Source organism: Aotus nancymaae, unplaced genomic scaffold (assembly GCF_030222135.1).
Source record: "Aotus nancymaae isolate 86718 unplaced genomic scaffold, 86718_ANA_hifiasm-v0.15.2.pri h1tg000040l, whole genome shotgun sequence".
NCBI classification, from domain to species: Eukaryota; Metazoa; Chordata; class Mammalia; order Primates; family Aotidae; genus Aotus; species Aotus nancymaae.
Genome location: NW_026988454.1, coordinates 116,513,538 through 117,624,654, shown reverse-complemented (window position 1 = coordinate 117,624,654; position 1,111,117 = coordinate 116,513,538). Strand labels below are relative to the sequence as shown.

The following is a 1,111,117-nucleotide window of genomic DNA, read 5'->3' as shown; positions in this document are numbered from 1 at the left end:
AATAAATATCATTTGCAGATGAGGTGACTAATAAGAGGAAAGTATTTGCCCAAGTGATGAAGTTGGTGTTCATGTTGAGCACAGAATCCAGGACTTGTTTCTATTATATCCAGCTGCTGCAGGATCTAAAGTCTCAAATCATACCAATCCCAGAATGCTTATTAGTCTCTAAATAAAACAGTCATCTATATACTGCACCTATTAAATCTTAGGGAGTTTATCACCCTGAAACTGGCTGAAACTAAAGATGTAAAGGAATGCACCTTTGTGATTCATGAATAATTAATGAAGATTCTATATCTTAGGAGTATATGTTGTACTGATACCTTTGAAACTGAATTATAGAAGATTAATTAGCAATTGTCATCCTCTTTTTTTTAAGACAGAGTCTCGCACTGTCACCCAGTCTGGAGTGCAGTGGCATAATCTCAGTTCACTGCAACCTCTGCCTCCTGGGTTCAAGTGATTCTCTTGCCTCAGCCTCCCAAGTAGATGGGATTACAGGTGCCCACCACCATGCCCAGCTAATTTTTTATATGTTCAGTAGAGATAGGATTTCACTATGTTGGCCAGGCTGGTCACGAACTCCTGACCTCATGACCTGCCCACGTCAGCCTCCCAAAGTGTTGGGATTACATGCCTGAGCCACTGTGCCCAGCCAGCAATTGTCAATCAGCAGGCATCACTTGATGTCCTCCCTCCTATATCCCTGCCGAGACCATGTGGCTGAATGTGTCTAAAGATTGACCTGGTAAAATGAAATGAAGTGGCTGGAAAACAGAAGTTGACCTGATTTTAAAAGTGATGTGCCGGACAGGCGCAGTGGCTCATGCCTGTAATCCAGCACTTTGGGAGGCCGAGGCTGGTGATTCACCTAAGGTCAGGAGTTCGAGACCAGCCTGGCCAATGTGGTGAAACCCTGTCTCTACTAAAAATACAAAAACCAGCCACGTGTGGTGGCGGATGCCTTCAGGAGGCTGAGGCAGGAGAATTGCTTGAACCCTGGATGTGGAGGTTGCAGTGAGCTGAGATCACGCTACTGCACTCCATCCTGGGTGACAGAGCAAGACTGTCTCCAAAAAAAAAAAAAAGTGATATGAGTGGCCTGCCTCTTGGAGGTCTATCATGGGTTAATTGGAGAGTATAATTTAGTCTCTGCTCTTAGAGTATCCCTTGCAGGGAAACTTGATAGCTGATGGAAAGTAGAACTGTTCAAGATATGGGGTGGCCGTACTTATGTAAAATAGACCTTAAGTCAAAAACTGTCACAAGAGACAAAGGTCATTCAATGATAAAGGGGTCATTTCATCAAGAGGACGTAACAGTTGTAAATATATATGCACTCAACATTAGAGCACCTAAACACCTAAATGTATAAAGGAAATATTAACAGATATGAAGGGAGAAATGGATAGCAGTGCAATAATAGTAATGGAATTTAAACCTGACTTTGCTTTGTTTTGTTTGTTTGTTTTGAGATGGACTTTTGCTCTTGTTGCCCAGGCTGGAGTGCAATGGCACAATCTCAGATCGCTGTTAACCTCTGCCTCCTGGGTGCAAGCGATTCTCCTGCCTCAGCCTCCTGAGAAGCTGGGATTACAGGTGCCCACCACCACACCCAGCTAATTTTTGTATTTTTAGTAGAGATGGGGTTTCACCATGTTGGCCAGACTCGTTTCGAACACCTGACCTCAGGTGAATTCACCCGCCTTAGCCTCCCAAAGTGCTGGGATTACAGGCATGAACCATTGTGCGGCTTAATACCCCACTTTGAACAGTGGATAGACAGAAAATTAAAATACCAGATTTGAACTGCATTATAGACTAAATGGACCCAACAGACATATATAGAACTTTCCATCTAGCAGCAGTAGAATACACATTCTTGTCTAGCACTCATGGAACATTGTCCAGGATAGACCATATGTTAGACTACAAAACAAGTCTTAAGAAATTTAAGAAGATTGCCATCATATCAAGTATCATTTCCAACTGCAGTGGTGTGAAACTAGAGATCGCTAACAGGAGGAATTTTAGAAAATTCACAAACACATGGAAATTAACATGCTCCTCAACAACCAATGGGTCAGTGAAGAAATCAAAACGAAAATTAAAAAATATCTTGAGACAAAACAACACTGGAAAAACAACATACCAAAACCTATGGAATGCAGTAAAACTAGTTCTAAGGGGATTCTGTGGCAATAAAGAAATGACTACATTTAAAAAAGAAGAAAAATCCCAAATAGATACCCTAATATTACATCTGTAGGAACTAGAAAAAGAACAAACTAAACCCAAAGTTAGAAGACAGGAAATAAAATCAGAGCAGAAAGTAGGGAAACCATAGAAAAAATTAATAAAACTAAGATTAGGTTTTTTGAAAAAGCAAAATTGACAAACCCTTAGCTAGACTTAAGCAGAAAAAAAAGACCAAAAAAAAAAAAAATCCAAAATGAAAATGGAGCCATTGGAACAGATGCCTCCAAAATAAAAAAGGATTATGAGGGACTATTCTGAATAGTTATATGCCAAGAAATTGGATAACCTACAGAAAATGACTAAATTCCTAGAAAAATACAACCTGTGAAGATTGAACCAGGAAGGAATTGCCTGAACAGACTGAACAAAGAGATTGAATTGGTAATTAATAAAGAAACAAAATTTCTCTCAACAAAGAAAAGCCCAGTTCCAGATGGCCTCGTGGCTCAATTCTACCAAACAGCCAAAGAATTAATATCAATACTTCCTAAACTCTTCCAAAAAGTAGAGGTAGAGAGAGTACTTCCAAACACTTTTTACAAGGCCAGCATCACCTTGATACCTAAGATAAAGATGAAGACACTTTATGAAGTGAAGTGAAGATGAAGATACCAAATGAAGACATTGTAAGAAAGTAACTAGGCCAATATCTCTGATGAACATTGATGCAAACACCTTTAATAAAATACTAAACTGAATTTAACAGCACATCAAAAAGGTTATATATCATGACTAAGTGGGGTATATCCTTGGCCTGCAAGGCTGATTTGATACATGCAAGTGAATCAATGTGATACATAACATTAACAGACGGAAAGAGGAAAATATCTGAAAAAAAAAATGAAAGTAGAGACATTACAGCAGATCATATGGTAATGATCATCTCAATTGATGCAGAAAAAGCATTTGACAAAGTTCAACATCCTTTCATGGTAACTCTCAACAGCTGACCAGGCACAGTGGCTTACGCCTGCAACCCCAGCACTTTGGGAGGCTGAGGCATGAGGATCAGTTGAGTCCAGGAATTCGAGAGCAGGCTGAACAAGATATGTGAGGCCCTCTCTCAAAACAAAACAAAAAAACCTCTCAACAGTTTAGGTATAGAAGGAAAGCTCCTCAATATAATAAAGCTATTTATGGAAAACCCACAGATAATGTCATAATAGGGAAAAACTGAAAGCTTTTTCTATAAATTCAGTACAAGGAAAGGATGCCCACTCTCACTCCATATATTTACCATCATACTGAAAATACTAGCACAATCACTCAGACAAGAAAAAGAAATAAAAGACATCCAAATTGGAAAGGAAAAAGTACAATTATCTCTATTTGCAGATGACATGATCCTATATGCAGAAAACTCCAAAGATTCTACAAAAAAAAAAAAAAACAAACTTAGAACTAATAAAGGAATTCAGTAAAGTTGTAGAATATAAATCAACATCCAAGAATCTTTAGGATTTCTATACACAAATAATGACTCAGCTGAAAAAGAAATCAAGAAAACCATCCCATTTACAGTGCATCAAAAACAAAACAAAAAGCTTAGGAATAAATTTATCCAAGAAGGTGAAAGAGCTGTACACCAAACACTATAAAACATTGATGAAAGAAACTGAAGAAGACACGAATAAAGGGAAAGTTAGTCTGTGCTTATGGATTGGAAGAATTAACGTTGTTAAAATGTCCATACTATCCAAAATGATCTGTAGATTACCCGCAATCCTTATCAAAATCTCTTTCTACCGTCCATCATGAGATGATGCAGTGCAAAGGCCCTTGCCTGATGCCAGTGACATGCTCTCAGGCTTCTCAGCCTCCAGAACTATAAGGTAGAAATATCTGTTCTTTAAATTATTCAGTCTCGGATATTCTGTTAGAGCAACACAAAATGAACTAAGACAAGAGTCTAGAAATAAATCAAAACATTAGGCAACTAATCTTCAGTAAGAATACCAAGAAGTTACATTGAGTAAAGAATAGGCTCACCACCGTGTGGTGGCTCATGCCTGTAATTCCAGTACTTTGGGAGGCCGAGGTGGGCGGATCACGAGGTCAAGAGATCAAGACCATCAAGACCATCCTGGCCAACATGGTGAAACCCCATCTCTACTAAAAATACAAAAGAATTAGCTGGGCATGGTGGCGAGTGCCTGTAGTCCCAGCTACTTGGGAGGCTGAGGCAGGAGAATCACTTGAACCCGTGAGGTGGAGGTTGCAGTGAGTGGAGATTGCACCACTGCACTCTAGCCTGGCGACAGAACAAGACTCTGTCTCAAGAAAAAAAAAAAAGAGAGATCCAAGATGGCTGATCACTAGCAGCTCGGGCACGTAGCTCCCAGTGAAAGCGCAGAGAACGAGAGGACGCCACACTTTCAGATGAATATTTGTAGCTCACGGACCAGGAGATTCCCAGCGGAGGAGCCCCACGGGTCGCCAGTGCGACTCTTGTGGCCAGCGCGGCGGTTTTGCTGGCGCCTTAAAGCGGCAGTTCTTGGTGCAGAGTCCGGAGATTCCTGGGCAAAAAGGCACCATCAATCTTAACACTGCTGTCTTGGCCGGCGCAGTGGATTGCTCAGTTTTCGGCGCTGGGAATCAAAAAGTTGGACGTCCGCTCAGAGACCTAGTTAGAAAGTCGGTAATTACAAAGACGACAGATGGATAAATATATAATCAAGGGAAGAAAGCAGCCTAAAAAGGCAGAGAATACTCAAAATCAGAATGCCTCTCCCTCTACAGGGGATCGCAATTCCTCATCAGTAACGGAACAAGGCTTAATGGAGAACGAGTGTGTTCCAGTAACAGAAGCAGGTTTCAAAACGTGGGTGATGAGAAACTTCTGTGAATTAAAAGAACTTGTTCTAACACAATGCAAAGAAACTAAGAACCTTAAAAAAAGGTTTGACGAAATGCTAACGAGAATGGACAATTTAGAGAGGAATATAAGTGAATTGATGGAGCTGAAAAGCACCACACGAGAACTTCGCGAAGCATGCACAAGCTTAAACAGTCGAATTGATCAAGCAGAAGAAAGGATATCAGAAGTCGAGGACCAGCTCAGTGAAATGAAACGAGAAGACAAGATTGGAGAAAAAAGGATAAAAAGGAATGAGCAAAGTCTCCAGGAAATATGGGACTATGTGAAAAGACCTAATCTACGTTTGATAGGTGTACCTGAATGTGATGAAGAGAATGAATCCAAGTTGGAAAATACTCTTCAGGATATCATTCAGGAAAACTTTCCCAACCTAGCAAGGCAAGGTAATATTCAACTCCAGGTAATACAGAGAACACCACAAAGATATTCTTCAAGAAGACCAACCCCAAGGCACATAATTGCCAGATTTATTAGGGTTGAAATGAAGGAGAAAATACTAAGGGCAGCCAGAGAGAAAGGTCAGGTTACCCATAAAGGGAAATCTATCAGACTTACAGCAGATCTCTCAGCAGAAACCCTACAAGCCAGAAAAGAGTGGGGACCAATATTTAACATCCTTAAAGAAAAGAACTTTCAACCCAGAATTTCCTATCCAGCCAAACTAAGCTTTATGAGCGAAGGAAAAATTAAATCCTTTGCGAACAAACAAGCACTTAGAGAGTTCACCACCACCAGGCCTGCTTTACAAGAGCTTCTGAAAGAAGCACTATACATATAAAGGAACAACCAATATCAGCCTTTCCAAAAATATATCAAAAAGCAAAGAACATTAATACAGTGAAAAATTTACATCAACTAATGGGCAAAACAGCCAGCTAGCATCAAACGCCAGTATTAAAGTTATATATATTTTAATTGAATAAAAAGCCAAAACCCATCGGTATGCTGCATCTGGGCCCATCTTACATGCAGCGATACACAAAGACTCAAAGAGAAGGAGGAAGATTTACCAACCAGAGAGTAAAAATAAACAAATAAACAAAAAGCAGGAGATGCAATTCTCGCCTCTGATAAAGTAGACTTTAAAGCAACAAAGATCAAAAGAGGCAAAGAAGGACATTGCATAATGGTAAAAGGATCAATGTAACAAGAATAGCTAAAGATTCTATAGATCAACGAGATAGAAAATTAACAAGGATATTCAGGATTTGAACTCAGACCCGGAACAAGTAAACTTAATAAACATTTATAGAACTCTCCACTTCAAATACACAAAACATACATTACCACCTCACACCTATTCCAAAAGTGACTACATAATTGGAAGTAAATCACTCCTCAGTAATCGCATAGCATTTCATAGGTTTAAATGAAATATTGGTTGGCTGTTTGTTTGTTATCTTCTTCCCTTATTCCTTCCTGACTACATCATTAAGTATAATTATCAGTATAAAAGAGGTTTTCAATACCCATTACTAAATTGCATTCTAGCCTGGGCAAGAAAGCAATACTCTCATTCTCTCTCCCTCTTTCTTTTCCTTTTTCCTCCTCCCCATTCTCTCTCTTTCTTTCTTTTCCTTTTTCCTCCTCCCCATTCTAAAAAAAAAAAAAAAAGAAAAAAAAAAACAAAAAACAATAGTCTCTTCAACGAATGGTGCTGGGAAAATTGGATTCCACATGTAAAAGAATGAAATTGGACTCTTATCTTACACCATACCAAAAAAAAAAAAAAAAAACTCAAAAGGGATAAAAGGCCTAATGGTAATACCTGAAACCATAAAACGCCTAAAAGAAAGCATAAGGGAAAATCTTCCTGGCATTGACTTTGGCAATATTTTTTTTGGATATCACACCAAAAGCTCAGACCACAAAAACAAAAATAAATAAATGGGACTACATCAAATTAAAAAGTTTCTACGTACACGGGAAATAATCAGCAAAATTAAAAGATGAATACAGTTTGGGAAAAAATTATTGAAACCATATCTCTGCTTAGGAGTTAATATCCAAAATCCACAAAGAACTCATAAACTTAATAGCAGAAAAACAAATAACTCCATTTTAAAAATGGGCAAAGAACCTAAACAGACATTTTCCCAATGATGACATAAAAATGGCCCAGAGATATATGGGAAGGTGCTCAACATCACTAACCATCAGAGAAATGTAAATCAAAGCCACTGTCAACTCACACACGTTAGGATGAGTGTTATAACAAAGACGAGAGAAATGTTAGTGGGGGTGTGGAGAAAGTGAATCCTTGTATACCGTTGGTGGGAGTGTAGATTAGTGCAGCCATTATGGAAAATAGTACAGAGGTTCCAAAAAAATCAAAAGTAAACCTACCATATGACTTAGCCATCCCTCTTCTGGGTATACACTCAAAGAATGCAATTACTACTTCATAAAGATATCTGGTCTCTCGTGTTCATTGCAGCATTATCCACAAAGCAAACACAGAAGAAAACTAAGTGTCCATTGACAGATTCATGTGTAAACACACAGGCACACACAGACACAATGTAATATTATTCTGCCTTAAGAAAGGAGACCTTGCCATTTGCCGTAACATGGATGAACTTGGAGGACATTATGCTAAGTGAAATAAGGCAGACACAGAAAGAAAAATATGGCACCATGTCACTTATATGAATTCTAAAAACAAAAAGTCAAATACCTAGAGACTAAAATGGTGGTTACCAGGGATTAGGGGAGTGGGAAATGTGGACATGGGATTCAAAGCATGCGAGTAGCAGCTCCGTAGGATGGACAAGTCTAACCATCGAATGTACAATACGATCGCTGTCGGAAATAGATGCTTGGTGCTACAAAGAAAAATTAGCACTGAGACAAAGGATTTTTTAGCAATACAATTTTTACTTCCTGGACTGCAGAAAGGGTACCCTTGCTAATCATCGTGCCATGAGAATACAATGAACAACAGAAAACACACAAATTTATCCCTGATGCATTTGGGGTTGTCTTTACTGCTGTGTTTAATCTCTGTTGGCCGAACCCAGACCTTACAATTTAAACTAAAACCCGATTGGCTAATAATTTAAAACTTTTCTAAACAGTTAAAAGCAATGGAGAGCTGGGACATGCCTGTGAGCATGTCCAGCACAGATATCTTGGTTAAAGTACAAAGACATAGAATGTACTACGTGCCTGTAAGCATGTCATGTCTAACAGCTACATAGGACTTAACAAAGTTATTAGCACACTTACTCTTTACACAAAAGGAAATTTTAAAAAGCAACTTTGCCACTTCCCACAAGCACTATACTTAATATTGAATCGTACTCAGGGTTTTTGTGAAATGAGTAGATTTTAGCTGCTCTTGCCACACGAGAAGGGTAATTGGGAGATGATGGCTATGTCAACGTGCTTCACTATAGTAGCGATTTTACTTATGAGCATTTTGTAACATGTTGTCTATGTTAAATAAACACAAAATTTACAAAACAAAGGATATGTGGGAGATGGTTATTTGATTTGATTACTCCAAGGTGAACTCCCAGCTTCCCCACAAAAACCGTCAGGTCTGTCAACTATAGTTTGGGTTTTAAAACTCTTCACCTGAGGAAGGAGAGGTCAAGAAAACCTGCCCAGATTTACACTTTGCTTGCTTGAGAAATCTGAAAGTTAGTTTTTCTGTAGTGACAGGATCTCTCTGCATTGCCCTGGTTGGTCTCGAACTCCCAGCCTCACGGAATTCTCCTGTCTCAGCCTCCCAAAGTGCTGGGATTAGAGGTGTGAGCCACCGTGCCTTGCCTAGACTAGAAGCTTCAGACATCTATAGAAGTTTCCAGTGTCTTCCCTTAAAGTTCTCTTAATTGGTTCTGAAAATCTGGTGGAAGAAAAAGGAGGATGGTAGCTGCCCCCATTATTTTTTGTAGAGATGGGGTTTCCTCATGTTGCCCAGGCTGGTCTTGAGCTCCTGGCCTCAAGCTATCCACTGGCCTGGGCCTCCCAAAGTGATGGGATTACAGGTGCCAGGCCACCACGTTTTATTTTAGTGTTCTAGTGGCAGGGAACCAAGAGGCTGGGTGGGAGCGAGCCGCCTCGACTCTGCTTGCTGAGTTAGGAGGAGCCCATGTAGATGAACAGCTACTAAATACTTCAGGGATTACACCTCGGGGAATTGAGCCTTGGAGGACTGAGCTCCCAGGGAAGGCAGGATCTTAGCAGTGATAAGCGTGTAGATGAGATAGGTACTTAACTAGAGGGATTTTTTTTTCCAGCTTCTCCTGTAGAAGGTGTTCTTTTCTAGGGGTGAGATGGAACTAGAAGGTGGAACTGAGACTCACGACATGTGGACTCTGTGAGCCGCAGACTGGGATTTTCTAAATCACCTGTTTCGATTTTTTTCCACTGTTGCCTTTATGGTAATTAATTGTTAATATTTTGTACTTGTCTTTAATAAAAATCAGTCCTGAAGTGACATGCCAGCTGGACACCGTGGCTCATGCCTGCAATGCCAGCACTCTGGGAGGCCGAAGTAGGCAGATCACTTGAGGCCAGGAGTTCTAGACCTTCCTGGCCAACATGGAAAAACCCCATCTCTTCTCAAAATACAAAAATTAGATGAGTGTGATGGCATGCGCCTGAAGTTCCAGCTACTCCAGAGGCTGAGCAGGAGAATCGCTTGAACCCAGGAGGTGGAGGTTGCAGTGAGCCAAGATCGCACCACTGTACTCCAGCCTGAGTGACAGAGCGAGACCCTGTCTCTAAATAAATAAATAAATAAATAAAATGACTATGTGGTTGATTAAGGAAGTGCCTATATGGTTGGTTAAGGAAGTGGTGGGACACCTGGGCGACAGAGCCAGACCCTGTCTTTAAATAAATAAAGTGGCATGCCTGTTTGGTTGGTTAAGGAAGTGGTGGGACACCTCTTCCAAATCTTCCAAATTCCATCGATCTCCTCTCCGTCCAGGCCTTCCTGGGGTGTGGTCCCAAACTCTGGAACCAGCTGGCTCAGCCCACCGCAGCTCCAGTGCCATCTGGTGGTTAAACAGAGGAATGCCTTTTAACCAAAGGACCAAGAACTGGGTTAAGATTTTTTGACCTTCAAATCCGAGAAGCAGAGCATGTTCATTCTCAACTGTCATCACTATTTTTAAGCGAACTTGCTTTTAAAAAAAAAAATTATTTTGAACTAGATGAATTCCAAAACATTACCAGGTCCTAAAATCCCTAGCAGATAATGAAACAAAAGCAATGCTTTTGCTTGATGACAAAATCATAGCAAAACCTAAACGAAACCAGTGCTCTCTGAAAAACAGGTTCGTTCGACCTGGGATTTAAGTCTCCTGAAACAGACTGAGTGTGTAGGGTGGGGCTCGCCATATTTACTGCTGAAGCCTCAGTGTCCAGCCCTAGTGGGGGCTCCATGGGTGTGGAGGAGACAGTGAGACACGACTAGGATGTGGCTTTAAAGTGCCACAACTGATTCTGAAACTGTTTCATAGGCAATAGTGTGCATGTGTGTGGCTTTGTCCATGTAGTCCCCTAGAAAGCCACGTGCTTACTCCAATCATGCCGCCACTGCTTACCAAGAAAACATCTTTGGAGCTGTTTACTGGGATTGTTTTAAATGTCTCCAGCGGTGCTCGGGAAAGACTGACCTGGAGGCAGAGCCTTTAATGGAGCTGGAGAAAAAAAGAGACTGAGGCAGGAAGACGGTGAGAAGTTACTGAAGGAGTCTACGGGCGGGTGATGAGGGTGGGGTAATGGAGAAGGAAGCAGGGTGTATTCAAGAGCTTTGGGGAGGCAGAGTGGAAGGTGTTGGTGCCCGGATATGTCTCTGATGGACAACGATGATACCTCTGACAGAAGGTGGCACGAGAAGCTGATTTTGGAGAAAAGAGGACAAGTGGAAGGTTGTTTTTGGAGATTGATCTGTACTTATTTATAGAGCAAACATTGTAGGTACCTTTAATTCTAACGGCTTGTATGGAGTAAGCATCTGACATACTAGGGATGAAGTTAAACCTGTCTATTCCTTGTCTGATATGATCCTCACGAAACAGAGGTGTAAGTACTCTACTGTCTTCCTCTTCTAGATGGAGATCAAGTTTGAAAGGGCAAATTCAACCCATTTCCTTCCTACTGAAGATGAAATTAAGTGAGAGACAGGAGGAAACAAGAAGAAACAGATGAAAAATCAACATCATTCCTGATAAAAGCAGATAAGGCTTAGATTCATGCTAGCAGTGGCTTCCTAGAGCACCCATCACCCCTGGGCATCAGAACTGCCCTTTATGGGCCTGGGTGAGTTTGCAGAGTGGACTTCTTCACCCAGGCCAATGCCTCATTCTGGTCTAGGGTGAGAAAAAAGGAGAAAAAGGCCTATTCCATGACTCTAGGATTTTGGCTGTCACCCGCTAGTCTGGTTACTCCTCCGTCTCTGGGCAGGAGGCCAGGAGAATTTAGGGAAAACCCCTCTCTTAGAAAGCAGAGGAATGGAGAAAGAGTGTTCCCTGCACCTTCCCAGTACGATTCAGTAACTTGCAGAGGGCACACATGAATGCAGAGGCTGCATTCAGAAGACAAACAAGCCGCGATCCCCGGCTCAGAGGAACTCGGGCTGCTCCGCAGGTGGGGAGGTGAGGTCAGGTGTGGTAACATGGTGTCTGTATCATGTAGCAGGTTGTAAAATAGAACTAAGAGTCAGGGGCCACGGAACACAGGCAGGAACCGCAGCCTGGACAGGGCAGGTGGTACATGTGGCATGTGGGGTTGCGTTTGTTGTCCCGAAGGGCACATGGGCTTTTACAGCAAGAGAGGAGAGAAGCTCATTTAGGTTGAGGCATGAGTAAAGGGATGGTGATGTGAACAGCCACCAGGGGTTTCCCGGGGTGGAAAGGGCAGGGAGTTCAGGATTTCAGGGCTGGACTCGATGCTCATCACTCATTTTGGCCTTATAGTACGTGTAGCCTCTTGGTATGTTTGTGGAATCTCCTCCTTGCTTCCTACCATAGAAGCTGAGAGCTCACTCTCCTGTCTTCCTGGCAGTGAAAGCTCCCTAGTCAGGTGCTGCTGGGTTGTGGCTCAGGAACCAGGGATGCACAGGAGCACAGGCTGTGTGGAATCCACACTTTCCAGCTCAGAAGGAGCCATGCATGCAGTTTCAGAGACAGCATCACCACGGGACGAATGTCCGGCAGAGGTGGTGGTGGTATGAGCCTCAGGGCATCTACCTAGTGGGCATAGGACTGATTCTGCAGGGTGTCTTTTGGACATCGTTCTGGGCAACACAGGCACCATACCTGATTCTCTGGGCCTGCCTGAGATAGTGTGAGCTAATAATTCCCTTTCTGCTGAGACTGGTCAGAAGTGGTTTCTGTTGCTTGCAACCAAGAATTCTGGTGGGTAGCCTGGTAATGGGTCCATATGGGACAGTGGGGATGGACATGCAGGAGGCAGTGAAGCCAAGTGAGGTTATATATTGACAGATGGGGATACTGGGCTCCCTGCTTCCTTGTTTGTGCCTAAAAGATCTCCTAAGCTCTATTTCTTCCACAGAGCCTTCCTGATGTCTTAAGTTCCAATCAGTTAGTTACATAAATTTTCATTGTATGAAAATTTCACACAATGAAATAGGGTCCAACAATTCTTCATTGTTCCATTTCTTCATAGTTGATTTCACACTCTTGACCTAATCTAGGCAAATAAAATCCTCTCTACTGGGAATCTGGAGCTGAATGAGAGAGTTAAGTTTCCCTTAATGGCAGCATGAATGTGGAAAGCCAGGAGCAGAAGAGCTACCACGTTTCATCATGGGGACAGAGGAACCAAGAAAGCCGTCTCCAGAAAGGGGCAGAGATGAGACCCGGGGAGAATTCTAGTGGCTTCATTCTTGCTTTCAAAATCTTCTTGAAAACTAGCTGCAGACCTCCCTTGGTTGCTGTGAGAACCCCTGCACATCAGCTAACTTGTGTTGGTTTCTTTCTTTCTTTCTTTCTTTTTTTTTTGAGATGGAGTTTTGCTCTTGTTGCCCAGGCTGGAGTGCAGTGGTGTGATTTGGGCTAGCTGCAACCTCCGCCTCCTGGGTTCAAACGATTCTCCTGCCTCAGCCTCCTAAGTAGCTGGGATTACAGGCATATGCCACCACGCCTGGCTAATTTTGTATTTTTATTTAGAGGCAGGGTTTCACCATGTTGGTCAGGCTGGTCTCGAACTCCTGACCTCAGATGATCCACCTGCCTTGGAGTCCCAAAGTGCTGGGATTACAGGTGTGAGCCACTGCACCCAGCCACTTGTGTTGATTTCTGTTACTTGGAACCAAACTATTCCAGCTAATGCCAAAATGAAAGACTGGGGAAAAAAATGGTGGAAAACTTTACGTAGAGGACAAGGAGAGTTTCCAGCAGAGGTGTAAGGAGGAGGAGTCAGCACGGGCAAAAGACTGCTGGAGGCCAGCTTATGGGTGAGCAAAGAGCAAGGCAGACCTGAGCCATGGTGGCAGTAGTGGTGGTGAATGAGATGCTAACAGGTCTGAGAGGGTTAAGGCGAGGGCAACATTAGGAACAGGCAGCATCGGGGATGACCTCCAGGTTTCTCGCCTCCATGGGCATCCAGGAAGAAGACTGTATATACAAATCTCCCAAAGCTAATCTCTCAGGGCTTCTGAACTACAAGTTTGTTTGTTTGTTTTAAAGACTGGATCTCCCTCCGTTGCCCAGGCTGGGGTGGCACAATCATAGCTCATTGCAGCCTCGAACTCCCTGGGCTCAAGCAATCCTCCTTCCTCAGCCTGGGAAGTAGCCAGGACTACAGGTGCGCACCACCACACTTGGCTAATTTTTAATTTTTTTGTGGAGATGGGGTCTTGCTCTATTGTCTGTGTTGGTCTTAAACTCCTGGCCTCAAGCAATCCTCTGGCCTTGGCCTCCCAAAGCACTGGGATTACAGGTATAAGCCACCACACCCAGCCCTATCCTATAAATTTGGATGGGTTCTGGCAACTTCCTGGAGGTCTGCTAATTGCTGGTTGCCGCAGGTGAGTTTATAAAGCAGAGTTGAATTCCCAGAAGGAGACAGGCTCCATGATGTTCATTTCAAGAGAAGTCTCCCTTCAGCAGGCAGAGAAGACCCGAGAGTCAGGGCTGGAAGATGTGGACTCCCTCTGTGAACCTCAGGGCATTGAGGCCTGCAGCGCCACTATGGACCATGGCGTCAGCATCACCCGGCTCTGCTGAAGGGGATTTGCCTTTTAATGCAGGTGGTATGCATGCACGTCGAAGTTTGGGAAACACTGCTGGAACCTCACCTGGGAGCTGCCTATACATGAAGGAGAAGCTTGTTTTTCTCCTGGCTGTCCTCTGCTCTCCAGATGGCTTGATTAATATTCTCCTCCCTGCAGAGGTCTTCCTGTTCTGAAGGCAACAACCGGCCCTTCCTTCGATCACTCATGATATTAACAATTTGTCCGTTATTTGCAACCAGTGAAAAAAGTCTTCTCAAAACATGGCCTGAAACTCATGGGGCATATGTGATAACTTACTCAAACCAACCTGATACTTATTTAATTTCCCTGCATAGTCCACTCCAAAGAGTTTTTAAAAAGTAATTTTCTGAAAACTTTGGATAGGCCATTTGTTGCACTATAAGACTTTCTCCCCAGAGGGATGTGTGATTATAACTGGAATGAGAAAGCTCTGTTATTAGAAATAATATTTGATCCTAGAAAGCTCTAAAGGCGTTGGGTGGAAGGGGGAATGTAGAGAGGGCGGGGGAGCCGGGGTGAGGGAGGGGAGAACAAGGGCTCTCACTGTATCCACAGTTGCCATGTTTGTGCTTTGACAAAGGGTCAGAAAAACCCAAGGAAAAATCAAAGTTCAGAAAGGCTCAGATTCTTCCAGAACTTTGCTGTCCAATATGGTAGCCACTAGCTATGTGCAGCTATTAAAACTGGAATTTAAATGAGCTAAATTTAAATAAAAGTAGATAACGCAGTTCCTCAGTCACCCTAGCCACCTTTTGGTCACCACAGAAAGTTCTGCTGGACAGTGCTATTCTAGAACGTCACATAGGGTTACAAGACAAGCTTGTCTAACCTGCAGCCCGCAGGCCACATGTGGCCCAGGATGGCCGTGAATGCGGCTCAGCACAAATCCGCAAACTTTCTTAAAACATTATAAGATTTTTTTGGCCATTTTTTTTAAAGCTCATTGGCTATTGTTAGTGTTACTGTGTTTTATGCGTGGCCCAAGACAATTCTTCTTTCAATGTGGCCCAGGGAAGCCAAAAGATTGGACATCCCTGCTGTAAGACGTACTGATTTCTAAGTTGTAGTAATTTATTTCTGGTTCAAGATGGCACTGTCTATGCCAAGAGGGGCCTCCAAGTCCGGATGGTCTTCCCTGAGGATGGGTGAGTAAGTGTGCCTTTTTACTCTGCCATGCTTTGAAAACTGTCAATAAAATAGCAACACTGTGGCCATTGCCTCTGTGGAATTTACAAGGAGCTGTAGGCCACATGGTGAGCTCGAAACCAGACACCCGGCTTCCTTGCCTGCCTCATGCCACATTGGACAATTGGTAAAATCTTGGTCTCTTTATACAAAGACAATGTCTGTCACCACCTAGCAGGATGCTGGTGGACAAGTGAGAAAATGCAGCTGTGAACTGGACACAGGACTTAAAGGATGAAAACCTTTCTGAGGCTGGGCGCAGTGGCTCCCAACACTTTGGGAGGCCGAGGTGGGGGGATCGCTTGAGCCCAGGAGTTCAAGACCAGCCTGGGCAACATAGGGAGACACTGTCTTAACCAAAACTGTTAATAAAAGAAAACCAAAACCTTCATGAACCCTCATTTAGTTAAGTAAAACAGCAACAACAAAATTAAACAACAGCAGAAAATACACTCCCATCTCCTGTCCGCCTACATTTCTGATGATGTGCATATTACTCGCTCTGGGGGAAAAACCACTGGTGTATGTGCACAGGTAAGTTTTTTGTTTGTTTGTTTGCTTGTTTGTTTTGAGACAGGGTCTTGCTCTGTTGCTCAGGCTGGAATGCAGTGGTGCCATCACAGCTCACTGCAGCCTCCACCTCCCAGGCTCTTGCTATCCTCCCACCTGAGCCTCCAAGTAGCTGGAACTACAGGTGCATGCCACCATGCCCAGCTAATTTTTTCTTAAATTTTTTTAGAGACAAGGTCTGATTATGTTGCTCAGGCTGGTCTTGAACTCCTGGGCTCAAGTGAACCTGTCACCTCCGTCTCCCAAGGTGCTGGGATTACAGGCATGAACCACAGTCCCTAGCTTATAAATTTCTTTTTAAAACTGTATTAGAATATGAGGTATACAAGTTTAATACTGCTTTTGAGATTTAATTTTAATTGGCTTGAAACAAACCTTGAAGCAGGCTGTTTTACATAAAAAAATCTTAGTTTGGCAGCTTAGCAAAATGATAGTTTAGACACAAAGGTATTTGCATTCTTACATAGCTGCACATTTCACATAAGGAAGGGTTTGCACTTACGAAATGTGTCTGTTTCCTGTCTGACATTCAAAGCATCCTGGCCCCTCCAGTTTCTTCTGTGTCAGTGAGGGGAAAGCTTTCTTCCTTTGACTCTTTTGGCCAGCACCATTAATTGGTTCCCCTCGTACAAGTAAAACAGCCTCTGAGTTAACTCGAAGTTTTTGCATTGGTCTTTGAAAGTATATTTCAACATATTTCAAACTCAGCTGAGATCACATCTTATAGATATTGTGTGAACACAAATACAAACTCCTGAGGGCCGCTGGAGGGAAGAGATAGTTAAGGAATGCCTACGTTAGGATCAACATTTCAGAAAATGTTAGGATGGAGCACAGGTCAGTCCTGCTTCTAGCCACACACTTCTTAGTCTTGCACCTGCTTCAGCGTCTTGTGGCTGGGGCTATGGGGGTCACTGCCAGAGTCATGTCCTCCTGACAGCGTTACAAACAAGCCCTGAAAATGATGATACATCTGAAAAGCTGGGCACTTTCCCGAAGCACATAAAAGAGATTGTTCATTGTATTTGAGTCAATGTGGAGTTCACCAACTGGCCCAGGGCCTCGCCTATGTTTGAAAAGCTTAAGGGTAAGCTCATAAACCTTGATTTCTCTACATTTTCTCAAATACATGATCAGGGCACACATTACCACCTCACTGAGCTGACAAGAAGCAGGAGAGCAGCTCTGGGGCTGTCTTAGCACAGCGGAGACGGAGGGGAGCAGGGCAGAAGAAACCCATTGAACCTGGCAACATGAAATGCAATTAGAATACCTGGGAGAGGCCGGCACCGTGGCTCACGCCTGTAATCCCAGCACTTTGGGAGGCTGAGGTAGGCAGATCACTTGAGCTTGGGAGTTTGAGATCAGCTTGGGTAACATGGTGAATCCCCATCTTTACAAAAATTACAAAAAGTAGCCAGGTGTGGTGGTATGTGCCTATAGTCCCAGCTACTGAGGAGGTTGAGATGGGAGGATCGCTTGAGCCCAGGAGTTTGGGACCAGCCTGAGCAACATAGGGTGACCCCGTCTCTACAAATAATTAAAACATTTGCTGCGTGTGGTGGCACACACCTGCGGTCCCAGCTACTCAGGAGGCTGAGTTGGGAGGATTGCTTGAGCCCAGTGAGGTTACAGTGAGGTATGATTGCACCACTGTACTCCAACCTGGGCAACAGAGTGAGACCCTGCCTCAAAAAAAAAAAACCTGGGAAACACTCTTTGTTCTTTAAGTGAGCAATTCCACATTTAGGGATTGATCTGGAAGGGAAATCCATTGTTACTGCATTGTGATTATGAAAGACTGAAACGACTTAAACGTCCTTCAGTGAATTAAACTCATGGCAACACCCATGTGACGGAGGACTGTGCTGCCCCCACCCTCAGGGTGAGGGTGCCTCCCCTGTCATCCCTACTCCAGGCTAGTCTCCTCCCCATGCTGTCACTGGGTCCTCTCCATTCTCTCCCCTGTCCAAATCTGGCTGGGCCGGCTTCAGCCCACCCTCCGTCCAGAACCCCTGTGGAAGGGCAGCCCTACTCTCTGCTGAGCCTCAGTCCATAGTTTTCACATCATGTTGTGGTTTCTTCCTGGGTCACATCTTGACTTCTTAGCTAGGTCCTAAGCTTCTTTAGACCACGCCTTCTGCTTATCTGCCCAGAAAGGGGACCACTGGCTCAGCCTCTCTCTCCGTCTCCGTCTCTGTCTCTCTCCCTTTTGTCCCTGGCATGTCTGGCCCCAAAACATCAGGCCCCCTTGGCAGTCTCCATCCCCAGCACCCACACAATGGATGCCCCTCAACTCTGGATATTACCAGTTACTTTTGCTGCTCCACACAGCAGGGAATGGGAAGAGGGTAAGACAGTGAGGAGAAACTTCTCAGGAACAAGAACAAGCTCTGTTCTCAGAGTCAGAAGTCCTGGATTGGAGTCCTGACTCTGTTATTTTTAGGCTGTGTGACTTGAGACAAATTACTTGGCATCTCTGACCTTGACTGCCCTGTGTGAAGTGCAGCTGTTACTGCTCAAGTAAAGGGGATCATGTGTCAGGTTGTTTGTCTCTGAGCCCCCGAGTGCCCGCACCTGAAAAGCTTGAATATCACCCATGCCCTTCATGATACTGGGCCATAGTTCATAGAGAAAGATACCAGGGTGAGCCTCACACCAGATCAGGGCCACGAGTTTGGTTGTTTTGACCAAAACTTGGTACTTGGAGAGGAAGAGAGGACTTGAGCGCCTGGAGACTCATCATTTTGTGGGGTCTCGTCTCAGACGTCCTTGGTATCAGTTTATGTCTCATATCTGGCTCATAGCTGTGCTTGGTGAAACAGAAGCATAACCCAAATAGGTCACTCTGCAGTATTTAAAAAAAATTAACGGGAAGAGCTTGTGAGGCCAGATGAGTGTGGACACACATTTCAGTTTTAGTTTTCGCCCATTTAGTAGATGTGTTCTGAAAGCCAGTCTGGTAAAACATGCTTCTGTCACTGGACAGTCAGCTGGGTGATGTCTCTGCCCGCCTAGTGCTGACCCGGGTGCAGTGAGGGTGGCACTTGTCATCCCCTGGTTCGGTCAGCAGAGTGGAAAGAGCTTTGAGTTCCTGTAGGCTCTACCATGAAGGGGCTGCGTGACCTTGGACAGGTTACTTCCGTTTGCCAAGCTTTAGTCTCCTCACCTGTAAAGGGGGGCCTTCCTTAACCAGGGCTCGAGAGGGTGAAATGGAAAGCATCTAGGGCCATTCCTGGCACGCAGCAGGCCTTCAGTCGGTGGTAGGCATTACTGCCATTTAAAACATTCAGACATGGGAAACAGAAGCAGACCACTGTTACGCCGGGTTTTCTGTTACAGCTGAACTAAATTCCAGCGAATACACTTACTTTACAGATAAATTCCCCACATTTCCTACACATGGCCTAGCCTCCAAGCCTGTTTAATATTTTAGCAAAATCACCAGCACTCTCTCAATGGACACTCTCTGCAGTCTTTAACAGTCAATCTTCAAAGCCCATGTTAAGAAGGTGGTGTGTCTAAGTCCTGGCCAGTGGAACAGAACAGGAATGATTTGTGCAAGAGTCATGTTCTTAAGATGGGAGAGGTTGCGCCCTCCTTCTTCCCTCCTGCCAGCTAGAGACAGACATTAGCAGCTGCAACCCTGCGGCCACTGCACCTGCCACGGGGAGACTCTGGGAAGGGGGGCCGGGCATGGGGGAGGACAAGACAGCAGGGGCCTGGGTCCCCGACACCAGGGAGCGCCACGCCAGCCCGGGTCGACCACCTCTGGACTTTCTGAATGTGCCTAGATGACCCTAAAGAGCATGGTCATTTCCCCAGCGCAGACCTTAACATTTTTGGTGGTGGAACCAGGCCTTCGGGAGTGCCTGATGAGGCTGGGCCAACTGTGAATAATGGAGAGAAGCAGGCATAGGGAACACTCCAGCCAATGCTACTTTTCATATAAAGTAAAACTCTTTATTAAATAACAGTAAACGTCAAGAGAAAGACTTAATGATTACCTTTGTGTTTATAAAACTTTGTTTTCTAAAACTTGATGTTAACTACGGTCAAGATAAGATGATATTTTAAAAAATAAAAGCACCGAGGCACAAGGTCAGCACAAAAAGTGTTGCTGATTAAGGGAATCGTGTCATCCCCAAGGGTGGAATCTGGCAGCGTGCCCCGACTCTGCCCTTGACCCTGGACTGCTTAACATTACAAGCATTAACTTGTATGAAAGCCTCAAAAGCACACTTACTGCATTCTGGGGTGATTTGATGCTGGTTGGGAGGGCTCTTGTTTCGAAAAATATTGCAAGATGCAAAAAATATTTTGACCGAACAGTGACCAGCTGAATTTAATAGTAAGAAATGAGATAATGAATAGAAGAATCTGACTGATTTGGGGCCTAGATACCAATGGCCTCCGTATAAGACTAGCAGGGGAATTGTGTTCAGTTGTGAACTTTTTGGGAAACAGAACCATCAGGGTGAAGAGATGGGGGTGGTGGCTGGGCAGAGAGCTGGTGGGGTGCGGGAAAGTGGCGTTTAAGAGCCCTGTGTTAGGTGCCTATGGCTGCCGTAACGCAGTGGCGCACATGACGGGCTTCAACAATAGACTTTATTATCTCTCTGTTTTGGAGGCTAGAAGTCCAAGGTCAAGGTGTCAGCAGGGTTGGCTCTTCTGGGGGCTGCGAGGGAGAACCTGTTCCTTGCCTCTCTCCTGGCTTTGACGGTTCGCTGGCCATCTTTGGCATTCCTTGTAATGTAGTTCCATCACCCCAGTCTCTCTTTTCACCTTCCCATGGGATCTCCCTGTGTGCTTGACTCTGCCCACAGCTTCCCTTTGTTATAAGGACACCAGGTGTATCGGATTAGGGCCCACCCTAATGACCTCATTTTAGTTTGCTCATCTGCAAAGACCCTATTCCAGTTAAGGACACATTCACAGGTATTGAGTTAGGACTCTAACATCTTTTTTTGGAGAAGACACAGTTCATCCTGTAGCACACCCTTTCCCGATTTGAAAGGCTGTCACATGCAAGAGGCTTAATGTTCTTTCATGTGACCCCAAGGAAGAGAAGCGAGGCCAGGGAGGCCGATTCCAGTCCAGCAAGAGACCTCAATGTATTAATTAACCCGTTGTTGGCTGTGTAGCTCCAGGCTTCTTTCCTCTCTCACTTATGCGCAACAGCCATTTTTTCCCTCCTGCCCCCAAATAAGCAAAAACAAAGATTCAAATAAACCACTGACCATATATGTAATAATTTATCATCTAAACTGGGACACTTCTGAGAGTGGTAACAGTGGAGGTGGTGAAAGCAGTCCAGCAGGACGCACATATAAAGGGGTAAGAACTGGTCTGCTTTTCATTATCACCACGCAGCAGCAATCAGCAATTCTGAACTACGTCAGTGATAACCTACCCCTCTTTAAAAAAAACCTTCTATTGGTTTGACTCCTAAACAATTGCTGTGGTTACTATTGTGTTAATATACATGTAAGCTTCAAATTAGCTTGTTTTAATTTCTTAATTTTTTCACCAACATGGTGAAACGCTGTCTCTACTAAATATGCAAAATTAAGCAGGCGTTTTGGCATGCGCCTGTAATCTCAGCTACTCAGGAGACTGAGGCAGGAGAATCAGTTGAACCTGGGAGGCAGAGGTTGCAGTGAGCTAACATCGCACCACTAAACTCCAGCCTGGGCCAAAAGAGTGAAAGTCTGTCTCAAAAAATAAATAAAAATAAATAAATCCAGGAGTTCTCCCCTGGGGGTTGAAGACATGAGCTGCTCACTAAGCCTGATGACTTTGAATAATTATGAATTTATTCTAAAAAAACAAAACGTGTATAGCACATGCCAGGGGTCAACTGTATAACTGGATGTTTGTCTAATTAACTCTCATGTAAAATGTGTTTATTTAGTAAAAGGTAAGAAATTAGGCTGGGTGCCATGGCTCATGTCTGTAATCCCAGCACTTTGGGAAGCTGAGGTGGGCGGATCAACTGAGGTCAGGAGTTTGAGACTAGCCTGGCCAACATGGTGAAACCCCCATCTCTACTAAAAACACAAAAATCAGCCAGGTGTGGTGGTGGGCGCCTGTAACCCCAGCTACTTAGGAGGCTGAGGCAGGAGAATGGCTTGAACTTGGGAGGTGTAGGTTACAGTGAGCTGAGATTGGGTCACTATACTCCAGCCTGGGCAACAGACCGAGACTCCATCTCAAACAAAACAAAACAAAACAAAACAAAACAAAACAAAAAAACAACATTAAGCTGCCATTTGCATTCATCAGATTGAAAAAATTAAAGTCTAACAATATCAAGGATTGATGAGGATAAAAAGAAAGTTGGCAATCTCATCCACTGAGGATGAATGAAAGTAATTTGGTAGAATCTAGTGAAATGGGTGTATTCTATGGGGCTCAACAACTCTGATTCAGCATTTACACACAAGAGAAATTCTTCAACTTGTGCACAAGGAAAAGTGTATAAGGTTAGAAACGACTAAACTGTTCTGACCTTTCCCTACTCTGTGGTCCCCCTTGATTGCTCCACAGCAATTCCGCTTGGGACCCTCCCACATTTCATTCATTCTTTCCCTACCAATGGATGCACAGCAATCAAAAGCGACCACTGAGAAAAAAGAGGATATAGAATGACATACTTAGCAAGAGAGCATTTGTGCCAATCTAACTCACAGGTGAAACTTCCTCTTCCTCCTCCTTCTTCTTTCTTCTTCCTCTTCCTTTTCTTCTTCTTTTTGAGGTGGAGTCTCACTCTGTCACCAGGCTGGAGTGCAGTGGTGTGATCACAGCTCACTACAACAACTGCCTCCTGGATTCAAGCAATTCTCCTACCTCAGCCTCCCTAGTAACTGGGATTATAGGCACCCGCTAGCTTTCTTATTATTGGTAGGGACGGAAGTTGATATGCAAATATTTAGCGAGAGTGATGATGTAAATTACATAATTTAATAAATACATCTGAGATTTTAAAATATTCTCTATTGTCTAAATTCTGGCAAAAATGGTTTATCAGATAAATCTTACAGTTTCCAAGTTGTTAATTTTCAGGAATTGCTGATGTGAGCTTCTGTTTGATGTGGCGGACTCTCAGTAAGTGATGCACGGGTCTAGGCCGTGCTTCGATGTAGCAGATAGCAGCAAACTCTTCCAAGAATTTCCCCATCAAATTATAGGCATGAGGTAACTTTTAGCTTCAATAAGTGGAAAATCTTTCTGAACATCAGATATTGTAAGTGGTGTTGATTTCTTCTCAGCTTCTGCTAAACTAACAGCAGCTCAATGAAACATTTTCGAGGCCTTATGAGAATGTCAGAAGTTTCTGTATATTCCATACCTCTATGAGTGATGAAATCATTGACATTCCTTTCTTGAAATGTCATATTTAATTAGATCAGGTCTAATCTTTCAGGTGTATCAGAGAAGGAGCTCCATGCGTGGGCTCTGTTGCCAGACTGCCTGGCTTTGAATTCTGATTCTCCTGTGTCAGTTTTAAATACCTCTGTCTTCAGTTTCCTTGTTCGTAAAGGTGGGTAATGATGATATGGATAGTACTGAGTGAGGCAGGACACACTTAAAAGGGTACCTGGCAATGAGCATCACTACATACATGTCAGCTTTTATATTTATTAAGTTTAGATTCTTAATGCCAGTGATGGGCAGGTGCTTCAATGTTTTAATATGTGTTTTATTAAAAGAAGGTGAAACTCAACAGGGACTGTGGAAAGAGGGACCTACCCCTGAGGGGATGAGGCCCTCAATGTCCCTACAGAACTGGGCCCGCATCCCTCCTCCTGCCACACGGGTGCCTCTGCTGTCAGAACCAGCAGCATTGACCAGCGATGGCCCAGTCACTGCCTGGCTACCTGCTCTCCCGCCTTGCAGAGCTCAGAGGCTGCAGTTCCACACGTGGCCATGTGAGGGTGATGCCATGGGGAGCTCTGGTTTATGGGGCAGCCACAGCCTTCGGGTATGGAGGTCGGGGAGTGGCTGCCCCACTGCCAAGGAGTCTAGGCTGCTGGGCCAAGGAGGCATGTTGGGATACAATCTCGCACAGCAGCTTCAGAGGTTTGGTGGGTGCGGGGAATCCTCAGCTAGGGCTCCCCAGCCAGGCCCTCTGGGACAGTAACCTAGGTTGTAGGAGGCTCGGTGACAGATATTAACTCTTTAGTTGCTGGATTGTAGGCAGGTGCAGGAGCCCGGGGGAAAGGTTCAGGTGGCAAGACCATTCACCAGAAATCAAAGCACCAACCAGTACAGCTGGGCACTACAGAAACACAGATCCCTTGTCATGGATCTGTAACAAAAGCTGAATAAGCATGATTATAGCAGTCCATGCCTCGTAGTAATGTTCCCAGTGAAAATGAAGAACTCTTTGTTTTTTTGAGATGAATCAAGCGAATCAAGGCTGGAGTTCAGTGGTGTGATCTTGGCTCACTGCAGTCTCCACTTCCTGGGTTCAAGTGATTCTCCTGCCTCAGCCTCTCGAGTAACTGGGATTACAGGTGTGCATCACTACGCCTGGCTAATTTTTGTATTTTTTAGTGGAGACGGGGGTCTCACCATGTTGGCCAAGTTGGTCTCAAACTCCTGGCCTCAAATGATCCACCTGCCTTGGCCTCCAAAAATGAACTCTTAACTCAAGGTGGCGTGAGTGTGAGCACGGTTATTAATTACTCTTTATACTTCTCTGTACTAAATTAAAAACATTCTCAAGAGACAATTTGGATCATCCAAAGCATTTTTGAAAGACTTGAGTATATCTTTAAAAAATCAGCATAAACAAAGAAAACTACTAAAATGTCATTTGGCAACAGTACCAGTCTTTAGCAAAACTGCAAATTATACAAATATTACCTTCCAAATTCCTCATTCCCGTTCCTGTGCTCAGCCCCTGCCCTGTTATCACGTCCCTGTGGCTGCTGCTGTTCCCCGTGGTGTAAATGCCGCCACTCCTGAGTTTCCTGTACAAAAATGTGTGCTGCTACCTCTTCCTCATTCACCTGGCCTTCAGCTGTTTTATTTTTGATCTGGGCCTCAGCATTGTTCCTTCCCTGAAGACGGTCAAAGGACCTGCATACATCCAAAGTTTTGCTCCGAGATAGCAAAGACTTTTTCTTGACTATGATTTTATAAAAGCTGCATTTCAGAAACAAAAGTCATGATGCCAGAATTACAGAGGATTAGCAGCTTGTAGCCCAGTTTTAAACACGAAGTAAAAATGAAATCGAATTGGCCAATTTATTATTTGCAGACAAAATTATGTCTTTAAATGTAATACATCCAACTTGATATTAAATAACAAGTAAATACAGTGCCTCAGTCCAAAAAGGATCAGAGATGATATCAAACGAGATGATTTGTGAGCAAAAGATAACACGAGTCATAAAATAACAAAATCACTTCATGTCTCTGTGTTCATGTTCCTTGTAAACAATAGCAAACTCCCTTTTCCCCAACCCATTTTTTCCATTTACTTGTCTCCTCCATAGTTTGAACATTTTCAAAACTGTACAGTTCCTGCTTAAAGAAATGAACAACTAGCGGTGGAATTTCAGGTGCAGACACTCAGTTTTGGAAAGGTCATCTTGTCCAACATGAAATGACTCGTGTTATCTTTTGCTCACTGAATCATCTCATTTGATATTCTCTCTGATCCTTTTTGGACTGAAACAATGTATTCATTTGCTATTTATTATCAAGTTGGATGTATTACATTTCAAGATATAATTTAGTCAGCAAATAATAAATTGGTCAATTGAATTTCATTTTTACTTCGTGTTTAAAACGGGGCTACCAGCTGCTAATCCTCTGTAAATCTGGCATCTTAACTTTTGCTTCTGGAAAGCAGTTTTTATAAAATCACAGTCAAGAAGAAGTCTTTGCTATTGCAGGCTGCTCTAGGTGGACAGGATTGTGCCCCTGGGAAGCGAGAGGCCTGGTGCTAATAACCAAGCATCAGTGCAGTTGCAGACCAGGGTTGGGGATGGCCGGGAGGGAGGGCAGCGGTGTGTGTTGAGGTCATGGAGGACACGCAGGGCAGGCTTGAAGCTGGAGGGACATACTTTGCATACCAGTTCCTTTTCTGGATCCCGTTAGTGGTGAAGCTCTGAGTGTCCTTGTCACTGATGGCATGGTACAGACTGCCTGGTCAGGGGACAGCCCTTGCATTATTAGGTTTCCGGGGGCTCAGAGGCCTTAACGCTTTCTTTGGAGGATCTCTCTGCCATTGCCAGTGATAGGATAGATCAGCTGCTCTGTGGCTTGGTTTTTCTGACATCTCTCTTTTGGCCCCCTCCACCTGGTACCAGCACCTCCTTTCCTCTTCCTGATAGGCTTCTAGAAACCTTCAAAGATGATTCCCCCTTCAGCATTTGTATTTTAAAATGAGACAGTGGAGCAGACACTCTAACCCAAAGAATAAAATGAAAACTACTCTGTAACAAGTACCTGCTGTGTATCAGGAACTTGCATAAGTGTTGCCTTATTTAATCTTCACTATAACCCTGCAAGGTTTTGCTTCCCTAATTAACAGATAGGGAAGTGGATGCCTGGGGGTTTAGGGAGGTACAGTCAAGCAGTCAAGTTCACAGAGCTGGAGGCTCTCTGGTGGGGCTGGACTTGAATACACATTTGGTAGCGTCTCAGTCCCTAGGCCCCTCCTCCTAACATCGCCCCCTCCCCTCCCATCCTGCCTCAGGGCCTGGGCCCAGAGCCCACCCGGGAGGCAGGACCCTTGCCCCTTGCCTGCGCCTAGGCTGCCGTGGGTGGCAGAGGAAGGGCTCTCTGGTCCAAGCTGCCGTTCTGTGGCTTGAACAGGAAAAGACAAAGGTCCCATTTTAGAGCTGCAGTCTGTTTCCATGTCTCTAGTTGCTGAACCACCAGGAGGAAAAGCATTTGAGGTATTTCCATGGGAAATGGTAGCCAACAAAAGCGCCGTTGGGTGGTATTCTAGTTAATTGCAGGAAGGCGGGCAGCCCTCCAGGATATTACCTTTCTTGGGCTGGAAAGTGTTTCTTTGAAAAACGTTTTGGTTCAGCCGAGGCCTCCTAAGTTTTCGCAGATTTGCTTGTTCATAACTATGAAGAGAGTCACCAAGTCGGTCCTTCGAGGGGGCAGGGAGGGGGTACGGTGGAGGCAGCATCGCTGGGAGGGGACTACTCCGATGACAACTCTTTGCTAAATGATGGCTGGAAAACACTGGATTATGTTTCCCCCGGTATAAATTCCTAAAGGGAGCCATTCCCCCAAGGCCTGCCTCCCCCAGACAGAAACAGAATCTGTGATCCTGAATGAAATGTCTCATGCCCCTGCGAAGGGGAGAGGGCAGGAAATGAAGAGAAATGATTGCTCTTCTTAAACACACCTTTTTTTTTTTTTTTTTTTAAACACTGAAAAGAAAAGCATTTGCAAAGGTGCATGAATCCAGGCCGTTGCCCCTGACACATCGGTTTTGCATGTGCCTTTGGGAATGTTTTCAATTCATGGCAGCCTTGGGAGGCGAGCAAGGCCTCCATCCATCTCTGCACCTGAGGGGTGAGGACGCTGAAGTTAAATGGCTTACCCCGCAGGTCATCCCACTGCTGAGACACGGATCCGGCACATTCCATCAGTCTGTCGTGGCCACAGATTCCCGGGCACCTCCTTTGTGCCCAGCCCAGGGCTGTGAAAAGGACATTGAGGTGGCCACTGTCTAGCTGTGGCTACACACTCCTCATTTAAGTAGAACGGTGCAGAGCAGCACAACAGGCGGTACAGCCCTTCAACTTGAAGCTGACCTGGAGCTCTGTGCCGCGGCTGCCGCAAGTGGGTTGGAGGGGAGGACAGGCGGCACTTCTTGAACAGCTGCTGAGATGGCGGACCCCTACATGGGGCTCTTTCCACCAGACGTCACTGAAATCTAGGTACTGTTCCCCAAATGGGACATTTTAATTACTGCTGCCGATGACACGTTTTATATCTGCTAGTTGTTATAAATGCAAAGATAGAGAAATAGGAAGTAAAAGATCCAAGCGTCATTTCCTGTACTCCTGGCAACCCCAGTTGGCCCACAACCCAAGATGAACACAGTTTGATATGTTGGGGTGTCTCTTTTGGACATTCTCTTATGCACACAAGCTGTATGGGCCTCTGCCCTGCCTGCCTCCTCCACCCTACTCTCTGCTCAGAAGCTGACCAGTGCTTATTGCATCAAAGGGCTCAGCCTCTGTGGGGGACAGGAGATGCGGCTGGGAGATTCTTTTCGCTGGCTCCCTATGTGCCAGGTCAGGCCCTGTGGTCAGAGGCTGGTGGCAGCCCTCTGCTGGGAGTCATAGCTCCTGTCAGGTGGCCCCTTCACACATTTTCCCTCTCTGGATTCCCATAACAACCTCCTCCCTTTACCCTTCAGCCCCGGGGATGGTTACTGGTCCCCCTTCCCTTGTTGATTTCCTTAAACTCTGTTAGAAAACTCCTTTATTAAGCTCTTTTCAAGTCTCCCCACCCTACGTTTTTCAGAATCTTGCCTGAGAATAAACACATATGTTTTTTGTAATCTGTATATATATAAATGTGTGTGTGTGTGTGTGTGTGTGTGTGTGTAAAAAGGAGTTATTATAAATAAATATTCTGTAAAGTCATGAAGTCCTGGGCGCCTCAGATAAACCCTTAGAAGGATGTTACTGTATCACCACGTTATTGATTAGGAAACAGAGACTCAGAGAGGGTGGGTAATCCGTTCACAGTCACAAAATAAACACAGGAGTGGCCATCCTAAGGTCAGTGTGGTATTTCACAGCATTCTAGTGGGTGGATATAGATTATTTATGTAATCAGTCCCCCTATGGATAAACATTTATTGTTGTATTCAGTTTTTCTCTTTGATATCAAGGCATCCCCAAACACAATACATGACTTCTTCTGGAAGCCTGAAGCAGGCACAGAGCAGTGAGAGGCACAGAGGGTGAGGCTGAGCCAGCTCTGAGATCTGGGGCAGGCCGTTCTGCTTCTCCCAGCCTCGATTTCCCCAGATGTCTACTAGGAATAGCTTAGACCCTTGGCCTTTGAGGCATGTGAGAGCCTGAGATTCTGCCGAGGCCCGGTTTTTGAACAGCTGCTGTCTTGAGGCTGGAGTGTGGGCAGTGTTCAGCTGACCACCAGGGAGGCGGCTGACGACAGGGTGCCCTTGCCCCCATGTGGCTTTTGTGGTGCCACCCTCCCAGGCACGTCCCATCCTGCTCATGAGCTGCAGAGACATTTGCTTCTGCAGGAAGCACTAAAGAGAAAACCAGCTGTTAGTACTAGGATTGAAACAGAGAAAATGAAGGTTCTGAGAAAGTGGTTGATCTTAGAATCAAGAAGTGCTATGGGGGAAACGATGTGTTCTTTGGGTATTTAGAGGAGGAAGTAGGTCAGTTTGGGAAAGGGTGCTTGCCAACGCAAGCTGGTCTAACTGCCTGCACCCTCAGCTCTGTCCATGTCCCTCTTCCTTCTCGTTCTTGAAGGCTATGCGGGGCCCATGCTCCAAAGAGGACAGATGCAGTGGCCACTTGTCCTTCCCTCCCCAAGAACCCAGAGCCCTCAGCTCCAGCAGCATCTCCAGCCAGCTGCCTGTCTGCAGCCGACATCCCCAGGGCTACAGGGTTGGGCGAACTGGCCTCTCCTCTGTGGCTGACCAGGTCCCGAGCTTCCTCAGGGCTGCAGGCAACGGGGCTCCCGTGGGGAATCTGGGATGAGGTGCATCGGGCGGCCAGCAGGTGTCACTGCTGCCCTAGAGACGGCCGGCCACGGGCCGCAAGACACAGGGAGCCAGAACAAACGACTTTGTTCCCTCTTCACAGGCTTTACCTTACGGCAGGGTTAGGAGCCTGTTTCCCTGCACGTCTGCCTAGGGAAAGAGGTAAATAAAGCCCTTCTCCTCCTTCCCTCCAGAGGACCCCATGGAGGCCTGCTGGGCTATGCCCTCCCTCACTGGCCTGGCCAGGGCACGTGGGAGCACCCAGCAGCTGGGGCTCCTGGGCACCTAGTGCCCGCCGGGCTCTGCCCTGGGAGCTGTGGGGCTCACAGCCCTATGAACTTCATACTCCTGCAGGGGCATGGGGCAACTTGAAGGGGAGTTGGTAGGTGTGACAAAGCGGGCCCCAGCCTGGGTCTGGCACGCTGAGTCCTCCTTCTCGGCCACCTCTCCTTACTCCGAAGGCTTCCCAGATGGTCTTGCCCAGGTTGTCAGGTGCTCCTCTGAGTGATGGGTTAAGAGGAAGCAGCTGCTGTGTGTGGGGCTGTAGGGGGACCAGCTGTTCTAGCTGGCTCATCACTGAGGAGTTCCCGGATGCACCACTTTGGTGCTAAACTCAGAAAGTCCTGGGCAACCCAAAACAAGTCAGTCATTTGGGCAGGGTACCAGCCGCTTTTCAGGATTCACCTTGTGGAACCCACAGTGGTGGTCGTGTTATCTACCCATTGTAAAGAAGAAATGAAGGTTGGAAGAGGCTAAACAAGCTGCCCAAACTCTCCAGATGGGAGGGAAGAATGGACATTTGAATTTAGGACCACTGGACCCATGCTCTTTCTCCTGGATGCCTCTGAGGTTGAGAGATGAGAAGTGGCCTTCACCGGTGCGAATCTGTGATGCCCAAACGGTAGGCAGCTGTGGGCCGTGGGCATGGACAATTATGCTGTGTGCTGTGGTGGTCGTCTGAACTGGGGCAGCAGCCCAGGAGCCCCTTGAGGGCATGGAGGTCTGAGGGGGGCAGCACGTTGGGAACAATGGACATGGGGGTTTTTAGGACCCTGTGCTCAGCGCGTAGGTAGCAGAAAAGCACACACTGGTCCAGGCTGAGGGGGCAAAGCCAGGCTGACAGGGCTTGGAAGGGAGATACCACCGCCAAGAAGGCCCCAATACCTGCAGGTACCTCCTCCACGGCCCAGACGCTTATCTAAAGTATCTTTCAGGACAAGGACCAAACCCCTAAGCCTGGTGAGCCCAGGACCTGGCAGTGTCTGGCTGACTGGGGTGGGGGCTTTGTAGGCAGAAGCAGACGCTGGTGGAGGTTCACCCAGGCCTCCTTTGCCAGGTGGCAGTGACAGCATCGGCCACCTCCACAGAGGCCATGAAAGGGTGTCAGCTTCTGACAGGCGCTGGAGGGACATTCAGCCTGAGCCTGGAAACCAAAACAAAGGGATCTGTGGGGCCCTCGATTCATTGGGGAAAATCCATTCTTGTAGCAGCCAGGCAGCTGGCAGGCTGGATGCTGTGCTCAGGGCTACTATTACAGAGAAGCCCCAGCCCTCCAGTGCCTACAGAAGAAAGCTACCAGCCCAGCAGCACACAGGACCCTCTGCAAGTCGCTGTGAGGATGAGTGACAAGGTTATCAGGGCGGCTGGTCAAGGCACCAGATGGCTACCCCCAGGATCTGCAGGTCTGCTGGGCAGGGCTGCTGCTGCCTTGACAGGGAGAATTAGGAAAAAGTGCCCTCTCTGGATGGGCACAGGCTTCAGCAGCACAGCTTTGCAAGTGGAGTTCATTCCCCACTAACCTCCTTAGCTGGACACATTTGTGCAGTGCATAAACTGCACAACTGTACATGACTGTCCTGCCAGCAGAGGGTGTTTGTATCAAGGACTGATAGCCCTTTTGCAGGAGCGAAGTGAGAGGTACCTGAGACCTGGGTGATGCCCTCTCCATCTGGTCCCTTCTGTGCTCAGAGTGGTCAGCTCTTCCTGGGAAGTATGCAGAAGTTATACAGGAAGACAAGGAGAAGGACAGGTGGACTGGGTGAAGAAATAGAACATGTGCAAATGCACAGAGGCATAAAACCTCCCCACCCTAGAGAGTAGGGTGCAAGGTGGGGACAGCAGGAGATGAGGTGGGCAGGGGCCAGAGTTAAAGGCCTGGTCTCCTGGAGGCTGTTCTGTATTTGAGGCTCAGGGAGGTATGTGCCAGGCCGGAGGGAAGAGGGCAGCAAGCGAGAGCCAGGTGGGAGGTAACCTTCCTTTTTGTAGGCTCCTCTAGAGGCTTATTTCCATACCACATCAATGATATTCCCAGAAACCTCCAGCAATAGTTCTGAGCTCTGTCTTCTGCCCATTGTGCCAGCTTCTGCTGGGAATCTTGGAAATAGAAGTTGGAGCCTTTACTCTCAAGCAGAAATGCCAAGGCTGAAAAGGGAAGTCATGACCACACACATGTGCCTGCTGGAACTAACCGGGGACAGAGGGTGCAATGGGGGCTTGGGAGGAGTAAGCCGCTGCTGCTGTGCTCCGGGTGGTCTGGGGGGACTTCTCATACCCTTCCCACTGCTTGTGCACACCTGGGTGTGAGCACAGCCTCCACCCCTGACTGGGGCACTGGGTGAATCACACCCCCTCCCTTAGTTTGTCCACCTGCAAAAGGGTATAGCAGCCCCCATCCACCCAGGGCCCAGGGCATAAACTGCCCCAATGCCATGATTATTTACTCTTCCTCCTGGTGGGTGGCAGCATCTCAGGGACCAAGTCTTGCCTCACCCATGTGTGCAAGAGTACAGACTGAGGTTTGATTCGCCAAAGAAGTTAACTATTTTCTTTTCCTCTTAAGTTCTGGTTTCTCCTTTTGGAAGGTGTAGGAAAGAGGCTGGAAAGGGCCCCCTCGACTGCTGCCCATCAGGAAGGGGTGGGAGTGTGTGGACAATGGCTGGTGGGCCAGGCTGGCCGTGTCCCAGGGGCCATGCCCCATGCTGGGCTGTTCTAACAAGAACTTGAACTGAACCGAACCATGACCCCCAAATTGGAAAACAGTGCCCTGATTCACTGAACCCGAAACCGAATCCAAATATTATTATTTTTTGACTGAACTCTGAATTGAACTAATGTTTTTTCTTAAATACCTACCAAACCAGTTCGAACTAGACACAAACATATGTGTTTTCTGAAACTATTGAACCTGAACTTCAAAATAATCTCCTATCCGAGGGCAAAGTGAGACTATTTACTTGAGAGTGTCCTGTTCACAGCAGGCCAATAAAGCCTCCTTTATGGCAGAAGTAGCTTTCACTTGTTCAGCGCTTTCATTTTCCTTCTCTTTTTTAAAAAACCGGGGTAGAATTTACGTAGAGTGGAATGCATCGATCTTAAATGTACAGCTTGATCAATTTTGCCAAACGCATATGCCGGAGGAACTCGGAGGAACACCAGTCAAGATCTAGTGCCTTTACATCAGCCCGGAGGGTTCCCTCTGCCCCTGTCCCAGGCCATTCCCGCCCCCACCAAGCAACCACTGTTCTGACTTCTGTCTCCTTCTACTTCTCATTAGGGGCTTCTGAACAATCTCCCACCTCCGCCACAGAAAGAGGAAAGACTAATGTGAGGATGCCCATTTCTGCTTCTTTTCTTTTTTCTAATGTTTATTCTAAGTTCAGGGGTACATCTGAAGGCTTCTTACATAGGTAAACTTGTGTCATGAGGGTCTGTGGTACAGATTATTTCATCACCCAGGTATCAAGCCTGGTGCCTACTAGTTATTTTTCCTGATCCTCTCCCTCCTCCCACCCTCTACCCTCCGATAGGCCCCAGCATGTGCCGTTCTCCTCTATGTGGTCTGTGTGTTCTTAGATTATACCCATTTTATGGACAAGGGAATAAAGGCTGAGCTAAACAGAAAGGGCTGTCTGAGCTCATAGAGCTAAGCAGTAGCAGTGTTAGACCCAGCCAGGTTTCTGGTCTTCTGGCTCCTTCTGTCCATCTCAGGCCGTCTGCCGAATTAGATACCAGTAATGGATCAATGCCTCCATGGACTTCCTAGGGAACGTATCCCATCTCTGGGCTCCAGGGCACGATGGGCTGCACTCACCCCACAAGCAGGGTGGTTTTACCTATTTCTGAAGACCTCTCAGCAGAGAGCCTGGCGTATCTCGTTCTGGGTTGAGCCACCCCAGCAGACGAGACATTCTCCTTGGGCCTCAGTGCATCCCTCCGACAGCAGCCCGCACTGGGGCGTCTGTCCCCTGTCTCCAGCCTGCCTGTGTGTGGCTGTCTGCCGGTGTCTCTGGCTGCCTGTATGTAGACAAACTGTATCTGACCCCCAAGAAGCAGTGTCTGTCTCCCCTCACAGCCGAGCAAGAGAATATTGACTAGGTTCCCAGGCTGGGTTTCCTAGGGAAACATTTTCCAGAGCCTACAACAATGTTGTATTTGATTTGATTCCCCCCGCCCCCACTCTTTTGCAGGCGATTGTGTGGTTTGGGGTGTTTTGCTCCTAGTTATAATCCAATAAAGAGCAGCTGCTGAGATTTTTCCAAGAGTACCGCTTTCAACCGCCCTCGTTGAAAACGCTCTAATTTATTTCAGTCGCTTGTGGGAAAACCAGCCTTAGCTCAAAACAAAGGCGTCCTGTGCTGATGTAATTGCCCCAAGAGTTTCTCCTCAGCGCTTCGGGCCTGCGGATGCTCACCAAGGAGACCCGGGAAGAAGCCTCCCTTCTCAAGGGCTGAAGTTGTCCAGAGGAACCTTGCTGTCTTCCAACCTCTCAGGAGGACGCGAGAGTCTCAAAGCCCAGTGTGGGTTGGGGCCAAGGTGTTCTCCATGGCTAGTCAATTTCCTGTGGCTCTTAGGGGTCAGTTCATCAGTCAATCACACCTTAGCGTGAATTAATCTGATTTTTTCTGCTTATGTACTCGAGCCCTGTCCACTGAGGGGCTAGCACTGTGGGTGAAAGGACTGATTAAGGGAGAGTTTCTGCTAAACAGATCTTCAGTGGGACCCAGGCTTGGTGGAAGCTATGGTAGGGCTCTGGGCAGTTGGAGGTGGGGGAGTGGGAAGAGATTCCGAGTAGGGGTTGGAGGAGGCCTCCAGGGTCAGCTTGCCCTGGGGCCGTTCAGGTTTGCGTGTTCTGTCTCCCGTCTGTCAAGGCACCACTCACGTCCTAACTGCGGTGATTAAAGAGGGCCTCGTCGGCCACTAGGTTGGATCGTGCCCAAACGCCTCTCTTTTTAGGAAGCACAAGGACCTCCTGGACTCTAAATTTCAAAATGGCAGCCCCATGGCAGAGTGATGCGTGAAATGTTTTTGTTACTTTGTCAACTCACAGATGAGACTCTGATCAAATTACACCTGGTGGTGCTGTGTGTTTGGCTATAACTGTATTTCCAGGTGAGCGCCTCTAGGGGTGTGCTTTGGGGTGGGCTATCTCCAAGGCCCTGTTTTCCATTTCATTTGCAAAGCGATTTTCATAGAGCCATGGAGATCTCTTTCTTTCCAAGTCAGAGGAAGTCACCTGCCAGGGAGCATTTGCCTGTGAAGGGCCCTGCCTTGTCCACGGGCTGCCCTCAGCCCTGCTGCTCCCGCCCTTAGAACCACCTGCAGGGGCCAAGCTAATCAAGTCCGCAGAGTCTTGCACAGGCAGGAGCGAGCCCGGCCTTGGATTCTTAACGGTTAGTTATAAAGCACTGGTGTGGTGTAGACAAAGAAGAGGCCCAAACACTTTGAAAGTGCTGTGCAGATCTCTAGCACTCATAGCCTTCGGAGATTCTGGCTTAGTCTATCTGATGCAGGATTCAAGCATCTTTATTTTTCTTTCAAAATGTCTTCAGTAAGTCTGTTCATCTAGAAAATTAAGAAAACGTGAGCCATAATGGTTCCCTCCCTCAGAGCCTCGCACTGAACGTTTTTGCGACGTTCCTTTCCTTCCAGGCTCTTTTCCTGTGCATACATTTATATTCGCATCTGTGCTGCACACTCAGGCTGGTGTCCTTTTCCTTTGGGCATCACGAGTATTTTCCCATGACATTTAATATTTTTTGAAAGCGTGGTTTGTGCCGGCTGCACATAAGGGAATCTTTGTCTGCATGTCTGATTATTTCCTCGAGATGGGTTCCCAAGTGTGTGAGAAAGCTCTAGAATAGTTTTAAACACTTAGCTTAGCTCATTTCCTTGTGCTGGATTCCACTCCCCCAGTGTACCCACCCCCTGTCTCCTGCCAATACGGAGCATTTGCTCATTTATTTTCTTAGTTTTAGAATCACAAAAGCGGTGCATAATCAAGCAATGAGGAGTCTATGATAAACAAAAGCACCCGGTCTTTCGTTTCCCTGCCATACCTGTCCCCCTGACGCTGGCACTATCAGTGTGAGGTGTATCTTGGAGAACCTTCATCTTCAGCCTTAATTTTATTTTTAATATGCTTCTCAGATGCTGCACGGGCAAATTGGGAACTGTTGGTGTTGGGGAAAGGACAGCCTGGGAACCTGAGAACCCGAGAGCCGTCCCTGCCCCTCTAGAAGGTGAGCACAAACATCCTGGACCTCGCTTTCCTCTTTATAGTGTGGGCATAATGATACATTTGCTGTCTGCTGGTAAGATTGTTCTGAGATTTGATTAACCAGCTGTAGCAAAAATAAATACGCAAAACAAGAATGAAACAAACAAAACCAAGGAGGATGCCTAGTTAAATCTGAATTTCAGATAACGAATAATTTCTGAGTATTAACATGTCCCATGCAATATTTTACCTGCATTTTATCTGGCAGTCTACCTGAGATGAACACGCAGAAGTGACTTTGAAATGGGTTCTGGCCAGAGGGTCCTGGGGCCCCAGTTGGCTCTTTCCTTTTGGTGGGAGAGGGCTCCTTGCTTTAGTGGAGATCAGAGCTTGTCCATCCTTGGACTTGAGATAGTCCCTCAAGCACCAACAAGCGGCAGGAAGGAGGAGCCCCTGCAGCAGAGGGAGGAAGTGGGGTGCACCGCTGTTTACTGAGCACCTACTGTGTGCTAGGCTGTTGGTAAACACCCAGTCTCTGTGTGTGCCCCACTGCTTGTTGGTACTGAGCCTGCTCCTGACTCCCATACCCACCCAGTCCTCAGCACCCCTATTCCTCTGCCTGAACCCATTCCCAGCTCCTGCCTCACCTGGCAGCATGTTCAGAAATGCTTCTTGGACTTGAGCCCTTGGCTGCCTGCACGTGCCCTCAGGCAGCCTGACACAGCCCTGGGTCCTCCAAGACCCTGCTCTCCCCTGGGGATGGGCCCCTCTGGCCTCCCTTTGGGCTCCTCTGCTATCCCTCAAACTCAGGCTCAGTCTTCCATGCGGGTCTAAGTGGGTGGCATTGGTGGTGTGATTTGGGGGCCCCAGGACCCTTGCCATTGTCTTCCTTCTTTGACGAGTTGCATAGACTGCCTTTCCTGGACATCGCTGGGCAGAGGCAGAGGAGTGTGCGAGGTCCACTTCCTCTCTGGGGCTGCTTCCTGGGCTGCCGGGCATGGTGCTCTCCTGCAGTGCCCTCTGGCCCTCATCTGGCACCCCTTAGCCTGGCCCTTCACCAGCTGCTGTTTGCAGCTGTGGGAGTCAGGACTTTGTGGAGCCCCATGAGATGCAGATATATTGTACTCACAATGTCTGAGCATGGTGCAAGTTTGTTCTAAATCAGATACCATTGTAACCGATGTTATGCCACAGGCCAGTGGCATTTCAGTAGAGACACATGGACAGTAGGGGAATGCTTTCATCTGAAAACGTCTTGCCCTCTGTGGGTATTTCACTCAAGTAGCCGCGCACCTCCTTCGGGGGCTGAGTTTGAGAACCTCCTGGAGCGTCGCCGTTCCTGTGCCTTCACGCCCCCGTGTCTTGGCCCCAGGACACGACGTTTTGCATATATTATTTCTCCTGGCTAAAGTCACTAGCGCTACTATGTCTACCTTATAAATAACGATGGTAATATTATCTCAAATTTATACAGCATGTTAATATTTTTCTAATCCATTTTAATAAGATTTAAAACAATATTGAGAAAGCAGTAGCCTCTTCCCTGCTCCCAGTTCAGTTCCCTTTATCTTCGAGTTTGTTGCGAACCCAGTTTGGGTTATAACCTTCTAGACTTTTCTATCCATACGTGAACTATATGTGTGGTTTCTTTTTTTTTACGTGCCTGGCGTCACACTACCCATTTTGCTCTGTAATCCTGCCTCGTACTCAGCAATAGAACACGAGCATCCAGTTCTTGTTTTTCCTTCTTAATCTCACTGTCCGGTGTCGTCTGGGTGTATACCAGTCTCATATTAACCTCCTCCTGGTTGACATCTAGACTGTGTTTTTTCCACTATCACAAACAGTGTGAGGCAGTGAACACCTCTGTGTTAACTGTGTGCCCAACTGTGCCCAATTAACTTAGAGAAACTCACTTCCATCTGATAGTTGGTGTGTGTAGGTCAAGCACTACCATCCACTTCACAGATGCAAAAACTGAGCAGGGAAGGGCAGAAGGTTCCTGTGGCCACACAGCCAGCACGGAGCAGAGCAGCTTGCTTTTGAGGCCCAGTCTCAGGCCCTCTCCACGTCTTCACGGCTGCCTCTTCGAGGAATGAGAGCATTTTAGACCAGCACTTCTCATTGTCCCATGTGTGCACACATACACTGGGGATCTCCTTAAAGTGCAGATTCTGATCCAGTGGCTGGAGGGCAGGGCTCAAGAATCTGCATTTCTCACAAGCTTTCCAGCAACACCCATGCTACTGGTCTGGACCTCACTTGAGCACTGACGCTTTAGTTTAGTTAGAATCACAAGTGTCTAGGGGTTTTTTAAGTGGTGAAGCGGGGAGTCGAGGGGAGACACATGTGGTGCGTATGCCTTCATTGAACTTGAATCTTTGATGACAGACACTGTAAGCACCAAGGTTAGAAGTGGCTGCAGCACCACACGATCCCACAGCAAGGAGGATTCCAAGAGGCCCGCAGGTTCAGAGCACTGGGCCCATCGGGAGCTGAATTGCCCAAGGCTCCTGAGAGCCAGGGCTGCACCAGATGGCATGGGACCCCACCCAGGACTTTCCATCTAGGGGGCCCAGGGATGCTGGGATCTGGCTGCCCCACATGGATGGCTCCTGGATCCTGGCCCCCAAGAAATCTCTGAGAGCCCTTTCAATGTGAATATCCTGGGGTATGGTTTGAAGTGGGATGAGAGAAGCTGGGCTTCTCATTTATTTTTATTTTGACTTTTAATTTTTTTGAGATGGGGTCTCACTCTGTTGCCCAGGCTGGAGTGCAGTGGCAGGATCATAGCTCACTGCAACCTCAACTTCCTGGGGTCAAGTGATCCTCCTGCCTCAGCATCCCAAGTTGCTGGGACTACAGATACGTGCCACCATGCCCAGCTAATTATTATTTTTTTTTGTAGAGACAGGGTCTCATGATGACGTTGCCCAGGCTGGCCTTGAACTTCTGGGCCAAGCAATCCTCTTGCATCAGCCTCCTGAAGAGCTGGAATTACAAGCCTGAGCCACTGCACCCAGCCCGGGGTTATTTTTAAGGGCTTCCTTAGAAAAACCCAAATCATTCCTCGGTCCAAAGGCCACACACGCATCACACCAGGAGAGATAGGCAGACAGAAGGAGGAAGAAACAGAGGCCCACGTGGCCGGGGCAGACACGGTGAGGGATGCAGATAATTGGAAAGACAGGAGTAGAGACAGACAGGGAGACAGATGGACAGGGGAGAGCAGAGGTGGAGTGGGGAGAGAGACGGGTTGTGGCGGGGAGCACAGGAAGAAACAGAGGCTCCCAGCTGGGCCTGGGTCAAGAGTGGAGCCTGCACACCACAGCCCTGCCTGAGCATCCCGGTCCCCCAGAAGGGGGCGCTGTCTCCAGCTTCAATTGAGTCCACCTCAGCCCTGTTCCCATTATTTCATTTCTCATGTTCCCATTATTTCATTTCTCATGTTCATGTTTGAAAAAAGACCTTCCCTTCTCCCTACCCTCCCCATCACCAGACTCTTGCCACCATCCCAGCCCCAAAGAGGAAGGACAGAAAGCCCCTCCATTCATCAGGGCAGAGCCCGCGTAATGGCGGTGAGCGAGGGGCTGGAACTACCGTCTGATTGAACATTAGTCATGCTGCACGTTATATTCTCTAATGAGAAAATTATTTCAAATTGCCTCAAGGGATGGTTGTGATTAAACTATTTGCCTTGACTTCCTCTGCTAAATTGAACGTGTGCGCTTGTGTGTGTGCGAACACACACATGCACACAGTCTCCCCCACCAAATGTGCTCACCAAAGGCCTTGGAACACATCCTCTGAATTCCAGAGGGTTTAGCTTCCAACCTGTTCACAGTATGCCTTTTCCTGCTGCAATTCAGGGCCAGCTAGGTCCTGAGAAGGGAGAGGAGGCTGTTAGTGGAGCTGTATCAAGCCCTGCCAACCAGTCCCCATTCCCTCAAGGTCCTAGTTGCCCATATTCTAAAGGGAGCTGAGCTTCTATGGACGGGCTTCTCTTGGGCGTCAGATGTCTGTCTCTTAAAGAGAAAAGCCTTTCAGGAAAGAATCTGGAACTCTTTTCAGATCCCTCTTTATTTTCTCTGCTGTGAAACTCCAATTTTATTTGGACCTTCTATGTAGAAGCTGGGCCAAGCCATTAATATGCAGCCCCTGTTTGCCATTTTTGAAGGTTTTTGAAGCATATTTCAAAAGAGAACCAAAGCATACCATTAAGCAAGGAATTAGAGAGTTTTTATGCAGAATTTATAACACTGAAAAAGAACCCAAGAATGCATGGTCTTGATTATCAGGACATCAATATACCACTACCCCAGTTCCCTTCTCTCTAAATCCTAGCCACACTTCAAGGGCTAGCACAAAGGGTCCCTTCTCTGGAGTCTCTCTCTGACCATTGCCTCAGTCACATTGAAGCCCTCCTCGTTCTGGGCTCCCATGGCTTTGTCTCTGGTTGATAGAATTCAACAAATGCTTGTTGAGTCCATATCAATGAGCTGTTGCTAGGTTATATTTGTTAAAAAAAAAACCCCAATGACTCAGTGGTTTATGGCAGTAGCCTTCCATGTCAGCTACACACTGGCCATGACACTGCCTGTTCTTCTGGGATCCAGGCTGAAGTCGCAGCCCCTGTCTGGGACATGCCATTCTCCAGGTAGACAGAAAAAGAGGACAATCGTCAAACCATGTGTGACTTTTAAAACTCTGCACACATCACCTCCATTCACATCCTATTGGCCAAAGCATGTCACGTGGCCAAGCCTGATGTCAGTGGGGAAGAATCATCCTTTTATCTGGAGGCTGTACCACGAGCATCTCCACGTGCTCATGTGAGATGTCCTGGGGATATCAGGATCAATTCAGTGCCTTTGGACTCATCATTTGGAGCAGTTCAGTGTCTATTCTTAGCCCTCTACCAAAGTCCTCTCCCCATGATTATTAGAGTTTTTACAGTCACCATATTTAATAATCCTATTTTCTTTTTGTAGGCAAGTTGCATGCTACTTGATATCTTGGCTGCGTGTGATTCTGTTGACCAGTCTCTTCTCTCAGCTTCTGGGATGTAGCTTTCTCCCAGTCCTCTTTCTACACCCCCGGATACCCCGCCTCAGTAGCTTTTAGGTCCATCTCTCCCTCCTCTCCTTTCAATTCCTTTAAATGTTATGGTTCCCTTTGGATGGGGGAAATCTCTTCCTTGGAGTTAATTTTAGCCTCTGCTTCCATCTCTATGACCATAAACTCATGTTTTTTCCCCTGCGAAACCTAGTCCTCCTCTTATGTGGCAGATTAAATATGGGCCACACCATCTTTGCAGCTCCTCCTATGAAATGTGAAATTGACTTCCTCCCCCCTGAATCTGGCTGCCCTTGTGACTTGCTTTGACCCATGGAATGTGATAGAAGAGGCATTGTGAGAGTTCAGAAGCCAGCTGCCATGTGAAGAAGCCCATCTAGTCTGTTGGAGGATGAGAGATGGAGGAGAACTGAGGTGTCTCAGGTGACAGCCAGTGCCAGCTTCCAGGCTCGAGTGGGGCCAACTTGGAGTTTCCAGCCCTGCTGATCCTCCAGCTGAATGCAGCCAAGTGAGTGAGTCTAGGCATGGCCAGCGGAAGAAACATCCAGCTGGCCCCCAAAGCAATGATAAAGCTTTGCTGTTTAAATCACTAAGTTTTGGAATGGTTTGTGATGTGTGCTAAATAACAGAAATATCCTGTATCCACTAAATGGGTTAATGGCGCTGCTATCTAACCAGTTATATAACCACTGCTATCTAACGGCACTGCTATCCAACCCCTAAACCTGGGAGTCTGTCCTCTCTTCTCTCTCTGCTTCAACCCCACATCCAGTAGGTCAATGAGACCCATCAAAGTGATCTAAAGGGGAAACGGGAAGCTGGAGTTGAATGAGTATAGGGTTTCATTTTAGCAAGATGAAAAAGTTCTGAAGAGTGGTTGTACAACAATGTGAACATCCTCAACACTGCTGAATGGCACACGTGAACATGGTTAGAATGTTAAGTTTTGTATGTGTATTTTGCCACAATTAAAAAAATGATCTAGGCATTTCCTGATTTTGCCCCCTCCTCTCAATCCCCACCCTCCGCACTGCTTTCTTTCTGAAATGCAGCTCCAAGTTCGACACTTATTTTAAAACACAGAGCCTTCCTCTCTGCCTTCAGAGTAAAATCCGAACTCTGTACCAGTTACCTGTTACAGTTACTCGGTACCAGGGTTACCTGTCTGCCCCTGTGTCCCACCGTTTCTGTTCTCACTAAGGTTCTCCTGTAGCTTGTGTGCCTTTCCATCTCTCTCTTGCTTCCAGACCTCCTTGCCTTTGCACAGGAAGTTTCTTCCTGTTTCTGGGATGTTCTCACTGCTTTTTATTAGACGTTGGCAGCACTCACTGGGTCTTCAAGGTTCCTGCTTTTTAATGCAACTTAAGCTACCAGTATATACAAATGTTTACTTTTCTTAACCCTTTGATCTAGTAATTCTAATTCGAAAACTCCAACCCATGAAAAGCCTACAAATGCCAAAAATCTAGCAGGACCTTGGGGATAATGGTTGGGAGTAGATGAGAGGGCAGGGAAGAAGCCATGGGTCACTGTGACAATCTTGTCATATCACAGGAGGTCATGATATAAACACATGGTGTCACGTGTCACTCCAGCAGCTGTGAGTGTCTACCACGTGAGAGTACTGCCCCAGACACTTTCCATCTGTGTCTCTGATTCTTATCACACCCCCACGAGGTGTTTACTGCTATCCCTATTTCACAGATGAGCAAATTGAGGCTCACTGAAGTATAACACACATATGGAGATATACACATCATATAGAGGAAGCCACGTCCTATAAGCTGAGAGAAGAGATGGTTGACAGAATCAGATACTGCCAAGATGTCAGATAGCATGCCATTTGCTTTAAAAAGAACAAGAGAACCATGCGTGGTGGTTCACACCTGTAATCCCGGCACTTTGGGAGGCGAAGGCGGGAGGATCACTTGAGCTCAGGAGTTCAAGACCAATCTGGGCAATAATGAGACATGGTCTCTATAAAATATGTTTTAAAAAATTATCTGGGTTTGGTGGTGTGTGTCTGTAGTCCCAACTACTTGGGAGGCTGAGACAAGGGGATTGCTTCAGTCTGGGACATCGAGGCTGTTGTGAGCTGTGATTGTACCACTGCACTTCAGCCTGGGTGACAGTGAGAGACTCTCTCAAAAAGCAAACAAGAAAAACAAGAAAGAAAAAGAAAAAAGAATCACTAGATTTGGTGAACACCTCAATGGATTAGTACAAAGTGAACATGTCTGTTGACCACTGCCCAAAACAAGAACGAGAATGTCACCAGTGCCCCAGCAACGCCCCTGCGTCCCTCCTAGATACTAGTCCCACTGTCCTCAAAGGTAACCGTCATCCTGGCTTCTAACAAATTGGTGGGCCATTTGTTGAAAGCTGTGCTGTGAGGAAAGGGACTGGCGGCTTCTCTACTCCTCCGTTCTGTCACACGAACCCCAAAGGTGGACAGTGTTGTGGAGGCAGTGGGAATTTCTTCATAAATTACTCAGCCTCTGGTATTCCTTTATAGCAGTAAAAATGGGCTCAAACAGTGAGTCAAGCAGGACTTCCCAGCTCTGCTGCATCCCGGCCCTGAATTCGCTAGGTATGGGCCTGGCCATCAGTGCGTCTGGGGAGAAGGCCACTCGTTTCTCAGCACTCAGAGAAAGGCCTGCCAGCGGAGCCTCTCTCTTTTTGTCTGTCTCAGGTAGGGGCTTGGTCTTCAATGCGTGTGCCTGTGCACACAGACACACACAGACACCCATATGATCTGTCTCCAGCTTAGAGGCTGTTGCAACTTGCAAACCTTCCTAATAAATCCCTGATCTCTCCCAGAAAGCTGCTATGAACTCAGTGGAAGGAAAGCTTTTAAAGTGACCCTCCATTTAAGCCCTGAGTCAAAACCTTGTGTGTTTTCTTTCCTTTTCTTAACTGGAAGGTTATGTGTTTCTTAGCTACTGGTCAGACTGGATGAGACTGCCAAAAAGCTTTCAGGGAATTTCCTCACCATGTAACAAATTTATGAGTCATATGAAAAACTGGGAAACGCTTCAACCAGCTGCCTCTCATTGACTCAGAGCCTTTCTCACAACACCTTGGTGCTGAGGCTTTGGATGGAGCTGGCAGCTGGGTTTATGGTAACTACAAATGGCCTGCCATTGTCTGGGAAGAAGCTGTCTTTATCTCCCTTCTTATCTCCAGTCTCCTGTCCTCCCCAGCGGAAAGCTATAAACGTTCTCTGAAACAGTTCAGCCTCTGAAAGGGCAACCGCAGAGGCCTTGATTGTCCTATAAAGGCCTGGCGGATGGGTGGGTGGGCCAGTGGGTAGCTGAAGGCAGATTTGGGGCCTCATTCTCCATCTGTGTTAGATAACCTTTGGGTTTCTCAGACTTAACCTGCCTAAAACTGAGCTCTGATCTCCCCTTCTTCCACCGCCTGCTGTCTTCCCCATCTTAAAAATGCTAACTTCATCTGTGCCAGATTATATTTCTCAAAAGTGGCCACTGTAATATCCCTCATCTCACATATCCTTCTGCAATGTGACTTTACCACTCTCCCATCATAAAGGTAATTTTTCTACCCTGTTGACATAAGCCAGGCCCTGTGACTACTTTGAATTATAGAGTAAATGGTAGAAGTGATGTGGTGCCAGTTTGGGGCGTAGCCCTTAACCAGCCTGGCAGCTTCTACTTCCACCTGGAAGCCAGCCATCCCCACATAAGAGGTGGGACTATCCAGGGACCACTGTGCTGTGAGAAGCCCAAGCCACATGGAGGAGCCCTAGAGGATGAGACAGTAGAGAGGGGATGGGGTGGGGAGGGAGATAGAGAGACTAAGATTCTAGGAAGCACCCAGGCACTGCACGTGTGTGGGGGCGCCATTTTGGAAGTAGAATCTTCACCCCAGCTTCCCCAGCTGATGTCACATGGAGCAGAGGCAAATTACCCAGCCAAGCTTTTTCCTAGTTCCTGGCCTGCGAAATAAATGCTTGTTTTAAGTTTTGGGGTAGTTGGTAAACAGCAAGAGGTAACCAGAACACCATCTTCCCGGTTGCCAGACTAAAGACTTCCTGAAGTCACTCATACTCACATCCAATCTGCAGGCAAATGCTGTGCATTTATCTTCAGACTATATCCAGAATATATCCACTCCCCATCACTTCCTGTGATACTGCGATTTCTAATAATATACATATTTGTCCTCCCCACCCCTCATGCCTGGCAGCCCCTGCATAGCCTCAAGGTGGGAGCTGGTCACTAGAATGACCAAGGCAGGATTAGAGGGCTGGGATTTTCAGCCCCACCCCCACCTCTGGAGAAGGGAGAGGGGCTGAAGGCTGAGTTGATCAGCAATGGGTAATGATGCAATCAATCATGCCTGTGTAATGAAGCCTTCATAAAAGCCCTAAAGGACAGGTTTGGAGAGCTTCCAGATGTCTGAACGTGTAGAAGTGCCTGGAGGATAGTGTGCCAAGAGAGGGCATGGAAGCTCCGTGCCCCTCCCACATGCCTTGCCCTGTGCATCTCTTCCATCTGGCTGTTCATCTGTATCCTTTATTAAGAAACCAGTAAACATAAGTAATATAGTTTGGATATTTGTCCCCTCCAGATCTTGTTGAAATGTGATCCCCAGTGTTGGAGGTGGGGCCAGATGGGAGGTGTTTGCATCATGAGGGTGGATCCCTTGTAAATGGCTTGGTGCCTTCCTCGCCCTCGTCGTAATGAGTGACTTCCTGCTCTGTTAGTTCCCTCAAAATCTGATTGTTAAAAAAGCCTGGTACGTCCTCCCCCCTCTCTTTCCTCCTCACTCACCGTATGATGCCTTTCTCCTTTCTCCTTCTGCCATGATTGGAAGCTTCCTGAAACCCTCACCATAAGCAGATGACGGCACCATGCTTCTTGTACAGCCTGCAGAACCATGAGGCAAAAGAAGTCTCTTTCTTTATAAATTACTCACCCTCAGGTATTCCTTTATAGCAGTGCAAATGGACTAAGACAGTGAGTCAAGTGTTTCTCTGCATTCTCTTTTTTCCTTGATGGCAACTGTGTTTCTCTGCATTCTGTGAGCTGTTATAGAAAATTAATTGAACTGAAGGAAGGGGTCGTGGAAAGCTCCAATTTATAACTCGTTGGTCAGAAGTGTAGGTGACAATATACTACTTATGACTGGTGTCTGAAGTAGGGCCAGTCTGGTAGGGCTGAGCACTCACCCTGTGGGATCTGATGCTACTTCCAGGTAGATGGTGCCAGAAATGAAGTGAATTAGAGGACACGTCCCGGCATCCGCTTAGAACCTGGTGTCAGAGTGTCATGTTGCATGAGAGTAGAGAGCAGGAGAAACACAGATTTTTTTCTTACCTGTGTCTCCTACTTCCACTGCCGTTGCTCCAGCCCAAGCCACCACCTTTATTTCTCACCCTCTTAACCACACCCTTCAGTTTGCTTCTGCACGGACATGGCAGCCTGCAGGATCCTGACAAAAACCAAATTAGCCCACGCCTCTCTGCTGCTCAGAACCCTCTGGAGGCCTCGCCGCACTCGGATCCTGCTCCCTCTGGCCCTGGCCCTCTATTGCCCTCCCCATTGCTCATCTTATTCTGGGGCACCTGCCTCATAGTTGCTTCTCTGTGCAGCCTCAGGCCCTGCATTTACAGCTCACTTTTGCGGACACACCCTTCGCCACATGGTGGCACGGCTCTCCTCTGCACAGTCCTGATGCAGGTGACACCCCAGTGACACCTTTCTCTTGCTCCCACCTCCCCTGCTGTATGCACTCCTGCCATCCTTTCCTGCTTCTCTCCAAAGGTGATTTTTCTTCATAGCATTTGCCAACCAGTGGCAGCCTGTCAACCTGGTCCATGGATTGGCAAATGCTATGAAGAAAAATAGCGTTTGATTGCTTCTCGGCCTTTCGGCTAAGATCGAGTGAAAAATAGTGTTTGGAGAAGCAGGGTAGGGTGATAGGAGTGTATTCAAAGTAATGAAAAGTAGTGGCAAAAACTGCAATTACTTTTGCACCCACTGAATATTTAGTACCGCCTGTCTTCTCACTAGAGTGTTGTCTCTGGGGGGCAGAGATTTTGGTCTGTTTTGTTTACAGAAATAACCCTAGAGCCTAGAACAGTGCCGGCACCCAGTGTGGGCTCAAAACACACTTGCCCAATGTGTGAGCCTAGCTTTTCTGAGCCTCCGTTTCTTACTCCAAAAGGAGAAAAATTATAGTTGCTTTCAAGGCATTGTGAGGACTAAAGAATAAAACGTCTTGCAGAGCATACTGTTGGGTCTGGTACAGAACTGCCCCAAGGAGCTGGGCCAGGAGAGGGTACCATCTCCAGTGCCTCTTTATCCGTTTGGGGCAAATAACATATTTTACATTACCTTTAGAAATTCTTGAGTCATAATGGCAACTAACTCAGAATCTACGATATATGGACTTTGTGTCATTTTCCCCTAAGGCATGTCCTCGAACTTGCTCCATTAAAGCTGCAGCTGCTCACTCACACAGCCAGGGCTGGTCCTCAGGATTCTTTCTGGTGGGATACGGGATGGACAATGTCACAGTAGTCAGAGAACTTAGAACTTACCTTCTAATAGCCCCATGGTGTCCTTTACTGGTAGGAGAACTGTCCAGCTAAGGGAAATGACATGTCCAAAGCCACACAGCTGGGTTGGTGGCTGAGTGGGGACTTTACCACATACCTCTGGACCCTGAGTCTCTGGCTCTTTCAATTCTCCCCTGATTCCTGGGAGTTAAATGACACACCAGGCAGAGGAGAGTCAGGCCCAGGGAGAAATCTCATCCCTCCCTTGTCCCCTCCGTTCCTTTCTTGTTTTGTGTCATTTATTTGCACATTCTAGTAGTTGCTGATTGACTTTTATGTGTCACACACAGTGAAGACATGGGCTGTGTCATAGGCTGTGGCAGATGTTACCAGGACTCAAACACATGGGGCTCACGGAAGACTTGATTCCCACTTGGGAGGGATTTTGGAGGGAAGCATAAGCTTGTAGGGGCTAAAGCACCGAGATTTGGGGGTGGCTTGTTCCCACAGAATAAGCCCATGCTGGCTAATACACAGCTCATGTTTCAGAAGGAGGAATGAAGACACCGACATTGATGCAGCATAGATGAGATGAGAGAATAATGCACAAAAACCCACAGCAGAGGGAGTGGCCAACTCCACCTAGCCTGTGGTGAGAGTCACAGGCGGCAATGCTACGTAAAGTGTTCCTCACTTTGGGACAGTAGCTCAGCCACCAATCTGCTATGTGACCCTGAGCAAGTCACTTTCCCTCTCTGTGCCTTACGTATAAAACGAGAGGGTAAGAGAGGATCGCCTCTGAGGTTCTTCCCAGCAGTAAAATTGTTTCAGGAAACGTAGGGTGAGTTCATCTCGTGAGCTCTTGCTCTGCACTTCCTTCCTCCTGCTGGGTGCTAGACCTTCTTCTGTGAGTCCACGCGGCCTTGTGGGTGAAGATTGAGCAGGACACAAAGGGAAGGAAGCAGCTGCTGGTCCAGCTATTGGCTTCCGAAGCAGTCATTGAGAACGCCAAACCTTGAGATTCGCCAGCGGGGTTTTGTGGAGAGAAGAAAAGACTCTTGAAAACCATCAAGGGAAGGTACAGGAGAGAGTTGTTGCCATGACAACAGCCTGGGCAGCTCCCTCTTCTCTTCCTGCTCTACCTTGATTTCCCCACAGCCACCACCCAGGGGGGCAATGGGGCAGGGATGATGGGAAGGAGCCCGCTGGACAAGTCTGACCACATGACAGCCTCCGAGGCCCTCAGCCTCCTCCTTGGCAAAATGGGGCAGCAGTGCCTCGCTCCCTGCTGGCCGTGGGCATCAAGTGGCAGCACGGGTGTGAAGCACCTGGCACAGGCATGCTCCGAAGAGGGTTCTCGAGGCAATGTGTCCATGCCCAGCCTGGTCACTGCCCTTCCTCTGTGTGGCCTCTCCAGCTGCCCCTGCCTCGTTCATCCGCCTGCTCAGCCTCCCACCTGTCCCGAGGTGAGCGAGGTGGAGTTTGGTTCCTGTGGATCCCAACTTCTCCCAGGTTCCAATCCTCTCCCTCCCCAAGTGGCTCCACTTACCATTACAATCTCTCATCACCAGTAAATGATAGCTATGGCCTGATATCAAAAAGGAGGCCTCTTGGGGCTGTGGTGAGCTGTGATCGTGCCACCGCACTCCAGCTGGGGTGAAAGAGTGAGAGCCTGTCTCTTAAAAAAAGAAAAAAAAGAACTTCCTTCGATTTTGCCTTCACGGTGCCTCTCTCACCTCTCCTCATCCTGGCTGTCACACAGCCAATGTGTTGCTGATTTCAGTTAAACAAGAAAGCCTCTAATGAAGTAGTTCCCAAACTTCAGTAAGCATCAAAATCACCTGGAGGGCTGGTTGAAGGAGGGGGTGGTTAAAACAGAAATCGCCAGTTTCAGCCCCAAAGTTACTAATAGAACAGGTCTGGGGAGGAGCCCAAGAATGTGCATTTCTGTGAGTTCTTAGGTGATGCTGATGCTGCCTGTCCAGGGCAGCCCTTTGAAAACCACTACCATACAGACCTGCGGAGTGGCTTGAAACTCTTGAGGGTGGCTCTGGGAAGTTCCAGGAGCAGCAGCTCCCCTTCCCCACGGCCAGGCTGATGTGCATTGGTTCTTTCTGTTCTCTGGACTTGGTTGCCCTGGCTGCTCGTGGTACTCCTTCTGCCAGGCTCCTGAGCCCAGAGACGTTGGCTTAATTTATGGGACTTGGCAGACACTCAGAGTCTGAGGAGGACAGAAAACTTCTAATACACTGCACGCTGGCTCCGGTGTTTGGGCGTTCTTTATTGTGCACTGGGGAGAACGTGCGTGTGGAAAGCCTGTTCCCTTACTTGCTATAAAACTTGGTAATGGAGTGAAACAGGCTAGTTATAGAGTTTCTCGGGGGCTGTGTCTTTGCCCACCCTGGAGCAGGCAGAGAGGGTCTCTCTGAAAAGTGCAGGAGCTGGCACTCACCGGCAGTTGGCTGGGACACCTGCGCCTGGGGCTGTTGAATGTCGTTGTGTACAGCGTCTCCTTGGCTCTGGTTACTCCCTCTCTCCTCCTTCCCTGTGCCCATTTGGGTGGCCCATGCAGAGAATGGCCATTTAGGCTGTATCTGGTCAGGTGGCGTCATGGGGGCCCGAATCCCCATCCAGTAGGGCACTGGGAAACTCGCAGCAGATGACGGTGCACCCAGGCATGGCTCCCCTTCTTGGAGTAGTTGGATAATCAGCTCTCTGGGTGCTGAATGATAACCGCTACCCTTTACTGATCACCTGAAGGTTATATTATCTCATTCTCTCCCTAACAAGAAACAGTGAGGCCCTAAAGCCGAGTGCCTCACTCCTAATGTAGGCTCGGTCACTCTCTGCTGATGAGGGAGTGTGGGCTTTGAAGCTGGCTCTTTCTCACCCCACAGCCTTGTTCTTTCTGCATCACGAAGCAGGCATTACCCTCCTCTTGCCCACCCTGCAGTGACTGGTTTGTTACACCCACTGCAAACCGCATGAAAAGTCAGGGCTCCACGCCTTTCAGTTTTGGCTAAGTGTGAGCAGGAAAACCAGCAGATGAATGAAGAGGCGCCAGCCATTTGTCCTTTAGGAAGGTCTTCCTTGAGCTCTACAAATAGTAGCAGGGCCAGCCAGGGTTACTCTCGTTGGGTGTTGGGGTCACACTCAGTCTTGACTGATATTGTCTCTTTTGTAAAACTGGCAAGAACAGCTGGAGGCCATGAGGAAGCCAACCTCCAAGAAGTCACCAAGCTCTCTGGAGCAAAGGAAGAGCAGATGGGCACTGTCCCCTCTTCTCCTGACTTGGGCTTCCCCAGACCCAATGCTGCCAGTCACATTGCTAGCTGCCCTCTTTTGCATTCTAGACATAGCGGGTGTGGGGGTGAGATTCTGTTCCCTAAGTATAGCTAAGACAGCTTGGAATTTTCTAGAAAAAACTTTCTTAAGAAACCAAGGATCAAGCCAATCCCCTTGATGGGTAATAACCGAAGCAGTCGGCACTTACAGGCGCACTGGGCCAGGCACTCCCTCCAGGTCTTCCCCTCTGTGAACCCCTTTAATCCTCACAAAAGCCTAGGGTGGAGGTGCATTACTCATTTCCATTTGTAGAGGAGGAAGCTGATGCTCAGAGACTTTCGGTTGACATGGCCAAGGTCATACAGCTAGGAAGTAGGGAGCTGGGATTTGAACCCAGGCAGCCTGGCTCCTGAGAGTGGGCCCACCTGCCTTACCAGCGCAACTCCTGCTTCTCCCCCAAGTTCTCTAGAACTTAAATCCGGGATTTCTCTCCCTGTTGTGAAGACTGAAGGCTTTTCTAGGCTTCTTGCCATTTGCATGCTTGGTCTCTGCTGAGGCGGGCTGTTTGCTTGAGCTCCTCCCTGCCAAGTTCCCACTCACCTGTCTGGGCCCAGTGGAAATGTGTCCTTTGGGAACAGCCTTCTTAACCCCCTGCATGCATTGGTCAACTGTCCTCTGTGCTTCTGGAGGCCGTTCCATCACTGTGCTACACTCAGGAGTAGAGACAGCAGCTGTCCCCCTGTGAGACCCCGAGGGCAGAGGTTTAAGGCTGCATCAGCAGTCTGACTCCTAGGCCGGTAATTTCATACCAGTGTTTGGTTCTGTTCTCTTCTCTGCAGCAGCCACATGGTCTCTGTGGCAGAGGTGGCAAGTTGTCCTCTAATATCCATGTTGCCTTCTTCCCCTGTCAGAGAACTTTCGGCTGAGCTTGTGGTACCCAGAAGAGAAATTCTGTTTCCCAGCCTTCTTTGCAGCCAGGTGCATCCATGTGACCAAGTTCTGGCCACTGGAATATGGGGAGAAGTGATGTATGCAGTGTTCAGGTCGTGCCCTTAGAGGGAAGGAGCACATGCCTCTCCCCAGCCCTGTTGGTTGGGTGTTGGACATGGTGAAGAGCTTCCTTGGCCATGTGGGTGCTGGGCACACTCTACAGATGGCAGAACAGCAAGATGGGAGGAGACTGGGCCCAGCTGCTCTCCCAACTCCGACTTCTACTTCAAAGAGAAAGGAACATCTGCCACGCTCAGGTGACTGATAGCTGAAGGCTCTGTCCGTTATGCCCAAGTTTATATCCTAAATAAATACCCACTCTCCCATGTGGAGCATTGCCTTGCCCTGGGAGCTGGTCTCCATCTTTCTTGGCAGTTGGAGGTTGAACAAAGGTCATTTCCTTTTCAATTGCAAATCTTCCTACAGTTCATATGCGAGAGGCATGTGCAGATCATGGCCAAAGTCAGAGCAATGAATCCCCAAACCTGGTCATGCATTAACACGCAGGGATTGGTCTCCCCTCAGTACCCAAACCTGACAGGTTGAGAATCTTTGGGCACAGAACCTAGACACTGGTGTTTTTAATAAGCTCCCTAGGAGACGTGGCCCCCACTGGGCCTCAAAACCAGTTTGTTAAGTCCATTTATGCTTTAGGATATCCCAGATTGGCCATAGACAAATAAATATTTTTTTTTTTAAACAAATATTTATTGGGCAAGCATCTATTATGTGCTGGGTGCTGCTGGGGATATGGGCAACATCCCTGCCTTCGTGGAATGCACTTTCTGGTAGAGGAGACTGGCCGTGAACAGCTGAGCATGCACATACATAACTTCAGGTGGGGGAAGGGCTTTGCAACAACAGGAAGCAAGGTCAAGAAGTGGAGGGTAGGGGGTGCTGGCTCAGGCTGACTGAGAGAGAAAGCTTCTTTGAGCAAGTGGTATCTGAGCAATGTGGCTTGTGTTAGTTACAGGCTGAGCCGATGCATCAACTAGACCCTCAAAATCAAATGGCTTCAAAAATAAGGCACCTGGTGATTTCTCAACAGTCCTTCAAAGCTGGTGTTTAGGCTGAGGGCCTGGCTCTCCTCTCCACACACATTCAGGGACCCAGGCTGATGGCTGCTCTACCATCTTCAAATTATGGCTTCCAAAGTCATCTTGGCATCACCATCTGGTTGGCTGGAAGGTAAAAGAGTTTGAAAGAGCCTCTTGGGAGTTTTCTATGGCCCAGTCTGAATGTGACAGGTACCATTTATGCTAATGTACCACTGGTGTGAACTTGGTCACATGGTCATCTCACCTGCAAGTGAGCCTGGGAAATGTAATCTGGTCATGTGCCCATGAGTTTGGTGGACAGCCAAAGGCAGGGGGCCTCAGCCAGAAGCAGAAGGGATAGCAGGTACAAAGACTTGTATGAGAGAGTGAGTTTGGCGTGTCAAGGAGCAGCAAGGAAGCCAGTGTGACTAGGGTGAAGTGAGACGGGGGTAGACGGCTAGCAGGTAAGGATGGAGAGACAGGCAAGGCCTACAGCTCAGTTCTCCCCCTCCCACCCATCTTAGTAAAGGCTTAACAATTTTGATCTTTTTGAGCACAGAGCATTTTTCCTGTGTACACAAAAGTAAAGAGAGTAACATAATGAACTGCCAAGCACCCATTAGCTTACCAATGTTTTGCTAAACCTATTATAATTTAAAAACAATGTACAAATTTCTCAGGTAGCAAGAAGAGAGACTGAGTCTCTCCTAGATTCTTCCTTACCTCATATAATCTCTCAAGGAAAATCATGACAAGTATTTGAAAGCATTTTGGGATTTTAGAAGAAAAAAATACCCTAACAATCCTGTGATTATTGCTGCTTTTATCAGAATTTCTGACATTCATGTTAAATGATTAATTTTCATGTTAATATATTTAGAGATGGCATTAGTTATCTTTTGCTGTGTGACCCATTACCCTAAAACTAAGTGGCTTAAACTGACAATACACATTTATTGTTTTTCACAGTTCCCGTGGGTCAAGAATGCAAGGGTGGCTGAGCTGGGTGGTTCTGACTTGAAGCCTCCCATGAGGATGCTGTCAAGGTGTTGATCAGGGTTGCAGTTTGAAAGATCTGCTCCCAAGGTGACTTATTTACCTAGTTGACAAGTTGGTGCTGGCTGTTGGTGGTAGGCTTCAGTTCTTCCTTCACATGAGCCTGTCCTCAGGAATGCTTGAGTGTCCTCACAACATGGTGGCTGACTTCCCTCAGAGTGAGTGATCCAAGAGAACGAGGGGGAACCACAATGCCTTTTATAACCTAGCTTCAGAAATCACGCACCATCACTTCCATAGTATTCTATTAGTCACACATACCAGCTTTGACTTGTGAAGAAAGAACTACACAGGGGTGTGAATAGATCATTGTGGGCCATCTTGGAGACTGTCTTCCAAAGGCCTTAGCTAAGGGCATGATAATCTGTTTGGGGATGTGACCCACTGTAGAAGGGCCATTTTTGGAATTGGTACCCAAATAGGAATAAGCAGATTTCTGATGACTGATTTAATAGGACTGGGGGATTTTATAGTTATGAAGGAACTTAGAAGTAATTTATTTCTATACTTCCGTTTTGCAGAGGAGGAAATTGTTTCCAGAGAGACAGAGTGCCTTGTTTAAGGCTACCGGGTGAGTTTGTGGCTGAATAAAGATTAAAGATCCAGTCCCCTAACTCTTGGAGCTGTGGTACATGGAGCGTGGAAAGAATTTTGGATTTGGAGACTGGAGATCTGGCTAGAGGTCTCTGAATGGGTGACCCATTCCCTGGTCCTTTCTCCCTGAGCTTGATCATCTTCTGGATAAAAATGTTGTCTTTCTGGGACAATGTTAAATATTCTCAATGAAACTCAACATGCTGTTTAAAATGTTAGATTCATGATGCTTTGTGGCCTTATCCATTTACTTATTCTGCCCCAGTAGACAGAAGTCACAGATGTAAGGCCATGTGACTCAACTTAGTTCAGTATCGACCTCTCAGACATGCTGTCCAAGAAGCAGTGAACTAGGGCACCCAGGGAATACCAGAACTGTCCTGTCCATTAGTTTAGCTTTTTTGTTTTATTTTTGGTCGCATGCAACAGAAACTCCTTTGACTAGCTTAGGCAAAGGAAAAATGGACAGTAATTTCTTAGAGGATCCATGGGAGTACCTTGTAAATCAAAGAAAGGCTCAAACAACTAAGATTTGGAATGAAATGGGGCTGCCCCTGATAGTTTAGCAGCAGGAGTGTCTGGATCCTCTCTTCACTCGGCTCCCACGAACACAACACGGTCCAAAAGATTTCCAGCTCATAGATGCTCAAGTAGATGTCAAATTCCCGAGAACCAGAATGTTCTCCACCTGGGGTCATGCATCCAGCTGTGTGGCCAGTGGCAGGATCATGTAGCAGAGACACGGCCTTTGAGCCCAACACGGACTTTGAAATGTCTGGCTGTGTCTACCACTGACGGGAGAGTTACAGTGAGTCAACCAAGAAGTGTCTACAGTACCTCGTGAACTTCTACCACACCAGCAAGGCTTCACCTTGGACAGTATACAAAGTCATTCCCACCACTTCACTGTGCAGGAAACCAGCATCCTTAACACCACTATCAACTCACTTGTTTTTACTTATTTTATGCCCAGAGCTTTGGGACCCTGGCCAGGACTCTTTCCTTCTTGAATTTAGCTTCTCATCTATATGTAGAGGAAGTTAGTCTTGCTGATCTTTGAAGTCCTTTCACCTTCTAATATCTTCTGGCTGTGGCAGCTCAACAGCCCCCTGCCCTGGTGTTCATTATTCCCTGGCTGGGTCTCTCACTGTGCATGAGAATACATGCAAGCAAATGTGAGTGGATATAGTCTCTAAGAGATCACACGTGTTCATGCACTCCGACACCTTCTAAACTGCAGTAGTGATATTCTCTTAATGAGAAGGGCTGGTTGAGGCCATTGCCTTTGAACTGAGCTGGTCACATGATGAGTAGGAAGCATCTAAATGGATTATTACATATTCTAAGCAGGAAATTCAATGGCTGGTATATCTCTCTATGTGATGTATAACTGTTAGTGCCATTTACGCTAGAACTGGGATTATAATCCTTCTAGGGTTTGGCTGATAGGAACCGCAGTGATAAGTGGGAAATGGGATGGGGTAGGCGGGTGGGGAGCAGAGAGGGAATGGGTAAATGAGAATGAGACTCCAGACAATCTTACACAAGCTCCTTAATGGTCAATAGGTTCATCGACTTGGAGGAAAAAAAATCTGTGGGAGGCTTGGAGGAGCTTTCCAATCATCAACAATTGGGAAAATGCATCTCTAACTCATGATTCATCTAGGGTTGTAGGGTGGTGATAGGAATGGGGGTGAAGAATGTGTGCAAGGACCCATCCTAAGCTGGGAAACACCTACCACCAGACTCAGACATCACCCCAACTGCATCCCTACCCACAATGTGAAGTCCAGCTCGGAAGTGGATCCTGAACCATCCAACCCTTTTCTCAGGATCCCAAGTCAGAATTTTGGAGTTAGACTATGGCAATCAGCCAAGTCCTCTGAGATAACACAGCTCCATCCTAACACTTTCGTCTCAAGTTCTCCTAAACTCAAGGAACATCTTGGTGGGTGTACACAGGCAGGTAAATTTCCCCTCTGTGGTCACTAGCTCTGCACCTTGCCTGCTGCTGCAGAGATAAGCATCTCACCCTCACACAATTCAACGATTCAGGGATTATCACTTTTTTTATGGAAGAGAAGCTTTCTCGGAACCCCCCAACAGACCTTTCCTTTGGTCTCATTGGTCAGAGGAAGTGGGTCAAATGCCATCCTAAAACCAATCACTGTCAAAGAGCAATTGGTGACCACACCCAGCTTAGATTACTTCTGCTTCATTCTCTGGGGCTGGGGACCAGGCAGCCCTTCCTTGGGTCCCCAGCTGCCCACCAGGTGTGTGCACAAGAATATGGTGGGTGGAAGCGTGCAAGGTTGGGGTGCTTGAGTGGGGAGCGATACTGGCTGACAGTGACATGGACAGTGATGGCGCCCCACTTGGCCATCTCATTCATCCTTGGGCTCTCAAGTGGCTTGACCATGGTTGCCAATAAACAGGTCATTTAGAATTTTCTAAAGTCTGTGTGTGTGTGTGTATGTGTATGTATGTGAACAGGCACAGAAAGAGAGTTGACAGAGAATTATGATCTTAGGCCTTATAATGTTCCTTCCTCAATTAGACTTGAGGAAATGCACCATTTTTGCTTTAAAAGAAGTGTAATGAAGATGGATTATAGTTCAAGGTCTGATTGGAAAGAGCCAGGAACTAAGATTAATTAGCAGCAGCATGTGGTTTATTTTCAAGGTCGTTTTTACTTGGCTTCCAGAAATCCTGTCATAATATCTTCAAACTCTCACTGAACTTTTCATGTGCAATGAGGTGGAGGATTTTGTGTTCTTGTTTGACGGGGAGAGGCGCTGGCCCTCCTGTAACACTCTCTGGGCAGCCAGCCCCTGTCACTAGCCACGTAGGGATGTCTGTGGATGGCCACCTCAAGCTCAACCAACCCCTCCCACTTCAACCCCGCGTGGCTTCAAGGTGAATTGCTTTCCAGCTGACATTTCTCAGGGGATGTGTGGGTGCTAGATTTGAGGGTGGTTTTTAATTCTGCAAGCTGTTTAAAGTCTCCTAAAATTCTTCATCATCTTTTCTTTTTTATTAGAGTTTACAATTTCCAAGATTTTCCAGAACAGAGTGACAGCTTTAAAATAGCCCAGTCACTCCAGCCCCTGAGCCGCTGAATGTCTAAGCAACACTACAGGTAATTCCTTGGTTAGCACTCGGAGATGATGCTACTTGGTCTTTCAGTCTTTTCTTTTCTCCTGTGACACTTTTGCTTCCTTCTACCCAGGGCCACCTCTTCTTCCTACCAGAGGACTAGCTGTCCCCCTGCTGGTAAGATCATCAGTAGCTTCCCCCAGCCCTTGGGATAAAAGCTCGACTCCTCACTGTGGTTGGCGGGGCCCTGCCTCTGCTGGCCCCCAGCTTTCTCCCGTTCTCCCCAGGCTCCCGGGACACTGGCTTTCTTTGGGTTCCTAAAATAAGTGGATATTTTTCCTGCTTCACAGTCCTTACAGGCTGTTCCTTGTGCTTGGGACATGCCCCCCGTGGTCACTGGCTAATTCCTTCTCACCTTCCAGGTCTCAGTGTAAATGAGAACTCCTCATGCAGGCATTCCTTGCTTCTTCCCAAAGAGGCCTTTTCTTTTCAACTGTCTACCGGTGCGTCCTGTTTGGGTCTTCCAGTGTACTCAGTGCAGTTTGCCATTATTTTACCTATTTGTGCATAGACTTGTTTGGTCTGTCACCCCTATAAGAGAGAGGATAGGATCTTGCCAGCATGTTCAGTATTGTACGCTCAAGGCAGAGCTCCACAGGTTCTGGGTCAGAGCTGGCTGATCAGTATTAAAATCCTGCCTCTTTGGGAAGCCTTCCTGGGGCCACCATCTGGGGTCACTCCTCTTGCATTAATTGCTCCTTCCCCTGACATGTCTCTGGGATCCTTGGAGGCAGTGACCAGATTGGACGTGTCTTTATACCTCTCAAAGGCTCTTGCCCCTGGTGATCTACCCTCCCAATAAATAGTTATTGACTGATTAATTAAAAGAACTCTGTTTCCAAGGAAAAATCTTCAGCTTTGGCTCAACTAACCACTGTGAAATGAAGCAAGAAACCAATAGATATTAGGCATTTGTATCAGTTAAGATGCATTTGGTTGCAAGAATGGAAGGGCTAGTTGGTAGTGGTTTAAATAATAAAGATTTAATGACCTCACATACCCATAGGGAACCCGTATGGAGGATCTGCTGCCTGCCAGCCTTTGTTCTAGGTGCTTTCCATGTATTCATTCGTTTAATGTTGACATCATCCCAATGGGGAGGTGCTATTATGGTTGCCTTACTACCGATGGGGAGACTGAGCCTCAGCAGGTTACACACTCTGCCCGAGTTCATGTGAGTGGTAAAGCCAGGACTCGACTGGTTCTAAGGTGATCTGGCTCCAGGGTCTACATTTACCTACCACTATGTCATGGCAGGTCTTGAGGTAGGTGTTCTGAGTTTGATGGGAGCTCAGTGACATCAGGATGCAGAGTCAGTGTGTCTGATTCCCTGGGCCTCCCCCTCATGGCTCCGTGCCCCCCTCCACTACATGACTTCTAGAGCAGGAGGCTAGGGGTGAGAGGTGGGGCACAAGCAGTCTTCCTCATGCTGCCCTCACCTCTAATCAGGCAGGACAGTGTCTTCCGGAAACACCCAGAGAGTTCCCCTAACATCTCATGGACCAGAGTGGGGTCTTGTGGCACCCCATACCAACGCTGACAAGAAAGTGGGATGGCCATGAGTGAATGATTCCAGTTCAACCAGTTCTCATCCCTAGAGACTAAACATGTTGCCACCTGAATGAAACTGGGTTCTGTCATCTGCAAGAAAGGGGACTGCATGCTGGGTAGAACCCACCAGGCTTGGCCTAGCACATGTGCTTTATCCAAGAGAGACTCAGGGAGAGGACTTAGACTCAGGAACCCATCCTTGCAGGAGGCAGGAACTGACCCTTGGGTGACATCAAGGACTCCAGTTCCCTTTCACTCTTAGTTCCCAGCAGGTCTAGTGTCACTCTAGAGAGGCTGATGTGTGTGTGAGTGTGTGGACGAGGCGGCTGGGTCAGGGATCAGGCAGGGGATGATGGTTGGAGGTGGGAAAAGGGACGCAGCATGTTTTTCTTCTCTCTAGAATTCTGGCCCCACTGGATGTGTAGTTTATCCTGGGATTTCGGCTCCACTGACAGGTAGTGTATGTATGTGGGGTGTGGGAGTGAGAAGGAGGGGCAGTCACTTCCTGTCCACTGCAGGCCCTGAGCACCTGTTTGGGTGACCTGAGAATGCACAGTGATCACTTGCCAGTGCTATGCTTGGTAGCAGGAGCTTGTGCCTATACCTCAGTTAATTTTCACAACTGCCCCATGAGATCAGTACTATTATTTTCACCCCTGTTTTTAAATTGCTTCCTAGAGGCACCACTTTGGGCAGAAAGGTTACTTAACCTTTTCTGTGCCTCCTTTTCCTTCTCTGGGGAAAATGGGCGTGGCAGTAATTGCCTTCCTCACATACAGCACTTAGAACGATGCCTGACACATAGTAGCCAGTGAATAAATGCTAGTATTGTTACTGCTGTTAGTTTTCAGATGAGGAATCTGAGGCTTGGTAAGTGAGGCACAAATGCCTGATCACATTCTAGGATAAGCTGAGTCAGGCCTTCCTGATAGCTATGAGGATGATGACAGAGGAAGAGGAGGAGGAGAAAAAAATAAAAGGAGAAGGAAGAGAAAAAGAAGAAAGGAGGAGGAGAAGGAGGAGGAGGAGAAGGAGGAGGAGAAGAAGGAGGAGGATGGGGAGAAGGAGGAGGAGAAGGAGGAGGAGGAGAAGGAGGAGGAGGAGAAGGAGGAGGAGGAGAAGGAGGAGGAGGAGAAGGAGGAGGAGGAAGGGGAGAAGGAGGCAGAGGAGGAGGAGGAGGAGGAGAAGAAGGAGGAGGAGAAAGGAGGAGGAGGAGGAGAAGAAGGAGGAGGGGAAGGAGGAGGAGACAAAGAAGATGCTGGTGATGATAATGATGTTGGTGACGATGACAATGTTGATGATGATGATGAAAGAGGAAGAGGAGAAGGAAGAGCGGGAGAAAAGGGGAAAGATGATGTCAGTGCCTGGAATGATGTTGACGACGATGATGGTAAAATGACGGTGTTGATGATGTTGATAAGGCTGATGACGATAGCGAGAAAGACAAAGACATGATGAAAACCAGCAATTACTGAACATTGACCACGCCCAAGGCATTGTCATTTATTGACTGAGGAAACCGGGGCACCAAGAGGGTAAGGGCATCACTGGCATCATGCAGGTGGTGAGGGTGCAGTCAGGACTCATGCCCAAGACTGCCTGACTCAGTAGTCCTTAACTCTACACGGGTGCCAGCATTTTGAGAGACTCTAGACTGGGAGCTCAAAAGAGTTGTCTCAATCTTCTCCATAGATCAGAATCACCTAAGGAGCTTTTAAAAAATACCGAGGCCTGAGTCTCAACCTTAGAGAGTCAGAATCAGTTGGTGAGCCTGGGTATCAGGTGGAGCCTGGGCGTCAACATGACTCATCCAGGTGATTTTGAAAACCACACTACCCAGATGGCCACTAAGGTTGCCCTGTCCTGGCGTTTCAGGCATCTCTGATCATCCTCTGTTCTCTCTGCTGAGGAGACTGCAGGGGAGGAAGTCTGCTGGGACATCTCCAGGAGGAGACGGGAACTGGAAAAGCTGGAGTCAGGCGAGCCCTGGGCAAGCCAGGCTATGAACCGTGAAAGAGCACATGAATTGGCCCTGGGCACTGTCACCATTTTCCTCAACTTTCTGGCCATCTGCTGACTGTGGGGCATTTCAGAAATAAAAACAATATTCCTTGGGTGTTATTTCATAATAGGGTTCCTCCCCTAAAAGCAAAGGCAGTGTGTTGTCCTGGGAGTGAACTTAGAATAACATCATTTTATTTTGAAACAGTCACCACCTTAGAGAGTTCGTACCACTCAAGCTTTTTTTTTTTTTTTTGAAACGGGATCTCACTCTGTTACCTGGCACTATCAGCTCACTGTTGCCTCAAACTCCTGGACTTAAGCGATCTCCCCCACTCTCCATCCCCTACCTCCCAACTACCTAGGCCTATAGGAGTGCACCATCATGCCCACCTAATTATTTTAGTTTTTGTAGAGATAGGGGTCTCACTTTGTTGCCCAGGCTGGCCTTGAATTCCTGGGCTCAAGTAATCCTCCCACTTCAGCCTCTCAAAGTGTTGGGATCACAGAGTGAGCCACGGAGCTCAAACCCAAGCTTCTTATTTGTAGCGAAGAAACAGGCCCAGAGAGGGGCAGTGGCATGCCCAAGCCCACGGGACCAACTTACTCATCATCCCTTGGAATGGCCTGCTTGCTGCTGCTGTGAATGAGAGCACTCCAGGATTCTTGCTATGAAGCCTTTATTTAAAAAAAAAAACAACAAATCAATATGCCTTATATAATTTTTGTTCATCTCTTGGAAAGATGCAATGTGGCAGTTAAGTCCACTGTCAATATTTTTATGAACTCTGTGGAAAATATGATGTTAAAAGCTTTTGGTAACCACTTCATTAAGCTTGGCTTTTTCTAGGCCACCACAAAAGGTAAATAAACCCTAATGAGTAATATGCCCAGATTGAGATCCTGTAAGCTATCCAAAAAGTCAGTGCCTCAAAGCACACTCATCCCCCGACACCAAGCCTCAGAGGAGTCTGAGAAAGGTGATCCTAGCCCTGTGCTGCGCACCAAGACCTTCAGACAAAGACTTATTAACCCACAAATTAGATACTAACTAAATAGAGCCAGAAATTCCACAGACGGAAAAGAATTGCACAGCATCAGTAATACCGTGAAGTTAGCATGCTGCCAGCTGGGCTCCCAGCACAGCAGAATTCCCTGGTAACCGGCACATAGAGATTAATGGGGCTGCTGGGACTAACAATGACCCCAGGCCTTATTCTTTCATTCCTTCCACAAATTAAATGCTAGGTATTGGGGATTCAATAGTGATTAACACAGAGTTCCAGCCCTTCAGGAGCTCATTGTCTTCTGGGGAGAAACCGGAGTGAGTACAAGGAAACAGACTTGTCATCTGGGAGTACAGTGGGATGTAAGGGGAGTGAATGCCCCAGACTGGGGAGCAGGGTCAGGAATACTTCCTTGGAAGGACTGTAGAGTTGAAGGAAAGAGCTCATCTTTAAAATAGGAGAAACTTGAGTGTATTTACAGATGATGGGAAAAGCCACCAGAAAGAGAAAGGTCAGTTATTGGCGTGAGTTTCCTAAGAAGGTATAAGAGAATGGAGCTGGGTTGGGATGAGCCTTAGGAGGAAGGAGAACCTGTCTGTGAGACAGATGAGAATGAGACAAGGGTGGACACAGATGTGCGTGCCCTGGTGGACAAGAACTGGAGGTGAGGAAACGGGAAGGGGCGGCTGCTTTGGGTAAACTAGGAGGTGTGACATCATCTCAGAGTACGGGGGGGTGGTGAAGAGGAAAGGGCTTCATGAGAGGGGAGAGTTTAACAAAGTGCCAGGAAGAACTGACATGGGATTTACTGTGTCATAGAGGATGTCTACTGGAAGGTGATGGGGGCCCGGCTGTGACCATGAAAGAAGAGTAGCGCCACAGTGAATGGTTGGCTGGGCTTCTGCAGAAGTCCCCAGCAACATGAGTATAGGAACAAAGAAGGCTGGCTCCATTTAGGATCAGTTTGTTCAGGTAGATATAAGGGCAAAAAAAATCAGGCAAAAGAATGAAGAGTTTTCGTAAGACAGGCTGAAGTGATGGCATATAATGAAGGGAGTGGAGACAGAAAGGGCTGACGGAGTGGAGAAAATGAAGCAGCTAAGGGTCTGCAGGTCTCATCTTTAAATACAGGAGAAACTTGAGTGTATTTACAGATGATGGGAAAACCCACCAGGAAGAGAAAGGATTGAAGTCGGTTAATCTGGTTAAAAACAGATGCTGTGAGATTAGTGGAGGAAAATGCTAGGACAGTGATCCTTAGAGGACTGTGAAAACTTCAGTTCCAGGTAATGGTGAGCCAGGTTATTTGGACCAACTGCCTGCTGAAAACAATCAAGAATGCTGCATAAAATATAAAAACATCTTAAAGGTAAAATCGTAAGGAATTACCAGGCCATTGTTGAAGGGAAAAAAAGAAGCCAGTGAGCACAGAATCTGCTTTTGCCCTGAAGGATTCTGCCATCTTAGCAAATCTGAATTTTTGTTTTGTCTACCAAAATCAAAATCAAAGACCAGCACAAAGTGTAGGAGTCTAATAGGAGGCCTTTGGCACTATAAGCTGGGCTTTCTAAGACTATTTCCTCTAAAGTAGGAGGTGAACCGAATTAAACCAATTCTTACATGGTTTTACAGCTCAGATCTGTACTACCTAGGTGGTCCAGGGAAATTCAAACGTTGATTTTGGATTAAGGTGAGATTTCCAGACACATATCCTCTATAAACAATTTTTCAATAATAATGGCCAGCACACAGTCAAAAATAACTAAATATACTTAGAAATAAGATAGCATGAGGAACCCACACATATAACAGACACAGATTTCAGATATTGGTATTAGATACAGACTATGAAAAATTGTGCTTACTATGTTTAAAGAAATAAAGATCAGTCCTGCAGGGAACAGGAAACCCCCAAAAATGACATGGCAGATTTGAAAATCAAATAGAATTCTTAGAACTGAAAAATACAATAATCAAAGTAAAGAATGATGTTGGCTTTTGAGGTTTCTGAGATAGACCAGTTGCTAGTGTTGATGTCCAAAGAACGGCCAGTGGGAGTTTGCAGCTGAGGTGGAGTGGAGGAGTCAGTCATTCAGGGGATTGAAGTGATACAGAAACTGGGAGGCTAAAGGGTTGGGGGGATTTTAACATGGCCTGTGAAGTCATCCAAAATTATGACAGGACTTGGGGTGGGGAGACAGGTGCCCAAGATATCACTGGATGAAGGGAAGATTAGCGGACAGAGATGAAGAGAGAGTAGTCTTGACAGTGAGATTGAAACATAACAGAGTAAGGAATTCCAAGAGGAGTGAAGAAGTAATCTGGAAATGGCATTGAGGAGTGAGAAGGATGGATCCCATCTCTCTGCCAAGAACTGTAAAGGGTCTGGGATTTTATGCTACTTACAAGCTAACAGCTGAGCGTGCCACAGCTTTATGGATGCTGACAGAAGACTTGAGACTCAGGTTAGAGATGAAGTTCAGTATATTACTCATGGCAATGGCAGCAGCCAGAGGGTCTGCATTTGTATTGATTCTTTGAGTTGCAATTCCTACAGGAGGATGCAAAGAAGGTCAAGTTATACCCACATGTGAAGTGGGTTACGTTTTTAGGAGAGGAACCCTGAATTTATGGACTCTGAATCTTTTATCATAAGCAGTAAGTCAGCCTGCTTTTTTGCTCTGGAGGGAGGCGTTATCTTTGTTACACTGGTCAGTAAGCATACTTGCCAGGGTTTAAAGAAAGTGGTATCCTCAGGCCAGCAGGATTTTAGGTAGAGCCAGGAGGTAGGATATATTCTATGAGAAAGTTAAGAATTTTGAAAATTTGTTCCTACTCACTAAAAACAAAAGTGCTTGGATCATTAAAAATAAAAATGTGTACCAAAATTATGTTTAGTACAACATACTACAATTCAACACCGTATTGTAGTGCATTCCAGAAAAGACAGAATGAAGGAGGGGCTGGGCACTGGACAAGGAATGAGACCTGCGTGGTGGTCCAGCTCTCCATCAACAGCTGACTTTCCCCTCGTCATCATCATTTCCTCATCTGTAAAATGAAAAGGATGGAGATAGTGAATAGTTTTGAGATCTCTTTATAGCTCTGTTGATAGAAGATTTTCATGCTTAGAAAATTGGCAATCTAAACATAACACCTAAAGAAATTCTCTATTAGCCAGAAAATCCTACTTTCTAGGACAGAGTTTACTAAAAAGACAATGAAGAAGAAGGTGGTAGTGATAACAATGACTGCCAAACAGTAGATGGAAACCATGGCTCCCAGCCTGTGCTGCCCTTTGTCTGCTTTGGATGCCAGAAGTATCCATGGATATTACTGCTGAGAGAGTAAGTTTGTTTTAACTTTCTGGAGAGGCTGACTGACCAACCCTGATTTCCTAATGCATAAATAGACACTTAGAGTCTCAGAGAGGCAGCATGTGTCAGAGAATGAATGTGGGCTTTGGAGTCCAACAGACCTGGGCATAAATCCAGACTGTTCCACTTGCAGGCCATGAGACTAGAGTGTTACTATTTTGTGGCCTGCCTCATATCCCTCTCTTTTGGGAGCTGCACACTCACTTTCTGGAGCTTGCCCATACCCCACTCTATCCATGCGGTTCCTGTGGGAAGTGACACTTTCTTACATGACCAGGGCCCCTGGACACAATTGATTGGTTAGGGGGCAGGTATCTGGCCAAAGCTGAGCCAATCAGAGCCTTTCCCTGGGAATTCTGAGATTGGAACCGAGGAATGGCATCAGTCCTCTGTGGGCAAAGGCAGAAGATGACAGGCATGTGGGAATGTAGGCAGACACACACCCTGTTATGTGCAGAAAGCCAGTTTGTAGTGACAGCAAAACTGAGAGGTAGAGAAACAGGCCTGGTGGCATCTGAGCCACTGCTTCTAGTTGTTCTGAGGCTTGGCTGCCCCTTGCCTTTCCCATGCATGGTTTGGTTCTTAAACACTCTGTTGTATTTCCTGAACCATCAAGTGTCCCTTTTTGTGTAAGGTTGTCCAAATTGGCTTTGATCATTTGCAACCAAAAGAGGTCTGACTCATTTAGAAATCCTGGGCAAATCGCCCTCACAGTTCCTCCATTTCCTGATTTATAAAATGGTAAAAATTGGGATCAAAATGTATAGTATAGCCGTAGGGGTAGCTGGGAAGATTAAGTGACATAACATATGAGAAAACCTGGCACTACGCCTTGCCAGTAGGGGAGCTTAAGAAATATTATTTTCTTTCCTTTTTGGCCTTAAAGTCATCCAGGGTGCTATTTTTAAAAGCTAACATTTATTGAGCACTTATTCAGAGCCAGGCATTGTACTTGGCGTTTACAATGCATAATTGCATTTAGCCCACACAATAATCCTATGCAGTAGCTACTATGATCTTCATTTTACAGATGTGGAAACCATCGTGAGGGCGTGGATACAGGGACTGTGAACTGTTTGCTGGAGTTAAGGCCTCCATCCCATCCCAAAGCCTGCACTGCTGGAGCCTCAGAGGAGGTGAGTTCAGACAGTTAAAACACAGATGTGAGAGCAAATGTTGAGAACTTACTACCTTGAAAAGAGATTTTGGCTGAAAACAGAAACAGTTCCGAGATGGTTTGGCTGAGATAACTATTAATGGGCTGCAGAGGGGTTATTAAGGGAGGGTGAGGCAGGTGGGGCCCACCTTTTGAACTTAATCTCATGGAGGAGACAATCCCTCCTCACCTAATGGAATCCCCCAGCTCCCTTGCATGACAGAGCAATGTCCCAGGAGGGCTTAGGGCTGCCCAGAGTGGAGGGGAGAGAGATGCTATGGCTTGGATGTCAGTGTCCCTCCAAAACTCATGTATTGGTCCCTAATACCAAATGTGATAGTATTAAGAGGTGAGGCCTTTTGAGGTGATTAGGTCATGAGTGCTCTGTTCTCTTGAATGGATTAATGCTCTTATAAATGAGGATGAAGGGAGAGCCTAGATGCCCTTTTACTCTTTCGCCCCTTCCACCACGCGAGGACGCAGCACTTGCCCCTTGCACCACGCGAGGACTCTGCACTTGCCCCTTGCACCACGCGAGGACGCAGCACTTGCCCCTTGCACCACACGAGGACTCTGCACTTGCCCCTTGCACCACGCGAGGACGCAGCACTTGCCCCTTGCACCACGCGAGGACGCAGCAATTGCCCCTTCCACCACGTGAGGATGCAGCAAGAGGATGCCTTCTCATCTTGAAAGCAGAGAGCAAGCCCTCACCAGTTAACGAATCTGCCGGCACCTTGATCTTGGATTTCCCAGTCTCCAGAGCTATGAGAAATAAATTACTCTTATTTGTAAATTACCTACGCTAATGTATTTAGTTATTGCAGCACGAATGGACTAAGACAGGAGGGAAGTGCATTAAAATCCTGTTGGTGCTAAGATGCTGCCCTGTGCTTCAAGGGACATGAAGCTTGGACACAGGACAGAGGTGGGTTGGGAGCCAGGGAAGGTGAGGAGCTGAACTGGAGCAGCAATCAGGGTGGGTGGGGGATGGAATGAGAGACATTTCTTAAGATGGTTTCTTGGACAGACTAAAGATATTGAATAAATTTTACTACAGAAAAAAAGAAGGAAGGAAGGAAGAAGGGAGGGAGGGAGGCGGAGAGGGAGGGAGGGAGGTGGGGAGGGAGGGAAGGAGGCGGGGCGGAGGGAGGGAAGGAGGCGGGGAGGGAGGGAGGGAGGGGGGGGTGGCGGGAGGGAGGGAGGGAGGAGTGGGGGAGGAGGGAAGGAAGGGAAGAAAGAAAAATACAAATAAAAAATCAGACTATAATGATTAATGATTGGCATGGTTTAGAAATTTCCTTTCTGATTTTGGAGGCCCAGTTTGCATACATTTCAATAGACCTGTCGTTGTCACAGCATTTGCATTTACAGCTGCTTCTGTCGGGAATCTCTGTAGTTCTGGTGGTCTCCAGGAACAAAGCGTAATGATTTTGACTTTTCAGAGGCTTGGTTTGGAGGTTGAGTGGTAGAAGCAACATGGTGTGGCGCTAGGAGCACTGAGTCCTGTGTTTGCATTCCAGTGGCTCTGTTAACAGGCTGTGTGATTGATACAAGCAACTTGCTACTTTTCTCTGAGCTGTGCAGGGAATAGTTTCAAACCATTTCCACAGTGGCTGCCTCTGGGCCTGCTGAAGGGGCATGGAACCCCACCTTTACCCCTCTTCAAGAGCCCCCACCTTCTATCTGTTTTAGACTCTGGGATCTGGAAAAAACATTTCAAGTTTTTAAAAACAAGTATTTTTTTTCGTTTGTTTTTACTTTGAAAAAAATAAACTTTATTGTGTATATTCAAGGTATACAACACAATGTTATGGGAGATATATAGATAGTAAAAAGGTTACTATAGGAAAACAAATTAATATATTCATCACCTTACATAGTTACCCATTTTTTATTTATTTATTTATTTATTTATTTATTTATTTATTTATTTATTTATTTAGTGACAAGAGCAGCTAAAATCTACTCATTCAGCAGGAACCTCAGATACTACTAATTGTATTCCCTATAAACCCCTGTACATGAGAACTCTGGACTTGTTTATCCTACATATTTGCTACTTTGTATCTTCTGGCCTACATCTTTTCACTTCCTCCTCACCTCGCACCCCAACCCCTGGTAGCCACTGTTTTATTCTCTATCTCTGTGTATTTGATTTTTAAAAAAGATTCCAGGTTGGGCGTGGTGGCTTATACCTGTAATCCCAGCACTTTTGGAGGCTGAGGCAGGCAGATCACCTGAGGTCAGGAGTTTGAGACCAGCCTGGCCAACATGGTGAAACCCCATCTCTATTAAAAATACAAAAATTAGCTGGGCATGGTTGTACACACCTGTAGTCCCAGCTACTCGGGAGGCTGAGGCAGGAGAATTGCTTGAACCCAGGAGGCAGAGGTAGCAGTGAGCTGAGATCATGCCATTGCATTCCAGCCTGGGCAGCAAGAGCGAAATTCCATCTCAAAAAAAAAAAAAAAAAGAAAAGAAAAGATTTCACATATAAGTGAGATCATGCAATATTTTTCTTTTTGTGTCTGGTTTATTTCATTTAGCATAATGTCCTCAAGGGTCATCCACATCGTGGCAGATGACAAGATCTCATTCTTTTTTAGGGATAAATAATATCTCATTTATCTATCTATTATCTATCATATTCGCTTTTTTCCCCTTTTACTGATTGTACTTTACATATTTATAGGGTACATGTGAGTATTTGTTACATGCATAGAATGAATAATTATCAAGTCAGGGTATCTGGGGTATCTGTCATCTTGAGGGTTTCTCATTTTTATATGTTGGTGTCACTTCAAATCCTTTCTTCTAGTTACTTTGAAATATACATAATACTGTTGCTAAGGATAGTCAGCCTAGTCTGCTATCAATAATTAAAACTTATTTCTTCTATTAACTGTATATCTTTACCTCTCTCTTCATCCCCTCTGTTACTTGCTGCCACTCTTTCCAGTCTCTGGTATCTATTGTTCTATTTTCTGTGTCCATGAGATCAAGTATTTTAGCTCCCACATATGAGTGAGAATATGTGGTATTTATCTTTCTGCACCTGGCTTATTTCACCTAACACAGTGACTTCCAGTTCTGTCCATGTTGCTGCAGATGTCATGATTTCATTCTTTTTTTTTTTTTTGATTGAATAGTATTCCACTGTGTCTTTGTACCACATTTTCTTTATCCACTCATCCATTGATGGGCACCTAGGTTGATTCCATATCTTTGCTATTGGGAATAGTGCTGTGATAAACATGTGAAAGCAGGTGACCCTTTGATATACTCATTTCTTTTCTTTGGGATAGTAGTGGGATTGCTGGATCGTATGGTGGTTCTATTTTTAGGTTTTTGAGAAATATCCATACTGTTTCCCATAGTGGTTGTACTAATTTACATTCCCATCCATTCAACGGAGTACGAGTTCTCTTTTCTCTGCATCCTTTCCACCGTCTGTTCTTTTTTGTCTCTTTAGAAATAGCCATTCTGACTGGGGTAAAATGATACCCCATTGTAGTTTAGATTTGCATTTCCCTGATGATTAGTGATGTTGAACATTTTTTCACATGCCTGTTTTGGCTGTTTGTACGCCTCCTTGTGAAAAATTGTCTATTCATGTCCTTTGACCACTTTTTAATGGGATTATGTGGTTTTTCACTGTTGAGATATTTGACGTTCTTATATATTCTGGATATTAGTCCCCTGTCAGATGAGTAGTTTGTAAATATTTTCTCCCATCCAAGAGGTTGTCTTTCTACTCTATTGTTTCTTTTGTTGTGCAGAAGCTTTTCAGTTTAACATAGTTCCATTTTGCTTTGTTGCCTGTGCTTTTGAGGTCTTAGCCATAAAACCTTTGCCTAGACCAATGTCCTAAAGAGTTTCTCCTGTTGCGGGGGGCCAAGGGAGGGACAGCAGGTAGGTGAGGAGTTCGGGGAGAGATAACATGGGGAGAAATGCCAGATGTAGGTGACGGGGGGATGGAGGCAGCAAACCACACTGCCACGTGTGTACATATGCAACAATCCTGCATCATCTGCACATGTACCCCAGAACCTAAAGTACAATTAAAAAAAAAAGTTTCTCCTATGTTTTATTCTAGTAGTTTTATAGCTTTGGATCTTACATTTAGGCCTTTAATCCATCTTGAGTTGATTTTTGTATATGGTGAGAGACTGGGGTTCAGTTTCTTCTGCATATGGTTATCCTGTTTTCCCAGCACCATTTATTCCTTTTCCCAGTGGATGTTCTTGGTAGCTCTGTTGAAGATTAGTTGCCTGTAAATATGTGCCTTTATTTCTGTGTTCTCTATTCTGTTCCATTGGTCTATGTGTCTATTTTTTTATCAATACCATGCTATTTTGGTTACCGTAGCCTTGTAATATGTTTTGAAGTTGGGTACTGTGTTGTTTCCAGCTTTGTTCTTTCTGCTCAGGATTGCCTTAGCAATTTGGGCTTTTTTGGTTTCATATAGATTTTAGGATTTTTTTTTCAGTTCTGTCAAAATGACGTTGGGATTTTGATAGGGATTGCATTGAATCTGTAGATTGATTTGGGCAGAATGGTCATTTTAAGAAAATTAATTCTTTTGATCCATGAGCATGGGATATCTTTCCATTTGTTTGTCCTCTTCAATTTCTTTCATCAATGTATTCTGGTTTTCCTTATAGAGATCTTTCACCTCCTTTGTTAAATTTATTCCTAGATTTTTTTTTTTGTCTTTTGGTAGCTCTTGTAAACGTGATTGCCCTCTTGATTTCTTTTTTGGCTATTTCATTATTGGTGTACAGAAGCACCACTGATATTTGTATGTTGATTTTGTATCCTGCAATTTTACTGAATTTGTTAATGAGTTCTAAGAGTTTTCTGGTGGAGTCATTTGATTTTTCTAGATATAAGATTATGCCATCCACAAAGAGAGACAATTCGACTTGCTCTTTTCCAATTTTGATGCTGTTGCTTTTTCTTGCCTGATTGCTGTGGTTAGGACTTCCAGTACTATGTTGAATAGGAGTGGTAAAAGTGGGCACCCTTGTTTTGCTTTAGTTCTTAGAGGAAAGGCTTTCAACTTTTTCCCGTTCAGTATGATGTTCGCTGTGAGTTTGTCATATATGGCCTTTATTATTTTGAGGTATGGTTCTTCTATGTGTAATTTGTTGAGAGTTTTTATCATGAAGGGTATTGCATTTTGTCAAATACATTTTCCTGTTTCTATTGAGATGATCCCTGTGGTTTTGTCCTTCATTCTGTTGATGTGATGTATCATGTTTGTTGATTTGCATATGTTGCACCATCCTTGCATCCCTGGGATAAATCTCATTTTATCTTGTTGTATTATCTTTTTGATGTGCTGTTGGATTTGGATTGCTAGTATTTTGTTGAGGATTTTTGCATCTCTGTTCTTCATAGATCATAGATAGTGGACTTAGAACATAGAACATAATCTTCATAGAACATAGATATTGGCCTATAGTTTTCTTTTTTTGTTGTGCCTTGTCTGGTTTTGGTTCCTTCCTCTTTAATTTTCTTGCAATAGTTTGAGGAAGATTAGTATTAGTACTTCTCTATACATTTGGTAGAATTCCATAGTGGATCTATCTGGTTCTAGGATTTTCTTTGTTGGGAGACTTTTTTTTTTTTTTTTTTTTTTTAACCGATTCAATCTTGCTCCTCATTATTGATCTATTCAGGTCTTCTATTTCTTCCTGATTCAATCTTGGTAGGTTGTGTGTTTCAAGGAATTTATCAGTTTCCTCTAGGTCTTCCAGTTTGTTAGCATATAGTTGTTCATAAGAGTTTCTGATGACTTCTGTATTTCTGTGGTATCAGTTGTAATGTCTCCCTTTTCATTTCTGATTTTGTTTATTTGGATCTTCTGTCTTCTTGCTTGGTGTAGTTAATGGTTTATCAACTTTGTTTACCTTTTTGAAGAACCATTTTTTGTCTTATTGTTCTATTGTGGTTTTTTAGACTCTGTTTCATTTAGTTGCGCTCTGATGTTTATTATTTCTTTTCTTCTGCTAATTTGGGGTTTTGTTTTCTCTTGCTTTTCGAAGTTCCTTGAGGTATATCTTTAGGTTATTTATTTAAAGTCTTTCTTTTTTTTTTTTTTAAATAAAGCTATTTATTGCTATAAACTTCTCTCTTAGCACTGCTTTTGCTGTGTCCCACTGGTTCTGGTATGTTGTGTTTCTATTTTCCATGATTCAATAAATTTTTTGATATTCATCTTAATTTCTTCATTGACCAAATGGTTGTTCAGGGGCATGCTATTTAATTTCCATGTATTTATACAGTTTCTGGAGTTCCTCTTGGTATTGATTTCTAGTTTAATTTCTTTATGATCTGAGAAAATACTTGGTATAATTTTTATTTTTGAAATGTTTTGAGACTTGTTTTGTGGCCTAACATGTGGTCAGTCATGGAGAACGTTCCATGTGCTGATGAGAAAAATTTATATTCTGCAGTTGTTGGATAAAATGTTCTGTAGATGTCCGTTAGGTCCACTAGATCTACAGTCCCATTTAAGTCCAATGTTTCCTTGTTGATTTTTTTTTTTAAAATTTATCCCCTTGTGGTATTTCAGGAATCCTTGTTGATTTTCTATCTAGATGGTCTGTGTAATGTTAGAGTGCAGTGTTGAAATCTACTATGATTGTATTGGAGTCTCTTTCTTTCCTTAGATGTAGTAGTATTTGCTTTATGAATCTGGGTGCTCTGGTGCTGGGCACATATATATTTAGAATTGTTACATCTTGTCGCTGGGTTGATCCCTTTATCAATATATAATGACCTTCTTTGTCTTTTTAAAACTGTTTTTGACTTGAAGTCTGTTTATCTGATATAACTGTGGCTACTCCTGCTTGCTTTTGGTTTCCATTTGCATGGAGTATCTTTTTCCATCCCTTTACTTTCATTCCATAGATGTATTTACAGGTAAAGTGAATTTCATGTAGGCAGCATATAGTTGAATTTTTTTTAATTCATTCACCCAGTATACAACTTTTAAGAAATAGAATTTAATCTGTTTACATTCAGGGTTATTATTGATATATGAGGTTGTATTCCTATCATATTGTGCATTGTTTTCGGGTTGTTTTGTATAGTCTTTGTTTCTTTCTTTTTCTCTTATTGATTATCCTTGTGGTTTGCTGATTTTCTGTGGTAGTACCATTTGAATTTTTAAAATCTTTCTCATTTATGTGTTTGCTTTATTAGTGCATTTTATATTTGTGTGTGTTTTCATGATGGCAGCTGTCAACCTTTAGCTTCCAGATTTAGGACTCCCTTGAGTATTTTTTGTAAGGCCAGTCTAGTGGTGATAAATTGCCTCAGCACTTGTCTGGGAAGGACTTTGTTGCTCCTTCATTTATGAAGGATAATTTTGTAGGATGTAGTATTTTTGAGTGGCAGTCTTTTTTTTCTTTTAGAACTTTAAATACATCACCCCATTCTCTCCTAGCCTGTAAGGTTTTTGCTCAGAAGTCCACTGTTAGTGTAATGCAGACTCCTTTTTAGGTGACTAGATGCTTTTCTCTTGTGGTTTTTAGAATTTTCTGTTTGTCATTGACTTTGGACAGTTTTACTCTAATGTGTGGTAGATACCTTTTTTGCGTTGTGTCTGATTGGGGATTGCTGGGCCTCCAGTATCTGGACGTCTAAATCCCTTGCAAGACTTGAGACATTTTTATCTGTTATTTTGTTAAATAGATTTTTGAACCCTTGTTCTCCCTTCATCTTTGAGAATACCGATAATTCATAGATTTGGTAGCTTTGTGGTGTCTCATATGTCATGAAGACTCTATTCATTCTTTTTTCTTTATTTTTCTCTGACTGGGTTATTTCAAAAGACCTGTCTTCAATTTCCGAGACTTTCTCTCCTGCTTGATCCAGACTGATACTGAAGCTGTCAAATTCCATGGTAATGAGGCCATATCACCACTGGGGGTTCAGTTGCCACTCATAGCCTCATATTTTGTATTTCATTCAGGGAGTTTTACAGTTCCATAATTTGATTCTTTTTACTTAATCTCATTGGTAAATTTCTCATTCATATCCTATATTGTTTTTCTGAGTTCTTTGTACTGTCTTTCAGAATTCTCCTGTATCTCCTTAAGCTTCTTCTTGAGTATCACAATTTTGAATTTCTAGGATTTTGTGAATTTCTTTTTGATTGGGATCTGTTACTGGGGAATTATGTGTTCCTTTGGAGATGTCATATTTCCTTGCTTTTTTATGCTTCCTGTGTCCCTATGTTGGTGTCAGTGCATCTGATGTTATACTCTCTTCTTCCAGTTTTTGAATTTGCTTTCATAGGGGAGGTTTTTTTTCTTTTCTGAACATGTACCAGTTGTGTTGTTTGAATAGGGTCCTTTGGCTCTGATTCTGGGTGCATGCAGTAGTCTAGTCTCTGCATGATTTCTTTGGCTGTAAACAGCATCAGTTGTATCTGTAATCTCCTTGGTAGTTTTATATATGGTTATTAGGAGGTTACAGTGAAATTTTGCTGGGGACAGGGATGCCAGGTGGACAGGGATAACAAGTGGGCCTGAGTGGTGGCAGCAGTGGACTGAATGTGCCTGTTCTTGGGGCCCAGGGTGGTGTACACTGGCACCGATGTTAGAAGAACCAAGCAGGCTATTTTTGGGTCTCCTGGTGGCTTGCTCAGATGCCAATAGTGGTGGTTGGCTGGGTGGGTAAGCAGGTTCTTGGGTCCCTGGGCAGCTGGTGTGGTGTGGACAATGGCAGTACCAGTGGTGGGGCAACTCTCTGGATGCCAAGAGGTACAAACTGGTGGTGTGGTGTTGGGTTGCCACCCACAGCCCAAGATACCCAGCTCTCAGGCTCACTCACTCTTAGCAATAGTAGCACTGCAGTGCCAAGCAGTGGGGGCAGCACCTGCCTTTCATGCATGGGCCTGGGCATGGAGGCCACATCACCACTAGGGGTACAGTTTCCACTCATAGCCTAGCTACTGTCAGGGTTTGCGTGGTAGAGGAGCTCTCTTGTGGTTTCACATACAACAGTCTGTGGGTGGGGAGGGTGTGGACCACTGAGGTTCTCTCACTTACCCATTCCCTGCGATACTGAGCCCCTCCAGGCTCCTGGCTGATCACAGTTGTTCTCCCCTAGATGTTCTAGTCAAGGTCAGTTTACCCATTCATAACATTTGTTCTTCTTTCTGGAGAGGGCAGGTGTCTAATGTCTCTAGTCAGCTATCTTGTCCCCTTCACCCATATCACAGTTTCTTTATCCATTTGTCTGAAGATGGACATTTAGGTTATTTCCACATCTAGGCTATTGTGAATAATGTTGCAATGAACATGGGAGAGCAGATATTTTTAGGAGGTGGCAATTTCCTTTCCTTTGGGTATGTGTCTAGGAGAGGGATTGCTGGCTCATTTGGTAGTGCTAGTTTTAATTTCTTTAGAAACCTCTACGCTGTTTTACATAATAGCTGCACCAACCTGCAATCCCACCAACAGGTACAAGAACTCCCTGTTCTCGACACCCTCGCCAGCATGTGGTATCTTTTGACTTTTTGATATTAGCCATTCTAGCAGGCATAATATGGTATCTCACAGTGGTTTTGATTTGCATTTCCCTGGTGACCCAGGATGTGGAGCACCTTTGCATAATCAGCTGTTGGCAATTTTTATGTCTTCTTTGGAGAAACATCTATTTAGGTCTTTTGCCCATATAAAAATACTTTTTGGTTTTTCTATTGATTTGTATCAGTTCTTTATATATTTTTGATATTAACCCCTTATCAGATATATGTTTTGCAAATATTTTCTCCCAAACTCTAGGCTGAAAATTTCATTTTGTTGTTTGTTTTCTTTGTTGTGCAGAAGGCTTCTCGTTTCATGTAGTCCCATTTATTTATTTTTGCTTTTGTGGCCTGAGCTTTTGGTGATATCCTGAGAATCATTGTGAAAGCCAATGGCTAGGAGGTTTTTCCCTAGTCTTTTCTAGAAGTTTTACAGTTTCTGATATTTCATTTAGGTCTTTTATCCATTGTGAGTTGATTTTTGAGTATGATGTAACATAAGGGTCTAATCTTATACTTTTGCAAGTGGAAATTCGGTTTTCTCAGGACCACTTATTGAAGAGACGGTTTCCCCATCGTGGCCTCTTGGTGCCCTTGTCAAAAAGTAGTGATCTGAATATGTTTAGACCTCTTTCTGGGCTCTCTCTTTTGTTCTGCTGTTCTGTGTGTCTGCTTTCATGCCAATACTATAATGTTTTGCTTACTATAGCTTTGTAATACGGTTTTAAATCAGAAAGGGCAATGTCTTCAACTTTGTTTTTCTTTCTTAAGATTGTTTTGGCTATTTGGGACCTTTTATGTTTCCATATGCATTTCAGAATTGTTTTTACTATTTCTGTGAAGAATGCCCTTGGAATTTTGATAGGGAATGTGTAAGGCTTTTTAAACCAGTGGATGAGACTATATACCTAAAGGTTCTTCCAGCACTTACATCTGTGGGTTTTCCAACCACAGAAGGCCTTAAAGGATTATGGCAAGAGCTAGACATGACTTCACCATGTGCTAAACTGGGGCGCTCCCCATGTCCCAACTTTTCTAGTGTGAATTAAGAACCCCTGTGTGCTAGGGATGCTGCTGACCCAGACAGGGAGAGAGTTTGTATCTGCACCTGGCAATCATTACCTCACTTGCTCAGAGGGCCCTGTGCTCACTGGGAAGCATCTGCCTGCGGCTAGCAAGGACTCGGTTTCGCTTTCAGCCTAACAATTTGGACATCAGAAGGTTTCAGGTTACTAGTGCTGCTTTGGTCTCACCTGAAGGAGTAAAAGGGGAGCAATGACATCTGAAATCAAGATTCTGATCATCTTTCGGGGGTTTGTGATGTTGGTTCAAGCCTGGCTGTTGGCTCAGCCAGAGCTTCCAGGGCAGGCCCTGCCCAGAGGTGCACAATGTGGCAAGAGTAGAAGGAGCTGTTACTTGAGCTTATGGCCAGGTAAGGAGAGACAGCTCCCTCCAGACAGCAGACAGTGCCATCCACTCATTTCTCCCAGACTATGCGTGGCTCAACCCGTCCTTCCTGCCCGGTCCAGGCAGCTGTGCTCCTGCAAGCTCTTCCCTGGTCTCTCTCGCACACTTTGACTCCCTTCCTCAGGAGGCATTGGGAAGTCTCCCCCAGATGCCACTCCACCTCCTCTGGGCTTCTCTCCCACTCGAGGTGTGTCCTCCCACCAGTAGTCCCTGGGCTTCCGGGGAGACAAAGACCTGCCCCAGCTGGCCAACCCTTCCTTGCGTGTGGCCCTAGACGGTGGCCTTTTCTGGCTCTGCTTGCTTCCTGGCTCTGTCCTGACCCCGCAGCTTGCCCTTGGCCTGCCCTGGCCTGGCTTCCGCTGGAAATAAAACCACAGGGTCTTAGAGAGAGTCCCACCCTGGCTTACTCCCATTCACCAAATGAGTTAGAGATGAAGCTATTTGATATCTAGAATCCCCGAAGTGCCTGTCGTAGCAATCCCCATATCAACAGCTTTGAGCCTGTTTCTTTTCTGTTGTGTAGTAAATAATAATAATAAAATCCAGTCCTTCAACACCTCCTCATTTTTAAGGAATTAAATACACACAACTCAGTGTGGAATTTGAGACCCTGTGCAGTCTGGTCCCGGTCTACCTTCCCAGCTTCCTTCTCCTATTCTGTTAACAAATGGCCTTTGCTCCCATCACTTTGCTGGGAGACCACTTGCTGATTCCTGAATATGCCGTGAACTGCCTGCTCCGTACCATGATTCTGAGGTCTTCTGTCTGAATGGCCACCCCACCCTGCCAACCTGTGTGTGCTGGATGCTGGGGCACCCTCCCCAGCCCTCCCCAGCTGCCCTCCATGAAGCTCCGTGGTCAGACTCCCTGTCCCGCCCTCGCCCCAGCCTTCTCTAGCTTGGTAGTGGGTTCCTCTTCCCTCCCTTTGTCCCTGCCTGTCTGTATTCCTGAGGGCAGGGACTGCAATTTCACATCCCCCCCCAGTGCTGGTACAGAAAGGGGGCACCGTGGGTTTATTGTGTGAGTGGAAATGGAAGGCGATGAATGGCGGCTCCCCTTGGACAACAGATCTGACCTTGGAGTGAAGGAAGAAGGAAAATGAGGTTTCAGGGGTCTTCCTGGGCCCCCCAGACTGTGCTTGCCTGTGACCTCATAGTATGTATTGTTGGCACTAAAGCAACACTCATTACCATCAAATAAACTTTTATCATTAAATTTTTTCCCTGATAGACATAAGTTTGGGAATATTTTGTCTGCCAAACAAATTGCATTTATTTACTCATCTATTTTCCTATCTTTGTCATTCAGAGGCCCATGTAGCCGCCACTGAGAACTTCAGACCAGAAGAGACAACCAGAGATACTGCAACACACTCACCCGGAGCAGAGAAACCCTATTTTGAGTTTACCTATAGGACCTTATAACAGGCAAACATATGATGTCTTCATAGTTTTAGAAATAATGAAATGAAAGATCATATCAGTGACCTCCTGAAAGGTTAATTGGAAATCTCTGGATTAATCTTTCTCATTTTCTGTTAAAATACAAATTCCCTGGTTGGAGTAATACTTGAACACTCTTTGTTAGGTATACCTTAATGAATAGGGTTATTAGGGTTTAAGAGAATGAGGTCATTGGTGTGTATTAAACCATCAAGGGAGAGGACTAAGAGAGGCCCCTGAGACACCCAGTAAGGCAAATATTTGGAGATAAGTTTCCTTTCACCCCTACTTGCCCTCAACAAGGTCTGCATGCTCAAATACTGGTTTGAGAGAATTCTGAAGTCAGAGTGGGAGACCATGTTGGTCATACCCAATGTCCAAATCCCTCTACAGGAACACAGTTTCACTCATGAGTGGGGCACTGCCCACTCTGGCTACAGGGGAGGAGCACGGATCCATGCCATTTCCCTCTGCCAGTGACTGTTTTGGTGATGAATGTGTAAGCTATTTCTGGCCAATGGTTTACAAGGGTGCTTGATCTCACTCCTCTCTTGTAAGGAGAGGAGGAACTTCCTTCTTCACTCCAGCCTGCCTTCACACATAGTTCTGTGAAGATGTAACATTTGGTTTGTGACAGCCATGTTGTGACCACAAAGATAAACCGCAGTAAGCCTTGGCATCACCACGGGGCCGAATCATCCCACCCACAGGCCCACCTCTAGACTTCTCATTATGAGAAATGATAAATCTTATTAGTTAAGCAACTGCAGTCAGGCTGTTTTGTTCCTTAAAGCAAAGGCATATCCTGATGCATCCAGGGGTGCCACAGGGAGGACAGGCAGAGGCATGGCAGCGTGGGAGAGGGAATGCCCCCTGCTGGTTTGCTTGCCCACAGCCTTATCATCATGCAGGCAGCCCAGGGAGGGCAGGGCTGGGCTTTCCATGGAGCTGGAGGTCTCCGGGGCTCTCTCAGCCTCAGGAACAAAGGACTTGAGCTCTGAGACTCTGGCGGCTCTCTAATGTACCTAGCAGAGACCCACTCACCCAGCCCCACTTCCCGTCGCTTCCTGTCAGACCCCTGGAACGGGACGTGAATGGTCTCTTCTGTGACAATCTTGCACATCCCGCCATTGATCCAGGCCCTTTAAAAATGGCATCTTCTCACTTCCTTCCCACGCCTATGAAGTCCATGCCTTTGTCAAGTCCGCTCAGACTGCCCTTTCCCCAGCCTCCAGCCCTGGGTGATGATTTATCCTCTCACTGTAGAGCTCAACAGACCTCATTATGGTGGGGGATGAGAGCTACATTTCCATTTGGTCATATCTGTAGGGGACCCTTCTGGCGCCTGGCCATACCCCCTGGCCGCCTCCATTCCTGCACACACTGCTGGGGTCTTGCTGCAGCACTTGTGACCGGCTGCCTGAGGGCTTGGCTGGAAGCCCCAGGGAGTCCACTCTGGGGAGCATTCCTTCATGGGCACCGTGGTGTATACCTACCCCAGCTCTCTCACCCGAGTGGGGCAACTGTGAGGCACGCCCTACACAGGCCCTCAGAGGTCCCAGGTGCCCTCAGTGGTAACCTGTTCACAAACACACCCTACGGCGGCTTCCTTCCCTTCCCTGTCTCACTAGCCTGCTTCCTGGGATGACCTCCCAAACAAACCACCCACCTCAAAATCCTTGTCTCAGTGTCTGCCCCTAGGTGAATTCAGCCCAAGTCAATATCTTACTCCCCTTATCCATGGGATCAAGACCTGAATCCATTGCCTACCACATCTCAAATTAGACCCAGACTCCATTATCAGCTCAGGGCCTGCTTTGGGTCCTCCTGCAAGGGCAAACCAGCTAAGAATCTTTTGCTCTGGTTGTTTTTTCTCTGACCACTGGCCTGGTCGTTAGTACTGGGTCCCCACTAGCCCCATGCTCATCTGCTACCATCTCCCTTGACCCCCAGTGTGCAATCTTATTCGTCTGTTCCCTGCTGTGAGCTTCTCTGCCTTCCTAGAACAACTTCATTTTGTCTTCTCCTCCCCTGGGCCAGCACATCCCACAGCACCCAGCATGGTCAGCAGCTCTTCTGAGAAGCCATCGTCAGCTGCTCCATTCGGAGCCGGAGATGCCCCTTCATCCCCCTAGGATGCATTGCACTCACCTCTGCTAGAGCCCTCGCCACAGGGCTGGCCACGGAGACATTCATCTTCTGTACCTGGTGCGTGAATGAAAAAAGTCTGCCCCACCTTGACTGCGAGCTTCCAAGGGACAGGGCACTTCCCTAATTCTTTATACTCCCTGAAGGCACCTGCTCAGCCAGGGCAGATGGGGTCGAGAAAATTCCCATCAGTGACTCAGCCCTCCCCTGACAAACAGGAGCTGGGGCCAAGCTGGTTTCGTGGGGAGGCAGGCTCCCGAGGATGAGGATCAGAACAGAGCAGGAAGGTGGGGGTGGAGGGAAAAAGAAACAGAAAAACGTGCAAGTCATAAAGCAGCAGGGAGCTCTGCAAGTCATTAGATAATTAATCAAAGTGAAAAATCAGAAAGCCAGCTTCGGCTGCCATTACGGGGTTGCAGCTGCTGTTGGAGTCTGATTGAATAAAATCTTTATGAAGTTCACGTTTTGTCTCTAATTTCCTCCCTTGTTCTCTCCCATTCTGGGGCCTCATGTTCCCTGACTTCCAGATGTGGTGATAGGTGGTGGCAGGCAGCTGCCCTCCCCGACTCCCCTCCCGCCCACTCCTGGCTTGTCTGCGCCCCTCTCTGCCCTGGCTCCTGTTCAGCTTTCTCGGAGCCCTGAATACCCAAGCCCATGCCTCTTCCCATCTTTGCACCATTTTGGGCTACAGACCAAGTCAGGAAGGGATCTCCTGGAGCCTATTTTCCTACAAAACGGAGTGCATTCTGGAGTCCTCCAGATGCTAGCCCCTGCCCCGGAGTGTGAGAGTGGGCTGGGGTCCAGGTGGGTGGAACGGGGCATGATAGGTGTGGTCAGGCCAGGAGGTTGTTACTCAGTGTGTACACTGTCAAACTCATCTTTGCTTTACAGGGGACTCAGTTTCTTCACTGGTAACCTTGATTGACAAAGACCCATTGTATGGAGAGTAAAGAAATAAAGGCATTGAACATTTCCTGAGTGCCAGGCACTTTTGCATATATGATTGAGTTTGCTTCTTAGCACAGTGCTGCAAGGAAGGCATTTACTGAAGAAGGAGAGAATGTAGAATTGAAGAGCTTACGAGATGTCAAAGTTTGCAGAGTGATTCGAAGAGGTAAGGCCAGAGCTCCCAACCAGGCTTCTTGTTTCTAAAATCTGTCAATCAATATAGCTCTGAAATATTGAAATACGCCCCCAACCCCAACCCCACCCCACTGCTGTTATAGGGGAGAAAAGCAGTATATTTTCCTTACCTATTGCAAAGTTCATAGCTGAGACCCCGTAACAAAAGACAGATTAACAAGAGAAAAGTGCTTTAAGAAAAAGCCCAATATAGAAAAAGTCCCTATTGCCCTTTAGACACTGGACACCCACTAGACTCGGCTCTGTGGACCCGGGGCCACTTCTTGTTCAGCTGCCGATTCGGGAGTGGCACCGGGGGGGTGTGCTTTCTCCCTTGGACCCCACATGTGAGGGAAAACACTGCCACCTCTCCATGAAAAGTTATCGCAGGTTGGGTTCCCTGGGAAGCAGACTCTGAGAGTGAGTTTGTGTGCAGGATATTAGCTAAGGAGGCTGGGTGCCTGGGGAACGAGAGGGAGCAGGCGCGGGCAGAAGGAGAAGCCAAGCTGCTGGGCAGGCTGGTGGCAGCCCTGGCCCCATGGGGAGCTCTGGAGCTAGCATGGCCCGTTCACAGTGGACCTGCTTTTGACCCAGGTGGCTCTTCCAAGTACCCCAGTCTTGCTTAATCATTGGATGTGGGCCGCCCAGGAAAGGACACGGCCTTGAGGGAGATGGGTCTCTGCAGCTGAGACAGTGGCTGAGGGCCAGCAGCTGGGACTGTCTGCTGCTAACACGGCTCACAGCTGCAGGAGCAAGTCCTTCCTTGAAGAGGGATCTGGGTGGTGCATGGCAGGGTCCACCATAGAAGGGGTCCCAGTATTCCCGGGAGTACAGCTGCTCTCTTCTGGGCTCATCTGTGCTTTGTCCATGCTTGCATTAAAGCATTTATGGTGTAAGGTGATGGTTATTGGGCCTGCCAGCCGTCATCACTCGGATGGAGGCTGTGATGACACACTCATATGCTGTCTGTGGTATGGGGCTCAGAAGGGGGTCAGTAGATACACATTTGGTCAGCTCTGCCACATGTGCCATGACCCCGCCTTGTGAAGCCGCTGAGCTGCCCCCTCATACTCCTGGATCCCAGCTCCTTCTTAGGGGCCTGCCCAGTGTAGAGCTGACCCCTCCCCACCACACCTTTGGGGTACCCGCATTTTGCCTGCCTCTGTTTTGGCCCCCAACTCTGCAATTTCAAGGTTATTTTCCTTTCTGGAGCTCTTTGGGTAGTGCTTGGATCACAGGGACTGCTTCCTGGATTCTGGGAGTGATATGGGGAAGGAGAAAAGGGGGCTGCTTGTGGGTACCCAAAGTGGTGCCGGCTCACAGAAGGCTGGGGTGGTGGTCCTGGGGCTCGGGACTCCGCCTTCATCAGAAGTTTCGCTCTGCAGGGAAGCAGCTGTAGACAAAGAAGCCTTGTTCTAGGGGGACTCAGCAGGGAGGCAAAGGGTCCTTTCACAGCGTCTTCGTCCCTGCCAGGGAAAGCCGGGGCTGGCTGCCATGTGGAATGCATTTGCTCCTGAAAACCACAGTGAGAGCCGCTGCGGTGCAGGTTGGTCAGGGCCGCGTCCTCGGGAGGCACTGGGTCTTTGTGGGGCAGCCGTGGAGTATGGGGTGCCGACAGGAGTGGCCTGGGTCAGGGGAGTCCCCAGATTGACCTGCCCCCAGCACCCCAGAGGAGCCCTTGGGTGGGAGTTCTGGGCGTGGCCTATCTGGGAAAGTCTCAAAGTCTCCACAGCCTTCCCTGCCCACCTGGCTGCCGCGGGAGGCTTAGCCATGCGCTTGCCTCGATGTCCTCTGTGGGGCTCTGTTTCCTGGGCTGGGTCCTGATTTGCCTTGACTGTTTTCTTCCCTTCTCTCTTCTGGACTGTGTATCACCCGCTTTTGAATCCTCAGGGCCGGAAGGCAGAGGCTGCGTCCACATGGTTCTCCCAGGCTCCTCTCTATCCCCCTAGCTTCCCATGCCCATTTCTACCTTTGTGATTTCTTCTATAGATTTTATGCCTCCTGCTTTCTCTCTCTTTCCCATGCCCATACAAAGTTTGCCCCTCGAGCTGTCACTTGAATGCCACCTCCTGTGTGAAGTTCACCTCGACCGCTCCAGCCAGCCTGTACTAGTTAGTGAACTCCAGGAGGGCAGAGCACATGATTTGCCCTTGTTTGAAGGCATGCTCATTCTTTTGCCCAGGGATCTTAACTCTTCATGGCAAGAATAACATGATAAGGAAGATAGTAATAGCTAGCTGAGGCTCAGAGAGGTTAAGTAACTTGCCTAAGGTCACACAGCCACAAAGTGGCAGAGTTGAGGCTGGATGGGAGCCGCTGGCTTTGAAGACTGTATCCACATTTGAAGTGCTTTCTCCCTGGGACACCATTATGGCCTTGATAGAAACCACCTTTCAGGTTGTTCAGTTTGGAGAGTTGGTGTGAAGGCAGATGAGGGCTCTTCTCTTAAGAGGCAGGCAAAGGGGAGACTTATACCCAAACCTTAGTTTCTCATGCCAAGGAGACATTGGTACTAGGACTCTGAGGTCAGACCCACACTTAAAAAATGTTTGCTTTTGGACAGGTGCAGTGGTTCACACCTGTAATCCCAGCACTTTGGGAGGCTGAGGTGGGTGGATCGTGAGGTCAGGAGATCGAGACCAGCCTGGCTAACATGGTGAAACCTGTCTCTACTAAAAATACAAAAAATTAGCTGGGTGTGGTGGCCTGTAATCCCAGCTACTCGGGAGGCTGAGTCAGGAGAGTTTCTTGAACCCGGGAGGTGGAGGTTGCAGCGAGCCGAAATCTCGCCACTGCACTCCAGCCTGGGCGACAGAGCCAGGCTCCATCTCAAAAAAAAAAAAAAAAAAAAAACCACCAAACAATTGTTGCTTTCTTCCCTTTAGTTCTGCACCCCAAGAACTTGCTTCATTTCTTGCTTTCAGCGCAGGAGTTCCTCTTGCTGTCTCCAGCAACTTGTGCTTCATGTGAAACCTCATCCAGGTAAGTTTCCACTTCACACTGCAAAGAATAACAGCTGGGAATTATTTTTATAGAAGAAACTCCTCAAAGCTGAGCAGTCCTCCACTCCTGGGCAGACAGCAGGAGGCTGCAGGGCAGCAATGCCTGGAGGAGCTGGAAAACATTCACTCCACGTATAGATTTCCACTCACCCCTGACTACCACCACTTGTTGGGGTGAGTTTCAATATTCCCTGGTCATCTGAATCTACTGCTGTGTCTTTAATCACAGGGTCCTGGGGGTCTTTGGGCACTTCCTGCTCAGCCTCTCCAGGAATTTGGCACATAGGAATTCTTGGGATTTTCCTACCCCTTTGGGGAGAGTCAACTCAAACTGCCTTCACAGAGCTTCCCACTTATTCCTCACTGAGGCAAGGAGGGAAGTGAGGCCTCTTAGCACCTACTATGTGCCAAGCATGTTGCTGGGTGCCTTGATATCATAAATTATAATTCTCATATTTTCTGCAACAGGTTGGTTTCTCAGAAGCAGATACTGAGATGGAGTTTGGAGCAGAGATGTTTATTAAGGGTTAACACCTGGGCAGGGACGGGGATGGGGGAGGAAGCAGGATGTGCAGAGAAGACGTCGAACTGTGACACAAGCTCTACAAAGCTTCAGTCAACCCTGCGTGGAGTGTAGAGCAAGAATTGCCCATCAGTGTCCAGAATTGGGCCGAAATGGCTTGGGCCTATGTACCCTCGTCTGGCTTTGTAGCTGCATGCGGGTTGTCCCGGGAAGGATGTGGCCTTGGGGGTGGTGCAGCCCTGTCGCTGAGCCACATCCTGAAGGAGCCAACACCTGGGGGCTGTCTGCTGACTGCACCCCCACAACTGGCGGCAGTACTATGTCCTGGAAGGGGGATCTAGGAGGTGCATCTTTGTGTCTACAGTATACGAGGTGGTTTTCCTATCCTTGTTTTTCAGATGAGGCTCATAGAGGGTATGACACTGCCCGAGGCCACACAGCTAGTAAATAGCAGAGTCTGGATTTGAACCCAGGCCTGCCTGAAGTCAGACCTCATGCCTTTTCTGTGAAGCAGTGCCATAGGCCTTGGGGAGGACTAAGGAGCTTAGAGTAATGTATAACATTTGTTTTCTAGAGTTGTTCATCTAGGGGGAGAAAATTGTGTTCTAATAAGCAGATAACAGGTAGCAAAGGACACTGTGTTACCCCCAGATGCCTAGGAAAATGCTTTATGACTCTAGAGGCAGGGAGGAGGTAGGTACTATGTTCATCTTTGCAATGTGCCTCTGATTTGCATACATGGAGGAAGGGAAAAGGTACTCTACGCAGCACGTACAGCCTCCGCAAAGGGATGGAAATTGGAATTGACAAGGGCCGGACAAGGGAAAGTGGGCAGAGGGGCCTGGTTTGACGGGAGCAGTGGAGCCAAATGAATGAAATGGGAATAGGACTATGCAATCCAGTTTCATTCTGCTCACCTCCACAAGATTTTCTGGAGCACCTACTAAGTGCCAGGCAGCTGTCAGTCTAGAGGAGCCCTGAGCACGCACACAGTGGACCAGAGGGTGCTCTTCATCCCCGTGCTGACGAGGGCTCAAGCACCACTCTGTCCTCTGGGCTTTGTAACTGGAGCCAGAAAGCCCAAGCCAGTCCTGGGGATGTGTCCCTGTCTGCAGGGGCCACTGCAGAAGAAATGCTGGGGTCAGCCCTGCCTAAGTCTAAACCCTCCTGGGACTGGGATGAGTCAGGCAGGGGCCCTGCTAGGGATGCGGGAGGAGGACCACTTTTCTCTACTTGCCATGGTGAAGATAAAGCAGCTAATGCTGCCCTTCGGGTCCTGGGGAGAACAGAGTGAGGCTGAAACCAGTCCTCACCCATGCTAGGACCCCTCAGGGTGAGACCTGGGGGACCGGCCACCTTGGGGGTGAGGAGGCAGGAGAGTAGGTGCAGGGGACAATGGGTGGGTGCAGGGGAGAGTGGGTACTCTCTCCGGCAGCTTCCAGGTGGTGGGATTTCATGCGCCTGTAAAACAACACAAAAATAAACAAAAAGCAATGCACATCTTGATTCAGCCTAACAGCTGCCGGTAAAAACATGGGAAAAAAACCTCCCACTGTTATGGGTTGAATTATGTCCCCCCAAAATACATGTTGAAGTCTTAAATCCTGGAGCCTGTGAATGTGACCTTCCTTAGAAATAGGGTTGTTGTGGATGTAATTGGTTAAGATGAGGCCATGCTGGGGCAGCGTGGACCCCCTGATCCAATGTGATTGGTGTCCTTATGAAAAGGGAACATTTGGGCACCGAGGAGAGATGAGGTGAAGATGCAGACACTGGGGAGAAGCCACGTAAAGGCAGAGGCAGAGGCTGGCGTGCTGCAGCTCTAAGCCAAAGAATGCCAAGAATTCCTTCCCCCATCAGAAACCAGGAAGAGACAGGAAGGATTAGCAGGACCGTGGCCCTACCCATACCCTGATCTTGGACTTCTGGTTTCCTGAGCTGTGAGACAATAAATGTCTGTTGTTTTAAGCCAGGCTGGGGTACTTTGTTATCGCAGCCACAGGAAGCTAATACACTTGCCATCAGTGTCACCCTTATTTAATGATGTTCTAACTCCCAAGGTAGGGATGACAATCTTAGGACACCCTTTGAGTTGAAAGCATTTCACTCTATGAAAATCTACTCTGTGGACCTATTTCTCTCTATTCAACTTGGACCAATGAAAATGCTGTCTCAGACCAGCCCCCATTCCCACGCTGCTGTGGCTGAAGGAAATGGGGGAGGGCATCAGCCACCATGGTCCTTGTGGATTCTTGCCCTTTCTGGGCCTTTGTGTCCTTGGGGGTTGGACTGTGAAATTTCTTTGTCCCCGCTCTCATCCGAGGCAGGGAGATCTGCATGTAGGGGAAGCCGTGTGAAGGCTCAGGTGTCAGTGAAACATTCCTTAGGTGCTTCTTGCCCCGGAAAACACACATCCAGAGCTGTGGGATGTCTGCAAATCTGGGGAAATTGGCCATTTTAAGGGCAGCATGAATAATGCTTGCATCCATAAGACACTCAGAGGGCACTCAGTGAGCACTGGGGAGGCGGAGATGAGGACTCGCATTTTCCAGGGCCTAGGAGAGAATGACCACTTTGGAGTAGGTTGAAAGAACAGGTTTTGTGACCGGGTAGTAGGATACACACCTGAAAAGCATCCGTACTGGTGGCCGATGAGCACACCTGGATCCATGGTATGGTTGTCTGCGCAGTTTCCAGCTGTTAGAGCCACCCTTCTCAAAGTATCTTCTATGGAACATGTGTTCATTGTGATGTTAATGGAAGTTAAGTGGAAACATGATTTAGTGATAAAATATACCTGAGAAGGATTGGGTTAAATAGCCATAAACAGATTTCTCTCCTGCAGGACTTCTCAGAGCCTTTAATATGTTCAAATGCATTGTCAGAATGCAGCCTTTCTAAAATTCAATTGGCAATGGATTTTTTTTTCCTCTTAAATATGGCATGTCTCCTGGGATTATTTTCTGAAGATTATTCTTTGGAAACCATTCTTGTAGAAACTAGGGTTCTGAAGTTTTCTAGGCAGTGTCTAGTGCCCTGCGCAACTTCATACTTAACCTTCCTTGCTGATGCTAGTGGTCAGAATGATGTCAGAGTTGATAGTGACAATGGTAAGATGGCTATGGTGCTGACGCTGGTGATGAGAACACTGGTAATGAGGGTGGGTAGTTTGGTTTAACTTCAATAATCCCCAAGAAGAAAGAGCTCCCTACTCAGATAGGCCTTCGGTGTATCCAGGATATTATTAGGCTTTAGAGAGTTAATGACCTGGGATGACAGCAAAGAAATGGTGACTAAGGTGTCAGGAATGTACCACCTACAGACCTAGGGAGGGCTGTAGGCCTAGGACTAATAAAGACCGTAGCAACATGGGAGACCCACTAGGAGTGTGCACCCCTGTATCCTGGAGCCTCTGTGGACACAAATGCAATAACAAATTTCATCCCCAGGATTCTAGGAATGGCGAGTGGGTGGGTAGTGTTGTGAAGGCCAGTGGATCCATTCAGAAATGAGGCTGAAACACGTGTGGCTGCTTCCGAGCACGTGTCCCCTCCATTCTTCAGCTCAGCCATGCTGGAGAAGGCCAGATGATTTACAGTATGGTTAGGCCTTGTGTCCTCGCCCACATCTCATCTTGAATTGTAATCCCCATAATCCCCACACGTCAAAGGAGAGACCAGGTGGAGGTAATTGAATCATGGAAGCGGTTTGCCCCATGCTGTTCTCGTGATAGGGAGTGAGTTCTCACGAGATCTGATGGTTTTATAAGGGGCTCTTTACCCCTTTGCTCAACAGTTCTTCCTGCTGCTTTGTGGAGAAGGTGTCTTGCTTCCTCTTCGCCTTCCACTGTGATTTTAAGTTTCCTGAGGCCTCCCCAGCCATACTAAACTGTGAGTCAATTAAACCTCTCTCCTTTATAAATTACCGAGTCTTGGTCAGTTTCATTATGGCAGTATGGAAACAGACTAATACAATTTTACTACCCTCCAAAGTGACTCAGAGAATTGTGAAGGCAGCAGTGGAGCGGCTGGTGGAGGTTTTGATGGTGGAGAAATAGTACTGAGGTAGGAGAATAGGGAATTGGGGTGACCAGGGGTTGAGGCAGGAGCAAGGGAGCAGCAGGTGCAGCCATTTCGTATAGGCAGGAGAGCAGCAGGTGCAGCATATTGGCCACATCCTTGCTGCCATGATAACAAGCCACTTCAGCCTCTGATTGGTCATGGGCCAGTCACACTTCATGGGGGTGTGGCCAGTTGGAGGCCTCTGGCGAACACCAAAGGGCGTTGCTAGATTCTTTTTAGCTTAATAAAAACCCTAATTGAAGAGGCTATTGAGCCTACTCCCAGTCTGTGAATTGTCTTCAATAAATCTGTGTTTTTGTCACTCCATCCCATTGCTTTTTTTTTTTACTTTGTGCGTTTGCTTCTTTTTTTTCATTGGTTGCTTCTTTTTTTACTTTGTGCGTTTTGTTCAAGTCTTTGTTTAACACACAAAGAACCTGGACAACTATGCAGTCACAGTATTAACAATGGTTGTGGGGCCGACAGGATGATAATGGCGGTGGCAGGTTATGATGAAGGCTAGGACAATGCTGATGGTGACAAGGGTGGTAATGGGGGTGACAGCACAACGGTGGCAGGTGTGCAGTAGTGATGTGACAGTGATGGGGATGTCCCAAGTTGAGCTACTAGCAACCATCATGGGTAATCATGGTGAGCACTGGGCACCAATAAGATTCCACAGTGACTCTCTGTCTTCAAAGGCAGGACAGGCTCTGGGAGGTGAAAGCCAGCCTAAGAAGAAGAAGACCTTGCCTTAGGAGGTGTTTAGTTGTCTTCTGTGTAGAAAAGTAGCCCTTTACTTTCTCCATAAATCAGCCCCATAAACTTTCCACTTTGCAATTTGCAGGTAGTCAGCCCCATAAACCACTCCTGACTGGGAAATGGGGCTTGAACAAATAAATCACACTTATTATTTACGTCAGCAACAATGTCATCATCACACAGGAGTCCAGACCTGGACTGACCTACCCAGGGGATGTGGGCCGCTCACCTCAATATTGTTCAAGTCAAGATGCCATGATTCAACACTGAATTTTTAGACAGAGGCCCTTATATCAAAGTGACATAATTTAATAGCACTCTTCACCCTCCCTGGAGTGGGCCTCACCAGGGGCGGCAGACATACGGCTTCCCTGGGAGAGGGGCGATGATTCTCAGACGAGGCTCGTGCCCTTTCCCTGTGAGAAGACCACTGTCAGGTCTCCAACCTATAATTCACGCCGGCGCAGCCACTGACGTGCTACTGTGTACACCAGCGCAGCCCCGCTCCCCTCTTCCTGCACACGCAAGAAATATAAGCTCCTTCTCTTCAGCATGGCTTAGTCTGGGCCTGTGCCAGGGTGGCCCCTGGTCCCCTGAAGGTGGTGAGACAGGTGATGGCTGCATCTGGGTAGATTTTTAGCACCTTGTGTAACACATTCTGGCAAGGGCTGCCATTTCCTCATCTCGGGCCTGCTATTTGGAGGTCCTTGTTCCTTGGCAGAATGCTTGATCCGGGCCTTGCCAACCTTTGTACAGATGGAGCTTTCACAACTGGCCACAGCTTTCTTGACAGCAGTTAATTAAATCTGAAATCGTGGCAGCAGTTTAATTAAAGCCATCTCCCGTGTTTCTTTATGTTGTTATGCAATGGGGCGAAGTGATACTGGGGTTGCCCTTTTTGTTCTTTTCTGGGGGGAATTATTTACCTGCCTGCATGCCTTCCATTTTTGTTTCTAGGAATGAAATAACATCCCAGCAACGGGAAAAGTCTGAGCACTAGTTAAAAGTCAGCTACACTAGTTAGCAGTGTATTAAAGTAGGCATCACATTTGTAGACGTATCAGATATTTTTTTCATGACCTTAAATAGTGTCTGGCCCTTTGGAATTCCAATTAATTGGGGGTGTGGGGGTGAAGGGTCCTGCTAAGATGTCTAGAAATGAAAGTATTAGGAAAAATCTCTGTGTTTAGTAAATTCAAAGTCCTGGAATATATTAGAATTGGACATTTTTGGTTTGGAATATAAATGTGTAATATGTGGAGAATATGTTTTGGGTCATTTTAGGTATAATTTGGGAGGGCAGAGTCTGTATGTTTAGGACTGCAGCACTAAGGGAATGTTCACAACAGTTTCAATGCCGTGAAGAATAGGTGATGTACAAAATACACCACATTCCTAGTGATTAAATCATAATCTGACTTTTGAAATATTTTAAAACATAGTCTACACCCCAAATGATTAACCAGCCTAAGTCAGTAATCCTAATTCCATCCCTCTTGCCAGAGACGGGCTCAATGCCAGGCAGGTATGAAAGTCAAGGAGAGGCTCGCTCAGAGTTTCTGAGTAAAAGAAGCCCATCCCACCAGCCCTTCTCCCATCTTGCTGGATGTGAACAAGAAAGCTGTGATTCTAGGCTGTTGGCAGCCATGTTGAGGCCATGAGGGGAAACAGTATTAGGATGAACCAGCACCACTGCTGACAGAGCAGAGAAATGAAAAGAACCTGGGTTGAGTGGCTGAATCTACCAATTTTGATCCATGCTCTACTTCCGGACTTTCTGTTCTGTGAAACAATAAATGTCACAATAATTGAGCAAGTCTGGAGGAGAGTTTCTGTTACCTAAAGGGGAAACATCCTGACACAGCTATTTAATACTTGATAAGTATTCGTTATTACTAGCATTGTTGTAAATGCTAAGGGGAGATGAACAATAGAACACATGACACAGACAGTCCCAGCACTTCAGAGTTCTCAGATGCTTATTGGAGAGGTGAAATAACTACACAAAGCACGAAGTTATGTGTTGACTTGTGATGGAAGATACCATATAGGAGGGTTAGAGAACTCTTGTATTAAAGGGCCAGGTAGTCTTTGTTTTGACTACTCAGCTTGCCTGTTATAGCACAAAAGCAGTCATAGACAACATGTAAATGAGTAAGCATGGCTGTGTTTCAATAAAACTTTATTTAGAAAGACAGACGCTTGGCCAGGTTTGGCATGAGGACAATAGTTTGCCAAAGCCTGCTCTAGGAGACATCTATAGGACTATCCTACAGACATCTAGGAGACATCTATAGAAAGGAGACATCTATAGGGATTGGAGTCATGGGAGGATTCCTGGAGGATGTACTGCACAGACAGAATGGAAATGTGTCGGCTGCACTTCTACATGTGTGCCTTAAAAGACCATGCTATTTCACTCTCTGTGATTGCAGAAAAAAAAGCCAGAGTGCATATTATAATTGTACCTGACAGTCTCCCCAGAGATAAGTTAATTCTACAGAACTTCTTCCCCCATTTCCCAGTGATCAGCCAAGAAAAGATCAAATATCTGTGGGTCACAGGCAGAAAGATTTCCTGCCAAGTGTGCTTCCTACCTGATAGGCCAAAGGTGGTATATACATGAAGCTCTTCAAATTGGAGTGTTGAGACTAAAGTGTCCAGGTACACTTGTGGGTCTTGCATGAAGTGAGCTCTGGATTTTTCAAAAGCCAGAAGGTCTCCTGGGACTCACCTCCAGTGGGCCATGTCTTGGAGAGCTTGGGCCACAATGGCTGGCTGGGAGAGCTGCTTCTTAAGGGTGACCATGAGGATGGGTAGGCTTTGAATAAGAGGCAGGTGAGCACAGGTGGGTTAGGGCAATGCTGTCTTAGCCCATTTGTGCCTCTGTAACAGAATACCCAGACTGGCTAACTTATAAAGAACAGAGTTTAGTTCTCACAGTTCTGAGGGCCGGGAAGTCTGAGATCAAGGCTCTAGCAGTTGGTGAGGGCTGCTCTCTCCTTTCAAGATGGCACTATGAATGCACAGTCCAGAGTGGAGGAACATTATTTCCTTATGTGGCAGAGGGCAGAAAGGCAAGAGGGCCAAGCTCCTTCTGTCAAGCTCTTTTAGAATGGAGTGAATCCATTCCTGCGGTCAGAGCCCTCATGACCAAAACACCTCTCAACACTGTTGCATTAGGGGTTAAGTTTCCAACACATGAATTTTGGGGGTCACATTCAGGCCATAGCAAATGTTATAAGCAGGGGCTTGAAGGGGACCCACTAAAGTGCGTGAGGAAAAGCCTGATGGATGACACCCTCACAGGCTATGCTGGTGGCCTTTTCTCCCTTAACAGCTTGGGACAAGAGCCCAAAGTTTAATTTGAGGAAGTATCTAGGACAATGATACCCATCAGTATTGACCTACAGGCGTAGGGTCTGGGAGCTGTTAAACAATGACATTGATATAGTTTACAGGGCTTGGATGAGGAGGGTAACCGCACAAATCTACCTTTCCTAGATATGGAGCAAGAAGTATGAAAATACTGGGTAGCAGTAACCAGGGGAGGGGGACGGTAAGTGGGGGGGAAGAGCAAGGCCCAGGGAGAGAGGGAGGACAGCTGGTCCTTCTGGGCCAGGAGCACCCTTTCACCCTTCAAGGAGTGGGGCAGGGTGAGGGTCACATGGAGAGAAGGAGAGCTTCAAGGAGGCTGAGGTTTGCGCGAGAAGGAATAGCATTTCTGAAATGAACGACGTTGTAGCCAATGGTGAGAACTGGCAAGCCCCTCACCCCTGCCCCCTAAAGGCCACCATTTCAGGACCTAAACATTTCCATCCATGTTTTCTTCCATGTATAAACAACACAGGTGTACTTGTTGGAAAGAGGAGAAAAAGAAACCAAACTGCTGAGTAATACCCCTTTGAAAAGAAATCCGTACTTTCAAAATGGACCGAAACAACTTGTGGACGCTTGAGAAGGGTGTTTTCTTATTTTTAAAAGCGCAAGGGTTTTGGTGAAGTCAGTGTTGTTTTCTCAGGCTCCAAAACAGCGTATGGGCAGCTTCAGCTTGTGGCTCAGGGAGACGAAAGAAACCACAAAAACAGCTTTCTAATAATTGTCCCCAAATATGTCTGTCGAGGGCTGGTTAGTACCAACTCCCCTTCGCTAATCAGAACTAGAGGGCGAGGCACCGGCTCCCCCGTGCCCCCCACTGCCATTCGATGTTCCTCCGCTTACTGTGTTTACTCTCCTCCTCACTCCCAATTGCTTCCCGAAGCTTTCGTCTGCTCCAATGCCCTGCTCTGCCTGGCTCGGCCACCACCGCTGGGGTTTAAGGCAAACCTTGCATCTGGTTTCTCTTTGCCTCTTTTCGCCTTTGCCTTTGTTTACTTTCATGAGGAGACAGACGGTTGCTTTATTGACCCGCTGCTTTGTTTTCTTTAGGTTCAGTTGTTTTGATCTGCTCGTCAACTATCCCAGTCTGCTCCCTCACCTTCCACTCCACTGGGCTCTCTGTGACCCGGCACTTGGGCCTCGTTTCTTGCCAGTTGGGTCCAGTGGCCTTGTTGATTCGTATTGGCTGCTGCTGCTTCAAGCTTGGCTGTGATCCTCAGCGCTGTGTGGCTTCCAAGTTCTCATTGTGAAGTTCTTTTCTTCTTAGTGTTTCTCCGTGCAGGGATATGGGATGTTTATAAACTTTTCAGGAGAGTTGCTTTTGAAAGGAGAGAATTGAATTTCCTGGGCTGCATGCTGAGATGTTTTATCTGTGAGATTCCTGTTTGAATGACTGGCAGCTTTCTGAGCAGTGGTGACGTTTCCAACCTGGTCTGCTCTTCAAGCTGTGTACCCCTCTCTGCGTGTGCCTCTGTCTAGAGCAGAACCCAAAGTAAGCCCAAACCACTTCATCTGTTCCCCTGCTTTCTCCCTCAAACCTTGTCCATTCAACCTAATAAGGAAATAACACAAAAGGTCAAAACATGGAAAAAATGAAAATCTCCACAATTCTTCACCAAGTTATTAAAATATTGCAGTTGTGTGACACAGATTAAGAACACTGACTGCTGGCTGGGCGCAGTGGCTCACATCTGTAATCCCAGCATTTTTGGGAGGCTGAAGTGGGCAGATCACTTGAGATCAGGCATTTAAGACCAGCCTGGCCAACATGGTGAAATTCCATCTCTACTAAAAATACAAAGATTAGCCAGGTGTGTGGCACATGCCTGTAAACCCAGCTACTCAGGAGGCTGAGGCAGGAGAATCACTTGAACCTGGGAGATGGAGGTTGCAGTGAGCTGAGGTTGTAGTGAGCCGAGATCGCGCCACTGCACTCCGGCCTGGGCAACAGAGCGAGATTCCATCTCAAAACAACAACAACAAAACATTGATTGCCCTTAATCCTTATTACCAACTCTCTAAATTTTTGCTATTCAAAGTGTGGTTCCTGGACAGCAGCATCAGCATTTCCTGGAAACTGGTTAGAAATGCACATTTGGGCTGGGATGGTGGCTCGCATCTAGCACTTTGAGAGGTTAGTGTAGAAGGATTGCTTGAGCCCAGGAGTCTGAGATCAGCTTAGGCAACATAGCAAGAACCTGTCTCTACCAAAAAAAACCAAAAAGCCAGGTGTGGTGGTGCTTGCTTGTAGTCCTAGATACACGGGAGGTTCAGGTGGGAAGATTGCTTGAGCCTGGGAGGTCAAGGCTGCACTGAACCATGATCACGCCATTGTACTCTAGCCTGGGCAACAGAGTGAGACTCTGTTTCAAAAAAAAAAAAAAAAGAAATGTAGATTTGGGCTCCATTCCAGATCAACTGATTTAGAACTTTTGGAACTTCCACTTTATAAAGATCCCTGGGTGATTTGTGTGAACATTAAAATTTGAGAAGTCTCACTTTCATAACCTTTAAAAACATTAAATGAAGCATTATACCAAGAGAAAATCAGCCAAGTACTTAAATGATCACATTCTCCAGCATGAAAACTATGGTCAAAATATCTAGGTTGTGCCTCTACTTACAGGTAAGTCATTGAGTTCACCTGACCTCAGGTTTGGGATGACAAAAATGTCTCCCTCTTCACCTACCAGGGTTGATGCAAGAATTTTGGTAGTGGTAAAGTGAAACAAATGGGTTAATGCATTCTGTAAAGCACCATAAAATGTTGGCTATTACAGTTTACACACTGCTTTATTCTAATTTGGGGACATTTTAGTTCTCTCTTGACACAGCTAGCCAAATGCACATATTAGCTGTGAGAAGATACAGCAGTCATGGTGCATCACGGACAGGGCATGTCAGAACACCTCATCTGTAAAAGGGGATAACTGTGAAAGGATGATCAACCTCCCACCTTCCTTTTGCTGCTGCTTTTTCTTTCCCTTCTCGTTAAAAATTCTAGTTTTAAAAACCTGAGCAACCCATGCTGTAGAGAGAATCTCCTGTGCATCTGCATGGAGAGACCTGCACCTGACAGTATATTGTTTAAAATAGCAAAAGACAGGAACCTCCAATATCCCTCAACAGGAGAATGGACAAAACATGGAGGCATATCATTCACACAATGGAGTTCTATGCAATAGTGAACATGAATGAGAATACAGCTACCTACAGTAACATGGGTACATGTTGGAGACATTTACCATGGATGAGGAAAAGCAGTTTGAATAGGACTGTGTAGCACATGATGATGATTATTTTTCTTGGTAAAGCTCAAAAACCCAAGCAAAAAGTAAATAATATGTTGCTCAGGGCTAATACGGAGGAGGTTTCCAGGGCTCACCTGTATCTATCCTGGGCTCCTCTCCTGGGCACATGGAAGGATTACATTTCTCTCCCCTGGCAGCCAAGTGAGGCCGTGTAGCTGTCCCGGCCAACGGTCTGTGACTGTAAGGGCCACGAGTCACTCCTGAGCTGAAGCAGCTCATTGCTGCTGAAGTGATCTTGCAGAATGCCTCATATTTAGGTGGTGGCTTTGACCATAAGGTCAAAGCAGCCTGGATCGTAGAGTTGCTGCATGGAGGATAGGAAAGCCAGCTGGACCTGCAGGAGGTAGGTTTTTGCTTGAGCAAGAAAAGAATGTTTGCTGGTGTGTTAAGCAGTTGAGATTTTTAGAGTGTTTTGTTTCTGCAGCATGACCTAGTCTGCCCTGGGCAACACAGACACATACATGAAAGTTACCAGAAAGGTGAGAAAGAGAATAATAAACCCAGGATTCAGGATGTGGCTATCCTGGGGGAAGGCAAATGGGTTGGGAACAGGAAAGAACACATGGGGAACTGTAAGAGTGAAGGTGGTGTTCTGATTCTTATTTATTCATTTGCTTTTAGAGACAGGGTCTCACTATGTTGCCCAGGCTGGTCTCCAACTCCTGGGCTCAAGTAGTCCTCCTGCCTTGGCCTTGCAAATTGCTGGTATTACAGATGATGTTCTGATTCTTAAAGTGTTCATTGTGTAGTTAAGCTTTTGTAGCTTATACTTAATGTCAGTGACAAATATTACATAATAGAAAACAAAAGCTTAAAACACTTTAAAATAGTTTAAAAACCGAACCACCTTAAAGGCAGAGTCTGTGTGTCAGGTAAATGAGTGGACAGTGTAAAATTCTTGCAGTTTTGCTGCAGGTTTGATAATTTTCATAATAAAATGTTGGGTTAAAAAACCCTGAATGGACCACAGTTACATTAAGAGCTTTTTGAAAAAACTAGCCTATAATTCATTAACTCAACAAAGCAGCTATTTTGATCTTTTGAGCCCTTATCTCTGTAAATATAGAATTTTCATACATGTGCTCTCAGTATATATAGTATTTGATGGCTTGCTTTTTTCACCTAACATTTTATTATCAATTCTTCCCCAACATTTATGCTTTTTTGGTGAGTGCATTCATGTTTGGGAATTCCTCCCATCCCAGGCAAGTGAGGGCATCCCCTTCAAACCTCATACTTCAAAAGCCAAAGATACTTTTAACTTGGTGTAAGATTCAACAAAGTTCTAACACACACTGCTCTTTCTGAAGTTTTTGTAGGAGATGCTGTGTCTATCTGCCAACTACTATTTCCTTGCAATAAAGGGAAGCTCTTTTGACAAGCTGGGCAAGTAATAGCATTCTTCACATCATGGTAGCATGCCTGTTATGTGTTAGGCCAGGGGTCCCCAACGCCCCCATCCCACCCCTTCCCCCACTGTGGCCTGTTAGGAACCGGGCCTCACATCAGGTGGTGAATGGTGGTGAGCAACCATTACTGCCTGAGCTCCACCTCCTGTTAGATCAGCCATGGTGTTAGATTCTCGCAGGAGTGTGAACCCTATTGTGAACTGTGGATGAGAGGGATCTAGGTTTCACACTCTTTATGAGAATCTAATTAATGCCTGGTGATCTGAGGTGGTACAGTTTGATTCCAAAACCACCCTCCACCTTCCCCAGCGGTGGAAAAACTGTCTTCCATGAAACCAGTCCCTGGTGCCAAAAAGATTGGGGACAGCTTTGTTAGGTGATGCCAGGGAAATCTCAGTCATTTCCTCCTTGATTTTTCTCCTTCAGCCTCCCTCTTATTACTCTATCTCACCACTGTCTCAAAAAGCAGCCCAGGCTGGGCGTAGTGACTCACGCCTGTAATTCCAGTACTTTGGGAGGCTGAGGCAGGAGGATCACTTCAAGTCAGGAGTTGGAGAGTAGCCTAAAGCAACATAGTGAGACCCTGTCTCTATAAAATTTTTAAAAATTAGCTAGATGTGATGGTGCATGCCTATAATCCCAGATAGTCGGGAGACTGAGGTGGGAGGATTGCTTCAGCCCAGGTGTTTGAGGCTGCAGTGAGCTATGATCAAGCCACTGCGCTCCAGTCTGGGTTTTTTTCCTGGTTATAAAAATTATTCATGGCCAAATACACAGAAATAAAAGTCGTCGATCTTTTTATCACCCACAAGTAGACTGCTGCTAGTAATTTAGTCTTTTAAAGAAATGTATGCTTTTGAAGTCTCCTTGCCTGAAGCCAAAGTGTTAAAAACAAGACTTTTTTACTTGTTCAATTCCTACCTTATTCCTGCACATCCACAGCTCAGATAAATTTAACATTAGTACTGGATTCATGCTTTTTATCCATGCGGTAGCTATAACAAGAAGTCTTCCCAGCCATCATTAAGAGATGATTTAAAATGTCCTCAAGTGTACGAAAGCCTCCTCCATTCAGAATGGCAAACAGCTGTTCACCATCTCCAGTGAGCCTGGAGCCAAAGAAAGAGACTAAGTGACTGGGGCTCTGGGCAACTCCTGGCCCTAAACAAGGAGGGCAGACAGTTCCTGGAGGGTTCTAGGTGAAAGCCATGCCCTGTGTCACTTGAACTGTCCATTTAGCTGAGACTGGGATATTTTGGCTTGAAACTACAGAGTAATTTCCATTCTCTGTCTCTGACTTTTCAGGACAGCTTGCTTGGCGGTTTACAGTGGGAGGGGCAGGAGTTATGTAGTTCTCTGTAGGTCTTTAAAAGTAGCTCATGGAGTTTTCATCTGAAGGGCTTAAGTGCGGTCTTGCCGAAAGGCAGTGGGGTGGGTTTGTGGCCTCTGGGGGTTCTCGCCATACAGATTTGACTATTTCTGCCCTCAGCTTTCTTCCCAGAATTCAGTGCTCCTCTGTTCAGCTGATGGCCAACATCTTGTCCGCCAGTCCTCCAGTGCTGGCAGTCTCTCCTGGAGGAGGTCTTGCTCTATTACTCCACCAGTTGGAGGAGTAAAAGAGCCTTTGTCTTTTAGTTTTGTCTGTGAAGCTTTATGAATACCTGACATGTACTCCACTCAGCGCCAGGGATTTTGGGTGGCAGGTGACAGCATAAAAATCACAGACTGGGGAGCCTCGAGGCCATCATAGCAAACCTCCTAATATTACAGGTGAAGAAGAAAAGGCTAGAGAGGGCATGCCACTAGCCGAAAGTCAGAGCAAAAGAGAAATATAAAAAAGCTGCTCCTCTAAAGGATTTTATAGTCTCAGTCTATATCATGCACATCTCGGTGGATCATACTACATATTCATTTGGAGCTGAAAGATGTTAGAAGATTATGAGAAAACTCAGGCTGGAAATGCACGTAAATAGGGGCCCAAAGCCACGAAAACCCGAGCTAAGGTGACTGTGTTAGGAAGAAATTCCATGTAAGGGAATATAGCAGGTGCTATTGGTACTCATTAATACCCCTTGGTCTTTATTTCAGTATGTGCTAAGAGCATTTTACCACTTTGTATTGACAGCACCGACAACTGAGGGGCTGGAGGCTCTTTCTTAGTGTGACCATGTAGTGGACTGAAAATTCCCAGTTCATGTGTCCAGAAGCAACTCTCAGCCATTGATAGATGGGAGTTGGAGGATAAATACCCCAGCTCCCTCGCACATAAGGTAGATAATTCTGAGGTATGTTCTACACTGTCTCCCAGAATTCCTCTGAAAGGTTGAGCCCCCTAGCTGTTATCCAGTTGCCCCCAGTCGTATCCTGCATATTGACACTTCCTTCATTGGCTTCGTTCCTTTCCATGTCTCACTTCCTCACTTCCCTGCTAGTGTTTACTGGGGTTGCCCCTATACAGGTGCCACATACTCGAATCCTTGTTCCAGGTTAGCCTTTGCAGGAACTCAAACTAACTCAGGAGGTATCACCACCCATTGACCTATTTGAGCATTTGCCCAAGACTGTGGCTCCACAGAGAGATAGTTGTTATCACACAGGATACAAAGTGAAAACCTACAGAAGATGGTTTGGGTGTCTATTTTGAGCCAAAACAAACAAAAAATGGGCAGGTGCCCACACTCTTTCATGTATTCATAACGTCAACCAGTTGTCCTTGCAAAGGGGCAAGAATGGGTGGGTAAGGAAGCATTTACTAAGCCCCTACTCCATGCCAGGCTGTGCTACATACTCTATGTGCTATAAAATCTTATGAAATTCATAGATGAGCCCTGTGAAATACACATGGTTAACCCCATTTTACAAATGGGAAAAGTGAGGCTAAGCAACTTGCTGAACACTGCCAGTAAGTGGTAGAGCCCAGACTTGAATCCAGTGCTGTCTGATGCCAAATCTGGTGATTTTCTGTGTTCTCATGCTGCACCCTGGAGCTTACAAATATGTGCGTCAGCCATGGCCCTGGACTTGTGATGCCATGCTGCTGGCAGTGGCATTTGTAACCACATTAGCAGTCCATAAATATGCTGTCCTCCCTCTCCAAAAACAAGTCCCCACGGCAATAATCCTGTGTCTCCTTTCACACTCGTGTGCCCCAGGCTGCCCTTTTGCGGCTCATTTTCCTTTTTGTTTTACTTAAACCTTATAGGTCACATGTGCAAATATTCCATAGCAGGAAATAAAGGGGGCTGGAGGCAAGGGGCCCCGAGCTCTCTTCAGGGGGGACCCTGGTCATTAGCCAGCCTTTGGTGCCTCTAAATGTGCCTGTGGTGTGACCGTGTATGTGTGCGGTGGGTTAGTTTTGGCTGAGCTGGTCAGGGGTTGGGGTCAGTGGAAGAACCTGCAGAGTGCAGCTGAGCCTCAGCCCACCCCAGCTGTCCCCACATCTCCCCTACAGTCACATCTGCCTTGTTTTGTGGCAACGTCGGCTTTAGTCTCATTTCTCTTCAAGTTTCTTAAGGGCACTGGCTGAGTCTTCTTTAGTTGTTGTGCCACTGAAGAATCTAGAACATTCTATTAGCAACAAAAGCCATATGCTGAATGATATGGCTATGAATAATGATATCTAATGATGTGGCTATGTTCTAGAACCAAGCTTCATGAGCGTAAGCATTTTTAGGAATAAACTTTAGGTTGCTATTAATTTTTTTTGACTATTATGAAAATATTTAACAGAAAAGTATAATAGTTTTTAATATAATGAATAGCCTCATGAATGCCCATATTCCCGTCACCTAGACTTAGCAAATGGTATTTGCCATATCTGATGCAACTCCCAGAATCCAGGTTTCTTACAATAATGATCCCATCCTGTGGTACAGGGCCATCTTGTCACACACTTCACAGGGATTGCAGACACAGGAGCTATGCCTCAGGATCTTCGAAGTTGTCTTCACTTGATACCTCTATACTTACTGAAGACCCCATATGTGTCAGGCCATGTGGAGGGCACCCAGTGACAAAGATGAGGAAGTCATGGTCCCCATCCTTGAGGCATTCACCTCCATTGGAGATGGGGAATTAACTTGTAAATAGACAATTGCACTGTGATGTGCCAAGCCCAACATTCCATTTTATAGTCCCATGAACCGAGAACCTAAGAAGGCTGTCATCTCATCTACAGTGAGCATTACTAGATCCAAGTTGCAGAACCATGGCAGGGACCGGGGCCCTGCGTTCTACCCTCGTTGTTACTTAGCTGCGTGACCCTTAGCGAGTCACTGGCCAGTCTGCATCACAGTTTTCTCATCTGTACATGAAAAGGTCAGGCTGAAATATTTCAAAGGCTCGCATTCAGATCCACGTTTCTGGAACCTTTTATGGTGAAGTATTTAACCCACCTCACCTCCTAACTCTGCTTTTTGCCTGTATTCTCCACTCTGAGTCAGAGCCTGCAGGGATTTCCAGCTCTGCCTAGGTTCCGCGACGGGTTCTAATTCCACCCCTAGGAACCTGTGCCAGGGCTAATCCTCCCAGTCAGGAATTCCTTTTCTGGAACTAACCCATGTCTCCATTGCTGAAGTTTCCATTAATTTCCTTTGACCTGTCCTTGAGGGGAAGCTCATGATTACTGATAATTCTAGTTAATCCTTTAACTAGAAAAAGGAAACTAACCATCTAATAGGAAGAATGAGGGAATGACTTGGCACACCATCTGCAAAATATAAACCTAAAATATTCCAGAGTGTTCTCTGGGAGGCCACAGCCATTAACGCCCCGAGAGCCGGCTACTGCAGGGCCTTGCTCCTTGTGGTGGGCACGCTTCCGAGCCGAGCCAGAAGTAGGCACAGGCAGGGCAGCCCCCGCCAATTCCCCCTCTCTGCATGTTTGTGGCATAACCATCATCACCGTTTTACTTGCTCAGGCAGAACATCTCCAGCCTCGTAAAGAGCTTCCTGACATCTCTCTGAGCTGCTGGCTTCCCCACTTTCAGAAGATGCCATGGTTTATTAATTCTCCACAGAAGCAATAAGAACTGGGTATTGGCTTAATTTGGGGCCGATTTACTGTTATGGTAGAAAAATTGGCTCTGTCTCCTCTTATTTACCACAAGGGCCTGTAGTTCCCCCTTTAACCCCTCCTGTGCTGGGCTCTCCCCAGATCCACCTCACTTGTATGTCTCCAGAATAGTATTTAACCTCTCTGTGCCTCTGTTTCCTCAACTGGGATAATCATAGTACCTATTTCATAGAATTGTTTTGAGTAAATACTGAGTTACTGAGTTATTTTAGGGTCTGTCTCTCTCTACCAGAAACTTCAAATTGACACACAGTTTTTAAAAAATCTGGAAATTTCACTTCCTAAAAATCCAGGTTTTCAGCTTCTCTCGAGTGACTGGGACCCATGCCGACCTTGTGTCCACACTGGAGCCGAGTAGAGGTGGCTCCTGTCAAACAAGACATCTCATGTCTGTCCTGGTCCTGGTCATACATTCTACTCAGGGGCAGGGCCTTTCTTCATGTCCTGGCTGACCCCGAGGCCCCAAGTCTGTGGTCTGGGTTGCCCTGTTTCCTTAGGCTGAGCTGGGTGTACCCACAAAACCTGATTTTCCTCTACCCCTGAAGCTACTCGGAAATGTCCTTCCAGCGTTACCTGCACCAATGGTAGCAGGCAGCTGTGCTTACTGGGAAAGAAAATCCCAACAAAACAACAGGAACCTCTCCTGAGGCAAAGCTACCTTAGAAGGTCGAAGATGGAATTGTAATTTATAGACAGAAGAAAAGAAGAAGAAAATAAATGGCAGCATGATTCCCATTTTCTCTGCATACTGACATCATTGAGTGCCAACTAGACAGGCACCTCACGTGCATCCCATCCACGCCACACAGTCATCCCAGCAAGGTGGGTGTCGTGGTTCCTGTGTTATGGATGAGAAGAGTGAGGCTCAGAGAGGTTGCGTAACTTGTACAAGGTCACGTAATTAGGAAGCAGCAAAGGCAGGCTAACCCCACCCTTGATTGCGAACTGGATTGGGTGAAATTTCTCACGGGGTGGGCCAGGGTGGAGGTCACACTGGTGGAACTCCTGAGGCCGTGAGCGATTTTGCTGATATCCTGTAAAAGGTGCCAGCAGCTCAGGAGATTCCTGCCCTGGGGAGAAGAGGCAGAATTCAAGGGAAGCATGTGGGAGTGCTACTGTCAGCTGGTGGGTAGAGGCCAGGGACACTGCTAGACACCTCACAATGCACAGGACAGCGCACGACCAAGGGCACAAAATGTCGGTGGTCCTGAGGCTGACCAACTACCTAAAGCCTCTTTTCCACCCCGCCCCCCAGCCCCGAGATAGGGTCTTCCTCTATCACCCTGGCTGGAGGGCAGTGACACAATCATGGCTCACTGCAGCCTTGCACTCCTGGGCTCAAGCAGTCCTCCCACCTTAGCCTCCTGAATAGCTGGGTCTATAGGTGTGAGCCAAAGCACCCGGCCATCTCTTTTAATTTTAAGAGTCTGATTCTAAGATGGATTTGAGGGGTCACCAGAAGACCCTTTTCTGGTCATGGCCTCAGACTTTTCTTCACTGTCACCAAGGCTCCTACAGAAACGTGGATGTTGTCTGGAGGAGAATTTATGGCCATATCATTTGGCATAGCATTTGAGAATGCCAGACCCAAAAGGACATCTAAGCAAATCCCTCAGTTGTATGGATGAAGAAACTGAAGCCCAGAGGAGAAAGTGCCTTGCTAAGATCAACTGACCAGTCTGATACCTAATTCCTGAGGGTCAGAAAGTAGATCACTGGATGCAGTACAGGTGGGGGGCAGGCACCACTTCTGTGTGAATTCAGGGTACAGTGTGCCCTCCGATGGTCCTCAGCTTCTTTATCTCTAATAGGAGGTGGAGGAGGCACAGACCTGGAGAGTTTCTGGGTCAGCTCTAATGTTGGGGACAGTTGAGGGCAGTGGTTCTGAGTATCGAGCAGCGTCAGCACACCCTGGAGGGTTTGTGAAAACCCACATTGCTGGGCCTCACCTGTGAGTTCCCGGTCTAGTAGGGCTGCAGTGGGACCTGAGAATGTGCATTTCTAACAGGTTTCCAGGTGATGCTGCTGCTGGGACCATACTTGGAGAACCACTGGTCTAGGAGGTGGGGATGGGTAAATTGAGAGATACCAATTACGGGAAAGGAAGTGAAACATTGCCTCTGATTGGGTGGCTGTAAATCAGGTGGGTGAATCCCAAAGGCCACAACCTTTACTCATATTTTGGCCTAAGGTGGGTCTGTGTCCCTGAACTTGGTACAGTGGGATGCAAACTCCTATTCCTGGGAAGGCCACTCTGCCCCATGGGCAGGTCACCATACACTTATCTTCCAAATTCAGGCACACTTGAGTGTGAAAGGAGGCAGTGGTAATAACTGTGGGGACAGAAGGCTCAAGCTGGGCTGTCCATGGCAAATTGAGCCATAGGAAGTCAACCGGGCAGCTGGGCCTCCAGGAAATAGCTGGGCCCACACAGAGCCTTAAATCTCCTTCACAAGCATTTTGATGTGGCCAACTTGTTTCCACTGAGATCAGAGGAAGAGAGGGAGTTGAGATGCTGGCTGCTGCAAAAGTTTTCAGGGCGGCCTCTAAAATATGCAGCGTAGAAGCCAGCAGAGCCATAAACTGCACCCCGCTGTGGCCCATGGTGGCTGGTCAGCATGTTGGAGGCCAGCCAGGATGGCTGCCTGACTCCCTGGGGAAGCTGTGCCACCAGAGCCAACCTCACCTGCAATGTCCTGTCCTGCATGCCCCAGCAGTCAGGGCTGGAAGAATATGGGAGGTCCATGCAGGGCAGATGTGAGGCCTCCCTCCATGTGCAAAAGGTGAATCGGAGGCCCTGGGACAGGCGGGATGTTCTCTATATCACCCTGATGGTAGTAGAGGGACCTGAACCAGGAGTTCCAGGGCAGAGACCTTTCACTCACACTGATCTCTAGATACATTGAATTTGGCCATAAATTCAAAGGGACACTGTGCTAAATATTAGGGGGTATAATATTAGCTCAGAACAGGCATCACTGTCTCTCATACAGATACAGAAAACTGGGGCATGATGTCTGGTTGAAACTTCGTAGCCTATTTTCCATACTCAGCAAAGACCTGTGTGTTGCCTGAGAATATGTATTTCTAACTGGTTTCCAGGTGATGCTGCTGCTGGGACCACCCTTGGAGAACCACATATAATCATGGACCCAGAGTGAGGGTGCTTAGGGGCTGGAATGCCTTAAAGCACTCAGTGCACTTCCTGCAGCAGCAGACCTCTCCCCTGCCTCCTTATCTCCACTCTCCATATCCTTGGCATTTTTATCTTGGAGTGAAGGAGCCCCATGAACAAACCTGGCCCTAGCATTCAATCTTACTTCCTCAACAGGTTTAACTTGGGGTAGAGCTGCAGTGTGCCAGTACAACCTCCGCCTCCTGGGTTCGAGTGATTCTCCTGCCTCAGCCTCCCAAGTAGCTGGGATTACAGGCGCATGCCACCATGTCTGGCTAATTTTTTTTTTTTTTTTTTTTTTGTAGAGTCTGGGTTTCGCCATGTTGGCCAGACTGGTCTTGATCTCCTGACCGCAAGTGATCTGCCCACCTCGGCCTTCCAAAGTGCTGGGATTATAGGCGTGAGCCACCATGCCCAGCCGGCCAGTTGCATATTACTTCCAGGAAATGGGAATACGCATTTGAGCACATTGAATATGCATATTGAGCATATTCACATATGTATACTCAGTGTGCTCAAATGCATATTCCCATTTTCTGGAAGAATGGAACCAATGTGTCTTGAAAGCTTATTTCATGCCCGCACATTCACAGATATCATCCAGTTTGATCCTCACCAGTGCTCACCATCAAAAGGAATTGAGGGCTTACAAAAACAAAGCAGGCTGAGAGTGCCCCCAAACCATCCCAGACACTGGACACCATTGCCATGGATAGCGCCTAAGTCAAGGGCATTGATTGGAGCCGCAGAAGTCAGAGCAGCATCCACACGTCTGTCACATAACATCTTCCCATGCCATTAGTGAGCAGCCCTGACATGAAGATGCAAGACATCTCCGTCCCTAGCCCCTCTGAGCTGCAGATCTCTGCGAGCTGTGCCCTACACTGGCTGACCCAACGTGATGAGAACCTGAAAGAGGTGGGTTTGAGGACTGGATTGACCGGCCTCTGGCAGTGCGACCTACCAGGACAGGCCACTTTCCCTTTCATGGCTGAGCTATCCTTTCTGCAACACAAAGTCATAATCACAGCCTACCCATTCACTGGGACCTTGTGGAACCCAAGCCTTATGGAGAGTTAGGGTGCGTTACGGAGGGAAAGTGCCACACAAGAGTACTTTCTCTCCACTAGCAAAACCCTCACTTGGCTGGTGCTGTTCTAGGACAGACTGATTTTCCTTTCCTTGGCCTCCTGCATTGAATTTGCCTTTCTCCCCCCAGCCCCCTGCCCCAGCATCACAGGCTCCTCAGGAGCCCCCCTCACAGCTCCCCAACTGCTAATGCTCACTTCTGTGGAAAATGATAGGTGACAAGTTGCTCTCGGAGATGCCCATAATCAGATAAGCCAGGAGGGGAAACGAGTTCTTCTGGAAGGGAAACAGCCTGTACTGTGGAAATTAAATATTCCTTAGAGGAGAGCAGGAAACTTTAGATCCCAGCCACGGGTTTCTGAGGACGGCTCACCAGAGAAACTGGGGCACCCCTGGGGTACGGGCTAGGAAGGATGGAAACTGTTACTCCTGACATCTGCAACTGTCATCTGGAGCCTGGATCTGGGCTCTGTGTCCCCCCCACCCCAACACTGGCAACTTTATCAAAGTCGTCCTTCCCCTTCTCCCCCTGAGGGGGCCCCAGTGCCCTTTTCTTAATTCAGCAATCAGGGCGCATGTGCTTTCCAACTCGGTGTCCTGATATTTATCCATGAGCAGGGATGAGAGAGGCAGCCTCCTTCTGCCATTGCCAACATGGGGAAACTGAGTTACAAAAGGGCTGAGGCAAGCTGTTGAGTGAATGTCACTCTGAACACAGCTCTGGTTGTACTCTGCTCCTCTCATCCCATGTGCACGTACAGACGCACAGACAGACACACATTGAGTTTTACAGCTCTCTAAAATTTATGAGCAAAGTCAAGTACCCGGAGATCTCTTAATTAAGCAGCCTTCCCCTAGGAGAAAGGAAATGGCCTTCCATATTCTTAGCACCGACATTGGATTGAATGATTTACTACCTGAGGCTTGCACTTCTCCCCTAATCAACTCCCTTCTAGTGCAAACATCTATCACTGTGAAGGCGGTTCAGACACCCCCTTCTCCTCCTCTTCCCCTGTCCCTGGTGCCCTCCAGGCCTGTAGCATTTCCTCGGATCTGCCTCCTTGCCCCAGAGGTCCGGGATCAGGCTGGAGCCCTGAACAGATACCCTGCTGTCACCCGGCCAGTGAGAGAGGAAGCCCTGCAAGCCCAGGACTGGCACAGAGGGGTGCCCTGCTGCTGGAGCATGGGGCTGGTGCGGGGTCCCTCCTTAGCCCACTGTGGCTGCTGATGGCTGCCATGAAGATATATGGGTTTAATCAGACCCCTGACAGGTAAAGACCCTGACAACGAGGACAGTTTGTTCCCCCAAACTGTTGAATATCTAAGCCCAATGTTTAGTTTGGAATTGAATGAATAACATTGTTCTGGGAAAGGAAATTAAAAAAAGCAGGCTTGTAATTTACAGTAGAGAGGAGAGCAGATCTGGAGGTCTTGCTACCCCCACCCCAGGCCCCCTTCCTGCAAACCTCGCTCTGTCTTTTTGCTGTTTTAAACTTCTAAACACACCACAACCAACCAGCTCATCTTCTCAGCCCTGCCAGTAAAGGTCTCAACATTGCCAGGCTCCTCATAGCTGCCAAGAGAACTCATTGCTTCAAGGCAAAAGGGGTTGTTGTTTTTTTTCCCTTCCCTTTAAAAATCAAAACCAAAAGCCACTGAAATTCCAAATGCTGTGAGACCCATTCACAATGTGGAGTGATTATCTGGGATGATGATCTGGGGTAGGCCAGAGGTTCACCTGCACCCACCCCCACCAGGTCAGGACAGAGTGACTTTTTATCAAAAAAATAAGGGGGAAAAGCCCACCAAAACCCCAAAAGCCAGACTTAGCAAAACATGCCCCTCTTCTGGGGTTAGGAATCCCTTTGCTGAGGAAGGTCAATTTACTTTCAAATTCTTGGGGGTGGGAGAGAGGGATAGTTTCTTTGTACCCAGCATCTAGAAGACTCCTGGGGACTTTCTTTGAACAGAGACCAGCAGCAGCTCCTCTTGCTTGTGCTAAGGCATGGGGTGATACTTCCTAGTAATGGGCATCTTGGCCGGCTAGAGGGTGCTCGAGACCAGCCTGTTTCCCTTAAACAGGAAAAATCTCGTGTCTGAAAGAAGCACTCCTTTGATTAGGCAGAAACCAACTCAGAGCGCTAAAATTCCATGTCTTCCACCCATCTTCCTCTCTGGACTTGTCCCCAGATGTAAGGCAGAAGGAAAGGGTTGGGAGAGAGTCTCAGAAAGACTCCCCCACTCCCACATCCACCAGTCTGGCCATAGACTGGAACAGGACCCTCAAACTCTTCGCCTGACTTTGGGCAGGGACACCTACCTCTCCCATCGTCCTCCATCAACCAGGACCTCACTGCCTGCCCGCCTGCTAGCCTACCTCTCGGATGCCTCAGATTAGCTAATTGACGTGGGGAGGCCACTTTGAACATTTCAAGGCCTGGTCAGGGGCCAAGTCTCATTACTTAGCTTCAAAGTCAGAAACTCCATAAAAAGTTCATTGGTGGAGCTGATTGTTCCAGATTGTCCTAACGGAACTGAGCCTACCACGGCACCCCGGGCTTCATGTTTTAATGTGGGGCGACAGCACGTGTGTGGTACTGAGCCGGGATGGGGGAGGGGGGCACAGGAGGCCAAGACCCGGTTTGCATTTTCTTTTCTCTTTTCAAACACTTAAAAATTACAAAAAGACTATAACCACACTACACAGCATTTAGAAAACAGAGAAGAGAAAAAAGATTCCAGAAACCCACACCCTAATACAACAATAATATTTCTTTATGTATATTTTTATATACTGCTAATCAGCATATGTATACAAAAATGGCCTGCTTTTTTTTTTGTTGTTGTTGCTAAGCATTAAATCATAAGCATTTCCTGCCTTTTCATGACCAGTATTTTAAGTGGCTATGTGATATTCTGTCCCAGAAGTGTGGACTAATTGTTACACATTTAGGTTGTTTACAGTTTTACATTTTTACAAATAACAGGAAACATATTCATATTTTCCCACGATTGGCTTTTAAATTTTCCTTTGTTTAAAAAAGTAACATTTTCTCTGATTATAGAAGTCACACCTTTTTTTTTAGAGTGTGGAAAATCTGGGAAAGTATAAAGTTAATAGAAGTCACCTGTGATTGTTCTACCACGAGAGAATCCCTGCTAACCTTCGGGGGGTATTTCCTTCATGTGTGTGTATTAGTAACAGGATCGTGCTGCACAGAAGTTTTGTGGGTCCCTGGGGCCGGGAGAATAAAACTGGCAGAGGAAATATTTCCAGGAGAGATTCAGCTTGTGACATGTGTGCATTTGAAGTTGGATGACATTTTCGTTGTGAATGTGGGGCACCTTGTGCCAGCCCCAGGGCCAGGCGGGTGGCCAAGGCGGCGTTGATCGGGCACGGGGACGCTCCCGGTCCCGCAAGGCCACGTGGGTGCGAGCAAACGCACTTTCCTCATTTCTTCTGACAAGCGCCTCGGAGCCCCTGATTTATGGCCACACTTCATGGGACACTAGTAAACGTCCCATAGTATATTTTGTAAGAGTAATGAAGTCTCGGGAACCCGGCCCTCCCAGCAGCCTCTGCTAATAAATTTCCTTGGGCGAGGGGTGAGCTGCCAGGCGCTGGGCCAGAGTCGCGGGCTGCGGATTAGCAGAGGGGCACCAGCCCACCCCTCCCCCACCCTCACCCCCCAACTCCCCCATCTCCCACCCCACCCCTCCCCGCAGGGCCACCGCTCCACCCCGGGCTTTGCCGCGCCCCCATCCCAGCCACACCGGGAGCGGGAGCGCAGCCCCGTGGAGCTCCATGCTCAAAAGGCAGGAGGAAGATGAAAAGTGAGTCGAGAAGCCGGAGAGGAGGGGGGAAACCCCAAACCATAATTGCCGCTTTCCTTCTGCAGCTCAGGTTGCTGGCCCGGGGCTGAGGGGCGGCCAGGGCTGTTTCTTTTTTGACTACTGTTTTCCTGAAGTTCCAGGATGGACTATGGGATGAAAGAAGACCGAGGGGCGGCTGGGATGGGCTGGGTTGTGGGGGCCACCGCCGGAGCGAGTGGGGTGGGAAAAGGACGGGAGGGGCTGAAGATTTTTATACCTCCCCCCACCCCCATGCCACACACACTTCAAAGGGCTGAGGACAGGGAATACATTTGTCACTCCAAAGAATACTGCCCCCCACAAACGCTCCCTTCTCTTCATAGATCTGCTTCGGAGCTGGATGTTTCTTCACTAATTTTAATTCAGTTCTCCTTTCAGCCAGGTCTGCCAGGTCCCACACCAGGTGCTGAGGACACAAAGATGAATAAGGCACACCCCTTGCCTTAGGGAGGTCCCATTCTGTGCTGTCCAAGCACCCAGAGTGCAAGCTGACACGGCTTACCATGGGCCAGTCGCTGTTCCAGGCACTTTACATGTACTCAGCCGTTCACGGGTCACAAAACCTAAAAAAGCAGGCGTTTTGTTATCTCACCGTTAATCAGGCACTGAGATGGTTAGTGACTTGCTGGGGATCTCTCTGGTTCTTGAGTCCAGGTTCTCAAAGACCCCTTGAGTTACAGGGACTCGAAACAGGCAGGCTACCCAGACTTCTCCAACAAGCAGCGTACTCCACACAGGAGGAAACCGAAGCTCAGAGAGGAGATGTGACTTGCTCAACGCCACACAGCAAAGTGGGAAGGCTGGAGCCAGACCCTAGCCAACACCCCCACTGACACATCCAGCTGCCCTCTTTAGCTATGTGGATGCCCCTCACACATATTCCAAGACATAAAGTGAGAACCATTTTCTGGCATCTGGAAAATTCCTGTTTGCAAGGACCACCCAACAGACGTAGAAGGAACCCGGAAGAGCCTGGTTTAAGGAAAGAAGCAAAACAAACTCCAAACCAGAAAGCTGGGGTACATTTTGGTATCAGTGGTATTGGGAATGGTTTCTTTAAGTTAAAAATTTATATTTTAGTAACCAGAAATTTCCCGTCTATTGGAGTTTTACTAATTTTCAAGGAATCAGAAAATGATCAAGATGACTACATTTGATACTGAACAGTGCTGAATACCGAGTGAGGTTTTGTGGTTGTGGGTCATCGCCATGCACGTCAGTTAGTGTGGAACCACTGGTGAGCACAGGCCTCCATTCTCCACCTGGACTCACAGTCCATGGCCTGACAGCCTGGAACAGAACACCCGGTGTGAACATCAGGAACAAGAAGATGCTCAGTAGCACATGTGAGAAACGGCAGGAGAACCCTCACTGGGTGTCAGAGCCCAAGCGACTGTGGCACAGAGTGCTTGATCATGAAGTTATTCTGGTGCCCCCGCCAGAATTCCCAAGCCCTAAAAGCAATTGCAAGTGTTTGCAACAGACCTCCTCATGGAAAAGTAAACCTCACAAATAAAATCTGGGATTTGCAAATAAAATGCCTGGCCTAATTTGATGATGACTGCTTTCCAGGTTGATTTGTGTGGGGGCACTGGGACATCAGGGCTCTGGTTCTTATTAGAATTCTGCTGTGCTCTCAGGATGGGCAAACCTGGCTCACTGCAGATGGGTCCCCTGGCAGGGCTGGGAAAGGGCCCTCAACTGGGAGTCCGGGTCCTCAAATGCACCAACCAGCACTGGCACATCACACCTTTGTGATTCGGGTGGGAAATAAGGGCAAGATCTTACAGCCCACAAGGGGTGGCTGGGCCTAACCTGGTGAAGGTGTTGTAAGACCCTGTCCTCACCAGTCCCCACAGCAACCCTGGGCAGCACGGGTGATTATGGCCATTTTACAGATGAAGAGACCGAGGCATTGAGAGATTATGAGGCTCACTGTGCTCTGTGGGTGGGTGTGAAATGACTCAGATAAGAAAGTGCTGTGTCAATACAGAAAACCATAGTTACAAACTGTCCCAATATGTGCGCATGTGTGAGCCAAGGCCTAGCACATTGCTGGCAGATCTATTTGCTCAATTGTGTTAGTCCCTCCCCGTCTCTCTTTCCTCTCTAGGGCAGGGGACAACAGAAGGAGGATGAAAGTATTCCCTATTACAGCTGGAGGATTCATGCTACCTGTGCCAGGAGAATAGCCAAGGAAGGAAACCCCAGCTCACGCCCTCCTGTTCTTTTTTTTTTTTTGAGATGGAGTTTCGCTCTTGTTACCCAGGCTGGGGTGCAATGGCGTGATCTCGGCTCACCACAACCTCCGCCTCCTGGGTTCAGGCAATTCTCCTGCCTCAGCCTCCTGAGTAGGTGGGATTACAGGCATGCGCCACCATGCCCAGCTAATTTTTTGTATTTTTAGTAGAGACGGGGTTTCACCATGTTGACCAGGATGGTCTCGATCTCTTGACCTTGTGATCCACCCGCCTCAGCCTCCCAAAGTGCTGGGATTACAGGCGTGAGCCACCGTGCCCGGCCTCGCCCTCCTGTTCTTTACAAGGGCACATGGGAGTGGGGAGCATGCCCTGAGCAGAAGCGGACTCAAGCTTAGGCCGCTATTCGAGGAGTGTTAAAAAATCTTGTGCCCTCTGGATGCTTTTTGGAATTTCAAAATGGATGAAATAGTGACTTCAAAAAAAATCAATGGTAATTTTAGATCAGGCTTTTTCCAAACTTCTCACTTCCCCCTGGAGAGCCTGATAAGCACAGGTCAGGCACTGACAAATGCTATTTTCATTCTGGGAAGGTGTGAAAATTGAGTCTGTTGGGCATTGCCTGGGCTTCAGGCAGGAGAGAATAAATGGCCCTTTCCTAGTGACGACTCCTCTCACTGAGAGACTTTAGGGCTTGGGTGGAGTAAAGACGGTTCAGATCTGCCCTGGCCAGCAGTACTTGGCCACGATGGAGAGGCTCTGTGACAAAAGAGTGTGCTACACAATGTGCATGTCTTTTTTTTTTTTTTTGAGACAGAGTCTTACTGGAGTGCAATGACATGATCTCGGCTCACTGCAACCTCCACCTCCTGGGTTCAAGCGATTCTCCTGCCTCAGCCTCCTGAGTCTCTGGGACTACAGGCACATGCCACCACGCCTGGCTAATTTTCTGTATTTTTAGTAGATACGGGGTTTCACCATGTTGGCCAGGCTGGTCTTGAACTCCTGACCTCATGATCCGCCTGCCTCAGCCACCCAAAGTGCTGGGATTACAGGCGTGAGCCACCGTGCCCAGCCATGCGTGTCTTGATGTTGTTACTAATATTACTGTAATTATTCACCATTCTGTGCTTGCCCACTAGACCACACTGCTTTGTAATTTTGGCTTTGACTTCTCAGCAGGAGTGAGCTGCAGGTGATTTGGAGGTGTCTGTTTGCTCATCATTGATTCTGTTCACTGCTTGGATTTCATCTGCTATTCTTTCTTTCCTTTTGTTTACCTGATGTGGGCCATAATTTCCTGGGTATCCATGACACAAGAGGAATCTTGGGAAAGGCCCCAGCCCTGAAGGAACTTAGACTGGCCTAGAGGAAACCAGGCATAGACCAGTCACAGGTAAATGATTAGGTGTCACTATACGGTTGAGCCCCGTAAAACTCAGGCTTTCTGTCCAAGGTAACTATTTTTTCAACTTTCTCTTCCATTCTCTAAGGCCAGAACAAATCTGGCTTAATTACAGCATGGCCTCTTTGATCATCAATTGACTTGAAACCAAGGTTCCATGAGATGGTGTTTAAAGGCCCTTCCAGTTGTAGCCTAAGGGGGACTAAGAGACTCATGTCAGCACAGGAGAGGGGCCTATGGCCCTTGAGTCTGAATGTCCCTTGGTCCAAAGCCCTCTGCTGCCAGCCGAGCCTCCCCCCGGCTGGCTCCTCACGTTGGCACCGCCCCGCTGCACTACCTGGCTCCTGTGCTTTTCCAACTCCTTGCCGTTTTTTCTTCTGTCTTTAGGGAAAAAGTGAAAAAGAGCAGACATTTCTAGCACGCTGTGGGTGGCCTGCAGGGGAGATGACGAATTAGAAGACTGGTGGGGAGAGACACACTGTTGACTCACCGGGTCACCCCTGGAGCCATTTTACATCACCAAGAGATGAACCCTGATCCCTGGACTCACTGTGACTCTGCTGGCGAGCACTGTCCTATGCCCTGCAGGAGGCCTCCTGGGAACCCAGAGCAATACTGGCTGTGTGAGCTTAAGGAGGGACAGTGACTCTGCAGAGGACTAAGACCCTTCATGGGGCAGACAACAGAGAGCCCCATGGGGGCCGTGGTTCTCACCATCTCCAGGCAACTGACTCCAAATGCCCTCTTCCCTCCAAGTCCTCGCCCTCCACCCTGCAGACCGGCCCCACCCAGAGCCGCACGGGCCACACCCTGCCCTATACTGGGCACGCAGGGTGAATAGCTGCTGCTTAGCACAGCGTCTGACCACATGGTGTGTAGGTGGCCAGAGAAATTCAGCTTAATGAATGACTGCTTCAAAGCCACAGCATATTAAGCTAAAACAGCTATTAAATGAATAGCTATTGACAGAGCACTTTTACATGTCTCTTATTTTCTTATTATGATTTATTTATCTTTTCCTGTCTTGTTTTCATTGTTTTGAAGACCCAAGGATAATGAGGTATACTTAACTGGCAATCAAGAAACCCTAGGGCCTGGGCACAGATGGCTCAGTCTTGCAATCCCAGTGCTTTGGGAGGCAAAAGTGGGAGGAATCCTTGAGACTTGGGAGTTCGAGACCAAACTGGGCAACGCAGTGAGACCTGATCTCTAAAAAAAAAATAATTAGTTCAGTGTAGTGGCACACAAGTGTAGTCCCAGCTACTCAGGAGGCTGAGGTGGGAGGATTCCTTGAGTCTGGGAGGTCAAGGCTGCAGTGAGCCATGATCATGCCACTGCACTCCAGCCTGGGTGAGAGAGCAGGACCCTGTCTCAAAAAAAAATAAAAAGAAAAGAAACCCTAGGACAAGGCACTTCACCTCCCTGTGCCTCTGTTGCCTCACCTATCTAGGCAGTGGTGAAAATAACATCTGAACATATTTCTCCGTAACCTTGAAGGGAGGATCAAGCCCACTGGTGGATGGGAAGTGTCTGGGGCTGTTAAAGAGGCAGTGACACAGCCAGGCGCGGTGGCTCACACCTGTAATCCCAGCACTTTGGGAGGCCAAGGTGGGCAGATCACTTGAGGCCAGGAGTTCGAGACCAGCCTGGCCAACATGGTGAAACCCTGTCTCTACCAAAAATACAAAAATTAGCTGGGTGTGGTGTTGCATGCCTATAATCCCCGCTACTTGGGAGGCCGAGGCAGGAGAATCTTTTGAACCAGGAGGTGGAGGTTGCGGTGAGCTGAGATGGCGCCACTGCACTCAGCCTGGGCGACAGAGCCAGATTCCATCTCAAAAAAGAAAAAAAAAAAAAAACCCTCAGTGACAGGTGTGATGGGCTACTTCCAAGATGCTCTACATCTGCAAAGACCTTCAAGGAGGAGAATGTCCCCCATCCTCTCTGGCCATCAGGCCCCAGGACCTGAAGTTGTGGCAGCATCCAAGAACGCTTTCGCTACACCTAACACTGCCAGTCCTGCAGTGGGAAATGTGACTCTGCATAAATGCAGCCAACTTCCCTAAGCCGTCTAAGACGGCAAGTTCTATGGTTTTTCTTCAGGATCTCAGCTTAAATGACTCCCCATCAGGAAGCAATTTCTGAAAGGACTGAAGGAGTGAGCTGTGCAAATGCAGCATCTGCAGGAAGAGAATTGAAGACAGAGGGGCTAGCAAGACTCTATTTGGCTGTAACTGAGAGAGTGGGAAGAACAGGGAGACACAGACTTAGAAAGTGGCCAGAAGCCACATCACATAGGGACTGTGGGACACGGGGAGGACTTTGGATTTTATTCTAAGAACAGTTAAAAGTCATCAGTGGTTATGAGTGGGAAGGTGACATGATCTGGCTGTTGTGTGGAGAACAGGACTGTGGGAGAGGCAGGAGAAGCTGAAGATGGAATTTGCTAGTGGATTGAATGTGGAGATCTGAGCACAATAGCAATTAGTGATAACAGATTTTTGGCTTAAGTAACCAGATGAATGGACAATGTGGCCTCCTGGAACCCAAGTCCTGCCAACGTGCCTCGTAGTATCTCTCTGTTTGTTCCTCTCTGTTCCTCTTGCCACTGCCTTGTTCAAGTTCCCATCACTCCTCCTGGGATTCCTGCATCCATTGCCAGTCAACCCATTGTCAAAGAATAGGTTTTATTTCCCTCTCATGCTTGAACACTGTAATGTTCTAATAGCCAACCTATATTAGTTACCTATTGCTAAATAAGAGCTAAAAACCACAAGTATTTATTATTTCACAGTTTCTATGCATCATGAATCTGGGCACATTTTAGCTGGGTCCCCTAGCTCAGGGTCACCCAAGGCTGCAATGGAGGGGACAGCTAGGTTGGGGCTTATCTGAAGGCTCAGTCAAGGGAGGATCCAGCCTGAGCTCGCTCACGGGATCGCTGGCAGGATTCCGTTCCTTGCTGGCTGTTGGACTGAGCACCTCACATCCTTGCTCGCTGTGGGCCACAGACATCAGCTCCTCAACACATAGGTCTTTCCACAGAGCAGCTTGCAGCCTAGCACTGGCTTCCGTTAGAGTGAGCTAATGAGAGAGCAAGAGAGAACACCCAAGACGGAAGCCACGGTGTTTTTGCAACCTCATCACTTTGCCTTAGTCTCTTTGTTAGAGGTGAGTTACTGGGTCCAGTCCACTCTCATGGAAGGGGATTATGCAATGGCATGAATACCAGGAGAGGGCTCATCAGGTGCTATCTTCAAGGCAGATGCTATCTCACCTCTTTCCTGCATCTTCTGCTCCGACTCCTCACGTTAGTCCTATCACTTGACTTGCCGATCCTGAAAGAGCTGTTTTCTGTACACTTTCCACCTTGGAGATTTTCTTCTACTTATCACCTCACGCCTGGAAGTGAAGCGTTTGGCGATAGTCCTCACTCCACTCACTTCCGTCGGTGCTCTTGGTCCATGTGTTTGATCTTCCCCGTTCGAGTTTGTGCTCAGTGACTGTCAGGACCATAACTTACTTGTTTGTGGGTTCCCATTGTCAAATATGGTGTCTGGCACAAAGTAGATTGTTATTTGACTGTTCAATATGAATGAGTGACATTTAATTAGAGCAAAAGAAAAAATTCAGAAAGATAAACCTACTCATTGGGCAGATTCTAAGGTCAGACAAGGCCTTAAGATGATTTGTGTTGGGCCATCTGTGCCAAGCTTCCTCTCCACTGGAAACTCCTAGAGAAACTGTTCAGCTGCTTCTGCAAGTACACACGTTGCCTCACTTTGGGCCTCTCAGAAATCCTGTGAGGTAGGAAGGGCAGGAATCACTGTACCCATTTAATTTTTTATTTTTATTTATTTATTTGTTTATTTTGAGACAGTGTTTCACTCTGTCACCCAGGCTGAAGTGCAGCGGCCCGATTTCAGCTCACTGCAACCTCTGCCTCCCAGGTTCAAGGGATTCTCCTGCCTCAGCCTCCTGAGTAGCTGGGATTACAGATGCCCGCCACCATGCCCAGCCTGTACCCATTTTATAGATGCAGGCTGAGGCCTGGGGAGGTTAAGTGTCAGGACCATGCGCAGATGGCTAGCACCTGGTAGAACCAGGCTCAGCTCAGCTCAGTTCAGTTCAGAATATATGTATCAATGCCTCTTACCTTTCAGGGCCTGCATTTTCATACAGAAAAGGAAAATACAGTTCCTGCCCTCAAGGGGTTCACAGTCTCCTAGTGGAAATTGACATATGAACAGATCCCGCCCACGCAGTGGGGAAAGCCCCTGATCTTCTCTGGCCACTTGAGTTGCCCTGAAATGATTCAGGTAATAAAAGCAGGACTGTGTAGGTCCAGAACAATGGCCTCCAAATCTAACTGGTGTTTGGAGCCTTCTGGATGGCTTTTAAAAACACAGATTCTGATTGATGGGTCCAGAATAAAAGCCAGGTGATACTGATGGGCGGGTATGTTTGAGACCCTCTGGTTTACAGGGTTTTTGGTCTTTGGAGAACAATCCACTGATCTGAAAGTTTCTCAGTGGGAAAAAGGGAGACTTCTCATAGGCTCAGCCTGCTAAACTTCCTCAGATATTTCTCTTCCGTGGACTGCACCCATTAGAGTGGGGCCCCTGGTCCTGCTGTTGCCCCAGAAGTCTCCTACTCTCCTGTCATGTGTCCCGCTCACACCTTTTCCTCATATTGCTGGTCCCAAGTAAATCCCACCTGTCTTAGGCATCTCACCCAGGTTTCAAGCAATGAAGTGCTTTCAGGGAGCAATTCCCAGGCTGCAGGTCCTCCCCTCCCCAGCGCACAGTGGGCTGTGGTCATTTCCTCCTTGGGATACCCTGCCTATCAGTCTGATGCTTTCTGTGCCTTTTTCTATGAACAGAGATGTTAAACTCTAGGGAGTAGGTCATTTTGGGGTTTATGTTTCGACCCTTCACTTGCTTCTAGTCTTGGTTCAAATGTGAGTCCTTCTCTGACTACCCATTTCAAATGCACTCCTGCCTCCTACATGCCCTATCCCTGGACTACTCAAATGTTCTCCAGAGCACCTCATTACTTTCTAATTCACTGTATAACTTGTTGATTTATTCTGTTTCTCATCTCTCTCCTGATAATAGAGTATGAGCTCCCAAGAGGGCAGGGCTGTCTCCTCTGTTCATAGACATATCCCCAGGACCCAGTACAGTGACTGACACACAGTAGGCCTTCAGAAAGATGTGTTGAATGCGGAAGTCTTGGACAATGCCTTCACATGCAACAGTGTTCTCTAAATGCTGTTTGTTTGGTTGGTTGATTGAGAAAGCCAGCCAAATCAGGGCAGGCTCATCTACTTCTCTTCCAGAAGATGCTCTGGACTGAGGCTTGGAGACTTGCTTCTCAAGGTTGATAAAGTGGGCCTTGTTGAGACTGTCACAGCTTTCCCAGTTGGGCTGAAAAATGCCTTTGGAATCAGATGCTGAGGAGGCGATGGGCCGGCTCCAAGACTTCCCAAGGAGCTGGAGTCAGGGCTGGCTCCACATCCCGTTTGTCAGCCCCAGCATGCAGACGAGAGGCCATCAGTTGCCAAGGACTTTGTTTTATTGTCATTTCAGTTGGCTCCCCTCTGGGCTGGAGTTGCAGAGCGGCAGCCATCAAGCCCTGGCTGCTGGACTGGGGTAATAATAGCAATTCCATAATTCTCACCTGAGCCATAGCTGAAAAGAGGAACTGCTGGAGGTGGCTGAGAAAACAGGAGCCCCAGAAGCAGCAGGAGGAGGAAGAGCCGGTACTGGCTGTTCTCTCTCTAACTTCCTCATAGACCTGGCCTTGGGACATGGCTCATGGAGCTTCCTCCAACCCAGCCTCTGTTCAGTTTTTCCAAAGCTTGTCACAGAAAGAGGGCTGGGATGTTATTCTTGTCTTAGCGACACAGAATTCCCAGGTAGGAAATTTTGATATCATCTTGTAGATCCCACCGCAGACAGCCTGCATTGCAGGCCAGAGGGATTGCTGCTTGGAGATGTATTCAAAATGTTCCTTCTGTTACACGTGCCTCCCAGGCTTCTAGAAAGAGGTGCAGTCATATTAATAAATTACTCCAGGACAGTTCTCACCACTCCTGGCCTGTGAAGCCCCTCCACTCCCACATTTGTGGGACAATGAGCCTTTGCACAAACACTGGTCTGAGACACCCCTGGGCTCTGGCCCTAGAGTGGTGGTGGGGGGGGCTCTTCCACTACATGGTTGTCGGGATGGTTCAGCCATTGCAGTAAATCCCTGTTCCTTACTTAGGAAGAAGAAATAATTGATGTCCTAAAAGCTATCTTGTCAAAGAGTTGCCCCGTGGTATCTGAAGGTGAATTCAGAATTGAGAGCCCAGAAGATTCTCCCACCAAAGTGTCCATCTGAGGGACTGGGCAGGGAGGCAAAGGTAAATGGACATAAGTGCCCCCAAATCAAAGCGGATAGCTCATTGAATTATTAGTCATGTAACTGTATGCCCTCTGTCCCCCTAAGCCTGTATTTAAGGATAATAATGTTTCAGCTCCCAACTCTGACGTCTATCTAGACCAGCCTTTCTTGAAACCACACTCTGGCACATGAAACCTGTAAGATGCTTCATGAGAAAGGGTTCTTAGATCCAAATAATTTGGGAAACACTGCCTGCCTTCTTGGAGATTCACAGCACCTATGAAAGGCTCTGAGAAGGTCTGCAATGAAGAAATTTGTTTCATTCTATTTAATCCAGTATTTCCCACACTCAAACTCTTTCATCATCTTCTCATATCCTTTGTATTGGGGTTTCCCATAGAGCCCACACGGGTCCTGAGGATAAGCTTCTAGGAAGACTGATGATTGGTTTGGCCACTTGGCACCTTCAGTCCCAGACTCCATATGATCTTCATTCATGGCTGCACAGCCTTCCACAGAAGCCCACCAGTGTGGTAGAGAGCATCAGACAGTTCAAGCTCACTAATAAGAGCCAGGAGCAGAAGCTTGTTGTCTAGACAACCAAGCCTTTTTCCCAAGCTGTTTACTTGTGGTAGGGTGTTTTCACCATCCACTATGTCAGCACAGATGAGCCCAGACCGTAGCAAAAGTGTTAAAAGTGTATACAGGTTTGGCTTTAGGACCCTACTCCTTCTTCCCTCCTTTCAGCACCTCCTCTGGCCACACTCTCTGGTGCTGCCATCTGCTTACCCTACTAAGGCAAAGCAGTGGCCCATATTAAGGTCTTTTTTTCTCTTTGTCCATCACACGGCCTTCTTTACCCAAAAGGCAACAGTTGTCAAATCATCCACTCTGAATAATATGATAGGTTCCCCCTAGGGTCCTAATCCCATAGCTCAGTGGTGATAACAAATAACCAAATAATTTACATTTGTAACCGTACCTCAATCATCACAGAGGCTTTCTTGTGTATTATTCATTCAATGGACTTTGTTGACTTTGCCTACAACCAACTTTATCTACAGTGCCCGGGCTCCTTACTGGGTACTGCTAACACAATAGCTTAAGAAAGAACCCCAAACTAGCTGTAATGGCAGAGGGATGTGCTGATGGCTGTGGGAGCAGCAGGAAGTGAGGATTTGTATTTTTCTGCAGGAGGTAAGGTGGAATGCAGAAGTTGAAGGATGACTGGCTCACCGGGGGAATAAGAGAAAGATGGGTGGCGTAGGCTCATTTGGTTCTCAAGGCAATCTTAAGAGGTTGGCAGAATTGGTATAATTGACCGCATTTTTGCTACTCAAAAAAATGAGGTACAATTGTCAACCCTGAATTCATCTGATAACCAGGAACAGGACCAGGAACTGAGCTCAACTCCCCTGAGCTTACATCTCTTCCTCAACTACTCTGGGACCCCAAGGCTATCCTCCTATGCCAAGGTAGCTGACTTTGGTGGTGAACATTTCTTTACAGTTTATCACACAAGCATGACTCTTTAAGCTCTGCAGTTCTGTTTCACCCATTTCTTCCATATATATTTTTAAGCCTTTCTAATCTAAACATGCCTCCCCCATTCCCTTTTAATTTATCGTGATGGATTTGTTGAAGAACCAGGGTCATTTAGCCTGCAGAGCTTCCTGCAGCCTAGATGTCACTGACTGCATCCTCGTGGTGTTGGTTAGCATGTTCCTCTACCCTGTGTATTTCTGCTAAGTTAGTAGTTGGACCTAGAGGCTTCATCACATTCAGGTTTGAGTTTTTCTCCTAGATAATGGGTAGTGGTGCTTTTCCATCAGGAGCCACATACTTTCTAATTGTTTCTCTTTGTGATGTCAGAGCTGTTGTTATTCAATGCCTCCATGGATTAATTAATTCATACTTTGTTTTGGTCTCCAGGCTGTGCTCCACGGCCTTGCATCTGGCTTTGCCTCTGTGCTCAGCCCTCTGAAAGAGAATCATTCAAAACATGTTATATCTGTATAATGGGATATTATTTGACCATGAAAAGAAATAGAATCTGTTTTTCTGATATCCCTGAGCCCCACCCTCTCAGTATACACATCCAACCCCAGGCTAGGCCAGGCTCTCAGAACCTGTTCTGATTTTTGATCCAGATTAGGTAATTAGATATTTGTAGAATTCTTTTATTTATTTTATTTTTTTGAGACGGGGTCTCACTCTGTTGCTTAGACTGGAGTGCACTGGAGTGATCATGGCTCACTGCAGCAGAAATCTCCAGGGCTCAGGTGATCCTTTCACCCTAGCCTCCCAAGTAGCTGGGACTACAGGCATGTGCCACCATGCCTGGCTAATTTTTGTACTTTTTGTAGAGACGAAGTTTTGCCATGTTGCCCATGTTGATCTTGAACTTCTGTCCCCAAGCAATCTGCTTAGCTTGGCCTCCCAAAGTGCTAGGATTACAGATGTGAGCCGCCACTCCTGGCTGGTATTTGTAGAATTCTTGTTTGACAGCTGTAAACTATTATAGAAAGTAAAGATCCTGCCAGACTCACCTCACTGCCTGACTTACAGACTTGCCTTGAGACCATCTTCATAATAGATCTGGTCACACTTGATGAAAGCAGGTGACCAGAGAGAACTTTCTGAGCTCAGAGGAAAGAATACACAAGGATAGCTTGGAAGCATCGTATAGATTGTGTCATTATGAGAGCTGAACTCTGCATCTTGATATATGGTCACCAAAATACATTTCCCTTATTTCCTGGGCATAGGAGGCCTTGTCCCCCAGCATCTTTTGACTGTGACTCAGTTCTGGCCAATGGGTTGTGGCTAAAGTGTATTACTCAGTTCTGGTGTATGACATCAATGAAGGGATTCTCAGTCCCTCTTTTTCCGTCTTTTAGCTGCATAGAAGGATCTAGCAGAGGACTTAGAGTTCTAAGAGTATGGCAGAGACACAAAATGGAAGGACCCTGGGTCACTGAATGACCATATGGAAGCCTGCTCTGTTGCACTGGACTTTGTGTGAGAGATAAATCACCTTTTATTGAGTTAAACCATTGTAATTTAAGAATTGCTTGTTATAGCAACTGATGTCACTTACTCTGACTTATACAAGCCCTTTGAGGAGTGAGAAAGTGGTTCATGGTGAAAGTAGAGCAAAGGAAAGCAAACTCTACTAGGCTTCTTCAAGGCACAGTAGTTGGGGTTTGACCAACTACTTCAGGAGTCCCTGAATCACCAATGGGGCAGAGTCAGGCTTGATGGGCAGAAAGTTATTTTATTAACAGTTATGACAAAGTAAAGGATAACCCTAAGGTCTCAGAGGAAAGACTCATAGAAATCATCCCAGATCTGAAACTCCAATCTCACCATTGGCTGACTCCATCTGGCTTTATGTGTTCATTTATATGTATCTTGGGCAGAGAATGTTAGATCCCATCTATGAGTGACCATAGGGCATCTGCTAGTTTAGCAGCATGTGCTCCTCATGGAGTTGTCTTCCTTCTTCCTTGGGAGATTTTCCTTTTAAAAATTTTTACTAAGACCCCATCTTCTTTCTAATGGTGTGTTTCAGGCTTCAGTGGTCATATGGGTAATCTGGTTTAGGTCTTATTACATCACCCTTACTCTTTAGACTTTTAGACATCTGATGATTTAACTTCAAATGAGATGAGCATTCTAGGTCACGGCTTTGCTGTAGTTTCTGCTACTTTTTGTGACACACACACACACACACACACACACATGCACACAGAGGTATTTGTACCCCAAAAGCTTCAAGATAGATAGTTGAGTATAGTAGTCAAGAGAGGACTTTGGGATGCCAAGACCATTCAATGGGGAAGGAATAGTCTTTTCAACAAATGGTGCTGTGACAACTGGATATTCACATGCAGATCTAAATATGAAACTTAAAACCTTAAAATTCTTAGAGCAAAACATAAGAGCAAATCTTTGTGGCTTTGGGTTAGGCAGACTTCTCAGATATGACATCAAACATACAGCATCAACAACAAAAATAAACAAACTTGACTACATAAAAAGTAAAATGTTTGTGCTTCAAAGGACATCATCCAGAAACTGAAAAGACAATCAACAGAATAGGGGGGAAATATTTACAATTACCTGATAAGAAACATTTAGAATATATTAATATTAAAACCCCTCATAACGAAAAGAAAAATAACCATTTTTAATGGGCAAAGGATTTGAACAGACATTTCTACAAAGGAAACATATATACAAATGGCCAATAAGCACATGAAAAGATGCTCAACATCATTAGTTAATAAGAAAATGCAAATCAAGACCACAATGAGATACCACTTCACATCTGCTGTGATCACATCCACCACAATCAAAACAATGGAAAATAATAAGTGTTGGTAAGGATGTGGAGAGATCGGGCCCCTTATGCATTGATGTGGGGATGTAACATGGTGCAGCTACTTTGAAAAACAGTGTGGCAGTTTCTCAAAAAGTTCAACACAGAGTTACTGGGTGACTTAGTAATTTCACTCTGAGGTACATAACCAAGAGAAAGAAAAACATATGTCCATACAAAAACCTGTACAGAAACGTTCAGGGCAGCATTATTATAATGGCCCCAAAGTGGAAATAACCCAAATGCCCATCAGTTGATCAATGGATAAGCGAAATATGTATATCTGTACAATAGAATATTATTTGGCCATAATGATAAATACAAAGGAATGAAACACTGATAAATGCTACAACATAGGTGAACCTGAAAAACATGTAAGTGAAAAAAGCCAGACACAAAAAGTCACATACTGCGTGCTTCCATTTACATGAAATGCACAGAATGGGCAAATTCATAGAGATAGAAATTAGACTAGTGATTGCCAGGGGCTGGGAGAAGGAGGGAGTTGGGCATGTCTGCAAATGTGTATAGGGTTTCTTTTGAGGAGTAATGAAAATATTCTTGGATTAGACCGTGATGACAATTGCACTACTCCGTGAATACCCTTACAGAAAACACTGAATTGTACATTTTAAAGGAGCTAATTGTATGGTATTTGAATTATATATCAATAAATCTGTTTGCAAAAAAGAGAGAGGGTTCTCTAGAGCCAGACTGCTTGAGTTCAAACCCCAGCATTTTTTGTTGCTATGTGTGTGATCTTGGCCTAGTTACTTGCCCATTCCGTGCCTCAGTTTCCTCATGTGTTAAATGAAGATGATAGTAGTACCTGCCTTATGTCATTGTTGTGGGGATTTCATGAGTTAATGGAATGGCTCCCAGCCCAGAGCAAACACTCCGTAAGAGTTACCTACCGCTTTTACTGTTGATGACGAATGTCATGATGTACAATAATCCTGGCCACATGCCCATAAATCAAGGGCCAAAGAAGACTTATAAAATCTTGTCAGCAGGGAGAGCTTGGTCCAGAGTGATGTCCACAAGCGAGACCATGGTCTGGAGATCTGGGCAGCTTCCACATTGAAAGAACCACTCAAGAAAACTGTAGGGCACTTAGTACATCCAAACATACGTAAATACAGACTCTGCCTCAAGATTTTTGGCCAGAGTCCACTGAGAGTTATGAATCCCTCTTTGAACAATGGCAGCTATTATTAAAATCTAGAGACTTTGTCTTGGATTCTTTCTCCAGCCCAGACACTGATTCAGAGCTGCAACATTCTAAACAGTGAGGCTAGAAATTGATGCCATTTCTGAGCTGATTTATTGAGAGGTTTCTTGATTTGGGTCAGGTTCCTGCAACATTTGGAAAGTGACGACTATAGCATCATTATTTCCCCCAAATGACCAAAATTATAGCCGGTAACTTGAGGCCAGTAAATTTCCCTGCAGCAGATGTTAAACTGTTTTAAAAGATGATTAACAATGGGAGACTCGGGCCCTATGGCAGAGCGAAATGGGCTGGTGTTGCCGAAGTCGATGTGTGAGGTAAGGGGCAGGTCCAGACCCCACTGGGTGCTGGGGCGTTCAGGTTGGAGACTGTAAAAGCTCACAGGTTCTGGTGTAAATCAAGCCTGTGGTCCTGGGTGGCTGAACATGTGGTGCAGTGACAAGAGACCTCGCCTGGATGTTGGGGGGCCTGGGTTCCACGCTTGCTTCTGCCAGAATGTGACTCAGGGCAAGCTATTTCCCTTCTCTGGGATACAGTTTCCCCATACTTTAACATGAGGACGGGCCACATTAGGCAGTCTCTAAGGTATTTTGCGAGCTTTAGACTGATTTATTCTATTGCTTAAGAAAAAAGCAGATGAATTATCCATTCACCTCCCAAGAATCTGTGAATTTTAGATGAAATGATCACAGAGGAATCAAGATGGGTTATATAATTGTGATGCTGCTCACTTCACATTGCCATCACCGGAAAGTATGAGAGTGAACAGGAGTGAGGATGGATCCAGAGAGACTGCCCTGAGGGTACGCAGGCCCGGCCTCTGGAAGCAGACACAGAGGTTTTGCTGGTCTAGGACCCCATCCCATTGAAGTCTCCTTGAGAAACGCTATGCAGTTTTCACTCATCTTTCCAGCAGTCAAGTTCTCTACCTGTTCGTCTCTGTTCCCCATTTCCTGAAGGACTGTCATCTACCCATGACATTTGTGGGTCAACTACTCAAGGTGTACCCCTACACGTATTTACAGGTACACATACATACAATTGTTGGCTAGAACCGAATGGTGTTGTCATGTACTTCTCTGGTGAGGATGTCCTGGGACCCCTTCCCCATCAACTTCTACCTCTCCAACCATCCTCCCAGCTCAAGGTCACCACAGGGGGGAAGGAATTAATCCGATGGATATGAGAACTCAGATTCTTTGGAAAAGTCCTGGAGGGGCTTTTCTTTTTACATCCGTCTGTCTTTTCCCCTCACATTAAGGAAAAATGGCCTGGATCCTCCTCGCAGCACTTCAGCCACGGAGCTCTGGAAAGTGAAACTTGAGTTCTCCCAGAATCCCCCTGCTGCATTGTAAGATTCAACACAGCAACCCCCTCAGAAGAATCACCGATTATTTATTCATTCAATCGATATTTATTGAGCACTTACTAAGTCCCAGTTTCAGTGCTGGCCGTGGAGCGACAACACTGAGCCAATAGACAGGAAAGAGGTTGGAACGTTCTAGGAAATGAAAGAAGGCCAGTGTAAGAAGCAATATAAACGAGGGGGAGAGTGATACAGGACAAGACTGGAAAGGAAGCAGGGGTAGGCCACAGAGGGTCGAGGTGACCTGAGAGGTCCGTGTGCCCACCAGATCCCTCCGTGTGTCCTGAGGGAACTGGGACACACAGAGAGACCTGGTTGAGAGAGGCCACGGAGAGGTGGGGCATCCCATGGACATTTCTTGGATCGCTCAGACTAAATTCTTAAGTCAGTTTTAAACACAATGAAAATTGGCCTCCTAATGAAGTGAATTATTGAATGTACATGTGAGATATCTGGAAGAGAAGGAGGCATGCAGGATTTGGATTCAGACTTCAATTTGAATCTGGGCTCTGCAAATTTCTGGGTGATTTGGAGCAGGCTGCCTAACATCTCCAGCTTGAGTTTCTCTCATCTGTGTGGTGAAGGCAGCAGTGTATCTCTCATTCTACTCTTTGGACATGAACATGCTATGGTTCTCAGTTGCAAGCACAGCATCTACTCTGGCTAGTTTAAACAGAAAGTGAATGTATTGAGAGATACTGGTTAACTCCCAGACTTGGGAGGGCTGGAGAAACACACTTAGGATTGAGCATCTAGGAACACTCTGAGAAGTATACTGCAGAACTGACCAGATCTGGAAGCTGCTTCCCCCACAGATGACTTAGAACCACTCAGCCCCCGATGACCTTACTACCCATGTTGGTAAGAATGGAAATCCCAGAGCCACAGAAGTTTCTGGCACTTGGGGATTTTAGGCATGTATTTCAGGCAACAGTCTGTTCAGAAAGTATCTGGGTGATAAAAGACTGGAAGCCCTCGGCTATTTCTGGACACACTCACTTGAGGCATCCCTGTTGGCCCTTCCTAAGCTGGCCATCTGATTCTCTACAACCTTAGCTTGAGGTTGCACGTTCTGTAACCAAAAATTTTGATTATATGCAAGTGATTGACGTCAGTCTGTTTCAGAGCTCCTCATAATTTTCTTACCTTTTCAATCTCTAGTAGGTTACGAAGATTAATTGTACCATGTGCACTTTTCTTTTTTAAAGAAGTTGCTCGTTGCTCTTCTCTCTCTTTCTCCCCCTCTCTCTGTTTCTCTCTCTCTCTCCCACCCCCAGGTCTTCTATCTCTCACTCTTTATTTCTCTTTCTCCTTCATTGCCTTAAAACCCAACCAAGTCACACACTTATTTCTCGAGAGACCTTTGCCATCACGGAGCCCAACGCTGATACAGGCTACAACATAGGTAGCATGTATCAGGTATGTATTCCAGAGCAGGGCTGTGGCTTGTCTGAGGTCACACAACCAGCTGAAGGTCCTTGTGACCTGCAGAGGTGGAATCAGAGGCTTTGGGTTCTTGCTTCAGCCCAGCCACCAAAAAGGTGGGAATGCTTGGCAGGACACTTCCTGTACTAGTCAGGACTCCAGGCTGTAAATGACAGAAACCCAGCTGTACCTAGCCTTGGCAAAAAGAGACTTTAATCACTCATGCCATCTGGAAAGGCAGAGGTGGGATTGGGGAGGTAGCAATCAGGGACTTGAAGTCACCAGAAATCTCGGTGGCTTTGCTCCACTTTTTCCTACCTTGGATGGGATTTTTCTACACAGTGAGGCCATGGCTGCTGCCTGCTTTTGTTTCACTTTTCCCGGAGTTAGCCCACTGAAAAGGAAATAAACAGCTTCTGTCTTAGTGCCAGCTTAAAATGGCCAAGCAAGGTCTTTGGTCACGTGACTTACCCATTAGAATAATCAAGAGGCCAGTCAGGTGTGATTGGCTGAGTGTGACTAACCACCATGGCCAGGGACATGGGGTCATGTTTGAGAGGGAAACATGGTCTGAGAGGGAAAGGGGGACAGGGGCCCCAAAGAAGGTGGGTGGGAGCACAGATATGACCACAGGGGAGTCACTGACAGTCTGGTGGCCCCACGATTTGTGTGGGCTCCGCTTTCTCTCGGTTTCCTATACTCATTTCTCCTGTGCATTAATGTGGGGGTTGGGGAGGTCTAAAGTGGGATAAATAAGATATCCTTAAAGAGAAGCCCCTCACTGAGTTTCCTAGAAGAAATAATGCCTTAATACCATTGTCCTATGGATATGGGCTACTTCATTCTTGTCATCTGGAAGAGAACAGAATCCTAAGGGAATGAGACACAGGACTGGTCATTTTTACAGTGGGACAAGAAATCAGAGTGGTATCTTAGAACTGCCGGGGGCATGGAACCGTGTTTTCTCCTGCCAGCAATACTGAAACCCAGTTCCACTCCCTGGTCCTTGAAGTTTTTCCCTTTTTACTCAATCTCACTGAACCATACGTTCTAGCTCGAGAACAGGCTCTTTTAGGAAATAATAGCATTGCTCTATAAACTGAAAGCATCTGACTCTGGCTTGAGAGTATTGTTGTTGTTGTTACTATTATTATTATTATTATTTTGAGACAGAGTTTCGCTCTTGTCAGGCTAGAGTACAATGGCACGATCTTGGCTCACCTCAACCTCTGCCTCCTGGGTTCAAGCGATTCTCCTGCCTCGGCCTCCCAAGTAGCTGGGATTACAGGCATGTGCCACCACTCCTGGCTAATTTTGTATTTTTAGTAGTAGAGATGGGGTTTCTCCATATTGGTCAGGCTGGTCTCAAACTCCTTACCTCAGGTGATCCACCTACCTCAGTCTCCCAGAGTGCTGGGATTACAGGCATGAGCCACTGCACCCGGCCATTATTATTATTTAAAGCTTGCTAATAAAAACAGCTTCAGGACCCTGAAGTGATTTTATTGCACTACTGTAGATCTAGTCATTGAGTACCTCTCAGGTTTAAAGGGCTTTGTTTGATTGACTTTTCAGATTAACCGGTTGGCTAACAAGAAAGCTTTTTGTTTGTTTAAAATCTTAGGAATGAAAATCCTGATGGAACTTATTAGACCCTATCCCTGTCTCAGCAAGAAGAATGTAGCAAAGAGAGAAACTCTGGAGGCTGGAAGGCTCAGGCAGACGGCAGGTATAAAGCCACTGTCGCTCTCTGAAATTTATCTTTTTTCTATTTTTTAATATAACCTAGTCCAACAATGTCTGCCTTTGTCATCTTCTCTACCACTTCTTGACGTTTTCTGTCAAAGGTAGACCTTTATTATTCTATCATTGGCCACTGGCCTCAGGAATTCACTTTTCAGTTATCTATGCTGCCTCTGAAATGCTACATCAGTGGCTGCTCCAACTTTGTTCTGGGTTCATGCCTGCCTAGAAACCGGTGACTCTGTGCGTAATCAGCAAGGGGGTGAGACACTGCTGAATCCCAGATTTGCTGAAATCTGGCTGGGACTGGTGGGGGGGCAAATGTCAGTCAACCTCACATACTCAAGGTGGTGGAGTAACAGCTCCAGAAGGGAAGGAAGGTTGCATTTAACTGATCTCACTGGTGATTCTGGAAGCTGAGCTTTTAAAGAAAATGCAGATGATTTCCTTCTGAGAACACAGACATTGGATAATCTCAAGTTCTGGTTACCTTCTGAGAGCGCAGACGTTGTATAATCTCAAGTTCTGGTTGTAAGGCTTCTTGGGTTCTTGCCGAGTTTAAAAGGAAGAAACTGAGGCCAGCACAAGAAGATCCAATGTGAATTTATTCAGCTCCCGGGTGAGGTTCTGCGGTCTGACAGGAGGGGCCGGAGAAGGGGCATGGACTCCTCTCAGACGTGGGGTTTTATAGGGAGTGGAGGCGTTCGGTTGGTTGTGGAAGAGCAGGGTGTGGGCAAGGCAAGGTTGCTATTGGCAGGTAGGCAGGGTTTGAATGCTATTGGGTAGTTTTACAAGACTCGACTGCTATTGGGTAGATACAAGACTCGACTGCTATTGGGTAGATTTACAAGACTTCATTTGTGTACAAGACTTGACTGCTATTGGGTAGAGATACAAGACTTCATTTGCATACAAGACTCGACTGCTATTGGGTAGAATTATAAGACTTCGTTTGCATGCAAGATTCGACTGCTATTGGGTAGAGCTACAAGACTTCGTTTGCATACAAGACTCGACTGCTATTGGGTAGAGTTACAAGACTTCGTTTGCACTTTGGCGGGGTTCTTTAAGGGAGGGCTAGGCTGTGTGAGGGGGGGTGGACGTGTCCAAGCTCCTGGAGAGGGAGGGGGCGTTGTCCAAGCTCCCGGCGAGGCGACCAGCCTTACACTGGTTACCCGAGGATTTACTATACTGTAGAGATTGGAAGGGGTGGGGGTGGAGAGAATTTGGAGTGGGTTGTTATGAAACAAGAAGCATGGGCAAAAGCCAGGCATATACATGCCTTAAAGATGCACTGATGAACTCAGACTGTCTTCAGAAAGCCTTCTCTGGCATGGCTCACTCTTTGACACCCCACTTTTGATTGCATTAAGGGGATGTTGCATTTATCCAAATCCTGAACATTCACTGAAAAAAAACTTCCTTAAGAGAAATCAGATAGAAAGGGGCCCTCCCATTCCATTCAAGGCCATATAGGGCCTAGTCACAGCACTTTCACAAATCAGGAGGACTTGTTGCCCAGAGACTAGGCATTAAACAAAGCTGAGCTTTCGTTTCTCCATTAGATGGAAGGAAATGCCTCATGTAAGGGAGGTCAGGCTCCCTGTGTTTTGGTGGCACATTGTTTTAATCTGCCATGCTGGTTAGGGAGAAGAGGACTACATCGTATGCTTATGTATAGCTGGAAGAGCCCAAAGGCACCATCCCACCGTCCAGTACTGTCTCCTCTGTGGAGCCTTCCGGGACTCCTCAGGTCCTGAAGTCTATTTTGTCTAATAATAAGTTTGCTTTCCTAGGCTCCTTTTGATTAGTACTTGATGTATCTTTTTTCATCCTTTTTTATTTTCAACTTTTCTGTGTCCTTATGTTTTAGGTGTGTCTTTTATAAGCAGTATAGAGTTGATTTTTTTAAAAAATTGCAATCTGACAATCCTTGTCTTTTTAAGTGATGAATTTGGTCTTTTCATACTTATTGGAACAGATATATTCAGATATATTTGGACATACCTATTGTTTTACTTAGTACTTTCTATTTGTCCCTGCTTTTTCTATTATTGTTTCTTCTTTCTTGCTCTCTTTTGTTGAATTGCTTGTTTTCTTATTCCATTCCTCCCATTCTCCCACTGATTTGGATGTTATTTTTTCTTTTTTTTAATTGCATTTTAGGTTTTGGGGTACATGTGAAGAACATGTAAGATTGTTGCGTAGGTACACACATGGCAGTGTAATTTGCTGCCCTCCTCCCCTTCACCTATATCTGGCATTTCTCCCCATGCTATCTCTCCCCAACTCCCCACCCCCTGCTGTCCCTCCCCTATTTTCCCCCGACAGATCCCAGTGTGTGATGCTCCCCTCCCTGTGTCCATGTGTTCTCATTGTTCAACACCCGCCTATGAGTGAGAACATGTGGTGTTTGATTTTCTGTTCTTGTGTCAGTTTGCTGAGAATGATGGTTTCCAGGTTCATCCATGTCCCTACAAAGGACATGAACTCATCGTTTTTTATGGCTGCATAGTATTCCATGATGTATATATGCTACATTTTCCCTGTCCAGTCTATCATTGATGGGCCTTTGGGTTGGTTCCAGGTCTTTGCTATTGTAAACAGTGCTGCAATGAACATTCGTGTGCATGTGTCCTTATAGTAGAACGATTTATAATCCTTTGGATATATACTCAGTAATGGGATTGCTGGGTCAAATGGAATTTCTATTTCTTGGTCTTTGAGGAATCGCCACACTGTCTTCCACAATGGTTGAACTAATTTACACTCCCACCAACAGCGCAAAAGTGTTCCTATTTCTCCACATCCTCTCCAGCATCTGTTGTCTCCAGATTTTTTAATGATTGCCATTCTAACTGGCGTGAGATGGTATATCAATTTAGTTTTGATTTGCATTTCTCTAATGACCAGTGACGATAAGCATTTTTTCATATGTTTGTTGGCCTCATGTATGTCTTCTTTTGTAAAGTGTCTGTTCATATCCTTCACCCACTTTTGAATGGGCTTGTTTGTTTTTTTTTCTTGTAAATCTGTTTTAGTTCTTTGTAGATTCTGGATATCGGCCCTTTGTCAGATGGGTAGACTGCAAAATTTTTTTCCCATTCTGTTGGTTGCCGATTCACTCTAATGACTGTTTCTTTTGCTGTACAGAAGCTGTGGAGTTTGATTATGTCCCATTTGTCTATTTTGGCTTTTGTTGCCAATGCTTTTGGTGTTTGGTCATGAAGTCCTTGCCTACACCTATGTCCTGAATGGTCTTGCCTAGATTTTCTTCTAGGGTGCTTATGGTGTTAGGTCTTATGTTTAAGTCTTTAATCCATCTGGAGTTAATTTTAGTGTAAGCTGTCAGGAAGTGGTCCAGTTTCTGCTTTCTGCACATGGCTAGCCAGTTTTCCCAACACCATTTATTAAACAGGGACTCCTTTCCCCATTGCTTGTTTTTGTCAGGTTTGTCAAAGATCGGATGGTTGTAGATGTGTTGTGTTGCCTCAGAGGCCTCTGTTCTGTTCCATTGGTCTATATCTCTGTTTTGGTACCAAGACCATGCTGTTTTGGTACCAATACCATGCTGTTTTGATTACTGTAGACCTGTAGTATAGTTTGAAGTCTGGTAGTGTGATGCCTCCCACTTTGTTCTTTTTGCTTATAATTGACTTGGCTATGCAGGCTCTCTTTTGGTTCTATATGAAGTTTAAGGTGGTTTTTTCCAGTTCTGTGAAGAAGATTGTTGGTAGCTTGATGGGGATATTGATTTTCACGATATTGATTCTTCCTAACCATGAACACGGAATGTTTCTCCATCTGTTTGTGTCCTCTTTTATTTCATTGAGTGGTGGTTTGTAGTTCTCCTTGAAGAAGTCCTTTACATTCCTTGTTAGTTTTATTCCTAGGTATTTTATTCTCCTTGTAGCAATTGTGAATGGCAGTTCATTCTTGATTTGGCTCTCTTTAAGTCTGTTATTGGTGTATAGGAATGCTCGTGATTTTTGCACATTGATTTTGTATCCTGAGACTTTGCTGAAGTTGCTTATCAGTTTCAGGAGATTTTGGGCTGAGACGATGGGGTCTTCTAGATATACAATCATGTCGTTTGCAAATAGAGGCAATTTGACTTCCTCCTTTCCTATTCGAATACCCTTTATTTCTTTTTCTTGCCTGATTGCTCTGGCTAAAACTTCCAATACCATATTGAATAGGAGTGGTGAGAGAGGTCATCCTTGTCTAGTGCCAGATTTCAAAGGGAATGCTTCCAGTTGTTGCCCATTCAGTATGATATTGGCTGTTGGTTTGTCATAAATACATTTTATTATTTTGAGATATGTTACATCAATACCTAGTTTATTGAGGGTTTTTAGCATAAAGGACTGTTGAATTTTGTCAAAGGTCTTCTCTGCATCAATTGAGATAATCATGTGGTTTTTGTCTTTAGTTCTGTTTATGAGATGAATTACGTTTATAGACTTGCATATGTTAAACCAGCCTTGCATCCCTGGGATGAATCCTACTTGATCATGGTGGATAAGCTTTTTGATGTGCTGTTGCAATCGGTTTGCCAGTATTTTATTGAAGATTTTTGCATCTATGTTCATCATGGATATTGGCCTGAAGTTTTCTTTTCTTGCTGAGTCTCTGCCAGGTTTTGGTATCAGGATGATGTTGGTCTCATAAAATGATTTGGGAAGGATTCCCTCTTTTTGGATTTTTTGGAATAGTTTCAGAAGGAATGGTACCCGCTCCTCTTTGTATCTCTAGTAGAATTCGTCTGTGAACCCATCTGGACCTGGGCTTTTTTTGGGTGGTGGGCTCTTAATTGCTGCCTCAACTTCAGACCTTGTTATTGGTCTATTCAGGGTTTCAACTTCTTCCTGGTTTAGGCTTGGGAAGATGCAAGTGTCCAGGAATTTATCAGTTTCTTCCAGATTTACTAGTTTATGTGCATAGAGTTGTTTGTAATAATCTCTGATGATGATTTGTATTTCTGTGGAATCTGTGGTGATATCCCCTTTATCGTTTGTTATTGCAACTATTTGATTATTCTCTCTTTTGTTTTTTATTAATCTGGCTAGTAGTCTGTCTATTTTGTTGATCTTTTCAAAAAACCAGCTCCTGGATTTATTGATTTTTTGAAGGGTTTTTTGTGTCTCTATCTCCTTCAGTTCTGCTCTGATCTTAGTTATTTCTTGTCTTCTGCTAGGTTTTGAGTTTTTTTGATCTTGCTCCTCTGGCTCTTTCAATTTTGATGATAGGGTGTCGATTTTAGATCTCTCCTTGCTTCTCATGTGGGCATTTATTGCTATATATTTTCCTCTAGAGACTGCTTTAAATGTGTCCCAGAGATTCTGGTATGTTGTGTCTTCGTTCTCATTGGTTTCAAAGAACATCTTTATTTCTGCCTTCATTTCATTGTTTATCCAGTCTACATTCAAGAGCCAGTTGTTCAGTTTCCATGAAGCTGTGTGGTTCTGCGTTAGTTTCTGAATTCTGAGATCTAACTTGTTTGCACTGTGGTCTGAGAGACGGTTTGTTATGATTTCCGTTCTTTTGCATTTGCTGAGGAGTAATTTACTTCCAATTATGTGGTCAATTTTAGAGTAGGTGTGACATGGTGCTGAGAAGCATGTATATTCTGTGGATTTTGGGTGGAGAGTTCTGTAAATGTCTATTAGGTTTGCTTGGTCCAGGTCTGAGTTCAAGTCCTGGATATCCTTGTTAATTTTCTGTGTCATTGATCTGTCTAATATTGACAATGGGGAGTTAAAGTTTCCCACTATTATTGTATGGGAGTCTAAGTCTCTTTGTAAGTCATTAAGAACTTGCCTTATGTATCTGGGTGCTCCTGTATTGGGTGCGTATATATTTAGGATTGTTAGCTCTTCTTGTTGCATTGATCCTTTTACCATTATGTAATGTCCTTCTTTGTCTCTTTTGATCTTTGTTGGTTTAAAATCTATTTTGTCAGAGATGAGAATTGCAACTCCTGCTTTTTTTTTGCTCTCCATTTGCTTGGTAAATCTTCCTCCATCCCTTTATTTTGAGCCTTTGTGTATCCTTCCATGTGAGATGGGTTTCCTGGATACAGCACACTGATGGGTTTTTGCTTTTTATCCAATTTGCCAGTCTGTGTCTTTTGATTGGGCATTTAGCCCATTTACATTTAGGGTTAATATTGTTATGTGTGAATTTGATCCTGCCATTTTGATGCTAGCTGGCTGTTTTACCCATTAGTTGATGCAGTTTCTTCATTGTGTTGCTGCTCTTTACTATTTGGTATGTTTTTGGAGTGGCTGGTACTGGTTTTTCCTTTCTATGTTTAGTGTCTCTTTCAGGAGCTCTTGTAAAGCAGGCCTGGTGGTGATGAAATCTCTGAGTACTTGCTTGTTTGCAAAGGATTTTATTTTTCCTTCACTTATGAAGCTTAGTTTGGCTGGATATGAAATTCTGGGTTGAAAGTTCTTTTCTTTAAGGATATTGAATATTGGCCCCCATTCTCTTCTGGCTTGTAGGGTTTCTGCTGAGAGATCTGCTGTGAGTCTGATGGGCTTCCCTTTGTGGCTAACCTAACCTTTCTCTCTGGCTGCCCTTAGCATTTTCTCCTTCATTTCAACCCTGGTGAATCTGACGATTATGTGCCTTGGGGTTGCTCTTCTTGAGGAGTATCTTTTTGGTGTTCTCTGTATTTCCTGGACTTGAATATTGGCCTGCCTTGCTAGGTTGGGGAAGTTTTCCTGGATAATATCCTGAAGAGTATTTTCCAGCTTGGATTCATTCTCTCGGTCACATTCAGGTACACCTATCAAACGTAGATTAGGTCTTTTCACATAGTCCCATATTTCTTGGAGACTTCATTGCTTTTTACACTTTTTTCTCTAATCTTGCCTTCTCATTTTATTTCATTAGTTGATCTTCGACCTCTTATACCCTTTCTTCTGCTTGGTCAATTCGGCTGTTGAGACTTGTGTATGCTTTGCGAAGTTCTCATGTTGTGTTTTTCAGCTCCATCAGTTCACTTATATTCCTCTCTAAGTTGTTTATTCTCATTAGCATTTTGTCAAATCTTTTTACAACATTCTTAGTTTCTTTGCATTGGGTTAGAACATGTTCTTTTAGCTCAGAGAAGTTTGTTATTACCCACCTTCTGAAACCTGATTCTGTCAATTCATCACACTCATTCTCCATCCAGCCTTGTTCCCTTGCTGGTGAGGAGTTGTAATCCCTTGTAGGAGGAGAGGCATTCTGGTTTCGGGTGTTTTCATCCTTTTCATGCTGATTTCTTCCCATCTTTGTGGATTTATCCACCTGTCATCTTTGTAGTTGTTGACTTTCAGATTGGGTCTCTGAGTGGACATCCAGTTTGTTGATGATGAAGCTATTTCTTTCTGTTTGTTATTTTTCCTTCTAACAGTCAGGCCCCTCTGCTGTAGGACTGCTGAGGTCCACTCCAGGCCCTGCTTGCCTGGGAATCACCTGCAGCGGCTGCAGAACAGTAAGGGTTGCTGCCAGTTTCTTCTTCTGCTATCTGTCCCAGAAGGATACCCCCTAGATGTCAGTCTGAGCTCTCCTTTATGAGGTGACTCTTTGGATATACAGGGGTCAGGGAGCTGCTTGAAGAGACAGTCTGTCATTTGTAGGAGCTCAAGTGCTGAGCTGTGAGCTCTGTTGTTCATTCAGAGCTGCTGGGCAGGTACATTTAAGTCTGCTGCAGCAGAACTCATAACCCACCCACCCTTTTTTTCCCCAGGTGCTCTGTCCTGGGGAGTTAGGACTTTATTTATGAGGTTCTGTTGTGCTGCTGCCTTTTTTCAGGGCTGCCCTGCCCAGCAAGGAGGCAGCCTAGTCACAGTCTGCCTGCAGAGGCTTTGCTGAGCTGCTGTGGGCTCCACCCAGCTGCCATATGAACTTCCCTGCAGTCATGTTTATACGGGTATAGTTAGAACTGCCTCGGCAATGGCGGCCCACCTCTATAATGGCGGACTCTCTCTGTAATGGCGGACTGCCTCGGCAATGGCAAACTACCTCCATAATGGTGGACTGCCTCGGTAATGGTGGATGCCCCTCCCCCACAGAGCTAGACCATCCCGGGTTCAGCTATGCTTGCTGTGAAACTCTCAATCCAGAGCATTTCAGATTGCTGTTTTTTTGTGAGCATGGGACCAGTCGAGCCTGATCACCTGGCTCGCTGTCTCAGAGCCCCACTTTTTTTTTTTTTAGTTGAACAGTTGACTCAGTCTCCTAGGTGTTCCAGTCATCTGTTGAAAAGGTGCCAGGATCTGTGTGATTTCCCATGTGGCAACCCACTCTACCAGCTGAAACAGCTGCGCTGAGATTCATGGTGCTTTTTTGCCTGGGAATCTCCTGGCCTGGCTCCGTGTTTCAGTCCCCTTTTTAATCAGATGAATGGGCGACTCTGTCTCCCAGGAGCTTCAATCACCAGCTAAAGTGGCGCCCAGACCTGTGTATTTTGTATGGAGAACCGCCATGCCAGGGCACCAGCAAAACAGCTGCACTGGCCAAAACAGCCGCACCGGCCAAAACAACCACGCCGGCCAAACCAGCCATGCTGGTGACCCATGGGGCTCCTCCGCCTGGGAATCTTCTGGTCTGTGGGCAATAAAAATCCATTTGGAAATGCGATGTCCACTCACCCTCTGTGCTTTTGCTGGGAGCTGCAATCCTGAGCTGCTCCTAATCGGCCATCTTGGATCCCTCTCCTGGATGTTATTTTTTCATAGAAATTTTGTGAGGCATGGTAGACAAACTCTAAGTTAATCAATAGCTGAACCCTCTTTGCAAATAACACAAGAACCTTGTAAGGTATTAACTCTTTGTGCACACTTTCCACACATACATGCTTTTTATACTCAGTATTTATATATTTTTAAAATACTATAAAATAGATATTGTTATAAATTTTATATAGTAATTGTTTGTTTGGATTTATATATAGGTTTATTAATCTCTTTGTTTACCAATCCTCTTATATCTAAGAGCTCCTATCTGGGATCATTTGACTTCTTCCTAAAGTATATTATTTACAAGAGTCCTTTTTTCCTACTAATGGCTTATTGGGTTTACTCTTAACTTTTGCATATCAGGAAATGTCTTTATTTCACCACAGTACTAAAAGGTAATTTTTTAAAGATGCACAAATAAAGGTAGACAATGATTTTCTCCAAGCATTTTAAAGATAGTTTTCATATTTGCTGCTGAGAATTTTGCTGTCTGGTTGCTATGCCTTTTTTTGGATCATCTGTCTTCTCTCTTTCTGGTTGCTTTAATATTTTCTCTTTATTGTTGGTGTTCTATAGTTCATTATTGTATGTTGAGATTGTGTGTGTGTGTGTGTGTGTGTGTGTGTGTAAAATCCTGCTTAATATCTTTTGTGCTTCTTGTATCTGTGGATTCAGATTTTCATCAGTTCTAAAGAAAGTAAGGCCATTATCTTCTTGACAATTGCCTCTTTGCCATCTTAACTTTTCTTCCATCTGGAATTCTATTTAGGAACATCAGCCTCCCCATTCTATCTCCCATGTCTTTTAATGGCCTCTGGTCCCCATTGATCTTCCTCTGCTCTAGACTCAGACAACTTCTAGTTTATACTATTAAAGTTGAATATAGACATAATTTCTTCCATTATTTCATGTTTCAGTCTGGTCTCCCTAACTAAACTACAAGCCCCTTGAATACAGCACCCCTGTCTTATGTGCCGTTTGTATTCTCATGGCACTTGGCTCAATTCCTGATATGTTGAGTACTCAGTGAACACCTTGTTGATAGAGGCCCATTATTTCATGTTCCCAAATTTTCCCCTAGCTTGAGACTTACACATATGATCTCTTAGGAACCAGATGTATGCTTTGGGCCAGGATATGCCCATGGTCTCTCTATAAACCCTGAAAGTATATAGTGGTCTAAGCAACTTGCCTCAGCTGACTTCCTTGGATTGTACCTTTTACCCTCATGATTCTTTCAGCATGGAATGCTTGCCTGCATTATTGAAACTCACCCTTGTCTTTTCTATCTGAGCTTTTCAAGTCAGTCCTGTTTGCCTGCCACCCCCAGCCCAGAAATATAATCCCAAGGGCCAGCCTTGGAGCTATGTGGGAATGAGTGCTGCCTCTGAGCAGCAATTTAGAGTTTGAGCATTGCCTCTATTGGTTCTATGGGCCTGGGCTCTGAGTCTTAGTTTCTGTATCTGTAAATGGAGATGATAGCATTGTGAAAAATTAGAGATAGCGAACATTAAAGTGCTTAACAAGTGTTGGGTACAGCAGTTGTCTGGAAAAACATAAAATGGTGGCTATAGACACAGGAAACAGAAAATTGTCGTATACACCAGCTTTGGAAAAGTAAAGTCAAAACTATATTATTTTGCTTATCTTTTAATGGATTATTTTTTAAAACTTCTGTCGATCTGACTTTAATCAAAAAGTGCTGAAAGGAAAAAATACATTTTTTTCTGGGATGTGAAACAAAATTTTGTAAAGGGGAAATTGAGTGGTTTATTTAAAACTCTGAGCACCTTGGAACTATTTGAAACTCTGTGTTCCCTTTACATCTTGTTGCTTCTGAGTTACTAGGTAAGATTATAACAAGGAAGAATAGGGTAACAGGAAATACAGGAGAGGATTTGAAACATAAAAAGTGTCAGCTTCAGAACTTCAAGAATGCTGAATTCCATCTCAAGTCCAAGCATCCTGCCCTGTAAGCCTTTGGTGAGGCCACTGCATTCACAAAGATCAACTCTGTTGCAAACTGTTCGAAATCAAGGCCATGTGCAAGGCTCACTGCTCCACCCCCTGACCTGACTTCAGCTGTGTGTGCCATTTCCTGCTCCTTGTGGGGGTCTGAGGATCTTGGAATCTCAAAGCCTTTCCAAGGAACAATTTCATCCTTGGACACTGTTACGGCAGCAGAGACAGAGCAAGTGATATCATTAAAATGGATGCAATGGGTGTCTCTTGTCCTTTTTTTTCTTTTTTATTATTTATTTACTTATTTATTTTTGATATGGAATCTTGCTCTGCTGAACAGGCTGGAGTGCAGTGGTGCGATCTCATCTCATTGCAACCTCCGCTTCCTGAGTTCAAGCAATTCTGAGAAGCTGGGATTACAGGCGTGCACCACTACACCCGGCTAATTTTTGTATTTTTAGTAGAGACGGGGTTTCACCATGTTGCCCAGGCTGGTCTCAAACACCTGACTTCAAGTGATCTGTCCTCCTTGGCCTCCCAAAGTGTGGAGATTAACAGGCATGAGCCATCTCACCTGGCCTTTTTTTTTTTTCTTTTTTAAATAAGGCATTGTTACAGACATGAGATTATTTCTTCTTCTCAACCACCAATGCCCTGTGTACTGAATAGGAGAGTCTGAATTCCCATTTCATAGATGAGAAAACTGAGAGTTGCTCAAAGTCACATAGCTCACACATGGCTGAGATGGAATGGCGGTTCAAGTTTTTCATCTCTACTCTTCTCCCAGGGCTGCATGGGCAGGAGCAGCAGCAGTTACAGTATCATAACCCATGAAAAACAACCATAGGCCTCCCAGCAGGAAAAAGCCTGCAAGAGAAATCAGCTATAAATCCAATTTCATCAATAAGAAAACTGAGGCCCAAGTACTTACTCGTGAAAATACCCACAGGGGGTCATTTTCAAACCCGGATTTTGTGACTTTTGTTCCATACTCACTCTGGATTTAGTGTTCTAGATTCTGATACTTTTAAACACCTAACTCAGAGAGCTCCTGAGAAAACAATGTGATTGTGCCGGGCTCAATGCCTGTTACATAGAATGTGCTCAATAAATATTAGTTGAATTTGGATCTTCCCAGGACTTAGTTTTCTAGTTTGTTGAAGAGGGTCAGTAATCCCTGCCTACCTTCTCCATAGTGTTGTTAAATGCCTCAGATGGGATCGTGCATGTAAGATAACTTTGAGAAATAATGTTAAAATCCTTTGCAGTTATGTGAACTTTCTCAGTTAAAACTGTATGGAAGTTGCAGGCATTCTTCTACAAGTGGGATTCTAGGCAAATATCGTTTTTTTCTCACACCCCTCTCACAGCAGAAGAAATGATTAGCCTTATTTTGCAGACAGAGCTATTGAGGAGTGATTTGCTGGTATCAACACAGAATGTAAGACTGACCTTGTACTAGAAAGATATAAGTGTTCAAATAGAGGCAGGAGAAGGCAGGAGGGTTTGTATTCTTCTGTCTCCCCTAGGGTTCACAGAGGGACAGAATCTATGCTGGGTCTTAAAAGGTGGGTAACATTGAGGTATATGGAAATATTAGGGGCAGTATCAGGCTCCAGAAACCCTGTGGATGCAGCAGGGAGACAGGAAGGCATCAGAGGATGCAGGGGAGATAGTAAGTCCCCTCATTCAGCTGGAGCAAGAGATTGAGGAAAACAAAATTCATCAGACTCCACCCAGACCTAGAGTCCAGCCTCTAGACCAAAAAAGTGACTGGAGGGTTCTGGATGTGTGACAGGAAGGAAGATCCCATGCAACCTCTGGGAAGTGAGGGAGGGAGCCCAATCTAAGGATTTGCTCTGAAAAGAATGTAATTTCAAGACTTTAGGAGGTGTCTTTATATTGCTAAAGGTGAGACCTGGGAGGATGTCCCTTCAGTTTAGCAAAACAGTTGATGGGATTTTTTTCCCCATCATTACTACTTTCGATGAAGAGTTAGGCTCAGATAACAATTAGATCTAATAACAGTTAGGGCCAATAATAACAGTTGCTAACATTTATTGAACATTTACTATGTGCCAGGCACTGTGGGAGTAATTGTGTTAGTTTCCTGGGGCTACCACAGCAAATTACCACACACTGGGTGGCTTAAAACAACAGACATGTAATCTTCACATTTCTGTAGGCCAGAAGCCCAGACTCAAGTGTGGACAGGCCACTGCCCCCCTGAAGGCCATTCTCTCTCCCAAGCTCTAAGGGAAAAGCAGGTTTCTCTCAGCTTTGCTCCAGGCATTCCTTGGCTTGTGGCTGCATCACTCCAATCTCTGCCTCTGTCTTTTTTTTTTTTTTTTTTTCTGAGGCGGAGCCTTACTCATCACCCAGGTTGGAGTGCAGTGTCATGATCCCAGCTCACTGTAACCTCCATCTCCTGAGTTCAAGTGATTCTCCTGCCTCAGCCTCCCAAGTAGCTGGTACTTACGGGCGGCACACTGCCACACCCAGCTAGTTTTTGTAGTTTTAGTAGAGATGGGGTTTTGGCATGTTGGCCAGGCTGGTCTCAAAACTCCTGGTCTCAAGTGACCGTCCTGCCTCAGCTTCCCAAAGTGCTGGGATACAGGCATGAGCCACTGTGCCCGGTCTTCTGCCTCTGTCTTCACGTGGCCTTCCCTATGTGTCTCTCATAAGGACACTTGTCCCTGGATTTAGGGCCCACTCAGACAGTCCAAGATGAGTTCATTTCAATATCCGTAACTTCATCTACAAAGACCCATTTTCCAAATAAGTTCATGTTCACAGGTCCTAGGGATTAGTATGTGGACATATTTGCGGTGGCACCATCCAACCTATTTTGGTGTTTTACATGCATTATGTCATTTAACCCTCAAAGGGTGGTTGCCATGTGGGGTAGGCAATATATAAAAACCTTGGTTTTTTAGATGAGGAAACTGAGACTCAGAGGTTAAGTAACCTGTTTAAAGTCATATGGCCAGCAGGTGGCAGAGCTGAGATATGAATCCCTGCAGTCTGGCTCAGGGGTCTGTGTACTCCTAACCATCATGCTAGTCTTGTCTCTTTGTGATGTGTGAGAGAGCTCTCATTCTGGGTGATTAAAGAAAAACCAAACAAAAACCCTCCCCCAAGCCCAGGAATCTGGAATCTTCCCTTGGCAGGTAAGAGGATAGTGGGTAATGAATCTTAGAAAGGACAGAAGATGTGATCATGGAGACGCAGCTCTGACGAGAAGAACAGATGCAGCGAGGCATAAGTGGAGGGACAGCCCACAAGAGACTCCTTTGAATCACAGCTACTTGGGAGGCTCAGCTGGAAGGATCACTTGAGGCCAAGAGTTTAAGACCAGCCTGGGCAACATATCGAAACCCTGTCTCTACAAAAAATAAAAAATCACTGAGGCCAAGGGTTCAAGACCAGCCTGGGCAACATATCGAAACCCTGTCTCTACAAAAAATAAAAAATCAGCCAGGCGTGGTGGTGTGCACCTGTAGTCCCAGCGACTTTAAAGGCTGAGGCAGGAAGATCTCTTGAGACTGGGAACTCAAGGCTGCAAAGAGCTACGATCGTGCCATTGCACTCCAGCCTGGGTGACAGAGCAAGACCCCATCTTTAAAAAATAAATAAATAAATAAAAGAGAGACTCCTTTGGGTGTTGTGTGACCGAGTGTGAGTGTGAGTGTGAGCATTCAGCCCCTCTGGAGCAGCAAGGGCTCATACTGGACGTGGTGTTGGTTCCTGTTGCATTCTGGGCTGGTATCATCTCACCTTCATCTGCCACCCACGGCAGGCAGGGATTTGAGGTAGGCTGAGGAAGGGAGGAGTCACATGAGGGGTGCTGGAAGAAGACCACAGCTGCTGGGAGGGCAGCCCTGAGGATGGACACCTCCCAAGAGTCTCTGGAGCTTAGAGACAAAGCAACATTTTCGATATTCCTCTGGGATGAGACTGGAGCCATTTCATTCGTTTGGCTGTTAGAGGAAAAGGGTCCACAGAGGTCTGCAAGGCCCAGTGGTCTGGGCTACAGGAGGTCAGAGAGGTCACCTGAGATGTAAAGGGAGGGCGGTCCTCCCACACTTGCTGCCAGAAACCACCCCGTCCACAGGAGAGGAAGTAGCCCCTAGCAGCTGCTGTCCTGGGCCTAGCTAGCAGCTGCAGCCCCGGGAGGAGGGAAAGCTGCCTTCCCCACTGATCTCTTTCCTCCTCCCAAGCTATTCTGGGAAGGAGGGGCTGTGAGTGAGGGCTGCAGAAAGGTGGGTGTGGGGGACAGAATTTATTGGACTTTCTCTGCTGTGTCTCTTTGACATATTGGTTCTTGTTTCTCACCCACAGTGCCCTGTGGGCCTCCAAATGGGAAAGTGCCCTTGGCAGAGAGAGGGACAGTCTAAGGAGGGACCTGCCCTGTCCCCAACCTGTCCTGGCTGCTCTGACCAGGTTCTGACTAAAGCCGGCACCTAATGGGAGTCACTTGGAGTTTTGTGGGGAAGGGGTAATGGAACAAGGTGTCTTACAGCCCCACAGGGCTATGAGTTAGTAACTATGAGTTAGTCCTACACAAATGTCAAGTCACTATGGCCACTGCATCAAGGGAGTTGACGGTCAAAGGTCTGAGAGACCCAGCCATTCTCTGTCACTCTGATCCCTATGGCATTGTCCTGCTGACCTGGTTCGAGGTGAAACCCTGTCACTCAAGTTTACTCCCGGCTGTGCCTTACCCAGTTAAAACGAATCAAGGCCTGGAGAGGAGGGGACGGCAGGTGGCAAGCTGACATCCTGAGGGCTTGCACATGGGGCAGGTGGGATGAGGAGGAGATCTCTTTGAACTTTTCCACTGTTAGCATTTCATTTTCCATGACTGCTGCCCAGGCCTCAGGACAGAAAAATTAAGTAGACATTTTTGCGGGTGGCAAAGTGTGCAGCCTGGTGGGGGTGATACAATGGGGATGGTGGCAGAAACCTGGGGCAGAGATAGAGCTCTCCAAATATTCCAGGTGCCCCTTGGACTCCCCAGCCTCCTGTGGAGTTACGGTCGGTCACGGGGCTAGTTCTGGCCAATGGACCATGGGCAGAATCATGTGTGCTGCTTCTGAGGTGAGGCAGGTAAAGGCTGGTGTACCTTTTCCATACCCCTCTTCCCCTGCTGCAGGAACCCTGGAGACCACGTGGTCCAGACAGCAGGACTGCGAGATGGAGAAAGCCTGCCCAACTTGCACTGGAGTTTCCCCAGGGAGAACTCCACCTTTATTGTGCCCAGCCACAGAGATTTGGGTGTTTGTGGCTGCTAGGACTAATTACGTAGCTTAATGCAACCGCTTATGTCAGTGTAGCTCCTGGAGTTATCCAATATCACTTGCTTTTCCTGACAACCCGAGGAGATCATCTCTAGTTTTCCCATTTTACAGGCGAGCAAACTGTAGCAATGACTTTCCCCAGCTCACGTAACTAGATAGAGAATCAGCAGACGGGATTGTTTACTGTTAAGTGCAAGTGGAGAGGTAGCAGTAAGGGTGAAATGAAGGGGGCACCCACTTGGTGTAGAGAGCCAGGCAGGAGGTCGGGTCGAGGTGGGGAGAGAGGGAAGGCAAGAAGGGCGTGTTTTAATGAGAATCTTGACTCCTTCCTCCCTCCATAGCCTTAGCCTCAAGGCAGACTTGGGATCCTTTGGAGTTGAGGGGGTGCCCTTGTATGACCTCAGGTGGTGTTTGGATTGGGGCTTGGGGGGAGAGGAGTGGGTTTGTCACCAAGACATGGAAAAAGAGATGAGGGAGGGGACCTCAGAGGTGGGGAGAGACACCATCTGTGTATCCAGAACTGAAAGTCGGCAATCTTGGACAAAGATAGAAAGACAGAGGCAGGCACGGAGGGCTGTGGGTTACCAGGGAGGTCTGCGGGAAGGAGGGGAGGAAGAGAAACCAGGAGAGAAGGGCAAGAGCAAGATGTGGGGGAGGAGGAGGAGGAAGAAGAGGAGGAGGAGGAGGTGGCCTCTGGGTAGGAGAGTGGTCCAGCAGGGCCCGGGAAGCAGGTGCAGTGGGGACCGATGAGACCGGTGGGCAGAAGGGACAGAGGAGAAGGGAGGATGGATGGGCTTCTCGGCACTTCTCTTCCCTCTCACTTCAGCTCCCCTCCCTAAGGAGACTGCACCCTCTTCAAAGGCTGGGGAAATGCCTTCACTTTCAAAATTATTCTTTCTTTGTAATAAATAACACACATATAGAAATGCATAAACATATAACCACAGCTTACTGAATGGTTATGAAGTCAACTCCTTTGTTACCACCACCAAGTCAAGAAACGGAATATTGGCCAGCCATGGTGGCTCATGCCTGTGATCGCAGCACTTTGGGAGGCTGAGGTGGGAAGATCACTTGAGGCCGGGAGTTCAAGACCAACCTGAGCACTTTGGGAGGTGAAGATGAAAGGATCCCTTGAAGCCACTAATTCAAGACCAACCTGGGCAGCATAGCAAGAGTCCATTGCTACAAAAAATACAAAACGTTGAGCTAGGTGTGGTGGTGCACACCTGTATTTCCAACTACTGGGAAGGCTAAGGCAGGAGGATCTCTTGAGCCCAGGAGTTCCAGGCTGGAGTGTGCTGTAATTGTGCCAGTGGTCTTCATCCTGGGCAAAAGAGTAAGAACTTGTCTCTTAAAAGAAAGGCAGAAAGAAAAAGAAAAGGACAGAAAGGAAGAGAGACAAAGAAAGAGAAAGAAAGGTGAAACATTTACCAGCACCCCAGAAGCTTCCCTCATGTTATCTAGAGGTAACCATTGTACTGATCGGAAGAAAATTGCTATTATAATAAAGGAAAAATGTTGAAGGATGTAAAACCAGGACTGAAATGTGCTGGAACACAGGCCCAGATAAGAGACCTGGAGGGAAAATCAGGAAACTGAGGCAAAGTGCAGACCTGCAGACAGGGAGGCAACTTTTCATGGGCATTTGAGCCCTCCCCTGCCCGCCACCCTACCCACCCGCTTCCCCCGCATCCCTGTGGGCCCCCAGCCGCCTGGTTCGAGCATGCAGCCCAGGCCAGCCCTGACAGCTGGGACAGCAGCTTGGTGCACATACCTTTGGGGCCTGGGCAGGGCCATCATGCAGATTATCCTGGTTTCAAGGACTAGAAACCCACTAAAAGCAGACCAAGTCAGAGGGTGAGAGATGGGCACCATTGTACCAAGGCCAGGTGGTGAAATCAAGAATGTAAATTAGATTTCTGGAACTCTCTGGGTTGCTGGTCTCCCTCTTCTATACTTTGCTCTGCTCTGTTTCTCTCTTGCTTTCTCAGGGGCATCCTTCTCTTACCAAAGACCCAAGAGAACGCTTCTTTCTTCTCCAAGACGTTTTGTTTTTAGTTCCTGATCCCTGATATCCTGCATGTCTTGGTTTCCTTCCCCAAGGGAAGAAATCTGAGAGCTCATCCTACACTGTATCTACCCTGGGGCTGTGAGTGACTCCCCTGGGCCCAGACAGCCCACCTGATTCCTGGGGAGGGACCATGAGGAGAGCTTTGGCAAACTGAGGCCCCCATTTGGCCAGCCCTTGGTGTTCACGGGTAGAACATCCGTAGTTCCTAAGTTTGATCATCCCCAGGAGTTAAATAGGAATTTGCCGATGGAGTTTGGATCACCTCTGCCATGGGCTGCATGGAGGAAGGAGCCACATATGCAGCCAGCATTCCCTGTTCATCCCTTATGGGTGCATCTCAGTTCTTCGTTTCTAGAGAAAAAGAGATCTGCAAAAGAGCAAGTGTTACTTATTATCTAAATGGTGGTTAACTCAGGGTGTAAAGATAGATTTAGAAAACTTAGGATACTCAACGACTGGGACCTGTAAAGACACTTACCTTTTAGGTCAGGCGTGGTGACTCACATCGGTAATCCTAGCACTTTGGGAGGCCGAGGCGGGCAGATCAAGAGGTCAGGAGTTCAAGATCATCCTGGCTTACACAGTGAAACCCCGTCTCCACTAAAAATACAGAAAATTAGCCAGGCATGGCGGCATGTGCCTGTAGTCCCAGCTACTCAGGAGGCTGAGGCTGGAGAATCGCTTGAACCCGGGAGGTGGAGGTCGCAGTGAGCTGAGATTGCACCACTGCATTCCAGCCTGGGCAACAGAGCAAGACTCTGTCTCAAAAAAAAAAAAAAAAAAAAGACACTTGCTTTTTGGAGTTTGAATATATGTGAATGTCAAGACCAACTGTGCTTGACCAGTCGGAAGTGAAAAAGGGCAGGGCCTACATAAAACTGGCAAGTGCTGCCGGGCTGGCCAGTGCAGACAACAGTCAGGGTGCTGGGTGTGATGGGCTCAGGGCAGGCAGTGAAGGAACAGGAGTGTTCCTGGGGTGGAGGGCCTGCTTGGGTGTGGCTGGCTCCAGGGTGAGGGATTCGGCATCTTGACCTAAAGAGACCGCAAGGAGCAAGGCTGGGGCCGGTGCTCTCCCACAAGAGGGCATGCAGGAGGGAGCTTTATAGTATGTTTTGATGAAATGGAAAGATCAAAGTCATGTAGTCTGTTCATGTTTCCATGAGGCAAGGCACAACGGACAGTGCTTACAGGCAGGCTGTGAGGGATCTTTGTGGGGTGCTAAAAGCTTCCATAGATCACCTACCATCTTCCCCATCATCTTTCTAAAAGTTTGAAATGCCTGTCCAGAGTGAAGTCTTTGGCTTGAGAATGTTACTAGAAGGCCCATCATAAATTGTTCTGATGCTCAAACCATTACAATGAGGTCTACCCCGGCCATCATATTTAAAATTGCAGTCCTGCCACCCAAAACTTCCAATTTTATTTTGTTTTATTTATTAGAGACAGGGTCTCACTCTGTTGACCAGGCTAAAATCGTGGTGGTGCGATCATGGCTCACTACATCCTTGAACTCCTGGTCTCAAGTGATCCTCCTGCCTCAGCTTCCCAAGGCACTGAGATGACAGGTGTGAGCCACTGTGTCTGGACCCTATTTTATTTTTATTGTACTTTTCACCTAACATACAATATACTTTGCCTATTTATTATTTTCTGGCCCTCCCACCAGAATGTACGTTGTAGGATGGCAGGGATTTTTGTTTGTTATTAGGTTGGTGCAAAAGTAATTGCAGCATCGGCTACATTAGGGCACAGGTGGCCATTATTTTTAATGGCAAAAACAGCAGTTACATTTGCACCAACCTAATATTTCATTGATATAACCCCAGTATCTAGAAACATGTCTAGCATATGGTGAGCACCCAGCAAATACCCGTTGAGTGAACTGAGTGTCTATAACTTGAGGGTGCTGAGATTGGAATAGGGACTGTGTGATATTTTCATCCATGATTCCCAACGCTTTTTTAGTAGGGAGGCCTTTTTAAGCTCAAAACATTTCATAGATGCCTATGTGGTAATAGCTGTACTTGGAAAATACAATTCTTTAAAATTAACTGTACTTTATTAATCTATATCCATTTAAAAATAGAATGTTACGTTCTCTATTTGTATGAACTTATGTAATATACCGACATTACCTGATGCGCTCTGGATTCACAAACTATTTGCAATAATTCTAAGGACACAAGGGGCCCGTAGCCCACAGGTCAGACACCACCGGTTAAAACCATTCTCCACTATGAACAATTTAGTGCTTATTAATTTATTGTTTTTTTTTAATTATCAGAGAGCTAGACTCAAAGGGTTTAGAATGGTTGACAGTTACATTCTGAGATGGGAAAAGTAGGAAAGAAGGGATTTAAGATGAGCATGGCCTTTGGCACTAACAGAGATAATTTAAAATTTTCATTCTCACAAGGGCCATCTGGGTGACCAGGAAGTTACCCCTCTCTCTGCGTTTGGGTTGTGGAGATTGAACGTGATGGTGAATGTGAGGTGCTTAGCAGAGCATCTGGGGCATCTAGCTGCTCAACAAATGTTACCTCTCCTCAGAAAACTGAGGGATAGGGCAGTGTCTAGGAAGGTCCGGCGCCTGGGGGAAGGCACTGAAACAGGACAGCGGAACAGCTGGAAGTTGGGCTGAGGGTGTCCTGTGCCAGGAGAGGCAGGCGATCCTCAGCGGTTCAGGGAATTGGGGCTCTGGGGAGGTGCAGAGGGCCAGTGCTTTCCTGGTTTCTAGAAGTATCAACTTCAGGCTGAAAGACGTAGTCCCTGGATGCATTTGCAATGGGCCGGGGGCCCTGCTGTCTGGGCAAGAGGTAACCACCTGTTTGTAGTTGAGTTGCTGATGAGATGCAGTCCCCTAATTGGAGAAAGTCCTGTTTGAAGGCTCAAACTGAGATTCTAGTTCTACTCAGCATTCTAGTTCCAGCACATTTGGCAAAATAAAACCAGCTGTGACGAGAGCCAACAGAAAAGACGAGGGCTGCATCCCCGTCCTCACCTGTCAACCTTTCAGCTTCCGGAGACGCTTGGCCATTTCTGCTGCTTTTCCTTTCCTCCCTTCCTTTTTAGACTTGCCAGGGAACATGATACCTGCCCATGGGCCTGTGCTCAAACCCCTCACCCCGGAACAAACCCCTGACTGATGCCCATTCTCCTCCACGGCCCTATGCTGGCGTCTGTCATTTCAGACGAGCTCTGTGGCAGGACCGATCACACAGACGCCAGCCGCAGGGATGACAGCGGGTCTGTTTTCAAGAGACTGGGCTGTGAGCAAGTCACAAACAAAACCGAAGTACACGACCCAGTGCCCCAGAGTACCACTTTTCACCTACTGATGGGTTTGGCCTCTATCCTCACTGTTTTTGTGGGTCAGCAGAGAAGTGTCCACTTATGTAGGATATAATTTTAAGAGCTCCAAAAGGCCCAACTACCCTTTGGCTTAAAATAGAAATTCTTCTTGTAGGACACGGGCCTTCGGCTCAAGAAGGCTCCTGTCAAAAAGCAATAGCTCACTAGGTGGGGCAGCCTACTCTTCCCACTACAGGGCAACCATACCCAAGCAGGCTTTCTTGTGGGGAAAGGAGGCATGGTAAGGCCCATATAACCCAAGACAGCTGACTTCGATATGGAGGCAGGTACAGGAAAGATCTGTGGCTCTGCCTTGGAGAGATGGCCCAGGGGAGGAAGTTTCTAGTGGAAAGAGCAGTCTGGGGAAACTGTAGTGAGAAGTTCAAAGAGATGATAAGAGCTTGACCTCACTGACTTCACGGTCTTGGCCAACTGAGAGTGGGTTCAAGGGTACACATTGGTCCAAAATTTCATGGCACTAATAATTCATTTGTCATTCTGCTAATGCTCTCCTATTATTCAGTGTTCTCCAAGGGAAGTGGAAATCCTGCTTCCACTTCCCACAACACAACCCACACATCAGGAACAAGGCCTAATAATCCTCTGGAAATGCTCCAGGTTGGAGGGAAGGGTGGTTACTTCACTCACGTGAACGTTCGTTAGGGGGTGGAGTGAGTCTGACGCATGCCATTTTCTTATACTCTCCAGTTGATGAAGGACCCAGCAACATGGTTTTGCTTCACCAGGGACATTAATTCCATGCAGAGAGCCTAACAAGGCTACGCCTTCTCTGGTGCTATAGAGTACAACACTCTCAAAACATTGGTTGTTTCTGTACTTGGTTCAGTTGTGAGAGGAAAGTAAATTCATCAAGCAATAAAAATATTTATAGTTCTCAATTTTCTTATGTACAAAACTTTGTGCTATGTATGGCGGGGGGAGCAAAAGGAACATAAATTGGGGAACCACATGCCCTACTTGTCTGGCGCAGTCCTGGCTTGCACCTGTTGTACTGGTGTAATTCTTACCAGCTCTGCCTTTTAGTCTTAGGAGCACCCTGGCTCAGACAATAAGTGATATATTCACCCTCAATATAAAAATATTATTAAAGGCCGGGTGTGGTGGCTCACGCCTGCAATCCCAGCACTTTGGGAGGCCGAGGCAGGTGGATCACCTGAGGTCAGGAGTTTGAGGCCAACATGAGGAAACCCTGTCTCTCCTAAAAATACAAAAAAAATTTTACCTGGGTGTGGTAGTACATGCTTGTAGTCCCAGGCTACTCTGGAGGCTGAGGCGCAGAATGGCTTGAAACCAGGCGGCAAAAGTGGTAGCAAGCTGAGATCGCACCACTGTGCTCACTCCAGCCTGAGCTACAGAGTGAGACTCAATTAAGAAAAAAATTACTATTGGAGAGCTCACAATCCAGTTGGAAAAAACAAGCAACTCATGTTTTTGGAATGAGTGAATTGAGATAAAGCTGGACTGCAGTTAGGGAATGGCATATTGAAATCCATGGGTTTCCAAAGAGGGAACAAATATTCTTTTCTCCTTTGCTCTTTAGGTGCCTGTAGTATGAAGTGGGCACTCTCAGCAGTAGATCCAGATGGCACAGCTATGAGGCATCACACGCATCCATCTGCTGGTGTATGTTGGTGGCACCCTCTGGAGACACCCCTAAGGTCTCCGGTAGGAAAGATGCCCCCAAAATGTTACAATACAGCACCCTGGGTCTTGAGTTCGGACGGGGCTGAGGTCATTGCTTCATTCCAGTTGTTCAGTCTCAGGTAGGAGCTGGCAGGTGGGAGCCGAGGTTGATGGACATACCTTGTTTACCTTCATGTGCCTTGGGACGGGGTGATGCAACAGAGCAGTCCTCCATAAATGTGGGCTGAGCCAAGACACATCTAATGATCAGCTCCTAATGTGAGCCCCTCAGAGACCTTTAATGAAGACACTCTGACCCAGTGGTTCTCAACCGTGGCTGGAGAGGCATTTAAGAGGTTTCATGTGCATGAGCCCTCCCAGGTGTTGGCATCAATATCTCTGTGGTGGAGCCTGGGCATGAGTAGGGTTCTTATATGTGGGCTGGAGTTGAAACCTCTGGTCTTTCCTCCCTGGACCTGTAGACTCTGTGACTGTGGGGAGGTCAGAACCTCCTTGCAGGCTGGATGGCTCTCACAGCCTGTGGTTCGATGACTTTCATTTTCTGGGTTTGCTTCAGAAGTGCTGACTCTGGGTATAGAGAACAAATTCAGGCTATGGGGCCTCTGCTGGGGACAGGCCACAATTCTGGGAGTTGCTAATGAGAGGGGAGGGGTGTCTCTTTGGGAGAAGATGTGGCTGAGAGCAGGAAGGGCATGGGATGTGGCTGTATCGTCCCCTTCAAAGACCTCACTGAAGATCGCCATCACCTGATTAAAATGTTTCCATCTCGGGCCTCTCCAGCAGGGCCAAGGGCAGGCCAGAGGGGAGCCATCAAGGAGTGTGGGTCTCAGACTTGGCCTCACACTTAGGCCTTCTGAGAACTGGTTGCAGAGAGATGAACCTTGGGACTAGCAAAGGTCATGAATTAGTTGAGAGAGAGAGAGCCGGGCTGATGAAAAAAAAGGAAGAAGGGGAGACAGACAAGAGCATATCTGATTCCAAGAGAGGTCTTGGGGACACTAACAAAGGGAGGTTCCTCATATAAAGACAAGTGGAATTTGATAAAGCCTCTGTGCAAGACAAATGACAGAATCCATAGGGTAGAGGTGGAGCCGACAGAGGGCAGGCAGAGGAGGCCCGGGGCACCCCTTAGATGGCACGAGGTACTTCATGGCAGGCCCAGGCAAACCTGCCCCAGAGAGGGGTGTGTCTGGACCTCAATAGTTCCTCCCCTCAGTGGTGAGAACGAGGCTTCCAGAAAGGCCCAGCGAAGCAATGACATGGTGGGGCAAGAAGGAAAATCTGAGAACCAGTCCTGGTGTTTTCATTGGCTTATAAAAATTTATTGCTTTAATTCCCAAAGTACCCAGGGAGCTGCTTCTCTCTACACTGTATCATTTTACTGGTGGGAAGCAAGAAACAGATGGTAAAAGCAGATGAATTTGGACTGAGGGATTTTGGTTTCCCCCTAACCTGCTCCTAAAAGTTACCATCAAATCTTGTGCACTGGCTTTTGTTCTTGAGCCAAACAGTCGGTGTCCAATCCCTGCTCAGTTGCTTTCTACTTGGATGGCCTTGGGGAAGTCTTCCCACTCTGAGCCTTGATCTTTTCGGCAGCCCTGATCTTCAGGGCTGTGTGAAGCGTGAAGACAATGTGTGTGCCTGGCTCTGTGCCAATTGTGTCGTCAGCGTTCGGAGTCCTCCCAGCTGGCGGCTGTGAATATTGGCCTGAGTAATAATAGGAAGCGCTGCCTCAGTGCTCACCAGCTACCAGGAGTCTACACCACAGTCCACTGTCCCATCAGCCCATTTCACAGATGAGGAAACTGCCATGCCGAGTGGCTCAGTGGAGTACAGAAAGGCTCCATATCTTGCCAGTGTGTGGCAGAGCTGGGATCTGAACCCAGGTGGGCAGCTACAGACCCCATGCTTGCATATAACCTCTTTCCACAGATAAAATTCACATCAAGGCTAGAAATTGCCCTGTAAAATTGTCACATTGACATAGTTTGCCATGGAGACCTGGTCCTCTCTCCCTGGGCTGTTTTTCTGTGTGTGTGATGGTCCAGATACCCAGAATCCTTCAATTTCCCCACCGTGGCGCCCCTTCTCTCCTGCATGCCTGGCATGTATTGAGGCTTCCCGATTGCATCTTCTTAGCAAATTCTCCCGACAGCTCTCTTTGGATTAAGCAACATGTGTTCCCTTCCTCAAGCGTCCTTTGTTCTGGGGGAGACTATTCCATGTAAAGGACAGTGTCAGTAGAAGCTCTGGGGTATCATGGCCTCTGGGGAATCTTAAAGTGTCTTCGTCGGCTACAGTGATCCTGTTAGTCCTCACACCACCCTCACAAGAGCACCTCACACACCTGCCCTGGTTAGAAAGCCTTCTCTACCTCTAGGCCTGCTTTTAGAGGGGGGTCAGGGAGATCAGGCCTCATTTCCAGCCCCTCCTCTGGATGACAATGGGGAACCACTCAGTCTCCTGTGACTCTGTTTCCCTGGAATGAAGTCCATGTAAGCATGAGGTTAGGTGGTTACTGAGGAGGGCAGCTGAGATCATGGCAGGGGCTTCTTGGGGGAGAGGCGTTGTGTCCAGGTGGCTTCCAGGAGGAGGTGGGCTCACCAGGACAACATGGAAGTAACCTGGAGACATGCTAGGGCCAAAGAGGCTTGTCTCTAAAGGGGAGGAGGACTGTGACAGAGAAAAGAGGCAGTCATGGCTCCCTCCTCACTCCTACTCCTGAGATCAGCAAGTTGGGTGAGTCCAAACCACCCGGCCCATTCCGGCCAGCTCCTGTTGAAACTGGTCTCTGTGGGTTTCCTTCCTGGCTCCTCAGAGAGAACTCTGGCCTAGATGGCAAATGTGAACCTGCATGGAATGATGGGCTCTCACCTTCTGATTTCTCTGGGAATCTTTTTCTCAGTGAAATAGGGTCTCATACCTTAGAGTTGAAGTCCCTACATTCAGACTTTCCAGATTTCTGATTGCCATTCCTCTGCTTTGAGGCAGAAAAAGCTGTAGGTTCCACAACTTCCAAAATATTCACAGCCACCCTGCATCTTCTCAGTATTGAATGAACACAAGAATCAGAAGTGGTGGCCCTGGTCCCTCTATCTGGGCTGGGTGGGGCCCACATCCTTGGGGCACAGGCTTCCTGGGTGGTGCCTCTGTGTCCCAGTTTCCAAGAAAGTCTTGATTTCAAACAGCCTGCTGTGTTTGGAGACCACGTGTCAGGCTAGTGCCAGACAAATGTGTTCTGATTTTTGTTTCAGAAAATATGGTCAGCATAATTGGGGAGAGAGAAATTGGAAAGGACAGTAATTGGAGCCTAGTCCTGAGTACGAGAAGGAGACCACAGAGAGGCTTCATTTCAGTTTGCTTAAGCAACAGTAGCTATCATAGCCCATCAGGGTGGAAGACTGTCAGGGTCATCTGGTTCAGCCTCAGTCTTTCCATAAACATGTCCTGGCCATACCACGGCTTTTAGTGCTGGCTCAAAGTCAGACAGATGCAGGTTTGAATCCCGGCCATCCACTTCCTAACAGTGACCTTGGATAAGTTGCTTAACTTCAAGTTCCACAATTTGTAAACCTGGAAAAATAATGGTACCAATGCCAGAGGGTTGTTTTCAGGGCTAAATAAGAAAGTGAATGGAAATTGATTAGCCCATCACCTGGCGCATGGTGAAGCCTTCAATAATGGTGACCATACCCCTCCTCCTCCTCTGCATGTGCCTGGTACTGCACTGAGTGTGGGACGCCGGACAGAAGAAGACACAGTCCCAGCCTGCAGTGCACACTGCTCATTGCCTATGCTTTATCCAAACATCTCCCTCCCTCCCTTTCCTCTTCCTGTTCTTTCTTCCTTCCATCAAGAACCATGGGTTTATTCAGTATCCTTCTAAAAACTACATATCCCCTTTTTTTGGCTCGTAGAGGTCGCCATACAATACAGTTTGGGCCAATAAGATGTAGGTAGAAGTCATTGGGTGGGATTGAGCAAGACTCTTCGAAAGGAGGTGATGCTAGAGGTAGGGTATTCACCTGTGACAATGACAAGACGAGCATGATAACAGAAGCCCTATGCTGAGGCACAGCAGGAAGAGAGAAGAGCCCTTAATGGCAGGAGTCAGCAAAGTAGGACCCATAGTCAGATTTGGACTATCATCTGATTTGTCAATAAAGCTTTATTGGAACACAGCCATGCCCATTCCTTTATGTATTATCTGTGGCTACTGTTGCACTACAAGGGCAGAATGGAGTAGTTGCAAAGAGAATGGGAAGCTCCCAAAGCCCAAACTATTTACAATCTGGCCCTTTTAGAAAAAGCTGCTCACCCTTGCTTAATGGGATTAGTGTATTCGGTACCAGCTCTGAATTACGTACCCCGTGTCTTAGTGATAAAATCTAAATCTTGCTTAAGGTATTTAACTTAGTGTTTTGCTTTCTGACTCTCTGATGGAATATTAAAATGTGAACTACCCTACAAGGATTGCTTCTGGTTCTGCCCTGAGACTGAAAACTTTTGCTTAAAGATTCAGGGGAGAGGGTATTGGTGAGGGGGTCATAGGTTGCAAGCAACAGAAACCTACTCTAACCGACCTAAGCAAAAAGAAAGTCTTTTGGATAGACAAGGAAAGGTTTGAGAACTGGTCTGAGAAAGGGCAAGCACTAGACAGCTTGGGAGGATAACAGAAACCAGTCTCTCCCTGAGGCTGGAGGTGGAATGAATCATAGGGCTTTTGGCTATGGGAGAGCAGCACCTCCATAAATAGTCCCATCTGACAGTTCCATGGGAGAAAGGCTCAGTCCTCAAAAAGACATCAGGTGCTATTGGAGTGCTGAAACCATGCAGGTCCATTACAGAGAGGAAAATACCTGCCTCCAAGGTAACCTAGGCAGCACTAGGTTGAGCACTAGAAGGCAGAGCCTGCTGGTTGCTCCCCAGTCAGTTCTCCCCTCCTCTCCCAGGGTAACTTCAGGTTTTAGCAGGTTGCATGGCCACCCAGAATAAGGGTGAGTTTCCCAGTTTCCCTTGCAGCCTGGTGAGGGTATCTGATGGAGTTCTTATCATTGGGATGAGAGCAAAAGTGGTATATGCATCATCTGGGATGTAAACTTAAAGGCTGTGCCCTCCCCCCGGGTGGCAGCCTGGAATGTGGATGAAATGTTGCTCCGTCTTGGAACATGTGGGCCACAGCAGCAACCTTGGGGAGGCAGAGCATCAAGGGAGAAGGAGCCTGGGTCCGTGACATCATGGAGTCATCAAACTAGCCCCAGCCTGCTCCCCTGCAGAAGCCATTTACCATCACAGAAAGACACTTCCATAGAAGCCACTGTTCACTCTGGTCTCTGTTATCCACAGTTGAATCTATTCCTAAGTGATACAACCCAGAAAGCAATTACTTCCACTGAGCCAAGTGCTGAGCTCCCATAGTTCCCCACCCTAGTAGGTCCCACTTGTGCCTGTACACAACATTTCTAAGTTCTCTTCTGAAGAAAGTCCATCAGCCATTTCCCAACAAGCATGGCATCCCCACATCCGTATGCCCACAGCACACTGTCTCTCAGCTCCTGTTTCTCCACTGCTCTCTGTGGGACCTGCCACTCCCCATGACACCTATATTCCATCTGTTTTCCTCCTTTGAGTCCTCACACCATGTATACTCAGGCTAAGCAGATTGGACACTGGGAGACTGTCACTTACTCTATTTCAGATTTTCCACTTCAAACTTTCTCAACCAGCTTTTATAAGTGGTCAGTGAATCACTTTCAGGTCAGCCCTGAATGCTGTCATTTTAATCTTTTCTTCAGCCCCAATACAATGTATAACATATTGTTTTCTCTATTTGTAGATGTTGTAACAAATTGCTACAAATGCAGTGGCTTCAAACACCACCATTTTGTCATACTGTAGTTCTGAAGGTCAGAAGTCCGAAATGGGTCTCACTGGGCTAAAATCAAAGAGACACCAGGGCTGCACTCCTTTCCAGAAGCTCTAGGGAAAAATCATTCCTTGCCCTTTCCAGCTTCTAGAGGCACCCATGTTCCTTGGCTCATGGTCTTCTAACATCTTCAAAACCAGCCATAGTGGGCCAAGTCTTTTCACGCCGCCATCTCTCTGGTTCTGAATCCTCTTCTGCCTCCCTCTTCCACCTTGAGGGGCCCTTGTGATGACACAAGGAGCTAATCCAGATGGCGTCCCTATTTTAAGGTCAGCTGATTAGCAACTTTGATTCTACTCACAATCCTCGTTCCCCTTTGCCATGTAGCATAACATATTCATGGGTTCTGTAGACATCTTTGGGAGGCCTTTATTCTTCCTGATTGATGTGGTTTAGATGTTTGTCCCCTCTAAACTCATTTAGAAATGTGACCTCCAATGTTGGTGGTGGGGCCTGGTGGGAGGGGTTGGATCATGGGGGCGGATCCTCGGATCCCTTATGAATGGCTTTGCATCATCCCTGTGGTGATCAGTGAGTTCCTGCTCAGTTCATGAGAGATGTAGTTGTTTGAAAGAGTCTAGGACCTCCTTCTTCTCTCTTTCTTGCTCCATCTTACCGTGTGATGTGCCTGTTCCCACTTGGCCTTCCACCATGAGTAAAAGCCCCTTGAGGCCTCACCACAAGCCAAGTGGATATTGGTATTGTGCTTGTGCAGCCTGCAGAAACCTGAGCCAGTGAAACCTCTTTTATTTATAAATTACCCAGTCTCAGGTAATCCTTTGTAGCAATGTAAGAATGAACGAACACACTGACACATGTATTGATGGTGGGGACAATGACTATTATTTATTGAGGCTTTCTGAAGGCCATGCACTGAGCTAAGAACTTTATATGCAGTGTCTTATTTAATCCCATAGCAGCCCCAAGGTATAGATAATATTATCTCCTTTGACAGGCAGAATTTTAAGATGACCCCAAGAGTGCTGCCCCCTGGTGTGCATACCCTACATAATCAATGCTTTCCTCTCAATAGTGTGGGCAAGACCTGTGAATAGGATGGAATTTCACTCCAGTCATTGAGTAACATGGCAAAAAGGCAAAAATGATGAGATAGGCCAGGTGCAGTGGCTCATGCCTGTAATCCTAGCACTTTGGGAGGCCAAGGCAGGTGGATCATGAGGTCAGGAGCTCAAGACCAGCCTGGCCAACATGGTGAAACCCTGTTTCTACTAAAACAAAAATTAACTGGGTGTGGGTGTGGGTTCCTATAATCCCAGCTACTCAGGAGTCTGTCGCAGGAGTATGCTTGAAACTAGAAGGCATAGGTTGCAGTGAGCCGAGATCCTGCTACTGTACTCCAGCCTGGGTGAAAGAGTGAAACTCCATCTCAAAAAAAAAAGTGATGGAATAGTTGCATTCACGATTAAGTTATGTAAGACTTCATCTTAGCTGACTGGGAGAGAGATTCTGCTGTTGGCTTGATGAAGTAAGCCACTGTGTTGTGAACTACCTGTGGAGGGGACCACATGGCAAGGAGCTGAGGGCAGTCCAGTCCAACAGCCAGCAAGAAAATGAGGACCTAAATCATACAGCTGCTATGAGCTGAATTCTGCCAACACCCGAATGGAGCTTGGAAGCAGATTTCTCCTAAGACTGGCCAACCCCTTGATTCTAGTCTTATAAATCCATGAGCAAAGGACTCTGCCTGGATTCTGACCTACAGAAACTGTGAGATAATAAATGGGCTTATTTAAAGCTGCTGCTTATGGCAATTTGTTAGGCAGCAATGGAAAACAAGTAGATCTCTATTTGAGAGAACTGAAGCTCAGAGAATCTAAGAAACCTGCCAAGGTCGGAGATGGGATTCCAACTAATAAATGGCAGAGCTGGGATTCCAACTAAAGTCTACCTCCAAATCTGCGTTTTTAATCATTACACTCTGCTGCTTCCCAACTGACAGGCGTGAATAATACATTCATTGTTTTATTGTGAATACTGCATATGTGCCTGGATAGAAAACTTTTTTTCCTGGCATTAGGAGATGAAATTATGACTTTTATCTGTGACAAGATACCTTGCCTATTCTCTACCATTTGGGGTGCTCATTCTTGGCATTTATGAACTTCTTCTGGGCTTCCCATTGTAAAGTGATGCTGTGTTTTTGAATGCCTGACCCACAGAAACTGATTTATAATATCAGTTTCTGTGGCACCAAAACTTAAATTCTGAAACAAGCTGTGTGTGTGTCCAGACTTAAGGTTAGAAACGTTCATTGTTTTAACCAAACTTCAAATTCACGAAAGCTACAAACCAGCAGCAATGGGTTCACTGCATGACTTCAGTAGCAAGCCCCTGTTTTGATCGGGACTAGAGAAATATTGATATTGTGCTTGTGCACATGACAAATGTGGGTCCTATTGAAAGGAAGCTACCATTAATCAATTGAAAAATGTTACTGAGCTTTTAGTAGTTTTTCACCTTTAGGAATATTGCCACAGATGTAAAGAATACAACTACTATCAACTTCTTCATTGAAAAGGGGTCCTGGTAGTTGAAAGCTGGGAGCCCCTACTTCTCCGGGGGTGCTCTAAGCTCACTTCTGCTCCCATAGCCTGTTGCTGTGCAGGGAAGTACAGATGTTCTGATGATCCTGGGTTCTTTTTTCTGTGGCACGTGTATTTTCTTTTTGAAGGCTGCTCCTACGAGCCCTTCTGATACCAACAGCATCTCATGGTCTTCTAGAAGGGAGGTTTGAATGAAGTTGTTGGATCATCCTGAGTAATTTGTGGTTTAACCTGTTGGGCTAATTAAAAAGCACGCAGTAGAGCACAGCTGCTGGGCTTCTGGCTGTCAAGCCCTATCAGGCAATGAATTGGCACTCTGGGTAATGGTTAATTGTTGGTTTCCAGCTAATTCTCCTGGGCCTGAGGAAGGGGAAGGTTTGGGGTCAGAGGTAACTTAGGTGGAGTCTTCTGTGATCAAGGCAGATCAGGCTAAACACTAGACTAAGATTTTCGTGCTGCTGGATGGTCAGTCTTTGATCAGAAAATCCCAGAATTCTTAGCAGAGAAATGGACTTCCACCACCCCAAGGAACTGAGGAAGGGAGCTACTTCAGTGTTTACAGATTTACTGAGGAGGAAGACAAGAAGAGTGAATTCTCATCCTGGCTTTGACTCCAGATATTTGGGCGGCTTCAGGTAAGTCATTCTGGCCCATGAGCTTAGCCTTTGGGTGTACGACGTGGATCAGCTCTGTAGGGAGAATCTGTACAGCTAATGTGCCCATATTAGTTCTCTATGACTGCATAATAAGACCCCACATACTTAGTGGCTTACAAAACACATTTATAATGTCAGTTTCTGTGGGTCAGGAGTCTGGACGTGACTTGGCTAAGTCCTCTGCAAAATCTCACAAGGCTGCAATCAGGATGCTGGCTGGGGCTCAGTCTCACCTGAGGCTTGTTTGGGGAAGGATCACTTTAATTAGCAGAATTCAGCTCCTTGTAGCTGGAGGAGTGGTCTTTAGTTTCTTGCTGGCTGTTAGCTGGAGTCTATCCATAGTTCCTAGAGGCCACTCTCAGTTCCTTGCCACATGGGCCTTCCAACAGCCAGCCCACAACATGGCAGTTTGCTTCTTCAAAGCTGGCAAGGAAGCGAGAGACTCCAGCAAGACAGGTGTTACAGTTTTATGTAATGCAACTCTCGCGATCACGTACATTTAACCACAGCAAGCTATCATGTTTACCGTATTCTACTAGTTAGAAGCAAGTCACAGGTCCCACACTGAAGGGGTGGAGATCACACAAGAACATGAATGCCAGGAGGCAGCAGGCACGTGGACCACCTTATGAGTCTGCCCTCCATAGCCCCTAATCCCCTCCATGCCGGGAAGTTTGTTCAAACACTGAACACCATTTCTTCCTGATGAAATAAAAGCCTGACCCTTCTCATCATCAGGCCCTCCAGGGACATGGTCAATAGTTACCATAGCCCATTCACTTGTTCATCTGCTCACCAGTGACCAGTTTAGCACTCACTGTGTGCCAGGTTTGAGTAAGGCCCCAGTCTTAAATCCCTTCTTCCTACCCTCTCGTTCCTAAACTGACAGAGTTGAGGAGCATATAGGTCTAAGAACTTGGGGACAAGATGAGAAATGTATCTTTTGGAAACAGAAACTACAATTACATGTACGTGACAGTTCATCTTGAGAAAATGTTCTCAGGAACAGCCCACCTTAAGATATGAATCAGGAATTGGGACCACTTCAGAACATTGGAGGAAGCCACAATTTAAAATGTGATTATTTTCAGATAAACTATTGTTTACCTCTTAAATAGACTCAAGTGAAGTTATAGATTCTGATTATTTATAGTAAAGATTGTGGTAACTGATCTTATCATTTCCAGTTATTTGCCACTTGCCTGTATGAGGACTATACATCTGTACCTGTTGCCAGGTGGCACCCCGTGTCCCCTTTGGGAGGGACTTCATTGTTGGGCCTGGCCATGTGACTTGCTTTAGCCAATGGAGTGTGAGTAGGAAGTGGTGTATATTATGTCTGAATGGAAGTCTTAAAAGGCATTGCCTGGTTTGGCCATTGTGATTTTCTCTTTACCATGTTCCAGTTGGGGGTTTTCCCTTCAACTTGGGCCCTGAAGTAAAGACATGTGGAGCAGGGCCACTACCTGCAGGTACATGAAATGTGAATGAGAAGTAAATCTCCATGCTTTAAGCCAGCGAGATCTGGGGTTGTTATGACCATACAAACTTAGTGAAAGGTGACAGAACACAACGAGAATTGACTCGTTCTCATGAGGCAGTTGGGCTTTCCGTATATGTAAGAGTGCTAGCTGATGCTGTCTCTGTTATCTTTGAGTTTCTGCAGATGCACTAGAGGCAGAGAGGAAGGAAGGCAGAAGTTTGAATTGATGAGAATTTTTTTTGGCTTAGTTTGTGTGGGATTTTTTGACAATTGAAAATGAGACTGTTATGCTTTCTAATTCTTTTTTATTTAAGGAGTGGGGTTTCACTATTGCCCAGTCTGAAGTGCAGTGGCATGATCCTAGTTCACTGCAGTCTTGAACTTGTGGACTCAAGCAGTCCATCTGCCTCAGACTCCCAATAGATGGGATGACAGGCATGCACCACCACACCTGGCTAATTTATTTTATTTTAATTTTTTGGAGACAGGGGCTCCCTATGTTGTTCAGGCTGGTCTCAAACTCCTGGCCTCAAGCAATCCTCCCACTTCAGCCACCCAAGTAGATGGGAAAGAGGCGTGCACCATTATGCCTGGCTAATTTATTTTATTTTATATTTTTAGAGACAAAGTCTCGCTCTGTTGGCCAGGCTGGTCTCTAGCTCCTGGCCTCAAATGATCCTCCCCACTCAGCCTCCTGCCTAGATGAAACTCAGCCATGAACCACCATACCTAAGGGACTGGTATATTTTCTAAAGGGGACAAGAAGAGCCGTCATCTAGGGTTGGAGAAATTAGGTCTGAGAGACTGTGACTAAAGGAGGGAAATGGAGCTCTTTCCTGATGGTGCCAAAATTGGCTTGTTTCATTTGCTACTTTATTTGCTATGCATTTCCCTCCTCATGGAGAGGATCCGAGTTGCTGCTGGTGTGGCTGTAGTGCTCTACGAACAGGTGCCTTGTTCTAGAGAAAGGCACTAGCTTTCTAGCATAGAAACACGGGCCCTACCACCATGTGAAGATGCAGTGAGAATGTGCTGTCTATGAGAAAATGGGCCCTCACCAGACGCTGAGTCAGCCAGCGCTTTGATGTTGGACTTCCCAGACTCCAGAACTATGAGAAATTTCTGTTGTTTATGAGTTAAGAAGAATGGAAAAGACTCTAGATGCCATAGAGTAAACCCTTTTATTTTACTGGTGAGGAAATTAGGATCCTAAGAATAGAGTTACTTTTCTTAACTGCTCATTCAGGGTTTTAGGGATTTGATTTCCAGAGCGCACCTATCCCCTAGGGAGAAAGGACCAAGCCAGCTACCCTGTCAAAATGGGCACATCGGCATTCCCTTTCGTCCCTCCCGTCCCTACCTGATTCCCCAGGACCCGTGAGGCTTTGGTGCACTGACAGAATCAAAGTGTGAGCCTGACTGCATCCTGAACTTGAGGCTTCCCTAGGAAGAAGTCTGAGATGTCCTGGTTTCTCCCCACTGAAGCAGGAACAGGTCACACGCCTTCACCCATCTCCAAGCTCCTAATCCACTTGGCTCTGCTATGTCTGATCTCCCAGCTTCTCTGTTTCATTTCCCTTGACTGTCCGGTGTGTTCCCACAGGATGCTGAAGTGGGAGAGAGAGGCACAGCTGATGTCCAGGCCAGCCTAGGCGGACCCTCTGGAGGATCCCTCCCCCAACCCCAGGTCTCATGTTGCAGAGACATCGCTTCTGTGGGTGAAGGAGGGCCAGGTGGATGATCATATCCTCACCAAGACTGAGAGTTAGAAAATCAGAGGTAACTGAACCCTTAGGAGAGCATGTCTTCAGTTGCCGGATTTCACTGTTCATTGCTAAAGAGGGAACATTTTGTGAGTAAATTAGGAAGCTGTGAGTGAAGACACTATTTGGAAGTTGTTAAATCTGGTGCCTTCTGTTTCTGGATCTGTGGTGACCCAGTCTGTGGCTCCATCCTGCAGGTATGGGCTTGTTACTTTGCACTTGTACATGATTTAGTCCTTGGGCGAAGTCCCAAGGACGAGGCCAGGGCAGGTTGTGGTACAGACCCCACAGGCAGCTCTCATGAAGGCAGCCCAGTGCCTGGCACACAGCGAGTGCCCAGCAACTCCAGCTCAGGGGCTTGCTTCTTAATGTGAGTGAAAACAGAATGGAAAACCCACTTGAAGCACAACAGGCCCTGTCTTTCACCCACAACGGGGTAAGGACTTGCTCCTTGGGGACTCGGCAACATTAACGATAATTAAGGGTTCCAACCCAGCTGAGTTCTCTGGCTCTTGGTTCTCTGTTTAGAAATGCCATGTTTGTGGCTTCAAATAAATCAAGAGATTTGAACCCAAAAGATGGGCAATTTGGCAGGGTTTCAAACCCACTTAAAACTACAGCTCCAAATTTAGATGTGATCTGGGAACTCGAGTTTCAAGTTCCCCTTGACTTGGGCAAAGGCTGAATTTCAATCTACTGCACGTTTCAATTTATCCGTTCTCATCTGCTTAACTTCCCCAAACTTCACTCTCCCTTTTTGGAACTCATCGCTCCCGTTGTTTCTCACGTGGCTGTTGCCGTGACTTCTCTTGCATTTCACACGGACCTTCTACTCTGCCCTTCGGTCTTGTCTCCTGGGCTGGGCTGGAGACTTCTTCTGGACTGGGGCTGTCCTCAAGCCTCTTTACTTTCCCCTCTGTGAGACTTGCCCAGGGTCCAGTATTCATGGGTCACAGTTAAGGACTGAGGGTTGCTCTGCCATAAAGCTAGGAACTGGAGGAGGTTATGTTCCAACCAGATTTCCAGAGCCTTGGCTTCTGATTTGGTTAAGTATTCCTTGGAAATATACAAATAAGCAATGAAAACATCTGAAGAACAGTGGTTTGAGTTAAGAAGCCGTTTACGCAATTTAACAAAAGTCTGATGAAGACAAAGCCATGTGCTAGGCAAAATCTAATCAATCCATAGTAGCTTTCTGTCACTCCTGCCATGCCAATACTGCCTGATTGTCTATAGTTTGTGGGAGGCTAAAAGAGTCAAAGGTTGGAATTTGGCACATGAGATAGAACTGGAGTTCAGATCGCATGCACCTTTTTGCACCTTCACGGTTTTGGAGAAACAGTGTATTCGTTTGGTTGGGCTGCCATAGCAAGGTACACAACCTGGGTGGCTTCAACAACAGAACTTTATTGTCTCATAGTTCTGGAGGCTGGACGGCCAAGATCAAGGTGTGCGCAGGGTTGACTCCTTCTGAGGGCTGTGAGGGAAGCCTGTTTCTTGCTTCTGGTGGCTTGCTGCGATCTTTGGTGTCCCTTGGCTTGCAGACCTCTGCCTTCAGCTTTACGTGGTCTTCTCCCTGTGTGTGTCTGTGTCTACATTTCCTCTTTTATAAGGAGAACAGTCACATCAGATTACAGGATCATCATACTCTATAGTATGGCCTCATCTTTAACTGACCACATGTTCAATGACCCTATTTCCAAGTAAGGTCATATTCTGGAGTTACTAGGGGTTAGAATTTCAACATTAATTTATGGGTGGTGGGTGGGCATATTTAACAGAGTGCAATAGCCTTCTTATTTGAATTTATTGTTCTCCAAATCAGGGTTTATCAATAGAATTCAGTCTGTGCCGTATCTGTGAATTGGATGGCAAACATCCAGAAGAAGCTAAAGGCAGGAGTTCCTTTCTCTTCTCTTCCATCCAGTGATCCATCTATCCATCCATCCATCTGTTATTACACACATGCACACACACACATACTTTATATAGATAGGACTCTAGGGGTTCCTCACTGGAAGACCCTGTCATTGGGGACACTACTTGGAGTCTTACTTGCATGGGTTTGATGAGCTGCCTCAGAGGAAGAGCTATAAGGACTCTGAAGTAAGGCCTGGGTTCAGAACCCAGCCCTGCACTTACTGGCTCAGTGGCACCTTCCTCTTTGAGGCTTGGTTTTTAATTTGCAATACAGCAAATACTAGAGCAAACCCTATAGGTCCTTGGAAAATGGTGGCATTTATTGACAGTATGACCATTGAGTGAACCAAGGAGAGAGGGACAGAGTGGAAGCATGGCCTCTCTGCCACCTTCAAGGAGCTCACCACCAGGCATCCCTGGGGACAGAAGTCCAAAGCTCTCACAGAAGCTGCCTCATCTGGAGTGTCTCCCCAGTTTCAGAGCTGTGGTTCTTAACCTTTTGGGGACCTGGGTCCCTCTACAATATGATACAATCTGTGGACTCCTCCCGAAATAGCACCTGTACACGGACTGTCCTCGCAAGCTTGCATGTGATTGTGGAGGGTTCGCATCTCCTCTTGAGACCATCCATGGAGACTGAGGGTGCTTACTCCAGAGACAACAACCTGAGAAACTCATGTGCTCATCCAGTAAGCATTTCTTGTGTGACTGTCACATGCCAGGTGCTATGTGGGGGGCCAGGACATCAGGGAAAAGCCAGATAGGAGAAAACTGCTCACAGGCATCAAAAACCATAATGAGAAGTAGAAATGGTTCAATGCTATAGAAGACATATGGCTATATTTTTTTGTGCCAGTTCAGAGGACATTATTTCCACTATGGAAGATATGAAATAATCAAGCAGTTCAGTGGAAGGAGGGATATTTGAGTTGGAAAATAGAATGTGACTTAAATGTGTTCTTAAAGGACATATTGGTATTCCCAAGGTACCCATCCCAACAGTTGACACAAGTGCATGAATATCTGCCTGCTGGTGTTTGCCTTCACCTGAGTGTAACTTAGCTGCTAGATTCCTAAAGTGCTGCACACCTCTGATGAGAAGCCAGTTCATGTTCTTTTCTTTCTTCAAATATGGGCTTCCAACTCAGCATCACTTCTATAACAAAGCACAGTTCAATCATTTATGTAAAACACAGAAGACATGGCCATTCTACCTGCCTTTAGCCTTTACCTTTGTTATGAAAGACTCTTTGGTGTCTCTGACTCTCTAGGGATCCCAGCCTCCACCCAGCTGTGGAGGTTGGGATCAGAGGTGCACATCTGGGAGTCGTTTCCCACTATCTTCCACTTTCTCTCTTCTGAGAGAAGGGGGAGGCTTCTTCACCCCGCTCCTCTCTATCCACAACACTAATGGCCAAGAGCTCAACCTTCTCGGGGTCAGACAACGTGTGATCTGCTGGGTCTTTTTCTGCTTCAGCTATGTTGAATGCATGTCCATTTGGTCCTGGTTCATAATTCTTCACTATAAATGTTCCTGAAAGACTTCAGTTCCTTTTGTGGTTCAGTGAAAGGTTTGGTATATGGGGTTGGGTACAGATTAGGTTTAGCCTAGGGTTGAGATCCGCTCTGGTTTTGCATGGTGGTCATTTCGTAAAGGCTATCTCAGCCCATTCCAGGTGGAAAGGGCAGGGAGATGTGGCCTGGGAATCCACGTCATGGAGAATTTTCAATAAATGATCTGAGAAGAACACAGTGTGTTCTCTCTCCCTGGCAGCAGCATCAGGCAGTCTCTGGAAGATACACTGAGCATCATTTTACACTGTATGGCTGTGGATTCCTACTGTCAAAATGAACTTGATCCAGCAAGAATTTAGGAAAGTGACAAGTGGTTCAGGCTCAGGCACAGAATTGCAACGTGACCCTGGGTAAATCAGTTCCCCTCTCTGGGACTCAGTTTCCTTATGTGTAAAAAACAAACAAACAAAAATCCAAAAGGAAAATGGATGAAAAACTAGGTGATGGTGAAGATACCTTTCAGAGCTTAAATGTTATGATGCTGTGAACACAACTTTATTTCAAATTAACCGTGCCTCTAAGGAAAGGACTCAAAGGCTCTCTCATTTATTGAACTGTATAGCTCCCATGCTCCACTCCCTGGTCATTGCTCAATCCAGAGTTAATATGAGAGCATCCAGCCCTCCTGGAGACCATTTGTACTTCAACAGAGGCCTTGGCTGCCTGTCTGAGGCTCCCTCAGCAACCAGGCTGTGTAATAGCATGGTGTACCCATCGGGTCACAGAACTTTCTCTCCCCTTCCTTCCCTCCTTTTCTCCTTAGAGAAAAGGAAGGGGACAAAAGAGGACAACATTAGACCAAATCCACGCTTCTAAGGCTTTAGAGTCCAGAAAGGAACGTACCTCTTTAGGGTGCCTGCAGGCAGGGCCTATTCAGTACCTTCAGGATCCCCAGGGGTGTGTCTGCTGAGGTTCTAAGGAACTTAACATAAACTTTCTTTACTTATTCACCACCTAGCCCCATAAGGTATGCTAGCTAAGTAGTTTTTCCACGCACCTGAATTTTACTCTTTAAATAATAAAATATTTTTAATCATTTTAACAAATTTATTTATTTATTTATTTGACAAAGTCTCACTCTGTCACCCAGGCTGCAGTGCAGTGGCGTGATCTCAGCTCACCGCAACCTCTGCCTCCTGGGTTCAAGTGATTCTCATGCCTCAGCCTTCCAAGTAGCTGGGATTACAGGTGTGAGCCACCACATCTGTCTAACTTTTATATTTTTCATATAGACAGGGTTTTACCGTGTTGTCCAGGCTGGTCTCGAGCTCCTGATCTTGAGTGATTCGCTCACCTTGGCCTCCCGTCATGTTGGGATTACAGGCATGAGCCCACGCACCTGGCCCATTTTAACCATTTTAGATGGGAATAGATACACTTTTTGTTTGTTGCTTCTCAGCCTTCTTAGCTGAGTATCATGAACAGAGTCAAACCTTCATCCTAACTAATATCAACGGTAATGTCTCAGGTTTTCATGGGTAAACTGAGGAAAAGCATATCTCCCTCACAATGTCCCTGTGATTACGTAAGCAAGGGCTGGCCTGGAAAGAGGGACATGCTTAGTTAATAGTGATTATTATTTTAATCGTCAGTTGACTACATGGTGATGTATTCAGAGAAGACTGATTTATGAAGAGCAATTTGCCCTTCCAGGAAATGGCTCCTGGACTGTTAGGCGTTTTGATTTCTTGGGCATGAATTAAAGAGTTTCTCTTCCTCTCCCTTGTCACCAGTTGCATGGCTGGCTTGCACCTGACTTAGTGGCCCTCCCTCCGTCTCTCCCTCCCTTCCTCCTTTTTCTTCTTTCTCTCTTCCTCTTTCCTTATTTCTCTTTTTAAAGTTTATTGGGAACTTGTTGCTGTAAAATGCTCATTACAGAAAATTTGAGAAAAAAGAAAACCACAAAAAGATAGAAAACAAAATCACCCATGACACCTTGAGAAAACTTCATTTTGATATATTTCCATTTTATCTCATTTTTCATAGTTTTGAGTGTCATTTGTTTATTGCACATGTTGAAGTTATGCTGTAGATATAATTTTGCACCCTGCTTCTTTTTGGTTTTAATGATAACATATGCACTTCCCCATGCTAATCTTAAATTCATCACCAACAACTTCTATGTTGGCTGCAAATATGGCTGGGCATGGTCCCGTGGTTTAACTTATGCATTTCTCTAAGGTTGACATGAACTTCTTTCTAGTTTGTTGTTTCTTTTTTTTTTTTTTTTTTGAGACAGACTTTCAGAGTGCAGTGGCACTATCTCGGCTCACTGCAACCTCCGCCTCCTGGGTTCAAGTGATTCTCCTGCCTCAGCCTCCCAAGTAGCTGGGACTACAGGCGTACGCCACCACGCCCTGCTAATTTTTGTATTATTAGTAGAGATGGGATTTCACCATGTTGACCAGGACGGTCTCAATCACTTGACCTCGTGATCCGCCCACCTCGGCCTCCCAAAGTGCTGGGATTACAGGCGTGAGCCACCGCGCCCGGCCTCTAGTTTGTTGTTGCTAAGAGGCTGTGGCAGGGAGACCACTCACCAAGTGCGTTAGAACTGTATGTGAAGGGAGAGTCAATCAGTCTCGGAATCTTTTGTGGGAAGGCTGGAGAGGCTTTCCTCAGGAGCCTTTGGGTATGAATTTTTTGATACCTCTTGTACTTCAGTCTCTCAAAGGATCCTCTTATGTTTTCGGTTCTTGATCAAGGTCTGAATAGTTGAGACAATCAACTAATGGACTTTGTGATAAGTGAAATACGACTGCACTGGTAAAAGTGATAAAATCTACTTTTCTCCCACGAGAGAATGTCTCTACCAGAAAGGTGGAATGGTGTCATTGTTTGGCGCTGCCTGAGTTCAAATCCCAGCTTTCCCGCTTTCTAGCTGGGTGCTGTCAGGCAAGTTTCGGTTTCTGTGCCTCAGTCCCCTTGCAAAATGGAATCTATGATCATACTGTCCACCTCACAAGACAGCTGTGAGTATGAAAGGAATGAATGTCTGGAAAACGCTTAGGACTGTGCCTGGCACTTCGTGAACACTAGGGAGTATTTGTTATTTTTATGTTCTAATTATATTATGAAGCATTTTAAAGTTTCTTTTAAACATCTTCGACCTACTCTTTCAGCATTTTTGTCTTTTATAGAGGCTCAGGAGCAGAAGGAGAGGGCTAGGGCTGGAAGGGAGGGCAAGGGAGTGGCACAGCTGAGAGCGAGGCTGACACCGGGTGTGCAGGCGCTGCCTCTACCTCCAAGGCCAGGAAGAGCCGGCAGGGCCCCCCAGGCACAGCCAAGCTGGGTCAGCAGTGGAGCAGGAAATGAGAAAGTCCAGCGTGGGGGTGGTGTGGGGCTGCAAATGAGAACCTGAAGTGGGGCTGGGTGGGGGCGTCACCTCTCTCCCCAGATCCCAGCCTCTGAGGTAGGACCATGGAGTCCGCAAACAGAACCTTCAGTTTCTGAGGGGAAAAAGAAAGTCTAACTATAGAATTTACAGTTTTCCTTAACAAGAGGTACAGTGCAGTTGCATTCTGGTAACGGAAGCAAAATTAAAAATATGAGCAGGAAATCAAATTAATTTTAAAATATCTGAAAACATGTATTCCATGGTTCCATCCAACTGGCCAGCATTGACTGGCTTATTTTTCCCTGGGAGGGACTGATTAATAGGACAGAAATGAGGAGGTGTGAATTTATTTTGGACCTGGGTGGGGAGCCAGGAGAGGTTGGCATCAGCCCACTTAGGCTAAATCTGCATTTGAAAGTCCACAAGGGTGACCACCTACTGGATGCCCTGGAGGGTGGGGAGTTGGGAAGGGAGGCCTTGCGGACTGAGCTCCTTCTCAGCAAGCTTCTAAAAGCAGTTTATTTTTTCCCTCTTTTGAAAGTACAGTCTTGCAGGCCTCCCTATGAGGAGGGGACTCTCTGGGCCTTTGTCAGGAGAAGCCAACGATATACAGAGCTGGGCTGGGAGAGGGACTGTGATGAGGGTTATTGAGCCCCAAGTGTTCCCTGGGAAGAGGGGAGAAGACAGAGCCCAGCACTCCGAGAAATAAAATCCCGCTGGGCTGTTTTCTGCGCTAAGCATGGAGAATCATTTAGCAGCATGAAAGGTGGTTGAGAAGCAATAAATAATCTTCAAATGGGGAAAGGCTGCTGTCTGGGAGGTAGAGAGAAGGCTGCAACGCAGAACATTTTATCTGAGTTTAAAAAGCAACAGTTAGGCCGATTTCACTGTAGTTCAAGGCATGGATAATTAAAAACAAAGACATCTTTAAGACAGATCTAAGGAGGCCTCCCATCCCATGCCTTCACCCTATAAATCCCCCATCTCCATGCCCTCCCTACATCTCCTTTTCCTGGAAAAGGCTGGGAACACCCTGAGAAGTAAAATCATCCTAACAAGAGAAGACATGTTCTTGAAGAAATTTTGACTTATGGTTTATAGCTTTATAAGCATTTCAGTAGAAAGATGTCCCACACTCAGGCACTAAGTCAAGGACGCATAGTTTCAGTGCTAGCTTGGTCTTCTGTGTGATTATTTTTACAACATTTGCAATTAAATGCAGATTTTCTGCTGCCAGATTCTGACTGGACAAGGGGCTTTAGTGCTGCTGGGTCCCCTGGCACACAAGCTCAGACACACTGAGCCACACGAAGGCACACACTCGGGTGGGAGGAGCAGCCGGCCGCCGCACGCACACCAGTGTAAACCACACAGGACACACACGTGCCTGCGCAAGCTGCCTTTCCCCAAACTTTCTTCATTAGAAACAGATCTGCTCTGCTTCTCTCTTACTTTATTTTGATGATTGAAATTTTCCTCAACCAAAAATGTAGGCATAATGACCTTTTTCTTAATACTTCAGAAATCTAGAAGAAAATATGATTATATAAGTTCATATATTTTGGTTTTGAAAGGAACTGATTGCTCTGTGTGTGTGTGTGTTTGTGGGTGAGCGAGTGTGCGTGTGTGCATGTGTGTGGGTGTGTGAGTGTGATTGTGTGTGCACTGTGTGCATGTGGATGTGTGTGCATGTGGATGTGTGAGTGTATGCATGTGTGCATGTATATGGGTGTGAGTGGGTGGGGGTGTGTGGAGGGTGGGGATGCTGGGAAGGAAAGGACAAGGAGATCCTGACGAGATGAGGAGAAAGGCAGTGGGTCTAATGGAAGGCATGGGGGAACAGTAGTTGCCACCCTAGAAGAGAAACAATGACAGGAGATGAAGTGTGTGAGTTTGGGGTACTCCAACAATCCCCTGTGAACTCAGGAATTTAGTGGGCTTCCAGAAAGTTCCACCTCACCCTTTTTCCTAGGTTGGCCAGTGCATTGATCAGGAGCAACTTGCAGGAAGAGAAAAGGTTGATTTTTAGGCCTGCAAATACCCACCTCTTTCCCAGATCCCCCTATTGTGAGATTTATGCTGTTGTTTGCTTTCTTGGGTTGGGTTAAGAGCGGTAAGGAAGCCAAAGCCTGCGTGAGGTCAGAGTCCACCTCACCTCAGCAGGCAAGCAGGGCAGGTAGCAGAATAGGCATGCCTCGAGGGAGAGAAAGGCCCTGGTCTGGAATCCTGCGGACCACTCGGCCTCGGTTTTCTCATCTTTAAATCGGGTCCAATGACCTCCTTGATGTGGAGTCCTCGTGAGGCTGCAAGGAGGCAGTGTGAGCCCAGAGGCTGGTACGGGTGGTGCTCAGGGGAGGAGAGGGCACGTGCTCTCGCCTCCCACCAAGGCCTCCTCCTGAATGCTGTTGGAAATAGACTTGGCACAAGCAAGGCTTTGTCTCTTTTTTGAAAGCCACCCAGTCCCCCACTCCCAGGCTGCCTCTCTGATCCTCCCCCTCAGCATGTGCAGCTGGGGCCTGTCACTCAGCTGAGGAAGGGTCTAGAGCAGGTAGGTCTTCAGTAAGGGGAAGAGGAAGACCTCCTCTTGGGGGGAGGCTCCACCCAGGCAGAGCAGGGTGTGAGGCAGGAGGTGGTGAGCAGGGCACAGGAGACAAACCCCACCTGCTTCCCAGTTTTACTCAGCCCTGGCCAAGTGGCGCTCACCAGCCTCCCACATAGTGAGCCCAGAAGTCTTCAGCCCTTAGCATCACCGTGTGTGTGTGTGGTGTGTGTGCGCGTCCACGTGCACGTGTGCATATTCATGTGCATGTGTGCACGTATGTGCATGTGTGTGTGGGGGGTGTGTGTGTACTTCCTGCTTCCTCCAACGTGCTTTCCCTGTTTCACTCTGATACTGTCTTTGACCAACCTGAGCGAGTGTGCGTGTGTGCATGTGTGTGGGTGTGTGAGTGTGATTGTGTGTGCACTGTGTGCATGTGGATGTGTGTGCATGTGGATGTGTGTGCATGTGGATGTGTGAGTGTATGATCAGGAGCAACTTGCAGGAAGAGAAAAGGTTGATTTTTAGGCCTGCAAATACCCACCTCTTTCCCAGATCCCCCTATTGTGAGGGGGATCCCCGCCCCGGGAATGGTTCTGATGCTGTCCTTCAGCAGCCAGCCTTTTCAGATTCCTTCACTCCTTCTTTTCCTGGGGCTGCCTCTTTGCCTCTGGCCTGATTTCTCCTGGAGCCACTGGAGATCTACCCTCCTGCGTGGCTGTGCCAGCTCTGTGGAAGGAAGCCATAAGTAAAAATCGCTACCTAGTGCAGAAAACAAAACATCGCACACAGTAGGTGCTCAGGCCAGGTCTGTGGGGTGGATTCCAAGGTTGAAAGCGGGAACCCTGGACATTGAAATGCACATTGTGATGTATTTTCAGCCTATCTTTCTTCACAGAAGAATAATTGGATGTAAAACACTCCTCTCGCCCCTCACCCAGACTTCTCCTTTGATGCTGATTTTCCCAGCTCAGAATCAAGTATAGCATCGCTGAAGATCACCAAACTGCTACTTAGACATTTTAAAGATGCAATTTGAGTTCCAGGCAGGGGAAAGGGGTGGATAAAAGACATTATATGATAATGACATGGCTGTGGGAAGCCTGTCAAATAGAGTGCATTTTCTCTGGTGGGTAGGCTATTTCTGGAGCTGTACATGGGTCCCTACACTGAGGGGTGTGTTTATCCTAATGGGAAGCAGGACTGAGCTAAGCCACAGCTCCCTGCACAGTTTTTAAAGTCTTACAATACCACAAGAGACATTTTCAGTGTCCAGAGGACACATTTAGTCTGCCCTGGCCCGTTTAATGTGTGCTGGCTTGGCTCTGACAGGGGCTGGAAGAAGGCAAGGGGAATTCTTACAGCAGAAGTGGGGAAAAGTGTGTCTATTCGGATGTGCCCATTAGGATACTTTTGGATACCAGAAAGAGAAAAGTCAATACAAACTGACTTAAATCATAAGGAGTGCATTATATCAACTCAAAATAGCCCAGAGTTAGGGCTTCAGGTAGGGTCTGATCAGGGTGCCAATTCTGTTTTCTTGTGACCTCATCTGCTCTGCCCCCATTCTAGTTCTTTGTCCTTAGGCTGACTTCCCTCATGGCTGTAAGATAGCTGCTGGCAGCAACTCAGGCAGTTACCTCGTTGGTTATGTCCAGGGAGAAAGAGAGGAAACCTTTTTCCCTTTGGTCTGAATGGGTCAACATAAGCCATGAACTGGACAATTGGAGCCACTAGGCTAACATCCTCTGCTGCTTGGCCTGTCCAGAGTTCTGAACCCAACCCAAGCAAGGAGGTTTGAGTCACCCTTGCTGCTGGGATTGGATTCCCCTGAGGCACAGGTGTCACATAGGGGGGTCAGGCCCAGATTGGACTCTGCTAGGAAAGTGGGGGAAGGTGGGTTGGCAATGGAAGCAGGTGAGCATCTAACAGTTTTTCCATCCAGAAACAAGGGAGTCCTGGTGTAGCAGAGCCTCCTTCATGGGCTAAGAGACTGTCAGCCTGGCCTTTCTGCCTCACAGAGCTGTTGGGGATCATGGAAGATGATGGAATGGTAAAAAGGCAAAATAGACATATATATGTATGTATAAAATAGATGCCTGTAAATACCTCCTGCCTCAGTTTTCTCTCCTGTAGAATGGACATAGTAATACTGCCTTATCCTTTGCAAGGAGAAATTTTGTGTACTAATTTCAGTGCTCCTAGAGACCTGCCAGGCTAGCCAGATCTGGGCTTGCTTTCGCCCAGAGAGGACTGGTGACAACTCCAGCCCCTTGGTACGCTCTCCCTCTCCTCCCATCTCACCCTGTTTCAGGTTGGTCTTGGCAACATTTCCTCTGGAAAATTTTCTCAGGGTTATCAGTCACTGCCCTGCTTGACACATTGGGGCTGGGCTTCCTGCATCTGAAAGGGGGCATTGGATGCACATATCGGAGCCCACCTGAGCTTGTGTCCCGGGTCTCCCCAGGACCCCCAGGGCAGCTGCTCAGGGACAGTCAGAGGGGTGGAGCCTGCCTGGCTGCAGCCTGAGACAGGAAGGGTGAGGATGAGGTTGGAGCCTGCCAGGCCTGGGGCAGACCAGTGCTGGTGGAAGAAGGGTGGGTGAAGAAGTGTATTCTAGAAGGAACGGGGTCTGCTGGGGTGCCGGAGAGACACCGTGGGCTTCTGCACTCTGCTATCACAGACAATGCAAGGTTCACCTGGAGCTGAAACCATGGCCTTGAGGCTGCAGATTCTAGTCCTGGAACTGATCATTTCCCAAGGTCTGGCCTCACTTTTCATGAAGATAAGGCAGCACTTCAACTTCCTCCGAGGCCAGCAGCCCAGGAGCTCCTCTGTCTCCCTCCCTCCTTCTCCAGGTCTTGTCTGCAGCCTGTCTCTTCCTGTATGGAAAAAGACACAGAAACACACATGCCCAGAAACACACGTGCAACACGTGCAACTCTCTCTCTCCGCCCCCCCCACCCTGCCTCTTCCAGGCCTTCTGTGCCTGGGCCCTCTGGCCACATTGGAGAGGCTGTATTTCATCTTTGTGTATGGAGACCAGGCACAAAAAGCCGTTTTCCTCTGCAGGCCCCCTTGCTCTTAAGACAGACGAACTGGGAGACGTCCTTAGGAAGGGTGATGGGGCCCTCACTGCTCAGGCATATTCAGTGCACATCCATGCCCAGTACCTGCAGAGAGAAGCTGCTCCTGAAGCTTCCTGGGTCCCCCACAGTGCCTTGCACAAAATAGTGGCTACATACACAGCATGTAAGAGCTGGAAGGGATTGTAGGGGATTGGGAGGTGAGGCCAGGACAAACCCGAAGTTTGACAGAGGGTCAGGGACCCAGAGAAGACTGTGCTCTAGCTACACAGGGCCCAGCCTCCCAGGGGACGTGTCTGACCGCCTAGGGAAGGGCCCTGTTTCCCTGGAGCTAGGATAAGCCCTCAGGAGCTTGCTGAGAAAAACCTGAAGTTGCCGGAGCTCAGAAGCTCACCCCTGCTGACCACAAGATGGCAACAGAGCTTTGTATGAGCCTCGAGCTTGGGTGGGGGGAGGGGAGGTCGGGGTGTGTCCGGGCTCGCTGGGAGGCCCACATCCTTACCTCCCATGGTCTCAGTATTTCTCTGATGCCTTCAGATCAGGATGAGAGCTAATGTAATGTGGGTCTGGGTGTGTCTCTTTTCCTGTTTTGTTGCCTTGAGCACAGTTCCAGCTACACCTGATGAGCAGTTCTGATATTTTCCTCTGTCCCTTTTACCTATTCTATAAGCTCCACGGGAGGGTGGGGATGACCGGAAGATGCTGTTGTACTCACAGGACTCTTGAAAAGCTGGGGGAAGATAAGCCTAAGATATATAAAACCCAGTAGACAGTGTAGATGAATGTATATAACTTAGTGCTGTATGTGGTGCTGAATTTATATTTTTCATTTTAGAAAAAGAGCTAAAAGTGGCATTTCAACCTGGAAACAATATTGCCTGGAGCACAAAACCTTCTCTCTGGCAGCCTCACAGACTCCCTTCACCCCTACTCTGTCTGGTGATCCCTTCCCATCCAGCCGGGCCTCCCCGCTTGGCGGTGCCGGCAGCTCTGGGAGAAGGTTGGGAAGCTGAGTGGAGAGTGGGGGGTTCACACCATTCACCAGCCAAGATCCCACTCAAACTGCTCAGTCCATGCCAGGGGACTCCTGTGACATGGCCATTCGGGTGTCCATTCAGGAACTCATTCCCGTCAAGCTGATCAAATAGTGGTCATGGCTCCAACTCAGCTTTGGAAGGCTGTGGTGCCAAGGGAGGGAAGAACAAGGAGAGAAGACACCATGCCTCTCAAAGGAATGGAATACTTTTTCTTTCCCTATTTTGTTTTGGCTTATAAACACTAGAAATGTGTCTCTCCCAGGTCTGGTTAAGGGCTGATGGAGAGAATGCAGGAGAATGAATGCATTGGCTGCATGAATGAATGGTATGAATTAATGAATGGTATGCATGAAGAAATGAACGCCGCAGCAAGGAGAGGCACGCTCTTCATTATATGTCTCTGGCTGGCCTGTGTGTGTTGCCAGCATTCTTGTGCCTCGCGGATAGCCATGTGGCTTTGCGGGATGTGTTCATAGACACCCAAGTAGTAAACCATTGAATGATAGTAAGCTGTGTGAGGCTCAGCCTGTTCTCTGCTTTGCTGCTGTCTCTGCCTATGGAGGTCCTGTTGAAAGGTTGACTCACTCATGTAAAAATGAACATTTTGACCACGTCTGCCTGTCAGAGGCATTGGTTAGAGGCCCTCTACATGCTGCCCAAAAGACAACTTTGGAGGCAGCTCCATGCATGGTCAAGGGCAAACATTAAACATATTTTTATTCATTAACTATAAAAACAATGCGTGTGTGTATATACATATATACGTGTATTACACATATGCGAATGTACAGTTGATCCTCATTATCTGATAATTCTGTACTTGTGAATTTGGCCACTCACAAAAATGGGTTTGTAACCCCCAAATCAGCACACGTGGCACTTTTGCAGTCATTCTCAGACATGGGCAGAGGAGCGAAAAATTTGAGTCACCCAACGAGTGGGTGCATTTCCAGCTGGGGACAAACAAGGTGAAGCTCTGCTTTCTGTTCCAGCTCTCAAACTGGAAATAAGAGTTCTTTCTGTGGTCTATTTCGTGCCACATTTTTCACATTTTTGTGCTTTTCGTTGGTGACTTCACTGTTTAAAATGGCCCCTAAACATAGCACTGATGAACTGTCTTGTGTTCCTATGCCAATGAGGCCTGTGATGTGTCTTACAGAAAAAAGTAAGGTGTCTTTAAACAGAAGCGCACTGAAACAAGGTTATGTATTGATCCGTTGACAAAATGTTGTGACCAGTGGCTCACAGGAGCCTCACCTAGTATCTCCCCTGGAAGCAGTGGTTCAGTATTTGCTATTCCAGTGCTTGTGGTAATTTTATAGAATGTAACTACCGCAAATAACAAGACTATAAATATATATATGTGCATATATTCAGTAACCAAATGAAACAAATATAGGCATAAATAATAAAACATGTTATCTCCCTTAATCTACCCCTCTCCAGTTCTGCTCCTCTTTCATAGGGAAACATTATTGACAGTTTAGGGTGCAACCTCTGACACCTCTTCTGTTAATTTACATCCTTAAAAATTAACATATATTATATAACGTGCATAATTTTTATGGGAGTGTTACATGAAAGGAATAGTATGTATATATATTCCTTTCATATATATATATACACACACACATATATATATACACACACACTATTTTATTATATACATACTATTACATATATACACACTATTTTATTTTCTTCTTGTGAGAAAATAAAATAGTACATATATACGTACTATTTTATTTTATCACTTAGATTAGGGGTTGGTAAACTTTTTCTTTTTCTTTCTGTATTTATTTATTTATTTTTTTTTTTGGCTTATAAACAACAGAAATGTATCTCTCCCAGCTCTGGAGGCTGGAAGGCTGAGGTCAGGCGCCAGCATGGTCAGGTTCTGGTGAAGGTCTTTTTCCAGGTTGCAGATGGTTGACTTCTTGTTGTATCCTCTCATCGAGACTGGAGAGCAGAGAGACTGGCAAACTTTTTCTGTGAAGGGCTAGATAGTGAGTATTTCTGGCTTTGTGAACCCCATGGTCTCTGTCACATGCATTGAACTCTGTTGTTGCAGAGCAAAAGCAGCCGTAGACCACATGGGAATGAATGAACATGGCTGTGTTCCAATAAAACTTTATTTATGGACATTGAAATTTGGATTTCATGCAATTTTCATGTGTCATGAAGTTTTCTTCTTTTAATTGCAACCATTTGAAAATAGAGAAATCATTCTTAGCTTATGGGTTATTTAAACACAGGTGGCAGGCTGGATTGGCTTATGGGCCTCAGTTTGACAACCCCGATTTACATTGTATCTTGGAAATCTCTTCCTGTTGTGATATGTAGCTCCACCTCATTGTTTCAATGGCTGCCCAGTATTCCGTTGCATGCATTAAGCTCAATTTATATAACCATTTCCTTATCAATGGACAAGTAGGTTATTCCAAACATTTCACTATAACAGAATATCCTTGTACACATACCTTTATGAATATGTATTTCTGTGGAGTAGAATTCTAGAATTGCAATTGCTGGGTGAAAGGGTTAAAAGGTATGCACACTTTGAAAGTTGATACATTATGTAAAGACAGAATGAATACATTCTGGAGTAGGCTGGGGCTTTTTTTTCTAGGTCCATAGAGCTGGGCTTCTTGAGAGAAGTAAGCAGTCCGTATTCTCTTGCTCTGTTCCAGAACAGAGCACTGCACCTAAAAACACACCTAAATAAACTCATGTTGCAGGGCGCTGTGGCTCACGCCTGTAATCCTAGCACTTTGGGAGGCCAAGGCAGGCAGATCACTTGAGGTCAGGAGTCTGAGACCAGCCTGACCAAGACGGTAAAACCCCATCTCTACTAAAAAATACCAAAAACTTATCTGGGTATGGTTGTGCATTCCTGTAGTCCCAGCTACTCAGGAGGCTGAGGCGGGAGAATCACTTGAACCTGGGAGACAGAGGTTGCAGTGAGCCAAGACTGCGCTACTGTATTCCAGCCTGGGTGACAGAGTGAGACTCCATCTCAAAAATAAATAAACTCACGTTAGCACCTCTTGCATATTGCTCCATGGCTGCCCTTATCATAGGATTGGCCAGAGAGGGAGAGGCCAATATCACCCAATCCTGCGGAGATGTTGAGTACGAGTCACCTGGAAGTGGGCCTTACTTTGTTGAAGAAGGAACCAGAGGAGCTCTTGGGGAGCACAGCCTTAGGGCAGAGCTCCAGTGTCCTGTTTTCAGGGTTGGGCGGCATAGAGGAGCCTGTTTATGGGGCCACACCAAACAAACTGGCCTCCCTTGGGCCGATGTTTGCCCCAGGGCAGCACAAGGAGCGAAGTGTAAGACTAAGAATTCATGCCCAGCTGCTGGGCCAAGGGTAAGATGAGGCCACAGATGGGGAGACAGCTGGGCGAGAGAGGCAGATGCAGATGGGGAGTAAAGTGGAGGGTTGGGATGAGCGATTCAGGGATTCAGGACCGAGGCTGTGAACCAAGGTGGGCAGCATAATCCACGCCCAGGAGGGCTACAGGTGAACTCAAGCCAGGTGGCAGGGAACCATGAGTGAACGAACCATCAGGAAATGTCGATGGTGTGGAAGGAGCTTCCTTATGAGAAATTCACCTGTGTTAGGACAAAAATATGGCAAGAACTACGTAGGACAGCAGAGGGAGGGAAGATTTCTTTTAACTTCTGTACAGGCTGAAGGAAGTAAACCCGCAGAGAAGGGGAACATGAACAGTCAGGAGCGAGGGGAAGGGGTGTTTGGCACCTGGTAGATCATCAGTAACACTGGATTATTCATTCGACAAACATTAAACTACCAGGAGCCAAGAAGCACTCCAGGCTCTGGGGATGCTGGAGTGAATATGCCGTGCTCCTGCTCGCTGGCTTGCAGTAGAGTGGAAGCAAACAGGCCTGGACACCGAGAGGCTTAATGCATTGCTACACAGGCTCTGGCCATTACAGAGAAGGGGTGGAGGAACTGAAAAAGGGCAGGGCCAATTGCAGGAGAGGGAGTGGGGCAACTGCCTGGAGAAAGATAGGTTTTTTGGTGTGTGTTTGTTTGTTTGTTTTATATAGGCTTTATTTTTTAGAGCAGTTCTAGATTTGCATAGAGACTGAGCTGAAGGTACAAATTTCCCATACAACCCCTGCCCCTCCCACACTGTCAACAGTGACCACTGGAGTGCTACATTTGTTACAATGCATACATCACTATCATCCAAAGTCTGCAGTTTATATTAAGATTCACTCCTGGTGTTATACATGTTATGATCTTTGACAGATGTACAATGACATGTATCATTATAGTATCATACAGAGTATTTTCCCTTCCCTAAAAATCCTCAGTGTTCTGCCAATTTCCCCCACCCCCCATCCCCTTAAACCCTGGCAACTAGTGATCTTTTTACTGTCTCCACAGTTTGGCCTTTTCCAGAACGTCATCTAGTTGAAATCATACAGTTTATAGCTTTTTCAGATTGGCATCTTTCTCTTAGCAACATGCATTCAAGGTTCCTCCATGCCTTTCATGGCTTGATAGCTCATTTCTTGTTAGTGCTGAGTAATATTCCATTGTCTGGATGCACCACAGTTTATTTATCCATTCACTGCTTGGAGCATCTTCTTCCTTCCAGGTTTGGACAATTATGAATAATGTTGCTGTCAATAACAGTATGCAGGTTTTTGTGTATGTGAGGAAACAAGTTTTCAACTTGCATAGAGAAAAGTTTTGTAGAGAAGATAAAAACCTGTAATCCTAGCACTTTGGGAGACTGAGATGGGTGGATCACGAGGTCAGGAGTTCGAGACCAGCCTGGCCAACATGGTGAAACCCTGTCTCTACTGAAAATACAAAAAATTAGCCGGGCATGGTGGTGCACTCCTGTAATCCCAGCTACTCAGGAGGCTGACGCAGGAGAATCACTTGAACCCGGGAGGCAGAGGTTGCAGTGAGCCAAGATCCTACCACTGCACTCCAGCCTGGGCGACAGAGCGAAATTCCATCTCAAAAAAAAAAAAAAAAAAAAGTGAAGATAAAAACCTGAGCTTCCCTTGAAACAGGAACTCTGTGTTTACTGGCTCCGGGGGTGAGAGGGCAGAGAAGACCCTCCAGGCAGAGAAACAACGGCAGTGAAGGCTCAGGGTGGAGAGGGCTCAGCAGAGCCCAGGGTAGTTGGTGAGGTGTGGGGGATGGCATGGAAGGGCTTATTAAGCCAGCCCAAGAAATCTGGACCTTATACTTACCTGACGAGGCGCTCTTTGAGGGTTCAGCATGACCAACTGTCCCGGTATCCCCAGGGTGTTTCTTTTCACTTGCAGACGAGTGGGTCTAATACAGCGACGTTGAAGTGCTGCCATGCATTGCTTTCTCCCCTACATTATCCAGCCTGCTATTCAGCAAATAATTATCGGTCACCTCCAAGGTGGCAGGCACTGGTGTTCTTGGGACACACGGTCATGGGTTTCACCTGCCGCCCTTGAACATCTCCAGTTCAAGCCTGGTTTTCCCATTACACAACCCCCACCAGCTTCCACTGCCTGTGAGTAGGCTGAAACAAAACTGCACTCCTGAAAAGAAGAATTCTCACAGCCGGTCCTTATTGCTGCCAAGAATACGTATTACCAATTTCCAGTGGAAGCTCAAATGTCCATTTGTAATAACCATGCCTCTGAGCACTAAGTTCGAGGAGGTCACAAGTCGGGGCTCCATCTACAAGGCTTGACTGCCTGGCTGCCCAGAGAGAGGTGTGGAGGGGAAGGAGCACCAGAAGCAGAGATGGAGCTTGAGACCCAAGGGGTCTAGATGCACGGACCCTCGGGTTACAGCCCAGGGTTAAGAAAAAAAAAAAATCTAGAGAAATCCTGGTTGGCATGTTTCTAGCCCAGATGGAAGAGAAATAGGACAAACTCCTAAAGGGTTCCAAAACCAACACATGAGAAGTGCCTGCTGCCAGCAAATTCGAGGTATGTTGGCATGCACAGCTGAAGAGAAATGTATTCACCCTGTTGGAAAGGGGAAGACAAGACGACGGACGGCTGTTGAGAGAAAGCAGGGTGCTCCCTGCCAACTGCGAACCGCCAGCTCTGTGAAGGAAGGCTGCTTCCAAACGACCGAGTGGGGCTGGTGCGAGCCAGGAGAAAGGGGCGCAGACAGCCAGGCGACAGGCATCTTGAGATGGAGGCTCGTGGCCCGTCAGTCTGCCTGCTCTCCTCTGTGCCCACAGCCACTCCGCCTGCCTCTCTGCACCACTTCAGGGAGTCGTTCTCCTGTCCCAGACTCCTTGCCCCAGACCTTCCTTCACATTTGGCCCCTTCCCCCTCAGTTTGTTTCCATCCTGTGCTTATTCTAACTCTACCCATTTTGGGGGACATTTGTCACCTACGGAGACCCATCTCTGCATACCCTCCCTGCATTTCAGATATCCCCCATATTACAAACCCCATATTATGAGGGGAGAAACTAGAAGACTCATATCTCTAGACCCCTTTGCCATGTATTGCTCTGTGACATGTCCCCAGGAGAATTCAGTTTGGGGTGTCAAGGGGGTAGCAGAGATATTTGTTTCCTGGGGATGTAGAAGGGATCCAGCTTCTGGTTTGCAGTACAGGGGTTCCTAGCTGCTGAGTGGCGGGGCACGGGGGTCTTTAAGAAATTCCTTTGTGTGGTTGGGCACTCCTTATGGCTAGTAGCTTCAGCATCTGGTTCTCCTGGACATTTTGTGAGCTCTTCAAGAGGCTTGATTAAACTTATCTTTTCCCTTAATGAACTCAATGGATTCTGTTGTTTGCAACTAAGAATTGTAACTATTATTTGTCTTGGTTCATCCTGCTACAACAGGCACCATAGACTGGGGTGGTTTAAATATTGAAAATTTATATTTCTCATAGTTTGGAGGCCGGGAAGTCCAAGACCTGAGTGCTGACGGAGTCAGTGTCTAGTGAGGGTTATTGTCCCAGTTTACAGAGAGCTGATTTTTCATTCCATCTTCCTATGGTGAAGAAAGGTATCATCTTTCTTATAAGGGCACTAATCTCATTCAGGAGGACTCCACCCTCATGATCTAATTACCTCCCAAAGGCTGCCACATTGGAAATTAGGCATCAACATGTAGTCCACGAACATCCAACCGATAGCACACCCTTCAACAGCTGAAGATGCTATTTATGATAGCAAAGACATGGAATCAACCCAGGGTCCCTTCAGTGGTGGACTGGAGAAAGAAAATGTGGCACACGAACACCATGGAATACTACAGAGTCATTAAAAAGGACAAAATAATGTCCTTTGCAGCAACATGGATGCACCTGGAGGCCATTATCCTAAGCAAACTAACAGAGAAACAGAAAACCAAATACCACACATTCTCATTTATAAGAGGGAGCTGAACACTGGCTATGCATGGACATAAAAATGGGAACAGCAGACGCTGGGAATTACTGTGGGGAGAAAGGGACGGGGGAAGGGCTGAAAAACTACCTGTTGGGTACTATGCTCACTACCCCCAGGGTGATGGATTCATTCATACTGCAAACCTCAGCATCACACAATGTACCTTTGTAACGAACCTGCACATGTACCTCCTGATTCTCAGGTAAAAGTTGAAAAAAAAAAAAAAAAGAGTAGATGGAGAAAATGACTTTTCTGCTACTCTGTCTGAGGCTTTCGGATTCTGCGGTTGTGCCAGTTTTAAAATCCACCCCACCCCGGCCAAATAAACATTAAATTGCCTGTTGTCCTCTAATGTCTGCAGTGCTCTGGGCTGCCTCTTCAATGGGTTGGAAACTCTGAAGGCAGAGATCCTATCTTTTCTTCTTTTTGTCTTTTTCACACCCTAGCCTCAAAGGTTTGCAGCATCCTACATTTGGAAAGGGACTGAGAGTATGCTGACCAACCCACTCATTTAATAGGCAAGGTGGGGCTCGGAGCAGTGACCAGTGAGGTGACTGGTCTAAGCAGGAGGAAGGGGAGCATGAGCTGGAGAACAGGAACCTGGCCTTTTCTGACAATTGCCTCCTGGGAGCATGCTGAAGCCATGTAGGGCTTTTGTATGGAAGATGCATCGTGATATGACTTGAATTTAAACAGGGCTTTCCAAGGAGTTCAGAATGCTTCATCAACTTGAGAGTTCCAGACTGTGTAATTTATACTCCTGGGAAGTACAAAGACAGGAAAAAGGCTCGTCTATTTACAGTGTCAAAGTTAGGAATCTCCAGCTCCTTGCACTGCCGTGTCTGTTTCAGGAAGATAATGGGATGTGAGTTCTGGTAATAGAAACACCTCTTGGGATGCATGTGGAGCTGCCGCCTGAGGCCTGAGTAACACTGAGTTCAGGGCTTCCTTCTGGAGAAGATGATGGAAAATCTCCATTTCAGGTATCGATTGCTGCTCAACAAATTACCCCAAGACTCAGTGGCTTAAAACTACACCAATCATTTATCATCTCTCACAGTTCTGTGTGCCAGGAATTTGGGAGCAGCTCAGCTGGGCGGCACCTCTTTATAGCTTACAGCCAGACGATGCCTGTGGCTGGGGTCATCCTGAAGGCTGTTCACCAAAATGTCTGGCAGCCGCGAGAGGAAACCTGAATGGCTGGGACCCCTCGGGTATCTCGGGCTATCTCTAAGTGGTCTCTCCAGTGGAATGGCTTCAGAGTCACCTGACTCCTCCATGTGGCTCAGGGCTCCAAAGGTGTGAGTTCGAGAGAGGGCACCAGGCCTAGCCTTAGACATCACGCACGGTCACTTGTGCCACACTGTGTATTTCAGTTAGTTAGAAGTGAGTCCTTGAGGAAGCTGTGTTCAAAGAGAGGGGGAGTTAGGCATCCTCTGTTTATGAGAATCATGTAAATAATTTGTGGATGTGTTTGTTTTGTTATTTTTTGTTTTTTTCTGAGACGGAGTCTCACTGTGTCGCCCAAGCTGGAGTGCAGTGGCATGATCTCAGCTCACTGCAACTTCTGCCTCCCAGAATCAAGCAATTCCCCTGCCTTAGCCTCCCAAGTAGCTGGGATTACAGGTGTCCACCACCATGCTTGGCTAATTTTTGTATTTTTTAGTAGAGACGGGTTTTCACCATGTTGGCCACACTGGTCTTGAACTCTGGACCTCAAGTGATCCACCTGCCCCCACCTCCCAAAGTGCTGGGATTACAGGTATAAGCCACTGCACCCAGCCCGTGGACATGTTTTTAAACCACCACAGACCTCCAGTTCCAGATGAGTGAAGTGATTTTCCCCAAGTTACACGGCTAATGGGTTAGCAGGACCAGGATTGGAACAGGAGACCTCAGGCTCATTATCTTCTTAATGGCCAGCATTAAAATATTGAGGGATTCAGATAAGGGGGTCTGATTTGGGGGATTTTCTCTAGAGTGTTATCTCATTTTTAAGCTGTCCTAAATCCTTGGGGGAACAAGATGGCTGAGGATAGCTAGACAAACAAAAACAAGCAGACAGACATATGTAACCTCAATGAATTACTGCTGGTAATAATGGTGAGAATGTCCAAACGTTTGTATAACATTTGGTCCAGACACATATAGAACAGCTTGTCAAAGATCATGTAGAAAATTAGATCAGAAACAGAATTAGAACCAGACCCCAGGTGTCCTTATTCCTGACTCATGTTTGCTCTGCTGTGCTGGCACACCTCCCTGAATAACTTGTCTGCTTCTTTATGAGAATAGTCTCATTTCATCCTCCAAATAGCAGTGGTGTTATGCATGTACTCCTGGGCAGTGGCAGGACAATGTAATCAGGCAACTCGGCTCTGGCTGTTGCTGGGCACGGCCATGTTTTGCATGGTAATGAGGAGCCACAGCAGTCATTGGGTGCAGCTCCCCCATTTCATAGATTTAGAAACCAAGGTGGGGCAGGATGGCAGGATGTTACGGAGGTCCTTTGATGAGCCGTGAGAAGGGTGGCCTTTGAATCGAGGTCTTTTTATGTAAAATCTAGTTTGTCTCTTCCCTTCACATTGGATTCCTGTGTGTTTCTGAAATGAAAAGCAAACTGGTTTTGAAAAAATGGCTTGAATTTAATCACACATTGGTTTGTTCCCTGCATGGACTCTGGAAGGATTATTGCTTTGGGCAACTTCCCAAATCAATCAGTCAACATGCAATTATTGAGCACTCTTTGTTTACCCAGCATGGTGCTAGGTATGGATGACACTGAATGTGAAAACTGGGTTTATAGCAAGTTTATATGATGGTTCCCGGCTTCAAGTGCCTTTATGAACCAAACCACACAGAATATGACACTTAACCAACTCTTGATCACTTGGATGACACAAAATGGCCTAATTTCACAGAAATCACACCTTAACCAGTACTTTCTAGGAAAAACAAATGATTAACAGCAGTGTGCTTTTATAAAAAATACACATACATATGACGGCAATGAACTTAAGCACTGTTGGAAAATCTGAAACGTGCCGCAGCCTTCTAATTAAAAAGATCATTTCCTGCAAACCTAAATGGAATATCCTTCCCCTGCTTCTATTTTTTCCCCCATAAAACAAACTCTCTGCAAGGAATGTGAGATTTCTTATGAGAGTGAACATGCTAAGTTCTCAAACATCCCAGTCAGTCTGAGGAAACGAGGCAGTGGCGACCTGGAAAACACCTCCCTTTACACACACATCCACGCATGCGTGTCCAGGCCCTGCTCATCAGCTGGGTCTGAGTCAGCCCCTCAGCAGAATCTGACAGCGGTGTGGGAGGTGGGGGTTTGGAGGGGTGGAGGGGGTCGGGGGAGAATGTCTGGCGAAGCAGAGCCACGTCGAATCAAGTTGCCTACTGGGTCTTCTGGTCCTACCACCAGACTGATCCAAACTCCAGCTTTGTCTATTGTATATCCTTCACAACCTTTCCCAGCCAGAGTTTAAATGACTCAAGTTCCACTGTCTTCCCTGGAGGGGTGATACTGCAGCCAAGTAGAACGAACTCACCATTTGGAGTTGTATACCTTTGATTCAATCTAATTTTCCCTTTCCTTCTTTCCCCACTGTCATGTTTCTGCTGGATCCCTTTGGGCCACCCACTGTGCCTGCTCTTCAAATGTGTAGACCAGGATTTCCCAATGTTATTGGGTGTGTGATACACTTGATTTTCAGCAGTCACAGCTGTGGTGGTGCAGAAGGTGGCACAGGGCACAGTGGGGTCTCATCCCTTAGACCCAGACAGACCCTAGGTCAGGCCATCTGTCTAACCACACCTTGGTTTTCTATTACACACACAGCCAAACACCATCATATCTCCTTCTGCCAGGGCCCTGCCATCTTTATTCTCAATCCCCTAACCCAAATTTAGCACAGCAGAGTAACGAAATCCAGAATGTAGCAAAATACTAACAGAGTCTTTGGGGCTGGGCACAGCAGCTCACGCCTATAATCCCAGCACTTTGGGAGGCCGAGGCGGGTGGAAGACCTGAGGTCAGGAGTTCAAGACCAGCCTGGCCAACATGGTGAAACCCCATCTCTACTAAAAATACAAAAAATGAGCAGAGAATGGTGGTGGGCATCTGTAATCCCAGCTACTTGGGAGGCTGAAGCAGGAAAATTGCTTGAACCCAGGAGATGGAGGTTGCAGTGAGCTGGGATTGTGCCACTGTACTCCAGCCTGAGTGACACAGTGAGACTCTGTCTAAAAAAAAAAAGAAAGTTTTGGGACCCAGAAAAAGGGTAGGCTGCCCCCAGTTGAGGATCACTGTCAAATATGGATCTAAGGGAAGCGAAACCTCTAACTCATTTACTCCCCACCCCCACCCACTTTGGCATTTTATTATTTCTTTCGTTGTTCTCGCTACTTCATTTTGAAATGCTATGACAATTCTCTAAGGCCTCTTTTCAAACCTTAAGCCAAAAGGAACATGTCTAATTACGAACAACTTGAATTCTTTGGCTATTTAACTCAATCATAACATGAGATTACTAGAAGTAAGCCTGATAACTGTATTTGTCACTTGTTGATAAATGTACCAAAACACAGTCTTGTTTAATTCCAAGAACTAGTACTGACTCCATTGCACAGGTGGGAATGCAGAGGCTTAGAGGTGTTAAATGCCTTGTGAAAGTCAGAGGCCTGGAATTTGAGTTTGGATGAGCTGGAGAGCTGAATCACAACCGACACCGTCTCCTGCTCTCCTGGAATGACCAAGGCGAAGGTAGAGGGGAGGCGGAGGCGGGGACCAGGCAGACAGTTTGGCACCGTGGGGCTCTGTCTGCTGTTTCACCACATGGCGCGTAGGACAGTATGTGTCAGACTCCTTTTCGGTTTCCAGTGATAGCTGTGCCGCTCCTAAATTGACTCATGTGCACGTCACACAGATGTGACAACACTGCCCCAGTGGGGTCTAAGTCATCAGGTCGAGACAGCCAGAGGTAATCAGGACTTTGCCTGTGGGGAAGGGATGCAGAGCTGGGTCTGGGAGACAGTGCAGCACAGCAAAGTCCTTTGCTTTTGCTTCTGACAATCTCATCAGGGCTGGAAATGATGCCAGGGCTCCATCCATTGCTGAGGCTGACTGCCAAACAGGTGAAGCGGAGAATCTGTTAGTTACCCAGAGGTGCCTGCCCTGGGAACCAGAGGAAAGAGCTCTGATCCCAAGGCTGCTGCTCGCTTTCTTCAGAGAACTCTGTTGTTTGTGCTTCGATTCCCTAATCCGTACAATGGGTATATTAACGCCCCTTCTCTCCCTTTCCCAGAAATGCCTCCAAATGACAACACAGAACCACCCTCCTGTTCTTGCTGTGTCATCCAGGGCTAGGACAAGTTTTCCGGATGTTCCTTCCCCAGGAGGCAGGGCTCAGCTTGTGCTGTGCACATTCCCCCAAACCCTCCTCGAGGCTCTGGATCTGCTCTCTGTCCCAAAAGGCCAGTGCCTAGGGTACCACCCTCCCAGCACCCTCTGTGGACAAACTGCTTCTCACACACTGCATCATGAGCATCCAAAGTCCACGCTTTCCATCTTCAGGACTTCAGCTCAAATTCTGAATCTGTGAACTGGTGTCAGTCATCAGTTCTGGGAAATTCTCAGCCATTAGGCCTTCAGGTCAACTCAGGCCCCTTCCCTCTGTCTTCACTTTATGAAACTCTGATTACACACTGGACCGTCTTACTTTATTCTCCATGGCTGTTAATCTCCTTTACATTTTCCATCTCTTTATCTCTTTCAGCTACATTCTAGATCATTTCTCCAGTTCTATCCTCCAGTTCACAAAGTCTCTTCTGAGGTTTTTTTTTGGTTATTTTTATTTTGAGACCAAGTTTCGCTCATTACACGGGCTGGAATGCAATGGCGTGATCTCGGCTCACTGCAACCTCCACCTCCCAGGTTCAAGCAATTCTCATGCCTCAGCCTCCCAAGTAGCCTGGGATGACAGGCGTGTACCACCACACCCAGCTAATTTTTTGTATTTTTGGTAGAAATGGGGTGTCACCATGTTAGCCAGGTTGCTCTCGAACTTCTGACCACGTGATCAGCCTGCCTCGGCCTCCCAAAGTGCTGAGATTTCAGGTGTGAGCCACCACTCTTGGCCATCTCTCCTGAGTTTTAAATTTCTATTTTATTATATGTCTAAACTTTCACTTTCTAGAAGTTCCATTCTATTCTTTCACATCTATGATTACCCTTTACTCATATTTTAAAGATGCTCTTCTATTTATTGAAAATAGTTATATTCTGTGTTTGATAATTCCAGAATCAGACGTCTTTGTAAGCTTATTCTGTTGTTTCTGCTTAATTTCCACATCTGTAAAATGGGAAGAATATCACCTACTTTGCATGGTTATTGTCTGGATTAGAAATAATACCTGTAAAGCACCCAGCCCAGAAGGCAGTTTGTAGAGGGAGGTGATTAATAACTGGTAGGCATGATCGCTGATGTGGTTGCTATTGTTAGAAAATTCTACCACAAATGTTCACCAGGGCCAGTTAAAAAATTAAGGACAAAAGAGAAAAAGATGGAGTTGGGCAGAGACACGAGGAATAGCTCCCCTCAGCTCTGCCAGTTAAAAATTGTCCCATGAGAGACATTACACCTTACATTTCTCTTTAGGGCCTTTGTAGGATCTGGAATTGCAGCAGCAACGTCAGATGGAACCCACTGGGATCTAGCTGTGCAGATATTTCTGCCAAGACCTGCTGTTCCCGGCACTTCCTGGGGCCTCCAAGGCTTCCTGCATGTTCCTGATTGATAGACACAGAGGGTTATTTTCTTTTCTAGCCTGAGCCTGGGGGCTGTGGTCCTATCCTAGGACCATCTTGGGTCTTCAAAGCTAGGCTTCCTGGGAAGAAGAGAGGATGGATGAGAAGATGGGCACAGGCTTCAGATCCTGAATAGGTCTGGGTCCTCCTTCCTGAGACAGGAGCAGAGGAAGAGGACGCAGCCCTGCTGAAGCTGCAGATTCCACAACAGAGTCAGCCTTGGGGCAACTTCCCATGGAATGACAGTATAGGGATAACAGATAGGCTTCCAGGACACTCAAGCATCCCACTCAGGCACCAACAGGGCGTGTCCTCTGGGTGGTCTTGGCCTGAAAAGTAAAGGTGAGTGCAGATGCCAGGATGCCTGATAGGACATTCGGAGTGTCCCAAGAGACTGATGGCTGCTTGCGTTGCAGAGGAATATTTCCCTTCACAACCAGGTATGTGTCCATGGCGAGTGGGCCCTCTGCAGTCCATTTAGAAAGTTACTCATAGGGTCGTCTTTGTCCTCTTCTCATTCCTTGTGTCCTGATAACTCTCCACAACCCCAGTTACTCTTTTGAAATGTTTCTTGGATCTCTCCTGGTCTTTTTCTTCATCTGCAACATGAGGATAATGATGATAACACCTTTGCAGGTGCTTAGCACAACCCATAAATGGCTGAGCTGAGCTTCAGTCCATGCTTTGGGCCTCCAGACGGTGCTACTTCCAGGACCAGGCTTGTCTCCTCAAAAAGACAGTTGTTCCTTGAGGACAGGGACTGTGTCTGCCATGTCCCCTGTAGCCCCTGGCACAGCCTGCCATTGGAAACAGTCAACCCACCAGGATTTCCATCGTGTCTGTTCATGGTGGCTTCAACCTCTCTCACCTGGCATAGAAACCCTGGGGTCTACCTGCTTCTTCTCCCAACAGGACTGCTGGGCAGAGGAAGCCCCTCTTAGTTGGAGATAGCCAGGCTGAGTCCCCTCCTGTGCTCGGGTGTGGGGTCTCATTGACATGTCCACAACCGTGGCTTCCAGGAGCTGCTCTGTGGATGGTGCCTGTGCATCCCAGCCTCTTCTCAGCCTTTCTCACCCCTCCTCCTCTTCCTCTTTGATAGTCTGAGTCCCAGGATCCACATGTGGTTCATTTTGTTATTTTTCAAAAAAAATTCCTGGCCTAAGGATTTCAGCTTCCAGGAAGGCTCTCCCGGCAGCGTGTGGGAGTCTGAAGCTGCCCCGTGGGGCCTGCCTGTGGTTAGGCTGTCTGCTCTCTCCAGTCCTGGACACTATTTGTCTTTGACTCACCTATTCTTCCACTATGAGTTATTCTTGCCTTGACCAGCCAGACCACATGGGGAGAAGTCTTGGAGAAGCTCGCAGCTTCAAGTTAGCTAGAAGGATACCTCAAGAGGACCTTAGGTGTGACCTTGGCCAAGATCCCCTCAATACCAGGCCTGTTCCTGCACCTGCCCAAATGCAAAGGTTGAGCTGGGTCTGAGCTTCCACACTGATTTGTAACCCATTTCACCTTCTGATAAATATAAAAATTCCACAACTCCTTCTTCTTCCACCAAAGATAATCTAAACAACTCCAATGAAGAATTACGATTATTTACATACCTGACCTCATTTTTCCTTTTTTTTTTTTTTTTTTTAAAAGACAGGGTCTCACTCTGTTGCCCAGGCTGGAGTGCAGTGACATGATCTTGGCTCATTGCAACCTCTGCCTCCCAGGCTCAAGCAATCCTCCCACATTAGCCTCCTGAGTAACTGGGACTACAAGATTATGCCACCACACCCGGCTAATTTTTGTATTTTTTGGGGGTAGAGACAGGGTTTCACCATGTTGTCCAGACTTGAACTCCTGGGCTTAAGCGATCTGCCTGACTCAGCCTCTCAAAGTGCCGGGATTATGGGCATGAGCCATTGCTCCCGGCCTACCTGGCCTCATTTAGCCCTATAGACAGAGTCTAGGGACATGCCCCCTAGCCAATAAGATTTTGTAGAGCTGTCCTTTCTGTCTCTTAATTTATAAAACCAATAGGGACCATTTCATTTTCCAAAAGGAGGTAATATTAGAATGTTTAACAAGTGCTAGTGGAAGGGACAGGTGCTCTTCCCTCACTCACCCTGTGCCCTCCTCTTCCTAGAGAAATACACATAAGGAGGCCAGAGGAATGGAGGAGGCCCTGGGCGATGTGACTCACGTAGAGAAGAGCCCAGAGCCTTATGATCCCAGGAGGTGTGCTGGGCGCAGCCAGCTTTGCCAGGGAAAGGCCTGGCCCTCTCAAAAGAGGTCTGCTCACAGAATCTGAGGCCTACACACCTCCTCTCCCCATTCCTTCCTTCCGCCCTGCTCCGCAGCAGGCCCCGAAGGAGCAGAGGGAGCCTGAGACTCCTCATGGGAGGTCAAGAAAAGGAAGAGGCTGGACTGTGGGGGAAGAAGGGAAGAGCCAAAGGCACCGTGAAGCCAAAGAGGGAGAGAGAGCGTCTGCCACACTCCTGTGGACTCTGTCCAGGACAGATGCTAAGACACAACTTTGAAGTGAAAAGTGGTGCATTTGGATTAAGACTCCCTGGATAAGACTGACTGACTAACCATAGCAAAGCTGATACACCCCTTGTAATGTCATAGCCTGTGATTACATGCTTTTCACACCATGTTTTATTCCTCACCCCAAACACTGGGGATTTCAACATGCCTGTTCCTCCCTCCCCCAAAATCACACAAAGTCCAGCAACTCTGACAGTCTTTGTTCTATGATCCTTGAGAGAGTCCTGTGTTCCCAGTGTCAACTGTTCAACCACATCACGGCCTTGATTTCCCCAGAATTGTACAGATGAGAAGCACCTGAAATTGTACATCTACATCCTGCTGCCTGCATCCCTCATCCTTGAAGCTCTCCCTTCCCCATCATTGGCAGCGGCCTTCCGAGGAACCCCAGCTCCATGGCTCCCAGGCTCTGAGTGGGCTTGTTGCTGGAGAAATTGCTAATCCTGTGTGTGATGGTGAATTTTATGTGACAGTTTTCCTGGGTGTCTGTGAGGGCATATCTACATGAGATTATCTTTTGAATCAGTAGACTGAGTAAAGCAGATGACCCTGCCTAATGTCTGTGGGCCTCATCCAATCAGCTAAAGACCTGAGGAGAACAAAAAGGCTGAGTGAGAAGGAACTCCTCCTGCCTGACAGCTTTGAGCTGGGAATTCAGTCTCTTTTGGCCTTTGGACTCAAACTGAAACATCAACTCTTCTCGAGTCCCAAGCCTGCTGGCTTTTGCACTGGAACTTACACCATCAGCTCTCCTGGGTCTCCAGCTGACTCACTGTAGATCTTGGGATTTAGCCTCCATAATCGTAGGAGCAATTCCTTATAATCTCTCTCTCTCTCTCCACCCTGCTCCTCTACACACACACATATACACACTGTTGGTTCTGTTACTTTGGAAACTCCTGACTGATATACCATGATTCTCACAACTTGAGTTACACCCTGCCTGGACCCCACTCACGCACATTCCTTTTCTCTGCACCTTTACCACAAGTCACACAGCCTCTGTTATTCCTGCTTCCCACTGGCCACAGCCTTCTACAGAGGCCAGCGAAAATTAAAAGACTCCCACTCACAATCTGCCTCCAGGTTTGAGTCCATGCTCCACAAATGAACGTTCCACCCTCCCAATCCAGAGCCTTCCCACTGATGAAAATGAAAATCTCAAAGGAGGTAAGTATTTGAGCAACAAAATAAATAGCGCAGTATTGGATTATAAGCCAAAGTGTAATATAAATATCCCCAAGTCCATCCTGATACAAATACATGACCGAATAAACACATAGCTGGGGAGAAGAGACCCATCTTCTGCAGAGGAATTCTGAATGCTGTGTAGATATTTCCTCCATGAGGACCAGGAGCTTCATCTTCCCCATCCTTGAGTGTGGATTGCACATAGCCACTCACTTCCAAAGAATAGAGTGTGGTGGGGGTTGGGGTGGGAGGAGTCACTTTACAGTAGAGAAATTACAAATCACCTGGCAAACACTACCTTGGCCGGGTGATCAAGTGACATCAGTAGTGATAAATCCTGTTCACAGCATGTACTCCCTGGTATGGCGCAAAGAGAAGGGTGCTTCACTTCTGTGGTTTCCGCCTAAACCCATGACTCTAGTCTAATCGAGAGAATACGTCACACCCGAATTGAGGGGCATTTTGGAAAACACCTGGCCAGTACTCTTCAAAAGTGTCAAGGTAATGAAAAACAAAGAAAGATCTCAGTCTCACTATCAGCTGAGAAGAGCTCAGGGAGACAGGATGAGTAAAGGTAACGTGATATTCTGGATGGGATCCTGGAACAGAAAAAGGATATTAATTTTTAAAAAATCGAGTGAAATCCAAAAGGAGTCTGGGGTTTAGTTAATAGTCATGACCCGTGTTTCTTTGTTTTGACAATTGGACCACGGAAATGTAAGATGATGACACCAGGGGAAACAAACTGGGTGACAGGCGGACAGGAACACTCTGCACATCTTTGCAGACTTTTGGTGAATCTAAAATTGTCCCAAAATAAAGAGCTCGTCTTAAAAGATGAGGTAGGCTAAATGAGAGTATTTATTTCTTTTGTGTGCATGTGTTATTACACAATGAACATATAAATACAGTCCCATTGTGCAGGATTCAGGCAAACAGAAGTTTACAGAACAAAATCCGGAAGTCTCCATCTCTCCTCTACCCCTGCCCTCCAATTACCTCGTAAGAGCTAATAATGTTCATTACGGCTCAAACCGGGAAGCTGCTTACTATGTGCCAGGTTTTGCTAGAAATATTTTGCCAAAACTGAGTGATTGGACTTAATCTCTTCATAACAACCTATTGGGATAGACACTGCTAGACTCATTTGACAGATGGAGAAACTGATGTACGTGGAGATGACGGATACTGGCCAGTGTAGGCAATAGGTGGCAGAGCTGGGATAAGGAGCCCAGGGCAGGCCAGGCACAGTAATCCCAGCACTGTGGGAGGCCGAGGCGGGTGGATCACTTCAGGTCAGGAGTTTGAGACCAGCGTGGCCAACATGGTGAAATCCCATCTCTACCAAAAAATACAAAAATTAGCAGGGTGTGGTGGCATGTGCCTATAATCTCAACTACTTAGGAAGCTGAGGCAGGAGAATTGCTTGAACCTGGGAGGCGGAGGTTGCAGTGAGCCAAGATGGCACCACGGCACTCCAGCCTGGGGAACAGAGCAAGCAAGACTCGGTGTCTAAGAAAAAGAAAAAAAAAAGCCCAGGTGAGTGAGTACCAGTAATCATGTTTTAACCACCAAGAGAGGAGGCACCGCTTCCACTGTTTGATGAGCACAATCCTTGTACACACACACACACACACTTTTTTTTTGTTTACTTTAGGTGCATACTATATCTGGTATTTCTCCCCATGTTATCCCTCCCCACCCTCCCCACCCCCTACTGTCCCTCCCCTAGCTCCCCACCAACTGCCCCCAGTGTGTGATGCTCCTCTCCCTGAGTCCATGTGTTCTCATTGTTCAACATCCACCTATGAGTGAGAACATGCGGTGTTTGGTTTTCTATTCTTGGGTCAGTTTGCTGAGAATGATGGTTTCCAGATTCATCCAAGTCCCTACAAAGGACACGAACTCATCGTTTTTATGGCTATGTAGTATTCCATGGTGTATATGTACCACATTTTCTTAGTCCAGTCTATCATTGATGGGCATTTGGGTTGGTTCCAGGTCTTTGCTATTGTACACAGGGCTGCAATGAGCATACGTGTGCATGTATCTTTATAGTAGAACGATTTATAGTTCTTTGGGTATATACCCAGTAATGGGATTGCTGGGTCAAATGGAATTTCTATTTCTAGATCCTTGGGAAATCGCCACACTGTCTTCCACAATGGTTGGACTAATTTACGCTCCCATCAACTGTGTAAGAAACACACACACGTTTTATTGGGACTAACATCCATGTTACTGTGCAACTTACTTTTTATTCTTAACACATCTCAATGCACCTTTCATGTCGGTATCCAGGGACTCTCACCATTTTTCTGAATTGTTCTATGCCAGTACATCTCAGCCAGGGGTGTTTTTGACCCCAGGGAACATCTGACAAAGTCTGGAGACATTTTTGTTTGTCACAGATGGGGCAGGGGATGCACCTGGTGGGTAGAGGCCAGGGGTGCTGCTAAACATCCCACAACGCACGAGACAGCCCCCAACAAAGAATGATCTGATTCAAAATGTCAACAGTGCCACGTGGTGTCCTTAGGCAAAACTAGAAGATTCCTAAGCTCCTTCTAGTTCTCACACGCCACAAGGATGTGTCAGGCAGGGCCTTTCCTTCTCCCTCCAGCTCTCTATGCTCAGTCCGCCCCTCATCCCTTCCTGCCGTGCACTCACCTCCTCAACTCTCCTCCCAGAACACTTTTGTGTCTGGAAGCCACACTTCGCAGCATCTCTTGTTATAGCTCTTCCTTCACCTTGTAGATGCCACATTGCTCTTCAGTGTATTGTCCCTGGAGAGCAATAATGATATTCACGTCTACAACATCGTCAGGGCCCAGCATCCTGTGCTTGGTGGGTGAATCAGAAATTACATCGCCCTCATTCAGAAAGAAGTCTAACCATTCAAGATGATATTTTTACCCCAGGGCCTCTTAGCTCTGGTTGCACAGTAGAATCACCTGGGGAACTCTAAGTGAAGACAAATGTCCCAGCCCCTTCCCAGACACCCACTGAATCACAACCTCTTGGGTAAATTCTGCACATCAACAGTTTTTTAAAAGTTCCCTTGCTGATTCCAATGTGCAGCGGGGGAAGAGAACCACCGCGCTAGTCAGTTACCACTGCAGAGTTATCACAAACATCTGAACCGAATTCTCACAGTTCTTGAGATAGTGCCTGGTGATAAATTCCTGTCAAAGGACGGGGTCACATCTAATTTCTGTTCTCTAATCCAGGGCTTCGCACACTATAGCGGGTTCATGAATCACCTGGGCTCGTGATAAAATGCAGATTTGGATTCAGAACGTCTGAAGTGGGGCCGGGGGTGCCGCAATCCTAACAAGCGTCCTGGGCTGCTGCTACTGATCCAGAGACTGCCTTGTGAGCAGCAAGGCTTGGATGTTGCCTCAGGGTGTAGGGGCCTTCAGGCTCTTTCCCAAACTCAGGCTCCGAAATGTTTGCTTGTTCCTTCCCCTTGTTTCACACGGGGTCATCCTCTTGGGAAACAGCTCCAGTGCAGGTGAGCTGAAACAAAAGCTCTGAAGAGAAATGGCAAGTGTTTACTGGGAGTTAGGAAACAAACAAGGAATGAAGCAGAGGAATGCGACCCCTCCTAAAGCTTAAAAACAAAACATAAGACCCCAGAACTTCAGGGCGCCTTCCAGTTTTAACAGGCTTGGTTTGATGTCCATTAGAATGTCAGCTACGATCCATCAAGGGCGCAATTTCCTCCCACAGACCTGGGACCTCATTTTTGCTGCTCCAGCCACACTCTGTTCTCCATCAGTGGGATTTACGCATATGGAACCGAGTGTGGAATTGGGCCCATTACATTTAACTTCCTATATCTGACATATTTAATACCTACTTTTCAAATAAATGAAATCCCTGTTTAGTGCCGGCCTGGAAAGGTGCAGTTGGTTAAGGAATTTTTCACGGGCCTGCGCAAGGCGACCCTGTCAAACCCGGCAGCCTCTTGAAGAGGGTGCAGTGACCGGGGTCTCTCAGAAATGGAGGGGACAAGGTTATAGAATAATGGAACAGCTGTTATAATAAATGGGCAAATGCATTTTTTTTAAAAAAGTCTTACTAAAAGAAGAGCTGCTTTGTGTGCAGAATTATAATCACTCACACATAGAAATATGTGTGTCTCAGAATTGGGGAAAGAGACGCTCTCAGAGGCATCAGTTCTAAGAACCTACTTTCATTATGGGCCATTCCAGAGGGATGCGTGTGTCTTGAGTGTGTAAAGTATAATAGCAAAGTTACAACTTGGCCTGGCTTCGACGTAACCTCCAAATCCCCTCAAACAGCAGCATAGGGGGCTGGGGCTTGGAAGCGGGCAGCCAAGGCTTGTGGGCAATACCTACTCTTACTCCACGCTTACCAACCAGCTACCTGGTGGGACATGTCGAAGTGAACATGCCACAGGGCATCTGAGCTGGGCCAGAGCTGGAACTCCAGAAACTGGAGCTTCTGGGGTGAAGTGTGGGGCAACCCCACACTCTATCTGCTACCCTAAGGATCCATTTGCAAGAGTTTCTATGCAGAGGGTCTCTTGGTTTGGGACTGATGGAGAAGTGGTATGTGTGTGAGTCAAAGTTCCTAAGGAAGAGAGAAAAATCAAGACAATGGAGGGGATAGTGTGTTTCCTGGTCTCAATGGAGAAACAGAGAGTTCTTCTCACCACTGCTCTCTGAGCTTCCAGGACCCAAGTGCTGCTGCTTTGCAACCCAATGACAGGGGGCAGCAATGGGGGCCAGCCACTGTCCCTTCTCATTCACAAAATCCAGACTCTCTGGCTTGTGGCTGTCCTCAGTTTTAGAGTATGTGTCACTGGGTTTTGGTGTCACTGGACTTTGAGTCCTGCAACTAGCTGAGTGGAGATGAGGTGCAGGTGGGGTGGGGTGGGGGCTGTGTGTGTAGAATTCTTTATAGGATTCCCCTTTGACTACTCATCTCAGCCCTGCACCCTCCAGAGCTTCAAAGAGCTGAATACTTAGAAAAGCAAAAAAGGGAATCTGGAAAAAAAACCACACAGTTGTTATTATTAGGGTTTCTTTGTAAATGTCTTCAACATCTCCGTTCAAGTTCAGGGCTCCACTCACCTGCCATCCAGGCTGCTTCTCTCAGCCTCACTCGAGACTGTGTTATGCTGTGGCCACCTGGATGTGAGTATTCAACCGGGACTGGTCCCATCCCTGTTCTGCTGCCGGGGCCGTCTGAGCTGCTCCTCTCCCGGAGACAGAATGGATGCAGTGCCTCTCTGCGCCCCCAGCCCCACCCCCAGCTCAGCCCCACACAATAACAAACAGCCCTGTGAAAAGCACTTACATTTATGAACTGTTTATAAATTTACCGACATTGATTTATGACCCTTGGCTGGACCTGATGTGAGTCTCTTTAGGGGTATTTCTTCCTTTTTTTCTTTCTTTGAATTTTTTTTAAGTGTTAATGTTACGGTTCACATTCTTAATATAGCCACACGCCAGGAACTATCCGGAAGACAGCTGGGAGCCCGACCAATGACCCATGGGCAGGAATCTAGACTTGATTTATGCCGGGGCTGTGGCTGGTAGAGAAAACTGCTTCTGGTTGGTTTGGGGACAGGCTGTTGTTTCTGAAGAAGACCCCTAAGAGAAAGCCTCAGCTCTGAGGGACAGCTGCAAGAAGCAGGAAGAGGGCAAACCGGATTCAGAACTGTGTGAACCTCACTGCTTCCTAGATGTGAGACTTGAGACGCCCTGAGCCCTGGTTTCCTCATCTAGGTAATGGGGACAGTAATACTGACTTCGAGTGGCAGCTGCAAGCGTTAGTGGGGCACTATTGGTAAAATACCTAAATGTGGCTTCCCCATAGTAGGTGCTCAGTAAATGATGATGAGGACTTTCCAAAGCTTGATTGATAGTGATTATTTATTAGCCAGTTTTGTATACAGTTTGGAATGGAAATGTGCCACTCAGCCTCTTCAATGAAAGTATAGTCAGGCTCCCCACACAGAGCCCAGACTTCCCTTCTCAGCCATGAAAAACTCTGGAGGGGTTTGGAGGAAAGTGAATGAAGCGCACCTCCCTGCCATTGCTCTGTCTGTCACAACACACACTAAGAAAATTGATTTTACTCTGGTCAGGCGCAGTGGCTCACGCCTGTAATCCTAGCACTTTTGGAGGCTGAAGCGGGCAGGATCACTTGAGTTCAGGAGTTCAAGACCAGCAACATGGTGAAACCCTGGTGGCATGCACCTGTGGGAGGCTGAGGCAGGAAAAGCACTTGAGCCTGGGAGGCAGAGGTGGCAGTGAGCTAAGATCGCTCCACTGCACTCCAGCCTGGGTGACACAGTGAGATCCTGTCTCAAAAAGAGAAAAGAAAGAGAAAGAAGAAGGAAGGAACAAAGAAACGAAGGAACGAAGGAAGGAATGAAGGAAAGAAGGAAAGAAGGAAGGAACGAAGGAAGGAAGGAGAAATTAGTATTACTCTCATAGTCACTAACTTTATTACCTATATTATTATCCATGACTCTCTTTGACTGCTAAGAAAAGAAGGAACTAACATTTATTGAATAACTTCAGTTGTCAAGAACTTGGCACGACTTATTTTAAGTCTCATATAACTCTCCAAAGTGGGTGTTGTTATTCCTATTTTACAGATAAAGAAACAAATTCAGAGAGATTGAAGTAACTTCTCCATGATCACACAGCTGGTAAGTGGCTGGGCTGAGATAAGACAGAAACCCAACCTCACTCCTAGACAATCAGTTTCCCCCAAATCTCTTATCTGTCTTATCCACCTACCTACCTACCCATCTACCTGTCAAAAAAACAAAACAAATCAAACCCCTGAATCCTGACTGAGGGCCTGAGAGCCTCAGCAGAGTACAGCATGTCCTGTGACATGAATATTAAGGAATGTCGCCAGGCAACTCGTGTCTGCTCCGCCGCTGTAATTGAGACAGTCCCCACCTCTCACCACAGAGCCGTTCTGGGTCTAAAAGAAAGCAGAAACAATAAAGACAGAAGCAAACACCTGGGGCGAGCCTTTGGCTGGGCTGGAGTCCACCCGCAGGGACGCCCGCGGACACCAGGTGGCGCCCGAGTCTGGCCGAACGCTGAGCTCCCCTCGGTCTGATTTTTGAGGGGACACAGTTGTCTACCAACTGTCAAATAGAGTGAGTGAAGGTGACCGCCAGCCGAAGAGAGATGTCCTAGCTATGGTCGGGTGGCGTGTGGGTGAGAGGCTACGTGAGGGTGCCCGATCCAAATACCAAGTCCGGTAGCCGCCCTCCTGATGCCCACCGCAGTGACCCGTGGAGTTCTCCTCGGCCCCTCCGCAGCTCTGCGCTTGACCCGGGCTGGACCCCAACCAGTGGATGCGGTTGTGCACGATGAGTCCTTAGCCCCCAGCGTCTGCTCACAGCGGGAAGGAGCCTCGGGTGTTGGGGCTGCCCCTGGCAGCCAGGCCCTTCTGTCCAGGGCCCTGTATCTTCTTTTACTGTTGGAGCGTCCACTCTTGATTTCCACGTGGTAGAATGTCTGGACGAAAACAAGGACACTTGGATTCCAGGTGACATAGACATGCCCAAAACCCCGGTGACATAGCTCAAGCAGAAAGAGGGACAACTTGGCATATCAGTCTCTTACCCTTGTGTGCCCCATTTCCTAATTACCAGGACTATCTCAGTCTTTCCAGGACATGCCAATTTCGTACATCCCAGTTTTTCTTATAAATCACTGAAAATAGTCTGAAAAGCCCAATAATCAACGTGGCATCTCCCAAACAGCTTCTCTCAGCCAGAAGTGGGACAGAACTCTCAAAGTGCTGGGGTTTGGTTTACATAATAAGGTCACCCATGGCCTATCCTATATTCCCAAGGGTGGGGCTGTTGGGAGAGGAGAGGCTCCTTCTACCTGGGTAGCGCAACATGGAAAGGCAGCCACCTGCCACCTCGGCTTGCAGCCCCGAGGCCCTTGCGTTTCTCTCCATTTATATGTCCTGGATTCCACAGCCAAAATCTTCTACGCCCATAGACAGAGAGTGGGTTCATTCAGAGGCTTATTAATTACATGGCTAAGGGAAGGAAGGAGAAGAAAAGACTCATGAAAATGTTCATTTAAACTTAATTGCTGCCCATGCTGTTACTAATTGAAGTTGCTCTGTTGGATTTCACTTATGTACCTGTGTGTATTTACAATGGGATATTACACAGTATAAACTAAGCCACATCACAAACTAACGATCTGGAAAATCTCAGTTTAATAAACAAAGCTGGCTTTAAGTTACACAGGAGAAACATGTATTCTTCCATGTGTACACACATACACACACACACACACACACACACACGGCCAAAGCACCAGGATCTCAGACCTTCGGTTCATGTCTTTTCCTTCATAGTTCAAATTAAACACAGTCTCTTGCTCTCTCTTTTCCTCTCTCTTTCTCTTATTAAATTTATTTTTAACAGCACCTTAAAAAAAATAAACTCACCCTTCTGTGCCACTCCTATGCCAGGTGCAGCCAGGGGCAAATTTTTACAGCTGAATTACATGACCTGAAAAATATGGAGCACATAATGAGGACATTGAGAGACCCCATCTCTAGCGCCGGGCCAGTGCTGGTGTAATAACATTCCTGGAGAGAGCGGTAGCTGGGGCAGCTGTGGAGTCAGGCTGAAGCCCTTACTCAGCATGAGGAATTATATATATCTTGGAACCCTTTCCTGAACCTAAACATTATTGCTAAGAAAGGGATAACAGTGTGAGTGGCCATTGCTCACCAGCCGGGGCTCGCACACTGCTTCGTATGTGGGTTTCCTCCCAAGGCTGAGGGGAAACGTTCCAGACCCAACTCTGCCTGGGGCAGGGATGAGGATGGGGCTGAAGGCCTGGCAAGTCTTTTGACTCTGCAGTGGTGTTGACATGGCAGTCGGATAAAGCTTGGCCCAGGCTCCATTGCCCAAGGACCCCTAGGAGGTGTTGTGGGCTGTTTAGAAGTCTGAGTCCACTGCCCCACAACAGCTCCCTGGGCATTATCCTGGAACTCCCCAGTTATCTGGACTCAGACCAGAGCCCCTCAACCTCAGCCGTCTTCAACCATGGCAAGAGTAAGGGAAGGCAGAGCTGTCGAGCTGCAGGAATGACAGCAATGAAGATGGTTCTTAGGCCGGGCACAGTGGCTCGCGCCTGGAATCCCAGCACTTTGGGAGGCCAAAGCGGGTGGATTGCTTGAGCTCAGGGGTTTGAGACCAGCCTGGGCAACATGGCGAAACCCTGTCTCTACAAAACATACAAAAATTAGCTGGGCATGGTGGTGTGTGCCTGTAGTCCCAGTTACTCGGGAGGTTTAGGTGAAAGGATCACTTGAGCCTGGGAGGTGGAGGTCGCAGTAAGCCAAGATTGTGCCACTGAAGCCTGAGTGACAGAGTGAGACCCTATCTCAAAAAAAAAAAAAAAAAAAAAGATGGCCCTTAAAAGGTGATCATCCTAAGAATTTTTTCTTTTGAGGTGCAACTCACATGGCATAAAACCTACCATTAACTAATTTAAAGTGAACAATTCAGTGGCATTTAATGAACTCACAATGTCATGTAACCATCACCTCTATCTAGCTCTACCCAAAAGGAAACCTTGTACTCATTAAGCAGTCACTCTCCTTTCTCCTATCCACCCAGCCCCTGCCAACTGCCAGTCTATTTCTGTCTCTAGGAATGTATCTATTCTGGATATTTCATACAAATGGAACCCTAAAATATACATGTAAAATGTAGATTTTAAAATCTTTTATTGGTGTATAATATGTATGAAGTACACAAACACTAACTACAGTTAGACAAATTTTTGTAAACAGATCACATCCAAGTAACTACTGCCTAAATCAAGAAATAGAACATTACATGCACCCTGAAACTCCACCACACTGGTGCCCAGCCCTATTCCCCTCAGAGAACCACTCTCCTAACTTCTGTATCATGGATTACTTTTATCTTCTTTCCTACCATTACGTCTGGTTGCAGTTTGCTCATTTTTTCATTGCTGTATAGTATTCCAACATCTGATCGCACTATAATTTATATATCCATTGGACTGTTCCTAGATATTCTGGGCAGTTTCTGTTTCCAAGCTATTCATTTTTAATTGACACAACTCCAACAAACCTGTTGAGTAGACTTCTCAGACAATAGCAGATTAAAAACACCAAAATAGAAGGAATGGGGACATGGGGTGGGATTGAGCTAGATGTTTCTGGGGGTTTCATTGGTTCAGACATACTATGATTTGAAGCATGATGAGGGCAAGCAGAATAGAAGCAAAGCTCCTTTCTGTGTTCTCTTTGCGGACTTTTATGGGTAGAAAGTAACAGAGTCAGAAAACACCAGACAAGTTTCTAAGCGTCCGAGTCATCTGCCCCCCATCCCCCGGCCCCCATTGTGGACCCTAAACAGACAAACAGCTGCTTTCTTGGCCACAAGGGCACACCTCAAAGCCCACCTGACTGCCATCCTCTGTAATCTGTATCATGCAAAGGGACAGAAAGCTGGGCACACAGTGGGGGCAAGGTCTGACTGACTGGGTAACTGGTGGTCTTGGGTTCCCAGTCCAGGGATTGTATTCCAGCTTGAGCCAAAGCCTGGCCACTCTGGAAAGAGGACATGACTTCAGTCTGTTGTCCAACTGGCCTGTGGTCAGACCCTGGAGAGACACAAAAGAGGCCTCCAATCCATCCCTTTACAGTTTGGTTGAGGCGCATTCTCAAATTACTCCTCTTTAGAATCAATAACAGATAAAAGTTTATTTCCCTGTATACATATTGAACAGTGCCTTTTACCTTTATGTGGTCTTACATTGTCTTACTGTACACACAGCTAAAGCAGACTTTTTCATCTACAGATTCTGCCTTGGTCAGTCCTATTTCTGGCATAAAGGTTGGGGGTAGCCACTTTGAAACCAGACAAAAGATCCAGGTAAAAGAAATGCAGCATGCAGACACCCAGACTTCTTACATTTTACGCAGTTAAGATCAGGGACTCCCCAGTCCTCTCATTTCCACCCTCTGTGTTAAACTCAATCTGTGTGGGGAAATGGATAAAATGCTCACACACCAGCAAACTTCTTCCAGATACTTCCTTTGTGGGGAGAAAAGATGCCTTTGAGTGTGGATTTCTCGAGCTTAATTTCCTTTCCTATTACTGGATGCTGTTAGGACAGACTCCCCACCCAACATCCCCGTGGATATTGCATCATCGGCAAAATGGGTTAGAAATGGAGCCCAGTGCAAAGAAAACACAGCCCAGGAGAAGGGGCTTGCGTATCACTCGGGAGAGCAGGGGAGAGCTCAGAGCAGGGCCCCGGCTCTGGATGACCTTGGCTCTTCTGGCTGTTTTGTCTACTCTGCTCATCCGTCAAGTTTGAGCCCAAGTCTCCTATTCTCTGCCCACTCCATGTTACCTCCACCTCCATTTCCTGTGCTCTGACTGTCCGTGATTTGGTCCTGGTGTGATGCTGTGGTTTGTGTTTTCTGTATAATTTTCCTCTCCCTACTCAAATTGTAAGCCCCTTAAATTATGGAAGAAGGTGGGTGAGTGGGCCCCATCATCTGCCCGAATCCCATAATGACACTCAGCAAGTAGCAGCTCTCCGTAACCTTTGTATGTGAAGTAATTGTGTACTTGGGTTTGCTCCCTGTGGATGTATTCTTGGCCAGGGATTTTTTTAACCCCTTAGAATTCTGGGACATTGACGGCCAGAGATGGTAAGTAGATTTGAGGCAAGAATCATTACCCTCTGATGGGCTGTGTGTGACTGGAATCCTCCATTGAGTAGGCTCAGTGTGTCTGGGCTCCGTGTGGAAAGGTTCTTAGCTCAATTAGCAATGCCTGTCGTGCGCACGGAGTGGTAAGGAGTGCCACAAGTTTGCCATGCTTGATCTCATCCAACTGCTTCATCTTACAGTGGAAGAGACTAGGGTGCAGAGAGGGAAGTGACTTTATCCAAGGAAAATCAATTTCCTAAAAGGACTTTGCACTCCGGGCGGTGAGCTAACACATTGGCACCATTCACAAGTGGCTGCCTCGAGCATGGTCTCCGTAAGACCATCTTCTGCTTCCCTTTGAGGTGGTGGATTTTGACATGGGAAGACATATTAGGAAAAGGCATGAGTCAGATCTTCTGAAGCCGCTAAAGAACATATTAAGCCTCTGACAGCTTTTTCTGATTTTTGGTTTTCTTGCAGTAGTTCATCTGTTTTTCTTTTTTTTCCCCCCCCTTTTTAATGTAAACAGACTTTCCCCTTTGTAGCCAGCCAAGTCTCCCCAGTGAATTTGTTAGAGTAGGGCAACTTTTATGACTTCACAACTCAAAGAATCGAAAAAAGCAACTGGATGTCATAAGAATTGGCGCTGCTCCTTCTGAGATCAGGCCCCAAGGTTTGAGTCGAGACTTGGCTCTCTTTGTTGCTTGGGATTGGCCGCACCATGTCACATTGCTTAGAGCCTACTTAGCATTTCCTTCGTTGTGAATTATTTTGGCATCAATTGTTTAAACTAGCCCCCAGCAGACAGTGAACTCCTCTAGGGCAGGGACCGTGACTTACTTATCACCACATCTCTCCCACACGGACTACCTTGAACTCTGCCCATTCACCAGTTCATTCACTCACATTCGGCCGCATGCAAAAGCCATTTGTGGAATGCCTACCGTGTACTGCCAGAACTCGTTAAGGAGGGAACTGCTCGGGCAAGATGGGTCATGCAGATAACACGACTACTAAAATTCTCAAGCAACAAGGATTCAGCCCTATGTAACTTTCCTTTGCACAGCTTGAGCTTTTTAGAGTGGCAAACACCAGTGACACAGGGTTCCAGAGGGATGTGATTAAAGGGAAGATTTGGAAAAGCTGATGAGAAGGTGACAGCGATTCTTTGAGGAGAAACAATATCTTCAGCGTCAGAGTCTTAACTACTATTTCCCTTCTTTTATTCTTTTTCTTTCATTTTACATATTTTTTTGTGAAAAAAAAATACAAAAGTAGAGAGACTAGTATAACAAGCTCCATGACCCATCAATTATCTTTAACTCATGACCAATCCCGTTTCCTCTTTGTTTTTCTCCCTGCCCCTGCCCTGGGTTATTTTGAAGCAAAGCGCAGATGTCAGGTATCATTTCACTCATATGTTTCAATGTGTGTCTTTAAAGGGGAATTTTAAAAAGATATTTATGATGCCGCCATATATCAAAAATATTAACGATGAATCCTTTAATAGCATCAGGTATACAGTTCTGTGGTTGTCCCACAAATATTTCTTTTTTAAAATTTTTCAACAGTTTATCTGTTCGTTTCAGTATCCAGATAAGGTCCATACATTGTGATTGGTCAGTATGTTTCTTAAGCCTCTTTTAATTTACAGCAGAGGCTTTTAACTGGGGGCAGTTTTGCTTCTAAGGGGGTAACTTGACAATGTCTGGGGACAACTTTGGTTGTCACAACTGGGTTGGTGGGGAGTGTATCTAGTGGGTAGAAGCCAGGGATGCTGCTAAACAACCTATCATGCTCAGGACAGCCCCGCGACCCCTAACAACAAAAAATCATCCAGCCCCAATGACAAGGGTGTTGAGGTTGAGAACCCTGACCTAAAGTTTCCACCCCCTCTCTTTTCCTTGCAGTTTATTAGTCGAGGAAACCAGAGTTTGTGCAGGTCCGCAGTTCCCCTGTGCGGGATTTGCTCCCTGCGTGCCCATGGTGCAATCTAACATGTTCCCGTGAACTCTGTATTTCCTGTAACTGGGTGGTTGGATCTCTCACATTTTCCTCAAGGTGGTTCCTGTGCCCACGCCTCTCACAGACACAGGCATTTTCCTAGTGGGTGCACCACTGCCTCGACCTGGGTCCTCACTTTGACCTGCCTTGGAGACGGGGCACATCTGCGGGAAACGCATCAGAGGAGAAGCACTTCGGGGGGCACAGACTCTGTCCTGGTGGCCCCATTTGGGCTCCCTGTGTGTCCTTCTTCCAACTGGGCTAGTCGTCCTCCACTTTAAGCAAAACATCTGTCCTTCTGTGGTTTTCAATCTGACACTAAGAAACTTGACATTTACACAGATGCAAGTTTTCAAAGCAGGTTCCAGGAATTAGTTATTCTTAATCAAATTAGCCCTTGAAACAATCCGGAAGCTCTCGTGTCTGCAGCTGGCATGCTGTCCATCCATACTCCCCAGATCTACAGGGTGCAATTCACACACAGCCCCCGCAGCAGCCCCCACGGCTTGTCCAAAAGCCAGATTCCTGCCATTCCAACAGTTGAGGACAAAACCACAGAGACAAAGGTAGAGAACAAGACTCATGCTTGTCAAGGAAAACAGCTCAGAGCCCTGCAATTTAATTTTTAAGACAGGTGAGGCCGTCACCCGATAATTGGGTATAAAGTAAGACACAGAGTCAGCAGCAAGAGGTGAGAATTCACAGCAGAAAGAGCAGAGAGACCATTTCAAAGCCCCAGTGGGCTGGGCCTATTTAGGGCAGAGATAAATAGCCTACTCAGCTCTGTAGCCCTTAGGGCTGTAATTATAATCACCATCATCAGTGTCCAGGACACGTGTCTAAGTCATCAAGAGCAATACCAGAGGAAAGTGAGTGCCAAAATGATGGAAGGAGAACTGTTTATCACCCCCTGCTCTGGGCACTGGGAGTACAAGGGGTGAAGACACAGGCCGAGCCTTTGAGAAGTTTATGTGGGCACACAGGAAGGATTTCGGTGGAGTGAAATTCCATAAATGAGGGAGCACAGTAAGGTAGACCTAATGCAGCTTGAGAAAACTTCTAGGAGAAGCCGACAGCTGGGTTGAGCCCAAGGGGAACAGAAATTAGCCAGGTAGAAGGGTGACAACGGGACTTTCAGTTCAGACCTGCAAGGGGTGTGGCCTGGTGGACAGGCAGAGTGGGAGGCAGGATCCCTGAGAACACTCTGCAGCAAACCAAGTGCTCAAAGTTTGTTCTCTGAGTTGTTGGGAGTTCTGAAGGTTTCAAGCAGGGGAGGGACATAATGTGATTTACATATTGGAAAAGGTTATTCTGGCTGAAAGGATCAGGACAGGAGGGGGAACAAAAGCAAGACTCTTTTAGTGGTTGGCAGTAACCCAGGCAAGCAAGGGAGGGGTCTGAAGGCAGTGGAGACGAAGAGGAAGGGGCAAGGGATGATGGGATTATCTCAATTCATCCCCCAGAATACTACCCCCTTTACAGGGTCAAAGCTCTCTCTCCAGGAGAAGACAGACTCCTGGTGCTGTTAAGGTCACAGATAGGGAGCAATGCTCTCTGGATGCCAACCCAGCTCTGTCTGACTCCCAGTGCCAAGCCCGTTCCAGGCTGGCAGGGCTGTCCTGCATTTTACATCTTTGATGAAATTATGCCCAACGGGATATGTAATTTTTTTTAAGGCAGGAAAGCATAATATGTTTTAGGAAGATTTCTATAAAACAATTAAAATATCAAGGAGTGCATTCTCTGGAGAGAACCCGGTAACTCATGGAGCCAGTGTCCCGATGCCAAGTGGGGACTGTACAAGTGGGCGTTCCAGCCACGGGGAATATGGGCACCAAGAGAGGCCCCTTCATTCAAGGGCTAGGGGTGCCAGGGCAGGGTGGTGGTCCTTTGGGAGGGCTGTGTCTCACCTAAAGACCAATGCGGAGGTGAAAGGCTTTGAGAGAGAAGGACAGTGTGGGGAGCTTTATAGAGAGGACAGAGCCAGGCCTGCTGCCATGGGAAGGGGCTGGCTGTGTTTGCAGGGTGACATTGGACCCACCACCAATGGCTCTTATTGAAAAGTACGGTGGTCTCCACAGAAGGGGAGAATGGTATATTTCAACCTTTCTTCCTCTCTCTCTCACATACATACACATTCTCTCTCTCTCTCTCTCTTTTTAAATGTAAAGAGCAAGGGGAAAATGTCTATTTGCACATTTGGCTTGTTCTTTAAATAGCTCATTCCAAGAAAGAAATATGTTCTCTTTGCCTTAATTTATGTTTCTACCTTTTGCTTCCAATAGGCCTGCAGGAGGAAAAAGGGAGGGAGGGGAAGCCTGAGGCCTTGCAGGGATTCGGCAATGGCTTTGGTACGCTGCTGCCTACACAGCAGCATTTAACCCAATTACAGGATAATAAGGGCTCAGACAAATTATCTGCAAATAGATATGTCTATATGTAAACCCTCGTATTTGGAACATGCGTCTGGAGCCAAAGAAAAGTTAAGTGCTTAGCCAGAGAGTGACTGAGCTCACAGTTTTTTCCCCCTTAGACCTGTGTGTGAAGATACTTGACTTGGATAAATGAGAAATCCCGGGTATGGGCTAGATCCAGATGAACAGTTTGACACAGGAAGAAGAGACTGTGCTCCCAGACCGTTGCCATCTGTGGTCTGTACCTGCCCAGTGACCCAGAGGACACTGAGGGGCTTCGCTGGATTGGCCCAGAGTGACCCTCACACAGACTGTGGTCTCTGGTGGCTGCCTGGCCACCCTCCTCCCCTTCCTTCCCAGACAGCAAGGGCAGACCACCTAGAGAAATGCTCACAGGCCAGCCCCAAATAAATTGCTGCAAGCCTAATTCACAAAGGCCATGGGCTGGGCTAAAGGCAAGTGGGGACAAAAGCAATGGAAGCTTTGTGCATTTTAGGATTCGAAGTCATCAGCCAAAGAACTCCCATGCTTATCAGCCCCCACACTTTCACTGCACAACAGAGCAGGATGCGGAGGTGCAGAGAGGAGCCTCACGCTCTGGCCCACGAGGAAGCCAAGGCAGAAAGAACCCAGGTGCCACATCTACAACACAGGACTCTTTTTGGGGACCACCCTCCAAGGCAGAACATGGCTGGGGAGTGGAAAACTGTTCTGGGCAGCACAACTCTTCTCTGAAAGCACAATCCAGAAGAGGCTGGAATTTGTTTTCTTTTTTTGCTTTGTTTCCCTAATAATTTACCCCTAGAGGAAACTTTCACAAATATGAATTATATAATGTGCATAGCAAAATGTGCATCGCATGATGCGAAATCCCTTCATTGCCATGGGAGTACGTGTGCTTGAGGACACACAGGAGCACGATCAGGGTCTGTGTGTGTCTGTGTGAGTGGGCGTCCCATAGCGGGCCCAGCACTGTGACCTCTGAACCACTGTGCTGCTTTGACAGTTCGCCCACTTTTCCATTCCGCCAGGTGCTTGCTGGGCTACGGTTTTCTGCATCAGGATGTGTTCTGCTGCACCTTAAAAACTGTTTTCTTTAGACAGGGTGTTTGCTGTTTTATATGAGGCTATTGAAACCAGCCCACATGGAGGCCTTGGAAAATAGTTTTGATTCCCAGGGAGAGGGAAGTGTACCAACTGAGGCAGCTTTCCCAGAGGTTGTGGGGAGAGGGTGCTTTTCAGGTGAGGCCTGCTAAAGACACCTTGACAATTTCTCTTGTCATTTCCAGGCACGTTTTAAATCAGTTTGAACATCAGCAAGGCTTTGAGGATGGTCAAGTCAGGGCCTGGTGGGGGAGGCTGGAGGAGGAAAGATGCCCAGATGTCCGGCCTTGGAAGTCCTCTGTCTTAACTCTTGCAAGATGCCCCCAATCCAGCCAGGCCCCCTCCTGCCTGCTTCTACCACCTGTTTTAGTACCAAGGTTTTAAATTCAGTTCAGTGTTCAAAGAGCAGGGGCAGCTGAGTATGGAGTAGGGCAGGGAACGGTGGAAAGACCAGGGTGTTGTTGTTTTAGACAGGAGGCCTGGCTTTCGTCGGGTGTGAGGAGGTACCCAGGTGTTTTTAGGCAGCCCCAGAGCAGGCCTGGCTGTCTGGAGTGGATTTCAGTTCTCATTTGCCAAACTACACTTTCAAGAGGTGTCAGATATCGAAAACCTCTCCCCCAAGCCAAAGCAAGCATTTGGGGAAGGAGAGGCACAGAAGGGGCTGGGGACGGTAGGAGAAGATGCTGGTTTTTAAAAAGGGAAAGAGAAATGTTCCTTCACATAGTGTTCCAGGTTGACTGTTTCTTTTTAAAATAATTGGTTAAGCTGTGCATAAAACCAGGTAAGTCTATTCTGCATTGCAAAGAAGCCTGGGCAGAGCGTGGGTCTTCCTGGCATAGGTGGGATTTTTGTAAACCAGAGCTTTACAAGACAAGGCAGGGGCTGTGTCCTGGTGACCTAAGATGACCCACTTCTTAAGAGAAACCCAGAGGAAGAGAAGGAAGAAATGGCAGGAAAAGGTGCAGGGAAGTATTGGAAGGAAGGGAGGAAGGAGAGAAAGAGGAGAAGAAGGGAGGAGGAGAAGAAGGGGAGGATGAAGGAAAGCAGATGTTTGAGGACAAGTTGCTAACTCTGAGGTCTCAGGCCCCTCACCTGTACCAGAGACCAGGCTGGCAGAGCTTGAGCCCCAGGCTGTCTCAGTGCCTCCATCCTTAAGCATCAATAACTGCATTGACGGCTGCCCCCTCTATAGGGTTCAGCATTCTCTGTAATGACTCATGAAAGCATAAAATTAAGACATTCTGGGAAGCCAAGGGAATCTGGTTTAAAATGTGTGTTTGGGAATGGAAAGCATTAGAAGAATGCTTGTGTCTGGACTATTCTGTTGTTTTCGTCCCCTGTTTTCTCTTCAAATTAATGAATGAGTCACGGTCAGCCAGTCGTCTTCAGGCCTGTGAAATGCCTCCACAGTGGGTGTGGGGGAAGCTGGGATCTGACAGTCACAATTGCTCCAGCTTTTTGGACCGTTTAGACCCATGGCTGTTTTTCTTTTCTTCTTTCTATCCATCTCCAGAGAAAGGATCTTTCCCATTAATAAGCAACACAATTTGAATATGTTCCTCCTCCCTCCTCCCACCACCAGAACTAGACCGCCCACCTTGAATAAAACCCAGCCAAGTTACAGGATTTGCAGGCCAGATTCCCCTGGATCTCAGCATGGTGCAGAAGCTGGGAGGCCAGTTCCCATCTAGTTGAAGCCCTTGCTTTGCCCCACACACTTTGGATTCATCCCCCAGTGTCTGCCTTTGGTCAGCTCCCTAAACCAAGCGCATCCCTTCAGGGTGCACAGAAATAGCTTGTCAACCACCAGAGGGTTAAAGAACAAGGTACAGAGCCCCATTTTGCAGGTGCCTTACCTCCTTTCTCCCTGAGGTGGGTCCCTCCCTTTTCTTGCACTTAAAGGACTCCGCTCCTCCAGGGCCCGTTGTCCAGGCTCCTTGGCCCTGCCCTGCCAAGCCTGCTCTGGCCCCACACAGCACTGAGCCCCTGGGACTTTCACAAGTGGGCCGTGCCTCATGATTATCTCTTGAGGGAGTCCCTCTTTTTTCTGCCTCCATAGAAACAGCTGTTCCTGAATGCTGGCATGAGGAATTATTGTGATGAAAGAAGGAGAAAGAGGGGAAGAAGGAGCATCTCATTTGAAGAGCACCATGAGCCTTCCCAAAGCCCTGTACAGTTCCTGCCCCTGCCCACAGATGGCTAAGTGGCGTCCTAGACTTGCGGTGCCGCCACCACCCTCACCCCGCCTCCAGTGTCCCTGGGGAAAGACACCACAGCTCCTTTCATGGAACGTTACTATGCATCTGGAGTTTTTCATTATGCCCCCACAGAACCCTGCCTTGAATCAGGAAACTGTTGAGGCTCAGGGAGGTTACTAAGCAGCCCAAGGTCACCTACCCAGAGAGTGGGGAAGCCAGATTCACTTCTGGATTCATCAATCTCCCAAGCAGGAGCTGACTGCCTCCTAGGCCCCAGAAACTTCTTCCCATCCTCTAACTCCTTTTTCTTCTTCCAGAAGGCAGAACTGGCACCATCCACGGCCCACTGCTCTCAGAGCCCTGGCCCACAGGCTCAGTCTTGAAAGTACATCTTAGCTTGAAGCCGGGTAGTCTTCTGTGCCCAGATGAGACCTGCTGGGGAGGGAATGGTAGAGAGAACTGGAGAGCTAAAATGCACCCGCATTTCCCCCTCTCTCCCCATCCCAGCCGATGTCCAAAATGCCTGAGTTTGTTGTGCCAAAATTAGGCAAAGAACATTTATGCCTTATTACCAAGCCACATAGCAACAACTACGCAAATGATTAAATATGCATCAGATTACCTTCACTGTACGTTTGATTTAATTACAACACTAAAATTCCAAATACATATATTCCATCTTTATAGATTCTTGCTTGTTGAGTATGGTCATTTACTCAAAATAAATTGAGGGAACATTGTTTATATATGCCAGTTTCAAAGCCAGTAGAGAAAAGCTGCTGTTTATGTAAGATGTGATTATAAAATAATGACTGTGTTTTTTCAGCAAACAGAGTAGGACTCCAAAGACATTCCACTGGAAAGCTCCATCCAGTTCCAGTGGAGCTGCCATCGCTCAAGTTCCTTGTGGCATCTCTTTTGGATTTGCCTTCAGAGTCTATTTGTGTGGGCCACATGGAAAAAAAATAAACCACTCTGTCCCACCTCATTATTGACCAAAAAGTTTCATTACCCAGTTCGATTACTCACCTAATTCACTGGGATTGGCTTCAAATGATTTTCAGTTGCTTCTAACTATCAGATCAACCCTGAAATGGCGAGAATTAGCAGGCTTTGAAGGACATTTCCAAGTACACTGAGCAGGCTCTGAGAACAATCCCAACAAAGGCAGGATCCAGTCAGGGTTGGCGGCAAGGTCAGTGTTGAGCTGAACCTTGAAGGATGAGAAAGCTCTGAGTGACCATATAAGTGCTCTACAATTTACCAAGTACTTTTTCCACTTAGCCCTTCTTTGGAGTCTCGCAACAGTGGGAGGTGCTGTGATGATCACGCGATGGTAGGTGAGGAATTTAAAGCCCAGGGGGAAATCATTTATCCCAGTCCCATAGCTGGTAAACAACTAACAGAGCTGGAGCTTGCATGCACAGTGTCCACCTTCCCCTGACGTCTTGCAGGATCTCAGGAGGCAGAAGCCAGTGAGTAGGCTGGGCTGCCTGGAAGAGAGGAGTCCTATAAACAAGAGGAGGAAGGCAAGGCCAAGGGGGTAGGTTGGGCTGGATTCTGGGAAACTGTTGGTGACAGGTTAAAGAGCATGGCAGAGGCCGGGCGTGGTGGCTCACGCCTATAATCCCAGCACTTTGGGAGGCTGAGGTGGGTAGATCAAGAGGTCAAGAGATCGAGACCAGCCTGGTCAACATGGTGAAACCCCGTCTCTACTAAAAATACAAAAATTAGCTGGGCATGGTGGTGCACGCCTATAGTCCCAGCTACTCGGGAGGCTGAGGCAGGAGAATTGCTCAAACCCAGGAGGCAGAGGTTGCAGTGAGCCGAGATTGTGCCATTGCACTCCAGACTGGGTAACAAGAGCGAAACTTCATCTCAAAAAAAAAAAAAAAAGGCATGGCAGAGATCGAATGCTGTAGCTCCTGGACACAAACCAGTGATGGGGACAGCATGGGACCTTCAACATGGTTGGCTTTTTCTAGACCTGGACACCAAGAGGTTCTGAGATGCCCCAACATGGTGAACCCTGCAGGCTGTTTCACTAAACATCTGGCTAAACCAGCCTCTCTGACTTTCCTGAATATGAGGGGTTGATTCTCTGCAGCGAGAGTTCTGCTGGTGGCCCAGGTATATTAAATGGCAGTCTCACATGTGGCAGGGAAGGTGGCAGTGAGCAATGCGAGTGGCGGCCAAGTGTGGGTACATCGGATCCCCTGGGGACATGTTTGTTTTTTCTGGAAACATCCTGATTGATTCCCAATATCATGGGTGTAGGGTTTCTGCTGAAATTGTCCTGTGGTGCAGTTGAGTATTTGTCTATTCTGCATTGTTTTTGCTTGGGCAGCATCCTGGCTTGGTTCCTGGGCCGCCCAAGAAACTTTACAAACTCCCAAATACTCTGTAATAAACTCTTTATCATGTAAACTAGCTAGAGTAGACTCTGGTGTCTGCAATTAAGCACTTGGGTCAATCTATCCTTCCGTACATTGCACAGATGTACTCTTTTCTTCAAACAATTTATTCAACATCTATTAGTATCAGGATTTGTGTTTTGATGTGCATTTTTTCTTCTTTAATACAACAACTGCCTTGTGACATAATACCCACTAAGAGAGGAACACACTGAAGCTCAGAGAGGTTAAGAAACATAACTCAAGCTACAGAGCTAGATTTGGGCAAGATTTTCAAGTTGTCCACCACTTTCCCATGGTCTGAGAAAAGGATGCACTGGTGAAGGAACAAAGGTGTGTGTGTCTTTTTAGAGACAGGAAGTCCAGTGGGCCAGAGCGTATTTGTGAGGCCCTAGCTGCACAACCTCAGGATGGATTTGATGATGAGAAACTGAGGCAAGGAACAGAAAGGAGGCTAATTTGGGCCATTGTCCTCATCAGGTATACCCTATCTTTGGGTGTGCCTTGCTTACTAATGGTGATGGATTCTGTAAAATAGGCCAGATTCCTGTAAATTGAGATATGATTTTAAAGACACCTCAACAGGTCACTATTCACAAGACTGCTCCAGAATCTCCTTTTATTATGGGAAGAAGCCTTTTGTAATCACAGCGTCCCCTCTGCTTTCCTTTGTAATTCAAGATTTTCGCAGATGGAGGCAATGCACAATGGGGTCCACCTTCCTTTTCTGTAGCCTCACCAAGGCATCCCAGTGCTCTCCGGGCAAGAGGCTAATTCAACAGGAGGGGGAGTGTTTTAGTTCCAAAAATGTCCCCTCTCTTTGAAGCTGGTGAATTCTTTCTATGCTTAGTTCTTTGAAATAAAGGTCGAAAATGTAAGGTTTGAATGAAGCAACCAAGGTTGGGATGAGGCAACTGAGGCCAGTTATTGAAATAAAGAAATTTAATCGGCTCCTGGGCGAGGTTCTGTGGTCCGACACAAGGGGCTGGAGAAGTCACGCTGACTTCCCGGAGCGTGGGGTTTTTATGGCATAGTGGTTGAGCAACGGCAAGGCACTCTGATTGGCCCTAAGAGGACCGGAAGGGAACAGGGCAGGCCGTCGTTGGCTATTGGGTGGCTGGGCGAGTCCTCCGGTGCAAGAGCTGGCTAGGATTGCATTAGCTGGGGCATGGTTGACTCAGAGAGTTCCTGGGCAGAGTACACAGCAGCGGGAAGGCGGGGCAAAGGAAGGGGGGCACATCAGGGAACCTTTTGGGTGAGGCTACTGGCCTGACATTCCAACCCTTTTGATGATATAGGACGCCACTCTTTCTGGCTACTTCCTACTGATTTGGGGCGAAGAGGAGGGCAGGGTCTGGCAAGCAAGTGCCTCAGTTGGGAGTCGGACGTAGGGATGAAGCAACATTTGGTTAACAGCTACTCGTCCAATTTCTTGCATACGAGCTTGCAGGATTCTGAGAAGGAAAGGGGCTATTAGTAATAGTAAGCAGATTGCGATGATGGGAGTGATAATAGGGGTCAGCCAGGTAAGTATGGGAGATTGCCACCAGCTGAGAGGCAAGACTGATGTATTTTGCTTTTTATGGAGGTCTTCTTGGAGGCGGTGGAGAGTGTCGGCATTTTCTTCTACTAGGCCTGTTTCATTGATGTAATAGCAGCACTGTTCCTGGAGAAACAGACAGGTACTTCCTTTTTCTGCTGTTAGTGGGTCAAGGGCCTGTCGGTTCTGGAGAGTTACCTGGGCCAGTGCCGTGATTTTTCGCTGGAGGGAGGCCAGGGAGGCGGCCGACACCTCGATAGCCACACGAAGCTTGTCTTCTAGTTGAGTGGTTGAGGTGACACTGTAGCCCAGGGCACCGCTACCCAGCCCGGCCGCCACCAGAGAGGATGCTAGAGAGAGACCAACGACCATTGGGAGGAAGACTGCTCGTCTGTCTCGGTGATTAGGGGAAGGTGGAAGAAGGGATAGAAGTTCGGCCTGTCCGTATACCTCTAACTGCGGGACCAAGGTGACAGGCACACAAGGGGAAGGGAAGGAGGCATTAATAACTTTATATAAGGTTCCATTACACCAGAGGTATCCTCCTGGTGGCGCGTAGAGGGAGGTTTTTATTTTTACTGTGGTGTTACAGCTGGGACTGGAGCTGCTGTCTCATAGCAGAGAGAGAAATTTTGAGAGTGTACTTTGAACAAGGGGATATCCGTTAAGGTGGTGCCGGGACCCATAGGTGATTGTGACAGATTGAACCCGGACCTGAGGGGAGCTGCAGCCAAGGAGAGGGGGTTGCTGAGAGGCACATAAAAAGCAGTGAGCGAGGTTTACGGTTTTGGTTAAGTTTAACATGTTGGCTCCCTGCTGTACTAGAGTTAACCAGGAGAAAGGATGAGAGGTGTTATTTGAGGATTCGAATTGGTTAGTTAGGGTGGCCTCATTTTCCAGGATTGTATTAACAAATTGTACAGAGCCAAGTTGTTCTATAACCTCAGGGACAATGTGGGTATAGGACCGGAATATTAGCCATGTTCCCTGGGGGTATCTCCAAGTATAGTCTACATACAGTTTGCCAGGCACGCCAACATTCCAGGGGTCGTTTTATCAGCCGGTGATGATGGACCATGGCGGTCTGCTCAGAGCTGGTGATTGCTGGAGTGGTGTGATATTGGAGATTAGGCAAACGGCGGGTGATTATCCAGGCAGGTTGTGGTGGCAGGCGGAGAAGGCGACAGGGCCGGAGGGGCAGAAGTTAAGGTTGTATACCAAGGCCTGCCCAAAAGGTGAGGGCTGACCTGGAATTTCTGAGGAGGGACCGTCCAGGTAGGCCGTTGTGACAGGTTGGTGTTAGGATCAGTCCAGGTGAGGGCAAAGAGAAAGTAGGATTTGGGGTGAAGGGGAATGGTAAAGAAGGCGTTCTTAAGGTTAAGAACTATAAAATGAGAGGTAGTGGAGGGAATGCTTGATAATAGGGTGTCTGGGTTGGGGACTACAGGGTGGAGGGGTACCACTGCCTCATTGATAAGGCACAGGTCCTGAACCAGGCGGTAGTTGCCGGACAACTTTCGGACCGGCAAGATAGGAGTGTTACAAGGGGAACTGGTGGGAATAAGTAGTGCGAGGAGTTAGGGCAGAATGTGGCGTCAGTTAGGAGTGGCAGTAGGAGGTGAGGGCTTGAGTGTGGGGGGTCAGTGAGTTAGAGAGTACTTCCTCTACTTTAGCAACAAGGAACTGAAAACATGGAGCAACAATATACATCAATGGGCTCAACCTTCCTGTTTCCGGTTCCCTCCATGACTTCCGGTTGTCCCCATGGCTCCAGGCAGGATGCCTCCCCTGCCCAGCTGGAGCAGGGTCCTCAGCAGCCAGAGGAGCACTCTTGGCAGCCCTGGCCTGGGACAGTCCCTGGGAGGCCCCTCCCACCCCCTTCACTTCCTTCAGCAACTTCACCTTTTTCACTCCCTTGCTCTCTCACCCCTCACCTTCCTCATCTCTTCACCCCACCCTCCACTCCTCCCAAATTCTCCCAGCCCCCTTATACCCCTAACTCCTCTAATGTCTCTTACTCCCTCAATCCCCAGTCCCTCAATTCATCCCTCCCCCCTCCTTCTTCCTTCCCCCTCCTCCCCCTCTCTCAGCCCCTCACTCCTCCCCTCCCTCACACTCCCCTCTCTGTACCCTGTTCTCTTTGCATCTCTGAACCTTGGACTTTCCACACAGCTGCTTCTCCACCTCATCTGCAACCAGCTCCTTCTAACAGAGGCTGGTCTGGTGAAACCAGACCCAGACCAATTTTCTGTAGCTTCTGGATTGCAATGAATAGAAAACCCAGCTCAAAACTGACTTGAAGAGTAAGGGAATAATGTATTAGAAAATGCAATGGAAAGGCCAGGAGTGGTTCAACCTGCAGGAATGGTTTGATCAGGGCCATGTCTCCATTTCTCTGTGATCTCCCCTGCTCTGTCCTTTTTGGTGATTTGGCTTCATTTCAGCCTGATTTCTCAGATGGTGGCAAAACAGCTGCGATTGTTCCGGGCCTCACATCCACATACCACACCATGGCGAGTGAGAGAGAGCTCTCCCACCCCATCCCCAGATATTTAACATGAGTCTTGTGCTTCACTCTGATTTAGCCAGCCTCAGACCATCATTATGGCCAGAAGAACATCAAGCACTGATTGGCTTGGGCCTGGGTTCCTTTCCATCCCTGAACAAATAAATCACTGTGTCAAGGGGGATGAAACTACATGGATCGGCTTATGGAGCTGGGAGAGGGGTGATTTTCATCACTGTGGGAGAGGATGGGGGATGGGGTAAGGGTGGGCTGGGAGCCATCACACTGTTCACCTCCTAGTGAGCTGACCTTTGGTCTTAGATACAATCTGAGCCTCAGGGCATCCTAGTGAAAGCATGGCCTTTAGATACCACAGACCCTATTTGGACATCAGATCTGCCACTCTCAGGTTAAGGAAGCTTTAATAAGTTACTTAATCTCAGTGAGCCTCAGTTTTCCCAGCTGTAAACTGGGCATAATTCTTCCTGCCTTTCAGGGAATTAATGGCTGTAGGAGAGTCTGCATGGTGCCTGAACACCACATCTATCCAGACGTCTGGACAACTAATATGTGGTAACAATAATTGTGAGAATTTTTAAGTCACAGATCTCAAGAGTAAGCTCTGTCTGTCCCCCAACCACCCTGTCCTCTGCTAGACAGAAAAAGCCCTTTGCGTTGCATTTGAGCCAGAGGCCAACACAAAGACCTCAGGTGACCTGCTGAGCTTCTTCTTTATCCCCCAGGTTTTTGGTGAGTCAGGGACCATGGGCATGCGGCTGATCCCCTCATCTGCCCCTGGGCATCCTAGGGAGCTTGTTCCAGGTGACACACTCAGAACTGGCAGGCACAGGGCTTTGAAAAGCATTTAGTTTGCTTACAAAGTACTAAGCAAAATTCTGGGGAAAAATGAAGGAATAGTCTTGACCCTGAACATTGGTGTTGGGCTTCAGGGCAGGAGCATGGGCTTTGGAGTCAGACAACACTGGTTCCAATCCCGGTGTTGCCCCTTAGAACCTGTGCAGTTTGACCTGTGGGAAATGATTTCCTCCTTTGTAATAAGAAAATAATAATCAGGCTCACTTCATGGGTTTATTTTGAGGACAAGGAACATAGGACTGTCACGAATTAATGACTGACAAATGTTAATGCTATCATGATGAAATGCCAATAAAATGTTTCAAGAATCTCTCTTGAAATTAAATCTGTAACATTCTAGGATTTGTTGATTATATCTGGGGTTCAAGAAGATTTACAGGATGCTGATATTATCATGTCAATTCAAATTGCATCAACATCTATTCATTCAACTTATATTTACTGAGCACCTACCAAGTGCCAGGTACTCTGCCAGGAGCTGAAAACACAACTGGGCTGCCATGTATAATTATGCAGGTTGTGCGCTGCACAATTTCAGGTGCCTAGTCACATCCTAATCTGTGGAAATGCCCCGCATGCCCTGGAACTGTGCAGTGCACAACCTGTGTGGCCATAGAGGTGCCCTACCTGCTCTCCACTCAAATCATCCCACCAATATATAATTCAAAACTCAGATGTGTATAATGAGGAAAAGGCAAAGGAGGGCTGGAGTGAGGTCCAAACCATGTAGAACCTCATTGGCTGGGTTAAAGACTTGGATTTTTATCCTTGGAGCAATGGGAAGCCTTTGGAGGATTATATATATATATATATATATATATATATATATATATATATATATATACTTTAAGTTCTGGGGTACATGTGCAGAATGTGCAGGTTTCTTACATAGTTATACACGTGCCATGGTGATTTGCTGACTACATTAGGTATTTCTCCTAATGCTATCCCTCCCTTAGCCCTCCACCCCATGACAGGCCCCAGCATGTGATGTTCCCCTCCCTGTGTCCATGTGTTCTCACTGTTTAACTCGCACTTATGAGTGAGAACAGGCAGTGTTTGGTTTTCTGTTCTTGTGTTAGTTTGCTGAGAATGATGGTTTCCAGCTTCATCCATGTCCCTGCAAAGAACATGAACTCATCCGTTTTATGGTTGAACAGTATGCCATGGTGTATATGTGCCACATTTTCTTTATCCACTGTATCTTTTTTTTTTTTTTTTGAGACGGAGTTTCACTCTTGTTACCCAGGCTGGAGTGCAATGGCGCGATCTCAGCTCACTGCAACTTCCGCCTCCTGGGTTCAGGCAATTCTCCTGCCTCAGCCCCCTGAGTAGCTGGGATTACAGGCACGCGCCACTGTGCCCAGCTAATTTTTTGTGTTTTTAGTAGAGACGGAGTTTCACCATGTTGACCAGGATGGTCTCGATCTCTTGACCTCGAGATCCACCCGCCTCGGCCTCCCAAAGTGCTGGGATTACAGGCGTGAGCCACCGCGCCCGGCCCTCCACTGTATCTTTGATGGGCATTTGGGTTAGTTCCAAGTCTTTGCTATTGTGAACAGTGCTGCAATAAACATATGTGTGCATGTGTCTTTATAATAGAATGATTTATAATCCTTTGGGTATATGCCCAGTAATGGGATTGCTGTGTCAAATGGTATTTCTAGTTCTAGATCCTTGAGGACCACCACACTGTCTTCCACAATGGTTGAACTAATTTACCTTCCCACCAACAGTGTAAAAGCATTCCTATTTCTCCACATCCTCTCCAGCATCTGTTGTTTCCTGATTTTTTAATGATCACCACTCTGATTGGTATGAGATGGTACCTCATTGTGGTTTTGATTTGCATTTCTCTAATGACCAGTGATGATGAATTTTTTTTTCATATGTTTGTTGGCTCCATAAATGTATCCTTTTGAGAAGTGTCTGTTCATATCCTTCACCCAGTTTTTGATGGGGTTGTTTGTTTGTTTTTTCTTGTAAATTTGTTTAAGTTCTTTGTAGATTCTACATATTAGCCCTTTGTCAGATGGGTAGATTGCAAAAATTTTCTCCCATTCTGTTGGTTGCCTGTTCACTCTAATGATAGTTTCTTTTGCTGTGCAGCTGTTTAGTTTAATTAGATCCCATTTGTCTATTTTGGCTTTTGTTGCCATTACTTTTGGTGTTTTAGTCAAGAAGTCCTTGCCCATGCCTGTGTCCTGAATAGTATTGCCTAGGTTTTCTTCTAGGGTTTTTATGGTTTTACATATTACATTTAAATCTTTACTCCATCTTGAGTTAATTTTTGTATAACATGAAAGGAAGGGATCCAGTTTCAGCTTTCTGCATGGAGGAAATTGCATCAACATCTATTCATTCAACTGACATTTAGTGAGTTTTCCCAACACCATTTATTGCATAGGGAACCTTTGCCCCATTGCTTGTTATTATCAGGTTTGTCAAATATCAGATGGTTGTAGATGTGTGGCAATATTTCGGAGACCTCTGTTCTGTTCTGTTAGTCTATATCTCTGTTTTGGTACCAGTACCATGTTGTTTGGATTACTGTAGCCTTGTAGTATAGTTTCAAGTCAGGTACCATGATGCCTCCAGCTTTGTTTTTTATGCTTAGGATTGTCTTGGCTATGCGGGCTCTTTTTTGGTTCCATATGAAATTTAAGGTTTTTTGTTTTTTTTTTCCCTCCAAATTCTGTGAAGAAAGTCAATGGTAGCTTGATGGGGATAGCATTGAATCTACAAATTACTTTGGACAGTATGGCCATTTTTGTGATATTGATTCTTCCTAACCATGAGCATGGAATGTATTTCCATCTGTTTGTGTCCTCTCATTTCCTTGAGCAGTGGTTTGTAGTTCTCCTTGAAGAGGTCCTTCACATCCCTTGTTAGTTGTATTCCTAGGTATTTTATTCTCTTTGCAGTAATTGTTAATGGGAATTCACTCATGATTTGGCTCTCTGTTTTTCTATTATTGGTTTATAGGAATGCTTGTGATTTTTGCACATTGATTTTGTATCTTGAGACTTTGCTGAAGTTGCTTATCAGCTTAAGGAGATTTGGGGCTGAGACAATGGGGTCTTCTAAATATACAATTATGTCAACTGCAAATAGAGACAATTTGACTTCCTCTTTTCCTAATTGAATACCGTTTATTTCTTTTTCTTGCCTGATTGCCCTGGCCAGAACTTACAATACTGTGTTGAATAGGAGTGGTGAGAGAAGGCATCCTTGTCTTGTGCTGGTTTTTAAAGGGAATGCTTCCAGTTTTTGCCCATTCATTATCATATTGCTGTTGGTTTGTCATAAATAACATTATTTTGAGAGATGTTTCATAATTACCTAGTTTATTGAGAGTTTTTAACATAAAGGGCTGTTGAATTTTCTTAAAGGCCTTCTCTGCATCTATTGAGATAATCATGTGGTTTTGTCTTTGGTTCTGTTTATATGATGGATTACGTTTATTGATTTGCATATGTTGAACAAGCCTTGCATCCCAGGGATGATGCTGACTTGATTGTGATGGGTAAGCTTTTTGATGTGCTGTTGGATTTGGTTTGCCAGTATATTATTGAGGATTTTCACATCAATATTTATCATGGATATTGGTCTGAAATTTTTTCTTTAGTTCTGTTTCTGCCAGGTTTTGCTATCAGGATGATGTTGGCCTTATAAAATGAGTTAGGGAGGATTCCCTCTTTTTGTATTGTTTGGAATAGTTTCAGAAGGAATGGTACCAACTTCTCTTTGTACCTCTGGTAGAATTTGGCTGTGAACATACCTGGTCCTGGACTTTTTTTTTGGTTAGTAGGCTATTAATTGCTGCCTCAATTTCAGACCTTGTTATTGGTCTATTCAGGGATTCGACTTCTTCCTGGTTTAGTCTTGGGAGGGTATAAGTGTCCAGGAATTTATCATTTTCTTCTAGATTTTCTGGTTTATTTGCATAGAGGAGTTTATAGTATTCTCTGACGGTAGTTTGTATTTCTGTGGGATCCATGGTGATATCCCCCTTATCATTTTCTATTGCATCTATTTAATTCTTCTCTCTTTTCTTCTTTATTAGTCTGGCTAACAGTCTTTCTATTTTGTTGATCTTTTCAATAAACCAACTACTGGATTCATTGATTTTTTGAAGGGCTTTTGTATCTCTATCTCCTTCAGTTCTGCTCTGATCTTAGTTATTTCTTGTCTTCTGCTAGCTTTTGAATTGGTTTGATCGTGCTCCTCTAGTTCTTTTAATAAACATGATGTTAGGGTGTTGATTTTAGATCTTTCCTCATTTCTCTGTGGGCATTTAGTGCTATCAATTTCCATCTAGACACTGCTTTAAATATGTCCCAGAGATATTGGTACATTGTGTCTTCATTCTCATTGGTTTCAAAGAACATCTTTATTTCTACCTTCATTTCATTATTTATCCAGTAGTCATTCAGGAGCAGGTTGTTCAGTTTCCATGTAGTTGTGTGGTTTTGAGTGAGTTTCTTAATCCTGAGTTCTAATTTGATTGCACTGTGGTCTGAGAGACTGTTTGTTATGATTTCCATTCTTTTGCATTTGCTGAGTAGTGTTTTACTTCTAATTATGTGGTCAATTTTAAAATAAGTGCTATGTGGTGCTGAGAAGAATGCATATTCTGTGGATTTGGGGTGGAGAGTTCTGTAGATGTCTATTAGGTCTGCTTGGTCCAGATCCGAGTTCAAGTCCTGGATATTCTTGTTAATTTTCTGTCTCATTGATCTATATACTACTGACAGTTGGGTGTTAAAGTCTCCCACTATTATTGTGTGAGAGTCAAAGTCTCTTTGTACTTCTCTAAGAACTTGCTTTATGTATCTGGGTGGTCCTGTATTGGGTGTATATATATTTAGAATAGTTAGCTCTTCTTGTTGCAGTGATCCCTTCACCATTATTATGTAATGCCCTTCTTTGTCTCTTTTGATCTTCGTTGGTTTAAAGTCTGTTTTATCGAGACTGGGATTGCAACCCTTGCATTTTTTTTTTCTTTCCATTTGCTTGGTGAATAGTCCTACATTTCTTTATTTTGAGCCTATGCGTGTCTTTAAACTTGAGATGGGTGTCCTGAATACAGCATACCAATGAGTCTTGACTCTTTATTCAATTCACCAGTCTGTGTCTCTTAATTGGGGCATTTAGCCCATTTACATTTAAGTTTAATATTGTTATGTATGAATTTGATCCTGCCATTATGATGCTAGCAGGTTATTTTGCCCATTAGTTGGTGCAATTTCTTCATAGCGTTGATCGTCTTTATAATTTGGTATGTTTTTGCAGTGGCTGGTACTGGTTGTTCCTTTCCATGTTTAGGGCTTCCTTCAGGAGCTCTGGTAAGGCATGCCTGGTAGTGACAAAATATCTCAGCAGTTGCTTGTCTGTACAGGATTTTATTTCTTCTTTGCTTATGAAGTTTAGTTTGGTTGGATGTAAAATTCTAGGTTGAAAATTATTTTCTTTAAGGATGTTGAATATTGGCACCCCCACTCTCCTCTGGCTTGTAGAATTTCTGCTGAGAGATCTGCTGTGAGTTTGATGGGCTTCCCTTTGTAGGTAACCTGACCTTTCTCTCTGGCTGCCCTTAGCATTTTTTCCTTCATTTCAACCCTGGTGAATCTAATGACTATGTGTCTTGGTGTTGTTCTTCTCGAGGAGTATCTTTGTGTTGTTCTCTGTATTTCCTGAATTTGATGTTGGCCTGCCTTGCTAGGTTGGGGAAATTCTCCTGGATAATATCCTGAAGAGTGTTTTCCAACTTGGTTTCATTCTCCCTGTCACTTTCAGGTACACTGATCAAACGAAGATTTGGTCTTTTCACATAATCCCATATTTCTTGGAGGTTTTGTTCATTTCTTTTTACTCTTTTTTCTCTAATCTTGTCTTCTCACTTTATTTCATTGAGTTGATCTTCAATCTCTGATATCCTTTCTTCTACTTGATTGATTTGGCTATTGAAACTTGTGTATTCTTCATGCAGTTCTCATGCTGTGTTTTTCAGCTCTATCAGGTCATTTATGTTCTTCTCTAAACTGGTTATTCTAATCAGCATTTCAGGTAACCTTTTTTTAAAGGTTCTCAGCTTTTTTTGCATTGGGCTAGAACATGCTCCTTTAGCTTGGAGAAGATTGTTATTACCCACCTTCTGAAGCCTGCTTCTGTCAATTCACCAAACTCATTCTCCATCCATTTCTGTTTCCTTGTTGGCAAGGAGTTGTGATCACTTGGAGGAGAATAGGTGTTCTGTTTTTTGGAATTTTCAGCCTTTTTTTCACTGGTTTCTTCCCATCTTCCTGGACTTACCTACCTTTGGTCTTTGAAGTTGGTGACCTTTGGATGGGGTCTCTGCGTGGACATCCTTTCCGTTGCTGTTGAAACTATTTCTTTCTGTTTGTTAGTTTTCCTTCTAACAGGCAGGCCCCTCTTCTGCAGGTCTGCTGGAGTTTGCTGGAGGTCCACTCTCTACCCTACTTGCCTGGGAATCACCAGCATGGGCTGCAGAACAGCAAAGATTGCTGCCTATTCCTTCCTCTGGTGGCTTCATCCCAGAAGGGTACCTGCCAGATGCCAGCCAGAGCTCTCCTGTGTGGGATGTCTGTTGGCCCCTACTGGGAGGTGTTTCCCAGTCAGGATACATGAGGGTCAGGGAGCCACTTGAGAAGGCAGTCTGTCCCTTATCAGAACATGAATGCTGTGCTGGGAGACCTGCTGCTCTCTTCAGAGCTGCCAGGCAGGGATGTTTAAGCCTGCTAAAGCTGTACCTATACCCCCGCTTTTCCCAGGTGCTCTGTCCCAGGAAGGTGGGGGTTTTATGTATAAGTCCCTGACAGGCTGCTGCCTTTTTTTAGAGATGCCCTGCCCAGGGAGGTGGGAGTCTAGTGACACAGTCTGCCTGCAGAGGCCTTGCTGAGCTACTGTGGGCTCCACCTAGTTTGAACTTTCCCGTGATTTTGTTTACACTGTGATGTTAAAACTCGAGCCTCAGCAATGGTGGATGCCTCTTCTTGTACCTAGCTCAAACATCCCAGGTTGAGCTCAGACTGCTGTGCTGGCTGTGAGAATTTCAAGCCAGTGGATCTCAGCTTGCTGGTCTTCATCGGGGTGACACCCACTGAGTCAGATCACTTGGCTCCTTGTCTTTGGTCCCCTTTCCAGGGGAGTGAACAGTTCTGTCTTGCTGGCATTCCAGGTGCCACAGGGGTATGAAAAACAAAACTGTTGTGGCTAACTTGGGGTCTGGTCAAATGGCCACCCAGTTTTGTGCTGGAAACCCAGGGCCCTGGTTTTCTAGGCACCGGAGGGGATCTCCTGGTCTGCAGATTGAGAAGACTGTGGGAAAAGAGCAGTATCTGGGCCAGAATGCAGGGGACAGTCCCTAATGGCTTCCCTTGGCTAGGAGGGGGAGTTCCCTGGTCCCTTTTGCTTCCTGGGTGAGACAATACCCCACTCCACTTCAGCTTGCTCTCCTTGGGCTGCACCCACTGTCCAACCAGTCCTAATGAGATGAACCAGGTACCTCAGTTGGAAATGTGGAGATCACCTGCCTTCTACCTTGATCTTGCTGGGAGCTGCACACTGGAGCTGTTCCTATTTGGCCATCTTGCCAGCAAATCTTTTTTTGTTGTTGCTGAGATTGAGTCTTGCTGTGGCCAGGCTGGAGTGCAGTGGCGTGATCTTGGCTCACTGCAACCTCTGGCTCCCGGGTTCAAGCAATTCTCCTGCCTCAGCCTCCCAAGTAGCTGGGACTACAGGCGCGTGCCACCAAGACCAGCTAATTTTTGTATTTTTAGTAGAGACGGGGTTTCATCATGTTGGCCAGGATGGTCTTGATCTCTTAACCTCATGATTCACCCACCTCGGCCTGCCAAAGTGCTGAGATTACAGGCCTGAGCCACCATGCCTGGCCCAGCCATTGGAGGATTTCTAAAGGGGAGCAACGCAATTCGATTTGCATTTTTAAAATATACTTTGGCTGATGTGTAGAGAATGGATTACAGGAACAAGCGTGGAAGCAAGGTGTTCTTCATGAGGCTTTTCCAGGAGAAAAATGGTTATAGCTTGGACTGGTGGCAGGAAAAGAAGAAAAGAGAAAAAATTAAAGGGTTTACAAGGGCTGAGGGTGGAGAGAAGAAGGATTAGATGGCGGCTGGACATGTTTTCTGAGGGGGAACCAGGAGGAAGACCATGTTTGCTCCAGACTTCCTAGCAAAATCTTCTGTGAAGGGCTTTATGGTGCTCTTTCTGTTTCCGTGCCTTGGGACACTTAAGGTTTTCTCAGCAGCTGCAAGAGCCAAGCTATAAAGGGCAAGCAGTGAAGTGGGTGGTGGGGCATGCCTGGGGACGGAACTCTGGCTCAAAACCCTGGCTCAGGAAGATGCTATGATCTCAATCAGTCCAAGGTCATGCCCAAGTCAGGAGCTGTACTGAAAGCCTCAACACAGAGCTGCAATCCTCATCCACAGGTGACAGCAAATCCAGTTTTGAATTCCCTACAGGAAGGCGCTTTTATGGAAACCTGCCTGAGGCACTGGAAAGATGAGTCAACCCCAGGCACCGGAAGCCTGTGAGACCTCAGAAATCTGTTAGAAAGCCTATTATTAGACTTCTAAACTGCCTTAATCTAACCCATAGAGGCACACCCTACCTGTATGCAAATCTCCTTTCCACCCTTGACATTGAAGCCATTAGTCACTGATGTCTCTCCAGCTTCCAAATCTAGTTCTGCTCTGGAGAAATTACCTAGGGTGGAGTTGACACCTCTGAGGCCAAAGGTCCCACAAAGATCAACTGCCCTGATTCTCCACCACAAAGGGTGACAATGGGCTGCTGCCCTGGCAAACAGGCCAACTCCTCCCCGGAGGACAGCTGGACCTCTCCAAAGTTAGCTGCAGACCCAAGCCTCAGAGTGGGTCACAGGGTGAGGGACTGGCAGGGTGCCAAATAACCCAGTGGATATTTACAAAATGGCCTGCAAAGCAGGTCACGGCCATGCTTTACCAAAAATTCAGTCTTTGAAAAAGTGTAACAGTGAGATGTAGGCTTTCCATCAAAAGACTCCAAAGCATGTTGTCTTTTAGCGTGTGCTATCCCTCTATCTCTCTGGTCATTCATTCATTCATTCATTCAGAAAATGTGAGTGGAGCATTTTGTGTTTGGCAACGTGCTAGATCCTAGGAAGAATTCAGACACTGAGAGGGGCAGGGTTGCTACCTGCCGGGAGTTTGCATTCTAGCGTGTTGGGACCTAACGGTCTCTCTTTGCCCGAGGTCTGAAAGCTTCTGCTCATTGTCCAGAAGTGTCCCTATCATTTTTCTCAACCTTGAAAGGAGGTGCATTAAAAAAATAACCAGTACACCCCCGATTTTAACGAGACCTGCCCAGCAGGAACCAGGGTACTCCTGGAGTATTCAGCCAAAGCGGATAATAACCATGAGCTCAAGCCCTCGTGGACAGGATGTAGAATGGATTAGTAAGCAGGGCTTGCCAATACCCAGAGAAGTAAGCAGTAATAAAAATAGCTAACATTTGAGCTTTACATGTGCTATTACTAATTTAGTGTCCATAACCACCTTAAGAAATAGGTATGATGATTTTTATTGATACATAACATTTGTACATATGATATTTTGTTACATGCATAGAACGTGTCATTATTGAGTCGGTATTTAGGATAACTACTGACTCAAGTATTTACCGTTTGTATGGCTTGGGAACATTTCACGTTCTCACTTTTAGCTATTTTGAAATATACAATACATTGCTGTTAACTACAGTTGCCCTATTCCACCATTGAGCATTAGAACTTATTCCTTCTAACTGTATGTTTGTATCCATTAAGCAACCTCTCTTTGTCCTCCACACCCCATACCTACAACCATCCTAGCCTCTGGTATCTATCATTCTACTCTTCAGCTCCACGAGATCAACTTTTTAGAAAGCTCCCATGTATGAGTAAGACCATGCGATGTTTGTCTTTCCATGCCTGGCTCATTTCACTTACCATAATGACCTCCAGTTCCATCTATGTATGCTCTGCAAATGACAGGATCTCATTCTTTTAAAATAACATTTAAATGGGTATGATGATGACTTTGACTCTGCAGATGAGGATATTGAGACAGAGAGTGTGGTTAAACGGCTTGCCCAGTGCCATGCAGGTAGCAAGTGGCAGAGCCAGGATCCACACCGAGGCACCTGGCTCCAGGGCAGTGCCCTAACTGCCAAGCCACACTGCCTCTCCTGGGAGTGCCCCCTGCTGAGAAGCACGAATGCAGTGTGAGCAAGTATATCCGTGTATCCACATTGCCCTCCTTGCCGGGTGCCAGGATTGGCACATCAGTGAAAGACAGTAGATAAGGGGTTTCTGGACAAGACCAGAGGACTGTGCCCATGGGGTGGGGAGGCAGTGACTGACTGAACGACTGTCTTCAAGGGGAAGCAGTGACTGGCTTGGTGTTACCCTAGAGGAGCACATCCTTGAGGAGGGCCACAGGGCATGGAGTTTGCCACCTGGAATGTTGGAACCAAACATTCCAGCAAAGATGTCCTCGGCCTCATTCTGCTGAGCATGTTCATCAGTGACTCAGATACACAGAGGAGAGGCTGGGCCTATTGAGGCTGCAGAGGCAGGAGGGAGAGCTGGTGCAGGCCACGTAGACCTCTGTCTCCCGAGCTGGTGGTCTCCCTGGAGGAAGAGAGAAGACTACAAGCTTCAATGAGATTACTTCTGGGAAACAAAAGCAGTCACCGCTTAGCAGAAGGAGGCATTCATTGGCAGGTAGGACCTGGCTGGACGCAGTGGGACCTGGCTGGACGCTGTGGGACCTGGCTGAACGCTGTGGGACCTGGCTGGATGCAGTGGGACCTGGCTGGACGCAGTGGGACCTGGCTGTACGCAGTGGGACCTGGTTGGACGCAGTGGGATCTGGCTGGACGCTGTGAGACCTGGCTGGACGCTGTGGGACCTGGCTGGATGCAGTGGGACCTGGCTGGACGCTGTGGGACCTGGCTGGATGCAGTGGGACCTGGCTGGATGCAGTGGGACCTGGCTGGATGCAGTGGGACCTGGCTGGATGCAGTGGGACCTGGCTGGATGCTGTGGGGCCTGGCTGGATGCTGATTTTGTGGCCTCTTGTCCCAGTCCTAGACACTCTGGAGCCTGGGCTTTAAATCCCATAAGGCCCCTGGCTGAGTCAGCGCCAAAAGGCTGCTTAGCCTGTAGGCTGCTTCCTGTGACCGGATCCCTCAGAAGTAACATCAGAAATGAGATTTGTGAGCTGAGGCTGAGCTGGGACAAGAGTCGGCTCTGTTAGTTTGGTTTGCACTGTCACCTTCAACCTATGTGAATGCCTGTGAGTCTCCTGTTAAATCCACTCCAAAGCCTCAGCTAAAAGACATCCATGTCACTGCTATTTACGTAGCAGGAATTAGTTTCTTGGTTCCCAGGCCAGGGACTAAGAAGCATAGAATTGAGAGAGGGTAGCATTGTTTTTCCCTAAGAGGGAGAGGCTGAGGAACCACCCAAGACAGACTGGCATCCAGGGGCCTCTGCAAATCCAGGTGGGAGGATGGATTATCTCCCATTGCTGTTAGTTTCCTAACAAATGACCGCAAACTCTGTGGCTTAAAACAATACCCACTTATTATCTAACAGTTCTATAGGTCAGGAGTCTGGCACAGCGTGGCTCAGCTTCGGGTCTTATGGACTAAAATCAAGGTATCCACCAGTCTGGGCCCTGATCCAGAGGCTGTAGAAGAGAATTTAGGATCCAGCCCCTTTGTGATGTAATCCAAGAGCCTCTCTCTGCTCTGCAGAGCCGCCCTCGCCACTGCTTCCTCCGGCTTCACACAACAAAAGCGGGTCACGTTCTTCCCATAATTCGAATCTCTCTGACTTCCCTCTGCCATATCTCTTCTGCCTTTCTCCCTTGCCTCATCTCTCTGATTCCAGCCAGAGAAAGTTCTCTGCTTTTAAGGCCCCCTGTAATTAGAATGGGCCATGTTTTCATGTAACCTATGGCAAGCTTTTATTTAAAAAAAAATTTTGTAGCATTTGTTGACCTACAGCTGTATGGGCTAAAAAAAAAAAAAGATCTCAAAAGACAATGGATAGAAAAGAAGTGGTAACTGGTGACAGCATCGTTCCCTGACCTACACACACAGATGCACATGTGCACAACACACAGAGACCCGCACATGCTGGTGCCGACATTGCAGTATTCCTGGCATATAACACACATTGAGTAGATGTCATGAGTACCATCACAAGCTACCCCAGCCTAGGGGTATACCGGCCCCCCCATAACAGTGACAAGATAGTATTTCTTCACTCGTGCATCAACTGTGTGCACCACTGTCAGGAGTGGCGGGCCCTGCCTCTGTCCCTGCCTCACAGCTTAGCTGTAGAGAAGGATGAGTTACCCCTGGAACATAGCATCAGGAGGGGCACAATAGGAATCAAAAGAAAGTGTATGAGCCCCGCTCCGAAGAGCTGAGGGTACATCCTAGTTTCCTCTTCACAAACACTTTTCCCTGGCTTCATTCCCCTAGAGTGAAGGTATCCTCCAGTCTAGACCCTTATCCAGAGGCATGGTCCCCCTGCCCCCATGACTCCACTTCCAAACAGGGGACCGATGACACATCACCCCTGCAGAAGACCCAGGGCTGGCATGGCAGAGATGCTCAGGGGCATGCCTGCCTGCCAGCTGGCTCTCCCTGCTCCAGGGTGTGTGTCTCAGTGTGTCTGTGTATCAAGAGTCACACACACACACACTTATGCACACACCTGTGCACACACACTCCAGGGCTTACTGCCAAGATCCTTTCCCTCCTGTCTGTATCCTCTTCTGTCTATTCCTCACTGGGCCATGGAGGGCCTTGGTGGGCCAGGAACCTCTGTTTGGCACCTACATGACTCCACCGCTTCAGAGAGAAGGGGTAAGACAGAAGCCTCCTTTGAGCTAGGGGAGCTGCCCTGCCCGGCCTCCCCCTTGCTTCTCCTCCTGGCTTTCTATCCTATCCAGAGGTGGAGGCTCCATCTAATGCTAGCCCCTGCCTGTCCAGAGACACCCCATGATGTAATCCAGGCATCATGAGGGAGGTTCCCAAATGTGACACAGGCATTTGATTCCACTTAATAGGATGTGTCAGGAACAGTTCTGGCTGTGCATAACAGGATACCCACATTTTAATAATTTTATCATAAATACATGAAATTATCTCATAAAAACAAGAAGCCCAGATAGCTGGTCTCAGGGCATAGTGGCTCAGGGATGTCCCCAGATCCAGCGTCTTCCTCTGCTGTCCTCATCCTGACTGCACGGGGTGCCCCATTGTCACAAGACAGCAGCCGCAGCTTCAGACATTACACCTTCACACACTAGCATTCCAGGCAGACAGGGGTGATGCTGGGGCTTTGTTTCCACATGGCTTCTGTTCCAGGTATGAGGCGGTTTCAGAGCTCCAGTCAAGCCAAGACAATTAGGAGTGACTGTGACAGCTCACAGCTTAACGTTTTCTTTCCGTGGTCTCCTTTGTTCCCATGGAAAGAAGCTCAGAGCCAAGATTTGATAAGCCCAACTCGTTTGCCAAGCAGGCTCAGTGTTTTCTTGCTGTGAGTTCGCAGCAGTCACATACGCGCCCTCTGTCTGTCCTATTCTTTTTCCCCTGATCTCTTTCTACCTATATCTCTATGTGGCACCCCGAGAGTGAACTAATGTCGTGTAATGGATCTGCAGTCCCAGAGGTGGGGGTCAAAGTGACTCTGTCAAATGAAGTTTCCACTAAATGTTGAAAGAATATTTGTGATTCTTTCCTTCTTTCATTTAACAATTTCACACTCATCTTGTATGAATGCCAGGCACTGTGCATGGGAACAAAGACTCACAGCCCTGTCTTCATGAAACTCATAATCTAGTCGGGGGACGGAAACATCAGAGAGTCACAAAATAAGTGCATTGTCGTAGTTTGTGATAAACGCTCTGAAGGACACGCGGAGGTGGTGTGGGCTCTGAAAGACTCAGACGGGTCTGGGTGAGGGTGTGCAGAGTAAGGAAAAGCCAGAATTGAGAGGGGGTGGGAGTGAGCCAGGCCAGTGCAGGACGAACTCAGGCAGTGGTGGGCTGCAGCTGAAGGTACCAGCTTTCCAGAGCTGACTGTGTGCGTCACATTCCAGCTCTGCTATCATCAGCTTTGTGTTGGTGGCTTGAAATAAGCCGTAGAGGGTATATTTATACTAAAGAAATTGTCAACCACTACCAATCAGGGCTTTCTTCCCTGGAGAGCCAGGGACATTTACCAGCCTGCCACTGAGACGAGGGGTGACTTCTGAGCATGTGCAAAGCTGGGTGCCCGCAGTCATTATTTAAAGTCATTTATCTACAAAGTTCTGCAGGCTTGTGCAGACAAGGTACAGATTCTCACCTGTCAGATGCATCATTCAACAACAGTTTTGAATCTCCCCACACTTAGGGCTGTGGGGCTGAGAGCATTAAGTTCCGATGAGAGAGAGTGAGCCAGCGCTTCATCCTGATAGGTGTAACCTTGGTAACAAACCATCAGAAGGGTTTTTTGTTTGTTTGTTTGAACCTACAGAGTATTCTGGGTCTCCCTGGTGCCCCCAGCTCTCCTACAGGTGCAATCACAGTCTCTCCAAGCCTATCCTTGGTTAGTCTCCTCTACAGACCATGTGCTCAAATTCAAGCAAATCTAATTTCTTTCCTCCTTGACTCCTGGCTTCCAGATCACTCTCTTCCCCAGATTCATCCTTCTTTTGTGAACAGCTCACATCTTCTCAGAATGTAGTCTCCCATAACTGGGTACACTGCATCCTCCACATTTCCCTTTTAAACGCACCTCCTTCAGGAAGCTTTCCCTGATTGCCCCAACTCCACCTTGATGCCTCATTTGATTTGATGTCTCTTAGCAGATGTGCTTTTCATTTTCTCCATGGTGGGGCTGATGGCTTTGAAACTATTCTCAGGCTAATCCGCAGGTGTGCAGTCAGACTTTCCCTTAGAATATATGCTCCTTAAGGTCAGAAAGTTCATCTCAATATTACTATTATTATTATTATTTACAGCTCCCAAAAAAGGCAAAAATGAGGTGGGCACTTGGAGACATGACCCAAATGCGCAGTCAACTATGATAAAGGTGTAACGGTGAGTTCTGGAAAGGAGGAGTGTGGGCAGAGGAGGAAGAGCATGAGGTTGCTTCTCACCTCCTTGTCCAAAGGGAGACATGGCCCTGGGGATGGCGTTGTTAAGCCAAGGTCAAGCATGGGCCTCCTGCACCCTCTCCAATAACCAGCCATGGAGCCTTGAGCACATTCTTCTCTCTCTCTCTCTCTCTCTGGGCCTCCCTTTTCTTATCCCCACAATAGGACAGTAAAACCCAGCTCAGCGGTGGAGCGTGGTGTGTATAGAACAGTGCACGTGAGCAGCTCATAGCAGGGCACACCGCAGCACTCAGTGATGGCGGCTGTACCCACAGGACGCTGTGAGAACTGTTTATCCTTGTGCGCACTGTCTCTCTCTGGATTCATCTGTTTTATTTATCCTTGTTTCCCCACCAGCCCCTGCACATAGTAGGTGTGCTTACTATTGACCAATTGTGGAATATCCAGCTGTCTGAGGCAGTCATTTATTTTTACACGAACTGTGAGGATTTCCCAGCAGATCTCCCTTCCTCTGCCTGCAGTAGCGCATTCATCTGGGTCCCATCATTCATCCTCTGGCTTTTGCTTTGCCTCCTGGCTACTCAGGCAGCCTACAGCATCCTCAGCTGCGATGGACGCCCCCTGTCTATTGTCCCCCAGCCTGACCCCTTGCACATCATCCCTGCTGTGACAGCTGCTCTTTTAAGTCTGTGCAAATTCTCTGACCTAACGTGTCCCTGCTCTCCAATCTCAGTCCTGTGGTTGCCGGGTCACCCTGTGGTTTGCTGAAGGTCAACTCTGGAGGACTCCAAATTTTCTCAATTGGAATCTAAATCCGGCCCTCGGAGGGGCTCAGTGGAGAGTGCCTGGTGGTGGGTCCTGCCCTGAGCTCTGGCTCCTTCCTTTAAATGGGATCTGCCCCCACCCCCAAATACCCAAGAGGCATCTAGCACTGAAGGGGACCCTTCTCCTTTCATTTTTTTTCTGTTTCAACTCAGCTATTCATTAGCCAATGTCTTGAATTGAGAGAGGCCTTCTGGGCCAGCAGGTCTGGCTCCACTTGAGGTTCCCAGTCCTTTCCAGGAAGGGTCACAAGAGACTCAACGCCCCCTGGTTTCCCCAGGAAAAAAAAGGGAGCCATCGGCAGAGCTGGGCCCTGTCCTCATATGCTCCATGGTGACGTCCTTGGCAGCTACTGCCAGCTCTGTCCACCTTGGGGAGAAGCCTTCCTCAGCCAGAAGCCTGAGACCCTAACCCACAGCATAGCATTCCCTGTTGCTCTGGGCTCCCCTCCCACGAGGCAGCTGTCACACCCACAAGCCCCTCAACAGGCCTCTCTAGGGATGGAAGCCAGGGAGCCAGTCCCCGACTCTGTCCAGCCTCCTGTGTGCTGCTTCCTCCTTTTCTTTCTTTTTGCTCCTTCCCTCCTTCCCTCCCTCTCTCTGGCTTATGAAGCCAGGGCTGTACTCCAGCCATAACTCAGAATTGTGACCAGATGACCATGTAACTGAATTGAACTCTTCTCAGTCATGACATCACCCTCATTCTAAAAACCTCCGCTTTGGCTCTGCTGACGAGTTCACATTCACTTTAGGGTTTGGCTCCAAAGCCACTGGTCTTACTTACTCCATATTACCTAAAAAGAGCTACTTATGCTCTGCAAACCTCCGCAGCCTCTGAGGTCAACTGCAGCGCATGTAGCGACCATTCCAACGTTCTGAAGCCCGTGATGCTTTTGGCTCCTCGGAGCACTTCTGCGGAAATCCCTGCAACCACTAACCAAGTATTTTTCAAATCCCCTTTAAATAAGTTCGTGTTTTCAAAACACAGAAAGCAATGGTGAGGCTCAGCTACTCTCAGGCCACACCAGAAAGAGAGGAACAGGGATTCACCCCTCACCACTTCCATCCCTCCCCTCTCTCTCATCCTCACCCTCCCACAAAATCTAGTTTTCTGCCAGGAGCAGCTTGTCACGGTTTGCGTAGTTAAGTTTCATTCTGACAGGTTCCTGGAAGGTGAGGTTTGATCTTTATCTTTGGAGAGCGGAGGCCACAGTAATGAGACATAATAATGTAATAAGAGTATTTCTGTAGTACAGAATTTTACCAACTGTGCCCCATATCCCTCCCACACTCCTCAATCAGTCGTCTGACCACTCTGTGACATCTTCTAGTGTCATGGCCACCTGGGTCTCTGGCTGCAAGGCCACCACTCCAAGATGGAGGCTGTGGTGACTCAGTGGTTCTTTTGTGAAGACCTTCTTCTGCTTTGCATCTAATGTTGGTCATGTAGCTCACAGGTGCTCACAGCCCTGTCTGGGTTCTGAGTGCTGATGGCCTAAAGTGAGCAAAGCATCCTTCTCCCCATCAACAGCCCAGGAGGATCCGCTATGGCCCTAGCAACACGATCCTTTTTCTCTCCCAGCCTCCTTTCTTGGGAACTCTGGCACAGGTGCAGGTAGCTTGTATTGGAGAGCACTGGGTAAAGGAGCATGCAAAAGACAGAGTGATCCAAGTTTCACACATGCAAATTATTTTCAGAACGTCCACATCTCTCTGGGGATAACCTATTGTCTTTGTATTGAGCATATGCATTTGTGCCTCTCTTTCCTTGAAGAAGTGACTCTCAAATGTGGCCAATAGTGGAAGCACTTGGGGACATTCCCAAACTTTCCACACACACATAAAGATTTTGATGCCTCTACCCTGCATTGATGTAGTACACAGCTAGTTACTCATTGTGCCAAACAAGTTCTTGGTACTCACCAACTCCTCTGTAACACAGGGGCTAGAAGCCTAGGAACTATATTTCCCAGAATCTGTTGCCAGCAGGCTTCCAGTTTAAATTTCCCAATGAGAGACACTCACTGAGAATTGGAAGGCAGAAGGGAAACAGAGGTCACAGGTTTCCTCCAGCAGTGGTGGGCGGACACATTGTGTTTTGCAGACATGGGGCTTTGCAGCCACCCTGATTTTTTCCCTGTGAATCACCTGCCTTGGTGCTGCAGGTAGCTCTAGTTATTGGTAGTGGTTTTCTGTGGTTGGAGCATTCCAGTGTCTGAAATCTGGCAGTGAACCTGAGAGCCTGCCCCGACCTTCCCTTCCCTTCCTTCCTTTAGCCCTTTAAACCATCTTGCAAGGGCTTGATTCTTTGTATCCACTCCCTTTCTCTTTGAACTACATGAAATGGGATCAGTTTTCTGACTCATACACATAGCCAATATTTATTCATATCTTCTTCCTTATGAATAGAATCCTGATTTCAGCAGGGCAGTCATTTGTTCAGCTGCGATGTCCAAATGTTACCATGCTGACTGATAAGCCATCAGCAAAAGTCTACTGGACATTTGGGGGAAACGTTATGCTTTTCTGATGACGATATTGCCCCTTCTTTCTCATTTTCTCTCCTCCATTCCTGTTTTCTACTTTCTGGCTGGAATTTCAGCAGCCATATTTTGACCATGAGGAAAAGGCCAAGCGAATTGTAGAGACCTCAGCTCTGAAGTCTGCAAACCCCTAAACTAATACCAGCGGCTACCTCTTCTGAACTTCTTGCTTTGTGAGGGAAAAAAAATCCTCCTTAAATTATGAGAGCTTGCCGGACACGGTGGCTCATGCCTGTAATCCAAGCACTTTAGGAGGCTGAGGTGGGCAGACCACCTGAGGTCAGGAGTTCAAGAGCAGCCTGGCCAACGTGGTGAAAACTCATCTCTACTAAAAATACATAAAATAGCCAGGCATGATTGTGGGTGCCTGTAATCCCAGCTACTTGGGATGCTGAGGCAGAATAATTGCTCAAACCCGGGAGACAGAGGTCACAGTGAGCTGAGATTGTGCCATTGCACTCCAGCATGGGTGATGGAGCTAAACTCCATCTCAAAAACAAACAAACAAACAAACACAAACAAACGAAAAACTATGTGAGCTTCTGTGTAGTCATGTTTTCCATAACTTATAGCCAGTAGTAGTCCTAGCTGACTCAATAGAGGTGCTCGTCTCCCTTACCTCTTTGGGGAGCACTGTCATAGGAGCTACACTAACCCAGTTGTGTTGAGATATAAAACCAGTTGCAAACCTCGTCTGAATGGAGAATTCCTTTTAGAGGCTGCCTGGACTCTCCTGGAGGTAGGTGAACCAGTCCCACCATGCTGTTTCCACAGTTCCCAAACATGTCCAGGCACGTCTGCATTCACTGGGTAGAGACATCTTAGGTCAGCCTTCCTGCATCAAAATATGCATAGGTTTTATCTAGAAAATCTTAAACTCAGCCCTAAAATATAAAGTGTCTCATTTCTATAAGAACTTCCTAACACTCACAATAATCTGCTTTAAATAAACTGGGATCATAAATTCATTCAAATAGATTTTTAAAAAGATATCTTCAGGTTTTGCTATGGAACAAATGAGCCTACTTTGGAAAAAGTTAAAATTAACATGGATTCTCAAGACTATACTACAGTAGGAAAAATAGTGGGTGTTGAAAAAGTACAACTGTTTCTGCAACACAGGGGGAGGTGTTTCTGCTTATTAAAAGAAAATCGGGCTAGGTGCGGTGGCTCACACCTGTAATCCCAGCACTTTGAGAGGCCAACATGGGCATATTACTTGAGGTCAGGAGTTCGAGACCAGCCTGACCAACATGGTGAAACCCTATTTCTACTAAAAATACAAAAAATTAGCTGAGCATGTTGGCACACGCCTGTAATCTCTGCTACTTAGGAGGCTGAGGCAGGAGAGTCAGTTGAACCTGGAAGGTGGAGGTTGCAATGAGCTGAGATCACGCTACTGCACTCCAGGTTAGGTGACAGAACAAGACTCTATCTCAAAATTTAAAAAAGAGAGAAAATTGTTTTTACCTTGAAATAAAGAATTTGATCCGGAACATGAAAGAGGATGGTAAAGGACAAAACCCCAATGGATATAGGAAGTAACAGAAGGTTTATGAAAAGAGAATTTTATTTGCCTGGAACTATAATACCTGTAGATAATTGAGCCTCAAAAAGAAGTCATTGAAATTTATTAAAATTTTGCCAAAGCTGCCTAAGTTTTTATGGGTTTATTCATAAATTTTTAATGTTATTTTTTTAATTCAAAATATAAACTATTATTTTTCTAAATTTGTAGTGTCAATTATATATAGATAGATACATACATACATACATACATATTTTATATTTTTATTTCATTAGTTTTGGGGGAAGAGGTGGTATTTGGTTGCATGGAAAAGTTCTTTAGTGGTGATTTCTGAAATTCTGGTGCACCCATCCCCCTAGCAGTGTGCACTGTGCTCAGTGTGTAGTTTTTTATCCCTCATCCCCCTCCCACCCTTCCCACCGAGTCCCTGAAGTCCATTATATAATTCTTACACCTCTGCATCCTCATAGCTTAGCTCCTACTTATAAGTGAGAAGATACAATGTTTGGTTTTCCACTCCTGAGTTATCTCACTTAGAATGATGGTCTCCAAGTCCATCCAGGTGCTCCAAATGCCATTATTTTGTTCCTTTTTGTGGCTGAGTAGTATTCTATGGTATAGAAATATACCACATTTTCTTTATCCACTCAGTTAATGGGGATCTTTATTTCCATATTTTTGCAATTGCAAATTGTGCTGCTATAAACATGTGTGTACAAGTGTCTTTTTCATATAATGACTTCTTTTCCTCTGGGTAGATACCCAGTAGTGGGATTGCTGGATCAAATGGTAATTCTACTTTTAGTCCTATAAGTAATCTCCATACTATTTTCCACAGTGGTTGTACTAGTTTACATTCCCACCAGCAATGTAAAAGTGTTCCCTTTTCATTATATCCACACCAACATCTGTTATTTTTTTTATTTTTAAATTATGGCCATTCTTGCAGGAGTAAGGTGTTATCTCATGGTGGTTTCAGTTTGCATTTCCCTGATAATTAGTGGTGTTGAATGTTTTTTCATATGTTTGTTGGCCATTTGCATATCATCTTTTGAGAATTGTCTATTCATGCCCTTTGTCCACTTTTTGATAGGATTATTATTTTTTTTCTTGCTGATTTGTTTGAATTCCTTGTAGATTCTGGATATTAGTCCTTTGTTAGATCCATAGTTGCAAAAATTTTCTCCCATTCTGTGAATTGCCTGGTTACTCTGCTGATTATTTCTTTTGCTGTGTAGGAGATTTTTAGTTGAATTAGGTCCCATCTATTTATCTTTGTTTTTGTTGCATTTGCTTTTGGATTCTTGGTCATGAACTCTGCCTAAGCCAATGTCTAGGAGTTTTTCCAATGTTATCTTCTAGAATTTGTATGATTTCAGGTCTTAGATTTATGTCTTTGATCCATCTTGAGTTGATTTTTGTATAAGGTGAAAGATGAAGATCCAGCTTCATTCTCCTACATGTGGCTTGCCAATTATCCCAGCACCATTTGTTGAATATGGTGCCCTTTTCCCACTTTATGTTTTTGTTTGCTTTGTCAAAGATCAGTTGGCTGTGACTATTTGGCTTTATTTCTGGGTTCTCTATTCTGTTCTATTGGTCTATGTACCTAGTTTTATACCAGTACCATGCTGTTTTGGTAACTATAACTTTGTAGTATAGTTTGAAGTCAGGTAATGTGATGCCTTTAGATTTGTTCTTTTTGCTTAGTCTTGTTTTGGCTATGCAGGGTCTTTATTTGGTTCTATGTGAATTTTAGGATTTTTTTTCTAGTTCTGTGAAGAATGGTGATGGTATTTTGATGAGAATTTCATTGAATTTGTAGATTGCTTTTGGCAGTATGGTCATTTTCATAATATTGATTCTACCCATCCTTGAGCATGGGATGTGTTTCTAACTGTGTCATCCATGATTTCTTTCAGCAGTGTTTTATAGTTTTCTTGTAGAGATATTTTTCACCTCCTTGGTTAGGTATATTCCTAAGTATTTTATTTATTTTGCAGCTGTTGTAAAGGGGGTTGAGTTTTTGATTTGATTCTCAGCTTGTTCATTGTTGGTGTATAGCAATGTTACTGATTCAGGTACATTGATTTTGTATCCTGAAACTTTGCTCAATTTATTTATACGATCTAGGAGCTTTTTGAATGAGTCTTTAGAGTGTTCTAGGTATATGATCATATTATCAGCATACAGAGACAGTTTAACTTCCTTTTTACTGATTTGGGTGGCTTTTATTTCTTTCTCATGTCTGATTGCTCTGGCTAGGACTTCCAGCACTATGTTAAATAGAAGTGGTGAAAGTGGGAATCCTTGACTTGTTCCAATTCTCAGGGCAGAATACTTTCAACCTTTCCCTATTCAGTATAACGTCGGCTGTAGGTTTGTCATTGATGGCTTTTATTTCCTTGAGTATGTCCCTTCTATGCCAATTTTGCTGAGGGTTTTACTCATAAAGTGATGCTGGATTTTGTCAAACAATTTTTTTGCATCTATTGAGATGATCATATGGGTTTTGTTTCTAATTCTGTTTATGTAGTGTATCAGATTTATTGACTTGCATATTGTAAACCATCCTTGCATTCCTGGTATAAAACCCAGTTGATCATGGTGGTTTATCTTTTTGGTATGTTGTTGGATTCAGTAAGCTAGTATTTTATAGAGGATCTTTGCATCTATGTTCATCAGGAATATTGATCTATATTTTTCTTTTTTTGTTATGTCCTTTCTTGGTTTTGGAATTAGGGTGATACTGGCTTCATAGAATGATTTAGGGATAATTCCTTCTTTCTCCATCTTTTGGAATAGTTTCAGTAAGATTGGTACCAGTTATCTGAATGCCTGATAAAATTCATTTGTGAATTTATTTGATCCTGGACTTTCCTTTTGGCCATTTTTAAATTACTGTTTCAATCTCATTACTTGTTATTTGTCTGTTGAGAGTTTCTATTTCTTCCTGATTTAATCTAGGAGGATTATATATTTCCAAGAATTTATCACCTCTAGATTTTCTAGTTTGTGCATATCAAGGTGTTCATAGTAGCCTTGAACAATCTTTTGTATTTCTGTGATATTGGTTGTAATATCTACTGTTTCGCTTCTTTTCTCTTCTTTTCTTGGTTAATCTCGCTAATGGTCTGTCAATGGTCTTGTTATCTTTTCAAAGAACCAGCTTTTTGTTTCATTTATCTTTTGTATTTTTTGGTTTGGATTTCATTTTATTCTGCTCTGATCTTTGTTATTTCTTTTCTTCTGCTGGGTTGGGTTTGGTTTGTTCTTGTTTCTCTAGTTTTTTGAGGTTTGACCTTAGATCATCTATTTGTGCCCTTTGAGATTTTTTGATGTAGGCATTTAATGCTATGAACCTTCCTGTTAGCACTGCTTTTGCTGTGTCCTGGAGGTTTTAAATTATGTCACTATTATAATTCAGTTCAAATAATTTTTAAATTTCCAACTTGATTCATTGTTGACCCAAAGTTCATTCAGGAGCAGATTATTTAATTACCGTGCATGTGTATAGTTTTGAGGTTTCCTTTCAGAGTTAATTTCCAATTTTATTCCACTGTGGTCTGAGAGGGGACTTGATATAATTTCAATTTTCTTAATTTATTGAGACTTGTTTTATGGGCTATCATATGGCCTATCTTGGAGAACATTCCATGTGCTGATGAAAAGAATGTATATTCTGCAGTTGTTGGGTAGATATTTGTTAAGTCCATTTGTTCTAGGTATAGTTTAAGCACACTGTTTCTTTGTTGACTTTCTGTCTTGATGACCTGTGCACTGCTGTCAGTGGAGTGTTGAAGTCCTCACTATTATTGTGTTGCTGTCTATCTCATTTCTTATGTCTAGTAATAATTGTTTTACATACTTGAGAGTTCCCACGTCAAGTGCATATACATTTAAGATTGTGATATTTCCCTGTTGGACAGACCCTTTTATCATTATATAATGTCTCTCTTTGTCTTTCTAAACTGTTACTCCTTTAAAATCTGTTTAGTCTGATATAAGAATAGCTATACCTGCTCACTTTTGGTTTCCATTTTTATGGCATATCTTTTGCCAAACCTTTACCTTAAGTTTATGCACATCCTTATGCATTAGATGAGTCTCTTCTGCAGACACTGGGTTGGAGAATTTTTATCCATTCTGCCATTCTGAATCTTTTAAGTGGAGCATATAGGCCATTTAGATTCAGTGTTAGTATTGAGATGTACTATTTTATTCATCATGCTAGTTGTTGCCTTAATACTTTGTGTGTGTGTGTGTTTGTGTGTGTGTGTGTGTGTGTGTGTGTTTGTCTTGGTGTTATTATTTTATAGGCTCTGTGAGATTGATACTTTAAGGAGGTTCCATTTTAGTGTATTTCAGGGTTTTGTTTCCTTTAGAGTTCCTTTTAGCAGTTCTTATAATGCTGGCTTGGTACTGGCAAATTCTCTCAACATTTGTTTGTCTGAAAAAGACTTTATCTCTCCTTCATTTTGAAGCTTAGTTTTGCTGGATACAAAACTCTTGGTTGGCAGTTATTTTGTTTGATGAGGCTAAAGATAAGACCCCAATCTCTCTGGCTTATAGGGTTTCTGCTGAGAAGTCTGCTGTTAATCTGCTAGGTTTTCCTTTATAGGTTTCCTGATGCTTTTGCCTCACAGCTCTTAGGATTTTTTCCTTTGTCTTGACTTTAGATAACCTGATGACTATGTGCCTGGGTGATGATTTTTTTGTGATGAATTTCCCAGGTGTTCTTTTGAGCTTTTTATATTTGGATGTCTGGATCTCTACTGAGGCTAGGGAAGGTTTCCTTGATTATTCCCTCAAATTTGTTTTCCAAACTTTTAGATTTCTCTTCTTTCTCAGGAAAATCAATTATTCTTAGGTTTAGCCATTTAACATAATCTCAAATTTCATGGAGATTTTGTTCATTTTTAATTTTTGTTTGTTTGTTTTTCTCTGGCTGGTTGGGGTAATTTGAAAGCCTTTAAGCTCTGAAATTTGTTATTCTACTTGTTCGAGTCTATTGTGGAAACTTTCCAGTGCATTTTGTATCTCTAAGTATGCCTTTCATTTCAGAAGTTGTGATTTTTTTAATATAATATCTATTTCTCTGGAGCATTTCTCATCTATATCTTGTATTGTTTTTTAAATTTCAAGTTGTTTTTCACATTTCTCTGGTATCTCCTTGAGTAGCTTAATAATCAGCCTTCTGAATTCTCTATCTGGCAATTCAGAGATTTCTTCTTGGTTTTGATCCATTGTTGGGGAGCTGGTGTAGTCTTTTGGAGGTGTCATAGAACCTTATTTTCTCATATTACCAGAATTGCTTTTCTGTTTCCTTTTCATTTCGGTAGACTATTTCAGTGGAAAATCTGGAACTCAAGGGCTGCTGTTCAGAACTTTTTGTCCCATGGGGTGGTCCCTTGATGTGGTGCACTCCCCCTTCTCCTAGGAGTGGGGCTTCCTACAAACCAGATTGCAGTGATTGTTGTTGCTCTTCTGGGTCTAGCCACCCATTGGGGCTAACAGGCTCTGGGCTGGTGCTGGGGAATGTCTGTAAAGAGTCCTGTGATGTGATCCGTCTTTAGGTCTCCCAGCCATGGATATCAACATCTGCTAGTTTTTTGCCTGCCTCGGAGAATTTACAGCAAAGGATCTATGAATTCTTTCGGTTTTCCTAGTATGCTTCTGTAGTGGTTCCTGGAGCAAAATTTCATGGTGTGAGTCTCCACATGCTGTTCTGTCTGTCCAAGTGGGAGCTGCACATCAGCCCAGTCTTCTATCTGCTATATTCTTATTCATACAATATTTTAAAAGGAAACTTTATAAGCATTTACTGTCAAATATTATATTAGGCAAAAATTCAAATTTTGTTTTCTCCCTGCTAACATGATGAATCTGTCTTGGAGTATTTAGTCTGCTCTTAACAAGTGGTAGTAAAAGAGTTCCCTTTACATAGATAGCAGAGATTCCACATTCCAAAATATCTTTCTGTGTTTTGTGGTAACTTCATCATGCTTTTGATTATTTTTAACAAAGAAAACTATAAGGTATTCTTACATTTGAAGAAGCTGAAGCTTTTTAAATGGATTGTTTCCGGGGTCTGAAGACAATCTTCACATGCGCTGATGTGCTAGAATGACTTATAACCCTAACAGCTAGTTATAGTCACAGCTAAGGTTCATTACAGAAAAAACGATATAAAGTAAGAGCAACAGAAGGAAGATGCATTGAACAGAGTCCAGAGAGGTTGAGCACAGGCTTCTGAGTCCTGTCCCATCTGGAATTGCACAGAACATGCCTTCTCTCTGGCTATGAATTGCAGGGACATGTGTGAAGAGTTTCTGCCTCAGAAAACCCTTTTGAATGTCACGGTCCAAGGCTTTCATGGAGGGCTGATCACATTAGTACATTCCACTATGCAACCTGCCATGACAACCTGAACTCAGAACTCCAATGTAACCAGGTGCATATCATACATCTTGACGTTTGTGCAAAACAATCCAGATAAGCTGGTATGTCACTATCCATTGTTTTAGGTGTACAGAACAAAATGATCAAGTATTAACATAAAGAAGCTTCCAGGGAACCATGTTCTCAAGGTGCAATCATGATTTGAGTTTTCTATAGAGAGACATGCAAAGAAAGAGCAACCAAACCTGCTGATTTAACTCTTTCTTCACAAAGATGTTATACTTTTCCATGTTATTTAAAATATGAAAATATGGTATTGTCATTCAGATTAGTAGTTAGTCTAGCAATAGACATTTATTGTTCTCAGACACCTATGACTCTTCTTAATCAAGTGACCAAATCTCCTCAGATAATTCATTGGATTTTGCCTTCCCAAGATCACATTCTAAATTCAAAAAAAATAAATTTACAGGTTTTCTTTTACATCTACAATGATCACTGAGATTTTCCAAAGAATATTGCCAGTTTTTATTTTTACCCCATAAGAAGAGGGATGCTAAAATGATTGTTCATCTTGTATGTTTCATGTTTCTTAGATAGTCCAATACTATCATGAAAGCTGTATGTGAAGTGTGAACAAATCAAAGCAATAATTCTCCTAGATTTTCAGAGATTTGTATACATTACATGAAGGTTCAGGAGGCTCATGAATACTCTTATGAGACACATTGATCTAATCCATATGTGATAGTGTAATATTGGGGTACAGGAGGTTCAGAGTGCCCTCAGCTCCCCTGAGAGAATGTTTCTCCAGGTTCTTGGCCTCCTGCCTACTCAAGAATGAGAGAGGGGACCACGGCGCAGTGCACAGTAAATGCCAGGCTCAAAAGTGTTTGTAGAAAGTGATTTATTTAAAGAGAGAGAATAACAGGAGAAGGAGAGAGAAAGAAACAGCTAACTCTCACACTGAGGGAGAGAATCCAGAAAGATGGAATCCAGGAGAGAAAAGCGGCTTCTACACTGAGTGGAAGGGAACAGAGAGAGATGGAGTGTAGGAGGAGAAGACAGGCTTTCATGAGAGAGTGTGGAAGGGAACTCCAGAAGGAAAATCCAGGAGAGGGAAAAATAGAATATTTTTGTGGAAGAAGGGGACTTTTAACCTAGGAGGAACCCCCACCTTCTCTAAGACCCCAGGCCAATGAAAGGAGTTCCTTAGAGCTTCCGCTAGAGTGATTGACACTTGTTTCTTCCCGTGCCCGTGAAATTTAAACATAAACCGTTAAATCTCCTGGATGGAGAGAGATGGGAGGGGGGCATGGCACTAGGAAGCTCTTGCCTTTAAAACTATGCCCCTTGTGGACCCGGAAAGAGAACACATTCCCTCAATAGTTTTATATTATAACCTAATAGATTTCACTCTTCTTCATTCTTATCAGCAAGTGATTTCCGATTTCTTCTCATGCTTGCCTTGAGAAGAAATAATTATTCTCCAAATAAGGTATACAATATTAAATAATATACTTGAAGAGCTTAGAAGTTAAATAACAAAAACCAGACAAATATTTAGTCTTCAGGAGCTAGCCTGCAGCATTAAAGCTGCAAAGGCAGGTTAGACATTGTGTTGAGATGATTATTTTAATAGAAATTATAAAGTGGCTATAGTTGAACATTTTGAAAAGAAAATTTATTGTAAGAGATGTGGCTCTAATAAATAACATCCATCAATTCTTTCTTTAGCCTTTTAAGGAAGAAAAGTTTCTTTGATAATTAATTTGAGGACAATTATGGTATCTGAGCATAAAAAACTAAATATGAGAAACCGTGAAAGAGGGACACAAGATGTTACAGAGACAAAGCAGTACATCTTCTGTTTCCTCCTCTCCCTAGCCCTCTCTCCTCCCTTTTCTGCTCTGTTCTCTCACTCTGTGGCCCATCAAGGCTCACCAATGGGCTCCCGGGAGCTCGGCCTACCAATTGGCTTTGGCCAATTGGAGCAGCTCAAAATGTCTGGGGGGGGGCGCGGGGGGGGGGGAGAGAGGAGTCTGAGATCAAAGCGATCACTGTGAGGCTCCCTCCCTGATAGTAGCCACCACCTTCCTGGCACTGCGTACCCCAAAGTTGGCAACAGCTCTGTACTCCCCTCAGGCTTAGTAATGACTAGCTGTGAGGTACTGCACTGACCTTTGTCTTTTCCCTGCACTGGGCCCACTCCTTAGTAAAGAGTCTCTTTATGAAACTCTTCCAGTTACTCAATTTGAGAGTTCATCTGCTTCCTACTGGGACGCTGACTGATTTATGTCATTTGAAACAAGAAAAAAGAGTATCTGTTCTAAGAAGAAAACAAAAACTATTGCTGGGCGAGGTGGCTCACGCCTGTAATCCCAGCACTTTGGGAGGCCGAGGTGGGCGGATCACCTGAGGTCAGAAGTTCAAGACCAGCCTGGACAAAATGGTGAAATCCTGTCTACTAAAAATGAAAAGAAAAAATTAGCCAGATGTGGTGGTGCATGCCTGTAATCCCAGCTACTTGGGAGGCTGAGGCTGGAGAACTGCTTGCACCTGAAAGGTGGAGGTTGCAGTGAGCCAAGGTCACGCCATTGCACTCCAGTCTGGGCAACAGAGCGAGACTCTGTCTCACAACAAAAACAAAAACAGACAAACAAAAACTATGAGATTATTTTTAGAAGAAAGAAAATAGGTTTCTTTTTTTTGATAACACAAAAATTAAAAATAAAATGAATGTTTATGTTCTTTCAATTTGTTAAATCTTGAAGTATGCCTAAATGACATTTGGGTTTGAGGATGAACAAACTTAATACATTTAGGCCAATTAAGCATGACAGTCCAATAAATAATTTTGTGTGACTCCTTCCAAAATAGAGAGATAGAATATAAGAACGTATGACAAGGGTTGGGAAAAACTTTCCTGGTTGCCATGAGTTGGCAGGAACTGAGTGGGGGTTCAGTACTAGGAACAGTATCAATGACCCTAAGAGAAATTCTCTACCTACTGAAACTGAAAGCCACCTGATGAATATTAATTTATAATGGAGTCTTTGGAAGAGTTTGATATCATTCTATATGTCAAAAATTATTAGATATGTTTATCAGTTGGGTAGTGACAGCTGTGGAAAGTAAGAAAAGAAAAGACAACTTCTAAAACTCCACGAATGGCTTGGAAGTTATTGATTGGTTTGGTTTGATGATTGATTTGCAGCACAACTTCTGTAACTTGGTAAATAGTTCCATTATTTATAGTATAGTTTGCTTGGGAATAAAAGACAATATATTTTTAAATTTGTGGTTTATACATTGATTTATATTTCAATTTGCTACCACAGGAGTGGTTGTATTTTTTAATAGTGGGCATGTCATGTACTATAACAGCGGGTTCTTCTAATATGAATTATGATCAATAGATGGTAGAAACCAATTTTAGTAATGGAAAATTTCAATACAAATAATGCAATCCAGCTTTTTTTCTTTCTTTAACAAATGAACATTCCAATTTCTTTGTCATTGTCTGGGGTTGAATCATAACCACAGTTTTTCATAAAACTTAGCAAACATTCAGAGGAACAGGGTCTGTGATTTTTTTTTTCCTTTCTATTACCTTCCCCCAGCAGAGGCCAGAGGAGGTACAAACTGATTTCACTTCTCACAGATGTGAGTGAAGACACATCCCTGCCTTCAAACTCAGAGTGCAGTGCCCTGCTGTAGGCCCACAGGCATCATGGCACGGCGGGGGAAGCCTGGGACAGTACTCCTAGCAGGCTCCCTTGTCTCTGAGGAGGAAAATGGCTCCCAAATGGCGACAATGTGCTTCACTATCTCAATCCTCTTGAGAGACCCAGGCTACAACTCTGGGAGGGTCCAGGCCCTTCCTAAGGAGTTCAGCTCTAATGATGCAGGGATGTGTGTGAGACCCAGGGTATCATCAACGTTGAGGGGTGTTGCCACTCCATGTAGACAAGAGTTCTGCTCCGGCTGTCAGGGCTGGAGCCCCACTGGATGTAATCCCGGAGTGAGACCAACCTGGAAATTGATGGGCCGAAACCCTTGCTAGAGACAGTGGCACCCAGAGGCGAGGCTGTAGTGAATACACATGAGGCTCAGCCAGACCTGGCAGGTCTAATGGTGCTCTTGAGCCAGAGAGGGCTTCTGCTACTTGGACACTCCTGGCACAGTTTTTCATAAAACTTAGCACATGTTCAGAGCAACAGGTTGCCGTGTTGCTGTACTGTGTTGCTTTCCTGTGCTTCTCAGGTTGCTGATTGTAACAGTCCAGCACAGGGAGACATGGGCCGAGGAGGGAGGTGAGGGCAGGAAGAGCAGCATGTGGGGTGTGCAGGACAGGAGGTGTGTGCAAAACTGCCAGCCTCCCAGCTGTGCTGCCTGCCAGTCACAGAATAGGCAAAGCTGCCAGAGGGCTGGCCTCCAGATGTGCTTTCCCAGCATGGATGATCGGACCATGTATTCCCTTCATGCTGGGGAATTGGGGATAGGTGATTTAGAGAGAGAAAATGTTCACAATGGCCAAGACCAAGAAGTGGACAAGACTCTAAGGGGGCTTTCATTCATTCCTTCCACCCTCTCTCTTGTCCCCGAAAACCCACCCAGGGAGGCAGCAGAGGTATGTTTGATATATTCATGGCTTAGAGACACACACACACACACACACACACACACACAGACACTCACACCAGTCATGCTCCAGCTTTGAAAAATGTCATTTACAAATTTTTAATGTGGCTGTGCTGATGACATTCTTACACACTAGAGGCACTCCAGAGGGAGAGGCAGCTAGAGGGGTAATAGGATGGGGCAGACAGTTATAATCCTCCTGTGACTCCTCCAGGCACACAGGATAATCTGTCAGCCATTTAGGAACCACAGTGTCAGGCCGTGGCTGCCCCAAGAGGAGGCTCAGAGACAGTTCACACTGCGGCAGCTGCAGTCCGCGGTTTGGAGATGTGTCTCAGCTAAACCAGCTGTCGGCACCCAACTCAGAGTGTCAAACCACCTCCAAGGGTGGGACCAGGGCCTCTTGGGTGCCTCTTCTCAGGTTGCTGATTCTAACATCCATCAGTGGAAGTATAAGGACAGGCATGGGCAGCAAGGACAGGGCCCGACCCCTGGAGGTGGGAGCAGCAGGGGTCTGAGTATGATTCTCACCTCGGGGGTGTGAAGGAGGTGTGGACAGGACAGGCAGCCGAGTCTCACCATATGGGTGATGAGCATGAAAAAGAGTGTGGTGCCTTACTTGGTGGGTGGAGAGGACAGGCCTGGAGCAGAGGAAAGCAAGCACCTTCTCCAGCTGTGTCCTCCCTGGCCAGGAAGGCTGATTTTCCTCTAGGTAGCTCTAATAAATCACCACCATGTTCTTCCTGGGACTTCAGCATCCTTTTCTACAGTGTAAGTCACTGTCTTAGTGATAGTGGCTTATAACTAAGATAAGGTGGCTTATCCACTGCACCTCCAATTTATGGTTCTTGCCTCTGCCTGGTCAAACCTCACCCTGCCCATTCATTTACTCAACACATTTATTGAGCATCTGCTATGTACCAGACCCAGTGATGGAAAGGTCATGAATTCAGACAGACCTAGGCTCAAATTCTAGTTTCACCATTTAACAGTTTTATGACTTCTGGTGTTGCCTAATCCCCCTGAGCCTCAGATGTCTTAAAAAGGGGACAAAAAAGAAGCCTTAGAATTCAGTTGTAACAGTTAAATGAGATCATACAAGGTGCTTAACATTATGGGCAACGGCTCTAAAACCTCTTCCTCAGTTCTCTTTCCCTTCCTGGAGGGTAGAGCCTTTCCTTGTGCTTCCCCAAACACCCTGCAGCACTTAGCATACAGTCAATGCTCCACAAAGTTTGGGTAAGGGACTTTAGATATTCCCTGGTGAAGAGGTGGGAAACAAGAATCACATGCCTTGTGCTGGGGGAATCTCGCTGTGCCTTCCAGGCCTGATTAGGAGCTTTTTGGCTGCCTTTGGAGACACTGTCCCTCTTTCATTTTGTTTTTGCTTTTTTCCTCTCTCTCTTTTGTTAGCAAAAGAGCAAATCAAGACCTGGGGGACTGCAGCTTGCCAATAGGGAAGCTGAGCTGCGGAGTGGGGAGCATGCTGGTGAGGCCAGGAGACCCGGTTCAAAGCACGGACATGCTACATACAGCGTGTGTGTTGGGGCTGAGGCTTTCACATTCTCGGCAGTCCACATCTGCCTCCTCTGAAGTGTGCCTCATCCCCGCCCCATCTGCTCTGTAAGGTTGTTGGCAAGAACTGGGCCACCATGTAGGCACCATGAAAATGACCGGAGAGTTCACAGTGCTTTGGCAACTGGGGCTGTCAACTGTTAACTGTCGTTGCTCATTAAACCACATGCACATTTGTGTTAACTGTTGTGCTGGAAGGAATAAGGAATGGGATGTCAGAATCTTAGGTTTAAATCTGGAAACAGCTGCTCACTTGTTACGAGACCCTGAGCATCTTCTTTTCCACTCCGTAAACCCAGTGGCTGTGCGAGGTAATATATCACTGCCCTCCAGTATTTAAAGGTTGATGACTCTGAACAGATTCTAGTGCCTGTGAGCAGACATTCATGGCACTGAAACTCAGCAAATTCTCTCCAGCTCTAGATGCTTTGGAGAGTGACAGTCTGTTGACAATGAACTAGCTGGCTCCTTTAGGCCAGACTCTTGGCAGTTTACCCTGGGTGGGGGTGCTCAGGCGGGTGGGGGCTGAGCCAACGGCTGCTCGGGCCATTGCTGCAGCCCATGTGCAAGGCAGCTTGTGGGACTGCAAGCACATATTTGAGAGGAAAATAATTTTCCTTGAACAAAAATCTGGCAGCTGCAGGAGATGTGGAACCTTGGTTCTGGGGTTTTTCAAGCCCTGCCAGATTTTTGACTCTTACCCAATGTGCTTCTGCACCAAAGCTGCAGCAGGGGGAAGACCTCTGATTCCCCCTGCAACCTCTTTCCCCGTTGCATACTGTCTAGCTCCTCGATGGTCCCTGATCACACTCCAGCCTCACGAGGCATCATGGAGAATCAGGAAGCCACAGAGCTTCTGTGTTGGAACAATTGAGAAAAGTCTGATTCCTCTGTCTGCACATCTTTCCAGCAGTTGTGTGAAAGAATATGAAATAATCAAAAGTGGCATTTTATATAAGGCTTATTATAAAGTCAACAAACAAGCATAGCAATGCTGGTTTGATGGACCTCAAATGGAAAATGCAGAATTAGGGGTTACAGTTATAATCATATCAATATCAGCATTCAATTTATTTTTGCATTTGTTGTTGTTCTGCAGATCATTAAGAAGATAAGGAGCTCCACTGGCCAGTTTTTAGTTAGCTTCGAATCTTAGGGTACCCTTCAACTACACACAGGTGGCTAAGAAGCATCCCTTGTGATCTCCTTAAAAACAAGTTCACCTTCTCCCTCTCTTTCTCTGTCTCTCCCTTTCCAGGAGTCAGGGTGGACTGGCAAATTTATAAACCATAGACTAGATTTCTCAGTCATAGGGCATGCATTCCCCATCTGTGTCTCTCTGGAGCCTCGTATAACACCGAAATAATGTTAGGAACTTGATCAATGTTTGTTGACTAAGAAATGGCCAGTGTACTTGATATTTTAATCTTGAATACATCTTCCTGACAAACTTTCCACCATATTCTCAGTGAAAATAGATAGACAGATTATAGGCATGCAGGTGTAGAGATACATAGAGCCAGCCTCTCTTGCAGCTGGGTTGGTAGTCATGTGACTCAATTCTCACCAACGGAATATGAGCAGAACTGAGATGTGTAGCTTCTGCATCACTTGCTCAAATGCAAGGAAATTGCCCTTCATTTCTGCTCTACCTAGTTCCCTATGAACAGGGATGCTGATATGGTGGTGATGCAGCTTTGACCCTGCAGATGAGGACAACTCCCTAGAGGACGGCAGAGTAACAGGGTGGAAGAGGCCTGGGTACTGAGCGACTCTGTGGAGGAGAGCTTCCCTGCTGGCCTGAACCACTCATCTCGACTGCCATGTGAAAGAGAACCAGGCTTCAGTGCGACTGGGGCCTCTGTTACAGCAGCTTGTCCAGCCTTACATACAGTCCTACCTCCTAAATACTAAACCAGTCTGGGGCTTGCTCCTCAATCACAGTCACCTTTATAGAGGGTGTATTTTGCTGAAATTACAAAAAGGCAAGGTCAGAGTATGGGATGTGAAACCCAAGAGAGAAAATTAGAGCCCTCTTGCCTAGGAGCCAAACTATCAGAAATCTAGGGACAGTTATAGAAGAGACCGATATGGTAAGACAGCAGTGGCAGAAGGAGTGGTTCTCAAGGATGCTGAGTAAAGGCACCCAGGGGGCTCATGGGCCTTTGGTAACCCATAGCTCTGACCACTCATCCTTGGCCCAACCAAGTTCTGAACTCAGAAAGGTAGGAGCTGTGTTTCAAAAAAGCAGCATCCTTAGTTCTCATGTCCAGGGATTCCTTTCTCACCAAGGACTTCCAAGTGTCCCCTCTTCATCCTGTGTGTGTGTGTGTGTGTGTGTGTGTGTGTGTGTGTGTGTACACGCATTCACTGTAAGGGTTGGACGGAGAGGGCTGAGGTTGAGGGTTTTAATAGGGCTCCCATCTGGACGGCAGGCTCTACCTTTCATTCTAGATGCTATGCCGCTCATCCAGCTGTGACGGGCTGTGACACTCACACCAGACCTAGCCTTCCCCGGGCCTCGGGTGCAGCCATCACTGGGTTATATCCCGGGGGTGTGGAACCCTCTGCCCAGGCAGACAGCCCCTTCTCGGACCAGGTCTTCCATCTCTGCCTCCAACATGCAAATATCATGGAGCCAATCATCCACCCACTTCTAAGGGCCTCGGCTTTTTTTTTTTTTTAATCTTGCTGACGCCGACAGGAAGCCCCAGGACTCTGCTAGGGGACTTTGATCCATGTAATAGAATCAGGCAGAGGGAGACACTCACATATGCTGAAAGGCTTTTTGGCTGGCTTGGGCTCAGGGCTAAGTGAAGCATGGACTTGGATGTTTAATGAGGGCAAATTCAGGAAAACCCGGGAAATAAAAAGTGAAAGATGTAAAATAGGGAGAGATTATCGCTGAATTCTTGTAATTGTCTTACAAGCCCCTCTGGAGGGGCAGACAGTGACTAAGAAGGGACTCTGCCATGGGATGATGATTAGGGCTTGGCAGGCAGAGGTGCGGTTTAGACTTGGTCTTGAAGGAAGCTAAATGTTCCAATCCAGGTTTTTTCGATCACTGGTTCTGTCAGTTTTCTTCCTCCCACCCCCGCCCCAAAGCTTGTTAGCATGAGTCAGGCGAAGGAAGGATGATGCTGAGGACTTAGGGAAGTGGGATGGCTGCCTCCCTTTTGTTTGGGAGGGCTGGGTTGGTCCCAGCTCTGCCCTAAGCAGCCACATGAAGGGGCAACACTTTCCTTTAGCCTCCGCAGGCCTTGGCTTCCTCTAGCAGTGTGGACCGAGTCACCTCTCACCATCTCTGCTGTGTGGTGCATGTAAAGTTGGCTCGTGTGTCTGCACCTCTATGCTGGACTCCAATCGTGGGCCCCAGGGAGGGGCAACTTCGGGAGGCATAAGGGTCCTGCTGAGGCAGTGAGGCTGCATGTTACAGGAGCCCGACCTTGGTGTGATGCTTGGTTCTTTTCTGGAACTGACCTGATGCCAGCTAGCTGCATGAACTTGGACGGGGGACTTAGCGTCTCCAAGTCTTACTTTTTTCATCCATAACAGGGAAGTTGTGAGGAGGAAACAAAATGTTCCCCATACAGTGCTGAGCAAAGTGCTTGGTCCTTCGTGAGTGCTCAATTCATAGATACCATTACCGCCATTCTTCTCCACGTCTCAGGCCACTCCCTGTGGCACACCAGACCTGGCCTCTGATTCTTCAGCTTCTCCTTGGCCTAGGACTCTGGAACCAAGTGTCATCTTTTGTTAAGATGATGTGATTCACTCATGGTGAGAAAAGCTTTTCATCCAGCTGCTGGCTGGGGTCCTCCCTGAGACACGGTAGAAAGAAATAAAGACCTGGTTGGAGAATAAGGACGAGTTGGAAATAAAATGTGCCTTATTGCTATCTAGAAAGAAATAAACAGCTGCCAGGCACTCTGGTAACCATTTTGTATACTGTATTTCCAATTTTTTCAGCACTCTTACAGGTAAGGTATTATTTTCTTCATTTTACAGGAAAGGAGATGGTATCAGAGGCCACACACTTAGAAAGGGCTAGAGCCAGGATTTGAATCAGGCGGGGGTGGTGCCAGAGCCCACGATGTTGAAACACTGGCTCTGCAGAGAGCCTTTCTAACTTCACCCCACCTTCTGAGACCACGGGCACCATAGTGCCTGCCTTGGGCCAGGTACACAGGATGGGGCCTGTGGGCTTTGGTGGACTACAGCAGGCCAAATGCATGGTTCTGGCCACATTGGCAGCACACTTCAGGCAACAGAGCCAGCTGCTGGCTGGAGTCCTCCTTGAGACACTGTTGGACACCTGGTTGGAGAATAAGGACCCACAGGCTTACTGAGGGATGACAGAACCTCACTAAGGTGAAATTTTAAATTTGGACAAGAGCTAGAAGTAAAGAGTGCCTTATTGCTATCTAGAAAGAAAGAACGTTCCAAGCAAATTAATAATATAAACAAGATTTCCCACAAGAGTCTTTAATCCATATAATTCTGTCCAATTCAATAAACATTTCGTAAGCACTTACTGGGTGCTAAATTGAAGAATTGAATGAATTTGTCTCTTTCAAAGGGAATTCACAGCCCAGCCTAGAAGTAAACAATCTAAGTGCATGCACACACACACACACACACACACACACACGCAATATATTTTAAAAATTAAGTTCTGTGTTAATAAAATGAAAAGAGGGATAAATTAGGTTTGGCAAGGTTTAAGAAAGCTTAAGACTCCACTAGCAATTTTCATAAATGCATTTCTTCCAGAGGTACCTTTTGTTTGAAAGATTAACCTAGTGATGAAAATTATCCCTATCAAATTATTAAAGCAGGATATCAAAGGGCTGATACCAACTCAACTTTTGTCAGCCTAGTTGAAACTGTCATGTGAGCATTAAAATAATAAGACTTTCCCCACTTCTAGAAACATTCTAGAATTTAGATATGCATCTGGTTCAAGTGCATCTTTCTATCAGTTCAAGCTAATGTAGCTTCTCTGTAGGTCATGTGTAGTAAAGTTATGCTTTCCATTTCTCAGGGGGTCCTGGAGCATTTTGCAATAAACAAATATTTACTAGAAAAATGTGAAAATATGGTACAGAAGAATTCAGAGTTAAGATCAAAGAGAGAGTATATGGGATGGTACCAGCGGGAGGGGAATTGGGCTATGGGCTTGGCATTTAACCTGTTCTCCTACAGGGACAGGAGAGGCAGTTGTGGGGTGAAGACGGTAGTCAGGAAATGGCAAAATTTACACCCAGAATTGACAAGAAGCAAGTAAGTTGGAGCAAGGTAGAGGCTTTGGCTCTGAGGGGTCTATTTTTAAGGGTGATTGGGAGGCTGTAAACCCTTGGTCACAGGATGCTGGGGCACGGGAGGCTGGGAACCAGTGGGTGCTCTCTGCGGTTACCTCCCCTGGCTGTTGAGCCTGAGTTGGCTCAAGCTCCAAGCCCCCTCTCTCAAAAACCAACATCCCCTCTTGAGCGCTCACTCAAACCCAACTACACTGACTCAGCAGGCCCGGGAAGCACCGAGAAACCCTTGGGGGAAATCCAAAGCCCAGACCTTCTTATTCTGAGAACCTCCCACCACCGGAAGGAAGAAAAGATCACAAAACTCAGCACTTTCCAGCCCACCATTCCTGTCTACCGGGGTGGCACTGGCCAGGGGTTGGCGGGTCTGCAGCTATTTTTACCCTCAGATTTCCGGAATTGCCAACCAATCCTGGTTACGTGACACCATGGTCAACTCAACTCCATCCGTAGTAATCACAAGAACTCTAAGCCACAATGTGCAGCTGCACAAGGCCACGCTCACCCTTATCCCAGACACCCGGGGCCCTACTACAGAGTCAAGCGCCAAGGCCCAAGCTGGAGAGCAAGGAGGCACCTCCTTCAGGCTTTCCAGGGGTCAAACGGATGTTCACAGTAGCCCACAGCCACTGCCTGTCGGAGGACACCAAAGTTCAGGGTTTGTGTTTCAATCCTTCCAAGGGCCTCTAAGTTGGATGTTCCTGTGGTTTGTGGTGGACTTGGTCCAGAATAGTATTTTACAGCCACAAAGAGCTACTTTGTTGAAGCCTGTCTCGCCCGACCCTGTGTTCATGGTTACCAACTCGACAATGGTTTCTTTCCTTTTCTAATTCTCTCACCTGTGAACCTCAGGCTGCCTTACCTTTCATTTCCTACCTTTCGTCTGCCTCTCAGTCAGCAGACTTCATTCAGAGGTTCTACAGGCTGGGATATTTTGAAAAGGAAATACTCCCTCATAGTGTGGATAGATAAATAATGTCCATGTTGAGAAAATTTTCATCCTAGATAGATATTTTTTTCTACCTAGAATATACGGAAAAGAATCCTGTGACCTGCAAAGTCCCGCTCAAGGCTTTTCCAGGCTGCTGGAAGGAGGGTGTCTGGGGAGAATGAAAATAATGATCACAGTATTCTTTTCTCCAATGGCACCCGATGGCTTTGGGTTTCTTTGAAGTGAGAGCTAGAATACTAGTTTATAATTGTTGTTTAAATGGCAGTTATTGCTGTGATAAAGAGAGTCCTGTCTGCAGGCCAAACGCTGGCCCAGTTGCTCTGCCACCATCTTCCTGGAGAGGACAGCCTCACTCACAGTGGAGGTTTCTGCCTCCTGGTGACCAAAACATTGTGCACTGAAAGCAACTGAATATCGAAGCCACAGTTTCGTTTGTATTTTATGGACAGATGTTTTTTGAGCCTCAAAACACCACTAAATCATACGACCATTCCCCCTTGGATTTCCCTCAGAAAATTAACTTAGATCAAGAAGGATTCAGTGTGAGTTGGTCTCTAAATCTGTGCAGCTCAGGGAGCTCAAATGTTGGCCTACAGCCCCTCTTTTGCAGGCCCAGCTTCCGGTGACCATTCATCAGGGGATTTGCAGCAGCTAGTATTTTCCGTCTCAGTTACTGAGCTGTGATTCACCGGCTGCAGAATTACCTTGCCGGTGGACCGGCAAGGGCGCCTCAGGGCTCAGAAGGCCAGGGCGGGGTGGCAGTGGGGTGAGTTGAGGTGGAAGACGCAGAGAAAAGCTACAAAAACAACAGGCTTGATAGGCGCACTATTTCATCATATAATATTCAAATAGAAGACCCTGGCCCAAAATAGCTGCTCACTTACTGCCTTTTCTCTTTGTGCTGGCTCCAAGAAACACGAAGTGAGAAGGAGCTGAACAAAATGCCTCATTCATGGGAGCCTGGCGGATGCAAGAGAGTTCACGACTCGATAATCCCTGACAGCCCTCATTAAATCATGGCACTGCAGGTGCGAAGGCTGCTGGGAGTGGGGCTGTAACCCAGGTGGGTGGTGTCAGTCGCAAGCCAGAGGACTGGAACTCTGTCCCTTGCTTCTCTACAAGGTGGGAGAGGTCAGCTTCCAAGTTGACAAGGGGACAGCTTGGCCAGGAAACAGTCCCATTTCAGAATGAATGCTTAAGGCAGAAGTCTTTTTGCAGCAAAAAGTCAGAGGCTTTTCTGTTGATTTGATGAATGTTTGTATAAAGGCTTGGTTTTTTCAATAAAAACGAGTCCCAGATACTCCAAAACTGGTAAAAGGGGAAGAACCTTTTGGTACTTGACTCTTTTCTCTCAAGATTCACGCTCATCTGAGGGGTCAGTCCTAACAGCTGTTTTCTGCACATCAACTTCAGGAAAGAGCCCACCTCGGCAGCTGGAGCATAACGTGATCCCACCAGCACCAGCACACGGGAGGTCCCTGGTTTTGCCATAGGGGAGCATCTCCAGCAGGCATAGGAGGGCATCTTGTTAAATTGCAAATACCATTAAGAATCATAGCCCATGATGCTTTCCTGATATTACAAGGTGCCAAGAGGGGATATAAAGGAGTGAAAGAAGCCAGCTCCTGCCCTGCCCCCACCAGTGACCCCATCAGCAAACTGTTGATTGACGAGCAAGAGTCACAAAATAGAACTGACATTTAAGGCAGCTTTTGACGACCTCTCTTGTCCTGTTTCTTTATGTGTCTGATGGGGATGATGATAGCAAAAACAGCACCTAGGTCCGCAAGATGGTTAGGAAAATATAATGAGTCTGGAAATCTAGTATGGCCATCTCAAAATTATACCAGTCAAGTGGAAACTTCCTACGGCATCATTTGCCACAAGACAGGCTCCAGGGTAGTGCAACTCTGCTAGACCCTTCCAGGTGGCTTTATCTATTGGCTGACTAGAGGCTGTGCTCCCCAGGGCCATGGCATGTGCCCCGAGGACTTCATTTTGTGAGGTCTTAAGTCTCTGCGGCAAAGAGAAAATCTGGCTGCTGAGTCTCTTGGTATACAAGTTGAACTTGTGTCTACGGGATGCCAGGTTTTCAACTTCGATATACACATTTAAGCTTTTACTTAGTGAAAATACTTTCTTAATAATTAAGATTTTGATTTGAATATATGAGTGTATCGAATTGTCACATGCATCCCCAAAATATGTCCATCTATTACACATCAATAAAAAAATAAAATAATTAACTCTTTCATCTGGTCACCTAGATAGCAACCAACATGTGAGGAATTAGGAAGGAAAACACAGCAGTCATTTAAAGCAATCCAAACCATTGAAATTCAACCACCGTGTTAACACACTTTGCAGGCGAACTGGAGAAAAATGTAAAACTGAAGCTATTTCTAATGGCTTTAGTTAAACAAAATAAACCTAGAGGGGAAAGTAAAATTATTTCTCCCAACTGCAGTTTTTACAAGGGAAGAAAAATCAAATGCTTTCCTTAAACTACAAAGCAAACAGAATCCTTCAAAAGTCCATGAGAAATGGCAAGTATTTAGGTGATTAAATTTGAGTGGACATGTAAGAAATGTTTCTGGAACACTGTGGAGCAACTGGCCGGGACAGCACTCAGCAGAATCATCAGGACTGGATGGTGTTAGAAACCAAGCCTGCAGCTACACACTTGTACCCCAGAACTTGGAAACTGAATCTATCTTTAACTCCCCACTACTCTCCTCTCCCAAGAGACTAAGACTTGAATGTCTTCAGCAAGCTAGAATGTTTGAGAAATCACAGGCCAAGTATTTGAAATCATGAGCATTTGCCAGGCCTTCCTTCTGTTTTTCTAATTGGCCTTCCTCTGGGTGTTAGCCAGCTCGGGCTGCCATAACAAAATGCCACACACTGGGTGGCTGAAACAGAAATGTATTTTCTCACAGTTCTGGAGGCTAGAAGTTCAAAATCAAGGTGTCAGCAGGTCTGGTTTCTCCTGAGACCTCTCTCTTTGGCTTGCAGATGGCCACCCTCATGCTGTGTCTGTACATGGTTATCTGTGTTCACACACATCCCTGTATCTGTATCTGTCTGTGTGTCCAAATTTCCTCTTCTAAGGACACCAGTCAGATGGGATTAAGGCCCTCCCTAATAGTCTCATTTTAACTTAATCACCTATTTTAAGATTCTATCTGCAAATACAGTCCCATTCTGAGGTACTGGAAGTTAGGACCTCAACACAGAAATTGGTGGTAAGGAGGAGGGGGCACAATTAGCCCAAAAGGCCCTGTTCTTAATCTCCCTACATCTCTGCACTGGGGAGATTCTGCTGTGGACTCTCCTGACTGCTTTCTCTTCTGTCTCAGAACCTCTGCATCTTTCTGACTCGATGTCCTCAGTTCCTCTGTGCATGTCTCTTCCACCCACACCCTACGCCCTCTTACCAACCTCATTCTTCCTGTCTTTCTTCAAATATCTGTTCATTTCTATGTGCCTGTTGTAAGTGATGATTTATTAGCAGCTGATCTCACGCTGCTAACAAAGAGATACCTGAGACTGGGTAATTCATAAAGGAAAGAGATGTAATGGAGTCACAGTTCCACACGGCTGAGAAGGCTTCACAATCATGGCAGAAGGCAAAGGAGGACCAAAGTGACATCCTACATGGTGGCAGGCAAGAGAGCTTGTGCAGGGGACCTCCCACTTCTAAAACCATCAGACCTCATGAGACTTATTCACTACCACGAGAACAGTATGGGGGAATCCACCCACATGATTCAATTATCTCCACCTGGCTCTGCCCTTGACGCATGGGGATTATGACAATTCAAAGTGAGATTTGGGTGAGGATTTAGCCAAACTATATCAGATGGCAACAGAAAAATGTTGTCCCTGCCCCCAAGAAACTTTTATTCTGAAGTAGAGAGGAGACCTCAGATAACTATACTACAAAGGCAGCTTGTGATTAGCACCATAAGTGACTAGAGCAGAGGGTGGCAAACTACAGGTCACAGGTAATCTAGCCCACCACCTGTTTTTATAAATAAAGTTTTATTGAAACACAGCCATGCCCATTTTTGTATGCATTATTTATGGCTGCTTTTGCAGACTTGTGCAATTGTGACAAGACTATATGGCCTGCAAAGACAAAGATATTTACTTGCTGGCTCTTTACAGAAAAAAGTTTGCTGACTCTTGCCCTAAAGTCAAATTTTACAGATGAGAGGTACAATGAATCCCATTTGACTGCTGCACTGGGAATATGTCCCTGAGGAAGTATAATTTCATCTGGGCTTTGAAGGATTAATAAGAGTTCAAGAGGTGAAGGTGAGAACAGGGTTCTAAGCAACATGAACAGCATGGACCAATGTGTGAGGCCACAGAAGTCTGATGCATATTTGGAGCCAAAGTGAAGATAGGAGCCTGGATCTCAATCAGAGGGTTGTGGAGTATCTTGGAGGGTTTTGAAGCAGGGATTGACCTATAATTAGCACAGATGAGGCACTGCATGAAATGCACAGATGAATTAGACCCGATTGATGCTATCAAGGAGCTTATAACTCTAATAATGGGAATGTGACAGTGCCCAAACAATTACAGTACAGGGCAGAACAATATCCCTATAGGGACACCTAAACTGGGAAAGTGACCAAAGATGGGTTCAAGCACAGTAAAAACTGAAGATCAGGTTGAGAATGGATCATTCATCACAATAGCAATGATAGTTAAGATTCACTGGGCCAGGCACAGTGGCTCACACCTGTAATCCCAGCACTTTGGGAGGCCAAAGCCGGCAGATCACTTGAGGTCAGGAGGTCGAGACCACCCTGGCCAGCATGGTGAAACCCTGTCTCTACTAAAAACACAGGCTCAGTGGTATGAGCCAGGTCCTCTGCTAAGTGCTTTACATACCACATCTCAATTAATGTCATACTTAATTATTAATTAATGTCATAAATAATTAATGTCTTGTAAGGAGATATTCATATTATTCCCAATTAACTGATGTGGTAACTCAGTTAACTTAGATGTCTGAGTTAAGTTAGATGACTCAGTTAACTATTATTCCTATTTAACTGCTGAGAAAATTCAGACTGAGCTGGGATTTGAACTGAAGGTAGATACTTCTATGCTCCATACATCCAAATTAGATAACTCCCATCCTCCACGCATCCTACTTAGATACTCCCATCCTCCACGCATCCTAGTTAGACACTCACATATTCCACACATCCGAGTTAGATACGCTCATACTCCACGCATCCTAGTTAGATACTCACATACTCCACGCATCCTAGTTAGATGCTCCCATACTCCAGGCATCCTTGTTAGATACTCACATACTCCACGCATCCTAGTTAGATGCTCCCATACTCCACGCATCCGAGTTAGATACTCCCATATTCCACACATCCCAGTTAGATACCCTCATACTCCATGCATCCCAGTTAGATACTTCCATACTCCACACATCCTAGTTCGATACTCCCATACTCCATGGATCCTAGTTAGATCCTCCCATACACCATGCATCCTAGTTAGATACTCCCATAGTCCATGCATCCTAGTTAGACACTCCTGTACCCCACGCATCCTATTTCATGCATCTAGTTAGGTACTCCCATCATGCTTTTCACCACTAAGGTGAGAAGGGCACCAGAGAGAGACCAATTAGAAGACTTTTGCAGAAGTCTTATCATTTGGAGAAAAAAAAAACAGGAGGATTTAAGATTTGTAGTCTTTGAGTAGGTTCCAGTTTTGAAAAAAAAAAAGGCGGGAGGAATGTGCAAGGACGACTGATGCCTCAGCTCTTGGTTCCAATGTGTGGGTTGTGAAGGAATCGATTCCCTGCTGCTCCTTTGAAGCAATGTGCATCTCTCTTCTGGGAGAGAACGCTAAAGGTGTTGTTCTCAATAGTGTGTGCTCATACAACAGTCTGTGATTTATATTTAAAAGTACCTCAGGGTCAGTGATATACCTCGAGGCTCACTGAGGCTGAGGATTGCTGGCATTTCAGATGATGGGTGGCGGGGGGACAGTGTGTGGAATAAGCCCCTCTGGCCCTTCCACCATCCTCCTACAGGGTGCTGACAAGACTCCTGGAGATGCAGGAGCGATCTCATGGTGCTAAGAACCACAGCTGAAAACCATGGTAGAGCAGGGGGCTTGGCGCGTCAAGGAAGCATCCTCTGAACAGCGACTGAGCTAGTGGGAAAAGAGATGCTCTGCAGTTCTGACACCTAGCAGGGAGGAGCAGGGAGGAGCAGGGAGGAGCAGGGCCTCCTGACTACACTCGGGTCCTGAGGAGAAAGGTCAGGAGCTACTGCCCAGGGTGTCAGGGAAGGCAGAATTGAATCAGTGCAGGAAATCAGTAGCTCTTTGGTTCCCCACCCCGCCCCGCCGAGGTTCCCCACATACCACTGGGTCCTAAATGACAAGCTGCAATTGCAGCAAAGTGCTAAAGTTACAAGTTTGTTCTAAACACTCTAAAACAAAGAATATTCAGTGAAAAGAAACCCCAGGCAGTTATAAACCTTTTTTGCAGTTATAAACCATAAGGTTTCCATCCAAGAATGTGTTGTCTGTTTGAGGCTGGCCTTTATTCTTTAGACGGGTGCCAGTGGCATGCATCTCAAATGAGCAGTTGTCTGTGGCCCCAGAGTCTGTGGCTGAGGCATATCTAATCAGGTTAAGCGGCTGTTCATCCCAGCTGTCAGCTCTCTAGAAATCAGAACATTATCTGCAACCACACACAATTCAAATAGGAGGCTGGTGCTCAGAGGCCTGAATCTCCAACTCCCCCCGACCTTGCTGTGGTGGTCCCTGGTTTTCTCTTTTCCTACGTGACTATATGCAATAGTAGCAAAGCTGTTTTAGAGATTAAAACAGCTAATTGCAGATTTCCATCATGGCCAGCCACTCAGAACACAGGTTTGGAGAGCAAGCTGTGGTCTTTGCCTCTGGGAATGGTTTTGGCTCCTTTGCCTGTGAAGTCCACACCCCTGGTCCTTAAAGTTGTTAACTGGGGGCTCTTCCATGGGGCCCACGTGGTTCTGGGCATGAGGAATTTGGTGGAACTTAGTGAGAAATAGTGTGTGATGGTTTCTTGGCTCTAGACGCGTGGCTAGAAGGGCCTTTAAAAATCATCTACTCTGCCTGCTTCACTGGATCAAGAAACCAGGCTCAAAAAGAGTCTCGTCACTTTAGAAGTGGCATGAGGCTCACGTTTCCTGTCTTTCTGGTGCTCTGTCTCATGAGATGCCTGCTCAACTTGATCATGTTGCTCAACAGCATAAGGGAGGCAGTAAAACAGGACTAAAGCCATGTGTAAATCCAGGTTCCCACATACATTGGTATGGTCGTGGGTGAGTTATTTAACCTGGCTGAGCTGTAGTTGCTCCGTCTATAAAATGGGGATGATAATACCTGCCTATCAGGTGGACCAAGTAGTTAAACGAGATCATGACTTAACGCTGTCAGCACAATGCCTGACATTTAGTAAATGGCCTCTTGACAGTGTTTGGTGTGTGCCTTAGTCTGTTCAGGCTGCTGTAACAGAATACCATAAATTGGGTAGCTTCTAAGTAACAGAAATGTATTGCCCACAGCTCTGGAGGCTGGAACGTCCAAGGTCAAGGCAGCAGCTGATCTGGTGTCTGGTGAGGGCCCCTTCTTGGTTCACAGTCAGCGCCTTCTCTCTGTGTCCCCCTCACATGGTGGAGGGGAAAGGAGCTCTCCAGGCTCTCTCATAAAAGTGCTAGTCCCATTCACAAAGACTCTGTCTTCATTACCTAATCACCTCCCAAAGACCCCAATCCAAAGGTTAGGATCTCAACCTATTAATTTTGATGGGGGTGCACAAACAGCCCATTGCAGTGTCCCTGTTACTATTGTCACGATAATATGCGGATATTTTGCTGAGAGCTACTCTCCAGATTCTCCTCCTAGGAGATGCATGGACATTGATTTTCATGCAGCAGCTCCCTCCATCTACCTAAGTGCTTCCTGTCATTTCCAAGAGGTGATCTCTCCAGGGCCAGGGGGACCTAATCCTGGGAAGGCTTATGACATAGAGGGAGCAGAGACATGCAGGAGGAAAATACATTATTTTATCCCAAGAGATTAAATATCTTCCTGCAATGAAAATAAAACCTTCCGATTGTAGTCCTCATCTTTCTTTAGAATAGATTGGTTGTGTGGGATAACATGGTCACCCACCACTCAATGTCCTTGGCCTCTCCGGAGGAAGCCGTTTGTGTATCTCCCCCACCGGCCCGGAGGACACGCTGCGTGAGGTAGCCCACAGTAGCCAGGTAGGGCTTCCCTCCTCCAGGGGAAAGCATGGTTCTCACAAGAGAGGAAAGGATGGTTCCCGCTTTGCTCATTGCCATCCCAGCTCAGAAGGCAGCATCTCGAATTAATTTCAGAGGACAAAGTTTCCAGTTTGGGGACAATGATAGACACTTTGCAGGAGAAGGGGGTCTTTACTGGGGATATTCTTTTGGTGAGATCATTTGACAAGAAATAGAGAAGGGAGCCACGAAGATGGGAAAGAAACAAAACCAGCATGTGTGCAGTGAGCTTGACTTGAGGGGAACCGGGAGGTGAGCCTGGCGTTTGCGCAAAGGCTGGGTGAGGGGCTCTGCTCGTGGCCTTACTTCATAGAGGGCATCTCCCAGCTCTGGAAAGCCTTGGAAAGCTCTACCTGGTGTGTGCTCCTCGGAGTTTTTCCAATCGCCATGTGGAACTGCCAACATTTTCCACATTAAGAACAAATCAAAAGAGATTTTTCACTAAGCGTGAGTTAGCGGACGGGAGTGAGAGCAAATCAAATTCATGCAAAAATAGAGGAAATTAATTTTTAAAAAGCCCAACCAAACACCCTGTAATTTTCAGTGATTTCCTTTCAGGGAAACTGTGACCACTGTCACTATAAACAAAGCAGAGAATAAATAAATAAAAAGGGAAAGAAGCTTGTGTTTTTTTCTCCTTGCCTCCCTGATGGATGGTTTATAGAGGCCTCGGGATAAAAGTCAGCTTCTAATCATTCCCAGATGGCGCCTGCCTCTGCCCCTGCTTCAGCGTTTCCCCACGTGCCTCCGCCTGGCCTGCCAGACACGCTGATGGTGACGGCAGCCGGACTCTTGCCCCCTTGGCTGTGGCCACAGCCAGATGCAAAGGGGCAGCAGAAGGTCGGGGCTGCTGGAGGGAGGGGTAGATGGCCACAAGAGACCCATCAGCACTGTGGAAATGAGCCATCCGAGCCAGCAGCCTCTCAATTCACAGCATGGCTGGGCCCTGGGGGCCACCGAGGAGCCTATGTGCTTCCTTCCTGCTTGGAACCCCTTCCTCAAGGGTGCTTGCTGCCATGCTCCTGGGCTCTGCTGAGTTCCACCTCTGAGGGAAGGGGCCTAACTCAGGAGAAGGACTCTGACCTTCTGATGCACTGTTCATGTTGGAGCATCTGGACCAAATATTATAAGCAATCCAAACCCTTTCTGAAATGAGGCAGGGTGTCCATCAGAATGAAAGTCACCATCTCATATCATCTTTGCTCCTGGGTTATCGAGGCTAGAGGTCCTCAGGGACTGCCCTCAGAAGGTATAGCTGTGCCATCTGCCAGAAGTCTCCACAGCCCATGTTGCCACCCTTGGCACTTCTGCTGCTTGTCTGCCTCCATAAACCTCAGGAGGCCACAGTGGCAGAGCACATGACTGCACTGGCCACTTGGGAAGCATCTTCTGTCTCCTTTCTTTCTTTCCCGCCCCACTTCCTCAGAATGAAACCTGGAATGCCACATGAGTACGTCCCCTCCTGCTCCCTCAACAACTGGGATTTAGCAGAAATGACAGCCAGACATGTATGCATCTTTCCAGCCTCTATTCTCACCATCTTGGCTCCTCTAGTGACTATTTTAGGAATTCAGGTGCTTTACTGGACTAGATGTTCTTTTTGTACATGAGAAGACATATGCCTTTCTCTATGAAGAACTTGAAAATAACTTTTTAGCTATTGAATATTTCTTGCAAATATCATGATGAGTTGGGGCAAATGAATCAGAAACAGATGGATAAAATTTCTCTGAAATACACAGATTTTCAACCTAGAGGGAAGGGGCAGAGGCAAAAAGCATTTGGGGTTTCCATGAGCTCAAAATACAAGGAAAAGGGCTTGAGGCATTTGACTGATCCAACCAGCTCATCTGAGAGCATCCAGTCCAGCGTCAACAGAAATGTCTGTGCAACCTCCAAGAGGCACAATTATCAAGAACATGGTGCTGCTATCAAGTTTCTAAAACATGGCTTCTGAAAATAAGCTGTTCTAATTTACAGTATACCTTCCCTAAACCACTCCCCTGGAGCATTTCCATGGAAGATGAAAATTATTTTGGAGGTAACCAGTTGCTGGGTTTGCCATCCATTCTGCAACCGTTAGATGTGTCCAGATAGGCCCTGATTGGTGGGGTGGGAGTGTGCTGGGTGGTGGAGGCGGACACGTCAGTGGTTTCTACGAGAATGCAAAAATACTGTATTTTGTGACAAAGTTGCTCCAGGGTAGGCAGATTGCTCACAAATCGGTTACAGATTTCCCTTAAATAAGCAGGGACTTCCATGCAAAAGGAAGGGAATTTGGAGCTCAAATGCATTTGGAGTTTTGTTAAGCTCAAAATACAGAAACGGAGTTGGAGATAATGACTGGTCCCAGCAGTGGCCTCTTGGCCTGTTCTCACCTTTCCAGCACACCCGGGGCCTGTGCTAGCTGCACATCTGCAGGGTGGCTTTGCAGAGTTCTCCAGGGGAGTTGCTGCCTCTGTGAGGGTTCTCCAGTCAGCGCTGTGACATTAGTTTATCTTCCAAAGCTGAATGGAGTCTGTCTATCACCACCATGCAGCTATCTTTATTGTTTAAAGGAGTTGTTCCAGTTGAGAAACGATAATCTGAAAATGATGCCAAAAGGAAAAATATACTGTATACTGGTGAGGAGGGGGATGATGGTAGCAGAGCTGGTGGGGGGCAGGGGGGCATAAGCAAATTCCCACAATAAAAAAAAATTACCAAAAATGATTGGCGATCATTCAGAATTTGTCCTAAATTAATGTTCCATGGAATTTTTTTAGACACTCCATCACAGGCCCAACTGTGGTCCTTCCTAGAAAGTCAAAAGCGTTATGAAATCTACTAATTCATACTTAGCACGTCTAAAATGGGATTCTTTGTTTCTGTTACTGCCCTAGTATTCTCATGTCAGGCAGGGGCAGTGGCATCTACTCAAGTTGGAAATCTCGGATTCCACCTCAGTCACTCCCTCTTGCTCATTCCTTAGATTCAGTACACAAGAAAGTCCTCGAAGTATGACTCCCTGGCCCAAAAATATGTCTTGAATCTATACTACCGTCGCCTCTTCCAGGCACCAGCATCTTCTGGCTGGATGACCTCAGTCACCTCCCAGGTAGCCTCCATCATCTTTACTCACTGCTCTTCCTGCTTTTCCACCAGTGCATCCTCCAGATAGCTGTCTCAGAGACCATGTCACTTCTCAAAGCATAATTCACATTATATTTTTCTGCATCAAAATGTGTAGTGGCTTTCCATTGTACTTAGAATTAAATCCAAACATCTCACTGTAACCTGTAAGGCCTTGTATGATCCCTACTTCCCTTAACTTTCTCCCCATTCCTGCTCTGCACCCCGTTCTGTCTTCCCTGGGCTACAGATACCTGCCCCCCCCAACTCCCAGACACTTGCACCCATCTCAAGCCCTTTACACACGCACATCACTGAGATCTCACTCTGAAGCTCTTTTTATCACTGGTTTCTTCTCATTCTTTGAGTCTCAGCTTGAAAGTCTCCTCTTATTTGTTCATATATGATAATAATAATCTCAAGGCCCTAAGATCTTAATGTAAATTGGCCGTTGATTAGACAGTTTTCTGGATGCAGATATTTCTTTTTTTTTTTTTTTTTGAGATGGAGTCTCGCACTGTCACCCAGGCTGGAGTGCAGTGGCGTGATCACGGCTTACTGCAACCTCTGCCTCCCAGGTTCAAGCAATTCTCTTGCCTCAGCCTCCTAGGTAGCTAGGATTAAAGGTGACCGCTGCCATGCACAGCTATTTTTTTTTTTTTTTTTTTTTTTTTTTTTTTTTTGTATTTTTAGTAGAGACAGGATTTCACTATGTTGGCCAGGCTGGTCTCGAGCTCCTGACCTTGTGATCCACCCACCTCGGCCTCCCAAAGTCCTGGGATTACAGGCATGAGCCACTGAGCCCGGCCCTGGCTGCAGATCTTAATTTCTCTCCAGTCTTTGACACTTGTTAGCATAAGAAGGCACATTTGCACACATGTATGGGTTTACACAACACACATATTAACATGCATTCACCTGACCTTGGCATGGAATATACTGGTGAGGAGGGGGATGATGGTAGCAGAGCTGGGGGGCCCATGAGCAAATTCCCATAATAAAAAAACAAGTGTAATCTTAGATCCTCCCAGCCCAGGAAACCCCACCAAGATCCTGTGAGCGAGGGTCTCCCTCCTTTTCCCTGGCAGTGAAAGATGAGGATCCTGGAATGGCTGCAGGGCCCGTGCTGAGTGAGTTGGTAAGGAAGAGCGTTCTGTAGCACCGGAGGCAGAACAGTCATATCTATTTTTTACCAGCTTTCTGGAGCATGAAAGGGGAGAAAGAGAGTAGGAGGAAGGCTTGATTTAGGACAGAAGGGGAGACAGAGCAATATATCTCCCTTGTAAACTTTTTAACATTGAAGATTTAGGGGGAACACATCTCCGAGGGTGCCCTTATCCAAAGACTACTATTGCTGTGATTTCAATGAGTTTGTTTCTGCCTTTTCTTTATGTGTTTTTTTTGGTGTTACCAAGAGTCATCATACTGTTCATACAACCTTCTGCCCTGTTTTTCTCATGTAAACTTGTAACCTAAGTATTTTCAGGTTATTACACTGAGAATATCATTATTAAAGGCATGGACATACTCAATATTTAGTTTATCTTTCCCCTATATATTGGAAACCAGCACTATTTCTGATTTCATACTTTTTCATATTCTGGAATATCTGCATAGACTTGAAATGCTCCAACGACCATTTCCTCTGAGCATCACGTCAACACTCTAAAAGTTTCAGTTTTGGAGCATTTCAGATTTCAGGTTTTCCTACTTGGGAGGCTCAATCTGTATGATCACAAGAAACAGGCTTCTCTGGCTGAGTTCTACAACTTAGACACAGACTATCACCTTACATTTACCAGACACTTGAACTAAGTAAAACAGCTATCCAATTGGGAGAACACTTTTATGTTTTGTTTTTGTTCCAGTTCAGGTTTTTATTTTCATTTTTAAAACTTTATACAGGTTCAATTATTTTTTTCCAACCAGGTTTGCTGGGCTTTTGGAAAATCTTTGGTTTGGTTAATGGCAAAATTTGAAAAATATCATTTGGGTCTGATTTGGCTTTTGGTTGAAGAAAGTAGTTTGGGCTGGTTTGGGGTTTAGTTCAAAGCCTGCCCATGAGAATCTGATTCTTTTCTTCAAAAAGGATGTCCAGGGTGTGCAGGGCATGGGAGAACAGCAACACCCTAGATGTCAGTGCAGCTGCAAATACTAAAAGTTGCTAAACTTTAGGCTCTGTATCAAAAAGTTACTTGAAAACTGTGGCCTGCAAGCATCTTGCAATATAATAGTATTAAGGTCTCAGAACTGCATAATTCACATTGTAGGGCAACAGCAGAAAGTTTTTGTTATTGTTCTGTTTTGTTTGTTTTTTATATGTAGCATAAGAGTTTTACCAAAAAAAAAAAAAAAAAAAAAAAAGACCATAGGCACTCAGAAGAGCCTGCAGCAGAACCAGGTCTCATCCTGAAAGTTCAGCGTATATTTGTATATTTGTTCTAAATTCATGTCTATTGATGAATTTCAACTTCCTGCCTCACACTATCTCAGAACCATGGAATTTGTAGAGAATGTTGGAGTCATCCACTAAAACATTACTTTTGGATTGATTTGCCCCAACTACTTTGAACCAGAGAGGTTAAATAAATTTCCAAGTCATCTAATGACACATGAGGGCACCAAAAACATCCCAGGACTCCTGACATCTCATGTCCTGCTCTAACCTCCAGCATTTCCTCATCTTCAGCAGGGTGGATATGTTACTTAACGGCATCCCTTAATTCCCTGGAAAGTCCATGGTGATCCACCATGCAAGTGAACAGGGCGTTTTCTCACTTTCTTTTTTGGCATCTCAAATACTGAATAGAGAATTCGGTCCGTAACACTGAAGAACAATTAGTAAATAAATGTGCTATGATTTTATTTATTCATCCTAGTTTCCCCAGGCCATTCCAGCAAATCAGCACAGATGAAGTCCCCATGAATGATAAGAATCCCCATTTCGCTGGATCTCACATCCATGTGCTTAGGGAGGACCTTGGCCCCTGCCAAACCTTCTCTGTTTTCCTTCAGCCTTCTATCTCCCTGGGTCCCAGCAATGAATCCATGGGCATTTCAGAGGGGACAAAACAGAATGACAGATTTCAAGCTCAAGCTCTATTCCAAACTGTGGCTACTCACTGCTCCCTAGGGGGTTTCTTTTTTTTTTTTTTTCCCCCCCGAGACGGAGTTTCGCTCTTGTTACCCAGGCTGGAGTGCAATGGCGCGATCTCGGCTCACTGCAACCTCCGCCTCCTGGGTTCAGGCAATTCTCCTGCCTCAGCCTCCTGAGTAGCTGGGATTACAGGCACGCGCCACCATGCCCAGCTAATTTTTTGTATTTTTAGTAGAGACGGGGTTTCACCATGTTGACCAGGATGGTCTCGATCTCTTGACCTCATGATCCACCCGCCTCGGCCTCCCAAAGTGCTGGGATTACAGGCGTGAGCCACCGCACCCGACCCAGGTGTTTCTTTTTAACTGGCTCCAGTTGGCCCCATCTGGCTGCCTTACCCCTTGGGCCTCATTATTCCAGCTGCCCGTTTCCTCAGTGACATATGCCTCTGGTGACCCTCCCCATGAGCTCCTCAGACACACTCAGACAACTCTTAATTCCAACTTAGGCCTCCTCTGTTTGTCTTAGGGTATATAGTACCTGTGGGTAGATGAAAATATCATATACTCAGGACTTGAGTTATCATATAAAGATGATATTTAAATATCATCACATTAAATAAGTAATAAGAAATGAGCAATGAGAAAGCACATTGTAAACTACAAAGTGCTCTGTAGATAACAGACTGATTTGCCAAAAGTCAGCCTGCCACCCCATCTGCTTGCTGGTGTTTTCCATCTCACTACATCCCTTGTTAGAGGCAGGGGCAGGGGGATATAAGGTCCATTCCTGCCTTTAATTAGGTTGAACTAACCTGATCAAAATCATGTTTCTAGTAAATATTTACTGGTAATAACTCACACTGCATGAAATGTTTTCCACAGCCTTTGAGGGTTTTTTCTTATTTTCAGTTCTAGTTTTGCTGAGGCTTTCTAAAGCTGGCTTGTGGGAAGGGAGCTCCAGAGACCCTGTCTTTCAGAGCAACAGTGATGTCCTCTCTTGCCCCACAACTTGCCCCATAATTCCCCTGAGTCCTGCCCTCATAAACACCTGGGAGCAAGCCCTTGACACCCCACCTCTTCACATAAAACTTGCCAGTTTGGGATGCAATTGTCATTTCTGGCCAGTTGTCCAGGAGTAAGACTAGATTGTCTGCAAATAGAGCCAATAATAATTCTTTCAATCCTTTATGGGCATCAAGACTATACTTCCTCCCCCTTGACTCTGGGCTGACCTGGTGGAATGTGACCTTCTGGGACTTCTGAGTCCAGGCTTTAAGAGGCCTGGTAGCTTCTGTTATCTTGGAGCTCTGAGCTAACCCTTGTAAGTCAGACTACCCTGCTAGAGACAAAGGTCCTACCAGCTCTCAGCTGCTGCAGCCACAGCAGCTAAAGGGCCAGGCATATGAGTCTCTCTTGATTTATTCAGCCTCAGTCCAGCCTCCAGCCTGTAGAATTATGAGCAAATAAATGGTTCTTGCTTTAAGCCACTACGTTTTGGGGTGGCTTGTTATGCAGCAATAGGTAATTGATACACCATCTGTAGCAGGTTGATTACTGTTGCAGCTTGCATACAATTAACTTGAAACTTGGGAAATACGAGCAAATTTGCATAAGGAACTCAGGAGCCTTCTGGGAGAAACCAGAATTCTCTCCTCTGAGATTCCATATTGTGAACATTAGTCAGGATAAATCAAAAGCCCAGGCTATCGTCTGGGGAAATGACAGTGCAATATATCTCCTGAAATAAAACCAGTGGAGTGGCAGTGATCAGTGCTTAGGACCCACATTAATGACCACCGTGCTTCCTGCCTGTGGCCACAGACAGAGGGGCTCTTTAATTCCCTACCTAGTTCAATTCTGTTGAGAAGAGCCAGATGGACATACTGGAGTTTCCTTGAAGTATGAAGAAGGGGAGGTAAAGGGAGAAACAGGGTTGGTAAAGAGACTCAGTATACTGGGACCTCAAACACTGCCCTGTGAGACAGTAGTAGGGTGTTACATTTCAATTCCTAAAATGTAAAGTCAGACATCCTAGCTGTGTTATTATTACAATGTTCAGTTTAATTTTCTTTTAAAAAGTAGGTACTCAATCTTGAGCAGGAAAACATTTTTGAAAAATTAAACAGTCACAGAAATTGTAAAGAAGTATCCTGTTCATAAGCTGTGTCATTCTGCTTTTCCAAATGCATTCTGTGTGTAGCAGAACACAAAGAGATAATTTTTAGCCTATGAGGAAAATTGTTCATAATGTCCCACACCTAGTGGGGCCTCTGCCTTCATTGACTGTATGAATGGTTAACATCTTGATTTTCTTAAAAAACAAAGCATCCGAAAGAAAAGTGATTTTGGGTTTTTCTGATGTGCGTATGTGTGTGTTTTCCAAAAATCAACAAATAAGAACACAACTCCACCTCACTGAACTTGAACTCCAAACGTGTGCTTAAGGGAGACAGGACTGATGGCATAGGGATTTGAAGGTCCCATTAGCAGTCATCCACACCTATTACCTTGTCTCTCTGGATTTCCTTTTATGCCACTGTTCCAACACTCCTTGCAAAATGAACTGACAGACAGATTCTGAAATTTGCATGCATTTCCTTCTTGATAGTAAAAATGCTTCAAGATGTGGCTGGGGGAGCTGGGTGGCTGAGGCTTTGAAAAGCCCTTCCTGGTCTCAGCCTCATTTCTCACAGTGGAGTGGTACCTACAGTTGGCCTTCCTGACAGCAGTGACCCCTTACCTCCTCTGCACCCAGAGGAGTCCTAAAAGGGACCATGTGACCTGGGAAGCTGACTTTCTCCAGAGCACTTGAAGGTCAAGGTTCAGAGAGGTGGGGATGGGAAGTGAGGGGCTGTAGAAGGCAGAATGTGTAGACACAGTGGGTTTGCAAATCTTGTTCAGTGACTCCCATCATGGCTGGAGCTAATCCAGTGACTAAGGAGGGACACAGGGTAAAGGTGAGGACATTTACCCATGGTCATTCTGCCATATCACAGCTGCAAGGGGTAAGGAAGTCAGCCTGTAGTCACCCCACTTCCCTGCCTACAAATCTGTCAGGCCTTTTCCTTGAGCTTTTCCTCTGGAGCTGTCTCTCTAGCAGAGTTTCTTAACCTGAGGTTAAATTTTCAGGGTTTCTATGAATCTGAAGAAGAAAAAAAGAACAACTTTATTTTTATTCCCCTAAAGGTGAAATGCAGCATTCCTTTCAAATGCAGTCTTTTTCACTGACAATCACAGATATTTTCATATTATAGTTACACATATCAAGAAATATGTTTTATATTATGGTCCCACCATAAGAGCTTATTATTTAAGGTCTTAATAAAGAAGTGTATATAAAATTGTATCACATACTTCGCACCCATTAGGATGGCTACTATCAAAAAAATAGAAAATAATGAATGTTGCTGAAGATCTGAAGAAAGCAGAACCCTTGGGCACTCCTTGAAGGAATGTAAAATGATGCAGTTGTATGCAAAGCAGTATGGTGGTTCCTCAAGAACAAAAACATAGAATTACCATAGGCTCCAGCTAATTCTGGATCTATACCTGAGAGAACTGAAAGCAGGATCTCAAAGAGATATTTGTACACCCATGTTCATAGCAGCATTATTCACAATAGCCCAAAGGTGGAAGCAACCCAAGGATATATTGATGGATGAATGAACAATACGTGGTATGCACATTCAATGGAGTATTATTCAGCCTTAAAAAGGAAGAAATTCTGACACATGGATAAACCTTGAAGCCATTACACTAAGTGAAAGCCATTATGCTAAGTCACAAATGGACTGCATGATTCCACTTCTATGAGGTAGTTAAGAGTGTTCAAAATCACAGAGAAGTAGAATGGTGTTTGCCAGGGGGTGGGGGTACAGGGGAATGTGGAGTTAGCGTTGGGTAGAGTTTTAGTTTGCAAGATGAAGAGCTCTGTAGATGGACAGTGGTGATGGTTGCACAACAATGTGAATGTATTTAATGCCGCCAGAACTGTATGTGTCAAAATGGTTAAGATGACTTTTAAAAAAGCTGTCCAAAAAAAAGAACCCCCCCAAAAAACTGTATCACAAATTCAGTTTTAAAAATATTGTTAATTATATTTTGATATGGCTTGTTTCCTTTATAATCTCAAGTGTTTTATTTCATACATTTAAAAGATGATTCTGGGGAGGGTCCCCAGGCTTCTTCAGGCAGCCAGAAGGTTCTGCAGCACACAGGCTTGAGATCCCCTGGTCCAAGGCTCTGCTCCTCAAACTGCCTGGAGACACAGAATTGATGCCTGGATAAACAAGAACAGTCCCTGGAAAATCTGTTTTACTCAAGTGTTACACCTTTTGAACATATTTAAGAAGACCTGGATGTATCATGGAGTAGAAAGCAAACTTTACAGAACTCTCAGGATAAAACATGAAATGTTAAATGCATTGTGTGTGTGTGGCTGGTTGTTTGGATATATCTCCCAAAACTTCAGGGGTTTACAGTCTTCTCTGTGTTAAGGATGGGTATGTTCCTTGAAAATCTGAGAGGTCAGTTTCCTCTTTAGCCTCATGACCCTTCAAATTAAGGAGGCTGCGTGGGGTGGCTGAAAGAGGAAAAGTTTCTGCAGAAGAAAAACCTGGGTTCAAATCTGAGCTCTACCAGTTACAGCTGTGTGGCTGTGGGCCTGTTTCCCACCTGCCCCGGGTCTCCATTTCCCCATCTGTAAAACACAGATAGATGGCAGTATCTACCTCATATACAAAACTTCTAGACCCTAGAAGGGGTGTAACACAATTTAGCTTCAAAACAGCAAAACCAAGCTCTTTCTTGTCTGTGGATACGCTGCCTCCAGGGCTGTCGTGGCCTGGGTACCAATTTTCATCTCAGCTCCTCCACCTTACTCCAAGTGACATGGGATCTCCCTTTCCGTCTCCTGGAGTCTGGATTTGGGGGTCTTCAGTATTTTGGCTGTCTCCTCTTGAGCGCTTCCAATTTGACAATAAATCTGAACGAGCTGGTAACAGCCTCAGCCAGGCTAGTGGAAAATTCGCTGGAGCTGAAGTTGCCCCCACCTCACCCCTTCACTGCCCTGGGAAGACCTTGACAATCTCCACAGCTTTTATCAGCAAACAAGACTGGCGCTGAGCACCACAACCCTAATCACCAGTAGAGAAGCTGGGTCCAGAGGAGCGGGAGGCAGTGCAGAACCTTGGGAGGGCCTGCACCTGCTGAGCATGCACGTGGCAGGCTCACCTGAAGCCCAAAGGTGAGCCCGCACAACTCACGCACTTGAGCACGTAAGTGCAACCACGGAGGCTCACTGGAAGCTTGGAGGTGAGCCCACACGTTGCTTGCACATGCACGCATGAGGCACACAGGTGGGCATGCGTGTGGCAGGTGTACTTACATACTTATGGCTTGCCTGGTGTTTTGCCAAACACTGCCAGCAATTGGCAGCCAGAAGGACAGTCACGGGCCCGTGAGAAGCAGGAGGGCTGGGACCTGAGACCTAGCCACAGGAGGAAGGCCAGGATCCAGAGCACAAGGTGAGTGCAGTGGAAAACAGCCTGACCAGGTCTTGAGCCAGCTTCCCACTGTCCAGCGCAAGGATGGCATCAGGCCTGTGGAAATGAGAGCCAGGTTTGAATACTCAAGTACAGTAAAGCCAATTACACAACCAGGTACCCCTCGCTCTTTTCTGGTTGGGCCTCTCAGGCCCTGCATCCTCTGGTCCCAGGCTGCCTCTTCAGTCTCTTTCTCACTGCTTCCACGCTCACACTCTCAGCTCTGGTCACATCCCCTGCATTGAGGCAGACTCCTCCTGGACTGTACCCTGGAATGAATGTCCCAAGCCTAGCCCTGCCTTCCGGAAAGAACAGCCAGCTCTCCCACAGTGGCCTTACTGACACTGCCCTGGGCCTTCTGTGGGGAGCCCACCTAGTCCCCAGGTGCGGAGCCTGTGCATAGATGGGCCGGTCTAGGCAGGGGGAGATTCAGGTTCTGCAGGCTTCCTTTTCCTTTGAGGCCAAAGATGGGCTGCGATTGGCACATGTTGGATGTGCCTCATAGGGGTTTAGTGAACTAGCGATAATAACAGTACTACAGAATGACAAAGTAGTAACACCTTACCTTTGTGCTTTCAAGTTTGAAAAGCCCTTCCATTAATATTATCAAAATGTAATTCTCACAACCTTCTCAGGTTAATGGTAGTCACTCTCATATTATTCCCACTTTACAGACGAGGAAACTGAGTCACAGAGAAGTTACACAACTTGCTCAGGTCAGTGAACTTTTTTTTTTTTTTTAACTATTCTGGTTCTTGATTTGTAAGTACCTCTATGGTTAAATTGGGGTAGGGGATAAAAGAACAACCACTGCAAAAATGGTACATGGGCAGTGTCTGGTTCAAAAGCGAGGCTGTCCAGGTTCTTCTGAAAGCACCTCAGACAAGAGAGGGCCACTTCTGGGCCCTGAGGGCTGCTACCAGCCTGGTTTAAAAGTTGATTGTATCATAAGTGAGACGTGAGATATAGAGGCTGGGGCAGAGGCCAAGGACCACATGGGATTCAAAGCTGGGCATTGCAGGTCATTGATCAGTGCAAGTCCTCAGGCATTACCCTGGCTGCTTCATCAAACCGTAGTGATGTCTTGGCCGATCTTGCGGGTCCTAAACCCTGTGATGGTCAGTGTCCCCGTCTCCTGCCTCCTGTGACTCCAGGCAGAGAGGAGGCTTCAATTCAACCATTTTGAATAGGGTGATACTACCAGCCGAGGGGCAACTAGCGTTTTGCACACTGGGCAAAAGATGTTCAATACCCTGCCATTCCTGAGACTGTCCTACAAAATAAACAATTGTCCTGTGCCCTACACAACTGTCAAATTGTGTAGGGCAATTTGGACAATACTAGAGGTGAAAAGCCTGACTTTATCATCTTCTACTAGGACTCAATATAGATTATTTTTTGCATGGTTTTAGAAAACATTGAATGCATGCAACCGGTATGTAAATTAAGGTTGTACTTTAACAGTGCTCGCAACATTGGAAAGCATCGTATCTGATAGCAATGCTGCATGTAGTTTTGAAATCCCATTATGGCCCGCCTGCATTTGTGATGTTGCTAGCAGGACTCTGTTCAGCAGTGCAGTGCTGTGCTTCATCAGGGCTTCCAAAGTAGTCATGCCCACACATTTGCATATGGAAATACATATTAATTTATTATAAATTGCCTTTTTTTTGAGACAGAATATCGCTGTGTTGCCCAGGTTGGAGTGCAGTGGTATGACCTCAGCTCACTGCAACCTCTGCCTCCTGGGTTCAAGTGATTCTCCTGCCTCAGCCTCCTGAGTGGCTGGGACTGCAGGTATGCGCCATCATACCCAGCTCATTTTTGTGGTTTTAGTAGAGACGGGTTTTCACCATGTTGGCCAGGATGGTCTTGATCTCTTGACCTTGTGATCCGCCCACCTCAGCCTCCCAAAGTGCTGGGATTACAGGCCTGAGACACCGTGCCCAGCCCATAAATTACCTTTTTTTACAGTTAAGATGTTGACCTTTTAAAATTATGAGTATGAATATAGTATGTGACCTTTACTTTCATTTCAGGATAATAAGGGAGTATTATGATATATAAGTAATAGAAAAGAGGCATTGAGTTTGAGAATCACTGCTCTGAGCAAATGGCAGTTCCCTTTTTTCCTAAAAATCATAGGATTTCAGGGTTAAAGGAGACCTTGAGTGTCACTCAGTCCTTTCCCCACTCCATCTAGTATTCAAATCCATGCAGTTGGAGGACCAGGGACCTTCACACACCTCTGTTTCCTTCCTCCTATGATGTGACCCTTTGGAGTTCCCAGGATGGAACCCAGTGGGAAACAGGCCTGAAGGACCAAGGGCCCAGGCACAGTGAGCTTCACCAGATGTTGGCAGGTGGTATTATAGATACTGGGATCCAAGTGCCATTCAAGATCTCATCCACTTAAAGAGGTTGGCATCAGCTCAGTGGAAAACCTAGACCTGCATTGCAAGAGGAAATACTGTACCCTCAGAGGCTCAGTCCATATCAAGGACCCTAGAAATGCCGAGCTGGTGGACAAACACACTGCATCTCAGAACATACCCTGGTGCTGGAGTTCTGAATGACTCTATGGCATCTGATCCTCAAGAAGCACTGGGCTAGGTAGAAAGAAGTAAATAGATGGGCTGGGATCATTAGGAAACTGGAGGAACTAAGTGAAGATGTCTGCTCTTGGCCATTTATTCCAGCATCAAGCTTCAGTGATTTCAGATTCTTAGATGAAGGATCTGTGTCGTGTTAGAAGGGCTGCCTTAGTGAGCTTCAGCCAGGGCCAGCCCCAGTGCCTCTGCTGACTCAGTGTCCCAAAGCTGCCTTGACAGTAGACGGACCTGAGAGGCACAATGCTGAGTTGAACCACCTGCAACCATGCTCAGATCTTTCCACCATCTTTCTTCTCCACTGCTCTCACTACGCCACGAACTTGCCCCTCAGTTGTTCCTTCCCATGCCGTATGCCCTTTCCCTTGGAGATGGACAGCTACACTCCACCTACATCCCTCCAGCCCCCCTGGACTGACACAGAGCCCTCTGTCTTCCTGTGGAATGCAGTAGCAATTCTGAGCATGGTGCTGGACAAGAAGTCCAGCTCCCTTCATAAACTTTTTATAGCTTAGGAAAATAAACATGTGGTTTAAGGTCTTTGCATAGGCGGTGCTCACTGAGTTTGAGCTTGCTTTACAGAACGACGAAAGAAAATATTGGTAGAGCTAAGAAATTTCTGAGCCAGCCAAGGGACAGTAGTCCAGAAATCTTGGGGAGGGTTTGATGGTCAATACAAAGAGGAGTACAAAGGGTTTGACGGGCAATACAAAGAGGAGTCATCTATGTAACTGTTATCTCACTCCCCTCTTGCTAAGAATCTGCCTGCCTGAGTGATGGAGCCAGGCTCCCTTGTTCCCTGGGGCAAGGAACCAGTACAGGGATAGGGAATCACAGTGTTTCCTAGCTGCAAGGGTCCTTGGAGATGGTTTTACAGATGAGGAAGCAGGGTCCAGAGAAAGGCAGTGATCTGCTGGGAACCACTGTACTTTTCATACAAGCAACCTTCTGGACATCTGCTGTGTGCTGTCCCAGGATGGTGAGGGGGTAAGGAGACCACTGTATGTGTGTGTGCAAGCAGCGGGGCAGCAGCAGGGTTCAGGGCCATTTCTGAGGTTTGCTTCCTGGGTTTGTGGAAGAGAAGAGACCCCTGAAGAAGGAAGAACGGCTATGAGGTTTTCAGTGGGAGCAGTGGGTAGTAAGAATAAAAATAAGATCAGTATTGTCTTGTTATTTACTACATATTTACTCTGCCAGGACCTGCTGTCACCCCACTGAATCCTCGGAACCCTGAGAGGCTCATATTAAAGTTCTCAGTTTGCAGTTAAGAAAAACTGCAGCTCAAGGGGGTCGGGTCATCTGCCCACAATCACCCGGCTGGTAAATGCAGAGCCAGAGTCAAACCCCCGCTGCCTGACCCCTGATGCCTGGACACCTCATACGGCTTGCCGGAACAGGTTATGGGAAAGCAGACAAGAAGAGTGGCTTAGACCAGGCTAAATTTGAGGATCCCGTGGAACAGTCAGGCAGAAATGCAGGTCCAGGTTGCAGATGGGCATCAGAGAGGGATGTGGATTTGGGTCACCTGCTAAAGGAATGTTGAAGCCAAGTCTCTTTCCTGCCAAAGTCTCTCTTTGGAACACTGAAACTCCACGTGTAGAGAGGGGTGCGGGAGGACAGGGTGGAAACCTGGGGAAGTCAGTGGTTACAGGCAGGCAGAAGGCATCTGGGGCTCTGTTTACAATGGGCAGGTCTATGCAATCCCACCCCCAAAGTCTAAAGAAGCTGAGAGGCCAAAGAAAGAGGCTGACAAATACAGTTTCTTAGAAAGAAACATTTAATAGAGACTTAAGAAAAGAAGCCATGTTTAGGTCTCAGGTGGCAGGGACAGGAGATGGGGGATTCACATGCCATTACCCACCAGACCCAGGGCTTATTATATCACAGGGGAGGGGTGGTTCAGGAGGGACGTGTAGGACAGTGGTAGTATGATAACATCAAGGTTGTATGACCTAAGGGCGGGATTTACAGCAAGTACTTGCTCTGACACAAGGAACAATGGATATGCTGGATATCTTAGAGGCCTTCCCAGAACTGGGGATAATCAGAAGTCAAATGGTGGGTAGCATCCAAGATGGAGTTGCTTGGGCCTTCACAGACTCTAAAGGTGGCTCTGGCCTTGCTTGCTGCAGAGAAGAGGCCACATCACAGCAGAATGTTCCTGGCCTGCAGGCTGATACTATAGCCACCCAGTGAGAAAAAGCAGTCCCCATGGCCACCAAGGCCATGGGGACAGGTACATGTTCCTCTCCTACTATGCCTTCCAGGCACAGTCATTCTCTCCAGCCCAGGCCAGCAGCATCTGAATCTGAATGCCTACCCTATGCAAGTAGATATTCACTTCAAACCCAGCATTTTCCTCTTCCAGGACTTTATTCTGAAGACATAACGAGGGGTGTGCATGAGGATATGTATCACAGCATTACTTCTATTTGTGAAAAATCACAAATCATATAAATCTCCCACAATAAAGGATAGATTACACCATTAAATACATGCTGACAGTAAAATCAAATTGTAGAATATCGATGGTCAACATTTTTGACATATTATGTTTTCACTGGCAGGCTACAAACAGTATGAGAACTTTTTGTAATGTAAAGAATGGATATGTGTACATATTTCATAGGCAAACATTAAGTGCACATGCCAGGTGGTTAATAGGATTCTTTTCGGGTTGAGGAATTGTGTGAGTGGGTTTTCCGTCTTTTTCTTTTTTCCGATATTGCAAGGTTGGTTTGTTTTTACATTGAGTATATATTAGGTTTGTAATTTGAAAGAAGAATTCTTTATGTAAGGATTACTCATGAATAATATTAGCAAATGCTTGCCTGGTGCTCATTTTATGCCAAGCTCTGTTCTGAGTGCTTTTCATGGATTAAGTGATTTAACCCTCACGAGAATTTAGACATGGGAACCATGGCGCAGGAGGGCTGGGCAGGTTGCCCAGGTCAGCAGAGTTGGTATGTGGCAGAGCTAGAATCTGAAGCCAAGCCATCTGCCAGCAGGGTCCATGCAATTAACCACTGTACCACACTATTACTCCCCGTGGACAAAGGCGATCCCCATGGCCACCAAGGATGTGCGAGGAAGTGCACATGTTCTTTTCCTGCTATTGGTAGCAGGGGTTTCCTTGATACACCTTGATCCCAAGTGCTCCATGATGGCAATGCTCAGGTACTCTGTTCAGTGAATAAATGCAAGTGACAGGCCCCACTTGTCCCCCAGGATCTGAAAAGATGTTCCAGCTTTTGCTAGATTTTGAGCATGACTGTGATAGGACTTAAGGAACCTTCTCTCCCTACATTGACAGTGGGTGACTTGACTTCCTCACCTGCTCTGGGCTGTCTGCTGAGAAACCTGTCCTGTCTTCCACCTTCCTGGGAGAGTGGAGGATGGCTCAGGGTATCATGGCTCTGTCCCCATCGGGGGGATTCATTAGCTGTGGTAGATCATTGCTTTGTGGCATTCGATGAACTATATCTCCTAGAAGTCATACTTCTGTGTGGTCTCTCCTGCATTGACTCTGGAGTTGGCCATGTGGCTTTCTTTGGCCAATGGGATATTAACAAGCATGGTGCAAGCAGAGGTTTTATAAGCGCTTGCACACCGGGCTTGTCTTCTCAGACAGTTCCTCATGGAACCCAGCCACCTTGCTGCTAAAAGGAAGTCTAGACTAGACCCGTGGATAATGCAGGGACGTGGGAGAGAGGATCTGGAGGATAAGAGGCCATCTTGGACATTCCAGCTTCAAATCAGCTCCCAGATGAATGCAGCTGCTAAGTGAGCCCCACCAAACCACCCAGCTGAATTCAGTCAACACACAGATTCATGAGAAATCACAAATCATTGTTATTATAAGCCACTAAGTCGGTAGTTTGTTCTGCAGCCACAGGTAATTGAAATACTGGTCTTTTCCTGGACACTCCTGAAAACAGATCCATATACATGTATTAAGTACCCACTGTGTGCCCAGCCCTGTTCTAGGCTCTATGGGATAATCATGAAAGGATTCTGATTAAGAAATGAGACTCTGAGGAGACAAGGCTGCTATAGGCAGTAAGTCTGAAGTAAGATTACGGCTAAACTGCTGCGTAGTAAGGAAAGACGACTATTTCCTCAACCCAGCCCCCAGCATTTCACCTCACAGCAAAGCTGTTGTAGCTGATAAACTTGGCAAACAGGGGTGGCATTGTTGGATACATTGATCTTTTACTTTATTATAATGATGGTTTGGGGCACCTTGGGCCCCCTGCTTTGTTAAATGCTGTTCCTGTGTCAGGACAGTATTCCCCATGCACTTAAAAAGGAACCATTTGTGTGGCCCTTCAGATCAAAGAAGGTAGATGAGATGGAGAATTGAGTGGCCTACTCAGCCGATGGACTGCGACACAACATCACTGCTCTTTAGTGGGTGGGAGGGGTCTTGCTTGTGCTTCTGCTTGACTCGGCTAGGACTGGGCTGCTCAGAGCTTCATGAATATTCAGCTGCTCCATGAAGGCCTACTGCCTAGAACACTGGAGCTAGAGAGACCAGAGGTCATCCGGCCTGATGCTCTCACTGTTGAAAGGAAGAAACCAAGGCCCAGAGGTGAGAAGGGCTTGCTGGAGGGCACACAAGGTTCATAGCTCCTCCGTCACTGGCCTTGGTCTCAGCTGTGGTCTGCAGAGCCTCAGAGCCTGCAACTACTATGCTCTTTCCCTTCCTGGCCTCCACCCTCCTGCTCAGGGCTTGCTTTGGTGACCAAGCAATCAGGGAATTGAGAAGGTCCACCCAGTTGCAACAAGGCTATATACATCAACCTCTGCTTCAGATAGTATACATGAAACTGCAAAAGTGTGCAAAGACACAGTTCCACTTAAAACAAAGCATTTAAAGGTGTCCTGAGGGGAGTCCTTGGGAAAGCAGACAGACAGACAGCCCATCATTTCACTTTCTCTCTTAGTTTGACTTTTAATCTGGATTTTGCTTCCAAGGGGCCATACGTCTTACTGCACACTTAAGGGAATGTCAGTTGTGCTTGAAACTCTACACATTCTGAGCAGCCCAGTTTCCCATCTGGACCCCCGCAGGACCCCTGGATGGCAGGATGGCAGGACCCCTGGCCTCAGGAGCCGTGCTGCTGACATTGGCCCTGAGAAGCCTATTCACAGGGCCTTGTGGACTGGCCACTTCTTTTCTTTGCTTCTTGATCTTTTTTCACTGAGATCAGATGAGGAGAGCCAGGACTATGGGTAAATTCCATGAATCAAAGATACATCTGGAATCTGCTAGGGAGCCTGGGAGGCTGTTCAAGCCAAGGCATCATCATTTCTCAAATTGGGAAAACACAGGCATGGAGGGGCAAAGGGGTTTTCCCAAGGCCTGGAGCTGGTGGGCTCGATGCCAGGAGAAGACTTGGGGGTGCTGCTCTCGGCTGGAGGACAGGATGAGTCAGACCCCCAAGGTGTTTTCCCCACATGGTTTCAGTTCTTAGGTCAGGGTCTTGGTGCCTGAGGGGAAGCCTGGTCCAGGCCTCGTGGAAATCCCGAGCTGCTGCAGCATCTCACTTGGATGGGGCATGTCTGGGAGGCAGCAGGTTGCCAATAAGTGATTTACAGCATGTTCTCTGATGTTTTACATTTTCATCATTTCATGTTGCAGCCCCATCTACGGTAATGGGATGTGCAGAGGAGTGCTGCACCCCAGGCTGCTATCTGCAGGAGCCCGAGTGGGGTTCTGTGCAGTCTCAGGTCCTCAGCCTTGATTTTCACAGTGTGAATGTGGTGTCTCAGGACCCTGGGACCCAGGACCACCATCGTGACCACCTTCCTAGTCTTCACTGCTTCCTTCACACCTCAACTCCAAAGACCTCTCTGAGCTGCACGCAGTTCTGGGCTCTCGGAGTGGCAGAGGACCTGGGTGCCATGAGAGCACCAGGTAGTAGCTCCAGCTCAGCCTCCCCTAACCCTGACTCAAACAAAACTGTTAGATGCATCCCCTACCCTATCTATCTATCTGAGGACTCTCAGAACCTTTCCACTGGTGGGAATGTAAAGTCATGCAGCCCTGTGGAAAGGAGTTTGGCAATTCCTCAAAAGTATATTATATAGAATTACTATATGACCCAGCAACCCCCATCCTAGGCGTATGCCCAAAAGAATTGAAAGCAAGGACTCAAATACTGGTGCATGCATGCTTATGGGAGCATTATCCACACCAGCCGAAGGTGGAAACAGATGTCCATCAGCAGATGAATGGCCAGGCAAGGTGTAGTACATACATACAATGAAATACTATTCAGCCATAAAAAGGAATGGAATTCTGATACATGCAACGACATGGATGAACTTCAGAAACATGCTAGGTCTCTAAGCTAAGCTAACATGCTAAGAAGCCAGATACTGAAGGTCACATTGTATGATTCTGCTTATATGAAATATCTGGAAAGAGACAGAAAGCAGATCAGTGGCTGCCAGGGCCTGGGAGGAGTGATTGCTTTGTGGGTATGAGTTTTCCCTTTGAGGTGATGAAAATATTCTGCAACTAAATAGAGGTAGTAGATGAACAACACGGTGAATGTTGGTCTTGAACTCCTGACCTCAAGTGCTACTGAACTGTGTGCTTTAAAATGGTTAATTTTATGTTATGTGAATTTCACCTCTAATAATTTTTTTTTTTTTTGAGACTGAGTCTCACTCTGTTACCCAGGCTGGAGTGCAGTGGCCTAATCTCAGCTCACTGCAACCTCCACTTCCCGGGTTCAAGCGATTCTCCTGCCTTGGCCTCCCAAGTAGCTGGGACTACAGGCGCCTGACACCACACCAAGCTAATTTTTGTATTTTTAGTAGAGACGGGGTTTCGCCATGTTGGCCAGGCTGGTCTTGAACTCCCGACCTCAAGTGATCTGCCCACCTTAGCCTCCCAAAGTCCTGGGATTACAGGTATGAGGCACCGGGCCTGGGCTAAGAAAAAAGTTTAATTAAAACTTGCCACTGCCTACAAATCTCACAGCGTCCTGGTGTCACATATATGAGCCATAACTCCACCTGTTAACCCAGAGCTCCGGGTTCATGACGTGAGGTGGTTGGTGAGATTGTTGAGGCAGGAATTTGAAGACGGGCCTGCAGTGGGACTGCGGGTCAGGGGGTTGGCATGGGGACCTCTCTTAGCCAGTGAGTGCACTAGAGGCCCACAGCACAGGCATCACACCCTTGATCTTTAGCTTTGTCCTCTCTCCCTGTCCCCACGCACACTGTAACACTCATAATGTGCTTTGCTGCACCTGATGGGAGGAGTTAACAATATGTAATAGTGGTAGCTGAGAACTGGGGGTGTGGGGGTAACGTGGCTTCAAGACACTTGCTTTGTGACTGACTGGGAACTAATGAGAGGTCCAGATCTCTAGCTCGGGCTTCCAAACTCAATGGATGGGCTCAGTTAAGTCCCACCATCACCCCCACCCCTCTGGGAGAACACTCCGCTCCTCTGCCACTCTCTTGAACACTCTGGGATTATTACTTCCTCCACACCAGAGCACCACTCTTCTGTGAAGACTCTCCGGCCCAGCCTCCAGCTTTCCCTTGCTTGCCTGGACTCCTGAGTTCACTGCCTGGGCCTCTTCCCTGGTGTTTAATCTACCCGTGTGTGGATGTAGGTCAGTCATATGAAAGTTTGTCATTTTGGTAGTTAATATCAGCCTTACTTTGTATTTGCTTTATGAGGAAGTGAAATATATTTTACGCACTTATTTTGTCTTTTGTACTTGGTTGGGATTCTATAATTAATACTTGCTGTTTAAATGTAGATTGGCTGCACGTGGCTCCCTCAAATCTGACACATTTCCTCTTGGGCTTGTCACAGGTGATCTGACCTGGGTGTTTCCCTGGACTGATGGCGGCAGCATTGTTAGCAGGAAAGCAGGTGGAGCAGGAGGCTCCGTGGGATTGGGATGTGGACAGTGGGAGATGCCAGAGGTACCCCAGTCTTACCCTGAGAAGGTTAAGCCCTTCTCAATGGGGCTCCTGGCCTTCCCCAATCAGGCTAGCCCTCAAAAGATACCAGCCAGTCCCTGAAAGAAGCCTCTACCCCTCAAATGCTGCTTTCCTGGAGGGCTGAGAGCAGAGGGCCCCGCTTGGCTCCTCCTGTGCTGCTGTCTTATTTATGCTTCCTGTGACTTTAGGCTTTGGCTTTGGAGCAATGAGGCCTCAGTGTGAAATTAAAGGGAAAAAGATGGGGCTCGGCAGAAGGGTGGCACATCCAGAGCCTTAGAATGAGCCAACCCACTAGGGATCTTCTGTAGTGCAGTGGTTTTGAAATTGCCTTTCTGATTCAAAGGAAAGCACTTGGGCTTCCATTAGAGAGCAATACTGATGACTCTGCCCTTCTTTGGTTCTGATATGGGGATGGGTGTGGGTGGGGGGTGGGGGAGGGGGGATGTAAAGCAGCAGGGAGAACAGGCTGGCAGAATAAACGGAGAATGTCAGCCCCGGCCTGGGGCTGTCACTGGAGGAAGGGTTATGCCCTAGGGAGAGGATCATGGGGGTGCACAGTGACAAGGAGAGGGGTTGATTCTGGAGGAGGGAGCTGAGAACAAAGAAAGTGAACATCCACACCAAGAGAGAGAGGGAATGCATGGGGGCAGGGCGAGCACACAGAGACCAGCCCCCCTTCCCCACCCTCCTCTCGGCCCCCAGACACTGATGTTCTCAGGCTGCCCTTTCACATATGGGCCTAATTCAGGTAGAGTGAAATCTTGCATTGCTCCGGGTAAAAATTATTGCTTTGGATAATGAAATCTTTGTCATTGGAAACTCTAAAAGAAAAAAATGCCCTTCAAGCCGTGACTTATGGGCAGTGTGGTGATGGAAACGAATTCATCATCCCATTTCCCGCATTGGAATGGGAGGACAAGGTTGATTCATAGCTGGGCCGCGTGCGGCTGGTCCCGCGGGCCGGGTGGCGGCTGGGCCTGCTGAGGAGCCAGCAGGGGAAGCTCCGGCAGAGAGCTGGGGCTGTGGGAGCCGAGTGATAAGCGGCTGGTTGGCATGCTCTGGTCTCAGGTTTTCCTGAGGATTTTCCCGAGCTGTCAAAACATTTTAGGGCTGTGCAGAGACTGTGTGCTTCAGCAGAAAAATCCCATAATAGCTCTATGAAACTAGCTGTATTTTTTTTTCTTTAAACCCTAAAACTCATATCCATAAAAGAATCTCTCAGCCAAAGCCATTTCCAGCACAAGTGAACAGTGTGGCTGTGAATCTCTCTGACTGTGGCACTTTTCATCTGGGAAGTACAATGTGCTTTCGAGTTTGTATTTCATTGAGGTTCTGGCCTCCCCAGGGGGTAGACAAAGGGAATACATCGCTGAATGTGTTTGATAGAAGAGGAGTTCAGCCACAGCCAGTGATCCTCAGCGTGCTGCACATGGAACCGGGAGCCTCAGGTCCCTAGCTCAGGGTCTGGGTCTCATCCCCAGGCCTCCAGGTGGTGGTCCACCTCCGGGCCCTGTGTTCCTTCCTTTTCATGACAAGGGTTTGGCCACCTGGCACCAGGGTCCTGACATCTTTATAGGAAAGAATTGTTTTTGTTTCCTTAAAGCCTAAAGGTCAGTGAGCATGAGAAGTTGTAGAAAGGCCGAAGGGAATTCCTGGGCAGACTTGGGGTGGAGGACCTCCCAAGGGCAGGGGCAGGGTCCTACTGGTCCGCTGGTTTGGAGACCTACTACGTAAGGCAGCAGGACCTCCTCAGACTCCTGTCAGGTGACATCTGGTCAAGTTGTCATTCCTCCCACAGCAATTCTTCATGGGGAAATGGGCCGTGGGGGGAGGGTTGTTGATATGGGCAGGCGATGGCTGTTGCTGGTGTTCAGACTCTGCCGCCTCCTTCATTTCTTCACCAAATATTTGTATGTGAGTGCTGGCTGACCTAGGCACTGGGGATTCGGGAAAATGGGAAAGATACAGGCCACTTTCACTTTTAGGGCACGGGGGGGGGGGCGGGGAGACTATAAGTAATAAATAAATAAATGAATGAGGAAATTTCAGGTAAGTTCTATGAAGAAATTATGACCGAGGGAGGAAAGGGAGAGGGCCTGGGGGCTTCTTTGGATTGAGAGGTCAGCAAGTCCTTTGCAAGGAGAAGTCCCCCAGACTTAGTCCCAAAGACAAGATGGGGCCTGCTCTATTAAAACCTAGCAGGAGAGTATTCCAGAACAGCGGCAGAGTCCCTGAGGTGGGAACAGACAGACACAATTTGCCAACCCCGGCAGCTGAATATTCACCCAGAACCCACGTGGCATGTGTGAGACTAGGAAGCAGGCGTGTGGGGTTTGCATTCTGTCTGCCTGTTTACTTACTAGCTGTGGGGCTCTGAGCAAGTCACTCAACCCACTGAGACCCTCAGCTTCCTTATCTGTGAAGTGGGAGAATGACTCTCTCTGGGGATTACTGTGTGTATTAGAAATGATGTCATGTAGCCAGGTGTGGTGGCTCAGGCCTGTAATCCCAGCATTTTGGGAGGCCGAGGCAGGTGGATCATTTGGGGTCAGGAGTTCAAGACTACCCTGGCCAACATGGTGAAACCCCATCTCTACTAAAAAAAAAAAAAAATTAACTGGGCGTGGTGGCATGTGCCTGTAATCCCAGCTACTTAGGAGGCTGAGGCAGAAGAATTGCTTGAACTGGGGAGGTGGAGGTTGCAGTGAACTGAGATCATGCCACTGCACTCCAGCCTGAGTGACAGAGTGAGATTCCATCTCAAAACAATAATAATAATAGAAATGATATCATGTAAAGGCTTTAGCACTGCTCCTGGCACCCAGGATTGGTAGTTTGCTTTACCGCTGAAGGCTCCTTCTAGCCTTCCCAGAGCTGCCTGGTTTCTCATTCCTCATTGCCTGGGAGCAAAGGCCCAGCCTTTGGTGCCAGCCCCTCACCCCATAGTCAGGCCTGGTGGTCTTGGTCCAGCCACCTAACATAGGCTCCCTAGAACTCAGGATTGCCTGTTCTCAAGACTCCAAACGTCACTGCTTCTGGAACTTCGACAAGGCAGTGGCACTCTTGCTTCCTGCCTGGGTCATGAACATCCCCTCTCAGAACCACCTGCTCTTCTTGCAGCAGACCCCTCCTGCAGGCCAAGGCCTCAGCCATGCCAGAGCCAGCCCAGAAGGAAAGACAGATCTGCTGTGAAGACAGATCCCAGTGTCGTCCCAACTCTCCTTTTTGCTATGTGGCCTTGACTGAGTTATTCAACCTACCGAGCCCAATTGGCCTCATCTGTAAAATAATGGTACTTTCAGAGATGGACAATTACAATTTTACTACAACCAGTTTTATATGGGAAAGGAATGATCTTAGTTTAGGAAAATGCACAGTAGGACACGGGGGTGGGGGAGAGGGATCCTTAGGGGAGGCTGGAGTAACAAGAGGAATAGAGAACCATTCTAGTCTGCATGAGAAGGGACCAGAATTTGTAGTGGGCTCGGGGAGGGGATTAGACAAGAGAGGGCTGCCACAACCAAGAACTGAGGCAGAGGGGGAGGAAATGGCCAGAGACTTCCTAAGAACATAAGTCCGCTTTTAATTTTCCCTGCATCTTGGAGTGCGATGCACATTTCTCACTATTGCCCCTAAATCTTCAGAAAAACCTTTACATCCAACTTCCATGCCTGCTTGTCCTCAGAGGCTTGGGAATCAGGGAAGGGCTCCGGGTCTGTGCTGGGGGGTGTCATAGGAAGAGCCACAAAACAGAGAAGGACAATTCAACAGAATTCTGAAATCAGAGCCAGAGGAGGATAGAAGAAGCGCGAATCTCTGAGAATTTCCAGAAGTCTTGGTGAGGGCACTGGACGTGCCATGGGGAGGGGTTTAAGACAATCAGATCTGGATTTTAAGGGCTAGATGACCCCAGCTGACACCAGGGTTGCACTACTTTGTAAGGCACTGGGGGAGAGTCAGCAGCTTCTGTGGGCATTTGTATTCAAAGTGCTCTCTTACAAGACATCCACAGACATCGCCCTAGCTGGGGGACTTAGCCCTCGGTGGTCTCTCTTACCTGGCTTGGGTCAGAGGATAGGGTTTAGGTGATTTGCATCTGCAAAGAGAGCTGGAGGGGCAGCTTCCTCAAAGCATGGGGATGCCTAGCTGGTTCCTTAATGTCTTCTGATGCCTCAGTGTCCCCAGTGCAGCCTCTAGGTGTGGGATCAAGCCTCAGAAAACAAACCACATGCACTGAAGCAATTTCTGCTTTGAGTGCTGGTCTGCTCTCCAGACCCACTGGTTATTTGAGTGAGCCAGTGAATGAGCGAAGAGCTGCTCAGGAATTCCATCCTGTCCAAGTGGTTGGAGTGATGCAGCCAGCCTCCAAGAGTGAGCTGAGTCCCCTTCCCCCTAATAGCTGCAAGGATGCAGGGGAGTGTTGGTAGAAGAGTGGTGCATCTTTGACACAGAAATCCAGGTTCTAGGCTTGGGCTTAGAGGGAAGCCAGATAGTCAGGCCTATCCTTGGCCATGCTGGTAGCCACTACTATTGGAGATCCTCCCACCTCGCTGGGAGGGCTGCTGGTTCTACTCACAGGGGGAACTCTACAAGCTCCTTTGGATGTGGCTCCTTCGGATGTGGCTCCTTCCTTCTCTCTGCTCTCTCCTCCACTGCATGATCCCATTAAGCTGCTCTGGCTCCTGGAAGGCAAAGGCCAGGAAATGGATTGTCTCTAAGCAGCCTTTACCCTCAGCCTGCACCACAAGCCTCCCTAGAGGTGCAGGAGCACAGAGAAGCTTCCCACTTGGAACAGAGAGGGAAAAACATAGCATGAATTCATGTCTCAATGAATTATCTTACAATCATCTTCATATAAATTACCTCAAATGGCTCAGATGTAAGGGACTAGTGCAAGTTTGTGCTGCCACAAGAAAGTTTCCAGGGACAGTTGGGAGCTCTGCTCTTTGAACCCAGGATTTAGAGAGGAGTTGTCAGCTATATCCCTGGAGACCCCAGCCTCCTTCCTCAGCACTGTCACCTGTGAATGGCACTCCCTTACTCCAAAAAGGCTTCTAGTCCCTACTGTCTGTTGACCTAAAAGGTGAAGAAGCTGAGGCAAAATTAATATAAGTAGAAAGTTTATTTGGGCCAGGCCTGAGGATTTTACAACCCAGCAGTATAGATTCAAGTTGTCCTGAGTATACTTTCTAATTAGCAGCAGTTAGAAATGGGAAGGAAGAGGCCATTCCTGCATTGTTTACCAAGACTTCACATTAAAATAACATAAGCTATTGACTATATATACATTGTTAAGCCATAAATTGTGGATTGTAGTTTCTGGTGCAGCATTGCTAGGTTACTTTGTAGCTACTAGTGGCAATAGCAAACAGTTTTAAGAGATGAATACTAGCTCAAAAATGGGGTGGGGGAGTAGGATGTGATTGCTGTTACATTTTCATGCCTCTCTGGGTCTAATAACTTAAAAGGTTTTGCATTTCTCAGATAAAAGTTCTTTTATTTTTTTTATTTCCCCCTTTTGATCAAAAAATAGTTCTTGAAAGCATTGATCAAAATCTAAGTGTCAAGATGTCCCTCATTGCTGGAAAGGCTCGTTCTTGGGGTGGTCCTGTCAGTCATTGATCTATAGCTGCTGTCACTTGTTGAATCTCTAGTCTGTAGAGTAACATGAATCTAGTTTTCTTAGAAATAGTGAAACAATAAGAGATATATAGTAGAAATATAATGCACATAAGGATTATAAGAAAGAAGAAAATGTGTATACCAAAATTTTTAATAAACCTATTCCAAAATCATCATGAAAAAAATTAAAGCCTGGTCCTTTTTTAGGGACTTGTAGCCAGGAAGTAGTTCAGGATGTAATTCAAATTGTAGGAAGATAATTAAAAACTCAAAACAATGGACAAAGCTGGAATCTGGTAACAGGCGTATTGTAGTTTTCTTCTGAAATATAATTTTTTTTCTGCTTTCAGTTCCCATTTTTACCAAAGATAAATCTTAGTAGGACTAATTTATTTGTAAAATAAGTTTTAATATTATACTTCATGTCATTACTTGCATAAAGTGCAAGAAAAATGATGATTGGCAAAACAGGCTCTTTTAGGTTGACTTTGCTGGAACTTTCATAAGGAATTTTGGATTACACTGTTAAAAGTCTCGAGGTTAGGAAATCAAGTCAAGGATTTGCCACCAGACTGCCACTGTAATACTGTAGGAATTGGTAAGTTCCTCTCTTTACAAGATCCCTAAAATATTTTGAGGTTCCCAAACCTGTCTGAAAGTGACATTCTTTGCTTACCACAAGGATAGAAATCTTGAAAGGGAAACTGTGTAAGATAAGGTTCCAGGCCAGCCTTTCCAAGAGGCTTTTTATGAGTTCTATAAAGTCAACTTCAATTCCTCAATTCCTTGATCATCTCTGAAAACATGCCATTCCAGTCAAAGACTGGTTAAAAAACAATAAAAACAAACAGTGCCTTCAGTTGTGTCCTGTTATAGAAAACAGATTCTTGTTGAACTAGTACAGATTACTAGATTGCCATGAAATAAGAATATCCATGAATAGTTTCCAGATTTGGGGGAAATAAGGTAGAGAGAAAGGCAAATGTTTCGATTTTGCTCATAAACATATATTCCCAATTGCTATAAGCTATGAATAGCTCAAAAGAAAACCGTGTTTTTGACTCTGGAAAACAAAATATTAAAAAAGTCAGCAACATTTGAGATAAAAAGTCATAGAAATTATTTCAGTTCTCTGTCAGTTTAGTGACATGTAAGTAATTCTTGTCTTGCTTGATGTTGGGTTAGCAATCTTCATGAACATATTAGTTTATTTGAGTTTTGAATATTTTTACTTAGTCCAATGGTATGATCTCCAAAGTTTTCAGAAATCTGTACTCAACAGTTACTTGTCAGGGTCCTTTTTCATGAATTTCTTTGAAGAAAAAGCAAATTTTGGATTGTAGCAAATTTTTAAACCATTTTTTTTTCAGAAGAATCAAAGTATAATACTAATTGTCTGTGGATGACAAAAGACTTAGAATAGCTATGGTTAAAGACACAATTGACAAGGAAATTTGGTTCCTTCTGTGTCATACAGCAGTTTAATGTAATTATAATCATGACTGATTACATATACCAAGACATATCTGAAGTTTTGGAATCTTTTACAATTTTGGAACATATTAACCTATCCATACAAATATAACTCAAACTTAAATACTATTTTTTATGTGACAGTGCTTCCCATATGATTTTAATATAGCAAATAAGCCTAATATGTCTCTCTTGGACTTCCAGGGTCTTATTCTGGAAAAGACTTAATTTTAGAATTTGAAATTTGATTTTGGGAATATGTCAGATATTAAAGGTTTAAAATACTTGATCAAAAGAGGATAACAGGTCACTAATAATAGTCATTCATTTAACCAAAGTGATAATTCAAATATTTCAGAAAGCAGAAAACTTCTTTGCCTATAAATAGGACCAAAAAACCAAAAACACCTTTACTCTTTGATAGAGAGGAAACTCAATTTTCCAAGCAATCAAAAGACCTAATAAAGACAGCATTGGATGAAAAAAAAAGTCTTTCCCTCTTTTTTTACTCAGAAGGTGAACAAAAAATTAATCCTTATTAGTACTTCACAAAAATATTGTTCAAAAGAGAAAAACAAATCTTACCTTTGCATCAGTATATTATTAACGTGAAAGCTAATTTTAATAAAACCTTATAAACAAATCTATCCAATCTCAATTTTGACTGCACAAGATTTTTGTAAACCTTTTACAACCTTTACAATTTTCTATTAAAGAGCAGATGAATGCTCCAAGAAAATCCTGTTATTTTGACACAGGGGCCTAACTCTGGCCCTGCATCAGTGTACTTTTGATATGCTCCATTTTTAGAAAAAATAATCCCCTTCTAATTTTAGCCAACTTGATCACACATAAAATTCTTTTCATGAGATTAATCTTCTATAGAACTTCTACAACTTACATAAACCTTCTGTTTTATGCTATATTTCCTTTTTTTTATATTGGCATTCTACCTTAGGTGAAAATTTACTTTCCTTGCCCTCCTATTTTGACCACACAAAGTTCTCTCATGTAAAAGGAAAAAAAAATTACTCTCTCTTAACTCTTTTTACATCTTTCTTTATATACTCCATATATAAATTGTTTGTCTTGTACCTAGTAGTTTTAATTGCATATATTAATTCCAGCATTAACTCTTAGTAACCCTCATTTTCAGTGAAAAACTTAGGAACTGATTTTACTTATGTGTCAGATGCAGATCCCAGGACAAAGAATAGAGCTGTGGAGATAATACCTGGTGGAGTCAACCCTTCCCAGCATGGCCAAGAGGCATAGCCGACTCAGACACGATGCAGCCCGGGCACTATCCCCAGGCCTCACCATAGCCACTTGTCTATACCACAGAATTTAAAGGCCCAAATCCAAAGACAGGAGCTCACAAACAAATTAAGCAAGTGTCAAAATCGTATCATAAAAGCAACAACTTTATGACTTTAAAACATCTAGTAGAGACATTATAAACATATCTGACCAGTGGACCCAGGCAAAAATGTCTAAAATTCTCAAGACGTTTCTATTATTTTATCAACAATTTTAAAACTACCTTTATTTACCAAAGAGTACTAAAGTCACAGGAACCTGAAAAGCATTTGGGTTATTTAATTTATGAGCCCTCATTTATTTATAAGTCAATGGTATCACAGCCAATATACAAACAGCTGTGTATATGCTTACACATAATACAGACAGGTACACATAATACAGACAGGTACACATAAAGACATTATAGCTTTGATTTAAAACTTTTAGCCATGAGACCTGTAAAAGTCATTAGTTTAAAGGGATGGTGGGATTCAAACTGTGTCTTTGTGAATGAAAAAGTTAAAGTTTATCTGTCTCACAGAGCTGAAGCCCTTACTGAGTTTTAGAGAAAACAGGGTAGCAAATTTACTTCTCAAATCAGAAGAGAGAGAGAGAGAGAGAGAGAGAGAGAGAGAGAGAGAGAGAGAGAGAGAATTTAGGCTTTTTTTCAAGAAGGAGTGTGGGAGTGTGGGTATGTTAAAGAAAGATTAAAAATGGATGCCAAGATAACACAAATGATAGGAAAATGCTATAGCATTTTATAAAGACACCACTTTTGGCAAGGCATGATGGCTCATGCCTGTAATCCCAGCACTTTAGGAGGCTGAGGTATGTGGATCATGAGGTCAGAAGTTTGAGATCAGCCTGGCCAACATGGTGAAACCCCGTCTCTACTAAAAATACAAAAATTAGCCTGGTGTGGTGGCAATTGCCTGTAATCCTACCTACTCAGGAGGCTGAGGCAGGAAAATTGCTAACCTGAGAGGCAGAGGTTGCACTGAGCCGAGATCACGCCACTGCACTCCAGCCTCGGTGATTGCCCATATCAACCAGGACATCTACTATGGCTGAATAGTATGTTACTCCCATGCTAACAGTGCCTCAATATTCTTTATTTGCCTCTTCCTACACTAGGCTGAGGCTTATGTTATGGGTCATTTATATTTCTACAAACCTGAGACATTGGCATCATTCTTCACACCACCATAGCAATGGCATTCATAGGCTACGTACTTCCATGAGGCCAGATATTCTGAGGCGCTACAGTAATTACAAACCTATTATCAGCCATTCCATATATCTGATCTGATCTTGTACAGTGAATCTGAGGTGGATTCTCAGTTGACAAAGCTACCCTCACGTGATTTTTTTGCCTACCACTTCATCCTACCTTGAATCATTGCAGCTCTAGCTACCATTCACCTTTTATTTTTACATGAAACAGGATCCAACAACCCTTTGGGAATTTCATCAAACCCTGACAAAATCACCTTTCACTCCTACTATACAACCAAAGATATCTTAGGCATAGTCTTTCTTCTCCTCTTTCTAATAATTCTCGTACTATTTTCACCTGACTTTCTAAGGTATCCAGATAATTATTTTCTAGCCAACCCCCTCAACACTCCACCTCATATCAAGCCAGAATGATACTTTCTATTTGCATACACAATCTTATGATCAATACCCAACAAGCTAGGAGGTGTCCTAGCCCTCATATTCTCTATTCTCATCTTAGCAATTATTCTTACACTTCACATATTGAAACAAAGCATAACATTCCACTCATTAAGCCAATGCTTGTTCTGAATCCTAGTAGCTGATCTGCTTACACTTACATGAATTGGAGGCCAACCAGTTGAATTTCCTTTCATTACTATTGGACAAACCACATCCATTATATATTTCTCTATTATTCCTACCCTCATACCATTCATCACCCTAATCGAAAACAAACTACTTAAATGAAAATGTCCTTGTAGTATAATTTCATATCCTGGTCTTGTAAATCAGGAATGGAGATTTTTCCCTCCCCAGGACAAATTCAGGGAAAAAGCATACTCACTTCACCATCAATACCCAAAGCTGAAATTCTGATTAAATTATTCCCTGAATCTTATTTTAATTTAATCTTTTTTATTACCTAATATGTCAGTATTAATGAATTATTACCAATTTATTTATGTCTTATGTACTTTGTACATTATTGCTAGCCCCCAAGAATAATATGTAGTCTATATATGTTTAATCATACATGGTACATTAAATTATAAATACCTATATAATCTTTCAGTACATGCATATAAGCACTTATTGGTATACCTTAATTAACAATACATTTACCATTAGTGAACCCACATTTAAAACCTTTACCATACAAATATTGACCTGTACTAAATTCCTTAATATTACATAGAACATATTATTGTCCATTGGAAATAGCATATTCCCTTCAAGAAATTTCTTGCCAACATGGATATTCCGTACCAAATTTTGGTCTCTTAATCTACCAGCCTCCGAGAAATCATCATCCTGCTTGGGCATATTACTCTCCTCGTTCTGGGCCCATAACACAGGGGTTAATTATACTGAAACTATACCTGGCATCTGGTTCCTACCTCACAGCCATAAAACTAAGATTGCCCACACGTTCCTCTTAAATAAGACATCTCTATGGACTAATGGCTATCACCCTATTAGCCAGTCACAGGAGCACTGTCATGCATTTGTTATTTTTTATTTTGGGGATGCTATCATTCACCATCATGGAAGGCCTGGTCCCCTCCTCATCAGCTATAGACATACTTGCATATAATTTCTACCACATAACTCTATATATCGTGCCTAGAATGCATATTCTGATTCAACATTTAGTCTTTACTAAAAATACAAAAATTAGCCAGGTGTGGTGGCGAGCACCTGTAATCCCAGCTACTTAGGAGGCTGAGGCAGGAGAATTGCTTGAACCTGGGAGGTAGAGGTTGCAGTGAGTCGAGATCAAGCCACTGCACTCCAGCCTGGGTGACACAGCAAGACTCCATCTTGAAAAACAAAAACAAATGAAAAAAAGGAGACCAATTTTATTTAGATAAATAGCTTTTAATTTTTAATTTAGCCTGTTTTCCAACTGGACTGCTATGTTCATGGCAAAGCCCGTTAAGAAACATGGCCAACAAAGCATTTGTAATTTTTAATGGCCTAATAATTTATGTGAAAAGCAGGTGAAATTGGAAGGTAGAACATCTAGATATTTAAAAATCAAGGACTCTGCTTTTACACTTTATCCTGGGTTCCCAAAAAGAGGGGAATGCCATGAGACTGAGCCACGAATGCTTTCACAGTGCACTTCACTATAAACACATTTCTTTAAGTGTTTAAATCATGCCTTTTAAACCTAAACATGCAAAGAAATGAGTAGCCCTCTGTAATAGTAACCATTCATTGTACTCCCTAAAGTAAGAAAGAGGGGAAAAAAAAAAGCAAAAATCAAAATTGAAAAGTTTTTAGAAAATAACCATTCATTTTAAACAGCTGCTGTCAGCCACCTCCAAAACTACAGCTCTTGCCATTGACTCAGCAGCCATCACACATACATACAAAAGTCAAGTGCTGTCTCACAGTACAGAGAAATCTCTGGTACCCCTCAAAGCCAAAGAGATCAGGTAACACAATACAAAAGAAGGCAGAGCTTTAGACCTGAGAGTAACTTGTCCACGACTCTTCAGACGCCACAGGAAGAAAGAATATCCCCAAAAGAGGGTTAGTGGGACTCTTTTCTGTGTTCCTTAAGGGAATTTGAGTCATTAGAAGTTGATGCTAATGACTTCTAGATGCTTTCATGTGCTACCAAGCACAGCAAAAACGAAGGAGGAACTTGAATATCAGCTTTTAATAAAGTTGACTTTTGACCATAGAGCTTAAAAGAAGAAGTCTTTGTATAGCTCTTATTATCAGATTTTAGCCAGGACAAATAGCTGATAGTCCTGACATTTGAACTTTTGTTTTAATGAAGGCAGTATCCCAAGTGACTCACCAAAACCAATAAGGCTTTAACCAAGGTTATGACTTTACCAAGGACACATGAAGTATCTCCAAAGAAGTGCAAAGCAAACCTCACAAGATCCAGAACTCCCCCAAAGACAGCTCAAAGAAAGGAAAGTTTTGCTAGCTGCAAATGGAGTAAACTCACATTTCTGTCTGGCCATGTTTTCTGGGATCTCATCCTTTCAGCCTAGCACCTGTGCACAAAAACCCAAAAGCCCCATATGCCCCACAAATGGATAAAGATAGGAGCCAAAAAGCTCTTTATGGAAGGTAAAAGGACCAGTAACAAATGAGTATCCCAAAAGGTCAAGAATCATGCAAATAATTTTAAACAAATGGGACTAGTTCCCTGACCAGGAATTGAACCTGGGCCACCCTGGCCACTAGACTGCAGGGTGTAGTGCTTTTTGGTGTGTTAATCCTGTAGGGGACCCAAAGCAGGAGGTTTGAGTGTTTAAAGGATTTTAACTTATTTCTGATCTGATCTGAGTTGGACTGCTGCTTAGCTAATTTTGTGGATGTTAGCGTTTCAAAGACACAATGAAGTTTAAAGGGTATTATTTGATATTGGGTCAGTAAATCAATGTATTTATTAGCCTTGGTTTAGGAAAATTGTTAGATCTGCATTTTTGTAATCATAGTAACTTTATTCCCACTCTGCAGTTGTTCCGTTTGTTCCTTCTGTTCTAAATCTAAGTTCATTTCCCCCTTCTGAGAGAAGCAAATGTGTACATTGTAAAATTCCAGAACATCCCTGGTTAAGAGCTGTATGGGAGTTGAGGGAAAAAGCAGAAAGGGATGAGTTCAGATCCCAGGGCTGATCTGGAGCAGTTAGAGGCGAAAGGGAGAAAGCCTGTGAAATCTTTTTTAATAGTTTCAAATATCCCTTTGTTTACCTGTTGAATGGAGGCAATTTTTGTCTGTTAGAATTTCTTTTAGAGGTTTTTAGGTGTATTGGAAATAAGTGTCCTATTCAATTTGTCTGCTTCTAAAACCAGCTCTTTCTAATTGTTCACACAAATAAATTGTTTTTGGTATTTTTAAAGGCCTTCATTTTTGGTCATTGCTGCTTATGACCATCCCAGGTTGGGTGGGTCCATGTTCCTGGATATCTACAAGAGGGTACCCCATAAGTGTTCTACATAAATCCAGCTGGTGTTTCTAATAGGAGCATTCAGATTTTGAAGCTTGATTTCCCATCATTTAGGAACTTTTAAAAAGTGACTGAGGCTGGGAATGTCTTTAGGGTCAAAGTGTGATGAGTCTCTGAATGTGTCTAACTGCCAGGTGGCAACAGAATGCTAAAGGTATGTGGGACCAGACCCTTACCTTATGACAGTCTGGAAGAGCAAAACGGGGGTACGTTTTTTCACTTAGGAACTAATAGGAATCAGTCACAAATGAAAGGCTAACCCTGAATTTTCAAGAGATAGAAAACAGCAGCAATCATAAAATCTTACCATGTAAAATGAAACCACCAGTGCTTAACCATCAGTCCTTTGACCTGAACCTCTGCTATGAGACAGGCAGAAAAACCTTGACCCAAACCCCTGGTCCTGAGACAGAGATGAGAAAACTTTGACCCAAACCTCTGGTCCTGAGGCAAAGGTGGAAAAACCTTGACCCGAACTTCTGCTGTGTGGCAGAAGTTGGGGAAAAAGGCAGTTTCCTACAGAGCTCTCCACCAGCATCTCCTGTCCAAAGACCGAAGCCCTCACTCTTCAACAGAGGGTTTGAAAAATGGTCCAAAGAAAGTCTAGACCTTTAACCAAAGAGTGGGAGGTCTGAATTCAGGAAAACTCATCTGAAACACGCAACGGGACTTCTGAAGACAGAGTGTTTACGCTGGTACCAAGAGCTGCTTTCTGAGAGAAACACCAGGCGGTTGGGGTCTGGGGGAGTCACTCTGAGACCTGCTGTTTTATGCCAGACGTGTTGACCTAAAAGGAAGAAGCTGAGGCAAAATTAATAAAAGTAGAAAGTTTATTTGGGCCCAGCTTGAAGATTACAGTCCAGTAGCATCGATTCAAGTGGTCCTGAATAGACTCTCCAGACGGCAGCAGTTCCAAGTACACTGTGAAAGCGAAAGAAGAGGCCATTTCTGAGTTTGTTACCAGTGGCAGGCGTCTGAGTCACTGGCAGTGAATCCACATGGGTGTGCAGCAGCAGCAACCTCAATTTTTGCCCCCTCAGAAGAAAGAACTGGACTGAGGGGCATAAGGCTGAAGAAGAGACGAGGCAAGTTTTAGAGCAGGAGTGAAAGTTTATTAAAAAGCTTTAGAACAGGAACGAAACGAAGGCAGGTACACTTGGAAGAGGGCTGAGTGGGCGACCTGAAGGACAAATACGCAGCTTGACCCTTGCCTTGGGGTTTTACACGTTGGCGTACTTCTGGGGTCCTGCATCCCTTCTCCCTGATTGTTCCCTTGGGGTCGGTTGTCGGCATGCGCAGTGCCCGGCCAGCGCTTGGGAGGTGAGCATGTGCAGTGTGTGTACTGGAGTTGTACGCATGCTCACTTGAGGCATTTTTTTCCCTTCCTAGTGGGATGCCCTTAGAAGGTCATATGTCAGTTAAATTCCATCATTTTGCCTCTTAGTGTGCATGTGTGAGCTCACTTGTCCTACTCCTGAAATCTTTTCTGGAAGCTGCTGATCACCGGTTTCAGATTTTTTAAATATATAGGGCCACTGCCTTTCTCTGGCACTGGCTGTGACCAATTATTTTTTTAGAGAGACAGTTAACAACCACCTGGCCATCACCAGATGGTCGCCTGACATTCCTGGTTGTGAGAGGCAGGCTCTCCTGCCCTGCTCATATCTGCCTACCTACTGTAACAAGTTGTTTGCCAAAACTGTACTTTAAAATAACAAATCCTGTAGATTGACTATACATTGTTAAGTTATAGGGTGTGGGTTATAGTGCATGGAGCAACATTATTAGGTTAGTTTATAGCTACTTGTGGCAGTAGCAAGCAGTTTCAAGGGATAAAGTCTCAAAAGGGAGGGAGTAGGATGTGATTGCTGCCTCATTTTAATGTCTCTCTGGGTCTGGTAGTTTGAAAGGACTCACATTCCCCAGATGAAAGTTCTTTTTATTAATTTTTTCTTTCACATCTTTCAGACAGGAAGGGTTTCCTCCACATAGATGTGATGCTTAAATTTTCTGAAAAATCAAGACCAGCTATGTTCTTTTTGGTTGGGATTGTCTTGGCTATCTGGGCTCTTTTTGGTTTCATATGAAATTTAAAGTAGTTTTTTCTAATTTTGTGAAGAATGTCAACACTAGCTTGATGGTGAGAACATTGAATCTATGAATTACTTTGGGCAGTATGGTCATTTTCACAATATTGATAACAAAGCTGGAGGCATCACACTACCTGACTTCAAACTATACTATAAGGCTACAGTAATCAAAACAGCATGGTACTGATACCAAAACAGATATAACGCCACACATCTACAATCATGTGATCTTTGACAAACCTGACAAAAACAAGCAATGAGGAAAGGATTCCCTATTTAATAAATGGTGTTGGAAAACTGGCTAGCCATATGCAGAAAACTGATACTGGACCCCTTCTTTATACCTTATACAAAAATTAACTCAAGATTAATTAAAGATTTAAATATAAGAACTAAAACCATAAAAACCCTAGAAGAAAACTTAGGCAAAACCATTCAGGACATAGGCATGGGCAAAGACTTCATGACTAAAACACCAAATGCAATGGCAACAAAAGCCAAAATTGACAAATGGGATCTAGTTAAACTAAAGAGCTTCTGCACAGCAAAAGAAGCTATAATCAGAATGAACAGGCAACCTACAGAATGGGAAAATTTCTTGCAATCTATCCATCTGACAAAGGGCTAATATCCAGAATCTAGAAAGAACTTAAACAAATTTACAAGAAAAAAACAACCCCATCAAAAAGTGGATGAAGTATATGAACAGACACTTCTCAAAAGGAGACATTTATGGAGCCAACAAACATGAAAAATAGTTTGTCATCACTGGTCATTAGAGAAATGCAAATCAAAACCATAGTGAGATACCATCTCACACCAGTTAGAATGGCAATCATTAAAAAGTCAGGGAACAAGAGATGCTGGAGACGATGTGGAGAAATAGGAACGCTTTTACACTGTTGGTGGGAGTGTAAATTAGTTCAACCATTGTGGAAGACAGTGTGGCAATTCCTCAAGGATGTAGAACTAGAAATACCATTTGACCCAGCAATTCCATTACTGGGTATATATCTAAAGGATTGTAAATCATTCTATTATGAAGATACATGCACAAATATGTTTATTGAGGCACTGTTCACAATAGCAAAGACTTAGAACCAACCCAAATGCCCATCAATGATAGACTGGACAAGGAAAATGTGGCACATATACACCATGGAATACTATGCAGCCATAAAAAAGGATGAGTTCATGCTCTTTGCAGGGATATGGATAAAGCTGGAAACCATCATTCTCAGCAAAAGAACACAGGAACAGAAAACCAAACACCACATGTTCTCACTCATAAGTGGGAGTTGAACAATGAGAACACATGGACACAGGGAGGAGAACATCACACACGAGGACCTGTCAGGAGGTGGGGGGCTAGGGGAGGGATAGCATTAAGAGAAATACCTAATGTAGAAGACAGGTTGATGGGTACAGCAAACCATCATGGAATGCATATACCTATGTAACAAACCTGCACATTCTCTACGTGTATCCTGGAACTTAAAGTATAATAAAAAAATGAAAAAAAGAAATATGATCGCAATCTTTAAAAAAGTAACACATTTAATATTTTTAATACATAATAAAATTTTACAAATAAGTAGGAAAATTTAAATCAAAAACATTTAAAAAAATCGAGACCAGAAGCCTCAGACATCTGTGTTTGCTGCTGATTACAGAAACAGCCTACAATTTCAGACAGTTCTGGGCAAGTGTAAAAGCCAGCCTAGAGAAAATGATACTTATTAGCAGGCAAAACCTCTGCTGAGGAGAATCCACAGGCAGGGAGGTGGCAATAATTGGACCAGGGGCCAGGCCAGAGCTTGCCCTCTTTACTAACTGCAGGAAGAGCTCGGAAGGGAAAAAATAGAGGAAGGGGAGGAGGGGAATATTTAACTCACTTAGGAGAACAAATAGCTTTTAAATACGTTAGACCTATTTTTCACCTGTAACGAATTGATGTGTTAATTCCATTTCATTCTTCTTTGTGGCACCAAAGGAAGCTCTAAAACCTCTACTTGCCAACGGCTTGTTTCAGATTATACTGTGTGTCCTTAGAAAAAAAAAAAAACAACTCCATTTCTTTAAAGCCAGTGTTTGATTTCTTTAAGAACAGCCGATGATAGAGTTTTAATAAATCCCATTTATATCCATTAATTCACATGGCCCATAATGATTGCCATCCAGGTTAGCCCCAGGTCCCCCTCTGCCAGGACCGGGACCCAAGTAAGGAGAAAAATGTCTGGGAGCTGTGGTGACATCACCCTCGAGAGGTTAGGGACATTTTGGAATATCTGTAGCTTCCTGATTCACGGGCCTCCTCTATGATACTAAAGAAACGATGCAGGTCCATGAGTTCCCCAGCTGGGAGTAGACTCTCCACACTTTCCGACCTGGGAGAGCAGGCTTCCTTTTATTTGTCAGAACTCAACTCTGCAGCCTCACACAGCAGAATTTTTCATCTTAGACTTGGGGGTGTGTCGGGGGACACAAGTCTTGGGTGTCCTCTCCTGGAGGGTACCATTCCCAGATTTAAGTCTCAGCCCCTTTTCCCTCACGGCCTTGCAGCCTGAGGGAACAGTTTCATACTCAGCCTTTCTTTTGGCTTCTCTGTTTCCCCTTGATCAAAGCTACCCTTCTCTCACCTTCTTTAAGTTAAGCAAATGCTGGTCTTGAAACTGCCTTTGCAGAATTATAAGTAATGAAGGAAATCTAACATGACTGACTCCCATCTTACTTCTAACCTCACAGGCTAAATTGTTGGGTTTGTTTGTTTTTGCTTATTCTAGTGTTGAGGCCAAGATAATTAGGAGAGGACTTTAGTTCATAGTTAAAGTTTGAAGCAAGGAAAACTGATCCTCTCCTTGTCCAGAGACTGAAGCCACATTCATAAGGCAAGGTTAGAACTACGGTGGAGGCTTGAACTTTGTTAAATAGTAATCTGCCATTGCTTAGATTGCTTTCTGAGTTTCCCACTAACCCCACTGTCACCTAATCGAAGATTGCAAGATTTATAACTTCCCCCAACTATTTCTATAGGTAACATCACTATTGTGAAACCTAAAGAACTGAACTTTGAGATATTTTTCATATTTAGCATTTTGGCAAACCAAGAGATGCCACCTGGTCCTGACATCCCCTCCCTGACACCCTGCCACCAAGAACTGACTCAGCTGCATGAAGACAGTTTAGAAACCCCTGTGATTTCATCCTAAGTCAATTAATTGTTTCAGTTCTCCAGACCCCCGCTCACCAAAGTACTCTTAAAAACTCTAGCCTCTGGATTTTAAAGTTTATTTATATTTTTTCATTTAAAAAATTTTTGTGGGTACAGAGTAGGTGTATACATTTGAGGGGTACTGGAGATGTTTTGCTATAGGCATGCAATGTGAAATAAGCACATCATGGAGAATAGGATCTTCGTTCCCTCAAGCGTTTATTCTTTGATTTGCAAACAATCTAATTGCACTCTTTATTTTAAAACACCCAGTTAAGTTATTATTGACTACAGTCACCCTGTTGTGCTATCAAGTAGCACAAACTAGGTCTTATTCTTTCCATTTTTTTTATATCCACTAACCATCCCCACCTCCCCACCCCTCCATCCCCCTCCCAGTTCCACACTACCCTTCCCAGCCTCTGGTAGCTAACCTTCTACTCTGTCTATGAGTTCAATCGTTTTGATTTTTAGACCCCACAAATAAGTGAGAACATGTGATGTTTATCTTTCTTTGCCTGGCTTATTTCACTTAACATAATGATCTCCGGTTCTATCCATGTTGTTGCAAATGACAGTATCTCATTCTTTTTTTTATGGCTGAATAGTGCTCCATTGTGTATCTGTCCCACATTTTCTTTATCCATTCATCTGTTGATGGACATTTAGGTTAATTCTAGACCTTAGCTATCACAAACAGTGCTGCAGCAGACAAAGGAGTTCAGATATCTCTCTGACATACTGATTTCTTTTCTTTTGGGTATATATCCAGCAATGGGATTGCTGGATCATATGGTAGCTCAATTTTTAGTTTTTTGAGGAACCTCCAAACTGTTCTCCGCAGTGGTTGTACTAATTTACATTCCCACCAGAAGTATACAGATGTTCCCTTTTCTCTACATCCTCATCAACATTTGTTGTTGCCTATCTTTTGGATATAAGCCATTTAAACTGGAGTGAAATGATATCTTATTGTAGTTTTGATTTACATTTCTCTGATGATCAGTCAAACACATTTGCATATGTGACATGGTTTGGCTCTGCGTCTCCACCCAATCTCATCTCGAATTGTAATCCCTATGTGTGGAGGGAGGGAGGTGATTGGGTCATGGGAGTGGTTCCCCTCATGCTGTTCTCACGAGATCTGATGGGTTTATAAATGTTTCACGGTTCCTCCTTCACACGTTCTCTCTCCTGCTGCCTTGTGAAGAAAGTGCTTACTTCCCCTTCGAATGTAAGTTTCCTGAGGCCTCCTGAGCCATGTGCAATTGTGAGTCAATTAAACCTCTTTCCTTTATAATTACTCAGTGTTGGGTATTTCTTTATGGCAGTGTGAAAACGGACTAAAATGACATGCCTGTTTGCCATTTGTATGTCTTCTTTTGAGAAATGTCTGTTCAAATCTCTTGCCCATTTTTTTAATCCGATAATTAAATTTTTTTTCCTGTAGAGTTGTTTGAGCTCCTTATGTATTCTGGTTATCAATCCCTTGTCAGATGAGTAGTTTGCACATACCTCCTCCTACTCTATGGGTTGTCTCTTCACTTTGTTGATTGTATAATTTGCTGTACAGAAGTTTTTTAACTTGATGTGACCCCATTTCTTTTTTGCTTTGGTTGCCTGTGCTTGTGGGGTATTGCTCAAGAAATGTTTGCCCAGACTAATGTCCTGAAGATTTTCCCCAGTGATTTCTTGTAATAGTTTCATAGTTGGAGGTTTAGCTTCTGAATTATCAAGGAGGCAGATTTGAGAAATATCATCCTCTCTCTCATCATTTCACTTGACTGGCCCTGCAGTTATTAAACTCTTTCTTTGCTACAGTACCTGCTGTTCCTAGTGCATTGTCTTTTTCTGGGCAGCATGCAGGAAGACCCATTGGGCTATGACAGTCTGACTTCCACTGCCAGAGGAAATTCACTCACTGCGAATGTCATTTACCTAGTACTTCCAATTCTCATTTCAGGCATATGGAAGTATTACATTTCCCTGCCCCTTGGAGCCAAGCTTGGCCAAGTGACATGCTGTGTGAACCACAGTGGCATGTGTCTTCTGGGTGGAAGCACTCAGAGCTGGTGTGTGATTTTCCATGCTGGAGGTTCCCATCTGCTATGGGAACTGCCACTATAACAGACAGTGGCTTCTCTGAGAAAGCTGCTCAGCCTTCAAGGGGGACACAGTCTCCAGAGCTCACTCCTGACTTGGACAAAGAGAAACAATATTCCAGAGGGCTGATCCAGAGATCTCAGAGGGCAATGGACAATGGGAGCTTCTCCCAGAGCTGGAAATGAAGGCCTAATCAAGAAACATTTCCCATCCAATGATAAGTGCCCTCAAGGGGGTGGGGGTGTGGTGTTTGTTGTCTGCTGTTCATTCCCCTTTTAGAAGTGAAATGTCATTCTGCCACTACACCACATTTGTATATTGGGGGTATAGAGTAGATACCTTGTCATAGGCATTCAGATCAGGAAAAAACACACATCCAATGTAGACCTGATGATGAGAATATTGTGCATTGCCCAGGGATCTGGGACCTCCACCAGAGGTCTGCACAGACTTACAGATTGTCTTCCTAAAAGAGGAAGCACTTGCTTTGGTCAATGAAATGTGAATGGCATTGATATGGGTCACTTCTGAGCAGTGGACAATTTGCCATTCTGTCTCTCTCTCTGCCATGATGATAGACACTGTTTCAGACGGTGACTATTCCATCAGACCAGTTCCAGTGTGCTGATAATTAAGAGCTCCTAGCCAATTGAAAGATATGTTTCATGAGCAAGAAATCAACTTTTGTTAATCATTCTAAGCCAATGAGATTTTGGTAACCAGTTCATTCTGATTGATACTCTCTAACACACATTAATTCTTTCATTCAACAAATGTTGACTTACTGTGTGCTGTCTTGAGCTCCCAAAATACAGAAATTAATAGAGTGCAGTTCACTGCCTTTAAGGTGCTCACTGTTTAAGGGAGACACACCAAGTCAATAGATAAGCGTCATTACTCTTCTACCTCATGCATATCTGTGATAGATATTAGCACTCTGGCACTTTTCTAACTATATTCCAATGGTCTCTGCATATCTCCCTTAAAAGCTCAATACTCTCAAAGATCTTATAAGACAAGGATTCATGAGGAGGCTAATGGATGAATGGAGGGTTGAATTGTGTGGCTGGGTGAGTGGATGGATGGATGGATGGATATTTGTTTGGCTGGGTGAATGGATGGATGGATGAATAGGTGGACAGATGGATAAATGGACGGATGGATGGACAGGTAGACAGATGGATGAAAGGAAGGAATCAAGTGGAGCTAGTCTGATTGAAGAGGCACTTTCTCAGGCCTTCCTCCACCCTTTCTCCACACCATATCAAGCTCCACAACAGTAGGGACAATCGCGTGATCCTTCTCTGGTTCTCAGGTATTAGCAGCCTGATGCTATTTATTCTAGAAATTTGCCTGAGTGATGGCAATACATACTTCTATCCCCCAATTCATTTGAGAAACCTTTATTAAAAACCTTCTATAGCCGCTCTACCTTTGAGGGATCAGATATGATTCCTGAATAGATACCCCTCATTTTTGGCTTCTGAACGTCTTTCTACAAAAGCCCACCCAAACTCCTGTGCCCCACATTTCTCTTTTCTACTTTATGCTGCCACTGACTTATTAAGAATGTGGGGTGATTCTAAGGGAGCCTCAAACCTGCCTTCTCTCCATAGTTGCTTGTAATAGGGAGAGTGTTTTAGGTTGAATTAGCATATCAGCATGCCTTTTAAAATGATTTGTTTGCTCCCAAAAAAATTTGAGTCAGTTTACTAAATAGCATATGCTGTAGTAGATATTACAGTAAGAAATAAAGGTTATGGGCTCCCTGGGACAGCCTGACTAGATAACTTCAGGCAGGGCTGGCTCTAGGCTAAATCATAAGGTCAAAATCGCAATCTTTACCTCTGTTTTCAGCATCCTTTTCTCACCTATATCTCCCTGATCCAGCCTGTGCATTGTAAAGAACTGGCAGTCAGGAGGTCAGGGTCCATCCAGGATGCTCCTGTAAGTAGCTGGGTATGCCATGCCATGTCCCTCAGTCTTGACCCTCTCCTCTGAAAGAGTCCAAGGTCATACTTAGCGTCCTCCTATGTTCTTGCCAGGCTTAGCACTCTAAAATTTTGTGGCCCACGTATAAGAGTAATATTTTAATTTCAAATTAAATGTTATTTATGATTAAAGAGGTAATACAATTGTATACTTCAAAACTCATAATAATGTGAAAAATATAATAATATGAAAAGAGAAGAAGTCTTGTCCTGCTCCATCTCTATCCACCTAATTATCCCCTACTGCCATCCAGAACTGTGAATCGTTTGATTTTACCCTGCTTGCAAGCTAACATATAAGCCATCACTGTTATACACGCAGAAGATGTGAGAATTAGGTAAGAAACAAAGGACTTCACTACTCATGGCACAGTGGACAGCATGAATTTCATATTCATACCAGTTCCTTCTGTCCCCCAGGGCAGGCATGTGGAGTGACCAAGGTGGGTGCCATGCATGCATCGTAACTCAGGGATCCCAAGGTCTTCTGCGTCCAGCCCCAGCATTGCAAAGCAGAAGCAAGAGGGACGGGTTGGGAGCTGAGAGTCAATAACAAAAACTAGCACATCTCTAGGTGTAGGTTTGCATCATAACTCAGGAGTCCCAAGATTAGGAAACCCCAATCTTTTACATTGGGCTGAGAACATACCTGCCCAGTATTTGCCCTGGAGGAAGACATTATTTTACTTTTACCAGACAGCAAACAAACCTTTTTTCTGCTCTGGGGAGAGACACTATATTTTCTAAGGCTGTTTTTATACACACATCCTTGGAAATATAATCTAGAACACATGCTGTCAGGGTGTCTGTTCAGAAGAGATGTGGATGGAGGCTAAGGCAGCCCGGGAGGGCTTCTTGGCAGAGGGGAGGCTCGAGCTGGGCCTGGAAGGCTGAGAAGGATCAGGGAAGTGGGGAAAGAAGATGAGGGAGAGTAGCATTCCAGGCAGGTTAGCCCACCAGGGTGAAGGAATGTGGAGGTCCTTGCCTGGTGGGGGCCTTCTGACTCAGGCAGGCACTTACCATCTCCACCTTGTTGTGATAGGCCCACGGGAAGAGTTCCTGCACTGACTGAGTGAATGCAGCATGGAGGGGCCTGGGCTAGGCACTCTAAGATGAGAACGGCACCCGAGGGGAGGTGCACTCCCTCCCGGGTGCTGACTAAAGCCATGGCTGCAGTTGAGACCCGAGGCCAGCTGGGGGCATACCGCCGACCCACCAGGGGCTCCCGGCACCCTCATGGCCTCTGTGGCCAGACCCCTAGGCATTTGCAGGATTCACCCGCTTCTGCTCTGAGCCTAGAGTTAATATTTATTTATAAGGGTTTATTTGATTTTCAGGTTGCAGAAGTACAGTGTATTTCCTGCACAAAATAATAGAAAACGCAGAAAAACACAAGACAACTGAGAAAAGTCACCTATCAACTCATGCCCCAGAGATTCCACCTGTTACTTTTTGGTAGACAGACATGTCTACTACTGTTTGATAGGTACTCACCAGGTGGAGATACTGTGCCATGGGCTTCACGTTGAGCCCTCGTAACTCCGTGAAGAAGGAAGGGCCTTTTATCCTGATTTCATAGCCGAAGTGCTAAGACTTTGAGAGAATTAGTTAAGTTGCCCAGGTCATCTGAATGTTGAGTTGGAGCTCTTAGTCATTTTGCTATGCTGCTGTTGATCTTATACATACATATATATATTTCTTATATATCTCCCTTTATCATATCTTTCTTTCTCACTTGACAATATAAGATGCTTATTTTTCTACATCACAACATATTCTCCTACAACACAGTTTTAAAGTCAGCATTTGGAGGCGTAATGATTTATTCACCCCTTTCCTGTCGTTGTTTCTAAGTTTTTTCTCAAATAAGAAAAGCTGCTGCAAGCACTGTTTTACCCAAAGCCCTGTGCACATCTATTTGTATTTCTTTATGGCAAACCTGTGGTTCAGGGATTGGTGATTCAAAGGGTCAGTCTGATTTAAAGGCTTTATATACAAACCGGAAACTGCCTACCAAGAGTTTATAACGATTTATTCTTTCACTTGCATGGGAACAGCTGTCATTCTACAATCTCACTGACTTCAGCTGTATCATTCAAAACCTCCTTACTGATGATAGGTGACAAATGGTGACTTGTTTTAACTTGCATTTCTTCTAAGTGAGGCTGGACATTTTCCCTCAAAGTCTTTGTGTCTCAGTATCCCAAAGATCTGCAGTCCCCACTTAGAATCTGTTCCCTTTGGAGATTGGGTCTCTGTATTTTTCTATTTAAAATTAAAGAGTGGTGACACCCCAGACTTCTTTGGGGATCAGCAGGAGACACCGGGGCCCCCTACTTCCAGGTCCATCTCCCAGAAATTCTCCCTAATTAGGCCCTGCATGAAAACACTGAAAAGTGCTTTGCTTTCCCCCTTAAAGGGTTTTTTTTTTTTTAATTTAATACAAGATCAAAGAAACATTGTTTTTGGGAGGACTTATCCATAAAGTTTACCAGGTATATAAAGCAGCCACTATATACTCTCCTATAGGGAAGGAAAAGGAAAAGAAAGAAAAAAGAAAAGTGTCTCATTCCACAGACTGTAAAGGGTTTCTCAAGCAAGGGCAGGGTGAACGGGGACCAGCGTAGAAACAGGATCCCTTCTGTCCCAGGGCAGCCTCTTGGAATTCCTAGTCCTCATCAGGAATTGGGATGTAGCTTAGGCAGTGAGGATAGAAACTGAGCTGGAGAAGAAATAGAAAATCCAATTGCTCATGAAGGAATCCAGACTGTGGACAATGTTAAATGCTGCCTCCCTTGTCAGCCCACATGTGGATGACTGCAGAAATGACTGTCCCAGGGGCCCTGGCTTAATGTTTCAGGCTCCTGCCCATGGCATCATGTAGCAAAGAGCCTGTGGCAGGTTTGCACTAAAGAGCTGGCCCTAGCAGTGAATTCCTAAAGTACTGACAGTAACTGGCTGGGAAGCTGGCAGCCTGGTGGCATGTGGGGGACAGGATTCCCCTGATCTTGCCTTCTCTCTGGAGTGTTGAGTGCATGTTTGGAAGCTTCCACATCAGCATGACTCACATCCAGCACCAGACCCTGGCCAGGGTGGCATGGGCAGTGAGCACTGTGGCCACACACATGTGAAGGTAGGGATGAGTGTTCCCTTGATGTCCTGCCCCTACTGCTGAGCCAGTCATCTGGAAGCACGCAGACATCTGCCAATTGCTTTTAGCAGAGTATGTTGGCTAGTGATCCATCTAGTCATAGTCCTGGCTCAGTAGACAGTAGTGTACAGTAGTTAAGAATTAGTACACTACATCACTAAGACCAGCTACGTCGCTTACCATCTGGGATACCTTCGGCAAGTTATTCAAGCACTCAAAATTTCACTTTCCTCCCCTCTAAAATATAGATAATAAGGGTTCCTAAATCATACGGAGGGTGGCCACCTCAGTGAATGGTGATCGCATTCCTCCAGTTTGCTCACGTCAGAACCTGGTTGATCTCCGTGGTCCTTCTCTCAGACTCCATCTCCAGTCCAGCAGCACATGTTACCTGCCTTGCCTTCAAAATATCAACATATATCCAGGATCTTACCATCTCCGTTGCTCCTCTCTTGTTCAAGCCACCATCATTTTTTGCCTACATCATTTTATTCGCTTCTTAATAATTTCTACCTTGGCCTCCTGCAGTCTATTCCCCACACAGCAACCAGACTGATTCTTGTTAAAAAATAAGGTTAGTCTTTCTCTTGTATCACTTGCTCTTGGGGAAGTGAGATGCCATGTTATCATGACACCCAAATAGCCTGTGGAGTGGGCCATTTGGTGAGGAACTGAGCCTCCTGCTAACTCTCATGTGTGTGCACCATCCAGTCTCAGTCAAGCCTTTTAGTGACTTCAACTCCTGCCAACATTCTGACTAGAGCTACATGAGAGGCCCCGAGTAAGACTCTCTCAGCTAAACTGCCTCTGAATTTCTGAACCATAGAAACTGTGTTACAATAGATGTTTTGGGGTTAATTTGTTACATGACAATCAAGAATACAGGTTTTTAGTATCTGCAGGAGGGAGTTGCCATAACAAATACATACAGAGGTAGAAGCGGCTTTGGAACCAGGAGGTAAATGGAAGCTAGAAGGACATTGAAGAGAATGTTGCTGAAAGCCTGAATTGCCTTGAACAGTCCAGATGAGAAGTTGAGTCAAAAGCCATGGAAAATTGTTCCCTGCTTTTGACTCAATCAGAGATAAGACTGATTCCTAATGAGGGAATTTCCTCATGAGATTTCAGAATTGCTATGGGCCAGTGGCTCCTTCGTACCTCCCATTTCCCCTGCTTTTGAACAGGAATTTCTGTAGAAGTTATCCATGTTCCAACATCGTGTGTTGGGGCTGGATGGGATAACTTGGCTGTCTAGTTTGGATGTTTTTAAAATCAAATCAGTGTATTGAAGGAATGTGCTTAAGGAACTACCCTCAAGGAACCCCATGAGCACCTAGACCTCATTTAGATGAAGAGATTCTGAACTTTGATCTGATGCCATAATGGGATGAGACTCTTGGGAACTTGGGAAGGGGAGAGTGTATTTTGCATGTGGGAGGGAAGTGAGTTTTGGAAGGCCGTAGAGCAGATTGTGATCGCCTGCCTCATAAATGCCCTACTCAGAGTCATCTCACGTACAGGTGTCCCCTGGTGTGATCTTAGTACCCCTGACTGATACTGAGATACAAGAGGCTAGTATCCTTCTGTGTGAGTGGTATACACTTTTGGGGTAATTCATACTTCAGAGCTCCCCATGGGTTCAGACAGACTAGACTTCCTCTGAACCCATTTCTTTGCCTAGCTTCTTCCCTTGTCCTATCCTGTTTTCTTCACTCCCTCGATAAACCATTTGCACACAGAATTCTTGTCGCAGGTTCTGCTTTGAAGAAACTCAACCTAAAACACCTAATAATTATAAAGTAGTGCTGATTCAAGACATGTTCACTTTCTAATGGAATTTTGGGGCATTTTGTAAAATCATCATGGATACCAGGAACAAAAAGAATAAGACAGCCTTAAATCCAAAGTAGAGAGATGCATGGCTGAGGTAACACGGGCAAGCTTTGTTTGTTTTATTTGCTTGTTCTGTTTCTTCTGTTGAACGTGAGGAGCAGAGTAGAGGTAACTGTGCTCCCTAGCTGGTAGTGCACTGTCTTCGCCAGCTTGGGCAAGCCCTTCTCTCGTTCTCTATGTTTCCATTTCCCCTTCTCTCTGACTTACATTCTCGTTTATTCTGAACACTCACCCTAATGTGTTGGAATGATTTGAATACTCTTAAGTTTGAATATCCTTAAATTTGTTTGTATCCTTGTAAAATATTTACTGTTTTGTGTATATATGTTTTTAATTTGCATAAAAGAAAATATGCTACGATTGTTGTTCTGCTTCATATTTTTTTACTCAGCACTATGTTTTGAGGATTATCCATGTGGTTATATGTTCATTTAGCTCATTGCTTCTTACTGTTGCATGATATCAACTCTTTATGGTGAACTTAATTTTATTATAGTCAAGTTAGTACGATCCTGTATAGTTTGCACTTACCTGTCTTGTTAAATAATTCATTCCTGGCTTTGAGATCATAGAGATAGCCTCTCCCATTGTCTTCTGAAAGATGTAAACCTTTGCCTTTCACAGGTTTTTAACCCACCCAAAGTTGGTGGGTTTTTAAATGTAGAGTGTGAGGGAAGGCTCTAAGTTTGTTTTTATCTCACATAAATAACACATCGTCTTAGTTATATTGATCAGTCAATCCTGCAATGCCTGTTTTGTATTGGGTCTGGTCCTGGGTTTATTATTCTCTTCCACAGGTCTCTGTCTCTTCTTGTGCTATTACCGCACTGTCTTCATTTTTATAGCTTTATTAAAAGTTTTGATATTGGTGGGACAAGTCCCTCCACTTTGTTTTTCTTCTTTATTTTTGACCTTTTGTTCTTCCATATAAAATTTAGAACCACCTTGTTTATTCACTCTCCCCCTGCTACCACTGTCATATAAACACATGTAATGAGATTTTTCTTGCCCTTGCATTGACTGTACATCAACTGGGGAGAATATTGACAACTTTAGGACCTAGAGTCTTCCTAAGTACAGTAATCTTAATTTAATCAGGTCTTTTTTGTATCTCTTAATACATGTTTATAACTTTATCTGTAGAGGACTTTCACATCTTTGGTAGGTTTATTTCGGGATATATCATATGTTTATTGCTATTGTAAGTGCAGTGTTTTATTACCTTGTCTTAAACAGCTAGACAATTTAATAAAACACTGCACTTACAATAGCAATAAACATATGCAATAAACATACGCTATTGTAATATAGAAAGGGAATCAGCATATATATTAGGTTGGTGCAAAAGTAATTGTGGTTTTTGCCATAATATCACTTTTAAAGTCCATTATTAACTATAATATTAATCTTAAGATTATTTTGAGTTTTCTAAATGGAAAACCAAATTATCTGCAAATAATGATAATTTTGTTTCTTTCCAATCCTGACATTTCTTTGTGTGCCCTGTGGAGTTGGCTGGACAGCACTGAATAGGAGTAGGAAGTGACAGTCCCATGTTTCTGTAATCACAAAGGGAGGGCGTCTAGGATTTCCAGGAATGGCATTTGCTGCAGGTTCTTTGTGGATATTCTTGATCACATTCAAGAAAAAGGTCTTCAATTCCTAGTTTGCAAAAAGCTTTTGTTTTCCCATTGTAAATTTTTGAATTTCACCTAATGCTTTATAAGGAATTCATTGCTTTAAAAAGCAATGGGATGACCATAAGGGTTTTTCTCCTTTAATGTAGCATTAATGTAATGATTTGTTATTAATTGTTAATATAGTTATATAACTAATAGATTTTTAACTTGGTCAGGATGTATTGTTTTAAAATTTATTTCTAATAAAATATTTGTTTGCTAATCTTTTGTTCAGAATGTTTGGAGTGAGATTGTCCTGAAATATTTTTTCTTGTACAGTGCTATCATTTGCACTGATCTCTTTTTAGTCTCCTCAGTAAATTGAAGAGGAGGGAATAAATTCCTCTTATTCTATTCTTTGATTTGTATTGGAATTATCAATTCTTTAAGTGATTCATAGAACTTACTGTAAAGGCTTTTGGACTGCTGTTCTCTTTTTACTGCTATTTTAAGCTAGTAATTTAATTTATTTAATAATTATAGGATTACCCTGGTTCTTTATTTTTGCTTGAGTCACTTTTGGCAGCTTGCATTTTTCTAAGAATTTATTTCATTTCATCTGAATTTTTAAATTTACAGACACAAAGTTGTTCATAGTATCCTCTTATTATCTGTTTAACCTCTACAGTATGTGTGGCTCATGTTCCATTTTTCATTCCTAAAATGGAGTGCTTTAGCGTCCTTTTTTTCTTGATTCATTTTGCCAAGGTTTACCTTTTCTAAGAACCCGCTTTTGACTTTGTCGATTCTGTTATCTATTTTCTAGTTCCCTAATTTCTGCCTTAAGTTTTATTTCCTGCTTTCCTCTTTCTGTGGGCCGAGTAGTTTTTTTTCTGACTTCTTAAGTGGAATGGCTGTCACTCATCTCAGTCCGTCCTCATTCCCTGAGGTAAGCACGTACAGTGTCTGCAGCCCCGAGTTCTGATACGGTCTGCGTGCCCCTCATTTTTCTTATCTACTTCCCTAGAGGTTAACATTTGGGATTCTCTTAACTCTCCATCACCAGAGTAATACCACACTAGCATCTCTGTACCTATTCCCTTACCAAACTGTGTAAAAATGATTGCTCGAGCTTAGGGAAACACATACTTGGTTTTCTTTAAATATTGCCAGATTTCTTTGCGGGGCAAATGTGCCCGTGCACACTCCCACCAGCGGTTCCTGTGTCCTCACATCCAAGCCCTGACACATTTAAACAACACCAGGTGAGCCTTCCGGTGGTATCGGAATGCCTTCACACTACCTCTCCTACCCAAGTAGAGCAGGATCGGGGAGGTTGTCTAATCCCGAGATGTGCCGCACCACCGCCTGCTGACCCACGCCAAAGGGCGCAGTGAGGAACATGGAGAACAGCTTGAGCAGGATCTGCTGTACCAACTGAAACACATTTGAGTCCCAGGGGTGTATGGCCGCTTTGTGGAGGGCCTGAGGCCTTGCCTATGGATGGGGGAGGCTCTGTCAAAAACAGAGAGCCAGCTCCGGCCCCAGGCTCTTTTCTGTTGTCTGGTGCCACCCAGGATTTTGCGAAGGGCTCCATCTCCTCCTTTCCACAGGCCCCATTACACATCCTTGAACCTAACGCGTGGCCTGTTTCACCTCTATTCCCATCTTCTCAGGCTCCCGCAGACTCTCAGTGTCATCACTGACTCAGCACATGCGCAGATGCCCACTGGAGGGCCACTAGAGCTTAGCATGATGACAGGGTTGCCCCAGGGGCAGCTTCCTGGAAGATGTTTTAAAGACAGAGCCCGAATCCCAAGCCCTCTTGTGATCTTAATTTGTGGCTTTGTCTGATGGACTCGCTTCCCTCTGCATCTTCCTCTGGCTGTTTATTTGGGTAAAGGATATTCTCCTCCCTTTCATGTCTGGGCGGTTTCCTCCTGCGAGCGTTCACTGGGAGGTCTTCTGCACGCCTGGCACTGTGGGGAGGGGTGAGTTCTTCTTCTGAGAAGGGGAGCCTTTGGGTGGGGGTCGACTAGACCTTGTCTTGGGGCTGCCCCCTGTGAGGCCCAGTCTGCCCAGCGGGCAATCCCAGCAGATCTGACTCTCGGCTCTTGGACTTGGGCTAATAAGATTTTTCCTTTAAAAAGAACTTTCCATTGTTTGTTTTAAAAGTGAAATGAGCATTTTTTCCAACCGCAGAGGCGATGCTGAAAGAGCCTGTAATTTCTAGGATCCAAGACTGGAACTTAAAAACAAGAAGAATAAAAGGAAAAAAAAAAGCTGTCCAATTAAAACGGGCCTTTTTCCTCCTCCCCTCAGGCTTTCTCCGTCTTCAGCCTTCATCCTGGGGAATCAGCAGACTCTTATTTTTTCGTTCCACCCCAAACCCTCATGAGCGAATTCTGACGTTTTCTTTTTACCAATAAAGAGATACCTGCAGCTGATGAGAGGAACTAGGTCGAATCTGAAATTGAAAATGAAGTCCCAATGCCATTCAGTTCAATGCACACCTACTATGTGCCACGCAGTAGTCCACAGTACTACTGTGTGCTACTGAGCACTTGTCCACAGTACACCCCGCCTCTTAGGGCATAAGCAGGGATTGCACAGCCTGGTAGGGAAGATAGGCAGGGAGGTGAATAAGCACAGCACGGAGTGAGGAGAATGAAATCATTGATGGGAAGGAGCGGGGAGTACAGAGATGGGCCTGATGAACTGTTGTGTGGTGTTCTTGTTTGTCTTTCTTTTTCTTTTTTCCTCCCAGAGCAAACAGTGGGTGCATACCAGGCAGGGTACCAAGGCGACAAAGACATAATCACTGCTGTCAGGGGACCATAGTCTTTGAGGGATCCACTCACAAGTCTGGATCAAGGCAGGCAGACTAAGTCCCAAGTAAGTTATATGACACAGTGGTGAGAAGTCCTAAGTAAGTCGTATAACACAGTGCCATGAGAAGATAAGGAGAAGGAGTGATGATTCGAGACTGAGGAGGAAGAACGGTTTTAGAGAAGGCCAGAAGAACCCCTTCTCTTAAAACCCCAGGGGAAGAAGGCACCCTGCCTGGGCAGACACATGACATGGCTCTGTGAGGTTGGTGCAAGGCGTTGGAGTGGTGAGGGGCTGGAGGGAGTGAGGGCCCTCTGCAGTCATGAGGGGGCTGCCAGTCATTGCTCAGAAGAGCTCAGAGCTGACCTGGCTCAAGCTCTCAAGTTCATTACCAGTCCTGATTCTACCTTCCAGAGTTTGCAGCACTTGGCTGGAAAGTTTATGAGAACTGGCTTATTCTCTGGTGTCTTGGCACTTTCCCTTCATGTCCTGATTGGAACCAGGGAGGCTATAAGTGCAAACGTTTTTGTACCTTAGAGTAAATTATATCTGCGTTCCTGGAGAAGGCCGTGGTGAAAGTGTCTCTTGTTTCCAGTGGCCCCACTCTCCCCCTCAGGAGACCCAAATTCCAAGCCGGCGCTACTATAAAGTTGAGGAATGCATGCCAGGCCCTAATCCAATATGCAATTGCCCTTCTTTTCTCCTCTCCTTTCTGCAGGGAAAGGAAGCTGGATTTTTTAATAAGGTAATAGCACCTCTTTTATATTTTCCTTTCATAAATTATAAAGAATTGAAAGCAGAATAAGGCAGCAGCTTGGCATAATGGAAAGATTACTGAACTGGGTGGGGGTGTAAATTGGTACAACCACTTTTGGAGAGCAAATTGGCAATATCTCGTAAAGCTGAAGCCCAGCAGTTCTGCTCTCAGGCGAATTCCCTAGAGAAACTCTGGGCCATGTGTCTAGGGGACATTGCAGCATTGACAGAGATAGCAACACACTGGGAAAAAAACGAGTCCACCAGTAGGAAAATGGAAAACTGTGTCCCCCAAATACTTGCTGCACATTATTTGTAACAGTGAAAGAAACAGAACAGAAATACCCATCAACGAAGAGATAAATACATTACGGTACCTAAGTAGTCTGAACGAATGAATCAGCCCTGCGTTTACCAACATGGTTAACTCTCAAGAACATGATGGCCAGTTGAAGGACTTGTACGGTATAGTGATGTTCATATGAAGTTTTAAAACATACAAGATGATTCTATATACTGTTTATATATACATACATATGTTGTAAAAGTATAAAAACACATGGAAATGATAAATACCCAATTCAGGTAACCTCTGGGGAAGAGGAGCCGGGAATGGAATTAGGGGAGGGTACACAGGGACTCTCAACTGTGTTATAATGCTTCATTTAAAAACAAAACTTACGTTTTGGGAGGGCCTCAGGTGGGAGGATGGCTGGAGGCTAGGAGTTCAAGACCAGCCTAGGCAATGTAGTGAGACCCATCTCTACAAAAAACTTGAAAATTAGCTGGGTGTAGTAGTCACAGCTACTCAGGAGGCTTAGGTGGGAGGACTGCTTGAGCCCAGGAGTTCGAGGCTGCAGTTAGCTATGATTACATCACTATGATACAGCCTGGGCAACAGAGTGAGACCTGTCTCTCTCTCTCTCTCTCTCTCTCTCACACACACACACACACACACACACACACACACACACACACACACAAAACGTAGGCCATTTTTGCAAAATATAAAAATTGAACGGAGCTGGGAGGTAGGTATGTTACTATACTTTTTTGCATGCAGGGGTCCTGGTTGCACCCCAGATCTGCCACTAATTCACAGTGTGACTTTGGGGAAGTCATACCTATCTTTAAGTCTCAGTTTCCTCATCTGTAGAATGAGAGATTTGGACCAGATCATACAGCATCCCTTTTGTGGGTCTAAGAATTGGAAGGAATCTTAGGGGTGCTTATGTCATGAGCTTCCTGAGCAAGTGTCCAAATGAGACTGGGGGAAGGCAAGTCAGTAGAGAATGCCTCCCTCAGGAAGGAGGCTGGCCTGGCATCTTCCTGAGCCTGCTTATGACCTCAAACCGGGGAGCTGCCCAAAGTATGGAGGGCAGAACTCTCACCACTCACACGGTTCACTGTTCAGCTTTGCTAGTGTCCCAAGATCAGATATGCAGCAGTGCTGAACTGGGCATCTAGCAATCAGGACTCCAGACCCAAATCCTATTAACTGGCTATGTGGCCTTGGGGAATCACTTCATTCTTTGCTTCATTAGTGAAAAAAGTAAGAATGGTACTCATCCGTATTCCCCCCCAAGGAGGGGCGTTGCGACAATCCAGCCCTGTGAAAGTACTGTAGAATGGAAGGCACTGCTATTTTTGTCCCCTCCCAAATCCTCAAATCTGGTTTTTCTTCTATTAACATAACAGTTGTTCCTGCCCAACCCGGACAGAGTTCCCTCCCTGTTCTACCCACTCTTCTTTTCCGCTCCTAACCTGCACTTACTTTTGGAACAGAAAGACTGTCCCCAGCTACATAGAAGTTTGTGGATTCATTCATTCATTCAGTAAATCTTTATCGAATGCTGGTACTGTGCTAGGTGTTTGGAACACAAAAATTCTGCTCTTACAGAATTTATATTCTGGTGAGGGGAGACACAAAATAACCAGGTAAATTAACAAGATGACACTGAACGATAGAAAAAAAAAGTGAGAGTGTGACATGGCAGAGTGGGCCAGTGGAGGGGAGCTAGTTGAAGTCAGGGAAGCCTTTCTCTGAAGAGGTGACATTGAGCTCAGGAGGGAGTCAGCCATGTTCTCTGCAGGAAGGTAAGCATGGCAGCAAGGAGTCAGTAAGATGATGATGGATTCCAGGAGCTCAGGTCAGAAGTAACAAGGTCTTCAATTTGGTCATCTCCAAAAGCTGTTGCTGTGGAGATGGAGCGATATAGATGAATAAGGGCTGTATTTTGGCTTGATGCATTGGATGTGTGGTTTGGGGAAAGAGGATGATTGAGGGTGACTCCTTACATTTCTAGTTCCAGCACTTGGGTGAATGTTGGGGCCATTTACTGAAACCAGGAAGAACAATTTTGTGGCAGAAGATAAAGAGTTAATCTTTTGGCCATGTGGAGTTTAAATGAGCTCTCTAAATGAAGATATCATGTAAGTGGTTGGATATATCAGTTTGACGCTCATAAGAGATGTCAGAGCTAGGGATATGTGGGGTCACTGGCAAAGCGATGGTGTTTAAAGCTGTAAGACTAGATGTGATCTTTTAAGAAGATACTGTGGGACCAAGCATTGGCAATCTCAACATTAAATGCTTCATCAGATGAGGAAAAGCCGTGAAGGAGACTGAGAATGAATAGCAACTGACATGGGGGAAAACTAGGCATGGATGGTGTCACCAACATCAAGAGAATTGAGGATGAACAAGGAGGGGGCCATCAACTGTGCCAAATGCTGCTGAAAGGCCAGGAAAGAAAAGGAGAGACAAGTAATGACTGGATTGGTGGTGTGGAGTCCCTGACAACCTCAAGAGGAGAGGAGGAAGACTTGGAAGATGAGTTTTGGAGTGGGGAGGAGTTGGAGCATGTACTCCCATACTTCTTAGGGGAGGAGGCAGCAGGCCATGTGACTCCACCCCCAGCCACAGATGAGAGGCACAAGAACAGACTTTACCCAAGGAGAGCCAGATTGTCTGTTCCAGGACAGAGGCCTCGAGATGCAATGACTCCAGTTGATTAATCAGTGCCTCTTTGTGCTAAACATAAGATGGCAGTGGTTCACCACCATCCTTGCTTAGGTAAAGATCTTAGGCATTCAGTGCCATGCCAAAGACGGTGCTGGGGCCTTTATTCCCACTTTGCCTCCTTCTGCATGTCATTTCTCTTTGCATGTCATTTCTCCTTCTGCCTGTCATTTCTCATGAGTGTGCCATTACAGTAGATGTAAATTAGGATGGGGTGAGCGGTGTGTTGAAACATTACTCCTGCTGGAACAATTGCCAGGCCACGTGCAGTCTGCTGTCAATGCGAGAGCCTTGCTGATCAGTGAGCTTCTGGGTAGGTGATGAATGGTGACCAGAAAACTGTGGGTGCTCACTTGACAGTTTCTGGACAAGACTCTTCTTCCACGTTCCCACTCTGGCTCCCTCATCATGTTCCCGTGGTGCCATCCATTTCGCAACCTGTGGAACCGTTCAACTCTGGGGTCTGCTGGTCTCTTTCCCCTCCTAATCATCTGCGCCATCAGTCTGTGGATAATGGCATCGATCCTCTTCAGGATTTTGCCTTTTGTGTTTCCATACCACAAAACTGACTTAAGTCCCAACAGACTCTTTTGCTTCCACAATCACTTGCTTCCTGCCAATAAAAAGCCCTGGCTTTCAAGACTAATGTTTTTGCCTTCAGAGTCAGAAGTCCCTTTTCCAAAAGTGGGCATGGAGGAGCGTTTCTTTGCTGCCCTTCCTTTTAGATGGACAGCCCCAACATTCCCTGAACAATGGATGCCACCGTCTGAATAGGATCAGGTCTAAAGAAAGCTAATTACTCAAGATGTGATCTGACCTCATCAGAGAGAGGATGCTGGTGGGCAGAACTGACGGGGAGCATAAAAGAGGTGCAGGGTTAAAGAGGCAGGAGAGACCCTGAGGGGCTGTGTGGGGAATGAGAGGGAGAAAGATGTTGCTGTGTTTCCTATAGCTAGCTGGTGCCAGCTCAGCCCCTTATTAGATCTGCCTTATTTACTGCCCTTATACTAAACTCCCTTTTCCTTAAGCCCATGGGAGAGACCTTTCTTTCTTGCCCACTGAGGCAGTGTGAATGGCCCAGGGAGCTCATTTGGCTGAGGCGTGTGCCAATGAAGCTGGTGACCACACAGATACTTTTCATTGGGCAGGGTGTGGCAAATGCTGGACAGACATTTAATCCTCACTCAGAGGCAAGCCAGAGCTCACAGTCACTTCCACTGCCAAAGGATTATGTGAGTTCAATGAATTGGGCTTGAATTCTGCCATCTTTCTGGGTTTGCTGCAGTTTCTTTCACAGAGGTCAAGTTCTTAGAGCATGGAGGCTATATCTAGTGATCACAGCCATGGTAGATGCTCAAGAAATGCTTATTAAATGATTTATTAGTTTTTCTAGAGAGAGCCCTTTAGTTCTAGCTCAGTGTGCCCAGAAAGCACTCAGCACCAAGCAGTGGAGCCTGGGAGCCATCTCTCTAACCCAAGACATGTGTCACTCTTGGTGGTCGCAGGTCTGAGACCTCCAATTGCATGCCACACCACAAAACCACTCTCCCATTGTCTCCCACAAGCCCCTCTTCTTCCTTTGCCCACTACCTACCCTCTAGTTTTTTAAAAACTCATTTATTGTGGAAAATTTCAAATATGTAAGTAGACAGAATAGTATAATGAAACTCAGAGCGCTCATCTCCCATTTCAACAGTTGTCATCGCTATTTCCCCAATCTTTCAATTTATTCTCTACCACTTTTATTTTTGAAGCATTTTAAAACAGATATAATAGGTATTCATTTTCTATTAGTGCTGACAAGATTACCAGAACCTTAAAGTAACACATTCACAGGTTCCAGGGATTAGAACATAGACATCTTTAGGAGTCATTATTCAGCCCACCACACTAGACATTACGTAATCCACCCTAAATAATTCAGTGTGTATCTCCAACTGTTAAGGTGCATCTCTATGCCATTATCACACACTAAAAATTTAAAAACAGATAGTAATAGCCAGTCCATAGTCAGTTTCCTGATTTGTTATAGCCTTGCAGTTGGTTTGTTCAAAGCAGGATCTAAGTAAGGTCCATACATTGTATTTGGTCGTTTTATCTCCTAAGTCTTTTTTATTCTCTAAAAACTCCCTTATCTACCACCTTTTTAAACAAACACCGTTGACTTGGTAGAGATATCAAGTTACGTGACCTGAAGGAGGTTCCGTATTTGTCATGGGGTTGATTGCTTCCTCATGGCAGTGTTTGGTCTGTTCCTGTGTCCCCTGGACTTCCTCTGTACTGGGAGTGAGATCTACAGGCTCAGCTGGGATCAGATTCAAGTTGGTTTGGCAATACTTCATAGGGACTACATCACATTACGAAACACCCAGTGTTCAGCTGCCCCCTCACCCCTTTACTGATGCCAAAACTGATTGGTATGTTCAGGTGGTGCCGACCTGACCCTTCCACTGTAAACCTCCCCATCAACCTTTCGTCTGATGATTTTGGAACCTTCAGTGATTGTTGCTTGATACATTATTTCATTAGGAGTTGCAAAATAGTGATTTTTTTTTTTTTTTCTGAGATGGAGTTTCCCTCTTACACCCAGGCTGGAGTAAAGTGGCACAATCTTGGCTCACTGCAACCTCTGCCTTCGGGTTCAAATGATTCTCTTGCCTCAGCCTCCAGAGTAGCTGGGATTACCTGATGGCAGGTACCTGCCATCAGGCCTGACTAATTTTTGTATTTTTGGTAGACATAGGGTTTTGCCATACTGGCCAGGCTGGTCTCGAACTCCTGACCTCAGGGGATCCACCCACCTCGGCCTCCCAAAGTGCTAGGATTATAGGCATGAGCCACCGCACCCAGCCCAAAATGGTGATTTTTATACTTTTATATTTCTTTTTTGCATTTATTATTTGGAATTCTTCTAATTTTTTTCCCTAATAAAATTTAGTTTCTCCAAAATCCAGTTTGTGCAGGAACGACAAGACAAATGCGTAATTCCTCCCAATTTTTGAAAGCAAGTTTTCAGAATAATGAGTTGGCGGCTTAGTAACTTGAAAAAAGGTACTGTGAATTTTCATTGTACAATTGTTCTGAGCCCATGGATGTGTATATATATATTTGATGCATTTCAATGTTTTTGATGTTCATGTTATCCTATTGTAGGCCAATAGGAGCCCCTTCAAATAGACTCCTATGTCTTGTTTTAATGAGCAGACTCATTAAAATTAGTCTTTGATAGTTTCCTTGCTTTCTGGTTCAAGATATCAGGCTCATCTTGTATATTTCTTGCACTGGACCTGAAGTCAACCATTTCTCCAAGAATGTTTGGTTTGTTTTGAAAGGAAATTGCATTTAGAGGCCACGATCTAGGAGCTTACTGCTACTGGGTTGTCAGTTTCTAAGCCTTTTCAATGGATAGAGCTAGGAAATATGCTTTGTTAAGAGAACAAAGGATTCATATTGATTTTCCAATGTGAATTTAAGATGACAATAAGAAACCTGAATGCAGTGTAAGATTTCTTTGTAGTTCTTTCTGATAAGATGTATAATCAAAATACTGTATTTTAAAGTGACCTGAAGTAATTCTTCACTCTGTGTGGCTATATCACCAACCGGATATAAAATTAAGATTATTTGTTTGAATAATTTTTGAATATTCATCTAAATGAATATTCATGCATTTATATGTTACATTATATATCCGCATAGCAGTGATTACTACTGGGAACATACCTTGTTCACTATTTGTTTCTTATCTACCTCCTCGCTTTAACAGGTAAGCTCCATGAGAGGAAGGTCCCCTTCTGTCTTGTACCCCACTTATTCCCAGTACCTGGAATAATTCCTGACGTGTAATACACCTACATAAGATGCCCATAAGATGGAAGTCACTTTCTCATACATCATCCCAACAGTGAGAAGCAGGTATCATTATCCCCAGTTAACAGATGAGGAGCCTCAGGCTCACGCAGGAAAATGACTCATGTAAGATTTCACATGTAGTCACAAGTGGAAACTTGAGAGAGGTTGGGCTGGTGGATAAGATTCTGGGCTTCCAGTCATTCTAGATTTGGATAAATTCCATTCCTGAGTATAGAAACAGAGGCCCTAATGCTCTTGGTTCCTGGAAAAGGAAGCTGTACAGAGAACTTTTTCGCAGATGCAGGAAGCAAGACAGTCCTGGGTCTCCCAGTCATTTCACCCCCTTACACTTAAGCCATATTAAAAAGTCCTCCCTACCTTTAATTTGCAACAAGAATGAGGACTTATCCCAGAAGTGGTTCCCTGTGGTAGAAGGAGCATCGATGGAAAGTCAGAGACTTGCTTTAGAGATCTGGCTTCATTTCATTTTGGCTGTGTGCCCCAGGCAAGACACGCAATCTCTGTGAACCTCAATTTCCTCATTTGTAAAATGGGCTGACAGTCTCAGCCCTGAATACTTCTCAGTATTGTTGTGGGATGACAGGAGGCAGTCGATGAGAAAACTCCTTGTGCTTGTAAAAGACTTTCTAGACAGAAGGGGTATGATTGTCCCTCTCTCTACTCTCTTTTCTAGTGGCATTTTATTAGAAATGTGCTCCCCTCTGCCAAAGGCTTTCAAAGAAGTTGGCCAGGAATATTCTTACCCAGGAGGCAGGCAAAATACTTTTTTGGAGGAAATTATCAAATTCAGAACAAAACCAGCCCCAAACCAGAGAGTGGATGGAATATCTGGCTTTTAGTGATTACTTACTGTGGAAGGGAAAAAAAGTAAATCTTCAGAAAAAGCAACGGAGTTAGAAATTTTTGCTGATGAAAACTGAATGTAGCCAAATAATGGGTCCCCCTCACTGACCACATACTCTGTGCCAGTTACGTAACTAGCACTACCCCAAATCCTGCAAAATAGGAATAATCACCTCCATTTTATAGATGAGGAAATTGAAGCTCAAAGAGGTCAATGACACGCCCAAGGGTAGACAGCTGACCAGAACCAGAACTCAGAGCCTATGAAATTCTCACTCCTGTGTATCATCTATAAGTCCAAGGACGTTCAGCAAACTCCATTAAGTCGTAAGGGTGAGAATTACACATTTCATGTAAACCTACCTAGGTGGAATAGGGCTTCACTTTACTTGGTTAAGGAAGCCTGCATTCTCCCCATGTGGTTGCTGTATGACAGTGCTCGGAACGTAGACGGCTCAATGAATAAAAGAAGAAAGACTGTTTCAGAGTCTTGGGTGATCTACAGGAAAATGGAGTGACTATCATGCTTGCAGACACTTGTAACAGCCGTAGGAGCCAGTGCTGGACTAGTGGCCATATTTGGCTTCCTGGCCTCAGGACCAGGCCACGGTGGGTAGATCATTTGAAGTCAGGAGTACAAGACCAGCCTGGTCAACATGGTGAAACCCTGCCTCTACTAAAAATACAAAAATTAGCCGGGCATGGTGGCGGGCACCCATAATCCAAGCTACTCGGGAGGCTGAGGCAGGAGAATCACTTGAACCTGGGAGGTAGAGGTTGCAGTGAGCCGAGGTTGTGCCATTGTACTCCAGCCTGGGTGACAGAGTAAGACTCTGTCTCAAAAAAAAAAAAAAAAAAAGAGAGAGAAAAGGAAGAAGCCCCAAGCAAGTTAACTAAAAGCTACCTGGATTCACTCTAGGGAGTGCAATAAGAGAGGCTGCCATTTTACCTTCTCCATTTCAGGGCCAGTAAAAATGCTAATGCCTCTCCTGGTTCCATCACATGTGAGTTTGTGAAAGTGAGATCAACAGCAATGGGGAGACCCGTTTCAGACTGGGTTTCAGCACAGATTTATGTCAAGCCTGCAGGCAAACCCACATTACAAAGCCTCAGTTTTCTGTACTATAATTGGACAGAGATGCCAAGCTCACCACTGAGCACTTCCTAAGCCCCTCAGGAAGAGGTCTAGAACTCTGGCCATGTTTATTTATTTACTTTTCAGCATGCACAAGTGTTTGCTCTTGTGATTGTTTTAATCTCCCGTGGTGCCTCTCCTAAACCGTTCTGAGCACCCTTTTCTTTCTGTTTAGGAGAATCACGTAGGCATCTCCAGTTCACTCCGTGGTTCAGTCTGTGTGTCCTTAAACCCCTCTTCACCTCAGATTTTCATCTGTAAAACAGGAATAATAACATCAATCTCAGGATTGTTGTAAAGATTAAATGAGATATATGTATGTATATTTGTGTATATTTGAGATATGTGTAATATTTTAAGTACTTTTAGACAGGATTATTTTTCCTTTTTCTTTTTATTACAGAAAGTTCTGTCGCATTCCCTTATTTCTTTTCCCATTCCATCATTAGAACACAGATGACAGGAGTCAGTTGGAACCTGGAAATTCTAATTCAGAAATCTTACCTTGAAACCACAATAGGGAGAAATGTTTTCCTCTGGTTTGAGAGAAAGTGAAAAAGAATGATGACTGCAAGTGGCTGGAGTTTAATTATCAGATATAATTATATACTTATTATATATAAATACTTTTGTTACTTTTATTTTTCCCTAGAGGGAAATGAATGACTTAATTCTCTTTCCATTCTTTTCCTGATTGGAATTTTTGCTCATTGACTTCCCTGTTCCTCTCTTACAAAACATATCTCAGGTGATGAAACCTTGGAGCAGAATGAACAGCTTGAGGAAACTAAGGGCTTCTGCAGAAAGCAACAAGCCGTTGCTAGGGAGGCGGGAGAAAGTGTATTTGTTTAACATCCTTATTCCTGCCTTGCCGAGTCCAGTGGCATGTTATTTCCACTGGGTGGGAGCCAGCATTGAGTTCCTCCCTGTTGTGTCCAACCTTGAACATTTCTCTGCGATTATGTTTCATCCAGGGATTAGCAAAATGCAGAGGGGAAAAAACCTGAGAAGGTGTTTGGCCCGGGGCTTAGTGCTGCGTTAGCACAATCTGCCGGCATTCTCGGCTAATTGGAGAACGGCAGCAAACAGAAGGGGCTGGGAAGCTCACGGGAACTCCTTATCTTCGCTTCTATAAACGGTTTATTCACTGAGTGTCAAGCTTTTTTGTTTTTTGTTTGTTTTTTAGAATCCCCAAGGAGGCCCTGACTAAACACGCAGTTCTCACTCCCTTGCCTTGTCTTCACCGTTAGTTAACTATCAGGAAATGGGAGAGCAGCGAGCAGGAGCTAAGAATTCTCCCTTTCAGACTTGCCAAGTGTTATCACTTGGCCAATCTTGAAGATTCATTTTCCTTTTCTGTAAGGGGGACACACATAGCTGTTAGAAGAAGAAAAGGTGTTTCCAAATGAAAAAGTTCTGTTGCCTAAGATCTGCTTTTGGCAAAAGAAGTGCAAAGTTTCTGAGCTGGCCTTAGTCTGTCCATGGCCGCCCCATCAGGACTTCGGAGTGGAGTTCTGTGGGGTCCTCTCTGTGGGGCAGTGGGGTGGTGTCTGCCTGAGGTGCAGGACCGTGTCCAGAGTAGCATCTGAGGGACTCATCACCTCTTCTCTTCACACCAGACCTGGCCTCCCTCGTGTCTTGAGCATAGAGCCCTTAGTGGGGACCTCAGTAGAGCAGACACATGCCAGGAGGAAAGAAAAATGATGGCTCAAGAAAAGCAAAGCAGTCCTCTCTGGGTTCAGGAGCCTGCATGCAGCAGCTTTCACTCAAGCTTTCAGAACTCAAACCTTTTACAGTCCCTCTGTGAGGCCAGGGGGGAAGCAACACTTTAGCAGGTACTGAGTTGCCACCAAGTTGCAACAGAACTAGGAGCTCCAGGTTTCTTATGAAAACTCCAAGGCCGTTGGTTGCCTTTAACTGAGCTGTAGCAGTCAAAGAGCGAGTGAGGTCACCAGCTGGTCCTATAAAAACTAGTTGAGAGCTGTATTCCTGGGGAAAAAAAAGCCAACAACCCGAAGATCTCAAGAAGTCATCAGGAGAAGGGAGAAAACAGATTCAAAGAGCAGGCAGTAGGTCTGAGGTGGGGAAATGTAGCTAGAGTCTGAGGTGTGACAGTGGAAAGAGACAAAAGTTCTAAGGTAGGCTGGCAGGGAGACCCAGAGTTAACAAGAAATAAGATAATTAAAGTAGCATGAAATCTCACAAAACCACAGTCTGGAATGAAGTGCCTGAGGGTATGCAGGGTACAGCATCTTGCTGGAATTATTTGACTTACAGGATTCCAACACCATGCTAGGGAGACAAGGAGAGCAAGAGGATGGGGTCAGGCTCCACGTGGATCGTACAGCCCCACCCCTGCTCCCATCCTGTGGCCACAGATTACTTCTTTCTCTGGAGGAAACTAGTTTTAAGGGAACACCATTAGCCCAAAGGGGATCATGAGCGTGAAATTTTGGAAATGATTCTGAACTTTGTATCAGAAGACCTGTATTCCAGTCCTGATACTGCCACTTACTAGCTCTTGGCAAGCAGCTTAACCTTTTAGAGTCTCTAGTTTCCTCGTAGAGGAAGTACATGGGTTGGTTGGATATACTATGCAAGATCATATAAGAGAAAGAGCTTTATAAGTATAAAGATATTTAACGGCTTACATTTAGAATGAGAAAAATAAAAGCTTTTTTTCTTTTTAAGAGAGACAGGGTCTTGCTCTGTCACCCAGGGTGGGGTGCCGTGATGTGATCATGGCTAAGTGCAACCTTGAAATCCTGAGCTCAGGTGATCCTCCCGCCTCAGCCTTACCAAGTAGCTGGGACCAGAGGTGCACACTACTGCACCCAGCTAATTTTTAGATTTTTTTTTTTTTTTTTTTTAAATAGAGACAGGGTCTCTATTCTGGCCTCAAGTGATCCTCCCAGAGTGCTGGGATTATAGGTGTGAGCCACTGCACCTGGTCTATAAAAGCTGTTAATAGAGAGTTAGTAGATCAATTGCAAAAATACCCATACTTCACCACCCTTCCCTATTGCTATGCCCTTTGCAGTATCACTTTGCAGTTCTTCTCAGAAAGAGGTAGAGCCTACTTTCCCACCCCATGAATCTAGGCAGGGCTTGTGGTTTATTTTGGCCTTGAATGTGGCAAAAGTGACAATGACGTTGTACTAGTTCTGAGCCTAGGGCTTGAGAAACCCGGTGTGTTTCCCCTCTCATGGAATCCTGCTGCCTCTGTATGAACAACCCAGGGCGAGAGGGTAAGACTACATGGAGAAGAGCCCAGTTGTTTTAGCCACGGCCATCCTATACCAGACACAGTCACCTGACCCCCAGATGACAGTGTCCATCCAGCATCAGCAGAGCTGCCTACTAACACATAGAACACAGATGCAGATGCAGATCCGGGAGTAAGTCAGCTAAGACCAGATCTCTGGACTCATCTGCAATAATAAATGCATATTGGTTTAAGCTACTGAGTTCTAGGATGTTTGTTAGGTGGCAATTGTTCAGTGATATAGACCTTGTGGAGTATTTCACCAAAACTTAAATCAATCAGAACGAATCATTAAGGGCAAAGTCAGTATCTTAGGTAATGGCAGTGGCACATGCAATCCATCAGAGTGAGGGGCAATATGGCCACCAGCCCTGAGGGTCTCTTCTTTGGGTCACACTCTGGGGCAGGAGGATGGCATGGCACATCAAATGGTGTCTTGGTCATGTCTTAGGTAGACTTGGGGTTCAGAACAATGTAATATGACTGTGTGTGAGGCAGTTTCTGAAAGCAAAGTCCATGTTTATTTGAAGTTTATAAAAAACATAATTGTAACAGTGAGTGAATTATTTCTGTGGGATCTGCTAAAATAATATGCAGCATTGTAAATGTAATAATTTGAAGTCAAAGTGCCCCTTCTTGACTTACAGGGTTACCAGATTAACCTGTGAAATTAACATCCTTCTTGCAAAGACAAACTTCCAAGAATGGACTGAAATGTCATGCGTCATCTCCAGCTTAGCCTTAGCTCTGAGACATGCTGGGACTTCGGTGGAGGCTGCTGGGCAGGAGGAAGCAGTCAAAAAATGTACGGTTCTGGAGTTAGGGTAGATAAAAGGAGTGTAAGGTTGTCTCCATCGAAGACGAACTCTAGTCTAAATCACTGTCCCGAGTGTGTGATAAACAGGGCTCTGGGCTGGTGTGTCCATGCACAAGTCTGCACTGCTGAGTGGGGCCTGGCAGGAGTCTCTGCAGAGGCAGTGGTCAGGAGACTGGCTCCTGGGGACCTCCCCCACCAAGCTGAAGCTGCATCACAGCCAGAGGATAAAGGGGTAGGAAGCAAGAGTGTCCTGACAAGGGTGGAGGGGAGTGACAGGATGGGTCCTTGCATCATTACAGCGGACTGGGCCAGGGCGGGACTAAGACTGCAGGCTGATGGCCCTGAGTTCCTTTGGAAGTCTATGACAATCATGGATGGCCAGTGAAGAGCATTTGAACCACTGGTCATTCTGTGCAAATGGTAGACATTACTGAGTGATTAGTGGCAGGTAGGCATTTCACAAAGAACCTGTGGGAGGAAGTGGAGCACCAGTGGGTCCATGCCCAGAAATGAGAATCCTTGCCACAAAAGATCTAGAGCCATCAGGATGGGAGGAGAATGGATGTGGAGGGTGTGGAGGCTCCCGTGGCTGAGAAGATACCACCTTTGCAGGTGGTGGGGACCAGTACTTCACGTTCCTGTGCTCATCTTGGAAAGCTGGGAATGGATCTTAGAGGGCCCAAGGCCTCTTTCTCTTTGAAACTGTAGAGATTCCATGATTTTATGCAGATTTAAGACCCACTAGGCCACCCTCATGCTTCATTTTCTCCAGTGCAGAACAAAACCAGCCCCTACTTTGGATGGAACACATGGCTCTCCATATAGATACCAGTTCTGCAGGCTTCTGGCTGAAAATGGTTCCTTAATTTTCAATCAGCTGTGGCTGATTCTGGAACTTTGAAAGGTTCCAGACTTGCTGTCTAGGATGAAAGACCTTTTCTGTAGCACTTTTTCCATAGAAGCAATGACCTCATTTATAGTCACTGCTGACCCAGCCAGCATTTAAGCTGCATAATCTGCCCCTTCAGTATGAAAAGTCCTGATTCCTCCAGGGCCAGTCCCCAGGCTTCTGTAAGCACACACAGTGACTGTGTACAAACAAGCAAAATGGATCATCGTAGGGTAGAATGATGAAAAAGTGTCTCCTCTAGGTAGAGGAGTGATAAAACGCTCCCTCTGAGTGGACCTTGCTCTTGGCTCACACAACTCCCGTGACAGGACACAAGGCTTGGCAAGTAAACGCCAAAATGGAAGTTAGGCCCCACAAGTGCCTTCCTGGCCTGCTTTCTTTGTGTAGGGCACAGTCTCTATGACACTGCCCGGTCCTGTCTGCTGCTGCCTAGAACCCAACAGCCTCACACCTTGCTCTTATAGGACCTGTGCCCACTGAGGACAGGACAATTGGGATTCAAATCGAGTGGTCAGGAAGTCTGAAGAGAGTGTGGGAGTAAGAAGGCATGAGGAATGACCTCCTTCATTAGACCTGTGCTCCTGTCCTGACAGATATCTTTGAACTTCTTGCGACTTGCTAATTAAGTGACTGAGGGACTCAGGTGACCTGGAGGAAACCCCCATCTTTCTCCAACAGCTGAAACAAGGTGGTTCTTTGCTGTGAGACAAATGTGGGTAATAAACAGAAAAAAGGCCAGCAAACAGATGAAGTTCCATAGAAACACATGCAACCAGTGCACCCTTCCATGATGTAGGTTCAGAGAGATGACAGACCAAGTGTGTGAGACATATCCTGTGCAGGGACATGTGTGACCTTCTGAGCTGCGAGGGAAGGTGCAGCTCAGTGCAAACTGCACTCAAGATGAGTTTCATTTCCCTTCTGGTGTATCTCCAGAGCGTGCTGGCAAATGAGTGAGTCCACTGTTTCTTTCTTCTCGGCACCAGTGACATCATCACTTAATAAGTTAGGGAATCATAACCACATTTCAAAGAATCATTCAGTTTTCTCATTAAGATTCTATAGGATTTTTTTTTTTTTTTTTTTTTTTTTTTTTGCCACAGCAACAGTCTTGCCAAAATAATGTTAAAAATAGACCTGGTAATACTTTTCACATTTGTAGGCAGTCATGAATGTTTAACAGTGTACATGTCCAGCAGATGCACATAACTTTAGAATTAGGCATTTGATTTTATACAGTAATACAGAGTACATATATTGTCAAAAGGATTTTTAAAAAATAAAGCAAAAACAAAGCCTAGGGGAAGAAAAACCTGTTACCCACTTCATCTTCTTGTAGGAAAGTGCTTAATGCATTAAAAATTGGGGGAGGACGGAGGCATACGTAAAATATATGTGAAAAAAGTTTTCATTAGTGATTAAATTTGGATATTTTGACTCACCCAAGTGCATATGGTAAATTCTCAAAATTCAAGGGTATGAATTCTGGCTCCCAAAGTAGAGAATTATTTTGGAGACAGGTAGCATCCTATGCTTGTCTGAGTCTGCATGGCTTGGGAAAGGGACACATAGGTCTGGGCCGAGCTGAGAGGTGGTTAAGGTCAGAGGCCTCTCTGCTGAGAAAATCCACCAAGTCTGAGAGCCTGGAATTTCTCAGTGAGATAAACTCTACACGTCACTGGCCTATAGAAAATGAGATGCTACCTTAAAAGAGGTCAATGGAGTAAAATATAATGATTCTAAAACAGAAGTTCTACACATTAATAACTTTATTTGGGAACTGTCCCTAGTGAGTCCCAATTAAATCACTGGCTCCCAAAACACCGGCCTAGATAGCCTTTAATCTTTTTACAGCGGGGCCTACTTGACATTTTAGAAGAATGTAAAACGTGCCTCCATGCATTCGGAGGATGGCTACACACTGTGTTTCCTGAATTCCTTAGCTCTCCTTTTTTATTAATAGTTGTAACTGATCAACAGAAGATAAAGAATTGATGGCTGTATAAATATAGCTCTTAAATATAGTCACCAGAACTTTCGGATTAGCCTTGGCTGGAACTTTTAAACCTCTAGCCATACATCTACGAATGGAAGTTTTCTTGCTTTGGGGATAATCATATAGATGGAGATTAACCGTCTTCTTCTCCCGGGCCCTAAAAATTATTTTGACCAAAATGTTTAAGTCAGGGGTTTCATGTAGACACAGCTTAAATGAGTCATTAAGAATTTTATTGGTTAAAGTAGGCATATTTTTTTCCTAGTAGACATAATGACATAACAGTAATAAAAATGTAATATTCAAGTAATTGGTGTAATGTAATTACAGTTTGGTCATAAAGTAAGATTAGAAGTCTGAGATGGCTGTTTTGTGGGTGTGCATTTTAACGTCTGAATGTAGTCTTCGAGGTGCCTGTCCGGCCTCCCTGGAATGCGAGTGCTGTTCATCACATACCAGGTGGCTGGGCGCCCAGCTGAGCCAGCATTATCTAGGCGTCCTGTTTACCCAGTCTGCCCTGTCTGGACATTGGTGTCTTGCCTGCCTCAGATACCTAACCATCACAAGAACGGAAAACAGTGTTTCTGGTTTTATACAGACAACAAATGGGGGAAATAAAGGTGGCCAGGGTCCTCACTGGGGAAGGGACACACGGAGTTCTGGTGCCATCCTAGAATGGCCACCTCTTTGCCCACATGATACTGTAGCCCCCCATCTCCCTTGAATTGCAGGGCTTGGAGCAGAGCTCCCATATGCCTCTGGTGTGCTATAGAGTCAGCCTGTTCCGGCTTTTGGAGGGAAGAACAATTTCTGGATTGAGGACAAACTAGAGGAGCTGCCTTAGGCATTTGACCAAAATATATTTTATCAAAAGATTTGCCATCATTGGAGATATTCTTTCAACTATTATAAATGAATTTCTCCCTGTTTGCATTTCTTATTTAATGGCATAGCCTGCAGAAACACAAAATTTAGTATGTACCCATTTTTGAACACAAACAATAAACATTTTAATTAACAATACTTACAATAAATAAATAATTGAAAGAACATCAGGTTTCTTTTTTACTATTTTTCCTTTTCAATTAGTAAGTTGTGGGGAGACAATCTGAGACTACATAAATCACTTCTTATTAGTCTTCTTCCACCATTGATGATCTTTTAATGCCACGATTCTTGCTATATTTATTAGTAGGCATTCTCCTGCAAAGAAGAGCTTTCACTTTCTCCTCTGTTTACTTATTTATACTGTATGGACTCGTGGATATTTATTTTATTCTAGGGGTGACAAAGTAGTACTATCATTATTTATTTTGATGCCCAAATTGTCTCAGAGTTGGCCAGTGGGAGCCTTTTCTCTCTCCATTTTTGGCATGTCCCCGTGATTCTTTGACCAATTCCTCATTTTCTTGTGCAATTAGGAGTAGTCAAGACTCATTTCTCCAGGTCTCTCTCCCTGCCCTGGTCCTGGAATCAGGCATTTCTTCAAGGAACCCTGAATACCAGTGGAGAAGGATATTCAGAAACTAAGAGCTGGGTATTAGGTGTGAAAGATCATTACTTTTTAAATGTGTAAAAATTATTTGGAGGAATTTAGGGTACTTATAAAGAGCTGAGCATGTGCCACAGGTGAAGGCTGCCTTTGGATCCTGAAAGGGTTGGAGTTCTAAAAGACGTCGGATCCCCCTTGCCAAATAATGTAGATATGTCATGCAGTATGCCAATTACAGTTTCAGCAAATTGATAAGATCTTTAGGCTTTTCTTCCTCTAAGCAAATACTGTTGTCTAAACCTATTCCAAAAGTAAGTTAGCATCATTCCTGATTGACAGCTCTTGAAGTCTGCTAACTCACAGTTCAGTCCTTCATCAACAGCATAGAGTGATTCACAAACTTAATTTCTTGCCAATATCAGTGACTCTAAACATCCATTGTCTCCGAATCCCCCTTTATGAATATAAATCACACACCTACAAAGGCCTTTCATGAATGCAGCTGGCCACATGTAGTGCGTTTGTGCCTCCTCGTTCCTTCGGGCATGTCACCTTAGTAAACAATGTGTAGAATCTCATTCTAACCCTTGAGTCTGTGGTCTTGTTTTCCACAGTGGTGACTGCTGAGCTGAGGTCCCAAGGAAGGCGAGAAGCCGGCCACGCTGAGCCAAAGGGCTGGCAACAGTGACCAGAGCAAGGCTGGACACACAGGATTCCCTCTGTCTTTAACTCCTTTAAGTAAAGTCAAGGGAAAGCAGAGCTTGGTATTCGACTGATGCAGACTGTTGGCTTTTACTTGGCATGTACTTTCTTACTGCTTGAGAAATGTTATTTTTTCCTTAAACTTCTTTCTCATTAATCTTGTGTTAAGAGTGGTCTAACTCTGTTAGTTTGGTAGGCAGCTTCTGTTCCAATTAGCATATATTTCCATAAGTGTTGAGTGGGGAAGGGAAGGAAAAAGCAGAATTTCTAAACTATTGACCTTGAGGGACTTGTAGGAAGGTGTGTCTGACATGCGTGTAATACAACTGACTCCGAAAAAGCTCTAGTAAATGGTTAAGTTATGGTTGGCTCTGATGATTTATGCTGAACAGAATAAACTATGATGGAAACATAAAATATTTCTAAGCTTACACTTTAGTCACTCAATATACATGAAACACAATCTTCTTATTTGAAAAACAGAGCACTGAGAATCTCCTAAGGAAATCAAGTTGTTTACTAGCCTTGTGTTCACCCATGTCGTACATACCAAGATTAAGGGCTGAAAATGCTTTGATATTCTCATCTGTAAGGCACCGTGTGATACCCCATTTAAAACTATTCCTACCATTCCATTGAGGGACTTTCCACTGACAAGTTGAAGGAGTGCTTCAGTAGCCAAATTGTTTCATTGTTCAAGTATATTGATAGGGTGGTTGCCTAAGCAGAAAATGCAGAATTAAACCAAGGAAGCTTGTTTTGAAAGCAGGTCATCTGTCACCATCTATGATACATATGACAAGGAAGTAAACAGGAAGTGCTGAATTGGCTTGGTTTACTCTTACAGGGACAGAGAGAAATAAAATCAGTGTTTACCAAATGGAAAAGCACAAAGTTGGTACAGAGAGAAATGTTATTTTCAGGCTTCTAAAAAGGTATTACAAATAACACAAAGTTTCAAACCTACAATTAAAAACTATTTTTAAAAAGTTTTGATTAGGTTTCCTTCAAAAATAGGCATTTTAGGCTGAAATAAACTCCTTAAAGTTTTGACTCCCACTTATGCTGGTTTTTCCATAATCCACACTCCATAAATGCCCGTCTTAAATAACAGATTTCAAGAGTTAAAAATATGTCTTAAAGTCATCTAGCAGAAGTTCAATGCTCCCACTTAATAGATGAGGAATCCAAGACCCCAAAGTTAAAGCAATTTCTCAAACATCACACAGCCATTAAGGGCAGGGAGAATTTAGGGTCCAAGTTACTCATCAGGCAAGAGTTATGAATAGACTGAATTTCTTAGTGCCAGATCCACGGGGGAAACAAACCTTGTGGCGAAGGAGCCAATTGTATTGTTGGTGTAGTTCTGACCAGAAGCCCAGAGTGGGCCTGTGGGTCCAAACTGGGTGTACTTCTCTCCTTCCGCAGCTCTGGACAAGAGCTAAATACTATCTAAATACCTGACCCCAGAATCATGAGAAAAAAAAATCATGTTGCCTTAAAGCCACTAAGTTTTGGGGTGGTTTGTTACACAGCAAAAGATAACTGAAACAGAAATGGGCAGGATCACCCCATGAGGCAAGGAAGCACAGCAGCTGAGTAGTTTACTGCGGGCAAAGACGATATGGACTGGCTGACAGAAGTAGGAAGTTATAAATACTAGTAATGACCATTGGACCAGTTATACAAATGACAGTAGTGGTTATAAGTATTTCTTCCTTACTTTAATATGAATACAGCATTTTTTTGATATTAATTTTCTTTATTGCCCCACTTGCATTCCCTCACTATCCAAACAGAAGATGTATTAGTAGTGGTTAGCCATATAGTTCAGCATTTAGGTTACGGGATATTAAAAGGTGAGTGTGACTCAGAGAAAAGAGGAATAAACATCACCCCAAAATGTGTGTGTCATACAGGACTTAATAGCCTTTTTTTAAATACACTTTTTATGTTAGAGCAGTTTTACATGTACAGGATTGTGAAGATAGTACATAGTTCCCATATACCCAACACCCACTTTCCTCTATTATTAGTATTTTACATTACGATACATTTGTTACAGTTAACGAATCGATATTGGTATGTTATTACCTAAAGCCCATACTTGGTTCATTTTTCCTTAGTTTTTATCCATTGTCCCGTTTCTGCTCCAGAACTGCATTCAGGATGCTACATGACATCTATGTCATGTCTCTTTAGGCTCCTCTTGGCTATGATCGTTTCTCAGGCTTTCCTTGATAGTTTTAAGGAGTATGGTCAGGTATTCTGAAATGTCCCTTGAGTGAGATTTGTATGATGCTCAGATTAGATGGGTTTATGGGTTACTGGGAAGAAAACCATAAAGGTATTTATATCCTTTTTGGAGGACAGGGTTAGCATGCATCACATTAGGTGGAAACATTTTGCTGTTGACTTTATTTGGAGGTTAAACATGGTTAAAAGATGTATGTGTGGGTGCCAAGTAGACAAAGGGTGGACAGACTGCAGTCATTGGTAGTGTGCCAACTTGGTGAAACCCATAGTCCCCTTCCCTACAGGGCTCTGAGGTAGAGTTGGCCAAAAGGGAAATGTATGCAGATGTGGAAGGCACAAGTGAAGCAGCTATGGATCTTTGAAGTCTTGCAGTTATAAGAAGGCACAGAAGTGCTGACAGGTTCCAGCTTGTCTTCACTTTCTTCCACTCTACATCCAGTTCTGACTGAAGAGCCTGTTGACCAACAGTGGCTCCCAGCTTATGCCGGATACTCGGTGGTGGGCCTGCCAAGGTGGCAGTTCCACGGAAGCATGGCCTCCTAGACACCTCCTCATGAGCCATCACTTTGCAGCTGCTTTTGGCACCTGGTTGTTCTTTGTTTCTCACATTGATGGGTTGGTCATTTTTTTTTCTCTAATCCTCCAACTTCCTTCCTATGCTTTCACTTTCCCAGCTCTTCTCACAGCTGTATGAGGGCTGATTCCTATAATCCTCATCCCATAGTACACAGTGGTTTTGATGCTGTGACTGAAACTTATCAAGGTATGAGACTGATTTTCAAACTGCAAACAACTACAGAAGCTGGAAAAAAAATACAGAAACAGTTGTCTAATAGTTTTCTATGATGCCGTAACAAATGACCACAAATTTAGTAGCATAAATACCACGGATTTATTAACTTACAGTTCTATAGGCTGGAAGTCCAGTGTTAGTCTCATTAGACTAAAATCAGTGTTGTCAGGCTATGTTTTTTTCTGGGAAAAACAGATATATATGTTTTTTCTATAGGAAAGAATCTGTTTCTTGTTCATTCAGATTGTTGGGAGAACTGTTTCTGTTGCTTCAGTACCGAGATCTCCATTTTCGAGCTGTCTGTAAGCGAGGGGACATTTAGGAGGCCCCCAAATTCCTTGGCTTGTGGCTCCTTTACTCTGTCTTCAAAGCTAGAATGTCAAGCCATTTTCACGTTTTTAAGAAACATGAAAATTCTTCTGCTTTTAAGAGCTCATGTGATTAGACTGGACCCATGTGGATAATCTAGGATAACCTCTCCATCTGAACTTCCCTTAATTAGCAAACTTCATGCCATCTGCCACCTTATTTCCCTTTTTCTATGTGATGTAACATATTCACAGGTTCTGAGATTTGGATATGGACAACTTGGGGTGGGGGTACAAATTATTTGAAGCATCAGAAAAAAAGCCAATGTAGCCAAGGATTTGAGAGAGTAAGATACTGGAGAAGAGGCAGGTTCTCTTTTTTCCTCATGAAATTTATCAATTAACTGTAAGAGGAAGTGAGGCCAAGCAGTCTGGGAATTGTGGCAGTATCACTGGGCTAGGGAAGCAGAGGTTGGACTTTGGGGCTGCCAAGGCAGCTGAGGAACCAAGATTCCCCAACCAGAGGAAACTACAGAGAAGTAAGTCTATAATTCTACATGCAATTTCCCCTTGAAGTATAGGTCAGCTCCAAAGCTGTACATGTGGTGGGGTGGGGATGACAGCAGCATATGGAAGGCTAAAAAGGTGAGCAAAAATTCCATCAATCTTGTGGGGTCAGGCGCTAGATTTCAGAGCTTCACCAAGGTTGAAGGGGTCTGGTAAATACCACAGGCTTTCAGCTGAGACCCTAGGGATATTTTATAGGAATAAAGAAGACAAAGCAGAGATCAACCTTGATCCAACTGTACCCCATCTCTTTGCCAGAAAATTATATCCTCTCTTGAAGAAATCACCATCCAGATCCTCTTTAAAGACAGGGTCTCGATCTGTCACCCCGGCTGGAGTGCAGTGGCGCAATCATAAAACTCACTGCAGCCTCAAACTCCTGGGCTTAAGGGATCCTCCTACCTCAGCCTCCTGAGTGGCTGGGACTACTATAGGCACATGCCCCATGCCTAGTTAATTTTTATTTTTGTAGAGACGGGGTCTTGCTTTGTTGCCCAGGGTGGTCTTGAACTCCTGGTCTCAGGTGATCCTCCTACCTTGGCCTCCCAAAGTGTTGAGACTACAGGGGTGAGCCAGTGTGACCAGCCCAGAGCATCTATATTTTTTCCATATATGATATCTGGGATTCAATAAAAACTCACTGGCAAAGCAGGAAACACTGAAAACCAAGAGAAAAAAAAAACAGACAACAGAAACATCCCCAAGCAACCCAAATATTGAGGTAATAAGAAAGGGACTTGAACTGGAATTTTTTTTTTCCATAAAGTAATCAAATGATGATGGTATAATTAAAAAATTAAAAAATTAAAATTAAGAATTTCAGTAGATGAGCTTAATAGAATTTTAAAAGAGAAGCTCAATAAATACAGGATAGGTCAGTAGAAAATATTCATATTGTCGCAGAGAGAAAAGGAAATGAGAAATACAGAAAAGGGTCCAGAAGACATATTATATATGGTTAAAAATAATAATTCTGACATACATCTAAGTCCTAGAAGACATAAAGAAATATTTGAAGAAAAGTGGATAGGATTAAAAAAGATCGGTGAAAAATATCCAGCCACAGATTCAAGTAGTTCTACAAATTCCAAGAAAGAGAAAAACAAAGAAAACTACATGCAGGCATGTCATACTACAACTGTTAAAGAATAAAAGGAAAAAAACCCTCAAAAGCAGGCAGAGAAAAGCAAGCACATTACCTTCACAGGGGCAACAACAAGGCTGATAACCAAAATGTCACAGGCCAAAAGACAAGGAAATAAGTCTGATGTATGAAAAATAATGCATATTTTATAATAATGGCAAAACTTTAGGGAAAGAGAAATATCCAAAAATAGGATACGATTAAGTTAAAAATGAACCAGCCACAGTATGAAGAAATGTAGTGTGACAGGTCTCCTGACAGGTTATTTAAGGGTGTGTGTTCACTGCTTGAACCCTGAAGGCGAGGCAGTGAGCCAAGGCCAGGGTGCCCAGCAGAGGAGCAGGTGTCCCTGAGAATCCAAACTTCTTGGAGAGTATCTGGGAACATACCAAGAAAAATAGTCCCATCACATATGCAGTAGGCAAAGAGCCAGAAAATTAGCTTAAAAGCAGCCTTAGAGATGGGAGGCAGTGCGGATCTCTACAGCCATTCTGCTGCCGCTGTGCCCTGTATGCAAGTCTTAACAAACTCATCTACTCACCAATCTGGACTTGTCCAAATCATTCTTTGTTCTCTTAGCATCTTCTCAGTTTGAGGGTGGGAGCAGTATACTCTCAAAATTTTATTTTTATTATTGTTATTTTTTGAGATAGATGAGTCTTGCTCTGTTGCCCCAGCTGGAGTGCAATGGTGCAATCTCAGCTCACTGCAATCTCTGCCTCCTGGGTTTAAGCAATTCTCATGCCTCAGCCTCCTGAATAGCTGGGATTACAGGTGTGCACCACCATACCTGGCTAATTTTTGCATTTTTAGTAGAGATGGGGTTTTGCCATGTTGGCCAGGCTGGTTTTAAACTCTTGGCCTCAAGTGCTGGGATTATAGTTGTGAGCTACCACGCCCAGCTTCAAATTTTTGTCATAACAGAAATAGTAGTCATAAAAAAAAGTCATGAGAAAATGTTACAATATAAATACTGAAGGAAGATAAAATAGATTTATTAATATCAGACCAAGCAGACTTCAGAACATGACATATTGTCAGGGATAAAGAGGAAAATTACAGAATACTAAAGGGGAAAATTAAGAAGATATGCCATTCCTAAATGTGCATATGTAACTAAGAACGGAACTTCAAAATATGCTAAGCAAAACCTAATAAAACTCTAAGGAGAAACAGACAAAACTACAATTTTCATTGAAGACTTTAACCCTCCTTTCTCAGTAATTGATTGTAAAAAGGTAGAAAATCAGTAAGTGTATAGAAGAACTTAATACTATTAGGTTGATGTAAAGTAATCATGGTTTTTGCCATTACTTTCAAAGGCAAAAACCGCAATTACTTTTGCACCAATCTATCAACCAACTTGACCTAACATTTATAGAACATTACATCAAAGAGCAGAATACACGTTTTCAAGTGCACATGCACATATTCTGGGCCATAAGCAAATCTTAAAAAACCTAAAGGAACTGAAATCATACAAAGTATGTCTCTATTATAAAATTAAAATTTAGTAACAGGAAGATATGTAGGACATTCTCAAACATTTGGAAACTAATCAACACATTTCTAAATAAGCCATGGGTCAAAGAGAAAATCAGAAAGGAAATTAGAAAATGTTCTGAACTGGATGAAAATGAAAACAAAACACATCAAAGGTTGTGGGATATAGCTAAAGTAGTGTTTAGAGGAAAACTGAGCATTAAAAAGCTTATAGAAAGAGTCTCAAATCAAAGAAAAAAGGAAAAGTGAACTGAATCCAAGGCAAGCAGAAGAAAGGAAATAAAGAAATTTGTTGTCACTGAAAAACAGAAAATTAATAAAATTGGAGGCTGATTCTTTGAAAAATCAGTATGACTGATAAACTAGACTGATAAGAAAAGGAAGAATAAACAAACTGCCAATCTTAGGAATTAAAAAGAGTGTCCCTACAGATCTGACAGACATTTAAAGGATTATAAGAGAATTTAATGAACAACTTCATGCCAGAAATTTTGTTAACTTAGATGAGGGAAAAATAACTTGGGAGACATAACTACCAAAGCTTTCTCAAGAAGAAATAGATAACCCAAATAGCCTTATATCTAATATTATTCATAGCTAAAAGCTTTCCTACCAAAAAACACTTCAGACCCTGATAGCCTTCATGGTGAATTCTACTGAATTTTAACAACAACAAAAACACTAATTCTACGGAAACTCTTCCAGAACACAGAAAAGGAAACAGCAGGTCAAAACTCACTGTATGAGCCTAGCATTACCTGATATAAAAACCAGAAATGAGACATTACAAAAACTCAGATCAATACTTTTCATGAATACAGATACAAAAATACCTACCAAAATGTTAGCAAGTTAGATCCATCAAAATGTCGCCAGGCCAGTAGCTTATGCATATAATCCCAGTACTTTGGGATCCTCCCAAGGTGGGAGGATCACTTGAGGCCAGGAGATCGAGACCAGCCTGGGCAACAAGCAAGACCCTGTTGCTACAAAATAAAACATTAAAAAAAAAAAAAAGCCAGGCATGGTGGCGTGTGCTTGTAGTTCTAGCTGTTTGGGAGGCTGAGGCGAGAGGATGGCTTGAGCCCAGGAGTTCCAGGCTGCGGTGAGCTATGATCATGGTGCTGCACTCCAGCCTGGGCAACAGAATGAGACCCTATCTCTTTAAAAATACAAATAAACAAATATATATAAATACACACATACACACACACACACACACACACACGATGTCCACACACATGAAGGTGTGTGTGTAGCATTTATCCCCGTAATGGAAGGTTGGTTCAACAAGCAAAACTTAATCAACAGAATTTATCGCTGGGAAGAAAAAACTCATTGTCTTCATGGATGCAGAAATCCATTTGATAAAATTCAACAACCATAAAAACAGCAAAAAAGGAATAAAAGGAAACTTCCTTAATGTGATAAAAAGCATCTAAGAAAATCTTACACCTAATGAAATGGTGAAAGACTGAACACTTTCCCCATAAAATCAGGGAAAAGGAAAGAATGTCCATTTCACCACAACTATTCAATATTATACTGAAGATCCTAGTCACTGCAATAAGACAAGAAGAAAAAATAAAATCCATTCAGATTAGAAAGAAAAAAAATCAAATTGTATTTGCAAAGAAAATGATCATCTGTGTAGAAAATCCCAAAGAATCTATAACTGCTCCCACCACCTCAGCAATCTATTAGAGCTAGTGAGTTCAGCAAGGTTTCAGCATAAAAAGTTAACATACAAAAATCAATTTTATTTCTCTATATTAGCAATTAATACTTGGAAACTGAAAAAAATTTATTTCTTATAACTTCAACCATGAAATATGCATGCATGAACCTAATAAAATATGTATTAGGTTTATATTCTGAAAGCCATAAAACACTGAAGAGAAAAATTTAAAAAGATCTATATAAATGGAGAGCTATATCATGTTCATTAATTAGAAGGATTAATGTTACTAAGGTATCAGTTCTTTCCAAATTAAGCTATATATTGTAAACAATTTCAATCGAAATCTCAGCGTTTTGTAGAAATATGGAAAAGCAAAGAACCTAGAATATGCAAAGCAATTTTGAAAGAGAAGAGCTGAGAAACTTGTAAGACCTGATTTCATGACTTAGTATAAAAGTCACAGTAATCAAGACAACCAGGTATTAGTATCAGGATAAACAAACAGACCAGTGGAACAAAACAGGCTACAAAGCAGAGCTATACTTATCTGGTCAATTAATTTTACACAAGGGTGCCAAGCTAATTCATTGAAGAAAGGATAGTTTTCTCAATGAATGGTATTGAAACTATCTGATATCCATATGCAAAAAACAAACAAAAAAGAACCTCAACTCTTACCTTGTATTAATACCATATACAAAGACAAAGTAAATTTAAAAAAAAGTAAAAATTAAAAACTTAAATATCTAAAATAAAACATAGGAGAAAGCCTTTGCGAGCTTGGGTTAGATGGATTTCTTAGATAAGACATACAGTATAAGCCATAAAAGAATAAAAATTGGTAACTTTGACTTTTTCAAAATTCAAAATATCAGCTTTTCCAAAGGCACTTTAACAAAAAACAAATTCCAGACTTGAAAGAAAAGTTTTGAAAAGCACATTTCTGATAATAGATCCGTATCTAAAAGTCATAAAGAACTCTTATATTGTAATAAGACAAACAACTATTTTTTTAAGGGGCAAAAGATGTCAATAAACACTTCAATAAAGAAAAAATACAGATGGCAAATTGGAAAATGCTTAATATCAGTCATTAGGGAAATGCAAGTAAAGCCACAACGAGGTATCATTATGGACCTACTAGAATGGCTAAAATTAAAACAAATAAGCAACACACCGGGTTATACCCAAGCTAGTGAAGATATGGAGAAACTAGAAATCTCATATTTCTGGTGGGAGTGCCATATGGTACAGCTACATTGGAAAACATTTTGACAGTTTTTTAAATAAAAATAAATATTTACTTACCATATGAGTCAGTAATCCCACTTCTAGGTATTCTATGTGTTAATCCCAATAGAAATGAACACGAGTCCACAAAAAGATATGTCCATTTGTGTTCATAGCAATTTTATTCTTAATTGCAAGGAAATGCAAACAATGCAAGTGTCCACTCAGTAGTGAATGGATAAACAAACAGTAGTGCATCCATATAATGGAATATTACTCAGCAATAACATACATGAACCAGTGCACAAAACAAGATGAATGAATCTCAAAAGCATTATGCTAGGTAAAAAGGACACACAAAAATCTTGAAATTCAACTTGATATGGAATTATTCCATTTAATATGCCATTCTGGAAAATACCAAAAACGATAGGGACAGAAATGAGAGCAGTGGCTGCCAGGGGTTAGTGATGTGGTAGGGGATCAGTTACAAAAGAATATGAAATAACTTCTTTGGGTTGTTATATTTTTATTGTGATGGTGATTACATAACTGTTCATTTGTCAAAAGTCACTAAATTGTACTGTCCATATAAAAAGGGTTTATTACTATGGCCAAGAATATCAGACTAAGCATTTTTTTAAAAAAGAAATATAGATAAAGAGTGGTGATTAATGCCTATAATCCCAGTACTTCGGGAGGCTGAGGCAGGAGGACAGTTTGAATCCAGGAGTTTGAGATAAGCCTGAGCAACATAGTGAGACCCCGTCTCTACAAAAGGAAAAAAAAAGTGCTGGGCATGATGGCATGTGCCTTGTAGTCCCAGCTACTCAGGAGGCTGAGGTGGGAGATGTGCTTGAGCCCAGGAGCTGTGATCATGCTAATGTACTTCAGCCTGGGTGACAGAGCAACACTCTGTATCAAAAAAAAAAAAAAAAAAAAAAGAAATATATTCTATGTTTCTATGTGCCCTGTCTAAAGAACTTCTGTAATATATGAAGTGATAAATAAATACATGATTTTTTTAAACAATGCTAACCTGGAGCTATGGTGAAAAGAAAATTTGTACAAAGTGGTGAAACAGATATATCAAAATAGGCCAGGCACAGTGGCTCATGCCTGTAGTCCCAACCCTTTGGGAAGCCAAGGTGGGTGGACCTCTTGAACTCAGGAGTTCAAGACCAGCTGGGCAACATGGTGAAACCCTGCCTCTACCAGAAACATATTAGCTGGGTATGGTGGCACGCACCCATGGTCCCAGCTACTCAGAAGGCTGAGGTGAGAGGATCGCTTGTGCCCAGGCAGCCAAAGTTGCGGTGAGCCAGGATCACGCCACTGCACTCCAGCCTAGGTAACAGAGTGAGACCCCATCTCAAAAAGAAAGAAAGATATATCAGTTTGACATAATATTATTGAAACCTAATGACATCACAACTAATTTCTGCTTGTGGTGATCACATTTCTTTTTTTGTTAGAGATGCATTGTGATTTAGGAAGTATTAAAATGTAAAAATGTTTTTAAAAGAGTTATGTTGAAAAACACACTTGAAGAAGTTCAGAAGTCTTTGGAAAGTCAAGGGGAAGCTGAATTTTGAGGTATGAAGATGACGAGCCAGGACAGAAGTGAAAAGGAAAAGCTAAAGGCTGGACAACCAGACAGTATAATAACATGGGTATACTCTTGCAAGGATTTGCAGAATTAAGTACTGATCAATCATTCATTCATGTAATAAATACTGATTGAACATGTATTATGTATCAGGCACTGTTCTAAGTGCTGGGATATAGCAGTAGATATAATAGACCATAGCCTTAATCACAGAGTCTACACTCTAGAGGGAGAACACAGTAACAAACGGATCTGTGAAATGGTATGTTAGAAGACAGTGTTAGAGTGAACGAGAAAGCAAGGAAAGGGATATGATGAGCTAGGGCAGGGCTTGGGGTCTCAATATTTAAAAGGGTGGTCAGAGAAGGCCTTATAGAGAAAGAGAATTGATGTTTTTTTGAGACAGGGTCTGGCTGTGTTACCCAGGCTGGAGTGCAATGGCACGATCCTAACTCACTGTTGCCTTCAACTCCAGGGCTCAACTGATGGTCCCACTCCAGCCTCCCCATTAGCTAGGACTACAGGAGTGTGCCACTGTGCCTGGCTAGTTTTTAAATTTTTTGTAGAGACGGGGTCTTGCTCTGTTGCCCCGGCTGGTCTCCAATTTTTGGCCTCAAGTGGTCCTCCCACTTTGGCCTTCTAAAGGCATGAGCCACTGTACCTGGTTTGAGAAAGTAACAGAATATTTCATGTATGACTTGAAGAAGGTAAGGTAGACATGAGGACAGCTTTTTACGGTGGATGCTTCTAAACAGTGAGTACTCATAGTGTGCTCGGCTAACATTCATCTACTTCGTTGAGAACTGTTTAGCTTCCACTGAAATGATATTCAAATATACCATTCGTGTGGTAATTGGTTATGACTGCTGATAAAAATGATTTACAGAATAAATATAATCTTCATTTCAACTAAGCAAGAAAAATTTGAGATCCAACTGAAAGGAAACCACATACCTCACTTTATTTTTAACTACTACTGCCTCTCTCTCAAACCTGCCCCTCTTTCAATTTTCATTATATGTGATTTGGGGAATGCTGAATAGCACAGTTTAGTATTAATACTTTTTTAGTATCATTAGCTGGGAAAGGGGGTTAGAAAGAGCAGGAGGAAATAGCCTATCCATATGAAAACAATAATCACATAATATTTATTGTCTGGGATTGAAATGTTTCAAATAGGCAAAGCAATAAAATGTCAGGAAAAGCAAAACTTCCTGATGTTAAAAATATCATAAATTTTCCCAAAATAAGACACATGAAAAAAGTTCCAGTGATACTTTATGTCAAAGGGAGGAAAAAAACCTTAAATCTATGTTAAAGCTGCCTGAAATCTTCAGAAGGCACAATCTACTCACCGCTGAAGAACTGAGGAGACAATAGCAATTACCATAAAGCACAGAAAGCAACCATTACCTTTTTTTTTTTTTTTGGAGCTTGAGAATCACTTTTTAACATAAATTCACTGACCCCTGCATTCTACAACTTGGCTTTTGCTATCTATTAAGTTTTTAAAAAGGTAATGTCAAAAAGCTAGGAAGATTTGAGTATCACTTTAAAGTGATTTTACATTTTATAATCACAATGGCACTTATGTATATATTTATTAATAGAGTAGCACCTACATGGGCAAAATACGCTTCAATGAATCTCCAGATAGTTTAATCTAGGTGGGTTCATGAACCCCTTTAATTCCACGGTCCCCCTCAGGTCCTTGGCTCACCGTTTGGGGCCTGCAGACTACCATGTGGATTGCTTGGTTTTCATAGGTGCCAAAAAGATTTTTGAAGGAATGGCTATAAAGAAAACAGACATTTTAATTTCAAGCTACTCTTTGGTGATAAGCTACTGCTTCCAGTTCACAAAATGTTATTTTTAGTCTAAACAGATCTTTATATTTGCTTTAAGTTCAGTGGACATGTTATTCCATTACCTTTAGGGAAACTGGATCTTAAAAGGCTCATTGTCTTTACAGTGAACCAGCGGGAGAACTGGTAGGTTTTCAAAGATGGACCATATACAAAAATAGTCCTACTAGTTTGTAATTCTTTTCAAGATTGTATAGATTCAGATGGAACACAAGGTTCTTAGGTCTTAGTAGTACAGAGTAATGCAAATATGATTCAGGTCATCTGTTTATGAGGTCCTCAACCCCTTCACACAGGACTGATGTCACAGCGACCTACTCACAAAGGCCACAAGAAACCTGATGCATGCAGTGCTTTAAATTGGTTTTCCTGAGACATTGTATTTAAGAAAAAAGCTGTGATGATCTAAAGTTCATGAGCTGTGTAGCCAAATCAGTGAAATAAGAATTGATGAAATTAACCAAAGATTTTTTAAAAAGGATTCTGAGCTCATGTTTAAATGCATTTTTTTTGGCTGGGCATGGTGGCTCACACCTGTAATTCCAGGACTTTGAGAGGTTGAGGTGGGCGGACTACTTGAGGTGACGAGTTTAAGACCAGCCTGGCCAACATGGTGAAACCCATCTCTACTAAAAACACAAAAATTAGCTGGGTGTGGTGGTGCACGTCTGTAATCCCAGCTACTCAGGAGGCTGAGGCAGGAGAATCACTTGAACCTGGGAGGTAGAGGCTGCAGTGAGCCGAGATTGTGCCACTGCACTTTAGCCTGGGCAATAGAGTCATATTCCATTTCAAAAAAAAAAAATGCATTTTTTTTCTATCAACCAAACCACAAATGTTTATGAGTGTCTGCGTATGTGAGAACGACAAAGAGGTGTTAATTCAAGACTTGCCCTCAAGCAATTCTCAATCTGGTGCAGTCTAAAGGCACATGGAGAGATGATCAGGGACACTAAATAGGAAGCAGAGAGAACAACAAGAGCTTAAAGAGTTCAGAGGAGGCAAAGGATGCTGTGTGCTGAGACAGGCGGGAAACTTTATGGCAAAGAGCCAGGGAAGGAGACCACCATGAAAACCTAGGAAAGAAGAGGCAGATTGATTTTGCATACTGCTAACAAAAACACACATTCTACGCATTGCCATGGAAGGCCTCCCAGGAGACCTCCTCTCCACATTGGCCACGCAGGCCATATGTAGGCCATGTCGACCTTCATCTGTGATCATCACAAGAACGCAGCAAAACAGCCACTCTTATGAGGAGCTGCCACAGCTAGTTTCCCATCTGCCTCCCTAGTACTGGTAGGGCAAGGGTCTTTCCACATCAATCCCCTTTGGGATGTGAATGCAAGCTATGAAACTGCTTGGCTGTGGTTTAGAGTTGGTTCCTCCATGACATGGTAACTCCCTACTCACTCAGGTCTTCTGTCAACTGGCCCCTCTGGCTTGGAATCTTCCTGTGAGATTAGGAACATGAGAAGTTGACACTGTGCCAATCTTGCTTAGGTAGCTGTATAACAAACTGTCTGAAGCTATTTGGGCTCACTGTCACCCTACAGGCCAAACCTGTGGAAGTGTGGCAAGCCGACCCATCAGCTGCAGTAGTTGTTGCTTCATGTCTGTTTGCTTGACTGATGGTATGTTGAGGTCAGGGAGGGGTGACAAGAAGTGGCCAATGCATTGGCAGTAAACTAACTTCTCCCAAGTGAAGTAGTGGGAAGACACAATCAAAACCATTCAGAAATAGCTGGGTGTGGTGGCTTGTGCCTGTAATCCCAGCTAATCAGGAGGCTGGGTAGGAAGATTGCTTGAACCCAGGAGTTGGAGACCAGCCTGAGTAATATAGGGAGACCCCATCTTAAAAAAAATTCAGAAGAGAAAGTTGTACCACAGGCTGGGGCAGTTATTTGGAATCTTAAAGGACATCAATCAGAAGGTGGCTTGTTCTGAGGCAGAACAAACCTAGCATTGAATTAAAGAAGCTGCTGGCTGGGTGCAGTGGCTCATGGCTGTAATCCCAGCATTTTGGGAGGCCAAGGTGGGAAGATCACTTGAGTCCAGGAGTTTGAGATCAGCCTGGGCAACAAAGAGAGACCCTGACTCTGTCTGTCTATAAAAAAAAGCCCCTGCTAACTACTGAGTCGAATGGAAAACTATCCTTTGTAATTCAAATTGTGCTCAGTAACTTTTTTTTCCACTTTCTTATTTATCTCCATACACCACTTCTCTCCAGACCCCCCTCACACACAAACACGTCAGGCTGGGAAGAACTATGACTACTATATAATTAATCAATTAATGAGCAAACCCTTAAAAAGGTCATTAATATAAAGTTTCAGGGCATTGCCATATGTACTTCTGTATCTGCTGCTGCTAACACATGTAAAAAAGATGGGAATTATTTTATAATAGGGATAAATAGCTTGTATGAAGGTATGAAATAGTAGCCTGTGTAAATAGAGCCTTCTGGGGAAATCTGGTCTTCAGAAAGGAGAACAGCTTTGTATACATGGATCTTTGATGAAGTTTTTCTCATAATTTGTATAGGGACTTTTAGTATATTCATTGATTTTATATATATACATTTATCTTAAGGTTTAAGACATTAAAAACTTGGCATAATTATATGTAATTATATTCTATTATATATTACATAGTCTATTACATACATAATACTTGGCATTAGAGAAGGAATGTTAAGTTAAAATAAAATTTTCTTGCAATCAAATTTTCTGGTTCTGAGAAGTGCTTCTAGGTTCCAGGTCAGGCAGCAATTCTCGTTATTATGTGATCAGAAATCTCTATTCCAGTACAGTCCATGTGGTATAACAGTGGTTAACAGCATGAACTTTGGGATCAGAGTGCTCGTACAAATGCCAGCTCTACCTTGGGTAATTCTGCATATGACACTGAATCTGCTGTTCCTCAGTTTCCTCTTTCTGCTTGTGGACAACAAGGCATATCTCATAGTGGGGCTGTGAGTATTAAATGAGATAAATCACACAAACTGCTTAGTACACAGGGTAGCACATGGTGTGCTATAATTATGTCATAACTTATGAAAATGCTGACACAATATATCATTTTTGATAGCAAGTAGAGCATTACCTGGTGTAAGTAAAACTATATTTTGATCATCTTGAGCCTTGCCTTTTTTTTTTTTTTCCTATCTTTACTCTCCTTTGAAAAAAATGAGAATAATGAATATTGGGTGGTGATGAGCAGAAAAGAGATCATGGACGCCATGCTGTGTAGTGAATTACAGTGGCTCCCAACAAGGACCTATGTATTCGGTGTTCTTGTGACTCTATAGGAATTGATTGCTTTAAAATATGCTTCAATTGCCAAAACTTCCATGACTTAATGACAGCTTGAATACTTAATATTTTGCTCTGGAAAACAAATGCAAATCTCTTTCTTTAGGTAGTATGGTATCAGTATCCGACTTACCACACTTGAGACTTACTTTAAGAGATATGACCTTCTAATATTAGAGTTTTTAACGACATCTGGCCCTTATTTAACCATCACATTTACATCCAATTCCTGCAGGCACAGTTTTGTTGTTTAAGCTTGGCTAGATGCCCTCTGCAGAAAGCCTTTGCTTTAATGAACACAATTCCACAAAAACTGCTAGAGTTCCCTGCTCTCTTCTCACCCCTGCCACTGCACAACAATGGCACATAAAGTTTCAGCTTGAATTTCAAATAAGAAGATAAAAATAAGAAAATATGCTGCTGGTGAATTAGCTTTATGTAGTGGCCGTAGCTATGACATATTCAACTTGATGCCCTTAGATTATTTGCAGAAGTGTTTATGTACTATGAAATGTTCGACCAGAGCATACAGGAAACTGTAAAATATTTTATGAGATGTACACATGGTTGATGGTAGAATTTTAAATGTAGCTTGGGAAGGTCCTATCCAAATTCCAGGGGGGCAGATGAGAGAATATGTTCTCTTTAGTGATTCAGTTTTACACAAGAGGTTATATGAACTGGAAAGCAATGCTTGATTTGAGAACTATGTAAAAAAATTCATAAAATTAAACTTTATAATTCTAAACAAGTAAATGTGTTTTTTTAGACCAAGAATCACCAGTTATGTTTATTTGTCTTCTACATGGTAAAAGCATTAGACATGGCTTGTTTATTATTTTATAAAAACAAAAAACAGCAATAAATGAAGGTTTCTCCTCAGATACAGGAATTATATACACTAAAATATATTTGTGCTTCTGATGGTTTTCAGATAAAAACTCTTGGTTTTAAAATTGAAACAGTATTTTTGAATCACAACTATTACAATATAAGAAGGCAGGAAAGCTAATGACATAACCTCTAAATGGCATGTTCAGAAAGTCACACTATCAAATTTAGGTGAAGGGAGAAATATTTCTACTTTCCTTACCCTTAAATATAGGAAGCAGTATCAAGAGAGGCTATTTATTGGCTTATTTATTTTCAAATTCAGTCTCTAAAATACAAGGGAGAAAAATATGAAATTAGCTTTGTACATTCCCATTTGAATTATAGTTGAGCCTGATGTGTAAGATAACAAGATTGTTTACTTAATACTACAGTCACATTGAGATTTTACTATACAACACATAAGCTTTAGGATGTATTCATAATTAGCGTAGTTTTTAAATAAATTTACTTTGTTGTCTAGGATAAATATGCCGTCAAACCCCAACATGTCTTAGTTGTCTTGAATACTTAATACTAGTATTATGCTAACTCAGCATAGTAGAAAATACTGTATAATACCAGACTGAAAGTTAGGGACCATCAATTCTCAACTCTGGTCTATTATTACCATTATTGAGTGATCTTAGGAAAGTCACTTTCCCTCTCTAGGCCGTGGCTTTTTCATCTGTAAGATAAGCAGCTGTTCTCTACGATCTCTAAGACTATCTTCTGCTTTAACATTACGATTATTGAGAAAATCATTTACTGAAGCACATTTTCCTAAATGTTCCTTCTGTAAGTTTTCTTTTATTTCTATAGTCACTGGTGAAGGAAATTTTATTTCACTTCAAATTTAGTACTGTGCAAAGAAGAGTCAGAGAGAGAACCCAAGTGTAAAAAATATAAAACAGAATTAAAAATATTGAGCAATTATGGGGACACGTAGGCTGGTTCAGGACAGACATAAATGACCTTGCTTTGTTCTAAATTCAGCTTACTGGCTTATGATGAAAAATGAAAGGTTATTATATGAACTTACTGGACAAAACCAGATTTTATAAATAATTACCTGTCAGACTGTTCAAGATAGACAAACATACACCAGACCAACAAAAACACAGACCTGTCATATTTCTGAGAGAAATGTACGTTGAGTCTTCCTTCTCTGGGACTATAAGGAGATCAGGTAGAATAAAATGAAGGAAAAACCCAAACCGTGTATTTTCTGCCTCGTGCATACTTTAAAATGTATAATGTGGGAAAGAAGAAATTTTGATGTGAAAAATTAGCCCTTGAAAATTTTATACCATGTATAAGTCTGGCAGATCAAAACCAAATACAATAAATGCTATCATTTTAAAGTTAGGATGTTTACTGCAAGCTTATAATTTTCCATGCTTATGGATGCCAAGGAAAATAAGAACGATGATAAAAAGAAAAGTTTAATCATACATTTTAACAAGGATAGATGGAACATCAAAACCCTTTGGAAATATTTTGATATTATTTATCTGTGCTTTTTGTTTCTGACATGCAAATATTTTCTAAAAAGATTAACACAGAACAGGTAAATGACAATTAACAAATTAAATAATGTGGCATAATCGTTCACATTTTTCATTTCTGTTTTTAAAGTTCTTTACAAAGACTGTTTCAAGTATGTGTAAAAACCATGATAAAAGTAAAATTAATCAGGAACTCTACGATTACATCTGCTATATTTTGGTTTGTTCCAAAGAATTACGGTTCCTCATTTACTGGAGAAAGTACAGAAGCCAGAAGGGTAGCTCAGCTGCTAACAGCAAGAAATTACCAAGCCCACATTTCCAGTCTAGGTGTGGCAGTGCTTTGAAGGGGGGAAGCAAGAAATTACTCTGTTCCTCTTCTACTAATTCTGAGTACTTGGCTTCTAAATGTGTATGAAATGTGCAGGAGTAGCAGGTCTGGGGATTGGAAGAACAGGAAAAGGAGGGAAACAAAGATGGAGTAAGACGTTCTGTGTGAGGAAAAACACACATAAAAGGCAGATGGCAGGAAGTTGGGAAGAAGGCACTGAAAATGACTCATACTGTAAGTGGAGTGAAGGGGAGAGGGGATGGGAACAAGTGACTTATCAGGTCTGTTACATATTTGATTACTGTAAGTTTATAAAACGGATAGCTGTCACTAAAATACATGTAGTCAACAAATGTTGGAAAGTAAAGTTGGTATAAAGGAAGGTGAAAACTCACTGTCTTTTGTTTCCTTGTTCTAAACTTAAATCATAAAATGTAGCAAATAAAACAGACAAAACACTGGAGGAGGGGACAACCACTACTTTTAAGATACGTGAGCTGAGGGCAGTAAATCCACTGAAATTAAAATTTCAGAATTGTGTGATCTGCATTCTTGTCCACCTACACCCTATCCCAAACATCCTGCCATTAATTAGCTGAACAGCACATCTAGTAAACAAGATGGATGGTTGAGGGGGCTGGAAAAGAGCAGGAGTCAGCAAGTTGATAGTCACAACAAACCAGCCCACTCCCTCAGTTGGGAGAAAGGTAAATTTGTATTTCATTTTGTTTTCAAGAAATCACCTTAATATAACATCGCCTTTCCTGTTGCTGCAGGCACATCACAGTTGTCACATCAGCAGGCTAGAAAGGCCATCCCATTCCTGCGGTAGGCATTCTATCAAAGAAAAAGAAATCTGCAATGAATTATCGCATCAATTCAAACAAGGAAAGGAGGCAAAAAGCAAGCAGAGCCGCCTTCCTGTTTTGTAGACTCTGGTGGCTACGATCTAATAGAATGCTTAATCTGAACATTTCTGGTGGCAAAACTATAGCAACCATTCTGTCTATTAAAAAGTCAGTGTGGTTAACAAGTGGTTAGCGATTCTATTTTTGAGAAGTAGAAGATACACAAAATAAGACATCCCATTTTGTGAACTGGTTGGGCTTGGTTAGGCCAAAGAGATATATTGAATCTGTTCGTCTTTTATAAACATGTGTTCTCTATTCGACATGCTCAGGAATCGCTTCTAACAAGTATCTTAATAGTCTATAAATTACTGACTCATTATTGGCCCTCCCCAGGCCTAATTTATAGTCTGAGTGAAAGCTATTGGAACAGACACTAGTAGAGGCCTCTCCTCCTCCCTAAAATATTATCATCTCAAATGAGTTCTATATAGTTGTGTATATTGTAGACAGTATCAAAAATGCAAATCTAATTTTATAGACATACCTGTACATATGGATGTACACATGGATATGCATGGTGGGATAAAATACTCCCATAAAAGAAAATGGGAAAATGGATTCTAAGTGCAATAATACAGTACATTCCAATAAAGAAAGAAAAATTGCATGCTTTTCATTCCAAGAGATATATTTTGCATTTCAGAGTTGGGAGATTTGGACCACACAAGGTCTCTGTAACATCCTGAATCTCATTTTAAGACCCAGAGTGGAGCAGAACTAAAATTCAGGACTTAGGAATAAAATTTCCCTTTTGCTGGCACATTTTTCATCATTTAAACTCGTAACAGTCACATACAGAGAATTCATAACCTTCAATCGGATGGAATTTTTCCACAATCTGTTTTCAGAAAAAGAAAATCATAAAATTTCATATTAGGGATTTATCCCCCCTTAGGCTAATAACTCTGAAGCAGTTCTGCAGTCTGTATACGTCTAGCACAATGAATTAACCTTGAACAGCCACAGCCATATTTTAGGAAATATAGAATAACCTTTTATGATCAAGATAGTGCCATGGAGGCAGTGAAATCTTCATCTTAAGAATTAAACCACATTTATAATTATACTAAAAATGGAAAGTAGACTTAACCCTTTTAGAAAGACTTCCATCAACATGAGGTGAAATGAATATAGTTTTCCAGATAACCTTCTGTTAATCATAAAATTCAATTAACTTGAAAACTCTCCGAATATCCTGCTTAAGAAGATTTACTATGCTTGTCAGGCTTTGGCGCCCTGGCTGAAATTTCTTCGGTTAGTTATGCTGCTACGCAGTTCACTCCAGATCAGTGTATCAGGGATGACAAAACAGTGGCACGTTCCAAGCATCATTCCTCAGTGTTCTTTCTGCGAGCTTGTTCTTTACCACGGGACTTTCTGTTGTAGAACACGTCTGGATTGAAGCACACGTTCTAACAAGGACTAGAAAATTCCAACTCTACTTCCTAAAATTGTGTGCTACAGAACAGTGTTAAATGAGTTCCTCAGAGAGCCACAAATAACTTGCAGGAATGCACAGGGTGTCTTCCCACAACCACAGGCAGGGAAGCCTCAGTCCGTGAAACAGCTCCTACGACCACTGCTGCCTTACAGAGGCTTATGCCAAAGTAATACTCTTAGCTTCTTGACCCTGATATTTTAAATGTTACAACCAAGTGACAATCTTTAACATAATGTATTATTTAAAGCACAGGGAATGGTTTTAGATGGAATTAAATGGACCAGGAGTAAAGCTGCATTCCTTCTAAAGGTACAGTGTTGAAGTGAGCCTTGCTTGAGAAAGGAGGTTTTGGCTTGGAGAAAGACTGAGTCTTAGCTGAGTTCACCTGATAAATAACCAGGTTTTAACCTTTTCAGACTGGGCAATATGAAATAGTTGTTATTAGTATGAAAAAGGTCATTTTTCAAAGATCAATTCACCTTCACAGATGATTTATCACCATTTGGCAAACAAAAGATTGCAGGCTTATTTAATATCACAGACCCTCAAGGACCCACATCTAATGAGAAAACCAAAGTTTTGAGTTGACCCAGATTTCTATGATGAGGTCTTCCTATTTTAATTCTAAAACAAAGAACAAACAAGCATGTGTAATTAGTAAAGAGCAATTTCCGTAAACATATTCCCTAGGGTCCTCTATCTTGAGTCACTACTTTTTCCTTTTGATGTATAAAGGATGTACGTTGTCTATGTAAGGCAATTATGGGAACGTCCCCACTTTGGCATGCTTTCCAGAGTAAGCAACTTTACAGGAAGATGGATGAAGACAACTCATATTTGTGTCGACTGTAAATTTCTCTCTATTTATGTTGCAAATGTTGAAACTAAATTTAAACATAGCTTGGTGTGAGGGCCTTCCAGAGGCCACATTCTCATGGAATACTTTGTATCCCACTCTCTTTCTTCTGTCAGACCCTATGAATGATTCCCAGTTCTGTATCTTCACAGACACTCCTAGTTAGTAAAATCCAGGCTTTGACCAGAAACAGCCAGGACCTCCACCCACTGTTGAAAATTACAGATTAATCAATAACACAATTAGACCTCCCAACAAACTGGATCCTACATACCTATATAGTACTTAAGCTTCATTTCTGATTTAATAAAGCTCTGTTTTCAACATCACTTGCTCCTTTGTGAATTTGCTGAAAAGCTTAGACATTTTAGCATCTCTTAAAGTTCACAGCAAAGACAATACTTAATGTTTTTAAGGCCCAATTAGTTCTAAAATTAGGAATTCATAGTTCTCAGTTTTTTTAATTGAGGATCCAATTTTGACATTCATTTATTCATAAAGCTTCAAATTATGACCCGTGCCAGAATGTCAATCTAACTGGATAAGCAGATACAGATTTTACCAACTGCACTGGACACTGGTGGGATAATTAATTTCTAAGTGTACACTTTTTAAAATGACTTTTTTTTTTTTTTTCACTTCAAATGGTCAAGCTAGAGAAAACATTAAAATCCCATATTGGTTTACTTCTTTTCTTTTCATTATACTTTAAGTTCTGGGGTACATGTGCAGAACGTGTAGGTTTCTTACATAGTTATACATGTGACATGGTGGTTTGCTGAATCTATCACCCCATCATCTACATTAAGTATTTCTCCTAATGCTATCCCTCCCCTAGTACCCCACCCCTTGACAGGCCCCAGAGTGTGATGTTCCTCTCCTTGTGTCCATGTGTTCTCATTGTTCAACACCCGCTTATGAGTGAAAACGTGGTGTTTGGTTTTCTGTTCTTGTGTCAGTTTGCTGAGAATGATGGTTTCCAGTTTTGTCCATGTCCCTCCAAAGGACATGAACTCATCCTTTTCTATGGCTGCATAGTATTCCATGGTGTATATGTGCCACATTTTCCTTATCCAGTCTATCGTCAGTGGGCATTTGGGTTGGTTCCAGGTCTTTGCTATTGTGAACGGTGCCACAATAAACATACGTGTGCATGTGTCTTTATATAGAATGATTTATAATCCTTTGGATATATACCTAGTAATGGGATTGCTGGGTTAAATGGAATTTCTAGTTCTAAATACTTGAGGAATCACCATACTGTCTTCCACAACAGTTGAACTAATTTACACTCCCACCAACAGTGTAAAAGTGTTCCTATTTCTCCACATCCTCCCCAGAATCTGTCTCCTGGTTTTTTAATAATCGCCATTCTAACTAATGTGAGATGGTATCTCATTGTGGTTTTGATTTGCATTTCTGTAATGACCAGTGATGATGAGCTTTTTTCATGTTTGTTGGCTACATAAATGTCTTCTTTTGAGAAGTGTCTGTTCATATCCTTCACCCATTTTTTGATGGTGTTTTTTTCTTTTTTTCTTGTAACTCTGTTTAAGTTCTCTGTAGATTTTGGGTATTAGCCCTTTGTCAGATGGGTAGCTTGCAAAATTTTTTCCCATTCTGTTGGTTGCTGGTTCACTCTAATGATTGTTTCTTTTGCTGTGCAGAAGCTCTTAAGTTTAATTAGATCCCATTTGTCTATTTTGGCTTTTGTTGCTGTTGCTTTTGATATTTGAGTCATGAAGTCTTTGCCCATGCCTATGTCCTGAATGGTATTGCCTAGGTTTTCTTCTAGGGTTTTTATGGTGCTAGGTCTTAACTCTTTAATCCATCTGGAGTTAATTTTTGTATAAGGTATAAGGAAGGGATCCAGTTTCCACTTTCTGCATATGGCTAGCTGGTTTTCTCAATACCATTTATTAAATAGGGAACCTTTCCCCATTGCTTGTTTTTGTCAGGTTTGTCAAAGGTCAGATGGCTGTAGATGTGTGGTGGTATTTCTGAGGCCTCTATTCTGTTCCATTGGTCTATATCTCTGTTTTGGTACCTGTACCATACTGTTTTGATTACTGTAGCCTTGTAGTATAGTTTCAAGTCAGGTAGTGTGATGCCTCCAGCTTTGGTTTTTTGTTTTTTGCTTGGGATTGTCTTGGCTATGTGGGCTCTTTTTTTGGTTCCATATGAAGTTTAAGGTGTTTTTTTTTCCAATTCTGTGAAGAAAGTCAATGGTAGCTTGATGGGGATAGCACTGATTCTATAAATTACTTTGGGCAATATTGCCATTTTCACAATATTGATTCTTCCCAACCATGAGCATGAATGTTTTTCCATCTGTTTGTGTTCTCTCTTATTTCCTTGAGCAATGGTCTGTATTCCTAGGTATTTTATTCTCCTTGTAGGAATTGTGAATGGCAGTTTATTCATGATTTGACTCTGTTTGTTTGTCTGTTATTAGTGTATAGGAATGCCTGTGATTTTTGCACATTGCTGAAGTTGCTTATCGGCTTAAGGAGATTTTGGGCTAAGACAATGGGGTCAAATTGTCTCTATTTGAAGATGACATGATTATATACCTCTTTTTTTTTAATGGGTTATCATAAATTGGTACATCTTAAGGAATACAAATGAATATTAAGTAAAAGATTAATATTTATCTTAAGCAAAAGTACATATGTTACAAAACTTATTTTGTAGTTCCAACTTAAATATTACTGTGTATTATTTTTGCCATTAGCCTAATTATTAAAACATTAACTATAAACACCATTCTTTCTTCCAGTTCAGACTTGTTTTATTCTATTACCTTTCCTGATTCTCTTCTGGTTTCTCAAATCTTAAATAAACTAGCATAAGAATTTCACTGTAGTAACTCCCAAATTCTTTTACAAATACTTCATTTCTCAAAGGCCTAAGAAACAGGATATTGGTTCTATTGTCTGAATTCCTATAAATTTGCTTAATATGATTTTAGCAAATCTTTATTGAGTTCTTACTCTGTAAATCACTGTGTTCTTGGTGGCACAACAGGACACAAAGATAGACAGTTCCTGCCTTCACTAAACTTTAAGTTTTAACCACCACAAGTAAAATGCACTAAGAGGTCATTCTGAAAGTAGGAAAGGAGGGGGAAAACAAAGCAGGCTTTTGCTTTTTTGCTTCTAATCACAATATCTAATTTGAACTTACACTTTAGAAAGACATGAGATTTGTATATTTCTCAGAGTAAGGAGGGGCAAAGATTAATTGCTGAGATACATGGTTTTATGGTTTATGAAATATTTTCATGTCTGTATCTAATTTGAGTCTTACCACAATTAGTAAAAGAGTAGATTTGGGATTTAAAACCCAGGGCCTGTGTTCTTTTCATTGTCTGACATTAAACAAAACAAACCAGACAGTCCCCTGCCCCAGTTCCACCCAGAGTACTATAGATACACATATTCTCTTAGTCCTAATAAACTAAATTCTTGCTAAACATCACTTAAAAGGTAAATTACAATTTTATTTCAAATTTAAACCAGATCAGCCAGGTACAGAGGACAGACATGGACTGTGAATCTAAATCATCTTCACTTTGGAGGCTTGCTCAACTACTGCTTATTTATTTTCCAAAGTAACTTTAAGAATAGTGTATAGTATAGAACACGGCACCCAAATCACCTGGGGAGCTTTAAAAAAGACAGATGCTCTAGCTCCAGTTCTTCAAAGCCAGTGGGTCTGAGTGGAGTTTAGGCTTTGGAATGTTCTAGAAGTATCCCAGGTGCATCGTGAGAGCTGAGAACAGCAGCAAAATGGATGAGTATACCATTAACAGGACCCTATAATGGTTTTGTCAGTAAATGGAACGTTTTCAGAATCTGTCGTGATTATGCAGTAAATAGTATTTCCTAACGGAAATTCTAATTTCGGCATTTAGTGAATTTAACGTGGAAGAGGCAGAAATGGAAGTTTTCAGACTGTAGCTTTCACCCACAGCAGATGGGATACCTACATCTCTCACTTTTAGGTCATCTGTAGACTAGGCATTGTTTTCTTCCCCCTAGATGCTAAGATGCCAAGATGCCACTGTTAGGAGCACAGTCTGTCTGACTGCCACAACATGTTTAATACTATAATGAAAAAGGAATTTGGGAACTGAGCCTGCTAAACCAAGCTGAACATACCCTTTACTAACATCTAGAATCAAGGAACAACAGAACTTTGGAATTGGAAAGTACCTTTGTGAATTCCTCTGGCCCCATTTTTCATTTAACAGATGAAGAGACGAATGCTTAGAGAGAGTGACCCATCCATAATCACATGGGAGAGCCCAGGATTCCTGACTCAGTTCAGGGCTTGTTGCAGATGGTTCTGATTCTGCCTAAAGCTATGTGTTTAGCTTCCCTGGCCTTAATAGGGAAAACAGACGCAGGGAAAGAAAGTTTTTCTGGATAAAGAATAGCCCTTGGAAGCAGAACAAAAGTGAAGAAACTGGTAGGGGGGTAGGGTGGTGAGGGAAGGAGGGAACACAACTTAATTATGTCATCTGAAACAATACAGCTGAGCAGGTAGAGGTTAAGCCATTATAAGCTTTGAGTTCTACTTCGGGGTTTTCTGCTTTATGATTAGCCCTCCCCTGGAGAATCACTTAATTTTCCTGAGTGCACAAAATAATTCTGATAAATGGACAAAATATCAAAATAAATAAGATAAACATGGCTGAAAGGTTCTGTGGCAAACGTATGCATCTTTAGGACCTTCAAGGGGGTGATACACCATGTATTTTCATGGAAGTCTTACTAGGGCTATACTCAGTGTCTGATTTTGGGTTGAGCAAATAATATGGCCTGCTTGGAGTCGGCAATTTTGGGTTAAATCCAGCAGTAAAAGGGACAACAAAAACAACTGAAGCATAAATCCACCCTCTCTCAAACTATTGTTAACTCCTAATTAACTAAGTATAGAGTATAGATGCTCTGTATCTAGGATGATTTGTGGGCCACAGGAACTGCCTGGGGGTTTTCCAAATGCTCTTCTTCACTCCACAGGGATGAAGAGGGCACAGAGGGTTGAGGTTCTACACTGGCTTTGCTTTGCTGGGAGAAAAAGGTAGAGAGGTAGTAGAAGAAAATAGAAGCAACAGGCTTTCACTAACTCTTATTAACATAAATATCTACTTTACTGGAATACTCAGTTGAGCCACAGTTGGGAAGGTAGGTACATTCTGAATTTCATGTATAAATGCTGTTTCACAGTCAACTAAATTAGCCCCCTCACTGTCCCACCCCACTCCCAAGCTTTATAGTAAAAAATCAACTGTGCTTCTAACAGGACTTTTTTCAGTCTCTGTTCTGCTAGAAGAGAGAATATGCCAAGTTGTCTCAAACTTAGGCTGTTCTAAATTCCACTGCCCCCATATATCCAAATTCAGCCCTGGCCTCTCTGGGGTCATTAGATTCAGAGGCTAAGCCCTCTCTTGGACCCTCCATTTGCCTAACAAGATGACCATGCCCTGAAAGACATACTGTTTTGCTTTAATACTATAAATCTTGGAAGCTCAGGAGTTTCATATGAAAGCTACGCAATCGCTTTTTAAAAGATAAAATATGCCCCTTTCTTTGTTGCCCTTGTGTCTGCGTGTGGGCAAGAGATTTAATTATAATGAATAAAGCCGAATGGTGGTCTAAGACTCTTAAAATCAAAGTGGGAATCATGGCTGACTTTCATTAGCAAACATAAATACAAATAGGCACATCTTGTTTGCACCATGCCATGTGACTTTTCTCCTTTTGATAATTTCATTCTAACTAACTGATATTTCAGAGGATCTAAATTAAACCATATGATGTATAGCACTGTATAATATGCAAAACTCATCATTAAACAAACATTTTTCTTTTTGTGTACTGCCCCTATGTTATAAATATCCTGTGAAAATCATGAAGGGCAGTTTGTCAGAAGCAAAGCCTTGATTTAACAACAGTGCCCTTTAAATAAGAGGTCTTCTCTGGCTGGCAGAATGGCAGGTGGCGGGGAAGAAAAAAACATACTGGTAACTCTCACTGCAGTCAGAGTAACCCAGAGCCCATAAATCTTGAGGAACTTGCCATTGTATGCCTGATTTTCTCTAACTCCATGTCAGTCTCTCCTTATTTTATTAAAAATACTAACATTGGGCTTTTATAAATTCTTGGTAGTATAAACAAATACTACCAAGTTGTTTCAGCATTCTGAATACAAAAGTCTCTAAATTAAATTTAGTTATTAAAAGTTACCACTCATAATTGCCCAAGTCATTTCAAATTATGAGATATGTTAAGATTTTGTTGTTGTTGAGCAAAATAATTAAGTGGCTGGTAAATACAAACAACATTGTATTTTAGAAAAAAAGGGGTTTTTATAGATATTATCTTCAGCAATTTCATGAGACTATAAATTACTCTTTCCATGACATTGCATGTACTTACATAAATGTTTAATAATTTAATGTCAATAATATTAAAACTTTTCTTCAGCTACTTTTATATTAAAGGCAATAAAAACAAATGCCTCAAACTATTCCAAGCTGGAAACACATATAAGTAAACATTTTAGGTTCATACTCTGTTACCAAAAATTATAATCAATAGTAGGTTTGTAATAGATAATATAAAATACTCTTTTTTTACAATCTTGGTTTTGTAGTCATGTTACTCAATTGCGTTTTCAAGGTCTTAGGCAATACTGACACAAGATAAAAACAAAAAGAAAATACTGTCTCAATGGCCAAAAAGTACCAAACTGGCAGGAGTTAGTAACCCAAATAACAATTGTTTGGGGGCTCAGCTCTAACAGCAGTTAATTCTCATTTCACTTGAGTAACCTATAGCCTCCAGAAGGCAGAGAACTTACTATTCTATTTATTTCTATGTGTCTAGGGCATAACCCAATGCATGAAATAAGTTAAATGCTTAATAAATAGTCATTTAATAAATGAATGACTTTGACTAGCAGGTAGCTTAGTTTCCTCTGGGCAATAATGGGAAATGCTGATGTGCTCATCATGAGAGCAGGGGCTGGGATAGTCTCATTTCCTAAAAATTGGGCTTAGACCACACACATCATTTCGCAACAGAACCATCAGCGCCAGTTGTTAAGAAAACTAAACCAGTGACCTTGATAGCCCAACCACTAGCAATGTTACAAAGCAGTTATTCTGATACTAGGTCTCAGTTCCCACTGGGAGCATTTCTGGGCTTCTTACTGATTATCAGTCAGTCAACAGTGAAAACTTATGCATCCATCAAGCCAATTGCTTTGTTTGCCAGAAAAAGAGTATTCAACTCATCTAAAACAACACTGTGAAATTATTTTGTTGAGTCTATAAACATTTTAGGTTCGAATGTTCTGTTACCAAAAATTATAATCAACAGTAAGTTTGTAGTAGATAATATAATTTTTTTTACAATCTTGGTTTTGTAGTCATATTACTCAATTGCAATCTCAAGGTCTTAGACAGTACTCATACGAGACAAAAACAAAAAGAAAACACTGTCTCATTGGCCTCCCCCTCACCCCCAATGGCCTTTGCCACACTAAAATATAACACAAGGGGTAAGAATACAGATAGCAATAGCTGTTTGCCAATGGTCAACACCAAATTGACTGGACAGTAAGCAACTTACAGTTAAGGTCTTAAAGAATTCTTTAAAGACAATGAATAAAAAATTATGACAAAATCAGGAGATGGTAGTTATTCAATTACATTCAGTAGCCACCTTGAGAAGATACATTTTTACACTTGATCTTAGCCAAAAGGCTGAGAAACAATACAGAAGGTATATGTCTGTATGAACCTACTGTCATTCATTTACTTATTCATTTAAAAAATACAGAGTACAAGGTGCAGTAGCTACAGCAGGATCACAGATGTAGTTCCTGCCCTCTGTGGTGAACAGGCTGATGGGGAAGACACATATTGAATAAGAAGAAGTGCCAAAAGTGATGGAAGTTACAAAATGAGAATAGAGTGTAATAAGCTGTGTAAGATGGCAGTAGAGGTAGATGATGATGATCAAGGAGGCTTCTTGAAGAAGTCACACAGCTGAGATCTGAGTTGGAGACAGGAAGGGAATGGGTTGTGGGGGACAGAAAAGTAAGTAAGGCCAAGAGGAGCGAGATCTTGACCTATCTTGTTCCCAAATGCCACTCTATAGGCTAGTCAACACATGTTGAATGTAAGACACCAACCCAAACTACCTAGCACCGCAGAGCTTATCCAAATTCAGGTCAGAGATAAACATAAGCATTCAACCAAGTGATTCTTTTGAATGACTGCTTTAGGGGCTGGCATAAACTCTTTCTATTAAATAGCAATACTCTCTGTTGGCATTTATTTCCAAGCTGAACTGCTGTGGAATGACAATGGGGGGGCATGCCTCTTCCATGCCTCTGTGTCTCTTTCCTTAAAGTTAGGTGTTCTTGAGACACTGTGAATGTACTCTTACCTTGTACATATTATACATCTATATTTCTGAAACAGAGTTGTGTTAATTAAATTTGCCATGGACATTTACAACAATATACCTTGACCATTTTGAAAATTTATCTCCAACATATCATAAATAACCAAAGTGTCTCCTCTGATGTGAAAGATTAATTTGGAGAAGAGACTCAAGCATTAGAAAGGCATGTAGACTGGAGATCCAAGATGGCTGATCGCTAGCAGCTTGGGATTGTAGCTCCCAGTGAAAGTGCAGAGAACGAGAGGATGCCACACTTTCAGATGAATTTTTGTTGCTCACGGACCAGGAGATTCCCAGCGGAGGAACCCCATGGGTTGCCAGTGCGACTCTTGTGGCCGGCGCGGCGGTTTTGCCGGCTCCATGGCGTGGCGGTTCTTGGTGCAGAGTAAGCGGGACTGGGTCCCCTTCTGGCTGACATTTGGAGCTCTGGGAAGGCAGAGTGGCCTATTCAGCTGATTGAAGGACAGACTCAAGAAGGGAGCCAGACCGGAGATTCCCGGGCAGAAAAGCACCATCAATCTTAACACCATTGTTTTGGCTGGCGCAGTCGATTGCTCAGATTTCGGCGCTGGGAATCAACAAGTTGGACATCCACTCAGAGACCTAATTAGAAAGTCGATAATTACAAAGATGACAGATGGATAAATTTATAATGAAGGGAAGAAACCAGCCTAAAAAGGCAGAGAATACCCAAAATCAGAACGCCTCTCCCTCTATAGGGGATAACAGTTCCTCATCAGCAACGGAACAAGGCCTGATGGAGAACGAGTGTGTTCCATTAACAGAATGAGGCTTCAGAAGGTGGATGATAAGAAACGTCTGTGAATTAAAAGAACTTGTTCTAACCCAATGCAAAGAAACTAAGAACTTTGAAAAAAGGTTTGACAAAATGCTAACGAGAATAGACAATTTAGAGAGGAATATAAGTGAATTAATGGAGCTGAAAAATACAACACGAGAACTTCACGAAGTATGCATAAGTTTTAACAGTCGAATTGATCAAGCAGAAGAAAGGATATCAGAGGTTGAAGACCAACTTAATGAAATAAAACGAGAAGACAAGATTAGAGAAAAAAGGATAAAAAGGAATGAGCAAACTCTCCAAGAAATATGGGACTATGTGAAAAGACCTAACCTACGTTTGATAGGTGTACCTGAATGTGATGAAGAGAATGAATCTAAGTTGGAAAATACTCTTCAGATATCATTCAGGAAAACTATCCCAACCTAGTAAAGCAGGACAATATTCAACTCCAGGTAATACAGAGAACACCACAAAGATATTCCTCAAGAAGAGCAATCTCAAGGCACATAATCATCAGATTCATTAGGGTTGAAATGAAGGAGAAAATACTAAGAGCAGCCAGAGAGAAAGGTCAGGTTACCCACAAAGGGAAGCCTATCAGACTTACAGCAGATCTCTCAGCAGAAACCCTACAAGCCAGAAAAGAGTAGGGGCCAATATTCAACATCCTTAAAGAAAAGAACTTTCAACCCAGAATTTCATATCCAGCCAAACTAAGCTTCACAAGCGAAGGAAAAATAAAATCTTTTGCGAACAAGCAAGTACTTATTTCACCACCACCAGGCCTGCTTTACAAGGGCTTCTGAAAGAAGCACTACACATATAAAGGAACAACCAGAATCAGCCTTTCCAAAAATATACCAAAAAGTAAAGAGCATCACCATAATGAAGAAGTTACATCAACTAATGGGCAAAACAGCCAGCTAGCATCAAATGGCAGTATTAAACTCACATATATTATTATTAATCAGGCAAATTGGATAAAAAGTCAAAACCCATTGGTATGCTGCATCCAGACCCATCTCACATGCAATGACACACAAAGACTCAAAACAAAGGGATGGAGGAAGATTTACCCACCAAATGGAGAGCAAAAATAAATAAATAAATAAATAAATAAAAAGCAGGAGTTGCAATTCTCACCTCTGATAAAATAGACTTTAAAGCAACAAAGATCAAAAGAGGCAAAGAAGGACATTACATAATAGTAAAAGGATCAATGCAATAAGAAGAGCTAATGATCCTAAATATATACACACCCAATACAGGAGCACCCAGATACATAAGACAAGTTCTTAATGACTTATAAAGAGACTTAGACTCCCACACAATAATAGTGGGAGACTGTAACATCACATTGTCAATACTAGACAGAAAATTAACAAGGATATCCAGGACTTGAACTCAGACCCGGAACAAGTAAACTTAATAAACATTTATAGAACTCTCCACTTCAAATACACAAAACATACATTCTTATCAGTACCACATCACACCTATTCCAAAAGTGACTACATAATTGGAAGTAAATCACTCCTCAGTAATTGCATAGCATTTCATAGGTTTAAGAAATATTGGTTGGCTGCTTATTTTTTATTTTCTTCCCTTATTCCTTCCTGTCTCCATTGTTAAGCACAATTATTGGCATAAAAGAGGTTTTCAATACCCATTAAAAAAAAAAAAGAAAGAAAGATTAATTTGAACAGAGCTATCATATTAAATTATGAAATCTGAGTTGTGGAGCCATCCTAAGTCAGGTATATTATTTATGCAGTAGTGATAGTACTCATTTTATTGGGTATTATTCTAATTCTAAAAGATGAGTTTTTGGGTTCATAATAACTAGGATCCTGCACTGGCCCAGATCACCCTTATCACACTATTGTCCAAGTCAACTGCCTACTGGTTATATTGTCTCATGAAAATAGTGAAAAGGTTTAGGTTCAGCACATCAAAAATAAGTTTTCTTCGTTTCACTCTTTTTTTTTTTTTTTTTTTGGAGACAGGGTCTTGCCCAGGCTAGAGTGATGTGGTGTGATCATGGCTCAATGTAGCATCAATCTCCCAGGCTCAAGCGATTCTCCCACTTCAGCCTCCTGAGTAGCTGGGACTACAGGTGTGCACCACCACGCTTGGCTAACAAAAAGCATTTTGTTTTAGAGGTGGGGGTCTCACTTTGTTGCCCAGGCTGGAATTCCTCTTACGCTCAAATGATCTTCCTGTCTCGGCTGCCCATCATGCCTGGCCCCTTTTTCACTTTTAACAGAATTTATTACAATTAAAAATACTTACTAAAAATAATTTATTACTCAACAGCCAAATTAACAAAAGCGATCTTCAAAAGGACCTATGAAAAATTCTGCACCAGTTTTTGACTACAGGATTAAGAAACAAGTTGAAATTTTTGTTTCAAACTGGATGGCAAAAGTTGAGATCAGAGTCATTCTTACAAAAGAATGTGGCTGTTGTATTTCAGTAACTCTTACTATGATTTCTGAAGGACTGGCTGAATAAATTCTACCTTTATGTATTCTATTCATGTAGCACTCAAATGAAATGTAAGCAGGCATTTTATAAAATATAGCCTGACAATGTATAATCTCTATGCTTAATTCAAGGAATAATTTCAACTAGGTTTTCGGAGAAGGGCAAATAGGCCTTTCTCTGTCTCTCCAGTCCATTTGGTGGTGACAATGACTGGGTAAGCTTGTCTCACCACTTTTGGGACTATCTGGCCTCCTGTGCATGCAGCCAGTCTCTTGTTCAGCAGACCCGTGGGAGGTGAGAGGAGGTAAGGTAATGCACAAGTAGCTGCCAGGAGAAAAGATGGGAGAAAAAAGCTAAAGAAATATTGTATTTCAATCAAAGTCTAAAATTTGTAAAAGTGGTTTTGGTCTCCATATAGTAAAAATATTTATCCAAGAAACTCCTACTCGGGTGTGAACATCCTACTTCTAGTGGGATTTTGTTTGGCAAATGTCTGTGAAAGAGTGGAAGCTAATATAGAACATGTCTATAAACAAATTTATTTGGTTAGTACAGATTGACACATTCGCTATAGGATTTCAGCAATTACATGTGTAAAACTATTTCCTATAGTGGTTTCCTTTTGTGATTTTGCTAATTTATTCAATCTAGGCCATTTTCATGCATTGACTCTTAGAAGCCCTTTAGCCACCCAGGCCGAAATGAACATATGGAGACTCTATGCCTTCCCTCCAATTCTTTGTGTAAACATAATTATATGGTGGTATTAAAGAGTCAAACTTCCAATGTAATAGTCAAAGAAGGTTGCAATACCTTAAAACATGATGCTGTCAACTAACTTTAGAGAAGAGAAATTTGAGACTTCAGCTATGATAATGTACACGAAAGTATTATCTCCCTGTCTCTCTCTGTGATGTGCTTGTTACCCCTTTGCCTTCTGCTATGACTGGAAGCTTCCTAAGCAGATGCTGCCATGCTTCCTGTACAGCCTAGAGAACCATGAGCCAATAAAACCTCTTTTCTTCATAAATTACCTAGTCTCAGGTATTTCTTTATAGCAAGCAATAATGTCCTAACAGATATTATTAACTATATTAATTAGTAAGTCCCACTGGGGGGCTTCTGCCACGATGACCGAATAGGAAGAGCTCCAGTGTGCAGTTCCCAGTGAGAGCTATGCAGAAGCCAGGTGATCTCCACATTTCCAACTGAGCCAGGTTCATCTCATCAGGATTGGTTAGACAGTGGGTACAGCCCAAGGAGGGCAAGCCAAAGCAGGGTGGGGCATCGCCTCACCCAGGAAGTGCAAGGGGCCGGAGAACTCCTTCTCCTAGCCAAGGGAAGCCATTAGGGACTTTTCCTGATACTCTGGCTCAGATACTGTGCTTTTCCCACGGTCTTCACAACTCACAGACCAGGAGATTCCCTGTGGTGCCTACAACAACCAGTGCCCCAGGTTTCCAGCACAAAACTGGGTGGCCGTTTTAGCTGCAGCAAGTTTTTTTTTTTTTTCCTTCTCATACCCCAGTGATGCTTGGAACACCAGTGAGACAGAACTGCTCATTTCCCTGAAAAAGGGGGCTGAAGCCAGGGAGCCAAGTGATCTGGCTTGGCAGGTCCCACCCCAACGAAGACCAGCAAGCTAAGATCCACTGGCTTAAAATTCTTGCAGCCAGCACAGCAGTCTGAGCTCGACCTGGGACTTTTGAGCTTGGTGGGGAGAGGGGTGTCCGCCATTGCTGAGGCTTGGGTAGGCAGTTTTAACTTCACCTGTGTAAACAAAGTTGCTGGGAAATTTATACAGCAACTGGGCAGAGCCCACGGCAACTCAGCAAGGCCTCTGCAGCAGACTGTCACTAGACTCCCTTCTTGCTGGGCAGGGCATATCTGGAAAAAGGCAGCAGCCCATCAGAGACTTATAAATAAAGCGCCCACCTTCCTGGAACAGAGAACCTGGGAAAAGGGGCAGTTGTGGTTTCGCTCTGAAGAGAGCAACAGATCTCCCAACATAGTGGACAAGCTCTGATAAGAGACAGACTGCCTCCTCAAGTGGCTCCCTGACACCTGTGTATCCTGAATGGGAGACACTTCCCAGGAGGGGCTGGCAGACACCTCATACAGGAGAGCTCTGGCTGGCATCTGGTAGGTACCCTTCTGGGACAAAGCTACTAGAGGAAGGAACAGGCAGCAATCCTTGCTGTTCTGCAGCCCTGGCTGGTGATTACAAGCCCATCAGGGTCTCAAGTGGACCTCTAGCAAATTCCAGCAGACCTGCAGCAGAGGGGCCTGACTGTTAGAAAAAAAACGAACAAACAAGATGAAATAGTTTCAACATCAACAGAAAGGACGTCCACTCAGAGACTCCATTCAAAAGTCGCCAACTTCAAAGATCAAAGGTAGATAAATTCACGAAGATGGGAAGAAACCAGCACCAAAAGGCTGAAATCTCCAAAAACCAGAATGCCTCTTCTCATCCAAGGTATCACAAGTCCTCACCAGCAAGGGAACAAAACTGGATGGAGAATGAGTTTGACAAAATGATAGAAGCAGGTTTCAGAAGGTGGGTAATAACAAACTTCTCCAAGCTAAAAGAACATGTTCTAACCCAATGCAAGGAAGCTAAGAACATTGAAAAAAGGTTAGACAAAATGCTAACTAGAATAACCAGCACAGAGAAGAATATAAACGACTTGATGGAGCTGAAAACACAGTATGAGAACTTCGTGAAGCATATACAAGTTTCAATAGCCAAATCAATCAAATGGAAGAAAGTATATCAGAGATTGAAGATCAACTCAATGAAATAAAGCGAGAAGGGAAGATTAGAGAAAAGAGTGAAAAGAAATGAACACAGCCTCCAAGAAATATGGGATTATGTGAAAAGACCAAATCTGCAGCTGATCAGTGTACCTGAAAGTGATGAAGAGAATGAAACCAAGTTGCAAACACTCTTCAGAATACTATCCAGGGCAAGGCAGGCCAACATTCAAATGCAGGAAATACGTAGACCACCACAAAGATATTCCTCAAGAAAAGCAACCCCAAGACATATAATCGTCAGATTCACCAAGGTTGAAATGGAGGAAAACATGCTAAAGATAGTCAGGGAGAAAGGTCAGGTTACCCACAAAGGGAAGCCCATCAGACTCACAGTGGATCTCTTGGCAGAAACCCTACAAGTCAGAAGAGAGTGGGCACCAATATTCAACATTCTTAAAGGAAACAATTTTCAACCTGGAATTTCATATCCAGCCAAACTAAGCTTCATAAGTGAAGGAGAAATAAAATCCTTTATGGACAAGCAACTGCTGAGAGATTTTGTTACCACCAGTCCTGCCTCACAAGAGCTCCCAAAGGAAGCACTAAACGTGGAAAGGAACAACTAGTACCAACCATGGCAAAATATACCAAACTGTAAAGACCATCGACAATATGAAGAAACTGCATCAAGTAATGGGCAAAACAACCAGCTAGAATTAAAATGGCAGGATCAAATTCACACATAACATTATTAACCTTAAATGTAAATGGACTAAATGCCCCAATTAAAAGACACAGACTGGCAAATTGGATAAAGAAGTCAATACCCATTGGTGTGCTATATTCGGGAGACCCATCTCACATGCAAAGACACACAGGCTCAACATAAGGGATGGAGGAAGATTTACTAGGAAATGGAGAGCAAAATAAGCAAGGGTTGCAATCCTAGTTTCTGATAGAACAGACTTAAAACCAACAAAGAACAAAAGAGACAAAGAAGGACATTACATAATGATAAAGGGATCAATGCAACAAGAAGAGCTAACTATCCTAAATATATATGGTACCCAATAGAGGAGCACCCAGATACATAAAGCAAGTTCTTAATGACCCACACAATAGTAGTGGGAGACTTTAACACCCCATTGTCAATATTAGACAGATTAATTAGACAGAAAATTGACAAAGATATCCAGGACTTGAACTCAGATCTGGAAAAAGCTAACCTAATAGACATCTACAGAACTCTCCACCCCAAATCCACAGAATATACATTCTTTTCAGCACCACGTCCTACTTATTCTAAAACTGACCACAAAATTGTAAGTAAAATGCTCCTCAGCAAATGCAAAAAAACGGCAATCATAACAGTCTCACAGACCAGAGTGCAATCAAATTAGAACTCAGGATTAAGAAACTCACTCAAAACTGCACAACTACATGGAAACTGAACAACCGGCTCCTGAAGGACTACTGGATAAATAATGAAATGAAGGCAGAAATAAAGATATTTTTGGAAACCAATGAGAACGAAGACACAATGTACCAGAATCTCTGAGACACATTTAAAGCAGTGTCTAGAGGGAAATTTATAACACTAAATGCCCACAAGAGAAACAAGGAAAGATCTAAAATTGACACCCTAACATCATGATTAAAAGAGCTAGAAGATCAAGATCAAACCAATTCAAAAGCTAGCAGAAGACAAGAAAGAACTAAGATCAGAGCAGAACTGAAGGAGATAGAGGCACAAAAAAACCCTTCCAAAAAAATCAATGAATCCAGGAGCTGGTTTATTGAAAAGATCAACAAAATAGAAAGACCTCTAGCCAGGCTAATAAAGAGGAAAACAGAGAAGAATCAAATAGATGCAATAAAAAATGTAAGGGGATATCACCATCAATCCCACAGAAATACAAGCTACCATCAGAGATACCATAAACACCTCTATGCAAATAAACCAGTAAATCTAGAAGAAATGGATAAATTCCTGGACACTTACACCCTCCTAAGACTAAACCAGGAAGAAGTCGAATCCCTGACTAGACCAATAACAAGGTCTGAAATTGAGGCAGCAATTAGTAGCCTGCCAACCAAAAGAAGTCCAGGACCAGATGGATTAACAGTCAAATTCTACCAGAGGTACAAAGAGGAGCTGGTACCATTCCTTCTGAAACTATTCCAAACAATACAAAAAGAAGGAATCCTCCCTAACTAATTTTTTTGAGATCAACATCATCCTGATACCAAAACCTGGCAGAGATACAACTAAAAAAGAAAATTTCAGGCCAATATCCATGATGAACATTGATGCGAAAATCCTCATTAAAATACTGGCAAACCGAATCCAACAGCACATCAAAAAGCTTAACCATCACCATCAAGTTGGCTTCATCCCTGGGGTGCAAGGCTGATTCAACATATTCAAATCTATAAATGTAATCCATCACATAAACAGAACCAAAGACAAAAACCACATGATTATTCAATAGATGAAGGCCTTCAACAAAATCCAAGAGATCTTTGTGCTAAAAACTCTTAATAAACTAGGTATTGATGGAATGTATCTCAAAATTATAAGAGCTATTTATGAAAAACCCACAGCCAATATCATACTAAATAGGCAAAAACTGCAAGCATTCCCTTCAAAAACCAGAACAAGACAAGGATGCCCTCTCTCACCACTCCTATTCAACACAGTATTGGAAGTTCTGGTCAAGGCAATCAGGCAAGAAAAAGAAATAAAGGGTATTCAATTAGGAAAAGAGGAAGTCAAACTGTCTCTATTTGCAGACCATGTGATTGTATATTTAGAATACCCCCATCATCTTAGCCCAAAATCTCCTTAAGTTGATAAGCAATTTCAGCAAATTCTCAGGGTACAAAATCAATGTGCAAAAATCACAAGCATTCCTGTACACCAGCAATAGAGAGTCAAATCATGAGTGAATGCCTATTTACAATTGCTACAAAGAGAATAAAATACCTAGGAATACAACCAACAAGGGATGTGAAGGACCTCTTCAAGGAGAACTATAAACCACTGCTCAAGGAAATAAGAGAAAACACAAACAGATGGAAAAACATTCCAGGCTCATGATTAGGAAGAATCAGTATTGTGAAAATGTCCATACTTCCCAAAGTAATTTATAGAATCAATGCTATCCCCATCAAGCTACCATTGATTTTCTTCACAGAATTGGAAAAAAACACCTTAAACTTCATATGGAACCAAAAAAGAGCCCTCATAGCCAAGACAATCCTAAGAAAAAAAAAAAAAACCAAAGCTGGAGGCATCACACTACCTGACTTGAAACTATACTGTAAGGCTACAGTAATCAAAACAGCATGGTACTGGTACCAAAACAGAGATATAGACCAATGGAACAGAACAGAGGCCTCAGAAATAACACCACACATCTACAACCGTCTGATCTTTGACAAACCTGACAAAAACAAGCAATGGGGAAAAGATTCCCTATTTAATTAATGATGTGAGGAAAACTGGCTGGCAATAATGCAGAAAGCTGAAACTGGATCCCTTCCTTACACCTTATACAAAAATTAACTCCAGATGGATTAAAGATTTAAACATAAGACCTAACACCGTAAAAACCCTAGAAGAAAACCTAGGCAATACTGCTCAGGACATAGGCATGGGCAAAGACTTCATGACTCAATTATCAAAAGCAATGGCAACAAAAGCCAAAATAGACAAATGGGAGCTAATTAAATTTAAGAGCTTCTGCACAGCAAAAGAAACTATCATTAGAGTGAAACAGCAATCAACAGAATGGGAAAAAATTTTTGCAATCTACCCATCTGACAAAAGGCTAATATCCAGAATCTACAAAGAACTTAAACAAATGAACAAGAAAAAAAGCAATGACCCCATCAAAAAGTGAGTGAAGGCTATGAACAGTCACTTCTCAAAAGGAGACATTTATGCAACCAACGAACATGAAAAAAAGCTCATCATCACCGGTCATTACAGAAATGAAAATCAAAACCACACTGAGATACCATCTCACACCAGTTAGAATGGTGATCATTAAAAACTCAGGAGACAAAAGATGCTGGAGATGATGTAGAGAAATAGGAACACTTTTACACTGTTGGTGGGAGTGTAAATTAGTTCAACCATTGTGGAAGACAGTGTGGCGATTCCTCAAGGATCTAGAACTAGAAATACCATTTGACCCAGTAATCCCATTACTGGGTATATACCCCCAAAGGATTATAAATCATTCTATTATAAAGACATGCACACGTACGTTTACTGCAGTACTGTTCACAATAGCAAAGACTTGGAACCAACCCAAATGCCCATCAATGATAGACTGGACAAAGAAAATGTGGCACATACACACCATGGAATACTATGCAGCCATGAAAAAGGATAACTTCATGTCCCTTGCATGGATGTGGATAATGCTGGAAACCATCATTCTCAGCAAACCGACACAAGAACAGAAAACCAAGCACTGCATGTTCTTACTCATAAGTGGGTATTGAACAATGAGAACACATGGACACAGGAAGGGGAACATCACATACCAGGGCCTGTCAGGGGGTAGGGGAGTGATAGCATTAGGAGAAATACCTAATGGTGAAGATGGGGTGAAGGATGCAGCAAACCACCATGGCATGTGTATACCTATGTTAACAAGTCTGCATGTTCTGCATATGTACCACAGAACTTAAAGTATAATTAAAAAAAATTAAAAAAATAAGTTCCACCTTTTAAACCGTATTTTAGTCATTATTATATCTCATATGATGTATGACATTTAGATGCTCAATATGTATTTGGTGAATAGAATTTATTTAAATAATATTCAAGATTAGGTAGTCCCTGCTATGCTGTGAATATGGTTTTTCCCCACCAAAATTATTTTTTTAAAGCTGTACCAAAACGAATGGTTCCACATTGGTCCTCAATGTGGAACTGTTGGAAGGTAGGGTCCAGTGGGAGGTGTTTAAAGACACCCACATGGGAGTTGTTGTATTTCTCATAGCCACTGAACATGAAAATATGAAATGATTGAAAGCCTTCAATAATGTGTTTAAATACATTTTATTAATTACAATAGTGTTGGGATATGTAAAGGTGTTACCTCTCTGATAAGATAACATACAGAGGCCTGAATAAAGCAAGGAAGCCACGTAGACACCAGAGTGCAGATGGCCTATTAATGGACAGCAGAGTGTGGGTGCTGAAATCACGTTTAAAAGGAAGACTTCAATAGGATGCTGGGAACACTGAGAATGACCTGTCTTTCCAACATGTTTTTCTGTATATATTCTCTGTGAAATGCATATGGGAGGCTCTGAGGAACTAGTTAAACAGTCATGGTTCTTATTACATAGGAATCTCACTTTGGGCTGGGGTGGGTAGAGGAAGGAAGTTACTTATATGTATGTGTGTATGCATGTGTATGGATACATGCATATTGGATTTAGAAATAAATGTGAATGTTCTGTTTCTTCTACAAAAATAGGTAAGTGGTATTGGTTTAATAATAAACCTGTCAGGACATGAGATCATGAGGCTAGTCAGTGTGCCCAATTGTCTTGGGATAATTTCAATATAAAGAAATGAATGGAAAGAGAGTAAGGGAGACATTATCAACCATAAACGATTTAAAGGCTTTTCATGCTGTCATATACCTATTTTTTAAAAATAGTAAATACTTACATGATACATACAGATAAGAAAGATTGTTTTTTAAAATACCAGTGATCTAAGAGCAGTTTGATGGTCTGTGCTCTGACACAAGGGGAACATGATTACAGACAGGCCTATTTATCCCGTCTCCTGTGAGACAGAAGGGGACCATTTATCACATTACTGTACATCAGCACAAGGTTATGGTGGTGACTGTGAATACAAGCTCACATCAGAATGAATCATAATGAATGTTCATGATGTCACTTGTTTTTGGTGAGCAAAAAGACACTGCTCAATGAAAAAGACCCATGTCTACGACTTTTGAAAAGAAACATATTGTTACGTGGAAGTAAATTATTACCTGGGCACATTGTGGCTACCCAAATGTCCATCCACTGAAGGCAGATTGGATAAAAAATATCCAATATTGCTAGAAATTTTAGAAATAGTAAAAAATAAAAGCCTTGTCTCAGGACACATACAATTCAATGTGCTAACAAAAAACCTTTTTGGTAGCAGCAAATTAATATAAATTGTTTTATATCATTGCTTTAAGTGATATACATGAAAAAGCATTAAAAATTTCAAAATGAGTTATGTATACTTACCAAAAAACAGACAGACAAAAACAATGGTGCTCTACAATCTGATAAAAAACATAAGTAAAAATCCCACAGCTAACACATCTTAGTGGTGAGAGTCCAAACACTTTCTCCATAAGATCAGGTATAAAGCAAAGATACCTACTCCCACTGCACCTATTTCACCATTAATACCAGCTGAAATAAGGAAAGAAAACAAGAGACATACAGATTGGAACTGTTGAAATAAACTGCCTATATTCACACACAATAACACAATTGTTTACAAAGAAAATACCAAAGAATCTACAGAAAACCTACTAGAACTAAGGAGTTTAGCAAGGCTATAGGATACAAAATCAACATTAGAAAAAAAAAAACCCTTTGTATCTATTAGTGAACAAGAAAAAAATTAAGAAATTAAAATGGCATAAAAACATAATGCTAATTAGGGGACTCTTAAAATATGTGTAAGACCTGTACAATGAAAACTAGAAAACACTACAGAGAAAAATTTAAAAATATTAATATATAAATGGAGAGATACACCGTGTTAATGGATCAGAAGACAATACTGTGAAGATATTTTCACAGACTTATCTATAGAGTCAGTGTAATTCCTTTCTAAATCCTACCAGGCTTTTCTGTAGAAAGTGATAAACTGATTCCAAATAAAAACTCAAAGGACCCTGAATGCCAGAACCAGAAACACACACCGAAAAAGAACCAAGCTGGGAGGATGCACACTACCTGACTTTAAAGCTAACATAATCAAGTCAGTATGATATTGGGACAGACAGAAAAGCAGTCAGTGAAACAGATGAGAGTTCAAATAGACCTACACGTTTTTAATGGATTTATTTTTAGCATAGGTGCCGAGATAATTCAATAAGGAAAGCATAGTCTTCAACAAATGATGTTGGAACAATTGGACATCCATATGCAAAACAGTGAACCTTGACCCTTACCCATACTAAGTACAACTATTAACTGGAAATGAATCATAGACCCAAATATAAGTAACCATAAAACTTCTAGAAGACATAGGAGAAAATTTTTGTGACCTTATAAGCAAAGATTTTTTTTAGCTAACACACTTAGATGTAAAAAAAGATTGATAAATTAGACTTTGTCAAAATTAAAAACTCAAGAGAAATGAAAACATGCTCATATAAGGATTTATAGGTGAACATTTATATATTTTTATGTAAACTTTATTCCTAATTGCTCAAAACTGGAAATATCCCAAATGTCCACTACAAAGAGACCAAATGTGGTATACTCATAGATGCAACTCTTCAGCCAAAAAAAGGAATTATTGATATATACAACAACACAGATGAACTTCAAATGAATTATGCTAAATGCAAGAAGTCAGATTCAAAGGGGCACATATATATGATTCACATTTATATGACATATTAGAAAGGGGACAATTATAGGGACAGAAAACACATCAGTGGTTAACAGAGCTATGGACAGTAGGGTAGAGGGTTGACTATAATGAGAGGTCAGGACATTTTTTTTTTTTTTTGCAGCAATGGAAATCCTCTAATACTTCAATTGTGATGGTGGTTATATGACTATATAGATTTGTCAAAACATTAAACTATATACTTTAAAAGAGTGAATTTTATTATATGTAAATTATAACTCACTAAAATAAAACAAAAAACCCCCACAATAATGTTTTGGGGGATAGTCAGGATTTGTACATCACAGGTAGGACGTACTTGTTTGGACTTGAACAGTACTAGAAATCAAACACAGCACTTAGTGAGTTTCCAAGTTGTTGGTTTTCTACATGGCAGCACACTACATGTTCATTAGAAAAATTATATGGCTAGAGTTACTTAAGACCAAGGTAAACTGTGTATATAATTATACAATCAATTCAATTCATTTTGGCAAACATTTATTGAATGCTTACTAGTACCAGGCGCTGGGGTAGAAACTGAGTGGGAGGAAAACAGGTAACGTGAGGCATAAAACAGGGTCTCCTGGGACTCACAGGAGTACATCTAAGCCATCCATTCATAAGCTATCACTGTGAAGTGATATAGCAATCACTACACAGCTTTGAAATGGCATTTCTCTATGGAGGGCTTGAATTTTAATTCTGAATTGCTCCTTGATAAAGGTTTATGAAGTAGAAGGCTTTGAAAAACCGTTTGGGTACTGATACGGAAGTGGGGGGCGGGGAAGTGCTGGGAAGAGAAGGGCAGGTCCCTGGTGAGGGCTCCACCCTGGGGCCTGTACCCAGGGACTTAGGTGAGGACAGGCACTTCTGCCTTTGTGCCCAAATGTTGCAATTCCCAAGACTACCCTGGTCCGCTATGCCCCCACCCTGTGCCTATAAAAACCTGAGACCCTAGTGGGCACACCCACAAGCAGCTGGATATTGAGAGGCACACGTTGGCAGAAGACACAAGATGCTGGATGTCAAGAGGATGTCGAGGGGAGCATGCTGGCACGCCACTGGCAGGCTATCGACTGGCGGAAGAAGGCAGAGTTTGGCCAGGGCGGTTGGAGGAGAACCCAGGCCACCAAGCAACCCAACTTCAGGGGAAAACATCTGCCTTCTGGCTTCCCCATCTGCTGAGATACTTCCACTCAATAAAACCTTGTACTCATTCTCAAAGCCCACATGTGATGCGATTCTTCCGGTACACCAAAGTGAGAACCCTGGGATTACAGAAAGCCCTCTGTCCTTGTGGTTAAGGCAGGGGTTTGACTGAGCCGACTAACACAAGCCGCCTACGGACGGCTAAATTAAAAGAGCACCCTGTAACACACGCCCATTGCTGCTTCAGCTGTAAACATTCACCCCTAGACACTGCCATGGGATCAGAGCCTACAGCCTGTATGCTCCCCTAGAGGTATGAACAGCAGGGCCCTGAAGAATCGATCCACACCCGCATCGCACGCCCTGCGAGGGGGACTAAGGAACTTTTCCCGTTTCAGTACCATCCCTGATCCTTGGTCCTTTGCATCACTTTGCTTTCCAACTTTGCACTCACTCTGCTCTATAACTTTAGACTTGACAATCACAAACTTTTGCTCAACTTAATGCAAAAGGCTAGTTAAGGATATCAACAGTTCTATTTACTAATCTCTTCAAGAGTTACATTTAAACATATCCCAACAAGCTAACCACACAGATAGTGACAAGAGGCTCAAGGGTAGTACAGACACCAGACAACTTTATAGTTGAAGGGAGCAATCTCAGAGCCTTTCAATAAAGCATGTGGAGCAGACTATGGAAGAAACAAGGGGAGGTTTTAGAAGGGAAGGAGTGGGAAAAAAGAGGTCAGACCAGGATAGATGGCTATATTGCAGGGAAACTGACAAGGGTCTTTGGAGTGAACATGGGAGGCCTGAGCTTTCTAAACATTCTTGTCTTTCCCAATTGATTTTTTTTTTTTTTTCTTTTTGAGATGGAGTCTCGCTGTGTCACCTAGGGTGGAGTGCAGTGCTGGAATATTGGCTTACTGCAACCTCTGCCTCCTGGGTTCAAGCAATTCTTCTATCTCAGCTTTCTGAGTAGCTGGGGTTGCAGGCATCCGCCACTATGCTTGGCTAATTTTTGTATTTTTGGTAGAGATGGGGTTTTGCCATGTTGGCCAGGCTGGTCTCAAACTCTTGGCCTTAGGTGATCTGCTGCCTTGGCCTCCCAAAGTGCTGGGATTACAAGCGTGAGCCACCGCCCCAAGCCCCAGTAGAAGAGGTTTTGAAGATTAAAATAACTTTCCACATCAGGGATGGAGTTTTTAAGGCTTATGGTTTCTTTGACTTTCATGGCTTTTTCTATGTTTAAACTCAAAAACACATAAATGTTACTTTTTTTTTTAGTAATTGATACTATGGATAAGATTGAATCCTTGGGCACAAATCAGGACAATGATCTGGGAACTGGACCTTTAGCATTACAATGAAAGACTAGTATTTTGTTTCTTGTATTTTATTTTGAGACTGTGCTAGCTACTACATACTTTTCCAATTCCTGATACAGTTATTTTATTAGGCATAAAACGCCACTGTCTTTCTTATGGAAAGTTCTTTTTTTTTGGTGGTGGTGGGGGAATTTCTGTAAATGACCTGAGACTAAAAGTCTGGTCACAATCAAAGTGTCTGCACATTTAAGGGAATCAGCCATGATTGGTTATAACAACACAGATTAGCCATTACTTAAATATTTACTACAGGGAACAAGAATTGTGAAAACAGCACTTATACTTGTGTGTATGTATAATTATTGCCACTTGACTCATTCTATAGCTATCATATTACTGGTTGAATACTAATTTTTAAATGGAATTAACAGTTATGGGAAGACTTTTTTTACACGCTCTGTCTTTTCTTCTCCTGCTCTTATTTGTCACTGGTGAGATGTCAACCTAAGCTACTATAGACTATTGTTGAGAATGTGTGGATTCTACTAATTTTCTTTACCATTCATGCCAGAAATATTTTCTTCTAGTGTTGACAGTTATCTCTGTGTATTCTGGTTTTTTTTTTTTTGAGAGGAGTCTTGCTTTCTTGTTCAGACTGGAGTGCAGTGGCGTGATCTTGACTCACTGCAACCTGCACCTCCTGAGTTCAAGTGATTCTCCTGCCTCAGCCTCTCGAGTAGCTGGAGTACAGGCATGCACCACCACATTCAGCTGATTTTTTTTTAATTTTTATTTTTAGTAGAGACGGGGTTTCACCATGTTGGCCAGGCTGGTCTTGAACACCTGACCTCTAGTGATCTGCCCCTCTCAGCCTCCCAAAATGCTAGGATTATAGGTGTGAGCTACCGCACCCAGCCTGTGTCTTTATAACTGGACTTTTAGAGGTCTTTTATTGATTTCTCTAGCACAGTGACTTTTCTCAACACTGGCTGGTTATACAGAAGAACCACTTGGGGAACTTATAAATATCCTGAGACCCACCCACACCATTAATTTCTGACGCCCTAGGCATCAATTCCAAAGTTCAGCCAGGGCGGAGAACCACTAGGCTAGGGGGAAGAATCAAAACCTTATTTGTTTGTCAGGTTCATTCCTAGTTTTAATTCTCTATTGTCTTTATTCTTTGTGATAAGAAGAATATTAGAGTAACAGTCTATGTATACTTGTGTGAATCTCTGCAACCAGCCTTTTCTCGTCAGGGTTTTCCTGTGAGCTAACTTATAATTATAAGAGAGTCTTTTTCTATTACAGACCAATAGATACTATAGAGATAGACAAGGTACTTCTACAAGCATTCTCTCATGCAACTTTAATTGTAATTCTGGAAAGCAAGTGGGATTACTATGCCCACTTTAGATTAGAAACTTTGGCTCAAAAAGGCTACATGATTTTTCTAAATCTCATTGTTCAATGACAGACTCAGGACTGGAAACGATGACATCTAACATTTAAACTATTACACTTCCTACTACTTTATTCTATCTAACCTTCCTTTGAAGGAAATCAGAGGTGAATAAGAGACTACTTTCTTTTTAAAGTCATTTTAGTCTACTGATAAAAACACTACCTTGTCAAAGATCAGATGGTTGTAGATGTGTGGCATTATTTCTGAGGCCTCTGTTCTGTTCCATTGGTCTATATCTCTGTTTTGGTACCAGTACCATGCTGTTTTGATTACTATAGCCTTGTAGTATAGTTCCAAGTCAGGTAGTGTAATGCTTCTAGCTTTGGTTTTTTCACTTGATTATCTTGGCTACACAGGCTCTTTTTTGGTTTCATATGAAATTTAAGGTGTTTTTTTTCCCAATTCTGTGAAGAAAGTCAATGGTAGCTGGATGGAGATAGCACTGATTCTATACATTACTTTGGGAAGTATGGACATTTTCATGATAGTGATTCTTCCTAACCATGAGCATGGAATGTTTTTCCATCTGTTTGTGTCCTCTCTTATTTCCTTGAGCAGTGGTTTGTAGTTCTCCTTGAAGAGGTCCTTCATATCCCTTGTTAGTTGTATTCCTAGGTATTTTACTTTCTTTGCAGCAATTGTAAATGGGAGTTCACTCATGATTTGGCTCTCTGTTTATCTGTTACTGGTGTATAGGAATGCTTGTGATTTTTGCACACTGATTTTGTATACTGAGACTTTGCTGAAGTTGTTTATCAGCTTAAGATTTTGCGTTGAGATGATGGGGTGTTCTAAATATACAATCATGTGATCTGCAAATAGGGACAATTTGACTTCCTCTTTTCCTAATTGAATACCCTTTATTTCTTTTTCTTGACTGATAGCCCTGACCAGAACTTCTAATATTATGTTGAATAGAAGTGGTGAGAGAGGGCATCCTTGTCTTGTGCTGGTTTTCAAAGGGAATGCTTGCAGTTTTTGCTCATTTAGTATGATATTGGTTGTGGGTTTTTCATAAATAGCTCTTATAATTTTGAGATACATTCCATCAACACCTAGTTTATTGAGAATTTTTAGCACAAAGGTCTCTTGAATTTTGTTGAATGCCTTCTCTGCATCTATTGAGATAGTCATGTGGTTTTTGTCTTTGGTTCTGTTTATGTGATGGATTACATTTATAGATTTGAATATGTTGAACCAGCATTGCATCCCAGGGATGAAGCCGACTTGATGGTGATGGTTAAGCTTTTTGATGTGCTGTTGGATTCGGTTTGCCAGTATTTTATTGAAGATTTTCTCATCAATGTTCATCATGGATATTGGCCTGAAATTTTCTCTTTTAGTTTATCTCTGCCAGGTTTTGGTATCACGATGATGTTGGTCTCATAAAATGAGTTAGGGAGGATTCCTTCTTTTTGTATTGTTTGGAATAGTTTCAGAAGGAATGGTACCAGCTCCTCTTTCTACCTCTGGTAGAATTTGGCTGTGAACCTGTCTGGTCCTGGACTTGTTTTGGTTGGTAGGCTATTAATTGCTGCCTCAATTTCAGACCTTGTTATTGGTGTATTCAGGGATTTGACTTCTTCTTGGTTTAGTCTTGGCAGGGTGTAAGTGTCCAGGAGTGTATCCATTTCTTCTAGATTTACTGGTTTATTTGCATAGAGGTGTTTACAGTATTCTCTGGTGGTAGTTTGTCTTTCTGTGGGATCGATGGTGATATCCCCTTTATTATATTTTATTGCATCTGTTTGATTCTTCTCTCTTTCTTCTTCTTCTTCATTAGTCTGGCTAGTGATCTATCTATTTTGTTGATGTTTTTAAAAAAAACACCTCCTGGATTCATTAATTTTTTTTGAAGTGTTTTTTGTGTCTCTGTCTCCTTCCATTCTGCTCTTATAGTTATTTCTTGTCTTCTGCTAGCTTTTGAATTTGTTTGATCTTGCTCCTCTAGTTCTTTTAATGGTGATGCTAGGGTATCAATTTTAGATCTTTCCTTGTTTCTCTTGTGGGCATTTAGTCCTATAAATTTCCCTATACACACTGTTTTAAATGTGTCCCAGAGATTCTGGTACATTGTGTCTTCATTCTCATTGGTTTCCAAGAATATCTTTATTTCTGCCTTCATTTCATTATTTATCCAGTAGTCATTCAGGAGCAGGTTGTTCAGTTTCTATGTAGTTGTGCTGTTTTTAGTGAGTTTCTTAATCCTGAGTTCTAATTTGATTGTGCTGTGGTTTGAGAGGCTGTTATGATTTCCGCTCTTTTGCATTTGCTAAGGAGTGTTTTACTTGCAATTATGTGGTCAATTTTAAAATAAGTGCAATGTGGTACTGAGAAGAATGTATGTTCTGTGGATTTGGGGTGGAAAGTTCTGTAGATGTCTATTAGGCTCACTTGGGCCAGATCTGAGTTCAAGTCCTGGATAGCCTTCTTAATTTTCTGTCTCGTTGATCTGTCTAATATTGACAGTGGGGTGTTAAAGTCTCCCACTACTATTGTGTGGGAATCGAAGTTTCTTAGTAGGTCATTAAGAACTTCCTTTATGTATCTGGGTGCTCCTGTATTGGGTGCATATATATTTAGAAGAGTTAGTTCTTAACCATCCGATCTTTGACAAACCTGACTAAACAAGCAATTGGGAAAGGATTCCTTATTAATAAATGGTGTGGAGAAAACTGGCTAGCCATATGCAGGAAGTGGAAACTGGATTTCTTCCTTACACCTTATACAAAAATTAACTTCAGATGGATTAAAGATTTAAACATAAGACCTAACACCACAAAAACCTAGAAGAAAACCTAGGCAATACCATTCAGGACAGAGGCATGGGCAAAGACTTCATGATTAAAACACCAAAAGTGATGGCAACAAAAGCCAAAATTGACAAGTGGGATCTAATTAAACTTAAGAGCTTCTTCACAGCAAAAGAAACTATCATTAGAGTGAAACAGCAATCAATTGAATGGGGAAAAATTTTTGCAATCTACCCATCTGACAAAAGGTTAATATCCAGAATCTAGAAATAACTTAAACAAATTTACAAGAAAAAAAAACTCCATCAAAAAGTGGGCGAAGGATATGAACAGACAGTTCTCAAAAGAAGACATTTATGCAGCCAACAAACATGAAAAAAGGCTCATCATCACTGGTCATTAGAGAAATGTAAGTCAAAACCACATTGAGATACTACCTCATGCCAGTTAGAATGGCGACCATTAAAAAATCAGGAGAAAACAGATGGTGGGGATGATGTGGAGAAATAGGAACACTTTTACACTGTTGGGAGTGTAAATTAGTTCACCCGTTGTGGAAGACAGTGTGGAGATTCCTCAAGGATCTAGAACTAGAAATACCATTTGACCAAGCAATCCCATTACTGGGTATATACCCAAAGGATTATAAATCCTTCTATTATAAAGACACACGCACATGTATGTTTACTGAGGCACTGTTCACAATAGCAAAGACTTGGAACTAACCCAAATGCCCATCAATGATAGACTGGATAAAGAAAATGTGGCACATATATACTATGGAATAGTATGTAGCCATAAAAGAGGATGAGTTCATGTCCTTTGCACGGACATGGATAAAGCTAGAAACCACCATTCTCAGCAAACTGACACAAGAACAGAAAAACAAACACCACATGGTCTCACTTAAAAGTAGGTATTGAACAATGAGAACACATGGACACAGGGAGGGGAACATCACACACTGGGACTTGTCGGGGGGTCAGGGGCTAGGGGAAGGATAGCAGGGGGTGGGGAGAAATGGGAAGGATAGCATTAGGAGAAATACCTAATGTAGATGGTGGGGTGATGGATGCAGCAAACCACCATGGTATGTGTATACCTATGTAACAAACCTGGACGTTCTGCACATGTACCCCAGAACTTAAAGTATAATAATAATAAAAAACATTACCTTGTAACTTAAATTTCAACTCCAATATGACATTATAGGCTAAGTTATAGCTGGAGAACTGGGTACCATACATGGAGCAGTTTAACATAATTTCATGAGGTGCTTAGAATATAACATATGGCCAACAAATATTTGCTGAATAAATGTACGACATTCTACTTATTTCTTGCCATGTATATGACTTTTCTGTAGGGCACAGCTGTAGATATAAGCACTACAAATGAATACTAATTTTTATCCTAGTTTGATCTACCTGTAATTATAAGGCTCTGGAGAGAGTGTCAGAAAAAGTAACTAAGCATCCAGGCTGAATTAGTCTTGCAGGAAGATAAGGACAGAATGATGGACAAAAAGACACACAGATATGGTCCTCTATTCTGTCTGGAATAATCATCTCAGTAAATAATTAAATATGTGCAGGAGAAAATATTAACCAAAAACAGCTTACAAGACCTACACATTAAATTAAAGTAACTGGGCAGAAAAAATAAAGAATAGCTATTCCACCAGATCAACCAGATGTACGGCCTGAGTATAACTGTAGAGGCGATCTATTTATACATTTATAAAAGCTAATTCATAGTGTGTGTAATGTATTTAGCTGAGGAGAAGACAGTTATTATGTATTTGTAATAATGCCCCCAGCACACCTGGCCTGAGGACCACCACTAGCTGACATTTGGAGCAATGCATAGATACCACTTCCTCTTCAGACATTCAAGTCTGAGAATTTGAAGAGTGGATATGAGGCCAAGAATTAGTCAGAGATGATGACTAAAATCTGTGAAACAAAATGCTAGTTAATGGTAGAATAACTTCCAAGAAAAAGAATCAACACTTTTAAAAAGTTACTAATGTAAGAATGCACTAATGCTCAGATTAAATGTTAACCAATAAATGATTTAACGAGGCCTAAGGGACAATCTCATTACTGAAAAATAAAAACTTAAATAAAATAAACAGAAAATTGTTTGACTCATAGTCTCCCCTTCACTTCCCCCAACCTTTTTTTTTCTGCTTCCTTTCAGTTTCTTTAGTCTCTCAGAAATTCCCCGGTGGGGCTTTAAAGGGACACACTCTTCTTGACATATATTAGGCAGGTCAAATCCAGATGTATGTTTTTTGAATTAAGATGGCTTATTTAAAGCAATAAGAAGCTGCCACAGAATAGCCAAAATTATAGATATTAGAGATGGAAAAGACTTATTAGATCATCAAGTCTGTCCCTCAGGGCCAGTGCAGGAGAAGCAATCAAAATAAAATGATCCACTCACTCCAACTGTTCTCTGTGGTTAGCAAGACAAAAACATTTTCAAATAGAAATGAGTCTTCTAAGTTTATGACTGAAATACTGAACTTTCTTTTTTCACTTGCTTTGTTCATTGTCAGAATCTGAGGAAGCTGGCTTATTTTGCTTTTGGTTTTATATACATCTATCTATAAATGTACCTTGTATGTACAAAACATATATAGGTGCTATGAAACCACCATTTATAGTTTTCAATTCTCTCAGTTATAGTCATATTAGTATTCATAATAAGTTACTAATTTATCTAGAGGTACAGATTCTGGTTGTGTTCAAGGTTTGCTAGTAGCAACCCACCCATAGACCGAGTTCTCTCTTTTTTGGGAGCTCAAGATCTAATGACATGGCTGTGACCTCTGACAGATGGTATACCTGGATACTGAATTTAGTTCATGGGATAGAATTCTGGAAATAAGCATCAAGGACTTGGGGATTTTTCCATGTGTAGGGCCCACAGGAAGCGAACAGCCTTAGCCTTCATAGGAATGGTTTCAACAAATTTGAATACCTTTCCATGGCCTTATATAGATATATTTTTTAAAATATTTACATATAAAGATGTACTTAAATACAGGAGTAGAATAAAATAACACCAATATCTAAGAAATAAAAAGAGTTTTCTAAACTGGCTAGGATGAGCAGCAAGTGGGCATGTAAGAAATTCTCCTTCACTGGTAAACAGGCAGTCTTGTAGAGACACTGATGTGACTCAATGCTTGTATTTATATTCACCACAATTATGGCTGGCAGAACAGAGAGACTTATCAGGCAATTAGAAGGAAATAAATCCAACCTCATATTGATCTACCAAAATATTCAGTCTCTAAAACTTGTGCTGATATAGTGGAACTAATGATAAGAGTGTGATTTCTATATCGAAGAGCCATCATTGAGTTATCCTAGGTCTCCTTGAAGAAACTTGTCAAAATGATCCCCAAATAGCCTTTTGAATTTCCATACCAATGCAGATATATTGTTGCCTTCTAGTTTCTTAAAATAAAAATGTGATAGGGTAATTTTAAAAAAGGATTCCATATGGCTTACTATGATCTTATAGTAAAGACACATAAAAATCTTAGGTTATGAAATACTAGAGTGCCTTTTAAAATTGATGTAGTTGATGAAATCTGGTGTCTGGAATGATTTCTATAAAAAGCCGGTCATTGAGCCCCTGATCAAGATTATAAACTCTTACTGAACACTGTTTCTATGGGACAATCTAAAACTGACTTACATCATTTTGACTTGTCAGGCCTTTTCCAGGAACTTAATCTGCCAAAGAGACAAAGATTGACTCCTTGTTTAAAGAAGAGGGGCCCCATTGGCATTTCCTACAAATTTGGGTGCCAAATGAAATGGAAAATCCATCATCCTCACACATCAGAGGACCAATTCATGGTGATAATACCATATCTTCTATTTTCCAGCCTTAGGGAAACTCAAAAGACTTTGCTTTTAATTTTCACTGTATTCTAATGAGGAAGGAAGAGGCTGCAAATCAACTATTTAAAGTATTTAAGCCAGAATTGGGCAAATGGGCACCTGAGGAAAAGTAATTATTGGTGGCCCTAGTCACCTTTTCCAGTTTGCTTTCTTTTACCTTTCAACTAATTCCACTCTACTATTTTCCCCCTAATTATGCATTATGCTTGGCTGAGGCATGCTCAGACCTCGCTCAGCTTCATTAACTGTACTAAAAGCCATATTATAGAGCTGTGAACATATAATATGGCACCTACCTCAAAAAGGGCGTTGGAGGTCAAGTTTCAGCAGCTCTCTACTTTTACATTTTTACTTAACCTCTTCTGGTTCTAAGGCTACTGAAGGACTTCATCCTTTGAAAAATGAAGTGGAGAAGGAACATCCTCTTCTCCCAAGCTTTCTGTTACTTTCCTTGCCCTCTTCCCAACCTCCCACAAGACAGTATTCATGGACATTAAAAGACAATGAAAACATCTTAAAAATTTATGCTATATTTACTCATTCTTCTAATTTGGAGAATAGATTATTTTCATAGAAGAACAGCTATGGTAAATTCTCTGTATTTTTAACCTTTTAGTGTTTTATAAAAAGAATCCTATCAGCATACAGAAAGTCTGGTTCTCCCACAAAACAAGTAATTTGTATCAAAAATGCTACTTCTTCCATATTTGTCTCTGTTCTGAGATGACCTCAGGGCAAGGGCAGACAGAAGGTGTATTTAAAGTATTAGCTCACTATGCAGCAATTTGTTTTGCACTTTGTCTTGTAGGAGGTTCCATTCTACCACCTGGTTCAAAACAATTCTAAACTGAGTTTTACATCGATATCTTTAACATTTCTAAATAATGTTCTAGTGGCTGTAGAAAGTATGTTACCCAATAGGTGCCTTGCTCTTCTACAGATTAAAGAAAATAAGCTTTTGTTTTTTGATTATAATAACAAAGTCTAATATACTGTGTTTACTCTGTGCTGGGATTATTCTAAGCACTTAACATGTATTAACTTATCTAGTCCTTAGAACAACCCTATTAGGTAGGTGTTTTCAGTAAGGTTACATAACTTGCCCAAAGTCTCACAGCTACTAGGTGGCAGAGTCATGATGTGAACCTAGGTAGTTGCTCCACAATCCATGTTCTCAACTTCTATATTGTACTGGCCTTCGAATCACTGATAACCCCGAGAAGCTCTTTAAAATCGTCATAGGAAACATGCATTCGATAAATGCAAGTGGTGCATGAGGTGGCTCACGCCTATAATCCTAGCACTTTGGGAAGTCAGTGCAGAAGGATTGCTTCAGCCTAGGAGTTCCAGACCAGTCTAGGCAACATAGTGGGACACCATCTCTATCAAAAATAATAATAAAAAAAATAAAACAAGTAAGTGCATGTGTACAACAATGCTTCCTCCTACTCTTTCTAGGTTCTCTGACTGGTCTAAGAATTAAATCAGTGTAAGACAGATTAACAGGAGAAAAAAATTTAATTATATTCATCCCATGCATGAATGTTTCACAAAAACGAAACTCAAGGAGGTGGGCAGATAATTGAGACTTACATACCTGAGCTATAAACAGGAGTGGTGGTTTAGGGGCTTCTGGTATGGGGAGTGGGAGGCAAATTATGGGAAAGTGAGGGGAAAAATGTGTAGTAAATGAAGGTTGCTTTATTTTTATTTTTTTATTTTTATTTTTTCTAAAGTAAAAAATTTCTGTTTATTAAGGGCCTCTATGACTTTGCTTTGAGGACATTAGAAATTGACTTTTTTTTTTTTTTTTTAATTGCATTTTAGGTTTTGGGGTACATGTGAAAAACATGCAAAGTTGTTGCATAGGTGCATTCATGGCAGTGTGATTTGCTGCCTCCCTCCCCCTCACCCATATCTGGCATTTCTCCCCATGCTGCTTTATTATGCAGGTAAGAGTGTTAAGAGTTGTCTGAGAGTAGTTCTCTTCCTGAAATACCTTTACTAGTGGAAATTTCATTTACAAAAGTAAATTTATATTTTATTTTAGACAGTTGAGGGGGAGGTAAAGAGCTTTTCCTGCATTAGCTGGTTCTCAATTGCCTTTAGCTAAAAACAAAAATATCAAAGTGGTATACTTTGAACTCCTTCACTTGTAATAAATATATGCTGAGAGTTTACTCTGTGCCTAACCTTGGGCTCTGAACTGGAGACATAAGAATAAACAAGACACAAGTATCACTGCCATGACATTCAGTCATTTAAACAAAAGAAAAGTCCATGCTTGGAGCCTGCAAATGCACATAGAGCAAATTATAAAATGTATTCCCCTAAAAAGGGGAATAAAAATGAATGCAGGAATGATACACATTTTTTTTTTTGTCGTCTTGATAAGAGTCAAGAAAAAAATAGGCTGAAATCAGCTTTCCCAAAGCAAAATGCACTGTACTGTTATCCTTCTGTGGACTCTTGTAATAACTCTCTAACTGGTCTCCCTGCTTCTCTTCTGGTCTGTAGGACACTCTCTTCATAGCAACCTGAGTTATCCTTTAACACCGGTTTTGTAAAGAAGCCATCTGTCAATCAGTAAAAACTAATACTGAACAGTAGATGCTAGGAGTCATTCTGCTCTTCTACTGAACTTGGTCCCAGAACGGGACAGCTTAGTGGTATCAATGTTGCTGAACAGCTTCTCTGCTGAGGTTCCTCTCCTTTCTCCCATTCGATACACCCTCAACCCCCTGCAGTCAGAATTCTCCTCCCTTTTCTTTATGTCTCTTGCAGACGCAGCTCCATTCAGTTTCTGCACTCAGTGAGCACCCCCGATGATCACGACCACAAACACATTAAAGTAAAAATGCCAGCATTTAAATGTATCTAAAATGTAATTTTAAAATACTATTCATATGAAAGATAAGAAGAAACTTATTTCCATTCTGGATAATTCTTTTAAACTAAAGACTTTCTTACAGAATCTGGAAATATGACAGCCATCTTCAAATATGTGAAGGACTATCTTATGAGACAGGATTTGTTCTATTACTTAAGTTCCAAGAAACCTCCAGAGATAAAACATAGTATCTCCTTATCTAAAAGATAAGCACAAAGAGGAGGCACAAAATGTGTCCTTGATGTTTTCACCTTAGAATGAAAACAGTCATAGAGTTCATTCTTCAGCATTCAGTTGTGCAACTTGCAATTCTTGGGTTATCAAAGAACAGTCAGATACTAGTAAGAAACTCTGTTTTCTGATTTCAAAGCCTTTTCTATCACATGGAATTGTACACAAACATCTTGCACTTTCTAGAGAGGGTCATACGATACTGCACACTTAACTTTGCCCCCCTCTCCTCCCAAACTGCTTTGCTGTGGATCAGGGAGGTGCTGACGGGCTCGAGTCCCATCTCTTGTGCTGGCCAGTTTTGACTGGCAGATGCTTCTACTGAAGCAGCAGTTTTTCATCTCCCTGGCTTTATGGCCCACACTGTAACAGATAAGGGGTAGCAGACATCCTGGCTCTAGTGTGCTCAGAAACGAATACAAACTAATGCAAAACAGAATCAGAAGGCACAGTTTTTCTTATTTGCTCTCCTAATGAAACTGTCATCTTTATACATAGAACGGTTTCTTCATCTCTTTCCACTACTTCTGTGCAGCCACAGGTACTGACCTGAAATGTGCCATATTTGACTCTTGGTCAATTCCAGTTTCTTCAAATATTTCAGGAAATCAAGAAGATATAGTAAAGACTACACAAAGATGGTATGTGCACAATAATGCAGACAGATAACAGATACATCCATACATCTTACACAAAACCATTATATATGCGTTCACATTCTTTTTCTGTTTTGGTTCCAGGACAGCCTTTAGGTCCCACCCCACCACCATGATGATCAGAGACACTTTTGACTACTTAAGAGGCAGCCAAGCATTTACATTGCCATTATTCTTGTTTAATAACAATACTGAAAAGCTTCATACTGTCTGCCATTATGCCTCCTCAAGCTGATTGTCTTTTAATAGTTTTAATGAAAGCTATGCAAGGAAATAATATTTTACAATCTCTAGTCAGAATATGACTATTCCCAGAGGAGACTGAGCCTTTGCTGAATCTGCTACTTTATGAGTAAAACAGGAAGTTTGGTCCTCTTTTATTGTACCTTTTTCATTTTTGAAAAGCTGCCCAAATAGTTCCAAATATAGTTGAAGCAGTTATTAATGTCAAGAAGCCAAGATATTTCTCCATGGTTTGCTGAATAAGAAAGGAAGAAAACTGCTTGTACTCAGTTGTCCTTTGCTTCCCTTGCCAAAGAAGCAGGAAGGAGAGCAAATGAATAAGTGAAAAGGGATGGTGTTTATCTTTCAACAAAATCATAATGTTCTGCACTCAGCTCCTGTAGTCAAATGTGGCCACTGCATCTTTAAGACAACTAGTCTCTTCCCTCAGAGACGACACACTAATTATAGTGCTTCTGCCAGAGGGAACTCACACATGCAAACCATTATGTAAAATATAATTTCTTTTTCTTTAGGAATACTCTAGATCATTAGACATGGTTTCTTCAATGCTAGAAAATCAGGCCAAAAATGAAAATAAACAGTTTCAAGTATTTGCAACATAATTCCCTCATGCATTTATGGAAATAGAGTAAAAGTGCCCTAAAATGTGGTTTGACATTTCATGCTGCACTGGTTTTTTTCTATTTTTCCAATTCTCTAACATTTGCCCTCTTATCCTATATCATTTCAGTTTCACTATATTTCAAATACTCACATAGCAATAGCCAGAGCTATTACCAAGTACTTGGGATTTGAGGGAGCTAATGAACAACAGGAAGCAGCCCAGAAGCTTGTTGTAAATTAAACAAACGCCTTATAAATTAAACATGGTAACACATGAACACAAATGTAGGGCATGGCAAGATGACATAACTTTTAAAAACAGCAATTAAATGTATAGCATTGCTTTCCCTAATGATGTGCTATGCTAATTTAAGGCAAAGGTAATGATTCCATTGATTTAACAGTTTAACATGGAACTCATAAATGAGAATAAAATCTGTAATAAAGAAATCATGGGGACTTCAGTATTCACAAGTATAGAATTAGGTATGTTATTATATGGGGGAAAGATAAACATTTCAATTCAATCAATTTTCTATATCATAAAATAACCTAAAACATAGACTCAACAGTAAGCAATCTTTTGAGACTCAAAGAAATACATCCCTTTATTAAAAGTTCAGATTTTCAATAGAATATTAATCGGTAAATTTTTAAATTTTTACTGCCTGCATTGTGCTTCTCCCACATTGTTTACCTTTTTAATCTTTTTATCCAGATGTTCTGAAAATGCAAAAGAAAGAAAGCATCACTTACAATACCCTTATAAAACACAAAGTGCCATAATGGACACATAAGTTTTAATCATAGTGAAAGGACAAAAACGGAAGAGAAATACATCCTCTAAGCTCGTATGGGTTTGTGAAAGAAGGGGATGTTCTACTGGGGAGAGCAGTCTCATTGGGAGGGATCTGACTGCTATAATTGTTTGCTTTAACTGGTTTACTGTGCTCTATAAAAAAAATCCATACTGATGGGATTGATTTTTAATGTCTGTGTTTAGCTCAATGTTAACTGGCTTTGTTTTTAAAAATTCACCCTTAGGTTATTCAGATAAATAAGTAATCCAGTTCTCTAAAATCATTTTACTATTGCTATTATTATGTAGCATTATTAACAGACTTTCTTTAAAAGTTCTTTTCTCTTCCAGAGGCCCAGTTTTTACTTTTTAGTCTATTTTTCTTTCCTAGGATTACATAAAAATACCTTTAGAGAACAGCCACTTCTCTATAGGACAAAAATATTACAGCTAGAATCCTTTGGTAAGCAACTCTTGAACTATCCAAATAGGCAACTAGCACTAAGCTCTTGATCTTATTGGTAGAAATCGTATACATTTTTGCCATGTTGTCCACAGATGAAACCTGTTGATATACAAGTATAAGTGCAAAATTTTGTAACAAGTGCAAAACAGGAGGGAAGTAAAGATTTGTTCTCAGAACACATAATGCTCTCTCTCCCTCTGGCCTCTATATTCATGCTGATGAGTCTGTTCTTCCTGGTTCTTTTTGCTTGGCTAACTTAATTAGTCCTTTAGATTTCGGCTTAGCTGACATTCCCTGCAGGAAGCCTTCCCTGATCATTAAGACAGAGTTAGGCCTCACCTAAGTGCACTAAGGTCCACAGCACCTGCTAGCCCTACAGTAGTACTTACACTACATTACTACTATACTATACTACACTGTAATTGCACCTTGAGGGTAGGGAATATAGCCTGTTCAGAAATGTGACCCCAGCACCAGGCAGCTTGCCAAATAGTCAGAAGCCAATAAATATTCATTGAACAAACAAATTAGTAACATGCTGATAATGACAATGCTACCAACAGCTAAATTTACTGAGTGTTTGTTACATGTCAAGTGCTATTCTAGGCCTTTTACAGTTAATCTTCACAACCGTACAAGGAAGGTGCGATTACCACCTCCATTTAATAGCTGAAGAAGCTGAGACATAGAGAACCTTCGAAGGTGCGATTACCACCTCCATTTAATAGCTGAAGAAGCTGAGACATAGAGAACCTTCGAAGGTGCGATTACCACCTCCATTTTATAGATGAAGAAGCTGAGACACAGAGAACCTTCTGTATTTTATTGCATTGCTTTGTTTTGGTAGTGGCTTGTCAAGTTAGATGAATTCAGTTTACATGCTTGGAGCAAAGGTGAAGGGAAGAGTAACTGTTAATTAATAACAGATCAAAATAATTATTAGGTTGAACCATATAAAACTGTTGGCATTCTATTGAGTTTGACCTACATAAATACAATTCCATCTTTATCGCTGTGCTTTACCTGTACATCTACCCACAACTGGAAAAACAGCATGCACCTACATATTGCCATGCTGGAGTGACAGACACCTGGATAGGGACCTCAGAAGGTATTTATGCACAGAATTCTTTTTAACTGTGTCAACAAAGCCTCATTTCTATGGCTGTCTAGGACTTAAGGATATTTTTGCAATATATAACCCTTCTCTAAATGATGACATTGGCTATAATACATTTCGCCTGTGTAGACCAAGTCAAGGGACTCAAAAGAGGTGAAATCAGTAATAACCTGTTTTTCCATAGTTTAAACTCATCCAGGATGACACAGAGCCAAAGGTAAAAGAAAGAAAAAATTGGAATTGAAAATGATTTAAATTTGGCAGTTCCCAGCACTTCTGGATACTGCCAGGGTTAATTTGGATTGGACCTTTCAGAGTTTGCATTACTCTAACCTGATGTAGCCTACAAAATAGACTTGATATAAAGAGGTAAAAAGAGTCCATCTAACTCAACACAACTGACAGTCTGTTCTCAAGCTGCCTAGCCCTGAACCAGAATGTTTTATTTGTTTCACTCCAGAAGAGGGTGATACTGTGTCTCTTAGTGAAAGGTATTTGAGATGAAAATAACTTATAGACTAATCCAAAGCTATGTAAGGCAATGCTCACAGAAGGAAACAGAACTTGTTTTTTAAGGTGGAAACATTTTTAGAGTTTGCTGGAGATTTTCATTTCAAAATCTCCAAATTCAACAATTCCTCAGCCTCTGTAAACTTTCAAATGGAAAGCTCCAATATTTAGAGTAAATAATGTCTAAGCTTCCCCTTCATAGCAAGTTTTCTTTTTCTCTCCTGTCATAAGAGTGTTATATCCTGGCAAGTGAAATACAGAACTCCTTTGTAGTAAAGCTATCATACTATACCACTCAGAATGTGGTGCTAATGAGGTTATTGCTTAATAGAACCATAGAAGGACATTGAAAAAAGAAAATACCCTGACAAATGTGTTGACCAAAGGATGCCAACAACTCTCCTAGGGTCCTGTCCGAAATTCAGGGATTTTAAAAAGTAAAAATGAACTTTAGTGTATGTGAAAAATCATAACATTGAAACATAAGTCCATTTATCTTTTAACTATTTTTCTACTTCTCTTCCAAAATATGGCTGGTTATTAAAACACTGCTGTGTAAATAAAAATGTTCTGCTTTATAACTTAACCCCATTTCTTGTCCTTACAATATAATAATGTCATTGTTTGTTATATCACACTTATTCTCAGAGTAATAGGGCTTGATTTAAAGGACTTTAAATAGCACATTGAGGAAGGGCTTCTGCAGAAAAATGAGATTGGGGAATCAAATACAGAATGGGGAATTCAGAAATGCACTATGAAGGACATCTATAATTCTGAGAGTCCTAAAAGAGTTTATATACCATGACTGCCACTGAGATAAGCACAGCTCTTCATAAACACTCTGCTAAGTGGGCTGTCCCAAGGCTGAACTGTCCACTGATAAGGTCATGGGGAATTTATTACTAGAATTTCAGTGAAGCCATTCAAATTCCCAGACTGTGAATATATAGTTGCAAATAAATAAACTCACTTCATTAATACATATCCTCTGCCCTGAAGAGTAAATGCCCATTTCTATGTCTCTTCACAGATACTCACAATCAACTGCTTCACGTACCCAACTATCTGGAGTCATTCGGACCACCAAAAATGAGAGCTTACAGCAGTCTATAACATCACCACTCTCACAGATAAAACACAACATACACTATAATTAGAATCACAGACTGCAGGAGCTGGAATGGGCCTAAGAAATAATTTAGTTCAACCTTCTCATTGTACAGTTGAGCATGAGTGACTTTTCCAAATGTTATTCAGCCAGTTAATGGCTGGACTGGGAGTAGAACCAGGTCTCCTGACTCTTACTCAACTGTTTTTGCCATTGTAACAGGATTCAGCCATGACATACTATTTAAACAAGTCAGTAAACAGGCATATCAGGACTTAATGGGAAGTGATTCCATTAACAACAAGAGGCTTTAAAGAAAACTCCATGTATTTAATTCCTAAAAAATTCAAGTTGAGGGATGGTAACTTGGTATTCTATCCCTTAATATAAAAAGGCAAAGAAACTATACGAACTAGAAACCAATTCTAAAAGAATCTTTTTTTTTTTAAGTCTGCATTAAGAAGATTAATAGGTATATACTCAATGTAGAATATTTATTCTACTTGGGTGATTTTTTTTTTAATCTCATCTCTTGCACCTGCATAAAAGTGAGGATTTTCTGTACTAAATAGTAATTTTTTTTTTGTCATTGATAGAACGTTATACTGAAGAAAAGCACTAGACAGAAAATCAAGAGTCCTGGGTTCTGCTATTAATTCACTGAGATACCCTAATTTTCTCGTTTTCTCAGTCATAGCTTTCTTCATTTATTTATTTTTTTGGATACAGAGTGTCACTCTGTCATTGAGACTGGAGTGTAGTAGCATGATCATGGCTCATTGCAGCCTCAACCTCCTGGGATCAGGCGATCCTCCTGCCTCAGCCTCCTGAGAAGGTAATACTACAGGCAAGCACGACCACACCTGCTAGTTGTTTTATTTTTGTAGAGATGGGGTCTCCTTGTGTTATCCAGGCTAGTCTCAAACTCCTGGGCTCAAGTGATCCTCTTGCCTCAGTTTCCCAAAGAGATTACAGGCATGAGCCATGATGCTTAGCCAGTTTTCTTCCTTTGTTTTTTTGAGAAGGAGTCTCATGCTGTTGCCCAGGATGGAGTGCAGTGGCACAATCTTGGCTCACTGCAACCACCTCCCAGATTCAAGCAGTTCTCCCACCTCAGCTTCCTGAGTAGCTGGGATTACAGGTGTCTGCCACCACATCCAGCTAATTTTGTATTTTTAGTACAGATGGGGTTTTACCATATTGGCCAGGCTGGTCTCGAACTCCTGACCTCAGGTGATACACTTGCTTCGGCCTCCCAAACTGCTGGGATTACAGGCATGAGCCATTGCGCCGGCCCCAGCCAGTTTTCTAATATAAAAATTGAAAGGGGTGATTTAATAGTGTGCTAAGAAGAGCCCCGGAAGTTTCCCAGAGTTGTCCTAGGAGCTGACAAGAGGGGCTAGGAGAAGAAGAAGGGAGAGACCAAGCTTGCAAGTTCTGTGTTTTCTACCCCAACCTCAACTGGGCAGTTCTGCTTTGATCTGATTTTAATATTAAGCTAATATGTGAGATCTTGTTTGAAGAACAAGTTATGCGGCTGAAGTTTCAAAGCCACTGAAAAGTTGAAAGTACCTATAATACGCCTTCTGATTCTGATGTTTGCTTAAAAGCCCTGCAAGGACACTACATTAAGGATTAAACCCAAGCTGCTAAATACAGCATTCTCCATGCCTCAGCCCCCACCTCTCCTTTTCGTCTCATCTTCATCCATTTCTCACTATCTACTTTATGCTTTAATAAATTCAAAATGTTGGTAATATCCTGACAATGCAGTGGTGTCTCACACCTCCTTGGAACTCACTTTTGCTCACTTCTGCAGCTCCCTCCTCCTCTGCTTGGCTAAACTCTTCTTGTCCTTCAAAATTCAGTTCAGGCAATCTTTTCTCCACAAAGCCTTTAAGCCTCAAACCAGGTGAAGTGCCCTTCACTTGCTCTTACTACAGCCTGTGAAGGATTAGCACAGTAATTATACATTAAAAGAAATGATACAGGGCCAGGTGTGGTGACTCACACCTGTAATCCCAGCACTTTGGGATGCTGAGGTGAGCAGATCACCTGAGGTTAGTAGTTCAAGACCAGCCTGGCCAACATGGTGAAACCCCATCTCTACTAAAAATACAAAAATTAGCTGGGCATGGCCAGGCACCTATAATCCTAGTTACTCGGGAGACTGAGGCAGGGAGAATTGCTTGAACCCAAGGGCGGAGGTTGCAGTGAGCCAAGACCATGCCACTGTCCTACAGCCTGGGCAACAGAGTGAGAGTCTGCCTCAAAAAAAAAAAAAAAAACAAAACAAACCAAACAACCCCAAAAAAACCAACAAATAAAAATTTAAAAAAATATATAATTCTATACTGTCTCTTTCATTTGGGCTCTAACTGTCTTATAGGCAAGGCCTTTCTCTTTTGTATTTGTTAAAATATTAGTGTCTAACAGTTCAATAAAGACTTACTGAAGGAGATACTAAAAAACTTTAAAAAGACCTTGAACTTCATCAAACAATTTATTTCAAAAACTCTAAAAAAATCCACTGATGGTGTACAGTTTCTCTCTTTGAAGGCATATTCTCTTATGTAAACATTTTAGTTAAGAAAGGAGTTTTAACAAGGTTCGACTGCATCTGACATCTGCTTGTTAGGAAGCAAGAGAAGGGTTTAGCTAGAGAGCAACACTCCACCTAAAACCTGTTATAAAAACTCCCCTCAAAGAACAAACTTAAAAATTACTAATTAAAAACAAAATAAAGTAACAAAGTTCACCAAACAAAGGGCTACTATATTTGCAGAATGTATGTATCTCTATAATATCTTTAATCCAATTAGGCACTGATTACCAGTCACTCTTCTAGGTATGGGAATGCACCTGTGAGCCAAACAGGTAAAGTCCATGCTCTCACACAAAATACTGCAGTGGAAGAAATATGCAACAAACACAGACACAGTATTTGTGGGTGACACAAGCTATGGGATGAAAAGGGGTAATGTGCTATGGGGAAAAAGCAACAGGGAGTTCTAGAGAGGAGACGGTGTTACTATTTCATGTAAGGGGTCAGGAGGTTCTGTTTGTGAAGGTATCATTTGATCAGGGAGCTCTAAAGTAAATGACCGAGTTAGCCATCTAGTACAGTATATGACAAAAGAGCACTCTAGGTAGAGAGAAGTGAAAGTGAAAAGACTCTGGGGTAGAAACATAAGTGGAATATTTGAGGCACAGGATAGAGGCCAGGGTGGCTGCAGCAGAATGAGCAAGAGGGGAGGCAGTAAGAGATAAGTTAAGAGGTTGACAGGGGCGAGATCATGCGGGGCTGTATTTTCATGCTGCTGATACAGACATACCTGAGACTGGGTAATATACAAAGAAAAAGAGATTTAATGGACTCATATTTCCACATGGCTGGGGAGGCCTCACAATCATGGTGGAAAGCAAGAGTCACGTCTTACATCTCAGCAGGCAAGAGAGAGAATGAGAGCCAAGCGGAATCAGTTTCCCCTTTCAAACCTTCAGATCTTACGACACTTATTAACTACCAGGAGAACAGTAAGGGAGAAACTGCTCCATGATTCAACTATCTTGCACCAGGTCCCTCCCACAATACGTAGCAAATATGGGAGTACAATTCAAGATGAGATTTGGGTGGGGACACAGAGCCCAACCGTCTCATTCCATCCCATCCCCAGCCAAATCTCATGTCCTCACATTTCAAAATCAACCATGCCTTCCCAACAGTCCCCAAAAGTCTTAACTAATTTCAGTATTAACTCTAAAGTCCACAGTCCAAAGTCTTACCTGAGACAAGGCAAGTCCCTTCCACCTATGAGCCTGTCAAATCAAAATCAAGTTAGTTACTTCATAGATACAATGTGGGTACAGACATTGGGTAAATACAGGCATTGGGCAAACACAGCCATTCCAAATGGGAGAACTTTGCCAAAACAAAGGGGCTACCAGTCCCATGTAAGCCCGAAATCCAGCGGGGCAGTCAAATCTTAAAGCTCCAAAATGATCTCCTTTGACTCCATGTCTCACATCCAGGTCAGGCTGATGCAAGAAGTAGGCTCCCACAGCCTTGGGCAGCTCCATCCCTGTGGCTTTGCAGGGGTATATCCCCCCTCCTGGCTGCTTTCACAGTGTCTGCAGTTTTTCCTGGTGCATGGTGCAAGCTGTCAGTGGATCTATCATTCTGGGGTCTGAAGGATGGTGGCCCTCTTCTCATAGCTCCACTAGGTGGTACCCCAGTAGGGACTCTTGTGTGGGGATTCCAACCCCACATTTCCCTTCTGCACTGCTCTAGCAGAGGCTCTCCATGAGAGCCGCACCCCTGCAGCAAACTTTTGCCTGGACATCCAGGCATTTCCCTACATCCTCTGAAATCTAAGCGGAGGTTCCTAAACCCCAGTTCTTTATTTCTGTGCAGTGGCAGGCTCAATACCACATGGCAGCTGCCAAGACTTGAGGCTTTCATCCTCTGGAGCCATGTCCTGACCTCTATGTTGGCCCCTTTCAGCCATGGCTGGAGTGGCTGGGACACAGGGCACTAAATCTCTAGGCTGCACACAGCATGGGGACCCTGGACCTGGCCTATGAAACCACTCTTTTCTCCTAAGCTTCTGGGCTTGTGATGGGAGGGGCTGCTGTCAAGACCTCTCACATGCCCTGTAGACATTTTCTCCATTATCTTGGGGATTTACATTTGGCTCCTTGTTATTTATGAAAATTTCTAAAGCTGGCTTGAATTTCTTTTTAGAAAATGGGATTTTCTTTTCTATCATATTGTCAGGCTGCAAATTTTCCAAACTTTTATGCTCTGCTTCCCTTTCAAACTGAATGCCTTTAATAGCACCCAAGTCATATCTTGAATTCTTTGATGCTTAGAAATTTCTTCTGCCAGATACCCTAAATCATCTCTCTCAAGTTCAAAGTTCTACAAACCTCTAGGGCAAGGGCAAAATGGTGCCAATCTCTTTGCTGAAACATAACAAGAGTCACCTTTGCTCCAGTTCCCAACAAGTTCCTCATCTTCATCTGAGACCACCTCAGCCTGTATTTTACTGTCCATTCCATATCATTATCAGCATTTTGGCCAAAGCAATTCAGCAAGTCTCTAGGGAGTTCCAAACTTTCCCACATTTTCCTGTCTTCTTCTGAGCCCTCCAAACTGTTCCAACTTCTGCCTGTTACCAAGTTCCAAAGTCACTTCCACATTTTCAGGTATCTTTTCAGCAGTGCCCCACTCCTGGTACCAATTTACTGTCTTATTTCATTTTTATGCTGCTGATAAAGACATACTCAAGACGGGACAATTTACAAAGAAAAAGAGATTTAATGGACTCACAGTTCTACATGGCTGGGGAGGCCTCACAATTATGGCAGAAGGTGAAAGGCACATCTTACATCGTAGCAGGCAAGAGAGAGAATGGGAGCCAAGTGAAACGGGTTTCCCCTTATCAAACCATCAGATCTCATGAGACATATTCACAACCACGTGAGAACAGCATGGGAGAAACTGCCCCCACAATTCTATTATCTCCTACTGGGTCCCTCCCACAATATGTGGGAATAATGGAAGTACAATTCAAGGTAAGATTTGGGTGGGCCCATATGAGGGGCCTTAGAGGTAGAGACTTGAGCTACATCACATATATTAAGTAGAATGTTCTAAAGAGTTCTGCTGTAAAAGGGCAGTAACAATAATAGTCATCTGTAATGTCAAGGAGAGGACTTAAGATGGGGGAAGACCTGAGTCTGCTAAAATACAGACAGGAGGGAGAAAGCCAAGTGAGAGGGCTTGCAGTGAGGGAGGGGAATTTAAGAGCTCTGCTTGACAAAGCAATCAGTACTTTCTCCTCAGAAATAGGTCTAAGAGAGAAGACAGGAATTAAATTATAGAAATTAAACTACAGAAATGTTGAGGTGAGGAAGAAAATAATTTAGAAAACCTACATTGGACTTTTTTTTTAAAAAAAACAAAGTAAATGACCTGCCTAAGAGTCATAGGGGCAAAACTGCGGGCTTGAAAAGAGTGAATAACTTTTATTTGATTCCTATGGGGATGCTAATATATGAATCCTTCAAATTTCATTACTTCTCCACTCCCTGACTTGAAGGGGAGGTGGCACATGAATCATGTTTTATTGTTTAACTGGGGAAAAAGAAAGAAAAGATTAAAAATGACATAAAGCAAACCTGGCTTAGCAGTACACACCTGTAGTCCCAGTTACTTGGGAAGTTCAGGCGGGAGGATCACTTGAGGCTAGAAATTTGAGGACAGCACAGGTAATATATTGAGATCCAGCTCTTAGGAAAAAACAAAACAAAACATGAAAGCTTTACAACTGTCTTCTACACAAACAACTCCTTCCAGGGCCTAACTCCTTTTAGGCTTTACTGTGTGTCAAATTAGGTTTGGTCTTTCTCTGCAGCAGCTGGTGTGACAACTCCTTTTCTGGTCCAAGGGCAGCAGTTAAAGACCTGAAATCATTACCTCAGCTCATATCCTAGAGAAGGCTCTGACTATTCAAATTTATTATCCCCCACAGCCTCCAATGGCTGCTTGAGTTGAAGTTCTAAATTATTCTTCAGCTAGTAAAAGATTAGCTCACAGTAAGACAAGTCTAAGGAGTGACTGAAATCAGTGTAAACACAAATCATTACCAAAGGTTGCTCTTAAGTCGGAAGAACAGAACATTTAGTTAAGATATATTCCATAGTAATAAAGACTATCACAACCCTAGACACTCTCAGATATTACGGAGCGTGAAAGGAAACATCACTGTCCTTTAACTGCATATGTAAAAATACTAACTGAAGAAAACTATTTCGTAAGTAAATCGATTAAGAACAGCCACTATGATTACTGAAATTTGGGCCATGAATAGTTAAAATAACTTTTAGACAGTTGTTTATAAAGGAAGATAAACCTTTTATTTTTTTCTTGTTTTTGAGACAGAGTCTTACCCTGTGACCCAGGCTGGAGTGCAGTGGTACAATCTCAGCTCACTGCAACCTCCGCCTCTGGGGCTCAAGTGATTCTCCTGCTTCAGCCTCCCGAGTAGCTGGGATTACAGGTGCACATCACCACACCTGACTAATTTTTGTATTTTTAGTAGATAAGGGGTTTTGCCATGTTGGCTGGGCTGGTTTCGAACTCCTGACCTCAAGTGATCTGCCCGCTTTGGCCTCCCACCTTTTATTTTTAATAAAATTCATGTTACAATAAAGGACTACTCAGAATGCTTTAAATTTCATCTTCTACTATAGATATGATTGATTCACTAACATCTAAAAAAGATTCAGCTAGTCAGAACTGCTGTCTCTTTCTAGCAACTTTTCACTTTTTTAAAGCAGTAATAAGCAATTCCATCTCCAATGCGGACTTAGAATCACAGCCTACATGTGCAAGTCTATAACAACCTGCATGACATACGGTAGAATCTCATTGGTTCACACCCTTGCAAAAACCACAACCCCTCAACTTTCAAAAAAGCAAAGGCCTCTTTACCTAAGTGCACATTAGCTGCTGGCTTAGGCAGGCCTTATGACATGGCTGCCTCCCCAGTGGGCAGGCGTACCACAGCAAGGCACTCATTAAGCTATTGAGTTTCATTCCAGTAACCATTCAAATACATTCTTCATTGTGCCATAAAGTATGTTTGTTTGATGCTAGAACTTTGATTTTCCTCCTCCTTCTCTTTTTCTATCCCCCATCCCCACCTTCCCAACCATTTTGGTATTTTTTTTCCCATGCTAACACTCTCACAAAAATTCAGTAATTCTCAATGGATCTCTTGGTCATTAGTGCAAATTAGTGAGGTTTTACTGAATATGGTCAGATTTGATTTGCCAAGTTCTTTTCCCGTTAAAGTTTTAAACCCATGTGTATTTCAAGGGAAATCTAATTTGTAGGTTTCGGATTCATTTACACTCAACTCACAAACGTGGTTCTGTGAGTGCCCCCATAGCTGGTGTACAAGAAGCCACAGGAGCTGGTTTCCCTTCCTCTTAACAAGTTCTTGTTAGAATGTTTGCTTTGAAGTAGGTATTTGGACCATGCTGGAAGCAAACAGAATAAAACCCCAGGAAAATGTAAAGTAAAATTTAAAAACCAAGTTCATGTTTTTCTTGCCCCAATAATTATACTTTTTAAAGAAAAATCTCCTCAGATGGAACCATCCATTTCAGCCTTTTAAGGATGATGTCACCACCTACCTGCCTGGATGAGGTTGTGTCTCATAATGCTTCTGTGACAAGGTAGTCATCTGTGAGTAGATGGCTTTAGGTCCTGTCTTTTCCATTTTGTCATGCTATGGACTCTGTTCAGCTGCCGGGCAACCCAGTGCTGCTCCACCATTCCCTCTAGGACTCTGCTGCTGGGATTCTTGAAGGTGCCATTTCTGCCTGTGGGGGTCCCCATACCTATCAATTCCTGTCTTCCCCTCTTTGGAGCTCCTTAACTCTGCCTGTTTTCTTGGATTTCATCACAGCAACTACTTCCTGTGTTTCCCGATGTTTGTCCCAAAGACAAACATCAGGATAGATTCCTTGTCAACTCACTTTGGATTCCAAATGCTTCTTGGCTAAAGGGACAACTGCAGACCTACTGCTGCAATCATGGAACACCATGGTTTTGCCTCTGTGCTGACAATTTCCTCAATAGCTATACTATTCCAGAGGGTGGGCCTACTGCTGACCCTGGCTTCTCTTAGTCACTTCTTTTTTTTCTTTGAAGACTGCCTTCTTAGAAAGACAGATAGCATCTTGCACCCTAAAGGCTGTGACAATACTGACAAAGCCCTTCTTCATCAACTGCCTTCTATACAACCAACTCCTTCTAGTGCCTAGGAGTTCACTTCAAGGGACTTGAGAAAAATAGCCATGCATGCTGCTAAATGTTGGGTGACTCACTGAGGCAGAGGTGAGTTCTGAGCAGTGAACCAAGAGCTGAGATATAAGCCAATAAGAAAACCCAGTACACTGAAACAGACTATATTGCAACTGTTCTGAAAATCTACAACTAATTTAGAAAAAGAGGCATGTAGGCAATTACTCCTAATATGCTCAGACAACTTCAATGTGTATATCTGTGTGTCTATCTATCTAAATGCAAAAAAAAAAAAAAAATCTAAACCAATTCTACCTACCTACCTAAATGCAAAGAAATATAAACCAAGTATACTGATGAATGAGAAAGCTCTTTTCTAATCTGCCCTGAATCCCTTGATCTAAGACTTCTTGAAAGCACTGTGCCACAGTCCACTGGAAGATATGGCATAATTATCTCATAACCACTAGTTAGGAAATCCCTAGGAAGTATCTTCTGACTGCTAAGGATAGTTATTCATTTGTTTTCACTCATACAGTCATCTATCAATCTTTAACAATGTGTCAAACATGTGTCAGGACAATGTGAGGCTCTCTGTATTAGATGAGAAAGAATTTCTGGGGAGAATAGTGGAGATGGAAACAGCATCTCTTTTCATTTCCCTGCCTCTAAATTTACAAAGCAAAAGTAGAAAGCAAATTATACAAGCAAGTAGGTATGAGGTACCCAAACACCTATAACCAATCTTTTCCTAATTATCAGCCAATTTTGCTTCCCCTCCAAGGAATTTCAACATTTCTCTTCATTCATCCACTTCCCAACCTTGTCCTTTTTAGTGATTTAACTTTGATCTGGCAAATAATGGTGCTTTCAACAACTACCTTAAGTTATAAACAGCTTTTACCAATGGAACAGTGCCTCTTTCCTCACAAAACAGCTCTTCGAATGAACATGTTTATAGAGTACAACAAGATTTAAAATGGTGATCAAAAAGAGTTTCATCAGAATAGTACACTTAAGATTTGTGTATGTCGGCCAGGCGCAGTGGTTCATGCCAGTAATGCCAGCACTTCAGGAGGCTGAGGAAGGAGGATTTCTTGAGGCCAGGAGTTTAAGATCAGCTTGGGCAACATGGTTAAACCCACCTCTATAAAAAATACAAAAATTAGCCAGGCATGGTGGTGTACACCTGTAGTCCCAGCTGCTTGGGAGGCTGAGGTGAGATGATTGCTTGAACCCAGGAGGTTGAGGCTGCAGTGAGCCATGATTGTGCTACTACACTTCAGCCTGGGTGACAGAGTGAGACTCTGTCTCAAAAAAAAAAAAAAAAAAAAAAAAAACCTGTATATGTCATTGTATAAAAATTTTATCTTAAAATAAAAAAATTGAATGTTAGTTAATAACATGCATCCTTAAATACTGAGTAACCTATGTAGAAATGCATTAAAAAGATGGGGTAGGTTATACCTCAAGGAAGCTGGAAAAAGGATTTGATGGTCATGTCTAGTGTATTTCTATAAATTTGTTTTTAAATATCTTATCCTACATCAAATAATGTAGGCTTCTTTACTCCTTACAATATACTGAGCATTTTCCTAAGCCATTCAACAGTTTAAAAAATGTTATTTTAATGACTGCTTAATATCCCAGTGCATGGACCAGGCGTGGTGACTCACACCTGTAATCCCAGTACTTTGGGAGGCCAAGGTGGGCGGATCACCTGGGATCAGGAGTTCGAGACCAGTCTGGTCAACACAGTGAAATCCCGTCTCTACTAAAAATACAAAAAAATTAGCCAGGTGTGGTGGCACATGCCTGTAGTCCCAGCGACTTGGGAAGCTGAGGCAGCAGAATCGCTTGAACCCCAGAGGTGGAGGTTGCAGTGAGCCGAGACAGTGCCACTGCACTCCAGTATGAGTGACAGAGTAAGACTCTGTCTCAAAAAAAAAAAAAAACAACCCAGTGTGTAACAAATTATTCAGCTCTCTCCTTATGGGTAAGCAGGTTATTTCCACATTTCACTAATGTAAGTATACTACAGTGAAAACCCTTAAATGAAAATTGTTTACTCCCATTTACTTCTTCAGGATGGCTAAAGGGTAGGAACAGTTTACGTGTGTGTGTATCTATGTATCTATATATTTTTTAACTGACCTAAGATTGCATTTCTCATGCAAACTTATGCTGCATCAAACTTTATATTCATGTTTTTATAAGTGATGTAGACGTTGGTTTATCATTGTTTTCATAGAATTCCATTATCAGTGAAGTCTGCCATTCATACTTTATAATACTTTATTATTTTATAGAAAGTGATGCATCACTGATTTTGACATTGTTTGAAGCAAAGCTGATCATTGAATGTGATGCTTATGATGAGAAGATACAAGAATTTGTAGCATTTAATGGAATCTAAACTCTTTTAAAAACAAGGTGCCATTTGTTGGTATGTTTCCAATCTATCAAAAATTGTAAGATAGGCCTTTTTTTGGAGACATTTTATTTGGGCTTATACTGAAGCCTTTTTTTTTTTTTTAAACTAATGAGAGTTTTGAGAAATAGAAGATCGTGTTGAAGTTACTGTGTATATGTATGAAACCCTTGCTTAAAAATATTCCAGTCCATTGGTTAGGCTGTGGAGAGACTGGAACACTTGTGCACTGCTGTTAGTAATATAAAATGGTACAGATAGATGCTCTCAGGTATGACTGGCAAGGTGCCCAAATAGTAACAGCTCTGGTCTGCAGCTCCCAGCGAGATCAATGCAGAAGGTGGGTGATTTCTGCATTTCCAACTGAGGTGCCCGGCTCATTTCATTGAGACTAGTTAGACAGTAGGTGCAACCCACAGAGGGCGAGCCAAGGCAGGGTGGGGCATCACCTCACCCAGGAAGTGCAAGGGGTTGGGGAACTCCCTCCCCTAGCCAAGGGAACTGTGAGAAACCATGCTGTGAGGAATGGTGCATTCCAGCTCAGATACTAAGCTTTTCCCATGGTCTTTGCAACCCACAGACCAGATTCCCTCAGGTACATATGCCACCATGGCCCTGGGTTTCAAGCACAAAACTGGGCAGCCATTTGGGCAGATACTGAGGTAGCTGCAGGAGTTTTTCTTACCCCAGTGGCACCTAGAACACCAGCAAGACAGAACTGTTCACTCCCCTGGAAATAAGACTGAAGTTCAAACTGGGCAGAGCCCACTGCAGCTCGGGAAAGCCACTGTAGCCAGACTACATCTCTAGATTCCTCCTCTCTGGGCAGGGCATCTCTGAAAGAAAGGCAGAAGCCCCAGTCAGGGGTTATAGATAAAACTTCTATCTCCCTGGGACAGAGCACCTGGGGGAAGGGGTGGCTGTGGGCACAGCTTCAGCACACTTAAACATTTCTGCCTGGCAGCTCTGAAGGGAGCAGTGGATCTCCTAGCACAGTGCTTGAGCTCTGCTAAGGGACAGACTGCCTCCTCAAGTGGGTCCCTGACCTCTGTGCCTCCTGACTGGAAGACATCTCCCAGCAGGGGTTGACAGATGCCTCATACAGGAGAGCTCTGGCTGGCATCTGGTGGGTGCAAGGAAGGAACAGGCAACAATTTTGGCTGTTCTGCAGCCTCTGCTGGTGATACCCAGGTAACCAGGGTCTGGAGTGGACCTCCAGCAAATTCCAGTAGACCCGAAGAAGAGGTGCCTGTTAGAAGGAAAACTAAAAACAGAAAGGAACAGCATCAACATCAATATAAAGGACATCCACACAGAAACCTGATCCAAAGGTCACCAACATCAAAGACCAAAAGTAGATAAATCCACGAAGATGAGGAAAAACCAGTGCAAAAAGACTGAAAATTCCAAAAACCAGAACACCGCTTTTCCTCCAAAGGATCAGAACTTCTTGCCAGCAAAGGAACACAACTGGATGGAGAATGAGTTTGACAAATTGACAGAAGTAGGCTTCAGAAGGTGGGTAATAACAAACTCCTCTGAGCTAAAGGGCATGTTCTAACCCAATGTAAGGAAGCTAATAACATTGAAAAAAGGTTAGAGGAATTGCTGACTACAATAACCAGTTTAGAGAAGAATATAAATAACCTGAAGGAGTTGAAAAAAACAGCATGAGAACTTTGTGAAACATACACAAGTATCAGTAGCCAAATCAATCAAGCAGAAGAAAGGATATCAGAGATTGAAGATCAACTTAATGAAATAAAGCATGAAGACAAGATTGGAGAAAAAAGAATGAAAAGGAAGTAACAAAGCCTCTAAGAAATATGGGACTATGTGAAAAGATCAAAACTATGTTTGATTGGTATACCTGAAAGTGACAAGGAGAATGGAACCAAATTGGAAAACACTCATCAGGACATTATCCAGGAGAAAGCAAAACAGGTCAACCTTCAAATTCAGGAAATACAGAGAACACCACAAAGATACTCCTGGGGAAGAGCAAACACAACACACATAATCATCAGATTCATCAAAGATAAAGGAAAAAATGTTAAGGGCAGCTAGAGAGAAAGGTTGGGTAACCCAAAAAGAGAACCCCATTAGACTCACAGCGGATCTCTCTGCAGAAACCCTACAAGCCAGAAGAGAGTGGGAGCCAATATTCAATATTCTTAAAGAAAGTAATTTACAACTCAGAATTTTATATACAGCTAAACTAAGCTTCATAAGCAGGGAGAAATAAAATTCTTCACAGATAAACAAATACTGAGAGATTTTGTCACCACCAGGCCTGCCTTACAAGAGCTTCTGAAGGAAGCACTAAATATGGAAAGAAAAAAACAGTACCAGTCACTGCAAAATCATACCAAACTGTAAAGACCATTGACACTGTGGAGAAACTGCATCAACTAATGGGCAAAATAACCAACTAGTATCATAATGACAGGATCAAATTCACACATAACAAAATTAACCTTAAATGTAAATGAGCTAAATGCCCCAATTAAAACACACAGACCAGCAAGTGGGATTAAAGAGTCAAGACTCATCAGTGTGCTGTATTAAGGAGATCCATCTCATGGGCAAGACACACATAAACTCAAAATAAAGGGATGGAGGAAAATTTACCAAGCAAATGAAAAGAAAAAAAAAAAACAGGGGTTGCAATCCTAGTTACTGATAAAACAGACTTTAAACCAACAAAGATCAAAAAAGACAAAGAAGATCATTATATAATGGGAAAGGAATCAATGGAAAAAGAAGTGCTAACTATCCTAAATACATATGCACCCAATACAGGAGCACCCAGATATATAAAGTAAGTTCTTAGAGGCATACAAAGAGACTTAGACTCCCACACTAATAGTGGGAGACTTTAACACCCCACTATCAATATTAGACAGATCAATGAGACAGAAAATTAACAAGGATATTCAGGACTTGAACTCAGCTCTGGACCAAGTGGACCTAATAGACATCTACAGAACTCTCCACCACAGATCAACAGAATATACATTCTTCTCGGCACTACATCACACTTATTCTAAAATTGACCACATAATTGGAAGTAAAACACTACTCAGCAAATGAAAAAGAATGGAAATCATAACAAACAGTCTCTCAGACCTCAGTGCAATCAAATTAGAACTCAGGATTAAGAAACTCACTCCAAACAGCACAACTACTTGGAAACTGAACAACTTGCTCCTGAATGACTACTGGCTAAATAACAAAATTAAGGCAAAAATAAGTTATTTGAAACCAATGAGAACAAAGACACAACATACCAGAATCTCTGGGACACATTTAAAGCAGTGTAGAGGGAAATTTATAGCACTAAATGTGCACAGGAGAAAGCAGGAAAGATCTAAAATTGACACACTAACATCACAATTAAAAGAACTACAGAAGCAAGATCAAACCAATTCAAAAGCTAGTAGAAGACAAGAAATAACTAAGATCAGAGCAGAACTGAAGGAGATAGAGACACCAAAAAACCTTAAAAAAAAAAAATCAATGAATCCAGGAGCTGGTTTTCTGAAAAGATTAACAAAATACATAGACTACTAGTCAGGCTAATACAGAAGAAAAGAGAGAAAAATCAAATAAACACAATAAAAAATGATACAGGGCATATCACCACTGATCACACAGAAATACAAATACCATCAGAGAATACAATAAACACCTCTACACAAATAAACTAGAAAATCTAGAAGAAATGGATAAATTCCTAGACACATGCACCTTCCAAAGACTAAACCAGGAAGAATTTGAATCCCTGAATAGAACAAGGTCTGAAATTGAGACAGTAATTAATAGACTAACAACCAAAAAAAGTCCAGGACCAGACAAATTCACAGCCAAATTCTACCAGAGGTACAAAGAGGAGCTGGTACCATTCCTTCTGAAACTATTCCAAACAATAGAAAAAGAGGGACTCCTCCCTAACTCATTTTATGAGGCCAGCATCATCCTGATACCAAAACCCGGCAGAGACACAACAACAAAAAAAAGAAAATTTCAGGCCAATATTCATGATGGACAGTGAGTAAAAATCCTCAATAAAATACTGGCAAACCGAATCCAACAGCACATCAAAAATCTTACCAACCATAATCAAGTTGGCTTCATCCCTGGGATGCAAGCCTGGTTTAACATAGGCAAATCAATAAACATAATGCATCACGTAAACAGAACCAATGAGAAAAACCACATGATTATTTTAAAGATGCAGAAAAGGCCTTCAACAAAATTCAACAGCCCTTCATGCTAAAAATTCTCAATAAACTAGGACCATATCTCAAAATAATAAGAGCTATTCATGAAAACCCCCCAGTCAATATTATACTGAATAAGCTAAAGCTGGAAGCATTCTCTTTGAAAACCAGCACAAGACAAGGATACCCTCTCTTACCACTCCTATTCAACACAGTATAAGAAATTCTGGTCAGGTCAGTCAGGCAAGAGAAAGAAATGAAGGGTATTCAAAGAGGAAGAGAGGAAGTCAAATTGTCTCTGTTTGCAGATGACATGATTGTATAGTTAGAAAACTCCATCGTCTCAGCCCAAAATCTCCTTAAGCTGAAAAGCAACTTCAAAATCTCAGGATTCAAAATCAATGTGCAAAAATCACAAGCATTCTTATACACCAATAATAGACAAACAGAGAGCCAAATCATGAGTGAACTCCCATTCACAATTCCTACAAAGAGAATAAAATACTGAGGAATAAAACTTGCAAGGGATGTGAAGGACCTCATCAAGGAGGACTACAAATCACTGCTCAAGGAAATAAGAGAGGACACAAACAAAGAGAAAAACATTCCATACTCATGGATAGAAAGAATCAGTATCTTGAAAATGGCCATACTGCCCAAAGTAATTTACAGATTAAATGCTATCCCAATCAAGCTACCATTGACTTTCTTCACAGAATTGGAAAAAAAACTACTTTAGATCATATGAAATAAAAAAAAAGCCCGAATAGCCAAGACAATCCTAAGCAAAAAGTACAAAGCTATAGGCACCACAATACCTGACTTCAAACTATACTACAAGGCTACAATAAAAAAAACAGCATGATACTGTTACCAAAAGAGAGATATAGACCAATGAAACAGAACAGAGATCTCAGATATAATACAACTACAACCATCTGATCTTAGAGAAACCTGACAAAAACAAGCAATGGGGAAAGGATTCCCTATTTAATAAATGGTGTTGGAAAAACTGGCCAGCCATATTCAGAAAACTTAAACTGGACCTCCTTCCTTACACCTTATACAAAAGTTAACTCCAGATGGATTAAAGACTTAATTGTAAGAAAACCTATGCAATACTATTCAGGACATAGACATGAGCAAAGACTTCATGACTAAAACACCAAAAGCAATGGCAACAAAAGCCAAAATTGACAAATAGGATCTAATTAAACTAAAGAGCTTCTGCTCAGCAAAAGAAACTATCATCAAAGTGAATAGGCAGCCTACAGAATGGGAGAAAATTTTTGCAATCTATCTATCTGACCAAGAGCTAATATTCAGAATCTATAAAGAATTTAAATTTACAAGAAAAAAATAACCCCATCAAAAAGTAGGCAAAGGATATGAACAGACACTTCTCAAAAGAAGACATTTATGGAGGCAACAAACATATGAAAACAAGCTCATTATCACTTGTCATTAGAGAAATACAAATCAAAACCACAATGAAATAGCATCTCATGCCAGTTAGAATGACAACACATGCTAAAGAGGATGTGGAGAAATACGAACACTTTTACACTGTTGGTGGGAGTGTAAATTGGTTCAACCATTGTGGAAGATGGTGTGGCGATTCTTCAAGGACCTAGCAATAGAAATTCCATTTGACCCAGCAATTCCATTACTGGGTGTATACCCAAATGATTACAAATCATTCCATTATAAAGACACATGCACACATATGTTTATTGCAGCACTGTTCACAATAGCAAAGACTTGGAACCAACTCAAATGCCAATCAATGATAGACTGGATAAAGAAAATGTGGCACATATACACCATGGAATACTATTCAGCCATAAAAAAGGATGAGTTTATGTCCTTTGCAGGGACATGGTAGAAGCTGGAAACCATCATTCTCAGCAAACACAGGAACAGAAAACCAAACGCTGCATGTTCTCATTCATAAGTGGGAACTGAACAATAAGAACACATGGACACAGGGAATGGAACATCACACACAGGGGCCTGTTGGGGGTGGAGGGGTAGGGGAGGGATAGCATTACGAGAAATACCTAATGTAGATGACGGGTTGATGGGTGCAGCAAACCACCATGGTAAGTGTATACCTATGTTAACAAACCTGCACATTCTGCACATGTACCCCAGAACTTAAAGTATAATAATAATAAAAAAGACCTCTCAAGAAGTAAAAAAATAAAAATAAAAAATAAAATGGTACAGCTGCTGTGGAAAACTGGTGGTTCTTCAGAAAGTTAAACATAAAATGACCATCTGATCCAGCCATTCTACTTCTAGGTATCTTGCCAAAATAATTGAAAGCAGGAACTCAGAAAATGGTAGACCAATACTCATAAGCACATTATTAACAATAGCCAAAAGATGGAAATGACCCAAACATCAACTGACAGTCAAATGGCTAAACAAAATTTGGTATATACTTATGATGGAAGATTATTCAACCATAAAAGGGAACAAAATTCTGATAACACCTTACAATAAGCATAAACCTTGAAAATATTATGAGTGAAACAAGCTGGACACAAAAGACCACATATCATATAATTCCATTTATATGAGGTATCTAGAATTGGCAAATTCTGAGAGATAGAAAGTCCATAGAGGCTAGTAGGGACTGGGGAAGTGGGGCAAAGAATGGGTTGTTATTACTTAATGGGTACAGAGTTTCTGTTTGGGATGATAAAATATTTCTGAAAATGGATAGTGGTGGTGGTTGTACAACACTGTGAATGTACTCAACTCCACTGAACGTACTTAAAAATGGTTACATTGGCAAGATGGCCGATTAGGAGCAGCTCAGGATTGCAGCTCCCAGAAAAAGTGCAGAGGGTGAGTGGACGCCGTATTTCCAGAAGGATTTTTATTGCCCACAGACCAGAAGATTCCCAGACGGAGAAGCCCCACGGGTCGCCGGTGTGGCTGTTTTGGCTGGCACAGCTGTTTTGGCTGGTGCAGCTGTTTTGGCCGGTGCTGTGGTTCTTTGGACAAAATACACAGGTTAGGGCACCATTTTAGCTGCCGACTGGAGCTCCTGGGAGACAGAGTTGCCCATTCAACTGATAAAAGAGGGGACTGAAACAGGGAGCCAGGCCAGGAGATTCCAGGGCAAAAAAGCGCCACGAATCTCAGTGTGGCTGTTTCAGCTGGCGCAGTGGGTCGCCACACGGGAAATCATACACATCCTGGCGCCTTTTCAACAGGTGACTGGAACACCTGGGAGACAGAGTCGACTGTTCAACTAAAAAAAAAAAAAAAAAAAAAAGGCTCTGAGGCACGGAGCCAGGTGATCAGGCTCGGCTGGTCCCACCCCGACAAAAAAATAGCAATCTGAAACACTCTGGATTGAGAGTTTCACAGCAAACACAGCTGAACTTGGGATGGTCCAGCTCTGTGTGGGAGGGGTGTCTGCCATTACCGAGGCAGTCCACCACTATGGAGGTAGTTTGCCATTGCTGAGGCAGCCGGCCATTACAGAGTGAGTCTACCATTATAGAGGTGGGCTGCCATTGCCGAGGCAGTTCTAACTATACCCGTATAAACAGGACTGCAGGGAAGTTCACACGGCAGCTGGGCAGAGCCCACAGAAGCTCAGCAAAGCCTCTGCAGGCAGACTGTGACTAGGCTGCCTCCTCACTGGGCACGGCAGCCCTGAAAAAAGGTTGTGGCACAACAGAAACTCATAAATAAAGCCCTAACTCCCCAGGACAGAGCACCTGGGGGAAAAAAAAGAGGGGGGTTTATGAGTTCTGCTGCAGCAGACTTAAATGTACCTGCCCAGCAGCTCTGAATGAACAACAGAGCTCACAGCTCAGCACTTGAGCTCCTATAAAGGACAGACTGTCTTCTCAAGCACCTCCCTGACCCCCGTATATCCAAAGAGTCACCTCATAAAGGAGAGCTCAGACTGACATCTGGTGGGTATCCTTCTGGGACAAAGATAGCAGAAGAAGAAACTGTTAGCAACCCTTACTGTTCTGTAGCCACTGTAGGTGATCCCCAGGCAAGCAGGGCCTGGAGTGGACCTCAGCAGTCCTACAGCAGAAGGGCCTGAATGTTAGAAGGAAAACTAAGAAACAGAAAGAAATAACTTCATAATCAAAAAAATGGACGTCCACTCAGAGACCCAATCTGAAAGTCAACAACTACAAAGATGACAGGTGGATAAATCCACAAAGATGGGAAGAAACCAGCACAAAAAGGATGAAAACACCTGAAACCAGAATGCCTCTCCTCCTACAAGGGATCACAACTCCTCACCAGCAAGGGAACAAGGCTGGATGGAGAATGAGTGTGATGAATTGACAGAATCAGGCTTCAGAAGGTGGGTAATAAGAAAATTCTCTGAGCTAAAAGAACATGTTCTAACCCAATGCAAAGAAACTAAGAACCTTGAAAAAAGATTTGACGAAATGCTAATGAGAATAAACAACTTAGAGAGGAATATAAGTGAATTGATGGAGCTGAAAAACACAACATGAGAACTTCGCGAAGCATACACAAGTTTCAACAGCCGAATTGACCAAGCAGAAGAAAGGATATCAGAGGTCGAAGATCAACTCAATGAAATAAAATGAGAAGGCAAGATTAGAGAAAAAAGGGTAAAGAGGAATGGACGAAGTCTCCAAGAAATATGGGACTATGTGAAAAGACATAATCTACGTTTGATAAGTGTACCTGAATGTGACAGAGAGAATGAATCCAAGCTGGAAAATACTCTTCAGGATATTATCCAGGAAAACTTCCCCAACCTAGCAAGGCAGGCCAATATTCAAGTCCAGGAAACACAGAGAACACCACAAAGATATTCCTCAAGAAGAGCAACCCCAAGGCACATAGGGAAGCCCATCAGACTCACAGCAGATCTCTCAGCAGAAACCCTAAAAGCCAGAAGAGAGTGGGGACCAATATTCAACATCCTTAAAGGAACTAACTTTCAGCCCAGAATTTCATATCCAGCCAAACTAAGCTTCATAGGTGAAGGAAAAATAAAAACCTTTGCGAACAAGCAAGTACTCAGAGATTTCATCACCACCAGGCCTGCTTTACAAGAGCTCCTGAAAGAGGCACTACACAGAGAAAGGAACAACCAGTACCAGCCACTCCAAAAACATACCAAATGGTAAAAAGCATCAACATAATGAAGAAACTGCATCAACTAACGGGCAAAACTGCCAGCTAGCATCAAAATGGCAGGATCAAATTCACACATAACAATATTAACCCTAAATGTAAATGGGCTAAATGCCCCAATCAAAAGACACAGACTGGCAAACTGGATAAAAAGCCAAAACCCATCAGTGTGCTGTATCCAGGAAAACCATCTCACATGCAAGGATACATAAAGGCTCAAAATAAAGGGATGGAGGAAGATTTACCAAGAAAATGGAGAGCAAAAAAAAGCAGGAGTTGCAATTCTCGTCTCTGATAAAATAGACTTTAAAGCAACAAAGATCAAAAGAGACAAAGAAGGACATTACATAATGGTAAAAGGATCAACGCAACAAGAAGAGCTAACGATCCTAAATATATATGCACCCAATACAGGAGCACTCAGACACATAAAGCAAGTTCTTAATGACTTACAAAGAGACACAGACTCCCACACAATAATAGTGGGAGACTTTAACACCCCATTGTCAATATTAGGCAGATCAATGAGACAGAAAATTAGCAAGGATATCCAGGACTTGAACTCAGACCTGGACCAAGTAAACCTAATAGACATTTACAGAACACTCCACCCAAAATCCACAGAATATACATGCTTCTCAGCACCACATCATATGTACTCTAAAATTGACCACATAATTGGAAGTAAATCACTCCTCAGCAAATACAAAAGAACAGAAATCATAACAAACAGTCTCTCAGACCACAGTGCAATCAAGTTAGAACTCAGAATTGAGAAACTAACTCGGAACCGCACAGCTTCATGGAAACTTAACAACTCGTTCTTGAATGTTGACTGGATAAACAATGAAATGAAGGCAGAAATAAAGATGTTCTTCCAAACAAATGAGAACGAAGACACAACATACCAGAATCCCTGGGACACATTTAAAGCAGTGTCTAGAGGAAACTAAATAGCAATAAATACCCACATGAGAAGCAAGGAAAGATCTAAAATCGACACCCTATCATCAAAATTGAAAGAGCTAGAGGAGCAAGATAAAAAAAACTCAAAACCTAGCAGAAGACAAGAAATAACTAAGATCAGAGCAGAACTGAAGGAGATAGAGACACAAAAAACCCTTCAAAAAATCAATAAATTCAGGAGCTGGTTTTTCAAAAAGATCAACAAAATAGACCAATAGCCAGATTAATAAAAAAGAAAAGACAGAATAATCAAATACATGCAATAAAAAATGATAAAGAGGATATCACCACAGATTCCACAGAAATACAAACCATCATCAGAGATTATTACAAACAACTCTAAGCACATAAACTAGTAAACCTGGAAGAAATGGATACATTCCTGGACACTTGCATCCTCCCAAGCTTAAACCAGGAAGAAGTCAAAATCCTGAATAGACCAATAACAAGGTCTGAAGTTGAGGCAGCAATTAAGAGCCTACCACGCAAAAAAAGCCCAGGTCCAGATGGGTTCACAGACGAATTCTACCAGACATACAAAGAGGAGCTGGTACTATTCCTTCTGAAACTATTCCAAACAATCCAAAAAGAGGGAATCCTTCTCAAATCATTTTATGAGACGAACATCATCCTGACACCAAAACGTGGCAGAGACTCAGCAAGAAAAGAAAACTTCAGGCCAATATCCATGATGAACATAGATGCAAAAATCTTCAATAAAATACTGGCAAACCGATTGCAACAGCACATCAAAAAGCTTATCCACCATGATCAAGTAGGATTCATCCCTGGGATGCAAGGCTGGTTCAACATACGCAAGTCTATAAACGTAATTCACCACATAAACAGAACCAAAGACAAAAACCACATGATTATCTCAATTGATACAGAGAAGGCCTTTGACAAAATTCAACAGTCCTTTATGCTAAAAACCCTCAATATACTAGGTATTGATGGAATGTATCTCAAAATAATAGAATTTATTTATGACAAACCAACAGCCAATATCATACTGAATGGGCAAAAACTGGAAGCATTCCCTTTGAAATCTGGCACTAGACAAGGATGCCTCTTTCACCACTCCTATTCAATATAGTATTGGAAGTTCTAGCCAGAGCAATCAGGCAAGAAAAAGAAATAAAGTGTATTCAAATAGGAAAGGAGGAAGTCAAATTGTCTCTACTTGCAGACGACATGATTGTATATCTAGAAGACCCCATCGTCTCAGCCCAAAATCTCCTAAAACTGATAAGCAACTTCAGCAAAGTCTGATACAAAATCAATGTGCAAAAATCACAAGCATTCCTATACACCAATAACATACTTAAAGAGAGCCAAATCAAGAATGAACTGCCATTCATAATTGCTACAAAGAGAATAAAATACCTAGGAATACAACTAACAAGGAACGTAAAGGACCTCTTCAAGGAGAATTATAAACCACTGCTCAACGAAATAAGAGAGAACACAAACAGATGGAGAAACATTCCGTGTTCATGGTTAGGAAGAATCAATATTGTGAAAATGGCCATACTGCCCAAAGTAATTTACAGATTCAATGCTATCCCCATCAAGCTATCAATGACCTTCTTCACAGAACTGGAAAGAAACACCTTAAACTTCATATGGAACCAAAAGAGAGCCCGCATAGCCAAGTCAATTCTAAGCAAAAAGAACAAAGTGGTAGGCATCACACTACCGGGCTTCAAACTATACTACAAGGCTACAGTAATCAAAACAGCATGGTACTGGTACCAAAACAGAGATATAGACCAATGGAACAGAACAGAGGCCTCGGAGGAACACCACACATCTGCAACCATCTGATCTTTGACAAACCTGACAAAAACAAGCAATGGGAAAAGGAGTCCCTGCTCAATAAATGGTGTTGGGAAAACTGGCTAGCCATGTGCAGAAAGCTGAAACTGGACCCCTTCCTGACACCTCACACTAAAATTAATTCCAGATGGATTAAAGACTTAAACGTAAGACCTAACACAATAAAAACCCTAGAAGAAAACCTAGGCAAAACTGTTCAGGACATAGGAGTAGGCAAGGACTTCATGACCAAAACACCAAAAGCATTGGCAACAAAAGCCAAAATAGACAAATGGGACCTAATCAAACTCCACAGCTTCTGCACAGCGAAACAGTCATTAGAGTGAATCAGCAACCAACAGAATGGGAAAAAATTTTTGCAATCTACCCATCTGACAAAGGGCTAATATCCAGAATCTACAAAGAACTAAAACAGATTTACAAGAAAAAAACAAATAAACCCATTCAAAAGTGGGTGAAGCATATGAGCAGACACTTTACAAAAGAAGACATATATGAGGCCAACAAACATGAAAAAATGCTCATCATCACTGGTCATTAGAGAAATGCAAATCAAAACTACATTGAGATACCATCTTACGCCAGTTAGAATGCTGATCATTAAAAAATTGGGAGACAACAGATGTTGGAGAGGATGTGGAGAAATAGGAACACTCTTACACTGTTGGTGGGAGTGTAAATTAGTTCAACCATTGTGGAAGACAGTATGGTGATTCCTCAAGGACCTAGAAATAGAAATTCCATTTGACCCAGCAATCCCATTACTGGGTATATATCCAAAGGATTATAAATCGTTCTACTATAAGGACACATACACACGAATGTTCATTGCAGCACAGGTTACAATAGCAAAGACCTGGAACCAACCCAAATGCCCATCGATGATAGACTGGACAGGGAAAATGTGGCACATATACACCATGGAATACTATGCAGCCATAAAAAATGATGAGTTCATGTCCTTTGTAGGGACATGGATGAACCTGGAAACCATCATTCTCAGCAAACTGACACAAGAACAGAAAATCAAGCACCGCATGTTCTCACTCATAGGTGGGTGTTGAACAATGAGAATACATGGACACAGGGAGGGGAGCATCACACACTGGGGCCTGTCGGGGGGAAAGAGGGCAGGGACAGCAGGGGGTGGGGAGTTGGGGAGAGATAGTTTGGGGAGAAATGCCAGATATAGGTGATGGGGAGAAAGGCAGCAAATCACACTACCACGTGTGTACCTATGCAACAATCTTGCATGTTCTTCACATGTACCCCAAAACCTAAAATGCAATAAGAAAAAATGGTTACACAGGTAAAGTTTTTGTTATGTATATTTTAGTATAATAAAAAAATAAAAGATTCATTCCAGGTAAAAAAAAGATGGTTGATGGAGAATGGACAGATTAGTGACAAAACAAGAACAGTGAAATATTAACTGTCGACACAGGTGGTAGGTATACAAGTGTTCAATGTAAACCTTTATCAACTTCTCTGTATGTTACTAAGTGTCCATAATAAAATATTGGGGAAAATTTCATCCAAATGTTATAGTCACTTCTATTTGTTTTATATATTTGTTATTTGTCTTATTAATCTTGAAAGCTCATGAGTTTCACTATGTTGCCCAGGATGGTCTCGAACTTCTAGGCTCAAGGGGGTCTTCCTGTTTCAGCTTGTCACTGGGATTACAGGCACACACTACCATGTACTGGGATTACAGGCACACATTACCATGCACAGCTCAAGCATGTAGTCTTTTCTTAGTCTTTCTTCTCACATACTGAAAAGGTAGGTGGTCATCTATAGCCAGGAAGAGGGCCTGTACCGGGAAGTGAAGTACCCAGAACTTTGATCTTGGACTTTTCAGCCTCTGGAACTGTAAGAACATAAATTTCTGTTGCTTAAGCCATACAGACTGTGGTATTTTGTTATGGAGGCCCTAGCTAACTAAGACAAAGTCTAGAAGTTAAACATTTTGGGTATTTAGATAGACTGCATAGACACAATACACAGGGAAAAAAAGATCTGAATCAATAAATGCAGAATTTGAATGATGGAATGTTAAAGCTAGAAGAAGTTTCAGCAGCCATACTATCAAACCTGTCATTTTACAGACAGGGAAACAGAAGCCCACAAGGTCAAGTGATTTATCTGAGGTCCTTCAGATTAGCAGCAGAGCCCAAAGCCCAAGCCTCTTGACTTCTGCTCTTTTCATCACAGCACATGGCTTCATTAAATCAAACACCTTGAGCCAAATGTTAGCAGCCAAAATTCTAATTTCTTTCCTTCCACTAAAATTTCTTTCAGAAATTCAGCTGAATTTTTCTGATTTTGTACTTTTCTCTATTTTTTTTTTTAAACTCACAAACCAACTATCCAGATAGGATAAAAACTAAAGGAAAGTCTTTTGAACAAATACACAATGTATGTAGGAACACAAAACAATATATACAAACACGCACACACATACATAATTCAAAGTTGGACAAATATTGACTCAATTATTCATTTACAGCAGAGGCCTGTGTGCCTAAAGATTGCATATGTACACAGAGAAAGCATCTTACTTCCTTCTAGTTGCCTATTTATAATATATAAAGACATTCTAGAAAAATAATAAAAATATATTTGTTTTTCAAATTAATAATTTATAGTCTAATTTAGCAAAGTATTACATATTTATTACATTTAAAATATGCATTTTGATAAAACATCCTAATAGGCCAGGAAAACCAGGTTAATAAGCATGTGTGTTTCATAGGGCAATAATATATTTTATAACATTTTAAAATAATATAAAATATAAAAATTGAACAATCTAATAATTGAGTATTATTTTGTTTAAAAGAGTTCTTATAGAACTTTTAATTTCATTTTTCCACTAGGTAAACTTAAGAGTGTATGAAGAGAAATACTGTTAATGATGTTGATACAATGGCAGTGTGCCAGTGATACCCAGAAATGGTAATAATCTATTATTACCATTTAATACTTAAACATTTTTCTTTAACATTTATTTTTCCCCCTCAATTTAGATTCATTATACACAGACAATGAACTGAGCCATAAGAAAGTCCATTGTATAATTTTTCATTTTCATATTAAAGTCAGGAGTAGTTTTAATCTATAACTATGTGGCATAATAATAATGTGATTTATTTGTCACCACTTAGTCTTTTTTTTTTTTTTTAAGAGAGTTTCACTATGTTGCCCAAGCTGGTCTCGAACTTCTAGGCTCAAGGGATCTTCCTGTTTCAGCTTCTTGCTGGGATTATAGGCACACATTACCATGCTCGGCTCAACCACTTCGTCTTTTCAAAAGGATGTGCTAAAAGCTTTGAAGATAATTATTAAAACTGATTTAAAAAATATTTTGAGCAAAGGCAGCACTGTTTGGAACTGTAGATACATTCAAGGACATTTTGTTTTGAGAGACAGTCTCTGAGAAATAATGCTCTGGTTATATTTGAAAACAAAACAAACAAGAATAACAAAACTAGTGAAATTACTTTCTAGTATCACCTGTCTTTTTAACATGACTAAAACCATGTTTGTGTTGTCTGGGGCTGTGGTTCAGCCTGATGGAATAATTGCAGTGAAGGGAATGGCATTTTACTTTTTATGCACTTACCCAGGGCAGAACCACAATTAGTGGAAAAGACTGGAGAATTGGAGAACAAAGAATGGATTTCAAAAGCAAACAATTATTTTACTGCTTTAATAGGCTGTATAATGTAAAATGAAATTCATTCTCTTTATCCAAATAAGTGAGAAACATGTAGACATAACTAAAGTAGGTTAAAAAAGTGAAGTGGGCATGAATAACAAATAGTGCTTGCGGAAGAAAGCAGAATTCTCTTCCACCTTCCTAGATAGTGATGCCCTGTGGGACATCTTGCTTTTGAAGGAGGGATTGCATATGTCCCAAGGGCATTCAGAGGCATGGGGACAAACAGCATTCCAACTTCTCATTCCATGCTTTTTTCAGTAATACAACCTATAAAAAATGCTGGGAGAGTGTGACTAGGGGTCCAGCTGTGTAGATGCTGTGCTAGTCAATTACTATTTCAAAAACAAGTAACAAGGTTTGAAAGAAATATGTGCAAATAATGTGGTTTGATGGAATTCGTAAGCATCTTGAATTCAAGTTCCAGCTGTATGAGCTCTATGTAACCCCAGAAAAATTAAGCAACATGAATTTCAGCTTCCTCATCTGTAAAATCATCATCATCATTGTTAACACTTAGGGTGCTAAATACATTCCAAGTAATGTTCTAAGGACTTCACATAATTTAATTCAATCAATTAATAATTTAATTCAATTAACATCCTCAAGAGAAGGCACTATTATTGGTCACATTTTCTACATGAAGAAACTTAGTTACAGAGAGATTAAATAACTTGCTCAAAGACAGTAACACTCATTCCACAGAGTTGTTAGATGAAACACAAAATCAGTAATCTAATTAGTGATGGAACAGATTCTGAGATCATCCAGTCTAAGCTCTAACAGTAACTAAGGCATCTGAGGTTCACAAAAAAATTGGTTAACTGCAGGCATCAAACCAGGTCTTCTGGTTCTTACTCCTGTGCTTCTTAAACACATGTCCTTCCTATTTTGCTTTTCTGTAAGTAATTTTCATATATTTCACTTATATGTATAAAATTCCTCTAGGGTAGAAAAGTGGGAGTTGTAATTTCTATTTTTTAAAAAACAGATGAGAAAATGCCGGATACCCTGAAGTCAGCGTGTAGCACGACTAGACAGTGTCAAGGTCAACTGAATGATAGTGACAATGATGACACAATGAAGATGGCTGTAATACCATCTCATTTATCACATCCAGATTTTCTTTAGGGCACTGTGCCAAAGCCTCTTATGCACATCATCTCATTTAATGCTAAATCCATCTCGAGTATACGACTTAAAATTCTATTAGTTTTAAAATCACAGAATGGCTAAGCCGAGGTTTACAAAATGCAGACTTTCTGGAGTCAAGATTGCAAATTCCAGTTGTGTTGAATCAGCCCAAGGTCCTACTACAGAGAATAAACTGAAGACCAAGCAGATTAGTTGGTGTGGGCTTTAGGTTAGACATTGAGAAGGAAGACTTTCTCTCTACAGTAAGGACACACATTTGGTGCTTTCTGAAAAAGCTGGGGTTAACCTCAACTCTTTCAGCAGAGTATCAGCTTTATTTGCCAGAATGGATATTTAAAAACAATGGCCGAATTGCCTTACAGTCCATTAGTCTTCCTATAGAAATCTACTATTAGAAAAATATTCACTTAAAACATAATGGGAAAAACCTTCTGAACTATGTTCAGCAGTTGGATGTGGTCTTTTATTCAGCAGAAATTTTCTCTTTTGAAATGACCAGTTACTTTGTGTAATATAGTCTAATCTTCAGCATTTGTACTTACGGAGAACAGATTAAAGCTCCTGACTTTGCATCATGTTTTTACTGATAATGTGATGTACTAGAACATCATTTAAAGCAAAATCCTAAAGCCCTATGCAAAGGCCATGCTTCAATTTTTAGCTCCCTGTACAATATTCTCCACATCCTAGGAACTCCAGTTTCCAATCCCACTGTCAGAAATTAACCACTGGACATCTACTCGTGTTACGTAGCATGCTGGTCCTTGGGAATACAACAGTCAGCAAAGGTGACCCAGACCCTGCTCCTAGATGGAGCTCAAGTCCAGCTTATTTTTCATACCCCTAGTTAAGGATATCTGTGCTATGCTCTTCTTTCTCTGGCTCCCCCAAACTCCTTCTTCACTGAGCACTCGGCCTCATCTACTATTATTCTGTCAACTCTTTAAAAAAGAGTTTTTAATTTTTTCAGTCATCAAATCATACTGTATTTTCTTGTTATACAATTATATAAGACATTAGAGAAAACTCCAAGACCTCAAAACCATTCCATTCAAAAAAATCTTACAACCATTTATCACATACACAAATTATAATTCCATAACATACTTGCTTATCCAATTTTAAGAAGTAAGTATCGCAGAACTGGCATCTTATGATCCTTTGAGGCCTTCTGTTAACTTGAAGTAGAAATGTTCTCATCCTAAAGACTGTAATCCTTCTTGAGGTGCAGTGCTAGCTAGCTTCCAGATGATCTCTGATAATTCTTGCCTGCTGGTATTCATGCCCTTATGTAGTTCCCTCCCATACTGACTGTAACAGTGGTGAAAGGAACAGTATGTGACCTTTAGGGTTAGGTCACAGAAGGCACTGTGGTCTACACCTTGGTCTCCTGGACTGCTTGCTTTGGAATAAACCAGCTGCCATCCAACGAGAACACTTTAGCCCTCCCATGGCAAACTGAGGCCCCCAGCCAACTGCCAGCATGACTCTGTCAGTCATGTAACAAATCAGTGAACAGCTGGCTGACATCTGACTGCAACCTCACAGGAAATTCCAAGCCAGAATTGCCCAGCCAAGCTACTCCCAAATTCCTGGCCCACAGAAATCACCATATAATAAGTGATTACTGTTCTAACATTAAGTTCTGGGGTTATTGTTATAATAGATACAATACAATAGGAACCAGGCCTCCCAGCCAGCCCCCTACCCCTGAGGTGCCTGCACTCTTGCACTGCCATACGCCTGGCCGCCTGGTATGCCTGTGTGTACAAGGACTGCAAAGCCTAACACCTGGGCACTGCATGACAGGAGCAGCTGGCTCATGCCTTCAATGCACAGTGGCAGTCACTGCTTCAATAGGGTCTTCTTCCTGTGCTACCTGCGTGAGCTGCTACATGACTACCCAGACTTGGCCAAGGTGGTGGGCTGTCAGTGGTCATTTACATCAGAGGCAACTGACAGTTTTTTTAATCAAGAGAATTTGGTTGGTGCCCCCACAGTCCTATGAAATAAGAAGACTTGAAAACTTTGCCCCCCTCCCTGATTTGTAAAAATTTTGTTTGGATAGTGCAATAGAAGGGGTGAAAAGATGGTTGTGATCATCTTATTAACTGCTGATGTGATCCCCAGCTTTTACCAGGTAAAGAGCTGGCTTTTCTTACCTAGAAGATTCACACTTAATCTTTTGTCTACTGAAAAAAAGACTGACAAAGTCATGAAGGCAAGAAATGTCACTGAGTAGTGATGTACAATCACCATATTTATAATATCCATGTGACTATTCAAAGTAGAAACACATTTATCTTAAGAACTATGTAGCAAGTAAGAGCCAGTTGTAGGGTGTTGCCTGTTTGTAAGTCGGTATATTTGTAGTCCCGATGAATAATGAGGGTTGACTAAGCCTGCTTGAAACTTTAACTTTGTGCCTATAAAAGATATAATATGGCTGGGCATGGTGGCTCAAGCCTGTAATCCCAGTGCTTTGGGAGTCCAAGGCAGGCAGATCACCTGAGGTCAGGAATTCAAGACCAGCTTGGTCAACATGGTGAAACCCCGTCTCTACTAAAAATACAAAATTTAGCAAGGTGTGGTGGAAGGCGCCTGTAATCCCAGCTACTTGGGAGGCTGAGGTAGGAGAATCGCTTGAACCTGGGATGTAGAGGTTGCAGTAAGCCAAGACTGTGCCACTGGACTCCAGCCTGGGCAACAGAGCGAGACTCTATTTCAAAAAAAAAAAAAAGTTATAATGTAGTGTTTCTTATTTCAATTGTATTTTAAAGCTCTCTTATTTTATCCTTCAGACCTTATAGTATACCCCAAATATCAAGTTTATAAAGTATTAATGATGATGTTAAAACAAGGAAAAAATTTCACAAGGGTTCCCACTCTGTATTGTTTTATTATCTCAAAAGTTTAAATAAGATGTTCTACTGCCACTGTTGTTCTTACTCTCAAGTGTATTAGTACTTTTCCTGATGGAGGCCGACCCATGAATTTCATAGACTTTCTGCTGGAATGGAAGGGTATCTGATTAGACGGTGGAATGTAGACTGAGACAACCTTCAAGTGATAATGTCATCGTTTTCTTGCTATGTCATTACCTGAATGATTAAGGTACAATTCTTTTTAAAACCAAATGGCACTAGTTATGTTTCTCAAATTAGAAAACTATTTTAGTTATTTTAAAGAAATATAAAGCCATAACAAAAACCATTATGTTTTTGACTCCTCAGTGTTAATGAATGCAAAGAGATTTGAGAGTAGTATTTACTTAATGATGTTTATTTTCAGTATATTTAATATGAATACTTTTTCATCTCCTTTAAAGAGGAATAATGTTTATTGTTTAAAGATGGGAAATGATGATTAAGCCACCAAATCTATTTCACAATATTTGACTGTATTATGTATTGTGCAATGGATTTCATTTTTCATGTAATGTCTCAGTTTTCTTACCTATAAAATAAAAGCAGTGGCCAGGCGTGTTGGCTCATGCCTGTAATCCCAACACTTTGGGAGCGAGGCGGGAGGATCACCTGAGGTCAGGAGTTTGAGATCAGGCTGGCCAACATGGTAAGACCCTATCTCTACTAAAAATACAAAATATTAGCCAGGCACGGTGGTACACACCTGTAGTCTCAGCTACTCGGGAGGCTGTAGCAGGAGAATCACTTGAACCTGAGAGGCAGAGGTTGCAGTGAGCCCAGATCCAGCCTGGGCAACACAGTGAGAATCCATCTCCAAAAAAAAAAAAAAAAAAAAAAAAAAAGAAGTGAATACAGCTATCAACCCTAAGAGCATGTAACAGCTTACCACAATTCTCTTAACAATTAATAAACTGTTATAATTCTATCAGTTATTATAGATTACTAGTACTAATGATCACAGTTGTCCAAAAGGCTAACAGTGAAATTATTATACTCTGATTTGGATGTGGTTGTTACAGGCATTATTGTTTTGGAAGGTGGTATTTTTCAAGGTGAAAATATTTTTCATGGTGAAACCCTGTATATGATCAAGTTGATTATGTACACAACATGGCTGTCTCCATTTTGTGAGATGCTAACTTCACAGGCATGCAAAATTCCTAATTTGCTAAAAATATTAGCAATGAATGTTTATCTATATTTCCCTCAATGTTAAGTTAAAGAAAAAGAAAAACAAAACTTGCTTAGTTACTTTCTGAAGATAAGTGTTGATGTTGTGGCTCTGACTATGGTGAAGGAAGGAACTGTGAAGGACCAAACAACCAGGAGAACTTGAAAGACCAGCAAGAAATAAATCTCTCTACTGAAATCCATTTCATTAACTTTCCCAAGGAAGAAATTTTAACAACTCCCCATGTGTCCAAAGAACTTAATTTCAACCACTGCAAAAATGTAGCAAGATTTTTAGAAATACCATTTTTAAAAGCTAGACACTGGGCACTGAATCTCAATTCTAAACAGAAAAGACATACTACACATGAATTCATGGAACTTGCCTGAGTGCCAAAAATTTGCTATTTCACACTGGTACTATGGGGAAAGTATTTAAGAGAACTGCCAACTATGCAATCTAGCTTCCTAAATTAGACCCATTCTGTGTGTAAAGGAAAGTCACCTTTATACTCCAGAAAGTCTTCACTGCAGGCCAACTCCGTGCCCAGCACTATGCAAAGAACTGTAAAAAGGTAGGTATATATAATTCTTGATATATCAGATATCCAGGCCACGAAAATATTTGAGTACAAAGTAAATTAAAAAAGAAAAACACATTGAAATGTTTGGTTTGTAGAAGTACCCACTGGCTCAGCCTTACTCTGAACTAATATTTTCTTTAAAATTTTAATAAATAGGTAACACTTGAAAATTGGTTTAGAAAATTCCCAATTATAGCTAGGGTAATATTAAATAATAAACTTTCATCTATCTCTTCAGCAAGTTACTTTTATCATTTCATGTGTCCTTCCAGAGAATTCTATACATATAGCTATAAAAATAAATTTTTAATTACCCCCTTAATATAAATAAAACTATTTAGCTTTCTGCTGCTCTATACCTAAGGGGTGTGTCTCTGTGTGTGTGTGGTTACTAACCTATTTTGGCAATTTTTTTCTATATCATATGCTAAACTTGCTATCCATATTTGGGTATATTTCTGATCTTTCTAGGTTGCTCAATTAATCTATTTATATATTAACATAAAAATTTGAATTACTGTAGCTTTGTAATGTTTTAATACTGGGCCTAGTTAATTAATAAGCCCTTCTCCAATTATACTTTTGGAGAATTTTCCTGGCTCTTCTTGTATATTTCATTTTCTATACGAAATTTTGGATCACCTATTTAGTCCCTTCCCTAACCTCTAATTTTGATTTTTAAAAACTGGGATCAGAAGTGCTATATCTTTAAGCTCACACTTATTCTATAAAATACAAACTAAGATTAAGTCTTAACCATGTGCCATACTAATATATAAAAATTATCTTGAATTTTATAGTTATCTAGAATTTTCCTACGTATGAAAACTGTTCACTTTTATTATCTCCTTTAATCTTTTCAACTACCATGGCACCATGACAACTCTCACATTACAGATGGAGAGAGGCACATGGACTTGTCCTCAAGGCCTGAAGGTAAGGGCTCCAACACCTGGCCCTGGCCCAGGGCTCTTCCCATTACACCAAAGGCTGAGAGCATTACGAGTCTTCAGGAAACATTTTCAAAACAGGGAATGCTATCATTTTAGAAATGTCGGCAGCCTATCAAATTTTCAAACTTTAAATGAAGTTTAAAATACAGTACTACTGGCATGAATACAGTGAAATGTGAACTCTCACGAATTGCTGGTGGGAGAGTAAACTAGCATAGCGCTTTTAGAAAGTATTTGGACAATACACAGCAGAAGTCTTAAAGTGTTTCAGGGAAGAAGAAAATTGCTACTGGGATTTCTGGGCTGCAGTTCCCTCTGCTCATGAACTCACATCCCTTGTTCCACTTGGGCCTATTTCCCCACTGTCTTCTGAGTCCTGTCATCAGACTCATCTCTCTACCTGTTTGCAGAACCTCCCTTCCTCTATTTTCCCCTTACCTCTTTTCCCCCTACACCTTGGACCTTCAGGCTGGCAAGGTGTCACTGAAACCTGACCTTCCATGTTTCCCAACCGTTCCCATTAGCTCCAGATCCTTACATGTCATGCCTTCCTTCCCAGTTTCTAACCTTCTCCCAAGATTTCTCTACTGTGTATCTTGCTGGTGGAGAAAATTGTTTACTATACTTCCTCTCATTTATATTTCAGAATAACCATTGTACTCATTTTCCAGTTAAATGATAAAATTAAAACTTTTCATACAATGTACATCCCCTCACTTACTTCATAGGATTTAAGTAACTTTTCCAGAAATAACAACAAAATAAATCCCCAAATGCGAAGCCAGTCACTGAAATGGTTTTCTCTGAATAATATGCCTTTATCTATAATGACCAGAAAGTATTCTCTAAAGAAATTAAGATTGTGAATCTTCTTTGTAAGTAGGCAAATATTTTCATTTTCTTTTTCTAATTTCTCTTTGATTTAGAAAACTTATTTTCTTTCAAATAAAAAAAAAAATGGGCCAGGCATGATGGCTTACATTTGTAACCCCAGCATTTTAAGAGGCTGAGGAGGGTGGATCATTTTAGGTCAGGAGTTCAAGACCAGCCTGGCCAACATGGTGAAACCTCACCTCCACTAAAAAATACAAAAATTAGCCAGGTGGTGTGTCAGGCACCTGTAATCTCAGCTACCTGGGAGGCTTGGCAGGAGAACTGTTTGAATCCAGGAGGCAGATGTTGCAGTGAGCCAAGATCATGTCACCGCACTCCAGCCTGGGCAACAGAGCAAGATTCCGTCTCAAAAAAAAAAAAAAAAAAGTTAGCTTCTTTTATAAGTGAAATCACCAAACTTAGATATAATTGTTTTTGATGAGTTTTTTTTTAAAAGCTATTGCTAACACTATTCGTAAGCTTTTGCTAACATTATTATCCATATCAAGTAACTATTGATAGCACAATCCAAAATTGATTTCATTTTCCTCCAAAAACTCTTTGAGAATCTTCTGTGGTTCTCTTTTAGTGCATCTTGTTTCTTTTCAGAATTAAATTTAATCACTTTAGCTTTTCAGTCAGCATTCCAACCATATGTTTGACAGTGGTTGCAATGTCAAGTTTGGTATATATTTCTTTAAGATGCTTTTTTCTTTGAGCAGATCCAGAAAATATCATAAATAACTTCCAAGTTGTTCCAAAGAGAGTCATTGTTATTGGCACAACTCCTAGCAGTATATTCAAAAGACTATGCATTACTTACGGCATGAAAAACATTTTTGGAATTTATGCCAAAATTCTGGCATGTATACCTTTTCTTTTGTCATCTGTATTAGTAACATTATGATGGTCTTGCCCTTCAGATGATTTTAAATTTTAAAAATAAAGCTGAAATTTTTAATTTTTTGAAAATTTAATGGAATCTTATTATTTTTATTTTAAAGAAGGCAGGCATTCACAATTCTAATGTCTACTACCCATATAGTTGCCAATATAAGGAATGAGTATTACATTTCATGTGCTTTACATCTAGACCTAAATATGTACAAGTGTAAGGGTAATATGGATTGTTACTGTTTTTCAGCTAACATGTGCAACTGCTGTGGATACTGTGTTAATTTGTGAGCATATTTGAAACCTGGAATTGGAACATGAAGAGAAGCAAGAAAAAGGATGCTCAGCACCATGGGGAAACAATGCTTCCTTATGCCAGAATCTACTGCATTCATACCCAGAGAAAGGCTCTGATGAGTTAATTTGCCCTCTCTCTTAAATAAAAGTTCTGCAGCTCAAATCTTCCCCTTGTCCTTACTTAAGCAGTGTCTATCTAAGAAGTCATGGCAGCGCAATCCACAGAACTTCAAGGCATTCGGCGGCAGTTTCCTTTGGAGGAGGGGGGCAATAAATATATAGAGCAAAATTTGCCATTTTAACAATTTTTAAATGTACAAGTCCGTGGCATTAATTACATTAACAATATTGGCTGGGCGCAGTGGAATCCCAGCACTTTGGGAGGCCGAGGTGGACGGATCACCTAAGGTCAGGAGTTCGAGACCAGCCTGGCCAACATGGCGAAACCCTGTCTCTACTAAAAATACAAAAATTAGCCAGGCGTGGTGGCAGGTGCCTGTAATCCCAGCTACTCAGGAGGCTGAGGCAGGAGAACTGCTTGAACCCGGGAGGCAGAGGTTGCAGTGAGCCGAGATCATGCCACTGCACTCCAGCCTGGGCAACAAGAGCGAGACTCTGTCTCAAAAACAAAACAAAACAAAACAAAACAAAACAAAACAAAATATTGTACAAGCATCATCACTAAATACTTTTCATCATCCCAAACAGAAGCTCTGCCCATTAAGCAATAAAACTTACCCCACTGCTGTAACTTCTAATCTACTTTCTATCTGTATGAATTTGCCTATTCTAGCTATTTCCAGTAAGTAGGATCATACAGTATTTGTCCATTTGTGTCTGGCTTATTTCACTTGGCATAATATTTTCAAGGTTTATTCATGTTGTAGCATGTACCAGAACCTCATTCCTTTTTATGGCTGAATAATATTCCACTGTATGTATATACTGTATTTTGTATTCCCATTCATCATCAGTTGCCTCTTGATTCAGGACACAGTGTAAGAGATGTGGAGAAGTGGGACCTGAGCAGTGTTTGTGATAGGAGATACCCTCTACACTGTGGGTCCTGGGGCAGGAGTCCTTCTGCCTGGTCTAAGAGCAGTAGTGCTGCCCCACAAGAATCACTGGTAGAGATGCTTGCTTATTGCAGTAGTTATTCCCTTTACCTCTGGATTCCCAAAGCGCCTAGAACCAATAACTTAGTTTAACACTTAACTACACAATGAGTTACTGTCACCCGTCTCACAATTAAATGTAAATTCCCTTTTTGTTCTCAGTTGTTGGTAGTTGGATATAGAAGGAAATGAACACTGGTGCTGAATGTGCCAGTTACTGTGCCAGGTGAGGAGGCACCACAGATATTCAGTTTCTTCCCCTTCTCTCTTCTGCAGTGTCTAATGTTGCACTGACAATACACTAGGAATTGAGAATTATTGCTGATTCACTGATTTGAAAATGCCTCCTTCCCAAAAAAATGTGTGAGATACCGACTCTCATTCTTCCTTGTTCATCAGAAAAAAACTGATTTCCCTGGCCAGTACGAAGAGGCAAACCGAAGCTTATGGCCTCAGAGGATTGCATTTCCTGATTGTAGATGGGAGAGGGGATTTCTTCTCCCTTTCTTCCCAAGTCTCATCTCTATCTGCGTAATTGAGTGGAATCATCCTTCCAGTTGACAGTCTACATTAGGACACATTTCTTTGCACTATTTTTTCTTTGCTACAATGCTGAGAATTCATCTCTTTTTCCCAAGGAAAGTAGAATCACAGCATCCCTGTGCTTATCTGCTTTTATTTGGTATCATTAAAAAAAAGATAAATTCTCCTCCAGGCAGGAAACGTGTGAAGCCCCATCTTCAATTTGCAGGTGTCTAGCTTTTTTATTTATCCACATAGCACAAAATATTATATTTTGGGAATTTCTTAACAGGATAAGAGAATAGCTCCTCACTAAGAATGTAGACAACAACAGTCTGCATGGGGACCTGATGTATTTCATGGCTGCATGTGAATTTGTTATCCAAGAAGAGAACATATCTTCCAAATTTGAAAACAAGACGTCTAGACTCTTTTCCTAATTGATGACCACACATAAACATGTTTCATAAAAATGTGTCTGAAACTGTACAGAAGCATACCACTAACAAAAGCACTTTTGTCAGAGAAATTAGGTTGAAGAGAGCACACATTCACCTAACAAACAGATATGTCTTAATGTGCAATTATTCTGCTACTTGGGGTTCTTCAGATCTTATTTTCCAAGTGGTTATTTCTGATATCTAAAATTTTTTAGACAAAAGCTTCCTGAATGGATAGTGATGATTCCGTGCCACCCCTACCACATAGTTTCATGTGTAACCTGTGATTTTTATAACAAATGCTTATCCAATATCAACTTGAGTCCTCATTAAATATTTTCCATTTAATAGCTCATAAAATAGCCACATGAGTAAAATCTGCCTTCATAAGTACTATTACAAAGAATAATATTCTATTATAACATTCTATCCAGAGCCTAATAGTTGGGCATTGCTCCTCTGAATACTTCGTTAAAAAATTGCTGTCAAGAACAATTAGGTAGACAGAATGGACTTCTGTGATAAAAGTAACCATGATGATTAAGTGTTTTATATGTATCACCCAGTCACCTAAAAGCCATTTTGCAAAATGATTAGAGTTTTATCAGTGAAGTTAAAAGATAATCCTCAGAGGCTTAAAACTGGCAGGAAAATTCTTTCTTGTTGGTTACATGGAGCTTTGTTCCTCAGTGCTGAAAATGAGGTCAATCAATTAAACAGGCATTTATTAGCTCCAATTATAGTTCCAGCATGATGCTAGGAGCTCAGCTTCATACTTTCCCCAGTATGCTTAGGATTCTTCAATATGTTTGGTACATAACTACCCGCTGAGCATATTATTTTAAAACAGATACTACTCATAAGGTAGCTTGGCCATTATTTTGCCTTGGATTCCTGAGGAATCAATGATTAATCCTGGATAGGAATAATAAAGCAATCTTATGATTTCTTTTTGCTGCCCTGCAGTTACCCATATACTAATTAATCATAGGTAATGAAGTGTCCATTTATATAAGGCACATCAAGTTTAAGAGGACTAAAACTGATTACGGAGATCAAAATTGGACTGTGTCTATGAGGCAGCTACTGTCTCTTCAGGCCATCATTCAGTATACCTGTCCATCCATTCATCCATCTTTTATGTTGAGCTATGAATAAACAAAAAGTATTGTCCTTTGCTGAGAGAGGAACCAAGATGATCAAGATGTAGTGCCTTGGTCTACCTGAGGATACAGGTCCTCACCAGGTGTGGATCAGATCAGGAAATATAATGTATCTTGGAGCAAGTGGGTCAAAGCTTAGGACTAGATTCAGAAGGAGAACAAAGCCAAGAAAATAGGAAAGAGATGGGATCTGGACTCTTACTACCATGCCCTGTATCATCACCAGGAACTCCTCGGGCCCATATCTGTCTAAATCTGAACATCCATTTCTTTCTCTTTACCTTACCTCTAAAAAAAGTATGAGTGCTAAGAAACTGCCTTGGGATAAAAGTAAAGACAGTGGCAAAATTCTCCCAATTCAGTGCATGACAAATACTGCTACCAAAATTTAGAAGGGCCTCAGAGAGTTTGTTCATATAACATTACACTATTTTTCTTTCCACTGGGGAGAAAGAAACACTTTCAACTTAGGCTTTAAGAAAAGTATATAACTATCAGATGCTGAGATAACCTGAACCGTATAGTTTCCAGAAATTGCTTAAGATAAATTCTGTATATGTTCTCATCTATCTTCAATAACTTATAGTTCTGCTTGAATAACTTACAGTTCTGCTTAAGATAAATTCTGTATATGTTCTCATCTATCTTGAATAACTTACAGAAATAGACTAAGAGAATACACCAAAGATCATACTCGTTACCATAAACCAAAAATAAAGTTCTAAAGCCTCCCCCTACCCCCGACCATTTGAACAGACTTTCTCCTTGGCCAGTGCACTCTAAAATGTAACCTGAAAGACTAGTTGAGGCCATGATGGGAAGTGGGGGTTGGACGTTCCACATTATACCTCTAGCATGAACATCAACACAGACCTTCAGTCTGATAAGAAACATTTATAGTCTATTCTCTCTGAAGTCTGCTACCTGAAGGCTTCATCCGTATAACATTTTTGGTCTCCACAACTTCTCATCATAACCCAGACATTCATTTCTATTGATAATAATTCAACCAAATGCCAATCAGAAAAATTTTAAATCTACCTATAACCTGGAAGCTCCAGACCCTTCCGTGCTTCAAGGTGTCCCACTTTTCTGGACCAGACCAATGGATATCTTAAATATATTTGACTGATGTCTCATGTCTCCCTAAAATGTACAAAACCAAGCTGCACCCCAACCACGTTGGGCACATGTTCTCAGGATCTCCCAAGGGCTGTGTCATGGGCCATCATTACTCATATTTGGCTCAAAATAAATCTTTTCAAATATTTTACAGTTTGACTCTTTTCGTCAACATTATCAACTTAAAGCATTATTGCCAAACAATTTTGTTGAATTTAGAATCTCTCATCTAGATGTTTGAAATGTTAATTTTTCACAGGTGTACAAAAGCGTATTTTGAGAGATGACAGTGACTCTATACTAGTAGAATTTTAGGAATCAGTAAAAGCAGGAGTAGGAACTATTTCTGGGTAAGGATCCTTTCCTGATGCTCTGGCTGGAAACGTATCATTAAAGCCAATTCATCATACACTGTATCTTTCATTTCTTTCTCTTTCAATCTAAAGCTTCCAACTTCGGTAAGCTCTCATTCCTGTAAATGATTTTGGTAGTTACTTTTTGGAACCCACAATTTCTGTAGATCTTCACCTTTTTACCATACTCTTTCTGCCTCTAAGTCTCATTCCCCATATGTGGTGAGTAATGTGACAGACACCGGGAAGTAAAGTGGTCCTCAGCATGGGTCTGTTGGCCCACACAAGGGCAAACATGCAGGGCAGGAAGGGAGTAAAGCATTTGTGGATCTCTGAAAGGTTTTGGCATAAAGAACGTATTATTATTAAGTGACAATGGACACAGAAACATTAGGGAATTTTTTGAAAGCTATAAAGAAAGCCAATTATAGGTCTGGGTCTCTGTCTCAGACTCATATGTCAGGCTGGGTGTCCCTTTGTGATTCTCTGAAGGGCACTATTGGCAAGTTAGCATTATGATCTACATTTAAATTCTGATAGGATAACAATGATTTTAAAACACTGCATTTCTTTGAGTATGTTCTATATGTTAAGCACAGTGCTGGAAGCTTTCAAGTATTATTACGGACACTTATTAAAAACTGCTAATTTGGGGGCTGGGTACAGAGGGTCATGTCTGTAATCCCAGTACTTTGGGAAGCTGAGGCAGGTGGATTGCTTGAGTTCAGGAGTTCAGCCTGTGTAACATGGTGAGAACTTGTCTCCACAAAATAAATAAATAAATAAATAAAATAAAAATAAAAATAAGCTAGTTGAGCATGACAGTGTATGTCTGTAGTCCCAGCTACTTGGAAGAGTGAGGTGGGAGGATTGTTGGAGCCCGGGTTCCTCCAGCCTGGGTAACAGAGTAACACGCTGTCTCAAAAAAAAAAAAAAAAAAAAAAAATTGCTAACTTTTATAAATCATAAAACTGGCTCAGGCAAGCTGTCTGACTCAAAAGCCCTTGAGAAACCACCAAAGATAGTAGAATGTTAAGTAGTCACTTACATAAAACAGTATTTGTGAAATTTTTGGTTCATTTAGGATAATCATTTTAAATGAGATTATATTTGAGACTGTATACACATACAAATACATGTTTACACACATACAATATATGTACAGTATATGTGTATTCTATCTAAAAGATCATATAGGTGCATATATATATGTTTTTTAAAGTAAAACTGACATATTAATGGAAACACAGTACTCACATCTCTGGTACTGATTTTCTATTAGCAGCAGTCCTGCACATGCTGCTTCTCTGAACAGCATGTCAGTGCCATGACTGTCTAAACATGCAAATATGACTGACACAATCTTGAGACAGTGTTCACCTTCGTAGAGCACAGGGAGCGCCACATAAATTTTCAAGAGTATAAATGAGCCTCATGAGTCTTTTAGAATAAATACCTCAGGCTAGGTGGGACCACAGCCAAGCAGCCTAGAAGTTTCTATCCTTGCTTGCAATAGTTTGTGAACTATGATATTGAGAGCTGTGTAATCCAAGTATTTTAAATACTTCCACACCATTTCAAGTACAATCATGGAAATTAAAAAATACTCCTCTATCATCATATATTACAGAAAAAAAAAAAACACCCAGTTCTTTGCAAAGCTTAAGTGAGATATTTGAGTACTTAAAACCTACTTTAAAATTTACATCAGTAATGCCATGCTCTATCAGCACAATACTGACTTCCTCATTAGCAAATTCACTCTAAATTCACTGGTGGTAATATAGTGATACAGCTAGTAACCTGCGACATTAAGTTAAATGGTATCTTCAATGACCAAAATGTATCTCTAGAAAATTAGTTCAAAATGATGCATCATTTTGTCAAAAGCTCTTAGGAGTTAACTCTTTAAGATCTCTCTTTAGAAATACAACACCCCTTGAAACCACTCCCACAAATAGCCAATATTTTAAGTAACTGCCCAAGCCACCTGCTTTTCTCCAGAACATCATGAAACTCACAAGTTAGTAAAGTTTTGGAAAGCCTGCAAAATCCCTATCTTTCTGACAAAGTTTACATATTTTGTTTCAGTGACTTTATTTCCCCTTTTCCGAGAGTCAAAAAGCCCCCACATCAGATTTAGTTTAAGGTACAGACTTATTTGCAAAGGAAGGACTTGTAAGTAGATGCCAAACAACACTTTATCACTTTAGTCTTGGCACAGTGTTTCAGATGGTATTCATTTGGAATAAAGAGATCGATGACATAACTTGTCCAATCCTCCTCTATAAGTGGCTTTACTGGAAGTGGGTAAGGGCATAAAAATATAAATTCATCTGACTGTAGGCAACCAAAAACATACTAGCTCATCTTGGAGTAATTTAACCAATAAGATGATTTAGAGGACAGTTCAGTGGCACCATTTTTGGAAGGCAAAAGCTTAGCAGAAGGAACATAAATCAAAGGTGACTGGCAGGTAAAGGATATATGCTGCAATCAGCCAAACCATGTGCACACTGGCACAAATTCAATAAGATCATTTATAAAATTTTTAAGGCAGAAGTACACAAAAGGGGGTCTGGTGCTAACTAAATCCACAGATAGCTTACATGCCACTGAAATAAACACTTCCAGATGCGGGTGTACAAAAACCTTTCACAGAAAGAAATATTTTCTTTCATAAATCTGAAGGAGGGACACTTAGCAGGGAAGGGCAAAAAAGTCTGAAATTGAGCCTGAACTTCTTACAGACTGGAAGTGCTTGCTGAGGTAGAATGATTGTATGGGTAATGATCAACTATATAGCGAGTCTCCATTTAGAAGCATCACTACAATCAGTAAGACTGGATTTCTGTTAAATAGTAGAAGAAGTGCTAACTCATCATTTCATAAATCCTATAAAATCTGGTGTGTAAGTTAGTGCTGCTCTCGTTACTTTCCTTACAGTTTCTTTTTGATGGGGCGTGGAAGAGCAATGATAGAGATAATGGGTTCACACAGAAATAAAAGCTGCTAATCAAAATTTAGGAAAATAATGGTTTGGATCTTACACACAGCTACTGCAGGCATGGCTTTAATGATGAAAAAATTCAAAACCTGGTTAGATTCGTCATCTTTTAAGAATGCACGACCAAATTCATTAATGGCTTTGAATGTCAATTTGTTGATCAAAACAGCATAATATGTGGGACTTTCTGGTCATATATACAAATACTCCCAGAAGTACAAACAGAAAGCTACAATGTTTTTTTTTTAAGTTTAGATGATTTTTGCTTTAAGCTACCCCCATCCTCAACCAGGAAATCCCCCTGAAATTAGTTTCCCCGGTGAATGTTTAAATTTAATGCAAGTTCTTTGTTAAGTATCTGAGCACTGAATTTAGTCTTCAGAACATTTCTAATTGTCTGTTCTATGCTTTCAGCCAGATTATAAACTTGCTATTTTTTGTTCTTCTCTCACTCAGGGTCTTTTCCTACTTATTCTATATGCCAAATATATCTTGAATACATTTTGTCTTCTCTGGTCTCAATGCGATTGCCTCAGAAGAGGCTCTTTTACCCTCTTGCTTGCAATATTGCAGTGACCATCTAAGTTGTTTCTTTGCCTATTATATCTCCTTACACCAGTCTCTTCTCAATACAATCACTTCTTTTTCTTTTTCTTTTTTTTGAGATGGAGTCTTGTTCTGTCACCCAGGCAGGAGTGCAGTGTTGCGATCTCGGCTCAGTGCAGCCTCCGCCTCCAGGGTCAAGTGGTTCTCCTGCCTCAGCCTCCAGAGTAGCTGGGACTACAGGTGTGTGCCACCATACCAGGATAATTTTTTGTATTTTTAGCAGAGACAGGGTTTCACGGTATTAGCCAGATGGTCTCGATCTCCTGACCTCGTGATCTGCCCACTTCAGCCTCCCAAAGTTCTGGGATTACAGGCGTGAGCCACCACGCCCGGCCCACAATCACTTACTTTTCTACAATAGAGTTGTTCATATTAATACTTGGCTTTAAAAATCTGAAATAGCTCCTTGATGACTATATCAGTTGTTTGAAAGGAAATTTTTCACTGTACAGTGGCTCATGTCTGTAATCCTAGCACTTTGGGAGGCCAAGGCAGGAGAGTCGCTTGAGGCTAGGAATTAGAGACTAGTCTGGGCAACAGAATAAGACCCCATCTATCCAAAAAGTTAAAAAAAAATTAGCCAGGCATGGTGGTGTAATAGCTGCTCATGAGGCTGAAGTATGAGGATCGTTGGAGCCCTGGAGGTGGAGGCTGCAGTGAGCTATTACTGCACCACTGCATCCCAGCCTGGGTGATAGAGTGGGACCTTGTTGTTTTCAATAATAATAATAATAATGATAATAATAATAATAATAATGAAAAGAAAAAGACAGACAGAAAAGGAAGAAGAAATTTTCCAAACAGAATCAGAGAACCCCAATATATTTAAGAGACAAGAATTTGTATAACTGAGAAAACACTATTATTTGTGAAAAATCTATAAAGTGTTTTGGCAGAACCGTCTGATAACTGATGGTCTGTATCATAAAGTCTGGGTAAACTGGCTTGCAATTAAAAGTCCTTCTCAAAATGGCATCACACTATCTTTGATGCTTTATCTCACCTCCACGTATTCCAGATCCAGTTCCTCATCTTTGCCTGAACAGCCATGCTACTTTCATGTATCTTTTTTATTTTTAATTTTATTCTTGCTCCTCTGTCTCCCTGTATTGTCTTTTCAAAATCACTACTCATTCCCTTCACCTCTGTCATATAAAGTCAAATATTAAAGACCCTAAAAGTTTTCCTTTACCTCCTCAGGCAGATTGTGCCCTCCTTTCACTGTATCTCAGGTACTGTCCATCTTTTAGTTATGACATCAATCACATGGCACTGCTTCTTTATTCACCTCCTTTGCTATATTTGAATAACTGGTTACTTATCTCCATACACCATACCTCCCTCCCAACATATATCTAACACAATGTTTGGCATACGCTTATTGAATAAATGCAGATATCAGAGCTATAGGGATCTCAGGACACATATAGATGTTAATATTGGTCTTTCCACTTCTAAATCACATGTAGTTCAGTTGTACAGATACGGATTCTAGTCCATACTCAAAAATCAAGTGCTGTTCTTTGTACATGAAGTGTGCTTTCATTCCATCAGGAAGGCATGTACTTTGCGTTGTTCTTCTAGCAGTGGTAGGTGACAGACTGACTCATAGCAGTACATAGTCTTGCCTTGCTCCTTATTAACTTTTTATTTTAACCATTTGTGAGCTGGTTGTATGAGCGATAGACATTGCTTGCCATCAAAAATTAAGGCAAAGTTAGGTCACCAACATGAAGATCAACCCCTAATACTGTCTTCTTTAGACAGTGGCTTCAGAGAAAAGCACAGTGTAAAAACCAAGTTTTTCCTCTTTCTATTTTTAACACCAAAACCCTGCTTGGATGAGAAATGTTTGTCAATTATAACTCATTTACTTCTAGGGATCTTACCTAATTAGTCTTGAATACAGGTATGGGTTTTTGGGTTAGATCAGGAATACAGAGTATGATTAGGGCCAGAAATGTAGTCTCTAATGTCTCTACTGGAAACTGTAAACTCTACACAAGTATTTGAATTGGATTGACAGGAATCTGTAGGCCAGGCTGTGAACTTCTGGAGCCAGAACGTCAACTCAAATACTCCCTCCCTGCTATTTCCTCCAGAGGCACAGCAGCCCAACTGTCACCTTGAATGCACCTGGGCAAACTCAGCGCCTGACACTGGGCTCTGTCCTCATGACCTCTGCCAACTAATCAGACAAAATATTTCCCGATCTGGAGAGCATACTCCACATATTGGGCATATGCCCAGAACTGCGAGTGTACTCTAATCATGTGGGAGAACCCATCCAGGTGCCAGGGAAAGAATTAACATCTGACTGACATATGGCTATGAATTTTTCTCTTCTCGCAGCCTAGAGTCATGCAGAGGCAGTATGTGGGGGTGGGATATTTGATCTTTGCCTACATAGCCTAGGGGATTTGGTTTAAATCAAATCATAATTAAAACACTGGTCAGGAAAACACGGTATAATTATTTTTTTCCTGCACATTTTAACTAACTTGCATATAATCTTAAATACATGTTGGGCACACTAAGAGTAAGGTATCAGTTTCATTTGTGAAAGGTGCAAATTTCCCAATTAAAACAATCCACTTATTATGTTCTGGGATTAGCTTTGCATACATCAGTAAATTAAATGACATTTCAATGATTATATATGTTGACTAAAGTTATGTAACACTATTTAAGAAATCACCAAAAAGTAAATCACCTACAGTTCAACAGGCTCTCATCACAGGCATTTGGAGGGGATTTTTTGTCACGCTATCAATAAAAGACTATACAAAAGTTTCACTTAAACAAAACACACTTATGAATGTTAGATGTTTCTGGCAATAGTAAACAAATAATCTATTTAAATAAAACTGATATATTATTTTCTAATATTCACCTAATTTGTATATAAAATATTTTAAAAATATAAATAGTATTTTTGCTAGGTCAACATGAGCAACTTAATGTACTGAAAGAGTCGTCTGAGTACAATCTTCTTGTTTCTTCACAGACTTAAAAGAAGTTTCTTGCCATTTATAGAGCACAATTTTTAAATTTAGAAATAACTCAACTTAGTTTAGTTCCTCCTGGCTAATCTTTGTGCTGCTTTCATGAATTTATGAATTAAAAGAATCCTGTAATTTTTTTAAAGACATATTTTCCTTTTCGGAGTCACTCTAAAGATTTTCTTCAATTTAATCATTCCTCCAGAAGATTGCAAAGACTCAGAAACTATAACAACATTTATACCTCAAGATTTAGTCCTTTTTTAGAATATTACACTGAAAAGGTTTCTCTCTGGTATAAATTACCCCTTTCCTTGCACCCATGATCAATTCTTCCTCTATACCTCAAGATATAGTATACCTTTTATAGTAAAAAGAGATTAATTTATATTGAAGTACTTCCAATTTAAAAAGACTTTGAAAGACATAAACTTGGAGAAAATACAGAGAGATGATTAAGACTGTCATCTTTTATTGTGACTTTATGCCCATTAGTGAAGACGGATAGGCTTTTCAGACTATGTTCCTGAAAATTCTAGAATTCTTTGTAATATTCTGGGGTCTTCATAGATGTTTGGTTTGAATGTCTATCACAGTTTTTGTGCTACTCAAAATAAAGGTTATGTCATTCACTGTTTTATATTTGAACCTCTTATAATTGTTTTGTTGATTAGTAAGTTGTATCTTGGAATTTAGGTTTGTTTTGTTTTTGATATTTAAAGCAGCCCAAATATATTCTATATAAAACTGTGCAAATAATTCTATCACCTCAGGATGTATGTCCTGTTATGAACTAAATTTGAGGTATTTACTAATGATACAAAGTAAAAGCAGGAAAAAGCAAAATGTGTTTGAATAGTCACTGTATGCCACAGAGACAAACATTAGTTGTTAAGAACACCAGGATTTTTCAAAATAGAACTAAATAATTTCTTATAAACAAATGTACTGGCTGCTCCAAGGTAAGATATTGCTGCAGAGTTTAAGCGAGATAAAATCTCTCTTCCCTTCTCCCCACATCTGCTGATTTAGGAAAAAAAAAAAAATTAAACAATTTTATAACATGATCATACCAACTCCATTTGGCAATGTAGAATCATAATGTTATGCTTACAATAGTAGAAAATGAAGTTCACCAAATATGGATTCAATAGACAAAGCAAAATAAATTTAACCCTCAAACTTTAATAAATATTTGTCAGAGAAGAGTCCTCAGATGACAGAGATTTTCTTCATGACACCTCTGAGTAGCTTACAGTGTTTTAAGATTCATTAAAAAATATTTGCCAGAAAACCATGAAGAATTATGCTGGATAAGCAACCCATATATTGATTCCCTCTAAACACTTTCCAGTTTAGATATATAAGCATGTGCCAGATATCATTAGTGAAACAACTTTCAAACAACTAATTTTTACTATTTCTTTTGCACCAAGACTATTGCAGGCCTATGTAGAACATTATTAAAAATGACTGTATTTTGAATCAAACTCTTTTCGATGCTGTACAACTAAAAAATATACAAAAATAAAATGAACATTAATGGATATAATATTCCAACTGTGATCCACAACTTTGACTTAAAATACACCTATACTTACTGAATTAAAATTTTAAGAGTGGATCTTTCTTATACAAATACAGACAATATTTCTTGGAATACTTGTCTTCTACAGAATCTAGTTTAGGAAATGCTGTATTTTTAGAATAAAACCATTTAAAGAGTTAAGAATACAGGCCAACCTGTAAAGGGAAAGTTTAATGGGTAGGATTAATAAGAATTTATTGAAGTCTATGGTACTAGTGAGCCACAGAGTATTTAACTGCTGTACATAGAAAAGGCTCTGGTGATTAAAATTCAAAGTAATTAAGTGTTTCACATTTTTCTAGGAAACACTTTCAGATTATTCTTATATGATAAATATGCTACACGTTAATTTTTTCCCTTAGGATCAGTGGGCTATAGTTTTGAACATGTCTTTGGGCTGTAATCTGTAATAACAGATTTAGTACTCTCAAAAAATTTATTAAGAAAATTTTCACTTCCAGTAAAAATACATATAATTTAGTTTCACCCAATTTCTACTTGGCATTTACATTTGAAAATTATTCTAATATTCTGTGACATTTAATTTTCCAGGTTGAACACATAAGATGCAGACAAATCTAATGTGCTCATGACATAAATATTTGCAAATATGAAATTCTAGATCAAAAGAGTTAAAACAATCTGCCATGCTACTTTTGTTTTTAAAAATTTAATGTGAGGAATTCTTTAAAATTTTTCATGTTTTTGATCCCTATTAGTCCATTATGAACATCTTTAAACTAATGATATGAAAACATCTCCAGCACCCTCTAATATTTACATCAAAGTAAATGGCCACAGTATCTAAGAGTCAGAAGGCTGGGTTAGTTCTGTCATGCACTTGCAAAGTGTCTTTGAGTACATCACAAAGCTTCTCGGAGGTCCAGACTAACTGGCTAGCTCAAGTCCTCTCCAGCTTTAAAATGCTATGATTCTGTCTCAATTTAAGGCAGCTGAGGAAAGACTAAAGAGACTTGTTTCTACAGACGCACTTAAGGTATTATTCTGGTTAATGATCATGCTTAAATAAGCGATTTTATCGTCTCACTATTCTAGTTCAACAGAAAATTACCTGGTAACATGAAAGTTCAGAGGGTTAACATTTTTCTACTGTGAATATCAGGAGAAATCAAAATAGATTTAGGCATTACAGATGGGATTATGTCATCACACTCAGTGAACATAGTTTCCCTTCTCTGGCTTTCAAAATTACAGACTTGGGTTTATATCAGCAATTTACAGCACTTCCCATTGTGAACTAGGCTTGAGCTTCAGAGTAGGTAACCATGGGTACCACCTACTGCTTGTAAATAGTGAGGATCTAGATAAAACATGTCTGACCCCCTTCCCTGTGACATAAGAGAACACTAGACTACCCCACAGAGTATTTTCTCTGAGACAAAAAAAAAAATGCTCTAATCATAAAAATTTTAAATGCTTTTTACTTCTAAACCTGAACAAGTAAATTCTAAGAATGTTTTTGTTAAAACCATTACCATTCAAAAGCATTTAAGTTTTAGGTTGTGAAAAAAATGCTCTTCAAACAAATGCCAATGAATTTTTTGATGGGACGATTCATTTAAATCTTTGTTACACCTATTTTTAGACCATGATACCCTTCCAAAATATTGTATTCTTTATATATTCAGGTAGTATATACAAAATGCTACCAATAATTTTGGAAAATATAGAATAGAAAACAGAAACACCCGAGATAAACTTGAAGTAATTTAATAGAAGATAAATAAAACAATCCTAATAAATAGGAACAAGATACTCATTTAATTGAGTGGCATATTTTGATATTTAGTTCTTGTATTAAAGAAGCTCTCATACCATATATTAGATAAAAATGTAGAATTATAGTTGAATAAAAATAATTAAGAATACAGTAGATTCATACAGGTAAAGCTAATGTCCTATAAAAAATGGCAAAGACATGATCAAAATTCAAAGAAATATAAATTATTAGTAAATATATAAAAATGGTCAATATCATTAGTTATCAAATACAAATTAAAACAAAAATATGCTATGACTCATTAGCTGTATGTGAACTTGGGAAGGCTAGTTACAGCCTGTTAGTTTTCTCAGCCATAAAATAACAATAGTTTCTATTTGTTAAGGTAGTTATAAGGCTTGTGTGAGTTAGTACAGTGCAGTGCAGTGCAGTGCATGATGCATGAGTGCTCAATAAGTATTAGTAGCTATAATTGCTACTTTATTTTTGCCTGGAAAATGACAAAAATAAAACTGATAATATTCAATGCTGATTTGAGTATATGCTCTCATATACCACTTATACAATTATGAATTCATTCATGTTCTCTAAGAATTATTTTGGCAAGATTATCTGGAAATTTAAAAGGATAGATCCTTTGATCCAGGAATTTCACTTCTAGTAATCTTTCATAAGGAAACAACCAGATAGATGGATAAATATTTACATACAAAAATATCCACTATTGCTATTTATAATCTAAATAAAGAACAAAATGGAATGGTTAAGTGAATAATTTAGATGTATAAAGTATACTACGAAGCTATTAAAATCATGTTTTAAAGACTACATAATATACTATAAAATGTTAAGTAGCAATATCAGAATAATCTCAATTTTGCTAAATTATTAATATGTATATACAAAGAAAAAGGGCAGAATGAAAAGGTAGTGATATATTAACAGTAGTTATCTCTAGAATGTAAGTTTTATTCTTTGCTTTACTTTTCTATATCTTCATGATTTTCTAACATATTAGCATTTCTTTTACAATCAGTAAACTGAAACTTCAAAAGTTGAGAAAAATAAGCCCAGTAGTTTAAAAATATATTAACTTTGATATATTCATCAATTTCTGAAAACTTTTTCAATAACTTATACAAATATGTCAAGTCGCAAATACTAAAACTGAAGAAACTTTATAAATGAGGTCATCCATTTTTTGTTCTTTAGATTTCTGTTCCAGAGAGCTGGTATGCAAAATCTAGCTGGCATGCAAAAAATCGGGTGGTAACTATGTACACTCAGTTGCTAAGACTTATTTACGATGTTCAGTGATTAACAAAACCAATAATGTTCTTTAATCATTATTAATCCAAAAAGTAAAAATGAACATTTATTTTTAGGAACAATGATGTTTAAATGGTATTCAAATTGTAATGGCATAAACTATTAGTCCATAAACGAAACACATTATTATTTAAATTTTTAGTTTTTTCTGGGATTACAGAGTAAGGCCACATAGCCTCTGTGTGTACATATGTGTGTGCATGGGCATGCGTATTTGAGTGTAGTTGAGTGGAATGGTTTCCACTTACTTTGTGTTATTTATCTCTCTTAAAAAATATACCATAGCTACTATGACTTCCAATATTACTAACATAATTTATTAAGCACTCATTACATGTTAATTAAGTTCACAGTTCTTCTTAAATCCTATCATGAAGTATAATCTAATATCCTCACTTTAGAGATGGGGAAACAGCCATAAAGAAGTGAAGAAACCTGTGTAAGGCTACTCAGCTTGTCGGTGGCAGAGCTGGTATCTGGATCCTGGCCATTTAGCTCCAGGACCAAAATTCTTAATCACCACGCAATGTAACTTCACATATTATGAACTACTATGAATAAAAACAATATAAGATGGCAAGCATCAAAATCACTTAGGATGTTCTAGGTTGCAAAAGCACTCTAGAATACTGCACAGCAGAGAATATGAAGTGATGTTTAGAATTATTTAAGAAAAATAAACAAGAAGCCAAAAAGTAAAATTAGTTTCTCTAAAGGTTCTTTAGAGTGTGTATACAGAAAGTGAGGTAGGGTGGGGACAGCTGCAAAAGTGAGTATTTCAGGAGAAAGAGTTTGAAGGTAGGGGTTGGAAGGCCTGAATCTTGGCTCTGGTTTAATTTAATTTAATCTAATTAATAGCTTGACTTAGGAAAATTCCTTAAGAAGGTATGATACCTTCTCTTATCTTCCAAATAGGATTGAGAATAAATGAGAATACAAAAAAGAAACAAATCACCAATGATAACCAATATGTCAAAGAGAGTACTGTTGTTAACTGCTGAGTGGGGATGGATGGCGAGTGTCTCCACAGCACTCGTGAATGTGGTGTTCACAGGTATGTGGCAGGTGCCTGATGTTTATGCCATTCTCCCTGTATATTTCCTATCCCAGGAGCTACTACAATTCAAACCATTGTTTGTACTGTTTTCCCTTTTCTCCAGCTAACATGGCTTTAAGTATTCCTTTCTTCTATCATTTTAAACAATTCCTACGGCGAAAAATTCACTTACAATTCTTTATATAATGAATTATATGCCTGAAATTGATCTTGTCATTTGGTATAAAATTATTTCAGAAGTCATATAGTAGACGGAAAGATGACTCACAAAAGCAGATTTTTAAATATGCTATTTGAATTATGTTTCCATGTAAACTATTAACAATATCAAATTATTGGAAACTGGATATATACACATTGTTATGGGTATTCTAAATTAGATGTTACATTTAAATATGTACCAAACACTCTAGATTCAGAATGACATGCTATGAAGATAGAGTCTCTGTGTTTCATAAATATAGACTAGTTGTTCATTGGCATTTTAATTTACAAAGGACATTTTACATTGGAGGCAAGTCAGTTCAGCCTTTCTGTATGAAAAGATAGGCGTCAATCTATGACAGAGGCAGCCCACATGTCTTGTCTCCCGTTAGGAGTTGCAGCTCAAAGCCTAGGTGGCAACGTGTCCCCAGTGCAGCTTAAAATACCAAGTACCATGTCAGTTCCTTAGAGTGGACCTTAGGGAACTGGACATCAGCATCCCTAACCATGGTAAGTTTGTATGATGAGCTTTTTTTTTTTAGCAGCTGGAGGTTTGTAGGAGCCAATACAGGATGGCCATGTTATTGACACAACACAGTCTACAAATCCATCCCATTTTAAAGAGAATTTTTAACTCTAAAGGTAGACTTATGTATTATAATATATACTATGAAACTGTGACACCCCAGTCATGCTATTTATGACATAAAATAGCTGTAGGCAAACCAGGCGCAGTGGCTCATACCTGTAATCCTAGCACTTTGGGAGGCTGAGGTGGGTGGATCACCTGAGGTCAGGAGTTTAACAGCCTGGCCAACATGGCAAAACCCCATCTCTACTAAAAATTACAAAAATTAGCTGGGTGTGGTGGCAGGCACCTGTAATTGTAGCTACTCAGGAGGCTGAGGCAGGGAGAATCGCTTGAACCTGGGAGGCGGAAGTTGCAGCGAGCTGAGATCCCACCACTGCACTCCAGCCTGGGCAACAGAGCAAGATTCCGTCTAAAAAAAAAAAAAGGTGCAGGCATATTCACTCTTGTAGTTTGGGCAAATTCTCATAGCTGTAGATAATGGAGCAGACCTTTCCAAGTGGGGCTCCCCTGCTGAGGAGAGATAACACCTTGGGTGCCCCTTGGGGTCGAGTTTGTTACCATCTGCACTGATTTTGTTTGATTGCTCTACTAGTGGCTAATGGAAACTTCCAGGTCATGGCTTGTTTTATTTTCCAGATGTATTTAAATTAAGCATTTGAAAATTGTGTCATCAGTTTAAAAAAGCCCATTCTTTATGTTTACGGAATAAAAATTAGCTTAGACAATAGCTGAACCTAGCTTAAAGTACATTTTTGATCATATACTAATACTACAGTCTTAGATTGTAAAAGCAGTAATACATTAAGTACCAGGTTGGATGTGGGGAAAAGATGTACATACACACATGTATGTAAATAATGTCATTAACCAAGGTGGTTCTCAAGTGATCAGTCTATTTTAAAAACAAAAAATTTGAAGAGTGAAGCAGTTACTACTTCTTTTTGAGGAAATAATGCAGACTTCATGATTAGGAGGTTTTCTCATTGTACTGGATACATTTTCCTTTATGTAATTTTATTTATTACTTTTAGTTACCATTTTAGGTTACTTCTCATAAATCATGTTTCTCTTTGCTATCTTTTAATTGCTTCTAGATTATTATCAAGCACTGTTTCTTTTTTCTTCCTTTCTCTTCCATTATCTCAACCTTTAGTCATTATTTGATTGGCAACTATGGATTTGATATTTTCAGTCTTCCATTATAAGTTTTTTTTTTCAAATTCAGTTGGTTTTTAAATTCTTACTTCCAATTATCTCTTATTTTTCTCATTCATGATTTTCATATTCATCTTCCCTTTGGCCTAACATTTAAAACAGCTTCACCCATTATGTAAAAGAAACTTGATTTAACTATTTCTTTTAAGTTATAACACTCTAATAACATTCATGCAAAAGGACATATTGCTTTAATCAGCAATATTAAAATCACGTTCTTATACGAGATGAACTTTAAATATTAAAAGTGAAAAGTATCACCATCACAGAGCTTCTGATGTATTTATAAAGCATGTTCTTGCTCTTATGCAGAGACTCTATCTACAGAATTAACAACAACTAATAAAAACAAAGAATGAAAAGAAAGCATTCTCTTAACATAAGGAAAAAAGATAATATAGACAAAATCATGGCTTTTATGAAAAGTAAAATCCACTTTTAGGTAAAACATATACTATGTAATACTTTTTATTTATTTACTCATTTGTTTATGTATAATATTATACATTTTCATTAGAAGGTTAAAACACAATATCAAAAAAGTAAATCTGACTATTCCTCAGTTATATATATCAAACTTTACTTTCTGTTGAACTAGTTCCTTATAAACAGAGTAGGACTTGAAGAAACTTCTCTTAACACAAATAAGGATTTTTTTTTTAAAGGGCCACAAAATGAGCATTTAATTAATACACATATACCTGCATATATTTTCTTTAGGCTGTTGAAATATCAGGTCTTTAATTCCCCATTAAAACAACACAAAACCCTGATTATAAGTTTTCAAATCATTTGAAGATGTAAAAGGCTGTCCGCATTTCATCCTAGTTCAAAGCCGGTAAAGAAATATCTCTTCTTCTTCCAACTAAAAGTATGTTTAGGACAAAGATATCTCATAGAAGTGGTAATGCTAATCTAACCAATTTTAAAATATAAAGTGCTTCTAGCAATATTTGGATACATATAATTTGAGAATAACGTTTTATAAACTTAAGCTTTGAAAAATAGAAACTATAAGCCTCAACAACAACAAAAAAACTTAATTTGTAATTGAAAGAAAATAATATTTTGTAGGGGAAAAAGTGTCCTTCCAAAGAGACGAAAATGACTTTTACTTCCCAAGAGAATTATGCCACTTTTATACAACAAAATTACAGTCACCACAAATTGCTTTCAACAATTCCATTGCTTCTTCATTTGACCACTTGAAAATCAAAATTCTTTCATATTATAAATATAACTTTTTATAACTCTGTTATTACGTACTGTGAATGGGGAAAGTGGGCCAATCTTGTGGCTGTAGCGTCGAATGGCCTCTCTGATGTGGCAGGGCTGGATGGCATTGCTGTGAGCCTCAACACCACAGGCTGCAGTGCTCTGTGACAGAAAAACACATAAATTGTTACTAAATCAAAAACACACAACAGAACTACAGTTTATAAATATGAAAATAAACCTTTATAAAAGACCATTTTTTCCCTTAGGATGTACATCACTATTGCCATATACTACATCTAAAAAAAAATTCCATTAACAAATCAAAGATGACTCTTACATGACCCCTTCCTCACAGACCTACCAAATGCAATTTTTATGCCCACAATATTTCACCTAAGCCTGCATGTCAAGACACAGGAGAATACAGCTACTTGCCTGCAGATAAAAAGTGTCATGAGAGCTTACTGAAAGAACCACAGGAAGTTATTGTTTTTTTTAAAAAAAAACACTTTAACATTATTATAAATGTTTCTTAGGAGCTTCTTGGACACCTTTCTGAAACAACTTGAGGGTCATCAACTTAAAATGAAAAATGTAAAATTGCTATACATTTATTCATCATAACTGAGATTGTCATAAAACACCATTTCAGCTTGGTTTCTAATTTTCTAGGTATCTCAGGACAAAACAAAACAAACCAACAACTTTGTTTCAATTTGTCTCATCTGTAAAAGGCAGGTTTGCAAGCACAAAAAGATACAACAAAGAGAAGGATTATTCGCAATGAGAGCATGAATACCAACTTAAGCACATGTATGTTCATTGCGGCACTGTTTAAAATAGCAAAGACCTGGAACCAACCCAAATGCCCATTGATGATAGACTGGACAAGGAAAATGTGGCACATATATACCATGGAACACTATGCAGCCATAAAAAAACGATGAGTTAGTATCCTTTGTAGGGACATGGATGAATCTGGAAACCATCATTCTCAGCAAACTGACACATGAACAGAAAATCAAACACCTCATGTTCTCACTCATAGGCAGGTGTTGAACAACAAGAACACATGGACACAGGAAGGGGAGCATCACACACTGGGGTCTGTGGTGGGGGGAACTAGGGGAGGGACAGCCGGGGTTGGGGATGTTGGGGAGGAATAACATGGGGAGAAATGCCAGATATAGGTGATAGGGATAGAGGCAGCAAACTACATTGCCATGCATGTACCTATGCAACAATCCTGCATGTTCTATACATGTACCCCAGAACCTAAAGTACAATTATATATATACACACACACACACACACACACACACACACACATACACACAAATTATACATGTGTATACATGTGTTTAACATGATTTTTCAAAATAACTTATAGGGCTAGGGTCTAGCCCTATAAGGTACTTGGCTCTGCCAAGATACATAATATCTCAGGCCTCAGTTTTCTCACCTGTAAATTGGGAAAACAATTATAATTGCTTGTAGGACTTTGTGAAAATTAAGTTGAAATACATAAATCACTTAGGACAATGCCTGACACATGCTAGGAAATTGTTTTATTTTTTATAAAGAGATGATGTTTCATTTTGTCACCTAGGCTGGAGTGCAGTGGTGAGATCACAGCTTCCTGAAGCCTCAAATTTCTGGGCTCAAGTGATCCTCTGGCCTCAGCTTCCCAAGTAGCTGAGACTAAAGGCACATGCCACCACATCTAACTAATAATAATAAAAAGATTAATTTTAATTTTCCCTCCATGTTCAAAATGGAGTCTCGCACTGTCTCCAGGCTGGAGTCCAATGGCGCAATCTTGGCTCACTGCAACCTCCGCCTCCTGGTTTCAAGTGATTCTCGTGCCTCAGCCTCCCAAGTAGCTGGGATTACAGACATGTGCCACCACACCCAGCTAATTTTTGTACTTTTAGTAGAGACGAGATTTCACCACGTTGGCCAGAATGGTCTCGATCTCCTGACTTTGTGATCCGCCTGCCTAGGCTTCCCAAAGTTCTGGGATTACAGGCATGAGACACTGTGCCTGGCCAAAAAGATTAATTTCTTTAGAGACAGGGTCTTGCTATGATGCCCAGGCTGGTCTTGAACTGCTGGGCTCAAGTGATCCTCCTGCCTCAGCCTCCTGGGTAATGTTAGCTATTAATAGTATTAGGTTATTTAAATTAAGTGTTAAAAACGGGACCTCTATGTTTTTGAAATGGTAAGCTCATTTACTTCAAAGTACAGTAGGTAGCAGATACCAGGTCATCAACATTAAAGAATCAACTTGCATATTACTATGACTGGGGTCTACAGGTCAATTGTAGTCACATAATAATTAATACTGGTTTTTCTGATAATTATTATAATTTTTCTGATAATTATCATTTTTACTCTCATAATTCTTCGTAGGCAATATAGCTCTATGGATAGCAACCTCTATGGATAGCAATTTGGCAAAATCTTATCAAAATGAAAAAGAACAAGCTCTTTGACTCAGCAATTTCATCTGTAAGAATTTATCCTACCGATATATTGCACAGGTACAAAATAATATATAAACATAAGGATACTTATAGTACTAAATGTTCATCAATGAGGGACTGTTTATATAAATTATGATACATTCATTCAAAGAAACAGAAACCACAGCAACCACTGAAAAGAATGAGGCAGTTCCCTAGATACTCCTATGGAGCTCTCTCTAAGACATTATGTGAAATGACATGCAAGGTATCTGACCAGGTGGCACTATATTACCATTTGTTAAAAAGAAAGCTATTATATACTAATGTAAGGACAGAACATTTCCACAAGGGTAACCAAAAACAAGTAACAGTACTTATCTTTTGGAGGGTAAATGGGTGGTCAGAGGACAGGGGTTAGAGGAAAACTCACTTTTCATTGTATGTTCTTCTGTAGTTTTAAAATACACTTTCTATATCATGTGCATGCTTTTCCTTTTATAAACTAGCATAATAATTTAAAAATTCCCTCAAGAGTATTTGCTAATTATCTAAGGTGAACCTGAAATAATACTTAAAATATAAAACAAAACAGATCTTGATTATTTTTGTTATTTTAACAAGATTTGAAACAAGTTTAATACAAATTTACTCTAGGGTGCCCTTCTCAGCTTCATTCCAACAATACTCAAAATAATTTATTTGTCATGCCCATAATAACACAGATTAAATTCTCTTAACTCTCACTTTGGCACCGATATGAAAATGCACAGGGTTTCTTTGAATGCTTTCTCAATTATCATTTCAATTTTTTTGCTTCAGTTGGAAAATATTAGAATAAACGCAATTACCAGATACCTTGAATAAATGCCATTATTGGGTCCCCAGATGAGGGTAAAGACTCTTCTGTGAGTCCACTCTGCTCTATAATATGAATATGACTAATACAGACTCATTTGTTCACCTGTGAGTGTAACAGATACTTGTGAACTAGGTTGAGGCATTCTATACACTTGTGAGAATGCATGCAAATATTTAGTTGGATTTGGAATATAAACTAAGTCTTCCAGTGAAACTTGGGTAGAAATACAAAAAGAGAGATATCAAGAGCCGTGAGTATCCCATAGAAGTCCTTCCTTGTATTCCTCATGGCATCTCCTAAATTCACTCTTACATCTTCACAAATTGGTTTATTTTTCATTTGCTTTCTGTATGGTCAATAGAGATAATACTTTTACTTTACCTTTCCAAATAGATTTGGTTTTGATATAGAATATGTTGGTCAAAATCTCTCAGAACCTCTACCATGGAAATTAAATAGGATTTGATAACACTGAAGTAGGAGGTTTACTATGGTAAATCTTCGTATTCCCCTAAAATTTGTATGTTGAAATCCGAGTCCACAAAGGGATGGTGTTAGGATAAGAAGCCTCTGGGAATTTATTGAACCATGAGGGTGGAGTCCTCATGGATGGAATTAGTCCCTTTATAAAAGAGATCACAGAAAGACCACTCACCCCTTTTGCCATGTGAAGTTTGAGTGAACAGATGACTGCCTATGAACCAGGAAGTGAGCCTTCATGAAACACTGAATTTGTCAGTGTCTGGATCTTGGACTTCCCAGCCTCCAGAACTGTGTGAAATACATTCCTACTGTTTATAAGCCATCCAGTTTATAGGATTTTGTTATAGCAGCCGAAATGGACTAAGACAGAAGCATAAGTTAGAAAAACCTTGTGACTGCCATTTCTAAGATATGGAGACACATAAGCCAGTCTGGTTGAATCATGCTATTTTTTGTCAAAAAGGTGACATTAACTTATAGTAAAATAAAAATATTGAATTTTGTGAAAAATGTCATTAGAGTTTCCATTTTGCCAATTTCAGGTGCATCTGCCATAATTCAGCAACTGCTAACATTAGCATAATGAAACTACTAGGTGCACTTTTGTACTTGCTCGGAAGCAAGCCTTTAAATGTTATAATCTCAGTTTTTTTTCCACCTCAACAAGTATCTTCACATTCCCTTCATCTGTCAACATCTAGTCCTTTATCAAGGTGCTAATCTATTCAAATTTAAAATGTATCCCAAGTTTAGAATTTTTAATATAGCAGTGATTCTAGCATAATATTCTTCAAAATTGTTTCAGAAGAATTAACATAAAAGGTACATATTTGTTATTAATAATCTTGTATCTGCTATAAACACATGTGAAGAGTATTATACATCAATTCATCTTTAGCATCCTGATTAGGCCCAAATTTTAGGATATTCTTTAAATTTTCAAAAACTAAACCCAAATATTTGACAAAATATCCAGTCTTGTTTCTAAAGTGTTTGCAGAAATCTCTCTGGGAACTAAACTCTATTTCTTTAAGAAAATTATTCGCTGTTTGGAAAAGTTCTCCATATGTCAGGTCCTCTTCCTCTTGGCTGCATTCACACTATGTTCTTGAATCCTTCCATTTTTGTATTTTTATCTCTTCAACTAGAAACCGATGCTGGGTATTAGCTGAAATAGCATATGGAGTTCTATACATTTTCTGGATTTGACTCTTATTTCTCTCCTTTTCTTTGCTGGTTTACATGGAACAGAATCTCTAGCAGTTTAACCTGCAGTGCAGGAAGTTATACTGAAACTTAGTTTGCCCCTGGATCTCTCACAAATGTTAAGCACCTGTACTGAGTCTTTGCCTTCCAAGTTAAAAGTTCTTGGCAGGGTGAGTGTCCTATCCTTTCTCAGCCTTTCACTTACTAGAGTCAATGTTTAAGAAGGATCTAGAATCTCATACAATTGTGTCTTATTCTCTTCACATCTATAATGGTAAACTAGATCTTTTTGCTAAACGTGAAATCTTAAGTCTTACAGAGAATTAACACTTAGACTAGATCAACTGAAAGGATAGTACTATTATTACTAACATTTTTCTGATCACAAAAGTTGATATAATCTGGCCAAGGAAGTATTATCTTTCTCCTTACTGTTATACACATAGCTTCCCCAAAATTTCATCCTTATGCAGAATATTTTTTTTCACATGAAGGTGAGCCATTCATTGGCCAAAGGATATAGTATACAACATATGTAATTTTCTCATTTAAAAGTCTGAGATGATAATTGTTAAAACATACTTCTTATATAACTAGAAAAAGCTTTTTTTTTTTAAATTTGTATAAATGTGTGCAGTACAAGTGGGATTATGTTACATAGATAGATTACATAGTGGTAAAGTTAGGGCTTTTAGGATATTCATTTCCTCAGTAACAAAGTTACCCAGTAAGTAATTTCTCATCATCTACCCCTACCTACTCCCAACCTTCCAAATCTCCATTGTCTATCATTCCGCATTCTACCTCTATGTGTAATCATTATTTAGCTCTCACTTAAAATAATGTGCAATATTTGACTTTGTTTCTGAGCTGTTTCACATAAGATAATTGCCTCTAGTTCCATCCATGTTGCTGTAAAAAAATACGATTTCATTCCTTTTTCTTTTTTCGGGACAGAGTGGTCCTTTGTCCCCTAGGATGAATTACAGTGGTGCGATCTCGATTCACTGCAATTTCTGTTAGCCAGGTTCAAGGGACTCATGCCTAAGCCACCCAAAGAGCTGGGACTACAGGCACATCCACCACACCTGGCTATTAATTTTTCTATTAACAGGGTTTTCTAGTAGAGACAGGGTTTTGCACGTTAGCCAGGCTGCTATCAAATTTCTGACCTCAAGTGATCCAGCTCCCTCGGCCTTCCAAAGTGCTGGGATTACAGGCATGAGCCACTGCACCTGGTCCATTCTTTTCCTTTTCTGAATATTATTCCATTGTGTATACATGCCACATTTTCCTTACCTCTCATCAGGTTTTTCTAGATAGGTTGACTGCATCTCTGCTAAAGTGAATAAGGCTGCAAATAAACATATGAGTGGAGGTATCTTTTTGATGTAATGATTTCTTTTCCTTTGACTACATACCCAGTAACGAGATTACTGGATTGAATGATAGCTTTTTTTTTTAGTTAAGAAATAGTCATACTGGCCAGGTGTGGTGGCTCATGTCTGTAATCCCAGCACTTGGGGAGGCAGAGGTGGGTGGATGACTAGAGGTCAGGAGTTAAAGACCAGCCTGGCCAACATAGTGAAACCCTGTCTCTACTAAAAATATTAAAAAATTAGCTGGGTGTGGTGGTGCTTGCCTATAATCCCAGCTACTTGGGAGGCTGAAGCAAAAGAATCACTTGAACCCAGGTTGCAGTGAGCTGAGATCACGCCACTGCACTCCAACCTGGGTGACAGAACCAGACACCATCTCAAAAAAAAAAAAAAAAACATACTGTTTTCTGTAGAAGTTGTACTAATTTACATTCCCAACAACAGTGTACATGAGTTCCCTTTTCTCCATATTCTCACCCATGTTATTTATTTATTTTTTTAAATAACAGCCATTCTGATTGGTGTACAATGATATCTCATTGTGGTTTTAATTTGCATTTCTCTGACAATAAGTGATGTTGAGCATTTCTTTATATGCCTGTTGGCCACTGGTATGTCTTATTTTAAAAAATGCCTATTCATGTCCTTTGACTAGTTTTTAATGAGATTACTTGGTTTTCTTTTTGTTGTTGTTAAGCTGTTTGAGTTTCTTGTAAATTCTGGCTATCAGTCCACTGTTGAATGCATAATTTGCAAATGTTTTCTTCCATTCTGCAGGTTCTCTGCTCATTATTTTTTTTGAGATGAAGTCTCACTCTGTAGCCCAGGCTGGAGTGCTGTGGTGTAATCTCAGCTCACTGCAACCTCTGCCTCCTGGGTTCAAGCAATTCTCCTGCCTCAGCCTCCTGTCACTATCTTCTTTCTTTTGACATGCAGAAGCTTTTTAGTTAAGTCCCACTGTCTTATTTTTCTTTTTAACCTGTGATTTTGCAGTCTTAGTCATGAATTCTTCACCTAGACCAATGTCCAGAAGAGTTTTCCCCAGGTTTACTTTGAGTATTTTTTACAGTTTCAGATCTTACCTTTAAGTCTTTATTCCATCCTGAGTTGATTTTTTATGGTGAGAGATAGGGGTCCAGTTTCATTCTTCTGCATATGCTGATCCAAATTTCCCAGCTCCATTTACTGAAGGTGTCCTTTTTGCCCAGTGTATGTTCTTGTTAACTTAGGCAAAGACTAGTTGGCTGTAAACATATGGTTTTATTTCTGGGTTACCTACTCTCTTCCATTGATCTATGTGTCTATTTTTATATCAGTACCATGCTGTTTTGTTACTATGGCCTCATAGTACAACCTGAAGTCAGGAAATGTAATGCCTTCAGCCTTGTTGTTTTTGCTTAAGATTGCTTTGCCTATTTGGACACTTTTTTGGTTCCATATAAATTTTAGGATTTTTTTTTTCTAATTCTGTAAAATATGGAGTTGGTATTTTGACAAGATTGCACTGGATCTTTACAATGCTTTGGGCAGTATAATCATTTTAATGATATTAATTCTTCTGATTCATAAGCATGGGATGGTTTTCCATTTGTCAGTATCCTCTATAATTACTGTCATTGCTGGTTGATAGTTTTCTTTGTAGAGATCTTTCACTTCATTGGTTAAATATTACTAGATATTTTGCTATTTTCTTTGTAGTATTTTAAATGGGATTGCCTTCTTGATTTCTTTCTCAGCTAGATTACTGGTGAACAGAAATACTACTGATTTTTGTACAATGATTTTGCATATTCAAACTTTGAATTCATTTATCAAATCTGAGAGGTTTCGGTGGAATTTTAGGTTTTTCTAGATATAAGATCATATCTTCAGTGAACAGGGATAATTTTACTTCTTCTTTTCCAATTTGGATAACTTTTATTTCTTTCTCCTGCTTTACTGTAGGACTTCCAGTACTATGTTGATAGGAGTGGTTAAAGTGGGCATCATTGTCTTATTGCAGTTCTTTGAGGGAATGCTTTCAACTTTTTCCCCTTCAGTATGATGCTGGCTGTGGGTTTGTAGTATACAGCCTTTATTTTTGTGAGGTATATTCCTTTTATCCCTAGTTTGTTGAGAGTTTTTATAATGCAGGGATGCTGAATTTTATCAAATGCTTTTTCTGTACCTATTGAGATAATCTGATTTTTGTCCTTCATTCTGTTTACATAATATATTGCATTTATTGATTTGTGTATGTTGAACCATCCTTGCATCCCTGGTATAAAACTCACTTGATCATGGTAATTATCTTTTTGATATGCTATTAGATTTGGTTTGTTAATATTTTGTGAAGATTTTGGTGTCTGTGTTCATCAGGGATACTGGTCTATAGTTTCCTGTTTTTGTTGTGTCCTTGCCTGGTTTTTGGTATCAGGATGGTAATGACCTTGTAGAATTACTTATGGAGAATTTCCTACTCTTCAATTTTTTGGGGCAGGTTCAGGAGGACTGGTATTAGTTCTTTGCACACATTTGGCTATGAATTCATCTAGTCCTGAGCTGTTTTTTTTTTTGTTAGGAGATTTTTGAATTACTGATTCAATCTTGCTACTTGTTGTTGGTCTATTCAGGATTTCTATTTCTTCTGGGTTCAATCTTGGGAGGTTGTATATTTCTAGGAATTTATCCATTTCTTTCAGATTTCCCAGTTTGTGAGTGTATAATTGTTCATAATAGTCTCTGACAATCTTTTGTATGTTTGTGGTATCAGTTGTAATATCTCCTTTTTCATTTCTGGTTTTGTTTATTTGAATCTTCTCTCTTCCTAGTCTAGCTAGCAATTTACCAATTTTGTTTATCTTTTTGAAGAACTTTAATTTCCTTGATCTTTTGTAATTTTTAAAAAAAATTTTTATTTAGCTCGGCTCAGACCTTTGTTATTTCTATTCTTCTGATAATTCTGAGTTTGGCATTTTCTTGCTTTTCTAATTCCTTGAGACAGAATGATAGGTCATTACTTTGGGATCTTTCTGCTTTTTTGTTATATAGGCATTTAATGCCACAAACTTCCCTTAAGCACTGCTTTTGCTGTATACCACAGATTTTGGTGTGCTGTGTTTCCATTTTCATTTGTTTCAAAAAATATTTTAACTTCTGTCTTAATTTCTTCATTAATCCCACAATCATTCCAGAGCATGTTGTTTAATTTTCATGTATCTGTATGCTTTCTGAAGGTCCTGTAATTGGTTACAGTTTTCTTCCACTGTGGTCTGAGAAGAAACTTGATTTTAAAAATCTGTTAAGACTTGTTTTGTGGCCTAACATGTGATATCTATCTTGGCAAATGTTCCACGTGCTAATAAGAAGAATGCATATTCTGTAGGTATAGAATGTTCTGTAAATGATTTTTGAAGTCCCTTTGGTCTAAAGTCCAATTTAAGTCCAATATATCTTTGTTGACGTTCTGTCTCAATCATTTGACTAAAGCTGTCAGTGGGGTGTTGAAGTTGCCCATTATTACTATATTGCTGTTTATCTCTTTAGGTCTAGTAATAGGTCTAGTAATATTTGTTTAGGTCTAGTAATATTTATTTCATGAATCTGAGTCTTCCAGTATTGGGTACATATATACTTAGAATTGTTATAGACTCTTGCTGAATTGATTCCCTTATTATTATGCAATGACCTTCTTTGTCTTTTTTCCTATTTTTGATATAAAGTCTTTGTTATCTAAGTACAACTACTGCTGCTCACTTTTGCTTTCTATCTGCATGAAATGTCTTTTTCTTCCCTTTCACTTTCAGTCCATATACGTCTTTATAGGTATAGTGAGTTTCTTGTAAGCAACATATAGTTAAATCATGTATTTCTTTCCTATCTATTCTGCTAATCTACATTTTTTTAAGTGGAATATTTAATCCATTTATGTCAGGTTAATATTGATATGTGAGGTTTTGCTCCTGTCATATTGTATTATTTTCTAGTTGTTAGTTAAGTTCTTTACTTCTATTTCTCTTTGTGGTTTAATGGAATTCTGCCAAATTGCCATTTGATTCCTGCCTCTTCCTCCTTTGTGTGATATTTTATAAGACCTGTGAAGTTTATACTTTTGTGTCTTTGTATGATGGTGAATATTAACCTTTTGTTTCCATGTTTAGGACTTCTTTGAACATTTTGTGTGAGGTCAGACTAGTGTGATGAAGTCCCTCAGTGTTTGCTTGTCTGGGAAAAGCTATTTCTCCTTCATTTATGAAGCTTAATCTTACTATATACAAAATTATTGGCTGGCAGATTTTTCTTCTTTCAGTACTTTGAAAATGTTATCCCATTATTTTCTATCCTATAAGGTCTGCTGTTAGCCTGATGGGGTTTTCTTTATAGATGACTAAAAAAGGTTTTCTTTAATTAAAACCAGAAAAGTTATTTAAGGAAAAAATAATAGAAGTTCACTAAATTCAAGGATTCGTATATTATTATCTCTGGAAGAGACATAATAATGGCCTATTCTAAATGTTTCCAACTCCTAACCAATTTTATAGATGGAAGAGTGAAAACAAGGGGCATGTCCAAGGCTACAACTGTATTACAGACATAACTATACATCAAATCTCTTGGCTTGTAATACACATAGTTAGTGTAGCGATTTTACTATTTTATGCAGGATGACTTGAAACATTAGACCATCACGACTGAAGTTTCCGGTGAGTAAAACTCAAAATATAGCAAAAGTCTGAATATAGAAAGAAGTTCATGAATGAATAGAAAAATAATTAAAAGCTTCTAAAGTGGAACATTATGAATTCCAATGTCACTAATTTCAAATTCAAGAGAATACAGACATAGATGGGGGTAATACTTTCCTCAGGAAAACTTTTGTTGTAAAGTAACTTCAATTTAATAGTTTTCAACAAGATCAGGAGAGAAATGTTTAAATATACAGAGAAAAATGTCAAGAATTTCTAAAACCTTATAAAAATTAATTTATGTATACGTATCACTAGGTTAATTACAACTCTTTCTTATATACTTTGTGAATCAAATTAACTGAAGAAGTCTTTTAGGTAACATTTTGTTACCATAGTTTTAGCTACTGAATGAGCTGGAGAGTACAATAGCTGAAATTCTTATAAGCTTTGAATAGATTAAAAAAAAAAGTATATGAAAACACTGAAGACTGATCAAAACCAGACTGAAACTGGAAAAGGTAGTATCTACTTTTAGAAGGGAATGTCAGTGGGTGGATTTCCTGTCTTTACAGTTTTAGCCTAAGGGCAGGATTCAGTGGGTAGAGGAGTGGCTAAAATATAATCTTAGATCCTTGAAAAACGAGATGCCAGAGTTTGGGCAACCACAGTAGGTGCAGAGCGAGAAAGGAAATCCCCAAAGGGACAGAATAGAAAGAGAGGGAGCCCCAAATTCAGTGTACAAATTTTACCCAAACCTTTTTTTGGTGGGGGGGGGGGTGTTACTATGCCCAGGCTAGTCTCAAATTCCTAGGCTAAAATGATCTTCCTATCTCAGCCTCCCAAGTAGCTGAAATAACAAGCACCATCATGTGTGGCTTTCCTCAAATCTTTTACTAACCCCTAAGTTCTTCTTGTATGGAATGAAAGGCATGAAATCCCACTAAAGCAAAAGAAATAAAAAGACATTCTAGGTGCTGTCACTGAAGAGGAGTTCAAAGTTTACAGGTGAGTCTAGAAAAGTAACTTCCCTGCTGAACATACACAAACACCACTACTACCACCACCATAATAACAATATATTCATAGCAATATAACAGAATCCCAAAATGCCTATGATGTATTATTCACAATGTTTACTATATAATTCAAAATTATTAGACATGCAAAAACTCAAGAAAGTGTGACTTATATTCAACAGACCAAGAAAATTCACATATTTAATTTTGCAACCAAGAATTTTAAAACAGCAATTCTAACCATGCTCAAAAGCACAAAATAAAATACACTTGTAACAAATGGATAAATAAAAATAATGATAGATAAATGGAAACTATAAAAAAAATTGAATAGAAATTCTAGAAGTATAAAATAAAATATCAGAAATAAAATATTACTAGATGGGTGTCACAGTAGATTAGAGCCGACAGAAAGAAATGTATAGAAGATAAAGTTCAATAGAATTTATCCAATATGAAGAAGAGAGAGAAAATATTAAAAGAGGAATTAAAAAGCACCTGAGGTACCTATGGAATAACATCAAAGTAATTAATACAATGTACTTGGAGTTTCGGAAGTGCAGGAGGGAATATGGCAGAAAAAAATCTGAAGAAATAGCTGCTAAAAAGTACCCCAATTTGGTTAAAGATATACACTGTCTTTGATTCAAGAGATTCATGATTCAAGAATCTCAGTGAATTTTCAGCAGAATAAATGCAAAGAAAACCATGTCTATGAATATCATGATCAAAGTGCTGAACATCAAAAGTCAAAATACAATTCTGCAAGTATACAGAGAAAACAATTATTAAGTACAGGGAAACAATAATAGAAATTGACTGACTTATGATTAAAAACAATAGAGAAAACAGTGGAATGACATCATTAAAATACTGAAAAATAAAACTTTTGACACAGAATTCTATATCTAGTGAAATATTATCCAAGAATGAAGAAAAAGTAAAGACATTTTCAGAAGTATCAAAGCTAAGATAACCATCACTAGCTAACTTACCCTACAACAAATGTTAAACAAAATTTAGCCGAACAGAAAAGAAAAATGATACAAGAAAACTCTAATACTGAAAGAGAAATAAAGAATAATGGGAATAGCAAACAGTAAGCTCTATTTTTTAAATTGCTTCTCAGGCTTTTGGCTAAGATCAAGTGAAGCTCTCTATCTTTTCTCCTAGTTTCATTAAAACACACTAGATTATTTAAGGCAAAAATTATGGTATTATGGCTTATAATATATATTTAGATGTATGCATGACAATTATAGCAAAAAGGACATGGACCTATATATATACAAGAGTCTTACATTTTTATGTGAGTTAAGTAGTATAATAACTCCCAAGTGCACTGAACATTTAAGGATGTACATTGTAATTCATTACCATGACTACTGAAAAAAAGGATGTGAAAAGATATCATAAAGAAATCAATATATAAATTAAAAGAAGTTTTTTAAAAAAGCACATAATTAACCCAAAGGAAGACAGGCAAGAGAAACAGATAAACAATAATAGAGAAAATAAGCAGAAAACAAATAGGAAAAGTTACCCTATATCCAACCATGTGATTAATACATCAAATATCACACAATCATCGACTACAATTAAAAGATACAGATGAGGGGAGGGCACAGTGGCTCATGCCTATAATCCCAGCACTTTGGAAGGCTGAGGTGGGTGGACTGCTTAAGTCCAGGAATTTGAAAGTAGCCCAGGCAACATGGTGAAACCCTGTCTCCAGGCATGGTGGTGCGGGCCTGTAGTCCCAGCTACTCAGGAGGCTGAGGTGGGAGGATTGCTTGAGCCTGGAAGATTCAGGTTGCAGTGGGCTATAATCATGCCACTATACTCCAGTCTGGGAGACAAAGCAAGACCCCATCTTTAAAAAGAAGAAAAAAAAAATACAGACAGAAAGGAAGAATAATGAAGCAAGACCCAATTATTTGCTGACTGTAAGAGATGCACTTTAAATATATTATGTTTATCTTTCCATACAGGCACACCTCACTTTATTGCATTTTGCTTTATTGTGCTTCAGAGATGTTACGTGTTTTGCAAATTTAAGGTTTGTGGTAACCCTAAATCAAGCTAGTCTATCAGTGCCATTTTTCCAAATGCATGTATCCAACTTTATGTCTCTGTGTCATATTTTGGTACTTTTTACAGTATTTCAAATGTTTCATTATTATTTTATCTCTTATGGTGATCTGTGATCTTTGGTATTACTATTGTAATTGTCTTGAGGTGCCATAAACTGTATACATATGAGATAGCAAATTTAATAAATGTGTTTGTTCTGATTACTACACTCACTAGTCATTCCTCCATCTTTCTGCCTCCCCTCAGGCTTCCCTATTCCCTGAGACACAACAATACTGAAATTAGGCCAATTAATAACCTACAATGCCCTCTAAGCATTTCAAATATAAGGAAGAGTTAGTTGCATATCTCTCACTTTAAATCAAAGGCTACAAATGATTAATCTTAGTGAAGGAGGCATGTTGAAAACCAACACAGGATAAAAGCTAGCCCTCTTGCCCTAAATAGCCAAGCTGTGAGTGTCAAGGCAAAGTTCTCAAAATTAAAAGTGCTGCTCCACTGAACACACAAATGATAAGAAGGTGAAACAGCCTTATTGCTGATAAGGAAAATGTTTCAGTGGGATGAACAGAAGATCAAACTAGCCATGACATTTCCTTAAGCCAAAGACTAATCCAGAGCAAGGTGCTAACTCTCTTTAATTCTAAGAAGGCCGAGAGAGATGAGGAAGATGTAAAAGAAAAGTTAGAGGTTACCAGAGACTGGCTCATAAGGTTTAGCAAAGAAGCCATTTCTATAACATAAAAGTGCAAGGTGAAGCAGCGAATGATGATGTAGAAGCCGTAGCAAGTTATCCTGAAGATTTAGCTAAGACTGATGATGAAGATGGCTATACATAATAAATTTTCATTGTAGATGAAATGGCTATTAGAAAAATATGCCATAGTGGACATTCATAGCTAGAGAGAAGAAATCAATGCCTGGCTTAAAAGCTTCAAAGCTGATTCTCTTGTTAGGGGCTCATGCTGCTGGTAATTTTAAGTTTTAGCTAGTGTTCATGTACCATTCTGAAAATCAGGATCTGGAAGAATTATGCTAAATCTACCTTATGCTTTATAAATGGAACAACAAAGCCTAGATGACAGCACATCTGTTTATAAAATGGTTTATTGAATATTTTAAGCCCAGTGTTGAGAACTACTGCTCAGAAAAAAAGATTCCTTTCAAAATAATTACTGTTCATTGACAATGTATCTGGTTACCCAAGAGCTCTGATGGAGAAGAACAAAAAGGAAGAACATTGTCTTCATGACTGCTAACACAAAATCCATTCTTCAGCACATGGTTCAAGGAATAATTTCAACTTTCAATTTTATTACTTAAGAAATATGTTTCATAAGACTATTGCTGCCATAGATGGTGATTCCTGTGATGGATGTGAGCAAAGTAAATGAAAATCTTCTGGAAAGGATTCATTATTCTAGATGTTATTAAGAACATCTGTGTTTCATGTTAAGAAGTCAAAATATCAACATTAACAGGAATTTGGAAGAAATTGATTCCAACTCTCATGAATGACTTTGAGGGATCAAGACTTCAGTGGAGGAGATAACTGCAGATGTGGTATAAATAGCAAGAGAACTAAAAGTGGACCCTGAAGATGTGACTGAACTGTTGCAATCTCATGACAAAACATGAATGGGTAAGAGTTGTTTCTTATGGATGAGTCAAGAAAGTGGTTTCTTGAGATGATGTCTGTATCTGGTGAAGATGCTATGAATATTTTAAAAAATAACTACAAAGGACTTAGACTTAGTTCCATAAACTTAGTTGATAAAGCAGTGTCAGAGTTTGAGAGAACTGACTCCAATTATGAAAGAAGTACTGCTATGGGTAAATGCTATCAAACAGCATCACATGCTACACAGAAATCTTTCTAGAAAGGAAGAGTCAATCAATGTGGCAAACTTCTGTTGTCTTGTTTTAAGATATTGCCAGAGCTACCCCAACCTTCAGCAACCACCACCCTGATCAATCAGTAGCCATTAACATGGAGGGAAAACCCTCCACCAGCAAAAAGATTATGACTTGCTAAAGACTCAGATGACAATCAACATTTTTAAAGTAATAAAGTATTTTAAAATTCAGGTATGTACATTTTTAGACAAAATGCCATTGCAGACTTATAGACTACAGTATAGTATAAACATAATTTTTATATGCACCAGGAAATGAAAAAATTTGTGTGACTTGCTTTATTGCAATATTCACTTCAATATGGCAGCGTGGAAACAGACCTGCAATATCTCTGAAGTATGCCTGCAGAAACATACAAATATACTGAAAGGAAATGGATAGAAAAACACATATTATTAAACAGGAATCACAACAAGGCTGGAATGTCTAAATCAATCATACAAACAGACTTTATAATGTGAAGCATTTTCACTAAGAAAAAGAGAGATTTCATAAAGATAAAAAATAGAAAATCCATGTTCATGGATTGTGAGATTTAGTATTGCTGAAACATACCCCAAACTGATGTAAGCATTCAACTTAATCCCCTTCAAAATCCCACCAGGTTTTTCTTTTTCCTTTTTCTTTCTTTGGTAGTAACTAAAAGTTGATTCTAAAATTTATATAGAAATGCAAAGAACACAGCATATCTATATTAAGCTTAAAAAATAACAGAGTTTGAAGACTTACATTATAACCAAAGAAACACTAAAGAAACTCCAGAGATAAATCCATATAGATATATTGTTCAAGCAATCCAATGGGAAAAAAGAGAGTCTTTCAACAAATAGTTCTGTAATAATTAGATATCAGTAAGTAAAAATTGAAGTTGGCTTCAACTCATACAATAAATGGAATTTAATTTGACCAGATAAATAGAACTAAATACAAAAACTAAAGTGATAAAGCTTCTAGTAGAAAACACAAGACAATATCATGAAGACTTGGGAGTAGCCAAAGGTTTCTTATGACACAGAAAGGCAATAAACATAAAAGAAAAAATTTGCATAAATTAGATTTCATCAGAAATTTAAAATTTCTCATTAAAAGATACTGCTAAGATAATGAACAGGTAAGCCACAAACTGAGAGAAAAATATGTGAAAAATATGTGTTTCATAAAGGACTGTTATCACAAGATATGTAAAGAATGATGAACTGGTAATAAAAGTCAGCGCCTCCGCCTGCAAAAAAAATTGGGTAAAGGATTTGAAGAGACACTTTTCAGAGTAAGATACATAAATGGCCAATCAGTACATTACAAAGTGCTCAACATTATCAGTCATCAGGGAAATACACACTCCAACTGTTATCAGAAAATATCCACCAGAATGGCTAAAAGTAAAAATGACAATGCCAAATGCTGATGCGGCTGTAAAGCAACTGGAACTCTAATACGTTGTTGGTGGAAGTATAAAATGCTACAACTTCTTTGGAAAAAAAAAAAAGTCTTACCGTTTCTCTAAATACCAAACACATGCCTAACTCTATGACCCAACAATTTTATTCACTGCCATCTATGTAAGAAAAATGAAAGCATTTATCCTTACAGACTTGTTCAATAATATTCACAGCAGGTTTATTCATAATACCTCAGAAACTGGTGATAGTCCAGATATTCACCAAAATGAGAATGTATAAACCGGTATGTTCATGCAAGTCTCTTCTTTCTTTTATGTAGAGGTACTTTAAATATTTGAAGACATATTTCACAGCCTCTTCTCTTTAACAGTCAAACACCTCAAGTTCATCCCAGCAGTTATTACGAGAAATGGTTTTCAGTTCCTTCCACACACCTGCCCCCTCTCCCATTACTCTCCTTTAGACATGCTTCACTGTGTCAATGTCCAATCTATAGGATGATGCATCAATACTAAAAAAAATTCCTAATCCGTCACATCACAATATTGGCTCCTAAGAAATTCACAGGCAAATAGAGATCTCAAAATCACTCTAATGTAAGGTATTATTAATCTACATTTTTCTCATTATCAATCATACCAATTGCACTACTGGCTCACAATTCTTCATAATGTATTCTAAAAAATAGCTGAGCATAGTGGTGTGCCTATAGTTCCAGCTACATGGAAGGCTGAGGCAGAGAGATGGCTTGAGGCCGATCAAGGCTGCAGTGCACTATGATCATGCCGATGAACAGCCACTGCACTTCAGCCTGGGCAATATAGAAAATCTAGAAAGTTAACTTCAGTTAATGTTAAACTTGCTAATCTAGTAAGAACCCAAGCTTAACTAGTCCAGTTCCTTACATGGTTAGTGTTCAAGAATAATACCCCTTAAAATACAATGTACTGTGTATTAACCCTACATCTTGAGTTTCCAATTCTAATCCACTGTACATGACACTACCATTTGGATCTTAAAACACCCTTTTGAACTCATCACCCTACAGCCAAGAAACTATCAACCATTCCTTTCTAACTCTAGAAGTCTAAGACTCTATATAATATGAGCCTACTTTTCTAATCCAACTCTCTATGATTCTTCTTTAATAGACCTTAATCCTTGAATATTTTAAACAGTGTTTTTGCCCCCTTGTACAATGGTACTTCTGCTGCCTTTATCATAATCATAGTCCTATTTTTCCTTTAACATTCAGCTTTCTCTCTAAAGTCCTTGAATGTAACTAGAGGGGGTTTTTGTTTTGTTTTTTTAAATTTCTGTACTTTCTGTCTGAGTCACTCATTTGGAAACTAGTGTACATCATCTTAAATTGTTTGTTCATTTATTTGCTTATTTGTTTTACAAAATGTTCTGTCTCCCTGAACACAGATCACATCAGTCTCCAGAGCCCCGCTTTGGACTCAGTTTGGTATAGTACTCGATGTACAGGCCCTTGATGTTGGTTGCTGATTTTGTCAGGTGATAAAGGGCAGGAAAGAAGACTTCCAGTCTCTGAATATTCATCTTGACTACCAGTCACAGGAGAGGAGGGGTGTCTGCCAGCCAGAAAAATGCTTGAGGCTTATATTAACATATTTTGTCAGGAGGCTTTCTGACACTCATGCTCCCACCTCCCAGAGAGCCCAGGAAATCCAGCACATATGGGATATTCCTCTCAACTGCTGGGTAGCTGGGAACAGCGGCTGTGGTTGCTGAGCAGTTGCCCAGGGCAGCTTGGCCACCCTGGAGAACCAAGAAAAGAGGGGAAATAAAGGGTTTTCCTAGGCATGCAAGTAATCACTTGAATGTTAAAAGAAAACTAGGCTTGTTATGTTCACAGTAGATCTCCTCAATTAGAAATGTTACAACAAATTTGTCTGAAGTTAATGGAAAGCATACTTATATACATATTCATAAAGTGAACATGCATCAAAGACATTTTAAAGGGTGTTCTTTGACATAATTTGGGTTTGTAACATAAAGAAAACAAATAGTGATTAATCAACTAAGTAAACTTTAGGGACTTTGTATGTTGACTAATAATGATGTGTGACCTTTTCTAAGAAAAAATGGATTTTTAATGGGCATAAACATTTTAATCCCTATTAGGTTTCCAAGCCAACTTGATTTTCCAAGGGGCATATAAAAATGTTAAATTGTCCTTTTGTAATAATATATGCTATATAGGCATATATCTTAACATATTTTCTAAGTACCCTAGAGTAGAGAAACTTAATCCTAGGGCCCACAGAGTTCATAGATCCCTTGGATCCACAGAATGGCTTCAGAATGTCTCTGAACAACCTGAAACTGTAGGCAAAATTTGTGAATTTGTTTATAGAAAAAGGGTTTATGGTCTTCATCAGATTCTCAAAGGGGTCTGTGACCTAAAAAAGATTACAACTACTTCTTAGAGATGATTTGAACCACCATCCTTGCCTATAGATATTAACAAGGAGTAGAACTGTGTAATTAAGGTATAGATATAAAACAGAACTTAGCCATTTTCAGGTTATACATTTCAACCAACTTGATCCAAAACTTACTTCACAATTCTACATGTAGATGCAAACTTAATCTTCTTGCTGTCTTATCTATGGATGTTAGATTGAATTGTGTGAAACTGCTGTTTTTGTTAGTGAAAAGGGTCAAATATTGGCAAATATATTCAACATATTGCAATACATTTCTGGTTTTTAGGTAGATGCTGTTTACAGAGGATATTCTGTATGCTAAAAGTGGTGCAGAGTTCTTATACAAAGCCTTAAAATTGGCGAGAAAGCTTTACAGTTCCTGTAGCAAAACCAGATCAGAAAAGAATATAATTTTCACATAGTAAGGGCAATCTAAAAACTGAAGATGAATGAAGACAAGGTTCTTTAAATCATGTTTACAGATGAATCAATAATCGAAATGAAAAGATATCAATAAATTCCAGGAATAATTATGTGAATTATTATATTATGTGAATAATAACACTCTTATCTTTTGAGGTACAAAGAAATAAATGACTTTTCCAACAGTACCTAAACCAGTTTTTCATCTCCCATGGAAATAAGAAATGCCCTGTAACCATCCCTTTCATTGATGGGCTAGGAAAGCTAAACGAAGCAAGAAAAAGTGAAAAAATCATTGTCTTAAGTGGACTGTCAGGGCCTGGCACATAGTAGGTTCTCAATTAAATACTTATTTGAATATTTAATGTATTAAGATTCTTTTAAGGCTATTCATTCCTGCATAATCTTTTTTAAGTAACTGCTAATGTAAATACCAGATTTGTGACAAAATTCACACGTGTTAAGGACAGATTTTTTTTTGTGTGCTTACCTCAGCAGAGTTGTGATACTGAATGAAGGTTGCAGAAATGGCATGGCTGAAGGGGTCCCCGGCCTTAGTTACCATGTCTTGCCTCACAAGAAGAGCCAGATCCACTAACTAGAAGACCAGAACAATGAAATGAAGTCACAAAGCTAGAAATAATCATGAAAGCCACTGAAGTGGCAAACCTAAAAGCAATATATTCTAAATGTTACTGATAATCCTGTGCCTAAAAATCTATATTGTAGACAGGAGCACACATTTCTTTCATTGACTAGTGAATGGACTTAGTCATGAATATACATGATATATTCTGACCTTATAGGAGAGTAGTTCTCAAAATTTATTTCATAATCACTAGGGTAGATTTCTGTGCTGTAAGTCCAGAGATTTTAATTCAGTAGGTCTGTTTTAAGTGTATAGTCTAGAAATTTGCATTTATTTTATTTTATGTTTTTGAGACAGAGTTTTGCTCTTGTTGCCCAGACTGGAGTGCAATAACACGATCTCGGCTCACTGCAACCTCTGCCTCCCAGGTTCAAGCGATTCTCCTGCCTCAGCCTCCCAGAGTAGCTGGGACTACAGGTGCCCGCCAACACACCTGGCTTTTTTTTTTTTTTTTTTTTGTATTTTTAGTAGAGACGTGGTTTCACCATGTTGACCAGGCTGGTCTTGAAATCCTGACCTCAGGTGATCTACCCACCTTGGCCTCCCAAAATACTAGTATTAAAGGCATGAGCCACCACACCAGGCCAAAGTTTGCATTTTAAACAAGAACCAAGAGATGCTGATGCTTGTGATCTAAAGACCACATCTTGAGAAAGTCTTAGAGGGCACTGATTTCAGACTCAGAATTTGGTAAGCACTCATAAGATCTCACATATGTAGAAAGGTGTTTTTCAAAGCTCAAAAATAATCTCTAAATAAGGCAGATGTGTACTTAAAGAGTTCAATGTCAAGAAAAAGTATGCAGAGATTCCATTTCTCATTAGGATAAAAGAAACTGTCTTTTTTATCCGAACACCCACTTGAATTGAGGATGCAGAGACACATAACTGAACTAAATTTTAGAAAATGATGTAAATGTCACAGGAGAGAATTCATGGCTGTTATTCCTGTTAGAGCAGCAGGTAGAAGAACTGATCATGGACAAAGGTAAGGAAAAACACCCAGCATGTGTGGCCAAATATGACAGATTAGAATTCTTACCTGTGCCACAGTTTCATACGCTAAATATGCTAAAATTTCCATAGCGACAACATTGGGTTTTATCTCCATACTGCTGCAGTCCAACCAGTCTCGGAATTTGGAAGCTTTTTTGGCTAGCCATTAAAAAAAACAAGCGTAGAGATTTTAATTTTTACAGTATTTTAATACTACACATTACTATCACAAAATGAAAAATGTATATACTCAGAATTGTACACAAAAAATAATGCACATAAAATGCAATGTGTTCGAACTTTTATTAATGTCTAGATATTCTGGCCCCAAGAAATCCAAGTTTTAACTCTCAGCTATAAAGCAACACAATGGTTGTTTTAAACAACTTTCTTACTCATTTGGATCTTTTATTTTATAACTATGCTATATGACATAGCATATAAAACCATTTAACGTTTAATACTTTTCACATTGTGTCAGATTTGCCATTGGCTATAGCTTATGTTACAACAAATGTCAGAAATGTACTTGTTTGATGTAACCTTAATTTACATTAAGCAGTGATAGCAGAGATGGTGGGAGTGAGAATGGTCTTTTGGGCTGTGGGCTGCATGGGAGCTGGGTGAGGCCTGTGGCTGCTGGCTTTCCTCCACTTCCCTGGCTCCCTGCATGAGGCAACAGAGGCAGCCATAATCCCCTTGGGAACATAACTCCATTGGTCTAGGAGCCACACCCTCATCCCCCACAGCAGCCACAGCAAGCCTTGCCCAAGAAAAGTCTGAGCTCAGAAATGCCTAACCCTGCCTTCACCTGATGGAAACCTAAATATTGTATGCTCTGACTTGTAAGTGGGAGCTAGTCTATGAGGATACAAAGGCATAAGAATGATACAATGGAATCTGGGGACTCAGACGAAAGGGTGGGAAGTGGGTGAGGGATAAAAGACTGCACATTGGGTACAGTGCACATACTGCTTGGGTGATGGGTGCACCAAAATCACAGAAATCACTACTAAAGAACTTATTCATGTAACTAAGCACCATCAGTTCCCCCAAAAACCTACTGAGATAAATACATTAAAAAAAAGTATCTATTACTAGAATAGCTCAAGTTGTAAATTTAAAATTGAATAAAATAAACTGACATCTGGTCTAATCTAAGCCTGTGGTTACATTTTTTCTGATTATAAAGATGCCTAAATTCTTAAGCCTGACTCTCAAAACCATCAAGCCTGATTCCAAACAGTCTTTATGATATTTCCCTATTAAGCCATCACCTGGCCTTGAGTCTTATCCTCTGTGTGTCTACCCCTACTCCTTTCCTTCCATGGAATGCATTCCCTTCACTCTTCTTCATTCATATGAATCTTGATCACACAGGCCAAAGGTATACTTCCCCACTCTAGCCATTTATTGAACACTGATCTCACCAGATGTTCTTTCACAAATGTTTATAATATCTTAATCCATATTACAAGATTTTTTTTTTGTGGGAGAAGACCATGCCTTATGTCTCTGTATGTGTAACAGTACCAAGCATATACAGAACTAAGCACATATGTAGCCTTTAGTTAAATATCACTGCACTGCCACAGTGCTAAGCAGAGTCTAATTTGATACAGGGACTTCATTAGACCTTATTAATTTAACTAGTAACCTAGAGGGGAAGATTGATAGTGAAGATTTTATCAAATTTGTAAGATCTTTTTTTATAATCCACTGATTATTCTTCTGATTAATGTGGCCCCACAGGTCTATAAAACACTTAACAGTAACTCAAAGCACGATGTTTTGATTGTTCTATATAGAATCTTCAAGGATTCCGCATACAGAAGAGTTTTCCTTCAAATAAATCACAGAAAACATTAAGTACTGCTATCGAAGCACATACCCAAAGCTGTCAAATATGGTAGAATTATGATAATCCCCCTTAAAGCTATCTCCCCAAAGTAACAAATCTTCCAAATACTTTCTGACATGCAACATTCCATCTAACTAGTATTCTGCAATAGCTCACAAACACTTGTTTAACATCTGTGCAATACTTCTGAAGTTAAAGTTAACAGTCAGCAATTTGGCAAGATCAATAAGATGTACATTATTCACTTCTCTCCTTGACAGATCTTTAGGACAAAAACGGATATTTTGAGACTTGCTCCAAACAGCTGATTTTAAAAGTGAGGGAAAGGATCATTATTAATATTCAGTCGGATCTATCCACATAAGCAACAGAATTAGCTTCCTTGCTGGTTGTAAGCACTGAGAATGCAGGGACAAGGACCATGTATCTCTCACTGTATCCCTAGCACCTAGAATACTGCCTGGGCATTAGCAGACTCACAAGAAATATTTTCAGAAGAAATAAATGAATTAATGAATAAAGTATTTTTAAAATAAAAGAGTAGGGTCCAAACTTTTCTATTCATCAAAAGACATGCATAGAGGTCCCATAAACCACTTGGGTTATTGCTGTTCCACCAAGAGGTGGAGCTTCTTTGAGCTAATTCCTTCCCTGTCTCCTGGAGAGGGATGGCTTCAGAGTCTGACCCTTCCACGGTATTGTTGGTTCTAGCAAAAGAGGCACATATACTTCTAGTTATAACAGTTTGTTTTCATCAAGAGGTGAGAGGGGCCTCAGAATAAACAAATTCCTTCTCCTTCACCCCTCTTCCCAATATATCAGGAGAAAGGATAACCTGGAAATTGGCTAGCAATTTAAATAGAATCCTGAGCAATGGTCAAAAATTCCTAGGATTATCAGCTTTCTAATGCTACCTGGATTTTCATCCTGTGCTGAACTTAAAAAATAACTTTACATGATAATTTCATATGGAAATTTAAGGTTAATCTTACATACTTTTTATCTTTCTTATCGATGATCACTAACAACATTTAAGTTTCTTGCAATATTCCATTCTCTTATGCCTACATACTATTCGGTGATTTCTACCCCATCCCTTCCCAACAGTCTTCCCACTTCCAATCCTTCCCTTAGAGTCCTCTGGAATGCTCATTCCACTCAAAAGAAACTACTCTGCAACTTCATCCTAGTAAAATAGCTTTCTTCAGAGGGCATGGTTTTCCCCAGAACCTTGCCTAGCAGGAGCACCTTATTCCTTTCCTTCATACATATTTATGGGCAACTACTGTTGGCCAGTGTGTTTATTTTCCCATACAATGGGGGACCTGGAACCAATGTCTTCATTCTCTTAGTTTTGTCCCCAGGGAAAATACATAACAAGCAGACTGACAGAAAACTTCTACTAACAACAGGGGCCAAAAGACAAGGGAAGTATGTTTTAATAAGTAACTACGAGCTTACAACTTCCTACTCAACTAAACAATCATTTAAGAATAGGGGCAAAATAAGCTTTATTATTTAAGAAAAAAACACTTATTTAAGAAAAAAATAAGTGTTTTAACCATGCACAGAGCTGCAGGAAAAAATGACATTAGGCCAAGAAGGAAAGTTTAAATACTTATCACTTTTACCAATCAATCTAATACAACACAGAAAAGAAGGAGAAAAAGCAAATTAAAAAGCACAGTAAATTTAAAACACAAGACAGCATATACAAACCGAAATGTATCAGTAATGAAATACATATAAATTGAACTAATCAATTAATATACACAGAGCCTCTCTGATTGATTAAAAAGAAAATCTAGATAAAACCAAACATAAAATAAAAAGTTGAAAGTAAAGGACTGGAAAATAATTTACCAATCATATATTCTAATTATAAATTTTAATAAATTATAATTATTCTTTAATTATAACTGTGAGCTTTGTGTGTCAATATTAATATCAGATTTTAAAAGACTTTAAGAGAAATGACTCTGACTTATATATACATAAACAAAAGACTGAATTGTAAACTAGATTAGTGTGCTGATGCTACAGCTTACCCTCAGCCTATAAGGTTACAGACTCATTATTTTAAAATGTACTGTAATTCCAGGGATGGCTATGATCAAATACTTAAGAAGATACATGTGGCAGAACCACAGTTCCTGTATCTTGGTAACTTACTAGAAGGAGAAGAAGGAAAAAAGCATAACACTCTGACGAGTGCAGGAATAGCTTCTGAATTTGCTGACCCATGTGGATTAAACCATTCTGAACCACAGTATTCTGTCATATAAAACAGATTCTTCACCAAGGTTTGATAATAAAGCACCTTTGGGCACCATATAAATAGTTTTAAATGACCAAATCTTTCCACTCTAAAGAAAACTAAGCACAATATACTGTTTATACTGTAGTTTTTTTATACAGAAAGGGAAAATATTATTTTTTCATCTACTATAGTTTATTGTTGAGTTAAAAACAAAACATGAGCGAGGTGATATGGCTCACACCTGTAATCATAACACTCTGGGAGGCCGAGGTGGTGGATCATCTGAGGTCAGGAGTTCAAGACCAGCCTGGCCAACATAGTGATACCCGTTTCCACTAAAAATATAAAAGTTAGCTGGGCGTGGTAATGCATGCCTGTAGTCTCAGCTACTCGGGAGGCTAAGGCAAGAGAATCACTTGAAACCAGGAAGCAGAGGCTGCAGTGAGCTGAGATCACTCCACTGCACTCCAGACTGGTCCACAAAGTGAGACTCCATCTCAAAACACCAATAATAACAAACAAAGCAAACAAACAAACAAAAAACATGAAGTAAGTGAAAATCTGATTTCAAAGATAAGGTATATTAGGAGACTTTAAGTCTATGAGTTTTAGTGTTAAAGTAGTATGTCTGTTCCTTTAAGAGAATTAAATTTAAAATATGATTTAAAAAAATAGTTCAATTGCACTAAATGATACTTTATAAACTGGAGGTGCATACTTATAAAGACTTGAATACCATTTTTAAACCTAAAAATTACAATATAAAACCTTTCATTTGCTGAAATTGCCATGATCTGAAGTGCCATTCACTTAATGCTTCACAGATGTATGATGCCAAGTTGTTAGTCAAATTGGAAAGTATATTTAGTTAGAAAAAAAAAATCTTCCAAAACATGTTTTCCTATATTTTGCTGACATTTACATGGGATACTATTTGAAATGTGTCATTTATTTGTACTTTATAATCTATAAATGAAGCTCTCCCTTTCTTTTTCCAAATCAAATATGCTGTTATTGTGACCACATAATAGCTTTTCATTTAAAGACACCATTGTTTCTATAATTGTTTCTACCACGGTCATGTGCTACTTTGTCATATTTTTAACTGGACTTTTCATCACACTTTCTTCTTTGACCTTTACCCTGAAAGCCTTAGTCATAACTGAAACTTTGCTGTAAGGGTGTTTTGCTACACAATTGTAGCTCACTATTATGAGTTGTTATACACTTTTAATAAGCTGATGTGCAGTGATGTGAAAGTGCTAATTTTACCATGAGGTTACTGGTGTTACTAGAGCATGTACTAATAAATTTGGCTAATACTGAATACATGCCACAGTAGGAGGTTAGACAAAAATGGAAGAGACCACTGATATGTTCCTTTATGGTAATATGAGTATGCATAAAGAAAAAGTTTTGAATCTATAATTAATATTGGGAGCCTTTAAATGTCATGACTACTATTACAGTCTATTATGGATCAAATGCAATCAGAAATACTAGTGTAAATATGACTAAAAAGTTGGAAAACAAAGCAGTAGAATGTAGGCTCCCCACAATGCAGAGGTTGTTTCTATAACAGTTACAACTACACATATTTTAAATCCACCAATTTCTAAGAAACAGATCCTGTCATACTTTAGTACATCTATAACATAAATCTCTATGTGTATAATTAAGCAAAGTTAAATGCATACTTACAGAAACTTAATTGTCGACTTTCACAGAATTCTGCATATTGAGCTGAATCCATACTTCGAGTTTGTCTTTCTGCTCTCTAATAGATAAAAAGACACAAAAAAAATTTTTTTAAAGCAAGTAAACTGTTGTATATGTTTTCACAGCTTAAACTCAGAATTAAAGTACTGTTTTCCTTTTCTTATTCTAGGTGAACAGGTTAGTACTACCACATAGATCATAGTACATAAAATTATGATAACTAATACTAGTGGTGAAGCTGGTGTCTTTTGGAAATAAAGTTTAAAATATTATTTTCTGCTCCTCTGTTACTAATACTAAAACTAAAGGACTTCACTTCTAAATTTTCTAACTTGTATCATCCTTTTAAAGAAAAAGAAAAGAAGGGATAATAAACCAAAAAGAAAAACAGTTACAAATATTATTGTTAATCCGCTTTAAAGCTGTCATTTTCAACGTTAAACAAGAATCAGCAAATGAAATCCATATATTCCCCTTCAGTTAGAATCTGGGGCTATAGTTGACAAATCCATATTTTAGATTGCAAGAAAATAAAGAAAAAGGTAAACACAATACAGATCCTTTAATCTGACTCCAGGTATGATTCACAGTTTGGTATAGTTTCATTTGTGGGGTTTTTGATTCAGTATAGCAGATGTTTGCTGCTTCACTGTCCCACAAGAGGTAGGATAATTATAATTCATCCATAGTTTGGTGGGTAAGAATATGACCACTTCCACTTCCTTGGTAAGGGGAGCATTTTGAAATGAGACAGGCTGGTACTTCTTGGAATGAATTTCTGCCCAGTGAAGAAAAAGAAAATTCCGGATATTTAAATTTTTTTTTCTGTTGTGGAAGAACTTTCAGCAAGTCATCTTCACCACCGTTGATGGAGCACATAAGTACCATTTCTTCTAATGTCTGTGGATATTTCGGTATTTTGAAACAGAAATTATTCTTTTTTTCTTTTATTTGCGTGAGTAGTCAATTTCAATGACACGTCAGTTGATAGAATGAATAATGGTGTACTAACTGGGGCTTAACAGAGAATACTGGGGCAGCGGGAGTTAAGGTAAAAATTACTAGTCACTACAGTGGTTCCTTCTAAGACCACTGACTGTTTTTCCCCTTCCTTTATTTTCCTTCTCCCTTTTTTCTTTCCCTCCCACTCTCCCTTCCTTCATTCCTTACCTCCCACATATCCACATACTCACATACATACATATATGCAGGCACAAACACAGGCCTCTTCTGGTTATTTACCAACTAGGTTCAAGTATCCTTTATGGGCACGTACAAACACTTTACATATACATGAGGTATATATGTATGTGTACATATATACATATAAAGATAAATATATAAATTATATATGTACACATATATACACATACATTTATCTTATATATATATACACAAACACACATATGTGTATATATGTATGTAAATATCTTCTTGTTCATGTGTCAGAAATACCAATCTTGGCCGGTGCAGTGGTTCACACCTGTAATCCCAGCACTTGGGAGGCCAAGGGGATGGATCACTTGAGGTCAGCAGTTTGAGACCAGCCTGGCCAACATGGCAAAACCTCATCTCTTCTAAAAATACAAAAATTAGCTGGGTGTGGTGGCACAGGCCTGTAATCCCAGGTACTCGGGATGCTGAAGCCCGAGAATTGCTTGAATTTGGGAGGCGGAGGTTGCAGTGAACTGAGATTGCGCCACTGTACTCCAGCCTGGGTGACAGAGGAAGACTCCATCTCAAAACAAACAAACAGACAAACAAAAAAGAAATACCCTGTATCCTTAAGAGATATCATTGGTTTAATTAATTTTTATTTACTTGGAATTTTTTTTGAAATATAAATGCATGATCTAGTTTTTCTCCTCTTTTTAATGTATCTGATACATAATAAATGTTTCCTGATGAAAACAGGAAGCAAGGAAGGGAGAATTTATTTATATGTTTTGAACATTATAAAAAAGTTACTTATGTGTTTATTTAAAAAAACTCTCCAAGACTGATAACACTATCATTAATTCGTATCTATATACATATGTTTATATATATATCTGTTTGTCTGTGTCTCACGATAGCAGGAACCACTCAAGTTTGAATTTCTAGCTCCTAGGAAAATATCTGACACATGGCAAATAAGCAATAAACATTTGTCAGATGAACAAATGCTACTCTTTTATTATACAAGGCAAATGACTATCACCATAATGGAACTAGATCAAGAATGATTATCTAATCATTCCTACATATCATCTCTGCTACTCTTCAGCTTAGTAGTCTCTTCCACCCAATGTATGGCTAGACAGAAAGGACTTGGATAACTATGGAAAAAGAAAGTTCCTAAAGAGATTCTTTACACTAACTTTTTCTTCCACCAAGTCAGACAACCAAGATTTGGCCTCTGTATATATGCTTGGATAGCTGACATATCTGCAATAAGTGTTTCTAGAAATGAGAGTTAGGAAAACTTATCCTCAGAGGTTAAGGTTTCCAGAGTTGCCAGCTACAATATTTCAAAGATATCCATAAACATCTGAAGACTAAATTATTATGGCCTGCTTCATTCTTTTCAGCTACCCTCTCCAATGCCTGTTCTCTTTTCTTCATTAAGTGTCCTATTTCTTTTTGAATTCCTCCAGCATCAAAGCAGTAAACTTTGATCTGAGGACCCCACAAAGATGACCCTAGGGCATATATAAGAAGCCATTTATCCTGTGGCTAGCACGCAGCAAACACTCCATGCAAAGCAGCTGACTCAGCAGCAAAGACTCATAGACAATACAAAATCATGGCTTAGAGATAGAGAGCAGCTTAAAGTTTATCTTGTTCGAACCTCTTCAATTCAAAGGTAAGGAAACTGAGGCTCAGAGAAGTGATTTGTCAAACATGACTAAGTTAGCATTGAAGCCCAGGACTCCCAATTCCTAAGTCAGCCTATTTTCATTATAAAAAGCTGTCTTCAACTGATGGTACTTTTTTATTCCAATGTTTTCCTTTGGGATGCTCTAAATATCACACATTGTCTTACTAAAACATGTCATGTAGCCCCTACAACTAACATGCTCAAACTATTGATAAGAAAAAAAAATTAGCAAGGCCCTGGGTCAGCAAAGAATGTACAACCTGGGGGTAATCTAATGCAGAGTGTACAAACTGTAGTGTATCTGACAGTGCAAGCACGTTGCAGGTGTGTAGAGATACTGATTCCATTCACTTTCTGGATGCTGAACAAGGCTGAGGCAGCAGAACCCCTAGGCTCGTATCTGGCTACGAGCTGCCTTGTCTATTTACCTTGGTGAGTGATAAAAATATTACCATTTTCTATGTGTGCCATGATGTCAGAAAGACGGAAGCACTGTACTAATACTAACACTGAATATTACATGACACAACACATGAATACTATTCACAGCACGGTCAAGGGAGTTCATGAAATCAGACATTCTTTGAGCTATATATGCACTGACTTTGAGGACGATGAAAGTGATTTGGATATGTTTATCACCTAATTTTTGTTTATTCCTCTCTCTTCCCCCTGAATTGTTTCAAAAAAACAAAAAAAGGAACACATTTTGGCCATATGATCGAAATAATTCATCACCTGAGAATTATATTCTCTCTTGTCCTTCCACTATCATCTTAAATACTGAGAAAGGGAGAGAATATCTAACTTTCATGAACTGTATGTTCTTTAAATAGAGGAGCTGTACTTCTCTTCTAGAATCTCAGTGTTGACCCAATGGTTTGCTTAGATTTATCTTGGCCTAACTAACTAAATCAAGGGACAGACAAATAGATAGACTGAGAAAAAAGAAATCCATTTAAATATGTGTGGCTGGCCTAAGACTAGAAACTGTAAGAATTAGGACCAAATTGTAATCCAATTGTATGAATCCCAGAGAGACGAGGCAGTTTTTAAGACAAAAATCCATTAAAAAAAATCAAGACAGTGGTCAACTATTAAATAAGTGTGGCTCTTATTTTCTGTGGTGCCCCAATTCTAGCTTTTTCTCTGCCTCTATTTAGATCGCCCATTCTGATCCATACCAAAGTATACATTGGCAGTCCTTTCCTATTCCTGGTACTTTAAGAAATCTGTGGAAAAAGATTCAAGGGGACAATATCACAAGCCTAGTAAAACATCATGATCAGAATAATGCTTACTCATTATTGAGAGCAGCACAATAACCTTTACAGTATAGTTTTATTAGTTTCATTTTACAATTGAGGACACTGATTTAGAGAACTTTAAGGAAAACTTTAAAAGCATACAGTTAATAAAGAGGCAAAACTTGAAGTAAAACTTGGGTCCTAAATACCTACTCTAAGGTATACAAAGTTTTTCAGAAAAGAGTCACTACTCTACATCACATTAACTGTAATAAAGATTGTACTCCCTTTAGGGTCTAGTTTCTTTTGAACTAAATATTAGAGTGAACACTTTTTGTCTGTTTGTTTGAGATGGAGTTTTGCTCTGTCATCCAGGCTGGAGTGCAGTGGCAGGATCCTTCGGTTCACTGCAAACTCCACCTCCTGGGTTCAAGTGATTCTCCTGCCTCAGCCTCCTGAGTAGCTGGGATTATAGGTGTGCACCACCATGCCGGATAATTTTTGTATTTTTAGTAGAGACAGAGTTTCACCATGTTGGTTAGGCTAGTCTCAAACTCCTGACCTCATGATCTGTCTGCCTTGGCCTCCCAAAGTGCTGTGATTACAGGCATGAGCCACTGTGTCTGGCCCACAAACTTAATTTGAAAAGAGTTACTTTAAAGTTAAAAAATTCATTTGACTATTCCATATAGTCATGAAACTAGATTAAAAAAGACATCGTATCCTTGTAAAAGGCATTGAAAACACAAATCTCTGAAATAAAAGTCACCGAATAATCACAGATGATTTATCATGGCTTTTATTCATACTGAACATTCTCAAATTACACAATGCTCTCCTATCTCAGACGGCCACATGAATGTAAGGTCATCTTTGGATTAGTCATACTCTTGTATCTGCAAGTCCAGTTTGTCTTCTGCTTAATCTGCCAATTCTACCCGCTCCCTGGTTTCTTTAGGTGTCAACAACAGCATTCTTGAACATTCATAAAATATGCAACATACTTACAGGATTTTCTGAAATTAAATCTTACTAGTGTTACAATACAGCTAAGTATCATAACATAGGAACAAATATGGAAAAACTACTTGTGAAAGAATGATTCCTAAAGTTTTCCAAATACTCAGTAGTATTTTAAAATCTAATTGAAATAGCTTTTTAAAAAGGTAAAACAGAATAGTTTGTGCCTAGTTGCTCTTCTCACTACCAGGAAGTTACAGCTTTTTCTTGTTATTGTAAAACACACAAAGAAGGCAGACTTCTATGCCAGATGAACTCATTTTCTGCATCCTACCTAAATGAAAATAGAAATGCTAATATCCCTACAGATACAGATATTATAACAGATGCCTGTTATAATTCGTTTGCTCAATACTGTGAATACAACGAACTCTCAGTACATATTTGTTAATCTGAATTTTCAGTGAAAAGTTTTGATTTCAATTTATGTGAAGTTGATTGTGTCTTTGAAAAATACTTTCAGTAAGCACAATCATCATTTGCCCTGTCTATACCACTTTGAGGTGTAAGGCTGGATTATTTATGCAGCATGCAGTTCCATTTAAATTCTGTGTGCTTTCACTGAAGCATTTTTAAAGGTTATGGATGCTAGGTGCTGGCATACCTCTTGGCAGCTTCTTAAGATAACATGGCATGTAATTTTCTTCAGCAACACATAAATCACAGAACATACCTTTCAAACAAAGACAAGAGCATCTGCTCTTACTTCTACTTCAAAATTTTTCTCTTTTCTTTTTTGAGACAGGGTCTTCCTCTGTCACCCAGGCTGGAGTGCAGTGACATCATCATGGCTCACTTCAGCCTTGACCTCCCAGGTTTAAGTGAGCCTCCTGCCTCACCCTCCTTGGTAGCTGGGGCTAGAGGTGTGTGCCATCAGGCCTAGCTAATTTTTTACTTTTATTTTTATAGAGATGAGATCTCTATAAAATTGCCCAGGCTGGTCTTGAATTCCTGGCCTCAAGTGATCCTCCTGCCTTGGCCTCCCAAAGTGCTGGGATTACAGGCAAGAGCCACTGTACCTGACCAAAAAAATTTTTCAGTGATAGACTGGATTAAAAAAATGTGGCACATATACACCATGGAATACTATGCAGCCATAAAAAAGGGTGAGTTCACATCCTTTGCAGGGACATGGAGCTGGAAACCACCATTCTCAGCAAACTGACACAAGAACAGAAACACCACATGTTCTGACTCATAAATGGATGTTGAACAATGAGAACACAAGGACACAGGGAGGGGAACATCACACACTGGGGCCTGTTGTGCTATTCTCACTAAAACCAAATTGATCCTTTGTTTTTAGTTAGGTCACCTTTTGTCACACAGGCCATGTACTGCTGCCACCCTGCCACTCCCCCATTACTGGCCTCCCCTCCGCATCTTCATGGTTATTTAAATCATTATTTTTCTTTAAGGCCTTGCATAGGTCTCGCTTCCTTTGGGAAGTCTGTCCAGTTTACATTGATTTCTCCCTTCTGAAATTATTTGTTCTTCTAGATAGTATTATACCCCTTCCTGCACTTTTCTCTGTGTACTACTTTTGTCTCTCCTCAAAGATTAGCTGCAGGAATGTATCATTAACTGAAAAATCAAGTTGCATACTAGAATGCATGTACCTTAATTCCAGTTATGTTTGAACATACACACATATACGCATATGTGTATACCTGCAATTACACGGAAAACATCTGGAAGCATATACATTATACTTTTGATAGTATTTATCTTTGGAGGTGAAATTATAGGTAACTTTAACTTTTCAACTACATGTTTTAGTAAATTTTTTTTACAGTGAATTATGAACAGAAGAAAAGAGTTTTAAAAGTAAAGAAATCGTCTTTCCTCTCGAGCTCATCTTGCTTGACTTATAGGAAGTCATTAACTGTCCACACATAAAAGTAATCAAACCAGTTACCCAAGAGGCAGAAAATCTCAGAGAAACAGCAGAGGCTTGAATATATGGTTTTAGAAAAAAAATTAAAAAACCAAAAACACACATACACACACAAAGGAGAATGTCACGCAATATTTAAGGAACCAAGTCAGAATCCTGATTGATGCAGTAGAAACCAAAAGTTCACTTAGGTTTGACCTGCAATTTTCACTGAAGTATATAAAAGTGAATAGAAATACAGTATATTTTCTATATCACAGCCTTAAAAAAAATAGGTTTCCAGTGGTGCTAATTTCTTCCCCCAGAGTGGCATTTATAATATACCAATTGTGTGTGTCCAAGGTATTAAGAATGTGTTACAATAATTAATTGAAGTTTCCTAAAGAAAGAACTGTATACCCTAGAAGATTCAAAGGATTTAAAATACATTTTGTGCTCAAAGTGAATAACCCTCAGCAAGTACAAAGCCTCAGTGATTCAGAAACAAAAGGGTATTTGTGCTACTACAACACAATAGAATTGTTTCAAAATATTGAATTCAGTTTTTTTGATCTATATCCTATGGGTCTAAATATATTAATTAATGTCAACACAGGAGTTTTACCTTTTTATACATTTTAAACTATCAAGAGTGGGCATTCATTAGTTAACAATATAGTTATTAAAATCAAATTAATAAATTAAAAAAAGTTTTAATGTCCGTTAAAAATTTTTAATCTAAATTTATTAAGCCAGTAGTGGGGGGAAAAAGCTATATATAATAAAATATTTCCCATCTTGGGATAAAATGTGTGCTAAGAAAAGTATCATTTTTAAAATAACCTAGTGCCATATAACCTAATTCCATGTCAAGTTGTAAATCCCCATGTTTAGTGTTAGCACCAATTTTTGCTAATGTTTCCTTAAAGTTGTAAATATGCTCTTGAATAACTCAGTTGGCAAATAATATAAAAAGCCATGTGAGTTTCTACCCAAACTATTTCTTTTAAGTAATAGAAGACTGACTTTGACTTTGTTTTCTTGCTTAAGGTTGTTATAACCCTTCTTTCGGTGGTTTTTATTTGACTGTATATAAAAAAGTGAACATGTTAGTATAATGTGTGTAAAGTCTTTAGGCATCCTAAATAACATTCCTAAAATTTTTCAAGAGGTTTACATAATATCTAGATGAGCCGACAGGCTTTATAGTAGAGCAAACATATAGGGATATAGTTAAATCTTTTGGTCATTTTGGGTAAAACTTCAGAATACTGCCTGAAAAACATATAAAGCCATTAATGCACAAAATTTAGTTCATACTTTCTCTTTAACCTTGAGGTAGAACTGCAGTCTTTCCATCTTGGTTTAGGCAAGATCAAATTCCTAAGCAGCCAATACGTACACTGTATGGAGTCTGGCTTTACTTACACAGAATAAAAGTCTACCATCTTTAAGGTAAAATCTTGTGAAAGGGGAAGGCTGTCAGTGCAGCATGGCTCTCACCATCCTCCCCAAGGATATACAGAACTTTATCAGAACAAGAGAACCCTGCTTGCAATCCCTTTGTTGCTACTATGTGATTTATCTTTGTTTTTTCAGTAAGGACTTTTTCTAAACATGTGAAAATAAAAATTTTTATCACAGATTAATTCATCATTTATTTCCCTCTAAGCAAGTTCCATCAGCTCTATCTTTAAAATATAACTAAAATAAACCACTTTCATCACCTTCTACTGTCACTGCTACTACTCTAGTCCAAGCCACCATCATCAACTCTCCTCTGGATTATGGTATTAGTCTGTTCTCATGCTGCTATAAAGGACTGTCTGAGACTGTGTAATTTATAAAGGAAAGAAGTTTAATTGACTCACAGTTCCACAGAACCCGGGAGCCCTCAGGAAACTTGCAATCATGGCGGAAGGAGAAGTACCAAGCAAAATGGGAAAAGCCCCTTATAAAACCATCAGATCTCCTAAGAACACACTATCACAAGGACAGAAGCATGGGCGTAACTGCCCCCATGATTCAATCACCTCCCATTGGGTCCCTCCCATGACACATGGGGATTATGGGAACTACAATTCAAGTTGAGATTTGGGTGAGGACACAGCCGAACCATATAATTCCTCCCTGGCCCCTCCTAGATCTCATGTCCTCATATTTCAAAGCCAATCATGCCTTCCCAATATCCCCCAAAGTCTTAACTCATTCCACCATTAACCCAAAAGTCCACGTCCAGAGTCTCATCTGAGACAAAGCAAGTCCCTTTCACTTATGAGCCTGTAAAATCTAAGGCAAGTTAGTAACTTTCTAAATACAATGGTGGTACAGGCATTGGGTAAGTATACCCATTCCAAATGGGAGAAATTGGAGGGGTTACAGGCCCCACATAAGTCCAAAATCCAGTGGGGCAGTAAAATCTTAAGACTCCCAAGTGATCTCCTTTGACTCCATGTCTCACATCCAGGTCACACTGATGTGAAAGGTGGGCTCCCAGGGCCTCTGGCAGCTCTGTCCCTGTGGCTTTGCAGGGCGCAGCTGCCATCCCAGCTGCTTTCATGGGCTGGTGTTAGTATCTGTGGCTTTTCCAGGTGCATGGTGCAAGCTGTCAGTGGATCTACCATTCTAGGACCTGGAGGATGGTGCTCCTCTTCTCACAGCTTTACTAGGCAGTGCCCCAGTGGGGACCTGGGTGCTCCAACCCCACATTTCCTTTCTGCACTGCCCTAGCAGAGGTTCTCCATGAGGGCTCTTCCCCTGCAACACACCTCTGCCTGGACATCCAGGCATTTCCACATGTCCTCTGAAATCTAGGAGGAGTTTCCCAAACCTTAATTCTAGACTTCTTTGCTCCTGCAGACTCAACACCATGTGGAAGCTGCCAAGTCTTGGGACTTGCACCCTCTGAAGCCACAGCCTGAGCTGTAACTTGGACTCTTCTAGCCACTGTTGGGATACAGGGCACCAAGTCCTAAAACTGCACAAAGCAGCAAGGGCCTGGGCCTGACCCATAAAACCATTTTTTCCTCCTATGCCTGTGGGCCTGTGATGGGTTGCTGTGAAGACCTCTAACATGCCCTGGAGACATCTTCCCTTGCTATCTCGGCAATTAACATTTGCACCTCATTATTTATGCAAATTTCTGCAGCTGGCTTGAATTTCTTCTTAGAAAATGGGTTTATCTTTTCTATCACATCAAGAGGCTGCAAATTTTCCAAACTTTTATGCTCTGGTTCCCTTTTAAACATAAGTTTCAATTTCAAACCACATCTTTGTAAATACATAAAACTGAATGCTTTTAACAGCATCCAAGGCACCTCTTGAATGCCTTGCTGCTTAAAAATTTCTTCTGCTAGATACCCTAAATTATCTCTCTCAAGTTCAAAGTTCCACAGACCTCTAGGGCACGGGCAAAATGCTGCCAGTCTCTTTGCTTAAAACACACCAAGAGTTACTGTTATTACAGTTCCCAAACAACTTCCTCATCTAAATCTGGGACCACCTCAGCCTGGAATTCATGGTTTATATCACTATCAGCATTTTGATCAAAGAGATTCAACAAGGCTATAGGAAGTTCTAAACGTTCCCACATCTTCCTGTCTTCTTCTGAGCCCTCCAAGTCTCTAGGAAGTTCCAGACTTTCCCACATTTTTCTGTCTTCTTCTGAGGCCTCCAAACTGTTTCAACCTCTGCCTGTTACCAAGTTCCAAAGTCACTTTCACATTTTCAGGTATTTTTACAGCACCACCCCACTACCGGGTACCAATTTCCTGTATTAGTTTGTTTTCACACTGCTAATAAAGACAAACCAGAGACTGGGTAATTTATAAAATGAAAAGGTTTAATTGACTCACAGTTCTGCAGGGCTGGGGAGGCCTCAAGAAACTTACAATCATGGCAGAAGGGGAAGCAAACACACCCTTCTTTACATGGTGGCAGCAAAAAGAAGTGCTAAGCAAAAGGGGGGAAAGCCTCTCATAAAACCATCAGATCTCCTAAGAAACTCACTCACTATTATGAGAACAGCATGGAGGTCAACTGCCCCCATGATTCAATTACCTTCCACCCGGTCCCTCCCATGACATGTGAGGGTTATGGGAACTACAATTCAGGATGAGATCTGGGTGGGTACACAGCCAAACCATATCAATTACTATAGTAGACTCCTAATGAGTCTTCCTGCTATGGTTCACATATATTAGGTAACTTGTCCAAGGTTGCTAAGCAATGTGTGCTGCAATCTGAAATGAGGTCTGTCTTATGCTAAAGTTTATACTATTCTTACTACACAAGGGGTTTGGCAATGTGTGTACATGCTCAGTGGGGGAGGTGTATACAAACACTGAAAAATATGTATGTGTGTATTTCATTCCTTTTTATGGCTGACATGTCTATGTAAACATATATACACATATGTATAATGTGTGTAAATAAATGTGTGTGTATATGTGTAATTTAAGAGATATCTTACAGAACCCTCATAAATGAAGGTGCTAAAAGCAGAGATGCTTTGATAGAGATGAGGGAAGAAGACTTAGAGTCCTCCAATATTCTTTTTCCTCTGCAAAGAACTTCTCAATGAAATACCCAAAACTGCAAGACACAACTTGAAATTACTGTACTAAACTACATTGCCTTCCCTTCAAGAAAGCAGCATGGTACTTCTTGTTTCAAAACAGAGGCCATTTCACACGAAAGATCATAGTACCGAAGGAAAAAGTAATCCCCACACAACAGACAAAGTGACCTTTTAAAAATGCAAATCATGCTCTGTCATTTCTGTGAAAACTCTCCTTGATTCTGACATCATGGTCTGTTGAAAAAAATGACAGCCTATCTATGGAGCACTTAGGAAAGAGTGCTCCTAAAACAGACCAGAACAAATGTTGCTATATTTTAACTTTCCTGAGCCAGTACAATAAGCCGTCTCCTCAACTCTGATAAAAATTCTATACCCTATGTGAAAGCTACCCTATTGCTGCCAGAAATGTTAAAGAGTAGCAGAGATAACTGGCTCAATGATGTATTAAGATGACAAGTTTACTGGGAGGCCGTGGCAGCTGGATCACCTGAGGTCAGGAGTTTGAGACCAACCTGACCAACATGGTGAAACCCTGTCTCTACAAAAAATACAAAAATTAGCTGGGTGTGGTGAGGGGTACCTGTAATCCCAGCTACTCAGGAGGCTGAGGCAGGGGAATCACTTGAACCCAGGAGGCAGAGGTTGCAGTAAGCCGAGATTGTGCTATTGCGCTCCATCCAGCCTTGGTGACACAGCAAGACTCCGTCTCAAACAAACAAGCAAACAGAAAGATGATCAGTTTATAGCTTTTACTATCTGTAAATTATGTTCTTAGTTTCACTCTCTCAGTTTATAAAGAATTTTAAAAGTTGACTCTTTATATAGAAAACTGTAAGTATTCTAACTAATGAACTAAGATGGGCCTAAATGCCCATCAACCAACAAGTGGATAAAGAGAATGTGGTATATATACATCATGGAATACTACTCAGCCACAGAAGGGAATGAAATAATGGCATTTGCAGCAATCTGGATGGAGTTGGAGACCATTATTCTAAGTGTATTAACTCAGGAATGGAAAACTATTTATCTTATGTTCTCACTTATAAATGAGAACAAAGCTATGAGGAGGCAAAGGCATAAGGATGATATAAGGAACTTTGGAGACTTGGCAGGAAGGGTCGGAGGTGGGTGAGGGATAAAAGACTATACATTGGATACAGTGTATACTGCTTGGGTGACAGGTGCACCAAAATCTCAGAAATCACCACTAAAGAACTTATCCACATAACCAAAAACTGCCTTTTCCCCAAAAACTATTGGAAAAAAAAATTGAAATGTCAATATACTTGGAGAGAGTCTATTAGTAATATAAATATCAAGTTACTTCTGATTTTTGATAAGCAGAATAAGTAAAATGATGAGCTCATTATTTGAAAAAAGAAAATATGAAAAAAAATGAAGTTGAGTACATCATGATCCAGTAAGGAAACAATGCCACCAGTGTGGGAAAAATTCTCAAGGAAAAATAGAGAAAAAATAGGCTTTTATAACTGGATAGCATTTGTGTTATGATTAGAAACAAAACAAACAAAATTAAATTATTTATTCCTCTAAATGGAACATTCTTAATCATCTTAATGCTGAATTTTCCCTTCTCATAACTGGCTGAGTTGTTTTCACGAGTCAGAAATGAGCAAGTTCATCAATAGAAACCTGTCACACAGACTGATGCAAGCTAGAAGCATGAGTTAACATAAAACAAAAGGAAGAAATTTTTTCCCTGAAAATGCCAAGATTTAGTCACTGAAAAAAGGAGAAAATGATAGTCTTTAGCAAGTATGACTATCATGAGGATACAAGAATAATCATAGCAATCAAAAATGCTTTGTGTCAGATGTAGTAAATGTAAATTTCTAAATACTTAAGAAAAAGCAGAAATGTCTACACATTTAGAAAATCAGTGTCTTCTTTTTTTCTTGAGACAGAGTCTCCCTTTGTTGCCCAGGCTGGAGTCTAGTGGCGCGATCTTGGCTCATTGCAACCTCCTTCTCCTGGGCTCAAGAGATTTTCCTGCCTCAGCCTCCCAAATAGCTGGGGATACAGGTGCCTGCCAACATGCCCGATTAATTTTTTGTATTTTTAGTAGAGATGAGGTTTCACCATATTGATGAGGCTGGTTTCAAACTCCTGACATCAAGTGATCCCACACACTTGGGCCTCCCAAATTCCTGGGATTACTGGCATGAGGCACTGCACCCGGCCATATTTTCAGTTCTTATCTGAAAAGTCTGCTTACCTAAATTAAAAATATTTTTGAAAAACAGAAATAATCTTTAAAATAATTGTGGGTAAGAAAATCTTTGAATTATAAAGTCTTGCAGAGACTTTTCTATTGAAGAAGCCCTAGCTATACTTAGATTCAGTATGGGTATTTCGAATAACCTGAACATAATGGCTGCCTCTTAAGCTTCAAAGAACGCAGAAGAGCAGAATCCTCTGCAATCGTAAGTGCAAAACCTGTAATTATGGTTATTTAACAAAATGGTTTCTGTTAAAATATTTGATGATGGAATTTCCATTCTCTTAGATGTCAGTGCCCAAATTTTATTCAGGCTTTACTCATGAGTAAATGTATTATAACTGTTATTTGATTAAATGTCAGTAGCCATTAGGCCTAGTTCTTAAGCAAGAAGCTTACAGAAGGCAAGCCACAGAGGGTGTGGAATGGATTACAAAGAAAGATGATGAAAGGAGAATTGTTTTAGCAACTTGGTGATGTGAGGTAGTGTTTCACCTTAAATAAAGTAACCACAAAAGCTTTAAAGAAGCAAAGGACTATTCTGGCAGCAAGAAGAAGGGAAGTTCAGTAAAATGGGTGAAGTCAAGTAAGGAAGAATCACAGCATAGAACAGAAGTATTTTAAAGTTTTATGTGTACTGCCTTACTTACATGTTTATCCACTCAACAAATGTGTCAGGTAAAAAGATGAGCTATTATTATTATTATTTTTTTTTTGAGAAAGAGTCTTGCTCTGTTGCCAGGCACCAGGCTGGGGTGCAGTGGCACAATCTCAGCTCCCTGTAACCTCCACCTTCCGGGTTCAAGCAATTCTCCTGCCTCAGCCTCCCGAGTAGCTGGGACTACAGGCACACACCACCATGCCCAGCTAATTTTTGTACTTTAGTAGAGACAGGGTTTCACTATGTTGGCAAGGATGGTCTTGATCTCTTGACCTTGTGATCTACCCGCCTTGGCCTCCCAAAGGGCTGGGATTACAGGCGTGAGCCACCACACCTGGCCAAGATAAGCTATTATTACATTTCCCTTTATAGATGAAGAAATTGAAGCTTGCTGACTCTCTGGCTTTTTTAAAAAAACTTCTTTTATTTTGAAATAATTTTCGATTTACAGAAAAACCTCAAATAGCACAGAGAGTTCCTGCATACCCTTCACCCCACCTTACCACCCTACATGCGCCTTATCTGATCTCACAAGCTAAACTGGGTCAGGTTTGTTTAGTAGTTGGATGAGAGTTTTTATGGTTTTTCATCAAGGTAAAATACATTGCTAGAAAGAGTTTAAGATTCCTATTCCTATTCAGTGCTTTTTCTACTATACTACTGACTTCTACAACAAAACTACTTATTCAGATATAAAATCTTCTATCTGAACAAGTAAAATTATGCAGAGTTCACTTGACATTACTACTACAGATTACAACTCTAGAGATGTGTAACATTTGCAATAATCCAAAAAATTCTATAAGAAATGCTCTGTAGTAGCCCTGATAAGAAACTGGTTTTGTTTTTATAGAATTGAAAACTCTCAAACTGAGCTACATGCAGTTTTGATAAGATCTAGAAATGCATTCTAAAATGAATACATTGTTCAATAAAATATAAGTGGACAAATGTCATGGAATTATCATACACAGTGCCTACTGAATATTCAGACTACATTTTGAGTCAATTTACTGGGGGACAGCAGTCAATGTTACATATTCCAATAACTTGATCTCATATGCTGTAAATTCTTTGATTCTGATTCTAGTCACTATGAAGGGAAGATTATTTCTCAAGTAAATTCCATAGGTATATTGCTGTGTTATATATTTTCATAAAGAAGATTCTGTCAATGACAGCTACCATTTCTTAAACACCCAAGTGCTGAATTGAGCTGGGTATATTACATGTTACCACAAAACCTTCCCAACACTTCTAAGATGCAGGTACAGATAAAGAAATCTGAGACTCGGAAACACGGAGTAATTTATCCAGGTTAGTAACATACCTTGGATAAAGAATGGAACTGTGATTTGAATATGTATCTGAACCCAAAGCCCATTCTTTGATCATAATACCCTATAATCTATCAGAAATATCAGAAAATCAGAATATCAGAAAAAAAGAGGTATACTACAAACACTTTGGTAAAAGATAAAAAACTGTCATTCTATAATGAAGCTTTCATCATTTTTTGTGATGATTCACATCCTTGATTAGGAAAATGATGCCGAGGGAAAAGATGTATGTGCTAAACACTGAGAATATGCATCCTGTGTATGCTTTGTTAATTTGTAGGCTTTAAGTGGGAACACATTGTTGTGACATGGCATGGTCTCATCTGTCTGGGAAGGTCAACCTTTTCATTCCTTCTAAGTAACAGAACGACAGTTATTCTATTGAGTAAGAAGCAACACGAATGATCCACATGGGAGGATTAGGGTGAGGGTGAGAGAAGTGAGAGAGTTTAATTAGTGCATCAGAATAGGCTAAAAACCCTGATAATCACTGGGGCAACAGGTTTCATTACAAGATTGCCCAAATGTTGCATGTGGATTAAAAACAAAACATGGACAACATTGAAGTAAGTAACAGAAATCCAAACAATGAAAATATGTCCTTGCCAAAATAATAAATTAACATTCTTCAAAGCACAAAAGCAATCCTGTTAATATTCTTTTCTATTGGTACCTTTTAGGTATATTTATAACTATGATAAACTAAATGTGATTTATATACAACTCTACTGTACCACACCAGTATCCCATATAGTTAAATGAACATGCTCTATCACTTTGCATACCCTCCTTTGCATAATGTTCTTTAGAGGAGGTAGAAAAACACACAGCTCAGATGATACTTATTTTTCTATAGCACAGTATTTTAATTTTTCAAGTTGCAAAATGAATATTTTGATTAACAAAAAAAGTCTAAAATCAAATCCTCCCCCCATTTTCTTCCAGAATTTAAGAGACAGGAAACATACCAATAAATAATGAATGATTTCTTTAACCTTTTGATGTTGATAGGTTTCAATGGACAAAATAATTCAAATCAGTATGAGTCTTAGGCTAAGACATGTTAAGATACATTTGTCCTGTGGTTATGATTGTTCTTTGAAAATCATAAACCATGACAAAATACTCCTTTAATATAAAAAACAGACTCAATTTTCATCAATTATCTGTGAAAAAATTAACAAAGTGTTTGGGGGAATAAATGTTCTATGTAAAAGGTTAAGTGGAGCTTTGGAATTGAGAGTCAAAGTCCACACAAAAGCTAGGATGAGTAATCTCTACAGATTCCTTGACCCATTGAAAGGAGACGAGTTCACATGACAGCCAAGAATTATCTGCTCTCATGACATGGCACAAAAAAAGTTTGTTTTACAACTTATGAACTTAACAAGTTCATTTCACTGGCACAAATTAGAAATAGACGGTATGAGAGAACCTGGATTTCTATAAGCATCAGGCAAAACAGACTGCAATTACTGTTAAACAGATTGGAACGATTAGGTTCTTTCTATTTACCAAACTGTTAACTAAAACCATTTTATAGTAGACCAGGTCTATATTAAGACACTAATTACTTTCTTGAAATATATTCTTATCAACCCAGGAAGCTCATTCACGTTTTATTAGTTCAGATTATTTCTGGCTACATATCTAAGCCAAAATTATAGTTGCTTAGCAAGACAGAAGTTTATTTTTCCTCGCATAAATGAATTCTGGAGACAGGTATTCAGTCTTGACATGATCACTGACCGAAGTCTCCAGGGCTTCAATCTCCTCCGGTATCTGCTCTGACATTTTGTGATTCAGAATGTCTTGGCTTCTAAAGCTCCAGCCTTGCATCTGCATAAAACATGCAAATGCAGAAAGGATAGAGAGTGCACCCTTTCTCTTAAAAAAATGAAAAAATGACAGTAAGTCCTCACTTCATGTCATTGGTAAGTTCTTGGAAACTGAAAATTTATGTGAAACAACATATAAGAAAACTTTTTCTTTTGTCTCTCATCAACGTTATAACAAAATGACAGTTAAGGAAAAAAAGTTATTTGAGGGCTTGCTGTACAACGATATTAAGTGAGGCCTTATTGTACTAGGAATTCCCATAGAATGCTTACATTTCATTGGTCACAACTCAGTTGTGTGAACTAACGTGGCTGAGGGTAAGAGACATCCAGTTTTTCTCTCTTCTTTTTGTTTGGTCCGGATGGCAAAATACCCAGCTACAAATCAGTTTTGTTACAAAGGAAGGAGAGCATGGATACTGAGTGGCAAGTAGTTCTGTGCACCATGGTGGTATATGACTGGCATATAAAATTCGTTACATCTATGTGACCCCTCATAATCATTTCCAGAACTGATTTTTTGCAGTCATAGGAACCTCTAATAAGTTTAAGAATGAGGATTATCTTCCATCACATCACTTAAAAACATTTTTTAAAAATGCAATTTATGTATTTTTAAACTTGATTGGAGTACTTTCAGGGGATAAGGAGAGGGCAAAGTTAAGTCAAACAAATAACCATGTCTAATAACTGTTCTAATTCCAAAAAGATTAAGAAGTACAAGTCTGAAGAAGGAGATTTAATGGCATTTAATCTATTCATACCTTAGAGTTAGCATAACAACTACTCAAGGAAGGCAAGTGGTAGGAATAGGGTTTTGACAGGTGATTCACAATGCTTTGCCATTTTGCGTAAATGCCAGCTGATGGGATGGATTACTGCTATTCTAACTCTTTCCTGGAAGCCCAGTTATAGCTGCTATCTATCTCAAACTTCACCTAAGGGAGAAATACACTGCAGGATATAAGGAGTAAAGTGATTCCAAGAACAAGGAACTTGAAATAACAGAGAATATTTGCAGAGCTGGGTATAAATAATGAAGGATGAATTTTAATGAAGAAGCCATATACCTGGAGAATATTGCTTCACTTGTTAACAAAAAGCATAAAATTACACTTTTGTGGTTTTATTTTGGAGAGAGAGATAGGAATAAAGCAAATGACATTCAAGATATATTTGAAAAGGAACAGACAGGGTACATCATAGGGTGAATATAATTCCAACTCAATCCCAATACTTATCAACAGTGCTGGGATTCTGCAACTCAGTGGCAACTGAGTTTTAATCATAACCTAAACATTTTGAAATATTCTTCTATAGTATTAAGAAACATTTTATACCATTAGAAAAAGATTAGCATGAGTGGTGATGAGAATGTTTACCTGGGAATCAGAAGATCTGGACCCTAAGTCTTGGTTTTACCTCTAACACAAGATGGGACTGTCTAGGTTAAATTGCTTCATCTTACTGTGACTGAGTTCGCTCTTCTTTAACATAGCTCTGACAATTCTGTCGTTCTAGGTGTATTCTCTTATCTCAGGGAACTCCTGAAAGCCTTAGAAATATTTTGGCTGGGCATGGTGGCTCACGCCTGTAATCCCAGCACTTTGGGAGTTCAAGTTGGGAGGATACCTTAAAGCCAGGAGTTCGAGACCAGACATTCTAAAGTACAAGTGAGACTCCATCTCTATAAAACATTTAAGAAAACAAACAAACAAACAAACAAACAAACAAACAAAACTAGCTAGGTACTGTGGTGGGTGCCTGCAGTCTCAGCTACTCAGAGGCTAAAGTGGGAGGACTGCTTGAGCCCAGTAGTTTGACACTGCAGTGAGCAATGATCTTACTACTGAGATCCAGCCTGGTCAACAGAGTGAGACTCTGTGTCTAAAGCAAAGCAAAGCAAAACAAAACAAAAGAAAAATAAATTTAAAAAAGAAATTAGTATTTTATAGTCATGGGTCCTAAGATTTAAGAGATAAGACAGCCTGGCCAAATCTGCACTGAGAAAGTGTCAGCCTGTTTGCAATGATTCTTTATATAGAAGAAATATCACTGGAAGAAGCCACCAGGCTCCTAACTTCTGGTAAACATCAAGATACTTCAAAACTATGAGTGTGGTAGAATCACTTCACTTGTATCAAAGACACAGCTATGCACTCTATCAATTTGTACTAGTCTCCCATCTCACCTCTATCTTGCACAGAAGAATTTTTTCCTGATTTAGAGAATGAAGAGGCCTTGTGATAGTGACAATGAAAGAGAGACTATGGTATTCCTAAGAATCTGTACTTTCATAAAAGAGAATGGAAAAAGAATTCAGGTACTTTTTAAAATCATGGAAACAAATGGATAGGAAAACACTACTACTCTGGCTTCAAATAGTTCCTCCTCAAGATGCTCCTATGGTGAATTAGGTCCAACGCAAGAAACCTAAGAAGATGTACTAATGAACTTCGCAAAAGGTACAAATCACTGTGGATTCATGTAAAGGTTAAATATTAAATCTGTCTTTTTAAGATAAATATATGTTGAAAGCTATTATCAACAGTTGTTTTTGAGAGAAGTATATGTAGGAGATTATTGTATTTAAATGTAGGTCAATGCTCTTTGAAAATAAGTATAAAAAATTCTATTTTTTTTTTTGAGACAGAGTCTCATTCTGTCACCAGGTGCTAGGCTGGAGTGCAGTGGCGCGAACTCTGCTCGCTGCAACCTCTGCCTCCCGGGTTCAAGCAATTCTCCTGCCTCAGCCTCCCGAGTAGCTAGGACTACAGGAGTGTGCCACCATGCCCAGCTAATTTTTTTGTATTTTTAGTAGAGATGGGGTTTCACCATGTTGGTCAGGATGGTCTCGACCTCTTGACCTCGTGATTTGCCCGCCTCAGCCTCCCAAAGTGCTGGGATTACAGGTGTGAGCCACCGCGCCTGGCCAAAAAATTCAAAATGGATGTTTGAGTCACATAAGCATAGATGAGCAGAAGCAAAGGGAAATCCCCACATCAAATAATGACAGTTATTTGTAGATCACCATAGCCTCATACTTTTTCACTGTATTAGTCTATACAGGGTGACTTGTTAGGTAAAAGTGGACATTCTACAGTACAAGAAAGTCTTTGGTATTGTGATAATAAGGAAATAAAGTGGGCCTTAAAAAACTTACATTAAATTTATTGGACACATTTTAAGAAAGTGAAAGTCTGTTTTTCAACAGCTAATGAAGGCAGTGTGTACCTTCAGTAGGTAGAGAATATGAACATACCTTTACATATTCTTTGAGAAAAGCATATCCTATCCCATTAACTGAAGAAAGAAAGAAAGAAAGAAAGAAAGAAAGAAAGAAAGAAAGAAAGAGAGAGAGAGAGAGAAAGAAAGAAAGAAAGAAAGAAAGAAAGAAAGAAAGAGAAAAAGAAAGAAAAGCCCTACCATGTCCCTATTAAAAAGAAATTAGGCTTGGTATGCTTATGACACTTCAAAGAGCATATTATGTGGGAAAACAAAATAAACATTTAACCTGGCAAATGAAAATGGACTTGGGGTTTTGACATACTTGGCAGACAGGTAGAATTAAATTCAAGTAAAAAATGCAGAGAAACTAATATAGTATTTAAATATTTGCTTAAGTAATATAGTATTTAAAATAACATTCAAAGAAACGTTTTTATTGAAATGTTTTACAGGTTTAGTGATGATATGTTTTAAGAGAAACAGCTTGACTGGAAGCATACTTTACTTTTTCTCTGTCATTCTGTGAACCTTAGTGAGATTTTCTATTTACTTTTTCATTAGGCATTTTCCTTTAAGTCTAAGTTAACTGTACAGTATGCTCTGTAGCTTTTTACTTTTTAAATTTTATTTTTTCTCATTAACAAGTATACCAGGAAGCTCTGTAGCTTTTTAAAGAAAATTTGGATTACGAAAATCATTTTTTAAATAAGATACTGGTAGCCTCAAGATCAACCTAGTATATATATGGCATATTATGAATATAAATGTTGAGTGGATGAATGGGTGGATGGTCTAGTCTTGTAAGGAGCTAAGGCACTGTCTGTGTCTGCCTCCTCTTACCTCCATCTCTGCCAGGTTGCCTAGAAGCCTCTATGTGAGAAAGGTATAACAGGATTCTGCCTTCTAGCCATAGTGCCAAGTCCAGGCCTGGACACTGGACATAAGCTGCATCAAACAGAGGCCACTTCTTGAGATTTAAGATTGGTAATCCAGTGAGTTGGGCCTGCCTCTCTCAAGGTGATAAAGCTAATCTGGGAACTACTGGTGGCATATCACCCTCCAGGTGTAAAGCATAGCTCAATGAGGAGAGAAAAGCCTATTTAGAGAGTAGCAAAGATCAGAAATAGTGATTAAAAATTTTTATTTTATTGGTGTCTGAGTTGCAGTTCTTGAGGCCCAGTTGTATACCCATCTGTAGGTTGCTTAGAAGATAAACATCCTTATAAAATGAGAAATTTGTCTATGTAGTAAATTATTTTTCCAAACAACATGTCGAATAGAATATAAGTGAATATATATTTAGCACCTTTGTGATCCCCAGTCTCTACATGAATCTATGATCTCCGTAAAGTCTGTCACCAATCTCAGGAAGAACAGTAGTAGCTCCCAATAAAATACAACTCCCATCACAACTTGGCTTCAGCATCCTGAAAAAACTGACCTCTTCCCTATATGTAACTAACACTTTTATTACTAGTATCACACTTCATTAATACACATCTTTTAATTCCATAAGGACATTAACCATCAAGGCATTGCCAGAAACATAAATTATATAAAGGCCAAAAGATCAACAGAAAGTTCTTTACACCGTAGGAAATATGATCTTCCTAAACAACCTCATAAGAAATCAGATAGAGGTGTCAAATTTTGCTTAATATTCATCTGTAATACTAGTTTTCTGTTTTCAGCGAAAACAAGCTTGATAAAAGTTTTGGGGATGACAAACAGTTCTGTGTCATTGAAAATTCGTGATAATAAAAAAATCACATTAGAAACTAAAATATTCGCTGGGTGTGGCAGCTCATGCCTGTAATGCTGGTGTTCTGGGAGGGTGTGGTGGAAAGATTGCTTGAGGCCAGGAGTTCAGAACCAGGCTGGTTAACAAAGCAAGACCTCATCTCCACCAAAAAAAAAAAAAAAAAAAAGCCAGGTGTGGTGGCACACGTCTGTAGTCCTAGTTACTCAGAAGTCTGAGGTGAGAGGATCTCTTGAACCCAGGCGCTCAAGGATATAGTGTGCTATGATGGCACCACTGTACTTCAGCCTGGGTGACAGAGCAAGACCCTTTACCAAAAAAGTAAAAATAAGTAAGATATAGAGTCACCGAATTCATAAATATGCTGTATTCTAAAGGTTTGTTTAGGGTATAACATCTATAAAAAATGGTGCCATCTATAAATGGTTTTTCTATAAAAAACATTTTTTTATAGAAACACTGTTCTAAATGGTGGTTAGGTTCCCAAGTAATCTACAAACCTCTTTTACTCATTTGCACCTGGACACACTCAGTTTATGTAGGAATCAGAAGAGCCATGCTGAAGAAAATTTTGTCCTCTTTCCACAAGTACCAGTATTAGACAAAATTCTGAAAGCATAAAGTTGGTCTTTGACATATTTTCCCTCTATTTCTGAAATCTTCTCAACTTCCTAGCATCTCTCTGTAGAATTTTCTCCTTCCCACAAGTACAGCACCTCACTTAATATCACCTCTCTTTAAATTACTTTAAAGTTCAAAAGTACTTTACCTCTACTCTTTGCCAACCATAATTCTTTAAAGAAAGTCCCTGTTAGCTAATGATCAAGAGGTAAGCAATCCGATTCACACTAATGTGTAAATAACTGAGTGTCCTTGGCCCTTCATATGTTTTTAAAATTTTTGAAAGAAGATACAGTAATCTCTTATCAACTATGGTTTAACAAATTGTGGATTTAAGATAATGAGGGTTCTTGTTTGTAAACCAAGTAAGATAAATCCATTATCTTTTAAAATATGATTCTGTTCAGAAACTGACATGGCAAACCAAAAAGAAAATATCTTTATCAGCTCTAAAATTAGGGAGCCTAGCAACCGTACATAAGAAAACTCAAGAAGTTTCTTCAGATAAAGGCCAGAATGGAAGAAATATGAAACTTTCCCAATACTTTCCTTTTCCAGATAGTGCATGCACTCAGGAGATTGCTTTCCTAGTACTTTTCACATTGTAACTGTGACCCTAGACAAGTTACCTAATATCTGTGCTTCAGTGTCCCCATCTATAAAGTGAGTATGGTAAAAGAACTATCTCATGGGTAGATTGTAAAGAAAGGAATATATGACATAATATATATATTAGGGTTTAGAACAGTATCTGGCATGGAGTAAGTGCTATGGATAACTCTGGTACGACTACTACTACTACTATTGAGGACACTACAATTTATTGCACTTGGTATAGCGGGATGACATTACTACGGTCAATTAAAATTACACCATCTGTAGTCGAAATCTTCACAATACTTTGAGTTGAGATGTAGAATGAATGTCAAAAATCCTTTATCCTAGCTAAAGGTTCACAGGTTCTCTCTAAGCAAAGTAATTAAAGGTATTCTGGAATCTAAAGACAAACGAGTGTTTTTCCTGTTAAAGAGACAAGTGTTACAAATTTGCTTAACTTCGTTGCAATGACCGTTGGATACTACTAACAGATATTTTTGAAAAAATAAATGCAAGTGTATATATCCTTTCAAGTTAACAGTGGTAAGTGGTAAGAAAATAAGTGCTTTCCGAATGATGACACAACTGTGATCTACAAATGTTTGAAGATATTTTCATTATTACTAGTTTGTTTATATAAAATACATTTATTGAACATCTACTATTGTTACTCTCTGTTCAGAGCACTAGAGATATTGTAGTGAACACAACAGTGAAGCTCTTGTCTCCTGGAGCTTTCTCCTCAAGTAGAGGAAGATACATAAAAACCAAACACATAAAAGATCATGGATGATAAGTGCCATGATCAATAATATAGTAAAGATTTAGAAAAGGATTGAGATATAGGAAGTACACTATTCCTTTTGTGTTAGTCTGCTGGGGCTGCCATAAGAAAATACCATAGAATACGTGACTTAAACAACAGAGGTATATTTCTCCCAGTTCTGGAGGCTAGAAGTCCAACATCAGGTGTCAGAAGTCTGGTTCTGGTGAGGGCTCTCTTCCTGGCTTATAGAGAGTTGCCTTCTCCCTAAGTCCTCACATGGCAGAGACCTCTAGAGTTTCTTCCTGTTCTTACACAAAACACTAATCCCATCATGAAACTCTATTCTCATGACTTCATCTAAACCTAATTAACTCCCGAAGGTCCCATCTCCAAATAGCATCACATTGGGCATTGGGAGTTAGGGCTCAACATATAAACTGGGCAAGAGATGAATGGAAAGAGGGTAATTCAGTCCATAGCCCCTTTTTTGGGATGGTTAGAGAAAATCTCTCTGAAAATAAGGTATGTGGGGAGAGATCTGAAGAAAATGAGAGAGCTGGAAAACAGTACATGAAAAAGTCTGGAAGTGGCAGTGTGGTGGTTCAGTTCAGGGCCACTGACAGCTGATATCTCCATTTGCCACAAGTGGCAGTGTGGCAGTTCTCCGAGATGGAGAATTGACCAATGTATTTGGCAACAACGGAGGTTATTAGCAACCTTAACAAGAGCAATTTCTTGTAGAGTGCTGAGGATGAAACCGTGATTCAAGTGGATTCTAAAGAGAATGGGAGGAGAGCAAATGCAACTTCTTTTTTTTAAAATTAATTAATTAATTATTTTTTATTGCATTTTAGGTTTTGGGGTACATGTGAAAAACATGCAAGGTTGTTGCATAAGTACATACGTGGCAGTGTGATTTGCTGCCTTCCTCCCCTTCACCTATATCTGGCATTTCTCCCCATGCTATCTCTCCCCAACTCCCCACCCCCCACTGTCCCTCCCCTATTTCCCCCCAACAGATCCCAGTGTATAGTGCTTCCCTCCCTGTGTCCACGTGTTCTCATTGTTCAACACCCGCCTATGAGTGAGAACATGCGGTGTTTGATTTTGTGTTCTTGTGTCAGTTTGCTGAGAATGATGGTTTCCAGGTTTATCCATGTCCCTATAAAGGACGCGAACTCATCGTTTTTGATGGCTGCATAATATTCCATGGTGTATATGTGCCACATTTTCCCTGTCCAGTCTATCATCGATGGGCATTTGGGTTGGTTCCAGGTCTTTGATATTGTAAACTGTGCTGCAATGAACATTCGTGTGCATCTGTCCTTATAGTAGAATGATTTATAATCCTTTGGATATATACCCAGTAATGGGATTGCTGGGTCAAATGGAATTTCTATTTCTAGGTCCTTGAGGAATCGCCACACTGTCTTCCACAATGGTTGAACTAATTTACACTCCCACCAACAGTGTAAAAGTGTTTCTACTTCTCCACATCCTCTCCAGTATCTTATGCTAAATGAGAGCAGAAAAATAAGAAGGTTTTTTTTTTTTTTTTTTTTTTTTTTTGTTTAAGATGGGGAAATTATAACATTGTTTTGTGCTGCTAAAAATTAACCAATAATGTATATCGGTGCTGTGGTAGGAGCTTGTGAAAGTACTCTTCTGATCACTTCTTTTTTCTCAGTGCAACAGGATGACATGAATCTGGAGAATGAGTGAACTAGGAATGAAGCCGGAAAAGGGAAGAAGTGTAAAAAGTCTGAAGAGAGAAAAAGGTTTAAATATCGTTAAGTATCATGGGAGGATGGGTACACTAGGGAATGTTCTAGGATTGTTGGGCAGCACCAAGGATATTTGAGATCAAGATTAATCTGCTTGATTGTATTTTTCTGTAGCTGTGTTCTGCTACTGGGGAATAGACATAATATAGCTAAGAAATGCAAGAAGAATGAATTTAACCAGGATTGGGGTTTTACTAGGGCAGGCATTGGTGTAATATGAGTTTTCAAATTTTTACTGAAGAGGGTCTGTGGTCCAAAAAAATTTCGGAGATTAAGGATAAAAAGCACTAAATACTACTACTAATAATGATCTAAAATCTTCCTACTCTGTCCATGGAAAAGCTGTAAAAAGCCAATACATATTAACGTCACCAAGAAAATTCTAATAAATTCTTTATGCTAAAAATAATATATCTAACAATCTAACTACTATGCAACAAAACAACTGAAATATCCAATAAAGGAAGTAACATATAAAACATCCAGCCATTTGGAAAATACGTATCTATATATTTTAAATATTATAAATAAATTAGGCCAAAGCGCAATTCAAAAGGAAAATTACAGAATATGTATGAAAGATTTAAATAATAAAAAAAACTTTAAAAAATCTATAGGCTACACCAAAAGCAATATTAAGATGAAAATTTACAACACTAATATTAAATTTTCCTATCTTAAAAAACAATGACTATATTTGATTTTTAAAACATCTTTGTAAAATTATTTCCCTAGGAGAGTACAAAGAAATACAATTTCTGGATCAAATAACATATAACTTTTTTTTTTAATGTGTGTTTGACAGATATTGCCACATGTATTTCCAGAAAGCTGTATCAACATATGCTCCTACTAATATGAGATTGTCTATTTCTCCACACTGAAGCAAACATTGGATAATTCTTGGTATAATTTAAACAAATTATATTTTCTAGGTTAAATAAAGTGTGACTTCTTTTCTTCCTAGTTGTTTGGTTTCTGGGGTGGGTGTGGGGAGACTCAATATTATTAAAATTTATTATGAATGAATTGTCAATTTTCTTATAGATGTCTCATACCTCAGAGAACCCACGATTCTTTGAATAACACACATTAGGCCTCAAGTCATATGTGAAAGTACCCAAGTCCCACACAAGTGGATGGAATGATTTATAATAACACAAGACATTAAAAGAATATTTAAAAATATATGATGACTTTGAGACGACTGATAACCCAAGGAAATAAAATGCAGGATACCAAAATAACCCATCACTCTTTGGTTACACTGCATGTATAAGCGAGATCATGTAGTATTTTTCTTTCTGTGTCTGGCTTACTTAGTATAATATCCTCTAGGTTCATTCATGTAGTCACAAATGGCAGAATCTCCGCTTTTTTTTCAAGGCTGAGTAAATTTTATTATATATGTGTGTGTATATCTATTTCACAATTTCTTTTGAGGTCACGCAGGTTGTTTCCACGTCTTGGCTATTGTGAATGAATTATGCTGCAATGAACGTGAGAGTGCAGGCATGTCTTTGAGGTATCAAGATCATTTCTTTTGGGTATATAACCAGAAGAAGCATTGCTGGATCATATGATAGTCTACTTTTAACTTTTTGAGGAAATTCCATGCTGTTTTCCATAACGGCTGTACCAAATTTACTTTCCCACAAACAGTGTACAAACGTTTTCAATTCTCCACACTGTAACACTTATCTCTTGTCTTTTTGATCATAGCCATCCTAATAGCAGTGAGGTGACACATCTCACTATAAATTTATTTGTATTTCCCTGATGATTAATAGTGTTGAGCACCTTTTTATATACTTTTTAGCCATTTTTATGTCTTCTTTGGAAAAATAGCTATTCAGGTCCTCTGTCCTTTTTTAAATTGGGTTGTTAGTTTGCTATTGAGTTGTGTGAGTTCCTTATATATTTTAGGTATGAACTCCTTATCAGATGTATGATTTGCAAATAGTCTCTCCCAACCCACAGGTTTCCTTTTCATATTGTTGACTTTTTCCTTTGCCATGTAGAAACTTTTTAGAGTGATATAGTCCCAATTGTTTATCTTTGTTTTTGCTCCCTGAGCTTTTGGTGTGATATCCAAAAAAATCTTGCCAAGGCCAATGTCAAGGAGCTTTGCCCTATGTTTTCTCCTAGGAGTTGTACAGTTTTATGTTTATCTTTAACCCATTTGTGTTAATTATGGTCTGAGGTAATAATTCAATTTCATTTTTTTTTTTTTGCATGCGGACATCCACTTTTCTCAACATCATTTATTGAAGAGATTATCCTTTCCCCACTGTGTATTCTTGACAGCTTTGTAGAAGATTAGTTGACCATATGTGTGTAGGTGTATTTCTGGGCTATCTATTCTATTGATCTCTGGGTCTATTTTTATGGCAAATCTCATGTTAAAATGTGATTCCCAGTGTTGGAAATGGGGCCTGGTGGGAGGTGATTGACTCATGGGGGAAGTAGGGTACTGTTTGGTTACCATAGCTTGGTAACATACTTTGAAATCAGGAAGTGTGATGCCTCCAACTTTGTTCTTTCTCAAGATTGCTGATATGGTTCGGATATTCTTCCCCTCTAAATTATATGTTAAAATATATAATTTTCCCCATTTCACAGTGTTGGAAATGGGGCCTGGTGGGGGTTGATTGAATCATGGGGGCAGATCCATCATGAATGGATAACGGAACTTTACAAAGAGCTACTCTCTAGGAAAAAAGGCTTCAATCCTTCATCCATTCATCTCTCTTTTTTTCTCTCCCCCTTTCTGTCTCTCCCTCACTGGAATAATTTCTACAGTTATAGTAAAGGTATACAGTAGTATTCTTTGCAGATATTTGCGCATGTACTAAATTTTGGCAATGTCCTATTTCAAATTATTTAAAAAAAATTTAAAATAAATTATTTTAATAAACGATAAGTTATTTATTAAGAATAAATATTATACTTTTATGTAATAAACATATTCTTGCAAAATAAAAAAAATTGCCCAGTGATTTTGGATTTTTCTAAAGTTTGTTTTCCTAAAGGTGGGTAATTTAACCTCTATATTTGAGACCACCTCAATGAATCCATTAGTCATAATGACTGTCTTCTATTTGAGGTGAGAATAACTACAGGAAATAAAAGTCCTTTCTTCAAGGTAGGACATTAAAAAGAAATATATAATAAATATTTTAAAAGAATAAGATAAAATGCCCAAGTTTTTAATACTTATTATTTATACTATTCAGTACATAGGCATGGGCAAGGACTTCATGATTAAAACACCAAAAGCAATGGCAACAAAAGCCAAAATTGACAAATGGGATCTAATTAAACTTAAGAGCTTCTGCACAGAAAAAGAAACTATCATTAGAGTGAACCGGCAACTAGTAGAATGGGAGAAAACTTTCACAATCCACCCATCTGACAAAGGGCTAATATCCAGAATCTACAAAGAACTTAAACAAATTTACAAGAAAAAAAAAAAAACCCATCAAAAAGTGGGTGAAGGATATGAACAAAAACTTTTCAAAAGAAGACATTTACGCAGCCCACAAACATATGAAAAAAAGCTCATCATCACTGGTCATTACAGAAATGCAAATCAAAACCACACTGAGATACCATCTCATACTAGTTAGGATGGCGATCAGTAAAAAATCAGAAGAAAACAGATGCTGGAGAGGATGCAGAGAAATAAGAATGCTTTTACGTTGTTGGTGGGAGTGTAAATTAGTTCAACCATTGTGGAAGACAGTGTGGCAATTCCTCAAGGATCTAGAATTAGAAATACCATTTGACCCAGGAAGCCCATTACTGAGCATATACCCAAAGGATTTTAAATCATTCTATTATAAAGACACACGCACACGTATGTTTATTTTGGCACTGTTCACAACAGCAAAGATTTGGAACCAATCCAAATGCACAGCAAAGATAAAGAAAATGTGGTACATATACACCATGGAATACTATGCAGCCATAAAAAAGGATGAGTTCATGTCCTTTGCAAGGACATGGATGAAGCTGGAAACCATCATTCTCATAAAACTGACACAAGAACAGAAAACCAAACACTGCATGTTTTCACTCATAAGTGGATGTTGAACAATGAGAACACGTGGACACAGGGAGAGAAACATCACAAACCAGGGCCTGTAAGGGGGTGAGGGGCTAGGGGAGGGATAGCAGGGGGTTGGGGATTGGGGAAGAATAGCATTAGTAGAAACATCTAATGTAGATGATGGGGTGATGGCTGCAGCAAACCACCATGACACGTGTATACCTATGTAACAAACCTGCATGTTCTGCACACGTACCCCAGAACTTCAAGTATAATAAATAAATTTTTTAAAAAAGAAAATTAAACACTGTAAAGTTTATTTCATGGCTATTAATTGTGACAGTAAAAATTATCAGAATTTTTACAGCAATGCAAACCACTGCCCTTTGTAACTGAATATAAGCACCAAAGTCGTGACAGTAATAATCATATTAATCTCATGCTAAGGAATTAAGATTCTTCTCCAGAAAATGGAGAATCATGAAAAGGAGAAGCCTGGTAGGATCTGATCTGCCTTTATGAAAAGTTCCAAACAGACATGCAAAGGCAAAAGATTATACTAATCACTAAATATTTATGGCTTAATCTAAATTTTGTTTTGAGACAGTGTCCCCCTCTCTTGCCTAGACTAGAGTACAGTGGCGTGATCTTGGCTCACTGCAGTCTTCGCCTTGAGGGTTCAAGCATTAATCCAAACTTATTAATTCTCAATGAGGAACACAATGATCTCTAAAACAACTGAATTACATTAAACAGTTTGGTTTGCACATTTTCTGTAAAGTAGTGGCAACAATAAGAATTAAACAAAAGGCAGCTCCTCAGCAAGGATGCACATAATGAAACGGGGGAAATTATCTATACCAAACAAGTAATGATTTGTTAATTCCACTAAATAAACTGAAACCTTAAAAAGACAAAAATCTTGTCAGAGAATACACTTATTTTAATATTTAGCCACACTAACTTGTTGAGATTAAACCAATAAAGATAAACAAAGGCCAAACTATGTAACAACAATCTGCCCACCTACTGTGGGGAATGTGGGTAAGGAGAAAGAATAGGGAAATATAATCCACAAAATATTCAAGGCAAAAATATTTTGGTTATTACAACAACCACAATTTGAGAACTATAAACATTAAATGTAAATTAGTGGCAAATCTTGTGGTATTCTTAAATTCAATGATATTTTAAAACTCATCTTTGCCAAGGTGTTTTATAAACAAGCTAGAAGACTGATCTCTAAGAAAACCCTTGAAATGTATTTTTTAAAAGAAAAGGATCTCATTTTAAAAAGAACAAATTGAAATTACTTGAGACAGAAAATACTGATTGATTCTATAAAAAAAACTTAATTGAACAGTATAATCACCATGTGGTAGTCAAATATCCATTTAGGTATGACTAAAAACAGCAGCCCGGTAAGACCTGCATCATGCATTACCAACGGTAGATACGACTGTTTACAGTGTGCAGTGCTGATGTCTATCCAAAGAAATGACTGTTTTACTTCCTTGATGTAGGAAAGGTGGAAATAAATAGCAATCATTATTCCAATGCTTAACTACCAAATCCAGATAGAAAATATCCTGTCCCCAAACAAAAGATACCTGTGAATATCAGATCATAGATTCTGATCTGGATTAGGGAAAATAGGATTACTATGAGTACGGTTTCAATGTTGCCACCATGTATTTTGTTCCCCTCAGACTAAAGAAAGGAGTAGGGGGAAGAAAACTTTTAAATTTCATCTAAAAACTAATAGTAAAGAATCTAAACAGGTCCAAGGGTGGGGGACAAATGGGAACGGTACTAATGTTTTTTTCAAAAAGATGTCAGTCATTTGATTAATCTTGCTCTACAGCAAAGCAGTAACTGTAAGAGATTATATATCCAGAAATGTTAGAGAATGATTGAAAAACAGTGCCAGGTATGGTGGCTAACACTTATAATCCCAGCATTTTGAGAGGCCAAGATGGGAGGACTGCTTGAGCCCAGGAGTTTGAGATCAGCCTGGGCAACATAGTAAGACCATGTACCTACAAAAAATATGAAAATTTGGTGGGTGTCATGGCATGTTCCTGTAGTCCCAAGTACTCAGCAGGCTGGAGCCTGGGAGGTTGAGGTTGCAGTGAGCTGTGACTGGGTCACTGCATTTCAGCCTGGGGAACAGAACAAGACTATCTTTAAAACGAAACAAAACAAAAACAGAATAGAACAAACACAACCACTCTAGTTTCACGCCTGTATGTGAGGTGCTCTAATCATGAAAGCAGAAGTCAGACTCCACCCTCACCTGAAGCTCATATTTCACAAGGTTAAGAAAAGCATAAAAAGATTCCTTGAGAAGCATTTTCAAATCAGATATAGTAAGCTACAGAACAATAGGGACCTAGGTAAGAGTTAGGTTACAGTTTCATTTTATACTCTCTGGCTTTTTATTTCATTAACTGAAAAATGCCTTCTCCAGAAGACACTTTCCCCAATTTTATAGAAGCACTTATGACAACAAATACACAATTCTTTACCATTATATCATAAAAGGACAGCTATAATATGGATAAAACATAATTTGATAAAGTCACAAATGGAAATCACTTTCAGAGCTACATATCACATCTGTTTTGGGTTCTTCTAAATCAAATAATACTACCTGTTCTGCAGTTCATGTGCCAGGAAAACATATACTGAATGACATTATTCTGCTCTGGCGCAGCTAGATTTACCACAGGTTTTTTGGAGGTGTTTCTACTAGTACTCCCTTAAGAATAATTCTGTAAGTATTCTGAAATTGTTTGAACAAAAATTAACCTTTAATAAACATAACAATGAGTTCTCCTAATGAAACTCTTCCAGGAAGTAACTTTGACATATTACATTGTTTCATGTTTTTAAATGCACCCTAGTCCCTTTCTAGTTTATTCTGCAAACCACACTGAAGCTAATTCAATGACCCTGCCTAAATGTCTTAAAGAAGTAATGTGTCCTATGTCAGAATAAACTAAATTTCAAATTAAGTAGCAAGTAGAAAATATATGGCTCAATAACACAAGCAATAATCCATTAAGTAGGCTCAAAATTAAAAACAAATATAGTAATAATTAGAATAGTAATCAATTTATTGAAGCTGTATTTCCTTTACTAGATACTTACTTTTGATTTGTCAGTTATTACTCTAGGACCGTGAGGGCAAAGGCCGTATGTTGCCTTTTTTTAATAGCCACAGTCTCAAGACCTAAAACAGTGATTGACTTTAAAAATCTAGATAAATAGATGCTGAATAAATAAAAGAGTGAAAGGATGAATGCATAATTTGCTTGTCTCCAAAGAAAATGATTTGCATTCATTTTACCATGTTGAATATTAGAGAAAACTTCCTACAGATCTGAACAGAGAGCCAAGATTCTAAGACATCATTCTATTAATTCACACTGCTATAATGTTAAAGACATTTACACTTAAGGATCTTTGTGGTTGTCTTTTCACACCCATTACTTTTTCCTAAAGCTCCAGAGATCCAGGCCTTTGCTGGAGACTGACTGCATACTCAACTTCAGGGACAAAACATACAACTCAGGCTAAGCCAGGCAGGACCTTTCATCCTACTAGTTACTGTCACTGTCAGGGCTTGGGGAGATCTTGTGATACAAGCCTTTTTAAGAGTAAATCTTGAGACAAACACATCATCTCTCCACCTGGACCTAAAACGTCTATGGTCATTTGTGCCCCTATGCGAGAAATAAGTATTCAGTATGACCTGAAGATAAGGCCAACAAAAACATAAAAGGGCAGGAACAGCAGAATAGGGAATTGGAGCTAGAAATCCAATGTACATTGTGAACTTCAGTATCAAACCTTGCTTGAGGCCAAATCTACCTCTGGGCTTTGTTATATGAACCCATACCTTTCCCTAACTGCTTAATTTTGTTTGAAATGGGTTTTTAATTAACTGCAATAAATAGCGTCATGCAAAAATAGTAACTGTTTTCAACTTTTACATCATTATTACTGCTCTGAAGATGGTCTGCGTGACATCATGCAGGGTTATAGTCTCCTACCTTTCAATTATATGACATGGTAGTATACCTATATACCCTCCAAATTGCAACAGCAGCTTTCTGAAATATTTGAGAATCTAAACTCAAACTATAGCTGAAAACATTTAAAGGACTAAAAATGAACACCAACATTAATATTTACTGAGATATTTATTTATTGAGAGCATCTAATAGATGCTACTGCATTTATAGAAAAATACCTATGAAACTAAAATCTTCTGGATATATTCATGTCTCAAATAAAATGCAAAATAAACTTTGTTACTTTCAGTATGACAATTTACAGGTAACTTTTTTTCCCTAAAGATCTATTTTATTCCCTACCTCTTTACACTGTCCTGCATCTAGAAACAAGGGACAATTAAAAGGAAAAAGATGCACAAGAAACAACTGCTTACTTAGGAAATCACAATTAAACCTCCACACTTTTACATCTAAAATTTAACTAACACTTTATGAGTTTCTAACTGCTAGTATTTCAATCTGGCAACAGGCGCCTTCTCTCAAGATATGAAATCAATGGTACATCTTTTTCCACAACATGCATTTATTTGTATTTACTTGCATATTATATGTGTAAACTGCTTTACACATTCATCTGTTCAGTCTTAACTGCAAGCATCTAAACAGCCTATTTAATTTGCCTCATAAAGCGTATCCTGCAGCACCATTTACAAAGTACATACTTCTGATAGAAAAAGTAAAATAAAATGAAAACAGAAACTGCAGAACAAAGGAAATCAAATGAGGATTAAGAGAAACATTAACAGGGATGGTAAATATGCAAATTCAAAACAGCATAAATTTATAAATTCAATAAACTTGTAAATCTCATTCTCCACTGTCAGCCACTATTTCCATATTGGTATATTTCCTTACAGTCTTAATTTCAATGTGTTTGGGAAATATGAATATTCCCTTATCATCAGGAAAACAGGGTTCTCACCCCATTTCCAATACTATGAAAAACACTGTGATGAACAGCCTTAGGCACGTGAATGTGCATATGAACAAAATCCTTGATATCTTAAAGAGAAATTACCAAATGTGAGTCTACTAGGTTGCTGTGTATTAATGCTTTCAATGCTTCTAACTGAATTGATTTTAAAATACTTTCTGGGTTTTACTAACCTATGTTTCCACCAACAGTTAATGTGTTACCACTCCCATCTTACTCTTGATCACTTTATATACAAAAATGGCATTATTTCAATACCAGTAAGTAGACATTTTATGTGTTTATTTTTATTTCTTCTTCGTTTTCATATCCTTTGTCAATTTTTCTACTGGAATGTTATTTTCTTATTGATTTAAAAGATCTATATAGATAAAAGATACTGATAGTTCTATCATATCTTTATGCATTTGCCTTTTATTTAATAATTTTTTGTTTTTGAAGCACACATATAACTTTTATAAGATCAAATTTAAAAGTCACTTTCTTTGTGATTTCTTCACCCCCAAACTGGGCTAAGTAGCCTTTCAGAATATTTTAATAGATTCTGTTTCCTCTCTTGAAAAATTCATAAAATTTAGCTTATAAAAGCCTCTGAAAATTCCTTAAAGAAACTTCTTAAAAATTTTAACTTAGCATTTTACAAACTTATTTGAAAACAGACCTCTCCCTATTCCCACAGTGTATTTGTCAACATCTTGGGGAGCAGTATTTCTCAAAAGCTTTGAAAACAAAAGCCTGGAAAATCCTTCGATATTATCTGTGGTTATTTGTATTTTTTTTTTAATGGTTTTACTTTTCACACAAAATTTTTAATATTCCCTGGAATTTATTTTGATTCATAAGGTTAAGAGTTACCGCTGTTTGGTTTTCCAACAGTTCTCTAATTGTCTTGGCATCTTTCTCCCACTGATCCCTAATGCCATCTTTATTGTAAATTCTTCTTTATATTTAATTGTATAATTTATTCTCTTCACAGTTGTGCCTGTTGGGTTTTACACCAGTACCACACTATTTTGAATATCATAGTTTCATGGAATCTTATATTATCTGGCGGTATTATAGGTTGGTGCAAAAGTAATTGCAGTTTTGCCATTTAACTCAATTCCCTACTCTTCTTTAATGACAATTTCTTGGCTATCCTAATTTTTTATAACTTCAGATGAAGTTTAATATCATTTTATAAACTTTTATTTATTTATTTATTTTTTATTGCATTTTAGGTTTTGGGGTACATGTGAAGAACATGCAAGATTGTTGCATAGGTGCATACGTGGCAGTGTGATTTGCTGCCTTCCTCCCCTTCACCTATATGTGGCATTTATGCTATCTCTCCCCAACTCCCCACCCCCTGCTGTCCCTCCCCTATAAACTTTTTTTTAAATCTTGCTGAGCTTTCTGTCTAAATAACATTAAGCCAATACATTAATTTGGAAACAACTGAGCTATTTATATTTAGTCTGTATGCAGGAACACAGTGCTTTTCATTTATATACTCATGTCTCAGTACATTATTAAAAATGAGTTACATATCGCTTCTACATTTATTGTTAACATAAAGTTTATCTCCAAATAATATTTTTCTTGTATTGTTTTGATTGACATTGTCTTTTTTCTCAATTTTAGTATTGACTATTATACTGAATTTACTATCAACTATTACTGAATTATGGGAGAAACTCCTAATTTTGGTCAGTGTCTATCTGACTTAATGAAGATTTTCATCAACTTCAATACTTTTTATATTGATTCTCAAGGATTACTGAAATTAAAAAATTATGTTATCTGTACATAATGATACATTTTTGTCTCCTGCCAATAGCAATCCCTTTTATTGCACTGTCTAGTGCTCCTTGAACTCTGGCAATTAAAAGTGGTAACAGTGGGCATTCTAGAATTTAATAGAACTCCTAATAATTTTTAAAACTATGATGATGTCTGTTCATTTAAGTGAGTTTTTTTTATCATAAAGTAGAAGAACTTTTCTATTTCTACTTTATTAAGAATTTCTAAAAAGTCTAGGAAGTGAATTTTGTCCTATCTCTTTTTATTACCTATTAAAACTATCATATGGTTATTTTTATTTGACCTAGTTATTTGATATATAATAGTAATATATTTTCTAATATTGAAGCATACTTGAATCATGGAAAAAATCCTACTAAGTTGTGGTATATATACTTTGCAAATATTTTAAGATTTATGCATCAATATTCCTAAGTGAGATATTATTATTTTCATTCATTTGAGCTCTGTCTGAAGTTATGCTTGCTTTTTAAAATTTAACGAGACGTTTTCCATGATAATTAACTGTTTCATGAATTAAAGAGCTCTTCCATAAACTGGGTTAGATTCAGAGACTTCTGAGGATACAACTCTTTAAAAAATTTTGGCATTTCCAAATCAAAACCACAATGAGATACCACTTCATGCCAGTTAGAATGGCAATCATTAAAAAATCTGGAGACAACAGATGCTGAAGAGGATGTGGAGGGAGATATAGGAACACTTCTACTCTGTTGGTGGGAGTGTAAATTAGTTCAACCATTGCGGAAAACAGTGTGTGATTCCTCAAGGACCTAGAAAAAGAAATTCCATTTCACCCAGGAATCCCATTACTGAGTATATATCGAAAGGATTATAAATCGTTCTATTATAAAGACACATGCATACACATGTTCACTGCGGCACTGTTTACAATAGCAAAGACCTGGAACCAACCCAAATGCCCATCAATGACAGAATGGAAAAGGAAAATGTGGCACATATATACCATGGAATACTATGCAGCCATAAACAAAGATGAGTTTGTGTCCTTTTGTAGGGACATGGATGAATCTGGAAACCATAATTCTCAGCAAACTGACACAAGAACAGAAAACGATACACTGCATGATCTCACTCCTAGGCAGGTGTTGAACAATGAGAACACATGGACACAGGGAGGGGAGCATCACACACTGGGGTCTGTTGGGGGGGCCAGGGGAGGGACAGTGCGGGGTGGTGGGGAGGTTGGGGAGAGATAACATGGGGAGAAATGCCAGATATAGGTGACAGGCAGGGGGTGGTGGAGGCAACAAACCACATTGCTATGTATGTACCTATGCAACAATCCTGCATGATCTGCACATGTACCCCAGAACCTAAAGTACAAAAAAAATTTAAAAATAAAAAAATTTTGGCATTTCTTTCGATTACTGATTTATCCAGGTTTACTACTTCCTGATGAGTAAAAATTACACATTTATATTTTCTTAGAAAAACTTTCATCAAGATTTATAAATAAATTAGTTACTAACTTATATAAGCATCTATGGCTATATCCTTATTTATTTCTAATTTTCAGTATTAGGTTGATGCAAAAGTTACTGCAGTTTTTACCTCTTTTAATGGCAAAATGATAAATGTTTGTCTCCTGCCAATAGCTATACCTTTTATTGCACTGTGTAGTGCTCCTTAAACTCTGGCAAATAAAAGTGGTAACAGTGGGCATTCTAGAGTTAAATTTTTTAATGGCAAAAACTGCAATTCTTTTGCACCATCCTATTAATTTTTATTTTTCTTATTTAGAGGTGACACAAATTCATTCTACCACTTTGTTCTTATATTTGCAAAGAATTTCTTAAGTTGATAAATTTAATTATGTTTTCTTTTTATTTCTGTTTATCTTTGTATTTTCATTTGTCTTGTTTTCTCTATTATAATATTTATATGCTTTAGCTGAATGCTTGATTTTCATTTTCTCCAATTTAATAATGAAAGGCTTAAAAGCAAAAACGCTGCTTCTTTTTAACAAAGCTTTGTCTATACTTGTTTAATTTTATATGGACTCTTCTCATTGTTACTAGCTAAATAGTCTGTGATAGTACTGTTAAATTTGTTTTCGGTTCATTAGTTGCCTCTATGATTTTTTTCCCTTTTTAATTTGCCATCTTAACAGGTTTTGTTTGTTAGTTTAACTTCTGTTATTACTTTCTAGGTTTTCTTTCCATTCTGGTAAAGTAGTATGCCCTATAAATTTCTGGATTTTGCTGACTGTATGTGTGTGAGAGAAAGTGACAGTAAGAAAGAGAGTGAGAGTGAAGGTGGGTGTGAGAGAAAGAGACAAAGATATAGTTTGATTCCTCATGGATGGTTGAATAGTGGTTCATTTTTCCTGTTTTCAACAGACAAAGTCTTGCTATGTTGCCCAGATTGGACTTGAACTCCTAGGCTCAAATGCCTCAGCCTCCTGAATAGCTGGGACTACAGCTATAGTGAGTCACTTTCTTCATTGATGATATGTACAGCCATTACATACAATTGAAGATGTGCTGGTTGAAGGTGTGAGGGCAGATGGAGGCTAGAACCCCACCAAAACCTCTTCTCTCTTCCCTAAAGAGACCCATGGAGTCCTTGAAGTTACCTGGGTAAGATTTTAAGACTGCTGCTCATTCATAAAACATATATGCATCTATTAAACTTAGATATTTATTAAAATATTTTTTCCCTTGAATTAATCCGTTAAGGATTGAAATGGTATGTTCTAGTCTCCATAACAAATGTATTTCTCTGACCTCTCCCCACACTACTAGATGCTTTCAGTGCTCTGGAATTTGATGATTAACAGTTTGCATTTACTACATTTTAAGTATAGGCAGTATCTTTTAGTAACATAAAATTATTGCCTTTATTCCATTTTAAAGCTTCTCTCCTTAAATTCTCTTTTCTCTGAAATTAATATTGTAACCACCAGTATTTGGGTTTGTACGATATATCTCTGATTGTTCTTTAACTTTTACCTTTTAAATAATCTAGAAAAAATAAATTTCTATTTCTATATATGTATATTTGGGCATAGCATGTATATACATATAAATGAATTTGCACATATAAATGTATATACATGTCTGTATTTATTATGTACATATATATACATCTTTCTAGTATATAATTCTATCTTCATTTCATAATCCCATATATTCTAACATTTTTTAGAGTTTCCGTTTTTAACTCAACCTTTTAAACTTTTCTGGTATTTGTGAATGTTTATCTTACTGGGATCAGCCTTTTTCTTTTATGTTAAGTCTTATCTGAGATATTTTTGGACTTTTATCTTTCTGAGCACTTTATTTTCCTTTCCCTTATAATTAAAAGAAATCACGATAGGTAGAAATGGGAATAGTAGAAAGACTTCAAAAACAGAAGATGGACAACTTCTACAGGCATCCACCTCTCTCTTCAATGAGTTTTCTAGTCCACTTACCCCCAAAAACTATAACCCTGGGACTCAAAATCCCCAGGAATGATAACCATGATACACTTGGGCACAACTGAATGATACACCTAATTTCTCTTATCATTCAGCCTTTGCAAGAAACTGCATGTTTTCAAATTTATGGTCAGCTCATTTCAGGTTAAGCAAATTCAGATGACCACGTGGCATCTTATTCAATTTAAACCTTATTATCAAAAAATTTTAAGCTGCCTTAAATGTTATGTAAATTACTCTGCTTTCTCTCTAGATTCCAGTTTTAAGACTCTGATATGCAAACACAAGATAAAAAGTCACTAGGGATTTTCTGCACCCCAATCTGTTTAAAAGCTGCACTCTCTGGTAAGCTCTAATCCTTGTACTCTTGTTTACTTTTATCAGTTTGAGGATTAGTCTGAAGGTAGAGTTCTCTCAACTTTTTAAGCATCTATTGTTTACATCTTTTTACAAACTTAGTGGCTTACAAGACTACAGAGTTTACTTGATTAATAACAAACTTGAGCTTCACAGGTTCTTCTACAAGTAGCAAAGCAGGTTCTTAGGCGGGGTTCTTCTGTGAGTGATCACAGTTCCTCACTGATAAGAAAACCCAAGGCTATTTGAAGCTTTTAGTGACTGTACCTTGGTCTTTGGTTGACACAGCCACAAATTATATGATTAGCTCAAAAAATTAGAATGAAAGAAACATTAGCTACACTAAGACACACCTGCCTTATGCTTTATTTTGGAATGGAGGTGGATAGGGTTGGAAGGAAGCTATAGCTGTATGTATTTCCCTGCTTTTCTTTCTCAGTCCCTCAAATATGCTAAAATAACTCTGAACATTATTTAATTTTTATTTGATAATTTAAAAGGATGTTCTGAGATAATGGATCTCTACTACAGGTATACCCAAGCGCTAGAATCTGGTGCTAGAGAAAAATAAATGGGTAAGAGTTAGTTAACTATCATGATGATGGACTTGTAAGGCAAAATGGATGTAAAAATTTGGAAATTTCATATTTCAAGTCACATAAATTAATAATGAAGTAAATTATGGATGAACCATAAAGCCAAGCACACATACATCAGCTTAAAACAACAGGAAAGAATTCAGGCTGTTTTTTTGTATATGTTTTGAGAAAAAACTAGAATACTAAGTGAGTTTTTATATCTATAAAGAAGAAAACTAAAATTAAGCCTGTTGGTAGGTCTATATTATTTTCACACATTCTAGGGGGGAAGGTAGTAAACCAAGTTTCTGCAACTATAAGTGATGCTTAGAGGAAAATTAAGTCACTGAATGATGCCAGGACCGATTATTCTACTAAACTTTAAAAGCAAGAGACTGCAGTCTCTGAGTCCAAAGTGGTTTCATATGAACTGCCACAGTTGTGGTTACTCTTGAAACTATAACCTATCAAATTAGAAGCAGGCAAGGCCTATGCTCTGAACAGTTCCACTATCTACTGTCTACAGTTATGTCTATAAGTTCAGAATAATTTCTTCAGTTAAACTCTGTTATCTGGATGAGTAGAATATAAAAGCTGTTCTGTTATATTGGCCAGAGAAGATTTTTGTTGTGATATAAAGCTTAGTGAAGTTGCCAGCCTCATGTTTATTGTACATATGAAGACTTCCATTGTAAATATTTTTATCAACTTCTGGTATTTTATTATCCTGGATACCACTATGTAATACATAACTATAAAGAAGAAGTATACAGACTGCATAAGTGCCCAAGCTTTTTCTACCCTGCATCTCCAGATATTTTATTGACTTTAGTAACCTGTTGACCCCCATTTTTCTAGGTCTACAGTAGCCTGCTATTACAGAGCTACAAAATGTTCATTTCTTCTCTTCTTGATTGTGGAATGCCCTTCTAGGCAACAGGTTTGGCTAACCAAGATTTTTCCCATCAAAATTGAAAAGTTACCTGTTCAATTTTACTAATGCTTTATGTATTATGCTTTATTCCTTAATGAATTTTTCTCAGTGCCCATTTTTATAACATAAAAATATTTAGAAAATAAAACATAAACAATATTTGCTCTTTGTGTAATGCATCGTAAGTAAAACCATGCCACTAAACAACCATATCCTGTTTGGGCAATGATGACATCAGAAATACATGTTTATCATCTGCTTTGGACAACTTAGCATGTTTTTGGCCCAAGGCAAAGTTGAACTAAAACCATTTGCAGTTGTCCCAAACCAAGATAACCACACATTTCCAAAGTAACTGATACTTAAAAGAACACTGCCTTTAGATCACAATTCATGATCTAAGCATGCTAATTCTTTAAAGGTTGTTTAAGTTTATAAAGCATGTATGTCTACTGGACCTCTTCCAAAGTTTAACATAAAATAATTATATTTTCAGCATGCATAGAAACTATAATAAAGTTGGCATTTGGCACAATCTTTTGTAATTCTGAAATTACCTCTCTTGCCCAATTGAAAGAGAAGGGGAAAATGGAGATTCCTTTCACGTGAAACTATGATAATAGCAATATGAACTGTGAAAATACAGCCTTGTAATTTGGAAGGCATTCAAATGAAATAAATCATTTTACTTTAAATTTTTCCTTTAGTGTTTAAAGAAAATAATTTTATGTATAGATAGCTAAGGTAAATAGAAGACATACAATTTTGAAATTCATTGTTAAGATACATCCAGGGAATCCAAATATATGTCACTAATTTTGTCTTGCAGTGATATAAAGCATGTAATTGCCCTGGTTGCTACATAGCTAGTAAGTCTAACCACAGCCTCCAACTATAGCCAGAAGAATAGCTCTTCACACTATATATGCCAACATAAAAGCAGTAAGAATTGTTTTGCTTTCAAATAAAACTGGATAATTTGAAACAAAAAAGGTAAATGTTTAATTAGAAATTAGCTTAATAAAATAAAACCAGTAAATGTTAGACCCAGAGTAGGGAAACCTACTCATTTTCAAACAAGAACAAAGTTGATGTTGAAGGCAAAGTCTGACTCCCTCTTCAGGGGTTGATCGTCTGCACATCACTGCCATCAGACAGAAAACCACTGATTTAGAGATTTCAGGTAATATTTAAAAAACATGAGAATAGAACCAAATCGCATAGTCACTGTAAAAAGGGAAGAATGTACTATACCTCCATTCTTTCTTGTTTAACTTCATCAATTTCGTCATCTTCAAACATTGCTAAAAGTTCTCCTGTCTGGTCAATAGAGTTGAGGAAGTCATGAGCAATTTTTTGTCTTTTGTTCACATTATTGCTGCCACTCAATTTGTCTTCATGAAGTCAAGGGGGGAAAAAAAAGAAATGTTCTCATTAGGTTTACATCGGTACTAATCATTACATGTATTAAATATAGTATAAATAATTCAGAATTGGAATTCTCCGAAAATAATCTATAAAAAAATTCTTGCATCCAAAATAAAAGTGTAAGTTGTACAGAATTAAATCACTTATTTATGTCACAAATTAGACTGACAGAATAAAATCAAATGATAAATTACCAAAGTAAGTATGAAAGGGCTAACTAAAATCCCTTATAAAAAGAGAGGGTGCTCTCAGATTTGGAAAAATAATACTGCTATATGGTATTTATAACAGACACCTCTGAAACAAAATGACAATCCAAAAAGATGATGAGTAAGGATATGCTAGGCAAATATGAGCAAAGAAAGCAGAACTGGTAACATAAACATTAGAAAATACAGCTCAAGACCAAAAACACTAAAGGAGACAGGGTGAAATAGTATCTAATAATAAAAGGAATATTCAACAGCCATAAACTTTTATGTACCAAAATAACAGTAAAATGAATAACACAAAGGAAATCTTAATAAAAAGCACAATCACTGTAAGATGTCTGAATACATTTTTCAAAATTTGACAACTTAAGGTTATAGATTTAAAAAATATATAACTGAGCACATTAATACCTATATGCATATTAGAATCGACAGGTCCACAGGTCATTTTTATTCATTTTTATCATTTCTTTTAAATTTTTACTTCAAAAAGTTTTTATAAATATCTATAAATTAAAATGTATTAAAATGGTATCACATATCATTTTTGCTTGATTACTCTTTCCCATTTCCTGCCCTTTTATATGATCAGCCAACCTCCAACTCAAGATCTTGTAACTCATACTAACACCACCCAATATGTATTCTCCATGCTCACATACCCATGAAAATACATTCATTTATAGAGCTGTTTTATTCATTTATACTTTTTAGAAAAGGGTTCTTAGAATATTCCTTCTATTTCTTTTCTTGCACTTCGTGTTTCTTTGTCACTTAGGGAGAAAATCCCTCCAAGTCAACTGGTATAGCCCTGATTCCTTCTTAATGGCTGTCTAATATTTTATAGTATATATGTATCACAGCTTTCCAACCAATCCCCTATTGAGGGGCATATACTTTGTTTCAGGATTTTGGTACCATGGGGAAATGCTATAATAAACATCCCATCCATATGGCATTCTGTATGGCTGGCTTAATGTTTATGGCACAGATTCACAGGGAACTACTGAGTTAAAAGGTACAAAAATATTTAATTTCCCTAATGAATCTAAAAATTTTTCCTCATGTTTGTGAGCTATCTGAATACAACTTTCTGTTGTCTATTTTTACCCTTTGCCCATTTTCAACTGCGTTGTCTTTTTCTTAACAATTTAAAGGGCTCATTTATATTACCCCTTTGTTATCTGAGTTAGAAATGTTTATCCTAGCCTTTCATTTGCCTATGAATTTTAAAGCATCTTTTGCCATAAAAAAATTAAAATTTGTTGGTGTGGTGGCTCACGCCTGTAATCCCAGCACTTTGGGAGGCTGAAGTGGGCAGATCACGTGACATCAGGAGTTCGAGACCAGCCTGACCAACATGGAGAAACTCTCTCTCTAATAAAAATACTAAATTAGCCAGGCATGGCGGCACATGCCTATAATCCCAGTGACTCAGGAGGCTGAGGCAGGAGAATCGCTTGAACCCAGGAGGCGGAGGTTGTGGTGAGCCGAGATCACACCACTGCACTCCAACTTGGGCGACAAGAGCGAAATTATACTGTCAAATAAGTTCATCTTTTCTAACTTTTGTTTGAGATGATTTCTCTCCACTCACACAGATGGAATGGGATCCTATCAGATATCTACTCTTATTTAGATTTGTAAAGATTCACTTTATGGCCAATTTCACAATTAAGTTTTGTAAATGTTCTGTGAATATACTGAAAAAATTCATAGACATGCTATGGTCTAAGCATAACTTGGTATTTTGTTGATTTACTGTTTAGTGCTTATGGGTCTATTATGTTAAAAACTGTGTCTTCTGTAATTATATTATATTCTTCTTTATCCTGTTTGGGCTTTAATGTTAAATTACACCTTGCATGATGCTAATATTGCCACTTCTACTTTTTTTGCACTTGTGTATGCATTTCTATTTATTTCTTCATCCCATTATTTATAACCTTTCTTTATCTTCAAGTTTTATTTTTGTGGTTGTTTATAATCCGTCTCAATGTAAGGGTTTAATCCATTTCATAATTAGTGCAATGACTGATATATTTGATTTTTATTATTTTCTCTTGCTTTATGTTTGGTATTTATTTCATATTCTTGTTTTCTTCTTTTCCTTTCTTCACTTTTAATGGTCTGGCCATGTTGATAGTCCTTCCATTTCTTCTCTTTGTTAATTTGAAACTGTAATATACTTTTCTGTTAATGTTTATCATCGCCTTTTCCATTTTCTTTAACGTTTACCTCACTCTTTTCTGCTTCGACACATTGCTTGAAGATATTTTAAACAACAGTGTAAATTATTATTTAAAACAAGATATCAATTATACCTCTACCAAGAGGTAACATTTTCCCAATAAAGTAACATTTTCTTCTAATATTTCCTGCATTCCAGTATCAAGAGACCTTCAGAACACTTTCATTTTCCCTATCTCAGCTTCCTACCAACAGATCTGTGAAAAATTTTTACTTTGCCCCTTCTCTCTCTACCTCTAAACTTTTGGCTTTTGATGAAAAGGGGTATTATTTTTAGAGTACCAACAGAATTTCATTAGTATTTCAAGAAATTTAGCACTTATATTGCATGTTCTCACACACTGTATCATTAGAGATAAATACTGAGTTCAAAAAAGATTAACTACTCAACATACTTCTTCTTTCTTTAGCACAATAGATAGGTATCTTATCTTAACTGGATATAAAGTCCTTGGATTGCAGTCCCTTCCTCGTGTAAATCAATAATTAGTATGCTAGTGTCTTCTAGCATCCAGTGTTACACATAAGAAGTCCAATTATAGTTCTTTCCGGCGTTCAAGATGTCGAAGCGAGGATGTGGTGGGTCGTCTGGTGCGAAATTCCGGATTTCCTTGGGTCTTCCGGTAGGAGCTGTGATCAACTGTGCTGATAACACAGGAGCCAAAAACCTGTATATCATCTCTGTGAAGGGGATCAAGGGACGGCTGAACAAACTTCCCGCTGCGGGTGTCGGTGACACGGTGATGGCAAACCAGAGCTCAGAAAAAAGGTACATCCAGCAGTGGTCATTCGACAACGAAAGTCATACCGGAGAAAAGATGGCGTGTTTCTTTATTTTGAAGATAATGCAGGGGTCATAGTGAACAATAAAGGCGAGATGAAAGGTTCTGCCATTACAGGACCAGTAGCAAAGGAGTGTGCAGACCTGTGGCCCCGGATTGCATCCAATGCTGGCAGCATTGCATGATTCTCCAGTATATTTGTAAAAAATAATAAACTTTAAAACCATTAAAAAAAAAAAAAAAGAAGTCCAATTATAATGTGATTCATTTAATAATTCCTTTTTGGGCATAGAGGAGACTGAGCTTTTATAAGATTATCTCATTATTTTTAGAGATAAAAGGTTTTACTAAAACATTCCAGGTGTTTATCTACTCAACTTTTTTACTCTGCAGTGTTGGATTTTCTTAGCTCTATAATTTATTAATAATTGCCTCTCCTCCATCTCCCCTTTTTTCTCTTTCTGAAATCCCTATCGTATGCATCTTAATTAACTCTTCCGAATTTATCCTCTATGTCTCTTACCTTTTTCCCTCATAATTTTCATATCTTTATATTTTCCTATGTGCTTTGGAGTAACTATGCCATTTTATCTTCCCTAATTAGGTCTGAAGAGTGACTTTATGAAAAAAAAATTAAGTTATTTAGTTGTGAAGTACTGTGTGTTAACTCCAGAAAACCTCTTTTGTGCTATATTTGTATCCCACTATTATTCTCCTTTCTTTTTAAAATTTAAGCTGCCATCTAGTCCCAACTATTTTGCTGGCACGCATTATGTTCTCTCTGTCTTAGTTTCCTCTATGTTGGTGTGTTACTCCCCTCACCATAAGTTTTTTTCCCCTCTTTCTTTTGCTGCTTGTTGGGATTCAGCTGTAAGGCAGTCAATGGTAAAGGTTTGAGTGGAGACTTTTAATGGGATTGTAAATGACTCCCTTTCTCAATCCCTGCCTCCACCAACTCTAGGCAACCACTACTCTACATTCTATCTCTTTAGATTTGCCTATTCTAGACATTTTATATAAATAGAATAAACTATGTGGTCTTTGTGATTGGTTTCTTTCATTTAACTTAATATTTTTAAGGTTCACCCATATTTTAACATATATCAGTATTTGATTCCTTTTTATAGCCAAATAATATTCCTTTATATGAATATTCCATACTTACTATTTATTCATTCATCCACTGATAGAAATTTGGACTATTTCCTATTTTTATTATCATAAATAATGCTGCTGTAAACACTCATGTACAAATTCTTACGTGAATACATATTTTCATTTCTCTTTATTCTTTTGCTAGGAATGGAACCGCTGGTTCAGTTGGTAAATCTATCTTTAACCTTTTGAGGAACTTCCAAACTGCTTTCTGAATTGTCTGCACCATTTTATACTCTCACTAACAATATAAGGAGGTTCTAGCTCTCCATGTCCTCAACAGCACTTGTTATTATCATCTTGTTTTTTTTTTTTTAAGAGATGGGGGTCTTACTTTGTTGCCAGGCTAGAATGCAGTGGTGCAATCATAGCATACTGCAGCCTCAAACTCCTGGGCTCAAGTTATCTTCCTTCCTCAGCCTCCTGAGTAGCTGGGTCCACAGGTGCATGCCACTGAGACTGGCTAACTAAAAAAAATTTTTTTTCTAGAGATGGGGTCTTGCTTTGTTGCCCAGGCTGGTCTCAAAATCCTGGCTTCAAGTGATCTTCCTGCCTCAGCCTCCCAAAATGCTAGGATTATAAGTATGAGCCACTGTACTCAGCCTTGTTTCTATCTTTTGATCACAGTCATCCTAGTGGGATAGAGTATTATAACAATGTGGTTTTGATTTACATTTCTCTGATGGCTAATTTTTTTTTGTTTTTGTTTTTGAAACGGAGTCTCACTCTGTTGGCCAAGCTAGAGTGCAGTGGAACAATTATGGCTCACTGTAACCTCTGCCTCTTGTTTCAAGGTATTCTACTGCCTTGGCCTCCCAGGCAAGTGGGATTACATGCATGCACCACCACACCTGGTTAATTTTTTGTATTTTTAGTAGAGATGGGGTTGTTCCATGTTGGCCAGGCTGGTCTTGAACTCCTGACCTCAAATGATGCACCTGCCTCAGCCTCCTAAAGTGTTGGGATTACAGGCATGAGCCACTGGTGCCCAGCCTGATTTTTACATATCTTTTTCAGTGTCTATAGGCCATTAGCCAATCCTTATAGAAATGTCTATTCAGACCTTTTGCCTATTTTTAAATAGGGCTACTTGTCTTTTAATTGTTGAGTTGTACACATTCTTTATATATTCTGTACAAAAGTACCTTATCAGATATATGGTAAGAAAAATTTTCTCCCATTCTGTGGTTTGTCTTTTTACTTTCTTGATGTTGCTCTTTTAAACATAAAAGTTTTAAAATTGATCAAGTCCAATTTTTCTACTTTTTTTCTTTTGCTGTTTGTTCTTTTGGTGTCATACATTCAGAATGCTTTGCCTCATCCAAAGTCATCAAGATTTATTCATGTATTTCTTTTTAAGAATTTTATAGTTTGAGCTCTTATATTTAAGTCTATGATCCATATTTAATTTTGTTTACTGTGTTGTTATAGGCACCTAAATTCTTTCTTTTCTATATGGATATTCAGTTGCCCCCAGCAATATTTGTCAAAATGGCTATTTTTTTCCCTATCAAACTCTCTTGAAATCCTTGTCAATATCAATTGGCCCTAAATGTGAAGGCTTATTACTGAACTCTCATTCCACTCCATTTCATCGACAAATATGTCTATCCTTATGCCAGTACTGCTCTATCTTAATTACTGTAGCTTTATGGTAAGTTTTGAAATCAGTAAGCATGAGTTCTCCAACTTTATTCTTTGTTAAGATTGTTCCGGGTATTCTAGTTCCCTCATAACCTAGATGAGTCATTTCCATGTCAGAATCTGGCACATCTATATGATTGGTAGAATCAGTGTATTCATTTCTACAAAAAAGCAGATGAAATCTGTAGACCGATTTGGAGAGTACTAACATTTTAATAATACTGAATGTTCCAATTTATGAACATAGGATGTCTTTGCATTACCATCTAGACCTTATTTCAACAATATTTTGTAGTTTTCAGTACATAAATCTTGCAGCTCTTTGGTGATTTTATTCCAAAATATTTTGTTCTTTTTGATGCTACTATAAATGGCATTGTTTTCTTAGTTTCACTTTTGAGTTGTTCATTGTTAATATATTAAAATATGCTTGATTTTTGCATATTTCTCTGATATCCAGCAAACATATCGAACTAGTCTATTAGCTGTAATAATTTTTATTGGATTTCTTAGAATTTCCTATATACAAAATTATGTCATTTGTAAACAGAGATAGTTTTACTTCTTTCTTTCTAATCTGATGCCCTTCTTTTCTCTTTCTGACTAAGCACCTGGCCAAAACCTTCAGTACAATATTCCATATAAGTAGCATGAACAGACATCTTTGTCTTGCTCCTGATCTTGCAAGGGAAAGCATAGTCTTTCACCATTAAGTATGATATTAGGTGTTGGTTTTCCATATATATCTGTCTTAGCTCAGGCTGCTACAACAAATATACCATAAACTGGGAGGCTTAAACAACCAACATTTATTTCTCACAGTTCTGGAGGTTGGGAAGTCTAAGATCCAGGTACCAGCAGATTTAGTATCTGGTGAAGGCCTGCTTACATGACCTTGTTGTATCCACATATGGTGGACAGCAGAGACAGCAGAAACAGCAGAAAGCAGCTTTCTTGTATCTCTTCTCAGAAGTGCCCTAATCATAAAGGTTCCATCCTTATGACCTAATTATTAATATGTCCCACAATTCTCACATCCAAATACTACCACACTGGGAATTAGGCTTCAACATATGTATTTAGAGAGTGAGGAGGGACACAAACATTCAGTCCATGCAATCATCTTTATCAAGTTAAAGAGAGTTTCCTTCTCTTCCTAGTTTGCTGAATGTTCCTCTCATTAAAGACTTTTGGAATTTTGTTAAATGCTTTTCCTACATTTATTGAGGTGATCATGTGATTTTTGCCCTTTATTCTGTTAATTTGATGAATTACATGAATTGTTTTCTAAGTTTAAAACAACCTTACAACCCTAGGATAAATCCCATTTGGTCATGATTTATTTAACAGCATTCTGTTGAGGATTTTTGCATCTGTATTAAAAAAGATACCAGTCTGCAGTTTTCTTTTCCTGTGGTATCATTGCCTGGTTTTCATATCAGGATCAATCTACCTTACCTTTATAGAATTAGTCGGGAAATAACTGGTATTCTTCTTTAAACATTTGGTAGAATTCAACAGTGAAATAATCTGTGACTGAGCTTTCCTTTGTGGGAATTTTTAAACTATTATTTTAACCTCCTGCTATTGTCCTATTCAGATTTTCCATTCCTTCTTGATTCAGTTTCAGTAATTTGTGTCTTTATAGTAGACCAACTATATATTTATAGAGTTTGTTATATGAACCATTTTATTTGCCACTTCTGGTTCTTTTCATTTCTTTATGTAACCTGAAGTCCCATTTCCTTACCCCAGTACAGCATTATTACCACTCACATCATTTGTGTTGTTACTGTCAAATATATTTCCAAATATTGCAGACCTAACATCACTTTTTATATACACATTTTTTTACATCTGTTTTATCAATCAGTTTTTAAAAAAGAAAGGAAATAGATTATTATACTATCTCTTATATTTATGTACTTAATTATCTTTATAAATGAGTGGATTCAAATTCTTGTTTGGTGCAGCTTGCTTTTAGCCTTAAAAACTTTTCTTATATGGGTCTGATAGCAAGAAATTATCCTGGTTTATGTTTATCTGGGAATGCATTTTGCATTCATTTTTAAAAGATAGTTTTGCTAGATATAAGTTTCTTGGAGGACAGTTTTCTTCTTTCAGTACTTTGAATATATTACCCCACTGTCTTCTGACCTCTATTGTTGATGAAAAGTCAGCCATCAATATTGTAGGGTTCCCTTGTAGATGCTTTTCTCTTGTGACTTTCATTATTTTTTTGTCTGTTTTTGTCTTCCCACATTTTTGGTAAATGTGTCTTAGTACAGACTTCTTTATGTTTATCCTAATTGGAGCTTGTTGATATGCTTGAATTAGTAGACTTGTAGTTTTCATCAAATTTGGGAAGTTTTCAGTCATTATTTCTTTGTATACTTTTTCTACTCTTTTTTCTCTCATCTTCTGATATTCTCATTACATGTATTTTGACACATTTAAAAGATTGGAATTCAAGTCTGTTTTGCTCTAAGTCTGTATTCATTATGTGCTCCATAAAAAGAAGCATTTCAATTCATCTGCAGAACTATTTTTCAAGAATTACATTCTATAAGAAGTGTAGTAATATCAAATAGGTAACACGGTATACAGAAATACATACTTTTGCAAGGGTATTCCACTTGATTTGTTGACAGTAAATAACATTAATTAGTTCTCAAGAATATCTACATTGGAATTGCAAAAATGTGTTATTTAGCACACATGTGTCATAAGTTAATGTTTTAGTTTTGTGTTTTGTTTTGGTTACCTTCGAGAAGATCATCCTCATCGATGCCTTTGACAATCTTTGATTTGTAGTCTCGGATAAACATGTATTTTAGCAATCTTCTAAGTTTTTTCTATTAAAAACATAAAATAAATAAGAAAACCTATACATATATTCACTTTACTGATAAAAGACTACTATAACCAAATTTAATAAACTTGTACCCCATGACACCAGAGAAAATAAAGTAATGCTTAGTATATTGCTATGAGATAAAAAGGTAGTCATCAAACACAAAGGGTAAAACATAAGTCTTTTAAAAAGCATTCTTCATGTACAAATATCTGGATGTTCTACAATCACAATAATCACAAATTGCTTCATGATGGGGATCTAAGAAATGCATCACAGAATACACTTACATAAACCTAGATGGAGCAGCCTAATGCACACCTAGGCAAGGTGCGGCCTACTGTTCATGGGCTACAAACCCGTACAGCATGTTATCATATTGAATACTGTAGGCAAGGGTAAGAAAATGGTAAGTATTTGTGTATCTAAATGTATCTAAATATAGGAAAATTACAGTTAAAATACCATGTAAATGATAAAAGATGACACACCTGTAGAGGGCATATACCACGAATGAAACCTGTAGGACCTGAAGTTGCTCTGGGTGAGTCCATGATTGAGGAGCAAGTGAATCTGAAGGCCTAGGACATTACTGTATGCTATTGCAGACATTATTTTAAAAAAAGTGGTACACTCAGCCTACACTATATTTAAAATTTTTTTCTTCAATAATAAATGTTCCTTATTAACTCACTGTAACGATTTTACTTTATAGACTTCTTAATTTTAAAAAAATTGACTCAGCTTAAAACCAAACACCTTATACAGCTATATGAAAATGTTTTCTCTTTATATCCTTATTCTATAAACTTTTTTCTACTCTAAAATTTCTTTTAGCTTTTTAAACTTCTTTGTTAAGAACTAAGACACACACACACATGCCTAGGCCTACACAGGGTCAGGGCTGCCAATATCACTGTCTTCCACTTCTGTCCCACTGGAAGGTCTTCAAGGGCAATAGCATGCATGAAACTGTCATCTCCCTTGATAACTGCTTTTTTTTGGAATATCTCATGAAGGAACAACCTCAGGTGGTTTACAGTTAAGTGTTTATGCAAGTAGTACACTTTAAAATAATGATGAAGATTATAAATACATAAACAAGAAACAGTCATTATTTTTATCAAGTATTATGTACTATACATAATTTTATGTGCTAGACTTGCACCATCAGCAGTGCAACAGGTATACATCAGCATCACCACAAACTTGAATCATACATTGCACTACAATGTTATGATGGCTATGACATCACTAGATAATTGGACATTTTCAGCTCCATTATAATCTTATGGGACTACTGCTGTATTTGCAGTACACTGTTAACCAAAAGTAACAGTGTACCTGACTGTAATTGCCTTTTTGTTTGTTTGTTTTGAGATGGAGCTTTTGCTCTTGTTGCCCAGGCTAGAGTGCAATCGTGCAATCTCAGCTCACCACGACCTCCACCTCCCGAGTTTAAGCTATTCTCCTGCCTCAGCCTCCTCAGTAGCTGGGATTACAGGTATGCGCCACCACGCTCAGCTTATTTTTGTATTTTTAGTAGAGACGGGGTTTCTCCATGTTGGTCAGGCTGGTCTCAAACTCCCAACCTCAGGTGATCCGCCCGCCCCCGGCCTCCCAAAGTGCTGGGATTAGAGTGAGCCACTGCGCCCAGCCGTAATTGCTTTTTTCAATCTTATAAAAAGTTTTAGGCCAGGTGCAGTGGCTCACACCTGTAATCTCAGCACTTTGGGAGGCTGAGGTGGGCAGTCACAAGGTCAGGAGATCGAAACCATCCTGGCCAACATGGTGAAACTCCATTTCTACCAAAAATACAAAAATGTGCTGGGCGTGGTGGTGTGCATCTGTGGTCCCAACTACTCAGAAGGCTGAGGCAGGAGAATCGCTTGAACCCAGGAGGCAGAGGTTGCTGTGAGCAGAGATCACGCCACGGCACTCTAGCCTGCTGACAGAGCAAGACTCCATCTCATTAAAAAAAAAAAGTTTTAAATTTTTTTGAAGATTGTATTATCAGTCTCCATACCAAGCTGACTGTACTTATGCTATAGAATTTTGTATATACTCAAGATGAAATTTTTAAAAAATTAACTTATAAATACCTAGACAGTGAGTTTATAATAGTTGCTTTAAAAGCCAAGCAATTCCTTTTTACTGTCTTTTATTCTCCGAAATCTTATCCTTTTGCTAGAAGATTTGATTTATGTGTTATGTTTATGGAAAACAATCTGTAACCCGACAAATGTACTTTTATGAAATTTAAAGCTGATGAATGATAGTTAGGTCTTAATTATGGCCTTCTTTAAATTTAGTAGACCATAATACTGCTTAATTTTAAAAGTAACTGATAATCCTTTGTAGCTTGTTGTATGCTTCCACTTAGAATGTATTATCATTCATTCCTGAACTTCAGGTTTAAGATTTCTTTTAATAGCTGAAACATATTACATTTTACAAAGTTCTCTACATGCACATCATTTGATATTTTCAATAGTTTCTTTGCATCTTGTGCCTTGGACATATGACTGCCTCATCTTAGGCAGAAACTTTCAGTTCAAAAAATCCTAAAGCCTCTCCATCTAATCATACAACCTTGAAATTTTGACTTTTAAAATGCTTCTTCAACTAAATCATATAGATATCCTAAACCAGATCATAATTTTCTTGATAGTGAATATTTCCCATTTTTTAAATATTCTTCATATCATCTAAGAGTTGATTAACTGAAACGTAAAATATTAGAGAATATTTTCAACTAGCTACTCATGGAAAATAATTATGACAAAATTAGGCACACAAATATCACAAATTTTAATACCAAATTTCAAAGAGTAAGAAAGGTAGGTCTTTGTTAAAAAATAGAAATTATGGTATGTATTTATCCCATTGAAAATTCATCTTAATTAATTTGCTTTTTTCAATAAGCTAGAACCACAGACTAAACTTTGTATTTCAGGCTTAAAAAATTACTCTAGGAGAGTTTATAATTCTGGTAATGTTAATCAACAAAAAGAGAAGAAAAATAAATGTACCATTCAGTTATATCCCATTTATGACAACAGAACATAGTATCAATAATTAGTGAGTGACATGTAGCAATCAAAGTGTCTATATAGACACATAAGGATAAGTGAAGGTTCGCTGTTAGCACAGTTTTTATATAAGTGCTCTTGTCCATATAATAAATATCAATTCTTTTGTAAATCCATTTTGTTGTGCAAACCATGAGGACTAAAACATCAGTTCAATAGTTATGATTTTAATTTGAAAGCAATGTAACAAGGATATGTAGTGTCCACATACAAGTTCAAATAAACACAACACCTGGATTTTAATACAATAAATTATATTACCTTATCTTTGCGCATCAAAAACAGAAGATCTTCAGGAGTGATTACTCTTGCTCCACGCAGCTGAGAAACTTCAGCAGCTTGCTGTAACTAAAAATAATGAAAATTTAGAAATTTTTCTCAGTAATATAAATTCATATAGTACAGTCATGATGTCTCTAGAGAGATAAATATACTAAAAGTTAAAAACCTTTGGGTATAATCCAGCAATCACATTACTGCTTTTAAGAGCTAAATGTCTTCTGTTTTTAAGATATAAAAAATGCAATTAAATTAACTTATGAGCCCACCTGTAACCAATACAATAAACAGAAATCTTTTATTTCTTTCATGCAAAAGAAAAATCATGCACGGCTTCCAAAAATGCATTAATGCACCTGAAAATAATTTCATGAAATTTTATCCTTCATACTCATGTGAGCAATGGTTTCACTCAGTATCACTAGTTGAATAAGTATATTATTAATCTGAGCTCCCATGCTGCTATGATTTGAAATAGGCCCATTCAGAACTTTAAAAGATCAACAAAAACAGTAGCTGTTTCTAATATCCAAAGGAAAAAAAATACGTTTAGTTTTGGCAAGTCTTCAGTGGGTAAAGGATTCAGTCCATAAATCATAATACTGGACTGCATTAATTTCTTTCCATACTAATCACATCCACACAAAAAGTTAACTGTATCTGGAATGTACAACACAAAACATTACTGCATGAAAAGTTAGATTCCCCCTGAAATGTTCATCTAGGCCCTTATATCTACAAAGTAAAGATTTTTCAGGAATTCGTAAGTCTTAGAAACACAATCTTACTTAAAAATGACCTGGGAAATAAAAGAATGTGAAAAATGATAGTTCTATTTTTTTGGCACAGGCAAACTCAATTTCTTATTTTGATTAGTTGGAAGCAACATAAAATATGTCCATCTGAAAAAAAAAAAGATGCTAGCGAAAACACTGTAAAAATGTGCCTGTAACTTCTTCCAAATTTGATCAAATCATACTGATTGCACCAAATCAAGTCTATCCAATATGAAATAATATAAAAATATTTACATATGAAAGCTGTTCCTGAATGCATCTTTCTTTTAAAAGATAAACCTAACACATATTGAGAACTAATCTTTAAAAAGCGACACACTGTTATCTCAACAGATATATGAAATCAAATAGCACATTTGTGCAAAAGATATTCTGCTTGAATGTTTAATCCATTTTGCTAAGTAAGCTTCAAACCTTCTCTAAATACACAGACTACAAAATAGACTATAAACTCGCTATGTGTCAGCTTTACCACTGAATTTCCTGGATACTGTGGTTGGTATATAAACACAATCCTATCTAAATATAGAAATTTAAATTTAACTGTGAAGCATTTAAAAAGAAAATCTTGAGGTGGGGGGAAGGTTTTTTAAAAATGATGTTATCTACTCAGAAACTAAAAGTTTTCAGCAGGCATAAACATATTTTTCCTAAAAATTGAAGAGTGCGAGGGAAATACATGTACACATGCTTTTTCAAATAAAAACATTTCTATCACAATCTAAAATACATGCAATCAGTGTTGAGAAGAATACAAGTTATATATACATTTGTCTGGACACATACATAGCAACTTTATTTTCTTAAATGAAGAATGGTGATCATTTGAAATCTGAAAAACACTATATAGATATATGAAACTTTACTCATATTAAGAAAGGATCAAGAGAAATATATATCCCTAAATAGTTTTCCCAATTAATCAACACTACACATAAATAATCTCTTGCATTCTCCAAAGTATCAGTTAACAATCATATTAGCCAGGGTAAGTATGAAAACAGAAAAAGACATAGAAGAGTTTGACATTTGGAATCACTATTTTTTTTTTTTTTTCAGAACCAATACACGACCACTGTAAGGATCTGGAATTTATATAATGGTTATGCTGTCATATATAGCAGGAAAAGTTTATCTTTGTTTTTTATTTACCTGATTTTCTAATTTACCTCAACCAACATAATATCCTTACTAGGATTGCTACCACTCCCTAGTCTGCCTTGGACCTCTGCCTAGTTAGTATGTTTCTGGGTCTGAAAGTATCACTATGCTACCGTACCAAGGCCTGCCTATCCTGGATGTGTCCCAAACTCCAAAGTTACTTCTCTAAAACACTGACCACCTCTTCACTACCAAGTGAAGAGAGCAATCTTATTAGCTAATTAAAGTAACATACACTAAAGTATATAGGGTCATCTACTACCCCCCTATCAAAATACTCAAGTCCTGAACTCAGTCCTATGGGACCTGTATATATGAAAACTCAGCCCTCCTTATCGATGAGTTTCACATCCCAGGAATACTATTTGTCAAAGTAAACAAAATATAATACTAACTTGCAACAACTTTGATAGTAAAAAAGTTCCCTCAAACATTAAAACTCATGTTTACATTTTAAGTATGTTATAATACTTTATTAGGAGGTTGAGAATTAAAAGGTACACTATTACATGTCACCTCAAATGCCATATCTTTGACCCTATAAATAAATCCATTCTCAATTTCTCATTGCTATCGATGACATTAAATTTTTTTTCTCACTGTATTATATTTTCATTAACTTCTGTTAATTTTTCTGTTTCTTTTAATCTTCTCAGGGTCTTAATGTGCTATTTCCATCATATTTGTTCTACTATAATCTCCCTTAAATACAATGTCTGAATTTTTGCTCAAAGATTTATGATAATTCACTATTATCTAAATTCAATGTGGTCTTTAAAGCTCAAATGATTCACATATTTTCCCTGCCTTTCCACTAATAATTTTTCTTGCTTTTCTCTCATATAATTCTACATTTAGGTTCCAATAATTTTTGTTCTTTGTACCTTTGTGTACTTGTGATGGTTAATTTTATGTGTCAACTTGACTGGACCATGGGGTACCTAGACATTTGGTCAAGTATTATTCTGGGAGTGACTATGAGGGTATTTCTGGATGAGATTAACATTTCAGTAAGTAGATTGAGTAGCAGACTGTCCTCTCTAATGGGGGTGGGCCCCATCCAATCAGTTGAAGACCTGCATAAAATAGAAAAGGCTAAGTAAGAGGAACCAACTTCTGCCTGAATGCATAACCTGGGACACTGGGTCTTTTCTGGCCTTTGGTCTCAGACTGAAACATCAGCTTTTCTTGTGTTCTGAGACTGCTGGCTTTCAGACTGGAACTACACATCTACACACTGGCTTTCCTGGGTCTCTAGTCTGCCAAATGAAATTTTGGGAATCCTCAGACTCTGTAACTACGTAATTATAATTTATTGTCCTTATAATACATAATCTCTCTCACACACACAGGCATGCACACACACATACTGTTGGAGAACTCTAACACAGTACTATATTCAAATTATAAGAAAACCTTGATTCTTTATAAGATGTGGCCCTTTTTTCTACGGAATATAAGCTTTAAAATAATTTTCTCAGAAAAATAAGATCTATGATTATTGTCACACAACAGTGTTTATCATCTAACATAGATAGAAAACTTAAATGCACAGTTCATAACATCTTAATTGCACTTGTTATCAAGTTTCCTAACACTCCTGCCTCCTAAATATCTTTTGAATACTACACGTAGGTCCAGGACCATTGATCCTGATCAGGCAATTTATAAATATTTGTTAAATGTTGGCAATCTATACTCCCCTCCATGATTTTCAGTTTTCCCATTTATATCTAACAGAAATGTGTTAAACTACATAAAATCTATGACCTTTTGCATTTGACTGGGGCCCACATAAATTCAGCACAAAGACTTCTCTAACGTTCTAAAAAGTTTAAAGTGTACAACAGAATTAAGTTGATGATTCCACAATTACTAAGCTACTGAAAGTATTTTCATGCAACTTCCACTGCAGCTCTTTCCTTTAGGTTTTGCCTAAGACCCTGGATTTGCCCTTTTTGAAGATAAATAGTAAAAGGTAGGAGTTGTGGTGAGCTAGTATCATGAAGAGGTAGAATCCTAGGTGAGGCTGCACCTTGCCTAAAATTATTTATTTTTCTATCAGTCTATTTATTATACATTCATAATCTATCAGGCCAGATTCTAGGTTAGGCTATGAATGCTCAGCTCTGCTTGCAACCATACTTGCTAGCCAGAGATAACCCTGAAGGTTTTCTCTAAATCATCCATGATGTGATTGAAAGAACCTGGAGTTAAACTTCCTAAGTTGGAGTCAGGAAACTCCAATGTAGTTCTATCACTAAGTAACTGCACAACCTTAGACACATCAAATAAGTTCTCTAGGTTTGTAGGTTTATGTTTCTCTTTTATTTGAAATAGGTAATCAATGACTTTAATGATTAGTAAGAGAATTATAATCTTAGCGGTAATAGTAGCTACCATATATTGTGTCCCTAATTTGTGCCAGGTGCTGTGCTCTGTCTTATACTTAATTTTAACTTTAAAATTTTATATCTAAGTTAAAAAATATATAAAACATTACAAGTCAAATAACACTACAAATTTTATAATGACAGGAATACCTTGACACATTTCTTTCAAATCTGTAATTGTGCTTCCAGTGGCAATCACCTTTAACTATTTTTTTTTTTTTTTTTTGAGACAGAGTTTCACTTTGTTGCCCAGGCTGGAGTGCAGTGGCACGGTCTTGGTTCACTGCAGTCTCTGCCTCCTGGGTTCAAACAATTCTCATGTCTCAGCCTCCCGAGTAGCCGGGATTACAGGTGCCTGCCAACACGCCCAGCTTTTTTTCTTTTCTTTTCTTTTTTTGTAATTTAGTAGAGATGGGGTTTCATCATGTTGTCCAGGCTGGTCTTGAACTTCTGAGCTCAGGCAATCCGCCCATCTAGGCCTCCCAAAGTGCTAGGATTACAAGCATAAGCCACCATACCCAGCCACCTTTAACTTTTTAAGCTTGTTTCTATGTTATTTACCAATATATTTGAAATAAGCTTATAATACTTGTTTTATTTTTCAGCTTTAAATATTATAAAATGACTTCTTCTTATAAGAGGTGAAAAACATTTAGTGCTCTCAGACACCTCAAATTTGACCATCTCTCCTCTTGACTTTACCTATAAAATATAATTTTTAAATTAATATACAGTGTTACGTTATACCAAATTATTTTTGAAGATATAAAATGTATCATAATTTATTTCACTTTTGCTGTGTTTTTTCTTTTTGATGAGACATCTCATCTGGAGCCCTCCAGACCTCCCTCTACTCTTCTGCTTTGGATCTTTCTTTTTTCTTTTTTGAGACAGGGTCTCACTCTGTCATCCAGGCTGGAATGCAGTGGTATGATCACAGCTCACTGTAGCCTCAACTTCTTGGGCTCTATAGAGCCTTCCACCTCAGCCTCCTGAGTAGCTGGGACTACAGGCTAATTTTTGTGTTTTTTTGTAGAGACAGGGTTCCACCATGTTGACCAGGCTGGTCTTGAATCTCTGGGCTCAAGCAATCTGCCAGCTTTGGTGTCCCAAAGTGCTGAGATTACAGGCATGAGCTACCGTGCCCAGACTGAATTCTTATTTTCTTGACCCCATTTCCTCTCTTTCATAATTTACTTCCTTATTTCAGCAGAGCATATTATCTGAAAGTTTCCTTTTTAGTTCATGGGCATAGTTATGTTAGCTGCTTTAAAATCCTTGTACATTAAGTTTAACATCTATGTCATCTTGGAGTCAGTCTCCATTGACTATTTTTTTCTTGAGTTTGGGCCGTGTTTTCCTGTTATTTCAGATTTTAAGTAATCTGGTGTTTTATCTGAGATATTGTGAATAATATACTATAAGAACTCTGGATTTTGTTTTATTCCTTTGAAGACTAAAAAATAGGCAGTTAACTAGAATGAAGTCAAACTGCAACATCTCTTTTTCTCCCCTGTGGTAGGCTACAGCTGAAATAGATTTCTTATTATAGTTTTCTGAAAAAAGGAGCAAGGGAAGTAAATTTTTAAAAATCTTACGTGCCTCAAAATGTATTTATGTCATCTTCCTATTCAACTGATAATCTGGCTGAGTACAGAACTCTAGCTTGAAAATCATTTTCCCTCAGAAATTTCAAGGCACTGCTACCTTGTCTTCTAACTTAAAATGTTGCTGTTGAGAAGTCGATTGCATTATGATTCCTAAGCCTTAATGTGACTTTTCCCCTAGTCTGAGAAACTTTTACTATTGTTCTCTTTATACTTCAAGTTCTGAAATTTCATGATGCTTCTTTGATGAAAGTCTACCTTAATATATTTTTCTAAATACTCACAATACTTCAACCTGTATGTTTTTGTCCTTTACATTTGGGAATTGTTCTTGGATTACTTTGAAAATTTATATTTTCTGTTTTTATTTTGCTTGTTTCCCTGAAATGTCTACTAATTTAATGCTGGTAGACTTGTGTCTAGGATTTCTAACATTAGAGATCATTTTATTTAACCTTTCCAGAAAGTAAACTTACACTATTGTGCCAAAATGGCAAAGGGGTAGTTAACAGCCTACATGGTTTGGATAGGGTTTTGGGATAAAATTATGCCTTTTACCAATCTTCTTGTTTTTAGTCTACACAAGACTTCTTTCTTCAGAGGTACCTCAATCCTAAACCTTTTCAAGTCCCAAAGTTTCGTTTTGCTCAGATCTGTTAAGCCTGTGTACCCACTTTAAGCTTTCAGAATTTTTTTTTGACAGCTCTCATCTGCTATTTAGTCCTCTTCCATTTTCCATGTCTTTGTAAGTTTACACCTTTAAAATTATTCTTTTATTTAGTAGGGTTTTCAGAGTTTGAAGTATGTGTAGTACCCATATTTATCAAGAAGCTGATACTTGTTTTTTTAATGCTAACATTTATAGAATTTATTATCCTGTGCTTCATGTCTTCTATATATTATCTCAATTAGCCTTCACAACAAACTTATGAGAGATGTCCACACACACAAAACTGTTACTAAGTAAAAAATGTTTAACATTAAGCCATTCATGTTTCTCTCCTAGATTTCTTACTCGGAATAAAGGAAGATGCATTCACTAAATCAAGCCTTACATTGCATAGAAAAGTCTATTCATAAAAACATTTATTTGCCTTTCAAAACATTTCCTTTGTTGCTAAATAAACAGTTGAGAGAGAGAGAGAGACACACACACACACAGAGAGAGAGAGAGAGAGAGCGAGAGAGAGAGAGAGAGAGATAGAGGAAAAGAAGGTTTGGATCAAAACATTCAAGTCAGTGGCTTCATGCAGAAATAGCCTAAGGACTGTGAGCTAAGCAAGTATTTGAAAGGAAATGCATTTGTAACTAAATCAAGTTAACATTCAGAATACTCTACATTTAAGATATTTGACATAGTATTTTCCTTTTATATAATCTTCCTACTCTTTTTTGATGATTGGTCTTCTGTTGTCTTAGACATTTGAAATATAAACGAGTATATAAATTGATAAAAGATGTGCCTAACTTTTTAGAGTTTCATTTTAACTGTTCTTTTTAGAATAGAACGTCAAGCACAGTTAAGTCAGGTTTTAAAAAATATTGTAAGGCTTTAATTATCAGTATCTCATGGCTCAAAGCATTTATATATACTATGTATGTATATATATGACACATATGTATGTGTATAGACATATTCTTTAAAATATATGTGTGTATATATTTTTTGTGTGTATATATATCAATTACTCAGTTACAATCAATGCAAGCCTCTAAAACTTAAAAAATATCCAATAAACAATGACTATATATTTACTGTATGAAGATAGCAGCCTTAACATGGAACTAATTCTGTGGTTACTCTGTGATTTAAATGTGAAATTAGGCGAACAAGAAGCAATAATCATTTGGACATTTTCTTTTAACCTATCTTGCATAGAAGCTATTCATAAGCAACTTTCAACTCTAAATATATCTAAGTTTTGAATGTAAACAAAGGAACATTTTAGAAATTTTTCGAAGTTGAAATTAAATAAAGTTATAGTTTAAATAATATAGTATTAATTAACTGTGATTGATAACTGTTTTTAAAAATTTTCTTTTTCTTTTCTTTTTTAAGAGACAAGGTCTTACTTTGTCACCTAGGCTGGAGGGCTGAGACACTATCTTAGCTCACTGCAGCCGCAAACTCCTAGGCTCAAATGATCCTCCCAACTCAGTTTCCTGAATAGCTGGGACTACAGACATATGCCACCATACCTGGTTAATTTTTGTATTCTTTTTGTAGAGACAGGATTGCACTTTATTGCCCAGGCTGTTCTCAAACTCCCTGGCTCAAGCGATATTCCTGTCTTGGCCTCCCAGAGTGCTGGGATTGCAGGTGTGAGCTACCACACAGAGCCTCTTTAAAATGTAACTATTTAGTGTTTAACTATTAAAACAAAAATACAATTTGACTGTTTACTAAATCTAAAATAAAATTAAAATTGCAGAACAATGGGAGCCTACCTTGAATTTGTTCAATGTAATATATAGTTATGCTTTGGTAACTCAATAACTGGAAATTGATATAATTTTTAAGTCCAAGAAAAGGTTTCATTTGCATTTCTTAAAATTCAGAACCATAAGATATTTTGGTAGCCTACATAATGTGTGCTTCCCTTGACTACATTAATAATGCCTCTTCTTTCTCAGCTTACTTCTTGGCATGTCTACACCCCTCTCCATATTCCCTTCTGTTTACATTTATAAACAGGCATCCACTGAACAGATTGTAGCCCTTGTTTCTTCAAAGGACAAAAATATAACAGATAAAAGACCAAATTTCTTACTTTTTTTCAGAACTTTTTTTTTTTTTCAAAATAGCCTGATTTCATTTCACCCTAGAATGTTCATGAATAAACACAGTTCTTGTGCTAAGTCTTCCTAGGTAGATCTGGGTACTAAAAGCACTGAATTACACTAGACCACACACAGACCAATGTAATGATTAGAGAAGTTACCAAATGGAAAGAATAAAGTACTGCTGAAGAATAATTATGGGGAGTAAGGAAAACTGATATCTAATTCTATCTTTATTACTAATCACCCTTGTTTTGGCAAAAGCAACTTTATAATTTTGTCTTTTTGTTAAGAAAATATATAGAGAAAGTGCCAATTTTAGATCTGCAGCTTCTTATGCTGGAGCTAAGAACCTGATCCACGCAGAGGGCGAGGATCTGCTGTGAAATTCAGTTAAAGTGTGGCTCCTCTGTTAGTGTGGTATATCCTGAAGAGTATTCCAGAATATTTAGATTATTACCTCCAAGTTATAGTTGAATATAGATTATCTCCATGATATTGCAATAAAATTCATTTCATAAGCATTTTAACAAGCTTTAAAAATCATCACTTTGAAAAAGTTTCCCAAACTATCTTGACTCTCTTCCTCTCATAACATTGTTTAAATGCCTATGATTTCATGTTTGAGTGAGATAACATCATGCAGCATATTGTTAGCCTGACACAAATGTTACTCGCATTTATTTAGAAAAGAGAAATTAAATTGTGAGGAACTCATAAAAAAGTTTATAACTTTTAGTACTCACAAAGGTTAAAGGTTATTATCAAATTATTATTAAGCATTAATGACATTTTCCCATAAAAAATTTAGGATGTAAATAATTTGTCTGGATAAATGTATTTGTATATATGTGTGCTAGTTTTTATCCTTAATTATAATACACATTTATGTGTATATACATACATACATATCAAATATGTCTGTACATCACCGGTAACACTTTCTTTTAAGATGTATGGTAACTTTCATCCAAACTTAAAGGGAAAAATTATGTGGGCTTTTTGGATAGAGAACTAATTGTTTCTCTAATAATTTCTCATGTAAAGTCACCTCAACATGAAATACAATGCACACATTATTGTGCACAGTTTTGTAGTTACAGTTTTTAACAGAATAGCTGATCTTTCTGGTCCTCAGGTTCATCAAGTGAGAACTAAAGAGAGGTGAACATTAAATAAGGTCCAAAAATCCGTTTGGCTTTTCCTTTCTGATTACAGCATTTAACCTTGGGTATAGTTTTGGTTTCATAAGTAAGCACTCATATCAATAAGAGAAAAAAATAAAGAATTATAAGAAAGAATGGTGCTACTTGGTATGGAGCAGATGAGAGTTAATGCCCTAAGGGAAATTCAGTCAAACCAGTGGAAATAGCAACCAGCTCAACTAGCTGTATGTGGGTGAAAGGAAGTATGGGGTTGGGTTCTTACTTAGTATTAATGACTTATCTTGCCATAATGTTTACCATGGTACACAAATCAGCAGGTGATATAATTATTTCAGTATCCTATTCAATAGTTCCAGGTATATTTGAAAGCCAAAGACAGTTGCAAAATGGGATTATAGCAATGCAATTACTAATTGATATGTAAAAGAGATCGGTCTGTATCCAATTCTCATCTGCCCTATGCTTTCATCATATGATGAACAGAGATAATTTGTATATACTTCTCCCTCGGTTTGTCAGAGAAAGTAGTCCTTATTCAAATTCTGTATCCAAAGATTGCTTGCATAGGAAAACCAATACATGTTGTATACAGTATTTATCAAATTAGATGTAGTATATGTAAAACAAAATGAAAAGTCAGGTTTCCCTAAGCTCAGATGTCAGTTCCATATTTCACTATCAGGTTATTAAAAAGGGCTCAAGAAGGTGACAAAGTACAGATTTTATTACACTCACAGATCACTGTAAAGATCAAATGAAATAATGTAGTAAAGACAAATAGAGGATTATAAAACACTATACCCACATAAGTATTGCTTAGGGATGGCTCATTTTTGGTTAGGGAGAAGGTAAAACAGCAATATATATAGAAAAGGAAAAGAGATTCCACTAATAATTTGGTAGGCTGAGAAAATGTTTAGCTCTGGTCACTAAAACCAAAATCAGGATATTCCTAGAGATTCATTCACATTAGGATAAAGTGATATAATTATTCAACACTCATGCAGTTACTTTCTAAGAAAGCAAACAGCACAAAGATGGAACCTCATAACCTTCAAAAATGTAAGTGAGATGTCACTGCCTCTTTGAGGTCTTCTCTAACACATGCACAGACCTAAGCACTCCCTTTCCAAAGTACTGCCCAGGTCCTCATATAACTTCAGCCAGCTTACCACTTATCACTCTACAAATATCTCTTTATAAGAAGGCACTTCCTTTCTACTAGGATACAAACTCTCCATTAATGTGTGTTAGACTGAGCTAAATTTAAGCAATTCAGCAAAAGGCTCTGAAGACTCTAAGTTGTATGACAGATGTAGGGGAATAGGCACAAGAAGTATAATAGGAAGACTGAGCACTGCTGGATCCTGCTGTGGGCTCTGTGTGAATGTAACTTAATATAGTGAAGACTGTACTAACTCACCAAAACAAAAAAGCAAACGTAGGAGTAATACCAGTTTCCTTGCAGGTATCTTAACAAGAACACGTAAGGGGGGTGGAACCAGAAAAAAGATAATGCCTGAAATATAATAACAGCCCAATAGATATTAACCTTTTATTTCTATCTTGTGATTCTTAGGGCAGTAATATTACAAAAGAGAAGTCACAGATGGATAAATCTTCAAAGTACTGTGTTGTGATTGAAGCTAAAATAAAATAAGCAAGCATAGAGATTTTAAAAAGCTATTATTTTCAGTTAAACACCGGTATCCTCTTTGTTCCTTCGATATATACTTACTGAGCACCTAGGATAGGTCAGTCGTGGGACTGAGAATGGAAATTATGCTAATCAGAAGCAAAGTAAGTAAGCAAACAACAAGAAGAAAACAAAAGTAAACATTGCCCTTCACCTCACAGGGCTTATAGACTGATTACCCTTAAATTAAGAGGCACAATAAAGGGCAGCAGATATTATGACTATTACTATGAAAAGTTTATTCTAAACTAATTTCAATGAGTTTATGCTGGAAATCAGAGAACCGCAAGATAGGTATCATAACTTACATACTATGTTGAGGAGTGTGTGAAGTTAACATCTTTCCAAAAGCTGCACAAGTAAGCCAGACTATACTAACGTTACGGATTTTAAGTGTCTCAAAGACACTGCCACAGATTCTCTAAAATATCTAAAGAAGATATTTCTACCCATCTTGAGTTAGTGTTCAGTTAGATACTAGCCATAGTGAATTTTAAGCCTGAAGGAAAATCAGATTATGCCTCCAAGTCTCTAATCAGGATTCGGAAAAAATTCAATTTTCAGAATTTAACTGGCTGAATCTCAGCTAATATATGTGTTTCTGGGGCATCTTTGGGGATGACCCCAATGGAAGTATTAATATTGATTTGCATATATGTATATTAGGGGCTTGGAGGGAAACAGTATAGTTAAAATATATAGCTGAAGAAGAGCTTAATACAGGAACTGTTTATAAAAATGTGGGGAAGCCTTTAGGGAAATCACGAGGGAGACTGTGGTACCTCCTCACCATCCTACCTCCTCCCTCTCCAACAACAGCATGAAACTATTACTAAACTTAGGCTTAGAGGTTAAGAGGGAGTCAGCTGTTACCTGAACCTGGAAGCTAGAGAAGCCCACCTGATAGGGATACAATCAACCCTGACCTTACATTCATCCCAATCTCAGAGCTCTCCAGGTGCCTCCCACAGGCCAAAATCAACCAGAAGTCAGAAGACAAGAGAGATCCGAAGAGACTAGCCTCCTGGGACACAGAAAAGAACAAAAGGTGAAAAAAGAATCTAGAGGGAAAAAGAAAAGATATCTAGTGTCATATAAGTCTTTAGAGTTATCAAGAATAGCCTCACCAGGGCCACTTTCCACATAAAACACTTAAAGCAGAATGTTTTAGTCCTCTTTAAAAATAGTTCTGTTCAGACTATTTAAAAACACAAATGGTGGGAAATGACCATCACCAGATAAACAGTATGGTCCAGTGATGAAAATTGTAATTACAGATTCCAAAGTTTAATTTAAGAAAAGACATCACCAATAATAAGAGTAACAAGAACACAAATGCATTTATTGAATACAACATAAAATTTCTGACACTTTACATTATTTTTACAAAATTGTTCTACTAACCCTTGCAAAAACCTTGTTAGGTGATGTCAGTATTTTACAGATTTTTAATAGGTATTTTACAGGTAAGAAACCTGTAGTTGAGAACATCTAAATGACAAAAATGGGATTTGAGCAAATCTATCAGACAACAACTCCCTGTCTCCACTGTAGTCCACAGCTAGTAGATAACTTTTCCCATTTGCCTTAGGAAACTAATATTTAATAGTTTATTCATGGAAGCCAGTTATTTAAATACATAAAATTCTGTAATCTGACCAATCAACATCTAGTATGCTACAGGACTTACATAGAATTAGTTTAATATAGTTTCTCTGGAGTTTTTAAAGTCTCTAATAAATTTCTGTAAATATTTCTATATAAACATCTTCTGTTTTTGGTGTAGGGTTAAGAATTTTTCATATGGTTTGTATCAGATGTACTCGTAAAATGCATTACTAAGACTTTCATTAAATTCAGAGTTTTCAGATGATGGATTAGACCAGACACTGGCTATGTGACTTTGTGCTAGGTAACTGATGTCTTTTACCTTCAATCTCCAATGATACCTGCACTTCAGGAGTGTGTATGGACCATATTAAGCTGCATATACAAAGTGTCTGGTGCTGTTTATTATCAGACTTCCAAGAAATATTCATTTCATTTGTATCCTCACCATTTTATGCCCAAAAGGTTGTATGGAGAGGTAATGTGAAAACTACTAGCACTCTGACTCCTTTCTAGGTAAGGGTGGAGGTGGAGCTTAGTTGGGAATTGTTACCAACTTAACTGGATGCCAGTGTCATTCATTTACAGATTCTGGTAACTTCCTTACCTCCATCAATATTTGTATCATGTATTTTAAAAATCTGTTAGGTTAATGTACTGCCACAGTCATAGATACGAATTAGAAGGGAAAATCATCCAAAACTGTATTTATTTTAGTGACACTGTCAATTGATAAAGGTAAACAGTTATTATAGACTGAGAAATAACTGTGGGTAGCAAACTTACTTTCCATTTTAATTTGTTTCTCTTAAAACACTTAATCCTAGTATACAATGTGTTAGTAATTAGCTAAGACAAAAAATGAAAAAGAAAAAAGGTAAGAAAGTTAGAGGATTAATACAGTTCTAATATCCCAAAACAGATGTTCTGGAAGAGAAAGAAAAGAAAAATTTCCCAGAAATGAAGAAGAGAATTTTTCAAACTGAATCTACTACTATAATTGCTAGGCACAATGGATGAAAAGAGATCATACCAAGTCACATTCACTTATTCATATTGAGAATCCAACAGAATTCTTGATGGCAGGGACACAGCATTGAATAAAAACAGATAATGCCCATATTGTCATGAAGCTTATAGTTCAGTGGTCAGGAGGACAAATAATAAGCAACTTGCAATGTCATAATAATTGCTATGCCAAATAAGCAGAGTAGGCAGGATCAGGTGAAGGCAGTTTGTGGATTACTTTATATAGGGTAATCATGAACATTCCATGCAGAGGGAATAGCAAGTGCAAGGGTTCTAAGGCAAGACTTTGCTTGAACATGTTGGAGGAAAGGGAAGGAGGCTAATATGGCTACAGCACACTGAGGGACAGAAGAGGGGCTGGGAATGAGATCAGAAAAGAAGCCAAGGTTGGCGGGGGAAGGGGGACATGACATGCATGTAAAACATTCTAGACATATTGTGAAATTTCAAAATTCTCATGAACGGTAATACTAAAAACAGGTAAGAAACAAAGAGGTCATGAGTAAGGCTTAAACAGTTAGAATGCCATCTCAACAGTAACTCTAAACACCAGAAAATAATAATTAAAAAAAACCCTTCAAAATCTGAGGAAAAATAATTTCTAATCTAAAAGTTTTCACACACAACCAAACTGTTCAAAAACCTGTGAAGGCAGTTTAAGACATGCAAACTATACAAAAATTCACCACTCATGGACTCTTTCTCAGGAAGTACAGAATGTGTTCCAGCAAAATAAGGGAATAAATCCAAGTAAAAAAATTACTTTTTATTGGTTTATGCCTAAGTAGTAAGGTAGGACATAAGGGGTCCCAAATGGAATAGAGGAAGTCCCCAAGATGTAAGGGTAGATCCCAGGATGGGTGTGCCGAAAGCTTAGAGAGCAACTTCCAAAGCAAGCAGACAGAAGAATCTAGGAGACCTATTCCCCCAAAAGATAATATTGTGGGAAATACTTGTTTTATTTATATTGACAAGAGACTCACACTGAGAGCTGGGTATGAATTACTGATACCTAGAAAACTAAACAAAGGAATAAGATAATTATTGCGAGTAAAACAAAACAAAATTATAAGAAAATGCAAATATAGTACCATATACAACTCAGCTCTGAATTCAGGTGATTTCAGAGTCAAAACAATGACCAATAAATTAACTGAAAATTGTGATATAATTGTATCAGGAAGCTTTGGTAGGAGTGGCTGCAGTGGAAGAGAGGTAAGAAACGGAGGGAAAAAAGAAAAGATACAGAAAAAAAGAAAAGAGAAAAAGAAAGTAGATAAACAGAATGATAATATAGAAATATATGAGAATTTAAGACAAAAGAGGTAGTTTATTTCAGTGGGAAAACAGAAATAATTAACCAATTGTTTGGCTAACCACAGCTAACTAAAGAGGAAAAGGGAAGATTTCATCTTATACCATATTTAAAAATAAATCTCAGATGAATTAAAAATTTGAAATGTAAAAGACAAAATGACAAAAATCATGAAAGAAGATCTAGGAAACTATGTATACAATCTAGGGCAAGGGAGACATTCTTTTCCATGGCTAGAAGTCCACAAAGAAAATGCAGACATTTGTGCTGTATAGTCTCTACAGATCCGTCCCCGAAACCCCCAACCCCCTGCATGGATAGCACTTCCTGAATTTCACCCCTCATGTAGTTCTCTCCTGCATTGAATCTGGACTGGCCTGTGACCTGCTCTATTCAACAGAATGTGGGACAAGTGATGTTCCAGGATTTACCTGCCTAGACAATAAAAAGCTGTTGCAGGTTCCACTTCTGTGCATTTGGGAGCCTGGTGGTGAGATGTAACATCATGCTGGACAAATTACATAGAACAGATTGAGAGAGGCCCCGAGTCCGGATAGGGAAGGAGAGAAGCTCAGCTTTCCTAAGAATCCTCATTAACATTCCAGATGATTTAGTAGTTCCAGGTGCCATCCTACTACAACCATGTGAGAGATATCAACCAAAACGAGCAGGACCCCCAGCTGAGCCAAATCATTGAACCATAAGCAATAATAAAATGATTTCTGTTTTCAATTTCACTATGTTTTGAGGTGGTTTGTTACACAGAAAACCAAAATGAAATAAAAAAAATGTTTAAGATCATCTAGGACTCAATGATACAATCTAATTATTGGGGAACATCCTTATTGACAGGTGGAATCTCAAAGAGGAAAACAAATACACAAAATTACATAACACTTTAATACCTTTCGGTAGCATATTCTTCAAGGCAAATTTAAAAGATATAATATCTATATTAAACATAACTTTGAGAAATTGGTAACAAAATAATTCAAGAGAAAAATGGACAAAGACAGAAATAGGCAATTCAAAGAAGAGGAAATCCAAATGTCAACCAAATTGAAGGTGCTGTTACTAGTAGTCAGAGAATTGCAAATTAAAGTGAAAATGAGATATTTCTTTACAGCCAATATGCAGGCAAAAGTTAAAAGAAGCCATGACTTCTCTTGCTAGCACAGATATGACGAAATAGTATTTGCAGAATGACAACTGTTGTAACATCTTGGGAAAACAATCTGGTGATATATGTTAATGCTAATCAAATAAACATGATAAAAACAAAGACTGCTTATCAACAGGGGAAAGATAAATTATGGTACACCTACATCATTGTATATTCTACAGTCATTAAATAAAATGAAAGTAGCAGCCTTGAAGATATTTCCATGAAGTATTGTTTACCAAGAAAAGATACAGGAAAGTATGTGTAATATAATCCCATTTATTATAAAGCAAGCAACAATGAGGAAAAAAATTACATATGTTGTTATTTCTACAGATGTATGCATATATCTAGATATGAATACTAAAACATAGAGAAATATATGGAAGGATGACTAGAAAAGTAACATGGGTTTAGAGATGAATGAGAAGAGGTATATGGAAAAAGGAAAGTATCTCTTTAAAAAGAGCATTCATAATATGACACAGAGCCGCACTCAGATAAAACTATTTGTATGTATGTCTATGTACAGAGAAACAATTATACACAAAGTTAGATCATAATCTCATTCCTTATAACCCAATAAATTATAACTGTACATTTTAAATGTAATAAACTAAGATAATGCGACTATTAATCTGATCTCAAAAAAAACCTTCTAACGACAAAAATGTTAGAAAAAATAAAGGGGAAAAAATCAGTGAAGTGGATATTTATAATTAACACTCTGGCATAAGTAAAGGAACCGAATTACAAGGTATAAGCTTAAAAATATCTTAAAAGGAGTTAAAACATTGCCATCCTACATACATAAAGAGCTTATAGAAACTAATCAAAATCCTAAAGAAAAAAGGAGTTAAAACACTGCCATCCTACATACATAAAGAGCTCATAGAAACTAATCAACATCCTAAAGAAAAAATGGGAAAAGGATATGAATAAAAAAATCACATAGGCATCTGGCAAGATGGCAAAATAGGAACAGCAACACTCTGCAGCTCCCAGCAAGACCAATGCAGAAGGTGGGTGATTTCTACATTTCCAACTGAGGTACCCGGCTCATCTCACTGGGACTGTGAGACAGTAGGAGCAGCTCATGGAAGGTAAGCAGCAGAATGGGGCATCACCTCACCTGGGAAGCACAAGGGGCTGGGGAACTCCCACCCCTAGCCAAGGGAAGCCATGAGAGACAGTGCTATCCAGCCCAGATACTACGCTTTTCCCATGGTCTTTTGCCACGGTCTTTGCAATCCACAGACCAGGAGATACCCTTGTGTGCCTACACCACCAGGGACCTGGGCTTCAGGCACAAAACTGGGCAGCTGTTTGGACAGACACCGAGCTAGCTGCAGGTATTTTTTTTTTCAAACCTCAGTGGTACCTGGAATGCCAGCAAGACAGAACCATTCACTCCCGAGGAAAGGGGGCTAAAGCCAGGGAGCCAAGTGGTCTTGCTCAGAGGATCCCACCCCATGGAGTCCACAAGCTAAGATTCACTGGCTTGAAATTCTCGCTGCCAGCACAGCAGTCTGAAGTCAACCTGGGACACTTGAGGTTGATGAGGGGAGGGGCGTCTGCCATTACTAAGGCTTGAGTAGGTGGTTTTCCCCTCAGTGTAAACAAAGCTCAGACTGGGCAGAAACCACTACGGCTCTGCAAAGCCAAGCCACTGTAGCCAGATTGCCTCTCTAGATTCTGCCTCTCTGAGCAGGGCATCTCTGAAAGAAAGGCAGCAGCCCCAGTCAGGGGCTTATAGAAAAAGCTCCCATCTCCCTGGGACAGAGCATCTGGGGGAAGGGACACCTGTGGGCGCAGCTTCAGCAGACTTAAACGTTCCTGCCTGCCAGCTCTGAAGATAGCAGCGGATCTCCCAGTACATTGCTCAAGCTCTGCTAAGAAACAGACTGATTCCTCAAGTCAGTCCCTGACCCCTGTGCCTCCTGACTGGGAGACATCTCCCAGCAGAGGTCAACAGACACCTCATACAGAAGAACTCTGACTGGCATCTGGTGAGTGCCCCTCTGGGATGAAGCTTCCAGAACCTTTGCTGTTCTACAGCCTCCACTGGTGATACCCAGGCAAACGGCGTCTGGAGTAGACCTCCAGCAAATTCCTGCAGACCTGCAGAAAAAGGGACCTGTTAGAAGGAAAACAAAGAGAAAGCAATAACATCAACATCAGCAAAAAAGATGTCCACACAAAAATTCCATCCGAAGGTCACCAACATCAAAGATCAAAGGTAGATAAACCCAAAAAGATGAGGAAAAACTGGCGCAAAAAAGGCTAAAAATTCCAAAAACCAGAATGCCTCTTCTCCTCCACAGGATCACCACTCCTCACCAGCAAGGGAACAAACCTGGACGGAGAATGAGTTTGATGAACTGACAGAAGTAGGCTACAGAAGGTGGGTAATAACAAACTCCTCCACACTAAAGGAGCATGTTCTAACCCAATGCAAGGAAGCTAAGCAACTTGATAAAGGGTTACAGGAACTGGTAACTGGAATAACCAGTTTAGGAAGAACATAAATGACATGATGGAGCTGAAATAACCAGTTTAGACAAAAAATAATGACACGATCGAGGTGAAAAACAGCACAAGAACTTTGTGAAGCATACACAAGTATCAATAGCCAAAAGGATCAAGCGGAATAAAAAATCTATGAGATTGAAGATCAACTTAATGAAATAAAGCATGAAGACAAGGTTATAGAAAAAAGAATGGAAAGGAACAAACAAAGACTCCAAGAAATATGGGATTATGTGAAAAGACCAAACCTACATTTGACTGGTGATCCTGAATGGAAGCAAGGTGGAAAACACACTTCAGGATATTATCCAGGGGCACTTCCCCAACTTAGCAAGACAGGCCAACATTCAAATTCAGGAAATATAGAGAACACCAAAAAGGTACTCCTGGAGAAGAGCAAATGCAAGACACATAATTTTCATATTCACCAAGGTTGAAATGAAGGAAAAGAAAGGGATTAACCACATAGCTTGAGGGATGAAAAAAAAAAAAAAAGGAAGAAATGAAGGAAAAAATGTTAAGGAGAGCCAGAGAGAAAGGTCAAAAGGAAAGCCCATCAGACTAACAGTGGATCCCTCTGCAGAAACCCTATAAGCCAGAAGAGAATGGGGGCCAATATTCAACATGCTTAAAGAAAGGAATTTTCAATCCAGAATTTCATATCCAGTCAAACTAAGCTTCATAAGTGAAGGAGAAATAAAATCCTTTACAGACAAGCAAATGCTGAGAGATTTTGTCACCACAAGAGCTCCTCAAGGAAGCACTAAAAATAAAAAGGAAAAACCGGTACCAGCCACTGCAAACACATACCAAAATGTAAAGACCATTGACACTACGAAGAAACTGCATCAACTAATGGGCAAAATAACCAGCTAGCATCAAAATGACAAAATCAGATTCACACATAACAATATTAGCCTTAAATGTAAATGGACTAAATGCCCCAATTAAAAGATACAGACAGGCAAACTGGATAAAGAGTCAAGACCCATCAGTGTGCTATATTCAGGAGACCCATCTCATATGCAAAGACACACATAGGCTCAAAATAAAGGGATGGAGGAATATTTACCAAGCAAATGAAAGGAAAAAAATAGCAGGTGTTGCAATCCTAGTCTCTGATAAAACAGACTTTAAACCAATAAAGATCAAAAAATACAAAGAAGGGCATTATATAATGGTAAAGAGATCAATGCAACAAGAGGAGCTAACTATCCTAAATATATATGCAATAATACAGGAGCACCCAGATTCATAAAGGAAGTTCTTAGAGACCTACAAAGAGACTTACACCCACACAATAATAGTGGGAGATTTTAACACCCCACTGTCAATATGAGACAGATCAAGACAGAAAATTAACAAGGATATTCAGGTCCTGAACTCAGCTCTGGACCAAGAGGACCTAATAGACATCTACAGAACTCTCTACCGAACTTAAAAGAATATATGTTCTTCTCAGCACCATGTAGCACTTACTCTAAAATTGACCACATAATTTTAAGTAAAACACTCCTGAGGAAATGCAAAAGAATGGAAATCATAACAAAGAGTCATTCAACCCACAGTGCAATCAAATTAGAACTCAGGATTAAGAAACTCACTCCAAACAGCACAACTACATGGAAACTGAACAACCTGCTCCTGAATGACTACTAGGTAAATAACAAAATTAAGGCAGAAATAAATAAATTCTTTAAAACCAATGAGAACAAAGATACAATGTACCAGAATCTCTAGGACACAGCTAAAGCAGGGTTTACAGGAAAATCAGGAGAAAGTGAGAAAGATAGAGAAGCAAGAGCACACAAATTCAAAAGCTGGAAGAAGACAAGAAATAACTAAGATCAGAGCAGAACTGAAGGAGATACAGACACAAAAAACCCTTCAAAAAAAATCAATGAATCCAGGTTTTTAAAAAGATTAACAAAATAGATAGACCACTAGCCAGACTAATAAGGGAGAAAAAAAGAGAAGATCCAAATAGATGCAATAAAAAATGATAAAGGGGATATCACCACTGATTCCACAGAAATACAAATCACCATCGAAGAATACAATAAACACCTCTACGCAAATAAACTAGAGAATCTAGAAGAAATGGATAAATTCCTGGACACATACACCCTTCTAAGATTAAACCAGGAAGAAGGTGAATCCCTGAATAGTCCAATGAGGCAGTAATTAATAGCCTACCAACCAAAACCAGCCCAGGACCAGACAGTGACAGCCAAATTCCACTAGAGGTATAAAGAGGAGCTAGTACCATTCCTCTGAAACTCTTCCAAACAATAGAAAAAGTGTGACTCCTCCCTAACTCATTTTATGCGGCCATCATCATCCTGATACCAAAAGCTAGCAGACACACAACAAAAAAGAAAATTTCAGGCCAATATCCCTCATGAACACTGATTCGAAAAATCTTAAGTAAAATACTGGCAAATGAAATCCAGCAGCACATCAAAAAACTTATCCACTACAAACAAGTCAGCTTCATCCATGGGATGCAGGGCTGGTTCAACACATGCAAATCAATAAAGGTAATTCATCACATAAAAGAACCAATAACAAAAACCACGATTATCTCAATAGACACAGAGAAGGCCTTTGAAAAAATTCAACACTCCTTCATGTGAAAAACACTCAATAAAGTAGGTACTGATGGAATGAATCTCAAAATAATAAGAGCTATTTATGACAAACCCACAGCTAATATCATACTGAATGGGTAAAAGCTGGAAGCATTCCCTTTGAAAACCAGCACAAGACAAGGATATCCTCTCTCACTACTATTCAACATAGTATTGGAAGTTCTGGCCAGGGCCATCAGGCAAGAGAAAGAAATAAAGAGCATTCAAATAGGAAAAGAGGAAGTCAAACTGTCTCTGTTTGCAAATGACATGACTGTATATTTAGAAAACCCCATCATCTCAGCCCAAAAACTCCTTAATCTGATAAGCAACTTCAGCAAAGTCTCAGGGTACAAAATCAAAGTGCAGAAATCACCAGCATTACTATACACCAACAATAGACAAACAGAGAGCCAAATCATGAGTGAACTCCCATTCACGATTGCTACGAAGAGAATAAAATATCTAGGAATACAACCTATAAGGGATGTGAAGGACCTCTTCAAGGAGAACTACAAACAACTGCTCAAGGAAATAAGAGGACACAAACAAATGGAAAAACATTCTATGCTCATGGATAGACAGAATCAATGTCATGAAAATGGCCATACTGCCCAAAGTAATTTATAGATTCAATGCTATTCCCATCATGCCATCATTGACTTTCTCCACATAATTAGAAAAAACTACTTTAAATTTCATATGGAACCAAAAAAGAGCCTCTATAGCCAAGATATTCCTAAGCAAAATAACAAAGCTGGAGGCGTCACACTACCTGACTTCAAACTATACTACAAGGATACAGTAATGAAAACAGCATGGTACTGGTACAAAAACAGATATAGATCAATGGAACAGAACAGAGGCCTCAGAAATAACACCACACATCTACAACCATCTTATCTTTGGCAAACCTGACAAAAACAAGCAACGGGGAAAGGATTCCCTATTTAATAAGTGGTATTGGGAAAACTGGCTAGCCATATGCATTAAACTGAAACTAGACCTCTTTCCTATACCTTATAAAAAAAAACTCAAGTTGGATTAAAGACTGAAATGTAAGATTTAAAACCATAAAAACCACAGAATAAAACCTAGGCAATACCATTCAGGACATAGGCATAAGAAGGACTTCATGACTAAAACACCAAAAGCAATGGTAACAAAAGCCAAAATTGACAAATGGGATCTAATTAAACTAAAGAGCTTCTGCACAGCAAAGGAAGCTATCATCAGAGTGAATAGACAACCTACAGAATTGGAGAAAATTTTTGCAATCTATCCATCTGACAAAGGTCTAATATCCAGAATCTGTAAATAACTTAAACAAATTTGCAAGAAAAAAACCAAACAACCTCATCAAAAAATGCGCAAAGGATATGAACAGACACTTCTCAAAAGAAGACATTTGTGCAGCCAACAAACATGTGAAAGAAAAAGCTCATCATCACTGGTCATTAGAGAAATGCAAATCAAAACCACACTGAGATACCATCTCACACCAGTTAGAATGGCGATCATTAAAAAGTCAAGAAACAACAGATGCTGGAGAGGATGTAGAGAAATAGGAACGCTTTTACACTGTTGGTGGGAGTGTAAATTAGTTCAACCACTATGGAAGACAGTGTGGCGACTACTTCAGGATCTAGAATCAGAAAATGTCATTTGACCCAGCGATCTCATTACTGGGTATATACCGAATTATATAGACACATGCACACGCATGTTTACTGCAGCACTATTCACAACAGCAAAGACTTGGAACCAATCCAAATGCCCATCAATGATGGACTGGATAAAGAAAATGTAGCACATATATACTATGGAATACTATGCAGCCATAAGAAAGAATGAGTTCATGTCATTTGCAGGGACAAGGAGGAAGCTGGAAACCATCATACTCAGCCAACTAATACAGGAACAGAAAATCAAACACCATATGTTCTCACTCATAAGTAGGAGTCGAACAATGAGAATACACGGACACAGGGAGGGAAACATCACACACTGGGGCTTGTTGGCATTTGAGGGGTTAAAGGAGAGATGGCATTAGGAGAAGTACCTAATGTAGATGACGGGTTGATGGGTGTTCCAAACCACTACGGGAAGCGTACACCTATGTAACAAACCTGCATGTTCTACACATGTGTCCCAGAACTTAAAGATTGTGTGTGTGTGTGTTTATGTATGCATATATGTTCACTTAAGAACATAACTGGCTATGTGATAAAAATACAAATTAAAACAACTATAAATTATCACTTTATTTTTCTTAAATTAGCAGATTTAAAAAATGGTAACATTCTTGGCAGGATGACATTCTGAAGGCAACTTCATTCACTGCTAGAGGGATACCATGTCCTGGAGGGCAATTTAAAATTGTGTACTAAAGAAGTTAACACTCTTCACTCCATAATTTGATTTCTAGGCCCCTATCTAGGAAATTAATCAGGTATTGATTATAATTTATGAAAATGAATGTTATTTTACATATTATTTAAAACAGTGAAACACTGGAAAGGCACACACTTCCAGTAATAGGAGGCAGGTCATTTATAATGGAATATTACACTGCTATTAAGAAAAATGTTTTTAAGTCTATTTGGCAACAGGAGAGATTCCTAATAATAAATTATTAAAACAGTAGACTACAATTTTTATGTACAGTAGTCAAGCAAATTTTATGAAAGTAAAATTTTACTTAATGAAAAAGAAGAAAATTCTTAAAAATACTAAGGAGTAGTTATATCTAGATGGTAAAATCATATGTGATTTTTATTTTCTATACCTTTCTGTATTAAATTCCCTACAATTAACTTTTATTACTCTTTTTTTTGTTCCCAAGTTTTATTCAAGAACACTTACAAAATATTCCAGATAAATGAAATTTAATCCTTGTCTTTCTCCTCTTGTTCATCTTGGTTAATCTGGAAGTAACGTAATTCTTAACTTTCTTTGCTGTTAACAACTATGTGCAACCAATCAGATAGATTATTCTTCTTCTTCAAATTTTTTTTGTGAGATATTTCAAATATCTTTTGGAGAAAGGCACCTCGGATGTCATGGTTATCTTGCTCTTGCTCCTTTTGATGATCACCACCCCTCCACCAAGGTTCCCAGCTTTTCTGTTCACTTTGATCCTTTTTTGCAAAAACTGCTCAAAATTGGCACCATCCATGACTCCATTTTCTACAGGGTAGGTGCCATCAAGAGTGAACTTCAGAACTTGCTTTTTTTTGCCCACTTCACCACAAGCTTTTTCACAAGAGCCACGGCAGCAGCGGAGACAGAAAGACTTTTATGACTTTTAAACTAATTCAGTTATACAGTTAATGCTTTTAAACTAAATCTTCAAGTTTAAAGGATAAGCTTAATCATGTAAATATTTTATCACTGAGGAGATTTTAACTGGGGCTCATGGACTTTCTGAAATTATATGTAAAATGTTCTATTAGATGGGAGGGAATCCACAGTCTCATTAGAGTCTCAAAGACATCCATGACAAATCAAAGAAAGATAAAATTAAAAAGAATAAAAATATCCTCAAAATATCCAGTTCATTTACAAAAATTACTCAGGTTTTACTTATGCTATGAATAGTCTCAAATTTATCTCCCTGAGACTGAAAGAGAAACTGCTAGTTGGCTTGTTCAGAGGGTACTCAAATTAATTCATCAAGTCCCTCCAAAAATCAAAATACTTTCTTCTTTCAGATAGGTGTTACTGGCATTAGAAAACATATGACAAGTTGTAAAGTCAAAATGGATGAAAAGAGCTTTGTGTGTAACACCTACAAACAGCTCACATTGCCTAATAATTAGAGTAGCTATTCATATTGAGAGCTATTCATACTTTTTGTTTTTACATCATTTTTCATAATAATCAGAATGGATTATTTCCACTTCACTGTACCTAGAAACATTAAATAATATTGGTTAGTAAGTGATTGAGTCCACTTTTGGCTTTAAAACATACAAACAGCTATCTCATATGTAAATAGGAAAGACTCCTCTGGTTATATTGTTTAAGTTACTAGGACTTCTATAATTTTGCAATTATTTTTTAATGACACTAGGAGAAAAATATTTCTCAATATAAACAAGATAAGTGAATACAGCAAATAAGATATACAATTTGAAGAAAATTATTTTGAAAAAGTTTAAAGGTGTATTACACCTTGGTATAAAAACTAAAACTTACTTGATAAGGACTAATTTGGCAATTTATTACGTTATACTTTAATGGGTGTATATATTACATGTCACTGATTTTTAAATAATTGAACAGCTATTAAAATCTTGGTATTATTTCAAATTAGCATCTAACTAGATTTAATCATCAGACATTTCAAGGGAAAAAACTACGTTTCTGTTCTTTAAGGTGTATTTTTAAATTAACACTCATTTTTCAAGGACACTGATTTCAAAGAGCTATTTCACTTCCCATTAGTGCAAGGAAAAAGGATCCCATTTAAACTTTGGAAGGGCACAGAAAAAAATAAACCAATCTGCTGAACATAATTTCCTCTTTATTGCTTCTGAAAAGTTATGAAATCAAATCTATTATTTAATTACACTGGATCAAGAAACAGGAAGAAAAAGACGCATTTAAGTCACAACACTCCTAAAAGAATAAATTACTATACTTCCTCTGGGAAGAAAAGTGTTTTAATATGTGGATGGGTATTGTCCAAACATTTCAAATCTCCTTTGTTGAGGTGGTACGTGTGATAGGCTTTAAACAAAAAATCAACAACAAAATAGCAAAATGTCAAAATAAAAGGAATTTAAAAAAAATGCTAGGATTGATTTATGAGTATTTCTGTACTATTAAAGAATTGAATTTTTGCTCTGAAATCTGTTTCCATCACCTTACTTTAAAAAATACAACTCTGGGTGGGGTGTGGTGGCTCATGCCTGTAATCCCAGCAATTTGAGAGGCCAAGGCAGGTAGATCACTTGAGGTCAGCAGTTTGAGACCAGCCTGGTCAACATGGTAAAACCTTGTCTCTACTAAAAATATAAAAATTAGTTGGGCATGGTGGCGCATGCCTGTAGTCCTAGCTACTTGGGAGGCTGAGGCACAAGAATCACTTGAACCCAGGAGGCGGAGGTTCCACTGCAGTGAGCCGAGATCACGCCACTGCAATCCAGCCTGGGCGACTGAGTGAGACATTATCTTGAAACAAAACAAAACAAAATAAAAACAAAAACACTCTGATCTAATCACAGCCAAAAAAATTTTATTGGATAAATAGGGCTTATTTTTCCCATGCTTGAATAAAATGTACAAGATATTCCAGATTGGGACAACTGTTATGTAAATAAGAATAAAGGCTTTCAGCTTTTTAAACTGGCAACAGAATTTTGCAGTTGGTCAGACTGTGTCAGGGACTTAGAGTATGAACAATGATCACATAATAACTGCCCTTATACCATCTGCAGCAGGGTTTGGCAAACTTTTTATATAAAGAGCCAAATAATAAATATCATCAGCTTTTTAGGCCATATGCTGCTTCATCTATTCAACCCTGCTGTTGTAGTATGAAACCAGCCATAAATAATACATAAGTGAATGAGTATGTCTGTGTTCAGACAAAATTCCATATACAAAAATAAGCAAAGGGCCATATTTGGTCCATGGGCTATAGTGTGCTGACCCCTGGTCTACTGAATTGTAGAGCAAATATGAAAACTATATAGTGGGAGGAAAAAACGCTATACTATAAAGTAAAACGAAACAAGCAGTACTGAACATGAACTTAGACTTTACACAATCTATATTTGTATACGCAGATTAAGAATAGTCTCAATAAGATGTGATTAGTTGCTTGAAAGTTTTGACATTAACTGTATGAAGTATTATTAAGACAGCATTTGGAAATTTTGACAGTTAATTGCAAAGTATATACTTGCCAAGTCCTATTTTCTCCTAATGCTTTCACTATTACCAACACAGAACTGATTTTCAAAAATAAACCCAAAAGCCACTTTTTTTCAAAGAGAAATTCATACTCTGAACAATAGACTAAATATTGTGTTTTTACTGTTCTCATTTTGCTCTCAAATCATACTAATTACCAATAATCCCGCTGAAAAACAGAGAATCCCTACAACTTTAACATGTGTAATTAAATATATTGATGATGATGAGGAAATTCAGACTACAAACCCACAGTATGTCACAAGCTTTTAACTTTTAGTTTTAAACTGAATAATCTCTCTTTCCTTCCCTTGAGAGATTTTTCCCTCCCTTATACGTGAGGCCAAGAAATTGGACCCCAAGCTCTCAATGAGCAATTTATTTCTTCCATTTCAAAATTTTAGCAAACAAATGTCACCATAGAACTGGTAGCTACTTTCTCTCTTGTCCTAGAGAAGCAAGACTAAAGTGAGCTTTAGTTTTCAATTTGTTTTCATTTATTTTTCAACCATACTTACGGATTGCCTGAGTGCCCACTATACACTAAACACTGTGTTAGGAGCTAGGGTGCCATCATGATAAAAACACTGCAATATCCCTAGCTTCAAGGGGCTTCCACTATGTTGGGAAATAAAAGATCGATAAATGAAAGATTTGCAAGTCATAATAAGTGAAATAAAAAACCCAGTTCACCGAAACAGCACTTAAAAGCAATGGTGTCAAGGAATGCCTTTCTAAGTGCGTGAGGTTTTAGCTGAGACTTGAAACCTAAAGGATTAGAGGGCTCTGGTTATTCAAAGGGCGTTCACTTGTGGCAAGAGAGTCGTGGTGAGTAGCACACCAGGTAGAGGGAAGAACATGTCCAAAAACCTCCGGACAGCAAATAACTTGGTCTGTATGAGAAACTGAGAGATGACAATGGTAAAACAGAAACAAGAATGAATGAGTGAAGACACAAAAAAAGGCAGTCACCAACTGATGCAGGGAAGTGTTGGCTATTTGTTTATAAACCTTCAAAATTAATGAATAATAAAATGGAAAACTTTCCAAATCAGAAAAATTGCTTTTGAAATAGAAATTTCCAGGAGCAGTGGAAAATGCAAAAAGAAAACATGCCTTTATTCTTACCTTTCACCTTCTTTTTCTTATTTAACATCAAAACATTTCTTCCTCACTAGTCAGTAGCCCTGAACATAGGTAAAATTTAGTGTCTCCTGCCAACAGGATATTGCAAAGATATCTGTATATTCTCAGGACTCAGTAATTTTTCTGGGTTCCAATCTTCTCATTTCAAATGTTGGATAATAATGGCTACTCCTTCTTAGGGTTACGAGATGATTATGGGCTCATCCTACAAGGATATAAAGATACCATGGTATGCAGGCCTATACACAAGGGTAAAACAAGGTGATGAATAAGCGTGCAGCACACCTTCCAGAAGTGTTAACTATATTAGAGAGTAAATAAAGTATGAATTTTATGTTAAAAATATAGATATATTATAGCATAGAATAAAAAATTTAAATTTAAGAAAGCTTTTTAAAACGTCAAACTTGTTTAAAAATCCATTCAGTTTATCCCACCTTACAGTGGTAAATGCATGCCCAGAACATAGTATGGCTGCTTACTCTATGTCTGGAATACAGCAGATATTCATATCTGGTATTATAAGGGAAAATTCATTTTTGATGCTTAAAAACTGCTAGTAGCTAAGTTATATACCTATAATTATTTATTTTTATTAAAAAATTACCCTTTCTCAACATTTCATTCAAAGGATTTTTACAAAAGGGCAGTGTCCACTCTTTCTAAATATTTAAAGCAATACAGCATATATGAAAAAATAATCTTTTCTGTCTCATTGGTTATTTGAACTATCCCATAAAAAGTATATTTTTCCAGGAGCCTTACATCTTACACACACACATACACACACACATGAAAACCAAGGCAGATTACAAAAATAGTAAAAAAAAATCTTTAACTTAATTAATACCTATTTAATTTTGTTCTCCATGAAAATGAAACAACAAATGCACACAAATAGAAATAAATGGTTTTATTAATTTTTTCAACCATTATTTCAGTGTCAGGGATACATGTATAGGTTTGTTACGTGGGTGAGCTATGTGTCGCTGAGGTTTGTTGTATGAATGATCCAGCCACCCAGATAGTGAGCACAGTACATGACAATGTTAGTTTTAGCACAGTCGTTTTCCTCCTCAGGCAAAATTCCCACAGGGAGTAATGATGAGACTTACACGTAAGTTAAAAATCCCTTTATGACATAAATTCTGAACATTTATTCTACACTTAGACACAATATTAGATGCTATTTAGAATTAGAAATAAAAGAAGAATAAAAAGAGGTGAAAACATGGAAAGCAAAAATGTCCCAGCTTGCCTTCAAAGAGCCTGTTCTACTGTAGGAGACTATACATATATTAAAGGCTGGAAAAAAAAAACGAGAGAAATTCACAAATAAATATGATCTGATTATAGCTATACACAATTACTATTTGATAAAATCGTATTAATTCAGCTTTCACTAATTTCAAATTTATCATTGTTGGGCATGATAGACATTGAAATTCAGCTTTTACTCACTATGAATAAAACTGACTAAATGAACTGAAGCTACAAACAACTCATGGCTTTCAAGAACTCCTTACTGCCTTTCTAAAATGAGAAACTCAGAAATATGTATCATATTAACAGAATTTATTAATTTCAGGTATGTAAGTCAAGAAAAGGACATTGCTTCCTATACTTTTATTTGTAACAAAGTGGGATGAATTATTTCATTCAAATTAAGCTGATACAGTTCCTTCCCATTCATCTAACCATCTACATGATAATGTTGCCAATAAAATAGTAGTAGTAGAGGCAGTGCAGTGTTCATGTAATGGTAGTGTCCATTCACTGATTTCTTAAAGCTCTGTACAAATCTCTATTATCATCTCCAACCCCACCCGTAAGCACTGTTCACTGCAGAGCTAAAAATTTGCTACACAAATCCTGCTTTGTATGCCTTTGAATGCTTTATCAGGTTGGAATAATCTTTCCAATTTTGTCTAGCAAACTCCTATTCAACCTCTGAAACTCTGCTCAAGTTTCATATCCTCAGGGAAACCTTCCTGAATCCCCTGGTTCTCAGAATATCTACAGCACTAGGGAATAGGTGATAGAACTGTACTGTTAGGGTAGAGCTCCTTTTCTTCCTCCATTACATACCTGTAAATTACTTGAGGTTGGGAATCACATCTTACCCTACTATGCATCCAAACAGCTATCATTAGAATAGACACTCAATATGTTACTTATTGAATGAATGAATGTGTCAGGCAATATACCAGAAATTTAATTATGGTAAAACAAATACCTTAAAAATTTACTGCTAAGAATAGCTTCAGAGATGGAATATAACATGATCAAGGTCTCATGGTTACTACGTGATGGAATCAGAAATAAATCCAGGCCTGCTTGGTTTCAGGCCAGGTGACCCTATGCTTTTGACTCAAAGTGTTATCTTAGATTCTTAGGTCTTAGCTTTTGGTTTAGGTCTTAGATTCTTGGATGGGATCTCTTCCAGTTTGAAAATAGAGCCACTTCTCTCTGGCCAACTGAGGAGTCATTTTTATCCATGCAAACTGGGATTTCAATTAAACACAAAATTATTTTAGTGTTGCAAATTGCCAGCAAACTTCTCAAAGCTTTAATCACATAAATAGTTTGACATCTCTAAGGTAGCAGTTTGCAATTTCATATTGTGAATTATTTCACGAGAGGAAAAAAGAGTGACCAACTCCATCTATACCCACTATGCCACTGAAAAGAAATCTCATCATGATGCATGGGAAGAATGGCAACTAAGAAAATACTTGAGAAATGTCACAAGTAAATTATTAATCCATGCCATAAGACAGACTACAGATACAGTCATATTATAAACCTTGGAATTTCAAGAAACCTCTGGCAGACCACCCAGAGAATCCTAGAAGACCATCAGTGGTCTGTGGGGACCATACTTTGGGAACCACTATTATAAACAGTGAAAGTGCTTCCTTCTCAGGAACTTCACCTTTTTGTTGGGGGAACACAGTCATTTAAGCCAAAAACATCAAAGTACCAAGACCTCTAAATTCTTCTAAAATACTGTTATAACCCAAGTTACCTGGTTTATGGGAGGTAGTGATGTAGTTGTAAATATAGATCTGCTTGTCTATTGTTGGTGTAAAGGAATGCTTGTGATTTTTGCACATTAATTTTGTATCTGAGACTGCTGAAGTTGCTTATCAGCTTAAGGAATTTTGGGGCTGAGACACAGGGGTTTTCTAAATACAGAATCATGTCATCTGCAAATACAGACAATTTGACTTCCTCTCTTCCTATTTGAATATCCTTTATTTCTTTCTCTTCCCTGATTGCCCTGGGCAGAACTTCCAACATCTTCACATGTGCTTACTGACCACTAACATATATTCTTTTATAAATTGTCTATGCAAGTTTTTTATGCGTTTATCATTGGATTCTTTGTCATATTATTACTGATTGATAAAGAGTACTATTTACATATTCTAAAGGCAAATTCTTTGTTAGATATATGCATTACAAATATTTTGTCTGTAACCTGTCTTTTCATTTTCTTGACAGTATCTTTCAAAGTGTAAGTTTTTTGATGTTGATGAAGCTCAGTGTATCACTTTTTTTGTAATTGTTCTTCATGATTTCTATGTTCTATCTAAGAAGTCTCTGTCTAAGGTCATGAAAATTTTCTCCTACACATTTTTCTAGAAGTGTAATAATTTTAACTATTTTAATATTTTCACACAGCATGACGGGCTGAGACTGTTTTTCCACAGGGATACCCAGTTGCTTCAGTACCATTTGCTATAAATACTAACCTTTCCCAAGAATATTTGCATAATACAATTAACACAAAATAACACAAGAAGTTAATACATAAGGATTAAAAGGCAGAGGAAAAAAACCCATAGTTTGGTTTTCCATTATGAAAATTTTCATTGGTGGGGGCAGGGGGAAGGGAGGGAGGCACAATAATCATTTGAAGCTATGAATTAAATAGAATAACTAAAATGTCTTTGGTCTCCACTAAGCCATGCCATATATATTTGATATTAATTTTGTTTTAAAGCTTCATGGAAGACCGTTTTCTAATTTTGCATGTTGATAATACATGTCCAACGAGTAGGCATGTTACATTTTTAAAGCTACTTTCTCACATTCCCCAGTGTTCAAATACTTAGAAACTTGATGTTGACTTTATATATTAGCTAATTATTCTCAGAATAATCTAGCAAAGAGTAGAAAGGTGATGATGCAGGAGAGAAGAGTGCTGATATCTTTGTGTGGGTAAGAGGGTATAGAATTTTAAGCAAAAGTGGAGAGAGGCTGGGGAATAGACAGTTAAGCTACAATAAGGGGAGGGAAGGTATGTCTGTGCGCATATATACAGGAAAACACCAGAAGTAGAAACATACGAAAGGCCTGTTATATTTCCTCATACTTCCTTACAGAGGTAGGAAGCACAACTATAAGTTGAGAATCAGGATGGGAAATAACTTGTTAGAAACTTAAAGAAAAAGGTATAACACATCATCCAGTATACTGGGAGAGTGAAATAAATAGGGACAGTATAAACAACTCATTAAAAAGCTGTAAGCCATGTTGTGTTTATCTCTAGCAATATTCAGCTGCATGGGTACAGGTTAAGAGCTGCTAAAGAGAATAATTTAATGAGTGCTGAGTCTTGCCAGGTGAATAAGACAAATGAAATGAGGCCAAGAGTATTAAGTACATATGCAAGGGAGTAATTATAACTGTTGAGCAGAAAATCTAAAATTAAGTGGCGGACAATGGGAGGCGGTGATGAAGAGTAGAACACTCTAAATTGAAGTTACATAGGAGTTGCAGTTACTATAAACAACAAGGTCTAGGGTACAATCATGGCATTAATAGCTGAAATAAATTGGAGGACAGTATCATTGGAGAGAAAATGAAAAACTGAAAGCCCAGGATATTGGAAGGATCATGCATGTGGCTACTGATATGATCAAGAATTCTAATAGGAGTATGACAGACAAAAGCCAGACAATAAAATCTTTTGAGAAATCAGAGGGAATCATCTAGGTATCTGGTGGTATTGTTTGATAGAATGATATATTTACAAGGAGGTGCACAAAAACCTCTTTTGAAAAGAGTTGGTGATAGAAGATTTAGAATATATTTTCTGAAATGGGATAATTAATGGGGTGGGAAGATTATGCCATTAAGTAGTTATGAGTTTTAAAATCAGATTGCTATAATTTATTTATGTTGTGATATTCATTCTGCAATTTAAATTAACATTAAAGAAAAGCATGAAACTTTTGTTTATCAGGTGACAAGTGTTAAGAAAGACTGTTGCAGATACATAGCAATATCAAGTTACATTGAAAGGTTTTCTAGGAATGTGCTGAATACAATTTCCAGATTAAGGCATGACTACCTTTCAGTAGCTTTGCAAAAAATCCAATACCAAGAGTAGCATTCTGTACTGACTGCATTTCTCAGTGGATGACTGTCAACGTAATTAGACACCTTTGACTCAGACCCTCTTATTTAGCTAAATTTAAAGCAATAGCAAAACAAAACCTCTACATAAATACGGTTCTTAGAAAATGCCCCATTATTACCAACAGACATTACCTTAGTCCTACAGTTGTGAGAAATAAATCCAAAGACGATACCTTACACTAAACTCCTGTACTGGACACTACACCAGAGGCTGGGAATGCAAAGATGACTAAAATGCGGTCCTTACCTTAGATTAGATCATAGTTTAATGGGCAAGACAGACCAGAAAAGGAGAGATGAGTAGAGGAGTATGAAAGAGGATAAGGACATTCCAGATAGAACAGACAATGTAGAAAGGGTATGTGTGATGTGAGAGTGAATAAAGTGAGAGAGGAAAAAGGAAGAGGGGGAAGATAGAGGAAGAAAGGTAGAAAGGAGGGAGAAGAGGAAGAGAAACGGGAGGGAGGTAGGGAGAAGGAGGAGAAGGGAGGTAAAGAGGAAGGGAGGAGAGTTAAGAATAATTTCTTGTTTTTGGTTGCTTTGCTTTTTGAGACAGAGTTTTTCTCTGTTGCCCAAGATGGAGTGCAGTGGCACAATCATAGCTCACTGCAACCATGAACACCTGGGCTCAAGTGATCCTCCAAGCCTCCTTAGTAGCTGGGACTATAGGCATATGCCACAATGCCCAGCTTTTATTTTATTTTTGCTCTTTTTGTGTGTGTGTGTGTGTGTGATAGAGATAATGGAGTCTTGCAATGTTGCCCAGGCTGGTCTCCAACTCCTGGCCTGAAGAGATCCTCCTGCCTGTTCTTAAAGGCATTGTTGAAAACAATAGCAATTGGTGGCAAGTAATCAGGAATACCAACTGTGGCTAACAGAAGAGCAACCAAAAATTGAAAATGGAAATATGCAGAAGATACCTGATAAGGTTCAAGACATACTAACCCAAAATATGGCATCTTAGCTTTTGAGAAAACAGTATAATGAGATGCAAGAAACACTACTCCAAAATATGGCACCTTGAAAATTGATAAAATAGCAGAAAGGCCATTCTCATTTTCCACTCACCCTTCTTCCCTGAAGCAGGCTATAACACCTAAAAGGGTCACTCTGACTTTCTCCCTCCCTTCTTCCCTGAAGACCCTCAGGTGACAGGTGACCTGGCCTATACCCAGAGAGGAATGAAGTCACCAAAATGCCAAGAAAAATCTGAACAAACAGGCTTTGCTAAGTTCCCTCTAGTTTACATGTCATGCAAAATTTATAGTAAATAAATATGCACAGCTTTCTATTGTTAGTCTGTCTTTTGTTATAGGGGTTTTACTCATGAACCCTGCAATGACTGAGAAATCTTTTAGTAATCTTTTTCCCCTCTGTAAGCTGTAGTATGGAAGGTCTCTCTTACCTTCTCCTACCCTTCTGCCCTGAAGCAGGTCATAAAAGAATTCTCTAGTCTTTCTCTAAAGTAGGTCTTAAGCCCCTCATGTACCCCACACACAGAGGCAAGGAATGTCGTACAGGGATACAGAGAAGACTCTGAACAAAAAGGCCTTGCTGAAATCTATCCAGTGTATTACTATTAGATCATATCTCTCTTTTCCAACCAGACTTCTGCACAAATGTCCACTCTTTATTTAATGTAGCATAAAAATAGTTTTTCCCGTTTCTTTAGGTTTTAATTTCTGAAGGCTCCTGTGTCATGTAAAATTTATATGAAATAAATTTGTATGCTTTTGTTTTGTTAGTCTATTTTTTAATATAAATGTCTCAGTCATGAACCTTGCACTAAGTGAGGAAAAGATAAATCTTTTCTGCCATTACATAGCCATTGGGAGCTTTGAAAGATTCCAATTAATTCCTGGGAATCTGGACAGCTTACACATGCACCAGGTTACATGCACGCTTAGGAAAGACTAGAAAAGACCTCAGCTGTCTACTTATCAATTGTAGACCACAAGATCCTGAACATCCTGAGCAGACTATGAAGAGAAAGCACAGGCAGACTTGTAAACTGTCTGACCTTTGAATGTGTGCCCTAATATACACATAGATTTCTCAGCAAAGGTGGAAGCCTTACGGGTTCATAATGTTTAAAGAAAACTTTTAATCACTGGCTGACCATTAAACCTTGCTGTGCAGGGAGTAATCACTAAAAAGCCATGTTTAACCATAAGAACAAGAATTAAAATGGACAAATAAAAAAATTCTGAGCAGAGACTTCAGTGGCTATATAAAGAGAAGACAGATTTTATGGAATTAGTAACATCACTATATAAACAAAAATATGAAAAACAACAACCCTAGAGGTAGCAGAGATTCTGAGAGCTGCTAAAATACATTATCTAAAAGTTCCATGCTCATGGATGGGTAGAATCAATATTGTGAAAATGACGATACTGCCAAACACAATCTACTAATTCAATGCAATTCCCATCAAAACACCATTATCATTCTTCGCAGAACTAGAAAAAACAATCATAAAATTCAGGGAACCAAAAAGAAGCCTGCATAGACAAAGCAAAACTAAACAAAATGAACAAATCTGGAGGTAACACAGTAACCAACTTCAAATTATACTATTAATTAGTACAAGGCTGTATTCACCAAAACAGCGTGGTACTGGTATAAAAATGGCACATAGACTAATGGAACAGAATAGAGAGCCCAGAAATAAAGCCAAATACAGCCAACTGATCTTTGACAAAACAAACAAAAACATGAAGTAAGGAAAGGACACCCTATTCAACAAATGGTGCTGGGATAACTGGCAAGCCACGTGTAGAAGAATGAAACTGGATCCTCCTCTCTCACCTTATACAAAATCAACTCAAAATGGATTGAAGACTTAAATCTAAGACCTGAAACCAAAAAAATTTAGAAGAAAACATTGGAAAAACCCTTCTTGGACACTGGCTTAGGCAAAGACTTCACGACCAAAAATTCAAAAGCAAATGCAACAACAAAGATAAATAGACTTAATTAATTAAGCCGAAAAGCTTCTGCACAGCAAAAGAAATAATCAGCAGAGTAAACAGACAACCCACAGAATGGGAGAAAATATTTGCAAACTATGTATCCAACAAAGGACTAATATCCAGAATCTACAAGGAACTCAAACAAATCAGCAAGAAAAAAACCAAATAATCCCATCAAAACGTGGGCTAAGAACAGGAACAGACAATTCTCAAAAGAAGATATACAAATGTCAACAAACATGAAAAACATGATCAACATCACTAATGAGCAGGGAAATGCAAATCAAAACCACAATGAGATACTACCTTACTCCTGCTAGAATGGCCAGAATCAAAAAATGAAAAAGTAATAGATGCTGGCGTGGATGTGGTGAAAAGGCAACACTTTTATGGTACTGATGGAAATATAAACTAGTACAACCACCATGGAAAACGATGTGGAGATTCCTTAAAGAACTAAAAGTAGATCTATCCTTTGATCCAGCAATCCCACTCCCAGGTATCTACCCAGAGGAAAAGAAGTCATTATATGAAAAAGATACTTGCAAATGCATGTTTATAGCAGCACAATTCACAATTGCAAAAACACGAAACTAGTCCAAATGCTCATCAATCAATGAGTGGATAAAGAAAATGTATATGTACATCATGGAATACCACTCAGCCATAAAAACAAACAAAATAATGGCATTTGCAGCAACCTGGATGGAATTGCAGACCACTATTCTAAGTGAAGTAACTCAGGAATGGAAAACAAACATTGTATGTTTTCACTTACAAGTGGCAGCTAAGCTATGAGGATGCAAAGGCATAAGAATGACACAAGGGACTTTGGGGACTTGGGGGGAAGGCCAAGATGGGGGTGAGGGATAAAAGAGTACACATTAGGGAGATTGTACACTGTGCAAGTGATGAGTATACCAAAATCTCAGAAATCACCACTAAAGAACTTATTCGTGTAAGCAAACATTACCTGTTTCCCCAAAACCAATTGAAAAAATTTTTTAAAGTTCCTGTTTTAAACAACAACAAAATTACTAGATATGCAAAGAAAGAGAAAAAACTATAGCCCACACACAGGAAAAAAGGCAATCAATAAAACGTGTCTCAGAGAGGGCTCAGATGTTGGACTTAGGAGACAAAAACTTTAAATAAGGTATTATAAACACAGAATTGAAAGATGTATTTGAGTGTATTTCATAAAGACCTAAAACAAATACGATCATCTTTCTAAAAACCTGAAGAATATATTAATAATATGAGATATGCCTTAGGTAAACATAGAAGTTCACCCTAAAAATAACAGATATTATTATTTAAATTGTTTAAATGATTTTTTTTGATAATCATTTTGCTCTTCTTATTATGGACCCAATCTTTTATTAATTCTTCCTAGAGAGAAATCAGGTAATGGTACCATATTTTATAATTTGAAGATAAAGTTTATATTAGTCTTTCATCTACTTTATAGACATATGTAAAAGTACATTAAATTAAATAAAGCAAGTTTTCCAGCAATGTTCACTTAGAAAAATCAAGATTTTTTTTTTTCTTAAAAAAGAATCAGAACATAGAAGGTACTGTGATGACACAAAAACTAATCTAAGTAGAGCCTGACAAAGAGAAATGCTGAACTAAGCTTTAGACTTCTACCTTGGGGAGGACTCAGAGTGAGAGGATGACAGTATTTATTTTGCTGCTCAGTGTAACCCATAGTTTTTCAGTAGTCATGTGTCTCTTATTTGGGAAAAACAAAGAATGCTTGGAGAAATGATAACCAAATATTTTGCAGGGCCTGGAATATAAAGTTTAATTAGTGGGTCTGTGAACAGACAGTTACTTTGAAAACCTGGATTTGTGAAAGACTACCATTCCTGCAGAAAAACCGCTGGGAAAGCCACAGTGTAGGGGGAAAAATGTCACTTTAATCAGTAGGATCGAAAACAAGAAAAAAAGAAAAACCTAGGACAAAGAATTGCTTATGTAAACACAGTAAATGCAGTTCCAGAGAGAAGGGACATATCAATGTGATGGTTACTACCTGAAAATGTTGGCAATTTTAGTTATGCACATGAAACAATGCCTATTAGAGTGATATAAGTTAGTTATCTAAGTTAAAAGTATCTCTTTAGACACACAAATAAATGTGAGAAAATTATGGGCTGCTTATTTTTAACTTTAATGTTCATTAGTGGATTATTTTGATAGAAAATAGATTCCATTTTAAACTCCTTATTATTGGAAAGAGTAAGACAAGACATGAAGATGAAACTAAAATAATCCATGTGAGATCAGAGCCTCCAAACCTAAAACAAACCCTCATACCAGACTATTAGTCTTAGAAATTATGCACATTTTTGGCAGTTTAGCAATTGATTTCTTACACTTAAGATTTTGTACCTTAGTTTCCTCATCTGGAAAATGGAAACACTAATAACTATAATTAATATTCACTTTATATATTCACTTTATAAACTCCTATTTATTCATTCAACAAATATATACTGAATGCCTTCTATATTCTTAGGAATATACTATGCATACGACTGCTATAAAGATTAGAATAATGAATCCAATATACTCTGTATAGTGTCTGGCATAAAGTACTGTTATGTTATATAGAGTGACTTTCGGTTTGGGGATATACCCTAGAAAGGCCCTTATCAGAAGTACCTGTGGGGCTCTTGTAAACCTTACTGGTTTTAAGATTCTAACCCTTCCTACTAAAAGGAAGGTTCATCTATTGTTGAGACACACTGTACTATAGTATAACTTCAGCTCCCTTTCCAGATTCATTATTCCTTCCCCTGCCCCATCATTTTTAGCTCTAGCCAAATTCACTGTTCATTATTTACTAGTCTATGAAGTTGCTCTTATGAACACCCATCTGCTCCTTTTGGCTTTGAATGTTTGCCCTCTCCACTTATCCATCTTTCCATGTGAAATCTTATTTATCCAGCAAGACCCACCCAAAATTACAAGAGCTTTCTAAGCCTGTTTTTGATGCTTCAAGTAGTTCTCATTGGTCTCTTGGTTGACTATCTAAGCACTTGGTACCTTTTTCATTATGACAGTTATATTTATGACATAGGTGTGAGATAGGAAGCATCAGGAATGCAGGATCTGAGTCTCATTAATCTTTGCTTTCCTTTCCTTCATAGTATTTTCTACATAGCATAGAATCAAGTTTTGGTATATAGCACTGGAATACACCCTATTCAAAAATTAAGGATTGTTCCCTAAAGAATATCAATGCAAAAATCCTCAAGAAAGTACTGGGAAACCAAATCCAGCAGCACATCAAAAAGCTTATCCACCATAATCAAGTCAGCTTCATCCTTGGAATACAAGGATGGCTCAACATACACAAATCAATAAATGTAATTCATCACATAAACAGAACTAAAGACAAAAACCACATGATTGTTTCAATAGATGTAGAAAAGGCCTTTGATAAAATTCAACATCCTGTCATGTTAAAAACTCGATAAACTAGGTATTGAAGGAACATATCTCAAAATAATAAGAGCCATATATAACAAACCTACAGCCAATATCATACAGAATGAGCAAAACCTGGAAGCATTCCCCTAAGAACCAGCACAAGACAAGGATGCCTTCTCTCACCACTCCTATTCAACATTGTATTGGAAGTTCTGGTCAGGGCAATAAGGCAAGAGAAAGAAATAAAGCATATTCAAATAGGGAGAGAGGAAGTCAAATGATCTTTGCAGATGACATAATCCTGTATCTAAAAAACCCCACCATCTCACTCCAAAAGCTTCTTAAACTGATAAGCAACTTCAGCAAAGTCTCAGGTTATAAAATCAATGTGCAAAAACCGCTAGCATTCCTATATACCAACAACAGGCAAGCAGAGAGCCAAATCATACATGAACTCCCATTCACAACTGCCACAAAAAGAATAAAATACCTAGGAATACATCTAACAAAGGAAGTGAAGGATCTCTTCGAGGAGAACTATCAACCACTGTTCAAGGATATTAAAGAGGGCACAAACAAATGGAAAAACACTCCATGCTCATAGATAGGAAGAATCAGTATCATGGAAATGGTCATACTGCCTGAAGTAATTTATATATTCAATGCTATTCCCATTAAACTACCATTGACATTCTTCACAAAATTAGAAAAAAACTATTTTAAAATTCATATGAAACCAAAAAAGAGTCCGCATAGCCAAGACAATCCTAAGGGAAAAAAAAAATAAAAGCTAGAAGCATCATGCTACCTGACTTCAAACTACACTACAAGGATACAGTAACCAAAACAGCATGGTCCTGGTACAAAAACAGATGGATAGACCAATGGAACAGAATACAGATCTCAGAAATAAGACCACACACCTACAACCACCTGATCTTTGACAAACCTGACAAAAACAACAATAAGGAAAAGATTCCCTATTTAATAAATGGTGCTGGGAGAACTGGCTAGCTATATGCAGAAAACTAAAACTGGACCCCTTCCTTACATCTTATACAAACACTAATTCAATATGGATTAAAGACTTAACCGTAAAACCCAAAACTATAGAAACCCTAAAAGAAAATCTAAACAATAGCATTCAGGACCTAGGCAAAGGCAAAGATTTCATGACAAAACCAGCAAAAGCAGTTTCAACAGAAGCCAAAATTGACAAATAGGATCTAATTAAACTAAAGATTATCAGAGTGAACTGACAACCTACAGAATGGGAGAAAATTTTGCAATCTATCCATCTCCAGAGTCTTCAAGGAACTTGAACAAATTTACAAAAAAACAAACAATCCCATTAAAAAGTGGGAAAAGGACATGAGCAGACACTTCTCAAAAGAAGACATTCATTTGGCCAACAAACATATAAAAAGGATCAACATTGATCATTAGAGAAATGCAAATCGAAACCACAATGAGATACCATCTCATGCCAGTCAGAATGGCGATTATTAAAAAGTCAAGAAACAATAGATGCTGGCAAGGTTGTGGAGAAATAGGAATGCTTTTACACTGTTAGTGGGAACATAAATTAGTTTTTTCAAGGACAGTGGAAGACAGTGTGGCAATTCCTCAGAGATCAAGAAGCAGAACACCATTTGACCCAACAATCACATTACTGGGTGCATACCCAAAGGAATATAAATCATTGTATTATAAAGATACATGCACGTGTATGTTCACTGCAGCACTACTCACAATAGCAAAGATGTGGAATCAACCCAAATGCCCACCAATTATAGACTGGATAAAGAAAATGTGGTATCAACCCATATGCCCATCAATTATAGACTGGATATACACCATTGAATAATATGCTGCCATAAAAAGGAATGAGATCATGTCTTTTACAGGGACACAGATGGAGCTGGAAGCCGTTTTCCTCAGCCAACTAAAGCAGGAAGAGAAAACCAAAAACTGCATGTTCTTACTTATAAGTGGGAGCTGAACGATGAGAACACATACACACATGGTGGGGAACAACACACAATGGGGCCTTTTGGAGGGAGGAGGGGGAGGGAGAGCATCAGAAAGAACAGCTAACGGATGCTGGGCTTAATACCTAGGTGATGGGTTGATCTGTGCAGCAAACCACCATGGCACATGTTTACCTATGGAACAAACCTGTACATCTTGCACAAGTACACCAGAACTTAAAATAAAAGTTGAAGAAAAAAAAAGCAGCAACAAAAGGAATTAGGGTTTATGCTTTTAAAAACAGTTTCTTACAATGAAGAGTCATTATTTTTATTATAAGCTTTTACATTATGTGTATAGTTCTAAAATCCATTATATGACCATATACATCAATATCAGACTAATATTTTGTGTGATACTTATGAATAAAATAATTCTAGTCATGAAATTTTTGAAAGTGACGCTATTGTTCTAAGCTGTATATTCAGAGTTACAGTCCAAAATCAACTGTGGTACAGCCAGCTTTTTATCTATGAGGTGTTGTTTTCTTTGGCAAAGACTCAAATTCTAATTGAAAGGGATTCAATTGGGTGACAATGTGTTACATGAACACTTACACACTAAAACACACATTATTAAAATTAGAATGTATTTAATATCCAAATTTTCTTGATACTATACATTATCAAGAATCAATTCACTTTTAAACACAAAGTAAACAAATTTTTATATGAATATACACCTTATCTAGTATTTACACTGGTGTCTGATATGGCAAAGGATATAGATGTCTCTTCTAGGTGAAATATTTCAATCCAGTCCATGATGAAGTTGTTGTAATACTTTTGGGAAAAGTTAATATATACATCTTAGAAAGTAATTTACAAAGTAACACAAGTAACATTTGCAAACAGTTGAAATAAAAATTATAAATGTATACTGTAATAAATTCTAGTTTTCAAGGCATAAATCCAGAGCATGATAAATATCATAAAATTACAATTCAGACACTAGCAGATATTACAGTGAAGACACATTAAATGCATCATCAAAGCAGATCAACCTTCTAAAGAGTATACTGTATAGCTTCCACCTGTGATTAATGCTTAGCGCACAACAGAGAATCAATAAGTACCATATCAAACATGTCAGTGTAAAACACTGAATTAGAAGGTGAAGGATAAAGAGGATTATCTGTGGCCCTGTAACCAAGAAAATTATAAAGGTAATAAAACAGATTGTAAATACCATAATAGCAGACTGTAAATACCACAATAGCAGTATAAGCCAATTGTATTAGAGGAACCAAAAACTTCATGCAAAAGGTGTTAAAGAACATTCTAGGACTCTGAGCAGGGAGGAGTGACATGATAAAAGCTGTGTTTACGTTCAACAGTATGTGTTAGATGGGGAGGAGACAAGAGGAACTAACACTGAAATCTGGATATCATCACCTGGTCTAATTTTATAGTTGTAAGAAGAGAGTAAGGAAAAAAGGATGGATCTGTGGTCCTAATATTATTTAGATTTATAGGCCCCTATAAATTGGCATGGCATATTTGGCTTGGTTTTAAAAGTGTTTGGAGGAAAAAAATGTAAGTATGATCCGTGTAAGTATGTGTAAACTAATGGAAGGATACAGTACACTCACAGTCACCTTCTTAAATTCCTAGAAAGTTCCTGTGAAGAGTTTTAAAAGATTAACTGCCTCAGCATTATACTAAAAATAATCTGAAATGTATGAGCAGAGGGAGAGGAAACCACCAAAAAATCCGTAGTTTAACTTGACAAAATTATATTTTGTAGAGAACTCTTACTTATTTTTAAAAGTAGTCACTGAATTCGTTCTATTTTTTCAAAAGTATTTGAAAGGTAATACTTAATTTTCTGCAGGTCTCAGATAACTTCCATGACACAAAGAAAAAACACAATAACTCCATTCCACTGTTTTAAATATGCCTAGAGAGGAGCCTGCCAATAGCTGCTGGTAGCAGCATTTCTAACTGCCAGAAGAGGAAAACATCTTTGCTCACTTCAGCAAAGGTGTGCAACGAAGTGGCCACATTTGGCAGAGCCCTCAGATCAATGTCGGGTATGAATACATCATGCTCATTCCCAAGAAGGACTTCTAACAGAGTCTGCTTTGAAGCTACCCAAGCATAGAAGAAAATGTGCACATTTTCATAGGCTATGAATCCAATGGTAAATCATTAATTACTTCACATAATCTGGAAACTTAAGGGGGAAAGGATCATTGTTATCCAATAAACCCATTTTATACCCCCCAAAAATATGTTGATTGAAGTTATAACACATTGAAATTTATGAGAATATGAGTTTTCAGATCAACAGAAGACTTCTGGTCTTTCAAGACCACCCAAAGCCAATATGGAAACCACAGGATCCAACCTAATCTTATTTGGGATTCAGAGGTATATACTTTTGTGGTTGATGAGGTCACATGCATGGACAACAGCTAGTAAAATGAAATGCTTTAGCTAGGCACCATGGCTCATGCCTGTAATCCCAGCACTTTGGGAGGCTGAGGAAGGTGGATCACCTGAGGTCAGGAGTTCAAGACCAGTCTGCCCAACATGGTGAAACCCCATCTCTACTAAAAATACAAAAAATTAGCCGGGCATGGTGGCACGCTTCTGTAATCCCAGCTGGTGGGAGAATCGCTTCAACCTGGGAGGCGGAGGTTGCAATGAGCCAAGATCATGCCACTGCACTCCAGCCTGGGTGACAAGAGCAAAACTCCATCAAAGAAAGAAGAAAGAAAGAAAGAAAGAGAGAGAGAGAGAGAGAGAAAGAGAGAGACAGAAAGAAAGAAAGAAAGAAAGAAAGAAAGAAAGAAAGAAAGAAAGAAAGAAAGAAAGAAAGAAAGAAAGAAAGATGCTTTAATCTCAAAATGAAAGCAATTTCTTTTTACAAACTTGAATGATGGCAAGGAAGAAGTGTTACTACCAGAATATAGCAAGAGTTCATATTACTGAATTCAAAGTCAGCATTAAGTTCACAGGAAACAAAGCAGATGTATAAGCAACAAATGCTTGAACCGCAACACAAATTCCCTATTCTTTGAAAGTCTTTTCCTGCCATTCACTCATAATTAATCAGCATGTTTGCTAAACTCTTAAAATATGATAAATAAATGATAAAAAGTAATAAAACCAATACAGAAAAAGATGTTTTTAAATATTTTCTCTGTTTACCTTGTTGGAGAATGTAGAATGAAGAAAAATGGACATATTAATAGAAATATGTATCTTCATTTCAGGCAGGTTTCTGTTTGGCAAGAGTTTCAAGTTTATTAGGATATATGAACAATGAAAACATGGTTAACAGACATTTGGGAAACCTAAATTTTTATTCATCCCATAGGACAGTGAACCAAGGATTCCCTAGACCCACATCAAGAAAATCTAAATTACATTTTAAAATTGTTAGAAACATTAAAAAAAAAACTACAAAAGTTACATGGGGAACCTACCTAACCAAACACAATAAACTATTATTTCCCAGTCTTCTTTTTTGCCCCACGATATCTATTAAAGATCACTGACCTGCAATCTTAGTCCTTATTATGCTTGAAGCCAAAGTCAAGGAGAGTCAGCAGATAGAAAACGGTAAAAGAGAACCAGTTGTCTTAGCCTGATATCCAATACAGACGATAGGTAAGATATTACATGTTCACATGTCACCCAAGATACAGCTTTTCCAGAACCCTGAGCCATGTACATTGTGACTGGGGATCTGTTCTGGTTATTAGGGTGCAGTCCTGTTTTCTTCTGGGACTAGAGTCCTACTGAGAACACTGATCTGTCCAAACTGAGTCCTGATGAGCCATCTTAAGTCCTTATTAGATTCTTCTCTCTGGAGAGGGAGACCTTGACTTTCTATCAATTGCTTACTAAAGACCTACTTCAGTTCATTCAGACATCCATCCTTCAATGTGACAGAGATCCCTGATGCCCAGACCTACCAAAGACATGCAAGGCTGTTGGTATTCCCTGGATTAGACCCTAATTCAAAGGTCCTTGAGAGCCAGCTCTTTAAGGAGGGGTAATCTCCGATGATTTCCCCAACTGACCTGGAATGGTAATAATCTCTCTACGGCGCCCTGCCATTGAGTTCCTAGGAGGAAAAGTTTGGGTGAGTATGACAATATGCTTTAATACATATGACATTCCTACTATGTCCTGTGTCAAGTGATTTCCACCAATTTTCTTATTTAATGATTACAGCAATGCTATGAAGTCAGAACTAATATTATCTCCACTTTATAATCAAGAGACTCAGGCTTAGAAATGATATTGGATTTCCTCCGAAGTTAACTAGGCAGTTGGACTCCTAAAACAATGCTTTTAAAGAAATTATGCAATATATGCCTACTATTTCACCAAACCTCTTACACCACCAAGTGTAAGATCACCATTATTTTGGTAGGTTAAGAAAAAAATACACAATGAAAATTAAACTGATAAAATGTTTTCTTATCAGTGCCACTCAAAATGTGGGCTGTAACCAATGCTAGACCATAAACTGCTATCAGTCTACAAGATCAGATCAGAAAATAAGAGTGTTTAGAAACTTTTGTAACATTTTAATATGGCAGTGAAAATTTTAAATATATTTTATAAAAATGGTGAAGGTAAAAAACAAAAACCTTTGCTTCAGACAGTCTAAGAAGCACTGACTTAAAATTTTTTATTCTCATTTTTAAAGTTTTTTTGACTTTAAGGCACAGATTATCATTATAGATCATACTTGGACATTATTGTTTCACTTCGGCATAAAAGAGGAGGAAAACAGCAGTAAAAAAAAAATTGGTTAAGGTATTCATAAAATGTTTTCACATTCAGAGTCTGACTCTTCTGAATCTCTTGATGCAGAAGCGTTGATACCCATGTTCCTCTGTGTTACCAAGGCTGCTCCACAATCTAGGATTAAAAGCTCACGGGTTATAATCTGAGGCACTGACATCTTCTTCAAACTTGGATACTGGCCCTCTCTCTATCTTAGCAGATCTCAAGGAATAACAGCGGTGTCACTACACATCCAAACATCAGAAAGTTAAAAGGTTTTTTCTTTTTTAAAGTACACCTTAGAAGCCATGAAACAATACTATCATTTACTGGCCTGTCATTTCTAAGATTTATTGATGCTCTGCTGTTTATTTGCCTAAATATAAATTTGAAAGAAATGACTTTCTCCCTTAAAGTCTATTTGTCATCTGTTATCTATATTTACTGACAAGATTTTGATTGATGCTTTGGCAGATAATCTTCATTATCTACACTGAAGGTATGTAGGTATTCCATGAGCACTGTCACGCAAACACTCATGTCTATTTAGCTCAAAAAATATAATTAAACGCATCAACTGAAAGCATTCTAGAAGCTCAATTCTCTCCATCTTCTATCAGCTTGAGAATTCATTAATCAAAGTGCCCTGGTATATACACATACTTGTTAATTAATTAGACATTGCCAAAAGTTTATAGAGAATAAAATCTACTCATGGATTTGTTACAAAAGCAATAAATGTGTATCATGGAAAACTCAGAAAATACAAAAAAAAAAAAGCTTAATAAAAATAAAAATCACACATACTTCAAAACTCCAATCTATAAATGGGTCTTCTTGTTTCTAAGTCAATTTGTGGTGGACTGATAAAATATATTTAATGTGGAAAAAACACAAATCCATCTCCTTTGATGGGATGTATCCCAAAATGAACATAGATGCCTAGGAAATTTTATACGGAAGAGCCACTAATTTATACTACTATACCTAATACCTTGATTTATACTACATACCAAATACTTTTAACATGTTAGGGCCATCATGTTCTAAAACCTCAGCTAGTTTCAGAAAATACTTAAGACCTTATGACTTGTTTTGTGAGATACTGAAGTTCATGTCTTTACTATTAGCTATGAAAAGGGCAGGAAAAAGGAGCTATATAAAGTGAGAATAGGAGGAGGGATATAGGATAGAAGTTAGATACTAATTCTACAGATCACTTCATAGTGATAGACTTAATTGATCCTTGAGTATTTGTATGGAAAAGAACAGAAAACTGCAATGTGTGTTGACACCAACTTGTTGAAATGCTATAAAAGACATAGCTTAGTAGTTCGCTAATGGTTAAATCTTGATGATTAACCAAGGGTTCAGAAAGGCACCTAAAGAGAAAAGCAATTGAAATCAAAGGAGAAAAGAGAATAAAACTGTTAACTCTACACATAATTGCAGTCACACAGTCCTTTATTTATGTCTAAAAATGTTGCTGAAACATGGGTAACAAATAGTACTGAAACAGCTAAATGGAAAAACATAAGCTCCAATATCTATCTAATTCCATACATTTTTAAAAATATTCAATATGGACCACACAATTAGGCACAAAATCTATAACCATAAAGATAACAGATACCATATAAGCATAAAGAAACCTAACAAAAAGTCTTCTTGACTTTGGGTATGCAAAGATTTCTTGGACAAAACATAGGAGTATCAATAAAAAGGAACAAAAAATGTGAACAGACACACCACAAAGTGAGATATATGAATAGTAATAAGCAAACTGAAAGACGCTCAATTATCATTCATCTTTAGGGAAATAGGAATGAAAATCACAATAAAATAATGCTGCACACCCAGTAGAACACATAAAATAAAAAAGACCAACAAAATCAAGGAAATCTAGAGACAAATGGTATACTCTATGTAACTGCACTTACATGACATCAACAAACAGACTGACATCAACAAACAGACATGTTAAACTACGGTAATAGAAACCACTGGAGGAAGTAAGAAAGTTATGACTGGAAAGGAGAACTTTCTAAAATACAGGAAATATTATTCCTTGCTTTTGGGGTGCTGGTTACATGGTAGTGTAGAACTGTCAAAACTCCCTGAGTGCTTTTTCTGTTAATCTTATGTATACAGATATGTGTATTTACATATATTACACATACAAACATACAGTTTAAGTGTTAAATACAATTAAGTCTTCTTTGAACAATAATCTAATAAACATACATATACTGAGTGTCTACTATGTGCTTCATGCTACAAATTATTTTTGTGTTAAAAATGAACGTCTTAAATTTATTTAAGTATTCTAACACAAAGACTATGATTGAAGTAAAACATTCTTTAAATCTCTCTCATAAGGAACGGTAACTTGTCAATTCTCAGAGACTAACATGATTCGTGCCTTTTCAGCATACAATTAATATATTCCATATCTTTAAAAAAAGGAATATGCCACTATTAGCAGAAATGAAAACTATAATTGTAATATTTCAAAAATTAGTTTGCCATCAGTTACTTTCCACTTATGTGCTTGTACATTTTAAAATACCTTCCTAAAGCTGGACAGTTAACCAAGGCTTGGGAAAAGCACCTTTACAACAGTGGCCCTAATACTAGATATGGTCATACTTGACATTACACTATAGTTGAACTACCACGAATGTCCTTGGCTTCTTTGACTTGTAGTCAGATGGTATTTGTGAGCAATACTTAGGTTTCTCCAGGCTAGAACATTTTCAACACAACAGTGTTAATCACTTACAAAACAACCACTGAACATCAAAATATTTCCTTGGGAGAGAAATGCTTACTGTCTTCTGCTTAGATTGTTCTGCCTGAGTCATTACATTATCTGGTACATTTTCTCGTCAGAAATTCCATCTCATGATAGCAAATCCTCAATAATGTTGTTACAGATCTTTCACAAGTATGTGTTGTTACAAATTCATGTGCTTTGTGATTTCAAAATCACTATTTATATAACGACTGCAAGTTCCAGGAAGAAGAAACTATTATTATTTAACAAATACAATATACAGATAGAATGCAAAGCACTGCCCAGGATTAATTTTTTATTCTTCCAAGTTCCATAGTTGTTCTAAATACAATTAAGGGAAAGAAAAAAATTCTTCTTGATTTAAAATTCTGAGTCATTTCTTATCATAAATAATAATGATCTAAAATTACTATGCTTGTGTGTACCTAGGATTATAATAAATGCCATGTGTCAAAGGGGGTATTACTAGGGTAATTTTCAATATCTATATAATTAGTTCAAATAATATATTTAATGGCCTGTTACATGTTTAGCTGGCAAGTTTCTACATTTATTAACCTCATAATTTTAAATTAGAAAATTATATTTTGACCTACCTACTGTTTTTATTTTGACTGCATCCCAAATATATTAATAGTGGCATATATGTTTAATAAATGAGCCATTATTTCTCCAAGGTGTATAACCACATACACAGTGATGTCAATTGCGTTAAATGTTCCTGCCAAACAGGGAAACATTTAAGTTGTGTTAACTATAAAATCAGGATTACAATAATTTTAATGAAAGGTTTACTTTTTTAGAAAACTTCAGACATAGAGTCATGTGAATGGTAATGTAATGCTGACTGTATAAAATATGAACTACGCAAAGGTTTTACAGCTGGTTTTGATCAGCTTCCTTTGTTTAACATTAAAAGTTAACTTCCAGAAGACACATACAAGCTCTACATCCTACAGGTAATGATTACCAGATGGAGATGTTCTTCCTGTTACGTGTCTGATTATCATAAAGAATAGACTACAAGAAGAAGAAGAAAAAAAACTAAGGCAGAGACTCTGATGGATTCTTTGATACAAACAGGCTCTTCTAAACTTTGGCCAGCTAAGTCAGACGTTTTCACTCAAAAATGTTCTTGTACTTGTAAAGTAGAGTGATACAAGGTTATATTCAGCATATATGGTCAAATGTTTTTAATAATAAAATTGACACCTTTAATCATTAGGCTCCTTTGCCTGTCAAAATGATTAAATTGCAGCCTACTGAGTAACATTAACGATTTCTTACAATCTGCTCGGAAGAAAATCCAACCTATTGTCAAGCCCTGGCAGTCTAGATGCCCCGTTTCCTAGCAGGGTCCCCCAGAATGGCCTCCTTGCCCCAAATTATTCCATGTACAATATTGGGTTATCAGTTAAAAATACCAACTGAAACTAAGCTCAAGACTTTCAATTGCTCTCAATTTCTACTGAATATGGTCTGGTAGCTTTTTAATCTCCCTTTGTTCCTTTTCATGTATGCTATATTCCCCTCAAAATGATCTATTCACTTTTCTTGACTTGTTCTCCTACCTGTACTTCCCACTGTCTCAACCCACTTTCTAATCTCTATGTGGTCAGATGCCATCACTTAACAATACCAGCATAAAAATGATTTCTCCCATGAAGCTTTCCCTCATTCTTAGAGAAATAAGTAATTTCTCCCTCTTTGAACCACTGTGACACTTTATAAAACATTACATCTTCATTAGTAGTATATTCATTCCTGAATAGACCATATCCCATAAGAACTATATCCTATCTATTGAGATTGAAGAGGATATAGGACTTGTCCATAATACCAACCATAGGATTTTGCTTATAAGAAGTGTTTAAGATGGGAAGATCACTTAAGTCCAGCAGTTTGAAACCAGACTGGGCAACATAGTAAAACCCTGTCTCTCCAAAAACTTTAAAAACTAGCTAGGCATAGTGGCTTGTGCCTACAGTCCCAGCTACTCGGGAGGCTGTGGTGAGAAGATCACTTAAGCCCAGTAGTTTGACACTGCAGTGATCGATAATCATGCCACTGTACTCCAGGCTAGGTGACAGAGTGAGACCCTGTCTCAAAAATAAAAGAAATGTTCATGAAACAAATCAATAAAAATCTCTATTTCTGCAGGGCCAAGTGCATTTCTACACATAGTGTCACATTATTAGTAGAAGAACTCAAACATAAAAGTAAAGAAAGATAGATCAAAATGACAAATAGCCCACATCTCAACTTTTCTTTTTGCCTAAAATTTCAAGAAGTTTTAAAAAGGTGTAGTTTTGGGGAAAAAAGAAAAACTCAAAAAGAATCTTGGGAAATAAAGAACAGTATTAGCTAAAACTGAGGAATTCCTGAAAACAGAAATTAAGATGGATAGAAGGACTGGTCAGAAAAAAATCAGATAGATAGAAGGACTGGTGGGGGAAAAAAAAAAAACTCCACAATCTAAACCATAAGAAAGACAGGACTGTCAATATCCCTGGCTAATTTTAATAATTTCAGTAGAGATGAGTTTGCCATGTTGGCAGCCTGGTCTTGAACTCCTGACCTCAGATGATCCACCCACTTTGGCCTCCCAAAGTGCTGGGATTACAGGTGTGAGCCACCACACCCAGCCCTCTGGTCACTTTATATATCCTTTCTTCCTTTCATGCTCTATTACCTCTGTGGTTTTGTGGTTTTCTTTGGTGCTAAGCTTTCTGTTCTCTTTCTTGTTTGTGTATCTGCTGTAATTAATTAAATGTTGGTCACATAAAAATACTCTTTTCCACTCTGCTCTGCCACACAATTTATATTTCTGTGGTCTTAATTTACATTTTTATTTATTACATGTTCCTTAACTGACAACTGTAGTTGTTTTTTTTTTTTTTTTACCATTTTGACTTTAAACCTTCACACTAGTGGACTGATTTACACAGCATTGGGGTGTTCTTAGTTTTATTATAAATTTACCTATTGATGAGTTTTATACTTTCATGTTTTCATTACAATGATTCTCAGCTTTTTATTTCCTGTTGTAGCACTTCTTTAAGCATTTCTTTTAAGTCTGGTCAAGTGGTGATAAATTCCCTCAGCTTTTGCTCACCTGGGGAGGCCTCTTTTTCTCCTTCATTTTGTAAGGACAGCTTTGCTGGATACACTATACTTGGCTGACAGGATTTTGTTGTTGTTATTGTTTCTTTACTTTCAATACTTTGAATACAACATCCCATTCTCTTATGGTCTACAAAGTTTATGTTGATGAATATACTGATAGTCTAATGAAAATTCCCTTATATGTGACTCAGTGTTTTTCTTTTGCAGCTTTTAGAATTCTCTGTCTTTGACTTTTGACAGTTTAATAATAATGTGCTCTAGAGAATCTTTTTCACTTGAATCTAATATGGTACATTTGCACTTTCTCAATCTCAATGTCCACATCTCTTCCAAGGCTTGAGAAGTTTTCAGCTATTATTTTGTTAAATATATTATCTGTGACTTTCTCCAACTCTTCTCCCTCTGACATCCTAAAATGCAACTATTTGTTAAATTGTGTCCCATTATCCCATAGGCTTTCTTCATTCCTGTTTTCCCTTTGACTGAGTTATTTCAAAAGACCTGTGTTCAAGTTCAGAAATTATTTCATCTACTTGATTTAGTCTTTTGTTGTAACTCTCAAATGTACTTAGTATTTCATTCACTTAACTCTTCAGCTCCAAGAGTTTTGTCTGGTTCTTTTAAAATAATATCTCTTTGTTGAATTTCTCATTCTATCATGAGTTGTTTACTGATTCCATTTAATTGTTTATTCTTTTGTAACTTGCTAAATTTCTTTAAGATGACCACTCTGAATTTCTTTTTAGACATTTCATTAATATGCTTTCCTTTCAGGTCTGTAACTGGAGAGTTATCATGTTCCTTTGGTGGCTCCATGTTTCCTTGCTTTTTCATGTTTCTGTGTGCTTTGGTTGATAACTGTATCTTTAGTGGAAAAGACAGTTTTTCCAATTTTATGGAGCAGCTTTCATAGGAAAAAACTTTTTCCTGTATATATGTCTTAGGGTAACAGTTGGATATAATATGTTAGCTTTGGTTCTGGATGGATTCAGTATTGTAGTCTCTGTACAGCTTCTTTAGCTGTAATCTTTGTCAGTGATGTTTATTTGCCTCAGTAGCCTAGGCTATGGAAGTCTGTGATGGTGGTGGTGTGGTTTTGCTGGGGATGGGGGACTGGGCTAGATGCATGGTGGTATGATGGGCTAGCAGGCTGTGTGGCAGGCACTCTGAGAAGGTGGGCCATAGCTCAACTAGCTGTTGAAGTGGGTGCAGCCATGTGTGGGAGAAGTGAACTTGCCATCTGTTTGGCAATTTCCCCACTGAACAGGTTTGCCTTTTCCCTAGGGATGGAAGGGAAATACCACACTGGTTTAGACATTGAGGTCTTAGTTGTTCCATGGGCCTATGCTCTAGGCAGCCAGAGTTGTGGTACTACAGGCTCCCATGTGAATGAGGTGTAATTATGGCATTGTCTTGGGGACAAATAAAGGTAGTGGCTACTGGCCCCAAGGGAAGGATGCACACTAGCAGTGGATTTGGTTTCAAAAGCACCTTGTATCTTGCAACAGTGCCATAATTGCTTTCTCAAGAATAACAGTACAAAGAGGACCAGACTGTGAAGAAACAATACCTAACTCTTCAATTCCCAGACACTGATGAGCATCCTCAAGCATCAAGACCATCCAAGAAAACATGACCTCCCCAAACAAACTAAATAAGGAACTAGAGACCAATCCCAGGGAAACAAAGACATGTGACATTTCACACAAAGAATTCAAAATAGTTGTTTTGAGGAAACTTAATGAAATTCAAAATAACTCAGAGAGGGAATTCAGGATCCTATCAGATAAAATTAACACAGAGAATGAAACACTTAAAAAGAATCAAGCAGAAATTCTGGAGCTCAAAAATGCAAATGACATCAGAGTGTCTTTTTTTTTTTTTTTTTTTTGAAGATGGAGTTTCGCTCTTGTTACCCAGGCTGGAGTGCAATGGCGCGATCTCGGCTCACCGCAACCTCCGTCTCCTGGGTTCAAGCAACTCTCCTGCCTCAGCCTCCCGAGTAGCTGGGACTACAGGCATGTGCCACCATGCCCAGCTAATTTTTGTATTTTTTAATAGAGACGGGGTTTCACCTTGTTGACCAGGATGGTCTCGATCTCTGGACCTCGTGATCCACCCACCTCAGCCTCCCAAAGTGCTGGGATTATAGGCGTGAGCCACTGCGCCCGGCCCCCCATCAGAGTCTCTTAACAGCAGAACCAATCAAGCAGAAGAAAGAATTAGTGAGTTCAATGAAGACAGGCTATTTGAAAACACACACTCAGAGGAGACATTAAAAAAATGAAGCATGTCTGCAAGATCTAGAAAACAGCCTCAAAAGGGCAAATCTAAGATTTACTGGCCTTAAATAGGAGGGAGAGTGACAGACTGGGGTAGAAAAATTATTCTAAGGGATAATAACAAAAAACTTCCCAAGCACAGAAAAATATATCAATATTCAAGTACAAGGTTATAGAACACCAATCAGATGTAACCAGAAGAAAACTACCTCAAGGTATTTAATAATCAAACTTCAAAAAGTCAAGAATAAATAAACTCCTCCAATCAGTGCAACAGAAAAAACAACACATAAAGGAGCCTGAATACATTTGTCAGGAGACTTCTCAGTGTAAAACCTATAGACTAGGAAAAAATAGCATGATATAACTGAAGTCCTGTAGAAAAAAAAAAATGTTTATGCTAGAATAATATATCCAGCAAAAATATCCTTCAAACATGAAGCAGAAATAAAGAGTTTCTCAGACAAACAATAGCTGAGAGATTTCATCAACAGCAGACCTGTCCTACAAGAAATGATAGGCCGGGCATGGTGGCTCACATCTGTAATCCTAGCACTTTGGGAGGCCAAAGTAGGTGGATCATTTCAAGTCAGGAGTTTGTGACAAGACTGACCAACATGGTGAAACCCTGTTGCTACTAAAAATACAAAAAAAAAAATTAGCCAGGCGTGGTGGCAGGCACCTGTAATCCCAGCTTCTCCAGAGCCTGATGCGGGATAATTGCTTGAACTCTGGAGGAGAAGGTTGCAATGAGGTGAGATAATGCCACTGCACTCCAGCCTGAGTGACAGAGGGAGACTCTGTCTTTAAAAAAAAAAATGATATGTTAAAGGGATTTTTTCAATCTCAAAGAAAATAATATTAATGAGCAATAAGAAATCATGTGAAGGTACAAAACGCACTGGTAATAGTAAGTACACAGAAAAACACAGAATATTATGCTATAATTGTATTGTATAAACTACTCAGATCTTAAGTATAAAGACTAAAAGGGAACTGAAGAAAAAAAAAAACGGGTCACTCTGGGCCACTCTGCTATTGGACAGCCCTGCTCTGTTTATGGAACAGTCATTAAAAAAAAATAACTACAACAACTTTTCAAAAGATATAGATAGATAGTACAATAAGACAAACAGAAACAACAGAAACTTTAAAAGTGGAAGGGCAAAGTTAAAGTGTAGAGTTTTTATTAGTTTTCTCTTTGCTTCTTGTTTATGCAATCATTGTTAAGTTGTCATCAGTTTAAAATAATGGGTTGCAAATGGACTAAATCTTTCAGTCAAAAGATACAGAGTGGCTGAATGGCTAAAAAATGAAAAAGACTCAACGATCTCCTGTCTGCAAGAAATACACTTCACCTATAAAGACACAAAGAGATTGAAAATAAAGGGATGGAAAAAGATGTTCTATGCAAATAGAAAACAAAAAACAGCAGGAGCTAGCTATATACTTAGAGCAGGAAAAACAGATTTCAAGAAACAAGTATAAAAAGAGACAAAGAAGGTCAGTATATAATGATGAAGGGGTCAATTCTGCAAGAAAATATAACAATTGCAAATACATATGCACTCACAAATGAAGCACCCAGATATATAAAGCAAATATTTTTAGAGTTAAAGAGAAAGAGAGGCCCCAGTACAATAATAACTGGAGACTTCAATACCCCACTTTCTGCATTGGACAGATCTTCAGGACAGAAAAGCAACCAAAAAACATCAGCCTAAAACTGCACTAAGAAACATATGGACAGGGTAGATACTTACTAAGTATTTCATCCAATGGCTGCAGAATATACATTATTCTCCATAGCATATGGATCAGTCTCCAAGACTGACCACAAGTAAAGTCACAGAAAAGTCTTCAAACATTTTTAAAAATTAAAATAATACAGAGTATCTTTTCTGACCACAATGGAATAAAACTAGAAATCAATAACCAGAAATTTTGCCAATTATACAAACACATGGGAATTGAACAATATACTTCTGAATGAGCAGTGGATCAATGAAGAAATTAAGAAGGAAATTAAAAAATTTCTTGAAACAAATGATAATGGAAACACAAAATACCAAATCCTATGGGATACAGAGAAAGGAGTACTAAGAGAAAAGTTTATAGCAGTTAAGTGCCTACATCAAAAAAGTAGAAAAACATCAAATAAACAACCTAAAAATGCATATTAAAGAACTAGGAAGGCCGGGCGCGGTGGCTCAAGCCTGTAATCCCAGCACTTTGGGAGGCCGAGGCGGGTGGATCACGAGGTCAAGAGATCGAGACCATCCTGGTCAACATGGTGAAACCCCGTCTCTACTAATACAAAAAATTAGCTGGGCACGGTGGCGCGTGCCTGTAATCCCAGCTACTCAGGAGGCTGAGGCAGGAGAATTGCCTGAATCCAGGAGGCGGAGATTGCGGTGAGCCGAGATCGCGCCATTGCGCTCCAGCCTGGGAAACAAGAGCGAAACTCCGTCTCAAAAAAAAAAAAAAAAAAAAAAAAAAAAAAAAAAGAACTAGGAAAATAAGGGTCAGGCATGGTAACTCATGCCTGTAATCCCAACACTTTGGAACGGTTAGGCAGAAGAATCATTTGAGCCCAGGAGATGGAGACCAGTATGGGTAACATGATGAGACCTCGTCTCTATAAAATAAAGAATAAAATAATTAGCCAGGAATGGTGGCTTGTGCCTGTTGTCCCAGCTACTCCAGAGACTGTAGCAGGATGTTAGCCTGAGCCCAGGAAGCTGAGGTTGTAGTGATCCATGTTCATGCCACTGCACTCTAGCCTGGGTAAAAGAGTGAAACCCTATCTCAAGTAACGAACAAACAAACTAGAGAAACAAGAGCAATCCAAACCCAAGAAAGGAAATAATAAAGATCAGAGCAGAAATAAATAAAATATAATGAAAAAATAACAACAAAACAACAAGTTAATTTTTGGAAAATAAACAATATCAACTTTTAGTTTAACTAAGAAAAAAAGATAAAAGATAAAAATAAATAAAATCACAGACGAATAAGGAGATGTTACAACCAGTATCACAGATATTAAAAGAATCATAAGAGGCTACTATGAGCAACTATATGACAATAAACTGGAAAACCCAGAAAAAAACAGATAAATTACCAGAAACAGCTGGGCATGGTGGCTCATGCCTGTAATCCCAGCACTTTGGGAGGCTGGGGCGGTCAGATCACTTAAGTTCAGGAGTTCAAGACCAGCCTGGCCAACATGGTAAAACCCTTTCTCTACCAAAAATACAAAAATTAGCTCAGCGTGGTGGTGTACACCTGTAATCCCAGCTACTCGAGAGTCTGAGGCAGGAGAATCACTTGAACTTGGGAGGCAGAGGTTGTACTGAGCCAAGACCATGCCACTGCATTCCAGCCTGGGTAACACAGTGAGACTCCATCTCAAAAAAAAAAAAACAAGTAAAATAAATAAAGTAAATAACCAGACACATACAAGATACCAAGATTGAACCATGAAGAAATCCAAAATCTGAACAGACCAATAAGAAGTAATGAGTTCAAAGCCATAATAAAAAGTCTCCCAGCAAACCCTGACAGCTGTGCTGCTGAATTTTACCAAACATTTAAACAAGAACTAATACCAATCCTAGTCAAGCTATTCTAAAAAACAGAGGAGAATACTTCCAAACTCATTCTACAAGGCCAGTATTATCCTGATACCAACACCAGACAAAGACACACCAAAACAAAACAAAACAAATCTACAGGCCAGTATCTCTGATGAATATTAATTCAAAAATCCTCAACAAAATACCAGCCAACCAAATTCAACAACACATTAAAAAGAACACTCTTGGGCTGGGTGTGGTGGCTTACGCCTGTAATCCCAGCACTTTGGGAGGCCGAGGCGGGTGGATCACGAGGTCAAGAGATCGAGACCATCCTGGCCAACAAGGTGAAACCCCATCTCTATTAAAAATACAAAAATTAGCTGGGCGTGGTGGCGTGCACCTGTAGTCTCAGCTACTCGGGAGGCTGAGGCAGAAGAATTGCTTGAACCCGGGAGGTAGAGGTTGCAGTTAGCGGAGATCGTGCCCCTGCACTCCAGCCTGGCACCTGGTGACAGAGTAAGACCCTGTCTCAAAAAAAAAAAAAAAAAAAAAATCACTCTTTATGCCCAAGTGGGATTTATCTCTGGGATAAGGAGGATTCAACATATGCAAATCAATCAAACTGATACATCATATCAACTGAATGAAGGACAAAGACCATACAATCATTTCAATTAATGTTAAAAAAAAAAAAAGGCATTTGATAAATTGAACATCCCTTCATGACAAAAACCCTCAAAACATTAGGTATAGGAAGAACATACATTAACATAATAAAAGCCATATACAACAGACCCATAGCTAGTATCATACTGAATAAGGAAAAATTGAAAGTCTGTCCTCTAGGATCTGAAGAGAGACAAGGATGCCCACTTTCACCACTGTTATTCAACAAAGTACCAAAGGTCCTAGCTAGAGCAATTAGACAAGAGTAAGAAATAAAGGGAATCCAAACTGGAAAGGAAGAAGTCAAATTATCCTTGTTTACAGATGATACTATCTTTTATTTGTGAAACCTAAAGACACCACCAAAAACTATTAAACCTGATAAATTCAGTTAAGTTGCAGGATACAAAGTCAACATATAAAAATCAGAAGCATTTCTGTATGCCAACACTAAGCAGTCTGAAAAACAAATCTAAAAAGTAATCCCATTTACACTAGCTACATATAAAATGAAATATCTAGAAATTCACCAAAGAAGTGAACACTCTCTCCAATAAAAACTATAAAATACTGATGCAAGAAACTGGACAGGACACATGATAAAATGAAAAGATATTCAATGGATTGGAAGAATCAATATTGTTAAAATGTCCGTACTACCTGAAGCAATCTATAGATTCAGTGCAATCCCTATTGAAATACCAATAATATTAAACACAGAAATTTTTAAATGCTAAAATTTGTAAGGAACCACAAAAGACCCAGAATAGCCAAACCATCCTCAACAAAAAAAAGAAGAAAAAGAGAGAAGTAAGAAAAAGTAAAAGAGGAGGAGGAGGAGGAAGAGTGGAAGAAGGAAGAAGAAGGGGGAATGAGGAGGAGGAAGAAGGGGAAAGGAGGACAAAGAAGGAAGGAGGAGGAAAAAGGAAGAAAAAAAAGAAGGAAAGAAAAAAGCCTAGAAGAACCATGTTATCTCACTTCAAATACTACTATTAGGCTATAGTAACCAAAACGTTATGGTATTGGCATCAAAACAGATACACAGAACAATGAAACAGAAAAGAGAATCCAGAACAAATGCATACAACTACAGTGAACTCATTTTCGAAAAAGATGCTAAGAATATACATTGGGCAAAGGACAGTCTCTTCAATAAATAGTTCTGGGAAAACTTGATATCCATATGCAGAAGAATGAAACTAGACCCATATCTCTTGCCATATGCAAAGGCAAGTCAAAATGGATTAAAGACTTAAATCTAAGACCTCAAACTATGAAATTACTAAAAAAAAATCACTAGGGAAACTCTGCAGAACGTTGGACTGGACAAAGATTTCTTGAGTAGTAACACACAAACATAGGCAATCAAAGTGAAAATTAACAAATGGGATTACATCAAATTGCAAAGCTTCTGCACGGCAAAGGAAACAATCAACAAAGTAAGAGACAACCCACACAATGGGAGAAAATATTTGTAAACTATCTCACAAGGGTTCAATAACCAAAGTATATAAGGAGCTCAAGCAATTCTATAGGAAAAAATCTAATAATCTGGCTAAAACATGGGGAAAAGATCTGAAGAAATATTTCTCAAAAGAAACCAGAAAAACAGTAAACAATATATGAAAAGGTACTTTACAACTGGTCATCAGAGAAATGCAAATCAAAACTACAATGAGGTAGTATCTCACTCCAGTTAAAATGGCTTTTATCCAAAAGGCAGTAACAAATATTGGTGAGGATGTGGAGAAAAGGGAACTCTCATACATGTTGGTAGGAATGTAAATCAGTACAACCACTAGGAAGAACAGTTTGGAGGTTCCTCAAAAATCTAAAAATAGAGCTATCATATGATCCAGCAATCCCTCTGCTAGGTATATCCCAGAAGAAAGGAAATCAATGTATTGAAAAGATATCTGCATTCCCATGTTTACTAGTCACAGTAGTAAAGATTTAGAAGCAACATAAGTGTCCACCAACAGAAGAATGAATAAAGAAAATATGACACATATATACCATGAAGTACTACTCAGCCACAAAAAAGAATGAGATTCTGTTATTTGCAACAACATAGATGGAACTGGAGGTCATTATGTTAAGTGAAATAAGCCAGGCACACAAAAACCAACTTCACATGTTCTCACTTATTTATGGAGGCTAAAAATTTAAACAACTGAACTCATGGACACGTAGAGTAGAAGGATGGTTACCAGAGGCTGAGAAGGGAAATGAGGAAGTGGAGGTGAAGTGGAGATGGTTAATGGGTACAAAAAAGTAGAAGTAATAAATAAGGTCTAGTATGTGACAGTAGAACAGAATGACTACAATCAATAATAATTTAACTATAGATATAAAATAACTAAGAGTATAACTGGATTGGAATAGAAAGCACAAATGCTTGAGAGAACGTAGAGATGGCTAATGGGTACAAAAAAAATAGAATAAATAAGGTCTAGTATGTGACAGCAGAACAGAGTGACTACAATCAATAATAATTTAACTACAGATATAAAAATAACTATGAGTATAACCGGATTGGAATAGAAAGTACAAATGCTTGAGGTGACAGGTATCTCATTTACCCTGATAAGATTATTATGAATTTTATGCCTGTATCAGAAAATCTCACAGACCCCATATATACATACACCAACTATGTATCCCCAAAATTAAGAAATTAAATGAATAAATAAAACCTCCTCTCCTGAACAAAGCCAAAGAGAGTGAAATTGACAGAGAGAGAGAGAGAGAGAGAGAGACACAATGCCTAAATAATCTGGACCCTATCTACCTTTTACACTTCAGCTCCTCCCATTTGATCCCTAACTCACTTCACTCCAGACATACTGATATTTCTCACTGTTTCTGGAGTATATTCCCATCTCAGTGCCTTATACTCCCTGTTAATATATGGTATTCTCCTTTACGTTATTTAAATCTTTGCTCATATATCATCTTCTCTGAGGTAATCTAATATTATTAGTCCCAGTCCTTGTCCTGCATTATTTCCTTCATAATAGTTAACACTATGTGATATTATTCATTTATTTACTGTCTTTCTTGCATAGCAAAATATAAGCTCCATTAAAGCAGAAACTTTCTCGTCCATACCATTTTATCTCCAGTACCTAAAACAATGGTTGCCACATTTATTAATAAATCTTTGAATAGTTTAAATTGTCTATAAAACTAGCATCATTCTGATGAATGAATGATAGCGCTCCTCTGTGGCTAGGAATCACCATTCCATCTAGCTCTCCATCTTATATATACACTATAATTGAGGAAACAGGATTTTCTACCATATCTGAATCCACATACTTATACCCCATTCTACCAGAGTTCTACCTTAAGAATGACAATAAAAAAATTGCAGTAGTTGCAGAATATTTTACTCTTGGGTCTGATAAAACATTGAAGCAAAAACGATTCTAAAATAACTGCCTGCCCAGCAATTTCAGCCAATTTTTTAGCCTGGAAAAAACAGGAAAAAAATCAAGTGGATGTTCACTCAGTTACATCAAAGTGTAATGCCTTAGTTTTATTTTATTTGGACTTCTAAATAAAATTAGCAATTTGAAGAAAATGGAAGCCAATCAACTTGCAAATAACGAAAGTCAACATCTATGCATTTTACACAAACTATAAAATCTAGAGGAAATGGATAAATTCCTGGAAATACACAACTTCCCAATATTAAATCAATAAGAAATTGAAACTCTGAACAGACCAATACTAAGTACCAAAATTAAATCAGTAATGAAGAATCTATCAACCAAAAAAAAGTCCTAGACCTGATGGATTCACTGCTGAATTCTACCATACAAACAAAGAGTTGTATTAATTCTACTGAAACTATTCCAAAAAAATGAGGAAGAGGGACTCCTCCATAACTCATTCTATAAAACAAGCATCACTGATGCCAAAAGCTGGCAAAGACACAACAACAACCACAAAAAAACTTCAGGCCAGTATCTCTGATGATTGTAGACACAAAAATCATTAACAAAATACTAGCAAACCAAGTCCAGCAGCACATCAAAAAGTTAACTGACCATGATCAATTAGGCTTTATTCCTGGGATGCAAGGTTTGTTCAACATATATAAGTCAACAAATGTAATTCACTACATAAACAGAATTAAAAACAAAAATCATATGATCATCTCAATAGACACAGAAAGAGCTCTTAGTAAAACCCAACATGCTTTCATGATAAAAACCCTCAAGAAACTAGGCATTAAAGGACATACTATTATAACATAATACTAACATCATAGTAAAAAGGCAAAAGCTTAGAAGCATTCTTCTTTAGAATACAAACAAAATGTAGATGACCACTCTCACCACTCCTATTCAATGTAGTACTGGAAGTCCTAACCAGAGCAATGAGGCAAGAGAGAGAAATAAAAGGCACACAAATGGGAAAATAATAAATCAAATTATCTCTCTTCAGGAACAATAGGATTCAACACCTAGAAACCCTAAAGACTTGACCAGAATGCTCCTAGAAATGAGAAATGACTTTAGTAAAGTTTCAGGATATAAAATCAACACACAAAAATCAGTAGCACTTCCATATATTTATAACATTTTGGCTGAGAGCCAAATCAAGAACACAATCCCATTTACAATAGTCATACACATACACAAATATCTGGGAATACATCTAACAAAGAAGATAAAAGATCTCTTCAAGGAGAACTCTAAAACCCTGCTGAAAGAAATCACAGAATGACACAAATGGAAAAACATTCCATGCTCACAGATATTAAAGAATAATTATCTTTAAAAAGGCCATATGGCTCAAAGCAAGCTACAGATTCAATGCTATTCCTATAAAACTACCAACATTGTTTTTATCCTAATTAGAAAGAAACTCTTCCCAAAATTCTTACAGCACCAATAAAGAGCCTGAATACCCAGAGCAATCCTAAGTAAAAAGAATAGAGCCAGAGGCATCATATTACCTGACTTCATAAGGGTACGGTAAAAAAATAAATAAACACCATAGGTCTAGAATAAAAACAGACATGTAGACTCGTGGAACAGAACAGAGAAACCAGAAATAAAGCCACAAATCTACAACCATCTGATCTTTGACAAAGTCAACAAAATAAGCAATGGAGAAAGGATTCCACATTCAATAAATGGTGCTGGGATAACTGGCTAGCCATAGACCTTTGTTGGATACATTTAGCTAGCTAGCCAGTTATCCCAGCACCATGCAGAAGAATGAAACTGGACTCCTACCTTTCACCATATACAGAAATTAACTCAAGATAGATTAAAGATTTAAATGTAAGACCTCAAACTGTAGGAATCCTAGAAGAAAATCTATGAAACACCATTTTGTGCACTGGCCTTGGCAAAGAATTCATGACAAAATCCTCAAAAGCAAGTGCAACACAAATAAAATTTGACCTAATTAAATTAAAGAGCTTCTGCACAGCAAAAGAAACTATCAAAAGAGCAAATTAGACAACTTGCAGAATGGGAGAAAACATTCACAAACAATGTATGTGACAAAGGTCTATGTCTAGAATCTGTAAGGAACTTAAACAATTTAACAAGCAAGAAACAAATGATTCCATTAAAGAGTGGGCAAAGGACATGAACAGACACTTCTTAAAAGAAAACATACAAGCTACCAACAAACATACGAAAAAATTTACCAAATCATTCATCATCAGAGAGATACAAATCAAAACCACAATGAGGTATCAGCTTATACCAATCAAAATAACATGTTGGCAAGAAAAGGAAATGCAGTTTTCATACACTGCTGATAGGAATGTAAAGTGGCTCAACCACTGTGGAAAGCAGTTTGGAGATTTCACAAAGAACTTAAAACAGAAATACCATCTGACCCAGAATCTCATTAATGTGTATAAACTCAAAGGAAAATAAATCATTCTACCAAAAAGACGCATGCACTCATATACTCATTGCAGTACTATTCATAATAGCAAAGACATGGAATCAATCTAGGTGTCCATCAACAGCAGACTGGATAAAGCAAGTGTGTTACATATACACCACGAAATTCTATGCAGCCATAAAAAAGAATGAAATCATGTCCTTTGCAGAAACATGAATGCAGCTGGAGGCCATTTTCCTAAGTGAGTTAATGCAGGAACAGAAAACCAAATACTGCATGTTCTCATCTGTTAGTGGGAGCTAAACACTGGGTACAAAAGGATGTAAAGATGAGAACAGACACTGGAAACTACAAGAGGTGAGAGGGAGGGACGGGGCCAAGGGTTTAAAACTACCTGTTGGGTTCTATGCTCACTACCTGAGTGATGGAATCCGTCATATCTCAAACTTCAGTGTCACTCAATATACCCATGTAACGAACCTGTACACAGATCCCTTAATCTAAAATAAAAATGGAATTTTTAAAAAAATTAATTGAAAACAAAAATCTAAAAAGGGAAGTGCAAATATCTATGCATTTGCACTAAGTGCCAGCAGTCAAATGTGATTTGAAATTTTATTCTGTTCTGTCTTTCAACACAAAGATTTAAATATTTAATTAAGTATTCTGAAGCATCTCTATGCACCCAGAAACAAAGTATTTATATACATGTTTGTTATTGCTGCAATATCTATTCAATATAAATGTGTGTGACATTCTCAAATTGTAAGTTTCAACCCATTTAAAGCCAAGGAAAAACTACGTAGTTCACACTACCTATTTTTTTTCTCCTTTTTTTTTTTTTTTTTACATCTGACAAAGCTCCTTTCAGACATTTTATGTCACCTGTTCTAAAGATATAACTAAACATATTTGGTACCTCATTTTTAAGAACTTGGTTAATTCTTGAATGCACTTGATGATTCTGGAAAAAAGTTCAGAAATTATAGAAATCTGCCCAAAGACCAGATTATATGAGAAATGTAGCAGAAAATATTTAACGCTGTAATCAAAATTCCTTTCTACTTATCTCTTCCTTTTATATTTTTTCCACATTTCTATATTCTTATCTTTTCTGTTAATTAAGACAACATGAATGACAACTTCATTTGGCATTTTATCTCCTGAATCAGATTCAATCAAATACTGGATGATTAATACAGTTGATGAATGGATCAAAAGAAGAAGGATAATTTTTGCTTGTCTGGGGAAAAGGTATTACATGAATTATAAAACAACAGCTTATTAGGTAGAAATAAAAAAACACAAGTACATTAAAAACAAAACTACTATTAAAAACAAATCAATTATGATTATCTCTTATAATTAAAATGTCTGATCTTTAGATATGAGAAACACACTTCTCTGAAAGACAGATTTGGATATTCAAACACTGAAGGTTGCAGGAATTGTATTAGAAGTTACTTGAAACTTAGTTTCTGTCACTGACTTTGTAAAGTCAAGCATAAATTAAATGTTCAATCTTCGTTAACAATTTTCATCTTATTAATAGTATCATTCCCCATTTTAATGAGAGATACAAAAAATAAAATGAACAAATTCAATTATCTGTATTGGCCAACTATATTTCTGATGTACCAAATGCTTACTGAACAAATAAATTTTCTCCAAATTATATATACATTTTCATTTAATTGTGTAAAATCAGATATTAATTTAGACCTTCAAACTTTATTACTAGGAAAACTGGGGCATTAAAATCATCCTTAGGAACTCATAGGAAATGGTAAACATACAATATCACCAAGTCTCCCTTTTTGAAAATTAGAGATAATTGAATCATGCTTTATTCCTGGTCAACCAAGAATTTTAAATTTATAATGCTTGCATGACTAAATGTGATTTTGTTCTATGACCCAGAGACTAAGCATACATAAATGAAATCATCCACTTGGACTCTTGGCTTGAGGTAATTACGTACATAACAAAGCACTGGGATTTTAAGAATTTCGGTTTAAAAACTCCCTCCAGGAATTCTTCTGTCTCTAAAAGTCTAGGCTTCTTAAGAGTTTTGCAGCATTCAAAATGGCCTCAGCAATTGGTTCAAAATGATGTCATATAAGTAACTAGGAAAACTGTGCATGACTGGTATTGAAAATGAGAGTTACTGATCTGTGAATAGGTACACTGCTAAAATATGTTGAATGTAAATCTATTTCCATAATTATTAATAAAATTTAATGTTTAAGTTATCAGTAATAGCAAACACTAGGTGTCAGTGTAAGAAACGGAAAAATACTTTTAAAAGCCTGTTGTTTCCAATCAGGTGTATAATAATAAAATCAAAAGCAGCTGTGACCACATTTACTTATAATTACATAATTCAGTTAACAAGCCAATCTTTCTTTCAAACAAAAATTCCTGTTCCAAAACCATCAAGAGTTTAAAATCAGATTAAGCTGATTATTAGAAGTTACAAGTCTTTTGTAACCTCAGCTACATAAAGCATAGCACATTTTTACTTTGAAAAACATATATTTTGAAGAAAATTCTACTTTTGGAAATATGTATTTTAAAGTGTTAAAGTGTAGAACTATTATAGTGCATTATTTTCACTGGTTAAAAATAATTATTTTTCAAAATAATAATGCTGAATGAGTAATAAAGGACACTGAATTTTAAGCTTTTCCATAAACAGAAGTTTCCCACATAAACTTCAAGTTATTAAAAGTTAAGATGCTTAAAGGGTCAATTCACAAGAAAAGAGCACATGGACTTAGGAAGTACAATTGCTCCTCTTAAAATTTTAGTACCTAGAATTTTTCTAAAGTATAAATGCTAATATTTATACTAAAAATATCATTGAATAACTTTACCAATATTTCAGATAAACAGTTTTCTCTAGACTTTTGAGGGTAAAGACTTTTAAAGCCAAATTTTAAAAAGATTATTCTTAGCAATAATAACAAAAGGAAATGTCAACATCAAAACAATGTCTCTAGTTTTACAAAGAGGCACTTTACAACTCACAAACACATTCATAGTATTACCTAATTTATACCTAATAATAATAATTAAAGAAATCTATATTCATTTTAGCACATTAGTCAATTTTGGGGGCTTGAGCTGTCTTTGACCTACCTATTTATCCATTTCTTTGTTCCACCTCTCTCAAACTCCACATTACTATATACTTATGAAATCATACATTTTTCAAGAATGTTAGGAAACTTCTTCATACAATATTTGGAAAACTATCAAGTTTGAAAAAGGAACAAAACTAAACACAGGAGTAACCACTAAAATACAATATCTTAAAACTCAAAGATCATTTAGGAGAATAGTCAAGGATTTGCTGGATAAAAATAAGTGCATTTAGTCAATGCTGTTTCTTATTTCAATAGCTAAGTTCTATTCCAATGAGAAGGCATAAAGTTAATGTAAAAGCTTCCTAGGTCTCCAGGATTGAAATGAATTTAGATCAGATCATTCTGTGTCTGCAGGTTTCTTCTCAGGGACATAAAATCAGATGGGAACTGACAAGGAAGGATCAGGGAAAATCATGTATAATAAATTATCTAAACTGATATTTAAGAATGTTAAGGTATCTAAAAATACTGGCAATAAAAAGTAGAGGTAGGAGAAACAATGACAAAACTGTATATCGCATGACATTCTAAAGCAGAAAAGTGGCCTCAGAAATACAGCATGCCATGAATCTTCAAGCTCTCTGTTTCTTTGACTTTGACTCTCTAATGTCTTTGACTTTGACACTTTGTTACTCCATATGTCAAAAAAAAATTTTTTTGGCTAACATTAATCATGTTCCCATTGGCAAATAATGTAGACCAGTGTTAGGTCATTTACATACATTATCTTATATAATGCCTATGAGGTAGGTACATTCCAAGAGATGACTAAATAAGGACTTGGATTAAGAAATACGCTCAAGACTGTATAACTGGCAAGTTTTGAAGCCAAGATTCAAATCCAGTAATGTTTGTCTCCAAAAACATTCCAGTCTACAAGAATTTACCAACTCATGGCTCACAAACAGTTGTGGGTTTTGTAAAAGTAATCAGGGAAGTCACATCTAGAACAATGATTAGCAAATGAGAATATGCTAAGTTACTACATATAAATGTACTAACAACTCAGTATCTCTATCAGTTTTTCACTCATATAAATACTGACAGCTGTCATGGTGGATTTGTTATATGGTTTTAAATTCATTTGTTCTCTGTGATACGGAATTTAATTTATACCCATACTGGACTATTGTTTAGAGATAGTAAATATGAGAAGCTGAAGCTGAAGCAAAAGAATATATAACAATTACATGAACTTTGCAAATTTGCTATCTTTCTTTACCAGAGTAAGCGGTATTCATCTGAAGGAAAGTGGAATACAGTATATTGAGATATGAACTTCAAAACATCATATGAATAGAAAATATAGTAACAAGTATACACAATTTAGTTTTTTGTTTATCCATATTAGAAAGATTTTATGGCAAAATACTTGCCAAGAGTAGCCTATAAGATTTTCCTTCAGTCCACCTTAAACAAAAGTAAAAATACATAGGCATTTAAAAAGATCCCAATCATTTCAAAGCATTATGAGTAAGAATTCCAAAAACAGTAGTTTCATATCATTCTAATAAAATTGAATTTCAATCTGTATGTTACATTTCTTATTTCAATGATGTTCTTCCCTTTTACAATCAGGACTCAATTCTTTCTTCCCAGGATTCCAGGGTATCCTTTTGGGTGATGTCACCCGATTTCACTTGTAACCAGGCCCCTTTGCAGGCAAACACAGCATCTCTCTGAAATGCCACTCACCTTATTCTAAAACCCTTCTTCCTCTGCATCTCTCATCAGAGCTTCAAACTTTTGTCTAAAACCATCATTTCTCTCCCATACCTGTCCTTTCTGATTTCTCTATTTCAATTCACAAATCTGTCACTCTCCCAACTGCTCAGGAAATAATTTTGACTTGCTCTCCCTTATCTTTAATTTAACCTTCCTGATCCTGAATTCCTGAACCCATGAAACCTTGCATATTGCAGCACTACATTTTTTTTTTAAATCTAGGATGTCTTTGCTCAGAATCTGTAACTGTGCAACTTAAAGCTAGTAATATCTCCTGCCTAAATACTCCAATATCCTCCCTATAACTGACCTCTCCAGAAGCAGCATCTTGAATCTTTCACAGTTCGATATGAAATAGCCAGGTAGTCCTATTCTGGCACTTACTATGCCACTCTCTAAAATTTTTAATGGTGCCCTGCTGTCTACAGATCACACGCAAATTACTCAGTTTGAAATTCGATGACCTTAAAAATCTGGCCCCAGGTGTCTTTTCACCTTTCTCCATCATACAATTAAGAAACACCGTTCATACTACAAGTGGAAACCCATATGACTTGATCAGAGGTGATGTCATATAAACAAATAGCTGAATTTGGTTTCTTGGCATAAAATGCAAAAGCTCTGCAATATAGCTGACATTTTAAAATAGGCATTCCACTCCTGACAACATCATTCACATCCATTCTGAAATCTAAACAGAAGGTTAGTTATTCATCATTACTATGTAGCTTGTTATTCACGCAAAAATATTATACTTACTTAAAGAAGCAATTGGTTTTGAAAGAGTATAAATAAAAGGATAATTTATTAATTACCATTCTCTCTTTTGGAGAACAGCCATTAGGTCTTTAATACTGACACAGATAAATAACTTCCTTCTTGTATTACAAAAAAAGTTTCATTTCCTAACTAGCATAAAAAGAGAACAAATAAACTGATATGTTATAAATGGGAAACTGAATTCTAGTATTTTCTTTATTCCCAAAAAACATACATTTGAAAATATCACCATCCTATCTCCGATTTTTATGAAATTACAGGGACTTTATATCCACCATGATAGAAAATGCCAAAGTTATTTAGAAAAAGAGTATTAATACTTTTGCTTTTAATGAAAAAACAAATTAAAATATTGAGTTCCTACTAAATATAAGGCACTTATTGAAACCTTCTTATCAGTGAAATCTAACACTTGCATATTCAGAAAAAATGGCAATATTTCATTTTTAAAGCCTACCATAGCAAAATAATTGAAAAGTATAAAGCTGAGATTTTTATGACAGGAATAAAAGTTAACTAATGAAAAAATTATTATTATTTTAACTATATGTGAACCACAAACATTTTATTAGGAATATAGTTATTTTACTTCTTGTATTATCATCAAATCTTACATCAAATCTAGTGATCTTCTTAATAAAAACCGTTTTCAAAGAGAAGCTTCAGTGCTCAAGGAAAAATATTCTACTAAAACTTTTCTTCTTAAAGCTTATTACCAAAGCAAGCAACAATATGATTGATTTCTGGAAAAGTTACAATATTTTAAATATCCTTTTCAAGTATGTTTAAATCCCTTCTTTTTTTTTTTTTTTTTTTTGAGACGGAGTTTCGCTCTTGTTACCCAGGCTGGAGTGCAATGGCGCGATCTCGGCTCACCGTAACCTCCGCCTCCTGGGTTCAGGCAATTCTCCTGCCTCAGCCTCCTGAGTAGCTGGGATTACAGGCACGCGCCACTATGCCCAGCTAATTTTTTGTATTTTTAGTAGAGACGAGGTTTCACCATGTTGACCAGGATGGTCTCGATCTCTTGAAGTATGTTTAAATCCCTTCTTTTTTATATATTAAATTACCTTTGTCCAGTGGTCTGTCAAATGATTCCTATTTTAATGTTATGAAACTGTAACTTATGCCCAAGTTATGTTTTGCTGGCATTAAGACCATTTCTCATGTTAAAGATTGCTACTCTTTTTCTTTCCAAACTTCAAATTTGATAAATATTTATCATAGACTTGAAATTGAATCTGTGTTTTCCAAACCAAAAAAGGATTGTGCTTACCTTTCTTGGCAATTCTCTTTTTCAATCACTTCTTTTTCAACTGCTCTTCACTAACTCTTTGCAAAATGTAAATACTACTCTGATAACAATACTCTTTTTACTGCAGAGAACCACAGAATACTCAGAATTAGAAGGGACTTTACATACATATAGTAAATTCAGTCAGATAAGCACCCATTAAAAATCAGCATATTTTCTATACTAAAGACTCCCCAAACTCTCTAGAGAACAAATGGTTTGAATTCCATATCTACTACTTATAAGCTATGTGACTGTGGGTAAGATGCTTAATCTTTCTGTTCTTCAGTTTCTAAGCCTATAAAGTGAAGAGAGTAACTTCTAACTCTCTAAGTTTACAGTAAGTATTAAGTGAAATGTTTCTTATAAGCGATGCTACTCTGTCAAAGTGTAAATAGAAACATAGACATGTTTAGCAAATATCCTCAAGGAATTAAGGGAAAAAAGTTTTAAAAACATTTTTCCCTTAATTCCTTGAGGATATTTGCTAAATTATGGAATCTTTATATACAGTTTTGGGGAGAAAAAGTTTTTGATCATTTAAAAGTCTTTGGTCACTAAGAAACCAAAAAGGTTTTGGTCATATAAAGTTTTTGGTCATTTTATATAAAATGACATGTATATAACTAAACAACCAGATTAATGAAAAAAACTGTTAAATTTTATTATTGGGAGACATCTAAGTATATTACCCTATCTTTACTCTCTAAAGACTATCCTGAATGTATCTATCTTTTCTAATGGTTACAAGTTTTCAATGGCTATGAGTATCAATAAGCATATTAGGCTAAATGCAACAGAAGGATGTTCTCTGCAACCAAAAAGTTAGGAGGCTTTCAATATTTTAATATATATTTTCTGAAACATACTTTACATCATATATTTTATTTGTAAACCAACTAGATAACCTACATTTGTGTGTATTTGTGCTTTTAACAATTATTTTATCTTGGCTCTACACTGTCACAACTTCTTGCTGTTTCTTATCAACATCTACCTTATTAATTAATTGTCTTGGCCCTTTCCATTCCATTTTGCTCCTTCTACCCTACTGCAAAAACACACACACACACACACACACACACACACACACACACACACACATAAACTTTTAGATTAAATACATTATTCTGGGTACTGAGCATGATTTTTGGAGTATTTATGCTGATGTTTATTACTTAATGCCATATTCTTAGTTGAATTAGAAGTGCAAATTTAGTAAAAAATTTAGTGATAAACGTCATTTTCAAAGTTAGTCTTAAAACATTCTGAAGAGGTTTTATTAAACCTTTTCTAATTGACACATTTATTTAAAGGGCTTTATTTCTCCTTCTACTCAATTTAAAAACTTGAAGTCAATTTTATTTGAATTTCAGATTATATATATACTTAAAGTTTCACAACTTACTAGAGAAGTATCTAAGGACAGTTAATATATGTTTGGAAAACTAGGAATGTGATTTATAAATTCAACCCTAGATTGAGAATGACTAGAACTGAAATTATCAGCATAAATAATTTGTTCCCTAATACAATGTAGTAAAATAATACTCCTAATAAAACATCACAATGGATGTGAAGAGTTCATATCAGAATCTAAAAGGATAAAAATATATATTTTACAAAATAATTATATGTTATTCAAGTGTAGAAAAATATATAATACTGAGATCTGAGAAATAAACAAAAGTTGCTAATTGTATTTTTATTAAAAATAAGGTAAAGTCAAACTGCATTAAAATTTCATAACTTAAAAAGCTATACAGGGCCAGGCACGGTGGCTCACTCCTGTAATCCCAGCACTTTGGGAGGTCGAGGCAGGTAGATCACGAGGTCAAGAGATCAAGACCATCCTGGTCAACATGGTGAAATCCCGTCTCTACTAAAAATACAAAAAATTAGCTGGGCATGGTGGCGCGTGCTGTAATCCCAGCTACTCAGGAGGCTGTGGCAGGAGAATTGCCTGAACCCAGGAGGCGGAGGTTGCGGTGAGCCGAGATCGCGCCATTGCACTCCAGCCTGGATAACAAGAGCGAAACTCCGTCTCAACAAAAAAAAAAAGCTATACAGAAATGTTTTCATTTAAAACCTGGAAAATGGCCTATATGTACAATAAAATAATCTAAGCAAACTCTTTAGAAGAGGGCCTCACACATAGTAAATATTTACTAACTGTTATTTTCTTCTTTTCTTAGTGTTAGAAACCTAACACTAATCAAGAGTAATGGCAGTAATAGGGAAAGAAGATGTAGAGTTAGGGATAAAGAAAAGACTTCCAAAGATCTTGGAAAAGGAACTGGAAAGTGGAAGTTTTAAACAATCTCTTAGTTCAGATACAGAGGAGAAAAGAAAAACTGAAGAATGCAAATAGAATACTTGGAAAACATTTGCCAAATTAAAAAGTACAAAAAGAACAAAGAAAGAGAGAAGAGGGGAGAGAACTTCACACATGCTAATCAAGATGGTAGACTGAACAGTTACTCTTCACAAATACGTTTATTCTTTATTACTTTTTGTAATTTGAGAATATGAATAATCTCAAAAATAATCCAGAGAATAGATTCACATATGAAAGCATAGTTCAACAGACTCAATGGCTTACTAGTTGCTGGGTAGATTCACATAAAAAAAAATCTAATATGATTTTCAAATGGAAGGTTAGATAATTATATTCTATGCATAAAACAAATTATATTCTATAAATATTTAAAAGAGTAGTAAAAGCAGCCATACAGCCATCAGAAATCATGACAGTTTCTGAACTTCATTTAAAATTGGATATTATCAAAAGCATAATATAGACTCAGTTACACAATTTCAAGTTGCACAAATCTCTGCCTATCACAATTAAGACATGCAATTCAATCTGGAGAGTGGGAGTTTTATAAAAAGTTTGCATCTCTTGAGTAAATGTGAAATACTTGGAACCTAAGCATTTATGAGAAATTTTAGCCAGAACTGAAACATTCAGTACAGATTAAAAATCAAAGCACAGCACAGGATATAAGTAGCTAGAACTTAGCTTAAGTCAGGGGATAGGATTCTAGCAGACCAACAGGGAATAAAATGAAGAACCTTTAAGGAGAGAAGCCTGCTGCAAGAAAAGAAATAACAAATGGAAAGGTGAGAAGAAGACATTTTATATCTATGCTAAGAAAACCAAGTTATAAGAGACATTACTTGTAATTTACTAGAAGTGAAAGCAATTTATACTCTTAAACTCTGTGACACCAAAGTAAAGACTGCTTTTCAAAATGAACTGGTTAGTGGGATATACTACAGCAGGAAAAACTATGTTAAGAGTCGGGGAAAGGACTGGAAATTCCTTCCCAGTTGATCCTCTGTGTCACGCCTTAGAGCAAACTATCCATGGCAATTGGTAGGGAAAATGCAGCAAAAGAGGCATTCTACTCAGAATAGGCCCATTTTGTATCACAGACTAAAAACTAAGTATCAGTCATAGTTACTTATTATTTTTTTAAAAAAGACAATAGTATTTCTTGATGCATGAGGTAGTAATATATGAGAGAAAATAAGACTAGTTAAGTAGAAGACATTAGGAGCAATCAATTACAAACAAATAGTGCTATACAGAAATAATCAGGAAGTTTTCCATAATACATATTCATAAGAAGTAAAAATAATCACCAACACAAAATGTTCTATGTTGAACCACTCTGTATGCATATGTGAGCGTACATGTGTGTTTTCCCCAAAGCAGGTGTGTTTTCAGTCTGTTTATGCTCAATGTGTGCTTAATTTACTCCACAGTAACAACAGACAAAAAGGCCAACAATTTTTTCCCAGATGGTATTTGTGGACTCCTTCATATCCCATTCATGTAAACACAGAGTGTGTTCCGGTTTGCTGAGCTACATATACATGCTCTGGCTTAGTACAAATTATGAATGTTTAGTTAGCAAGAAGACTGTTTCCATCCTATGATTCATTAGGTCCCCATGGTACCTCTGCTTCCTTTATTTTATGCAATCACAAATTATATGAGTTTGTCCTATTTTGATAACCTTTATAATTGAAGTTCTACACAGGAAACTAACTACTATTTTAAAACACACTCATAAACCATTACTGAGGTGGCGTAAGTGACAGCCTCACAGAACTGGTGATGAGGACTAAACAGAGCTTTGCATGAACTGCTTCTACCAGCAAAATTAAAAAGCATTACAGGAGGGAGGGGGGAATTCAGTACATTCTAATACAGATGGGGGATTAAGCCATAACTCTTCACACATATAAATTTGTTTATTACTTTTCATAATTAAGGAGAATTAGCTAACCATGAGAAATTGGTTCTGATATGAAAACAGTATAACCAAGTGAACAGTTTACTAGTGACTGGCAGACTCATACAGTGAAAATCTAGTATCATTTTTAAATGGAATTGTAGATAATTATAAATTATGATATCCTATGCATAAAATGTGAGATTCTTTTGATATTTAACTCTGAACAGAGAAATGAAAGCAGCTATATAGCCATCTGAAATCACTGGTTTTTGAACTTGAAAGAGATACTGATAGCATCATAACAGCAACTCAAACATAATTTCCAACTGGCACAAATATCTACTTACTTCAAATCTGATTTAACTCAACCTGGAAAGTAAGGGATAAGGAAGCTTAGGAAATGAAAAAGTTTGCATCTCTCCAGTAAATGTGAAATTCTTAGAAATTTTGTAATCCATTTCTCATCTCAATCATGCCATTAAATGCCCCCATTATTAGTAACAATAGCAACTATTTATTATTACTGTTACTAGTAACCTAGAGAAGGGATGTTATGTTCCAGGAATTTCATTAAGTCCTTTATATATATTTAATCTTTATGATTCTTTATAACTACGATAGAAAGTAAATATTAGCATTGCAACATAACAAAATAAGGAAACTAAGAGTTTGAAACCTTTCTCTAGTGACAATTTCTAATTTGTATTGCATTGAAGTTAGTAAGAAGACTGTTTCCATCCTATGATTCATTACGTCCCCATGGTACCTCATAAAAAAATCACCAATATTTAATCATTTATAACCTGCAAAAATGTCAATTTCATTTTGTTCAAACTTATATAAAAGTTGGTTTAAATAATTTCTAAAGTGTAATTCAACTTTAAAATTCTATGACTTTATTGTTCTAATATATTCTTCAAGTAGTAAAATCAAAAGCTTCATATAGATTTTAGATGACATATTATTATTTAACATAGTTTATAATCTACATGCCAAACTTCAGAGAAGAACAATCAACTCAGGCCTAAGCCATCCACAACCTAACAAGTGGAACAGAGCAGAAGAAGGGGAAATTACTTAAAATGAAGCCTAGGCCTAGGTGAAGTATTGGTTAAGAGTTAAGGATGAGATGAGAGAATATAGATTCCATATGGAGATAAAAGGTCAAAGAAAGAAGAGACAAAAAAAGTACTTAAGTAAAAACTTCTAAATTCAGCTTATTGCCAGTCTTACTGTAGTATTCCCCAAATGAAACAATATGTACCCATTGCCAAAATGATCCAAAAAATGTCCATCATCATTGGCAGTTGATATTCAACAAAATATCAACAGTAGATACTGAATAAAGATCTGTGTTGGCTAAGGGAGGGTTTTTTTTGTTTTGTTTGCTTATTTTTTGTTTTTTGAGATGGAGTTGTGCTCTGTCACTAAGCTGAAGTGCAGTGGCACAATCTTGACTCACTGCAACCTCTGCCTCCCAGGTCCAAGCAATTCTCCTACCTCAGCCTCCCGAGTAGCTGGGACTACAGGTACGCACCACCACATCCAGCTAATTTTTCTATTTTTAGTGGAGACGGGGTTTCACCATATTGGCCAGGATGGTTTCAATCTCTTGATCTCGTGATCCGCTCTCCTTGGCCTCCCAAAGTGCTGGGATTACAGGCATGAGCCACTGTACCCAGCCGGGAGGTATTTTTTTTTAAAGACTCAAAGTATATCATAATAAGCCTTGTCAAAAACACAGCTTTACCCACTTTGAGGTGCTATACTCAATCCTGATATGTATCTATCAGTAGATAATAGCTAGAAACAGTCCATCATCCCAAAACAAAATTTTGAGGAGCCAAAAGGACTAACTGACATAACTGATCCTGAAAAAAAAAAAATGCTCTAGGACAAAAGGAGTATAGTACAATATATGTCAGACATCAATCTTGTGGAACTTGTTATCCTATATGTAGTGAAATGATGAAAAGATAACACTGATCAAAGATGGACTTCAAAAATTCTTGACTGACAGAAATCTACAATACACAAATGATCAAAAAGCAACTGCTCTGGTTGAATTTGGGGTGGGGATCTCAGATCTCAGAGCCCCACCTTCTCTTCCTCAAATATGAGGTGTCCCTGATAATTCTTTTGAATACTGGTGTTTCATGGACTATGCTGATTTGAAAGCCACTGCTTTAGTCAAGAAGTTTGCTATAGGACACAAGTGTCATGCCAAGCTGTGAGTTTTCTGGCTTCCCAGTAAGAGAAAGAAGTCCACACCCTGCAGGAGCAGTGATGATGGCTCACAATTTGTTGAGCTGCCACAGAAGCAAAGGCAGAGAGAAAAGGTGTGGCAAGAGAAGGGGGACAGCCCACCTAGCTTAAGAAGGGCCGGTACAAGGCAATCCTACACAGGCTGTGAGAGGCTCCTAGTTACTTGCTGGTTTGTGAGAAATTTAATTTTGGCCACACCAAGTCATGCCACTGACATCTCAAAGAGATCCACTGTCACAATTACAGGTGACTCTAGCCACAATGGGTCCCCAGAGGTTCCTGCTATGCAAATACAAATATTGATGAAGATAATACAGCTGTCCTTCTATAAAGCAGTAAACTCATGTTTCTTCTATCTCTAATAATAAAAATAAACATACTGTACAAAAAAGGCATATACAGAGTTTTATAAATTGAAATTCTCCCTTTGTATCTTCTCTCCAAACTCACTATGTTCTTAGAAAGACCTATCATTAACAGTGAAATTAATTTCAAACTGGATAAAGACATTTATGAAAAAACTGGACTGCAAGGTCATCCATTTCAGTATTCTTGCAGAAAAATCATGAAATTTGGGGCTGGGTCTGACAGGATTGTGGTGGTCCTGTCTCCCATCTCAACAGCTAGCATTGCCTCCAGATGCTCTAAAGATGGTGACCTCTCTGGGTTCCCAAGCCTACAACAGGCAGACCTGGGAGGGGGACTTTCCTGTTCTGTGCCAGTAATGTCTTGCAGAAATCTATATACATTAAATAGCCAAAGCAAAAAGCAGGAAGGAATGCAAAATTTGTGCCAGGCCATTCGCAGTGTTTTGCTTGTGCCCTGGGGACCACACACATTTCAAGAAGACAGAAGGATGCCAAACCTGTAGCAAACTGAAGCATGTCTGTTAGGCCTAAATCTTAGACCTAAAGCATGGTCTGCCCATCCAGGTTCAAGATGCAGAATTATCTTCTGAAGGTGACATGGCAAAGTTAGATGTCAAAAAAGAGTGCTACATATAGAATATGAGAGACAGGGATTTCTAGCTCTGATGGAACATGCAGTTTGCCTGCTGGTGAAAAAGCCACGCTGACCAGTGGCATGCTATTCAATGCGGCTTGGACCACATCCTACTACCAAAGGAGTAAGCCCCAAGTTTGCTCCTTCTGGGTGAAAGGAGAAGGTAAGGAGAGGAATCTCCATGCAGACATAAGAAGCCTACGGATCCAGATGATCCCCTTGCCAATCAAAATATTACACAAAATATTATAGAATATGATCCAGGAACAGATCTAAGCATCTAAAGTAGGCTTCAATCATGCCCCATCTGGACCCATCAGAGGACAAGGTTATCCTCACTATATGTTGGCAGTCTGGGACAGATCTAAGACATCATCACTACCAGTCTGGAGAGATGCAGATGATTACTGTTGTTCAGAGACAGCAGTGTGCTTTCATACAGGTTTCCACAGGGCAGACTGCAGACGTGGCTGCTGAGAAGTCCTTTAATAAGTCGATTGTCAATGGCTGTAGACTCAATATAAAATGGGGAAGATCCCAAGCATCCAGAAGAAAAGAAAAAAAGGACTGATCGCCGACTCTGGGATCCAGCTAATGCCTATTCCAGTACTGCCACAAGCTCTTCCTCCTCCCATAGCAGCAGATGATGCACCTGTCAACTACTTCAACCTGCCCCCATATGGTTCTCTAGCTGTGGTGAACACAGCCCAGCCACCAGACCCTCATCTTCCCCACCCCAAACCCCAGGATTTGAGCCACATGTATTCACACCAATAGGACCACCCCTTCCTTTCATGAGGACTCCAGGATTAATCTACTATCTTTCTCAGGACCCTCAGAGGATGGGAGCACATGCCAGAAAAAATAGCAACCCCTAGCACACTATCAACACTCTGGGGGACTCTATGGAAGAAAGAACGCTTAAAAATTCCAATCAATGAATCTTGGAATAAACAATATGTTTTTCTTAAAAAAAAAAAAAAAAAAACATAGTGCAAATGGAAGAAAACACGTTTCTATGTCACATTTTGGGTCAATAGTTTATAACCTCTATTCTAAGGCTTCCTTTCCTCAATTCAATAGAATCCTATGAAAGATTCACCATTTATTATAGACATGAATAAACAAATACATGAAGAATTCCAGCCCAGACAAGGTATCTCTTCTCAAAACCCTTATCTCACTCTGGAAATCAGCATTACCACTTACCATAATATTTTAAAATTACCTTCTATGTGTTTATGTCCCTGACAAAATGTAAACTCTTATTCATCCTTACATCACTATAACCAGAACTACATTAGTGTCAATAAATAAGTGTGCTAAACAAAATGATTAAAACATGAAAAGAAATGCCTAATAATTTATTAAAGCAGAAAATCATTCAAAACAGTAAATGGCAATCTGAAAATGAAATGAAATGATGACTTCATCTATACTTTTGTTTTCAAGATAATTTAAAAAATTTAACTTTGATGTGCAAAGAACACCTGAGGGCCATTTACATATCATTTTAGATTGTGTGGCTAAACGCTTAGCCAGATAGGGATTCCCACATAGCAGAACAAATAAAGACAATAGGGGAATGGTGAGTCTCTTCAATAAAAAGTGCTGGAAAAACTGGATATCTATATGCAGAAAAATAAACTAGACCCCTATCTCTCATCATTTGCAAAAATCAACTCAAAACGGATTAAAGACTTAAAATCTAAGACCCAAAACTATGAAGTTCTAGAAGAAAGCATATGGGAAATCCTTCAGGACACTGTTCCGGGAAAATACTTTATGAAATGGACCTTGAAAGTACAGGCAACAAAACCAAAAATAGACAAATGGATTTATATTAAACTAATAATCTTCTACGCAAAATCAAGAGTTAAAAGACAACCTGCAAGATGGGAGAAAAACTAAAAATAGAATTACCATATGATCCAGCAATTCCAATACTGGGTCCACATACAAAGAAAAATAGTATGCTGAAGATATACCTGCACTCACATGTTTATTCCAGCAGTACTAACAATAGCCAAGACATGAAATCAACTGCAGTGTCCATCAACAGATGAATGAACATCAAAAATGTGGTATATATTCACAAAGAATATGATTTCACCATAAAAAAGAAGGAAATTCTGTCATTTGTGGCAACATAAAAGAGCTTAAAGGACATTATGTTAAGAGAAATAAACCAGGCACATATTTGTATGAGATCAACTTTTTTATCTTCCATATATCAGTGAAAACATGCGGTATTTACCTATAAAAAGAACAGTGGCTACTAGAGGTGAGGAAAGGGAAGTGGGGAATCATAGCCAAAGAGTTGCTCACAGATAAAGAGCTAGATAGGAGAAATCAGTTCTAGTGTTCTATAGCACTATATGGTGACTATGATAGCAAGAATTAATTGTATATATCCAAATAGCTAGAGGAGTAGATTTTGAATATTCTCAACACAAACAAATCATAAATGTTTAAGGTAATAAATATGCTAAATACCCTGATATGATCATTATACATTCTATATATGTATCAAAATATCACATTATACCCCAGAAATATGCAAAATTATGTGTTTATTAAAAATGATAATAAAAGCAAAAATAAACCTGGCAGTAAGTTTCATTTTTATTTTCTACTCATCCTCTGTATTGAAGCCAAAGGGAGTATGAATCTAGCAATGCTTACCAGGCACAGACAAAAAGAATTAAAAGAGATGTCTTCTCCTTCTGTGACAAACAATGGGGACCTCATGGTGGCAGAGGGTGGTTAAGGTAGAAAAGTTTGACAATGGGTAGAACGAGAGAATTTTTTGGGGAGTGACGAAACTGTTCTGAATCAATTTTGGTTGTGGTTATAAGACTGCACATTTGACAAAACATAAAAAAACTGGTAAAACAAAATTTTTCTATGTAATTTTAACAATAAATTTAATATTATAAAAAATTAAAAATTTAGAAAACAATATAATGTATACTAATTACTTAGTACTGTACAGTAAGGGAGTATCAACACTTAAAAAACAATTTGCCTATATTTTTCCCTTTCTTCTCAAAAGTTCAAATGTACAAGTTTCAGAGAGACACAAAAGGGGAAAAGTCAGAAAAAAAACAGGGAAAAAACAGCAGCAGAAAGTAGTAAGAATTAAGGAGAGAGGAGAGCTGCTGTCTACAATATGGAAGAGTGAACATTTTATGTCCAGGCAAGTTACCTGCCAGCTAAAACAAAAACAACAAAAAGTCTTCACAAGAGTCACAATAGTGTATTATATAAAATATTCACTTTTAAAAACACAAATATTAGACATGAAAAAAAAGCCCCAGAAGAATGACACCTGGCCAGGTGCAGTGGCTCATGCCTATAATCCCAGCACTTTGGGAGGCCGAGGCAAGAGGATCACAAGGTCAGGAGATAGAGACCATCCTGGCTAGCCAGGTGAAACCCCACCTCTACTAACAATACAAAAAATTAGCTGGGTGTGGTGCCATGTGCCTCTAGTCCCAGCACAGGAGAATCGCTTGAACCCAGGAGGGAGAGGCTGCAGTGAGCAGAGATCACGCCACTGCACTCCAGCCTCGGTGACAGAGCAAGACTCTGTCTCACACAAACAAACAAACAAAAAAAGAATGACATCTACTAAGTAAAAAGCAGAGTCAATATAAATGGCTTCCAATGTGGTATAGTTACTGAACTTAAGACTATAAATACTTCAACAAAGCTATTATAAAAATACTGATTGGGTGTGGTGGCTCATGCCTGTAATCCCAGCACTTTGGGATGTCGAGGCAGGCAGATCACCTGAGGTCAAGTTTTCAACACCAGCCTGGTCAATATGTGGAAACCTCATCTCTACTAAAAACACAAAAAATTAGCTGGGCATGGTGTTGCACCTGTAATCTCAGCTACTCAGGAGGCTCAGACAGGAGAATCACTTGAACCTCAAAGACAGAGGTTGCAGTGAGTTGAGATAGTGTCACTGCACTCCAGCCTGGGCAACAGAGCGAGACACCATCTCAAAAAAAAAAATGTTGAAAGAATTATAGGAAAAAAATTGGTCTTAATAGGTAAATGGATAAAGAACTACAAGGGGATTTAAATGAAGAGCACAAAACACACACATATAATTTATAATGACTGCATAATATTCCATGGTTAAAAAGAACTGATTTTTAAAAATAACTATTCTCTATAATTCTTCCTTTCCTCTGAAGAACTCACTCTGACATATGCCTAGATACTGTAAAGTTAACAAAGCAAGATTTATGTCTAGCTAGGTATATCATTCAATGTAATATTTAGTGGAATCTGGACAGGATGAATCTCATAAATAGGCATCAAAACTACCATTCAAATATTAAATGGGTAAGGAGAGGTAAGCATCTATTGTAATAAGAGGATCTCTCATTATAAGTAAAAGCACACACTATTTCTTGTCTATACTAGTGTAGCAGTCATCAAATAATGTTCCAACTTCTACATTTAAAATGGAATATAAAAGTACGTACCCATAATTCAAAAGGATTTTAGACTCAGTAAGATACATTTTCAAACAGATACTACAATAGAAAATACTATGGGCTAAACTGAAAATCACACTAGCACTGACTAAACAGCATTATTGTAGATGGCAGAAAAAAATAGTAAAGTTAAAGATAGATCAATAGGAATTACCAAAGTCAAATAAAACAAAACAATAGAAGGAAACGGGGCAGAAAGTTTGAAGAAACACTAAAGGCCGTGAGAGCCTTGTGAAACAATGTCAAATAGTAAAACTTATGGCTGAAAACTTCCACAAATCGATGCCTAGTGTCAACAAGAAAAACAAACTTGCAAGGAAGATAATGATTTAAAAAATCAGTCCTAGAGACAGCAAACTACCCAAAGCCAAAGATAAGGACAATATCTTGAGAGCAGCCAGGAAAAAACTACATGTTACATACAGGGGAAGAAATGAATAACAGTTACACTGTTGTCAGAAACTAATGCAGGTCAGAAATTATTAGAATGACATATTCAAAAAGCTGCAAGGAAAAGATTATCAACCTAGAATTCCATGTAGGGAAGAACATACTTAAAGAATAAAGATAAAGATATGTTCAGATTAAAAAAATTTAAGACTTTATCATCATCAGCAAAGCTGTACTACAAAAAAATTTACAAGGCTTCTTCAGGCTGAGGGCAATGACTGAAATGGCAACAAAAATCTGTGAGAAGGAAGAATGAGCATGGGAAATGGTAAACATGTGGGTAAATACAAAATAGGACACATGCTTCCTTTTTTTTTTGTCTACATTCCTTAAAAGCATTTGGCTTTAAAGGAAAAGTTACAACACTTGTAATATAAAATTAACATACATAGATTTCATATGAATAACAATACCACTAAATAGTAAATATCTGGTGTCCTTATAAGACAGGAGGACATGTAAAAAAGGCTATATAGATAAAAAGAATAGTCAATCTAATACCCTACATTCAGCACTTTAAAACAGTTGTACCATTTCATTCTAGCCTGCATGTTCTCTGATAAGAATTCCACCATCTTTCATATCATCCTTCCTCTATAATAATAAACCCGTCGGGCTTTAAAATTTGTATTATGCTATTACTGTTCAGCAGTTTGAACATGGCTTTCTTTGGATTTGTTCTAACTGCAGTTCACTCATCTTGAATCTGTAGATTTATATATTTCATTAAACTTTTTAATGTTTTCAGCTGTTAGTCACAGAAAAAATCCATTAACAATAGCAACAAAGAAGATGAAATACTTAAAAACAAACTTAACAAGAAATGTGTGAAGCTAAGAGAAGAAAAATGTTAAAACAAAACTTAAAAGACACAAAACTAGTTTCAAACAAATGTAGATATACCATATTCATAGAATGATTCAAGATTTTAATAAAGATGCAGTTCTCCTTAAGTTAACTTATAAAATCTTGTAATCTCAATAAACATACCAATGAAAATTTATTATTAGCTAGACAAGTTGCTACTAATATCCATGAGGAACAATAAACATATATGAATAGCTGGGAAAACACTGAAAAAAAAACTACCAAGAAGTTTAGCCCTAATAATCATTAAAAGATACTATAAAACCTGTAATAACACCATACTAGGATATACATACACTAAACCATTAGTATAACATATACAATGAGAAACAGATACCAATATATATGTAAATTCAGTATATTATAAAGAACGCACTTCAAATCACTAAGGAAAAGATAAATTTTGAAATACATAGTGATGGTAAAACTGGGTTCCCATTTGGAAAAAGATAAAATTAGATCCATATCTCACAAAATAACAAGAATAAACAACAAATATATTAATGATCTAAAAGTAAAAATGAAATCATACAAGGACTAGAAGGCAATATGAATGAATTTCTCTTTAAACGTGGTATAGGCATACCTCAGAGATACTATAAGTTCAGTTACAGACCACTGTAATAAAGTGTAGTCAGACAAATTTTTTTAACTTTTAATTTTTGTGGATACAGAGTAGGTATACAAATTTTGGGGTTACTCAGTGCATATAAAATCTATGTGTACACTATACTATAGTCGCTTAATTGTCAAATGGCATTATGTCTAAAACATAATGTACACACCTTAATTTAAAAATACTTCATTGTTACAAAATGCTAACAACCATCTGAGCCTTCAGTGAGTCCTTATCTTTTTGCTGTGATGAGGACAGCTGCTGACTGCCCAGGGGAACAAGAGTTTGTTTTAGATGATGGAAATTTTCTGTATTATGGTTGTGTTATAAGTTAATATTATAATATCAAATGTCAAGGCTCAGCAAATTTTGCATTAAACTAGTAAATTTTGTTACATATAAATTATACTTCAATAATGCTGACAAAAAAGAATTCAAGATGTAAATAAAATATTTTTTTTAAAGTGTTGGGTTACAATCCTAATAAAAGAATGCAGAGAATAGATACTGAGTCAAATTAAATTAATGTTCTTACCAGATTAATTAACTGAGTGTGTACCACATCTTCAACCAAAACTGCTGTTTCATGAAGGGGCCTTCTAGCATCACCTAAAGAATACCTGCAAAATAATTTTAAACCCATCAATATTAAGGACTATAAAACTAAGAAAGGCAAAACGTGAAAGATATTTATTACATGAATCACCTTAGTAAGGAGAACATAAATTATTCTCTCAAATGTCTGAATGGATGTGCAATTTTCTCTAGACAAAGAAAATGAGATCTTGGCCAGGTGTGGTGGCTCATGCCTTTAATCCCAGCACTTTGGGAAGCCAGGGAGGAGAATCACTTGAGCCCAGGAGATTGTGACCAGCCTGCACAACATAGTGAAACTCCACCTCTACAAAAAATACAAAAATTAGCCGGAAGCAGTGGCATGTGCCTATAGTCCCAGCCACTTCGGAGGTTGAGGTGGGAGGATGGCTTGACCCCAGGACTCAGAAGTTGCAATGAGCCAAGGTCATGCCACTGCACTCCATCATGGGCAACAGAGTCAGACTCTGTTTAATAATAAAGAAAAAAGAAAAGAAAATCTTTTCTACTCAAGTTGCAACATTCAAAGAAAAGGGCAGTGTTATCTATGCTCTTTCTGGATTTGCACAGTTTTTTTTAAAGGGAATTTACTGTCTCAAAATACAAAATATTAACAACTACTTCATAACGCTGGCAACCAGCAAATCATATAACCACATCCCAATTACCAATACAAAAGCTAGTAAGAGCCACATAGAAAGTTATAAAAGGGTATGATGTAATCAGCATTGAAAATTAATTAAAAAAATTTATGTAAATATCATTGAATATGACTTGTAATTATATAGAAGCAGATTTCAAATAAATAACTGAAAGAATTCTCATGGGTGACATATCAAGGATCACAAATTCAAAATCAAAATTCACTACATGTACCAGGAATCAAGGCATCATGAATGAGAGTGAGCAGGACCAACAAACTGCAGAATCAGACCTACAAAGCCTATATATACCTGAATAATCAAAGTATGAAACAAACAAGGGCATTCATAAGATGAAGTTATACTCTTTATTCTGTATACTTATACTGAGATCCAGGAGGATGAATGCTGAACAAAACCACTGGATACTGTTTTAAAAAGAAGAAATTTTTGTCCTTTTTTTTTCAAGCTGATGTTAGAAACCACTGAAAAGGGGTTCTGTTGTTTTTTTGAGAGCAAAATGACTATAGACATTTATTGTGTATTTTGGTAGGTGTCTATTTAAAGGATCTACCCTAATTTTAGAGAGTATTGGGTATATACATAACACAAAAAACCCTGTCTATAGTCATTTTGCCCTCAAAAAAACAACAGAACCCCTTTTCAGTGGTTTCTAACATCAGCTTGAAAAAAAAAGGACAAAAATTTCTTAAAAATGAAGGAGCTTACTTATGTTGAGCCTACATGTGACATCTTTGGTTAGTAATCTATGCTAAGATGATACCCAAATATAACTCTTTTAATCTCTATAAATCCTAAAGCATCATTTCATTTGCCAAAATCTTTTGCTAACCTCTAGACTCTATGTAAATGCGTGTATTTGATTATGTATCCATTGACCCATCCTCCTCACATCTACATATCCCCCACTGTGAAAGTCAATCAACTTCAAACTCTTTTTTTTTTTTTTTTTTTTTTTTTTTGAGACGGAGTCTCGCTCTTTTACCCAGGCTGGAGTGCAATGGCGCGATCTCGGCTCACCGCAACCTCCGCCTCCTGGGTTCAGGCAATTCTCCTGCCTCAGCCTCCTGAGTAGCTGGGATTACAGGCACGCGCCACCGTGCCCAGCTAATTTTTTTGTATTAGTAGAGACGGGGTTTCACCATGTTGACCAGGATGGTCTTGATCTCTCGACCGCGTGATCCACCCGCCTCGGCCTCCCAAAGTGCTGGGATTACAGGCTTGAGCCACCGCGCCCGGCCTCAAACTCTTTTTAATGGCATAAACTATAAGTGGAAAAGAAATACCTTTTGAGCAAGTATATGCAATGTGTGTGCATATCTGTGTGTGTATTTCTTTCTTTTCAAGTTATACAAATGTATATAACAAAAACATAGCATAAAACAAACACAAAAGACATATGTCAAAGGAGGTAAAAATAAAACAAACTATTTTTAAAATATACATATTAGCGTTAGAAAATCTTTTTGCATTCACTAACATATATACACACATTGTTACCAGCATGACCAACCAATCTAGTTTGCCTGGGATTGAAGGGTCTTCTAAAATATTCCGTACCAAGTAAATCAGCCTAATTAGTATTAGAAAGTCATGGCATACTTTACACCAAAAAAAAAAAATAAGACAAGCCAGAAAACAGTCTCATTTGTTAAGGGAATGAATTAACAATAAACAAAACTTATATGCTTGCTTTCAAACAATTACCCTTGTTATTTCAGTTCTAAAGTCTCAAAACAGAAACAGCATATGGGAAATTTATTCCTTCATCTGAAGATAATGCTCTTCCACACTCTGATGTTGAGGATGAAGTTCATGAGAGTCAGTGGATCAGTAGGTGCCCAGCTGACATCTCATTGTAGTCATGGCCCTACTCAGAGAAACAAATAGTACCAAACCAAATGACCAGCCAGAGATTTGAGCCCAGAAAAACAGATGAAGTTCACAGGGCTTGTATCCAACTAAAAAGATTACAATAATGCTGCTAGAAGTCACACTATATTCTGGCCATCAGCTACAAAGTAGGAAAAGTTGGAAACCATGCAAATATCCTGCATGTTAGATGATCCGATTCTAGTTCCCACTCTCCTACTAAGAAGTACTGCAATGATCAGGTGACTTTTCCTGGCACCTTAGTTTCTCAACAGAAAAAGGAGGGGACTAGATTAGATAATTTTAAAGATACCTTTCAGAAACTTGATTTTGAATCAAATATATCTGATTCAATTATAATCTTTAAATCTGAAAGACTGTGTCTTCAAGAATGGGGCAACACTGTTAAAAAAATATTAAACCATACAGAGTAAACCGTGGAGAAATCATGAAATTAAGAAAAAGAAAACATGTTAAAAATGAGTAACAGAATGATATAAATAAAAATAATTGAAGGAAGGAAAATAAGGCTACAGTTTATCCCAGGCCTTATATGTGGAAATAATTTCCAAGAAACATGTCACTGTCCATTAAAAAAAAAAAATGGAGGGATGTTGAACATATCACAGAATTTTACATTATTCATTTTCAGTATATTTAACAGGTCTACCTTTGAGTCTGAAATATTTATTTTTAAATTTTCAAACCCTAATTAAGAACAGAGGGAATGACTAAGTTTCTAATAGAGGGGAAGGACTGATTAAGCTTTAATTAAAGAGATTCTGAAAAAAGAAGCAAAGGGAATAAATTTGGTGATGATCTGTGAGAGAGCCTGCTGCGGGCCAGTCATCAAGCACACAAGGCCTACAAGCAGATCTGCTCATAAAGCATCTAGAAACCAAACATCAAGAAAGGACAAAGAGATGCTTCTTTGCTGCCATGTGTACATCTTCTTGGATGCTGAGTTGCTTTTAATACTTGCCACTGGCTATAGACTCTAATGTGGTTAAATCATTCTGGATACTGCGGTTAAGTAATTGCTGTGGTGGGAGCTAGTTACTTTTTTTTTTTAATTAGCTCTGATTTTTTTGGATGTTTTCCTACCTCAGGTAATTGACATTACTTTGGGATGGACACTGTGTGACTATTGCTTGGTGTAAAAAGGATCTGGGTAACTTGCTTTCCCCAAAAGGAGTTCTTTTCCCTTTCAAAGCATTTTTTTATTACACTTTTATAGACTAGGTATTACTATAATACCCAAGAAATTCTCCTAAATAGAATTAGAGTGAATAGCAGGCTACCAGCACTACCATATACTCCAGTCAGCTAACCTAATACTAGATGATATATGTAAACACAGACATTATACTGTTTACGTCTTTCTTACCCAATATTTGTTGATATTGATTTGCCCACTATACAAAGTGGGGAATAAAAGTGCAGAAATTTGGCCGTGATGAGTCATTTAATAATATTGGAAAGTTATAAACACTACAAATTAGCCTTGCTCTTCAAATTTTAACAGTTTTGACTTTCACAACTCTATGATTTTATCCACCTGTTTTCAAAGGAAGAAACGAATTCTATTAACAATAGCTCTGAGAAAGCCCAAGTGATAGGTAAATCAAAATATCAAATAAGGCCAGGCGGGGTGGCTCAAGCCTGCAATCCATGCCCTTTGGGAGGCCAACGCAGGTGGATCACCTGAGGTCAGGAGTTGGAGAGCAGACTGGTCAACATGGTGAAACCCCATCTCTACTAAAAACACAAAATTAGCTGGGTGTGGTGGCACAGAGGTTGAGGCAGGATTGTTGCCTGAACCCGGGAGGCAGAGGTTGCAGTGAGCCGAGATTCCATCACTGCACTCCAGCCTGGGCAACAGAGCAAGATTCCATCAAAAAAAAAAAAAAAGTCAAACATCTAAGACAACAGATTTCTTAGCAGTGATGATTTTTCTTATTGCTTGCTTGATTTCTCAACATCCATTTCTCCATTTCCCTTCTGATAGTAAACATTCATATATTTTAACAACTTTGAGAAAACTTTCAGAATGTTATAAAACACCATGAAATCAATATAAATATGTGAAGATATATAAAAAGCAAAATTATTATTTATGATGTAAAATAAATAATGCTGATGTAAAAAAATACAGATACACTGATATACATATATGTTTAAAATAAAAGGTAAGAGAGTATAAAATTTTGAAAAGGTAAATACTTATTACCTATAGGTACTGATCACTCAATCATCAAATATTGACTGATTGCCTGGTATGTGCCTGGCACTGTTCTGGTTGCTTGGAACATATCGGTGAAGAAAACAAACAAAAAATAAGTAGAGTTTACATTCCAATGAGGAAAGGATACAACAAACAATATAACTAATAAATTACTAAATAAATAATTTATATGTTAGAAAGATGACAGAAAAAAATGTGGAACAGAATCAGGAGATGTAAAGTATGGAATGCAGGCAGTGTGAAATAGTAAAACATGTATTTATTAAGATCTGATTTGTGAAAGAAATAGCTTTTAAGAAATGGAAAAGAAAAATATAAATTGGAAAATTTTATAAAAACTGAGACTAACATAAGAAAACTCATCCATAATTGTTTATAAGGTAGCTCATAAAAGAAAACTCATCTACAGTGCATGAAAATGTGTATCTGAGAAAGTTTACAAAACTAGTAGAGTATCTTTATGAATTTCTTCTAACAATTCACAGACATTTTTCCTCATATATCTTATATTTCTAAGAAGCAAATATTCCCATCTTCAAACTCTTAATAGATAGCAGCATAAAACAAATTATTATAAATCCTCCCTATTTGAGGAATAGGAAAGATATTTACAGCAATCATTGAATGTTAGGTCAAAAAAGAATCTAAGAGATTATGCAGTCCATTCATTTTGTTTTTAACAGATGGAAAAAAAGTCCAAGAGGTTAAATAGCCATCTCAAGGTCACAAGTCCAGTTAGAAGCAAAAGCTAGGACTTTTGCTTCCAATCCCTGAACTCAATGCTTCCTGAAAATTCTTCCAGATCTCGTTGTACAACACCATGCTAAACAAGTATCTATTAGGCCTCCAAAACATTTAATGTACTTTACTATCTTATTTTGACCAAAATTTAGCCAAAAAACTAACTTCCTATAACACTGAAAATAGATACACTATAATAACAGCAACAACTTATAGTCATAGAGAACTTTTCTCACCTATCATTTAAAACAAACTGTAAACCATACAAAAAGGAAAGTTTCTCCCATATTACATGACCCCGGAAACAGAGAGATTCAAGAAAGTCAAAAGATTTACCCAGGGAGTCAGCAACAGTAAGTGTCAGAATTACTTGGTATGAGATAGTCACATAGAGATAAGAGAATTTTGTACTATCAGATCTTTAGAAAATTATCAATACAAAATGGATATAAATGTGATGTAATGTAACACATTTTTCACATTGACAGTATCCAGAAAAAAAAGTATTTTGTAGTTAAATGAGCTTGGAAAATGACATATTTTATTCTTCTCTAGATTTGCAATGCATGTTACCATATTAGCTACTCTGAGAGGTTCTGCAGAAAAGAAACTTTTGATTTTAAATGTATTTATTGGTTATGTAATCCTTTTCTAAGCCCATAGAGTTTTATAGCATGAAAAAAAAATTAGGAAACACTGACTTAATCGAGCAAACAAAACAACCTCCAAGATAACTTAAGGACTTTCGTGAGAGATTCCAAATAAAATGCAGTCTAAGATGTTAGAACTTCAAAGCCAAGTTCTTCAGTTTTTAACAATGAGGTGATGGTGGTGGTTTCTGAAGATGTTAGAACTTCAGAGTCAAGTTCTTCAGTTTTTAACAATGAGATGATAATGGCAAGCACTGTGAGTTTTTTAAAAATTTACTTATTCATGAATATTTATTGAATACTGGGTCTACATCATATCAGGAACTGAATATCATACTAACTGAGAATTTTTAAAGTTTCCACAAACTTAAAAGGCATGACTGATTTTCTGTAGCCATGGTAATAAACAGTCACCAGAACCAAGAACAGACTCATTCCAATAAACACACACCTGACTGCAAACCAATCAACAACATTCTCATCTCTCTTTTATAGATGAAGTCAACAGAACACCACCAATCTCTGAACTCAATGCTTCCTGAAAACTCAACAGAAAGTCAGCAGCCTTCCTTGCTAACAAACTGTGCTTGACCGGCATGTATCCCTCCTTTGTGATAAGAAGCAATAAATCTAGTTTTCTTTTTATTTCAGATACTGAATGACAGGCTCATTATTTTTCACAGCATTTGACAAAGTTTGCTCTCACAAACCTGTCAGCCTAACCTCCCTTCCTCTCCTTCTTCTCACGTTTTATTTTGAAAGATTTCTAACCAACAGAAAAGCTGAAATAACAGTGCAATGAACGCCTATAAATTTACCAATTGTTAACATTTTGGCACAATTGCGTGCATGTTCTCTCTCTCTCTCTCTAAAAAAATTATATACACACACACTTGTATCTTTATCTGTATTAATTTTTCTTTAAACACTAAGTATGTATTAAGTGACAGGCATACTTACATGTATTATGTCATTTAAACCTCTTAAAGACTGTCCAACACACTATCACTAAGCCTGTCCCTCTGAATCTTGAAGAGTATTTCTTCTAGTAAGTGAAATTCTGGGTCTTTAAAAATTTCCATATAGTGGGATTAGCTTTGTCCCCTGAAACTAGATGAAATGACAAATCCTTTTACATGACAGGTCTTCAAAAATGTAAAGAAAGCTTACTTTAAAGGTCTGGTTTCGTTTTGTTTTTGCTAAACAGCATCTGTTTTAAGCAGCTTTATTATCATTTATATACCATAAAACTCAGTTGTTTAAAAGTGTACAATTCAATGACTTTTAGTAAATTTACAGGATTTTACCATCATCACCACAATCTACTTTAAGAACATTTCCATCATTCCAAAACAATGTCTCATGCCCATTTACAGTCATTCCCATTTCCCATCCTCAGCCAAAGGCAACCACTGATCTACGTGAAGAAACCATGCATCCCCTCTAGTCTTATTCAAGGTTAAAGACTTCCTATTTCTTATCATTTCAGTCTCAGTGTAAATGGTATATCTTTGAAAAGACTTTGCAAAACTACGACTGCTTTCAGTTCTTACTTGAATAGGAGTAGTTCGGCATTTATTTGATTTATATATTAGGATCCAACCCAAGTTTTCATTTAAAAAAAAAAGTTATAAAACTTTTAGTAAACAAACCAAATGAATGCAAACCTCTAAGTGTTGAACAAGTCATAGGCCAATTATAAAGCCCTGTAGCAAAGAGATATCCTTGAAACAACAGATCCAATAATCAACACTTTGTGGGCTGGGAAGAGTTGAACCAGCTTTCAAGCTGTCTTTGGAATATAACTCTCCATCTCATCCAGCAGAACATCAGAAAAGATGACACCAAACATCTCATTGAAATATTTACTCTCCAACAACTTTCTAATGAAAGTGAAATTATTTTATTCCAATACGAAGTATGAGCTCATGCAAGTTCCTAGTAACTATAGATTCCAAAATTTTTCTTGAGATTAATGTCAAGTTCACCAGGGTATATGGCTAGAATCTTCTTCACCCAACGTTTTAAAAAATGAAGCAAACTCATGCCACAACTATAACTTAATTACACTTCCTTACACAGCATTCTAGAAAAACCACCTGGCAATAATTAAATACCACTACTGTACATCATCTCTTTGCTAATGTAGTTGTATTTGCAAAATCTAATTTGTCACCAAAAACAATGACTTTGGTCTCATAAAATGTAATACTGAATGAATAAAATGATAATTTTTAAAATATGAAAATAATGCAGTTGTTATATTTCTAATTAAGCAACTTGAAAATTTTCTAAGTATCTGTGACTGCCAATAGGAAAATACATAATATATTCCAGTTGTACTACATAATATATTCCATTAGTTCCTTCACAAAGGGCTTTCGTTTCAATCAGGAAGTATGTAAGACAATTTTTTATAGTGATCAGTCACTTTTAAGAAAAAGTAAGGAAAAGTTTATCTCTAGGCTCAACAATATGTATTCCTCAAATAAAAATGAAATTTAATATATCTAGAAGAAATGTATTTTCAGTTTGTTCTCTAGAACAGGGATAAAAAAGTGATGACATGAGAAAGATGTTAAGATGCAATTCTACTGAGAATAAACATATAGCAAATATTAAATGATCTTTTAGTTTTACTTTAGTTTACAGTCTATAACTTAAAATTTTGGCATGCATAAATAACCCTTTATAGATATTTATATACATTATTAGCACTAAAACTCACATGAATTTTTAAATTTTACTTTGAAAGCTCAGTATGTACTTGTAAAAGCTTATAATGAACATATAAAGTCTTTACGTATACTAAAAATATTAACGAAAACATACATCTATGTAGCTACCAACTACCAGCCTATACACTATTAAGTGTGCTCATAGGTACTAGCTCTGTGGTAGCAAATAAAAATATTAACAGGCAATGCCAGGCAATTAGTTATTTATAAGTTAATATAAATAAAACAGTAGTTAAGACCCTAGCTTAGAGCCTTCACAGAATTCTACAACTTTCAAACTCCTCTGTTTAATATATAAAAGTCTTTGAAATCTGGCTTCTTTCTGGTTCCGGCCTTATTTCTAGCCATGCACCGTTTGTTCCTGACGTATCAAACTTCCTATGGAGAGCTGAGCATATGATAGGTTTCATGTCTTCTCACTTTTGTACATATTTCCTCTGTCAAATAAGTCTTTGTTTCTTCTTCCATTCAGCCAATGCCTTCAAAAGGAGTACGACCCTTGGGAAATTTTCCCTAATAGTCATTTGCTCCTCTACAGCATACTGCACTGATCGCCCTAACCCACCTTTCACCTCATACTATATTCATTCCCATTGCCACATAACTTTAAGTCGCCTTGCACTATAATCCTGAGCTCAAACCTGTTATGTTCTTTGGCCAATGGGATATTATCAGCAAGTTGAAGCTAAGAAGTACTTAAGCATTTCAACTTGTGCTCTTGCACTCTGCCACTGTCATGAAAGTATGACCAGGCTAATCTGCTGGAAAATTAGAGACACATGAAGCAGAGCTCAGTCACCCCAGTCATCCCAGTTGAGTCATCCTAGATCAGCTGGCAGTCAGCTGACCCTCAGATAGATAACAGAGCCCAGCTGAGATTCCTGGGGTTGCCTAATCTACTGTCCTAGACATACAATCATAAATGCTGAGGTTTTACGATGTTTTGTTATGCAGTATTATTGGGGCAATAAATAACGAATCCCACTCCTAGATGCTTCCATAGCACTCTGTTCACAACCTCCTCATAGTATAGTTACATAGTTATATGGTTACATAGTTATATAGTCATACTTTTACATTAACTAATTTGACTCTATTTTCCCCTATGCATTTAGAGGGAAAAAATCACCCCTTATTTAAATCTGTATTCTCAGCAACTAACAAGATGCCCAGTTGCACGTGGGCACTCAAAATTTCATGTGATTTGTGGGCATAATGTTAACAGAAAAGAGTCAATAATTGTAGCACTTTGGGCCAAATATAGAGTGGAATTAGGTGATGTAGTAAAAGATGCCAGGGCAGAGAATCAAAGGGTGTATTCCTAGAAAACTTAAGATTTTCACATGTAGAAGGAAAAATGTTCAAAATTTCATTAAACTTGGTATGCATCTAGAGTCAAGTAAAAAAGATTCATAAAGAAACCAGATTAATGATTTATTTTTTAAAAGGCAACAAATACTTTTTAAAAAGAAAAAGAAAAAAAATCAATCTGAAAAGATATAGAATTTAGAATCCATTTAACAATGATAGATATGACAAAAAGGACAATGAATAGAGTATATCCATAGAACATACTGAGAACTTACTGTTTGCTAGACACCACTAAACTGATTTAAATATCAAAATGACTCTATAAGATAAGTACTATTATTATTGCCACTTCTAGACTTGAAGAGGTTAACTAGATTACTCAAAGAATATATTTAATAAGTGGCAGAAATTAGATTCCACCTCACACCAGTCAGACTGCAAACTCTAAAAAAAATAAAAATAAAAATCAAACCTCAGACTGCTCTATAATATTGTCTTTTATAGAAACAGAAGAGACTTTGGAAGTAATTTATTTCAGTTTCTGCCACAATAAAAAAATTGTTTTAAGTGAAAAGACTATTTAGGCTGGGCACAGTGGCTCATATCTATAATCACAGCATTTTGGGAGGATGAGGCAAGAGGATCACTTGAGTACAAGAGTTTGAGTTCAGTCTTGGTAACAGCGTGAGACCCTGTCTTTAAAAAAAAAAGAACTATATAAGCATATATCCAAGTTAGGGGACAGGAGTAGGATGATGATGATACTTTGATAAAATTGCAAATAACTTTTTGACAACCGTGTGGTACAAGCAGAAATGCAAACCAATATGTAAAGGAACAGCTAAATTTATAAGATCAAGAGGAGGGCCAGTTGCGGTGGTTCACATCTGTAATCCCAGCACTTTCAAGGCCGAGGCAAGCAGATCATGATGCAAGGAGTTTGAGACTAGCCTGGCTAACATAACGAAACCCTGTCTGTACTAAAAATACAAAAAATTAGCCAGGTGTGGTGGCAGGGTGCCTGTAATCCCAGCTACTCAGGAGACTGAGGCAGGAGAATCACTTGAACCCGGGAGGCAGAGGTTGCAGTGAGCTGAGATTGCGCCATTACACTCCAGCCCGGGCAACAGCACCAGACGCGGACTCAAAAACCAAAAAGAAAAAAAAAAAAGTTGAATATGCAATGCTGTCTATATCAATAATCAAACAAAGGAAGCTATTAAAAGGGTGAACAAATTCTTCCAAGTAAAATGCAAATAACTGGCTTCCTCTCTATTCATGCAAATAACTGAGTTCACCACATGAAATTTACCTTGCTTTTAGGTCTCAAGAATTAAGGAATAATATTAAAGCTATAAGCCTGCAAAAATCCATAGTGTCTTTATGCATAAATCACATAGAAATGTCTCAGGTTCTGAGATAAAGTTCAGAAATAATTGCACTAAACAATGCAAAAATTTCCCAAGGCTAAAACTTGGTAAAAATAAACTGCAGAAACACTAGTACAATAAGTATAGGATTAACCTCATCATACTATTAGTAGATAAATTGCAATACAAATATTACACAGAGGCTAAAATTGATGCATGGCAACAGGTTGTCTAGGAATGTAATTATTATATTAAGAGGGAAATATTCCTTGCAGCATAAAAACACGAATACCATTCATATGCCGTATACAGAGAGTTTGATAAAGAGAAAATTTCCATAAAAATCTTAGCCCAGAAACTCTCCACATCCAGCATCTCTAATTTACCTTTAGATCCCATAGGAGTAAAAATTAGAACTTCTTTTATTATGAACAAATTCTCTATCTCAAAGCCTGTGGAGAAGGTCCCCTTTGTCTCTACGGACAGAATGCTTAGAAAGCTCTGAGGGGAAAGAAGGAAACTGTGATGCTCTATATGTCCTGGGGCCCAGAGGTTTCCAGGATGACTTCCAGAGTATTGACAAGGAATTAGAATATTAGATTATATTCTGGCATTCTTGGTTGCAGGAGCTTCCCTTTCCCCCATATTCCAAAGATTTCAAAAACCTATGAAATTATGCCAGAAGGTGATAATCCAAGTATATCTTTCACAGTTGGATGACTCAAAATAATATTTAGCATTTCAAATTAAATGTTCATAATGTGGCATTCAATTCTTCACTAAACTCACAGAACTCATTTCTACTTATAGATGTGTTATTTAAAACTCTGAGTAAAGAAAGTTAAGTGAAAGAGAACCTTCATTTTTTAAAAAAATAAAATAAAATAAAAACAAAAACATTGTATTTTCTATATACATTAACTTTGAAAAAGAAAATGCAAAATTAATCTGTTTACCATTACTACATTTTCATGCAGGTGTCATCTTTATTATGCTGTTAAATGCAAGAGCCTACAATAATCTATTCCAGACATGGGTTGGGGTTGGAAGTGAGGGATTGGCAAGGGAGTAGAAAAGTAACAAGGCTGTCTGTAGCACTTTAGTACATGTTATAAGAATAATCCAAAACAGAAAAATATTGGTTCAATTCAGTATAACTACTTCAATTTTATTAAAATCACACATACTCTATATAGTAAAGACCTATACACATTTTCTCCAAAAAAAAACTTGAATTAGGAATAATTTCACAATACTTAAGGAATCAGAAAAAAGGTTTTAAATAAAATATTGATGTTTAAACTGTCTCTTTAAACTATTTGCTAACAAAACAAAACAATGGACTTTGAAAGAATACTAAACCCACCATCATTAATTTTATTTTGGTAACTAACTTTATCCCAGTGACTTGATAACAAAGTTAAGCCTTAAGGATAAAAATCACCATACAGATCATTAAAACATCAAAAATAAAAAAAGAGAATTTCTCCTACCTCCATAACATTTTGTTTCTATTTTCTTAAAAAAGAAAAATTAGGAGTATTGTGAGTATTGTTGAAGAGAATTCATATTAGAAGACATTTCAAATTAAACGAGGGGCACTTCATGCCTATTTTCTAAGTTTAGATCACACTGAATACTGTGCTTGCAGACCCAATGAACAAGAATAATATCCGCAAACTGCTAGATTCTTTCATTTTGGATTGTACACTGAAAATAAAAGATGGACGTTTAGAGTCTACATGTTCTATTTTCAGCTTCATCATTAACATATTTGAGAACCTGGGGTAAATTTCTTTACATCAGGTAAATATTCTAACACCCTATTAGTTAATGGAAGTTAGATCCCAAAACTAACACTTAAGTGGAATACTAAATAAATTTAGTCCTATTTTCTTTATTGGGTTTTCTGATTTAAAATTCTATTACATATATACATAACCATCTTAATTTATGTATAAACTTAATTCACTTTAACAATATTCACTGAACATCGACCTAGATGAAAGTCCTCTCCTGAAGTCTGAGGAATGCAAACGTAAACATCAAGTCCTTTTGAACTCAAAATTAGTACACAGCACACTGGTAAATGAGATACAAATAACCAAACATGAAACTCTCTTTTAGTCAGTCTAACTTAATTAAAATTGTATTATGACAATACAAAAATTATAAAGTTTTTAAGTGTGAATTTTAAATTGTACATTTTTTTCTTTTTTGAGACAGGGTCACATTTTGTTACCCAAACTAGAGTGCCGTGGTGTGATCATGGCTCACTGAAGCCTCAACCCTCCGGGCTCAAGTGATCCTCCCACCTAGGCCTCCCAAAGTGCTGGGATTATAGCTGTAAGCCATTGCACTCAGCCACTAAACTGTATAATTTTTAAAAATACAATTAAAAATTTGCATGACTACAAAAAATAAAACAAAGATTTTCTATCTTTTTTTTTTTTAACCTGTGTGGTGAATCCTAACAGGTTGGGAAAAAATTATAGGTATAATCCAAGGGCCAGTAAATATTTTCTGGAAAATGTCAGTACATATCTTCACCTTTGTGGGCTATCAGGTCTCTGTTGCAACTACACAATGGCCATCACAGTACCAAAGCAGCCAAGGACAGTCCATAATGAATGAATGTGTATAGCTCTGTTCCAGTCAAACTTATGGTCACCTCAATCTGAATTCTGCATCTCACATAATTTCACCTCATGTAAGTGCTACATCTCATGAAATATTACTCATCTTTTGATATTTTCCCCCAACCATTTAAAAATGTAAAAAATATTTGTGGTTACACAGGCTGTACAAAAACAGGGAACTATGTGATTTGGCATTCAAGCTACATACAGTTTGCCAATCTCTGGTATAATCAAACACCAGTATCAAATAATATGAATTAAGAGTGACTAGTAGTTGACCATAATTGCCACTGTTCAGAGAGGAAAGAAAGGAAGACATATTTGAATAATCGAAAACTTCTTTTAAAAAAGTATATGAGTAAGAGCTTGAGTTAATCTAAGGATGATAACTCATTTACTACAGCTATTATTCAGTAACTGCAACAAAACTCTTCCACTCTCTTAAAAAAAAAAAAAACACTAATTTGCCAAAATAAATGGACAATAAGCAATTAACTTCATGTTCTTATTTAAACTGTAAAAGTACAATTGAAAAACTGTACTGGCTGGGCAAGGTAGGCTCATACTTGTAATCCCAGCACTTTGGGAGGCCAAGGCAGGTAGATCACTTGAGGTCAGGTGTTCAAGACCAGCCTAGCCAATATGGTGAAACTCTCTCTCTACTAAAAATATGTAAGTTAGCCTGGCATGGTGGTGCACGCCTGTAATCCAGCTACTGGGAAGGCTGAGGCAGGAGAATCTCTTGAACCCAGGACACAGAGGTTGCAGCAAGCTGAGATCACACCACTACATTCCAGCAAGGCCAACAGAGTGAGACTCCATCTCAAAAAAAAAAAAAGTACTATTTTTCATCTGTACTTTACAGCTTACCAATGTTTAAAATATTGAATATTTATTCATGTTTAAAATAGTAAAAAACAAACTGTTATAGGTTGAATTGTGTCCCTCCAAAAACAATATACAAAAATCCTAATTCCTAGTACCTCAGAATGTGACCTTATTTAGAAACAGGGTCTTTACAGAAATAATGACGTTAAGAAGGTCATTATGGTGGACTCTAGATGAAAAAGACTGGTATCCTTATAAATAGAGGAAATATGCACAGAGACAGAAACACACAGAGGAAAGGCAATATGAAGATAGAGGGAGAAGACAGTAATGTGAGTGGGGTGATGAAACTAAAAGCCACAAAACACCAAGGATTGCTGGCAAACACGTAAGCTAGAAGAGACAAGGAAGGATATTCCTCTAGAGCCTTCAGAAAACATGACATTTGATAGCAACTTCAACTATGTACAGTAAGTTTCTGTTGCTTTAAGTCACCCAGTTTTTGGTACTTTGTTATAGAAGCCCTAGGAAACAAATACACAAACATATCAATGTATAAGGAATGTTTTTCACTCTGTAATTCTATCTAATCAAATAACACGTCATTATTTAATGAACAAGTATTAAGTCCAAAATAAACCATGCATTAAAATTATTCTGTGAAAATTAAATTGACTTTCTATGCATGATATTACTACCAAAGAAGTCATTCCTTTGTGTTTTTTTCTATAATACTTTGAACCAAATATTCTTTGGTTTGTGGGTTGTATTACTATTGACAGGGTAAATGCACGCTACTGTGGAGAGTGGGGAAAATTAAGTGGTAGAAATGCTTAGGGTCTCAAATCTTCCTCTCAGAGAGTATGGATGCAAGATTCTTGCATTATAAAGTACCATTTTCAAATAGTGCCATGTATCCATTTTCTTGCATCTCTTCCTGTTTTGTGATTTCAGAGATAGTTATGAAGATAATTTGGTAAGTGAGTCTCCACTTATACTCTGTGTGCTACAAATTTTGAGGATGAGCTTCAGCACAACCTGGATCAGATTATGACTTAAGTAAACTATCATTTCTAGCACTGATTTATTTTTAGGTAACTGAAAACAATAGTATGTGTTTGGAAGTACTGAGTTGAAAACATAAAGAACTATTGACCTTAAACTATTATAAAACAAAAAAAGAATATCTTTCCTGTTTTAAAAGACTTCCAGTAAACGAAACTGTTTACATTAAAAGTTTCCATTTTTGGTTTATTTGTATTCCATCCATTTTTTAAAACGTTTCGAAAAAGGAGATTCATACAGAATGTTACTGAAATTTTCTGAGACCCAAACATAACCTCTTAAAATATGTACCAAGAAGTTTCTGCATGTCTCTGAACTCAGATTTGTGCATTTCAATGTCACCTGGATGCCCAAATTTAAATTTCAGGGCTGCCTATCAAGCACAGTAACTGAAAACTTGCACTAAACTCAAGTGTGCAAAGAAGTAAATATCCATTGGAAAAAAACCCTCTGATTTACAGGGTGGCCCATTTAAAACAGTTCCCATTTAATAATGTGGCTGTGTACAGGGCCTCTTTTAAATGGGCCACCCTGTATGAAGCTTAAGTCCAAGATAAAAAATGTCCTCCCTTGAGAATTTTTAAAACCCAAAAACATTGTAGGTTTAGTGGTTATTTTTAAGGTTTTAGATGGTTTCTTTGGACTCCTTTAGAACTGAAAAAAGATGGATACACATTTAAAAAATGAAATGTTACAACCGCACATCTGTAATGAGAACCAGTGCCAGTGGATATTTTTAAAACAAATTAAAACGGTCAATTTTTTTTAACTTAGGCAAACAGCTGCTATACACACAGTGCACAGTAACTACTTTTCAGCAAAAGTTCAGAAGGAATTTCCTAATGAAGATTTATAGAATGTTCTGGGATTGATAATTAAGGGTTCCCCCAAAAGATACGAAGAACAGTATTAGAGATGTTAGGATTCAGGACACTGAATTAAAGATACACACTAATAATCACGGAGGGAAATTAGGATAAAAAAGGTAGGTACTGTATATCTTTTCTGTACTGACTTCAAAGTGTTTTGAAGTATTTCATAATAATTTCTAAAGTTTAAATACCTCTGTAATTTAGTTTATTCTTTACAAAGTGGGAGGAGATGATGTGAAGAGAAAAAATGGAAAAAGCTTGCCTAAAAAAATTATATTGATACAAGAGATCATTGGTTCTGAAAATTCTGACTTCGACCCTGTACCTGACTTGAATAATGCAGTTTTCTCTCCAAAACCAATATTATTAATAATAAAAATAACAACTATGGGCCAGGCGCAGTGGCTCACGCCTATAATCCCAGCACTTTGGGAGGCTGAGGCAGGCAGAACACGAGGTCAGGAGTTCAAGACCAGCTTGACTAACATGCTGAAACATCGTCTCTACAAAAATACAAAAATTAGCAAGGTGTGGTGACGAATGCCTGTAGTCTCAGCTACTCAGGAAGCTGAGGCAGGAGAATAGCTTGAACCCGGGAGGTGGAGGTTGCAGTGAGCTGAGATTGCGCTACTACACTCCAGCCTGGGTGACAGAGCGAGCCTCCAACTCTAAATAATAAATAAATTAATAAATTAATTAAATACTATGAACAGTGTCATCACACATGTGCCAAGTAATCTTCCTAGGCACCTGACACCATTAGTTGCAGTGAGCTGAGATCACGCCACTACACTCCAGTCCAGCCTGGGCAATAGATAGATAGATAGATAGATAGATAGATAGATAGATAGATAGATAGACAGACAGATAGATAAAACAACTATGAACACTGTCATCACACATTGTGCCAAGTAATCTTTCTAGGCACCTGACATCATTCAATCATTTAATCTCCATAATAATACTATGAGGTAGGTAGTATTACCTCCTCTTTACAGGTAAGAAAAATGATGCACTAATAGATTAAGTAATTTGTCTAACGTCACAAATATGGTAAAATTGCCTGTCATAATTCAAAGACTCTGAATCCAGAGTTAGTACTCTTAAACACATACTCATAAGTGATGTTTTTTTCTTCATGTAGCCAGGGATTTATCAATTTTTTGATGTTCTTGAAAACTAACTTATTTTCACTGACTTTTCTCTATTGTCTGTTTTCTATCTCATCGATTTTTACTCTTATGTTTACTATTTCCTTTGGATTCAATTTGCACTTTTTCTATCTTCTTAAGGTAGAGGCAATACTGATTTTCAACTTTTTAAATTCTGTTCTAACATAAGCATTTAGAGCTATAAATTTCTCTGTCGGCACTGCTTTAGATTCATCTCATAAATTCTGATATGTTTATTATCATAGTGTGAATGTTTAAAACTTCTCCTATTTTTTCAGTTTTGCTTCATGTATTTTGAAGCTCTCTTGTTAGGTGCACCAATACTTAGGATTACTGTTTCTTCTTGACAAACTTTTATCATTCTATCCCCTTTATTACTGATGATGGTTGTTATTCTGAAGTTTACTTTGTCTGATATTAATATGGCCATATCAGCTTGCCCAACCCTTAGGACTGAGCTTTGCGTGTACAAGAAAATCAAGTGCATTTTCTTAATGAAAAAGTCACAAAAATAGCTCACAAGCTAAAGTAAACTGTGTTAGAAAATATAATTATCAGTCGATGGCGGTTGTCTGTAATCCCAGCACTCTGGGAGGCCGAGGCAGGCAGATCACAAGATCAGGAGACAGAGACCATCCAGGCTAACATGGTAAAACCCCATCTCTATTAAAATACAAAAACTTATCTGGGCATGGTGGTACATGCCTGTAGTCTCAGCTACTCAGAAGGCTGAGGCAGGGGAACCGTTTAAACTCAGAAGGCAGAGGTTGCAGTGAGCCGAGATCATGCCAATGCACTCCAGCCTGGCAACAGAGAAAGACTCCATCTCAAAAAAAACAAAAACAGACAAACAAAAATATATAGTATGTATGTATATATACATACACACACACACATGCACACACACACAAACACACACACAATTATCAAGAGTCCAGTCTATAGAATGAAAAGTAATTTTTTAAAAGATTCTTTTTTTTTCTTTTTCGTGAGACAGAGTCTCTGTCACCCACACTGGAGTGCAGTAACACAATCTTGGCTCACTGCAACTTCTGCCTCCCGGGTTCAAACGATCCTCCTGTCTCAGCCTCCTGAGTAGCTAGGATTATAGGTGTGTGTCACCAAGCCTGGTAAATTTTTATTTTGAGTAGAGACAGGGTTTTACCATGTTGGCCAGGCTGGTCTCAAACTCGTGACCTCAAGTGATCTGCCCACCTCAGCCTCCCAAAGTGCTGAGATTACGGGCATAAGCCACTACACTGGCCTGTCTTTAAAGATTCTTTGTCACATTTCACTATTTATGACAAATTTTTTATTAACTTGTCCAATAAGCAAAAGCTTTTAAAAAAGAAAAAGATGAACATTTTCTACACATAAATAACTAGAATATGGTCATTGTGATTGCTTTATCAATTTTTATAGAGCAGAAAAGCATTAATAGTACTCACTTGAATTACCCTCTACTCAGAATCTGACCTGGTATTATACTGTACAAAGTCTGTGAAATTCATCCTCTTTGCATTGTTATGAAAATTGCTACGTAAGAGACAACTATTTACTCACTACTGATGTATGTTCTAAACAGGATCTTGAGTGGATAAAGAAGTTTTTATCTGGCAATCTGGACAATGGTGCTCATTAATGAAAATGGCTTAGTATAGGATACTGAAGATCTGGAACCAAGTCCTTGTTCAACAAATTTCTAGTTACGTGGCCTCGCACTTCAAATTTTTGGTTTCCTTCTGTAAATATCCAAGCAATAGTTTTATGTTTATGATAAGGAGAATTGGACTGCTAAAGATCATTTAGTGAAAGTCCACCCTGTCCTACAGACCAGCTGGACTAAATGTCAAGTCATTTGATTACTACCGTCACAATTTGTGCTGTTTTTTGTACTAGTTAGGCAGCTACTGATTTTTTAAGTCAATATTTATTACCACTTTAATAAATTTATTTTAAAATAAAATTTCTATCATAAAAATCTACCATAGATATCAATATCATATACCAGAAAGAGAAGATGCTTACTATTTACGGAATTTTAAAAAAAATCAATCAATCAATCAATTGGATACTCTCCTTTGGAGGAATTCAGAATGAAGAACTTAGTAAGAGATAGAGAGGAGGACTGCAGGAGAAAAATAAGGAGAAATAAATAGAAATGAGTCAAAATACACACAAAAAAGGCAGTGTTAAGATTGGCGTAATGATTGGTAAAAGCCACTTGCGAAGTGGCACAAGACGGCTAAGTGATCAGAATATTCTAAAGATTATTTTAAATACTTTTATTGAGATATAATAAACATACCTTAAAATTTTTCAGAGTTGTGAAACCATCACCATAATCTAATTTTGAAAATTTTCATCAACCCAAAAAGAAACTCTCTACCCATGGCAGTTATTCCTCATTCTCACCCCGTCTCTCAGCTTCTTCCCTGATTCAGACAACTTTCTGCCTCTATGGATTTCCATATTCTGGATATCTAATAATTAAATTATATAATATGTGGCCTTTGTATCTTGTCTCTTTTACTTAGCATGTTTTCACGGGTCATCCATGTTTTAATGTATTATCACTACATCATTCCTTTTTATGTCTGAATGATATTCCACTGTATGAATATACCACATTTTACTTTTATAATAAGATTCAGCTGATGGACCTTTGGATTGTTTTCCTCTTTTCAGTTATTATGAATAATGCTACTATGAACATTGGTATATAAGTTTATTCCCGTCCTTCTTGAGGCCTAGCTCTGTAGTTGCTGGGATGGTAGGTCCATATGTCTGTACTTCATACTGTATTTTTACTATAAATTCTCATCATACGAAGTTTAACACACGTATTAATAGCTAATGTGTTAGATCTGATAAAAGAAGCCATTAAAGTCAAACTGTTACATATAAGCCAAAGCCCTCTACCCTGCATCACATATAAAAAGATATGTAGATTGAAGGAAAATCTAAATTTCAATGTGTACATATGAAAAAAGAAGAAAATCTAACATTGTTAACTCTACTTCTAACTACTGTAATCTAGCTAAGCATAAAAAATAAATATTATTCCCAAAAAGCAACATGAATAGAGAAAACAGGTAAATTATAGCTGAAGTATTATTTCATTGTAACTACAGTCCCCAGATATTCAGGCTGGTTGGAACAATGGTGGCTTTACAACAGTCCCTCTTTAGTAATGGGGAATATGTTTTGAGATCCCCATACTCCGTGGATGCCTGAAACTGGGTAGTACTGAATCCTAAACACACACTGTTTTTCCTATACATACCCACGATAAAGATTAATTTATAAATTCGGCACAGTAAGATATTAACAGCAACTAATAATAAAATAAAACAATGCTAACAATATTCAGAACAGTAAGAATTATTTCTAGAATTTTCCATTTAATATTTTCAGACCATAGCTTACAGCAGTTAACTGAAACCACAGAAAGCTAAACTGCAAATAAGAGGAGGACTACTGTATTTTCCTATTCCTGGTACTAGCAATTCCAGAATCCTATAAAATTAGATCTCTGCATTCTCTGGAAGCAGTCCAAACTGAGGGATAGGAAGTATTGCTTTGTCAGAGAGTTTGTAAACTTCCCATCAATCCTGATACCTAAAATAAGCTAACTTCTAAGACTTTTTTCAGTTACCTATTCCCTTTAAATATTGCTACAAAAGATTGCTTTAAACCTACTTTTAAACATTTTCCCTACTGCTTTCATAGACTAATTCAAAGTCCGTCCAACAAAATAAATGACAGGATAGAAGAGAAAATCTCTTTCTGCTATCTTACATTTCTCTTTGACCACTAGACCTTTCCTGAAACCAACACATTTTAAATATTAACTTTCTTACAGTGTGTTACACATTTTGATTCCAATTTTTAGTAATATTTCTACAAAAGACTTAGCATATTATCATGTCACTATTTTTTTTTTTTTGAGACGGAGTTTCGCTCTTTTACCCAGGCTGGAGTGCAATGGCGCGATCTCGGCTCACCGCAACCTCCGCCTCCTGGGTTCAGGCAATTCTCCTGCCTCAGCCTCCTGAGTAGCTGGGATTACAGGCACGTGCCACCGTGCCCAGCTAATTTTTTGTATTTTTAGTAGAGACGGGGTTTCACCATGTTGACCAGGATGGTCTCGATCTCTTGACCTCGTGATCCACCCGCCTCGGCCTCCCAAAGTGCTGGGATTACAGGCGTGAGCCACCGCGCCCAGCCTTTGTCACTATTTTTTATTGATGATTCTTCCAATATGTCAGTGCACTATGCTCTAGAAGAACCCAATGGAAAATAACACATCTGAATTTATTAAATTTAGGAAGTGATTCTATTCTTACAAAAAATGTCCTTACTTTGCAAAATGTTTCAACACTTGTTATCCACATTATTGTTAGTCTAGAAATAGAACAGTAACAATAATAGAAATGATCTAATTCAATCCTCATACAAGTACATAAAATGGTATTATTATCACCCTCTTTACAAAAAGGAAAACTAATACAGAGATCACATGATTTATCCAAGAGGACAAAAGTAGCAAGTGTTTAAATCTAGGACTCTCTGAGTACACATCCTGAGCTCTTACCCAGTACAAATATTGCCTCCCATGAATAGACACTACGTAAATAATGAAGGGATAAAGAAGGAGAGTAATCTTTTAAAAGTAAACATACACACAGACAAAATTAACAGTTGTGACCTTGACATGCTTATTTCTTGCCCAATTCTACTTAATTGCTTAGACTGCTTAGGGCACAAATTGAGAAGGCAGTATCAAAGTTCTAAACTTGGGGAAAAAATGACTCTACACAAAGTTCTTTTCTTCTTGCTAATACTCCATATTACTTGTTCAGATGTCCAACCTACACATTTAGTTTCCTGCAGTCTTCAGAAAGTGTTTTGAAATATTAATTAATAAAGTACTTTTCTTCCCCAGTAGAACTGTTCTTTCAAATACACAATATTCTGACGTGGTAGAGGATAGCCAAGCAAACCTGAACTTCTGATTATCTTTTACATTTTAATTACTGGAGAACTGAATATAAACCATACCAGATAGATACTTAGTTAAAATGCTAAGGCTGATCCACTGCTGCTTGATGGGAGGACAACAAATCTTCTGCCATTTCCCCAACAATAAAAAGCTTGACAAAACTGGGAGGAAAAACAACAAGAACAACAACAAAACAACCATTTCAGCACTCAGAAAACCAATCATGGGCTTACAAAATTTGAGATGTGATTATTCATGAAACTACTGAATTTTGACAACGTCCCAGATCTATTTACATGGTAGTTCAATCAGGAGAGGGCAGGATGTGATAACTAAAAATTCTGCTGACGTTACTAAAGAGGAGAGATCACTTGATTTAGTATTGTCAGTTAAAATGGCAACATTAGTAGCACATGAACAGGGAGTGCCAGCACCTTAGCTCGCCTGAAGCAGTGACCCTTCTTTAGGCAAGAAACAGATTAGCAGTCCAATAAAACTCAAGATCTGCATCTCTCTAAAATTCTTTTGTTGAATTCCAAGCCCCCAAAGTGATGGTATTAGGAGGTGAGACCTTTGGGAAGTAATCTCATTAATAAAATTGGTATCTGTTGATTTCATGTTACTATAACAGAATATCTGAGAATTAGTAATTTATAAAGAACAGAGATTTATTTTCTTATCATTACGGAGGCTGGGAAGCCCAAGGTCAAGTGATTGGCATCTGGTAAGGGTTTTCTTCCTGCATCATCCTATGGCAAAAGGCGGAAGGGCAAGAGAGTGCAAGGAAACGAGGGAGGGACAAACTCACTATGTTAACAAACACACTCTCATTGTAACTAATCCACTCCTATAATAACAATATTAATCCATTCAAGGTGACAAAGCCCTCAATGAACTAATCACCTCTTATTAGGTTCAACCTCCCAACACTGTTGCATTGGGAATGCAGTCTCCAAGACATGAACTTTTAGGGATACATTCAAATCATAGCATTCTACTACTAGCCTTCAAAACTCATGTGCTTTTCACAATGCAAAATACATTAATTTCATCCCAATAGCTCCAAAGTCTTAACTCATTCCACCAGCAACTCAAAAGTCCAAAGCCTCATCTCAGTGAGATATGGGTGAGACTCGAGGCAAGATTCATACTGAGGCAAATTCCTCTCCAGCTGTGAGCCTGTGTAAATAACAAGTACTGCAAAAATAAAATGAGGGTGCCGGCATAGGATAGACATTTTTATTCCTAAAGAAAGAAACAGGAAAGAAGAAAGCAATAACTAAAACAACATTAAGTCTTAGCTCTCCCAGGATGGATTTGCATGCTGGTAGCTCTACAGCTCTGGGTTCTCAAAGGCAGCCCCACACCCAAGGATTCACTAGGAATTACCCTATGCAGACTATCTTCAGTAGCTCCACTAGGCACTGCCTTGGTGGGGACTCTGTGGCAGCTCTGCCCCTGCAGCAGGTTTTTCCTGTGACTTCCAGGGTGTCTGCAACATCCACTGCAATCAGGTTAGGAATCACCTTGGTCCCAAATGTTTCGCATTCTGTGCACCTGCAGAATTAGCACCATATGAACACTGCCAAACTTTACAGGTTGTACCTTAAGGAGTAGTGGCGTAATCAGCAACTGAGCCTGCCTGAGTCAGGGCTGAGGTAGCCAAGGAACACTAAACCACAAAGAGATGAGTAGAGTACAGCACAGGGCAGTAAAGGCTAAAGTCTCCCTGACATCTTGCTAGAAACTTTGCCCTCAGAGTCTCAGCTTGCCTCAAAGGTTTCTAAAAGGATTCTGGAGTCATCTTTGCATTGTCTTGGCTACCTTCTTCTTTTTTTTTTTTTTTTTGAAATATTTACTAAACTTCATTTTATGCTTATTTATCTTTCTTTCCTGTGTTTCTTTCTTTTATTTTTTTTTTGAGACGGAGTTTCGCTCTTGTTACCCAGGCTGGAGTGCAATGATGCGATCTCGGCTCACCGCAACCTCCGCCTCCTGGGTTCAGGCAATTCTCCTGCCTCAACCTCCTGAGTAGCTGGGATTACAGGCACGCGCCACCATGCCCAGCTAATTTTTTGTATTTTTAGTAGAGACGGGGTTTCACCACGTTGACCAGGATGGTCTCGATCTCTTGACCTCGTGATCCACCTGCCTCGGCCTCCCAAAGTGCTGGGATTACAGGCGTGAGCCACCGCGCTTGGCTCCTGTGTTTCTTGTATACACACATATATGTGTGTGTATACATATATGTGTGTGTGTATATATATATATACACATATATATGGGTGTGTGTGTATATATATATTTTATTGCACTTCAGGTTCTGGGGTACATGTGCAGAATGTGCAGGACTGTTGCATAGGTACATACATGGCAATGTGGTTTGCTGCCTCCATGCCCTGTCACCTATATCTGGCATTTCTGCCCATATTATTCCTCCCAACCTCCTTATCCCCCACTATCCCTCCTCTATTCCACCCAACAGACCCCAGTGTGTGATGCTCCCCTCCCTGTGTCCATTTGTTCTCATTGTTCAACACCTGCCTATGAGTGAGAACATGCAGAGTTTGATTTTCTGTTCTTGTGTCAGTTTGCTGAGAACGATGGTTTCCAGATTCATCCATGTCCCTACAATGGACATGAACTCATCGCTTTTTATTACTGTATAGTATTCCATGGTGTATATGTGCCATATTTTCCTCGTCCAGTCTATCATTGATGGGCATTAGGGTTGGTTCCAGGTCTTTGCTATTGTAAACAGTGCCACAATGAACATGTGCATGTGTCTTTACAATAGAACAATTTATAATCCTTTGGATATATACTCAGTAATGGGATTGCTAGATCAAAAGGAATTTCTATTTCTAGGTCCTTGAGGAATCATTGCATTGTCTTTTGACAATAGTTGAACTAATTTACACTCCCATCAACAGTGTAAAGGTGGTCCTTTTCTCCACATCCTCTCCAGCATCAGTTATCTCCAGATTTTTTAATGATCAACATTCTCACTAGTGTGAGATGGTATCTGAATGTGGTTTGTGATTTGCATTTCTCTAATGACCAGTGATGATGAGAATTTTTTCATGTTTGTTGGCCTTGTAAATGTCTTCTTTTGAAAAGTTTCTCTTAATGTGCTTCGTTCACTTCTAAATAGGTTTGTTTGTTTTTTTCAGGTAAATCTGTTTTAGTTCTTTGTAGATTCTGGATATTAGCCTTTTCTCAGATGGGTAGATTCCAAAAAATTTTTCCCATTCTGTTAGTTGGTGGTTCACTCTAATGATTGTTTCTTTTGCTGTACAGAAGCTCTGGAGTTTAATTAGATCACATTTGTCTATTTTGCATTTTGTTGCCAATGCTTTCGGTGTTTTAGTCATGAAATCCTTGCCTATGTCTATGTCCTGAATGGTTTTTCCTAGGTTTTCATTTAGGGATTTTATGGTGGTAGGTCTTTTTTTTTTTTTTTAAAGAAAGAAAAAGAATAAAGAAGAGGAGGAAAAAGGAAGAGAAAGAGAGAGAGAGAATGGGAGTATTGCTTTCTTGCCCAGGCTAGAATGCATTTTAGTAATGGGTATTGAAAACCTCTTTTATACCAATAATTATACTTGATGTAAACAGGAAGGAATAAGGGAAGAAAATAACAAGCGAGCAGCCAATCAATATTTCATTTAAACCTATAAAATGCTATGCGATTACTGAGGAGTGATTTACTTCCAATTATGTAGTCACTTATGGAATAGGTGTGAGGTGGTAATGCATGTTTTATGTATTTGAAGTGGAGAGTTCTATAAATGTTTATTAAGTTTACTTGTTCCGGGTCTGAGTTCAAGTCCTGGATGTCCTTGTTAATTTTCTGTCTCGTTGATCTATAAAATCGTTAGCTCTTCTTGTTAGCTTGATCCTTTTGCCATTATGTAATTCCTTCTTTGCCTCTTTTGCTCTTTGTTGCTTTAAAGTCTACGTTATCAGAGGCGAGAATTGCATCTCCTGCTTTTTATTTATTTGTTTATTTTTACTCTCTGATTGGTTGATAAATCTTCCTCCTTCTCTTTGTTTTGAGTCTTTGTGTATCATTGCATGAGAAATGGGTCTGGATGCAGCATACCAATGGGTTTTGGCTTTTTATCCGATTAGAATATATATAACTTTAATACTGACATTTGATGCTAGCTGGCTGTTTTGCCCATTAGTGTAAATTTTTCGTTGTGTTAATGTTCTTTTCTTTTTGATATATTTTTGGAAAGGCTGATATTGGTTGTTCCTTTATATGTATAGTGCTTCTTTCAGAAGCTCTTGTAAAGCAGGTCTGGTGGTGGTGAACTCTCTAAGTACTTGCTTGTTCGCAAAAGATTTAATTTTTCCTTTGCTTTTAAAGCTTAGTTTGGCTGGATATGAAATTCTGGGTTGAAAGTTCTTTTCTTTAAGGATGTTAAATATTGGTCCCCACTCTTTTCTGGCTTGTAGGGTTTCTGCTGAGAGATCTGCTGTAAGTCTGATAGGTTTCCCTTTGTGGGTAACCTGACCTTTCTCTCTGGCTGCCCTTAGTATTTTCTCCTTCATTTCAACCCTAATAAATCTGGCAATTATGTGCCTTGGGGTTGGTCTTCTTGAAGAATATCTTTGTGGTGTTCTCTGTATTACCTGGAGTTGAATATTACCCTGCCTTGCCAGGTTGGGAAAATTTTCCTGAATGATATCCTGAAGAGTATTTTCCAACTTGGATTCATTCTCTTCATCACATTCAGGTACACCTATCAAACATAAATTAAGTCTTTTCACATAGTCCCATATTTCCTGGAGACTTTGCTCATTCCTTTTCATCCTTTTTTCTCCAATCTTGTCTTCTCGTTTCATTTCACTGAGCTGGTTCTCGACTTCTGATATCCTTTCTTCTACTTGATCAATTTGACTGTTTAAACTTGTGCACGCTTCGTGAAATTCTCGTGTTGTGTTTTTCAGCTCCATCAATTCACTTATATTCCTCTCTAAATTGTCCATTCTCGTTAACATTTCGTCAAACCTTTTTTCAAGGTTCTTAGTTTCTTTGCATTGGGTTAGAACAAGTTCTTTTAATTCACAGAAGTTTCTTATCACCCACGTTTTGAAACCTGCTTCTGTTATTGGAACACACTCGTAATCTATTAAGCCTTGTTCCGTTACTGATGAGGAATTGCGATCCCCTGTAGAGGGAGAGGCATTCTGATTTTGAGTATTCTCTGCCTTTTTACGGTGATTTCTTCCCTTTATTATATATTTATCCGTCTGTTGTCTTTAATTACTGACTTTCTAACTAGGTCTCTGAGCAGACGTCCAACTTCGGCCCTTGTTATTAGTCTATTCAGGGTTTCAACTTCTTCCTGGTTAGGTTTGGATGGGTGCAAGTGTCCAGGAATTTATCCATTTCTTCCAGGTTTATGGTTTATGTGCATAGAGTTGTTTGTAGTAATCTCTGATTGTAGTTTGTATTTCTGTGGAATCGTGGTGATATTCCCTTTATTGTTTCTTACTTCATCTATTTGATTCTTCCCTCTTTTCTTTTTTATTAATCTGGCTAGCGGTCTATTTTGTTGATCTTTTCCAAAAAACCAGCTTCTGGATTAATTGATTTTTCAACAGTTTTTTGTGTCTCTGTCTCCTTCAGTTCTGCTCTGATCTTAGTTATTTATTGTCTTCTGCTAGCTTTTGAGTTTTTTTGATCCTGCTCCTCTAGCTCTTTCAATTTTGATGATAGGGTGTCAATTTTAGATGTTTCCTCGCTTCTCATGTGGGCATATATTGCTATAAATTTTCCTCTAGACACTACTTTAAATGTGTCCCAGAGATTCTGGTATGTTTTGTCTTCATTCTCGTTGGTTTCAAAGAACATCTTTATTTCTGCCTTCATTTCATTGTTTAAAGAGTCAACATTCAAGAGCCAGTTGTTCAATTTCCATGAAGTTGTGTGGTTCTGAGTTAGTTTCTTAATCCTGAGCTCTAATTTGATTGCACTGTGGTCTGACAGACTGTTTGTTATGATTTCCATTCTTTTGCATTTGCTGAGGAGTGATTTACTTCCAAAATGTGGTCAATTTTAGAGTAGGTGTGATGTCGTGCTGAGAAGAATGTATATTCTGTGGATTTGGGGTGGAGAGTTCTGTAGACATCTATTAGGCCCACTTGGTCCAGATCTGAGTTCAAGTCCTGGATATTCTTGTTAATTTTGTCTCGTTGATCTGTCTAGTATTGACAGTGGAGTGTTAAAGTCTCCCACTATTATTGTGTGGGAGACTAAATCTCTTTGTAGGTCATTAAGAACTCGCTTTATGTATCTGGGTGCTCCTGTGTTAGGTGCATATATGTTTAGGATCCTCAGCTCTTCTTGTTGCATTGATCCTTTTACCATATTTAATGCCCTTCTTTGTCTCTTTTGATCTTTGTTGGTTTAAAGTCTATTTTATCAGAGACTAGGATTGCATCTCCTTTTGTTTTTGTTTTTGTTTTGTTTTTTTGCTCTCCATTTGCTTGGTAAATCTTCTTCTATCCCTTTATTTTGAGCCTATGTGTGTCCTTGCACGTCAGATGGGTTTTTTAGATATAGCACACTGATTGTTTTGACTTTTTATCCAATTTGCCTGTCTGTGCCTTTTGTTTGGGGCATTTAGCCCATTTACGTTTAAGGTTAATATTGTTATGTGTGAATTTGATTCTACATTTTGATGTTAGCTGGTTGTTTTGCCCATTACTTGACACAGTTTCTTCATTGTGTTGATGTTCTTTACTATCTGGTACATTTTTGGAGTCGCTGGTACTGGTTGTTCCTTTCTATGTTTACTGCTTCTTTCTGGAGCTCTTGTAAGGCAGCCCTGGCATTCACAAAATCTCTCAGCAATTGCTTATTTCATAAAAGATTTTATTTATCCTTTGCTTATGAAGCTTAGTTTGGCTGGATATGAAATTCTAGGTTGAAAGTTGTTTTCTTTAAGGATGTTGAACATTGGCCCCCACTCTCTTCTGGCTTATAGGGTTTCTGCAGAGAGATCCGCTGTGAGTCTGATGTGCTTCCATTCTTGGGTAACCCGACCTTTCTCTCTGGCTGCCCTTAGCATTTTTTCTTTTATTTCGATCCTGGTAAATCTGACAATTATATGGTTTGGGGTTCCTCTTCTTGAGGAGTATCTTTGTGGTGTTCTCTGTATTTCCTGGACTTGAGTGTTGGTCTGCCTTGCTAGGTTGGAGAAGTTCTCCTGGATAATATCCTGAACAGTGGTTGGATTCATTCTCTCCGTCATATTCAGGTACACCTATCAAACGTAGATTAGGTCTTTTCACATAATCCCATATTCCTTGGAGGTTTTGTTCATTTCTTTTCACTCTTTTTTCTCTGATCTTGTCTTCTTGTTTAATTTCATTGGGTTGATTTTCAACTTCTGATATCCTTTCATCTGCTTCGTTGATTCAGCTATTGAAACTTGTGTATGCTTCGTGAAGTTCTCATGTTGTTTTTCAGCTCCATTAAGTCATATATTCTTCTCTAAGCTGTTCATTCTTATTAGCATTTCATCAACCGTTTTTTCAAGGTTGTTAGTTTCTTTGCATTGGGTTAGAACATATTCTTTTCGGTTAGAGAAGTTTATTGCCCACCTTCTGAAGCCTGTTTCTGTCAATTCATCAGACTCAGTCTCCATCTAGCTTTGTTTCCTTGCTGGTGAGGAGTTGTGATCCCTTGGAGGAGGAGAAGGATTCTGGTTTTGGGTGTTTTCATCCTTTTTGCACTGGTTTTTTCCCATGGAGGCTGCAGAACAGTAAGGGTTCCTGCCAGTTTCTTCTGTTATCTTTTTCCAGAAGGATAACCACCAAATGTCAGCCTGAGTTCACCTTTATGAGGTTTCTCTGGATATACAGGGGTTTGGGAGCAACTTGAGGAGACAGTCTGTCCCTTATCAGGGCTCAAGTGCTGAGCTGTGAGCTCCGTTGTTCTGTTCAGTGCTGCTGGGCAGGTCCATTTAAGTCTGCTGCAGGGGAACTCATAACCACCTTTTTTCCCAGGTGCTCTGTCCTGGGAAGGTGGGGCTTTATTTGTAAGTTCCTGACATGCAGCTGCCTTTTTTCAGAGATGCCCTGTGCAGCAAGGAGGTAGCGTAGTCACAGTCTGCCAGCAGAGTCGTTGCTGAGCTGCCATGGGCTCTGCCCAGCTGCTGTGTGAACTTCCTTACAATTTTGTTTATAGAGGTATAGTTAGAACTGCCTCTGTAATGGCAGGCTGTCTTGGTATTGGCAGACTGCCTCAGTAGTGGTGGACTGCCTCAGTAATGGTGGATGCCCTTCCCCCCACAGAGCTGGACCATCAGGGTCCAGCTGCGCTTGTGGCAAAACTCTCGATCCAGGGCATTTCAGATTGCTGGTCTTTGTGGAGGTGGAACCTGTGGAGCCAGATCACCGGGCTCCCTGTTTCAGCCCCCTTTCTTTCAGTTGAACAGGCGGCTCTGTCTCCCAGGCGTTCCAGGCACCAGTTGAAACGGCCGCCCAGATTTGTGTGAGTTGCTATGCGGAGACCTGCTGTGCCTGCTGAAATAGCTGTGCTGGAAACTTGTGGTGCTTTTCAGCCCATGAATCTCCTGGTCTGTGGGCAGTAAAAACTCGTTTGAATATGTGGTGATCACTCACCCTCTGCATTGTTCTCGCTGAGAAATGCACTCCAGAGCTGTTCCTACTCGGCCATCTTGCAGTTCCCTTCTTATATACTAATATCTTTGGCAAACAGTTGCTTGGCCACACCCTTGGTTTACCCTCCTAAAGATACCTTTTTCACTCTTTACATAGCCAGACTGCAAACATTCCAGATTTTTAGGTTCTATTTCTCTTTCAATTATAAATTAAATCATTTCTCTCTTTTCATATCTTACTTTATGTGGTTAAAAGACCATGTAGCTCCTTCAGTATTTTGTGTAGAAATTTCTTCCACCACATACCTAGTTCATCACTCTTAAATTTCACCTCTTATGAAGCCCTAGGGCATGGATACAACTTGGCCAAGTTCTTTGCTAATTTATAATAAAAATAGCCTTTACAAATACTAAAACCATAACAAGCCCTTATAAAAGGAGCCACATAGACTTTTTGCCCCTTCCACCATGTGAGGTTATACCAAAAGTTGGCTGTCTGCAATCCAAGACGGCCTCTACCAGAACCAACAATGCTGGCACTCTGATCTCATACTTCTAGCTTCTAGAACTATGAGAAATTGCATTATGCTGTTAATACACCATTCAGTCTATGATACTTTGATATAATGGCCTGAACTGAGACAGGCAGGCAAGCCAGGGATTTAGTAGGTAATTCTAGGAGGTGATTCCATGAGCAAACACAGATCCATAAGCAGAGAGAAGCAGCATTGATTCAAACTATTTGAGCATAGTCTCTGAACAGACTAACGACAAGGCTGTAAGAAACAGGAAAACCCCAGAAAGTCAAGCCTAAAATAAAACAATTTTAAAAATAAAACAGAGATATCAGTGGCTATGTGTTTGGGTGACAGACTTAATCTAGACAATTACCAAACAAACAAAAATCAAAAACAATAACAATAACCCTCAGGGGAGAAAAAACTTAAAAACAAAACTGTAGTTGCTACAAAATACTATCTTAGTCTGGTGTTCAACTGAAAAATTGTAAGACATAAAAGAAGAAGAAAGTAACTTACTGACCTGGGAAAAAAGGAGTCAATCGAAATTCCCTTTGAGTGTCCGATTTAACAGATAAAGACGTCAAGTAGTTATTGTAAATATTTGAAAGAGCCAAAGAAATCCACATTTAAAAAACTACAGGAAGGTATAACAACAATAATCCACTAAATGGAATAGAGACATTATTTTTTAAAAAATAGAAATTCTGGAGTTGAAAAGTAAAGCAATTGAAATGAATAATTCACTAGAGGAATTCAGTAGCAGAACTGAGCTGTCAAAAGAATCAATGAACTTGAACACAGATGTATATAAAGTATCAATTCTGAAGAGGACAAAATGAGTAAAAAGGAAATGAGACTCTCAGAGAATATGAGTGTTCTGGACATATAAGTGCACCAATGTACGTATAACAGAGTCTTAAAAGGAGAAGAAAGAAATAAAAGAGGACAAAAATATTTACAGAAGTATGGACAAAAATATTTCAAATGTAATGAAAAACATTAATTTACACATCCAGTCTTAGCAAACTCCAGATAAGATAAATTCAAATAGACTCATGCCAAAAGACAGATTATTACCAGAAGCAAAAGATAGATGACTCATTTCATAGAAAGGAATTACAATTGGATTAACAGCTGATTTCTCATTTTTTAAAAAGTTAAGACAAGAAGCAATGGGATATGTTAAAAGGGCTAAATGAGAAAGAAATGTCAACTAAGAATTCTAAATCCAGCAAAACCATTTTTTAAAAGTGAAGGAGAAACAAAGACATTCACAGATTTTTATCTTTTAAAGAAAAAACTTGAGAGAATGTATTGCTGAGAGCCAACACATTATTAATAATGTAAGAAATACTAAGACAAGTTTTTCAGTTTGAAAGGAAATTACATTGTATGATAAATCAATCAAGGAAAAAAAGAAGAAAAACAAAAACAACAACACTCAAAAAGTTAAATATGGGGGTATATAAAAGACCCTCTAAAGATAGTTTTTCACATTTCTTCTCTTAGCTTCTTTTAAAGACATATTATAAAAAGTAAGTTAAAACAATGTACACCAGATTTACACATATGTCTAAGTATACCAACATGTACCAATGTAATCTATATGATAAATAGAACCAAAAAAAGAAGGAAAAAAATATATATTAGAACAATATTTCGATATTTTACCACAATTAAGATATTATTATTCTGAAGCAGATTATAACAAAGTTGCAAATTGTAATTCCTAGAACCACAAAGAAAAAATAATAAAAAATGAACAGAGAAATATAAACGGTAAACCAAAAAATATTTATTTAACAGAAAGACAGTAGAAACCAAGAAACAAAGAAAAGATGTAAGACTGAGAACAAACAGCAAAATAGCAGTTATAAATTCAACCATGACAATAATCATATTACATGCGACTATACAAAACACCCAACTTGTAAACACTAGCAATAAGTGACAAAATTGACAAAATGAATTTGATTAAAATGAAAAACTTTTTCATTTCAGAAAAGTAATATGAAGCTAATGAAAGGACATGCCACAAACAGAAAGAAATTGCTTGCATATCTTATATCTGAAGGACTTGTACTCAGAATATAAAAAGAACCCTTAAAGCTCAATAAGAAGATAATCCAATTTTTAAATTGTAAAGATTTGAATATGTGTTTCTACACAGAAGATATACAAATAGACAATAAAACAATAAAAAAGATGCTCAACAGTATTAGTAATTAAAAACATGCAAATTGAACACACAATGAGATACATTTCACACCAACTAGAATGACAATAATCAAAATAATAAGAACAATCGAGATAATCAAAACAATAATGAAGACAATAAGAAGTGTTAAGGAGGATGTAGAAAAATAAAAATCCTCATGTACTGCTACTGAGAATGTAAAATGATACTGCCACTTTTCAGCTGGACATTTTCTTAATACGTTAAACATGAACTTCTCATATAACCCACTCCTAGTGATTCACTTCCTGCAATCCATCCAAGAGAACAGAGAACATATGACCAAAGATTTGTCTGCAAATTTTCATAGCTACATTACTCATAAGGCAAAAAAGCAACAATACCCAAATGTCCATCAACTGGTAAATGGAATAAACAAAATATGGTATGTCCATACAACAGCAAAAGCAAAGAAAATATTGATACAACATGAATGTTCCTCAACAACATTACACTATATAAAAGAGCACAGATGGAAAATATAGTGTGTGTCTGTGTGTGCGTGTGTGATATCATTTATATAAAATATCCAGAAGAGGCAAATATATGAAGAAGAAAGTCAGTCAAGAGGGGTAGTTATAAGAATAGGGACTGGGTACAAATAGGATCAAAAGAACTTTAGGAGGTGAATAATGTTTTACAACTGGATTATACTTATGATTACACAACTCTATAAATTTACTAAAAACCATTCAACACTTATGATAGTGAATTTTACAATATTTTAATAACACCTCAATAAATCTGAAAAAAAAGCTAAGTAAATGATAATGTCATTAATGCACTTGCATTATTACTGCAACACTGATTTCAAGTCTAGTGTCAGAGAATACCATCCAATCCCCTAAAGACTGACATATTTGGTGGGATTGCTGTCATCTTAAATTTTGGAAGAAAAAGAATTCTTAACTAACTCAAGCATATAAATGCAGTGCTTATTAAAAGTCCACTCCTCTTTTAAATCAGATTGTCATCAAATCTGCAGCCTATCCTTCAAATAAAGGTCATTATTTCATTATATTTTTTTGTAAATCAAAATCAAAGCTAAATTCTTATTACTTAAAAACATATTCAGGTGAAACACTTAAAAACATAATTGGAAATAAAAACACAAAATGAAAATTTTTCTAATTTTATAAAGCAACCTCGATTATATTTTACAAACAATTACTGTGTGCCAAAAATTTTGGTGAAGCATCTGGTCACATTGTTTAAAAAATACGTTTTCTTGACAGAGGTAGAGGACGATGGCAGAGAGGAGACAGGGCTAATATGCAGCTCCCACTTGGAAAGACAGAACAGCATGTGGAGATTCACACCATGAGCTTTTGCCCCAAGAACCACTGCAGCAACATACCAGAAAAGTACAAAGAATTCACAGATACTTTGAAAGAAGTGGTACACAGCTGCTGATTCTATGAGACAAGAGAAAAACTGTGAGTTCCCAAAGTATGAGAGAGGGAAAATCTGTCTCTGAACACACATTCCCCACTGGAGAATGTGAAAATCCAGATAACAGGAGAAGGATTTACCTTACGTAAACTGAAATGGATTAGGGAGCCACACAAAATACAAAAGCAGAAGCAGTAGCAAGAAGAGCCTTGCACACATTCCCAGTCTCTAGCATGCGCACAGGGAAGCCAACCTTCATACATCTCAGAGGGGCCCTTGGTGAAAGGCAGCCAGCATAAATAGGGAGGGGTCACAGGATGAACGAAGCTTCCAACTGAAATTTGTAATAATTTTGACTGGGCGCAAATTTACCTCAGCAGAATCCGGGGGCAAATGGGAACTGCTACAGACACAAGCACAGGAGCTGTTGCTGACAGCATGGGCAGACAGGAAGGGGTGAGGCCTGAAAGCCATGCTTGCTTTCTCAGCCTAGGGCAAAGTCTGAACAGGATACTATGGGAATGAGACCAGCCTCCCAAACTTCATGGGAACTGGGTGAGGCCAATCACTACTGACTATCCCCCACTTCACCGGGGAACTGTATGACACAGCAGAAGCAGCCCTAATCCCCTCTGGAGAATAACCCCATTGGCCTGAGAACCATCCCCTTCCCATCCTCCACAGTGGCCATGGCAAACACAGCAAAGAAGAGTGCCAGTATTTCTTTACTGGCACTGGTAGCCAAATACAAGAGACAAAACTTTTGGAAGCTTTATGGCCCCATATCTGAGAAGCCCAGAATACTTACTAAATTTTCCTTGGCCAACTTAGAGCAAGCTTAGAACCCCCTACTACTACTCTCTTGAAAGCACCACCTCCGGGCTGGAGACCAACCAACTCAGGCAATTATATCAACTCATGACAGAATAACCCTGCTACCAGGAAAGAGAAAACAACGGTTAATTTCACTGCCTGCATTACCCTGGCTAACCAAAGGTTCTGAGTCTGTCCACAGAACACCTTCATTGCTAGAATAACCAGCATTCAAAAAAGCCAGCACACTAAACATACCTATAACCAAGGACTCTCACATAGTGTAATTCATTCCCCTGCCATTTCTACCACAGCAGGTGCTGGTATTCATGACTGGAAGACCTGAAGATGGATCACACATCACAGGACTCTGCAGACATTCCCCAGCACCAGCCCAGAACCTGGTAGTCTCTCTGGGTGGCTAGACTCAGAAAAGCAAAACAATCACTACAATCTGGTTCTAAGGAAGCTCCATTCCTAGGAAAAAGGGGAGAGCACAACCTCAAGGGATCCCCCTGTGGGACAAAAGAATATGAACAGAAGGCCTTGAGTTCCAGACCTTTCCAATGAAAAAGTCTACCAAAATGAGAAGGCACCAGAAAAGTAATTCTGGTAATATGACAAAATAGGGTTCTATAACACCCCCAGAAGATCATAATAGCTCACCATCAATGGATCTAAATCAAGAAGAAATCTCTGAATTGCCACATAAAAAATTCAGAAGGGGCCAGGGGCAGTGGCTCATGCCTGTAATCCCAGCACTTTGGGAGGTCGAGGTGGGCAAAACACCTGAGGTCAGGAGTTCAAGACCAGGCTGGCCAACATGGTGAAACCCCATCTCTACTAACATTACAAAAATTAGCCAGGTGTGGGAATGCACACCTGTAATCCCAGCTACTCAGGAGGCTGAGACAGGAAAATAGCTTGAATCCAGGAGGCAGAGGTTGCAGTGAGCCAAGGTTGTGCCACTGCACTCCAGCCTAGGGAACAGAGCAAGACTCTGTCTCAAAAATGAATAATAATAATAATAATAATAATTTAGAAGGTTGATTATTAAGCTACTCAAGGAGACAACAAAGGAGATAAAAAGCAACTTCAATAAAATTATTTAAAAATATAGAATATGGATTAAAAATGCTCCAGAGAAATAGGTACAAAAAAGAAAAAACAATCAAGACTTCTGGAAATAAAAGACACACTTAAAGAAACACAAAATGCACTGGAAAGTTTCAAAAACAGACTATAACAAGTAGAAGAAAGAACTTCAGAGCATGAAGACAAGATTTTCAAATTAACCCAAAGGACAAAGAAAAAAACAAAATTTTAAGTGTAGACAGCCTCCAAGAAATTTGAGATTATGTTAAATAGCCAAACCTAAGAAGAATTGGTTCCTGAGGAAGAAGAGAAATCTAAAGTGTGGAAAACTTATTTAAGGAAAACTTTCCTAGCCTAGCTAGAGATCTAGACATTCAATAGAATAAGCTCAAAGAACATCTGGGCAATTCTACACAAAAAGATCATTGTCTAAGCACACAGTCATCAGGTTATCTAAAGTCAAGACGAAGGAAAGAATCTTAAGATCTGTGAGATAAAAGGATCAGGTAACCTATAAGGGAAACCCTGTAAGATTTAAAAGCGGATTTCTCACCAGAAACCGAACAAGCCAGAAAAGATTGAGCTCCTATCTTTAGCCTCCTGAAACAAAATAATTACCAGCCAAGCATTTTGTATCCAGGAAAACTAAGCTTCATAAATGAGTGAAAGATAAAGTCTTTTTTCAGCTAAATAAATGTTGAGATAATACAGTACTACCAAGCCAGCACTACAAGAAATGCTAGAAGGAGTTCTAAATCTTGAAACAAAACCCTGAAATACAATAGAACCTGAATCTCAAAGGGCCTATAAAACAATAACACAATGAAAAGAAAAACAAGGTATTTAAGTAACAACTAGCATGATGACTAGAACATTACATCACATCTCAATACTACCATTGAACATAAATGGCCTAAATGCTCCAATTAAAATATATAGAATGGCAGAATGAATAAAAATCTACCAACCAAGTATCTCTGTCTTCAAGAGACTGAATAAAAATCTACCAACCAAGTATCTCTGTCTTCAAGAGACTCACTAACACATAAGGACTCACATAAACTTTAGATAAAGGAGTAGAAAAAGATATTTCATGCAAATGGAAACTAAAAGCAAGCAGGAATAGCTATTGTTATATCAGACAAAATAGACATTAAAGCAACAGTAAAAAAAGACAACGAGGGATATTACATAATAATAAGTCCAGCAAGAAAATATCACAATCCTAAACATATATGGACCTAACACTGGAATTCCCAAATTTATAAAACAATTACTACTAAACCTAAGAAATGAGACAGACAGTGACACAATAATAGTGGGGGACTCCAATACTCCACTGACAGCACTAGAAAGGTCATCAAGACAGAAAGTCAACAAAGAAACAACGAACTTAAACTATACCCTAGAACAAATGGAACCAACATATTTACAGAACATTCTATTCAACAACTGCAGAATATACATTATTTTCATCAGCACATGGCACATTCTCCAAGAGAAACCACGTGATAGGCCACAAAACAACTCTCAATAAACATAACGAAATCAAAAGTATATCAAGTATCTTCTCAGACCACAATGGAAAAAAACTGGAAAATAACTCCAAAAGGAACCTTCAGAACAATACAAATACAGAGAAATTAAATAATCTGCTCTTGAATGACCTTTGGGTCAACAATAAAATCAAAATAAAAGGATTAAATATTTTTTGAACTGAATGGTAACAGTGACACAACTCATCAAAACTTCTGGGATACAGTGAAAGCAGTACTAAGAGGAAAGTTCATAGCATTAAATGCCTACATCAAACAGTCTGAAAGGGCACAGACAATCTAAGATCATACCACAAGGAACTGGACATAAAAGAACAAACCAAACCCAAAGCCAGCAGAAGAAAATAAATAACAAAGATCAGAGCAGAACTAAATGAAACTGAAACAAAAAAATAAAAAATAAATGAAACATAAGCTGGTTCTTTGAAAAGATAAACAAAATTGATAGACAAGTACAAGATTAACTGAGAAAAGAAGAGAGAAGATCCAAATAAGCTCAATTAGAAATAAGATGGGAGATATTACAACTAATACCACAGAAATACAAAAGATCTTTCAAGGCTACTATGAACACCTTTATACACAGAAACTAGAAAATCTAGAGGAGATGGATAAATTCCTGGAAATATACAACCCTCCTAGATTAAACCAGAAATAGAAACTCTGAGCAGACAAATAACAAGCAGTGAGATTAAAACAGTAATTTAAAAATGCCAAGAAAAGCAAGTCCAGGAGCAGATGGATTCACAGCTGAATTCTATCATTCAAAGAAGAACTGACACCATTTACTAAAACTATTCCAAAAGATAAAAAAGAGGAAACCCTCCCTAAATAATTCTCTGAAGTCAGTATCACTCTAACACCAAAACCAGGAAAGAACATAACAAAAAAAAGAAACTAAAGAACAATATTCCTAATGAACATAGATGCAAAGATCCTTAACAAAATACTAGCTAATTGAATCCAACAGCACATAAAAAAATGGTACTACTTTTAGTTCTTTAAGGAATCTCCATACTGTTTTCCATAGTGGTTGTACTAGTTTACGTTCCCACCAGCAGTGTAAAACTGTTCCCTTTTCACCATATCCATGCTAAAATCAACTACAGGTGCAAAATAAATAAAATGCTTAGGAATATACCTAACCAAGGAAGTGAAAGATAGCCAAAAACGGCTGAAATAAATCAATGAGACAAACAAATAGAAACACATCCCATATTCATGGACAGGGAGAATTCATACTGTGAAAATGACCACACTGCCAAAAACAATCTACAAATTCAATGCAATTCTCATCAAAATACTACCATCATTCTTCACAATCTAGAAAAAAAAATCCTAAAATTCATATGGATCCAAATAAAGACCCCACATAGCCAGAACAAGACTAAGCAAAAAGAACAAATCTGGAGGCATCACATTACCTGACTTCAAATTATACTACAAAGCTATAGTTACCAAAACAGCATGGTACTGGTACAAAAACAGGCACATAGACCAATGAAACAGAATAGAGAACTCAGAAATAAAGCCAAATATTTACAACCAAGTGATCTTCAACAAAGCAAACAAAAACACAAAGTAGGGAAAGGACATCCTATTCAGCAAATGGTGCTGGGATAATTGGCAAGCTACACCTAGGAGAATGAAGCTGCATCTTCATCTTCCACCTTATACAAAAATCAACTCAAGATAGATCAAAGACTTAAATCTAAGACCTGAAACATAAGGATTCTAGAAAATAACATCAGAAAAACTCTTTTAGACATTGGCTTAGACAAAGAGCTAATGACCAAAAACCCAAAAGCAAATGCAATAAAAATAAAGATAAATAGATGGGACTTAATTAAACCAAAAAGTTTCTGCACAGCAAAAGAAATAATCAGCAGAGTAAACAGAAAATCCACAGAGTAAGAGAAAATATTCACGAACTATGCATCCAACAAAGGACTAATCCAGAATCTACATGGAACTCACAAAAATCAGCAAGAAAAAAAAACAATCCCATCAAAAAGTGGGCAAAGGGCATGAACAGACAATTCCCAGAAGAAGATATATAAATGGCCAATAAACATATGAAAAATGCTCAACATCACTAATGATCAGGGAAATGCAAATCACAACCACAATGAGATACCACCTTACTCCTGTAGAAATGGCCGTAATTAAAAAATCAAAAAAATAATAGATTTTAGCATGGATATGGTGAAAAGGGAACAGTTTTATACTGCTGGTGGGAACATAAACTAGTACAACCACTATGGAAAACAGTATGGAGACTCCTCAAAGAACTAAAAGTAGCACCATCATTTGAGCCAGCAATCCCATTCCTGGGTATCTACCCAGAGGAAAGTAAGTCATTAAATGAAAAGCAGACTTGCACACTCATGTTTATAACAGCACGATTCACAATTGCAAAAATATGGAACCAGCCTAAATGCCCATCAATCAATGAGTGGGCAAAGAAAATATATAAATGGAAATCCAAATATCCTATGTTCTCACTTACAAGTGGGAGCTACACTATGAGGACACAAAGGCATAAGAATGATATAATGGACTTTAGGAACTCAAGAAGAAGGGTTAGAGGTGTACTCAGGAAAAGAGTACATACTGGGTACAGTATATGCTGCATGGTTGATGGTGCACCAAAATCTCATAAATCACCACTAAAGAACTTATCCATGTAACCAAAAACCAACTGTTCCCCCAAAAATTATTGAAATAAAAATATTTTTTCTTGTTTCTTACTCATCTTTAATAGTGAAACATATTATGTGTAATATATGTAGCAACAATAGAAATACAATAAATGCCTAATAATCATTACAAGAGGTGGTTGGCCTATAAAGCATCAAAATTGGGTGAACTAGATTAACCTTGATTACCTTTAATCACTGACACCTGCATCTGGTAAGATTTTCTTTATTAAATTGAGAAGAAGCATCACATTATAAGTAAGTAGGAGAGAATGGTATATGCAAAAATGCTCTAGAGAAATGTCAGGAAAAAAAGTTCTTGAAACTTAACAGCAGGTTATAAAAAAAATTGTCCTTGAAACTTAACAGTAGGGCATTAGTTCATAATAATTGAGAACAAGAATAGGTAACATTTATTATTTAACATGTGCCAGCTAAAATTCTAGACACTTCACCAGTCACAGTTTATTTACTTATCACAATAAGTTGATGAAACAAATGCTATTATTATTCTCATTTATCAGGTAAAGAAACTATGGCACTGAGAGATTTAGTAAATTGCCTAACTTCATCAAATGAATAAGTAGGTGAGTGAGAAATCTAACCAAGGAATCTTAAGTCTAGCTTCACAGACTTTGCTCCTGACCACTACATTATATTGTTGAGACACTTAAAATATGTTGTCCTGGTTTTAGAAAAAAAGAAAAAGAAGAGAAATGTAAAATTAACCAATGAATGATAAAAGCTGAAGTAACTAATTCATTAACTTAAACCTAGGTGTTCAATTTTTAAGCATTTTGATCTACATTTTGTTCATTGTTCCTTCCTTCCTTCATTTCCCTAATACTAATTGGACATCTAGTATATGCTAGACCCAAGAGATAATAATACAAATTCTCTGAACACAAAGAGCTTAGACTTCAGTGAGGCCATAAATGTGAAAAATATTGTTATATAGTGTAACTCCTGTTGCAGGAGAGATACACATAAAGGAAGAGTATAAAGGACTTGACCAGACAGATATGCCCCAGACAGATATGCCCCAGACATCTCCTATAGCACAGACAAGAACTACATCATCCAGGATGGCTTCAGTGCCTGGTGTCACAGGAAGAGATGGCTGGGAGGTGAGGAGAAAATTCTAGCAAGGAAATGGACTGATCACTGTCACTTTGGCAGTGGTATAGAGGATGAATGAATTGGGGGAAAATAAAGGCACATCTTAGTACTAGAAACAGGAAAGGGGAAAAGAACAGAGGAATTTGATTATATTATGGTAATACTAAAGATGAAAGATTAAGACAATGAATGTAAGGGAAAGAAGAAAGATGATTAAACAGTGTTAGCTAGCAGTTAAATAATTATACTATTTTAATAAATAAACTGATGATTACAAAAAAAATTAAGCCATAAGAACATGCTAACTTTCTATCATGTATTTTTATCATGTACTCATGGGTAAAGCAAGCATCACTGCTGGTAGCAACTAACTGAATTATAGATGTAGACTTAAATTATCTATAAAATGCTAAATCTACACATATAACATCTATTGTCTAACTGAAGAAATAAAAATCACAAAAACACATTTTTAATTTCTCCAGATGGGATGATTTCTAAATAGGAGTTATAGAAAATTCCTTCCTTTTTAACAAACATTTACCATATTCTATTTTAAATATGTAGGTGTACATTCATTTAATTCTTCTCAAACTCCTATGAGGTCAATACTACTATCCCTATGTTACACATAAGAAAATCAAGACTCTGAGAGGTTAAGTAATGTGCTAAAGCTAATTAGATGGTACAATTAGTTCTGCTACAATACCTATTCTGAAAATGCAAATTTGTCCCAATCTAATTGATATATTAGGGAACAACGTGAGCCTAACTCAGATTTCATTTTGCTTATAAGTGACTTCATCCATGAGAAACATGAGGTGAATACCGATAACTGAGCCAACTCAACTAAGTCATACAGGAGTACACCAGAAGCACACACCTCAGACAGGAACCAGCTATCTCAGTTCACCATGTGAGTTGTGACTGATAACCTACTCAGATCGGGTACTACAATTTGCCTTCTGATTTCAGATAATCCTCTTTCCATCACTTCACAACTCACAAGCTGCAACCCTTTTCGCTTCCATAAGGGAATTCAGGTCTCTTTCAACATAAAGTGCCAAATGTATTGCAGCATTTATTTAATAACCATTTAACACTCATGATTTTGAAATGTGTGACTGAGTTTTTGAGTATTGTGCCATAATCCCATTTTCTCGTAAGTCCTGTGGTTTTCATTGTGTAATTCTGAAAAGCATGCTGATTTTTAGGAGCAAATATGTTGCATTTTAGAAGGACTGACTCTAAGCAGTAGAGTTATATTCAAGTTTGCTGATTTCAGCACCCGGGCTTGTAAGTTATAGGGCTTCCCATCTTTGTTTATGTAATCATCCCAAACTCTTAGTACACAATATGTTTTTGGATATCTTAAATTTCCAGTTCTCTTTTGTGTGAATTGTTGGGACTATTAAACATATTATCATATAGCTGTAACTTGAAAAATATTATAGCACATAACTATGACATATATGCATTGGTATGAACAAACACTGCCTATACATAAGAATAACTCCATCATGAGTTACAAATACAAATACTGTCAAAAGTGGAAATGAAGTCTCACTGTCAATTTTCATTCCAATTATTGCCCATAAATGCCAACTTGTAGCTATCTATGACCCACCACAGTTAAAAGGAAAATCATAACCAAAAAAATGACAGAACAAGGTTTAGTAATTTAGGTAGAAACTTTGCATAACACTTTTAAATTCCATTTCTACTATGTACAATCTACAGTAGCAAGTTAATAATGGAAATGGAATCTCCTACAGATAACTGAGCCAACTCAACTAAGTCATACAGGAGTACACCAGAAGCACACACCTCAGACAGGAAGCACACTCCTCAAGACTTTACAATTTTTCCATTAGCTGATCTACTTTATGAAATATCATCACTGTCCAATTATTTGAGAGAAAATAAATTTGTCAGTTGCAAAAACCATTTAAAAATTACCTCTCCAATGCTTAAGTAGAAGAAAAGCTGAAATCACATAAAATCCATATTTAGATAAACACACATGAACTCACATCAGTGTCTTTGAATGTAGTGTAAACTAGGAATCAAAGTAAGAATATATGAAGGTAGTTGTTATCTGGTCAGTGCTAAGCAAGGTCTAAAAAATATTAACAATCTGGACAAAAAAACTTTAAAAAAAATTCCAAATATCTGTATGTTTAGTATTCCATACTATTAGCATATCTAAGTAAAATTTCCCATCCGTATTCAGACAGTGATACTGTGAGTGATGGCTTCAGCACGGTGGTTCTAACACTGGCTAAATTTTAAAATCATCTGAACTAAAAAAAAAAAAAAAAAAAGTCCAGGCTACACATCAGGTAAACTGAATCTGAGTATCTGAATGTGGGGCCCCAGCATCAGTGTTTTTTTTTTTTTTTAAGAGCTCCTCAGAATGGTTATAAATGTGTACAACTAAGGTTGAGAACTGTTAGCTTATAATACTTAATGATTTCTCTAATGAAACTAATTTCTTTTACTTATTATTCCAGGAGCTACTCATAAATCAAAAGAACCAATTAGAATACGTGAAAATTACACATTTTAAATTCTAAAAGTTCAAAGTTTTATTTTGTTCCTTTTTTTTTTTTTTTTTTTAACTAAAAACAGTAGCATTCAGATATAGCTTAACATATGCATCCCTAAAACTATTACTTGGGAAATTTTGTCAAGTATTAACTGAACATCAGTCAAACATACATGGAAATGTCTGATGAAACAAGTGATCATTCTTGGAAATTTCTGTTCTTCTAGAACTATCATATGAAACAGGCAAATATATAAATACTTGAAGAGTCTATTAAAACACAGCTGAGTAGAAAGACAAAATACAAAATGAGACTTTTTTTCTAAACATTCAATATTGAATATAAACTAAATTCAGAATATACTATAATCTTTATTTTGCCTTTTTTTTGTGGGGGACATAGACTTGCTCTGTAACCCATGCTGGAGTGCAGTGCTGCAATCTCAGGTCACAGTAACCTCCACCTGCTGAGTTCAAGCAATTCTCCTGCCTCAGCCTCCCAAGTAGCTGAGACTACAGGCACGATTTTTAGTAGAGATGGGTTTCACCATGCTGTCACCCATGCTGAAGTGCTATGGCCTGATCTCGGTTCAACGAGACCTCTGCCTGCCGGATTCAGTGATTCTCCTGCCTCAGCCTCCCAAGTAGTGGGATTACAGGAACACGCCACTATGGCCAGCTAATTTTTTTGTATTTTTGGTAGAGATTGGGTTTCACCACATCGGTCAAGCTGGTCTTGAACTCCTGACCTCGTGATCCGCCCACCCCAGCCTCCCAAAGTGCTGGGATTACAGGTGTGAGCCACTGCACCTGGCCATGTTTATTCGGTTTTCAAAGAATTCAATAAGAGAAGCAACCAGAAAACAAAAAAGTTAACTTCTTGAAATCCAAAGAAAAGGACGTTTCATACATATTTCTCCAACCATAGCCTTTATGGTAATTTACAGGACAAAATACTTTTTGAATTTTTGAAAAATTTTGAAAACAGAAAAGTGGGTGTGCAGATAGTAAACTAAATGGGTTCAAACTAAACTTTTAATAAATTTTAGTACTTATAAGTAAAGCTTTATTTTTTCATCTAGTATTTTTAATTCAATGTTGGGAAAAAACTATTCTAATTTACTAATTTCTACAAACACTATTATAAATGTATTTTCAAATATCCTCTGTAAAGCAAGTTTTAAAAAGTTTGAAAGCCCATATACTGCCATACATAGCATTGATATTGAGAAAAGTATTTCAGATTATCTGTAATTAAGATTGCTTACATCAAATTGATACTCTTAGAAATGTATAGCCATTTAAGATTATTACACAGATACTAGATTACAATGGAGTGAAGCTGGGCAAAGAAATGCTTAAATCATGCCGGATGTGGTGGCTCATGCCTGTAATCCCAGCACAGGGAGGGATTCCACTTGCGAGGCCAAGGCAAGTGGATCACCTGAGGTCAAGAATTCGAGACCAGCCTGGCCAACATGGTGAAACCTCATCTCTACTAAAAATACCAAAAAAAAAAAAAAAAGGGTGGGTCAGTGGCTCACATCTGTAATCCCAGCTACTGGAAGGCTGAGGCAAGAGAATCGCTTTAACCTGGGAGGTGGAGGTTTCAGTGAGCTGAGATAGTGCCACTGCACTCCAGCCCAGGAGACAGTGAGAGACTCTTGTCTCCAAAAAAAAAAAAGAAATGCTTAAATCAGGCCCTTAGAAACAGAGTTAACTGTAGTCACTCTAAAACAAGTTAGAAGTGTTTAGTCTTCCTCCAACTCTGGGTATTAAATTTTACAAGTAATTATGACTTAAAAATGTAATTCTAATTCATAATTGTAACTGTTTTCTAAATCAAAGTATTTTTAAAATGAACATCAATTTATATCAAGTTTCTGTTTTCTAGGCAAGTATTGTCTACCAGTAGGCTAGCTAGGTAGCCCAGCGATAAAGGCCCTTGGCATTTAATACAGTTCACTCTTTACTTCCTGAAATCCTTCTTCATTTGGTTTCTGGGACACCATGCTCAACAGGTTTTCTTCTATCTTAATGGCAGCATCTTCTCAGTTTCTTTGATTGGTTCTCTTTCTGTTCTTGAAACATTAACTTGTGCCTCAGGGCTCAATTCTCAGACCAATTTCTCTTCTATTATATACCTCCTAGGTGATCTCATCTAGTCTCAAAGCTGTAAATACCATCTATAAGCTGATTCCCAAACTTCTATGCTAACTTTTCCCCAGAATTCCAGACTCTCTGATCCCACTACTTATGTATCATGAATGGAACACATCCAAACCGAAAATCTTAATTTTCTTCTCCAAACATAACTCCCCCATAACTCCACAATTCTTCAGCCCAAACGAAGGCCTTAAAATCATCTCCAACTTTTTGCTTTTTCTTGTGCTCCACATCAGATCCATCAGCAAATCTTACAGCTATCTTTAGAATACTTCCACAATGCAATTATGTTTCACATCTCCAACTGCTAATGCCTTAAGCCAAACTACTACCATCTCTAGCCTGGGCAATTCTAGTAGATGTTTATCTGGTTCTCTGCTTTCATCTCTGTCCCACCTGATGTGTTTCCTCCACAAAGCAGCTAGGGTAATCCTTTTATTTTTATTTTTGAGACAAGTCTCATTCTCTTGCTCAGGCTCAAAGTGCGGTGGCGCTATCTTGGCTCACTGCAACCTCCGTCTCTAGGGTTCAAGCAATTCTTGTGCCTCAGCCTACCAAGTAGCTGGGACTACTGGTGTCCACCACCACACCAGGCTAATTTTTGTATTTTTATTAGAGATGGCATTTTCACCATGCTGGCCAGGCTGGTCTCAAACTCCTGACCTCAAGTGATCCACTCACCTCAGCCTCCCAAAGTGCTGGGATTACAGGGGTGAGCCACCACACCTGGCTCCTAGAGTAATCCTTTTAAATTTAATCATATCCTCCCCTAATCAAAATCCTTTAAGTAAAAAAAATACACATTTAAATAAAATCACAACTTCTGACCATGCCCTACAAGGTCTGCCTTCTTTGTCCTCATCCATATATGCCTTCTACCCTTACCAAACTGCCCTTGTAATGTTCCTCAAACACACCAAATACATTCCTACCTAAATGTCTTTACATTTGCTATTCTCTCACACAGGAAGGGCAATATAGCAATATCTGGGGCATACTGGCATAACGGCATTCAGATCTTTGCTCAAACATCACCTTTCAGATTGGCCTTTCTTGGTCACCATGTTGAAAATATCAGCTCTATCATATTTCATCCCCTTATCCTGCTTTATTTTTCTTCCTAGGACTTACCATCATCAGACAATATCATGTATCTGTTGTCTACTTCTGCCATTAGAATGTAACCTTCATGAAAACAGAACCTTCATCTTCTTCACTAGTAGCCTCAGGCATGATAGGCACACAATAACGTTTGTTGAATGAATTAGTCCCTTAATAGAGACAACATGAATTAATCACTTAATTAAAACAACAGACATCAGAATATATTTCTCATGTTTGTGAAACAACTTTCAGTAATAAAGTAAAATTAATAATGCAACAATGAAAAGAAACTGATGACTCTACCAGCACAGGAGCTATAATACATTATTAAAAATTAAATGGGAAATGAGTGTGCATATTTGTGTTATCAAAGATAGGTCAAAAGATAACGTGGGCTGGGCATGGTGGCCCACACCTGTAATCCCAGCACTTTGGGAGGCCAAGGCTGATGGATTACTTGAGGTCAGGAGCTCGAGACCAGCCTGGCCAACGTGGTAACACACTGTCTCTACCAAAAATACAAAGTAGTTAGGAGTGGTGGCACATGCCTGCAGCCCCCGCTACTCGCGAGGCTGAAACAGGAGAACTGCTCGAACTGGGGAGGTGGAGACCCATCTATGTTCTAGGGGATTTTAAAAAGAAGAAGGAAAAAAAAGAAAACAGCCTGTCACAAAACACAGCCAACAGAAAATTCTACAGTCAATAATTATGCTACTAAGCTACATGAAGCATAAAAGCACAGCCCATTTTGCATTTGTAACTTGTTTCTCTCAGTGACTGAGACTATCAGAAACAAAGAAACCCACATCCGAAGCCACAGAATAGAGCCACCTGGTTTTATTCTTATCACAGGATGACAAAAATGCTTTTAGTCCCCTAAGGTCATACAGATATCCTCAACATTTGTATAGTGTTTTTTAACTAACAAAACTGTTGCATCCTTCCTGAGTTCTAGAGCGGTCAAAAGGTACAATGCAAACACTTCTTACTAAAACCTTTGCTGTCACATTTAAAGACATAGGATCAATGACTAACATAAATTTCAAAATGCTACCTCCCTTTTGTTTCCCTTTTCTGTTCTGATACTAATATAATTGAGTATGATTTCAAGAAGTTTCCAGAATCGTTGTTTATAAAAATGTTAAATCAATGCCAGCTTTGCAGTATTCATTTGTCAACCCAAAGAAAATAGAACTTCATAACAAGAAATGAGTTTTTTAAAATGTTCCAATTCTATAATAGTAATTGTAAATTAAGTGTGAGAAGATAAATACATATTTTTAAAACCCTTGGTTTTCTCTTAAAATATATATATACATTAGAATGATTAAGTTTTTGATTTCTTATCAGAACACTTTTTACAATAACTTCCAAAGCTAGTATGTAATACTTGTTGATAAACAGACGTTTAATGAACTAATTCCATGATTTAATACCATAATTTTTGTGGTTTTAGTGAAAAAAGTGAGACTTTGATAATCTAGTTGAAATCAAGATATGTGTCAAGAATTTAACAGAAACTACCACGTATACATGATCTCTGTTGATTTGATCATGTATATATTTGAACATTAATAACTTAAAGGATTGCAACTTCCAATAATTTTCATGAAAATACAATCATTTGGCAAAAATATGATCTATTTCTGTTAAAACACTGGTGAGACCCTTCCCCTTTTTTCATAAACTATTATTCAACTTCATGGACTATGTTTACATATAACATTGCAGAAAAGAGTTTCAATAATGTCATAATAATTAGAGAGGCTTAACAATCAACATGATTAAGAAAAATGGGTATCAATTTTTATATTTTGAAACATTCTTTTTAAAAACAATATTTAAGAACCAATTTCCAAATATCAATATATTATTTAATATTTCATTTATAATGTATCATCAGATCATATTTTTATATTTTAAGATAAGACCAGTCATTCTCAAGTTGGCTGCACATTAGAATCACCTACAGATGTGAAAAACATACCAATGCCAAGAACTCCAATCCCAAGAGATTCTGATTTAATTGGTCTGGGTAGAAACATAAGCATTATATTTTTAAAAAGCTTTTTAGGTAATTTTAATGTGTAGCCAAGGATGAGAATCATTGTTCTAGATTATGATCAGCACTCTAAAAACTATATATCTAAAATTGTAATTTCTGAAATTATAATAATATAATTATTACTAATATATAATTATAATTCTGCAACATGACCTAACCATGATCTAAGGGATTTAAAAAAGAATCATATTTATAATTTATTTATAAATTATAATTATGAATAATTATTTTATATATTAATATAATATATATCATACAATTATTTTACAAATTCAACCCCTAACAGAGTCACTTCTTCCCTCACTCTGATCTACAATCATCCTGCCTCTGAACTAGAGTAATGTTCAACTTGATAACCTGTAGTGTCCAGAAGGAAGCATGCCGGGGTCTGGCTATAAAAGTAAATCTTGGACCCTGGAAGAAAGAACACTAGTTCACAGCCACATTATAAGTTCTGGGTTAACTCCACCAACCTCAGAAGATCTGAACTCTACACAGGATAATACCTTTCTAGATCAGACATTTTTGGAATCCTGCTAAGGAATGGATGACTTGGGGATACCTTTGATTTGGGGTGAGTTATACCCAACCACTTCCTTATATGGTTTTTGCTAGCTGTCATGGTATAGGAATACCTTCCAGAAATATTACTGCCCACCCTACTCACTCACCTATTTTATATTAAGACAGTGCAGAACCAGAGGTCATACCTTGATATGAACACATTCTATAGAATCTGTCACCAAGAATAAGTAGGTAATGGGAAAACAACAGACACTCCACTACTACTAGTCAGATGGTCCCTGCCAGTCAGTGGGGCTATCTCATTAGAAAGTGTGGTTTCAAGATCAAAAAAATTAGAGCAAATGGACTCAAATCTAATGGCAAGGAACATACATCTCAATTTGACTGAGTGTTCATCACTGCTGCATTCTAAAATCCATGATGTAGTATGTTAAAGACAACCTATGCAGTTGTGTTAGAATCCAGTCTCTACATTCCTACTCTCCCCTTGCCACTGAAGGGGATGACCAAGATGTTCAGTTCTCCAATCATTTTCCTTTGTAGGTCATCAAGCCTCTGCTATTCAAGTGCAATATGCTATTGAACTGACCAGATTTGATCAAGGTGTACTTGCTGTCAATATGGTAGACCCATTTTCCAGTGATGCAACATGGGACTCGGTGACACTGATTCCAACTCTCCATAGGTGGAAGATTGTTGCTGGGCACATCTGAATGTAACTGGCTCAAATTACTTATCGTGAAGTCACTATTCAAAATGACTTAATTGGGCCTAATTAGGCATCTGGGCTCCAAAATCAATTAGCCCTATCTGAATTATCTGAGACACAGATCAAAATAGTCATCCTAGAGAAAGGATTTATGGAGAGACAGGTTGTCATCACTGGATCTAGAGTCATCATTAGCCTCACCCAGTATCTAAACATCAAGCTTTCTTCAGTTATGGAGACCATCAAGAACCATGCAGATTCACCCATAACTCACAATTCATCTAGTTTCTGAACAGTCAGAGATTCTGTTTTAAATAAATTATGAATGTGTAGCTGCTACATAAGTCTATCACAAATTTATCATGTTTAAAGTGTTCGAATTCCTTAGCTACTACGATAAGATCCACATTTAGTTAGCTTCTCCTTATTACATTTTGTTGGTTGTTCTTGCTCTTTATTTTCTGTTTCCAAAATAGAAAAGTAAATATTAACAAATTCCAGTTCAGTTATGTCAAGAATTTTTCAAAAACAATTATTGGTCTGAGCTTTTTTCTTGAAGGCAGAAACCAGAAGCCAAAGTTAAAACACACCCACACCTATATATACCCAAACAACACAACACAGTCCACAATCCCAAAAATTAATGTTGAGTTATAAACTAACCAAAAAAACTGGGTTCAAATAATTAATTTATGGTACAGTCATCAGAGAAATAAATAAAACTTTAAAATAGTATTGAAAAGTAGGTACCAGAAGAACTAATATAAAGCATAGAGTATACTTCTCAAATGGTTAAAACCAAGGTCATTAACAAGGATACCAAAATGTTTCTCTTAAATAGCCATTTGGCAGGCTGAGATAAGACTCACATTCATGTTCTTGTAAATTAAAAGACAAACTCACTAAAATGTTGTTTATTTTGAAAAATTGTTAATATGAGGCAGGTCTTCAAACAGGCAGTTAAAGTTTCTGGAATATTAAAAGGGACTTACAAAAATATCTACAGCAAATATTCATAGTAGTAGTATAACAGTAGTGCTTCGACATAGAGAAGAAAATACATGCATGACCAAATGTTTTCCTGAAAATCAGTCTAAAATTAGATGACCAAAGACATAAGGACTACATCTACAGTCAAGATGTAAAGAGGTTTTCCATAAAAATGAACGAGCATGACACACACAGATTCTGCAAGCATAACAAAACCTGAAACTAAAATATTGTTTTAGCTGGGAAAAACATTTTTTATATATAAGTGAATTATGGTGAGTTTCCAAAAGGCCTGAAATGCATACTGAATTGAAACAAACAAACAAACAAAAATCCCTAAAATTTGTAAGTTTAAGTAGGAAGGTAGAATAAAAAAGTAAAGTACAAAAGAAAAAGAAAAGAACATAGTAAAACTACTCATAGACACAAAAGAAGTACAGTATGTCGGCAATACAACAATTTGTTATACAAGGAAAAAAAATGGATACCCAAAGGTTCTATTCTAGGTCTCGATATGAATCTCCCCCTATAACATCCTTTACGCCACAAAATTTTCCTGCCTCTGAACTAGGGTAATTGATACAGTTTGAATGTCCCCTCCAAATCTCATGTTGAGATATAATCCCCAGGGTTGGAGTGCGGGCCTAGTGGGAGGTGTGTGGGTCATGGGGGCAGATCCTCATGGCTTGATGCTGTCCTTGAAACAGTGAGTTCATTCTCAGGAACTCTAGTTGTTTAAGTGTGTGCTCCCCCTACTCTATCTCTTGCTCCTGCTCATGCCATGAGACGCCTGCTTCCCCTTTACCTTCTGCCATGATTGTAAGCTTTCTGAGGTTTCCCCACAAGCAGATGCCAGCACCATGCTTCCTGTACAGCCTGCAGAACTGTGAGCCCATTAAACCTCTCTTCTTATAAATTACTCAGTCTCAGGTATTTCTTTACGACAACACAAAAACAAACTAACTCAGTAATGTTTATCTGATGAACTATTGTGTCCAGAAGGAAGCATTACCTGGGTCTGACTATGAAGGTGACTCCTGGGCCCCAAAAGAATAGTTCACAGCCACACTTCAACTTTCAATTGACTGTACCCATCTCAGGAGAACTGATCTCTATGTAGAGTAATATTTTTCTAGAACAAAAGTCTCCAAGAGAACTAAAACTAGAGACACTAGAAAAATCTGTCTACTCTCTGAACTCTTATTGCATTTTCTCTTCTCTACAGCAAATTGTGGGTGAGACTCTCATAAACTGCATTTTTTCAAAAGCACTTTTGGAAGTACCATCACTGCTAAAGGCCACTTCACATGAAGTCAGAACTCCTTGAAGGCATAAAGTGTCCACACCCCCAAAGCTGCTGACCACTCAACACATACAAAGCCTGTCTTGCGGCTTTAATCATAACTGACACCCAATAAACGTTTGATTAATCAAGACCTACTATACTAATATTCTCTCAAATGTTTTTAGCATCACACAAGTAGACATTTTATTTTATATGGCTTAATTTAAACACTATTTCACATACTATATCTGTACTATTTAATTCAAATGTCTTTATCACGCAACTAAACAGTAAGACCAGGAAGATTAAAAACGATGCCTTTTGTTTCTTTTGTATCTTAGGCAGTGCCTTAAATATAACAAGTACTAAATAAAGGTTTAATGATGACCATAGTATTCCATCAAATACATAGGAATGTGTATAACTCTTCAGAACATGTTAAAAAAACAAACAAACAAAAAAAACATAAACTGACAAAGGTAATGCCACGGTTTGCTTTCAAGGGAATGGATATTTTTCATTTTCCTCCACCTTACAAACAGGCAGGTCTCTGCCCCATAGATTTACCAATGATCATATAATTGCCAGATTAATTCAGTGTTACATGACTTGCTACAAATTAATAAGACCCATTAAAAAAGAAGAAGAACACAGAGCTGGGTGTAGTGCTTGTAATCCCAGTGACTCAGTAGGACAAGGTGGGGAGGATTGTTTGAAGGCAGGAGTTTGAGGTAGGTCTGGACAACACAGCAAGACTCCTTCTCTACAAAATAAAAACTCTTAGCCAGGTGGAGTGGTGTGCACCTGTAGTCTCAGCTACTCAGGAGGCTGAGGCAGGAGGAACACTTAAGCCCAGAAGTTTGAGGCTGCAGTGAGCCAAGATCATGCCACTGCATTCCAGGCTGGGCAACAGTGCAAAATCCCAACTTTAAAACAAAAAACAAAACATTATATCCAAATTAAAGATAATTAGAATCAACAAATGGGCATAAAATTCTCTATTTAAAGGCATGTGCTAATAGTTGAGGATATAAAGATAAGAGAAAGTGCCTGACCTTAAGGTGTTTACAAATCTAGAAGAGATGTCTTGTCCAGGTAGTTCAAGGGAGACAGCCAACAATAGACTTCAAGTCCTTTAAAAAGCTCATTCTTTTCTAAGATTAATGACACTTGTTCATAGTGATAGGTAATATACAAATTATTTTCATAAGAGGAATAATGAACTGTCCATAGTCAATAACAATCAAATAGGGGGAAAATGACTTCAAGTAAAAGGAGGTATTTCATTTAAATACAAGATTATTCCATCAGTCAAGAAGTTAAAGACTAGTGTGTATTCCAAATACTGTCTGCATCCTTAGAGATCTGTAGGGTGTGAAGTGACAATTATTTTTTTGTTTGATACTTACTTGAAAGTAGAGCATAAGAACACCTGATGTTCCAAGATCTTCTGCTGACCTATGAAATCGCAGAACAGCACATGAATTGCAAGAGAAGTGGGAAGATTACATATCTAAAACATTAGTGAGCAATATGGAACTCTTGAGCACTAGTTTCTGTACTTCCAATCTTTCCAGGTGAACTACAGATAACTGGAAACAACTCAAAAAGCTTTGCACTGCATTACTAATGACTCAAAGTAATAATGCCATGAAAGACAAGGCTCAAGTTGGTACAATTCATTTCACTGCTAATTGGATTGTTGTTTATGATTATCAAAAGAAATGCACTAGAATACTGCCCTTAACTTAGCATTTAGGTAATTTACTGTTACCTAAATCTAGTCAAGAATACGGCCAGTTAAAATAATCTTCTAATATAGTACATAAATATTACGTATGTAAAGTAGTGAGCATAATCAACTGCCAGTAAGTACACTAACTTTACAAAAACTTAAATAAAAGCTGGATTATTAGTTATGTCAATTAGGAAACCATTCTTTTCCAAATAACAGAAAGCTTAACCAACAGAAAGCTTAAATATGTAGGCAGTTATTTTTCTCAATTAAAATGACTGCCGGTAGGTGGTTGCTAGGATGGGTTTGGCTGCTCATTGCTATAGTCAAGCAGCACTATCTTTTCACCTTACAGTCCTGCTTTTCATCTTTATACTTGTTACCTTGTTGTCAGAGGATCACTGACATACTTTTCAACTCAAATCAACATTAAATCAGAAATGGTGATGCAGCACCAGTCACCTGCCACTTTTATTAAAAAAAAAAAAAAAAAAGCAGAAACTCCTCAGCAGACATTTAATGACTTATCTTTAAATAGAAGAACTCTGTCACATACCTATCCCTAACTATTAGGGAGATTTTAAAAGTAAATACAGTTGATCCTCATTATTTACAATCCCATATTTGTGAATCAGCCTGCTTAACAAAATTTACTTGTAACCCCAAAATCAGTACTTGCTGTGTTTTCGTGATCATTAGCAAACAAGTAGAGCACTGAAAAACCTGAGTAGCTGATGCACATGTTCCCAGCTAAGGTCTAATAAGGAGACACTCTGCCTTCTTGTTTCAGCTCTCACACAGAGATGACCACCAGAGGACAGAGACTGTAGTGGGCAGTGCAGTGTAGTGGAAGTAGCTCCAGCTCTGGAACCAGCTGGATGAGTTTGAATCCCAACTCTGGGACCTATTAGTGGTGCGTCAGAAAGTCAGTTAACACTCTGAACCTCAGTTTCTCTTTTGTTAAATAAAGAGACACTCTACCAGGATGAGTTGTTTTCCGGATTAAGATTACATCATCTTTATGAAGTGTATCTGTGTTTGTTCATATTTTCCTTAGGAACAATAGTTTAGAATGTGCTAATTCAGTGTTCATGGTGACGTTACAGAATCTAACTACCAAGAATCACAAAAATTGACAGTATTTAGCTTTTCCAGTCTCCTTTATACAGGTAGACAAGAGAAGAGTTAGGGAATGAGTGCTTCATTAGTCAACCTACAAGTGTCTGCCTCACTGATGACTCACCAGTGTTTTAAGGTGGGTTTTTCTGTCTTTGTTTTTTTGCTTGGCCTAAGACTTGGGTACTTCTCAAACTTTCCACAAAAGTTCCCCTAAGGTCAGAGAAGAGAAACATGTATACCAGACAGTCTGAGGAGTGTTTCACAAAGCAGCTTGCCATAAATGGGTATTTCTTTATGAACTTAATTTTGTCACAAAAATTCAGCCCATTTCATATTTTAAAAAGTATATTAAAATTTTTTGGAAGTTCTGTTTCTATTTTAGGATATAGAGATACACAATAATTCTTCTCTCATACCAAACACAAGTTTAAGCCACCAGAGAAGCAGCAGGAAACCTTAGGTCAAGACTTTAGCGGATGTCCTCTAAAGCTCAAGACCCCAGTGAAACAAGGCAAAGTTTGGTTGCATAGGAGGATCAGCCATGTACACAGAGAAGGTCACACTTGCAAGGCACATGTATGCAGGGCCCACCTAAGATTAAGGTTGAGAACTAAGAAATTTCCATCCTGTCCCCACTGCAAGCTTCACATCCAATAATGAGGAACAGCAGTTTACTGCTGGGGGAAGAGCAAGAGTACAGAGAGAAATTCCCTGTCTGTGGTGCAACCTTACTGGCACTGACGAAAGCTGTCCTAAAGGAGCTGGAACATTGGGAAAAACCAGAGAGCCCATACAAAGCACAAGGTAACATTATTTTCTACTCGAGGTAACTGAAGCCTGATGTACTAAAAATGAATGTAGAAACCAAAGTCCACAATAGCTCAACTACTGATTGACTCTACCATTCACATTTAACAAAAGAAGAGACAAGCCTATTTCCAGGATTAAATGGTCCAATGAGCATTTCCTTGAGTGTCACACTGGCACTCATATCTACCCAAAATGAATAAAGGTAAGCTATATCCCAACCACTTTTAGGCACATGTCCTCAGGACCTCCTAAGGCTATGTCACAGGTGCATCCTTAATCTTAGCAAAATACATTTCTAAAGTGACCAACACCTGTCTCAGATATTTGGGATTCACACAGTAAATAGTAAGACCTGAGGTAAAATCCTGGCTGCATCTGTTTTTAAATTACTTAGAAACTCTGAGCCTAAATCTCTGATTCCATGAAGCACAGGTAAATCTGGGCCAGAGTAGGTTGGATCCTGGTTGTTTCCAGGTAAAGTGAACACTGTGAACAATGGAAGGTAAGTACACATGCACCTAGCATAGTAAAATGTTTTGCTACCAGAGCTAAGAGCAAAAGGGAAAGCTTAGCTTAAACTCTGAAGAGCCTTCAGTGCCATTCAACATCATAAAGAGATTTAAATTGTTTCCAAAAATCAGCCAGAAGTTGTTAGAAACTGATCAGATTCTGCTGATCTGGTGCTGAAGAAACACAACTGGACTTGTTAATTCCAGTGGCAATGCTGAACTCTGAATGAACGATTTTAATGTAGTGATGAGTATAAAGTTCTGATTGTAATGGATCAGATAATTTTAAAAGGAGTACACAAATAGGGTCCACATATTTTTTCTTTACAATTACAAAAACATTCATATAATTTTAGAGCTGAAATCTGTCTCAACTCATTCATTCACAGATGAGGAAAAAAATTAAGCCAAATTAGTGTTATAATTTGGTCTCACATTAACTCCATGACTCATTTTTTTACTACTCAAATGCATTCTTATTTTCAGAGTCAAAACTATGCTGCTGTTACACATAAAGCAACCCAATTATTCTGTGGAAATAAAAATCATTCTAAATTATTAAAATTATTCTAAATGATGAGGAAAATTAAATTTATACTTAAAACTATAAAAAAAGGCTCCCGGATGAAATAAACATTGGCTATGATCCAAGTGTGTGTAGCATAAGATGCTACATTATTCCAAATCAGAATTATTCATTAAATAAGCATTTATTGAGTGTTTATTGTAAGAACTATCCAAAATATTGCTTGAACATAAAAAAATGTTTTTATATGTTCAGGTCCTATCTTAAATTTGCTTACAATTTAATATCAGGGTTTAGAGTCTTTTAAAAGCATTTTGTATGACCACAATCTATAAAAATATCCAATCAAATTATCTGGAGAAATTTGTGGAAAAGCTCTTCAGATTATTCTGCAATAGCTCCTTGATAAGCAACCTTAATAATCTAAGAGTCTCATTCTGTAAAATGTAGTTTTACTATTTTCTAGCCAGAACTGTAATACATTTAAAATCTGCAAGTCATCCTATGATTTCAAGGACTGTAGTCAAAGCATATGAAAATAAAATCAGTTAAGAAGGATATACTGCTTGCAATGTCATTTTTTTTTAACTTATAAAGTTAAGTTTTAAACCAGTATATAAAGAAGATGTTAAATAAAATTATTTACTTTTGAGTCTGGCAGCTCAAAATAGATCCACAGGGCACAGCCCCAGGGGGTGGAATGGTCACACATTAAGTCAGACTCCTGGAGCTTGCCTTCATACTTCCCACTTCTCCCTTTCAACACAGAAAGTTAATAGTTGCCTCACTTTGATTTAGGACAGGCTATGATTTAAAAAAACAACTCTTGGTAGACTTCTAGGTAAGAAAACTTACCTCTTAAAAGGGCATACTATCAATATTTTAATAGCTACAGAGATGTTATCATTCCTCGGGCTGATAGAACAAGAAAAAATCATTTTTGAATAATTCTATAGGCATTGTCCTACACTGGATGCAAATGTGAGTCTTGTTGAATTAAAGACAATTAAAAACTTTGAGTAGTACTTTGTGTTTCCTCAAATGTTTTTGGATTAAAACCAAACAGTAACATGAAATTTTCCTCAGTCTACAAATAAAGAACACATTCCCCTCCACCACCAACTTTCTACAGAAAAACTTTGCCCTCTCCAGCCAAATAAAATGTTTATGTTAATTGACTGTTGACTACATCCACAAATCCCCTGTAGGTGAAATCAGTTCAGTGAAATTCTGTTTAAGGAAACTAAAGCCTATCTGTATAGTTTATCATAATCTTTAAAAGGTGTGTTAATACAAAATAAAAATGACTACTGAAGAAAGGTGCTTAGGTTAGTTTTCTTTTTCTTTAAAATTCTGAATCTAGTAGTCCCCTAAATTTGTGTTGAGAATGTGAATATGGTAATTTGCTTTTACTTAACTTAGATACTACAACTACTTTTACTTCCAAAGGGCCTAATATTTCTCTAGCAGCTTCACAGCTGTCATTTCTATTAATACAAGAATGCTAGCATGACTTCCCTCTCTTAATTTTCTTTTCCAAAATGCAATGGAATGTCATATAACTTTAATTCTGTGATATGGTAAGTCCAATATGCATGACAATAATTTTAAAATCAAGACACTTCCTTGAGGAATAAAGAAAGAGCACAGAATCTAGAGCCAAACGTCTTGGTGGTGTCGAAGTGTTATAATATAGGCAAGTCAAGTAAGAGCTCTGAGACAGTAACATTCCCATACATTGGCGGTAGAATGAAAAATGACATAGTGGTTCTATAAATGGTAAAGTATTATATGCATGTTAGCTACTGATGTATTTTAATTTCTAGTAACTGTCCAAATTTCTGAAAGGCATTCATTTTTTGTATCTGTATTAGTTTTAAGCATGAGCACTAAGATGTTGAAAACAAATTTTAATAAATCTCAGGGCACTAATTTAGCAGAAGGTACATACAATCAAACGAAAAAAAGCAACCTGTCATATGATTTTCTAAAATGAATATCTTAACACTATAAATTGCATATAAACTTACACATTGTTTTGTTGTTTCTGTATTTTACCACACAAACAAGGCAAAAATACTCTTAAGAAATATTTGCTAGAAATAAAGGCAATACCAACACTGAATAAATATAAACAAATATGCTAAGTATACCTACACAGAAATCAGTACATGCTATTTTTAATCAAAACCCAAAACCACCATGGCATTTTTCTGTCTTATAACTGAAGAAGACCTTTCAAACCAGTGTCCCCAACTTGAACAGTGAGTCACTTCAAAACTGATAAAATATTAAGATGTTATGTAATACCAACACCTAGCTGTCATAAAATGCAGATGACTATTCGATATTATTCCCTTCTGGTAAGGCATTCACAAAAATTCTACTTGCTTTTTTTTTTTTTTTTTTTTTGTGAGACAGAGTCTTGCTCTGTCACCCAGGCTGGAGTGCAGTGGCACAGTCTCAGCTCACTGCAACCTCCGCCTCCCAGGTTCAAGCGATTCTGCCTAAGCCCCCTTAGTAGCTGGGATTACAGGTGCCTACCACTATGCCTGGCTAATTTTTATATTTTTAGTAAAGATGGGGTTTCACCATGTTGGCCAGGTTGGTCTCCAACTCCTGACCTCCTGATCCACCCACCTTGGCCTCCCAGTGCTGGGATTGCAGATGTGAGCTATTGTGCCCGGCCTCTACTTGCTTTTTAAAAAGTGATGGGATTCCAGTGGAATATGGTCATTTATTTATCTTTATAAAATATTATCTTTACATTACCCTGTATTTATCTGTAACAATCCAGCCCATCTGAGAGTGTAAAACTCTTTGAAGCAAGGGATCACAATTATGATTAAATAGGAACACAACTGATGATTTATGATTAAATAGAAACCCAATATGCCCAAAAAAAGAAAAAAAAAGAGTCTGAAGATAAATCCCTAAAGATATTTTTAAAAATTAGTAGTTGAGGAATGATATTGGCTATACTTCAAATCTGAAAAACACCATGAGACAAAAATTCAAAACTTATCAAAAACTTCTCAGCTTCAATATGTGATGAAATAAAGATGTATATAAAACATATAGACGTCCAAGTACTGGAGAAGGTACACACTTAGAACTCTATTGGTAAATTATTTGTGGATTTCTTCAAAAAACATATCTTTTATAAACTTAAACAGAACATTTTCTCCACTATTTTAAGCACAAACAGCATCAAAGTAACATGTACTAACCATTACATTTTTGCAAATACAAACACAAGCTCATTTTATTAATAAAAGCATTTAACACAGTATTGAATATATACAAGGCCCTGTGCTAAGAGCTTTATAAAAAAAATTTCATTTAATCTATAAAACTAGTGTTTCACCGAGATTATCTGCTTTATGCATGGTCACATATTGAAGAAGGAGAATTTAAATCAAACAGGGTTTACCAAATTCCAGAGCTGATCTCTGTTACCTAAGAAAGCCAGGCACTTATTAAATGTTTTTATCACTGCTATCTGTCATCTGCAGTACATGCAGAAGTTTATTCCTAATGGTTCTAAACCAACCAATAACTGTAAACCATATTCTGTCAACTGAGACTTGGAATCTTGGTGTTGGGGAGAACTTATCAGCAAAGAGCCAGAAAAAGCCACATACAAACTTCAAAGCCTAAGAGATACATGCTTCAAAGGCATTAACACTTCTTTAACTCCTGCCAATAGCAAACTTCAATTTAACTGTCATCTTTTAGGGGAAGACATCACTGATGCCCCCACCATGTATAACCAAAAGAATATTACAATACTGCTCACTTTGCACTATCAATACCTAATTTATTGTTCTACTCACCTCACTGCCCTCTGCCTTTTTACCTTTGTGCCCCTGTTGCCCAAAGAGTCACTAGAAAATAGTGCATCTGTTTGTGGCCCCAGTGGGTTGATTGGGGATCTAAACCAGTAATTCTTTCATTCAGGTATAAATAGAATCCACCTGACTCATAACTTTTCATTCTAGCTTACTTCAGCAACTAGGCTTCAACATCCCAAAGTGAAGAAACCTGAAAAAGACATTTTTTTTTTTTTTTTTTTTTTCAGCAGATTGCATCTTTATTCTTAATTATCTCTTACATGAGCACCATCAGTTTAGCTTACAAACTTGACCTTTATCCATTTAGGAATGTGGTACAGGTATCATTTGAATTTTTTTTTTTAATTGCATTTTAGGTTTTGGGGTACATGTGAAAAACATGCAAGATTGTTGCATAGGTGCATACGTGGCAGTATGATTTGCTGCCTCCCTCCCCTTCACCTATATCTGGCATTTCTCCCCATGCTATCCCTCCCCAACTCCCCACCCCCCCGCTGTCCCCCCTTCCCCCCCAACAGACCCCCGTGTATACTGCTCCCCTCCCTGTGTCCATGTGTTCTCCTTGTTCAACACCCACCTATGAGTGAGAACACGTGGTGTTTGATTTTGTGTTCTTGTGTCAGTTTGCTGAGAATGATGGTTTCCAGGTTCATCCATGTCCCTACGAAGGATGTGAACTCCTCGTTTTTAATGGCTGCATAATATTCCATGGTGTATATGTGCCACATTTTTCCTGTCCAGTCTATCATCGATGGGCATTTGGGCTGGTTCCAGGTCTTTGCTATTGTAAACTGTGCTGCAATGAACATTCGTGTGCATGTGTCCTTATAGTAGAACGATTTATAATCCTTTGGATATATGCCCAGTAATGGGATTGCTGGGTCAAATGGAATTTCTATTTCTAGGTCCTTGAGGAATCGCCACACTGTTTTCCACAGTGGTTGAACTAATTTACAATCCCACCAACAGTGTAAAAGTGTTCCTATTTCTCCACATCCTCTCTAGCATCTGTTTTCTCCAGATTTTTTAATGATCGCCATTCTAACTGGCGTGAGATGGTATCTCAATGTAGTTTTGATTTGCATTTCTCTAATGACCAGTGATGATGAGCATTTTTTCATGTTTGTTGGCCTCATGTATGTCTTCTTTTGTAAAGTATCTGTTCATATCCTTCGCCCATTTTTGAATGGACTTGTTTGTTTTTTTCTTGTAAATCTTTTTTAGCTCATTGTAAATTCTGGATATCAGCCCTTTGTCAGACGGGTAGGCTGCAAAAATTTTTTCCCATTCTGTTGGTTGCTGATTCACTCTAATGACTGTTTCTTTTGCCGTGCAGAAGCTGTGGAGTTTGATTAGGTCCCATTTGTCTATTTTGGCTTTTGTTGCCAATGCTTTTGGTGTTTTGGTCATGAAGTCCTTGTCTACGCCTATGTCCTGAATGGTTTTGCCTAGGTTTCCTTCTAGTGTTTTTATGGTGTTACGTCTTATGTTTAAGTCTTTAATCCATCTGGAGTCAATTTTAGTGTAAGGTGTCAGGAAGGGGTCGAGTTTCTGCTTTCTGCATATGGCTAGCCAGTTTTCCCAACACCACTTATTGAACAGGGAATCCTTTCCCCATTGCTTGTTTTTTTCAGGTTTGTCAAAGATTGGGTGGTTGTAGATATGTTGTGTCGCCTCTGACACCTCTGTTCTGTTCCATTGGTCTATATCTCTGTTTTGGTACCAGTACCATGCTGTTTTGATTACTGTAGCCTTGTAGTAGAGTTTGATGTCCGGTAGTGTGATGCCTCCCGCTTTGTTCTTTTTGCTTAGAATTGACTTGGCTATGCGGGCTCTCTTTTGGTTCCATATGAAGTTTAAGGTGGTTTTTTCCAGTTCTGTGAGGAAGGTCATTGGTAGCTTGATGGGGATAGCATTGAATCTGTAAATTACTTTGGGCAGTATGGCCATTTTCACGATATTAATTCTTCCTAACCATGAACATGGAATGTTTCTCCATCTGTTTGTGTCCTCTCTTATTTCGTTGAGCAGTGATTTGTAGTTCTCCTTGAAGAGGTCCTTTACGTTCCTTGTTAGTTGTATTCCTAGGTATTTTATTCTCTTTGTAGCAATTGTGAATGGCAGTTCGTTCTTGATTTGGCTCTCTTTAAGTCTGTTATTGGTGTATAGGAATGCTTGTGATTTTTGCACATTGATTTTGTATCCTGAGACCTTGCTGAAGTTGCTTATCAGTTTCAGGAGATTTTGGGCTGAGGTGATAGGGTCTTCTAGATATACAATTATGTCGTCTGCAAATAGAGACAATTTGACTTCCTCCTTTCCTAGTCGAATACCCTTTATTTCTTTTTCTTGCCTGATTGCTCTGGCTAGAACTTCCAGTACTATATTGAATAGGAGTGGTGAGAGAGGGCATCCTTGTCTAGTGCCAGATTTCAAAGGGAATGCTTCCAGTTTTTGCCCATTCAGTATGATATTGGCTGTCGGTTTGTCATAAATAGCTTTTATTATTTTCAGATACGTTCCGTCGACACCTAGTTTATTGAGAGTTTTTAGCATAAAGGGCTGTTGAATTTTGTCGAAGGCCTTCTCTGCATCTATTGAGATAATCATGTGGTTTTTGTTTTTGGTTCTGTTTATGTGGTGAATTACATTTATAGACTTGCGTATATTGAACCAGCCTTGCATCCCCGGGATGAATCCTACTTGATCATGGTGGATAAGCTTTTTGATGTGCTGTTGTAATCGGCTTGCCCGTATTTTATTGAAGATTTTTGCATCTATGTTCATCATGGATATTGGCCTGTAGTTTTCTTTTCTTGTTGAGTCTCTGCCGGGTTTTGGTATTAGGATGATGTTGGTCTCATAAAATGATTTGGGAAGGATTCCCTCTTTGAAAAAGACTTTTTAATGTGCAGCCCTTCTTACTGAAATACTGAACAGTGGTTAAGAGTCAACAATTTAAATCTGGGTTCTTCGATTAACATTCTACGTGATCATAGGCAGGATTACTCATTGCTGTGATCCTCAGGTTTGTCAACAGGCATAAAGACAGATTCTAGTTATAAAACAGGAGTGTAATTAATACATGTTAAGTAGTGCCTTTCTCTAAATAAATCAGAAATCAATCTTTTACATCTCTGGAGTTTGGTTCCTCTCTTATGACATAAGGGTATTTAAGTATATTGTTATCAAAGATTCTGACCTCTTTCTTCCAAATCTATAATCTATGCTCCAAATCTAGGATACAGACCATGAGGCAGGTTAAGAATCACTGAGCATAAAATGAAGTAAATAAGAGAAAAATTGGGCAAGAGGAATATCAACAGCCATAATGCAGCATAATGTTAACTGCTTAAAACAGCTTTCACTTTTATGAGTTATAAAACAGCACCTTTACAAAATACTCGAAAAGAAGAACATAGTTTTTAGTAACATGCTCTATTTTAGAGGAACATTTATAAAAACACTTTTATATCTCATCTTCCTGATGTTCTGAAACTAAATTATATTCTCCAAAAGTTTTGCACATATATATATGGAAATTTTATTAGACTGAAATTAGGTACAGAATAAAAATAAAAATAGCCATTCTTTGAAATACCTACCTGAAATATCTTCATTAATTTCTCCTCATTCATATTCTCCAAATGTTTTGCACATATATATGTGGAAATCTAATTAGACTGAGTTAGGTACAGAATAAAAATTAAAATAGCCATTCTTTGAAATACCTATCAGAAATATCTTCATTAATTTCTCCTCACACAGTTCATCTAAAATGTTACTTCTAAACCAGGCATGGTAACTAAGGCCTGTAGTCCCAGCTACTTGAGAGGTCAAGGTGAGAGGATCACTTAACCCCAGGAGTTCAAATCCAGCCTGGGCAATATAGTGAACCCTCGTCACTTAAAAAAAAAAAAAAAAGTCATTTTCTTGTCCACATTTTTGCTGAATACTAGATTGAGTTATTTATTTACATAAAACTTCCTACTATATCACTTAACATCTAATAAAAATTGTTTATTGTGTTATAGATACTGTGTATGTTTGTAGATGTGTATGTCTGTGTACACATATAATCTTTTTACTACTACATTGAGCTGCTGCATTAGTCCGTTCTCATACTGCTATAAAAAACTGCCCAAGACTGGGTAAGTTATTAAGGAAAGAGGTTAAATTGACTCACAGTTCAGCATGGCTCAGGAGGCCTCAGGAAACTCACAACCATGATGGAAGGCAAAGGAGAAGGGAGCAAGGCATCTTCTTCACAAGACTGAAGGAGGAAGTGCCAAGCAAAGGCAGATCACGAGAACAGCATGGAGGAAACTGCCCCCATGATTCAATTACCTCCACCTGCTCTCTCCCTTGACAAATGGGGATAATGGAGATTACAATTCAAGATGAGATATGGGTGTAGACAAAAAGCCTAGCCGTATTGGCTCCTAAATGGCAGAGGTTATTGTTTTTCACTAACCTTGTTATCTCTAGCAGCAGTACTCATGAGTTTATTACATAAACTAACAGATTTTGAAGGCATTCTACATAAATACCATGGTGCTAGGCTATGAGGTAGACTCAAGTGATTTTTAAAAATGGTAATTTTTAGGCTATGTATTTATCATGAAACCAAATTTTTATAAACCATCTTCAGAATCTGGATAAATTATATGAAAAATAAACTTATACTGAGAAAGAGATAAGTCTATGATTCAAAGATTCACTTTATAGATACCAGTTAGTCTCATGTGGACAACATCGGGCTTATTGCTAGACTGACTGGTTTCCTTTGAATTACTTTAGAGTCTTTGGGGAAAAGGTGAAGGAAATTTCTTACTATCGGATGTCTCCAATATAATTGAATTTATTTTTTATCTCCCAAGTATTGACTCAATCTGATTGTTCACCTTGGTCCCAGATTGGTATTTAAAATGGTATCTTGTCTAATAAAATTGCTTTTGAAAGTGACTAAGTAAATTTACACTCAGAAAATAAGTACTAGTTGTATTCTCAAAGGCACAGTGGTTGTTGAGAATAAGTCCATCCTTTCTCTCTGAACATAATTGTAACAGGTTTCCTGTTTTTTGATTTTTTACTGTACTTTACTGTAATAAATTTTAATGCATCAAAGGTGCTGGAGCTGATGTCCTCAAAAAGTATTCATGATAGAAGGAGTTAATGCCTGTAACAAACATTCCAATGTTCAGTGTTGAGTATTCTGAAGGAGCCACAACTGCTACTACAGTCCAATAGAGCTTGTAGAGAAATCGTTCATTTGTTTGCCTTTCTTATTTATTTTGAGTCCATAGGGATTATATAGAAATAGCTCATTTGTTTGCCTTTCTTTTATTTTTATTTATTATTTATGTGTTTATTTTTAGAGACAGAGTCTCACTCTATCCCCCAGACTGGAGTGCAGTGGCACAATCCCAGCTCATTGCAACCTCCGCCTCCCAGGTTCAAGTGATTCTCATGCCTCAGCCTCCCAGACAGCTGGGATAACAAGCACCTGCCACCACACCTGGCTAATTTTTGTATTTTTAGTAGAGATGGGGTTTTGCTATGTTTGCCAGGCTGATCTCAAACTCCTGACCTCAGGTGATCTGCCTCCTTCAGCCTCCCAAAGGGCTGGGATTACAGGTGTGAGCCACCGCACCCGGCCTGCCTTTCTTTTTTAAATACACTTTTTTAGAGCAGTTTTATGTTCACTGCAAAAGGTTTCAATTTTTAAGTGGTAATTCCTATATGATATTTGATCTTGGAAAACTTAATATGAAGTCTCTTATGTAATAGGACAGGGATGAAGGCTGTATTTCTTTTTTGGATGACTTATCTTTACTTTGAATATAAAAAGCCATGGGCACAAAAACACAAAGAGATACAACTACACACCTACCAGGATGTCTATTTAAACAAGGAAAACAATAAGTTTTGGTCTGTTGTGGAGGAATTTTAATCCTCCTGTATTGCTGTGGAAATACAAAATGGTGCAGTCACTGTTGAAAACAGTTGGGTGGTTCCTCAAATAATTAAACATGTAATTATCATATGATCCATCAATTCTACTCCTAGTTATATATGCAAAGAACTGAAGACAGACTTACACAGGTATTTGCGTATCAATGTTCACTGCAGCACTATTTACAATAAATAGCGGGAATGTGGCAACAACCTAAGTGTGAAAAAGTGAATGGATAAACGAAATGTGGTATATGCATACAATGGAATATTATTCAGCCATAAAAAGGAATGAAGTAGTGATAAATGCTACAACATAAATGAATCTTGAGGGTACTGTACCAAGCAAAATAAGCCAGATGTAAAAGGACAAATAGTATACGACTCCACTTACATAAAATATCTAGAATAGGCAAATTGATAGAGACAATATAAATTAGTGGTCATCAAAAGCTGGGGAGAAAGAGGAATGGAAAGTAACTGTAATACATACAGAGTTTCTGTTAGCTATTGTGTTAGTCTGTCTTCATGTTGCATAAGGAAATAACTGAGACTGGATAATTTATAAAGAAAATCTAAACAAATTTCCTCATAGCAGAAGGTGAAATGGGAGCAGGCGCATCACATGGCAAGAAAGGGAACAAAAGGGAGAAGAAAAAGGTCCCACAAGCTTGAAACAACCAGATCTTGCATGAACTCAGAGCAATAACTCACTCAACACCAAGGTGATGGCACGAAGCCATTTATGAGGGATCCCATCCCATGATCAACAACTCCCACTAGGCCCCACCTCCAACACTGGGGACATTTCAACAAGATCTGAAAGGAACACACATCCAAACCATATCAGGTATAATGAAAATGCTTTGGAAAATATTGTTCAGTGACAAAAAGAAATGAACTATTAAGCCACAAAGACACAGAGGAACCATACATGTACCTCGCTAAGTCAAAGAAGCCAATCTGAAAAGGTTACCTATGGCTACGATTCTGATACAACATTCTGAAAAAAGCCAAATGATGGAGATGGTAAAAAGATCACTGGTTGTTAGGGGTTGGTGGGGGGTGATGAAGAGAAAGATGAAGGGATGAATAGGCAGACACAAAAGTTGTTGCAACAGTGAAACTATTTTGTATGATAATGTAATGGTGGATACGTGTCATTATATATTTGTCAGAACCTATAGGATATATTTGGCTCCTCAGTTTTAACAAACATGTCACACGAATGCAAGACGTTAATAAGTGGGGGAAAGGCAAAGTACATGAAAACACTCTATACTTCCTTTACATTTTTCTGTAAACTTAAAACTTCTCATAAAAAAAAGTTCATAATTTTTTTTAAGTTTTAGAAACAGTGTGATGATCGCACAACATTGTAAATGTAATTAATGCCTGATTTGTATGCCTGTAAATGGCTAAACTGTAAATTTCATGTTATATATATTTTACCACATTAAAAGACAAACCATTCCTTTTTTAAAAAAATAAGAAAATAATCCTGTTATTCTAGTGGGGGAAATGGTAATAGTGAATCACAGCCCAATGTACAAATTGATGAAAATCTTCACAGAAAAAATTCTCACCAAATATTACTCCACTATAATAATGAGATTTAATTTTATTTTTTAATGCTCCCATGTGAACAAAAACAATATTTTGAAGGATCTCTGGTTGCATCAACATGGAAAGCCCCAGAGCTCCCAGGTAGTTCCTCTTACAACTAAAAAATCCAGAACACCACACAACAAGAAAAGCACAGGACACTGTTGAAAGATAGAAAAAAGAAGGCTGACTGCCTAGGGACCTCACAATTTCAGAAAAAATATGGCAATGAGTCCCCTGCATCTCCTCATTGCCTCCCAAAAACCCCAAACAGGGTCATGCAGAAGACTCCAATGTAGAACCACCAAGAGGCAGAGACAAAACAACAACAACAACAAAAAAGCTTCAAGAAAAGCCTGCTCCTAAGTAGCAAAGGAATGAGCAGAAAAAGGGTGGGCAAACAACAAAAAAACATTTTTGGCAATATCTGCCTGACTCCAGGAATCATCAATGGAAAAACAGTTTTACCACCCACTTTCAGCAGGCCAAATGGTATATTAAATTTCCACTCCAAAAACCTCTAACCTATTCTGTCCTTGCTGGTATCCTAACTTACCCACCAACAGTCAATCAGGAAGTGTGGCAAGCTAATTTTCCATCATCTACCAGATAGGCTGGGGGATTGTCACTGAGACAGAAGCAGGCAGAACTGATTTTACATTTCCCTCTGTGGATCACATTCCTCCAACTGATTAGTGTCTACATGGTGCATCAGCAAGCTAAGCCTCATCCTGACCCAGCAGCAAGGAAATTTATTAAGAAGGAAATCCAGGACCAGGCATGGTGGCTCATGCCTGTAATCCCAGCACTTTGGAAGGCCAAGGCGGGCGGATCACCTGAGGTCAGGAGTTCAAAACCAGCCTGGCCAGCACGGTGCTGGCCAACATGGTGAAACCCCATCTCTACTAAAAATACAAAATTAGCCGGGTGTAGTGGCACACACCTGTAGTCCCAGTTACTCGGGAGGCTACGGCAGGAGAATCTCTTGAATCCAGGAGGTGGAGGTTGCAGTGAGCCAAGACCATGCCATTGCACTTCAGCCTGGGCAACAGAGTGAGAATCCGTCTCAAAAAAAAAAAAAAAAAGAAGAAGAAGAAGGAAATCCAAAGCACAGCTAATAACCACTATGCCTGTTGTTAGTGGGGTAGTGGGGCCCAGTAAAGATCTGAGCCTGAACTCCCACACAGCAACAAAGAGACCCTACAAGTAGGGGCTAATTAGTATTCTGCTTTCTTCCTACCCCTGGTGTCACTGATCCCAATAGGAGCTGGGTCTCCATACCTACCCAGAAGTAAAGAGACTTGTGAAAACTGATTATGTAAAATGGAGATTTTTTTTCGGTCATATCCAAAAAAAGAGTGGGAGGAGTCTTAGGGAAAAACATTCTAGGAACTATCTGGAAAGCCCAATCCAGAACCGCAACAGCCTGTCATGACTTTAAGATTACAAGGTTTAGCTAGAAACTGCCACTCACCAATCAGAATTCACCAGCCCCTGCAAGACACTGCCAACACCAATGAAATTTCCAAAAAAATTACATAAGCTTTCTCTGTTCCCCTAATACTTCTCCTTTGTTCTTCAGACATACCTAGGGGCTACCCCAGTTTGTATGTTCCGAACTGCAATTCTTGCTTGGAGACTTGTCTTTCTCTATATATATTTATTTTATGCTGACAGACTGAAGAGGCAGTGTCAAGCAGGGTTACTCATCCCTCCTACTCTCCACTCCAACCATCAGGATTAGCAGAGCCCAGAAGGGAGCAGAGTCCCAACCCACGCTGCACCAATGCAGCCAAAGAAGGTGAAGAAATGCAGAGCTGGTGGGCACTCCACTTCCCCATACTACTCCTGGTGGCAGTGGGCTCAGCAGGAGACCGATGTTAAACCCAAACCAAAGGCAAACAGGAAGGGAGGTAGACCACTTTCGCAAGTAGGCATCAGTGGGCTAAGGAGGTGAACATGCACATCCTGTCTGCAAGGGCAATGTAAGTCAGTGTCCCACTTTGCTGTGGTGGTACTGGGGAAAAGGGCAGGTAGTCAGAAGGTGAGTATATACTTACCCAGCCCTCATGTTCATGTTACACATCAACAGGCAGCCTAGCTGCTAAAAAAAAAAAAAAGAAAAAAGAAAAGAAAAAAAAAAGATGCAGACTATCATAATATCCAGAAATCACTGTCATCCCAAGAACCCGGAAATCATACCATGAATGAGAAAAAACAACTAACAGATGTCAAAACTAAAATGAATCAAATGTTTAAATTATCTGACAGGATTTTAAAGTAACCATCAAAGACATGTTTCAAAAAAACTTCAAAATTCTCTTTAAAAATGGAGAATCTCAGCAAAGAAACACAATTTTAAAAAACAACCAAATAGGAATTATAGAACTGAAAAATATCATAACCCAAATGAACTCAATGGATGGGCTCAACATTAGAGTGGAGATGACAGAGAAAATCTCCGGGCTCAGATGGTTTCACAGGAAAACTTTACCACACTTCTATCAGATTTAAAATAGAATTAACATCTAATAAGGTTCAGTACACATGCTTCCAAAATAGTTTAAGCTGGAAATTTTGAGAAAATCTCAGAAGCAGGTAGATCACTCTTACCTTCCTCCTGCTCTTCTCCCCTGACCCAGGTCATAAAATCTAGAAAGGATTTTCTCACAAACCCCTGAAGCAAGCCATAAGACACTCATCTGAGAGGTGTCCTTCCTACACTCAGAAGAAAGGAACATCCTGGTCGCTGATGATTTAGGTTCACAGAGAAGAATCTGAATTAACAGACCTTGCTATATTTCCTCCAGTTTGTTACCATTAGGTCATACTTTTCAATCCAATCATACACACACTATCTACTTCTTTATCAAGTCTAGCATTAAAAGAACACAGGTTTAAGCCAGGAACAGGGTGTGCACTCCAGTAACCCCAGCTACTTCAGTTATTGTGGCTCGTGGATACCTTGAACCCAGGAGCTCAAGCCCAGCTTGGGCAACATGGTGATACTTTGTCTCTTAAAATAAAAATGATGACCAGATGCAGTGGCTCACACCTGTAATCCCAGCACTTTGGGAGGCCGAGGCGGATGGATCACCTGAGGTCAGGAGTTCAAGACCAGCCTGGCCAATATGGCAAAGTCCTGTCTCTCCTAAAAATACAAAAATTAGCTGGACATGGTGGTGGGTGCTTGTAATCCCAGCTACTCAGGGCTGAGGCTGGAGAATCACTTGAACCCAGGAGGTGGAGGTTGCAATGAGCTGAGATCACCCCACTGCACTCCAGTCTGGGTGACAGAGGAAGATTCTGTCTCAAAAAAAAATGACAACCCACACACAGATTTACCTTTCTTCAGGTTTCTTTCCCTTATGAGGGCTATGTGCTATGTAAAACTTCTGTTATATAAATGTATCTTTTCTCTTGTTAATCTGTCTTTTGTTATATGGGTCTGAGCCATGAACCTAAGATGAGTGAAGAAAAGACATTTTTCCTCCCCAACACATCAATTTTACACAATCTGTTCCAGAAAATAAAGGATGAGGGAAAATACCTGATTTTATGACTATTATTAATTACTCTTATATGAAAATACTGTACAAAAAGACCAAGGCACAACAAAACCAAAGGAAAGTACAAAACTAGAAAATGACAGACTAATAGTTCTCATGAACTTAGAGGCAAAATCATCAACAAAATATTAGCAAATCAAGTCCAGCAATATAGAAAAATAATTACAGCAGTTCCCCCTTACCATGCTTTCACTTTCTGAGGTTTCAGTTATCTACTGTCAACTAGGGTCAAAAAATATTACATGGAAAATTCAAGAAATAAACAATTCATAAGTTTTAAATTGCATACCTTTCTGGGTAGCATGATGAAATCTCACTCTGGCCCACCCAGGACACGAATCATCCCCTTGTGAAGCAGGTACACACTTCTATAGGACACCTGCCCATTAGTCACTTTGCTGCCTTCTAAATTATTCTGTCAACTGTCACAGCATCACAGTGGTTGTGTTCAAGTCACTTTTATTTTATTTAATAATGATTCCAAGGGCACGAGCAGTGATGCTGGCAATTCTAATTCGCCAAAGAGAAGCCATAACGTGGTTTCTTAAAATGGAAAGGTAAAAGTTCTTCATTTAACAAGGAAAGGAAAAAAATCTTAGGCTGAGATTGCTAAGACCTATGATAAGAACGAATCGTCTATTCATGAAATCAGGAAAAAGGAAAAAGATTTTCTTGCTAGTTTTGCTGTCCCACTTCAAACTGCAAAAGTTACGACCACAATGCATGATAAGTACTTAGTGAAGGTGGAAAAGGCATTAAATTTGTGGAAGATATGAACAGAAATGTGTTCTAATTTATAGCAATCAGGTTTGGTACTATTTGCAGTTTAATGCATCCACTGGGGGTCTTGGAATGTATCCCCCACAGATAAGGAGAGACTACTGTATATACAATAACCAGTGGAATTTATCCCAGGCATGCAAGCCTGTTACAACATTTGTAAATCAATCAATGTAATCCACCCTGTCCACAGCCTAAAGATATTTATATGATCATATAAATTGATGCTAAAAAATCATTCAACACAATTCAACATCATTTCATGATTAAAAAAAAAAAAATTCTCAGCAAATGCTGGTTCTCACCTCTACTGTACTCATTGTGGACCTCAGCACTTATCACCCTTAAACAATGATATTCATTTTTATAGGTAATTTGAGTTCACTTCATTGTAGACTTTTTGTTCTTTTAAATAGGTAGAAAAAGTATTTATTGTATAATAAACCTTTAAAGTGGCAATATCATTGGCACCCTACTTCCCTTCATTCCTCCCTCACTCGCTCCCTCCTTCCCTCCTGGTTCAAGCCATTCCCTGCCTCAGCCTCCTGAGTAGCTGGGACTACAGGGGCACGCCACAATGCCCAGCTAATATTTTGTGTTTTTAGTAGAGATAGGGTTTCACCATGTTGGTCAGGATGGTCTCAATCTCCTGACCTTGTGATCTACCTGCTTCGGCATCCCAAAGTGCTGGGATTATAGGCATGAGCCACCAGATCTGGCCCACTGGCCCTTTCTTAGAAAGAACTTAAAAAATAAATAAATAAATGTGAGAGATCATTTAGTTTGTCTTATTTACCAAACAAATAAAATTATATGGGGCAAAAGCAAATTTTATGAGAAACACTAGTAAGTAAAATAAAATATTTCAGATAACTAATGTATCACTTAGTGTTCTTTATTTTTCTCCTTACCATCTTCATAAATCAAAAGGTTCTAAGTCTTAAATATAAAATAAAACCTTTAAGACAGTCTCTAAGATGAAAAATGTAATTTTTATATGAATATATTTCACGTTCATTTCAGTTCAACTAATAAAAAATGTTAATGTTCTCATCAATCCAAGATTTCAGAGAAACATGGTTCCCCTATTAAAAAAAACTAAGCCTCAAGGAAATTCATGAGCCAATCCTATTCACTGGACCAAACCTATAGAGGAAACCATAAGATGGGGTGTGAGTAAGGAGAACTGTAGTCGGTATTTATTTGAAAAGGTAAAGTAGGATTTCTGTATCAATCCCCAAGGCCAAAAGACCACCCAAGGACATTTTCACTGGTCAAAGCTTAGAAATCAAAGAGGAAGTCCTCACCACCAAAGAAAACAACACTCTTTCCAGTAAAATTTATTTGTGAAACAAACCAAGAGCCTTACCTTTGAGACCCCTTTTTTACAGAGGAATAGCACAATTGATTTTATTTTTATTGGAAAGCCATTAATAACCCCACGTTCCTTGATGTCCCAAGTTATATGTAACACAACTGGCCACTTTTAATAAGCATAGGATTCAGAACAGTTTCTGAAAAGTTACCACATAAAAATCCCTTTAAAAGCATAACAAAATTTAAACTTTTTAACTTATCTTCCCTTTGGAACTAGGCCAAAGGAATGTCCCACTGCATGCAGATCTAGGGCATCATTATTTTCATGAATGTTCTGCACAACAATATTCTGAAAGCTTTAATATATATTCCAAAGAAATAGATTCCATTACGAAAAGACTTCAACCATTGTGTTAAACTAATGAATTAGGTTTACTATAAAACTTGTTAAAGCTATAATATGCACTGCAACTCTCCAATTGATAATATATAGTATGAAATATTTCCCAAAATATGTGTCTAAGAAATAAAAATTTTATGGCAAAGAAGAAAAAACAACTATATATAGCTTGAAAAACATTCGAATTCTGTGAAATACAGTTTGAGAAATAGTATTTTAACTGCAAACTAAAATGGATGAGGAATTCTTGTTGGCCCAAAGAAATCAGTGGTTTCAATGCAAAGCTTCCCAAAGAAAGACACAACAAGAATAAGATAAACCAAAAACTTAACATTTAACTTTTACAAATGTTTTTACATATGTAAACTCTGTATACAGGCCAATTCTTTGTGCTGAAACTTATGTGGAAAAAAAAAATTATAGAAGACTTTGTTGGGTTATTCTCATTTACACCACTAAATTAAGTTCAGAGTAAACCCATAAGGTAGAATGAAAATAGATACTGAAAATTTAGACAGCTTATGAGGGAAGATTTTTAAAGTAAATATTTTAAGAAAATAAAAAGACAAGCCATAAACTGTCTTTGTAAAACATTTATCTGATCAAGGACTAGTATCTAAAATATACAAAGAACTCTTAAAATTCAACAGTAAGAAAATAAGAATCTCAAACATGAGTCCAAAGATCCAAACAGACACCTCACCAAAGAATGTACACACATGCCAAATAAGCACATGAAAAGATTATCAACATATGTCATTATGTTGCAAATTAAGCTAAACAATGAGCTACAACTACATACCTTTCAGAATGGCTAAAACCCAAAACAGTAACAATACCATATGCTGACAAAGGTGTGGAGCAACAGGAACTCTCAATCACTGCTGGTGGGAATGCAAAATGATTTGTCACTTTGGAAGATAATTTGATAGTCTCTTATAAAACTAATCATATTCTTACTACATGATCCAGCAATCAAATTCCTTGGTATTTACTCAAGGGAGTAAAAAGTGTGTGTCCACATACAAACCTACACACAAATGCTTATAGTGGTTTTATTTATAATTGCCAAAACTCATAAGCAACCAAGACGTCCTTCAATAGGTGAAAGGATAAAAAAAACTGTGGTATATCCATAAAATGAAACATTATTCAGCAATAAAAATAAATGAGCTACCAAGTCATGAAAAGACATGGAAGAACCTTAAATGTGCATTGGCAAGTAATAGAAGCCAATCTGAAAAGGCTATATACTATATGATTCCATCTATATGACATTCTAAAAAAGACAAAACTATCAAGACAATAAAAAGATCAGTGTTTGCCAGAAATTCAGAGGGAGGAAGGAGGAATAGGTAGAGCACAGAGGATTTTTAAGGCAATGGGACTATTCTGTATAATACCATATGGTGGATAAATGTCATTATACATCTGTCCAAACCCAGAGAATATGAAACACCAAGAGTGAATCCTAAACTATAAACTTTAGTGGATAACAATGTATCAATATTGGCTCATCAAATGTAATTAAAACTTAGGGGGAGGCAGGTAAGAATTTGGTACTTTCGGCTCAATTATTCTGTAAATATTAACTGCTCTTAAAAATAAAGCCTATAAAAATAAGATAAATGTGAGCACTTTAAGAGAGAAAAAATAATCTACATTGAAATTTTACAAAAATATTTTTATCAAATCACCAATTCCACATTAAGACCAATAACAAAGTATTTATGTCATTTCCCCCAGCAAAAGCAGAGAAGATATTATTTATTACCTCAGCACTTCTAGTGTCTGTTGCTTAAACAATTCAGGTCATGAGACTAAAAAATATTAATATACCTAGTTTCTTAAATTTATACAAACAAATTTTACACCCAATACAGGTCTTTAACATTTTATTTCAGTCTCCTCATATTTACTTACTTTACTGAGTAAATGGATGTCAGAGAAACTGCTATGTTGAAAAGGGCAACAGTAGTTCACTGAAAACTCTGCCACAGAAATAAGTCTTCCTTTCTGTTAGTCCAGTGCTCCCATTCTCTAAATCCCTTCAATTTAGATTTCTAGAAGTTGGTATTCCCAGTATACTTCTAATATATTTTGCAGGCAGTTATTCGAATTCTCTTAGTCATCTGATGAAAGGAGAAGTCAGGGTTCTCATGCTGGCATTATGGAACTGGTTGTAATATAGATTTTGGAGGGGGAAATAATCAGAGTTTATAGGGAAATACAATGCCTTCTGTTTATATAACATTTTGATTTATTAAAACAAAACTGTTTGAAAAAGCAAAAAGCTGATTAAACATAAGAATTATGTTCTTTGAAATGAATAATTTGAAAGAATGGTTAACTTGGGATCAGATGAATCTTGATTAGTTTAAAAGAACACATTGTAATTTATTTCAGCTTTAATTTTATGTTTTTAAAGAGTATGTTTATAACTCAAATAAGTCAGCCTAACAAGGACGAATAATTAGGTAATTTTTGGTGTTTCTCCTTAAATTTTATTAATAAGCTATTTAAATAAAGTGTTCCTAATCTTAGACCTAAGAAAAAATTTGCACACTTTATAAGTCTGTATCATATAATAAAGCATAAAGCATTCAACAGATTCATTAGTATTTCGAATCAAAGCAAAGTGGTTAACTCTGAGAATAAAAGGCACAGAGAACTTAACAACTTATTGATTATGACTCATCACACCACACTAAAGCAGGTCCCTACCACAAATAATTTAGCTACGACATATAGAGAAAATCAAAAATATAAAATTCTGTAAGGTTTAAGACACAAAAATAACTATGACTTCTAGTATTACAGATATAAAAAATGCAAAATTTTAAGAAAATGTGTCCAACTCTTTTGCTCTTTGAACCATTTTATAAAAAGGTTTTGTTATGACCAGGCCAAATTTTCTACAATCAGTGAAGTCACACCAGATTGTAACTTATATTAGGGATTAAATCCTAAAGATTATAATACGGAATTCTTAGAGTGAGCCCTCATACAGATAATCAACATCAGCTCTGTAAACTAACATAGAGCTTTTGAAATTTTAACTATTTTATCTATTTATATAAAATGTGTCTTAGTTTAAACACACATTGAACAGAGTATATATCAGTTCCACATTACAAATTTAAAATATCAGGTTATACACCTGGGTTTTCAGCTTCCTTTTTCAGTGGTTTCATTCATTAGAAATTAAAGACAACTTTTTGTTGATCATTATTAGCAGGTCTTTACATGGTCTATGTGGTTATTTCACAACTGACATGCTTTTATAACCAAGAGGATTCTGTCAAACTTTACATTTTATGGTATGCATTTAAAAAATAAAATGTACATTTTTTTCCATCATCCAAATAAGAAAATCATCTTATCTTTATTAAGTATATTTTAAGCATAACACATGTACCCCTGGTTTCACGAGAATCATGCTATATAGAACCTGGTTAAGAAGGGAAAAAAAAAAACAACTCTGAATTATACTTAAAAGTCTTGTTTGTAGTGTGGAGGAAGAAGAAAAACCATCTCTATTATACATCTACAATTATAAATTTTTTTTACTAAACCTATTGTTTACAACAAAATACAGAAATTATAAGTTTAAAGAATACTATTCAAGTGCCTGTTGTATTGATAACTGTTTTCTACCAAAAAGGAGCAGAGTAAAATTATCATTCAAACCTTATGACTAAATTGTTGAAGGAAAAATTATTTATTTTCTAATGGCTTCATAAGCACATGCAGCAAAACATTTTCGTTAAATATACACACATACGTATACAATCAAAAGCAGTTCTCCAAAGCAGCATCGAGGTTAATAAAAAATACATTAGTTCTAATAAAAATACACTATACACTATAGTTATATGCAACAAAAGAATGTAACTGCAATAGAAAAGAAAATAAACTGAACCTGCTGTGATATTTTTATTACTATCATTTAAATCAATACAACTTAAACCCAATCTAATCCTGAGCAGTATTCATCTAATCTCAGAATGCTTAAGAATTTTTACTCCAATAGGTCGACTACTATACTTTAGGCAAATTTATCTGTTTCCAGGATACCAAATCATAAAAGGTAAAACTCAAATGCTTTAACCACTGTGAAAAGACCTATAAATGGCAGTGTAATGTTTTTCAGTTGAAATCTATGAATCTAATTCTTGAGTGTTTGCAAATTTTCTGTAATATTTCTTGTATAAATTTTTATATCAATTAAAAACAATGAACTGGCAGCCAAAGGCTTTTTGTGGCAGCATAATGGAAAAGAGAAAGAGAAAGGACATGAGATGAGGCTAGCTTAATATAAAATAATGGCCAAGAGATGCTATGACATATTATAAAAAGGCTTCCTAATAACTGGAATAGAGAAAAGTCACAGGAAATTGTGTTATCTTACAGAAAAAGACAGCAATAATCAGAGCTTTCTTTCCAACCCAACCCCTTAGGAACAAAAGCCACCAACTGGGTACAGGTGTGTAGATTTTAATCCTCTCAGTCTATGGAATGGCTGGCTGGTGGGGCCAGAGGTATTCAGGAGCCCTTAAATTGTCTGCTGTCAAGAACAACCTTGTGCTTCTATATAAGAGTGGCCCTATGAATATTACCTTTTTCACTTGTGCCATAATATCAAAAGAATCACAAAGCACTGGGAAGACGTAACAAACTCTTAGACCACAGTAGTCACATTAATAAAGGGAATTTATTTTCAGGAGTTAAAAGTCTCTCACATCAAATTAAGGTTATTATTTTGATTGTGATATGATCGATTTGTTTTTCATTTCTAAATTTGTTTTGACTTAGTAGTTTCAACAGATTTAAATGCAATGAGCAATTGCTATCTAGGTTTTCATGCTTGTTCATATTTCAGTAACATCAGCAGAAAAATACTTGAAGTTAAAACCAGGATACATATGATTTATTTTCCTCTTTTAATACTATCTTCAGAACATATAAGGTGAAAAACAATTGGATTAGTGAGTCTTAGAGAAAACTAGTTTGAAACTCACTCAGGTCTGTAGTTACAAACTTTGTGATCCTGGACAAGTTACTTACATCAGTTTTCGTATTTGTAAGATGGGAATAATGACAGTTCTTATCTAAGGAAGGGGAAGATTCAATGCCTATAAAGTGTATATGCCAGTAGCTGGCATATAGTAACAAATATTTACAGGTTAGAAAAGAGAGCTGACACTAGCATGCTAAAAATATATTTCACATACATCAAAATATACTTTTAGTTTATCTAATCTACCATACATAAAGCAAAATGGAAATCTGACTTTATATCTATGATAATATTCGATCATTTTAAAAGGGGATGGGGCAGTTATATTGCTTTAGAAGTACTCCTACCATTCTAAAAATACTGTCCTGCAGCTGTTTAAAATTTATTTTTTTAGACCATAGCACCACTGTTTGGTTGTTTCCAATTTCTAAAACCACAAATAGTAAAAGTGTACTCAGTCTACTGCAAACATAAATAGCAAATGCACGCTTCAGCACTTTCTAAAGGATATGGAAATTGGCAACAAAAATGCAGTTCATGTTGAAAATTTACGACACCCCTGCCATATTTCTTCAGAAATACAATCAGGTAAAAATTAGGAAGATCTCTACCAGCTGGGTGGTATTTTTGTGTTTTTATACTTATATTTTCACTAACTGAAAGACTTTCATTATGCAACTTCTGGCACTTGATAAAATAGAGCAATAGTACCTTTGCTAAAACCACAGTTTCTTTGGTTATGTTTAGCATTACACAAACATCTTTCACCTTAGATATCCTTTTGCATTAGACTGTTTAATTTTAAACTGACTGAAGAGAATATCTTTTTTCAGAATATTATGCTTCCTGGATATCATTAAGCACAAGAATTGTATTTTCATGACTTCTCAAAGATCATGTGTGTGTGTTTCAATTATTAGGCATTTGGTTCTATAAAAATAGTGTGAAAACTACTGATAAAAGATGGGAATACAAAAATTATTCAAGAAAACATGGAGAAGACTGGCTTACAGTGCTGCTATATTATTTTTTTAAACCCTGTCTTTATAAAATATGTAGAAAGCCACAACATAGATTTACCATCTCTTCCTTGGTAAGGATACATCTAAAATAACACATCCTCAGCTTCTGATGAGGAGAAAAAAAAAATCCCTGTTGCATAAAATTAACATAAAAATCATTTTAATGCTAAATTCAACAGAGGAGAAAAAGTTTTGTTATTAGACATAATTCTTCAATACTTTTTTCTCATTTCAATATTAAAATTGCTACTGCTACACATTTAAATTGGTTTTAAGTATCAGTGATAGGAATATTTAAAGGTTATTTTTTAAATTTTTGATGCATTCAATAAAATTGTTCAATTAACATTGAATGAACAAATAGTCAAGTAAATGGAGAGAAAATGGCACTTGGTCATTTCAGATAATTTTTGTTTTTCATGAAATTTTTAAAATAAATGACTCAAAAACTGATGAACAATAGTTCATACTATGATCTAATAACCTAAATGATTTTTAAGAAAAATGAATCTACCAAGGAATTTTTAAGTGGCTCCTGTTTTACATGGTGTTTCCTCTTTATATGCATTGTTACCAAGTGCATTTTACCAACAAACATTTTTCAAAAATCATTTAAATATGTGCTTATTCAGCTGGATGAATACTTCATATGTCCCTTATATGTTTTTTAAAACCAATTTTAAAAAGTAAGAATTCAAATTGAAATATGCAATGTAACAAAATTAAGGTAAACTATGAGAAAGACAAAAATTTGGGGGTATTTGCAGGAAAAAAGTTGACTTTGTACCATTTTTTAGTTTACTTAAATAAGAAGATAAAGAGTGTAAAACCATTATGCATTGTATTTTTAGGCCCCACATGTATTGAGACCTAAAAATACAATGCATAATGGTTTTAACCCATATCTTTTAATAAGCATCTGATTTTGTTAGATAATTGCTTTTCTTTGAATTTACAAAGTGTAAAGTGAATCCAACTGCCAAATTAATCACACACAAAAAACAAATTACATACAACTTAAGAAACATAAAGCTGTATTTCTCATTTGCAGTTAGCATCTATTCAGACTGTAAACTTATAAAAGCATTCAGATTTCTTCCTACTTTGAATACTGTTTCATAACACAAACTTGATAATGTTCCACCACTGCATTTCTAGAGATGATTATCTAAAAATCTCTCAAAGTTCTCAATTTATCTTTTGGTCTGCTGAACAAGATATTATCTGAAATGTTATATGCTTTGAATTGCCCATTTTTTTTACTTCAAAATGATACTTAATCATATTTTCCTAAAATAAGAGCTGGTCTAATCAATATGAAAGCCTGGCAGGAACAAAATAATATTTTTAAAATAGCTTTTCAAAATAGGAATACATATTCTAGTGATACAGTTTTCTGACATGAAACAGGATCACTTTTACAAATATTGAGTGTCATTTTGTATTCAGCATCGGCAGAAAAAAAAAATAAAGGTATAAACGTCTAACTCATTTGCTGTAAGTTCTGAGATGGAAATATTGAATTAAACACTGGTGGCTCATGGAACATACAAGCCTTGCAATTTAAAACTAGAAACTTTCCTCCTAATACTTTATAGTATCTTTTGGTTAAAATATCTTTTTTCTTAATTAACCATGAGAAAATACAGAGAAGGAAAAGAATCAGTCCCAATAATTTGCTGAAAATTTCACTTGTGAAAACAAATCAACTTTCAGAACTTGGGGATAGCCATATAACAATGAATCAACATCTCATCTTTAACAGTAGCATACTTAAAAGAATTTCCCTTTTTAACTTAAGTTTATTTTTTAAGAATATTAGTATGATTCAGGGTTATTTATAACAGGTAAAATGAGTGGCTTTTGACTAAACTGCTATATCTTTTTAATTCTATATACACAGTGCTTGAGTTACTCTGAGTTAAGTCACACTACCTGAAGTTACATCATTTGGAACACCAATATCTTAATTATTACCATGAAATAGTTACCTATTGTTTTTAAATAAACATACTTATTTTAAGCTTTGAATAACATAAAACTAAGTCATGTAATTAAGGATATAGAAAAATGCAACAGAATAGCTACCTAACAGACCAATTACAACATTTTACTTCCCATACTGTTACTTTACAAATATTTGTATTATTTTACAACATTTTAAAATCTTAAGACTAGAAATAATTACATCTTTTACTAGTGCTAATAAGGGCTGTTGTCACATTTAAAGACACAGTATCTTTAAAATTAGAAATGCATACAATTTTATACTTCAAAATTTATTAATTCAAAGAATAAAATACACCTATTTCTTAAAAATTATATTTAAAATACTTTTGTTGCATTGGATTAAATGTATATATGTGATTAATGAATGCTTCTAACATAAAGAATTAAGTCTATTTTTCCATGCCAGAAAACAACAATTCAGCTTTTTCTTTTCTATTTTTTTTGAGATGGAGTCTCACTCTGTCACCTAGGATGGAGTACAGTGGCGCCACCTTGGCTCATTGCAACCTCCGCCTCCCAGGTTTAAGCAATTCTCCTGCCTTAGCCTCCTGAGTAGCTGGGATTACAAGCACCTGTCACCACATCCAACTAATTTTGTATTTTTAGTAAAGACGGGGTTTCACCATGTTGGTCAGGCAGGTCTCAAACTCCTAACCTCATGATCTGCCAGCCTTGGCCACCCAAAGTGCTGGAATTACAGGCGTGAGTCACCATGCCAGGCTTAATTCAGCTTAATTTTTAACTATCTTATTATACCATTCTGAACTTAAATTACATACAAATAATGTAACCTGAGATCTACTCTGGTCACCTGAGGAATTACAATTAAAGCATGAATCTCCACAATTCTGCAGCACCATAAGTAATTTTATGAAAAAAATATTTTTTGCATATTTATTCTTTAAATCCATTACGATCATTTCCTGAGATTCTTATACTGAAAAAAAAAGTCATTCATTTTAGAATAAAAATTATAGCAAAAATACTTGGTCATCCAATAGACTATTTTTCCTACGTTATGGTCAGGCAACCAAACCCACCAAATATAGAAGATTGACATTTGTAGGTAATTCAATAGTCAGATGATAATTCTTCAGTAGTTTCTCAGTAGCATAATTTATCACATTACTTGAAACCACTGTTAAACCTGTAACACATTTTCTGTTTCTCTGTGGGTATTTTTTTTCTATATTTAACCCTAAAAGGAATCTTTTATCTGACAGCAGTACAAAAGCCTTCATAATTCAGAAATGTTTTCCTTTTTGCAATACATGACTTTGAACTCAGATTTTTCAAAGATTAAACATTATGTTTCTTTAAGACTGGAGTCTTATTTATATGAGTCTGTGGCTTAACTGACAAGAATTTTTCTGTTCCAGGGAAAGTCAGTCAGTTTGTAACTGAAATACCATAATCTAGCTTCCATCCATATAAACATCTACAAAGACTCACTCAGTCAAATGTTATATGCCCCATCAATGAAATCAGAGAATGTAAGAATCATTATTCTATATGACAAAGAAACATATTCTGTATGACAGAGAAAAATGAAAAGCAAAATGATGAAAGAAAATAAGACATTTATAATTTTAAAAATTAATTAGTAACAATATATACTAAGTGTAAATATTTATGTTAACATTTCCTATTCAATTCTACGAATACTTAATAAACCTAAAATGTGAACATAGTGAGTGCCATATTTATATGTTCTCTAACTGTATTATCATACAAAATATTGTTCGTATAAATGCCATACATATTTTATTGTCTATTTCTAATAAGTTACCATTAAATGAAAGTTAAATTTTTCAATTTTAAATGAAAACAGGTATGAATTATTACATTAATGAAAAATTAACCCACGATCAAAATGTCCAAAGTATATCCCATTTTGATGCAGTTTTTAAAAATTTAACAAACAAGATCCTAAAATTTCCTATTTTTTAGGTGCAGCTGGTAAAAAACTAACAGATATCATATGCTAATAGTACTTCTGATGTGCACAGTACTGTTTGTAAGCACTTTACATTTTTGAACCTTAATGCTCAAAACACCTTTCACTTTATAAACTGAAAAATTAAGCTCATAGGGGTTAAGTAGCTTACCAAAAGTCACACAGTTATTAGGTGACAGACAGTTTGGTTCCAAAGTTCATTCTCTTTAGGCCTACCCTGATAAGCATCACTGTAATATAAGATTTTTTAAAATATGAAAGAAAAAAAGGTGGTATTCACTGACATAATGCCTAGAACAAATTTATGTCAAATATTCCTATTTGAGGATGCTACAATTAACTTTACATAAATTATCATACTGGTAATAAAATGTACCCTATTTGTTATCATTTTCATTCAAAGTAACAAAATCAATGTTTATCTCTTATCAGTTTGAATTAAACAGTCGTGTACAGATATACACATAAGCACATATGTATTACTTCCTTATGGGAACAATACAAAGAATTCAATATGAATCAATACTAAAATCAAACATAAAAATATTTTCTGATGATTAGTAACTTATATAATAAAATAATTAAGTATATATGTTAGCCTGCATTTCCTTAACCAAAATTTCAATATTTAACTTTAAATGAATGATACAGATAACAATCATTCATCTTATTTGAAATGTGAACTAAGTTACCCTTTTAACTGTCTCAGTTTTTAAAGTTCAGGGTAATCCTAGAGTTTAACATATGAATTGGTAAATGCAAATAATCTCATGCTGCAACTTGCCAACTTAAAATGCAAGAATTCATTTCTAATTGCTTGGTTTATTGCTCACTCAGAAAATTTTATTTCTTTTTCAGTGAATACTGTTTCACATTTGGTAAAACACAGGAAATCACACCACCAATGGAATGCGATTATCTATAATGAGAGTTAGTTATTCCATATTCTCATTTTTAAAAATAAATTAATATATCAACACGCTCTGTAAAATTTATATAAACTTAAAAATACTAGCTAGCTGAAAGTGGAAAAAAACATAATCGGAATAATTTCATAACATGCATAATCATTCTTCACAGAATTTTTATTACCCAGTATGGAATGGATTATAGTAAATGTATTTCACACATGCTGTTTCTTATTCAAAAGGAAACACAGAATAGGATAGAGAGAAGTTGCAGTCAAATCTTCATTGAAATCCAACAGTCATGGACGCCACTGTAACTGAACGACATTTCCAAACAGAAGACATTTCCAAACAGATAGCTGTGGACCTCATTTTCGTTTAAAATAATATGTCTTTCACATTTGTTCCAACTGAAACATTTGGGTTCTTAAAATTTACCAAACTGCCTTATGTTTACTTTTCAAAATATTATAGTTTTATATTGTTTTGCTTTAATTTTCAACTAGTTAAGCTCATAAAATGTACATTTTCAAATTATGTTAACATTTTAAAAAGTAGTAGAATATTCACAACTAATCAACATTTTACATCTGTGATTTCCAAAGTTTGGAAACCTCAATTGGTTTTCATTGACTCAATCAACTTCTTAAAATGGTACAAATCGTATATTTTGCCATTATAATATTAAGGTGACTTAATTTTTATCTTTACTTCAAATATCTTCCAAAATAAGAAATCCAGTTCTCAAAATCAGTCATCAAAAGTAATACTGTTAATTTTCAATATTTCACTTTTTTGATACACTCAATAATTAGAAATTAAAAATAAATCATGCCCTATTTAAACATTATCTTCATAAGAATATTCTAATAATGATGATACCTTCCTTGAGACATTTACAAAATTATAAAATTGCAGGTAATTATGAAATGGTTTAAAATAAATTTCAGATCCAGAATATAAAAATGTATACAAGAAGAAAAGAAAACAGAAAAAGGAAAGCAATGAAGGCTTTACATACTTGTTGGTAAAACACTTAAAACTACTGCAACAAAAATTTAGGATTACTTTTTATTTAACAGTATATTCAAAAGCATTTACAAAGTTAATAACAACTTAATCAGATTGCTTTTACTCAATGATCTTTTGTATAATGTAGTCAAATGTCCCATTTAGGAAGTCTGCCTAAATAACTGTATCCATAAACCTTTTCTAGTCATTAATATTAAAAAAACCTTGTATATTATTACCACTCATCCTATCAAAATCTCTGTTTTGAAATATATTTGTCATTCCATTTGGAGCATTAACCTAAAACAGACAAAAAATGTTTATCAATATTATAAATCTGACATTTATAAATAATATTCAATTCCATGTAATGAACTAAAGAGAAGGATGTAACAGAGGTAATACTTACAAATTTTACACTGACTTTCAGGTGCAGATACTCATAATGTAGAAATAAATTACAATATAAAATTGGAGAAATCCTACAAATGTGTGTACATATATATAAAAATAACTAGAGATCATAGAGAAGCATCAAATACAAGAGAGTAAGGTACAGATTACACACAAATATTGATAAACTATAAGGTAAAGATAACATAATCAAGGATGAGAATATTGATAAAAGACTCCATGAAGGAAGTCTTGCACCACAGTTTGGAGGAAGACCTTGAAATAAATTAAAACACAGCTTTTATAAAGCAGTTATTTCAGTGCATAGAGAGAACCAAGGGCATGGAGTAAATGGTGAGAAACAAAAGCATTGAGGAGATAGAAAATAACATGTAAAGATAATGTGCAAAACAACCAAAATAAAGGAGGTGCAGTCCATAAAGTTTATAAATGGCACTAATATTTACCCAACTGTTTAAGTCAAAATCTAAGGTGTCATCAATGATACTTTCTTCTGCCCTACACTCTGTACCTAAATAATCACCAATTCCTGTTAATTCTACCTCTTAAGTGTATCCTGAGTTCTGTCTTTAGTTCCCCAGTAGCACCACCTATTATTCAGACTATCTCTCATCTGAACTATATTTGTAGTCTCCGAGATAGTCTTACGGCATCCCCTTGCCCTCAGTTTCACTTCGCCCTCACTTGAAACCTTTTCTCCGTGTTTCTGCCCACCAGGTTGGTCTGTTTGAAAAGCAAATCAGGTCACTTTATATTCTCACTAATAAACCTTTCAATGGATTACCCATACTGCCAGAATGAAGTTCAGAATCTTTAACATGACATGTGTTGCTCTGGTCCTAATCTATCTTACCAGTTTTAGTTTGTACCTCTCCAGCCTCATGTAGATCCTTCTGCCTCAGCCATGAAGGGACTTCTCTCAGTTTTTCATATAACCTATTTGTATTCTCTCATCTCCAAGCAAGATCAATTTTAACTTTTCCAAGAAAGCCCCCCTTGACCATCCCTCTCCTGAAACATGACAGACTACACTAAGTCTTCTTAAACTCTGAACAACTAATACTTCTCTGTCACAGCTTTTAAATGGCAGCTTTTTATAATAAATTACAAGTTGCTTTAAGAAGGATCAGACAAACATGGTGGCTCATGCATATAGTCGCAGCACTTTGGGAGACAGAGGCTGGTGGATCACTTGAGCTGAGGAGTTCAAGACCAGCCTAGCCAACATTGTGAAACCCCGTCTCTACTAAAAATACAAAAATTAGCTGGGTGTGGTGGTGCATGCCTGTAGTTCCAGTTACTCGGGAGGCTGAGGCAAGAGAATTGCTTGAAAACAGGAGGTGGAGGTTGCAGTGAGCCATTATTAAGCCACTGCACTTCAGTCAGAGTGACATGGCAAGATTCCGTCTCAAAAAAAAAGAAGAAGAACCTATACCCCTTTTTTATTCTATGAATCCCCAGAGCCAGGTAAGAGTCTAAAATAATAAACAATAATAAACATTTGATAATTGCTTAGGTGAGAAGAAACAAAAAAGATACAGCCATGCAGAAGATACACGGGTTATCACAGACAAGCAGGTCGCCAAATATTGGATCTGCGGGAACACTTATAAATGATCTACTTCAGTGATTTCTGACTATACTCCTCAGAGCCTTTGGGTTCAAGGAGGACAGGAAGTCAGGAAGATGCTGGTTCCTTCCACATATCTTCTTCACCTCTGCATCAAACAGATCGACTTCACTCTTACATGTTTTTAACATACAGAGTTGTCATATAACATTTTATTTGGGGGAGGGGAACGTCTGAAAACCTCTATGCTGAAAAATAGCCAAATCTTGATGCAGTCCTTACATTAAAATACAATCCTTTCCTAAAATCACTCCCAGCCTACTGATTGAAAGAAATCACCCCTAATAACTCACGCTAAAACCCAAAATCACATTAATTTTATGATTCCTTGATTCCTCCACATCTAATCAATAACCACATCCTACTATTATTCCTTTCTTATTTTATCCCGTTTTTTCCATTCTCACTATTGTCAGTTTAAAACAGATTCAGACCCTTCCTATTCTCGAAATTACTATAGCAAGTAATTTTACTTCCTAAGTTGCTTTCTTAACTCCAGTCTCCCCTTCATTAAATATGCCCATATTGGACTCATCTTTCTCACACAGTACTTTCATTTTAACCATAGAAAAAATATCTGGCAGACTCCAGTTTTACACTATAATATAAACCAAGACCAAACTCCCATCTCTGAAATCCTCTTTTGTAATTCTCTTTTGAAACTCCTGTCTTTTGAAATCCTCTTTCTATAACCTACCCAAACTACCTACTCCGCCTCTTAGATTTCCTTCTTCTTCTATCAGATCGGGGTTTTTTTTAGTTTTCTCAAAAGTACATTGTAATACTTTAAGCAGGATATTTTACACTTCTGTCTATCTGGAGATACAAAGTAGTATGTCCTAAGTTACTGAAGACCATCAAACGTAACATAATAGGACTCCATGTTGCCAGTTTTGCGAGTTTATACTATTGGAAGGATCTTTATTTCTTCCCATATTTTCTATAGTTTTCAGCTCCATTAAGTCATGGCATGCCATTCCACAATTACATAATATAAAATTCCTGAAATTCTGAAAAATTTTAAATAATGTATAGCTTACAAAATGCGATTTATAGATTAACAAAAAAGGAGGCTCAAAAAGTAAGCAATGGTTGGACACGGTGGCTCAGAACTTTGGGAAGCCGAGTTTGGCAGCTCACTTGAGGTCAGGAGTTCGAGACCAGCCTACACAACATGGTGAAACCTCATCTCTACTAAAAATACAAAAATTAGCCAGGTGTGGTGGCATATGCCTGTAACCCCAGCTACTCAGGAGGCTGAGGCAGGAGAATCGCTCAAACCTGGGAGGTGGAGGCTGTGGTGAGCCGAGATTGCGGCACTTGCACTACAGCCTGGGTAACAGAGTGAGACTCTATCTCCAAAAAAAAAAAAAAAACAGTAAGCAATGTGTTCAAAGTTACACTGCTAAGTTAATGGTAGTGCTGAAAATAGACTAACAGTTAAGATCAGCTCACTGCCTTTTTTCTTATGATCAGCTACTACTCCAACTATTTTCACAGAAGGCCTTAAAATTCAACAATTATGAGAAATGATTCTAGAGTCACAGTGCTGGAGTTTGAAAATAGGTCACAATGCTTACTTGAAAATAAAATTTGACATTCCATGATATTAATTTTAGCTAGGTATCTATCTATGCAGTATATAAGACTCATTCACTTAACAAACATTTATCAAGAAGCTACCATGCGTGAAAGATACAGTAGTGAACAAAACTGACTAAAATACATTTATGAAGAATACGCATTCATAGTGGAGAATAATATATGAATGAATAAATGAATATGTAAATTACATGTTTGCAGTGTGACACAGAGATAAAGTTATGAAGAAAAATGAGGTAGAAATGGTAAGTAGAGAAGGGAAAGGTTGCTACTTCAAATATGGACATTAATGAGGTCTTCAATGATGAACAGACCTTTAAGCAGGAAGAGAGGAAGAAGATATTTGAGGAAAGAATATTCTAGCAGAAGGTGAGGGCAAGAGCAAAAGAAACAGATCAGAAAAGCAGTGAAAACTGAAGACACATAGCCCACCATAAAATATGTGACTTTTGGCCGGGCGCGGTGGCTCAAGCCTGTAATCCCAGCACTTTGGGAGGCCGAGGCGGGTGGATCACAAGGTCAAGAGATCGAGACCATCCTGGTCAACATGGTGAAACCCCGTCTCTACTAACACACACACAAAAAAATTAGCTGGGCACGGTGGCGCGTGCCTGTAATCCCAGCTACTCAGAAGGCTGAGGCAGGAGAATTGCCTGAATCCAGGAGGCGGAGGTTGCAGTGAGCCGAGATCGCGCCATTGCACTCCAGCCTGGGTAACGAGCGAAACTCCGTCGCAAAAAAAAAAAAAAATGTGACTTTTACTCTGAAGAAAATGAGAAGCCATTATAGAGTTTCAAATTATAAAAGTTAAAAAAAAAATCATATGTAAAATTTCACTCTGAATATCATAGGAAGAATAGAGCAAGGGGTAGGGGCTAGAAATGAAAGACAGGAGCAAAAGTAGTTGCAAAAAGACCTATTACAAGAATATTGCTTTAAATTCAAGTGAAAGATAGTGATGACTAAGAGCAATAGGTAGCAGTGGAAAGAAACATGTGAGCTGTGAGAGAGTTAAAGATAACTCCAAAGATTTTGATCTGCTGGGAGTCAAGAATTGCCAAGTAGAGTGCTGAGATGAGGGAGAGATGGCAGCAGGAACATGTTTGAGGGAATATAAGGAACCTGGTTTTGTCTACACTAAATTTGAGAAATCTACTAGACATTCAGGTGGAAAGAGAGGTACAGAACTGATTTCAATATGTGAATAAGGAGTTCAGAGGAAAGCTCTATATGGAGTAGTCAGAAACAGTTGGGTATATGGCATTTAATACTGAAAACCCTAGGACTGGATGAGATCAACTATGGGTTAAGTTTAGATAGGGAAGATAAGAAACAAAGGCTGAAACCTAGCACAGTCCATTGTTCAGAGATCCAGAAGAAGAAAAGCAACCAACATCTAGGAGATGAGTAGAAATGACTAGTGAAGTTAAACGTAAATAAATAAAAATAAACCAGAAGACAGAGGTATTCTGGAAGTCAAATGAATTAAGTCTTTTAAAGAGGAAGGTGAACAACTGTGTCAAATGCTATTGATAGGTCAAGGAAGAAAGGACTGGAAACTAGCCACTGGATTTAGTAACATAAAGGTCACTGGTGAACCTGAGAAGAGCAGCTTTGGTGGAGTGATCAAAGGAAAAAATATGATGAAGTGAATTTTAGAAAGAATGGGAGGATAAAAACTGGAGATAGGGAGAAATTCCCTTGAGAAATTCTGCTAAAATGGAAGCAAAATAATGGGATGGTAAATGAAGAGCAACGTATGATCTAGATGTTGTGTTTGCTGTCTAAGATGAGAAAAAATAATGCAAGTCTGTATGTCATCTGTGGCAAGTCTACTGGTGCCATTTTTCAATAGCATGGGCTCAATTCATGTCTCTGTCACATTTTTGTAATTCTCACAACATTTTAAACTCTTCACTATTATCACAACTGTTATAGTGATTTGTGATTAGTGATTTTTGATGCCACCACTGTAATTGTTTTGGGGCACCAAGAACCAGGCCCATATAAAATAGTAAACTTAACTGATACATATTGTGTATATTCTGACTACTCTACCACCTGGCTATTTTCCAACTCACATCCTCTCCTGGAGCCTATTCCTTAAGATGTGACAAAATTGGAATTTGGCCAGTCAATAACCCTACAATGGTCTCTAACTGTTCCAGTAAAAGTCTTACTTCATCTATTTTAAATAAAGAGCTAAAAAGAATTAAGCTTAGTTAAGAAGGTATGCCAAAAGCCAACATAGTCCAAAAGCTAAGCCTCTTGTGCCAAACAGTTATCCAAGTTGTGAATGAAAAGGGAAAGTTATTGGAGGAAATTAGAAGTACTACTCCAGTGAATACAAGAATAGTAAGAAAGCAAAACAATCTCATTGCCGATATGGAGAAAATTTTAGTGGTCTGGGTAGAAGATGATACCAGCTACAACATTCCCATAAGCCAAAGCCTAATCCAGAGCAAGGCATTAATTCTTTTCAATTCTATGATGACTGAGAGAGGTGTAGAAGATTCAGAAGAAAAGTTAGAAGCTAGTAGATGTTGGTTCATGGGGCTTAAGGAAAGAAGCCATCTCTGTAACATAAAAGTACAAGGTGAACCAGCAAACAATGATGCAGAAGCTGTAGCAAGTTAACGAGAATATCTAACTAAGATTACTGATGAAGATGGCTATATAAAATAACAGATTTTCAGCCAGGTGCGGTGGATCACTGTAATACCAGCAGTTTGGGAGGCCAAGGTAGGCGGATCATGAGGTCAGGAGATCAAGACAATCCTGGCCAACATGGTAAAACCCCATCTCTACTAAAGATACAAAAATTAGCCAGGTGTGATGGCATGCCCGTAGTCACAGCTACTTGCAGGCTGAGGCAGGAGAATCACTTCAACCTGGGAGGTGGAGATTGCAGTAAGTGGAGATCACGTCACTGCAATCCAGCCTGAGTGACAGAGCAAGACTGTGTCAAAAAAAAAACCAAACAGATTTTCAATTTTTATGGTAACCAAAATAACCTTTTATTGGAAGAAGATGCCATCTAAGACTTTCATAGCTGGAGAGGAGAAGTCAATGCCTGGCTTCAAGACTTCAAAGGACAGGCTGACGCTCTTATCCTCTTGTTAGGGGCTCATGACTTTAAGTTGAAGCCAGTGTTTATTTACCATTCAGAAAATTCTCAGGCCTTTAAGAATTATGCTAAATGTACTCTTCCGTTGCTTTCTAAATGAAATAACAAAGCCTGGATGACAGCATATCTACTTACAGCATAGTTTACTGAATAATTTAAGCCCACTGTCAAGACCTACTACTCAGAAAAAAGATTCGTTTCAAAATATTACTGCTCATTGACAATGTAGCTGGTCACCCAAGAATACTGGAAGATATATACAAGGAGATGAATGTTGTTTTCATGCCTCCTAACACAACATCCATTCTGTAGCCCATGGATCAAGGAGTCATCTCAACTTTCAAGGCTTATTATTTAAGAAATGTATTTCATGAGGCTATAGTTGCCATAGATAGTGATTCCTCTGACAGATGTGGGCAAACTAAGTTGAAAACCTTCTGGAAAGGATTCACCATTCTAGATGTCACTAAGAACATTTATGATTCATGGGAGAAGATCAAAATATCAACATCAATAGGAGTTTGGAAGAAGCTGATTTCAACTCTCTTGAATAACTTTTAGGGATTCAAGAATTCAGAGCAGGAAGTAACTGCTGATGTGGTGGAAACTACCAGATAATTAGAAGTAGAGCCCATTGTGCAACTACAGTGCTGCAACCTCATGATCAGACTTGAACCAATGAGGAGTTGCTTCTTATGGAAGAGCAAAGAAAGTGGTTTATTGAGATGAAATCTACTCCTGGTAAAGATGTTGTGAACATTGTTGAAATGACTACAAATAATTTAGAATATTCCATAAATTTAGTTGGTAAAGCAGGTACAAGGTTTGAGAGAACTGAATCCAATTTTGAGAGAAGTTCAGCTGTGGGTAAAATGCTATTGAAGAGCATTGTGTGCTATAGAGAAATCTTTTGTGAAAGCAAAAGCCAATTGGTGCAGCAAATTTCATTGTTGTCCTATTTGAAGAAATTGCCTCAGCCACTCAAACCCAGCAGCTGTCAACATCAAGGCAAGATCCTCTACCAGCAAAAAGACTAGGACATGCTGAAGGCTCAGATGGTCATTAGAACATTTTGTAAAAATATTTTTGTAATTAAGGCATGTATACTGTTTTCTTAAGACATAAGGCTACTGACCTGTGAAAGGAAAATAAATCTTGGGACCTCAAAATCACTAAGCCAAAGGGAAAAGACAAGCTGGAAACTGTTAGGCAAAACTGCCCTCCATTTTATTCCTAAATAAGACAGCTACAAAGACAAAAAACTACATACTCCACTCACAATTTGCCCACAAGGAAATTGCTTTTGGACAAAGGACAGACAGAACTCAAGTCATACTTCTGCTCACCTGAGACAAATGCATATCTGATTGCTTTCTCTGCCCTATTGTTTCACCAAGCCCAACAAAGGCATAAGTGACTATTTCTCTACTCTCTTCTCACATATAAATTGTGTCTTCAGTAAAAGGCTAAGAGGCTCAAAAGAATGCAACCATTTTTCTCTTATCTACCTATTACCTGGAAGCCCCCTCCCCTGTTTCAATTTGTTCTGCCTTTCTGGACAGAACTAATGTATATCTTACACATATTGATTGATGTCTTATGTCTCCCTAAAATATGTAAAACCAAGCTGTGATCCGACCATCTGGAGCACGTGTCATCAGGACTTCCTAAGGCTGTGTCATGGGTGCATCCTTAACCTTGGCAAAATAAACTTTCTAAACTGATTGAGATCTGTCTCAGATACTTTTGCATTCACAGAACATTTAATAAACTACAGTATAGGGTAAATGTAACTTTTATAAGCACTGGGCAATCAAAAATTCATGTGACTGACTTTATTGCAGTGGTCTGGAACCAAACCCACTATATCTCAGAAGCATGTCTGGGCTTCCAGTCTTTCCCTTAAAGATCCAAGACCAGGTCCAAGTATAAGAAAGGAAAAGGGAAGAAAAGGGAGCAAAAAGTAAAGTAAGCTTCCAGCTGAGTCAGTCTCTTTCAAGCACCCGTCCCAATAGTCTTCCACCCAGTGACTTTCACTTGAACTGACCATTCCACAAAGGAGCATGGGAAAACGTGCTTTTTCATTGGACTAATTTATTACATTTCTGTATTTTAAACAAAGTAGAAAAAATTTTAATGAACCAAAATTTCCCAACATAACTGTCTCTAAAACAAGCATAAGAGTTACAAGCAAATACTTATAGGGTTAAAAAAGAAACTAATTTTTGCAAATGTAAGTAAACTTTTATTTCTTAATGTTCTACAGTATCTCAATACCCATCTTTGTAAGGTGAATTTATAGTAGTAAGGCTCTTACTCCCTCCCCTGCCCTTTCATGGTCCTCATCATTTATCTCTATGTTTATTTTTATACTATAAAGGTTATTATGATTCATATTATCTCCCTTAAATACAAACAAGTCACTTATGTTTCGGCCATAAAATGACTCTAAAAGCCAATAAAAATTATTTTTAACTATGTTCTGTGCTTATTCAAGTAGGGGATAACAATTACATCTCCTTCACTGTTTGTTCAATAACATGATCCCTAGGCCAATTAAAAGAGAATTCTTAGGCCAGGCACGGAGGCTCACGTGTGTAATTCTAGCCCTTTGGGAGGCTGAGGTGGGCAGATCACTGGAGGCCAGAAGTTCAAGACCAGCCTGGCCAACATGGCAAAACACCATCTCTAACTGAAAATACAAAAAAATTACCTGGGCATGGTAGTGCACGCCTGTAATCCCAGCTACTCCAGAGGCTGAGACAAGAGATTCCTTTGAAACCAGGAGGCAGAGGCTGCAATGAGCCACGATCATGTCACTGCACTCCAGCCTGAACCACAGAGTGAGATTCTGTCTCAAAAAATACATATACATATACATATATATATATGTATATATGGACTTTTCTTATGCTGTATCAATTGCTAAAAATCATGTTTCATTTCACTATAATTCGTTATTCTTCCCTGAACTTTTAATATAACTTTTAGGGTTGGAATTTTACTTGTTTTCATTCTTTTTCTTTAAAATGAAAAATGTATCTCAAAGACTTTCAGTTTTCTGCTCACTTCATCACAGATTTATTAAAAGGAGTTTCCTTTTCTTCCTGGAAAATGCTTTCGTCTTGAGTTGTGGGTTCTGAAACTTCGCTCCACCTCCACTATGAGAGAGAGAGAGAGAGAGAGAGAGAGAGAGAGAGAGAGAGAGAGAGAGAGAGAGAGAGTGTGTGTGTGTGTGTGTGTGTGTGTGTATTGACTCTATTCTCTAGGTCCTATAACTTTGTTTTTCTTGATTTTCTTCCTTATTTTTTGGAGAAATTCTTCAAGAAACTTCCATAGGATATATAGAACGTAGCACTAATCACTTGAATACCTAAAAATAGTCTTTTTCTGTCTTCAGGGCTGACAATTTGCTTAGGTATAGAATTCTACATAAAAATAACCTTCCCTTACAATTTTTAGGACATCATTGTCTTTTAGGATCTACTGTTGATACCTGTTTAAATACCATTTTTGTTTACCTTAAATATCTTTCTGTTTACAGGTGATATCCTTCCCCCATCGTGGATGCATTTACATGATTGAAATTATACAAGGTTGTTTCCAGGTAAGGCCAATTTATTTTCCAAGGATAACAAAACCCAGATACACAATCAGTACAAGAAAGGAAGCCAATTTTGAATGTAAATACAAAAATATACTGGTTTAGCCAAACAAATGACACCAATCCCCCACCAATATTCTAAAATATCAGAGTCAAAAAGACAAAACTGTGTTTGCCACACAGTTCAATTAGCATACACCCTGAAGAGTGACATGAATCTACTATTGCTGCAGTCTGACCAAGTTTACTCATGATTCATTTAGCTTTAGCCTCTCACCACAGGAAATGTGCCTGGAAGAGTTTGAGTATGCATTGCTCAAGCAACAGGACCCCTAAAGGCAAAAATTCTGATGATGAACTGAATATAAACTATTGAATAAAGCATATAACAAACATTATTTTTAATGAGTTAATGTCTTTAACATATAAAAAGCCATGTAAATTTAATATGAAAAAAACGAATGCTCCAAAAGAAAAATAAACTTGGATAATTCACAGAAGAACAAACATAAATGGTCAAAACATTTTTTTAATGTTTAACATCACTGAGGGGATATAAATTAAATAACCTATCATTCTTCATTGGCAAAATAAAACAGATAAATACTGTGTTCTAATTTGTTGGAGAAATAAATATTTACAGACATTGCAAATAAAGAGAATGAACAAAACATTCATAAATCAATTAGGTAATATTAATCTACGTGACCAATTCTGCTGAAACAATAATCAAACTTTTAAGGATTATATCCTATGATAATTAATCAAATTATTAAGAACAATGAAGTCCATTAAATGTTGGTTATATATTAAAAACTGGAAAAAATCTAAATTTCTATAAGTTTTTAGTCTAAGTCACACAAAAATTATTCCAAATTCTGAATTAAGACAACAGTCTTTATTACCAAATCGCTATCATTTTAAAGAGAAGATAAGTTCTCATCTGGGAATTCATTTGAAAGCTGGTATTAAAAATGGGTTATTTCAAATTTCTAAAATACATTTAAATTTACATAATTTACTACTTAAATGTAATCAGCCATGTCCATAACATCAACAGCATTCAAAAGCCTTTTGAGATTGTGAAATGCAAAAAAAAAAAAAAAAAGGTCAATAGACTAAAAGCAATTAACTCCAGGAAGAGATTTTAAACAATAAACCAATGTATAAATGAGCAAACATAGCTCACAGCTACAGTATCAAACGATTCAGTGACCACCCAAGTACATAACAGCTCAGAAGGAAAAATCAGTTTTCTACAACACCTTATGAAAAAAATTTAAATAAGTGACCACACACATTCTCAATCCATGCAGAGTGGAGTGAAAATAACGGAGAAAAAAATAATCTAAAAATGAAGAACAAGTAAAAATTGCCAAATGGGAATGCAGTGTGATTGACAGTATTCAGAAAACTAATGATATGTAAAAGCTAGTGCAAGAAAATCAGCATTACTTGGAGAAAGGAAATCAGCATTAAAGAAGAGAATTACATACAAAAAAATGAAAAAATACAGAAAGTAAAGAAATACAGAAACTTGTGTCTAACAATTAAACTCAATGTAAAACAACGAAAATAAATATTTAAAGATGGATCATAAATTATAGACTATTTTGAAATAAAGGCTAAAAAGCTAGGTGTGATGGCACATACCTGTAATCCTAGCTGCTCAGAAGACTGATATGGGAGGATCACTTGAGGCCAAGAGTTGAAGACCAGTCTCAGCAACATAGTGATCTCCTATCTCTAAAATAAATTATACCATGTTAGCTGAGTATGTTGGTGCATGCTGGTAATCCCAGCTACTCAGGAGGGTAAGGGAAGAAGATCACTTGAGTCAAGGTGTTTGAGTGAGCTATGATCATGGCAGTGCACTCCTAACTAGGTGACAGAGCCTTCATTAACACTGGAGCCAAGACCTGCTGCATGTAACTCCCTCACAACCAAGAATCGGCACTCCATGTCCCTTTTCCCAGAGATGCCATGTCTGTAAGCAGCGGAACCACCATACCCAGTGTGTCCCATCCCAGACCTGAGAATCACCCTTCCCTGTGGCTCCTACTCCCAGGAAAGCTGCACAACAGCAACAACAAATATCCACATGCTAGGCCACAAAGCCAATCACAGACACGACTGACACCAATTAGAGCTGAAGAAATCAACAGAAATATAAACTACCACTACTGCATTAACTCAGAACTAAAAATCAAAGCCTACCCAACCAACATGCTAGGATATAACTAGCATAAAACATGTTACCCCTAAGAAAGCTATTATATAAAATCTGAAGAGGTGATTGTCCCACTAGATTCACAGAAACCAAAGTAAAGACACAAGAAACATGAAAAAACAAGAAAATATGAAACCGCCAAAGAAAAATAGTAATCCGTGATGACATGCCTTAATAAAAAGATAACTATGATATGACTAAAAATGAATTCAAAACAATAATCCTTAGAAAACTCAATGAGATACAAGAGAATACATACATAATTGAACCCAATCAAGAAAAAAATATATGATCTACAGGAAAAATTATATAAAGTGATCCATATTGGGGAAAAAATCTTGGGAGTTGAAGAATTCAATGAATAAAACTTTTAAAAAGTACAATTGAGAGCATTAACAATGGACTAGATGAAGCAGAAGAAAAAAATTCTGCATCTGAAGACAGATCTTTTGAATTAATCTAGCCAGACAAAAAGAAAGGAAGAAAAAGAATGAAGAAATACTACAGCAATTATGAGAAATCATTAAGCAAACAACAGTCACATTATGGAAGTCCCAAAAGGAGAAGACACTGAAAAGAGCATAGAAAATATATTTAATGAAATAATAGCTGAAAGTCTGGAAAAGAGATATGGACATCCAGATTCATAAAGCTTAAAGGCCAAACAGACTGAACTAAAAATATCTTCTCTGAAGCAGAATATAGTCAAACTGCCAAAATTCAAAGACAGAGAGAATTCTAAAAACAAGCAAGACAAAAGTGTCAAGTCACATATAAGGGAATCCCCACTAGACTAATGCAGATTTCTCAGGAGAAATCATGCAGTCCATTTTGAAATGATATATTCAAAGTGATGAAAGGTGTGCTGGTTCGGGGGATAGTAGCCAAGAACATTATACACTGCAAAGCTATCCTTCAGAGATGAAAGAGAAATACAGACATTCCCAGAGTAGAAAATAGGAAAGTCATCATGACTAGACCGAACTTACAAAAAATGCTTAAGGAAGTCCTACAACTGGAAGTAAAAGGATAGTAACTATCATCATGAAAACACACAAAGTTTAAATAAAACTCACTGATACAGTAGATACACATGAGAAAGTGAAAGATATCAAAGCTTATCACAACAGAAAAAAACCCCACAAAACTGTAAAAATATTAAGAAAGGAACAAAGTATATATAAAACAACCAGAAAACAACTAAATGATAGGAGTAAGCCCTTACTTGTAAATAATAACTTTAAATAGAAAGTTTAAATTCACCAATTAAAAGACAGCCTGGATGAATAAACTGAATAAATTTTTTTGAAAACAATGCAAACATAACTACCCATAAGAAGCTCACTTCAGCTATAAAGGCACACATAGACTAAAAGTGAAAAGATGCCAAAAGGTAGGCCATGCAAATGGAAATTCAAAATGAGCATCAGTAGCTATATTTATATCACCTAAGACAAGCTTTAAGTCAAAATAGTAAAAAGAGACAAAGAAGGTCATTATGTAATGATAAATGGATCAATACTGCCAGATGATATAACAGTCATAAATATAGTTGTACCTAACACAGGAACACCAAATATATATTTAAAAATTATTATATCTAATGAGAGAAACAGACTCCAATACATGTCTGGAGGACATATATACAGCCTGGAGGACATTATATTAAGGGAAATAAGATAGGCAAAGAAAAATAAGTACCACATGTTCTCTCTCACATGTGGAAACTAAGAAGTTTGATCTCATAGAAGTAGTGCATAGAATAGTAGTTACTAGAGACTGGGGAGGGCAGGGAGAGTATAAGATAGGACAACTTTGGTTAAAGGATACAAAATTATTCTGATTTGATCACTACACATTGTATTTAAATATTGCTCAATGCCCCCAAAATAAATACAATATGTCAATGAAAAAATAAAATAAAAAGATGAAATGTAAAGAGACCTAAATAAAAATAAACTTTCTGTGTTTCCTGAGAAAGATAAAATGATGATATCAGTAGACTAGAATAAGTCACATGTATGTAAACCCAAAGCAACCACTAGAAAAATTATCCAAAATATAGTGAAAAAGTCAAAAATACTACATATATTAATCTGGCCAGGCATGGGGGCTGATGCTGCAATCCCAACACTTTGGGAAGCCAAGGCGGGTGGATCACTTGAGATCAGGAGTTCAAGATCCACCTGGTCAACATCATGAAATCCTGTCTCTACTAAAAATACAAAATTTAGGCAGGCATGATGATGTGCGCCTATAGTCCTAGCTACTCTGGTGGCTGAGGCAGGAGAACTGATTGTATCTTGGAAGCCGAGACTGCAGTAAGCCGAGATCATTCTGTTGCACTCTATCCTGGGTGACAGAGCAAGACTTTGTCTCAAAAGAAAAAAAAATAATAAATAAATATATATATATATATGAATCAAGATGGAATCTGAAAAAATGTTCTATTATGCACGGGAAGGCAAGAAGAAACAACCAGAGAAATAAGAAATAGAGAAAAATAAACAGAAAACAGTAAATAAAATAGAATAAATGCTATAATATTCATAATTAAGTGAAAATTGTTGAAATATACCATTTAAAGGAGCAAAATACGTAAAAACATGTGAAGGTAATTGTTTGAAAGCAAAAGCATGAAAAATACATAACATGCAATATTAATAAAAAGCAGAAGTAGCTGTATTAGTATCAGATGAAGTGAATTTCAGAGCAAAGAAAATTACTAGACTTGAGGAAAGATACTACATAATGATCAAATGAGCAATCAACTAAGAAGACATAGGAATCTAAACAAGCAAAAACAGATTCTCAAATATATAAAGCAAAAATTGACAGAGCTGGAAGAAAAAAATAAATATATCCACAATTATATGTGGGGATTTCAAAAGAGCTATCTTTGCAATTGATAAAAGTACTAGTGAGAAAATCATCAAGAATACAGAAAATTTGAACACATTCAGCAAAATCAAATTAAAACACACAGATACTCAACCAAAAAGAAATGCCCATTGAATAATCACCAAGATAGACCAAGTCCTGAGCCATGAAACAAATCTCAACATATTTCAAAGAGTTAAAATCATACAGAACATATTATCTAACCATAATTGAATCAAACTATTAATCAGTAACAGAAAGGTAATGAGAATATCTCTAAGCACACTTCTAAATAAATAATCCATTGGTCAAAGAAGGGTTACAAAGAAAGTCTGCAATTCATAAAACTGAATGAAAATAAAAAGACAACACATCAAAATATGTTTGATGCAGCTATAGTCATGAGGAAAACGAAACTTGTATCACTACGTGGTTACATTACGAAAAAAAGTTGCAAATAAATGATCTAAGTTCTTACCTCAAGAAAATAGGAGAAAAGCAAATAAACCTAAGCAGGCAGATGGAAGGAAATCATAAAGATAAGATATAAAATTAAAAGTAGGAAAATAGTAGAGAAAATTAATAAAAGAAATGGTTCTTTGAAAACAGATGAATAAAATTGATAAATCTACAGGAAGACTAACAAAAATAGAGAAAAGACAAAAATCATAAATGCCAGGAATGAAACACTATTAGATAAAATATACAAATCACAAACACAAGGAATGAAAAAAACATCACCACAAATCCTGCATCTATTAAAAGATTAAAAAGGGAATACCATAAACTTTAGACTTACAAATCCAACAACTTGGGAAGAAACAAGCCAATTCCTTGAGAAACACACACTACCAAAATACAACCAATGTGAAATGAGTAATATGAACAGTCCTATAACAATGTTAAAGATTGAATTGAATTGGAAAGCTCCCCTCAATTTCAAAAGAATTAACTAGGCCTAATTGGTTTAAGTGGAGAATTCAAAATTCTCTAAGCCTAATTGGTTTAGGTGGAGAATTTAAGTAAACTTAAGAATTAACACCCATTTTCACAGTCTATTAAAAAAAAAAAGAAGAGAAAGTGCTTCTCATTGTATAAGGCAAATATTACTCTGAAACTAAAACCAGACAGAAAAAGATTATTGCAGACCATCTTCTCTCACAAATACAAACATAAAATACCCATACAAAAATTAGCATATCAAATTCAAACATATATAAAAATAATTATATATCCTAATAAAGTGGGATTTATTCCACGTGTGCAACGTGGTTCAGCATCCAAAAATAAAGCTAAGCAAACAATCACATCAACAAGCTAAAGAAGAAAAATAATATGAACATATCACTTGAGGCAGAAAAAAAATTTGACAAAATCCAACATTATTTCATGAAGGGAAACTTTCCCAACATGATAAAAAGTATCTACCAAAAACTGACAGCTAAAATTATTCACAATGATAGAAGACTAAATGCTTTACCCCTAAAATTAGTAACAAGGCAATGATGTCCACTCTCCCCAGTCTTTCTCAACATACTGCTAGAAGTTCTAGCTAGTACAACACCTTAAGAAAAATAACAAGCACACAGATTGGAAACAAACAAAATATAACTGTCTCTACTTGCAAATGACATTACTGTCTACACAGAAAATCACAAAGCACCTACAAAAACCTGGAAAAAATAACAGAGTTAAATAAAGTTACAGTATACAAGATCGACACACAAAAATCAAGCTGTTTATAAATGCTAACAATTAACATGTGAAAACAGAAATTAAAATACTCCAAAGAAATTATAATTGTTCCTAAGACAACTACTTAGCAAAATACAAACAAGAGTTACATACTCAAAAGTATAAAATGTTGATGAAAGAAATCAAAGACAACCCAAATAAATGGAGATACATTTTGTGTTCATAGATTGGAAGACTCAACATACTGAAGATGTTAATTTTCTCTAAATTGATACATAAGTTTAAGGTAATTCCTATCAAAATCCCATCAAAGTTTTTTTCTTTTTGTAGACATAGCGAAGCTTATTCTAATTTGTGGTGCTTTTCTCACTTCATGATCACCACAATAACTTAAAAAAATAATAATTTGTAGAATAGCTACTTCTAGAACAGCTAAAACAGTATTATAAAAGAAGAACAAATGAAAGGACTCACTTTACCTAATATAAAGATCTACATATAGCTATAGTAAAAAATACAGTGTGATACTGTAGATGGACAAAAACATAGATCAACAGAACAGAATGGAGAATGCAGAAATAGACCAAACAAATAATGGCTAAGAGATTTGTTAGAAGCTTACAAGTGTAATTCAATATAGGAAATACAATTTTTTCAACAAATAGTGATAGAGCATTTGAACATTCATAGGCAAAAAAAAAAATGAACCTCCATTTAACCCTCACAGCGTATATAAAAACTAAAAAATGTATCACAGGCCTAAATGTAAAACATAAAACTTAAAAATAAAAGGTAGGGGAGAAAAATCTTTAGAATCTAAGGCTAGGATTGACACCAAAAGCAAGATCCAAAACATTAGATACATTGAACCTCAGCAAATTAAAAATTTTTGCTATGCAAAAGAGTCTGTTAAGAAGATGAACAAACTATAAACCGTAAGGAAACCACTCAAAGCTTGACAGTAAAACTGCAAACAATACAACTAGAAAATGAAAGAAGGCCTGAATGGACATTTCATGAAAGAAGACAAACAATGGCAAATAAGCACACGAAATGGTGTTCAACATATTAGCCAACAAGGAAATGCAAATGTAAACCACAGGAGATTATCACTCCAGGACCATCAGAATGGCTAAAATTAAAAGAAAAAAAAAATTAAACATACAGTTACCATAATGACACAGCAATTTCTCTGGCATTTATTCCAGAGAAATGAAAACATGTGCTCATACAAAATCCTGTATATAAATGTTCACAAAGGCTTTATTTTTAATAGCACAAAACTGGAGACAACTCAGATGTCCTTCAATGGGTAACTATTAAACAAATGGGTACATCCACACCATGGAATACTCTTATCAATAAAGAGCTAATACCTACTAATGAATGCAACAACATGGATGAATCTTCATGGAATTATGTTTGAGTAAAATAAATCAATATGAAAAGATTACATATTTTATCAATCCATTTAACATTCCTAAAATGTCAAAAAAAAGAAAGAAGAAATTTGGTTGCCCTGAGATAGGAAAAGAGGTAGAGAATATGAAAAAGAGTTGGTTGAGGCTATAAAAGCGGAAGCAACACAAGGAATTTTATACTAATAGAACTGTTATGTATCTTGACCAGAGTAGTAGATACATGAAATTGCATGTGAGAAAAAAGAATAGAATTAAACACTAAACAAATAAACACATGAGTACAACTGCAGAAATCATAAAATCAATGGATGTTATCAATGTTAATATTCTAATTTTAATAGTGTACTACAGTTTTACAAGATCTTATCATTCGAGAGAACTGGATAAAGAATACACAAGATCTGTCTGTATTATTTCTTGCAACTACATTTGAATCTACAAATATCTCAAAAACTTTAATTTTAAATAACTAAAATAAAGAAACAGAAATTATACAATCTCTTATCGTAAAAGTTCAGCAAGGTATGTCTTACCAAATTCCTATGTGCCTAGCAATTCCTATCTAAAATATCAGATTCCCAGAATTAAAACATCAATTATAGAACATTTTTTATAACTATATAAATCATACCCAACAAAGCACCTAAATTTCATATATAATATTTTTTCTCTTAATCTGACAGATATCTTCTCAATTAATGTTACCCTCTTAGATAAACTAAAGCTAAGTTGAAAGCTATATCGAATTCTAGCAAATTGTGGATGAGTAAAGTCTAAAATTACCAAATATTTAAATTTAACTTCAAGGATACTTTTACTACTGTAATTATTGCATCATGACATAAATTACTGCAAATGTAAGTATAATCAAACCTACTTAAGCTCTACTTAAGTACCATGAAGCACTAAATTACTAGTTTATTTTAAATTCCTCAATCTAAAACATTAATACAATCTTAATCTAATAATGATAAATTACAAGTCACAATCCTAAAAATGATACAAATACTTGTCTAGAGTAAATTACACCAAGAAGCCATAATAAAATATATCTAATCTTAATATATATTATATATACATATTAAATGTAGAATATATTACATACCAAAAATAAATTATTTGAACATTCCATAAACACCAAAAGCAATACATTTTTAGTTAGAATTCATTCACAAGATTGAAAGACAAACATAATATGCATATATAGAAATGTAAATGTAATTAAAACTAACATCATTCTTACCATTCACTATCTGAGGTTTTCCCTTTCCCATTGTATAGCCTACTTAAAGATGCTCTTATTTACCACTATGTAAGTACTCCCACTAAAAGGCATAAAATTATCTCAATGGGATGGTTAAAAGATCTACAGTACCTCATGGTTTGAGCAGAACAAACTATAACATGCTGAAAGAGTGTTTCTCACTGTGTGGTTCTGTCACCACCTAATACTGAGTTTACTATTTAAAAAAAATGGGAGTGACACTCTACACAGTATAGCATCTTAGTATCAATGCATCTTGAAAAAATTTAAATCTCTATATAATACCATCACTTGACAAAAGGATGAAAGAGTTCATTTAAAACTACACCCAACAGATTTTATCAACTATTAGTCAAGGCAAGAGAATTTTTAATTTATTATAATATCTATCATTCTCACTACAATAAATTTGATGCAGAAAAAAATATTATTATTATGTTTACTTCTGAACACATAAAAGGTCCCATCCATTTAAGTTATTAAACTTTTAAAAATATACAATCTGCCTGGTGCTGTGTCTCATGCCTGTAATCCTAGCACTTTGGGAGGTCAAGGTGGGACCTTGACCAACATAGTGAAACCCTGTCTCTACTAAAAATACAAAAATTAGCCAGATGTGGTGGTGTGTGTCTGTAATCTCAGCTACTCAAGAGGCTGAGGCAGGAGAATCACTGGAACCCAGGAGGTGGAGGTTGTAGTGAGCCGAGACCATGCCATTGCACTCCAGCCTGGGCAACAGGAGCAAAACCCTGAGGAAAAGAAAGAAAGGAAAGAAAGAGAGGAAAGAGCAGAAGGAATGGAAAGAAAGAAATACAATCTATACTGTCAGATAGGATTTTTATGTTCTTCACTAACAAGGCCAAAGGAACATTTAGGCAAATACAGCTACTTTATTTAATCTACATTTTGTGAAATATGTTATATGCCTTAATTTTCAAAATTAAGAATCAACACCAAATCATTACAGATAGCTACTGTATCATAATTAATATTGGTCCCAGCTAGATCTATACAAAATCTATCACTCATAAAAATCAGTATTTCTGTCCGTTCCACAAATGGAGAGAGATTACACTTTCTTCTACTATCTTCTTCCTCATCACTGAATAGGTGGTACACTAGTATGTGTTTTAGAAACTCTGCAAATATCTTGGAGGTTTGTTTCAAGTCTAATATTAAGTCTATATAACAATAATCCACTCTTCACAGAGACTGCTTTAGAATAAAATATACAATTTAGTATATTTCAGTCTCATCGCATTATTAAATGCATATGAAAATATCTTTTAGACTCACAGGTCAAACACAATGTCAAAAGACCTGAAGAAAGAACAGCCTTCCACAGGGTTGTGGTAATTTATCAATGAAACTAAAATACACATTAAAACATTCTCTACTCCATATAACAAGCAAAAAACATGGAACAAATTGTTTAGTACAATGGCAAAGGGGGGATAAATTTGTTAAGGAGAAAAAAATTAATCTAAACACTGTCATCTTACCAAGACATATATACAATGTGATCTTCAGATATCTAAGAATAAGTCATACATTTTATTGAGCACTTACAATGTGCCAAGTAGTGTGCCCCTTACATTTATTAGTGAATTTCATCCGCTCGATAATCCTATAATTTTACAACAGATATATGAAGTCCAGGAAATGGTGGTATTTTTCAATTGAGCATATTAAAACTATAAATTTTACTTCAGAAAAGTAGTCCTATCTTAAGACACCTAAATTATTTTGTTTTCTGCCACCAGGGGATGTACACTATACAATACAACTCTAAGCATACTATATATATATTTGTGTGTGTACACATCTTTACTCAAATACAGAAAAAAATTAAATTTTAAGTCTGCATGATGACTGAATATGGTATTATGCTTTGCTGATAAAACAGCCTTATTAAATTGTCATGCTTTGGGAGGCTGAGGTAAGAGGACTGATTGAGGCCAGGTATTTCAGGCCAGCCTAAGCAACATAGGAAGACCCCCAGCTCTACAAAAATACTTTTAAAAACTACCTGGACCCTGTGGCAAGAGCCTGTAGTCCCAGTGACTCAGGAGGCTGGCAGGCAGGGTGGGAAATGGCTTGAGCCCTGTTCAAGGTTATAGTGAGCTATGATCATGCCATTGCACTCAAGCCTGGATGTACCTATAATCCCAGCTACTCAGGAGGCTGAGGTGGGAGGACCGGCTTGAGCCCGGGAGGTGGAGGTTGCAATGAGTTGAGATAGATCATGCCACTTCACTCCAGTCTAAGCAGCAGAGCAAGACTCTATCTCAAAAAAGGAAAAAGAAAAAAAAAAAAAAAGAAAGCTATTATATACAAGCTCAAGAACTTAAAATAAGCAGAAAAAATGTAACAATGAAAAAGAATCTTAAGAAAACTTCTATAGCATAAAAAAATGCAAAAAGTGAAAAACTGACTGCACAGGCTTAACAAAGTAAGCCAATGAAAAGAAATAATAAAAATATGAATGGAAATCACAGAAAAATTACTCAAACCTAAACCTGATCTTTTTTAAAAGTTTATAAAATCAATAAATTGCTAGTTAAGACTAATTGAGAAAGAGAAAAGGAACACATTATGAATCTCATTAATAGAAGGCATAACTATATATTCTACAAGCACTGAAATGATAATAGGGTAATATTATGAGCTACTTTATACCAATAAATTCAACAAATGAGATTAAATGGACAAATTCCTTGAAAGACACTATCGAAAATGATATAAAATTTTGAAAAAATGAATAGCCCCATATCTATTAAAGAAATTAAATTGCTAGGTAAAAACTTTCCAATAAATGTCATTCTGAATTACAAAAAGCAGTTCTTCTTGTTTGTACTAATATAGTTGCCTCCATTTCTCCTGTATCAGATTACAATATCCCAGATCTGTTTTATATTTTTAATTTACTATTTGTTTATTTTATTTTATTTGAGACAAGGTCTCACTCTGTTCCTCAGGCTGGAGTGCAGTGGTGTGATAATGGCTCACTGCAGCCTCAACATCTGGGCTCGAGTCATCCTCCCCACCTCTGCTTCCTGAGTAGCGGGGAAGACAGGCATGTGCCACCACACCTGGCTATTTTTTTTCTGTTTTTTTTGTAGGGACAGAGTCTATGTTGCCCAGGCTCATCTCAAACTCCAGGGCTCAACTGATCCTCCCACCTTGGCCTCCCAAAGTGCTGGGATTACAGGCATCAGCATGCCATCTGGTTGTTTTGCTTTTGACTGATTACTATTTAGATCAGAGATGGCAGAGCCACCACCGTAATTCACCCACAGGAGCCATTACAACCAATCACAAATATTTTTCCTACTAAAGATCAGAAACACTCCCAAGATTCTTCTAAAACATTTCAAGCAATCAAGTGGAGTTATATGTAAAGATAAAACCTATTAGTTACTCCTTATTTACATCTTTAATGATACTTTCACTACTCATCTCATTTTTAAATCATCATTTTTCCCAAATAGCTTTAGGAAATGTTTCCAATCTTATGCTCTCCTTCATTATTTAAATCTTACACAAAACAGTACTCTTGTATAAGTAAAGTAAACATTTTAAACAACCTCACTACCTTTTCCTGAACTTATGCTGCCCACATAATACTAAACTCTTCCTGGTTAATCCCTTCTATACTGATTTTACCCAGTTTTCTTGCCTATCATCCCTATCTTTTTTAACATTGTTTAGAGTTTAATTGTATGTAATTTTCTAACTCCTTACCTGTTGCTTTTACACCTCAGTTAACTTCTACCTCTTCCACACCCAAAATTTTCTTTCATAGTAACCTAATTCCTACTTCCCTATATTCTAAAATACACTTATCATTCCCTTCTCCATTCCAATATTTCAGCACTTTTCACTCTGGGTGTTAAATTTCTTCAGAATAAAGTTTTCTACGTGCTTATCGTATAAATGTATTATAAATCTATACTAAATAAATGAAAAATCTTATTATTTGAGCTGCAATTTGACATTATAAATACAATCAGGTACTAAATATCCATGAATGCACCTAAAACTCCCACAATTTCATTATTTGTCAATTCTTCCACAGTAAAACTAGCTTCACCTTATAGCATTAAAGATTTTGTAAGAAATATTTTTTAAGCTTGGTAATGTTTTGATTAGCAAGATCATAAACATTTTCTACATGTTTTTCATTGCAAATGTGCAGTATTTCAAATATTTCACGTTTTTTTCAAGAATATCTCTTTCGGTAAACCTGGGAATTTAAGTCCCTAAATAATACCATTACCATGGTAATGTGTACTCTGAGTTTCAAACAATTAAAATACAAGTGAACTTAACAGTTGTGTGGTAAAATATTTGTAACAAAATGTACTATTGTAACCATTCTTAAGGTTAAAGTTCAGTGACATTAAGTACATTCACATTATTGGGCAAACATCACCACTATCAGTAACTAGAAATTTTCTGTCATACCAAACTGAAACACTACACCCATTAATCAACAGCTCCAAATTCCCCCCTCCTCTAGCCCCCGGTAATCTACTTTCTGTTACTATGAATTTGACTATTCTAAGTACCTCATACAAGTGGAATCATACAACATTTATATAATTTGGAATAATATAACATTTGTCCTTTTATGTCTGGTTTATTTCACTTAACTTTCTATTTTCTAAGTTTATCTATGATGCAGCAAGTTCAAATTTTAGTTGCTTCTTAAAACTAAGTAATATTCCATTTTATTTATGTACCACATTTTGTTTATTCATTCATCCACTGATGAACATGTTGGTTGTTTCCTTTTGGACATTGTGAATAATGCTGCTATAAACACCTGTGTACCAATAATCATTTGATACTTTGCTTTCAATTATTTTGAGTATATACCCAGAGGTAGAATAGCTGGATCATGTGGTAATTCTATTTAATTTTTGAAGAACCACTAAAACATTTTCCACAGTAGCTGAACAATTTTAAATCCTACAGCAATGCAGAAGTGTTCTAATTTTTCCGTATCTTTGCCAACACTGTTTTTTTAATAAATAGCCCTTCTAATGGATATGAAAAGGTAACTCATTGTGGTTTTGATTTGCATTTTTCTAAGGACTAGTAACGTAAAGCATCTTTCTGTATTCTAATTGGCCACCTGTATATCTTCTTTGGAGAATGTTTATTTAATATTTTTGTCCATTTTTTAATTGGGTTGTTTGGGTTTTTTGGTTGAGTTTTGGGAGTCCTTTACGTATTCTGGATATTAACCCCTTATCAGACATATGATTTAGAAATATTTTCCTATTCTGTGGGGTTCCTTTTCAGTCTCTTGATAGTGTCCTTGGATGCACAAAACTTTTACATTTTAATGATGTCTAATTATTTATTTTTCTTTTCTTACTTGTGTTTTTGGTATAATATCCAAGAAATCACTACCAAATTCAATGTCTTGAAACTACTTCCCTATGTTTTTTTCTAAGAGTTTTACAGATTTAGCTCTTACATTCAGGTCTTTTATCAATACAGATGAACTTTTAACCATTATCAGAACAGAAATAGAGTGCACCTTTGCAACTAAGTTAAAATTATCAGTCCTATGGTTGATTTTCTCCAAATTATGAAAAGCATTTGCTCTTAAGAATAAAAAACCAATATTTAACTCCTACCAGTATGTAAAAATAAAAAGTAATGCAGATTTAAAATAGGAAAATATAATGCTATTACTTCATACGAAACCAAAACATCACATTTGGGACACTGGCTTCTGCCACTACCATAACAAGGTTCAGGAAGGAAATGTGGTACCGTGCAAAAAGCAAACAAGCAGTCATGAAATGTGAATTCTCTTCTTGTTTCTCTGCTCATTCCCTTTAATTTAAAAGAAAAAAATGAAATGTGATGATCTCAAATGTCCCTACCAATTCTAAAATCTATTTTAAATAGACACCTAAATAAAAATTTCAGGATTTCCCTCAATGTGTTGTCTAGGGAATTAACCAAGACATTTGTTTTATTTTCTTTCATTCATTCAGCCACTCAGTCACTAAGCAACTATTTAATAAGCTTCCGCTATGTGTCAGGCATGGTTCTAAGCACTAGGGATAACATACAAAGACATAAAAATTCCCTGCCCTCAAGGAACTTACATCCCAGTAGAAAAGACATGAAATTTTTAACTGGACAAATAATATATATCAGTAGGAATGTGACTGTTACATCTGAGAAACAGTAAGACGGGTGGTATGGCTGGGATGGTACATGAACAAGCAGGAAAGGTAGGAGACAGATCTAAAACATAACTAAGGCTACATAATGTAGGATATTAAAAATACTATGAGGACTCTGATTTATACTCTGATTGGGAAAGAATGCCACTAAAATGTTTTGAGCAAATATATGATAAAGGATGGTTTAATTTTTAAAATAAAACATGGCTGTTGCTTACAAAACACTACATCTGATGAGTATTTTTTAAATTAATAGATAGATATGTAAGGTTTACCATATGCTAAGGACTATTCTAAGAACTTACAGATATTTAATTATTTAAATTATTATAGCAACTATATGAGGTATCCTGCAGCAGTGGAAACTGACACATAGAGGTTAAAAAACTTATTAACAGTCACATAACTAGAATACTGTAAAACTGACATTTTAACCTAAGCAGCCTGGCTCCCTTGTTTATGATGCTCTGCTGAATTTTAAAAGAAGCAGAGAGGCCAGGCACGATGGCTCAAACCTATAATCTCAGCACATTGGGAGGCCCAGGCAGGAGGATTACTTGAGGGCAGGAGTAGACCAGCCTGGGCAATACAGTAAGACCTTGTCTCTACAAAAAACTAAAAATAAAAAATAATTAGCTGGGTATGGTGGAACACGCCTGTAGTCCCAGCTGCTGGGAAGGCTAAGATGAGAGAGGATCACTTAGCCCAGAAGTGTGAAGATACAGTGAGTTGTGATCATGCCACTGTACTCCACTCTGGACAACAGAATGAGACCCTATTTAAGAAAGAAGTAGTAGAAATATTAACAAGCAGAAACTTCAGAGTGTGCTGATTGAGTAAATGCAGAATATAAAGGGAAGAATGGTGCTAAAGAATCTTAACAACAAACTGAGATGAAAAACACAGCAAAGATGAATGTTTGGTAGAATAAATCCAAGTATTTTTCTTACTTATTTTTTTTTTTGAGATGGAGTTTTGTTCTTGTTGCTTGTCTGGAGTGCAATAGCAGAATCTCAGAGGTTGCTCACTGCAACCTCCACCTACTGGGTTCAAGCAATTCTCCTGCCTCAGCCTCCAGAGTAGCTGGGATTATAGGTATGCGCCACCACGCTTGACTAATTTTGTATTTTTAGTAGAGATAGGGTTTCTCCATGTTGGTCAGGCTGGTCTCGAACTCCCAACCTCAGGTGATCCACCAAAGTGCTGGGATTACATGTGTGAGCCACCATGCCCAGTCATCCAAGTATTTTTCTTAAACCATTAAACATCCAAATGAAGACGTAAAGAGGCCAGCTGTATATAACAGACGGGAGATCAGATAAGCAGCACAGACTAAAGATAAAACATTGTCATCAGCATATAAATGGTATTTAAAGCTAATCTGAAAGGATGACCTAAAGAAAGATTATAGATATAGATGTGCTTTATAGACAGCCTTGATAAAGATTCTAGGCCTAGTAAAGACCAGAGAAATTATTTCCCTAAACAATTATTATGCAAGCACTGAGATTTCCATTTGAAAATCTAAAGTTCTATTTCTAAAAGCATACACAGAAACGTATTGATTAAAATACAGTTTTGTCACAAATGTGTATGTTCCCAGAAAAATTCCACAAAACTGTACAGAACATACTGGGGTGCAGAAGGAAGACAACTGATATAAGGGTAAAGCCAGGCTTTAATGTCAAAATAAAAGGCTTTATAACCCAGGTTTTTAATGTCAAATATAGAATTCTTCCCTACTCTGAGCAGGAAATAATGTGGTTATTTTAATAATGATGTAAATAAAACTGCAGAGCATTTGGAGCAAAAGTAGCAGGTTTCACAAAACCTTTACTACCAAGGCCATACACCCAAAATGTCCAGGTAATATCCACAACGCTATTAACGACGCTGCCTGCTAACAAGATTGTCAGTGATCCAGACAGTCCTGATCCTTAGAACTGACAGTGCTAATTGTGAAAAGGGACTCCAGGGATAATGAATGCTACAAGGGGTTTTACCCAGGGCCTATAACCAAGCCTCAGAATAGATAACCTGATAACTAAAGACATGTTCTGTTTCTTTTTATTATTATCCTGGGCATTGTGGTCCAGCAGTGCAATTCAATTACAAGCTACATCTTAAAACAAAAATTCAGTTAACAACTTCAGTTCCTGGTAAATCCCTGAACGTCTTTTTTTACTTCATTCATAGGTACAAAAAGACAAGTTTCTTCCTAATCTATTTAAGTAGATGTAGGAATCAAAAAGAAAGGTTTAACCTATTTTAACTAAAATAATATATATAGGTTAAAAATTAACAACAACAACAAAAAAACCAAATGTACACACAAATCAAAAAAAGGTTGTAGTAGTTAAATTAACAACATAAAAAAAGACTTAAGAACAAAAACCTCACAAGGTAAAATGATGAACGTTTCTTTTTCAAAGATATAACAATTCTAAATGAGTATGCACCCAACAACAGAGATTCAAATACATAAAGCTAATACTGACTGAAGTGAAAGGATAAACAAACAAACCCACATTTAAAGATGAGGAGCTCAACATACTTTTCTCAAGTAATTAGTAGAACAAGTTCATGGAAAAACAATAAGAATATCTAAAAGCTGATAACACTATCAGATAATCTGACCCAAAACACATTCATAGAACACTCCATTATATAACAACAAAATATACATTCTTTTCAAGTGTGCATATAAATTCTCCAAGATAGACCATATTCAAGGTCATAAAACAAATCTTAACATCTAGAAGAGAACTGAAATCTTAAAAAGTATGTTCTCCAACCATAAAAAAACTAGAATCAACAGAAGGAAGGTACCTGTGAAATCCCCCAAATCAGAAATTTACAAATACACACCTAAGCAATTCATGGGTCAAGACATATGTCTTAAGAGGATTTAGAAATATTTTTAACTAAATGAAAATGTAAATCCAATATATCAAAATTTGTGAGATACACTTAATGCAGTGCTAAGAGGAAAACTTACAGCATCAATTGCACATATTAGAAAAGAAAGGTCTTAAATCAATAAACCTTCTCTCTCAAGAAACTACAAAGAAGCAAACCTACAGTAAGCAGAAGGAAAGATATAAGTGAGACAGAAATCAATGACACTGAAAACACATTAAAATCAATAAAACTAGAAACTTTAAAACTGATAATCTTCCAGTCAGTCCAAGCACAAAGTGCAAGAAGAACTATCCCAATGGACCCCACAAGTGCTAACAGGATAATAAAGGAACACCATAAGCAAATCTCTGATAATAGCTTTGACAGAAATAATTGATGATTTCCTTGAAGCACACAAACTACCTAAAATCACTGAAGTAGAGATAGACAACTGGAATAGTCCTGCATTTTTCAGGAAAGAGTTAAGCAGCCCTTCTGCTATCTTTTGGAGAGCATGACTGCAGAGCTGGTCTTCAGTTGATGTGCAAAAACCTGGCCTTTTGGATGTTCCCCATGTACAAGGTTATTTTGCCTGTTTGGGCACAAACCCTGATGTACCAGCTTACCTAGGTCTTTTGTAGAAACACTGTGATTTATTAGAAACACCTTTTCTGTTTCTTGGAGTCAAGAATTTTACTTTTTATGGCTAGTCATTTGGGTACTATGTGCCTACATGACTAATCCTAAATAAAAAACTCTTAAGTCTTAAGGGGGTTTTCTAGATAGAAACACCGTACATGCATTACTATAATTCATTGCTGGAGGAAGTGCTCTTTGTGCCTACCACTCTCAGTAGGAAGAACTCTGGAAGCTTAAATCTGGATGCCCCAGGTCGTACTTGATTCTTTTTCAATTATTTCATAGAAAGCCAATTCTAACTTTCATACAAAAAACGATAAGGAAACCAGAAGAGCCAAAAACACTTTGAAAAAGAAGAACAAAGAGAACTCACTCTAAGACATTTTCCGACGTATTACAAAGCTACAGTCATCAAGACAGTGTGGTAATGAAGAAAGGTTAGACTCAAAAATCAATGAAATAGAACAGAAGGTGCGGAAATAAACCGAAAGAAATATAGTCAATTAACTGTTCATAAAGATACAGAATAATTCAGTGGAGAAATGACAGACTTGTCAACAAATAGTGCTAGAATAACTGGACACTCACTCATATGCAGAAAAAAACAAATACTGACCCATACTTCACAACTTATACAAATTTAATTCAAAATGAATCACAGACTTAAATGTAAAACAAAAAAACTATGAATCACTTGGAGAAAAACTGAAAAAAGTCTTTGTGACCTTTGTTTATGCACAGAGTTCCTAGATATACTACCAAAGCTATGATATATAAAAGGAAAAAATGACTAATTGAATTTCATAAAAATTAAAAGCTTTTGCTCTGCAAAAGATGCTGCTGGAAGAATGAAAAGTCACATACTTCCATGAGATAAAATATTTCAAATTATACATGAGACAAAGGACTGGTATCCAGAACATATTTTTTAAAACCCACAAAATGAAAAATAAGAAAAATTATCCAGTAAACAAAAAAGAAAAATGACGAACAGATACTTCACCAAGGAAGGTTTACAGATAGCAAATAAGCTGTTAACATCATTAATCACTAGAAATCCAAAATAAAACCACAGTATGATACATCTTTATACCTATCAGAATGGCTAAATCAAAAAAAGATAAACAAAAAGAAAACTGGCAAGGCCAAGTGCCAATGAGAATGTGGAAGAATTAGAATTCTCATACATTACTGATGGCAATGCAAAATACAAAAGCCACTCTGGAAAATAATTTGGCAGTTTCTAATGAAATTAAGTGTACATATACCATGCGACCTGGCAATTCTAGGCATTTACCACTTAGAAACCATGCAATATCCTTTCTAAACATTTTTAGCGACAAAAGAAGGAGTTGAATAGCAGTTATTCTTTCCCAGATATAAGAATGTTTCATTTAAATAGTTTGCTGATTAATTGATTAATATTCATATATTAATCTTCCCTCATTTTCTGATTATTTCATTCTTTAGAGATTTACTTAGTATTATTCTTTTATTTTGCTTATAGTTTTTCTGTATTGCATTTTATTGCCTATCATGTAGATAAAACTGTAAGCAAATATTACATGCTCTAACTTAAGAAGGAAATGGTATATCTAGTTAAATGACATTTACTTATGCTCTGTACTAAGGAGGCAAATTACTAGTCTTTTTATTTTAGTAAAAATACTAAAGGAATACAAAATGGACACTAAAGGAATACAAAATGGACTTTCCAATACAAATGGAAAGGAAGATAGCAGACAAAAAACATTAATACCTTTTTGGAAGCTAGAAAGCACACTCGATGAAGTAGAAACCTAAGCCCAGGGAGATTAACTCAGCAACAATCAAGAAGCTGTATGCCACGGAACTCTGATCAAGTTTGGGACCTGAAGGCGGGGTTCCATAGTGGGAGTGACAACCAGAACATATCATGAAGTGTTAAAGAAAATAGAACTCCAAATCCCTTTTCCAACTTCATTCAAGTCATGCCACTATTCTTTCACCACTATTGCAAAACACTGAAGTTTTCATCTTTGGGAAGATTACACCAGAGAAATGTTTTTTGTATATTCAGAGATATGTGCAACTATCACCACAGTCAATTTTACAACATTTTTATCACACAGAAAAAAGAAAACTAGTATCCTTTAGCTATCATTCTGTCTTGGTCTGTTCAGGCTGCTATAACAAAATGCAACACACAGTAATTTAGAAACAACAGAAATTTATTTCTCACCATCCTGGAGGCTGGGAAGTCCTAGGCCAAGGCACTAGCACATTCAGTGATCTGGTGAAGGCCTATTCCCCAGGAATAGTGACTTTCTCTGTTTCCTCACATGGAGGAAGAGATAAAGGCTCCCTCAAGCCGTTTATAAGGACACAAATCTCAGCCATGAGGGCAGAACCCTCATTACCTAATCATCTCCTAGAAGGCCCATCTCTTAACATCACAATAGGAATGAGATTTCAACATGAATCCTGGAAGAACACAAACATTCTGACTATAGCACTACCAAACCCCCACCCTCCCACCACTAGTCTTCCTGAACTCCCATCACCACCACTCCAAGGAACCACTAATCTGCTGTAGAAAACAGACCATGTAGAAAACAGCAGTAGAACTGCTAGATCACGTGGTAATTCTACGTTTAATAGTTTGAGGAACTATTAGTCTGTTTCCCAAAGCAGCTGTACCATTTCACATTCTTACTAGTGGTGTATGAGGGTTCTGATTTTTCCACATCCTCACCAACACTTTTTGCTATCTGACTTTTTGATCCTAACTATCCTAGTGAGTGTGAAGTGGTATCTCATTAAGGTCAGAGATATTAAATAAATTATCTGAAGTCACAATGCTACTAAAGGAAATGCTAAGATTTTAACCCAGGCAGCCTGGCTCCATGCCCAGAATTTTACATTATACTCCGGCAGCATTTCTAAGCATTTCATTCAATGCAAGAAAAACAGACATTTCCAGATTATCTGTTTTATCTGAGAAAACATTCTCAGAAGCCATTCAAATCTCTTAAATATTATAGACTAGGTTTGGGTCACATGACCCCTAAACCAATTACTGATAAGAAGAATAGAGTCACCATTGTGCTACTATAACAGAATACCACAGACTGGGTAATTTATAATAGAAATTTATTGTCTCACAGTTCTAAAAGCTGGGAAGTTACAGACCTGGTGAGGGCCTTCTTGCTGCATCATCCCATAGATGGAAGGTGAAAGGACAAGAGACAATAGGAGAGAGCCAAATTCACCTTTTTTTTTTTTTTTTTTTTTTTTTTTGGAGAAAGAGTCTTACTCTACCGCCAGGCTGGAGCGCAGTGGCACAATCCCAGCTCACTGCAACTTCCGTTTTCCGGTTTCAAGCAATTCTCCTGCCTCAGCCTCCCAAGTAGCTGGGCCTATAGGCATGCACCACCACGCCTGGCTAATTTTTTGTATTTTTAGTAGAGATGGGGTTTCATCATGTTGGCCAGGATGGTCTCAATCTCTTGACCTCATGATCCGCCTGCCTCAGCATCCCAAAGTGCTGGGATTACAGGCGTGAGCCACCGCAACAGGCCCAAACTCGCCCTTTTATAATGTCACAATTCTACCCATGAGTGAGAAGCCCTCATGGCGTAATCACCTCTTAACCCTTTCCCCATTTGCCCTGAGAACACTCACTGGGGGCACTTATGGCTACAGCATTTACGCTGATATAACTTTGCCACAAAATATCTCACTTTTATTATTATTTTTGCATTGCTCTAATATATTGACTGAAAAAAATTCTATTTATAGCATTCTGTTTTTAACAATGACATTTCCATTTACAAAATACAGTAATTATTGAGATTATGGAAAATCTCAAATCTCAGAAAACACAGCATTTCTAGGCATGATGTTAACATCATTCTTGAACAATTGTTGGCCAAAGATTCATTTCTTGAATCTAATTTTTCTGAAATAGATAATTCTGATGAATCAGACAATTCTGATATTAGTTCTGTTTAGACATAACTCTAAGAAGAGTTTTTACATTTTATTTTCACATTGAAAATCAGATTTTCTTTAGCCTCAAGGAGCATGTTTATGTAAAATTAAATGAGCGTTGTCAGCAAGCTGCAGTTTTCCAAATGGGAAAAGGGTTAAAAGTCCATTTTCTTTATTACAATGGCAATTAAATTTCAACATGAGTTTTAGAAGGGACAAACATTCAAACCATAGCAACCATAATTGGTTTAGATTATTCAAGATTTCCAAGCAAAATCAGGGATCTTCGAGAAAGGTTAAGTCTTGATCAGTCAAATCAATAGTACCTGCAACAGGTATAAACAAACAAAACTTTGTTTTCACTTTTTATACCATCTCAGAAATAAGAAAAGTTACCAGATTTAAAGAGTTATCAGTTTCCATTGTGCTGTTGTTATTTGCATAAGTATGAGTAAATGGATAATTATAAGTCAGTCAGTAAAAGACTTCACAACAAAGGAAGCAACTATTTCAAAAAAGCAAAGAAATCGAAATTTGCACTAGGTTGATCTGTCTATGGAAAACTAAGCCTTCACTACAGGAGCAAAGAATTAAGTAAAAAACATTTATTTGCACATTTCCTAATCTTCAAAAACTTAAGTTATGCGGAATTTAAAGCTGAAAAACAGCAATTAAGAGTTAATAAAAAATAAGATTTTAAATTACAAGGCTTCAAAGTATCTCTTCCAATAAAATGTCATTTATGTAACAAAAATTTTTATTCACTTTAAAGTTTTTTGAGATAAGCTATCTTAAGGCAAGATAAGCTTGCCTTAAGAATGTAAAGTTTAATTTAAAATAATTTCAATTATGCTACTCTGACAACTGTACTAGCAACCAGATTTCATAAATCATATTTTAAGCATATTAATTCAAAATAGACAAATGGTTTTCATTTTCTATACTTTTTATAATTTAAAACTTGTAAATTAGTTTGTATGCTCCAAAAATGATGCAGTATACTTTAGCATTTGCTTCTTGGGAAGAGATGAGAAAATAAGATGCGTTTATCAGACTGCCCAATTGTGCATCAGAAACACTTTCAAACTACCTGTGTTGCAACCTCATTTTTTAAAAATTGTTTTTAATGGAGGGAGGGGAGAGTGAATAAGTAATGACAAAGAAAGGCTGCCTTTAGATAGAGGTTTATCATGTAATTATAATGATGATCATTTGAAAGGATCCAAAATGTCTCCACCAGTTTAAAGGGCTAGGCAGAGTTATTTTTAAAATCAAATGTATGTGCTTTTTCTGTTTATGTCTTTGGAAAGAACATTCTGTATAATGAAAAACATGGCCAAATTTTTCACAGTACATCACTATAAAACCCTGTAATTGACTTTTGGGGTTGGTTTACTCTATATCTATTTTTGACCATGTAGAAAACAGCAATGATGTGGTGAAAGGCCCAAAATGTAAGTCTCATTGCAGGATAAGACTCCATCCTGATTAGTACAGAAGTATCATATTTGTGCTGGGAAATGTGCCCATTTTAATAGAGAAAATTTCAGTGCCCAGGAACCACCTCTTTTCTAATCAAGCCATATAAAAACTAGTAACTCTGGTGCCTAGTCTGGGTCTTGGATGGAACCTGGATGTTGTTTACACCAATCTGCTCCATTAAAGGCAGCATAATGTTGGTCTTCAAAACTGATGTTGGAAATGACAGGTTCACTGCAGTTAATCTGATGGAAGGTAATACTGGATGTTATAGGTAAATCATAAATTAACCTTTAAACATATAAATTATCATTAGATGGTTCTTTTTCTCTTAACACAGATTAAATAAATAACTTAATCTCCTACTAAAAACTTTGAATTCCGTTACTCAGAAACAAACTAATATGTTATTCCTAACAAAAAGCACTGTTCTTCATTGAAGTCTAAAATACCTCTGAATGGGTACTCCTGCTTTCATCAATAAAATTTACGTATTACCAAGTAAAATAAACTTATGTTATGTGGTATAAAAATCAGCCCTGTAACACCTACCACAGATTTATCTCCTGTAAGTTGACTCAATCATTCCTTCTTTTCAGTAAATAAACTAAATTCTAAGCAGGGAACTGCGGGAAAGTTTTTCAGAGGCCAATTGAAAGAATATGTTTCACATGGAAACTTCCAAATTGACAGCCTGCCCACTTTTGGTAGGTATTAAAGGGTCCTCAGCACTTTATGAATTAGTTGTGGTTTACTTAAATAATCATGGCCAAAGCTGCCACAGTCACTGCATATTCAATTTATTCCTATCAAACAATCAATGTACCTTTAAAAAAATTAACACATTTTTAAAAATTCAGGCTAAATAGCTTTCTAGCAGCATTCTTGATTGAATGATAATCACAATAAATCATTTTTAAAACAAGTACATTAAAACTAGTAAGTCCATTTTTATTAATATTTATTCTCTCAGAATGTAGATTATCTTTTAATCCCTACATTTTAATGAATAGAATAATGAATTATCATTAACCACAGATTATTTAAGAGCTTCTGCCAATTCCTTGAGGAACAGTTATATTAAGATGTTTGAAGAATATCCTCTTTATGAAAAATAAAAAGCTCCTGAAAATTCTTACATGAATTGCCTATATAAAAGATCATATCTGAACAATGAAGGAACTTCTTACCAAGCTGACTAGATAGGCAAAAAAACTAAGGTAAACAAGTATGAGACAGTCTGAGTTATATTAGAAATCACCAAGATGAAAATCACTGACAGAGACTTCTGACCTAGCTGTGTCAGGTGTCCTGGTCCAATTCCTTGCAATAAATTCCTCACCTAAACAGATGAAACTGCCCACATTATACTACCTACACACCACTAGATAGGCCGGTTGAGGTTTATAACTCAAAATAAAGCAAAGAATTAGAAGTATATTTTTAAATATTTTTTTAAACCTACCAATAAAAAAAAAAAAGCCCTGGACCAGACAGATTCACAGCCAAATTCTACCAGACATACAAAAGAGCCAGTACCAATCCTAGTGAAATTATTCCAAAAACAAATACATAAACAAATCAAGAGGAAACTCCTCTTTTAATCATTCTGTGACTCCAGCATTATTCTGATACCAAAACCTGCCAGAGACACAACAAAAAAAGAAAACTACAGATCCATATCCTTGATGAACCCAGAAGCAAAAATTGTCAACAAAATACCAGCAAACTGAATCTAGTGGCACATCAAAAAGCTAACTGAAAATGATAAAGTAGGCTTTATTCCTGGGATGCAAGGTTGGGTCAACATATGCAAATAGATAAATGTGATTCACTATACAAACAGAATTAACAAAATAAGAACAAAAACCATATGATCATCTCAATAGATTCAGAAAAGGCTTTCAATAAAATTCAACATCCCTTCATGTTAAAAACTCTCATCAAATTAGGCATCAAAAGAACATACTTCAAAATAACAAGAACCATCTACGATAAACCCATAGCCATCATCATACTGGACAGGCAAAAGCTGGAAGCATTCTCCTTGAGAACTGGAACAAGACAAAGATGCCACTCTCACCACTTCTAGTCAATATAGTACTGAAAGTCCTAGCCAGAGCTATCAGGCAAGAGAAGAAATAATAGGCATTCAAATAAAAAGAAAGGAAGTCAAATTATCTCTCTTCAGAAATGATATGATTCTACACCTAAGAAATCTCAGATTCTGCTAAAAAGTCTCCTAGAACTGGTAACAAAGGTCAGTAAAGTTTCAGAATACAAAATCAGTATACAAAAATCAGAAGCATTTCTATATACCAGTAATGCTCAAGTTGACAGCCAAATCAAAAAATGCAATCCCACTTACAATACCCACGAAAGCATCAATACCTAAGAATACAGCAAACCAAGGAAGTAAAAGATTTCTACAAGAATTACAAAACACTGCTGAAAGAAATTAGCGATGACACAAACAAATGGAAAAACATTCCATGCTGTGGATAGCAAGAATCAGCATTAATCAGCATTGTTAACGTGGCCATACTACACAAAGCAATTTACAGATTCAATGCTATTCCTATCAAACCACCAATATCACTCTTCACATAATTTTTTAAACTATTGTAAAATTCTTATGGAACCAAAAAAGAGCCCATATACCTAAAGCAATTCTAAGCAAAAAGAAAAGCACATTACTGGCACGAAAACAGATACACAGATCAACAGAACAGAATAGAGAACCCAGAAATAAAGCCGAGTACCTACAACCATCTGATCTCCAACAAAGTCAGCAATAACAAGTAATGAGGAAAGGACTCCCCATTCAATAAATAGTACTAGGATAATTGGCTAGCCATATGTAGAAGATTGAAACTGGACCCCTTTCTTTCACCTTTCATCTTGAGTTGTTACACAAAAATCAACTCAAGATGGATTAAAGACTTAAACATAAGACCTAAAACTACAAAACCTCAAGAAGAAAGCCTAGCAAATACTATTCCGGACATCAACCTTAGCAGAGTTTATGACCAAGTCCCCAAACGCAATTGTACCAAAAACAAAAATTGACAAGTAGGACATAATTAAACTGAAGAACGTCTGCACAGCAAAAGAAATCAGTAGAGCAGTATCTCCTACAAAATGGGAGAAAATACTGACAAACTATGCATCTGACAAAGGTCTAATATACAGAATCTATGAGGAATTTAATATACGAAATACAACCCCATTAAAAAGTGAGCAAAAGACATAAACAGGTGCCTCTGAAAAGACAACATACAAACAGCCAACAAATACATGGGAAAATGTTCAATATCACTAATTATTAGAGAAATGTGAATCAAAACCACAATAAGATACTATCTCACAACAGTCAGAATGGTTATTAAAAAGTCAAACAATAACAGAGGTAGGTAAGGTTGCAGAAAAAAAAGAAGGCTTATACACTGTTGGTGGGAATATAAGTTAGTTCAGCCATTGTGGAAAGTAGTTTGAAGAATTCTCGAAAAAGTTAAAACAGAACTATCATTTGACCCAGCAATCCCACTACTGGATAGATACCTAAGGAAAAATAAATCATTCTACCAGATAGATACCTGCGCACCTATGTTCAGCACAATAGTATTCACAACTGCAAAGACATGGAATCAACCTAGATGCCCATCAAGAGTAGCCTGGATAAAGAAAATGTGGTACATATACACCATGGAATACAACACAGCAGTAAAAGGAATGAATCATGTCCTTTGCAGCAACATGGATGCAGCTGAAAATCATTGTCCTAAGCAAATTAACACAGGAACAGTGAACCAAATATAGCATGTTCTCTCTTATAAGTGGGAGCTAAACACTGGGCAGACATGGACATAAAGGGTGGCAACTTCTGGAGGGTGGATGAAAGAGTGGGGCATGGGTTGAAAAACTACATATTGGGCACTATGTTCACTACCTGGTTGATGAAATAATTCATATACCAAACCTCACCAACATGCAATTTACCCATGTAACAAACCTGAACATGTACCTCTGAATCTAAAATAAAAACTGGGGGGAAAAAGGCTACCATTTGAAAAGCTACAGAAAAGAATAAATGTAAAAAACTGACTTGCTGCATGGTGATAAAGAAAGGAAATGTCATTCTTGTATTCCTACAGCCTCAAATCCAACAAAAGAAACACAGTCCCTTCTCACCCTCAACAAATGTGCTTTTTCTTACCACAAAATTGTAACCACAGAAAGGCACCTTGGTGATTTCATAACACTGTAAATTATAGTACATTTTCTACTTAAAATACCACTTCATATAAAGTAATGGTTTAGGAAAATTATGTTAACTTATCAGTAACTTGAACTTGAACATCTATTATGTACATCATTTAAATATAAGTCAAACGTTTTTCACAGAATTGCTGTTCAGAAAGAGTTGCCTCACATTAGAATCCTAACGAAGGTTCTCATATTACACAGTACCACCAAATTTTTTTATTTTTAATCAAAAAGTAAAGTTTGAGAAAAATACACTAGCCTAAATTGATCTCAATCAATTAGAAACTTATAGAGTTATAGCTTGAGAACTTATAAATGTAAGCTGACAACTATTTTTTAGTAAAGAGAAAAGAAACAAGAAAATTCAATATGAGTAGTAGTTATTCCTGGGAGAATTACTTTACAATTCCAAATGTTACTGTAAAAACAAAAAAAAATTTTATAAAGTTAAAAAGAAATAAAATACTTACAATGTGGATATCATAAACAATGAGTGCTTAGGACTTGGTAAAAATTTCTAATGATTCCATCAAAATAATGCTTTTCCTCTAACAATCAAGAAGAAATAAAAATCATATGCCCTGATAAACTTGGTTGATATTTTAAAAAATATTTCTAGGATTGATGAAGACACTTAAGTCAAATGCATGTAAAAATATAAAAAGACTCAAGAAATTTAAATAGGAAAATAATACATTTAAATTAATTTTATATGATTTGAATGTATATTAAATTATTAAATGTTATGAGTAGACATTTGATGACATCTATACCTCTAATATTTTTCACATTCAACTTTTTTAAATCTTCTCATCTGATAAATGAAAATCGGCCTTATATTCAGAGACACTATATTCAGTCATATATAAAAACTCTGAAGCATAAAATGAAAATATTTTTTCACATATTCACAGAGGTAGCCATTAAGGAACATCTTCTTTACAAATTATGTTGGCATATTTAATACAGGAGTATAGCTTAAGCATTCCAACCTGAAAACTCATGCTCCAAAATCCAAAACTTTTTGAGGACCAACATGAGCTCTACAAGTGGAAAATTCCACAACAGACCTCAAGTGACAGGCTGCAGTTTACACACAGTCAAAACTGTTTGGTGAACCAAATTATTAAAATTATGGTATAAAATTACCTTCAGCCTACATGTATAAGGTATATATGAAACATAAATGAATTTCATGTTTAGACTTGGGTCCCACCCTCAAGATATCTCATTATATACACAAATATTCCAAAATCTGAAAAAAATTCAAAATCCAAAATACTTCTGGCCCCAAGTATTTTGGATATGAGATACTCAACCTATATTATTGAAAAGGCTGACTATGCCAGACATATCTCCAATTTTAATTTATATAATGGGTTTAGAGAACATGCATTTTAAGACCTAAAATTCATGCTCTTACTAAGGAATTAACAAGGACATCTAAAACCCCTTACTTCTTCAATCTATTCTTTTTATAGGCTAAAAGGAAAAATATTTAATTCTCTTTCCCATATTCATACACAAACATATGCACACATTCTTGCACATGCACGCAAGTGCAATGTTTTTATTGCAAGCTTTAAAATGATCCTAAAATTGTTCTCTGCCAGGGCAATAAACTGAAAGTTATTGAATTCAAAAATGTATTTGAAAATCGTTGAGATATTAAGAAATGATTATTTTAAAAACTTAGCTTATATTCAATTTCTTAGTGTTACTCTTCAGTGCCTATGTACCTATTTCCTTTGAACTCTCACACTGTGATAAATTACATCATGCACCATCTACATCCAAAATATTGCAATGACCTCCACTTGGTAGAGTCACTTCTCTACCTCTTGAATTTAAATTGGCCATTGATAAACAGGCAGTAGTGACAAAATGTACCAGTTAAAAGCCTAGGCCTTACAAAGACTTAAAAGGCCGTCTGGAGACACCACCATCACCAAAAGAATAAGAAAAAGAGCATGACCTAGGTTGCCCCTAATGAAAAAAAAAGGTGAATGTCATGTGGAGTAGTGCCAACCCAGCCTACCCACACATCTGCAATGAGAGGCAGAGCTGCCAACTCACATACAAATAATTGTTGCCACTGAGCTACCCATTATTTGCTATGCAGCAATAGTAAAAAGAGTTATAGGTAGATTATTCTCATTGACTCTAATGTTGAAACATCAACAGTATATAACATAAAATTAGATCTCTTTCCGTAGAATCAAAAGCCTTGATTTTCAAACTTAAAATCAAAAATGAATGAAATCATTAAGGTAAACACATCACTGGAAAAAAATAGTTCTTTCCTTTATCTGGAATATATATATGCAATCATATGCTGCTGCTATGACACATGACAGACTGAGAGACCCAAATAATTTATATATTGTAACTACAATTCACACTTTTAGAAATAAAAATGTGTGTATGTGTGCGTGTGTGTGCATGTGTGTGTGTAACATTGCAATTAATGGCAAATCCTCCAAAAGGTAAAAATACCATCAAACATGAGTATCAAATATTTTTTCACTGCTTAGCATCTAAATACATGATTTACAGATCTGCCTAAATAGATTAAAAATAACAACAAAAGCAATCATCTTCCATAAAAATATACTTTAAGGATTTTCTATTGTGCTTTTGGAGGAATTATTTGGGTAAATTGGAGGCCATTTAAAATACAATCTCCAAAGCATAATCATGACATTCTTATATAAGTCAACTGACAAGAATTTTTATTCTCATTGTAAGCAATTATACAAGTGCATAGTATACCTACTTGCAAAACAATCTAAAGTAAACTACAGCAGAGGCACATAGAAAACAAAAACCGTAACTATTCAACAAAACTAAAATGTTAGATAACTAAGAAGAATGTGTAATAGTTTCTGAAAGAAACTTATTTCAGATAACCTGACAAACTGAATACAAATCTTTATTATGAACTTCATCCTAGTCAAAATTATTCATAAGATTTAATGGATATATTGGCTATAAGGTGCCTATCGTTTAACCTAATAAAGCACAACAATTCACCAGGAAAATGTAACTTTTTTCCTATATTCAATACAGTGCCATGTTGAGCTTTATGAAAGAGAGACATGAACATTATAACTGAAAGTATTGTTCTAGAAAGTCAATCATCTAGAAAGCAAAGTAAGTAAAGCTTGGGTGTATCATACTCGCATCACCATAGCTAGTAAAAAGGAAGAAATTTGAACAGCATATACTAAAATGTGTTTCAGAGAAGGATAACTGCCAAACATGGTAATAGGTATTGTCAAATCAAATGGATACCAGATGAACTAAATTTGGGAAACCCTGAGTTGAACAAAATTAAATAGTTTATTTACTGTAGAACTATTTGGAGCCTTTAATATGATACATACACTGTTAAGTACAAATAATACCATATTCCTCATTTGTTTAACTTGAACACCTTTTTATCAAGCAGCATCTGAAGGAAAGTCTTTAGAACATATTTTAGAAAATGCTGAAGAAACAATTACTTCCTCAGACCACACCATTTTAATCATCAAAATTATTAGTATTATTGTCTCACTATGACAACTACAATTTGAGAGTCTACTAAGCACTGAGTATTAGGCACACACTTTATTTCTACTCAAACAGAATCATTTGTAAATCCTTGAAAGTTCTATCCCCTAGACCAACATTTGAATAGTTAGGAAAGACAATTCCCTCTAGAGAGATCCCGTCCCCAGTCTGACAGGTAAAGAACTAGTCAACCTCCAAGCTTCACCATATCTTTAAGTTATTGCACTTATCACATTATCAATTTATTGTTTGCTTTATACATTTGCCTCCCATATGAGACAGATGTATAAAGGGCAAGGGTTATTGATCATTTCTTAACAATTTTATTGAGATATAACCCACATACCATAAAATCTATCCACTGAAATTATACCATTCAATATTTTTTAGTATATTCATAGTTGTGCAACCAACAACTCAATCTAATTTCAGAACATTTTCATCACCCCCAAACAAACCCTGTCCTTTAGCAGTAATGCCTCTATCCTGACCCTATTCATCCCCTGCTTCCAGCCCTAGGCAACCATAAATCTCTCATTTCTATAGATTTGTCTATTCTAGATATCACAAATAAGTGAAATCATACAATATGTGGTATTTTATGACTTGCTTCTTCAACATGTTTTTTTGAGTTCATATGAAGGGACTTCAACAAGTTCATGGAAAATGTAATTTTTTTTTTTTTTTTGAGATGGAGTTTCGCTCGTTACCCAGGCTGGAGTGCAATGGCGCAATCTCGGCTCACCACAATGGAAAACGTAATTTAAAACTTTCTACATCAAGGTCAAGACACCTGTAAATGATGATACCAACCACTTATTACTCTATCCCCAAAGAACTGAGAGTCTTGGGAGTTTAGCCATGTCAGTGCAGTCTTTTTTTATACATTAAAAACAAAGCAAAACAAAAGTGATTGATTGATATGGTTTGGCTGTGTCCCCACCTGAATCTCATCTTAAATTCCCAGGTGTTGTAGAAGGCAGCCAGTGGGAGGTCACTGAATCATGGGGGCAGGATTTTCCCATGCTGCTCTTGTGATAGTAAGTCTCATGAAATCTGATGGTTTGATAAGGGGAAGCCCGTTTTGCTTAGCTCTCATTCTCTTTGCCTGCTGCCATCCATGTAACACAAGACTCGCTCCTCCTTGCCTTCTGCCATAATTGTGAGGCTTCCCCAGAAACGTGTTACTCTAAGTCTAATTAAACCACTTTCTTTTGCCCAGTCTCAAGTATGTCTTTATCAGCAGCATAAAAATGGATTAATACAGTAAACTGGCAACAGTAGAGTGGGACACTGCCGAAAAGATCACAAAAATGTGAAAGCAACTTTGGAAGTGAGTAACAGGCAGAGGTTGAACAGTTTGCAGGGCTCAGAAGAAGACAAGAAAATGTGAGAAAGCTTGGAACTCCCTAGAGACTTGTTGAATGGCTTTAGCCAAAATGCTGATAATTAAATGGGCAATGAAATCCAGGCTGAGGTGGTGTCAGATGGAGATGAGGAATTTCTTGAGAACTGAAGCAAAGGTGACTCTTAACGTTTTAGCAAAGAGATTGGTGGCATTTTGCCCCTGCCCTAGAAATCTGTGGAACTTTGAACTTGAGAGAGATGATTTAGGGTATCCAATGGAAGATATTTCTAAGCAGCAAAGCATTCAAGAGGTAACCTGGGTGCTGTTAAAGGCATTCAGTTGTAAAGGGGAAACAGAACATGAAAATTTGGAAAATCTGCAGCCTGAAAAGAAAATCCCATTTTCTGGGGAGAAATTCAAGACAGCTGCAGAAATTTGCCTAAGTAACAAGGAACCAAATGAATGTTAACCCTCAATACAATGAGGAAAATGTCTCCAAGGAATGACAGAGGTCTTCACAGAAGCCCCTCCCATCACAATTCCAGACACCTAGGAGAAAAAAATGGTTTCCTGGGCTGGGCCCAGGGTCCCCGTGGTGTGTGTAGTTTAGGGACTTGGTGTACTGCATCCTAGATGCTCCAGCCATAACTAAGAGGTCAAGATATAGCTCAGGCTGTAGCTTCTGAGGGTGAAGGCTTCCACATGGTGATGAGCCTGTGGGTGCACAGAAGTCAAGAACTGAGGTCTGTGAACCTCCACCTAGATTTCAGAGGATACATGGAAATGCCTGGATGCCCAGGCAGAAGTTTGCTACAGGGGTGCAGCCCTCATGGAGGACCTCTGCTAAGGCAATGTGAAAGGGAAATGGGCAGTTGGAACCCACACAGAATCCCTACTGGGGCACTGCCTGGTGGGGCTGTGAAAAGAGGGCCACCATCCTCCAGACCCCACAATGATAGATCCATGGACAGTTTGCACTATCCACCGAGAAAACCTGCAGACACTCAATTCCACCCTGTGAAAGCAGCCAAGAGGGAGGCTGTACCCTGCAAACACCGTGCTGAAGCTGCCCAAGACCATGGGAATCCATCTCTTGTATCAGTGTGAACTGGATATAAGACATAGAGTCAAAGGAAATCATTTTGGAGCTTTAAGATTTGACTGCCCTACTAGATTTCAGATTTGCCTGTAGCCCCTTTGTTTTGGCCAATTTCTCCCATTTGGAATGGCTGTATTTACCCAATGCTTATACCCTCATTGTATCTAGGAAGTAACAAACTTGCTTTCGATTTTACAGGCTCATAGGCAGAAAGGACTTGCCTTGTCTCAGATGAGACTTGAGATTGTGGACTTCTGAGTTAATGTTGAAATGAGTTAAGACTTTAGGAGACTCTTGGGAAGGCATGATTGGTTTTGAAGTGTGAGTCACATGAGACTTCGGAGGGGCCAGGGGTGAAATGACACGGTTTGGCTGTGTCCCCACCCAAATCTCATCTTGAATTCCCACTTGTTGTGGGAGGGACCGGTAGGAGGTGACTGAATCATTGGGACAGGTTTCCCCATGCTGTTCTCATGATAGTGAATAAGTGTCACAAATTCTGATAGTTTGATAAGGGGAAACCGTTTCACTTGGCTCTCATTCTCTCTTTGCCTCCTGCCATCCATGTAAGAAGGGACTGGCTCCTCGTTGCCTTCCACCATAATTGTGAGGCTTCACCAGCCACGTGGAATTTTAAGTCCAAGTAAACCTCTTTCTTTTGTAAATTGCCCAGTCTGAGATATGTTTTTATCCACAGTGTAAAAACAGACTAATATACTGACCTTTAAAGATAGTTTAAGATTAGTCAAGAAAAACAAGTCAGAAGAAGCTGAATCTGGACTGTAAGGTAAATGCCTAATGATGATTCATGGAAGCTATCATAAAACTGCCCTTGATTGGAGGAATGAGCAGGAGCACTGTCCTGGTGGAGAAGAATTTGCTTTCCCGGACATTTTTTTCCCGCTAAAGCTTTGGCTGATTTTCCCAAAACACTCTAATGATAAGCAGATGTTATCATTCTTTGGCCCTCAAGAAAGTCCACAAGCAAAATGCCTCAAATATCCCCCCCTTCAAAAAAAAACTGTTACCGTGAACTTTGCTCTCCAGTCTGCTTTTGCTTTGCCTGGACCACTTTTACTTCTTGGTAGCCATGGTTTTGATTGTTCTTTGTGTTTAGGATCATACTAATAAATACACATTTCATCTCCTGTTACAATTCTTCGAATAAATGCTTTGAGATCTTGAGCCCACTAGGTTGAAATTTCCACTGAAAGCTTTGCTCTGGTCTGCAGCTGATGGGGGTGCAACAGTTCTGGCACCCAACAAGTGGAAAGTTTGGTCAACTCTGTCAGTCAGAATTGTATAAGATAAACCAGTTGAGATATCTATGGTATTGGCCAGTTTCTGCTGTTGTTAATCCTCTTTGATCAGGGCATAAAGAAGGTGAATGTTTCCCTTGCAAATTGATGTGGATAGTCTGCTGCTGTAGGCTTCACACCATCACCTCATCCCTTCACAAAATGAGATATTCATTTGTAAACTGCTGATATCTTGGGGCACTGTCCTTATACACTTTTTGTAAAGCCTCAAAGATTTCACCATTCTACCACCCAAACTTCACCATAAATTTGATGTTAGTTCTTGTTTCAATTTGGGCAGAATTTATGTTGCTCTTTTCAAATGGATGTCTTATCCATCGTAGCACCTCAAACTAGATCCTCTTCATACATGTTATAACAAGTTAGTAAGGGTTTATTTTGTTGTGTGAAACTCAGGCATAGTATTTCATAATTCACACTTTCCACAAACATTTAAAAGATCTCTTGCACGTCAGTAATTAATTCCTTTTTATTGTCAAATAATAATAATTAATTGTATGACTCCTCCAAATTTAATATCCATTCAACAAATATTTGGGACGTTTTTATTTTTGGATTATTAGGAATAAGGTGCTATGAACATCATGTACAAATTTTGTGTAGATCAACATTGTAAGAAGGTTTCAATCTCTCCACACTATCACATTTATTACCTTTTTGATCAAAGGTATCCTAGTGGGTGTGAAGTAGTCATCATTGTGGTTTTGACCTGCATTTCCTTAATAGCTAATGATATTGAGCATCTTTAGATGTGTCTATTTGGCCATCTGTAAATCTCCTTTGGAAAAAGTCTATTCAGATCCTTTGGCCATATTTTAATTGCAATGTCTTTTTACTGTTGACTTGTTAAAAGATTTTTTACAGATACAAGTAAATGACAAATACATGATTTTCAAAAATTTTCTCCCATTCTTCAAGTGAACTTTCCTTTCACTGTCTTGAAAGTAAATAAAAATCTATAATTATGGTGATCTCCAATTTACTTTTTTTCCTTTGGTAGCTTGTTATACCTAAGAATGCTTTGCCAAACTCAAGGTCACTGTGTTATATCTAAGAATGTTTTGCCATACTCAAGGTCCTGAACATTTACTCCTATATTTCTAAGCATTTTGTAGTTTCAGCTCTTATATTTAAATCTTTGATTCACTTTAATATCTAAGTATGGCATGAGGAAGAGGTGTAGATTATTTCACGTTGTCCCAGCACCATTTCTTTTAATAACTACTTTCCCTACTGAATTATTTCAGAACCTTTATCAAAAATCAGTTGATTGGCTGGGCACAGTAGCTCACACCTGTAATCTCAGCATTGTGGGAGGCTGAGGCAGGTGGACAGCTTGAGCCTAGGAGTTTGAGAAAAGCCTGGGCAACATGGTGAAACCCCAACTCTATTCAAAATATTTTTAAAATTTGCCAGGTATGGTAGTGCACACCTATAGTCCCAACTACTTTGGAGACTGAGGTGGGAGGATCACCTGAGACCCCAGGAGGTTGAGACTGCAGTGAGTCAATCATGTACTCTAGCCTGGGTAACAGAGCAAAACCCTATTCAAAAAAAAAAAAAAAGGGAGGGATCCAAGATGGCTGATTAGGAGCAGCTCAGGACGGCAGCTCCCAGTGAAAGCGCGGAGGGTCAGTGGATGCCGCATTTCCAGACGGATTTTAATTGCCCACAGACCAAGAGATTCCCAGTCGGAGGAGCCCCATGGGTCACCAGCACGACTGGTTTGGCCGGGGCGGCTGTTTTTGCCGGTGCAGCTAGTGCGGCAGTTCTCCGTACAAAATACACGGGTCTGGTCGCCGTTTTAGCTGGCGACTGGAACTCCAGGAAGGCAGAGTCGCCCATTCATCTGATTAAAAAGGGGATTGAAACAGGGAGCCAGGCCAGGAGATTCCCGGGCAAAAGAGCGCCATGAATCTCAGCACCACTGTTTCATCTGGCGCAGTGGGTCACCGCACGGGAAATCACACAGGTATCGGCGCCTTTTCAACAGGTGACTGGAACACCAGGGAGACAGTCGACCGTTCAACTAAAAAAACAAAAAAAGGCTCTGAGGCAGGGAGCCAGGTGATCAGGCTCAGCTGGTCCCATCCCCACAAAAAAACAGCAATCAGAAATGCTCTGGATTGAGAGTTTCACAGCAAGCACAGCTGAACCCAGGATGGTCCAGCTCTGTGGGGGAGGGGTGTCCACCATTACCGAGGCACTCCACCACTACGGAGGTAGTTTGCCATTGCTGAGGCAGCCCGCCATTGCAGAGGCAGCCCGGCATTACAGAGAAAGTCCTCCATTATAGAGGTGGGCCGCCATTGCCGAGGCAGTTCTAACTACACCCGTATAAACACGACTGCAGGGAAGTTCACACAGCAGCTGGGCAGAGCCCACGGCAGCTCAGCAAAGCCTCTGCAGGCAGACAGACTGTGACTAGGCTGCCTCCTCGCTGGGTACGGCAGCCCTGAAAAAAGGCAGCAGCACAACAGAAACTCATAAATAAAACACTAACTCCGTGGGACAGAGTACCTGGGCGGGGAAAAGGGGAAGGGGGGGTTTATGAGATCTGCTTCAGCAGACATAAACGTACATGCCCAGTAGCTCTGAATGAACAATGGAGCTCACAGGTCAGCACTTACGCTCCTATAAAGGACAGATTGTCTCCTCAAGCAGCTCCCTGACCCATGTATATACAACAGCTCAGACTAACATCTGGCAGGTATCCTTCTTGGACAAAGATAGCAGAAGAAGAAACTGGCAGCAACTCTTAATGTTCTGCAGTCACTGCAGGTGATCCCCAGACAAGCAGGGCCTGGAATGAACCTCAGCAGTCCTACAGCAGAGGGGCCAGACTGGTAGAAGGAAAACTAAGAAACAGAAAGAAATCACTTCACCATCAACAAACGGGATGTCCACTCAGAGACTCAATCTGAAAGTCAACAACTACAAAGATGACAGGTGGATAAATCCACAAAGATGGGAAGAAACCAGCGCAAAAAGGATGAAAACACCTGAAACCAGAATGCTTCTCCTCCTCCAAGGGATCACAACTCCTCACCAGCAAGGGAACAAGGCTAGATGGAGAATGACTGGGATGAATTGACAGAATCACACTTCAGAAGGTAGATAATAAGAAACTTCTGTGAGCTAAAAGAACATGTTCTAACCCAATGCAAAGAAACTAAGAACGTTGAAAACAGATTTGACCAAACGCTAACGAGAATAAACAACTTAGAGAAGAATATAAGTGAATTAATACAGTTGAAAAACGCAACACGAGAACTTCACGAAGCATACACAAGTTTTAACACCGGAATTGACCAAGCAGAAGAAAGGACATCAGAGGTCGAAGATCAACTCGATGAAATAAAATGAGAAGGCAAGATTAGAGGAAAAAGGGTAAAAAGCAATGAACAAAGTCTCCAAGAAATATGGGTCTATGTGAAAGACCTAATCTACATGTGATAGGTGTACCTGAATGTGATGGAGAGAATGAATCCAAGCTGGAAAATACTCTTCAGGATATTATCCAGGAAAACTTCCCCAACCTAGCAAGGCAGGCCAATATTCAAGTCCAGGAAATATAGAGAAACACCACAAAGATATTCCTCAAGAAGAGCAAACCCAAGGCACATAATCGTCAGATTCACCAGGGTTGAAATGAGGGAGAAAATGCTAAGGGCAGCCAGAGAGAAAGGTCGGGTTACCCACAAAAGGAAGCCCATCAGACTCAGCAGATCTCTCAGCAGAAACCCTACAAGCCAGAAGAGAGTGGGGACCAATATTCAAAATCCTTAAAGAAAAGAACTTTCAACCCAGAATTTCATATCCAGTCAAACTAAGCTTCATAAATGAAGGAAAAATAAAATCGTTTGTGAACAAGCAAGTACTCAGAGATTTCATCACCACCAGGCCCGCTTTACAAGAGCTCCTGAAACAGTCACTAAACATAGAAAGGAACAACCAGTACCAGCGACTCCAAAAACATACCAATGGTAAAGAGCATCAACACAATGAAGAAACTGCATCAACTAAAGGGCAAGACAGTCAGTTAGCATCAAAATGGCAGTATCAAATTCACACATAACAATATTAATCCTAAATGTAAATGGGCTAAACGCCCCAATCAAAAGACACAGACTGGCAAATTGGATAAAAAGCCAATACCCATCAGTGTGCTATATCCAGGAGATTCATCTCACTTGCAAGGATACACAAAGGCTCAAAATAAAGGGATGGAGGAAGATTTACCAAGCAAATGGAAAGCAAAAAAAAGCAGGAGTTACAATTCTCATCTCTGATAAAACAGACTTTAAACCAACAAAGATCAAAAGAGACAAAGAAGGACATTACATAATGGTAAAAGGATCAATGCAACAAGAAGAGCTAACGATCCTAAATATATACGCACCCAATACAGGAGCACCCAGACAAATAAGGCAAGTTCTTAATGACTTACAAAGAGACTTAGACTCCCACACAGTAATAGTGGGAAACTTTAACACACCATTGTCAACATTAGACAGATCAACAAGACACAAAATTAACAAGTATATCCAGGACTTGAACTCAGACCTGGACCAAGCAAACCTAATAGACATTTACAGAACTCTCCACCCCAAATCCACAGAATATACATTCTTCTCAGCACCACATCATATGTACTCTAAAATTGACCACATAACTGGAAGTAAATCACTCCTCAGCAAATGCAAAAGAACGGAAATCATAACAAACAGTCTCTCAGAAACACAGTGCAATCGAGTTAGAACTCAGAATTCAGAAACTAACTCTGAACTGCACAACTTAATGGAAACTGAAGAACTGGCTCTTGAATATTGACTGGATAAACAATGAAATGAAGGCAGAAATAAAGATGTTCTTCGAAACCAACTAGAACGAAGACACAACATACCAGAATCACTGGGAAACATGTAAAGCAGTCTCTAGAGGAAAATACATAGCAATAAATGCCCACATGAGAAGCAAGGAGAGATCTAAAATCAACACCCTATCGTCAAAATTGAAAGAGCTAGAGGAGCAAGATCAAAAACTCAAAACCTAGCAGAAGACAAGAAATAACTAAGATCAGAGCAGAACTGAAGGAGATAGAGACACAAAAAAAACCTTCAAAAAATCAATAAATCCAGGAGCTGGTTTTTCAAAAAGATCAACAGAATAGACAGACCACTAGCCAGATTAATAACAAAGAAAAGAGAGAATAATCAAATAGATGAAATAAAAAACGATAAAGGGGATATCACCACAGATTCCACAGAAATACAAACCATCATCAGAGATTATTACAAACAACTCTATGCACATAAATTAGTAAACCTGGAAGAAATGGATAAATTCCTGGACACTTGCATCCTCCCAAGCCTAAATCAGGAAGAAGTCAAAACCCTGAATAGACCAATAACAAGGTCTGATGTTGAGGCAGCAATTAAGAGGCCTACCACCAAAAAAAGCCCAGGTCCAGATGGGTTCACAGCCGAATTCTAACAGACATACAAAGAGGAGCTGGTACCATTCCTTCTGAAACTATTCCAAACAATCCAAAAAGCGGGAATCCTTCCCAAATCATTTTATGAGACCAACATCATCCTGATATCAAACTCCAGCAGACACTCAGCAAGAAAAGAAAACTTCAGGCCAATATCCATGATGAACACAGATGCAAAAATCTTCAACAAAATACTGGCAAACCAATTGTAACAGCACATCCACCATGATCAAGTAGGCTTCATCCCGGGGATGCAAGGCTGGTTCAATATACGCAAGTCCATAAACGTAATTCACTACATAAACAGAACTAAAGACAAAAACCACATGATTATCTCAATTGATGCAGAGAAGGCCTTTGACAAAATTCAACAGTCCTTTATGCTAAAAACCCTCAATAAACTAGGTATCGACGGAACGTATCTCAAAATAATAAAAGCTATTTACAACAAACGAACAGCCAATATCATACTGAACGGGCAAAATCTGGAAGCATTCCCTTTGAAATCGGGCACTAGACAAGGATGCCCTCTCTCATCACTCCTATTCAATATAGTACTGGAAGTTCTAGCCAGAGCAATCAGGCAAGAAAAAGAAATAAAGGGTATTCAAATATGAAAGGAGGAAGTCAAACTGTCTCTATTCGCAGGTGATATGATTGTATATCTAGAAGACCCCATCGTCTCAGCACAAAATCTCCTGAAACTGATAAGCAACTTCAGCAAAGTCTCAGGATACAAAATCAATGTGCAAAAATCACAAGCATTCCTATACACCAATAACAGACTTAAAGAGAGACAAATCAAGAATGAACTGCCATTCACAATTGCTACAAAGAGAATAAAATACCTAGGAATACAACTAACAAGGAATGTAAAGAACCTCTTCAAGGAGAAGTACATACCACTGCTCAACGAAATAAGAGAGGACACAAACAGATGGAAAAACATTCCATGTTCATGGTTAGGAAGAATCAGTATCGTGAAAATGGCCACACTGCCCAAAGTAATTTACAGATTCAATGCTATGCCCATCAAGTTACCAATGACCTTCTTCACAGAACTGGAAAAAACCACCTTAAACTTCATATGGAACCAAAAGAGAGCCCGCATAGCCAAGTCAATTCTAAACAAAAGGAACAAAGTGGGAAGCATCACACTACTGCACTTCAAACTACAGTACAAGGCTACAGTAATCAAAACAACATGGTACTGGTACCAAAACAGAGATATAAACCAATGGAACAGAACAGAGGCCTCGGAGGCAACACAACACATCTACCACCATCTGATCCTTGACAAACCTGACAAACATCAAGCAATGGGGAAAGGATTCCATGTTTAATAAATGGTGTTGGAAAAACTGGCTAGCCATGTGCCAGAAAACTTGACCCTTTCCTGACACCTTACACTAAAATTAATTCCAGATGGATTAAAGACTTAATTAAATATAAGATGTAACACCATAAAAACCCTAGAAGAAAATCTAGGCAAAACCATTCAGAACATAGGCGTAGGCAAGGACTTCATGACTAAAACACCAAAAGTACTGGAAACAAAAGCCAAAATAGATAAATGGGACCTAATCAAACTCCACAGCTTTTGCACAGCAAAAGAAACAGTCACTAGAGTGAATTGGCAACCACCAGAATGAGAAAAAATTTTTGCAGTCTACCCATCTGACAAAGGGCTGATATCCAGAATCTACAAAGAACTAAAACAGATTTACAAGAAAAACACAAACAAGCCCATTCAAAAGTGGGCGAAGGATATGAACAGACACTTTACATAAGAAGACATACATGAGGCCAACAAACATATGAAAAAAAGCTCATCGTCACTGGTCATTAGAGAAATGAAATCAAAACTACACTGAGATACCATCTCATGCCAGTTAGAATGGCTATCATTAAAAAATATGGAGACAACAGATGCTGGAGAGGATGTGGAGAAATAGGAACACTTTTACGCTGTTGGTGGGAGTGTAAATTAGTTCAACCATTGTGGAAGACAGTGTGGTGATTCCTCAAGGACCTAGAAATAGAAATTCCATTTGACCCAGCAATCCCATTACTGGGTATATATCCAAAGGATTATAAATCGTTCTACTATAAGGACATATGCACACGAATGTTCATTGCAGCACAGTTTACAATAGCAAAAACCTGGAACCAACCCAAATGCCCATCGATGATAGACTGGACAGGGAAAATGTGGCACATATACACCATGGAATACTATGCAGCCATCAAAAACGATGAGTTAGTGTCCTTTGTAGGGACATGGATGAACCTAGAAACCATCATTCTCAGCAAACTGACACAAGAACAGAAAATCAAACACCACGTGTTCTCACTCACAGGCGGGTGTTGAACAATGAGAACACATGGACACAGGGAGGGGAGCATCACAGACTGGGGTCTGTTGGGGGGAAACAAGAGAGGGACAGTGCGGGGTGGGGAGTTGGAGAGAGATAGCATGGGGGGAAATGCCAGACATAGGTGATGGGGAGGAAGGCAGCAAATCACACTGCCATGTGTGTACCTATGCAACAATCTTGCATGTTCTTCACATGTACCCCAAAACCTGAAATGCAATAAAATAAATAAATAAATAAATAAATAAATAAAAGGTGATAAACACTGTCAAATATTAATTTTTGTAAGTATCTATTGAGATAATGCTTTGGGTTTTTTCTATTGATGAGGCATACTACATTAATTGATTTTTGAATGCTGAACCAACTTTGCATTACTGAGATAAATTTCTCTTAAACTAGGTATATATTTTTTCATATGCTGCTAGTATTTTGTTGAGAATTTTTGAGTCTATATTCATAAGTGATACTAGTGTACAGCTTTCTTTTCTTGCAGTCTCTTGTTTTTTATATCACATTAATATTAACATCACAAAATACACTGGGAGATGAAAAAGTAGAGGGCTTGGTGACTGGGAGCATGAGGAAAGATTCTCAGATGTAGGCAATCTTCTGTTTCTTGGTTTTCTTACTAGTTTCATGACTATGTTCAGTTTTTGAATATTCACTGATCTATAATATAGTTATAATCTGTGTTACTTTTGAGATGTATGTTTTATCTTTTTAGAAAAAGAAAAAAATCAGTGACATACTTCTAAATTTGTTTTTAAAAGTGTTCTTTTTAAATTACCTATTAGACATTGTATAAAGTAAGTGTCAGTAATTATCTAAAGTGTCATGTCTTGAAAAACAGGGAAAGAATGAAGAATTGTCACAGAGTGAAAGAAACTAAGAAGACAGAATATTTATATACAATGTGAAATGACAGACTCATTCCTGGACCAGGAAAATTCCAATGGGAGAAAAGCCGGTGAAATTTAAATGAGGCCTCTAATTTAGTTAATAGTATGATAAACCATAGCATTTCCTAGTTCTCATATTTATACTACAGTTAGGTAAGTTTTTAATATTAGGAGAAGTTCGGTGAAGAGAATACATAAATTCTCCATTCTATTGTTCCAACTTTTTGGAAAGACATATATTATTTAAAAATAAAAATTGTTAAAAACATATTAGTTTGTGACTGAATAATATATTTACCTAGCTCAATATTCAATAGGTTAAAAATTTAAAAAGAAGTACACACTGAAAAGTCTCCCTCCTACTACTGTCTACCTGCTATCCAGTTCCTTTGTTGAAGAGCAACCAGTATTATCTCTTTTTCTAATCCCTTAAGAGATTTTGTTTTCTAATGTACCATAAGAAAATACATACCTGTCAAGTATGTATATTATTTTCTCCCAGAAGCAGCTTTTCATAGAAAATTCCAGCCACAGAATTTATGCTAAGAATGCACTAAAAGATTCTTCTATAAGGATATTTGCTGTATTACTGTTTATTTTACCAAAAATGTCAACAAACAAACATAAAACAGACAAAAGTTTACTAAAAACAGTGTTTGAATAAACATACTATGCAGACATATAAATAGAATAACATAGCACAGCTAAGTGGTGTTCATATGTTAGTACCATTTAACATTTCAAAATTAATGTAAAAACCTACACAGCTTTTCAAAATTATAATATGAAAATAGAAACATCTCCTATAAAAACATATACAATATAATCAAATGCCATATAAAGGAAAAAGTCATGCACTAAAATAGTTATTGTTCATTTGCTTTTGTTGTTTTAGGGACTGTGAGACAGATTACAATAATGTCCCCAATTCTTCACCCCTCCCCATATCTGTATCTTTTGCCATGTGGTTTTGCAATTTTTGCAATTCTTTTCATTTAAAGAGGCAAAATATATTTTATTTATTTATTTATTTTTCTTTAAGTTCTGGGGTACATGTGCAGATCTTTCAGGATTGTTACAAAGGTATACCCGTGCCATGGTGGTTTGCTGCTTCCATCCCCGTCACCCACATTAGGTATTTCTCCTGTTATCCTTCCCCATACACATGCCATGGTGGTTTGCTGCTTCCATCCCCCGTCACCTACATTAAGTATTTCTCCTGTTATCCTTCCCCAATCTCCCCACCTCCTGCTATTCCTCTCTTAGTCCCCCACCTCCCAACAGACCCCAGTATGTGATGCTCCCCTCCCTATTTCCATGTGTTCTCATTGTTCCACATCCACTTATGAGTGAGAACATGCGGTGTTTGGTTTTCTGTTCTTGTGTCAGTTTGCTGAGGATGATGGTTTCCAGATTCATCCATGTCCCTGCAAAGGACATGAACTCATCCTTTTTTATGGCTGCATAGTATTTTCATAGTATATATAAATGCCACATTTTTTAATCCAGAAAAAACAGCATGTTATTTCCCACTCATTGAACCAAGCTGATTTTCTGATTTACTTTGGCCAATAGATTAAGGTGATGGCACACCAGCTACAAGATTAGGCTTCAAAATGTACTGCATTTTTTGGTCTTATTATACCTCTGCCATTATCAGAACATACCTACTGCATGATGAGAGAGTAAAAGTGAATCAACCAGTTACTCCAACTCAGGCCATACAAAATCAGCAGAGCTGCCTAGCTGACATCATAGACACGTGACCAATAAGCAGTTAATTATTACATGCCACACAGACTCTGAAGTCCTTTATGATACAGCATTACCATAGCAATAGATAACTGTTACAAGATACTTAACTATATACTACTTATTACCCTGGTCATCAAAAACTATTTTTTAATTATAATACCTCCAAAGATAAAATATTTCTATTTCCTATAAGCTTATCTTATGATTTGATATTACATAAAATTCTTTATCCAATGTATAGTAAACTCATTATATTAAACCATTTAATCTAACATTTAATAATCACTTATTCTTGCTTTGTGATGTTTATACTAAATTCTTAAATGTTACTGAATTCATTTTGGGATTCTCCACTTTATTCTACTAATGTCAAATTATTATTATTACTAGTTTAAGATAAACTCTAATATTCATAGAAACACTTTTCTCTATTAGAAGTGTCTTTCTAAATTATATATAGCTATTTTTATGTTACTGCATAACAACAGTATAAATATTTTTCCTTTACAAAGAAAAGGTGGTTTAAATTAGAGTTACTATCTAGAATTAGCACTTCTAATATGTCTGGAATCCTCAAGTTACAATAAACATACAGGTTTATATGGAATATATCCCAGAAGAAAAGAGAAACTTTTTTGTACTAGTGAAATAACATTTTTGTACTAGTGAAAATAGCAGTGACAATGAGCAGGATGGTTACACTCCTTATCTCTATTACCCATAAACTTTCAACCACAAGTGGATCTGGAGGGCCGCAGATCCTCTAAAAGTAGATATATGGTAAAGCAGCAGGCAGGCATTCAAGTAGAAAGGGATCATAACACAACTCTGAGTAAATCATTAGCCCACAGGGACTCAGGAAAATACAATTTTTAGTAGAATTCCATATTCTCTGTGTAGAGATTTACACACAATTCCAAACATGATGTGGATCTCTCCCATTAGAAACGATAGACTGGATAAAGAAACTGTGGCACGTATACACCATGGAATACTATGCAGCCATTAAAAAGGATGAATTCATGTTCTTTGCAGGGACATGGATAAAGCTGGAAACAATCATTCTCAGCAGACTAACACAGGAACAGAAAACCAAACACCACATGTTGTCACTCACAAGTGGGAGTTGAACAATGAGAACACATGGACAGAGGGAGGGAAACATTACACACCAATGCCTATCAGGGGGTGGGGGGCTAGGGGAGAGATAACATTAGGAGAAATACCTAATGTAGATGACAAGTTGATAGGTGCAGCAAACCACCATGGCACGTTTATACCTATGTAACAAACCTGCACATTCTGCACATGTATCCCAGAACTTGAAGTATAATTAAAAAATAAAATATACTTTAATGATATGCACGTCTACCCAGGTCTTTTTCCAACTATGGTACAAAACAAAAATCATATAATGAACATGTTAAGTATAAATGGTTGCCTCTCAAAGTTCCATCATTATCTTATTCCACAAAAGCATTAGCAACTATGAAAATAAGTGGGTGGGAATGTGTAATCCAAAAATATTTGGGCAAAGAAAAAATCCACCATGACTAAAACAAAATGGCAAATGACTTCATCTTCTTTTGGAAAATGACCTCATTATGACAACTAGCTAACTAACTAGCTTCCAAAGCCACTAACACTAGCTTACAAAGTCACAGCTGTTACTTTTTCAAACAACTAAATGTTGATTTCATTTTAAATGTCATTTCAAAAGAATTAATGATTTCCTCTAAGAACTACAATTTATCAGCAAAAATTACATAGAGTACAATAAGAAGTCTGTGACTTGGTTCAATACAGATTATAGAAAATGAGAGAACAATCACTTAAACACTGGACTGTGGACAAGCAGACATATTTAGGAGCACTGCAAACTATTCACGAATAAGACAATAAACACAGAAAGTGCTAATCATGACCTTCAAGCAACACAAAAATCATTTAATTGACAGAGTAAATATAATGTAGAATTTTATATGACTAGCATATTTCAAAAAAAAAAGACATTTGGATAATATTTCTGAAAAAAGTTAAAATAATTCCTGAAATCTAAAACTCCAGATCCCAAGTTCAATGAAAAACCTGTCACCTAATTAAAATTTTTATTTAATTCCCAACTAACATATTTAAGTTTCTTAGCGTTAATTATAACTTATATTATTTAAAAGTTCCAAAACAGCCTTCAAATATCTAAAATCTTTTAACCCAAATGTGATTAATTAAACCAAATTATGACACATCTGCAAAACAAAATACCATGTGATCAGTAAGCATTACACTGTAGAAAATATTTAGGGACAATGTAAAATGTACGTATTTAATGAAAACAATGAGAGAAACCATTTAAGTAGAGGTTATGTGTATGTTTGTGTGCATGTATGATATGGTTTGAATATGTGTCCCCTACAAACCTCATGTTGATACACAGTCCCTAATGCTGGAGATAGGGCCTGACAGAAAGTGTTTGGGTCATGGAGGCAGATCTCTCATGAGTGGCTTGGTGCTTGCTGTTCTCCTGATAGTGACTTCCACCAAGATCTTGGTTTTTTTTTTTTTTTTTTTTTTGAGACGGAGTTTCACTCTCGTTACCCAGGCTGGAATGCAATGGCGCGATCTAGGCTCACCGCAACCTCCGCCTCCTGGGTTCAGGCAATTCTCCTGCCTCAGCCTCCTGAGTAGCTGGGATTACAGGCACGCGCCACCATGCCCAGCTAATTTTTTGTTTTTTTAGTAGAGATGGGGTTTCACCATGTTGACCAGGATGGTCTCGATCTCTTGACCTCGTGATCCACCCGTCTCGGCCTCCCAAAGTGCTGGGATTACAGGCGTGAGCCATCACGCCTGGCCAAGATCTTGGTTTTTAAAAATGTGTAGCACCTCCCCGTCTCTCACTTGCTCCTGCTCTTGCCATGTGAGATGCCAGCTCGTCCTTTGCCTTCCACCATGACTCTAAGCTTCCTGAGGCATCATGAGAAGCCAAGCAGATGCAGGCACCACACTACCTATACAGCCTGCAGAACCATGAGCCAATTAAACCTTTTTTCTTCATAAATCACCCAGTTCAGGTATTTCTTTGTACTGATGTAAAAATGGCCTCATACAATGTATTTATACAAAGACATCTATATAAGCTATTTTATCAATAGAGCTGTTACCTTCAGTCCAGAAATCTTTCCAGACTGACATCCAATAGCCTAGTTGATACTTCAACTTGGTTATCTAATAGGTACCTCAACTTAATATAACCAAAAATCAATTCCTAATATACCTGCTCTACATGCACTCCATGATAGCTGATGACCATTCCTATCTATTCAGCTGACAAGAACTACTACTTTTGAATCATTTTAACTCCACCATTATTTTCAATCCCCACATCCAATCTCCTGGCAAATTCCCTTGACTCTTTTAAACGTATACAGAATCTAATCATATCTCACCATCTCTTCTACTGCAAAAATAAATATGTCCATGACAGAAAACCAAATTTTTCCTCCAATCAAAACAGTTCCCAAGAACTAAATGAGGGTACACCAAGAATATGAGCAAAAACGTTCAGGTATTAACGCCTGTAATCCCACCACTTTGGAAGACCAAGGTGGGTGGATCACTTGAAGTCAGGAGTGCGAGACCAGCCTGGCCAACATGATGAAACCACATTTATACCAAAAATACAAAAAAAAAATTAACCAGGCGGCATAGCACATGCCTATAATCCCAGCTACTCAGGAGGCTGAGGGAGGAGAATCACTTCAACCCAGGAATCAGAGGTTGCGGTGAGCCAAGATTGCGCCACTGCAAAATCTCAAAAACAAAACCAAGAAACAAAACGCAACAAAAAATTTAGGTATAGATACAGAACCACATTTTCCAACCAGCTTATCAGTAAAAAGCAGAAAAGGGAAAAAAACAAGATTGATACTTTGATCATGATTTGTCTATCTTCTGTGTCTTTTCAATAGATTCAGAACATGTGAGAAGGAAGAAATATTATTAATTAATCCCCTTATAACACGAACTGGTTATAAAGCATCTATTGTGGATTAGAGGAAACCAACTACGGAACTACTAATGTCTTCATCTAGGGTGGTAACCATGGGATAAAAGATATGAGCAAATTATTAAGAATACTTTATGCCTTATCATAAACTTTATTTCTCCCACTTAAAAATGTAACATGTTCTATAACAACAGTGGTTAAACATTCCTAAATATTTTTAGCTTCCTAAAATGGTTCATAATTGCCATTACCAACATCTGTAATGTCCATAAAAACATACAATTAAAAATGGCTAGAAAAATAAAATGGGAAAACTGCACTTGGATGTAACCAGATATAGATGATTTGTTTTTTAAAGTAATAGTAGTTAAATAACTGATATAACTCAGCTCAAATTAAGAAATTTATAAAAGATAAAGTTTAGTTTTTAGTATCTTTAAAACTTTTAACATGAGTAAATGGGAGATATCTGTACACTGATGTTCATAATGCCATTATTCACAATAGCCAAAAGGTAAACAAATCCAATGTCCCTCAACAGATAAATAGATAAAGAAAATGTGACATATCCGTACAAGGCATTCAGTCTTAAAAAGAAAGGAAATCCTGAGAGAATCCAAGATGGCCGAATAGGAACAGTTCTGAGTGCAGTTCCCAGTGAAAACAAGGCAGAAGGTAAGTGATCAACACATTTCCAAATGAGTTTTTACTGCCCACAGACCAGTAGATTCCCAGGCTGAAAAACGCCACGAGTTTTCAGCATGGCTGTTTCAGCCAGAGCCACGGGTTTCTGCACAAAAATTCACACAACTCTCGGCAGCCCTTTCAACTGGCACCTGAAATGCCTGGGAGACAAAGCTGCCCATTCAAATGAAAAAGAGTACGCTGAAACAAGAAGTCAGGTGATCCAGCTCAGTGGGTCCAATCCCCACAAAGATCAGCAATCTAAAACATTCATGATTGATAATTTTGCAACAAGCACAGCTGGACCCAGGGGACAGTCCAGCTTGGTGGGGAAAAGGGCATCTGTCATTACCGAGGCACTCCCAAACTACTGAGGCAATTCACCACTACTGAGGCAGTCTGCCATTACAAAGACAGTCCACGATTACTGAGGAAGTCCGCCATTACCGAGGCAGATCACCATTACCAAGGTAGTTCTAACTATACCTCTGTAAACAAAACCACAAGGAAATTTACACAGCAGCTGGGCAGAACCTACATCAGCTCAGCAACACCTCTGCTGGCAGACTGTGACTAGACAACCTCCTTGCTGCACAGGGCATCTCTGAAAAAAGGCAGCAGCATGTCAGGAACTTGTAAATAAAGCCCTACTTCCCAGGACAGAGCACCTGGGAAAAGAGGCAGTTATGGGTTCTGCTGCAGCAGACATAAATATACCTGCCCAGAAGCTCTGAATGGAACAATGGAGCTCCCAGCACAGTACTTGAGCTCCTATAAGGGACAGACTGTATCTTCTAGCAGTTCCCCGACCCCCGTACATCCAAAGAGACACCTCAAAAAGGAGAGCTCAGGCTGACATCTGGCAGGTATCCTCCTGGGACAAAGATAACAGAAGAAGAAACTGACAGCAACCCTTACTGTTCTGCAGCCCCCATGGGTGATCCCCAGACAAGCAGGGTCTGGAGTGGACCTCCAGCAGTCCTGCAACAAAGGGGCCTGACTGTTAGAAGGAAAACTGAAAAACAGAAAGAAATAGCTTGAACATCAACAAAAAGGATGTCCACTCAGAAACGCCATGCAAAAGTCACCAACTACAAACACCACAGGTAGCTAAATCCACAAAGCTGGGAAGAAACCAACACAAAAAGGATGAAAACACCTAAAACCAAAATGCCTCTCCTCCTTCAAGGAATTACAACTCGTCATCAGCAAGGGAACAAAGCTGGATGGAGAATGAGTCTGATGAATTGACAGAAACAGGCTTCAGAAGGTGGGTAATAACAAACTTCTCTGAGCTCAAAGAACATACTCAAACCCAATGCAAAGAAACTAACAACCTTGAAAAAAGGTTAGATGAAATGCTAACGAGAATAAACAGCTTAGAGAAGAATATAAACGACTTGATGTCACTGAAAAACCCAACACAAGAATGTCACAACGCATGCGCAAGTTTAAATAGCCAAATTGACCAAGCAGAAGAAAGGATATCAGAGATTGAAGATGAAATAAAACAAGAAGGCAAGATTAGAGAAAAAAGAGTGAAAAGAAATGAACAAAGCTTCCAAGAAAAATGGGATTATGTGAACAGACCTAATCTACGTTTGATAGGTGTACCTGAATTTGACGGACAGAATGAATCCAAGCTGAAAAACACTCTTCAGGATATTATCCAGGAGAATTTCCCCAACCTGGCAAAGCAGGCCAACATTCAAGTCCAGGAAATACAGAGGACACTACAAATTCCAAGGCACATAATCGTCAGATTCACCAGGGTTGAAATGAAGGAAAAAATGCTCAGGGCAGCCAGAAAGATCAAGATACCCACAAAGGGAAGCCCATCAGACTCACAGCAGATGTCTCGGCAGAAACCCTACAAGCCAGAATACAGTGGGGGCCAATATTCGACATCCTTAAAGAAAAGAACTTTCAACCTAGAATTTCATATGCGGCCAAACTAAATTCATAAGTGAAGGAGAAATAAAATCCTTTATGGACAAAAAACTGCTGAGAGATTTCATGATCACCAGGCCTGCCTTACAATAGCTCCTGAAAGAAACACTAATCATGGAAAGGAATAACCAGTACCAGCCACTCCAAAAATGTACCAAATGGTAAAGACCATTGACACAATGAAGAACCTGCATCAACTAACGGGCAAAATAACCAGCTAGCATTAAAATTGCAGGATCAAATTCACGCAAAACACTATTAACCTTAAATGTAAATCGACTAAATGCCCCAATCAAAAGACAAAGACTGGCAACTTGAATAAAAAGTCAAGACCCATCAGTGTGCTGTATTCAGGAAACCCATCTCATGTGCAAGGGCACACATAGGCTCAAAATAAAGGGATGGAGGAAGATTCACCAAGCAAATGGAGGGCAAAAAAAAAAAAAGCAGGAGGTGCAATCATAGTCTCTGATAAAATGGACTTTAAACCAACAAAGATCAAAACAGCCAAAAAATGGCATTACATAATGGTAAAAGGATCAACGCAACAAGAAGAGCTAACAATCCTAAATAAATACTCACCCAATACAGGAGCACCTAGATACATAAAGCAAGTTCTTAATGACCTACAGAAAGACTGAGACTCCTGCACAATAATACTAGGAGACATTAACATTCCATTGTCAATATTAGGCAGATCAGCAAGACAGAAAATTAACAAGGATATCCAGGACTTGAACTCAGATCTGGACCAAGTGGACCTAATAACATCTACAGAACTCTCCACCACAAATCAACAGAATATACATTCTTCTCAGCACCACATCGCACCTACTCTAAAATTGACCACATAATTAGAAGCAAATCACTCCTCAACAAATGCAAAAGAACAGAAATCATAACAGTCTCTCAGACCACAATGCAATCAAATTAGAACTAAGGATTAAGAAACTAACTCAGAGCTGCACAACTTCATGGAAACTGAACTGGCTCCTGAACGTTGACTGCATAAACAATGAAATGAAGGCAGAAATAAAGATGTTCTTTGAAACCAACGAGAAAAAAGATACAACGTACCAGAATCTCTGGGACACATTTAAAGCAGCGTCTAGAGGGAAATTTATAGCAATAAATGCTCACATGAGAAGCAAGGAAAGATCTAAAATCAAAACCCTATCATCAAAATCAAAAGAGCTAGAGAAGCAAGATCAAAAAAACTCAAAAGCTAGCAGAAGACAACAAATAACTAGATCAGAGTAAAACAGAAGGAGATAGAGATAAAAATCCTTCAAAAAAAATCAATAAATCTAGGCGCTGATTTTTTGAAAAGATCAACAAAATAGACAAACCGTTAGCCAGATTAATGAAAAAGAATCAAAAAGATGCAATAAAGGCGATAAAGGGGACATTAGCACCAATTCCAGAGAGATACAAACTATGATCAACGATTACTACAAACAACTCTATGCACATAAACCAGGAAACCTGGAAGAACTGGACACATTCCTGGATACCTGAACCCTTCTAAGCCTCAACAAAGAAGAAGTTGAAACCCTAAATAGACCAGTAACAAGGTCTGAACTTGAGACAGCAATTAATAGCCTACCAACCAAAAAACGCCCAGGTCCAGATGGGTTCAAAGCCAAATTCTACCAGATGTGATGAGCCAGTACTACTCCTTCTGAAACTATTCCAAACAATATAAAAAGAGGGACTCCTTCCCAAATCATTTTATGAGACCAACATCATCCTGATACCAAAACCTGGCAGAGACTCAACAAAAAAGAAAACTTCAGGCCAATATCTATGATGAACATAGATGCAAAAATCTTCAATAAAATACTGGCAAACCAATTGCAACAGCACATCAAAAAGCTTATCCATCACGATCAAGTGGGCTTCATCCCGGCGATGCAAGGCTGGTTCAACATACGCAAGTCTATAAATGTAATTCACCACATAAACAGAATCAAAGACAAAAACTACATGATTATCTCAATAGATGCAGAGAAGGCCTTTGACAAAATTCAACAGCCCTTTATGCTAAAACCTCTCAATAAACTATGTATCGATGGAATGTATCTCAAAATAATAAAAGCTATTTACAACAAACCCACAGCCAGTATCATACTGAATAGGCAAAAACTGGAAGCATTCCCTTTGAAATGTGGCACTAGATAAGGATGCCCTCTCTCATCACTCCTATTCAATATAGTACTGGAAGTTCTAGCCAGAGCAATCAGGCAAGAAAAAGAAATAAAGGGTATTCAATTAGGAAAGGAGGAAACCAAATTGTCTCTATTTACAGATGACATGATTGTATATTTAGAAGACCACATCATCTCAACCCAAAATCTCCTGAAACTGATAAGCAACTTCAGCAAAGTCTCAAGATACAAAATCAATGTGCAGAAATCACAAACATTCCTATACACCAATAACAGACTTAAAGAGAGCCGAATCAAGAACGAACTCCCATTCACAATTGCTACAAATAGAATAAAATACCTAGGAATATAACTAACAAAGGATGTAAAGGACCTCTTCAAGGAGAACCACAAATTACTGCTCAACGAAATAAGAGAGGACACAAACAGATGGAAAAACATTCCATGTTCATGGTTAGGAGAAAATCAATATTGTTGAAAATGGCCATACTGCCCAAAATAAGTTATAGATTCTACACTATCCCCATCAAGCTACCTATGACCCTCTTCACAGAGCTGGAGAAAACCACCTTAAACTTCATATGGAACCAAAAGAGAGCCCACATAGTCAAGACAATATTAAGCAGAAACAACAAAGCCGGAGGCATCACATTTCCTGACTTCAAACTATACTACAAGGCTACAGTAATCAAAACAGCATGGTATTGGTACCAAAACAGAGATGTAGACCAATGGAAGAGAACAGAGGCCTTGGAGTCAACACCACACATCTACAACCATCTGATCTTTGACAAACCTGACAAAAACAACCAATGGGGAAAGGATTCTGTGTTTAATAAATGGTGCTGGGAAAACTGGTTAGCCATGTGCAGAAAGCAGAAACTGGACCCCTTGCTAACACCTTACACTAAAATTAACTCCAGATAGATTAAAGACTTAAACATAAGACCTAACACCATAAAAACCCTAGAAGAAAACCTAGGCAAAACCATTTAGGACATAGGCATAGGCCAGGACTTCATGAGTAAAACACCAAAAGCATTGGCAACAAAAGCCAAAATAGGTAAATGGGATCTAATTAAACTCCAGAGCTTCTGTATAGCAAAGAAACAATCATTAGAGTGAACCAGCAACCAACAGAATGGGAAAAAAAATTTGCAGTCTACCCATCTGTCAAAGGGCTAATATCTGGAATCTACAAAGAACTAAAACAGATTTACAAAAAAAAAAATGAACAAACCCATTCAAAAGTGGGTGAAGCATATGAACAGACAATTTTCTGTTCATATCTCAGGATATGAACAGAAGACATATCTCAGGCCAAAAATATATGAAAAAATACTCATCATCACTGGTCATTAGAGAAATGGAAATCAAAACCACATTGAGATACCATCTCATGCCAGCTACAATGGCAATCATTAAGAAACCTGGAGACAACAGATGCTGGAGAGGATGTGGAGAAACAGGAACACTTTTATACTGTTGGTGGGAGTGTAAATTAGTTCAACCATTGGATTCCTCAAGGATCTAGAAACAGAAATTCCATTTGACCCAGCAATCCCATTACTGGGTATATATCCAAAGGATTATAAATCGTTCTATCATAAAGACACATACACATGTATGTTCGCTGTGGCAGTGTACAGTAGCTATGACCTGGAACCAACCCAAATGCCCATCGATGATAGACTGGACAAGGAAAATGTGGCACATATACACCATGGAATATTATGCAGCCATCAAAAACGATGAGTTCGTGTCCTTTGTAGGGACATGGATGAATCTGGAAACCATCATTTCAGCAAACTGACACAAGAACAGAAAATCAAACACCACATGTTCCCACTCAAAGGCAGGTGTTGAACAATGAGAACACATGGACAGAGGGAGGGGAGCATCACACAATGGGGTCTGCAGGGAGGGGGGGTCTAGGGAGGGACAGCAGGGGGTGGGGAGGTTGAGGAGGGATAACATGGGGAGAAATGCCAGATGTGGGTGACGGGGGATGGAGGCAGCAAACAACATTGCCATGTATGTACCTATCCAACAATCCTGCATGATTTGCACATGTACCCCAGAACCTAATGAAAATAAAAAATAAAAATAAAATATAAAAAATTTATATCCTCAAAAAAAGAAAGAAAATACAATAATAAATTTCAATAATCTTCCATAATATCTTCATCACATTTCCTCTAAAATGTATACCTATAATCTACTTGGAAATTTCATGAACAATAAATTGCACATGGTAAAATGTTTAAAAAAAAAAAAAGGAAATTCTGAAACACATTACAGTATGGATGAACTGTGAAGATTGTTTAATGAAATAAACCAGTCACCAAAGGATGAATATTGTATGATTCTACTTATAAGAAGGACTTCATATAATTCCTGTAACCCAATTCATACAAAGAAAAAGTAGACCGCTGGTTGCCAGGAACCGGGAGGATGTGAGAAGGAGCAGTTATTGTTTAATGGGTGTTGAATTTCAGCTTAGGAAGATGAAAAATTTTGGAGATAAACAGTGGTAATGATTGGGCAATGTCAAGGCATTTAATGCCAATGAACTCTGTACTTAAAAATAGTACAAATGGTAAATTTAACGTGTGTATCCCTACAATTTTGAAAAGTACAGACCATTCATCAATTTCAATCATTTCCAAAAATAACTGCAACTTCCCAATTTTAACTGATTTATCCTACAAATTACTTGTAGCAACTTATCGCACTTAGTTCTTTGTGTTTTTAAAATTTTTGAAAACAAGATCTGCTAAACATTGCTTTCCTAAAATTTGACTTTTATAGCTGAGAACAGCGAATTGTTATATTTGCCTTTAAAGTTTCCAGATTAACATGACAGCCATGCATGTATTTTGTGAAATTATAAGGCTCTGTGCACCGATTTCTTACTACAATTTACCTAATACTATTTTCTATAGAGAATCCTAGTGCAGCCATCAGGTAGTTTCTGAGTTTGCATCTTTTATCTGCCAAATCTACCCTCTGCTACTCCCCTTTCACAATGATGTTATAACCATTCCAGCTCAACCTCAAACATACAAGGGCTGAAACTAACATATCTTTTAGGGATTATTACTAAAAAGCATAAGTAACAATGTTTATTAAGAGACTTAAGGATAGTTTTTCAATCAGTAAGAGTGGTTTTCCTGCCATTTTAAGTCAGAAGGTAATTTCTTTAATACAAAAAAAATCACATTTTCAAACAAAAAAACTATGCAATGTTGATTTAGAATACAGAAGGCAAAATTACTATAAATTCAGTAATGTTTTTAATGTTTTAAAATGTATTTGTACTTAATCACAATATTTACACACAATAAGGGACACAGTATGTATATATAGCAAAGCATTTTTCAGTTTACATGTAATATTTTGAGTACTGTTCATAAATTCATTAATTCCTTGCAATAATCATACTGTGGGATATTTTAACAAATTCTAAAAATTCACCATTTGATAGAGACAACCCATTACCATTATAAAGAAAAAAAGAAGAAAGGAAGGAAGGGAGGAAGGGAGGGAGGGACTTTTTGCCCATCCTCTGTCCACTGATCCATCTTTCCACTTATCTTCTCTCCCACTGACTCAATTTTAAATAATTACATGAGATGCAGTCCTATATATACATTATATATTTGATACAGATGATAAACATTATACAGTGTACTCTAATATAGAATCGATAGGCGCTATTTCTCTCTACTTTCAGCATCAGGATAGGACTGGTAACGCATTTCTGTTAATAAGAAATTGTATCTTAAAACATGGTTTTAATGTGTTTTTCATATTCCATCTTCAACCATCTTGCATATCAGCATATTATTGCACTCCTATTTGCTTAATATTTTCTTCAAATATTTTTTCAAGTTATTAAACCTTTTCTTACTTAATTTTAAAGGAAATCTTTATATCTCTACCATTAAAAAAATCCAGAATCATGTATTATAAATATAAGATAACTGTAAGAACCAAAATAAGATATTGTTAAATTCTAATGACAAACTGCTTCTTGCTCATTTTTAAAATTATAAATTACTGTAAAGATACAGAGTATTACTGAGGAAAGAAAGCCACTGTCCACCTTTCTTTTATCAAATATATATTGATAAAGTTGAAATCTGAGCATTTCTCAGTAATTCACTGTATATTTAAAGTAATTCATAATCTTAAAAATATTAACATGAAAAGTTTCCATTTTATCTTCCCTGAGCCACTTTGGTGTATTTTCTTATATATAACAAACATACAGTGTAGTTTTGTTTTTAAAATTTCCATCATTAACTTCATATTGTACATATCATTCTACAGTTTACTTTTTGCATTCAATTTTGTTCTAAAAATGTATCCATTCAAGTTAATACAGCTTGACTTAGTTCATTTAAACTGCCCAATAGCAAACATTGTATGTATTAGGTGAGTGCAAAAGTAATTGCGATTTTTGCATTGTAGGAATTTAGTATTTGATACCGGAACATATTCTTAAATAAATGTGGTTATGTTTTACCTCATTTTAATGGGCATTTCTCATTTTATGTATTTTTGCTAATTACTTATTACTTGCTGTTTATTTTAGACTATGGAAATTATGTTACACGAAAAGCAAATTCAAAGCACTTTGGGAGGCTGAGGTGGGCAGATCACTTAAGGTCAGGAGTTTGAAACCAGCCAGGCCAACACAGTGAAATCCAATCTCTGTTAAAAATACAAAAATTAGCCAAGAATGGTGGTGGGTGCCTATAATTCCAGCTACTGGGAGGCTCAGGCAGGAGAATCACTTCAATCTGGGAAGTGGAGGTTGCACTGCAGTCCAGCCTGGGCAACAGATGAGACTCTGTCTCCAAAACAAAAATAAAAACAAAAAGCAAATTCAAGCAATTTTTTCTCATTTGAGTTCAAAACGGGTCATAAAGCATCAGAGACAACTCACAACATCAACAATACATTTGGCCTAGGAACTGCTAATAAACATACAGTATGGTGGTGGTGGTTCATGGAGGCTTTTTTTTTTTTTTTGAGACAGAGTCTCATTCAGTCACCAGGCACCAGTCTGGAGTGCAGTGGCGCGACCTCGGCTCACTGCAACCTCCACTTTCCGGGTTCAAGCAATTCTCCTGCTTCAGCCTCCCGAGTAGCTGGGACTATAGGCGCACGCCACCACACCGAGTTAATTTTTTTGTATTTTTAGTACAGACGGGGTTCCACCATGTTGGCCAGGATAGTCTCGATCTCTTGACCTCGTGATCCACCCGCCTCGGCCTCCCAAAGTGCTGAGATTACAGGCGTGAGCCACCACGCCTGGCCGGTTCAAGGAGTTTTGCAAAGGAGACGAGATCCTTAAAGATGAGGAACATAGTGGCTGGACATGGTAAGTTGACAACAACCAACTGAGTACATTCACTGAATCCTCATACAACTGTAGGTAAAATTGCCAAAGAGTTGAACTTTGACCATCATGTGGTTGGTTGGCATTTGAAACACATTGGAAAGGTGAAAAAGCTCAGTAAGTGGATGTCTCATGATCTGATCAAAAATCAAAAAAAAAAAACTGTCATTTTGAAATGTCATCTTATTTTATGCAACAACAAACCAACTCTTAACCAGATTACGACATGTGATGAAAAGTGGATTTTATACAACTGGTGACAACCAGCTACAAAGCACTTCCCAAAGCCAAACTTGCACCCAAAAAAGCCCATAGTTATTGTTTGGTGGTCTGCTGCCCATCCACTACAGCTTTCTGAATCCCACTGAAATCATTACGTCTAAGAAGTATGCTCAGCAAATTGACGAGACACACCAAAGACTGCAATGCCTGCAGCTGGCATTGGTAAACAGAAAGGGCTCAAATCTCCATGACAACGCCCAACCACACATCGCACAAACAACACTTCGAAAGTTGAACGAATTAGGCTACTAAGTTTTGCCTCATCCGCCATATTCACCTGATCTCTCACCAACCAACTACCACTTCTTAAAGCATCTTAGCAACTTTTTGCAGGGAAAACACTTCCACAACCAGCAGGATGCAGAAAAGGCTTTCCAAGAGTTCGTTGAATCCTGAAGCATGGGTTTTTATGCTACAGGTATAAACAAACTCATTTCTTGTTGGAAAAAGGTGTTGATTGTAATGGTTCCTATTCTGATTAATAATAATGTGTTTGAGCCTAGTTATAATGATTTAAAATTCATGGTTCAAAAATCACAATTACTTTTGCACCAACTTGTTTGTTTCTACTTATTTACCCATTCCCTTAAGTAATATTTGGGGGTTTTTTTCTACTAGAAGTAATGTTACAATAAATGCTTAATGCATAGTTCCTTGTGCTCAATTTCCTTTTCCTGTGTGTGAAATTCTCCTGTTTACTAATTATTTGAGGGAGGAAGTTTGGAAGCTTAAAACCCAAATTTGCATCAAAGCTTTAGCAAGAATATTAAACAGAACAGTGCATTTCATACACAAAAATATTCATATCTTCATATTTTCCATCTTTATATTCCATTTGTCACATTTTATTATTCATTTTTAACAACCTATATTTTGCAACACTGTTTGGAATTTTCAAACTTTGTTATTTCTGGTACAAGAAAGGGCATAAAAAATAGCACACTTTTCATTTACTATGGCACTTGAGTTACTTAATTCTGGTGTTCTAGTGAGTCTCAATGATCTCATAAAGTAGAGGGGAAGAGCATTTTGTTCTCAAAGCTACCATGTACATTTCAAGAAAGTAAGCTATGAAACACTATGTAATTATTAGTGGCATGTTAAAAAGATACCTGAATAATTTAAGAGGTCAGATAACATATTAACACATAGGGTTTCTAAAAAACATTTATGCATAAACCATTATGGCTCTTCAGTTCCTCATAAAGGAATAAGTAAACATAAGAAAACGTATATGCCATAAGTTTCATAGGTAAAGATCAGACACTTACTAAATATGCTTGCTGAGGAAATTTTAAAGAAAAAAATGGTATGTCAATTGGTAACACTAGTATAGAGAAGACTGAATTATGACTGTTTTTAACAGCAACAATTTCTTAATACAAATATTAAAGTCCTAGTTCAGTGGTTCACACCTGTAATCTCCTAGTATGTTGGAGGCTGAGGCAGGAGGACTGCTTGAGCCCAGGAGTTCCAGACCAGAATGAGCAACAGAGATGCCATCTTTAAAAAGGATTTTAAAAAATTAGCCTGGCATGGTGACATACACCTATAGTCCCAGCTACTGGCAAGGCTGAGGTGAGAGAATCACTTAATTCTAGGAGGTCAAGACTGCAGTGAGCCGTGATCGTACCACTGCACTCCAGCCTTGGCAACAGAGTGAGACCATGTCTCAAGAAAAAGAAAAAATGTATTAAATATATATTTTTTCCTTTGGACAAATTCAATCTAAATTAAAAAATCATGTGGAAAGTAAAAAGGTTACTGCTTTTGTGAACAAAAAGGAAGACAACTACTGACTTAACATATAACTACCTTGAAGGAGGTCAGTTTAAATTATCTACAAGGCACAGATGGAACTACATTTGTAGCACTCCAGTAGGACCTCAACTGTACTGTCATAGGATTAAGTGAATCTCTTCTGGAAAAAGATCAGGGCATGGAAGATTTCCAAAAAAGCAGAGGGTGGGGAGTGGAATGAAAGAGAAAATGAGCATTTATTTTATATTTACTCTTCTGGGCCCTGTTTTAACTATATATTCCTTCAAACATCGACAAAAATCCCGTAAGGTAGGCCTTGTGATCTCTTTTTCAAAAATACTGAAAAAAAAAAAAAAAGTCCAAAGAAGTGGCTGAAACTCTTAATCAAAGCTAAAAGCTGAGTTTTTCTTCCTTTGGACAAATTCAATTTAAATTTAAAAATCATGTGGAAAGTAAAAAGGTTCTTGCTTTTATTTGTTTACAAAAAGGAAGACAACTACTGACTTAACATTACATATACCTGGAGGAGATCAATTTAAATTATCTTCCATGCCCTGATCTTTTTCCAGACCAGATATCAGGTCTATCCAATTCCAAATTATTTCTATACTATAGCTTTTAATGTCACCTAACAACAGTAGCTAACACTGAGGACTTACTCTGCGTACTAAGTATCCCACTGTATTGTATCACATAAGCCTATGGAGCATAAGCCTATGGAACCAGATGCTTTTCTAGTCTCATTTTACAAAGGAGGAATCTGAGGCCCAAGAAAATGGATGGATGGCAGTTGGGAGGCAGAACTAGATTGCAGCTCCAACTCGGACAGACAGAGCAGTGTGTGGGAAGGCTTGCACCATGAATTTTTGCTCCAGAACAACTGTAGGAATAAATCAAGAAACCTGAGAGGACCCAAAGGCCCCCTAAAGGAAGCAGATTGCTCCTGCAGGACCCAGGAGACACCCTAAATACCGTGCTAGTATCTACAGCTGAGAGACCCATAGACGGTTCACAACACAGGACTCTGCAGACAACCCACAATACTAGCCCAGAGCCTGGTAGACAAGCTGGGTGCCAAGATCCAGAAGAGAAACAATCACTACAGCTCGGCACCCAGGAAGCCACATCCATAGGAAAAGGGGGAGAGTACTACATCAAGGGAACAACTCATGGAACAAAAGAATCTAAACAACAGCCTTCAGCCCTAGACCTTTCTGCTGATAGAGCCTGCCCAAATGAGAAGGAACCAGAAAACCAACTCTGGTAATATGACAAAATAGGGTTCTTTCACATCCCCCAAAAATCACACTAGCTCACCAGCAATGGAAACAAACCAAGAAGAAATCTCTGATTTACCTGAAAAAGAATTCAGGAGGATGATAGTTACTAAGCTAATCAGGGAGGCACCAGAGAAATGTGAACACAATATAAGGAAATCAGAAAAATGATACAAGAAGTGAAGGAAGAAACATTCAGGAAAACAGTACAAATAAAAAAAGAAATCAAAACTTCAGAAAACAATTAACACATTTATAGAAGTGCAAAATGCTCTGGAACATCTCAGCAATAGAACTGAAAAAGTAGAAAAAAGAAATTCAGAGCTTGAAGACAAGGTCTTCAAATTAACAAAATCCAACAAAGACTAAAAAAATAAACAAATAAGAAAATGAACAAAGTCTCCAAACAGTCTGGGCTTATGTTAAACAACCAAATCTAAGAATAATCAATGACCTGAGGAAGAAGAGAAACCTAAAAGTTTGAAAAACATATTTAGAGGAATAATCAAGGAAAACATCCCTCGCCTTGCTAGAAACCTAGACATCCAAATACAAGAAGCAAAAGGAACACCTGGGAAATTCATCGCAAAAACATCATTGCCTAGGTACACTGACATCAGGTTATCTAAAGTTAAGATGAAGAAAAGAATCGTGAGAACTGTGAGACAAAAGCACCAGGTAACCAATAAAGGAAAACCCATCAGATTAACAGCAGTTTTCTCAGAAGAAACCCTACAAGCTTGAAAAGACTGGGGCCCTATCTTCAGCCTCCTCAAACAAAATGATTATCAACCAAGAATTTTGTAGCCAGTGAAACTAAGCTTCATATATGAAAGAAAGACACAGTTTTTATCAGACAAACAAATGCTGAGATAATTTGCCACTACCAACCCACCACAAGATTTGCTAAAAGGAGCTCTAAATCTTGAAAGAAATCCTGGAAACACATCAAAACAAAATCACTTTAAAACACAGATAATTTGCCATGATCAAGTGGGTTTCATACTAGGGATACAGGGATGGTTTAACATATGCAAGTCAACAAATGTGATACAACACATAAGAATTAAAAATCACATGATCATCTCAATAGATGCAGAAAAATCACTCAACAAAATCCAGCATCGCTTTATAATTAAAACTCTCAGTAAAATCAGCATACAAGGGATATACCTCAATATAATAAAAGCCATCTACAACAAACCCACAGCCAACATAATACTGAATGGGGAAAAGTTGAAAGCATTCCCTCTGAGAACATGAACAAGACAAGGATGCCCACTCTCACCACTCCTCTTCAACACAGTACTGTAAGTTCCAGCCAGAGCAATCTGACAAGAGAAAAAGATAAGGGCATCCACATCGGTAAAGAGGAAGTTAAACTGTTGCTGTTTGCTGATAATATGATTGTTTACCTAGAAAACCCTGAAGCCTCCTCCAGAAAGCTTGTAGAACAAATAAAAGAATTCAGCAGTTTCCAGATAGAAAATTAATGTATGCAAATCAGTAAATCTTCTATTCACCAACAGCAACCAAACTGCGAAGAACTCAACCCCTTTTACAAGAGCTGCAAAAAAATAAAATAAAATACTTAGAAATGTTCCTAACAAAGAAGACGAAAGACCTCTACAAGAAAAACTGCAAAACACTGCTGAAAGAAATCACAGACAACCCAAACATATGGAAACACATCCCATCCTAATAAATGGGCAAAATCAATATTGTAAAAATGACCATACTGCCAAAAGCAATCTACAAATTCAATGCAATACACATCAAAATAGCACCATCATTCTCCACAGAATTAAAAAAAACAATTCTAAAATTCATATGGAACCAAAAGAGAGCATGCATAGCCAAAGCAAGACTAAACAAAAAGAACAAATCTGGAGGCATCACATTACCTGATTTCAAACTATACTTTGAGGCTACAGTCACCAAAACAGTACCATGCTGTTTTGGTGACTATAGCCTCATGGTATAAAAATAGGCACACAGACCAATGGAACAGAATAGAGAACCCAGAAATAAACCCTAATATTTAGGGCCAACTGATCTTCGACAAAGGAAACAAAAACATAAAGCAGAGAAAGGACACCCTATTCAACAAATGGTGCTGGGATAACTGGCAAGCCACATGTAAGAGAATGAAACTGGATCTTCATCTCTTACATTATACAAAAATCAACTCAAGATGGATCAAGGACTTAAATCTAAGACTTAAAATTATAAAATTCTGGAAGATAACATCAGAAAAACCCTCCTGGACATTGACTTAGGCAAAGACTTTATGATCAAGAACCCAAAAGCAAATGTAAAAAAACAAAGATAAATAGGTGGGACTTAATTAATTTAAAGAGCTTCTGCACAGCAAAAGGATGTAAACAGCAGAGTAAAGAGACAACCCACAAAGTGGGAGAACTCTTCACAATCTATAAACCTAACAAAGGACTAATATCCAGAATCTACAAGGAACTCAAACAAATTAGCAAGAAAAAAGCAAACAATTCCATCAAGAAGTCAGCTAAGGACATGAACAGACAATTTTCAAAAGAAGATACACAAATGGCAAACAAACCTATGAAAAAATGCTCAACATCACTAAGGAAAGTAACTTTGAAACAACCAATTTGCTTTTTGTTTCTTCTTTCGTTTTCCTCGGCCATTTTTGGCCTTTATAGCCAACCATCTCTGTTCAATCCATTCTATTTTATAGAATGAGGTGTTGCCTGATTCTAGAATTTAAAAAAAAAAAAAAAAGCCAATTAAATCTTCAACCTAAATTTGTTGTACTTCTCTTTTAAGAAAAGTACAAAGGCTAAATCCATTGGTAGATGAGAACTAAGTACCAGTACAACATAGATTAATAAGAGGTTAGTCACTCTTACAAAGTGGATGCTTTATAAACGGAAAAATAATATATTTTTTATTTATTTAAATGTGTAAATATCAGCATCTACTAATTATATTTCACTTAAAATAGATTAAAAGACATTTAAAACTGCTTTATACAGGAAAATAATAGAGATAAAAGTTACTACTCTACCCAGCCATCCACATTAAAGAGGCCCAATTTTGAAAATCAATTTAGCAGAGGAGTGCTATTTAATTTAAAGAAAAAATAAATCACTTTCATAATTATGCTCAAAGACAAACTTCAATGAAACCATACAAAAAACTAAATATGTAATAAATTTTTCCACTATTTTATCATAATGTTTGGCATTAATGATACCACTTAGCATTCTACCGCTCTAAAAGGCTAGTATCATTTTTCTAAAACAAAACAGACTATTAGCAGAAGCTATTTCAAATCTATACAAACAGATCTCAGAAAGCTTCTGTCAAAATTTTTTTCCGAAGAAGAAAGATCAAAGAGAAATAAGTTATTAGGAATACAGGGTGAGAAAACAACAGAAGTAATATTCAAAATAAAACCATAAAATACAAATAGAAAAGAATGGCTTCATAGATTTTTTTCCATTTGCTTAGCCTAGCAACATAATCATTTTAATGGGTAAGAATGCCAAAAATATCTTAGAAAATGCACAATGCCATTATACCTAGATGCTTTTTAAGCATCAATGGCCATCATCAGTCGATAATGTACTTAGAATGAAAACCCACTTGAGCACTAAAAGAACACAAATAGAGGAAATCAACAGTCTGAAACATTCATTTTTAGAAATAGTTGATTACAGAAAACCAGCTGAAGAACACCACGGCCTGATCTTCTTTATTGAACATATAATGTATCCAACAGTAATCACAGGAGAATAGGCTTTTTCTTCATGCTTTTATATTTGCTTATTTGTTTTTCAAAGAAAAGCCCAACAAATATGGAAGTATTATTTTCATGACACATAAATTCCAGAAAATGATACGGCTATCCATAGTTTGTAGAACTTCTAAATCTAAGCTATTAGACTCTCTCAACTACCTCAAATGAAAAATATCAGCTTTTAGCTCTAAATCTAAACGAACGGTTTTCACATTACTGGAACATAACTTGTTTCATCTCATGACCTGTATTACATAATATCATGGCCTTTTCATACCAGCTCCAATAAAACTACAATATTTATTGCTTTCACTATACCTACTGCATTTTATGATTCAGTGCTATTATACATATAAATGACTGATCTGTCATGTTTTGAAATTTTCAAGAAGTTACAAAAGTCTTTTCACAAATACACCCACATAAATTCAGTTATTATTCTAATAACATTTAATAAAATGTTCCTTTGGCCAACTTGTTTGTTTACAAATTAAATTACATGCCACAAAACTAATTTTCACCCATGGTTTTCAAAGTTCCCTTTCTTTATGTGGTTTTAGTTCATTCAAGCCCTCAGCATTTTTCACTACGAAATCCTTCCGGTACCTTCTAATATATACTATATACCACATTGGTATCAGATGATTCAAAACCACATATCATGTCCTCTCTGCCTTAAAAATCCAATAATGGAAGTGACATCACCAACATGACAGAGTAGAACCCACTATCTTTCCCAACCCCACACCTGCCCTGACTCTAAAACTGAAGTCTTTCTACAAATACCCTACTCCAAGCCCAGGCACTATGGCTGTACTAGACCCACATTTCAGGTATCAGAGCCATCACCTCAGTGAGCAATTTCATATTCCTGGGCTAAAAGCCAAGCCCTCACTGTTCATGCCTGTACTCCAGGTACCAAACCAGCTATCACACAGAGTTACACCCCACCTCTACCTAGGAGCCTCTCTAATTCTACAAATACCTGTACTCCCAATTTTTATCTCCACTGATGTGTTCACAAGCCTCTAGGCCTCACATACTGTCACCAACATGGCAGGTGAGGTGCCTACACCACAAATATCAGTGCCATTATGGACCAAGATGCCAGAGCCATACTCCCTCCACAAGTACCTAGGCTTCAGGCCTCAACTCCAAGGCCATGCCACAGGCAACACACATCACAAACTGGTATCACTGCTATTGCAAGCAAGTCCACAAGCCATACCCAGTACCAAGAGGAATCTCTGCTTAGCCACAACTACCTGATAGGAGTAAAAAAGATCACAAGGACCTTAGCAGCCATTGTCACCAAGGATTCCAACTGCCACTGCAGATCTGCCACTGCAGATCCTTAGTATTAGCCACTAAGGATCCATAATATTAGCCACTAAGCATCCCTCCAATCTTGGTCTAAAATCAACCTCGGCTGACAGAGCTACACAGATTACCCAGCTTGCACCCTCACTGGTGCCAGAACTGTTGTGCCCTAACCAACAAGCACCCTCGTAAGGTGAAGGTCTTTCCACAGCAAAACTAGCCCAAAAAGTCTGCCAGGGTAACTACTCCACCAAATGCTCACACATCAACATAATGCAACAAGAATCATGAAAAACCAAGGAGATATAACACTACCAAAAGAACACAATCTCCCAGTGCCTGACCCCAAATAAATGAAGATATATAAACTGCCTGACAGAGAAATCAGAATAGTCATTTTAAGTGAGAACAGTGAACTTCAAGAAAATAAATGACCAAAATGAGAAAAGCAATAGATTGAAATTATAAAAAGAAACAAATTTCAAAGCTGAAAAACACAATGAATGAAATTAAAAATTTAACAGAGAGTATCAACAATATTGGCACTGATCAAGCAGATCTGTGATCTTAAAGATACGTTAGTTAAAAAATATATAGTCAAATAAGAAAAAAAAACTAAGAAAACTGAAGAAAGCTTATAAACTATATGAGATAGCAACAAAACAGCAAATATTTTGAGTCATAGGCGTTCAAGAAGAAAGAGAAAAAGTGATAGAATATCCCAAATCTAGAGAAGATATGAATATAAACATATAAGAAGGGCAAAAATCTCCCATCAGATTTAATCCAAACAAGAATAGACGAAGGTATATTATAACCAAACTGTCAGAAATCAAACATAAAGATCCTGAAACCAGCAAGAGAAAAGAAACAAATCACATATAACAGAGTTCAAATAAGCCTAGCAGCAGTCTTCTCAGTAGTCATCTTACAGACCAGGAGAGAATGGAATGATATAGTCAAAGTGATGAAAAGGAAGGGGAAAAAATGTTCACCAAGAATACTGCACAAGATTGTAAATTTTAGCTCCAGATCAACTGTAAGAACAAACCAGCAATCCTGAGAGGACCCACACACCCTCTGAAGAAAGCAGACTGCTCTTGCAGGACCCAGGAGACACCACAAATACTCTGGGAGGCGGAAAGACTAGGACAAGTTTTCAAGCCCGCCTTCCACCTGGCAACAGACTCAGAGATGTCGTGGGTGGCATGGTGGGAATGAGACCAGCCCTTCCGTTTGCTTGGGAGCTGAGTGACTGCCACTTTTCCTCACTTCCCTGATAACATTCATGACTCAGCAGATGCAGCCATAATCCTCCTAGGTACCCAACTCCAGTGTCCTGGGAATCTCATCCCATCCCCGACAGTAGCCACAGCAAGACCCACCCAAGGAGAGTCTCAACTCAGACACACCTGGTCCCACCCCCACCTGATAGTACTCCCCACTCAACTTGGTAGCCTAAGACAAAGGACATATAATCCTGGGAGTTCTAGGGCTCTGTCCACTGACTGTCCCTCTCTACACTACTATAGCTGACGCTTTCTAGAAAGCACCACCTCCTGGCAGGAGGCACAAAAATAGAGCTTTAAACCACCAAAGCTAAGAACTCTAACTGAGTCTGTTGCACCCTCCACCACCTTCACCAGAACAGGCATTGATATCCATGGCTGAGAGACTCATAGACGGTTCACATCACAAGACTCTGTACAGAAACCCTCAGCACCAGCCAGGAACTGGGTAGACGCGCTGGGTGGCTAGACCAAGAGAGAAAACAATCATGCAGTTCGGCTCACAGGAAACCACAACCACAGGAAAAGGGGGTGAGTACTACATCAAGGAAACCCCCAGCAAGACAAAAAAATCTGAACAGCAGCCTTCAACCCTAGATCTTCCCTCTGACAGAGCGTATTCAAATGGGAAAGAACCAGAAAACCAACCCTAGTAGTATGACAAAATAGGGCTTGTCAACATCCCCCAAAAATCAAACTAGTTCACCAGCAATGGATCCAAACCAAGAAGAAGCCCCTGACTTACGCAAAAAGGAATTCATGAGGTTAGTTTTTTTTTTTGTTTTTTTGTTTTTTTTTGAGACAGAGTCTTGCTCTGTCGCCAGGTGCCAGGCTGGAGTGCAGTGGTGCGAGCTCGGCTCACTGCAACCTCCACCTCCCAGGTTCAAGCAATGCTCCTGCTTCAGCCTCCCAAGTAGCTGGGCCTACAGACACGCGTGACCACGCCCAGTTATTTTTTTTTAGTAGAGATGTGGTTTCACCATGTTGGCCAGGATGGTCTTGATCTCTTGATCTCGTGATCCACCTGCCTCAGCCTCCCAAAGTGCTGGGATTACAGGAGTAAGCCACTGTGCCTGGCCCAGGAGGTTAGTTATTAAGCTAATCAGGGAGGGACTAGAGAAAGGCAAAGCCCAATGCAAAGAAATCCAAAAAATGATACAAGTGAAGGGATAAATATTCAACAAAATAGATAGCAAAAAGAAAAAACAACCAAAAATTCAGGACACTTTGGACACACTTCTAGAAATGTGAAACACACTGTAAAGTCTCAGCAACAGAATGGAATAAGTAGAAGAAAGAAATTCAGAGCTTGAAGACAAGGTCTTTGAACCAACCCAATCCAACAAAGAAAAAGAAAAAAGAATAAAAAAAATATGAACAAACTCTCCAAGAAGTTTGGAATTATGTTAAATGACCAAACCTAAGAATAATCAGTGTTCCTGCAGAAGACGACAATTCTAAAAGCTTCAGAAACATATTTGGGGGGAATAATCGAGGAAAACTTCCCCAGCATTGTTAGAGACCTAGACATGAAAATACAAGAAGCACAAAGAACACCTAGGATATTCATAGCAAAAAGATCATCACCTGGACACAAAGTCATCAGGTTATCGAAAGTTAAGACGAAGGAAAGAATCATAAGGGCTGTGAGACAGAAGCACCAAGTAACCTAGAAAGGAAAAACTATCAGATTAACAGCAGATTTCTCAGCAGAAACCCTACAAGCTAGAAGGGATTGGGGCCCTCTCTTCAACCTCCTCAAACAAAACAATCTTCAGCCAAGAATTTTGTATCCGGCAAAACTAAGCATCATACATGAAGGAAAGATAGTCATTTTTCAGACAAATGCTGAGAGAATTCATCATTACCAAGCCACCACTAAAGGAACTGCTAAAAGGAGCTCTAAATCTTGAAACAAATCTTGGAAGCACATCAAAACAGAATCTCTTTAAAGCATAAAGCACACAGGACCTATAAAACAAAAATACAAGTTAAAAAGCAAAAATAAAAAACAAAGTATGCAGGCAACAAAGAGCATGATGAATGCAAGGGTGCCTCACATTTCAATACTAACATTGAATGTTAATGGCCTAAATGCTCCATTTAAAAGATACAGAATTGCAGAACAGATAAGAACTCACCAATTAATTATCTGCTGCCTTCAGGAGACTCACCTAACACATAAGGACTCACATAAACTTAAAGTAAAGGGGTGATAAAAGGTATTTCATGCAAATGGACAACAAAAGCTAGCAAGGGTAGCTCATATCAGCCAAAACAAACTTTAAAGCAACAGCAGTTAAAAAAGACAAAGAGGAATAAGGATAAAAGGCCTTGTCCAACAGTAAAATATCAAAATCCTAAACATACATGCATCCAACACTGGAGCTCCCAAATTTATAAAACAATTACTAATAGACCTAAGAAATGAGATAGACAGCAACATAATAATAGTGGGGGCCTTCAATATTCCACTGACAGCACAAGAAAGATCAACAAGACAGAAAGTCAACAAACAAACAATAAATTTAAACTATACCTTGAAGCAAATGGACTGAGCAGATATATACAGAACATTTCATCCAACAATCACAGAATACACATTTGGTTCAACAGCCATGGAACTTTCTCCAAGATAGACCATATGACAGGCCATAAAACGAGCCTCAGTAAATTTAAGAAAACTGAAATCATATCAAGCATGCTCTCAGGCCATAGTGGAATAAAACTGGAAATCAACTCCAAAAGGAACCCTCAAAACCGTGCAAATACATGGAAATTAAATAACCTGCTCTCGAATGAGCATTAGGTCAAAAATGAAATCAAGATGGAAATTTAAAAATTCTTCGAATTGAATGACAGTAATGACACAACCTATCAAAACCTCTAGGACACAGCAAAAGCAGTGCTAAGAGGAAATTTTATAGCCCTAAATGCCTATAGCAAAAAGTCTGAAAAAGCACAAAGAGACCACCTAAGGTCACACCTCAGGGAGCTAGAGAAACAAGAACAAACCAAAACCAAACCCAGCAGCAGAAAAAAAAATAACCAAGATCAGAGCAGAACTAAACAAAATTGAAACAATAAAAAAGCAGTACAAAAATAAATGAAACAAAAAGCTGGTTCTTTAAAAAGATATTTAAGATTGATAGATCATTAGCAAGATTAACCAAGAAGAGAGAAAATCCAAATAACATCACTGAGAAATGAAACACTACTGAAATACAAAAAATCATTCAAGACTACTATGAACAACAACTTTACACACATAAACCAGAAAACCTAGAAGAAATGGATAAATTCCTGGAAAATACAACCCTCCTAGCTTAAATAAGGAAGAATTAGATATGTTGAACGACCAATAAAAGGCAGCGAGATTGAAATGCTAATTAAAAATTACCAAAAAAGAAAAAAAAAAGTCCAGGACCAGATGGATTCACAGCAGAAATCTACCGGACATTCATAGAAGAATTGATACCAATCCTTTTGACACTATTCCACGAGACAGAGAAACTGGGTACCCTCCCTTATTCATTCTATGAAGCCAGCATCACCCTAATACCAAAACCAGGAAAGGACATAACCAAAAAAGAAAACTACAGACTGATATCCTTGATGAACATACATGCTAAACTCCTTAACAAAATAGACGCTAAATAAATCCAGTAACATATCAAAAAGATAATCCACCATGAAGTGGGTTTCATACGAGGGATGTAGGGTTGTTTAACATACACAGGTCAATAAATGTGCTACACCGCATAAACAGAATTAAAAACATCACATGATTATCTCAATAGATGCAGAAAAAGCATTCAATAAAATCTAGTATCCCTCTATGATCAAAACCCTCAGCAAAATCAGCATACAAGGGACATACCTTAATTGTAATAAAAGCCATCTATGACAAACCCACAGCCAACATAATACTGAATGGGAAAAAGTTGAAAGCATTCCCTTGAGAACGGAAACAAGACAAGGGTGCACATTCTCACCACTCCTCTTCAACATTGTACTGGAAGTCCTAGCCAGAGCAATCTGACAAGAGAAAGGGACAATGGGCATCCAAATCAATAAAGAGGAAGTCAAATTGTTGCTGTTTGCTGACAATATGATCATTTACCTTGAAAACCCTAAGGACTCCTCCAGAAAGCTCCTAGAACTGATAAAAGAATTCAATAAAGTTGAACAATAAGAACACAGGGACATAGGGAGGGGAATATCACATACTGGGGTCTGTTGGGGGGTGGGGGGCTAGGGGAGGGACAGTAGCGGGTGGGGAGATTGGGGAGGGATAACATTAGGAGAAATACCTAATGTAGGTGGCAGGGGATGGATGCAGCAAACCACCGTAGCATGTGTATACCTATATAACAATCTTGCAAAATCTGCAGCTGTGCCCCAGAACTTAAAGTAAAATAAAAAAATAAAAAGAATTCAGCAAAGTTTCCAGATACAAAATTAAGGCAGTCAGCAGCATGAACAGACAACCCACAGAGTTGGAGAAAATCTTCACAATCTATACATCTGACAAAGAACATCCAGAATCAACAATGAACTCAAACAAATCAGTAAGAAAAAAACAAATCAATCCCATCAAAAAGTGGGCTAAGGACATGACAATTCTCAAAAGAATAGACAATTTTCAAAAGAAGATATACAAATGGCCAACAAACATATGAAAAAATGCTCAACATCACTAATGATCTGGGAAATGCAAATCAAAACCACAATGCAATACCACCATACTCCTGCAAAAATGGTCACAATCAAAGAATCGAAAAACAGCAGATGTTGGCATGGATGCAGCGATTGGGGAACACTTCTATACTGCTGGTGGGAATGTAAACTAGTATGGCTGCTATGGAGAACAATGTGGAGATTCCTCAAAAAACTAAAAGCAGAACTACCATTTGATTCAGCAATCTCACTACTGGGTATCTACCCTGAGAAAAAGAAATAATTATTCGAAAACGATACTTGCACATGCATGTTTACAGCAACAATATTCACAATAGCAAAATCATGGAACCAACCCAAATGCCTATCAATCAACGAGTGAATATATATGATGGAATACTACTCAGTCATAAATAGGAAAGAATTAACAGCATTTGCAATGACCTGGATGAGATTAGAGACCATTATTCTAAGCGAAGTAACTCAGGAATGGAAAACCAAACATCATATGCTCTCACTAATGTGTGGGAGCTAAGCTATGAGGACACAAAGGCGTAAGAATGATACAACGGGTCGGGCGCGATGGCTCACACCCGGAATTCCAGCACTTTGGGAGGCCGAGGCAGGCAGATCACAAAGTCAAGAGATCAAGACCATCCTGCCCAACACGGTGAAACCCCGTCTCTACTAACAATACAAAAATATGCTGGGTATGGTGGTATATGCCTGTAGTTCCAGCTACTCAGGAGGCTGAGGCAGGAGAATCACTTGAACCTGGGAGGCAGAGGTTGCAGTGAGCCAAGATAGCACCACTGCACTCCAGCATATCAACAAAGTGAGACTCTGTCTCAAAAATAAATAAATAGATAAATAAAAGAATGATACAATGGACATTGGGGACTTGGAGGGGGGAGTGGGGTGAGGGATAAAAAAGACAACAAATACGGTTCAGTGTATACTGCTTGGGTGATGGGTGCGCCAGGTTCTCACAAACCTCCACTAAAGAACTTATTCATGTAACCAAATACCACCTGTACCCCAATAACTTATGAAAAAATAATATTAAAAAATAAAAATGAATCAGGGCATGTCTATGCTGAAAGTTGTAAATACTAAATAACTCCTATGAAAAGTGAAAAAAAAGAATATTGTACCAAGAAAAATTAGGTAAGAGAAAGAAATAATAGGCATTCAAAGGAAAAAGTTATATCATCTGTTTGCAGACAACATAATCTTTCATGGAGTAAAACCTGAAAGACTGGCAGAAACTGTTAGAACAAATAAACAAATTCAGTAATTTTGCAGGATACAAAATTAACATGCAATAATCAGTAGCATTTCCATACTGTCCAAAAAATAAATTTAAAAAAATAACTCATTAATAGCTACCAAGAAAAGCAAACACTTAGAAATAAATTTGACCAAAGAAGCACAGACTCTATACTATACTGTGAAAACTATAAAACACTGATGAAAGAAATGAAAGAAGACAAAATTAAATGGAAAGATATCCTAACTTTATAGATTGAAAGAATATTGTTAAGACCAGGCACAGTGGCTCACACCTGTATGGGCACTGAGGAAAGAAATGGAAGAAGACATAATTAAGTGGAAAGGTCCTCTAATTTTATGGATTGAAAGAATATTGTTAAGGCCAGATGCAGTGGCTCATGCCATGTGGAACCTGCAATCCCAGCACTTTAGGAGGCCAAGGTGGGCAGATCACTTGAGCTCACAAGTTTGAGATCAGCCTGGGCAACATGGTGAGACCCCATTTCTATAAAAAATACAAAAATTAGCTGGGTGTAGTGGCATACACTGATAGTTCCAGCTACTTAGGAGGCTGAGATGGGAGGATCACTTGAGCCTGGGAGGTAAAGGTTGCAGTGAGCTGAGATCATGCCACTGCACTTCAGCCTGGGGGACAGAGTAAGACCCTGTCTCAAACAAAAAAAAAAAAAAGAGAATACTGTTAAAATGCCCAGACTACCCAAAGTAACCTACAGAATGAATGCAATCTTTATCAAAATTCTAATGACACTTTTCACAAAAACAGAAAAAAAATCCTAAAATTCATTTGGAACCACAGAAGACCCCAAATAGCAAAAGCAGTCTTGAGCAAAAAAAGAACAAATCCAGAGGCTTCACATTACCTAATCTGAAAATCTACTATCAAGCTACAGTCATCAAAACAGCATGGTACAGGCATAAAAGCACACATACAAACAAACAGAACAGAACAGAGAACCCAGAAGTAAATCCACACATTTACTGTCAATTGATTTTCAATAAAGATGCCAAGAACACAAAATGAAGGAAAGATAGTCTGTTCAATAAATGGTGCTAGGAAAACTGGTTATCTCCATGCAGAAGAATAAAATTAGATCGTCATCTAATGACAACATACACAAAAATCAACTTAAAATTCATTAAAGACAAACATAAGACATGAAATTGCAAAATTACTAGAAAAAAAACAGAGGGAAAAAGCTCTATGAAATTAGTTTGGATAATAATGTTTCAGATATGACCCCAAAAGAACTGGCAACAAAAGCAAAAGTAGACAAATGGGATTACAATAAATTAAAACACTATTACAGAGCAAAGAAATTATCAATAAAGAAACAAGCATATAGAATGAGAAAATATATTTGCAAACCATAAAATATATAAGGGACTCAAACAACTCAATAATAAGAAACAAGTAATACAATTTTTAAAATGGGAGGTGTTTAGGTCATGAGAGCCTCACTCTCAGGAATAAATTAACAGCATTATGAAAAGGGCTTGCAGGACTGGGAGTCAATTCCAACTAAATGAGAGTCTCGAAAAGGCAATACTATAGAGAGAGTAAAAAGATCTGTTGTCAAAATGGTTAAGATAGTAAATTTACGTTATATGTATTTAACCACTACTATATACATATACCAGTAAAAAGAAAGAGAAGAAAAAGATTAGTTATTGCCAGGGATTGTGAAGAGAGATGAATAGGTGATGTACCGGGCATATTTAGGGCAGTGAAACTATTCTGGATGATAGTGTAATTTTGGAGACATGACATTATACATTTGGCAAAACCTACGAAACTGTACAACATAAAGAATAAATCCCAATGTAAACTATGGACTTTAGTTAACAATAATGTATCAGTATTGGTTCATCATTTGTAATCAATGTAGACCACCAATGAAAGATATTAGTAAGAGTAAACAGAGCTGTTGGCAGTGGCAGGGAAGTGGGAGCTTATGAGAATTCTCTGTACTTTGTGTTCAATTTGTCTGTAAATTTAAAACTGTACTGAAAAATAAAGTCTTCATTTAAGACAATATCACTAATCAACTTTATAAATATTTCATAGAGTAAAAAACTAAACAGCAATGTTAGAGTATATACCAACCAACTGTATTGAATAATCCATAAATTCTTTCAGAAATATGGAATGAATTTATAATTAAAAATAACAGAAGAGGATGATATAAAATAATCCTAGAGATTTAAAGTAGTATCAAGAGATAGTGAAATAAATAAAATAAATCTATATTAACCATTTATTATTACGCAAAATTTTATTCCTCAGATATTTTCCTACTAAGTCATCATTATATAACTGTAAATGTCAAAACTATTTTTAATGTATCAATTTTAGATTAAAATCTTCCCTACATAAATATTAAATATTTCCCAGTCTTTCATAAAAAGTATGCTTAATAAAATGTTCCTCTTGTCAATTAGTTTATTAAATTCCTACAGTAATGCCTTTGCAAATGTATTGAAGCAGAGAGGGGAATCTGCCCTCACATTAAATGGCCCTGGATGATGCTTTTTGGTTATATGTGTGTGTGTGTGTGTGTGTGTGTGTGTGTGTGTGTGTGTTTCCCTCCCAGACAAGTTATCTTTCTAAATGCTTACAATGATTTATGTGTCTTATAATTAAATATGGGGAGGTACAAACAATCACTTTGGAACTTTATCACAAATGAGGGCAAACAGGCAATGACCAGAGTTTGTAAAGCAGGAGGAAGAATGCAGAAAGATTTCTCCTCTATAAATTTGAGACATATTCTTAGCTATATATTTAATAATTGGAATTGCTTAAAATGATCATGGATAAAATATACAATAATTTGAACTATAAGCTGTTACTTAAAGCCATCCCATTTATATAAAACCTGAAGTGTTAATACACTAAAGATCTGAAATTCAGATCAGAATAAAAGTTCAATTTTTATCAATAAAAATACATAAAATGGTTACTTTTCTTAGTAGTAAGCATCATAATCAAATAAATAATACTCAAAGTCTACCTAACATAGGTAAATCCTTAGAAAATGAATTTACTTTGAATATTATCTCCAGTGGTAGATGCCATGACTGTTTCTGGAGATTACAGAGTAATGCCAAATTTAACTACTTTTTCCACTCAGAATGAAATTCAAATATGGATAAAACAGAGGAAAAATAGCTGATCACAGTGCCTACTAAGATTTCTGCTAAAATATTTCATGCTTGGGCATTAAACCGAATGAATTCTAAAAGAGAGAACATTTCTTTGAATAAATATATAAATCTTAACATCTTATTAGTAATAATGAAAAGTCAATAAATTAAAATTGACATTTATAATAATAATTATAAATGTCAAGATTATTTGGATTCCAATCTCATCCTAAATGGATTTTAGGGTGATACACAATATAATGATATGATCAAGATGAACCTGCATGACTTAATTCCAGAGATGGTTATTGTATATCATAGACATGATCTTTCACATAACAATAAACTATTATAAAAAGATTTTCCAAATACTTTAAGAATTCTATAATATCTAATTAAGAAACATGATCTTCATTATTACAAGTCATTCTCGCCTATTCAATAAGAGGAGTGGGCAAACTATTATGGCGGCTTCCAAAGTTTTTTGTTTTAGTGCAGTGGCAAGAACACAGCTCACTGCAGCCTGTGCCTCCTGGGCTCAGCCTCCTTAGTAGCTGATACCATAAGGGCGTGTCACCGTGCCTGGTTAATTTTTCTCTTTTTTGTTGGTGGGGGGGTAGACACAGGATCTCACCATGTTACCCAGGCTGGTCTCCGACTACTAGGACCAAGTGAGCCTCCCACCTCAGCCTCCCAAAATGCTGGGATTATAGGTGTGAACCACCATGCCCAGCCACAACTTCCTGTTTTTGTAAATAAAGTTTTACTGGAATTCAGCCATACCTATTTGTTTACTTATCAACTGCTTTCAGAATGCAATGGCAGAGTTGGGTAATTAACAGAAATCCTATAGCCCACAAAGCCAAAAATATTTATTACTTGACCCTTTAGAAATAGTACGTCAATTTCTGGTAGGGCATCAACTAGTATAACACAAATTCAAAATTAATACTTTGTACATAGAGATGTAGTCTTCTGATCACTAAAATATTGCTTGAAAAGTGTAATATAGTAGTATTAGTATGAATAATTTAGTAATAGTAGTACAATATATTAGTATTTAATGTAAATAAACTTAAGGCATTTATTTATACTCCAGAAGCATACGGCTAAGAATACACAAATGACACAACAATAACAGATGCTGTTTTGATCCTCTAAAAATTTCTAGCCTTGACTTACCATAATACCACCTTACAATTCTTAAAGTTAAGATTTTCAAAAATATTTTACCATCTTCAATTTATATTTGCCATATATAAACTGTGAAAACTAGTCATTTTTTTTTACTGTGAATAAAATTTAAAGAATAAAACTATAAACTAAAATCTAAAAATTGCTCTGTATAGTCCAAGCTATTCACATTCACTCATTTTTTAATTTATTATTTATACATGAGTGACTTTTCCTCAACTATTCGATTTCCACTTGAAGTCAAATTTCTGTACCCCTTACACGTAAAATGGTTTACCTTTCAGAATTCACTGTTTAAGATGAAAAATAGTGAAACAAATGCCTATGTATCCTTTATTTATATTCACCAATTAACATTTTGACACATTTATTTTACAAATGTATGTATGTTATGAATGTATTTAATTAAATTTTATTAATTCAGCTCATATCTCTTTTAAGACTATGGATACTTTCCTATAAAAACACGATAGCATGATCACACCTAACTTAATACATATTCCATAGTATCATCGCTATCCTGTCCATATTCAAAGTTTTCTCAAATATCCTAAAAGTGACCTATGTAGCTCTACTTTCAATCTAGCAAGCAATCAGGTTCACATACAGGTTAATTTCTGACAGGCAAGCACCAAATCTTTCTCTAAACAATCTACTTGTACATAATACATTCTCTCTTCTATCCATAAACTTGTTCTCTTGAAAAGCGATAGAAACCAAATTTCCCTACTACTTGCCTGTCAGAATCATTCAACAATGGAAGGATATTGTGATAATAGTAGGAGAAAACTGATTTTCCAATTACTTCTATAGAATCTGTTTTCCCTATGAAACTAGGAAAAAAATTGTAATCTCACCTTAGATGGTTAAAACATATTATAAATAAATATCTAAGCAACATGCATTAATCATCAAGTAAAAAGTCTTGTGACTTCCCATTCCCAGGAAGTTTTAATATTGTTATCACTAATAACTTAATAAGAATTATAAATAATTATCCAAATATAGCATTTTATAAAAAGAAACAATTAACATTTTGTAAAAGTCTAGAGTGATCTCTACTGGTCACTAAAAAAGCGAGTTTTAGAAAACTAGAAATACTTATTTTTAAACATATTTAAACAATTTTATAGTTCACTAAGCTGAATAAAGTTTTAATCATCCCATAAAAAGACTGGATAACATGTACATTACGCCTATACATTAAGAAACTGACTTCTTCAGGAATTGGTTTCAATGCTTTCAAGCTTCTACTAAAGTGTAAAACTTACATTTACTTTATATTACACCAATATTATAAAAATACATACTTCTATAAATTTTTTCTAATACTAATGTAATTAAAATATATGAATATTTTAATATTCTCTCCTGATTTCTTTAATCTTGAAAGTGAAATTGGTTCAAGTTTTCACTGCTATGCTTTCTGAGAAATTGAGATTTCCAATGGGAATACTGTCAAATATATAAAAACAAAAAGATCAGTATTCTAGTGCTTCATTTTCAATATATTTTCTATATTTTTAATTATGCTTGAACTCAAGGTATTTTCCAGCCTAAATTATACACAAGGCCTAACAAAGAGAGACCTAAATCTGCAATCGCCTTTATTGAAACCAATGAAAAATCTATACACAGTAATGAAACGGGCATGAAAATAAAAGAACTGTCAGGACATGTATTCCTAAAAATAAGCCTACAATAACTATTTTAAAGGCTGTGTGTGGTCTCGCCCATATATTTTGGCAAGATGCACTTTCTCCAACCACAGCTAGATTCATCCAAAAGCAGTGGCACTGGAGAGCCTCTGTCTCACCTGTCAAAGTTGAAGAACGTTGTTCCAAAGACCACCATGAGTCCATGGAGAAAAGCCACAGTGCTACAGCTGTTATTGATAAGCAGTTTCTACAGGAGAAAAAACTTCAAACAATTAAGCAAATCATCCTTAATAGAGATATTGACAGACATACAATGATATTCACAATTAAACGATGAAATGACAATTACTGTGTCGGCTGTGAAACAAAACACTGACAATTTGTATACTGGAATGCTCAGAGGGGAATCCTTCATAAGTAATACTAACTTATCATCTTTTCTATTCTTCCTCTGAGTAAACTTCTATACATTAGTTATCAGTTCAAAAACTATTATGTTCCCTTATTTAAACCTTAAACAACCTCCTTTATAAAACTTTGAAATTCATCTAAATTATTAAGTTACTAAATTCATCAAAATTGCTGAAGTCTGACAGCTAAGAGCACAGTAGATTAAGATTTATAAACGGAAACCTTAAATACAGTAAAACATGATTTTTTTAGACGATGCCTTAACATGTTCTTCAACCACATTATAAAAGTGGCTCACATTTTTGCTTTAGACTAACCTCCCTATAGTAAAGCACATAGACTGATGGAGTAAGCTATTAACATAAATAAAGAGGAAGAAAAATAATTACTTCAAAAAGAAATATGCCTCAGTGAACAATTCAAGTTCCACCCCCAACTTGGCAATAAAAGACATCTGAAACCAAATTGTAAAGAAATATACATGACTGTATTAAAAGTTTAGATGACAATGAATATTTCAGAATTTAACTTATTTTTCCAAGTGAGAATATTCTCTAATCTTATTTAATACTAAAACAGTTTAATTCAAAGAGAGCAGATTTTCTTTTTGTACCTTTTCCAAGAAAGCTAATACACAAAAGATTCTCATTATAAGACAGTTTTTCCTACAGCCATGTTCCCTAGCACAAAGTTACAGCAGTGCTCCAATGTATACAATAATGTCCTGCAGTTTCATTTACTATATTCTCTAAGTAAAAAGGTTCTAAAAAGATTACTTTCACTTCTCCCTAGATACGTTAAATAGCATAGCTGGGATATTATTTTTCTTTGGTTTTGTCAGTAGCATGTTTGATATAAATTTTATTAAGTGGTAGTGTATGTAACATTGCATTGTGGGTAGTAGTTTCCTGCTTTAGTCTAGCCACATCCTCAGCTGTCATATGAGCATGTTTCCCATATTTTCTGCAAGTTCTCACCTTTTTTTATTATTACAAAAATGACAGCATTCGAAGATGAATTGTTCTAATAATTACAAGAAACATGAATTACTTATACAGCTACATTAAACAAGTATGGATTACTCTGCACTTCAAAGAACAATCAAAGAAAAAAAAACACAGTAATCCTCATAAAGTGTTAATGCTATGTGAACAATGTATTAAAGTAAATTAGCATAAAAGGATTCAAGAAACAATTAAAAACAGCTAAAAGAAATTAAGCCTCTGTAATGAGATGCCAATACCATCTAACAACTGAGGTATTACATATCAGAATATAACAATTTGTAATGAGTTAAGAGCTCCAAATCTACCAAGTATTCATTAGTGAGGATTAATGTCAATATTCCCTACTAGAACTTAAGAATCTACTTTGAGGCTGTATAGAAATGAGGGGAAAAAGGAAGAGAAACCAAAAAAGCCTGAAGGAGAAAGAAAGGGAAAGAGGAGGAATTGGGGAGACAGGTAGAAGGGGAGAGATGGGTAGAATGAGGGAGGGAGAGACTGACTTAGTATTTTCTCTTCTGGCATCCAATTTCCACATAATCTCACATTTAGAAAGCTGCTAAAACCAATCAAATGAAGTTATTCAAACAATCAAGGAAATGGTGCTAGTTTGGGTTTTACATGATCTAATTAAAATAAACTGAGAAAAAATACTCTTATTACAAAAAGTACTACAAAACAATGCCCTGTATACATACATAATCAGACAAATGTGCATGTAGTTGTGTACCTAAACATATACCCCACTAAACAAGGAAATGGAATATTGCATAGTCACTATAATTTAACAGATGAAACTATACATATTTTACTAACAGAAACATTTTTCAAGTAATCAATATAAGGCCAAATCGATGCCATGTAAGTTTAAAAAACTATACATCGAATCTGAAAAAATAAAAATTGTCAAAAAAAGTAAAATAAGAAAATATAGTCACATACTAAGATGAAACAATAAATTAAAATTTTCCTTCCTAAAAACCTCATAATGGAACATTTTTAAGCCAAATTAGGACTTCTACAGTTTAAAAATTCCTACGAATCATTTTCTTTTTTTTTAATTAAAAGAAAAATAGAATTAGCAGCAAATAAAAGTCTAAAACAATCCTTAAAAAAATAAATGCATAGAAATGAGCACAATATTTATTTTTTTTATAGAGACATGGTTTCGCCATGTTGGCCAGGCTGGTCTTGAACTCCTGACCTCAGGTGACCCACCCACCTCGGCCTTCCAAAGTGCTGGAGTTATAGGCGTGAGCCACTGCGCCTGGCCTGAGCACAATATTGATAAAGCAAAACTAATGTATTTAAAATATCATTAAGAAAATAAAAAAATTAATCAAACGGTTATGATGAAGACATACATAGCATTTAAACACAAATATCTTGGTATTTTTTAAAGTTCAACCAATTCTGACACATCACATTTTATTAACTACAAAGTAACGGAGAAGCAAGATACCAACCACTCTTTTCTTTGAAATTGATTTCAAGTTCAAAACTATATCTCATTTCCGTAGCATTAAAATACATGATCTATACAGTACATCTAAACCTGATGCTTACTTCAAAAGAGCAAATACTAACATGTCCCCAAAGAGGATAACATTTTATGGGTCTTTAAAAAGCAAAAAATATATATATTTTTAAAAAATCTGTGGTTTCAATTTCTCATTATAATCATGGTATAAATCTATAATCAAGGGCTTTATTTGCAATGACTTTTTTCTAAATCAGTATCTCCTCACATGTAGTAAACTATTTCTAATGAAACACACTGTCAATTGTCAAATGTATACCAGTTATCACTGTTGTTTTTTAAATTTTTACAACAAAGTAATATTTGCTCCAAAGAGGATATATTTTCATTTTAGAAAAAAAATTCATGTAGATAATGAATATACAAACTTGAAAGCACATGATGTCACTATCTGTCTCCTGCTAGAATTTGATAGGCCTCACACAGGACAAAAAGGGCATATTTAACAATATCTACTAAACTCATGCATTAAGAATAATGATCCTGGTCCAAAAATTACATGCAAGAGGATTACCTGCAAAAAGAGAACAAGCAATTAAAAGACAAATAGATGTTGAAAATTACTCAAATTCTTATCAGGTCAATTTGGAGAGCCAAAGTACACATAAAGAAAATTTTAAGGAAGAAAATATTCAGCAAAATGTTGGATTTGTAAGATGTTTCAGTGAATACTGATGTAGAAACTATAAACTTATTCCAAAAGAAGAAAACCACTGGCTTATCATACAACAGCAGCTACCTACATATTTTCATTAACTGATTCTGCTATTATATGTACACATGAAACTGTGTTTAGAAATCCCACAAGCTATATGAACAAAACCCTCCTTTTGTTTACTGTGGATACTAATTACAGATACAGATAATATGGGTACAACTTATTTATGAAAGAGAAAACATAATTTTCCTCTCCGCATGAATAACTGCATGTTAAAAGAAAGCTTTTGCCTTTCAACGGTAAACCTGTTTATACATACAATAAGGCGTGAAAAATCTGTAGTTAAAACAGCAAAATACATTTTTGGTATTTTATCACTAAAAGTTTATTCTGAAAAAGGTCTGGACATTTGAAAAATAAAGGACTAGAATCATCCCCATGCCCTACCAGTGTATTTTGGGAAAATCAAATTTTCTCTAAAGGAACTTATGAAGATATTTGTACAGTTATCATGATCTAATATGAATCAAAAGTAGTAGAAAGAACGCAGGGATATTTTAGTTCTAACACCCTCCTATCTCCCCAGCCCTTACCTCCTTGTACATTCCAAATAATGTTTTATAATTCACTGTCTCCGCCTACCCCATTTACTTTATGCCACTCCTAGTTACTGTCACACTAGGAAGAAGTCTAACATGCAGATTTAGAGTGGCATGGATAAATGGCAAAAAATGCCTAGAAAATTGGTCTGTTCGCCTTTATAATTTTTGTTGAAAAATACTCCATCGCTCCCAACTGATGAAAACAGGAAGCTCTATTCATAAATATAAAATCCACTGCCTATGATGTATAATCATCCTAATAAGAAAATGAGTTCTATACATACTTCTCCAAAGGGGCAAAAAAGGAGATAGTTTCCCAAAGATGTTTCCAATTTTCTTCTGAATCAGAATTAGCAAATTGAGACGACTAACATACTCTGTCTGTGGGCATTATTCCTTACTACACGCAGCATTTTGTAATTTATTTCAAAGGTTTAGAAACAAAAAAAATATAGCTTCTGTTAACCCACTCTATTCTAAGCTTATAGAATCTAAAGTGAATAATCTATGTTATAACATAAGCATTTTACTTTATAGAAGATCTGCTATCAGAAACTTTGTTAACGTTCAAACTACTTAAAGAATTATATAAAATGAATACACTTCCATGAAAGATAAAAATTATTACAATCATAAAGAAAACTAAGATTCATCCAATAAACTATATTACAATTCCTATCATTCACTTTTTTAAGATCTTCCAACTAGGTATGAGATAATGGTATACATGAAAGATTACATTTAATCGTTATTGTAAAGGCCGCCATCTAAAATATTGATAATAAACTAGACAGACATGATTTAAAATTTGTAAAAACAAATGCCTAGACTAACACTTTCATGACAGCCAATTACAGTCAAGCCTAGCAAGCAGTTTGCAACCAGACCTTAAGGTAAACTTTTTTTTTTAACAATGAGTTACAGATTCACAAGTTTAAGAAGACAAGAAAAAGGAAAACAGAAGGAATCCAGCCACCCAGCAAATATGAAGCAGATCCCAGAATGTGATACAGTCCAAAGATGTAAATTATTGTAAATCATCACTGTTGTTCAGAATTTCACACAGATTCTTGAGCCAATTTTGTTCATTTATCCACAGACACAATAATGAACTAAAAAGAGGAGGCAAAAAGGCAGGGGTTGGGGGGAGAGTAGAAAGGAAAGCCCTTAACTGCAGAACTCTGCTCTACAAATGCTTAACCTTACAGGAGTTTGGGCTCCTTCAGCATTTGTATTCTATCCAAATCCTCATGAGTCACAAAAATTAAAAAGCTATATCCTTCTGGATGCCAGGAAAGGCCTTACCACAAGCCTTTTGTGAGAGAGAGAGAGAGAAAGAGAGAGAAAGAAAGAGCAAGGGGGAAAAGCCACAGTGGTAGGCAGTCCCACTTTACTTTGAGTACTGTGAGGTCACAAACCACATGATTCTGCCTCTCCAGTAATAGTGCTTGCAAAAAAAAAGGAGTTTTAAAGCTTTTGCTTTTTTGGATTGTGTGAATGCTTCATTCGCCTCACAAACAACCACAGAACCACAAGTGCGGTGCAAACTTTCTCCAGGAGGACAGCAAGAAGTCTCTGGTTTTTAAATGGTTAATCTCCGCAGGTCACTACCAGCCACCGAGACCAACAGAGTCAGTGAGTGCTCTCTAACCACAGTCTATGCAGTAATAGTAGGTCCTTCAAATATTTGCTCATTCTCTTTTTGTTTTGTTTCTTTGCTTTTCACATGTTACCAGCTACATAATTTCTTGACAGAAAAAAATAAATATAAAGTCTATGTACTCCAGGCATACTGTAAAACTAAAACAAAGTTTGGGTATGGTTTGTATTTTCAGTTTAAGGCTGCAAGCAGTATTTACAACAGAGGGTACAAGTTCTATCTGAAAAAAAAAGGAGGGACTATGGCATCAAACAGCCTCTTCAGCACAGTGACACCATGTCAGCAAAACTTCTTTTGGGGTAAGTGTTATCATATTTTAAAATCCTATAAGATATGAACCTGTTAAACATAAAGGTATGATTCTTAAACTGCTAGCTTTTCCAAGTAATATATTAAAGATCCTAATAATGCTATCTTGTTGCATTAAGAATTGAAAATGAATTTTCTGTACCTATTTGCATTTGGTATCTGTAACGTATCTAATTTTCAAAGAAATGACTTGAAATAGACAAAATTAAATTATCTCACATTGATCAAAATGTTTTCTAGAGTTACAGAAGTGAGGATATGAAAACAGTAAAAGAAACAGCTTAATACTCTCATTAACCCTCACCAGAAGAAAAATCAGATTCTAAATTTATCAAAGAATTATAAATGATTGACTCCGGCAGCTCCCAATATTTGAGCAAACTTCAAAAAGGAAACAATTTCACAAAATAACAGACCACAGAATTATCTCAACATTATGGTCTACCATGTAAAACACAGAAATAAACCTGTAGTACTGTTAACATTTTAACCAGCTCAACTAAAAGAAATCTACTTATAAATTTAAACTATATCCTATCTAAATAAGTTTGTTTCTAAACAACTGTATTTAATTATACATTCAGCTGAAACAAAATTATGATAAGCACATCACAGCCATTTTTAAAAGATCTTTATAGTTGCCCAGGATATTAAAGTTCATGGAAGTATTTTAAAACTTATATGCAACTGCATTTTTCCATATAATTTTGATTTTACATCCACACACTGTTATCCATAGTAGACCTTGTTATAAACACACAGCAAACACTGAAATGTCTAAGATTCTTTTAATCACATTCTTGGACCTACCAAAATGAATACTACTGTTTAGTCTTATAAAACATAAAGCTCCATAAGGATACCCCATATGATTTTTTAAAGCCACAACTATTAAACCATGCTGGACTTTAAAAGAAGCAGGCATAATATAGTCCCTAGTATTTAATTTCAAGTTAGTGTTGATACAGATATGCAAATGACTTTAACATTCATCAGCTAATGTGTTATTATAGTAAAATATTTAAACACACTTACAAGATTCTCTTTATGACATCCAACATGTTCCAATACAAGGCAAGTTTTTAAAATTTTTTTCTTATATCCTTTAAATTTTTTTGCTGTGTACATCTATATTAACTTTGCTTTTAACTTACAACTAATGACTGGAGTTTCCTTTACTCCTCCTACTTCATGCACTTTAACTGGCTACTACTAGAGGATCAGTCTTAGTTTAGGTCAAAGCCAAATATTAAACTTGAAGGGAGAAAAAATGCTTTCTCTTACAGGGTGATGAAAATGTACAGAATTTTACAAAAAATGTAAAATTGCTGTAGTGACTCCTTCAATAACTGTAAGTGGGCCCCCTAAGTTATAATATATACAATATAATAATCACAGATTAATTTAAAAATTTAATGATGGGTACTAAGTATTACTCTAAAAATTCCTATATTAAGGAAGCAGGACATAAATACAGCTAGACTACATTATAACACATAGCATAATTATACCTAATACATCGAAACTTTTGTTACTACTACCCAAGAGATAAAAGGAAAAAGAATGGTAAAGACTACTATTACACAGAGGGATCACTTGAAACAGGGATAATAGAGGTATCAGGGAGGGATAACAGAGACAGTTAAGTTACTCTTTAACAATATCATTGTGTTTAACTACTTATTTTAAATACATTTTAAAAACCGGATCAGGAACAAAAGTTTCAAAAAATTCTTCAGTATTAGAAGTATAGCTACACAAAGAATAATATGTTAAAACTGTCACAAAGAATATATTAAAATGTTTCTTATTCTATCATAACAGGCTTCTTATATTTCTGTAACATATGTAATAACTATTTTACATTAAAATTTCCAAAACTTGACAGAATTGTAAGTAAGGCACGGTAGTGAACTTATTTTTAACATTACAACCAATTCTTCCTCTTCTGAAAAGTGGGTTTCACCTTCCCTTTCCCCAGCCCCCAAACAGTATCTTAAACCCTCAATAGAGAACTTAACATGAACCCACTACCTCAGACTAATTACAGGTGAGTAGTGGACATCACGTATAGGTTATCATCACATTGCAAACATTTCCCCATTCTATAATCTATGTGAAGTCTAAAACCTCACTTCAGGCTTTAGATTCTTATATAATGATTATCACAACGACCTAATGAGATGTCATAAGTATGTGCTCTAATTTTGTAAAATAGTTAAAGTTTAGGCTTTTCCTAGGTGAGGAACAAAGCACATATTAACAACTGGCTCACCTCAAATATAATGAGTGAGAGAGAGAGAGTGTGTGTGTTGAGAGTAAGTCTCAGTGTCCTTGATCCCTCAGCATACTTCACCTTGAGTTAATCAAAAATTTTCAATCTGTACTGCTCAAAATCTGTCCATTATTTATCATAAATATAGCTTACTGAAAAATCACAGATGTGACTCATGGAGTATTTTATAATTAATAACAGGAAAATTTATCAGCTGACTGATTACTTAAAATCTTTGTAACTGCTTGAACAAGATGTGTGAACACTGATTTCCAAAACAGCAGCTGTGGTCCATATCAATAATAATATTTTTATGGTTTCAAGATTTAGTAGTGACAATGTTTTATAACTTGTTTCTAAAATACAGAGCTAAATTCCAAAATCTAGAGAGCAGGATTACAAAGTTAAGAACGAACACAGAAAAATCACTCTAATGCATATCAAAAGTGAAAAATGTCAAAAGTAATTCCCAAAGACTCATATAAATTACTTTAAATTATAATTATCCTAATTTCACATTACAAATTGTTAAGGATTTTTTAAATTTTTTAATTTTAAAAAATGTTTCAAAATGTAAAACACTGAAAAGAAACTGTAGAAAAAGATCTGGCTGGTCTGTGTGAAGCTCCTGATCAGTCAGTCTCTATATCACAAGGCATGAAATATATATGATTACATTATGATATATTTTAGTTATTTTAAAATTATAAAATATTAATTTATTCAATTTCACTCCTCCAGCTAACAACTGATAGTCTGACTTGTTTAAATCAGTCATGCTAAAGTTAAATTCAGTAAGATAGAAATGTTCCAGTTTGTTAAAAGAACACTGAAATATTTGATGGTTAAATAAACTGCAGGGGCAGGGGGAGCTAACTCATTGAAGGCACTAAGATTTTATCAAACACACAGAATTAATCTTTATTGAATAGAACCATTCACAAATCAAAACTCACTGTACTCCAATACTTTAAAGCAGTGCTAATCAATTACAAACCTTTTCTAGTGCTTCAACATTCATGTGCTTTCAATTTTACACACTGGTGGTCCTCAAGTACTGTATTGGGGCTGAGTTAAGACATTCTGTATCACAAGTTGTTTTTTTTTTTTCAACAAATATTCATCTAGAGGGCTTTTTCCCCCCTCTCAAGAGCTGCTCACATGAAAACTGTGGTAATATTTTTATACTGTACTTCTTTGTTGAAGCAAAAGGTTAGGGGTTACCTAAATACCTCAACTGTATATATATAAAAATACGAAAAGGTAAGTATTCATAGAAAAAAATCCAATGGGACTAGATTATTTATTTTTGCATTTCTCATGATTAATGATGCACCCGTGCATACTTGAAAATTGATGGCAAAACAGGGTAACATCTCAAATTCCTCTCCAAAGCATACAAATATCAACCTCCCATACTGTTCTAACCTTTGTTCTAGGATGCTAAGATATGACAACTCTAAGTCAATAGTGAAGTCATGCAAAAGCTCATCAAATGCATTAAAAATGCAAATACTATTACCTAACAAAAATCTTTAGATATTTTTATATGAAGGATTCACTGAAACAATCTACCTTTATAGCATCTATTAAAAATATATAAAAACATGTGGCCAAATAGACAAATGCCAACAACTCAATGTGAAAAAAAATCCTTCCTGAAAATTACTAAAATTGTAATATGGCAAAGCATAACTATTTTTTCTAGTCACTTACATGCCAGACATTATTAATTGGGTGCTAGGAAATCCAATGCTAATTTAAGCAGAGACTTCCCAATAGGTTACCTTAATGTACTATTTTTTTCTCCTGTACCAATGAACTCTGTAACTTCCACTGAAGATAAATAAAATTCTACCTCTCCACAACCCCAAAAAAATCATGAAACTCCCATAATAAACAATGAACTCCAATACTTGGTATTTTCTAAATAATAAGATATTCTAAGTTAACTGTCTAAAGTACGTGGAATTCTTCATCAAATCTGAGATGTTTAATATTTTAAAACGAATCTTTAAAAGAAGTCTCACATAATGAAATTATACACGTTAATATAATCTCTTGACGTTTCAAAAAGATTATGAAATTCACTGGATATATATTTTGATTCATGTGTTACAATTTAAAAAATAACAGGGAAACTCTATACCTTATTAAAAGAGAGTTTCCTTACTTTTTAACCACAGTCAACCACAAGCTTTTGTCCATTCAACAGCACATACACATGAATGTATGGGAAAGACCATACATTCCCATACAACTGTTTTAAGACCTGTATAGCAATTGAGATTAAATGCTCTTTTATTATATTATATGCAGTATCTTCACTTTATGTAGAATTCTTAGGAATTTCCTCCCCTTTATACTACTTATTAAGGGCACAGGACTCAAGGTTTGGAACAGTGTTGAATGGATGTAAGCAAAATGTTATCAAACATTTTAGGTTTTGTTGTTAATGTTGAATAGAAAGAAGCCTAACTAAAGCAAAGTTTTTCATAAACATGCTTTCTTCTACTAATAAACAGAAACTGCATCATTTAACATGATATACAAAAAAATCCCCGAATAAGATGGGATGTAGAATTAAAACGGGTCTTTAAGGGCTAGTTGCCACATAAGCACATGCAGAGGAAAAAAAAAATTGTTATTCATGCATTTCCTCTACTCTATATTGTTAATAATTATAAATCCAATATACACCCAAGGAACAAAAATCACACCAAGGGTGATTTGAGCTCTAAATAAAAGATAAATGTTAGTTTACCTTGATTAGATGATTTTCATCTTTTAAATAAACTCACAAAACAAGGAAATCTCTGACATATAGACATATGCAATTTTCAATAATGTTTAAGATAATTAAAAATTATCATACTGATGTTAGATAATTTACCAAGTTAACATTATTCTCAGAACTATATTTAAGTTTATTTTGGTGAACAGTTTAAAGACTCTGTTATCTCCACTATTCCTACTGTCAATTATCTTATATATTAGACTTCTATTAGATTAATGATGTTTCTAAAAAGGTGTATCTAAATATCCTATGTAAGGCAAATAATTTTTACCACAAAGTCAAATAAAGTAACCTTATTTTACATTTCACTTACACTTTTTTTTTACATCAATGATGTCTACCAGAATCATTACATACCATCAACTATAAACATGTATTTACATAACAGACTAAGTTAAAACTCAAGAACCTAAAACACATTTGTAGGTTCCCCGAATATTACATGAACCATACCATTATTTACATATTTCTTACAGCCATGTATCTTACACCTACATCTATTTTGTGGTTCAGTAAAAGAAAAAAAAAGGCAAGAAAAGAAAAATGCTAGCCAAATAACAATAACAATCACGAATAAGGTTTTAAAAACATATACATGCAGTCTTTCTTTGGAAAAATCAGAATAATAATGTGATATTCCACAGAACTTCATAGGAACACGATATATTTTTATACAGAAACAAAATACGTGTCACGTATGTTCAATTTAAATTTCCTCTGGCTATCAGTTTGTCCTAATGCTTTTATACATGGCATATGCACATGCATGAGTGTGAATGCATTCACACCAATGACTATACAGAACTTGTAATAATGATTATAAACCAGGAAAAAAATTGTAAATTATTTAACTGACATACTATTTATAATTCTGTCATGAAAAGGATTAAAAAAAATTTGCATGTATGTTAACAAATGTCAATCTAAAAAACCAATAACAGGGATTAGGCATCTAATTAGGAATTTCAAAACTAAAATAATCTTGTAAAATCCAAGGATGTTATTTTCCAGTTATAAACTTAAATAACAATAATTAAAAATTGATATCTATTAAACAAAGCATTAGAGTTTATAAGGGCAAATATGAATGGAATTATCTGCTAATAGCGTCCTATTTATAAATATTATCTCAAGGAACAACTCTGGCTTGAAGTTAAACAGGTATATTTTCTCATTTACCATGTAACCTGGGTAAATAATTTAAGCATTGAATTTCTAATTTTTCTATAATAATTGCTAGAATTAACTTTCTTTTTAAATTTCTGTACTGAAATTCCCAGTTTAAGACTTCAAATTCCCAATATAATCTTTAAGTGAAAAGACATAATTCTACTAGATGATTACAAATTATTTAAATGAAGCTAAACAATGTGAATTTACTTTGAAGCTGAAAAGAAAGGATCATCACATTTATTTTACTATGTAATAAGGTACTACATTTTTACAATATGTCAACCTACTGCTGTATCACTATAACTTGATCCTAGAAAATCAATGGATATCAAAAAGGTACAAAGTGTAGATCCTATTTAATTAATTACAATTTTATTATAAGATACTTTAATGCAAATACAGCCCCTTAAAATATATATTTTTGGAGACAAAAGTAAATTCTCATTTTATTTCATAAACTTCTATCAGATTATAGATATCTGTAACAACTGTATAGGATCACAGAAAGAAAACTTCTTTACACCGAAAATCCACATTATTTCAATCACTATGTTTTCCATAAAGCTGATACCTGTAGAAGCACATAAGCATTTCATATTAAGAACCTAAACACCCAATTCAAAAATATTAAGACATCATGAAGTAATCTATGAGAAAACTCCCATCAAGACAACAGCATCTTAACATTTGGCAGGATAAATGGTTACAAAAGATAATCTAAGAAGATTAATTTTTACCTCTCATGAAATCTGTAAAGCATTTAGGTAATTCAGCTTTGACAAAATGCAGGAAAACTTGCTACTGCTCTTATAAGGGTCAATGCAAAAATGAAATATTTAAGAAGATAATACATAAGCAGATACTACTTACAAAGACAATGTACATGGTGTATTTCTAAAGGAATGTAAATATACGAATCAGTGTACTCCAACCTTTGATCATTAATCCAACCTCCTTTCCACAGAAGAAACTCCTTTTTTCATATCATAGACTCCAGTGTCCACACAGAATTCTTTATATTCGCCGAGTTTTCAAAATTAAACATATATACATAGTCTCTCTCTCTCTCTGTAATTTAGAAGAAAAACTTAACATTTTAAAAACTTTTTACCCCTAGTAACCACCTTATTTCAAAAGTGTTAGCCAGATAAAGACAATGAATATTGTCAGGAAAGTTTTATTCTCGATTCCATAGTAAAGATTTAACAATAACCTTCCCTTGTAACATGCATAAGCATATTGCAGAATATTTTTGTACACCAATAGGACTAGAGAAAACACATGAAGAGATCTGTTTTTAACATTATCACTCACAAGTACCCAGGAAGAAAATTTAGAGCCATGTGCTGATTATTAGGCCTATTTTCATTTTCATAAATATTCCAGATCTATCAAGACACAAAACACACTAAAATCAGAATCAAGGTACACTTAAACAACTATTTTTTTAAATATCAAAATACTTGGCTTAAATGGCTAAATTATTTAATTATTAAATGGTTAAACCACTCTATATATGTAAAAAAAAATTTTTGCTGAGATGTATTCAAACCATTTTCTTGACTATAAAATTAAATCCTGTGCTCCAACAAATTATGTAACACAGTATTTTTTATAAAGTATTTATTTACAAAGTAAATATATATTAGAGATGTTCAAAAAGATAGAAGTGATTTTCTATGATGTAACTTTATTAATACATGTAAATTTTCTACCTTTGTTTTAAACTTTCTTCATTCAAATACGTGGTCAATTCATTGAATATTTTTGACCCAGAAACATCTTAAATGCTGTTTTAAAGGAAAACTTTAATAAAAATTGCCTTACTCATTATTATAAACTGGCATGAAAATATTTTCAAAAAAAATATTTTTTGAAAACTTGTGCAAACAGTGTGCTCTGAAAACTTACATACTTAAAACTTAAGAAATGAACACAAAAAATGCAAACAAATGCATAAAACTACCTAGCAACAATAATGTAGTGAGAAGTCAACCCCTAACATAGGAGATATACATACGCTTTTTTAAAATAAAAGCTCAAATTAAAGCTTGCCTTTTGAACTGCCCATATGAACAGAACAACATTCCAATGACTTACAGAATTTTCTTCTAAACTGGCAAGACTGAAAAGAATCACATCCAATTCCTATTTTGCAATTATAATGTATGATACTTTCTTTAACCATAAGAGTATCATTTATTCTAAATTTCCTGGAAAGGCTTGCCATTGCATTTTTCCTGTACGTACCTCTTCCTTATCAATTATGGTGTATCTCCAGCATTCGAAGAAAAAAAGCTCCAAAATTCTAACTGCATTTCAAATACATAATTAAACCAATATATACAAGGGCTACTCTAAAAAATACTCATTTCTAGAAGGCCAGAAAATCTTATTTTTTTAAGCTGATGCATCTACACATAGAAAGTAACTTTTAGTAAGTTCTTTTGCGACGCCATAATGATCTGCTCCAGAAACTCAAGGGTACCTAAAACAACGAACTACCTGTTCTAGCCATGCTTAGGAATGTGTCCAAATCATTTTTATTGATTTAACCTTTATAGGAATGCTACATATCCTCAGAGCAAAACATTTTGAATGTATTTATAATATGATACACTTCTAGAAGCCATGAAAAAGAAAGCTAAAAACAAATCTAAGACGCCTCTCCACCGTTGGTTGTTATATGTTTATTTTTGTTTATTTGAAACAAATATTAAATAAATATTAAATAATTCTATTTGCGAAAACTCACGTTGGTACTACTGTAAGTAGAAATAAAAATTTATTTTAAAAAAAAGTACATTTAAGTAAATTCTAACTTTAAGAAATAAAACTCCTGACTTGACAATGATGTTACACCTATAAATTTTAACGGATTCTAAATGCTTCTTTCATACTCTAATTACACATTAATCACGGAATCTACACACAAATCAAACTTATACTTACAAAATTCAGTCTTTATTGAATAAACTTACGTTGTACTCTAGTTTTCAACCTCAGAGTTTACAGATAAAGTTCTCTGCAGCCCATCTTTCTAGCTTTCTGTAAGTGATACTTTACAAATAGTTTCAACAGCTAATGATTGCATTAGGTATGTTTGCCAAATAATTCACAATATTATGCTTCCTCACATTATGGTTCATCATTTGCTAACTTAAACCTCACCTCTAAAGAAGTTATACTTTCACTACAGATTGTTCTCTTAAAAAGGGCAAATAACTTTTGAGCATTTCCAGATGTAGCTCTCATAAAAAAAGAAAAATTATAGGCAAATTATCAAGAAATTATAAAATTAGTAATAAAAATACAATAAAACTGGTATCATTTCTGATTACTTCAATGATCACATATAAGTTTATATAAAAAGCCGACGGTACTATATTTTGAAATCAGAAACTTATGACAGCTACAAGAGCACTGATTTCAGGTAGCTACCAGTAGGTAAAACAACCAAGTATATTTCAGTGTCAGACAAGAAGCTCTGATAATTACTGAGCATGTGATAAAAATAATAATGCTATTTTTTATCAAATAGTTAACTTTTTTATTCTGGGTGATATAAATTTGGGTTCAGCTATACTATTTCATTTTGTCATCAATTTTTTATAAAACATTCAAGTATGCATGAGATTATACTTAACTAAAATAAAAATAATTTATATGCAGCCTTTTTCTCTGGAGCAGGGCTGGGACTAGGATGAGACAAGGTAGGCATCTAGGGCACAAAATTTCGGGAGGTACTCACTCTTGCACAATCCTCAAAAACAGTGCCTCCTTAAATTTTGTGCCCTAGGCACTTTGCCTGCCTCACCCAAGTTTTAGACCTGCACTGGAGACACATGAGCATAAACCATTTATACTAATGTGAGTATAAAATGACAGGTACTAAGCAGAGTGACATAAAACATAGAAATAAAGTAATATAAAAAGAAAAATTAAAGGAGATATATTTACATTAAATATCCTGCAAAGTAAGATAGTTATGGCCTTACTGCTTGATTATAAGGCAAAGTAATCTTACTACTTGACTATAAGGCTTTAAGAAAAAAGGGATTGAAAGAGTATGTTCTATTAAAGAATTCACTAGCCTATACAAGACTTCTTACATTACAGTGGTATCCAAATCTGGCTGATCAACAGAATTGCCTGAGGAGTAAATCTTGGGGAAGAGGAGCTCATGGAGGGAAAACCTTGGGAACTTTTTCAAAACAAAACTCCCTAGGTAAATTAGCTAAAGTTGTGAGCCAACAGATAGTCAACTCTTAATACCCCTAGAAATAAGCTAAAGACAAAGTGCATATCCAAAATATATTATTTCCAAATTGTATCCCCACTAAACATTTGTAAAGCTTGTTCACAAGGAAAAATTAGTTCCTTTCTTTTTTTCCCTTTCTTCCAACAGAAATGTTAGTCAATGGTTATGTCTTTAACAAGTAATATCAATAAGGAAAATAAAGTGAGAAGTACAGAGGATTCCGTAAGATGACTATAGCCAAAAACATTAATATTCTTATTTTTCTATTAGGTTCAAATAGCTATTCTAAGTACATAATTAATCTATTCCAAAACTTTAAACGTTAGTTGTCTAAAATTACCTAAAATTTATTAAAGTTTTAATTTAATTAGATCTATATTAACGTATTTTGAAAAAATCAATGTACCTAACATAGACTATAATTTTTATAGAGTATACCTTAATTGAAACTGTACTTTCTTAGCTTTTGTTGTTGAACAAAAACTGTACCCGAGTACTATGATAAACCCTTTATAAACATTATTTCCTTTAATTCTTACAACTCCCTATATGAGACATGTATCATAATTATTTACAGATGAGGAAGCTGAGAATGAGGTAAAAGAACTCGCTCAAGGTTACAGAAATGAAGAGGTGGGATTCCAACCCAAGCCTTTTAACTCTTAATTACCACTTTACAGTTATGACCTAAATGAAGTTAGTTCCTAGTCCTCAACCAATTTCATCTGTAAAGGTGTTAGCTCTCAGAAACATAATTATTCTAAAGTTATTAAACTGATAAAATATAAACAGGAATAATATAGGTGTATAATAACATAATTCATTATAAAAAATGAATTAGGATTTACAAAGTTATAATTGGAAGTTAAAGCTTAGAGATTAAGGTTATCTAGGTCTCTTAGCATATGTGTGGGGGTATGGGTCTTTGTAGACAGGGCTATGAGACCATAGTATAAGGAATGCTACTGATAAATATAGGAAGTAGGATTTGATTCCAGATCTGACACCAAAACCTACGATTATAATCATATTTAGAATACATTATTTTAATTTTATAAATAAGGATAATCTAGAAGTCATTAAATTACCCTGTACATATCTTTAAGAAATACTAATCCGACCTGAACCAAAGAGATTAAGAAAAAATAAAACTGTATCAAGGAATAAGATTAAGGTGAGGTTTATGTAGCTCCCTTCTCCCCCCGACAAGGTCTCACTCTGTCACCCAGGCTAGAGTGCACTGGCATGATCACAGCTCACTGCAACCTTGACCTCCTGAGCTCAAGGGATCTTCCTGACTCAGCGTCCCAGATAGCTTGAACTACAGGCATGCACCACCACGCCCAGATAATTTTGTAATTTTTTGTAGAGGCAGGTTCTCGCCATGTTGCCCAGGCTGCTGTCGATCTACTGGGCTCAAGCGACCGTCCCACCTCGGTCTCCCAAAGTGCTGGGATTACAAGCATAAGCCACCACACCTGGCCTTTAGGTAGGGTTTGATTAGAAAACAAAAGTTTCAAGGAACTAGATAATTCTTCATCATTATAATCGATAATTAATGTCCACAATACACATATATACTTCATGTAATATAAAAATATCATTTAGGAGTAAAAACACTGAACACCAAGAATGTATAATCCTCTTTATTTATAAAATTAAAATAATATATCATAAATATGATTATAATCATAGGCTTTGGTGTCAGATCTGGAATCAAATCCTACTTCCTATATTTATCAGTAGCATTCCTTATACTATGGTCTCATAGCCCTATCTACAAAGACCCATACCCCCACACATATGCTAAGAGACCCAGATAACCTTAATCTCTAACTTCCAATTATAATTTTGTAAATCCTAATTCATTTTATATTCACAAAAATCCATTAGTAAGTATACTTTTTTCTTTGCCTACCAAAAAGATATTGCACAAGATTCTAGGAAGTCCTTGACATGTACTATTCACCCCAATTTTATCCCAATTTTAACCACAATTATCCACATTATTACTCAAAACAAAAAGTTCTCAAGGAAGCCACAAAAGAGCTCTAGCTGCTTTTTTCTCTAGCAGAGGATAGGAATAAAGCTGTGAGATTATATTTTTCAGTCTCTATGTTTCTGAGAAAAGATGCTCTGATTAGAAACCATAGATTATGATATGATACATGAGATATTTTTGCAACGATAAAGAACTGAGGAAATGAGAAAAGCTATTTGGAGAAATCCATAAATGTCAACAGACTTCTCCAATCATTATGCACCTATATTTAACTTTAATATTTTAAATGATCAAACTAACAACTTTTACAAGCTAAATGATGTAGGATCACACTAATATTAAATACATGTGCAAGTACAAAATCATAACTACATTTTAAAAGGAAAACACAAATTTTCATGTTAGTTTTCATTAGAAGCATCCACTGAGAAAGGTTAAAAGTGAGTTTGTCTCAGCAACTTCATAAAGAGTACGATGGCATAAGACTCCAGGTAACAAAAAGAAAGCAATGAAATGGCAACATATAGTATACACGTGAAAATAACTACTAAATAACAGATAGTTAAAAGTCCTCAGTAGTAGCAATATTATTACAAGATCTCGGATTCTGGTACCCTATTTGGCAACGAAGGCAAGAAGTTGGAAAAGGATGTGATTACAAATAAAAAATGATACAATAAGACAATTCATCGCTACAATTATTCATACTTATTTCATCAGAAGCCATTAATATGATGTATGAAGACAAAAGGTTTTGTGTACAGCCAGAACAATCAAAGCAGTATAGAATAAATCCATAAATAACATGGTGATTCAGTAGTTATTAACCTAGCAGAAAAAAAAAAAATTAAGACTGGACTGACTGAAAAATATGGGCAAGTTGAAGAGTTATTACAAAGAAACTAGCAGAAGAATTTGGCAGTAGTTATGGAAGAAGCAAAGAAAAAGGAAAATGAGACTGCCACTTAGGACAGAATGGTGATGGTGCCAATGATCATGAGGAAAAGAGGAAAGGGTCTTTATTATAAATAGAAGGAATTATATGTTTGTCGCTATTGAAGTTGTGCCTAGTGAAAAACAAAGATAATACTAAGTTATATATAACATAATCTCAATTTCTAAAAATTATATGAGAGTGCATCTGTATCATAATATAAGGTTTAGACAGTAGTAGGATTTTGGAAGCCTTTTTTATTTGCCAATATTTTTCAATTAAAAACCATGAATTAATATATAATAATTTCAAAGATGTAGTTAATAGTTTGCGTTAACATTTAAAAAGCTTATTTTTTCTGGAACCCATATAAAAAAATACATATGAAGAAAAATGTTTTTAATTTTTCATGCTCAAGTTGTAAGAAACAGAACAAAGTCCTCCAATTACAAGACATTTATAAATTGAAAAACTATTCTCAAGAAAACTATAGAATCTCATGGAAACACAAGGACAGCATGGGTTTTGACGTTAAAGTTTAAATTCCAGTTACAGCACCTAGTAAATAACCTTGAGCAAGCAACATTTAAGCTCCCTGTGTCTCAATTTCCTCATCTGTAAAAATATTACTACTTACCTTCAAAGTTTTCTATCAAAATTAAATAAAATGTAAAGTGTCTACAATGATCTAATAAAAGTATTACAATTATTAAGTATAACCAACTTTCCAAACCTTAAATCATCTTAAGTCTAAACTCAACTACTCATAGTGTGGGTCACAAACCAGCAGAATCAGAATGACCTGAAAGCTTGTTAAAAATGCACAATCTCAAGCCCCACCCCACACCTTCTAAATCAGAACCTGCACTTTATTAACACCTCCACAACAAAGTTTGAGAAGCCCTGCTCAAAACAACATTCAACTAAGCGAGTGTCCCACTTGTTTACATATTAACAGGCCCCTAAAGTTGTCCACTTCATTTGTTTCAGAGTTCTGATACTGAATGAAGAGCACCAGGTAGTTTACTCTTAATTCTGAAGGACTCAAGAGACTAACAGAGATCATCTAATCCATGATAATTCCACCTCCAAAAGGCAACTTTTAAAACATGAATAGAACTTTTCACATTCATATACCTCTCAGTTTATCCACAATGACTGATTAAGAGGGAAGGTCCTATGTGTGCAACTATGTCTTATAAAAAAAGTCTTCAATAATTTGAGACATTCTGCAAATTACTAAGTTGCATACTGGTACAAACTAGCTACTGGTCTATATTTCTTCATGTTTTTAATGATGTCTCACCACAACCTTGTCAAAAGCCTTGATGAAGTTTTAAAATACTGCCTTTGTCCCATGATTCTGGGACAGCTATCTAGTAGCTCTGATGTAATACAGAAGTTTGTGAGGCATGACTACTGCTGAGGAAAACCATTTGGCTCCAACTACTCACCTGCATGGTGCTTAAAATCATGCTTTTAATAGCCCATATTAGAATCTTAGCCATCAAAGAACTCCACCTGACAGGTCTACAGACTTTCATTTTATAACCAGTTGCCCTTCTTTGATATTGTATACTAGCTATTTACTAGTAAAATATTTTACAATCATAGGTGCCTTTTCTTTTCTTTCCTTTCCATGACTAATTGAATAAAACAGAAAATATGAGAGAGAATTATATATATGAAAAATTGTCAAATCAAAGAGCAATTCAAATTCCTTTAATTTAGAGAGGTAAAAGTTTATATAAAGTAGATATGACAAAGAAAAAGAACATCCACTAAATACTTTGTAGTATGCGAAGAGTTTGACCGTGACAGAGTTCCTAGAAGTTTATCTCCTCTGAAGGGATTTCTTAGACTACTTCAACCAGAATTATTCAATCTTATTTCTTACAGAGTTGGGAACTCCTTCATTTATATTTGGCCTAAACTTCCCCTTGTCTGTATACTTATTTTTGCTCTCCACCCTGAAAACTGACTTGTCCTTAGTTATAAATAACGTACTTTGTTGCCCATTCATGCAATACTTTATTCTTTTCATTCTCTGATCACTTTTTTTCCACTCATGTCCAAATGAGTACCGCCTTAGATTCTAAATTTCCAGTGGAGAGCACATACATGTACATCACCCTTTGAACATCTAGAATAGTAACATAATCAATTAAGTACTTAACTGCTTGTCGTAGGCACAACAAAAACTATTAAGAGGCCACTGAAATCTATGCCTACCACAAATTAAAAACCCATTAAAAATCAGGAATGTCAAAAGCATGTAAACTTTTTGGTAAAGTGTATAAACCAGCTCTTCATGTTTGGCTAGGAAAGCTTAGGGAAAAAAATCCTAAATATGTAAGGTGAGTCTGCCTATACAAGAGAAAAATATACTTGGTAGACATAAAAAAGAAGGCCAGTTCTGAAATTAAAAATGCAGTAAACCAAGATTCAAAGCTATGACAAGGGAAACAATAAAACTGTTAATTAGTATCAAAATGTGGCCAGTTTTGGCAGACTGAATGGTGTGTATTACAAATTACCTAATGTAATTAGTTTACATTCTTGTGCGAATTCCTTATATTTTATGTAGAAAAATAAAGTATTTGGATTTCACCCTTCTATTTGAAGGGAATAATCTCCCAGGATTATGTTTCTTTTATTTAAAATTTTTTTCTCTTGTGCATACTCCCTTGCTTTTGCAGACAGACCCCAAGGATGCTGGGGAGTTTTAAAATATATGGAATGTAAGCTTTGCTGCATTTATGTTTATTAATCAATTTAAAAAATATATTAAAGGTCAGATTTTGTTTTTATCAAACTTAACATCATGCCTGTAATGATACATGGATATTCCTTTTGGGTTCATTATGTGCCATAGTGATTTATGTTGAGGCATTTCTTTTGTGCACATCTACCACCAAAGATTTTAAATACAATTTCAGAGCTTTACATTTGTAACTTGAGAAAGAAGGAAATACAGCTTAAAAAGAAAATCAGAACACTGTTCCCTAACAGTCATACATATATCAGTGAAATCGAATTCATTTTAAAGAAATGTAATTATTCACTGTTGTTTAATTTACTGTATCTCTTAATTCTAAGTGGTTGAATGTAAATTAAATTTAGACATTAGCTAGATATCCCATTATTTCACTTATCTTAATATGATATATGTAAATGATTCTTTAGTTTTATTTTTCTTTGATAGCAAACTCACATATTTGTGGGGTATTTTTGTTGAAAATGTGTTCAATTTTTAATTATATAAAGTACCACCTCTTTTTCCAGCCATAAAAGTTATTTTTAAGGCACTTTTTTTCTAATAAAGTATTTCTTTAGCTGTTACCATGTCCCTTTGCTAAGTTGTTTTTTTTTTGTTTGTTTTTTTTTTTTTTGAGACGGAGTTTCGCTCTTGTTAGCCAGGCTGGAGTGCAATGGCGCGATCTCGGCTCACCGCAACCTCCACCTCCTGGGTTCAGTCTCCTGAGTAGCTGGGATTACAGGCACGTGCCACCATGCCCAGCTAATTTTTTATTTTTAGTAGAGACAGGGTTTCAACATGTTGACCAGGATGGTCTCGATCTCTTGACCTCGTGATCCACCCGCCTCGGCCTCCCACAGTGCTGGGATTACAGGCTTGAGCCACCACACCCAGCCTTGCTAAGTCCTTTTACTTTTGTTTAGGTAATTGTTTATTTGTCCTGCCACCTCCACCTACTGATTCATTAATTCATTTAAGAAATGTTTATTGAGGCCAGGTGTGGTGGCTTACACCTGTAATCCCAATACTTTGGGAGGCCTAGGTGGGTGGATCACCTTAGGTCAGGAGTTCAAGACCAGCCTGACCAACATGGTGAAACCCAGTCTCTAGTAAAAAAAAAAAAAAAAAAAAAAAATACGAAAGTCAGGCAGGTGTGGTGGCACATGCCTGTAATCCCAGCTACTCAGGCAGAGGCAAGAGAATGGCTTGAAACTGGGAGGTGGAAGTTGCAGTGAGGCGAGATCGCACCACTGCCCTCTGGCCTGGGCGACAGAGTGAGACTCTGTCTCAAAAAAAAAAAAAAAAAAATAGAAATGTTTATTGAATTTCTATTATATGCCAGGCATTCGGCTAGTTGATATAAAAGGAAAGTAAGAGTGGGAGAGAGAGAATTCTTGTGTATCTGTGCTACCAAGAGAGTGTGTAGTTTAGTGTACCACATTGTATCTCTGTGCTTAATGAAGTTGCCTTTGGGGCTGCTCAGGAGGGGATGCGAGGTTCTAGTTACCATCTCAACCCTTCTTCCTTTCAACCCTGTACGGTCCTTTAAAAATCCATTTTATCTATGGGCTTTCTCATAGCATTTCATATGAAAAATGGATTTTGCAGTTAAAAAACTTCAGTATCACTGGTCTAGTAGAATTATATGTATTTACATATATGTATAAATAGACTGAGAATTTTACACACACAGAAACAGGATGACAGGTGGTAGATGCAGATAAGTATGTGAAGAGTTACAGATACGCTCCTGTAGGAATATCGAGGGGGATCAGTTTTCAATTTGGAGGATGAAAGCTAGTGAAAATAGTGTTATTTCAGTTTTTTTCTTCAAGGAGAGGCAATATTTAGCGCTGTAGAAATTTGGGGGTAGGTGACAGTGAGAATAGGTAGGGAATATTGCAAGTAAGAGGAGACAGCATGATCAAACACACAGAGGCAGGGATGAGGCATTTGGGGCAAATAGTTTACTGTGTCTGGAGAGAAATTCTAAATCCTAAAAAAAAAATTCTCTACCATTAATTTTACTGTCTCCTCATTTTCTTAATCTAAAATTTGGTAAAAGTCAGGCACGGTGGCTCACGCCTGTAATCACAGCACTTTGGGAGGCCAAGGTGGGAGGATCACGTGAGGTTTGGAGTTCGAAACCAGCCTGATCAACATGGTGAAATTCATCTCTACTAAAAATACAAAAAAGGTAGCTAGGCATGATGGCGCTTGCCTGTAGTCCCAGCTACTCGGGAGGTTGAGGTGGGAGAATCACTTGAACTCAGGATGGGGAGGTTGCAGTGAGCCAGGATCACGCCATTGCACTCTAGCCTGGGCAACAAAGCAAGACTCCACCTCAAAAAAACAAAAAATTGTCAATAATATCATTTAACTAACAGGGCTGTTAAATGAAATAATATATAGGAAGATGTTAGTGCACAATACCTATTTAGTGATGGAAGTGGTATTTCCTCTTCCCACAACTGTGTAACCAAAATTCCTATCTATCCATGTTTCACCTTAAATAAACTTTGAGAGGCTTTAGTTTCCCATTACACTATTTCATAGTACCCTGTACATTTTCCTTCAGACTCCCTATCACAATTTATAATTATTTATTTGCACAAATGTATACACAGTTCATGGCATATCATATATACTTAGTAAATTTTGAATAAATGAATTTATGAATGGAAAGAGATTTATAATCTTTCCACAGGTTATCATTAAATTCTGCCTCCACATAATCAGTGGGATCCTGATTATAAATGCTACTGCCTATAATACAAATGGGGTATTTAAATTTCAATTTAGTTCTTCTAGGGACAACTGCACTAGAGGGGGAAAAAAGAACATCACTATTATTTCAGTCTACTACATATTTAAAGTCACAATTATGGAATCACAATAATTTTGTCCCATAGTCTGCCACTTAATGAGTCCACTAAAATAAAAATTAAGAAAAATGTTAGTTCTGGGCCGGGCGCCGTGGCTCAAGACTGTAATCCCAGCACTTTGGGAGGCCGAGGCGGGTGGATCATGAGGTCAAGAGATCGAGACCATCCTGGTCAACATGGTGAAACCCTGTCTCTACTAAAAATACAAAAAATTAGCTGGGCATGGTGGCACGTGCCTGTAATCCCAGCTACTCAGGAAGCTGAGGCAGGAAAATTGCCTGAACCCAGGAGGCGGAGGTTGCAGTGAGCCAAGATCGCGCCATTGCACTCCAGCCTGGGTAACAAGAGCAAAACTCCGTCTCAAAAAAAAAATAAATAAATAAAATAAAAATGTTATTTCTTTCTCAGCTTTCAGTCTATCTGCTGAATCTTCTTTAAATCGTTATCTGCTACAACTATGACTGAATTAGCTACTTATTGATAAATCAGGAGCACTAAAAGATAACATTATATAAAAGCACTGGCTTTCCAAGTATGGTCTCTGGATCACCAACACCACCAACATCAACATCACTTGGGAATTTATTTGAAAGGCAAATTGTTGAGTTCACCCTTGATTTACCCAACCAGAAAGGCTGGAGGTGAGACCCAACAGTTTTATGGTTCAGCAAGGCTCCCAGGTGATTCTAATGCACACTAAAGTTTGGGAACCACTTCACTGGAGGATTCATTTTTTTAAGTCATAGGTTGTTTCATTGGTTTTCATCAATTTGCTGGTTTTATATTTCCTCATTAAAATTGCATTATTATTTCAGTGTCGTCTTTAAAATATTCTGAAGTCTGACAAACAAGTCATCTGTCAGAATATAAGAAAGACAACCAAACAATGATTGCTTAACATACAATTCCATCCACTGCACAATCAGTTCATGTTGGCAATGTCCTCTTTAATTCAAAATTAATTCCTTTTACATTTCCTTTTAAATAAAAAGATCTTTCCTTCTGAAAAACTAATTTCAAATAAAATTGGGAAGTGACTCAAATAAGCAATTACTCTGTTTTAAAAGGTTTTGTTAGTTGCAGGAATAAAAATTATCAGAGCCAAAAATACAATTAAAAGTAGTATTGCCGCTCTATGTAAAGATATATACAATTAAGTCTAAAGTTTTTAGTGCACCAAACTGTAAACTGCAAGAATATAGTTTACTACAAAAACAAAAGTATTTCTGAGAAATTAGAAATAATATTGGTATTTCTAATAAAATTAGAATGTAACCATGAGATGACAGATTTTGTGTTTGTTTTATTCACTGCTGTGTCTCCAGAGCCTAGAACAATGCGTAGTACACAGTGCGCACCCACTTGGTATTTGTAAATGAATAAACAAAAACATTTGTATATAATTTTCTGAATGAAATGTGGTCTGCCAACAGGTGTTATTCTAAAAACTCTTTCAAGTACACAATAAAATATAAGGAATTCGCACCAGAATGTAAACTAACTACATTAGGTAATTTGTAATACATACCATTTAATTTCTGCTTTTATCACAGGAAAACTATTTCAACGAAGGAAGTAGGGAATTGGTTTACATTCTGGCTCAAGCTACTTTCTCACAGAAGACCAATAACAGTCACAAACTTGCTGAGTAACACTGCTTTAGATTAAATGTTGAAAGTAGAAATGAGAGAGACAAATAGGGGGAAAAAAACTAAATTTAAAGCAAAGAATAACTTGTAAAAATAATTTCTGGCTGCTAAAATGTGGTCATAATCATATTACTGTGCCTTTTAAAGAAGCTTATAATACACATGAAAACAACAAAAAAATGTTAAGGATAAGCTCTTTTTGTCAGCTAAATGCCAGGTTTTAATCAGGAAATTTAAGATATCCCAGTAGTGTCTAAATGAATGAAGTCTTTACATTTTCAGACTGATTTATAATAGCTCAGGAGTCCCCAGTTCCCAGATCCAATCTGTGGCCTACTGGCTGCATAGCAAGCGGTGAGCGAACATTACCACCTGAGCTCTGCCTCCCGTCAGATCAGTGACAGCATTAGATTTTCCAACTGCACACACGAGGGATCTAAGAGAATCTAATGCCTGATGATCTGAGGTGCAATAGTTTCATCCTGAAACCATACTCCCCATGTCCCCACCCATGCAACCCAGGTCCATGGAAAAAAATGTCTTCCGTGAAATTGGTCCCTGGTGCCAAAAAGGTTGAGGACCGCTGTAATAGCTGGTCACAGAAACTAAGACACATAACAGAAAAATTATGCTCTAAATTAGTGAAAACACTTCAAGTATACAACTCACTCATCACTTTAAAGTTAGTCCAGGGCCAGGTGTGTTGGCTCACGCCTGAATACCAGCACTTTGGGAGGCCAAGGCAGGCAGATCACTTGAGGTCAGGAGGTCTAGACCAGCCTGACCAACATTACGAAACCCTGTCTCCACAATATTAGCCAGGCATGGTGGCAAGCATGCATGCTTGTAATCTCAGCTGCTTGGGAGGCTAAGGCACAAGAATTGCTTGAGTCTGGGAGGTGGAGGTTGCAGTGAGCCAAGATTGCACCACTGTACTCCAGCCTGGGCAACAGAGTAAGACTGTCAAAAAAAAAAAAAAAAAGAAAAAGAAGAAGAAGTGAATCCAATATTGTACAGTCATCTAAAATACAAAGGTAAAGTAAAGAACTAAGTGCTGGTAGTTTTTTAAAAATGAGGAATACAGGGGGAAAAAGTCAAATTAACACTAAATTATAGCAAAGAGGCACTGGGAAAGTGTACTGGGTTATAATTCAGAAGACCAGGTGTATAGTCCTGAACCAATAACTAATCAACTCCACTTTCTAGGGCAAATCACCTTATTCCTCTGCCCTTCAGTTTCTTCATGAGTAAATAAGAAGACTGACCTAAACAAATTCTAAAGATTCTCAGATTTTTCCATTTATTCTAAGTAACCGAAATTATCCAAACAAATTCCTTTGTTTCTGAGTGAAGACAGGTGCATGGTCCCAAAAAACATGCTGAGTGAGGTTTGCTAATATCTGAAATCCTATGAAGCCTAACTAATGTAAAAGATACAGACATGTATATAGAGATTTGCACTGAATACTTACCTATCTCCTACATAAATGATACATATATATATATATATATATATATATATATAAAATCTGATTCAATCCACACCAAAAAACAATCCTGAGAGATGAATACTATTATTGGATTGAATAAATAATAAGGTCTCAAAGAAATATTTAAAAACAGAACAGCATTCATTCACATTTGTATGACTTCAATAGGCCATCCTTCCTTCCACAGATCAGACACTACATATATAATTCTCTAAGAAAGGAATAAGAAAGTTTCAAGTAAATCAGAGACACTCTAAATATAGAATGTTACATCTAAAAATGTTTTTCATGCAGCTAAGATGAAGAAGAACTGAAGTTACCATAATAAAAGAATAATGAAGACGGTAAAACTATTTTTGATGTTAGTAATAAGGAAGCAAAATAATACCTGAGGCATGATATTAAAAAGTTTGAAACTTTAAAAAAATCAGAAGACAACCAAAATAAAGCATCGACTGGTCTAATATGGATACATAGTATGAAGATAGATTACCCTATTTCCTACCTCTTCTATTTTGAAGACTTAACCTCTTCTCAACTTCAGTCACTGTCACAGAGACTGCCCTCCTACAGTATACTATCCCATCAAGACCACAACTTCCTAGGCATTCTACTAAATTTTCAACACCCACGAGGCATACTGAGGTGCCAGGCACTGTAAAACATGAAATTTAAAACAATCCCCATAATCAGAGAGCTTATGGTGAAGAAGGGAAATAGAAAAATAAACAGACCACTGTAACATAGTAAAATGAGGACTTAAAAGAGTAGTACAAGTTACCACAGCACACAGAAAGGAAACTGAGCGGAGATGTCAAAGAAGATTTCCTGGACGATGAGACTTCCAAGGTGATACTTGTATTTTCTGTTACATTTTCTGTTCCTCCAGCTCTCTTAATTACTACTTCTGCTCTACCTAGTTTTATACTTCACTGAAATCTCCAATCTCTTCTCCCTCTCCTTTTTTCTCCAGGTTGATCAACTCCGTACTTTCTATTCTAAGCCTCCCCACCAGCCCAAACCCAGCCTATGCCCAACTGCTCAGCACTTCAAAAGACAGAAATACAGGCTGATAGAGGACTTACAAGTGCTGACTAAGCTCAGCTGAGCCCTTGACAACTTAGGCAACACCTGAGCATATTCCTAATTAGCTTTCTCTCCCTAACTCTACCGCTGACATAGCAAACCTTTACTACTCTCTTCAAACTTCTTTATCTCAAATATTTGCCATTCCACCAGCTGTCTTGCCTTCTTCTTTAAAATGATATGCATGGTAATTAGGCATAGCTGAAAATGAATATTACCTGGGTTTTTTAATAGAAAAAAAAGTATATTGAACTACAGCAATCTAACTAAAACTCCTAACAGTATTTGAGAAGAGTCAGTCCCAAAGGACTTACAAATAACCTTTGATCTTCTACCTGACAATTTCAGCCTTAGAAAATACAATAAAAAATCTGAACCAAAGAGTAAGCAAACCCCTCTCAAAATTGATAGTATGTTTATGCACCAAAGATCAAGTAATTTTTTTCAGGAAAAAAAAGCCTATCAAGTTTTCCTAGTTTATGAACTCTTATTATAGATACAAATCTAATAAATTTGATTACTATACTATTGTACACTGGAAGCAGCATTCAGAAGGAAAGAAGGTGAAACACTGCTGGAGTCTGGCATGACAGCAACAAAATTACCAGCTGCCAAGGGGAGAGAAAACAAAAACTATAAAAATAAATCTATAAATTAAAAAAGATTACAGATTGGGACATTTATCACAGAAACAAAATATATTTTATGCTTCTATGATGCCCTAAGACATCACTGTATTACAAGTAGAGTACTATGGAGCAACTATACCTAGTATTCTGTTTATAAGTAGTCATAAATATTCATAATCTACTGTAGAAATAATTTCTTTAAAATAGAACCATTGGATCACTTTGATCATTTTCATGTATTTATGAAATAAAGATGACATTAAATAGACTTATTCTTTATTACTTATATTGCATAGATATCTACATATGCAATTCCATTAGTCACAATGCAGTTTTATACATCTATAAAAAAATTTAAGTGGTCATTTATTTCCAGCCATGTCTACCATTCAAAATTAAGACAACTGCATGATTTAAAATTGAGGGAATAGTTTGGCTGATTTTTACATACTGCAGTCACAGCACAATTCTACATTCTAGCAAGAAAAACAAATATTAAAGAAAACTGAGACGTTTTACAGAATCTTTAATAGAACAGTAGTTAACCAGTCCACTCATTAGTTGTTTTTGCTGTTTCTCTCCGATGTTGTTTCAAATAAACTTTCTAAATGTAAAATTATTTCATTAATCAACTTTAAAAGTAAAATGAATTGCACAGACCAATGTCTGAAATCTGAGTACACAGGAAAAAGCAGAAAAAGAAAAGAAAAATGAAACTACTTAAAATTTGCACTTAGAATTTGTTTTGGAACTCGATAAAATGATTCTTAAAAATTCATCTGGAAAAATAAAAATAGGAAACGAGTCAAAAATATTTTAAAAAGAAAAGTTATGCAGATGGACTTGAACTATAATACTAACTATTAAAACATATTAAGAAGCTATAATAACTAAAATAATGCAGTACTGGCAAAGGAATGGACTAAATGGAACAAAGCAGAAAAGTTTGAAGTAATTTATTATCTGATAAAGCTAGTATTTCAATTCTGAGGAGAAAGGAAGGCTTATATAATTTGTGATGGTAAGACCACTGGCAAATCAATTCGAATAAAAATTATTTTAACTTAGAACCCTCCCTGACATCATACAACAAAACAATGGATTAAATATTAAACTATAGAAACTAAAAACCTGAAATGTAAGAAAGTACATGAAGATATGTATCAAAATTGAGGGTAGAACATTCTGTCAAAGACAGAAGCAATAAGATATATAAGAATCATTAAACTATATTAGCAATGAAAACTTTTTTTTTTAAATCACAGTATACAAATCTTAAGGAAACCAAAAGATTGAGGGGTGGCGGCGAGAATAGGGAGAATGCCAAATATAATCAACAAAAGGTCAGTGCCTTTAGTATATACCAAAGGTCCTTAATAGGAAAAAACAAAATTCAGTAGAATTATACTAAGAACAAAGATAACCACAAAAGAAGAAATATAAATGGCCAAAATATTTTCACGCTCAGTTGTCAAAGAAAAGCTGAAAAACAACACAATGTTTTTACTGTTAAAACTTATGAGAGAAGACAGAGGGAGGTGCTCTCATAACTTGACAGAAATGCATATTAGTTCAACTTCCCTGTAGGAAAAATTGGGAAGTTAGTATCGAAAATGTCTTTAGACTCAAAAATTCTTCCATGACTTTCAAATTGTAGGTATCAAGATTCCATTATATCATTCTTAATAATACTAGAAAAACTGGACATAGCCTAACTACTCAACAGCAGGGGATTAAAAATAATATGACAGATATACATACAATGAAATAAAAAGATCTGCTAACATAGACAGTTGTTAAAGGAAAAAAGGGCAGGTACCAAAAAAGCACAGTAATGACTAAAAATTACTAAGAACTTAAAAAAAAATTAAGTCACACACAAATGTATACACCCCAAAGTATATGACTCACTCTGAAAGGAATCATAGACGCCTATACGCTCTTCTTTTTGGCTTATCTGTGTGAAGATCTCATTATCTCTACTGCCATTGCTAATTCATTTAATGATTGTCTCAGTTTCCTTAGATAATAAGGGGCTTCACTGCGTTTAAGGCTTCCTGATTCAAACAGTAACTATGCAAACACATGCGCACACACACGCGCGCGCGCACACACACACACACACAGAGTCTCCTATATGTTGCTATGCAGACACATTTAAAAAAAGAAAAAGAAGTTTTTGGCCAGGTGTGGTGGGTCACCCCTGTAATCCCAGCACTTTGGGAGGCTGAGGCAGGAGGATGGCTTGAGGCTACAGTTGATAATGCAGCTATAAAGATAATTCTGTATATTTATCAACATGGAAAAGTCTTGTGATATATATTAAGTAAAAACCCAAGTTACACAGTAGTAATTATAAAATGGGCTTTTGGCATTTTTTAATTTTTTGTATGCTTTGGAAAGAAACTGGAAAGATAAATACCAAAGCACTTTGGGTTTTTTTTGGAGACAGGGTCTTACTCTGTGACTCACGCTAGAGTGCAGTGGTGTGATCACAGGTCACTGCAGACTCAACCACTTGAGCTTAAGCAATCCTTCCACCTCAGCCTCTCAAACATCAGGAGGCACAGGAGCATGCCAAAAGCTTTTTGTTGTTGTTGTTGTTGTTGAGATGGGGTGCCACTGTATTGCACAAGCTGGTCTCAAACTCCTGGACTCAAGCAATCCTCCTACCTCAGTCTCCCAAAGTTCTGGAATTACAGGCATGAGCCACCATGCCCATCCCCAAAAAGCACTTTAATTCAGTAAGTTTAATTAAGATGTGAATTATGATCTTTGTATATTTTCTGATTTTTTTCCTTTTCAGAAAATAACATAAAACTGTCTCTACAAGGAAATATAAAAAACACTTCATTTATTATAGAATAAAATGTTGATATAACAGTTCCCCTACCCATAACATTTCCAGGGTTTTTTATTGGGGGTGGGGGTTAGTTAACTGTTCCTAAAATATAAAATCCACCAATACAGAAAGAAGTGAATCAAGCTCTGTAGCTCCAAAACTAAAGTCTTCTCCACTGTATCATGCTACCTTAATCACTTAGTTGTAGCATTATTTTTCTTTGTATCAATTTGCCCTTTGAAATATTTATATTTAATCACAAATTCCAGATAAGTGAAGTTTTATTTCTATTAAAAACAAACATTAACTATGTTCACATACTTCTTAAGGATTAGAGATATATACAAGACATTGATATGCTCAAAATCTAAAATGGAAGAGGCAGAATAAAAAATACTATCTATGCTTGACTTAGAAATGGGTTGTATTCCAAATCTGAATGTTTGGAAAGTAATTCCAACAGAAAAGAATGTTATTTTTGTTGAATAAATAAATATTAATTGACTGCCAGGCCAACCCCAAAAATTTAATTTCCCCCCCTTTCCCTATGAAACACACATTACTGACCAGTGTAATACAGGAATAGAGAGAAACCCATGAAAGGCTCATAGGACTCTAACAGCCATGGCAAAAACTGGCTGTAGTGTAGTTGTTTTAAGACACAGAAACCTATGAAGAAAGGTAAAGAAGAAAGCAGTAAAAGATAAAGATTAAGGATTAGTTCTCAATCCTCTTTTCTGTAAAAGTGGTTGTGTACTCTATTCTGTCATAAGAAAAAAATGTTACACCAATTAGAAAACTTTCTAATGACTACAGCAACATTTTTTTTAAAGGCATATGGTGTTTCACAGTTAAGATTTTTTTTAAAGCCTACAAAGATGTCCAGAAAAGACATATTTACATACTCAAACTAATATATATTTTTGTGATATATGTTAGTATATTAAAACCACATATACATACACACACATATGTTAATATGTGTTAACATCTTAAAACACCTCTGAACATATCAATTCTCGTTTCTTTTTTCTTTTTTTTGAGATGGAATCTCTGTCTGTTGCCCAGGCTGGAGTACAATGGTGTGATCTCAGCACACTGCAACCTCCACCTCCTGGAATCAGGCAGTTCTCCTGCCTCGGCCTCCTGAGTAGCTAGGATTATAGGCATGTGCCACCACACCTGGCTAATTTTTCTAATTTTTTAGTAGAAACAGGGTTTCACCACGGTGGCCAGGCTGGTCTCAAACTCCTGACTGACTTCAATTGTTCTCCCCACCTCAGTCTCCCAAAGTCTTGGGATTATAGGCGTGAGCTACCACGCCTGGCCCAATTCTCATTTATTTTGTTGTAATGTAAAAGTGTACATCAGTCTCACATCTAGAGATAATCAAAACTATGCTTTGGCAAACAACTATCATGGGACTTCAGAACCAGCAAAAAGTCAAAAGCAATAAGATTCATTCCTATATATTAAGAATTTACTACTCTTCTAAAATTACACCTTTTTAATTTACAGAATTGACTGTAAGGAGGCAAATCAACACATAATCATAGGCATCAAATATTAATTTCCTATCCAAAATGACTAACCACTCTCTGATATATTTTTAGCAATGAAGAATCCATTTTTATCTATACCATTTTTATTTTTTCTTTTTTGAGACAGAGTCTCACTCTGTTACCCAGGCTGGAGAACAGTGGCAGTATCATGGTTCACTGCAGCCTTGACCTCCTTGGTGCAAGTGATCCTCCTGCCTCAGCCTCCCAAGTAGCTGGGACTACAGGGCCCAGATAATTGCTTTTCATTTTATTTTCTGTAGAGATAGCATCTCAAGTCTGTTGCCCAGGCTAGTCTCAAAGCTCCAGGCCTCAAGAGATCCCCCAACTTTGGTCCCCCAAAGTGCTGGGATTACAGACACGAGCCCACCACACACAGCTCCCCTTTTGTAAAGATTAATTTTGAACTTAATACATCTAAACTAACAAGTTTTCAAAATCTCACCATAATAAAAATAATTGACAGAATACTACATAACATATTGCTAAATTTACAGCTACCAGAAATTTTGCAAATCTAGGTACATAAAAATGAGAACCTAAAACTCACAATGACATTACATATTCAATTATACATGCTGACATGATAATCAAGTACAATACAGTACATTCAGAGATATAGAATTTTCAGAAAGTCTATACGTATAAAACATACATTGACAAAAGAACATTTTTAAGAAACTGAACACATTTATTATTCGTACTTTCTAAAAAATGGATCATAAATATAATATTAAACTTCTCAATCAAATCTGACTTGACAAAGTAGCCAAAAGTTAACATTTTCAAAGCTACAAAGAACTGTGGGACAATGACAACTTAAAAATAGAGAGAGGGGAAAAAAGTAGATCAATGACTGTGTTAAAATCAAATATACAATGTATTTTTCCCAATTTCAATAAAAATATAACACACATAACCCAGACAAGAACCATTCTATACATAATTTTTATCTATCATATTTCTTCCGTGCTGCCCAATATGGTAGCTACTTGCTAAGTTTATGGCTAAACTTAAATAAAATTTACAGTTTAATTGCTCAGTTGCCTGGCTTATTTAACACACTCAATAGGTACATGTGGCTAGTGGCTATCACACTGGACAAAACAGAAATAAAATTTCTATCACTGTGGAAAGTTCTACAGCATGCTGTAACGGAGACAAATCTTTTCTTCTCTATAAGTATGAAATTCTTCCCATTAAATTGCAAATATCTCCCCCTACACTTGAATTACTTTTTATAAATTCCTTAATCAGTATGTTGATGATGATATTTATTTTTTAAAAAGATGATGGTAACAACAGCAGTGTTTATCATCTGTCAGGAACTATACTATGTGTTTTAATTCAATCATCTCATTTAATCTTTGTACTAACAAGTTCACAATCTCTTATCTGAAACATGTATTGCAGAATGTAAAAGTTTTCAGATTTTTTAATGTTAATACTGTACATAAAGCACATAATACTTTCAGCAGAGTCTAGAGAAGCACTCAGGAACATGGTGGAATGTATGACTATTCTCTCTAAAAATAAGACTATAAATAGCTATACATCAATTACGGCCTGGTTCTGCCATCAAATTAGTTCAGAACAGACATTGCAACTCTCCAATGTGATTATCAGCAGTTATACTGCAATTTTAGACTGATGGATCTATGAATTTTTACCTATTTTCCCCCATATAAGTAAGGATTTTCATCACAGAATTACTCAAATAACTTCATCTCCCTGAATTTCAAGAATTCATTTCTATAAGTGAGTAAGATACTTTTCTCCCTGGTAATTACACACATAATCCTAAACTGAAAGTTCTAGTTATTACCTTTTCATGAGAGGATTGATAGTAATGTTTAAATACAAAATCACATTTATAAAATGACATTTTTAACACAAGCACTTAATTCAACTGGATCTAGAAACTTTAACATTTCCTATTTCATTTCTGAAAGGAAAAAAGACTTCCCATTACACAGGGTGTTTATGTTCTCAATATGCTTTTGTACATATTCTCACTTTCAGGAAATCTGCCTTTAGGCATATTCTCACTTGCATTACAATTTGAAAATATTCCTCATTATTATTATAGTTATAAACTAAAGTATATCTTAAAATATCCCAAACAGATGCATTGCACGAAAAGTACATGGATAAGTTTACCACATATTTTGGTGTAATTTAAATATCAGGAATTAAGATCAACTATTATTTAACAGTGATAAAACATAAAAGTAGGATAAACATTTAAATATTCAAATAATATGGCCACATTTATATCCAAAATTATGAAATAACACAAATATGAGCATCTAATAAGGAGTATACAGTAAGTATATGATTTCTATAAAAAAATTATACTTTCTTTTGGTTACTGATATGCCCTGCTGAAAAAAATTTATTGGTTAGATACTGGAAACTTCAACAAATGCTAATTACAGGCTGGACGCAGTGGCTCATGATTCTAATCCCAACACTTTGGGAGGCCAAGATGGGAGGATCATTTGAGCCCAGGAGTTCAAGACTAGCCTGGGCAACATGGCAAAATCCTGCCTCTACAAAATACAAAAATCAGCCAGGTGTGGTGGCCCACCTCTATAGTTCCAGCTACTTGTTGGGGCAGGAGGATCACCTGGACCTCGTTACTAATAACTGAGTAATTAACTGAAAAAATATTTAGCTTTCATATTTTATTTCATTATAACACTCTAATCACATATAAACTGTTAAAAGTTATTTATAAACTAAATTTTGTAAATCAAAATTAAAAGTTTATTAACTGAAATGTAGTTTAGCATAAGTGTCAAGAGCACGGAATCTGGAGTCAGACTTCCTGGCTTTAATCCAAAATTTGCCATTGACTATAGGATAATAATTGGTGAGTTACTCAACCTTTGTGTCTCTCTTCTTTCATCTATAAAAGGGAAATAATAACATCTACCCTCACAGAGTTGTGTAAGGATGAAATGAAATGGCATATGGAAGTACTCAAGAGAGTGCCTGGTACACAGCATGCTCTATGCAAGGATTCATTATTATCATTGATATATTAAAGCACCTTCGGAATTATAATATGTTAGTACTTTTTACCTTCAGGAATTTTTCTTTCTTCCAGTTTCCTGAAAAACTTAAATAAACTAGGAAACAATATTTGAAGGAAGCCTGTGTTAGCTTAAAAACTCAACCACTAAAAATTCAGAGACTATCCATATCAGGGCTCTTCAAAGTCAGATGAAAGGGGGCACACATTCTTTCACAGATCATATCTTCGTAATACTTAAAAAATAGTCAAATGATAGTAGTTCACATATAAAACAAAATTCTAGTCTAGTGCAGCAATGAACAAATGGTCATTATTATTTATCCCAAAAACTCTCAGGAGAAGAAGCAAATCTAACAGAAAATTAATAGTTCAGTTTTGGATATTCTAAATTTGAGGTGCTCACAGAATAATTAATAGACATCCCAGGAAGCAGACCCAACTACAGACCTAAATGTAGGCAGCTTGTCCTCAGAAGAGTTCATCATTCCCTCCTTGGTACTACCATGGAATTTTTCACAACCTATTTCATTACAAATATTTGTCTCCTTCTCTACTGCTAGACTATACGCCTCTTGAAGACATTCAGTTCCTGCCATATAAGAAGGACTCAGTAAATGATTTTTAGCTGGGCACAGTGGCACATCCCTATGGTCCAAGCTACTTGGGAGACAGGGGCAGGAAGGTCACTTGTGCCTAGGAGCTGGGCAACAGAGACCCCATCTAAAAAATACAAAGGTAACTTTTTTAAATGCAAAAACTGCAGAACTGTGCAATTAAACGAATGGGTTTTATTGTATGTAAGAAAATTCTGATTAAAATTTTTTTAATTTGTAGATGTTAGATAAGGATGAAATTTTCATTTGGAAGAATTCTTACAATATAAAAGTAATATGTAAACAAGAGTTTTTAAATTGTTACTGCTATTTATCCCCAAAATTCCCAATTTTTAAAGACATGGTGACATTAGAATTACTAAGCACTACTGAGCTGTGATACCTGGCATCATGACCAGACCCGTAACTCTGAAAAAGTACATGATAAAGCAAGAAATATATAAATGGGTAAAGTAAGGAAGAACTCATTGAAGACTCTCAAAGTACATTGACATTCATCAAAATTCTTAAGAAGTTCATTAAAATACCTGTAATGTTAACTGAAAAGATTTCACTTTCAAATTTACAGGGTGCTTGAGTTCAATAACCTAAAAATGAAAAACCTCTGGACCATTCCAGTATAGATTATTCAAAGGAGCTGTGATAAAGAGCATATAGCAAATGTGCTCGGTTATATGCATTAGATAAGGTACAACTGCTATCATCCCAATCCACTAACACTTGTTAGACTACTAATTCCCTCCTTTAAAATCTGTAAGAAGGGGCCAGGCGCAGTGGCTCATGCCTGAAATCCCAGCACTTTGGGATGCCAAAGCAGGTGGATCACTTGAGGTCAGGAGTTCAAGACCAGCCTGGCCAACATGGTGAAACCCCGTCCCTACTAAAAATACAAAAATTAGACTGGCATGGTGGCACGTGCCTGTATTTCCAGCTACTTGAGAGGCTGAGGTGGGAAAATCACTTGAGGCTAGGAGGCAGAGGTTGCAGTGAGCCAAGATAGGGCCACTGCACTCCAGCCTGGGCAACAGAGCGAGACTCTGTCTCAAAAAAAAACAAAAACAAAAAAAAAAACCCATCTGTTAAGAATGCCTCACTGGTGGTATTTACCACCCAAATTCAAAATATGATAAGTTCTTATAGGCTCTAATACTAGGACAGACTGGGTGCCAGTTCTAAATTTAATAGCAGATCATGACTATTTCATTTGTGCTTGGCAACTAGACAACTTACAGTGAAGCCATTCCCCAGAAATTACACTACAATATTGTTACTTATTTAGAGGCCAGGGAGCCAAAAGAACAACAACTCATTAATAGTGAATGGATGGGGAAGACAGCAGCAGAGGATTGAAAAGCAGCAATATAAACAGGCTTAGAACTATGAACAGCAGCACTAAAGTAGGGATTCACAAAATGAAATTACTGTTACATCAAATAAATATAGCAGCTTAAGTCCACACTTTCTCATTTGAAATATACATAAGTACGGCCATACCACCCTGAATGCGCCTGATCTCATCTGAAATATACATAAGAATTAAATGTATACTGATTCTAATTTTATATAATCAAAAGCCTAAAAATCATATACCAATAGAAATATTGGTAAATTTAAAAAGATTCTCCCAATTTTGGCGCTATTTCCCTGTTTTATGAAAAAATTCATAAGGGGGAAAAAATAATTTCAGACTATAAATGATGAATGTAAACTATTAGGAGTGGACTCTCTATGAGGTCTGAAATAGAAGGAAAATGTACATTTCTTCCAGAGCTGTAGCCAACAATAACTTTTGCATTCCGAATCCAGCTTAGGTACATTGGTTGGGAAGATGTTTGCAAAAGTATTTAATAAGAAAGTGCTGAATTTAGCCTTTATTTTGTCCTCAGTTTTTTTTTAATGGCCCAAGGGCCATCAAATGCACTAAATAGAAACTCTCCTAAGTATAAATGACAAAAGGATATACTACTCTACAGCTTTTTTAAATTTAATTTTTAATTTTTGTCAGTAGTTTTTTTTAATATTTTATTTTTAATTTTGGTGGGTACACAGATTTTTTTAATTTTTATTTTTTAACTTTTGTAGCTTTCTTCTTAAAGACAACTGTCTTTTACAGATCAGAGGTTATCAAACTTTTTCTGCAAAAGACCATATAGCAAATATTGTCAGTTTTACAGGCCATATAGTTTCTGTCACAAATAATGGCACAGAGCATGAAGGCTTCAAAAGACAACAGATAAATGAATAAGCCTGGCTATGGTACTATAAAATGTTATTTACAAAAACAGGCAGCAAGCCCATGGCCATAGTTTGTTGACCTCTGTTATAGGTCATCTGTTTTTAACTTTACTAACAAGTATATTATTTTAACAAACACTATAAATTTTGAAATAAGATGTCTGGGATTTGCTTTAAAACATTTCATGTTTTTTTTAAAAAAAGAGAGAGTAGGGAAAAAGATTAAATAAGACTGAAAAAACACAATTATTGTTAAAGCCAGATTAGGGATATACGGATATCATTACACTATAAGTTTGAAAATTCCCAAATTAAGTTTTTTAAAATACAAAGTAAATCAATGAACCAGCTCTACAGAAAAATGAATATTGTCACCTTACTCTAAACCTTTTAAAACATACTTTTAAAAACAAACATAATTAACATAATACAACATAAAAGGTTCTTATATAAAGCCACTAAACTATAACGAAAAAACTTAATCCACAAAAATGTATATAAGCATAAGCCCTTAAAATTTTCCTAATTTAAAATATAGGCTCACTTCATACAGTTGCTAAATATGTTAAATTTATTGGTATCTCATCTGAAAGGTGTTATCAATTTTTGGCTCTAGAATATTTTTGTAAGAAATATATTATTTATGTTAACATATAATAGGTATATTACTTCTCAAGTTAATACATAAATTTCTTTCTTTTTAAATTCTCAGTTATTCTGGGCAACATGGTGGAACCCTGTCTCTACTAAAAATACAAAAATTAGCCAGGCGTGGTGGCATGCCCCTGTAATCCCAGCTACTTGGGAGGCTGAGGTGGGAGAAGAGCTTGAACCCAGGACGTGGAGGATGCAGTGAGCCAAGATTATGCCACTGGACTCCAGCCTGGGCAACAGAGTGAGACCTTGTCTCAAAAAAATTTTTTTTAAATAATAAATTCCAAGTAATAAATATTAATAGATATAATCCTCATAAACAAATATTCTTCAGAGTCTTCAATGATCCTTCAGTAAAAGGATCCTGAGGCCAAAAAGTTTGAGAACCTATGACCTAAATGGTTTCAATGTTGTATAAAGTAAATTCGTTATGCAATTATAAGACATACGCTCAAACTCATTTTACATTTTACCTTTGAACAGTAATCATCACATAGTGGTGTTAATCCAACTGTGAAGGCTATCAATATACAGCCACAAGAGGAAGACACTTAAACTGTCAACAGAAATATTCTTTTAAACTACCTGATAAGTCATGAATAACATATCCACAGGAAAAGAAGAGCGCTATAATATGTTGTCCCCCAGCTTATACGGACAATTGTCTCCTGAACCAGTATAATGAAAAACTAGTATATGTCAACAGACATTTCTAATAAATATGCTACCTGTTACCAAATCAAGAGATGTAGTCTCACTCAATGCAAGAAACCAGAAATCAAGCTGAACAGAGCCTTAAGAAAGAAATCTTAATGACTCTGCAATTTCCCACAGATTATACATCTGTTTTTTAAATGCTCTAAGTTTTTCCCCAATGTTCTGAAATACAGTGATTTCAAATATTATCAAAACTAAAAACTAATTTAAATTAGGATTATTATGACAGTTGAAAAAAACTAAGAACTTCCATGTGAAAACATTTCAACTATCCAAGAATATAATCAGTCTCAAACTTTCCTAAATCTATAAACTAGAATAGAAATAAACAATCCACAACACAGACTCTGGCAAATAATAATTAGAGCAAATGTGTTCACATGATTATTCATTCTGTCATTTATAGAGATAAGCCAATACTAATTTTTCAAATACAGTATCACTGTATCATTTTTAACAAATTTTGCCTCTTCATATGGCAATATTTAAAATGTTACCACAGTATTTCATTTTTACTTGATTAAATACAAATTATTTCCAAGTTAAGTTTTACAAATGTTGCTGAATCTATTGTCTTTCAACATGAATAAATTTAAAATAGTAATAGCAATAGCATGCAGGGACGTACTTACATCATACTCTGTAACTCTGTTGCAAAGCTTATAGACTTCCCGGTACTCCTTCCACTACTTGAAGTTGCAGAAGCCATTGGACTAGCTGCAGTATTATTCATCTAAATAAAAAGGAGAAATAAAGCTTACAAAACATACCTAGCTATAAGTAAAAAAAGAAAGCAAATACAAATTACTTCAAAAAGTAGAGAAAATTTAAATTTCTGATTTCTGTTTTGCATAAAACTGATTCATTTATACTGAATGTCCTATATTAAAACGAAAGAGCAAGGTGGAAAAAAACTAGTTAAATAAGATGTTGGCCAATTATCCTCTTCAGTGATAAACACTTTAGCACCTATTTGACAATAGGTAATGTTAAAAAACAGTATTTATCAACATATTTTACTAGAGCTCACTGGTTTTCAAAATGTGCTTTAAGGAGCCCTATGGTTCATCAGCAATGCTTCAGGATGTTCCAGGTGGACCCCATGCACAACACACCCCCAGCTCCATTCAGACTACCAGAACAACTCTGATTTTTCTAGTTGAAATATGAAGGTTCCAAGTAAGATTTCATTTAAAGAAACAATTCCACAGTTAAAAGATGCAAAATTAGAAAACTACAGCATAATCTAATTCCCATTCGAACCAAAGCCTAAAATACAAATGTCAATCAGTAGATCAAAAGTATTGTGATATTTTATAATCCTATGGGTAAATAACTTACTCAATTTAAAATATGACTTTTTCCCAATAAAATTAAGGTGATCCATAATGATAATTGGGTGCCAATCTAATGTATGCCATTTTATTTAATGCATTAAAAACATTAGTAAGCAAGATTTAAAATAATGTCATGAAAGTAGGCAAAGCCTCAACTATTATACTCATATACTGGAAGTGCTCAAGAAACGTTAGCTATTATTTCATATGTTTGTATAAACTTTGTAAAGCTGTACTTTTCCTTAAAATATTTTTTTGCAGATTCTAAAGAAGAATGTAAGATATTTAGGACATATGATAAAGTAAAGCAGTGCAGAGGACTTTCAGTAAACTAAAAGGGCAAGTTCTGGAGTCAGATTGCCTAGATTTGAATCCCAGCTCTGCTCCTTTGCGAAGACTTTGGGCAAGTTACCTAACTTCTCTGTGCTTCAGTTTCCTCATCTGTAAATGGCAATGATAATCTCACCATCTTAGGGCAGTTGTGAGAATTAAATGAATACATACAAACATTTAGAACAATACTTATAGCACACAGTGAATATACAATCAATGCTAGCTATTATAATAAACAGAGCTTAAGAATTCCCTCTTCCCTTAAAGGGGAAAGTTAAAGAAGAAAAAAGAATTCCCCTCCTTGAACTGCTAAAAGCTTTTACATAAATTTAGATGTATTACCCTTTTCTCACAATCACACAAGTTTTTAAAACTTAAACATTTTTACTGAAAGATCTCCATGCAACTAAACAAATGTTAAGTAGCTTCCTTATAAGTTGAGTTTTCACTGATGACATCACTACAACTACTAATCACTTGGACTCAAAAATCTCAGTCACTACCTTTGAATCCTTCTCCTACACCCCACAATTTGCAAGAAGTCAAGTAAATTCTACTTTCTGTATGTGCTCGTATCTTTCCCCTCTTGTGCTACTGCTATGGGCCTCTAAAAACTCTTATTTACATCTTCTATCTCCATCTCAGTTCATTCTCCATACTACTGCCAAATTTATCTTCTTAATATATCTAATCTGACCACTCCTGTGGGTAATGATAAAATTCATAAAGGGAACCTAAACCCTTTATGGGTCACTTACCAAGGGCTGTGATGGAAGGGCTGGGCCCCACGAAAGAAGGTTGGGGAAAAAAAAGCTATTACAAATCACTGCTAGAGATAGGCCTTATATGAAGCTTTTAAGAAGGTGACAGGACAAAGATCCAAGGCAAGCAGCACACTAGCTAGGTGACTAGGCTTGGAATATCCCAATATTCCTCTGGCCTAGTCTGAGGCCCTAACAGCCAGGCCAAAACCACTATACCAAAAATGCAAGAGCACAAAAAGGGAAGGAAAACAAAAACGTTCCACTCAAACTGGAACCTGAAAACCAAAATTCTAAAACATATGAAGAACATAATGCTAAGAAAGACCATCACTTTTGTTAAACCTAAATTTGTGCCACTGTTTAAAAAGACTTTTGGAATAAGTACTTTTCTCTACAAATAACATAGGAAAAGAAACATAACCATTTGAGACTTGGATTAAAAAAAAAAATACATCACAAGTCCAAGACTAGGGGAAAATAGGAAACCAAGGACTTCCACAAATAGTCCTGCAGAATCAGAACAAAATGCGAAAAAAGGGAGCCTGGACTTCTCAAAGACCTCAGAAAATGTTCCTCTCTTGTTCCAATAGAAGGCTGACAAAGCTATCCTGGAAAACATGTTAAACTCAAAAGAGTATGTATTAACCCTAGCCTCCAAAAAGATATGATTTGAGTTGACTTGTCAGATTTGACAGACATGCCATTCCGTGAGATTACCCTATGGTCAAATGTCCTGAGACATTGCTGGAGAGATCTGGTCCTTTTCCATTTTCAAATCCAGTCACCCAAACCTAGTTTATTACAACTATCATCATCCTTTTCACAGTCAAGTCAATTTTTATATCAAACAGGTGAATAACATTTTTCTTGACATGATGAGCTGGTAGCTCATTAGACTCTTTAAAATAATTATTTCCCGTACCCACATTGTTTGATGATTTAGATAATTAACTTCTTTTGACATTAACTTCTTTACACATCAAAGTCCTATCATTCCAATGCTCTATTTCCTTTCTTCTAGACATTAAAAAAAAAAAGTCTGTTAAAAGCAGGAGCACTCAATTTTCACTAATAAATACAGTTACCGTGGAACTGAAAACCTACTGTAATCTTCTCAATGGGTTAATGTCCTGCAGTTGTTTCAGCTTTCAATTGAAATGCATCTGTTTGCCATATTTTACAAAATGAATTCAGATGTGCAGATTGGGACCTAGATTATTTCAACATGCCAAAGTTTAAATGTGAACCCAAGGAATAAGTTCATATCTGATTAACAGTATTTAAATCTGATCATTAAGCTAATAGCTAATACTATAACACACCTGTAAAATTGTGTTTCAGAGAGAAAAAATTGCCATTTACCTTTTAATTTAAAACAACAGAATTTAAGGATATACTCCTTTCCTCAGAAATACTTCTATCAAAAAAAAAGTTTTAATTGTAGTGAAGTTAAACATCACAGAAAGTGAATTAAACAAAATGTAATGAACATGCTACTGGGTTTCTAGTTAGAGCTCATATTTTTGGGGACTAAATGACCACAGAAGAAATACCATGAAACATCTTGAAGCTTAAAAGACATGAAATTGTTGAGAACCTTATTATTAGTTTCTGCACCCTCCAAACATCATCAAAATCTGGACTGTGAAAATTATCAGTCAACCCATTAATTTAAAAAAAAGTTTTCATCATTTCTTCTATACTGAGGAAAGGGAACTATTTCAGCAGAACTACGTACCGATTTTGAGCATCTACAAAGTCTCAATTGTAACGATAACCTGAACATCCCACATAAATTAACAGAAAACTTTTATAATTAGAACATTTTTATTTTCATAAAATTCCAAAGCCAGGAAGCAATTATGGTTAAGCCAACACTATTATATACTGCATTTTGTTGTTTTAAAAAAAAAAAATCAGGTTACATCATGATCGAAATTTCTTGTAATGTGAAAAATAATACCAAATGGTCAATCACTGAGAATGCAAAAAATTTAAAAATATTCAAAATAGCTATAAAAACTTCTAGACCTACTGTTTAGAATAACACAACGGTAATTTCAATATATTAATATATGCCCCATTTTAAGTGGACTTTGGAAGGTATTAAAAAGCCTGATTTAGAAACTTATCTAAAATCAGTCCCACCTGGCCTCCCCAGCCTCCTTTTCTACAGCATTCAAATCAAACTTTCACTACCTTCAGAACCACCCCATGTTCTTTTGAACCTTTACCTCTACAGTTCTTTCTACTCATAATACCTTTTGAAACAATATAATATCTCTCAACCTATCCAAACTCTACTGACCTAAGCCCATCTCCAAGAAACCTTCCCAGACACATAACAAAAGAAATTCTTTCTGACATCTAATTATTTTAGTTTATATTAGTTTAATATTTAACTACTTCAGTACATACTAATTATTTTAGTTGAATAAGCCTCTGTCCCACAATGAATCCCTCCCCCAACTATGGACAGATGACATCATCATCTACTTCCAGAAAAATGAAACGCTATCATTAAGTCATTCCCTCCACTCTCCTCCACCAAAAACACTGTATCCTCCCTTAATTCCCTCCTCTTATTCAAAGCCAACGCCACCAGTGATTTGGATTCTTCATACTTAAGTATTTACTGGGTATCTGCTAAAGGCCAAACACTGTTCTAAGAGGCAGGGATAAAGCAGTGACTAAGTCAGACAAAAGGAAATATATTATAATGCAAGAAACAAGCACATAAACATAATTTGAGGTAATAACAAATACTATCAAAAAAAAAAAAAAGAAAAACAAGTTGATTTCAACCAGGAGATGTTATTTAATATAAGATCTGGGAGGGTGCTCAGGAGAACTTCCCAACAAGAAGAACGGCAAAGTACAAAAATCCTGTGGTCAGTGTGGCTAGAGACATGAATACAGAGGTAGCAAGAGGGCAGATCTTATAAAGCCTTCAGGCCACAGGAGTTTACATTTCACTTGAGTGTAATGTGAAGCTATCAGAGAATTTTGAAAAGGGAAGTTACTCGAAATGTTTTAGGTTTTAAAAGGTAACTCCAGCAGCTGCGAGAATATACTCTACAGAAGCAAGAGTGCAATCAAGTTAGGAAGTTACTGAGCTTGTGCAGACAAGAGATGACAGTGGCTTGAATTAGTTTAACAAGTAGAGATGATGAGAAGTGGTCAGATTTCTGGAATATATTTTGAAAGGAGAACTGATTTGCTGATGGATTAGATATGGGGTGTGACAGAAGAGCAGTCAAGGATAACTGAATTCTGGGGACCTTAGAAACCGGTTGAATGGTGGTGCCATTTACTGAAATCTGGAATACTGAGAAGGGTAAAAAAAAAAAACAGTTCAGTTGGGGCTATGTTAAGTTTGAAACAACTATTAGACAACTGAAATAAAATCATGGTCACAAGATTTCTGTTAAGAAGGATAATTAATCAATGTAACAGAACTTTGTATAAGGATCAACTAATCTCCTAAGTTTAGTTTCTCTGTCAGGAATAATTTGTCTCACAGGGTTCCATATAATGAGCACTAAAAGAAAATCTGAATTGAAAATAATATCAAAACACCCTATAAACCATAAAACTACCCCCCTACTCCTTTCTCTCTAGATGAGAAACAGCTAAAACTGTGCAGCTTTACATATCCTACATGAGCATCTTTTTAAACTAACAGGCATAGGAACCCAGTGATAGACTGCTCAGAGACACAGAAGTTTCTCTTATATTCTCCTTCTTTAATCTCATCTTCAGTTTCTATTCCATATGCTTTCATATCCAGCACTCCTACAGAAAAATAGGGTTTAAAAAAAAATCTTTGCAAAAACAGACCCTAAAGTACACTGCAAATGTGCCTATCAGATTATCCTTAAGCCCTGACAAATGGCACATAGCACACTTACTTTTCCAACGTTAAAACACTGTTGTTTTTACACAAAATTAATAGAATTACTTAATGGTTAACTTTTGAGATATGTGGAAGATTCTGGCACCAATTAACTCCTAACAGTAAGAGGTAAGTGTATTTGACAAAGACGTCAAAAAAATAAGCAGCTCTCTTAAAAATCAAGACTCTCTTCCAGTCTAGATTTATTTTAGAAATAATAAAGCTTACGAGAAGTCTGCATTAAACTATTTACAAAATAGCTGATGTGTTTCAAAACATAGTTTGTGTGACCAAAAAGAAAAAGGAATGGGAGTTTTACTGCAGGCTTGTAAAAAATAGATGAATTTGGAGTTCCTAAAGGGTGTTTCACCTGTATTAGCTCACTTTTTCTTTTTCACAATTACCCTACAAAGCTAGTATTCTCCCTCTACCAATAAGGAAACTAAGTAAAAATACTGGCTGAAGGTCACAAATTCAATTAAAAAACAGGCTTTGATCCCAGATAGCTGATAATCTGAAATATTCAGACCATTTAGATACACTACGTTTTAATAAAAATCCTCTCATTTTAGTGCCTTAGTTTTTTCATTCTCTATTTCCTAACACACTAAAATATTGTGAAATTACTGAAAAGTTGTAAACACAGCAGTCAGGGGACTTACATGGTCATTAAGTTATCTTGGAGACTGATGACTTTAAACACGCAGTTAAGAAATTTTTCGTGTAAAAGAAAATCTTAGGAAGATGGATAAACAACTATACCAGACAAATATATATGCAGATTGGTGGGAGGGGAACCAAAGACATCTGAGCAGACTTCAGAACTACAGTTTGAAGATCACTAATTTCCTCCAAATCCCTCATTTTTCAGGTGAGGAACTGAAGTCCAGAGGGGTTTCTTGAACTGCCCAAGGACACACTACTATTTAGTGATACAAGCTGGGACTAAAACTGAGGTCCCCCGACACCTGGTCCAGAGTTCTTTCAACTACACAAGGAATATACAAATAAAAGTTTATCATAACTAACCCACATTGCCTCCACAATGTGTATGTCACAGTGAACTGTGTTGTGAAATACTAATATCTGCCTATGCCAAACCACAATGGGAGCAGTAAAGAGCTAGGCTCTGGAGTTCAATTATAGACTCTAACACTTACACATGACCTTGGGCAAGTTACACCACCTCACTGCCTCAGTTCCCTCATCTCTAAAATGGAGATTAAAATTACTTCTCTCATAGGTTACATAAAATAGTGTGTGTAAAGCCCTTAGGATAGTGCCTTGTACATATAAGGCGTATAGTTTATGCCAACGATGATGATGATGAACTCAAGCAAAAGCATAGCTTCTTGAAACTATATCACAAAAGATTATGTCAGACATGTATATTCTCAAAGAATGTTATGACTAAAAGTAGGCTTTTAAGACTAATACGAATAAAGTGAAATACACAGAATTCAGTCATAAAACCACTATAATATTTATATCAGCAAAAGTACAGTTCAATTTTTAATGACTTATATTTGTATGTTATTTTAGTTTATAAAGCATAGTCACACAAATTATTTCAATTTACTATCCTGTGAAGTCAACAGCATTTTATTCAGTAACTCCTACATACCATACACCAAACAGCACGCTATTTTTTTTTTTTTTTTGAGATAAGGTCTCTCTCTGTTCCCCCCATGGAGTGCAGTGGCACAACCTCAGCTCACTGCAATCTCCACCTCCCCTGCTCAAGCAATTCTCCCCGCTCAGCCTCCCAAGCAGCTGGTACTACAGGCATGAACCACCAAGCTTGACTATTTTTTTTTTTTTTGAGATGGAGTTTTGCTCTGTCACCCAGGCTTCAGTATAATGGTGCAATCTCGGTTCACTGCAACCTCTGCTTCCCGGGTTCAAGCAAGTCTTGTGCCTCAGCCTCCCGAGTAGCTGGGATTACAGGTGCACACCAAGACACCTGGCTAATTTTTGTATTTTTAGTAGCGACAGAGTCTCACCATATTGGCCAAGCTAATCTCAAACTCCTGACTTCAGGTGGCCCACCAGCCTCAGCCTCCGAAAGTGCTGGGATTAGAGGTGTAAGCTACCACACCCAGCCCAGTTAATTTTTGTTTCTAATTTTTTGTAAAGACCAGGTCTCACTATTTTGCCCATCACTCTTAGGCTCAAGCAATCTGGGCCTGTCTTGGTCTCCCAAAGTGCTGGTATTACAGGCATGAGTCACAGCACCAGCCACTATTTTCATGTTCATCATCTTATTTATCCTTCGCTACCCATTAACTACAAGTCAGATATTTTCAGAGGGAGAATTACAGTACAGAAAAGCTTAACAGACTCATTCTAGAAAGTAAGAGCCTCATTAGTATAATCTATTAGGTGGGAATATGTTTGGATAAATGAGATACAATGGAAGGACCTCATCAAGTGCCCAAGAAAATGGTTCTCCCTTAGCAGTAGTATGGAGTTGTTTTATGTAGAAAATATACTGTGACCAGATCAATAAAGCACTTAAAACAAAATTGTAAAGGGACTTACAATATTATTTGGGTTTTTTTGTTTGGTTGGTCGGTTTTTGAGACAGAGTCTCACTGTGTCGCCCAAGTGGGAGTGCAGTGGCACGATCTCGGCTCATGCAACCTCCACCTCCCTGGTTCAAGCGATTCTACTGCCTCAGCCTCCTGAGTAGCTGGGCTACAGGCATGTATTACCATGCCTGGCTAATTTTTTGTGTTTTTAGTAGAGATGGGGTTTAACCATGTTGGCCAGGCTTGTCTCCAAATCCTGACCTCAAGTGATCTGCTCACCTCAGCCTCCCAAAGTGCTGTGATTACAGGTGTGAGCTACCACACCTGGCCTGTGACTTACAATATCATTTGTAAAAGAGAACTGCCTTCATTAATGGTGCCTATTATACTATCTATGCTGTTACACAAAATTTACAGAACATTTTTTGCAGGTCACTCTTTAGTGGAGGTTGTAGGCAGACAAGATGAGACAAAACCAATTCAATATAAAAATGTTTGTAAAGTAAGATGGCAATTTTTAAATGTAATTCTCATTTGATGCCGCCAACAGTCCTATGAGAAGGTGGGATGAGGTGGCATACTAATTCCATTTTACTGTGAGGAAATTGAGGCTCAGATATAAGTTAAATATCTTAACTGAAATGACAAAAAGAATGGGGCAGAAAAGGGCAAAAGCTAGGTTTACAGAATTGGGTGGTGTTCTGTCCACCAATCCACAGAACATCTCAGAACATTATTATCACTTCTAGATTATCAATAAACTTAAGGCTACAGCAGCCTAAATCCAAATTAACCTCTTATGAACCTAGAAGCAGATGCCATTACCATTTACATTTTATAAATGAGGAACCTGAGTATTCTCAGGAAGATTAAATAACTTATCCCAAATCACATGGTTAGTAAGCAGCAGAGTGAGAACTCAAATCAAGTATTAGAGACTCAATAAAATATTTTACCCACTTCAGTATAAACTGAATATAATAATGCATGTGGCTGAATTATTTCTCATTATTTAACTGTAAGCAAAACCCTTCTTTAACATTCTAATACATAATCAGATTTCTGATGGATTTCACTATTCAACCTCACCATAAAATAAAATTGGTGTTATTGCAACACAAATACTCAATCTCCTGATTTGACTGACATGGACTAACATGCTTTGCAGTCACCTCCACCAAAAGATAATTTTTTCCAGAGGGAACCAAAAATCAAGCTGCTCAAGATTTCTATCCAAAGCAAAATTTTAAAATTATCGGTGGCTTAAATGGGAAAGTCACTTGCTGGCCTTATTCCAGTATCTCATTTATTATTTAGACACAAAAACAGTAATTTTATCACTGTTTTAAAGTATATTTCTGGCAGGGCACGGTGGCTCACGCCTGTAGTCCCAGCACTTTGGGAGGCTGAGGCGGGTGGATCACTTGAGGTCAAGAGTTCAAGACCAGCCTGGCCAACATGGTGAAACCCTGTCTCTATTAAAAATACAAAAACCAGCCAGGCATGGTGGTACATGCCTGTAATCCCAGCTACTAGGGAGGTTGAGGCAGGAGAAATGCTTGAACCTGGGAGGCAGAGGTTACAGTAAGCCAAGATCACACCATTGCACTCCAACCTGTGCAACAAGAGTGAAACTCCATCTCAAAAAATAATAGTAATAATAAAGTATTTCTGATACTGCAACATGGTTAATTGTCCTAAAACTATATATTACAAATTCCAACAAGGTTAACAGTAGGGTGACATTATGTGGTCCCAACTGGAGCATGTTTGATAGTGAAAGGGGCTCTATTAAATAACTGTGCTGGAACAATCAGGCTTTAAACCATGACTGTCTCAGAAAAATTAAGATATTATGGTCACCCATAAAAGTATCCCATTCTGATTCATATAATATGAGTTATTCTCATCTGATTAACTCGTGAGCTTTAAGTTATTGTTCCAGATCTAAAGATTATCTTCAGCCTTGAGATCAAGAACATCATTTTTTTTTTTTTAAGAGACAGGGTCTCCCTCTGTAGCACAGGCTGGAAGGCCAGGCCTGACCATGACTCACTGCAGCCCTGAACTCCTGGGTTCAAGAGAACCTCTGGCCTCAGCCTCCCAAAGTGCTGGGATTACAAACATGAGCCCGCTGCCTGGCCCAAGGGCACCATTTTACAGACATCAGGTCAAGCACCTGAAAAAAAAAAAAACAGATGCACATATTTCAAGGAAACTACTTTTGTGAAACATCATCTAATTTCACTTATCTCTCCAAAAGATTTGGATAACCATGAAACTAGTTCTAAAATGTCCCAATACTCAAGAGCTACAATTTTTCAAATCGCTTTACTATACAAAAGGTTAAAAAAGAAAAAAACTTGAATAAAAGAGCTGGAAAGTTCTCACTGAAAACTAACCAAAGTTGTAAAAGATAGTAGAAACCCAAAATCACAATATACTACAAAAATGTTTAAATAAAAATCCAGTTAATACTGTCATAGCTCTGTGAATCTGGCATTAGCTGTACAACCTAGGAGACAAAAGAATGCTCTGCTTTGTCAAGATGTAAATAAGCACTTACAGACCCATGCTCTGAACTGCAGTATTTGAATGAAAGGCATTATTTGAATATTATTTGAATATTTATTCCCTAAGGCAACAAATGTTCCAAAGAGTTGGCTTCTTTGATTTAAAACTCAACCGTATTAAGACTTGGAAGGACTCTCAAAATCTAAATTGTAGACCTGTGCTGTCCAATGCAGTAGCCACCACTAGCCACATGTAGGTATTTAAACGTAAATCAATTTATTAACTTAGGAATAAAATTAAATATTAAGTTCCTCAGTGATACTCATCGCATTTCAAGTGCTGAAGAGTCACTGTGCCTAGTGGCTACCACTAATGCCTACTGGCACAGATTATAGAACATCTCCATCATGGCAAAAACTGCTACTGAAAAGTGCAGCTCTGACTTAGGCACACTTTGCTCCAATGTCCCGAATACCCCGAGATAAGAAACTTTCAATAGCACAAAGAAGTGCATTCCATTCTGGCAAAGTACTATCACGAACTATTCCTCCTAGTCAAATTCAGCCTCTTTGAAACATTCACCAGAAATTCCCCAAGTTCTGTCCTTCAAGTAAATCTTTGCAGGGCGAATTTAATTCCTCTTCCAAAGAGACCCCAGGTCCTCTCCTTCCAAATAAATACATATACACACATATATATACATATATAAACACACACACATATATACACATATGTATATATACATACACATTTCTTTCTACCGAAATCGTTTAATATTTCTATTAACCTAATGGAGAAATGCTAATTTATCCACGTGTACAGTAATACTATGTCCAGGATCGTCGGAGTGTCAAATATTACATATCACTGTCTTCATAACTTCACTGTCACTTGTCAGACCAAGTGTCCTGATTCTCCGAGAACATAAGGTCACAGTCATTCAGAACTCCTAAAACATGGAGAGCAAAAGTAGAGCTAACATGTAATGAGCAGCACCTGGCGCTGTTCTACGCTTTTAACGTGTATTTTCTCACATAATGGTCACAATTCTGAACTAGGCTATAAGATCGCCATTTTACAGACCAAAACGAGGCAAAGACAAACTCAATACTTTTCCCAGGGGTCATAGACGTGAGCTCACCCCACAGGGAACACAGCGAATCTTTTCCTCTTTCTGGATGCTACACTCTCACTACCAGACTCTTCTCTCGCCGTGCCATAAAGCAACAACTTCCCTCTTTAATGATTCCCCCTGCAGTCCCCAACACTACCTAGACGACCCGCGCACCCCGTTTCTTAACACAGCCCAGCCCCCCTCACCCCACGCCCACCCGCCGACAGGGAGGAGTCGAGAGGCAACTCCACGCTCTGCAGCGGAACCAGGGCGCTGCGCCCGGCCAGCGCCTCCCACAGCCGCCCTCCCTTCAACCCTCCGGGGTAGAGGCGGAAGACCCAGGCGGCCGCCCTCGAGCCGGGGCCAGGGCGTGGCCAGCGCGGGGGCCCAGAGACTCGGGGATGTCCGCGCTGCGTCCCTCCCGGCTGCCCGAAGTCTCCCTCGCCCGCACCCCCGCACCGCCCCCCGCACGCCCCACAACCTCTGCTTTAAGAACCCTTGTAGGCACGGCTGCGCTTCCCGCGTGGAGAAAGTGGGGGTGGAGATGATGCGGTTTCTGCTGCTGCGGCCCGGGACACGCTTTGAAAGGGGCGGGGTGGGGGGCAGAGAATGTGGAGTGTAGAAAGGCAAAAGGTGACTCGGCAGTGTGGCGGGGGGCGTGGGGGGGTGCAAGATGGCGTGGGCGGGGGTTGCGGAGACTGAGGAGTAAGCGCTACGGACGCCCCCAGCACTCGCGGTACCGGCGCATGCGCGCTCGGCCAGGTGGCGCGCGGCTCCCAGCCCTAGCAAGCTACTTCCGCCACGCTCGTCGGGGCGGGGCGTTCTGCGCCGCCCTCAGGGCCCGGCGTGGGCAGAGCTGAGCCACGCGGCGGCCCTTAGAGCGGGGGCGGTCGGGAGAGGTGTAGGGATGAGTTGAGATCCCTCAGGGTGTAGAGGGTCCAGGTTTGAATTATGTAGGAATTGGGGCTGGGAGGGCTAGGATTTTTGAAGGATCGATGACCGACACTGGAAGTTGATTTTCAACTCCAGGGAAGAGATTGACCGTTGTAAGCTTCTTTCCAGGAATTGGTGTGAATGGGATCTTGGGATTGCGCGTTTAGAATAGTGAATGAAAACGCTCCCGCCGGGGCCGCAGTCCGGGCGTGCGGACGTGGAACCCGTTCTGGGACTGCGAAACTAGCTCTTCCGCCGCTCCCGCGCGCCATCACTCCCTACCTTGACGTCGCACAGAATCTTTTCCGTTAATCTGCAATTAATATTTTTCCCCAAATCATGTTACTAGACGCAGGCGTTTAACTACCATGTATTGTTATAGAAAACTTGTTCTACTTGAAGGCTTTTCTTTTTTTTTTTGGACGATTCTGTATTTAGGTTTTGGCCCATCCCTAATTTTAAAATCTTGCTCCCCCGGTATTGAACTGTATATCCTGTCCTCCCACATTTGATCGATATAGATGTAGTTCTTGAAATAATACAGTAGTCGTAAGACAATGATTTCAGTCTTTCACTCGTTATATAATATTAAGTCTTATTTATAGTTTAACATTCTTATTGGCTGCTTAAAGAAGAGAACTGATTATCCATGCTCACCTTCACACCTGTGACGTCAAATATATAAAATAACTTATAGGGATTCAAGTATTAACCTTCACCAAGTCTTTTTAAGCATCACTGCTTCAGTTATTTTCTTGCCTATAGATACTGTATGTGAGTTCTGAAATAATCCCTCCTGTTTGTTTAAATTGTTTAAAATAGCAACTTATTTGATTATTTCCTCTGCGGATTGTAGTTGAGTCTGCTAATGTTGTGTTTGATTCTCTTTAATCTCCCCAATGCTTCAATATTTGCCAAATACCTAAAATTCCAAAAGAATAAATATATTTAGGATGTGAGAGTTCAGCATAATGTGTAAATCAGGGCTCAGTTCATTGCTGGCCAAAGTGTGCAGTATAAGGAAAAGTAACAGAGAGTAAGTATCATAATAACTTCTTACATAGGAAGACTGGTTGAAAAGCTCTTTTGAGTATATTACCAAGAAATTAGTTAACAGAAGATTAAGAGAAAAATTAATGTTCACATCTAAAGAAACCACTTCAAATAGACCATTTCAATTAAAATTATGTTCAGTAAATGTTGTCATAGAAGTTCCTGCACTGGAGTTTCACCTGCGTCAGATGAGTGCCTGTTTGACCCAGTTTATCAGAATAGAATCCAGATCATCTTACTCTGGAATACTGGTGTCCAGTCTGCATATAATCACACACAACAGAAGTTAATGAGAGTGAGACATGGAGAAGGGAAACTGAGTTAAGGCATTGATACAGGAAGTTTAAAAATTCGCTCTTAGGAAACTGAATTGTGCTGTTGGGAGAGATCTGAGTGTTAAAGTCATATGAGTTATCCAGGTTCCTACTTCCTGGTATTTGTTAAAATCCGTTTTTGAAAATCTGATTTAGCCATAATTTTGCTCACAGTTTAAGACCATTGCTATATACAAAGGATCAAAAATACTTTCCATTAGATTAATATCAAATATCCTAAATTATTGATGCTATCGTAATTATAACAAAGCTAGAATAGTGAAGCTTTGCTGAAGTTAAGGCTTTGATGATTACCACCTCTCAGAAAAACAAGTGATTTTCAAGACGTGGGGAAAATGCATCAGGAGACCAAGTGAATTTGTCACTCCACAAAAATGGCTCCATCACATGGACAAAACTGTTAAAGGAAAATGAAACATTGTTAGTGTAGACTTTTACATTCCTTGGGCGTGTAACATTCATGTAGATTCACTAGTGCAGAGAGAAAGTACATATATCTAAGTAAAAGTGCCCATAGGCATCTTAAAATGATTAGGTAGTAAAGCCCACATTCTCAAAAGAATAGCAGAAGCCATGACTAATATGGAACCATCTCTCTGATTCCATGGAAGTGGTTTCTTCTCAGGTGGATGCCACAGTGACAGTTCAGGTGGCCTGCAAACTGTCGTTTGAGATTCATACTCTTTCTTGTTAGGATCCTTGTGGGGACTTTTATTTTCTATTTACCAATTATTTCATCCTTTGCTATATTTGCCTTCTATTTTTAATGCTTAAATTGTCACCATGGAAATAAACTGGGTAGATTGCATATTGTTTAGAACTGTATATTGCAATTGTTATAGCAACAATTTGTCACTATAATTTTCTTTATAATTTATAATTTTATAATTTATAATTATAATTTAATTTTCTGACGTTGAGAACGGTTTTCCAATTGCACTCTCAAAGTTATCTTGTTGTATGTTTAGAGCAAGTTGTTCTGACCAAAAAGATTCCTCAGCCCAGTGGTACCTGAGCAAGTAACTTAACATCATTGGACCTCAGTTTTTGTATCTATAGAATGAGATGATGGAACCAAATGAACTAAAACCTTACAGCCCTAAAATTCTATGTTCTTTCAACATGGGAATAACCAAAGGATGGATCCTAAAGTTGTGCAGAATAATTTCAGCATTTGTGCTACCAAAAAATCACAGAAGTATTCAGGACTTTTTTTTTTTGGAGACAGGTTCTCTCTCTCTCTGTCTTTCTGTTGCCCAGGCTGGAGTGCAGTCATGCAATCATAGCTCACTGTAGCCTCAACCTTCTGGGCTCAAGCAGTCCTTCCACCTTAGCCTCCCCAGTAGCTGGGACTACAGGCAAGTGCCACTACATTCAGCTAATTTTTTAATTTTGTGTATAGATAGGGGTCTCCCTATGTTGCCCAGTCTGGTCTCAAACTCTTAGGCTCAAGAGATCTTCCTGCCTCAGTCTCCCAAAATGCTGGGATTACAGGAGTGAGCCACCATGCCCTGCCTGATGTTACACATTTCAAAAGAAAAACCATCATGAAATGATGTATCAAATCTGCAGATGCACTGGTGGGATGGGGGTGTCACAAAATTATTAATGTGTAATCAAATTGGCTTCCCCCACCTTCCAATTGCATTCATATGTTCCAAACTAGGAAAAGCAGTACAATGATTAGAAAAGAAATGTTAAAAAATTACAGTACCAGGTAGCTTGTAGAATTATAGTTATGATCATTCTCTTAGGGACCTCTCATTGTAGATTTAACAGTCCAGGGTCTTTTAAAATTAGTGCTTGGTTGCTGAAAAGCTGATTATGTTTTTGAGAGTCAGAATGGTAAGGGAACCATGGAATGCCAGAGTTTCAAAGAGACTTTGAGCTCTTCAGGCACATGAAAACTTAGTTGTTCCAATTCCCATGAAATCCAGTATGTGATACTCTTGCACTGGAATCAAACAACTTTTACATTTCAACAGATTCTTGTGGGCCTACCATGTACCTGACACTATTCTCGAAGCTGCAGATATAGCAGTGAACAAAACAGACAAAAACCTATGCCATCATCAAACTCACATTCTAGTAGAACTTGGACAATAAAAATAAATACCTAAATTATATAGTATGTTAGAAGACCATGAGCGTTATCAGAAAAATTTATATGGGAAGGGCCCTGGAATGAGACCAAGCACAGGAGAAATGGGGAGATGTAATTTTTAAATTGGGCAGTTGCAGCAAGCCTCCCTGAGAAAGTAGTATTTGAATAATGACTTGAAAGTGAAGGAGATACCAGCACATACCTGAAGAAAGAGCATTCCAGACAATGACAATAACTTGTGCACACCCTAGGGTGAGGACAGGTCTGGTAAGTTGAAGCAACAGCCAGGAGGTCACTTGTAGCTAAAGAAGAGTAACCCAGAAAGAAAATCATGTGTTATGAGGTCAGAGAAACACTAAGGGAGATGGTGAAAGGCCTAGCATGCCTGAGACTGGGAGACTATTGGCAGAAGATTGACATCATAAGATTTGGGCTTTAAATTGGTTCCCCTCGCTGCCAGGTTGAAAATCGTCTATAGAGTGGCAGGTTCTATTGCAGTAACCCAGGCAAAAGATGATGGTAGCTTTTACTAGGGTTGTTACAGTAAGGCCTTAAGACATGGTTAGGTTCAAGTTATATTTTGAAAACCAATATGATTTGTTGACACATTGGATTTAGGGTTCTAAAGGAAACAAGGATGAACAACTGTTTCTTCTGAGCAACTGGAAAAATGGATCTGCCTACATTAGCTGAGTTGGGGAAGATTGGGGTTGGAGTATGCTGGGTAGGTACAAGAGATCTGGAATGCAGCTGGGGAATAAATACATAATTAAACATGATGGTTGTATTATCTTTAATGTTTTGCCATCAAAAATAAGTAAGTTCTGGGCCTGTCATGGTAGTTCACGCCTATAATTCCAGCACTTTGGGAGGCCAAGGCGGGTGGATCACTTCAGTCCAGTTCGAGACCATCCTGGCCAACATGGCAAAACCTTGCCTCTACAAAAAAATTAGCCAGGTGGGGTGGCACACGCCTGTAATCCCAGCTACCAGCTACTTGGGAGGCTGAGGCAGGAAAATTGCTTGAACCCAGGAGGCAGAGGTTGCAGTGAGCCAAGATGGCGCCTCTGCACTCCAGCCTAGACAACAGAGTGAGACCCTGTCTCAATAAATAAATAAATGTGTTCTTATAGAAAGGAAAAGTTTGAATTTGTAACATTTTATAATTAAATTAATTTCTAATCCTGCTCATGTCATAAAGTTCCATTTAGACCTATCTAATATATGTCAAGGAATACCTTTAAGAAAATTTGAGAAAAGCTAAACATCCCCTTGTTTAAAAAAAAGAAAAGAAAAATTTTTTTTGGTCTATCAATACTTGAAAGTAGAGAATAAAGTTCAGATGAATAGACAGAAACATCCAGTTCTCCAAAGTATTTTTATTGAAACTGAATCTATTTCAGTGAATTATCAAATAACTGCCTTATTTTTCTATTACACATGGAAACAGGGCCAAAAGTTATTTGGTGCCATATGAAATAAACTACAGTGTGGCTAACACAACCTGCTATTCCTACTTCGCATTCTGAGGGTGGATGCAATAAACCTATTTTGACTAAGTAATGCTCAGATCATTTGTTAAATAGTAATCAGGTAACTGTACCAACAGATTTCACTAAGTTACTTTGTTTTTATTTTTAGCTTTTTACTGATGAAACATAAGCTGTATTTTCCTCTTTCCTGAATATATTTAAAACCACTTCTTTAACTCAGTCAGGTATAGTGTAAAAAATAAGGGTTTGGTGCCACTGATTAGCCATAATGCTGGGCAAGTTATTCAACTGAAAATAAGTGTCCTCTACTGTAAAATAAGGATAGGAATACCTAATGTAGGGAGGTTGATATCAGGATTTAAATGGGAAGTTCCTGACACATTGAAAATATTTAATAATTTGTAGTTATTACCGTTTTCCAGCAGGTGAGGGTTGGGTTTTTTTTTGGCGGAGGGGGAGGTTGTTTTTTTTTTTTCTTTTAGACAGAGTTTCACTCCATCACCCAGGCTGAATGCAGTGGCACTATCTCAGCTCACTGCAACCTCTGCCTCCTGTGTTCGAGCCATTCTCATGTCTCAAACTCCTGAGTAGCTGGGACTACAGGCATACACTCATGCCCAGCTAATTTTTGTATTTTTTCTAGAGACAGTGTTTCATCATGTTGGCCAGGCTGGTCTTGAACTCCTAGCCTCAGGTGATCCTCCTACCTTGGCCTCCCAAAGTACTGGGATTACAGGCATGAGCCACTGTGCCTGGGCAGTTTTCTAGTTTTTATTATAATTAGTTATTGAGTAATTTTATAATGTTTATATTTTTAATGTGTTAGACATGGGAAAGAAAGAGAAAGACAAAGAGGGAGAGAGAACAGGAGTCTTGCTCTATTGCCTAGGCTGGAATGCAATCTAAAAATAAGTGTTAAAAACCTCTTTTTTGCCGATAATTTTGCTTAACAGCAGAGACAGGAAAGAATAAGACAAGAAAATAACAAACAAACAGCCAACCAATATTTCATTTAAGTCTGTGAAACGCTATGCAAATGCTGAAGAGTGATTTACTTCCAATTATGTGGTCACTTTCAAAATAGGTGTAATGTGCTACTGAGAAAAATGTATGTTCTGTGGACCTGGGGTGAAGAATCCTATAAATATTCACTGAGTTTACTTGTTCCAGGTCTGAGTTCAAATCATAGATGTCCCTGTTAATTTTCTATCTCATTGATCCGTCGAATATTAACAATATGGTGTCAAAGTCTCCCGCTATTATTGTGCGGGAGTCCAAGTCTCTTTATAAGTCATTAAAAACTTGTCTTATGTATCTGAGTGTTCCTATATTGGGTGCATATGTATTTATGATCATTGACTCCTGTTGTTGCATTGATCCTTTTACTATTATGTAATGTCCTTCTTTGTTTCTTTTAGTCTTTGTTACGTTAAAGTCTATTTTGTCAGAGATGAAAGTTACAACTCTTGTTTTTTTTGTTTGTTTGTTTGTTTTTTGCTCTCCATTTGATTGGTAAGTCTTCCACCAACCCTTTGTTTTGAGTCTTTGTGTGTCCTTGTTTATGAGATGGATCTGGATACAGCGTACCGATGGGTTTTGACTTTTAATTCATTTTGCCTGTCTGTGTCTTTGATTGGGGCATTTAATCCATTTAAATTTAGGATTAATCTTGATATTTGTGAGTTTAATATTGTCGTTTAATGCTAGCTGGCTATTTTGCCCATTAGTTGTAGATTCTTCATTATGGAGATACTCTTTACCTTTTGGTAAGTTTTTGGGATGACTAATACTGGTTGTTCCTTTGTGTATAGTGCTTCTTTCAGAAGCTCTTGTAAAGCAGGCCTGGTGGTGATGAAATCTCTGAGTGCTTGCTTGTTCGTGAAAAATTTTATTTTTCCTTCATTTATGAAGCTTAGTTTGGCTGGATATGAGATTCTGGGTTGAAAATTCTTTTCTTTGAGGATACTGAAGATTGATCCCCACTCTCTTCTAGTTTGTAGGGTTTCTGCTGAGAGATCTGCTGTGAGTCTGATAGGCTTCCCTTTATGGGTAACCTGACCTTTCTCTCTAGCTGCCCTTAGAATTTTCTCCTTTATTTCAACCCTGGTGAATCTAACGATTATGTGTCTTGGGATTGCTCTACTTGAGGAATATCTTTGTGGTGTTCTCTGTATTACCTGGAGTTGAGTATTGTCCTGCCTTACTAGGTTAGGAAAGTTTTCCTGAATAACATCCTGAAGAATATTTTCCAGCTTGGATTCATTCTCTTCATGACATTCAGGTACACCTATCAAACGTAAATTAGGTCTTTTCACATAGTCCCATATTTCTTGGAGACTTTGCTCATTCCTTTTTATTCTTTCTTCTCTAATCTTGTCTTCTCGTTTCATTTCATTAACTTGGTCTTCGACCTCTGATATCCTTTCTTCTGCTTGATCAATTCGACTGTTAAAATCTGTGCATACTTCATGGAGTTCTCATATTGTGTTCTTCAGTTCCATTAATTCACTTATATTCCTCTCTAAATTGTCTATTCTCCTTAGGATTTTGTCAAACCTTTTTTCAAGGTTTTTAGTTTCTTTACATTGAGCTAGGACATGTTCTTTTAACTCACAGAAGTTTCTTATTATCCACTTTCTGAAGCCTAATTCTGTTATTGGAACACACTCGTTCTCCATCAGGCCTTGATCCCTTGTTGATGAGGAACTGTGATCCCCTGTAGAGGGAGAGGCATTCTGATTTTGGGTATTCTCAGCCTTTTTACGCTGGTTTCTCCCCATCATTGTGAATTTATCCACCTGTCATCTTTGTAATTACCGACTTTCAAATTAGGTCTCTGAGTGGACGTCCAACTTGTTAATTCCCAGCACTGGAATCTGAGCAACCCACTGTGCCGGCTAAAACAGCAGCGTTAAGATTGATGGTGCTTTTCTGGCCATGAATCTCCGGTCTGGCTTCCTTCTTGAGTCCCTTTTTCAATCAGCTGAATAGGTGACTCTGCCTTCCTGGACCTCCAAATGTCGACCAAAAAGGGACCCAGTCCCATTTACTCTGCACCAAGAACTGCCACTCCAGGGCGCCGGCAAAACCACCGCGTCAGCCACAAGAGTCACGCTGGCTACCCGTGGGGCTCCTCTGCTGGGAATCTCCTGGTCCGTGAGCAACAAATATTCATCTGAAAGTGTGGCGTCCTCTCATTCTCTTCGCTTTCACTGGGAGCTACAATCCTGAGCTGCTAGTAATCTGCCATCTTGGATCTCTCTCTGACAATTATTCTTTTAACAAACATCTACTGAAGACGTAATAAGTATACTACTAGTCATTGTTAGACATTGGGAATATATGATGAATAATAGAGTCTCTGCCCTCATAAATACTTCTTACTGGTGAATTTAGGAGAGACAATGGTATATAAACAAGGAAGAGCTAAGGTACTGTGATAATATGTAACCTAGGTGTCAGCTGAGATCTCCTTGGCTTTTAAGCTCTCTGTTAGGATTGGTTTGAACCTCCATTCTACCTCATTTGCAAACCCAGTGCCCAACCCAAGATTTCTTCTTATTTCTGGAGAGCTAATGTTCTCACCAAACCCTCTGACTCTGAACTTCCACTTAAACTAGTGAAGTTCACGGATGAGCTGCCATCTGTCCTTATTCCACAAACATCCACTCAGATGTGGAACTTAGCCCTGTTCCTAGCTTTCACCCAAAAACATTACCACAAAGTTCTGTGTGGGCACAGATTTACTAAGGTTTTGAAATGATGAAAGGGAGTTGACATCACAGAAACACAATTTAGAAGCACTGTACATTTCTATTCTTAAAAGAGGGCCAGGTGTGATTTCTCACACCTATAATACCAGCACTTTAGGAGGCCAAGGTGGGTGGATCCTTGAGATCAGGAGTTCAAGACCAGCCTGGTCAACATGGCGAGGCCCCATCTCTACTGAAAATACAAAAATCAGCCAGGCATGATGGCACATGCCTGTAATCCCAGCTACTCAGTAGGCTAAGGCGGAAGAATTGCTTGAACCTGGGAGGCAGAGGTTACAGTGAGCTGAGATTGCGCCACTGTACTCCAGCCTTGGTGAAAAAACACTCCTGCTATGATATTGTGCCTTGCCACAATGCCCCTTTTCTTCTCTCTACTCAGTCCTCTGCTCTTCCTCACCCACAAATTCTTATTTGTTTTTAATATTAAGTAATTTTGTTATTTTCTTTTCTTAGATTCCAGCAGGCTGCAGTCTTTGAGGGCTTACTGGCCAGCCTTCAAAACTATCTAATATAAATTATCTTACCTCCATATGTATAGATTGTAGCAGAAACACAATTAGAGAGTAGTCATTTGAGGCCACTAAGTGTTGACTGGAGCAGAAAAAGATATCAAGGAAGACAACCTCTCTGAACCTCAGTTGCCTCATCTGTAAAACTTCAAAGTTTTATGATGAGGATTACATGGAAATGTATGTGAAGTGCCTCGCACATGGACAAGCTCTTAATGTGTTTTTTTGGTTGTTATTCTTGTCATTACTATAGAGAAGATGACTCATCACTCAGTCTTGAGAAGTAAATGATGGTTGAACAGAATGAGGAAGGATCATTGGGGCAGAGGGAGCCGTATTAGCAAAGTCAGAGTGTGTTGGAGGAAACTGCGAGTTTTCCGGCATGATGGATTCATAGGGTATGAGAAGGAAAGCTAGAAATCTGACAGGGGCCAGATCAAGTCTTGGGTATTATGTTTGGGCTTTATCTAATAAAAGATGGAGAACCTTGGAAGAATTTTTTTAAATGCAATGATGTGGTAAAATTTGCCTTCTAGTTGACAGTAATGTGTAAGATAAGTTGGGTGAGTGAAAAATTGGAAGGAGCTAACAGTTCAGGAAAGGTGATATGGGCTACAGTTAAGTCAATGGAGTAGGAAACAGTAGAAGATGACAGGAGAAATGCTAAAGAAGTAGAATTTTATGACTTGGTTACTGGTAAGACATGAGGGTAGAAGTAAGGCAAAGAAGGAACTGAAGTATGATTCCAAGGTTTCTTGACTTATGAAGTGGGTGGTAGTACCATTTATCAAGACAACGAATACCAAAATGGCAGTTTCAGACATATGTTTGAGGTGACTGTACAAAATCTCAGTGGCTATGACAAGTAGCAAACTGGAATATTCGGGCAGAATAGTGGGGATAGATGCTACAACAAAGTCTGTAGTTCAAGAGAGTTGATGGACATTTAGGTTTAGGAATGAGACACACACAGCACTCATCATTCCACACACATAACTCACATGCGACACTCATCCCTATTCCTAGATTTGGCCTAGAAACATTCTCACAAGGATCTGTATGGGCACAAAGGAAGCCAAAGAAGAAAATGAAATGCCGGAGAGAATGCATAAAAGAACGAGAAGTGAGTCAAACATCAAATCCTAAATACCCACATTCAATGCTTCTAGTTCCTAGATCTAAATGTCCACATGCTCTTCTGATCTCCAGACTGTATTCTAGCTTCTATCCCCATCATTCTATCTGCATATTCCAGTTGTGCTACTGGTTATAGTCACTGGGATTTTTACGCAGTTACCTTAAACACATTCAACGGGAGTTTGACTTCACCAAGAACTGCCACTAACACTGAGAAGGTGGTTAGTGGTGTCACAGAACCCAGGAGAGCAGAGTTTCAAAGAGGCATATTAATGATGCTACAATAAGAATCAGGATTAATTGGACTCAGCCAGTTGAAAGTAGCCTTTGGCAAACAGCTTCGACAGAGTGGTAGGAAAGGAAGCTTTGTTATAGTGATTTGGAAAGGGAAGTGTAGATAAGGAAGTGGAGAACCAAGTTCCTTATTCTTCCTGAAAACATGGCCTGTGAAACAGAAAGAGTAGCTGGAGAAACATTCAGGGCCAGCCAGGCACGGTGGCTCACATCTGTAATCCCAGCACTTTGGGAGTCTGAGGCAGGTGGATCACAAGGTCAGGAGTTTAAGACCAGTCTGACCAACATGGTGAAACCCCGTCTCTATTAAAAATACAAAAATTCCCTGGGCATGGTGGTGAGTGCCTGTAATCCCAGCTACTTGAGAGGCTGAGGCAGGAGAAATCGCTTGAACCCAAGAGGCGGAGGTTTCAGTGAGCTGAGATCACGCTGCTGCACTCTTGCCTGGGTGATAAAGTAAGACCCTGTCTCAGAAAAAAAAAAAGAAAGAAAGAAAGAAAGAAATATTCTGGGCCATGAGAGAGATTTTCAAGATCAAAAGACTTGAGCTTGTTTACAGGCTTTTGAGGAAAAACTGGTAAAGAGGGAAGGTTTGAACACTTGGGATAGAAGAAGGCTAATGACAAAATCACTACGATGCAAAGATGGAATGAGACCCTGGAAAAGACAGGAAGGCTTTTGATCAAGAGCCCAGAAAGTGGGATGAGTCTTAAATTAGAAAAGGGGTAGACTGGAAAAAGGAAATAAGAGTTTGAAGCAGACCATACCTGATGATCCTAGTTTTTAAAATAATGTATGAAAGCAACTATTTTGCTGAAAAAGTGAGGACGACAGGGTAAATCCTGTATGAGGTGATAGAGTTTTGTTGCAATACTGTGCGGAATGGGACAGAGATAACCAGAGGCTTGTTAAATTGCAGCTATCCCAGAGCATAGAGCAGTGGCTCTAAAAGTCTACTTGCAGCATCTGTTTCCGTTAGAAATGAGCATTTGGGCCCCACCCCAAACCTGCAGAATCAGAAACTCTGAGGGGTGGAGCGCAGCAATCTGCTTTAACAAGTTGTCCAGGTGATTTCGAAGTAAGTTAATGTTTGAGAACCACTTGCCCTAGAGCAGCTACAGAATATGTGACTCCTCCAACTAGCAAGCAATGATAAAGCACAAACTGTGCTACTCAACCACATTCTAGTCATTTTTGGTAATATTTTTCATATTACAAATATATTTATTTGGAAAATATTGTTAAGGACTTTTAAAACTCTACTGGTTTCTCTCTAGAAATGGGTGTTATACAAGATTTAAAAATCTAAACAAAGAGATGTCTTTCTTCCCCGTTTTACAAAGCAAACACTGTTTAAAAAAAATCTTGCTTCTCTACTCTCTTTTTACATTTATAATAGAGAAATAATAAAATTGTCGTTCACTGCATCAGAAGTATTCAGTGATTTACTCTATACAGCAGTTCTCAAACTATGCTCCCGCACTGGTGTCATCCCATTCTAACCAAATAATGGCAGTCATTTCCCCATTCATGGGGAAGGAGTTTATGAACTGAATTTCTCAATTTTGAATTATTCTCCAACAAATGTTCCTTAAACATTTGGCTTCTACTACTACTTGTCTTGCAGCAAGTGCTAATTGATGATGAAGTAAGTGAACAAATAGTAAATGAATATTAATGAAACTTGAAGTTAGCCAATCATATTTAATTCAGTAGTTTCTCTTTAATAGAATACATTTATGACTGTGATTTTTATATTGCATACCAATAATAAAGTCATTTTTACTATTATTGTCCCAATAATGCTGCCATTGCTCAAATATTTGGAACCTAACTTGGAACTACTTTCATGATCTGGGAGATATTATTTTGAAAATCCTAAACAATGAAACTGCCAACAGAATCCTAGTCTAGAAAGATCATAAGGACTTATTTTTCAGCTAAATATGTATGTAGGTGATCAAGGTGATTTAACCAGGTATGTCTTGCTTAAAGAAATATGGCATATGCTTGGTGTGGTGGCTCACACCTGTAATCCCAGCACTTTGGGAGGTCGAGGCAGGCAGATCACGAGGTCAGAAGTTTGAGACCAGCCTGACCAACATGGTGAAATCCCATCTCTAGTAAAAATACAAAAATTAGCTGGACGTGGTGGCACATGCCTATAATCCCAGCTACTCGGGAAGCTGAGGCAAGAGCTTGAACCCAGGAGACAGAGGTTGCAGTGAGCCAAGATCACGCCACAGAGCAAGACATCGTCTCAAAAAAAAAAAAAAAAAGAAAGAAAGAAAAATAGCATAATATGTGGAAATCCATATTTGCAAACCAACCATAAATGGACATACAGATGACAGTGAGACATTCTCCAATTACTTACAATTAAGACTAAGCTCTGAAAGTTAATTTGTGTAATAAGTAAATAATGGATCACAGTAGAGACACAGATCCAAGACAGCAAGCCTTAATTATAACTGGACTAAAATATTATATAAGTAAGAAGAGAGGTTAGTTAGGAAGCATAGAAAGAGCAGAATTAGAACATATTGGCAGACTGGACATAGTGGCTCACGCCTGTAATCTGGCACTTTGGAAGGCTGAGGTAGGCAGATGACTTGAGGCCAGGAGATAGAGACCAGCCTGGCCAACATGGCAAAACCATGTATCTCCTAAAAATACAAAAATTAGTTAGGTATGGTGGCGCACACCTGTAATCTCAGCTACTTGGGAGGTTGAGGCAGGAGAATTGTTTGAACCTGGGAGGTGGAGGTTGCAATGAGCCGAGATTGCACCACTGCCCTCTTGCCTGGGCCACAGAGTGGGACTCTGTCTAAAAAAAGAAAAAAAAAATGTTATTTTACATTCCAATACTGTGGTGGTAAATGAGGAAAAGATAAGTAGGTCAGGCTATGAGTGTCTTACTGTTATTTAAAAATTCAAATTACATAGATAACTCTCCTTATGCTGGTTCTGTTGTGACTAAGCAATCTTCAGATTCTTTGGCTTCCATGAATAGTATTTGGCTTCTCAAAAATGTGTTAATAATTAATGTCCATGATAATGATAATGTCAATAACTCAGCCTTTCGTTTTTTCTGCTGGTCTCTTATAAGTTGAGTCCGCTCTGGAACTGCAAGATGTTGTCTGGTGAGGGTCAAGGGGTCAAACCCCAAACCCGAACTCTACTCTAAGAGGTTCAGGCAGTCCTGCTTGGCAGCACCCCAACCTGGAAACCTGCCTTTCTTCTGAGCAACTGCAGGAAACAGATACATTATCATGTGCTTATTCACCTCATAAAAGGATCATTTGCTTTATGAAAATGTTTTAAAACACTGGGAACCCTAAAGAAGATGAGAAACTGAAAAGTGACTTTTGAGTTTTTAGACGTTCTTTAATATTGACATAACTAGTCTTGATGGTGTGGTGGGGGTATAAATGTGAATGTATTCAACAGAACACTTGTTTGAGAAGGTGAGCAGTTAAAAGAAGGAAGGGAACAAGATGGAAGGTGAAAGGGTAGCTGGGTAACTGAAAAGAGTTGTGGTTGTTATTTTCCTCCATGAGAAAGAAACTAGGTCAAAAAAAAAAAAAAGAGAGAGAGACAGAGAGAAAGAACCAATGGAAACAGAGATATGAACATCATAGGAGAGAAGTGGGATAACTGGGAATCCAGGTACCCTAAAAAGATTGGTTTTGTGGGGTAAGGGAGTACATTTCCTTTGGGGAAAACTCCTTCAAAATTACTCTGAAATATAGTACTTCTTTTAAGTACATAACTTTATTATTATAGAACGGCTTTAGACTCTCTTCTCTCTGATCACGTATCTCTCAAATTTTATTTATTTACAAAATATGAATGTAGTGCCTCTCACAATTACAAGAGGAAGAAAGATGGGATCCCTGTCCTAAAGGAGCTTGCAGCCTAACAGGAAAAAATGGACTTCTAAACAAATCATTGTATGTCTTATATATGTACAAGATACTATGTGATATGGTATCTTGTACATATCAAGATGTGGATGTTTATCCACTCCAAATCTCATTTTGAAATGTGATTCCCAATGTTGGAGGTGGGGCCTGTTTGGAGGTGGCTAGATCATGGGGGCTTAGCACCATCCCCTTGGTAAAAGTGAGCTCTTGCCATTAGTTCACGTGAGATTCTGTTGTTTAAAAGAGTCTGGGCCCTCCCCTTTCCTCTCTTGCTCCCACTCTCACCCTGTGACATACCTGTGCCTGCTTCACCGTTCATCATGATTATAAGCTTCCCAGGCAGATATTGGTACCATGATTACTTGTACAGCCTGAAGAACCATGAACCAATTAAACCATTACCCAGCTGCAAGTATGTCTTTACAGCAATGCTAAAATGTCCTAACACATTGTATTTCTCAGTTTTCACACTGCTGTAAAAAACTGCCTGAGATTGGGTAGTTTATAAAGGAAAGAGGTTTCATTGACTCATAGTTCAGCATGGCTGGGGAGGTTTCAGGAAACTTACAGTCATGGTAGAAAGCAAAAGTGAAGCAAGGCACCTTCTTCACAAGGTGGCAGGAAGGAGAAGTGCCAAGCAAAGGGGAGAGAACCCCTTATAAAAGCATCAGATCTTGTGAGAATTCACTCACTATCACAAGAACAGCATGGAGGAAGCCACCCCATGATTCAATTACCTCTACTTGGTCTCTCACTTGACACATGGGGATTATGGAGATTATGGGGATACAATTCAAGATGAGATTTGAGTGAGGATGCAAAGCCTAATAGTATTACACACTATGGAAGCATAGAAGAGATTAGTTTCGCTTTTTAAATATTCAAATAATACTTCAGAACTATTTAATCCATTTCATTGGTGGCTCATTTTTTCACCAGTTTCCAGTCCTCATCTGCAGGCTCTCATATATATAGAGAGACCTTTATACTTGATTCCAACCAGTTAAACAATCACACATTTTCTTTGCTTTTACAGTATAATAGAACCAGGGGCTCTGGGGAACTCAGAATTACATAATACATAATCCCTGCCTTCAAGAAATTTGCACTCCAATTGAGGTGTGAAAGCTAATAGAACATTTTATTTCTTACTATTTATATTTAAATATAAGCTGTGCATAGTGGCTCATGCCTGTAATCTCAGCACTTTGAGAGGCCAAGGCAGGAGAATCGCTTGAGGCTGGGAGTTTGAGACCAGCCTGGGTGACATTTTGTGAGACTCTGTCTCTACACAAAAAAAATTTAATTACTAGTCAGGTGTGATGGCATCCACCTACATTCCTAGCTACTTGGGAAGCTGAGACAGGAGGAATCCATGAGCCCAGGTTACAGTAAGCTGTGATCACATCACTGTACTCCAGCCTGAACAACAGAGTGAGATTCTGTCCCTAATGAAATAAATAAAAATAAATATACTTTTACTTCTTAAAGGGAAAACTAATTAGGCTGTATAATCCCCATAATAATTCTGCCATATTTCCCAGCCAGCAAAGGCTTTAGGTAGGGAGGGTCAGAAGAAAAAGAAAGGAGACCAATATATTGTAATGTTAATTTCTAGGTGTAGAAATTACCTAGAAAATGTCTAGATCTACTTTTGCTGATATTTATTCTGCTTGGTGTTCTCTGAGCTTCCTAGTCTAAGATTTGGTGTCTCTCATACATTTTGGGAAATTCTCAGTCATTATTACTTCAAGTATTTCTTCTGTTGATTTCTTTCTTTCTTCTCCTTCTGTGATTTCCATTACAAGTATGTTACCCTTTAGTAACTGGCCCACAGTTCTTGGATATTCTGTTCAGATTTTTTTCTTTCTACTGGCATATCTTCAGGCTTACAGATTCTTTGTCCATGTCGCATCTTTTGATGAGCCCATCAAAGGCATTCTTTGTTTCTGTTACAGTGTTTTTGACTTCTAGTATTTCTTTTCGACTGTTTCCTAGGGTTTCTGTCTGTAAACATTACCCCTTTTGCTCTCACATGGCATTCTTTTTTGGTTCTTAATTAGAGCCCTTAGCATATTAATTATAGTTATTTTAGATTTCTAGTCTGATAATTTCAAAATCTCTGCTATATCTGAGTCTGGTTCTGATGCTTACTTTGTCTATTGGGACTGTATTTTTTGCTTCTTAGTATTTCCTGCAATTTTTTGTTGAAAGTCAGATATGGTGTATTGGGTAAAAGGAACTGAGGTAGATACGCCTTCAATGTGTGGTTTTATGTTTTTCTGGCTAGGAATTAGACTGTGTTTATTGTTTGCTGTAGCTGCAGTATTACTAAGTTCTTGTATTGCTGTAAAGGAAGATTTATAAAATAAAAAAAAAGGTTTAATTGGCTCATGGTTCTGCAGGCTATATAGGAAGTGCAGTGGCAGCATCTCCTTCCGGTGAGGGCCTCGGGAAGCTTACAACCATGGCAGAAGGTGAATGGGGGAACCAGTGCATAACATGGCAGCAGCAGGAGAAAGGTTGGGGTTGGGTGGGGGGTGCCACACTCTTAAACAACCAGATCTCACAAGAACTCAGAGAATTTACTCATTGTCATAAGGAAAGCACCAAACCATTCATGAGGGATCTGCCCCCATGACCCAAACACCTCCCACCAGGCCCCACCTCCAACATTGAGGATTATATTTCAACATGAAATTTGGAGGAGACAAACATCCACGCCATATCAAATGTCCTCGAGGGTCCTCGTTTTAGCCTTACCTGTTGTCTTGGGGTTTCCCTAGGACTCATTTTTAAGTAGGGTCTGAAGCTTACAGATATTTTAGCTATGATCCTCTATGAGTATAAAGGACCCTGATCGATGTGAAGGTAACGTACAGGAGCAGAGGAAGTGTTCCATAACTTTATTATTAGCTTTCAGTCTTTTAGTGAGCCTGGCTCTGTGGTCTGTGAACTTCACAAGTGCTTCATCTTCTCCTCCTCCCAACTCAGGACTGGGATTAAGTATTACTCTTCCTCCATGTGGAATGCTGGGGGAGGCTGGAGTTGGGTATGTTCTTTCCCCCAAGTCAGCTAAGCCTTGGTAAAATGGTTTGCCTTAAGGGCAGGCCTTTGTTAAGCAGAACAAAGTGCTCTGAGCATATGTCAAATGATTACTTTCCCCTCTTTCCACAGGAAGCTTGAGAGCATTTTTCACTGATCTTTTTCCTGAGAACCTAGTGGGACTCCCGGCAGTAAAACTCAGGAATGGGTATGGGGGAGGGGGCGGACAAGAATTTTATTGTTGTTGTTTTTAATATCTCAAGCTAGTCCACAAGCTTAGTCTCCAGCAATTAATGAATTACCCTGTAAGTATTCCTACTAGGTTCCAGCCACGCTTCTGTTCCTCATAAACTGTGATTGTTTATATTCAGTCTGTTTCTCCAGTGTTTGGGGCAGTGGCTTGTCCTGTGATCTCCACTCTCCGATGGATCTAAGAAGAATGGTTGCTTTTCAGTTTATTCAGTTTTTTTTCTTGTGAGAATGGAAGTGACAACTTCCAAGCTCTTTACATGTCACATTGGAAACTGGAAGTCCACTGCAGTCTCATACATAGAAATAATTTATGACTATTAGAATCTTAACATCTACCAGTTGAAGTCACACTGGTACTCTGGTAGAATGACATACTGTTTTATGCTCAAATCTGGTTTTTAAACCTCCTAGGTGTTAGGTTATTTTAGTTGAATTACTTAACCCATGTGAGCTTGTATATCCTCATCTATAAAATGAGAGTAATACAAATTCTTCCTTAAACATAAGAAGAAAGAGTAAAATGAGAACATAGAACAAAACATTTAGGGGAAAATGTGTGACAAAAATTTAGTGAAAAAAGAGGCAATTTCTATGGTTCTTTACCTTACATTATAACCGATAAAAGTAAGCATTTCAAATGAGTCATACACTATTTAACCCAATACTTTATTTTTTTTTTGGAGACAGGGTCTTGCTTTCTTGCCCAGGCTGGAGTGAAGGATGCCATCTTGGCTCACTGCAACCTCTGCCTCCTGGACAAGCAATCGTGTCTCAGCCTCCCAAATAGCTGGGATTACAGGCATGCGCCACCACACCCAGCTAATTTTTTTTGTATTTTTAGTACAGATGGGGTTTCACCATGTTGGCCAGGCAGGTCTCAAATTCCTGGCCTCACGTGATCCACCCGCTTTGGCCTCCCAAAGTGCTGGGATTATAGGCATCAGCTACTGTACCACCCCTAACCCAAAACATTGTCAACTCACTATATTAATTACTAAAAGATTCTTTGCTTTATGAAAAGATTTCTTAATTGGGTAATTGCTTTAAAATAAAGACAGAGTTTAAACCTGAACAGATATCACCTAGTGACAAGCAATTATAAAGCTTTAGTATGGAAAACTCTCCTAATACATACCATAATGTGCATCTGTCAAAATAAGCATTTTATAAATGGGAATAGATTCCATACTAATTCTCAGGTATTACATAAAATCTGAGAATTTTAATCATATAATAATATTTTAGAATAAAAAAATCATTGAAGTGTAATTACATATCATATTTACATATCATTAAATTGTTGTATAATCAATGGCTTTAGTACATTTACTGAGTTGTGTAACCATCACCATAATCCAATTTTAGAATGTTTGCATCACCCCAAAAGGATTGTTAATGCCCATTTCATTTCTGCTCCTATGCTAGCCCTAGACAACTACTAATTTACTTTCTAGAGTGCAGTGGCACCATTGTAGCTCACTGCAGCCTTGAATTCCTGGACTCAAACCGTCCTCCTGCCTCAACCTCCCGAGTAGCTGAGACTACAAGCATGTGCTACCATGCCCAGCCAATTTTTAAATTTATTGTAGAGACAGGGTCTCACTATATTGCTCAGCTTGTTCTCGAATTCCTGGGCTCAAGCAATCCTCCTGTCTTGATCTCCCAAAGTGCTGGGATTACAAGTGTAAATCACTGTACCCATCCCACTAATCTTCTTTCTGACTTTGGACATCTCATATAAATAGAATTATATAATATGTGGCCATTTGTGTCTGGCTTCTTTCACTTACCACAGTGTTTTCAACTTTCATCCATTTTGTAACGTGTATCAGTATTACATTCCTTTTTATCACTGAATAGCAATATCCATTGAACAGATACAGTATATTTTATTTATCCATTCACCAGTTGATGGGCATTTGAATCATTTCCACTTTTTGGCTCTTATGAATAATTTTGCTATAAAAAATGCTTATACAGGCTCAGTGCTGTGGCTCACATGTATAATCCCAGCACTTTGGGAGGCCAAGGCAGGTAGATCATGAGGTCAGGAGTTCAAGACCAGCCTGAGAAATATGGTGAAACCCTGTCTCTACTAAAAATACAAAAAATTAGCTGGGCATGGTGGCACACGCCTGTAATCCCAGCTACTCAGGAGGCTGAGGCAGGAGAATCACTTGAACTGGGGAGGCAGAGGTTGCAGTGAGCCGAGATCATGCCATCTTAAAAAAAAATTGCTTATACATACTTTGTCCAAGCTTTCATGTAGATATATGTAGAGTATATATGTTTTCATTTCTCTTGGGTATAAACCTAAGAGTAGAATTTCTGGGTTATATGGTACATTTATATTTAAAACTTTTTTTAAAAAAAGATCCAACTGTTTTCCAAAGTAGCAGTTTGGAAATGGTACCATTCACCATTCACACCAATAATATCTGAGAGTTGCTGTGTCATCACATCCCTGCTAACATTTGTTATTGTCGGTCTGATTATAACCATTTCAGCGAGTGTGAAATGGTATCTCATAATGTTTTAATTTGTATTTCCCTAATGACTAATGATGCGTTATTCATGACACTTATTAGTATTTCAAAAATGGCATATTAGCCATTTTTAAACCTTCTTTGGTGAAATGTCTATTCAAATCTTTTGCTAGTCACATATTTTAAGGTACCAAAATTAAAGAATTGCTGATAAATTATTTAGATTGAACTTGGTCTTTTATGCAAGAATCATGCATATATACTTAATATAGTTGGTGCAGTTAATAATCTTTAAACTTATAACATTAAATAAAAACAACACTATAGAATATCAATATTGACCTACTGAGGTCTTCGAGGCAGGGAGGATTCTATCTTATTTTAGTGTTCCCTATATGTAACATCGAACCTAGCATTGTGCCTAGAACATTTTGAGTGTTCAATGGATGGTTTACACTCAGATTTGAAAATCCAGTCTCTGTGAAGTTATTTTCTCCTTAGAACTTTGCCAGTGGTTTTGCTGGGCTGCCTCTTTGGCTCTGAGACACATGGAGATAGATCATAGTAGCTAAGGGTGTAAGCTATAGATTCAGATTGCCTTAGCTTCACTGCTCTCAGTGTGCACTTGAGAAAGTTATTTAGCCTGTGTATTAGGCCCCAGGTTTCTCACCTATTAACTGTACTTGCTGCCTAGAGTTATGGTGGGAGGTAGATGAGACGATCCATGCAGAGCTTTTAGCACAGTGCCTGATCACAACAAGTGCTCAATAATCATGAGCTATTATCACTGCGGTTGTTAAAAGTCTGAACAGTGAGACTTCAACTTTAAGTCTGATTAACGAAGAGTCAGTTTAGCTGCATTTTCTCCCCTCAATTTTCCCTTAAAATATTTTTGTATGTATATACTTTCATTTGAAACCAAGATACATAACATTACAAATGTTCAAAAGATATGTGAAGATTTTAAAGAAATCGTCAAATACATACAATATGGCACTATTTATTACTAATCCTTAAATTTTAGTAAGTATTACTGGACCACATTCTAGCATCATTCATTCCCTGATTTATGTAGAACATTTTTTTTCTGACTCACCTTCAATCTTTATCTTGAAGTCAATCCGTCCCTCAAAAGAGCTCCTCTAACCTTCACACTAGTTTGTCATCTAGAGCTCCAGCTTAGGGCCTTCCTCCTTATAACATTAATAGCTATCTTTTCTGAAGTGCCATGTGGCATGTGCTCTAATACAACTCATCTCTAATTGTCACAACAATCTAGGAGAGTAGGTATTATCGATCCCATTTTAGACATGAGGACTTTGAGACACAATTTGGATATGTGATTTTCCCAAGTCACATACTTGGTAAATGAAGAGCCTATATTTATTGTAATATCTTTGTGACTCTTGTGAGCTATGCCCTCTTGCAAAAAAGGTGTTCGAAGTTTTTGTTTATAAAAGCAAGATGTAAATAAATTTCTAATTAGGGATAAAAAGTCATTGAGCTACCTGTGACAGTGAGTTTGAGTTGCTGGGACTGAATTTGGGATTATGTGGACAGAAATGATGTTGAGAAAAGTTAGTGATATTATTCACATAAGTTTCTCTCCTCTTGTCTCCCCTTTTTCTACTCCCCCTGGCCCCATGTTGTTTCCTCCTTTCTTCATCTATATTTGTACTAGTGAATAGTGTCAAGGTAGGAGCAGAAATTGAGCAAGATCAGCATTGGAGGCAGAGAGAATTGCCCACCTCCCCAGGTAGCTTCCTTTTCTCTTCTCGTTTTCCCTTTTTCGTCTTCTTGTTTCTCTCTTCTTTCTCATTTCTATCTCTCCTTGTTTCTTTCTTTCTCTCTCCAAGGAAAGAAATGAAAAAGAGAGGGAGATAGGGAGGGAAGTGGGGAAAAAGAGAAAGGAAGGAAGGGAGGGAGGGAGGGAGGAAGGAAGGAAGGAAGGAGAGACAGAGGCAGGAAGGGAAATTAGAGAGTTGTAGGGAAGGTGGAGAAAAGAGAGGGGAACCATTGGGAGTGACTGGGTCTTGTACGACAAGTTCAGGTTTTCTTTCCTGTCTAACTTGTTCTTTCTATTGCCTGTTGTGATAGAACACTTCTAGTTTCAGCAAATGGTAACTGAGAAAAGAAGTGGTAATTTACTTGTCAACTGGTATTTGCCTGTTCCTAAAATAATCTAGATAAATGGGCTTAAATCCCTTTTTGCACCTTGTGCAAAATCTGATGCCTTCCCTAAGGCTTCTCTAAATTCCTGAAAGTTTATAGTCTTGTGATCACCTCTAGTTCTAACTTCCTGACTCCACTAAATTTGGGTTCTCCCCATTGTCTCATATATTCTTTTATTTCAATCTCTCTACATCTATTTACACTTGGAACCCTGCCATTTCCCTTGATTTCTGTTATTAAAAGACATCGTATTCACAAAGACTCTCTGTGTGGTGAGCTTTGCCAAAGGTAAAGAGAGATGAAGAGTTACAGTGTAGCAAAACAACTTAAAATTGAATATTATACATTCCTATTTTTAAAATGCCTTCAGCTGTACTAGTGTTTGCATTTTACCATGAAATTCATTATTTTAGAAAGATGAATTGCTGAATAGGTACAGAGGTGGATAGATGTACACATGAATGATAAAGCAAGCATAATAAAATATTAATGTAGAATCTATGTGGTGAGTATATGGGTTTTTGCTATTAAAAACAACTTTTAACTTTGCTATTTATTGGAAATTTTTCATAATAAGATATTGAGAAAAACAAAAAACAAAACCAAAAAATCCGTTCAGCCTCTCTGTAAAGTTGTTCAGCCATCCATCCTACCCTCTCTCTTAAATTCTGGATTATCTTCCAGAGAGTGAACCCTGGCAAAATGTCTGTTAATTTCTAATGGAACACATTTTATCAGTCTTTGTCATCTTCTGCTAACCACAACATCTTTGCCTTCTCACCCAAGCTGCTTATGATCTCCTCCTAAACACAAAGACTTCCTTAAGAATTCTTTAAGAGCCAGAACCATCTTACACATATTTACATACTCTTTAATCCATTTAACCATGCCTCGTTCATAAGAGATACTAAATATACATGTGAGGCTATGTTGTACAGTGGATGGAATTTGAAGCCAAAGGAAGTTGGTTTGAGTCCTGGCTCTGTCAGTAACTGTGACCTTGGACTAGCTGTAGAACTTCTTTGAGTCCATTTCCAAGTCTTGTAATCCAAAAAAGAGGTATGATTTTTAAACAATGCCTACCTCACAGGATTGCCATGATAATTAAATTGGATAATGTAGGCTTTTAAAACTACAACCAGTAATTGAATGATTGGATAATGAATGGAGGGCAAAGATTGTTTATGTGACTGGACTGTGTGACTGACTGTTGGGGCCCCTGCTTTTCTGGCTAATGAACAACAGGCATGCACATCCCAGCACATCTTCTAATGCAGATGCTCACCCTCTTCCAATGGCCTCCCTTCTCCTACCCCAGCTGCAACCCTAGTGACAGTCCAGGTGGTTCTAGAACTGCTACTTTCTGCAGTTCCCATTTGGCACAAACAAAACTCACGTATCCTTGTCAACCACACAGTGGTAATGCCAAGATCCAACCTCCCTTTGTCTTTGGCTTTGGGTCTTAGTGTCTTGGGTTCTAGCGTTACTTCTAGGGATAAGAAATGTCCCATTCGACCTCCTGTTATACTATGAGTAATGGATTAGATAATTCAAGGGAAGTGTTGGTTAATTATGCTCTTAGAGTACATAATGGTATTTCACTGTGAATATTCATCTACCTCTCTACAAATTTTATTTTCCCATGTATGATTTTGTTTGCCACTTTACTTTCTTAAAAATAATTTAAACATCTCTTTTAACTTATCCACTTCTTTAGCTGAAGTTAATATAAATGGGAATTTAAACAATTATTCCCTTAGCAACTGGCAAATTTTGCAAATTGCCTCATGCCATTTGGAGTTACAAAAACCATATACCACAAGTTGTATTATGAAAGAACAGTTAATACCAGCATGTCTTCCAAAGCAAGCCATTTGAAACTAACATTAAAACAGAAGAATACAAATGATTTTAAAGAGCCCTGGAATGTTTTCACCCAAGTTGTTTAAATACATATTAATTTTATATATTTCTCAACAAATATTTTAGGAATTTTTATAGAACTTCATATAAAATGCTAAAAGAGAATAATCAGTTATATAAAGCATTAATAAAATCTTGGCTATGATAATCAACACTTAAATATCACCTGGGCATGGTGACTCACATCCCAGCACTTTAGGAGACTGAGGCAGGAGGATTGCTTGAGGCTGGAAGTTCAAGACCAGCCTGAGCAACGTAGAGAGCCTCTGTCTCTACAAAAAATAAAACAAAAAAATTAGTCAGGCATGTTGGCATGCTCCTGTAGTCCCAGCAACTTGGGAGGCTGAGGCAGGAGGATTGTTTGAGCCTGAGAGGTCAGGGCTAAGTGAGCCACTGATCACCCACTGCATTCCAGCCTGGGCTGCAGAAGCAAGACTCTGTCTCAACAGTTCCCCCATTCCCCTACCCTGCAAACAAACAAACACACTGAAATATCTATTTAATAGTTCTTTTTTTGGAAAAGCACAAAAGTAGATTTGAAAAAATACCTTTGCCACACATATAGCAAAACATTTTGGCAGATCTATACAGTTTAAAAAAGTAATCCATACCCAATGGACATTTTTCTTCTTAAGGTTATAAACACAAGGATATGATTACAACAACCTTATAATAAAGATTCAAGTTCATTACATTAAGTTTGTTATTGACAAAAAATAGGATTTAAGGATTTCTTTTGTTTATCCTTAGCAGTTGGCAATGGGTTTAAAGTCTCTTCTTCCATACTTAATCATTTGGTTTTCCTTTTTTGTGTATGTGATGGAGTTTTGCTTTCGTTGCCCAGGCTGTAGTGCAATGGCGTGATCTTGGCTCACCACAACCTCTGCCTCCCAGGTTGAAGTGATTCTCCTGTCTCAGCCTCCCGAGTAGCTGGGAGTATAGGCATGCGCCATCATGCCTGGCTAATTTTGTATTTTTAGAGACGGGGTTTCTCCATGTTGTTCAGGCTGGTCTTGAACTCCCAACCTCAGGTGATCAGCCCACCTTGGCCTCTCAAAGTGCTGGGATTACAGGTGTGAGCCACCGTGCCCAGCCTGATTTTCCTTTTAATTAATATAGATGTGTTTAATCTAGCTGACCAGTGTTGGAGATGTAGTCCATTCAAGGAACTAGAGCACCTCTGCCACTTTTGATCACATCTTCATTTACTTGTATTCTAACTAGTCTTTATTGAATGCCCGCTATGTGTGAGTCACTGTTCCAGGTACCAGGGATTCAGTAGTAAACAAAACAGACAAGCTCTCGTGGAGGTGACATTCTAATATATGTGTGACTTGGGGGAAGAGGGAAGACAGAATATAAACAAACAAACAGGTAAATATATATCAAATGCTGAACTATCAGAAATGGAGGAAAACAAAGCATGGAAAGAGAATAGGGAGCCAGTTTGGGCTGGATGGTGTGGGGAGAGACAATCACTATCTTACATACCTGATCCGGGGAAACTCACTGAAATGACATTTAAAAAGGTGTGGGAGTAAACCATGTAGATACTGTGGAGAAAAATATACTAGGCATAAAAATCTGCACATGCAAAAGACCCACTTTCTTGAAACTCTCTCCTACTCTAGGATGTCTCCATTCCCCACCCTGCCTCTTCACTACTTCTTCCTCTGTGTCCTTCAATGGTGCTTCTCCTTCCTCTTTCCATTTATTAAAACAGACAGTGTGAAAACAGCTTTCTGCATCTTTCCCTTCAGCAGCCCATTCATTCTTTTTGATAGTGTTGTTGTTGACTGACACGTATTAATCGATTCTTTAAAATATCCACGCAATTGAACAGAATTTACAATTCTCAGGGTGCCTGTCAACAGCATATTAGACATCAACACACAAACCTGGTTATTACTAGGAAATAGACCGGAGGCCAAACCTCACAGTTTACCAAAAAATATATTAGGTTTTATTTTAGCCAGAGGAAGAGTCTCAACATCCCTGAACCAGAACACCCCATTTTGAAAGATTAGATTTCAATGCTTCCTTCATGAATGTATTCTAGAAAGGCAGTGATATATCCATAAGGTCAGGTAGACTAATGAGTTATAACTATAAGAACTGGCAATCTTGGAAAATATTTCAAAAGGTCATCTGATTAGCCCTCTTGCCTCTTACAGATCAATGTTGAAACTTACCCAGGTTCCTGGAAAATTTTTCATTGAGAGGAGTTCCACAGTTTCTCTTCATAGTCTGCTTTGGTGAAAGCATTAAGTCATGTTAATAACCCTTTTTGTTCATGTTCCCATCAGTATTTAGAATGTTTTCCTTTTCATCCATGCAAATTCTGCGATGATTTAATAACTTATTAATTCTCCATAAAATCTTATTTGCCCATAGAGGACCTGCATTTTTTCCACCTGTAAGTCAATATCTATAACATTTATTTGAGAATTAAATGTGAACTATTATTCCTTTTATAAAGTTACATATATATGTATTATTTAATACTTCATGACAGACAATATCATCTCTTCATTTAGACCATCACTACCATAAGGGCAAGAGTTGAGTTAAACAATTTCGTGCCTTAACAGAGTGCTTCCTGTATACAATAAGAACTTGATAAATCTTTGTTCAGTGGTGTACTACAGCTAGCTCATATCAGCTGCAAGAGCTAGTTGTGCACATCTCTTTTCAACCCAGTGTTTGGTGACATCATGCTGGTAGCTTAAAAATCAACTATGATGGGTCAGTCATGGTGGCTCACACCTGTAATCCCAGCACTTTGGGAGGCTAAGGCGGGAGAATCACCTGAGGTCAGGAGTTCAAGACAAGCCTGGCCAATATGGCAAAACCCCATCTCTACTAAAAATACAAAAATTAGCTGGGTGTGGTGGTGGGTGCCTGTAATGTCAGCTACTTGGGAGGCTGAGGCAAGAGAATCGCTGGAACCTGGGAGGCAGATGTTGTAGTGAGCTAAGACTGCGCCACTGTACTCCAGCCTGGTCAACAGGAGTGAAACTCCATCTCAAAAAAAAAATAATCGACTATGATGAGAATATTTATACCATAGAAATCGGCAAGTGCTACAGATTAGTAGAATGGGTTCACATCTAGCGTTACTATTTACTAGTTGTGTGACATTTGATGAGATACCACTCTAAGCCTCTCACTTTCTTCATCTGAAAATGGGGAAATTAAATTATCTATTTCATACAGTTGTTGTCAGGAGAATAAGAGTTTATACATGTAAACCACTTAGAAAAATTGTTGGTACATAGTATATATTCAACAACAGATAATTTTTATTAAGTAATCTCTCTACCTATTTCACAAATTCTTAACTGCTCCGTAAACCTTTAGAGGAGGTCTAGATGTGATCATAATTTATGCAGCATTATTTCCCAACTCCCCAGTACACATCCTCTGATGTCTGAACAGGCTCCTCTTCACTTACCCCTATTATGAGGGAACTTATCTGTAGGATAGGAGTCCTTCCGTCTGGATTACTACAGTAGAAATTATCATGGGGAGGCTGGGACTAAAGTAGTAAGTGCTGTGTTCTGGTATCCTGACTTCTCAGGTAAACGTTGGGCCCATTTTCCGTAGAATGAACAGAAGAGTAAGACTGTTAGCATTATGTTTAACATTCTTTTTACTGTTGGTGGAGACAGAGTCTCGCTCTGTCACCCAGGCTGGGTTGCAATGTTGCAATCTTGGTTCACTGCAATCTCTGCTTCCTGAGTTCAAGCGATTCTTGTGCCTCAGCTTCTCAAGTAGGTGGGACTACAGGCACACCTGGCTAATTTTTGTATTTTTTGGTAGAGATGGGGTTTTGCCATGTTGGCCAAGTTGGTCTCAAACTCTTGGCCTCAAGTGATCCACCCGCCTCGGCCTTTTAAAATGCTGGGATTAGCATTACATCTAGATTTATTGCACATTAAATAGGCTTTCCAGGGCCAGGTAAGAATTTGAGCAGTATTTATATTATTTTATGGGAAAGTGTGTATTTGTTCCCAATCCCCCAAAATACTGAAAATAATGGCATGAATTTTCCCAACCAATCTCCAGCCCAACCCCATACTAGGAAATATATGTTCTTTAAGTTATAGACTTTGATATTCAGAACCATAGAGCTTTTAAAAATTGCTTTATTAAATACTGAGTAGTATCAAAATCTTCCCACCTCAGCCTCCCAAGTACCCCAAGACCACAGGCATTTACCTCCCCATCTGGCTAATTTTTTGTATTTTGGTTGAGACAGGGTTTCACCATGTTGCCCAGGCTAGCCTCTAACTCCTGAGCTCAGGTGATCCACCTGACTTCTCAGGTAAAGGATGGGCATGCTCCCAAACTGCTAGGATGCAGGCATGAGCCACTATGACCAGCCTCAGATATATGTAATGCAGGGTAAATATCATATTGATTTGAGACGGCTTCATCCATTAAAAAAAACAAGATCCTCCTCAGTCAGAAATTTTACATTGTTTATTTTTATCCCACTCCTATTCTACTTCCTCCACAAAATAGTTTTTATTTTTGTTTTTGAGATAGGGTCTCCCTCTGTCTACCAGGCTAGAGTACAGTAATGTGGTCATAGCTCACTGCAGCCTCTCATGCCCTGAGCTCAATAAATTCTCCCATCTCAGCCTCCCCAGTAACTGGTACTACAGGCACATGACACCAAGCCCTGCTATTTTTTTTTTTATTTTTTGTAGAGATGGGGGGAGTCTCACTACATTGCCCAGGCTGGTCTGGAACTCCTGGACTCAGGCGAGTCTACTGCCTTCACCTCCCCAAATGCTGGGATTATAGGCATGAGCCATTGTGCCCAGCCCAAAATAATATTTTAGTGATGTATTTTTTTTATGCTTTAGAGTCTCAATTAGTCATGCTTAACTATTTATTCAGCAGAAAAGTAAGTGCATAAATTGAAATTGCAAGTAAGTTGCTAAGCTTCCTAGGTCCATGAATTTGTAACTGTTAAAATACTTCTTCTGGTTGGAGTTATTATAATATTATTGCCATGGTATATAATTGCTGAAAGAAGATAACTACATTATACTTTTTTTTAAATAAACAATCATTAAACATGAAAGTTAACCTTTTTTTGGAAACACATCTCTTTTTTTTTTTAGTCTTGCTCTGTCTCCAGGCTGGAGTACAGTGGCACCATCTCGGCTCACTGCAACCTCTACCTCCCGGGTACAAGCCATTCTCCTGCCTCAGCCTCCTGAGTAGCTGGGACTATAGGCAGGCACCACCATGCCTGGCTAATTTTTTGTACTTTAGTAGAAACGGGGTTTCACCATGTTGCCCAGGATGGTCTCGATCTCCTGACCTTGTGATCTGCCTGTCTCAGGTTCCCAAAGTGCTGGGATTACAGGCATGAGCCACTGCGCCCAGCCTGGAAACACATCTCTTAAGGAGTTGAATGAAGTGGTGCTTTTAGTGCCTTGATTAATGGAGGCTCTGTATGGAGGCCAGGAGATATTTTATGCCCAAGAGCATATGTATAATGATAAGGGAAGGTGGCCTACTTTTGCAAAGTAGGAAAAGGGAAATATGAAGGGAGAAAACAGGAACCATGGGCAAGTTCCTAGGCATATCACTTTTAGGAAGGAGTATATATGACTTTGAGGATTTGGGAATCAATTCTCTTAAAACGGTTTGTGTCTGTGGAAAGTTTTCAGGTCCTGCAGGAGTACATGTACATCTTGTGGAAAACTACCATGATGCAATGCAGCCTCTAAGAGCACTAAAGCAAGCTATCCTAAAAGTCACTGAATCGAATGTCTTTCAGACTTAAATGAAATGCCCGTGTCATGTGACTTAGTAAATTAATTGAAAACATAGAGGGATAAGCAAGGGGAGAGGGATGGAGTAGGCTATCCTACACGTAGGATAGGGTCAAGCAGAATGGAAGGATTATAGTACCCGAGTTCATATACCTTGTCTCTTTCTCGGGTGCATCAACCATCCCCTGATGGTGTGGTTACAAGTCAGAGTCAAAGTTTCAGCAACAGGACTTGGCAGAAGGATGGTGCCTTAAGTGAACACACTTGCTTTAGTTTAGACCTGAACACAGCTGTAGCTTGCCAATTACACTGATGAACAGCTATGGAGTTTATTGGGCAGAGGATACATGGGCTAGAATGGGTTTTGTAAATAAGAAGTCAGTTTAAGACCTTATGAATATTGAGTGCCTGATACACACTTACTGTATGAATATTTAGTACTCTTGGTCCTTCTATCCCTCCCAATTGAAATTAATGATACATAAGCTCAACTTCCTTTATGTCTAACATATCTCACAAACGACTAGCTTTTATATTTAGTTTTATTTATTTTCCTTATGTTCCATAGCAGATTAAATATTCTTAAATAAAACAGCAACTATTCATTGCACCTGGTTGGAACAGCACCACCAAGATTGGAATGAAGATTTGGTCTCTTCCTTTTGAACTCCCAGGAACAGACAAACAGGACCACATGTAAACTATATTTCTCCTCTGCACAACCTAAAAGAGTAGGTAGACTGAAAATTGGGAAGTGCACTGGGAAGCCTTTTTAACTCACTATAAAATCTTCTATTCAGGACAAGTGCAAGACATTGATCTCCTGAGCCCTTAGGATACCCGTATGGGCTAAGGTGGCTGGAGCTATACTCTTTTGCCTTCAAACACAAGCTTCTCATTTCTTTATTCCAGTATGACATGGAACATATTATAATTTTCTGTATATATCTAGGGTAGATACTTAGGTACAGAATTGTTAATTCATACAGCATATGCAGCTTCAACTTTAATGCCAAACTATTATTTCAAGTCTTTTCCCCCAATTTATAGTCCCAGGAAGATGTAAGAAAGTTCCCATTGAGCCACATCCAAATAAATATTTGATAACTTCAGAAAGAATAATAAAACTTGATAATATGAAAATTTCCTATTTTAAAAAGATAGAAAATTCAGGTCTAAAGAGAATTTAATAGGTTTATTTATTCAGTGACTCAATTGAACAAGCATTTATTGGCACTTATTTCACTCTAGGCATTATGCTAAATGCTGAGGATAAAAGATGACTAAGACTAATCCCTGTTCTCAAGGAACTTACACTCTATATGGAAGGCATATATGTTAACTGAGTATTCAGCTGATGTGTGCAATAATGGATGTAAATGCAAATTTCTCTAGCACTGATGAAGGAAAGAGAAAAATGAGTCTGAGTTTGGGGCAAGAGATATTAGGAGATGAGTAGGTTGAGGCTTTTCACAAGACATGTTTGTTTTCAAATTTGGGTTTTACTTTTTAAACTCTATACTCACTGCTGTGATAACTTGGGAAGGCCAGGTCATGAAGGGGTTTGTATGATAGATGATATGGAACCACTTAAAGAGTTTTAAGCAATGCAACAAAATAATTGAAATTGTATTCCTAAAAGAGAATGCTGATGGCAATGCAGAGGATAGACTGGGATTGAAATGGGCATAAATGGAGGCAGGAACACATTAGGAGTCCATTGTAGTTGAGGTTCAAGATGCTAAAAGCCTGAAATCAAGGCAGTGGCAATGGAGACGGAAAGAAAATAGATAAATGATATTCAGGAAGTAGCATTAATAGAATCAGATGATAGACTAGAAGTAGAAAATGATAGGAAAATATTAGTCTACCATGATACCTAAGTTTTTGCCTAAGGGGGTATATTCATTCATTCAATCAGCTCCACATCTGGCATATAGATATATTGATCACATGCTATATGCCAGACCTTATGCTGGCTGTGGGAGCTATCTAGGGTTACCATGTTAACATGACTCCAGGAGACACTATTCACATGGCATATACATGGAATATAGTAGGGATGGTGTTTCCAGACTTCTTCAATGATGTGGTTCCAGCTTTTCTGTGGACAGGAGATAGTTCTTATGGTTAAGGAGCATACAATCTTGTGTACAGTAGTACTATTAAGGTGGAGAAAAAATAAGGACTGTGCACAGAGCACGGTTTAAATTTTATCAGAGAAGCCTTTGGAAAAAAGGCATTTATTTTTGTATAAACCAGTACCATCAGCATCAGAGAAGCCACAATTAAATTATAAATGACAATATATACACATGTTGTCCCTTGTCTTTCTTTTCACCTGAAACAATTTGTTCGGAATATTGGACATAATGACCTTGAAGGGTTTATGGAATATTCAGATGGGAATTTCTATGAGGCCATTGGACATGATAGTGTAGAGCCCTTGTTTAAGGTTTTACAGTGAGTTAAAAATGCTTCCCGGTGCACTTCCCACTTTTCAGTCTACTCACCCTTTTAGGATGTGCAGAGAAGAAATGGAGTTTACATGTGGTCCTGTTGCTCTGTTCCTGGAAGGGAGTTCAAAGGGAAGAGACCAAGTCTTCACTCCAATATAAACCTCCTGAAAGTTTTTTCTTTCAATGGCTCCAAATTGCACATTCTCCAACTGAGAAGTTCAGAAAATTGAGCAACTCATATTAAAATTATCAAGACCACAAAGGTTTTTCACATAATAGAACAATTTTAAGGGTGAAGTAAATGAATTCAAACTCATCTATTTTTCTTTTCATATATGTCTAATAAAAATGACTGATGGATTGTTTGGACTTTAACATGTTTAGCTGTATGTCTCCTCACCTTTTATTCAGTGACAAGTGCAAAGCAACTTGCCAACAATTTTTTTTTCAATTTCATAATTTTAACACTGACAGTGAGAAACATTCTATAGAAAGTTTGACTTTGAACTGGAACGTTTTGCCAGATCTCTGCCTAGAGGAAGTTTTTATGGTTGAGTTTGTAAATGCTAGCAAAACAAAATAGAAAATGAAAAAGCTTTCAACTTTCAAGGCTAATATAAGATGAGTTATGCTTTTTATGCATCATACTTCTGGTAATTCTCTTTTTTTTTTCACAGTTTGAATTTTATCAGAGAAGCCTTTGGAAAAAAGGCATTTATTTTTGTGTGAACCAGTACCATCAGCATCAGAGAAGCCATAATTAAATTATGAATGACAATATATATTATAGTAAGTTGTAACACCTCAACCAGTTTTCACATTTATAGTTATGGGCACACCATAATAATTCCCTTCAGTAAGGATAAACACCAGTGAAGCAAGTTAAAAACAGAATAAATTAAAAAAAACAGTATAACATAAAACTACTAAATGCAACCCATATTTCCAGCAATCCTGGAGAACAGTAAGCATTAAGCTTAAGATCTGGAACATCTCATTCAGTGTGATTTACTGTAGAATATCTTACTTGAAAATAATAAAAACAATGTCATTCAATAGCATTTTATATTTATTGATTGTCTATGTACATATAAATCGGGTCTAAATGTTGAGGTAAAAATCCGAATTAAAACTTGCTAAGGCTGGGCACGATGACTCATGCCTGTAATCCCAACACCTTGGGAGGCCAAAGCCAGAGAATTGCTTGAGGCCAGGAATTTGAGACCAGCCTGGGCAATATGCTGAAACCCAGTCTCTACAAAAAATACAAAAAAATTAGCCGGGCATGATGGCTGTTGCCTGTAGTTCCAGCTACTAGGAAGGCTGAGGTAGGAGGATTACCTGAGACTGAGAGTTTGAGGCTACAGTGAGCTATGATCAGGCCAGTACACTCCAGCCTGGTGACAGAGAAAGACCCTGCCTCGGAAAATAAAAAGCAAAAAACAAAACCACATAAAAAGACTTGCTAAGATTCTTTTCTACATATGAGAACTAAAGTAAAGGTTTTGATTTTGAGGCGTGTGAAAAATCTCTACTTCAAAAAGTCAAAGAATCAGCATGTCATGGTTAAGACTCAAACCTAGTCATCAAAAACTATAAAAAGAAGTTTCACTTAGGAAACAGAAATAAATATATTTTCTGGACAAAGATGTGAATTCAGAGAAAACGAACTGTATTAACAAAGGAAAGGATACTGGGAAAATAAGCTTTTTTTAAAAAAAGTGTTTTCCTACTTTTTTCCTACACTGGTACAAGTTTACTTTCACAGTGGTGCTGGTGGGAACTGCCCCTTTTATTATTATTTTTATTTATTTATTTATTTTTCTAAGACAGAGTCTCACTCTGTCATCCAGGCTGTAGTGCAGTAGTGCGATCTCAGCTCACTGCAATCTCCGCCTCCGAGGATCAAGTGATTCTCCTGCCTCATCCTCCCCAAGTAGCTGGGACTATAGGCGTGTGACATCACTCCCGGCTAATTTTTGTATTTTTTTAAGTAGAGTTGGGGTTTCACCATGTTGGCCAGGCTGGTCTGAAACTCTTGACCTCAGGTGATCCTCCTGCCTCGGCCTCCCAAAGTGCTGGGATGACAGGTGTGAGCCACCAGGCCTGGTGGGAGCTGCCTCTTTTAAACTCTTGTAATGATTTGATAATGGAATCTATTTTATTTACTAATGGAGAATCTAATTAATTTAACACCAAAGGCATATTTATGGGAATGAAAGATAATAAGCCCCAAGTGTAATGTGTTTGCAATGTATTTAAATAAAATCAAAGACAGTTCTAAAACAGAAAGAAACAACAAAACAGACACATCTATCCCTTTAAAATTACAAAGTAATAGGCAGATAATCCATATTTTTGTTATTAAAGAGTGATAACCAGGTAAGCACAGGACACACACAAATAATCACCTTTACATAGTGAAGGTCAAAATTCTGTTATATCTGTTATCAATACTTCAATTAGGTACAGAAAGTTAAAAGATACATTTTTGTTTGTTTGTTTTTTTGAGACAGTCTCACTTTGTTGCCCAGGCTGGAGCACAGTGCTGTGATCTTTGCTCACTGCAATCTCCTCCTCCCAGGTTCAAGCGATTCTCCTGCCTCAGCCCCCCAAGTAGCTGGGACCACGGGTGCACACCACCACACCTGTCTAATTTTTGTATTTTTTAGTAGAGGTGGGGTTTCAACACATTGACCAGGCTGGTCTCGAACTCCTGACGTTGTAATTCACCTGCCTCAGCCTCCCAAAGTGTCGGGATTACAGGCATGAGCCAACATGGCTGACCTAAAAGATACATTCTTTTGTGGAAGAATATGCAATGATTATAATTTGTACTCATATTTAGTAACATATTAAAAAAATAAAGATGCTGGTCATGAAGCAGGGAGGTCTGAAATCACTCTGTAAGTTCTCAATACCCACAGACTGAGGGCTGGGCCGGGATGGGATGAAATGATGGAGGCCCTAGCTAGCCTTAGGGGCAAAACTTAAGAGGGTCCCAAAAAACCCCCTACTATTCAAGATATGATTTTAATATAATATTCTGAAAAATGAAATTTAGTATCAAGAAATACATGATAAAATATGAAAGTATTAAATAATGAGGGGATCTGCCCCCATACCTGCATGACTCTTCTGCTTCACCTTAATGAGGACTCAGGAGGAGTTAAGAGTCATGCCCAGGGAAACTTCCATTGAACTCTCCTGTTTAGGTCAAGGAAGGCAATGAGTTGTAATAGTGAGGAAAAGACCAAGATTGTGGCTTCTAGAAGCAACATGAATATTCTCCCTCTTCTAAATGTGCACAAAGGTGGGAATCATGGTACCAGGGCCCTCTTTGGCCTGGCTACAAGCAGCCAAGCCAACTTCACTTCCCCTCTATATTGCAATATTCCCTTCTAGACAGGATGGTCCCTTTAATGTTCCAACACATTTTTTTTTTCCGCTTTGATTTAGCTCAGTATTTTCTAAAAATACTTCAAAGACCTTTACTTTCCTTTAGAAGCAACAATTAAATAAGTTTGTAATTGCTGTATTTTAAGTCTTCTAGTGGAGATTCAAAATGCATGTAGCATATTAAAATCTGGGATAAAATTGGCCATATGCAGTCTGTTTATTTTGTTTAATACAGTGCTTTCCCAATTTCATTTTATCATAGAGTCATAGCACTACCCAGTCTCTGACTTCAACTACAATAAGACAGCAGTCATCTAGTCCTGCTCTCTTTCTTTCCTTGGTGGTAGCATTTTGCTTTTATGATTCTGTAAGGTATCTCTCCACCTTCCCTGACCCTGGCATTTTTTTTTTTAAAATCAGATCTAGTGATAAGGCAGCTCTGGAACTTATGCACAGGAATTTTGTTTATGTGTATTTTAATTGCAGTATGGACATGGGATTTCATGGAAGATGTCAGGAGGACTCTGGAAAGAAACATTGACCAATTCTAACCTGTGCTTTAAAATATCCGTATCTGTACTCTCTGTCTACATCTTCTTCTCTTTAAAATATATATCCTCTAATTATAGGCTTATAATTAGGTGGAGTTAAATCATTTAATAGATGTGATGTGATGTTGGAAATGCTTATCTTATAATGACCCCGGTGGAGTGATCCAAAATGGAAATCGTATGAATAAGTATGTCTTGCGGATGAGAAAATGGAAACCTTAGCATATCAGTTTGAGTCCAATGAGACAGATAAATCATAAGTAATTTGAATAAGAAAAGTTTAGTATAAAGAATTGTTGACTATAACAGAGGATTTGAGTAACAAGTAATTGGCTAGGAATAAGTAAAGATAATGCTAAAGAATACAGGAATAACAGTATCCACTACCCTCAGGGCTGAAATACAGCAACCAAGTAAGAGTCCTCCCCTCTTCTCGCCCAGGGCTGAGATCCAGACCCTGCACAGCCTTGGCTCACTGGTGGCAGAGAAGTTGTGCTAGTAGAGCTTGCTGTAGATCTGCCCCCTAGGGTGCTGGGGAAAGCTGTTCACATGGGGGTGTCTCACCAGAGCCACACTGCTACAAACAGCCCAGGAGGGAGGATGCTGGGGGAAACTGCTGGCTACTGGGTGCTTCAGAAACCTGGCACTGGAAAAGCCAGCTTTAATGCAGCAGCTGGGCCTTGGAGAAGATGTGGGTATGTAAGCACTTCAGGAGCCAGAAGTTGGGAAATCTGTACATCCTGCATTGCAGAAACCTGCTGTTTGAGCACAAGGGAACCAGGAAGCAAAACCCTTTCCTCCTGCAATATCTTTCTAATGCCCCTACTGACAAAACATGAATGCCAACTGATAAAGGGAATTATTTAATGGGTCCAGATTCATTTTCACAGAGCAGGTAAACAAGGTGTATTTGGAGCTGCGAGACAATAAATTGATAATTGGCATGCCTAGGGAAGAAAAATGATCTAGAAGAAAGATTGTGACTAATAGGAATGTGGATGAGAAAAAGATTCTGCCAATAACAAAGATAATTCAGAAGAATCATCTAAAGTCAAAAAAAATGAATCATTGCTTTTAGAAATTGATTATGACTAGATGGGAAGAAGAAATTATTTTCTCTGAGAAAAATCTAATTTAGAAAACCACGGGGAAAAACACTGAAGGAAGAATTTCTGAGTATGAAATCCAGAGTAGCACACCACTTAGAATGGTGACTTATAACTGGCATCCCCTAGGACTGCAGCTAATAAAACCAAGTTGAACTCCTACTGTTCTATTTTTTCCTGCTTTGCTAGTTTGTAATTCAAATTTCTCACACTGTGCAAATGTTGAATTTTTTGGTACTTTACTAGATGAACTGAGAGTATTATGATTTACATTTTTCACTTTGATGGCAGGGTGTAGGGAGGGGACAAATGATTCAGATCACTGCCCTAATGCCTAAAGCGAAACTTTGGAACCCTGGGCAGTGGGATTAGAATTGGATAGTACCTTCCTTGGTGGCTTAAAGGCAATATGTGAGCAGCTGGGCAAAGAATGGTTGAATTACTACAGGAAATCTTTAATTTTAGGGTGTTCTTAGAAGTTTCATCACAGACCTCTGTAAACTTTTATATATAACATTCCACTGCTGCTCAAAGATCACTGCTACTGCCATAGCACAATTGCCAAAATCAAAATACCAGAGGGCTGATTTGAGAGAATTAATTTTTTTCCGACTTCTAGGTAATGAATTGGACCCTTTTTAGAAATTACATTAGTCTCTTCAGGTAACTAGGGTGTCATTTAGTAAGTTGATACTTTAGTCAAGCGAAATATATGCCTCTTCAGTCAGTACCATGCCTGAAGAGTAATTAGACAGATGCTCCATGAATGCGGTTCTGAAAGGTCATATGGTAAGTGTCAGACTTTTTATGACAACACTGTACTCTCTTGTAAGTGCCTGAATATGGCCCATGGGAATGCTAACTAAAACAACAAAGAAAGGTTTATGATGCTAAGTCTTCCACTACAAACATTTCATCTCTTGTTACAGCCATGCAAATTATTATAGGTCCATTGACAATGGGGAAAATTTACTGAGCTTAAAACAAATCAGACAGTATTTAATGGTATAAAAAGTAAAATGGAAAAAATATGTCATAAAGCTTTGGGATCACTTAAGTTACTAAGCTAACTGTCTTAAAAGTGTATGTAGGGCTTACGAATATATTGTATACCAGAAAATTCTTGGTAAGCTCATTGAGTTTCTTGTGTAATCATGTGCAACACAGTTGGAATAAACCTACTAAAGCCTTACCTATTTTTATGTTCAGACTACATGAGAGTTTCTTCACTCTTCTTCATCTATGCAGTTCATGTGTTCTCACTATGTTTTAAGGACAATGGAATATACTTACATACGGAGATGTGTAAGAAAATGATTCTTAAGGAGCCTGTGAAAATGTACTCACTACTCATTCTTTTCTTTCTGTTTTGGCACCTCCAAAATTATTAAGTGAAATATATTAATCTAATTAATAATTTATGCAGAAAAGAGTAAGTTAAATGTTACATTTTTCACTTTTAGAGAGCTAATCTGAACCTCATGCACCCCGATTCCAGTACCTTTTTAAAATATCTACTCTTTTCTGCTGTCTCACTCCTCCAGGGTCTCTCATCCCTTTCACTTTAGGGCAAGGGTTGGCAAACTTTTCTGTAAAAAGTCAGTAGATATTTTCAGCCTTGTGTCTCATATAGTCTTTGTCACAACTGTCCAATTCTGCTTTAGGTGAGGCAGCTATAGATAATACATAAATGACTGACCATAGGTATTCCAATACAACTATTTGTAGACACTGAAATTTGTATTGCATATCATTTTCATGTATTACGAATATCATTTTAGATTTTCAACTATTTAAAAATGTAAAAAACATCTTTGAGAACTGTACAAAAACTTGTACATAATATAACGAATCCTGATCTAGTGGCAATGCTGCCTCTTCAAGGGCTGAGTAACCTTCACTCAATCACTGTCCAAACAAAAATTCTGTAAAGATGGTTCTGTTTGTGAAGTTTTCCCATATGACACATTCAAAGCTTTAGGGATCATCAATATGCCCATAATTTTCCATTGGTTGCCTCACTTTATTAGCTGGTCTATTGAAAAATATTTTAAGATTTTACAGGGACTTTTCTACTTTTCATCATAAAAAGTATATATAAAGTATATAAAATAATGTATGGGGGTTAGATATATAAAATAATGTATGGGGGTTAGAACAGGAAACCAGGATAAAAGGAGTATGGGTTTTGTTCCCAGTCAGTTCTTTAATTGGATAAATAACCTGACTGCTTCACATCCCATTTTCTTTGTCTGGAAAGTCAGAATTGTCAGGTGTTGTTACTAAACAGTTATATTAAATGTTAAAGGACATGGTAGGGGGTGGTGGGTGGGATTATGCTTGGATCTTCCAGAGTTGCCATATTTTCAGAAAAAAATGTATACTTTTTAGTGTCATCACATACAATTGAAAAGATGAATATTTCTGAAGAGGAATCAGGTGGGTGATTAGTTCTGAACATTTTGATGTAGAAAATCTAAACCCAAGGGTGACATCAAGCAAACTACAGCACAAAATACACATATGCAAAACCTCATGGTTTTCCTGTGTGCCTACTATTAACAGGAGAAGTTTGGTTTAGGGGTCTGTAAAAATGTTTTCTTCCTTTAAGTATAATGCTCAGAGCCAAGACATCATCAGTTCCAGGCTCAGTCAGTTCCAGTTGAAAGTGTGAATGTTCAGCAAAAGGATGTTTTTGAAAGGAGACTGAAAATCCACTGTGCCAGATACCTGAAACGTTGTTAGGGTATTCAGTGGAAAATTTCATTTCCACATTATAAATAACTGTAGGATATTTTAAGAGATCCAAGACTAGTAACTTCCAAGCTCTGCTTATATTAGTTCCACTGAAATGTGAAATGGAGGAAGGATACTGAGAAAGGCTATAAAGCTGAATTACTGGATATGATTAATTAAAATAAATAATCTCACTATTGATTAAATTGCCCTTAAAATCTCCAACCACTGAGGTCTGCATAGTTTGCTATCCACCAAATAAAACAAAGGACGAAACAGCGATGGAGAAAAAGGAGGAAAAGTCCCCAAGGTGACTTCTTAAATTCAATTCTAGAATTTTTTATTTGGAAATCCCCTCTGGTGGTCTATATTTGAAATATTAATTGTTTCTTACTGTCTTAAAAGTTCCAGGAGTTCTCTGTTCTATGGACTTCCTGGGAGGAGGAGAATCCGAGAGAAGGTGGCATATCATATCACCTACCATGGCAGTTATGGAATTTTGATCTCAATTTTACCACAGAAATAATCAATTCCCATAACTGCTTCCTTCCTTTGCAGCCCCCATAGATTTAAAAACAAAAAGGAAATCGGAGATCTCTGTTAGTGGCACAACATGCCCAAAGTAAAACTAGCCCCCTAAAAAGCAAAAAAAAAAAAAAAAAAAAAAAAAAGGCAGGAAAGAAAAGCCATGAGTGTATGAGTGTGTGTGTATTTTTGTGTGTCTGCGTGTGGACGTGCAAGAGTATGTGTCTGAGTGCCTGTGAGTGGATGTGTAAGGTAGGACAGCAATAAATAGCAATAAATGCAGTGTCTCTCTCTCTCTCTGTCTCTCCCTCTCTCTGTCTCTCCCTCTCTCTCTGTCGGGGAAAACCTGGCTTCCCTTCGGCCGCCTGTCGGACTCTAGAGACCTGTGAACGCAGGGAACGCGGCGGTGCCCGAGGTTAGAGCTCTCCCCTGTGACCAAAAAAATAATTAAAAATCGCACGCAAAGGAGCCACCTCAGCTCCTGGCTGCGCTTCCAGTTGGTGGGGTCTGGCTAAATAAGTTCTTGCACCCCGGCGCTGCCCAGGTTGCGAGGCCAGCAGGCCAGGCGCGAAGAGTAGGTTGGGGACCAGGTGCCATAGCGGGTGGCGCAGAATCGCTTCTCGGAGTCACCGAGGGTGGCAGTGGCAGGCGGCTGTGGGGGTGGGAGGGGAGCTGCGCGGGGCTCGTGTCTGTGGAGGGATTTGGGGAAGAGGCAGGAACTTGGAGAGAAACGTGGGAAAGGGAAAGGAGGGAGGTGTGGACCAGTACGTGGAAGAAGGGCAGGTAAAAATAAAGCCCCTAATAGGAAGGACAGAGTAGTATTTCCTGAACTCTACTCTTATCCCTGCGAGAGCGCACACCTGGCTACCTTGCACCCCCACCTCTGCTCCCGCGGTCTGGTTGCCCCTCAGTCCCCCTCGCATCTCTTCAGCGGGCGATCCTGGTCACCGAGTCACGCATCCACAACCCTCCAAGCTCATCTTGTACTCGAAAGGGCTCCAGAGTCCGCGACTGGTACCAGGCCCCCATCTTCCGTGCCCCTCATGCTCTCAGAGCCCTTCCAGGCACCTTCTAGGGCGCAGATCCAGCCGTGGGCTCAGCGAGTGGGAGCAAAGCTTTAAAACCAGACAGGGAGGGTCGTGGCAGGTAGCTACGAGGGTGAGGGAGGCGTTTGCACTGAGCAATAAAAACACCAAGCAATGGGTATGTGAATTGCTTCAATAAGATGGGAGGGGGTGAGAGATGCCCCAACCATCTTTCTTCTTTAATACTTCGAGGGGGAGGCATTCTAATTCTTAATTTATTTTATAAAATCCCTTGTTGCTGTGTCAGCTACTCCACTAGGAATCTTTGAAACTTTGGCAACTGACGATTCTTTTCGCAAACACGTTTTCAAGCTTTGGAAGGCTTTAAAGAGTTCGATAAAAGCAAGAAACGTAGCAGTACACACGCCTAGGGTAAAACGGCCCTGTGCGCCCTTCTTGGGGTGTAATAGCCTCAAGCGGATTTCCCGGCTTCTGCGGGCGCAGCACATTGTTTTATTTGTTTTGAAGGCTCAGAGTTTGAGGCTGGTCGTAGACACCCACGTGCTCTGACTCTCATCAGCGTAATGATCGCCTTAGCCAGAGTCGTGTCTATATAAACCACAAAAACCTAATCATTAGAAATCCCAGCCTCCAAAAACCACATTTTAGGTAAAAAGTGCCGGGTTTTTTTTCCGCGCTCCTTCATCCTCTCGACCACAACTTTTTGGGGGATCCAAAGTCGCTTTTTAAACCCACACTAGGAAATAAATACATAAATAAACAGCCACGGAAACATTTTGAATTTTTTAGTTTGTATTTTTAATTTTTTCCCGGGAGCAGTGGGGAAGACAAACACGAAACTTAGTCTTAGATGTAAAAGAGACTTAATAAAAGATTTAAATTCATAGAAAACGGCTGATGCTTTCCCCCAGCGAGGATTTTTCAACTTATTTTAATCACCAAGCCGACAGTTTTTCAGTCCTTAAAAAACAAACAAACAAACAAACAAACAAAAAACCCCAACTCATTCTTGTTCTCTAGGAATAACAAGATTGAATATATAAGAAAAAAGAAATGTCCAGCTATGTACTTGAGTTCCTAAAAACTATTTTGACTAGTTCTTCCCCCACCGCCCTCATTTTTTGTGTCACTTAAAACAAAAAACACCCAAACCCTGCAAAATCTTTTTTCCCCTGGGAGCCGCTCCGACAGAGGTGGGGGTTGGGGGTGGGAGGGTGAAGAGTGCTGAGAAGTCAGCACAGACGTTCAAGAATTTTCCTTCCTCCTCTCCTGAAGTTACAACGAAAAATAGCGACAGTCAGATCAGCCGGGAGCTCTCTGGTGTCTCTGCTTCAGTCTCTTCCGACCAAGAGGGGGTTCCTTGTCCTAGGGGTGGGGAGAGCAAGAGGACGCGACCAGGCGAGATTGCCCCTAGACTGGGGCCGCCTCTCGGCTTCCGAAGCTGCACAAGGCGCTGGGGGCTCCTTCTCGCGGCCGGCTGGCGGCGGCAGCGGCTGCGATTCGCAGGCTCGAGATCCGTTGCCCCGAGATTCGCTGCCCACGACTTACCTCTTGGCACCTTGAAGGGCGAGGGACAGGGGAGCTTTGCAAATTGCAGGAGGGAGTGGATGCAAGGAGGTGGCGGTGAGAGGGCAAGAAGAAGAGAAGGGAAAGGAAGGAGCCCAGCCGGGGAGCCGGGCTGGCAGCCGCCGCGGGAGGAATCTGAGCGTGCAGCCGGCGCGGGGGGAGCGGCGGCCGCCGCGGAGGAGGCGGCGGCGCGGGAGGGCGGAGGCGCGGCCGCCTGCAGCTGGGTAGCAGCGCACGGCGCGGCGCGGCGGTGGCGGGCAGCGCGCAGCAATGCTGGCCCGGGGGCTGGACTGCTGAACCCACACCGCTTCACCACCGGACTCGAACTGGGAGGGGGCGCCAGCGCACCCAGGACGCGGTGCCCCAAGGGACCCCACTCCAGGCTGCAAACTCAAGTCCCCCGCCTCCCCGGGCCAAACACACCCCCGGGCCCGTTCGCAGCTGCCACCCCGAGTGTTCCAAAGGCTCCGGCAAAGATCTGCGCTTCCCGGGTCTCCCTAACCCGCCAGCCCGACTGCGCCGCATCGCCAGACTTTGTTGGCCCATCAGAATCCGCCCGGCAGTCGGCCTCATCATACTTGATTTCTCATCTCCTCAGCCCCATCACCTCCATCCTCTTTTCCCCCGTCTCGCCTCCACCCCCCTAATTTCCTCCTTGCCCCTCATTTCCACCCTCCTCCCCCTCCCCCGGCCACTTCGCTAACTTGTGGCTGTTGTGATGCGTATTCCCGTAGATCCGAGCACCAGCCGGCGCTTCAGCCCCCCCTCCAGCAGCCTGCAGCCTGGCAAAATGAGCGACGTGAGCCCGGTGGTGGCTGCGCAACAGCAGCAGCAACAGCAGCAGCAGCAGCAACAGCAGCAGCAGCAACAGCAGCAGCAGCAGGAGGCGGCGGCGGCAGCGGCGGCGGCTGCGGCGGCTGCGGCAGCAGCAGCTGCAGTGCCCCGGTTGCGGCCGCCGCACGACAACCGCACCATGGTGGAGATCATCGCCGACCACCCGGCCGAACTCGTTCGCACCGACAGCCCCAACTTCCTGTGCTCGGTGCTGCCCTCGCACTGGCGCTGCAACAAGACCCTGCCCGTGGCCTTCAAGGTAAGAGGCTACACCGCCCCCCGCCCCCGGCCGGGAGCCGCGGAACCTGCCCGCCGGTGTCTTCCTGCCCACGGGGCTGGGCCCCGGACGTCCTCCAAGACCGCCTGCCTTGGCGACTCTGACCCCAGAAACCCCCGGCTGGGCCTCTCCCTCCGGACGCCTTGGCGGGCTTGGGCCGCAGTCCCTCCGCGCAAATCCCTCCCTCGCCCACCTGTGCCCACGGCCACCCCGACTTCAGCCCCCGTCCCCCAGACCCGCTCATTACCCCTCATGCCTCATGCCCGGCTTCCGTTCTCACCCACTCCTTCGCGCCGTCTCCCTTTCCCCAAGGATCCCCAAGGTGCCCACTCTCACTGCGAGCGGACTCGCTCCACCCCGCCCCTTTCCCGGGGGCGAGGATCCCCGACACTGTCCCCCGGGGCTCCCGCGTCCTCCTCCCCGGACATCCCAGCCTGGCCGCATTGCGGGCTGCCCACGCCGCCTCTCTTTGGGGCTCCGCGCGCTCCCACGCGCTTCCCTTCCAGCCAAACGCCCCTCTGCAGGTCTCGGTGACCGCTTCCCCAACCCGCAGAGCTTAGCGGTCCTGGCCCCTCCCGGGCTCCCGGGCCGGGATTCGCGGGGTGCTGGCGCCCCGCTGTAGTGACAGGGGCTGGGCGAGGGATGTTGACTGAGGCGCGCCGGCTGCACTACCCGTGCCCGGGAGGGTCCGGACAAGCCCAGGGTCTCCAGAGGAGGGGGTGTCAGGACGGGGCGCTTGCTCTGTTCGCTGACCTACGCCAGATCCCGTTACCGGGAGGAAGGCGGGGCCGCCGAAGCGTCCGCGCGCCCCGAAGCGGGGGAGTTCAGGGGGCCTGGGGCTGAACCCTCGAGTGCTGGGAGGCTCGGGCCAGGGGAGGGGGCAGGAGCTCGGGCCGCTTCTTCCAGCCGGGACCAAGCTCTGTGCCTCGTCCCGCCAGGGAGGGATAAGGGAAACCTGTGAACAACTTCGGTTCGCCCAGCTTGAAAACGGAGGTGAAATTTTGTATTTTTGCTTTATTATTATTTTTAAAAGACTTAAATTTAAAAGGTCCCTCCTGCTTCTGAAAGGTGGTGAGAGGCTCCTGCCGGTGGTCTGAGCACGGAGTGAGCCCGGAGGCTTGAGAGAGGCCGCTGCGCGTCCCGCGGACTCTCGTGCCTGCCCGGCCCGTTAGTTTGCGGGCGGGTGGCAGCCGCGGGAGTCGCAGTCAGGTGCTCTACGGGTTGAGAATTTAGGATCTGGAGGCTCTCACAGTAGCCGGATGGCTCTCCTTAACTCAATCCGGATTTCCTGGGGCAACCCTCTCCAACGGGGAGACGCCGAACCCCCAGGGCCCAGCGCACACTGGATTGATGGGTTCCCGGGCTGTCCACATACGCAGGACTGTCTACACTTGCAAGACGTCAGGGATGCAGGGGGCGGTAAGCCAGACGTGGAGATGAGCACTCTCAAAAAGGTGCCTTGGGCCATTTCTAACCTCTGAACTTGAGTAGGTGGGCCTGAGTCCCCTGGGTTCTGAGGTCTGTGGAGAGTAGGGCACGCAAGGCCTTGGGGGAGGTAAACAAACAAACAAAAAAAGTTGGGGGAGGTATCAGGCCAGTTTCTCCACTGGGGACCTGGGGCCAAACTCCCACGGGCCACACTGACAGGTCATTCCCAGTTGTTGATCACCCCCACCCCACGCACCAATTCAGATTCCGTGTGTGGGTGGGATGGAAAGAAAGAGGAGTCCAGGTCAATTAGAGCTGGTTATCTCGCTAGATCTGATATCAGAACAGAAATCAGAATGAATTGTTATGGAAAGGGGATGTTGCACTCTGGGGCAAGTTTCATTTTGCAGTTGGCTCAAGAAATTTTTTTTTTTAACCGTCACATTTCTCTTTTCATAAACCACCCATTTTGTAGGTTAATGTTTGGTAACTTGAAATAGGAAAAGCTCAGAATACATGTGAATTGTAGAAATTTAAATTTCCACACAAGAGATATCTTTTACAATGTCCATTGTCTGAGGGCCCAGAATTTTTAAATTAGCCTTATATGAGAATGAAAATTTGTTTCCACCAACCCCCCAAACCAAAAGCCGCCTAAGACCCCAAATCTGGATAAAAGCAGCAAAAAATACAAATAAGTAGATATCGTGTCTGCATAATGCCACAAATCAGAATATGTGAAAATATAAGAAGAGATGCTTACATTTTTAAAGATATTTAGATGCTGGATGTTCCATATACCATTCTGTTAAACATATTTAAGGTCTATCTTGAAATATTCTCTTCTATTTATGCTACTGAATTGATTTGAACATGAGCATTTTGGATGGAAAGAATGTTTGCAATTTAGCTTGAGCTAGTCTCAGATATTTTGGTTGTCATTTAAGATTTTTTCATTACCACCCTTTAAAAATGATTTTGAAAATACGTTTTGTTCTTTGTTATTAATCAACTTGTGAATTACAGAATACATTTTTTTGTTATCTTAAGCAGTAGACAGACTGTAGATAACAAGACCATATTTAATCAAATATTTTAATTTATATCAATTGAATAATGAATTGAGTTAACCTAAAACCTGGCTGTCAATGTCTTTCTACCGCCACATCTGTGTTAAACAGAATTCAAAATGTGGGTGATAGCTAAGATCTACTCAGTATAGAAGTTTTGTCTCTCTGTTGAAAAGAAATGTATGGATGTTTGGAACATCCAGATTGTGACAACCTCTCTTTATCCTGCTTTTGGAATAGAAGCCTGAGAGCACTAGACTTTCTACACTCTTGCAATATAATCAAATACATCTGCAATGAAGAAATAATATGAAGAAGTCTCCGTTTTAAAAGTGGTGACAGCAATTTGGCAGTGATATTTAGAGCTATGTAAAAAATAAATTATGGTGGTTGTCAGGTAGATAGCAGATAGGTAAACGCATTTAAACACACACAAAACTTATTTGTTGTGAAGTCTGGTATTCAAATTAATACAGTATTTATTGAGCCCGTATTTTGTATCTGTGGCACTGAGCTTGACACCACAGAGAATCAGAAATGAATTCAATAGATTGTTTTGAAATGTCAATTTAAACTAGTGTTTAAACACAATATTGGCAATGTATTGCGTTAAGAATGTATTAGCGTTCATCTGCTCTTGTTTTGGGATTATATAACGTTTATTTATTTTTACATGTAAAAATGCAAAAACAACTAGTATACTTTATATAAAGTTGTTTATTAACATTGTATTTTTAACAAAGTTCTGCTGTTTTGAAATGTTTGGTCCCCCCAGGTGTCAAGGAAACGGAAATAAATATTTTTAACATTTTCAGGTGTATCTCACTGAAACCTTAAAATAGTTAAGACATACTATTAGAGGATTCCAGACCCTTTCTATCCTAGATAATTCTAGTGAGAAAGAAGTAATTTGCAAATTCAGTTCATTAGTTGATGGTCAGGTAATAGTGGAGAGAACATGTCAACTCTCCATCCAGTAGCACCCTTTTAGTTAGGGGTCTGTCAGCATTTCCACCGTGAAGCCTGGTGTTCAGGGTTCATAACTTAGTTGCCTTAAATAGCTTCAAGCTGAAACACTATGCAGAAATTTTAAGTCCAGATGTACATTTTAAAACTAAAAGTAGTGCAAGCCTATTCTGCTGTTTTAAGTTAGAGAACACTGGACTATATATATTTATCAGTATCATATGTTTTCCTGGCAGTGTTAAAGAAATAAAACACATTTTTAGATATATAATCTGGCACTCATAGTTAATTCTGTATCTTTAATAATACCTTTCAGTGCTTGTCAAAAGGAGGGGTTTCAAAATGACAGAGCAATTTCTGTTTGACAATAATTTTTTGGCATCACTAGCCATTTTTCTCTCTCTGAAAACAAATATGCAACTAATAAATACTTGATACCAGTGAGTAGTATTTTTCTTACATAATGATCAGATTTTATGTTTATATATTTTTTAATCTAACTGTATCTAAACAAAGGAAAATAGGTTATTAAGCCTGTTAAATCCTTATTAACCTTAATATAAATTATCATGCAAAATTATGTAAAACAATAGATTTCAAGTTGTATGAAGACAGACATATTTTTGTGTTATGACTTTAAGTTAAAAAAAGCTTATTTAAAGTTAAATATTTTGGGACTGAATATATAAAACTTCCTAGTATGGCAGTTGGAACAAATAATTTCAAGTGGAAAATAAATACTTAAAAAATTTTTAGAAAACTTGTATTAAATATTTGAAAATAGATATGGTAGATATCTTTAATTATTTTTTCCCCTTTGGCATTATGGGTTGTTTCCTTTCAAAATTCCAGAATATCTATTGTTAGATGATCTAAACCGCCTTGATACATGGCCCAAAAGTTGCTACTTTAAATTGAAATAATTTTTATCAAAATTTCTCTTTGACATGTATATTTTTAAAATTATAAAATGATATGTTGTGTTTTTCTTCTCTATAATTCAATGGGTTTTTCCTAAATTCTAGGATAAATTCAAAACATTAACTGTAGTATTAGTTGAAATGTTTTGATACTGTACTTAAAGTTATCCTTAAATAGTTATGATGGGAATAACATTTTTGCTTTTTGCAATTAGATTCACTTCTCTTTTTATTGCAAAGGAAGATCTGATCAGATTTTATCTTGAAAAATAATTATATTTCAATTATACCACAAGTACAATGTCCCAAATTACGCTGACCTATAAGGGTAATTGGTTAGTTAAGACTAGACTTCTGTCCATGGAAATATCAAGGGCAATTTTAATTTCCATATAAAAAGACGAGAGAAACTGTTTTAAGGGTTTGAGTTAATTCTCCATTCCTCTTCTTCTAGTGATTCACAGATTTAGTCATAAGGAGCCTCATACAAAATTTCAATAGCATTACTGCAGTTAAATATCCTTTTGCTTTATTTTGTGCAAACCACGTATCATGTGATTTAAATGCTGGTTATAGTGAGGTGCGCTAAATAAAGGAATGTCTCTCTATTCTGAAATGTCAGGACAGAAAACTTCTCCTTTTCTCATGAAGTTTCTTGAATTTGTAGATTTTATATTTTAAAAACACCTAGAAATGTAATTGTTAAGATTTCATCACAAATTATTCTTTGCAGAAGAGTACTTTCATATTGGGTAGAATGGAAGTAAATTTTAACTTGTGCTTATTCCTAACTAGTTAAAGAGTGAGTTTTGACTGTGCCTTACCCCTTAAAATGTTTTTCCATTGCTTGGTTTTGGTACAGATGAAATGTGTAAAAATTTTTTGATTCCTTTGGTTTTCTTTTAGATAAACACAGTGGAGAATCTCCAAGGGAAACTTTTTAGTTTCAGAGATCTACTTAAAGAAAAAACTTCTCAAACATATAATTATACTTCTTATTGATATAAAGTCAAATACAGTACTTCCCCCAACTCCCAGCCTTTTTCTCCCCTCAGAAAAACATTGGGCAATGTGATTTGGTAGAGTGGATAGCAGAAAAAACCCAGTATATTTAGCCATTAAACTAGAGTTCTGCCTTAGCAGGAAAGATTGTCACTACATGGCATTAGCATTTTTTTCAGGCCTTGCTCTAAGCCTCACAGAAGAGTCACACAACTTGTGATTATTTATTTGTTTTGTAAAATGTGATATGTATAACATACCCATATTGAATACGGTCAGTATTAACTGCTTAAGCACAGTAAAATGGATTTATGTATTTCACTCTTAGGGATCTTTTCTTTCATATTTTCCCATATTGAATCAATTTGCCATTTCTTCTAAGTAAAAAAAATCCATTATGTTAAAAATATGCAGTAAAATAATAATGTCCTAGAGCTCTTGAAAACCTTTACATTGGGGAGGATTGCTTTATTTTTTTTTTTTTCTGAAATGTAGCCAGACTCGAGTGAAATCCACCAGCAGTCATCCTGTATCTCTCAACAACACCAAAGAACATCTCAGGACATGAAGTGAAGAAGTACATATTCAGTTGAATTCTTTAAGGATGCTTATAAGTAAAAGCCTATGTTTAGCAGACAGCAGATTTGGAAGAGAACACTGTGTTACCCTCCTCATCTTACAAAAAGCACATCATTATAATTACACTCTATACTCATATGGTATCTTCTACATTTTGCAGACTTTCCAATTTATATTGGAAAACTGTGGTTCCTGGAGATGAAGTTATTTGTGTGAAGTCATGGCAGATATGTAGCAGAAGTGGGGAAAAAGTGGAGCCTCTTGATTTTAGTGTATTCATTCTCTTCTAAACAGTACAACTTTTCTCCTGCCTTTATTAATATGCTTACTGGGTCCATATTTACTTTGACATAGAAAGCCACACAGCAGGTGTTAAAACACAATATGCTGAGTGTACAAAATGTCAAACATTCAGATGAATCCTGGCAAATGTAGTCAATTATTGCAGTATTTTCAAATGTTCACATTTTTGGCACGATGAATTTGAAAAATTGAAAAGCATATTGCCTCCATCAGGAGTATAGTATTACCTGTATTCAGTAGCCACTTGAGGTACGAGATGAACTATGCAGGGAGGAAGTCTTGTTCTCAAGGGATATTACTTTTGACTCAGGAGACTCCAGGGAAAGGGGCGGCAGCATGGTTCCCGCTTCTCTGGGATGAAAACATTGTCAGAAAATGAGTTTGGAGCAAGGGCACATTGCTGTTAGCAAGGGGTGCTGACTCAACATCAATTGGCCCTCTTAGAGTTTTAGCTGGTAGCCCCACAGACTTCTGTCTCTGCAAAGTGGGGCTCTTTATGGAGATCTTTCATTTATTTCAAAAATATTTATCTGGCTGGGTGCAGTGGCTCACACCTGTAATTCCAGCACTTTGGGAGGCTGAGGTGGGCGGATCACCTGAGGTCAGGAGTTCAAGACCAGCCTGGCCAACATGGTGAAACGCTGTCTCTACTAAAAATACAAAAACTAGCTGGATGTGGTGGTGCATGTCTATAATCCCAGGTACTCAGGAGGCTGGGGCAGGAGAATCACTTGAACCTGGGAGGTGGAGGTTGCAGTAAGCTGAGATTGCACCACTGCATTCCAGCCTGGGTGACAGAGTGAGACTCCATCTTAAAAAATGTATATATATATTAAACACTTACCATGTGCTGGACACTGTTTCGGGAGCAGGGTAATAAGTGGTAAACAAGACAGATGAGATGAAGGCCCTTCTCTTGTATAGTTTCCAAACTAATATAATTTGGACTCCTGGAGTGAATCCCTCAACTTTGGACTGGTATATTTAAAGTAGCCATAGACCATTAATATTAATATATGTACATTGAAATGAAGATCGCTTGAGTACAGTGGGATGCTGTGGAAAGTGGGGCCTGTAATTTAAGGAAAGCTTTATTGGTTTTTGAACTGAATAACAGTGCTAAATGGAAGGAATGGAATTGAGAAACAGCCTAAGAGAAAAGAGTGACAAAAATATTGACAAGTTTTTTGTTTGTTTGATTGTTTTACTGGCTGGAGGAAAGGACATAGTGGAGGAGTATTGCAGTAGGGTTCATGGATGGGGGAAATTCAGCCCTAACATATAGGTACAGTGTCTATTATCATACTATATGAAATCTAGTTTAATATGCCAATTGTATTGGGAAAATGGAATTAAATGTTTGTGCTTGACTTATGGAAATCTTGACAAAGGAGGCAATAGCACTAGATGTAGGAAAATATAAGTGGGATGTTTACCAGTCAGGCAAGCACACAGGGGTGTTATTGTCAGACAGTTGTGGGCTACTTTAGCTGGGGTCATTGTTGAGTTACTATGAGGGCATCTGGAAGCTGAATGAGGAAGACATGGAAATAATCTGAACATAGAGTCCTGGAAGTTAGTTGAGAGAAAGGATTTTTACCGAGGGCAGGATCTTTGCAGTGGATTAGGAGGAATATATTTTATATATGACAGTGAAGAATCTGCACCAGATCCCTTTACCAGGCTCTGTGTTAATCAGAGGCACACATTTGCAAGTTTGCAGACCCAGGTTAAAGTGTGATCTCTAGTCTTGGAGCAGAGAAAATGTTTGTTAGTTCCAAAGATGGATTAATCTAGATCTTTTATTGATTGAGTTAATTTGCTTCAGATTACCTGTTGAAGATGAAGCAGTCAAGTATGTCATTCCAGGAGGGCAGATGGGACAAGACATCATAGATGTCAGGCTAAGGGTATAGATTTTTTTCTTAATATTTCTCATCAATTATTTTTACCTTCAGTTTCTTGATGACTTCCGATATCCCACTGGGTCCCACTACAGAGTGGGTATTCAGTAAATATGTATAGTGTCATTAAAAGCTGAAGTGCTAGCCCAAAGTAAGGAGATAAAGACCACACCATATCTAGGCTCTATGTAGTCAGGAACTCCAGGGTTTCACTTAAAAATCTTCTCCCATGGAGTTGACCAGACTTGCTAGTTTTTACCCTGTGATGGGATAAGACCACACCTCAGGGCTCTCCCTGAGAGGAAGGCTGCAGATAGGTGATGCCTTGATCTGTATGATACAATCTGCAGATGGGGCATCCGCCTTCCTTCTGTGGCATAATTCCTATGGACAACTTAACATAGGGATTTAATAAAAACGTACACATTTTATGTGAAGAATCCAACAACAAATGAAGGAAGTTTTTGCCTGCCTTTGAAATAAGTGGACCCTGAAACACTGGTCTGTTTGAAGTGGCATCACAACTCATACACAGATGTCTCATTCCTGTCGGCCATTACTGGACTGGAGTAGAACACTGAGTCCTGATAAGACACATCATTTACAATGAGAATATATTCTGTTTGTAAGCCTTTCTGATGTGCCATTATTGCTGCTGTGTTTCCTGTTTTATGTAGGTGGTAGCCCTCGGAGAGGTACCAGATGGGACTGTGGTTACTGTCATGGCGGGTAATGATGAAAATTATTCTGCTGAGCTCCGGAATGCCTCTGCTGTTATGAAAAACCAAGTAGCAAGGTTCAACGATCTGAGATTTGTGGGCCGGAGTGGACGAGGTAGGTCTCTGACTTTTGATACTGATAATGGAATAAGCACATTAGGCCCCTTTGATGAAATGTAGACTAGTCTGTATACAAATCAGCACCTTCTTTTTCTGAATAGAATTACTGAAGATTTGATTTAAATACATCCAGATGAAGTTGAGTGTTTTTCTGAGTACTCAGGCCTTTTTCATTTATTTTATGATATTGAAAATTCAAACAATATTTTCAGAAAAACTAGTTCCTAATTTCACTGGGTGTGAGTATATAAGGTAGAGAAAAGAACAGTTGGAGGATCAACTTCTGAATTATGAGGAGTCAAATAACTGAGTAAATTGAGTGGCAAAGGGGAAAGAAAAATGGATATGTTGGATTAATTTCCTGATAATATCAATTTTCATTTAAGTTGCAGCAAGGACAGCTAGCATAATGCTCTTTACTTATCACAGGTTACCTCTATATGATTTAATTTACCCTCATACTAAGAATTTATTAAAAATCATGTTTTTTTTAACATAAGGCTTTTCATTTGAATAAGTGAAAAGACTTTTGTTAGAATGACTATGTAAAGTTTTCTAGACAGATGAATGATTAGTGCTCTAATATTAATAATTCCATACTATGTAAGGATTTCCACCATCTGAATCCATATTAAAAAATTAGAGATCTTTAAAAGGATTGTACATAGAAAATTATCCCTATTAGAGTTTTTGTAACTGTTTGATAAATTAGATTAATTTTTTTTAGAAAAGTCTGTAAGGAGGCCAATATTTTGGCTTTTATTTACTTATTCTACAGAGAGACTTTTACTAGTTACTCACCTATTAGAAGCATTATGCTTATTTATTTACTTACCGAATCTATTATTTCCATTTTAAGTATTTTGATAAGAAGAGAGAAAATAGACCACTTTAGGACTGAGATGAAATAAAGTCTTATGGAATCACTGCAACCCAGGTTTGAATAGGAAATGAGAAGCACCGCTTTTTAAACCAAGTCTAATAATTGCTCTTTAGTTTGGATCAGATGTCAAATTATTACCATTGTAAAAACTTGATAAGGGAAATTCAAGCAAGGCTGTTTCCGATGAGTAGTTTTAGTTTACTTTCTAGGAACAGGGCCAAGAAGTTGTACTTTTTAACTAAAAAAAAAAAAGATTCATGCTAATGAGATACTGTCACTGACAGGTTGTTTGAAATAAAATAAGGCTAACAGCCTCTGGTAGAATCAAAACTAAGGGGGTTATCTCTGCATCAGGTTTAGTTCACCTTCATTAAAAGAGGAAAAAAGGCACATCCTATATCACTAGTGACTGATTAGGTTTGGAGTATGTGTTTGTGTGTTCATTCTTCCTTTTTCTCATTTACTTATGCAGGTCCACTATGCAATTAAAGTTTCTCTTTTATTCTAGTAAGAATCAAGAAAAATGTGAACATGATGATTTACCTGTATGCTCTGAATTGCATCTTTCTTCTTATGTAATAATACTTTCTTTTTAACGAGAGTAATGAATTTTAGTTTTTAAAGGATTGGATGCCATACTTAATTTTATATTACAGATTCAAGCTAGTGTTTTCATTTATCTTGCTTTTGTATTATATAGATGCTGCATAACATTTTTCTGATCAATTTGAGTAGAAGCTATGGCAAAGTGATAGTGTACTTTGTAAACCCTCAACATATTTATTTAAGAAACTTCAAAGAGAAACAAAGGGTGTGCACTGTTTTACTATATTGGCTTTCTGAGTTTTGGCTGGTTTCCCAAATAGCAATTTTTATATTTAAAAAAAAAAAAAGACAGACTTAACTGCTTGCAGACTTTTCACGCATGGAAGATGAAGAAAGCTTCTTTTGATGAAGTGTAATTATGTCCAAACAGAGCTGACCCCCTCCCCCTATATTTCTTATGATCTTAACTGAAGAAAGTAGGATTTTTCCTTTGAAGCAGCCGGGACTTGGTGGAGGATCTGAAATGCTGCAGTCTGCTGCCAGAGGCAGGATGGAGAAATTGGTCCAGACTTGTCTTCAAAACTTAGATGGGGGGTAGGGGGAGTGGGTGGAGAGAGAAAGAAAAATTGATTTATCACTAATAATAGATTTTTATATCACTGTATTAACATTGTATGAAAGGAAACAATAATATCAAGCTGAGATGAAGAGGAGAAAAGGACAGAAAACACTGATAACAGATCACACTCTGAAAAAAAAAATGGGTCAGTTTTTCAGTGGCAGGAAACCCTTTAACCTGCCTTTGTACCCTTTGTACCTGACCTGCTTTATAACAGACTCTTTCCAGCTTCCTCTTTGATTTTGATACTTCTACATTTCTCTTATTAAGTCTGGATCAACATGCTACTACCGTTGTATTTTCTTTCCCGGCCTTAAATATTTCTATTTTCAGTAGTGTTATAAAAAAACACCAAGTTCCTCAAATATTACATTTTTTTTCTTTCCACTGATAGAAACATAAACTCTCAGAAACTGAAAAACAGTCTTAGATTATAAAGGAGTCATGTCACTGCTGACTTTGGCTTTATGGGTCATCTTAGACCACAACTTTTGAAAGTGCTGGAGTAAAAGTAGAGCATCAATGGAACTTGCATTAAGTTAGAAGTGGCTTATGTTTTTTATTGTCTTTTCCTTTTTTTTTCTCCTTAATATTTTAAAGAGAAGTGTTTAAAATGATTTTGGTCCTTAAATTTTGTTTTGGTATACTTTCTTTTTTCATCATCCATGATGAAGCCATGGATGACGCAATTAGTTATCTACTGACTGCTAGCTCCCCCAATAAGAGCCCGCATTTTAAAATAAGAGACTACTTTTTTTTTTAAAATCACTTATGGAAAGTGAAAAAAGTGGATTTTTGAAAAAAAACTAATTTAAGGAAATCATGAATGCCCACATAAACATTTGACTTAGGAAGTGCATTATTATTATGGGATAAAGAACCAATTACTTAATTGGTTGGTAATTTCTGAAAGTTTCTTCAACATTGCATACATATTTCTTCTGAAGGGGCAATAAGAAATAAAAGGAGCCTCATTCACTTTTGCTGTAGTTGTTAAGTACATCTTGATCCTCAGGGTTTGATTTGGGGAGATCATAGTTACACTTAAATACTTGTTTCCTCCCCTAAACCCATCTCTTTTTTAAAAAAAGGTTTTATAGAGAACTGATTCCACTCTGGGCATTTAAATGCTTTATACTTGAAGGGTGAATTTTATATTTGGCTTTTGTTCCTACATGTGGTATCTTCCTGAGTTTAGGGGAAACATAGATGACTTTTAATATCTTAAGTAAGTTGTAAAGGTCTAAAGTAGAACTATTCCCAAAACTGATTTAAATAAATTTAGGGACAACAATCTCCTTTTCTCTCTCTCTCTTTTTTTTTTTTTTTTTTGAGACAGAATCTCACTCTGCGCCCAGGCTGGAGTGCAGTAGCACAATCTTGGCTCACTGCAACCTTCACCTCCTAGGTTCAAGTGATTTTTCATGCCTCAGCTTCCCGAGTAGCTAGGACCATAGGCGTGCGCCACCACACCAAGCTAAGTTTTGTATTTTTAGTAGAGACCGGGTTTCACCATGTTGGCCAGGTTGGTGTCAAACTCCTGACCTCAGGTGATCCACCCACCTCCACCTCCCATAGTCCTGGGATTACAGACAGGAGCCACCGCGCCCGGCCGACAATCTTTGTAGCAGGTTATTTAGAGACATTAAGGATACTTGAGATCTCTATACATCCTTGATTTATTAAGATGAGTGCCATAGATGAAAACTGACTCCGAAACACAGCCATGGGAGCCACTGTTAGAAAGGCAATCCTGGGTTCATAGACCACTAATCTGACCCAAAATGGCACTTTAAAATGTTTTAGTGTAAATTAACTTTCGATCTAGCGATTCAGCTGTTTCATTTTCTGCAATCTTTCCATTGTTTTCAGGTTCTAACTTGGACCCCGTGGCTTCCTATTCAAGTTTCTGGTCTCTTTTTCTGTAGACTTTTTAGTTTTCTGTAACTAGTTTATTCTTGTTACAGAATAAACCGGCTGGTTTATTCTTCTGGTTAGTCTTAATGTTTATAATAAAGCCTCTCTTTGCTAACCAATTATAAATTATTTAAATTTATGTAATATCCAATATAGTCGATAAAATATGATATTTCAATGACCCTTTAGATGCTTTCATCATCCTGAGATATTGCATTATTCCATTTATACTTACTGTTTCTTGGGCACATAGACCTGATTGGGACAGATCTAGAAGTAAATTACTTATTAATTTTTTCAAGTGGCAAGTGATCAAGCCACTTAAGGAAGTGGCCAAGTGACAGATTATTTAACAAAAAAAGAGCATTAATTTTAGGGTCTGAAAAATGAGGTTCAGATCCTCATTTTTCCCATTTATTAGTTGTGTGAACTTGGGCAAATCACTAAGTCTCTTGGGGCTTCAGCCTTCTTATTTGTGAAATGGGGGTGAGAAATCTAAGTGGGGAGGATTAAATGAGATAATGTATATGAAGTGGCACTTAATACGATTCTAATTGTTATTCACCTTTCCCTATTCAAACTGTGCCCACCCCATTCCTGTTTTTTCTTTCCTGTTTTATTCCCCTTGGCCATGAAAAAGAATAGCCAAGGAGACTTAAAACTATTTATACTCAGTAACAAATGATGTGTGTCTTAAACAGATTTTAGGAACTTACATGGTCTAGGTTGAAAAGAAAACCCATTCACTAGACTTGACAGCCAAAGACCTGTTCTACATTAAGCCTTATATATAACCTGTTCCATATTAAGCTTTGAAAAGACTGCATTAAACTTTGCCTTGGTACATATTGTCAAAGATTTGTGTTTTGGTTTAATACTCTCAGTGTTCAGTAAAGGGCAAAAGAATCTCTGACCAAAAAAACAAAGCAAAACAAAATGAGCTTTTTAAAGGTCTGTTACAGGAGCAGACTAAATGAGTACTCTGGCCTGAGATTGCTGAATGTTTTATTGAGTCACTGTTTTACGCCCACCTCTTCCTGTCTTGTAACAGTTTGCAGTTTTGACTATCTGACATGATTAACCGTTGCAAATCTAACTGATTACAACTGTTAGTGAGTCTGTGCAACAGAGAATGGTATCTTCTTCTGGAGAAAGAAGACAACCAAATCTGCTACCCAACTTTTCCCTGTCTTTTTTTCCCTTCTTACTCATTGCTTTTAGCTCATTAATTTGAAGCATCCGATGTAATATTTCAATGAAGCACACCTTCTGCTAAAAGCAAAATTTGTGTTTATATTGAGAGATGTCATGTTCATTTAGCAAAACGTAAGTCACTGTCAGGGAGTTATTTCAAGATTTAACAGCAGGGATGTATGTTAGAGGAGGGGTAGGCGGGGAGGAGAAAATCTTTGTTCCAGTAATGATGAAATCATCATACCACAGGCACATTAAGGCCAGGACAGGAGACACTGGCTCCTGTTAAAATGATTCCCATAAGAACTTGCCTCTTTTATCTTCTTATTGTAGTGCAGCTAAGCAAATGAAATGCTAAAGCCATTTGAAGTAAATAACATAATCAACAATGATTTACTATTGTTCTCTCATGAGGTCATGACCTAGCCCTAAATAAAGACTTCTAAAATTGTCTGTGCTTGGATGTGTTCCTGATGTTGGAGAAAAGTGAAAGAAAAAGAACCTTCCTCAAGTGGACCAGGTTTTTTGTTTTCATTACAACCGTTGCTACTGAGGAGCTTTTTTGGAATTCAAGTCTTCCTATGTAGTACTGCAATGAGGGCAATGATCTTGACACTAAGCAAGTTTGGAAATGTCCTCAAGTGGCCATCGGAGGGTTTCCAGTTTAGAAGGAGTACTGACTCTTGTCTTTGTGTCATTGCCTCCCTAGAGATGCTTATGCAGTTTGGAAATCTATGCTGCTGTGTAATCATCAGTACTGTCTTTTAATGTTCACTATATATTTTCCCCTTTTCTATCTGCAGGCAAGAGTTTCACCTTGACCATAACCGTCTTCACAAATCCTCCCCAAGTAGCTACCTATCACAGAGCAATTAAAGTTACAGTGGATGGACCTCGGGAACCCAGAAGTAAGTACTCCCCTCTTTATTGAAAATGGTAATAGTGTTTCCAGAGACCCTGTGAGGCATTTATTCCAAATGAGTTAGTGTTACTTTCATGTCCATAGTGTCTTTGCAGAGTTTGCTATCTGCATATATATATATATATATATTTTTTTTTTTAGTGAGGGACAGTTAGTCAAACTTCAGAGTTAGTAGAAAATAAAATTACGGTTTTAGCCTTTGCCACACAATTGCTAAGGCCTCCGTAGTTTTGGGAAATGAGTGAATTATTCAGTCGGTGTTAACTATTTGCTAAGAAATTCTGCTCATCTAGTGAACATAATAGGGCAGAATAGACCCAAGAGAGCTGAGGAAGAAAACAGTAAACTTAAAAATCTTGAGCTTAGTCAAAAAGCATTTGCATGTGTTTCCCATGGCCTAAGAATGTGTTTTAGCTTTTTAACTCGCCCACTCAATTCCCTTTATGAAGAGCACACTGCTTAATTACAAAGAATTTATTTGCAAATGATAACTTGCTTGATTGTTACAACACTGTTGTTTGGTCATGCTCTAGTAATTGTTATAGGTAGTTTTCTTTTAACAGATAGAGTCAAACCACCTTTAAATCCATCTTGGTTTATTTGTCTGTCTGGACATCCAGAAGGTTTCCCCAGCAATCAGTTTCAGGTAGAGCACATAATCTCTTTGGGCCAATATGTATGTTCCTTCTAAATCTAAACTGAACGAGGTTTACTTCCCTCACCCCCATCAAAATACTAATTTGAACAAACTCAGCATAGCGGTATTTAAGTATATTTAGAGGTTAAAGATTATTTAATATATAAACCACGAACAATTCTGTGCCAATGGAAACATCATATAGAACTCTGCCTTTGCTGAGTGAATGCACTGGAATCCTAAACACTGCATTTAGGGAGTTTAATTTGGTTTGTGGTGGAGGTATAGCTGGCAGGAGTACTTGTTCTATAACGACCAACCTGCCCAGACCATGAGAGTGGCAAGTCTTTTCTTCCCCTAAAATGAGAGAAAAGGTCTCACAAAGTTTTGCCTCTACCCAAGTAGCATACCTTCCACCAGTGGGAACATATGGTGGCTCCTGTCCTTTTAGCTGCTGTCTCTTTTCACAAAGGCTGACTGCTTGCCTGAACTAGGGAGGTTTCCTGCCTCAAAAGCAAGTCTTTGAGGTTTTTGTTTTCTTCTCCTTTCATGTGTATGGCATTCGTCCAGATTCATAATGTTGAGTCAGTGCTGGCCCTGTCTGTTCGGTTTGGGAATGTCCTGTTAGGTGATTGCTGTACACACGTGTGTAAGCCCCAAGTCTCTAGTCCTAAGGGCTAGTGGTTATGCAGTGCAGGTGAATAGAACAGAGCGAAGCGGCTTTGCCTGGTTTGGGGCTTTGCCTGCCTTTTCTGGATGGCTATAAGTTGCGGATGACACCTTATGATGGAAGCTACCCTCTAACTTTTGGTCAGACTAGCCCCTGAATTCCTGAAAAGGCAGGACGTCCATTTTAGTAATGCACAAAGCAGGATACTTGGTTTTTGACATGTAGCACCACTAATGCTTATCTTTTAAAGATGTTTCCTGCTGATCTCAGCTGTTTTTCTCAGTTCTTGGAAAAACTGTGTGTGTGTGTGTGAGAGAGAGAGAGAGAGTGTGTGTGTTTGTGTTTGTGTATATACATACACACAAGAGTTGATGCTCAAAAGTTGATGGTTGGAAGAGGAAACAGGGAAGTATAGGTGCTGCCCTGTTCTGAACAATATGACAAAAAGTGAGATGGCAGGGGTAGCTTTGGGAAAGTCACTTCTGTTTCAAGTGTGGATAGCAGTATCTCATTGCAGAGAGGTTTTTGGCCAAATTAATTAGTCAATAGACTCACTGCCTTGTAAAGGCAGAGAAGTGCTCTGAAAGCAATGAGAGTTAGGAGTAGAGGGGCCAGGTGGTATATGTGGGACCTGAGTTCAGGCTTTGGGTGGTGCCCAGGGTGGGCGGTGGAAGCAGATACAGATCTGGAAGTGGTGGACCACCTGCCCTAGATAAGCCTGAGTAACATTTCTTATGAACTGAAAATATCTGTGAAAATATCTGTGAAAATGTTGGGTCATTTTCCCCACATCATGAGGTGACTTCACAAAGTCAGTGTCTGGAGAGGAGAGGTCTGCTTGCAGCGACAGCTGAATCCTACAACCTGGACTTTGCTGGATTATTTTTTTCCTCCCTGCTCTTGACCATCCTGGGCATTGAATATTTGTAGCATAGCACTCTTCCGAATATTGTTCTTTAATTTCGACACTCCCAGGTGTTGGAAATGCACAAGATTTCCAATTTTCTTAAACAGTGAGTATAATAGGAGTTTCATTCGTTGGTGCATCTAATGTTAAATGGGAGCTCCTCTAGAACACAAATCGGCAAACATTTTCTGTAGTTTGCCAGACAGCAAATCCTTTAGAGTCTGGGGGCCGTATGGTGGTCTCTGTTACCAGCACTCAACTCTGCCATTGTAGCTCAAAAGCAGCAAGCAAATACATAAATTCATAGTCATGGCTACACAGGTTGAGTATCCCTTATCCAAAATGCTTGGGACCAGAAATGTTTTGGATTTCATTTTTTAAAAAAAATTTTGGAATATTTGCATATATAATGAGATATCTTGGGGATGAGAGCCAATCTAAACATTCATGTATGTTTCATATACACCTTGTGCACATAGCTTGAAGATAACTTTGTACAATATTTAAGTAATTTTGTGCATGAAACAAAGTTTGTGTTATGTACTTATGTGTGGAATTTTCCACTTGTGGCATCATGTTGGTACTCAAAAACGTTCAGATTTTGGAGCATTTCAGATTTTCAGATTAGGGATACTCAACCTGTATACCACTAACATTTTACTTATAAAAACAAGTGGTGGGCCAAATTGTAGTTTATCAAGCCTTGCTTATTCAAAGTGGCTTATTTTATTGATCCTTAACAGAGAAGGGCTTTAGTAAAAGCCCTTTCCTCTGGGGATGCGGGTAGGGGAACAATTTATACAATTGTTTAGCTTCCTCTACCCCTAAATTATAATTCCTTAATTAGTGGTTATTAGTCATAAAAGTAGTATACTTCTGTTTATTACTTACAGTGGTTTGAAGGAGTTGAGGATTTTGTACTATTGGTTCTTGTTGATGGAATTTTACTCCTTCCTCTAAAGATCTGAATATATATTGAAAAGGCTGCTTCTGGTAGCTCAGCTGTTTGAACAAGGACAAGTTCTGGGTTAACTGGTTGGGTCGTTATGTCAGACTCCTTGGATCGAAATCCCAGCTCCACTCTTTATTAACTGTATGGAGGTAGGCAAGTTACCTAACTTCTCTTTGCCTTGGGTTTCTCATGTTTTTAAGTAAGAATGATAATAATACCTTCCTCATCAGTCCTGCAAGAACGTTAAATGTTTTATTGTATGTAAAATGGGTAGCACAGTGACTGTCACGTAGTAAGTGTTCATTAAGTGTCAGCTATTATTACATCAATTTCTTCAGTGTCAGAGGTTTGCCGTAGAGTTTTGCTTATGGTAGGCTTCTAGAAAACAGACACCAGCTATACATTGTCTCCTCTGGTATATTACTTTATTCCCCCTGCAGATGGCTTTGCTAATTTTACTCATTAGTAAATGACACTAATAAGTATTGTAAATTGTGCCTGAGCAGATATTCATGCTGCCCAGGGAAAGCTGTGCAGAATTAATGATAAATTTAATTTGTTTGCGACAAAGTCCAAGAGCAGATGCTATGGCACTAGTACCCGACTCTGAGGCCTTGCCTATCAACACATCTGCCAAGACTTGCTTTTCACTCAAAAATCCGAAAGGTTTCATCCTCCTGTGTTTTCTGTCTCTGGCAGCTGAACCAGTGCTGTCACATCACAAACAACTTCTTTTCTTAATATACACATCTGGCGTTGGCAGTTGGACTGACTTCATAAGAGCACATGATCATCACTCATTACAAGATTAAAAAGTACCCTATGGCATCATTGATGTTTTTTAACTTTGATCTTTTGCAGTTGTGATTCATCTCGGTTATAAAACTTCCCTTTAAAGGAACATAGCCGATGACTTATTAGAACCTTCATCTTAAGTAGCATAAACATGAAAACGGTGCACATCTTTACAAAATGCCATTTATTTTCTTTGCCAGCTTATCATTTTAAGACATGACATCATACTTAAGATCCCAAATTTGTAAGTCTTGTGTTTAGGCAAGGCATTTTGACCTTCTGTTGGCAAGCTAGCACTGAAGAACAACTTTCAGCCGGAGAAGTGGTGTAGCAGGAGCAGCAATAGTAATGCATTTAGATACCTAACTCTTTTAAACATCAGTTTATATTAGGATCCCTTGTTCCCATGTGTGCACTTGGTTCCAACTCCAGTCTGATTTAAATAACTACAGGAATGTGAAACTTGGTTGGCAACATCATATTCTATGGAAGTGGTTCAGAGTTAGGGAAGGGGACTGATGGAAAAAGGTATTATTTGTTGTGCAGAGGATGGAAAAAACAAAATCACCTTACACAGAATACTTCAGATTCTCTTGCCGTATTTTCAGTTGTCTATTGCTAAACAAACTATCTTCAAATACAGTGGCTTAAAATAATATCCAGTTTATTATTTCCCATGATTTTGTGTGTTGATTGGGGTTTATTTGGATGGTTTTTCTATTGGTCAGGCTTGGGGTCTATCAGGTAGCTGCAGTCAGATAGTCGCTGGTGCTGAAACATCCTGGATGCTTCATTTATGTGTCTGATGCTTTGGTGGGATGGCTGGATGGTTGGGCTCAGCTGGAATGATGGGACACCAGGCCCCACTGCATCTCTTTCCATGTTATCCTGGATCCTCTCCCTCTCCACATGGCCTCTCCATGTGGTCTTTCCAGCTGAGTCTAACTTCTTACATGGCGGCAGCTCAGGGCTCCCTAAGGTGCAAAAGTGAGAGCTCTCAGGCCTTGTTTTTTTCTTTTAGATGAGGTCTTGCTCTGTCATCTAGGCTGAAGTACAGTGCCATGCACATAGCTCACTGCAACCTCAGACTACTGGGCTCAAGTGATCCTCCCACCTCAGCCTCCTGAGTAGCTAGAACTATAGGCATGTGCCACTATACCTGGCTAATTTTTACATTTTTTGTAGAGGTGGGGTCTCACTATGTTTCTCAGGCTGGTCTTGAACTCCTAGCTTCAAGTGATCCTCCTGCTTTGGCCTCCCGAGTAGCGAGTAACTGGAATTATAGTTGTGAGTCACTGCACCCAGGGGTGTTGGGCCTTTTTAAGGATTAGGCTCACAACTGGCTTGAATTGCTTCCTCTGCATTCTATTGGTAAAGCAAGACACAGGTGCAGCCTGGATTTAAGGGAATAAACCACCAACGCTGTGAATGTTGGGGGTTGTGGTTCATTGGAACACCAATGTCATCAACTTACATAAGTGCTTAGATGGCAGTTGTCACAACAGGAGAAATAATTTTTTCAAGGTGCTATCTTCTGTAAGGACTCTTGGCTTTTTCAATCTAGGGGACATTCAAAGAAAGTGACTCTAAGTTTACTAGTCTAATGGTAGCGTCATTCTGAATTGAACAAATTTGGTAACTATCAGATGAATTAGTGGTGGGTATTCCCTTGTGGTGCTTGGTATTGGCAGATCAGTACTCAAATGAGAAGAACATTAAGTGTTTGAACAAAAAGAAGTATGAGTCTTACCTGGCAACATGACAAGTCTATATCAGAAATATCTTATGAATCCTCAGATGGTTAAGATTAGAATTTTATCTATTTATTAAAAAAATTTTTTTTCGAAATGGAATGGTACTATCTCAATCTTGGCTCACTGCAACCTCCATCTCCCAGGTTCAAGCTATTCTCCTGCCTCAGCTTCTCAAATAGCTGGAATTACAGGTGTGCACCAGCGCATCCAGCTAATTTTTGTATTTTTAGTAGAGATGGGATTTTGCCGTATTGGCCAGCTGGTCTTGAACTCCTGACTTCAGGTTATCTGCCTGCCTTACCCTCCCAAAGTGCTTGGATTACAGGTGTGAGCAACCATGCCCAGCCAAAATTAGAGGATTTATACTTTATGTTATCTAACTTTGAAATTCTTGCTTGCTGCCAACCCTGCAAACCTACTGCCTGATACATGTGAGTGGGTTTCTAAAAATTTTTGTGTATTGGGTCTCAGGTAAGTAAACTATATTTACTGTCAAGGAGAGACCAAAGCTGTGAACTGTGTACTTCCTGCCAGGGCACTAGCAGTCACCACTGATCAGCCAGCCACCTGTCTTAACCCGGTGGGAGAAAGAAGCTCTGTCTTTTTTCCTCCAGTGATCTTGCTCCTTTTTTGCGGGCTCAGAATACATTGCTGCAACATTTCTCTACTTGGATTTGTGTGTGACCTTCAGTAAGGTTCTGGTGCTTACTTAGGTGAATGAGAAGTTATCTGGAAGTATAGGACACTGTTGGTATTTCTAGGCTTGCCTCGAAATTCTGCTTCACTCAGCTTGTTCGGCTTAGGTCCTGTAGCTAAACTATTTTCTTTTCCTGTTTGCTCATTCTCACCTGTGCCCAATTCATCAAAAATATGTAATTGTTCAGAGAAGTTTCATTTCTCCATATTTTTGAGGCATGTCCCATTGCAGAAATTTTACCTTAAACTTGAGTTAACAGACTTAACAAAACAGGTGGTGCAGGCAAGACATCATCTCATTTTTCTCATGCTGTTCCACCTAGTTCTGAGACTGCTTTCCAGCCTGGAGGTGGAGAGAGTGGAGGGGCTGATGTTTTCTCTTCCTCATTCCAGCTTATGTCAGTGGCATCTTTCTCTCTCTCTCTCTCTTTTTTTTTTTTTTTTTTTTTGAGATGGAGTCTCAGTTTGTTGCCAGGCTAGAGTGCAGTGGCATGATATCAGCTCACTGCAACCTCCGCCTTCTGGGTTCAAGCGATTCTTCAGCCTTAGTCTCACAAGTAGCTGAGAGTACAGGTGTGTACCACCACGCCAGGCTAACTTTTGTATTTTTAGTAGAGACGTGGTTTCACCATGTTGGCCAGGATGGTCTTGATATTTTGACCTTGTGATCCACCGCCTCAGCCTCCCAAAGTGCTGGGATTATAGGATTGAACCACTGCACCCAGCCAGCTCTCTTTTATTCTCTATTACTTTTCATCCTAGTTGGGTGAAGGGATAGGCTTTTTAAATTTTTTAATTTTTTTAAAGACAGGGTTTCACCATGTTGGTCAGGCTGGTCTTGAACTCCCGACCTCAGGTGATCTGCCTGCCTTGGCCTCCAAAGTGCTTAGATTATAGGAGCGAGCTACCATGCCCGGCCAGGATAGGCTTTTTATGCCAAAGACCGGCCCGTGTTCTTTGCTTATTTACCAAAGGAGGATGCTTTTTTTTTTTTTTTTTTTTTGAGATGGAGTCTTGCTTTGTCGTTCAGGCTGGAGTGCAGTCGTGGGATCTCGGCTCACTGGAACCTCTGCCTCCCGGGTTCAAGTGATTCTCTGGCCTCAGGCTCCTGAGTAGCTGGGATTACAGGCATGTGCTGTCACACCTGGCTAATTTTTTGTATTTTTAGTAGAGACAGGATTTCGCCATGTTGGCCAGGCTGGACTCAAACCCTTGACCTCGTGATTCGCCTGCCTCGGCCTCCCAAAGTGCTGGAATTACAGGCGTGAGCCACTGTGCCCTGACCAGGAGGATGCTTATTTAGATATTGGTCACATGTGAAAGAAGATGGGAGGACATGTAAAATCTGTTGGATAGAGGGACAGCAGGTGAATTTTTTAAGGTTATTTGATTCTTCTGGACACAGTTTTTGCATTCACACTCCTGCTGTCTGCGAAGACGATTTGAAAAACCTTGATAGGCTTTGCGCCATGCTTCAGATGCCACAGGCCTGGGTTTTAGTCCCTAGTGCAAAGCATTAGTAGAGAAGCCCTTAACTTCCTGACTTTCAGACTTTCCCCTGGGTTCTTCACTGTCTCTAAAGTGCCCAAGGAATAGAATTTATGGGTAAATGCCATGTTTTGATATTTACAAGTTGGCAAATATAAGCAGCAATTTGATTGTCATAGATATTAATCACTTGGCTACTAGGATATAAAACATTGTTGAAAATCTTTAACTTAAGAGATTAATAACAGTAAAAAAAAAACTCCACTGTTCTCTGTTTTCCCTTCTTCAAGAAGGATGGGGGGGTGGGGGGATGGGTCAGAAGCGCTGGTGGAGGTTATGTCTGGTGGTTGGTGGAATGTGCTCTTGAGAAGACCAGTTTTAAATATCTTTCAGTCCTTTTTTTTTCTTTTTTTTGTTGACTGGCTGTCAGGAGCTGGGAATATAGCCAAGAAGGAAATGACACATCGAGAGGCATTTTGTGTTGTGCAACATTCTGTGGAACTGATGCAAGGATATATGGCCTGTTTACACATTCCTTTGCTCGCAGACTGCATGGCAGTAATTTAATTCAGCAGCACATGGCATGCTGCAGCAAGGAGCTACGGCCTTAACATCCTTTCACGGCAAATTATCACAGCCGTTAAAACATGCTCGTGTCCCTCCTTTGCACTCTTCCCTGGCTTCCCAGCTCTGAATGTGCGTTCTCATTGTATTGGACTTGTGTTAACAAGGCGCTGCAGCTTTCACAGCAAGAGCACATTTTCCACATGCGTATGTTCCAGTGGATATATTTACTTCTAACTAAATATAGCATGGCAAGTTTTCAAGTGATATGTGTCCTAAAAACAGATACATGCTTGATCCAAATGTGTCAGTAGTTTGTATCTTGGTGTAAGTCAGAAATCATTCATTCTGAAAAGTGTTAGGGACTTGAGAGAAAGAGGTTTTCTTCCTTCCCCTCATTTTTTTTCCATCTTATTTATTTTTTATAAAAACGACTTTTCCTTCTCAAGAAAGGTAATTTCTGATAGATCACTGAAATACTCCGTTCACCTCTCTTTTGTTTGTGCCATGGCAATTTCTTCAAGGAAGACTAGATCAGTGAATAGGCTATTTTTAAAAATAGCAAAGAAAAAAAGATATGTCGTATTGCTTTTCCTATTATACTTGCCCCTACCTAGCATTTTTATAGGATACATTTATGATGTCAACTGAAGTACATCTTTGGGCACATAAAATCTTAAACGTTTTTATTTAGGGAGGTATAAAAAAATGACTCTTGTTTTTCAAGTAACTTTTGGAAATTAAGAAAAGGCATAAAAACCATTTAGGTCTAAAATATTAATTCAAGATCATACGTAACAGTTAAAATGAAAGACTGTGTTTGTAAGTAGCAAAGGAAGGGCTCCAGTTTTCAGAATTTCTCTGCTACTGTGCACTGGTGGTGAAAATCTGTTTTTTAGAAGACCAAAACCCTTCACTGAAATTTAGGATTAAGGCTTAAACCCAAGCACCCCTAGAAAAGGTAACTCAGACTTAAATTCTTATTAAAATAAAAACAAGCGATATAGACTCCTCCTTTGGGAAGTGGGTTTTGGAGGATAAGGGGAGAGTAGTTAGTGAAGTCTTGGGTACTAGAACATAAACAGTGAGTGGCAGAGTGCAGCAGGCAGGACCTTCGCTGGCCTTAGGACAGTGGTTGCCAACTTCAGGCGTCACAATTTTGCTGCAGGTCAGCTGTAGCAATGAGGATTCCTGATGCTTTTCAGTTCTAATATACTATTAAGAGTGCAAGATTTTGTTATTTAAAGGTAAGAGTTTTGGAATTCTGTATTTCCATATTTCTCTCTTTTGCAAATGTTTTCCTTTCAGAGTATTCCTTTTCTGTTGTTCTAGATACATGCTAGCTTTCCTACTCTACTGGTTTGCAGATGATCATTTAATGTGTTTCTTTTATTTTAGTATTATCTTTACCATCTTAATATGTATATTTGTCTTATTAAAATTAATTGTGATGTCCGTCCATACAAGAACTTTAGCATTCTTTAAACTTCAGTCTCACCCCTCTCTTCTAGTGTCGTTATCTGATATTTTAGTATATCCTTGTTTTACATTTCCTGGATTAGTCATTATCAGTGTTTAAAAATGTTTATACTTGTATTTTATTATGTTTATTGATTCATTTGCTCATCATTCCTTCTTTCACTTTAGCTCTTCCTTCTAAGTTCAGTTTGCTTTTCCTTGATGTAGACCCTTCAGTAATTCCTTCAATGAGAAACTGTTAGTGCGAAACTCTCAAAGAGTTATTATTCCTGAAAATGTTAGCAGTTGTGTGTGTTAGCTGCTGCCAACATGCAGTGATGTGAGTGGCATTCTGCTGAAAGTCTTTCTGCTCTGAGTGCCTGAGATCCACACTTCCTGTCATTCCTTTGTATTGAGACTTTATCATCATTTGTATTGAGGTCATTATCATCAGGTTAGCGGAGTAGTATTTAAGGAAATGGAACACAGGACAGATAATATTCATGAAAGATGGTGGAAGGAAAATGTTTCTAAGCTCCTGTCACTTTGGAGAGCTCTGGAGAGGTCTAGGGTCAGTGGGTGGGGAGTAGGTGGGAGGCAATGTTCCTGCAGAGGAGAAAGCAAAGAAAGAGGGAGGAAATTAAATCCCCTATTTTTGCCTTGGGCAGGCGCTGAGTTGCTTTGAAACTTTCTATCCAAATTTATGTTAAAGAACTCCATCATTACACTTGCTCCCCAGAGATCATGTGGCCGTTGCTCCCTGAACAACCAGAGCAGGAATCTTTAGATGTTGGTGTCCACATGTTTCTGTCATTTTGGTGAGAGTATGGGACTCAGAACCAGAAGAGCTGTCTTTTGTATGCTAAATGAATCAATGAATTAAAAAGAGGGAAGAAAATAATGTGTGGACTAGAGGGGCATGGTTTAAGAGAGCCAGGAGACCACGATCTGGGGAGAACTAGTTCTGGGCAAGCTGGATGGGGTGACTCCAGTGTTGGCTGGTGTGTATCTTCCTGGGCTTGGGCAGGAGGTGGCTGGTGGGGAAGACGTCAGACGACACTGAAGCAAGCTGGTGCTTTCTGCCTTTCTGTGAACTCTCAGACTGCACATGCACCCTCCACAACGTGTGTTCTCATCTTCTCATTTACTTCCTTGGAGTTAAATTTTATGAGATACAATCTGGGTAAAAATGCTAGCATGTATTTTGGTTGGGGGGATACTCAGGATGATTAATCTGGGCTTTATGCCTCCTTAGATTTGGTCCAGGAAATTACTAGTAGGCGAAGATGGGCCCTTGGAGGAGATGATGAAGGTACCAAATGCGGGTTGTTCTACAGGAAGTCAGGAGAAATATAGATGTGTAAAAAGAAGGGTGAGTGTGAAGTCTGGGTTACTAATTCTAGAGCTTTGGTTTCTGTTTCACCTCCTCACCGTTTACTCCATCCTACAAAAACAAGTGACAATGCGTTTTCTACCATGAGGGCTGCTTCAGAGTAGCTTGACAGGGAATTAATCTGTAAGTGTAGTTTATGTTTAAGATGTGGATTCCCTTATGGCTAAGGGAATTGGAGGAGTTGGGAATTCTTTTGAGACCTCATTGCCATCTTAGTGATCTTAAGCAAATCGCTGAACTTTTCTCTAGTTCCATTTCTTCATCCTTCAAATGGAAATAGACATGAAGACAACTTCACAAAGTAGCTGGGAGTAACTCCTAAGGAATGATCATAAAGTACTTGGCACACATGAAGGGCTGCTTAAATACCAAATAGTAATTATGTAGCGCCTTTCTGTCAAGGAGTTCCAAATGCTTAGACATTACCTCAGTGATTCTCTGTACATCCCTCTGAGGGATGCATTATGCATTTTACACATAGGTAAACTGAGGCATGGACACCTGAGAACTCATTTTTTCTATGTTACTCTGCAAGTCAGTAGATGATATATAGAGACGGGCAAGGATTCCAGATCTTTTCCTGTTTATCCTGTTGCTGTCTGTCTTTAAGTCTCTGTAAGTGTCAGGCTCGGGGCATTCTCGGTTGGTGTTATGAAGTAATGTTACATAAGAAACATGCTTAGTGCGGTAGTCTCATCGCTGAAGAGTAGAGAAGTCTGAGGTATAAGGCCTGGCACAGAGTAGGCATGTAGTTTGTGGATATAGGTATGTCTATTGAATGAGTATTGGATTCATTTTAGTTTAACAGCTGAAAACACTGAATTTTGTGAGATGAAAATAATACATTGTATAACTTAACCTCAATAGAATCTTACTTTGAATACCAGTGAAATGTAGTACTTGAAAAAAAGTTAACTTAAAAAAAATTGCACAAGAGAAAATACAACTACGTGGCAGAAAAGCTAGAAAAAACTAATCAAAAGAAGAAGATAGAGATCACCCATAACTGCATCTCCCAAGATTACTACTACTAATATCTCGATGCTGGTACTGTTGTGAAAGATAACAGGAGTGGGGAAAATAGCATCAGGAAAATGATGGAATGCTTCAGAATGCCATGACCACATTGAAGCTCAAAGGAGAGCAGATAAATGGAAATGAGGATAATTGCTCTAAGGAAATGAAGCATGACAATAGAACTGACGATTGTTTCCAGTTAATGGCTGCCTCTGTGATGGGAAGGGCTTGTGTTGCCTGAATGATACGGGACTAGATGGATTTGAGAAAGATCGATTCCTCACCTCACCCTGTCCCACCACTGAAAACGCCGTCCCCCTGTATAATAGCTGACAGAGCCTTTTTTGTGACAATTAGAGATGTGTTTTTAAATGTAAATATTTCTGGCATGGGAACATTTATTCATTCAAAAAATTACTTTCAAGTGCTTACTGTTAGCCAGGTGCCAGGAAGGCACGATCCTCCCTTGGAGGAGCCTACATTCTGTAGAGAAAAAAGACAAGAAACAAATAAACAAACATTTATCTATATTCACATCTAATTGCAAATTGTGATAAGTGTTGTGAAGGGAACTGATGTCATAGTAAAGAATAATGGAGTGTCAGGGAACAGAATGGAACCTATTGCAGAGTGGTCCAAGGAAGGCCTGTCTGAGGAGATGACATTGGAGCACAGACCTAAAGGGTGAGAAGCAGCCAGTTTGAGGAAGAGTTGGGGGAAGAGATGTTAAGACAAAAGGTACATTGTGTGCAAAGCCTGGAACACGATCAGTATCCGAATCTAAAACTTAACTTTGCTAGATGAGAGGGCATTAGCAATGACTACATCGTTGGGCAGAGATTGCAGAAAGAGTAGACTGGACTCACACACCCAGAAGTTGCTGTTTATAATTGTACTCAAGGCTGGTGTGGTGTAATGAGAGGAGCACAGGACTCTTCACGTTCATCCCGCCGGGCCCCAAACCACCCTCATACCATTCTCACCAGGTGCCTGAGATTCTTCTTCAAGTTAAGGCTTCGAGGACAGGATGTTCATAGATGGTATCTGCAAAGGATAACACATTCTAAGCCATTTTTGATGAACAACCTGGTTTACGTAGGTAAATCAGATCAGATTAGCTAGATACTTATAGCAGAGGACCACAAGACCCAAATTGGTAGGGAAAGCAGGTTGAGAAAGACCTTGAAGAGCGCTGATGAGAAAAATCGAGTGGGAGTAGGTGGAGGAAGAATGGCTTGTCTGTAGCTGGGGCTCCCTAAGAATTCTGGGTCCCAAAGAAAATGTTTTCTTAGAGGAAGAGCCATAGGAGTAGGCTTGTACTCAAAATAACCCAAACAAAGCAGTAGGTTACCTATATGAGTAGATTCTCTTAGGACTGTGTGTCACACAGTAAAGCCTTGGCTTTTGTGGACAGTGAGAAGCAATCCCAAAGGTGAGCTGGGTTTCAAAACTTAAGAGTAACATGGAAAACTTCATAATGTTTAGCGAAGAGCATTGATGATGATTAAAGGCTTGTAAAATTGAACCTATAAGGATAAGTTGAAAGACTTGGGATCATTTAGCTTCAAGAAGAGGAGACTGAAAAATGACTTAATAACAGACTTCAAAATTATGAGAGTTATTAAGCTGTGTATGGTGACCAGCTGTTTTGTTTCTGGCAAAGTCAGAGAAAGAAGAATAGGTTTTAACTGAGTTAGGTTAGATTTAAAGAACTTTTTGACTATAAGAATTGTTAAACAGTACAGGTTGCTGAAGGATGAGGGCTTGAATGGAGGGCTTTTCAAATCCCTTCCATTTTAGCGATTCTCTGTGTGTTTATGAAGTGCAACAAAGTGCCACCTTTCTGCTTTCAAAATCAAAGTCATGATTTCTGTTTTCCATTAAAATTCTGAAGCTCAGACTCACAGAGGTTTGTGGACATAAATGATGAGGGTAATTTGTCTTGATTCAGTGGCCATTAGAATCTTTAATTGAGAAAAATACGACCAAAAAGAAGAACAGATCTGCCGTATGATCAAAAAATTGCTATTGATAATCAGAATAGGTGCATTATTAATTTTGGACTGAGAAGTAGAATGTTTTCTTGTTAGAAAAACCCAGGTTCATTTGATTTGTATATTCCAGATACAAAAGGTAGGGGGCTTTATGAAACTGATTCATTTTTGTCTGTTCCTTCCCTACTGGGAGAAACTAAAAACATTTCCAGGTGACACCAAAGTTCGTATAACCTGGAGCTTGAGCAATGCAATCCAAAAATCACCCTCAAGGAATTTATCGTCACAGAGAAGGCAAGAGAGGGGATATAGGTAGGATTTATTTCTGAAAACAGAAACCTTCATGCATTTAAAGGCTGGCAGAGAAGTGAAGAAGTTGAGCAGAGCAAGTCTGAGAAAGGCTGGTTGGACACATCATTCCTTTCAGCTTTGAAGCTGAAGCTGCAGGAAAGACTTTGTTTCCAGGGTTAACCTTTCTTGGAGAAGCCAAGCATCAGAATTTGTATTTCTAAGTTTTTTCTTTAATCCATTCTTTTGCTTATTAAATACCTGTCTGAGAAACTTTTGTAATAATAAATTAGCTCACCTGCACATGGTTTGCTTTAAGCATTCACTGATAGCTCACTGATGAAACAATGAGAAACACAATGTGTGCACGCGCACACACACACATGCACACACACAGTGTTTTAGATGAGCTCTCGTTTTGAACTAAGTGCATGCAATTTTCTCTAAAGGAAAAGAAATAATCAAGAGACCAAAGAAACAGACTTTGAAACAGGTGGCACAATGAGGAAGAAGGCTGAGTGGGTGTAGTGTTAGGTTAGGGGAAAGGAAAATACTCAGAAAACCTATTTTTCTTTCCTCCCAAAATAACTTGGGCTCCGTGGCTCATTAAGAACATTTAGACCCTTAGCCACTATACTTTACCTTTCCAAAACACCGTCACTGGTGGAGAACCACCCACAGCTCAAGGTGGGTCAGAAGTCACAACTCGCTTTCTTCCACTGCCCTCCTTTCTTCTTTGTCCATGACACCTTCTTAGTGGTCTTGGCATTTTCGGTCTTTATTTAGTCCTTATTATGACTTCTACATTTGGATCTCCCCCATCCCTCACCCCCAGCTTTAATAAAATATCCATATTGTTTATTTCTACATTAATTTATTTTGTAATTAATTAATTAATTTAATTCTAAATCTTTAGAAGAAGTTTGTAAAAGCTACAGCTGCCTCTTCCATGGGAAAAGTCAACTTAAAGGGGATTAGTGACCCTCCTTCTTTGCTGTGAGGCCAGAGGATTGATAGTGGGAAGGAAAACCAGCTGGAGAGAGGTTTGGTTTCCTCCTGTTGTTAATCTTTATCAAAAAAGAACCCTCTTCTCGAATACTTTGCTATAGGAAAGGTCTCTTCACTACGTATGTGGGGACAGTGGAGGGCCAGGTGCGTATTTTCTGCAATCACTAAGGCTGGCTCTGTTTTCCTGAAGAATAAGCTGTGAAACTTAGGATATATTGGGTTATCTGAAGCAACGAAACACCCATTGGTATACCCACAAAAAGTGTCTGATTATCTGTTCTCCCCTGAGGACTTTACTTAAGATTTATAAACCAGTATCCCTTTCCTTAAGAGGTATTGTGATAGAGACAGAGTGAGAGCTTTCAGTGGTCAGGGCTTTGTAGAAGGCTGGACACATGGCCATGATAATGTCTAAAGCATAATCAGGAAGGATGGAGGCTTTTAGGAAAGTCCTGAGAGTTGAAGGGAACAAAAGTGGATGATTTGGAGCGTGTGTCTGAACGTCCTGTGCGTTGATCATGTCTCAGGAGATTCCCACATTGGCTCTCTTCAGGTATTTGTGAAAGTTGACATTGGTGGCACAGATCTGACATAGCAAGGAAATTTGCTGGGGTCAGGGATCCAAGGGTTTTGGGATTCTGTAATTAGGAAAGCATTGATGGTCCAAAATGCAGGATGAACTTTCATTTTATCTTTTACAGAATGTATTTTTGCCCTTTTTCTATATATTATATGTTGGTTCCATATTTTGTGAGGCTTGGTGCAGCAGTTCCTTGATAGAGCCAAATAGCTTGAATAAAAAGAAGGAGAGATGCCTCTCCCTTTGCTTTCATTCTAGATTGTGTCAGAGCTATGCTGAGGATGGTGAATGGAGATACTGATTGTAAGTTGTCACCTCCTAGCCCAGTGGTAGCATTTGAATAGAAGTAAGTTAGTGGAAAAGGACTTTGCAAGACATACCAGCCCCAAGCACTCATTTTTGCTGAGGGTCAATCCACTGTCAGATATAGCTGGAGAAGCCCTTTCATGGTATGGAGCCACCACTTACTTCTTTATTCTCTTGTTAGAAGAGCTGAAATATAAATAAATAAAAATTTGCAACTGAATTGGAAGAAATCTGACACTGAAGGATGAAATGTAGCGTTTGTAGCATGAGATTTGTGGCACAAACTGACCAGAGGAAGGAAATCTGGTGATCTAGATAGATGCCTTTGGTTATTAGCACTTTTGCTGACTGCCTCTCTGCTAAGAACTCAACAGGATAAGTCGTCTCTTAGCTGTAAACAAAAACTTTTATGGGGAAGGGAGAAATCCTTGTGTTTGAAGGAATAGGTGGCATTTCTGGCTAAAATAAATATCTCCTTTCATTCCTTTCTAAATTGGAACAAATTGCTCCAGAAAGTCTATCAGAAGATTATGCATGTATGTATGCATGCGTGTATGTATCTATGTACGTGTGTGTACATAATTTTGCTATTGCAGTGAGCTCCTGCAGCTGAACCATAGCTGAGTTCTATTCCTACTTCTGTTCCTGGTGCTACATGGCCAGTTCTTAGAATGGATTTTGATAGTTTTCGCTTCAGCAAACATAGTCTCAGGCCAGACATGCTGGCTTATGCCTGTAGTCCCAGAACTTTGGGAGGCTGAGATGGATGGATCACTTCAGGTCAGGAGTTCGAGACCAGCCTGGTCAACATGATGAAACCCTGTCTGTACTGCAAATATAAAAATTAGCTGGGCATGTTGGCAGGCGCCTGTAATCCTAGCTACTTGGGAGGCTGAGGCAGGAGAATTGCTTGAGCCTGGGAGGCGAAGGCTGCAGTGAACCGAGATCGTGCCATTGAACTCCAGCCTGGGTGACAGAGTAAGACTATGAGGGGTACAAAAAAAGAAAACATAGTCTCACTGTTCTCTTCCACATGTAGCCAGGCTATTGGGAAGTTTGTGGTTTAGAAATTATTTAAAACAACTGCTTTAGAAAATACTGTTATTTGTATAATAGGATCTTAAATCCCAAGACCTCTACACAACTTATACAGTATCTGTAGCAATTCAGTGAAATTCTTCTTTTTTGTTTCATTTCATTTTTAATTGACAAATAATTATATTCCAGTAAAATTCTAATGTTGATATTTAGATGCTTTTGTTCTTGGTGACCTTGATAATTAAAATAAGTTAACTTTAGGAAAGAAAATCAACTTTAATAACATATCCATCTTGTTTATTTCTACATTAATTGAGTGGACATTTATGCCATGGCTGCTCTGTTCAGGGCCTTTGAGAATGCTGAGTGCTGATGAAATAACTTTGAGAGTCTAACTTGAAAGGGTCTCCAGCAGAATTGACTATAAACCCAAGCGTAGCAGCCATAAAAGGGCTTAATTTGTAGTCCTTTTATTTGTCTTTAGCACAGTGTGAAGTGTGATGGACTAGGGTGGAAGATGAAGGAGTAGAGAGTCTCCCGTGTCAATCAGCAATATGCCTTTAGGTTCCTTGGGCTTTGCTTACCTTTACTAAGCCATCTTTTCTTCTAGAGAAATTGCAAGTATTATTGGTCACAAGAAATAAATAAAGATTTGTTTATCGTGTTAGTCTTTAATGCCATTGTAGATAAATGCTCTGCTGTTATAGAGAGGTAATCATACTTCTAGAGTTTGATCGTTTAGATTATGTGGAAAAATATTCAGAAGCATAGAGAAGGTAAGAGTCATTTGAAACTCAACACCAAAGATAATCTCAGTTAATATTTTGATATAACTCCTTTTACTACTTTTTCCTAAATGCATTTGTATGTATGAATATATATTCACGTATACTTTTTATTTTAAACATTTTTGAATCTTCTAAACTGATTTTATTTTTTAATTATTCAAAGGAATTGACTGATTTATATATGCCCTGAGTCTTACTCTCAAAATGCTAAATCCTGTTTGATTAAAAATGAACATTTTGAAAATTAATTTACAAAAATTGATATAAAATCTTTTTCTTTAAAACCATAGCCCCCTGGATTATTTATCTTCTGAGATGATTGCCTGCCTCAGAAGACAGCTCATATTAAGTGTACATTCTTCTCCTTGCTTTTCTTCTTGTCTATTTCTTCCTTTTACCTCTGTTATAGGTGCTCACAAGATGTCTGCTATGCTAATTCAATAAGAATATGCTATGTTGGGCACCCTAAGCATGCTTCGAGGGTCTCTTGAGTTTCCTCTTCAGACTCCCTCAAGGCTCCATCTCTATATGTCATCTGTTGGAGCGGTCCATGTATACCTTAGCTCAGGATGCTCAGACCTGCCCTATGGCCTGGGCTTTCAGAAAATAATATATTCTGTATTTGCATAGTATACAAAGTTTGTAATAACACTGATGACTTCGCAACCACCCTGTAAAGTAGACAGAGAAGATGTCTTTCTCATGTTTTACAAGTGAGAAAGAAGGTTGGAAAGTTAAGGATCTTGCTCAGGATCACACATCTGTGTTGAACGTTTTATATTTAAAATTGGTTTGTGTGACTCAAACCAAATTCAAGATGAAAAAAAGTTTCCTGCTGCAAATTTGGAGAAAAATGTGTAAGTTGTCACTATGTTACCACATCCGAAATAATTTCAGATTACTCTAATTAGAAACTAGCCAATTTTTATATGACTTTTTTGGGAGGAGAGGGCAAAAGTAAGTAGGAATCAGATACATGTGAAAAAAAAGACAATTCAAATCGATTTTAGGGGTTATGTACTGGTAGTTTTTGTTCTGAGTTGTTCCGGTGGAGGATAAAACAAAAGTGGAATTAATGGAGAAAAAGATATATGTAGAAAAAAAAAGATTGCCTTTTCAGTGTAGCAGCTTGCTCATGACTAGGGATGGAAGGAAAAGGTAGTGCTTAACCAGAAGCCTGCAAGTCAGGTCAGGGATGGCTGAATCAGTGGGTAGGGTAGTTCTTTTCTTTGCCTGGACCCTCTCCACAGGAGGTAGGGTGACTAGAGAAGGGCAGGTGGAAGGAAGAGCCAATGTCAGATAATGCTTTTTCCTATTTCTGGAATTCTAGAAACATGAAAGATGAGAGGATGTAGACTGAAGACTCTAAAAATCCTGAAAAGTATAACATTTTCAGTTCATAAGTATATCTGGAAAAGAAGCAGCATTCTGCTTGGCAAACACTTTGCCTTAAGCTACCAAGTCTACCTGGAAATGTAATTTGAATTATTGTTTTTTATTCAAAGCCTGTAAAAATGAAAGCAGCCTTTCTAGTGTGACTTTTAATGTCAAGGAGGCTAAGTGAAGTAGAGAAAAGTAGAGGGCTACGTTGAGGAGGCTGGCCCATAGAACAAAGTAGAAGAAATAAGCCAGGGCAATGGTGGCTTGGCTGATGAGAGCCTGGGACTGAGGGGAAAACCATAGAGGCCCAGACAACCATTGTAGTTAAAAGCTTTGTGAAAAGTGTGCAGAGGTGGCTCTAAAATGCATTTTCCTGGTTAAGATGACAGGGAAGCTCACAGGCATATGCAGGCTTCACAGGCAGTGAAGATTTTCTGACTGGCTATATGGAATCTAATCAAATGGAATGGTAAATTCTGGGGTAGGAAATTAAAAAGAAAAACAGTGCCAACTTGTAGGCAAGGAAGAATATTTGTTAAGTATCTTACATTCTTGATGAAACTACCTAGAGTCTGTGTTTCACTTTTGTAACATTGAGAAGTTGGATAGAAAAATTGGGTTACTAAGAAATCTGCTGTGATAGCTTTGATAAACTGTACGTTTATTTCATGCCACCAGTGTGTTAACTGGCAAATGCAATATGATCGCCTTCAGTTTCTAATCCTTTTTGCCATGTAAATAAGTTAAATCAACTTTCCTCTCTGGTATAAGACATTTCAGTAAAAATATATGAAAAACAAACTGTGAATGGAATCGTCCAGTTAGCTCAATGGACCTTTCAAGGATCATATATTCATTTTACATAAAACTCATATGTAGTAATCTGTGGCAGGAGAGAAAAAGTGACTTTAAGTATGATCTGGAAATATACAGAACCTCCTGACTCCTTCAAATTCCTGAGCTACTCTTTTGTCAATGTCTGGTTTGAGATGGTAAGTGCTATGGATAAATCCTCAAGGTCCATGATCTGTCCGCTCGGAAGAAACTTGCCAAAAATGTGTAGCTATATTCTTTGTTTCTCAAACCTGACAGTAACCTGTAGCTTTGAGCTCCTTGCCTTCTTCCTTCTCCTCTCCTGATTAATTTCCTCTTCCCTGTGTGTATGTGACATTATGCAGCTTTTATTTCTGTCTAGATTTCTTGACATCCCATATTCTTTTAGTCTTAACCCTTATTCTTCTTTCAGTTGAATTTACTTCAGCTTGGTTTCTTGCCATAAAGGCTTGACATGTTTATAATTATTTGTACACATTCTTATGGTCACATACATCATGGTCTTCCATTTTCAGTATCAAAAACCATATTCCCACAGGGCAGAGACTAAAAGTTTTCTTTGTAAAAACAATAGAATTACCTAAAAATAAGTGAATATACTTAAATTGCTGAATATACTTGAAATTGATTCGGCTTTTCTCTCTGTTGCTCAAATCAACCAGTCAGCCACAGTATTTATTGAGCACCTACTGTATGCCTTCAAGCATGCCAACCACATATAAATTTGGAATATAAGGCATGAAATTCTACTGCAGAAGAATTAAAGTATTGTCCTTGAGATAGTACTATAATTAATAAACAATTAGATGGCACTTGTGTATTCAATTTAGCTATCACATGTTCATTCTTTCAACAAGTATTTATTGAGGCCTGACATATGCCAGACATTCTTCTGTGTATTAGGACTATAGCCTTGAACAAAATATACAGATTTCTTTCCCTCGTGGAACTTGCATTCTGTTGAAAAAGGGAGACAATAAGCAAACAAATGAATAGAAAACATGCAAATATGCAGGCAGTGATAAGTGCTTTAAAGAAAAATGAAGAAGGGTAAGGGGACAGAGATAAGGGAGGGAAGTGGATGATTTTTCATGTAGGTCAGGCAGGCCTTGCCTATTGGGCAACATTTGAGCAGAGACTTGGATTAAATAGCGAGTGAGCCACCTGTCAATATCCAGGTAGCAGAATGTCAAGAGCAAAGGCATTGAGGCCCAGCTCTTTGGCATGGTTTTGGGATAGCAAGCAGGCCAGTGTGGCTGTAGCAGAGTGAGTGAATGGGAAAGTGGTAGGCCATGAGGCCACAGAGGGAGTTGGCCACAGAGAATGGTGAATGGAAGGCCCAGATCAAGTAGGAGCTAGACCACGAGGCTCTAGGTCAAATCCGGTGTGGTGTTTAAAGTCATAGGACTGGAAGAAATAATATTAGATAGAGAAGAGGGCCAAGGACAGAGCCCTGGGATAATTCTCAACATTGGAAATCGGGATTAGGAAGAGGAGCCGATGAGGAACTCTGCGCAGGTGCAACCAATGAGATAGGAAGAGCCCCAAAGAATGTGGTATTCAGGCAGCAAAGGACTCTGTTCAAGAAAAATGTCACCAACTGTGTCAAACTTTGCTGACCAAGGACTGCCATTGAGTTTGGCAATGTGGAAGGCATTGGTGATCTTGGCAAAAAAGATGTCAGTGGAAGGATAGGTTCGAAAGATTATTTGCTGAAAGTTAAGAGAGATGGAGGCTAGGAGGTGAGTACAATGAATTTAGAAAATGAACACATTTTCAGGATGTTCAAGGGTAGCAGAGAAATGGGGCAGTAACTGGAAGGGATTGTGGCATAATGAAAAGTCCATTTGGACTTAAGAGTTACAAAACTGGAGCTCTCGTGCTGAACTGTTAGGAATGTGAGACCCTTGAGCTGGGTGTGGTGGCATGCACCTGTAGTCCCACCTACTTGGGAGGCTGAGGCAGGAGGATCACTTGAGGCCAGGAGTTTGAGACTGTAGTGTGCTATGATTGCACTTAATAGCCACTGCACTCCAGCCTGGGTAATACAGCAAGACCCCATCTCTTAAAAAAAAAAAGAGCGAGTGACCCTTGACAAACCACTTCGTCTCTCAGAGCGTTGCCATCTTCTGCTGAAAAGTGGAAATAATAACACCTACATATAATGGTTATTTTAGAGGATAGTGTATAGCAAAAGTTTGTCATTTGTAAAGTGCAACATGAATGTAAAATTCATACCATCCTTACCGTGTAATAGAAATTCTAAAAGAAAGACAAGATCACTTGGAGGAAACTAGGTCCTGAAGAAAATGGTTATGATGGATTGGGTGGACTGAAGGCATGTGTTGCAGGCACAGGAAAGAGAAAGACAGGGAATATGTAGAAGCAAGAACAGCTGGTTTGGAACAGAGGATGAATATTGGGCAGAAGAGGAAAATTGCATAGAATAGGTAGAATCAGGCTAATGATGCAGGGCTGTAAAAGCTACTCAGAAAAGTCTGAGTTGATGGAGCAGGCTGTAGGGTGGCCTCGTGAACTCTCTAACAAGATAGTTGAAGGGAGGGCTTCGAATTGCCACCTGATACGGAATTACAGGGAGTGGGTCCATTCTACCTCTGTCCACAGAAGAGCTCCAGTGTTGTGAAGCAACAGAGATACTCGGGTTTGGTGGGGAAAGCAAGAGGAACCAAATAGAAGGAAGACCTCATAGGAGGTAAGGGATATATAGAGGCAAAGAAGCCAGCTGGAAAAGTACTTGCATAGCCCCAGTGTGATGACACCCAGGAATGAACCTCATTGTTAGGAAATGCATGTGCCATTTAAAGTCAGTATCAACATCATGGAGAAGGAAAGTGCAAAAAGAAGGAATGTGTTAAGATGGGGAAACACTCATGAAATGAGTCTGAAGTCAATCGACAAGAGTTTATTAAGCACCTACTGCATGCCATTGCTGTTCTTGGCCTTAGTCTGGGCACTCTTCTAAGCTCTTTTCTAAGTGTGGACTACAAACATGCTTAAGGGCAGGAAATGTGTGGGAGGAAGCCAAACTGTGACAGAATGAGGCTATTTTTTTCTTTTTGTTTTTTTGAGGTATTAGGTCTCATTTGATTTTGTATTTCTTCCGTGCCTACTACATAATTTGCTAAGTGAACTAATGATTTCTATTAAATGAGTTAGCAATATTAATTGGTTGCTGCAATTTTTTTTTTAAATGTAATTTGGCAATATAAATGACTAGCTTTAAAAATGTTCCCAGGGCAGCTGTGGCTAGAACACAAGACCAGATTTGGCTTGTCCAACTGCTAAGGAATTCTGTCAAATCTAAGCCCCCCAAGCCATTTGTGTGACCCTCATACAAGTGAATAATAAAAAAGACATTAAGATAAATAAAGCAAAATGTACAGAGAGACACTGATTAAAAATAAAGAGGGAGAAAAAAAGGTTCCATTCCTGACAGTCTGCTTTAAGGAAATTAGTTTAAATACATGAAAGGATTTAGAATCAGTGAGGTGCACTGCAGTTATTTATATCTGTATGTTAAGCAACCCATGTTTCTACTTCTAGTCCAGTAAAAGTACGGGTTGGATCTTTACCAGGGAAATAAGAAGGGGGTGGCATTGGTACTCCACGGTTTACTCAACATTAAGCTGATGGAGTGTGACGGTTCTGCCATCGCATTTCCTTGACATTGATGGTCTCATAGGTCTTATGTGTACCTGTGTTAGGGATGTACAAGAAGACCACAGAACGTTGTACTTGGAGATTTAGGTGAGAATAAACAGATACATGATTAAAGGAGCTCTCAAACTGGCTAAAAACAAACCTGAAGCGTGAAATAATGTGCTTACTAATTTGTGAACTATAGTTTTGAATAATTCATCAGGGCTAGGACTCTGGTTTTAATGATTTGTGTGGTGACAATATGCCACTATTCACAATAGAGTTTTAAAACAGTATATTTGTAATTGATGTTGTTAAAATGATGGACTTGGGTTTGGGTTTTAAAGCAGATGTTCAGTGGTTAAGATTAATTTCTAGCAATGGTTTTGGAGGTTGAAACCAAAGTGTGTACAAAAGTAAACATTTCCCTTTCAGAGCAAATAATTTGAACTTGAATGAAACTTAAGCAAGTGAGCATCAATTGCAAGTTAATTTTGACATAGATGTCTGGAAGGCATCACCAATCACCACAGTGAGCCATAGTGTAATATCGTCTCTCTGTGCTCATGTGAGTAAAGGAGCAAGTTGCTTGTCTAATCCCAGAGTTCTGCTGGCTGGCCAGAAGCTGAGGCTGAAGTTGTCCCCATCTGGCCCTACGTGAAGGATGCATACAGTGGCACAGGCACCTTTAAAGAGCAGCAGCCACTTGGGTATCTGACCCGAAACAGGAGCATGTCACAGGCAGTTTCTCTTTCTACCAAATATTGATCAATGACTTTTAAAAAGCAGGAGTCTTTACCAAATGGTTTAGTTCCTGGGTTACTTTTCTTTTTGGTCTTGTAAGCACAGGAAATAAAATATATGCTGATACTTTCCAATGGAAATAAAATGCATACCATTACTCTCCAACAGAAATAAAATCTTTCCATACAGAAACAAGAGGAAAAGTCGGTACAAGGAAGCATTTATATCATCCTCAGGCATATTAAAAACAGAATGAATTGACTAAGACATCAAATATTAAAGTAATGTTATAAGGTGGACCGTATGCTAAATAGACTGCCATTAAGGCATTTTAGGTGCCCTCATTATTCTAAAACGAGGAGATATTTTCTTTCTAGTTGGGGAGAAAAATTCTTTCCAACTTTAATCTTTATTTCATTTGGTGTATGCTGGTTCTTTTCCTTTTGTCTTGCCAGTAGAATTAAGACTGATGGATTTTCTCAGGGTAAGTATGATATTGTAAAGCAAAGAAATCTATACAGCAATACTCAAATTTGTTTAAATGCTTTTTTAAAAACTGAATTCTCCCTCGTTTTATTTTTGTTCCTTTTTTCTTTCAGTTTACTTTTTCCCTGGAAAGAAGAGGGTATCTTGGTTTATTCATTATTCCAGGTCAGCTTTGAGACCGTACAGTGAGGCATTTGCACCCAGATCTTTACTGTATCCTGGAAATACACAAATTAATGGAAATGTTTCTATCTTCATTAATTTGTGGGATAAGACTAATTTGACAATGAGTAAGACTCATTGTGGACTGTGTTTGAAATTAGAAAAATGTTTACAGCATCAGAGATTGTTTGGCTCGTAAGTGATCATTTATCAGTTCTCTGTGTATCAGGGACTGTGTCTTTTCACCTTAATGTGCCAGATCCCAGCTCAGTACCTGTCAGATAGTAGTTAACAGCAAAGTTTTCAAATGAATAAGTGAACTGTTAATGGATTGCAAAACTCCAGACGTTTACACCCTAAATATAAACATTTTTTTTCTTTTTAATAATGATGGGTTAGAATGCGGACATGAGAATAATGTAAAGTGAAATACAAATCCTTTACTTCTGTTTGATAAATGTCAGCATTCTAAAACTGTATCTACAGTGACCCTTGGGTTGCATGAGCTGCTTCAAACCAGATTATTGTGTCTCTTGCTTTGCTCTCTATAGAGCTGGAAAAACCAGCTTAGGTCAATGTCCCAGAATTATACGAAGCTTACTTTCTTACAGAAAATGAAGGAATTTCCTGTTTCAGAATCTGTATATGATTGAGCAGCTAGGTAGCCTGTTCATCCACTTTTCTCATACTCTAATGAATATTTTCCTATAAGTCACATCAGAAGTTGTCATTTTGATAGCCATATGTATTTAACTGTGCCTTGGTAGGATTTATGCTTTTTTAAGTTGTCTGGACAAACTCTCTGGTGGGTGTGAATCACAGTCTCTTGATGCACAGTGGGATTGTGGCAGCTTCTTAAGTGTCCGGAACATTTATCTATCATATGGCTGCTTCACTACTTTCAAACACAAGGAAACTCTGGGAGTGGCGCTGATTCTTGAGTATACAAGATTTGCTATCTTTTGGGCCTTATAAGATAAAAGTTTATAAGCTGGGGAAATACTTTAGAATTTATATGTGACTCTTTTTCTTTTGTCTGTACCATGGTTCCTTATAAATCACCCAGTGGCGCAGGGGAGAGTAGTGTGCTTCTGAAATAGGTTACCTACTTTTTGATGTATTTATAAGCCTTGGCCAACCCATTTCTTGTAGGCATTCCATAGATACTCTGAAAACTCCAAGTTCCTATTATAATCCCAGAGGATCTTTCAGAGATACTGATCAGGAAAATCATTACGGGCAGTGAAATGGAAATATGACAACTTTTATTTCATCTTTCTGAAATATTAGTCTTTAATGATTAATTATATATTTTGAGGGCATTTTGCAATGGATCAGTAGTTCTATTCTCAACGGACTCTAATTTTAGTACTGTGCATACCTTATATAATAAATATTAATATTTAATTAATCTGAGCTAGTATAAACTTTTCAGTTAATTAAAAAGCAGCCTTGTCTAGGTAATATGGTGATGGCCATATGATGTTTAGAAATTTGCCTTCAGGTCTGTATCTGTAGGAACTTATGAAAACTACTTCATTTTTCTGTGGGTTTTTTTGTTTGTTTTGTTTTTGAGACACGATCTCACTCCAGTTGCTCTGGCTGGAGTTCAGAGGCACAATTTTGGCTCAATGAAGCCTCGATTGCCCTGGGCTCAGGTGATTCTCCCGCCTCAGCCTCTTGAATAACTGGGACTACAGGCACGCACTACCATGCCTGGCTAGTTGTTTTTTTTTTTTTTTTTGTATCTTTAGTAGAGATAAGGTTTCACCATGTTGCCGAGGCTGGTTTCGAACTCCTGGACTCAAGCAATACACCCGCCTTGGCCTTCCCAAAGTTGTGGGATTATAGGCGTGAGACACTGTACTTGTTCTTACTTCTTTTTTCTCTGCCTTCGTTTCATGCCTATTGAATTGCAGCAGTAGCTCTGATCCTGAGATGTTAAGAAAACTGAAAACAGACCGGGCACTGTGGCTCACCCCTGTAATCCCAGCACTTTGGGAGGCCGAGGAGGGTGGATTGGTTGAGTCTGGGAGGTTGAGACTGGCCTGGCAAACATGGTTGAAACCTATTCTCTATTAAAAATACAAAAAAATCAGATATGATGGCAGGCATCTGTAATCCTAGCTACTCGGGAGGCTGAGGCAGGAGAATCGCTTGAACCTGGGAGGTGGAGGTTGCAGTGAGCCGAGATTGTGCCATTGCCCTCCAGCCTGGGTAACAAGAGCAAAAGTCTGTCTCAAAAAAAAAAAAACTAACTAAAAATAATAACTAGAATTATATAGTATTTATGATAACCCTGTGAGGTAGGCACTAGTGTAATTTCAATTTAAATGTGACGAAAAAAGGCATGGAGAAGTTAGGTGGTGTGCCCAAGCCCTTAAATCCAGTGAGCCACAGAGCCAGGATTGGAACCCAGCATCAACATCCAAGCCAGGATGCAGTGTATATCCCAGTCTGGTTGTGTAATGATGTTTCAGGTCTCCAAGAAGGGCAGCCAGGATGGCACTGCCATCTCTTCACAGGTGACCTTGCTGAGATCTTCCAGTATTCTAATGCTGTGTTATTTTTAGTAGGAGTCCGGTAGGAGTACGTAGTTTAGCTTTTTCCCTCTTTCTGTCTCCGGAGAGATAAATCCTGTTTCCACTAAACAGATTTTTGTTAGGAATGCTTCATTCCTTAACCAGTGTGATTTGTATGCCTGAGTAGCTCATCATAGAACCTTAGAGCTGTAACAAAGGCTGCTTTGATTCAGTTCATTTGACAGATAAGAAACTGACAAAGAATTCCTGCAACGCTTTAGTATTTATATGGTCAGATTGTGCTAAAACATCCATTTCCTTTCTTACTCTTTTGAGGTGATATTTTATTTTTCTTCCTTCTAAACATCAAACTTCTGGAAAGAGTCACTTAGACTTGTTGTCCCCATTTCCTCATCGCATACTACGCTGAGCCTCCTATAGTCTGGCTTCTGCTCCCATGGCTTGACTGCTGTCTTGAAGGTTGCTAGCCGTGGTCCACGCCTCACTCTGGCAGACTTTCACTCAGTCCTCATATCCTTGGCCTCTCTGCAGGTATAACTCTGTTGGCAACCCCTTCTGCCTCCATCTTTGGTTTCTTCCATAGCACATTCTAATTATCTCTTGCCTGTATGACTGGTTCTCTTTCTCATTTGCTTTATCTTTTACTTACTTATTTATTTTCTGAGACTAAGTCTTACTCTGTCACCCAGGCTGGAATGAAGTGGTGTGATCTCAGCTGACTGTAACCTCTGCCTACCGGGTTGAAGCAATTCACCTATCTCAGCTTCCTGAGTAGCTGGGACTACAGGCATGCAACACCACAACTGGCTAATTTTTGTATTTTTAGTAAAGTGGGGGTTTCACCATGTTGGCCAGTCTGGTCTCAAACTCCTGACCTCAAGTGATCCACCTGCCTCAGCCTCTCAAAGTTCTGGGATTACAGCTGTGAACCACTGCATCCGGCCTGCTTTATCTTTAAAACTCCCACCATACCTACCTTCTACAAGTAGACATCATCAAAAGTTCTGAACTTGACTTTCCTTTCTTCCTGTTTCCTTGCTCGCTCATCAAAGGTACTCTCACGTGAGCAGTCATGGTGACCTAATGAACAACTCCCAAGTCTTTATCTTTCATTCTAGCTGTCTTCAGTGTCCCCATCTCCCTTATCCCTAAAACTAATGCCACAAAATCCTTTTGATTTTTAAATAATAATCTCTGTAAAAGCGAATCTTTCCTTACCTTAATATAGGGAATTGTAATGATGACCAATTATTCTCCTATCTACCAGCCTCTTTCTCCTTAAAGTTTTCTTCATGCAGTGCTGCAACTCAGTTTCCCTTGATCTCAGCTCTGATCATGTCAACATGAGGGCTTCATGTTGTGAAACCCTCTGTGGTGCCCCACATGCTACTCAACCAATTACAGGCTTCTCAGGCTGTTTCCCTATGCCCAAAATAACTTAGCCCGGTCTTATCATTACAACTGCAATTACTTTCTTTCTTTCTTTTTTTTTTTTTGAGGCAGAGTCTCACTTTGTCGCCAGGCGCCAGGCTGGTGTGCAGTGGTGCAATCTCGGCTCACTGCAATCTCCGCCTCTTGGGTTCAACAATTCTCCTGCCTCAGCCTCCCAAGTAGCTGGAACTATAGGCACACGCCACCATGCCCAACTAATTTTTTTTGTATTTTTTAGTAGAGATGGGTTTTCACCATGTTGGCCAGGATGGTCTTGATCTCTTGATCCCTCCTTGGCCTCCCAAAGTGCTGGGATTACAGGCATGAGCCACCGTGCCTGGCCTGCAATTACTTTCTTACACACATTTTAGTCCCGTACTTCTCAAATATATTAGAGCCAACACCTCATTTTTATAACAAATAGTCAATAATCTCTCTTTACTATCCTGAATTAAATTCATAGATTTTCTATATATATCCACACAATTTCCAAAAGATCATTCTGATGCCGTTACCATAGTATAAAAGAAAAATAAAGGAACCTAATTGAAAACAAAGTTGTATTTGTAAGTTTTAATATCTAAATACTTAGAGAACATGCTAGAAAACACAATGAACTAGCGAGCTTCTGGAACATGTGTAGAAGCACCTTGAATATGACAGCTGCACATCAAGATTGATGCAGGTGTATATTAGTAACTCAGTAAGAGTGATGTTACTGTTAGCGAAGATTTTCTGAAATGTAGAGCAACTCTTGTTGAAGTTCCTAATAAAACAAAATATCCTTTGTCTTTCGTTTCTAGATGGTTTTGTTCCTAGAAAACCCAATGTGTTAAAACTTTAGGGAAAAAAATCCCTTTATATTTAAGTAGAACTAGGTTCTAGGCTCAGGTAATTATAACCAGATTTTTTTCACATACTTGAATTTCTGGTGTATGTACCAAAAGTCATGAGGAATGTGGAAATACTTTTTATTCTGTAGGACTGTCCCATTGCAGGACAACTGGCATCCTTAGCCTCTGCCCACCAGATTACAGTTGTGCACCCCCAATCATGTAACAATCAAAACTGCCTCCACAAATTTCCCAGACTCCCTAGGAGTTCGTACTCCCTGAGCTGAGAACTGCTGCTCTAGCCAAACTGCTCTCTGTTGGTGAACATGCCTTGCCTTTTCCCAACTGCACATCTCTTTTTATGTGGTACCTTTTGATTTGAATATATTTCTTTCATTTCTGATTTTTGAAATTTTATCTCTTTAGCTTAAATGGTATACATCCCATTAAGTTCTCCTTCAATCTAAAATTTCACAGCACCCAGACTGTGACACTTTACAATTCTTAAAATATACTGCTTCACGTTAGTTATTTGTGTACAGCTATTACCTAACAGCTTGCAAGGTCCTTGAGGCTATAAACCCTTTATGATATTTACATGTTATAAGAGGTTATATTTCCCAGGGTTTCTATTAATAGCAAAATGTCTTGCAAGTAGTAGGTGCCCAGTGAATGTTTATTGGGTAAGTTAATGGTTAATTTTAAAATAATATTTGTAAAGAAAAAAGAAAAGGTTGGTTTTTATTTTAACATTTAAAACTTACCTTTGTTTTTATAACATTTACATTTTATCTTCATGTCATAAACGTCTATTAGTACAAAATAATATCAGAAAAGCACCATAGGCTATAGTTCTATGGTTTGGTCTGTATACATGCTTATGAATACATGTCCATTGGAATTATTTTTAAAGATAAGATCATTCTCTACACATAGCAAGAGATCAGAGCAAAATTAAACCAGCATTCAAACACTGTAGAGAAAATATGGAGAAAGTGCTTCTTTTTCATTCAATTCTGAAATGTGTACAGATCAAATCAACTTTTGAAGTCAATCAGGATGCCCATACAATTTCCCTGTTTTCTCCTGTTATTCAAAAACCTCAAAACCACTATGGGTAATTCCCTTAAGATCTCCTTCTAACACATAGAGTCTAAAGAGTAAGCAAGATTTCCAAGAACTAAAGCTTTCAACTTTTTTGAGTATCCCTCTCCAATGACATGAGCTAGGAAAGCCCAGTGCTCACTCCACCCACCTTTCATCTCTAACTAGAGGAGCATCAAGCATTTGTGCAGTCTTTCCTGCCATGGCTTCATTTTCTGTCATCTTAACTCCATCACGAATCCTCAGCCTCCTAACAATATCCATATGAAAGAAATCAGACCCCCTTCAGCAATGAAAAACACATTTAAGCTACTGCACACACTATTGCCACTGGAAAAGTAGGTATTTTTTTCTGCCAATCCAACTGCAGTACTCTGGCAATGTGTAGTTTTCATGGTTGTGTTTTCATTTATTAAACAATTAGTCGAACCATAGGCGCTAATCAACAAAAGTATCTTTACTATTTACGATGATAAGAAACTTAACAGCTCTTTGTTTATAATTTTTTCTGAAGTAGGAAGTATTTGACTTTGAATGTAGAGACCATGTAAAGTGATCCAAGAAAATGATATGGCCAAATGACATGATTAATTTTCATTACTTTCTTTCCATCTCTTGCCTCAGATACATTTGAGCCTTGCCCAGACTCCAGCTTGATAGAAAAACGCCCAGACTTGGGCTGAATCAGTCGATTAAACTACAGCTCTTCTTGTAGTTTGAGAGACACAATGCAGTATAAAGATGTACTCTGCCTTCAAGGATTTTACATAGAACTGGGAAGTTAATCATCTGCCAGAGGAGATTACAAAGAAGTGTATGATAAATGTCACATGAGTGATACAGACAAGAGTACCACAGATTTTGGGGGTGAGATCACTGTGGACCCTGATACTCAGAAAAAGCAACCTGGCCTCCCTCTGAGTCCAAGATCGTCTTTGGATCAGATTGTCCTTTCTTTGGTATCCAAAATAGTTCTCTTGGTCTCTATGAGCTTTTCCCTTGGGACCCAGAAAATGCCTTTTGGTTGCACCATGGTTGGGCATTAAAATATCTCACTAACAGGTCTGTTTCCCCTTGTACTGTATTTCTCTGTAGACATGCCTCAAACTCTTGTAGCTTTTATATTTGTTATTTCAGGACTCTGGCGGGTCCTGTGGCTTTTGTGAGGGCAAAAAAGTTTCTGTAGATATTAAACTGATTCATTGTAACCCATTCCCTCTATCACTCTGTCCTAGAGAAATTGGCGTAGACTTTCTGGATTCAAGGCTACAAATTTGAGATTTGACAAAAGCTTACATAATAATGGCATTGTGGAAATCATAATGGTATCAGTTTTGCTAGTTAGAGCCAAGATGGTAGAAAACCAACCCAGGAGCCATCTTGAGACGTGGACACTTGGGCATTGGGAATGGGGGTGGGAAATTACTACTGCATTTTTTCCCATTCTTTTAGCAAAGGTGCCTCAACTTTTAAATTTGATAGAGTGATTTCCACTCATTGACATCACTAGATTTGTTACATCAAAAAGTAGGTCCAGAACAAGTAAGTTTCTAGTTGTAAGGAGTGTGTATGACTTCCTAACAAAGTGCTAGTGTTTGGGTGACATTTATGGATATAAGTCAGAGAATTATCCTCTTTTTAAGTTCCCGAAAAGCAGGGTGTTTTGTGTATATTTTTCCTGTGTGGTACCCACACCCCTCACCCTAGACATTTTCAAAGCTATTTAAATAGGATAATCAAGAAGACAGTGTCCTATTATTTCATTAAAATTGGAAGTTAGGTATTCTCTATTAATGGTTATTTTTTCAGACTTACCTTCCTTTTCTCTATTGAGCTTTGAGTTTTTCCTTTAAAGGGCATATAGTAGAGGCTGGTCTTCTTTCTTTGATAGAGCCCTGTTTTTGTTTTACTGTTTTAGCCAGTATACTATTCGAGTTAAACTTTGATACTGCTTATGTTTTAAGAAAATAAATCTGATGAATGAAGGTAAGTGGATTCTTCTTTTTCTTTTTCTTTTTTTTTTGAGACGGAGTTTCGCTCGTTACCCAGGCTGGAGTGCAATGGCGCGATCTCGGCTCACCGCAACCTCCGCCTCCCGGATTCAGGCAATTCTCCTGCCTCAGCCTCCTAAGTAGCTGGGATTACAGGCACGCGCCACCATGCCCAGCTAATTTTTTGTATTTTTAGTAGAGACGGGGTTTCACCATGTTGACCGGGATGGTCTCGATCTCTTGACCTCGTGATCCACCCGCCTCGGCCTCCCAAAGTGCTAGGATTACAGGCTTGAGCCACCGCGCCCGGCCTCTTTTTCTTAATTTATGAAAATTTAACTGAAATTTGTTTGATAGTAGTTCTCATGCATAACTTGGCTATTTAAAATTGTTTCTGTTTTTAAGAAATTTCAAGATCTTTAGCTTATTTTTCGTCTAAATAGCCCCCTGGATTGTTAAAAACAAAATAATAGCCTTAGAGTTGCCTGGTGCAAGAACTCGATGTAAAAGTATAAGTGGAAATGGAAGTGAGCAAAGGGCTTTCTCTGCCCAATCAGTAAGTAGACATCAGAAATGGATAGCAAAAGCGAGAAACAAAATTTAAGTCTGGGTGTCAGCAACAAAGGCAAAGTTTCAGTCAGATGTATATGATGCTGGAATTACGTTCCCCTCTCCCCCAATGAGAACATCCTTAGGTTTTCTCCCATTCTGCCAAGTGTTCCCTCCTAGGCTTTCGATATGCTCTGCAGGCCACACACACAGGAGCAGGGCTGTCTGTCACTGAACCCAGATGCCCAGCTGTGGAAGATATTCTTTCAGCAGCATCCGTCTGTTTCTTGGCAGCACTTTTAGGCAGTCTAAAGAAAACAGTCCCGGAGCAGCCTTTGGGCCTGCCTTGTGGTTAATACTGTGCCTGCTTGTATCTGGTTCCTGCTCTGACCTTGTGTCCTGGACACTGCTTTTCTTATAATCTTTGTCTCCGTCTCTCTTTTAAAGACTATTCGTGATTTTGGTTCGATTTAGTGAAACGCTTGTGGACATGTAGGGAAACTGTATTTTCTTTTGGTTGTTTCTGTACTGATTCAAAGAGAGGTGGGTGGGTATTAGACAGCAAAGATCTTATGGGAGGAAAAGGGGATCTTTCTGCAGTGCGCCAAGTATGTTGGCAAAATAAAAGCCTGTTTTCACCAGTTCATTTTCAAGCTCAATGATCTTTAGTAGTCTGAAAGGGAGAACCGGTTCATTTCATACCCAACTAGTATCATAAAATTGAGATTCAGGGGCAACCTGGTGCAAGTTAGCATATTCTGTTCTTAAGGGAATATTCTTAGGCTTAAAGGGTGGTCTTCTTTGAAAGATTTAATAGTTTTATTCCTTGGTTTAAATCTTTATTTTTATAGCATTTGTGTTGTTCGACCCTTGTGCTGAAGGGATTTTATTTTCCTATTCTCTTGATTATTTTAAGGTTAGCAGTTGAATGTTGCTAGAATTTACACAAGGGAGTGGTTCCCCACTCCCCCCAGCTCCACCCTCCCCCTTTCCTCCCACCTGCCAATTGTGTCTGAAGTAATTTCCCAGCAGTGCTGTTGACTTTGGGAGATGTAGTATTTCTGGTTCTTGTGTGTGTGTGTGTGTGTGTGTGCACGCGTGTGCGTGTAGTGTTTGTGTCTATGTTTGCCTTAATATCATATCTAACTGATAATAAGTTGTTACTTAGCTTGGAAGTCCTGTCCATAGTTCTCCTTTTCTTTGACCCACTCTGAGAATTAACATGTGGTACTCAAAGGTGGGGGGTGGCAGTGCCTTATGCATGACGACAGGTGCTAACCTTCAAGGAAATTTACCTTGCCTTCCACCCATTAAGGGTACGGTACATAAAAATGGCTTAATGTCTCTTTGAAGGTGTCAGCAGGCATGTGTGGACCACACAGAATGGGTTTCACTGAAAGTAATAGAGTGAAATTGTCTGCATAATTATTTTCGTTGGATTGAGAATCAGCAGCCCTCTTTGGGTTCAGGAAATAAACCTCTGTTAAAACCATATGGCACTATTCTCAGAAGAGATGTTATTACAGGGCCACTTCCCTCTGAAATTTTGAGTCAGGAGTTCTTGAAAGGAGTCACATATGTGAGAATGAACGTCAAGTTTTTTTCCTCGGTCGTAGTTGTGAAAGTCAGATGTTTTCTTTCCTTTTTCACAAATGCCACCACGGTCACCAGGTCCTGGGAAGAAGCAGGCTGAGCTGCCACAGCGCTACCACTTCAGGTGTAAATGTCTGAATTATTATCTGTGCCAAATGATTTTGTCCCTAAAAGAAAAATTGCTCTTAATCCAATGAAATGTGATTTGTCACACTGAAAATACATCTTAAAGTCAGCATAATTGCATTCTGTCTGTCCAAACCCTTGGTGTAGATTTAGCTGGCTTTGCTGTTTTTTCTTTCTCTTTGCCCAGCACCAGTGGCTATAAAACTTTTCTCTGAACTAGTTGTTTGTCACAATGCTAGGGTGCCCTAGAGACAGCTACAGTAGAGTTAAAGGTAAAGCAAATAAGATTATAGTTTGTATAATGGCTAGAGAATATTTGGGGATAAACTAAGTTAGGAAAATATATTAAATAATGTCCACCATATTTTTATGTTTTTTAAATATATGTATTTCAGTAGACAATACAGTGTGTACATAGTGATGAATCATTGTGGATTTCATCTTTTTTTGGGGGAGGAGTGGGCAGTCTTCCTGGTTAGTCTTTGCTATAGATGGAATATAAACAAGCTGTCGATATTTGTTCACATCTGTTAATAAGCCTGGGACCTTATCAGAATCTGTAGAGCTTAGTCTGGCTGTTGGTAATGCTGGGGAGTTGAAACGTTGCTTTGAGCATCAGACTCTCGGTTAGTACTTAATAGACATTGACTCCAGCTTTTTATTTCTTATCCTAGAGGAAGAAGGCAAAATAATCTATGACTGTGAATGGTGGAGAAGGCTTTTTCTATTGCCCTGTGTGTTTTTGAAGTGAGAACTGTTTTTTATCAAGTAGAATGGTTGCTAGCATATAGATCCTTTGGTCACTGAGCCACACTCTGAATTCAATCTTTTATTTATTCAACCAACACTTATTGGGTGCCTACCATAGGCACTTTAAAAAAGGGCTGTGGGAATTCAGAGATGATGATTGAATTCTCATCCATCTCTGGCCCATCACATGGCCTGAAAGAAGCTGAATCTGTTTTAGGAGATAAGGCATGGGTATTAATGACTGTGATGACAGAAAGTGATGGAAAATGAGAAAAGCATAAGAAAATGGCAACTGGAGTGACATGGAAGGTCAGAAACCGTTTTACTTCTATTTGGGGGTGGATGGAAGGTTTTACTGAAGTCAAGGTATTTGAGCTGAATCTTGAAGATTAGTAATTAGGCTTACTGGCAGAAATTCTTGGTTATAAAATTCTTGGTAGATAGATGGTGGCTTTTAGGAGACTAGCACTATACGTCTTTTACTGTCTTGTCCCTGGCTCCATTTGCAGGTATACCGATGGAAGTTATGGCATGGAGACATAGTATCACATGCCTTAGTGCTTTAGCTTAGGTGGTTCCTTCCACCTCAGTGGCCATCTGCTCTCTGTATTAATCTAGGGCCTAATCAACATTCAGAGCTAATTTTAAATGCCACCTTCTCTAGTACTTTAGCAATTCTGTCATTTGTTAGTTCTGTATTTGTTGATCTCCTCTACTAGAGCTGTACCACTACAATGTGATAATATTTCGCACATTGTAGATATTCACTTGAATATGATTCAGTTGAACAAAGCAGATCAGTAACTGAATTAGTCTTTTAAGTATATATTGAAGTTTGTTTTCAAATTAGTGTTAAGGAATAACAATTTATACTGTGAACTGGTACATAAAATTATAGAACTAGGGCCTGATCTTGAAATACTAGAAAATAAGCCCATTACAAAATGATGATAATCATGTTTTTTCAAGGGACATTATAAATTGTTCTAGATTTTAGCAACCTCTGGTGTTCAGTTTTTATATAGGGAAAAGTAAGAGGTCCAGAAATCTTCAGGCCAACTTGGTGGCTCAGACTTTCTTTCCCAAGTCCTTTTATATGTGATTATTAGTTAAGTTTGCAGCTCTATAAATGATATCACTTGTGCTATTTGCATTGGATCCTTGCCGTTCCTCCATTCATAACAGATGGATTCTTTTCTTCCATTCACTATACATTGTTCAGGGTTTGTTGCTTTCTGATAGACAACAGAAATGAGAATGCAGAGAGAGGGTGGAAAAGAGGGAGTGAGTCTATTTTATTTTGTTACCATATTTCTCTTAAGCTTACTGGAGTGGCAAATGGTAGGATAAAAAGTGGTGGGCTATACTGCCTCATGAGATTCAAGGAGCCTTTGGGAAGCAACCTTGCTCAGAAGATAGGCTGGGGAGGATGGCTAATTTTGGAGATTTTTGTGGTTGCTTCATGTTTTCTTTTGATTTCCCCCATCTTTGATGCTGACTCTGATGTTGGCATTCCCTATGTAATATTTGGACCAGAGCAGATTTTGCCTACTCTCTGGCCTGTGCAAGGGGCAGGTACAGAGCCATAGTCTGACCTGTGATTTGGCCCAGAAAGGGCTGATTGCTATGCAGTTGGGAGGGCTTTTAGACTGGGTACAAAATTCTCCCATTTAAAATAACATAACTAAGATTGAACTGAGAAGACACTGTGCATGCATTTCTTTTCAAATTAGTGTTAAAAAATAAAAATTTACACTGTGACCTGATACATAAAACTATAGACCAGTCTAGGGCTCCATTTTGCAATACTAGAAAATAATACATCTTGTATAAGAATACTTCTAATAGTATTTAGACGTTTTTCTCTTCTAAATCTATCTTTCCCTTTAAATAATGAATACCGTTAGAGGTATTCTTGCACAAGGATGTACAGGAAGCATTTAGAAATATGAATCTGAAGCTTGGTAGAGACTGGAGATGCATTTTCCATAGTCATAGGAACCTGAAGCCATTGGGATTGATGAGGTTGCATGGGAAATGGGTATGGAATGAATGGAAGAGAGTTATCCTTTTTACCATTGTGATCTAACTTTGTGTCCTTTTTTTGGAATGGAAGGTTTTCTTGCTAAGCTCCCCTGGGTCCCTGAAGCAGCAGAAGGGCAGATTCAGAACCATTTCAGTGGCCATTGCATGGGCTGTCTAGACTGCTGGCTCCTCATCCTTCTCTTTCCTAGATCACTTTTTGGGCTCCTCTTCCCTGCCTACCCACCCTATATATTTGTGCTTCTCAGGATTCCCTTTTAGACTCTTTTCTCCACTTATTTTGTACCCATTCCCTGAGTGTCCTTATTGACACAATTAACTTCAGGTTCCCGTGACCACTGACAGTGCATCTTCAGCCTCTTCTGAACTTCAGACTGGTATTTCTAGATTACTTCCTGGGTGTCTGCACCTGAATATGTCCCATGGGTACTTCAAACTCATGGCTAACACAGCATTAGGGATTTCTCACCTCTACTTCAACCGAACTTCTCTGCCCAAACATGGACCTCCTCCAGTTTTACCAGTTTTGAGTGCCTACAGTTCACCCAGGTGACCAAACCAGGAATCTGAGACTCACCTTCTCTGCCTTACTTCTGACATTTAATTATTCCACTGTACTGTTGTCTGTACCTCTCTTCTATGTCTCACATTCATTCCCTCATATCTGTTAGTGCTGCTTTAGTTTAGTTCAGTCTCTCAGTATTTATCTTCTGACCTATAACATAAAAATAATTTCCTAACTGGTTCCATGTCTCTAACTGCACTCCCTTCTAAATCTGTCTTCCCTCATAAGTAAAGCAATCTTCCTAAAATGTACACCAATTCACGGCACACCCTTGCTTAAAATACTTCAGTGTCTCCCTGTTATTTGCAGGATGAAGTTCAGACTTGGTAACACACCGACAAGGCTTTTCAATATCTGCTCTGCTCAACTGCCTTCCACCCACACACCTCTGGCTGAGCTCCAGCTTTGCCAGATTGCTTCACTCTCTACTTTCTCATCTCAGTGTCTTTGCACCTGCTGTTCCTTCTGGTTGGGAATGTCAGCTTCTTCTGCACTTTCTTGACTGAATTCTACTCATTCTTTAAGTCTACTCAAACGCCGTCTCCTCTGGGAACCCTTCCTGATTGTTCTTGAAAGTCAAGTATTTAATCTTTGGTTCCTCTTTGGTTTCCTCTTCATACTCTAATTACATTATTTATCACACTGCTGTAATTATTTGTTTTTATGATGCCTTCCAGTATACTGTGAGCTCCCTAGTTTAGCATAGTTCATGGAACATAATAATGCTTAGGACATTTTAATTGATAAGTGAATAAACATTACACTTGCCTTGTGGTTTTACCTGTGTAGGACATTTTCACCTCTTATTACATTTTGTCCTGATGACATCCCTGTGATGCAGATACTTTGTTTTTTCTGACAGATGAGGAAGTTGAGTCATAGGAGGAAATTGAGTCATAGAGATGATAGATTATTTGCCTACAGCCTCACAACTAACTTAGTAGCAGAGGTAGGAATAGACTCCGAAGTTTTCCTGCTTCTTGTATAGTTAGGCCCAGAATTAGATATGAGATTCTCCTTTTTAATCACACTGCCTTGGTCTTTTAACTATTCCATTAAGTTCACTAATTATGTGTAAATGTGTGTGTATGTGTGTGTGTTTGTGGAACTCATAGTGACAGGTGAGGAATCTACAGCATTATTGATTCTTAGGATTGCAAATTAGGTCATTTGTTATTTTACAGATGAGAAAATTCTGTACCTGAGAAGTTCTCCACTTGCTGTTAGTAGCGATCATGTCTCCTTTCAGTCACATGTTCTCTTTCTTACTGCATTTTGGGCAGTCATCAATTCCATAAGACAGCCTTTTTTTTTTTTGAGATGGAGTCTAGCTCTGTCACCCAGGCTGGAGTGCAGTGGTGCGATCTTGGCTCACTGCAACCTCCACCTCCTGGGTTCAAGCTATTCTCCTGCCTCAGACTCCTGAGTGGCTGAGATTATAGGTGCCCACCATAGGACAGACGACTTTGTGTGTTGAATTGCAAGAGTTGTTAGCAGGATTTGTTGAGACAGTAGGCAAGTTAAATCTTGAAAAGAGCCCATCCTCTAAGCAGAAAGAATGCCATTCCTGAGAACATTCTCAATGAAAGGCCCACGAAAGAGATAGGACCCAGAAGAGAAAGAATTAAATGATGATGTTCTTTCAGGGATTATCCCACTCTTCCAGATTGCATTACTTCTTTTCCAGTGAGCTTTATAGGTTCTTCAGTATGTATCATTTTGAAATAAAATGAAGGCCTCTAATTAGTCTGAAGGATGAGAACTTCCTATTGCAAAGAAAGATATGTTTCTATTGCAAAGAAAGGTATGTTCATGATCAGAAGTGTTTTTGATGTCATGGTGCAAATAGAGTGTAAAGCATATTGGGCCTTGAGAGGACAGCATCCAGAATTACCTGGATAGAGACAGGGAACTCATGTTAGTAGTAACACTGTCCCTTTGGCTGGACTCTTCCTCTCTGTACACATATTATGCATATAATAGCAATAATATTAATTTATAACCACATATATGTGGAAAGTCAATGTATTTCATAGGGACCAAGGAAAAACATTTCACCAAACTGTCATTAGTGGTTAAATAATTCAGCATGAAGCCAGAAGGCAGATATCCACAAAACTTAATGCTACTCTTGCTTTTGCAAAACAAAAAAAGGCTTTAAATATAATCACTCAAAGGTTGTTTTTACTATTAACCCACAACAACCTGCTTCCTTTGGGTTAAGAATAATATACTTTAAAATATCTGTTGTGCCTTGAAAAAAAGAGTAAAATTTGCTATCTTCTAACTCCATTTAACACTACTTTAGATCCTTTTTTATATAACAATAACTTGATCCTACTCAAAATACTTGGCACCTTTAGTGACAGAGTGGAATGTAAGAACACTTTAACAGATCTGAATGTGAGTAAACTCCAGTAGTTCTAAAATGAAGAGGTAGAGTTTTCAGTTCCTTTTACAGATTCACAGAAGATAAGAATACTGGGATTAACACAATAGACTCCCTTCATTACACATGGCTGAATAAAGCAATTATCTGTCTATCAAGACTAGCAACCTGTGCAACAGCATTAAGAAAGGGTGGATGGATAGGTGGATAAACCCTATTCCATTGGAAAGCAGTGCTGATATATGAGGTAATCCTTTGAGTTTAACTTGTAAAAACTGTTTTATTTTGGAGTTTATATCATGTTACCCTTGCAGCTTAGAGAGAAATGATTTTTCGAAATATTGTTGACTGCATTTTTCAGTTTCTTACCCATCTGAGTTTTATTAGGGGGGTTATTTCAAAGACATCTCTTGTTTAATCATGTTTAAACAATCTGTTTAAGACCTGTTGTGTAGATATAAACACAATAGTCCTTTAATGTCGTAAAACAGACTTCTGACAGACATTGCACATAACAGACATCCATCCATTATTGCTTAAGCTGCTGTTCCTTCCATGCCTGACCTGAGAGGGTAACCACAGAGCTCAGCTGAAAGCATTCATGGGTTAGAAGACACTGACATGTGCCTATGTGCTGTATTAATGTCTAGCAAGCAGAGAATTGCAGAGCAGCATACAATTGAAGAGGTCTTAGACTAGATTAAAACTAAGTACCTTAAATCTGTTTTAATGGCTGTGTTTACATCTCCTTCTTCTTCATTCCTTTAAAAAAAGTAATCAGGTTTTGCAGGCGTTAAGAAAATCACCTCTTCTTGCCAGCTGGACTAGGTCCAGTTTAAGCAAGAAATTCTCCCCCTCCTTCCTTCTGTCTTTTTCTTTTTTCTTCCTCTGTGATCTTCTCTGCCATTCAGCACAGCAAGACCAGGCTGTGGGAGTTGGCTGACTTTTTCCTTGGTTATTACTTTTTAACATTTTCTTCCTGTTACAGAAATGAGAAAATTGAGAATGATGCTTTGCTGCTGCAGCAGTGAATGTCAAGAGAGGAGCCCTTTGCACTTTTTAATTACGTCTGTGTAGTGTTTCTCTTTGCTCAAAACACACTCTGTCTCTCTGTTTCTCTGTCTCTGTCTCACTCTCTGTCTGTCTCACATAAAATATGCACAAAACCGTAATAATGAAAGAGAAACAGAAAGGATTGCATGCTAAGGAAATTGAGCCAGGATCCAGGAATTGCGTGACAGTCTGTTTGTAGGCTAGTTGTCACTGCGCTCTTTGAAGAATAATGCCATCCATGTTTAGCTGGATTGGCAAATAAACAGTGATGCTTTTTGTTCAACTACGAAAACTGCTATTTCCATTGCTGAAAATGTTACCACTAAAAAAAATCTTTACGTCTCTCAGTGGGGTCTCTAGAAGTGTTAGAAACACAAAGAACTGTGGTATGTATGAACGTATTATAGAAAAAGAAGGCAAAGAAAATGTTTTTGGAAACAAAACACTCAAGTTTTACTACGTTTTGGAAGTAAGGTACAGACATAGAGAAAGAGGTTTTTTGTTCGTGTCCCGTAGTCAAGGGAGAGATGAAGATTCACGTGGCCCAGGATGGTGTGGACGTTGAGTTGTAATTAGCAGGAGAACAAGGTGTGTTGTGATAAAACGGAGTCAGAGAGACGGGGCATAATGTAATAACATCTTTGAAGTAAACTTCTGCACTTTTTCTTAATGTGTCCTTCTGCTCTCTTTGCTTCAGGTTTTCTTCTTCTTTCCCTCAGTGGCAGTCTGGTAGAGAAAAGGAGGCTCAGGCAGTTTAGGGAACTGCCTCCCAGTGTCACTGCCTAGTTCCGTAACTTCAAAGCTAGTCTCAGTCTTTTCCTGGCCATTAATTATTTTTCTAAAATGAAGAATCTGTGGTCTGATGAAATCCATATTCTCTTACAACTCTGAAAAATCCTAATTCATATAATTTTACTTTGAATTGGAATAAGGAGGGATAGAAGCATCCCTTGGAAACAACAAGCAGACAAATTTGAGTAGTAGCTTTGAAATGAGAAAATATCAGTAGATTTGTAATAAAGAAACGTAGTAAGTTAGAGGTGTATGAGGACATGGGATAGGAGCTATGGCGAAGTTAGCTAGGGACCTGGTTAGCTCTTTTTTTCTGCCTGCAAAAAGTATTACTTCTCGTATATTTCCATGATGCTTTCATCTGGTCTTAAAATTTTTTTTTAATCCTTTTTTGCTTCCTACCTCCTATAAAGTTTCTTTTTCTTCAGATGTTTCAAGTTTTTCGAGTCCATTATCTCAAGAAAAGGGATTATACTGTAAGCATGTGTTTACTATAATTTATTCCCTGAAGTGTGACTGATATTGGCATACACTGATAACTGTCCTTTCTCCCAGACACTATATGCTTTGATTGTTGTGATTCACCACAGCCTAAAATCTAAAAGTTATAAAGGAACTTGCATTTATAGACACTCAAATTAATAACATACAATTCTTTTATTTATGTATTTATTCCAAGATCTCAAATTCTTTAACCCTTAGAAGCCTAAATTTTGAAAGGAGCAGGCCTTTACTTCTCTCTTGCACACATCTAATTGTATTTAAAAATGACTACTTATAAGGTTGAGATAGTGAACTTTATGTCACTGACCTAAATGGGTGCCTTTTAGTATTAAAAGAAAGCAAATTCAGCGTTTAACATTTTTTTCTATGAACAGGACTCCCTAGAATATTTCTATGGAGTCTATGGCTTAACCATGTAATTATATCTCTTAAGTAGATTATATTTTTCTTCCCATAATTATGTTTCACCCAAGAGACTGGAAAGGCTTCAGACCTCTCTTGGGTGAAATTGTTCTTCCTCTCTTCTCTCTTGATAAATGCCGAATCCTACATGCCTGACTCTGTTTAAGAGCCGAAAAAGGACTCTCAAAGATATGTGGTAGTGATTACGTTTTTTTTTTTTTTTTTTACTTTAGAAATTGGTTTATATATTAAGAGGGGCCCTTAGAGAGAAGCTCTGTTAGCTCATTTTTGAAATGCCATCAGAGAAGAATCTTCTGGAAGCAGATTTGTTTATGATCTGTGGTCCTCTGTCTGAAGCCACACACTAACATTGCTCTAGGGCTGTCTCAACTCACGAGCTATCCTGTGTCATATTGCATGGCTATTAATTTCCAGTGGCTCAAAGGGCTGGAGGCCTTAAACATGAAGACAGTTTCTTAGTCCATTTCTTTATACTAGCCCAGAAATAGTTTTTGACCTGAATCAGACAGTGTACTCTTAGGAAAAAAGATGACTCAGCAGCCTTTCCCAGCAAAGATTATAGACTCATCAATTTTACTGTGGGAAATGTTTCCCAATAACCAGCTTTTTTTTTTCTGTCCTCTTTGTCTTTACTGTACAAAAGTACAGATAATTTTAAATGTATCCATGTTCTTATTTATTAACTCAGCGATCATTTATTGTGTGACTTCTCTGTTCCTAGGCTCTAAGTTTGTGCTACACATAGAACGTGACACCCATCCTTAAGGGGTTCTCAGTCAAGTCTAGGAAAATCTAAGATAATAGGGTTTGAAATTTTGTATAAATATTTTATGTCAATTCATAGTAAGTTAATGCTTACTGAATGCCTACTGCACCTAAGCATAACCACATGTGGTAGACAAAAAACAGTTGTAGCTGCTCTCAGCTTGCTGGGATGGAAATCAGAAGGATCATCAAGGCTCTTGAGACAGGAAACGTCAGAACAATGTGATGACCAACTTGAGCTTGGAAGGGATTTTGCCAAGTGGAGTTGATGGCAAGTGGGTGTTCCAAGTGGAGGGGACAGCTTGGGCAAAGGCACAGGGTGTCTTTGGACTGTGGATAGACCAGTGTGAGTAGAGCACAGGCTGGGAGCAGTACAGTTGTAGCCACTGGAAATGAGAGTGACAACGCATATTGCGACCATATTTTCCAGGTCCTTGTTTGCTGGGCTCAGGGTGCTCTATTTAATTCAATAGACAATGGAAGACAATTAAAAGGTTTTGAGCAGGTAAGTGATGTGAATGTTAGGACTTGGGGGCATAGAGAATTTTAGAAATTATGGAAATGAACTCTTCATTTTTGGTAGATGAGGAAACTGAGACCAACGGTATACCATTCTGATGCCCTTCTAAATATGCCAGGCTGCTCCTCTGTTCTATTAGCCACAGGTCAGAGGGTAGGAGGGTTCTAGTAGGGGCCCATTCCTGAAGAAACTGTAAAAGTGGGCTTAAGTGGATGATGGGGGTCTAGGAAAGGAGGCAACAAAGATATGCCTAAGCTGGATTCTGAGTCTGGGAGACTAGAAGACGGTGATGATGGAAATAAAGAAATCAGAGGCTGGTTGGAACAGCTTGAGGAGGCAGGGAGGGGCAAAGGGCTTAACTAAACATTACAAGAGTATAGGTCTTTGATTTCCAGACATTCACAAACCACCAGTGAAATGTAGTCATCTGAAAGTAAACAGAGGAGCAGACTTTCACTTTTCTCAATAGTATTTTCATTTTTACATGTGTGTAGGAATGCAGAAAATCAAAGGTTTTAATCTAGAGCCTCAACAGTTATAAAGTATGTGGATAAGAACTTTGTGTGGCTTCTCTAAGAACATACTTGAGTCTGTGTAATCTGCGCTGTTGCTTTTGCTGGAAACTATCAACTAAACTCCATAAGATACAGTAAGGCTCATCCTTAGTAGAAGAATTCTAGTAATTACATGTGGAATGGAATTGTGACTTTAAAATTAGTCAACTGGTTCCCTAACCCTTCCCTACACACACACTTCTTCATGTAGCACTTTTAGGATAGATGAGAAGTGGAGTCTCATTATTTTTTTCCCAAACTGCTGTGGAATAGCAGCTCTGTGGACATATGACCGATTTTCTCTGAAAAATAGTAATTCTGATGCAAGTCCTCTCTTCTCTTCCTTTTTACTCCAGGGATCATTGTCACAACATTCTAAAACTGTTACATCCTGTGGCCTGAGCCCTAGAGTATTGGACCAGACTTTATTTAATCACATACTTGGTGACAGCAAAATTAGCTCATGTCTCCCCAGTCAACCCTCTCTTCCACTGAAGTCTGAATGCATGGTGGATGAGGCTCATGGACTGCCAAAGTATGGTTTTATTAATCAAGAGAGCTGTCTTTTTTTTTTTTTTTGACCGAGTTTCACACTTGTTGCCCAGGCTGAAGTACAATGGCACAATCTCGGCTCACTGCAACCTCCACCTCCTGGGTTCTAGTGATTCTACTGTCTCAGCCTCCTGAGTAGCTGGGATTACAGGCATGCGCCACCACGCCCAGCTAATTTTGGATTTTTAATAGAGACTGGGTTTCTCTGTGTTGGTCAGGATGGTCTTGAACTCCCAACCTCAGGTGATCCACCCACCTTGGCCTCCCAAAGTGCTGGGATTACAGGCGTGAGCTACTGTGCCCGGTCGAGAGCTGTCTTTAACCCTTAAATATGTGTTAGCCCTTCTAAATAAGAAGGACATTTTTCTACATGATCACAGAAAATACCACTTCCTTAATATTTAAAAATAGTCCATATTCAGACTTTCTCAATTGATTCCCAATCATGGCATTTTAGTGATTGCCCCCACCACAGCCTTTCTTCAGTTATATTTAATTGCTTTCTCCCCCACTAGACTGTGAACTCCTTGAGGACAAGGATATTATCTTATATATTCTTCTATGCCCTCCTTCTCACAATACCCTAGTGAGGCTTGCATGTAGTAGATACCCAGTACACATTAGTTGCACTAACTGACCCAAATATGGACATGGTACTGATTCCTTACTGATGCTCTATTACAGATCTTCTTTCAAACTTTATTTAAAAATTATGTTTTAATGATACTTAGAATACAAGTAGTTACCTAGGAAATGTTTAATCTCAAGTTAAAATACTACAAAAAGATGAGCTGCCAAACATCATGCCCTAGTGATCAGCAAAATGACTCTGCTGTGCCACTTTAGGGTAGACTGGGCATCACATGGCACACTCTTCATGAAAGATACCTTGTTTTCTGTATGTGCATTTTGACGTTCTTCAGGGCGCCCTGACTGGTGCAGTGCATCAGGCTGTGGATATAGTACAGAGAATATAAGGTTCTGGCTAGGGAGCCATGTTGCTTTCTAAAATTGTTAAACATTTCTCAATCAACTTTCATAAAAATGCGCAAAATGGGTTGCACTCACACAGTTTACTTTTGTAGTTCACAGACCACGTTTCAGAGTCTTTGTGTGCCAGTTTCAGATGTGTGATTTTTGAAAGCAGAAGTCATAATGGTAGTATTACTAACTCACTGTGGGTAGGGCACAATAGGGTGATTAGCTAGACTATGGCTTAGGGACTTAACTGTTTCTTATTTGTCTTTGCTCTAAGGATGTGTGAATGCTGTGACCTTTTGATTATGATTTCTTCTTGTGCCTCTGAATTTATTGCAACAAAAGTCATATTCAGCTAAACATACTCAACTTTTTTAAAAGAAATCTTTTCTGAAAACTACTTTTTTTTTGCTTTTAATTTTAAATTGATTTTTGATGCTGATTTCCCCTGAATGACTGCTGTTGAACTCTTATGATCTGAAATAAGCTGGTTGGCAAGGGAAAGAAAACAACCTAGACCAGCAATCAGGAAAACTGAGTTCTGGTCCTGCCATTAAGTATATGGCTTTGGGTAAGGCACCAGGGACTCAGGATCCTCATCCATAAAAGAAGTACATTGCTCTAAACTTTAGAGTCTAAATGATTTCTATTGTCCTTTTTCATCTCTCTAATTTTCAGTGACTTTCAACAATGCTTAAGAATTACAGTGAAAGCAAATAGGGTTTTCCAGAAAGAAAGCAAGTTTTCACTTAAATGAATGTCCTTCAGTAAAATTTTGTAGAAAGCACCAATAAGGGCTTGTCTCTAGAGAAGGGTTTTGTTGACTAGTTTCAGTAGATTGCCAAATAAGAACTTTTTTTGGTGAAAAATGGTGGTACAATATGCTATCCTGGGCCAGAAAATTTTCTTTCAATAAAGGAATTTATGTAAAAGAGGAGAATATTCATTCACTCACTTACTGCATAAATATTTACTGAGCACCAACTGTGTAGCAGGCACTGAACTAGGTTGTGAGATTACAGCTGTAAACAAGACAGAGCGCTCATTCTCATGAGACTTACAGTCTTACAGGAGAGACAAAAATAAATACACAAGATAATTACAGATTGTGGTGACTTCTGTAAAGAAAATAAAGAGAGGGTGTGCTCAAGAGGGTGGGAACCTACTTTGGTTATGGGAGGCAGTCAAGGCCTCTCATAGGAGCTGGTGTTCATTGTGAGGTATAAGGGATAAGAAGGAATGGGCCTTACAAGGAATCGGGGAAGAGCACTTCAGGAATATGGAAAGGTCGTGAGATGGGAAACTGAACAGGAGACAGTTTTTCAGCTGCCCAGAGAGAGGTGTTAGGGTCTTTGGCCAAGGTTGTACCAGTAGAAATGGAGAGAACTGAATCGATTTGACATATAGTATTGAGATAGAAATGACAGAACTTGGTAATGGATGGCATGTGGAAAGTGAGACATAAGGAAAAATCAAGGAACACGTCTAGGCTTTTGGCTTAGGAAACTAAGTGGCTCGTGCCATTTACTTAGATGCGGAACTACTAGAGAGGAACAGGATATTTTTGGAGGGGAGAATAAAAAAAATTCTGTCTTGAATATACTGCATTTAAGATGCCTTTGGGACATCCCAGGGAAGATGTCAAGTAGGCAGTGGAACACACAAACCTGGAACTCAAGACGGAGGTCAAGGCTCAACCCAGCAAAGGGGGAGTCATTGGTATAAATAGGTGGTATTTAGTGCATGAAATTGAGATCATCTTGGGCAGTGGTTCTCAATCCTGGCCGCACACTGGATCATGGGGTGAGCCCTTAAAAAAAGAAGAAGACCTTTTCCCCAGGTCCCACTTTCAGAAATTCTGATTTAATTGATCTGATGTGAGGCCTGGACATCCATCTGTTTCAGGAAATTGTCTTATTCGGCAAGGGTGGAAGGACTCGGGGAGAAGTGCAGCTAGAGAAGGGATCCAGGACTGAGCGTTTGCATAGAGTCTCAAGTATAATACAGGAGTTTTCCATTCTTCATACCCTCCTCCTGCTTGGAAGATCTACTCTTTGGTCCTTTGGATGAGGTTTGGTCCTCAGGGCACTCTGACAGAGTACCCTGTCCTTGCCTTAGTCAGCGTGTCCTTGGTCGTCCATGTTCTTGATTTCTGAAGGAATGGCTTGGGTGCTGAGGATTTAAGTACTCCTTCTTTCAGCCCGTCATTCGAGTGTTGCCCTGATGTGGTTTAGTGGTAACAGGTATTTGTCATAGAATGTGAAGAACCTGTTTGACTTTTGCTCTTCAATGTACTTTGCTCTTCGATGTACTTAATACATTATGAAGAGGAGATTTTGTTGTGGTTGCAGTGGTGGCTGTGAAGGGGCAGATATCTACAAAGAAAAATGCACATGTTTTTGTATACGTGCATCTGTAGATAAATGTTTCCTGAATTATTCTAGGGTGCCTGTAGATACTTGGAAGTGCTCTTTGAAGATAATTTCCAAAAGGTCATTGAGGCTTTTAAAATTTCGCCGGCTTTAACATTTTTCACGCTGACCAGTGCTAGCTTAAGTCCTTTATTCTTGTCTGCAACCTCTCATTACTCCTGAAAGCACCGGGCTAAGAGAGAGTAAAAATGTACTCACACATGTACAGTTTGAGCTCACATCTCATACAGCCTCTAGGAAAACCTAATGAAAAGGCTATAGAAAGCAGAGGCAAAGCTTATTAAATTTTCTTGTGACCCGTGGCCCACGTAAAGTCCCAGTGTATAAAGGAACCATGCAAGATCATGTAGCCCTCCCCTTAGCCCTCAGGGATCTTGCCATTCCAAAAATATGGCCTATTAAGAAAAATAACTTCCAGGACAATTCCGTAAGCTTTCTTGTTAATGTTTACAGCTGTATCAACACCACACCAATACTATGTGTGTGCGCGCGTGTGTATGTGTGTGAGGAACAGACTCCATGGATCTGTGACAAGTACTATACAATTCCCTATTGTGAAACTAGTTAGACCCAGCAAGATGTATTGATGGAAGTTTGGTGAGTTAGGTTACAGCCATTTGTTTAGGATAAGGGGTGAATTCTTAACTTTGTAATTGAATCCTTGTTGCTACTTCTGCTTATGTTGAAAGCCAGCCTTGGCACCTCACTGGGCTTAGTTCTTAGGTGTCTCACTCTATATTATCTGGATATTTTCAGCCCTCTATAGCAGCTGGAAGAGGAAGGGAAGAGAAAGCTAGAATACCAGCACTGATGGTGCCTCATGATGAATGGCAATTCAGCGAACTCGGACGAGGGCTATATCCTTGTTGAAGCTGAGCTAGTCAGCAGCTGAGGACCATAAGCTAGTTGTTCTACATCTACATGCCTCAGTCACTTCCTAGGTGAACACATTGCTTGCCAGGCTCTAGGACCTGTTTTGGGTCACCTCTAAAAGTCCTCTAGGGATCTAAAATCTATTTGTAATCTGGATACAACACATTAATGGTGGGGAAAACAACCATTAACAATGAATTTCTCTCATTTTTCCATTATTTTTCTCCTAGGTCTAGTCACTCTGTTATAGCAGATGCCCAAAAACTTGCACTGGCAGGAAACAGGGTGATGGGTGCATTTCAGTTAATGGGCCTAGCTGAAACACGTTTGGCCGTGGAGACGGCTACACTCATATTACCAAGCCCTGGCTTCCTATCTGTTTTCTTTGGGCTGGATAGGCAATGAAAAAGGAGACACGAAAATACATTTTGGGGCAAATAAAATAAGGAATTTGTCTTATGAAGACAGCTTATAGTTGGGAAATTCTGATGTTCAATTTAACCCTATCCTGATGCATTCCTCTTGTTCTGTATTAAGTGGAAGCTAAGGCGTTTGCACTACCCATAGAGTAGAGAAAAATTTCCATGCTTGAAGCCTTTTCATAAACCTTCCTCAAGGTTTTTTTGTTTTATGAATAATATTCTAATTCCCTTAGTTTCTCTTCAAAGGGCAAACTCTGAATCCCATCATCATCTTAATGGCTCTTCCTCGAATCAGCTTCAATCACTTAATATTTATACTAAAACGTTGGGGCAGCACCCTAGGGCCTCACTGGCACAGAATCTGGCGGAAGGAATGCACAGTCCATTTCTGTTTCTCTAACGGGCATTGAATTTGTCCCCAAAAGCACCACCCTATAGATTTCCTCTACTACGGCACACCCAGATTCAGATGCTTTTCTGTTACACTTGCACCAAGATACTAGTATGTCTTTTGTTAAGAATGATTTGATGATTTTTAAAAAGTCTTAGTACCTTGGGTTTATTTTAATTTTGCGTATTTCTCTAATACTCAGAATTTCCTTAGGTTTTAGGCTTGAATTAACTAGAAGAGCGATAGAAAGTTTTTTTTTTTTCCTCCAAATAATGGATTGTCACAGTCACATGTTTACTCAAAGAGTATATTTCAGCTTCTTTTCCAAAACCACAGTAGTGGATTTAAAATAAGAAAGCATTCTCTCTGATTTAACGGAGTTTATTATATGCTTTCCAGCTTTGGCATATCACAAAATATCCAGATTCCTCTTGAGAATTTGAGTTTCTCTGCTTACATTTCTGTTTTTCTATTTCTTAAAGGGGTTTAGGTTTGAGTTTTAATTTCCAGTAAAGTGTAGTTGTAACATTAAAGAAAAGTCACTATGGTCATTGTGGAAATTTCCCTTTGACAAATGTGTTTGTCTGTGTCTCTGCTCCAGCTTTGTGACCTTGTGGCTAACATACTTGGACTCTCTGAACTTTCAGAGGGGTTTTCCTCCATCTTGAAACAAGCAAATACCCGCAGTACACACCTCTCCTGTTTTTTCACTGAGAGGGCCAGAGAAGGCGCCGAGTATCTGGCCTCTCTACTGATGCTTGACTCCAAGTTGTCCTCTGAGACCTCAGCTCTTCATTTATGAAACAGAGCTAGGAATGCTGGCCACCAGTTACTGCTTATAAAGCAATTTGAAATGGAAGGCATTGTGTAGACACGTCATTATATTTAGTATTGATAATTCCTTGGCTTAAACTCCCAGTTTGTATGTTCACATATCTATTTAGCATGGTCAATTGTTCAGCTAATTAATATGCTTTTATTTTATGATTTGCTATTTCCAGGGCACAGACAGAAGCTTGATGACTCTAAACCTAGTTTGTTCTCTGACCGCCTCAGTGATTTAGGGCGCATTCCTCATCCCAGTATGAGAGTAGGTGTCCCGCCTCAGAACCCACGGCCCTCCCTGAACTCTGCACCAAGTCCTTTTAATCCACAAGGACAGAGTCAGATTACAGGTAAGACAGATTCATAGGTTTCACTTGCATAGATGCCGGCAGGCTGGGGGTGAGGGGCTACCAGAGGAGATGTGTTCTTTTCAAAACTCCTGGAGCTGTGAAGTGTCTTATTATTAAAGAATTAAGACTTGAAGACATTGATTTCTTCTTTTTTTGTTAAAAAATTTTAACATTCAATAACTTGGGGATAAAATTTTGGGGGATATTTCTAAAAATGCTCTACTCTGCAGCAATGTCAGTCTGTACCCTGGTGGAATGGTAATAATGCACTTTGGGAGAATGTTTGTTATAAGTTTCTGTATCGTATCCAGGTGGTGCAGGGGATAACATCACACCCTTACTATTAGAAAATTAGTGTTACCGTCTCAGATTTGGGCTTACATTTCTTACATGTATAACTATTTCATTAAGTCTGCTTGAAAATTGCCCAGGGCGAACAGGAAGCCTTGATTGGTAGTTATAAGGCAAGGTCAATGAGTGGCTCATCGGGCATACAGAATTCACTTCTGATTCACATTTAGCTCTGGTTCCTCATTCGACATTTCTCTTCATAAATTCTAGTCAGCTACTTACTTTACCTTTCTTCTGAGAAATGAACATCGGCCTTACATTACAGACTAATCATTCACATTTAGTGCACTGAGATCCCCAACTCTTTTCTTTTTGCCCCATTTGTGCAAAAACAGATCTTATTTAAAGACTAGTTTGAAAGCTTTTAGGTCATGATGACAAGAGAGTGTATTAATTATTATAAATCTTCAATTTGCAGATAAAGTATTGAGAGCTGAAGGGAAGTTTACATGTCATCTAGTTGCTATCATTGGTAGAGGTGGACTAGGATAGAGGGAAAGTAAGTCAAAACAAAATGTATAATAACCCCTTGACATGGATCTTTTTTATGGTTAGATTTTTGTCTATAGTGGTTAGGCTTAAACATTCTTAATGTTGTCAAAACATAATTGTTTATAAACGAAATGACCTATCTCTCCTTCTCTCCTGCCCATATTATATAAATGTATTCTTGGATAGTTACTTAGAGTAGGTTTCACTTTCTGTGAGTATATGTATTTTAGTCTGAATGTATGAGTTTGCATGAGTGTGTATTTTTTAAAAAATACGGAATTATAAAAATCAAACATCTAAACACTAAAGATAGGCAGATATCTGCATTAAGGAAGAATATTATTGCTCTTTGAAGAACGGCCATGTTTTAGACGATATAAAACTTTAAACATTGATATGTGGGAATTAAAAGGTTAATGTGTTCATGAGACATTATGTGTTTGATAAAAATACAAGGTTAAAATTCACACTAACTTGTGAACTTGAAGCTTGTAGCTATGTGTGCTGGAGTTGGAGACTTGTATACAAAAGATGGGAGAGTGGGAGGTGTGGTGAGGGTTGAAAAAGTACCCATTGGGCACAATGATTGCTATTTGGGTGATGGGTACACTAAATGCCCAGACTTCACCTCTGTGCACTATATGCATATAAGAAATCCGTATTTATACCCCCTAAATATATGTAAAAAAATAAAGTAGTAGACTTTAGATTATTCATTAAGGCACATAATAGCTTTCCTTTTGTCTTTATAGTAATCCTCAGACTGTGTGCTTGTGTGTGTGTGTGTGTGTGTCTTTGTAGAAGCATATGTGTATATATACGTGTTTATATATGATTCGTAATGGATTTATGATGACTAATAAAAAATATATAAATATATGTTCTATGATTTGGCAACCACTAGCTTTTTAAATGTTTAATTTCTGTATTCTAATCTTTAACTGTTTGCTATGTATGTTGTTAATGACTAATGCTTTAGAAATGGCCTTTGGAGCCTGCGTGTTGCTAGAGTCACTTAAGAAGTTGCTTCTTTCAAGGCTTTGTCCTGAAATCTAAAGATGAGATCATAAGATAGATCCAGAGGACATTTTAGAACATAAAGATACCTTAGGTATTGTGAAACCAATGGCTGGAAAAATTATGAAGAAGCTCTATGTTTTTGCAGCACCCTCTACTAGCAGATACGTGTGCAGAGAGTGAGGCTCCAAGGAGGTGTGGGGCTTGCCTGTGCCACAAGCGCATCTGAGCAGATTGGGAGTGTGGCCACCTCTGCAGGCCTGGCCCTCCTCCAGCTGTCAGCTTCTCTTCACCGTTTTCCCTGTTGGGAGGCTCAGGAAGTTAAGCTTCTTGTCTGCAGTTGCACAGCCAGTTACTGGCAGGGCAGAGAACACATCCACTGGATATATTTCTGAAAACGAAAATATAAAACAAGTTACTTTCTAGGTACTGATAGCTTCTTGGAATTTTTATGAGTATTAGTGCTCTTCATTTTGGGGTTATAGTAGTAATAGAATTGATTTATAGACCAGTCTTCTTTTTCTTTTTCAACATCCACCAGGTATTGGACCCAACAACTTTTTTTAAACTTTCAAAATTTCTAGATGTCCACATATATACTTGTCACCCCTATCCATTCTTGACCACGTGAGCTTTCTTTAAATGTTTTCATATCGTGAGTGAGATAACGCCTGTATCTGTCTGAAACCAAGGAGGTGCAGTGTTCTACTGCGACCCAATTTTTAAAGGAAAACCCAGGAACATCTGGAACAGCAGCAATGTGAAAATGAATTGAATAGATTTAATTTTTTAATCTCTGGATTGATATCCTTGTTTATTCAATAAGTATGATTTGGGGCCTACCACATGGAACAAGTTGGGTCTTAGGTAATATGGAGAGAGAAGAAAAGCGCTGCTCTTGAGTTATAGTTGAAGAGATAGTTATCCTCCCCAGCCCTGGCACACCACATCCTGTGTCCCAGCTGTAATACCATTCCTGAGTACACATGCTTCTCTCTGCACCCCTTTACTCAGCTAGCCCATCTACAGTATCTCTGTCTGCTGACAAGAGTCCACTCATCCTTCAAGCCCACTATGTTGTCTTCTTCAGGAAAAGAGTTCTGGAACCTTCATCCAAAGGCGGTGTATCCACCCTCTAAACTTTAGTTAAGATTGCCTTATTTTAAGGACACTGTGTATTCACCTTTTCTACCCTGCTAGACTATAAATTCTTTGAGGGATTTATTATAGGGATTTGTTTTCTTTTGCGACGAACCCAGTGGCAGTCTCTCATTAAATGTGAATTATTGAAAGTTCAGATGAGAAGAAATCAGTACAAGAAGGGTTGAGAGGATATCATGTCTATCTTAGTGGCATTAACTCTTCTTTCTAATTTCCTGTCCCAGGGTGTCATTGTTCCTCAGTGATGGACAGCAGCTTACATCACATTTCAATAAAATATTTACATAGTTAAACAATTCAGTTTTATTCCAGTTTAGGGTCAATGTAATTGCATGATTAAATTTAAATTCTTGCCTGTAATGGATTTTGTAACTTCTTTGCAATATGCCATATCTGCATTTTAGTTCATGTAATCCTTTGGACAAGACATTTGTAACAGGAAGGGCCCAGTTACCTCTCTCTGATTGGCTTGCCACTCTTGATATCTCAAGCTCTTACCCCAAAACTGTACATAATGATCATGGTTATATAGTCCCTTCTGGTTCTCCTACTTTCCAACATAAAAGGCAGAAGATGTCTTTAAACTGCCAGAAGAGTGAAATGAAATTCACAACCATGAATTGAAGAAGTTACAAGCATTTAGCGTTTCACGTTAGCCTTCTCCAGTGTCTCTTGCAATTCCGAGGGCCAAAAGTTGTAGCCATGTAGTGGCTAGAATCTGACTGAGGTGGTTCCTACCTAACTTCAGACTGATTCTATATTCCCTTCCTGGTGTCTTTGCAGTGCCAGTCTGATGGTGATACTTGGTGGAAGTCTTTAATGGCTGATGTTCAGCTCAAGGCCCAGGGCCTCCCCACAGCTTCCTGGGGAAGGTGCTTCCTCTAGACCTCTTCTTATCATTCAGACATCTGCTGCTTGTCTCTAGATGCCAGGAAACACCTAGTCTGTCACAAATGTTCACTTCTTTTGATTCAGAAAGTGGTGATAGCAGTAGACTAAAGATATGATGTAAGGAGATACTGCTTAAGATAGCTTTAAACTCATTATCCTCTAGATGGGTCAGCTACACCTAAAAAATAATGCTGATTCGGGGCCTTGGGTTTGGTGGATTGGGACATTCATCTCACTTTTAGGGTAGGGGAATGTGCTGCTATTCTGTTATTCATTTATTCAAAAAATACTTAATGAGTGCTTACTATCTGCCAGGCATTGATGCAATTGAGTGAGAGAGACACAGCTTCTGCTCACAAGGAGCTTATATTTTAGTGTCAGATATAGTCAATAAATAGTTAAATATGTATACATACAGGATAATCTCTGATAACAATAAATGCTGGTGAGAAAATGAAATAGGATAATTAATAGAGAACAACTTGGGGAGGGAAGGAGCTAATTTTGATTGGAAAGTTGAGAAAGGGTCCTTTGAAAAGCTTTGAAGATCTGTGAGGACTGACATTTAAGGCAGTAGAAAACTCATGCAAAGGCTAGATTATGGGGAGTCTTAGTGGGGGCCACAATAGTTGCTTAGGTTTAGTTCTGATTGCAGTGGGGTGCTAGTGTGGTGGGGGATGTGAAGCAAGGGAATGACATTATGTCACTTACATGCATAAATAAAACCTGTTTGGATGCTGTGTGAGGGGACTACAGGGGGCTAAAGAAAGAAGCAGAATTATGTTCAGGAAGATGCTACAGTAGCCCAAGACAGCTAATGGTCATAGCAATAGAGATGGAAGGACGTGGAAGGATTCTGAATACTCTCTTTTATTTTTTTGAGACTGAGTCTTGCTCTATTGCCCAGGCTGGAGTGCAATGGCATGATCTTGGCTCACTGCAACCTCTGCCTCCCAGGTTTAAATGATTCTCGTGCCTCAGTCTCCCGAGTAGTGGGATTACAGGCACCCTCCACCATGCCTGGTTAGTTTTTTTATTTTTAGTACAGACGAGGTTTCACCATGTTGGCCAGGCTGGTCTCGAACTCTTGGCCTTAAGTGATCCGCCTGCCTCGGCTTCCCAAAGTGCTGGGATTACAGGTGTGAGCCACCGTGCCTGGCCCTAAATACTCTCATTTTTTAAATAGGGAGTTCACAAGTCTCACTGATGATGAGGGGAAAATAGGACTTCAGAGTTTTGGCCTGGGCAATTGAAGGATGGTAGAGCAAATTTACTGATGTGGGGAAGACTCAGGGAGGATAAGGTGGAGTGGGGCTGAGGAGCTCAGAGAAGCAGTCGGGTGGAGGAAAGAAGATGCTAAGAAAGAAGAGGCTGGGCATTCTCACTCCTACAGTGGCTCATAAAACTGCCTTTGCAGACACCCAAAGATTTCCCTTCTCATGATTCTTCCTAGGTTGCAGGGTTCCCTTTCGTGATTTCCTTTCTCCTTTAAAAGCAGCTCTTGGTTCTTTTGAGTCTTGGTTGTTCTTCTAAGCAGTCAATGGAAGTTGATTTTCCCTGCATGTAAATGCTAAAGAAAGTAGATGGGACATTTTTTTCCTTGGTTCGGACTCTTATTTGCCCTTCACCCAGGAGTAGATTCTGGACATTTCTGCATAGGCTGCTGGACATTCTATCATGTTATTTATTGTGACTTTCTCCTTTGTAATGGAAAAGCAATTCATTTGAAGTTTCACTACTGTTTTTTTAAATTTTAAGTTAATGTGTTACTGTATTTCATGCTTTTGTCTCTCCCTAGACACTCGTCCTTATCTTGTTTTTCCAAACACATTTTTACTGTTTCTTCAAAACTCAGATCAAATGCTGCCACCTCTGCCGAGCCTCTTCCAACCTACCCAGGCAGAGTCAAGTCAGGCTCCCATGCCACCTCGTACAACCCTTGATTATATCTTGTTCCATGTGTTGATGATTACTGTTCACATGTCTGTCTCCTCCATCAGATTTTGGACTTCTCAAAGTCTAGGGCCATCTTTGTGTCCCCCATTGTCTTAAACAGTACGGGCTTACTACGTGACTATTGCTTTGGTGATCAATGAATAAATGGCTCACGGACTTCTTCAGGAAGTGCGACCCACTATTATCCTAGCCTTAATATTTTTCTAGTGTCTGTTTGATTGAATTACTATTAGTTACCGTTTATTAAATGCTTACTGCGTGCCAGGCATTGTTCTAATGAGTTTAACTCATACATTCCTCACAAGAGCTCTCTGAGATAGGTGGTATTAATATGGAAACTGATGGTAGAGAGGTGGAGTAACCCACCCAGAGTCTCACTTACTACTAGTAAGTGGTAAATATAGAAATTAAAGGCAGATCTCCATAGCTCCATGGCCCTGTGTACTTACCACCAAGTCCTCTTCGGAAGGTGAAATATACTTTTTTTTTTTTTTTTTTGAGATGGAGTTTCGCTCTTGTTACCCAGGCTGGAGTGCAATGGCGCCATCTCGGCTCACCGCAACCTCCGCCTCCTGGGTTCAGGCAATTCTCCTGCCTCAACCTCCTGAGTAGCTGGGATTACAGGCATGTGCCACCATGCCCAGCTAATTTTTTGTATTTTTAGTAGAGATGGGGTTTCACCATGTTGACCAGGATGGTCTCGATCTCTTGACCTCGTGATCCACCCGCCTTGGCCTCCCAAAGTGCTGGGATTACAGGCGTGAGCCACCGTGCCCAGCCGAAATGTACTTTTATCATGGCTCAGCTTCCTCTCATTTCTGTGCCTCACTTTCATTTATGCAGTTCTTTACCATTTACAAACCAAAGGCTTAAAACAATTCTAGAAGTACGTATTTTACAGATGGAAGAAACTGATTCCGGAGAAATGACTGGCTGGAGGCCACATCAGCTATTCCAGTTGACTGTGAGTTCCAGATTCTTAGCAGGCAGTCAGCTTCATCCCTATCAAGTTGGGCTTGTTGCCAACAGTCTAAGTGACATGTGTTCTGCAGGACTAATTTCTTTTTCTTCTGTCCATTGGACATTATTTAGGATACTTAGAGTATTTTCATAAAAGGGAGTTAGCATTAGGAATATCTGAATTATACTTTAAAATGCAATATAATAATTTAAATGATTAAATTTCAGTTATAGAAGGCACGTATTTAAGGTAAAATCCACCTGCCAGACATCCTGTCTAATGATAATCTTATCAGCAGTTACTGTGACTGAAGTGGTTTGCACCTAACTTCAGTCTGATTCTGTATTCCCTCAGAAAACAGAGCTCCTTTAAAAATTAAGAGGACCTCAGCCAATTAGGCGATTGGGATTAGGTGGTGTATATGTTTTGCTGTCCTAGGATTCCACTGTACTTGTCCCGAAACATTGACTAGTGTGATCCTTTCAGAAATCAGAAAGCGCAGCTGAGTTGCATGTGTCTCATGTTACTGTTCTGTTCAAATGCTGAGTGACCACATGATTCTTTAATGTGAAACAAGTTGGGAGGTGAAGTGGGCCTGGAGTGACGGTGGCTGTGAGTGTGAGGGCAGATGGACCCACAAGAGGCGCAGGGACTGCTGGTGGGCAGGAAGAATGGTGGCAGGGTACCAGCAGTGTGGGTGTGGAGGAGAGTGGGAGTCAAGTGAATTCTCAGGCTTCGCAACCGCTGTGGTCCTGCTCACTTGTAGGCAACTTGTGTCAAGGAACTGAAGTCACCGCACTCAAAGACAGATTGTTAGAAGTGGTTCTCTTTTACTTTAGTGGTGCAGAGTTGTAATTTCTGAAGTTCCTGGGAAGTCTTGCCCTGTCTTCTTCCTTCGAGATCTTTCAGGTGGGGCTGCTGGGTAAATTTGCTGCTGCCTTGCACACGTGTGAGCAGGGAATCTCTGTACAGGAGGTTGCTAGTCACAATCCTTATTTTGAAAAAGGGCTCAAATCCCGCGTGTAAACAGTTTCACATCTATTCTGCTCTGGTGGACACCTTATGAGGAAGGGTAGACTTTAGGTGCAGCCTGTGCTGGCTTTAAAGAATGAAGCTCCCTAGGACTCTGGGAGGGGCTGGTGATCAACCTGTTATGTTGTTGCTTAGCCTGTTAGCAGTGTCCACAGATTAGCTTCTTAAAGGTGCTCTGTTTGGATTTCTGTCAGTTGGCATTCCCTTATTAACCAAAGATGATCTGACTTTATTGCGCTTTTAGAAAAGTAGAGAGGGTGATGTTCCAGGAAAAATTAACTTTTTGTTTCAAAAACTTGTCTTTGTAATTTTCTCCTATCTGGGAATTAAAGATGCATAGTTAATACTTAGTTGTGATAGGAAGAGTTCATCTCCTGTGTATGCCTTGTTTTATCCTTCTTCCCCGAAACAGTTCCATTTCTAGCCTGTCTTTAGATCTCCATGCAGAGGAAGTCTTCATTTCGTTCTCCTGTTCTTTTCCAATACATCATCTTTCCTTTTAGCTTTATAGTTTTAGTTTTACGTATATATGTATATGTACATATATGTGTACACCCACATGTATGCATACCTGTCCCCTTTACTATTTGTTTAGGGAAATTTTTTGCCCCGTTTTACCTTTTGTGATGGACCGTGGGCAAAAAGATCAGAATAGGAGATTAACATAGAAGGAAATATTAACTTACAGGGTAACCCAGGACAGGGGCAAGTTAAGCATGCATTTGGTACAAAGGATGCCCTGGTGGTACATTTTGACATTAAATAATGGATAGGTGCTTGGGGCTTCACACACAAAGTTGGTGTACATTGACTATGCAGTATTAGTAGCAACAATAATATACTATAAATATGATCAGTCTAAAAAGCATTTTCATTTTAATATATGCAAAAGTATTCCAGCAATAGAACTGTATGGCACTACTCCCAGTTATGGGCATCAGATTCTTTTCAGGGCTTTGTTTATTGTGATGAAGACTTGCTTTTTAAGGATTTAAAACAATTGGTTTTAACAGACTTTAAAAGACATGATTTAACAGAAGAGTCAGATTGTGAGCCATATAGTGAATAAGAAAACCTAGGCCCTAAGAGATTTCTGAAATCCTCACAGGTGAAATTGGAAATCTGTGTCTTAGGAAGGTGAAACCTGACAGATGGTTTTAGGTTGGGAGTGGGTGAGGGTGTAGGGGGAAAGATTTACAATGAGAAACATCTGGAGCTATTGCCAGGGTTGAATGGTGGGAATGGAAAATGATTTTGGATGATCATCTTTGAGGACCCAACTGAGGGTAGAGATCATGGGAAGAGCCAAAGGCATGATTATGTGATTCTCTCCTGCAGTGATTGCAGTTTGTGACTAGGAGTGGGCTAGGCTGTGGGGGTCTGTCTGTCTTCTAGGACTGGGTAGGACTTAGTACAAGACAGGGTTACAAGGAAGATGTTGAGCCAGTTTCCTATGTGGGGGAAACTCTTGCAGTTGGTAGAATATGGTAAAGGTGGAAGAACTTCCAAAGAGGACTTGACCCATCTTGACTGGGAAAATGAGCAGCAGCCTAGTGGAAAGGTTAAGAGGGAATATCTGGGGAAATCCGAGTGTTGGTTCAGGTGGGAAGGAGAAGGAGTGTCATCTGGAGAGGCTGAAGGTAGGTGGGTGCTCTTAGCCTTCCTTCAGCCATTCCTCATATGACTGATGGAGGTCCCACACCTTGTCCTGTCTTCTCCAGTGCTCCAGCCTGACACTGCCTCTTGAGAACCCATTCCTCTAGTTATGCCTGACCAGGTTGTGGGGTCTACTCATGTTCTGTTAATATATCCCAAGTTTGTGCTAACTTTTTGTTATCCCATCACACTGTGGCTTTCAGTCCATGAAAAACTCTGCTCTTGGAGCAGGCTCCCCCATCCTGTCTTGTAGTTGACAAAATGCGGCACTGTACTTTTGCTCTTATTTCGTTTCATCATGTTGCTTTCACCTCCTCTTTCCATCCTGTAGGGTTATTGTATAGTTCTGATTCTTCTTCTGTTGTGTTGGGTTATTCCTCACAACTTTGTCTCACCTTGAAGCTTGGAAAGGTCACTTGTAATCCTTCAAGACTTTGGTGAAGATGCTGGACAGAAAGACTATTGTGCCCTGGATTATGCCACTATGTGCCTCTGTTAAACTGACCATGATCTATATATTAATGACCACTTTGTGGTAGGCCTTTTAACTAGCTATAAATCACTTAGGGATAAGGCATATATCTTGCTGAGGTCAGATATGCAATAGACAGATGAGGTGCCTTCTAATTTATTGCTCTAGTAATTCTAGGAGACAGTATTTTAGTGAACCCATTCTGCTTTCTGATAGTCACTGTGGGATCAAGTGTGAAAAGTTCTATTCAAAGTGTTTTTAGAAGACTGCAAGCAAGTCAGCACCAACAGTGGCTCCAAGACAATTTAGTTTCAGCAATTTAGATTTTACCAATAGCAATGCTGTTTTTAGAATAAGATAAATGGAATAAGGGAATGTAAAACCTAGCATATTTTGTGTCATAAACTTTAAAGGCATTATCTTCAAGTAATTTAACAGCTCTCATGTGGAGTAGTAATCCCAGAGAGCAAAACTACCAGTAGTGAGTGGAATTATAGGGAGATATATTTTACTTAATTTAAGGAAGAAATTTTTAGACCCTGCTCTGTCAAGAAGCAGCCCCTTGAGTACTAGTTACCTACATTTTTGCCATGTTGTGAGACATCATTTATCTTGAAAAGGAGACTTGAATTCATCTGAAGCAGCACACTGCTCTCCCTTATCTCTTCCCTTCTCTTAGGCCTTAATTTCCTCTTACGCATGTTTGTTTTGCTCTTTCTATGTAAGATCATCCTTCTTGATAAAGAAGATTAAATCAAAGTAGAGTTTGGTAATTTTCCTTTCTAACTTTCGTTAATAAAAATTATGCCCATCGTTCTCAAACTTTGCAACATAATCATATTACCTGGGGAGCTTGTTAAATGTACAGACGCTCAGGCTCTACTCCTGACTTAGAAGGTGTAAGGTGGAGCCAGCCCAAATCACTCCCAGCTGTAGGCCCAAGGCAGGCCTGTTACCCAAGGTTCACCTTACCCATCCAGAACTCATCCTGATCCAGCCTGAGGTCATCTCAGGAGGCTCACCCCCACGATCAGATGATGTGTGGTGGCACCTAAGCTCCCGAAGCCCTAGTGCAGCCCCTGGACCCCACCTGTGTGTCCGTTCCAGCTGCTGTTTTCTCTCCCTACCCTTTCCTCGTCTTAGACTGGTCCTAGACTGGACTTCTGCCATGTTTCTGTTGTGATGCTGCCAGAGGGAAATTTTAAAAATGCGTGTCTGATTTTGTCACTCTATACCTAAACACCTTCTAAGGTGACCTCTTGCACTTAGGATAAAGAGTAAAATGTTTAGCATGGCCCAGCAGGGTTGGCACAGCCTGGCTCCTCCCTGCCTGCTCTCCATTCTCATCTCACACTATTTTGAACCTTTTTCACAGTGCTCCAGACACACTGGCTTTCTATCAAGTCCATAAAAAAAAATGAGACTGCCTTCTTCCCAGAAACTGGACACAGGCCTAAAGCCCTCTTAATGTCCCCTACTCATCTTCTAGACTTCTGCTTGTCATCCATCCAGGTCTTGGCTTAATCTTTACTACCTTAGAGAAGCTTTCCCTGACTCAGTGTGGTTGGAGTTCCCCCACTGTACATTCTTATGGTACCCTGAACATCCCTTTTTCAGCACTTACCATAGTTATATGATTATTTGATTAATGTCAGTCTCTCCTACCCAAGTGTGAAACTCCATGGGACCAGGGATTAGGTCATAAAACTCCATAGGAAAAGGGATTAGGTCTATTTTTACTCAACATAAATATCCCAAGTGCCTAGCACCATACCAGAGTAGATACCCCATACATTTTTTTTTTGAATGAATGAATGCTTAAGAGACAATTACTAGAACAATGGATATAATCATCCATGTGACAACAGGTATCACCATGCCTGGGGACCTTCTGTAATACCTCAACTGCCATATCTAATTCCCTAGACGTTGACATCAGCCTGATTTGAACCTGAATTTACCACACCCAGTTCAATACTATGATTCAAATTAGGGGTCACTATCCCTTGCCAGCATCACATCTCAGTAATATTTCAAGTTCTTGTCCCACTATTTTGTATCTGGTTTCCTTCCCTATTCTGGCTTTACCTTTGAGATTCAGGATATGCCAAGGCTGAGAGGCCAGGACAGGTGTGACATGTGGTATAGCCTCTTTCTTCTTTGATTAGATTTTCTAAAAAAGAAGAAATGAGCTGGGCGCGGTGGCTCACGCCTGTAATCCCAGCACTTTGGGAGGCTGAAGTGGGTGGATCACGAGGTCAGGGGTTCGAGACCAGCCTGACCAACATGGTGAAACCCTGTCTCTACTTAAAAAAAATACAAAAATTAGCTGGGCATGGTGGCGCACACCTGTAATCCCAGCTACTTGGGAGGCTGAGGCATGAGAATTGCTTGCACCCAGGAGGTGGAGGTTGCGGTGAGCCGAGAGCATGCCATTGCACTCCAGCTGGAGCGGCAGAGCGAGACTGTCTCAAAAAAAAAAAAAAAAGAAGAAGAAATTCTCCTCCTTTTCTGTAAGACAGTTATGACCCCTATCTAGCAAAAGTTGGTGATATGTGAGGTGCCTCTCATCACATTGTCTTAACGATGCAACTTCCTTCTGGTTTTTCTTTGAACATTTTGTTGCAGGATATGGTATCTTAGGCTATACATATCATTTTTCATTCTCGTCCCTGCTTATTGTCTCCTAAGTTTACTAATTCTTTCTTCTCCCATTGTTTGTGTTGTAATATAACCTATGGTCATGCCTGGTGTACCCTACATAGCATCCAGTTTTAACTAGTTTGCTGCTTTTTTTTTTCCTTCAGATTTCATTTTTAGGCTCTGTCTCTCAGGTCTGTCTCCTGCCAGATGATTCTGGTAGCCACCAGATCAGTTGAAGACCCTTGGCTGGGGGAGTCCGTACCCTGCTCTCGGGGCTTCTCAGTAGACATGAGCCAGATGCTCTGTGATGGGAGGTGCTGCACTGCCAGCTACCTTTCGTAGCCATCCCGAGTCAGCTCTGCATGGCTTCAAGCATTTCTGATGCAGTTACTGTCTCCAGAAAGGACCGAGGGTTGGGAGCTCATGCTTCTGAGTGGTTAGCATCATAGCATTTTGTAGCTGGAAAACATCTTCGTGATAAGCCACCCATTCCCATGTTACATGTGAAAACAGTGAGACTCAGAGACTGTAAATTACTGGTCTGTGGCTGCAGTTAGTGCCAGAGCCTCCAGTCCAGGGCTCTTCCTATGCTTGGAGGAGGCCGTTTGTTTTCAAATGGTTTCCTATTAGTCAAGAGAACCAGAAGTGAGTGGAGAAAGCTCATTCTAAAACTCCAGTCTAGCTAAAAGGGTTATTAGAAAAGACACAGACTTTAACATTTCGTATTTAGTGTAGATTGTTTTGAAATAAGAATCTCTGTATGTATGAATGTGTGTATGTATGAGTGTGAGTATATCTGTATTTTGAATGACAGTAATATGACAGAAATAGTTTAAGATAGGAAATGGTAAATCTGCCCCTCTGCATTAAGATGATTGCCCCTGGTAGCAATTAAGATGCATAGTTCTAAGCTAGTAGACTCTGTATATCATTTTCAACGCCCCAGTTTTCTCAAGAAATATTTGAGGTTTATGCAGGCTGATCTGAGTACTGATTAGGGGGAAAATGGGTGGAGAATGAAGGGTGGGATCGTGGGGATCTTTGATTGCACCCTGCTGCCCCATAGGGCAGGTACTCCCTGCAGACGCTTTGGCAGAATCACTGGCTGTCGTGGTGTCATGTTACACGAAGCCTGCTGGCCGCAGGAACAGGAAATAGCCATTTGTGTGCAGGTTCAGGCTTTGCTCCTGTTGACTTGTAGGAAGTAGCCTTTTGTGTGCGGGTTCAGGTTCTGCTCCCCTTGACTTGTTTCCTCCCGTCTGCATGAAGTTCAGCACCCTGTCCCTGGTGTGCCTTGTTGTGAGTGATTCCTAGGAAAGCAGATCCTCCTTCACACCCACACATGTTTAAGCAAAGTGTTTACAAAAGGAGCCTTGCTAATAGCAGCTGCCTTGTTTCCAGCATACCTTGGGGCTTTCAGAAAGCTCCCTGCCTGCTCTGCTGCCCCCTCTCAAACGTACTCATTCAAAAGAGAATTGGACATGTTTTCCCAGAGTCAGTTTATTTTTGTGGGGTGCCTTTTTTTTCTTGTCTGCTCTCTGCCCTTCTCAATGTGACTCCAAGTGTTTAGAGTTCAATTATGCAGATGCGAAATTTGGCTCTTCAGTTATTTGGAAGTCTGGAGACTTAGAGCCCATGGCTCTTTATATATCACTGTAGGAAGTGCACACCCACCCCTTCTTGTTCCCTGTACCGGTGATTGTACTTCAGAAGCTGTGGTCCTGCTCAAAAAAGACAGTTTGCTTTCTTCATCTCCACAGTTTTACATGAATGGTTGTCTCCATTTTTGCCTGATGAAAGACAACTTGAGGCATATGAACCACTCCCAATTAGCATTTTTGAGCACCCCCTGGGTACGGTTGCCTTCTGTACTTTTATGTTTTGTGGTTTATAGAATGAAAAGCAGATGCAACCACTCTCTAGAAAGTCTAAGCTGAAGGAACACCACCCTAGAAGGAGAACTTATAAAATTGGTTCTGACGTTGGTGCTCCACGGTTCCTTTCCATCTTGAGAGTGTTTTTAAAAACACAATTCCGTGCTCGTGACAGACTTTGCCTTGGTTGGAACAAATGCTGAAGGGATTCCTTATGTCAGATGACTGGTTCCTTTTTATGGCTTTCAGCGGCTTCTACCTCAGACAGAAAAAGGGAAATTAACCTGAATTCTTAATAGCTAGACTTGGTTTACTCTCACAGAGGAAATCATGATGGCTTCTGACAGAGTGTTGTTGCAGATTTGAGGGGTCCAATAAATAGCCTTCCCTTTATTCCTGGTGGTGGTTCTTAGTGTGCTTTCTTAGCCCTGTGGACCCCTTTCTCCCTGGGTTTATCGTCATGGTCTGCGGGAGCAGCCCCGGTCCTCTGCTTCATTCTCTTCTCTCGCACGTGGTCATTTTGATTAATCACATCCTGCCTGTGAGTACAGCAGACCCATCAGATAGGAAAGACCTGATTTTCTCTCTCAAGTTTGTTACAGCGCAGATTTGGTTACCACTTCCCTCTAAGACCCCCATTTTAGGTGGCAGGAGAGAAGTTGGTGAGAAATGGGAGTGGAGTCTTCTTTAAATGCTCCTGTGGTATTTAGTGCTTCAGATTTCCCAAGCACTCGAGTGTGCGCATAAAAACCCAACACCAGAGGGTTGTTTATATATCATGTTCATATAAAAACGTATGTCAATTTGTTGAATTTCTCTAATATAGTAACTAAAATAATATTGATACTGTTTCTGAAGATTGCCATATAAAAAGAATGAATTATCGTTTTTAAAAAAACATAAACATATTTAAAGTTCAACAACAGTTTTGTTGTCATTGTTGTTGTTGAAGATCTTGCTCTGTCACCCAGACTGGAGTGCATGGCACAACTCGGTGCTCCCCAGGCTCAAGTGATCCTCCCACCTCAGCCTCTGGAGTAGCTGGGACCAAAGGTGTGTGTCACCACATCTGGATAATTTTTGTATTTTTTTGTAGAGGCGGGGTTTCACCATCTCTGCAAAAGCTTGTTACCCAGGCTGGTCTCCAACTCCTGGGCTCAAGTGATCTGCCCACCTTGGCCTTCTGAAGTACTGGGATTCCAGGCCTGAGACACCATGCCTGGCAATGGTTTTCATTTTTTTTTTAAACTTTCTGTGAGATAGCATTGAGTTAGCCCCTGAAAACTTGTAGGTAATTTATGGCCTTGAGGTGACACCCTGGCTGACCTGTAATTGCAGTCAGCCAGGGTGTCACCTCAAGGCCATGATTAAAAGTCAAGGATATTATGCTGGAGTGTTAGGACGTGGCTCTTCCCTCCATGTTTCTGTAGACTCGAAAAGACACCCATCCAATACAACTGTGGGTGGGGCAGAGTGATGGATGAATTATCCTTGCTCTGTGGGACCTGAGGTTGAGATAAAGACAGTTTCTTGTTTGTCAATGGTTTATCAGTAGGTTTGTCTTAGAGCTAGGCCTTGTATCTTTCCTATTAGTAATTTTAGGATTGACTGGTGATGCCTAAGAAACATCTATCACCTGTTCTGACTCATCCAATTTGAGAGTAAATCTCAGAAATCTCAGGTTTCTTCAGGAAGTTGAGTTCAGAAATTGTTTATGAGATCAGGTTAAGGTGACTTTCCTCTACTATCAGCACTAATAATTGTCCATAAAAAAGCAAATATGTTGTAATCATGTATTTATGACAGGATTTTATTTTCTTGGTGATTGAACATTTAGGAAGTGAAGATATTTTACAGCCATTCTTTTCCCCACTAAAAGATTGAAAAGGTTAAAGTACATGGTATTTGAAAATACACTTAAAAAATTAGTATTTCTTTGGGAAGAAACTAAAACTTAAGAAGAAACAGAATTAAGGTTAAGCCATCGTAAAAACATCAACGTGACTAACACAGACATATATGCTCCAAATTGTGAACTACACACTACAGGAAGCTCTCCTAAAAATTGTACTCTGCCAGAAAAAGAGGTCAAGGGCTAGAAACATACAGAATGAAGGTTCAGTAAAGGTGGAGTCTAACTGTGAGAAACATCTATTGGGGTCTTTCCATGTGCTACTCTTTATATTATCTCATTTAATCATCAGACAACTTTATGAAGGAAGTATCCTTATTTACCCCCATTTGATAGACGAGGAAACTTTAATCTTAGATATGTCGTATAATTTGTCCAGTCACACGGTCCAGAAATGGTGGAGCTTGGATTGGTATTCATGCACTCACAGGGTATTAGAGAAGGCATGGGGGTGTTTGGAGACCATTGCTTTCTTTTTCTTTTTTTTAAAAGGTTGCTATCCTCTTTAAAAAATTTTTTATACCAGATCTAGTGAACCCAATATGGCAGTTCTTATATTTTAAAATATTTTTTCTTTAGTAACTCTTTCTCTCTTTAAGCCATATCATAGACTCTTAGGACAGTGACCTCTAAAGAGACTGGCTTGACTCTAGCCTATCCTTTGAGAGACAAAAAAGGTAAATCTTTTCACTTGTTTAGGGATAGTGAGAAGTTACTTTTCCTCATCTTGGATATCTGGAAAAGCCTTCACTAAAAGCAAAACTATCCTTTAATAGAATTTTCTAGTAGTCATGATGTAAAACCGAAAACCTCGCAGATATAAACCTCTTTGATAGTTTAAGGGAAAATTAGAGAATTACTAATGATGACTTAATTTTAATATTTTATTATTTACTCACGCCACCCTGGGAGGTTCATTCAGTAGTTGTTTATTGAGTATTGTGTGCCAGGCATTGTACTTCATTATGCTGAGTCTGATTTTGGAAGTTGTTAAGAATAACAACATGAAAAAAAAAAAAGAAAATAAATTTGTGTTGTTTTAAGCCAAAAAAAAAAAAAAAAAAACAGTAACAACATGAGACAAACCCTGCCCTACCCTAGATAGCATAGAGCCATATTTTAATATTTATTTTTAATAATGATGATGATTTCCCATTTACTGTATATTATTTAATCTTCTCTCTGAGGAGTCAACTCTTTGAGGTGATATTAACATTTCCATTTTGTAGACGAAGAACTTAAACCTCAGTAACACTGAGAAACAGCCCAGGTTACAAGGCCAGGCAGGTCTTTACCATGTGAGCTCCTAAAGAGAGTCAAAATAGTTTTCCTATAGCATTTTATAGTTATCAAAATGCTTTTACTTACATTATCTCATTTCATTTTTCAAAAATGTTAATAGTTATTATAATCCTTATTGTATAGATAGCACTTGCATTTGTTATATGCTTAATATGTGCTAAGAGTGCCAGGTACCATATTAGATACAGCCTAGTTCATGTAATGCTCACAAAAATCCTAATAAGTATCATTACTTATTTTATAGATGAGCCACCGAGGCCTAAAAGTTTAAGTGATTTGCTTAGCACAGCAGGGAGGTGTAACTGGAGCCTAGGCTTTTCTGCACAGCCAGGATGCATGATCACTTTGCTATATTCACCTTTCTGTGTTATGCTGCCTCATTTTCCAGATGAAGAAACAGATTCAGAGTTAGCTAACCCAGATGAGGTCATACAGCTTATCAGTAGCAGAGCTGGCACTCCAACTCAGATCCTCTCACTAGAAAGCCCACTTGTTTCCCACTGTACTAAGTTGCCTTTCTGCACAAGGAGAACTGTAAGACTGTATCATACATTCAAGTTGAGTACCCTAATTCCACTTAGTCATTTTTTTTTACATTTCTTTGTATTTGTTCTCGTTTTTAGGCAGGGAGCCCTAGACAGATGACTTGTTATAGAAGAGAAATGGTGTAGGTTAAACTGCTTGCTCAGGAAGTCATCTGGTGAAGTTGGATGAGAACCCAAATCCAAATTTGAGTCCTGTGTACCCAACTTATTTAGCTATGTGGTTCTCAACCTTTTTGTCTTTTGAAAATGTTGCCTGAGAGAAGGCCTTGCCCTTATGAGATTGCTTTCCTGTGCTGTAAGGAATGAATCTTTTTCCATCTGAAGATCATTTACTGTTTCTCTGAATAGTGAATTACATTAATGGTGTAAGGCAAGGAAGTATGTCAATATCAGATATATAACAAGGACCAGTCACTCAGATTTGAAATGTTGCCAATCTCTACAATCTCAGCCTTGAGAATTTTAAGGCACAGAAGTCCTTTAATGATCAAGTATCATTTAGATGTCTGAAGGAAAAGTTTGTTAACCATTTATAGTACTACTCTTTATTCCAGTTGCAAACTCAGGTAAATGTTCCTTAAAATTGAATGGGATGACATTTTTCTATATATCTGTCAATGTCAGTAAACATCAGATACATATCCAGATGTGTTTAATTATTTTGACTCAAGGAAGTATGTCCTATTTAGACAGTCTTTAAATAAATTGTTTCTGAATTGAACAAATAAACAAGAAATAGCTGAACTAAACTGCTTTGACTGTATAGAAAAACTGAGAGGTTTTAACAGAGGAATCAGCTCAAAAACCCATATCTTATTATACTCATTTTTACTTTTAGAGATAAACCTGAATTAACTGTTCAAGTATATTAATAGTTTTTGAAAATTAAACTTTTTATTTTCAAAAAGTAATAGGTGATGTGTGGGGATAATTTGAAACCTCTTCCAAATGTATTAACTCCAGTTCAGATATATTTGAAACATGGAACTATCCCTGTGCCACCCAGAATTTATATATATATGAATTAATGCCTATTAAGTGCCTTCTATGCTAGTTTTCTCATGTAATTTTCACATTCTTGTGATTCAAGTATTATTGCTGCTCCTCCTTCCTCCCTTTTACAGATGAGGAAACTGAGGCTCAGAGTGACTGAGTAATTAAGCCAAGGTTACACAGAAAGTAGAAGTCTCAAAACTTAAACCTAATTCTGGATATTCCAAGGTCCATGCATATTCTAAGATACCAAGCTATCTTGTGAACAGCCTGGTCTATTAGAATTTTAAAAATTAGCATAATTTAAAAATTAGAATTAAAACATGTGTTAAGAGAAATTTGCTTATGATTTTGTTTGATTAGCCCTCAAGTAAGAACAAAAGAATTTGAAATACATACTTTTTTTCCTTTGGAAACATACAGCACATTTACCTTTTTTTTTTCTATATGTAAGCAGAAGGTCTTTTAATAAATCTATGTGGCCTTGAGTTTGTACCTCCAAGAAACTCCTAGAGATACATCAAAAAATATTGTCAATGTTCAGTAATTAACCCTAACCAGTTGACTGCCCATTACTTTTATTATTATAGCGACTGTAGGTAACACTAGGCCAAATTTCAGACATGTGACATATTTTAAACTGATTCTAATAGGATTAAAAATGTTTCCCTGCTCTCCTGTTTTGGGCCATTTTCTTACTGTCAGAAACTCTTGTACTTGACATTGAAATTGGCTGGTGATGAAGCTTGTCAGTTCTTAATAGTAGTTGACTTTGAAATTAAATTTTGTCTTTTTCTTCCGGGTTATTTTCTGGTTTAGTCTTAGCCTGAGAGTAACGTAACTGATTCCCTTCCTTCCTGTTCATCTGCCCCTACATTCTCATTCCTGCCCTTATTCCCTTCACCCCATGCTAGAAAGGGCCATTCCATTGACCTGCCTGGAAAGAAAGTGCCCTGAGATGAAATCATGGAATCGTGCACTTTAAAACCAAAAAGCATGCCTGAAAGATAGTAAGTAGCTGGATATGCAGCAGTGAAAGGCACAGTCTGCATATTCCTTAACCAAGTTAATTGTTCAAAAAATATTCTAGCTTAAAAGAAAAGTAATCCATGTTCACTGGAGGAATTTTAGAGAATACGGAAAATAAATATAATTCCACTTTGTAAAGATAACCAAAGCAGATTGTTTTCGAAATGATTGTTAGACTTTCCAAATAGAAATATTTAGAAGAGAGAGACAAATAGTCCTTATGCATCATCCATTTTGTTGCTTTCATTGAGACTCAAAGTCTAGAAAGCTTTGTACTATTCAAGGCCAGAAAGGATGGTGTTATAAGAGATCAATAGCCATTCCTTATATATCTTACATATATAAGCAGGTTTTTTTCCTCTCTCTCTTTTTCTGCTTTTTCCTTTCTAAGTTTTGGGTTGCATGTTTCTAAGTCTGCAATGGTTGCTATACTAAAGATTTTTCTTCTTCTTTTTCCCAGACCCCAGGCAGGCACAGTCTTCCCCGCCGTGGTCCTATGACCAGTCTTACCCCTCCTACCTGAGCCAGATGACGTCCCCGTCCATCCACTCTACCACCCCGCTGTCTTCCACACGGGGCACTGGGCTTCCCGCCATCACCGATGTGCCTAGGCGCATTTCAGGTAAAGACCGTGCTTTAACTAAAAATCCATCCCCGTGCAGGGGTCGGTGGGGGGAGTGGGATGGGCTGAGCCTGTGTCATCCATGCTCACAGTAACTCTCTATTAGAGGCATGTGGGCAAGGGAATGACAACTGGCAAATTAAATCTTCTGAATTACGGGGTTATCAAACACTCGAACATTTTAAGCCAAGAGACTGAAAATCCGCCAGAGATGGCAACTTTTAACGTGGCATTTAATGCCACCCAGTTAGTGTCCTGCTGAATTGTATCCCGTTTGGTGGGCACTGTCTCATAACTCGGGCCTTTTCCTGAGGGTCTTATGCCAGGCCTTCCTCTGCTTATGTTCCTTTCTTTTCCTAACATCTGCCTATAAACCAAATTGATGGTACAGCCCTCCATTCCTAAAGGCTTGTAAGTCCCAGGAGTCCAAGCTAGTCAATTCCAAGAAAGAGCACCTGCAAACTTAGGATCTTGGTCAGAAACTAGTCATTTGAAGTGCAGTGAGGCCTGGAAGAGTCTTAAAAGGCAATGCATGGCCTCTGAGTGGCTAACTCAAGAAGGAAACAGCCTTTCCGTGAAGCATAATGCATGCCGCTGTCACTGGCAGCCTGGCAGCCCCATGCTCACAATTCTTTGTTCCAAAGGCACCCCAGAAGTGTGTGGCCCATGGTGGGAGTGTGTGTGATAAATGACCTGGCTGCCCCTCTATCCTGGAGAATTCATCACAGAGAGCCAGAAAGTATTCATGAAGACTACAAACTGACAAGTAGAGAAAAGTTAAAGGCCCTTACCTGCCCATATGAGTCCCGAGCATAAGAAAATAAACTTCTCGGTCCACCCTGACATACGAACTGGAAACATTGTCCACCCTAAAAATGCATGTCCATGGAGGCACACACCCCATTGGATCCCACGTTTGCCAGATACTCTTCTCAGCGTTCGGGCCCCTGCACCTGTTTGACTCCTGGCCAGGTTAATGCCTTTCTTTCTTTCTCTTTGTGTTTCTGTCTCTGTTTCTCTCCCTCTCTCATTTTCCGCAAAGCTCGAAGCCGTTACTCTCTCCGCTGAGTTGCATCACTGACAAGCTGAAGCTCCACCAGCAGGCTTGCGGGTTTTGATTAGTTCAGACTCCTTTATTTCTTTCAACTTGGGAGGAGGGAAGGCTTTGTTTCTCAAGCAAATAGCAGGAAAGGGCTCTCTGGTCCTAGTGCCTCATATTTTCTGCAGCTGATGGACTCCCGTGGGGGTGAGTAGGGAAAGAAGAGGGGTGGAGGGAGAACGGCAAGTGTTTTGGAAAACCATGTTACCACTTTTCGTTATGACTGCTGTTATCATTTTTACGAATCACATAGTATGTATTGGGAAATTGTATAGTGTATAGAATTTAGTTATTTCCCTTGCCTGGAATCACCGTCGCCTTTAGGCAAACGTTAATTAACGATACGCGAAAGGGTCAGTGAGGCACAGTGGGGATAACAAAGGCTGATATGCGATTAAAGGCACAGTGTTGGTGGTGTTCAGTTAGTTCTGGTTATTCCTTCCTCATATCATACTGAGAATCTGTTTCGCTTTACATAGGGCCAAAAGGGCACTGATAGAATAGACTCATGCAAACTTGCTTCTGTTTGGGGTCCCCTGGTGCTTCCATCTGCCCAACCCACTGTGGCTGAAGTAGATTTTGCTATTTTTTTCTCTATCAGTACCTAGGGGAAAAAAAACCTCAGGGAGTGATGGTAGCACTGAACACACTTATCTACAACATTTTCCTACCGAGGTATATTCCTATGAGTTCACCAGCAAAATCATTGAAAATAACATTGGAAAAATGCTGCCTAAATGAGAAGTCAGTCATCACTGTTTATCATGTACATGTGTAATGGAAAACAGCCAGATTATTTCAAGTTATTTTACTGAGGACTACTTAAAACATTTTCACAAAACAGTACCTTTTCCATTTCACAGAGAAGGAGGCAGGAGCAGAAACTGGTTAATTTTCCAGCCATATGTCAATCTTAGGTTAAAGGTAGGAGTGAGCTTCTGCTTTAAACTGGTTTATACTGAGTTTAGTCCAGTTTTTTCCTCCTACCCCTAACGTTTCTGGAGTTGTTACTGGTAAAGTAACCTGGTGCCAGGGTGGGAGGTTCTGTATAAACAGTAAAGAGAACAGAAAATCCTCTTGTCAGCATGTAGATAGGGAAACAGGAAGAAACACCTAGATGTGGACTGTCAGGGAACTGGAGGAGCACTGACTTACCTGACCTTGCTCTGGGCTGCGGGGCTGTTCCTGCAACACCCAAGCATGTCCTGGTGGACTCGGGGACCATGTCATCCGAGTGTGCACCATTTCTAATTTCCCTCAGGACTAGTCCTGGGAGCCTTCTTGGGGAAGCCTGTCTCATAGGTTCCCAGGTACCCAGTTAGACACTTTATATCTTAGGAGTTCCCTCAACATCTAAAGCTAATGTCTAAGTCCATGACCTAGAGGCTTCTACATGTGAGACTTAAGTATATGAGGGTTTTAAAATTTGGCGTTTTTTTTTGTGCTTTAGTAAATAAACCCTTTGGATTGAGTCTATTCCTGTGCCTTTAGTCTTCATACTGCTCTGTGCCAAATAATGCTGTTTCCATGTAACATGCACAGCTAAAATACTCACCTCTGTCCCTGTCTGCAGGCAGTCCTGTGGGCTCTTTTTGAGAGGCTTTCCAGAACAGTTTCTGTTTTCGTGTGCATCGATCAATTTTCATCTTCATGTCTAAAGAGAAACACCAAATATCCTCATGTGATTTTGGGTGAGAAAGAATAAAATTCCTCACTTCACAGTAGGATTGGATGTTCAGACCCAGGTTTGAATCCCAGCTCATACACCTATCAGGCAACTTCTTACTTCTCTGAAATTTAGTTTTATTATTTGTAGAACAGGCATGTAATAATTATCTTCAGGGATGGCGTGAGGATTAAATGAGGTACTTTGTATAAAGTGCTTAGGACAGGCCTGGCACATGATATGTACCAAATAGACTGTAGCTGATATTATGAAGCTAAAATTGTATTGTAAAAATTGTATATCCATATATAATTTGCAGGCAAGCCTTGTTAAGTGAGTCAAGTTAGATTAAATAAAAATCTAAACTTTTAAAGGGGACTTTCCTTTTCAAAATGAATCACCACAGAGCATATTTAAAACAAAGCCCTTAGATTATCTAAATATTTAAATAAGTTAATACCTGTATGGCATTCACAAAGCACTTAATGCAGTACCTAGCACATAGAAGTACTCAAATGTTTCCCATTATTATTATTTCATAGATTTAAAATAAATATTTATACAGCAAAAAGCAATGGGGAACCATTCACAAAAAAGCCAATAAAGCGTTAAGAGAAAATAATGATTCAATTATGTCGGACAATAGAAAGTGTTGATTTACACCTAAATTAACTAGGTATGCTAATGCTGTATTCTAAGGGATCATAGGAATAAAAGCAACCAGAAAGATCCTCCAGAAAGAACTGTTCCTAAAGAAATTCCATTTTCTCCTAAAAGACCATTCCAAAGAAAGACCATGATTTAATCTACCTAAAGACCTTCCACTATTTCATCTTATTAGCATCCTTTCTTCTGAGTAATTTTCAAGCATGGCTGCAATTCTAGAAATTAATAAATGACAATAATCACAGTGATATATTAGATAGTCCTATAGTTTTCCTCAGACCATTTTTGGAAGCAAGGTATAAACAAAATAAGCTAAAATAAAATGATGAAGGTAGGTTGCCTATAATCCTTACTTTACTGCAGAGAAAGATATAATACTAGATGTCTTCAAGTTCAGAGGTACAATACAATGATTCAGGAAATGTTTCCTTGACATTGGGTAGCCTTAAATATTGTAGTGGAACAAGAGCACGTATAGGTTTATAACTGAATGAGAAGTTATTGCCATGCAATTGACTAATAGGTGTACGTTATGGTAATAAGTTTGAATCATATTCAGTTGAATTATGAAAGTCAAGCACTACTCTCAGAAACCAGTCTAGTGATGTTACAGTGCAGAAGCCACCTTCTTCCCCACCATACTTACTTTGATAAGTATGGCCTCATTATATAATAATCTGTATTTAAGTAGCACTCCTACCCCCAAATGATTTTGTACATTATCTCACTTCATCCTACATGGTTCTAAAAGATTATTCACTACACAGAGGTGGCCAAAACTATTTCTCATTAATTCTAGTGAAGAGCAAGGTGTGACAAGGCAAGAAGGGACCAGCAAGGCTTACATGACCCAAACCACTGCATGTCTTTATAATTGCAGTCTTATCACCCGTGGCAGTTTTGATCTTCAAAGCACTTGTGAGGCTTCGCACAAAGATTATAATTACATTTCTAGAAGTCATTACAAAATACTATGCAAATAAATAATTGCTGACTTTCAAAATATATTTTATTCAATTATCCTGCTATCGAAAGAAGCACAACTGTTTATTGAGGCTGATTGTCTGACTTGTGGGTCAGAGTATGAGTCTCCTAGAGAGCCTGTAGAGGTTTTTTTCCCACTGCACAGAACTCCTCCACTATCCCACTCATTTGAGTGAAGTAGCTTAGATTAACCTACGTCTGTACTACTCTTTGGCATATATGAGGTAGAAGGGATTTATACCTTTCTGTTGCTTTCTGGAGGTTTCTTAGAGACTTAGGGTATGTTAATTAAAGATGAACAGGTAAGATGCATCTTAGTCACAGATGTTGGCTGCCTCAGTTACTCTGGGAGAGGTCACTATAGATTTTTTTTTTTTTCAAGAGACAGGGTCTTGCTGTGTTGTCCAGGGTGGGATGCAGTGGTATGAGCATAGCTCACTGCAGCCCTGAATTCCTAAGCTTAAGCAATTCCCCCATCCCAGCCTCCTGAGTAGCTGGGACTAAAGGCATGCACCACCTTGCCAGGCTAATATTTTTCGTAGGGACAGGATCTCACTATGTTGCCCAGGCTGGTCTTGAACTCCTGGCCTCAAATGATCCTCTTGCCTTGGCCTCCCAAAGTGCTGGGATTACAGAGGTGAGCCACCTTGCCCTCCTTGCCACTATAGATTGTATGGAAGATTTTTCTCTGCATTTGTGGGTTTTTGTTGTTGTTACTGCTGTTGTTAACATAGGACAGAGTTAAGACCTGTAATCTTTCTGAAGTTTATTATTTTATTTTTTCTGCTTAGGAAAATAGTCTTGAATCTATTCTTTCAAAATATGTAAATATTAACACTTTTCACTTACTCAGCTGCACAGGACTATTGAAGATGTCTCCATTTTTATGACTCTCAGTTGCTAAACTACAATATTCCAAAGGTCAGGAGAATAAGCATTAGTCTAATAAGAAAATTATTAAAAATTATGTTTTCACTACTACAAACTCTAGAAATTGCCAGTGGAAAAAATCCCATTTTATCACTCAGGCTCTATCAGGAGTATTCAAACCCAGTAGTGCTTGATGTAGTTCATTTTAAAATGTCCTGTATAACCAAGTTTCTATCAAGTCCCCTGAGTCAAGTTCTTGAAACTAGCAGCTTCAGTAATGTGCCAATTATATGTGAACATTTATTTTAGCAGAGCAGCTCTTAACTCACAGGAGGGAGCAATGCCTTAAGAAAGGTTAAAAGGAAAACTTCAGCAATTAATACTAATAAACCAGAAAGTTAAAGCAACCATAATAAAACACTAGAGCATCTACTCTTTACTACAGAACCATTCCTTTAGTAAGAGCCACCTGTTTGGTAGACATACTCTGCCACAGCAGCCATGGGCAAATAATTAAGTTTAATAGGAGTAACTCTTATTTTGAAGAAGTTCTCTGTTTAAAGCCACAGAGGGGGAAGTTATTAAATTTAATGGACCCTAAACAAAGGCAAGCCCTGTGTCAACAATTGAATGTTCAGTATTCTTCATTATATCGCCACTGATTGAATGGATTACTTTTGCATTCCATAAGTTGAAATTCATCTTGCTTTCTCTAAAAATAGCCTATCTTTTGACATAAGCAGATGGTGTTCTAATCTTACCTGGACCTCCATTTACTCTAGTTTTTGATTTACTGCTGCTGAGGCCCAAAGAAGTGGTTTTCATTCCTACTAGATCATTTGGAGATAGTTGGTCCAGCTCACAAAGTTGACTAAGCTTGCTTGTGTGACTAATTACTGTTATTTGTAGCACACTGAGATACTAAAGCTCAGAATGAAACCTGTGTACATGGTTTGAATATGATTTTATACATGGTTTTTCTCAGTTGTTTCTGTGGGGATTTATTTCTGACACATGTACAACTACTCACACATAGGGAAAAGATTTAGTAATGAAAGGAATCGTGCTTTTGCAGGGATGGCAAACACATGGTTATACACTTTATTGAAAGATTTGCTGAAATCTCCTTTCCATCAAAGAAAACTTGAGTGTATGAAACTCATTTCACCCAAAGTATTAATTTTCTAACGATAGATACAATGGCTTCTGCAGTGCACTGGAGTCTGAGGAGAGAGGGGAGGCAGTTTAACTGAGGACACCTGAGTCTTCATTTCACTGTCACTAAAAAGTCTTTGCATCATTCTCAGATACAGTTAATTTATTGTGCTTCAGTGGTCCTGTGTTAATGAATTACTAGAAATTGCTGAATCACATGTCTCAAGAGGCTCTGCAAGGAGTAAGATGCTATCTGTTTAGGGATTTGATGTTCTTAGGACTTTTAGTAAAGAAAATTTCCCTTACCAGATAAACGCTAGTGGAAAAAGTAGGTCGCATCATTATCTTCAAGAGTAGAAATGTGTGTGACATTATTACTTTTATGTATATGTCTTAATACTTTATTCTTTTGAGCAATTTTAAATTTACAGAAAAATTGAGAAGAATGTACAGTTTCTTATATTCTACCCCAACTATCTCCCTCTTTCTCTTATTATTTACATTTTGCATTTGTGTGATATTTGATGTAATTGATGAAGCAATATTGACACGTCGTTATGAAATAGAGTCCATAGTTTACATGGGGCTCACTCTTTGTGTTGTGCAGTTCTATGGGTTTTACCATAATGTCATGTATCCACCATGTACACCACCTGTTCATCTCTCTTTCCCTCAGCTCCTGGCAACCACAGATTTTTCTTTTAATTGTCTTTATAGTTTTGCCTTTTCCAGTGTCATATAGTTGGAATCATACAATAAGTAGCTTTTACGGACTGGCTTCTTTCACTTGGTGATATGCATCTAAGGTTCCTCCATGTCTTTTCATGTCTTAGTAGTGCATTTCATTCTATCCCTGAATTGCATGCCATTGGAAGGACACTATTTTATATACATACCTGTTTTGAGATGGAGTTTCACTCTTGTTGCCTGGATGGAGTGCAACGGCAGGATCTCGGCTCACTGCAACCTCTGCCTCTCAGATTCAAGTGATTCTCATATCTCATCCTCCCGAGTAGCTGGGATTACAGGCACCCACCACCACATCCAGCTAATTATTTTGTATTTTTAGTAGAGATGGGTTTCACTATGTTGCCTAGACTGGTCTCAAACTCCTGACCTCAGGTAAATTCTCCTGCCTCGGCCTCCCAAAGTGCTGGGATTACAGACATGAGCCACCATGCCTGGCTGGATACTATTATATTTTTAAAATCATCAGGGGTGCTCCACCTGAACCTGAGGATACTATTCTATCTTCCCTTTTCCTTTTGTTGCTGACTTTGTCAGTGATATTTCTTATTAGAAAGCATTTCACACATTTCTTCTTGGAGAAGCACATTCTCTATCACAGCAATTGTCACCAAAGCATCTTGGGTGCATTTTTTAAATAATTTTTTTTTCCTAATCTTGTCCATAGATAAATTCCTGAACATTTACTTTTTGGTGGTCATGCATACCAATTAAAATACAGAACATACTTAGTTAAAAATAACAATCCAGTTATGTGACTGCTTAGCTGCCTCCAAAATATTTGACTCTCCCAGGTAAAGGGGGATCTTTTCTCTTACAAAATGCCTGGCATTCCTTAAGTTTGCCGTGCTATTTCTCACTTCCATGTCAGCCCATTTCTTTGCACTGGTGGGCAGGAGCCTGTTGTTCCCTCTTGAGGATCCTTTTCCCAGCCACCAAAGTGAATCGCTCTCTCATCTACACCTATTTGTATGTCATTTCTGGACTTTGGACACACCCTCTAATATATGCATATCTTCCTCTTTCTTTTCTTTCTTTCCTTCTTTTCTCTTTGAGGTGGAGTCTTACTCTATCACCCAGGGTGGAGTGCAGTGTATAATCTCGATTTACTGCAGCCTCCGCCTCCCGGGTTCACACGATTCTCCTGCCTCAGCCTCCCGAGTAGCTGGGATTACAGGCGTGCACTTCAACACCACGCCCAGCTAATTTTTGTAGTTTTAATAGAGACGGGATTTCTCCATGTTGGCCAGGCTGTTCTCCAACTCCTGATCTCAGGTGATCCACCCACCTCTGCTCCCAACGTGCTGGGATTACAGGTGTGAACCACTGCACCCAGCCCATATCTTCCTTTAACATAAAAATTTAATTGCATGCCATTCTTTTTTTATAATCTTCTTAAGGACAGTGGCTATGTTTTGCATATTCTTGAATCCTTATAACCTTGCACAGTTTTTGGCACATAGTAGGCCCTTAGGAATGTTTAATGAAACAAGTATTAGTAGGAAAGAAAATAGGAAAAAAAAAGAGAGGAAGATATGTAGGAGAAAAAAGGGAAGAAGAAAAAAGGTTTTGTTCACCTGGAACAACAAAGAAAGGGCAAAACAAGAGAAACTTTCATTGCTGATAAGGACAGGAAATAGCGCAGTAAGAGTGTGCATAAGCAGTGTATATTTTTATCTCCAAGTCTTTTTGCAATGTGTTTCATATTTAGAACACATATCAAGACTGTATCTGTTTCCAGAACTTGCTGCTAACAGTTAGTAACAATGCCAAAACATATTTTAGGTCCAGTTTGAAAAATGATCAAATAGAATTTTTGATTTCTACTTTAGAATCTGACATTAATTATAGCCATCGTGTAATAAAGTGTCAAAGCTCTTTTCTGAGAAAATGATAGAAATTATATTAACTAAGCTGTAAACTGAAGCACAGCTGTTCCTCTAGAATAAAGCAAAGGATAGGATTTTGACAACTATCATTTCTCAAAGTCTTATCTTCTTCAGGCTGAATTTTTTTCTGTATGTTTCACCTCCGCCTGTTTTTTTAACTCTTTCTGTATAGTATGGTTGCAGGTCATCCTACTGATCTGGTCAGTGGTCTCTGACACAGGTCATCCATCTTAATGCCTCATACCCAGAAGCAAACTCCTCTCTTCTCAGCCTTTGGTAGTGGGGGCTAAAGTGGCCTTTGTTCTTTTGGTGACCATATTACACTGTTTTCTCCTATTTGCCACTTTTGTCAAGCTGCATTTCTCCAATTATTTACTTTTAGAGCTGTTTTTTTTTCTGTAGATCCAAATATGATATTTACAGTTATCCCTGTCAGGTTTTACCTTATTTGATTCAGGTAATAATTTCTGCCTGTCTGGAACATTTTAGATTTTAATAATGTCAGCTGATATATTAGTAGCCCCTAGCATTCCTTCCTGTTTGGAATGCTTTTCTTTGATTCATTTCAAGTCAGCTCAACAAATATTTGGCATATGATTAAAATGTGCTTACACAGGTGAGGAGTAAAAAGGAAATAGAAGACATAGTCTCTGCCTTCAAGAGGCTTTCAGTCTCATTTAGGATATAACATAAAGCAAATGTGATGGTTACATTATGATACCAGCCCATGTAGATGCCAAAAATATGCAAAGAATGCTCAGGGTTTTAGGAAAGGAGACCTATTTTGTCCCTTTGCTCTATTATAATAATTCATATCTATAACCAACTTAAAGCTATCTCCTTTAGGAAATTAAAAAAAAAATCAATCCCATTCAGCTCAGATTATATTTCCACTCTGAATCACTTCAACAATTACATTTTCGGCTTTTAAAAATAACATATGTTTGATGTGTGTGGCTTCATGTTTCTTAAGATGTGACAAGGATATGGAGGATCTTGTCTTTTCCCAGCTAGACTGAAAGCTTTCCTAAGTCAGGGGCCTAGTCTTCTAATCCTTTGCTATCTCTCCAGAGCTCTTGCTAGATTGAAGACTCCCATTGGCCCAGGGCCTGGTCTTCTAATCCCCTTCTATCTCTAACTCCTGCTCTGATGCTCTGCATGCGTAATGTCATGGGAAGTACTAGCATTCAGTAGAAAAGTCCACCCAGGAGTCTGTGCCGCATGCTTCAGGGTTCTTATGCTGTGACTATTATTAGAAATTGGCTAATAGATCTAGAAGTGGGATTCTATAGGAGACGAAGACAATTCCCATTTAAGTTCATGTTGTATAAATGCAAATATGGTCTCACCATGAAATGTGTTATGGAATATGCCCAGCAACTCTGATAAGTTAAAACAACATAGTTAGCTCTGCTTAACATATACATCCCCATATGCATGAACTCACCTACTCATTACATTTAGAATGAATATACATAATCTTGACAGGTCTATTATTTGTAATATTAATAAATATCAGCCAAGCTAATACTTTTTTCAGGAAAAATAGGACCACTGACATCCCTATGTCTTAATATTTGCTAACTTCATTGAGCATTGATTTCTCAGAAAACATTAACTGATCACTGTTGGTAGAAAAGGGATGGAGGAACTGCATTATTATCATTACTTTTAAAAAAATTATTATTATTATTATTTTTTGAGATGAAGTTTTGCTCTTGTTGCCCAGGATGGAGTGCAGTGGTGTGATCTCAGCTTACTGCAACCTCCACCTCCCAGGTTCAAGCAATTCTTCTGCCTCAGCCTCCCAAGTAGCTGGGATTACAGGTGCCTGCCACCATGCCTGGCTAATTATTAGTAAAGACAGGGTTTCACCATCTTGGCCAGTCTGATCTTGAACTCCTGACCTCGTGATCCGCCCATCTCAGCCTCCCAAAGTGCTGAGATTACAGGCGTGAGCCACCGTGCCCAGCCTGCATGATTATTTTAAATTAGCTCTTAGGTTTGTTAATATGCAGAAATAGTTACAAGGGAATATGCAGAACAGTTACATAGAAAAGAGATAAGTAAACAAATAAAAAGCTTTTTTCTAATAGAAATATCCTATATGATAAAATGCAAAAGAGAGCACTTTAATTTGAATTGTTCAAAGTCATTTGTGGATAACACTTGGTTTCAAATAGTTCAAAGTCATTTTCAGACTTCTTTTTTGTGTTCCTGAAATGCAAACAGGAAGACATATTTTATGGAACTGGGTCTGAATTTAAGTAACTTGGTCTGAGGCAAATCTAGGACCCCATTTGACTATACTGTCTAAATTTTTTTTTATATGACTCAATAAATTAGTGAATTTCAAATCCGTGGAAGTAATGTAAATAAAAATAAAGTGCAGCCCAGACAACATTGTTCCTAAACATCCCAAAGGATTTTTTTAAGCAGAAACATGTCATATATTTTCCAGAGAGACTGTGGCCTTAAGTGACCAACCCATAACTATGCAGCCAAGCATGAGAGACTAGGAGAAACCCAGTGCTTTTGTATCTAAAGCTTATCACTATCTCACGCTCTATCCAAAATGGTCACCGTTCCAGTTCTCTGTGGTAATTAGTAATAGTGCTATAGTTAATGGAATAAAAATAACACATATAATGATGGTTACAAACACACCCTGACCTGTGCCAAGGAGGGCAGTGATTCATGAAAAATCAATAAATAAACCCATTGATGTGGTGACAATAAATCCATACATAATTAAGAAGAACCCTTTCTAAATAAAAGCTACAAAGGAAATAAAAGCAGGTTTGGAAAAGTATCATCCGATAATAGCATTATGGTACTCATTAGTAAAGAAAACAAACTTGTAAGCTCCCAAACTACACCTTAGGAAAACAGTACATTCTCAGTGTGGCTTCTAAAGTTATGGTAGAGACCAGGCACGGTGGCTCATGCCTGTAATCCCAGCACTTTGGGAGGCTGAGGTGGGCAGACCACAAGGTCAGGAGTTTGAGACCAGCCTGGCCAACATGGTGAAACCCCATCTCTACAAAAAATACAAAAATTAGCCAGGTGTGGTGGCATGCACCTGTAGTCCCAGCAACTTGGGAGGCTGATACAGGAGAATTGCTTGAACCCGGGAGGCAGAGGTTGCAGTGAGCTAAGATTGCGCCATTGCACTCCAGCCTGAGTGACAGAGTGAAACTCCTCTCAAAAAAAAAAAAAAGAAAATATATATATATATATATATATATATATATATATATATATATATATGGTAGAGAAATGACCTAAAAGAGTCTAAAAAGGAAAGAATTTGGCCCCCAGGGCAGTTAACAAAGAAAGTTAAAGTTGTTCTCTGACTTTAGAAGTTGTCAGGTGCCGCAGATACTTTTTGAAGGGTTAATGAAACCTCACATAACCCCTTTTAATCCAGCAGGTGGTTGAAACTTTTGATTTGGGTCTTGCCTCCCAAAGAAGAATTGAGTTAAACGCTGATAAAATAGCAGTTGCTCAATAAAATTGTGTTGAATTGATTTGGTTTATGAGGAAAACATTTCTTCCATGATCAAGCATGTAGAGTGGTGATTAAACATTCATAGCATTGCTGACAATGTATTAGAAATAGGATTTGGCTGGGAATGGAGGAGCCTATCTTTTAATTTTGGATGTGCCTCTAAGTTCTTGAGCAGGTCACTAACTTCTGTAGGTCTTAATTTCCTCAAGTGTGAACTGCGTTAGTTGGGCTAGTTTTTCCCCAAGGTACATCATAAAGCTTTTGATGTCTGTGATTCCAAATTAAGGCCTGAAAGGGTAGGTTTTCTTACAGGAGAGATTTAGTAATCATCACATAAGAAAACTAAATACACGCTGGGTGTGGTGGTTCACGCCTGTAATCCTAGCACTTTGGGAGGCTGAGGCGGACAGTTTGCTTGAGCCCAGGAGTTGGAGACCAGCCTCAGCAACATGGTGAAACCCCATCCCCACAGAAAATATAAAAATTAGTTGGGGCGGTGGTGCATGCCTGTAGGTAGTCCCAGCTACTTGGGAGACTGAGGTGGGAGGATTGCTTGAGCCAGGGAGGTTGAGGCTGCAGTGAGCTGTGGTTGTGTACTGCACCCCAGCCTGGGTTACAGAGTAAGACTGTCTCCAAAAGAAAGAAAAGAAAACAAAATACCACTGTCAATAATAGCACTGAAGGCTAATATAACATTTGATTGAAGAACTAAATTAACAGGAGCAACTATGATAGATGTCAGGAAAAGTATTGTTTCAGTTAAGAGATCTGCTGAGAAGCAACCTAAGATCAGGTTATTTAATGCCAAAAGAACATTTAGATCTTGATACTTGACCATAGCTGAACCTGTCTTTAAGGTGAAGCCTTATATATGTGCATGTGTGTCAGAATCCATAGACAGTTTTTGAAATCCCAGATTTAATGTAAAATTAAGGAATTTTATTGACAGCTCTCATACCCTTGCATGGTTTTATGTAATTTATCTGTTAACCCTCTTTACCTGAGAATGGTACATTTATAAGTGGTAATTTATCTTGCTGGAGAAATGAGAACCTTATAAGCTAAGGGTTACTAAAACAGATGAATTCTGTTAATAGAATAAATGTGATCACAGGACCAGGCTTTCTATATTAAATAAGTTAGATCTATTTAAAGAAAATACTATTTGAATCATAACGAGCTTTCTCTTAATGAAACATTGCTGTCATAGTGTTTTGTGACCGCATGATAAAAATATTTATTAATACAAGTTATTGCCAACATAAAATTTACTCATTTATTGAGCGCTATTCTACCCACTGGAGATACTCTGATGAACAAGACAGAAAGGCTCTTGGAACTTTTTCTACTGGCATACGGCATAATGACTAAACAGTCTTTGAAGCCAGGTCTAAATTCAGGCTTCTTCACTCACTAGCCTTGTGCCTTTGGGAAGGCAACTCAACTTGTTTGTACCTCAATTTTTGCATCAGTTAAATGACCATATGATGATAATAATAATAATACTTGCTGTAATAGGTTGTTATCAGGACTAAAGGATAGTTAATATATGTAAACCCCGTAGAATAATGCCTGAAACACAATAAATGTTAGCTATCATTACCAAAGGGTGGGCAATTTAAAATAATAAAACATTATCTAGGGGTATGTACTATGGAAAAAGTAGAATAGGGTGATGTGATGAGGAGTCAATATTTAAGTTGAGGTTTAAATAACAAAGAAGAAATAGCCCTGTGAAGATCAGGAGGAAGGGAGGGCGTTCTAGGCAGTGGGAAAAGCTAATGCAAGGGCCCAGAGGTGGGAAGACTGTGGGTGTTTGAGAAGAATGCTCAGTGCCTGGAGTGTGTAGATGACATGAAGTTAGAGAGATAGGCTGGGTCCAAGTTATGCAAGGCCATTACAGGTCAAGATCAGAGGTTTGGATTTGCTGTTATGTGCAGCGGTAAGCCATTTGGCAGATTTTAAGCTGGGTCTTATATATGCCGATTTATGTTTTTCAAAGGTCACTCTGGCTGTTGAGTGGAGAATTGTAAGAGGGCTAGGGAGGAGGGAAGAGTGTGGTTAGGAGGCTGTGGCAGTCACCCTAGTGAAAGGGCGGTGGCTTGGGCTTGCCTGTAAGTGGTGGGGATAGGGACACTGGTTTAGAGACAGCATTTTGCTGGTATCATCAAACTGCTTTAGTAATGTTTTCTCCCAATTGTTAGTTTACTTTAAAAGGAATAATATTACATCTTATACAACTTTAAGTAATGTTTAGACACTATTTATACACCCTAAGTGAAGTAGTAATTCAGGAGTTACTTGATTTATTAAATGAATACAGAACTACCAACCTGGAAATTTCAGGCCAGAAATCCATTTTGAGAGCTGCAATGTTTTGTTTGGCTGAAAATTATTAATTTTCAGTAGTCACATTTTCTTAATCTGCTGATTTCCAATAACTCTCTTTCCTTGGCACTGTGCAAACCCAGATTTTAGTGCAATGATGTACAATGATGAAATAAATTTTGGGGACTGAAACAACATCATATGTTTGTATTAGTCTGTTCTCATATTGCTAATAAAGACATACCCAAGAACTGGGTAATTTATAAAGAAAGGTAGGTTTAATGGCTGGGGAAGCCTCACAATCATGGCAGAAAGCAACAGAGGAGAAAGACACATCTTACATGGTGGCAGGCAAGAGAACATGTGCAAGGGGCAGGGGAACACTTCTTTATAAAACCATCAGATCTCATGAGACTTATTCACTATCACGAGAACAGTATGGAAAAGACCTGCCCCCATGATTCCGTTACCTCCCACCAGGTCCCTCCCATGCCATGTGGGGATTCTGAGAACTACAATGCAAGATGAGATTTGAATGGTGACACAGCCAATCTATATTAACGTTCTTCTCATCCTCAAAATGTTATCTTCTATATCCTTTATACACACCAGTTCCTTCCCCTGCTTTTAAGATGCACTTTAGGTTGGGTGTGGGGGCTCAAGCCTATAATCCCAGCACTGTGGGAGGCCAAGGCAGGTGGATCATTTGAGGTCAGGAGTTTGAGATCAGCCTGGCCAACAGCGAAACCCTGTCTCTACTAAACATACAAAAATTATGGGCATGGTGGCACGTGCGCCTGTAATCCCAGCTACTCGGGAGGCTGAGGCAGGAGAATTGCATGAACCTGGAAGGCAGAGGTTGCAGTGAGCCTAGCGTGTGCTGCTGCACTCCAGCCTGGGTGACAGAGCGAGACTCTATCTCAAAAAAAAAAAAAGATGCACTTCAATGGAAATCATCATGCATGCAGGTGTGACCAGGCCAGCTTTGCAGGCAATCATTGAATGATCACACTGCGGAGTGTGTGGCAACAACTTTGAGGTGAGGAAACACCTGGGCAAGGGATTAGCAGTTCCTTCAGGTTGGCGAGCTAATATCCAGCCATTGAGAAAAGTCAGTCCAGATGAGACACCAGCACTTGTCCTCCCTGTGGAGTCAGTACCCAGAACAGAGGACTGAGAAATTGGGGCTACCCTTAAATAGCAAGGAACTTGAATTGATAAGGGATGAGGAACATGTTCTAAGCAGAATCTCATAACCACAAGCCAAGCTTAATGGAGAAGGCTTTAAACAGGTAAGCCTGTTGGCATCACAGTTGTAGTAAGCTATCACTCCTCTCTCAGATCCTTCAACCATGCCCTAAAAGGAGATTCTTCCTCATGAAACTCTAAAATTGGGGTTTTGGAAATTAGCTTCAAGATCTCATGCAGATATGAGCAGTTTTTCTTACATTTCCTGTTGAAAATGTAATGCAATTCGATTTCTCCATGGACACAGCTTTCTTTTCTTCCTGGAATTCCGAAGTGCAGAGGTGTGCATACTGAAAACCATTACAGTCATTTGTTAGTTTGTTTTAAAGGAAAGGAGAGTAGTAAAATCAGGACCTGGAGAGCACATTTCTCAGTGACCAAAGCTATTTAAAATGTATTTGATGGATTTATTTTGAGATTTGGAAGCTCAAGGACTCAAAAGAAGATACAATTCAAAGGGTGTCAGCATGAGGAATCCAGAATCATACTCAGAGCTCCAAAATCTTCATAGACCGGAGCTTCAGATGATGGGTTGGCTGTTTTTCTGGCTGTCAAACCCAGTTTTTAACTTTTCTCCCTGGCTTTTTCATTTAGAAGGGTACAGTAAAAGAGAATGGAGGTAAAAAAATGTAATGTAAATTTTCTCACTAGAGTGAGAAGCAGCAGATAACAGCCACTGGAAAAAAAAAAGTCACTTTAAAAAAGAATAAAATTGGCAGGGTACTTTATTGGAAAGAGGCGTGTTTTCTCCCCATGAGCCAAGAGGTCTGAGTCCTGACAATACAAGTGCATAATGAATTTCCCTCCTCTTCAGATGAGTGGCTGGACTTGCTTATACTCATGCTCCGTCCCTCCAGCCTTGAGGTGTTGGTACTGATCTTTTTCACTACAACACCACTGTGATATAATATTGAAAATCATCACACGGGTGGGTTAGGAGATAGGTAACTAGACATTTAGTTAAGTGCCTTAAAACTAGAGAACTGGAGATGTGGTTATCTTTCAGCCTATTTGCAGACTTTGCAAGCTAGTATGTGAGGCGTCAGCTTTGGACTTGCAAAGCCACAGCCTCTGCAGATGGCTAAGTTGCCTCTTCCTGTACTTTACCACATTCCCTGGTACCTAAGAGAAAAAAACTATTTCACCAAAGTGAATCCCTCCCAGGGGTCTTCCTACCACCATTTTAATAAAAAGGTTACATCTCAAACTGCAAATGATACAACGTCTAGTTAGAAGTTTGAAAACAATCTTCATAAAAGTTTATTACAATCAAATATGCAGTACCCCACTCTAGGTTATATAGAAGGTGAATTGGAGGTAAATCCCTTCAGTTATCTAAAAACATGGCAAGTAAGTTCCGACAAATGTAACAAACAGGTTAACACTGAGGGAAACAGGAAGAACAAAGGGATTGGTACAAGTACACTCTGTGAGTTAGGATTGCTGCATTCCCCCACAGTATCATGTTGCATATAAAGAGGCCCGTGGCCCAGTGCAGGTAGATGGCAAGTGGACTCTGGCAGCCTATCAAGCTGCCGTCTCCAGAGGATGCTGCTGGTCATCCAAGAGTAGTGGAGACTCAGGCAGGTGCAACAGAATATGTACAGACAAGGAGAAGATGCCTCCAGGAAGGAGGAGGCATCTTTGGAGGGCACCTTCAACTCTTCTACTACTCTCCTTCAGGAACTCCAGAGAGTGAGAGAAGTAAAAAGAATCAGGACAGTCGGGTCCTCTGTTATAGGTCTTTTCTGATGGCAGAAATTACTTAAAGCTCACAGATAAAGAACATCGTATTAGAACCTAAGACAAATTAAGTGCAGAGGAAGATGGGAAGAATTTTAGCAACTGAGTCCAAAGGTGAGAGTAAAAATAAATGTGTAGCAAAACTTAGTATGAATGATATTTAGATAGTGCTTTACATTTATAGAAAGCACTTTCACAGACATTATGTCATTTAATCGTCACAACGCATTGGAGTATCAATACTATTATACTCAGTAGTTTGCCAGTAGGAAATTAGAGCTCAGAGACACTCAGACATTTGTTCAGGGCCATCAAGTGAAAGGGAGGGAGGGTGAAAACTCAACTCCAGGTCTTTTAGCGCCACATCATGTGCTTTTCCCTACTTTGCGTCGCTGTAGGAGTCTCCATATCAGAATCAGACTTTGCTACAAAGGCCTGGTGGGTATCCGCCTAAGAGGAATATTTATATCACTGGTCTTTCCAGGCCATACCTGGATAACACCGTTAATCCTTACTAAGTAGCCAAAATTCATGGTTTGATGCAGATCAGAGGACTCAAAATAAAGTAAAATGGACCAAATCCCTAACCAGAAATAATAGTGGAAAAATCTATCTCCCAATTTTGTAAACATAAATTTTATTCTAGAAATTAAAAGTATATACATTAGTGAAATCTTTTTTTGTTTGTTTGTTTTTTTTTTGAGACGGAGTTTCGCTCTTGTTACCCAGACTGGAGTGCAATGGCGCGATCTCGGCTCACCGCAACCTCCGCCTCCTGGGTTCAGGCAATTCTCCTGCCTCAGCCTCCTGAGTAGCTGGGATTACAGGCACGCGCCACCATGCCCAGCTAATTTTTTGTATTTTTAGTAGAGACGGGGTTTCACCATGTTGACCAGGATGGTCTTGATCTCTTGACCTCGTCATCCACCCACCTCGGCCTCCCAAAGTGCTGGGATTACAGGCGCGAGCCACCACGCCCGGCCACATTAGTGAAATCTTAAAACCTCAAAATAGGCTGAGTGCGGTGGCTCATGTCTGTAATCCCAGCACTTTGGGAGGCCGAGGTGGGTGGATCACGAAGTCAAAAGATCGAGACCATCCTGGCTAACATGGTGAAACCCCGTCTCTACTAAAAATAAAAAAATTAGCTGGGTGTGGTGGCGCATGCTTGTAGTCCCAGCTACTCAGGAGGCTGAGGCAGGGGAATCGCTTGAACCCGGGAGGCGGAGGTTGCAGTGAGCCGAGATCGTGCTACTGCACTCCCGCCTGGCGACAGAGAGAGACTCTGTCCCCCCCCCCCGACAAAAAAAAATCCTCAAAATATGTTTTTATATGTGGGGTAAGGAAATTTAAAGCTACTTAAATTATGCACAACAGAATATTGGTTGATACAAAAAATCATTTATTTTAACTTTAGATAATTCAGATCAAAACAATTTGCTTAAAGAATCTAGAACAGAAAAAAAAGAGAAATAGCTTACATGATATCTTCCATTGAATATGTGAGCCTGAAGTTAGTTTTAACCTCCTTTATTGCTAACTTTAAGGATGAAAGACTGTCTTAAAAAGCTAGTAGTGTTACCATTTTCTTTTGGCCTGTGTTGGGAACTGTTGTTAACAATTATTCTTTTTTTTTAATTTTTAGAAAAGATCCTATATTTTTGAATTGACATTTTGTACATAGAAAACCTGGATTTTTTTTTTTTTTGCACATTGAATGTGTAGATTTATTACCTCATTTTGAAAGCTAGTACTGCTTTTTAATGAATGGGGACCATTCTTTACAGGAGTAGTATTTCTAGTAGAATTTGTGAAGGTATTTTTGGAATTCTCAGACTTGTCCAGTATGTATGTAGCAGGATCAGAATTTTAGAGCTGGGAAACCCACAGAGATGATTTTGTCCCCATCCCTCATTTACTGATGAGGAATGTGTGGGGCAGGGAGGGAAAGGGAGTCCACCATGACCACCAGGGACCAGAACCTACACCTCCAGTTGCGAGTCCAACACTCTAGAATTGTTTTCTTCTGCTACATTTCTCATAGGCTACTGACATTTTATTACCATTGCTATACATGGCCATTGTGACCCGAAGAAGAAGAAAAAAAATGAAACCTAAATGACCTGTTCCTCCTCTGCACCTTTCCTCTTTTCACCTGAAAATTAAGTCCTCATGAGAAGATTAAATGGATGTGCCCCCTGCCCCTTGCCTGTGGCAGCACTGTCTCTCCTGACCAGTCACTGACTGTTTCAGTCCACATCTGGAGTGGACTCAGTGGACACTATTCTCAGGCTGAGAAAAATAGGATTTGGATCTTGTCCTTGGCAGGCAGAGAACTTCCACTGTTTGAGGAGCTACTACTGGACTACTGTGTATTTGTCCCACATCCCACAGCCAGTTAAGCAGACCGGGCCCCCCCACTTTTTTTTTACAGTCATCAAAACAAGTAGCTCCTCTCAGACACCTTAATACATAATTAGGTGTGTCTGTTTACACTTGGGAGACAGAGGGCTTCATGTCCCAAAGAAATACAAGACGTCTGGGAACAGCCACAAACAGATGTTGAAAATGTCCATTTGTGGCGAGTTTATTACTATAGCACCGGGAATAAACATTGAAGATGAAACCCCTCTGAAGGGGTGGGTGTGTGTGTTGAGAGGGGAATATTATCGAGCAGAGTGGAAAGTGAAAGGAGGATCTATGCTTTAAAAAATTTGCTCTAGTATTTGTTTATCTCCTGCAACAAGGAAAATTTCGTTATTTGGCTTTGGCTGTTTGAAGGCTTTTGCCAAATGCTTAACAATCTGTAGGGTTTAATTTCTTTCAGAGAGAGACCACTTTGAGAACAAGGCTCTATGTAACTAAGATGTGTTTGTTTTTGTTTAAATCACTCAGAAGAGAAATCATCTCTTGTCCATTGTTAAAAGAGAGTTTTCAATCAAAGGAAAATTCTACATATTCTAAAACATACAGACAGCTCTTTGAAACTGATGCCAAATCAAACTCTAAAAGGGACGTTTTTCTTGCAGAAGTTTTGAGTTAATTCTGTGTGCAGGGCTTGAGTGGAAAGAACGCTGAGACTGTCAGAGGAACGAGTTACTACAATGCTACATTTGGATTCGGAAGTTACATAAGAAGCATTGTGTCAGGATAGCAGAGAGACTCTTGGACATGGTTTTAGGCTAAATCCTAGCAACAAAGAGAAAGAAATTCTTTGGAAACTCAGTTTTTCAGTTAAATAAAGGTAGTAGTTTGATTCCTGATGTCACTGGATATAAACATCTAGTGTGAGAAGGCATACCAGTCAACGCTTTAAAAATATCAATTGAAATGTGTCCTGTTTTTAAAGAAATACCATCCTTTCCCCCTGTCGAGACGACATTTTTTTCTTTTTGAGACACAGTCTCGCTCTGTCACCCAGGCTGGAGTGCAGTGGCGCCACCTCAGTTCATTGTAACCTCCCCTTTTCACTTCCCAGGTTCAAGTGATTCTCATGCCTCAGCCTCTGGAATAACTGGGACTACAGGTGTGCGTCACCATGCTTGGCTAATTTTTGTATTTTTAGTAGACATGGGGTTTCACCATGTTGGCCATGCTGGTCTTGAACTCCTGGCCTCAAGTGATCTGCCTACCTCCACCTAAGTGCTGGGATTACAGGCATGAGCCACCGTGCCCGGCTTTCCTGTTGAGACTTCTATTTGGATGAAAAGTAGTAGATGCTAATGAGGCAACTCTATTGGGGGAAAAAAGAACACAAATTGGAAACTCAACATGTTCATTTCAGCTCTGCACTAATGAGCTGTGTCCTCGAGATGGTGCCTTCTTTCTCTGGTGAAGCTTCCTTATCAATTGGTAACTATCCTGCCTACCTCTCAGGTTCTTTGTGAAGGTAAAACCAAATGTTTGTAAAAACAGTGAAAACTCAAAAAGCAAAATCTGAGATGTTACCTTATCATTTCATTATGTTTTTTGAGAATTAGGTTGATGTGGGACCTGATAGTTTGCTGGGACTGAAAAAATCAGAAACAGTTTTTGTTCATAGGATAAAGGGGGCAAGCCAGGCGACAGGGGAGAGAGATGGAGAGACACCCCGCAGAACTAACTGGTGGCCAGGGCAGAGCTGTGGCTCTGCAACTAACTGAACACTTTCAGGTAAACACAGGTAGAGCAGGTAGGAAAGGCAGTTGGTTGAAGACGTACAGGCAGAAGGCAGAGGACACACACAAATTGCAGTGAGAGCAAGGGCTTAGGTCAAATCTGCTATTGCCATCATTTTCTCCTTAGACACACATTTAAATACTTTTTGTATGTAACTCTGAGAGGGGCAATGGTGTGTTTAAAGATAAATAGGACAGCATTCCCATTTTTAAGCACTTTAAACGCTAGTTGAATGCAGCCATGAAAAGAACGAGATCATGTCCTTTGCGGGAAGAGGGATGGAGCTGGAGGCCGTTATCCTTAGCAAACTAACGCAGGAACAGAAAACCAAATACTGCTGCATGTTCTCACTTATATGTGGGAGCTGAATGATGAGAACACACAGACACATAGAGGGGAACGGCACACACTGGGGCCTATTGGGTGGTGATGGCTGGTAGGAGTGAGAGGATCAGGAAAAATAGCTCATGGGTACTAGGCCTAATACCTGGTCGATGAAATAATCTGTACAACAAACCCCCCCCACGTTACAAGTTTACCTGTATAACAAACCTGCACATGTACCCTTGAACTTAAAATAAAAGTTAAAATTTTTAAAAAGGCTAGTCGAGGTGATCACGTGATTGTTGCTCCCCCCAGCACTCTTACAAGAAAGATACAAATGAAGACCTAATTGCCTGCAGAGAGAAAGGGCAGGTTACTGTGGGCTAAAGCAAGAATATGTGAAGAAGCTTCACAGCAGAGGGGGACTGTGAGGTCAATTTTAAAGGCTGCTTAGAATTTCAAGGAGCTGAGATAGGGTTGGCAGCTAGGGGGCCTTCTAAGGGCTGTGAGGTTAATGTAAACCCAGGCAGGAAGGTGGGAAAAAGCAGGGTAGCACAGAAGATGGAAAAGGGTCTGGTTTGACTGGATTGTAGAGTTCACGAGAAGTAAAATGAGAGACAAGATGGGAAAGGCAAGTTGGGACAAGACTGTTGTTCTTGCAAATGTTTGTGTGCACTTAACACAGAGATCTAGAAACACACACACACGAGTGAAAAAGCCTGATATGAAGTCACAGAACAGATAGGCAGACATGAACAAGGAAATCCCAAGGAACCAGAAAGTCAAACAAGATTCAGGAAGCCAGATAAACCACCCGAGCAGAAGATGCAACACACAAAGTGAACCTTGAATATAAAGCCAGCTTCTGTCACAACCCGGAAGCCCCTTATGTATTTCCTCCAGGGGCAGGAACCCCTCCCAGGGCATGGTCAGCCCAGGCCTCCATGGGGGCACAGGTAAGTGGCTGCATCTGACTGTAGAAGGAGAGAGGACAAAAATAAGCAGAGGGCCTCAGGATACAGTTTGAGACTAAAGACTGTGGCTTTGATCCTAGATTAACATGGATTGCTGTATCTTTTGGAGCTGAATTATAAAGACTGGGCAGCACTTGGTGATCCGGTTCAAGTCCCTGGTCTAGGGGCATCGGGTAATTTGAGCCACGTGCTTTAAGGTCCAGGATGGCCTCAGGGCTGTTTGACCACACCTGGGCACCAAGCCTTTTGAGATCTATTTTGGGAAATTGTATTTGAAAAAATAATGCCCCCAGCTTTTCAAATTTTGTATGATTCGGCCTTGAAAGCAGCAGCTGCCTGGAGTGGACTCTTCCTGTCCCCAGCCGTCTCTCCTGGACCAGTGCTGGTCTCGGTTACGGGTATAGTTTTAGATTAAGTTGGTTTTACATTTAGAGGAGCAGCTTGAGTCTTACTTTAAGAAGCAGAGTAGGACTACAACTCTTCAAACTCTATCTGAAAACAGTAGACTTGGTGGCGATTATTCATTTCATGGTCTTCTACCTCAACCAGCGTCTGTCTTCTCAGTTTCGGTTTTTTTACAGAAGAGTTTGGCTGGACCTGGAGCTGGGTGTGTGGGGTTAATCAGGAATTTCAGGATTTTGCTTCTCAATTTATGTATTTTCTACCTTGGAGACCCAATCTTTTCAGGTTTCTTCTTCTATGGCTCTACTAGTTCAAATAGTACGGGTAATGAGGAATGACCCTTTAAGGATGGAGATGTTTCCTATTTGTTGTGAACTGTTACCAATTCCTGCTTACAGGAGTCTCATGCAATGAGGTTACCTAAGGAATATCAAATATGATTTGCTTCTTATCATTCAGAACGCCAGTGGTAATGACAATATCAGAATTCTGGGGCTGCCTCCCATTCCACCTCCTGCTTGCTCATCTCCATCCCCAGGGCTATCAGTGATAATTGGTCAGAAGGCTTTTCATCATCGCCCTCCAGGTAGCCGTGGCCAGGCTGCTGGAATTCACATGGAAATGACCCCGAATGCCTGCACCTTAGGGGAGACAGTGGCAGCAGAGCCCTCACGAGTCTGGGGCCAGGTCTTAAGCCACCATGTACTGATCTGTAACTTCGATGAAATCACTTAACTTTTTTTGAGCTTAAGTTTGCCATTCATAAAGTACAGTCAGTGACATTGCCACCTCACAGAGGATTTCATGACAAAACGGCAGTGGGAGTGCTGCTTCTGAGCCGTGGCATCTCAGTGGTTTGGTTAGCCACTCTTTCCTCTTAGTCAATTTTTGCTAACACCATGGGATGCTGTGGCTATTCCATCATTTAAAGGATTCATATGGTTAGGGAAAACCAGCTAACTCATCTATTAAGCAATAGGCAGTTCTGGTTCCCAGCCCATCATCAAGCAGCTTCAAGTCAGAACATTCCTGCACCAGGGCTTTAGGCTTGCTACCAAGCCTGAAAGAAACACTGCGCAGATTTTTCCGGCAGAGCGCCTCAAAGAGCAGAGAAAACTCAAGGGCTCCTTCACTGCCCCTGCTATCCCTGATCTGGCAAAACCCAAAACAACCCCAAGTCCCCTAAGGAAAGTATTTTCAAATCTCTTGTTTTATCTGAGAACGTATGTGAATTTTATTTTAGAATATGTCTTTTTGTTTTAATATAATGTTTTAACTTACTAATATCAGTTAAATGTCCCTCTTTAAAAACCCTTCTCCATTTGTCCACTTCTTGTATTTCATGCCTTCCTATCAACTAGGCTTTGGTGTCTAATATATAACATCTCAATCAGTTCATAAATTTCTGCTTTTAATATAGCCCAAGTTACCACTAGCGCAGGCTACAGGAAAATACCAGCCTGTCCCATCTGAATTCAGGCTGTTTTTTGAAAGATTTACTTAGGAACAATTTATCATTTAGTTTGCAATTTTTAAAATAATCTTAATTGACCACATATGTTATCAAACAAGAGCTGGTCTTGCAGCCTCTGCCTCGCTTGACGTCTCCCCGCCGCCTCCTCCCACCCCCTCATTTGCACATGCGCACAACCTTCTGCCAGGATGTCAGAAAATTAATTATGCCACTCTAGGCAGATACCATCGCAGGAAAGCCTCTCTCCGATTTAAGATAAGATTGCCAATATTGAAGCTGTTATTTTTAGGAGGGAAAGGCTATCGCTTTTAAACCTCTCTCCCTCGTTTTCCTAGTTCCTCCTCTCCTAATTGTGGCTCCATGTTTTGGTAGCCATAAGTCATTAGTGGTTTTTAATTTTTCTGAAACTGAAATAAGGTCTGAAAGGGTGGATTTGTCCCTTTTTTCCTCCTTTTTTCCTTTTTTTTTGCTGGCTAATCGGAGGAACGCAACCACATCTGAAGCCACTTGGCTCATTATGAATTTCATGGAAACTGATTCTCTGAAAGTGTTTCCATATGTGTTCCCAATATATCCCATCCTCTCTAAATGGGAGCACAGACGTGTGCATGGGCTGGAAATGGCTTCAGGATGTGACAGGGCAGTCATATGACCGCCACGGCACCGTGGGTGGCCCCTTCTGAAAGACACGGTGTCCTGGGTGCTGGCCTCCTTCCTGCAGCGGATCTGGTTTCAAAGACTTAAGACTATCCACCCTTCCTAGGATTTAAAAAGTTCTTAATCAAGGCCTAGCAGGAAGATCTCTCTCATTTTTCCTCCCTTTTCTCTCCCCCTCCATCTTTGGCTCCATCCTTCCCTTACTCTCCCTCCCTGTATGCATACACACTCACTCACACATCTACTGCCTACCCCCTTTCCCCTTACAAAAGGAAATATATTCTTCCAACAATATCCTTGAAATTTGGGTGGGTTTAAGGAATGGCTGAATTTTCTGAAAATTGCCAAGTTTTTTTTTCTCTCTCTCTCTCTCTTTTTCCTTCAGCATAACATACTTTCTTAGCCTTAGGATCGTCTGGTTCTTTCAGAATTTGTGAGCATGCAGTGGAAAAGTACAATTCATTACAACACAGAAAACAAATATTTAGACTGGATAGTGGAGGCCTTTTCCCTCTCTTTTGCAAAACGATGGAGTTTGCTGGTCATTTCATTATCTAAAATTGATTTTACAATCTCATTTTGCTGGTTTCTTCTCCATCAGCGTGATCCACTGCATGTCTTCCATATGTGGTATATTTTCCTAATTATCTAGTGAAATTAAAACTTAGTAATGAATATTGGATCAATTTTAGTGTGAGGAGAGAAATAAAGGGAAATGTAGAAAACTTGTCCCTTAGAACCTCGGTGTGGAGAATGCAAAGTGATATTTTGCATATAGTCTACATTTGACTTTTGGATACTGTTCATAGAGCATTTCTACACCTGTCGTGTTTGCCTGCTTGAGACTTTGGTAGTAATTCATCTGCTTAGCAACATTTTTTTAAGCATCTGTTTTCTCAGCACCATACTATATATTAGGTAGCATCTGAAAGAAGAATATGTGGTTTTTACTCTTAATTTGCTTTCTCTTCAGTTAGAAAATGAAAATTCTTATCTAAAATCAATGATAATACTTTAGAATGTGTGCAGCATTAAGATGTATCTACATAAATGTCCCAGGTTTGTCTGGCAAAGAAAAAATTATGGCAAGAATTTGTATGCCCCGAAAGTCCTTGTGTAGTGGTGAACTTTGAAGACAGTGCTTGCTTACCTTGGTCTGGCAGAGAGAAGAGAGAAAGCCATGGGTGCTGGGGAGAGCATGAGCAAAGCTTCCGTAAATGTCCTGAGCATATGTCACTTCACTAGGAAGAGGGATGTTGAGGAGCAATGGGATATGACTTTGAAATAGGGCAGAGGACTCTGCATCTGCCCATAACCGCCTTCCTTTCCACTCCTTCATTACAGAATTGTTCAGATACGCCTTTTGAAAGGTGGCTGGCCCATGCTTGAGTGAGGGGTAATACACTCTTGTTTTAAGGCCCTGCTGCCTGTGTGACTTGAAAAGGCAGTAAATGAAGAATTTCCCTTTTCATGTGTGTTTTCGTAGAATGCAGTTCTCAGGAAGCTCAAGGCAGACCCTCTACATTTTCCTCCACACCCTGCATGCTCTGTCAGGGTGCAGAGGTAAACAATGCTGGAGCTGGGACGGGGAACCATGTCCGAGTCTCGTGTTGCCACTCAGATCTACCACGCCTGCAGGCTTCCATGTCCATAAAACTTATCTATAGAACTCATCTATGATTCTTGATGACTCTGACTTCTGCTTCTGTATACTAGTCTAAAAATTCAAACAGTATGCTAGTTTCACTCTCTGTTCCTTTAAACTACTCACTCAAGATGAAGATTATGATCTTAGTGGCAGTGATTAACCCAGGATCATGAGGAAGGACGAGTGTGCTTACCTAACAGCATGCCATGTGTTTCTGGCCTGGCCCTCTTTCTCCTTCATCTAGTCTCCCTGGGGCTCCCTAGTGTGGATCTACACCCGGATACTGGCTGGGAGGCAGGACAGGTGCTGGGAGTGAAGCAGGAGTAACAGGGGTAGCAGACCAGAGGCATCTTTTTACTAGTGTCAACTGCTGCTTGTGGGGCTCCTGTCTGCAATGTGAGGTCGAGTGATGCGATAATGCTTAGGAATAGCTTTGAATACTCTTTAAAGAGAGTTTTACAAGGTTTTATAGGTATGGAGTGTATTTGAATTACATATTAGGTTTGATGTCAGGATGGCTCAATGCTTTTCATATCCTTTTCTTTAGTGTCAAAACTGTAGAGTTATTGTACAGAGTTCCCGATCCTTAGACTCATTTACGTATTCATTTATCCATCCAACCATGCACAGTTTTTTTTTCATTTTAACCTCTTACAATGTACTAGGTTCTGAGAGGGATAGGAGAGGAAAACGTATTCTTTATCATCCAAAGCTGACCTTATAGTTGGAGAAAACAGACTAAGAAACAGTTAATAATTCATAAGGGAATGAGTAAGGGTCCGAAAGAGTGATACAGAAAATAAATGCTATTGGAACAGAAGTAAAATAGGAAATTATGTAATAGAGCAGTTAGGAAGAGGACACCCAAAATGTTTAAAAGGGGGAGAAGATTCTTGGTTACCAGGGGAGAGCAGCTCCATGTAGGTCTTGTGTATTAAATGTTCCAATAGAAAGAACGCTGAGAGGGGGTTAATAAAACGTTCTTGGGATTTATTTGAGATTTGTTGAAGCAATAACTCCTACTATTTAAAAGACCCCAATGAAGCTTTGAAGTTAACGCCTCATTGCTGAGAAGTACAATGGCTTTTATTCTGTACCTTTATGCACTCACACAAAGTGGGCAGAGGACTCTGAATATGCCAACAGCTGTTCAGTCTGGATTCAAGGCCCCTCGTCTTTTCTTCTGCCCCAACCTGCCTCCTCTGCTGGGATGTTTAAATGTACTGCATAGAGGGTGAGATAACACGGGGCATGGCGTTGCCCAGCTGACAGCCCCAACGGCAAGTACCCGGTCTGTTATTTTGCTCAAATTCCAATTTCCTTTGGTTCGAGAGATCTCCTTACCCATTTTCCATCAATCAACCATTATTTATTGAGGGCCTGGTCAATGGGAAAATGTATGTTAAAGTGAAGGCCTTGGTAAAGGCCTACAAATGTCAAACACAGGTGTGACTGTTACGAAGTTCTGAAGGGGAGACAAAGAAATATCAGACACATCTCTGCCCTCAACAGCTCGCTCTCAGTGGGAGCCGAACATGATTCAGGACAGGCAGCATTGGAAAGCAGGGTGTGAAAGATGCCACATGGAGGATTGCAGGTCCTAAGAATTAAAGACCAGACATTCTCTTTTATTCCCCTTTATCTTGGTTTCACACACTTTCCACTCGAAGACCCAAGAAACCGAACTGGGTAAAGAGAGGCTATTTCGTTTTCCCTCATAGACATTGGGAGCGGGGACAAGATGTTTTTACTTTTAACATTGATTTTATTTTTATTTGCACACTGCGGACATTTTATGAATATATTCTTCCCTGTATATATTAGGTTGTGAAAAATTGCTGCTGCTGCTGCCGTTACTATTTTAATGAGCAAGGTTTTTGCAGCTCCCTTTATGACAGCTACATTTGTTTGCAAGCTGTTTGCCTTTGACTGGGGGTGTAGACAGCAGTTTTGGAATGAAATGCATCTGTAGGAAGCCAGCAGCTCCTAAGGGGATCATACCCTTGACCTTGGTCTCATTCACATGTTGCCCTGAGCAACTAAACTAATTGCCCATTATTTAGCAGATTAGATCAACAAGGCCTAAAAGAGCTGTTAATAATATCCCAAAGATAGGAACGCTCATTGGGGCAACACTTAGGCAGTAGAAGAGTCAATTTAAGTATTTTGAGACATATTAAGTATTTTTCATTTAGGCAAATCAGCTTCTAAGATAGCAGGTGTGAGTGTGAAGTGTGTGTGTGAGTGTGTGTGTGTGAGTGTGAGAGAGTGTGTGTGTGTGTAGATAGGCCTGTGATCATGTTAACCAAATTCCTTAAGGGTAACTAAGATCGCATATTCTTTGTTAGAAGTCAAAGAGGTCTGTCTAGCTGTGGCTGTGCCTCTTAAGCTGTGTGTTTTTGTGATATTGAGTAAATGGCTTCATTTCTCTAGATATCAGCTTTCCTATTTGTCAAACAGGGGTTAGATTTGCATTACCTAAGCAGTAAATTAGGAGGTTAGACTTTTCTGTCAGAGTTCCTCAGCCAGCATAAAGGAGTATTTGGGTAGCTTAGGGGATCTAGGAGCATAGCCTAAAGCTTTATGAGTGCAAAATTTTGTTGAAGTCATTTTTCATTTGTCTAAAAATTCACATAAACGTTGCATTCTCCTCCACTTTATATTCATGTTTATTGTATAGTGTATTATTTTCCCCAAGTTGAGTAATACCAGCCCATCAGGAAAATGCATGATGATTATCTTGGGCTTCTGGTAACTCCTGGCAGTCTCCCCGAAAACCCCAGATTTAGGCACATACCATTTTGAAACTCTTAGCACCAAGTGATCTAGTGTTGACTATAGCACTCTCAACTTCTCCACTGTTCAGGAAAGCCTAATAGCTGAATGTACTTTGTGTATGGAAGAGATAACATAGATAACAGCAAAAAGAATGGATTCGTGCCAAGTTGTTCCTTGCTATTTTAAAAAGGTCCCCAAACCACCTTTGCCTTCATTTATCCAGTAGGTTGTAGTCAGGAGTTTTAAACTGGCTTGGGAGCTCTGATGGTACCAGGTGTATCACTGGGGCAGTGGCTGAGTGTTGGCTTTATATTTATAAAATCAGATTGGGGTAGCACTACTTTTAGAACTCTAGGCCTTCATAATGTGGACTCTTAGTAAGTCAAATTTACATTTTGCTTACTTAAGTTGATGTCATATCCAGTTCTATTGTAAGTTTGTGGCTATAAGGTGGTTAGTGACACAAAGTGTGACTAGTTTAGGATATAATGACAAAATAACCCAAGAAAGGGGTTCTAAAAGAAAACCTGAGTTCATGTACAAAACAGAGATTAGAAGCATAGATACAACCTTATTCAATGAAAGAAAAGTTAATGATGTTATTTGCTTCTGTAACAATTATTATTTAAAAATTGAAGATTAAGAAGGAGTTTATAGTCTTTAAGTGTAGGATTCCGCCTATCATTCTATCGTGATAATTTTATAAGGTAGAGCAAATTGTTAGTATTTCTTTCTATAGAACATATTGCAATATGTTTCAGGAACATTTCTTGGTACCATAAAATGACTAAAGAAATTCCAGAAAATTCTATTGTTTGTAAGTTGAAAAATCGTCCTATAATCCCTTTCAAGTCAACATTAGCCCTCTTTGTCAAGAAAGAGTCAATTCTCAAGACATTAAGACTCAAATGCCTAGAAGTGATTGGTTAAAATACTGTAAACCTAGCGGAAATTTGTTGCATTGTTTTCTATAAATCATAACCAGAGCTCATTAATTGAAAAACAAATGTCAGTTTGTGTTAGCTAGCATCTATAAACCAAAAAGGTACAGTGATCCTGGCATGTGATGGGCAATAAAAACATCAGCAAAACGTATCAGGTAAAATGGAGAGGAAGGTGGGGGGAGGGGTAAATTCAAAACCATGTTGGAATTTACTGCCAGGGCCCCACATAAAGGGTTTTAACGGGGCTTCTGCATCAAAATAAGTGAAACCATACGGAATTTTAATTATTACTACAGTGTATTTTAAGTACAAATACACCTGAGAAGCAGTTTTTACATTAACGTGTCTATCTGTGTGAACTCCATGCTTCTGCTCGGGACACACATTGGCGTTTTAAACGCCACTTCTTTCGATCCACGCTGCTCACATTATTCTAGTTTTTCTAATATGATCTAAATATTGAACTTAATGCATACAGAAGTGACCTGCCCATCACTATTAGCTCTGCCAGCTTGGGGTCACCCAGGTGCCCTGCAATGCAGAGGCTGCCTGAGGAACATCTGTGGCCTCCATTTGGCCTCTGTATTGTATGAGGCAAGGCACGAGCGTTGGGTGGGGAGATGTTATGGCGCATCTGCTCCCATTTCTGATTCTGGCATAATCACTGCTTCCACATTTTTAAACTTAAGCTTGTCAGAATTTCATTTTGGGGAGGAATAGGTAGAAGCTAGCTGAGGATGGAAGAATTTATAAAAAGCAGAGAGTGACTGCCTGGGATATGTCAGTTCTGGTTCTTCATCTTGAAAGTGCTTCTGGCATTAGAAGCTGCTCACTAGCTTTTACGATCTGCTTATGGGCCTGCGGACTCTGGGAAAATACTAATGACAAATGGGAACCTCTCTATCTACCCCTCCCCTAAGGCTGTTGCTTCTCTTTCTCTCTTGGAATTCATGGTCATAGAACATTAGAGCTGGAAGGGAACTTAGAGCTCATCCCCCTCATTTTACAGATGATGACACTGCCACTTCTGACTTCTGCCTCTGGCCTTCCACTCTCAGTAAGAAGAGCCAGGCAGGTGAGACTTTTAACAATTGCTGGGCTGGGCAGGGCTGGGCTGGGCTGGGCTGTCTGGTTGTTACTGTCCGATTTGTGAGTTTCGTTAACTATGTGTTGCTTTCAAAGAGTCACGTTTTATTACAAATGCACATCATGGCACTTAAACCTTGCATTTTATGAAGATTCTAAGCAGTGTGCATTTTAACAAAAATTAACAACCTTCAATCAGCACCTTTAAAGAAAAGTGTTTGGATTATTCCTTTAATAAATGTTGTAATATCCGAGAACAAGGTCTGAATAAAAATGAGATGAAGAAGTACCCATTCACTAAAGTCCTCAAGAATTGTTTAGTGCTTTCCTTTATAGCTAAAAACTGTAGGAAAAACAAATATTGAGATTAGAATAATCCAGATATTTTAGAAGGGTTCAATATCTTAACAAGGGCACTGGTGTTAGAAAAGGGCTTGTCACAATTCTGTCAATTCCAGAAAAATAATAATAGGCCCAATCTTTAAAGATCACAACTATAAGATTTTAGCATTTCAGAAAAGTAATTTCCACATTAAATGGTTTATAATGGTGGTTTCATAAGTTAGGCACCAGAAATGTCTATTAAGGAGGCATACTGTTAGCTTTAGACGTAAAAGGACTTCACGTTTTAGGGGAAAACCATCTTCGCCTCTAGGTTACTGCTTCAAGTTGACCTGAAGCTGTTTCTGTAAGATGTGGTGCTGGGGCCTGTGAGACAGGTGGGGAGTGCCCGCCTCTTAATCTCCCCTAGGCAGCCAGCCTTTCTCAAAACTACTGTCAGCACCTGGCCTAAATCAGGTCACAAGTCTCCCATCAAGACTTGAAATGCAATGATTCCTAAGGTACCAAGCCCCCTTGTGCCTCCTAACTCCCACTTTCAAAACCGACTTGTCTAGTAGCTTATGACACTCCCTGTCCATCTCCAGAGAAGTTAGGAGTTTCTGGTTTGATTTCACTGTTAACAAGATGAGACTTATGACAAGATTTTAAATTCTTTTAAGGCTTTAAAGGAAATGATAGGAACATGATAGGATATCTTTTTGATGCTCCTTCATTGACTAAGGAGTCTGCCAAGAGTAAACAGCAAGACATTATTTTGGAATTTCTTTATATTGAGTTGAGGAAAATAAACTTGTCTGACTTAGTAAAGATTTCACTTCAAATATCTAACGTGCAACGAGAAACAAAAAGAGAAAAAAAAAAATCCATAAGGATTTGGTCTTAAAGTCTGGTGAGTGAACCTATGTGATCAGAGTGTTGGGTTGGTTTACACATTGACCTGGCACACATGTGGGTTTTTAAAGCCCTCTGGGATGCTCTGGGGGTGAAGAACTTAAGGATCAATGCTGTTAAGACTGCAAAGTGGGGGAAAAAAAGACTGTAAAGTGACTGGTGCATTTGAAGGTCTGTTTGTGGCTTGCTGTTCCTATTTGGGAAAGCTAAAGTTTTCATTTTTTTTCTTGTAACAATTCTATCATTATTTTAATTGATATTTACAGATTTTTTCCCCCGTCTTCTGTTATAATTTTTAGGTGCTTCAGAACTGGGCCCTTTTTCAGACCCCAGGCAGTTCCCAAGCATTTCATCCCTCACTGAGAGCCGCTTCTCCAACCCACGAATGCACTATCCAGCCACCTTTACTTACACCCCGCCAGTCACCTCAGGCATGTCCCTCGGTATGTCCGCCACCACTCACTACCACACCTACCTGCCACCACCCTATCCCGGCTCTTCCCAAAGCCAGAGTGGACCCTTCCAGACCAGCAGCACTCCATATCTCTACTATGGCACTTCGTCAGGATCCTATCAGTTTCCCATGGTGCCGGGGGGAGACCGGTCTCCTTCCAGAATGCTTCCGCCATGCACCACCACCTCGAATGGCAGCACGCTATTAAATCCAAATTTGCCTAACCAGAATGATGGTGTTGACGCTGATGGAAGCCACAGCAGTTCCCCAACTGTTTTGAATTCTAGTGGCAGAATGGATGAATCTGTTTGGCGACCATATTGAAATTCCTCAGCCGTGGCCCAGTGGTATCTGGGGAGTCACATCCCACATGTATCAATATATACATATATATAGAGAGAGTGCATATATATGTATATCGATTAGCTATCTACAAAGTGCCTATTTTTTAGAAGATTTTTCATTCACTCAGTTAGTCATGATCTTGCAGCCATAAGAGGGTAGATATTGAGAAGCAGAAGGCTCAAGAGAGACAGTCGCAATCAGGTTTCAGATTGTTTACTATTTAAGATATAAGGAACCAACAAGGGAAAAGGTATTTTTGTTTTTGTTGTTTGGCCTGTTATCATCAATAACCTGTTCATATGCCAATTCAGAGAGGTGGACTCCAGGTTCAGGAGGGAGAAGAGCAAAGCCGCTTCCTCTCTGTGCTTTGAAACCTCACACCCTCATGGTGGCAGCTGTGTATGGACCAGTGCCCTCCACAGACAGCTTACAAAACCAGTTGAGGTGCACTAAAGGGACACGAGGTAGAATGGACGCTTCCATCACAGTACCATCATTCAGAATAACTCTTCCAGTTTCTGCTTTCAGACATGCTGCAGGTCCTCATCTGAACTGTTTGGTTCAGGTTTTTTTTTCCTGCTCTAAGAAAGTGATTTCAAAAATAACTGATCAGGATAGATTATTTTATTTTACATTTTAACATTCCTCCTCCCCTTTTCCCATTGAACCAAAAAGAATTCCAATCCCTAAAACCTGCCTTCTCCTTTTATGCAAAACTGAAAATGGCAATACGTTATTACAGCCATAATGGTATAGATAGTGTTCGCGTTTGGCTATGTGTTATTTGTTTTCTTTTTTTTTTAAATTATGAATATGTGTAAAATCTGAGGTAACTTGCTAACGTGAATGGTCATATAACTTTAAAGATATATTTATAATTATTTAATGACATTTGGACCCTTGAAACATTTCTTAGTGTATTGATATGTTGACTTAGGTCTCTAAAAGTGCTCTTTATTAAATAACAAATTTCTTCAGTGGTCTAGAGCCATATCTGAAATATTGCTAAGCAATTTTAGTTCATCCAGGCACAATGTGATTAAAAAAATACTTCCATCCCCAAATATTTTAGATATAGCTTGTTTTGGTGATGTATGAAGGAAATGTTATGTTTAGTTCTTTCAGATCTTTGAATGCCTCTAACACAGCTTTGCCTTTTAAAACAATAATTAGGGATTTAGAAACAACCTTTAGCCCTTTATCAGCATGAAATGCTGGAGCAATGTGGTTTTTTAATTTCTTTGGGGTAATTATGACTCTTGTCATGTTAAAAAGACAAGCACAAGTAAATCATTGAACTACAGAAAAATATTCTGTGGTTTCATAGTTAAGCAAAACTCTAAATCGCCAGGCTTCATAGTGAAGACATAGTCAGCTTAAAGCCACACATGTGGATAGAAGATCAATTATGAGACATCTAATACAGGAGAGCAAAGTTGCACCACGGATTCTTAACCAACCAGCCTTACCAGACAACACATCAGGGGAACCCCAATCTGCCTTACCCAAGGCCCCACTGGCAGCTTTCCACAGAATTTGCATTTAGAGGAGCAGAATGACATCACTGTCCTTTGGGAGTAGGTCCTCTGAAGAGGTAGCCAGGTTCCAGCAGGTAGCTGAGCTGAGAAGATGACGTACGGCCTGTGGGGACCTACAGACAGCCTTTGACATTTGTATTTCCTACAATGGAGGGCCAAGGAGGCCAAGGATGTGTGGAGTTTGGTGTCTACTACTGCGTACGAATTTGAGCTAGAGCCCTTCTGTGGCATGCACTTTGACCACTCCTGGCAGTCACATGGCAGATTTCCAAGTTCAAATCCTTAATCCAAACTAGGATCATCTAATGACACCACCAGGCCAATCCCTGCCCTCCTCCCCGAAAAGTCAGGGTCCCTTCATTGGAATCCTCCACCCTCCCAAGCAGAACTTAGCAGAGATTTGCCTTCAACCCCTAATGGCCCCCTTATTCTCTGGTCCTTCTCAAACCCACTTTGTAGGCCACCCAGCATTGCAGGACAGCGTGTGGGGCAGCTGGACCTGTTCTTCCTGCCGGGGAGTCTCCCTTGGAATTCATCCTGACTCCTTCTAATAAAAATTGATGGGAAAACAAAACACTTTGCCTTCTAAAGGCCATATACCAAGTATATTTAGATAAATAAGCCACTTTTCTATTACTTAAGTAAGATGGAAGTAGTCATTGATACTATTTATTGTTTGTGTGTGGTAGCTTGAAGCACACCACTGTCCATTTATTTGTAAGTGTAAAATATGTGTTTGTTTCAGCAGCACTTAAAAAAGCCAGTGTCTGGTTACACATTTCAATTTTAATTAATTGACATAAAAATGTTACTGCCAGTGCCAGCTGCATCCTATTTAATTAAAAAAGTACTATATTTGTACGTTATTTTTTAATGCTAAAAGGGCTTTTTTAAGTTTACAGTACACCTACCGAGTGACTTTAGGGATGCTTTTGTGTCGAAATGTTACTATAGTGGCTGCAGGCAGCAACCCAGAAACACTTTAGAAGCTTTTTTTCCTTGGGAAAATTCAAGCACTTCTTCCCTCCACCCTCACTCCATCCACCCCAATGGGGGTAATTCACATTTCTTAGAACAAATTCTGCCCTTTTTTGGTGTAGGGATTAAAATTTTGTTTTTCTTTTTTTCCGCTGAACCCTTAATTTGCACTGGGTCATGTGTTTGATTTGTGATTTCAAGACCAAAGCAAAGTCTTACTACTACTGTGGAACCATGTACTAGTCAACACTCTAGTTCCTGGGAATTAAAATAGCGTGGTTCTTGATGAAGCACAAACATTGCTGGAATTTACAGTGTGATCAGCGCAACCACATGTTTATCCATTTCAGTTGTCTCACAAATTTCAACCCATGTCAGAGTTCCAGAAAAGGCACCACAGCTTTGATTTTAGCTTAGTGGAATAACATTCAGCCTGGAACTGAGAAACGCAACAGAGCAACTATCGTTTGCTCTTTAGACAGTCTTACCGCCTCTCCCCTGTCAGGGCCCTTTAAAAATGAGCAGAGAAATCCACACCACTAGGGAGCATCCGTGATAAATTCAGAAGGGAGGAGTTGTGTGTGCAGCTTTAAGGATTCCCTCCATTCTGAGGAAAGGGCCTGGCCTGGAATCCAGGTTAATACATGGAAATATGAAGCATTAGCAAAAGTAATCATTATACCCATGGTATTTGAAAGAACAATAATAAAAGACAATTCTTCCAAATCTTGAATTTGTTGTTTTTAGAAAACTAATGCATTAAAAAAAATTTTCTATGTGAGAAATTTTCAGATGTTTGTTTACTTCATGTTTACAAATAACTGTTTGCTTTTTAATGCAGTACTTTGAACTATATCAGCCAAAACCATAACTTACAATAATTTCTTAGGTATTCTGAATAAAATTCCATTTCTTCTGGATATGCTTTACAATTCTTAGGTTTCTGTGGAACAAAAATATTTGTAGCATTTTGTGTAAATACAAGCTTTCATTTTTATTTTTTCCGATTGCTATTGCCCAAGAATTGCTTTCCATGCACATATTGTAAAAATTCCGCTTTGTGCCACAGGTCACGATTGTGGATGAGTTTACTCTTAACTTCAAAGGGACTATTTGTATTGTATGTTGCAACTGTAAATTGAATTATTTGGCATTTTCTCATGATTGTAATATTAATTTGAAGTTTGAATTTAATTTTCAATAAAATGGCTTTTTTGGTTTTGTTAATGTGTGTACCTTGGGTCTTTTCTTGTTCATGGTTTCTCCCTAGTCTGACGTTTACCCCTGCTTACACCTGGGCACTGTTTGGTCTTAGGACTTGCCAGGGCTAGTTAAGAGGAAAGATGCTATATTACTGGGAAGAAGGGAAAAAAAAGTCTTGGTAAATGCTGTCTTCTTGTTTAGTCCTGTTCCTAGGGAGGGGTGGGCAAAGAACCTAGCAGTGAACTCCCTGCCTTATTAGCTGATGTCTGAAGGAAGGACTGCACATCCATCCTTGAATAAGGCCATCTGTTCCAACTGTGGGACCTATCAGGGGTATGGGTGCAGCCCTGATGGCTTCATGATCTAATCTCTGGGAATGTGAACTGGGCCCAGCAAGTGAACCTCTGGCTGTCATCAGAAGATCTCAGGCAGCCCAGACATAGGCTAGTCTGTTTTCCTTCCCACATCTCTTTTGGGTTCTTAAAAATAAAGTCAACCAAAGCCCAAGGATAAGTAAAAATGGACCTTGGCCTGGAGGGCTGTCACCTCAAAAGAGTTCTAGTGAACATAACTATAGTTGGGAGATTTTAGTTTTCCCTTGGCCATCGTTTATTTTTGGTAAGTCCCCCCCTCCCCCTGTGATAAAGTTGAGGGCCTGGGGTAGAGAGGTTGCTTTCTCTGTGTCCTGTGCTTTCTGAATGCTTGGGGTCACCACAGTTCTGAAAGAGGGACCCAGGAAATCGTGGTGCAGAGAAGGTCAGCCAGTGGCCAAGCTGACCCACATCATAGGGAGAGTTAAGAGACCTTGAAGAGCTGCTCATTCTTAACACATTGGCACTATTTTCTAAGAAATCTTGGAAACAGTTAAATTCTAAGAATAGGAAACGTCCTGAAAGCACTTGGGTGAGCTTAAGCCAGGGAACTTGTCTGCAACTCTCAGGATGTAGATTTATTTATTTTTTAAAAATTAAACATCTGTGTGACTTTAAAGAGCATTCACAAGGGAGGTGGTCACAGTGGCTTGCTTTCTGTCTCCAGTTTTCTCCAGCAGGATTTTCTAGGGCAAGTCACTTTACTCCTCTGTGTCTCAGTTTCTTGGTTTATAAAAAGGCATTGGGCTAGATCTTGGCATAATTGACATTTCAGACTGGATAATTCTTTGTGTGTGTGTGTCAGGGATGCTGTCCTGTGTATTGTAGGATGTTCAGCAGCATTCCTACCCTCTACCCACTAAATGCTAGTAGTACCTCCCTAGTTACGACAATCAAAAATGTCCCAGATAGTGCCACATGTTCCCCAGGTGGCAAGATCTCCACTGATTGAGAACCACTGAGCTGGAGGCTTTATTGACAGAGCTAATGTGAGAATACATTGCTTATTAAATCAGAGCAGCCAGGCAGAGGCTGAGGGACTTTCCAGTGATGGGTACACATCAAGCTTTTCCATCCCTTCACCTGACGGCACTCCAAGATTTGGATGTATTGTGCCGGATGCTGCTGGCTTTTTTGTCTGCACTTCTTCACTCCTCTCTGCAACGTGGGCTGTGCAGTCCGTGAACAGCCCAGCTGTGGGACTTCGTTAGGCCTGGATTGGTTGGCCATATTTATCATGGCCTTTCTGTTTCCCACTGAAACGACAGGCGGAAGAAGAAAGCAATTTCTGCAGTGTTTTTGACCCCTGGTGTCCCCTATCCCCCAAATATTTAATCATCAGGCATTTCTGCAAGAGTGGGTGTTTCCTGTTAACTCAGTCCCAGCCAGGACTGGCCCAATAAACACCTCAGGTCTCTGTCACCGAGTTTATTTGGCTGGGAAATGGGTATTGCCATGTAAACAGGAAGGCCCCTGAAGTTATTATCTACAGATGCACTGGAAGAGCCACATGTTTATATTTACGGGACTTGCAAACAGTCCAAAAGGCAAGGGAGGATGTCAGGGAAGCCCTCATTCGCAGTCAGTGAGAGCAGACCCTACAGCTCTTTATTAGTTAATTTTTCCTTCCCTCTGGAAATGGTTGGTGAAGAATAATGGCCTAGCCAAGAGCCACTGCAGAAATGGAGGTACTGACTTGCCCAATTTAGCTTTGCTGATATTGTTATCAGGTTAACAATAAGCAATCCTATCAGTTGGCCTCTCTGTCCTATTTGAGAATTATTTTAGAGACCAGTCCTACGAAGCAGCAAGTTGGAGGTATCTAAAAAGGTAGGATGCTTATCATAACACTGTCATCATTTCTAAGTTCTTCTGGGGAAGCGGAGGACAAATCAACTGCCTGCTCCAGTTTTAGTGAGTGTGGGCCAGCTCACCTGTGAAATCCCAAGCAAACCCTCTTGCATTCACTCCTTAGTTTCTGTGGGGCTGGAAAGGAAGTCTTCATGCAAGAGTTCATAACACCTGAGCTGTCCAGGTATCAGTACTGGGAATCAGGCTTGCACCCTAGGCCTATGTTCCCCAGGTATACTCCAAATTGCTCCCCACCCGTCTCAGCTCTTCCTTCATTGCCTCTCTCTGCTGGCCTGGAAAAGATGCTTAAGAAAGGCCAGGTAGGATCCAGTATGCAGAGAGCTGATGCTGTTGATTTAAATTGTGGGCTCTGAGCAAAGGCAGGGGAGTCTTTCCTTTCTCACCATCATTCCTGTGCACCCTGATAAGCCCCTTTATATCTTCCTAGGGACTTCTCAGCAGTAGCTATTCAATCAGGAGGCCTTGGAAATGAAATTTTAAAAAGTTATGAATGAAAACTAAAGAAAAGAATCCACTGAAGATGCAAAGGGTAATACACCAGGGGGGGGTGTGTGTGTGTGTGCGCGCGCACGTGCACATGCGCACGTGTATGTATGGTGTATGTGTGTATGTGGTGTGTGTGTGTGGGGTTATGTGTGTGCATATGTGTGTGTTGTGCATATGTGTGTGTGGTGCGTGTGTGGTGTGTGTGTGGTGTGTATATGTGTGTGGTGTGTATGTATGTGTGGCATGTGCGTATACGTGCATGTTTTGTGTGTGTATACGTGCATGTGTGGTGTATGTGCATGGTGTGTGGTGTGTATATGTGTGTAATGTGTGTGTGGTGTATGTATATGTGTGTAATGTGTGTGGTGTGTGTATGTGTGTGTATATGTTCGTGTGGTGTATGTGTGTGTGTGGTGTATGTATGTGTGTGTATGTATATATGTGTGTGTGGTGTGTGTATGTGTGTGTATATGTTCGTGTGGTGTATGTGTGTGTGTGGTGTGTGAATATATGCATGTGGGAGGTGTGTGTGTGTATGTGTGTGTGCAAGCACAGGTATGTACATGCCTGAAGGGAGGGAGGAAGGAGGGTGAAGTTTGTTTGGAAAGGGTACCTGAGCCAGCCATTCAGGGAAAGATGAGGCTCACCACCCCTGAACACGTACTCAGAAGACACAGAATTTATTGGTTTCAGTTTTTAATTTCTGCAAATTCTTAAAAAAAAAAAAAAAAGCACTGCCTTTATCCCACAAGTGATGAAGAAGCAATTACTTGTTTTCAAATAGGTTATTAGGACAAGGGACACTGGATGCTCCTTATATGTCCGTTAAGGGAGCATGGGGAAGCTGACATTTAAGGAGTCTTTAGTAATTTTTGTAAAGCTTTTATTTAAAAGCTTGTGACTCAATCCAGCCGACATATCTGCATGTCCAGCAGACATATCTGCTATTCAGATATGCTCAGCCATTTGGGAAGCAGAGGGATCAAATTTCTGGAAACACATTTAACTTTTACCAAAATGTATTTTAATTTGTTTCTTAATATCTTGTTGCAGTGATATCAGGCCACTTAGTGGGGTTTTCTGCAAAACTTGCTTCATGTTTTAGCGTTGCAAACATAGCTCACTTCTTGATTGCTATCTGTTCTTTCCAGGTCATTCTGCCCCACTCCATAGCCAATAAAAAGGGAAGAATTTTCCCTACCTGCTATTCTTATAAAGAAACCAAAGACATAGAGAAAAATGCTTTTAACAAAAAGGCAAAATTCTTCCACATAAGCCCTTCAAGGAGTAGCTCTTGCAGCAGCAACATTAAATGGGACCAGAACACAAAAAGGCACAGGCTCATGTGGCCTTAGGAAATTTCTCCAGGAGGACCAAAAGTACTAGAGTTAGGCCGAATGTGGAAAATGGAACGACGATATAGTAGGCTTCGTGGAATTAGAGATACAGTTTATATATACTGGCAGAAATTAAGGGTGTTCTTGAGAGATGGGAATACCAAGAACACCCAAAACCCAATTGGAGATGGATTGATAGAAAGGTACAAATGCATTTAAAAGCAGCAAAAAGCAAACAACAAAACCCCATGACACATAGAATTGTGGCATGATTAATAAAACGGTGTTATGATTTAAATCTCCTTTGACATCCTTTCTTTCCTAAACCAAGTCACCTATGTTTCCTAACTCCATCTATCTCCAGCAGTGAAATAGGACAGTTTCACTTGCTGTTTCTCTGTGAGTTTCTCTTCATTCTTCAGCCCACAAATGAGAGGAGCCTTTTGTGGGATCATTATTTATCCCAGAAATGCTTTAGTCTGATTTTGTTTTCCCTCACCGTCTTTTAGTATTTAAAATCATGGAGATCACAATGACTTTACTCCTTTTTAGTGGAGTGCTGAGTCTTTGTGTGTGCAGATTTGGGGGCATAGAATGTTTGGCTCCCTGCAGAAATCTTATTTATGGGTTCACAGATGAGAAATCCAGAGATTATTATTGAATATGATTCTCAGCCACACCTTCCGAAGCACCAACTGTGAGCTCAGGTTGTGCAGGGAAAGATTGGTGAACCAACTGTCATTCCTCCTGGGCATGAGACAGGGAGAAGGATCCAAGGGGAAAGCAAGTTTGAACTTCAGCAAGGAGTTAAGTGGTTAATAGGAACTCAGTTTTTTTTATTGGCTAATAAAACCTCTCAGGGTTTTTCATATTATATGGTCCCTTCAGGCTCCTAGCCCAGTGGCTTAAAAAAAAAGAAAAGACAAAAACAACAACAAAAAGCTGGAGCCGAAATACCAATGCAGTCCCAGTCTGTTTACTTTTTCATTTCCGCAGTTGTAAAAAAAAAAAATTCCTCTGGTAGTTCAACTTTATCATAGGAACTGCAGGAACGGACCCGTGTTTGAACAACTCCAGTCATTCCTGCCTCCCAGTGAAAAGAAAAAATATGCTCTGTCTCTCTGTGCCTGTTTCAGAAAAAAGTAGACCACGCTGCAAATGATGGATGCATCTGGAAATTTTAAAATGAAAGCAGGGGTGGAAGGAGGGAGCGCAGATATTGAACTGAAACACATCTCTGGAATCCTGAATGCAAATGATCTCTGTCCTTTTATTGCCAGTGGTGCTGTTCTCCCAACAGAGCAGGATGTTCTTGTTTTTAATAATAGCCAGGCCAGATGCTAAATTCTCCTCAGCAACATGCTGTATAAGTGAGAAGGCAAACAGCTGATTCCTGTTAAGACGAACACCAGGAGAATAAGCCAGAAAGTATGAGAATTCTCTGGAGGTTTTTGCTTTGTAAACCCCTGTTTGGCAGAAAGATCACAGAATCTGAACTGAAAATACAGTGTGTCCCCTGCACCCGTTCCTCGGCGGAGCTGCTTGCTGGGGGCCTTTGAGCCTCTCGCCTTCACCATCCAGCCCTTTTCTAAGCTATCCAGAAGACGAGCTCACAGGTTTCCCAAGAGGGAAAGTCGGAAGCCCTGAGCCCTTTGACTTTTAATGACTGTAGAAAAATAATCATCAATAGGAGGATTTTTTTTTTACTTGTTCCTTGCTGTAAAAACCAGTGAAATACTGAACACGAGCCAATTATTTTTAAATGGCATCTTTGTTCCATCTTTTTCACTACCTTCTTCCCCCTGTCAGAATCCCTTAGATATTATTCCTTTCAGAATATGCCACACATGCAAGAGGCTGCTTTCTTCTTTCCCAGGGAGCTGCCAGAGCCTGCATGGGGCTCTGTGCAGCTGGGCTAACCAAATCAGACAGTGACCAGGCTGCACACCACTGCTAGCTCATGCCGCCTCTGAATGCTGCCCTGAAGGCCCTTCCTGGAGGGCAGGGGTGCTCTGTGATCTGCAGAGTGTTGTCTTGCCGTCATTTCTAGGGGTTTGCTTCCAAGGCCTGCAGGAGAGTGAGCGAGAGAAGAAGGGGATGTTAGGACCAGATTGAGAGGTTTGCCGCAACAATCGGTTCCCCGGAGACCCCTTTCATTACCTTTCCTCTTCACTTCATCCTCCTAAACCCTCATACTTCTCTCCAACTGCCGCATCCTCCCATGAAATGCAGAAAGGGCACAATATCCTTTCTAGTTTTTCCTCCCTAGCTGTCCTTGAAGTTCACTTGGCCCTGATCTCACTAGTAGGAACATCCTGGGGGGAAAGGAATGGGAGCCAAAGATGATTTTCCTCCTTCCCCACTTAGGATGGCACTGAAAGCCATTGTTTGAATTTCCTTTGGAGGAAAAGTCAGATTTGGTACCAGTGGCATGATCACACGTGTACCTGGCACTTTCCTTAATGTTTCATGGGTCTTATCTCAAATCTTCCCAGCAACTATGAAGAAGTTAGTACTGTGTTTATCCCCATTTTACTGATAGGAAAACTGAGGTTCAGACTTGTCCAAGGTTATACGGCTATTAAGACTCAAGTCTAGATCTGCTTAGAGACTATGTTCCTAAGCTCCAACTTTGGACACAATCTCTTTATCATCTGTATGATGGAGGTTATGTGAAGTAAATGAATTAACGAGATCTAAAAATGCCCAGCAAAGTGTCTGGCACATAATAGCTGTAAAATAGATGGTATGTATCATTATTGTTGATAATAATTAAGATTGTTTTTCAAAGCATAAATACAATTTTCAATTAGTTTGAGTCACAATAGAGCTGAAGCCAGAAGTGGAAGATTTAAAAAAAAGATACTATTTTAACATTTTGAAAAATGTTGCTCTTTGACAGAAGTTTTTTCTCTATATTTTATAAACTATTTTTCTACTGAACATCAAGGCTAAGTTTGGCAATCGACTTACTATAGGCTGCTTCCCGTAGGGAACCCAGAGATACCATATCATGTAAACTGTGAATGTAACACATTGATACCTTCAGAAGAAGAATGTTGACCTTACCCCCATCCCAATCCTCAGCCTGTAGTCTCTTCCAAGGTTTTCCATGTAGGTATGTTGAGTTTTGTGTGAACATTGTCACTGAAAAAGTTACTATTGTATTTAATTTGCAACATTGACCTCCTCTAACTAGAAAGAGACTCAAGCCAAGAAATTCCGTCCGCAAGCTAAGAAATTTCGATTCACTTCAACCCTTACCTTTGTATGAATGGCTCTAGGGTACTCCTTGCAATGTGACAAAGGGGCAGTACCCAATTCTCTCATATGTGAAGTGGAATCCCTGATGTGGGCAAGCTTTGTGTTGGTGTGCAGAGGCTTGGAGGAGTTCAGGGAAGGGGCATCACTGTTTCTTGCCCTAAATGATTTAAATCACTTTGAATGAATAGGTAGGCTTCTCCTCCAAGTATCTTAAAGTAGTTTGCAGACTGTTTTCTTAAATCTGTATGGAAAAAAATCATATTTTGCTGAAAGTCCAGTTAATAGAAATAACCTCTCTCCTTTTCACCCTCCCTGCCCTTTCTTTCTTCTCTTTGAAAGTATTTATTGAACACCTACTATAGGCAGAACAATATGTTGGAAAGATTGCTATCATTAGAAGCATATTGGAAAGCATGTCTCTTCAACTTAATCCATTTAAGTAAAAGAGGTTTTTGTCATGTCATTCTTTAAGCACATTCATGAATTCTTCAGGTTGCAAAAAACAGAGATTAAAAGTTAGTAATTAATTTATAGAGATAATTTAGACAGTTTTGATTTCTGTTTATAGCTAGTTTCATTTTACATTTCTCATTTCCTAAAATGAACACTCAAGTATTTGTAAGGTACCTGGCATCTATATTTAGTCATACAAGACTTTCATTCCCATCACATGTATGGGTGGCTTGGTGTTCTAAAAGTGGGTGATTTTCATACAGTCAAAGAGGGAAAATCTGTTCTTCCATTTTCTCCACCCTGTTGTAGCGGCCATGCAGCCAACTCTCCATGAAGGGGTTGAGCAGTGTATTGAAAGGGGGACATCAGAAAGTGGCAAAAAGTTCTGGGTTCCAGATCCTTAACCCCTACTAACTAGATGTGTGACCTTGAACAAGCCACTTAACCTCTCTTGACCCTCTGTTTAAATGTGGACAATAATATATCACAAGCCAGATGGTCGGCTGAGGGACCATGGAGTTCTTACCTATAGATTTGGCATAGTGTTTAGAATGGAGAAATTATGGGGAGTTTTAAAAGACTAGTCTGTCTAACATTAAGAAAGAGAATGGGGTCCATTGTTTACTGCAGAAGTGGCAAAAATGGCCGTTTTGTAGAGGATGGGGAAATGGGATCCCAGAGAGCTCAAATCACTTAAGTTAGATCACCCCGTAGATAGATGGCTGGAAGTCAAGGGTTAGGACATTGATTTCAAGCAGTTCTTATACCCACTCACTGAAAGAGGTACTTCCTTCATAATAGCAGGACTTTTGCATTACATTTTCATTAACTACTTATTTAATTTCCTAGTTTTCATGAACCTATTTTCATTTGTTATAAATTTAGGCAAACTGATTTATTAAAACTTGCTTGTATAAATTAATTTCCAACATGCTGATCCCATACCATGCTCCAGCTAACCTTATTAATTAAAGACCTGTTATATGTTACTTTATTTAAAACACAGATGAAGTTAGCATACCAGACCTGACTTAATGGATGAGAAATCCAGTCTAAGAGCATCCATGTTATTTCTTCCTGGAGAAAGCTGATATATCTGCTGGTAACACACTTCAAGTTGATTTCCCTTTAGTGGACAAGAGGGATTTTCTCACCCAGGCCCCTTGCCATCAATGCTAAGGGTAGATGTAATGGCTTTGCTCTGGAAAGATCTTTCTATTTGCTGTTTCATGCTTTGGCCTCTGGAGACGGGGTCATATGCTTGACTTCATTAACATGATGTCCTAGCCACCTAAACAAATCAAAACATAACAGCTATGGGCTTGTCATCTCAATTGTACCTTTTATCTGCTTGCTACCTAAGTTACCTATAACCAATTTCCCTTTGTATTAGTCCATTTTCACACTGCTGATAAAAACTTACCCAAGACTGGGCAATCTACAAAAGAAAGTGGTCTAATTGGACTCACAGTTCCATGTGGCTGGGGAGGCCTCACAATCATGGCGGCAGGCAAGGAGGAGCAAGTCACATCTTACACAGATGGCAGCAGGCAAAGAGAGAGAACTTGTGCAGGGGACTCCTCTTTTTAAAACCATCAGATCTCATGAGACTTATTCACTATCATAAGAACAGCATGGGAAAGATTTGACCCCATGATTCAGTTATCTTCCACCGGGTCCCTCACACAACACATGGGAATTCAAGATGAGATTTGGGTGGAGACACAGCCAAACCATATCAATTTAAAAAGTAGGAGGGGAAAGCCATTCTAATGGGGCAACAATAGAGCACACAGGCATTAAGTATTGTGTTAATAAGACTTACAGCATAGTTCATCTGACCCCTGCTTAATAATAGACACAGCTATTATTGTGACAAGTGATTACCAGACAGAAGTGCCAAGCCATTTACAGGGCAGAGGATGGTGGAAAGCTGAGAGGAGGAGGAATCTGTGGCTTCACCCCATCCCTTGCTTGAGGAAATAGTCATCATTTTTTTGTTTCAGTCCCCAACTTGAGTCTGATCTTAAGGGAGGGGTTGCATTTGTATTCATTCAATAAATATTGATTAAACACTTACTAGACATGATGGAAATGAAAATGAATGAGGTACACCTCTACTCTCATGAAGCTCACCATCTGCTCAGAGAGACAGAAATATAAACTTCATGGCTGGGTGTGGTGGCTCATGCCTGTAATCCCAGCACTTTGGGAGGCTGAGGCAGGGAGAATCACTCAAATCTGGAAGGTGGAGGTTGCAGTGAGCCAAGGTTGTGCCACTGCACTGCACTCCAGCCTGGGTGACAGTGCAAGACTCCTTCTTAAAAAGAAAGAAAGAAAGAAAGAAAAAGAAATATAAACTTGTACATAAACTTGTAAGGCGCAGCAGGTGCCATTTGAACCAAGGGCAGAGGGGGCCCCAACGAGGCAGCAAGTCCTGGGAAAGGCAGGAAGGTGACATCTGGGCTGGGTCTTGAAGCCTGAATAATTCCTTGCTATTCAGGGTCTGAAGCTGAGCTAGTGTCAGCTCACATCTTCCCTGCAGTGCAGCACCTGGGAGTGGGCAAATACTGCCAGCATGGAGCTCCCATGTGTAGCTCTTCAGAAAGAGAGAGAGAGAGAGAGAGGTAGAGAGACAGCTAATGACCCCAGGCTCTGCGGCGTTCTCTACCATGCCACACTACACATCTGTGGTTAGGATGAGCAAGGGGCATTCTCAAAGGGGGTGGAGTGGTGTGGTGGGGTGGGCAGTATCAGAATCTCTGGGATAGGAGCCATACTTGGGAAAACCATATTCAGTAGCAGAATTTAATAATTAAAAACTGAGAGAAACACCTATGTTGTTAAAACAGACAACATGTAAAAATGTGAGATTTTAATGTTTAACAAAAGAGGGCATAGGTATGAAGCTATTGAGATGACAGCATAAAATATCAAATTTTCAGTACAGAACAGGGATATATTTTATCTGATTACTCACCTTGTACCTACTACCAAGCAAACTGGAGTCTTGATGAAACAGTGAGGGATAATGTTGGCACAAAGGACCCGTCAGCCTTCAATAGGAAAGGTTGTCAGGCATAAACGGTTGGGGTTAGTTTATACTCTGCATGGTCACACATTCAAAGAGCTTGACAAGAGCTCTGCTTGTGACTGATCCCATGTAGCATTTTAAAGCAAGATCTTGGGGTCTTCTCTACTCACACCTCCAGAGCTCTCCTTTGGAGGCCCTCCATGCTCCTAGACTTCACCTGGACTCCTCTCTCTCTAAGCCCACATCAGCTCACCCTTTACCGTGGACCTCCCCTTTTATAAAATGAACCTGTCCTCACTCTCACCCTTGAGGAGTGAGTCTGCATTTCCAGGGAAGTTTTCTGGAACCATGAAAACCTCACTTTCAAAGTCCCATAGCCTCCTGGAAAGGCAGGAACTTTCCTTGGGGTGCTTTTTTTGCATCCTCACTTCCCGTCCTGGAGCTGCTGCCTCCTTGCACGCTACTCATCCCCGCCCAGTTAAGAGCCATTCTTCTCTCTCTTGCCCAAGCGTGCAGCCCAGATCCCTTGAAGTAAGCAAGGATCTGAGCTCGTAGCCACTGTGGGTTAGGGTGAAAATGAGAGCGAGTTCTGGTTCTACCAGAGGTCCATTTTGGGAGCTTGCATAGATTTCTGTCTCTGTGAGAGACATTTTATCGATTCGTGGAATCTTTATTAGAGTTATTAGAACAAATAAAACACACACATGCACATTATTAATTCATCTCTACCCCTCCCAAACCACCGGCTGGCGAAATGAGTTATATTTCCAGCCCTGACATCTTGCCCGTTTGTCATTCTCCTTCCTGGCCACATCAAGTTCCATCGGGTTTGAGCTTATTGGCTACACAGTGAAGTTTATGTTGTCACAGAAATTAGCCTTGATGGACAGGGATATGGCCAGGAAATCAGGAGAGCTCGGCAGCTTCATGGTGTTGGCATAGCTGAGATGTGAGGGTGCCTGGAGCCCTCTCCAAGAAAAATCAAAGCTGGCTCTTTGCAGCAGCAACTGAGTGCAACAAGACACTCCTGAGGGACAAGAGCCTGGACGTGATTGTGAGCCGTCCAGTTCTCATTCCACCCATCTACCCTCCCTCCCTCCTCCCCAACCCTTCAGGCGCCCCCCACTGCCAAAAATCCTTCCCCGTGCGATGGAGGCAGGTCCGGGAGGCCTGAGGTTAAGCCGCTGTCTTCTACGGTTCGTGGTTAGCTCTCGTAGGTTCTTGGCTGCTTGACAACGTTGGATAATAATTCAATGTTTCTTACTGAAATACTTGACCTTATTGTTAGTTTTTGTGACAAGGGGAATTTAAAGGAGCTGCAAAAATGCAAGCAAGTGTGGCTGAAAAAGGCCAGGGTATGCCACTGAATAGTGAACAGTTTCTTTTCCTGACATCTATAAAATTTAGGTGAAAACAGGTCAACATTGATCTTGGCAAATGGGAAAGCCAGTTCTATTGTTAGAAAATGAGCTTCAGATATAAATGTAGGTCTGGTTCAATCAAAACCACATTTGGTTTTAGAGACTAGTGATGTACTTTCTATTAAAAAAAAAAGGTATTTGTATAGACACACAAAGTAAAAATATTCTTTGTCCAAAAGAATCATTTTCTAAGTATCAAATCAACTTGCTGAAGTACCAGATGGGATCCCTTTCATTTTCTTTTAAAATTTGTAGGGTGCCGGCTCCTGGCATCTTCTTTTCTCTTTGTTTTGAATTGGCAAGGGCTTTTGACGATTATAATCACATATTAAGAAAAATTCTGCATTGCCTAATGTTGGGACTTCTTGCAGACTGCGAGCTCATGGCTGAGAGAGAAATGAAGTTATAGGATTCAAATATATAGCTCTTCCAGATTTGGCCTGAGTCTTAGAATCATTTTTATGGGCTGCTCTCAAGAGTTTCATATGATATGTTTGAGATCACAGAGGAGGAACATAAGAGAGGTTCAGTCACTTGACAAATCCAGGTTGTGGAGGTCAGTTAATTTTAGCCTACTGGCAGCTTTCTGATCTTATTTTCTCTCTGCCCTGTCCTAGGATCATCTGGAGTCCTTGTCCTGCCAGGAATCAGAACAATCATAGGGTGTCAGAATTCCTTCTTCTCCCACAACCTCCCATTAACAAATGAGACGAAGCTCCAGAATTAAATGTGGGTTGATAGGAGTCTAGAAGGATTGACTCTTTATTTGGAGATTAAAAAAAAATGGAGTTGAAATTTCACAAAACATAAAACTAATTTTTTTTTTTGAGACGGAGTTTTGCTTTTGTCGCCCAGACTGCAGTGCAATGTCTCGATCTTGGCTCACCACAATCTCCACCTCCCGGGTTCAAGCGGTTCTCCTGCCTCAGCCTTGCAAGTAGCTGGGATTACAGGCATGTGCCGCCACACTCAACTAATTTTTTTGTATTTTTAGCAGAGTTGGGGTTTCTCCATGTTGGTCTGGCTGGTCTCGAACTCCTGACCTCAGGTGATCCACCCGCCTCGGCCTCCCAAAGTGCTGGGATTACAGGAGTGAGCCACTGCACCTGGCCAAAATGAGTCATTTGTAAGTGAATAAGTGAATGATTGGCATTTAGCACACTCTCAGTGTTGTTCAACCACCTCTGTCCAGTTCTAGAACATTTTTATCACTCTAAAAGGAAACCTTGTACCCATTAAACAGTTGCTTCCTATTCTCACCTCCGGATCCATTTTTGTGAGCAAGTTGACTTGATTAGCTTGGTTTCCACAGAGTGTCCAGTTAGGGATTCATAACTTTAAATAAGGCATGGCTATATTTCTGGATGGGACTGAGAGGAGAGAGGGAGCATTTCTCATGGGGAGCAGCAGAGGTCTTGGCCTGGGATTGGGGTGGAATGCAGGAGAGACAGAGCCTGGAATGTCACAGTAACACAGAATCAAAAGATTTTCTGAATGCGAGGGAACTGTCTGTTGGGGTAGCTGCTCTTTCTGGGGCAGATTTTTGGTCTCCTGCAGAGGTGATGATCCCTTTAAAATTCTCAGCATTCTCACTCTCGGGTGTCCCACCTTCCCTTCTAGGAGGCGTCTTTTTCCTTTAATTTGTGTTGGTAGGCATCCAGGTCTGGCACCAGGCAGTCCCCACTCTGAAAGCCGGGAGGTAGTATAGTCTCACCCAGGTCTTGGGAGGGAGGTCTCCCTGGGATGCTAACTGCAAGCTGTCTCCTTCAATACCCATCATCCCCCTATATAATCATTTTCAAATGGCAAACGATAATGAAAGCTTTCCTCTATTTTGCTTCCAAGTGTCAATGTATCTACACAGGTTATAGATGTGTATGTAAGCTGCCTGTTTAAGAAACAAAGAAGTGTGAGGAGCATTCCAGTATGTTCAGGGAAGACTGAACATTGCCTGGGGTTGCTTTCCAAAAGCTGTGTGGGAGGATGCTAGGAGCATGGTCCAGAGACTGAAGAACTAGGTTGTTTTTAAGCTGCCTCTGGACAGGGTCAGCAGGTGGTCTCTCCTAAGTCATAAAGCTGGGTCTGAGACAGGAGTGGGGAACCCAGAGGCCAGTTCTGGCTGCTGAAGATGTGTGCACAGATCCTGAAAGGAAAACCCGAGTCTCTGATCCCCTTGAGGTCACATGTTCTGGGCCCGCAGTATCTCAGGGTCTGATTATGACCCTTCTTCATGGGGCATCTGTTTTCCTGAAGAGATTGGGATGGGTGGGGTGAAGTTAAGCAATTTAATTGGTAAGTAATTTCAACCATTTTTAAAATTAAAATGTAGATGACTAAATTATGGAATGCAGTATAAAATTCATAGGAATTGTAAAGATAAAGCAGGACTTTGGAGAAATCTGCTTTGGGCCAAACTCAGGCAGACTCCCCAGTATTGAGGCAGTAGGTGTCTGTGACAGAAATAATTGTGAAGGCGTGGTGGCTCACGCCTGTAATCCTAGCATTTTGAGAGGCTGAGGCGGGTGGATCACGAGGTCAGGAGATGGAGACCATCCTAGCCAACATGGTGAAACACCGTCTCTACTAAAAAATACAAAAATTAGCTGGGCATGGTGGCAGGCGCCTGTAATCCCAGCTACTCGGGAGACTGAGGCAGGAGAATCGCTTGAATCAGAGAGTCGGAGGTTGCAGTGAGCCGAGATGGCGCCACTGCACTCCAGCCTGCTTACAGAGCAAGAATCCATCTGAAAAAAAAAAAAAAAGAAAAGAAAAAGAAATAATTGTGAAGTCCTGTCAGTGTTCAGGGCATTTCCCCAGAGGCCTATGGAGTGATTGGCTCTTGTAGAATTTTCTCCCCCATTCCTTGTCCTTTCATTCACCCAACTCCATCCCTTCCTGCAAGCCATTACTCACCTCCTCCAGGAAGATTTCCTTGCCGTTCTCACCCAATTGCTCAGTGATAGTATATGTAGCCTGCACTGTGAGTTTGGTGCTCCAGTCCTCTTACACTCTGTTTCAGTTATCTATTGCTGATTAACCAATGATGCCACAACTTTGTGATTTAGGGCAACAGTCATATCATTTCTCACAATTCTGTGGATCAGGGACTCAGGCAGGAGTCAGCAGGGCAGTTCTGCTCCACAGGGGATCAGCTGGGGCCATTCACTTGGCTGCATTCAGCTGGGGTTGGGCTGGAAAGTTGAAGTAGGCTTCATGTACAGGTCTAGTTTCTTGGTGCTTCTCTATGTGGCCTTTCTCTCTCTCCACATGGCTAGCTTGCGCTTCCTTATGCATAGCATGATGTTCCCATGGTAGTTAGAATTCTTACAATGCACAGGCTTCTAGGAGGCACAATAGTGGAAGCTGCAGGTCTTTGAAGGTCTGCCTTGGAAGAGGGGTGGGCAGGGTCACTTCCACTGTGTTTTCTTTGTCAAAACCAGTTACAGGGGCCAGCCCAGAATCAAGGAGAGGGGAATAACATATTTAGAGTTATTTTTAAGCTACTACATGTATTAATAGTTGAAACCGATCATGATTGACTTTGAAGCCCATGGTCTTAATCACTTTGCAGTGATTCCTCTTAGATATCACAGTGCTCAATGATCCCTCTCAGTGCTGGTTGCAGTGGGACTTAGTGAACATTTGGTGATTATTTCAGAGTTTCAGCGTCAGTAATAGGTGTACAAGGAGAAGAGATTTTGGGCATGAGGCATTACTGCACGGGCAGACACCTCTTCATCAAGACACAAGGATAAGAGGCACCATGGTGATAGAGAAAGTGAGTGTTTGGCAGGAAAAGATGAGTCCCTCGTGTTTTGTAAAAGGAGTCATTATATGCTTTCTTGAGTCTTGTAATAGACTGAGTATTTGTCAAATAACCGTCAGGGGAGGGAGCCCTGGTAAGGGGGAAACAGGAGCTCACATCACTTTACCAGTTTCAAGGTCTGCAGGGCTGTGCTGGGTAGCAGGAGTCCTCTGAACTTCCCTACCTGGGGGCTGCCCCGGCCATCACTCAGAGATCCAGCAGGGTCCAAACAGCCACCCTTCCAGGAAAGCAGAGCCGGGACTCTCCAGAGAAAGAGGCTATTGTTTCTTGCCACTTTAAGTAGCTGATGACTGTACAAAGGAATGCAGTTAGGACCCTCCTTCCTAACTATGAAGGATTAAAGACTGAAGAACCAGACTGCAGAAGCCTCTGGGCACGAGGTGTGGGAAACGCTGCGGAGGCAGAGGGGAGGCAGCGTTTCTTGGGGATGGCAATGTTGATTCTAGAATTCTGCCCCTCTGCTTCTCAGCTATGGGACTCTCCATCTCACACTAGTGGTATGAGAAATGCACAGTGGTGCTTCTCAGGATTTTTTAAATAAAGAATTAAAAATTTAAAGGGACTTGCATGGTGCTTGCCACAGGGTAAGTGCTTACTAAACATTAAATTCTTTCTCTCCAAAGAGTTAGAAGTGTTGTCTTAGAAATTGTCAAATTCCATTTGTGAATGACCACACCGAGGCCTGGAGATGTTAAAATGATTTACAACGTGTTGGTGAATCCATGTTTCCCCTCTTGCCCAGGGCTCTGGCTTCTGTTCCATAGACGTTGAAGCCCCTCTGTGAATGCATTTTCATCATAGCCACACCGCAACTCATAATGGTCACTTTTTGCGTTTGTTCTTGAGTAGAGTACTTTATATGACCCCGAAGAACATGGAGTGACCAAAAGAGAAAATCCCAGCTTAAAAAACAAATGACTAAATAAAACCAATTTAAACACCAACCAATTTTAACATGAAAATCTTTGAATAAAGCCATCGCCATCCACTTAAGTCACATTAATAAGTCCTTGCTCCTCTTTTTGTATCCATTTCTATTTTAGTTAAAAAAATTATTTTAAAGATCAGAGTTCAGAATTCCTATTATTTAGGGGACGGGGTCTTACTCTGTTGCTCAAGCTGAAATGCGGTGGCACGATCATGGCTCACTGCAGGCTTGATCTCCTAGTTCAAGCAATACTCCAACCTCAGCCTCCTGAGTAGCTAGGACTACAAGTCTGTGTCACCACACCTGGCTAAAAATTTTTGTAGAGATGGGGGTCTCACTGTGTTGCCCAGGTTGGTCTTTTAACTCCTGGCCTCAAGCAATCATCCCACCTTGGCAAGTTCTGGGATTGCAGGCATGGTCCACTGCACCCCGCCAGAATTATTTTTTTAAAAAGAGTATGTCTCTTTCCAGGCTGTGCCCCACTCCACTCTTGCCTGCCAGTTCTATACCAGACAACTTTTACCCAAGTCCAGATTGGCCTCCCTCTTATCAACAAGCACCACTGGGAACTTCGTGGTCCACTGACAAGGAGTCAGGGCATTTCAGTGGATGGAAATCAGTTTTCCAGATGAGATGAGGATCAGAAGGCCTGGGTTCTATGAGACATTGTACCAAGGCCCTGTCATGTTTTACTGCATAACAAACCACCCCAAAACTCAGTGGTGTCAGAGAACATTTTATTATGCTCACAGACTCTGTAGATCAGGAATTGGATGAAGCACACTAGGAATGGCTCATCTCCATTCTAAATATTTGTGGCCTCAGCTGACCACCTCAAAGGGCAGGGGGTGACTCAAAAGGCTGGGGGCTAGAATCTTTGGAGGCTTCTTCACTCACATGCTGGGTGCCTGACTGGGCTGGTCAAAGGACAAGAATCACTGCCTGACAGGATTTTGGTGCTGCTTCCAGGGGAGAGAGGCAGTCTAACAGATGAGACTTGGACATTGATGTGTTGGATCTTTAGGGGCATTTTTGAAGCTTTAGAGACAGAATAATTAAAAATGAGACTATCTTGGGTAATCCTGGGAGGGAGGTGAAGGGTTTGAAGCAGTTTGCTTAAGATTTTCATTGCCTTTCTGTGGCCCCTCCAGGACAGCTGTCTCAGGGTAGATTTCTTCCACGGTAACTTGGGCTCTGAGAACAAATGTCCCAGTCAGCTTGGCTGGAGCTGTGTGGCATTTTATGACATAGCCTTAGAGGTCACATGGTGCCACTTTCACCATACTCCATGGATCGAAGTAGTCATAAGCCTGCTCCAATTCGAGGAGAGGGGACCCCACCTCTCAAGGTGGGAGTGTCAAAGATTTGCAGCCCTGATGTTAAACGGTCACACATGGTGATCGAGTTTTTGAATGCTGAGAATCACTGCCTGACAGGATTTTGGTGCTGTTTCCAGGGAAGAGAGGCAGCCTAAGAGATGAGACTTGGACATTGATGTGTTGGATCTTTGGGAGCATTTTTGAAGCTTTAGAGACAGAACAATTAAAAATGAGACTATCTTGGTTAATCCTGGGAGGGAGGTGAAGGGTTTGAAGCAGTTTGCTTAAGATTTTCATTTGCCACATCTGAGAAGTGGATCCACCACCATCTGCTTTTTAACTGGAGAGGGACCGCCCGGGCAAAACCAAGGGAAGCTTTCGCCCAGAAGCCTGTGTGGGCATGAACTAGACTTTGCATTTTTTTCTACCGACAGCAAAGGAAATGGCAGTGCAGGGAACTCTCCCTAAGAGCCGAGAAGAGGGAGCAGCGGCTTCATTAGGAGGAGGTGGTTGGGCCCCACCCGCTAGCCTCCCCCCACCTGTGTACATACCCAGAAGGAACATTGTTTGTATTGAATCCAAAGAGGAGCCTTTGAAGCCCTTAGAGATATTCACAGCAAAGTGCCGGGTGAGGTCAGGGCATTCAGGAGGCCTGGATGGAGCGGGGGAGGCTGGGTGTGCGCCAGCCCGGGCTGCTTCGAGACTGCATGCAGCTGGAGGGATGCCCCGCTCTCAGCCCGACAGCCCCAGAACAAGTGGTTTGGGGCAAGAAACATAAGTCACCTCACTGTTCCCGACCGAGTAGCAAAAGCGTGTGGGGAGAGGAGAGTCATAGGACAGGGAGCTTGCTTTGTGTTGGGCACTGCGACAGGCACTTTGTGTCATTAGCCCGTCTCATTTAATCCTCACAGTCATCCTATGAGGTAGGCATCATGGTTTCTAACTTACAGTGAAGAGACCGAGGCTTAGAGATGTTAAATATCTTTTCTAAGGCCACATAGCAGTAAGATGGGATGCTGGAATTCCAAAGAGGCAGATTTCATATGCCTTTCCAAAATCAGCATTGTCTGGGAAAAGGACACACCCTCTGCTCTCTTTCTCTTCCCGTCTTCATTCCATTCCACACTTTTCTTTAAACTATAGTATTTCCATCACTAGACTTCTTGATGCCAGCAAAACCTAATCCCTTCATAGTCAGGAACAAGGAGTTTTCTGCAAGCGTATTTGAAGAAATGATGCCCTAGAGCTGTGCTACCCAATGCGATAGCCTCTGCCCACATGTGGCAGCACAGCTCTGAATAAAACTAACAAAATTAAACTTAAAAAGCAGTTCTCTGGTCGCACTAGGGCTCTTGAGCCATATGCAACAAATGGCTACTATATCAGATGGAGCAGGCTTAGGATATTCCCATCCTTGTGGTAAGGATTATTGGACAGTGCTGCTTTAGAAAGTAAGTCGAGAAAGAATTGCATTTTCATAACGAGTTCTACTGTTAGTTTAATTAATACTTTTAATGGTATTTAAGGTACTTATTTATTCCAAGTCTTTCTCAGAGGTAAAATAACACTTTTTTTTTTACATTACTTCGTAGTTTACAAACTTCATTCACAGACTTGATCTTATTTAATGCAATTGCCTTGCAAAGTAGAATAGGTAATGAGGTTATGAGTGAAGAAACGAAGGTTCTGAGAGGTTAAGAAGCTTGACCAAGGTTCTACAAACAGTAAATGATAGAGCTGGGGCTTCAGTGCAGGTTCTCTCGCTGTGTATTTTCCAAAGGGAGAACTTGTGTATATAATGCCTGAAAACCATTCTCAGGCAAAATTATTAAAAGTAGTTTTTTTTTTTTTGAGACGGAGTCTCCTTCTGTCATCGAGGCTGGAGTGCAGTGGTGCGATCTCGACTCACTGCAACCTCTGCCTCCTGGGATCAAGCGAGTCTCGTGCCTCAGCCTTCTGTGTAGCTGGGATTACAGGCATGTGCCACCATGCCTGGCTAATTTTTGTATTTTTATTAGAAAGTTTCGCTAAGTTGGCCAGATATGTCTCGAATTCCTGACCTCAAATGATCCCCCTGCCTCAGATTCCCAAAGTGCTTGGATTACACACAGTGAGCCAACGCACCCTGCCTAAATCAAAAGTAATTTACCATAGCTAGATGTGCTGGAGGATATGTATCCAGTACACGGAAAGGTAACCAAGAATACTAGTCAGGCACGATATGTGTCAAATTAATATATAAAGAGTCATTCATTCATTCATTCATGTATTTCATGTGAAATATGTCCCATTCACTGTTGTAGACACTGGAGACAATAACAAAGGCAGATGAACAGTAAATCCGTAAATGAAATAAACAACATCGCATCCAGTTGTGATAAGTGCTTTGCATAAACAAAAAGCAAAGACAGGGCAAGGAGCAGGTGGCGATGTTATTTTAGATAGGGCTGTTAGGAAAGATCTTTCTGAAGTGGACACACTTGAATGGGAACCTGAAGAAAGTGAGAGAGTGAGCTATAACTTTAGGGGAAACAGGGCCAAGCCATAGGGACCATAAATGCAAAGGCCCTGGGGCAGCCACCTGCTCTGTTTTTCTTCTTGCCCTAACCAATCTTATGTTCTTTGTCTGATTATATATTTATTATCTGTTTCCTGGGGCATAATGCCCACACTTGGCTCTAGAAACAATTTGGAGGCTTATGTCCCTGGAATGTAGCGAGAGAGTGAGGAGCAGTAGGAGAAGTCAGGGAGGAGACTGGGCCGAAACATGGAGGACCAGCAGGCTGTGAAGAACTTCAGATTTTCTTCTGAGTAATTGGGGAAGCCATGGTGGTGGTGGATGGAGGGCACAAGCTATCTTAGCCTTCATTTGTTTTATTATTTTTATTATTAATTTAGAGAGCGGGTCTCGCTTTGTTACCCAGGCTGGAGTGAGCACAGTGGCGGGATGCTAGCTCACTGCAGCCTCCAACTCCTGGGCTCAAGTGATCCTCTTACCTCAGCCTCCCAAGTAGCTAGGATGACAGGTACACGCCACAACACTCAGCTAATTTTAAATTATTTAAAATTGCTTTTTGTAGAGATAGGGTCTTGCTTTGTTGCCCAGCCCTGATCTCAAATTCCTAGCTTCACGAGATCCTCCAACATTGGCCTCCCAAAGTGCTGGGATTACAGACACGAGTCACTGTGCCCAGCCTGTTATATTACCTTTCATCCAAATTTGTATTTAGAATACTTTTAAGCTTTCAGAAAAGTTGAAAGAAGTTTACGATAAATACTCTATCTAGCTTATTCACCAATTAACATCTCACTGCATCTGTCTCTCTCTTCTTTCCCTATTCCCCCCGAAGCACTTTAAAGTAAGTTGCAGATATCATGACACTTCAAGCATAAATACTCATTACTTACAAACATATATGTATATGTATATGTGTGTGTGTATAGATATACCAGACAACTTTTACCCAAGATATGTAGATACATATAGATACATATAGATATAGATACATATAGATCTATATCTATACATATAGATACATATCTATACATATATCTATACATATAGATACATATAGATATGTATATATGTGTATACAAAACATGACATTATACGAAAGAAACTTCAATAAAATAGTATTATCTATTAATTATTAATATTTGTTATTTAAATATTAAAACACATTAATACATAAAATAATATTAAATATACTAAATAGCAATATATTACATTTTTCAAATTGGCTCAAGAATAGTCTTCATGGCTCTTTAACAAATATTCTATGATTCGATCAAGGATCCCATATTGCATTAGCTGCCACGCCTCTTAATTTGGAATAGCCCTCTGCAGATGGCTCAGTGAGGGCAAAGGTTTGGATGTGTGAGAAAAGAATCCCTTAGGGGAGGCCCAGGGGAGAGAAGAGGAGCGGGTTTGAGAAGGGAGACCGGAGCCGGATAAGGGGGATTTTAGGTATGAAGCGAATAACCTGGGCCTTAGGAAGCCATTGCAAGTTTCTTTTTCCTGGTGTCCCCAGGGAAAGCAGTGTTCATCTGGCTGCAGGGTCCAGAGTGGATTCGAACTGAGAAAGCCTTCGTGGTGGAAATGTGCGACATGGTGGCATTTGCCTCTTCCCTAGCCCTGTCCCCAGCCCCACCCAACTCTCCCTTGCTTCTGGTTTCCAGAGAAAAGCTGTTATTTCCTAGGCTTTCCTCTTCTGCTTCTGGCTGTGTTGACCTCCATCCTGTTTCTCATCCTCTTCCTTCTTTCTTTCTGACCTGCCTCCCGCCACTCTTCCTTTCAGATCCTTCACCTAAAATGGGAAGCTGAGTGAGAGGGAAGTTGGGGTTTTGGTCAGGGGAATCCACAGAACAATAGCAGAGTCCACCCGGCCTGGGTTTTCTTGAGTTAGAGCAGAAACTTTGCTCTTGGAACTTTGAGGAGAAAAAGGGAAAGCCCCGAACCCAGGAACTTCGTAGTTCCCAGTTTAACTCACCTTCCTGCCTCTGCAAAGTTCTCACTCTTCTTGCCATTCCTAGAGGCTCCCTCCCCCAACCAGGAATCTAGAGCATAAAAGCTTTAGACTTAGCTGCCATTCTCATCGGCACGGTGCCGTGGTCTTCCTGTGTCCCCGCTAGGCACACCCGTGCTTCAGATGGCAGTTTCCTCCTGGGACCCTGGCTACCGGGTTTGAGGGCAGAGCGGGATGGAAGTCTGGCTCACCAGGAGGGTGCTCGGTGGGCATGGCCTTGCTTCTGTAGTCTGGTCTGGGAAGTGGCTCAGGCTTGGGGCATTGCCCTGGCTGGAGGGGACAACGTGGCGAAGGAGTCTTGAACAGATCGGAGTTTGTGGGGACCACTCAAGGCACACCAGGTAAGCCAGCTCCTCTGCTGTTTGTCACTATGAAACCCATTCTTGCACATGCTGGTAAATGTTTAATAACTGCTGTATGAGAATAAAAGGAAGAAAACAAAAGCCTTTTAAACGGCGTTTACTGATTTCTGTGATGTAAATATGGCAAAGTTCAAGCTATCAATATGATGTCACTAAAACCAGGGTTGAGAAGTGATGCACACAGTTTTTTCTCACAAGGTGATGTGAGGAAGGCCTGGCAGCGACAGATACTGAAAGGACAGAGTATTGGATGGGACAGTGTGGTAGGTCCAGTGGCTGAGACGTTGTCTGGTCACGAAAGCAGGGCTCTGCAGGTCGCCGCCGCTCTGGTGGCTTCAGCTTCCTCATCAACTGTGGTAATGGTAGCATGAGATGGTTGACTTCTGAGGGGAAGTAAAGAGGAAGAGGAAAGTCCCCTGGGTTATTTTGTTTGCCAAGCGAAATATAAATTAAGAACACTGCATGCAGCATGGGCAGTTAGCTGTAGATGCATTCAGTGACATTTCAACAATCTTAGGATCTATAGAAGCCAATTATGGTCTAGGTGCACCCTCTATTCAATATTCTTTGACTGAAATTGAATTGATATAGGAGCAGTATGTTGGCTTAGAATGAAATATGACATTTCATAAGCCAAGCAAAGTGCAGAAAGCAGACAGGAAAACCCAGCAGGACAGGAAAAACATCCCTTGAAACACGAGCCAGGAAGGGTTAGGTTTAAAATGACAAAAGACCTGAGCTCCAGAGAGTCCAAGTGTTACATTCTGAACCAATTCCTGACCAAAGTCATGAGACTGTGGACCTGGGGAAGGACATCCACGTGTACTAGAAGCAGGTGGCTTAGAAACAAAAGCACTTTTCCTCTAGGCACACTCCTGGGTAATCTGGTGCACTTAAAACTAGGATGAGCTGTCAGGACATGGGCCATGGTGAGCCAGCTGGGGTGCGCCAGGTGCACGAGGAGGAGGCCCTCCCCTATTGAGTTGCAGCATCCTGTGGGTTCATACCAGCCTCCCAGTGCTCCTTGCACAACCTGCTGTTCAGGGAGCTTTGCCCTGGGGATGGGTGCTCCCTCACAATGAAGGGCATGGACACCTGCCGCCCTGTGTAATAGTAGTGAGGGCGGGGAGAGCACGGAGAAGCCAAATATGAAGGAAAGGCATCCTCTTCTTAACTCAGACTGCTGAGTCCCTGAGTACTGCAGACCGCTAATTAGGGAAAGTCCAGGTTGGTTAAGGATGAAGAAGAGATGTCATGGTGAGTTAGAAAACCTCCTGATTTTATAAATCGTTCTACTATAAGGACACTTGCACACAAATGTTCATTGCAACACTGTTTACAATAGCAAAGACTTGGAACCAACCCAAATGCCCATCGATGATAGACTGGACAGGGAAAATGTGGCACATATACACCATGGAATACTATGTAGCCATAAAAAACGATGAGTTCGTGTTCTTTGCAGGGATATGGATAAACCTGGAAACCATCATTCTCAGCAAACTGACACAAGAACAGAAAATCAAACACCGCATGTTCTCACTCATAGGCAGGTGTTGAACAATGAGAACACATGGACACAGGGAGGGGAGACTGGGGTCTGTCGGGGGGAAATAGGGGAGGGACAGCAGTGGGTGGGGAGCTGGGGAGAGATAGCATGGGGAGAAATGCCAGATACAGGTGATGAAGAGGAAGGCAGCAAATCACACTGCCATGTGTGTACTTACGCAACAATCTTGCATGTTCTTCACATGTACCCCTAAACCTAAAATGCAATTAAAAAAAAAAGAAAGAAAACCTCCTGATTCAATGTGGGAGGCTGGGTGGCATTCTCTGCCAGGGGCCTGCATTCTTAGCGCCACTCTGCCCTGGCTAACCCTACTACTGGGGCAAGTCTCTTCACAGTCTTGAGGCTTTATCTTCCATATTAACAAAATGGTGGCGGTGGCAGCCCTAGCTGGTTTGCAAGTTCCTGTCTAGTTCCTTAGTTCTCTTTGTCACCAAGGCAAGTGCCAAGACTGGCTTCTGAGGAGTACAGGGGTGGCCCAGGACCCAAACTAGCCTATTGGGTGATGCGGATGTGATTCATTAGCATCACCACCTCCATCACCCAGCATTTGCTGTTCTTTTGTTAGATCCAGTGCAGAACGCCCTGTGTCTTTTTGCTATAGTGTTTCCAGCCTAGCCTGGCAAGTAGACACATGGCATTCATATTCTGTTTGCCATACCATGTGCTAATGGCATATGTTGTAATATAATTCCTGGTTCCCCACTGTATCTGGATTAGGTGTCAGGATACTTAGTTGCATTGCAGGTGAAGCGTTATGCCTGGACATGGTGGTCATGCTTTTATCTTTGGACCGGATGAAAGGGAGCTAGATAAGAGTTTAGCCTTGGGAGGACTCCTACAGAAAGCATCTATGACCCCCAAAGACAGCTTTCAGGGCTGCTAAAAGTCTCCTTCTCATAGGACACTTACCTATTGATCAAATGACTCCTTGCTTATGGGGTTAGTCAGTCTCGTTACAATGTTGTTTAACCTGAAACATGGAACTAATATCTACCCTGCCTTCATTTTAGGATTCTAGAGAAGTGCTTGGAAGAGTACCAAGTACAATGCAACTATAGGGTTATTAATAATGTTGCTATTATCCATTTTGATCGATGAGATTTTGACAGTGGGAAGGCTCCCCTCTCCCCACTCTGGCCACAGGACCTGTTCCTAAAAGTACATCTCAGTCCACACTCCGTAGACATTTCTTGGAACCACATCTTATTGTGGTTCATCCTATAAAAAAGCTGCTCTGGCTCCAAGTGGGCATGAAAGTTCATCACAACATTTGCCATCAATAAAAACCCAATTCTTTCCATGTGAAACGCATTACTGCTGTCGAATGGTTATTGAGTGATGATACCTGAATAATGGTAATACAGGAACAGGAAAATGTACGAAGGGAAACCTCACTGGGATGCAAATTGTAAAGGTAGAATTGCCAATATCCGAAGGAAATTAGTTAAGCAGAGCAGCGTACACGTGCCTTCACCAAGGAGGGAAGATGCGAGGGTAGGAGCGGTGGAAAGTGGGAGAAGCAACACGTGGAAATGAGAGCATCAACACTGCCCTTTGGATATGTCACAGAAGAGGGTTGTATCCAGCCCTTTATGACCAGCCCTCTCAGTCCAGGAACTTGTTTAAAGTTATCTTCTGGAAAATTCTGTCACAACAGCTGGTGCCTTAGCAATTAAGCTCCATTGGCCACACAGGACCTTTGGAGCTCATCTGAGACACATCCGTGCCTAAGGGACAGAAGCTGGTCCAGAACACCAAGGCAGCAGCCTCTTTTGGCAATCCATCCGGCTGCCTGTGAGCCTTCCTGGCCAGGATGCCCTGCTGCCTCCTCTTGAAATGCAGCTCTGCCCTCTGCTTCTTCAGCTCCTGGCCACCTTCCAGTTCAGCTGCACATACTCACATGGTACCAGCCCTCCCCTGTGCTGTTCCTGGCTGACCAGAAGGAATCAGTGTGGGTCAGTGTGGCAGACAAATAATAAGGCTCCAAAGAAGTGCTGGGTGGAGCATGGCTTTATCCACTGCCTGGTGGGCCTGGGGCAAGTCACTGAGCTTTTCAGCAGTTATATTGTCTGTTAAACAGGAATGATTCCTGCCTCATGGATGCATGTAAGAAACAGATGGTATCAAATGGTTAGTCCCCTGTGTATATGGCCATACTCTCATGAAGTGTTGGTAGAGTGCTCATATTCCAGTTTGCCGGAACAGACTCTGTTTAGGACTGTTATCCCGATGAAATCAGTAGACAGGCCCCATTTCATTTTCAAAAGTGTCTTGGGTTGGGTAATAAATTATATCACCCTGGGAATTATGATATCTGGAGGGACTAAATGAGGCTGGGAACTGTCCCTGAAGATGTTCAGATTCTTAGAATTCTTGTCCCTTCCTTCTCTGTTGGAGCATAGAACTTCGCATCCATCAGTCTTGATTCACTTTCAAAATAATAATTCTTCGGTTAGTCCATTAAAAGAAATAACAGCTCTGTTTTAATTTCAGCCACGGCCTTGGAATGAAAAGACTACTAATTACTCCAATTAACCAAGCACATTAAGTGCACATGTTCAAACGAATATTAAGATACCATCAATCTTGGTCCTGAAGTTCTTGAGATGCTGGAATGCATCAACAAGCAGTGGAAGAATTGTGACTGCAGAGAGAACACAAACAGAGCTGGCTGTTTGTTTGTGTGACTGCCTACTTGTGGAGAAATAACCAAGAGATGTAGAAAGACATGAGGGTTTCTCCCCAGTTTATGTTTGTAATTATTGCCAGAGGAGACAGAACAAAGATGTTCCTATTTATAGCCAAAGTCTAAAGGGGGTGGGAGGGTGGGAGGAAGAAGCTTAGTCATGAGAAAACACAATTTACTATTGGCATTAACAAAATTAAATAAAACTGTAGTTTATCAAAAGAACAAACTGTCTTCAGGGAAAATAAATAACTCCTTCCATTTCCTGACTCCGTATACAAGGTTCTCAACTACCATTGTCCTTACCAGTGAGAGAGCCGATTGGGAGTCTGCTGATGCCATGGGAGTGGATGGGCTTCCTGTGGAAGCTGAGTCTGGAGCAGTGTAGGCACAAAAGCTTTAGGGCTGGCCGTGTCGGAGTACCTGTAACCAGCAAAGCCAGTGAAGGGCACATTTCTTTGGGCACATTTTGCAGAGCTCAGACTTGGGAGCTCAAGAACAATGCTGGCTATTCGTAAAGGATTCTGGATGGTAATATGCAGGTGGCCTCAAGTTTCAGAATCCCATATCTTGCTTTAGGTGACTCACACCTGGAATCCCAGCACTTTGGGAGGCCGAGGCGGGCGGATCACGAGGTCAAAAGTTTGAGACCAGCCTGACCAACATAGTGAAACCCCGTCTCTACTAAAAGTACAAAAATTAGCTGGGTGTAGTGGCATGCACCTGTAATCCCAGCTACTCGGGAGACTGAGGCAGGAAAATGGCTTGAACCCTAGAGATGGAGGTTGTAGTGAGCCGAGATTATGCCACTGCACTCCATCCAGCTTGGACAATCGAGTGAGACTTCATCTAAAAAAAAAAAAGGAAGAAGAGACCAAATGGGTGGGAGACGCCACAGCGATGGTCTTCTTAGCATGGAGGAGCTGCTTTCCCAGCTCCAGGAGACAGTACCTGCCTCACATTATGGTTTGTTTTCTCTCTTTCCTTCTCTTCCTCCCCACCTGTCTTTTGCTTTCTCCTTTTCCCTTTCCCCCACTAGTTCATTCACTCTTCAATTATTTATGCAGCAAATATTCATTATTCTTTATTTATGCAGCAAATATTTTGTTTTTTAGAACTAAAATGTTTGACCTATGCTCAATGCTATGAGCACAAAGGAGCAAGTTTCTTGCCTTAAAGATCTTACAGCTTCACTGCAAAAACAAGCCTTCCCCTTCTGACAGCTTTATTTTGATCACTGATAAAATAATTTCCACAATAGGCCAGGCATTAACATTCTAATTCATGAAAATCCCATTTCTTTCATCCCTTCTATTCAGTCCTAGTGATTCTACTTCTCCTCTATATTTTCTCTCTCTTCTTTCCTTCACATTTCCACTAGCATTTCTACAGAAATGGAAGAGTTGTCTTTATCTTCACTTCTACAAAATTAATTTAAAAAATAAGTATTGAGTTATTAGATTGGCCAATCACTGTACCAGGTAATTTCTATATTATCATCCCATTTAACCCTCCCAGCAAACCTTTAGATGTCTGTTATTGCCATCCTCATTGTACAGAGGAGGAAACTAAATCTGAGAGGCTAAGTGACTTATGTAGGCCACACGAGTGGAGCTCAAGAAGGCCTAGAGAATGGCCAGTTTGGGTACCATTCTAGAGGCACTGAAAATGATGATAAAGTTGCCTCCATTTCCAGGTAACTGGTTCCTTCTCTTTTGGTTGCTTAAGATCTTGTATCTAACCACTGGATGATGTGACTCCAAGAAGTTCCTGGTCTAGGGCATAGAACAGCCCCATTCGAGAACCCATGGCATGGTTGGGTACTTCCCCATTTCTTCCAACAATTTAGTTGAATGTCCAAGGTCTTTCCAGAGCCTCTAATGTTGTGGACTGGGATTAGGGAGGGTCCTTGGAGAACCTGCAAACAAGGATTTTTTTTTTCATTCTAATCAAACTGACGTGTTTTAGGAGGCTCTCAGGACTATAGTGGTGCTTCATTCTCTGTTATGCCAAACAAGGGAAGATACTGGGGAGGGGCCACTATTTTGTATGAAGGCTCCAGAATATCCAGTAAGTGAGCCTCCTGCAGGAGCAGACAAGAGCAGGCATTGTTGTCATCATTAAGTCATTTTTGGCTCTTCCTTCAGCTTCACTCAGTTGCTCTTCCTACCATTGACCTGCAAGAACAAGAACAGTCAAGAAGTTCTGCTGCTTCTTTTAGATTTATCCATTCCTTCTACCTTGCATTTATCACACTGGCCCAGACAATTATTTTAGTTGTTTTGAGTTGTTTCTCTGGTTCCAGTCTTTGTCTCTTGATCTCTAAATCCATCTTGCACTCTACTTCCAACCTTCCCACATAATATTTTATTCTCAAGCCCTTCTGACTAAAACAATCTAATCTACAGTATCTCATTGCCTATTCTTAAGATTTTTTTTTTTTTTTGGACAGGGTCTCACTCTGTGTCTTAGATTGGAATACATTGGTAAGATTATAGCTCACTGCAGACTTGAACTCCTGGGTTTAAGTGATCCTCCCGCCTCAGCCTTCTAAGAAGCTGAGATTATAGGCATGCATCACCACACCCATAGGGTTCAATATGTTGCCTAGGATGGTTTTGAACTCCTGGACTCAAGCAATCCTCTCACCAGTGTTGGGATTATAGGCATAAGTCACCACATCCAGCCTGAGTTTTATTTTTTAAATTATAAAAAAGTAAATTTACTTATTGTCCCAAATTCAAACATAAATATGTAAAGGAAACTATCTCATATATATGTATACCATCTCATACACACACACACACACACACATATATATACACACACACACCCAGTCATGCACTACAAAATGATGGTTCAGTCACTGAAGGACTGCATATACAACAGTGATCCTCTAAGATTACAATGGAGCTAAAAAATTCCTATCACCTAGTGAGATTCTAGCCATCATAACATCATACTGCAACACATTGTCCTTTCTATGTTTAGATACACAAATACTTAACTTTATGTTATAATTTCCTAAAGTATTTAGTACAATAACATGCCACATATGTCTGTAGCCTAGGAGCAATAGGCTGTGCCGTATAGCTTAGATGTGTGGTAGGCTAGTCCATCTAGGTTTGTGTACGTACACTCTGATGTTCACACAATGAAGAAATCACCTAATGATGCATATATTAGAACATATCCATGTTGTTAAGCAATGTATGTGTGTGTGTGCCTATATAAAAAAATATATATTCAAACCAAAGGATTGTTCCCTATTTTGAGATTTTTTTCTTTGTTAACTTTAAATATTTTATCATTGTAATTCATCTATATGCTAAATGAAATTTCATTTAAACAATAATAAGTCTTATAATGAAAAACAGCAGTCTCCTGCTCCCTGCTTCGACAGTACAGCTTTGAAGTCAAAGAACCTCAGCTAAACTTAGAAAACACTCTATGACTTGGTGCTGCTTGGGTTAAAAGCACTATATGACTTGGTGCTGCTTGGGTTACCTTTTGAACCTTTTTCCCACTTCTCAACTTGGACTAACAACTCCTTCCATGTCAGGTTCTTGTCTGATCATCATTGTCTTTTAAGTGGAGAGTTTAGTCCATTTATATCATTTGTAATAGCCAAACTGTTTAGATTAATTTCTACCATCTTATTTTGTACTTTATAGTAATATTTACCTTCTTGTTCTATATATATATTTTATTTTTTCTCCTTTGCTTCCTTGTTTTGCATTTATTGGTTTCATTCACTCCACTCTGAATTCCTTTTTTCCCCTGTATTCCACGCTAAAAATTTTAATATAAAACTTTAACATAATTTAATTGAAAACTATTTAATATAAGCTTTTTCCGAACAATACAAGAAACAAAGAACTCTTGAAATCAATTATTCATTTCTAAATTTTACATGAAGTTGTCCAGATTTTAATTATCTCTTGATTTTTAAATATTTATATATTAGATATTGTTGTTTTCTACATATAAGTATTTGTTTAGGTTTATCCACATGTTTACTTTTACTTTGTGATTGACTACTTGCAACTCAGATCTACCTTCTGGGATAATTTCTTTCTTTCTAAGATGAATGTCCTTTAGATGTTTCTACAATGATGGCATTTTGGTAATAAAGTCTCTCAATTTGTGATAGTTTGAAATTGTGTTTCTTTGACCACCCCTCCTTTTTTTTTTTTTTTTTAAGAAAAGATAGCTTTCTTTGTTTAGAATTCTAAACAGTTATTTGATCTGAATTCACTCAATTTTCCCTGCTGTTCTTGAGAACTCAGCTGTCAGCTTATCATTATTTTTTAGGTAATCCGCCTGTTCTCTCTGATTGCTTTTAAGGTCTTCTCTTTGTCTTTTTTGTTCTGCAGCTTCACTATGGTATATCTAGGAAGGGATTTCCTTTGTCCTGCTTTTATCCTGTTCAGGATTCTCTAGGCTTTCTCAGTTTGTGGACTAGTGTCTTTCATTAACTCTGGAGAATTCTTAGCCATTATCTCTTTTAATATTGCTTCTCCCCATTCTCTTTATTGCTTCCTATAGAACATTCTCACATTATTCTTTATGTTTTCTCACCATTTTCACATTTCTCATTGCTTTTCTACTACTAGATTCTGTGTAATCTTTTCAGTATTACAGTTCATTTATTTTATTGTTTACCTTATTTATTGAAATTATTTCATTTATTACATTTTTAATTTCTGAATTTTTATTTGGTACTTTTCAAATGTGGCCAATTATGATAGTCTCTTTTTTCTTTGATGTAGTTTCAATCTCCTCTCATATTTTTAAATCTATTGCACATACTAATTTTATATTTTATATTTGAATAATTCCAATATCTGTGGTCTTGGAGGGTCTGATTGTAGAGTTTATTGTTTCTGCTGACTTTCATTCAGGGTGGTTTGTTTACTTTTTATTACTGATTTTTTTCTATAGAGTTCATTTTCTTTGTAACTTAATGTGTAGGAATTCTTTGAGGCTCCATTTAAAAGTGTTTTCTTCCAGAGTGTATCACCAGGTGCTTGAAGGTATCGTCAACTGGGAATCAATTTAACTTTTCAGAGTTTTATTTTAGCCACACTTGTATATATTCAATCCCAAAGTCATAAACCTGTACATCTGTAATTAGAAATAGGGAGGGGGACTTTTTCTTTTCTTTTTCTTCCCTTTCCTTCTTTTTTTTTTTCCTCTACTCAGAGCCAAGACCAAGTCCATCATGTATCTCCATAGATAGATGTTTTTCTAGCTCCCTCAATGGAGTGTTGCCCTTCCATAATATTGGCTTATTTTTGGGTATCCATTCTGATATTTCACTCACCTTGGGCTTCAGATTTTGTTTCTCATGTGTAGGAAATGCTCATTCCATCACTTAACAATGACTCTGGATTTGGGCATTCTGATCATTCATGGGGCCCAAGGAATTATTTTCTAGCTAGATCTATCATACATTTAAAATTCTTTAAAATATTTTACCTAATATAGTGAGATATTTTCTTAAAATCGTATCTTCTCTATTGTCAAAAAAGATAAGACCTCACTTTTTTGCATATTGGGCAAATTATGTCTCTGAGCTTTCATTTATTTCCTCAGTAAAGTGACAAAACACATATCATTAAGATTTTTTGTGAGGATTAAATAAGAGACTGGATATAAATGCCTTCTATGTAGATGTTTAGCAAATGGTGGTTGTTACTATTATTGCTGCTACTATTCTACTAACACTATCAATATTAGTACAACCTATTACTAACAACACAGAAGAGCCTGTTCTTCCGTGGAGAATCAAATAACTACCTGATTAAAACAAAAATCAATAATTTTTAAAATAGGCTTTAAGCTTTCTAAACATATTCTTCATATGCTGAGTGGGGAGGCCTCTAGTTATGTATTATGCTGGGAAGGGTGTTTTGTTTTTAAACACTACCCCTGGAGTAGTTAATAATAACATACATGGGCCCAGTACTCTGAGCTACACCTTTGATAGTGGTATGTGTGGGCTAGAAGTTGAGCCCCAGTCAATAACCAATGCCAGGGTCCGTAGTGGAAACACTTTCGTTCTGTGCAGCATGGGTGGGCAAGCTGAAAGAACACCATTTATTGGAAGAAAGGTGCTACACATATACAACGAGGTGTTATATTTATTATTATTTCTATTTTAAATTATCCATCGAAGAAAGAAGACATGGAAAGAATTTTCAGTGCAGTCCAGGGTCAAATTGGGTTCCAAAGGGGAAGCCCAAAGGGGAACATGGTAGTTTTCTGAGTGGGATGCATGCGACCTTGGGCAGGTAAACTAACCTCTCCCAGCTTCATTCCTCTCATGGGTAAAGTAGAAGGGTAGGACTGTGTAGTTTTAGGGAACTTGTACATCTAAATTCTATGATTCTCCTTTTGTATTCTCATCCATAACCCCTGGGCTCCCTAGTTCACTAACTTCTAAGACCCACAATTATGGCTGTGTGAAAGAATACTCTTTAATCCAGCAACATCTGCCCAGAGTGACATGTGCTCTAACGTGAGAAACAGTAACGAGAACCACAATAGAAACAAAATCCTTCAGTGGCTTTGGCCTGCCTCCCCAGCTTGATGAGATGCTCATTCATCTCAAACATGTGGTTGGAACATGAGGGGCTACAGCAAAGTGCCAAAATTGCCACCTGAGGAAGGAAGTCGTTGGAATTGACACCCTGTGAGTGGGGTTAGCCATGTGCAAAAGTAGGCCACGCCTAGAGACAGTGTATAGTTGTGTTTTTAAGAAGAATCAAGAAACAACTTGATCCTGTCAAGGGACTGGGCCATATCCCTCAGCCAGGAGTACAGGGAGCGAAATGGATAGCACTGGTACATGACCTGTTAGAAGGAGATGACTGAAGTGCAGCGGTCTCTTTGGAGTGGCTTGGGAGCAAAGGTGTATTTCTGTCGATGGGACACATTGGGAAAGGGCAGTGATGTTAGAGGTAGTTAGAATGGGTCTCAAAGCGTGGCTTTTGGAGCCTCTTGTCTCTAACTGGAGGCCAAAAGTAGTGGCATGGGGGCTGTTCTGTTACTGTTTCATAAACTTCGGTCATTTGGATGCCACACTTAAGATGTTTGCCATATCCACCTGCCCTATTATTTCTTTAATTTTGTATGGAAGTTAATTTCTTTTTATTGAAATGTTTATTTTAAAAGGAAGCTTTCTATCATTATCAGGGAAAAAAACAGTATCTCTTGCCATAATTAGGAGATAATCATCCTCCTTCCCCCTGCACACCATAAAAATTAAGCAATGTTGTGAAGTTCTAACGAGGTACTCTTACCTGTAGAAGTCTGTGGCCTGAGGATTGCTCCTTAAAGGGAAGATTAGAAAGTGTTAGGTTTACCAGCACACCTAGACCTTCTTAGAGTGGTAAGGAAGACTGACAGATAATAGTACTAGGCAAAATTTGTTGAATCTCTTTTTACGTATCCTCCCACTGACACCTCCAGATCAATAAGACCAGTGCTCCTATCATTTCCATCCGTTTTCTAGCTGAGGACATCAAGGCTGAGAGAATAAACCACCTGCTCAGAGCACACAGCTAGTTAGAGGGTGTAGACAATGGGAAGCAAAGAAATTTGACTCCAGAGCTGGAGATCTTCAGCACAGGACTGTATCTTCTCTCACGTGTCAGTTGGTGCTATTGAATGCTTTGACTTCATGCTCCCTGAGAGCATCTCAAGTGCCTTCTACAAGCATTTTCTGCATCATGAGTTTCAGGCATCTTACCTGAAGATGCTCAATACAGATTTGTCTCTTCTCCCCACAACCCTCCTGTCCATGGGACAGACCATCCTGAGCCTTGGTTCCAGTATTCAAAGGCTCTTGAAGGGAAGTGACCACTTCAATGCAAAACACTCGTCCTTGTCCTCTGACAATCCCACAATTTCCAGGCAACCTTCCAATGGTGGCCTGCTTTCCACAGTGAGCTTTCCAACTGGGGAGAGAATGAACCCATCAACTGACAGCAGAGCTTGATTTTTGGTTCACAGATGGACCTTGGTGACGGGTACAGGGCCCTCTATCAATATTCACTGAATGAGTGAGTAAATGTTTGGCAGTTTTATTTCTAAAACTAATAATAAGATTAATAATAAAATGGCTACTTTATGAAGCTCCTATGCTATACCTGACTTGGTCCTAAATGTCCCTCCTGTGTTATTTCCTCAACAATCCTATGAAGTAGGTACTATTGTCCTGTTTTACAGATGAGGTTGGAGGTTGGAGAACTAAGTAACTGTTTGATCCAAAGTCTGTGGTGCTCCCAACTCTAGCTTATGCTGCTCCCATCAGAGGTGTCCACGTGGCTCTGAGTTCTGACGGATTTGGTTAATGATGGTCAGGCCCTTTGAGCACCACCTCTGACTTTACTAACAAGCTGAGTCTCATTTCCCTTGGCCCTAGTTTCTTCATCTACAAACAGAATATTACAGAAGAGAGCACATGAAATGCACTTGGTACATGGCTGGCGTTCCATAAAAGGCATTTATTATTATGGGGGAGGATGCAAAGAGGACCTGCATAGGGAAAGCAAAGTCACTTCACGAGGAAAATGGAGATGGAAGCAATGTTCTTTCTGTTTCTTGGTAACTGTGGTGAAGGTGTCAGACAAGGCCTCTAAGTGCCAATTTCCCTCTTTCTCAGAAATGCCCCAGAGAGTAAACTCTCCCACCCCAAGTTCCCCCAGAATGAATACTCAGCACCCCTAGTTGTTGGATACACATCCTCCTGGGCCACGTGGCCCCCCTGCTGCTCTCTGCAGAAATGGACTGCTGCAGCTGTGGTGTGGCAGGAAGTTAATCCCCTCACTTGGGTCAGAGACCAGAGCTAGGTGGAACACCCAAGAAGCACAGGCAGCAGCGGTGATGATGAAGTGCGTGCGCAAGCCTGGGGTGTCACCAGGGAGGGGCAGGAGGGCAGCCTGGAGTCTACAGAAGGAAAGGGTGCTGAGGCCTCTCCAGCCTGGACACTGTCAGGGCACAGTACTTCCCAGGGCAGTGTCAGCTCCTCGACCCTGGCACCCAAAGGTCCCTTCCACCGTGGAGTGTGAGCTCTGAGTTTGAGGAAGACTCTGTTAATGAGACGTGGTCTCTTGTCCTCATCCATTCTCCTCACTCCACACCCCTGCCTCTTCCAATCACTGCATCAACCCTCAGTTGCCTGTTTACTTGGTTTCGTGGTTTCTCGCTTAGATGTGGTTAGAGAGAGGTGGGGTCGGAGGACAGGCTCTCTACCCGACTCCTTCACCCCCCACCCATGTGTTCTACATCGTCTCAGAGAGCAGAACGTGACACTCCTGGCACAGCAGATGGGGAAATTCTGATTCAGTTTCTCTGGGGTGGGGTCCAGGTGTAGGTATTTGTTCTAAGCTCCCAGGTGATTGGGAGCCACTACTCTAGTTATTGAAGGAACTGGATGACTCACTGCATTTAGAAGATAAGTCAGTGAAGGAAAAGTTGAACCCAGCTTGTAAGAGTTAGCATTTCTTATTCCTGCACAAACATTAGCTAAGGACGATTTGACTACCTAGAGAGAGTCTTTTGACAAGCCTCTCAAAAACGTATTCCCAACACTACATGGGTGTGGACAAAGAGCATATATTGTCCAGCTCATTTTATACCTGCCAAAATGACGAACTCAGCAAATCACTGGGAGAGCTGAGAAGTTATGCCAACAATGGAATGACTTAGCTGAAGTGATGATGATGGTGATGGTAAAAGGGACCAGCCAAGACCTGAAACCGCTGATGCTCAGATCATTCCACGGTTCTTCAGATGCGATTGAACTGATAGGTGTGTCCTAGAATAATGAACTCTATCCAGTACCATCTGCCAGATGCTGGAGGCCATCTTAAACCGACCAGGAGAGCTTGGAGGGCACAGATGCCACGTCAGGAGAGAGAGGGCAGAGCCAGGGATGCTTCTTGCCAATGTGTTTACAGGAGGAAAGATTATGGGCTTAGAGCCTCGATGAGACTCTGAAGAAAGACATGAGGTAGTTCAGGGATTTTTTAAAGGAAATGATAGCTTACTTGGTGGACAGTGCTGGATACTATTTTTTCTTTTAATGGTATGAATCTCATTTATTGAAAACATTATTTCTCACCTTTCTTAAATTGAAGACTGCAAAAATAAAAGCAGTGCCTTATTGAGTTGCCATGAGCCTTGGGCGGGAGCAGCAGCTCTGCATCTCCACGATCTGGAAACCGCAGCTGTCGTGTGCCACACCGGTCCAACTTCGCTTTCCAAAACAGTCCTGAAGCTGAATCAGATAAAACTATTGTACACGACATTTACATTAGAAAAATAGAGCTGGATGTAGGAAAGCCGGGCATGGTGTTCCCTTTAAGTGAAAGTGGCTCTGCAGTGGGGGCATCTTCACTTTCTCAAGGCAAAACAGGAGATGAACCCAAAGGGAAACAGGATGATGGCCAGGAAGATGCCCAGGAAGGTGAAGCGTCCTCCAGCACCCGACCCTGCAGATGGAACAGCCTCCCATGGCCACGATGGAGTTGGCGCTGGCTGTGGATCTTGTAGACCCTGGGGTGGTGGGTGGGTATCCCTGTGATGAGGTAGGGGTAGGGCGGCGGCGGGGGCACGGCGGGGATGGCGCCGTAGCCGTGTGGGCCGCATGCGTAGTCGCCCTGGCTGGCCACCAGGTCGTAGGCGGGTGGCTGCTCCTGCAGCAGGGGCTTGTGCTGTGTAGTCAGTAGGGCAATGGTGTGGTGTCAGGACATGCCAGGTGCACATGTAGCAGGCCTGAAGAGGTCTCAGTTATGAAAAGCGTGGAACACACCATCAGTGATAGATGGAGATGTCCCCCGTCACTCTCACCCTGCCGCACCCTACCCCAGCCTCTTAGACCACAGGTGCAGACTCCCAACTGCACAGTTTGCAGCACAGATCAGTAAGAGTTTCCTTCATTGTGTTATTTATATTTTCCCTCCCCCAGCACAATTGCCAGGTTCAAGATTCATTATCCACCAGCAGTTACCATTGAGAAATGATGATAGAACATGAAATACCGCTCACAATGGCAGCTAAGCCCACAGCATACCCGGGAATTGACCTCACGTAAGATCAACCAAAACGTTTTTGGGAAATTAACAAAAAAAAACTATTTTAAAGGATGTAAAAATAAAAGGATGATATTATAGCAGAATACCTTCAGTGTAAAGTAAAACATGTACACCCCAGTTTTTTAAAAGATATAGACATATTCAATGACTTACAGTAAGTAAGTGGATAACCCTGGGAAGAAGGAATGAAAAAGGGGCTCACACACGTAGACACATATATATTATCTGGTAATAACCTAAACACGTTTCCTCAGCAAATAATAGTTACTTTCTTTAGAATACTCAACCCAAACAGGCAAAATGTGTGTATCTTCCATGGTGCTTAGCTCAGTGCCTTGCATGAAAAAAGGTGCTCAATACACATTTTTGTAAAAGTTCCATTAAAATAATATTTATACATTATAGAATGTATATTATAGAAAATTCAGAACATGAAACATTATACAATCCAGCCTCTCACTCAGTGATCTATCACACCCTTCCATTAGCTCTTCTTTGAACAGGAACGTTATAGAGAAAATCTAGAAAATACACATTATGAAAATGTATAAAATATTGATTATCAAAAGTATGTTAAACTCACCCATAATACCACTATTTATGGATAACCACTATGAACATTTCTAGATTTATTATTCCAGATTTCAGTTAGGGTATTTTTTTATGATTGATTGATGAGTTTTACTATGTTTTCATCCAGTAGTTTTGTCATTTTGTAGTTTGAATACAAACCATTTTAAAATGAATTCAATGTACAAAATACTCACTACGCATGAAGAAGCGTAGTGTGTTCCAGGCAGGAATGGCTAGCCTGGGAGTGAGTCTGAAAGGTGATATCAAGGAAGAAGAGGGATCAGTCAGGCTCAGTGTGATGTGGTTGCTCAGGGGAGGGACAGCAGGGTGTTGGCAAACTTTCTGTAAATAGCCAGATAGTTAATATTTGCAGGTCCTATGATCTCTGTTACAGCTACTCTACTGTGCTGTTTTATACTGTGAAAGCAGCCAGAGACAATATGTAAATGAGTGAACATGGCTGTGCTCCAGTAAAACTTCAGGGCATTGAAATTTAAATTTCCTATAATTTTTACATGTCACAAAGTATTCTTCTTTTGATTTTATTAAAAAAAAACATTAAAAAATGTGAAAACAATTCTTAGCTTGTGGGCCATGCAAAGACAGTGGGCGGGGAAGATTTGGCCCATGGACCCCCATTTGTAGACTTTTGGGGGTAATGTCACAGGATGAAGGAAAAGACCAGAGGCAAGAGAGACCTCGACAAGTCGAAGAGCTAATGGAAGGGTGGGATAGATCCCTGAGTGAGAGGCTGGAGGCGAGATGTGCTCCTGGAGAGGCTTCAGAAAACCATAGTTCAGCTCCATGTCCCGAAAGGTTGGACGTGGTGGAGGGAGATCAGCTGCAATGCACTTCAGAAGCGGATCCATTCTGGGATTGTACCAAGATTCGACCATTGCTAGAACTGTGTTAGGCTGGAAAGTCTGGTTTCAGGTTCTTCTGAACTCCTTCAAGAAGAAAGAGCAACACCCAGATTTAGCACAAATAACCAGCTTGAGGTTGGAGTGCGAGAGGTTTTCATAAATAACTTCACTAATAGGGTAAATGGTCTATGGTGTCCTTGAAGAGTCAGCGGTGGCAGCCTGTTCCTCCCCCAACCCTCCTTATAATGATACTCCTTTCTACTCATTTTTGATCTCTGCTTCCCACATCCCATTGGGTGTTCCTATCACTCTCCCTTACCTCATCCCCAGCTCTCCTGACTACGAATCAGATCACCTTGTCTAAACAGCCCTGTTACTGTCTTGATTGGTCTCAGCCTGATCTAAATGCTACTTTGAAATCTTTGTAAATAGAGGTTCACTATTTCCTTAGTCTCTTCCTCCACTTCCCACACCTCCTTGTGACCCCAGGCTGCAAGTGTATGCAACAACCCGGACTAGGCAGAGGAAAGATATGTTTACTCTCATTTAATTGCATTTTACTGAAATTAAATGTGCACCTCAATGAAACATAACACATCACAAAATCTAAGCAGACTGTTTTTCTACACCTAGGACCTGATCTTAGCCTGGTTTCTTGCACCTTTTTCCAGATTTCCTGGACGTGGTGTTTTGGTGCGATACCTACCTATTTTAACTCCATCTCTCTTCCAACTGCAAGAAGGCTTTGGCTTTCAGCATTTGGAGTTTAAGATTTGATTACTCAACCAGGGGAAATATTCAGAAGTGATCTCATAGGCATGATTTGCACCTTGCAAACTTGCTTAGAATTTCAAGCAGGGGGTTTTCCAAGTAGACTTGCCTCACTGTCCCGGTTTGCAGGCCTAAATTATGAAGCAATTAATATACAGCACATAAAACTGTCCAGTCTGTTTGTTCTTGCTGTCATATCGTCAGTAATGATGGCAGGAACTGACTAATGAACCGGCCCAAGTATCTGTGTACACTGAGAAAGAGAAAGGAAGAAAGGGGGCCAGTGGCAGAGAGCACGCAGAACTATAACTCATATTTCTCCAAGAGTGCGACTCTTCCATTTCCTAATGCTTTTCTCATGAATAGTTTGGGTTTTTTTTTTTTTTTTAAGTCTTTATGAAATTTAAGCCCTGTTTCCCATTTCATTGAAAAACCTTTAAGAAAAGACATTTTTCATACTTAAGACTTTTTCAAATCTCTCCTAACCAGTTACACTCTGTATTGTATCTTTCGTAGCTGGCAGCCATCCAGCGACAATCCTTAAAAATCCCTTTACAGTTTTAAAGGAAAATACAAGCTCTCATTTACCACTGGATCGAGTCAGAAAATAAAAGCTTAATGCCTTGACAGGCCTGGATTTTTTTTTTGAGGCCTAAGTCTGATTTATGGCAGTAGCCGGCAAACCAGGCTGGTGAAATATTTGCTGCTGCTCCTAGGGATATGGAAAAATGAAGTGTGAAGTTCTGGGGAGAGCAGGCCACAGCCTTCCAGTCACTAAACACTCCCACCAAGTTGGCAGGGGAACAGAGCCCTGGGCTGCAAGATGAACCTCAAAGGAAAAGGGAGGAGAAAAGGACTGTGCACCGTGTCAAAATACTGCCAAGGCTTAACGCTCGCCATACATTTTGTGACCTGGGGTGGGATGTTTATGAGGGGGTTTACGGAGGAAAGAGAAGAGAAACATTTTCTTCCTTCTTTATTTATTCTATTTTCTTTACAGCTTCCCTGTAGGGGTTTCAGTCCAAGTAGAAGAAATTAAGAGCAACAACAGGAATGTAGGAAGTTGCTTAAGCCCCCACCATAAAATCATTCAGATCGAAAAATATGATCTGGTTAGAAAGCACTGACCTGCCTTAGGGCTTGCAGCTTCAAGGTGGGGTGACAGGCCCACTTCCCCATGCCGTGGGTCCCCAGATTTGAGAGCGTGGAAGCTGAGATTTTCATTCCCATGAAAAGGGAATTTCCTAGAGGTAGAAGTGAGGTGCGTTTTCTCCCCTGGAATTTTCTTGAAGTGAGTCATCACAAATCCACAAGCCAGGTTAAACATTTGGTGTTTTTATTTTTTCTTTCCTTTATTAAAATATATATATATATATATATATATGTGTGTGTGTGTATATATATATATAAATTAATATCCACTGTTTAGATTTGTTTTTAATTTTAGATTTCTGAAGTAGATTCTTGGATACCCGTGCTTGTCTCAAGGAGCTTAATCTGTACTTGGTGTTATTTACAGAGGAGATAAGTAGAGACCCCACAGAAAAGCAGGGGTTGGTTTTAGTTGTTTTCTGAAGTGTGAAAAAGTCCTCTTCTAGGTGATGTTTTTGATAAACAAAGACAAGAAAGGGCAAAGATGGAAAAAGTGCAACTCATTTTCTCCTCACACAAATTTATCTTTGGAAGATCAGTTTCAAAATCTGATTCATTTGAGGGTTGGTTGAATAAGTTTTTTTTTTTTTTTTTTTTTAAATAACAGCATTTCTGTCAGAGATTTATGTTCCTGTGAAGGCTTGGGTCAGTTAAAGCAGTTTCAGTAATTATAGAAATGTTTATACCCATGGGCAGCCATCCCCCTTCCCCTCACTAAATCACTAATAAACACACCTAGTCACACTCAAACAGACTCCCAGACTCACCTAACGCCCCCACAAAAACTGTCTCACTCATTTACTCCCTTATCACAAAATTAAATGTAGAGGTAATTCAAGTCAATAAATATTTATTGATGTCTACCATGTATAAGGCACTGTTAGGCAATGGAGGGGATCAGGGTTGGGGCTGGGGGTGGAATGCTAAAGCAAGATTCTGGTTCCAGGCTTTAAGACATTTGCAATTTAATGGAGGAGGAAATTGGACTTTGATCCATTTGCCTTTTAGTAAAACTTACATTTTAAAAACAATAAAATGTGCTTCTGTTTTTTTTTTTTCCTACATGGACAGAGAAGAGGAGGAAATAGGGGTCTGGAGACATGGAGTCCCTTACTTGCTCCATGCCACAAACAGTAATAGCAAATATGACTGGGCTTGTCGTTTGTGCCAGCTGTGAGGCTTAGCCCTTACCATGCCTAATCTCATTTGATTCTTCACAACTCATTGAGAGGTAGGCTCGTTCTTCCACAGATGAGAAAACCGAGGCCAAGGGTGGTTAAGTAACTCGTCGAAGATTATACAGCAAGGTAGTGTGGGGCTGAGGCTCACAACCCTTTTCAAAACTCTCTTGGTCCCTTCACAAACCTGAGAGTAAAACTTTTGTCTCCTTCCTCCTGGTCCAGTGATTTTCTTTTCTTTTGTTTATTCATTTAAACATTTATTCAAAAATATACTTTTGAGTTTCTTTTTTTTTTTTAAATTTTTGTATATATTTTTAAATTTTACTTTAGGTGTATATTATATCCAGTATTTCTCCCCATGTTATCCCTCCCCACCCACTGCTGTCCTTGATTTTCTTATCTGACTCTGGTCCCCAAGTCTGTGATGATGTGGTGGAATTTAGAAAACACACACACACACACACACACACACACACACACACAGCATTTTACCTTTTCGTTTATTTTGAGGGGGCTTGGAGTGCAGAGGCCATGGAGTGCTTTGCAAGCTATTTTTGTCTATTTGAAAGCACCTAGGTTTCAGCCTTAAGGAGGTTTATAAATACTTGTAGAAAAAGTGAAGATGGTCATTTCCTAGCCATCCTTCTTGGAGAAAACTGTTTTAAGAAACTGAGTAATCCAGGGCATGTACAAGGGTGACCAGACCTCCAGTGTGGCTGCCCTGGTTTTGGTAACCGATGTGCTGAAAGAGATCATCAAGCTCTGAATTTCCTCAATGGTGACTACCACACACATGCAGGCCTTAAAACACATACCCACAGTTCAAATATTTTAGCAAATGTCCTGGCTTTCCTCCATCACTAAAATGAAAGTGAAGGTGAAATCATTTGGGGGCCACTAGAGTAGAATTCTCACCCTTGATAGCTGCCCATAGATTTAAATGTCTCACCGGAGACCCAATTAAATATTAGCAAGATCCCAATTCACCAAAGGATCTTATTTCCTGGCCATTTTCATCACTCACACTTCCTGGCAATTTAATGATGAGTTTAGGATATGACCTCTTCCCTCAGGCTCCCCTGCCACCTCTTTTATTTTCTTTTATTTTGGATCTGGAATCTAGATGGCTCAAGCATCTGGAAATACCCTATGTAAATTTTTCTAACCAAGTCACCAGTTGCTGTCTGTACACACCCTGGTTTTGTTATGACAAGAAGTTGTCACAAATGAGGGCTGATAGGAGTCTCCATATTTTGATGGCAGTGATTATCCAAGATGACCCCTAGAATGCAAAGCCAAGGGAGTACACATAGCACTGAGCATCACATAAAGAGGGTGTTTGTTGAGTGAATAAATGAGTAAGTCACCCTTGGGGAGGTCTCTCGTTGTGGCTAGAGGAACAGAGGCAGATATTGGCACAGCAAGTGTTTCTCACTGCTTGCCCCAGAATGAACCCCAGCTTGTGTGTTTGATCAAGAGCAGCCATCTTCACGCTGTGGTGTGCATCCTTCTGGGAGCGCCTGAAGACTTTTCAGGAGTTATGAAGATGCAGGCGGCTTTAGTGCCATTGATTTTCAGATGCTCAACTTTCATGTGCACCTTTTCCTAAAACTCACCAGCCTGAGAACACACCTCTCATTTCCCTGTCCCACCATCCCGTCACAGTTGTCCTTCTCACACTTTTAAAATAAAAGGCATCCTTTCACCCATTCCCCTCCCACGGATGGAGCATTTCCTCAGGGTCTAAATATCCTCTGGGTCTCTAAAGAATGGGGACAATTTGAGAGGCATTTCTCCCAAACTACAGTTCCAGGAGAACAAACAAAAAAGAACATTGTGGGGAGATATTGAAAGGGGGCAGAGCACTATTCTGTCCCATGGCAAACTCCTGGCAAGCCTCCATGCATGTATGTAGTGTCAGAACTATCCATCTACCTACTCATCATCCATCTGTCTATCAGGATGACATTTCAGAAATGAATTAGTTGCCCTGGGGAGACATATTAACATACTCATTTGTATTGGAAAATAGAGTTAGAATTCTCCATGAGAAAGTGAGTATGATTTGGCTAATTGGATTGACCTTGAGGACTGCTTTGCCATTGAGGTCATCTGGCAGGCATAAACAGATCACCTAAATCTCTTGCAAGAAAGTTGTGATGAAAATATAGCTAATGCACAGCAGAGTGCACAGACTATCAGGTGGTACATCCTTTGTAACAACCTAAACATATGTTGATGAAATTTAGGTGTCATCTTAAAAATGTAGTTAGAAAAATTCTTTTAGCGTGTACACAAACAAATCATTCAAAGACCTCTCATTTAGAGAAGGGTTAGAGACATAGGCAAAAAGGAAACTATTAATAGGCAGAAAGGAGTTGTGGGATTGGAAGGATGCTCTCAAAATTGGAGAAATCTGAAAAGAGGTGGAAAAGAATTAAGAGACCCTGGGAGAGAAGATCTCACTGCCAGCAGTATGGGTGTGAATTTGTCTGACATTGCGTCGTCGTGGTGAGCTGTCCTATCTAGAATGAAAATACCCAAATCAGTCAGGTTCATTTGTTTCACCCATCTGAACACTCTGGAATTTACTTTCCTTTTTTTAAACCAAGTTTTAAGAGAATTGGGTAACGAAAAACATGTACAATAATCATGAGCTTGTTAGTCTTTCTTTAAGCTAGTTAGCAAAAGTGCTACTAAGAAGTCAATGTTGTTACATTTAGCTGTTCTTCCAATAATAGACCATGACAGTATATTACACAGATATTAAGTAGGTGATTCTGAAATAGTTGGGGCAATGAAAGTGCTGAATACCAGTACGCCAAGTTGCCCACAAAAGTATTTATGCTGAGTTCCTTAAAAGGAAAACACCTCATAAAACAGATACACTTTTAAGAATCTGTGAGAAGTGGCCAACACACTACAGAAGATGTGCAATTTAGTTCTGAGGTTATGCCAGAGATTGCTGTGTTTAGCTGCCTAATTTACTGCTATCTGGCCTTTGCTACAACCCCATTAATCTGTCAGCCGAATGAGCTCTAATTATGCATCTTGTAACCTGGTGTGCCATAGCATACTGCATTTGAGGAGGGATAGATCTTTAAGATTTACTGCACAATTGCTGATAATCTCATGGGGTCTCTCAACTGGAGGGAAATTCCCCTCCTCCCAATTACTAAGAACACCAGTAGAGGCACAGAGAAGCAGATGGACATGGTGGAAGAGGCTGAAGTTTCAGCCAGTGATTCAGTGCATTTGTAACAGCCTAACAAAATGCAAAATACATTTTAGCATGTTGCTTTAACCTAGACCATGTACACTCTAGAATATATAGTACACTCAGTTTGTTTGACAGGTTGTTAGATGCATCACTCCTTCCGCTGCCAAACTCATGTGTTCTGCCTCCTTCTGTGGCTGGCCCATTTTCTGGATGCATGTGGCAGTAAGGAGGAGAAAGGAAAGGGATTAACAGGAACTGCCTTTTTATTATGGATTATTATTACTATTTTTTACTTAGATCATCTCCTTGAATCCTTATCAAAATCCTATACACTGTAACCCCAACTTTAGAAATGAAGAAAACTGAGTCACAGAGAGGTTCAGACTTGTGTGTTTGTATGTGTGTATGTATGTAGGAGGAGGCATGCAATCCTGCAGCCTCCAACTCCTTGGAAAAGCTGAATGCCTCAAATTCCTTCCCACCAGCTGGTTTTATCCTAGGGAAGTCATTGATACTTCCTAATATAGGCTTTATGGATTTCTGATTTGTGTTCCCATTTATAGTGCTGGCATCCTCTCCCATCCCACCATCTACCAGATGGTTGTAGAAATGGAAATAAGTCAGATAATGCCCATAAAAGGCTTTTAATGACTTAGGAAAAAGTTGCCCACATACAAATACGGTATCCTATAATGTTTCCATGTGGATTCATAGCCCCATCCATCCTCAAAGAACTAGAGACAGTCTTAGATGAAGTGGAATCATCTCCAGCTGCTGCTAGGTTCATTCCTTCTGGGGTAGACGGTTGTACTGGCTTGACTCTGCAGTGCCATGGCACCCAAAACATCATTGCAGAGAGCGGGAAGAAAAAGCTCTGTTTACAAACACTTTTACTAACTTTTCATTTTTTCTTGCCATTCATCCTTAACTTGACCAGTGTCACAGCAGTGACTTTATCTTTACATGTGGCCATGACACGGGGTTATTTTCAATTTTAGCATGAAATCTTATTTGCTTTCAGTCTAATTTCTTTTAGGTTCTTCTTGGCTTTGTTGGCATAGAAAGCAAACGATTTCACTTCATTGCAATTCCATGTACTAAATAAAAAAAGTTAAGTCTCTGGTGTTTGCTTGAGACTCAGGCAAGCCCCCAGTGGTGGAAAGGATCTTCAAATGACCCCAAACACACAGGACTCTGGTTTTCATGGGCTACCCTTAAATTCTCTGCCAGCAGCCCCTGAGCTCCCTTTGACCGCATCGGAAACCGAGTTCTCCAAACAGAAACTGTAACCACAATAAGTTGTGTCACTTGGTGATGTATCTCTCAGAATATTATAAACTGGGTAGCTGAATTTTTCATTGCCTTACAGACGTCCACAGCCAGAGATCTAAGGATAGAAAGTTCATGTCTCTCTCCATTAAGAAATTTAATTCACATTTTACTCGGTCTCAGCCTTTGATTAATACTCTGGATACATCATGCAGCAGTCCTTAGGATTATGAAAAGTGATTTGTCTAATCTGCGTGTCAGTCTCCTTTGGAGTCTACATAGAGGAAAAAACCCAAAACCAACACTCTGTAGCTATTGATTTCATAGCATTTGCTTGGCGTTTGCCTTTACATTCCGGCCAAGTCAAGTGGATAAAGAGCAATTTGATCCATGGAGTGTGGTGGGAGTGTTGTCACCATCTACAGAACTTATTCATCTGGAGGATTTCAAGTTGCACATATCAGCTCTGGAAGTGGGTTTTAATGAAATTGCTGGCAAAATGAAGTTCATATAAAAGCGAATGTAAAAACATATGCTATGGTTCCAGCTGGCTGGCGGAGATGCAGCCAAGGTTGCATAGGATTTAGGTCCCCATTTCTGACTTTTGGCCTCAAGGAATAAATTTTGGATGATCTTTGTCAAGACTGGACTGAAGGACAATTGTGAAGAACAAATGTGTCATGCCACTTCTCTGAATTTGAGCTTGCCCTCCTCTCATTCACTTTTCCTTTCTCAGTACCCATGGACTCATTTGTCCACCAAGGCAAAAGCTCAACCTTTCTACCTTTCTTGTCCACAAATCAAACTTTCCCTGATGTAAACTGGTGTTAACTTAGAGCCACTCCTTCTCCCAAAGCGATGCCTAGCCAACTTGATGTGTGCATCTACTGAAATAGATATGGCCACCATGATGCATGTGTTTTACCAGTCACATTCCAGAGACTATACCTTAACCCAAAGTATTAAATGGGGATTTTAATGGTAATCAGGAAGAAATACTCAAGCAAGTGGGGCTTTTACACACTTCTGTGTTAGAACTCACATAGTTGTTTATTCCTGATAAACATAAATTTGGCCTGCCTGAAGGGGATGTGTCTTGCAAGAGTCTTGCTTTAACTGGTTACATGAACGAAAGAGAGGTACGGAAACACAGAGGTGAACAGGATATGGGGCTTAGGCACCAGGGAAGTTGGATGTGGAGTCTGCTGTTCTGATTTGGGAAGGGCAGGTAGGGCTGAAAACGTCTTGTATGTCACCCCCTGCTTTTACCTAAGCCGTATTATAAGGAGAACTGACAAACAATTAGTTGTTGAAGAAGAAGATTACATAATCTTTTGGGTAACAAACTTTAAAGCATCTCCTGAATCCTTAAAAGAAGCGAGATTTTCCTGATGAAATGGAAATACACTTTTATTGCTTTGCTTTGCTTTTTTTCCTTCAATGAAATAAAAATTTAGTGCTTATCAGCAAATGTTAATATCACTTCATGTAGTTAAAGATTGTTATTTTTAGCTCCTCTCTAGGTCAAATTGCCCCTAACATTAGTTTTCTCCCTTGATTTATATTTCTAAATCTTTTACTATTTTATTTATTTTCTCGGAGCTCTTCCCAGTTTCCCACTTTATTTTAGCAGGATGACATTCCAATTGAGGGAGACTATTGAACCATGTCCAACACTAGCCCTTAGAATCTGAAGTCTGTGTTTGAATCCTATCTCTACCACTTAAAACATGAGATGTTCCTGTGTCTCAGCTTCCAAATTTTCTTAGTGGGCATGACTAGGTCTCACTCCCTTCCAGCATTGCTATGAGGATTACATTTAAAATACGGTAGCACATTGCTTGGCATCTGGAACGTGGGTTGTACATCATAAAAACAACTTTTACCTGCATCATTAACACCAAAATAGAGTTACCTGAACTATCAAGACAATAGTGTTGACTCCTAACCTTGTCAAGATATATAAAATTCTTAAAGATGGCATCTCTATAAGTGGGGGGGCGTCTTCAAAGATTCAGGAACAAATCAGATTCTGGTGTAGAATCCTCAAAACACTGTACTACCTTTGAGAAACATGAGTCATGACTTCTAGCAAGTTACTTAACCATGCTGAAGTTTGTGTCATCATCCATAAATCGGTAATAACAAAATTACCTCTTAGTATTTATGAAGATGAAATGAAATACAGAATGGAGACTTGTGGAACTTCTGGAATGGTGGAATGAGAGGCCTGTCCAACACTCCCCAAATACAATGAAACTGGACAAAATTGTAAAAAACAACTATTTTGAGACTATGAAAAATTAACTAACGATACACAACAAATTGAGAATTATTTATTCATTACAAACTGCTGAACCTTAATTAAGAACAAAGGGAGTCTGTGCCACTATAAACTGGACTGCTCTCACCTCCCCAACTCCCACTCCAGTTCATCAGCACAGTAGTTCCTAACAGGGCATGATAAGCCATTAAACCCAGCAGGTTTGCTGGTGGAGGGAGTTGACTTGCTTTAGAGTGAAGTGCAGGAAAACCCTGTTAAAACGGTAACCATCTTAATGGCAAATGAATAAGAAAGGCCAATACTGCAGTCATCCTGAGGTTGTAATCCTGGTTCAGGCAAGCAATAGAAAGGCAACTTGCCCCCAAAAAGAACAGGAAGACCCAAGGAGTGGGATAGCCACTGTGGCCATTGATAACATTTTTGGAATTCTGGAAGGCTGCACACAGAGGCAAAGCTGTGCAGACACTCAATAGTGACCAGAGAGGGCCCTAATTATCCACACATCTCTTGCTAAACATAAGGTGTAGAAGTTGGGATTAAAAAAATAAAAATTTTAAAAACTTGAGCAGATACAGCAGGGGCCACATGCTATAGGAAGACAGAGTCTAAAGAGTCAGTCCAATAATGTCACCAATCAACTAAGCAAAGCAGCAACAACAACCTTTAGGGAGAAGGAATCAGAGTGGCTACAATATATTAACTGAGATGTTCAGTTTTCAACAAAAAAATTACAAGGCATATAAAAAACAGGAAAGTATGATTCATACACAGAAAAAAAAAAAGCCACCGAAAAAAGCTGTCTTTGAGAAAACCCAGATTTTGGACTTAGCAGAGAAAGACCTCAAAGAAGATATAAGAAATGTGTTTAAAGAACTAAAGAAATCATATTTAAAGAATTAAAGGAAAGTATGGTGTTGTCACATCAAATAGAGAATATAAATGAGGAGAAAAATGTATAAAAGAATGACATTCGAGAGTTGAAAAGAACAATAAGTGAGATGAAAAATCCACTAAAGTCCCTCAACAGTAGATCTGAAACAGCAGTAGAAAGAATTGGCAAACATGAAGATAAATGAATAGGAATAATCTAAACTGAAGAATAGAAAGAAAATAGCATGACAAAAAGTGAACAGATTTTCAGAGATCTGTGGGACTTTATCAAGCATACACCATTTGTGTAATATATGTTCCTGAAGGAGAAGCAAGAGAGAAGAGGCAGACAAAATATTTAAGGGAATAATAGTTTTGTAGTTCCAAAATTTGATTTTAAAATTAACTTAAGTATCAAAGAAGCTCAACAAGCAAGTAGTATAAGAAAAAAAGAGCTATACCTAAACACATCGGAGTCAAACCATTAAAAGACAAAGAGAAAAACTTGAAAGCAGCAAAAACACAAGAATAACAATGTGATTAAAGTTGAAATTCTACCACAAACATTGGAAATTAGAAGACAATGGATAACATATTCAAATCCTGAAAGAAAAAAGTCAACTGAGGATATTATATTCAACAAAATTGTCCTTCAGAAATGAAGGTGAATTAAACACTCTCCCAGAAAAACAAATATTGAGAGAGTTCATTGCTAACAGACCTGTCTTACAGGAAATATTAAAGGAAATCCTTTAGGCTGAAAGGAAATGACACCAGAGAATAACTTGAATCCACATGAAGTAACAAAGGACACTGGAAAAGGTAACTACATAGATAAATATAAGAACTGTATTATATATTTTTCTCTTTTCTTCTCATATCAGATTTAAAAGATCATTGTGTAAAACAATATTTATAAAACTGTATTGTTGGGCTTATAACATATAAAGATTTAATATATATAATAATGGCACAAAGGAAAAGAGATAAAATGGAGCTGTATGGGAACAAGTTTTTCAATATGGTGCTGGAATTCCGTTAGTATTAATCCAAAGTGTACTTTGATAAATTAAGTACATATTGTAATCCCTAGAGTAACCATAAGAAAATAATTTAAAAAATAGTTTTAAAAGCCAATAAAGGAATTAAAATGTCATATTAGAAAATACCTATTTGACACAAAGGAATGTAGTAAAGAAGGAACAGATGAATTTAAAAAGGCATGGAATTTATAGAAAACGAATAGAACATGGAAGATGCAAATCCAAGCATACCAATAGTTGCATTCAAGGCAAATGATTTAAATACTTCAACCAAAAGGCAGTGATTGTCAGGCTGGACAATAAACAAGATCAAACTATGTGTTATCTTCAAGAGACACACTTTAAATTCAAAGACACAAGTAGATTTTTAAACACGGAAAACAATATACTATATAAACAGAAACCATTAGAGAGCTAGAATTGGATATATTAATGTCAGATGAAATATACTTTAAGACAAAAAGTATTATTGAAGGACATTTTATAATGATAATTAGATCAATTCACCAGGGAGATAAAAAATTATAAACTTATATAGACTTAAGAACACAGTCCCAAAATATATGAAGCACAAATGGAAAGAACTGAAGTGAGAAGGAGATAATTTGATAGTAGTTGGAGCTTTTAACATCCCACTCTCAGTAACTGATAGAATAGCCAGAAAATCAGTAAGGATTTAAGAAGACTTGAACATACTATCAACCAACTTGTTGGTTAGTAACATCTATTTCTATAGATGTATGGAAACCCACTCAAAAACATCAAAATACACATTCTCGTCAAGCATATATAGAAACGTCTCCAGAACATGCTATATCCTAGGTCATAAAGCAAAGTGTCAATGAATTTAAAAGCATTTAAATAATACAAGGTATTTCTGTGAACACAGTGGCGTTACATTAGAAATTAACAAGAGAAGTAAATATAGGAGACCTCCAAGTATTTGGAAATTGAACAACACATCACAAAGGAAATAAAATATTTTTTAACTTAATGAAAACAAAACCACATCATCAAAATACATATGATGCAGCTAAAGTGCTTAGAAAAAATTTTAAATAATGGCTTTATTGATATATACTTCACATACCGTATAATTTATCCTTTTAAAGTGTATAGTTCAGTAGCTTTTACTACACTTACCAAGTTTTGCAACTATCATCAGCCATTTCAGAATATTTTCATTATTTCAAAAAGAAACCTATACCCATTACCAGTCACTGCCTATTGCCTCCTTCCCCCATTCCTTTGCAAACATGAATCTAATTTTTATTGCAATGGATTGGTCATTGTGGACATTTCATAAAAATTGAATGATCCAATATGTGGCCTTTTGTGTCTGCCTCCTTTCACTTAGCATAATGTTTTCAAAGTTCATCCATTTTGTAGTGTGTATCAGTATATCAATCCTTCTTATGGCTTAATAATACATTGTATGGATATACCACATTTTGTTTATCCATTCTTTAGTTGATTGACATTGGAATGTTTCTGTTTTTTTGGCTATTATGAATAATGCTGCTATACATTCATGTACAGGTTTTTATGTGGACACGTTTCCAATTATTTGGGGCCATAAACCTACTAGTGAAATTGCTAGGCCATATGGGAACTCTATGCTTAAGCTTTTGAGGAACTGTCAAAAAGTTTTCCAAAGTGACGGCACCATTTTACATACCCACCAGCCATAAAGGACATCTATGAAAATCCCAGAACTAAAATCAGACTTAATAGTTGAAAACTTCCTAAAGTAAGAAATAAGGATGCTCTTATCACTTCTATTCAGTATTGTGCTGGAAGTTTTAGCCAGAGAAATCAGATGAGAAAAAGAAATAAAAAGGTAACCAGATTGGAAAGGAAGAAATAAAACTATCCCCACTTGCAAATGAAGTTATTTTGTATACAGAAAGTTCTAGGGATTTCACAGAAAAGAACTTTTAGAGCAATGAAACTAGTCTAGTAAGGTTGCAGGATACAATATCAATGTAAAAAATCAGTTGTAGTTCTGTACACTAGCTGTAAATAATCTGAAACGAAATTAAGAAAACAATTCTATTTATAATATAATCAAGAAAGAAAGTACTCAGGAATAAATTTAACCAAGGGAGTATAAAGCTTATATACTAAAAACTACAAAACATGGATGACGGAAATTAAAGAAGACCTAAAAAAATTGAAAGGCATTTCATGTTCATGGATCAGAAAATTTAATATTGCTAAGATGGTGTATTAGTCTGTTCTCATGCTGCTAATAATAACATACCCAAAACTGGGTAATTTATAAAGAAAAAGAGGTTTAATGGACTCACAGTTCCACATGGGTGGGGAGGCCTCACAATCATGGTGAAAGGCAAAGGAGGGGCAAAGGCATGTCATACATGATGGCAGGCAAGAGAGCAGGTGGCAGGGGAACTGCCCTTTATAAAGGGCAGATCAGACCTTGTGAGACTTATTCACTATCACAAGAACAGCACAGGAAAAACCTGCCCCCACGATTCAATTACCTCCCACTGGGTCCCTACCATGACACGTGGGGATTATGGGAGCTACAATTCAAGATGAGATTTGGGTGGGGACACAGCCAAACCGTATCAGATGGCTATCCTCCTCAAATTTATCTGTAGATTACATGCTATCTCTATCAAAACTCCAACTGCCTTTCTTGCAGAAATGGGAAAGCTGGTCCTTATGTGTTCCTTGGATTATTGCAAGTCTTTAGTTAATTTAGAGTTCTGAAAAAATTTCATTTTGACATTTTTGCCAATGTTCTTGGCTTTATAGAAGAATTGACTTTCAAAGTTCCTTTCACCATTCTGTAAGAGGGAAATTTATAACTTTATGCATATGGATTTGAGAAGAAGAAAGATCTCAGATTAATAATCTTAGTTTATATCTTCAGATACTAGAGAAAAGAAGAGAAAACTAAGCCCAAAACCAGCAGAGGGAAGGAAATAATACAGATTAAAGTGGAAATGAATGAATCAGAAAACAGAAAAACAACAGAGAAATTTAGAGAAACCAAAGTTGATTCTTTGGAAAGGTCAACCAAAGTGACAAAACTGTAGCTAGACTGGCCAAAGAATGATGCAAATTACCAAAATTAGCAATGACCCTGCAGAAAGTAAAAGGATTAAGGGGATACTATAAACAACTTTATGCAAACAAATTAGACGATGTAGTTGAAATGGATAAAATCTTAGAGAGAAATAATACCAAAACCAACTTCTTCTTTTTTTTTTTTGAGATGCAGTTTCGCTCCTGTTGCCCATGCTGGAGTGCAGTGGCATGATCTTGGCTCACTGCAACCTCCACCTCCTGGGTTCGAGTGATTCTCTCACCTCAGCCTCCCAAGTAGCTAAGATTATAGGCATGTGCCACCACAACTGGCTAATTTTGTATTTTCAGTAGAGATGGGGTTGTACCCTGTTGGCCAGGTCTGGTCTTGAACTCCTAACCTCAGGTGATCCATCCACCTCGGCCTCCCAAAGTGCTGGGATTACAAGTGTGAGCCACCATGCCAGGCTCAAAACCAACTTCTTTAGAGAAGAAATAGAAAATCTGAATAGATCTATAACAAGAAATTAAGTTTGTAATTAACACTCTTCCAAAAAGAAGTATGGTAGGGAAGATGCCTATCAAAGTCTTTGGCATAGAGTTGGCCCCAAATAAATGTGAGTCCATTCTTTCTGGCCCTCCCAGATAATGAGGTATCAAAGCCCTGAGCAAAACTTCTCTCCTCTGTTGAATTCTATGGGGACCTGCTATACCCACTGATGTAATTTGAAGAACTAAAAGGTACTTATCAGTGGGGAACTCACTTTGGTGCTAATTTTAAATGATATGTGCTAAGATCATGGATCATGCAAACCAAGACATCTTGACCTCAACCAAACTCCATCATGAACAGGGTCAGTTTTTAATGATACCCACAATAACCACTGTCCCCCTTCGCCGACTCAATACACATCCACCTTCACACCCCGACAACATTACACAACCAAACAACCAAAGAAAAACTCTTAAATATGGCCGGCTCTTTTCTTCCAAAGATTGTGATCTGGGAGGGGCAAGAGAAGGATTGCATTTCTAGTTGACAGATGAAGAAACTGAAGTAGAGAGTCAAAGATATTATGACACTATGGGAGGTACAGCTACTACTTAAACAGTGACCTTAGTTTTCTAATTAATGCAACATTGAAAAGAGAGGACCTAGGGTCTAGGTCCAGCTTGCTGTTGATTTTTATCAAACTGTTTCTTTCTCTAGGTCTCAATTTCCTCATTTTAAAAACAAGAGACTAGCCCTTGAACTACCGAACTACCGAGAGGATTGCTGTGAAGAGCAGGGTCTGATCCTGGCCTGCAGGCATGCTGTGTTTCTTGTTCACATTGTTCTAAGTGAGGCTGATTCAAGGGAGGTTTGCTGTGATTGTGTAACTGTCTGAGAGTGGGCATCACTGCAATTAGAAAAGAAAAGAAAAGAAAAGAAAAGAAATGAGCTAAATCTCCAAGTTAGGAAGTTAGGAGAAATCGAAGAGTAAAGATAAAGAAAGTAGAAAGAGGGGAAAAATAATAGTATGAGAAGGGATTAATGAAACAAGCAAAATTTAACTGAGGATTGTCGAAAGCCAAAAGCTGTTCTTTAAAGACTACTGGATATCTGCAGAAAAATTAAGCATGAACAAACTATGACAAAAGACATAAATATAAACATAGGAGTTTAAAATTATAGGGATTCCTTAAATAACCTTATACCATAAAGTCGAAAATTTAAGTGGACAATTTCCTATTAAAGCATGTTACCAAAATTAACTCAGAATAAATACAAAACCTCAATAGACCTATAACTATTGAACAAATTAAAAGGAGGTGTCTTCTAGCCCTAGTCGTCTATGAAAACTCCCTTTCCTCTCTCCCTTTCATTATCTCTCTCTTCCACCTGTCTGTCTCCATCTCTTTCTCCCTCTGTCTCTCTCTCTGTCTGCCTCCTTCTCTGTTTGCATGAGTGTTTTGAACATGCAGAATCAACGCTAGAATAGTTCCTGCTTTGAATGACTGTCTCTGGGTGGGCAAATTAGATGTGTGTCCAGTGGGAAGTGGTATGTCTAATGCCCTCTAAAGGGCAGGCAGTTGTGTGTGTGTGATTTCTTTTAGGACTGGTGCTATTGCAGGCTGTGGGTGCGGGAGTGACGGCCTCACTGAAGTTTTCATATGCAGCAGGCAGAGCTCTTGTTAGTTCCTAGCTCTTGAAATGTAGTAAAGGGAAGAGCAGTGGGGAGGGACCATGGGGACAGAGTTCTGTGTGTACCTCCGAGGTGCGCACAAGAAGGCAAGGACACCAACAGGTTGGGGACGGAGTCTGAAACCTCTCAACTTCTACCCCACTGCTGCAGGCTCAGCAAGGGTGAACATATTCTACACCTGGCCTCACACTATGTGGCTGGCGGGCTTTTCTCAGGCCATTTTTTGTAGAAAGGCATACTTTACAGAGTTTCATTTGGGGTAAGATGCCACAGTTGGACCAAGTGGCCATGTATATGGCTAGCCCTTTTGAGACTTTCTGCTCTGTGCAGGGATGAAGGGAGAGGTGGGAGGAATCCTGTGAGGTGCTGAATTGAGGTTCTCCCTTGTGGAACTGGGGAGAAGATTATGCATAATCCCTTCACCTCACCTCGCCCCCACTCCAGGAGCCTGTAGGTGCCTGAAATTAACATTTGTTTCTTAAGTTTTATTCCCTAGTAAAAATGAAAAAAAAAAAAAAAAAAAAAAAAACTCCACTATTTTCGGATAACTTATTTTTACAGGAAAGAAGAAAGTTTAATTAACCAGGTGCTGTACCCCTTGAGTGAGGATGCGACTGACTGGGAAGGTAGCCACAAAGAGGACATGAGTACAGGTGGCAAGGTGCACTTCATTGTTTAGGGGAGGGCTGGCCCCAAAAAGCTTCCTGCTCATTGCAATGCTCCCAGGAAGGTGGCTTGCTGAAAACGGATCATAGACATGTTTTAATCCAACTGTTGTTTTTCAGGTTAAGCAAGATAGGTTTCATTTGATTGCTTTTTGCATTTTCTTTTTTATCTTAGATAAAGGGTGTGCCTGGTTTTTCTGCTGCGAACAATGGCCTGATTGTTAGAAGTCTTGCTTACATGTATATATGTGTGTGTGTTTTGCCATGACTCCTGTGTTTTGGAAGTCTTTGGGGACAGATGATATTTATGAATGATGTCCCAAGGGTATAATCAGTATGACTCATTCTTGGAACCAGTTTTATCCATTAAGGGGTGCCAACTGCACCCAGTTCACAACTGAATATACTCGAATCATCTTCTCGCATTAACCTGCTCCTGGTTTGGGGTCAGAAGGACATATTTTAGTAGCATTTTCTACTTCTCCAGGGGTTTAATTTCCCACGATGGGGTCCTGGGGACTTTCCGTTTAGAATTTTGACAAGGTGAAAACTGTTACATAATTAAGAATGAAATAATGTTTCAGGATTTCAAAAAACACACCCCCAAAGGCAATTTGATGAATTTCATCATAATAGCAGTAATACAGAATCCTATTTATTCTCTGTCATTCTTTAAGTAATTCAGAAGAATGTCCTGATGTTATCATCTCTGAATTTATAGGACACCTGTGAGACTGGCAGGGTGGATTTCATCATCTCTTTTAGTCTGCCTCTTACCTCCCAACAGTCACCTTGAAAACGGGGTTACTGAGGCACACGTCGGTCATGGAATGTTCAAAAGCCACTACAATAAGGCAAGGTCAGAATTAGAGACTACGTTTTGGTTTCCAGGTTAGAAAGCTTTCATTTTAAATTCCACTCCCATCTAGTCAAACCAGAGTTCCTGATGGCATCTGAGACTTCATTTGAGATGTTGAGCGTGTCCTGCCATGACCTTTACTGAGGGCTGGCTTTCAGCGAATCTGATTGGTTTACTTCTCCTCAACCCAGCATCACCTCATCTCAAAGGCATTTTCAGTTCTCCAGGAGTCGCCTGTTGCTCCTTGTGCTTTCCTGGCTTTTCCCACGGATGGCGGTCCTGGAGCACTTGGATCAGCCCAATTGTGGTTCTCTGTTTCTCCCACCATGTTTTCTGGTATCTTCATGACCACAGATTAATGGGTCCTGGGAAATTGCCCTGTTTTCATTTTGTCCACCCATTTTGCCAAATCAGACATGTGACCAGCCTATGGATTAGGTAGGCAACACCCCTGCTTTTGTTTTTTTTAACTCATCTTTGAAATAGCTGTCTGATCTCGTCTCCGGGAGAGAAGATGTGGAGCGTGGAAATGCACTTCAACCTGCACATCTGGCGGGCGGACGAGAGTGGAATTTCTGGATCAGTTTCTTGGTTTGTGGTCTCTGGGGATCGCTCGTTGAGTAATTCCACATCACATCACTTCACAGATAAGGAAGATGTCATCCCCACGGCATCTCTGATTTCGGCACACGCTTCAGAAAACCCCCAGCAACTCATCTAGAACGTGATGTTTTAAGCTGCTATAATCACCAGCCAACTTTGAACATGTGCCACGCACATGATGGCCTTCCTTTTTGCCTGTGAAGCTAGAGCATGAGTCTGCCTTAGTACACTCCCTCTGTCCAGTTCCTATTGAAAGTGCTAGTGCTGGACCCTGGGAGGCAGTCCCAAACCTGGACCTACCTAGTGCCTATAGGGTAGAATTCTTCCAGCAGGCCCAGGCTGCGGACAAACAATTTGTGAGATGTTAGGCAAGTCCCTTCTCTGGGGCTAAGTGTCCTTAACAGCCAAATGTGAATAATTATACTTGTCTTACATGAGGCTGGGAAGGATCTTGACTATTTTGGGAAACAGAGTCAGGAACCAACTGAGCCAGGCTGGAACAATAGATCAAATGGGTTAACAAGATAAAGTTTAATGGGGAGAGATTTAATGTCCCAGACATGGACTCAGAAACAGCTACCCAGTTGGAATGCGAAAGAACTGAACAGGCAGGAGCACATGAGAGTGAGTGCTGGACACTGCAGTTAACGGCAACACTGAAATGAGGACTCTGGAAATGCCAAGTGCAAACAGGCTGCAGTAGTAGAAATGCAGTTCTCAAAACAAGGAGGTATTAGTCATATTGGCCAGACCAGTGCTGAAGAACTGAGCTGGGTTTTGGGTGCCACCTGAAGAGGGCAATGAGGTCCTGGGGTGTATCTGGGGAAGACTAACCAGCATGGTGACAAGTATGAAAGCCTGGGGCATCTAGGGATCCGCAGAAAGATTTGAAAATGTTCTTTATTCCTTGGGAAAGGTTCATTTAGTAGGATTTGGTTGCTGCCCAGAGAACCAACCTATGACAAAAAAGCAAGATAGCAGTTTTTTGTTGTTGTTCAAACCGGTCCCCTAGCTTTTTACCTTGCCTCCTGACAGCAGCCAGAGAAATTCTTATTAAATGTATCATATGTTCCTGTGCTTCAGAAGCCAATCAGCCAACCAAACCAACCCACCAGCTAACCAACCAAATAAATAAATGCAGAAATAATGAACCAACCAACCAACCAATCTAATCGACAAAAAGAATAAAGATGAACACAGGGAAAAGCCTCCCTCCTACCCTTGTACTCTAGTAGGGAGAGTTTGCCATGGTCCTTAAGAGTGTAGTCTCTGAAAGCTGTGCTGTCTCAGTTTGTCCCAGTCCTGCTACTTTCTAGCTGTGTGGCTTTCGGCAAGTTACTTAACTCCTCTGAACCTTAGCTTCCTCATCTGAAAAATGGAGATAATAATGGTACTTATCTCATAGGGTTGTTGTAAGAATCAAATGAGTCCATCCATATAAAGTACTTAGAACAGTTTCCGGCATGCAGTCAATTCCACAAATGTGTTAGCTCTCATTATTCTCTTAGTTCTTCCCTTTCTCCAGTATTCAACCATTATTTTTATGTCTTATCTGTATTTTGTCAGAGTTTTAAAATGTACATATTATGTAAGCACGTGTGAACATCAATTCTTATTTTTCTTATTTTTTAAGTTCCAAAGCTAGTATATTATACATATTGTTCAGCACCTGCCCCACCCCCTTTTTTTTAACTTGATAGTTTATCTTGGAGATTTTTTTCTCATCGGTACAAAGAGAACTTCCTCATTCTTTTTCACAGCTGCACATATAAGGAAGAAGTTTCTAACAATTAGAGCTTGTTTTAAAATGAAACTCTGTCAGAAGAAGCATTCAGGCGAGGAATAGACAGCCACTTCTCAGGTACGATGGAGTAGAGATTTATGTGTCAGCGAGGCAATCAGGCTAGAATACTTCTACTGTTCCTCCAACTGAGATTTCTTGATCCTATGTTAAGTTTTCCAAAGAATCACAGAAGAATTAAAACCTGTCTAGAAACAGTGCTGTTGCTTTGTTTATCTGACTGGGCTCTGACCTGGGGCTCAGCCAGTCCTAGGTGAGGGGGACTTTTAAGAGGCCCTCTTTCAGGGCCCACCTGTGCCATCTCAGAAAGCAGGTGACTCTGAGACAGGGTCTCAGGTTTTCCTCTAACCCCACCTAAAGCTAAACTGACCCAGGTATTGTTACCTGGAGGGAAGAAGGACTCTGCTGCAGGAAGCCTCAAGCCACCCATTGGCAGGCGTAGTCTCATTGAGATGTGTTTTCATAGGACACTGAGTTCGTCCCCCATTTCTCCCTGAAACTCACCATTGCAGGCGCAACTTCAGTGAAGAGCAGTATAGCTGAGCTTTCCACAGGCAGCAGTGGCTCCAGGGCTCTTCTACCACCTGCTGTTTTCTGAGTGTTTAATTTGAAGGGAGGTGAGAGATTAGCTCGGCTTCTCTCTACCAGCAGGCCAATCACCAGAGGGTAAAGGTTTCCTGACTTTTAACTGCAGACGGTAGGTGATTGTAGGAGATTGTCCATGTGGTGGTAGGGTCCCCCCAGCTTCAACAGAGCCTGAAATGTCCTTCGTAGACATGAAGACTTTTGAGTTTTTAAATTCTGCCAGTCTATTTAAAAAATGAAGGTCTTGGCCGGGCATGGTGGGTCATGCCTGTAATCCCAGCACTTTCGGAGGCCAAGGCAGGTGGATCATCTGGGGTCAGGAGACAAGCCTGGCCAACATGGTGAAACCTTATCTCTACTAAAAATACAAAATTAGTCAGGCGTGGTGGCACATGCCTGTTATCCCAGATACTCAGGAGGCTGAGGCAGGAGAGTTGCTTGAACCTGGGAGGCTGAGGTTGCAGTGAGCTGAGATTATGCCACTGCACTCCAGCCTGGGCAACGAGAGTGAAATTCAGTCTCAGAAAAAAAAAAAAAGAAAAATTCAGGTCTTGTCGAGAGAAATAGCACAAGCATTTTTCAAGCACAAATTTTTCAATTTGAGTAGCTGAGAACAGAGCTCCTCACGGGGAACTTGGACAAGGAAGCAAGAGGGAACGCATATGGGAATGGGGCTTGAGAGGTGGGCAGGCTATTGTGCGCTGGCCCCGGCTTGGGCCAGATGGGACCAGATTCTAAATGGAATCACTCTTGCTTACTTGTTAGAATTCTTAGCATAGCCTTCACTGCAGCAGCAGAGCTTAATGGGGGAGGTTGGGGAGAGGCAGGCATGAGACTCCCTCCCATAATCCTCCCATAATCTTCATAAATACACGGAAAGCCATGGTGAATCTTGATTATACACTGTCTATTTAAAGCTCCCCAAGGAGAGGGAGTTTTCAATAGTATACTATTGAAAGTATGCTTTATATTCTTTTTGTAGTATAATTTACTATAAACTATACATTTTTAATGTGTAGAATTTAATAAGTTTTGACATGTGTATCTACCCTTGAAACCATCACCACAATCAAGCTAATGAACATATCCATCACCCCAAAAGGGTTCCTTGTGGTCTTTTATAATTTCTTCCTCTTGGTCCTCCCTGATTCCCCCTTCATCTCTGAACAATCACTGATCTGCTTTCTGTCACTATAGATTAGTTTGCATTCTCTAGGATTTTATATAAATGGAATCAACAATATGTATTATTTTTTGGTCTGGTTTCTTTCACTCAGTGTATTTATTCAGAGGTTCAACTATGTTGTTACATTTATATAGTTCATTCCTCTTTATTGCCGAGTATTATTATTCCATTGTACACATTAAATTGTATACTTATTGACAAGCATTTTGGTTGTTTTCAGTTTTGGGCTATTACAAAGTTGCAATGAGCATTAGTGTACGTGTCTTTCTATGAACACACACTTGCATCTTTCTTAGGTAAATACCTACAAGTGGAATGAATTATTGGTAGTTGTATATTTTAACTTTTTAAGAAAAGGACAAACTACTTTTCAAAGTGGTTGTAATAGTGTACCTTCCCACCCAGCATTGTATGAGAGCTTCAGTTGCTCCATGTCCTTGTCAACACTTGTTACGGTCAATCTTTTTAATTTTAGACATACTAATAAGCATCTCGTAGTTAGTGGTACCTGATTGTGATTTTAATTTGCATTGTGTCCTTAATGTACATTTTCCTAATAACGATGGGCACCTTTTCATCTGTGTATCTTCTTTGGTGAGCTGTCTGTTCGAATCATTTGCCCAATTTTATATTGGGTTGTTTACTTCATTACTATTTAGTTCTGAGAGTTCTTTGTATATTCTAGACACAAGTCTTTTATTCGAATC

At 39.8% G+C, this 1,111,117-nt stretch overlaps 2 protein-coding genes, 1 long non-coding RNA gene, 1 other non-coding gene and 2 pseudogenes across 13 annotated transcripts; 3 read left to right on the top strand and 3 right to left on the bottom strand.

Annotated features, from left to right (window-relative positions):
• The first annotated feature begins 30,419 nt into the window (after window positions 1-30,419).
• LOC105714690 (uncharacterized) lies at window positions 30,420-67,966 on the top strand. The gene is made up of 3 exons (XR_001106869.2): window positions 30,420-30,760; window positions 36,286-36,377; window positions 67,042-67,966. It is a non-coding gene; the product is annotated as an uncharacterized LOC105714690 (long non-coding RNA).
• A 293,933-nt stretch (window positions 67,967-361,899) lies between these two features.
• Window positions 361,900-875,444, bottom strand: SUPT3H (SPT3 homolog, SAGA and STAGA complex component). 7 transcript variants are annotated; one of them, XR_010336723.1, is made up of 12 exons: window positions 875,385-875,444; window positions 863,048-863,148; window positions 638,751-638,835; window positions 551,387-551,473; window positions 547,944-548,034; window positions 538,963-539,102; window positions 495,086-495,161; window positions 489,310-489,422; window positions 488,110-488,217; window positions 467,303-467,413; window positions 364,693-367,164; window positions 361,900-363,257 (listed from the first exon to the last, which is right to left on the bottom strand). XR_010336723.1 is itself a non-coding variant. In XM_012448786.3 (11 exons), the coding sequence occupies exons 2-11, from the start codon at window positions 863,146-863,148 to the stop codon at window positions 367,099-367,101; spliced, it is 978 nt and encodes a 325-aa protein (XP_012304209.1). In that variant the 5' UTR covers window positions 875,385-875,444; the 3' UTR covers window positions 363,930-367,098. The 7 variants fall into 7 exon arrangements, 6 of the variants coding, with proteins under 6 accessions (XP_012304209.1, XP_012304210.1, XP_064217072.1 ...); XM_012448786.3 differs by lacking the exon at window positions 361,900-363,257 and having other exon boundaries at window positions 363,930-367,164; XM_012448787.3 differs by lacking the exon at window positions 361,900-363,257 and having other exon boundaries at window positions 363,930-367,145.
• Window positions 377,119-377,305, bottom strand: LOC135268419 (U2 spliceosomal RNA). The gene has a single exon (XR_010336755.1). It is a non-coding gene; the product is annotated as a U2 spliceosomal RNA (small nuclear RNA).
• Window positions 542,147-542,626, top strand: LOC105714693 (large ribosomal subunit protein uL14-like; annotated as a pseudogene).
• On the top strand, window positions 826,204-1,047,709 carry RUNX2 (RUNX family transcription factor 2). 4 transcript variants are annotated; one of them, XM_012448780.3, is made up of 9 exons: window positions 826,204-826,481; window positions 826,682-826,805; window positions 920,256-920,614; window positions 929,482-929,638; window positions 935,606-935,710; window positions 988,501-988,674; window positions 1,009,422-1,009,583; window positions 1,041,858-1,041,923; window positions 1,043,467-1,047,709. In XM_012448780.3, exons 1-9 carry the CDS (start codon window positions 826,344-826,346, stop codon window positions 1,043,943-1,043,945), a joined length of 1,764 nt encoding a protein of 587 aa, XP_012304203.1. In that variant the 5' UTR covers window positions 826,204-826,343; the 3' UTR covers window positions 1,043,946-1,047,709. The 4 variants fall into 4 exon arrangements, with proteins under 4 accessions (XP_012304203.1, XP_012304205.1, XP_012304202.1 ...); XM_012448779.3 differs by having other exon boundaries at window positions 826,345-826,516; XM_012448782.3 differs by lacking the exon at window positions 1,041,858-1,041,923 and having other exon boundaries at window positions 826,205-826,481.
• A 37,802-nt stretch (window positions 1,047,710-1,085,511) lies between these two features.
• LOC105714718 (membrane protein BRI3-like) lies at window positions 1,085,512-1,087,714 on the bottom strand (annotated as a pseudogene).
• Window positions 1,087,715-1,111,117: the final 23,403 nt, after the last annotated feature.

Bases quoted from the DNA above. Each gene is read 5' to 3' on its own strand.
- SUPT3H (XM_012448786.3), bottom strand. From the start codon at position 863,148: ATGAATAATACTGCAGCTAGTCCAATGGCTTCTGCAACTTCAAGTAGT. The intron at 551,474-638,750 runs GTAAGAACATTA...CATTATTTTTAG, and splicing joins ACACTCAGTTAATTAATCTG to TTACAGCAAGCTGCTGAAGT. The intron at 467,414-488,109 runs GTAAGCACACAA...TTTCTGTCACAG, and splicing joins AGTATCACAACTCTGCTGAG to AGCACTGCAGCCTGTGGTGT.
- RUNX2 (XM_012448780.3), top strand. From the start codon at position 826,344: ATGCTTCATTCGCCTCACAAACAACCACAGAACCACAAGTGCGGTGCA. The intron at 988,675-1,009,421 runs GTAAGACAGATT...TCTTTTTCCCAG, and splicing joins AGGACAGAGTCAGATTACAG to ACCCCAGGCAGGCACAGTCT. The intron at 1,041,924-1,043,466 runs GTGAGACTTTTA...TATAATTTTTAG, and splicing joins CAGTAAGAAGAGCCAGGCAG to GTGCTTCAGAACTGGGCCCT.